The sequence below is a fragment of the Myotis nattereri genome (assembly GCF_964212035.1).
Source record: "Myotis nattereri genome assembly, chromosome: Y".
NCBI classification, from domain to species: domain Eukaryota; kingdom Metazoa; phylum Chordata; class Mammalia; order Chiroptera; family Vespertilionidae; genus Myotis; species Myotis nattereri.
The window spans coordinates 40,484,761-41,638,193 of record NC_138094.1 but is presented as its reverse complement, the minus strand read 5'-3'; the positions used below and the strand labels follow the sequence as shown (position 1 = coordinate 41,638,193).

General features: G+C 44.4%; 3 protein-coding genes and 3 pseudogenes across 7 annotated transcripts; 3 read left to right on the top strand and 3 right to left on the bottom strand.

Annotated features, from left to right (window-relative positions):
• The first annotated feature begins 335,034 nt into the window (after nt 1-335,034).
• LOC308512203 (ubiquitin carboxyl-terminal hydrolase 9X-like) lies at nt 335,035-589,141 on the top strand. Its single transcript, XM_081082000.1, has 45 exons — nt 335,035-335,300; nt 369,821-370,073; nt 389,566-389,711; nt 391,964-392,043; nt 395,166-395,278; nt 398,041-398,259; nt 410,454-410,569; nt 410,764-411,015; nt 411,386-411,524; nt 415,837-415,989; nt 417,002-417,106; nt 435,228-435,434; nt 438,322-438,458; nt 440,691-440,824; nt 453,530-453,617; nt 455,620-455,962; nt 456,691-456,786; nt 458,962-459,173; nt 461,990-462,230; nt 462,560-462,709; nt 463,684-463,804; nt 483,659-483,789; nt 484,702-484,980; nt 502,705-502,830; nt 509,495-509,620; nt 510,524-510,693; nt 531,345-531,453; nt 532,008-532,154; nt 534,802-534,948; nt 536,295-536,517; nt 545,879-546,099; nt 548,410-548,600; nt 550,461-550,634; nt 557,295-557,436; nt 559,692-560,433; nt 561,063-561,186; nt 563,329-563,554; nt 567,085-567,214; nt 574,369-574,554; nt 575,197-575,417; nt 575,507-575,595; nt 584,187-584,343; nt 584,497-584,709; nt 585,317-585,409; nt 587,709-589,141. Exons 2-45 carry the CDS (start codon nt 369,978-369,980, stop codon nt 587,844-587,846), a joined length of 7,653 nt encoding a protein of 2,550 aa, XP_080938126.1. The 5' UTR covers nt 335,035-335,300; nt 369,821-369,977; the 3' UTR covers nt 587,847-589,141.
• Nucleotides 364,575-365,112, bottom strand: LOC308512500 (MIF4G domain-containing protein-like; annotated as a pseudogene). The gene has a single exon. The product of its transcript is annotated as an MIF4G domain-containing protein-like (transcript).
• A 16,817-nt stretch (nt 589,142-605,958) lies between the features above and the next one.
• Nucleotides 605,959-624,093, top strand: LOC308512190 (ATP-dependent RNA helicase DDX3X-like). Of its 2 annotated transcripts, XM_081081990.1 has the most exons (17): nt 605,959-606,350; nt 609,111-609,171; nt 611,427-611,474; nt 614,300-614,429; nt 615,197-615,355; nt 615,430-615,529; nt 616,094-616,229; nt 617,355-617,440; nt 617,705-617,803; nt 617,885-618,045; nt 620,836-620,980; nt 621,089-621,233; nt 621,746-621,927; nt 622,247-622,364; nt 622,607-622,760; nt 622,925-623,061; nt 623,533-624,093. In XM_081081990.1, exons 1-17 carry the CDS (start codon nt 606,306-606,308, stop codon nt 623,610-623,612), a joined length of 1,986 nt encoding a protein of 661 aa, XP_080938116.1. In that variant the 5' UTR covers nt 605,959-606,305; the 3' UTR covers nt 623,613-624,093. The 2 variants fall into 2 exon arrangements, with proteins under 2 accessions (XP_080938116.1, XP_080938117.1); XM_081081991.1 differs by lacking the exon at nt 614,300-614,429 and having other exon boundaries at nt 606,112-606,350.
• A 5,915-nt stretch (nt 624,094-630,008) lies between these two features.
• Nucleotides 630,009-630,626, bottom strand: LOC308512180 (large ribosomal subunit protein uL13-like; annotated as a pseudogene). The gene has a single exon. The product of its transcript is annotated as a large ribosomal subunit protein uL13-like (transcript).
• A 5,607-nt stretch (nt 630,627-636,233) lies between these two features.
• LOC308512202 (lysine-specific demethylase 6A-like) lies at nt 636,234-929,752 on the top strand. The gene is made up of 29 exons (XM_081081999.1): nt 636,234-636,731; nt 636,942-637,005; nt 663,278-663,386; nt 692,920-692,969; nt 743,776-743,834; nt 746,221-746,341; nt 779,047-779,101; nt 781,380-781,414; nt 819,274-819,367; nt 820,992-821,118; nt 826,518-826,616; nt 826,733-826,952; nt 827,455-827,589; nt 828,044-828,199; nt 831,404-831,499; nt 832,375-832,464; nt 855,585-856,360; nt 857,927-858,056; nt 859,758-859,863; nt 860,310-860,515; nt 896,099-896,163; nt 896,241-896,315; nt 897,611-897,759; nt 913,244-913,358; nt 915,638-915,825; nt 916,534-916,675; nt 924,671-924,797; nt 927,218-927,388; nt 928,577-929,752. The coding sequence occupies exons 1-29, from the start codon at nt 636,583-636,585 to the stop codon at nt 928,604-928,606; spliced, it is 3,939 nt and encodes a 1,312-aa protein (XP_080938125.1). The 5' UTR covers nt 636,234-636,582; the 3' UTR covers nt 928,607-929,752.
• LOC308512228 (DNA polymerase lambda-like) lies at nt 788,788-790,680 on the bottom strand (annotated as a pseudogene). Its single transcript has one exon. The product of its transcript is annotated as a DNA polymerase lambda-like (transcript).
• Nucleotides 929,753-1,153,433: the final 223,681 nt, after the last annotated feature.

The following is a 1,153,433-nucleotide window of genomic DNA, read 5'->3' as shown; positions in this document are numbered from 1 at the left end:
ATGGAAACGCCACATCCGTGTGGAAAAAATTCTACCGGATGGTGAATACTCCTTCCAGTGTGGGAAATGTCCCTTCCGGTGTAGGAACCCATTTTTCTATGGAGGAGTGTCCTTTTTGTTTTACGAACCCTTCTTCCCGTGAGGGAAATGCACTTTAGTGTGTGCGATCTCCCTTCCTATGAGGGCGTCACCCATTCCTGTGAGGGAAATGGACTTTCCTGTTTGTTGACCTATCTTCCTGTGAGGGAATAGCACCTTCCTGTGGGGGAATCATAACTTCCTGTTGGAGAAAGCCTCTTCCTCTGGGGGAAATGAACTTCCTGGGAGGCAACATTCTTCCTGTTGGGAAATGACCTTTCCTGTATGTGGACCCATTGTGCTGTGAATGAATCGCTCCCTCATGTGGGGATACAATACTTCCTCTGGGGGAAGCATTCTTCCTCTGGAGGAAATGTCCATTCCTGTGTGGACACACTTCATTCTTTTTGGGACATGCACGTTCCTCTGTGCAGAAATGTCTTCCCTTGATGGAAACACAACTTCCGGTAGGAAACAAAACTTCCCGACGGTGAACCCTCCTTCCTGTGGTGGAAATGTCCCTTCTGGTGTAGGAACCCATTTTCTTTGGGGAGTATCCCTTTTGTATTAGGAACCTTTCTGCGTGTGGGAGAAATGCACTTTCCTGTCTGCAGATCTCTCTTCCTTTGAGGGTGTTGCGCCTTCCTGTGGGGGAAAGGCACTTTCCTGATTGTAGTCCAAACATCCGGTGAGGGAATCGTACTTCCTGTGGGGGAATCGCAACTTCCTGTGGGAGAAAGCCTATTCCTGCGGGGGAAATGAACTTCCTCGGAGGAAACCTTCTTCCTGTGAGGGAAATGCACTTTCCTGTAAGCGAACCTATTATTCTGCGATGAATCGCTCATTCATGTGGGGAAACAATACTTCCCCCCGGGAACCTTTCTTTCTCTCAAGGAAATGCCCCTTCCTGTGTGGACACTTCATTCTTTGTGGGGAATACATGTTCCTGTGTGTAGAAGTAATTCCCATTGATGGAAACAAAACTTCCCGACAGTGAAAACTTTTTCCTGTGGGGGAAATGTCCCTTCCGGTGTAGGAACCCATTCTATATGGGGGAGTGTCCCTTTTGTTTTAGGAACCCTTCTTTTTGTGGGGGAAATGCACTTTCCTGTGTGCGGATGTCTCTTCCTGTGAGGTCGCCACGCCTACCTGTGGGGGAAATGCACTTTCCTGTTTGTGGACCTATCTTCTTGTGAGGGAATCCCACCTTCCTGTGGGGGAATAGAAACTACCTGTAGGATGGGGGGGATGAGGACACATTTGTAATACCTTAACTAATAATAAAAAATAAATAAATAAATAAATAAATAAATAAATAAATAAACAGGATTAAATGAGGAAAAATAAATTGGAAAAAAAAAAAAGAAACTACCTCTTGGAGAACCCTCTTTTGTAGGGGGAAACTAAATTCCTGTGAAAAACCTTCTTCCTGTGTGGGAAATACACTTAGCTGTACGCTGACTTATTATGCTGTGAATGAATCGGCCCTTCACGTGGGGAAACAATACTTCCTCTGGGGCAACCATTCTTCTTCTGGAGGAAATGTCCCTTCCTGTGTGGACACACTTCATTCTTTGTGGGACATGGGCGATCCTCTTTGCTGAAGTATCTTCCATTGATGGAAACGCAACTTCCTGTGTTGAAACAAAACTACCCAAGGCTTAACCCTCCTTCAGGTGGCGGAAATGTCCCTTCCGATGTAGGAACCCATTTTATATGGGGGAGTGTCCCTTTTGTTTTAGGAACCCTTCTTCCTGTTGGGGAAATGCACTTTCCTGTGTGCGGATGTCTTTTCTTGTGAGGGCGTCGAACCTTCCTGTGGGGGAATGCACTATCCTGTTTGTGGACCTATCTTCCAGTGAGGGAATCGCACCTTCCTGAGAGGGAATCATAACTTCCTGTTGGAGAAGGCCTCGACCTATATGGGAAACAAACTTCCCTTGAGGAACCCTTCCTCTGGTGGGGAAATGCACTTTCCTGTATGGGACTTATTATGCTGTGAATGAATCGCTCCTTCATGTGGGGAAACAATACTTCCTCTGAGGGAAGCTTCATCCTCTGGAGGAAATGTCTCTTCCTGTGTGTGAACACTTCTCTCTTTGTGGGACATGCACTTTCCTGTGTGCAGATCTATCTTTCGTTGAGGGCATCCCACCTTCCTTTCGGGGTATTGCAACTTCGTTGTCAGAATCCTACCTCTAATGGGGGAACTGCATTTTTCCTTTGTGTGAAACTATTTTCGTGTGAGGGAGGTGCACATTGATGTGGTGGAAATTAAACTTCCTGAGGGAGATGAACTATTTCTGTGGGAGAAATTCACTGGTTGCAAGGAAACCCTTCTTACTGTGTGGGAAGTGCACTTTCCATTATGCAGACCTATATTCCTGTGATGGAATCGAACTTCCTGTGGGGATACCAGACTTCCGGTGGGGAACCCTTTGTCCTCTGGGTGAAATTTTCATGTGGTTTGGGAACCCGTCTCGCTCTGGGAGAAAGCATTTCCTGTTTGCAGACCGATGGTCCTTTGATGGGAATGCAACCTCCCGTGTGAAAACCAAACTTCCCGATTGTGAACCATCCTTCTTGTGGGGAAATTTCCTATCTGGTATGGGAACCCATTCTCCTATTAGGGAGTTTTCCCTTCCATTGTAGAAACCCTTCTCCCTTTGGGGGAAATGCTCTTTCCTATTTGTGGACCGATCTTCCTGTGAGGGAATCGCACCTTCCTGTGCAGGAATCATAACTTCCTCTTGGAGAATGCCTCTACCTATATGGGAAAGAAACTTCCTTTGAGGAAACCTTCTTAGTGTGGGGGAATGCACTTTCCTGTATGAGGACCTATTATGCTGCGAATGAATCGCTCATTCTGGAGGAACCATTCTTTCAATGCAGGAAATATACCTTCCTGTGTGGTCACTTCATTCTTTGTGGGACATGCACGTTCCTGTGTGCAGAACCATCTTCCATTGATGGAAACGCCACATCCGTGTGGAAAAAATTCTACCGGATGGTGAATACTCCTTCCAGTGTGGGAAATGTCCCTTCCGGTGTAGGAACCCATTTTTCTATGGAGGAGTGTCCTTTTTGTTTTACGAACCCTTCTTCCCGTGAGGGAAATGCACTTTAGTGTGTGCGATCTCCCTTCCTATGAGGGCGTCACCCATTCCTGTGAGGGAAATGGACTTTCCTGTTTGTTGACCTATCTTCCTGTGAGGGAATAGCACCTTCCTGTGGGGGAATCATAACTTCCTGTTGGAGAAAGCCTCTTCCTCTGGGGGAAATGAACTTCCTGGGAGGCAACATTCTTCCTGTTGGGAAATGACCTTTCCTGTATGTGGACCCATTGTGCTGTGAATGAATCGCTCCCTCATGTGGGGATACAATACTTCCTCTGGGGGAACCATTCTTCCTCTGGAGGAAATGTCCATTCCTGTGTGGACACACTTCATTCTTTTTGGGACATGCACGTTCCTCTGTGCAGAAATGTCTTCCCTTGATGGAAACACAACTTCCGGTAGGAAACAAAACTTCCCGACGGTGAACCCTCCTTCCTGTGGTGGAAATGTCCCTTCTGGTGTAGGAACCCATTTTCTTTGGGGAGTATCCCTTTTGTATTAGGAACCTTTCTGCGTGTGGGAGAAATGCACTTTCCTGTCTGCAGATCTCTCTTCCTTTGAGGGTGTTGCGCCTTCCTGTGGGGGAAAGGCACTTTCCTGATTGTAGTCCAAACATCCGGTGAGGGAATCGTACTTCCTGTGTTGGAATCGCAACTTCCTGTGGGAGAAAGCCTATTCCTGCGGGGGAAATGAACTTCCTCGGAGGAAACCTTCTTCCTGTGAGGGAAATGCACTTTCCTGTAAACGAACCTATTATTCTGCGATGAATCGCTCATTCATGTGGTGAAACAATACTTCCCCCCGGGAACCTTTCTTTCTCTCAAGGAAATGCCCCTTCCTGTGTGGACACTTCATTCTTTGTGGGGAATACATGTTCCTGTGTGTAGAAGTAATTCCCATTGATGGAAACAAAACTTCCCGACAGTGAAAACTTTTTCCTGTGGGGGAAATGTCCCTTCCGGTGTAGGAACCCATTCTATATGGGGGAGTGTCCCTTTTGTTTTAGGAACCCTTCTTTTTGTGGGGGAAATGCACTTTCCTGTGTGCGGATGTCTCTTCCTGTGAGGTCGCCACGCCTACCTGTGGGGGAAATGCACTTTCCTGTTTGTGGACCTATCTTCTTGTGAGGGAATCCCACCTTCCTGTGGGGAAATAGAAACTACCTGTAGGATGGGGGGATGAGGACACATTTGTAATACCTTAACTAATAATAAAAAATAAATAAATAAATAAATAAATAAATAAACAGGATTAAATGAGGAAAAATAAATTGGAAAAAAAAAAAAGAAACTACCTCTTGGAGAACCCTCTTTTGTAGGGGGAAACTAAATTCCTGTGAAAAACCTTCTTCCTGTGTGGGAAATACACTTAGCTGTACGCTGACTTATTATGCTGTGAATGAATCGGCCCTTCACGTGGGGAAACAATACTTCCTCTGGGGCAACCATTCTTCTTCTGGAGGAAATGTCCCTTCCTGTGTGGACACACTTCATTCTTTGTGGGACATGGGCGATCCTCTTTGCTGAAGTATCTTCCATTGATGGAAACGCAACTTCCTGTGTTGAAACAAAACTACCCAAGGCTTAACCCTCCTTCAGGTGGCGGAAATGTCCCTTCCGATGTAGGAACCCATTTTATATGGGGGAGTGTCCCTTTTGTTTTAGGAACCCTTCTTCCTGTTGGGGAAATGCACTTTCCTGTGTGCGGATGTCTTTTCTTGTGAGGGCGTCGAACCTTCCTGTGGGGGAATGCACTATCCTGTTTGTGGACCTATCTTCCAGTGAGGGAATCGCACCTTCCTGAGAGGGAATCATAACTTCCTGTTGGAGAAGGCCTCGACCTATATGGGAAACAAACTTCCCTTGAGGAACCCTTCCTCTGGTGGGGAAATGCACTTTCCTGTATGGGACTTATTATGCTGTGAATGAATCGCTCCTTCATGTGGGGAAACAATACTTCCTCTGAGGGAAGCTTCACCCTCTGGAGGAAATGTCTCTTCCTGTGTGTGAACACTTCTCTCTTTGTGGGACATGCACTTTCCTGTGTGCAGATCTTTCTTTCGTTGAGGGCATCCCACCTTCCTTTCGGGGTATTGCAACTTCGTTGTCAGAATCCTACCTCTAATGGGGGAACTGCATTTTTCCTTTGTGTGAAACTATTTTCGTGTGAGGGAGGTGCACATTGATGTGGTGGAAATTAAACTTCCTGAGGGAGATGAACTATTTCTGTGGGAGAAATTCACTGGTTGCAAGGAAACCCTTCTTACTGTGTGGGAAGTGCACTTTCCATTATGCAGACCTATATTCCTGTGATGGAATCGAACTTCCTGTGGGGATACCAGACTTCCGGTGGGGAACCCTTTGTCCTCTGGGTGAAATTTTCATGTGGTTTGGGAACCCGTCTCGCTCTGGGAGAAAGCATTTCCTGTTTGCACACCGATGGTCCTTTGATGGGAATGCAACCTCCCGTGTGAAAACCAAACTTCCCGATTGTGAACCATCCTTCTTGTGGGGAAATTTCCTATCTGGTATGGGAACCCATTCTCCTATTAGGGAGTTTTCCCTTCCATTGTAGAAACCCTTCTTCCTTTGGGGGAAATGCTCTTTCCTCTTTGTGGACCGATCTTCCTGTGAGGGAATCGCACCTTCCTGTGCAGGAATCATAACTTCCTCTTGGAGAATGCCTCTACCTATATGGGAAAGAAACTTCCTTTGAGGAAACCTTCTTAGTGTGGGGGAATGCACTTTCCTGTATGAGGACCTATTATGCTGCGAATGAATCGCTCATTCTGGAGGAACCATTCTTTCAATGCAGGAAATATACCTTCCTGTGTGGACACTTCATTCTTTGTGGGTCATGCACGTTCCTGTGTGCAGAACTATCTTCCATTGATGGAAACGCCACATCCGTGTGGAAAAAATTCTACCGGATGGTGAATACTCCTTCCAGTGTGGGAAATGTCCCTTCCGGTGTAGGAACCCATTTTTCTATGGAGGAGTGTCCTTTTTGTTTTACGAACCCTTCTTCCCGTGAGGGAAATGCACTTTAGTGTGTGCGATCTCCCTTCCTATGAGGGCGTCACCCATTCCTGTGAGGGAAATGGACTTTCCTGTTTGATGACCTATCTTCCTGTGAGGGAATAGCACCTTCCTGTGGGGGAATCATAACTTCCTGTTGGAGAAAGCCTCTTCCTCTGGGGGAAATGAACTTCCTGGGAGGCAACATTCTTCCTGTTGGGAAATGACCTTTCCTGTATGTGGACCCATTGTGCTGTGAATGAATCGCTCCCTCATGTGGGGATACAATACTTCCTCTGGGGGAAGCATTCTTCCTCTGGAGGAAATGTCCATTCCTGTGTGGACACACTTCATTCTTTTTGGGACATGCACGTTCCTCTGTGCAGAAATGTCTTCCCTTGATGGAAACACAACTTCCGGTAGGAAACAAAACTTCCCGACGGTGAACCCTCCTTCCTGTGGTGGAAATGTCCCTTCTGGTGTAGGAACCCATTTTCTTTGGGGAGTATCCCTTTTGTATTAGGAACCTTTCTGCGTGTGGGAGAAATGCACTTTCCTGTCTGCAGATCTCTCTTCCTTTGAGGGTGTTGCGCCTTCCTGTGGGGGAAAGGCACTTTCCTGATTGTAGTCCAAACATCCGGTGAGGGAATCGTACTTCCTGTGGGGGAATCGCAACTTCCTGTGGGAGAAAGCCTATTCCTGCGGGGGAAATGAACTTCCTCGGAGGAAACCTTCTTCCTGTGAGGGAAATGCACTTTCCTGTAAGCGAACCTATTATTCTGCGATGAATCGCTCATTCATGTGGGGAAACAATACTTCCCCCCGGGAACCTTTCTTTCTCTCAAGGAAATGCCCCTTCCTGTGTGGACACTTCATTCTTTGTGGGGAATACATGTTCCTGTGTGTAGAAGTAATTCCCATTGATGGAAACAAAACTTCCCGACAGTGAAAACTTTTTCCTGTGGGGGAAATGTCCCTTCCGGTGTAGGAACCCATTCTATATGGGGGAGTGTCCCTTTTGTTTTAGGAACCCTTCTTTTTGTGGGGGAAATGCACTTTCCTGTGTGCGGATGTCTCTTCCTGTGAGGTCGCCACGCCTACCTGTGGGGGAAATGCACTTTCCTGTTTGTGGACCTATCTTCTTGTGAGGGAATCCCACCTTCCTGTGGGGGAATAGAAACTACCTGTAGGATGGGGGGATGAGGACACATTTGTAATACCTTAACTAATAATAAAAAATAAATAAATAAATAAATAAATAAATAAACAGGATTAAATGAGGAAAAATAAATTGGAAAAAAAAAAAAAAGAAACTACCTCTTGGAGAACCCTCTTTTGTAGGGGGAAACTAAATTCCTGTGAAAAACCTTCTTCCTGTGTGGGAAATACACTTAGCTGTACGCTGACTTATTATGCTGTGAATGAATCGGCCCTTCACGTGGGGAAACAATACTTCCTCTGGGGCAACCATTCTTCTTCTGGAGGAAATGTCCCTTCCTGTGTGGACACACTTCATTCTTTGTGGGACATGGGCGATCCTCTTTGCTGAAGTATCTTCCATTGATGGAAACGCAACTTCCTGTGTTGAAACAAAACTACCCAAGGCTTAACCCTCCTTCAGGTGGCGGAAATGTCCCTTCCGATGTAGGAACCCATTTTATATGGGGGAGTGTCCCTTTTGTTTTAGGAACCCTTCTTCCTGTTGGGGAAATGCACTTTCCTGTGTGCGGATGTCTTTTCTTGTGAGGGCGTCGAACCTTCCTGTGGGGGAATGCACTATCCTGTTTGTGGACCTATCTTCCAGTGAGGGAATCGCACCTTCCTGAGAGGGAATCATAACTTCCTGTTGGAGAAGGCCTCGACCTATATGGGAAACAAACTTCCCTTGAGGAACCCTTCCTCTGGTGGGGAAATGCACTTTCCTGTATGGGACTTATTATGCTGTGAATGAATCGCTCCTTCATGTGGGGAAACAATACTTCCTCTGAGGGAAGCTTCACCCTCTGGAGGAAATGTCTCTTCCTGTGTGTGAACACTTCTCTCTTTGTGGGACATGCACTTTCCTGTGTGCAGATCTTTCTTTCGTTGAGGGCATCCCACCTTCCTTTCGGGGTATTGCAACTTCGTTGTCAGAATCCTACCTCTAATGGGGGAACTGCATTTTTCCTTTGTGTGAAACTATTTTCGTGTGAGGGAGGTGCACATTGATGTGGTGGAAATTAAACTTCCTGAGGGAGATGAACTATTTCTGTGGGAGAAATTCACTGGTTGCAAGGAAACCCTTCTTACTGTGTGGGAAGTGCACTTTCCATTATGCAGACCTATATTCCTGTGATGGAATCGAACTTCCTGTGGGGATACCAGACTTCCGGTGGGGAACCCTTTGTCCTCTGGGTGAAATTTTCATGTGGTTTGGGAACCCGTCTCGCTCTGGGAGAAAGCATTTCCTGTTTGCAGACCGATGGTCCTTTGATGGGAATGCAACCTCCCGTGTGAAAACCAAACTTCCCGATTGTGAACCATCCTTCTTGTGGGGAAATTTCCTATCTGGTATGGGAACCCATTCTCCTATTAGGGAGTTTTCCCTTCCATTGTAGAAACCCTTCTTCCTTTGGGGGAAATGCTCTTTCCTCTTTGTGGACCGATCTTCCTGTGAGGGAATCGCACCTTCCTGTGCAGGAATCATAACTTCCTCTTGGAGAATGCCTCTACCTATATGGGAAAGAAACTTCCTTTGAGGAAACCTTCTTAGTGTGGGGGAATGCACTTTCCTGTATGAGGACCTATTATGCTGCGAATGAATCGCTCATTCTGGAGGAACCATTCTTTCAATGCAGGAAATATACCTTCCTGTGTGGACACTTCATTCTTTGTGGGTCATGCACGTTCCTATGTGCAGAACTATCTTCCATTGATGGAAACGCCACATCCGTGTGGAAAAAATTCTACCGGATGGTGAATACTCCTTCCAGTGTGGGAAATGTCCCTTCCGGTGTAGGAACCCATTTTTCTATGGAGGAGTGTCCTTTTTGTTTTACGAACCCTTCTTCCCGTGAGGGAAATGCACTTTAGTGTGTGCGATCTCCCTTCCTATGAGGGCGTCACCCATTCCTGTGAGGGAAATGGACTTTCCTGTTTGATGACCTATCTTCCTGTGAGGGAATAGCACCTTCCTGTGGGGGAATCATAACTTCCTGTTGGAGAAAGCCTCTTCCTCTGGGGGAAATGAACTTCCTGGGAGGCAACATTCTTCCTGTTGGGAAATGACCTTTCCTGTATGTGGACCCATTGTGCTGTGAATGAATCGCTCCCTCATGTGGGGATACAATACTTCCTCTGGGGGAAGCATTCTTCCTCTGGAGGAAATGTCCATTCCTGTGTGGACACACTTCATTCTTTTTGGGACATGCACGTTCCTCTGTGCAGAAATGTCTTCCCTTGATGGAAACACAACTTCCGGTAGGAAACAAAACTTCCCGACGGTGAACCCTCCTTCCTGTGGTGGAAATGTCCCTTCTGGTGTAGGAACCCATTTTCTTTGGGGAGTATCCCTTTTGTATTAGGAACCTTTCTGCGTGTGGGAGAAATGCACTTTCCTGTCTGCAGATCTCTCTTCCTTTGAGGGTGTTGCGCCTTCCTGTGGGGGAAAGGCACTTTCCTGATTGTAGTCCAAACATCCGGTGAGGGAATCGTACTTCCTGTGGGGGAATCGCAACTTCCTGTGGGAGAAAGCCTATTACTGCGGGGGAAATGAACTTCCTCGGAGGAAACCTTCTTCCTGTGAGGGAAATGCACTTTCCTGTAAGCGAACCTATTATTCTGCGATGAATCGCTCATTCATGTGGGGAAACAATACTTCCCCCCGGGAACCTTTCTTTCTCTCAAGGAAATGCCCCTTCCTGTGTGGACACTTCATTCTTTGTGGGGAATACATGTTCCTGTGTGTAGAAGTAATTCCCATTGATGGAAACAAAACTTCCCGACAGTGAAAACTTTTTCCTGTGGGGGAAATGTCCCTTCCGGTGTAGGAACCCATTCTATATGGGGGAGTGTCCCTTTTGTTTTAGGAACCCTTCTTTTTGTGGGGGAAATGCACTTTCCTGTGTGCGGATGTCTCTTCCTGTGAGGTCGCCACGCCTACCTGTGGGGGAAATGCACTTTCCTGTTTGTGGACCTATCTTCTTGTGAGGGAATCCCACCTTCCTGTGGGGGAATAGAAACTACCTGTAGGATGGGGGGATGAGGACACATTTGTAATACCTTAACTAATAATAAAAAATAAATAAATAAATAAATAAATAAATAAACAGGATTAAATGAGGAAAAATAAATTGGAAAAAAAAAAAAGAAACTACCTCTTGGAGAACCCTCTTTTGTAGGGGGAAACTAAATTCCTGTGAAAAACCTTCTTCCTGTGTGGGAAATACACTTAGCTGTACGCTGACTTATTATGCTGTGAATGAATCGGCCCTTCACGTGGGGAAACAATACTTCCTCTGGGGCAACCATTCTTCTTCTGGAGGAAATGTCCCTTCCTGTGTGGACACACTTCATTCTTTGTGGGACATGGGCGATCCTCTTTGCTGAAGTATCTTCCATTGATGGAAACGCAACTTCCTGTGTTGAAACAAAACTACCCAAGGCTTAACCCTCCTTCAGGTGGCGGAAATGTCCCTTCCGATGTAGGAACCCATTTTATATGGGGGAGTGTCCCTTTTGTTTTAGGAACCCTTCTTCCTGTTGGGGAAATGCACTTTCCTGTGTGCGGATGTCTTTTCTTGTGAGGGCGTCGAACCTTCCTGTGGGGGAATGCACTATCCTGTTTGTGGACCTATCTTCCAGTGAGGGAATCGCACCTTCCTGAGAGGGAATCATAACTTCCTGTTGGAGAAGGCCTCGACCTATATGGGAAACAAACTTCCCTTGAGGAACCCTTCCTCTGGTGGGGAAATGCACTTTCCTGTATGGGACTTATTATGCTGTGAATGAATCGCTCCTTCATGTGGGGAAACAATACTTCCTCTGAGGGAAGCTTCATCCTCTGGAGGAAATGTCTCTTCCTGTGTGTGAACACTTCTCTCTTTGTGGGACATGCACTTTCCTGTGTGCAGATCTATCTTTCGTTGAGGGCATCCCACCTTCCTTTCGGGGTATTGCAACTTCGTTGTCAGAATCCTACCTCTAATGGGGGAACTGCATTTTTCCTTTGTGTGAAACTATTTTCGTGTGAGGGAGGTGCACATTGATGTGGTGGAAATTAAACTTCCTGAGGGAGATGAACTATTTCTGTGGGAGAAATTCACTGGTTGCAAGGAAACCCTTCTTACTGTGTGGGAAGTGCACTTTCCATTATGCAGACCTATATTCCTGTGATGGAATCGAACTTCCTGTGGGGATACCAGACTTCCGGTGGGGAACCCTTTGTCCTCTGGGTGAAATTTTCATGTGGTTTGGGAACCCGTCTCGCTCTGGGAGAAAGCATTTCCTGTTTGCACACCGATGGTCCTTTGATGGGAATGCAACCTCCCGTGTGAAAACCAAACTTCCCGATTGTGAACCATCCTTCTTGTGGGGAAATTTCCTATCTGGTATGGGAACCCATTCTCCTATTAGGGAGTTTTCCCTTCCATTGTAGAAACCCTTCTTCCTTTGGGGGAAATGCTCTTTCCTCTTTGTGGACCGATCTTCCTGTGAGGGAATCGCACCTTCCTGTGCAGGAATCATAACTTCCTCTTGGAGAATGCCTCTACCTATATGGGAAAGAAACTTCCTTTGAGGAAACCTTCTTAGTGTGGGGGAATGCACTTTCCTGTATGAGGACCTATTATGCTGCGAATGAATCGCTCATTCTGGAGGAACCATTCTTTCAATGCAGGAAATATACCTTCCTGTGTGGACACTTCATTCTTTGTGGGACATGCACGTTCCTGTGTGCAGAACCATCTTCCATTGATGGAAACGCCACATCCGTGTGGAAAAAATTCTACCGGATGGTGAATACTCCTTCCAGTGTGGGAAATGTCCCTTCCGGTGTAGGAACCCATTTTTCTATGGAGGAGTGTCCTTTTTGTTTTACGAACCCTTCTTCCCGTGAGGGAAATGCACTTTAGTGTGTGCGATCTCCCTTCCTATGAGGGCGTCACCCATTCCTGTGAGGGAAATGGACTTTCCTGTTTGTTGACCTATCTTCCTGTGAGGGAATAGCACCTTCCTGTGGGGGAATCATAACTTCCTGTTGGAGAAAGCCTCTTCCTCTGGGGGAAATGAACTTCCTGGGAGGCAACATTCTTCCTGTTGGGAAATGACCTTTCCTGTATGTGGACCCATTGTGCTGTGAATGAATCGCTCCCTCATGTGGGGATACAATACTTCCTCTGGGGGAAGCATTCTTCCTCTGGAGGAAATGTCCATTCCTGTGTGGACACACTTCATTCTTTTTGGGACATGCACGTTCCTCTGTGCAGAAATGTCTTCCCTTGATGGAAACACAACTTCCGGTAGGAAACAAAACTTCCCGACGGTGAACCCTCCTTCCTGTGGTGGAAATGTCCCTTCTGGTGTAGGAACCCATTTTCTTTGGGGAGTATCCCTTTTGTATTAGGAACCTTTCTGCGTGTGGGAGAAATGCACTTTCCTGTCTGCAGATCTCTCTTCCTTTGAGGGTGTTGCGCCTTCCTGTGGGGGAAAGGCACTTTCCTGATTGTAGTCCAAACATCCGGTGAGGGAATCGTACTTCCTGTGGGGGAATCGCAACTTCCTGTGGGAGAAAGCCTATTCCTGCGGGGGAAATGAACTTCCTCGGAGGAAACCTTCTTCCTGTGAGGGAAATGCACTTTCCTGTAAACGAACCTATTATTCTGCGAAGAATCGCTCATTCATGTGGGGAAACAATACTTCCCCCCGGGAACCTTTCTTTCTCTCAAGGAAATGCCCCTTCCTGTGTGGACACTTCATTCTTTGTGGGGAATACATGTTCCTGTGTGTAGAAGTAATTCCCATTGATGGAAACAAAACTTCCCGACAGTGAAAACTTTTTCCTGTGGGGGAAATGTCCCTTCCGGTGTAGGAACCCATTCTATATGGGGGAGTGTCCCTTTTGTTTTAGGAACCCTTCTTTTTGTGGGGGAAATGCACTTTCCTGTGTGCGGATGTCTCTTCCTGTGAGGTCGCCACGCCTACCTGTGGGGGAAATGCACTTTCCTGTTTGTGGACCTATCTTCTTGTGAGGGAATCCCACCTTCCTGTGGGGGAATAGAAACTACCTGTAGGATGGGGGGATGAGGACACATTTTTAATACCTTAACTAATAATAAAAAATAAATAAATAAATAAATAAATAAACAGGATTAAATGAGGAAAAATAAATTGGAAAAAAAAAAAAGAAACTACCTCTTGGAGAACCCTCTTTTGTAGGGGGAAACTAAATTCCTGTGAAAAACCTTCTTCCTGTGTGGGAAATACACTTAGCTGTACGCTGACTTATTATGCTGTGAATGAATCGGCCCTTCACGTGGGGAAACAATACTTCCTCTGGGGCAACCATTCTTCTTCTGGAGGAAATGTCCCTTCCTGTGTGGACACACTTCATTCTTTGTGGGACATGGGCGATCCTCTTTGCTGAAGTATCTTCCATTGATGGAAACGCAACTTCCTGTGTTGAAACAAAACTACCCAAGGCTTAACCCTCCTTCAGGTGGCGGAAATGTCCCTTCCGATGTAGGAACCCATTTTATATGGGGGAGTGTCCCTTTTGTTTTAGGAACCCTTCTTCCTGTTGGGGAAATGCACTTTCCTGTGTGCGGATGTCTTTTCTTGTGAGGGCGTCGAACCTTCCTGTGGGGGAATGCACTATCCTGTTTGTGGACCTATCTTCCAGTGAGGGAATCGCACCTTCCTGAGAGGGAATCATAACTTCCTGTTGGAGAAGGCCTCGACCTATATGGGAAACAAACTTCCCTTGAGGAACCCTTCCTCTGGTGGGGAAATGCACTTTCCTGTATGGGACTTATTATGCTGTGAATGAATCGCTCCTTCATGTGGGGAAACAATACTTCCTCTGAGGGAAGCTTCATCCTCTGGAGGAAATGTCTCTTCCTGTGTGTGAACACTTCTCTCTTTGTGGGACATGCACTTTCCTGTGTGCAGATCTATCTTTCGTTGAGGGCATCCCACCTTCCTTTCGGGGTATTGCAACTTCGTTGTCAGAATCCTACCTCTAATGGGGGAACTGCATTTTTCCTTTGTGTGAAACTATTTTCGTGTGAGGGAGGTGCACATTGATGTGGTGGAAATTAAACTTCCTGAGGGAGATGAACTATTTCTGTGGGAGAAATTCACTGGTTGCAAGGAAACCCTTCTTACTGTGTGGGAAGTGCACTTTCCATTATGCAGACCTATATTCCTGTGATGGAATCGAACTTCCTGTGGGGATACCAGACTTCCGGTGGGGAACCCTTTGTCCTCTGGGTGAAATTTTCATGTGGTTTGGGAACCCGTCTCGCTCTGGGAGAAAGCATTTCCTGTTTGCACACCGATGGTCCTTTGATGGGAATGCAACCTCCCGTGTGAAAACCAAACTTCCCGATTGTGAACCATCCTTCTTGTGGGGAAATTTCCTATCTGGTATGGGAACCCATTCTCCTATTAGGGAGTTTTCCCTTCCATTGTAGAAACCCTTCTTCCTTTGGGGGAAATGCTCTTTCCTCTTTGTGGACCGATCTTCCTGTGAGGGAATCGCACCTTCCTGTGCAGGAATCATAACTTCCTCTTGGAGAATGCCTCTACCTATATGGGAAAGAAACTTCCTTTGAGGAAACCTTCTTAGTGTGGGGGAATGCACTTTCCTGTATGAGGACCTATTATGCTGCGAATGAATCGCTCATTCTGGAGGAACCATTCTTTCAATGCAGGAAATATCCTTCCTGTGTGGACACTTCATTCTTTGTGGGACATGCACGTTCCTGTGTGCAGAACCATCTTCCATTGATGGAAACGCCACATCCGTGTGGAAAAAATTCTACCGGATGGTGAATACTCCTTCCAGTGTGGGAAATGTCCCTTCCGGTGTAGGAACCCATTTTTCTATGGAGGAGTGTCCTTTTTGTTTTACGAACCCTTCTTCCCGTGAGGGAAATGCACTTTAGTGTGTGCGATCTCCCTTCCTATGAGGGCGTCACCCATTCCTGTGAGGGAAATGGACTTTCCTGTTTGTTGACCTATCTTCCTGTGAGGGAATAGCACCTTCCTGTGGGGGAATCATAACTTCCTGTTGGAGAAAGCCTCTTCCTCTGGGGGAAATGAACTTCCTGGGAGGCAACATTCTTCCTGTTGGGAAATGACCTTTCCTGTATGTGGACCCATTGTGCTGTGAATGAATCGCTCCCTCATGTGGGGATACAATACTTCCTCTGGGGGAAGCATTCTTCCTCTGGAGGAAATGTCCATTCCTGTGTGGACACACTTCATTCTTTTTGGGACATGCACGTTCCTCTGTGCAGAAATGTCTTCCCTTGATGGAAACACAACTTCCGGTAGGAAACAAAACTTCCCGACGGTGAACCCTCCTTCCTGTGGTGGAAATGTCCCTTCTGGTGTAGGAACCCATTTTCTTTGGGGAGTATCCCTTTTGTATTAGGAACCTTTCTGCGTGTGGGAGAAATGCACTTTCCTGTCTGCAGATCTCTCTTCCTTTGAGGGTGTTGCGACTTCCTGTGGGGGAAAGGCACTTTCCTGATTGTAGTCCAAACATCCGGTGAGGGAATCGTACTTCCTGTGGGGGAATCGCAACTTCCTGTGGGAGAAAGCCTATTCCTGCGGGGGAAATGAACTTCCTCGGAGGAAACCTTCTTCCTGTGAGGGAAATGCACTTTCCTGTAAGCGAACCTATTATTCTGCGATGAATCGCTCATTCATGTGGGGAAACAATACTTCCCCCCGGGAACCTTTCTTTCTCTCAAGGAAATGCCCCTTCCTGTGTGGACACTTCATTCTTTGTGGGGAATACATGTTCCTGTGTGTAGAAGTAATTCCCATTGATGGAAACAAAACTTCCCGACAGTGAAAACTTTTTCCTGTGGGGGAAATGTCCCTTCCGGTGTAGGAACCCATTCTATATGGGGGAGTGTCCCTTTTGTTTTAGGAACCCTTCTTTTTGTGGGGGAAATGCACTTTCCTGTGTGCGGATGTCTCTTCCTGTGAGGTCGCCACGCCTACCTGTGGGGGAAATGCACTTTCCTGTTTGTGGACCTATCTTCTTGTGAGGGAATCCCACCTTCCTGTGGGGGAATAGAAACTACCTGTAGGATGGGTGATGAGGACACATTTGTAATACCTTAACTAATAATAAAAAATAAATAAATAAATAAATAAATAAACAGGATTAAATGAGGAAAAATAAATTGGAAAAAAAAAAAGAAACTACCTCTTGGAGAACCCTCTTTTGTAGGGGGAAACTAAATTCCTGTGAAAAACCTTCTTCCTGTGTGGGAAATACACTTAACTGTACGCTGACATATTATGCTGTGAATGAATCGGCCCTTCACGTGGGGAAACAATACTTCCTCTGGGGCAACCATTCTTCTTCTGGAGGAAATGTCCCTTCCTGTGTGGACACACTTCATTCTTTGTGGGACATGGGCGATCCTCTTTGCTGAAGTATCTTCCATTGATGGAAACGCAACTTCCTGTGTTGAAACAAAACTACCCAAGGCTTAACCCTCCTTCAGGTGGCGGAAATGTCCCTTCCGATGTAGGAACCCATTTTATATGGGGGAGTGTCCCTTTTGTTTTAGGAACCCTTCTTCCTGTTGGGGAAATGCACTTTCCTGTGTGCGGATGTCTTTTCTTGTGAGGGCGTCGAACCTTCCTGTGGGGGAATGCACTATCCTGTTTGTGGACCTATCTTCCAGTGAGGGAATCGCACCTTCCTGAGAGGGAATCATAACTTCCTGTTGGAGAAGGCCTCGACCTATATGGGAAACAAACTTCCCTTGAGGAACCCTTCCTCTGGTGGGGAAATGCACTTTCCTGTATGGGACTTATTATGCTGTGAATGAATCGCTCCTTCATGTGGGGAAACAATACTTCCTCTGAGGGAAGCTTCATCCTCTGGAGGAAATGTCTCTTCCTGTGTGTGAACACTTCTCTCTTTGTGGGACATGCACTTTCCTGTGTGCAGATCTATCTTTCGTTGAGGGCATCCCACCTTCCTTTCGGGGTATTGCAACTTCGTTGTCAGAATCCTACCTCTAATGGGGGAACTGCATTTTTCCTTTGTGTGAAACTATTTTCGTGTGAGGGAGGTGCACATTGATGTGGTGGAAATTAAACTTCCTGAGGGAGATGAACTATTTCTGTGGGAGAAATTCACTGGTTGCAAGGAAACCCTTCTTACTGTGTGGGAAGTGCACTTTCCATTATGCAGACCTATATTCCTGTGATGGAATCGAACTTCCTGTGGGGATACCAGACTTCCGGTGGGGAACCCTTTGTCCTCTGGGTGAAATTTTCATGTGGTTTGGGAACCCGTCTCGCTCTGGGAGAAAGCATTTCCTGTTTGCACACCGATGGTCCTTTGATGGGAATGCAACCTCCCGTGTGAAAACCAAACTTCCCGATTGTGAACCATCCTTCTTGTGGGGAAATTTCCTATCTGGTATGGGAACCCATTCTCCTATTAGGGAGTTTTCCCTTCCATTGTAGAAACCCTTCTTCCTTTGGGGGAAATGCTCTTTCCTCTTTGTGGACCGATCTTCCTGTGAGGGAATGGCACCTTCCTTTGCAGGAATCATAACTTCCTCTTGGAGAATGCCTCTACCTATATGGGAAAGAAACTTCCTTTGAGGAAACCTTCTTAGTGTGGGGGAATGCACTTTCCTGTATGAGGACCTATTATGCTGCGAATGAATCGCTCATTCTGGAGGAACCATTCTTTCAATGCAGGAAATATACCTTCCTGTGTGGACACTTCATTCTTTGTGGGACATGCACGTTCCTGTGTGCAGAACCATCTTCCATTGATGGAAACGCCACATCCGTGTGGAAAAAATTCTACCGGATGGTGAATACTCCTTCCAGTGTGGGAAATGTCCCTTCCGGTGTAGGAACCCATTTTTCTATGGAGGAGTGTCCTTTTTGTTTTACGAACCCTTCTTCCCGTGAGGGAAATGCACTTTAGTGTGTGCGATCTCCCTTCCTATGAGGGCGTCACCCATTCCTGTGAGGGAAATGGACTTTCCTGTTTGTTGACCTATCTTCCTGTGAGGGAATAGCACCTTCCTGTGGGGGAATCATAACTTCCTGTTGGAGAAAGCCTCTTCCTCTGGGGGAAATGAACTTCCTGGGAGGCAACATTCTTCCTGTTGGGAAATGACCTTTCCTGTATGTGGACCCATTGTGCTGTGAATGAATCGCTCCCTCATGTGGGGATACAATACTTCCTCTGGGGGAAGCATTCTTCCTCTGGAGGAAATGTCCATTCCTGTGTGGACACACTTCATTCTTTTTGGGACATGCACGTTCCTCTGTGCAGAAATGTCTTCCCTTGATGGAAACACAACTTCCGGTAGGAAACAAAACTTCCCGACGGTGAACCCTCCTTCCTGTGGTGGAAATGTCCCTTCTGGTGTAGGAACCCATTTTCTTTGGGGAGTATCCCTTTTGTATTAGGAACCTTTCTGCGTGTGGGAGAAATGCACTTTCCTGTCTGCAGATCTCTCTTCCTTTGAGGGTGTTGCGCCTTCCTGTGGGGGAAAGGCACTTTCCTGATTGTAGTCCAAACATCCGGTGAGGGAATCGTACTTCCTGTGGGGGAATCGCAACTTCCTGTGGGAGAAAGCCTATTCCTGCGGGGGAAATGAACTTCCTCGGAGGAAACCTTCTTCCTGTGAGGGAAATGCACTTTCCTGTAAGCGAACCTATTATTCTGCGATGAATCGCTCATTCATGTGGGGAAACAATACTTCCCCCCGGGAACCTTTCTTTCTCTCAAGGAAATGCCCCTTCCTGTGTGGACACTTCATTCTTTGTGGGGAATACATGTTCCTGTGTGTAGAAGTAATTCCCATTGATGGAAACAAAACTTCCCGACAGTGAAAACTTTTTCCTGTGGGGGAAATGTCCCTTCCGGTGTAGTCCCCCATTCTATATGGGGGAGTGTCCCTTTTGTTTTAGGAACCCTTCTTTTTGTGGGGGAAATGCACTTTCCTGTGTGCGGATGTCTCTTCCTGTGAGGTCGCCACGCCTACCTGTGGGGGAAATGCACTTTCCTGTTTGTGGACCTATCTTCTTGTGAGGGAATCCCACCTTCCTGTGGGGGAATAGAAACTACCTGTAGGATGGGGGGATGAGGACACATTTGTAATACCTTAACTAATAATAAAAAATAAATAAATAAATAAATAAATAAACAGGATTAAATGAGGAAAAATAAATTGGAAAAAAAAAAAAGAAACTACCTCTTGGAGAACCCTCTTTTGTAGGGGGAAACTAAATTCCTGTGAAAAACCTTCTTCCTGTGTGGGAAATACACTTAGCTGTACGCTGACATATTATGCTGTGAATGAATCGGCCCTTCACGTGGGGAAACAATACTTCCTCTGGGGCAACCATTCTTCTTCTGGAGGAAATGTCCCTTCCTGTGTGGACACACTTCATTCTTTGTGGGACATGGGCGATCCTCTTTGCTGAAGTATCTTCCATTGATGGAAACGCAACTTCCTGTGTTGAAACAAAACTACCCAAGGCTTAACCCTCCTTCAGGTGGCGGAAATGTCCCTTCCGATGTAGGAACCCATTTTATATGGGGGAGTGTCCCTTTTGTTTTAGGAACCCTTCTTCCTGTTGGGGAAATGCACTTTCCTGTGTGCGGATGTCTTTTCTTGTGAGGGCGTCGAACCTTCCTGTGGGGGAATGCACTATCCTGTTTGTGGACCTATCTTCCAGTGAGGGAATCGCACCTTCCTGAGAGGGAATCATAACTTCCTGTTGGAGAAGGCCTCGACCTATATGGGAAACAAACTTCCCTTGAGGAACCCTTCCTCTGGTGGGGAAATGCACTTTCCTGTATGGGACTTATTATGCTGTGAATGAATCGCTCCTTCATGTGGGGAAACAATACTTCCTCTGAGGGAAGCTTCATCCTCTGGAGGAAATGTCTCTTCCTGTGTGTGAACACTTCTCTCTTTGTGGGACATGCACTTTCCTGTGTGCAGATCTATCTTTCGTTGAGGGCATCCCACCTTCCTTTCGGGGTATTGCAACTTCGTTGTCAGAATCCTACCTCTAATGGGGGAACTGCATTTTTCCTTTGTGTGAAACTATTTTCGTGTGAGGGAGGTGCACATTGATGTGGTGGAAATTAAACTTCCTGAGGGAGATGAACTATTTCTGTGGGAGAAATTCACTGGTTGCAAGGAAACCCTTCTTACTGTGTGGGAAGTGCACTTTCCATTATGCAGACCTATATTCCTGTGATGGAATCGAACTTCCTGTGGGGATACCAGACTTCCGGTGGGGAACCCTTTGTCCTCTGGGTGAAATTTTCATGTGGTTTGGGAACCCGTCTCGCTCTGGGAGAAAGCATTTCCTGTTTGCAGACCGATGGTCCTTTGATGGGAATGCAACCTCCCGTGTGAAAACCAAACTTCCCGATTGTGAACCATCCTTCTTGTGGGGAAATTTCCTATCTGGTATGGGAACCCATTCTCCTATTAGGGAGTTTTCCCTTCCATTGTAGAAACCCTTCTTCCTTTGGGGGAAATGCTCTTTCCTCTTTGTGGACCGATCTTCCTGTGAGGGAATCGCACCTTCCTGTGCAGGAATCATAACTTCCTCTTGGAGAATGCCTCTACCTATATGGGAAAGAAACTTCCTTTGAGGAAACCTTCTTAGTGTGGGGGAATGCACTTTCCTGTATGAGGACCTATTATGCTGCGAATGAATCGCTCATTCTGGAGGAACCATTCTTTCAATGCAGAAAATATACCTTCCTGTGTGGACACTTCATTCTTTGTGGGACATGCACGTTCCTGTGTGCAGAACCATCTTCCATTGATGGAAACGCCACATCCGTGTGGAAAAAATTCTACCGGATGGTGAATACTCCTTCCAGTGTGGGAAATGTCCCTTCCGGTGTAGGAACCCATTTTTCTATGGAGGAGTGTCCTTTTTGTTTTACGAACCCTTCTTCCCGTGAGGGAAATGCACTTTAGTGTGTGCGATCTCCCTTCCTATGAGGGCGTCACCCATTCCTGTGAGGGAAATGGACTTTCCTGTTTGTTGCCCTATCTTCCTGTGAGGGAATAGCACCTTCCTGTGGGGGAATCATAACTTCCTGTTGGAGAAAGCCTCTTCCTCTGGGGTAAATGAACTTCCTGGGAGGCAACATTCTTCCTGTTGGGAAATGACCTTTCCTGTATGTGGACCCATTGTGCTGTGAATGAATCGCTCCCTCATGTGGGGATACAATACTTCCTCTGGGGGAAGCATTCTTCCTCTGGAGGAAATGTCCATTCCTGTGTGGACACACTTCATTCTTTTTGGGACATGCACGTTCCTCTGTGCAGAAATGTCTTCCCTTGATGGAAACACAACTTCCGGTAGGAAACAAAACTTCCCGACGGTGAACCCTCCTTCCTGTGGTGGAAATGTCCCTTCTGGTGTAGGAACCCATTTTCTTTGGGGAGTATCCCTTTTGTATTAGGAACCTTTCTGCGTGTGGGAGAAATGCACTTTCCTGTCTGCAGATCTCTCTTCCTTTGAGGGTGTTGCGCCTTCCTGTGGGGGAAAGGCACTTTCCTGATTGTAGTCCAAACATCCGGTGAGGGAATCGTACTTCCTGTGGGGGAATCGCAACTTCCTGTGGGAGAAAGCCTATTCCTGCGGGGGAAATGAACTTCCTCGGAGGAAACCTTCTTCCTGTGAGGGAAATGCACTTTCCTGTAAGCGAACCTATTATTCTGCGATGAATCGCTCATTCATGTGGGGAAACAATACTTCCCCCCGGGAACCTTTCTTTCTCTCAAGGAAATGCCCCTTCCTGTGTGGACACTTCATTCTTTGTGGGGAATACATGTTCCTGTGTGTAGAAGTAATTCCCATTGATGGAAACAAAACTTCCCGACAGTGAAAACTTTTTCCTGTGGGGGAAATGTCCCTTCCGGTGTAGTCCCCCATTCTATATGGGGGAGTGTCCCTTTTGTTTTAGGAACCCTTCTTTTTGTGGGGGAAATGCACTTTCCTGTGTGCGGATGTCTCTTCCTGTGAGGTCGCCACGCCTACCTGTGGGGGAAATGCACTTTCCTGTTTGTGGACCTATCTTCTTGTGAGGGAATCCCACCTTCCTGTGGGGGAATAGAAACTACCTGTAGGATGGGGGGATGAGGACACATTTGTAATACCTTAACTAATAATAAAAAATAAATAAATAAATAAATAAATAAACAGGATTAAATGAGGAAAAATAAATTGGAAAAAAAAAAAGAAACTACCTCTTGGAGAACCCTCTTTTGTAGGGGGAAACTAAATTCCTGTGAAAAACCTTCTTCCTGTGTGGGAAATACACTTAGCTGTACGCTGACATATTATGCTGTGAATGAATCGGCCCTTCACGTGGGGAAACAATACTTCCTCTGGGGCAACCATTCTTCTTCTGGAGGAAATGTCCCTTCCTGTGTGGACACACTTCATTCTTTGTGGGACATGGGCGATCCTCTTTGCTGAAGTATCTTCCATTGATGGAAACGCAACTTCCTGTGTTGAAACAAAACTACCCAAGGCTTAACCCTCCTTCAGGTGGCGGAAATGTCCCTTCCGATGTAGGAACCCATTTTATATGGGGGAGTGTCCCTTTTGTTTTAGGAACCCTTCTTCCTGTTGGGGAAATGCACTTTCCTGTGTGCGGATGTCTTTTCTTGTGAGGGCGTCGAACCTTCCTGTGGGGGAATGCACTATCCTGTTTGTGGACCTATCTTCCAGTGAGGGAATCGCACCTTCCTGAGAGGGAATCATAACTTCCTGTTGGAGAAGGCCTCGACCTATATGGGAAACAAACTTCCCTTGAGGAACCCTTCCTCTGGTGGGGAAATGCACTTTCCTGTATGGGACTTATTATGCTGTGAATGAATCGCTCCTTCATGTGGGGAAACAATACTTCCTCTGAGGGAAGCTTCATCCTCTGGAGGAAATGTCTCTTCCTGTGTGTGAACACTTCTCTCTTTGTGGGACATGCACTTTCCTGTGTGCAGATCTATCTTTCGTTGAGGGCATCCCACCTTCCTTTCGGGGTATTGCAACTTCGTTGTCAGAATCCTACCTCTAATGGGGGAACTGCATTTTTCCTTTGTGTGAAACTATTTTCGTGTGAGGGAGGTGCACATTGATGTGGTGGAAATTAAACTTCCTGAGGGAGATGAACTATTTCTGTGGGAGAAATTCACTGGTTGCAAGGAAACCCTTCTTACTGTGTGGGAAGTGCACTTTCCATTATGCAGACCTATATTCCTGTGATGGAATCGAACTTCCTGTGGGGATACCAGACTTCCGGTGGGGAACCCTTTGTCCTCTGGGTGAAATTTTCATGTGGTTTGGGAACCCGTCTCGCTCTGGGAGAAAGCATTTCCTGTTTGCAGACCGATGGTCCTTTGATGGGAATGCAACCTCCCGTGTGAAAACCAAACTTCCCGATTGTGAACCATCCTTCTTGTGGGGAAATTTCCTATCTGGTATGGGAACCCATTCTCCTATTAGGGAGTTTTCCCTTCCATTGTAGAAACCCTTCTTCCTTTGGGGGAAATGCTCTTTCCTCTTTGTGGACCGATCTTCCTGTGAGGGAATCGCACCTTCCTGTGCAGGAATCATAACTTCCTCTTGGAGAATGCCTCTACCTATATGGGAAAGAAACTTCCTTTGAGGAAACCTTCTTAGTGTGGGGGAATGCACTTTCCTGTATGAGGACCTATTATGCTGCGAATGAATCGCTCATTCTGGAGGAACCATTCTTTCAATGCAGGAAATATACCTTCCTGTGTGGACACTTCATTCTTTGTGGGACATGCACGTTCCTGTGTGCAGAACCATCTTCCATTGATGGAAACGCCACATCCGTGTGGAAAAAATTCTACCGGATGGTGAATACTCCTTCCAGTGTGGGAAATGTCCCTTCCGGTGTAGGAACCCATTTTTCTATGGAGGAGTGTCCTTTTTGTTTTACGAACCCTTCTTCCCGTGAGGGAAATGCACTTTAGTGTGTGCGATCTCCCTTCCTATGAGGGCGTCACCCATTCCTGTGAGGGAAATGGACTTTCCTGTTTGTTGACCTATCTTCCTGTGAGGGAATAGCACCTTCCTGTGGGGGAATCATAACTTCCTGTTGGAGAAAGCCTCTTCCTCTGGGGGAAATGAACTTCCTGGGAGGCAACATTCTTCCTGTTGGGAAATGACCTTTCCTGTATGTGGACCCATTGTGCTGTGAATGAATCGCTCCCTCATGTGGGGATACAATACTTCCTCTGGGGGAAGCATTCTTCCTCTGGAGGAAATGTCCATTCCTGTGTGGACACACTTCATTCTTTTTGGGACATGCACATTCCTCTGTGCAGAAATGTCTTCCCTTGATGGAAACACAACTTCCGGTAGGAAACAAAACTTCCCGACGGTGAACCCTCCTTCCTGTGGTGGAAATGTCCCTTCTGGTGTAGGAACCCATTTTCTTTGGGGAGTATCCCTTTTGTATTAGGAACCTTTCTGCGTGTGGGAGAAATGCACTTTCCTGTCTGCAGATCTCTCTTCCTTTGAGGGTGTTGCGCCTTCCTGTGGGGGAAAGGCACTTTCCTGATTGTAGTCCAAACATCCGGTGAGGGAATCGTACTTCCTGTGGGGGAATCGCAACTTCCTGTGGGAGAAAGCCTATTCCTGCGGGGGAAATGAACTTCCTCGGAGGAAACCTGCTTCCTGTGAGGGAAATGCACTTTCCTGTAAGCGAACCTATTATTCTGCGATGAATCGCTCATTCATGTGGGGAAACAATACTTCCCCCCGGGAACCTTTCTTTCTCTCAAGGAAATGCCCCTTCCTGTGTGGACACTTCATTCTTTGTGGGGAATACATGTTCCTGTGTGTAGAAGTAATTCCCATTGATGGAAACAAAACTTCCCGACAGTGAAAACTTTTTCCTGTGGGGGAAATGTCCCTTCCGGTGTAGTCCCCCATTCTATATGGGGGAGTGTCCCTTTTGTTTTAGGAACCCTTTTTTTGTGGGGGAAATGCACTTTCCTGTGTGCGGATGTCTCTTCCTGTGAGGTCGCCACGCCTACCTGTGGGGGAAATGCACTTTCCTGTTTGTGGACCTATCTTCTTGTGAGGGAATCCCACCTTCCTGTGGGGGAATAGAAACTACCTGTAGGATGGGGGGATGAGGACACATTTGTAATACCTTAACTAATAATAAAAAATAAATAAATAAATAAATAAATAAACAGGATTAAATGAGGAAAAATAAATTGGAAAAAAAAAAAGAAACTACCTCTTGGAGAACCCTCTTTTGTAGGGGGAAACTAAATTCCTGTGAAAAACCTTCTTCCTGTGTGGGAAATACACTTAGCTGTACGCTGACATATTATGCTGTGAATGAATCGGCCCTTCACGTGGGGAAACAATACTTCCTCTGGGGCAACCATTCTTCTTCTGGAGGAAATGTCCCTTCCTGTGTGGACACACTTCATTCTTTGTGGGACATGGGCGATCCTCTTTGCTGAAGTATCTTCCATTGATGGAAACGCAACTTCCTGTGTTGAAACAAAACTACCCAAGGCTTAACCCTCCTTCAGGTGGCGGAAATGTCCCTTCCGATGTAGGAACCCATTTTATATGGGGGAGTGTCCCTTTTGTTTTAGGAACCCTTCTTCCTGTTGGGGAAATGCACTTTCCTGTGTGCGGATGTCTTTTCTTGTGAGGGCGTCGAACCTTCCTGTGGGGGAATGCACTATCCTGTTTGTGGACCTATCTTCCAGTGAGGGAATCGCACCTTCCTGAGAGGGAATCATAACTTCCTGTTGGAGAAGGCCTCGACCTATATGGGAATCAAACTTCCCTTGAGGAACCCTTCCTCTGGTGGGGAAATGCACTTTCCTGTATGGGACTTATTATGCTGTGAATGAATCGCTCCTTCATGTGGGGAAACAATACTTCCTCTGAGGGAAGCTTCATCCTCTGGAGGAAATGTCTCTTCCTGTGTGTGAACACTTCTCTCTTTGTGGGACATGCACTTTCCTGTGTGCAGATCTATCTTTCGTTGAGGGCATCCCACCTTCCTTTCGGGGTATTGCAACTTCGTTGTCAGAATCCTACCTCTAATGGGGGAACTGCATTTTTCCTTTGTGTGAAACTATTTTCGTGTGAGGGAGGTGCACATTGATGTGGTGGAAATTAAACTTCCTGAGGGAGATGAACTATTTCTGTGGGAGAAATTCACTGGTTGCAAGGAAACCCTTCTTACTGTGTGGGAAGTGCACTTTCCATTATGCAGACCTATATTCCTGTGATGGAATCGAACTTCCTGTGGGGATACCAGACTTCCGGTGGGGAACCCTTTGTCCTCTGGGTGAAATTTTCATGTGGTTTGGGAACCCGTCTCGCTCTGGGAGAAAGCATTTCCTGTTTGCACACCGATGGTCCTTTGATGGGAATGCAACCTCCCGTGTGAAAACCAAACTTCCCGATTGTGAACCATCCTTCTTGTGGGGAAATTTCCTATCTGGTATGGGAACCCATTCTCCTATTAGGGAGTTTTCCCTTCCATTGTAGAAACCCTTCTCCCTTTGGGGGAAATGCTCTTTCCTATTTGTGGACCGATCTTCCTGTGAGGGAATCGCACCTTCCTGTGCAGGAATCATAACTTCCTCTTGGAGAATGCCTCTACCTATATGGGAAAGAAACTTCCTTTGAGGAAACCTTCTTAGTGTGGGGGAATGCACTTTCCTGTATGAGGACCTATTATGCTGCGAATGAATCGCTCATTCTGGAGGAACCATTCTTTCAATGCAGGAAATATACCTTCCTGTGTGGACACTTCATTCTTTGTGGGACATGCACGTTCCTGTGTGCAGAACCATCTTCCATTGATGGAAACGCCACATCCGTGTGGAAAAAATTCTACCGGATGGTCAATACTCCTTCCAGTGTGGGAAATGTCCCTTCCGGTGTAGGAACCCATTTTTCTATGGAGGAGTGTCCTTTTTGTTTTACGAACCGTTCTTCCCGTGAGGGAAATGCACTTTAGTGTGTGCGATCTCCCTTCCTATGAGGGCGTCACCCATTCCTGTGAGGGAAATGGACTTTCCTGTTTGTTGACCTATCTTCCTGTGAGGGAATAGCACCTTCCTGTGGGGGAATCATAACTTCCTGTTGGAGAAAGCCTCTTCCTCTGGGGTAAATGAACTTCCTGGGAGGCAACATTCTTCCTGTTGGGAAATGACCTTTCCTGTATGTGGACCCATTGTGCTGTGAATGAATCGCTCCCTCATGTGGGGATACAATACTTCCTCTGGGGGAAGCATTCTTCCTCTGGAGGAAATGTCCATTCCTGTGTGGACACACTTCATTCTTTTTGGGACATGCACGTTCCTCTGTGCAGAAATGTCTTCCCTTGATGGAAACACAACTTCCGGTAGGAAACAAAACTTCCCGACGGTGAACCCTCCTTCCTGTGGTGGAAATGTCCCTTCTGGTGTAGGAACCCATTTTCTTTGGGGAGTATCCCTTTTGTATTAGGAACCTTTCTGCGTGTGGGAGAAATGCACTTTCCTGTCTGCAGATCTCTCTTCCTTTGAGGGTGTTGCGCCTTCCTGTGGGGGAAAGGCACTTTCCTGATTGTAGTCCAAACATCCGGTGAGGGAATCGTACTTCCTGTGGGGGAATCGCAACTTCCTGTGGGAGAAAGCCTATTCCTGCGGGGGAAATGAACTTCCTCGGACGAAACCTTCTTCCTGTGAGGGAAATGCACTTTCCTGTAAGCGAACCTATTATTCTGCGATGAATCGCTCATTCATGTGGGGAAACAATACTTCCCCCCGGGAACCTTTCTTTCTCTCAAGGAAATGCCCCTTCCTGTGTGGACACTTCATTCTTTGTGGGGAATACATGTTCCTGTGTGTAGAAGTAATTCCCATTGATGGAAACAAAACTTCCCGACAGTGAAAACTTTTTCCTGTGGGGGAAATGTCCCTTCCGGTGTAGTCCCCCATTCTATATGGGGGAGTGTCCCTTTTGTTTTAGGAACCCTTCTTTTTGTGGGGGAAATGCACTTTCCTGTGTGCGGATGTCTCTTCCTGTGAGGTCGCCACGCCTACCTGTGGGGGAAATGCACTTTCCTGTTTGTGGACCTATCTTCTTGTGAGGGAATCCCACCTTCCTGTGGGGGAATAGAAACTACCTGTAGGATGGGGGGATGAGGACACATTTGTAATACCTTAACTAATAATAAAAAATAAATAAATAAATAAATAAATAAACAGGATTAAATGAGGAAAAATAAATTGGAAAAAAAAAAAGAAACTACCTCTTGGAGAACCCTCTTTTGTAGGGGGAAACTAAATTCCTGTGAAAAACCTTCTTCCTGTGTGGGAAATACACTTAGCTGTACGCTGACATATTATGCTGTGAATGAATCGGCCCTTCACGTGGGGAAACAATACTTCCTCTGGGGCAACCATTCTTCTTCTGGAGGAAATGTCCCTTCCTGTGTGGACACACTTCATTCTTTGTGGGACATGGGCGATCCTCTTTGCTGAAGTATCTTCCATTGATGGAAACGCAACTTCCTGTGTTGAAACAAAACTACCCAAGGCTTAACCCTCCTTCAGGTGGCGGAAATGTCCCTTCCGATGTAGGAACCCATTTTATATGGGGGAGTGTCCCTTTTGTTTTAGGAACCCTTCTTCCTGTTGGGGAAATGCACTTTCCTGTGTGCGGATGTCTTTTCTTGTGAGGGCGTCGAACCTTCCTGTGGGGGAATGCACTATCCTGTTTGTGGACCTATCTTCCAGTGAGGGAATCGCACCTTCCTGAGAGGGAATCATAACTTCCTGTTGGAGAAGGCCTCGACCTATATGGGAAACAAACTTCCCTTGAGGAACCCTTCCTCTGGTGGGGAAATGCACTTTCCTGTATGGGACTTATTATGCTGTGAATGAATCGCTCCTTCATGTGGGGAAACAATACTTCCTCTGAGGGAAGCTTCATCCTCTGGAGGAAATGTCTCTTCCTGTGTGTGAACACTTCTCTCTTTGTGGGACATGCACTTTCCTGTGTGCAGATCTATCTTTCGTTGAGGGCATCCCACCTTCCTTTCGGGGTATTGCAACTTCGTTGTCAGAATCCTACCTCTAATGGGGGAACTGCATTTTTCCTTTGTGTGAAACTATTTTCGTGTGAGGGAGGTGCACATTGATGTGGTGGAAATTAAACTTCCTGAGGGAGATGAACTATTTCTGTGGGAGAAATTCACTGGTTGCAAGGAAACCCTTCTTACTGTGTGGGAAGTGCACTTTCCATTATGCAGACCTATATTCCTGTGATGGAATCGAACTTCCTGTGGGGATACCAGACTTCCGGTGGGGAACCCTTTGTCCTCTGGGTGAAATTTTCATGTGGTTTGGGAACCCGTCTCGCTCTGGGAGAAAGCATTTCCTGTTTGCAGACCGATGGTCCTTTGATGGGAATGCAACCTCCCGTGTGAAAACCAAACTTCCCGATTGTGAACCATCCTTCTTGTGGGGAAATTTCCTATCTGGTATGGGAACCCATTCTCCTATTAGGGAGTTTTCCCTTCCATTGTAGAAACCCTTCTTCCTTTGGGGGAAATGCTCTTTCCTCTTTGTGGACCGATCTTCCTGTGAGGGAATCGCACCTTCCTGTGCAGGAATCATAACTTCCTCTTGGAGAATGCCTCTACCTATATGGGAAAGAAACTTCCTTTGAGGAAACCTTCTTAGTGTGGGGGAATGCACTTTCCTGTATGAGGACCTATTATGCTGCGAATGAATCGCTCATTCTGGAGGAACCATTCTTTCAATGCAGGAAATATACCTTCCTGTGTGGACACTTCATTCTTTGTGGGACATGCACGTTCCTGTGTGCAGAACCATCTTCCATTGATGGAAACGCCACATCCGTGTGGAAAAAATTCTACCGGATGGTGAATACTCCTTCCAGTGTGGGAAATGTCCCTTCCGGTGTAGGAACCCATTTTTCTATGGAGGAGTGTCCTTTTTGTTTTACGAACCCTTCTTCCCGTGAGGGAAATGCACTTTAGTGTGTGCGATCTCCCTTCCTATGAGGGCGTCACCCATTCCTGTGAGGGAAATGGACTTTCCTGTTTGTTGACCTATCTTCCTGTGAGGGAATAGCACCTTCCTGTGGGGGAATCATAACTTCCTGTTGGAGAAAGCCTCTTCCTCTGGGGGAAATGAACTTCCTGGGAGGCAACATTCTTCCTGTTGGGAAATGACCTTTCCTGTATGTGGACCCATTGTGCTGTGAATGAATCGCTCCCTCATGTGGGGATACAATACTTCCTCTGGGGGAAGCATTCTTCCTCTGGAGGAAATGTCCATTCCTGTGTGGACACACTTCATTCTTTTTGGGACATGCACATTCCTCTGTGCAGAAATGTCTTCCCTTGATGGAAACACAACTTCCGGTAGGAAACAAAACTTCCCGACGGTGAACCCTCCTTCCTGTGGTGGAAATGTCCCTTCTGGTGTAGGAACCCATTTTCTTTGGGGAGTATCCCTTTTGTATTAGGAACCTTTCTGCGTGTGGGAGAAATGCACTTTCCTGTCTGCAGATCTCTCTTCCTTTGAGGGTGTTGCGCCTTCCTGTGGGGGAAAGGCACTTTCCTGATTGTAGTCCAAACATCCGGTGAGGGAATCGTACTTCCTGTGGGGGAATCGCAACTTCCTGTGGGAGAAAGCCTATTCCTGCGGGGGAAATGAACTTCCTCGGAGGAAACCTGCTTCCTGTGAGGGAAATGCACTTTCCTGTAAGCGAACCTATTATTCTGCGATGAATCGCTCATTCATGTGGGGAAACAATACTTCCCCCCGGGAACCTTTCTTTCTCTCAAGGAAATGCCCCTTCCTGTGTGGACACTTCATTCTTTGTGGGGAATACATGTTCCTGTGTGTAGAAGTAATTCCCATTGATGGAAACAAAACTTCCCGACAGTGAAAACTTTTTCCTGTGGGGGAAATGTCCCTTCCGGTGTAGTCCCCCATTCTATATGGGGGAGTGTCCCTTTTGTTTTAGGAACCCTTTTTTTGTGGGGGAAATGCACTTTCCTGTGTGCGGATGTCTCTTCCTGTGAGGTCGCCACGCCTACCTGTGGGGGAAATGCACTTTCCTGTTTGTGGACCTATCTTCTTGTGAGGGAATCCCACCTTCCTGTGGGGGAATAGAAACTACCTGTAGGATGGGGGGATGAGGACACATTTGTAATACCTTAACTAATAATAAAAAATAAATAAATAAATAAATAAATAAACAGGATTAAATGAGGAAAAATAAATTGGAAAAAAAAAAAGAAACTACCTCTTGGAGAACCCTCTTTTGTAGGGGGAAACTAAATTCCTGTGAAAAACCTTCTTCCTGTGTGGGAAATACACTTAGCTGTACGCTGACATATTATGCTGTGAATGAATCGGCCCTTCACGTGGGGAAACAATACTTCCTCTGGGGCAACCATTCTTCTTCTGGAGGAAATGTCCCTTCCTGTGTGGACACACTTCATTCTTTGTGGGACATGGGCGATCCTCTTTGCTGAAGTATCTTCCATTGATGGAAACGCAACTTCCTGTGTTGAAACAAAACTACCCAAGGCTTAACCCTCCTTCAGGTGGCGGAAATGTCCCTTCCGATGTAGGAACCCATTTTATATGGGGGAGTGTCCCTTTTGTTTTAGGAACCCTTCTTCCTGTTGGGGAAATGCACTTTCCTGTGTGCGGATGTCTTTTCTTGTGAGGGCGTCGAACCTTCCTGTGGGGGAATGCACTATCCTGTTTGTGGACCTATCTTCCAGTGAGGGAATCGCACCTTCCTGAGAGGGAATCATAACTTCCTGTTGGAGAAGGCCTCGACCTATATGGGAATCAAACTTCCCTTGAGGAACCCTTCCTCTGGTGGGGAAATGCACTTTCCTGTATGGGACTTATTATGCTGTGAATGAATCGCTCCTTCATGTGGGGAAACAATACTTCCTCTGAGGGAAGCTTCATCCTCTGGAGGAAATGTCTCTTCCTGTGTGTGAACACTTCTCTCTTTGTGGGACATGCACTTTCCTGTGTGCAGATCTATCTTTCGTTGAGGGCATCCCACCTTCCTTTCGGGGTATTGCAACTTCGTTGTCAGAATCCTACCTCTAATGGGGGAACTGCATTTTTCCTTTGTGTGAAACTATTTCCGTGTGAGGGAGGTGCACATTGATGTGGTGGAAATTAAACTTCCTGAGGGAGATGAACTATTTCTGTGGGAGAAATTCACTGGTTGCAAGGAAACCCTTCTTACTGTGTGGGAAGTGCACTTTCCATTATGCAGACCTATATTCCTGTGATGGAATCGAACTTCCTGTGGGGATACCAGACTTCCGGTGGGGAACCCTTTGTCCTCTGGGTGAAATTTTCATGTGGTTTGGGAACCCGTCTCGCTCTGGGAGAAAGCATTTCCTGTTTGCACACCGATGGTCCTTTGATGGGAATGCAACCTCCCGTGTGAAAACCAAACTTCCCGATTGTGAACCATCCTTCTTGTGGGGAAATTTCCTATCTGGTATGGGAACCCATTCTCCTATTAGGGAGTTTTCCCTTCCATTGTAGAAACCCTTCTCCCTTTGGGGGAAATGCTCTTTCCTATTTGTGGACCGATCTTCCTGTGAGGGAATCGCACCTTCCTGTGCAGGAATCATAACTTCCTCTTGGAGAATGCCTCTACCTATATGGGAAAGAAACTTCCTTTGAGGAAACCTTCTTAGTGTGGGGGAATGCACTTTCCTGTATGAGGACCTATTATGCTGCGAATGAATCGCTCATTCTGGAGGAACCATTCTTTCAATGCAGGAAATATACCTTCCTGTGTGGACACTTCATTCTTTGTGGGACATGCACGTTCCTGTGTGCAGAACCATCTTCCATTGATGGAAACGCCACATCCGTGTGGAAAAAATTCTACCGGATGGTGAATACTCCTTCCAGTGTGGGAAATGTCCCTTCCGGTGTAGGAACCCATTTTTCTATGGAGGAGTGTCCTTTTTGTTTTACGAACCCTTCTTCCCGTGAGGGAAATGCACTTTAGTGTGTGCGATCTCCCTTCCTATGAGGGCGTCACCCATTCCTGTGAGGGAAATGGACTTTCCTGTTTGTTGACCTATCTTCCTGTGAGGGAATAGCACCTTCCTGTGGAGGAATCATAACTTCCTCTTGGAGAAAGCCTCTTCCTCTGGGGGAAATGAACTTCCTGGGAGGCAACATTCTTCCTGTTGGGAAATGACCTTTCCTGTATGTGGACCCATTGTGCTGTGAATGAATCGCTCCCTCATGTGGGGATACAATACTTCCTCTGGGGGAAGCATTCTTCCTCTGGAGGAAATGTCCATTCCTGTGTGGACACACTTCATTCTTTTTGGGACATGCACGTTCCTCTGTGCAGAAATGTCTTCCCTTGATGGAAACACAACTTCCGGTAGGAAACAAAACTTCCCGACGGTGAACCCTCCTTCCTGTGGTGGAAATGTCCCTTCTGGTGTAGGAACCCATTTTCTTTGGGGAGTATCCCTTTTGTATTAGGAACCTTTCTGCGTGTGGGAGAAATGCACTTTCCTGTCTGCAGATCTCTCTTCCTTTGATGGTGTTGCGCCTTCCTGTGGGGTAGGGCACTTTCCTGATTGTAGTCCAAACATCCGGTGAGGGAATCGTACTTCCTGTGGGGGAATCGCAACTTCCTGTGGGAGAAAGCCTATTCCTGCGGGGGAAATGAACTTCCTCGGAGGAAACCTTCTTCCTGTGAGGGAAATGCACTTTCCTGTAAGCGAACCTATTATTCTGCGATGAATCGCTCATTCATGTGGGGAAACAATACTTGCCCCCGGGAACCTTTCTTTCTCTCAAGGAAATGCCCCTTCCTGTGTGGACACTTCATTCTTTGTGGGGAATACATGTTCCTGTGTGTAGAAGTAATTCCCATTGATGGAAACAAAACTTCCCGACAGTGAAAACTTTTTCCTGTGGGGGAAATGTCCCTTCCGGTGTAGGAACCCATTCTATATGGGGGAGTGTCCCTTTTGTTTTAGGAACCCTTCTTTTTGTGGGGGAAATGCACTTTCCTGTGTGCGGATGTCTCTTCCTGTGAGGTCGCCACGCCTACCTGTGGGGGAAATGCACTTTCCTGTTTGTGGACCTATCTTCTTGTGAGGGAATCCCACCTTCCTGTGGGGGAATAGAAACTACCTGTAGGATGGGGGGATGAGGACACATTTGTAATACCTTAACTAATAATAAAAAATAAATAAATAAATAAATAAATAAACAGGATTAAATGAGGAAAAATAAATTGGAAAAAAAAAAAGAAACTACCTCTTGGAGAACCCTCTTTTGTAGGGGGAAACTAAATTCCTGTGAAAAACCTTCTTCCTGTGTGGGAAATACACTTAGCTGTACGCTGACTTATTATGCTGTGAATGAATCGGCCCTTCACGTGGGGAAACAATACTTCCTCTGGGGCAACCATTCTTCTTCTGGAGGAAATGTCCCTTCCTGTGTGGACACACTTCATTCTTTGTGGGACATGGGCGATCCTCTTTGCTGAAGTATCTTCCATTGATGGAAACGCAACTTCCTGTGTTGAAACAAAACTACCCAAGGCTTAACCCTCCTTCAGGTGGCGGAAATGTCCCTTCCGATGTAGGAACCCATTTTATATGGGGGAGTGTCCCTTTTGTTTTAGGAACCCTTCTTCCTGTTGGGGAAATGCACTTTCCTGTGTGCGGATGTCTTTTCTTGTGAGGGCGTCGAACCTTCCTGTGGGGGAATGCACTATCCTGTTTGTGGACCTATCTTCCAGTGAGGGAATCGCACCTTCCTGAGAGGGAATCATAACTTCCTGTTGGAGAAGGCCTCGACCTATATGGGAATCAAACTTCCCTTGAGGAACCCTTCCTCTGGTGGGGAAATGCACTTTCCTGTATGGGACTTATTATGCTGTGAATGAATCGCTCCTTCATGTGGGGAAACAATACTTCCTCTGAGGGAAGCTTCATCCTCTGGAGGAAATGTCTCTTCCTGTGTGTGAACACTTCTCTCTTTGTGGGACATGCACTTTCCTGTGTGCAGATCTATCTTTCGTTGAGGGCATCCCACCTTCCTTTCGGGGTATTGCAACTTCGTTGTCAGAATCCTACCTCTAATGGGGGAACTGCATTTTTCCTTTGTGTGAAACTATTTCCGTGTGAGGGAGGTGCACATTGATGTGGTGGAAATTAAACTTCCTGAGGGAGATGAACTATTTCTGTGGGAGAAATTCACTGGTTGCAAGGAAACCCTTCTTACTGTGTGGGAAGTGCACTTTCCATTATGCAGACCTATATTCCTGTGATGGAATCGAACTTCCTGTGGGGATACCAGACTTCCGGTGGGGAACCCTTTGTCCTCTGGGTGAAATTTTCATGTGGTTTGGGAACCCGTCTCGCTCTGGGAGAAAGCATTTCCTGTTTGCACACCGATGGTCCTTTGATGGGAATGCAACCTCCCGTGTGAAAACCAAACTTCCCGATTGTGAACCATCCTTCTTGTGGGGAAATTTCCTATCTGGTATGGGAACCCATTCTCCTATTAGGGAGTTTTCCCTTCCATTGTAGAAACCCTTCTCCCTTTGGGGGAAATGCTCTTTCCTATTTGTGGACCGATCTTCCTGTGAGGGAATCGCACCTTCCTGTGCAGGAATCATAACTTCCTCTTGGAGAATGCCTCTACCTATATGGGAAAGAAACTTCCTTTGAGGAAACCTTCTTAGTGTGGGGGAATGCACTTTCCTGTATGAGGACCTATTATGCTGCGAATGAATCGCTCATTCTGGAGGAACCATTCTTTCAATGCAGGAAATATACCTTCCTGTGTGGACACTTCATTCTTTGTGGGACATGCACGTTCCTGTGTGCAGAACCATCTTCCATTGATGGAAACGCCACATCCGTGTGGAAAAAATTCTACCGGATGGTGAATACTCCTTCCAGTGTGGGAAATGTCCCTTCCGGTGTAGGAACCCATTTTTCTATGGAGGAGTGTCCTTTTTGTTTTACGAACCCTTCTTCCCGTGAGGGAAATGCACTTTAGTGTGTGCGATCTCCCTTCCTATGAGGGCGTCACCCATTCCTGTGAGGGAAATGGACTTTCCTGTTTGTTGACCTATCTTCCTGTGAGGGAATAGCACCTTCCTGTGGAGGAATCATAACTTCCTGTTGGAGAAAGCCTCTTCCTCTGGGGGAAATGAACTTCCTGGGAGGCAACATTCTTCCTGTTGGAAAATGACCTTTCCTGTATGTGGACCCATTGTGCTGTGAATGAATCGCTCCCTCATGTGGGGATACAATACTTCCTCTGGGGGAAGCATTCTTCCTCTGGAGGAAATGTCCATTCCTGTGTGGACACACTTCATTCTTTTTGGGACATGCACGTTCCTCTGTGCAGAAATGTCTTCCCTTGATGGAAACACAACTTCCGGTAGGAAACAAAACTTCCCGACGGTGAACCCTCCTTCCTGTGGTGGAAATGTCCCTTCTGGTGTAGGAACCCATTTTCTTTGGGGAGTATCCCTTTTGTATTAGGAACCTTTCTGCGTGTGGGAGAAATGCACTTTCCTGTCTGCAGATCTCTCTTCCTTTGATGGTGTTGCGCCTTCCTGTGGGGTAGGGCACTTTCCTGATTGTAGTCCAAACATCCGGTGAGGGAATCGTACTTCCTGTGGGGGAATCGCAACTTCCTGTGGGAGAAAGCCTATTCCTGCGGGGGAAATAAACTTCCTCGGAGGAAACCTTCTTCCTGTGAGGGAAATGCACTTTCCTGTAAGCGAACCTATTATTCTGCGATGAATCGCTCATTCATGTGGGGAAACAATACTTGCCCCCGGGAACCTTTCTTTCTCTCAAGGAAATGCCCCTTCCTGTGTGGACACTTCATTCTTTGTGGGGAATACATGTTCCTGTGTGTAGAAGTAATTCCCATTGATGGAAACAAAACTTCCCGACAGTGAAAACTTTTTCCTGTGGGGGAAATGTCCCTTCCGGTGTAGGAACCCATTCTATATGGGGGAGTGTCCCTTTTGTTTTAGGAACCCTTCTTTTTGTGGGGGAAATGCACTTTCCTGTGTGCGGATGTCTCTTCCTGTGAGGTCGCCACGCCTACCTGTGGGGGAAATGCACTTTCCTGTTTGTGGACCTATCTTCTTGTGAGGGAATCCCACCTTCCTGTGGGGGAATAGAAACTACCTGTAGGATGGGGGGATGAGGACACATTTGTAATACCTTAACTAATAATAAAAAATAAATAAATAAATAAATAAATAAATAAATAAACAGGATTAAATGAGGAAAAATAAATTGGAAAAAAAAAAAGAAACTACCTCTTGGAGAACCCTCTTTTGTAGGGGGAAACTAAATTCCTGTGAAAAACCTTCTTCCTGTGTGGGAAATACACTTAGCTGTACGCTGACTTATTATGCTGTGAATGAATCGGCCCTTCACGTGGGGAAACAATACTTCCTCTGGGGCAACCATTCTTCTTCTGGAGGAAATGTCCCTTCCTGTGTGGACACACTTCATTCTTTGTGGGACATGGGCGATCCTCTTTGCTGAAGTATCTTCCATTGATGGAAACGCAACTTCCTGTGTTGAAACAAAACTACCCAAGGCTTAACCCTCCTTCAGGTGGCGGAAATGTCCCTTCCGATGTAGGAACCCATTTTATATGGGGGAGTGTCCCTTTTGTTTTAGGAACCCTTCTTCCTGTTGGGGAAATGCACTTTCCTGTGTGCGGATGTCTTTTCTTGTGAGGGCGTCGAACCTTCCTGTGGGGGAATGCACTATCCTGTTTGTGGACCTATCTTCCAGTGAGGGAATCGCACCTTCCTGAGAGGGAATCATAACTTCCTGTTGGAGAAGGCCTCGACCTATATGGGAATCAAACTTCCCTTGAGGAACCCTTCCTCTGGTGGGGAAATGCACTTTCCTGTATGGGACTTATTATGCTGTGAATGAATCGCTCCTTCATGTGGGGAAACAATACTTCCTCTGAGGGAAGCTTCATCCTCTGGAGGAAATGTCTCTTCCTGTGTGTGAACACTTCTCTCTTTGTGGGACATGCACTTTCCTGTGTGCAGATCTATCTTTCGTTGAGGGCATCCCACCTTCCTTTCGGGGTATTGCAACTTCGTTGTCAGAATCCTACCTCTAATGGGGGAACTGCATTTTTCCTTTGTGTGAAACTATTTTCGTGTGAGGGAGGTGCACATTGATGTGGTGGAAATTAAACTTCCTGAGGGAGATGAACTATTTCTGTGGGAGAAATTCACTGGTTGCAAGGAAACCCTTCTTACTGTGTGGGAAGTGCACTTTCCATTATGCAGACCTATATTCCTGTGATGGAATCGAACTTCCTGTGGGGATACCAGACTTCCGGTGGGGAACCCTTTGTCCTCTGGGTGAAATTTTCATGTGGTTTGGGAACCCGTCTCGCTCTGGGAGAAAGCATTTCCTGTTTGCACACCGATGGTCCTTTGATGGGAATGCAACCTCCCGTGTGAAAACCAAACTTCCCGATTGTGAACCATCCTTCTTGTGGGGAAATTTCCTATCTGGTATGGGAACCCATTCTCCTATTAGGGAGTTTTCCCTTCCATTGTAGAAACCCTTCTCCCTTTGGGGGAAATGCTCTTTCCTATTTGTGGACCGATCTTCCTGTGAGGGAATCGCACCTTCCTGTGCAGGAATCATAACTTCCTCTTGGAGAATGCCTCTACCTATATGGGAAAGAAACTTCCTTTGAGGAAACCTTCTTAGTGTGGGGGAATGCACTTTCCTGTATGAGGACCTATTATGCTGCGAATGAATCGCTCATTCTGGAGGAACCATTCTTTCAATGCAGGAAATATACCTTCCTGTGTGGACACTTCATTCTTTGTGGGACATGCACGTTCCTGTGTGCAGAACCATCTTCCATTGATGGAAACGCCACATCCGTGTGGAAAAAATTCTACCGGATGGTGAATACTCCTTCCAGTGTGGGAAATGTCCCTTCCGGTGTAGGAACCCATTTTTCTATGGAGGAGTGTCCTTTTTGTTTTACGAACCCTTCTTCCCGTGAGGGAAATGCACTTTAGTGTGTGCGATCTCCCTTCCTATGAGGGCGTCACCCATTCCTGTGAGGGAAATGGACTTTCCTGTTTGTTGACCTATCTTCCTGTGAGGGAATAGCACCTTCCTGTGGAGGAATCATAACTTCCTCTTGGAGAAAGCCTCTTCCTCTGGGGGAAATGAACTTCCTGGGAGGCAACATTCTTCCTGTTGGGAAATGACCTTTCCTGTATGTGGACCCATTGTGCTGTGAATGAATCGCTCCCTCATGTGGGGATACAATACTTCCTCTGGGGGAAGCATTCTTCCTCTGGAGGAAATGTCCATTCCTGTGTGGACACACTTCATTCTTTTTGGGACATGCACGTTCCTCTGTGCAGAAATGTCTTCCCTTGATGGAAACACAACTTCCGGTAGGAAACAAAACTTCCCGACGGTGAACCCTCCTTCCTGTGGTGGAAATGTCCCTTCTGGTGTAGGAACCCATTTTCTTTGGGGAGTATCCCTTTTGTATTAGGAACCTTTCTGCGTGTGGGAGAAATGCACTTTCCTGTCTGCAGATCTCTCTTCCTTTGATGGTGTTGCGCCTTCCTGTGGGGTAGGGCACTTTCCTGATTGTAGTCCAAACATCCGGTGAGGGAATCGTACTTCCTGTGGGGGAATCGCAACTTCCTGTGGGAGAAAGCCTATTCCTGCGGGGGAAATGAACTTCCTCGGAGGAAACCTTCTTCCTGTGAGGGAAATGCACTTTCCTGTAAGCGAACCTATTATTCTGCGATGAATCGCTCATTCATGTGGGGAAACAATACTTGCCCCCGGGAACCTTTCTTTCTCTCAAGGAAATGCCCCTTCCTGTGTGGACACTTCATTCTTTGTGGGGAATACATGTTCCTGTGTGTAGAAGTAATTCCCATTGATGGAAACAAAACTTCCCGACAGTGAAAACTTTTTCCTGTGGGGGAAATGTCCCTTCCGGTGTAGGAACCCATTCTATATGGGGGAGTGTCCCTTTTGTTTTAGGAACCCTTCTTTTTGTGGGGGAAATGCACTTTCCTGTGTGCGGATGTCTCTTCCTGTGAGGTCGCCACGCCTACCTGTGGGGGAAATGCACTTTCCTGTTTGTGGACCTATCTTCTTGTGAGGGAATCCCACCTTCCTGTGGGGGAATAGAAACTACCTGTAGGATGGGGGGATGAGGACACATTTGTAATACCTTAACTAATAATAAAAAATAAATAAATAAATAAATAAATAAATAAATAAACAGGATTAAATGAGGAAAAATAAATTGGAAAAAAAAAAAGAAACTACCTCTTGGAGAACCCTCTTTTGTAGGGGGAAACTAAATTCCTGTGAAAAACCTTCTTCCTGTGTGGGAAATACACTTAGCTGTACGCTGACTTATTATGCTGTGAATGAATCGGCCCTTCACGTGGGGAAACAATACTTCCTCTGGGGCAACCATTCTTCTTCTGGAGGAAATGTCCCTTCCTGTGTGGACACACTTCATTCTTTGTGGGACATGGGCGATCCTCTTTGCTGAAGTATCTTCCATTGATGGAAACGCAACTTCCTGTGTTGAAACAAAACTACCCAAGGCTTAACCCTCCTTCAGGTGGCGGAAATGTCCCTTCCGATGTAGGAACCCATTTTATATGGGGGAGTGTCCCTTTTGTTTTAGGAACCCTTCTTCCTGTTGGGGAAATGCACTTTCCTGTGTGCGGATGTCTTTTCTTGTGAGGGCGTCGAACCTTCCTGTGGGGGAATGCACTATCCTGTTTGTGGACCTATCTTCCAGTGAGGGAATCGCACCTTCCTGAGAGGGAATCATAACTTCCTGTTGGAGAAGGCCTCGACCTATATGGGAATCAAACTTCCCTTGAGGAACCCTTCCTCTGGTGGGGAAATGCACTTTCCTGTATGGGACTTATTATGCTGTGAATGAATCGCTCCTTCATGTGGGGAAACAATACTTCCTCTGAGGGAAGCTTCATCCTCTGGAGGAAATGTCTCTTCCTGTGTGTGAACACTTCTCTCTTTGTGGGACATGCACTTTCCTGTGTGCAGATCTATCTTTCGTTGAGGGCATCCCACCTTCCTTTCGGGGTATTGCAACTTCGTTGTCAGAATCCTACCTCTAATGGGGGAACTGCATTTTTCCTTTGTGTGAAACTATTTCCGTGTGAGGGAGGTGCACATTGATGTGGTGGAAATTAAACTTCCTGAGGGAGATGAACTATTTCTGTGGGAGAAATTCACTGGTTGCAAGGAAACCCTTCTTACTGTGTGGGAAGTGCACTTTCCATTATGCAGACCTATATTCCTGTGATGGAATCGAACTTCCTGTGGGGATACCAGACTTCCGGTGGGGAACCCTTTGTCCTCTGGGTGAAATTTTCATGTGGTTTGGGAACCCGTCTCGCTCTGGGAGAAAGCATTTCCTGTTTGCACACCGATGGTCCTTTGATGGGAATGCAACCTCCCGTGTGAAAACCAAACTTCCCGATTGTGAACCATCCTTCTTGTGGGGAAATTTCCTATCTGGTATGGGAACCCATTCTCCTATTAGGGAGTTTTCCCTTCCATTGTAGAAACCCTTCTCCCTTTGGGGGAAATGCTCTTTCCTATTTGTGGACCGATCTTCCTGTGAGGGAATCGCACCTTCCTGTGCAGGAATCATAACTTCCTCTTGGAGAATGCCTCTACCTATATGGGAAAGAAACTTCCTTTGAGGAAACCTTCTTAGTGTGGGGGAATGCACTTTCCTGTATGAGGACCTATTATGCTGCGAATGAATCGCTCATTCTGGAGGAACCATTCTTTCAATGCAGGAAATATACCTTCCTGTGTGGACACTTCATTCTTTGTGGGACATGCACGTTCCTGTGTGCAGAACCATCTTCCATTGATGGAAACGCCACATCCGTGTGGAAAAAATTCTACCGGATGGTGAATACTCCTTCCAGTGTGGGAAATGTCCCTTCCGGTGTAGGAACCCATTTTTCTATGGAGGAGTGTCCTTTTTGTTTTACGAACCCTTCTTCCCGTGAGGGAAATGCACTTTAGTGTGTGCGATCTCCCTTCCTATGAGGGCGTCACCCATTCCTGTGAGGGAAATGGACTTTCCTGTTTGTTGACCTATCTTCCTGTGAGGGAATAGCACCTTCCTGTGGAGGAATCATAACTTCCTGTTGGAGAAAGCCTCTTCCTCTGGGGGAAATGAACTTCCTGGGAGGCAACATTCTTCCTGTTGGAAAATGACCTTTCCTGTATGTGGACCCATTGTGCTGTGAATGAATCGCTCCCTCATGTGGGGATACAATACTTCCTCTGGGGGAAGCATTCTTCCTCTGGAGGAAATGTCCATTCCTGTGTGGACACACTTCATTCTTTTTGGGACATGCACGTTCCTCTGTGCAGAAATGTCTTCCCTTGATGGAAACACAACTTCCGGTAGGAAACAAAACTTCCCGACGGTGAACCCTCCTTCCTGTGGTGGAAATGTCCCTTCTGGTGTAGGAACCCATTTTCTTTGGGGAGTATCCCTTTTGTATTAGGAACCTTTCTGCGTGTGGGAGAAATGCACTTTCCTGTCTGCAGATCTCTCTTCCTTTGATGGTGTTGCGCCTTCCTGTGGGGTAGGGCACTTTCCTGATTGTAGTCCAAACATCCGGTGAGGGAATCGTACTTCCTGTGGGGGAATCGCAACTTCCTGTGGGAGAAAGCCTATTCCTGCGGGGGAAATAAACTTCCTCGGAGGAAACCTTCTTCCTGTGAGGGAAATGCACTTTCCTGTAAGCGAACCTATTATTCTGCGATGAATCGCTCATTCATGTGGGGAAACAATACTTGCCCCCGGGAACCTTTCTTTCTCTCAAGGAAATGCCCCTTCCTGTGTGGACACTTCATTCTTTGTGGGGAATACATGTTCCTGTGTGTAGAAGTAATTCCCATTGATGGAAACAAAACTTCCCGACAGTGAAAACTTTTTCCTGTGGGGGAAATGTCCCTTCCGGTGTAGGAACCCATTCTATATGGGGGAGTGTCCCTTTTGTTTTAGGAACCCTTCTTTTTGTGGGGGAAATGCACTTTCCTGTGTGCGGATGTCTCTTCCTGTGAGGTCGCCACGCCTACCTGTGGGGGAAATGCACTTTCCTGTTTGTGGACCTATCTTCTTGTGAGGGAATCCCACCTTCCTGTGGGGGAATAGAAACTACCTGTAGGATGGGGGGATGAGGACACATTTGTAATACCTTAACTAATAATAAAAAATAAATAAATAAATAAATAAATAAATAAATAAACAGGATTAAATGAGGAAAAATAAATTGGAAAAAAAAAAAGAAACTACCTCTTGGAGAACCCTCTTTTGTAGGGGGAAACTAAATTCCTGTGAAAAACCTTCTTCCTGTGTGGGAAATACACTTAGCTGTACGCTGACTTATTATGCTGTGAATGAATCGGCCCTTCACGTGGGGAAACAATACTTCCTCTGGGGCAACCATTCTTCTTCTGGAGGAAATGTCCCTTCCTGTGTGGACACACTTCATTCTTTGTGGGACATGGGCGATCCTCTTTGCTGAAGTATCTTCCATTGATGGAAACGCAACTTCCTGTGTTGAAACAAAACTACCCAAGGCTTAACCCTCCTTCAGGTGGCGGAAATGTCCCTTCCGATGTAGGAACCCATTTTATATGGGGGAGTGTCCCTTTTGTTTTAGGAACCCTTCTTCCTGTTGGGGAAATGCACTTTCCTGTGTGCGGATGTCTTTTCTTGTGAGGGCGTCGAACCTTCCTGTGGGGGAATGCACTATCCTGTTTGTGGACCTATCTTCCAGTGAGGGAATCGCACCTTCCTGAGAGGGAATCATAACTTCCTGTTGGAGAAGGCCTCGACCTATATGGGAAACAAACTTCCCTTGAGGAACCCTTCCTCTGGTGGGGAAATGCACTTTCCTGTATGGGACTTATTATGCTGTGAATGAATCGCTCCTTCATGTGGGGAAACAATACTTCCTCTGAGGGAAGCTTCATCCTCTGGAGGAAATGTCTCTTCCTGTGTGTGAACACTTCTCTCTTTGTGGGACATGCACTTTCCTGTGTGCAGATCTATCTTTCGTTGAGGGCATCCCACCTTCCTTTCGGGGTATTGCAACTTCGTTGTCAGAATCCTACCTCTAATGGGGGAACTGCATTTTTCCTTTGTGTGAAACTATTTTCGTGTGAGGGAGGTGCACATTGATGTGGTGGAAATTAAACTTCCTGAGGGAGATGAACTATTTCTGTGGGAGAAATTCACTGGTTGCAAGGAAACCCTTCTTACTGTGTGGGAAGTGCACTTTCCATTATGCAGACCTATATTCCTGTGATGGAATCGAACTTCCTGTGGGGATACCAGACTTCCGGTGGGGAACCCTTTGTCCTCTGGGTGAAATTTTCATGTGGTTTGGGAACCCGTCTCGCTCTGGGAGAAAGCATTTCCTGTTTGCAGACCGATGGTCCTTTGATGGGAATGCAACCTCCCGTGTGAAAACCAAACTTCCCGATTGTGAACCATCCTTCTTGTGGGGAAATTTCCTATCTGGTATGGGAACCCATTCTCCTATTAGGGAGTTTTCCCTTCCATTGTAGAAACCCTTCTTCCTTTGGGGGAAATGCTCTTTCCTCTTTGTGGACCGATCTTCCTGTGAGGGAATCGCACCTTCCTGTGCAGGAATCATAACTTCCTCTTGGAGAATGCCTCTACATATATGGGAAAGAAACTTCCTTTGAGGAAACCTTCTTAGTGTGGGGGAATGCACTTTCCTGTATGAGGACCTATTATGCTGCGAATGAATCGCTCATTCTGGAGGAACCATTCTTTCAATGCAGGAAATATACCTTCCTGTGTGGACACTTCATTCTTTGTGGGACATGCACGTTCCTGTGTGCAGAACCATCTTCCATTGATGGAAACGCCACATCCGTGTGGAAAAAATTCTACCGGATGGTGAATACTCCTTCCAGTGTGGGAAATGTCCCTTCCGGTGTAGGAACCCATTTTTCTATGGAGGAGTGTCCTTTTTGTTTTACGAACCCTTCTTCCCGTGAGGGAAATGCACTTTAGTGTGTGCGATCTCCCTTCCTATGAGGGCGTCACCCATTCCTGTGAGGGAAATGGACTTTCCTGTTTGTTGACCTATCTTCCTGTGAGGGAATAGCACCTTCCTGTGGAGGAATCATAACTTCCTGTTGGAGAAAGCCTCTTCCTCTGGGGGAAATGAACTTCCTGGGAGGCAACATTCTTCCTGTTGGAAAATGACCTTTCCTGTATGTGGACCCATTGTGCTGTGAATGAATCGCTCCCTCATGTGGGGATACAATACTTCCTCTGGGGGAAGCATTCTTCCTCTGGAGGAAATGTCCATTCCTGTGTGGACACACTTCATTCTTTTTGGGACATGCACGTTCCTCTGTGCAGAAATGTCTTCCCTTGATGGAAACACAACTTCCGGTAGGAAACAAAACTTCCCGACGGTGAACCCTCCTTCCTGTGGTGGAAATGTCCCTTCTGGTGTAGGAACCCATTTTCTTTGGGGAGTATCCCTTTTGTATTAGGAACCTTTCTGCGTGTGGGAGAAATGCACTTTCCTGTCTGCAGATCTCTCTTCCTTTGATGGTGTTGCGCCTTCCTGTGGGGTAGGGCACTTTCCTGATTGTAGTCCAAACATCCGGTGAGGGAATCGTACTTCCTGTGGGGGAATCGCAACTTCCTGTGGGAGAAAGCCTATTCCTGCGGGGGAAATAAACTTCCTCGGAGGAAACCTTCTTCCTGTGAGGGAAATGCACTTTCCTGTAAGCGAACCTATTATTCTGCGATGAATCGCTCATTCATGTGGGGAAACAATACTTGCCCCCGGGAACCTTTCTTTCTCTCAAGGAAATGCCCCTTCCTGTGTGGACACTTCATTCTTTGTGGGGAATACATGTTCCTGTGTGTAGAAGTAATTCCCATTGATGGAAACAAAACTTCCCGACAGTGAAAACTTTTTCCTGTGGGGGAAATGTCCCTTCCGGTGTAGGAACCCATTCTATATGGGGGAGTGTCCCTTTTGTTTTAGGAACCCTTCTTTTTGTGGGGGAAATGCACTTTCCTGTGTGCGGATGTCTCTTCCTGTGAGGTCGCCACGCCTACCTGTGGGGGAAATGCACTTTCCTGTTTGTGGACCTATCTTCTTGTGAGGGAATCCCACCTTCCTGTGGGGGAATAGAAACTACCTGTAGGATGGGGGGATGAGGACACATTTGTAATACCTTAACTAATAATAAAAAATAAATAAATAAATAAATAAATAAACAGGATTAAATGAGGAAAAATAAATTGGAAAAAAAAAAAGAAACTACCTCTTGGAGAACCCTCTTTTGTAGGGGGAAACTAAATTCCTGTGAAAAACCTTCTTCCTGTGTGGGAAATACACTTAGCTGTACGCTGACTTATTATGCTGTGAATGAATCGGCCCTTCACGTGGGGAAACAATACTTCCTCTGGGGCAACCATTCTTCTTCTGGAGGAAATGTCCCTTCCTGTGTGGACACACTTCATTCTTTGTGGGACATGGGCGATCCTCTTTGCTGAAGTATCTTCCATTGATGGAAACGCAACTTCCTGTGTTGAAACAAAACTACCCAAGGCTTAACCCTCCTTCAGGTGGCGGAAATGTCCCTTCCGATGTAGGAACCCATTTTATATGGGGGAGTGTCCCTTTTGTTTTAGGAACCCTTCTTCCTGTTGGGGAAATGCACTTTCCTGTGTGCGGATGTCTTTTCTTGTGAGGGCGTCGAACCTTCCTGTGGGGGAATGCACTATCCTGTTTGTGGACCTATCTTCCAGTGAGGGAATCGCACCTTCCTGAGAGGGAATCATAACTTCCTGTTGGAGAAGGCCTCGACCTATATGGGAAACAAACTTCCCTTGAGGAACCCTTCCTCTGGTGGGGAAATGCACTTTCCTGTATGGGACTTATTATGCTGTGAATGAATCGCTCCTTCATGTGGGGAAACAATACTTCCTCTGAGGGAAGCTTCATCCTCTGGAGGAAATGTCTCTTCCTGTGTGTGAACACTTCTCTCTTTGTGGGACATGCACTTTCCTGTGTGCAGATCTATCTTTCGTTGAGGGCATCCCACCTTCCTTTCGGGGTATTGCAACTTCGTTGTCAGAATCCTACCTCTAATGGGGGAACTGCATTTTTCCTTTGTGTGAAACTATTTTCGTGTGAGGGAGGTGCACATTGATGTGGTGGAAATTAAACTTCCTGAGGGAGATGAACTATTTCTGTGGGAGAAATTCACTGGTTGCAAGGAAACCCTTCTTACTGTGTGGGAAGTGCACTTTCCATTATGCAGACCTATATTCCTGTGATGGAATCGAACTTCCTGTGGGGATACCAGACTTCCGGTGGGGAACCCTTTGTCCTCTGGGTGAAATTTTCATGTGGTTTGGGAACCCGTCTCGCTCTGGGAGAAAGCATTTCCTGTTTGCAGACCGATGGTCCTTTGATGGGAATGCAACCTCCCGTGTGAAAACCAAACTTCCCGATTGTGAACCATCCTTCTTGTGGGGAAATTTCCTATCTGGTATGGGAACCCATTCTCCTATTAGGGAGTTTTCCCTTCCATTGTAGAAACCCTTCTTCCTTTGGGGGAAATGCTCTTTCCTCTTTGTGGACCGATCTTCCTGTGAGGGAATCGCACCTTCCTGTGCAGGAATCATAACTTCCTCTTGGAGAATGCCTCTACATATATGGGAAAGAAACTTCCTTTGAGGAAACCTTCTTAGTGTGGGGGAATGCACTTTCCTGTATGAGGACCTATTATGCTGCGAATGAATCGCTCATTCTGGAGGAACCATTCTTTCAATGCAGGAAATATACCTTCCTGTGTGGACACTTCATTCTTTGTGGGACATGCACGTTCCTGTGTGCAGAACCATCTTCCATTGATGGAAACGCCACATCCGTGTGGAAAAAATTCTACCGGATGGTGAATACTCCTTCCAGTGTGGGAAATGTCCCTTCCGGTGTAGGAACCCATTTTTCTATGGAGGAGTGTCCTTTTTGTTTTACGAACCCTTCTTCCCGTGAGGGAAATGCACTTTAGTGTGTGCGATCTCCCTTCCTATGAGGGCGTCACCCATTCCTGTGAGGGAAATGGACTTTCCTGTTTGTTGACCTATCTTCCTGTGAGGGAATAGCACCTTCCTGTGGGGGAATCATAACTTCCTGTTGGAGAAAGCCTCTTCCTCTGGGGGAAATGAACTTCCTGGGAGGCAACATTCTTCCTGTTGGGAAATGACCTTTCCTGTATGTGGACCCATTGTGCTGTGAATGAATCGCTCCCTCATGTGGGGATACAATACTTCCTCTGGGGGAAGCATTCTTCCTCTGGAGGAAATGTCCATTCCTGTGTGGACACACTTCATTCTTTTTGGGACATGCACGTTCCTCTGTGCAGAAATGTCTTCCCTTGATGGAAACACAACTTCCGGTAGGAAACAAAACTTCCCGACGGTGAACCCTCCTTCCTGTGGTGGAAATGTTCCTTCTGGTGTAGGAACCCATTTTCTTTGGGGAGTATCCCTTTTGTATTAGGAACCTTTCTGCGTGTGGGAGAAATGCACTTTCCTGTCTGCAGATCTCTCTTCCTTTGAGGGTGTTGCGCCTTCCTGTGGGGGAAAGGCACTTTCCTGATTGTAGTCCAAACATCCTGTGAGGGAATCATACTTCCTTGGGGGAATCGCAACTTCCTGTGGGAGAAAGCCTATTCCTGCGGGGGAAATGAACTTCCTCTGAGGAAACCTTCTTCCTGTGGGGGAAATGCACTTTCCTGTAAGCGGACCTATTATTCTGCGATGAATCGCTCATTCATGTGGGGAAACAATACTTGCCCCCGGGAACCTTTCTTTCTCTCAAGGAAATGTCCCTTCCTGTGTGGACACTTCATTCTTTGTGGGGAATACATGTTCCTGTGTGTAGAAGTAATTCCCATTGATGGAAACAAAACTTCCCGACAGTGAAAACTTTTTCCTGTGGGGGAAATGTCCCTTCCGGTGTAGGAACCCATTCTATATGGGGGAGTGTCCCTTTTGTTTTAGGAACCCTTCTTTTTGTGGGGGAAATGCACTTTCCTGTGTGCGGATGTCTCTTCCTGTGAGGTCGCCACGCCTACCTGTGGGGGAAATGCACTTTCCTGTTTGTGGACCTATCTTCTTGTGAGGGAATCCCACCTTCCTGTGGGGGAATAGAAACTACCTGTAGGATGGGAGGATGAGGACACATTTGTAATACCTTAACTAATAATAAAAAATAAATAAATAAATAAATAAATAAACAGGATTAAATGAGGAAAAATAAATTGGAAAAAAAAAAAGAAACTACCTCTTGGAGAACCCTCTTTTGAAGGGGGAAACTAAATTCCTGTGAAAAACCTTCTTCCTGTGTGGGAAATACACTTAGCTGTACGCTGACTTATTATGCTGTGAATGAATCGGCCCTTCACGTGGGGAAACAATACTTCCTCTGGGGCAACCATTCTTCTTCTGGAGGAAATGTCCCTTCCTGTGTGGACACACTTCATTCTTTGTGGGACATGGGCGATCCTCTTTGCTGAAGTATCTTCCATTGATGGAAACGCAACTTCCTGTGTTGAAACAAAACTACCCAAGGCTTAACCCTCCTTCAGGTGGCGGAAATGTCCCTTCCGATGTAGGAACCCATTTTATATGGGGGAGTGTCCCTTTTGTTTTAGGAACCCTTCTTCCTGTTGGGGAAATGCACTTTCCTGTGTGCGGATGTCTTTTCTTGTGAGGGCGTCGAACCTTCCTGTGGGGGAATGCACTATCCTGTTTGTGGACCTATCTTCCAGTGAGGGAATCGCACCTTCCTGAGAGGGAATCATAACTTCCTGTTGGAGAAGGCCTCGACCTATATGGGAAACAAACTTCCCTTGAGGAACCCTTCCTCTGGTGGGGAAATGCACTTTCCTGTATGGGACTTATTATGCTGTGAATGAATCGCTCCTTCATGTGGGGAAACAATACTTCCTCTGAGGGAAGCTTCATCCTCTGGAGGAAATGTCTCTTCCTGTGTGTGAACACTTCTCTCTTTGTGGGACATGCACTTTCCTGTGTGCAGATCTATCTTTCGTTGAGGGCATCCCACCTTCCTTTCGGGGTATTGCAACTTCGTTGTCAGAATCCTACCTCTAATGGGGGAACTGCATTTTTCCTTTGTGTGAAACTATTTTCGTGTGAGGGAGGTGCACATTGATGTGGTGGAAATTAAACTTCCTGAGGGAGATGAACTATTTCTGTGGGAGAAATTCACTGGTTGCAAGGAAACCCTTCTTACTGTGTGGGAAGTGCACTTTCCATTATGCAGACCTATATTCCTGTGATGGAATCGAACTTCCTGTGGGGATACCAGACTTCCGGTGGGGAACCCTTTGTCCTCTGGGTGAAATTTTCATGTGGTTTGGGAACCCGTCTCGCTCTGGGAGAAAGCATTTCCTGTTTGCAGACCGATGGTCCTTTGATGGGAATGCAACCTCCCGTGTGAAAACCAAACTTCCCGATTGTGAACCATCCTTCTTGTGGGGAAATTTCCTATCTGGTATGGGAACCCATTCTCCTATTAGGGAGTTTTCCCTTCCATTGTAGAAACCCTTCTTCCTTTGGGGGAAATGCTCTTTCCTCTTTGTGGACCGATCTTCCTGTGAGGGAATCGCACCTTCCTGTGCAGGAATCATAACTTCCTCTTGGAGAATGCCTCTACCTATATGGGAAAGAAACTTCCTTTGAGGAAACCTTCTTAGTGTGGGGGAATGCACTTTCCTGTATGAGGACCTATTATGCTGCGAATGAATCGCTCATTCTGGAGGAACCATTCTTTCAATGCAGGAAATATACCTTCCTGTGTGGACACTTCATTCTTTGTGGGACATGCACGTTCCTGTGTGCAGAACCATCTTCCATTGATGGAAACGCCACATCCGTGTGGAAAAAATTCTACCGGATGGTGAATACTCCTTCCAGTGTGGGAAATGTCCCTTCCGGTGTAGGAACCCATTTTTCTATGGAGGAGTGTCCTTTTTGTTTTACGAACCCTTCTTCCCGTGAGGGAAATGCACTTTAGTGTGTGCGATCTCCCTTCCTATGAGGGCGTCACCCATTCCTGTGAGGGAAATGGACTTTCCTGTTTGTTGCCCTATCTTCCTGTGAGGGAATAGCACCTTCCTGTGGGGGAATCATAACTTCCTGTTGGAGAAAGCCTCTTCCTCTGGGGGAAATGAACTTCCTGGGAGGCAACATTCTTCCTGTTGGGAAATGACCTTTCCTGTATGTGGACCCATTGTGCTGTGAATGAATCGCTCCCTCATGTGGGGATACAATACTTCCTCTGGGGGAAGCATTCTTCCTCTGGAGGAAATGTCCATTCCTGTGTGGACACACTTCATTCTTTTTGGGACATGCACGTTCCTCTGTGCAGAAATGTCTTCCCTTGATGGAAACACAACTTCCGGTAGGAAACAAAACTTCCCGACGGTGAACCCTCCTTCCTGTGGTGGAAATGTTCCTTCTGGTGTAGGAACCCATTTTCTTTGGGGAGTATCCCTTTTGTATTAGGAACCTTTCTGCGTGTGGGAGAAATGCACTTTCCTGTCTGCAGATCTCTCTTCCTTTGAGGGTGTTGCGCCTTCCTGTGGGGGAAAGGCACTTTCCTGATTGTAGTCCAAACATCCTGTGAGGGAATCATACTTCCTTGGGGGAATCGCAACTTCCTGTGGGAGAAAGCCTATTCCTGCGGGGGAAATGAACTTCCTCTGAGGAAACCTTCTTCCTGTGGGGGAAATGCACTTTCCTGTAAGCGGACCTATTATTCTGCGATGAATCGCTCATTCATGTAGGGAAACAATACTTCCCCCCGGGAACCTTTCTTTCTCTCAAGGAAATGTCCCTTCCTGTGTGGACACTTCATTCTTTGTGGGGAATACATGTTCCTGTGTGTAGAAGTAATTCCCATTGATGGAAACAAAACTTCCCGACAGTGAAAACTTTTTCCTGTGGGGGAAATGTCCCTTCCGGTGTAGGAACCCATTCTATATGGGGGAGTGTCCCTTTTGTTTTAGGAACCCTTCTTTTTGTGGGGGAAATGCACTTTCCTGTGTGCGGATGTCTCTTCCTGTGAGGTCGCCACGCCTACCTGTGGGGGAAATGCACTTTCCTGTTTGTGGACCTATCTTCTTGTGAGGGAATCCCACCTTCCTGTGGGGGAATAGAAACTACCTGTAGGATGGGAGGATGAGGACACATTTGTAATACCTTAACTAATAATAAAAAATAAATAAATAAATAAATAAATAAACAGGATTAAATGAGGGAAAATAAATTGGGAAAAAAAAAGAAACTACCTCTTGGAGAACCCTCTTTTGAAGGGGGAAACTAAATTCCTGTGAAAAACCTTCTTCCTGTGTGGGAAATACACTTAGCTGTACGCTGACTTATTATGCTGTGAATGAATCGGCCCTTCACGTGGGGAAACAATACTTCCTCTGGGGCAACCATTCTTCTTCTGGAGGAAATGTCCCTTCCTGTGTGGACACACTTCATTCTTTGTGGGACATGGGCGATCCTCTTTGCTGAAGTATCTTCCATTGATGGAAACGCAACTTCCTGTGTTGAAACAAAACTACCCAAGGCTTAACCCTCCTTCAGGTGGCGGAAATGTCCCTTCCGATGTAGGAACCCATTTTATATGGGGGAGTGTCCCTTTTGTTTTAGGAACCCTTCTTCCTGTTGGGGAAATGCACTTTCCTGTGTGCGGATGTCTTTTCTTGTGAGGGCGTCGAACCTTCCTGTGGGGGAATGCACTATCCTGTTTGTGGACCTATCTTCCAGTGAGGGAATCGCACCTTCCTGAGAGGGAATCATAACTTCCTGTTGGAGAAGGCCTCGACCTATATGGGAAACAAACTTCCCTTGAGGAACCCTTCCTCTGGTGGGGAAATGCACTTTCCTGTATGGGACTTATTATGCTGTGAATGAATCGCTCCTTCATGTGGGGAAACAATACTTCCTCTGAGGGAAGCTTCATCCTCTGGAGGAAATGTCTCTTCCTGTGTGTGAACACTTCTCTCTTTGTGGGACATGCACTTTCCTGTGTGCAGATCTATCTTTCGTTGAGGGCATCCCACCTTCCTTTCGGGGTATTGCAACTTCGTTGTCAGAATCCTACCTCTAATGGGGGAACTGCATTTTTCCTTTGTGTGAAACTATTTTCGTGTGAGGGAGGTGCACATTGATGTGGTGGAAATTAAACTTCCTGAGGGAGATGAACTATTTCTGTGGGAGAAATTCACTGGTTGCAAGGAAACCCTTCTTACTGTGTGGGAAGTGCACTTTCCATTATGCAGACCTATATTCCTGTGATGGAATCGAACTTCCTGTGGGGATACCAGACTTCCGGTGGGGAACCCTTTGTCCTCTGGGTGAAATTTTCATGTGGTTTGGGAACCCGTCTCGCTCTGGGAGAAAGCATTTCCTGTTTGCACACCGATGGTCCTTTGATGGGAATGCAACCTCCCGTGTGAAAACCAAACTTCCCGATTGTGAACCATCCTTCTTGTGGGGAAATTTCCTATCTGGTATGGGAACCCATTCTCCTATTAGGGAGTTTTCCCTTCCATTGTAGAAACCCTTCTTCCTTTGGGGGAAATGCTCTTTCCTCTTTGTGGACCGATCTTCCTGTGAGGGAATCGCACCTTCCTGTGCAGGAATCATAACTTCCTCTTGGAGAATGCCTCTACCTATATGGGAAAGAAACTTCCTTTGAGGAAACCTTCTTAGTGTGGGGGAATGCACTTTCCTGTATGAGGACCTATTATGCTGCGAATGAATCGCTCATTCTGGAGGAACCATTCTTTCAATGCAGGAAATATACCTTCCTGTGTGGACACTTCATTCTTTGTGGGACATGCACGTTCCTGTGTGCAGAACCATCTTCCATTGATGGAAACGCCACATCCGTGTGGAAAAAATTCTACCGGATGGTGAATACTCCTTCCAGTGTGGGAAATGTCCCTTCCGGTGTAGGAACCCATTTTTCTATGGAGGAGTGTCCTTTTTGTTTTACGAACCCTTCTTCCCGTGAGGGAAATGCACTTTAGTGTGTGCGATCTCCCTTCCTATGAGGGCGTCACCCATTCCTGTGAGGGAAATGGACTTTCCTGTTTGATGACCTATCTTCCTGTGAGGGAATAGCACCTTCCTGTGGGGGAATCATAACTTCCTGTTGGAGAAAGCCTCTTCCTCTGGGGGAAATGAACTTCCTGGGAGGCAACATTCTTCCTGTTGGAAAATGACCTTTCCTGTATGTGGACCCATTGTGCTGTGAATGAATCGCTCCCTCATGTGGGGATACAATACTTCCTCTGGGGGAAGCATTCTTCCTCTGGAGGAAATGTCCATTCCTGTGTGGACACACTTCATTCTTTTTGGGACATGCACGTTCCTCTGTGCAGAAATGTCTTCCCTTGATGGAAACACAACTTCCGGTAGGAAACAAAACTTCCCGACGGTGAACCCTCCTTCCTGTGGTGGAAATGTCCCTTCTGGTGTAGGAACCCATTTTCTATGGGGAGTATCCCTTTTGTATTAGGAACCTTTCTGCGTGTGGGAGAAATGCACTTTCCTGTCTGCAGATCTCTCTTCCTTTGAGGGTGTTGCGCCTTCCTGTGGGGGAAAGGCACTTTCCTGTTTGTAGTCCAAACATCCGGTGAGGGAATCGTACTTCCTGTGGGGGAATCGCAACTTCCTGTGGGAGAAAGCCTATTCCTGCGGGGGAAATGAACTTCCTCTGAGGAAACCTTCTTCCTGTGGGGGAAATGCACTTTCCTGTAAGCGGACCTATTATTCTGCGATGAATCGCTCATTCAGGTGGGGAAACAATACTTCCCCCCGGGAACATTTCTTTCTCTCAAGGAAATGTCCCTTCCTGTGTGGACACATCATTCTTTGTGGGGAATACATGTTCCTGTGTGTAGAAGCAATTCCCATTGATGGAAACAAAACTTCCCGACAGTGAAAACTTTTTCCTGTGGGGGAAATGTCCCTTCCGGTGTAGGAACCCATTCTATATGGGGGAGTGTCCCTTTTGTTTTAGGAACCCTTCTTTTTGTGGGGGAAATGCACTTTCCTGTGTGCAGATGTCTCTTCCTGTGAGGTCGCCACGCCTACCTGTGGGGGAAATGCACTTTCCTGTTTGTGGACCTATCTTCTTGTGAGGGAATCCCACCTTCCTGTGGGGGAATCGAAACTACCTGTTGGAGAACCCTCTTTTGTAGGGGAAAACTAAATCCCTGTGAAAAACCTTCTTCCTGTGTGGGAAATACACTTAGCTGTACGCTGACTTATTATGCTGTGAATGAATCGGCCCTTCACGTGGGGAAACAATACTTCCTCTGGGGCAACCATTCTTCTTCTGGAGGAAATGTCCCTTCCTGTGTGGACACACTTCATTCTTTGTGGGACATGGGCGATCCTCTTTGCTGAACTATCTTCCATTGATGGAAACGCAACTTCCTGTGGTGAAACAAAACTACCCAAGGCTTAACCCTCCTTCAGGTGGCGGAAATGTCCCTTCCGATGTAGGAACCCATTTTATATGGGGGAGTGTCCCTTTTGTTTTAGGAACCCTTCTTCCTGTTGGGGAAATGCACTTTCCTGTGTGCGGATGTCTTTTCTTGTGAGGGCGTCGAACCTTCCTGTGGGGGAATGCACTATCCTGTTTGTGGACCTATCTTCCAGTGAGGGAATCGCACCTTCCTGAGAGGGAATCATAACTTCCTGTTGGAGAAGGCCTCGACCTATATGGGAAACAAACTTCCCTTGAGGAACCCTTCCTCTGGTGGGGAAATGCACTTTCCTGTATGGGACTTATTATGCTGTGAATGAATCGCTCCTTCATGTGGGGAAACAATACTTCCTCTGAGGGAAGCTTCATCCTCTGGAGGAAATGTCTCTTCCTGTGTGTGAACACTTCTCTCTTTGTGGGACATGCACTTTCCTGTGTGCAGATCTATCTTTCGTTGAGGGCATCCCACCTTCCTTTCGGGGTATTGCAACTTCGTTGTCAGAATCCTACCTCTAATGGGGGAACTGCATTTTTCCTTTGTGTGAAACTATTTTCGTGTGAGGGAGGTGCACATTGATGTGGTGGAAATTAAACTTCCTGAGGGAGATGAACTATTTCTGTGGGAGAAATTCACTGGTTGCAAGGAAACCCTTCTTACTGTGTGGGAAGTGCACTTTCCATTATGCAGACCTATATTCCTGTGATGGAATCGAACTTCCTGTGGGGATACCAGACTTCCGGTGGGGAACCCTTTGTCCTCTGGGTGAAATTTTCATGTGGTTTGGGAACCCGTCTCGCTCTGGGAGAAAGCATTTCCTGTTTGCACACCGATGGTCCTTTGATGGGAATGCAACCTCCCGTGTGAAAACCAAACTTCCCGATTGTGAACCATCCTTCTTGTGGGGAAATTTCCTATCTGGTATGGGAACCCATTCTCCTATTAGGGAGTTTTCCCTTCCATTGTAGAAACCCTTCTTCCTTTGGGGGAAATGCTCTTTCCTCTTTGTGGACCGATCTTCCTGTGAGGGAATCGCACCTTCCTGTGCAGGAATCATAACTTCCTCTTGGAGAATGCCTCTACCTATATGGGAAAGAAACTTCCTTTGAGGAAACCTTCTTAGTGTGGGGGAATGCACTTTCCTGTATGAGGACCTATTATGCTGCGAATGAATCGCTCATTCTGGAGGAACCATTCTTTCAATGCAGGAAATATACCTTCCTGTGTGGACACTTCATTCTTTGTGGGACATGCACGTTCCTGTGTGCAGAACTATCTTCCATTGATGGAAACGCCACATCCGTGTGGAAAAAATTCTACCGGATGGTGAATACTCCTTCCAGTGTGGGAAATGTCCCTTCCGGTGTAGGAACCCATTTTTCTATGGAGGAGTGTCCTTTTTGTTTTACGAACCCTTCTTCCCGTGAGGGAAATGCACTTTAGTGTGTGCGATCTCCCTTCCTATGAGGGCGTCACCCATTCCTGTGAGGGAAATGGACTTTCCTGTTTGTTGACCTATCTTCCTGTGAGGGAATAGCACCTTCCTGTGGAGGAATCATAACTTCCTGTTGGAGAAAGCCTCTTCCTCTGGGGGAAATGAACTTCCTGGGAGGCAACATTCTTCCTGTTGGAAAATGACCTTTCCTGTATGTGGACCCATTGTGCTGTGAATGAATCGCTCCCTCATGTGGGGATACAATACTTCCTCTGGGGGAAGCATTCTTCCCCTGGAGGAAATGTCCATTCCTGTGTGGACACACTTCATTCTTTTTGGGACATGCACGTTCCTCTGTGCAGAAATGTCTTCCCTTGATGGAAACACAACTTCCGGTAGGAAACAAAACTTCCCGACGGTGAACCCTCCTTCCTGTGGTGGAAATGTCCCTTCTGGTGTAGGAACCCATTTTCTTTGGGGAGTATCCCTTTTGTATTAGGAACCTTTCTGCGTGTGGGAGAAATGCACTTTCCTGTCTGCAGATCTCTCTTCCTTTGAGGGTGTTGCGCCTTCCTGTGGGGTAGGGCACTTTCCTGATTGTAGTCCAAACATCCGGTGAGGGAATCGTACTTCCTGTGGGGGAATCGCAACTTCCTGTGGGAGAAAGCCTATTCCTGCGGGGGAAATGAACTTCCTCGGAGGAAACCTTCTTCCTGTGAGGGAAATGCACTTTCCTGTAAGCGAACCTATTATTCTGCGATGAATCGCTCATTCATGTGGGGAAACAATACTTGCCCCCGGGAACCTTTCTTTCTCTCAAGGAAATGCCCCTTCCTGTGTGGACACTTCATTCTTTGTGGGGAATACATGTTCCTGTGTGTAGAAGTAATTCCCATTGATGGAAACAAAACTTCCCGACAGTGAAAACTTTTTCCTGTGGGGGAAATGTCCCTTCCGGTGTAGGAACCCATTCTATATGGGGGAGTGTCCCTTTTGTTTTAGGAACCCTTCTTTTTGTGGGGGAAATGCACTTTCCTGTGTGCGGATGTCTCTTCCTGTGAGGTCGCCACGCCTACCTGTGGGGGAAATGCACTTTCCTGTTTGTGGACCTATCTTCTTGTGAGGGAATCCCACCTTCCTGTGGGGGAATAGAAACTACCTGTAGGATGGGGGGATGAGGACACATTTGTAATACCTTAACTAATAATAAAAAATAAATAAATAAATAAATAAATAAATAAATAAACAGGATTAAATGAGGAAAAATAAATTGGAAAAAAAAAAAGAAACTACCTCTTGGAGAACCCTCTTTTGTAGGGGGAAACTAAATTCCTGTGAAAAACCTTCTTCCTGTGTGGGAAATACACTTAGCTGTACGCTGACTTATTATGCTGTGAATGAATCGGCCCTTCACGTGGGGAAACAATACTTCCTCTGGGGCAACCATTCTTCTTCTGGAGGAAATGTCCCTTCCTGTGTGGACACACTTCATTCTTTGTGGGACATGGGCGATCCTCTTTGCTGAAGTATCTTCCATTGATGGAAACGCAACTTCCTGTGTTGAAACAAAACTACCCAAGGCTTAACCCTCCTTCAGGTGGCGGAAATGTCCCTTCCGATGTAGGAACCCATTTTATATGGGGGAGTGTCCCTTTTGTTTTAGGAACCCTTCTTCCTGTTGGGGAAATGCACTTTCCTGTGTGCGGATGTCTTTTCTTGTGAGGGCGTCGAACCTTCCTGTGGGGGAATGCACTATCCTGTTTGTGGACCTATCTTCCAGTGAGGGAATCGCACCTTCCTGAGAGGGAATCATAACTTCCTGTTGGAGAAGGCCTCGACCTATATGGGAAACAAACTTCCCTTGAGGAACCCTTCCTCTGGTGGGGAAATGCACTTTCCTGTATGGGACTTATTATGCTGTGAATGAATCGCTCCTTCATGTGGGGAAACAATACTTCCTCTGAGGGAAGCTTCATCCTCTGGAGGAAATGTCTCTTCCTGTGTGTGAACACTTCTCTCTTTGTGGGACATGCACTTTCCTGTGTGCAGATCTATCTTTCGTTGAGGGCATCCCACCTTCCTTTCGGGGTATTGCAACTTCGTTGTCAGAATCCTACCTCTAATGGGGGAACTGCATTTTTCCTTTGTGTGAAACTATTTTCGTGTGAGGGAGGTGCACATTGATGTGGTGGAAATTAAACTTCCTGAGGGAGATGAACTATTTCTGTGGGAGAAATTCACTGGTTGCAAGGAAACCCTTCTTACTGTGTGGGAAGTGCACTTTCCATTATGCAGACCTATATTCCTGTGATGGAATCGAACTTCCTGTGGGGATACCAGACTTCCGGTGGGGAACCCTTTGTCCTCTGGGTGAAATTTTCATGTGGTTTGGGAACCCGTCTCGCTCTGGGAGAAAGCATTTCCTGTTTGCACACCGATGGTCCTTTGATGGGAATGCAACCTCCCGTGTGAAAACCAAACTTCCCGATTGTGAACCATCCTTCTTGTGGGGAAATTTCCTATCTGGTATGGGAACCCATTCTCCTATTAGGGAGTTTTCCCTTCCATTGTAGAAACCCTTCTTCCTTTGGGGGAAATGCTCTTTCCTCTTTGTGGACCGATCTTCCTGTGAGGGAATCGCACCTTCCTGTGCAGGAATCATAACTTCCTCTTGGAGAATGCCTCTACCTATATGGGAAAGAAACTTCCTTTGAGGAAACCTTCTTAGTGTGGGGGAATGCACTTTCCTGTATGAGGACCTATTATGCTGCGAATGAATCGCTCATTCTGGAGGAACCATTCTTTCAATGCAGGAAATATACCTTCCTGTGTGGACACTTCATTCTTTGTGGGACATGCACGTTCCTGTGTGCAGAACCATCTTCCATTGATGGAAACGCCACATCCGTGTGGAAAAAATTCTACCGGATGGTGAATACTCCTTCCAGTGTGGGAAATGTCCCTTCCGGTGTAGGAACCCATTTTTCTATGGAGGAGTGTCCTTTTTGTTTTACGAACCCTTCTTCCCGTGAGGGAAATGCACTTTAGTGTGTGCGATCTCCCTTCCTATGAGGGCGTCACCCATTCCTGTGAGGGAAATGGACTTTCCTGTTTGATGACCTATCTTCCTGTGAGGGAATAGCACCTTCCTGTGGGGGAATCATAACTTCCTGTTGGAGAAAGCCTCTTCCTCTGGGGGAAATGAACTTCCTGGGAGGCAACATTCTTCCTGTTGGGAAATGACCTTTCCTGTATGTGGACCCATTGTGCTGTGAATGAATCGCTCCCTCATGTGGGGATACAATACTTCCTCTGGGGGAAGCATTCTTCCTCTGGAGGAAATGTCCATTCCTGTGTGGACACACTTCATTCTTTTTGGGACATGCACGTTCCTCTGTGCAGAAATGTCTTCCCTTGATGGAAACACAACTTCCGGTAGGAAACAAAACTTCCCGACGGTGAACCCTCCTTCCTGTGGTGGAAATGTCCCTTCTGGTGTAGGAACCCATTTTCTATGGGGAGTATCCCTTTTGTATTAGGAACCTTTCTGCGTGTGGGAGAAATGCACTTTCCTGTCTGCAGATCTCTCTTCCTTTGAGGGTGTTGCGCCTTCCTGTGGGGGAAAGGCACTTTCCTGTTTGTAGTCCAAACATCCGGTGAGGGAATCGTACTTCCTGTGGGGGAATCGCAACTTCCTGTGGGAGAAAGCCTATTCCTGCGGGGGAAATGAACTTCCTCTGAGGAAACCTTCTTCCTGTGGGGGAAATGCACTTTCCTGTAAGCGGACCTATTATTCTGCGATGAATCGCTCATTCAGGTGGGTAAACAATACTTCCCCCCGGGAACCTTTCTTTCTCTCAAGGAAATGTCCCTTCCTGTGTGGACACATCATTCTTTGTGGGGAATACATGTTCCTGTGTGTAGAAGCAATTCCCATTGATGGAAACAAAACTTCCCGACAGTGAAAACTTTTTCCTGTGGGGGAAATGTCCCTTCCGGTGTAGGAACCCATTCTATATGGGGGAGTGTCCCTTTTGTTTTAGGAACCCTTCTTTTTGTGGGGGAAATGCACTTTCCTGTGTGCAGATGTCTCTTCCTGTGAGGTCGCCACGCCTACCTGTGGGGGAAATGCACTTTCCTGTTTGTGGACCTATCTTCTTGTGAGGGAATCCCACCTTCCTGTGGGGGAATCGAAACTACCTGTTGGAGAACCCTCTTTTGTAGGGGAAAACTAAATCCCTGTGAAAAACCTTCTTCCTGTGTGGGAAATACACTTAGCTGTACGCTGACTTATTATGCTGTGAATGAATCGGCCCTTCACGTGGGGAAACAATACTTCCTCTGGGGCAACCATTCTTCTTCTGGAGGAAATGTCCCTTCCTGTGTGGACACACTTCATTCTTTGTGGGACATGGGCGATCCTCTTTGCTGAACTATCTTCCATTGATGGAAACGCAACTTCCTGTGGTGAAACAAAACTACCCAAGGCTTAACCCTCCTTCAGGTGGCGGAAATGTCCCTTCCGATGTAGGAACCCATTTTATATGGGGGAGTGTCCCTTTTGTTTTAGGAACCCTTCTTCCTGTTGGGGAAATGCACTTTCCTGTGTGCGGATGTCTTTTCTTGTGAGGGCGTCGAACCTTCCTGTGGGGGAATGCACTATCCTGTTTGTGGACCTATCTTCCAGTGAGGGAATCGCACCTTCCTGAGAGGGAATCATAACTTCCTGTTGGAGAAGGCCTCGACCTATATGGGAAACAAACTTCCCTTGAGGAACCCTTCCTCTGGTGGGGAAATGCACTTTCCTGTATGGGACTTATTATGCTGTGAATGAATCGCTCCTTCATGTGGGGAAACAATACTTCCTCTGAGGGAAGCTTCATCCTCTGGAGGAAATGTCTCTTCCTGTGTGTGAACACTTCTCTCTTTGTGGGACATGCACTTTCCTGTGTGCAGATCTATCTTTCGTTGAGGGCATCCCACCTTCCTTTCGGGGTATTGCAACTTCGTTGTCAGAATCCTACCTCTAATGGGGGAACTGCATTTTTCCTTTGTGTGAAACTATTTTCGTGTGAGGGAGGTGCACATTGATGTGGTGGAAATTAAACTTCCTGAGGGAGATGAACTATTTCTGTGGGAGAAATTCACTGGTTGCAAGGAAACCCTTCTTACTGTGTGGGAAGTGCACTTTCCATTATGCAGACCTATATTCCTGTGATGGAATCGAACTTCCTGTGGGGATACCAGACTTCCGGTGGGGAACCCTTTGTCCTCTGGGTGAAATTTTCATGTGGTTTGGGAACCCGTCTCGCTCTGGGAGAAAGCATTTCCTGTTTGCACACCGATGGTCCTTTGATGGGAATGCAACCTCCCGTGTGAAAACCAAACTTCCCGATTGTGAACCATCCTTCTTGTGGGGAAATTTCCTATCTGGTATGGGAACCCATTCTCCTATTAGGGAGTTTTCCCTTCCATTGTAGAAACCCTTCTTCCTTTGGGGGAAATGCTCTTTCCTCTTTGTGGACCGATCTTCCTGTGAGGGAATCGCACCTTCCTGTGCAGGAATCATAACTTCCTCTTGGAGAATGCCTCTACCTATATGGGAAAGAAACTTCCTTTGAGGAAACCTTCTTAGTGTGGGGGAATGCACTTTCCTGTATGAGGACCTATTATGCTGCGAATGAATCGCTCATTCTGGAGGAACCATTCTTTCAATGCAGGAAATATACCTTCCTGTGTGGACACTTCATTCTTTGTGGGACATGCACGTTCCTGTGTGCAGAACCATCTTCCATTGATGGAAACGCCACATCCGTGTGGAAAAAATTCTACCGGATGGTGAATACTCCTTCCAGTGTGGGAAATGTCCCTTCCGGTGTAGGAACCCATTTTTCTATGGAGGAGTGTCCTTTTTGTTTTACGAACCCTTCTTCCCGTGAGGGAAATGCACTTTAGTGTGTGCGATCTCCCTTCCTATGAGGGCGTCACCCATTCCTGTGAGGGAAATGGACTTTCCTGTTTGATGACCTATCTTCCTGTGAGGGAATAGCACCTTCCTGTGGGGGAATCATAACTTCCTGTTGGAGAAAGCCTCTTCCTCTGGGGGAAATGAACTTCCTGGGAGGCAACATTCTTCCTGTTGGGAAATGACCTTTCCTGTATGTGGACCCATTGTGCTGTGAATGAATCGCTCCCTCATGTGGGGATACAATACTTCCTCTGGGGGAAGCATTCTTCCTCTGGAGGAAATGTCCATTCCTGTGTGGACACACTTCATTCTTTTTGGGACATGCACGTTCCTCTGTGCAGAAATGTCTTCCCTTGATGGAAACACAACTTCCGGTAGGAAACAAAACTTCCCGACGGTGAACCCTCCTTCCTGTGGTGGAAATGTCCCTTCTGGTGTAGGAACCCATTTTCTTTGGGGAGTATCCCTTTTGTATTAGGAACCTTTCTGCGTGTGGGAGAAATGCACTTTCCTGTCTGCAGATCTCTCTTCCTTTGAGGGTGTTGCGCATTCCTGTGGGGGAAAGGCACTTTCCTGTTTGTAGTCCAAACATCCGGTGAGGGAATCGTACTTCCTGTGGGGGAATCGCAACTTCCTGTGGGAGAAAGCCTATTCCTGCGGGGGAAATGAACTTCCTCTGAGGAAACCTTCTTCCTGTGGGGGAAATGCACTTTCCTGTAAGCGGACCTATTATTCTGCGATGAATCGCTCATTCAGGTGGGGAAACAATACTTCCCCCCGGGAACCTTTCTTTCTCTCAAGGAAATGTCCCTTCCTGTGTGGACACATCATTCTTTGTGGGGAATACATGTTCCTGTGTGTAGAAGCAATTCCCATTGATGGAAACAAAACTTCCCGACAGTGAAAACTTTTTCCTGTGGGGGAAATGTCCCTTCCGGTGTAGGAACCCATTCTATATGGGGGAGTGTCCCTTTTGTTTTAGGAACCCTTCTTTTTGTGGGGGAAATGCACTTTCCTGTGTGCAGATGTCTCTTCCTGTGAGGTCGCCACGCCTACCTGTGGGGGAAATGCACTTTCCTGTTTGTGGACCTATCTTCTTGTGAGGGAATCCCACCTTCCTGTGGGGGAATCGAAACTACCTGTTGGAGAACCCTCTTTTGTAGGGGAAAACTAAATCCCTGTGAAAAACCTTCTTCCTGTGTGGGAAATACACTTAGCTGTACGCTGACTTATTATGCTGTGAATGAATCGGCCCTTCACGTGGGGAAACAATACTTCCTCTGGGGCAACCATTCTTCTTCTGGAGGAAATGTCCCTTCCTGTGTGGACACACTTCATTCTTTGTGGGACATGGGCGATCCTCTTTGCTGAACTATCTTCCATTGATGGAAACGCAACTTCCTGTGGTGAAACAAAACTACCCAAGGCTTAACCCTCCTTCAGGTGGCGGAAATGTCCCTTCCGATGTAGGAACCCATTTTATATGGGGGAGTGTCCCTTTTGTTTTAGGAACCCTTCTTCCTGTTGGGGAAATGCACTTTCCTGTGTGCGGATGTCTTTTCTTGTGAGGGCGTCGAACCTTCCTGTGGGGGAATGCACTATCCTGTTTGTGGACCTATCTTCCAGTGAGGGAATCGCACCTTCCTGAGAGGGAATCATAACTTCCTGTTGGAGAAGGCCTCGACCTATATGGGAAACAAACTTCCCTTGAGGAACCCTTCCTCTGGTGGGGAAATGCACTTTCCTGTATGGGACTTATTATGCTGTGAATGAATCGCTCCTTCATGTGGGGAAACAATACTTCCTCTGAGGGAAGCTTCATCCTCTGGAGGAAATGTCTCTTCCTGTGTGTGAACACTTCTCTCTTTGTGGGACATGCACTTTCCTGTGTGCAGATCTATCTTTCGTTGAGGGCATCCCACCTTCCTTTCGGGGTATTGCAACTTCGTTGTCAGAATCCTACCTCTAATGGGGGAACTGCATTTTTCCTTTGTGTGAAACTATTTTCGTGTGAGGGAGGTGCACATTGATGTGGTGGAAATTAAACTTCCTGAGGGAGATGAACTATTTCTGTGGGAGAAATTCACTGGTTGCAAGGAAACCCTTCTTACTGTGTGGGAAGTGCACTTTCCATTATGCAGACCTATATTCCTGTGATGGAATCGAACTTCCTGTGGGGATACCAGACTTCCGGTGGGGAACCCTTTGTCCTCTGGGTGAAATTTTCATGTGGTTTGGGAACCCGTCTCGCTCTGGGAGAAAGCATTTCCTGTTTGCACACCGATGGTCCTTTGATGGGAATGCAACCTCCCGTGTGAAAACCAAACTTCCCGATTGTGAACCATCCTTCTTGTGGGGAAATTTCCTATCTGGTATGGGAACCCATTCTCCTATTAGGGAGTTTTCCCTTCCATTGTAGAAACCCTTCTTCCTTTGGGGGAAATGCTCTTTCCTCTTTGTGGACCGATCTTCCTGTGAGGGAATCGCACCTTCCTGTGCAGGAATCATAACTTCCTCTTGGAGAATGCCTCTACCTATATGGGAAAGAAACTTCCTTTGAGGAAACCTTCTTAGTGTGGGGGAATGCACTTTCCTGTATGAGGACCTATTATGCTGCGAATGAATCGCTCATTCTGGAGGAACCATTCTTTCAATGCAGGAAATATACCTTCCTGTGTGGACACTTCATTCTTTGTGGGACATGCACGTTCCTGTGTGCAGAACCATCTTCCATTGATGGAAACGCCACATCCGTGTGGAAAAAATTCTACCGGATGGTGAATACTCCTTCCAGTGTGGGAAATGTCCCTTCCGGTGTAGGAACCCATTTTTCTATGGAGGAGTGTCCTTTTTGTTTTACGAACCCTTCTTCCCGTGAGGGAAATGCACTTTAGTGTGTGCGATCTCCCTTCCTATGAGGGCGTCACCCATTCCTGTGAGGGAAATGGACTTTCCTGTTTGATGACCTATCTTCCTGTGAGGGAATAGCACCTTCCTGTGGGGGAATCATAACTTCCTGTTGGAGAAAGCCTCTTCCTCTGGGGGAAATGAACTTCCTGGGAGGCAACATTCTTCCTGTTGGGAAATGACCTTTCCTGTATGTGGACCCATTGTGCTGTGAATGAATCGCTCCCTCATGTGGGGATACAATACTTCCTCTGGGGGAAGCATTCTTCCTCTGGAGGAAATGTCCATTCCTGTGTGGACACACTTCATTCTTTTTGGGACATGCACGTTCCTCTGTGCAGAAATGTCTTCCCTTGATGGAAACACAACTTCCGGTAGGAAACAAAACTTCCCGACGGTGAACCCTCCTTCCTGTGGTGGAAATGTCCCTTCTGGTGTAGGAACCCATTTTCTTTGGGGAGTATCCCTTTTGTATTAGGAACCTTTCTGCGTGTGGGAGAAATGCACTTTCCTGTCTGCAGATCTCTCTTCCTTTGAGGGTGTTGCGCATTCCTGTGGGGGAAAGGCACTTTCCTGTTTGTAGTCCAAACATCCGGTGAGGGAATCGTACTTCCTGTGGGGGAATCGCAACTTCCTGTGGGAGAAAGCCTATTCCTGCGGGGGAAATGAACTTCCTCTGAGGAAACCTTCTTCCTGTGGGGGAAATGCACTTTCCTGTAAGCGGACCTATTATTCTGCGATGAATCGCTCATTCAGGTGGGGAAACAATACTTCCCCCCGGGAACCTTTCTTTCTCTCAAGGAAATGTCCCTTCCTGTGTGGACACATCATTCTTTGTGGGGAATACATGTTCCTGTGTGTAGAAGCAATTCCCATTGATGGAAACAAAACTTCCCGACAGTGAAAACTTTTTCCTGTGGGGGAAATGTCCCTTCCGGTGTAGGAACCCATTCTATATGGGGGAGTGTCCCTTTTGTTTTAGGAACCCTTCTTTTTGTGGGGGAAATGCACTTTCCTGTGTGCAGATGTCTCTTCCTGTGAGGTCGCCACGCCTACCTGTGGGGGAAATGCACTTTCCTGTTTGTGGACCTATCTTCTTGTGAGGGAATCCCACCTTCCTGTGGGGGAATCGAAACTACCTGTTGGAGAACCCTCTTTTGTAGGGGAAAACTAAATCCCTGTGAAAAACCTTCTTCCTGTGTGGGAAATACACTTAGCTGTACGCTGACTTATTATGCTGTGAATGAATCGGCCCTTCACGTGGGGAAACAATACTTCCTCTGGGGCAACCATTCTTCTTCTGGAGGAAATGTCCCTTCCTGTGTGGACACACTTCATTCTTTGTGGGACATGGGCGATCCTCTTTGCTGAACTATCTTCCATTGATGGAAACGCAACTTCCTGTGGTGAAACAAAACTACCCAAGGCTTAACCCTCCTTCAGGTGGCGGAAATGTCCCTTCCGATGTAGGAACCCATTTTATATGGGGGAGTGTCCCTTTTGTTTTAGGAACCCTTCTTCCTGTTGGGGAAATGCACTTTCCTGTGTGCGGATGTCTTTTCTTGTGAGGGCGTCGAACCTTCCTGTGGGGGAATGCACTATCCTGTTTGTGGACCTATCTTCCAGTGAGGGAATCGCACCTTCCTGAGAGGGAATCATAACTTCCTGTTGGAGAAGGCCTCGACCTATATGGGAAACAAACTTCCCTTGAGGAACCCTTCCTCTGGTGGGGAAATGCACTTTCCTGTATGGGACTTATTATGCTGTGAATGAATCGCTCCTTCATGTGGGGAAACAATACTTCCTCTGAGGGAAGCTTCATCCTCTGGAGGAAATGTCTCTTCCTGTGTGTGAACACTTCTCTCTTTGTGGGACATGCACTTTCCTGTGTGCAGATCTATCTTTCGTTGAGGGCATCCCACCTTCCTTTCGGGGTATTGCAACTTCGTTGTCAGAATCCTACCTCTAATGGGGGAACTGCATTTTTCCTTTGTGTGAAACTATTTTCGTGTGAGGGAGGTGCACATTGATGTGGTGGAAATTAAACTTCCTGAGGGAGATGAACTATTTCTGTGGGAGAAATTCACTGGTTGCAAGGAAACCCTTCTTACTGTGTGGGAAGTGCACTTTCCATTATGCAGACCTATATTCCTGTGATGGAATCGAACTTCCTGTGGGGATACCAGACTTCCGGTGGGGAACCCTTTGTCCTCTGGGTGAAATTTTCATGTGGTTTGGGAACCCGTCTCGCTCTGGGAGAAAGCATTTCCTGTTTGCACACCGATGGTCCTTTGATGGGAATGCAACCTCCCGTGTGAAAACCAAACTTCCCGATTGTGAACCATCCTTCTTGTGGGGAAATTTCCTATCTGGTATGGGAACCCATTCTCCTATTAGGGAGTTTTCCCTTCCATTGTAGAAACCCTTCTTCCTTTGGGGGAAATGCTCTTTCCTCTTTGTGGACCGATCTTCCTGTGAGGGAATCGCACCTTCCTGTGCAGGAATCATAACTTCCTCTTGGAGAATGCCTCTACCTATATGGGAAAGAAACTTCCTTTGAGGAAACCTTCTTAGTGTGGGGGAATGCACTTTCCTGTATGAGGACCTATTATGCTGCGAATGAATCGCTCATTCTGGAGGAACCATTCTTTCAATGCAGGAAATATACCTTCCTGTGTGGACACTTCATTCTTTGTGGGACATGCACGTTCCTGTGTGCAGAACCATCTTCCATTGATGGAAACGCCACATCCGTGTGGAAAAAATTCTACCGGATGGTGAATACTCCTTCCAGTGTGGGAAATGTCCCTTCCGGTGTAGGAACCCATTTTTCTATGGAGGAGTGTCCTTTTTGTTTTACGAACCCTTCTTCCCGTGAGGGAAATGCACTTTAGTGTGTGCGATCTCCCTTCCTATGAGGGCGTCACCCATTCCTGTGAGGGAAATGGACTTTCCTGTTTGATGACCTATCTTCCTGTGAGGGAATAGCACCTTCCTGTGGGGGAATCATAACTTCCTGTTGGAGAAAGCCTCTTCCTCTGGGGGAAATGAACTTCCTGGGAGGCAACATTCTTCCTGTTGGGAAATGACCTTTCCTGTATGTGGACCCATTGTGCTGTGAATGAATCGCTCCCTCATGTGGGGATACAATACTTCCTCTGGGGGAAGCATTCTTCCTCTGGAGGAAATGTCCATTCCTGTGTGGACACACTTCATTCTTTTTGGGACATGCACGTTCCTCTGTGCAGAAATGTCTTCCCTTGATGGAAACACAACTTCCGGTAGGAAACAAAACTTCCCGACGGTGAACCCTCCTTCCTGTGGTGGAAATGTCCCTTCTGGTGTAGGAACCCATTTTCTTTGGGGAGTATCCCTTTTGTATTAGGAACCTTTCTGCGTGTGGGAGAAATGCACTTTCCTGTCTGCAGATCTCTCTTCCTTTGAGGGTGTTGCGCATTCCTGTGGGGGAAAGGCACTTTCCTGTTTGTAGTCCAAACATCCGGTGAGGGAATCGTACTTCCTGTGGGGGAATCGCAACTTCCTGTGGGAGAAAGCCTATTCCTGCGGGGGAAATGAACTTCCTCTGAGGAAACCTTCTTCCTGTGGGGGAAATGCACTTTCCTGTAAGCGGACCTATTATTCTGCGATGAATCGCTCATTCAGGTGGGGAAACAATACTTCCCCCCGGGAACCTTTCTTTCTCTCAAGGAAATGTCCCTTCCTGTGTGGACACATCATTCTTTGTGGGGAATACATGTTCCTGTGTGTAGAAGCAATTCCCATTGATGGAAACAAAACTTCCCGACAGTGAAAACTTTTTCCTGTGGGGGAAATGTCCCTTCCGGTGTAGGAACCCATTCTATATGGGGGAGTGTCCCTTTTGTTTTAGGAACCCTTCTTTTTGTGGGGGAAATGCACTTTCCTGTGTGCAGATGTCTCTTCCTGTGAGGTCGCCACGCCTACCTGTGGGGGAAATGCACTTTCCTGTTTGTGGACCTATCTTCTTGTGAGGGAATCCCACCTTCCTGTGGGGGAATCGAAACTACCTGTTGGAGAACCCTCTTTTGTAGGGGAAAACTAAATCCCTGTGAAAAACCTTCTTCCTGTGTGGGAAATACACTTAGCTGTACGCTGACTTATTATGCTGTGAATGAATCGGCCCTTCACGTTGGGAAACAATACTTCCTCTGGGGCAACCATTCTTCTTCTGGAGGAAATGTCCCTTCCTGTGTGGACACACTTCATTCTTTGTGGGACATGGGCGATCCTCTTTGCTGAACTATCTTCCATTGATGGAAACGCAACTTCCTGTGGTGAAACAAAACTACCCAAGGCTTAACCCTCCTTCAGGTGGCGGAAATGTCCCTTCCGATGTAGGAACCCATTTTATATGGGGGAGTGTCCCTTTTGTTTTAGGAACCCTTCTTCCTGTTGGGGAAATGCACTTTCCTGTGTGCGGATGTCTTTTCTTGTGAGGGCGTCGAACCTTCCTGTGGGGGAATGCACTATCCTGTTTGTGGACCTATCTTCCAGTGAGGGAATCGCACCTTCCTGAGAGGGAATCATAACTTCCTGTTGGAGAAGGCCTCGACCTATATGGGAAACAAACTTCCCTTGAGGAACCCTTCCTCTGGTGGGGAAATGCACTTTCCTGTATGGGACTTATTATGCTGTGAATGAATCGCTCCTTCATGTGGGGAAACAATACTTCCTCTGAGGGAAGCTTCATCCTCTGGAGGAAATGTCTCTTCCTGTGTGTGAACACTTCTCTCTTTGTGGGACATGCACTTTCCTGTGTGCAGATCTATCTTTCGTTGAGGGCATCCCACCTTCCTTTCGGGGTATTGCAACTTCGTTGTCAGAATCCTACCTCTAATGGGGGAACTGCATTTTTCCTTTGTGTGAAACTATTTTCGTGTGAGGGAGGTGCACATTGATGTGGTGGAAATTAAACTTCCTGAGGGAGATGAACTATTTCTGTGGGAGAAATTCACTGGTTGCAAGGAAACCCTTCTTACTGTGTGGGAAGTGCACTTTCCATTATGCAGACCTATATTCCTGTGATGGAATCGAACTTCCTGTGGGGATACCAGACTTCCGGTGGGGAACCCTTTGTCCTCTGGGTGAAATTTTCATGTGGTTTGGGAACCCGTCTCGCTCTGGGAGAAAGCATTTCCTGTTTGCAGACCGATGGTCCTTTGATGGGAATGCAACCTCCCGTGTGAAAACCAAACTTCCCGATTGTGAACCATCCTTCCTGTGGGGAAATTTCCTATCTGGTATGGGAACCCATTCTCCTATTAGGGAGTTTTTCCTTCCATTGTAGAAACCCTTCTTCCTTTGGGGGAAATGCTCTTTCCTCTTTGTGGACCGATCTTCCTGTGAGGGAATCGCACCTTCCTGTGCAGGAATCATAACTTCCTCTTGGAGAATGCCTCTACCTATATGGGAAAGAAACTTCCTTTGAGGAAACCTTCTTAGTGTGGGGGAATGCACTTTCCTGTATGAGGACCTATTATGCTGCGAATGAATCGCTCATTCTGGAGGAACCATTCTTTCAATGCAGGAAATATACCTTCCTGTGTGGACACTTCATTCTTTGTGGGACATGCACGTTCCTGTGTGCAGAACCATCTTCCATTGATTGAAACCCCACATCCGTGTGGAAAAAATTCTACCGGATGGTGAATACTCCTTCCAGTGTGGGAAATGTCCCTTCCGGTGTAGGAACCCATTTTTCTATGGAGGAGTGTCCTTTTTGTTTTACGAACCCTTCTTCCCGTGAGGGAAATGCACTTTAGTGTGTGCGATCTCCCTTCCTATGAGGGCGTCACCCATTCCTGTGAGGGAAATGGACTTTCCTGTTTGTTGACCTATCTTCCTGTGAGGGAATAGCACCTTCCTGTGGGGGAATCATAACTTCCTGTTGGAGAAAGCCTCTTCCTCTGGGGGAAATGAACTTCCTGGGAGGCAACATTCTTCCTGTTGGGAAATGACCTTTCCTGTATGTGGACCCATTGTGCTGTGAATGAATCGCTCCCTCATGTGGGGATACAATACTTCCTCTGGGGGAAGCATTCTTCCTCTGGAGGAAATGTCCATTCCTGTGTGGACACACTTCATTCTTTTTGGGACATGCACGTTCCTCTGTGCAGAAATGTCTTCCCTTGATGGAAACACAACTTCCGGTAGGAAACAAAACTTCCCGACGGTGAACCCTCCTTCCTGTGGTGGAAATGTTCCTTCTGGTGTAGGAACCCATTTTCTTTGGGGAGTATCCCTTTTGTATTAGGAACCTTTCTGCGTGTGGGAGAAATGCACTTTCCTGTCTGCAGATCTCTCTTCCTTTGAGGGTGTTGCGCCGTCCTGTGGGGGAAAGGCACTTTCCTGATTGTAGTCCAAACATCCTGTGAGGGAATCATACTTCCTTGGGGGAATCGCAACTTCCTGTGGGAGAAAGCCTATTCCTGCGGGGGAAATGAACTTCCTCTGAGGAAACCTTCTTCCTGTGGGGGAAATGCACTTTCCTGTAAGCGGACCTATTATTCTGCGATGAATCGCTCATTCATGTGGGGAAACAATACTTGCCTCCGGGAACCTTTCTTTCTCTCAAGGAAATGTCCCTTCCTGTGTGGACACTTCATTCTTTGTGGGGAATACATGTTCCTGTGTGTAGAAGTAATTCCCATTGATGGAAACAAAACTTCCCGACAGTGAAAACTTTTTCCTGTGGGGGAAATGTCCCTTCCGGTGTAGGAACCCATTCTATATGGGGGAGTGTCCCTTTTGTTTTAGGAACCCTTCTTTTTGTGGGGGAAATGCACTTTCCTGTGTGCGGATGTCTCTTCCTGTGAGGTCGCCACGCCTACCTGTGGGGGAAATGCACTTTCCTGTTTGTGGACCTATCTTCTTGTGAGGGAATCCCACCTTCCTGTGGGGGAATAGAAACTACCTGTAGGATGGGAGGATGAGGACACATTTGTAATACCTTAACTAATAATAAAAAATAAATAAATAAATAAATAAATAAATAAATAAACAGGATTAAATGAGGAAAAATAAATTGGAAAAAAAAAAAGAAACTACCTCTTGGAGAACCCTCTTTTGAAGGGGGAAACTAAATTCCTGTGAAAAACCTTCTTCCTGTGTGGGAAATACACTTAGCTGTACGCTGACTTATTATGCTGTGAATGAATCGGCCCTTCACGTGGGGAAACAATACTTCCTCTGGGGCAACCATTCTTCTTCTGGAGGAAATGTCCCTTCCTGTGTGGACACACTTCATTCTTTGTGGGACATGGGCGATCCTCTTTGCTGAAGTATCTTCCATTGATGGAAACGCAACTTCCTGTGTTGAAACAAAACTACCCAAGGCTTAACCCTCCTTCAGGTGGCGGAAATGTCCCTTCCGATGTAGGAACCCATTTTATATGGGGGAGTGTCCCTTTTGTTTTAGGAACCCTTCTTCCTGTTGGGGAAATGCACTTTCCTGTGTGCGGATGTCTTTTCTTGTGAGGGCGTCGAACCTTCCTGTGGGGGAATGCACTATCCTGTTTGTGGACCTATCTTCCAGTGAGGGAATCGCACCTTCCTGAGAGGGAATCATAACTTCCTGTTGGAGAAGGCCTCGACCTATATGGGAAACAAACTTCCCTTGAGGAACCCTTCCTCTGGTGGGGAAATGCACTTTCCTGTATGGGACTTATTATGCTGTGAATGAATCGCTCCTTCATGTGGGGAAACAATACTTCCTCTGAGGGAAGCTTCATCCTCTGGAGGAAATGTCTCTTCCTGTGTGTGAACACTTCTCTCTTTGTGGGACATGCACTTTCCTGTGTGCAGATCTATCTTTCGTTGAGGGCATCCCACCTTCCTTTCGGGGTATTGCAACTTCGTTGTCAGAATCCTACCTCTAATGGGGGAACTGCATTTTTCCTTTGTGTGAAACTATTTTCGTGTGAGGGAGGTGCACATTGATGTGGTGGAAATTAAACTTCCTGAGGGAGATGAACTATTTCTGTGGGAGAAATTCACTGGTTGCAAGGAAACCCTTCTTACTGTGTGGGAAGTGCACTTTCCATTATGCAGACCTATATTCCTGTGATGGAATCGAACTTCCTGTGGGGATACCAGACTTCCGGTGGGGAACCCTTTGTCCTCTGGGTGAAATTTTCATGTGGTTTGGGAACCCGTCTCGCTCTGGGAGAAAGCATTTCCTGTTTGCACACCGATGGTCCTTTGATGGGAATGCAACCTCCCGTGTGAAAACCAAACTTCCCGATTGTGAACCATCCTTCTTGTGGGGAAATTTCCTATCTGGTATGGGAACCCATTCTCCTATTAGGGAGTTTTCCCTTCCATTGTAGAAACCCTTCTTCCTTTGGGGGAAATGCTCTTTCCTCTTTGTGGACCGATCTTCCTGTGAGGGAATCGCACCTTCCTGTGCAGGAATCATAACTTCCTCTTGGAGAATGCCTCTACCTATATGGGAAAGAAACTTCCTTTGAGGAAACCTTCTTAGTGTGGGGGAATGCACTTTCCTGTATGAGGACCTATTATGCTGCGAATGAATCGCTCATTCTGGAGGAACCATTCTTTCAATGCAGGAAATATACCTTCCTGTGTGGACACTTCATTCTTTGTGGGACATGCACGTTCCTGTGTGCAGAACCATCTTCCATTGATGGAAACGCCACATCCGTGTGGAAAAAATTCTACCGGATGGTGAATACTCCTTCCAGTGTGGGAAATGTCCCTTCCGGTGTAGGAACCCATTTTTCTATGGAGGAGTGTCCTTTTTGTTTTACGAACCCTTCTTCCCGTGAGGGAAATGCACTTTAGTGTGTGCGATCTCCCTTCCTATGAGGGCGTCACCCATTCCTGTGAGGGAAATGGACTTTCCTGTTTGTTGACCTATCTTCCTGTGAGGGAATAGCACCTTCCTGTGGGGGAATCATAACTTCCTGTTGGAGAAAGCCTCTTCCTCTGGGGGAAATGAACTTCCTGGGAGGCAACATTCTTCCTGTTGGGAAATGACCTTTCCTGTATGTGGACCCATTGTGCTGTGAATGAATCGCTCCCTCATGTGGGGATACAATACTTCCTCTGGGGGAAGCATTCTTCCTCTGGAGGAAATGTCCATTCCTGTGTGGACACACTTCATTCTTTTTGGGACATGCACGTTCCTCTGTGCAGAAATGTCTTCCCTTGATGGAAACACAACTTCCGGTAGGAAACAAAACTTCCCGACGGTGAACCCTCCTTCCTGTGGTGGAAATGTTCCTTCTGGTGTAGGAACCCATTTTCTTTGGGGAGTATCCCTTTTGTATTAGGAACCTTTCTGCGTGTGGGAGAAATGCACTTTCCTGTCTGCAGATCTCTCTTCCTTTGAGGGTGTTGCGCCTTCCTGTGGGGGAAAGGCACTTTCCTGATTGTAGTCCAAACATCCTGTGAGGGAATCATACTTCCTTGGGGGAATCGCAACTTCCTGTGGGAGAAAGCCTATTCCTGCGGGGGAAATGAACTTCCTCTGAGGAAACCTTCTTCCTGTGGGGGAAATGCACTTTCCTGTAAGCGGACCTATTATTCTGCGATGAATCGCTCATTCATGTGGGGAAACAATACTTGCCCCCGGGAACCTTTCTTTCTCTCAAGGAAATGTCCCTTCCTGTGTGGACACTTCATTCTTTGTGGGGAATACATGTTCCTGTGTGTAGAAGTAATTCCCATTGATGGAAACAAAACTTCCCGACAGTGAAAACTTTTTCCTGTGGGGGAAATGTCCCTTCCGGTGTAGGAACCCATTCTATATGGGGGAGTGTCCCTTTTGTTTTAGGAACCCTTCTTTTTGTGGGGGAAATGCACTTTCCTGTGTGCGGATGTCTCTTCCTGTGAGGTCGCCACGCCTACCTGTGGGGGAAATGCACTTTCCTGTTTGTGGACCTATCTTCTTGTGAGGGAATCCCACCTTCCTGTGGGGGAATAGAAACTACCTGTAGGATGGGAGGATGAGGACACATTTGTAATACCTTAACTAATAATAAAAAATAAATAAATAAATAAATAAATAAACAGGATTAAATGAGGAAAAATAAATTGGAAAAAAAAAAAGAAACTACCTCTTGGAGAACCCTCTTTTGAAGGGGGAAACTAAATTCCTGTGAAAAACCTTCTTCCTGTGTGGGAAATACACTTAGCTGTACGCTGACTTATTATGCTGTGAATGAATCGGCCCTTCACGTGGGGAAACAATACTTCCTCTGGGGCAACCATTCTTCTTCTGGAGGAAATGTCCCTTCCTGTGTGGACACACTTCATTCTTTGTGGGACATGGGCGATCCTCTTTGCTGAAGTATCTTCCATTGATGGAAACGCAACTTCCTGTGTTGAAACAAAACTACCCAAGGCTTAACCCTCCTTCAGGTGGCGGAAATGTCCCTTCCGATGTAGGAACCCATTTTATATGGGGGAGTGTCCCTTTTGTTTTAGGAACCCTTCTTCCTGTTGGGGAAATGCACTTTCCTGTGTGCGGATGTCTTTTCTTGTGAGGGCGTCGAACCTTCCTGTGGGGGAATGCACTATCCTGTTTGTGGACCTATCTTCCAGTGAGGGAATCGCACCTTCCTGAGAGGGAATCATAACTTCCTGTTGGAGAAGGCCTCGACCTATATGGGAAACAAACTTCCCTTGAGGAACCCTTCCTCTGGTGGGGAAATGCACTTTCCTGTATGGGACTTATTATGCTGTGAATGAATCGCTCCTTCATGTGGGGAAACAATACTTCCTCTGAGGGAAGCTTCATCCTCTGGAGGAAATGTCTCTTCCTGTGTGTGAACACTTCTCTCTTTGTGGGACATGCACTTTCCTGTGTGCAGATCTATCTTTCGTTGAGGGCATCCCACCTTCCTTTCGGGGTATTGCAACTTCGTTGTCAGAATCCTACCTCTAATGGGGGAACTGCATTTTTCCTTTGTGTGAAACTATTTTCGTGTGAGGGAGGTGCACATTGATGTGGTGGAAATTAAACTTCCTGAGGGAGATGAACTATTTCTGTGGGAGAAATTCACTGGTTGCAAGGAAACCCTTCTTACTGTGTGGGAAGTGCACTTTCCATTATGCAGACCTATATTCCTGTGATGGAATCGAACTTCCTGTGGGGATACCAGACTTCCGGTGGGGAACCCTTTGTCCTCTGGGTGAAATTTTCATGTGGTTTGGGAACCCGTCTCGCTCTGGGAGAAAGCATTTCCTGTTTGCACACCGATGGTCCTTTGATGGGAATGCAACCTCCCGTGTGAAAACCAAACTTCCAGATTGTGAACCATCCTTCTTGTGGGGAAATTTCCTATCTGGTATGGGAACCCATTCTCCTATTAGGGAGTTTTCCCTTCCATTGTAGAAACCCTTCTTCCTTTGGGGGAAATGCTCTTTCCTCTTTGTGGACCGATCTTCCTGTGAGGGAATCGCACCTTCCTGTGCAGGAATCATAACTTCCTCTTGGAGAATGCCTCTACCTATATGGGAAAGAAACTTCCTTTGAGGAAACCTTCTTAGTGTGGGGGAATGCACTTTCCTGTATGAGGACCTATTATGCTGCGAATGAATCGCTCATTCTGGAGGAACCATTCTTTCAATGCAGGAAATATACCTTCCTGTGTGGACACTTCATTCTTTGTGGGACATGCACGTTCCTGTGTGCAGAACCATCTTCCATTGATGGAAACGCCACATCCGTGTGGAAAAAATTCTACCGGATGGTGAATACTCCTTCCAGTGTGGGAAATGTCCCTTCCGGTGTAGGAACCCATTTTTCTATGGAGGAGTGTCCTTTTTGTTTTACGAACCCTTCTTCCCGTGAGGGAAATGCACTTTAGTGAGTGCGATCTCCCTTCCTATGAGGGCGTCACCCATTCCTGTGAGGGAAATGGACTTTCCTGTTTGTTGACCTATCTTCCTGTGAGGGAATAGCACCTTCCTGTGGGGGAATCATAACTTCCTGTTGGAGAAAGCCTCTTCCTCTGGGGGAAATGAACTTCCTGGGAGGCAACATTCTTCCTGTTGGGAAATGACCTTTCCTGTATGTGGACCCATTGTGCTGTGAATGAATCGCTCCCTCATGTGGGGATACAATACTTCCTCTGGGGGAAGCATTCTTCCTCTGGAGGAAATGTCCATTCCTGTGTGGACACACTTCATTCTTTTTGGGACATGCACGTTCCTCTGTGCAGAAATGTCTTCCCTTGATGGAAACACAACTTCCGGTAGGAAACAAAACTTCCCGACGGTGAACCCTCCTTCCTGTGGTGGAAATGTTCCTTCTGGTGTAGGAACCCATTTTCTTTGGGGAGTATCCCTTTTGTATTAGGAACCTTTCTGCGTGTGGGAGAAATGCACTTTCCTGTCTGCAGATCTCTCTTCCTTTGAGGGTGTTGCGCCTTCCTGTGGGGGAAAGGCACTTTCCTGATTGTAGTCCAAACATCCTGTGAGGGAATCATACTTCCTTGGGGGAATCGCAACTTCCTGTGGGAGAAAGCCTATTCCTGCGGGGGAAATGAACTTCCTCTGAGGAAACCTTCTTCCTGTGGGGGAAATGCACTTTCCTGTAAGCGGACCTATTATTCTGCGATGAATCGCTCATTCATGTGGGGAAACAATACTTGCCCCCGGGAACCTTTCTTTCTCTCAAGGAAATGTCCCTTCCTGTGTGGACACTTCATTCTTTGTGGGGAATACATGTTCCTGTGTGTAGAAGTAATTCCCATTGATGGAAACAAAACTTCCCGACAGTGAAAACTTTTTCCTGTGGGGGAAATGTCCCTTCCGGTGTAGGAACCCATTCTATATGGGGGAGTGTCCCTTTTGTTTTAGGAACCCTTCTTTTTGTGGGGGAAATGCACTTTCCTGTGTGCGGATGTCTCTTCCTGTGAGGTCGCCACGCCTACCTGTGGGGGAAATGCACTTTCCTGTTTGTGGACCTATCTTCTTGTGAGGGAATCCCACCTTCCTGTGGGGGAATAGAAACTACCTGTAGGATGGGAGGATGAGGACACATTTGTAATACCTTAACTAATAATAAAAAATAAATAAATAAATAAATAAATAAACAGGATTAAATGAGGAAAAATAAATTGGAAAAAAAAAAAGAAACTACCTCTTGGAGAACCCTCTTTTGTAGGGGGAAACTAAATTCCTGTGAAAAACCTTCTTCCTGTGTGGGAAATACACTTAGCTGTACGCTGACTTATTATGCTGTGAATGAATCGGCCCTTCACGTGGGGAAACAATACTTCCTCTGGGGCAACCATTCTTCTTCTGGAGGAAATGTCCCTTCCTGTGTGGACACACTTCATTCTTTGTGGGACATGGGCGATCCTCTTTGCTGAAGTATCTTCCATTGATGGAAACGCAACTTCCTGTGTTGAAACAAAACTACCCAAGGCTTAACCCTCCTTCAGGTGGCGGAAATGTCCCTTCCGATGTAGGAACCCATTTTATATGGGGGAGTGTCCCTTTTGTTTTAGGAACCCTTCTTCCTGTTGGGGAAATGCACTTTCCTGTGTGCGGATGTCTTTTCTTGTGAGGGCGTCGAACCTTCCTGTGGGGGAATGCACTATCCTGTTTGTGGACCTATCTTCCAGTGAGGGAATCGCACCTTCCTGAGAGGGAATCATAACTTCCTGTTGGAGAAGGCCTCGACCTATATGGGAAACAAACTTCCCTTGAGGAACCCTTCCTCTGGTGGGGAAATGCACTTTCCTGTATGGGACTTATTATGCTGTGAATGAATCGCTCCTTCATGTGGGGAAACAATACTTCCTCTGAGGGAAGCTTCACCCTCTGGAGGAAATGTCTCTTCCTGTGTGTGAACACTTCTCTCTTTGTGGGACATGCACTTTCCTGTGTGCAGATCTTTCTTTCGTTGAGGGCATCCCACCTTCCTTTCGGGGTATTGCAACTTCGTTGTCAGAATCCTACCTCTAATGGGGGAACTGCATTTTTCCTTTGTGTGAAACTATTTTCGTGTGAGGGAGGTGCACATTGATGTGGTGGAAATTAAACTTCCTGAGGGAGATGAACTATTTCTGTGGGAGAAATTCACTGGTTGCAAGGAAACCCTTCTTACTGTGTGGGAAGTGCACTTTCCATTATGCAGACCTATATTCCTGTGATGGAATCGAACTTCCTGTGGGGATACCAGACTTCCGGTGGGGAACCCTTTGTCCTCTGGGTGAAATTTTCATGGGGTTTGGGAACCCGTCTCGCTCTGGGAGAAAGCATTTCCTGTTTGCAGACCGATGGTCCTTTGATGGGAATGCAACCTCCCGTGTGAAAACCAAACTTCCCGATTGTGAACCATCCTTCTTGTGGGGAAATTTCCTATCTGGTATGGGAACCCATTCTCCTATTAGGGAGTTTTCCCTTCCATTGTAGAAACCCTTCTTCCTTTGGGGGAAATGCTCTTTCCTCTTTGTGGACCGATCTTCCTGTGAGGGAATCGCACCTTCCTGTGCAGGAATCATAACTTCCTCTTGGAGAATGCCTCTACCTATATGGGAAAGAAACTTCCTTTGAGGAAACCTTCTTAGTGTGGGGGAATGCACTTTCCTGTATGAGGACCTATTATGCTGCGAATGAATCGCTCATTCTGGAGGAACCATTCTTTCAATGCAGGAAATATACCTTCCTGTGTGGACACTTCATTCTTTGTGGGACATGCACGTTCCTGTGTGCAGAACCATCTTCCATTGATGGAAACGCCACATCCGTGTGGAAAAAATTCTACCGGATGGTGAATACTCCTTCCAGTGTGGGAAATGTCCCTTCCGGTGTAGGAACCCATTTTTCTATGGAGGAGTGTCTTTTTGTTTTACGAACCCTTCTTCCCGTGAGGGAAATGCACTTTAGTGTGTGCGATCTCCCTTCCTATGAGGGCGTCACCCATTCCTGTGAGGGAAATGGACTTTCCTGTTTGTTGACCTATCTTCCTGTGAGGGAATAGCACCTTCCTGTGGGGGAATCATAACTTCCTGTTGGAGAAAGCCTCTTCCTCTGGGGGAAATGAACTTCCTGGGAGGCAACATTCTTCCTGTTGGGAAATGACCTTTCCTGTATGTGGACCCATTGTGCTGTGAATGAATCGCTCCCTCATGTGGGGATACAATACTTCCTCTGGGGGAAGCATTCTTCCTCTGGAGGAAATGTCCATTCCTGTGTGGACACACTTCATTCTTTTTGGGACATGCACGTTCCTCTGTGCAGAAATGTCTTCCCTTGATGGAAACACAACTTCCGGTAGGAAACAAAACTTCCCGACGGTGAACCCTCCTTCCTGTGGTGGAAATGTTCCTTCTGGTGTAGGAACCCATTTTCTTTGGGGAGTATCCCTTTTGTATTAGGAACCTTTCTGCGTGTGGGAGAAATGCACTTTCCTGTCTGCAGATCTCTCTTCCTTTGAGGGTGTTGCGCCTTCCTGTGGGGGAAAGGCACTTTCCTGATTGTAGTCCAAACATCCTGTGAGGGAATCATACTTCCTTGGGGGAATCGCAACTTCCTGTGGGAGAAAGCCTATTCCTGCGGGGGAAATGAACTTCCTCTGAGGAAACCTTCTTCCTGTGGGGGAAATGCACTTTCCTGTAAGCGGACCTATTATTCTGCGATGAATCGCTCATTCATGTGGGGAAACAATACTTGCCTCCGGGAACCTTTCTTTCTCTCAAGGAAATGTCCCTTCCTGTGTGGACACTTCATTCTTTGTGGGGAATACATGTTCCTGTGTGTAGAAGTAATTCCCATTGATGGAAACAAAACTTCCCGACAGTGAAAACTTTTTCCTGTGGGGGAAATGTCCCTTCCGGTGTAGGAACCCATTCTATATGGGGGAGTGTCCCTTTTGTTTTAGGAACCCTTCTTTTTGTGGGGGAAATGCACTTTCCTGTGTGCGGATGTCTCTTCCTGTGAGGTCGCCACGCCTACCTGTGGGGGAAATGCACTTTCCTGTTTGTGGACCTATCTTCTTGTGAGGGAATCCCACCTTCCTGTGGGGGAATAGAAACTACCTGTAGGATGGGAGGATGAGGACACATTTGTAATACCTTAACTAATAATAAAAAATAAATAAATAAATAAATAAATAAACAGGATTAAATGAGGAAAAATAAATTGGAAAAAAAAAAAGAAACTACCTCTTGGAGAACCCTCTTTTGTAGGGGGAAACTAAATTCCTGTGAAAAACCTTCTTCCTGTGTGGGAAATACACTTAGCTGTACGCTGACTTATTATGCTGTGAATGAATCGGCCCTTCACGTGGGGAAACAATACTTCCTCTGGGGCAACCATTCTTCTTCTGGAGGAAATGTCCCTTCCTGTGTGGACACACTTCATTCTTTGTGGGACATGGGCGATCCTCTTTGCTGAAGTATCTTCCATTGATGGAAACGCAACTTCCTGTGGTGAAACAAAACTACCCAAGGCTTAACCCTCCTTCAGGTGGGGGAAATGTCCCTTCCGATGTAGGAACCCATTTTATATGGGGGAGTGTCCCTTTTGTTTTAGGAACCCTTCTTCCTGTTGGGGAAATGCACTTTCCTGTGTGCGGATGTCTTTTCTTGTGAGGGCGTCGAACCTTCCTGTGGGGGAATGCACTATCCTGTTTGTGGACCTATCTTCCAGTGAGGGAATCGCACCTTCCTGAGAGGGAATCATAACTTCCTGTTGGAGAAGGCCTCGACCTATATGGGAAACAAACTTCCCTTGAGGAACCCTTCCTCTGGTGGGGAAATGCACTTTCCTGTATGGGACTTATTGTGCTGTGAATGAATCGCTCCTTCATGTGGGGAAACAATACTTCCTCTGAGGGAAGCTTCACCCTCTGGAGGAAATGTCTCTTCCTGTGTGTGAACACTTCTCTCTTTGTGGGACATGCACTTTCCTGTGTGCAGATCTTTCTTTCGTTGAAGGCATCCCACCTTCCTTTCGGGGTATTGCAACTTCGTTGTCAGAATCCTACCTCTAATGGGGGAACTGCATTTTTTCTTTGTGTGAAACTATTTTCGTGTGAGGGAGGTGCACATTGATGTGGTGGAAATTAAACTTCCTGAGGGAGATGAACTATTTCTGTGGGAGAAATTCATTGGTTGCAAGGAAACCCTTCTTACTGTGTGGGAAGTGCACTTTCCATTATGCAGACCTATATTCCTGTGATGGAATCGAACTTCCTGTGGGGATACCAGACTTCCGGTGGGGAACCCTTTGTCCTCTGGGTGAAATTTTCATGTGTTTTGGGAACCCGTCTCGCTCTGGGAGAAAGCATTTCCTGTTTGCAGACCGATGGTCCTTTGATGGGAATGCAACCTCCCGTGTGAAAACCAAACTTCCCGATTGTGAACCATCCTTCCTGTGGGGAAATTTCCTATCTGGTATGGGAACCCATTCTCCTATTAGGGAGTTTTTCCTTCCATTGTAGAAACCCTTCTTCCTTTGGGGGAAATGCTCTTTCCTCTTTGTGGACCGATCTTCCTGTGAGGGAATCGCACCTTCCTGTGCAGGAATCATAACTTCCTCTTGGAGAATGCCTCTACCTATATGGGAAAGAAACTTCCTTTGAGGAAACCTTCTTAGTGTGGGGGAATGCACTTTCCTGTATGAGGACCTATTATGCTGCGAATGAATCGCTCATTCTGGAGGAACCATTCTTTCAATGCAGGAAATATACCTTCCTGTGTGGACACTTCATTCTTTGTGGGACATGCACGTTCCTGTGTGCAGAACCATCTTCCATTGATGGAAACGCCACATCCGTGTGGAAAAAATTCTACCGGATGGTGAATACTCCTTCCAGTGTGGGAAATGTCCCTTCCGGTGTAGGAACCCATTTTTCTATGGAGGAGTGTCCTTTTTGTTTTACGAACCCTTCTTCCCGTGAGGGAAATGCACTTTAGTGTGTGCGATCTCCCTTCCTATGAGGGCGTCACCCATTCCTGTGAGGGAAATGGACTTTCCTGTTTGATGACCTATCTTCCTGTGAGGGAATAGCACCTTCCTGTGGGGGAATCATAACTTCCTGTTGGAGAAAGCCTCTTCCTCTGGGGGAAATGAACTTCCTGGGAGGCAACATTCTTCCTGTTGGGAAATGACCTTTCCTGTATGTGGACCCATTGTGCTGTGAATGAATCGCTCCCTCATGTGGGGATACAATACTTCCTCTGGGGGAAGCATTCTTCCTCTGGAGGAAATGTCCATTCCTGTGTGGACACACTTCATTCTTTTTGGGACATGCACGTTCCTCTGTGCAGAAATGTCTTCCCTTGATGGAAACACAACTTCCGGTAGGAAACAAAACTTCCCGACGGTGAACCCTCCTTCCTGTGGTGGAAATGTCCCTTCTGGTGTAGGAACCCATTTTCTTTGGGGAGTATCCCTTTTGTATTAGGAACCTTTCTGCGTGTGGGAGAAATGCACTTTACTGTCTGCAGATCTCTCTTCCTTTGAGGGTGTTGCGCCTTCCTGTGGGGGAAAGGCACTTTCCTGTTTGTAGTCCAAACATCCGGTGAGGGAATCGTACTTCCTGTGGGGGAATCGCAACTTCCTGTGGGAGAAAGCCTATTCCTGCGGGGGAAATGAACTTCCTCTGAGGAAACCTTCTTCCTGTGGGGGAAATGCACTTTCCTGTAAGCGGACCTATTATTCTGCGATGAATCGCTCATTCAGGTGGGTAAACAATACTTCCCCCCGGGAACCTTTCTTTCTCTCAAGGAAATGTCCCTTCCTGTGTGGACACATCATTCTTTGTGGGGAATACATGTTCCTGTGTGTAGAAGCAATTCCCATTGATGGAAACAAAACTTCCCGACAGTGAAAACTTTTTCCTGTGGGGGAAATGTCCCTTCCGGTGTAGGAACCCATTCTATATGGGGGAGTGTCCCTTTTGTTTTAGGAACCCTTCTTTTTGTGGGGGAAATGCACTTTCCTGTGTGCAGATGTCTCTTCCTGTGAGGTCGCCACGCCTACCTGTGGGGGAAATGCACTTTCCTGTTTGTGGACCTATCTTCTTGTGAGGGAATCCCACCTTCCTGTGGGGGAATCGAAACTACCTGTTGGAGAACCCTCTTTTGTAGGGGAAAACTAAATCCCTGTGAAAAACCTTCTTCCTGTGTGGGAAATACACTTAGCTGTACGCTGACTTATTATGCTGTGAATGAATCGGCCCTTCACGTGGGGAAACAATACTTCCTCTGGGGCAACCATTCTTCTTCTGGAGGAAATGTCCCTTCCTGTGTGGACACACTTCATTCTTTGTGGGACATGGGCGATCCTCTTTGCTGAAGTATCTTCCATTGATGGAAACGCAACTTCCTGTGGTGAAACAAAACTACCCAAGGCTTAACCCTCCTTCAGGTGGCGGAAATGTCCCTTCCGATGTAGGAACCCATTTTATATGGGGGAGTGTCCCTTTTGTTTTAGGAACCCTTCTTCCTGTTGGGGAAATGCACTTTCCTGTGTGCGGATGTCTTTCCTTGTGAGGGCGTCGAACCTTCCTGTGGGGGAATGCACTATCCTGTTTGTGGACCTATCTTCCAGTGAGGGAATCGCACCTTCCTGAGAGGGAATCATAACTTCCTGTTGGAGAAGGCCTCGACCTATATGGGAAACAAACTTCCCTTGAGGAACCCTTCCTCTGGTGGGGAAATGCACTTTCCTGTATGGGACTTATTATGCTGTGAATGAATCGCTCCTTCATGTGGGGAAACAATACTTCCTCTGAGGGAAGCTTCATCCTCTGGAGGAAATGTCTCTTCCTGTGTGTGAACACTTCTCTCTTTGTGGGACATGCACTTTCCTGTGTGCAGATCTATCTTTCGTTGAGGGCATCCCACCTTCCTTTCGGGGTATTGCAACTTCGTTGTCAGAATCCTACCTCTAATGGGGGAACTGCATTTTTCCTTTGTTCGAAACTATTTTCGTGTGAGGGAGGTGCACATTGATGTGGTGGAAATTAAACTTCCTGAGGGAGATGAACTATTTCTGTGGGAGAAATTCACTGGTTGCAAGGAAACCCTTCTTACTGTGTGGGAAGTGCACTTTCCATTATGCAGACCTATATTCCTGTGATGGAATCGAACTTCCTGTGGGGATACCAGACTTCCGGTGGGGAACCCTTTGTCCTCTGGGTGAAATTTTCATGTGGTTTGGGAACCCGTCTCGCTCTGGGAGAAAGCATTTCCTGTTTGCAGACCGATGGTCCTTTGATGGGAATGCAACCTCCCGTGTGAAAACCAAACTTCCCGATTGTGAACCATCCTTCTTGTGGGGAAATTTCCTATCTGGTATGGGAACCCATTCTCCTATTAGGGAGTTTTCCCTTCCATTGTAGAAACCCTTCTTCCTTTGGGGGAAATGCTCTTTCCTCTTTGTGGACCGATCTTCCTGTGAGGGAATCGCACCTTCCTGTGCAGGAATCATAACTTCCTCTTGGAGAATGCCTCTACCTATATGGGAAAGAAACTTCCTTTGAGGAAACCTTCTTAGTGTGGGGGAATGCACTTTCCTGTATGAGGACCTATTATGCTGCGAATGAATCGCTCATTCTGGAGGAACCATTCTTTCAATGCAGGAAATATACCTTCCTGTGTGGACACTTCATTCTTTGTGGGACATGCACGTTCCTGTGTGCAGAACCATCTTCCATTGATGGAAACGCCACATCCGTGTGGAAAAAATTCTACCGGATGGTGAATACTCCTTCCAGTGTGGGAAATGTCCCTTCCGGTGTAGGAACCCATTTTTCTATGGAGGAGTGTCCTTTTTGTTTTACGAACCCTTCTTCCCGTGAGGGAAATGCACTTTAGTGTGTGCGATCTCCCTTCCTATGAGGGCGTCACCCATTCCTGTGAGGGAAATGGACTTTCCTGTTTGATGACCTATCTTCCTGTGAGGGAATAGCACCTTCCTGTGGGGGAATCATAACTTCCTGTTGGAGAAAGCCTCTTCCTCTGGGGGAAATGAACTTCCTGGGAGGCAACATTCTTCCTGTTGGGAAATGACCTTTCCTGTATGTGGACCCATTGTGCTGTGAATGAATCGCTCCCTCATGTGGGGATACAATACTTCCTCTGGGGGAAGCATTCTTCCTCTGGAGGAAATGTCCATTCCTGTGTGGACACACTTCATTCTTTTTGGGACATGCACGTTCCTCTGTGCAGAAATGTCTTCCCTTGATGGAAACACAACTTCCGGTAGGAAACAAAACTTCCCGACGGTGAACCCTCCTTCCTGTGGTGGAAATGTCCCTTCTGGTGTAGGAACCCATTTTCTTTGGGGAGTATCCCTTTTGTATTAGGAACCTTTCTGCGTGTGGGAGAAATGCACTTTCCTGTCTGCAGATCTCTCTTCCTTTGAGGGTGTTGCGCATTCCTGTGGGGGAAAGGCACTTTCCTGATTGTAGTCCAAACATCCGGTGAGGGAATGGTACTTCCTGTGGGGGAATCGCAACTTCCTGTGGGAAAAAGCCTATTCCTGCGGGGGAAATGAACTTCCTCTGAGGAAACCTTCTTCCTGTGGGGGAAATGCACTTTCCTGTAAGCGGACCTATTATTCTGCGATGAATCGCTCATTCATGTGGGGAAACAATACTTGCCCCCGGGAACCTTTCTTTCTCTCAAGGAAATGTCCCTTCCTGTGTGGACACTTCATTCTTTGTGGGGAATACATGTTCCTGTGTGTAGAAGTAATTCCCATTGATGGAAACAAAACTTCCCGACAGTGAAAACTTTTTCCTGTGGGGGAAATGTCCCTTCCGGTGTAGGAACCCATTCTATATGGGGGAGTGTCCCTTTTGTTTTAGGAACCCTTCTTTTTGTGGGGGAAATGCACTTTCCTGTGTGCGGATGTCTCTTCCTGTGAGGTCGCCACGCCTACCTGTGGGGGAAATGCACTTTCCTGTTTGTGGACCTATCTTCTTGTGAGGGAATCCCACCTTCCTGTGGGGGAATAGAAACTACCTGTAGGATGGGAGGATGAGGACACATTTGTAATACCTTAACTAATAATAAAAAATAAATAAATAAATAAATAAATAAACAGGATTAAATGAGGAAAAATAAATTGGAAAAAAAAAAAGAAACTACCTCTTGGAGAACCCTCTTTTGTAGGGGGAAACTAAATTCCTGTGAAAAACCTTCTTCCTGTGTGGGAAATACACTTAGCTGTACGCTGACTTATTATGCTGTGAATGAATCGGCCCTTCACGTGGGGAAACAATACTTCCTCTGGGGCAACCATTCTTCTTCTGGAGGAAATGTCCCTTCCTGTGTGGACACACTTCATTCTTTGTGGGACATGGGCGATCCTCTTTGCTGAAGTATCTTCCATTGATGGAAACGCAACTTCCTGTGTTGAAACAAAACTACCCAAGGCTTAACCCTCCTTCAGGTGGCGGAAATGTCCCTTCCGATGTAGGAACCCATTTTATATGGGGGAGTGTCCCTTTTGTTTTAGGAACCCTTCTTCCTGTTGGGGAAATGCACTTTCCTGTGTGCGGATGTCTTTTCTTGTGAGGGCGTCGAACCTTCCTGTGGGGGAATGCACTATCCTGTTTGTGGACCTATCTTCCAGTGAGGGAATCGCACCTTCCTGAGAGGGAATCATAACTTCCTGTTGGAGAAGGCCTCGACCTATATGGGAAACAAACTTCCCTTGAGGAACCCTTCCTCTGGTGGGGAAATGCACTTTCCTGTATGGGACTTATTATGCTGTGAATGAATCGCTCCTTCATGTGGGGAAACAATACTTCCTCTGAGGGAAGCTTCATCCTCTGGAGGAAATGTCTCTTCCTGTGTGTGAACACTTCTCTCTTTGTGGGACATGCACTTTCCTGTGTGCAGATCTATCTTTCGTTGAGGGCATCCCACCTTCCTTTCGGGGTATTGCAACTTCGTTGTCAGAATCCTACCTCTAATGGGGGAACTGCATTTTTCCTTTGTGTGAAACTATTTTCGTGTGAGGGAGGTGCACATTGATGTGGTGGAAATTAAACTTCCTGAGGGAGATGAACTATTTCTGTGGGAGAAATTCACTGGTTGCAAGGAAACCCTTCTTACTGTGTGGGAAGTGCACTTTCCATTATGCAGACCTATATTCCTGTGATGGAATCGAACTTCCTGTGGGGATACCAGACTTCCGGTGGGGAACCCTTTGTCCTCTGGGTGAAATTTTCATGTGGTTTGGGAACCCGTCTCGCTCTGGGAGAAAGCATTTCCTGTTTGCAGACCGATGGTCCTTTGATGGGAATGCAACCTCCCGTGTGAAAACCAAACTTCCCGATTGTGAACCATCCTTCCTGTGGGGAAATTTCCTATCTGGTATGGGAACCCATTCTCCTATTAGGGAGTTTTTCCTTCCATTGTAGAAACCCTTCTTCCTTTGGGGGAAATGCTCTTTCCTCTTTGTGGACCGATCTTCCTGTGAGGGAATCGCACCTTCCTGTGCAGGAATCATAACTTCCTCTTGGAGAATGCCTCTACCTATATGGGAAAGAAACTTCCTTTGAGGAAACCTTCTTAGTGTGGGGGAATGCACTTTCCTGTATGAGGACCTATTATGCTGCGAATGAATCGCTCATTCTGGAGGAACCATTCTTTCAATGCAGGAAATATACCTTCCTGTGTGGACACTTCATTCTTTGTGGGACATGCACGTTCCTGTGTGCAGAACCATCTTCCATTGATGGAAACGCCACATCCGTGTGGAAAAAATTCTACCGGATGGTGAATACTCCTTCCAGTGTGGGAAATGTCCCTTCCGGTGTAGGAACCCATTTTTCTATGGAGGAGTGTCCTTTTTGTTTTACGAACCCTTCTTCCCGTGAGGGAAATGCACTTTAGTGTGTGCGATCTCCCTTCCTATGAGGGCGTCACCCATTCCTGTGAGGGAAATGGACTTTCCTGTTTGATGACCTATCTTCCTGTGAGGGAATAGCACCTTCCTGTGGGGGAATCATAACTTCCTGTTGGAGAAAGCCTCTTCCTCTGGGGGAAATGAACTTCCTGGGAGGCAACATTCTTCCTGTTGGGAAATGACCTTTCCTGTATGTGGACCCATTGTGCTGTGAATGAATCGCTCCCTCATGTGGGGATACAATACTTCCTCTGGGGGAAGCATTCTTCCTCTGGAGGAAATGTCCATTCCTGTGTGGACACACTTCATTCTTTTTGGGACATGCACGTTCCTCTGTGCAGAAATGTCTTCCCTTGATGGAAACACAACTTCCGGTAGGAAACAAAACTTCCCGACGGTGAACCCTCCTTCCTGTGGTGGAAATGTCCCTTCTGGTGTAGGAACCCATTTTCTTTGGGGAGTATCCCTTTTGTATTAGGAACCTTTCTGCGTGTGGGAGAAATGCACTTTCCTGTCTGCAGATCTCTCTTCCTTTGAGGGTGTTGCGCCTTCCTGTGGGGGAAAGGCACTTTCCTGTTTGTAGTCCAAACATCCGGTGAGGGAATCGTACTTCCTGTGGGGGAATCGCAACTTCCTGTGGGAGAAAGCCTATTCCTGCGGGGGAAATGAACTTCCTCTGAGGAAACCTTCTTCCTGTGGGGGAAATGCACTTTCCTGTAAGCGGACCTATTATTCTGCGATGAATCGCTCATTCAGGTGGGTAAACAATACTTCCCCCCGGGAACCTTTCTTTCTCTCAAGGAAATGTCCCTTCCTGTGTGGACACATCATTCTTTGTGGGGAATACATGTTCCTGTGTGTAGAAGCAATTCCCATTGATGGAAACAAAACTTCCCGACAGTGAAAACTTTTTCCTGTGGGGGAAATGTCCCTTCCGGTGTAGGAACCCATTCTATATGGGGGAGTGTCCCTTTTGTTTTAGGAACCCTTCTTTTTGTGGGGGAAATGCACTTTCCTGTGTGCAGATGTCTCTTCCTGTGAGGTCGCCACGCCTACCTGTGGGGGAAATGCACTTTCCTGTTTGTGGACCTATCTTCTTGTGAGGGAATCCCACCTTCCTGTGGGGGAATCGAAACTACCTGTTGGAGAACCCTCTTTTGTAGGGGAAAACTAAATCCCTGTGAAAAACCTTCTTCCTGTGTGGGAAATACACTTAGCTGTACGCTGACTTATTATGCTGTGAATGAATCGGCCCTTCACGTGGGGAAACAATACTTCCTCTGGGGCAACCATTCTTCTTCTGGAGGAAATGTCCCTTCCTGTGTGGACACACTTCATTCTTTGTGGGACATGGGCGATCCTCTTTGCTGAAGTATCTTCCATTGATGGAAACGCAACTTCCTGTGGTGAAACAAAACTACCCAAGGCTTAACCCTCCTTCAGGTGGCGGAAATGTCCCTTCCGATGTAGGAACCCATTTTATATGGGGGAGTGTCCCTTTTGTTTTAGGAACCCTTCTTCCTGTTGGGGAAATGCACTTTCCTGTGTGCGGATGTCTTTCCTTGTGAGGGCGTCGAACCTTCCTGTGGGGGAATGCACTATCCTGTTTGTGGACCTATCTTCCAGTGAGGGAATCGCACCTTCCTGAGAGGGAATCATAACTTCCTGTTGGAGAAGGCCTCGACCTATATGGGAAACAAACTTCCCTTGAGGAACCCTTCCTCTGGTGGGGAAATGCACTTTCCTGTATGGGACTTATTATGCTGTGAATGAATCGCTCCTTCATGTGGGGAAACAATACTTCCTCTGAGGGAAGCTTCATCCTCTGGAGGAAATGTCTCTTCCTGTGTGTGAACTCTTCTCTCTTTGTGGGACATGCACTTTCCTGTGTGCAGATCTATCTTTCGTTGAGGGCATCCCACCTTCCTTTCGGGGTATTGCAACTTCGTTGTCAGAATCCTACCTCTAATGGGGGAACTGCATTTTTCCTTTGTTCGAAACTATTTTCGTGTGAGGGAGGTGCACATTGATGTGGTGGAAATTAAACTTCCTGAGGGAGATGAACTATTTCTGTGGGAGAAATTCACTGGTTGCAAGGAAACCCTTCTTACTGTGTGGGAAGTGCACTTTCCATTATGCAGACCTATATTCCTGTGATGGAATCGAACTTCCTGTGGGGATACCAGACTTCCGGTGGGGAACCCTTTGTCCTCTGGGTGAAATTTTCATGTGGTTTGGGAACCCGTCTCGCTCTGGGAGAAAGCATTTCCTGTTTGCAGACCGATGGTCCTTTGATGGGAATGCAACCTCCCGTGTGAAAACCAAACTTCCCGATTGTGAACCATCCTTCTTGTGGGGAAATTTCCTATCTGGTATGGGAACCCATTCTCCTATTAGGGAGTTTTCCCTTCCATTGTAGAAACCCTTCTTCCTTTGGGGGAAATGCTCTTTCCTCTTTGTGGACCGATCTTCCTGTGAGGGAATCGCACCTTCCTGTGCAGGAATCATAACTTCCTCTTGGAGAATGCCTCTACCTATATGGGAAAGAAACTTCCTTTGAGGAAACCTTCTTAGTGTGGGGGAATGCACTTTCCTGTATGAGGACCTATTATGCTGCGAATGAATCGCTCATTCTGGAGGAACCATTCTTTCAATGCAGGAAATATACCTTCCTGTGTGGACACTTCATTCTTTGTGGGACATGCACGTTCCTGTGTGCAGAACCATCTTCCATTGATGGAAACGCCACATCCGTGTGGAAAAAATTCTACCGGATGGTGAATACTCCTTCCAGTGTGGGAAATGTCCCTTCCGGTGTAGGAACCCATTTTTCTATGGAGGAGTGTCCTTTTTGTTTTACGAACCCTTCTTCCCGTGAGGGAAATGCACTTTAGTGTGTGCGATCTCCCTTCCTATGAGGGCGTCACCCATTCCTGTGAGGGAAATGGACTTTCCTGTTTGATGACCTATCTTCCTGTGAGGGAATAGCACCTTCCTGTGGGGGAATCATAACTTCCTGTTGGAGAAAGCCTCTTCCTCTGGGGGAAATGAACTTCCTGGGAGGCAACATTCTTCCTGTTGGGAAATGACCTTTCCTGTATGTGGACCCATTGTGCTGTGAATGAATCGCTCCCTCATGTGGGGATACAATACTTCCTCTGGGGGAAGCATTCTTCCTCTGGAGGAAATGTCCATTCCTGTGTGGACACACTTCATTCTTTTTGGGACATGCACGTTCCTCTGTGCAGAAATGTCTTCCCTTGATGGAAACACAACTTCCGGTAGGAAACAAAACTTCCCGACGGTGAACCCTCCTTCCTGTGGTGGAAATGTCCCTTCTGGTGTAGGAACCCATTTTCTTTGGGGAGTATCCCTTTTGTATTAGGAACCTTTCTGCGTGTGGGAGAAATGCACTTTCCTGTCTGCAGATCTCTCTTCCTTTGAGGGTGTTGCGCATTCCTGTGGGGGAAAGGCACTTTCCTGATTGTAGTCCAAACATCCGGTGAGGGAATGGTACTTCCTGTGGGGGAATCGCAACTTCCTGTGGGAGAAAGCCTATTCCTGCGGGGGAAATGAACTTCCTCTGAGGAAACCTTCTTCCTGTGGGGGAAATGCACTTTCCTGTAAGCGGACCTATTATTCTGCGATGAATCGCTCATTCATGTGGGGAAACAATACTTGCCCCCGGGAACCTTTCTTTCTCTCAAGGAAATGTCCCTTCCTGTGTGGACACTTCATTCTTTGTGGGGAATACATGTTCCTGTGTGTAGAAGTAATTCCCATTGATGGAAACAAAACTTCCCGACAGTGAAAACTTTTTCCTGTGGGGGAAATGTCCCTTCCGGTGTAGGAACCCATTCTATATGGGGGAGTGTCCCTTTTGTTTTAGGAACCCTTCTTTTTGTGGGGGAAATGCACTTTCCTGTGTGCGGATGTCTCTTCCTGTGAGGTCGCCACGCCTACCTGTGGGGGAAATGCACTTTCCTGTTTGTGGACCTATCTTCTTGTGAGGGAATCCCACCTTCCTGTGGGGGAATAGAAACTACCTGTAGGATGGGAGGATGAGGACACATTTGTAATACCTTAACTAATAATAAAAAATAAATAAATAAATAAATAAATAAACAGGATTAAATGAGGAAAAATAAATTGGAAAAAAAAAAAGAAACTACCTCTTGGAGAACCCTCTTTTGTAGGGGGAAACTAAATTCCTGTGAAAAACCTTCTTCCTGTGTGGGAAATACACTTAGCTGTACGCTGACTTATTATGCTGTGAATGAATCGGCCCTTCACGTGGGGAAACAATACTTCCTCTGGGGCAACCATTCTTCTTCTGGAGGAAATGTCCCTTCCTGTGTGGACACACTTCATTCTTTGTGGGACATGGGCGATCCTCTTTGCTGAAGTATCTTCCATTGATGGAAACGCAACTTCCTGTGTTGAAACAAAACTACCCAAGGCTTAACCCTCCTTCAGGTGGCGGAAATGTCCCTTCCGATGTAGGAACCCATTTTATATGGGGGAGTGTCCCTTTTGTTTTAGGAACCCTTCTTCCTGTTGGGGAAATGCACTTTCCTGTGTGCGGATGTCTTTTCTTGTGAGGGCGTCGAACCTTCCTGTGGGGGAATGCACTATCCTGTTTGTGGACCTATCTTCCAGTGAGGGAATCGCACCTTCCTGAGAGGGAATCATAACTTCCTGTTGGAGAAGGCCTCGACCTATATGGGAAACAAACTTCCCTTGAGGAACCCTTCCTCTGGTGGGGAAATGCACTTTCCTGTATGGGACTTATTATGCTGTGAATGAATCGCTCCTTCATGTGGGGAAACAATACTTCCTCTGAGGGAAGCTTCATCCTCTGGAGGAAATGTCTCTTCCTGTGTGTGAACACTTCTCTCTTTGTGGGACATGCACTTTCCTGTGTGCAGATCTATCTTTCGTTGAGGGCATCCCACCTTCCTTTCGGGGTATTGCAACTTCGTTGTCAGAATCCTACCTCTAATGGGGGAACTGCATTTTTCCTTTGTGTGAAACTATTTTCGTGTGAGGGAGGTGCACATTGATGTGGTGGAAATTAAACTTCCTGAGGGAGATGAACTATTTCTGTGGGAGAAATTCACTGGTTGCAAGGAAACCCTTCTTACTGTGTGGGAAGTGCACTTTCCATTATGCAGACCTATATTCCTGTGATGGAATCGAACTTCCTGTGGGGATACCAGACTTCCGGTGGGGAACCCTTTGTCCTCTGGGTGAAATTTTCATGTGGTTTGGGAACCCGTCTCGCTCTGGGAGAAAGCATTTCCTGTTTGCAGACCGATGGTCCTTTGATGGGAATGCAACCTCCCGTGTGAAAACCAAACTTCCCGATTGTGAACCATCCTTCTTGTGGGGAAATTTCCTATCTGGTATGGGAACCCATTCTCCTATTAGGGAGTTTTCCCTTCCATTGTAGAAACCCTTCTTCCTTTGGGGGAAATGCTCTTTCCTCTTTGTGGACCGATCTTCCTGTGAGGGAATCGCACCTTCCTGTGCAGGAATCATAACTTCCTCTTGGAGAATGCCTCTACCTATATGGGAAAGAAACTTCCTTTGAGGAAACCTTCTTAGTGTGGGGGAATGCACTTTCCTGTATGAGGACCTATTATGCTGCGAATGAATCGCTCATTCTGGAGGAACCATTCTTTCAATGCAGGAAATATACCTTCCTGTGTGGACACTTCATTCTTTGTGGGACATGCACGTTCCTGTGTGCAGAACTATCTTCCATTGATGGAAACGCCACATCCGTGTGGAAAAAATTCTACCGGATGGTGAATACTCCTTCCAGTGTGGGAAATGTCCCTTCCGGTGTAGGAACCCATTTTTCTATGGAGGAGTGTCCTTTTTGTTTTACGAACCCTTCTTCCCGTGAGGGAAATGCACTTTAGTGTGTGCGATCTCCCTTCCTATGAGGGCGTCACCCATTCCTGTGAGGGAAATGGACTTTCCTGTTTGATGACCTATCTTCCTGTGAGGGAATAGCACCTTCCTGTGGGGGAATCATAACTTCCTGTTGGAGAAAGCCTCTTCCTCTGGGGGAAATGAACTTCCTGGGAGGCAACATTCTTCCTGTTGGGAAATGACCTTTCCTGTATGTGGACCCATTGTGCTGAGAATGAATCGCTCCCTCATGTGGGGATACAATACTTCCTCTGGGGGAACCATTCTTCCTCTGGAGGAAATGTCCATTCCTGTGTGGACACACTTCATTCTTTTTGGGACATGCACGTTCCTCTGTGCAGAAATGTCTTCCCTTGATGGAAACACAACTTCCGGTAGGAAACAAAACTTCCCGACGGTGAACCCTCCTTCCTGTGGTGGAAATGTCCCTTCTGGTGTAGGAACCCATTTTCTTTGGGGAGTATCCCTTTTGTATTAGGAACCTTTCTGCGTATGGGAGAAATGCACTTTCCTGTCTGCAGATCTCTCTTCCTTTGAGGGTGTTGCGCCTTCCTGTGGGGGAAAGGCACTTTCCTGATTGTAGTCCAAACATCCGGTGAGGGAATCGTACTTCCTGTGGGGGAATCGCAACTTCCTGTGGGAGAAAGCCTATTCCTGCGGGGGAAATGAACTTCCTCTGAGGAAACCTTCTTCCTGTGGGGGAAATGCACTTTCCTGTAAGCGGACCTATTATTCTGCGATGAATCGCTCATTCATGTGGGGAAACAATACTTGCCCCCGGGAACCTTTCTTTCTCTCAAGGAAATGTCCCTTCCTGTGTGGACACTTCATTCTTTGTGGGGAATACATGTTCCTGTGTGTAGAAGCAATTCCCATTGATGGAAACAAAACTTCCCGACAGTGAAAACTTTTTCCTGTGGGGGAAATGTCCCTTCCGGTGTAGGAACCCATTCTATATGGGGGAGTGTCCCTTTTGTTTTAGGAACCCTTCTTTTTGTGGGGGAAATGCACTTTCCTGTGTGCAGATGTCTCTTCCTGTGAGGTCGCCACGCCTACCTGTGGGGGAAATGCACTTTCCTGTTTGTGGACCTATCTTCTTGTGAGGGAATCCCACCTTCCTGTGGGGGAATCGAAACTACCTGTTGGAGAACCCTCTTTTGTAGGGGGAAACTAAATCCCTGTGAAAAACCTTCTTCCTGTGTGGGAAATACACTTAGCTGTACGCTGACTTATTATGCTGTGAATGAATCGGCCCTTCACGTGGGGAAACAATACTTCCTCTGGGGCAACCATTCTTCTTCTGGAGGAAATGTCCCTTCCTGTGTGGACACACTTCATTCTTTGTGGGACATGGGCGATCCTCTTTGCTGAAGTATCTTCCATTGATGGAAACGCAACTTCCTGTGTTGAAACAAAACTACCCAAGGCTTAACCCTCCTTCAGGTGTCGGAAATGTCCCTTCCGATGTAGGAACCCATTTTATATGGGGGAGTGTCCCTTTTGTTTTAGGAACCCTTCTTCCTGTTGGGGAAATGCACTTTCCTGTGTGCGGATGTCTTTTCTTGTGAGGGCGTCGAACCTTCCTGTGGGGGAATGCACTATCCTGTTTGTGGACCTATCTTCCAGTGAGGGAATCGCACCTTCCTGAGAGGGAATCATAACTTCCTGTTGGAGAAGGCCTCGACCTATATGGGAAACAAACTTCCCTTGAGGAACCCTTCCTCTGGTGGGGAAATGCACTTTCCTGTATGGGACTTATTATGCTGTGAATGAATCGCTCCTTCATGTGGGGAAACAATACTTCCTCTGAGGGAAGCTTCATCCTCTGGAGGAAATGTCTCTTCCTGTGTGTGAACACTTCTCTCTTTGTGGGACATGCACTTTCCTGTGTGCAGATCTATCTTTCGTTGAGGGCATCCCACCTTCCTTTCGGGGTATTGCAACTTCGTTGTCAGAATCCTACCTCTAATGGGGGAACTGCATTTTTCCTTTGTGTGAAACTATTTTCGTGTGAGGGAGGTGCACATTGATGTGGTGGAAATTAAACTTCCTGAGGGAGATGAACTATTTCTGTGGGAGAAATTCACTGGTTGCAAGGAAACCCTTCTTACTGTGTGGGAAGTGCACTTTCCATTATGCAGACCTATATTCCTGTGATGGAATCGAACTTCCTGTGGGGATACCAGACTTCCGGTGGGGAACCCTTTGTCCTCTGGGTGAAATTTTCATGTGGTTTGGGAACCCGTCTCGCTCTGGGAGAAAGCATTTCCTGTTTGCAGACCGATGGTCCTTTGATGGGAATGCAACCTCCCGTGTGAAAACCAAACTTCCCGATTGTGAACCATCCTTCTTGTGGGGAAATTTCCTATCTGGTATGGGAACCCATTCTCCTATTAGGGAGTTTTCCCTTCCATTGTAGAAACCCTTCTTCCTTTGGGGGAAATGCTCTTTCCTCTTTGTGGACCGATCTTCCTGTGAGGGAATCGCACCTTCCTGTGCAGGAATCATAACTTCCTCTTGGAGAATGCCTCTACCTATATGGGAAAGAAACTTCCTTTGAGGAAACCTTCTTAGTGTGGGGGAATGCACTTTCCTGTATGAGGACCTATTATGCTGCGAATGAATCGCTCATTCTGGAGGAACCATTCTTTCAATGCAGGAAATATACCTTCCTGTGTGGACACTTCATTCTTTGTGGGACATGCACGTTCCTGTGTGCAGAACTATCTTCCATTGATGGAAACGCCACATCCGTGTGGAAAAAATTCTACCGGATGGTGAATACTCCTTCCAGTGTGGGAAATGTCCCTTCCGGTGTAGGAACCCATTTTTCTATGGAGGAGTGTCCTTTTTGTTTTACGAACCCTTCTTCCCGTGAGGGAAATGCACTTTAGTGTGTGCGATCTCCCTTCCTATGAGGGCGTCACCCATTCCTGTGAGGGAAATGGACTTTCCTGTTTGATGACCTATCTTCCTGTGAGGGAATAGCACCTTCCTGTGGGGGAATCATAACTTCCTGTTGGAGAAAGCCTCTTCCTCTGGGGGAAATGACCTTCCTGGGAGGCAACATTCTTCCTGTTGGGAAATGACCTTTCCTGTATGTGGACCCATTGTGCTGAGAATGAATCGCTCCCTCATGTGGGGATACAATACTTCCTCTGGGGGAACCATTCTTCCTCTGGAGGAAATGTCCATTCCTGTGTGGACACACTTCATTCTTTTTGGGACATGCACGTTCCTCTGTGCAGAAATGTCTTCCCTTGATGGAAACACAACTTCCGGTAGGAAACAAAACTTCCCGACGGTGAACCCTCCTTCCTGTGGTGGAAATGTCCCTTCTGGTGTAGGAACCCATTTTCTTTGGGGAGTATCCCTTTTGTATTAGGAACCTTTCTGCGTATGGGAGAAATGCACTTTCCTGTCTGCAGATCTCTCTTCCTTTGAGGGTGTTGCGCCTTCCTGTGGGGGAAAGGCACTTTCCTGATTGTAGTCCAAACATCCGGTGAGGGAATCGTACTTCCTGTGGGGGAATCGCAACTTCCTGTGGGAGAAAGCCTATTCCTGCGGGGGAAATGAACTTCCTCTGAGGAAACCTTCTTCCTGTGGGGGAAATGCACTTTCCTGTAAGCGGACCTATTATTCTGCGATGAATCGCTCATTCATGTGGGGAAACAATACTTGCCCCCGGGAACCTTTCTTTCTCTCAAGGAAATGTCCCTTCCTGTGTGGACACTTCATTCTTTGTGGGGAATACATGTTCCTGTGTGTAGAAGCAATTCCCATTGATGGAAACAAAACTTCCCGACAGTGAAAACTTTTTCCTGTGGGGGAAATGTCCCTTCCGGTGTAGGAACCCATTCTATATGGGGGAGTGTCCCTTTTGTTTTAGGAACCCTTCTTTTTGTGGGGGAAATGCACTTTCCTGTGTGCAGATGTCTCTTCCTGTGAGGTCGCCACGCCTACCTGTGGGGGAAATGCACTTTCCTGTTTGTGGACCTATCTTCTTGTGAGGGAATCCCACCTTCCTGTGGGGGAATCGAAACTACCTGTTGGAGAACCCTCTTTTGTAGGGGGAAACTAAATCCCTGTGAAAAACCTTCTTCCTGTGTGGGAAATACACTTAGCTGTACGCTGACTTATTATGCTGTGAATGAATCGGCCCTTCACGTGGGGAAACAATACTTCCTCTGGGGCAACCATTCTTCTTCTGGAGGAAATGTCCCTTCCTGTGTGGACACACTTCATTCTTTGTGGGACATGGGCGATCCTCTTTGCTGAAGTATCTTCCATTGATGGAAACGCAACTTCCTGTGTTGAAACAAAACTACCCAAGGCTTAACCCTCCTTCAGGTGGCGGAAATGTCCCTTCCGATGTAGGAACCCATTTTATATGGGGGAGTGTCCCTTTTGTTTTAGGAACCCTTCTTCCTGTTGGGGAAATGCACTTTCCTGTGTGCGGATGTCTTTTCTTGTGAGGGCGTCGAACCTTCCTGTGGGGGAATGCACTATCCTGTTTGTGGACCTATCTTCCAGTGAGGGAATCGCACCTTCCTGAGAGGGAATCATAACTTCCTGTTGGAGAAGGCCTCGACCTATATGGGAAACAAACTTCCCTTGAGGAACCCTTCCTCTGGTGGGGAAATGCACTTTCCTGTATGGGACTTATTATGCTGTGAATGAATCGCTCCTTCATGTGGGGAAACAATACTTCCTCTGAGGGAAGCTTCATCCTCTGGAGGAAATGTCTCTTCCTGTGTGTGAACACTTCTCTCTTTGTGGGACATGCACTTTCCTGTGTGCAGATCTATCTTTCGTTGAGGGCATCCCACCTTCCTTTCGGGGTATTGCAACTTCGTTGTCAGAATCCTACCTCTAATGGGGGAACTGCATTTTTCCTTTGTGTGAAACTATTTTCGTGTGAGGGAGGTGCACATTGATGTGGTGGAAATTAAACTTCCTGAGGGAGATGAACTATTTCTGTGGGAGAAATTCACTGGTTGCAAGGAAACCCTTCTTACTGTGTGGGAAGTGCACTTTCCATTATGCAGACCTATATTCCTGTGATGGAATCGAACTTCCTGTGGGGATACCAGACTTCCGGTGGGGAACCCTTTGTCCTCTGGGTGAAATTTTCATGTGGTTTGGGAACCCGTCTCGCTCTGGGAGAAAGCATTTCCTGTTTGCAGACCGATGGTCCTTTGATGGGAATGCAACCTCCCGTGTGAAAACCAAACTTCCCGATTGTGAACCATCCTTCTTGTGGGGAAATTTCCTATCTGGTATGGGAACCCATTCTCCTATTAGGGAGTTTTCCCTTCCATTGTAGAAACCCTTCTTCCTTTGGGGGAAATGCTCTTTCCTCTTTGTGGACCGATCTTCCTGTGAGGGAATCGCACCTTCCTGTGCAGGAATCATAACTTCCTCTTGGAGAATGCCTCTACCTATATGGGAAAGAAACTTCCTTTGAGGAAACCTTCTTAGTGTGGGGGAATGCACTTTCCTGTATGAGGACCTATTATGCTGCGAATGAATCGCTCATTCTGGAGGAACCATTCTTTCAATGCAGGAAATATACCTTCCTGTGTGGACACTTCATTCTTTGTGGGACATGCACGTTCCTGTGTGCAGAACTATCTTCCATTGATGGAAACGCCACATCCGTGTGGAAAAAATTCTACCGGATGGTGAATACTCCTTCCAGTGTGGGAAATGTCCCTTCCGGTGTAGGAACCCATTTTTCTATGGAGGAGTGTCCTTTTTGTTTTACGAACCCTTCTTCCCGTGAGGGAAATGCACTTTAGTGTGTGCGATCTCCCTTCCTATGAGGGCGTCACCCATTCCTGTGAGGGAAATGGACTTTCCTGTTTGATGACCTATCTTCCTGTGAGGGAATAGCACCTTCCTGTGGGGGAATCATAACTTCCTGTTGGAGAAAGCCTCTTCCTCTGGGGGAAATGAACTTCCTGGGAGGCAACATTCTTCCTGTTGGGAAATGACCTTTCCTGTATGTGGACCCATTGTGCTGAGAATGAATCGCTCCCTCATGTGGGGATACAATACTTCCTCTGGGGGAACCATTCTTCCTCTGGAGGAAATGTCCATTCCTGTGTGGACACACTTCATTCTTTTTGGGACATGCACGTTCCTCTGTGCAGAAATGTCTTCCCTTGATGGAAACACAACTTCCGGTAGGAAACAAAACTTCCCGACGGTGAACCCTCCTTCCTGTGGTGGAAATGTCCCTTCTGGTGTAGGAACCCATTTTCTTTGGGGAGTATCCCTTTTGTATTAGGAACCTTTCTGCGTATGGGAGAAATGCACTTTCCTGTCTGCAGATCTCTCTTCCTTTGAGGGTGTTGCGCCTTCCTGTGGGGGAAAGGCACTTTCCTGATTGTAGTCCAAACATCCGGTGAGGGAATCGTACTTCCTGTGGGGGAATCGCAACTTCCTGTGGGAGAAAGCCTATTCCTGCGGGGGAAATGAACTTCCTCGGAGGAAACCTTCTTCCTGTGGGGGAAATGCACTTTCCTGTAAGCGGACCTATTATTCTGCGATGAATCGCTCATTCATGTGGGGAAACAATACTTCCCCCCGGGAACCTTTCTTTCTCTCAAGGAAATGTCCCTTCCTGTGTGGACACTTCATTCTTTGTGGGGAATACATGTTCCTGTGTGTAGAAGCAATTCCCATTGATGGAAACAAAACTTCCCGACAGTGAAAACTTTTTCCTGTGGGGGAAATGTCCCTTCCGGTGTAGGAACCCATTCTATATGGGGGAGTGTCCCTTTTGTTTTAGGAACCCTTCTTTTTGTGGGGGAAATGCACTTTCCTGTGTGCGGATGTCTCTTCCTGTGAGGTCGCCACGCCTACCTGTGGGGGAAATGCACTTTCCTGTTTGTGGACCTATCTTCTTGTGAGGGAATCCCACCTTCCTGTGGGGGAATCGAAACTACCTGTTGGAGAACCCTCTTTTGTAGGGGGAAACTAAATTCCCGTGAAAAACCTTCTTCCTGTGTGGGAAATACACTTAGCTGTACGCTGACATATTATGCTGTGAATGAATCGGCCCTTCACGTGGGGAAACAATACTTCCTCTGGGGCAACCATTCTTCTTCTGGAGGAAATGTCCCTTCCTGTGTGGACACACTTCATTCTTTGTGGGACATGGGCGATCCTCTTTGCTGAAGTATCTTCCATTGATGGAAACGCAACTTCCTGTGTTGAAACAAAACTACCCAAGGCTTAACCCTCCTTCAGGTGTCGGAAATGTCCCTTCCGATGTAGGAACCCATTTTATATGGGGGAGTGTCCCTTTTGTTTTAGGAACACTTCTTCCTGTTGGGGAAATGCACTTTCCTGTGTGCGGATGTCTTTTCTTGTGAGGGCGTTGAACCTTCCTGTGGGGGAATGCACTATCCTGTTTGTGGACCTATCTTCCAGTGAGGGAATCGCACCTTCCTGAGAGGGAATCATAACTTCCTGTTGGAGAAGGCCTCGACCTATATGGGAAACAAACTTCCCTTGAGGAACCCTTCCTCTGGTGGGGAAATGCACTTTCCTGTATGGGACTTATTATGCTGTGAATGAATCGCTCCTTCATGTGGGGAAACAATACTTCCTCTGAGGGAAGCTTCATCCTCTGGAGGAAATGTCTCTTCCTGTGTGTGAACACTTCTCTCTTTGTGGGACATGCACTTTCCTGTGTGCAGATCTATCTTTCGTTGAGGGCATCCCACCTTCCTTTCGGGGTATTGCAACTTCGTTGTCAGAATCCTACCTCTAATGGGGGAACTGCATTTTTCCTTTGTGTGAAACTATTTTCGTGTGAGGGAGGTGCACATTGATGTGGTGGAAATTAAACTTCCTGAGGGAGATGAACTATTTCTGTGGGAAAAATTCACTGGTTGCAAGGAAACCCTTCTTACTGTGTGGGAAGTGCACTTTCCATTATGCAGACCTATATTCCTGTGATGGAATCGAACTTCCTGTGGGGATACCAGACTTCCGGTGGGGAACCCTTTGTCCTCTGGGTGAAATTTTCATGTGGTTTGGGAACCCGTCTCGCTCTGGGAGAAAGCATTTCCTGTTTGCAGACCGATGGTCCTTTGATGGGAATGCAACCTCCCGTGTGAAAACCAAACTTCCCGATTGTGAACCATCCTTCTTGTGGGGAAATTTCCTATCTCTTATGGGAACCCATTCTCCTATTAGGGAGTTTTCCCTTCCATTGTAGAAACCCTTCTTCCTTTGGGGGAAATGCTCTTTCCTCTTTGTGGACCGATCTTCCTGTGAGGGAATCGCACCTTCCTGTGCAGAATCATAACTTCCTCTTGGAGAATGCCTCTACCTATATGGGAAAGAAACTTCCTTTGAGGAAACCTTCTTAGTGTGGGGGAATGCACTTTCCTGTATGAGGACCTATTATGCTGCGAATTAATCGCTCATTCTGGAGGAACCATTCTTTCAATGCAGGAAATATACCTTCCTGTGTGGACACTTCATTCTTTGTGGGACATGCACGTTCCTGTGTGCAGAACCATCTTCCATTGATGGAAACGCCACATCCGTGTGGAAAAAATTCTACCGGATGGTGAATACACCTTCCAGTGTGGGAAATGTCCCTTCCGGTGTAGGAACCCATTTTTCTATGGAGGAGTGTCCTTTTTGTTTTACGAACCCTTCTTCCCGTGAGGGAAATGCACTTTAGTGTGTGCGATCTCCCTTCCTATGAGGGCGTCACCCATTCCTGTGAGGGAAATGGACTTTCCTGTTTGTTGACCTATCTTCCTGTGAGGGAATAGCACCTTCCTGTGGGGGAATCATAACTTCCTGTGGGAGAAAGCCTATTCCTGCGGGGGAAATGAACTTCCTCTAAGGAAACCTTCTTCCTGTGGGGGAAATGCACTTTCCTGTAAGCGGACCTATTATTCTGCGATGAATCACTCATTCATGTGGGGAAACAATACTTGCCCCCGGGAACCTTTCTTTCTCTCAAGGAAATGTCCCTTCCTGTGTGGACACTTCATTCTTTGTGGGGAATACATGTTCCTGTGTGTAGAAGTAATTCCCATTGATGGAAACAAAACTTCCCGACAGTGAAAACTTTTTCCTGTGGGGGAAATGTCCCTTCCGGTGTAGGAACCCATTCTATATGGGGGAGTGTCCCTTTTGTTTTAGGAACCCTTCTTTTTGTGGGGGAAATGCACTTTCCTGTGTGCGGATGTCTCTTCCTGTGAGGTCGCCACGCCTACCTGTGGGGGAAATGCACTTTCCTGTTTGTGGACCTATCTTCTTGTGAGGGAATCCCACCTTCCTTTGGGGGAATAGAAACTACCTGTTGGAGAACCCTCTTTTGTAGGGGGAAACTAAATTCCTGTGAAAAACCTTCTTCCTGTGTGGGAAATACACTTAGCTGTACGCTGACATATTATGCTGTGAATGAATCGGCCCTTCACGTGGGGAAACAATACCTCCTCTGGGGCAACCATTCTTCTTCTGGAGGAAATGTCCCTTCCTGTGTGGACACACTTCATTCTTTGTGGGACATGGGTGATCCTCTTTGCTGAACTATCTTCCATTGATGGAAACGCAACTTCCTGTGGTGAAACAAAACTACCCAAGGCTTAACCCTCCTTCAGGTGGCGGAAATGTCCCTTCCGATGTAGGAACCCATTTTATATGGGGGAGTGTCCCTTTTGTTTTAGGAACCCTTCTTCCTGTTGGGGAAATGCACTTTCCTGTGTGCGGATGTCTTTTCTTGTGAGGGCGTCGAACCTTCCTGTGGGGGAATGCACTATCCTGTTTGTGGACCTATCTTCCAGTGAGGGAATCGCACCTTCCTGAGAGGGAATCATAACTTCCTGTTGGAGAAGGCCTCGACCTATATGGGAAACAAACTTCCCTTGAGGAACCCTTCCTCTGGTGGGGAAATGCACTTTCCTGTATGGGACTTATTATGCTGTGAATGAATCGCTCCTTCATGTGGGGAAACAATACTTCCTCTGAGGGAAGCTTCATCCTCTGGAGGAAATGACTCTTCCTGTGTGTGAACACTTCTCTCTTTGTGGGACATGCACTTTCCTGTGTGCAGATCTATCTTTCGTTGAGGGCATCCCACCTTCCTTTCGGGGTATTGCAACTTCGTTGTCAGAATCCTACCTCTAATGGGGGAACTGCATTTTTCCTTTGTGTGAAACTATTTTCGTGTGAGGGAGGTGCACATTGATGTGGTGGAAATTAAACTTCCTGAGGGAGATGAACTATTTCTGTGGGAGAAATTCACTGGTTGCAAGGAAACCCTTCTTACTGTGTGGGAAGTGCACTTTCCATTATGCAGACCTATATTCCTGTGATGGAATCGAACTTCCTGTGGGGATACCAGACTTCCGGTGGGGAACCCTTTGTCCTCTGGGTGAAATTTTCATGTGGTTTGGGAACCCGTCTCGCTCTGGGAGAAAGCATTTCCTGTTTGCACACCGATGGTCCTTTGATGGGAATGCAACCTCCCGTGTGAAAACCAAACTTCCCGATTGTGAACCATCCTTCTTGTGGGGAAATTTCCTATCTGGTATGGGAACCCATTCTCCTATTAGGGAGTTTTCCCTTCCATTGTAGAAACCCTTCTTCCTTTGGGGGAAATGCTCTTTCCTCTTTGTGGACCGATCTTCCTGTGAGGGAATCGCACCTTCCTGTGCAGGAATCATAACTTCCTCTTGGAGAATGCCTCTACCTATATGGGAAAGAAACTTCCTTTGAGGAAACCTTCTTAGTGTGGGGGAATGCACTTTCCTGTATGAGGACCTATTATGCTGCGAATGAATCGCTCATTCTGGAGGAACCATTCTTTCAATGCAGGAAATATACCTTCCTGTGTGGACACTTCATTCTTTGTGGGACATGCACGTTCCTGTGTGCAGAACCATCTTCCATTGATGGAAACGCCACATCCGTGTGGAAAAAATTCTACCGGATGGTGAATACTCCTTCCAGTGTGGGAAATGTCCCTTCCGGTGTAGGAACCCATTTTTCTATGGAGGAGTGTCCTTTTTGTTTTACGAACCCTTCTTCCCGTGAGGGAAATGCACTTTAGTGTGTGCGATGTCCCTTCCTATGAGGGCGTCACCCATTCCTGTGAGGGAAATGGACTTTCCTGTTTGTTGACCTATCTTCCTGTGAGGGAATAGCACCTTCCTGTGGGGGAATCATAACTTCCTGTTGGAGAAAGCCTCTTCCTCTGGGGGAAATGAACTTCCTGGGAGGCAACATTCTTCCTGTTGGGAAATGACCTTTCCTGTATGTGGACCCATTGTGCTGTGAATGAATCGCTCCCTCATGTGGGGATACAATACTTCCTCTGGGGGAAGCATTCTTCCTCTGGAGGAAATGTCCATTCCTGTGTGGACACACTTCATTCTTTTTGGGACATGCACGTTCCTCTGTGCAGAAATGTCTTCCCTTGATGGAAACACAACTTCCGGTAGGAAACAAAACTTCCCGACGGTGAACCCTCCTTCCTGTGGTGGAAATGTCCCTTCTGGTGTAGGAACCCATTTTCTTTGGGGAGTATCCCTTTTGTATTAGGAACCTTTCTGCGTGTGGGAGAAATGCACTTTCCTGTCTGCAGATCTCTCTTCCTTTGAGGGTGTTGCGCCTTCCTGTGGGGGAAAGGCACTTTCCTGATTGTAGTCCAAACATCCGGTGAGGGAATCGTACTTCCTGTGGGGGAATCGCAACTTCCTGTGGGAGAAAGCCTATTCCTGCGGGGGAAATGAACTTCCTCTGAGGAAACCTTCTTCCTGTGGGGGAAATGCACTTTCCTGTAAGCGGACCTATTATTCTGCGATGAATCGCTCATTCATGTGGGGAAACAATACTTGCCCCCGGGAACCTTTCTTTCTCTCAAGGAAATGTCCCTTCCTGTGTGGACACTTCATTCTTTGTGGGGAATACATGTTCCTGTGTGTAGAAGTAATTCCCATTGATGGAAACAAAACTTCCCGACAGTGAAAACTTTTTCCTGTGGGGGAAATGTCCCTTCCGGTGTAGGAACCCATTCTATATGGGGGAGTGTCCCTTTTGTTTTAGGAACCCTTCTTTTTGTGGGGGAAATGCACTTTCCTGTGTGCGGATGTCTCTTCCTGTGAGGTCGCCACGCCTACCTGTGGGGGAAATGCACTTTCCTGTTTGTGGACCTATCTTCTAGTGAGGGAATCCCACCTTCCTGTGGGGGAATAGAAACTACCTGTTGGAGAACCCTCTTTTGTAGGGGGAAACTAAATTCCTGTGAAAAAACTTCTTCCTGTGTGGGAAATACACTTAGCTGTACGCTGACATATTATGCTGTGAATGAATCGGCCCTTCACGTGGGGAAACAATACTTCCTCTGCGGCAACCATTCTTCTTCTGGAGGAAATGTCCCTTCCTGTGTGGACACACTTCATTCTTTGTGGGACATGGGCGATCCTCTTTGCTGAAGTATCTTCCATTGATGGAAACGCAACTTCCTGTTGTGAAACAAAACTACCCAAGGCTTAACCCTCCTTCAGGTGGCGGAAATGTCCCTTCCGATGTAGGAACCCATTTTATATGGGGGAGTGTCCCTTTTGTTTTAGGAACCCTTCTTCCTGTTGGGGAAATGCACTTTCCTGTGTGCGGATGTCTTTTCTTGTGAGGGCGTCGAACCTTCCTGTGGGGGAATGCACTATCCTGTTTGTGGACCTATCTTCCAGTGAGGGAATCGCACCTTCCTGAGAGGGAATCATAACTTCCTGTTGGAGAAGGCCTCGACCTATATGGGAAACAAACTTCCCTTGAGGAACCCTTCCTCTGGTGGGGAAATGCACTTTCCTGTATGGGACTTATTATGCTGTGAATGAATCGCTCCTTCATGTGGGGAAACAATACTTCCTCTGAGGGAAGCTTCATCCTCTGGAGGAAATGTCTCTTCCTGTGTGTGAACACTTCTCTCTTTGTGGGACATGCACTTTCCTGTGTGCAGATCTATCTTTCGTTGAGGGCATCCCACCTTCCTTTCGGGGTATTGCAACTTCGTTGTCAGAATCCTACCTCTAATGGGGGAACTGCATTTTTCCTTTGTGTGAAACTATTTTCGTGTGAGGGAGGTGCACATTGATGTGGTGGAAATTAAACTTCCTGAGGGAGATGAACTATTTCTGTGGGAGAAATTCACTGGTTGCAAGGAAACCCTTCTTACTGTGTGGGAAGTGCACTTTCCATTATGCAGACCTATATTCCTGTGATGGAATCGAACTTCCTGTGGGGATACCAGACTTCCGGTGGGGAACCCTTTGTCCTCTGGGTGAAATTTTCATGTGGTTTGGGAACCCGTCTCGCTCTGGGAGAAAGCATTTCCTGTTTGCAGACCGATGGTCCTTTGATGGGAATGCAACCTCCCGTGTGAAAACCAAACTTCCCGATTGTGAACCATCCTTCTTGTGGGGAAATTTCCTATCTGGTATGGGAACCCATTCTCCTATTAGGGAGTTTTCCCTTCCATTGTAGAAACCCTTCTTCCTTTGGGGGAAATGCTCTTTCCTCTTTGTGGACCGATCTTCCTGTGAGGGAATCGCACCTTCCTGTGCAGGAATCATAACTTCCTCTTGGAGAATGCCTCTACCTATATGGGAAAGAAACTTCCTTTGAGGAAACCTTCTTAGTGTGGGGGAATGCACTTTCCTGTATGAGGACCTATTATGCTGCGAATGAATCGCTCATTCTGGAGGAACCATTCTTTCAATGCAGGAAATATACCTTCCTGTGTGGACACTTCATTCTTTGTGGGACATGCACGTTCCTGTGTGCAGAACCATCTTCCATTGATGGAAACGCCACATCCGTGTGGAAAAAATTCTACCGGATGGTGAATACTCCTTCCAGTGTGGGAAATGTCCCTTCCGGTGTAGGAACCCATTTTTCTATGGAGGAGTGTCCTTTTTGTTTTACGAACCCTTCTTCCCGTGAGGGAAATGCACTTTAGTGTGTGCGATCTCCCTTCCTATGAGGGCGTCACCCATTCCTGTGAGGGAAATGGACTTTCCTGTTTGTTGACCTATCTTCCTGTGAGGGAATAGCACCTTCCTGTGGAGGAATCATAACTTCCTGTTGGAGAAAGCCTCTTCCTCTGGGGGAAATGAACTTCCTGGGAGGCAACATTCTTCCTGTTGGGAAATGACCTTTCCTGTATGTGGACCCATTGTGCTGTGAATGAATCGCTCCCTCATGTGGGGATACAATACTTCCTCTGGGGGAAGCATTCTTCCTCTGGAGGAAATGTCCATTCCTGTGTGGACACACTTCATTCTTTTTGGGACATGCACGTTCCTCTGTGCAGAAATGTCTTCCCTTGATGGAAACACAACTTCCGGTAGGAAACAAAACTTCCCGACGGTGAACCCTCCTTCCTGTGGTGGAAATGTCCCTTCTGGTGTAGGAACCCATTTTCTTTGGGGAGTATCCCTTTTGTATTAGGAACCTTTCTGCGTGTGGGAGAAATGCACTTTCCTGTCTGCAGATCTCTCTTCCTTTGAGGGTGTTGCGCCTTCCTGTGGGGGAAAGGCACTTTCCTGATTGTAGTCCAAACATCCGGTGAGGGAATCGTACTTCCTGTGGGGGAATCGCAACTTCCTGTGGGAGAAAGCCTATTCCTGCGGGGGAAATGAACTTCCTCTGAGGAAACCTTCTTCCTGTGGGGGAAATGCACTTTCCTGTAAGCGGACCTATTATTCTGCGATGAATCGCTCATTCATGTGGGGAAACAATACTTGCCCCCGGGAACCTTTCTTTCTCTCAAGGAAATGTCCCTTCCTGTGTGGACACTTCATTCTTTGTGGGGAATACATGTTCCTGTGTGTAGAAGTAATTCCCATTGATGGAAACAAAACTTCCCGACAGTGAAAACTTTTTCCTGTGGGGGAAATGTCCCTTCCGGTGTAGGAACCCATTCTATATGGGGGAGTGTCCCTTTTGTTTTAGGAACCCTTCTTTTTGTGGGGGAAATGCACTTTCCTGTGTGCGGATGTCTCTTCCTGTGAGGTCGCCACGCCTACCTGTGGGGGAAATGCACTTTCCTGTTTGTGGACCTATCTTCTAGTGAGGGAATCCCACCTTCCTGTGGGGGAATAGAAACTACCTGTTGGAGAACCCTCTTTTGTAGGGGGAAACTAAATTCCTGTGAAAAAACTTCTTCCTGTGTGGGAAATACACTTAGCTGTACGCTGACATATTATGCTGTGAATGAATCGGCCCTTCACGTGGGGAAACAATACTTCCTCTGCGGCAACCATTCTTCTTCTGGAGGAAATGTCCCTTCCTGTGTGGACACACTTCATTCTTTGTGGGACATGGGCGATCCTCTTTGCTGAAGTATCTTCCATTGATGGAAACGCAACTTCCTGTTGTGAAACAAAACTACCCAAGGCTTAACCCTCCTTCAGGTGGCGGAAATGTCCCTTCCGATGTAGGAACCCATTTTATATGGGGGAGTGTCCCTTTTGTTTTAGGAACCCTTCTTCCTGTTGGGGAAATGCACTTTCCTGTGTGCGGATGTCTTTTCTTGTGAGGGCGTTGAACCTTCCTGTGGGGGAATGCACTATCCTGTTTGTGGACCTATCTTCCAGTGAGGGAATCGCACCTTCCTGAGAGGGAATCATAACTTCCTGTTGGAGAAGGCCTCGACCTATATGGGAAACAAACTTCCCTTGAGGAACCCTTCCTCTGGTGGGGAAATGCACTTTCCTGTATGGGACTTATTATGCTGTGAATGAATCGCTCCTTCATGTGGGGAAACAATACTTCCTCTGAGGGAAGCTTCATCCTCTGGAGGAAATGTCTCTTCCTGTGTGTGAACACTTCTCTCTTTGTGGGACATGCACTTTCCTGTGTGCAGATCTATCTTTCGTTGAGGGCATCCCACCTTCCTTTCGGGGTATTGCAACTTCGTTGTCAGAATCCTACCTCTAATGGGGGAACTGCATTTTTCCTTTGTGTGAAACTATTTTCGTGTGAGGGAGGTGCACATTGATGTGGTGGAAATTAAACTTCCTGAGGGAGATGAACTATTTCTGTGGGAGAAATTCACTGGTTGCAAGGAAACCCTTCTTACTGTGTGGGAAGTGCACTTTCCATTATGCAGACCTATATTCCTGTGATGGAATCGAACTTCCTGTGGGGATACCAGACTTCCGGTGGGGAACCCTTTGTCCTCTGGGTGAAATTTTCATGTGGTTTGGGAACCCGTCTCGCTCTGGGAGAAAGCATTTCCTGTTTGCAGACCGATGGTCCTTTGATGGGAATGCAACCTCCCGTGTGAAAACCAAACTTCCCGATTGTGAACCATCCTTCTTGTGGGGAAATTTCCTATCTGGTATGGGAACCCATTCTCCTATTAGGGAGTTTTCCCTTCCATTGTAGAAACCCTTCTTCCTTTGGGGGAAATGCTCTTTCCTCTTTGTGGACCGATCTTCCTGTGAGGGAATCGCACCTTCCTGTGCAGGAATCATAACTTCCTCTTGGAGAATGCCTCTACCTATATGGGAAAGAAACTTCCTTTGAGGAAACCTTCTTAGTGTGGGGGAATGCACTTTCCTGTATGAGGACCTATTATGCTGCGAATGAATCGCTCATTCTGGAGGAACCATTCTTTCAATGCAGGAAATATACCTTCCTGTGTGGACACTTCATTCTTTGTGGGACATGCACGTTCCTGTGTGCAGAACCATCTTCCATTGATGGAAACGCCACATCCGTGTGGAAAAAATTCTACCGGATGGTGAATACTCCTTCCAGTGTGGGAAATGTCCCTTCCGGTGTAGGAACCCATTTTTCTATGGAGGAGTGTCCTTTTTGTTTTACGAACCCTTCTTCCCGTGAGGGAAATGCACTTTAGTGTGTGCGATCTCCCTTCCTATGAGGGCGTCACCCACTCCTGTGAGGGAAATGGACTTTCCTGTTTGATGACCTATCTTCCTGTGAGGGAATAGCACCTTCCTGTGGGGGAATCATAACTTCCTGTTGGAGAAAGCCTCTTCCTCTGGGGGAAATGAACTTCCTGGGAGGCAACATTCTTCCTGTTGGGAAATGACCTTTCCTGTATGTGGACCCATTGTGCTGAGAATGAATCGCTCCCTCATGTGGGGATACAATACTTCCTCTGGGGGAAGCATTCTTCCTCTGGAGGAAATGTCCATTCCTGTGTGGACACACTTCATTCTTTTTGGGACATGCACGTTCCTCTGTGCAGAAATGTCTTTCCTTGATGGAAACACAACTTCCGGTAGGAAACAAAACTTCCCGACGGTGAACCCTCCTTCCTGTGGTGGAAATGTCCCTTCTGGTGTAGGAACCCATTTTCTTTGGGGAGTATCCCTTTTGTATTAGGAACCTTTCTGCGTGTGGGAGAAATGCACTTTCCTGTCTGCAGATCTCTCTTCCTTTGAGGGTGTTGCGCATTCCTCTGGGGGAAAGGCACTTTCCTGTTTGTAGTCCAAACATCCGGTAAGGGAATCGTACTTCCTGTGGGGGAATCGCAAATTCCTGTTGGAGAAAGCCTATTCCTGCGGGGGTAATGAACTTCCTCTGAGGAAACCTTCTTCCTGTGGGGGAAATGCACTTTCCTGTAAGCGGACCTATTATTCCGCGAGGAATCGCTCATTCATGTGGGGAAACAATACTTCCCCCCGGGAACCTTTCTTTCTCTCAAGGAAATGTCCCATCCTATGTGGACACTTCATTCTTTGTGGGGAATACATGTTCCTGTGTGTAGAAGCAATTCCCATTGATGGAAACAAAACTTCCCGACAGTGAAAACTTTTTCCTGTGGGGGAAATGTCCCTTCCGGTGTAGGAACCCATTCTATATGGGGGAGTGTCCCTTTTGCTTTAGGAACCCTTCTTTTTGTGCGGGAAATGCACTTTCCTGTGTGCAGATGTCTCTTCCTGTGAGGTCGCCACGCCTACCTGTGGGGGAAATGCACTTTCCTGTTTGTGGACCTATCTTCTTGTGAGGGAATCCCACCTTCCTGTGGGGGAATGGAAACTTCCTGTTGGAGAACCCTCTTTTGTAGGGGGAAACTAAATCCCTGTGAAAAACCTTCTTCCTGTGTGGGAAATACACTTAGCTGTACGCTGACTTATTATGCTGTGAATGAATCGGCCCTTCACGTGGGGAAACAATACTTCCTCTGGGGCAACCATTCTTCTTCTGGAGGAAATGTCCCTTCCTGTGTGGACACACTTCATTCTTTGTGGGACATGGGCGATCCTCTTTGCTGAACTATCTTCCATTGATGGAAACGCAACTTCCTGTGTTGAAACAAAACTACCCAAGGCTTAACCCTCCTTCAGGTGGCGGAAATGTCCCTTCCGATGTAGGAACCCATTTTATATGGGGGAGTGTCCCTTTTGTTTTAGGAACCCTTCTTCCTGTTGGGGAAATGCACTTTCCTGTGTGCGGATGTCTTTTCTTGTGAGGGCGTCGAACCTTCCTGTGGGGGAATGCACTATCCTGTTTGTGGACCTATCTTCCAGTGAGGGAATCGCACCTTCCTGAGAGGGAATCATAACTTCCTGTTGGAGAAGGCCTCGACCTATATGGGAAACAAACTTCCCTTGAGGAACCCTTCCTCTGGTGGGGAAATGCACTTTCCTGTATGGGACTTATTATGCTGTGAATGAATCGCTCCTTCATGTGGGGAAACAATACTTCCTCTGAGGGAAGCTTCATCCTCTGGAGGAAATGTCTCTTCCTGTGTGTGAACACTTCTCTCTTTGTGGGACATGCACTTTCCTGTGTGCAGATCTATCTTTCGTTGAGGGCATCCCACCTTCCTTTCGGGGTATTGCAACTTCGTTGTCAGAATCCTACCTCTAATGGGGGAACTGCATTTTTCCTTTGTGTGAAACTATTTTCGTGTGAGGGAGGTGCACATTGATGTGGTGGAAATTAAACTTCCTGAGGGAGATGAACTATTTCTGTGGGAGAAATTCACTGGTTGCAAGGAAACCCTTCTTACTGTGTGGGAAGTGCACTTTCCATTATGCAGACCTATATTCCTGTGATGGAATCGAACTTCCTGTGGGGATACCAGACTTCCGGTGGGGAACCCTTTGTCCTCTGGGTGAAATTTTCATGTGGTTTGGGAACCCGTCTCGCTCTGGGAGAAAGCATTTCCTGTTTGCAGACCGATGGTCCTTTGATGGGAATGCAACCTCCCGTGTGAAAACCAAACTTCCCGATTGTGAACCATCCTTCCTGTGGGGAAATTTCCTATCTGGTATGGGAACCCATTCTCCTATTAGGGAGTTTTCCCTTCCATTGTAGAAACCCTTCTTCCTTTGGGGGAAATGCTCTTTCCTCTTTGTGGACCGATCTTCCTGTGAGGGAATCGCACCTTCCTGTGCAGGAATCATAACTTCCTCTTGGAGAATGCCTCTACCTATATGGGAAAGAAACTTCCTTTGAGGAAACCTTCTTAGTGTGGGGGAATGCACTTTATGACCTATTATGCTGTGAATGAATCGCTCATTCTGGAGGAACCATTCTTTCAATGCAGGAAATATACCTTCCTGTGTGGACACTTCATTCTTTGTGGGACATGCACGTTCCTGTGTGCAGAACCATCTTCCATTGATGGAAACGCCACATCCGTGTGGAAAAAATTCTACCGGATGGTGAATACTCCTTCCAGTGTGGGAAATGTCCCTTCCGGTGTAGGAACCCATTTTTCTATGGAGGAGTGTCCTTTTTGTTTTACGAACCCTTCTTCCCGTGAGGGAAATGCACTTTAGTGTGTGCGATCTCCCTTCCTATGAGGGCGTCACCCATTCCTGTGAGGGAAATGGACTTTCCTGTTTGTTGACCTATCTTCCTGTGAGGGAATAGCACCTTCCTGTGGGGGAATCATAACTTCCTGTTGGAGAAAGCCTCTTCCTCTGGGGGAAATGAACTTCCTGGGAGGCAACATTCTTCCTGTTGGGAAATGACCTTTCCTGTATGTGGACCCATTGTGCTGTGAATAAATCGCTCCCTCATGTGGGGATACAATACTTCCTCTGGGGGAAGCGTTCTTCCTCTGGAGGAAATGTCCATTCCTGTGTGGACACACTTCATTCTTTTTGGGACATGCACGTTCCTCTGTGCAGAAATGTCTTCCCTTGATGGAAACACAACTTCCGGTAGGAAACAAAACTTCCCGACGGTGAACCCTCCTTCCTGTGGTGGAAATGTCCCTTCTGGTGTAGGAACCCATTTTCTTTGGGGAGTATCCCTTTTGTATTAGGAACCTTTCTGCGTGTGGGAGAAATGCACTTTCCTGTCTGCAGATCTCTCTTCCTTTGAGGGTGTTGCGCCTTCCTGTGGGGGAAAGGCACTTTCCTGATTGTAGTCCAAACATCCTGTGAGGGAATCGTACTTCCTGTGGGGGAATCGCAACTTCCTGTGGGAGAAAGCCTATTCCTGCGGGGGAAATGATCTTCCTCTGAGGAAACCTTCTTCCTGTGGGGGAAATGCACTTTCCTGTAAGCGGACCTATTATTCTGCGATGAATCGCTCATTCATGTGGGGAAACAATACTTGCCCCCGGGAACCTTTCTTTCTCTCAAGGAAATTTCCCTTCCTGTGTGGACACTTCATTCTTTGTGGGGAATACATGTTCCTGTGTGTAGAAGTAATTCCCATTGATGGAAACAAAACTTCCCGACAGTGAAAACTTTTTCCTGTGGGGGAAATGTCCCTTCCGGTGTAGGAACCCATTCTATATGGGGGAGTGTCCCTTTTGTTTTAGGAACCCTTCTTTTTGTGGGGGAAATGCACTTTCCTGTGTGCGGATGTCTCTTCCTGTGAGGTCGCCACGCCTAACTGGGGGGGAAATGCACTTTCCTGTTTGTGGACCTATCTTCTTGTGAGGGAATCCCACCTTCCTTTGGGGGAATAGAAACTACCTGTTGGAGAACCCTCTTTTGTAGGGGGAAACTAAATTCCTGTGAAAAACCTTCTTCCTGTGTGGGAAATACACTTAGCTGTACGCTGACATATTATGCTGTGAATGAATCGGCCCTTCACGTGGCGAAACAATACCTCCTCTGGGGCAACCATTCTTCTTCTGGAGGAAATGTCCCTTCCTGTGTGGACACACTTCATTCTTTGTGGGACATGGGCGATCCTCTTTGCTGAACTATCTTCCATTGATGAAAACGCAACTTCCTGTTGTGAAACAAAACTACCCAAGGCTTAACCCTCCTTCAGGTGGCGGAAATGTCCCTTCCGATGTAGGAACCCATTTTATATGGGGGAGTGTCCCTTTTGTTTTAGGAACCCTTCTTCCTGTTGGGGAAATGCACTTTCCTGTGTGCGGATGTCTTTTCTTGTGAGGGCGTCGAACCTTCCTGTGGGGGAATGCACTATCCTGTTTGTGGACCTATCTTCCAGTGAGGGAATCGCACCTTCCTGAGAGGGAATCATAACTTCCTGTTGGAGAAGGCCTCGACCTATATGGGAAACAAACTTCCCTTGAGGAACCCTTCCTCTGGTGGGGAAATGCACTTTCCTGTATGGGACTTATTATGCTGTGAATGAATCGCTCCTTCATGTGGGGAAACAATACTTCCTCTGAGGGAAGCTTCATCCTCTGGAGGAAATGTCTCTTCCTGTGTGTGAACACTTCTCTCTTTGTGGGACATGCACTTTCCTGTGTGCAGATCTATCTTTCGTTGAGGGCATCCCACCTTCCTTTCGGGGTATTGCAACTTCGTTGTCAGAATCCTACCTCTAATGGGGGAACTGCATTTTTCCTTTGTGTGAAACCATTTTCGTGTGAGGGAGGTGCACATTGATGTGGTGGAAATTAAACTTCCTGAGGGAGATGAACTATTTCTGTGGGAGAAATTCACTGGTTGCAAGGAAACCCTTCTTACTGTGTGGGAAGTGCACTTTCCATTATGCAGACCTATATTCCTGTGATGGAATCGAACTTCCTGTGGGGATACCAGACTTCCGGTGGGGAACCCTTTGTCCTCTGGGTGAAATTTTCATGTGGTTTGGGAACCCGTCTCGCTCTGGGAGAAAGCATTTCCTGTTTGCAGACCGATGGTCCTTTGATGGGAATGCAACCTCCCGTGTGAAAACCAAACTTCCCGATTGTGAACCATCCTTCTTGTGGGGAAATTTCCTATCTCTTATGGGAACCCATTCTCCTATTAGGGAGTTTTCCCTTCCATTGTAGAAACCCTTCTTCCTTTGGGGGAAATGCTCTTTCCTCTTTGTGGACCGATCTTCCTGTGAGGGAATCGCACCTTCCTGTGCAGGAATCATAACTTCCTCTTGGAGAATGCCTCTACCTATATGGGAAAGAAACTTCCTTTGAGGAAACCTTCTTAGTGTGGGGGAATGCACTTTCCTGTATGAGGACCTATTATGCTGCGAATGAATCGCTCATTCTGGAGGAACCATTCTTTCAATGCAGGAAATATACCTTCCTGTGTGGACACTTCATTCTTTGTGGGACATGCACGTTCCTGTGTGCAGAACCATCTTCCATTGATGGAAACGCCACATCCGTGTGGAAAAAATTCTACCGGATGGTGAATACACCTTCCAGTGTGGGAAATGTCCCTTCCGGTGTAGGAACCCATTTTTCTATGGAGGAGTGTCCTTTTTGTTTTACGAACCCTTCTTCCCGTGAGGGAAATGCACTTTAGTGTGTGCGATCTCCCTTCCTATGAGGGCGTCACCCATTCCTGTGAGGGAAATGGACTTTCCTGTTTGTTGACCTATCTTCCTGTGAGGGAATAGCACCTTCCTGTGGGGGAATCATAACTTCCTGTGGGAGAAAGCCTATTCCTGCGGGGGAAATGAACTTCCTCTAAGGAAACCTTCTTCCTGTGGGGGAAATGCACTTTCCTGTAAGCGGACCTATTATTCTGCGATGAATCACTCATTCATGTGGGGAAACAATACTTGCCCCCGGGAACCTTTCTTTCTCTCAAGGAAATGTCCCTTCCTGTGTGGACACTTCATTCTTTGTGGGGAATACATGTTCCTGTGTGTAGAAGTAATTCCCATTGATGGAAACAAAACTTCCCGACAGTGAAAACTTTTTCCTGTGGGGGAAATGTCCCTTCCGGTGTAGGAACCCATTCTATATGGGGGAGTGTCCCTTTTGTTTTAGGAACCCTTCTTTTTGTGGGGGAAATGCACTTTCCTGTGTGCGGATGTCTCTTCCTGTGAGGTCGCCACGCCTACCTGTGGGGGAAATGCACTTTCCTGTTTGTGGACCTATCTTCTTGTGAGGGAATCCCACCTTCCTTTGGGGGAATAGAAACTACCTGTTGGAGAACCCTCTTTTGTAGGGGGAAACTAAATTCCTGTGAAAAACCTTCTTCCTGTGTGGGAAATACACTTAGCTGTACGCTGACATATTATGCTGTGAATGAATCGGCCCTTCACGTGGGGAAACAATACCTCCTCTGGGGCAACCATTCTTCTTCTGGAGGAAATGTCCCTTCCTGTGTGGACACACTTCATTCTTTGTGGGACATGGGTGATCCTCTTTGCTGAACTATCTTCCATTGATGGAAACGCAACTTCCTGTGGTGAAACAAAACTACCCAAGGCTTAACCCTCCTTCAGGTGGCGGAAATGTCCCTTCCGATGTAGGAACCCATTTTATATGGGGGAGTGTCCCTTTTGTTTTAGGAACCCTTCTTCCTGTTGGGGAAATGCACTTTCCTGTGTGCGGATGTCTTTTCTTGTGAGGGCGTCGAACCTTCCTGTGGGGGAATGCACTATCCTGTTTGTGGACCTATCTTCCAGTGAGGGAATCGCACCTTCCTGAGAGGGAATCATAACTTCCTGTTGGAGAAGGCCTCGACCTATATGGGAAACAAACTTCCCTTGAGGAACCCTTCCTCTGGTGGGGAAATGCACTTTCCTGTATGGGACTTATTATGCTGTGAATGAATCGCTCCTTCATGTGGGGAAACAATACTTCCTCTGAGGGAAGCTTCATCCTCTGGAGGAAATGTCTCTTCCTGTGTGTGAACACTTCTCTCTTTGTGGGACATGCACTTTCCTGTGTGCAGATCTATCTTTCGTTGAGGGCATCCCACCTTCCTTTCGGGGTATTGCAACTTCGTTGTCAGAATCCTACCTCTAATGGGGGAACTGCATTTTTCCTTTGTGTGAAACTATTTTCGTGTGAGGGAGGTGCACATTGATGTGGTGGAAATTAAACTTCCTGAGGGAGATGAACTATTTCTGTGGGAGAAATTCACTGGTTGCAAGGAAACCCTTCTTACTGTGTGGGAAGTGCACTTTCCATTATGCAGACCTATATTCCTGTGATGGAATCGAACTTCCTGTGGGGATACCAGACTTCCGGTGGGGAACCCTTTGTCCTCTGGGTGAAATTTTCATGTGGTTTGGGAACCCGTCTCGCTCTGGGAGAAAGCATTTCCTGTTTGCAGACCGATGGTCCTTTGATGGGAATGCAACCTCCCGTGTGAAAACCAAACTTCCCGATTGTGAACCATCCTTCTTGTGGGGAAATTTCCTATCTGGTATGGGAACCCATTCTCCTATTAGGGAGTTTTCCCTTCCATTGTAGAAACCCTTCTTCCTTTGGGGGAAATGCTCTTTCCTCTTTGTGGACCGATCTTCCTGTGAGGGAATCGCACCTTCCTGTGCAGGAATCATAACTTCCTCTTGGAGAATGCCTCTACCTATATGGGAAAGAAACTTCCTTTGAGGAAACCTTCTTAGTGTGGGGGAATGCACTTTCCTGTATGAGGACCTATTATGCTGCGAATGAATCGCTCATTCTGGAGGAACCATTCTTTCAATGCAGGAAATATACCTTCCTGTGTGGACACTTCATTCTTTGTGGGACATGCACGTTCCTGTGTGCAGAACCATCTTCCATTGATGGAAACGCCACATCCGTGTGGAAAAAATTCTACCGGATGGTGAATACTCCTTCCAGTGTGGGAAATGTCCCTTCCGGTGTAGGAACCCATTTTTCTATGGAGGAGTGTCCTTTTTGTTTTACGAACCCTTCTTCCCGTGAGGGAAATGCACTTTAGTGTGTGCGATCTCCCTTCCTATGAGGGCGTCACCCATTCCTGTGAGGGAAATGGACTTTCCTGTTTGTTGACCTATCTTCCTGTGAGGGAATAGCACCTTCCTGTGGGGGAATCATAACTTCCTGTTGGAGAAAGCCTCTTCCTCTGGGGGAAATGAACTTCCTGGGAGGCAACATTCTTCCTGTTGGGAAATGACCTTTCCTGTATGTGGACCCATTGTGCTGTGAATGAATCGCTCCCTCATGTGGGGATACAATACTTCCTCTGGGGGAAGCATTCTTCCTCTGGAGGAAATGTCCATTCCTGTGTGGACACACTTCATTCTTTTTGGGACATGCACGTTCCTCTGTGCAGAAATGTCTTCCCTTGATGGAAACACAACTTCCGGTAGGAAACAAAACTTCCCGACGGTGAACCCTCCTTCCTGTGGTGGAAATGTCCCTTCTGGTGTAGGAACCCATTTTCTTTGGGGAGTATCCCTTTTGTATTAGGAACCTTTCTGCGTGTGGGAGAAATGCACTTTCCTGTCTGCAGATCTCTCTTCCTTTGAGGGTGTTGCGCCTTCCTGTGGGGGAAAGGCACTTTCCTGATTGTAGTCCAAACATCCGGTGAGGGAATCGTACTTCCTGTGGGGGAATCGCAACTTCCTGTGGGAGAAAGCCTATTCCTGCGGGGGAAATGAACTTCCTCTGAGGAAACCTTCTTCCTGTGGGGGAAATGCACTTTCCTGTAAGCGGACCTATTATTCTGCGATGAATCGCTCATTCATGTGGGGAAACAATACTTGCCCCCGGGAACCTTTCTTTCTCTCAAGGAAATGTCCCTTCCTGTGTGGACACTTCATTCTTTGTGGGGAATACATGTTCCTGTGTGTAGAAGTAATTCCCATTGATGGAAACAAAACTTCCCGACAGTGAAAACTTTTTCCTGTGGGGGAAATGTCCCTTCCGGTGTAGGAACCCATTCTATATGGGGGAGTGTCCCTTTTGTTTTAGGAACCCTTCTTTTTGTGGGGGAAATGCACTTTCCTGTGTGCGGATGTCTCTTCCTGTGAGGTCGCCACGCCTACCTGTGGGGGAAATGCACTTTCCTGTTTGTGGACCTATCTTCTAGTGAGGGAATCCCACCTTCCTGTGGGGGAATAGAAACTACCTGTTGGAGAACCCTCTTTTGTAGGGGGAAACTAAATTCCTGTGAAAAAACTTCTTCCTGTGTGGGAAATACACTTAGCTGTACGCTGACATATTATGCTGTGAATGAATCGGCCCTTCACGTGGGGAAACAATACTTCCTCTGCGGCAACCATTCTTCTTCTGGAGGAAATGTCCCTTCCTGTGTGGACACACTTCATTCTTTGTGGGACATGGGCGATCCTCTTTGCTGAAGTATCTTCCATTGATGGAAACGCAACTTCCTGTTGTGAAACAAAACTACCCAAGGCTTAACCCTCCTTCAGGTGGCGGAAATGTCCCTTCCGATGTAGGAACCCATTTTATATGGGGGAGTGTCCCTTTTGTTTTAGGAACCCTTCTTCCTGTTGGGGAAATGCACTTTCCTGTGTGCGGATGTCTTTTCTTGTGAGGGCGTTGAACCTTCCTGTGGGGGAATGCACTATCCTGTTTGTGGACCTATCTTCCAGTGAGGGAATCGCACCTTCCTGAGAGGGAATCATAACTTCCTGTTGGAGAAGGCCTCGACCTATATGGGAAACAAACTTCCCTTGAGGAACCCTTCCTCTGGTGGGGAAATGCACTTTCCTGTATGGGACTTATTATGCTGTGAATGAATCGCTCCTTCATGTGGGGAAACAATACTTCCTCTGAGGGAAGCTTCATCCTCTGGAGGAAATGTCTCTTCCTGTGTGTGAACACTTCTCTCTTTGTGGGACATGCACTTTCCTGTGTGCAGATCTATCTTTCGTTGAGGGCATCCCACCTTCCTTTCGGGGTATTGCAACTTCGTTGTCAGAATCCTACCTCTAATGGGGGAACTGCATTTTTCCTTTGTGTGAAACTATTTTCGTGTGAGGGAGGTGCACATTGATGTGGTGGAAATTAAACTTCCTGAGGGAGATGAACTATTTCTGTGGGAGAAATTCACTGGTTGCAAGGAAACCCTTCTTACTGTGTGGGAAGTGCACTTTCCATTATGCAGACCTATATTCCTGTGATGGAATCGAACTTCCTGTGGGGATACCAGACTTCCGGTGGGGAACCCTTTGTCCTCTGGGTGAAATTTTCATGTGGTTTGGGAACCCGTCTCGCTCTGGGAGAAAGCATTTCCTGTTTGCACACCGATGGTCCTTTGATGGGAATGCAACCTCCCGTGTGAAAACCAAACTTCCCGATTGTGAACCATCCTTCTTGTGGGGAAATTTCCTATCTGGTATGGGAACCCATTCTCCTATTAGGGAGTTTTCCCTTCCATTGTAGAAACCCTTCTTCCTTTGGGGGAAATGCTCTTTCCTCTTTGTGGACCGATCTTCCTGTGAGGGAATCGCACCTTCCTGTGCAGGAATCATAACTTCCTCTTGGAGAATGCCTCTACCTATATGGGAAAGAAACTTCCTTTGAGGAAACCTTCTTAGTGTGGGGGAATGCACTTTCCTGTATGAGGACCTATTATGCTGCGAATGAATCGCTCATTCTGGAGGAACCATTCTTTCAATGCAGGAAATATACCTTCCTGTGTGGACACTTCATTCTTTGTGGGACATGCACGTTCCTGTGTGCAGAACTATCTTCCATTGATGGAAACGCCACATCCGTGTGGAAAAAATTCTACCGGATGGTGAATACTCCTTCCAGTGTGGGAAATGTCCCTTCCGGTGTAGGAACCCATTTTTCTATGGAGGAGTGTCCTTTTTGTTTTACGAACCCTTCTTCCCGTGAGGGAAATGCACTTTAGTGTGTGCGATCTCCCTTCCTATGAGGGCGTCACCCACTCCTGTGAGGGAAATGGACTTTCCTGTTTGATGACCTATCTTCCTGTGAGGGAATAGCACCTTCCTGTGGGGGAATCATAACTTCCTGTTGGAGAAAGCCTCTTCCTCTGGGGGAAATGAACTTCCTGGGAGGCAACATTCTTCCTGTTGGGAAATGACCTTTCCTGTATGTGGACCCATTGTGCTGAGAATGAATCGCTCCCTCATGTGGGGATACAATACTTCCTCTGGGGGAAGCATTCTTCCTCTGGAGGAAATGTCCATTCCTGTGTGGACACACTTCATTCTTTTTGGGACATGCACGTTCCTCTGTGCAGAAATGTCTTTCCTTGATGGAAACACAACTTCCGGTAGGAAACAAAACTTCCCGACGGTGAACCCTCCTTCCTGTGGTGGAAATGTCCCTTCTGGTGTAGGAACCCATTTTCTTTGGGGAGTATCCCTTTTGTATTAGGAACCTTTCTGCGTGTGGGAGAAATGCACTTTCCTGTCTGCAGATCTCTCTTCCTTTGAGGGTGTTGCGCATTCCTCTGGGGGAAAGGCACTTTCCTGTTTGTAGTCCAAACATCCGGTAAGGGAATCGTACTTCCTGTGGGGGAATCGCAAATTCCTGTTGGAGAAAGCCTATTCCTGCGGGGGTAATGAACTTCCTCTGAGGAAACCTTCTTCCTGTGGGGGAAATGCACTTTCCTGTAAGCGGACCTATTATTCCGCGAGGAATCGCTCATTCATGTGGGGAAACAATACTTCCCCCCGGGAACCTTTCTTTCTCTCAAGGAAATGTCCCTTCCTATGTGGACACTTCATTCTTTGTGGGGAATACATGTTCCTGTGTGTAGAAGCAATTCCCATTGATGGAAACAAAACTTCCCGACAGTGAAAACTTTTTCCTGTGGGGGAAATGTCCCTTCCGGTGTAGGAACCCATTCTATATGGGGGAGTGTCCCTTTTGCTTTAGGAACCCTTCTTTTTGTGCGGGAAATGCACTTTCCTGTGTGCAGATGTCTCTTCCTGTGAGGTCGCCACGCCTACCTGTGGGGGAAATGCACTTTCCTGTTTGTGGACCTATCTTCTTGTGAGGGAATCCTACCTTCCTGTGGGGGAATGGAAACTTCCTGTTGGAGAACCCTCTTTTGTAGGGGGAAACTAAATCCCTGTGAAAAACCTTCTTCCTGTGTGGGAAATACACTTAGCTGTACGCTGACTTATTATGCTGTGAATGAATCGGCCCTTCACGTGGGGAAACAATACTTCCTCTGGGGCAACCATTCTTCTTCTGGAGGAAATGTCCCTTCCTGTGTGGACACACTTCATTCTTTGTGGAACATGGGCGATCCTCTTTGCTGAACTATCTTCCATTGATGGAAACCCAACTTCCTGTGGTGAAACAAAACTACCCAAGGCTTAACCCTCCTTCAGGTGGCGGAAATGTCCCTTCCGATGTAGGAACCCATTTTATATGGGGGAGTGTCCCTTTTGTTTTAGGAACCCTTCTTCCTGTTGGGGAAATGCACTTTCCTGTGTGCGGATGTCTTTTCTTGTGAGGGCGTTGAACCTTCCTGTGGGGGAATGCACTATCCTGTTTGTGGACCTATCTTCCAGTGAGGGAATCGCACCTTCCTGAGAGGGAATCATAACTTCCTGTTGGAGAAGGCCTCGACCTATATGGGAAACAAACTTCCCTTGAGGAACCCTTCCTCTGGTGGGGAAATGCACTTTCCTGTATGGGACTTATTATGCTGTGAATGAATCGCTCCTTCATGTGGGGAAACAATACTTCCTCTGAGGGAAGCTTCATCCTCTGGAGGAAATGTCTCTTCCTGTGTGTGAACACTTCTCTCTTTGTGGGACATGCACTTTCCTGTGTGCAGATCTATCTTTCGTTGAGGGCATCCCACCTTCCTTTCGGGGTATTGCAACTTCGTTGTCAGAATCCTACCTCTAATGGGGGAACTGCATTTTTCCTTTGTGTGAAACTATTTTCGTGTGAGGGAGGTGCACATTGATGTGGTGGAAATTAAACTTCCTGAGGGAGATGAACTATTTCTGTGGGAGAAATTCACTGGTTGCAAGGAAACCCTTCTTACTGTGTGGGAAGTGCACTTTCCATTATGCAGACCTATATTCCTGTGATGGAATCGAACTTCCTGTGGGGATACCAGACTTCCGGTGGGGAACCCTTTGTCCTCTGGGTGAAATTTTCATGTGGTTTGGGAACCCGTCTCGCTCTGGGAGAAAGCATTTCCTGTTTGCACACCGATGGTCCTTTGATGGGAATGCAACCTCCCGTGTGAAAACCAAACTTCCCGATTGTGAACCATCCTTCCTGTGGGGAAATTTCCTATCTGGTATGGGAACCCATTCTCCTATTAGGGAGTTTTTCCTTCCATTGTAGAAACCCTTCTTCCTTTGGGGGAAATGCTCTTTCCTCTTTGTGGACCGATCTTCCTGTGAGGGAATCGCACCTTCCTGTGCAGGAATCATAACTTCCTCTTGGAGAATGCCTCTACCTATATGGGAAAGAAACTTCCTTTGAGGAAACCTTCTTAGTGTGGGGGAATGCACTTTCCTGTATGAGGACCTATTATGCTGCGAATGAATCGCTCATTCTGGAGGAACCATTCTTTCAATGCAGGAAATATACCTTCCTGTGTGGACACTTCATTCTTTGTGGGACATGCACGTTCCTGTGTGCAGAACCATCTTCCATTGATGGAAACGCCACATCCGTGTGGAAAAAATTCTACCGGATGGTGAATACTCCTTCCAGTGTGGGAAATGTCCCTTCCGGTGTAGGAACCCATTTTTCTATGGAGGAGTGTCCTTTTTGTTTTACGAACCCTTCTTCCCGTGAGGGAAATGCACTTTAGTGTGTGCGATCTCCCTTCCTATGAGGGCGTCACCCATTCCTGTGAGGGAAATGGACTTTCCTGTTTGATGACCTATCTTCCTGTGAGGGAATAGCACCTTCCTGTGGGGGAATCATAACTTCCTGTTGGAGAAAGCCTCTTCTTCTGGGGGAAATGAACTTCCTGGGAGGCAACATTCTTCCTGTTGGGAAATGACCTTTCCTGTATGTGGACCCATTGTGCTGTGAATGAATCGCTCCCTCATGTGGGGATACAATACTTCCTCTGGGGGAACCATTCTTCCTCTGGAGGAAATGTCCATTCCTGTGTGGACACACTTCATTCTTTTTGGGACATGCACGTTCCTCTGTGCAGAAATGTCTTCCCTTGATGGAAACACAACTTCCGGTAGGAAACAAAACTTCCCGACGGTGAACCCTCCTTCCTGTGGTGGAAATGTCCCTTCTGGTGTAGGAACCCATTTTCTTTGGGGAGTATCCCTTTTGTATTAGGAACCTTTCTGCGTGTGGGAGAAATGCACTTTCCTGTCTGCAGATCTCTCTTCCTTTGAGGGTGTTGCGCCTTCCTGTGGGGGAAAGGCACTTTCCTGATTGTAGTCCAAACATCCGGTGAGGGAATCGTACTTCCTGTGGGGGAATCGCAACTTCCTGTGTGAGAAAGCCTATTCCTGCGGGGGAAATGAACTTCCTCTGAGGAAACCTTCTTCCTGTGGGGGAAATGCACTTTCCTGTAAGCGGACCTATTATTCTGGGATGAATCGCTCATTCATGTGGGGAAACAATACTTGCCCCCGGGAACCTTTCTTTCTCTCAAGGAAATGTCCCTTCCTGTGTGGACACTTCATTCTTTGTGGGGAATACATGTTCCTGTGTGTAGAAGCAATTCCCATTGATGGAAACAAAACTTCCCGACAGTGAAAACTTTTTCCTGTGGGGGAAATGTCCCTTCCGGTGTAGGAACCCATTCTATATGGGGGAGTGTCCCTTTTGTTTTAGGAACCCTTCTTTTTGTGGGGGAAATGCACTTTCCTGTGTGCGGATGTCTCTTCCTGTGAGGTCGCCACGCCTACCTGTGGGGGAAATGCACTTTCCTGTTTGTGGACCTATCTTCTTGTGAGGGAATCCCACCTTCCTGTGGGGGAATCGAAACTACCTGTTGGAGAACCCTCTTTTGTAGGGGGAAACTAAATTCCTGTGAAAAACCTTCTTCCTGTGTGGGAAATACACTTAGCTGTACGCTGACATATTATGCTGTGAATGAATCGGCCCTTCACGTGGGGAAACAATACTTCCTCTGGGGCAACCATTCTTCTTCTGGAGGAAATGTCCCTTCCTGTGTGGACACACTTCATTCTTTGTGGGACATGGGCGATCCTCTTTGCTGAAGTATCTTCCATTGATGGAAACGCAACTTCCTGTGGTGAAACAAAACTACCCAAGGCTTAACCCTCCTTCAGGTGGCGGAAATGTCCCTTCCGATGTAGGAACCCATTTTATATGGGGGAGTGTCCCTTTTGTTTTAGGAACCCTTCTTCCTGTTGGGGAAATGCACTTTCCTGTGTGCGGATGTCTTTTCTTGTGAGGGCGTCGAACCTTCCTGTGGGGGAATGCACTATCCTGTTTGTGGACCTATCTTCCAGTGAGGGAATCGCACCTTCCTGAGAGGGAATCATAACTTCCTGTTGGAGAAGGCCTCGACCTATATGGGAAACAAACTTCCCTTGAGGAACCCTTCCTCTGGTGGGGAAATGCACTTTCCTGTATGGGACTTATTATGCTGTGAATGAATCGCTCCTTCATGTGGGGAAACAATACTTCCTCTGAGGGAAGCTTCATCCTCTGGAGGAAATGTCTCTTCCTGTGTGTGAACACTTCTCTCTTTGTGGGACATGCACTTTCCTGTGTGCAGATCTATCTTTCGTTGAGGGCATCCCACCTTCCTTTCGGGGTATTGCAACTTCGTTGTCAGAATCCTACCTCTAATGGGGGAACTGCATTTTTCCTTTGTGTGAAACTATTTTCGTGTGAGGGAGGTGCACATTGATGTGGTGGAAATTAAACTTCCTGAGGGAGATGAACTATTTCTGTGGGAGAAATTCACTGGTTGCAAGGAAACCCTTCTTACTGTGTGGGAAGTGCACTTTCCATTATGCAGACCTATAGTCCTGTGATGGAATCGAACTTCCTGTGGGGATACCAGACTTCCGGTGGGGAACCCTTTGTCCTCTGGGTGAAATTTTCATGTGGTTTGGGAACCCGTCTCGCTCTGGGAGAAAGCATTTCCTGTTTGCACACCGATGGTCCTTTGATGGGAATGCAACCTCCCGTGTGAAAACCAAACTTCCCGATTGTGAACCATCCTTCTTGTGGGGAAATTTCCTATCTGGTATGGGAACCCATTCTCCTATTAGGGAGTTTTCCCTTCCATTGTAGAAACCCTTCTTCCTTTGGGGGAAATGCTCTTTCCTCTTTGTGGACCGATCTTCCTGTGAGGGAATCGCACCTTCCTGTGCAGGAATCATAACTTCCTCTTGGAGAATGCCTCTACCTATATGGGAAAGAAACTTCCTTTGAGGAAACCTTCTTAGTGTGGGGGAATGCACTTTCCTGTATGAGGACCTATTATGCTGCGAATGAATCGCTCATTCTGGAGGAACCATTCTTTCAATGCAGGAAATATACCTTCCTGTGTGGACACTTCATTCTTTGTGGGACATGCACGTTCCTGTGTGCAGAACCATCTTCCATTGATGGAAACGCCACATCCGTGTGGAAAAAATTCTACCGGATGGTGAATACTCCTTCCAGTGTGGGAAATGTCCCTTCCGGTGTAGGAACCCATTTTTCTATGGAGGAGTGTCCTTTTTGTTTTACGAACCCTTCTTCCCGTGAGGGAAATGCACTTTAGTGTGTGCGATCTCCCTTCCTATGAGGGCGTCACCCATTCCTGTGAGGGAAATGGACTTTCCTGTTTGATGACCTATCTTCCTGTGAGGGAATAGCACCTTCCTGTGGGGGAATCATAACTTCCTGTTGGAGAAAGCCTCTTCCTCTGGGGGAAATGAACTTCCTGGGAGGCAACATTCTTCCTGTTGGGAAATGACCTTTCCTGTATGTGGACCCATTGTGCTGTGAATGAATCGCTCCCTCATGTGGGGATACAATACTTCCTCTGGGGGAACCATTCTTCCTCTGGAGGAAATGTCCATTCCTGTGTGGACACACTTCATTCTTTTTGGGACATGCACGTTCCTCTGTGCAGAAATGTCTTCCCTTGATGGAAACACAACTTCCGGTAGGAAACAAAACTTCCCGACGGTGAACCCTCCTTCCTGTGGTGGAAATGTCCCTTCTGGTGTAGGAACCCATTTTCTTTGGGGAGTATCCCTTTTGTATTAGGAACCTTTCTGCGTGTGGGAGAAATGCACTTTCCTGTCTGCAGATCTCTCTTCCTTTGAGGGTGTTGCGCCTTCCTGTGGGGGAAAGGCACTTTCCTGATTGTAGTCCAAACATCCGGTGAGGGAATCGTACTTCCTGTGGGGGAATCGCAACTTCCTGTTGGAGAAAGCGTATTCCTGCGGGGGAAATGAACTTCCTCGGAGGAAACCTTCTTCCTGTGGGGGAAATGCACTTTCCTGTAAGCGGACCTATTATTCTGCGATGAATCGCTCATTCATGTGGGGAAACAATACTTGCCCCCGGGAACCTTTCTTTCTCTCAAGGAAATGTCCCTTCCTGTGTGGACACTTCATTCTTTGTGGGGAATACATGTTCCTGTGTGTAGAAGCAATTCCCATTGATGGAAACAAAACTTCCCGACAGTGAAAACTTTTTCCTGTGGGGGAAATGTCCCTTCCGGTGTAGGAACCCATTCTATATGGGGGAGTGTCCCTTTTGTTTTAGGAACCCTTCTTTTTGTGGGGGAAATGCACTTTCCTGTGTGCGGATGTCTCTTCCTGTGAGGCCGCCACGCCTACCTGTGGGGGAAATGCACTTTCCTGTTTGTGGACCTATCTTCTTGTGAGGGAATCCCACCTTCCTGTGGGGGAATCGAAACTACCTGTTGGAGAACCCTCTTTTGTAGGGGGAAACTAAATCCCTGTGAAAAACCTTCTTCCTGTGTGGGAAATACACTTAGCTGTACGCTGACTTATTATGCTGTGAATGAATCGGCCCTTCACGTGGGGAAACAATACTTCCTCTGGGGCAACCATTCTTCTTCTGGAGGAAATGTCCCTTCCTGTGTGGACACACTTCATTCTTTGTGGGACATGGGCGATCCTCTTTGCTGAAGTATCTTCCATTGATGGAAACGCAACTTCCTGTGTTGAAACAAAACTACCCAAGGCTTAACCCTCCTTCAGGTGTCGGAAATGTCCCTTCCAATGTAGGAACCCATTTTATATGGGGGAGTGTCCCTTTTGTTTTAGGAACCCTTCTTCCTGTTGGGGAAATGCACTTTCCTGTGTGCGGATGTCTTTTCTTGTGAGGGCGTCGAACCTTCCTGTGGGGGAATGCACTATCCTGTTTGTGGACCTATCTTCCAGTGAGGGAATCGCACCTTCCTGAGAGGGAATCATAACTTCCTGTTGGAGAAGGCCTCGACCTATATGGGAAACAAACTTCCCTTGAGGAACCCTTCCTCTGGTGGGGAAATGCACTTTCCTGTATGGGACTTATTATGCTGTGAATGAATCGCTCCTTCATGTGGGGAAACAATACTTCCTCTGAGGGAAGCTTCATCCTCTGGAGGAAATGTCTCTTCCTGTGTGTGAACACTTCTCTCTTTGTGGGACATGCACTTTCCTGTGTGCAGATCTATCTTTCGTTGAGGGCATCCCACCTTCCTTTCGGGGTATTGCAACTTCGTTGTCAGAATCCTACCTCTAATGGGGGAACTGCATTTTTCCTTTGTGTGAAACTATTTTCGTGTGAGGGAGGTGCACATTGATGTGGTGGAAATTAAACTTCCTGAGGGAGATGAACTATTTCTGTGGGAGAAATTCACTGGTTGCAAGGAAACCCTTCTTACTGTGTGGGAAGTGCACTTTCCATTATGCAGACCTATATTCCTGTGATGGAATCGAACTTCCTGTGGGGATACCAGACTTCCGGTGGGGAACCCTTTGTCCTCTGGGTGAAATTTTCATGTGGTTTGGGAACCCGTCTCGCTCTGGGAGAAAGCATTTCCTGTTTGCACACCGATGGTCCTTTGATGGGAATGCAACCTCCCGTGTGAAAACCAAACTTCCCGATTGTGAACCATCCTTCTTGTGGGGAAATTTCCTATCTGGTATGGGAACCCATTCTCCTATTAGGGAGTTTTCCCTTCCATTGTAGAAACCCTTCTTCCTTTGGGGGAAATGCTCTTTCCTCTTTGTGGACCGATCTTCCTGTGAGGGAATCGCACCTTCCTGTGCAGGAATCATAACTTCCTCTTGGAGAATGCCTCTACCTATATGGGAAAGAAACTTCCTTTGAGGAAACCTTCTTAGTGTGGGGGAATGCACTTTCCTGTATGAGGACCTATTATGCTGCGAATGAATCGCTCATTCTGGAGGAACCATTCTTTCAATGCAGGAAATATACCTTCCTGTGTGGACACTTCATTCTTTGTGGGACATGCACGTTCCTGTGTGCAGAACTATCTTCCATTGATGGAAACGCCACATCCGTGTGGAAAAAATTCTACCGGATGGTGAATACTCCTTCCAGTGTGGGAAATGTCCCTTCCGGTGTAGGAACCCATTTTTCTATGGAGGAGTGTCCTTTTTGTTTTACGAACCCTTCTTCCCGTGAGGGAAATGCACTTTAGTGTGTGCGATCTCCCTTCCTATGAGGGCGTCACCCATTCCTGTGAGGGAAATGGACTTTCCTGTTTGATGACCTATCTTCCTGTGAGGGAATAGCACCTTCCTGTGGGGGAATCATAACTTCCTGTTGGAGAAAGCCTCTTCCTCTGGGGGAAATGAACTTCCTGGGAGGCAACATTCTTCCTGTTGGGAAATGACCTTTCCTGTATGTGGACCCATTGTGCTGAGAATGAATCGCTCCCTCATGTGGGGATACAATACTTCCTCTGGGGGAAGCATTCTTCCTCTGGAGGAAATGTCCATTCCTGTGTGGACACACTTCATTCTTTTTGGGACATGCACGTTCCTCTGTGCAGAAATGTCTTTCCTTGATGGAAACACAACTTCCGGTAGGAAACAAAACTTCCCGACGGTGAACCCTCCTTCCTGTGGTGGAAATGTCCCTTCTGGTGTAGGAACCCATTTTCTTTGGGGAGTATCCCTTTTGTATTAGGAACCTTTCTGCGTATGGGAGAAATGCACTTTCCTGTCTGCAGATCTCTCTTCCTTTGAGGGTGTTGCGCCTTCCTGTGGGGGAAAGGCACTTTCCTGATTGTAGTCCAAACATCCGGTGAGGGAATCGTACTTTCTGTGGGGGAATCGCAACTTCCTGTGGGAGAAAGCCTATTCCTGCGTGGGAAATGAACTTCCTCTGAGGAAACCTTCTTCCTGTGGGGGAAATGCACTTTCCTGTAAGCGGACCTATTATTCTGCGATGAATCGCTCATTCATGTGGGGAAACAATACTTGCCCCCGGGAACCTTTCTTTCTCTCAAGGAAATGTCCCTTCCTGTGTGGACACTTCATTCTTTGTGGGGAATACATGTTCCTGTGTGTAGAAGTAATTCCCATTGATGGAAACAAAACTTCCCGACAGTGCAAACTTTTTCCTGTGGGGGAAATGTCCCTTCCGGTGTAGGAACCCATTCTATATGGGGGAGTGTCCCTTTTGTTTTAGGAACCCTTCTTTTTGTGGGGGAAATGCACTTTCCTGTGTGCGGATGTCTCTTCCTGTGAGGTCGCCACGCCTACCTGTGGGGGAAATGCACTTTCCTGTTTGTGGACCTTTCTTCTTGTGAGGGAATCCCACCTTCCTGTGGGGGAATCGAAACTACCTGTTGGAGAACCCTCTTTTGTAGGGGGAAACTAAATTCCTGTGAAAAACCTTCTTCCTGTGTGGGAAATACACTTAGCTGTACGCTGACATATTATGCTGTGAATGAATCGGCCCTTCACGTGGGGAAACAATACTTCCTCTGGGCAACCATTCTTCTTCTGGAGGAAATGTCCCTTCCTGTGTGGACACACTTCATTCTTTGTGGGACATGGGCGATCCTCTTTGCTGAAGTATCTTCCATTGATGGAAACGCAACTTCCTGTGGTGAAACAAAACTACCCAAGGCTTAACCCTCCTTCAGGTGGCGGAAATGTCCCTTCCGATGTAGGAACCCATTTTATATGGGGGAGTGTCCCTTTTGTTTTAGGAACCCTTCTTCCTGTTGGGGAAATGCACTTTCCTGTGTGCGGATGTCTTTTCTTGTGAGGGCGTCGAACCTTCCTGTGGGGGAATGCACTATCCTGTTTGTGGACCTATCTTCCAGTGAGGGAATCGCACCTTCCTGAGAGGGAATCATAACTTCCTGTTGGAGAAGGCCTCGACCTATATGGGAAACAAACTTCCCTTGAGGAACCCTTCCTCTGGTGGGGAAATGCACTTTCCTGTATGGGACTTATTATGCTGTGAATGAATCGCTCCTTCATGTGGGGAAACAATACTTCCTCTGAGGGAAGCTTCATCCTCTGGAGGAAATGTCTCTTCCTGTGTGTGAACACTTCTCTCTTTGTGGGACATGCACTTTCCTGTGTGCAGATCTATCTTTCGTTGAGGGCATCCCACCTTCCTTTCGGGGTATTGCAACTTCGTTGTCAGAATCCTACCTCTAATGGGGGAACTGCATTTTTCCTTTGTGTGAAACTATTTTCGTGTGAGGGAGGTGCACATTGATGTGGTGGAAATTAAACTTCCTGAGGGAGATGAACTATTTCTGTGGGAGAAATTCACTGGTTGCAAGGAAACCCTTCTTACTGTGTGGGAAGTGCACTTTCCATTATGCAGACCTATATTCCTGTGATGGAATCGAACTTCCTGTGGGGATACCAGACTTCCGGTGGGGAACCCTTTGTCCTCTGGGTGAAATTTTCATGTGGTTTGGGAACCCGTCTCGCTCTGGGAGAAAGCATTTCCTGTTTGCAGACCGATGGTCCTTTGATGGGAATGCAACCTCCCGTGTGAAAACCAAACTTCCCGATTGTGAACCATCCTTCTTGTGGGGAAATTTCCTATCTGGTATGGGAACCCATTCTCCTATTAGGGAGTTTTTCCTTCCATTGTAGAAACCCTTCTTCCTTTGGGGGAAATGCTCTTTCCTCTTTGTGGACCGATCTTCCTGTGAGGGAATCGCACCTTCCTGTGCAGGAATCATAACTTCCTCTTGGAGAATGCCTCTACCTATATGGGAAAGAAACTTCCTTTGAGGAAACCTTCTTAGTGTGGGGGAATGCACTTTCCTGTATGAGGACCTATTATGCTGCGAATGAATCGCTCATTCTGGAGGAACCATTCTTTCAATGCAGGAAATATACCTTCCTGTGTGGACACTTCATTCTCTGTGGGACATGCACGTTCCTGTGTGCAGAACTATCTTCCATTGATGGAAACGCCACATCCGTGTGGAAAAAATTCTACCGGATGGTGAATACTCCTTCCAGTGTGGGAAATGTCCCTTCCGTTGTAGGAACCCATTTTTCTATGGAGGAGTGTCCTTTTTGTTTTACGAACCCTTCTTCCCGTGAGGGAAATGCACTTTAGTGTGTGCGATCTCCCTTCCTATGAGGGCGTCACCCATTCCTGTGAGGGAAATGGACTTTCCTGTTTGATGACCTATCTTCCTGTGAGGGAATAGCACCTTCCTGTGGGGGAATCATAACTTCCTGTTGGAGAAAGCCTCTTCCTCTGGGGGAAATGAACTTCCTGGGAGGCAACATTCTTCCTGTTGGGAAATGACCTTTCCTGTATGTGGACCCATTGTGCTGAGAATGAATCGCTCCCTCATGTGGGGATACAATACTTCCTCTGGGGGAACCATTCTTCCTCTGGAGGAAATGTCCATTCCTGTGTGGACACACTTCATTCTTTTTGGGACATGCACGTTCCTCTGTGCAGAAATGTCTTTCCTTGATGGAAACACAACTTGGGGTAGGAAACAAAACTTCCCGACGGTGAACCCTCCTTCCTGTGGTGGAAATGTCCCTTCTGGTGTAGGAACCCATTTTCTTTGGGGAGTATCCCTTTTGTATTAGGAACCTTTCTGCGTGTGGGAGAAATGCACTTTCCTGTCTGCAGATCTCTCTTCCTTTGAGGGTGTTGCGCATTCCTGTGGGGGAAAGGCACTTTCCTGTTTGTAGTCCAAACATCCGGTGAGGGAATCGTACTTCCTGTGGGGGAATCGCAACTTCCTGTGGGAGAAAGCCTATTCCTGCGGGGGAAATGAAGTTCCTCTGAGGAAACCTTCTTCCTGTGGGGGAAATGCACTTTCCTGTAAGCGGACCTATTATTCTGCGATGAATCGCTCATTCATGTGGGGAAACAATACTTCCCCCCGGGAACCTTTCTTTCTCTCAAGGAAATGTCCCTTCCTGTGTGGACACTTCATTCTTTGTGGGGAATACATGTTCCTGTGTGTAGAAGCAATTCCCATTGATGGAAACAAAACTTCCCGACAGTGAAAACTTTTTCCTGTGGGGGAAATGTCCCTTCCGGTGTAGGAACCCATTCTATATGGGGGAGTGTCCCTTTTGTTTTAGGAACCCTTCTTTTTGTGGGGGAAATGCACTTTCCTGTGTGCAGATGTCTCTTCCTGTGAGGTCGCCACGCCTACCTGTGGGGGAAATGCACTTTCCTGTTTGTGGACCTATCTTCTTGTGAGGGAATCCCACCTTCCTGTGGGGGAATAGAAACTACCTGTTGGAGAACCCTCTTTTGTAGGGGGAAACTAAATCCCTGTGAAAAACCTTCTTCCTGTGTGGGAAATACACTTAGCTGTACGCTGACTTATTATGCTGTGAATGAATCGGCCCTTCACGTGGGGAAACAATACTTCCTCTGGGGCAACCATTCTTCTTCTGGAGGAAATGTCCCTTCCTGTGTGGACACACTTCATTCTTTGTGGGACATGGGCGATCCTCTTTGCTGAAGTATCTTCCATTGATGGAAACGCAACTTCCTGTGTTGAAACAAAACTACCCAAGGCTTAACCCTCCTTCAGGTGTCGGAAATGTCCCTTCCGATGTAGGAACCCATTTTATATGGGGGAGTGTCCCTTTTGTTTTAGGAACCCTTCTTCCTGTTGGGGAAATGCACTTTCCTGTGTGCGGATGTCTTTTCTTGTGAGGGCGTCGAACCTTCCTGTGGGGGAATGCACTATCCTGTTTGTGGACCTATCTTCCAGTGAGGGAATCGCACCTTCCTGAGAGGGAATCATAACTTCCTGTTGGAGAAGGCCTCGACCTATATGGGAAACAAACTTCCCTTGAGGAACCCTTCCTCTGGTGGGGAAATGCACTTTCCTGTATGGGACTTATTATGCTGTGAATGAATCGCTCCTTCATGTGGGGAAACAATACTTCCTCTGAGGGAAGCTTCATCCTCTGGAGGAAATGTCTCTTCCTGTGTGTGAACACTTCTCTCTTTGTGGGACATGCACTTTCCTGTGTGCAGATCTATCTTTCGTTGAGGGCATCCCACCTTCCTTTCGGGGTATTGCAACTTCGTTGTCAGAATCCTACCTCTAATGGGGGAACTGCATTTTTCCTTTGTGTGAAACTATTTTCGTGTGAGGGAGGTGCACATTGATGTGGTGGAAATTAAACTTCCTGAGGGAGATGAACTATTTCTGTGGGAGAAATTCACTGGTTGCAAGGAAACCCTTCTTACTGTGTGGGAAGTGCACTTTCCATTATGCAGACCTATATTCCTGTGATGGAATCGAACTTCCTGTGGGGATACCAGACTTCCGGTGGGGAACCCTTTGTCCTCTGGGTGAAATTTTCATGTGGTTTGGGAACCCGTCTCGCTCTGGGAGAAAGCATTTCCTGTTTGCAGACCGATGGTCCTTTGATGGGAATGCAACCTCCCGTGTGAAAACCAAACTTCCCGATTGTGAACCATCCTTCCTGTGGGGAAATTTCCTATCTGGTATGGGAACCCATTCTCCTATTAGGGAGTTTTTCCTTCCATTGTAGAAACCCTTCTTCCTTTGGGGGAAATGCTCTTTCCTCTTTGTGGACCGATCTTCCTGTGAGGGAATCGCACCTTCCTGTGCAGGAATCATAACTTCCTCTTGGAGAATGCCTCTACCTATATGGGAAAGAAACTTCCTTTGAGGAAACCTTCTTAGTGTGGGGGAATGCACTTTCCAGTATGAGGACCTATTATGCTGCGAATGAATCGCTCATTCTGGAGGAACCATTCTTTCAATGCAGGAAATATACCTTCCTGTGTGGACACTTCATTCTTTGTGGGTCATGCACGTTCCTGTGTGCAGAACTATCTTCCATTGATGGAAACGCCACATCCGTGTGGAAAAAATTCTACCGGATGGTGAATACTCCTTCCAGTGTGGGAAATGTCCCTTCCGGTGTAGGAACCCATTTTTCTATGGAGGAGTGTCCTTTTTGTTTTACGAACCCTTCTTCCCGTGAGGGAAATGCACTTTAGTGTGTGCGATCTCCCTTCCTATGAGGGCGTCACCCATTCCTGTGAGGGAAATGGACTTTCCTGTTTGATGACCTATCTTCCTGTGAGGGAATAGCACCTTCCTGTGGGGGAATCATAACTTCCTGTTGGAGAAAGCCTCTTCCTCTGGGGGAAATGAACTTCCTGGGAGGCAACATTCTTCCTGTTGGGAAATGACCTTTCCTGTATGTGGACCCATTGTGCTGTGAATGAATCGCTCCCTCATGTGGGGATACAATACTTCCTCTGGGGGAAGCATTCTTCCTCTGGAGGAAATGTCCATTCCTGTGTGGACACACTTCATTCTTTTTGGGACATGCACGTTCCTCTGTGCAGAAATGTCTTCCCTTGATGGAAACACAACTTCCGGTAGGAAACAAAACTTCCCGACGGTGAACCCTCCTTCCTGTGGTGGAAATGTCCCTTCTGGTGTAGGAACCCATTTTCTTTGGGGAGTATCCCTTTTGTATTAGGAACCTTTCTGCGTGTGGGAGAAATGCACTTTCCTGTCTGCAGATCTCTCTTCCTTTGAGGGTGTTGCGCCTTCCTGTGGGGGAAAGGCACTTTCCTGATTGTAGTCCAAACATCCGGTGAGGGAATCGTACTTCCTGTGGGGGAATCGCAACTTCCTGTGGGAGAAAGCCTATTCCTGCGGGGGAAATGAAGTTCCTCTGAGGAAACCTTCTTCCTGTGGGGGAAATGCACTTTCCTGTAAGCGGACCTATTATTCTGCGATGAATCGCTCATTCATGTGGGGAAACAATACTTGCCCCCGGGAACCTTTCTTTCTCTCAAGGAAATGTCCCTTCCTGTGTGGACACTTCATTCTTTGTGGGGAATACATGTTCCTGTGTGTAGAAGCAATTCCCATTGATGGAAACAAAACTTCCCGACAGTGAAAACTTTTTCCTGTGGGGGAAATGTCCCTTCCGGTGTAGGAACCCATTCTATATGGGGGAGTGTCCCTTTTGTTTTAGGAACCCTTCTTTTTGTGGGGGAAATGCACTTTCCTGTGTGCGGATGTCTCTTCCTGTGAGGTCGCCACGCCTACCTGTGGGGGAAATGCACTTTCCTGTTTGTGGACCTATCTTCTTGTGAGGGAATCCCACCTTCCTGTGGGGGAATAGAAACTACCTGTTGGAGAACCCTCTTTTGTAGGGGGAAACTAAATTCCTGTGAAAAACCTTCTTCCTGTGTGGGAAATACACTTAGCTGTACGCTGACATATTATGCTGTGAATGAATCGGCCCTTCACGTGGGGAAACAATACTTCCTCTGGGGCAACCATTCTTCTTCTGGAGGAAATGTCCCTTCCTGTGTGGACACACTTCATTCTTTGTGGGACATGGGCGATCCTCTTTGCTGAACTATCTTCCATTGATGGAAACGCAACTTCCTGTTGTGAAACAAAACTACCCAAGGCTTAACCCTCCTTCAGGTGGCGGAAATGTCCCTTCCGATGTAGGAACCCATTTTATATGGGGGAGTGTCCCTTTTGTTTTAGGAACCCTTCTTCCTGTTGGGGAAATGCACTTTCCTGTGTGCGGATGTCTTTTCTTGTGAGGGCGTTGAACCTTCCTGTGGGGGAATGCACTATCCTGTTTGTGGACCTATCTTCCAGTGAGGGAATCGCACCTTCCTGAGAGGGAATCATAACTTCCTGTTGGAGAAGGCCTCGACCTATATGGGAAACAAACTTCCCTTGAGGAACCCTTCCTCTGGTGGGGAAATGCACTTTCCTGTATGGGACTTATTATGCTGTGAATGAATCGCTCCTTCATGTGGGGAAACAATACTTCCTCTGAGGGAAGCTTCATCCTCTGGAGGAAATGTCTCTTCCTGTGTGTGAACACTTCTCTCTTTGTGGGACATGCACTTTCCTGTGTGCAGATCTATCTTTCGTTGAGGGCATCCCACCTTCCTTTCGGGGTATTGCAACTTCGTTGTCAGAATCCTACCTCTAATGGGGGAACTGCATTTTTCCTTTGTGTGAAACTATTTTCGTGTGAGGGAGGTGCACATTGATGTGGTGGAAATTAAACTTCCTGAGGGAGATGAACTATTTCTGTGGGAGAAATTCACTGGTTGCAAGGAAACCCTTCTTACTGTGTGGGAAGTGCACTTTCCATTATGCAGACCTATATTCCTGTGATGGAATCGAACTTCCTGTGGGGATACCAGACTTCCGGTGGGGAACCCTTTGTCCTCTGGGTGAAATTTTCATGTGGTTTGGGAACCCGTCTCGCTCTGGGAGAAAGCATTTCCTGTTTGCAGACCGATGGTCCTTTGATGGGAATGCAACCTCCCGTGTGAAAACCAAACTTCCCGATTGTGAACCATCCTTCCTGTGGGGAAATTTCCTATCTGGTATGGGAACCCATTCTCCTATTAGGGAGTTTTTCCTTCCATTGTAGAAACCCTTCTTCCTTTGGGGGAAATGCTCTTTCCTCTTTGTGGACCGATCTTCCTGTGAGGGAATCGCACCTTCCTGTGCAGGAATCATAACTTCCTCTTGGAGAATGCCTCTACCTATATGGGAAAGAAACTTCCTTTGAGGAAACCTTCTTAGTGTGGGGGAATGCACTTTCCAGTATGAGGACCTATTATGCTGCGAATGAATCGCTCATTCTGGAGGAACCATTCTTTCAATGCAGGAAATATACCTTCCTGTGTGGACACTTCATTCTTTGTGGGTCATGCACGTTCCTGTGTGCAGAACTATCTTCCATTGATGGAAACGCCACATCCGTGTGGAAAAAATTCTACCGGATGGTGAATACTCCTTCCAGTGTGGGAAATGTCCCTTCCGGTGTAGGAACCCATTTTTCTATGGAGGAGTGTCCTTTTTGTTTTACGAACCCTTCTTCCCGTGAGGGAAATGCACTTTAGTGTGTGCGATCTCCCTTCCTATGAGGGCGTCACCCATTCCTGTGAGGGAAATGGACTTTCCTGTTTGATGACCTATCTTCCTGTGAGGGAATAGCACCTTCCTGTGGGGGAATCATAACTTCCTGTTGGAGAAAGCCTCTTCCTCTGGGGGAAATGAACTTCCTGGGAGGCAACATTCTTCCTGTTGGGAAATGACCTTTCCTGTATGTGGACCCATTGTGCTGTGAATGAATCGCTCCTTCATGTGGGGATACAATACTTCCTCTGGGGGAACCATTCTTCCTCTGGAGGAAATGTCCATTCCTGTGTGGACACACTTCATTCTTTTTGGGACATGCACGTTCCTCTGTGCAGAAATGTCTTCCCTTGATGGAAACACAACTTCCGGTAGGAAACAAAACTTCCCGACGGTGAACCCTCCTTCCTGTGGTGGAAATGTCCCTTCTGGTGTAGGAACCCATTTTCTTTGGGGAGTATCCCTTTTGTATTAGGAACCTTTCTGCGTGTGGGAGAAATGCACTTTCCTGTCTGCAGATCTCTCTTCCTTTGAGGGTGTTGCGCCTTCCTGTGGGGGAAAGGCACTTTCCTGATTGTAGTCCAAACATCCGGTGAGGGAATCGTACTTCCTGTGGGGGAATCGCAACTTCCTGTGTGAGAAAGCCTATTCCTGCGGGGGAAATGAACTTCCTCTGAGGAAACCTTCTTCCTGTGGGGGAAATGCACTTTCCTGTAAGCGGACCTATTATTCTGGGATGAATCGCTCATTCATGTGGGGAAACAATACTTGCCCCCGGGAACCTTTCTTTCTCTCAAGGAAATGTCCCTTCCTGTGTGGACACTTCATTCTTTGTGGGGAATACATGTTCCTGTGTGTAGAAGCAATTCCCATTGATGGAAACAAAACTTCCCGACAGTGAAAACTTTTTCCTGTGGGGGAAATGTCCCTTCCGGTGTAGGAACCCATTCTATATGGGGGAGTGTCCCTTTTGTTTTAGGAACCCTTCTTTTTGTGGGGGAAATGCACTTTCCTGTGTGCGGATGTCTCTTCCTGTGAGGTCGCCACGCCTACCTGTGGGGGAAATGCACTTTCCTGTTTGTGGACCTATCTTCTTGTGAGGGAATCCCACCTTCCTGTGGGGGAATCGAAACTACCTGTTGGAGAACCCTCTTTTGTAGGGGGAAACTAAATCCCTGTGAAAAACCTTCTTCCTGTGTGGGAAATACACTTAGCTGTACGCTGACTTATTATGCTGTGAATGAATCGGCCCTTCACGTGGGGAAACAATACTTCCTCTGGGGCAACCATTCTTCTTCTGGAGGAAATGTCCCTTCCTGTGTGGACACACTTCATTCTTTGTGGGACATGGGCGATCCTCTTTGCTGAAGTATCTTCCATTGATGGAAACGCAACTTCCTGTGTTGAAACAAAACTACCCAAGGCTTAACCCTCCTTCAGGTGTCGGAAATGTCCCTTCCGATGTAGGAACCCATTTTATATGGGGGAGTGTCCCTTTTGTTTTAGGAACCCTTCTTCCTGTTGGGGAAATGCACTTTCCTGTGTGCGGATGTCTTTTCTTGTGAGGGCGTCGAACCTTCCTGTGGGGGAATGCACTATCCTGTTTGTGGACCTATCTTCCAGTGAGGGAATCGCACCTTCCTGAGAGGGAATCATAACTTCCTGTTGGAGAAGGCCTCGACCTATATGGGAAACAAACTTCCCTTGAGGAACCCTTCCTCTGGTGGGGAAATGCACTTTCCTGTATGGGACTTATTATGCTGTGAATGAATCGCTCCTTCATGTGGGGAAACAATACTTCCTCTGAGGGAAGCTTCATCCTCTGGAGGAAATGTCTCTTCCTGTGTGTGAACACTTCTCTCTTTGTGGGACATGCACTTTCCTGTGTGCAGATCTATCTTTCGTTGAGGGCATCCCACCTTCCTTTCGGGGTATTGCAACTTCGTTGTCAGAATCCTACCTCTAATGGGGGAACTGCATTTTTCCTTTGTGTGAAACTATTATCGTGTGAGGGAGGTGCACATTGATGTGGTGGAAATTAAACTTCCTGAGGGAGATGAACTATTTCTGTGGGAGAAATTCACTGGTTGCAAGGAAACCCTTCTTACTGTGTGGGAAGTGCACTTTCCATTATGCAGACCTATATTCCTGTGATGGAATCGAACTTCCTGTGGGGATACCAGACTTCCGGTGGGGAACCCTTTGTCCTCTGGGTGAAATTTTCATGTGGTTTGGGAACCCGTCTCGCTCTGGGAGAAAGCATTTCCTGTTTGCAGACCGATGGTCCTTTGATGGGAATGCAACCTCCCGTGTGAAAACCAAACTTCCCGATTGTGAACCATCCTTCTTGTGGGGAAATTTCCTATCTGGTATGGGAACCCATTCTCCTATTAGGGAGTTTTCCCTTCCATTGTAGAAACCCTTCTTCCTTTGGGGGAAATGCTCTTTCCTCTTTGTGGACCGATCTTCCTGTGAGGGAATCGCACCTTCCTGTGCAGGAATCATAACTTCCTCTTGGAGAATGCCTCTACCTATATGGGAAAGAAACTTCCTTTGAGGAAACCTTCTTAGTGTGGGGGAATGCACTTTCCTGTATGAGGACCTATTATGCTGCGAATGAATCGCTCATTCTGGAGGAACCATTCTTTCAATGCAGGAAATATACCTTCCTGTGTGGACACTTCATTCTTTGTGGGACATGCACGTTCCTGTGTGCAGAACTATCTTCCATTGATGGAAACGCCACATCCGTGTGGAAAAAATTCTACCGGATGGTGAATACTCCTTCCAGTGTGGGAAATGTCCCTTCCGGTGTAGGAACCCATTTTTCTATGGAGGAGTGTCCTTTTTGTTTTACGAACCCTTCTTCCCGTGAGGGAAATGCACTTTAGTGTGTGCGATCTCCCTTCCTATGAGGGCGTCACCCATTCCTGTGAGGGAAATGGACTTTCCTGTTTGATGACCTATCTTCCTGTGAGGGAATAGCACCTTCCTGTGGGGGAATCATAACTTCCTGTTGGAGAAAGCCTCTTCCTCTGGGGGAAATGAACTTCCTGGGAGGCAACATTCTTCCTGTTGGGAAATGACCTTTCCTGTATGTGGACCCATTGTGCTGAGAATGAATCGCTCCCTCATGTGGGGATACAATACTTCCTCTGGGGGAACCATTCTTCCTCTGGAGGAAATGTCCATTCCTGTGTGGACACACTTCATTCTTTTTGGGACATGCACGTTCCTCTGTGCAGAAATGTCTTCCCTTGATGGAAACACAACTTCCGGTAGGAAACAAAACTTCCCGACGGTGAACCCTCCTTCCTGTGGTGGAAATGTCCCTTCTGGTGTAGGAACCCATTTTCTTTGGGGAGTATCCCTTTTGTATTAGGAACCTTTCTGCGTATGGGAGAAATGCACTTTCCTGTCTGCAGATCTCTCTTCCTTTGAGGGTGTTGCGCCTTCCTGTGGGGGAAAGGCACTTTCCTGATTGTAGTCCAAACATCCGGTGAGGGAATCGTACTTCCTGTGGGGGAATCGCAACTTCCTGTGGGAGAAAGCCTATTCCTGCGGGGGAAATGAACTTCCTCTGAGGAAACCTTCTTCCTGTGGGGGAAATGCACTTTCCTGTAAGCGGACCTATTATTCTGCGATGAATCGCTCATTCATGTGGGGAAACAATACTTGCCCCCGGGAACCTTTCTTTCTCTCAAGGAAATGTCCCTTCCTGTGTGGACACTTCATTCTTTGTGGGGAATACATGTTCCTGTGTGTAGAAGCAATTCCCATTGATGGAAACAAAACTTCCCGACAGTGAAAACTTTTTCCTGTGGGGGAAATGTCCCTTCCGGTGTAGGAACCCATTCTATATGGGGGAGTGTCCCTTTTGTTTTAGGAACCCTTCTTTTTGTGGGGGAAATGCACTTTCCTGTGTGCAGATGTCTCTTCCTGTGAGGTCGCCACGCCTACCTGTGGGGGAAATGCACTTTCCTGTTTGTGGACCTATCTTCTTGTGAGGGAATCCCACCTTCCTGTGGGGGAATCGAAACTACCTGTTGGAGAACCCTCTTTTGTAGGGGGAAACTAAATCCCTGTGAAAAACCTTCTTCCTGTGTGGGAAATACACTTAGCTGTACGCTGACTTATTATGCTGTGAATGAATCGGCCCTTCACGTGGGGAAACAATACTTCCTCTGGGGCAACCATTCTTCTTCTGGAGGAAATGTCCCTTCCTGTGTGGACACACTTCATTCTTTGTGGGACATGGGCGATCCTCTTTGCTGAAGTATCTTCCATTGATGGAAACGCAACTTCCTGTGTTGAAACAAAACTACCCAAGGCTTAACCCTCCTTCAGGTGTCGGAAATGTCCCTTCCGATGTAGGAACCCATTTTATATGGGGGAGTGTCCCTTTTGTTTTAGGAACCCTTCTTCCTGTTGGGGAAATGCACTTTCCTGTGTGCGGATGTCTTTTCTTGTGAGGGCGTCGAACCTTCCTGTGGGGGAATGCACTATCCTGTTTGTGGACCTATCTTCCAGTGAGGGAATCGCACCTTCCTGAGAGGGAATCATAACTTCCTGTTGGAGAAGGCCTCGACCTATATGGGAAACAAACTTCCCTTGAGGAACCCTTCCTCTGGTGGGGAAATGCACTTTCCTGTATGGGACTTATTATGCTGTGAATGAATCGCTCCTTCATGTGGGGAAACAATACTTCCTCTGAGGGAAGCTTCATCCTCTGGAGGAAATGTCTCTTCCTGTGTGTGAACACTTCTCTCTTTGTGGGACATGCACTTTCCTGTGTGCAGATCTATCTTTCGTTGAGGGCATCCCACCTTCCTTTCGGGGTATTGCAACTTCGTTGTCAGAATCCTACCTCTAATGGGGGAACTGCATTTTTCCTTTGTGTGAAACTATTTTCGTGTGAGGGAGGTGCACATTGATGTGGTGGAAATTAAACTTCCTGAGGGAGATGAACTATTTCTGTGGGAGAAATTCACTGGTTGCAAGGAAACCCTTCTTACTGTGTGGGAAGTGCACTTTCCATTATGCAGACCTATATTCCTGTGATGGAATCGAACTTCCTGTGGGGATACCAGACTTCCGGTGGGGAACCCTTTGTCCTCTGGGTGAAATTTTCATGTGGTTTGGGAACCCGTCTCGCTCTGGGAGAAAGCATTTCCTGTTTGCAGACCGATGGTCCTTTGATGGGAATGCAACCTCCCGTGTGAAAACCAAACTTCCCGATTGTGAACCATCCTTCTTGTGGGGAAATTTCCTATCTGGTATGGGAACCCATTCTCCTATTAGGGAGTTTTCCCTTCCATTGTAGAAACCCTTCTTCCTTTGGGGGAAATGCTCTTTCCTCTTTGTGGACCGATCTTCCTGTGAGGGAATCGCACCTTCCTGTGCAGGAATCATAACTTCCTCTTGGAGAATGCCTCTACCTATATGGGAAAGAAACTTCCTTTGAGGAAACCTTCTTAGTGTGGGGGAATGCACTTTCCTGTATGAGGACCTATTATGCTGCGAATGAATCGCTCATTCTGGAGGAACCATTCTTTCAATGCAGGAAATATACCTTCCTGTGTGGACACTTCATTCTTTGTGGGACATGCACGTTCCTGTGTGCAGAACTATCTTCCATTGATGGAAACGCCACATCCGTGTGGAAAAAATTCTACCGGATGGTGAATACTCCTTCCAGTGTGGGAAATGTCCCTTCCGGTGTAGGAACCCATTTTTCTATGGAGGAGTGTCCTTTTTGTTTTACGAACCCTTCTTCCCGTGAGGGAAATGCACTTTAGTGTGTGCGATCTCCCTTCCTATGAGGGCGTCACCCATTCCTGTGAGGGAAATGGACTTTCCTGTTTGATGACCTATCTTCCTGTGAGGGAATAGCACCTTCCTGTGGGGGAATCATAACTTCCTGTTGGAGAAAGCCTCTTCCTCTGGGGGAAATGAACTTCCTGGGAGGCAACATTCTTCCTGTTGGGAAATGACCTTTCCTGTATGTGGACCCATTGTGCTGAGAATGAATCGCTCCCTCATGTGGGGATACAATACTTCCTCTGGGGGAACCATTCTTCCTCTGGAGGAAATGTCCATTCCTGTGTGGACACACTTCATTCTTTTTGGGACATGCACGTTCCTCTGTGCAGAAATGTCTTCCCTTGATGGAAACACAACTTCCGGTAGGAAACAAAACTTCCCGACGGTGAACCCTCCTTCCTGTGGTGGAAATGTCCCTTCTGGTGTAGGAACCCATTTTCTTTGGGGAGTATCCCTTTTGTATTAGGAACCTTTCTGCGTATGGGAGAAATGCACTTTCCTGTCTGCAGATCTCTCTTCCTTTGAGGGTGTTGCGCCTTCCTGTGGGGGAAAGGCACTTTCCTGATTGTAGTCCAAACATCCGGTGAGGGAATCGTACTTCCTGTGGGGGAATCGCAACTTCCTGTGGGAGAAAGCCTATTCCTGCGGGGGAAATGAACTTCCTCGGAGGAAACCTTCTTCCTGTGGGGGAAATGCACTTTCCTGTAAGCGGACCTATTATTCTGCGATGAATCGCTCATTCATGTGGGGAAACAATACTTGCCCCCGGGAACCTTTCTTTCTCTCAAGGAAATGTCCCTTCCTGTGTGGACACTTCATTCTTTGTGGGGAATACATGTTCCTGTGTGTAGAAGCAATTCCCATTGATGGAAACAAAACTTCCCGACAGTGAAAACTTTTTCCTGTGGGGGAAATGTCCCTTCCGGTGTAGGAACCCATTCTATATGGGGGAGTGTCCCTTTTGTTTTAGGAACCCTTCTTTTTGTGGGGGAAATGCACTTTCCTGTGTGCAGATGTCTCTTCCTGTGAGGTCGCCACGCCTACCTGTGGGGGAAATGCACTTTCCTGTTTGTGGACCTATCTTCTTGTGAGGGAATCCCACCTTCCTGTGGGGGAATCGAAACTACCTGTTGGAGAACCCTCTTTTGTAGGGGGAAACTAAATCCCTGTGAAAAACCTTCTTCCTGTGTGGGAAATACACTTAGCTGTACGCTGACTTATTATGCTGTGAATGAATCGGCCCTTCACGTGGGGAAACAATACTTCCTCTGGGGCAACCATTCTTCTTCTGGAGGAAATGTCCCTTCCTGTGTGGACACACTTCATTCTTTGTGGGACATGGGCGATCCTCTTTGCTGAAGTATCTTCCATTGATGGAAACGCAACTTCCTGTGTTGAAACAAAACTACCCAAGGCTTAACCCTCCTTCAGGTGGCGGAAATGTCCCTTCCGATGTAGGAACCCATTTTATATGGGGGAGTGTCCCTTTTGTTTTAGGAACCCTTCTTCCTGTTGGGGAAATGCACTTTCCTGTGTGCGGATGTCTTTTCTTGTGAGGGCGTCGAACCTTCCTGTGGGGGAATGCACTATCCTGTTTGTGGACCTATCTTCCAGTGAGGGAATCGCACCTTCCTGAGAGGGAATCATAACTTCCTGTTGGAGAAGGCCTCGACCTATATGGGAAACAAACTTCCCTTGAGGAACCCTTCCTCTGGTGGGGAAATGCACTTTCCTGTATGGGACTTATTATGCTGTGAATGAATCGCTCCTTCATGTGGGGAAACAATACTTCCTCTGAGGGAAGCTTCATCCTCTGGAGGAAATGTCTCTTCCTGTGTGTGAACACTTCTCTCTTTGTGGGACATGCACTTTCCTGTGTGCAGATCTATCTTTCGTTGAGGGCATCCCACCTTCCTTTCGGGGTATTGCAACTTCGTTGTCAGAATCCTACCTCTAATGGGGGAACTGCATTTTTCCTTTGTGTGAAACTATTTTCGTGTGAGGGAGGTGCACATTGATGTGGTGGAAATTAAACTTCCTGAGGGAGATGAACTATTTCTGTGGGAGAAATTCACTGGTTGCAAGGAAACCCTTCTTACTGTGTGGGAAGTGCACTTTCCATTATGCAGACCTATATTCCTGTGATGGAATCGAACTTCCTGTGGGGATACCAGACTTCCGGTGGGGAACCCTTTGTCCTCTGGGTGAAATTTTCATGTGGTTTGGGAACCCGTCTCGCTCTGGGAGAAAGCATTTCCTGTTTGCAGACCGATGGTCCTTTGATGGGAATGCAACCTCCCGTGTGAAAACCAAACTTCCCGATTGTGAACCATCCTTCTTGTGGGGAAATTTCCTATCTGGTATGGGAACCCATTCTCCTATTAGGGAGTTTTCCCTTCCATTGTAGAAACCCTTCTTCCTTTGGGGGAAATGCTCTTTCCTCTTTGTGGACCGATCTTCCTGTGAGGGAATCGCACCTTCCTGTGCAGGAATCATAACTTCCTCTTGGAGAATGCCTCTACCTATATGGGAAAGAAACTTCCTTTGAGGAAACCTTCTTAGTGTGGGGGAATGCACTTTCCTGTATGAGGACCTATTATGCTGCGAATGAATCGCTCATTCTGGAGGAACCATTCTTTCAATGCAGGAAATATACCTTCCTGTGTGGACACTTCATTCTTTGTGGGACATGCACGTTCCTGTGTGCAGAACTATCTTCCATTGATGGAAACGCCACATCCGTGTGGAAAAAATTCTACCGGATGGTGAATACTCCTTCCAGTGTGGGAAATGTCCCTTCCGGTGTAGGAACCCATTTTTCTATGGAGGAGTGTCCTTTTTGTTTTACGAACCCTTCTTCCCGTGAGGGAAATGCACTTTAGTGTGTGCGATCTCCCTTCCTATGAGGGCGTCACCCATTCCTGTGAGGGAAATGGACTTTCCTGTTTGATGACCTATCTTCCTGTGAGGGAATAGCACCTTCCTGTGGGGGAATCATAACTTCCTGTTGGAGAAAGCCTCTTCCTCTGGGGGAAATGAACTTCCTGGGAGGCAACATTCTTCCTGTTGGGAAATGACCTTTCCTGTATGTGGACCCATTGTGCTGAGAATGAATCGCTCCCTCATGTGGGGATACAATACTTCCTCTGGGGGAACCATTCTTCCTCTGGAGGAAATGTCCATTCCTGTGTGGACACACTTCATTCTTTTTGGGACATGCACGTTCCTCTGTGCAGAAATGTCTTCCCTTGATGGAAACACAACTTCCGGTAGGAAACAAAACTTCCCGACGGTGAACCCTCCTTCCTGTGGTGGAAATGTCCCTTCTGGTGTAGGAACCCATTTTCTTTGGGGAGTATCCCTTTTGTATTAGGAACCTTTCTGCGTATGGGAGAAATGCACTTTCCTGTCTGCAGATCTCTCTTCCTTTGAGGGTGTTGCGCCTTCCTGTGGGGGAAAGGCACTTTCCTGATTGTAGTCCAAACATCCGGTGAGGGAATCGTACTTCCTGTGGGGGAATCGCAACTTCCTGTGGGAGAAAGCCTATTCCTGCGGGGGAAATGAACTTCCTCGGAGGAAACCTTCTTCCTGTGGGGGAAATGCACTTTCCTGTAAGCGGACCTATTATTCTGCGATGAATCGCTCATTCATGTGGGGAAACAATACTTCCCCCCGGGAACCTTTCTTTCTCTCAAGGAAATGTCCCTTCCTGTGTGGACACTTCATTCTTTGTGGGGAATACATGTTCCTGTGTGTAGAAGCAATTCCCATTGATGGAAACAAAACTTCCCGACAGTGAAAACTTTTTCCTGTGGGGGAAATGTCCCTTCCGGTGTAGGAACCCATTCTATATGGGGGAGTGTCCCTTTTGTTTTAGGAACCCTTCTTTTTGTGGGGGAAATGCACTTTCCTGTGTGCGGATGTCTCTTCCTGTGAGGTCGCCACGCCTACCTGTGGGGGAAATGCACTTTCCTGTTTGTGGACCTATCTTCTTGTGAGGGAATCCCACCTTCCTGTGGGGGAATCGAAACTACCTGTTGGAGAACCCTCTTTTGTAGGGGGAAACTAAATTCCCGTGAAAAACCTTCTTCCTGTGTGGGAAATACACTTAGCTGTACGCTGACATATTATGCTGTGAATGAATCGGCCCTTCACGTGGGGAAACAATACTTCCTCTGGGGCAACCATTCTTCTTCTGGAGGAAATGTCCCTTCCTGTGTGGACACACTTCATTCTTTGTGGGACATGGGCGATCCTCTTTGCTGAAGTATCTTCCATTGATGGAAACGCAACTTCCTGTGTTGAAACAAAACTACCCAAGGCTTAACCCTCCTTCAGGTGTCGGAAATGTCCCTTCCGATGTAGGAACCCATTTTATATGGGGGAGTGTCCCTTTTGTTTTAGGAACACTTCTTCCTGTTGGGGAAATGCACTTTCCTGTGTGCGGATGTCTTTTCTTGTGAGGGCGTTGAACCTTCCTGTGGGGGAATGCACTATCCTGTTTGTGGACCTATCTTCCAGTGAGGGAATCGCACCTTCCTGAGAGGGAATCATAACTTCCTGTTGGAGAAGGCCTCGACCTATATGGGAAACAAACTTCCCTTGAGGAACCCTTCCTCTGGTGGGGAAATGCACTTTCCTGTATGGGACTTATTATGCTGTGAATGAATCGCTCCTTCATGTGGGGAAACAATACTTCCTCTGAGGGAAGCTTCATCCTCTGGAGGAAATGTCTCTTCCTGTGTGTGAACACTTCTCTCTTTGTGGGACATGCACTTTCCTGTGTGCAGATCTATCTTTCGTTGAGGGCATCCCACCTTCCTTTCGGGGTATTGCAACTTCGTTGTCAGAATCCTACCTCTAATGGGGGAACTGCATTTTTCCTTTGTGTGAAACTATTTTCGTGTGAGGGAGGTGCACATTGATGTGGTGGAAATTAAACTTCCTGAGGGAGATGAACTATTTCTGTGGGAGAAATTCACTGGTTGCAAGGAAACCCTTCTTACTGTGTGGGAAGTGCACTTTCCATTATGCAGACCTATATTCCTGTGATGGAATCGAACTTCCTGTGGGGATACCAGACTTCCGGTGGGGAACCCTTTGTCCTCTGGGTGAAATTTTCATGTGGTTTGGGAACCCGTCTCGCTCTGGGAGAAAGCATTTCCTGTTTGCAGACCGATGGTCCTTTGATGGGAATGCAACCTCCCGTGTGAAAACCAAACTTCCCGATTGTGAACCATCCTTCTTGTGGGGAAATTTCCTATCTGGTATGGGAACCCATTCTCCTATTAGGGAGTTTTCCCTTCCATTGTAGAAACCCTTCTTCCTTTGGGGGAAATGCTCTTTCCTCTTTGTGGACCGATCTTCCTGTGAGGGAATCGCACCTTCCTGTGCAGGAATCATAACTTCCTCTTGGAGAATGCCTCTACCTATATGGGAAAGAAACTTCCTTTGAGGAAACCTTCTTAGTGTGGGGGAATGCACTTTCCTGTATGAGGACCTATTATGCTGCGAATGAATCGCTCATTCTGGAGGAACCATTCTTTCAATGCAGGAAATATACCTTCCTGTGTGGACACTTCATTCTTTGTGGGACATGCACGTTCCTGTGTGCAGAACTATCTTCCATTGATGGAAACGCCACATCCGTGTGGAAAAAATTCTACCGGATGGTGAATACTCCTTCCAGTGTGGGAAATGTCCCTTCCGGTGTAGGAACCCATTTTTCTATGGAGGAGTGTCCTTTTTGTTTTACGAACCCTTCTTCCCGTGAGGGAAATGCACTTTAGTGTGTGCGATCTCCCTTCCTATGAGGGCGTCACCCATTCCTGTGAGGGAAATGGACTTTCCTGTTTGATGACCTATCTTCCTGTGAGGGAATAGCACCTTCCTGTGGGGGAATCATAACTTCCTGTTGGAGAAAGCCTCTTCCTCTGGGGGAAATGAACTTCCTGGGAGGCAACATTCTTCCTGTTGGGAAATGACCTTTCCTGTATGTGGACCCATTGTGCTGAGAATGAATCGCTCCCTCATGTGGGGATACAATACTTCCTCTGGGGGAACCATTCTTCCTCTGGAGGAAATGTCCATTCCTGTGTGGACACACTTCATTCTTTTTGGGACATGCACGTTCCTCTGTGCAGAAATGTCTTCCCTTGATGGAAACACAACTTCCGGTAGGAAACAAAACTTCCCGACGGTGAACCCTCCTTCCTGTGGTGGAAATGTCCCTTCTGGTGTAGGAACCCATTTTCTTTGGGGAGTATCCCTTTTGTATTAGGAACCTTTCTGCGTATGGGAGAAATGCACTTTCCTGTCTGCAGATCTCTCTTCCTTTGAGGGTGTTGCGCCTTCCTGTGGGGGAAAGGCACTTTCCTGATTGTAGTCCAAACATCCGGTGAGGGAATCGTACTTCCTGTGGGGGAATCGCAACTTCCTGTGGGAGAAAGCCTATTCCTGCGGGGGAAATGAACTTCCTCGGAGGAAACCTTCTTCCTGTGGGGGAAATGCACTTTCCTGTAAGCGGACCTATTATTCTGCGATGAATCGCTCATTCATGTGGGGAAACAATACTTCCCCCCGGGAACCTTTCTTTCTCTCAAGGAAATGTCCCTTCCTGTGTGGACACTTCATTCTTTGTGGGGAATACATGTTCCTGTGTGTAGAAGCAATTCCCATTGATGGAAACAAAACTTCCCGACAGTGAAAACTTTTTCCTGTGGGGGAAATGTCCCTTCCGGTGTAGGAACCCATTCTATATGGGGGAGTGTCCCTTTTGTTTTAGGAACCCTTCTTTTTGTGGGGGAAATGCACTTTCCTGTGTGCGGATGTCTCTTCCTGTGAGGTCGCCACGCCTACCTGTGGGGGAAATGCACTTTCCTGTTTGTGGACCTATCTTCTTGTGAGGGAATCCCACCTTCCTGTGGGGGAATCGAAACTACCTGTTGGAGAACCCTCTTTTGTAGGGGGAAACTAAATTCCCGTGAAAAACCTTCTTCCTGTGTGGGAAATACACTTAGCTGTACGCTGACATATTATGCTGTGAATGAATCGGCCCTTCACGTGGGGAAACAATACTTCCTCTGGGGCAACCATTCTTCTTCTGGAGGAAATGTCCCTTCCTGTGTGGACACACTTCATTCTTTGTGGGACATGGGCGATCCTCTTTGCTGAAGTATCTTCCATTGATGGAAACGCAACTTCCTGTGTTGAAACAAAACTACCCAAGGCTTAACCCTCCTTCAGGTGTCGGAAATGTCCCTTCCGATGTAGGAACCCATTTTATATGGGGGAGTGTCCCTTTTGTTTTAGGAACACTTCTTCCTGTTGGGGAAATGCACTTTCCTGTGTGCGGATGTCTTTTCTTGTGAGGGCGTTGAACCTTCCTGTGGGGGAATGCACTATCCTGTTTGTGGACCTATCTTCCAGTGAGGGAATCGCACCTTCCTGAGAGGGAATCATAACTTCCTGTTGGAGAAGGCCTCGACCTATATGGGAAACAAACTTCCCTTGAGGAACCCTTCCTCTGGTGGGGAAATGCACTTTCCTGTATGGGACTTATTATGCTGTGAATGAATCGCTCCTTCATGTGGGGAAACAATACTTCCTCTGAGGGAAGCTTCATCCTCTGGAGGAAATGTCTCTTCCTGTGTGTGAACACTTCTCTCTTTGTGGGACATGCACTTTCCTGTGTGCAGATCTATCTTTCGTTGAGGGCATCCCACCTTCCTTTCGGGGTATTGCAACTTCGTTGTCAGAATCCTACCTCTAATGGGGGAACTGCATTTTTCCTTTGTGTGAAACTATTTTCGTGTGAGGGAGGTGCACATTGATGTGGTGGAAATTAAACTTCCTGAGGGAGATGAACTATTTCTGTGGGAGAAATTCACTGGTTGCAAGGAAACCCTTCTTACTGTGTGGGAAGTGCACTTTCCATTATGCAGACCTATATTCCTGTGATGGAATCGAACTTCCTGTGGGGATACCAGACTTCCGGTGGGGAACCCTTTGTCCTCTGGGTGAAATTTTCATGTGGTTTGGGAACCCGTCTCGCTCTGGGAGAAAGCATTTCCTGTTTGCAGACCGATGGTCCTTTGATGGGAATGCAACCTCCCGTGTGAAAACCAAACTTCCCGATTGTGAACCATCCTTCTTGTGGGGAAATTTCCTATCTGGTATGGGAACCCATTCTCCTATTAGGGAGTTTTCCCTTCCATTGTAGAAACCCTTCTTCCTTTGGGGGAAATGCTCTTTCCTCTTTGTGGACCGATCTTCCTGTGAGGGAATCGCACCTTCCTGTGCAGGAATCATAACTTCCTCTTGGAGAATGCCTCTACCTATATGGGAAAGAAACTTCCTTTGAGGAAACCTTCTTAGTGTGGGGGAATGCACTTTCCTGTATGAGGACCTATTATGCTGCGAATGAATCGCTCATTCTGGAGGAACCATTCTTTCAATGCAGGAAATATACCTTCCTGTGTGGACACTTCATTCTTTGTGGGACATGCACGTTCCTGTGTGCAGAACTATCTTCCATTGATGGAAACGCCACATCCGTGTGGAAAAAATTCTACCGGATGGTGAATACTCCTTCCAGTGTGGGAAATGTCCCTTCCGGTGTAGGAACCCATTTTTCTATGGAGGAGTGTCCTTTTTGTTTTACGAACCCTTCTTCCCGTGAGGGAAATGCACTTTAGTGTGTGCGATCTCCCTTCCTATGAGGGCGTCACCCATTCCTGTGAGGGAAATGGACTTTCCTGTTTGATGACCTATCTTCCTGTGAGGGAATAGCACCTTCCTGTGGGGGAATCATAACTTCCTGTTGGAGAAAGCCTCTTCCTCTGGGGGAAATGAACTTCCTGGGAGGCAACATTCTTCCTGTTGGGAAATGACCTTTCCTGTATGTGGACCCATTGTGCTGAGAATGAATCGCTCCCTCATGTGGGGATACAATACTTCCTCTGGGGGAACCATTCTTCCTCTGGAGGAAATGTCCATTCCTGTGTGGACACACTTCATTCTTTTTGGGACATGCACGTTCCTCTGTGCAGAAATGTCTTCCCTTGATGGAAACACAACTTCCGGTAGGAAACAAAACTTCCCGACGGTGAACCCTCCTTCCTGTGGTGGAAATGTCCCTTCTGGTGTAGGAACCCATTTTCTTTGGGGAGTATCCCTTTTGTATTAGGAACCTTTCTGCGTATGGGAGAAATGCACTTTCCTGTCTGCAGATCTCTCTTCCTTTGAGGGTGTTGCGCCTTCCTGTGGGGGAAAGGCACTTTCCTGATTGTAGTCCAAACATCCGGTGAGGGAATCGTACTTCCTGTGGGGGAATCGCAACTTCCTGTGGGAGAAAGCCTATTCCTGCGGGGGAAATGAACTTCCTCGGAGGAAACCTTCTTCCTGTGGGGGAAATGCACTTTCCTGTAAGCGGACCTATTATTCTGCGATGAATCGCTCATTCATGTGGGGAAACAATACTTCCCCCCGGGAACCTTTCTTTCTCTCAAGGAAATGTCCCTTCCTGTGTGGACACTTCATTCTTTGTGGGGAATACATGTTCCTGTGTGTAGAAGCAATTCCCATTGATGGAAACAAAACTTCCCGACAGTGAAAACTTTTTCCTGTGGGGGAAATGTCCCTTCCGGTGTAGGAACCCATTCTATATGGGGGAGTGTCCCTTTTGTTTTAGGAACCCTTCTTTTTGTGGGGGAAATGCACTTTCCTGTGTGCGGATGTCTCTTCCTGTGAGGTCGCCACGCCTACCTGTGGGGGAAATGCACTTTCCTGTTTGTGGACCTATCTTCTTGTGAGGGAATCCCACCTTCCTGTGGGGGAATCGAAACTACCTGTTGGAGAACCCTCTTTTGTAGGGGGAAACTAAATTCCCGTGAAAAACCTTCTTCCTGTGTGGGAAATACACTTAGCTGTACGCTGACATATTATGCTGTGAATGAATCGGCCCTTCACGTGGGGAAACAATACTTCCTCTGGGGCAACCATTCTTCTTCTGGAGGAAATGTCCCTTCCTGTGTGGACACACTTCATTCTTTGTGGGACATGGGCGATCCTCTTTGCTGAAGTATCTTCCATTGATGGAAACGCAACTTCCTGTGTTGAAACAAAACTACCCAAGGCTTAACCCTCCTTCAGGTGTCGGAAATGTCCCTTCCGATGTAGGAACCCATTTTATATGGGGGAGTGTCCCTTTTGTTTTAGGAACACTTCTTCCTGTTGGGGAAATGCACTTTCCTGTGTGCGGATGTCTTTTCTTGTGAGGGCGTTGAACCTTCCTGTGGGGGAATGCACTATCCTGTTTGTGGACCTATCTTCCAGTGAGGGAATCGCACCTTCCTGAGAGGGAATCATAACTTCCTGTTGGAGAAGGCCTCGACCTATATGGGAAACAAACTTCCCTTGAGGAACCCTTCCTCTGGTGGGGAAATGCACTTTCCTGTATGGGACTTATTATGCTGTGAATGAATCGCTCCTTCATGTGGGGAAACAATACTTCCTCTGAGGGAAGCTTCATCCTCTGGAGGAAATGTCTCTTCCTGTGTGTGAACACTTCTCTCTTTGTGGGACATGCACTTTCCTGTGTGCAGATCTATCTTTCGTTGAGGGCATCCCACCTTCCTTTCGGGGTATTGCAACTTCGTTGTCAGAATCCTACCTCTAATGGGGGAACTGCATTTTTCCTTTGTGTGAAACTATTTTCGTGTGAGGGAGGTGCACATTGATGTGGTGGAAATTAAACTTCCTGAGGGAGATGAACTATTTCTGTGGGAGAAATTCACTGGTTGCAAGGAAACCCTTCTTACTGTGTGGGAAGTGCACTTTCCATTATGCAGACCTATATTCCTGTGATGGAATCGAACTTCCTGTGGGGATACCAGACTTCCGGTGGGGAACCCTTTGTCCTCTGGGTGAAATTTTCATGTGGTTTGGGAACCCGTCTCGCTCTGGGAGAAAGCATTTCCTGTTTGCAGACCGATGGTCCTTTGATGGGAATGCAACCTCCCGTGTGAAAACCAAACTTCCCGATTGTGAACCATCCTTCTTGTGGGGAAATTTCCTATCTGGTATGGGAACCCATTCTCCTATTAGGGAGTTTTCCCTTCCATTGTAGAAACCCTTCTTCCTTTGGGGGAAATGCTCTTTCCTCTTTGTGGACCGATCTTCCTGTGAGGGAATCGCACCTTCCTGTGCAGGAATCATAACTTCCTCTTGGAGAATGCCTCTACCTATATGGGAAAGAAACTTCCTTTGAGGAAACCTTCTTAGTGTGGGGGAATGCACTTTCCTGTATGAGGACCTATTATGCTGCGAATGAATCGCTCATTCTGGAGGAACCATTCTTTCAATGCAGGAAATATACCTTCCTGTGTGGACACTTCATTCTTTGTGGGACATGCACGTTCCTGTGTGCAGAACTATCTTCCATTGATGGAAACGCCACATCCGTGTGGAAAAAATTCTACCGGATGGTGAATACTCCTTCCAGTGTGGGAAATGTCCCTTCCGGTGTAGGAACCCATTTTTCTATGGAGGAGTGTCCTTTTTGTTTTACGAACCCTTCTTCCCGTGAGGGAAATGCACTTTAGTGTGTGCGATCTCCCTTCCTATGAGGGCGTCACCCATTCCTGTGAGGGAAATGGACTTTCCTGTTTGATGACCTATCTTCCTGTGAGGGAATAGCACCTTCCTGTGGGGGAATCATAACTTCCTGTTGGAGAAAGCCTCTTCCTCTGGGGGAAATGAACTTCCTGGGAGGCAACATTCTTCCTGTTGGGAAATGACCTTTCCTGTATGTGGACCCATTGTGCTGAGAATGAATCGCTCCCTCATGTGGGGATACAATACTTCCTCTGGGGGAACCATTCTTCCTCTGGAGGAAATGTCCATTCCTGTGTGGACACACTTCATTCTTTTTGGGACATGCACGTTCCTCTGTGCAGAAATGTCTTCCCTTGATGGAAACACAACTTCCGGTAGGAAACAAAACTTCCCGACGGTGAACCCTCCTTCCTGTGGTGGAAATGTCCCTTCTGGTGTAGGAACCCATTTTCTTTGGGGAGTATCCCTTTTGTATTAGGAACCTTTCTGCGTATGGGAGAAATGCACTTTCCTGTCTGCAGATCTCTCTTCCTTTGAGGGTGTTGCGCCTTCCTGTGGGGGAAAGGCACTTTCCTGATTGTAGTCCAAACATCCGGTGAGGGAATCGTACTTCCTGTGGGGGAATCGCAACTTCCTGTGGGAGAAAGCCTATTCCTGCGGGGGAAATGAACTTCCTCGGAGGAAACCTTCTTCCTGTGGGGGAAATGCACTTTCCTGTAAGCGGACCTATTATTCTGCGATGAATCGCTCATTCATGTGGGGAAACAATACTTGCCCCCGGGAACCTTTCTTTCTCTCAAGGAAATGTCCCTTCCTGTGTGGACACTTCATTCTTTGTGGGGAATACATGTTCCTGTGTGTAGAAGCAATTCCCATTGATGGAAACAAAACTTCCCGACAGTGAAAACTTTTTCCTGTGGGGGAAATGTCCCTTCCGGTGTAGGAACCCATTCTATATGGGGGAGTGTCCCTTTTGTTTTAGGAACCCTTCTTTTTGTGGGGGAAATGCACTTTCCTGTGTGCGGATGTCTCTTCCTGTGAGGTCGCCACGCCTACCTGTGGGGGAAATGCACTTTCCTGTTTGTGGACCTATCTTCTTGTGAGGGAATCCCACCTTCCTGTGGGGGAATCGAAACTACCTGTTGGAGAACCCTCTTTTGTAGGGGGAAACTAAATTCCCGTGAAAAACCTTCTTCCTGTGTGGGAAATACACTTAGCTGTACGCTGACATATTATGCTGTGAATGAATCGGCCCTTCACGTGGGGAAACAATACTTCCTCTGGGGCAACCATTCTTCTTCTGGAGGAAATGTCCCTTCCTGTGTGGACACACTTCATTCTTTGTGGGACATGGGCGATCCTCTTTGCTGAAGTATCTTCCATTGATGGAAACGCAACTTCCTGTGTTGAAACAAAACTACCCAAGGCTTAACCCTCCTTCAGGTGTCGGAAATGTCCCTTCCGATGTAGGAACCCATTTTATATGGGGGAGTGTCCCTTTTGTTTTAGGAACACTTCTTCCTGTTGGGGAAATGCACTTTCCTGTGTGCGGATGTCTTTTCTTGTGAGGGCGTTGAACCTTCCTGTGGGGGAATGCACTATCCTGTTTGTGGACCTATCTTCCAGTGAGGGAATCGCACCTTCCTGAGAGGGAATCATAACTTCCTGTTGGAGAAGGCCTCGACCTATATGGGAAACAAACTTCCCTTGAGGAACCCTTCCTCTGGTGGGGAAATGCACTTTCCTGTATGGGACTTATTATGCTGTGAATGAATCGCTCCTTCATGTGGGGAAACAATACTTCCTCTGAGGGAAGCTTCATCCTCTGGAGGAAATGTCTCTTCCTGTGTGTGAACACTTCTCTCTTTGTGGGACATGCACTTTCCTGTGTGCAGATCTATCTTTCGTTGAGGGCATCCCACCTTCCTTTCGGGGTATTGCAACTTCGTTGTCAGAATCCTACCTCTAATGGGGGAACTGCATTTTTCCTTTGTGTGAAACTATTTTCGTGTGAGGGAGGTGCACATTGATGTGGTGGAAATTAAACTTCCTGAGGGAGATGAACTATTTCTGTGGGAGAAATTCACTGGTTGCAAGGAAACCCTTCTTACTGTGTGGGAAGTGCACTTTCCATTATGCAGACCTATATTCCTGTGATGGAATCGAACTTCCTGTGGGGATACCAGACTTCCGGTGGGGAACCCTTTGTCCTCTGGGTGAAATTTTCATGTGGTTTGGGAACCCGTCTCGCTCTGGGAGAAAGCATTTCCTGTTTGCAGACCGATGGTCCTTTGATGGGAATGCAACCTCCCGTGTGAAAACCAAACTTCCCGATTGTGAACCATCCTTCTTGTGGGGAAATTTCCTATCTGGTATGGGAACCCATTCTCCTATTAGGGAGTTTTCCCTTCCATTGTAGAAACCCTTCTTCCTTTGGGGGAAATGCTCTTTCCTCTTTGTGGACCGATCTTCCTGTGAGGGAATCGCACCTTCCTGTGCAGGAATCATAACTTCCTCTTGGAGAATGCCTCTACCTATATGGGAAAGAAACTTCCTTTGAGGAAACCTTCTTAGTGTGGGGGAATGCACTTTCCTGTATGAGGACCTATTATGCTGCGAATGAATCGCTCATTCTGGAGGAACCATTCTTTCAATGCAGGAAATATACCTTCCTGTGTGGACACTTCATTCTTTGTGGGACATGCACGTTCCTGTGTGCAGAACTATCTTCCATTGATGGAAACGCCACATCCGTGTGGAAAAAATTCTACCGGATGGTGAATACTCCTTCCAGTGTGGGAAATGTCCCTTCCGGTGTAGGAACCCATTTTTCTATGGAGGAGTGTCCTTTTTGTTTTACGAACCCTTCTTCCCGTGAGGGAAATGCACTTTAGTGTGTGCGATCTCCCTTCCTATGAGGGCGTCACCCATTCCTGTGAGGGAAATGGACTTTCCTGTTTGATGACCTATCTTCCTGTGAGGGAATAGCACCTTCCTGTGGGGGAATCATAACTTCCTGTTGGAGAAAGCCTCTTCCTCTGGGGGAAATGAACTTCCTGGGAGGCAACATTCTTCCTGTTGGGAAATGACCTTTCCTGTATGTGGACCCATTGTGCTGAGAATGAATCGCTCCCTCATGTGGGGATACAATACTTCCTCTGGGGGAACCATTCTTCCTCTGGAGGAAATGTCCATTCCTGTGTGGACACACTTCATTCTTTTTGGGACATGCACGTTCCTCTGTGCAGAAATGTCTTCCCTTGATGGAAACACAACTTCCGGTAGGAAACAAAACTTCCCGACGGTGAACCCTCCTTCCTGTGGTGGAAATGTCCCTTCTGGTGTAGGAACCCATTTTCTTTGGGGAGTATCCCTTTTGTATTAGGAACCTTTCTGCGTATGGGAGAAATGCACTTTCCTGTCTGCAGATCTCTCTTCCTTTGAGGGTGTTGCGCCTTCCTGTGGGGGAAAGGCACTTTCCTGATTGTAGTCCAAACATCCGGTGAGGGAATCGTACTTCCTGTGGGGGAATCGCAACTTCCTGTGGGAGAAAGCCTATTCCTGCGGGGGAAATGAACTTCCTCTGAGGAAACCTTCTTCCTGTGGGGGAAATGCACTTTCCTGTAAGCGGACCTATTATTCTGCGATGAATCGCTCATTCATGTGGGGAAACAATACTTCCCCCCGGGAACCTTTCTTTCTCTCAAGGAAATGTCCCTTCCTGTGTGGACACTTCATTCTTTGTGGGGAATACATGTTCCTGTGTGTAGAAGCAATTCCCATTGATGGAAACAAAACTTCCCGACAGTGAAAACTTTTTCCTGTGGGGGAAATGTCCCTTCCGGTGTAGGAACCCATTCTATATGGGGGAGTGTCCCTTTTGTTTTAGGAACCCTTCTTTTTGTGGGGGAAATGCACTTTCCTGTGTGCGGATGTCTCTTCCTGTGAGGTCGCCACGCCTACCTGTGGGGGAAATGCACTTTCCTGTTTGTGGACCTATCTTCTTGTGAGGGAATCCCACCTTCCTGTGGGGGAATCGAAACTACCTGTTGGAGAACCCTCTTTTGTAGGGGGAAACTAAATTCCCGTGAAAAACCTTCTTCCTGTGTGGGAAATACACTTAGCTGTACGCTGACATATTATGCTGTGAATGAATCGGCCCTTCACGTGGGGAAACAATACTTCCTCTGGGGCAACCATTCTTCTTCTGGAGGAAATGTCCCTTCCTGTGTGGACACACTTCATTCTTTGTGGGACATGGGCGATCCTCTTTGCTGAACTATCTTCCATTGATGGAAACGCAACTTCCTGTGTTGAAACAAAACTACCCAAGGCTTAACCCTCCTTCAGGTGTCGGAAATGTCCCTTCCGATGTAGGAACCCATTTTATATGGGGGAGTGTCCCTTTTGTTTTAGGAACACTTCTTCCTGTTGGGGAAATGCACTTTCCTGTGTGCGGATGTCTTTTCTTGTGAGGGCGTTGAACCTTCCTGTGGGGGAATGCACTATCCTGTTTGTGGACCTATCTTCCAGTGAGGGAATCGCACCTTCCTGAGAGGGAATCATAACTTCCTGTTGGAGAAGGCCTCGACCTATATGGGAAACAAACTTCCCTTGAGGAACCCTTCCTCTGGTGGGGAAATGCACTTTCCTGTATGGGACTTATTATGCTGTGAATGAATCGCTCCTTCATGTGGGGAAACAATACTTCCTCTGAGGGAAGCTTCATCCTCTGGAGGAAATGTCTCTTCCTGTGTGTGAACACTTCTCTCTTTGTGGGACATGCACTTTCCTGTGTGCAGATCTATCTTTCGTTGAGGGCATCCCACCTTCCTTTCGGGGTATTGCAACTTCGTTGTCAGAATCCTACCTCTAATGGGGGAACTGCATTTTTCCTTTGTGTGAAACTATTTTCGTGTGAGGGAGGTGCACATTGATGTGGTGGAAATTAAACTTCCTGAGGGAGATGAACTATTTCTGTGGGAGAAATTCACTGGTTGCAAGGAAACCCTTCTTACTGTGTGGGAAGTGCACTTTCCATTATGCAGACCTATATTCCTGTGATGGAATCGAACTTCCTGTGGGGATACCAGACTTCCGGTGGGGAACCCTTTGTCCTCTGGGTGAAATTTTCATGTGGTTTGGGAACCCGTCTCGCTCTGGGAGAAAGCATTTCCTGTTTGCAGACCGATGGTCCTTTGATGGGAATGCAACCTCCCGTGTGAAAACCAAACTTCCCGATTGTGAACCATCCTTCCTGTGGGGAAATTTCCTATCTGGTATGGGAACCCATTCTCCTATTAGGGAGTTTTCCCTTCCATTGTAGAAACCCTTCTTCCTTTGGGGGAAATGCTCTTTCCTCTTTGTGGACCGATCTTCCTGTGAGGGAATCGCACCTTCCTGTGCAGGAATCATAACTTCCTCTTGGAGAATGCCTCTACCTATATGGGAAAGAAACTTCCTTTGAGGAAACCTTCTTAGTGTGGGGGAATGCACTTTCCTGTATGAGGACCTATTATGCTGCGAATGAATCGCTCATTCTGGAGGAACCATTCTTTCAATGCAGGAAATATACCTTCCTGTGTGGACACTTCATTCTTTGTGGGACATGCACGTTCCTGTGTGCAGAACTATCTTCCATTGATGGAAACGCCACATCCGTGTGGAAAAAATTCTACCGGATGGTGAATACTCCTTCCAGTGTGGGAAATGTCCCTTCCGGTGTAGGAACCCATTTTTCTATGGAGGAGTGTCCTTTTTGTTTTACGAACCCTTCTTCCCGTGAGGGAAATGCACTTTAGTGTGTGCGATCTCCCTTCCTATGAGGGCGTCACCCATTCCTGTGAGGGAAATGGACTTTCCTGTTTGATGACCTATCTTCCTGTGAGGGAATAGCACCTTCCTGTGGGGGAATCATAACTTCCTGTTGGAGAAAGCCTCTTCCTCTGGGGGAAATGAACTTCCTGGGAGGCAACATTCTTCCTGTTGGGAAATGACCTTTCCTGTATGTGGACCCATTGTGCTGAGAATGAATCGCTCCCTCATGTGGGGATACAATACTTCCTCTGGGGGAACCATTCTTCCTCTGGAGGAAATGTCCATTCCTGTGTGGACACACTTCATTCTTTTTGGGACATGCACGTTCCTCTGTGCAGAAATGTCTTCCCTTGATGGAAACACAACTTCCGGTAGGAAACAAAACTTCCCGACGGTGAACCCTCCTTCCTGTGGTGGAAATGTCCCTTCTGGTGTAGGAACCCATTTTCTTTGGGGAGTATCCCTTTTGTATTAGGAACCTTTCTGCGTATGGGAGAAATGCACTTTCCTGTCTGCAGATCTCTCTTCCTTTGAGGGTGTTGCGCCTTCCTGTGGGGGAAAGGCACTTTCCTGATTGTAGTCCAAACATCCGGTGAGGGAATCGTACTTCCTGTGGGGGAATCGCAACTTCCTGTGGGAGAAAGCCTATTCCTGCGGGGGAAATGAACTTCCTCTGAGGAAACCTTCTTCCTGTGGGGGAAATGCACTTTCCTGTAAGCGGACCTATTATTCTGCGATGAATCGCTCATTCATGTGGGGAAACAATACTTCCCCCCGGGAACCTTTCTTTCTCTCAAGGAAATGTCCCTTCCTGTGTGGACACTTCATTCTTTGTGGGGAATACATGTTCCTGTGTGTAGAAGCAATTCCCATTGATGGAAACAAAACTTCCCGACAGTGAAAACTTTTTCCTGTGGGGGAAATGTCCCTTCCGGTGTAGGAACCCATTCTATATGGGGGAGTGTCCCTTTTGTTTTAGGAACCCTTCTTTTTGTGGGGGAAATGCACTTTCCTGTGTGCGGATGTCTCTTCCTGTGAGGTCGCCACGCCTACCTGTGGGGGAAATGCACTTTCCTGTTTGTGGACCTATCTTCTTGTGAGGGAATCCCACCTTCCTGTGGGGGAATCGAAACTACCTGTTGGAGAACCCTCTTTTGTAGGGGGAAACTAAATTCCCGTGAAAAACCTTCTTCCTGTGTGGGAAATACACTTAGCTGTACGCTGACATATTATGCTGTGAATGAATCGGCCCTTCACGTGGGGAAACAATACTTCCTCTGGGGCAACCATTCTTCTTCTGGAGGAAATGTCCCTTCCTGTGTGGACACACTTCATTCTTTGTGGGACATGGGCGATCCTCTTTGCTGAACTATCTTCCATTGATGGAAACGCAACTTCCTGTGTTGAAACAAAACTACCCAAGGCTTAACCCTCCTTCAGGTGTCGGAAATGTCCCTTCCGATGTAGGAACCCATTTTATATGGGGGAGTGTCCCTTTTGTTTTAGGAACACTTCTTCCTGTTGGGGAAATGCACTTTCCTGTGTGCGGATGTCTTTTCTTGTGAGGGCGTTGAACCTTCCTGTGGGGGAATGCACTATCCTGTTTGTGGACCTATCTTCCAGTGAGGGAATCGCACCTTCCTGAGAGGGAATCATAACTTCCTGTTGGAGAAGGCCTCGACCTATATGGGAAACAAACTTCCCTTGAGGAACCCTTCCTCTGGTGGGGAAATGCACTTTCCTGTATGGGACTTATTATGCTGTGAATGAATCGCTCCTTCATGTGGGGAAACAATACTTCCTCTGAGGGAAGCTTCATCCTCTGGAGGAAATGTCTCTTCCTGTGTGTGAACACTTCTCTCTTTGTGGGACATGCACTTTCCTGTGTGCAGATCTATCTTTCGTTGAGGGCATCCCACCTTCCTTTCGGGGTATTGCAACTTCGTTGTCAGAATCCTACCTCTAATGGGGGAACTGCATTTTTCCTTTGTGTGAAACTATTTTCGTGTGAGGGAGGTGCACATTGATGTGGTGGAAATTAAACTTCCTGAGGGAGATGAACTATTTCTGTGGGAGAAATTCACTGGTTGCAAGGAAACCCTTCTTACTGTGTGGGAAGTGCACTTTCCATTATGCAGACCTATATTCCTGTGATGGAATCGAACTTCCTGTGGGGATACCAGACTTCCGGTGGGGAACCCTTTGTCCTCTGGGTGAAATTTTCATGTGGTTTGGGAACCCGTCTCGCTCTGGGAGAAAGCATTTCCTGTTTGCAGACCGATGGTCCTTTGATGGGAATGCAACCTCCCGTGTGAAAACCAAACTTCCCGATTGTGAACCATCCTTCCTGTGGGGAAATTTCCTATCTGGTATGGGAACCCATTCTCCTATTAGGGAGTTTTCCCTTCCATTGTAGAAACCCTTCTTCCTTTGGGGGAAATGCTCTTTCCTCTTTGTGGACCGATCTTCCTGTGAGGGAATCGCACCTTCCTGTGCAGGAATCATAACTTCCTCTTGGAGAATGCCTCTACCTATATGGGAAAGAAACTTCCTTTGAGGAAACCTTCTTAGTGTGGGGGAATGCACTTTCCTGTATGAGGACCTATTATGCTGCGAATGAATCGCTCATTCTGGAGGAACCATTCTTTCAATGCAGGAAATATACCTTCCTGTGTGGACACTTCATTCTTTGTGGGACATGCACGTTCCTGTGTGCAGAACTATCTTCCATTGATGGAAACGCCACATCCGTGTGGAAAAAATTCTACCGGATGGTGAATACTCCTTCCAGTGTGGGAAATGTCCCTTCCGGTGTAGGAACCCATTTTTCTATGGAGGAGTGTCCTTTTTGTTTTACGAACCCTTCTTCCCGTGAGGGAAATGCACTTTAGTGTGTGCGATCTCCCTTCCTATGAGGGCGTCACCCATTCCTGTGAGGGAAATGGACTTTCCTGTTTGATGACCTATCTTCCTGTGAGGGAATAGCACCTTCCTGTGGGGGAATCATAACTTCCTGTTGGAGAAAGCCTCTTCCTCTGGGGGAAATGAACTTCCTGGGAGGCAACATTCTTCCTGTTGGGAAATGACCTTTCCTGTATGTGGACCCATTGTGCTGAGAATGAATCGCTCCCTCATGTGGGGATACAATACTTCCTCTGGGGGAACCATTCTTCCTCTGGAGGAAATGTCCATTCCTGTGTGGACACACTTCATTCTTTTTGGGACATGCACGTTCCTCTGTGCAGAAATGTCTTCCCTTGATGGAAACACAACTTCCGGTAGGAAACAAAACTTCCCGACGGTGAACCCTCCTTCCTGTGGTGGAAATGTCCCTTCTGGTGTAGGAACCCATTTTCTTTGGGGAGTATCCCTTTTGTATTAGGAACCTTTCTGCGTATGGGAGAAATGCACTTTCCTGTCTGCAGATCTCTCTTCCTTTGAGGGTGTTGCGCCTTCCTGTGGGGGAAAGGCACTTTCCTGATTGTAGTCCAAACATCCGGTGAGGGAATCGTACTTCCTGTGGGGGAATCGCAACTTCCTGTGGGAGAAAGCCTATTCCTGCGGGGGAAATGAACTTCCTCGGAGGAAACCTTCTTCCTGTGGGGGAAATGCACTTTCCTGTAAGCGGACCTATTATTCTGCGATGAATCGCTCATTCATGTGGGGAAACAATACTTCCCCCCGGGAACCTTTCTTTCTCTCAAGGAAATGTCCCTTCCTGTGTGGACACTTCATTCTTTGTGGGGAATACATGTTCCTGTGTGTAGAAGCAATTCCCATTGATGGAAACAAAACTTCCCGACAGTGAAAACTTTTTCCTGTGGGGGAAATGTCCCTTCCGGTGTAGGAACCCATTCTATATGGGGGAGTGTCCCTTTTGTTTTAGGAACCCTTCTTTTTGTGGGGGAAATGCACTTTCCTGTGTGCGGATGTCTCTTCCTGTGAGGTCGCCACGCCTACCTGTGGGGGAAATGCACTTTCCTGTTTGTGGACCTATCTTCTTGTGAGGGAATCCCACCTTCCTGTGGGGGAATCGAAACTACCTGTTGGAGAACCCTCTTTTGTAGGGGGAAACTAAATTCCCGTGAAAAACCTTCTTCCTGTGTGGGAAATACACTTAGCTGTACGCTGACATATTATGCTGTGAATGAATCGGCCCTTCACGTGGGGAAACAATACTTCCTCTGGGGCAACCATTCTTCTTCTGGAGGAAATGTCCCTTCCTGTGTGGACACACTTCATTCTTTGTGGGACATGGGCGATCCTCTTTGCTGAACTATCTTCCATTGATGGAAACGCAACTTCCTGTGTTGAAACAAAACTACCCAAGGCTTAACCCTCCTTCAGGTGTCGGAAATGTCCCTTCCGATGTAGGAACCCATTTTATATGGGGGAGTGTCCCTTTTGTTTTAGGAACACTTCTTCCTGTTGGGGAAATGCACTTTCCTGTGTGCGGATGTCTTTTCTTGTGAGGGCGTTGAACCTTCCTGTGGGGGAATGCACTATCCTGTTTGTGGACCTATCTTCCAGTGAGGGAATCGCACCTTCCTGAGAGGGAATCATAACTTCCTGTTGGAGAAGGCCTCGACCTATATGGGAAACAAACTTCCCTTGAGGAACCCTTCCTCTGGTGGGGAAATGCACTTTCCTGTATGGGACTTATTATGCTGTGAATGAATCGCTCCTTCATGTGGGGAAACAATACTTCCTCTGAGGGAAGCTTCATCCTCTGGAGGAAATGTCTCTTCCTGTGTGTGAACACTTCTCTCTTTGTGGGACATGCACTTTCCTGTGTGCAGATCTATCTTTCGTTGAGGGCATCCCACTTTCCTTTCGGGGTATTGCAACTTCGTTGTCAGAATCCTACCTCTAATGGGGGAACTGCATTTTTCCTTTGTGTGAAACTATTTTCGTGTGAGGGAGGTGCACATTGATGTGGTGGAAATTAAACTTCCTGAGGGAGATGAACTATTTCTGTGGGAGAAATTCACTGGTTGCAAGGAAACCCTTCTTACTGTGTGGGAAGTGCACTTTCCATTATGCAGACCTATATTCCTGTGATGGAATCGAACTTCCTGTGGGGATACCAGACTTCCGGTGGGGAACCCTTTGTCCTCTGGGTGAAATTTTCATGTGGTTTGGGAACCCGTCTCGCTCTGGGAGAAAGCATTTCCTGTTTGCAGACCGATGGTCCTTTGATGGGAATGCAACCTCCCGTGTGAAAACCAAACTTCCCGATTGTGAACCATCCTTCCTGTGGGGAAATTTCCTATCTGGTATGGGAACCCATTCTCCTATTAGGGAGTTTTCCCTTCCATTGTAGAAACCCTTCTTCCTTTGGGGGAAATGCTCTTTCCTCTTTGTGGACCGATCTTCCTGTGAGGGAATCGCACCTTCCTGTGCAGGAATCATAACTTCCTCTTGGAGAATGCCTCTACCTATATGGGAAAGAAACTTCCTTTGAGGAAACCTTCTTAGTGTGGGGGAATGCACTTTCCTGTATGAGGACCTATTATGCTGCGAATGAATCGCTCATTCTGGAGGAACCATTCTTTCAATGCAGGAAATATACCTTCCTGTGTGGACACTTCATTCTTTGTGGGACATGCACGTTCCTGTGTGCAGAACTATCTTCCATTGATGGAAACGCCACATCCGTGTGGAAAAAATTCTACCGGATGGTGAATACTCCTTCCAGTGTGGGAAATGTCCCTTCCGGTGTAGGAACCCATTTTTCTATGGAGGAGTGTCCTTTTTGTTTTACGAACCCTTCTTCCCGTGAGGGAAATGCACTTTAGTGTGTGCGATCTCCCTTCCTATGAGGGCGTCACCCATTCCTGTGAGGGAAATGGACTTTCCTGTTTGATGACCTATCTTCCTGTGAGGGAATAGCACCTTCCTGTGGGGGAATCATAACTTCCTGTTGGAGAAAGCCTCTTCCTCTGGGGGAAATGAACTTCCTGGGAGGCAACATTCTTCCTGTTGGGAAATGACCTTTCCTGTATGTGGACCCATTGTGCTGAGAATGAATCGCTCCCTCATGTGGGGATACAATACTTCCTCTGGGGGAACCATTCTTCCTCTGGAGGAAATGTCCATTCCTGTGTGGACACACTTCATTCTTTTTGGGACATGCACGTTCCTCTGTGCAGAAATGTCTTCCCTTGATGGAAACACAACTTCCGGTAGGAAACAAAACTTCCCGACGGTGAACCCTCCTTCCTGTGGTGGAAATGTCCCTTCTGGTGTAGGAACCCATTTTCTTTGGGGAGTATCCCTTTTGTATTAGGAACCTTTCTGCGTATGGGAGAAATGCACTTTCCTGTCTGCAGATCTCTCTTCCTTTGAGGGTGTTGCGCCTTCCTGTGGGGGAAAGGCACTTTCCTGATTGTAGTCCAAACATCCGGTGAGGGAATCGTACTTCCTGTGGGGGAATCGCAACTTCCTGTGGGAGAAAGCCTATTCCTGCGGGGGAAATGAACTTCCTCGGAGGAAACCTTCTTCCTGTGGGGGAAATGCACTTTCCTGTAAGCGGACCTATTATTCTGCGATGAATCGCTCATTCATGTGGGGAAACAATACTTGCCCCCGGGAACCTTTCTTTCTCTCAAGGAAATGTCCCTTCCTGTGTGGACACTTCATTCTTTGTGGGGAATACATGTTCCTGTGTGTAGAAGCAATTCCCATTGATGGAAACAAAACTTCCCGACAGTGAAAACTTTTTCCTGTGGGGGAAATGTCCCTTCCGGTGTAGGAACCCATTCTATATGGGGGAGTGTCCCTTTTGTTTTAGGAACCCTTCTTTTTGTGGGGGAAATGCACTTTCCTGTGTGCAGATGTCTCTTCCTGTGAGGTCGCCACACCTACCTGTGGGGGAAATGCACTTTCCTGTTTGTGGACCTATCTTCTTGTGAGGGAATCCCACCTTCCTGTGGGGGAATCGAAACTACCTGTTGGAGAACCCTCTTTTGTAGGGGGAAACTAAATCCCTGTGAAAAACCTTCTTCCTGTGTGGGAAATACACTTAGCTGTACGCTGACTTATTATGCTGTGAATGAATCGGCCCTTCACGTGGGGAAACAATACTTCCTCTGGGGCAACCATTCTTCTTCTGGAGGAAATGTCCCTTCCTGTGTGGACACACTTCATTCTTTGTGGGACATGGGCGATCCTCTTTGCTGAAGTATCTTCCATTGATGGAAACGCAACTTCCTGTGTTGAAACAAAACTACCCAAGGCTTAACCCTCCTTCAGGTGTCGGAAATGTCCCTTCCGATGTAGGAACCCATTTTATATGGGGGAGTGTCCCTTTTGTTTTAGGAACCCTTCTTCCTGTTGGGGAAATGCACTTTCCTGTGTGCGGATGTCTTTTCTTGTGAGGGCGTCGAACCTTCCTGTGGGGGAATGCACTATCCTGTTTGTGGACCTATCTTCCAGTGAGGGAATCGCACCTTCCTGAGAGGGAATCATAACTTCCTGTTGGAGAAGGCCTCGACCTATATGGGAAACAAACTTCCCTTGAGGAACCCTTCCTCTGGTGGGGAAATGCACTTTCCTGTATGGGACTTATTATGCTGTGAATGAATCGCTCCTTCATGTGGGGAAACAATACTTCCTCTGAGGGAAGCTTCATCCTCTGGAGGAAATGTCTCTTCCTGTGTGTGAACACTTCTCTCTTTGTGGGACATGCACTTTCCTGTGTGCAGATCTATCTTTCGTTGAGGGCATCCCACCTTCCTTTCGGGGTATTGCAACTTCGTTGTCAGAATCCTACCTCTAATGGGGGAACTGCATTTTTCCTTTGTGTGAAACTATTTTCGTGTGAGGGAGGTGCACATTGATGTGGTGGAAATTAAACTTCCTGAGGGAGATGAACTATTTCTGTGGGAGAAATTCACTGGTTGCAAGGAAACCCTTCTTACTGTGTGGGAAGTGCACTTTCCATTATGCAGACCTATATTCCTGTGATGGAATCGAACTTCCTGTGGGGATACCAGACTTCCGGTGGGGAACCCTTTGTCCTCTGGGTGAAATTTTCATGTGGTTTGGGAACCCGTCTCGCTCTGGGAGAAAGCATTTCCTGTTTGCAGACCGATGGTCCTTTGATGGGAATGCAACCTCCCGTGTGAAAACCAAACTTCCCGATTGTGAACCATCCTTCTTGTGGGGAAATTTCCTATCTGGTATGGGAACCCATTCTCCTATTAGGGAGTTTTCCCTTCCATTGTAGAAACCCTTCTTCCTTTGGGGGAAATGCTCTTTCCTCTTTGTGGACCGATCTTCCTGTGAGGGAATCGCACCTTCCTGTGCAGGAATCATAACTTCCTCTTGGAGAATGCCTCTACCTATATGGGAAAGAAACTTCCTTTGAGGAAACCTTCTTAGTGTGGGGGAATGCACTTTCCTGTATGAGGACCTATTATGCTGCGAATGAATCGCTCATTCTGGAGGAACCATTCTTTCAATGCAGGAAATATACCTTCCTGTGTGGACACTTCATTCTTTGTGGGACATGCACGTTCCTGTGTGCAGAACTATCTTCCATTGATGGAAACGCCACATCCGTGTGGAAAAAATTCTACCGGATGGTGAATACTCCTTCCAGTGTGGGAAATGTCCCTTCCGGTGTAGGAACCCATTTTTCTATGGAGGAGTGTCCTTTTTGTTTTACGAACCCTTCTTCCCGTGAGGGAAATGCACTTTAGTGTGTGCGATCTCCCTTCCTATGAGGGCGTCACCCATTCCTGTGAGGGAAATGGACTTTCCTGTTTGATGACCTATCTTCCTGTGAGGGAATAGCACCTTCCTGTGGGGGAATCATAACTTCCTGTTGGAGAAAGCCTCTTCCTCTGGGGGAAATGAACTTCCTGGGAGGCAACATTCTTCCTGTTGGGAAATGACCTTTCCTGTATGTGGACCCATTGTGCTGAGAATGAATCGCTCCCTCATGTGGGGATACAATACTTCCTCTGGGGGAACCATTCTTCCTCTGGAGGAAATGTCCATTCCTGTGTGGACACACTTCATTCTTTTTGGGACATGCACGTTCCTCTGTGCAGAAATGTCTTCCCTTGATGGAAACACAACTTCCGGTAGGAAACAAAACTTCCCGACGGTGAACCCTCCTTCCTGTGGTGGAAATGTCCCTTCTGGTGTAGGAACCCATTTTCTTTGGGGAGTATCCCTTTTGTATTAGGAACCTTTCTGCGTATGGGAGAAATGCACTTTCCTGTCTGCAGATCTCTCTTCCTTTGAGGGTGTTGCGCCTTCCTGTGGGGGAAAGGCACTTTCCTGATTGTAGTCCAAACATCCGGTGAGGGAATCGTACTTCCTGTGGGGGAATCGCAACTTCCTGTGGGAGAAAGCCTATTCCTGCGGGGGAAATGAACTTCCTCGGAGGAAACCTTCTTCCTGTGGGGGAAATGCACTTTCCTGTAAGCGGACCTATTATTCTGCGATGAATCGCTCATTCATGTGGGGAAACAATACTTCCCCCCGGGAACCTTTCTTTCTCTCAAGGAAATGTCCCTTCCTGTGTGGACACTTCATTCTTTGTGGGGAATACATGTTCCTGTGTGTAGAAGCAATTCCCATTGATGGAAACAAAACTTCCCGACAGTGAAAACTTTTTCCTGTGGGGGAAATGTCCCTTCCGGTGTAGGAACCCATTCTATATGGGGGAGTGTCCCTTTTGTTTTAGGAACCCTTCTTTTTGTGGGGGAAATGCACTTTCCTGTGTGCGGATGTCTCTTCCTGTGAGGTCGCCACGCCTACCTGTGGGGGAAATGCACTTTCCTGTTTGTGGACCTATCTTCTTGTGAGGGAATCCCACCTTCCTGTGGGGGAATCGAAACTACCTGTTGGAGAACCCTCTTTTGTAGGGGGAAACTAAATTCCCGTGAAAAACCTTCTTCCTGTGTGGGAAATACACTTAGCTGTACGCTGACATATTATGCTGTGAATGAATCGGCCCTTCACGTGGGGAAACAATACTTCCTCTGGGGCAACCATTCTTCTTCTGGAGGAAATGTCCCTTCCTGTGTGGACACACTTCATTCTTTGTGGGACATGGGCGATCCTCTTTGCTGAACTATCTTCCATTGATGGAAACGCAACTTCCTGTGTTGAAACAAAACTACCCAAGGCTTAACCCTCCTTCAGGTGTCGGAAATGTCCCTTCCGATGTAGGAACCCATTTTATATGGGGGAGTGTCCCTTTTGTTTTAGGAACACTTCTTCCTGTTGGGGAAATGCACTTTCCTGTGTGCGGATGTCTTTTCTTGTGAGGGCGTCGAACCTTCCTGTGGGGGAATGCACTATCCTGTTTGTGGACCTATCTTCCAGTGAGGGAATCGCACCTTCCTGAGAGGGAATCATAACTTCCTGTTGGAGAAGGCCTCGACCTATATGGGAAACAAACTTCCCTTGAGGAACCCTTCCTCTGGTGGGGAAATGCACTTTCCTGTATGGGACTTATTATGCTGTGAATGAATCGCTCCTTCATGTGGGGAAACAATACTTCCTCTGAGGGAAGCTTCATCCTCTGGAGGAAATGTCTCTTCCTGTGTGTGAACACTTCTCTCTTTGTGGGACATGCACTTTCCTGTGTGCAGATCTATCTTTCGTTGAGGGCATCCCACCTTCCTTTCGGGGTATTGCAACTTCGTTGTCAGAATCCTACCTCTAATGGGGGACCTGCATTTTTCCTTTGTGTGAAACTATTTTCGTGTGAGGGAGGTGCACATTGATGTGGTGGAAATTAAACTTCCTGAGGGAGATGAACTATTTCTGTGGGAGAAATTCACTGGTTGCAAGGAAACCCTTCTTACTGTGTGGGAAGTGCACTTTCCATTATGCAGACCTATATTCCTGTGATGGAATCGAACTTCCTGTGGGGATACCAGACTTCCGGTGGGGAACCCTTTGTCCTCTGGGTGAAATTTTCATGTGGTTTGGGAACCCGTCTCGCTCTGGGAGAAAGCATTTCCTGTTTGCAGACCGATGGTCCTTTGATGGGAATGCAACCTCCCGTGTGAAAACCAAACTTCCCGATTGTGAACCATCCTTCTTGTGGGGAAATTTCCTATCTGGTATGGGAACCCATTCTCCTATTAGGGAGTTTTCCCTTCCATTGTAGAAACCCTTCTTCCTTTGGGGGAAATGCTCTTTCCTCTTTGTGGACCGATCTTCCTGTGAGGGAATCGCACCTTCCTGTGCAGGAATCATAACTTCCTCTTGGAGAATGCCTCTACCTATATGGGAAAGAAACTTCCTTTGAGGAAACCTTCTTAGTGTGGGGGAATGCACTTTCCTGTATGAGGACCTATTATGCTGCGAATGAATCGCTCATTCTGGAGGAACCATTCTTTCAATGCAGGAAATATACCTTCCTGTGTGGACACTTCATTCTTTGTGGGACATGCACGTTCCTGTGTGCAGAACTATCTTCCATTGATGGAAACGCCACATCCGTGTGGAAAAAATTCTACCGGATGGTGAATACTCCTTCCAGTGTGGGAAATGTCCCTTCCGGTGTAGGAACCCATTTTTCTATGGAGGAGTGTCCTTTTTGTTTTACGAACCCTTCTTCCCGTGAGGGAAATGCACTTTAGTGTGTGCGATCTCCCTTCCTATGAGGGCGTCACCCATTCCTGTGAGGGAAATGGACTTTCCTGTTTGATGACCTATCTTCCTGTGAGGGAATAGCACCTTCCTGTGGGGGAATCATAACTTCCTGTTGGAGAAAGCCTCTTCCTCTGGGGGAAATGAACTTCCTGGGAGGCAACATTCTTCCTGTTGGGAAATGACCTTTCCTGTATGTGGACCCATTGTGCTGAGAATGAATCGCTCCCTCATGTGGGGATACAATACTTCCTCTGGGGGAACCATTCTTCCTCTGGAGGAAATGTCCATTCCTGTGTGGACACACTTCATTCTTTTTGGGACATGCACGTTCCTCTGTGCAGAAATGTCTTCCCTTGATGGAAACACAACTTCCGGTAGGAAACAAAACTTCCCGACGGTGAACCCTCCTTCCTGTGGTGGAAATGTCCCTTCTGGTGTAGGAACCCATTTTCTTTGGGGAGTATCCCTTTTGTATTAGGAACCTTTCTGCGTATGGGAGAAATGCACTTTCCTGTCTGCAGATCTCTCTTCCTTTGAGGGTGTTGCGCCTTCCTGTGGGGGAAAGGCACTTTCCTGATTGTAGTCCAAACATCCGGTGAGGGAATCGTACTTCCTGTGGGGGAATCGCAACTTCCTGTGGGAGAAAGCCTATTCCTGCGGGGGAAATGAACTTCCTCTGAGGAAACCTTCTTCCTGTGGGGGAAATGCACTTTCCTGTAAGCGGACCTATTATTCTGCGATGAATCGCTCATTCATGTGGGGAAACAATACTTCCCCCCGGGAACCTTTCTTTCTCTCAAGGAAATGTCCCTTCCTGTGTGGACACTTCATTCTTTGTGGGGAATACATGTTCCTGTGTGTAGAAGCAATTCCCATTGATGGAAACAAAACTTCCCGACAGTGAAAACTTTTTCCTGTGGGGGAAATGTCCCTTCCGGTGTAGGAACCCATTCTATATGGGGGAGTGTCCCTTTTGTTTTAGGAACCCTTCTTTTTGTGGGGGAAATGCACTTTCCTGTGTGCGGATGTCTCTTCCTGTGAGGTCGCCACGCCTACCTGTGGGGGAAATGCACTTTCCTGTTTGTGGACCTATCTTCTTGTGAGGGAATCCCACCTTCCTGTGGGGGAATCGAAACTACCTGTTGGAGAACCCTCTTTTGTAGGGGGAAACTAAATTCCCGTGAAAAACCTTCTTCCTGTGTGGGAAATACACTTAGCTGTACGCTGACATATTATGCTGTGAATGAATCGGCCCTTCACGTGGGGAAACAATACTTCCTCTGGGGCAACCATTCTTCTTCTGGAGGAAATGTCCCTTCCTGTGTGGACACACTTCATTCTTTGTGGGACATGGGCGATCCTCTTTGCTGAACTATCTTCCATTGATGGAAACGCAACTTCCTGTGTTGAAACAAAACTACCCAAGGCTTAACCCTCCTTCAGGTGTCGGAAATGTCCCTTCCGATGTAGGAACCCATTTTATATGGGGGAGTGTCCCTTTTGTTTTAGGAACACTTCTTCCTGTTGGGGAAATGCACTTTCCTGTGTGCGGATGTCTTTTCTTGTGAGGGCGTCGAACCTTCCTGTGGGGGAATGCACTATCCTGTTTGTGGACCTATCTTCCAGTGAGGGAATCGCACCTTCCTGAGAGGGAATCATAACTTCCTGTTGGAGAAGGCCTCGACCTATATGGGAAACAAACTTCCCTTGAGGAACCCTTCCTCTGGTGGGGAAATGCACTTTCCTGTATGGGACTTATTATGCTGTGAATGAATCGCTCCTTCATGTGGGGAAACAATACTTCCTCTGAGGGAAGCTTCATCCTCTGGAGGAAATGTCTCTTCCTGTGTGTGAACACTTCTCTCTTTGTGGGACATGCACTTTCCTGTGTGCAGATCTATCTTTCGTTGAGGGCATCCCACCTTCCTTTCGGGGTATTGCAACTTCGTTGTCAGAATCCTACCTCTAATGGGGGACCTGCATTTTTCCTTTGTGTGAAACTATTTTCGTGTGAGGGAGGTGCACATTGATGTGGTGGAAATTAAACTTCCTGAGGGAGATGAACTATTTCTGTGGGAGAAATTCACTGGTTGCAAGGAAACCCTTCTTACTGTGTGGGAAGTGCACTTTCCATTATGCAGACCTATATTCCTGTGATGGAATCGAACTTCCTGTGGGGATACCAGACTTCCGGTGGGGAACCCTTTGTCCTCTGGGTGAAATTTTCATGTGGTTTGGGAACCCGTCTCGCTCTGGGAGAAAGCATTTCCTGTTTGCAGACCGATGGTCCTTTGATGGGAATGCAACCTCCCGTGTGAAAACCAAACTTCCCGATTGTGAACCATCCTTCCTGTGGGGAAATTTCCTATCTGGTATGGGAACCCATTCTCCTATTAGGGAGTTTTCCCTTCCATTGTAGAAACCCTTCTTCCTTTGGGGGAAATGCTCTTTCCTCTTTGTGGACCGATCTTCCTGTGAGGGAATCGCACCTTCCTGTGCAGGAATCATAACTTCCTCTTGGAGAATGCCTCTACCTATATGGGAAAGAAACTTCCTTTGAGGAAACCTTCTTAGTGTGGGGGAATGCACTTTCCTGTATGAGGACCTATTATGCTGCGAATGAATCGCTCATTCTGGAGGAACCATTCTTTCAATGCAGGAAATATACCTTCCTGTGTGGACACTTCATTCTTTGTGGGACATGCACGTTCCTGTGTGCAGAACTATCTTCCATTGATGGAAACGCCACATCCGTGTGGAAAAAATTCTACCGGATGGTGAATACTCCTTCCAGTGTGGGAAATGTCCCTTCCGGTGTAGGAACCCATTTTTCTATGGAGGAGTGTCCTTTTTGTTTTACGAACCCTTCTTCCCGTGAGGGAAATGCACTTTAGTGTGTGCGATCTCCCTTCCTATGAGGGCGTCACCCATTCCTGTGAGGGAAATGGACTTTCCTGTTTGATGACCTATCTTCCTGTGAGGGAATAGCACCTTCCTGTGGGGGAATCATAACTTCCTGTTGGAGAAAGCCTCTTCCTCTGGGGGAAATGAACTTCCTGGGAGGCAACATTCTTCCTGTTGGGAAATGACCTTTCCTGTATGTGGACCCATTGTGCTGAGAATGAATCGCTCCCTCATGTGGGGATACAATACTTCCTCTGGGGGAACCATTCTTCCTCTGGAGGAAATGTCCATTCCTGTGTGGACACACTTCATTCTTTTTGGGACATGCACGTTCCTCTGTGCAGAAATGTCTTCCCTTGATGGAAACACAACTTCCGGTAGGAAACAAAACTTCCCGACGGTGAACCCTCCTTCCTGTGGTGGAAATGTCCCTTCTGGTGTAGGAACCCATTTTCTTTGGGGAGTATCCCTTTTGTATTAGGAACCTTTCTGCGTATGGGAGAAATGCACTTTCCTGTCTGCAGATCTCTCTTCCTTTGAGGGTGTTGCGCCTTCCTGTGGGGGAAAGGCACTTTCCTGATTGTAGTCCAAACATCCGGTGAGGGAATCGTACTTCCTGTGGGGGAATCGCAACTTCCTGTGGGAGAAAGCCTATTCCTGCGGGGGAAATGAACTTCCTCTGAGGAAACCTTCTTCCTGTGGGGGAAATGCACTTTCCTGTAAGCGGACCTATTATTCTGCGATGAATCGCTCATTCATGTGGGGAAACAATACTTCCCCCCGGGAACCTTTCTTTCTCTCAAGGAAATGTCCCTTCCTGTGTGGACACTTCATTCTTTGTGGGGAATACATGTTCCTGTGTGTAGAAGCAATTCCCATTGATGGAAACAAAACTTCCCGACAGTGAAAACTTTTTCCTGTGGGGGAAATGTCCCTTCCGGTGTAGGAACCCATTCTATATGGGGGAGTGTCCCTTTTGTTTTAGGAACCCTTCTTTTTGTGGGGGAAATGCACTTTCCTGTGTGCGGATGTCTCTTCCTGTGAGGTCGCCACGCCTACCTGTGGGGGAAATGCACTTTCCTGTTTGTGGACCTATCTTCTTGTGAGGGAATCCCACCTTCCTGTGGGGGAATCGAAACTACCTGTTGGAGAACCCTCTTTTGTAGGGGGAAACTAAATTCCTGTGAAAAACCTTCTTCCTGTGTGGGAAATACACTTAGCTGTACGCTGACATATTATGCTGTGAATGAATCGGCCCTTCACGTGGGGAAACAATACTTCCTCTGGGGCAACCATTCTTCTTCTGGAGGAAATGTCCCTTCCTGTGTGGACACACTTCATTCTTTGTGGGACATGGGCGATCCTCTTTGCTGAAGTATCTTCCATTGATGGAAACGCAACTTCCTGTGTTGAAACAAAACTACCCAAGGCTTAACCCTCCTTCAGGTGTCGGAAATGTCCCTTCCGATGTAGGAACCCATTTTATATGGGGGAGTGTCCCTTTTGTTTTAGGAACACTTCTTCCTGTTGGGGAAATGCACTTTCCTGTGTGCGGATGTCTTTTCTTGTGAGGGCGTTGAACCTTCCTGTGGGGGAATGCACTATCCTGTTTGTGGACCTATCTTCCAGTGAGGGAATCGCACCTTCCTGAGAGGGAATCATAACTTCCTGTTGGAGAAGGCCTCGACCTATATGGGAAACAAACTTCCCTTGAGGAACCCTTCCTCTGGTGGGGAAATGCACTTTCCTGTATGGGACTTATTATGCTGTGAATGAATCGCTCCTTCATGTGGGGAAACAATACTTCCTCTGAGGGAAGCTTCATCCTCTGGAGGAAATGTCTCTTCCTGTGTGTGAACACTTCTCTCTTTGTGGGACATGCACTTTCCTGTGTGCAGATCTATCTTTCGTTGAGGGCATCCCACCTTCCTTTCGGGGTATTGCAACTTCGTTGTCAGAATCCTACCTCTAATGGGGGAACTGCATTTTTCCTTTGTGTGAAACTATTTTCGTGTGAGGGAGGTGCACATTGATGTGGTGGAAATTAAACTTCCTGAGGGAGATGAACTATTTCTGTGGGAGAAATTCACTGGTTGCAAGGAAACCCTTCTTACTGTGTGGGAAGTGCACTTTCCATTATGCAGACCTATATTCCTGTGATGGAATCGAACTTCCTGTGGGGATACCAGACTTCCGGTGGGGAACCCTTTGTCCTCTGGGTGAAATTTTCATGTGGTTTGGGAACCCGTCTCGCTCTGGGAGAAAGCATTTCCTGTTTGCAGACCGATGGTCCTTTGATGGGAATGCAACCTCCCGTGTGAAAACCAAACTTCCCGATTGTGAACCATCCTTCCTGTGGGGAAATTTCCTATCTGGTATGGGAACCCATTCTCCTATTAGGGAGTTTTCCCTTCCATTGTAGAAACCCTTCTTCCTTTGGGGGAAATGCTCTTTCCTCTTTGTGGACCGATCTTCCTGTGAGGGAATCGCACCTTCCTGTGCAGGAATCATAACTTCCTCTTGGAGAATGCCTCTACCTATATGGGAAAGAAACTTCCTTTGAGGAAACCTTCTTAGTGTGGGGGAATGCACTTTCCTGTATGAGGACCTATTATGCTGCGAATGAATCGCTCATTCTGGAGGAACCATTCTTTCAATGCAGGAAATATACCTTCCTGTGTGGACACTTCATTCTTTGTGGGACATGCACGTTCCTGTGTGCAGAACTATCTTCCATTGATGGAAACGCCACATCCGTGTGGAAAAAATTCTACCGGATGGTGAATACTCCTTCCAGTGTGGGAAATGTCCCTTCCGGTGTAGGAACCCATTTTTCTATGGAGGAGTGTCCTTTTTGTTTTACGAACCCTTCTTCCCGTGAGGGAAATGCACTTTAGTGTGTGCGATCTCCCTTCCTATGAGGGCGTCACCCATTCCTGTGAGGGAAATGGACTTTCCTGTTTGATGACCTATCTTCCTGTGAGGGAATAGCACCTTCCTGTGGGGGAATCATAACTTCCTGTTGGAGAAAGCCTCTTCCTCTGGGGGAAATGAACTTCCTGGGAGGCAACATTCTTCCTGTTGGGAAATGACCTTTCCTGTATGTGGACCCATTGTGCTGAGAATGAATCGCTCCCTCATGTGGGGATACAATACTTCCTCTGGGGGAACCATTCTTCCTCTGGAGGAAATGTCCATTCCTGTGTGGACACACTTCATTCTTTTTGGGACATGCACGTTCCTCTGTGCAGAAATGTCTTCCCTTGATGGAAACACAACTTCCGGTAGGAAACAAAACTTCCCGACGGTGAACCCTCCTTCCTGTGGTGGAAATGTCCCTTCTGGTGTAGGAACCCATTTTCTTTGGGGAGTATCCCTTTTGTATTAGGAACCTTTCTGCGTATGGGAGAAATGCACTTTCCTGTCTGCAGATCTCTCTTCCTTTGAGGGTGTTGCGCCTTCCTGTGGGGGAAAGGCACTTTCCTGATTGTAGTCCAAACATCCGGTGAGGGAATCGTACTTCCTGTGGGGGAATCGCAACTTCCTGTGGGAGAAAGCCTATTCCTGCGGGGGAAATGAACTTCCTCTGAGGAAACCTTCTTCCTGTGGGGGAAATGCACTTTCCTGTAAGCGGACCTATTATTCTGCGATGAATCGCTCATTCATGTGGGGAAACAATACTTCCCCCCGGGAACCTTTCTTTCTCTCAAGGAAATGTCCCTTCCTGTGTGGACACTTCATTCTTTGTGGGGAATACATGTTCCTGTGTGTAGAAGCAATTCCCATTGATGGAAACAAAACTTCCCGACAGTGAAAACTTTTTCCTGTGGGGGAAATGTCCCTTCCGGTGTAGGAACCCATTCTATATGGGGGAGTGTCCCTTTTGTTTTAGGAACCCTTCTTTTTGTGGGGGAAATGCACTTTCCTGTGTGCGGATGTCTCTTCCTGTGAGGTCGCCACGCCTACCTGTGGGGGAAATGCACTTTCCTGTTTGTGGACCTATCTTCTTGTGAGGGAATCCCACCTTCCTGTGGGGGAATCGAAACTACCTGTTGGAGAACCCTCTTTTGTAGGGGGAAACTAAATTCCTGTGAAAAACCTTCTTCCTGTGTGGGAAATACACTTAGCTGTACGCTGACATATTATGCTGTGAATGAATCGGCCCTTCACGTGGGGAAACAATACTTCCTCTGGGGCAACCATTCTTCTTCTGGAGGAAATGTCCCTTCCTGTGTGGACACACTTCATTCTTTGTGGGACATGGGCGATCCTCTTTGCTGAAGTATCTTCCATTGATGGAAACGCAACTTCCTGTGTTGAAACAAAACTACCCAAGGCTTAACCCTCCTTCAGGTGTCGGAAATGTCCCTTCCGATGTAGGAACCCATTTTATATGGGGGAGTGTCCCTTTTGTTTTAGGAACACTTCTTCCTGTTGGGGAAATGCACTTTCCTGTGTGCGGATGTCTTTTCTTGTGAGGGCGTTGAACCTTCCTGTGGGGGAATGCACTATCCTGTTTGTGGACCTATCTTCCAGTGAGGGAATCGCACCTTCCTGAGAGGGAATCATAACTTCCTGTTGGAGAAGGCCTCGACCTATATGGGAAACAAACTTCCCTTGAGGAACCCTTCCTCTGGTGGGGAAATGCACTTTCCTGTATGGGACTTATTATGCTGTGAATGAATCGCTCCTTCATGTGGGGAAACAATACTTCCTCTGAGGGAAGCTTCATCCTCTGGAGGAAATGTCTCTTCCTGTGTGTGAACACTTCTCTCTTTGTGGGACATGCACTTTCCTGTGTGCAGATCTATCTTTCGTTGAGGGCATCCCACCTTCCTTTCGGGGTATTGCAACTTCGTTGTCAGAATCCTACCTCTAATGGGGGAACTGCATTTTTCCTTTGTGTGAAACTATTTTCGTGTGAGGGAGGTGCACATTGATGTGGTGGAAATTAAACTTCCTGAGGGAGATGAACTATTTCTGTGGGAGAAATTCACTGGTTGCAAGGAAACCCTTCTTACTGTGTGGGAAGTGCACTTTCCATTATGCAGACCTATATTCCTGTGATGGAATCGAACTTCCTGTGGGGATACCAGACTTCCGGTGGGGAACCCTTTGTCCTCTGGGTGAAATTTTCATGTGGTTTGGGAACCCGTCTCGCTCTGGGAGAAAGCATTTCCTGTTTGCAGACCGATGGTCCTTTGATGGGAATGCAACCTCCCGTGTGAAAACCAAACTTCCCGATTGTGAACCATCCTTCTTGTGGGGAAATTTCCTATCTGGTATGGGAACCCATTCTCCTATTAGGGAGTTTTCCCTTCCATTGTAGAAACCCTTCTTCCTTTGGGGGAAATGCTCTTTCCTCTTTGTGGACCGATCTTCCTGTGAGGGAATCGCACCTTCCTGTGCAGGAATCATAACTTCCTCTTGGAGAATGCCTCTACCTATATGGGAAAGAAACTTCCTTTGAGGAAACCTTCTTAGTGTGGGGGAATGCACTTTCCTGTATGAGGACCTATTATGCTGCGAATGAATCGCTCATTCTGGAGGAACCATTCTTTCAATGCAGGAAATATACCTTCCTGTGTGGACACTTCATTCTTTGTGGGACATGCACGTTCCTGTGTGCAGAACTATCTTCCATTGATGGAAACGCCACATCCGTGTGGAAAAAATTCTACCGGATGGTGAATACTCCTTCCAGTGTGGGAAATGTCCCTTCCGGTGTAGGAACCCATTTTTCTATGGAGGAGTGTCCTTTTTGTTTTACGAACCCTTCTTCCCGTGAGGGAAATGCACTTTAGTGTGTGCGATCTCCCTTCCTATGAGGGCGTCACCCATTCCTGTGAGGGAAATGGACTTTCCTGTTTGATGACCTATCTTCCTGTGAGGGAATAGCACCTTCCTGTGGGGGAATCATAACTTCCTGTTGGAGAAAGCCTCTTCCTCTGGGGGAAATGAACTTCCTGGGAGGCAACATTCTTCCTGTTGGGAAATGACCTTTCCTGTATGTGGACCCATTGTGCTGAGAATGAATCGCTCCCTCATGTGGGGATACAATACTTCCTCTGGGGGAACCATTCTTCCTCTGGAGGAAATGTCCATTCCTGTGTGGACACACTTCATTCTTTTTGGGACATGCACGTTCCTCTGTGCAGAAATGTCTTCCCTTGATGGAAACACAACTTCCGGTAGGAAACAAAACTTCCCGACGGTGAACCCTCCTTCCTGTGGTGGAAATGTCCCTTCTGGTGTAGGAACCCATTTTCTTTGGGGAGTATCCCTTTTGTATTAGGAACCTTTCTGCGTATGGGAGAAATGCACTTTCCTGTCTGCAGATCTCTCTTCCTTTGAGGGTGTTGCGCCTTCCTGTGGGGGAAAGGCACTTTCCTGATTGTAGTCCAAACATCCGGTGAGGGAATCGTACTTCCTGTGGGGGAATCGCAACTTCCTGTGGGAGAAAGCCTATTCCTGCGGGGGAAATGAACTTCCTCTGAGGAAACCTTCTTCCTGTGGGGGAAATGCACTTTCCTGTAAGCGGACCTATTATTCTGCGATGAATCGCTCATTCATGTGGGGAAACAAAACTTCCCGACAGTGAAAACTTTTTCCTGTGGGGGAAATGTCCCTTCCGGTGTAGGAACCCATTCTATATGGGGGAGTGTCCCTTTTGTTTTAGGAACCCTTCTTTTGTGGGGGAAATGCACTTTCCTGTGTGCGGATGTCTCTTCCTGTGAGGTCGCCACGCCTACCTGTGGGGGAAATGCACTTTCCTGTTTGTGGACCTATCTTCTTGTGAGGGAATCCCACCTTCCTGTGGGGGAATCGAAACTACCTGTTGGAGAACCCTCTTTTGTAGGGGAAAACTAAATCCCTGTGAAAAACCTTCTTCCTGTGTGGGAAATACACTTAGCTGTACGCTGACATATTATGCTGTGAATGAATCGGCCCTTCACGTGGGGAAACAATACTTCCTCTGGGGCAACCATTCTTCTTCTGGAGGAAATGTCCCTTCCTGTGTGGACACACTTCATTCTTTGTGGGACATGGGCGATCCTCTTTGCTGAAGTATCTTCCATTGATGGAAACGCAACTTCCTGTGTTGAAACAAAACTACCCAAGGCTTAACCCTCCTTCAGGTGTCGGAAATGTCCCTTCCGATGTAGGAACCCATTTTATATGGGGGAGTGTCCCTTTTGTTTTAGGAACCCTTCTTCCTGTTGGGGAAATGCACTTTCCTGTGTGCGGATGTCTTTTCTTGTGAGGGCGTCGAACCTTCCTGTGGGGGAATGCACTATCCTGTTTGTGGACCTATCTTCCAGTGAGGGAATCGCACCTTCCTGAGAGGGAATCATAACTTCCTGTTGGAGAAGGCCTCGACCTATATGGGAAACAAACTTCCCTTGAGGAACCCTTCCTCTGGTGGGGAAATGCACTTTCCTGTATGGGACTTATTATGCTGTGAATGAATCGCTCCTTCATGTGGGGAAACAATACTTCCTCTGAGGGAAGCTTCATCCTCTGGAGGAAATGTCTCTTCCTGTGTGTGAACACTTCTCTCTTTGTGGGACATGCACTTTCCTGTGTGCAGATCTATCTTTCGTTGAGGGCATCCCACCTTCCTTTCGGGGTATTGCAACTTCGTTGTCAGAATCCTACCTCTAATGGGGGAACTGCATTTTTCCTTTGTGTGAAACTATTTTCGTGTGAGGGAGGTGCACATTGATGTGGTGGAAATTAAACTTCCTGAGGGAGATGAACTATTTCTGTGGGAGAAATTCACTGGTTGCAAGGAAACCCTTCTTACTGTGTGGGAAGTGCACTTTCCATTATGCAGACCTATATTCCTGTGATGGAATCGAACTTCCTGTGGGGATACCAGACTTCCGGTGGGGAACCCTTTGTCCTCTGGGTGAAATTTTCATGTGGTTTGGGAACCCGTCTCGCTCTGGGAGAAAGCATTTCCTGTTTGCAGACCGATGGTCCTTTGATGGGAATGCAACCTCCCGTGTGAAAACCAAACTTCCCGATTGTGAACCATCCTTCCTGTGGGGAAATTTCCTATCTGGTATGGGAACCCATTCTCCTATTAGGGAGTTTTCCCTTCCATTGTAGAAACCCTTCTTCCTTTGGGGGAAATGCTCTTTCCTCTTTGTGGACCGATCTTCCTGTGAGGGAATCGCACCTTCCTGTGCAGGAATCATAACTTCCTCTTGGAGAATGCCTCTACCTATATGGGAAAGAAACTTCCTTTGAGGAAACCTTCTTAGTGTGGGGGAATGCACTTTCCTGTATGAGGACCTATTATGCTGCGAATGAATCGCTCATTCTGGAGGAACCATTCTTTCAATGCAGGAAATATACCTTCCTGTGTGGACACTTCATTCTTTGTGGGACATGCACGTTCCTGTGTGCAGAACTATCTTCCATTGATGGAAACGCCACATCCGTGTGGAAAAAATTCTACCGGATGGTGAATACTCCTTCCAGTGTGGGAAATGTCCCTTCCGGTGTAGGAACCCATTTTTCTATGGAGGAGTGTCCTTTTTGTTTTACGAACCCTTCTTCCCGTGAGGGAAATGCACTTTAGTGTGTGCGATCTCCCTTCCTATGAGGGCGTCACCCATTCCTGTGAGGGAAATGGACTTTCCTGTTTGATGACCTATCTTCCTGTGAGGGAATAGCACCTTCCTGTGGGGGAATCATAACTTCCTGTTGGAGAAAGCCTCTTCCTCTGGGGGAAATGAACTTCCTGGGAGGCAACATTCTTCCTGTTGGGAAATGACCTTTCCTGTATGTGGACCCATTGTGCTGAGAATGAATCGCTCCCTCATGTGGGGATACAATACTTCCTCTGGGGGAACCATTCTTCCTCTGGAGGAAATGTCCATTCCTGTGTGGACACACTTCATTCTTTTTGGGACATGCACGTTCCTCTGTGCAGAAATGTCTTCCCTTGATGGAAACACAACTTCCGGTAGGAAACAAAACTTCCCGACGGTGAACCCTCCTTCCTGTGGTGGAAATGTCCCTTCTGGTGTAGGAACCCATTTTCTTTGGGGAGTATCCCTTTTGTATTAGGAACCTTTCTGCGTATGGGAGAAATGCACTTTCCTGTCTGCAGATCTCTCTTCCTTTGAGGGTGTTGCGCCTTCCTGTGGGGGAAAGGCACTTTCCTGATTGTAGTCCAAACATCCGGTGAGGGAATCGTACTTCCTGTGGGGGAATCGCAACTTCCTGTGGGAGAAAGCCTATTCCTGCGGGGGAAATGAACTTCCTCTGAGGAAACCTTCTTCCTGTGGGGGAAATGCACTTTCCTGTAAGCGGACCTATTATTCTGCGATGAATCGCTCATTCATGTGGGGAAACAATACTTCCCCCCGGGAACCTTTCTTTCTCTCAAGGAAATGTCCCTTCCTGTGTGGACACTTCATTCTTTGTGGGGAATACATGTTCCTGTGTGTAGAAGCAATTCCCATTGATGGAAACAAAACTTCCCGACAGTGAAAACTTTTTCCTGTGGGGGAAATGTCCCTTCCGGTGTAGGAACCCATTCTATATGGGGGAGTGTCCCTTTTGTTTTAGGAACCCTTCTTTTTGTGGGGGAAATGCACTTTCCTGTGTGCGGATGTCTCTTCCTGTGAGGTCGCCACGCCTACCTGTGGGGGAAATGCACTTTCCTGTTTGTGGACCTATCTTCTTGTGAGGGAATCCCACCTTCCTGTGGGGGAATCGAAACTACCTGTTGGAGAACCCTCTTTTGTAGGGGGAAACTAAATTCCTGTGAAAAACCTTCTTCCTGTGTGGGAAATACACTTAGCTGTACGCTGACATATTATGCTGTGAATGAATCGGCCCTTCACGTGGGGAAACAATACTTCCTCTGGGGCAACCATTCTTCTTCTGGAGGAAATGTCCCTTCCTGTGTGGACACACTTCATTCTTTGTGGGACATGGGCGATCCTCTTTGCTGAAGTATCTTCCATTGATGGAAACGCAACTTCCTGTGTTGAAACAAAACTACCCAAGGCTTAACCCTCCTTCAGGTGTCGGAAATGTCCCTTCCGATGTAGGAACCCATTTTATATGGGGGAGTGTCCCTTTTGTTTTAGGAACACTTCTTCCTGTTGGGGAAATGCACTTTCCTGTGTGCGGATGTCTTTTCTTGTGAGGGCGTTGAACCTTCCTGTGGGGGAATGCACTATCCTGTTTGTGGACCTATCTTCCAGTGAGGGAATCGCACCTTCCTGAGAGGGAATCATAACTTCCTGTTGGAGAAGGCCTCGACCTATATGGGAAACAAACTTCCCTTGAGGAACCCTTCCTCTGGTGGGGAAATGCACTTTCCTGTATGGGACTTATTATGCTGTGAATGAATCGCTCCTTCATGTGGGGAAACAATACTTCCTCTGAGGGAAGCTTCATCCTCTGGAGGAAATGTCTCTTCCTGTGTGTGAACACTTCTCTCTTTGTGGGACATGCACTTTCCTGTGTGCAGATCTATCTTTCGTTGAGGGCATCCCACCTTCCTTTCGGGGTATTGCAACTTCGTTGTCAGAATCCTACCTCTAATGGGGGAACTGCATTTTTCCTTTGTGTGAAACTATTTTCGTGTGAGGGAGGTGCACATTGATGTGGTGGAAATTAAACTTCCTGAGGGAGATGAACTATTTCTGTGGGAGAAATTCACTGGTTGCAAGGAAACCCTTCTTACTGTGTGGGAAGTGCACTTTCCATTATGCAGACCTATATTCCTGTGATGGAATCGAACTTCCTGTGGGGATACCAGACTTCCGGTGGGGAACCCTTTGTCCTCTGGGTGAAATTTTCATGTGGTTTGGGAACCCGTCTCGCTCTGGGAGAAAGCATTTCCTGTTTGCAGACCGATGGTCCTTTGATGGGAATGCAACCTCCCGTGTGAAAACCAAACTTCCCGATTGTGAACCATCCTTCTTGTGGGGAAATTTCCTATCTGGTATGGGAACCCATTCTCCTATTAGGGAGTTTTCCCTTCCATTGTAGAAACCCTTCTTCCTTTGGGGGAAATGCTCTTTCCTCTTTGTGGACCGATCTTCCTGTGAGGGAATCGCACCTTCCTGTGCAGGAATCATAACTTCCTCTTGGAGAATGCCTCTACCTATATGGGAAAGAAACTTCCTTTGAGGAAACCTTCTTAGTGTGGGGGAATGCACTTTCCTGTATGAGGACCTATTATGCTGCGAATGAATCGCTCATTCTGGAGGAACCATTCTTTCAATGCAGGAAATATACCTTCCTGTGTGGACACTTCATTCTTTGTGGGACATGCACGTTCCTGTGTGCAGAACTATCTTCCATTGATGGAAACGCCACATCCGTGTGGAAAAAATTCTACCGGATGGTGAATACTCCTTCCAGTGTGGGAAATGTCCCTTCCGGTGTAGGAACCCATTTTTCTATGGAGGAGTGTCCTTTTTGTTTTACGAACCCTTCTTCCCGTGAGGGAAATGCACTTTAGTGTGTGCGATCTCCCTTCCTATGAGGGCGTCACCCATTCCTGTGAGGGAAATGGACTTTCCTGTTTGATGACCTATCTTCCTGTGAGGGAATAGCACCTTCCTGTGGGGGAATCATAACTTCCTGTTGGAGAAAGCCTCTTCCTCTGGGGGAAATGAACTTCCTGGGAGGCAACATTCTTCCTGTTGGGAAATGACCTTTCCTGTATGTGGACCCATTGTGCTGAGAATGAATCGCTCCCTCATGTGGGGATACAATACTTCCTCTGGGGGAACCATTCTTCCTCTGGAGGAAATGTCCATTCCTGTGTGGACACACTTCATTCTTTTTGGGACATGCACGTTCCTCTGTGCAGAAATGTCTTCCCTTGATGGAAACACAACTTCCGGTAGGAAACAAAACTTCCCGACGGTGAACCCTCCTTCCTGTGGTGGAAATGTCCCTTCTGGTGTAGGAACCCATTTTCTTTGGGGAGTATCCCTTTTGTATTAGGAACCTTTCTGCGTATGGGAGAAATGCACTTTCCTGTCTGCAGATCTCTCTTCCTTTGAGGGTGTTGCGCCTTCCTGTGGGGGAAAGGCACTTTCCTGATTGTAGTCCAAACATCCGGTGAGGGAATCGTACTTCCTGTGGGGGAATCGCAACTTCCTGTGGGAGAAAGCCTATTCCTGCGGGGGAAATGAACTTCCTCGGAGGAAACCTTCTTCCTGTGGGGGAAATGCACTTTCCTGTAAGCGGACCTATTATTCTGCGATGAATCGCTCATTCATGTGGGGAAACAATACTTGCCCCCGGGAACCTTTCTTTCTCTCAAGGAAATGTCCCTTCCTGTGTGGACACTTCATTCTTTGTGGGGAATACATGTTCCTGTGTGTAGAAGCAATTCCCATTGATGGAAACAAAACTTCCCGACAGTGAAAACTTTTTCCTGTGGGGGAAATGTCCCTTCCGGTGTAGGAACCCATTCTATATGGGGGAGTGTCCCTTTTGTTTTAGGAACCCTTCTTTTTGTGGGGGAAATGCACTTTCCTGTGTGCAGATGTCTCTTCCTGTGAGGTCGCCACGCCTACCTGTGGGGGAAATGCACTTTCCTGTTTGTGGACCTATCTTCTTGTGAGGGAATCCCACCTTCCTGTGGGGGAATCGAAACTACCTGTTGGAGAACCCTCTTTTGTAGGGGGAAACTAAATCCCTGTGAAAAACCTTCTTCCTGTGTGGGAAATACACTTAGCTGTACGCTGACTTATTATGCTGTGAATGAATCGGCCCTTCACGTGGGGAAACAATACTTCCTCTGGGGCAACCATTCTTCTTCTGGAGGAAATGTCCCTTCCTGTGTGGACACACTTCATTCTTTGTGGGACATGGGCGATCCTCTTTGCTGAAGTATCTTCCATTGATGGAAACGCAACTTCCTGTGTTGAAACAAAACTACCCAAGGCTTAACCCTCCTTCAGGTGTCGGAAATGTCCCTTCCGATGTAGGAACCCATTTTATATGGGGGAGTGTCCCTTTTGTTTTAGGAACCCTTCTTCCTGTTGGGGAAATGCACTTTCCTGTGTGCGGATGTCTTTTCTTGTGAGGGCGTCGAACCTTCCTGTGGGGGAATGCACTATCCTGTTTGTGGACCTATCTTCCAGTGAGGGAATCGCACCTTCCTGAGAGGGAATCATAACTTCCTGTTGGAGAAGGCCTCGACCTATATGGGAAACAAACTTCCCTTGAGGAACCCTTCCTCTGGTGGGGAAATGCACTTTCCTGTATGGGACTTATTATGCTGTGAATGAATCGCTCCTTCATGTGGGGAAACAATACTTCCTCTGAGGGAAGCTTCATCCTCTGGAGGAAATGTCTCTTCCTGTGTGTGAACACTTCTCTCTTTGTGGGACATGCACTTTCCTGTGTGCAGATCTATCTTTCGTTGAGGGCATCCCACCTTCCTTTCGGGGTATTGCAACTTCGTTGTCAGAATCCTACCTCTAATGGGGGAACTGCATTTTTCCTTTGTGTGAAACTATTTTCGTGTGAGGGAGGTGCACATTGATGTGGTGGAAATTAAACTTCCTGAGGGAGATGAACTATTTCTGTGGGAGAAATTCACTGGTTGCAAGGAAACCCTTCTTACTGTGTGGGAAGTGCACTTTCCATTATGCAGACCTATATTCCTGTGATGGAATCGAACTTCCTGTGGGGATACCAGACTTCCGGTGGGGAACCCTTTGTCCTCTGGGTGAAATTTTCATGTGGTTTGGGAACCCGTCTCGCTCTGGGAGAAAGCATTTCCTGTTTGCAGACCGATGGTCCTTTGATGGGAATGCAACCTCCCGTGTGAAAACCAAACTTCCCGATTGTGAACCATCCTTCTTGTGGGGAAATTTCCTATCTGGTATGGGAACCCATTCTCCTATTAGGGAGTTTTCCCTTCCATTGTAGAAACCCTTCTTCCTTTGGGGGAAATGCTCTTTCCTCTTTGTGGACCGATCTTCCTGTGAGGGAATCGCACCTTCCTGTGCAGGAATCATAACTTCCTCTTGGAGAATGCCTCTACCTATATGGGAAAGAAACTTCCTTTGAGGAAACCTTCTTAGTGTGGGGGAATGCACTTTCCTGTATGAGGACCTATTATGCTGCGAATGAATCGCTCATTCTGGAGGAACCATTCTTTCAATGCAGGAAATATACCTTCCTGTGTGGACACTTCATTCTTTGTGGGACATGCACGTTCCTGTGTGCAGAACTATCTTCCATTGATGGAAACGCCACATCCGTGTGGAAAAAATTCTACCGGATGGTGAATACTCCTTCCAGTGTGGGAAATGTCCCTTCCGGTGTAGGAACCCATTTTTCTATGGAGGAGTGTCCTTTTTGTTTTACGAACCCTTCTTCCCGTGAGGGAAATGCACTTTAGTGTGTGCGATCTCCCTTCCTATGAGGGCGTCACCCATTCCTGTGAGGGAAATGGACTTTCCTGTTTGATGACCTATCTTCCTGTGAGGGAATAGCACCTTCCTGTGGGGGAATCATAACTTCCTGTTGGAGAAAGCCTCTTCCTCTGGGGGAAATGAACTTCCTGGGAGGCAACATTCTTCCTGTTGGGAAATGACCTTTCCTGTATGTGGACCCATTGTGCTGAGAATGAATCGCTCCCTCATGTGGGGATACAATACTTCCTCTGGGGGAACCATTCTTCCTCTGGAGGAAATGTCCATTCCTGTGTGGACACACTTCATTCTTTTTGGGACATGCACGTTCCTCTGTGGAGAAATGTCTTCCCTTGATGGAAACACAACTTCCGGTAGGAAACAAAACTTCCCGACGGTGAACCCTCCTTCCTGTGGTGGAAATGTCCCTTCTGGTGTAGGAACCCATTTTCTTTGGGGAGTATCCCTTTTGTATTAGGAACCTTTCTGCGTATGGGAGAAATGCACTTTCCTGTCTGCAGATCTCTCTTCCTTTGAGGGTGTTGCGCCTTCCTGTGGGGGAAAGGCACTTTCCTGATTGTAGTCCAAACATCCGGTGAGGGAATCGTACTTCCTGTGGGGGAATCGCAACTTCCTGTGGGAGAAAGCCTATTCCTGCGGGGGAAATGAACTTCCTCGGAGGAAACCTTCTTCCTGTGGGGGAAATGCACTTTCCTGTAAGCGGACCTATTATTCTGCGATGAATCGCTCATTCATGTGGGGAAACAATACTTGCCCCCGGGAACCTTTCTTTCTCTCAAGGAAATGTCCCTTCCTGTGTGGACACTTCATTCTTTGTGGGGAATACATGTTCCTGTGTGTAGAAGCAATTCCCATTGATGGAAACAAAACTTCCCGACAGTGAAAACTTTTTCCTGTGGGGGAAATGTCCCTTCCGGTGTAGGAACCCATTCTATATGGGGGAGTGTCCCTTTTGTTTTAGGAACCCTTCTTTTTGTGGGGGAAATGCACTTTCCTGTGTGCAGATGTCTCTTCCTGTGAGGTCGCCACGCCTACCTGTGGGGGAAATGCACTTTCCTGTTTGTGGACCTATCTTCTTGTGAGGGAATCCCACCTTCCTGTGGGGGAATCGAAACTACCTGTTGGAGAACCCTCTTTTGTAGGGGGAAACTAAATCCCTGTGAAAAACCTTCTTCCTGTGTGGGAAATACACTTAGCTGTACGCTGACTTATTATGCTGTGAATGAATCGGCCCTTCACGTGGGGAAACAATACTTCCTCTGGGGCAACCATTCTTCTTCTGGAGGAAATGTCCCTTCCTGTGTGGACACACTTCATTCTTTGTGGGACATGGGCGATCCTCTTTGCTGAAGTATCTTCCATTGATGGAAACGCAACTTCCTGTGTTGAAACAAAACTACCCAAGGCTTAACCCTCCTTCAGGTGTCGGAAATGTCCCTTCCGATGTAGGAACCCATTTTATATGGGGGAGTGTCCCTTTTGTTTTAGGAACCCTTCTTCCTGTTGGGGAAATGCACTTTCCTGTGTGCGGATGTCTTTTCTTGTGAGGGCGTCGAACCTTCCTGTGGGGGAATGCACTATCCTGTTTGTGGACCTATCTTCCAGTGAGGGAATCGCACCTTCCTGAGAGGGAATCATAACTTCCTGTTGGAGAAGGCCTCGACCTATATGGGAAACAAACTTCCCTTGAGGAACCCTTCCTCTGGTGGGGAAATGCACTTTCCTGTATGGGACTTATTATGCTGTGAATGAATCGCTCCTTCATGTGGGGAAACAATACTTCCTCTGAGGGAAGCTTCATCCTCTGGAGGAAATGTCTCTTCCTGTGTGTGAACACTTCTCTCTTTGTGGGACATGCACTTTCCTGTGTGCAGATCTATCTTTCGTTGAGGGCATCCCACCTTCCTTTCGGGGTATTGCAACTTCGTTGTCAGAATCCTACCTCTAATGGGGGAACTGCATTTTTCCTTTGTGTGAAACTATTTTCGTGTGAGGGAGGTGCACATTGATGTGGTGGAAATTAAACTTCCTGAGGGAGATGAACTATTTCTGTGGGAGAAATTCACTGGTTGCAAGGAAACCCTTCTTACTGTGTGGGAAGTGCACTTTCCATTATGCAGACCTATATTCCTGTGATGGAATCGAACTTCCTGTGGGGATACCAGACTTCCGGTGGGGAACCCTTTGTCCTCTGGGTGAAATTTTCATGTGGTTTGGGAACCCGTCTCGCTCTGGGAGAAAGCATTTCCTGTTTGCAGACCGATGGTCCTTTGATGGGAATGCAACCTCCCGTGTGAAAACCAAACTTCCCGATTGTGAACCATCCTTCTTGTGGGGAAATTTCCTATCTGGTATGGGAACCCATTCTCCTATTAGGGAGTTTTCCCTTCCATTGTAGAAACCCTTCTTCCTTTGGGGGAAATGCTCTTTCCTCTTTGTGGACCGATCTTCCTGTGAGGGAATCGCACCTTCCTGTGCAGGAATCATAACTTCCTCTTGGAGAATGCCTCTACCTATATGGGAAAGAAACTTCCTTTGAGGAAACCTTCTTAGTGTGGGGGAATGCACTTTCCTGTATGAGGACCTATTATGCTGCGAATGAATCGCTCATTCTGGAGGAACCATTCTTTCAATGCAGGAAATATACCTTCCTGTGTGGACACTTCATTCTTTGTGGGACATGCACGTTCCTGTGTGCAGAACTATCTTCCATTGATGGAAACGCCACATCCGTGTGGAAAAAATTCTACCGGATGGTGAATACTCCTTCCAGTGTGGGAAATGTCCCTTCCGGTGTAGGAACCCATTTTTCTATGGAGGAGTGTCCTTTTTGTTTTACGAACCCTTCTTCCCGTGAGGGAAATGCACTTTAGTGTGTGCGATCTCCCTTCCTATGAGGGCGTCACCCATTCCTGTGAGGGAAATGGACTTTCCTGTTTGATGACCTATCTTCCTGTGAGGGAATAGCACCTTCCTGTGGGGGAATCATAACTTCCTGTTGGAGAAAGCCTCTTCCTCTGGGGGAAATGAACTTCCTGGGAGGCAACATTCTTCCTGTTGGGAAATGACCTTTCCTGTATGTGGACCCATTGTGCTGAGAATGAATCGCTCCCTCATGTGGGGATACAATACTTCCTCTGGGGGAACCATTCTTCCTCTGGAGGAAATGTCCATTCCTGTGTGGACACACTTCATTCTTTTTGGGACATGCACGTTCCTCTGTGCAGAAATGTCTTCCCTTGATGGAAACACAACTTCCGGTAGGAAACAAAACTTCCCGACGGTGAACCCTCCTTCCTGTGGTGGAAATGTCCCTTCTGGTGTAGGAACCCATTTTCTTTGGGGAGTATCCCTTTTGTATTAGGAACCTTTCTGCGTATGGGAGAAATGCACTTTCCTGTCTGCAGATCTCTCTTCCTTTGAGGGTGTTGCGCCTTCCTGTGGGGGAAAGGCACTTTCCTGATTGTAGTCCAAACATCCGGTGAGGGAATCGTACTTCCTGTGGGGGAATCGCAACTTCCTGTGGGAGAAAGCCTATTCCTGCGGGGGAAATGAACTTCCTCTGAGGAAACCTTCTTCCTGTGGGGGAAATGCACTTTCCTGTAAGCGGACCTATTATTCTGCGATGAATCGCTCATTCATGTGGGGAAACAATACTTCCCCCCGGGAACCTTTCTTTCTCTCAAGGAAATGTCCCTTCCTGTGTGGACACTTCATTCTTTGTGGGGAATACATGTTCCTGTGTGTAGAAGCAATTCCCATTGATGGAAACAAAACTTCCCGACAGTGAAAACTTTTTCCTGTGGGGGAAATGTCCCTTCCGGTGTAGGAACCCATTCTATATGGGGGAGTGTCCCTTTTGTTTTAGGAACCCTTCTTTTTGTGGGGGAAATGCACTTTCCTGTGTGCAGATGTCTCTTCCTGTGAGGTCGCCACGCCTACCTGTGGGGGAAATGCACTTTCCTGTTTGTGGACCTATCTTCTTGTGAGGGAATCCCACCTTCCTGTGGGGGAATCGAAACTACCTGTTGGAGAACCCTCTTTTGTAGGGGGAAACTAAATTCCTGTGAAAAACCTTCTTCCTGTGTGGGAAATACACTTAGCTGTACGCTGACATATTATGCTGTGAATGAATCGGCCCTTCACGTGGGGAAACAATACTTCCTCTGGGGCAACCATTCTTCTTCTGGAGGAAATGTCCCTTCCTGTGTGGACACACTTCATTCTTTGTGGGACATGGGCGATCCTCTTTGCTGAACTATCTTCCATTGATGGAAACGCAACTTCCTGTGTTGAAACAAAACTACCCAAGGCTTAACCCTCCTTCAGGTGTCGGAAATGTCCCTTCCGATGTAGGAACCCATTTTATATGGGGGAGTGTCCCTTTTGTTTTAGGAACACTTCTTCCTGTTGGGGAAATGCACTTTCCTGTGTGCGGATGTCTTTTCTTGTGAGGGCGTTGAACCTTCCTGTGGGGGAATGCACTATCCTGTTTGTGGACCTATCTTCCAGTGAGGGAATCGCACCTTCCTGAGAGGGAATCATAACTTCCTGTTGGAGAAGGCCTCGACCTATATGGGAAACAAACTTCCCTTGAGGAACCCTTCCTCTGGTGGGGAAATGCACTTTCCTGTATGGGACTTATTATGCTGTGAATGAATCGCTCCTTCATGTGGGGAAACAATACTTCCTCTGAGGGAAGCTTCATCCTCTGGAGGAAATGTCTCTTCCTGTGTGTGAACACTTCTCTCTTTGTGGGACATGCACTTTCCTGTGTGCAGATCTATCTTTCGTTGAGGGCATCCCACCTTCCTTTCGGGGTATTGCAACTTCGTTGTCAGAATCCTACCTCTAATGGGGGAACTGCATTTTTCCTTTGTGTGAAACTATTTTCGTGTGAGGGAGGTGCACATTGATGTGGTCGAAATTAAACTTCCTGAGGGAGATGAACTATTTCTGTGGGAGAAATTCACTGGTTGCAAGGAAACCCTTCTTACTGTGTGGGAAGTGCACTTTCCATTATGCAGACCTATATTCCTGTGATGGAATCGAACTTCCTGTGGGGATACCAGACTTCCGGTGGGGAACCCTTTGTCCTCTGGGTGAAATTTTCATGTGGTTTGGGAACCCGTCTCGCTCTGGGAGAAAGCATTTCCTGTTTGCAGACCGATGGTCCTTTGATGGGAATGCAACCTCCCGTGTGAAAACCAAACTTCCCGATTGTGAACCATCCTTCTTGTGGGGAAATTTCCTATCTGGTATGGGAACCCATTCTCCTATTAGGGAGTTTTCCCTTCCATTGTAGAAACCCTTCTTCCTTTGGGGGAAATGCTCTTTCCTCTTTGTGGACCGATCTTCCTGTGAGGGAATCGCACCTTCCTGTGCAGGAATCATAACTTCCTCTTGGAGAATGCCTCTACCTATATGGGAAAGAAACTTCCTTTGAGGAAACCTTCTTAGTGTGGGGGAATGCACTTTCCTGTATGAGGACCTATTATGCTGCGAATGAATCGCTCATTCTGGAGGAACCATTCTTTCAATGCAGGAAATATACCTTCCTGTGTGGACACTTCATTCTTTGTGGGACATGCACGTTCCTGTGTGCAGAACTATCTTCCATTGATGGAAACGCCACATCCGTGTGGAAAAAATTCTACCGGATGGTGAATACTCCTTCCAGTGTGGGAAATGTCCCTTCCGGTGTAGGAACCCATTTTTCTATGGAGGAGTGTCCTTTTTGTTTTACGAACCCTTCTTCCCGTGAGGGAAATGCACTTTAGTGTGTGCGATCTCCCTTCCTATGAGGGCGTCACCCATTCCTGTGAGGGAAATGGACTTTCCTGTTTGATGACCTATCTTCCTGTGAGGGAATAGCACCTTCCTGTGGGGGAATCATAACTTCCTGTTGGAGAAAGCCTCTTCCTCTGGGGGAAATGAACTTCCTGGGAGGCAACATTCTTCCTGTTGGGAAATGACCTTTCCTGTATGTGGACCCATTGTGCTGAGAATGAATCGCTCCCTCATGTGGGGATACAATACTTCCTCTGGGGGAACCATTCTTCCTCTGGAGGAAATGTCCATTCCTGTGTGGACACACTTCATTCTTTTTGGGACATGCACGTTCCTCTGTGCAGAAATGTCTTCCCTTGATGGAAACACAACTTCCGGTAGGAAACAAAACTTCCCGACGGTGAACCCTCCTTCCTGTGGTGGAAATGTCCCTTCTGGTGTAGGAACCCATTTTCTTTGGGGAGTATCCCTTTTGTATTAGGAACCTTTCTGCGTATGGGAGAAATGCACTTTCCTGTCTGCAGATCTCTCTTCCTTTGAGGGTGTTGCGCCTTCCTGTGGGGGAAAGGCACTTTCCTGATTGTAGTCCAAACATCCGGTGAGGGAATCGTACTTCCTGTGGGGGAATCGCAACTTCCTGTGGGAGAAAGCCTATTCCTGCGGGGGAAATGAACTTCCTCGGAGGAAACCTTCTTCCTGTGGGGGAAATGCACTTTCCTGTAAGCGGACCTATTATTCTGCGATGAATCGCTCATTCATGTGGGGAAACAATACTTGCCCCCGGGAACCTTTCTTTCTCTCAAGGAAATGTCCCTTCCTGTGTGGACACTTCATTCTTTGTGGGGAATACATGTTCCTGTGTGTAGAAGCAATTCCCATTGATGGAAACAAAACTTCCCGACAGTGAAAACTTTTTCCTGTGGGGGAAATGTCCCTTCCGGTGTAGGAACCCATTCTATATGGGGGAGTGTCCCTTTTGTTTTAGGAACCCTTCTTTTTGTGGGGGAAATGCACTTTCCTGTGTGCAGATGTCTCTTCCTGTGAGGTCGCCACGCCTACCTGTGGGGGAAATGCACTTTCCTGTTTGTGGACCTATCTTCTTGTGAGGGAATCCCACCTTCCTGTGGGGGAATCGAAACTACCTGTTGGAGAACCCTCTTTTGTAGGGGGAAACTAAATCCCTGTGAAAAACCTTCTTCCTGTGTGGGAAATACACTTAGCTGTACGCTGACTTATTATGCTGTGAATGAATCGGCCCTTCACGTGGGGAAACAATACTTCCTCTGGGGCAACCATTCTTCTTCTGGAGGAAATGTCCCTTCCTGTGTGGACACACTTCATTCTTTGTGGGACATGGGCGATCCTCTTTGCTGAACTATCTTCCATTGATGGAAACGCAACTTCCTGTGTTGAAACAAAACTACCCAAGGCTTAACCCTCCTTCAGGTGTCGGAAATGTCCCTTCCGATGTAGGAACCCATTTTATATGGGGGAGTGTCCCTTTTGTTTTAGGAACACTTCTTCCTGTTGGGGAAATGCACTTTCCTGTGTGCGGATGTCTTTTCTTGTGAGGGCGTTGAACCTTCCTGTGGGGGAATGCACTATCCTGTTTGTGGACCTATCTTCCAGTGAGGGAATCGCACCTTCCTGAGAGGGAATCATAACTTCCTGTTGGAGAAGGCCTCGACCTATATGGGAAACAAACTTCCCTTGAGGAACCCTTCCTCTGGTGGGGAAATGCACTTTCCTGTATGGGACTTATTATGCTGTGAATGAATCGCTCCTTCATGTGGGGAAACAATACTTCCTCTGAGGGAAGCTTCATCCTCTGGAGGAAATGTCTCTTCCTGTGTGTGAACACTTCTCTCTTTGTGGGACATGCACTTTCCTGTGTGCAGATCTATCTTTCGTTGAGGGCATCCCACCTTCCTTTCGGGGTATTGCAACTTCGTTGTCAGAATCCTACCTCTAATGGGGGAACTGCATTTTTCCTTTGTGTGAAACTATTTTCGTGTGAGGGAGGTGCACATTGATGTGGTGGAAATTAAACTTCCTGAGGGAGATGAACTATTTCTGTGGGAGAAATTCACTGGTTGCAAGGAAACCCTTCTTACTGTGTGGGAAGTGCACTTTCCATTATGCAGACCTATATTCCTGTGATGGAATCGAACTTCCTGTGGGGATACCAGACTTCCGGTGGGGAACCCTTTGTCCTCTGGGTGAAATTTTCATGTGGTTTGGGAACCCGTCTCGCTCTGGGAGAAAGCATTTCCTGTTTGCAGACCGATGGTCCTTTGATGGGAATGCAACCTCCCGTGTGAAAACCAAACTTCCCGATTGTGAACCATCCTTCTTGTGGGGAAATTTCCTATCTGGTATGGGAACCCATTCTCCTATTAGGGAGTTTTCCCTTCCATTGTAGAAACCCTTCTTCCTTTGGGGGAAATGCTCTTTCCTCTTTGTGGACCGATCTTCCTGTGAGGGAATCGCACCTTCCTGTGCAGGAATCATAACTTCCTCTTGGAGAATGCCTCTACCTATATGGGAAAGAAACTTCCTTTGAGGAAACCTTCTTAGTGTGGGGGAATGCACTTTCCTGTATGAGGACCTATTATGCTGCGAATGAATCGCTCATTCTGGAGGAACCATTCTTTCAATGCAGGAAATATACCTTCCTGTGTGGACACTTCATTCTTTGTGGGACATGCACGTTCCTGTGTGCAGAACTATCTTCCATTGATGGAAACGCCACATCCGTGTGGAAAAAATTCTACCGGATGGTGAATACTCCTTCCAGTGTGGGAAATGTCCCTTCCGGTGTAGGAACCCATTTTTCTATGGAGGAGTGTCCTTTTTGTTTTACGAACCCTTCTTCCCGTGAGGGAAATGCACTTTAGTGTGTGCGATCTCCCTTCCTATGAGGGCGTCACCCATTCCTGTGAGGGAAATGGACTTTCCTGTTTGATGACCTATCTTCCTGTGAGGGAATAGCACCTTCCTGTGGGGGAATCATAACTTCCTGTTGGAGAAAGCCTCTTCCTCTGGGGGAAATGAACTTCCTGGGAGGCAACATTCTTCCTGTTGGGAAATGACCTTTCCTGTATGTGGACCCATTGTGCTGAGAATGAATCGCTCCCTCATGTGGGGATACAATACTTCCTCTGGGGGAACCATTCTTCCTCTGGAGGAAATGTCCATTCCTGTGTGGACACACTTCATTCTTTTTGGGACATGCACGTTCCTCTGTGCAGAAATGTCTTCCCTTGATGGAAACACAACTTCCGGTAGGAAACAAAACTTCCCGACGGTGAACCCTCCTTCCTGTGGTGGAAATGTCCCTTCTGGTGTAGGAACCCATTTTCTTTGGGGAGTATCCCTTTTGTATTAGGAACCTTTCTGCGTATGGGAGAAATGCACTTTCCTGTCTGCAGATCTCTCTTCCTTTGAGGGTGTTGCGCCTTCCTGTGGGGGAAAGGCACTTTCCTGATTGTAGTCCAAACATCCGGTGAGGGAATCGTACTTCCTGTGGGGGAATCGCAACTTCCTGTGGGAGAAAGCCTATTCCTGCGGGGGAAATGAACTTCCTCGGAGGAAACCTTCTTCCTGTGGGGGAAATGCACTTTCCTGTAAGCGGACCTATTATTCTGCGATGAATCGCTCATTCATGTGGGGAAACAATACTTGCCCCCGGGAACCTTTCTTTCTCTCAAGGAAATGTCCCTTCCTGTGTGGACACTTCATTCTTTGTGGGGAATACATGTTCCTGTGTGTAGAAGCAATTCCCATTGATGGAAACAAAACTTCCCGACAGTGAAAACTTTTTCCTGTGGGGGAAATGTCCCTTCCGGTGTAGGAACCCATTCTATATGGGGGAGTGTCCCTTTTGTTTTAGGAACCCTTCTTTTTGTGGGGGAAATGCACTTTCCTGTGTGCAGATGTCTCTTCCTGTGAGGTCGCCACGCCTACCTGTGGGGGAAATGCACTTTCCTGTTTGTGGACCTATCTTCTTGTGAGGGAATCCCACCTTCCTGTGGGGGAATCGAAACTACCTGTTGGAGAACCCTCTTTTGTAGGGGGAAACTAAATCCCTGTGAAAAACCTTCTTCCTGTGTGGGAAATACACTTAGCTGTACGCTGACTTATTATGCTGTGAATGAATCGGCCCTTCACGTGGGGAAACAATACTTCCTCTGGGGCAACCATTCTTCTTCTGGAGGAAATGTCCCTTCCTGTGTGGACACACTTCATTCTTTGTGGGACATGGGCGATCCTCTTTGCTGAAGTATCTTCCATTGATGGAAACGCAACTTCCTGTGTTGAAACAAAACTACCCAAGGCTTAACCCTCCTTCAGGTGTCGGAAATGTCCCTTCCGATGTAGGAACCCATTTTATATGGGGGAGTGTCCCTTTTGTTTTAGGAACCCTTCTTCCTGTTGGGGAAATGCACTTTCCTGTGTGCGGATGTCTTTTCTTGTGAGGGCGTCGAACCTTCCTGTGGGGGAATGCACTATCCTGTTTGTGGACCTATCTTCCAGTGAGGGAATCGCACCTTCCTGAGAGGGAATCATAACTTCCTGTTGGAGAAGGCCTCGACCTATATGGGAAACAAACTTCCCTTGAGGAACCCTTCCTCTGGTGGGGAAATGCACTTTCCTGTATGGGACTTATTATGCTGTGAATGAATCGCTCCTTCATGTGGGGAAACAATACTTCCTCTGAGGGAAGCTTCATCCTCTGGAGGAAATGTCTCTTCCTGTGTGTGAACACTTCTCTCTTTGTGGGACATGCACTTTCCTGTGTGCAGATCTATCTTTCGTTGAGGGCATCCCACCTTCCTTTCGGGGTATTGCAACTTCGTTGTCAGAATCCTACCTCTAATGGGGGAACTGCATTTTTCCTTTGTGTGAAACTATTTTCGTGTGAGGGAGGTGCACATTGATGTGGTGGAAATTAAACTTCCTGAGGGAGATGAACTATTTCTGTGGGAGAAATTCACTGGTTGCAAGGAAACCCTTCTTACTGTGTGGGAAGTGCACTTTCCATTATGCAGACCTATATTCCTGTGATGGAATCGAACTTCCTGTGGGGATACCAGACTTCCGGTGGGGAACCCTTTGTCCTCTGGGTGAAATTTTCATGTGGTTTGGGAACCCGTCTCGCTCTGGGAGAAAGCATTTCCTGTTTGCAGACCGATGGTCCTTTGATGGGAATGCAACCTCCCGTGTGAAAACCAAACTTCCCGATTGTGAACCATCCTTCTTGTGGGGAAATTTCCTATCTGGTATGGGAACCCATTCTCCTATTAGGGAGTTTTCCCTTCCATTGTAGAAACCCTTCTTCCTTTGGGGGAAATGCTCTTTCCTCTTTGTGGACCGATCTTCCTGTGAGGGAATCGCACCTTCCTGTGCAGGAATCATAACTTCCTCTTGGAGAATGCCTCTACCTATATGGGAAAGAAACTTCCTTTGAGGAAACCTTCTTAGTGTGGGGGAATGCACTTTCCTGTATGAGGACCTATTATGCTGCGAATGAATCGCTCATTCTGGAGGAACCATTCTTTCAATGCAGGAAATATACCTTCCTGTGTGGACACTTCATTCTTTGTGGGACATGCACGTTCCTGTGTGCAGAACTATCTTCCATTGATGGAAACGCCACATCCGTGTGGAAAAAATTCTACCGGATGGTGAATACTCCTTCCAGTGTGGGAAATGTCCCTTCCGGTGTAGGAACCCATTTTTCTATGGAGGAGTGTCCTTTTTGTTTTACGAACCCTTCTTCCCGTGAGGGAAATGCACTTTAGTGTGTGCGATCTCCCTTCCTATGAGGGCGTCACCCATTCCTGTGAGGGAAATGGACTTTCCTGTTTGATGACCTATCTTCCTGTGAGGGAATAGCACCTTCCTGTGGGGGAATCATAACTTCCTGTTGGAGAAAGCCTCTTCCTCTGGGGGAAATGAACTTCCTGGGAGGCAACATTCTTCCTGTTGGGAAATGACCTTTCCTGTATGTGGACCCATTGTGCTGAGAATGAATCGCTCCCTCATGTGGGGATACAATACTTCCTCTGGGGGAACCATTCTTCCTCTGGAGGAAATGTCCATTCCTGTGTGGACACACTTCATTCTTTTTGGGACATGCACGTTCCTCTGTGCAGAAATGTCTTCCCTTGATGGAAACACAACTTCCGGTAGGAAACAAAACTTCCCGACGGTGAACCCTCCTTCCTGTGGTGGAAATGTCCCTTCTGGTGTAGGAACCCATTTTCTTTGGGGAGTATCCCTTTTGTATTAGGAACCTTTCTGCGTATGGGAGAAATGCACTTTCCTGTCTGCAGATCTCTCTTCCTTTGAGGGTGTTGCGCCTTCCTGTGGGGGAAAGGCACTTTCCTGATTGTAGTCCAAACATCCGGTGAGGGAATCGTACTTCCTGTGGGGGAATCGCAACTTCCTGTGGGAGAAAGCCTATTCCTGCGGGGGAAATGAACTTCCTCGGAGGAAACCTTCTTCCTGTGGGGGAAATGCACTTTCCTGTAAGCGGACCTATTATTCTGCGATGAATCGCTCATTCATGTGGGGAAACAATACTTGCCCCCGGGAACCTTTCTTTCTCTCAAGGAAATGTCCCTTCCTGTGTGGACACTTCATTCTTTGTGGGGAATACATGTTCCTGTGTGTAGAAGCAATTCCCATTGATGGAAACAAAACTTCCCGACAGTGAAAACTTTTTCCTGTGGGGGAAATGTCCCTTCCGGTGTAGGAACCCATTCTATATGGGGGAGTGTCCCTTTTGTTTTAGGAACCCTTCTTTTTGTGGGGGAAATGCACTTTCCTGTGTGCAGATGTCTCTTCCTGTGAGGTCGCCACGCCTACCTGTGGGGGAAATGCACTTTCCTGTTTGTGGACCTATCTTCTTGTGAGGGAATCCCACCTTCCTGTGGGGGAATCGAAACTACCTGTTGGAGAACCCTCTTTTGTAGGGGGAAACTAAATCCCTGTGAAAAACCTTCTTCCTGTGTGGGAAATACACTTAGCTGTACGCTGACTTATTATGCTGTGAATGAATCGGCCCTTCACGTGGGGAAACAATACTTCCTCTGGGGCAACCATTCTTCTTCTGGAGGAAATGTCCCTTCCTGTGTGGACACACTTCATTCTTTGTGGGACATGGGCGATCCTCTTTGCTGAAGTATCTTCCATTGATGGAAACGCAACTTCCTGTGTTGAAACAAAACTACCCAAGGCTTAACCCTCCTTCAGGTGTCGGAAATGTCCCTTCCGATGTAGGAACCCATTTTATATGGGGGAGTGTCCCTTTTGTTTTAGGAACCCTTCTTCCTGTTGGGGAAATGCACTTTCCTGTGTGCGGATGTCTTTTCTTGTGAGGGCGTCGAACCTTCCTGTGGGGGAATGCACTATCCTGTTTGTGGACCTATCTTCCAGTGAGGGAATCGCACCTTCCTGAGAGGGAATCATAACTTCCTGTTGGAGAAGGCCTCGACCTATATGGGAAACAAACTTCCCTTGAGGAACCCTTCCTCTGGTGGGGAAATGCACTTTCCTGTATGGGACTTATTATGCTGTGAATGAATCGCTCCTTCATGTGGGGAAACAATACTTCCTCTGAGGGAAGCTTCATCCTCTGGAGGAAATGTCTCTTCCTGTGTGTGAACACTTCTCTCTTTGTGGGACATGCACTTTCCTGTGTGCAGATCTATCTTTCGTTGAGGGCATCCCACCTTCCTTTCGGGGTATTGCAACTTCGTTGTCAGAATCCTACCTCTAATGGGGGAACTGCATTTTTCCTTTGTGTGAAACTATTTTCGTGTGAGGGAGGTGCACATTGATGTGGTGGAAATTAAACTTCCTGAGGGAGATGAACTATTTCTGTGGGAGAAATTCACTGGTTGCAAGGAAACCCTTCTTACTGTGTGGGAAGTGCACTTTCCATTATGCAGACCTATATTCCTGTGATGGAATCGAACTTCCTGTGGGGATACCAGACTTCCGGTGGGGAACCCTTTGTCCTCTGGGTGAAATTTTCATGTGGTTTGGGAACCCGTCTCGCTCTGGGAGAAAGCATTTCCTGTTTGCAGACCGATGGTCCTTTGATGGGAATGCAACCTCCCGTGTGAAAACCAAACTTCCCGATTGTGAACCATCCTTCTTGTGGGGAAATTTCCTATCTGGTATGGGAACCCATTCTCCTATTAGGGAGTTTTCCCTTCCATTGTAGAAACCCTTCTTCCTTTGGGGGAAATGCTCTTTCCTCTTTGTGGACCGATCTTCCTGTGAGGGAATCGCACCTTCCTGTGCAGGAATCATAACTTCCTCTTGGAGAATGCCTCTACCTATATGGGAAAGAAACTTCCTTTGAGGAAACCTTCTTAGTGTGGGGGAATGCACTTTCCTGTATGAGGACCTATTATGCTGCGAATGAATCGCTCATTCTGGAGGAACCATTCTTTCAATGCAGGAAATATACCTTCCTGTGTGGACACTTCATTCTTTGTGGGACATGCACGTTCCTGTGTGCAGAACTATCTTCCATTGATGGAAACGCCACATCCGTGTGGAAAAAATTCTACCGGATGGTGAATACTCCTTCCAGTGTGGGAAATGTCCCTTCCGGTGTAGGAACCCATTTTTCTATGGAGGAGTGTCCTTTTTGTTTTACGAACCCTTCTTCCCGTGAGGGAAATGCACTTTAGTGTGTGCGATCTCCCTTCCTATGAGGGCGTCACCCATTCCTGTGAGGGAAATGGACTTTCCTGTTTGATGACCTATCTTCCTGTGAGGGAATAGCACCTTCCTGTGGGGGAATCATAACTTCCTGTTGGAGAAAGCCTCTTCCTCTGGGGGAAATGAACTTCCTGGGAGGCAACATTCTTCCTGTTGGGAAATGACCTTTCCTGTATGTGGACCCATTGTGCTGAGAATGAATCGCTCCCTCATGTGGGGATACAATACTTCCTCTGGGGGAACCATTCTTCCTCTGGAGGAAATGTCCATTCCTGTGTGGACACACTTCATTCTTTTTGGGACATGCACGTTCCTCTGTGCAGAAATGTCTTCCCTTGATGGAAACACAACTTCCGGTAGGAAACAAAACTTCCCGACGGTGAACCCTCCTTCCTGTGGTGGAAATGTCCCTTCTGGTGTAGGAACCCATTTTCTTTGGGGAGTATCCCTTTTGTATTAGGAACCTTTCTGCGTATGGGAGAAATGCACTTTCCTGTCTGCAGATCTCTCTTCCTTTGAGGGTGTTGCGCCTTCCTGTGGGGGAAAGGCACTTTCCTGTTTGTAGTCCAAACATCCGGTGAGGGAATCGTACTTCCTGTGGGGGAATCGCAACTTCCTGTGGGAGAAAGCCTATTCCTGCGGGGGAAATGAACTTCCTCTGAGGAAACCTTCTTCCTGTGGGGGAAATGCACTTTCCTGTAAGCGGACCTATTATTCTGCGATGAATCGCTCATTCATGTGGGGAAACAATACTTCCCCCCGGGAACCTTTCTTTCTCTCAAGGAAATGTCCCTTCCTGTGTGGACACTTCATTCTTTGTGGGGAATACATGTTCCTGTGTGTAGAAGCAATTCCCATTGATGGAAACAAAACTTCCCGACAGTGAAAACTTTTTCCTGTGGGGGAAATGTCCCTTCCGGTGTAGGAACCCATTCTATATGGGGGAGTGTCCCTTTTGTTTTAGGAACCCTTCTTTTTGTGGGGGAAATGCACTTTCCTGTGTGCGGATGTCTCTTCCTGTGAGGTCGCCACGCCTACCTGTGGGGGAAATGCACTTTCCTGTTTCCTGTTTGTGGACCTATCTTCTTGTGAGGGAATCCCACCTTCCTGTGGGGGAATAGAAACTACCTGTAGGATGGGGGGGATGAGGACACATTTGTAATACCTTAACTAATAATAAAAAATAAATAAATAAATAAATAAATAAATAAATAAATAAATAAACAGGATTAAATGAGGAAAAATAAATTGGAAAAAAAAAAAGAGACTACCTCTTGGAGAACCCTCTTTTGTAGGGGGAAACTATTCCTGTGTGGACACACTTCATTCTTTTTGGGACATGCACGTTCCTCTGTGCAGAAATGTCTTTCCTTGATGGAAACACAACTTCCGGTAGGAAACAAAACTTCCCGACGGTGAACCCTCCTTCCTGTGGTGGAAATGTCCCTTCTGGTGTAGGAACCCATTTTCTTTGGGGAGTATCCCTTTTGTATTAGGAACCTTTCTGCGTGTGGGAGAAATGCACTTTCCTGTCTGCAGATCTCTCTTCCTTTGAGGGTGTTGCGCCTTCCTGTGGGGGAAAGGCACTTTCCTGTTTGTAGTCCAAACATCCGGTGAGGGAATCGTACTTCCTGTGGGGGAATCGCAACTTCCTGTGGGAGAAAGCCTATTCCTGCGGGGGAAATGAACTTCCTCTGAGGAAACCTTCTTCCTGTGGGGGAAATGCACTTTCCTGTAAGCGGACCTATTATTCTGCGATGAATCGCTCATTCATGTGGGGAAACAAAACTTCCCGACAGTGAAAACTTTTTCCTGTGGGGGAAATGTCCCTTCCGGTGTAGGAACCCATTCTATATGGGGGAGTGTCCCTTTTGTTTTAGGAACCCTTCTTTTGTGGGGGAAATGCACTTTCCTGTGTGCGGATGTCTCTTCCTGTGAGGTCGCCACGCCTACCTGTGGGGGAAATGCACTTTCCTGTTTGTGGACCTATCTTCTTGTGAGGGAATCCCACCTTCCTGTGGGGGAATCGAAACTACCTGTTGGAGAACCCTCTTTTGTAGGGGAAAACTAAATCCCTGTGAAAAACCTTCTTCCTGTGTGGGAAATACACTTAGCTGTACGCTGACATATTATGCTGTGAATGAATCGGCCCTTCACGTGGGGAAACAATACTTCCTCTGGGGCAACCATTCTTCTTCTGGAGGAAATGTCCCTTCCTGTGTGGACACACTTCATTCTTTGTGGGACATGGGCGATCCTCTTTGCTGAAGTATCTTCCATTGATGGAAACGCAACTTCCTGTGTTGAAACAAAACTACCCAAGGCTTAACCCTCCTTCAGGTGTCGGAAATGTCCCTTCCGATGTAGGAACCCATTTTATATGGGGGAGTGTCCCTTTTGTTTTAGGAACCCTTCTTCCTGTTGGGGAAATGCACTTTCCTGTGTGCGGATGTCTTTTCTTGTGAGGGCGTCGAACCTTCCTGTGGGGGAATGCACTATCCTGTTTGTGGACCTATCTTCCAGTGAGGGAATCGCACCTTCCTGAGAGGGAATCATAACTTCCTGTTGGAGAAGGCCTCGACCTATATGGGAAACAAACTTCCCTTGAGGAACCCTTCCTCTGGTGGGGAAATGCACTTTCCTGTATGGGACTTATTTTGCTGTGAATGAATCGCTCCTTCATGTGGGGAAACAATACTTCCTCTGAGGGAAGCTTCATCCTCTGGAGGAAATGTCTCTTCCTGTGTGTGAACACTTCTCTCTTTGTGGGACATGCACTTTCCTGTGTGCAGATCTATCTTTCGTTGAGGGCATCCCACCTTCCTTTCGGGGTATTGCAACTTCGTTGTCAGAATCCTACCTCTAATGGGGGAACTGCATTTTTCCTTTGTGTGAAACTATTTTCGTGTGAGGGAGGTGCACATTGATGTGGTGGAAATTAAACTTCCTGAGGGAGATGAACTATTTCTGTGGGAGAAATTCACTGGTTGCAAGGAAACCCTTCTTACTGTGTGGGAAGTGCACTTTCCATTATGCAGACCTATATTCCTGTGATGGAATCGAACTTCCTGTGGGGATACCAGACTTCCGGTGGGGAACCCTTTGTCCTCTGGGTGAAATTTTCATGTGGTTTGGGAACCCGTCTCGCTCTGGGAGAAAGCATTTCCTGTTTGCAGACCGATGGTCCTTTGATGGGAATGCAACCTCCCGTGTGAAAACCAAACTTCCCGATTGTGAACCATCCTTCTTGTGGGGAAATTTCCTATCTGGTATGGGAACCCATTCTCCTATTAGGGAGTTTTCCCTTCCATTGTAGAAACCCTTCTTCCTTTGGGGGAAATGCTCTTTCCTCTTTGTGGACCGATCTTCCTGTGAGGGAATCGCACCTTCCTGTGCAGGAATCATAACTTCCTCTTGGAGAATGCCTCTACCTATATGGGAAAGAAACTTCCTTTGAGGAAACCTTCTTAGTGTGGGGGAATGCACTTTCCTGTATGAGGACCTATTATGCTGCGAATGAATCGCTCATTCTGGAGGAACCATTCTTTCAATGCAGGAAATATACCTTCCTGTGTGGACACTTCATTCTTTGTGGGACATGCACGTTCCTGTGTGCAGAACTATCTTCCATTGATGGAAACGCCACATCCGTGTGGAAAAAATTCTACCGGATGGTGAATACTCCTTCCAGTGTGGGAAATGTCCCTTCCGGTGTAGGAACCCATTTTTCTATGGAGGAGTGTCCTTTTTGTTTTACGAACCCTTCTTCCCGTGAGGGAAATGCACTTTAGTGTGTGCGATCTCCCTTCCTATGAGGGCGTCACCCATTCCTGTGAGGGAAATGGACTTTCCTGTTTGATGACCTATCTTCCTGTGAGGGAATAGCACCTTCCTGTGGGGGAATCATAACTTCCTGTTGGAGAAAGCCTCTTCCTCTGGGGGAAATGAACTTCCTGGGAGGCAACATTCTTCCTGTTGGGAAATGACCTTTCCTGTATGTGGACCCATTGTGCTGAGAATGAATCGCTCCCTCATGTGGGGATACAATACTTCCTCTGGGGGAACCATTCTTCCTCTGGAGGAAATGTCCATTCCTGTGTGGACACACTTCATTCTTTTTGGGACATGCACGTTCCTCTGTGCAGAAATGTCTTCCCTTGATGGAAACACAACTTCCGGTAGGAAACAAAACTTCCCGACGGTGAACCCTCCTTCCTGTGGTGGAAATGTCCCTTCTGGTGTAGGAACCCATTTTCTTTGGGGAGTATCCCTTTTGTATTAGGAACCTTTCTGCGTATGGGAGAAATGCACTTTCCTGTCTGCAGATCTCTCTTCCTTTGAGGGTGTTGCGCCTTCCTGTGGGGGAAAGGCACTTTCCTGATTGTAGTCCAAACATCCGGTGAGGGAATCGTACTTCCTGTGGGGGAATCGCAACTTCCTGTGGGAGAAAGCCTATTCCTGCGGGGGAAATGAACTTCCTCTGAGGAAACCTTCTTCCTGTGGGGGAAATGCACTTTCCTGTAAGCGGACCTATTATTCTGCGATGAATCGCTCATTCATGTAGGGAAACAATACTTCCCCCCGGGAACCTTTCTTTCTCTCAAGGAAATGTCCCTTCCTGTGTGGACACTTCATTCTTTGTGGGGAATACATGTTCCTGTGTGTAGAAGCAATTCCCATTGATGGAAACAAAACTTCCCGACAGTGAAAACTTTTTCCTGTGGGGGAAATGTCCCTTCCGGTGTAGGAACCCATTCTATATGGGGGAGTGTCCCTTTTGTTTTAGGAACCATTCTTTTTGTGGGGGAAATGCACTTTCCTGTGTGCGGATGTCTCTTCCTGTGAGGTCGCCACGCCTACCTGTGGGGGAAATGCACTTTCCTGTTTGTGGACCTATCTTCTTGTGAGGGAATCCCACCTTCCTGTGGGGGAATTGAAACTACCTGTTGGAGAACCCTCTTTTGTAGGGGGAAACTAAATCCCTGTGAAAAACCTTCTTCCTGTGTGGGAAATACACTTAGCTGTACGCTGACTTATTATGCTGTGAATGAATCGGCCCTTCACGTGGGGAAACAATACTTCCTCTGGGGCAACCATTCTTCTTCTGGAGGAAATGTCCCTTCCTGTGTGGACACACTTCATTCTTTGTGGGACATGGGCGATCCTCTTTGCTGAAGTATCTTCCATTGATGGAAACGCAACTTCCTGTGTTGAAACAAAACTACCCAAGGCTTAACCCTCCTTCAGGTCTCGGAAATGTCCCTTCCGATGTAGGAACCCATTTTATATGGGGGAGTGTCCCTTTTGTTTTAGGAACCCTTCTTCCTGTTGGGGAAATGCACTTTCCTGTGTGCGGATGTCTTTTCTTGTGAGGGCGTCGAACCTTCCTGTGGGGGAATGCACTATCCTGTTTGTGGACCTATCTTCCAGTGAGGGAATCGCACCTTCCTGAGAGGGAATCATAACTTCCTGTTGGAGAAGGCCTCGACCTATATGGGAAACAAACTTCCCTTGAGGAACCCTTCCTCTGGTGGGGAAATGCACTTTCCTGTATGGGACTTATTATGCTGTGAATGAATCGCTCCTTCATGTGGGGAAACAATACTTCCTCTGAGGGAAGCTTCATCCTCTGGAGGAAATGTCTCTTCCTGTGTGTGAACACTTCTCTCTTTGTGGGACATGCACTTTCCTGTGTGCAGATCTATCTTTCGTTGAGGGCATCCCACCTTCCTTTCGGGGTATTGCAACTTCGTTGTCAGAATCCTACCTCTAATGGGGGAACTGCATTTTTCCTTTGTGTGAAACTATTTTCGTGTGAGGGAGGTGCACATTGATGTGGTGGAAATTAAACTTCCTGAGGGAGATGAACTATTTCTGTGGGAGAAATTCACTGGTTGCAAGGAAACCCTTCTTACTGTGTGGGAAGTGCACTTTCCATTATGCAGACCTATATTCCTGTGATGGAATCGAACTTCCTGTGGGGATACCAGACTTCCGGTGGGGAACCCTTTGTCCTCTGGGTGAAATTTTCATGTGGTTTGGGAACCCGTCTCGCTCTGGGAGAAAGCATTTCCTGTTTGCAGACCGATGGTCCTTTGATGGGAATGCAACCTCCCGTGTGAAAACCAAACTTCCCGATTGTGAACCATCCTTCTTGTGGGGAAATTTCCTATCTGGTATGGGAACCCATTCTCCTATTAGGGAGTTTTCCCTTCCATTGTAGAAACCCTTCTTCCTTTGGGGGAAATGCTCTTTCCTCTTTGTGGACCGATCTTCCTGTGAGGGAATCGCACCTTCCTGTGCAGGAATCATAACTTCCTCTTGGAGAATGCCTCTACCTATATGGGAAAGAAACTTCCTTTGAGGAAACCTTCTTAGTGTGGGGGAATGCACTTTCCTGTATGAGGACCTATTATGCTGCGAATGAATCGCTCATTCTGGAGGAACCATTCTTTCAATGCAGGAAATATACCTTCCTGTGTGGACACTTCATTCTTTGTGGGACATGCACGTTCCTGTGTGCAGAACTATCTTCCATTGATGGAAACGCCACATCCGTGTGGAAAAAATTCTACCGGATGGTGAATACTCCTTCCAGTGTGGGAAATGTCCCTTCCGGTGTAGGAACCCATTTTTCTATGGAGGAGTGTCCTTTTTGTTTTACGAACCCTTCTTCCCGTGAGGGAAATGCACTTTAGTGTGTGCGATCTCCCTTCCTATGAGGGCGTCACCCATTCCTGTGAGGGAAATGGACTTTCCTGTTTGATGACCTATCTTCCTGTGAGGGAATAGCACCTTCCTGTGGGGGAATCATAACTTCCTGTTGGAGAAAGCCTCTTCCTCTGGGGGAAATGAACTTCCTGGGAGGCAACATTCTTCCTGTTGGGAAATGACCTTTCCTGTATGTGGACCCATTGTGCTGAGAATGAATCGCTCCCTCATGTGGGGATACAATACTTCCTCTGGGGGAACCATTCTTCCTCTGGAGGAAATGTCCATTCCTGTGTGGACACACTTCATTCTTTTTGGGACATGCACGTTCCTCTGTGCAGAAATGTCTTCCCTTGATGGAAACACAACTTCCGGTAGGAAACAAAACTTCCCGACGGTGAACCCTCCTTCCTGTGGTGGAAATGTCCCTTCTGGTGTAGGAACCCATTTTCTTTGGGGAGTATCCCTTTTGTATTAGGAACCTTTCTGCGTATGGGAGAAATGCACTTTCCTGTCTGCAGATCTCTCTTCCTTTGAGGGTGTTGCGCCTTCCTGTGGGGGAAAGGCACTTTCCTGATTGTAGTCCAAACATCCGGTGAGGGAATCGTACTTCCTGTGGGGGAATCACAACTTCCTGTGGGAGAAAGCCTATTCCTGCGGGGGAAATGAACTTCCTCTGAGGAAACCTTCTTCCTGTGGGGGAAATGCACTTTCCTGTAAGCGGACCTATTATTCTGCGATGAATCGCTCATTCATGTAGGGAAACAATACTTCCCCCCGGGAACCTTTCTTTCTCTCAAGGAAATGTCCCTTCCTGTGTGGACACTTCATTCTTTGTGGGGAATACATGTTCCTGTGTGTAGAAGCAATTCCCATTGATGGAAACAAAACTTCCCGACAGTGAAAACTTTTTCCTGTGGGGGAAATGTCCCTTCCGGTGTAGGAACCCATTCTATATGGGGGAGTGTCCCTTTTGTTTTAGGAACCATTCTTTTTGTGGGGGAAATGCACTTTCCTGTGTGCGGATGTCTCTTCCTGTGAGGTCGCCACGCCTACCTGTGGGGGAAATGCACTTTCCTGTTTGTGGACCTATCTTCTTGTGAGGGAATCCCACCTTCCTGTGGGGGAATTGAAACTACCTGTTGGAGAACCCTCTTTTGTAGGGGGAAACTAAATCCCTGTGAAAAACCTTCTTCCTGTGTGGGAAATACACTTAGCTGTACGCTGACTTATTATGCTGTGAATGAATCGGCCCTTCACGTGGGGAAACAATACTTCCTCTGGGGCAACCATTCTTCTTCTGGAGGAAATGTCCCTTCCTGTGTGGACACACTTCATTCTTTGTGGGACATGGGCGATCCTCTTTGCTGAAGTATCTTCCATTGATGGAAACGCAACTTCCTGTGTTGAAACAAAACTACCCAAGGCTTAACCCTCCTTCAGGTCTCGGAAATGTCCCTTCCGATGTAGGAACCCATTTTATATGGGGGAGTGTCCCTTTTGTTTTAGGAACCCTTCTTCCTGTTGGGGAAATGCACTTTCCTGTGTGCGGATGTCTTTTCTTGTGAGGGCGTCGAACCTTCCTGTGGGGGAATGCACTATCCTGTTTGTGGACCTATCTTCCAGTGAGGGAATCGCACCTTCCTGAGAGGGAATCATAACTTCCTGTTGGAGAAGGCCTCGACCTATATGGGAAACAAACTTCCCTTGAGGAACCCTTCCTCTGGTGGGGAAATGCACTTTCCTGTATGGGACTTATTATGCTGTGAATGAATCGCTCCTTCATGTGGGGAAACAATACTTCCTCTGAGGGAAGCTTCATCCTCTGGAGGAAATGTCTCTTCCTGTGTGTGAACACTTCTCTCTTTGTGGGACATGCACTTTCCTGTGTGCAGATCTATCTTTCGTTGAGGGCATCCCACCTTCCTTTCGGGGTATTGCAACTTCGTTGTCAGAATCCTACCTCTAATGGGGGAACTGCATTTTTCCTTTGTGTGAAACTATTTTCGTGTGAGGGAGGTGCACATTGATGTGGTGGAAATTAAACTTCCTGAGGGAGATGAACTATTTCTGTGGGAGAAATTCACTGGTTGCAAGGAAACCCTTCTTACTGTGTGGGAAGTGCACTTTCCATTATGCAGACCTATATTCCTGTGATGGAATCGAACTTCCTGTGGGGATACCAGACTTCCGGTGGGGAACCCTTTGTCCTCTGGGTGAAATTTTCATGTGGTTTGGGAACCCGTCTCGCTCTGGGAGAAAGCATTTCCTGTTTGCAGACCGATGGTCCTTTGATGGGAATGCAACCTCCCGTGTGAAAACCAAACTTCCCGATTGTGAACCATCCTTCTTGTGGGGAAATTTCCTATCTGGTATGGGAACCCATTCTCCTATTAGGGAGTTTTCCCTTCCATTGTAGAAACCCTTCTTCCTTTGGGGGAAATGCTCTTTCCTCTTTGTGGACCGATCTTCCTGTGAGGGAATCGCACCTTCCTGTGCAGGAATCATAACTTCCTCTTGGAGAATGCCTCTACCTATATGGGAAAGAAACTTCCTTTGAGGAAACCTTCTTAGTGTGGGGGAATGCACTTTCCTGTATGAGGACCTATTATGCTGCGAATGAATCGCTCATTCTGGAGGAACCATTCTTTCAATGCAGGAAATATACCTTCCTGTGTGGACACTTCATTCTTTGTGGGACATGCACGTTCCTGTGTGCAGAACTATCTTCCATTGATGGAAACGCCACATCCGTGTGGAAAAAATTCTACCGGATGGTGAATACTCCTTCCAGTGTGGGAAATGTCCCTTCCGGTGTAGGAACCCATTTTTCTATGGAGGAGTGTCCTTTTTGTTTTACGAACCCTTCTTCCCGTGAGGGAAATGCACTTTAGTGTGTGCGATCTCCCTTCCTATGAGGGCGTCACCCATTCCTGTGAGGGAAATGGACTTTCCTGTTTGATGACCTATCTTCCTGTGAGGGAATAGCACCTTCCTGTGGGGGAATCATAACTTCCTGTTGGAGAAAGCCTCTTCCTCTGGGGGAAATGACCTTCCTGGGAGGCAACATTCTTCCTGTTGGGAAATGACCTTTCCTGTATGTGGACCCATTGTGCTGAGAATGAATCGCTCCCTCATGTGGGGATACAATACTTCCTCTGGGGGAACCATTCTTCCTCTGGAGGAAATGTCCATTCCTGTGTGGACACACTTCATTCTTTTTGGGACATGCACGTTCCTCTGTGCAGAAATGTCTTCCCTTGATGGAAACACAACTTCCGGTAGGAAACAAAACTTCCCGACGGTGAACCCTCCTTCCTGTGGTGGAAATGTCCCTTCTGGTGTAGGAACCCATTTTCTTTGGGGAGTATCCCTTTTGTATTAGGAACCTTTCTGCGTATGGGAGAAATGCACTTTCCTGTCTGCAGATCTCTCTTCCTTTGAGGGTGTTGCGCCTTCCTGTGGGGGAAAGGCACTTTCCTGATTGTAGTCCAAACATCCGGTGAGGGAATCGTACTTCCTGTGGGGGAATCGCAACTTCCTGTGGGAGAAAGCCTATTCCTGCGGGGGAAATGAACTTCCTCGGAGGAAACCTTCTTCCTGTGGGGGAAATGCACTTTCCTGTAAGCGGACCTATTATTCTGCGATGAATCGCTCATTCATGTGGGGAAACAATACTTGCCCCCGGGAACCTTTCTTTCTCTCAAGGAAATGTCCCTTCCTGTGTGGACACTTCATTCTTTGTGGGGAATACATGTTCCTGTGTGTAGAAGCAATTCCCATTGATGGAAACAAAACTTCCCGACAGTGAAAACTTTTTCCTGTGGGGGAAATGTCCCTTCCGGTGTAGGAACCCATTCTATATGGGGGAGTGTCCCTTTTGTTTTAGGAACCCTTCTTTTTGTGGGGGAAATGCACTTTCCTGTGTGCGGATGTCTCTTCCTGTGAGGTCGCCACGCCTACCTGTGGGGGAAATGCACTTTCCTGTTTGTGGACCTATCTTCTTGTGAGGGAATCCCACCTTCCTGTGGGGGAATTGAAACTACCTGTTGGAGAACCCTCTTTTGTAGGGGGAAACTAAATCCCTGTGAAAAACCTTCTTCCTGTGTGGGAAATACACTTAGCTGTACGCTGACTTATTATGCTGTGAATGAATCGGCCCTTCACGTGGGGAAACAATACTTCCTCTGGGGCAACCATTCTTCTTCTGGAGGAAATGTCCCTTCCTGTGTGGACACACTTCATTCTTTGTGGGACATGGGCGATCCTCTTTGCTGAAGTATCTTCCATTGATGGAAACGCAACTTCCTGTGTTGAAACAAAACTACCCAAGGCTTAACCCTCCTTCAGGTGTCGGAAATGTCCCTTCCGATGTAGGAACCCATTTTATATGGGGGAGTGTCCCTTTTGTTTTAGGAACCCTTCTTCCTGTTGGGGAAATGCACTTTCCTGTGTGCGGATGTCTTTTCTTGTGAGGGCGTCGAACCTTCCTGTGGGGGAATGCACTATCCTGTTTGTGGACCTATCTTCCAGTGAGGGAATCGCACCTTCCTGAGAGGGAATCATAACTTCCTGTTGGAGAAGGCCTCGACCTATATGGGAAACAAACTTCCCTTGAGGAACCCTTCCTCTGGTGGGGAAATGCACTTTCCTGTATGGGACTTATTATGCTGTGAATGAATCGCTCCTTCATGTGGGGAAACAATACTTCCTCTGAGGGAAGCTTCATCCTCTGGAGGAAATGTCTCTTCCTGTGTGTGAACACTTCTCTCTTTGTGGGACATGCACTTTCCTGTGTGCAGATCTATCTTTCGTTGAGGGCATCCCACCTTCCTTTCGGGGTATTGCAACTTCGTTGTCAGAATCCTACCTCTAATGGGGGAACTGCATTTTTCCTTTGTGTGAAACTATTTTCGTGTGAGGGAGGTGCACATTGATGTGGTGGAAATTAAACTTCCTGAGGGAGATGAACTATTTCTGTGGGAGAAATTCACTGGTTGCAAGGAAACCCTTCTTACTGTGTGGGAAGTGCACTTTCCATTATGCAGACCTATATTCCTGTGATGGAATCGAACTTCCTGTGGGGATACCAGACTTCCGGTGGGGAACCCTTTGTCCTCTGGGTGAAATTTTCATGTGGTTTGGGAACCCGTCTCGCTCTGGGAGAAAGCATTTCCTGTTTGCAGACCGATGGTCCTTTGATGGGAATGCAACCTCCCGTGTGAAAACCAAACTTCCCGATTGTGAACCATCCTTCTTGTGGGGAAATTTCCTATCTGGTATGGGAACCCATTCTCCTATTAGGGAGTTTTCCCTTCCATTGTAGAAACCCTTCTTCCTTTGGGGGAAATGCTCTTTCCTCTTTGTGGACCGATCTTCCTGTGAGGGAATCGCACCTTCCTGTGCAGGAATCATAACTTCCTCTTGGAGAATGCCTCTACCTATATGGGAAAGAAACTTCCTTTGAGGAAACCTTCTTAGTGTGGGGGAATGCACTTTCCTGTATGAGGACCTATTATGCTGCGAATGAATCGCTCATTCTGGAGGAACCATTCTTTCAATGCAGGAAATATACCTTCCTGTGTGGACACTTCATTCTTTGTGGGACATGCACGTTCCTGTGTGCAGAACTATCTTCCATTGATGGAAACGCCACATCCGTGTGGAAAAAATTCTACCGGATGGTGAATACTCCTTCCAGTGTGGGAAATGTCCCTTCCGGTGTAGGAACCCATTTTTCTATGGAGGAGTGTCCTTTTTGTTTTACGAACCCTTCTTCCCGTGAGGGAAATGCACTTTAGTGTGTGCGATCTCCCTTCCTATGAGGGCGTCACCCATTCCTGTGAGGGAAATGGACTTTCCTGTTTGATGACCTATCTTCCTGTGAGGGAATAGCACCTTCCTGTGGGGGAATCATAACTTCCTGTTGGAGAAAGCCTCTTCCTCTGGGGGAAATGAACTTCCTGGGAGGCAACATTCTTCCTGTTGGGAAATGACCTTTCCTGTATGTGGACCCATTGTGCTGAGAATGAATCGCTCCCTCATGTGGGGATACAATACTTCCTCTGGGGGAACCATTCTTCCTCTGGAGGAAATGTCCATTCCTGTGTGGACACACTTCATTCTTTTTGGGACATGCACGTTCCTCTGTGCAGAAATGTCTTCCCTTGATGGAAACACAACTTCCGGTAGGAAACAAAACTTCCCGACGGTGAACCCTCCTTCCTGTGGTGGAAATGTCCCTTCTGGTGTAGGAACCCATTTTCTTTGGGGAGTATCCCTTTTGTATTAGGAACCTTTCTGCGTATGGGAGAAATGCACTTTCCTGTCTGCAGATCTCTCTTCCTTTGAGGGTGTTGCGCCTTCCTGTGGGGGAAAGGCACTTTCCTGATTGTAGTCCAAACATCCGGTGAGGGAATCGTACTTCCTGTGGGGGAATCACAACTTCCTGTGGGAGAAAGCCTATTCCTGCGGGGGAAATGAACTTCCTCTGAGGAAACCTTCTTCCTGTGGGGGAAATGCACTTTCCTGTAAGCGGACCTATTATTCTGCGATGAATCGCTCATTCATGTAGGGAAACAATACTTCCCCCCGGGAACCTTTCTTTCTCTCAAGGAAATGTCCCTTCCTGTGTGGACACTTCATTCTTTGTGGGGAATACATGTTCCTGTGTGTAGAAGCAATTCCCATTGATGGAAACAAAACTTCCCGACAGTGAAAACTTTTTCCTGTGGGGGAAATGTCCCTTCCGGTGTAGGAACCCATTCTATATGGGGGAGTGTCCCTTTTGTTTTAGGAACCATTCTTTTTGTGGGGGAAATGCACTTTCCTGTGTGCGGATGTCTCTTCCTGTGAGGTCGCCACGCCTACCTGTGGGGGAAATGCACTTTCCTGTTTGTGGACCTATCTTCTTGTGAGGGAATCCCACCTTCCTGTGGGGGAATTGAAACTACCTGTTGGAGAACCCTCTTTTGTAGGGGGAAACTAAATCCCTGTGAAAAACCTTCTTCCTGTGTGGGAAATACACTTAGCTGTACGCTGACTTATTATGCTGTGAATGAATCGGCCCTTCACGTGGGGAAACAATACTTCCTCTGGGGCAACCATTCTTCTTCTGGAGGAAATGTCCCTTCCTGTGTGGACACACTTCATTCTTTGTGGGACATGGGCGATCCTCTTTGCTGAAGTATCTTCCATTGATGGAAACGCAACTTCCTGTGTTGAAACAAAACTACCCAAGGCTTAACCCTCCTTCAGGTCTCGGAAATGTCCCTTCCGATGTAGGAACCCATTTTATATGGGGGAGTGTCCCTTTTGTTTTAGGAACCCTTCTTCCTGTTGGGGAAATGCACTTTCCTGTGTGCGGATGTCTTTTCTTGTGAGGGCGTCGAACCTTCCTGTGGGGGAATGCACTATCCTGTTTGTGGACCTATCTTCCAGTGAGGGAATCGCACCTTCCTGAGAGGGAATCATAACTTCCTGTTGGAGAAGGCCTCGACCTATATGGGAAACAAACTTCCCTTGAGGAACCCTTCCTCTGGTGGGGAAATGCACTTTCCTGTATGGGACTTATTATGCTGTGAATGAATCGCTCCTTCATGTGGGGAAACAATACTTCCTCTGAGGGAAGCTTCATCCTCTGGAGGAAATGTCTCTTCCTGTGTGTGAACACTTCTCTCTTTGTGGGACATGCACTTTCCTGTGTGCAGATCTATCTTTCGTTGAGGGCATCCCACCTTCCTTTCGGGGTATTGCAACTTCGTTGTCAGAATCCTACCTCTAATGGGGGAACTGCATTTTTCCTTTGTGTGAAACTATTTTCGTGTGAGGGAGGTGCACATTGATGTGGTGGAAATTAAACTTCCTGAGGGAGATGAACTATTTCTGTGGGAGAAATTCACTGGTTGCAAGGAAACCCTTCTTACTGTGTGGGAAGTGCACTTTCCATTATGCAGACCTATATTCCTGTGATGGAATCGAACTTCCTGTGGGGATACCAGACTTCCGGTGGGGAACCCTTTGTCCTCTGGGTGAAATTTTCATGTGGTTTGGGAACCCGTCTCGCTCTGGGAGAAAGCATTTCCTGTTTGCAGACCGATGGTCCTTTGATGGGAATGCAACCTCCCGTGTGAAAACCAAACTTCCCGATTGTGAACCATCCTTCTTGTGGGGAAATTTCCTATCTGGTATGGGAACCCATTCTCCTATTAGGGAGTTTTCCCTTCCATTGTAGAAACCCTTCTTCCTTTGGGGGAAATGCTCTTTCCTCTTTGTGGACCGATCTTCCTGTGAGGGAATCGCACCTTCCTGTGCAGGAATCATAACTTCCTCTTGGAGAATGCCTCTACCTATATGGGAAAGAAACTTCCTTTGAGGAAACCTTCTTAGTGTGGGGGAATGCACTTTCCTGTATGAGGACCTATTATGCTGCGAATGAATCGCTCATTCTGGAGGAACCATTCTTTCAATGCAGGAAATATACCTTCCTGTGTGGACACTTCATTCTTTGTGGGACATGCACGTTCCTGTGTGCAGAACTATCTTCCATTGATGGAAACGCCACATCCGTGTGGAAAAAATTCTACCGGATGGTGAATACTCCTTCCAGTGTGGGAAATGTCCCTTCCGGTGTAGGAACCCATTTTTCTATGGAGGAGTGTCCTTTTTGTTTTACGAACCCTTCTTCCCGTGAGGGAAATGCACTTTAGTGTGTGCGATCTCCCTTCCTATGAGGGCGTCACCCATTCCTGTGAGGGAAATGGACTTTCCTGTTTGATGACCTATCTTCCTGTGAGGGAATAGCACCTTCCTGTGGGGGAATCATAACTTCCTGTTGGAGAAAGCCTCTTCCTCTGGGGGAAATGAACTTCCTGGGAGGCAACATTCTTCCTGTTGGGAAATGACCTTTCCTGTATGTGGACCCATTGTGCTGAGAATGAATCGCTCCCTCATGTGGGGATACAATACTTCCTCTGGGGGAACCATTCTTCCTCTGGAGGAAATGTCCATTCCTGTGTGGACACACTTCATTCTTTTTGGGACATGCACGTTCCTCTGTGCAGAAATGTCTTCCCTTGATGGAAACACAACTTCCGGTAGGAAACAAAACTTCCCGACGGTGAACCCTCCTTCCTGTGGTGGAAATGTCCCTTCTGGTGTAGGAACCCATTTTCTTTGGGGAGTATCCCTTTTGTATTAGGAACCTTTCTGCGTATGGGAGAAATGCACTTTCCTGTCTGCAGATCTCTCTTCCTTTGAGGGTGTTGCGCCTTCCTGTGGGGGAAAGGCACTTTCCTGATTGTAGTCCAAACATCCGGTGAGGGAATCGTACTTCCTGTGGGGGAATCGCAACTTCCTGTGGGAGAAAGCCTATTCCTGCGGGGGAAATGAACTTCCTCGGAGGAAACCTTCTTCCTGTGGGGGAAATGCACTTTCCTGTAAGCGGACCTATTATTCTGCGATGAATCGCTCATTCATGTGGGGAAACAATACTTGCCCCCGGGAACCTTTCTTTCTCTCAAGGAAATGTCCCTTCCTGTGTGGACACTTCATTCTTTGTGGGGAATACATGTTCCTGTGTGTAGAAGCAATTCCCATTGATGGAAACAAAACTTCCCGACAGTGAAAACTTTTTCCTGTGGGGGAAATGTCCCTTCCGGTGTAGGAACCCATTCTATATGGGGGAGTGTCCCTTTTGTTTTAGGAACCCTTCTTTTTGTGGGGGAAATGCACTTTCCTGTGTGCGGATGTCTCTTCCTGTGAGGTCGCCACGCCTACCTGTGGGGGAAATGCACTTTCCTGTTTGTGGACCTATCTTCTTGTGAGGGAATCCCACCTTCCTGTGGGGGAATTGAAACTACCTGTTGGAGAACCCTCTTTTGTAGGGGGAAACTAAATCCCTGTGAAAAACCTTCTTCCTGTGTGGGAAATACACTTAGCTGTACGCTGACTTATTATGCTGTGAATGAATCGGCCCTTCACGTGGGGAAACAATACTTCCTCTGGGGCAACCATTCTTCTTCTGGAGGAAATGTCCCTTCCTGTGTGGACACACTTCATTCTTTGTGGGACATGGGCGATCCTCTTTGCTGAAGTATCTTCCATTGATGGAAACGCAACTTCCTGTGTTGAAACAAAACTACCCAAGGCTTAACCCTCCTTCAGGTGTCGGAAATGTCCCTTCCGATGTAGGAACCCATTTTATATGGGGGAGTGTCCCTTTTGTTTTAGGAACCCTTCTTCCTGTTGGGGAAATGCACTTTCCTGTGTGCGGATGTCTTTTCTTGTGAGGGCGTCGAACCTTCCTGTGGGGGAATGCACTATCCTGTTTGTGGACCTATCTTCCAGTGAGGGAATCGCACCTTCCTGAGAGGGAATCATAACTTCCTGTTGGAGAAGGCCTCGACCTATATGGGAAACAAACTTCCCTTGAGGAACCCTTCCTCTGGTGGGGAAATGCACTTTCCTGTATGGGACTTATTATGCTGTGAATGAATCGCTCCTTCATGTGGGGAAACAATACTTCCTCTGAGGGAAGCTTCATCCTCTGGAGGAAATGTCTCTTCCTGTGTGTGAACACTTCTCTCTTTGTGGGACATGCACTTTCCTGTGTGCAGATCTATCTTTCGTTGAGGGCATCCCACCTTCCTTTCGGGGTATTGCAACTTCGTTGTCAGAATCCTACCTCTAATGGGGGAACTGCATTTTTCCTTTGTGTGAAACTATTTTCGTGTGAGGGAGGTGCACATTGATGTGGTGGAAATTAAACTTCCTGAGGGAGATGAACTATTTCTGTGGGAGAAATTCACTGGTTGCAAGGAAACCCTTCTTACTGTGTGGGAAGTGCACTTTCCATTATGCAGACCTATATTCCTGTGATGGAATCGAACTTCCTGTGGGGATACCAGACTTCCGGTGGGGAACCCTTTGTCCTCTGGGTGAAATTTTCATGTGGTTTGGGAACCCGTCTCGCTCTGGGAGAAAGCATTTCCTGTTTGCAGACCGATGGTCCTTTGATGGGAATGCAACCTCCCGTGTGAAAACCAAACTTCCCGATTGTGAACCATCCTTCTTGTGGGGAAATTTCCTATCTGGTATGGGAACCCATTCTCCTATTAGGGAGTTTTCCCTTCCATTGTAGAAACCCTTCTTCCTTTGGGGGAAATGCTCTTTCCTCTTTGTGGACCGATCTTCCTGTGAGGGAATCGCACCTTCCTGTGCAGGAATCATAACTTCCTCTTGGAGAATGCCTCTACCTATATGGGAAAGAAACTTCCTTTGAGGAAACCTTCTTAGTGTGGGGGAATGCACTTTCCTGTATGAGGACCTATTATGCTGCGAATGAATCGCTCATTCTGGAGGAACCATTCTTTCAATGCAGGAAATATACCTTCCTGTGTGGACACTTCATTCTTTGTGGGACATGCACGTTCCTGTGTGCAGAACTATCTTCCATTGATGGAAACGCCACATCCGTGTGGAAAAAATTCTACCGGATGGTGAATACTCCTTCCAGTGTGGGAAATGTCCCTTCCGGTGTAGGAACCCATTTTTCTATGGAGGAGTGTCCTTTTTGTTTTACGAACCCTTCTTCCCGTGAGGGAAATGCACTTTAGTGTGTGCGATCTCCCTTCCTATGAGGGCGTCACCCATTCCTGTGAGGGAAATGGACTTTCCTGTTTGATGACCTATCTTCCTGTGAGGGAATAGCACCTTCCTGTGGGGGAATCATAACTTCCTGTTGGAGAAAGCCTCTTCCTCTGGGGGAAATGAACTTCCTGGGAGGCAACATTCTTCCTGTTGGGAAATGACCTTTCCTGTATGTGGACCCATTGTGCTGAGAATGAATCGCTCCCTCATGTGGGGATACAATACTTCCTCTGGGGGAACCATTCTTCCTCTGGAGGAAATGTCCATTCCTGTGTGGACACACTTCATTCTTTTTGGGACATGCACGTTCCTCTGTGCAGAAATGTCTTCCCTTGATGGAAACACAACTTCCGGTAGGAAACAAAACTTCCCGACGGTGAACCCTCCTTCCTGTGGTGGAAATGTCCCTTCTGGTGTAGGAACCCATTTTCTTTGGGGAGTATCCCTTTTGTATTAGGAACCTTTCTGCGTATGGGAGAAATGCACTTTCCTGTCTGCAGATCTCTCTTCCTTTGAGGGTGTTGCGCCTTCCTGTGGGGGAAAGGCACTTTCCTGATTGTAGTCCAAACATCCGGTGAGGGAATCGTACTTCCTGTGGGGGAATCGCAACTTCCTGTGGGAGAAAGCCTATTCCTGCGGGGGAAATGAACTTCCTCGGAGGAAACCTTCTTCCTGTGGGGGAAATGCACTTTCCTGTAAGCGGACCTATTATTCTGCGATGAATCGCTCATTCATGTGGGGAAACAATACTTGCCCCCGGGAACCTTTCTTTCTCTCAAGGAAATGTCCCTTCCTGTGTGGACACTTCATTCTTTGTGGGGAATACATGTTCCTGTGTGTAGAAGCAATTCCCATTGATGGAAACAAAACTTCCCGACAGTGAAAACTTTTTCCTGTGGGGGAAATGTCCCTTCCGGTGTAGGAACCCATTCTATATGGGGGAGTGTCCCTTTTGTTTTAGGAACCCTTCTTTTTGTGGGGGAAATGCACTTTCCTGTGTGCGGATGTCTCTTCCTGTGAGGTCGCCACGCCTACCTGTGGGGGAAATGCACTTTCCTGTTTGTGGACCTATCTTCTTGTGAGGGAATCCCACCTTCCTGTGGGGGAATTGAAACTACCTGTTGGAGAACCCTCTTTTGTAGGGGGAAACTAAATCCCTGTGAAAAACCTTCTTCCTGTGTGGGAAATACACTTAGCTGTACGCTGACTTATTATGCTGTGAATGAATCGGCCCTTCACGTGGGGAAACAATACTTCCTCTGGGGCAACCATTCTTCTTCTGGAGGAAATGTCCCTTCCTGTGTGGACACACTTCATTCTTTGTGGGACATGGGCGATCCTCTTTGCTGAACTATCTTCCATTGATGGAAACGCAACTTCCTGTGGTGAAACAAAACTACCCAAGGCTTAACCCTCCTTCAGGTGTCGGAAATGTCCCTTCCGATGTAGGAACCCATTTTATATGGGGGAGTGTCCCTTTTGTTTTAGGAACCCTTCTTCCTGTTGGGGAAATGCACTTTCCTGTGTGCGGATGTCTTTTCTTGTGAGGGCGTCGAACCTTCCTGTGGGGGAATGCACTATCCTGTTTGTGGACCTATCTTCCAGTGAGGGAATCGCACCTTCCTGAGAGGGAATCATAACTTCCTGTTGGAGAAGGCCTCGACCTATATGGGAAACAAACTTCCCTTGAGGAACCCTTCCTCTGGTGGGGAAATGCACTTTCCTGTATGGGACTTATTATGCTGTGAATGAATCGCTCCTTCATGTGGGGAAACAATACTTCCTCTGAGGGAAGCTTCATCCTCTGGAGGAAATGTCTCTTCCTGTGTGTGAACACTTCTCTCTTTGTGGGACATGCACTTTCCTGTGTGCAGATCTATCTTTCGTTGAGGGCATCCCACCTTCCTTTCGGGGTATTGCAACTTCGTTGTCAGAATCCTACCTCTAATGGGGGAACTGCATTTTTCCTTTGTGTGAAACTATTTTCGTGTGAGGGAGGTGCACATTGATGTGGTGGAAATTAAACTTCCTGAGGGAGATGAACTATTTCTGTGGGAGAAATTCACTGGTTGCAAGGAAACCCTTCTTACTGTGTGGGAAGTGCACTTTCCATTATGCAGACCTATATTCCTGTGATGGAATCGAACTTCCTGTGGGGATACCAGACTTCCGGTGGGGAACCCTTTGTCCTCTGGGTGAAATTTTCATGTGGTTTGGGAACCCGTCTCGCTCTGGGAGAAAGCATTTCCTGTTTGCAGACCGATGGTCCTTTGATGGGAATGCAACCTCCCGTGTGAAAACCAAACTTCCCGATTGTGAACCATCCTTCTTGTGGGGAAATTTCCTATCTGGTATGGGAACCCATTCTCCTATTAGGGAGTTTTCCCTTCCATTGTAGAAACCCTTCTTCCTTTGGGGGAAATGCTCTTTCCTCTTTGTGGACTGATCTTCCTGTGAGGGAATCGCACCTTCCTGTGCAGGAATCATAACTTCCTCTTGGAGAATGCCTCTACCTATATGGGAAAGAAACTTCCTTTGAGGAAACCTTCTTAGTGTGGGGGAATGCACTTTCCTGTATGAGGACCTATTATGCTGCGAATGAATCGCTCATTCTGGAGGAACCATTCTTTCAATGCAGGAAATATACCTTCCTGTGTGGACACTTCATTCTTTGTGGGACATGCACGTTCCTGTGTGCAGAACTATCTTCCATTGATGGAAACGCCACATCCGTGTGGAAAAATTTCTACCGGATGGTGAATACTCCTTCCAGTGTGGGAAATGTCCCTTCCGGTGTAGGAACCCATTTTTCTATGGAGGAGTGTCCTTTTTGTTTTACGAACCCTTCTTCCCGTGAGGGAAATGCACTTTAGTGTGTGCGATCTCCCTTCCTATGAGGGCGTCACCCATTCCTGTGAGGGAAATGGACTTTCCTGTTTGATGACCTATCTTCCTGTGAGGGAATAGCACCTTCCTGTGGGGGAATCATAACTTCCTGTTGGAGAAAGCCTCTTCCTCTGGGGGAAATGAACTTCCTGGGAGGCAACATTCTTCCTGTTGGGAAATGACCTTTCCTGTATGTGGACCCATTGTGCTGAGAATGAATCGCTCCCTCATGTGGGGATACAATACTTCCTCTGGGGGAACCATTCTTCCTCTGGAGGAAATGTCCATTCCTGTGTGGACACACTTCATTCTTTTTGGGACATGCACGTTCCTCTGTGCAGAAATGTCTTCCCTTGATGGAAACACAACTTCCGGTAGGAAACAAAACTTCCCGACGGTGAACCCTCCTTCCTGTGGTGGAAATGTCCCTTCTGGTGTAGGAACCCATTTTCTTTGGGGAGTATCCCTTTTGTATTAGGAACCTTTCTGCGTATGGGAGAAATGCACTTTCCTGTCTGCAGATCTCTCTTCCTTTGAGGGTGTTGCGCCTTCCTGTGGGGGAAAGGCACTTTCCTGATTGTAGTCCAAACATCCGGTGAGGGAATCGTACTTCCTGTGGGGGAATCGCAACTTCCTGTGGGAGAAAGCCTATTCCTGCGGGGGAAATGAACTTCCTCGGAGGAAACCTTCTTCCTGTGGGGGAAATGCACTTTCCTGTAAGCGGACCTATTATTCTGCGATGAATCGCTCATTCATGTGGGGAAACAATACTTGCCCCCGGGAACCTTTCTTTCTCTCAAGGAAATGTCCCTTCCTGTGTGGACACTTCATTCTTTGTGGGGAATACATGTTCCTGTGTGTAGAAGCAATTCCCATTGATGGAAACAAAACTTCCCGACAGTGAAAACTTTTTCCTGTGGGGGAAATGTCCCTTCCGGTGTAGGAACCCATTCTATATGGGGGAGTGTCCCTTTTGTTTTAGGAACCCTTCTTTTTGTGGGGGAAATGCACTTTCCTGTGTGCAGATGTCTCTTCCTGTGAGGTCGCCACGCCTACCTGTGGGGGAAATGCACTTTCCTGTTTGTGGACCTATCTTCTTGTGAGGGAATCCCACCTTCCTGTGGGGGAATCGAAACTACCTGTTGGAGAACCCTCTTTTGTAGGGGGAAACTAAATTCCTGTGAAAAACCTTCTTCCTGTGTGGGAAATACACTTAGCTGTACGCTGACATATTATGCTGTGAATGAATCGGCCCTTCACGTGGGGAAACAATACTTCCTCTGGGGCAACCATTCTTCTTCTGGAGGAAATGTCCCTTCCTGTGTGGACACACTTCATTCTTTGTGGGACATGGGCGATCCTCTTTGCTGAAGTATCTTCCATTGATGGAAACGCAACTTCCTGTGTTGAAACAAAACTACCCAAGGCTTAACCCTCCTTCAGGTGTCGGAAATGTCCCTTCCGATGTAGGAACCCATTTTATATGGGGGAGTGTCCCTTTTGTTTTAGGAACACTTCTTCCTGTTGGGGAAATGCACTTTCCTGTGTGCGGATGTCTTTTCTTGTGAGGGCGTTGAACCTTCCTGTGGGGGAATGCACTATCCTGTTTGTGGACCTATCTTCCAGTGAGGGAATCGCACCTTCCTGAGAGGGAATCATAACTTCCTGTTGGAGAAGGCCTCGACCTATATGGGAAACAAACTTCCCTTGAGGAACCCTTCCTCTGGTGGGGAAATGCACTTTCCTGTATGGGACTTATTATGCTGTGAATGAATCGCTCCTTCATGTGGGGAAACAATACTTCCTCTGAGGGAAGCTTCATCCTCTGGAGGAAATGTCTCTTCCTGTGTGTGAACACTTCTCTCTTTGTGGGACATGCACTTTCCTGTGTGCAGATCTATCTTTCGTTGAGGGCATCCCACCTTCCTTTCGGGGTATTGCAACTTCGTTGTCAGAATCCTACCTCTAATGGGGGAACTGCATTTTTCCTTTGTGTGAAACTATTTTCGTGTGAGGGAGGTGCACATTGATGTGGTGGAAATTAAACTTCCTGAGGGAGATGAACTATTTCTGTGGGAGAAATTCACTGGTTGCAAGGAAACCCTTCTTACTGTGTGGGAAGTGCACTTTCCATTATGCAGACCTATATTCCTGTGATGGAATCGAACTTCCTGTGGGGATACCAGACTTCCGGTGGGGAACCCTTTGTCCTCTGGGTGAAATTTTCATGTGGTTTGGGAACCCGTCTCGCTCTGGGAGAAAGCATTTCCTGTTTGCAGACCGATGGTCCTTTGATGGGAATGCAACCTCCCGTGTGAAAACCAAACTTCCCGATTGTGAACCATCCTTCTTGTGGGGAAATTTCCTATCTGGTATGGGAACCCATTCTCCTATTAGGGAGTTTTCCCTTCCATTGTAGAAACCCTTCTTCCTTTGGGGGAAATGCTCTTTCCTCTTTGTGGACCGATCTTCCTGTGAGGGAATCGCACCTTCCTGTGCAGGAATCATAACTTCCTCTTGGAGAATGCCTCTACCTATATGGGAAAGAAACTTCCTTTGAGGAAACCTTCTTAGTGTGGGGGAATGCACTTTCCTGTATGAGGACCTATTATGCTGCGAATGAATCGCTCATTCTGGAGGAACCATTCTTTCAATGCAGAAAATATACCTTCCTGTGTGGACACTTCATTCTTTGTGGGACATGCACGTTCCTGTGTGCAGAACTATCTTCCATTGATGGAAACGCCACATCCGTGTGGAAAAAATTCTACCGGATGGTGAATACTCCTTCCAGTGTGGGAAATGTCCCTTCCGGTGTAGGAACCCATTTTTCTATGGAGGAGTGTCCTTTTTGTTTTACGAACCCTTCTTCCCGTGAGGGAAATGCACTTTAGTGTGTGCGATCTCCCTTCCTATGAGGGCGTCACCCATTCCTGTGAGGGAAATGGACTTTCCTGTTTGATGACCTATCTTCCTGTGAGGGAATAGCACCTTCCTGTGGGGGAATCATAACTTCCTGTTGGAGAAAGCCTCTTCCTCTGGGGGAAATGACCTTCCTGGGAGGCAACATTCTTCCTGTTGGGAAATGACCTTTCCTGTATGTGGACCCATTGTGCTGAGAATGAATCGCTCCCTCATGTGGGGATACAATACTTCCTCTGGGGGAACCATTCTTCCTCTGGAGGAAATGTCCATTCCTGTGTGGACACACTTCATTCTTTTTGGGACATGCACGTTCCTCTGTGCAGAAATGTCTTCCCTTGATGGAAACACAACTTCCGGTAGGAAACAAAACTTCCCGACGGTGAACCCTCCTTCCTGTGGTGGAAATGTCCCTTCTGGTGTAGGAACCCATTTTCTTTGGGGAGTATCCCTTTTGTATTAGGAACCTTTCTGCGTATGGGAGAAATGCACTTTCCTGTCTGCAGATCTCTCTTCCTTTGAGGGTGTTGCGCCTTCCTGTGGGGGAAAGGCACTTTCCTGATTGTAGTCCAAACATCCGGTGAGGGAATCGTACTTCCTGTGGGGGAATCGCAACTTCCTGTGGGAGAAAGCCTATTCCTGCGGGGGAAATGAACTTCCTCGGAGGAAACCTTCTTCCTGTGGGGGAAATGCACTTTCCTGTAAGCGGACCTATTATTCTGCGATGAATCGCTCATTCATGTGGGGAAACAATACTTGCCCCCGGGAACCTTTCTTTCTCTCAAGGAAATGTCCCTTCCTGTGTGGACACTTCATTCTTTGTGGGGAATACATGTTCCTGTGTGTAGAAGCAATTCCCATTGATGGAAACAAAACTTCCCGACAGTGAAAACTTTTTCCTGTGGGGGAAATGTCCCTTCCGGTGTAGGAACCCATTCTATATGGGGGAGTGTCCCTTTTGTTTTAGGAACCCTTCTTTTTGTGGGGGAAATGCACTTTCCTGTGTGCGGATGTCTCTTCCTGTGAGGTCGCCACGCCTACCTGTGGGGGAAATGCACTTTCCTGTTTGTGGACCTATCTTCTTGTGAGGGAATCCCACCTTCCTGTGGGGGAATTGAAACTACCTGTTGGAGAACCCTCTTTTGTAGGGGGAAACTAAATCCCTGTGAAAAACCTTCTTCCTGTGTGGGAAATACACTTAGCTGTACGCTGACTTATTATGCTGTGAATGAATCGGCCCTTCACGTGGGGAAACAATACTTCCTCTGGGGCAACCATTCTTCTTCTGGAGGAAATGTCCCTTCCTGTGTGGACACACTTCATTCTTTGTGGGACATGGGCGATCCTCTTTGCTGAAGTATCTTCCATTGATGGAAACGCAACTTCCTGTGTTGAAACAAAACTACCCAAGGCTTAACCCTCCTTCAGGTGTCGGAAATGTCCCTTCCGATGTAGGAACCCATTTTATATGGGGGAGTGTCCCTTTTGTTTTAGGAACCCTTCTTCCTGTTGGGGAAATGCACTTTCCTGTGTGCGGATGTCTTTTCTTGTGAGGGCGTCGAACCTTCCTGTGGGGGAATGCACTATCCTGTTTGTGGACCTATCTTCCAGTGAGGGAATCGCACCTTCCTGAGAGGGAATCATAACTTCCTGTTGGAGAAGGCCTCGACCTATATGGGAAACAAACTTCCCTTGAGGAACCCTTCCTCTGGTGGGGAAATGCACTTTCCTGTATGGGACTTATTATGCTGTGAATGAATCGCTCCTTCATGTGGGGAAACAATACTTCCTCTGAGGGAAGCTTCATCCTCTGGAGGAAATGTCTCTTCCTGTGTGTGAACACTTCTCTCTTTGTGGGACATGCACTTTCCTGTGTGCAGATCTATCTTTCGTTGAGGGCATCCCACCTTCCTTTCGGGGTATTGCAACTTCGTTGTCAGAATCCTACCTCTAATGGGGGAACTGCATTTTTCCTTTGTGTGAAACTATTTTCGTGTGAGGGAGGTGCACATTGATGTGGTGGAAATTAAACTTCCTGAGGGAGATGAACTATTTCTGTGGGAGAAATTCACTGGTTGCAAGGAAACCCTTCTTACTGTGTGGGAAGTGCACTTTCCATTATGCAGACCTATATTCCTGTGATGGAATCGAACTTCCTGTGGGGATACCAGACTTCCGGTGGGGAACCCTTTGTCCTCTGGGTGAAATTTTCATGTGGTTTGGGAACCCGTCTCGCTCTGGGAGAAAGCATTTCCTGTTTGCAGACCGATGGTCCTTTGATGGGAATGCAACCTCCCGTGTGAAAACCAAACTTCCCGATTGTGAACCATCCTTCTTGTGGGGAAATTTCCTATCTGGTATGGGAACCCATTCTCCTATTAGGGAGTTTTCCCTTCCATTGTAGAAACCCTTCTTCCTTTGGGGGAAATGCTCTTTCCTCTTTGTGGACCGATCTTCCTGTGAGGGAATCGCACCTTCCTGTGCAGGAATCATAACTTCCTCTTGGAGAATGCCTCTACCTATATGGGAAAGAAACTTCCTTTGAGGAAACCTTCTTAGTGTGGGGGAATGCACTTTCCTGTATGAGGACCTATTATGCTGCGAATGAATCGCTCATTCTGGAGGAACCATTCTTTCAATGCAGGAAATATACCTTCCTGTGTGGACACTTCATTCTTTGTGGGACATGCACGTTCCTGTGTGCAGAACTATCTTCCATTGATGGAAACGCCACATCCGTGTGGAAAAAATTCTACCGGATGGTGAATACTCCTTCCAGTGTGGGAAATGTCCCTTCCGGTGTAGGAACCCATTTTTCTATGGAGGAGTGTCCTTTTTGTTTTACGAACCCTTCTTCCCGTGAGGGAAATGCACTTTAGTGTGTGCGATCTCCCTTCCTATGAGGGCGTCACCCATTCCTGTGAGGGAAATGGACTTTCCTGTTTGATGACCTATCTTCCTGTGAGGGAATAGCACCTTCCTGTGGGGGAATCATAACTTCCTGTTGGAGAAAGCCTCTTCCTCTGGGGGAAATGAACTTCCTGGGAGGCAACATTCTTCCTGTTGGGAAATGACCTTTCCTGTATGTGGACCCATTGTGCTGAGAATGAATCGCTCCCTCATGTGGGGATACAATACTTCCTCTGGGGGAACCATTCTTCCTCTGGAGGAAATGTCCATTCCTGTGTGGACACACTTCATTCTTTTTGGGACATGCACGTTCCTCTGTGCAGAAATGTCTTCCCTTGATGGAAACACAACTTCCGGTAGGAAACAAAACTTCCCGACGGTGAACCCTCCTTCCTGTGGTGGAAATGTCCCTTCTGGTGTAGGAACCCATTTTCTTTGGGGAGTATCCCTTTTGTATTAGGAACCTTTCTGCGTATGGGAGAAATGCACTTTCCTGTCTGCAGATCTCTCTTCCTTTGAGGGTGTTGCGCCTTCCTGTGGGGGAAAGGCACTTTCCTGATTGTAGTCCAAACATCCGGTGAGGGAATCGTACTTCCTGTGGGGGAATCGCAACTTCCTGTGGGAGAAAGCCTATTCCTGCGGGGGAAATGAACTTCCTCGGAGGAAACCTTCTTCCTGTGGGGGAAATGCACTTTCCTGTAAGCGGACCTATTATTCTGCGATGAATCGCTCATTCATGTAGGGAAACAATACTTCCCCCCGGGAACCTTTCTTTCTCTCAAGGAAATGTCCCTTCCTGTGTGGACACTTCATTCTTTGTGGGGAATACATGTTCCTGTGTGTAGAAGCAATTCCCATTGATGGAAACAAAACTTCCCGACAGTGAAAACTTTTTCCTGTGGGGGAAATGTCCCTTCCGGTGTAGGAACCCATTCTATATGGGGGAGTGTCCCTTTTGTTTTAGGAACCATTCTTTTTGTGGGGGAAATGCACTTTCCTGTGTGCAGATGTCTCTTCCTGTGAGGTCGCCACGCCTACCTGTGGGGGAAATGCACTTTCCTGTTTGTGGACCTATCTTCTTGTGAGGGAATCCCACCTTCCTGTGGGGGAATTGAAACTACCTGTTGGAGAACCCTCTTTTGTAGGGGGAAACTAAATCCCTGTGAAAAACCTTCTTCCTGTGTGGGAAATACACTTAGCTGTACGCTGACTTATTATGCTGTGAATGAATCGGCCCTTCACGTGGGGAAACAATACTTCCTCTGGGGCAACCATTCTTCTTCTGGAGGAAATGTCCCTTCCTGTGTGGACACACTTCATTCTTTGTGGGACATGGGCGATCCTCTTTGCTGAAGTATCTTCCATTGATGGAAACGCAACTTCCTGTGGTGAAACAAAACTACCCAAGGCTTAACCCTCCTTCAGGTGTCGGAAATGTCCCTTCCGATGTAGGAACCCATTTTATATGGGGGAGTGTCCCTTTTGTTTTAGGAACCCTTCTTCCTGTTGGGGAAATGCACTTTCCTGTGTGCGGATGTCTTTTCTTGTGAGGGCGTCGAACCTTCCTGTGGGGGAATGCACTATCCTGTTTGTGGACCTATCTTCCAGTGAGGGAATCGCACCTTCCTGAGAGGGAATCATAACTTCCTGTTGGAGAAGGCCTCGACCTATATGGGAAACAAACTTCCCTTGAGGAACCCTTCCTCTGGTGGGGAAATGCACTTTCCTGTATGGGACTTATTATGCTGTGAATGAATCGCTCCTTCATGTGGGGAAACAATACTTCCTCTGAGGGAAGCTTCATCCTCTGGAGGAAATGTCTCTTCCTGTGTGTGAACACTTCTCTCTTTGTGGGACATGCACTTTCCTGTGTGCAGATCTATCTTTCGTTGAGGGCATCCCACCTTCCTTTCGGGGTATTGCAACTTCGTTGTCAGAATCCTACCTCTAATGGGGGAACTGCATTTTTCCTTTGTGTGAAACTATTTTCGTGTGAGGGAGGTGCACATTGATGTGGTGGAAATTAAACTTCCTGAGGGAGATGAACTATTTCTGTGGGAGAAATTCACTGGTTGCAAGGAAACCCTTCTTACTGTGTGGGAAGTGCACTTTCCATTATGCAGACCTATATTCCTGTGATGGAATCGAACTTCCTGTGGGGATACCAGACTTCCGGTGGGGAACCCTTTGTCCTCTGGGTGAAATTTTCATGTGGTTTGGGAACCCGTCTCGCTCTGGGAGAAAGCATTTCCTGTTTGCAGACCGATGGTCCTTTGATGGGAATGCAACCTCCCGTGTGAAAACCAAACTTCCCGATTGTGAACCATCCTTCTTGTGGGGAAATTTCCTATCTGGTATGGGAACCCATTCTCCTATTAGGGAGTTTTCCCTTCCATTGTAGAAACCCTTCTTCCTTTGGGGGAAATGCTCTTTCCTCTTTGTGGACCGATCTTCCTGTGAGGGAATCGCACCTTCCTGTGCAGGAATCATAACTTCCTCTTGGAGAATGCCTCTACCTATATGGGAAAGAAACTTCCTTTGAGGAAACCTTCTTAGTGTGGGGGAATGCACTTTCCTGTATGAGGACCTATTATGCTGCGAATGAATCGCTCATTCTGGAGGAACCATTCTTTCAATGCAGGAAATATACCTTCCTGTGTGGACACTTCATTCTTTGTGGGACATGCACGTTCCTGTGTGCAGAACTATCTTCCATTGATGGAAACGCCACATCCGTGTGGAAAAAATTCTACCGGATGGTGAATACTCCTTCCAGTGTGGGAAATGTCCCTTCCGGTGTAGGAACCCATTTTTCTATGGAGGAGTGTCCTTTTTGTTTTACGAACCCTTCTTCCCGTGAGGGAAATGCACTTTAGTGTGTGCGATCTCCCTTCCTATGAGGGCGTCACCCATTCCTGTGAGGGAAATGGACTTTCCTGTTTGATGACCTATCTTCCTGTGAGGGAATAGCACCTTCCTGTGGGGGAATCATAACTTCCTGTTGGAGAAAGCCTCTTCCTCTGGGGGAAATGAACTTCCTGGGAGGCAACATTCTTCCTGTTGGGAAATGACCTTTCCTGTATGTGGACCCATTGTGCTGAGAATGAATCGCTCCCTCATGTGGGGATACAATACTTCCTCTGGGGGAACCATTCTTCCTCTGGAGGAAATGTCCATTCCTGTGTGGACACACTTCATTCTTTTTGGGACATGCACGTTCCTCTGTGGAGAAATGTCTTCCCTTGATGGAAACACAACTTCCGGTAGGAAACAAAACTTCCCGACGGTGAACCCTCCTTCCTGTGGTGGAAATGTCCCTTCTGGTGTAGGAACCCATTTTCTTTGGGGAGTATCCCTTTTGTATTAGGAACCTTTCTGCGTATGGGAGAAATGCACTTTCCTGTCTGCAGATCTCTCTTCCTTTGAGGGTGTTGCGCCTTCCTGTGGGGGAAAGGCACTTTCCTGATTGTAGTCCAAACATCCGGTGAGGGAATCGTACTTCCTGTGGGGGAATCGCAACTTCCTGTGGGAGAAAGCCTATTCCTGCGGGGGAAATGAACTTCCTCGGAGGAAACCTTCTTCCTGTGGGGGAAATGCACTTTCCTGTAAGCGGACCTATTATTCTGCGATGAATCGCTCATTCATGTAGGGAAACAATACTTCCCCCCGGGAACCTTTCTTTCTCTCAAGGAAATGTCCCTTCCTGTGTGGACACTTCATTCTTTGTGGGGAATACATGTTCCTGTGTGTAGAAGCAATTCCCATTGATGGAAACAAAACTTCCCGACAGTGAAAACTTTTTCCTGTGGGGGAAATGTCCCTTCCGGTGTAGGAACCCATTCTATATGGGGGAGTGTCCCTTTTGTTTTAGGAACCATTCTTTTTGTGGGGGAAATGCACTTTCCTGTGTGCAGATGTCTCTTCCTGTGAGGTCGCCACGCCTACCTGTGGGGGAAATGCACTTTCCTGTTTGTGGACCTATCTTCTTGTGAGGGAATCCCACCTTCCTGTGGGGGAATTGAAACTACCTGTTGGAGAACCCTCTTTTGTAGGGGGAAACTAAATCCCTGTGAAAAACCTTCTTCCTGTGTGGGAAATACACTTAGCTGTACGCTGACTTATTATGCTGTGAATGAATCGGCCCTTCACGTGGGGAAACAATACTTCCTCTGGGGCAACCATTCTTCTTCTGGAGGAAATGTCCCTTCCTGTGTGGACACACTTCATTCTTTGTGGGACATGGGCGATCCTCTTTGCTGAAGTATCTTCCATTGATGGAAACGCAACTTCCTGTGGTGAAACAAAACTACCCAAGGCTTAACCCTCCTTCAGGTGTCGGAAATGTCCCTTCCGATGTAGGAACCCATTTTATATGGGGGAGTGTCCCTTTTGTTTTAGGAACCCTTCTTCCTGTTGGGGAAATGCACTTTCCTGTGTGCGGATGTCTTTTCTTGTGAGGGCGTCGAACCTTCCTGTGGGGGAATGCACTATCCTGTTTGTGGACCTATCTTCCAGTGAGGGAATCGCACCTTCCTGAGAGGGAATCATAACTTCCTGTTGGAGAAGGCCTCGACCTATATGGGAAACAAACTTCCCTTGAGGAACCCTTCCTCTGGTGGGGAAATGCACTTTCCTGTATGGGACTTATTATGCTGTGAATGAATCGCTCCTTCATGTGGGGAAACAATACTTCCTCTGAGGGAAGCTTCATCCTCTGGAGGAAATGTCTCTTCCTGTGTGTGAACACTTCTCTCTTTGTGGGACATGCACTTTCCTGTGTGCAGATCTATCTTTCGTTGAGGGCATCCCACCTTCCTTTCGGGGTATTGCAACTTCGTTGTCAGAATCCTACCTCTAATGGGGGAACTGCATTTTTCCTTTGTGTGAAACTATTTTCGTGTGAGGGAGGTGCACATTGATGTGGTGGAAATTAAACTTCCTGAGGGAGATGAACTATTTCTGTGGGAGAAATTCACTGGTTGCAAGGAAACCCTTCTTACTGTGTGGGAAGTGCACTTTCCATTATGCAGACCTATATTCCTGTGATGGAATCGAACTTCCTGTGGGGATACCAGACTTCCGGTGGGGAACCCTTTGTCCTCTGGGTGAAATTTTCATGTGGTTTGGGAACCCGTCTCGCTCTGGGAGAAAGCATTTCCTGTTTGCAGACCGATGGTCCTTTGATGGGAATGCAACCTCCCGTGTGAAAACCAAACTTCCCGATTGTGAACCATCCTTCTTGTGGGGAAATTTCCTATCTGGTATGGGAACCCATTCTCCTATTAGGGAGTTTTCCCTTCCATTGTAGAAACCCTTCTTCCTTTGGGGGAAATGCTCTTTCCTCTTTGTGGACCGATCTTCCTGTGAGGGAATCGCACCTTCCTGTGCAGGAATCATAACTTCCTCTTGGAGAATGCCTCTACCTATATGGGAAAGAAACTTCCTTTGAGGAAACCTTCTTAGTGTGGGGGAATGCACTTTCCTGTATGAGGACCTATTATGCTGCGAATGAATCGCTCATTCTGGAGGAACCATTCTTTCAATGCAGGAAATATACCTTCCTGTGTGGACACTTCATTCTTTGTGGGACATGCACGTTCCTGTGTGCAGAACTATCTTCCATTGATGGAAACGCCACATCCGTGTGGAAAAAATTCTACCGGATGGTGAATACTCCTTCCAGTGTGGGAAATGTCCCTTCCGGTGTAGGAACCCATTTTTCTATGGAGGAGTGTCCTTTTTGTTTTACGAACCCTTCTTCCCGTGAGGGAAATGCACTTTAGTGTGTGCGATCTCCCTTCCTATGAGGGCGTCACCCATTCCTGTGAGGGAAATGGACTTTCCTGTTTGATGACCTATCTTCCTGTGAGGGAATAGCACCTTCCTGTGGGGGAATCATAACTTCCTGTTGGAGAAAGCCTCTTCCTCTGGGGGAAATGAACTTCCTGGGAGGCAACATTCTTCCTGTTGGGAAATGACCTTTCCTGTATGTGGACCCATTGTGCTGAGAATGAATCGCTCCCTCATGTGGGGATACAATACTTCCTCTGGGGGAACCATTCTTCCTCTGGAGGAAATGTCCATTCCTGTGTGGACACACTTCATTCTTTTTGGGACATGCACGTTCCTCTGTGGAGAAATGTCTTCCCTTGATGGAAACACAACTTCCGGTAGGAAACAAAACTTCCCGACGGTGAACCCTCCTTCCTGTGGTGGAAATGTCCCTTCTGGTGTAGGAACCCATTTTCTTTGGGGAGTATCCCTTTTGTATTAGGAACCTTTCTGCGTATGGGAGAAATGCACTTTCCTGTCTGCAGATCTCTCTTCCTTTGAGGGTGTTGCGCCTTCCTGTGGGGGAAAGGCACTTTCCTGATTGTAGTCCAAACATCCGGTGAGGGAATCGTACTTCCTGTGGGGGAATCGCAACTTCCTGTGGGAGAAAGCCTATTCCTGCGGGGGAAATGAACTTCCTCGGAGGAAACCTTCTTCCTGTGGGGGAAATGCACTTTCCTGTAAGCGGACCTATTATTCTGCGATGAATCGCTCATTCATGTAGGGAAACAATACTTCCCCCCGGGAACCTTTCTTTCTCTCAAGGAAATGTCCCTTCCTGTGTGGACACTTCATTCTTTGTGGGGAATACATGTTCCTGTGTGTAGAAGCAATTCCCATTGATGGAAACAAAACTTCCCGACAGTGAAAACTTTTTCCTGTGGGGGAAATGTCCCTTCCGGTGTAGGAACCCATTCTATATGGGGGAGTGTCCCTTTTGTTTTAGGAACCATTCTTTTTGTGGGGGAAATGCACTTTCCTGTGTGCGGATGTCTCTTCCTGTGAGGTCGCCACGCCTACCTGTGGGGGAAATGCACTTTCCTGTTTGTGGACCTATCTTCTTGTGAGGGAATCCCACCTTCCTGTGGGGGAATTGAAACTACCTGTTGGAGAACCCTCTTTTGTAGGGGGAAACTAAATCCCTGTGAAAAACCTTCTTCCTGTGTGGGAAATACACTTAGCTGTACGCTGACTTATTATGCTGTGAATGAATCGGCCCTTCACGTGGGGAAACAATACTTCCTCTGGGGCAACCATTCTTCTTCTGGAGGAAATGTCCCTTCCTGTGTGGACACACTTCATTCTTTGTGGGACATGGGCGATCCTCTTTGCTGAAGTATCTTCCATTGATGGAAACGCAACTTCCTGTGGTGAAACAAAACTACCCAAGGCTTAACCCTCCTTCAGGTGTCGGAAATGTCCCTTCCGATGTAGGAACCCATTTTATATGGGGGAGTGTCCCTTTTGTTTTAGGAACCCTTCTTCCTGTTGGGGAAATGCACTTTCCTGTGTGCGGATGTCTTTTCTTGTGAGGGCGTCGAACCTTCCTGTGGGGGAATGCACTATCCTGTTTGTGGACCTATCTTCCAGTGAGGGAATCGCACCTTCCTGAGAGGGAATCATAACTTCCTGTTGGAGAAGGCCTCGACCTATATGGGAAACAAACTTCCCTTGAGGAACCCTTCCTCTGGTGGGGAAATGCACTTTCCTGTATGGGACTTATTATGCTGTGAATGAATCGCTCCTTCATGTGGGGAAACAATACTTCCTCTGAGGGAAGCTTCATCCTCTGGAGGAAATGTCTCTTCCTGTGTGTGAACACTTCTCTCTTTGTGGGACATGCACTTTCCTGTGTGCAGATCTATCTTTCGTTGAGGGCATCCCACCTTCCTTTCGGGGTATTGCAACTTCGTTGTCAGAATCCTACCTCTAATGGGGGAACTGCATTTTTCCTTTGTGTGAAACTATTTTCGTGTGAGGGAGGTGCACATTGATGTGGTGGAAATTAAACTTCCTGAGGGAGATGAACTATTTCTGTGGGAGAAATTCACTGGTTGCAAGGAAACCCTTCTTACTGTGTGGGAAGTGCACTTTCCATTATGCAGACCTATATTCCTGTGATGGAATCGAACTTCCTGTGGGGATACCAGACTTCCGGTGGGGAACCCTTTGTCCTCTGGGTGAAATTTTCATGTGGTTTGGGAACCCGTCTCGCTCTGGGAGAAAGCATTTCCTGTTTGCAGACCGATGGTCCTTTGATGGGAATGCAACCTCCCGTGTGAAAACCAAACTTCCCGATTGTGAACCATCCTTCTTGTGGGGAAATTTCCTATCTGGTATGGGAACCCATTCTCCTATTAGGGAGTTTTCCCTTCCATTGTAGAAACCCTTCTTCCTTTGGGGGAAATGCTCTTTCCTCTTTGTGGACCGATCTTCCTGTGAGGGAATCGCACCTTCCTGTGCAGGAATCATAACTTCCTCTTGGAGAATGCCTCTACCTATATGGGAAAGAAACTTCCTTTGAGGAAACCTTCTTAGTGTGGGGGAATGCACTTTCCTGTATGAGGACCTATTATGCTGCGAATGAATCGCTCATTCTGGAGGAACCATTCTTTCAATGCAGGAAATATACCTTCCTGTGTGGACACTTCATTCTTTGTGGGACATGCACGTTCCTGTGTGCAGAACTATCTTCCATTGATGGAAACGCCACATCCGTGTGGAAAAAATTCTACCGGATGGTGAATACTCCTTCCAGTGTGGGAAATGTCCCTTCCGGTGTAGGAACCCATTTTTCTATGGAGGAGTGTCCTTTTTGTTTTACGAACCCTTCTTCCCGTGAGGGAAATGCACTTTAGTGTGTGCGATCTCCCTTCCTATGAGGGCGTCACCCATTCCTGTGAGGGAAATGGACTTTCCTGTTTGATGACCTATCTTCCTGTGAGGGAATAGCACCTTCCTGTGGGGGAATCATAACTTCCTGTTGGAGAAAGCCTCTTCCTCTGGGGGAAATGAACTTCCTGGGAGGCAACATTCTTCCTGTTGGGAAATGACCTTTCCTGTATGTGGACCCATTGTGCTGAGAATGAATCGCTCCCTCATGTGGGGATACAATACTTCCTCTGGGGGAACCATTCTTCCTCTGGAGGAAATGTTCATTCCTGTGTGGACACACTTCATTCTTTTTGGGACATGCACGTTCCTCTGTGCAGAAATGTCTTCCCTTGATGGAAACACAACTTCCGGTAGGAAACAAAACTTCCCGACGGTGAACCCTCCTTCCTGTGGTGGAAATGTCCCTTCTGGTGTAGGAACCCATTTTCTTTGGGGAGTATCCCTTTTGTATTAGGAACCTTTCTGCGTATGGGAGAAATGCACTTTCCTGTCTGCAGATCTCTCTTCCTTTGAGGGTGTTGCGCCTTCCTGTGGGGGAAAGGCACTTTCCTGATTGTAGTCCAAACATCCGGTGAGGGAATCGTACTTCCTGTGGGGGAATCGCAACTTCCTGTGGGAGAAAGCCTATTCCTGCGGGGGAAATGAACTTCCTCGGAGGAAACCTTCTTCCTGTGGGGGAAATGCACTTTCCTGTAAGCGGACCTATTATTCTGCGATGAATCGCTCATTCATGTGGGGAAACAATACTTGCCCCCGGGAACCTTTCTTTCTCTCAAGGAAATGTCCCTTCCTGTGTGGACACTTCATTCTTTGTGGGGAATACATGTTCCTGTGTGTAGAAGCAATTCCCATTGATGGAAACAAAACTTCCCGACAGTGAAAACTTTTTCCTGTGGGGGAAATGTCCCTTCCGGTGTAGGAACCCATTCTATATGGGGGAGTGTCCCTTTTGTTTTAGGAACCCTTCTTTTTGTGGGGGAAATGCACTTTCCTGTGTGCGGATGTCTCTTCCTGTGAGGTCGCCACGCCTACCTGTGGGGGAAATGCACTTTCCTGTTTGTGGACCTATCTTCTTGTGAGGGAATCCCACCTTCCTGTGGGGGAATTGAAACTACCTGTTGGAGAACCCTCTTTTGTAGGGGGAAACTAAATCCCTGTGAAAAACCTTCTTCCTGTGTGGGAAATACACTTAGCTGTACGCTGACTTATTATGCTGTGAATGAATCGGCCCTTCACGTGGGGAAACAATACTTCCTCTGGGGCAACCATTCTTCTTCTGGAGGAAATGTCCCTTCCTGTGTGGACACACTTCATTCTTTGTGGGACATGGGCGATCCTCTTTGCTGAAGTATCTTCCATTGATGGAAACGCAACTTCCTGTGTTGAAACAAAACTACCCAAGGCTTAACCCTCCTTCAGGTGTCGGAAATGTCCCTTCCGATGTAGGAACCCATTTTATATGGGGGAGTGTCCCTTTTGTTTTAGGAACCCTTCTTCCTGTTGGGGAAATGCACTTTCCTGTGTGCGGATGTCTTTTCTTGTGAGGGCGTCGAACCTTCCTGTGGGGGAATGCACTATCCTGTTTGTGGACCTATCTTCCAGTGAGGGAATCGCACCTTCCTGAGAGGGAATCATAACTTCCTGTTGGAGAAGGCCTCGACCTATATGGGAAACAAACTTCCCTTGAGGAACCCTTCCTCTGGTGGGGAAATGCACTTTCCTGTATGGGACTTATTATGCTGTGAATGAATCGCTCCTTCATGTGGGGAAACAATACTTCCTCTGAGGGAAGCTTCATCCTCTGGAGGAAATGTCTCTTCCTGTGTGTGAACACTTCTCTCTTTGTGGGACATGCACTTTCCTGTGTGCAGATCTATCTTTCGTTGAGGGCATCCCACCTTCCTTTCGGGGTATTGCAACTTCGTTGTCAGAATCCTACCTCTAATGGGGGAACTGCATTTTTCCTTTGTGTGAAACTATTTTCGTGTGAGGGAGGTGCACATTGATGTGGTGGAAATTAAACTTCCTGAGGGAGATGAACTATTTCTGTGGGAGAAATTCACTGGTTGCAAGGAAACCCTTCTTACTGTGTGGGAAGTGCACTTTCCATTATGCAGACCTATATTCCTGTGATGGAATCGAACTTCCTGTGGGGATACCAGACTTCCGGTGGGGAACCCTTTGTCCTCTGGGTGAAATTTTCATGTGGTTTGGGAACCCGTCTCGCTCTGGGAGAAAGCATTTCCTGTTTGCAGACCGATGGTCCTTTGATGGGAATGCAACCTCCCGTGTGAAAACCAAACTTCCCGATTGTGAACCATCCTTCTTGTGGGGAAATTTCCTATCTGGTATGGGAACCCATTCTCCTATTAGGGAGTTTTCCCTTCCATTGTAGAAACCCTTCTTCCTTTGGGGGAAATGCTCTTTCCTCTTTGTGGACCGATCTTCCTGTGAGGGAATCGCACCTTCCTGTGCAGGAATCATAACTTCCTCTTGGAGAATGCCTCTACCTATATGGGAAAGAAACTTCCTTTGAGGAAACCTTCTTAGTGTGGGGGAATGCACTTTCCTGTATGAGGACCTATTATGCTGCGAATGAATCGCTCATTCTGGAGGAACCATTCTTTCAATGCAGGAAATATACCTTCCTGTGTGGACACTTCATTCTTTGTGGGACATGCACGTTCCTGTGTGCAGAACTATCTTCCATTGATGGAAACGCCACATCCGTGTGGAAAAAATTCTACCGGATGGTGAATACTCCTTCCAGTGTGGGAAATGTCCCTTCCGGTGTAGGAACCCATTTTTCTATGGAGGAGTGTCCTTTTTGTTTTACGAACCCTTCTTCCCGTGAGGGAAATGCACTTTAGTGTGTGCGATCTCCCTTCCTATGAGGGCGTCACCCATTCCTGTGAGGGAAATGGACTTTCCTGTTTGATGACCTATCTTCCTGTGAGGGAATAGCACCTTCCTGTGGGGGAATCATAACTTCCTGTTGGAGAAAGCCTCTTCCTCTGGGGGAAATGAACTTCCTGGGAGGCAACATTCTTCCTGTTGGGAAATGACCTTTCCTGTATGTGGACCCATTGTGCTGAGAATGAATCGCTCCCTCATGTGGGGATACAATACTTCCTCTGGGGGAACCATTCTTCCTCTGGAGGAAATGTCCATTCCTGTGTGGACACACTTCATTCTTTTTGGGACATGCACGTTCCTCTGTGCAGAAATGTCATCCCTTGATGGAAACACAACTTCCGGTAGGAAACAAAACTTCCCGACGGTGAACCCTCCTTCCTGTGGTGGAAATGTCCCTTCTGGTGTAGGAACCCATTTTCTTTGGGGAGTATCCCTTTTGTATTAGGAACCTTTCTGCGTATGGGAGAAATGCACTTTCCTGTCTGCAGATCTCTCTTCCTTTGAGGGTGTTGCGCCTTCCTGTGGGGGAAAGGCACTTTCCTGATTGTAGTCCAAACATCCGGTGAGGGAATCGTACTTCCTGTGGGGGAATCGCAACTTCCTGTGGGAGAAAGCCTATTCCTGCGGGGGAAATGAACTTCCTCGGAGGAAACCTTCTTCCTGTGGGGGAAATGCACTTTCCTGTAAGCGGACCTATTATTCTGCGATGAATCGCTCATTCATGTGGGGAAACAATACTTGCCCCCGGGAACCTTTCTTTCTCTCAAGGAAATGTCCCTTCCTGTGTGGACACTTCATTCTTTGTGGGGAATACATGTTCCTGTGTGTAGAAGCAATTCCCATTGATGGAAACAAAACTTCCCGACAGTGAAAACTTTTTCCTGTGGGGGAAATGTCCCTTCCGGTGTAGGAACCCATTCTATATGGGGGAGTGTCCCTTTTGTTTTAGGAACCCTTCTTTTTGTGGGGGAAATGCACTTTCCTGTGTGCGGATGTCTCTTCCTGTGAGGTCGCCACGCCTACCTGTGGGGGAAATGCACTTTCCTGTTTGTGGACCTATCTTCTTGTGAGGGAATCCCACCTTCCTGTGGGGGAATTGAAACTACCTGTTGGAGAACCCTCTTTTGTAGGGGGAAACTAAATCCCTGTGAAAAACCTTCTTCCTGTGTGGGAAATACACTTAGCTGTACGCTGACTTATTATGCTGTGAATGAATCGGCCCTTCACGTGGGGAAACAATACTTCCTCTGGGGCAACCATTCTTCTTCTGGAGGAAATGTCCCTTCCTGTGTGGACACACTTCATTCTTTGTGGGACATGGGCGATCCTCTTTGCTGAAGTATCTTCCATTGATGGAAACGCAACTTCCTGTGTTGAAACAAAACTACCCAAGGCTTAACCCTCCTTCAGGTGTCGGAAATGTCCCTTCCGATGTAGGAACCCATTTTATATGGGGGAGTGTCCCTTTTGTTTTAGGAACCCTTCTTCCTGTTGGGGAAATGCACTTTCCTGTGTGCGGATGTCTTTTCTTGTGAGGGCGTCGAACCTTCCTGTGGGGGAATGCACTATCCTGTTTGTGGACCTATCTTCCAGTGAGGGAATCGCACCTTCCTGAGAGGGAATCATAACTTCCTGTTGGAGAAGGCCTCGACCTATATGGGAAACAAACTTCCCTTGAGGAACCCTTCCTCTGGTGGGGAAATGCACTTTCCTGTATGGGACTTATTATGCTGTGAATGAATCGCTCCTTCATGTGGGGAAACAATACTTCCTCTGAGGGAAGCTTCATCCTCTGGAGGAAATGTCTCTTCCTGTGTGTGAACACTTCTCTCTTTGTGGGACATGCACTTTCCTGTGTGCAGATCTATCTTTCGTTGAGGGCATCCCACCTTCCTTTCGGGGTATTGCAACTTCGTTGTCAGAATCCTACCTCTAATGGGGGAACTGCATTTTTCCTTTGTGTGAAACTATTTTCGTGTGAGGGAGGTGCACATTGATGTGGTGGAAATTAAACTTCCTGAGGGAGATGAACTATTTCTGTGGGAGAAATTCACTGGTTGCAAGGAAACCCTTCTTACTGTGTGGGAAGTGCACTTTCCATTATGCAGACCTATATTCCTGTGATGGAATCGAACTTCCTGTGGGGATACCAGACTTCCGGTGGGGAACCCTTTGTCCTCTGGGTGAAATTTTCATGTGGTTTGGGAACCCGTCTCGCTCTGGGAGAAAGCATTTCCTGTTTGCAGACCGATGGTCCTTTGATGGGAATGCAACCTCCCGTGTGAAAACCAAACTTCCCGATTGTGAACCATCCTTCTTGTGGGGAAATTTCCTATCTGGTATGGGAACCCATTCTCCTATTAGGGAGTTTTCCCTTCCATTGTAGAAACCCTTCTTCCTTTGGGGGAAATGCTCTTTCCTCTTTGTGGACCGATCTTCCTGTGAGGGAATCGCACCTTCCTGTGCAGGAATCATAACTTCCTCTTGGAGAATGCCTCTACCTATATGGGAAAGAAACTTCCTTTGAGGAAACCTTCTTAGTGTGGGGGAATGCACTTTCCTGTATGAGGACCTATTATGCTGCGAATGAATCGCTCATTCTGGAGGAACCATTCTTTCAATGCAGGAAATATACCTTCCTGTGTGGACACTTCATTCTTTGTGGGACATGCACGTTCCTGTGTGCAGAACTATCTTCCATTGATGGAAACGCCACATCCGTGTGGAAAAAATTCTACCGGATGGTGAATACTCCTTCCAGTGTGGGAAATGTCCCTTCCGGTGTAGGAACCCATTTTTCTATGGAGGAGTGTCCTTTTTGTTTTACGAACCCTTCTTCCCGTGAGGGAAATGCACTTTAGTGTGTGCGATCTCCCTTCCTATGAGGGCGTCACCCATTCCTGTGAGGGAAATGGACTTTCCTGTTTGATGACCTATCTTCCTGTGAGGGAATAGCACCTTCCTGTGGGGGAATCATAACTTCCTGTTGGAGAAAGCCTCTTCCTCTGGGGGAAATGAACTTCCTGGGAGGCAACATTCTTCCTGTTGGGAAATGACCTTTCCTGTATGTGGACCCATTGTGCTGAGAATGAATCGCTCCCTCATGTGGGGATACAATACTTCCTCTGGGGGAACCATTCTTCCTCTGGAGGAAATGTCCATTCCTGTGTGGACACACTTCATTCTTTTTGGGACATGCACGTTCCTCTGTGCAGAAATGTCATCCCTTGATGGAAACACAACTTCCGGTAGGAAACAAAACTTCCCGACGGTGAACCCTCCTTCCTGTGGTGGAAATGTCCCTTCTGGTGTAGGAACCCATTTTCTTTGGGGAGTATCCCTTTTGTATTAGGAACCTTTCTGCGTATGGGAGAAATGCACTTTCCTGTCTGCAGATCTCTCTTCCTTTGAGGGTGTTGCGCCTTCCTGTGGGGGAAAGGCACTTTCCTGATTGTAGTCCAAACATCCGGTGAGGGAATCGTACTTCCTGTGGGGGAATCGCAACTTCCTGTGGGAGAAAGCCTATTCCTGCGGGGGAAATGAACTTCCTCGGAGGAAACCTTCTTCCTGTGGGGGAAATGCACTTTCCTGTAAGCGGACCTATTATTCTGCGATGAATCGCTCATTCATGTGGGGAAACAATACTTCCCCCCGGGAACCTTTCTTTCTCTCAAGGAAATGTCCCTTCCTGTGTGGACACTTCATTCTTTGTGGGGAATACATGTTCCTGTGTGTAGAAGCAATTCCCATTGATGGAAACAAAACTTCCCGACAGTGAAAACTTTTTCCTGTGGGGGAAATGTCCCTTCCGGTGTAGGAACCCATTCTATATGGGGGAGTGTCCCTTTTGTTTTAGGAACCCTTCTTTTTGTGGGGGAAATGCACTTTCCTGTGTGCGGATGTCTCTTCCTGTGAGGTCGCCACGCCTACCTGTGGGGGAAATGCACTTTCCTGTTTGTGGACCTATCTTCTTGTGAGGGAATCCCACCTTCCTGTGGGGGAATTGAAACTACCTGTTGGAGAACCCTCTTTTGTAGGGGGAAACTAAATCCCTGTGAAAAACCTTCTTCCTGTGTGGGAAATACACTTAGCTGTACGCTGACTTATTATGCTGTGAATGAATCGGCCCTTCACGTGGGGAAACAATACTTCCTCTGGGGCAACCATTCTTCTTCTGGAGGAAATGTCCCTTCCTGTGTGGACACACTTCATTCTTTGTGGGACATGGGCGATCCTCTTTGCTGAAGTATCTTCCATTGATGGAAACGCAACTTCCTGTGTTGAAACAAAACTACCCAAGGCTTAACCCTCCTTCAGGTGTCGGAAATGTCCCTTCCGATGTAGGAACCCATTTTATATGGGGGAGTGTCCCTTTTGTTTTAGGAACCCTTCTTCCTGTTGGGGAAATGCACTTTCCTGTGTGCGGATGTCTTTTCTTGTGAGGGCGTCGAACCTTCCTGTGGGGGAATGCACTATCCTGTTTGTGGACCTATCTTCCAGTGAGGGAATCGCACCTTCCTGAGAGGGAATCATAACTTCCTGTTGGAGAAGGCCTCGACCTATATGGGAAACAAACTTCCCTTGAGGAACCCTTCCTCTGGTGGGGAAATGCACTTTCCTGTATGGGACTTATTATGCTGTGAATGAATCGCTCCTTCATGTGGGGAAACAATACTTCCTCTGAGGGAAGCTTCATCCTCTGGAGGAAATGTCTCTTCCTGTGTGTGAACACTTCTCTCTTTGTGGGACATGCACTTTCCTGTGTGCAGATCTATCTTTCGTTGAGGGCATCCCACCTTCCTTTCGGGGTATTGCAACTTCGTTGTCAGAATCCTACCTCTAATGGGGGAACTGCATTTTTCCTTTGTGTGAAACTATTTTCGTGTGAGGGAGGTGCACATTGATGTGGTGGAAATTAAACTTCCTGAGGGAGATGAACTATTTCTGTGGGAGAAATTCACTGGTTGCAAGGAAACCCTTCTTACTGTGTGGGAAGTGCACTTTCCATTATGCAGACCTATATTCCTGTGATGGAATCGAACTTCCTGTGGGGATACCAGACTTCCGGTGGGGAACCCTTTGTCCTCTGGGTGAAATTTTCATGTGGTTTGGGAACCCGTCTCGCTCTGGGAGAAAGCATTTCCTGTTTGCAGACCGATGGTCCTTTGATGGGAATGCAACCTCCCGTGTGAAAACCAAACTTCCCGATTGTGAACCATCCTTCTTGTGGGGAAATTTCCTATCTGGTATGGGAACCCATTCTCCTATTAGGGAGTTTTCCCTTCCATTGTAGAAACCCTTCTTCCTTTGGGGGAAATGCTCTTTCCTCTTTGTGGACCGATCTTCCTGTGAGGGAATCGCACCTTCCTGTGCAGGAATCATAACTTCCTCTTGGAGAATGCCTCTACCTATATGGGAAAGAAACTTCCTTTGAGGAAACCTTCTTAGTGTGGGGGAATGCACTTTCCTGTATGAGGACCTATTATGCTGCGAATGAATCGCTCATTCTGGAGGAACCATTCTTTCAATGCAGAAAATATACCTTCCTGTGTGGACACTTCATTCTTTGTGGGACATGCACGTTCCTGTGTGCAGAACTATCTTCCATTGATGGAAACGCCACATCCGTGTGGAAAAAATTCTACCGGATGGTGAATACTCCTTCCAGTGTGGGAAATGTCCCTTCCGGTGTAGGAACCCATTTTTCTATGGAGGAGTGTCCTTTTTGTTTTACGAACCCTTCTTCCCGTGAGGGAAATGCACTTTAGTGTGTGCGATCTCCCTTCCTATGAGGGCGTCACCCATTCCTGTGAGGGAAATGGACTTTCCTGTTTGATGACCTATCTTCCTGTGAGGGAATAGCACCTTCCTGTGGGGGAATCATAACTTCCTGTTGGAGAAAGCCTCTTCCTCTGGGGGAAATGAACTTCCTGGGAGGCAACATTCTTCCTGTTGGGAAATGACCTTTCCTGTATGTGGACCCATTGTGCTGAGAATGAATCGCTCCCTCATGTGGGGATACAATACTTCCTCTGGGGGAACCATTCTTCCTCTGGAGGAAATGTCCATTCCTGTGTGGACACACTTCATTCTTTTTGGGACATGCACGTTCCTCTGTGCAGAAATGTCTTCCCTTGATGGAAACACAACTTCCGGTAGGAAACAAAACTTCCCGACGGTGAACCCTCCTTCCTGTGGTGGAAATGTCCCTTCTGGTGTAGGAACCCATTTTCTTTGGGGAGTATCCCTTTTGTATTAGGAACCTTTCTGCGTATGGGAGAAATGCACTTTCCTGTCTGCAGATCTCTCTTCCTTTGAGGGTGTTGCGCCTTCCTGTGGGGGAAAGGCACTTTCCTGATTGTAGTCCAAACATCCGGTGAGGGAATCGTACTTCCTGTGGGGGAATCGCAACTTCCTGTGGGAGAAAGCCTATTCCTGCGGGGGAAATGAACTTCCTCGGAGGAAACCTTCTTCCTGTGGGGGAAATGCACTTTCCTGTAAGCGGACCTATTATTCTGCGATGAATCGCTCATTCATGTGGGGAAACAATACTTGCCCCCGGGAACCTTTCTTTCTCTCAAGGAAATGTCCCTTCCTGTGTGGACACTTCATTCTTTGTGGGGAATACATGTTCCTGTGTGTAGAAGCAATTCCCATTGATGGAAACAAAACTTCCCGACAGTGAAAACTTTTTCCTGTGGGGGAAATGTCCCTTCCGGTGTAGGAACCCATTCTATATGGGGGAGTGTCCCTTTTGTTTTAGGAACCATTCTTTTTGTGGGGGAAATGCACTTTCCTGTGTGCAGATGTCTCTTCCTGTGAGGTCGCCACGCCTACCTGTGGGGGAAATGCACTTTCCTGTTTGTGGACCTATCTTCTTGTGAGGGAATCCCACCTTCCTGTGGGGGAATTGAAACTACCTGTTGGAGAACCCTCTTTTGTAGGGGGAAACTAAATCCCTGTGAAAAACCTTCTTCCTGTGTGGGAAATACACTTAGCTGTACGCTGACTTATTATGCTGTGAATGAATCGGCCCTTCACGTGGGGAAACAATACTTCCTCTGGGGCAACCATTCTTCTTCTGGAGGAAATGTCCCTTCCTGTGTGGACACACTTCATTCTTTGTGGGACATGGGCGATCCTCTTTGCTGAAGTATCTTCCATTGATGGAAACGCAACTTCCTGTGTTGAAACAAAACTACCCAAGGCTTAACCCTCCTTCAGGTGTCGGAAATGTCCCTTCCGATGTAGGAACCCATTTTATATGGGGGAGTGTCCCTTTTGTTTTAGGAACCCTTCTTCCTGTTGGGGAAATGCACTTTCCTGTGTGCGGATGTCTTTTCTTGTGAGGGCGTCGAACCTTCCTGTGGGGGAATGCACTATCCTGTTTGTGGACCTATCTTCCAGTGAGGGAATCGCACCTTCCTGAGAGGGAATCATAACTTCCTGTTGGAGAAGGCCTCGACCTATATGGGAAACAAACTTCCCTTGAGGAACCCTTCCTCTGGTGGGGAAATGCACTTTCCTGTATGGGACTTATTATGCTGTGAATGAATCGCTCCTTCATGTGGGGAAACAATACTTCCTCTGAGGGAAGCTTCATCCTCTGGAGGAAATGTCTCTTCCTGTGTGTGAACACTTCTCTCTTTGTGGGACATGCACTTTCCTGTGTGCAGATCTATCTTTCGTTGAGGGCATCCCACCTTCCTTTCGGGGTATTGCAACTTCGTTGTCAGAATCCTACCTCTAATGGGGGAACTGCATTTTTCCTTTGTGTGAAACTATTTTCGTGTGAGGGAGGTGCACATTGATGTGGTGGAAATTAAACTTCCTGAGGGAGATGAACTATTTCTGTGGGAGAAATTCACTGGTTGCAAGGAAACCCTTCTTACTGTGTGGGAAGTGCACTTTCCATTATGCAGACCTATATTCCTGTGATGGAATCGAACTTCCTGTGGGGATACCAGACTTCCGGTGGGGAACCCTTTGTCCTCTGGGTGAAATTTTCATGTGGTTTGGGAACCCGTCTCGCTCTGGGAGAAAGCATTTCCTGTTTGCAGACCGATGGTCCTTTGATGGGAATGCAACCTCCCGTGTGAAAACCAAACTTCCCGATTGTGAACCATCCTTCTTGTGGGGAAATTTCCTATCTGGTATGGGAACCCATTCTCCTATTAGGGAGTTTTCCCTTCCATTGTAGAAACCCTTCTTCCTTTGGGGGAAATGCTCTTTCCTCTTTGTGGACCGATCTTCCTGTGAGGGAATCGCACCTTCCTGTGCAGGAATCATAACTTCCTCTTGGAGAATGCCTCTACCTATATGGGAAAGAAACTTCCTTTGAGGAAACCTTCTTAGTGTGGGGGAATGCACTTTCCTGTATGAGGACCTATTATGCTGCGAATGAATCGCTCATTCTGGAGGAACCATTCTTTCAATGCAGAAAATATACCTTCCTGTGTGGACACTTCATTCTTTGTGGGACATGCACGTTCCTGTGTGCAGAACTATCTTCCATTGATGGAAACGCCACATCCGTGTGGAAAAAATTCTACCGGATGGTGAATACTCCTTCCAGTGTGGGAAATGTCCCTTCCGGTGTAGGAACCCATTTTTCTATGGAGGAGTGTCCTTTTTGTTTTACGAACCCTTCTTCCCGTGAGGGAAATGCACTTTAGTGTGTGCGATCTCCCTTCCTATGAGGGCGTCACCCATTCCTGTGAGGGAAATGGACTTTCCTGTTTGATGACCTATCTTCCTGTGAGGGAATAGCACCTTCCTGTGGGGGAATCATAACTTCCTGTTGGAGAAAGCCTCTTCCTCTGGGGGAAATGAACTTCCTGGGAGGCAACATTCTTCCTGTTGGGAAATGACCTTTCCTGTATGTGGACCCATTGTGCTGAGAATGAATCGCTCCCTCATGTGGGGATACAATACTTCCTCTGGGGGAACCATTCTTCCTCTGGAGGAAATGTCCATTCCTGTGTGGACACACTTCATTCTTTTTGGGACATGCACGTTCCTCTGTGCAGAAATGTCTTCCCTTGATGGAAACACAACTTCCGGTAGGAAACAAAACTTCCCGACGGTGAACCCTCCTTCCTGTGGTGGAAATGTCCCTTCTGGTGTAGGAACCCATTTTCTTTGGGGAGTATCCCTTTTGTATTAGGAACCTTTCTGCGTATGGGAGAAATGCACTTTCCTGTCTGCAGATCTCTCTTCCTTTGAGGGTGTTGCGCCTTCCTGTGGGGGAAAGGCACTTTCCTGATTGTAGTCCAAACATCCGGTGAGGGAATCGTACTTCCTGTGGGGGAATCGCAACTTCCTGTGGGAGAAAGCCTATTCCTGCGGGGGAAATGAACTTCCTCGGAGGAAACCTTCTTCCTGTGGGGGAAATGCACTTTCCTGTAAGCGGACCTATTATTCTGCGATGAATCGCTCATTCATGTGGGGAAACAATACTTGCCCCCGGGAACCTTTCTTTCTCTCAAGGAAATGTCCCTTCCTGTGTGGACACTTCATTCTTTGTGGGGAATACATGTTCCTGTGTGTAGAAGCAATTCCCATTGATGGAAACAAAACTTCCCGACAGTGAAAACTTTTTCCTGTGGGGGAAATGTCCCTTCCGGTGTAGGAACCCATTCTATATGGGGGAGTGTCCCTTTTGTTTTAGGAACCCTTCTTTTTGTGGGGGAAATGCACTTTCCTGTGTGCGGATGTCTCTTCCTGTGAGGTCGCCACGCCTACCTGTGGGGGAAATGCACTTTCCTGTTTGTGGACCTATCTTCTTGTGAGGGAATCCCACCTTCCTGTGGGGGAATTGAAACTACCTGTTGGAGAACCCTCTTTTGTAGGGGGAAACTAAATCCCTGTGAAAAACCTTCTTCCTGTGTGGGAAATACACTTAGCTGTACGCTGACTTATTATGCTGTGAATGAATCGGCCCTTCACGTGGGGAAACAATACTTCCTCTGGGGCAACCATTCTTCTTCTGGAGGAAATGTCCCTTCCTGTGTGGACACACTTCATTCTTTGTGGGACATGGGCGATCCTCTTTGCTGAAGTATCTTCCATTGATGGAAACGCAACTTCCTGTGTTGAAACAAAACTACCCAAGGCTTAACCCTCCTTCAGGTGTCGGAAATGTCCCTTCCGATGTAGGAACCCATTTTATATGGGGGAGTGTCCCTTTTGTTTTAGGAACCCTTCTTCCTGTTGGGGAAATGCACTTTCCTGTGTGCGGATGTCTTTTCTTGTGAGGGCGTCGAACCTTCCTGTGGGGGAATGCACTATCCTGTTTGTGGACCTATCTTCCAGTGAGGGAATCGCACCTTCCTGAGAGGGAATCATAACTTCCTGTTGGAGAAGGCCTCGACCTATATGGGAAACAAACTTCCCTTGAGGAACCCTTCCTCTGGTGGGGAAATGCACTTTCCTGTATGGGACTTATTATGCTGTGAATGAATCGCTCCTTCATGTGGGGAAACAATACTTCCTCTGAGGGAAGCTTCATCCTCTGGAGGAAATGTCTCTTCCTGTGTGTGAACACTTCTCTCTTTGTGGGACATGCACTTTCCTGTGTGCAGATCTATCTTTCGTTGAGGGCATCCCACCTTCCTTTCGGGGTATTGCAACTTCGTTGTCAGAATCCTACCTCTAATGGGGGAACTGCATTTTTCCTTTGTGTGAAACTATTTTCGTGTGAGGGAGGTGCACATTGATGTGGTGGAAATTAAACTTCCTGAGGGAGATGAACTATTTCTGTGGGAGAAATTCACTGGTTGCAAGGAAACCCTTCTTACTGTGTGGGAAGTGCACTTTCCATTATGCAGACCTATATTCCTGTGATGGAATCGAACTTCCTGTGGGGATACCAGACTTCCGGTGGGGAACCCTTTGTCCTCTGGGTGAAATTTTCATGTGGTTTGGGAACCCGTCTCGCTCTGGGAGAAAGCATTTCCTGTTTGCAGACCGATGGTCCTTTGATGGGAATGCAACCTCCCGTGTGAAAACCAAACTTCCCGATTGTGAACCATCCTTCCTGTGGGGAAATTTCCTATCTGGTATGGGAACCCATTCTCCTATTAGGGAGTTTTCCCTTCCATTGTAGAAACCCTTCTTCCTTTGGGGGAAATGCTCTTTCCTCTTTGTGGACCGATCTTCCTGTGAGGGAATCGCACCTTCCTGTGCAGGAATCATAACTTCCTCTTGGAGAATGCCTCTACCTATATGGGAAAGAAACTTCCTTTGAGGAAACCTTCTTAGTGTGGGGGAATGCACTTTCCTGTATGAGGACCTATTATGCTGCGAATGAATCGCTCATTCTGGAGGAACCATTCTTTCAATGCAGGAAATATACCTTCCTGTGTGGACACTTCATTCTTTGTGGGACATGCACGTTCCTGTGTGCAGAACTATCTTCCATTGATGGAAACGCCACATCCGTGTGGAAAAAATTCTACCGGATGGTGAATACTCCTTCCAGTGTGGGAAATGTCCCTTCCGGTGTAGGAACCCATTTTTCTATGGAGGAGTGTCCTTTTTGTTTTACGAACCCTTCTTCCCGTGAGGGAAATGCACTTTAGTGTGTGCGATCTCCCTTCCTATGAGGGCGTCACCCATTCCTGTGAGGGAAATGGACTTTCCTGTTTGATGACCTATCTTCCTGTGAGGGAATAGCACCTTCCTGTGGGGGAATCATAACTTCCTGTTGGAGAAAGCCTCTTCCTCTGGGGGAAATGAACTTCCTGGGAGGCAACATTCTTCCTGTTGGGAAATGACCTTTCCTGTATGTGGACCCATTGTGCTGAGAATGAATCGCTCCCTCATGTGGGGATACAATACTTCCTCTGGGGGAACCATTCTTCCTCTGGAGGAAATGTCCATTCCTGTGTGGACACACTTCATTCTTTTTGGGACATGCACGTTCCTCCGTGCAGAAATGTCTTCCCTTGATGGAAACACAACTTCCGGTAGGAAACAAAACTTCCCGACGGTGAACCCTCCTTCCTGTGGTGGAAATGTCCCTTCTGGTGTAGGAACCCATTTTCTTTGGGGAGTATCCCTTTTGTATTAGGAACCTTTCTGCGTATGGGAGAAATGCACTTTCCTGTCTGCAGATCTCTCTTCCTTTGAGGGTGTTGCGCCTTCCTGTGGGGGAAAGGCACTTTCCTGATTGTAGTCCAAACATCCGGTGAGGGAATCGTACTTCCTGTGGGGGAATCGCAACTTCCTGTGGGAGAAAGCCTATTCCTGCGGGGGAAATGAACTTCCTCGGAGGAAACCTTCTTCCTGTGGGGGAAATGCACTTTCCTGTAAGCGGACCTATTATTCTGCGATGAATCGCTCATTCATGTGGGGAAACAATACTTGCCCCCGGGAACCTTTCTTTCTCTCAAGGAAATGTCCCTTCCTGTGTGGACACTTCATTCTTTGTGGGGAATACATGTTCCTGTGTGTAGAAGCAATTCCCATTGATGGAAACAAAACTTCCCGACAGTGAAAACTTTTTCCTGTGGGGGAAATGTCCCTTCCGGTGTAGGAACCCATTCTATATGGGGGAGTGTCCCTTTTGTTTTAGGAACCCTTCTTTTTGTGGGGGAAATGCACTTTCCTGTGTGCGGATGTCTCTTCCTGTGAGGTCGCCACGCCTACCTGTGGGGGAAATGCACTTTCCTGTTTGTGGACCTATCTTCTTGTGAGGGAATCCCACCTTCCTGTGGGGGAATCGAAACTACCTGTTGGAGAACCCTCTTTTGTAGGGGGAAACTAAATCCCTGTGAAAAACCTTCTTCCTGTGTGGGAAATACACTTAGCTGTACGCTGACTTATTATGCTGTGAATGAATCGGCCCTTCACGTGGGGAAACAATACTTCCTCTGGGGCAACCATTCTTCTTCTGGAGGAAATGTCCCTTCCTGTGTGGACACACTTCATTCTTTGTGGGACATGGGCGATCCTCTTTGCTGAAGTATCTTCCATTGATGGAAACGCAACTTCCTGTGTTGAAACAAAACTACCCAAGGCTTAACCCTCCTTCAGGTGTCGGAAATGTCCCTTCCGATGTAGGAACCCATTTTATATGGGGGAGTGTCCCTTTTGTTTTAGGAACCCTTCTTCCTGTTGGGGAAATGCACTTTCCTGTGTGCGGATGTCTTTTCTTGTGAGGGCGTCGAACCTTCCTGTGGGGGAATGCACTATCCTGTTTGTGGACCTATCTTCCAGTGAGGGAATCGCACCTTCCTGAGAGGGAATCATAACTTCCTGTTGGAGAAGGCCTCGACCTATATGGGAAACAAACTTCCCTTGAGGAACCCTTCCTCTGGTGGGGAAATGCACTTTCCTGTATGGGACTTATTATGCTGTGAATGAATCGCTCCTTCATGTGGGGAAACAATACTTCCTCTGAGGGAAGCTTCATCCTCTGGAGGAAATGTCTCTTCCTGTGTGTGAACACTTCTCTCTTTGTGGGACATGCACTTTCCTGTGTGCAGATCTATCTTTCGTTGAGGGCATCCCACCTTCCTTTCGGGGTATTGCAACTTCGTTGTCAGAATCCTACCTCTAATGGGGGAACTGCATTTTTCCTTTGTGTGAAACTATTTTCGTGTGAGGGAGGTGCACATTGATGTGGTGGAAATTAAACTTCCTGAGGGAGATGAACTATTTCTGTGGGAGAAATTCACTGGTTGCAAGGAAACCCTTCTTACTGTGTGGGAAGTGCACTTTCCATTATGCAGACCTATATTCCTGTGATGGAATCGAACTTCCTGTGGGGATACCAGACTTCCGGTGGGGAACCCTTTGTCCTCTGGGTGAAATTTTCATGTGGTTTGGGAACCCGTCTCGCTCTGGGAGAAAGCATTTCCTGTTTGCAGACCGATGGTCCTTTGATGGGAATGCAACCTCCCGTGTGAAAACCAAACTTCCCGATTGTGAACCATCCTTCCTGTGGGGAAATTTCCTATCTGGTATGGGAACCCATTCTCCTATTAGGGAGTTTTCCCTTCCATTGTAGAAACCCTTCTTCCTTTGGGGGAAATGCTCTTTCCTCTTTGTGGACCGATCTTCCTGTGAGGGAATCGCACCTTCCTGTGCAGGAATCATAACTTCCTCTTGGAGAATGCCTCTACCTATATGGGAAAGAAACTTCCTTTGAGGAAACCTTCTTAGTGTGGGGGAATGCACTTTCCTGTATGAGGACCTATTATGCTGCGAATGAATCGCTCATTCTGGAGGAACCATTCTTTCAATGCAGGAAATATACCTTCCTGTGTGGACACTTCATTCTTTGTGGGACATGCACGTTCCTGTGTGCAGAACTATCTTCCATTGATGGAAACGCCACATCCGTGTGGAAAAAATTCTACCGGATGGTGAATACTCCTTCCAGTGTGGGAAATGTCCCTTCCGGTGTAGGAACCCATTTTTCTATGGAGGAGTGTCCTTTTTGTTTTACGAACCCTTCTTCCCGTGAGGGAAATGCACTTTAGTGTGTGCGATCTCCCTTCCTATGAGGGCGTCACCCATTCCTGTGAGGGAAATGGACTTTCCTGTTTGATGACCTATCTTCCTGTGAGGGAATAGCACCTTCCTGTGGGGGAATCATAACTTCCTGTTGGAGAAAGCCTCTTCCTCTGGGGGAAATGAACTTCCTGGGAGGCAACATTCTTCCTGTTGGGAAATGACCTTTCCTGTATGTGGACCCATTGTGCTGAGAATGAATCGCTCCCTCATGTGGGGATACAATACTTCCTCTGGGGGAACCATTCTTCCTCTGGAGGAAATGTCCATTCCTGTGTGGACACACTTCATTCTTTTTGGGACATGCACGTTCCTCTGTGCAGAAATGTCTTCCCTTGATGGAAACACAACTTCCGGTAGGAAACAAAACTTCCCGACGGTGAACCCTCCTTCCTGTGGTGGAAATGTCCCTTCTGGTGTAGGAACCCATTTTCTTTGGGGAGTATCCCTTTTGTATTAGGAACCTTTCTGCGTATGGGAGAAATGCACTTTCCTGTCTGCAGATCTCTCTTCCTTTGAGGGTGTTGCGCCTTCCTGTGGGGGAAAGGCACTTTCCTGATTGTAGTCCAAACATCCGGTGAGGGAATCGTACTTCCTGTGGGGGAATCGCAACTTCCTGTGGGAGAAAGCCTATTCCTGCGGGGGAAATGAACTTCCTCGGAGGAAACCTTCTTCCTGTGGGGGAAATGCACTTTCCTGTAAGCGGACCTATTATTCTGCGATGAATCGCTCATTCATGTGGGGAAACAATACTTCCCCCCGGGAACCTTTCTTTCTCTCAAGGAAATGTCCCTTCCTGTGTGGACACTTCATTCTTTGTGGGGAATACATGTTCCTGTGTGTAGAAGCAATTCCCATTGATGGAAACAAAACTTCCCGACAGTGAAAACTTTTTCCTGTGGGGGAAATGTCCCTTCCGGTGTAGGAACCCATTCTATATGGGGGAGTGTCCCTTTTGTTTTAGGAACCCTTCTTTTTGTGGGGGAAATGCACTTTCCTGTGTGCGGATGTCTCTTCCTGTGAGGTCGCCACGCCTACCTGTGGGGGAAATGCACTTTCCTGTTTGTGGACCTATCTTCTTGTGAGGGAATCCCACCTTCCTGTGGGGGAATCGAAACTACCTGTTGGAGAACCCTCTTTTGTAGGGGGAAACTAAATTCCTGTGAAAAACCTTCTTCCTGTGTGGGAAATACACTTAGCTGTACGCTGACATATTATGCTGTGAATGAATCGGCCCTTCACGTGGGGAAACAATACTTCCTCTGGGGCAACCATTCTTCTTCTGGAGGAAATGTCCCTTCCTGTGTGGACACACTTCATTCTTTGTGGGACATGGGCGATCCTCTTTGCTGAAGTATCTTCCATTGATGGAAACGCAACTTCCTGTGTTGAAACAAAACTACCCAAGGCTTAACCCTCCTTCAGGTGTCGGAAATGTCCCTTCCGATGTAGGAACCCATTTTATATGGGGGAGTGTCCCTTTTGTTTTAGGAACCCTTCTTCCTGTTGGGGAAATGCACTTTCCTGTGTGCGGATGTCTTTTCTTGTGAGGGCGTCGAACCTTCCTGTGGGGGAATGCACTATCCTGTTTGTGGACCTATCTTCCAGTGAGGGAATCGCACCTTCCTGAGAGGGAATCATAACTTCCTGTTGGAGAAGGCCTCGACCTATATGGGAAACAAACTTCCCTTGAGGAACCCTTCCTCTGGTGGGGAAATGCACTTTCCTGTATGGGACTTATTATGCTGTGAATGAATCGCTCCTTCATGTGGGGAAACAATACTTCCTCTGAGGGAAGCTTCATCCTCTGGAGGAAATGTCTCTTCCTGTGTGTGAACACTTCTCTCTTTGTGGGACATGCACTTTCCTGTGTGCAGATCTATCTTTCGTTGAGGGCATCCCACCTTCCTTTCGGGGTATTGCAACTTCGTTGTCAGAATCCTACCTCTAATGGGGGAACTGCATTTTTCCTTTGTGTGAAACTATTTTCGTGTGAGGGAGGTGCACATTGATGTGGTGGAAATTAAACTTCCTGAGGGAGATGAACTATTTCTGTGGGAGAAATTCACTGGTTGCAAGGAAACCCTTCTTACTGTGTGGGAAGTGCACTTTCCATTATGCAGACCTATATTCCTGTGATGGAATCGAACTTCCTGTGGGGATACCAGACTTCCGGTGGGGAACCCTTTGTCCTCTGGGTGAAATTTTCATGTGGTTTGGGAACCCGTCTCGCTCTGGGAGAAAGCATTTCCTGTTTGCAGACCGATGGTCCTTTGATGGGAATGCAACCTCCCGTGTGAAAACCAAACTTCCCGATTGTGAACCATCCTTCCTGTGGGGAAATTTCCTATCTGGTATGGGAACCCATTCTCCTATTAGGGAGTTTTCCCTTCCATTGTAGAAACCCTTCTTCCTTTGGGGGAAATGCTCTTTCCTCTTTGTGGACCGATCTTCCTGTGAGGGAATCGCACCTTCCTGTGCAGGAATCATAACTTCCTCTTGGAGAATGCCTCTACCTATATGGGAAAGAAACTTCCTTTGAGGAAACCTTCTTAGTGTGGGGGAATGCACTTTCCTGTATGAGGACCTATTATGCTGCGAATGAATCGCTCATTCTGGAGGAACCATTCTTTCAATGCAGGAAATATACCTTCCTGTGTGGACACTTCATTCTTTGTGGGACATGCACGTTCCTGTGTGCAGAACTATCTTCCATTGATGGAAACGCCACATCCGTGTGGAAAAAATTCTACCGGATGGTGAATACTCCTTCCAGTGTGGGAAATGTCCCTTCCGGTGTAGGAACCCATTTTTCTATGGAGGAGTGTCCTTTTTGTTTTACGAACCCTTCTTCCCGTGAGGGAAATGCACTTTAGTGTGTGCGATCTCCCTTCCTATGAGGGCGTCACCCATTCCTGTGAGGGAAATGGACTTTCCTGTTTGATGACCTATCTTCCTGTGAGGGAATAGCACCTTCCTGTGGGGGAATCATAACTTCCTGTTGGAGAAAGCCTCTTCCTCTGGGGGAAATGAACTTCCTGGGAGGCAACATTCTTCCTGTTGGGAAATGACCTTTCCTGTATGTGGACCCATTGTGCTGTGAATGAATCGCTCCTTCATGTGGGGATACAATACTTCCTCTGGGGGAACCATTCTTCCTCTGGAGGAAATGTCCATTCCTGTGTGGACACACTTCATTCTTTTTGGGACATGCACGTTCCTCTGTGCAGAAATGTCATCCCTTGATGGAAACACAACTTCCGGTAGGAAACAAAACTTCCCGACGGTGAACCCTCCTTCCTGTGGTGGAAATGTCCCTTCTGGTGTAGGAACCCATTTTCTTTGGGGAGTATCCCTTTTGTATTAGGAACCTTTCTGCGTATGGGAGAAATGCACTTTCCTGTCTGCAGATCTCTCTTCCTTTGAGGGTGTTGCGCCTTCCTGTGGGGGAAAGGCACTTTCCTGATTGTAGTCCAAACATCCGGTGAGGGAATCGTACTTCCTGTGGGGGAATCGCAACTTCCTGTGGGAGAAAGCCTATTCCTGCGGGGGAAATGAACTTCCTCGGAGGAAACCTTCTTCCTGTGGGGGAAATGCACTTTCCTGTAAGCGGACCTATTATTCTGCGATGAATCGCTCATTCATGTGGGGAAACAATACTTGCCCCCGGGAACCTTTCTTTCTCTCAAGGAAATGTCCCTTCCTGTGTGGACACTTCATTCTTTGTGGGGAATACATGTTCCTGTGTGTAGAAGCAATTCCCATTGATGGAAACAAAACTTCCCGACAGTGAAAACTTTTTCCTGTGGGGGAAATGTCCCTTCCGGTGTAGGAACCCATTCTATATGGGGGAGTGTCCCTTTTGTTTTAGGAACCCTTCTTTTTGTGGGGGAAATGCACTTTCCTGTGTGCGGATGTCTCTTCCTGTGAGGTCGCCACGCCTACCTGTGGGGGAAATGCACTTTCCTGTTTGTGGACCTATCTTCTTGTGAGGGAATCCCACCTTCCTGTGGGGGAATCGAAACTACCTGTTGGAGAACCCTCTTTTGTAGGGGGAAACTAAATCCCTGTGAAAAACCTTCTTCCTGTGTGGGAAATACACTTAGCTGTACCCTGACTTATTATGCTGTGAATGAATCGGCCCTTCACGTGGGGAAACAATACTTCCTCTGGGGCAACCATTCTTCTTCTGGAGGAAATGTCCCTTCCTGTGTGGACACACTTCATTCTTTGTGGGACATGGGCGATCCTCTTTGCTGAAGTATCTTCCATTGATGGAAACGCAACTTCCTGTGTTGAAACAAAACTACCCAAGGCTTAACCCTCCTTCAGGTGTCGGAAATGTCCCTTCCGATGTAGGAACCCATTTTATATGGGGGAGTGTCCCTTTTGTTTTAGGAACCCTTCTTCCTGTTGGGGAAATGCACTTTCCTGTGTGCGGATGTCTTTTCTTGTGAGGGCGTCGAACCTTCCTGTGGGGGAATGCACTATCCTGTTTGTGGACCTATCTTCCAGTGAGGGAATCGCACCTTCCTGAGAGGGAATCATAACTTCCTGTTGGAGAAGGCCTCGACCTATATGGGAAACAAACTTCCCTTGAGGAACCCTTCCTCTGGTGGGGAAATGCACTTTCCTGTATGGGACTTATTATGCTGTGAATGAATCGCTCCTTCATGTGGGGAAACAATACTTCCTCTGAGGGAAGCTTCATCCTCTGGAGGAAATGTCTCTTCCTGTGTGTGAACACTTCTCTCTTTGTGGGACATGCACTTTCCTGTGTGCAGATCTATCTTTCGTTGAGGGCATCCCACCTTCCTTTCGGGGTATTGCAACTTCGTTGTCAGAATCCTACCTCTAATGGGGGAACTGCATTTTTCCTTTGTGTGAAACTATTTTCGTGTGAGGGAGGTGCACATTGATGTGGTGGAAATTAAACTTCCTGAGGGAGATGAACTATTTCTGTGGGAGAAATTCACTGGTTGCAAGGAAACCCTTCTTACTGTGTGGGAAGTGCACTTTCCATTATGCAGACCTATATTCCTGTGATGGAATCGAACTTCCTGTGGGGATACCAGACTTCCGGTGGGGAACCCTTTGTCCTCTGGGTGAAATTTTCATGTGGTTTGGGAACCCGTCTCGCTCTGGGAGAAAGCATTTCCTGTTTGCAGACCGATGGTCCTTTGATGGGAATGCAACCTCCCGTGTGAAAACCAAACTTCCCGATTGTGAACCATCCTTCTTGTGGGGAAATTTCCTATCTGGTATGGGAACCCATTCTCCTATTAGGGAGTTTTCCCTTCCATTGTAGAAACCCTTCTTCCTTTGGGGGAAATGCTCTTTCCTCTTTGTGGACCGATCTTCCTGTGAGGGAATCGCACCTTCCTGTGCAGGAATCATAACTTCCTCTTGGAGAATGCCTCTACCTATATGGGAAAGAAACTTCCTTTGAGGAAACCTTCTTAGTGTGGGGGAATGCACTTTCCTGTATGAGGACCTATTATGCTGCGAATGAATCGCTCATTCTGGAGGAACCATTCTTTCAATGCAGGAAATATACCTTCCTGTGTGGACACTTCATTCTTTGTGGGACATGCACGTTCCTGTGTGCAGAACTATCTTCCATTGATGGAAACGCCACATCCGTGTGGAAAAAATTCTACCGGATGGTGAATACTCCTTCCAGTGTGGGAAATGTCCCTTCCGGTGTAGGAACCCATTTTTCTATGGAGGAGTGTCCTTTTTGTTTTACGAACCCTTCTTCCCGTGAGGGAAATGCACTTTAGTGTGTGCGATCTCCCTTCCTATGAGGGCGTCACCCATTCCTGTGAGGGAAATGGACTTTCCTGTTTGATGACCTATCTTCCTGTGAGGGAATAGCACCTTCCTGTGGGGGAATCATAACTTCCTGTTGGAGAAAGCCTCTTCCTCTGGGGGAAATGAACTTCCTGGGAGGCAACATTCTTCCTGTTGGGAAATGACCTTTCCTGTATGTGGACCCATTGTGCTGAGAATGAATCGCTCCCTCATGTGGGGATACAATACTTCCTCTGGGGGAACCATTCTTCCTCTGGAGGAAATGTCCATTCCTGTGTGGACACACTTCATTCTTTTTGGGACATGCACGTTCCTCTGTGCAGAAATGTCTTCCCTTGATGGAAACACAACTTCCGGTAGGAAACAAAACTTCCCGACGGTGAACCCTCCTTCCTGTGGTGGAAATGTCCCTTCTGGTGTAGGAACCCATTTTCTTTGGGGAGTATCCCTTTTGTATTAGGAACCTTTCTGCGTGTGGGAGAAATGCACTTTCCTGTCTGCAGATCTCTCTTCCTTTGAGGGTGTTGCGCCTTCCTGTGGGGGAAAGGCACTTTCCTGATTGCAGTCCAAACATCCGGTGAGGGAATCGTACTTCCTGTGGGGGGATCGCAACTTCCTGTGGGAGAAAGCCTATTCCTGCGGGGGAAATGAACTTCCTCGGAGGAAACCTTCTTCCTGTGGGGGAAATGCACTTTCCTGTAAGCGGACCTATTATTCTGCGATGAATCGCTCATTCATGTGGGGAAACAATACTTGCCCCCGGGAACCTTTCTTTCTCTCAAGGAAATGTCCCTTCCTGTGTGGACACTTCATTCTTTGTGGGGAATACATGTTCCTGTGTGTAGAAGCAATTCCCATTGATGGAAACAAAACTTCCCGACAGTGAAAACTTTTTCCTGTGGGGGAAATGTCCCTTCCGGTGTAGGAACCCATTCTATATGGGGGAGTGTCCCTTTTGTTTTAGGAACCCTTCTTTTTGTGGGGGAAATGCACTTTCCTGTGTGCGGATGTCTCTTCCTGTGAGGTCGCCACGCCTACCTGTGGGGGAAATGCACTTTCCTGTTTGTGGACCTATCTTCTTGTGAGGGAATCCCACCTTCCTGTGGGGGAATCGAAACTACCTGTTGGAGAACCCTCTTTTGTAGGGGGAAACTAAATCCCTGTGAAAAACCTTCTTCCTGTGTGGGAAATACACTTAGCTGTACCCTGACTTATTATGCTGTGAATGAATCGGCCCTTCACGTGGGGAAACAATACTTCCTCTGGGGCAACCATTCTTCTTCTGGAGGAAATGTCCCTTCCTGTGTGGACACACTTCATTCTTTGTGGGACATGGGCGATCCTCTTTGCTGAAGTATCTTCCATTGATGGAAACGCAACTTCCTGTGTTGAAACAAAACTACCCAAGGCTTAACCCTCCTTCAGGTGTCGGAAATGTCCCTTCCGATGTAGGAACCCATTTTATATGGGGGAGTGTCCCTTTTGTTTTAGGAACCCTTCTTCCTGTTGGGGAAATGCACTTTCCTGTGTGCGGATGTCTTTTCTTGTGAGGGCGTCGAACCTTCCTGTGGGGGAATGCACTATCCTGTTTGTGGACCTATCTTCCAGTGAGGGAATCGCACCTTCCTGAGAGGGAATCATAACTTCCTGTTGGAGAAGGCCTCGACCTATATGGGAAACAAACTTCCCTTGAGGAACCCTTCCTCTGGTGGGGAAATGCACTTTCCTGTATGGGACTTATTATGCTGTGAATGAATCGCTCCTTCATGTGGGGAAACAATACTTCCTCTGAGGGAAGCTTCATCCTCTGGAGGAAATGTCTCTTCCTGTGTGTGAACACTTCTCTCTTTGTGGGACATGCACTTTCCTGTGTGCAGATCTATCTTTCGTTGAGGGCATCCCACCTTCCTTTCGGGGTATTGCAACTTCGTTGTCAGAATCCTACCTCTAATGGGGGAACTGCATTTTTCCTTTGTGTGAAACTATTTTCGTGTGAGGGAGGTGCACATTGATGTGGTGGAAATTAAACTTCCTGAGGGAGATGAACTATTTCTGTGGGAGAAATTCACTGGTTGCAAGGAAACCCTTCTTACTGTGTGGGAAGTGCACTTTCCATTATGCAGACCTATATTCCTGTGATGGAATCGAACTTCCTGTGGGGATACCAGACTTCCGGTGGGGAACCCTTTGTCCTCTGGGTGAAATTTTCATGTGGTTTGGGAACCCGTCTCGCTCTGGGAGAAAGCATTTCCTGTTTGCAGACCGATGGTCCTTTGATGGGAATGCAACCTCCCGTGTGAAAACCAAACTTCCCGATTGTGAACCATCCTTCCTGTGGGGAAATTTCCTATCTGGTATGGGAACCCATTCTCCTATTAGGGAGTTTTCCCTTCCATTGTAGAAACCCTTCTTCCTTTGGGGGAAAAGCTCTTTCCTCTTTGTGTTCCGATCTTCCTGTGAGGGAATCGCACCTTCCTGTGCAGGAATCATAACTTCCTCTTGGAGAATGCCTCTACCTATATGGGAAAGAAACTTCCTTTGAGGAAACCTTCTTAGTGTGGGGGAATGCACTTTCCTGTATGAGGACCTATTATGCTGCGAATGAATCGCTCATTCTGGAGGAACCATTCTTTCAATGCAGGAAATATACCTTCCTGTGTGGACACTTCATTCTTTGTGGGACATGCACGTTCCTGTGTGCAGAACTATCTTCCATTGATGGAAACGCCACATCCGTGTGGAAAAAATTCTACCGGATGGTGAATACTCCTTCCAGTGTGGGAAATGTCCCTTCCGGTGTAGGAACCCATTTTTCTATGGAGGAGTGTCCTTTTTGTTTTACGAACCCTTCTTCCCGTGAGGGAAATGCACTTTAGTGTGTGCGATCTCCCTTCCTATGAGGGCGTCACCCATTCCTGTGAGGGAAATGGACTTTCCTGTTTGATGACCTATCTTCCTGTGAGGGAATAGCACCTTCCTGTGGGGGAATCATAACTTCCTGTTGGAGAAAGCCTCTTCCTCTGGGGGAAATGAACTTCCTGGGAGGCAACATTCTTCCTGTTGGGAAATGACCTTTCCTGTATGTGGACCCATTGTGCTGAGAATGAATCGCTCCCTCATGTGGGGATACAATACTTCCTCTGGGGGAACCATTCTTCCTCTGGAGGAAATGTCCATTCCTGTGTGGACACACTTCATTCTTTTTGGGACATGCACGTTCCTCTGTGCAGAAATGTCTTCCCTTGATGGAAACACAACTTCCGGTAGGAAACAAAACTTCCCGACGGTGAACCCTCCTTCCTGTGGTGGAAATGTCCCTTCTGGTGTAGGAACCCATTTTCTTTGGGGAGTATCCCTTTTGTATTAGGAACCTTTCTGCGTGTGGGAGAAATGCACTTTCCTGTCTGCAGATCTCTCTTCCTTTGAGGGTGTTGCGCCTTCCTGTGGGGGAAAGGCACTTTCCTGATTGTAGTCCAAACATCCGGTGAGGGAATCGTACTTCCTGTGGGGGAATCGCAACTTCCTGTTGGAGAAAGCGTATTCCTGCGGGGGAAATGAACTTCCTCGGAGGAAACCTTCTTCCTGTGGGGGAAATGCACTTTCCTGTAAGCGGACCTATTATTCTGCGATGAATCGCTCATTCATGTGGGGAAACAATACTTGCCCCCGGGAACCTTTCTTTCTCTCAAGGAAATGTCCCTTCCTGTGTGGACACTTCATTCTTTGTGGGGAATACATGTTCCTGTGTGTAGAAGCAATTCCCATTGATGGAAACAAAACTTCCCGACAGTGAAAACTTTTTCCTGTGGGGGAAATGTCCCTTCCGGTGTAGGAACCCATTCTATATGGGGGAGTGTCCCTTTTGTTTTAGGAACCCTTCTTTTTGTGGGGGAAATGCACTTTCCTGTGTGCGGATGTCTCTTCCTGTGAGGTCGCCACGCCTACCTGTGGGGGAAATGCACTTTCCTGTTTGTGGACCTATCTTCTTGTGAGGGAATCCCACCTTCCTGTGGGGGAATCGAAACTACCTGTTGGAGAACCCTCTTTTGTAGGGGGAAACTAAATCCCTGTGAAAAACCTTCTTCCTGTGTGGGAAATACACTTAGCTGTACGCTGACTTATTATGCTGTGAATGAATCGGCCCTTCACGTGGGGAAACAATACTTCCTCTGGGGCAACCATTCTTCTTCTGGAGGAAATGTCCCTTCCTGTGTGGACACACTTCATTCTTTGTGGGACATGGGCGATCCTCTTTGCTGAAGTATCTTCCATTGATGGAAACGCAACTTCCTGTGTTGAAACAAAACTACCCAAGGCTTAACCCTCCTTCAGGTGGCGGAAATGTCCCTTCCGATGTAGGAACCCATTTTATATGGGGGAGTGTCCCTTTTGTTTTAGGAACCCTTCTTCCTGTTGGGGAAATGCACTTTCCTGTGTGCGGATGTCTTTTCTTGTGAGGGCGTCGAACCTTCCTGTGGGGGAATGCACTATCCTGTTTGTGGACCTATCTTCCAGTGAGGGAATCGCACCTTCCTGAGAGGGAATCATAACTTCCTGTTGGAGAAGGCCTCGACCTATATGGGAAACAAACTTCCCTTGAGGAACCCTTCCTCTGGTGGGGAAATGCACTTTCCTGTATGGGACTTATTATGCTGTGAATGAATCGCTCCTTCATGTGGGGAAACAATACTTCCTCTGAGGGAAGCTTCATCCTCTGGAGGAAATGTCTCTTCCTGTGTGTGAACACTTCTCTCTTTGTGGGACATGCACTTTCCTGTGTGCAGATCTATCTTTCGTTGAGGGCATCCCACCTTCCTTTCGGGGTATTGCAACTTCGTTGTCAGAATCCTACCTCTAATGGGGGAACTGCATTTTTCCTTTGTGTGAAACTATTTTCGTGTGAGGGAGGTGCACATTGATGTGGTGGAAATTAAACTTCCTGAGGGAGATGAACTATTTCTGTGGGAGAAATTCACTGGTTGCAAGGAAACCCTTCTTACTGTGTGGGAAGTGCACTTTCCATTATGCAGACCTATATTCCTGTGATGGAATCGAACTTCCTGTGGGGATACCAGACTTCCGGTGGGGAACCCTTTGTCCTCTGGGTGAAATTTTCATGTGGTTTGGGAACCCGTCTCGCTCTGGGAGAAAGCATTTCCTGTTTGCAGACCGATGGTCCTTTGATGGGAATGCAACCTCCCGTGTGAAAACCAAACTTCCCGATTGTGAACCATCCTTCCTGTGGGGAAATTTCCTATCTGGTATGGGAACCCATTCTCCTATTAGGGAGTTTTCCCTTCCATTGTAGAAACCCTTCTTCCTTTGGGGGAAATGCTCTTTCCTCTTTGTGGACCGATCTTCCTGTGAGGGAATCGCACCTTCCTGTGCAGGAATCATAACTTCCTCTTGGAGAATGCCTCTACCTATATGGGAAAGAAACTTCCTTTGAGGAAACCTTCTTAGTGTGGGGGAATGCACTTTCCTGTATGAGGACCTATTATGCTGCGAATGAATCGCTCATTCTGGAGGAACCATTCTTTCAATGCAGGAAATATACCTTCCTGTGTGGACACTTCATTCTTTGTGGGACATGCACGTTCCTGTGTGCAGAACTATCTTCCATTGATGGAAACGCCACATCCGTGTGGAAAAAATTCTACCGGATGGTGAATACTCCTTCCAGTGTGGGAAATGTCCCTTCCGGTGTAGGAACCCATTTTTCTATGGAGGAGTGTCCTTTTTGTTTTACGAACCCTTCTTCCCGTGAGGGAAATGCACTTTAGTGTGTGCGATCTCCCTTCCTATGAGGGCGTCACCCATTCCTGTGAGGGAAATGGACTTTCCTGTTTGATGACCTATCTTCCTGTGAGGGAATAGCACCTTCCTGTGGGGGAATCATAACTTCCTGTTGGAGAAAGCCTCTTCCTCTGGGGGAAATGAACTTCCTGGGAGGCAACATTCTTCCTGTTGGGAAATGACCTTTCCTGTATGTGGACCCATTGTGCTGAGAATGAATCGCTCCCTCATGTGGGGATACAATACTTCCTCTGGGGGAACCATTCTTCCTCTGGAGGAAATGTCCATTCCTGTGTGGACACACTTCATTCTTTTTGGGACATGCACGTTCCTCTGTGCAGAAATGTCTTTCCTTGATGGAAACACAACTTCCGGTAGGAAACAAAACTTCCCGACGGTGAACCCTCCTTCCTGTGGTGGAAATGTCCCTTCTGGTGTAGGAACCCATTTTCTTTGGGGAGTATCCCTTTTGTATTAGGAACCTTTCTGCGTGTGGGAGAAATGCACTTTCCTGTCTGCAGATCTCTCTTCCTTTGAGGGTGTTGCGCCTTCCTGTGGGGGAAAGGCACTTTCCTGATTGTAGTCCAAACATCCGGTGAGGGAATCGTACTTCCTGTGGGGGAATCGCAACTTCCTGTGGGAGAAAGCCTATTCCTGCGGGGGAAATGAACTTCCTCGGAGGAAACCTTCTTCCTGTGGGGGAAATGCACTTTCCTGTAAGCGGACCTATTATTCTGCGATGAATCGCTCATTCATGTGGGGAAACAATACTTCCCCCCGGGAACCTTTCTTTCTCTCAAGGAAATGTCCCTTCCTGTGTGGACACTTCATTCTTTGTGGGGAATACATGTTCCTGTGTGTAGAAGCAATTCCCATTGATGGAAACAAAACTTCCCGACAGTGAAAACTTTTTCCTGTGGGGGAAATGTCCCTTCCGGTGTAGGAACCCATTCTATATGGGGGAGTGTCCCTTTTGTTTTAGGAACCCTTCTTTTTGTGGGGGAAATGCACTTTCCTGTGTGCGGATGTCTCTTCCTGTGAGGTCGCCACGCCTACCTGTGGGGGAAATGCACTTTCCTGTTTGTGGACCTATCTTCTTGTGAGGGAATCCCACCTTCCTGTGGGGGAATCGAAACTACCTGTTGGAGAACCCTCTTTTGTAGGGGGAAACTAAATCCCTGTGAAAAACCTTCTTCCTGTGTGGGAAATACACTTAGCTGTACGCTGACTTATTATGCTGTGAATGAATCGGCCCTTCACGTGGGGAAACAATACTTCCTCTGGGGCAACCATTCTTCTTCTGGAGGAAATGTCCCTTCCTGTGTGGACACACTTCATTCTTTGTGGGACATGGGCGATCCTCTTTGCTGAAGTATCTTCCATTGATGGAAACGCAACTTCCTGTGTTGAAACAAAACTACCCAAGGCTTAACCCTCCTTCAGGTGGCGGAAATGTCCCTTCCGATGTAGGAACCCATTTTATATGGGGGAGTGTCCCTTTTGTTTTAGGAACCCTTCTTCCTGTTGGGGAAATGCACTTTCCTGTGTGCGGATGTCTTTTCTTGTGAGGGCGTCGAACCTTCCTGTGGGGGAATGCACTATCCTGTTTGTGGACCTATCTTCCAGTGAGGGAATCGCACCTTCCTGAGAGGGAATCATAACTTCCTGTTGGAGAAGGCCTCGACCTATATGGGAAACAAACTTCCCTTGAGGAACCCTTCCTCTGGTGGGGAAATGCACTTTCCTGTATGGGACTTATTATGCTGTGAATGAATCGCTCCTTCATGTGGGGAAACAATACTTCCTCTGAGGGAAGCTTCATCCTCTGGAGGAAATGTCTCTTCCTGTGTGTGAACACTTCTCTCTTTGTGGGACATGCACTTTCCTGTGTGCAGATCTATCTTTCGTTGAGGGCATCCCACCTTCCTTTCGGGGTATTGCAACTTCGTTGTCAGAATCCTACCTCTAATGGGGGAACTGCATTTTTCCTTTGTGTGAAACTATTTTCGTGTGAGGGAGGTGCACATTGATGTGGTGGAAATTAAACTTCCTGAGGGAGATGAACTATTTCTGTGGGAGAAATTCACTGGTTGCAAGGAAACCCTTCTTACTGTGTGGGAAGTGCACTTTCCATTATGCAGACCTATATTCCTGTGATGGAATCGAACTTCCTGTGGGGATACCAGACTTCCGGTGGGGAACCCTTTGTCCTCTGGGTGAAATTTTCATGTGGTTTGGGAACCCGTCTCGCTCTGGGAGAAAGCATTTCCTGTTTGCAGACCGATGGTCCTTTGATGGGAATGCAACCTCCCGTGTGAAAACCAAACTTCCCGATTGTGAACCATCCTTCCTGTGGGGAAATTTCCTATCTGGTATGGGAACCCATTCTCCTATTAGGGAGTTTTCCCTTCCATTGTAGAAACCCTTCTTCCTTTGGGGGAAATGCTCTTTCCTCTTTGTGGACCGATCTTCCTGTGAGGGAATCGCACCTTCCTGTGCAGGAATCATAACTTCCTCTTGGAGAATGCCTCTACCTATATGGGAAAGAAACTTCCTTTGAGGAAACCTTCTTAGTGTGGGGGAATGCACTTTCCTGTATGAGGACCTATTATGCTGCGAATGAATCGCTCATTCTGGAGGAACCATTCTTTCAATGCAGGAAATATACCTTCCTGTGTGGACACTTCATTCTTTGTGGGACATGCACGTTCCTGTGTGCAGAACTATCTTCCATTGATGGAAACGCCACATCCGTGTGGAAAAAATTCTACCGGATGGTGAATACTCCTTCCAGTGTGGGAAATGTCCCTTCCGGTGTAGGAACCCATTTTTCTATGGAGGAGTGTCCTTTTTGTTTTACGAACCCTTCTTCCCGTGAGGGAAATGCACTTTAGTGTGTGCGATCTCCCTTCCTATGAGGGCGTCACCCATTCCTGTGAGGGAAATGGACTTTCCTGTTTGATGACCTATCTTCCTGTGAGGGAATAGCACCTTCCTGTGGGGGAATCATAACTTCCTGTTGGAGAAAGCCTCTTCCTCTGGGGGAAATGAACTTCCTGGGAGGCAACATTCTTCCTGTTGGGAAATGACCTTTCCTGTATGTGGACCCATTGTGCTGAGAATGAATCGCTCCCTCATGTGGGGATACAATACTTCCTCTGGGGGAACCATTCTTCCTCTGGAGGAAATGTCCATTCCTGTGTGGACACACTTCATTCTTTTTGGGACATGCACGTTCCTCTGTGCAGAAATGTCTTCCCTTGATGGAAACACAACTTCCGGTAGGAAACAAAACTTCCCGACGGTGAACCCTCCTTCCTGTGGTGGAAATGTCCCTTCTGGTGTAGGAACCCATTTTCTTTGGGGAGTATCCCTTTTGTATTAGGAACCTTTCTGCGTATGGGAGAAATGCACTTTCCTGTCTGCAGATCTCTCTTCCTTTGAGGGTGTTGCGCCTTCCTGTGGGGGAAAGGCACTTTCCTGATTGTAGTCCAAACATCCGGTGAGGGAATCGTACTTCCTGTGGGGGAATCGCAACTTCCTGTGGGAGAAAGCCTATTCCTGCGGGGGAAATGAACTTCCTCTGAGGAAACCTTCTTCCTGTGGGGGAAATGCACTTTCCTGTAAGCGGACCTATTATTCTGCGATGAATCGCTCATTCATGTGGGGAAACAATACTTCCCCCCGGGAACCTTTCTTTCTCTCAAGGAAATGTCCCTTCCTGTGTGGACACTTCATTCTTTGTGGGGAATACATGTTCCTGTGTGTAGAAGCAATTCCCATTGATGGAAACAAAACTTCCCGACAGTGAAAACTTTTTCCTGTGGGGGAAATGTCCCTTCCGGTGTAGGAACCCATTCTATATGGGGGAGTGTCCCTTTTGTTTTAGGAACCCTTCTTTTTGTGGGGGAAATGCACTTTCCTGTGTGCGGATGTCTCTTCCTGTGAGGTCGCCACGCCTACCTGTGGGGGAAATGCACTTTCCTGTTTGTGGACCTATCTTCTTGTGAGGGAATCCCACCTTCCTGTGGGGGAATCGAAACTACCTGTTGGAGAACCCTCTTTTGTAGGGGGAAACTAAATCCCTGTGAAAAACCTTCTTCCTGTGTGGGAAATACACTTAGCTGTACGCTGACTTATTATGCTGTGAATGAATCGGCCCTTCACGTGGGGAAACAATACTTCCTCTGGGGCAACCATTCTTCTTCTGGAGGAAATGTCCCTTCCTGTGTGGACACACTTCATTCTTTGTGGGACATGGGCGATCCTCTTTGCTGAAGTATCTTCCATTGATGGAAACGCAACTTCCTGTGTTGAAACAAAACTACCCAAGGCTTAACCCTCCTTCAGGTGGCGGAAATGTCCCTTCCGATGTAGGAACCCATTTTATATGGGGGAGTGTCCCTTTTGTTTTAGGAACCCTTCTTCCTGTTGGGGAAATGCACTTTCCTGTGTGCGGATGTCTTTTCTTGTGAGGGCGTCGAACCTTCCTGTGGGGGAATGCACTATCCTGTTTGTGGACCTATCTTCCAGTGAGGGAATCGCACCTTCCTGAGAGGGAATCATAACTTCCTGTTGGAGAAGGCCTCGACCTATATGGGAAACAAACTTCCCTTGAGGAACCCTTCCTCTGGTGGGGAAATGCACTTTCCTGTATGGGACTTATTATGCTGTGAATGAATCGCTCCTTCATGTGGGGAAACAATACTTCCTCTGAGGGAAGCTTCATCCTCTGGAGGAAATGTCTCTTCCTGTGTGTGAACACTTCTCTCTTTGTGGGACATGCACTTTCCTGTGTGCAGATCTATCTTTCGTTGAGGGCATCCCACCTTCCTTTCGGGGTATTGCAACTTCGTTGTCAGAATCCTACCTCTAATGGGGGAACTGCATTTTTCCTTTGTGTGAAACTATTTTCGTGTGAGGGAGGTGCACATTGATGTGGTGGAAATTAAACTTCCTGAGGGAGATGAACTATTTCTGTGGGAGAAATTCACTGGTTGCAAGGAAACCCTTCTTACTGTGTGGGAAGTGCACTTTCCATTATGCAGACCTATATTCCTGTGATGGAATCGAACTTCCTGTGGGGATACCAGACTTCCGGTGGGGAACCCTTTGTCCTCTGGGTGAAATTTTCATGTGGTTTGGGAACCCGTCTCGCTCTGGGAGAAAGCATTTCCTGTTTGCAGACCGATGGTCCTTTGATGGGAATGCAACCTCCCGTGTGAAAACCAAACTTCCCGATTGTGAACCATCCTTCCTGTGGGGAAATTTCCTATCTGGTATGGGAACCCATTCTCCTATTAGGGAGTTTTCCCTTCCATTGTAGAAACCCTTCTTCCTTTGGGGGAAATGCTCTTTCCTCTTTGTGGACCGATCTTCCTGTGAGGGAATCGCACCTTCCTGTGCAGGAATCATAACTTCCTCTTGGAGAATGCCTCTACCTATATGGGAAAGAAACTTCCTTTGAGGAAACCTTCTTAGTGTGGGGGAATGCACTTTCCTGTATGAGGACCTATTATGCTGCGAATGAATCGCTCATTCTGGAGGAACCATTCTTTCAATGCAGGAAATATACCTTCCTGTGTGGACACTTCATTCTTTGTGGGACATGCACGTTCCTGTGTGCAGAACTATCTTCCATTGATGGAAACGCCACATCCGTGTGGAAAAAATTCTACCGGATGGTGAATACTCCTTCCAGTGTGGGAAATGTCCCTTCCGGTGTAGGAACCCATTTTTCTATGGAGGAGTGTCCTTTTTGTTTTACGAACCCTTCTTCCCGTGAGGGAAATGCACTTTAGTGTGTGCGATCTCCCTTCCTATGAGGGCGTCACCCATTCCTGTGAGGGAAATGGACTTTCCTGTTTGATGACCTATCTTCCTGTGAGGGAATAGCACCTTCCTGTGGGGGAATCATAACTTCCTGTTGGAGAAAGCCTCTTCCTCTGGGGGAAATGAACTTCCTGGGAGGCAACATTCTTCCTGTTGGGAAATGACCTTTCCTGTATGTGGACCCATTGTGCTGAGAATGAATCGCTCCCTCATGTGGGGATACAATACTTCCTCTGGGGGAACCATTCTTCCTCTGGAGGAAATGTCCATTCCTGTGTGGACACACTTCATTCTTTTTGGGACATGCACGTTCCTCTGTGCAGAAATGTCTTTCCTTGATGGAAACACAACTTCCGGTAGGAAACAAAACTTCCCGACGGTGAACCCTCCTTCCTGTGGTGGAAATGTCCCTTCTGGTGTAGGAACCCATTTTCTTTGGGGAGTATCCCTTTTGTATTAGGAACCTTTCTGCGTGTGGGAGAAATGCACTTTCCTGTCTACAGATCTCTCTTCCTTTGAGGGTGTTGCGCCTTCCTGTGGGGGAAAGGCACTTTCCTGATTGTAGTCCAAACATCCGGTGAGGGAATCGTACTTCCTGTGGGGGAATCGCAACTTCCTGTGGGAGAAAGCCTATTCCTGCGGGGGAAATGAACTTCCTCTGAGGAAACCTTCTTCCTGTGGGGGAAATGCACTTTCCTGTAAGCGGACCTATTATTCTGCGATGAATCGCTCATTCATGTGGGGAAACAATACTTCCCCCCGGGAACCTTTCTTTCTCTCAAGGAAATGTCCCTTCCTGTGTGGACACTTCATTCTTTGTGGGGAATACATGTTCCTGTGTGTAGAAGCAATTCCCATTGATGGAAACAAAACTTCCCGACAGTGAAAACTTTTTCCTGTGGGGGAAATGTCCCTTCCGGTGTAGGAACCCATTCTATATGGGGGAGTGTCCCTTTTGTTTTAGGAACCCTTCTTTTTGTGGGGGAAATGCACTTTCCTGTGTGCGGATGTCTCTTCCTGTGAGGTCGCCACGCCTACCTGTGGGGGAAATGCACTTTCCTGTTTGTGGACCTATCTTCTTGTGAGGGAATCCCACCTTCCTGTGGGGGAATCGAAACTACCTGTTGGAGAACCCTCTTTTGTAGGGGGAAACTAAATCCCTGTGAAAAACCTTCTTCCTGTGTGGGAAATACACTTAGCTGTACGCTGACTTATTATGCTGTGAATGAATCGGCCCTTCACGTGGGGAAACAATACTTCCTCTGGGGCAACCATTCTTCTTCTGGAGGAAATGTCCCTTCCTGTGTGGACACACTTCATTCTTTGTGGGACATGGGCGATCCTCTTTGCTGAAGTATCTTCCATTGATGGAAACGCAACTTCCTGTGTTGAAACAAAACTACCCAAGGCTTAACCCTCCTTCAGGTGTCGGAAATGTCCCTTCCGATGTAGGAACCCATTTTATATGGGGGAGTGTCCCTTTTGTTTTAGGAACCCTTCTTCCTGTTGGGGAAATGCACTTTCCTGTGTGCGGATGTCTTTTCTTGTGAGGGCGTCGAACCTTCCTGTGGGGGAATGCACTATCCTGTTTGTGGACCTATCTTCCAGTGAGGGAATCGCACCTTCCTGAGAGGGAATCATAACTTCCTGTTGGAGAAGGCCTCGACCTATATGGGAAACAAACTTCCCTTGAGGAACCCTTCCTCTGGTGGGGAAATGCACTTTCCTGTATGGGACTTATTATGCTGTGAATGAATCGCTCCTTCATGTGGGGAAACAATACTTCCTCTGAGGGAAGCTTCATCCTCTGGAGGAAATGTCTCTTCCTGTGTGTGAACACTTCTCTCTTTGTGGGACATGCACTTTCCTGTGTGCAGATCTATCTTTCGTTGAGGGCATCCCACCTTCCTTTCGGGGTATTGCAACTTCGTTGTCAGAATCCTACCTCTAATGGGGGAACTGCATTTTTCCTTTGTGTGAAACTATTTTCGTGTGAGGGAGGTGCACATTGATGTGGTGGAAATTAAACTTCCTGAGGGAGATGAACTATTTCTGTGGGAGAAATTCACTGGTTGCAAGGAAACCCTTCTTACTGTGTGGGAAGTGCACTTTCCATTATGCAGACCTATATTCCTGTGATGGAATCGAACTTCCTGTGGGGATACCAGACTTCCGGTGGGGAACCCTTTGTCCTCTGGGTGAAATTTTCATGTGGTTTGGGAACCCGTCTCGCTCTGGGAGAAAGCATTTCCTGTTTGCAGACCGATGGTCCTTTGATGGGAATGCAACCTCCCGTGTGAAAACCAAACTTCCCGATTGTGAACCATCCTTCTTGTGGGGAAATTTCCTATCTGGTATGGGAACCCATTCTCCTATTAGGGAGTTTTCCCTTCCATTGTAGAAACCCTTCTTCCTTTGGGGGAAATGCTCTTTCCTCTTTGTGGACCGATCTTCCTGTGAGGGAATCGCACCTTCCTGTGCAGGAATCATAACTTCCTCTTGGAGAATGCCTCTACCTATATGGGAAAGAAACTTCCTTTGAGGAAACCTTCTTAGTGTGGGGGAATGCACTTTCCTGTATGAGGACCTATTATGCTGCGAATGAATCGCTCATTCTGGAGGAACCATTCTTTCAATGCAGGAAATATACCTTCCTGTGTGGACACTTCATTCTTTGTGGGACATGCACGTTCCTGTGTGCAGAACTATCTTCCATTGATGGAAACGCCACATCCGTGTGGAAAAAATTCTACCGGATGGTGAATACTCCTTCCAGTGTGGGAAATGTCCCTTCCGGTGTAGGAACCCATTTTTCTATGGAGGAGTGTCCTTTTTGTTTTACGAACCCTTCTTCCCGTGAGGGAAATGCACTTTAGTGTGTGCGATCTCCCTTCCTATGAGGGCGTCACCCATTCCTGTGAGGGAAATGGACTTTCCTGTTTGATGACCTATCTTCCTGTGAGGGAATAGCACCTTCCTGTGGGGGAATCATAACTTCCTGTTGGAGAAAGCCTCTTCCTCTGGGGGAAATGAACTTCCTGGGAGGCAACATTCTTCCTGTTGGGAAATGACCTTTCCTGTATGTGGACCCATTGTGCTGAGAATGAATCGCTCCCTCATGTGGGGATACAATACTTCCTCTGGGGGAACCATTCTTCCTCTGGAGGAAATGTCCATTCCTGTGTGGACACACTTCATTCTTTTTGGGACATGCACGTTCCTCTGTGCAGAAATGTCTTTCCTTGATGGAAACACAACTTCCGGTAGGAAACAAAACTTCCCGACGGTGAACCCTCCTTCCTGTGGTGGAAATGTCCCTTCTGGTGTAGGAACCCATTTTCTTTGGGGAGTATCCCTTTTGTATTAGGAACCTTTCTGCGTGTGGGAGAAATGCACTTTCCTGTCTGCAGATCTCTCTTCCTTTGAGGGTGTTGCGCCTTCCTGTGGGGGAAAGGCACTTTCCTGATTGTAGTCCAAACATCCGGTGAGGGAATCGTACTTCCTGTGGGGGAATCGCAACTTCCTGTTGGAGAAAGCCTATTCCTGCGGGGGAAATGAACTTCCTCGGAGGAAACCTTCTTCCTGTGGGGGAAATGCACTTTCCTGTAAGCGGACCTATTATTCTGCGATGAATCGCTCATTCATGTGGGGAAACAATACTTGCCCCCGGGAACCTTTCTTTCTCTCAAGGAAATGTCCCTTCCTGTGTGGACACTTCATTCTTTGTGGGGAATACATGTTCCTGTGTGTAGAAGCAATTCCCATTGATGGAAACAAAACTTCCCGACAGTGAAAACTTTTTCCTGTGGGGGAAATGTCCCTTCCGGTGTAGGAACCCATTCTATATGGGGGAGTGTCCCTTTTGTTTTAGGAACCCTTCTTTTTGTGGGGGAAATGCACTTTCCTGTGTGCGGATGTCTCTTCCTGTGAGGTCGCCACGCCTACCTGTGGGGGAAATGCACTTTCCTGTTTGTGGACCTATCTTCTTGTGAGGGAATCCCACCTTCCTGTGGGGGAATCGAAACTACCTGTTGGAGAACCCTCTTTTGTAGGGGGAAACTAAATCCCTGTGAAAAACCTTCTTCCTGTGTGGGAAATACACTTAGCTGTACGCTGACTTATTATGCTGTGAATGAATCGGCCCTTCACGTGGGGAAACAATACTTCCTCTGGGGCAACCATTCTTCTTCTGGAGGAAATGTCCCTTCCTGTGTGGACACACTTCATTCTTTGTGGGACATGGGCGATCCTCTTTGCTGAAGTATCTTCCATTGATGGAAACGCAACTTCCTGTGTTGAAACAAAACTACCCAAGGCTTAACCCTCCTTCAGGTGGCGGAAATGTCCCTTCCGATGTAGGAACCCATTTTATATGGGGGAGTGTCCCTTTTGTTTTAGGAACCCTTCTTCCTGTTGGGGAAATGCACTTTCCTGTGTGCGGATGTCTTTTCTTGTGAGGGCGTCGAACCTTCCTGTGGGGGAATGCACTATCCTGTTTGTGGACCTATCTTCCAGTGAGGGAATCGCACCTTCCTGAGAGGGAATCATAACTTCCTGTTGGAGAAGGCCTCGACCTATATGGGAAACAAACTTCCCTTGAGGAACCCTTCCTCTGGTGGGGAAATGCACTTTCCTGTATGGGACTTATTATGCTGTGAATGAATCGCTCCTTCATGTGGGGAAACAATACTTCCTCTGAGGGAAGCTTCATCCTCTGGAGGAAATGTCTCTTCCTGTGTGTGAACACTTCTCTCTTTGTGGGACATGCACTTTCCTGTGTGCAGATCTATCTTTCGTTGAGGGCATCCCACCTTCCTTTCGGGGTATTGCAACTTCGTTGTCAGAATCCTACCTCTAATGGGGGAACTGCATTTTTCCTTTGTGTGAAACTATTTTCGTGTGAGGGAGGTGCACATTGATGTGGTGGAAATTAAACTTCCTGAGGGAGATGAACTATTTCTGTGGGAGAAATTCACTGGTTGCAAGGAAACCCTTCTTACTGTGTGGGAAGTGCACTTTCCATTATGCAGACCTATATTCCTGTGATGGAATCGAACTTCCTGTGGGGATACCAGACTTCCGGTGGGGAACCCTTTGTCCTCTGGGTGAAATTTTCATGTGGTTTGGGAACCCGTCTCGCTCTGGGAGAAAGCATTTCCTGTTTGCAGACCGATGGTCCTTTGATGGGAATGCAACCTCCCGTGTGAAAACCAAACTTCCCGATTGTGAACCATCCTTCTTGTGGGGAAATTTCCTATCTGGTATGGGAACCCATTCTCCTATTAGGGAGTTTTCCCTTCCATTGTAGAAACCCTTCTTCCTTTGGGGGAAATGCTCTTTCCTCTTTGTGGACCGATCTTCCTGTGAGGGAATCGCACCTTCCTGTGCAGGAATCATAACTTCCTCTTGGAGAATGCCTCTACCTATATGGGAAAGAAACTTCCTTTGAGGAAACCTTCTTAGTGTGGGGGAATGCACTTTCCAGTATGAGGACCTATTATGCTGCGAATGAATCGCTCATTCTGGAGGAACCATTCTTTCAATGCAGGAAATATACCTTCCTGTGTGGACACTTCATTCTTTGTGGGTCATGCACGTTCCTGTGTGCAGAACTATCTTCCATTGATGGAAACGCCACATCCGTGTGGAAAAAATTCTACCGGATGGTGAATACTCCTTCCAGTGTGGGAAATGTCCCTTCCGGTGTAGGAACCCATTTTTCTATGGAGGAGTGTCCTTTTTGTTTTACGAACCCTTCTTCCCGTGAGGGAAATGCACTTTAGTGTGTGCGATCTCCCTTCCTATGAGGGCGTCACCCATTCCTGTGAGGGAAATGGACTTTCCTGTTTGATGACCTATCTTCCTGTGAGGGAATAGCACCTTCCTGTGGGGGAATCATAACTTCCTGTTGGAGAAAGCCTCTTCCTCTGGGGGAAATGAACTTCCTGGGAGGCAACATTCTTCCTGTTGGGAAATGACCTTTCCTGTATGTGGACCCATTGTGCTGAGAATGAATCGCTCCCTCATGTGGGGAGACAATACTTCCTCTGGGGGAACCATTCTTCCTCTGGAGGAAATGTCCATTCCTGTGTGGACACACTTCATTCTTTTTGGGACATGCACGTTCCTCTGTGCAGAAATGTCTTTCCTTGATGGAAACACAACTTCCGGTAGGAAACAAAACTTCCCGACGGTGAACCCTCCTTCCTGTGGTGGAAATGTCCCTTCTGGTGTAGGAACCCATTTTCTTTGGGGAGTATCCCTTTTGTATTAGGAACCTTTCTGCGTGTGGGAGAAATGCACTTTCCTGTCTGCAGATCTCTCTTCCTTTGAGGGTGTTGCGCCTTCCTGTGGGGGAAAGGCACTTTCCTGATTGTAGTCCAAACATCCGGTGAGGGAATCGTACTTCCTGTGGGGGAATCGCAACTTCCTGTTGGAGAAAGCGTATTCCTGCGGGGGAAATGAACTTCCTCGGAGGAAACCTTCTTCCTGTGGGGGAAATGCACTTTCCTGTAAGCGGACCTATTATTCTGCGATGAATCGCTCATTCATGTGGGGAAACAATACTTGCCCCCGGGAACCTTTCTTTCTCTCAAGGAAATGTCCCTTCCTGTGTGGACACTTCATTCTTTGTGGGGAATACATGTTCCTGTGTGTAGAAGCAATTCCCATTGATGGAAACAAAACTTCCCGACAGTGAAAACTTTTTCCTGTGGGGGAAATGTCCCTTCCGGTGTAGGAACCCATTCTATATGGGGGAGTGTCCCTTTTGTTTTAGGAACCCTTCTTTTTGTGGGGGAAATGCACTTTCCTGTGTGCGGATGTCTCTTCCTGTGAGGTCGCCACGCCTACCTGTGGGGGAAATGCACTTTCCTGTTTGTGGACCTATCTTCTTGTGAGGGAATCCCACCTTCCTGTGGGGGAATCGAAACTACCTGTTGGAGAACCCTCTTTTGTAGGGGGAAACTAAATCCCTGTGAAAAACCTTCTTCCTGTGTGGGAAATACACTTAGCTGTACGCTGACTTATTATGCTGTGAATGAATCGGCCCTTCACGTGGGGAAACAATACTTCCTCTGGGGCAACCATTCTTCTTCTGGAGGAAATGTCCCTTCCTGTGTGGACACACTTCATTCTTTGTGGGACATGGGCGATCCTCTTTGCTGAAGTATCTTCCATTGATGGAAACGCAACTTCCTGTGTTGAAACAAAACTACCCAAGGCTTAACCCTCCTTCAGGTGGCGGAAATGTCCCTTCCGATGTAGGAACCCATTTTATATGGGGGAGTGTCCCTTTTGTTTTAGGAACCCTTCTTCCTGTTGGGGAAATGCACTTTCCTGTGTGCGGATGTCTTTTCTTGTGAGGGCGTCGAACCTTCCTGTGGGGGAATGCACTATCCTGTTTGTGGACCTATCTTCCAGTGAGGGAATCGCACCTTCCTGAGAGGGAATCATAACTTCCTGTTGGAGAAGGCCTCGACCTATATGGGAAACAAACTTCCCTTGAGGAACCCTTCCTCTGGTGGGGAAATGCACTTTCCTGTATGGGACTTATTATGCTGTGAATGAATCGCTCCTTCATGTGGGGAAACAATACTTCCTCTGAGGGAAGCTTCATCCTCTGGAGGAAATGTCTCTTCCTGTGTGTGAACACTTCTCTCTTTGTGGGACATGCACTTTCCTGTGTGCAGATCTATCTTTCGTTGAGGGCATCCCACCTTCCTTTCGGGGTATTGCAACTTCGTTGTCAGAATCCTACCTCTAATGGGGGAACTGCATTTTTCCTTTGTGTGAAACTATTTTCGTGTGAGGGAGGTGCACATTGATGTGGTGGAAATTAAACTTCCTGAGGGAGATGAACTATTTCTGTGGGAGAAATTCACTGGTTGCAAGGAAACCCTTCTTACTGTGTGGGAAGTGCACTTTCCATTATGCAGACCTATATTCCTGTGATGGAATCGAACTTCCTGTGGGGATACCAGACTTCCGGTGGGGAACCCTTTGTCCTCTGGGTGAAATTTTCATGTGGTTTGGGAACCCGTCTCGCTCTGGGAGAAAGCATTTCCTGTTTGCAGACCGATGGTCCTTTGATGGGAATGCAACCTCCCGTGTGAAAACCAAACTTCCCGATTGTGAACCATCCTTCCTGTGGGGAAATTTCCTATCTGGTATGGGAACCCATTCTCCTATTAGGGAGTTTTCCCTTCCATTGTAGAAACCCTTCTTCCTTTGGGGGAAATGCTCTTTCCTCTTTGTGGACCGATCTTCCTGTGAGGGAATCGCACCTTCCTGTGCAGGAATCATAACTTCCTCTTGGAGAATGCCTCTACCTATATGGGAAAGAAACTTCCTTTGAGGAAACCTTCTTAGTGTGGGGGAATGCACTTTCCTGTATGAGGACCTATTATGCTGCGAATGAATCGCTCATTCTGGAGGAACCATTCTTTCAATGCAGGAAATATACCTTCCTGTGTGGACACTTCATTCTTTGTGGGACATGCACGTTCCTGTGTGCAGAACTATCTTCCATTGATGGAAACGCCACATCCGTGTGGAAAAAATTCTACCGGATGGTGAATACTCCTTCCAGTGTGGGAAATGTCCCTTCCGGTGTAGGAACCCATTTTTCTATGGAGGAGTGTCCTTTTTGTTTTACGAACCCTTCTTCCCGTGAGGGAAATGCACTTTAGTGTGTGCGATCTCCCTTCCTATGAGGGCGTCACCCATTCCTGTGAGGGAAATGGACTTTCCTGTTTGATGACCTATCTTCCTGTGAGGGAATAGCACCTTCCTGTGGGGGAATCATAACTTCCTGTTGGAGAAAGCCTCTTCCTCTGGGGGAAATGAACTTCCTGGGAGGCAACATTCTTCCTGTTGGGAAATGACCTTTCCTGTATGTGGACCCATTGTGCTGAGAATGAATCGCTCCCTCATGTGGGGAGACAATACTTCCTCTGGGGGAACCATTCTTCCTCTGGAGGAAATGTCCATTCCTGTGTGGACACACTTCATTCTTTTTGGGACATGCACGTTCCTCTGTGCAGAAATGTCTTTCCTTGATGGAAACACAACTTCCGGTAGGAAACAAAACTTCCCGACGGTGAACCCTCCTTCCTGTGGTGGAAATGTCCCTTCTGGTGTAGGAACCCATTTTCTTTGGGGAGTATCCCTTTTGTATTAGGAACCTTTCTGCGTGTGGGAGAAATGCACTTTCCTGTCTGCAGATCTCTCTTCCTTTGAGGGTGTTGCGCCTTCCTGTGGGGGAAAGGCACTTTCCTGATTGTAGTCCAAACATCCGGTGAGGGAATCGTACTTCCTGTGGGGGAATCGCAACTTCCTGTTGGAGAAAGCGTATTCCTGCGGGGGAAATGAACTTCCTCGGAGGAAACCTTCTTCCTGTGGGGGAAATGCACTTTCCTGTAAGCGGACCTATTATTCTGCGATGAATCGCTCATTCATGTGGGGAAACAATACTTGCCCCCGGGAACCTTTCTTTCTCTCAAGGAAATGTCCCTTCCTGTGTGGACACTTCATTCTTTGTGGGGAATACATGTTCCTGTGTGTAGAAGCAATTCCCATTGATGGAAACAAAACTTCCCGACAGTGAAAACTTTTTCCTGTGGGGGAAATGTCCCTTCCGGTGTAGGAACCCATTCTATATGGGGGAGTGTCCCTTTTGTTTTAGGAACCCTTCTTTTTGTGGGGGAAATGCACTTTCCTGTGTGCGGATGTCTCTTCCTGTGAGGTCGCCACGCCTACCTGTGGGGGAAATGCACTTTCCTGTTTGTGGACCTATCTTCTTGTGAGGGAATCCCACCTTCCTGTGGGGGAATCGAAACTACCTGTTGGAGAACCCTCTTTTGTAGGGGGAAACTAAATCCCTGTGAAAAACCTTCTTCCTGTGTGGGAAATACACTTAGCTGTACGCTGACTTATTATGCTGTGAATGAATCGGCCCTTCACGTGGGGAAACAATACTTCCTCTGGGGCAACCATTCTTCTTCTGGAGGAAATGTCCCTTCCTGTGTGGACACACTTCATTCTTTGTGGGACATGGGCGATCCTCTTTGCTGAAGTATCTTCCATTGATGGAAACGCAACTTCCTGTGTTGAAACAAAACTACCCAAGGCTTAACCCTCCTTCAGGTGGCGGAAATGTCCCTTCCGATGTAGGAACCCATTTTATATGGGGGAGTGTCCCTTTTGTTTTAGGAACCCTTCTTCCTGTTGGGGAAATGCACTTTCCTGTGTGCGGATGTCTTTTCTTGTGAGGGCGTCGAACCTTCCTGTGGGGGAATGCACTATCCTGTTTGTGGACCTATCTTCCAGTGAGGGAATCGCACCTTCCTGAGAGGGAATCATAACTTCCTGTTGGAGAAGGCCTCGACCTATATGGGAAACAAACTTCCCTTGAGGAACCCTTCCTCTGGTGGGGAAATGCACTTTCCTGTATGGGACTTATTATGCTGTGAATGAATCGCTCCTTCATGTGGGGAAACAATACTTCCTCTGAGGGAAGCTTCATCCTCTGGAGGAAATGTCTCTTCCTGTGTGTGAACACTTCTCTCTTTGTGGGACATGCACTTTCCTGTGTGCAGATCTATCTTTCGTTGAGGGCATCCCACCTTCCTTTCGGGGTATTGCAACTTCGTTGTCAGAATCCTACCTCTAATGGGGGAACTGCATTTTTCCTTTGTGTGAAACTATTTTCGTGTGAGGGAGGTGCACATTGATGTGGTGGAAATTAAACTTCCTGAGGGAGATGAACTATTTCTGTGGGAGAAATTCACTGGTTGCAAGGAAACCCTTCTTACTGTGTGGGAAGTGCACTTTCCATTATGCAGACCTATATTCCTGTGATGGAATCGAACTTCCTGTGGGGATACCAGACTTCCGGTGGGGAACCCTTTGTCCTCTGGGTGAAATTTTCATGTGGTTTGGGAACCCGTCTCGCTCTGGGAGAAAGCATTTCCTGTTTGCAGACCGATGGTCCTTTGATGGGAATGCAACCTCCCGTGTGAAAACCAAACTTCCCGATTGTGAACCATCCTTCTTGTGGGGAAATTTCCTATCTGGTATGGGAACCCATTCTCCTATTAGGGAGTTTTTCCTTCCATTGTAGAAACCCTTCTTCCTTTGGGGGAAATGCTCTTTCCTCTTTGTGGACCGATCTTCCTGTGAGGGAATCGCACCTTCCTGTGCAGGAATCATAACTTCCTCTTGGAGAATGCCTCTACCTATATGGGAAAGAAACTTCCTTTGAGGAAACCTTCTTAGTGTGGGGGAATGCACTTTCCAGTATGAGGACCTATTATGCTGCGAATGAATCGCTCATTCTGGAGGAACCATTCTTTCAATGCAGGAAATATACCTTCCTGTGTGGACACTTCATTCTTTGTGGGACATGCACGTTCCTGTGTGCAGAACTATCTTCCATTGATGGAAACGCCACATCCGTGTGGAAAAAATTCTACCGGATGGTGAATACTCCTTCCAGTGTGGGAAATGTCCCTTCCGGTGTAGGAACCCATTTTTCTATGGAGGAGTGTCCTTTTTGTTTTACGAACCCTTCTTCCCGTGAGGGAAATGCACTTTAGTGTGTGCGATCTCCCTTCCTATGAGGGCGTCACCCATTCCTGTGAGGGAAATGGACTTTCCTGTTTGATGACCTATCTTCCTGTGAGGGAATAGCACCTTCCTGTGGGGGAATCATAACTTCCTGTTGGAGAAAGCCTCTTCCTCTGGGGGAAATGAACTTCCTGGGAGGCAACATTCTTCCTGTTGGGAAATGACCTTTCCTGTATGTGGACCCATTGTGCTGAGAATGAATCGCTCCCTCATGTGGGGATACAATACTTCCTCTGGGGGAACCATTCTTCCTCTGGAGGAAATGTCCATTCCTGTGTGGACACACTTCATTCTTTTTGGGACATGCACGTTCCTCTGTGCAGAAATGTCTTCCCTTGATGGAAACACAACTTCCGGTAGGAAACAAAACTTCCCGACGGTGAACCCTCCTTCCTGTGGTGGAAATGTCCCTTCTGGTGTAGGAACCCATTTTCTTTGGGGAGTATCCCTTTTGTATTAGGAACCTTTCTGCGTATGGGAGAAATGCACTTTCCTGTCTGCAGATCTCTCTTCCTTTGAGGGTGTTGCGCCTTCCTGTGGGGGAAAGGCACTTTCCTGATTGTAGTCCAAACATCCGGTGAGGGAATCGTACTTCCTGTGGGGGAATCGCAACTTCCTGTTGGAGAAAGCGTATTCCTGCGGGGGAAATGAACTTCCTCGGAGGAAACCTTCTTCCTGTGGGGGAAATGCACTTTCCTGTAAGCGGACCTATTATTCTGCGATGAATCGCTCATTCATGTGGGGAAACAATACTTGCCCCCGGGAACCTTTCTTTCTCTCAAGGAAATGTCCCTTCCTGTGTGGACACTTCATTCTTTGTGGGGAATACATGTTCCTGTGTGTAGAAGCAATTCCCATTGATGGAAACAAAACTTCCCGACAGTGAAAACTTTTTCCTGTGGGGGAAATGTCCCTTCCGGTGTAGGAACCCATTCTATATGGGGGAGTGTCCCTTTTGTTTTAGGAACCCTTCTTTTTGTGGGGGAAATGCACTTTCCTGTGTGCGGATGTCTCTTCCTGTGAGGTCGCCACGCCTACCTGTGGGGGAAATGCACTTTCCTGTTTGTGGACCTATCTTCTTGTGAGGGAATCCCACCTTCCTGTGGGGGAATCGAAACTACCTGTTGGAGAACCCTCTTTTGTAGGGGGAAACTAAATCCCTGTGAAAAACCTTCTTCCTGTGTGGGAAATACACTTAGCTGTACGCTGACTTATTATGCTGTGAATGAATCGGCCCTTCACGTGGGGAAACAATACTTCCTCTGGGGCAACCATTCTTCTTCTGGAGGAAATGTCCCTTCCTGTGTGGACACACTTCATTCTTTGTGGGACATGGGCGATCCTCTTTGCTGAAGTATCTTCCATTGATGGAAACGCAACTTCCTGTGTTGAAACAAAACTACCCAAGGCTTAACCCTCCTTCAGGTGGCGGAAATGTCCCTTCCGATGTAGGAACCCATTTTATATGGGGGAGTGTCCCTTTTGTTTTAGGAACCCTTCTTCCTGTTGGGGAAATGCACTTTCCTGTGTGCGGATGTCTTTTCTTGTGAGGGCGTCGAACCTTCCTGTGGGGGAATGCACTATCCTGTTTGTGGACCTATCTTCCAGTGAGGGAATCGCACCTTCCTGAGAGGGAATCATAACTTCCTGTTGGAGAAGGCCTCGACCTATATGGGAAACAAACTTCCCTTGAGGAACCCTTCCTCTGGTGGGGAAATGCACTTTCCTGTATGGGACTTATTATGCTGTGAATGAATCGCTCCTTCATGTGGGGAAACAATACTTCCTCTGAGGGAAGCTTCATCCTCTGGAGGAAATGTCTCTTCCTGTGTGTGAACACTTCTCTCTTTGTGGGACATGCACTTTCCTGTGTGCAGATCTATCTTTCGTTGAGGGCATCCCACCTTCCTTTCGGGGTATTGCAACTTCGTTGTCAGAATCCTACCTCTAATGGGGGAACTGCATTTTTCCTTTGTGTGAAACTATTTTCGTGTGAGGGAGGTGCACATTGATGTGGTGGAAATTAAACTTCCTGAGGGAGATGAACTATTTCTGTGGGAGAAATTCACTGGTTGCAAGGAAACCCTTCTTACTGTGTGGGAAGTGCACTTTCCATTATGCAGACCTATATTCCTGTGATGGAATCGAACTTCCTGTGGGGATACCAGACTTCCGGTGGGGAACCCTTTGTCCTCTGGGTGAAATTTTCATGTGGTTTGGGAACCCGTCTCGCTCTGGGAGAAAGCATTTCCTGTTTGCAGACCGATGGTCCTTTGATGGGAATGCAACCTCCCGTGTGAAAACCAAACTTCCCGATTGTGAACCATCCTTCTTGTGGGGAAATTTCCTATCTGGTATGGGAACCCATTCTCCTATTAGGGAGTTTTCCCTTCCATTGTAGAAACCCTTCTTCCTTTGGGGGAAATGCTCTTTCCTCTTTGTGGACCGATCTTCCTGTGAGGGAATCGCACCTTCCTGTGCAGGAATCATAACTTCCTCTTGGAGAATGCCTCTACCTATATGGGAAAGAAACTTCCTTTGAGGAAACCTTCTTAGTGTGGGGGAATGCACTTTCCAGTATGAGGACCTATTATGCTGCGAATGAATCGCTCATTCTGGAGGAACCATTCTTTCAATGCAGGAAATATACCTTCCTGTGTGGACACTTCATTCTTTGTGGGTCATGCACGTTCCTGTGTGCAGAACTATCTTCCATTGATGGAAACGCCACATCCGTGTGGAAAAAATTCTACCGGATGGTGAATACTCCTTCCAGTGTGGGAAATGTCCCTTCCGGTGTAGGAACCCATTTTTCTATGGAGGAGTGTCCTTTTTGTTTTACGAACCCTTCTTCCCGTGAGGGAAATGCACTTTAGTGTGTGCGATCTCCCTTCCTATGAGGGCGTCACCCATTCCTGTGAGGGAAATGGACTTTCCTGTTTGATGACCTATCTTCCTGTGAGGGAATAGCACCTTCCTGTGGGGGAATCATAACTTCCTGTTGGAGAAAGCCTCTTCCTCTGGGGGAAATGAACTTCCTGGGAGGCAACATTCTTCCTGTTGGGAAATGACCTTTCCTGTATGTGGACCCATTGTGCTGAGAATGAATCGCTCCCTCATGTGGGGAGACAATACTTCCTCTGGGGGAACCATTCTTCCTCTGGAGGAAATGTCCATTCCTGTGTGGACACACTTCATTCTTTTTGGGACATGCACGTTCCTCTGTGCAGAAATGTCTTTCCTTGATGGAAACACAACTTCCGGTAGGAAACAAAACTTCCCGACGGTGAACCCTCCTTCCTGTGGTGGAAATGTCCCTTCTGGTGTAGGAACCCATTTTCTTTGGGGAGTATCCCTTTTGTATTAGGAACCTTTCTGCGTGTGGGAGAAATGCACTTTCCTGTCTGCAGATCTCTCTTCCTTTGAGGGTGTTGCGCCTTCCTGTGGGGGAAAGGCACTTTCCTGATTGTAGTCCAAACATCCGGTGAGGGAATCGTACTTCCTGTGGGGGAATCGCAACTTCCTGTTGGAGAAAGCGTATTCCTGCGGGGGAAATGAACTTCCTCGGAGGAAACCTTCTTCCTGTGGGGGAAATGCACTTTCCTGTAAGCGGACCTATTATTCTGCGATGAATCGCTCATTCATGTGGGGAAACAATACTTGCCCCCGGGAACCTTTCTTTCTCTCAAGGAAATGTCCCTTCCTGTGTGGACACTTCATTCTTTGTGGGGAATACATGTTCCTGTGTGTAGAAGCAATTCCCATTGATGGAAACAAAACTTCCCGACAGTGAAAACTTTTTCCTGTGGGGGAAATGTCCCTTCCGGTGTAGGAACCCATTCTATATGGGGGAGTGTCCCTTTTGTTTTAGGAACCCTTCTTTTTGTGGGGGAAATGCACTTTCCTGTGTGCAGATGTCTCTTCCTGTGAGGTCGCCACGCCTACCTGTGGGGGAAATGCACTTTCCTGTTTGTGGACCTATCTTCTTGTGAGGGAATCCCACCTTCCTGTGGGGGAATCGAAACTACCTGTTGGAGAACCCTCTTTTGTAGGGGGAAACTAAATCCCTGTGAAAAACCTTCTTCCTGTGTGGGAAATACACTTAGCTGTACGCTGACTTATTATGCTGTGAATGAATCGGCCCTTCACGTGGGGAAACAATACTTCCTCTGGGGCAACCATTCTTCTTCTGGAGGAAATGTCCCTTCCTGTGTGGACACACTTCATTCTTTGTGGGACATGGGCGATCCTCTTTGCTGAAGTATCTTCCATTGATGGAAACGCAACTTCCTGTGTTGAAACAAAACTACCCAAGGCTTAACCCTCCTTCAGGTGGCGGAAATGTCCCTTCCGATGTAGGAACCCATTTTATATGGGGGAGTGTCCCTTTTGTTTTAGGAACCCTTCTTCCTGTTGGGGAAATGCACTTTCCTGTGTGCGGATGTCTTTTCTTGTGAGGGCGTCGAACCTTCCTGTGGGGGAATGCACTATCCTGTTTGTGGACCTATCTTCCAGTGAGGGAATCGCACCTTCCTGAGAGGGAATCATAACTTCCTGTTGGAGAAGGCCTCGACCTATATGGGAAACAAACTTCCCTTGAGGAACCCTTCCTCTGGTGGGGAAATGCACTTTCCTGTATGGGACTTATTATGCTGTGAATGAATCGCTCCTTCATGTGGGGAAACAATACTTCCTCTGAGGGAAGCTTCATCCTCTGGAGGAAATGTCTCTTCCTGTGTGTGAACACTTCTCTCTTTGTGGGACATGCACTTTCCTGTGTGCAGATCTATCTTTCGTTGAGGGCATCCCACCTTCCTTTCGGGGTATTGCAACTTCGTTGTCAGAATCCTACCTCTAATGGGGGAACTGCATTTTTCCTTTGTGTGAAACTATTTTCGTGTGAGGGAGGTGCACATTGATGTGGTGGAAATTAAACTTCCTGAGGGAGATGAACTATTTCTGTGGGAGAAATTCACTGGTTGCAAGGAAACCCTTCTTACTGTGTGGGAAGTGCACTTTCCATTATGCAGACCTATATTCCTGTGATGGAATCGAACTTCCTGTGGGGATACCAGACTTCCGGTGGGGAACCCTTTGTCCTCTGGGTGAAATTTTCATGTGGTTTGGGAACCCGTCTCGCTCTGGGAGAAAGCATTTCCTGTTTGCAGACCGATGGTCCTTTGATGGGAATGCAACCTCCCGTGTGAAAACCAAACTTCCCGATTGTGAACCATCCTTCCTGTGGGGAAATTTCCTATCTGGTATGGGAACCCATTCTCCTATTAGGGAGTTTTCCCTTCCATTGTAGAAACCCTTCTTCCTTTGGGGGAAATGCTCTTTCCTCTTTGTGGACCGATCTTCCTGTGAGGGAATCGCACCTTCCTGTGCAGGAATCATAACTTCCTCTTGGAGAATGCCTCTACCTATATGGGAAAGAAACTTCCTTTGAGGAAACCTTCTTAGTGTGGGGGAATGCACTTTCCAGTATGAGGACCTATTATGCTGCGAATGAATCGCTCATTCTGGAGGAACCATTCTTTCAATGCAGGAAATATACCTTCCTGTGTGGACACTTCATTCTTTGTGGGACATGCACGTTCCTGTGTGCAGAACTATCTTCCATTGATGGAAACGCCACATCCGTGTGGAAAAAATTCTACCGGATGGTGAATACTCCTTCCAGTGTGGGAAATGTCCCTTCCGGTGTAGGAACCCATTTTTCTATGGAGGAGTGTCCTTTTTGTTTTACGAACCCTTCTTCCCGTGAGGGAAATGCACTTTAGTGTGTGCGATCTCCCTTCCTATGAGGGCGTCACCCATTCCTGTGAGGGAAATGGACTTTCCTGTTTGATGACCTATCTTCCTGTGAGGGAATAGCACCTTCCTGTGGGGGAATCATAACTTCCTGTTGGAGAAAGCCTCTTCCTCTGGGGGAAATGAACTTCCTGGGAGGCAACATTCTTCCTGTTGGGAAATGACCTTTCCTGTATGTGGACCCATTGTGCTGAGAATGAATCGCTCCCTCATGTGGGGATACAATACTTCCTCTGGGGGAACCATTCTTCCTCTGGAGGAAATGTCCATTCCTGTGTGGACACACTTCATTCTTTTTGGGACATGCACGTTCCTCTGTGCAGAAATGTCTTCCCTTGATGGAAACACAACTTCCGGTAGGAAACAAAACTTCCCGACGGTGAACCCTCCTTCCTGTGGTGGAAATGTCCCTTCTGGTGTAGGAACCCATTTTCTTTGGGGAGTATCCCTTTTGTATTAGGAACCTTTCTGCGTATGGGAGAAATGCACTTTCCTGTCTGCAGATCTCTCTTCCTTTGAGGGTGTTGCGCCTTCCTGTGGGGGAAAGGCACTTTCCTGATTGTAGTCCAAACATCCGGTGAGGGAATCGTACTTCCTGTGGGGGAATCGCAACTTCCTGTTGGAGAAAGCGTATTCCTGCGGGGGAAATGAACTTCCTCGGAGGAAACCTTCTTCCTGTGGGGGAAATGCACTTTCCTGTAAGCGGACCTATTATTCTGCGATGAATCGCTCATTCATGTGGGGAAACAATACTTGCCCCCGGGAACCTTTCTTTCTCTCAAGGAAATGTCCCTTCCTGTGTGGACACTTCATTCTTTGTGGGGAATACATGTTCCTGTGTGTAGAAGCAATTCCCATTGATGGAAACAAAACTTCCCGACAGTGAAAACTTTTTCCTGTGGGGGAAATGTCCCTTCCGGTGTAGGAACCCATTCTATATGGGGGAGTGTCCCTTTTGTTTTAGGAACCCTTCTTTTTGTGGGGGAAATGCACTTTCCTGTGTGCGGATGTCTCTTCCTGTGAGGTCGCCACGCCTACCTGTGGGGGAAATGCACTTTCCTGTTTGTGGACCTATCTTCTTGTGAGGGAATCCCACCTTCCTGTGGGGGAATCGAAACTACCTGTTGGAGAACCCTCTTTTGTAGGGGGAAACTAAATCCCTGTGAAAAACCTTCTTCCTGTGTGGGAAATACACTTAGCTGTACGCTGACTTATTATGCTGTGAATGAATCGGCCCTTCACGTGGGGAAACAATACTTCCTCTGGGGCAACCATTCTTCTTCTGGAGGAAATGTCCCTTCCTGTGTGGACACACTTCATTCTTTGTGGGACATGGGCGATCCTCTTTGCTGAAGTATCTTCCATTGATGGAAACGCAACTTCCTGTGTTGAAACAAAACTACCCAAGGCTTAACCCTCCTTCAGGTGGCGGAAATGTCCCTTCCGATGTAGGAACCCATTTTATATGGGGGAGTGTCCCTTTTGTTTTAGGAACCCTTCTTCCTGTTGGGGAAATGCACTTTCCTGTGTGCGGATGTCTTTTCTTGTGAGGGCGTCGAACCTTCCTGTGGGGGAATGCACTATCCTGTTTGTGGACCTATCTTCCAGTGAGGGAATCGCACCTTCCTGAGAGGGAATCATAACTTCCTGTTGGAGAAGGCCTCGACCTATATGGGAAACAAACTTCCCTTGAGGAACCCTTCCTCTGGTGGGGAAATGCACTTTCCTGTATGGGACTTATTATGCTGTGAATGAATCGCTCCTTCATGTGGGGAAACAATACTTCCTCTGAGGGAAGCTTCATCCTCTGGAGGAAATGTCTCTTCCTGTGTGTGAACACTTCTCTCTTTGTGGGACATGCACTTTCCTGTGTGCAGATCTATCTTTCGTTGAGGGCATCCCACCTTCCTTTCGGGGTATTGCAACTTCGTTGTCAGAATCCTACCTCTAATGGGGGAACTGCATTTTTCCTTTGTGTGAAACTATTTTCGTGTGAGGGAGGTGCACATTGATGTGGTGGAAATTAAACTTCCTGAGGGAGATGAACTATTTCTGTGGGAGAAATTCACTGGTTGCAAGGAAACCCTTCTTACTGTGTGGGAAGTGCACTTTCCATTATGCAGACCTATATTCCTGTGATGGAATCGAACTTCCTGTGGGGATACCAGACTTCCGGTGGGGAACCCTTTGTCCTCTGGGTGAAATTTTCATGTGGTTTGGGAACCCGTCTCGCTCTGGGAGAAAGCATTTCCTGTTTGCAGACCGATGGTCCTTTGATGGGAATGCAACCTCCCGTGTGAAAACCAAACTTCCCGATTGTGAACCATCCTTCTTGTGGGGAAATTTCCTATCTGGTATGGGAACCCATTCTCCTATTAGGGAGTTTTCCCTTCCATTGTAGAAACCCTTCTTCCTTTGGGGGAAATGCTCTTTCCTCTTTGTGGACCGATCTTCCTGTGAGGGAATCGCACCTTCCTGTGCAGGAATCATAACTTCCTCTTGGAGAATGCCTCTACCTATATGGGAAAGAAACTTCCTTTGAGGAAACCTTCTTAGTGTGGGGGAATGCACTTTCCAGTATGAGGACCTATTATGCTGCGAATGAATCGCTCATTCTGGAGGAACCATTCTTTCAATGCAGGAAATATACCTTCCTGTGTGGACACTTCATTCTTTGTGGGTCATGCACGTTCCTGTGTGCAGAACTATCTTCCATTGATGGAAACGCCACATCCGTGTGGAAAAAATTCTACCGGATGGTGAATACTCCTTCCAGTGTGGGAAATGTCCCTTCCGGTGTAGGAACCCATTTTTCTATGGAGGAGTGTCCTTTTTGTTTTACGAACCCTTCTTCCCGTGAGGGAAATGCACTTTAGTGTGTGCGATCTCCCTTCCTATGAGGGCGTCACCCATTCCTGTGAGGGAAATGGACTTTCCTGTTTGATGACCTATCTTCCTGTGAGGGAATAGCACCTTCCTGTGGGGGAATCATAACTTCCTGTTGGAGAAAGCCTCTTCCTCTGGGGGAAATGAACTTCCTGGGAGGCAACATTCTTCCTGTTGGGAAATGACCTTTCCTGTATGTGGACCCATTGTGCTGAGAATGAATCGCTCCCTCATGTGGGGATACAATACTTCCTCTGGGGGAACCATTCTTCCTCTGGAGGAAATGTCCATTCCTGTGTGGACACACTTCATTCTTTTTGGGACATGCACGTTCCTCTGTGCAGAAATGTCTTCCCTTGATGGAAACACAACTTCCGGTAGGAAACAAAACTTCCCGACGGTGAACCCTCCTTCCTGTGGTGGAAATGTCCCTTCTGGTGTAGGAACCCATTTTCTTTGGGGAGTATCCCTTTTGTATTAGGAACCTTTCTGCGTATGGGAGAAATGCACTTTCCTGTCTGCAGATCTCTCTTCCTTTGAGGGTGTTGCGCCTTCCTGTGGGGGAAAGGCACTTTCCTGATTGTAGTCCAAACATCCGGTGAGGGAATCGTACTTCCTGTGGGGGAATCGCAACTTCCTGTTGGAGAAAGCGTATTCCTGCGGGGGAAATGAACTTCCTCGGAGGAAACCTTCTTCCTGTGGGGGAAATGCACTTTCCTGTAAGCGGACCTATTATTCTGCGATGAATCGCTCATTCATGTGGGGAAACAATACTTGCCCCCGGGAACCTTTCTTTCTCTCAAGGAAATGTCCCTTCCTGTGTGGACACTTCATTCTTTGTGGGGAATACATGTTCCTGTGTGTAGAAGCAATTCCCATTGATGGAAACAAAACTTCCCGACAGTGAAAACTTTTTCCTGTGGGGGAAATGTCCCTTCCGGTGTAGGAACCCATTCTATATGGGGGAGTGTCCCTTTTGTTTTAGGAACCCTTCTTTTTGTGGGGGAAATGCACTTTCCTGTGTGCAGATGTCTCTTCCTGTGAGGTCGCCACGCCTACCTGTGGGGGAAATGCACTTTCCTGTTTGTGGACCTATCTTCTTGTGAGGGAATCCCACCTTCCTGTGGGGGAATCGAAACTACCTGTTGGAGAACCCTCTTTTGTAGGGGGAAACTAAATCCCTGTGAAAAACCTTCTTCCTGTGTGGGAAATACACTTAGCTGTACGCTGACTTATTATGCTGTGAATGAATCGGCCCTTCACGTGGGGAAACAATACTTCCTCTGGGGCAACCATTCTTCTTCTGGAGGAAATGTCCCTTCCTGTGTGGACACACTTCATTCTTTGTGGGACATGGGCGATCCTCTTTGCTGAAGTATCTTCCATTGATGGAAACGCAACTTCCTGTGTTGAAACAAAACTACCCAAGGCTTAACCCTCCTTCAGGTGGCGGAAATGTCCCTTCCGATGTAGGAACCCATTTTATATGGGGGAGTGTCCCTTTTGTTTTAGGAACCCTTCTTCCTGTTGGGGAAATGCACTTTCCTGTGTGCGGATGTCTTTTCTTGTGAGGGCGTCGAACCTTCCTGTGGGGGAATGCACTATCCTGTTTGTGGACCTATCTTCCAGTGAGGGAATCGCACCTTCCTGAGAGGGAATCATAACTTCCTGTTGGAGAAGGCCTCGACCTATATGGGAAACAAACTTCCCTTGAGGAACCCTTCCTCTGGTGGGGAAATGCACTTTCCTGTATGGGACTTATTATGCTGTGAATGAATCGCTCCTTCATGTGGGGAAACAATACTTCCTCTGAGGGAAGCTTCATCCTCTGGAGGAAATGTCTCTTCCTGTGTGTGAACACTTCTCTCTTTGTGGGACATGCACTTTCCTGTGTGCAGATCTATCTTTCGTTGAGGGCATCCCACCTTCCTTTCGGGGTATTGCAACTTCGTTGTCAGAATCCTACCTCTAATGGGGGAACTGCATTTTTCCTTTGTGTGAAACTATTTTCGTGTGAGGGAGGTGCACATTGATGTGGTGGAAATTAAACTTCCTGAGGGAGATGAACTATTTCTGTGGGAGAAATTCACTGGTTGCAAGGAAACCCTTCTTACTGTGTGGGAAGTGCACTTTCCATTATGCAGACCTATATTCCTGTGATGGAATCGAACTTCCTGTGGGGATACCAGACTTCCGGTGGGGAACCCTTTGTCCTCTGGGTGAAATTTTCATGTGGTTTGGGAACCCGTCTCGCTCTGGGAGAAAGCATTTCCTGTTTGCAGACCGATGGTCCTTTGATGGGAATGCAACCTCCCGTGTGAAAACCAAACTTCCCGATTGTGAACCATCCTTCTTGTGGGGAAATTTCCTATCTGGTATGGGAACCCATTCTCCTATTAGGGAGTTTTCCCTTCCATTGTAGAAACCCTTCTTCCTTTGGGGGAAATGCTCTTTCCTCTTTGTGGACCGATCTTCCTGTGAGGGAATCGCACCTTCCTGTGCAGGAATCATAACTTCCTCTTGGAGAATGCCTCTACCTATATGGGAAAGAAACTTCCTTTGAGGAAACCTTCTTAGTGTGGGGGAATGCACTTTCCAGTATGAGGACCTATTATGCTGCGAATGAATCGCTCATTCTGGAGGAACCATTCTTTCAATGCAGGAAATATACCTTCCTGTGTGGACACTTCATTCTTTGTGGGTCATGCACGTTCCTGTGTGCAGAACTATCTTCCATTGATGGAAACGCCACATCCGTGTGGAAAAAATTCTACCGGATGGTGAATACTCCTTCCAGTGTGGGAAATGTCCCTTCCGGTGTAGGAACCCATTTTTCTATGGAGGAGTGTCCTTTTTGTTTTACGAACCCTTCTTCCCGTGAGGGAAATGCACTTTAGTGTGTGCGATCTCCCTTCCTATGAGGGCGTCACCCATTCCTGTGAGGGAAATGGACTTTCCTGTTTGATGACCTATCTTCCTGTGAGGGAATAGCACCTTCCTGTGGGGGAATCATAACTTCCTGTTGGAGAAAGCCTCTTCCTCTGGGGGAAATGAACTTCCTGGGAGGCAACATTCTTCCTGTTGGGAAATGACCTTTCCTGTATGTGGACCCATTGTGCTGAGAATGAATCGCTCCCTCATGTGGGGAGACAATACTTCCTCTGGGGGAACCATTCTTCCTCTGGAGGAAATGTCCATTCCTGTGTGGACACACTTCATTCTTTTTGGGACATGCACGTTCCTCTGTGCAGAAATGTCTTTCCTTGATGGAAACACAACTTCCGGTAGGAAACAAAACTTCCCGACGGTGAACCCTCCTTCCTGTGGTGGAAATGTCCCTTCTGGTGTAGGAACCCATTTTCTTTGGGGAGTATCCCTTTTGTATTAGGAACCTTTCTGCGTGTGGGAGAAATGCACTTTCCTGTCTGCAGATCTCTCTTCCTTTGAGGGTGTTGCGCCTTCCTGTGGGGGAAAGGCACTTTCCTGATTGTAGTCCAAACATCCGGTGAGGGAATCGTACTTCCTGTGGGGGAATCGCAACTTCCTGTTGGAGAAAGCGTATTCCTGCGGGGGAAATGAACTTCCTCGGAGGAAACCTTCTTCCTGTGGGGGAAATGCACTTTCCTGTAAGCGGACCTATTATTCTGCGATGAATCGCTCATTCATGTGGGGAAACAATACTTGCCCCCGGGAACCTTTCTTTCTCTCAAGGAAATGTCCCTTCCTGTGTGGACACTTCATTCTTTGTGGGGAATACATGTTCCTGTGTGTAGAAGCAATTCCCATTGATGGAAACAAAACTTCCCGACAGTGAAAACTTTTTCCTGTGGGGGAAATGTCCCTTCCGGTGTAGGAACCCATTCTATATGGGGGAGTGTCCCTTTTGTTTTAGGAACCCTTCTTTTTGTGGGGGAAATGCACTTTCCTGTGTGCAGATGTCTCTTCCTGTGAGGTCGCCACGCCTACCTGTGGGGGAAATGCACTTTCCTGTTTGTGGACCTATCTTCTTGTGAGGGAATCCCACCTTCCTGTGGGGGAATCGAAACTACCTGTTGGAGAACCCTCTTTTGTAGGGGGAAACTAAATCCCTGTGAAAAACCTTCTTCCTGTGTGGGAAATACACTTAGCTGTACGCTGACTTATTATGCTGTGAATGAATCGGCCCTTCACGTGGGGAAACAATACTTCCTCTGGGGCAACCATTCTTCTTCTGGAGGAAATGTCCCTTCCTGTGTGGACACACTTCATTCTTTGTGGGACATGGGCGATCCTCTTTGCTGAAGTATCTTCCATTGATGGAAACGCAACTTCCTGTGTTGAAACAAAACTACCCAAGGCTTAACCCTCCTTCAGGTGTCGGAAATGTCCCTTCCGATGTAGGAACCCATTTTATATGGGGGAGTGTCCCTTTTGTTTTAGGAACCCTTCTTCCTGTTGGGGAAATGCACTTTCCTGTGTGCGGATGTCTTTTCTTGTGAGGGCGTCGAACCTTCCTGTGGGGGAATGCACTATCCTGTTTGTGGACCTATCTTCCAGTGAGGGAATCGCACCTTCCTGAGAGGGAATCATAACTTCCTGTTGGAGAAGGCCTCGACCTATATGGGAAACAAACTTCCCTTGAGGAACCCTTCCTCTGGTGGGGAAATGCACTTTCCTGTATGGGACTTATTATGCTGTGAATGAATCGCTCCTTCATGTGGGGAAACAATACTTCCTCTGAGGGAAGCTTCATCCTCTGGAGGAAATGTCTCTTCCTGTGTGTGAACACTTCTCTCTTTGTGGGACATGCACTTTCCTGTGTGCAGATCTATCTTTCGTTGAGGGCATCCCACCTTCCTTTCGGGGTATTGCAACTTCGTTGTCAGAATCCTACCTCTAATGGGGGAACTGCATTTTTCCTTTGTGTGAAACTATTTTCGTGTGAGGGAGGTGCACATTGATGTGGTGGAAATTAAACTTCCTGAGGGAGATGAACTATTTCTGTGGGAGAAATTCACTGGTTGCAAGGAAACCCTTCTTACTGTGTGGGAAGTGCACTTTCCATTATGCAGACCTATATTCCTGTGATGGAATCGAACTTCCTGTGGGGATACCAGACTTCCGGTGGGGAACCCTTTGTCCTCTGGGTGAAATTTTCATGTGGTTTGGGAACCCGTCTCGCTCTGGGAGAAAGCATTTCCTGTTTGCAGACCGATGGTCCTTTGATGGGAATGCAACCTCCCGTGTGAAAACCAAACTTCCCGATTGTGAACCATCCTTCCTGTGGGGAAATTTCCTATCTGGTATGGGAACCCATTCTCCTATTAGGGAGTTTTCCCTTCCATTGTAGAAACCCTTCTTCCTTTGGGGGAAATGCTCTTTCCTCTTTGTGGACCGATCTTCCTGTGAGGGAATCGCACCTTCCTGTGCAGGAATCATAACTTCCTCTTGGAGAATGCCTCTACCTATATGGGAAAGAAACTTCCTTTGAGGAAACCTTCTTAGTGTGGGGGAATGCACTTTCCAGTATGAGGACCTATTATGCTGCGAATGAATCGCTCATTCTGGAGGAACCATTCTTTCAATGCAGGAAATATACCTTCCTGTGTGGACACTTCATTCTTTGTGGGACATGCACGTTCCTGTGTGCAGAACTATCTTCCATTGATGGAAACGCCACATCCGTGTGGAAAAAATTCTACCGGATGGTGAATACTCCTTCCAGTGTGGGAAATGTCCCTTCCGGTGTAGGAACCCATTTTTCTATGGAGGAGTGTCCTTTTTGTTTTACGAACCCTTCTTCCCGTGAGGGAAATGCACTTTAGTGTGTGCGATCTCCCTTCCTATGAGGGCGTCACCCATTCCTGTGAGGGAAATGGACTTTCCTGTTTGATGACCTATCTTCCTGTGAGGGAATAGCACCTTCCTGTGGGGGAATCATAACTTCCTGTTGGAGAAAGCCTCTTCCTCTGGGGGAAATGAACTTCCTGGGAGGCAACATTCTTCCTGTTGGGAAATGACCTTTCCTGTATGTGGACCCATTGTGCTGAGAATGAATCGCTCCCTCATGTGGGGATACAATACTTCCTCTGGGGGAACCATTCTTCCTCTGGAGGAAATGTCCATTCCTGTGTGGACACACTTCATTCTTTTTGGGACATGCACGTTCCTCTGTGCAGAAATGTCTTCCCTTGATGGAAACACAACTTCCGGTAGGAAACAAAACTTCCCGACGGTGAACCCTCCTTCCTGTGGTGGAAATGTCCCTTCTGGTGTAGGAACCCATTTTCTTTGGGGAGTATCCCTTTTGTATTAGGAACCTTTCTGCGTATGGGAGAAATGCACTTTCCTGTCTGCAGATCTCTCTTCCTTTGAGGGTGTTGCGCCTTCCTGTGGGGGAAAGGCACTTTCCTGATTGTAGTCCAAACATCCGGTGAGGGAATCGTACTTCCTGTGGGGGAATCGCAACTTCCTGTTGGAGAAAGCGTATTCCTGCGGGGGAAATGAACTTCCTCGGAGGAAACCTTCTTCCTGTGGGGGAAATGCACTTTCCTGTAAGCGGACCTATTATTCTGCGATGAATCGCTCATTCATGTGGGGAAACAATACTTGCCCCCGGGAACCTTTCTTTCTCTCAAGGAAATGTCCCTTCCTGTGTGGACACTTCATTCTTTGTGGGGAATACATGTTCCTGTGTGTAGAAGCAATTCCCATTGATGGAAACAAAACTTCCCGACAGTGAAAACTTTTTCCTGTGGGGGAAATGTCCCTTCCGGTGTAGGAACCCATTCTATATGGGGGAGTGTCCCTTTTGTTTTAGGAACCCTTCTTTTTGTGGGGGAAATGCACTTTCCTGTGTGCGGATGTCTCTTCCTGTGAGGTCGCCACGCCTACCTGTGGGGGAAATGCACTTTCCTGTTTGTGGACCTATCTTCTTGTGAGGGAATCCCACCTTCCTGTGGGGGAATCGAAACTACCTGTTGGAGAACCCTCTTTTGTAGGGGGAAACTAAATCCCTGTGAAAAACCTTCTTCCTGTGTGGGAAATACACTTAGCTGTACGCTGACTTATTATGCTGTGAATGAATCGGCCCTTCACGTGGGGAAACAATACTTCCTCTGGGGCAACCATTCTTCTTCTGGAGGAAATGTCCCTTCCTGTGTGGACACACTTCATTCTTTGTGGGACATGGGCGATCCTCTTTGCTGAAGTATCTTCCATTGATGGAAACGCAACTTCCTGTGTTGAAACAAAACTACCCAAGGCTTAACCCTCCTTCAGGTGGCGGAAATGTCCCTTCCGATGTAGGAACCCATTTTATATGGGGGAGTGTCCCTTTTGTTTTAGGAACCCTTCTTCCTGTTGGGGAAATGCACTTTCCTGTGTGCGGATGTCTTTTCTTGTGAGGGCGTCGAACCTTCCTGTGGGGGAATGCACTATCCTGTTTGTGGACCTATCTTCCAGTGAGGGAATCGCACCTTCCTGAGAGGGAATCATAACTTCCTGTTGGAGAAGGCCTCGACCTATATGGGAAACAAACTTCCCTTGAGGAACCCTTCCTCTGGTGGGGAAATGCACTTTCCTGTATGGGACTTATTATGCTGTGAATGAATCGCTCCTTCATGTGGGGAAACAATACTTCCTCTGAGGGAAGCTTCATCCTCTGGAGGAAATGTCTCTTCCTGTGTGTGAACACTTCTCTCTTTGTGGGACATGCACTTTCCTGTGTGCAGATCTATCTTTCGTTGAGGGCATCCCACCTTCCTTTCGGGGTATTGCAACTTCGTTGTCAGAATCCTACCTCTAATGGGGGAACTGCATTTTTCCTTTGTGTGAAACTATTTTCGTGTGAGGGAGGTGCACATTGATGTGGTGGAAATTAAACTTCCTGAGGGAGATGAACTATTTCTGTGGGAGAAATTCACTGGTTGCAAGGAAACCCTTCTTACTGTGTGGGAAGTGCACTTTCCATTATGCAGACCTATATTCCTGTGATGGAATCGAACTTCCTGTGGGGATACCAGACTTCCGGTGGGGAACCCTTTGTCCTCTGGGTGAAATTTTCATGTGGTTTGGGAACCCGTCTCGCTCTGGGAGAAAGCATTTCCTGTTTGCAGACCGATGGTCCTTTGATGGGAATGCAACCTCCCGTGTGAAAACCAAACTTCCCGATTGTGAACCATCCTTCTTGTGGGGAAATTTCCTATCTGGTATGGGAACCCATTCTCCTATTAGGGAGTTTTCCCTTCCATTGTAGAAACCCTTCTTCCTTTGGGGGAAATGCTCTTTCCTCTTTGTGGACCGATCTTCCTGTGAGGGAATCGCACCTTCCTGTGCAGGAATCATAACTTCCTCTTGGAGAATGCCTCTACCTATATGGGAAAGAAACTTCCTTTGAGGAAACCTTCTTAGTGTGGGGGAATGCACTTTCCAGTATGAGGACCTATTATGCTGCGAATGAATCGCTCATTCTGGAGGAACCATTCTTTCAATGCAGGAAATATACCTTCCTGTGTGGACACTTCATTCTTTGTGGGTCATGCACGTTCCTGTGTGCAGAACTATCTTCCATTGATGGAAACGCCACATCCGTGTGGAAAAAATTCTACCGGATGGTGAATACTCCTTCCAGTGTGGGAAATGTCCCTTCCGGTGTAGGAACCCATTTTTCTATGGAGGAGTGTCCTTTTTGTTTTACGAACCCTTCTTCCCGTGAGGGAAATGCACTTTAGTGTGTGCGATCTCCCTTCCTATGAGGGCGTCACCCATTCCTGTGAGGGAAATGGACTTTCCTGTTTGATGACCTATCTTCCTGTGAGGGAATAGCACCTTCCTGTGGGGGAATCATAACTTCCTGTTGGAGAAAGCCTCTTCCTCTGGGGGAAATGAACTTCCTGGGAGGCAACATTCTTCCTGTTGGGAAATGACCTTTCCTGTATGTGGACCCATTGTGCTGAGAATGAATCGCTCCCTCATGTGGGGAGACAATACTTCCTCTGGGGGAACCATTCTTCCTCTGGAGGAAATGTCCATTCCTGTGTGGACACACTTCATTCTTTTTGGGACATGCACGTTCCTCTGTGCAGAAATGTCTTTCCTTGATGGAAACACAACTTCCGGTAGGAAACAAAACTTCCCGACGGTGAACCCTCCTTCCTGTGGTGGAAATGTCCCTTCTGGTGTAGGAACCCATTTTCTTTGGGGAGTATCCCTTTTGTATTAGGAACCTTTCTGCGTGTGGGAGAAATGCACTTTCCTGTCTGCAGATCTCTCTTCCTTTGAGGGTGTTGCGCCTTCCTGTGGGGGAAAGGCACTTTCCTGATTGTAGTCCAAACATCCGGTGAGGGAATCGTACTTCCTGTGGGGGAATCGCAACTTCCTGTTGGAGAAAGCGTATTCCTGCGGGGGAAATGAACTTCCTCGGAGGAAACCTTCTTCCTGTGGGGGAAATGCACTTTCCTGTAAGCGGACCTATTATTCTGCGATGAATCGCTCATTCATGTGGGGAAACAATACTTGCCCCCGGGAACCTTTCTTTCTCTCAAGGAAATGTCCCTTCCTGTGTGGACACTTCATTCTTTGTGGGGAATACATGTTCCTGTGTGTAGAAGCAATTCCCATTGATGGAAACAAAACTTCCCGACAGTGAAAACTTTTTCCTGTGGGGGAAATGTCCCTTCCGGTGTAGGAACCCATTCTATATGGGGGAGTGTCCCTTTTGTTTTAGGAACCCTTCTTTTTGTGGGGGAAATGCACTTTCCTGTGTGCAGATGTCTCTTCCTGTGAGGTCGCCACGCCTACCTGTGGGGGAAATGCACTTTCCTGTTTGTGGACCTATCTTCTTGTGAGGGAATCCCACCTTCCTGTGGGGGAATCGAAACTACCTGTTGGAGAACCCTCTTTTGTAGGGGGAAACTAAATCCCTGTGAAAAACCTTCTTCCTGTGTGGGAAATACACTTAGCTGTACGCTGACTTATTATGCTGTGAATGAATCGGCCCTTCACGTGGGGAAACAATACTTCCTCTGGGGCAACCATTCTTCTTCTGGAGGAAATGTCCCTTCCTGTGTGGACACACTTCATTCTTTGTGGGACATGGGCGATCCTCTTTGCTGAAGTATCTTCCATTGATGGAAACGCAACTTCCTGTGTTGAAACAAAACTACCCAAGGCTTAACCCTCCTTCAGGTGGCGGAAATGTCCCTTCCGATGTAGGAACCCATTTTATATGGGGGAGTGTCCCTTTTGTTTTAGGAACCCTTCTTCCTGTTGGGGAAATGCACTTTCCTGTGTGCGGATGTCTTTTCTTGTGAGGGCGTCGAACCTTCCTGTGGGGGAATGCACTATCCTGTTTGTGGACCTATCTTCCAGTGAGGGAATCGCACCTTCCTGAGAGGGAATCATAACTTCCTGTTGGAGAAGGCCTCGACCTATATGGGAAACAAACTTCCCTTGAGGAACCCTTCCTCTGGTGGGGAAATGCACTTTCCTGTATGGGACTTATTATGCTGTGAATGAATCGCTCCTTCATGTGGGGAAACAATACTTCCTCTGAGGGAAGCTTCATCCTCTGGAGGAAATGTCTCTTCCTGTGTGTGAACACTTCTCTCTTTGTGGGACATGCACTTTCCTGTGTGCAGATCTATCTTTCGTTGAGGGCATCCCACCTTCCTTTCGGGGTATTGCAACTTCGTTGTCAGAATCCTACCTCTAATGGGGGAACTGCATTTTTCCTTTGTGTGAAACTATTTTCGTGTGAGGGAGGTGCACATTGATGTGGTGGAAATTAAACTTCCTGAGGGAGATGAACTATTTCTGTGGGAGAAATTCACTGGTTGCAAGGAAACCCTTCTTACTGTGTGGGAAGTGCACTTTCCATTATGCAGACCTATATTCCTGTGATGGAATCGAACTTCCTGTGGGGATACCAGACTTCCGGTGGGGAACCCTTTGTCCTCTGGGTGAAATTTTCATGTGGTTTGGGAACCCGTCTCGCTCTGGGAGAAAGCATTTCCTGTTTGCAGACCGATGGTCCTTTGATGGGAATGCAACCTCCCGTGTGAAAACCAAACTTCCCGATTGTGAACCATCCTTCTTGTGGGGAAATTTCCTATCTGGTATGGGAACCCATTCTCCTATTAGGGAGTTTTTCCTTCCATTGTAGAAACCCTTCTTCCTTTGGGGGAAATGCTCTTTCCTCTTTGTGGACCGATCTTCCTGTGAGGGAATCGCACCTTCCTGTGCAGGAATCATAACTTCCTCTTGGAGAATGCCTCTACCTATATGGGAAAGAAACTTCCTTTGAGGAAACCTTCTTAGTGTGGGGGAATGCACTTTCCAGTATGAGGACCTATTATGCTGCGAATGAATCGCTCATTCTGGAGGAACCATTCTTTCAATGCAGGAAATATACCTTCCTGTGTGGACACTTCATTCTTTGTGGGTCATGCACGTTCCTGTGTGCAGAACTATCTTCCATTGATGGAAACGCCACATCCGTGTGGAAAAAATTCTACCGGATGGTGAATACTCCTTCCAGTGTGGGAAATGTCCCTTCCGGTGTAGGAACCCATTTTTCTATGGAGGAGTGTCCTTTTTGTTTTACGAACCCTTCTTCCCGTGAGGGAAATGCACTTTAGTGTGTGCGATCTCCCTTCCTATGAGGGCGTCACCCATTCCTGTGAGGGAAATGGACTTTCCTGTTTGATGACCTATCTTCCTGTGAGGGAATAGCACCTTCCTGTGGGGGAATCATAACTTCCTGTTGGAGAAAGCCTCTTCCTCTGGGGGAAATGAACTTCCTGGGAGGCAACATTCTTCCTGTTGGGAAATGACCTTTCCTGTATGTGGACCCATTGTGCTGAGAATGAATCGCTCCCTCATGTGGGGATACAATACTTCCTCTGGGGGAACCATTCTTCCTCTGGAGGAAATGTCCATTCCTGTGTGGACACACTTCATTCTTTTTGGGACATGCACGTTCCTCTGTGCAGAAATGTCTTTCCTTGATGGAAACACAACTTCCGGTAGGAAACAAAACTTCCCGACGGTGAACCCTCCTTCCTGTGGTGGAAATGTCCTTTCTGGTGTAGGAACCCATTTTCTTTGGGGAGTATCCCTTTTGTATTAGGAACCTTTCTGCGTGTGGGAGAAATGCACTTTCCTGTCTGCAGATCTCTCTTCCTTTGAGGGTGTTGCGCCTTCCTGTGGGGGAAAGGCACTTTCCTGATTGTAGTCCAAACATCCGGTGAGGGAATCGTACTTCCTGTGGGGGAATCGCAACTTCCTGTTGGAGAAAGCCTATTCCTGCGGGGGAAATGAACTTCCTCGGAGGAAACCTTCTTCCTGTGGGGGAAATGCACTTTCCTGTAAGCGGACCTATTATTCTGCGATGAATCGCTCATTCATGTGGGGAAACAATACTTGCCCCCGGGAACCTTTCTTTCTCTCAAGGAAATGTCCCTTCCTGTGTGGACACTTCATTCTTTGTGGGGAATACATGTTCCTGTGTGTAGAAGCAATTCCCATTGATGGAAACAAAACTTCCCGACAGTGAAAACTTTTTCCTGTGGGGGAAATGTCCCTTCCGGTGTAGGAACCCATTCTATATGGGGGAGTGTCCCTTTTGTTTTAGGAACCCTTCTTTTTGTGGGGGAAATGCACTTTCCTGTGTGCAGATGTCTCTTCCTGTGAGGTCGCCACGCCTACCTGTGGGGGAAATGCACTTTCCTGTTTGTGGACCTATCTTCTTGTGAGGGAATCCCACCTTCCTGTGGGGGAATCGAAACTACCTGTTGGAGAACCCTCTTTTGTAGGGGGAAACTAAATCCCTGTGAAAAACCTTCTTCCTGTGTGGGAAATACACTTAGCTGTACGCTGACTTATTATGCTGTGAATGAATCGGCCCTTCACGTGGGGAAACAATACTTCCTCTGGGGCAACCATTCTTCTTCTGGAGGAAATGTCCCTTCCTGTGTGGACACACTTCATTCTTTGTGGGACATGGGCGATCCTCTTTGCTGAAGTATCTTCCATTGATGGAAACGCAACTTCCTGTGTTGAAACAAAACTACCCAAGGCTTAACCCTCCTTCAGGTGTCGGAAATGTCCCTTCCGATGTAGGAACCCATTTTATATGGGGGAGTGTCCCTTTTGTTTTAGGAACCCTTCTTCCTGTTGGGGAAATGCACTTTCCTGTGTGCGGATGTCTTTTCTTGTGAGGGCGTCGAACCTTCCTGTGGGGGAATGCACTATCCTGTTTGTGGACCTATCTTCCAGTGAGGGAATCGCACCTTCCTGAGAGGGAATCATAACTTCCTGTTGGAGAAGGCCTCGACCTATATGGGAAACAAACTTCCCTTGAGGAACCCTTCCTCTGGTGGGGAAATGCACTTTCCTGTATGGGACTTATTATGCTGTGAATGAATCGCTCCTTCATGTGGGGAAACAATACTTCCTCTGAGGGAAGCTTCATCCTCTGGAGGAAATGTCTCTTCCTGTGTGTGAACACTTCTCTCTTTGTGGGACATGCACTTTCCTGTGTGCAGATCTATCTTTCGTTGAGGGCATCCCACCTTCCTTTCGGGGTATTGCAACTTCGTTGTCAGAATCCTACCTCTAATGGGGGAACTGCATTTTTCCTTTGTGTGAAACTATTTTCGTGTGAGGGAGGTGCACATTGATGTGGTGGAAATTAAACTTCCTGAGGGAGATGAACTATTTCTGTGGGAGAAATTCACTGGTTGCAAGGAAACCCTTCTTACTGTGTGGGAAGTGCACTTTCCATTATGCAGACCTATATTCCTGTGATGGAATCGAACTTCCTGTGGGGATACCAGACTTCCGGTGGGGAACCCTTTGTCCTCTGGGTGAAATTTTCATGTGGTTTGGGAACCCGTCTCGCTCTGGGAGAAAGCATTTCCTGTTTGCAGACCGATGGTCCTTTGATGGGAATGCAACCTCCCGTGTGAAAACCAAACTTCCCGATTGTGAACCATCCTTCTTGTGGGGAAATTTCCTATCTGGTATGGGAACCCATTCTCCTATTAGGGAGTTTTCCCTTCCATTGTAGAAACCCTTCTTCCTTTGGGGGAAATGCTCTTTCCTCTTTGTGGACCGATCTTCCTGTGAGGGAATCGCACCTTCCTGTGCAGGAATCATAACTTCCTCTTGGAGAATGCCTCTACCTATATGGGAAAGAAACTTCCTTTGAGGAAACCTTCTTAGTGTGGGGGAATGCACTTTCCAGTATGAGGACCTATTATGCTGCGAATTAATCCAAAGGCAACAAAATCTCACACATATGCCAAAGCAATTTCTTCACTGATACAGCTCCTAGGGCACTTGAAACTAAAGAGAAAATGAACAAATGGACTATATCAAAATAAAAAGCTTCTGCACAGCAAAAGAAACCATCAACAAAACAACAAGAAAACTCACTGCGTGAGAAAACATATTTGCCAATGTCATATCTGATAATGGTCTAATCTCCAAAATTTATAGGGAACTCATACAACTTAACAAAAGGAAGATAAACAATCCAATCAAAAAATGGGCAAAGGACCTAAATAGACACCTTTCAAAAGAGGACATTCAGAAAGCCAAGAGACATATGAAAACATGCTCAAAGTCACTAATCATCTGAGAGATGCACATCAAAACAACAATGAGGTACCATCTCACACGTGTCAGACTGGCTATCATCAACAAATCAACAAACGACAAGTGCTGGAGAGGATGTGGAGAAAAAGGAACACTCGTGCACTGCTGGTGGGAATGCAGACTGGTGCAGCCACTATGGAAGACAGTATGGAGTTTCCTCAAAAAACTGAAAATGGAACTCCCATTTGACACTGTGATCCCACTTCTAGGAATATACCCCAAGAAACCAGAAACACCAATCAGAAAGGATATATGCACCCATATGTTCATAGCAGCACAATTTACCATAGCTAAGATCTGGAAACAGCCTAAGTGCCCATCAGTAGATGAATGGACTAGAAAACTGTGGTACATCTACAGGATGGAATACTATGCTTCTTTAAAAAAGAAGGAACTCTTACCATTTGCAACGGCATGGATGGAACTGGAGAGCATTATGCTAAGTGAAATAAGCCAGTCAATGAAGGAAAAATACCACATGATCTCACTCATTCATGGATAATAAAGACCATTATAAACTTATGAACAATAATAGATAGAGAGGCAGAGCTGCCTCAAACAGGTTGTCAAACTGCAGCGGGAAGGCCGGGGAGGGTTGGGGGGCAGAAGGGAGGGGGGCAAGAGATCAACCGAAGGACTTGTATGCATGTATATAAGCGTAACCAATGGACATAAGACACTGGGGGGTAGGGGAGGCCAGGGGATTGTCAAGGGTGGGGGGAAAAAAGGACACATATGTAATACCCTTTGTAATACTTTAAGTAATAAAAAAAAATAAGAATTAAAATAAAATAAAATGGAGGTAATTTTTCAGATAAAGAATTCAAAGTAATGACCATAAGAATGCTCAAATGTCTGAATAAGAATTACAAGCAGTTCAATGAGAATTATAAGGAGCTGTATGAGAAATACATCAATATGAATGAGAATCAAGAGGAAATGAAGCATGACATAGCTGTAATAAAGAACATACTGGACAGATACAACAGTAGATTAGAAGAAGCTGCGGACTGAATCATCAAGTTAGAAGGCAAAATAGGAAAAAACACTTTGCTAGTGAGAGTACTTGTCTGTCTGTATTATAACTTTGATTACTAGTGTCCTTTGCTAGCTTTCTGTCTTTTGGGGACTTAGTTTGCTGAATCCTTTTTCTGTGTGCTGTGTGGGCTTTGCATTACTCAGAACCAAAGGTTATTTGTTGTGCTTGGTTAGTATGAGATAAGTTTCTAAGGCTAATGTCCCTTTAATATTCTTGTGAGAGTACTAATTTACTGTGTGGGGGTTTTGTTTGTTTGTTTTCTAAAAAAGATTTCTTCTTATATGCAAGATTTCATGCTGTTACAGTCCACTAAGAAAGAAAAATGTGGGAAATAAAACCTTCTAAACTCACAACTCTTTTTTTCTAGGAAGACCAGATCTGCAGAAGTGCTCTTCAGCGGGCTGCAGAAATAGCAGTGGGGCCACTCTGATTTTTGTAAAGGAAGAAACCCATGAGTTATCCCTGTTACAAAAATTTGCCAAAAAAATGCCTTGGATGATGATAATTGGTTTTAAAATCTCTAAGCTATTAAGAATAATAAATAGATGTAACTAAAATGAAGGGTTTATGATAAAGCTTTTCAGTGATAATTACATATGCCTAAACATAGTTTTCTAAAGCCTTTGGTAACTTAAAACATTGGAGTTTGTTGGATTAAATAATAAAAATTATTAAATATATGAATATTTCGAAATAACAGAATACAAAAATATTAATTATCTGAGTTTGCCTGCTTTTGGATTTTTATTACAGAGAATCTAGAAGATAGGTTTGAATCTATTAATGAATGTGTCTTATATTTTATTTGAAATATATCTGTTAAAATTGTGAATGTATTGCTAATATGAGAAATGTTAAGTACTTACTTGTCACGTAAAATTTAAGGTTTCTAAGACTTAAAAATTCTAAACTAATTAAATATAAATGGTATGATATAGAGATGCATTTTCAAAAGGGAGTTTTTTTAAAGCTGAATAAATATTTGTGAAAATTATAAGAGGATTGTGATGAGAAATCTTAAAAGGAAATTTTAGGTAATCTGAATAATTTAATTAGGTAAATGAATCTAAACTTAATACAGAATTTGTTTAGTCCTTTAAAAGGGGAAAAATTTTTCCTATATCTGCCTACAAAGTGAAAGTATTTAAATAATTATACTGTGTTATTTTAATCAAGTACTTAATTACTTTTTTAAAAAAGATGATCTTCTTAATTGTGGGAACTGAAGTTTTGCTAGTCTATGGGTGTGTTTAATACCCTTTTGTCACGTTGAGTGAACAGTCTAACAATATGGTTTAATAATAATAATAACAGCCCTAACCGGTTTGGCTCAGTGGATAGAGCGTCGGCCTGCAGACTCAAGGGTCCCGGGTTCGATTCTGGTCAAGGGCATGTACCTTGGTTGCGGGCACATCCCCAGTGGGGAGTGTGCAGGAAGCAGCTGATCGATGTTTCTCTCTCATCGATGTTTCTAACTCTCTATCCCTCTCCCTTCCTCTCTGTAAAAAAATCAATAAAATGTATTTTAAAAACAAACAAACAAAATAATAACAACATATATAATCTTTTGGTAAAATAAGTTTAACAGTCCAGGGTTGGTATTTTAAGAAACTTTTTTTTCACATAGAATTAGCTTTAGATCATTCCTATAGGCCTTGGAATGCCTCAAGGATTTGTTTTCTCTCATTTTGAAGGAAAATTTTATGTTTAAGGTACATGGGAAGCTTTGTCAGATGAAGAAGCAATAACTATGTTTGAATTATATATACATATTAAATAGATTCTGATATGCTTTTAATTATAACTAATTAGAATATTTTGTTTTGCAGAAAGGAAAAAATTTCATGTCATTTGCAGTATAATCAATCCATAACCATGTCATTTTAAATCTCTTCTTGTCATTTAGAGACAGTCACTGTTTCATTTAATGCATTTGGAAAAATGTTACATCTTCTGAGTTATCCATGGAAATGACTCTGACATTTTCAGATCATCCCCTTCGAACTTGATGAAAATTATTAGAATTCTAAAGCATATGAATTTATAGAAGTACTAGAGTCATAGTGAACGAAATTCATGCACAGGGGTTGGGGGTCCCTCAGCCCAGCCTGCACCCTCTCCAATCCAGGATCCTTCTCGCAATCCAGGACTGCTGGCTCCTAACCACTCACCTGACTGCCTGCCTGACTGCCTGATCACCCGTACCCACCTCTGCCTTGGCCCCTGCAACCATGGCTTTGTCCGGAAGATGTCCAGTCTAATTAGCATATAACCCTTTTATAAGTATAGACTAGAGGCTCAGTGCATGAAATTCGTGCACTGGGGGGTGGGGTTCCCTCAGGCCAGCCTGACCCTCTCACAGTCCGGGAGCCCTCAGTGGATGTTCTACTGACGGCCACAGTCTTGCAGCAGAGTCTCGAAGTAGGCGTCCTGTCTGTGTGTGTGTGTGTATGTGTCCGCTGGGGGCCTGCCCCCAGCCACATTGGAGGCTCAGAACAGGTGCTCTGTGTGTGTGTGTGTGTGTGTCTGTGTGTGTGTGAGAGTGTGTGTGTCTGCTGGGGGCCTGCCCCCAGCCATACCATGGAGGCTTGGAGCAGGCACCCCTCTGTGTTGACCTCTCAGGGTCCTGGCCTCCACTGCGTGTTTTTCTCTCCCTTGAGCTGTGGCCAGGGTGGGGTGCTGCCTGCAGGCTGCGCTTTACTGCTCGTGGATCACCGGGTCACTTCAGAGACTGGGGTCAGGCCCTGCTGGGTGCTGTCTGTGGGGAACTTTCCTGCTCTGGGATCACCTGGGATCGCCATAGTGATCCCAGGAGCAGGCCCACCTGGGAGCCGCCCGCCCTCCGCACTTGCCTGCTCTGGAATCACAGTGGGGTTCCAGCTGGCAGCGGGGCTTAGGTGCACGGGGCTTAGGCGGCACATGGGGGTCCCGGCTGGGGCGGGGCTTAGGTGACACGATCGCACCACCTAAGCCCAGCTGCCGAGGGCCACACATGGGGCCCGGATGGCTTCTGGCACTGTCCAACCCTGCCTGCAGTATGCAAATTAGCCAATGGGAAGTGTAGCAAAAGTAGGGTCAATTACCCTGTTTGTCTTTTATTAGATAGGATTGGCAGGAAAAATCAGGAGAAACAAATTTTGATTGTGGGACTGAAGGAACTGAAAATAATTACATAGTTTTTATAAACTTTTGTTGAAAGTATTGCTGAGTCTTAAAACTTTTTGTTTTTCAGGTATAAGAAGCATTTTTAAAAGCAATTTATTTTTAATAAATTCTCCTTACCATATCCCTCCAGAATTTGGCAGTTCTTATGATTCAATGAGTGATTCACGGCAATACGTTTCTTTGCATGAATTCAGTAAGACCAGTTGCCAATTATGATTTTATTAACAAGGACTTTGGAATGTCATGTCTAACATGCTTGGACTCTTGTGGTCACCAGAAAGCTTTAAGTAATGAAGCCAATAAGAACATCTTGAATAAAGCCTGGTACCTTGCTCGGTCACATGGGCCATGGCAGTCTTTCCAGGTAAGGAATGAAGGTTACTTTTCTGAAAGATGGCAAGGAAGGAACTCAAGATATCACAGGGGGCCTCAATAACTTGAGAAATTCAATCAAGTCTACAGGTATTATTGCAGGCAAGCCTGATGGCAGCTAGGCTTATGCGGCTAATTAAAGTTTGACCATAAGACTAAAGGAAAGAATGTTTTTTAAAAGTCTATGTGATCAACTGTTATTCTTATTGTGTTCAGACAAACAGGCCAAATTACAACTAGAATTAATACAGTAAATAAATTGGTATCAATTTGGCTCTTTAATAAAAATGAGGGTAATTTAAGGGGGGGAAATTGTGTTTCAATAGGGAATTATTAGAATTGAAATGTTTTCAACTTCCATCAGACCATTTGTTGTAATTCTTACTGTTCTAACTTTTGCCCAGTAATACTATATGTTATAACACAGTGTTTCTACCAGGTTATAAGTTCTACCCCTACTTAGGAAATACCACCTCTAGACACCATTGCCACCTCCTTATGTGCCCAGGCCTCATTGTCCCTCTGACAGAGAGCAAGGATCTCTTTCTCTCATCCTGAGAGAAACCTTCATTCCTCCTCAGCATGAAGCAGTTTCAGAAGAGACTCTATGCCCCTTTCCTAAGAAAGAATTCAGAGCCAAGATCCTTGAGGGGATATGGTAGGCAGTTAGACAGACATAAGCAGAGCAAGGATGATGGGTCAACCGGAGGAGAAATGGATGGGACCTGAGACATGCTTCTCACCACTCCAACTGCTCTGAAGTTGGTAATGGAGGAACCCATGTAGAACAGACCTTTAATTTTGCCTACTAGGGACACCTATTGATAATATGTACAATTATCCTATTCATTTTGGGAAGAAAGTCATAGATGGGGACTTTTATATGTTTGGACTCACTGTCTTGGAAAAGGATGCAGGGATGTTTTCTCTAAAAGTTGCTGCAGTAATTTCCTGCAGTGAATGTTTGACTTTTATCAGGTGTTCTAGTCTTTCAGTATCTAATAACTACATTATGAATTGTTCTGATAATTTCACCCTCCCTTTTAGTAAAGGTCATACTAAGCTACTGGCTAATTAGTTTCTGATATGTGGAGTAACTGTTTATTCATGTAACCCTGCCAACAGCACTGCGGGGGAGGGGGCCTTGTTCTTTAGGACCAATGACCGCCTTTAAGCCTCAGAAACATCACAGGGTCTGAACCAAAAGAGACCTCATGGCCATGCACCAGATTGCAATGATGATCTCCACTGGTGGAACCCTGCTGAATATATTGTTTTAATCATTTTTGTTATGCTAGTAATGGTAGGCTCCCTTAATGTAGAAGTGACCCGGCTGACTTGTGGAATGGTAAAGGCTCTGAATGCTGCTTCCAGGTCTATACATGGGATAAATCAAGAGCTAAGTCAGGTCAGGGAGGCCATTCTAGAGAATCAGGCTGCAATAGATTATTTGCTGTTGTTGTATAACCATGGTTATGAGGAATTTAAAGGAATGTGCTGTTTTAATCTTTCTGACAATTCTTAATTGATAGAAAACAACATTCAACTACTTAGGGAAACCATCTCCAAGGTAAAACAATGAGAAGGGTTTTTTGAATTTGAATTATCCAACCTAACTTCCTGGCTACTCAAACTGTCTGGGTTGCAGGAATTCCTTTTAGTTTTTATCCTGTTTTTTTTCTTGTTGCTGTTGTTGTTTTTCAGTTTGTTACCGTATAAATCATTCAAACCTGTAAATAATTTTTGTGAGTTTATTTGAGCCAAACTATCAATAATTGCAATATCTTAATGGATTGAGATAGTGCTCCAGAGAATGACAGTTTCTCACCTATTTTTATACATTGTAATCAAAGGAGGGGACGTAGGTGGGTTATATGAAATACACTGGTGATAGATTTAGAGAGGCAGGCGAAAGCAAAGCCAGGAAACCTCTGGAATTGGATAAGAAGTAAAATGATAGACACATACTTAGGTGGGTGCAGGAACAATGAACATGATAACAATGAAGGACTCTGTGGTATCTGTCCTGGTGCCCGGGCACATTAAGTTGTGCCACAAGGGGTCCAGAAAAAGGGAAATTACAAGTTACTCAGACATTTCAAGATTATGTTATCATAGATGCAAAAAGACAGATAGGCTCAGTTAAGGTAAATGTTGATCTTGTCAGTGAAGATACTGGCATAGGAGATGACTACTCACTATAACTGCTTAAGTTAAAGTTTAATTTCAGACCATTCTTTATGGTTACTTTAGGTCTTTGAGTTTGCAAGACCACCATGCAGGCCTTCCCTGAGCTGGTCAGGTTAGTATGTGGCCACTTTTATCCACAATTGTGTGAGGTTCACATGGTTGTGGGCCATGTGGGCAAATGCAAGAGAGCAGGAGCATGAGAGCCTCTGAGAAACCAGGAATGCAAGACAGTGAAAGAGCAAGATAGTTAACTCCTTAGGGAATTAAATAACTCAAATCTTACTGCTCCTGAAGTAGCCATATCTACTCTGGCCAAAGACCTGTTCCCAAGTGTGACTGACAAGGAAGTACCTTCTCTATTTCACCCAGACTTTTCTGGGCATGCCTCTATTCTTTCCCTGTCCAGTTCCCTTTCTCATTGATCTGCGGGGAATAATTGGTAAGCTTCCCTAGGGAGTACAAACTTCAGCTTAGTAACAAAGCGGCACAAATGGCAAGCTTGTAATATTTGGCCTTCCCTTCGCTCCTTTCCTGTTATTAATAACTAGGCTTGTTACAACAGTACCAGTATGATCTGATTTACATTTTTAAAAGCTTGCTTGATGAAGGATAAATAACAGAAGCACTTGGAAATACTTAAAGCTATTGACTGGAATTTGAACTAGATGCAGAGTTAGGTGAAGTTTTTTAAATTTGAGTAAGAGAACACACATAGCTCAAACAAGAAGAATAGGATCTCTGAAATGGGGTGAAAATAAAAACAGGAGATTTTGTTTTGTTTTTTAATTTTTAAGTGTTCTTTTGTAAATACATTTTTATTGATTTTAGAGAGAGAGAAAAAGAGAGAAAAAATTTGATGTGAGAGAGAAACATCGATATATTGCCTCCTGTATACACCCTGCTGGGGATCAAACCTTCAATTTGGGTATATGCCCTGACCAGGAATTGAACTGTGACTTTCTGATGCATGGGACAACTGCACCACACTGATCAGGGCAAAGACAAGAGATTTTGTATCAAGTAATTCTGAAGTGTTCGAAACAATATGTGTGCTGAAGACTTTATAGCAGCGGTTCTCAACCAGTGGGTCGTGACCCCTTTGGGGGTCGAACAACCCTTACACAGGGGTCACGTAAGACCATCGGAAAACACATATATAATTACATATTGTTTTTGTGATTAATCACTATACTTTCATTATGTTCAATTTGGAACAATGAAAATACATCCTGCATATCAGATATTTAATTATGATTCGTAACAGTAGCAAAATTACAGTTATGAAGTAGCAACAAATATAATTTTATGGTTGGGGGTCACCACAACATGGAGAACTGTATTAAAGGGTCGCGGCATTAGGAAAGTTGAGAACCACTGACCTTGTTGTGCCCAGATTTCAAAGTTCCCAAGACCTCCAGGGAGCCAGTCAGTCCAATGCAAAAGCAAAGAGTCATTTATTTCAAACCTAGGTAAGCTCCAGTGGCAGAGAGAGAGAGAGAGAGAGAGAGAGAGAGAGAGAGAGAGAGAGAGGGATGTGGTACAGGATGTGGTCATAGTGATGGCGTGCACTTCCCTTGATTATTATTGGTTAGTCCAGAGAAATCCTGGGTGTGGCTAGCAGCAGCTTCTTCCCATGAGGAAGCACATGGCACTGCCCAGAAATGGAGGACCCAAGGCAAGATGGAGGGCGCACATGGCTCTGTCCCAAGATGGAGGACCCAAGGCAAGATGGAGGGCGCAGTCCTTGTCCGGCTCCTGCTGCTGCCGCTGGAACTCGGCACAAAACAGGATGGCCCTCCCGCACAGCACCCGCTGTGAGACCCCCGAAGAGGGACCCTCACTCTGTCCCATAGATTGACGGCGACCCCAATCATCCGCAGGAGACATCACTTGATGCAATCAGCAAGAGGCTTTATTCCAGCATGCTGGGGCACAACTCGTACTCACGCAGGAGCAGAGGAGTTGGGCCCCCAGCAAGGGGTCTTTCAGCTATTTATATGCAAAAATCACACATCAGGGAGGGGTTGCATGCAGGAGGGTGTCTTGATAGGGATAGGGCATTCCTGCCTGGTGTTTTTACAACCTGTTTATCTCAAGGTTGATTGAAGCCTGGTTTACTCAGCCTGCCCTTTGTTGGGGCTATCTCCTGGAGGAACAGCCTTGGGGAGGGCGTCATTCTCTCTGTTCCTATCTCTAGTGGGGGAAGCCTAGGGAGTTGAGATAAAACAGGCAGCTAGGCCTGGCAGCTGGGCCTGTGCAGTTTGTAACATTCTTTCATTCCCCCATTTGCTTTTTGGTAAGTTCTAATCATGGAACTTTTGTCTCTAGACATTCCTTTTTGAAACTATCTTTCTGGCGGAGAGACTGGTATTGCTGCCTGAGCACTAGTACCTGCACAGCACTTATTCTTTCTCTGATAAAGATGACCAGTCGGTTTAAGATACAGGGCCCAAAAGTAAGAATTAAAAGCAATATAATAAGAGGACCCATAAGGGTGGATATGAGGGTCCACTGAGTCCTAGACTTCTCTATTTTGCCTGGGCTGTCTTAAGCCGGGTGTGATGAAGCCACGTCGGGATCCCGTCGACCTGACTGCCGTGGGGGTGGTCCTTTCAGTCCTTGGGTGGCAAATTTCTTTACCCAAGCAGTGTCACCAGGTTGGAAGGGATGAACCGGATACAGGCAGATCATCTTGGACGTGCTTCTGGTCTGCTCGCTGGGTAGACTTTAAAACCTGAAAGAACTTGAGTAAACTGGTGAGATGAGTAGTACAGGGTCTGGAAGAGTCACTAGAATCTGTAAAGGCCCCACTGGTTTTAGGGCAGCCTCCTGGGCTGCTTTGTCTGCAGCCCAGTTCCCTCCTGCTTCTGGGGAGTCAGTGCCAGTTGGCCCATCGTCCTTGCTCTGCTCATGTCTGTCTAACTGCCTACTATATTACCTCAAGGATCCTGGCTCTGAATTCTTTCAGGGAAAATGGGCGTTGAATTCTCTTCTGTAACTGCTTCGTGCTGAGGAGGGACAGAAGTTTCTCTCAGAGCCAAGAGATCCTTGCTGTCTGTCAGAGGGACGATGAGGCCTGGGCACAGAAGGAGGTGGGCTTGTGACCTGGTGGAGACAAACTGTAACAAATGGTCTGGTGGGAGGGAAAGAAAACATTTCAGTTTTAATAACCTCTGTTGAAATAGGATTTTTCTTCTTAAAACTCCTCTATGGCTATCAAAAAGCCAAATCAAGACCAATTTATTTACTGTATTCAATTTGGCCTGATGTTTGCATAAACATAACAAGAATGGTAACCGACTACCTTTGCTGGAATTTCATGACTGAATCTTAATGTGCCCCGTAGGGCCAGGAAGCCAAGCCATCCAGCTGCCATCAGGCCTGCCTGCTGTATCTGCTGCCCATTGTCCTTGCTTCAAGGCCCTTCTCAGCAGCTCTCCTACTCATCGCGGCCCAGAGTGCATGGGGGTTCTGCCGGGATGCAGAGGCATCCTTATTGCTCCCCTTCTACTCTGACCAACCACCAGCGATGGTAGGGCATGGGCCTGACGTTCCAGCACCAGCCATCTTCAGGGCTCCCGAGCAGGATACCAGGCTTTTCCTGTGGCACTTTTATTGGCTTCAAGTCTTCAGAGCTCAGATAGGGCTCCTTAAAATATGATACTCCAGTCAAAGTTTCCATTAAATAAAACCACTACTGGAAACCAGTCTTACTGAATTTATGCAAAGAAGTGCATTGCCATGATTTATTAAGCATTGCCAAATTTCAGAGGAATTACATAAGGAGAAAAAGCCACTGACCTGCCTTAACATCTTCTGATTTTCCTTGTAACTGTTGGATTTCTTTTATCATTTTCCCTAAGTACTTTGGCATAACTATTTACCCTCTGTTTAGGGAGGCAGAATGTAAATTATTTACTCTCTCTGGCTTACTGGCCTGTACCATTTGATTAATTTCCTTTTAACATTTCTCTTCTCCTTCTTATCACATACACAACCTTTCTAAATTTTATACTTTCAAATTAGCCTTTCAACTTCTTTCTATGTCCTTCAAAAATGCATAACCATGCCTCAGACCTTCTACTCAGTAATTCCTTATTCCTAGAAACCTCAATCCTTTATAGCCAGTATTTCTTAGATTACTAAGAGTAGGTGCTTCCTTCTCTATGAAATTTCAAGTATACTGTATCAGTCTAATTTAGTCTTGGAAGGGTTAAAGAGAACAAAACGGGTCAGAGAGAAACTTACTGTGCTTAGCAGCTTGTGGCCTTGAGTCTAGCAGATAAGCAAAAATCAACAGAAAACTATCTCTCCCTGCTCTCCCCATTGACGCCCCCCCTTTTTCTGTATTAACTATTTCCTCAGCTTCTCTCTCTCCTAGATTTTTCCTTCTTTAAGCCCCAGAGGCTCAAATTCTTCTCCTTTTCTACTACTTTTGACCTCTCTGCCTATCCTCCTGTCCTTGAGCCTAGGGCTCCTCCATCTCAGCAGGCTGAGAGCCTACTACCCTATCTAGTGAACTTTACCACCACTACCCCATCTCACACCCGCTCCGGAGCAGTTTTCAGCTCTCTTCCTCCCACAGTTAGAGCGGATGCTGTCCCCAACAGAGACCTACTGTAAATCTATCAGGAAGGGCAGGTAAGTCGCAGGTCTCGGGACCACATGATAAAAATCCAGCAGTCCCTCTCCCTCACCCTACACAGGCTATGAGAAAATGTACTAATCTTAACCTAACAAGCCTTTGTTTAAACTTCTTTGGGTTGCAACCTTATACCTTTAAATTAACCCTAGACTTTTAAGATTTTAACCTAACACAGCAAAATTATACCTCAGGGCAAAGCAATTAAAAGTTCTCTACTTTCTTCCCCTTAAAGCAGGGTTTGCCCTATCTTTAAACAAACAACAGAAAGAGATAACAAATACTCTCATGTGTATAGCCAGACAGCACAAAGTAGCTTTCGCTTTACACAGACTCTCACACTTACATTCATGCACCAGACAGTCCAAGTTTTTGACTTCTACCAAATGTTTTTCAGACTAATTGCCAAAGGGAGCTCTATGGCTTCCCAGGAGGTGATCAAGCTCCCCTTCCACTCACTTGGAGTGGGCCTGACTGGTAGGGGGTCGACAAAGACGACTGACCCTAACCCATTTTGACAAAGACAAAGACAAAGACAACAAACAACAAAGACACCTAAGAACAGCCTTCCGACCCCGCGGAAGAAAAACTGAAAAAAAAGCCAGATGGGGGCTTTTACACCCCCCCACATGGGGGCTCAAGGCGTCCCTTGACTCCCCCTCTTCCCTTGGGGCGTCCCCCAGGGCTGCAACCTGTGGTCCTCCAGGCACGTCTACCGACCACTGTTCGGCCACTCTCACGAGTTGCTGAACGGCTGCCAAACCAAAAGCGCGCACTCAAATCCAGACCGCTTAACAAACACAAGACAAAGACAAACAACTTGGAGTACCCCTCCTTACCTCCAAGGTCAGCTCCGCGGATGAGGGGTGGTCGTCTAATCCCGGACGAGCCCCCAAATGTGAGACCCCCGAAGAGGGACCCTCACTCTGTCCCATAGATTGACGGCAACCCCAATCATCCGCAGGAGACATCACTTGATGCAATCAGCAAGAGGCTTTATTCCAGCATGCTGGGGCACAACTCGTACTCACGCAGGAGCAGAGGAGTTGGGCCCCCAGCAAGGGGTCTTTCAGCTATTTATATGCAAAAATCACACATCAGGGAGGGGTTGCATGCAGGAGGGTGTCTTGATAGGGATAGGGCATTCCTGCCTGGTGTTTTTACAACCTGTTTATCTCAAGGTTGATTGAAGCCTGGTTTACTCAGCCTGCCCTTTGTTGGGGCTATCTCCTGGAGGAACAGCCTTGGGGAGGGCGTCATTCTCTCTGTTCCTATCTCTAGTGGGGGAAGCCTAGGGAGTTGAGATAAAACAGGCAGCTAGGCCTGGCAGCTGGGCCTGTGCAGTTTGTAACATTCTTTCACCGCAGCTGGCCTGCGGGCAGACTGGGACTCCAGCGCATCTGGGCGGCACAGGCCCAGCAAACGGGGTGCGGCCGGTGGAGAGGCCCAGCTCTGGAGGAGCGGCATCCACTCGGAGCAGGCCCGGCCCATGGGGCCGGTGCACTGCAGCATGGCGGCCTCCCCCAGCTAGGGCACTCGCCCCACTCCGCTGCCGCCGCTGCTGCACTGGGCCCGGTCTGGGGGGCAGTGGGCGGGTGGCAGCCCGCGCCGGGCTCCCGCCGTGGGCCCGGGAGCCAATGCGCGCCCCCATGGGGCCCGGCGGTCGGCCCATGCAGGCCCCGGTCCCCCTGACCGGGCCCTAAGGGCCGCATGGACCCCTGGCCCCAGCACGGGCAAGCGGGGATCCGACCACGGGGGAAGGGAGGAAAGAGCCAGGCGGTGAGGCCTTCTGCTCCCATGACCTCCCCCGTGGTTGGTCGCCGCCCGGCCCCAACCCTCGGCCCGCCACCGGCCACCACGCAGCCGGTCCAGACACTCGGACCCGCTCCGGGGAGGCCAGGCCCTACGGGCGCGGAGGGATTTCAGAGCCAGACTCCTCCTCCCGCACCGCCCGGAGAGGTGGGCGGCACGCCTTTCATTCCCCCTTTGTCTTGGAACTTCTGGCTCAATCATGAGACGGACTGCAATTCTATTCCACCAAAACTATCAACTGAACTCTCCCTATAAGGTTAACAAATGGTCCGGTGGAAGTTAAAGAAACCATTTTAGATTTAATAACTTCTATTGAAATAGGATCTTTCTTCTTAGAATTCCTCCATGGTTATCATAAAAAACCATATCAAGATTTAGTATTATTTGCCTTGAAGAGGCTCAAGCATTCCTGTTTGTTAGGCTAGGTTTAAATTTAGAGTCTATTGAACTAAGCCTCCGTTTTTCTGGGCACCATTTTCAGCTGGACCAAGTCTCTTCTGTTATTTGGTTCCTGGTCTGGGCTGGGCATGGGAAGCAAGAAGCAGCCACAGGGACAGGAGACCTTCCTCAGAAGGGGCGAGTGTTCAAGCCCCTGCACCATTGGGGGGGGGGGGTGAGGATCTGTGCCTCACTTCTGTTGAACCCCAAGTTCTCTCCTACTGGCCCTTGGCTGTGGCTGTCTTAGGTCACCCCACCTCTGTGGTGTCTTACCCGTCTCTGACTACCAACCATCTCTGGGCCAAGTAGGGTGATGTGAGGTTCAGTTCTGTCTCCTTGTTAGCCTATGCCCCCTGTGGCGTCCACGCCCAGCACCCGCGTTGGGTTCCCCTCGCCTGCTGGCGGGGCCCCGGCATTGATCACATCTCTTGGGAAACCCAGGTTTCTTCTCCAGAGAGGGCCCAGCTTACGCCATTGGGCAAGAGACAGATCCATGGTACCAGCTTTTCATAAACCCAGCTTGAACGGAGAGCTCAGACAACAGCTGTAGACAATTGGGATCCTCTTGGCAATACAGAATGCTTAAGTGCCCTCCCAGGAGGGAATAAATCCCTTCACATATCGCCAGATTCCGGAGGAATTACATAAGGAGAAGAACATACTGATCTACTCTAAGATTTTCTGACTTTCCTTGCTAATTCCTTTTCATGGATTTAAAACAAAACAGTAACTGTTGGCATAAATCCTTCTACCCATGCATAACTATGCCCCAGACCTTCTATTCTAAACAGGCTTTTTTCCCAGCTTTACTACCCCTGACATGGGCATGGTGACTCAGGCCTGCAAGGCAGTATACAGGCTGCCAACTGTTAGCTGTCTCTCAACAGATTCCAAAACCTGATGGGCACCCCTTCCTGCCCAGTTGGGCACCTGCCCCCTTGGCAGCTAGACACCCTTTACTTTTGGGGGTCACCCCATACAGCTCCCTTCCAAGACAGCCAACACACACTCAAACCTGCAAAAGAATCAAAGGTTAATATAACATATCAATACAAGGAAACATCATGGCCGCTTTAGGCAGCCAAATCTTCTGCTACTAAACATGTGTCCCCATAAATTGTCCTTGTCTCTTTGGAGCCTTGTCCATGAAGATGCAGGCATTATCTAAGTGTATTACACAGTATTGTGGGGGCTCCTGGTGACAGGAGTGATCGCGAGTCATGTTACCAGCATCAGGCAGGTCAAGCATGCCGTAGCTTGAGCTTGAGCGGGTTGCATTGATCTCCATCGATGCTCCATTTGGTGATGAAGTCTTTCCGGGTCATGGATGGATCCGCTGACTGGACGTGAGTGTGATGGATCCAGGTCGCGACGCCATCTACCTTGAGAGCGGTGGGGGTCGTCAGCACCACAGTGTAGGGACCCTTCCGACGTGGTTCTAGGGTCTCCCGGCGGTGCCTTCTAATGTAGACCCAATCTCCTGGTCTGTAGCTGGGGAATAGCGCCTCTATCTGCCTTGCATCCCCAGAGGGCTGCTTGTCTGGCCCCAGATCTATAGAGGGCCGGCCTACCCTAGTGGCAACATAGGAACAGCAGGACTGGCGGATGTCGCAAGGTCCTGCAGGTTCTCCCCCTCTCTCCCTGAAGGACCGGGGGAGCCTTTCCCTTCTGGGGCCCGGCCAAAAGAATTGCCTGTCTCTGTCCCAAGTTTCCCCTCGGGAGGCATGCCCTCATCCACCGGGGTTTCTTGGACAATATGTCAATCTAAACCTGAATATAAGGAATTTGATCAGGATGCCCTGGGCGGCCGTATATGACATAATGGACCCGGTAGGCAGCGGTCAGATCAAAAGACCCTGCATCCGGCCACCCTTCCTGGAAAGTGGGCCACTCCCATTCACAGAATCGCTGTAAATCAAAATCATTAACATTATAACTTTTAAATCTACCCCAGAACTTCAGTTTAATACAGTAAATTACAACCCAGGTAAGAGCAATTGATAGACAGAAATCTTTATTAACTAAGTAGGCTGATTCCCTTTAACAGTGAGCAAAAGACTCTGAGAAAAAATAATTCTCGCAGCTGCAAGAGGCTTTGAAGACTATTAAAGGGGCCAGCCCAAACGTTCAGCCAAGCGTATCAACAGAAAGCAGAATAAATCAAAGTAGCTTTTACTTCACACAGACCACTAATGATTTACACTTTCTTAGTAGACCAGCCCAGGCTGGAGCTGTATCTAGTCCTCCTTCTCTGTAGTAATCTGGCTAGTCCCAAACAAACAAACTTTTTCCCGACCCCATGATGATCGGTGGTGAGAGACAGACAAGGGCGGGGGTGACCTGTTTTCACAGATCCTCATGCAGATGCCCGCCTGGCCGCGTCCCTTGGGAGCTTAGATTCGTCGTAGCTAAGGTGCACCCGTATAAACCCCGGGCCTGGTCACTTCCACATGGGGGTGAGTCACTGTTATGCCATATGACGAATCGCGGAACCGCAGGTTGGGGCCCACTCGGGCTCCGTAACCGAAGTCATGGAGCCACACAAAGGAGAGGAGAGGGCAGGCCCCCTCCCTCCACACTCACACACTTTCACCAGACATTCACTCAGAGTTTAAACAATCCACCCGATTCCTAACAATTTCCCAATTCCTGAGGGAGCTCTATAGCTTCCCGGGAGGTGATCAAGCTCCCCTTCCACTCACCCGGAGTGGGCCTGACTGATAGGGGGTCGACGAAGATGACTGACCCTATCCCATTTGACAGAGACAAAGACAACAAAGAACAAAGACAAAATAAATCAGCCAAATGCAACCTAAGGTTGCCCGGAACCTGCAGCTTGCTCCCTGAAGTCCTGAAAATTTTCAAACAACATTGCAGCAGGGTGTACACAGTAGCAGACAACTTTTTGACAATAAACACCAAGACAAACAAATACCAGACAGACAAACCCAGTGCAGCCTACAGCCGCACGAACCAGGGACCCCGGCCACCGTCGTGGCCGCGGGTCAGGACCAGGAGTACCGCTGAGTCCAGCCCTCCATATAGGTCCTTCCGTGGGACGTCCCAATTCCAGTTTAACGACCAGTCCTTACCTCTCTCGAGAGTCCAGGTGGCTCGGTTTCCGAATTGAAAGTTTTTGGGTGGACTGGAGGCCTCCTCGGTAGTCGTAATCCACAGGTGTGGGGTATCTCGCTGTGTGCCCAGCGACAAGTGGGGGAGGGCCTCCTGCCCTAAACAAGGGGTCCCTCTCACCCCTGCCGGGGGAGAGCCTCCTGCCTTGAAGAGGGGGTCCCTCTCCTCCCCGCCGGGGGAGAGCCTCCAGCCCTAAACAAGGGGTCCCTCTCCTCCCTGCTGGGTATCTCGCTGCGGGCCTCCAAATGTTATGGGTTGGCTCAACGAGATAGACCACCGACTCAGAATTTAAATTTAAGAGCCTTTTATTAAGCTGGCCAGCTGACCACAGTGCCTATCTCCCTGGAACAAAAAGTCTGCCACCGGTCTTTCTGAACCTCTGCACTGAGGTCCCTGGCTCTTTCCCTTACCTCTCTGAAATGATCGACCATAATGCTTAAAAAGTAGTTTGAGTCTGTCCCATAATGTCCGTCCAGTGAGTCCACAAAATAAAACCAAAAAGACACAAACACAAACAACAAACGGGCCCAAAAATACAGTCTTCCAACTCCGTGGAAGCAGAACCAAAACAGGCTTCCAATTCCATGGAAGCCAAACCTGAAAGCTAGACAATGGCCTTATACCAAACTAGCTAGCAGGAGCGACCTGCTTTCCGCGAGGGGCATATCCATCCTTCTGAGGGGCATATCCATCCCTCCTGGGGGGGCGGAACGTCTTCCAACTCGCCCCCGCCTGTGGTCTTTTTCGGGCGCGTCCGCCTAGACCCCTCAGGCAATTACAGATTCCAGAAACGAGCTCACACCGAACAGAACACACAACAAACAACAACACACCTACCGCGTGGTCAGTCAGACTCTTCGGACTGGGGGTCCCTCAATGGTCCTGGGAATCCCAGGCGAGCCCCCAAAATGTTGTGCCCAGATTTCAAAGTTCCCAAGACCTCCAGGGAGCCAGTCAGTCCGATGCAAAAGCAAAGAGTCATTTATTTCAAACCTAGGTTTGGCTCCCCTGCCACACTCACCGATGCAACGGTAAGCTCCAGTGGCCAAGAGAGAGAGAGGCCTGATGGGACAGGGGGTTTTAAAGGGGGGTGGAGTGAGGGCAGGAGAGGGGACTGTGGGCCCCACCGATTGGCCAGGCGCGAGTCGGTACAGGATGTGGTCATAGTGATGGCGTGCACTTCCCTTGATTATTATTGGTTAGTCCAGAGAAATCCTGGGTGTGGCTAGCAGCAGCTTCTTCTCGTGAGGAAGCACATGGTGTGAGACCCCCGGAGAGGGACCCTCACTCTGTCACACAGGTCAACGGCGACCCCAATCAACCGCAGGAGACGTCACTTGATGCAAACCGCAAGAGGCTTTATTCCAGCATGCTGGGGCTCAACTCCTACTCACGCAGGAGCAGAGGAGTTGGGCGCCCAGCAAGGGGTCTTTCAGCTATTTATATGCAAAAATCACACATCAGGGAGGGGTTGCATGCAGGAGAGGAGAACAAAGAAATTCCAAAGGGTCTGGTTTGTGTCTTGATAGGGATAGGGCATTCCTGCCTGGTGTTCTCACAACCTGTTTCTCTCAACGGTTGATTGAAGCCCGGTTTACTCAGCCTGCCCTTTGTTAGGGCTATCTCCTGGAGGAACAGCCTTGGGGAGGGTGTCATTCCCTCTGTTCCTATCTCTAGTGGGGGAAGCCTGGGGAGTTGAGATAAAACAGGCGGCTAAGCCTGGCAGCTGGGCCTGTGCAGTTTGTAACATTCTTTTATTCTTTCAATGGCACTGTCCCAAAATGGAGGACCCAAGGCAAGATGGAGGGCGCACATGGCTCTGTCCCAAGATGGAGGACCCAAGGCAAGATGGAGGGCGCAGTCCTTGTCCGGCTCCTGCTGCTGCCGCTGGAACTCAGCACAAAACAGGATGGCCCTCCCGCACAGCACCCGCAGCTGGCCTGCGGGCAGACTGGGACTCCAGCGCATCTGGGCGGCACAGGCCCAGCAAACGGGGTGCGGCCGGTGGAGAGGCCCAGCACTGGAGGAGCGGCATCCACTCGGAGCAGGCCCGGCCCATGGGGCCGGTGCACTGCAGCATGGCGGCCTCCCCCAGCTAGGGCACTCGCCCCACTCCGCTGCCGCCGCTGCTGCACTGGGCCCGGTCTGGGGGGCAGTGGGCGGGTGGCAGCCCGCGCCGGGCTCCCGCCGTGGGCCCGGGAGCCAATGCGCGCCCCCATGGGGCCCGGCGGTCGGCCCATGCAGGCCCCGGTCCCCCTGACCGGGCCCTAAGGGCCGCATGGACCCCTGGCCCCAGCACGGGCAAGCGGGGATCCGACCACGGGGGAAGGGAGGAAAGAGCCAGGCGGTGAGGCCTTCTGCTCCCATGACCTCCCCCGTGGTTGGTCGCCGCCCGGCCCCACCCCTCGGCCCGCCCCCGGCCACCATGCAGCAGGTGGGGACACTGGGACCCGCTCTGAGGAGGCCAGGCCCTATGGCGGGCGTGGAGGGATTTCAGAGCCCAGGGGCCAGACTCCTCCTCCCGCACCGCCCGGATAGGTGGGCGGCGCGCCTTTCAACCTAAGAAAAACTTGAGGTCCAGTGATGTTTGGGTTCCTTGGCTGGGTAGAGAATCAAGGTGCCACAAAACCCAGGGATAGAATTAAAAATGTCAGAACCCCGCTGTTGGGGAATTGAGATTAATCCTGATCTATCCTTTCCTTTTAATAGTTAAGCATCTACCATTACTGCTATTACACTGCAGGTTATGGACCCTGGCAGCAGAGTCTCAGTTTCAGTACCCTTTCCCTCCATATTTCTTATTTTTTTTTAAAATATATTTTATTGATTTTTTACAGAGAGAAAGGGAGAGAGATAGAGAGTTAGAAACATCGATGAGAGAGAAACATCGATCAGCTGCCTCCTGCACATCTCCTACTGGGGATGTGCCCGCAACCCAGGTACATGCCCTTGACCGGAATCGAACCTGGGACCTCTCAGTCCGCAGGCCGACGCTCTATCCACTGAGCCAAACCGGTTTCGGCTTTTTCAAGGTTCTTTTTTTTTTTTTTTTTTTTCATATTTCTTATTTTGACTGGTTCTCCATCCAGCTCTTTCTCTATGCAGTTTTAAACAAAAGGGAGTTAAAATAGAAATTATAAACAGCCGTGTCACAACCCCTGGACAGGCCATGGCCAGTCAATGATCTAGGAAAGCGATTTTCAATGTTTTTTGATCTCACGGTGGACATAAACTAATGACTAAAATTTTGTGGTGCACCAAATATATATTTTTTGCTGATCAGACAAAAAGTTGGTATAATTTTATTTATGCTGAATGACTATTGTTGTGGTGGTTGGTTTTTGTTTGTTTATTTTTTAAATATATTTTATTTTTAATATATTTTATTGATTTTTTTACAGAGAGGAAATGCGAGGGATAGAGAGTTAGAAACATCGATCAGCTTCCTCTTGCACAACCCCTTCTGGGGATGTGCCCGCAACCAAGGTACAACATGCCCTTGACCGGAATCTAACCTGGGACCCTTGAGTCTGCAGGCTGACTGACGCTCTATCCACTGAGCCAAGCTGGTTAGGCTGTTTGTTTGTTTTAATGTAAGGGAAAGAGGTCAGTACACCTGACTAAATAGGTTTTGCATGTTTTAAAAATTCTCCTAGCACGCCAATTGGAAGTCACTGTTCTAGTGGACCGTGTTCACCCTGCGGTCACCCTCCCCTACCTCCATCCTTCAGAATCCAGGTGCCTCAGCTAGGGCTCCACTTCCAGCTTTGGACACGAAACTCCCATTAAAAGGAGGCCGGTGGATTCGGGAGAAGGAGGAGCAGGAAAGAATCAGGAGAGGAAATTGGGGGATGGGCAGCAGAAGGGGTCCGGCCAATGAAGAAGGGGCGGGGGCGGGACTTGCGGGGTGGGGCCCGCCAGTCACTGAGTCGCGCAATGGCTCCTGGGAGTCTACGCAGAGGCCGTTGCCGCGGCGTCAGCGGGAGTGCGAGGTCCGCCATATTTGAAGAGGAGCGGGCGGGGACTGCCTAAGCCCCAACCTCGCCCGCACTCTGCCCGTTAGGGGCTCTGTTAAGCCCCAGCCCTCCTGCCTCCTCCAGCTACCAGGCCTCTCTGGAGTTCGCTCTCAGCGCCTCCACGGAGGCAGCCTCCAGAGCTGACAGGCCACAGCGGGATCAGCGGCCACGGAAAGGTGAAGCGACTGCTGAGGGAAACTCCGCCGATAGCCCCTCCGAGAAAAACTAAAGAGGTGAGGGGGCGCCGGTGGCCACGGGAGGCCGGAGTCAGCGCCAGGCTTCTGACCTTATGCCCGCGAGTCGCGACCCGGGTCTCGGCAGGTTTTCTTTCCGTGGTTTGGGGACGGACGTTGGTCGGTCTCCCTCTTGCCTTTGCGCACTGTGACTGGGGTGAATTCGCCTGGGTTGGGCATTGAGGTGCCCCATCCCCCTGAGGCCAATAGCTGGATCTGACGCAGTAGTGAGGCTAAGGGGCGGATAACTGTTTCTTCTCCTTCCCAGTACCTGAGCGGCAGACCCGCCATTGGCCTGGAAGGTCCGAGGGGGCGGGGCGGGGGGGGGGGAAGCTCACAGTGCGTGTGCGAGGCCGCCGCTGTGGGAGTGTGTCCTTAGTTTTTAGTATAAAGGAGAATGGCTGCTGGCTCTGTCTTGTCCTCTCTGGGTCCGGGAGCTAACCGCTCCATTTACCTGCTTTGCAGCGCAGCCAACCTAGGAGAGACGCTAAGCTGGTCTCGTGGTTAAACTTCAGCCAAATCTCACTGCCTATGTGCAGGTGTTTGAAATAGAGCCGGGCCCCAAGAACGTCTGACATTGGTCACCTCCCACGATAGCCTCATTCTTATGGGACATTGGCTTTGATGTATGCCTTTTTTAAATGATTGTAATTTTAATTGCAGCTGTGGGACAGATATTTTATGGAATCCCGTGGAATAGTGTGAAAACTAAAATTTACACAGGAACTTAAAAACTGAGAACGTTTGTTATTTTATGAAATTACGTTAAACTTTGTTTGAATTTTCCACTGTGCAGTTACTCCTACAGGTGTTTGAATAACAATATAGATTTTAAAGTTAATTTAGCAATTTGTACATGTGTTTTATATTTATCCTCTGTTTTAAGAGGGGGGGTATTTTGTATTTTCTTACCGTAAAACACATTCATTCTATAAATCCACATAACATTTGTATGTTTTTGCTTTAAAGAAGGAATTTTGGGTGCTTTCATTAGAAACATTTTTAATAGATCTTTTCTTAGATTTTATCATTAGAAGTTACTTTGTAAGAACCTAGTTAATTAAAAGTTAGGGTGGGTGTCTTAAACCATACTTTTGAATTTAAAAGAAAACTGTAAACTCTTACATGTTCCTTGCTGCCTAAATTAATGAACTGCCATTTGGCCTCCACAAATCTGTAAGTTATTTTAAGACTTTTTTTTCCTAAGGGGTCAATATTTCCCTGTTCAAAAACTCATGCATGTGAGTTGGTTGATTTGTTTGGAGGATATTTTTCTATTGGTTTTTAGAGGGAGGGAAACACCGATGTGAGAGAAATACATCGAGTGGTTGTCTCCTGCTGGAGCCCTGACCAAGGCCTGCAAAGTGGGGAGAGGGAGCCTGCAACCGAGGCTTGTGTCCTTGACTGGAATCAAACCCGGGACCCTTCAGTCCACAGGCGACCCTCTACCCACTGAGTCAAACTGACTAGGGCCATGCATGAGGTTTTAATTTTAATGTTTCAAACTTTATTGTTATGGTGGGAAGAATGAAAGCCTGAAGTATTTGCAATTAGTGTTCAGGAGTTACCTGAAAAAGCGTTTTATTTCTCTGACTTAGAGATAAGGTTTTAAAATTATAAATTTATTTTTCTTAGTCTTTCCCTATGCAAATTTAATTTATCATCATGATTTTTAGTTGTTTTTTTTGTTAGTCTTACTAATATTTGATTTTTTTCTAAACTTGGAGGGAATTTCTGTAGCAAATAAATAATAGCAAAACATTACATTTGCGAGTGAGTGCTAAAGAAGTAATTTTTAAGAAAAGATTCTTAACCCTGGGCGGTTTTGCTCAGTGGATAGAGCGTTGGCCTGCGAACTGAAAGGTCCCAGATTCAGTTCTGGTCATGGGCACATGCCTGGGGTATGGGCTCGATCCCCAGTGGGGGTCTTGCAGGAGGCAGCCGATTCATGATTCTCTTTGATTGTGGATGTTTCTATCGCTCTCTCCCTATTCCTTCCTCTCTGAAGTCAATAAAAATATATTTTTTTAAAAAAAGAAAAGATTCTTACCTTTAACTGCATTATTGGATAGATATGATCAAGTAGGATTTTCCCTGAGGCCTTTTTTCTTCTAGGATCTTGAAATGCATTTCTAATATCTCAGTAAGATATCATACTCTTTGTTTATTTCTCTAAGTAGATACATTTTTTTGATGAGGTATTTTTAATGTAGCTTACAATTTTTAAAATTGGATGTTGTCATAAAATTTTAATATTCTAAATTTAGCTGGACAAATGTACTTTTCTTTTAGCTTTTAATATTTTTTCATTTGTTTTAGCATGATAATGTGGAAACCTCTGTTTTTTTAGGCCAAATGAAAGATACTTATTTTAAATTTAGGCAAAGGGATTGGTACTTATAAGGTCGGAAAACAGTCCATCCCATATGGCTCAGTGGTTGAGCATCAACCTATGAACCAAGAGGTAAACGTTAGATTCCTGGTCAGGGCACATTTTGGGGTCGTGGGCTTGATCCTCAGTGCAGGAGGCAGCTGATCAGTTATTTTTATTATTGCTGTATCCATCTCCCTCTTCCTTCCTCTCTGAAATCAGTAAATATATATATACTAGAGGCCCGGTGCACAAAAATTTGTGCACTCGGGGGGGGGGGGGGGGGGGTAAGGGGAAGTCCCTCAGCCTGGCCTGTGACCTCTCGCAGTCTGGGACCCCTCGGGAGATGACGCCCTGCTGGCTTAGACCTGCTCCCAGGTGGCAGAGGGCAGGCCCAATCCCTAGGTGCAGCCCCTGGTCAGGCTCAGAGCAGGGCCGATTGGGGAGTTGGGGTGCCTTCCCCTGTCATGCACAGAGCAGGGCAGATTGGGAGGTTGTGATGCCACCCCTAGTCACGCTCAGGGTAGGGCTAATTGGGGGGGGTGGGGCACCGCTCCCTGTCACACTCAAGGCAGGGTCAATGGGGAGGTTGTGGCACCACCCCTGTCACGCACAGAGCAGGGCCAATCGGGGTTGGGGCGCTACCCCCTGTCACGCACAGAGCAGGGCTCATCAGGGGGTTGGGGAGCTCCCCCCTATCAGGCACAGAGCAGGGCTGATCAGGTGGTTGGGGCGCCTTCCCCTGTCACAAACAGAGCAGGGCAGATAGAGAGGTTGTGGCCCCACCCCCTGTCACACACAGAGCCGCAGGGCGATCAGGGGGTTTGGGCGCTGCCCCCTGTCATGGTGATCCCGGTGCCGGGAGGCCTCTCGGCTCCGCTGATTCCGGTGCTGGGAGGCATATTACCCTTTTACTATATAGAATAGAGGCCTGGTGCATGTGTGGGGGCTGGCTGGTTTGCCCTGAAGGGTGTCCTGGATCAGGGTGGGGGTCCCCACTGGGGTGCCTGGCCAGCCTGGATGAGGGGATGATGGCTGTTTGTAGCTGGTCACACACCCTTCAGGGTGGGGGTCCCCACTGGGGTGCCTGGCCAGTCTGGGTGAGGGGCTGAGGGCTGTTTTCAGGCTGGGGGTGACTGAAGCTCCCAACTGCTCCTATCTAATAAAAGAGAAACAAGGTAATTAGCATACGACCGCTACCCTTCCCATTGGCTAATCAGGGCGATATACAAATTAACAAAGATGGCGGTTAACCACCAACAAAGATGGTGGTTAATTTGCATACATAGGTGCAGTGATGGGAGGCCATAGGGGAAGGACGGTGATTGGAAACACAGGTGGCAGGCAAGAGCTGGGAGGCACTGCCCCTGGCCCTGAATTGGAGAACCGGCCGTCTTTGCCTGCCCCCCTGCCGGTGATCGGAGAAGCCATAGCGGGGCACAGAAGAGGCTGGTGCCCGCCTCTTCCCTGGCTGCCCCTGCCAGGGATGAGCAACTGGAGATCCCACAGCAGGAAAGGGGGGCCTGCAGCCAGCCCCCCTGTGTGCCTGCCCGTGGGATCACAGCTGCGATCGCGGACCAGGAAAGGGGGTCCTGCAGCCAGCCCCCATGTGCCCCTGCCCCTGGGTCACCCCGGCGATCCCACAGCAGGAAAGGGGGGCCTGCAGCCAGCCTCCATGTGCGTCTGCCCGTTGGATCGCCCTAATGTGCCCTGACCAGCCCCCATGTGCACCTGCCCCTAGGTCGCCACGGCAGTCATGGAGCAGGAAAGGGGGGCTTCTAGCCAGCCCCCCTGTGCGCCTGCCCATGGGATCACCCCGGAGATCATGGAGCAGGAAAGAGTGGCCTCTAGCCAGCCCCCGGTGTGCCTGCCCGTGGGATCGCATCACGGAGCAGGACAGGGGGGCCTGCAGCCAGCCCCCATGTGCCCCTGTCCCTGGTCGCTGCAGCATCATGGAGCAGGAAAGGGGGGGCCTCTAGCCAGCCCCCCTGTGCGCCTGCCCATGGGATCGCCCCAGAGATCATGGAGCAGGAAAGGGGGGCCTCTAGCCAGCCCCGATGTGCGCCTGCCCCTGGGTCGTCCCTGGGATCATGGAGCAGGAAAGGGCAGCCTCTAGCCAGCCCCCATGTGCGCCTGCCCCTGGGTTGCCGCTGCGATCCCCTAGCAGGAAAGAGTGGCCTCTAGCCAGCCACCATGTGCGCCTGCCCCTGGGTCGCCACGGTGATCACGGAGCAGGAAAGGGGGGTCTGCAGCCAGCTCCCCTGTGCCCCTGCCCCTAGGTCGCCACAGCGATCCCACAGCAGGAAAGGGGCGCCTGCCCGTGGGGTCGCTGTGGCGATCACAGAGCGGGAAAGGGCGGCCTGCAGCCAGCTCCCGTGTGCGCCTGCTCCTGGGTCGCCACTGCGATCCCTAGCAGGAAAGGGCGGCCTCTAGCCAGCACCCCTGTACACCTGCCCATGGGATTGCCCTGGAGATCATGGAGCTGGAAAGGGCAGCCTCTAGCCAGCCCCCATATGCGCCTGCCCGTGGGATCACAGCGGCAATCACGGAGCAGGAAATGGGGGACCTGCAGCCATCCCCTGTGTGCACCTGCCTGCCCATGGGATCGCGGATGGGATCCCACAGCAGGATAGGGCAGCCTGCAGCCAGCCCCCCTGTGCGCCTGCCCCTGGGTTGCCCTGGTGATCCCACAGCAGGAGAGGGCGGCCTGCAGCCAGCCCCCCGTGGGCCTGCCCCTGGGTTGCCCTGGTGATCCCACAGCAGGAGAGGGCGGCCTGCAGCCAGCCCCTGTGTGCGCCTGTCCCTGGGTCACCATGGCGATCCCACAGCAGGAAAGGGCGGCCTGCAGCCAGCCCCTGTGTGCGCCTGTCCCTAGGTCGCTCTGGCTGTCTCACAGCAGGAGAGGGCGCCCCACCCTGGCCACAGCTCAAGGGAGAGTACAACATGCAGTGGAGGCCAGGAGCCTGAGAGATCAACAGAGAGGGGCGCCTCCCAGGTGTGGCTGGGGACAGGCCCCCAGCAGACACACACACACACACACACACACACACACACACACACACACGACGCCTGCACCGAGCCTCTGCTGCCAGACTCTGGCCATCAGTAGGACATCTGAGGGCTCCCGGACTGAGGGGCTGGCTTGGCTGAGGGAACCCCATCCCCCACTGCATGAATTTCGTGCACCGGGCCTCTAGTATTTAATAAAGGAAAACAGTTATATCTTTTGGTTGCAAAGCAAGTTGGGGTTTTTTTTTTAACACCTTTATTGAGATACTAGAGGCTCAGTGCACAAAGCGGGGGCAAGGGGGGGGTTTCTCAGCCCAGCCTGTGCTCTCTCGCAGTCCAGGAGCCCTCAGGGGATGCCCGACTGACAACTTAAGCCTGCTCCTGGCTTCCGGCTGAGCAGTGTTCCCCTGTGGGAGCACACAGCCCCTGTGTTGAGCATCTGCCCCTGGGTGATCAGTGCACATCATAGCAACCGATCATTCTGCCATTTAGTCAATTTGCATATTAGCCTTTTATTATATAGAACTAGAGGCCCAATGCATGAAAATTCATGCAAGAGTAGGCCTTCCTTCCCCCACCCTGCTGCCAGCAACAGCTTTCCTCTGGGACCCGGGCTTCCCTCCTCCAGCACCTGGAACCTGGGCTACTTCCCTCCTTTGGCTGCCAGCAGGCAGCTGGGACTCAGGCTGGCTTCTCTTGTCCGGCTGCCGGCAGGCAACTGGGACCCAGACTGGATTCCCTCCTCGGGCCACTCGCAGGCACCCAGGACCCGGGCTGGCTTCTCTCCTGCCCTGGCTTTGTCAGGAAGGATGTCCAGAATGATGTCCGGTCTAATTAGCATAACCTTATATTATAGATACTTTTTGTGTACCACTAAATTTACTTATACTCTGTGCAATTACACAATTTTTAGAAATTTATAGAGTTGTGAAAACAACACCCTAAACCAGTTTTGAATATTTTTATCACTACTCTTCTGCTTAGTTTCTCATTCTCTTCCCTAATCTTCACTTTAGCCCCAGGGAATTTCTAGTTTACTTTGTATTACTGTGTATTTGTTTACCTTAGATGTTCTCATAATAGATTATAACAATATGTAGTATCTTTTTTTATTTTATTTAATTACCAGCTAAGGACATATACAATTTTTTTACTGAGGAATGAGGAATGGAGAGGGAGGAATAGGCAAACATCAATAGCTTGCCTTCCACAAGCACTCCAGGGATTTAATCCATAATCTGGTTTGTGCCCTACCAGGAATTGAACCCAAAACCCCAGTGCACAGGATGTCATTCCAACCAACAGCCATACCAGCCAGGGCCAATATGTAGTCTTTATATCTGGTTTCTTCCAATCAGATAATGTTTTTGAGATTCATTCACTCTGTAATGTACATCTGTATAGGGTATCCCCTCAAATATGTATACACACTTTAATAGCTGATAGCCCAATTAAAAAATGTATTTTAGTAAACACTGCCTTTTTAATTATTCAAAGTGTGTATGTACGTTTTGGGGGACACAGTATATCATATATATTTCAGATAAAGCTGTTAGGCACACTAATTTACAAGTCTCTCTCTGGGTAAACATCCTGTATAATAAAATGGCAGAATGACTAGAACAACCAGAGACCAGAACAACCATGACTCCTCATCCTGGCTGGCCCCACTCCCCAGGGAGCTGTTAGTGGTGATCAGGCAGGCAGACGAGTGGTTAAGGGTGATGAGACAGGCAGGCAGAGGCGGTTTGGAGCCAGCAGTCCTGGATTGCGAGACAGATGTCCAACTGCCAGTTGAGGCCCAATCAGCAGGGATCCCTGTGGGATCAGGCCTAAACCAGCAGTTGGATATCCCCGAAAGGTCCTGGATTGTGAGGGTGTAGGCTGGGCTGAGGGATATACCCCCCCCCCCATGCACAAATTTTGTGCACAGGCCTCTAGTATATGTATGTATATAAATATGTAAATACATAAATAGTGTATGTATGTATATAAATCCAGATGCACCTAAATATATGTATATTTACATACATATATATGTATCTGTGTATGTATGTGTATACATATTCTATTTCTCTTTTCACTCTTTTAGTTGCATCTCTTGAAGTGCAAATGTTTTAAAATTTTGGTTTGCATTGATTTGAGAGAGAGACGAAGCTTTGGTAAGATTAGAGAGAGCTATATCAATTGGTTGCCTCCAGCACATACGCACCCAGGGACTGAACCTGCAACTTGGGCATATGCCCTGTATGGGAGTCTAATAGGTGACCCTTGGATGCATGGGATGATATTCAACCAACTGACCCACACCAGGCAGGGAAAAAAGTTTTTAATTTTTATAAAATCCTTTTATTTTTCTTGTTTATTGTTTATGTTTTTCATGTCCTATGGAAGAAACCTTTGCCTAAATGAAGGTCATAAGGATTTATAACTGAACCCAGGGTTAACTGCTTGCTGCAACAAAAGTCAAAGAAAAGAGATTTATACAAGTGTTGGCAGCCTGAGAAGATGGGGGACTATAGTCACAAAGCCCATCTTAAAATATGAGTGCAGGCAAGGGTTTTTATCTGGAAGAGAGGGAAAGCAGAACAAAGATATCATGGGGAATGAGCTGTATACATGCTAGCCAGAGATCTGATAGAGATCTTGAATGTCGGTTGAAGTCTGGAGCCAAGCCACTCCATGTCCACGCAACATCAAGGTTTCTGCAGTCTGCTTAAAAAAAAAAAAAGGCATGACTGGGTATGTTGGTAAGTGGTGAATGAGTGGGTGTACCTCGTACATTAATGTGTATACTATTACAGATTTTATAAACACCACTTGGGCTACTCTCTACGTATAAGACAACCAGAGGCTCAGTGCATGAATTCGTGCATTGGTGGGGTCCAGCCGGCCCTCCCCTATGGCCTGCCCTAATTGTCCCCATCGGGGTCTGCCAGCTAGCGTGGAGGCTGCAAGGGGAGGAAACTGCAGACTAGGCTTTGGCTGATTAGATGTAGTTTGTTGTCCTTTAGATTGATTACTGCTGGCTGTTGAGGCTGTGGGCTTTACACCTTGTTAATTTTTAAATGTTTTTAACCAAAATTTGCTTATAAATAAATTGACAGGTTACTTTTTTGTTATGAATTCACTCATTCTAAACAAATTTTAGCAAATAGGACATGTATTGGAAAAACATTGTATAATTTCACCAACATAAATATTACATATCTACAACTATTAGTCAACATATTTTTAATTTTTTAAAAATATGCCTTTTTTTTTAAATTTCAGAGAGGAAGGGAGAGGGAGAGAGAGACAGAAACGTCAGTGGTAAAAGAGAATCACTGGTCAGCTGCCTCCTGCATGCCCCATAACGGGGATCGACCCCACAACCCAGGCAATATGCTCTGACTGGGAATCAAACTTTGACTTTCTAGTTTGTAGGTTGAACACTCAACAACTGAGCCATATATAGTCTACATAATAAATCCAAGAATCACGGCTCGTAAACAATTTTTCAGCTAATGATTACTGATACGATTTTGGCCTGTGATGTGGAATGTGAAAGAATCCCACTAAAAAAAGAGATGAAAGAGGGAGTTTACTTTCCAAGAGATTATGCATTGCTAATCAATACAGGACAAGCAACAAAAAGTGTCTTGTATATTTATTTATTCATTCATTTATTTATTTGGGGTTTTATTTTGTATTTTCCTTTTGTTAATCTTCACCCAAGAATATTTTTTCCATTGATTTTTAGAGGGGGGAAGAGAGAGAGAGAGAATGTGAAAGAGACACATCAATTGGTTGCTTCCTGCACACACCCTGACTGGGGCCAGGGATCAAACTTGCAACTAAAGTATGTGCCCTTGACTGGAATTGAACCTGAAACACTTCAGTCCTCGGGTTAACATTGTAACCACTGAGCAATACTGACTATGGCATGGCTTCTATTTTACAGAATAATGGCTGCTGTTGGTAGGTGACATGGAAGAGAAGTGCATTTGGGGCTGATGTTGAGTAGATACCAGGGCCTATCTTGAAATGTTATAATTTGTTTTCAAGGAGACAGTTTAGCAGATGTCCTAGGGATATTGATAAATATCCTGTAAAACCTGCTTAGAGTAAATGTTAGGAAGACTTCAAAAGCAAAAAAAAACCCAAAACACCCTTTAATTTGAAGGGGAGGGTAGAAGGAAACTTTCTACTAACTAGAGAATCCTTGGTGCCAAGGAGTTGTGAAAATAGCAGGGAGGAGGGGGAATCCAAGCCAGGGGTCCTCAAACTACGGCCCGAGGGCCACATGCGGCCTGCTGAAAACATTTATCCGGCCCACCGGGTGTTTTTGCCCCCGCTGTGTGCATAGGAATTTGTTTATATTTTTTTTTTAAACTATAGTCCGGCCCTCCAGCGGTCTGAGGGACAGTGAACTGGCCCCCTGTTTAAAAAGTTTGAGAACCCCGATGTAGACTTTAGAGTAGCTTATCTTGTCCTGCAGTGTGAGAGGCTGTTTGAATCAGGAACTAATAGTCTTGGAGTTTAATTACCAAGTGCTTCTCATAAATTGTGGAAGGCTATAGCAAAGAAAAGAAAGGCCTTTTTTCTGTTACTACATTCTCTCCTCTAAGGTTCAACATTGTTGAAGGTTCGTCTTCTGTAACTGCTTCAGGCTGGTGTTCAAGGTCATAGCGATTCTCCCACCTGTGAGTCCGAAGGATAGTCACCTAGGGAAAGAGGATTGTGATGCACCGTTCCTGAAGGCTAGTGCTGTGGCAGGAGGGTGGCTATGCTGGAAGGTTACATTAATGTTCACTTATTACATTATTTACCTGTAGTAGGTTTTTTGTTTCTTGAAGAGCAGTGTGAGTTCCTCAATAGGTTCAGAAGAGTAGGTTTCAGATTGTGGTTCTTGTGGGGGCTTATAAAAAATAGGTTTAATTAGAGATAAACAAATAGGTACTTAATAAGGTCATAGACATATATCCTATGAAAATTCAAAAAAAACCACAAAGGTTAATCAGTATAGTAAATAATAAGCCAATTTAGATTTCTAAATGTAAAGCTTTTGCTGGAAAGATAGATTGTCTGTAGGTAGAATATCTTTGGTGATGTTATCAGTTGCTGAGGTTTCTATCCTTTGTAATCCTAATAAAAGACAAAAAGGGTAATTAACCGTATCTCCGCTACGATTCCCATTGGCTAATCAGGGCAATATGCAAATTAACTGCCAACAAAGATGGCGGTTAATTTGCATATGTAGGCACCAAGCGATGGAGCGAAGCTGGCTGGCCCGGGGCAGGAGCAGTGAGCAAAGGCCGGCGTGGCTAGTGAAGAGCAAAGAGGGGGGCCCACCGGTCCATGGGAGGCAGGCCGGGGGCTTAGGTAAGGCTTAACGCATATTCCCTGGTGGCCTCACAGCAGGGCATCCTGGCAGCCTCCTGACAGGAGGGCGGCCGGGAGAGCTGAGTGGGGCAGGGGCTGCAGGGAGCCATGGAGGGGCAGAGCGGCCAGAGCCAAGTTCCCGGGGGTCTGAGGAGAGTGCTTGACAGGAGCCCGGACTGCAAAGAAGGAAGAGGAAGCGGCCACGGGGAGCTCTTCCAATCCCCCTGCACGAACACCCTACCGCAGCCCCCATACCCCGAGGGACGGGGAGGCTGACCAGACAGGAGAAGACCCAGCCTTGGGGGTAGCTGCAGCCCTATCTCTGACTCCCAATCTCTTCCCCTGCCACCCCCACCAGGGGCGCCCACAACAATAACACTCCTGTGACAACCCGTCAGCGCCCACGAGGCCCGTGGCCTGCCGCTGCTGGGCCCCCTCCGCTGGGGCCAGGCATGCCTCTCCTCCCTACAACTCCAGACCCCTGTGAAGGCAGGCCTAAGCGGCCCCTCAGGGTCAGACTAATCCCCCCCAACACCCCCTCCCCGACAGCAGTGGCACCATCTCCGCAGCAGAAGTGCACTGAACCTTGCCAGGGGTGCGGCTAAACCCACCTGCCTGGCCCCACCCTGGCCGGGCCCCAGCCCTGCTCCAGGAGATTGGAGCCCCGCCCTGAGCACATACAGATGCGAAAAGGCCATGTACAATTTAAAGAATGGTGCCAAGTGGGGAGGTTTGACAGTTACTCCCCCTTCAGCCTTGCCACTCCCCTAGCACTTCCCCCTCCCCCTAGCCAGCGCCTCCAAGGACAACCACCGCTACAGGGCTGCTGGCCAGAGCCCGCCCCTCTGAGGCCTGTGGAACCCTCTGCAAAGCTTCCATATCTACAGTCCCAGGAAACAGTCATGCCCTACTCCCCTAATCAGCACCTGCTACCTGCGAGGGTACCCGTAGGCTTAAAAATAACAATTCCTTCCCGTTTAGAGATCACTTACTTGATGAAACATTTCTAGGTTTATTAGCTCAGAACTCCCTCATGACAACCCAGTGAGGTAGGCGGAGAAGAGATTACAATTCCCCTGTTGTATGCGTATGCAGAAATGAAGCTCAGAGAGGAAAAGTGTCAAGCACAGGGGTTCCCAAGGTGCAGCACACGCCCCACAGGGGTGGGGGTAATTTGCTTTTAAGTGAGGACAATTCCAGAATGAGTTAACAGTGAATTTTTTGCATTTCTTATGGTTCGAAGGGGCCTCATCTATAGCGTATCCTATATAATGAAAGGCTAATATGTAAATGACTGAATGGTGGAATGACCGGTCACTATGCTGTGTGCTGACCACCAGGGGGCAGACACTCAATGCAGGAGCTGCCCTCTGCTGGTCAGTGTGCTCCCACAGGGGGAGAGCTGCTCAGCCAGAAGCCAGGCTCACAGCTGGCGAGCACAGCAGCAGTGGTTGGAGCCTCTCCCGCCTCCGTGGCAATACTAAGGATGTCCGACTGATGGCTTAGGCCCACTAATCCGTCAGTTGGACATTCCCCCAGGGCTCCCAGACTGTGAGAGGGCACAGGTCACACTGAGGAAACCCTCCTCCCCCCCCCCCCGCCCCAGTACACGAATTTCGTGCACCGGGCCTCTAGTCCTATATAATAAAAGCCTAGTATGCTAAGCGTTGGACTGTTCATTCAACCGTTGGACCATTCGCTATGATGTGCACTGACCCCCAGGGGGCAGACACTCAGATCATTAGGTTAGCTTACTGCTGGGGTCTGGCTGCTGGGAACTGGGCAAGATGGGCCAGACATGCCCTAGAGCCCTCCCGCGGTCCCTTCCGTGCCAGCTGGCCCTTACCGGCCCCAATTGGGACTGGGTGAGATGGGCTGGACATACCTTCGATGAATCCATTTCAGCCTAATCCCCGCAGACCAGGCCAAGGGACCCCAGGCCTCTAGTAGTATATATAAGCAGAGACTTAAAACTTTGACACAGGTAATTGTACTGGAATTTAATGCAGTTGGGCATTGTGATTTTCATTGGAATAGAATGTCTTTTCCTAAAGTCATGTCATTTTCATTGAAGAGACCGTATTAGGTTTTACCTGATTATTTGTGTAAACAATTGATTATATACATCTTTTAGATTTACTTTGCTGGAATTTTGCTTAAAGGAATATTCAGATTGAGCTTCAGTTAGCCCTTCAGGGCACAGAAGTCAAGCCACACAGTTTACATTTGGTTTTGCCTGCAAGGGTGTGGTAGATTTCTCAAGTTCTTGAGGTCCCCAAAATGTCTTGAGATTCTTTCTGCTATCTCCCAGAAAGAAACTTTTATTCCTTACCTGGAAATATTACTATGAACCAAATGAACAAGCAAGATACCAGGCAATTTCTCCAATGTGCTCTTACTGGCTTTAACAACAGTCTTGTATTCCTTAAGTCCTCTTGGAGACATCCAGAGTCCTGGCACGTCTCTCTCAGACATGACATGCCAGTTAAAGTCTTAGTTAATAAAACTAATTGGAACCTGGTTTTTTAAAGAGAATGGACTGATTATGATTTATGCAAATAAATATATTGTTTTGAAAATAATACTCATTGAGAGTTGTCAAATTCTGTAGGAATCAGATAGGGAAAAAAATGTAAATGCCTTTATACTGCTTATCTACTTATATAAAAACCCTGGTGGTGTTCATCACAACCACCAGAACCGTGATCAAGTGGAAGGAAGTCAGTTCTGCAGGGGTTGTCTTGGCAATGGCTGCGCCCTCCCCCTAGCTGTTTCCTGTAAGGGCAGGGCTTGAGGCAGGACCCCGCCCTGGGAGCGTGGAGGCATCTCTTTATAAAGTGTGCTGCGCCAGCATGGCCAAGGGTGAACCTGAATGGGGGCAGCTGAAAGCTTAGAAAAGACAGACAAGAGAATGAAATCTGGGTCTCAGTGGGACGCTGCTTCTCTGAGAGACAGCGCCCACGCCCACACCCATGCCTTTATTTAATAGCAGAAGCTACAAGGCAAAGTAAGGGCGTGACCAAGATGTTTACAACATTCTTCTGGGTTTCAGTCCTAGTCAACTACATGCACCTGAATTCTATCAAGCCTGCATAACTCGGGCACCTGGGGCCACGTGTTTGGACCATAGGTTCAAGCTTACAACTACAGCTGGGACGTGCATGTGGCAATGAGAGGACTGTGCCCTCTCATCAGTCCAAGGCTTGAACCTGTCCAAAACACTGTAGTGGCTCCCCACAATAAAGTTTTAATTCTGTTTCTTTGTTACTAATGTTGTGGCCCCACCCCATAACAAAGAAACAATTTCCAGAGGATGGGGCCCAGGAATCAGGATTTTAAAAAGATTCCCAGGTGATTCTAATGTGCAGCCAAGGTTGAGAACCACTGCTATAGATAATATTAAAAATATATCTAAACCTGCAATTCTTTGTCCAAAAAATGAGCATGTTCAAAAATTAAATGAAGAAAATTTGGAGATTTTCACACATATTTGAGTGATGATTCCATTGATTCCACAGATGATGGTGAAAAGGAAAATTTTCCCATCGAATTTTTTAATAGTATTACTCCTTCGGGAATGCCGTGTCATAAATTAAAATTGAAAGTGGGTGCAATCATCATGCTATTGAGAAATCTCAATAGTAAATGGGGTCTTTGTAATGGCACCAGATTTATTATCAAAAGATTACGACCTAACATTATCGAAGCTGAAGTATTAACAGGATCTGTAGAGGGAGAGGCTGTTCTGATTCCAAGAATTAATTTGTCCCCATCTGACACTGGCCTCCCATTTAAATTGATTCGACAACCGTTTCCCGTGATGTCAGCATTTGTGATGACTATTGATAAATCACAAGGACAAACCCTAGACAAAGTAGGCATATTCCTACCTGAACCCGTTTTTGAACATGGTCAGTTATATGTTGCTATCTCTCGAGTTTGAAGAGCATATGATGTTACAGTTAAAGTTCTAAGTACTTCATCACAAGGGAAATTAGTCAAGCACTCTGAATGTTTTCACTCTTAATGTGGTGTACAGGGAGATATTATAATAAGTTTAATCACTTTATCAGTCATTCTTTGCATCACTTGTTTTTATATCATGTTTTTGTTGTTTTTATATCATGCCTCTGTTGTTGTTATATCCTTTTGTTACTGTTCATTTATTAATAAATTTATATATTATTTTCATATAGATTTTACTAATTTCCCTTCATCTCTCACACTTCTATTGTAGAGAAAGGGCAAATAGCAATATTAAAATGTCTCCACTAATTAATTCCCTTTTTAAAAAATATATACTTTAGTCCAAATAATCTCAAATACCAGAAAATAATACAGAGCATGGGAAATGTTTGTGAAAAAATATTTAAGACCCTCAAGCCCCCCAAAAAAGGATATCTCGTATTTTTTTAATAAGAGGGTTAGAGAGATAGAAACATCAATGAGAGAGAAACATCAATCAGCTACCTCCTGCACACTTCCCACTGGGGATGTGCCCACAACCAAGGTACATGCCCTTGAACGGAATCGAACCTGGGACCCTTGAGTCCACAGGCCGATGCTGTAGCCACTGAGCCAAACCGGTTAGGACAATTAATTCCCTTTTAAAAAAATATATGTTTCATTGATTTTTTTACACAGAGGAAGGGAGAGGGTTAGAGAGTTACAAACATCGATGAGAGAGAAACATTGATCAGCTACCTCCTGCACACTTCCCACTGTGTATGTGCCCTCAACCCAGGTTCATGCCCTTGATTGGAATCGAACCTTGGACCCTTGAGTCTGCAGGCCGATGCTCTATCCACTGAGCCAAACTGGTTAGGGCAATTAATTCCCTCTTAATATGCATGAATTTCGTGCATTGGGCTACTAGTCTATAAGAAAAGCATAATATGAAAAATACTTTAAAGAACTGACCTGCTGCCCTAACAGGTTTGGCTCAGTGGATAGAGTGTCGGCCTGTGGACTGGAGGGTCCCAGGTTTGATTCTGGTCAAGGGCATGTACCTTGGTTGCGGGCACATCCCCAGTAGGGGGTGTGCAAGAGGCAGCTGATTGATAATTCTCTCTCATGGATGTTTCTAACTCTCTATCCCTCTCCCTCTCTGTAAAAAAAATCAATAAAATATAATTTAAAAACAATAAAGAAATGACCTGCTTAGAAACCTGTAATTTAGAATAAGTCAGAGTCCTTTACATGAATTTTTCCAAAGACTTAACTAATATATTTGTAAATGTATTAGAATAAAACAATGTCTATAAATGACAAAACTTAAAACATGTTTATAGACTTGATCATAAAACAGTTGACAAAGAATCTTGCTTTTTTGTAAGATATAACATTTAAAGATAAAGTCTTGATAAATAATAATTATTATGAAATGGTAGAAAACTTATATTCTTAGATTCAATATATATAGACTTTAATATATAAACAATATGCAAGATTTTAAAATGCTATACATGGCTTATTGGCAATGTGCATTGAGTAGTAGAAACAATTCATAAATTCCCCAATGTGTGGATCACAAACATCTGAAGTACTACTGCCAGATGACTCCCATAAGGAACTACTATTCTAGACTTGTCTGAAGTCACTGGCAGAATATGTTACTCTTTACAGTTTCTGTTTGAACTTGGCTCTGAGTCTTTGCAAGTTTCTTTATAGATCAGACTAAAATTTCCAGAACATCCATTGTAATACAGAGATAGTTTACAATTAAACAAGTTCGTTATTATCAATTCTTTTTAAAATATATCTTTATTGTTGAAAGTATTACAGATGTTCTTTTTGTGTGTTTTTTTTCATTGACCCCCTCCACCCTCCACCCTCTACTTTCTACCCTGCACCCACTTCTCCCAGGCCTTCAGCACACTATTGTCTGTGTCAGTGGGCTATGCATATCCTATGTAATAAAAATGTAATATGCAAATGGTCATTACGCATCTGCATAATGATTGACCACATTACAACCAGATCAGCAATCAGCAGGAGGGTGGGGCAGCTATCTACAAGTAGGCGGCGGAGAGCTATAGGAGAAGGCAGGGCAGCAAGCAAGCAGGAGGGGACAGGGCATCGAGCTATGAGGGAGGTGCAGGGGAGCTGCAGGAGGGTGGGGTAGTGGGTGGAGAGCTGCAGGAGGGCAACAGCAAGCTACTGGCGCATGGATTTGTGCGCAGGGCTGCTAGTATATAATCTATAATATACAGTAATAAAAGACAAAGATGCTAATTGACCGACCGTACCTTCGCTATGCCCATTAGCCAATCAGAAGAGTATGCAAATTAACCCAACAAAGATGGCAGTTAAATTTGCATACTGCAGGCGGGGCAGGACAGCGCAGTCTGCCACCCACCTGCCACCATCTGGGCCTACCATGTGTGACCTGGGGCGACGGGGCGGGGCAGTGACATCTGCTGCCCAGCCTGCCACCACAGGCCGAGCGACCCAGCGCGGGATCCGGGCCTTTCTCTCCGTCAAATATACTGGGGAGGTGGGGCAGGCACCGCGGAATCAAGCCTGCCATCTGCCACCCGGGGAGCGGGCCTCAACCAGCAGGTTGTTATCTCCCAATGGGGTGCCAGACTGTGAGAGGGCACAGGTTGGGCTGAGGGACACCCCCCCCCCCTCCCACCAGTGCACAAATTTTTGTGCATCGGGCCTCTAGTAATCTATAATAATAAAAGCATAATATGATAATTTGACTGGATGTCCTTCCAGACGACCTTCCAGATGAAGCTGTGGCTGTGAGGGAAGCCCGGGTGCCAGAAGGAAACTGATGCTGGCAGCCAGGGGAAGGAAGGCCTACTTTTGCACAAATTTAGTACATCGGGCCTCTAGTATGCATATACGATCCTCAGTTAATCACTCCTCACCCCTACCCCGCAACCTCTGCCTTTCCTCTAAAATTCGTTGTTTGTTCCATGCTTCTATGTCTCTGGATCTATTGTGTTCATTAGATTCCACATATGAATGAGATCATGTGATACTTATCTTTCTCTGACTTGCATACTTTGCTTAGTATGATACTCTTCAGATCCATCCATGCTGTTGGAGTTACCTTTTTTTTACAGCTGCATAGTATCTTACTGTGTAAATATACCACAGCTTTTTTATCCACTCATTTGTGAGCCCTTGTGAGCACTTGGGCTCTTTCCAAATCTTAGCTATTATAAATCACAGTGCTATAAACAGAGGGGTGCATATTTTCTTTCTGATTGGTGTTTGGGCTTCTTAGGATATATTCTCAGAATTGGGATCACTAGATCAAATGGAGTTCCATATTTAACTTTTCTGAGGAAACTCCCTACTTTTTTTCTACAGTCGCTGCACCAGTCTGCATTCGCACCAGTAGTGTACTAGGGTTTCCTTTTCTCTACATCCTTGCCTGCACTTGTTATTTGTTGATGGTAGTCATTCTGAAAGGTGACCTCATTGTCATCTTTATTTGTATCTCTTAGATGATCAGTGACCTTGAGCATGTTTTCATAAGTCTATATGCGATTGGTGCCCACTTTGGAAAAGTATCTATATATGTCCTTTGCCCATTTTTAATTGGATTGCTTGTCTTCCTTTTGATAAGTTGTATGAACTCCTTATATATTTTGGAAATTAAACCCTTAACGGATATATCATTGGCAAATATGTTCTTGCAAGCAGTGGTCTCTCATATCATTTTGTTAATGGTTTCTTTTGCTGTGCAGGAGCTATTATCAATGCTTATTTGACAAAGTTTACCATGTAATTTTTCAGGCATATTAAATAGGCCTATTTAGTTTAAAAAATTAGGAGAGAAAATATAAATACTTGAGGTTTTTCAGGACTCATTGTAATAACTCGGTCAAAAAGCCCTTTGAAATTTAAACTTAGGAAAGCTCGTCAAATATACTAAACCAAAAGATTATATTATAAATCTTTTGTAAGTCTAGGTAAAATAAATATAGGTAAAAAAATCTAGGTAGAGTTTTAGCGGAATAACTTTAAAAGATATTAATAAAACCGGTTTTATTTTTAAATATTTTATCTGGACTACAGGATCTTGTTTAATTCTCTGTAAGCCACCAAGGTATTATAGTAGTGCCATCCAGAGGCAGAAAACACGTTATCAATAATATACAGAGAAGTATATACAGAGACTGTATATATGATTCAAATTACTAATTTTTATAAGATAAGACGTAAGATTTTTCATGTGCTTTTGATGACTTTTAAGAAGGCTAGAAAAGGAGAAAGAAGTTGCCAAAGTACCTGTTGAAATTTTCAATGAATGTGTCAGGGCTGTGAATGAGAGATAGAAGCAAAGAAGTCTAGGCTCCAATTTAAGGACTTAAGAAACAGGAGAGTGCCTGGGCGGGACTTTGACTCCCTGAAAAGTTAGAAACTCAAGTGACCTTCAATGTGACAGGACAAGAGTGGGGTTGTTAGAAATACTAGGAGAGAAGGAGTCTTTGGACATCATGGATAACCAAGTCCCGACTCATTGGACCCCTTTACCTAGATGTTGCCTGGGGAGTCAGATTTATATTTCACCTCAGAATTGATGCATTTTGAGAAAGGACATTCTGAAATTGGACAGACAGATTTACCCCACACAGACATGGGCAAGAGAAAGCAATTCTAGATCCAATAGAGAGAAATTAGGTGGCGGAAGAGAACTGGAGCCTGACTGGGGTTTTTTCATACACACTTAAAACTTCTATAAACTTTAACAATTTTCACAACCTTTTACATTCCTTTGTATAATTTACATAAGCCTTTTTATTTATTTAGAAATAATCATTAGAATAACTCAATTTTAATCCTTGTCCAGCAAAATGTGTCTCCATATTTAATCTTTTATTATTAAACCCACACTAGAGGCCTGATGCACGAAATTTTTGCATGGAGTGGGGATGGGGGCCCCTCAGCCTGGTTTGTGCCCTCTCACAGTGCAGGGCTCTCGCAGTCCGGGATCCCTGCACCTTACTGAGATGGGAGTGGCTCCTGCCACCACTGCTTCTATCATCAGCTGTGAGCCCAGCTTTTGGTTGAGCGGCACTCGCCCTGTGGGAGTGTACTGACCACCAGGGAGCAGCTCCTGTGTTGAGCGTTTTTCCCCTTTGTGGTCAGTGTGTGTCACAGCGGCCAGTCGTTCTGCTATTCAGTCAATTTGTACATAGGGTTTTATTATATAGGATTAAAGGCCCGGTGCACAAAATTCATGGACGAGTGCAGGCCCTAGGCCTGGCCGGCGATGGAAGTGTGAGCGTTTGGCATGAAAGGGCAGGTCCCAGCTGACTTTTGGGCCCTGGGCAGTACCTGGTCCCCCGTCCCTCCTTATGCCCCCCTCTGCCTGAGTCACGGTGCCTGAGGAGACGTGGTAAGTGAGGCCAGATGCCATGGGCCTCTGGGCCACCCTGTGGCACTGCACGGAAGCCTGGCAGGGAGTGCGCTCTCTCCCAGCCTGCTTTGGCAGACCAGCTCCTGCATGAACCCAGGGTGAGCTTGACTGGCCCCTGTAGTCCCAGCAGCTGCAGCCTTGCTCACCCGGAAGCCCATTGGGGCCGGCAGCACCTCCACTGCCGCCCTTTGCCAGTGCCTTGTTGCTGATGCCCACCATGTTTTGCACCGCCCCCTGGTGGTCAGCACATGTCATAGCAAGCAGTAGAACTTCTGGTTGAACTCCTGATCTAGGGGACAATATGCATATTAGGCTTTTATTATATACGCTATCTTCCATTGATTTCAGAGAGGAAGGGAGAGAGAGAGAGAGAGAGAGAGAGAGAGAGAGAGAGAGAGAGGAGAGAGAGAGAGAGGGAGGAAGGAACATCAATGAAGAGAGAGAATCACAGATTGGCTGTCTCTTAGACGCCCCACACTGGGGATCATGACCACAACCTGGAAATGTGCCCTGACAGTGAGTCAAACTTTGACCTCCTGAGTCATAGGTCGATGTTCAACCACTTAGCCATGCCCACCGGGCTCTTGTTTTTATTTTAAAGGAGAGAGAATTAACACCCCAGAGGTTGACTTGCCCAAAACAGCAAAGTTAAGCAGTGGCAGTCGGAGGGAGGGGTACTGGTTCTAAACATGCACTCATGAGGCCTCTGTTTTAATCAGTTCATCCAGTGGGGCATGTGGACAGACATTCTGGCTTTTCAAGCAGCACTTCCTTGAAGCCCTCAAGATTCCCTGCATGACCCCTGCCCCCCTACCTGCCATTGGAGCTGAGGAGGGTGAAGGATGGGAAGGGCCACCTGCAGTTCACTTGGGAAGGGATGTGGGGGGGGGGGGGGAAGGAGGGGAAGCTGGGAGCACCACAGACCCCGGGTGGGAGTTAGAGGCAGTGATCTGGATGCTGATCGCCCTGTCCCAGGATCTTAGGAGCATTTCTTTCTCTGGAAGCACTGCAAGCATTGCCTTAGGTCGTGGGACTTGGGGCTGGTCTTGGCCACCCATTCTATTCTGTGGTGTAGGATCCTTTCTGCCCTGGAAACGAGTAGGGGATGGAGTCTGACCACCTGGGCAAGCCATTTGTATTGGACGCTTGAGCCTTTTGCTTTCACACATAACCCGGTTCTGGGCACAGCTGATCTGTGTTTCCACAAGGGGGCTTCATTTTCCTAGTTTTCAGTGTTCACTTTCCATAATACTATACATTCTGTTTTGTTGTTTTTTGCACCAAAAATAAAACCATTTGCTTGTTTCCAATAAATACTTGTCATCACTGAAGGAACTTCGGGGGTTGGAGAGCGTGGAGGGATTAGAGCAGACAGACAGAAATGACCTGCCTCCTGAACATCAGGGTGGGAAGCTGGTCATGAATATTCCACGTCCCTCGTGTGGAGCTCAAACTAAGGTCTGGGTTTTACAGTCAGACCCTCAAAATGGATGGCCCCCTGCCAGCAGCTGCTAGAGATCCTGCCTTTCCAGGGGCTGAGTGGAGCATGGGGCTTCTTCCTCTGTCTCCCCCCCTCCCATACCGCCCCCCCCCCCCTCTGCCCCATCATTTCTCACGCTCTGGCTTCCCTACAGTACACCCCAAAGCTGCCACTGTGGCTGGCATCGTTTCCACTGTCTCTGCATTGCCCTCGGGAGTGTGCTGTCCCTCCTGCTGTCTCCCTGTTTCCTCTTCCCCTCAGTCTGCTCCTGACACAGAAGCCAGCCTGCTCCTGACACAGAAGCCAGCAAGTTCTTACCTACAGCCCCGGTGCCTCCCCCTGCACTCAGGGGATGCCAGGTTCTCATGGGTGCTTGATCTCTGCAGGATGTGCTCTCCAACCCAGCCTTGACCCCCTTCCACTCGCCTCTTGCTTGTCCTGCTGCCCCTCTACCCAATGCCCTTCTCCAGGCATCCACCTGGCTCTTCTCCATCTGTCCACTTTCAGCAAGCCTCCCTTTGCCCCTCCCTCACAGAGCCCCTAGGTGGCTTCAAGCCCATGTTTTCCTGGTGCCCATGCCCTCTAACAGCTGCACCTCACATGTGTCTGAGGCTGTTTCCTCCCCGGACCCCCATCCTCTCCTGGCAGAACACACTCTCAGTAGGACAGGGTGGCTGACTCCTTACTGCTTCGTGAGCACCCGGGCATGCCTAGGACATGGTGGGTGCTCACTCAGTGATAAGGGTTGAATAAGGTGCTCAGGCAGTGAATTTAGGAGTAAAGGCCATTGGAAGGCAGGCTTACTTGGAGCAGAGGGCCAGTGAGCTCCTGATACAGTGCTCAGGGCAGGCAATGGGAGCTGGCAGTTCCTTTTCTTGCAAGAAGGCGGGAGGAAGGGTATGAATAAAGCAGTGTGTGTTTTCCCTCAATTACTTAAAAGCTGATGATCTCATTCTATTCTGAAAGCTATGAATAGAAACCCTTAGATCAGTGGTTCTCAACCTCCCTAATGCCTCGACTCTTTAATACAGTTCCTCATATTGTGGTGACCCCAACCATAAAATTATTTTCATTGCCACTTCATAACTGTAATATTGCTACTGTTATGAATCGTAATGTAAATATCTGACATGCAGGATGTATTTTCATTGTTACAAATTGAACATAATTAAAGCATAGTGATTAATCACAAAAACAATATGTAATTATATATGTGTTTTCCAATGGTCTTAGTCAACCCCTGTGAAAGGGTTGTTCGACCCCCAAAGGGGTCACGACCCACAGGTTGAGAACTGCTGCCTTAAATCAACCTTGTGAGGTGGGTTCTGGGATTATCTGAGATTCCATGGAGAGTAGGCAGCCTTCGCCTGCCACACTGACTGTGCTTAGTAACCATTGGCTTTTAGTGCTGTGATTCATGCACTGGTGGTGGGCAGCCTGTGGGGATCAGTGCTGCTCATCCTGGTCAGCCCAGTGGCTGTGGACCTGCCCTCTGAACGGCTGCTACTGCTAAGGGAGGGCCACATACTTACCAACGGGGCAGTTCCTGCTTTGAGCATCTGGTAGATCGGTCGTTCTGGTCATTATGTCCTTTCGTCTGGGGCTTTTATTATATAGGGTAATTTCTACTTTAATTTGAACTTTTAACTCTTAGAAATCTCAATTTTTTTATGATAATTAAAAAATAAATAACCAGCATTCCTTGGGTTGATATTTAAGAACACACTTTAAACATACTCTTAAAATACACCTTCAATTAAGCATAAGACATTATATCAACAGTTCCAAATCCTCTTTATAGACTTTCTGCAATAGAAAGCTAAAAAGCAGGTGAACTTAAAACTTATCTAGCAATTGTCTCAGTATTGTATGTTTAGATGTTTAGTAACTTTCATTAAACCCAGCAATGCTTCAAAATTTCAAGTTATCCAAGACTTTGGGAAATTATAGGTATATGTAATTTTTACTGAAAACAATTTATTAAAAATCCTTCATTTTAGTTCTACTTATCTACTTATAAGTATAGGGGTCAGTTCTAAGCCAGCAGAAAGACATCCTTTTAGGGGTCTTAGACTGCGAGAGGACACAGGCCGAGCTGAGGGCCCCTCCACACCAGTGCACAAATCGGACATCCCTCTCACAATCTGGGCCCACTGGCTCTTAACTGCTCACCTGCCTGCCTGCCTAATCGCCCCTAACTGCCCACCCTGATGGCCTGGTCACTCCCAACTGCCCCCCAACCCTGCTGGCCTGGTCACCCCTCACTGCCCCCCCGCCAGTCTGGTTACCCCACACATCGGAACTGAGCAAGATGGGCTGGACACGTCCTGAAACCCTCCTGCTGTCCCTCCCTGGTGGCCAACCTCCTGCATCCCTCCCTGGCCCTGATTGTGCACTGGTGGTGGTCCCTCTGCCTGGCCTGTGCCCTCTCACAATCCAGGTCCTCTCGGGGGATGTCGGAGAGCTGGTTTTGCGTGCACATCTTCAGTAGGAGGTGTGCAGGAGGCAGCTGATCAATGTTTCTCTCTCATTGATGTTTCTAACTCTCTATCCCTCTCCCTTCCTCTCTGTAAAATATCAATAAAATATATTTTTAAAAAAAGATGATGAGAGAGAGACATTGATCAGCTGCTTCCTGCACACCTCCTACTGGGGATGTGCCTGCAACCAAGGTACATGCCCTTGACTGGAATTGAACCTGGGACCCTTCAGTCCTCAGGCCGACGCTCTATCCACTGAGCCAAACCGGTCAGGGCTCTTTCTTTCTTTTTAGTAATTCTTTATTGTAGAGAGTATTGTATATGTCCCCTTTCTCCCCCCATAGGCCCCCTCCCACTTACCTTGACCTTCACTGCTACGTTGTCTGTGTCCGTGGGCTATGCATATATGTATACGGGTTCTTAGTTGATTACTTCCCATCCACCCACCCTCCCTCCTTTCCCTCCGAGAATCTGTACTTTGTTCCATGCTTCCATGTCTCTAGATCCATTTCATTCATCAGTTTATTTTGTTACTTAGATTCCACATATGAGTGAGATCATGGAATACTTGTCTTTCTCTGACTGACTTATTTCTCTTAGCATGATAACTTTCCGTGTCCCTCCATGCTGTCTCAAGGGTAAGAGATTCTTCTTACTGCTGTGTAGCATTTGATGGTATACATGTACCACAGCTTTTTTATCCACTCATCTACTGATGGGCACTGGGGCTATTTCCAGATCTAAGCTATTGTAAACCATGCTGCTATGAACATAGGGGTACATACATTCTTTTTTATATATATATTTTATTGATTTTTTACAGAGAGGAAGGGAGAGAGATAGAGAGTTAGAAACACTGATGAGAGAGAAACATCGATCAGCTGCCTCCCGCACATCTCCCACTGGGGATGTGCCGCAACCCAGGTACATGCCCTTGACCGGAATCGAACCTGGGACCTTTCAGTCCACAGGCCGACGCTCTATCCACTGAGCCAAACCGGTTTTGGCACATACATTCTTTTTGATTGGTGTTTTGGGTTTCTTAGGATATATTCCTAGAGGTGGGATCCCTGGGTTAAATAGCAGTTCCATATTTAATTTTTTGAGGAAAATCCATAGTTTTCCATACTGCCTGCACCAGTCTGCATTCTCAGCAGCACTACTAAGGTTCTCTTTTTTCCACATCCTCCCCAGCACTTGTCTTGATGATGAGTTGATGGTAGCCATCTGACAAGTGGAGATGATACCTTATTGTGTTTTAATCTGTGTCGCTCAGATGATGATTACTTTGAGCATTTTTTCTTATGTCTCTTGGACATCTGTATGTCCAATTTGGAGAAGTGTCTATATTGGTCTTTGCCCATTTTTTAATTGGACTGTTTATCTTCCTTTTGTTAAGCTGTTTGTGTTCCTTATATATTCTGGATATTAATGCTTTATCAGATGTATCATTGCCAAGTATGTTCTCCCATACACTGGACTCCCTTTTTGATTTGTTGATTACTTTTGCTGTTCAGAAGCTTTTTATTTTGATGTAGTCCCATTTGTTTATTTTCTCCTTAGTTTCCTTTGCCCAAGGGGAAGTACCCATAAACATGTTGCTGTGAGAGATGTTCCTTCCTATTGTTCTAGAATTTTTATGGTTTCACAACTTACATTTAATTCTTCTATCCATTTTAAATTTATTCTGGTGTACGGTGTAAGTTGGTGGTCTAGTTTCACTGTTTTATTTGTGTGGTAGTTTTGGATCAGAAAGGTTTATTAGGAAATTCCCACCCTGAACTGTGTAGCATGGGATACAGTACTGCCACCCATTAAAACTGACTGGAGGAGGGAGAAACCAAGATGTCGGCATAGGTTAAACACCTGAAATTGCTGCCTTGCACAACCACTTCAAAAATACAACTAAAAGACAAAACGGACATCATCCAGAACCACAGGAAGGCTGGCTGAGTGGAAATTCTACAACTAGAAGGAAAGAGAAAAGCACACTGAGACTCAGGAGATGTGGGAGTAAAGTGCAGAGGTACGGAGGTATACGCGGAAAGGGCTGGCAACTGAGGACTTGGTTGTCTTTTTCAATCGAGTGAGAATCTAAAGTTCCTGATAGCTCTGAACTCCAGTTCTGGGTGAGTCTCTGGGGACCCAGACTCATACGGGGAGAAACTGGACTGTCTGGCAGTGGGCGTAACTCGAGGGCGGCCTTCTTTCAGAGGTGCTTGCAGCGATTACCGTGGGACACTGAGACGCGGGGCCTCTTAGGACAGGGCTGAGGATCAGCCATAGCTGTTTGCTTCGCCCTGTTGATTCCCTGGGACCCCGCCCCACCCAAGCTGTGCGCAGAGGCTTTTGCATATAAATGCCTTGGCCCTTTGCAATCTAAAATTACCTAACAAACTGCAACTGAGTTAGAGAGACCCAGAACATCCAAAAGAGGGCCCAAGGCCCCACAGCAGCTTGCATTGCTTCACAGCTGGGCCTCATCTGGGCACCTCCAAATCCCAAACAAAGAAGAGGAACCTGCAGATCTCTCCGTAGCTCCCGCCGGTAGCCTCAGGCAGAGGCTAAATTAGCACCTCCTTAGATGCAAGAGCCATTGTAGCAGTGGTCAGAGTGGGACCTTCCAGATTACAACTCCTCAGATCCATAAGGGACACACTCGGGGCAGAATCAGTGAGCACCAAAGCCCCACTTAAGCAAGTCCTGCCCCAGAGGGGTATTTCCAGCACAGAAGTTATCCCACCATAGACACAGCTGATTCTCACAGCCAGTTGGCCTGGAGGTTAATTCCTCCCAGTGATACCTACAACAATCAAGGCTTAACTACAACAAGACTGTGCACAAAGCCCACAAAGGGGTGCACCAAGAGTGTCTACCTCAGGTAATTGGGGAGGCTGAACCACTGGGCCCTATAGGACACCTAGCACAGAAAGCCACTCTACCAACACAGGGAAGCAGCCAAAATGTGGAGACAAATAAACAGGTCACAAATGACAGAAATGGAGGAAAGCAAACTACTGGATATAGAGTTCAAAACCACGGTTATAAGGTTTTTCAAGAATTTTCTAGAAAGTGATGATAAATTTAGTGAGACCCTTGAGGACATGAAAAAGGACCAACTAGAAATTAAGCATACATTAACTGAAATAAAGAATAACATACAGAGATCCAACAGCAGACTAGAGGATCCCAAGAATCAAGTCAAAGATTTGAAATACAAAGAAGCAAAAATCACCCAACCGGAAAAGCAAAAAGAAAAAAAACGGATCCAAAAATATGAAGGTAGTGTAAGGAGCCTCTGGGACAACTTCAAGTGTACCAACATCCGAATTATGTGGGTGCCAGAAGAAGAGAGAGAGCAAGATATTGAAAACCTATTTGAAGAAATAATGACAGAAAACTTCCCCTACCTGGTGAAAGAGAAGTCCAGGAAGTGAAGAGAACCCCAAACAAAAGGAATCCAAAGAGGACCACACCACCCTAACCAGTTTGGCTCAGTGGTTGAGCATCGGCCTGCGCACTGAAGAGTCCCAGGTTCAGTTCCGGTCAAGGGCATGTACCTTGGTTGTGGGCACATCCCCAGTAGGGGGTGTGTAGGAGGCAGCTGATTGATGGTTCTCACTGATGTTTCTAACTCTCTTCCTCTCTGTTAAAAGTCAATAAAATATATTTTAAAAAAATAAAAAAAAAAGAGGACCACACCAAAACACATCATAAATAAAATGCCAAGGGCAAAAGACAAAGAGAATCTTAAAAGCAGCAAGAGAAAAGCAGTTAGTTACCTACAAGGGAGTACCCATATGACTGTTAGCTGATTTCTGAACAGAAACTATGCAGGCCAGAAGGGAGTGGCAAGAACTATTCAAAGTGATGAATAGCAAGAACCTACAACCTAGATTACTTTATCCAACAAAGCTATCGTTCAGAATTGAAGGTCAGATAAAGAGCTTCACAGATAAGAAAAAGTTAGAGGAGTTCATCACCACCAAACCAGTATTATCTGAAATGCTGAAAGGTATTCTTTAAGAAGAGGAAGAGGAAGAAGAAGAAAAAGGTAAAGATAAAAACTATGAACAACAAATACATATCTGTCAACAAGTGAATCTAAAAATCAAGTGAATAAAAAATCTGATGAACAGAATAAACTGGTGAATATAATAGAATCAGGAGTATAGAAAGGGAGTGGACTAACAATTCTTGGGGGGAAAGAGGTGTGGGGGTTGCGGGAAGAGACTGGACAAAAATCGTACACCTATGGATGCGGTCAGTGGGGGTGGGGGTTAAGGGCAGAGGATGGGATGGGAACCGGGTGGAGGGCAACTATAGGGAGGAAAAAGAGGAACAACTATAATAATATGAACAATAAAGATTTAATTTAAAAAACAAAAACAAAACTGACTGGAGGAGCCGTAGCTGGTTTGGCTCAATGGATAGAGCATTGGTTTGCAGTCCCAGGTTCCTCCCGGTCAAGGGCTACAGTCCAGGTTGTGGATTTGATCCCCAGTAGGGGTATGCAGGAGGCAGCCGATCCTGATTTTCTCTCATCGTTGATGTTTCTCTCTCTCTCTCTCTCTCTCTCTCTCTCTCTCTCTCTCTCTCTCTCTCTCAATAAAAATGTTAAAAACACAAAACTCTGAAAAAACAACAACTGACTGCAGGAAATAGGCCTGTTTCCACAGTGGTTGTTATACAGAATGTATAAAAGTTTCTGCTGTGACTTGTGCTCTGCACCTTTCCCCCTTGACATTCCAAAGCTTCCTACCAGTGGCTGTGGGTACTCATTTTATAAATGGGAAACTGAGGCACCAAGACCCTGTTGTACCAGTAATTACACACTGCAGTGGTTGTTAGGAGTTGCCCTTCTCTTCCCTGGCCAGATGGGAGGTATGAGAGAGACTGAGTGAATGGGGGAAGGGAGACAGGGCTGTGTAGTGTTTTCCCCAATCCCTGGAGTAGGAGGAGGAGGAGAAAATGCTCAGGACAGAACCACTGGATAAGTGGGTACCTCTCCAGAGCTGCTGAAAGACTGGAAGTGAAAAAGTCTTTGGTGGAGAGGCAAAGACTGTGCTGCTAGCTGGGAGGTGGGTAGAAGCAAGGCCAGTTTTGCTAGGAGGGGAAAGCCTGATATGGAGGCCTAGTCAGAAATCACACTTTAGTAACTCAGTGATATCCCGCAGCAGCCTCTGGGTTAGGGAACAGGTTGGTCGGGAACAGGGAGCCATCCAGGACAAAAGCTCATCATTTGCTGCCTGTTCATTTCCAGCTGCTCCCCAGCCTCGTGTAACTGTAGCACCAGGCAGTCCACCTCCTCCTCCTTGCTCAGACTGTCATAGTCAGAGTTCACCAGGTTCATCATGGGCATGCTGTTCACCCTTAATTAATCAAAGATGCTGCAGGTAAAGGTGACATAACAGACCCAGCTCTACGGCAAGCATGTGCGGCAGCTGCTCCTGAGCCTGGTACTCCTGCTGCAGCTGGTTGAGGAGTCCATGCCAGAAGACACTATGGCCTGCGTGCTTGCTCTCTGCTTGAATCACGGCATAGTACATGTGTCCTGCTTCCTTGCTGAACATGAGGTCTTGCAGGGAATGGGCCACAATCACATTGGCCACAATCTCCAACTCCATGGCACATGGGTCTTTGAGTGTTGGCTTCAGCAGTTGCTGGGTCTCTGCATCAGAAGACTGGATTTTATACTCCTCTCCACCAGGCTCCCCCATGACCATCGACCCCAGAAGCTCTTTACTGGGGCAGAGTTAGTGACAGCACCTGGCCCCACCGGTGCCCGCCTAGGAGCCCAGAGACCATTTGACCAGCATGGTGCGGCGGCAACTTTGGGCCACTGCTATAGTTTCATTTTTTTGCATATGTCTGTCCAACTTTCCCAACACTGTTTATTGAAGAGACCATCTTAACTCAATTGTATGCTCTAACCTCCTTTGTCAAATATTAATTGAATGTAATGGCTTGGGTCAATTTCTGGGATCTTTTCTGTTCCATTGGTCTATTTGCCTGTTCTTATACTGGTACTAGGCTGTTTTGATTACAGTGGCTTTGTAGTATAGCTTGATATATGCTATTGTGATTTCTTCAGCTTTGTTCTTCTTTTCTCAAGAATGCTGCAGGTATTTGGGGTCTCTTTGGTTCTGTATAAGTTTTTGGAGTATTTGTTTTAGATCTGTGAAATATGCTGTTGGTATTTTAATAGGGATTGCATTGAATCTATAGATTGCCTTGGATAGTATGGACATTTTAATGATGTTGATTCTACCAGTCCATGAACACAGTATATTCTTCCATTTGTTTATATCTTCTTCTATCTCTTTTTTCAACATCCTGTAATTTTCCAAGTATAGGTCTTTTGCCTCATTTGTTAAATTTATTTCTACATATTTTAACTCTTTTGGTGCAATGGCAAATGGGATTGTTTGTTTAGTGTTTCTTTCTGAGAATTCATTATTGGTATATATAAAAGCCATCTATTTTGGGGTGTTGATTTTATATCCTGCTATATTGCCAAATTCATTTAACTCTAGTTTTTTTGTATAGTCTTTAGGGTTTTCTATTTACAATATAGTGTCAAATGTGAATAATTAGAGTTTTACTTCCTCCTTTCCAATTTAGATGTCTTTTATTTCTTCTTCTCTGAGTGCTGGCTAGGACTTCCAGTACTACCCTATATAATAAAAGGCCAATATGCAAATTATTCCTTCATCCGGGAGTTCAACCAGGGGGCAAGGCTGCTTGGCCAACCACCCTCAGCCCCTCCCCCTGGCCGGCCCCGCTCTCAATTGTCTCCACTACCCTGATCAGGGCCACGGCCGGCCTCCCAACCATACGCGGCCCCTCCTCCCAGCCGGCCCCACCCACGATTGTGCCCCCCACCCCAATCGAGGGTGGTACAGCCGACCAATCTCCTGCGGCCCCTACCCCCAGCTGACCCTGCCGGGTCGGCCCTGATCAGGGCGGGCTGACCGAACCCCACCCATGCACAAATTTGTGCACAAGTCTTCTAGTGTTGAATAAGAGTGGTGAAAACAGACATCCCTGTCTTGTTCCTGTTCTTAGGGGAAAAGGTTTTAGTTTTTGCCCAGTGAGAATTATGTTCACTGTAGGTTTGTTATATATGGCTTTTATCATATTGAGATATGCTCTTTCTAATCCCACCTTGTTGAGAATTATCCAAAATTGGTGTTGGATTTTGTTAAATACTTTTTCTGCATCTATTGATTTGACCATGTGGTTTTTGTCTTTCAATTTGTTTATGTGACATATCACCTCAATTGATTTCCAGCTGTTGTACCAGCCTTGCATCTCTAGAATAAATACCGCTTGGTCATGGTGTATGATCTTTTTAATATGTTGCTGGATCCTATTTGCTAATATTTTGTTGAGGATTTTAGCATCTGTGTTCATCAGGGATATTGGCCTGTACTTCTCTTTCTTTGTAGTGTCTTTATCTGGTTTTAGAATAGGATAGTGCTGACCTCATAAAAAGAGCTTGGAAGTGTTCCTTCCTCTTAAATTTTTGGAATAATTTTAGGAGTATAGATGATAGTTCTGCTTTGAATGTTAGGTAAAACCTCCCTGCGAAGCCTTCTCGACTTGGGCTTTTGTTTGCTGGGAGTTTTTATTGTTGCTTCTATTTCATCAGTTGTTATTGGCCTATTCAGTTTTTCTGTTTCTTCCTGATTTAGTTTTGGGAGATTGTAATTTTCTAGGAATTTGTCCATTTTATCCATATTGCCCAGCTTTTTGGCATATAGTTCATAGTATTATCTGACAATCCTTTGTATTTCTGTGGTGTCAGTGGTCACTTCTCCATTATCATTTCTGATTTTATTTATTTGACTCCTCTCTGTTTTTATCCTTTCAAAGAATCAACTCTTGGTTTCATTGGTGGCTTTTTTTGTATTGTTATTTTTCAGTCTCTATGTTATTGATTTCTGCTTTGATTTTTATTATTTGTCTCCTTCTACACTGTCCACCAACACAGCAGCTCCAGTGTTGAGTGGGATTGGGCTGAAACCGACTCTCCAACATCCCCCGAGGTGTCCCGGATTGCAAGAGGGCGCAAGCCAGGTCGACAGACTCCACTGGTGCACGATCAGGGTCAGGGAGGGATTCAGCTGGTTGGCCAGCCAGGGAGGGACTGCAGGTGGGCTCCAGGGCATGTCCAGCCCGTCTTGCTTAGTCCCAATTGGCTGGACACCAGCAGCAAGCTGACATACCAGTTGGAGCATCTCTCCCCTGGTGGTCGGTGCACATCATAGCGACTGGTCGACCAGTTGACTGACTGCCCCCTGGTGGTCAGTACACGTCATAGCGATCGGTTGAGTGGCCTTGGTATATCATTAACATATTACGCTTTGATTGGTTGACTGGACGACCGGACACTTAGTATATTAGGTTTTTATTATCCTATCTAATAAAAGACAAAAAGGGCAATTGACCATACCTTCGCTACACTTCCCATTGGCTAATCAGGGTGATATGCAAATTAACCGCAAAGATGGCGGTTAAGTTGCATACTAGGCTCCAAGCAGTGGAATGAAGCTAAACGTACCCGAAACCTGCCGAGCAGCGAGGCCTCACGTCCCCGGGATCAGCAGAGCAGTGAAGCCTGACGGCTGGGGTGGGGGCGTACTGTGGCCAGAGCCCAGCCAGAGCAAGGGCCTGGGTCCCAGATGCCAGAGGAAAACTGGTGCCAGCAGCAGCCAAGAGAAGGGAAGGCTTATTGCACGAATCTCTTCGTGCAACAGGGCTCTAGTATAGGATATTTGCTGATTTCAGGGAGGAAGGGAGAGAGGGAGAGAGGAGTAGAAAAATCTATACTAATAATAGAAGAACATGCAAATTGTCCAGGACGCCGTCACGGTAACAGTAATGACCAGCAGGCCGTGTGGGGTGACCAGGCTTGTGGGGGGCAGTTAGAGGTGACCAGGCCGGTGAGGGGGGGGCAGTTGGGGGTGACTAGGCTCGTGTGGGGGTAGTTCGGGGCAACCAGGCCGACAGGCAAGTGAGCAGTTAGGAGCCAGTGGTCCTGGGTTGTGAGAGGGATGTCCGACTGCCAGTTTGGGCCTAATCTGGTAGTCGGATATCCCCTGAGGGGTCCTGAATTGGAGAGGATGCAGGCTGGGCTGAGGGGACGCGCCCTCCCTCCTCCACCTACATAAATTTCATGCACCGGGCCTCTAGTCCTATATAATAAAAGGATAATAAGCAAATTGTCCCCTTAACCAGGAGTTCGACCATGAATTTAACTGGGAGTTTGAGCAGGGTCAGGGCTGGCCAGTTGGCCAATGGCTTGCAGCCCCTCACCCTGGCCAGCTCCACCCCCAAATGCCCCCCCCCCCACCCCGATCGGGGGTGGGGCTGGCCTGCCAACTGCCCATGGCCCCAATTATGGAGCACTGGCTGGACCCCACCCGTGCATGAATTCATGCACCGGGCCTCTAGTCAATGGTAAAATAGAATCATTTATCAGCTGCCTCCTGTACGCTCCCCATTGGGTACCAGTTCCGCAACCTGGCATGTGCCCTTAACATGATTCAAACCCGGAACCCATCAGTCCACAGGACGATGCTCTATCCACTGAGCCAAACCAGCTAGGGCTTCATTTGTTTGTTTGGTGACTGCTGAATGCACAAATTTACTAGACCTATTCAGAATAAATTTAAAGTTACTATAATACATATAGAAAACTTTTCTGTGATATTAGACTTCACACATACTTAATTTTAATTTATACAAATGTGTCTACATAAGTAAAAACATGTAAACTAATTTGTCTAAATTTTAATGTACACATTTAGAAAAACCTTTTTTATGTAATGCACTTTTGGCTCTAAGGGACACCCCTTCGCCCAAATTAGTTTATTATATTGAGATTTTAGTATAGTTGTTTTTTTGTGGGATTAAAAATCATCTGCTTCCTATACAACTTTTTAAATGAGAATGTCTATATACAGAAAATAAAAGTGAAACAGAGACTGATTTTTAGGGGGGACTACATAGAGGTGTGTATGTATGTATATACCAGGGATTTTTTTATCTACTTAGTCTTAATCTTATCCTTATAAAATCATATTGTTTTTCTCTGAATTTCGTTTTTCATTTTACTTACTAAAAAAGAAATCTTCATCCTGCTTTTGAGTATTTATATTTTCACAGTGTATTTAAGGCAGCATTTGATAGTCATATTACAGATTCTGAGTCAAAAATGAGAACTAAGAACCTTAAATTTCCTCTTAAATTATAAATAGTATTAAGACTGTACCTTTATGGTTTCTTATAACCACTGGTACAACAATATGAATTTAAATTGAGTTTACAGCATATAGATTCTGGTGCTGTTAGTAAACATTGACAATTGGAATGCCTCATTATTTATATTTTATATTTAAAAACGCATGCCTTTTTTTCTGCTTTTAGGTTATGAAATGGTCTATGCAAGATGGTCTGTCCTTGAGTTCAAGATTTTAAGGCTGACATATGCTGGCATTTTATCTTCTATAGGTGGACTATGATTTCTTCTCTTACAACAACGACATAAACAGATACAGTAGCAAAGATCTGTTCTGTGTCCAGTATGACAGCCACAACTCGTGGCTCTCCAATAGGAGGGGATGACAGCCAGGGCCATACTCCTGATGGACAGTCTCAGCCTCCTTTCCAACAGAATCAGGTAGGACATCAAGGCTTTGTTATTCTGGGGCTAAACAATGTCACACACCGTGAATAATTTGTAAAGTTATCATCAAAGCTATTGTCATTATAAGATACACTTAAACATTACTGAGACTCTTAGCAACTAAAAACCTACTGTACATGTTTGAGAGTGTAATTCTGCTTTTGTTTCTTTTTTATGTAAGACCTTGTGAGTGAATTTGAGGGCAAAAACATAAAAGCAGTCATTGTACCCTTTATTTATAAGCACACTAACCTTATGACTCTGATTAAATAATATAATAATATGTAAGCCTTAGTTGCAGTGTCAAAGTTTTATGCATGCCTGCATGGAAATCTTTTTTTTTTCCCCTTTGGAATTATTTTTATATGATAAATGGAAAATAATTGTAAAAGGCTTAACATTAGTCCTTTATTTCTAATTTTGGTAATTTTTACTTTTTCTTGTTCAGTTTTAGGAAGGATTAATCAATTTTACTACATTGTGCAAATTATTCTCTTTGTTTTGTATTTTCATTTGTATATGTTATTTTTAATCTTTATTAGTTCACTCCTTTGGGTTTGGTTTGCTATTTTCTGGTTTCTTATTAAGGAAATTTAGATAATTGTACAGCTTTTTGTTTTCATATTTTCTAAATACTGTAAATCTTGCCAAATCACATTCCATGACTTTTGATGTATTTTCTATCTCCTGTCATTTAGTTAACATCTTTTAAAATTTGTGCTCTCATTCTTCTGGGATGTTAAGATTTTTTTAAAATTTTATAACATGTGCTTCATTTTTAAGCAGTTGGAAGACTTTCTACTCAAATCCTTTGTGGACAGAGATTGTATTTTGTTAGTGATGTCATTACTTGGGAATCTATTGAGACATTGCCCAATGTATTTTAATTTACTAAGTACTTGAAGAAAAATTATATATTACTAGAGGCCTGGTGCATGAATTCGTGCACAGATGGAGGCCAGCCGGGGTGAGGGGCCACAGGCAGTTAGCCAGGCAGCCTCCCCCCCTGGTCGAATTCCCAATCAAGGGACAATTTACATATTAGCCTTTTATTATATAGGACTAGAGGCCCGATGCACAAAATGCGTGCAAGAATAGGCCTTCCTTCACTTGGCTGCTGGCACTGGCTTCCCTCTAGCACCCACAACCCAGGCTTCCCTCCGTTCACTGGCAGGCACCAATGTCCTGGGCTTTCCTCTGTCCACCAGCAGGCACCCGGGACCTGGGCTTCCCTTGCAGCCCCAGCTTCATCCTGAAGGGTGTCTGGTCTAATTAGCTTTTATTATTATAGATGATGTGGCATTCATTATACATGTCAGTTGAGTTATTCGCAGTTTGCTCATTATACTTAACATATGTTCCAAGTAGCCTTGTTTTGTTCTGTTTTAAATCAGTTGGTTTTGTCCTAGCCAGGTTTGTGCAGTGGACAGTGCATCAGTCTGCAGATTGACGGGTCCCAGGTTCAATTCCGGTCAAGGGCACATGCCCGAGTTGCAGTCTTTGTAGGGAGCATGCAGGAGGCAGCCTATCAATGATTCTTTCTGATCATTGATGTTTCTCTCTATCTACCTCTCCCTTCCTCCTTGAAATCAATAATAATATATCCTATATAATAAAAGGCTAATATGCAAATCAACTGAATGGCAGAATAACCAGTCGCTGACCTGCATTGACCACCAGGGGGCAGATGCTCAATGCAGGAGCTGCCCACTGGTGGTCACTGTGCTCCTACCGGGAAAGCGCCACTCAGCCAGAAGCACTGAGCCGGGCTTTTGACTGGTGAGCGCAACGGTGGTGTCGTTGGGACCCTCTCCGCTCCACGGCAACACTAAAAATGTCCGACTGCTGGCTTAGGCTTGCTCAAGTGGGGAGCAGGCGTAAGCCATTAGTTGGACATCCTCTAAAGGCTCCCAGACTGCAAGAGGTTGCAGGCCAGGCTGAGGGATCCTCCCAACCCCGCCGCCCCACACACCCAATGAGTACAGAATTTCATGCATCGGGCCTCTATTTTAAAAATAAATAAATTAGGTGTTTTATTACTAGTTAAGACATCTGTTAATCACTACCTGGAACTGTGGACTTACCCATTTCACTGTTTTAGTAATTCTAGCTAGATATATTTTGAACTTACAAGATGCGTACAAAACTGAAAATAGTTTTATTTATTTTTTTGTGTGTGATTGGCCCATTAACTAAAGAGAGATCTCTTTAATCTTCAGTAATTCTTGCTACCTTAAGATCTCACACATAGTGGTGGTTGTCATATACTTACTTTGTAGTTGTATTCTATAAAGTAAGTGTATAGTTGTAATGCAAATATAGTACAATAATAAATAACAAATGAATAAACTGTGTTTTGTATACTCACAATTGTAAATCTACATTTGTGTATTCTTGTGTTAGTATAACTTTACTACATTTTATGAGAGGGAGGAGGGTTATTGTTATGAGGGATGTCTTTTCCTGTCCTCATATTTAAAGCGCTTACTATTTATGTTGTCTTTTATAAATTACCCTAAATCCAACCATTTTAAATGTTCTCGTTTTATTTTTGTTTTTATTTTTTAATACGCTTTTATTGTTTTTCTTAGAGAAAGAGAGGAAGGGAGAGGGACAGAAAGATAGAAATATTGATCGGCTGCCTCCTGAATGCAACCTGAGCATGTGCCCTGACTCGAAATCCAACCCATGACCTCCTGGTTCATGGATCACTGAGCCATGCCAGCCAGGCCTTTTTTCATTTTTCATAGGCTTTTTAGTTTTTCAGTTCACAATAGAGTTGAGCAGAATGTACAGAGTTTCCATATGCCTGCCCCTAATCATTTATCCTCCTCCACCAGAATGGTATGTTAAAAATCAGTGAAAGAAACTACATTGACACATCGTTATCACATAAGCTATAGTTTATATTACACTTCACTTTTGAATATTATGGATTTTCTACAAATGTTTAGGTTTATTGATACACTGTTATAATTTTATCACTGCCTTAAAAACTAGTCCTTTCATTCCTCCCTTCCAGAAACCCTGGGCCATGACTGTTTTTTTTTATCTGGCTTTATAGTTTTGTCTTTTCCAAAATATAATATATTTTACATCAGAAAGTAGCATTTTCAGATTGGCTTCTTTCAGTTAGTCTTATGCATTTTAAGCTTTTCTCTGTTTTCATAGCTTGATAGCTCTCTGTAAAAAAACACACAAGCCGAAACTGGTTTGGCTCAGTAGATAGAGCGTCGGCCTACGGACTGAAAGGTCCCAGGTTCGATTCCGGTCAAGGGCATGTACATTGGTTGCGGGCACATCTCCGGTAGGAAATGTGCAGGAGGCACCTGATCAATGTTTCTCTCTCATCGATGTTTCTAACTATCTCTCTCCCTTCCTCTCTGTAAAAAATCAATAAAATATATATTTTTTTAAAAAATTAAAAATCTACACTAATAAAAGAGAAAAATGGTAATTGGCGTACGGCGATACCTTTTTCATTGGCTAATCAGGGCTATATGCAAATTAACTGCCAACTAAGATTGGCAGTTAACTGCCAACAAGATGGCGGCTAATTTGCATATGTAGGCACAATGCAAGGAGGCGAAAGGGAAAGCAGGAAGAAGCCCCCTGCCACTGACAGTGATCTGAAACCCAGGGGGGAGCTAAGATCGGAGAATCAGGCGCCTTTGCCGCCTGGCCAGTGATAGCAGGAAGTAAGGGTGGAGCCAGCGATGGGAGCTGGGCAAGGTCAAAGCTGGCAGTCCCAGGAGCTAGGGGTCCCTTGCCTGGGCCTAAAGCGAAGCCCACGATCGCGGCGCCCCCCACTGCCACTGCAGGTCCCCGCTGCCTGGGCCGGACGCCTAGGCCAGAGGTGTTAGGCCTGAGCAGGAGCGGAGCCTGCAACCGTGGGGAGCTGGGGGTCCCCTGCCCAGGCCTGACACCTCTGCCGGAGGCCTCAGGCCTGGTCAAGGGGCCGATCCGGTGATTGGTGATCGGAGGGTGATGAGGGTCAACTCCTCTGGCCGAGGCATCAGGCCTGGGTGGGGGGCGGAGCCGGGGATTGGGGGGATATGATGGTCCCCTTGCCCAGGCCTGAAGCCTGGGTCAGAGGCGTCAGGCTTGGGCGGGGGGTGGAGCAAGCGATCAGAGGGAGATGGGGGTCCCCTGCCCAGGCATGATTCCTGGGCCAGAGGCCTCAGGCCTGGGTGGAGGCCAGAGCCAGTGATCGGGGGGAGATGGGGGTCCCCTGTCCAAGCCTGACACCTCTGGCGGAGGCGTCAGGCCTGGGCAAGGGACCGATCAGGCAATCGGAGGGTGATGGGGGTCAACGCCTGAGGGCTCCCAGTATGTGAGAGGGGGCAGGCTGGGCTGAGGGACACTCTCCCCCAACCCCCCCCCCCCCCACACACACACACCCAGTGCACGAATTTCGTGCACCGGGCCCCTAGTAAATAAATAAACACTCAAACATTTTATTCGTTGTATGTCTGAAGAATATCTTGGTTCTTGGTTGCTTCCAAGTTTTAGTACTTTTGAATAAAGTTAATATAAACATCCACCCATATTCAGTTTTTTGGGGGGACCTAAATTTTCAATTTATTTAAATAAACACCTATGCATGTGATTGATGGATTGTATGATTACAGTATGTTTAGTTTTTCGTGGGTTATTTTTATTGTTTTTTTTTCATGGCCTAAATAGTTTACTTTTGTGGACATTGGTGAGGGTTTGGTCTTGTATTTATTTATTTATTTACTTATTTACTTATTTTTTTCTTTAAATTAATAAATCTTTATTGTTCAGATTATTACAGATGTTCCTCTTTTTCCCCCCATAGCTCCCCTCCACCTGGTTCCCACCCCATCCCATGTCCTTACCCCCTGCCACTGTCCTCATTGATAGGTGTAAGATTTTTGTCCAGTCTCTTCCCGCACCCCCCACACCTCCTTCCCCCTCAAGAATTGTAAGTCTACTCCCTTTCTATGCCCATGCTTCTATTATATTCACCAGTTTATTCTGACTTAATTTTTAGGTTCACTTGTTGATAGATATTTATTTGTTGTCACTTTGTTGTTCATAATTTTTATCTTTTCCTTTTTCTTGCTCTTCCTCATCTTAAAGAATATCCTTCAGCATTTCATATAATACTGGCTTGGTGGTGATGAGCTCCTTTAACTTTTCTTGTCTGTGAAGCTCTTTATCTGACCTTCAATTCTACAGGGTAGCTTTGCTGGGTAGAGTAATCTTGGTTGTAGGTTCTTGCTATTCATCGCTTTGAATATTTCTTGCCACTCCCTTCTGGCCTGCATGGTTTCTGTTGAGAAATCAGCTGGCAGTCGTATGGGTACTCCCTTGTAGGTAACTAACTGTTTTTCTCTTGCTGCTTTTAAGATTCTCTCTTTGTCTTTTGCTCTTGGCATTTTAATTATGATGTGTCTTGGTGTGGTCCTCTTTGGATTCCTTTTGTTTGGGGTTCTCTTCGCTTCCTGGACTTGTAAGTCTATTTCTTTCACCAGGTAGGGAAGTTTTCTGTCATGAAAACTCATAGGTTTTCAGTATCTTGCTTTCTCTCTCTTCTTCTGACACCCCAGTAATTTGGATGTTGGTATGCTTGAAGTTGTCCCAGAGGCTCCTCACACCATCTTCATATTTTTGGATTCTTTTTTCATTTTGCTTTTCCGGAGGGGTGTTTTTTGCTTCTTCGTATTTCAAACCTTTGACTTGATTCTTGGGATCCTCTAGTCTGCTATTGGATCTCTGTATAGTATTTTTAATTTCAGTCAGTGTATGTTTAATTTCTGACTGCTCCTTTTCTATTTTTTTTTTTGGCATTCTCATTAATATTCTTGAAGGTCTCACTAAGTTCCTCGGAGGTTCGTAGAAGATTCTTGAGTAACCTTTTATCTGTGGTTTTGAACTCTATGTCCTCAATTAGTTTGCTTTCCTCCATTTCTTTCATTTGTGACATGTTTCTTTGTCTCTGCATTTTTGGCTGACTGCGAGGACCCGCTGTGTCTACAGTGGAAGAACTGCTGTGCTGGAGACACCCTTATGGGGCAGGACTTGCTTCAGTGGGGCTTTGGTGCTCACTGAGTCTGCTTCTTGAGTGTGTCCCTTATGGATGTGAGGAGTTGAAATCTGGTGTCTGACTAGGGGTACCCTGGCTCCGGGATCTCCAAGTCAACCACTGTGTGAGTCTACCCAGCAGGAGCTACAGTGATATCAGTAGATTGCTCTTCTTTGTTTGGGGTTTGGAAGCTTTGGAGCTCTCTGACCCAGCTGCAGTTTGTTAGGTTAGGCTGCAGAAGCGCAGATGATTCCTTTGCGCCTCTGCGCACAGCTTGGGGATGTAAATTGAGTGGGGTGGGGTCTCAGAGAATCACCAGGGCGGAGCAAACAACAATGGCTATTGTCAGCCTTCTCTGCAACTCTGGTTCTCTGCGTCCCCGAGTCCCGCGCCTGCACAGCAACAATGATTCCTGGGAGCAGTTCTGCGAAAATGCCACCCTCGCTCTCCGACCCGCTGCAAGACAGTCCAGTTTCTCCCCGTAGGAGTCTGGGACCCCAGAGTCTCGCCATAAATGAGTTCAGTGCATTCGAGAGCTTGTATCCCCTTCCGATTGAAAAAAACCACGCAACCAGGTGCAGCTGCCTCTCGCACGCCTTTGTACCTGTGTTCTTGGTACCTCTGCACTTCCTACCCAGACTCAGTGCGCTTTTTTCTTTCCTTCTAGTTGTAGAACTTCCACTCAGCCAGCTTTCCCTTGGTTCTGGATGATAGCTGTTTTGTCTTATAGTTGTAGTTTTAATGTTGTTGTGGCAGGCAGCACGTACAAGTTTATACCTATGCTGCCATCTTGGTTCTCAGTATGTTTAGTTTTATAAGAAACTGCCAAACTGTACCATTTTATGATCAAGGTATCTCCCCTGCCATATAAGTAGGGTGGCTGTACCATTTTAGTTTCCCACCAACAATGAATGAGAGTTCCTGTTGCTGCACATCTTTACCTGCATTTGATGTGTAAGGGTTTTAGATTTTGGCCATTCTAACAGATGTGTGTGAAATCTCATTGCTTGTTTTTTTTTAATTTGCTATTTTCTGATGACATGTTGAACAACTTTTCGTATACTTATTTGCTATCTGTATATCCTCTTTGTAAGGTGTCTGTACAGGACTTTTGCTCATTTTTTAGTGAGGTTTTGTTATTGATGACTTTTAAGAGTTCTTTTTATATTTTGGATAATAGTCCTGTAGTTTGCAATGTTTTCTCTCAATCTGTACCTTTTCTTTCATGAAACACATTGGTAATTTTAGTGAAATCCAGTTTTATCAATTCTTTCATTAATGTATGATGCCTTTGATGGTGTGTCAAAAGTAATCGCCAAACCCATTGTCATACAATTTTGCCTGTGTTATATTCTATGAGGTTTAAGTTTTGCATTTTACATTTAGGTCTCTGATTCAGTTTGAGTTAATTTTTGTGAAGTGTATATGATCTAGTTTTAGTATGCTCCCCCCCTTTTTAAAAATGTAATAGCCAGTTATTCCAGCAATATTTGTTGAAAGACTATTTTTTTCTCTATTGTATTATCTTTGCTCCTTTGTCAAAGATAAGTTGACTCTGTTTTCTACATCTTTCTTCGTCCTTTGAATTTTAACCTATATTTGCTTTTATATCTAACTTTTAAACAAGCTTTAAATTAACTAAGTTCAAGTTGGATTTTGCTTTTTGATCCACTCCATCTTAAATATTTAAATTGCTGATGTTTAAAATTATTCTTGAAATAATTTCAATAATACATCTTCTATTTATTTTTTTCTATTTATAGCCCTTATCCACATTTTTATTTTTATCTTTAAGTTTGTTTGTTTTTTGTTCCAGTTGAAAATTTTATGATTCCCTTTTCCTTTTTATTAACACTTTTTTTTTTTAACATTTTTAGTGGTTGCCTTAGAGTTTGCAACATACAAACTGTAACACTATACAGCTCCATGGTTAGTTAAATTACTTATAATGACAAATTATTCCTAATCCCGCCCTCTGATATTTTATCATTGAATACCTTCTCGCTTATATTATTTTGAAAAAATTGTTGTTATTTAAGAATAAGAAATACAAGTTATTTATTTTACTTTCAACTTGTCCTCAAATGCTTTTCTTTGTTTATTCACATTCAAGTTCCTGTCCTATGTCACTTACCTTCTCTTTGAAAAACTTAAACATTTTTTAAAAGCCAGATCTAAGATTAAAAATGGTGATTGAGTAAATGGATGCTGCATGGAATTCCAAACTGGAATTACAACTAAAATATAGAAAAACTTACTGAGTAATCAGTGGAAGACTCTCTGGAGAGAACTCTGATATTCAAGGACCAAGTGGAGACTGCATAGAAGCTGGTAGGAGAGTGGAGGTGCAAAAGGGCTGGCTGGCCCCGACAGGCAACAGAGACATCTCAGCTGTGGATAGTTGCCACTTAGACCTGTGGAGTCTAATTCCCAAGCTGGGCCCCTCAGCAGAGAGAACCAGAACTGAGAAGATACCCATAGAATATCTGGTTGTGTAAAGCAGCAGGGTAGCTGTCCACCAAGGAGAGATGGCTGGAAATTCAGGTACCCTCTTAAAGGGCCAACACATAAAATTCACTGTGGAGCCCCCTACTTGTGCTCCGAAAGAGGAACAGCAGAGTGGATTGGAGCTCAGTTAGCAATAGCAAGGATGGAGGGCTCTGGGATAGACAGCCCAGTTTCCCATGCTGAGCCATTCCTTCACACCGCAGAGGTCATCTTTCTCATGCAGACAATTGCTATACAGGTGTCATTACCTGGGGGGAAAGTCTGCAGACCTACCCTATTGGAAAATTCCTTGCTCCTTCCGAGACTAACAGCCTCCAGGCAGAAGCAGTTACCATATGCTGTTGAGAAAAACTCTTGCCACATCTATGGGTGATTGCCTGGGGGCAGATAAATCAGAATCCTATTAGTCAGCCTCATATAATTAGTCGGAAAGCTTTCTTGACAAAAGTCCTGCACTAAAGATTGAGAGGCTTAGTAGATCGACCTAATACATAGTCACAAAACAAATGGGCAGACACAATGAGGAAAAAAGAACCAATCCACAAATGAAAGGACAAGAGAATTGTCCAGAAGAAGAGATAAATGAAACCGAGATAAGAAATTCATCTGAAACACATTTCACAAAAATGATGGTAAAGATGCTCAACAGCATGAGAAAAGATATAGTAACTGTGAAAAAAGAACAGTCACAAATAAAGAATGGCAGCACAAATAAAGAACACATTGGAAGGAATACACAGCAGATTAGGGAAGGCTGAGGACTGAATCAATGAATTAGAAGACAAGGTTAAAAAAACCACTCAGATAACCAAAAAGAAAAAACAAAACACAGGACAGCTTAAGGGAGCTGTGGGACATGAAATGAAACAGTATTTGAATGGCAGGTATGTCAGAAGAGGCAGAAAGGGAGAGAAATAATAGCAGAAAGCTTTTTCTAACCTGCTAAAGGAAAATGTCACACAAGTACAGGACGCACAAAGAACCCAAACAGGCCCATGCCTAGACACATCAGAATTAAAATGTCAAAAATTAAAAACAGAACATTAAAGGCAGCAAGAGCAAAGCAAATTCTTACTTGCAAAGGAGCTCCATAAGGCTGACACCTGATTTCTCATAAGAAACTCTACAGGCCAGAAAGCAATGTCATGAAGTACTGAAGGTAATGGAATGCAAGGATCTGAGACCAAGGTTATTATATCCAGCAAAGCTATCATTCAAAATAGAAGGTCAAATAAAGAGCTTCCTTGACAAAAAAAAAAAAAAAAAAAATGGCTAAAAGAGTACATTACCACCAAGCCAGCAGTAAGAAATGCTAAAGGGACTGCTATAATAATAAGAAATAGAGAGTGTGCCAAACCGGTTTGGCTCAGTGGATAGAGCGTCGGCCTGCGGACTGAAGGGTCCCAGGTTCGATTCCGGTCAAGGGCATGTACCTTGGTTGCGGGCACGTCTCCAGTAGGAGGTGTGCAAGAGGCAGCTGATCGATGTTTCTCTCTCATCGATGTTTCTAGCTCTCTATCCCTCTCCCTTCCTCTCTGTAAAAAATCAATAAAATATATAAAAAAAAAATAGAGAGTGAAACCTAGCCATATAGAATTTAAATGGCAATAAATGAGCACCTATTGATAATAACCTTAAATGTAAATGAATCGAATGATCCAATCGAAAGGCATAGGGCAGTTGAATGGATACAAACATATGACCCAACTATATGTTGCCTAAAAAAGACACATCTCAGAAGAAAAAAACACACAAAATGAGAGAGAATGGGTGGCAAAAACTTTCCATGCAAATAGAAATAAAAAGCTGGAGCAGCAGTACTCATTCAAAATGAAGGCCATCAAGGGACAACAAAGATCACTACATAATACTAAAGGGATTGATCCAACAAGAGGAAATAACTCTGGTAGACACATATGCACCCAGTATAGGAGCATCTAAATATATTTAAAAACATTTCTAGAAGACTTTAAAGGAGAGATCGACAGTACAGTCATAGCAGGGAACTTTAACACCCTGCTTACTTCTCTGGACAGATCTTCCAGACAGAAATTAATAAGGAAACAGTGACTATAAAGGACACATTGGTTCAAGTGGATTTAATTGACAACTTATAGAACATTTCACCCCCAAACTGCAGAATATACATTCTTCTCAAGTGCACTCAGGTCATTCACAAAGATAGACCACATATTAGGACACAAGTCTCTACAAGATTGAAATCATTACAAGCGTCTTCTCAGTTCAGAGTGGATTGAAATTAGAAATCAACTTAAGTGAAAATGCCCTAAAGCATTAATAGCATGTTATTAAATGGAATGGGTTACCAACGAGATCAAGAAAAAAATTAAAAACTTCCTGGAAACAAATGAAAATGAATAAACAACAACCCAAAATATCTGGGACACAGCAAAAGCAGTCCTGAGAGTGAAGTTCAGAGGACTACAGGCCTACGTCAAAATGCAAGAAAAATCAACTATAAACCGTTTAATTTTACAACTAAATTAGAAAGAGAACAAGAGGAACTCAGAGTAAATTGAAGGAAAAAAATAATAATTAGAGCATAAAGAAATGACATAGAGACTAAAAAAAAAAATCAGTGAAACGAAGAGCTGGTTCTTTAAAAGTATAAAAACTAAACTGATGAACCATTAGCCAGACTAATGTAGAAAAGAGAGAACTCAAATAAAATTGGAAACGAAAGCAGACAGATACCACAGAAATACAAAGAATTATTTAAAAAATACTGTGAACAACTATGCCAACAAACTGGACAATGTGGATGAAATGGACAAATTCCTGGAAAATAATGTCTCCCAAAACAATTAGGAAGAAGCAGAAAACCTAAATGTGCCAATAACAACTGTTGAAATAGAGGGAGTAATCAAAAAACTGCCAGGAAACAGAAGTCCGGGTCCGGTCGGCTTCACAGGGGAGTATTTTTTACCAAAAATTCAAAGAACTAACATCTATACTACTCAAACTACTCTAAAAAAAACCCTAAAGGAAGGAACATTTCCAAGTTCTTTTTATGAGGACAGCATTATCCTAATTCCAAAAGTAACTAAATGCACTACAAAGAAAGAGAAGTACAGGCCAATATCCCTGATGAATAGACGCTAAAATTATCAACAAAATATTTGTAAATTGAATCTAGCAACGTATTAAAAAGATCATACACCATGACCAAGTGGTATTTATTCCAGAGATGCAAGGCTGGTACAATAGCTGGAAATCAATAAATGTGATATATCGCCTAAACCAATTGCAAGTTAAAAATCACATGATCATATAAATAGATGCAGAAAAATCATTTGACTAAATTCAACACCCATTTTTTATAAAAACCCACAGCAAAGTGGAAATAGAGGGAGCATATTTCAATATGATAAAGGTCATATATGACAAACTTCCAAAAAATACAATAGTCAGTGGGAAAAACTAAAACCATTTGCCCTAAGAACAGGAACAAGAATAGGAAGTCACTTTCACCACTCCTATTCAACACTAGAGACCTTGTGCACAAATTCATGTACCATGGGGTACCTTGGCCTGGCCTTCAGCATTGGGCTAAAACCGGCTCTCTGACATGCGCTCAGGCATCCTGAATTGCGAGAGGGCAGAGGCCAGGCCAAGGAACCCCATCAGTGTGTGATTGGGGCCAGGGAGGGACTGGCCCATCTCACTCAGTCTTCATCGGCTGGACCCCAGTAACAAGCCAACCTACCGGTCAGAGCATCTGCACCGTGGTGGTCAGTGCACATCATAGGGAATGGTTGAGCGGCCTTAGTGTATTATTAGCATATTAAGCTTTTATTATAGTACTGGAAGGATAGTACTGAAAGTCCTAGCCAGCACTCAGAAGAGGAGAAGAAACAAAAGGCATCCAAATTGGAAAAAAGGAATTAAAACTCTATTTGCAGATGACATGATATTGTAACTAGAAAACCCTAAAGACTATACCAAAAAATTACTCGGTTTAATAAATGAATTTGGCAATGTAGCAGAATACAAAATCAACACCCCAAAATTTATGGCTTTTTTATATAACAATAATGAATTCTCAGAACGAGAAACTAAACAAACAATCTCATTTACCATTGCAACAAGAGAATTAATTACTTAGTAATAAACTTAACCGTGGAGGCAGAAGAACCTGTTCTTAAAATTATAGAACATTGAAAAAGAGATAGAAGAAATAAATAAGTGGAAGAACATACTGTGTTTATGGATTGGTAGAATCAACATCATTAAAATTCCCATACTGTTGAAGGCAATCTACTGATTCAGTGCAGTCCCTCTTAAAATACTAACAGCATACCTTGCAGAGCTAGGACAAATACTCCAAATATTTATAAGTAATTAAAACAGACCCCAAATACCTGTAGCAATCTTGAGAAAGAAAAAAAAAGTTGGAGGAATCTTAATACCAGATTTAAAGTAATACTATACAGCCACTATAATCAAAACAGTGGGTACAAGAACAGGCATATAGACCAATGGACCAGAACAGAGACCCCAGAAATTGACCCAAGCCATTATGCTTAATTAATAATTGACTAGAGCATACAATGGAGTCAAGACAGTCTCTTCAATAAATGGGGTTGGGAAAATTGGATAGATAACATGCAAAAAAATGAAACTAGGCCACCAACTTACACCATACACAAGAACAAACTCAAAATGGATAAAAAAAAATTAAATGTAATTCGTGAACCATAAAAATCCTAGAAATAGAGAGAAAACCAAGATGGCGGCATAGGTAAACACCGGAAATTGCTGCCTCCCACAACAACTTCAAAAATACAATTAAAAGACAAAACTGACATCATCCAGAACTACAGGAATGCTGGCTGAGTGGAAATTCTACAACTAGAAGGAAAGAGAAAAGCACACAGAGACTCAGGAAGTGCGGAAGTAAAGTGCAGAGGTACAGAGGCGCACGTGGCAAGGGCTGGCAAATGAGGACGCGGCTGTCTTTTTGAATTGGGAGGGAGTCACAAGCCCTCGACTGCTCTTAACTCCAGGTCCAGGAAGTCTCTGGGGACCCAGACTCATACTGGGAGTAACTGGACTGTCTGGCAGTGGGCAGAACTCGGAACTCGAGAGCGGCTTTCTCTCACAGGTGCTTGCAGCGATTACTGGGACACTGAGACGCGGGGCCTCTTAGGACAGGGCTGAGGATCAGCCATAGCTGTTTGCTTCCCCTGTTGATTCCCTGGGACCCCACCCCACCCAAGCTGTGCGCAGAGGCTTTTGCATATAAATGCCTTGGCCCTTTGCAATCTAAAATTACCTAACAAACTGCAACTGAGTTAGAGAGACCCAGAACATCCAAGGCCCCACAGCAGCTTGCATTGCTTCACAGCTGGGCCTCATCTGGGCACCTCCAAATCCCAAACAAAGAAGAGGAACCTGCAGATCTCTCCGTAGCTCCCGCCGGTAGCCTCAGGCAGAGGCTAAATTAGCACCTCCTTAGATGCAAGAGCCATTGTAGCAGTGGTCAGAGTGGGACCTTCCAGATTACAACTCCTCAGATCCATAAGGGACACACTCGGGGCAGAATCAGTGAGCACCAAAGCCCCACTTAAGCAAGTCCTGCCCCAGAGGGGTATTTCCAGCACAGAAGTTATCCCACCATAGACACAGCTGATTCTCACAGCCAGTTGGCCTGGAGGTTAATTCCTCCCAGTGATACCTACAACAATCAAGGCTTAACTACAACAAGACTGTGCACAAAGCCCACAAAGGGGTGCACCAAGAGTGTCTACCTCAGGTAATTGGGGAGGCTGAACCACTGGGCCCTATAGGACACCTAGCACAGAAAGCCACTCTACCAACACAGGGAAGCAGCCAAAATGTGGAGACAAATAAACAGGTCACAAATGACAGAAATGGAGGAAAGCAAACTACTGGATATAGAGTTCAAAACCACGGTTATAAGGTTTTTCAAGAATTTTCTAGAAAGTGATGATAAATTTAGTGAGACCCTTGAGGACATGAAAAAGGACCAACTAGAAATTAAGCATACATTAACTGAAATAAAGAATAACATACAGAGATCCAACGGCAGACTAGAGGATCCCAAGAATCAAGTCAAAGATTTGAAATACGAAGAAGCAAAAAACACCCAACCGGAAAAGCAAAATGAAAAAAGAATCCAAAAATATGAAGATAGTGTAAGGAGCCTCTGGGACAGCTTCAAGCTTACCAACATCCTAATTATAGGGGTGCCAGAAGAAGAGAGAGAGCAAGATATTGAAAACCTATTTGAAGAAATAATGACAGAAAACTTTCCTACCTGGTGAAAGAAATAGACTTACAACTCCAGGAAGTGCAGAGAACCCAACCAAGAGGAATCCAAAGAAGATCACACCAAGACACAACATAATTAAAATGCCAAGGGCAAAAGACAAAGAGAGAATCTTAAAAGCAGCAATAGCAAACAGTCAGTTACTTACAAGGGAGTACCCATACGACTGTCAGCTGATTTCTCAACAAAAACTATTCACACCAGAAGGGAGTGTGGCAGGAAATATTCAAAGTGATGAATAGCAAGAACCTACAACCAAGATTACTTTATGCAGCAAAGCTATCATTCAGAATTGAAGGTCAGATAAAGAGTTCACAGGTAAGAAAAAGTTAAAGGAGTTCACCACCAAACCAGCATTATATGAAATGCTGAAAGGTATTCTTTAAGCAGAGTAAAAAGAAAAAGGTAAAGATAAAAACTATGAACAGCAAATACATATCTATCAACAAGTGAATCTAAAAATCAAGTGAATAAAAAATCTGATGAACAGAGTAAACTGATGAATATAATAGAACCAGGGGCATGGAACGGGAGTGGACTGACAATTCTTGGGGGGAAAGTGGTGTGGGGGTGCAGGAAGAGACTGGACAAAAATTGTAAACCTATGGATGAGGACAGTGGGACGGATAAGGGCAGAGGGTGGCGTGGGAACTGGGTGGAGGGGAGCTATGGTGGGAAAAAAAGAGGAACAACTGTAAGAACCTGAATAATAAAGATTTAATTTTTAAAAATCCTAGAAGTAGCTATTGTCACGAAAATCTCACACCTCTCTCGGGCAATATGTTTGTGGGTGCATCTCCTAGGGCAAAGGAAGCTAAGGAGAAAATAAACAAATATACTACATCAAAATAAAAGGCTTCTGCACAGCAAAAGAAACCAACAAAAGGAAAAGGGAGCCCATTGTAGGGAGAACATATTTGGCAATGATACGTTTAATAAAAGGTTAATATCCAAAATATATAAGGAACTCATGCAACTTAACAAAAGGAAGGCAAACAATCCAGTTTAAAAAAATGGTCAAAGAATATAGACACTTCCAAAGAGGACATGCAGATAAAACATGCTGTCACTGATCATAAAAAAGATGCAAATTAAAATGACAATGAGATAGTACGTTACACCTGTCAGAATGGTTATGGTCAACAGATCTACAAATGACAAGTGCTGGCGAGGATGTGGAGAAAGAGGGACCCTATTTCCCTGCTGGTGGAAATTCACACTGCAATCATTATGAAAATCAATATAGAATTTCTTCAAAAAAATTAAATGTGGAACCACCATTTGTCCCAGTGATCCCACTTCTAGGAATAGTCTATATAATAAAAGCCTAATATGCCAAGTGTACTGTCGTCTGGTTGTCTATTCAACCAGTCAAAGAGTAGTATGCTAATGACTGGCTTAGGCTGCTCAACCACTCGCTATGACATTTACTGACACCAAGGGGCAGACTGTCTACCAGTCGCTATGATGTACTCTGACCACCAGGGGGCAGACGCTCCAACTGGTAGGTTAGCTTGTTGCTGGGGTCTGTCCTATTGGGTCTGAGGGAGACAGGCTGGACATGCCCTGAAGCACTCCTGCAATCCCTCCTTTGCTGGCCAACCTCCCACGTCCCTCTCTGGCCTCGATCGTGCACTGGTAGGGTTCTTTGGCCTAGCTTGTGCCCTCTCTCAATCCAGGACCTCTCAGTGGGGCACATTGACTGTCAGGTAGTTCCATTCCATCTAATCTAATCTAATAATAGGCAGACATGGTAATTGACCATACTTCTGCTATACTTTCCATTGGCTAATCAGCAGGATATGCAAATTAACCCAAGCAAGATGGCGGCCGGGAGCCATGCAGCTGAAGCGAGCAGGAGGCTTGCTTGCTCCAGTGATGGAGGAAGCCAAGCTTCCTCCCTGCTGCGTCCAGGCTCTGAGCTCCATTCTAAGCAACAAAGTGGCAATTATAGAAGCTAAACAAACCCCAGATACCTGCTTTCAGCAGGGCCTTGACTTGGAGCTGGAGTGGCAACAAAGTTTCAATTATAAAAAGGTAAGTAAATTCCAGAATAAAAAAAATAAAAAAGGTGAGGCTGGGAGCTTCCATCACAGGCTTGGCCAGTCTGAAAACAGCCCTCAGCCTCTCACCCAGGCTGGCCAGACACCCCAGTGGGGACTCCCATCCTGAAGGGGGTTTGACCAGCTGCAAACAGCCATCAGCCCCTCACCCAGGCTGGCTAGGCACCCCAGCGGGACCCCCGTTCTGATCCGGGACACCCTTCAGGGCAAACCAGCCGGCCCCCACCCGTGCACCAGGCCTCTGTCCTATATAGTAAAAGGGTAATGTGCAAACTGACCCGAACAGCAGAAAGACTGGGAATGACTGGTCAGTATGACACACACTGACCACCAGGGGGCAAATGCTTAATGCAGGAGCTGCCCTCTGGTGGTCAGTGAACTCCCACATGGAGGAGTTCTGCTCAGCCACAAGCCAGGCTGATGGCTGCCAGTACAGCGGTGGTGGTGGGAGCCTCTCCTGCCTCCTCAGCAGCGCTAAGGATGTTCGACTGCAGCTTAGGTCTGCTCCCCGCTGGCAAGTGTACATCCCCCAAGGGCTGCCAGGTTGCCAGAGGGATGTCTGATTGCCAGCTTAGGCCCAATCCCCCTGAGAAGGAGGCCTAAGCCAGCAGGTCCCAGCAGGTCCCCCGAGGCCTAAGCCAGCAGGTCCCCCGAGGGGTCCCAGACTGCAAGAGGGCACAGGCCAGGCTGAGGAACACCCCCCCCCCCCGAGTGCACAAATTTTTGTGCACTGGGCCTCTCGTGTGTGTGTGTGTGTGTGTGTGTGTGTGTGTGTGTATGTGTTCATATATATATATGAACATTGTGGCAGAATGACTGGTTGTAATGATGTGTACTGATTAGGCAGGCAGGTGACCGGTTAGGGTCGAGCAGGCAGGCAGGCAGGCAGGCGAGCAGTTAGAGGCAAGCAGGAAGGCAGGCCGGTGGTTAGGGGTGAGCAGTCCCGGATTGCAAGAGGCACAGGCCGGGCTGAGGAACCCCCTTACCCTTCGTGCAAGAATTTAATGCACTGAGCCTCTAATATCCTAGGAATCCCAAAACACCAGTCAAATAGAATGTATGCACCCCTGTGTTCATAGAAGCATAATTTATGCTAAGATCTGGAAACAGCCCAAATGCCCATCAGTATATGAGTGGATAAAAAAGCAGTGGTACCTGTATACCATCAAAAACTATGCAGTTGTGAAAAAGAAGAATCTCTTACCCTTTGAGACAGCACGGAGGGATATAACTATGCTAACTGGTCAGTTTGGAAATGACAAGTATTCCATGATTGCACGCATATGTGGAATCTATGATAACAAAATAAACTGATGAATGAAGTTGATCCAGAAACATGGAAGCATGGAATCGTTCAGAATTTCAAAGGGAGGTTGGGGAAGGGAGGTAGGTCGGCGGTAATGAACCAAAGACCTTGTACACAAATATGTATAACCCATAAACACAAACCCTGGAGTGGGGTTCCGGGGACAGGCTGGTGGGGGTCGATGGAGGAAAAAAGGGGACATGTGTAATACTTCCAACAGTAAAATACTTATTTATTTTTATAGCTAGATGTACTAACAATTTCCTTACTTTTGTATGAGAAATTTCACTGTGAATTATAATTTTCAAGTTTAGAGAATTCTGAGAATTCTAGATTGGTGGTTATTTTCTCTCACCTCTTTAAATATTGCACTGCATTTCTTCTTTTTAAAAAATTTTTGGCTTTCACTGTTTCTGAGGAAAAGTCCAAAATAACACTTACCTACAGGTAAGGTGACTTTCCTGTGGCTTCTTTCAATATTTTTATTATCATTTATTTTCTGCAGTTTGAATATAATAGGTTTAGGTGTCATTTTTCTGACATTTATCCGGCTTGGTGTTCTCTGAGCTTCCTGGTTCTATGCTTTGGTATCTGATAATAATTGGGGGGGAAATTCTGAGTCATTGTTTTAAATCTTCCCTTTCTTTTTTGGAATTTGGTTTATAGTTGTCCAACAATTCTTGGATGCTTCCATTTCTTTTGTTTTCCAGTCTTTTTTTTTCTTCTCTTTATGTTTTAGTGTTGGAAGTTTCTCATGGTATGTTTATTAAATTCAGAGATTCTGTCTTCACTTTTGTCTAGTTTCTAATGAGTCCATCATTATTATTACGGTGGTTTTGATCTCTAGCAATTCCTTTTGTTCTTCCTTAGAATTTCATCTCTCTTACAATACCCACCTTTTTGCATAAGTATGTGTTCATTACAACTGTGTTTTATTTCCAGTAAACATTACAAAAAATTTTCTCTAATATTAATCTAGTTAACTCATTCAATACTATGTAGCCATTTATTAACTTAAAATATATTCTTAATTATGAATATTCTAAATTCTCACATGTTTACCAAAAAAAAAAAAGAAAAAAGAAAGAAAAAAAGATAAGCAGTGTGATTCCAATTTTATTAAGTGCATAAAAATATATATTGATAATTAAAAATTTTTTTCACTAATTTTTGTTGATATCTGAATTGCTAAATGTTGTTCATGTGTGATATAAATTTAAGTCTGGAATATTTTAATTTTTAAGACTTTACTACCTGATTCCTCCAATGAGAATTCTCCAGCAATGCCTCCAGATGAACAAGGTCAAGGTGATGCTCCACCACAACAGGAAGATGAGGAACCTGAATTTCCGCATAATGACTTGGCAAAGTTGGATGACATGATCAGCAGGTAGATTTTTTTTTTTTTTTAGTGGTGTTGTTTTTTGTTTTTTCTTTATGGAGGTAAAAAACAAAAAAGCAAACTACTTTATCAGCATTGCAACTAGTAATGATGAGTAAAGAGTGGATTGCCATGTCATAGCAATCTTACTGTTTTTTAAAATAGAGGCCCAGTGTTCGAAATTTTTGCACAAGGGTGTGTGTCCCTCAGCCCTGCCTGCACCTTCTCCCATCTGGGACCCCTCGGATGATGTCTGACTGCTGGTTTAGGTCCGAACCTGCAGTCGGATATACGTATCACAATTAGGAAATGCTGGCTCTTAACTGCTCACCTGCCTGATCGCCCCCCTAACTGCTCTCCCCTGCCGGCCTGATTGATGCCTAACAGCTCCCTTGCAGGGCTGGTCACCTCCAACTGCGCTCCCTGCAGGCCCAGTCGCCCCCAACTGCCCTTCCCTGCTGACTGATGGCCCCCAACTGCCCTCCCTTCTGGCCTGGTCCCTCGCAACTGCCCTCCCCTTCTGGCCTGGTCCCTTGCAACTGCCCTCCCCTTCTGGCCTGGTTCCCCGCAACTGCCCTCCCCTTTGGGCCTGGTCCCTTGCAACTGCCCTCCCCTTCTGGCCTGGTCCCTCGCAACTGCCCTCCCCTTCTGGCCTGGTCCCCCGCAACTGCCCTCCCCTTCTGGCCTGGTCCTCCGCAACTGCCCTCCCCTTTTGGCCTGATCTTGCCCCCAACTACCCTCCCCTGCCAGCTTGACAGCCCCCAATTGCTCTCCCCTGCCAGCCTGGTCACCTTCCAGTTGCCCTCCCCTGCAGGCCTGGTGATCCCCAACTGCCCTTCCCTGCTGGCCTGGTCCCCCCCACCTTCCCTTCCCTGCCAGCTATCTTGTGATGCGTGAGGGCGGCCATGTTGTGGCGTAGGACCACCTAGGTTTTATTAGTATAGATTCTTTATTGTTGAAAGTGTTACATGTGTCCCCTCTGTTCCCTTCCAAACGCCCTTTTACAGTCCCCCTCCTCAGGCCTTTACCACTCTATTGTCATGTCCATGGATTGTGCATATATGCCTATAAGGTCTTTGGTTGATTACCTTTCACCCACCCACTCTTACCCAGTTCCCCTCCAATATTCCACAGTCTCTGTTCCTTAATGTATTCTTAATAGCCTTATTAGTATTTTAGTCCTTACCACATACATTATAACTCAGAGTTCTTAATGTAGGGAATTGTTAGGGACTTTTAAAAATTGAAAGATAATGATAATGTCAATAAAGATTTCAAGTTAAGGATACTGTGTGACCCTAGGTATTAAGTTTCTAGCCTGGTGCTATAGGTAGCAAATTGCTCTTAAGCATTTATGATTGATTACGGGAGGTGTTAGTTGAATTTTCTTATATCTAGGGTGTCCATTTTTTTGGTAGTAGATACTTTATTGCAATAGATTATATTGTTGCTTAAATCATTTGTCTGGTGGTTAATTTTTATGACAGTATACTTGTAATTAGGAAAGCAGAACTGAGTTATGGTAACTTCTAAGGGCATAGAATAAAAAATAAGCCTTTTGTTGCCAAAACCGGTTTGGTTCAGTGGATAGAGCGTCGGTCTGTGGACTGAAAGGTCCCAGGTTCGATTCCGGTCCAGGGCCAGATGTTTCTCTGTCATCGATGTTTCTAACTCTCTATCTCTCCCCCTTCCTCTCTGTAAAAAATCAATAAAATATATTTTTTTAAAAAATAAGCCTTTTGTGTAACTAAAACCAACAAAAAATGATAGTTTCGATATATGTCTGACAGATTATTTGTAATAGGTATCTTTATCAAAACAGAAGTATTTGGGGTAATTTCTGTATTTTTAGTAAAGGATAAGGAACAGATGGAAGAAAGTTCTTTCTAGAAAGTAGTGGTTTTTAAGATACTGGGGAAACACTAGCTCTGAATATGGTCTAATTGCCTTTTGATATAGAAGTATACTAATGATGGTAAGGACTCCAAATCCATAATCTTTAGGAAAAATTGATAAACGTCCTATTGATTTGAGTTGAGTGAGAAATCAGATATTTGTCTCCTGTTTCTTAATGTCTTTTTGAAAATCAAAAGAGAAAGGTTGTCTATCTCCTTATTAAATTTTATTGTGAATTTATAATATAGTCAGGGTTTGTTTGTTTTCACTTTTTCATAGTAAAAATAATTAAGTAGGCAATGTATTTATAGCACTGATTTTTACTCAACCAATGCATCATCCTTTTATTTTGTAATAATTTTTAGGTCTCATTGGTTGGTTCCTGACTTGCCAAAAGGAGAATTAGAAGTACTTTTAGAAGCTGCAATTGATCTTAGTAAAAAAGGTGAGTTTATAAGGTTACTATGTTTCTCATAATGTGTGCTGCATATATACTTCCACATTGTTCTTGTGGCTTTGCTTTTCTCTAGTGCAGCGGTTCTAAACCTGTGGGTCGCAACCCCTTTGGGGGTCGAACGACCCTTTCACAGGGGTCGCCTAAATACATCCTGCATATCAGATATTTTCCTTATGATTCATAATAGTAGCAAAATTACAGTTATGAAGTAGCAACGAAAATAATTTTATGGGTGGGAGTCATCACAACATGAGGAACTGTATTAAAGGGTCGTGGCATTGGCAATGTTGAGAACCACTGCTCTAGTAGGAAGTTATTATGTATTCCAGAAACTATTCTATCTCACTAAAACTTCTTAGTAATGCTTATATATACCTAGAGCAAAGGTTAATAGAAACTTTGGAGGGTTTTGGAACATCTGAATACTTAAAAATTTTAGATAGACTTTTACATTTCAATCATATTTCTAAGGACACGATCTCTTTCATTATATTTTTAAAGGAGTTGTTACTCAGAAGTTGAAAAACATTTTCTAGAGTTGATTTAAAAAATCTGTTATGCGAAATGGTATCATTAAAGAATACTATATGACAATATAACTTCAAATACAACTCTACTTTATTGCACTTAAAGCGTTTATAATTGAGAAATACGCTATTTTTTAAATAATTTCAGTAAAAAATATTTGAACTTGCCTAGCTGGTGTCATTCAGTTATTAAGTGTCCTCCCCATGAATGAAGAGGTTTTGGGTTTACTTCCCTTTCAGGGCACATGCCATGGTTTCAGATTCGATCCCCAAAAGGGGACATGTAGGATTCAGCAGATCAGTGTTTCTCTTTCTCTCTCCTTCTCCCTTCCAATAAAAATATATTTTTAAAAAATTATTTTAAGAAAACTAGTTGAACATTTGAAAAGAAAAAGGATATGCTAACAGAAGCCCCATCTGTTTGTTTTTACTGAAAATTTCTATTTCACTAAAGCATGTTAACTCAGTATTGCGTGTTTGATTTTTTAAAAACACACAGTAAGTTGTGAGGTTTTGTTTTTGTTTTTTTCTTGAAAAATTATGTATTTTGCAACCAGTATAGAAAATCTGGTATTTTTATTGTTGGCTAGAAGTAAAAGTTTGATTTTGGAATTAATCATTTTTCAGTGACTTTTCTAATATTACATACAGATAAATTCTTTTAGTAAATGAGTAATTTTTGTATTAATCTCTATTTGATCAAGTCCTTACAAGTTAAACAAAGGGCAAAAAACATTTTCTTTACTTGGTCATTAAATAAGAACTTGAAATGGTTTATTTAGTAAGATGTACTTATTGAGTGGTAATGTCATTAATAAATATTTTAATATCTTTGGTATATTAGGAATTTTGATGCTGAAGCTGACTGTGGGAAGGGAGATAATTTCAGTGAACTAATAGTAATTATCCTGTGGTAATTTAAAGAGTGTTTTGTTATGTTTAAGTTTAATCTTATTAACATAATCTAGTCACTGAAAATATCTTACCAGTTAACAAATGTTTTTCAATACTCAGACTTACTTTATTTGCAAATTTATCCATTAATTGTATGAGTTATGAACTAGGCATGTTCGAGGTAGAAGATGAGCAGAAATTGAAAAGGTAAAGGTACATTGTTTCATAAGATTGGCAGTGAATGTATGTCACTAGCAGGAACTTTCCCCATTCTTTTTCAGGGACCATGGTTACGATAAAACAAAATTTTAAGTGTTTTTAAGGAAAGTCCTAGGTTTACATGATATATCTACCAATGAATTTATAATTAAAACCCAAACTTACTGTATTATATTGTGTACATTTCATATTTCTGAGTTTCAGTGAAGAGTTAAAAATTTTCTTTTTATATAAAGGTACATGAAACTATTGATTTTCTTAAATCAGAAGAAGTTTAAAAACTAAAAATTTTTAGAGAACAAGAAGTGAAATGACTAATTAGGAATAAATGATAACTTTCATCTTTTAAATTTGGTGGTAAACGGACGATTTACAGTGATATGAAATTTTATTTATTTTTTAAAATATATTTTTATTGATTTCAGGAGAGGGAGAGAGAGATAGAAACATCGATGAGAGAGAATCATTGCTTGGCTGCCTCCTTCATACCCTCTATTGGGGATTTAGGCCGCAACTTGGGCATGTGCTCTTGACTAGAATTGAACCTGGAACCCTTCAGACTGACGTCTAATGCTCTACGCACTGCGCCAAACCTGCTAGGGCAGTAAAATGAAATTTTAGCACAGTCACTTTTGTAAAGCTTTGAACTGTATTTTTTCTTAGTAAAATGGTTCATTATTCTATCTCCCCAATTGTCTTTGTTGAAAGTCCAGTATTATATTTGAAAGCATTTTCAGTTACTGTAATATTATTGATTTGATGTGGTTTAATACAACTCAGTATTTCTAAAATTCATTAAATATAACATTTCACTTTTCCAGACTCCACATGTTTTTAATGTAAGTTTCTTTTAATTTCTTATAATGCCATGTGTTGTTTCAAAAATTTTAGTACTATGTGAGTTGGAAACTATCTAGCTTCTAAAAATTTGTATCTTTGTTCTTTCTTTCTTTTTTTTTTTTTAATCCTTTCCTGAGGATATCTTTCCATTGATTTTTGGAGAGAAAAAGACAGAAATATTGGTGTGAGAGAAACACATCGATTGGTTTCTCTGTATGCGCCCCAATCAGGGCCCAAGCTGGGCAGGAGCCTGCAACCTAGATATGTGCCCTTCACCGGAATTAAGCCCAGTCCTTGGGTCAACATTCTATCCAGTGAGCCAAACCAGCTAGGGCAATTTGTATCTTGATTTTAAAAAGTGTTTTTATTGGTTTCAGAGAGGGAGAGAGAGATAGAAACATTAATGATGAGAGAGAACCATCAATTGGCCACCTCCTGCATGCCCCACACTGGGGACCGAGTTCACAACCCAGGAATGTTCCCTGACTAGGAATCGAAATGAGACCTTGTTTACAGGTCAATGCTCAACCACACAGCCCTGCCAGCCAGGCTAATAATTTATATCTTTAATGATATAATTGGCAAGAGAAATATTTACATTGTTTATTTGAACTTTTCACCTTTTCTTAGGTCTTGATGTGAAGAGTGAAGAATGTCAACGTTTTCTCTGTGATGGGCTGACTGTATCTTTCACAAAAATTCTTATGGATGAGGCAGTGAGTGGTTGGAAGTATGAAATTCATGTGAGTTTTGTCATTCTTTTGAAGAATCAGATTGACATGGTGATCCCTATGAGTTTGTCTCTGGAAAACATCACAGTGAATAATAATTAAGTTTGTTGATATATTTGACACAATTGAAGTACTTTTTAAAAAATAATAGTCATTTAGAATTAATTTGAAATTTTTAGTTATGAAACATTGGTTTAATTTGTCACCTGGAATCCCAAGTGACTGTATATAAGATATTGTATTTAATCAAATGTATTATGTTACATACTATAAGAGTTCACTATTTTATGTACCATTAAGAAAGAAAAATATCCAAGATAGGGAATGTAATTAGGGACTTCTGATCTAGCTGGGACACCAAATGATATAGTTTCAGCTAAATACACTCATCCTGCAGAAATGATAAGCAAGGAATCTTGTATGGTTTAAGCTGGGCAACTGGTAGAGAAAAGAAAGTTTTCTGTGGAAATTTGAACTAGACATTAGTATTTTTATTAGTTTTGTGTATTTTCATTAGTTTCATTCGTGTGTTTGATATTAATTCAAACAACAGCTTTAAAACAAGTCAAACAGAATTTAAAGTGTTCTCTTATTGATAGAATCCTCAAGTGCCTACAGCACGAAACATAAGTACTCACAAGAATACCTTCAGTCTATGACAAAAGTAATGCAGACTACTATAGACTAAGATACCTTCATTTTCTAGAAATTTTGAAGGTGAAAAAGTACGTGTCTTATTAAAATTATTGAACTAATGTACTTCAAACTTCTCCTTATTAAAGAAAAATGGAATTAATCAGAAATTATGCAGTAAACATATACTTTTTGTGGAGTTTGTTGTAGAAAACATAACTTGAACATTTCTCAAAAATGACTGTGGCACCTAAGTTCTAATATTTTCCGATGGATGTGTAACTTTTTAGTTGTAGATATAGATACTTTGGAAATGACCTGTGACTTTTTAATTGAGGCTTAGATTACATCTCCACATCTTAGATAATTGACATGACTCTAAATGTGTACATTTTGAAATTATTGCCTTTAAAGTACAAATTCCAAAGAAAGAAAATGATCATTTACATATATCCTATGGACATAGAGATGAAATAGCTAGCCTATATAGTACTTAGTTCATTTGTAACCCTACTAAAATAGTTTTTGAAGTTTGGTGCAGTTCAGTGAAATACTAATTTATTTTTACTGATATATATTTATTTGATCACTATATTTGTGAAATTAAGCAGAATTTAGGTGACCAATATAGAACTACTAGGAGCCCAGTGCACAAATTTGTGCAGCTTGAAAGGAATGGTGGGCCATGAGGCTAAGTTGGGCACAGGGGCAGGTCTCAGCCCATCATCCGCGCTCCCGCCAAGCCCCTCCTGCTACGGTCCCCTGTCTGCCTGTAGCCCTGCTCCCACCACCACCGTTCCCACATGCTGATGGCACCAGCTCCGCTCGCACTTGCTGACGGCGCAGAGCGATTGGGGCCGGCACCAGCAGCAGTGAGGTGCAAACGGCAGCTGCTACCCTGATCGCCCCTCAGGAGCAGGGGAAGGTGGAGAAGCCCTTAGGGTGATCTTGGCTGGCAGCCACCAATTGAACCCGCTGATAGAGCTAAACAATCGAGACTGGCGCTGGGCACTGGAAGCAGGTGTGAGCGGCGGCTCTGGCGCCGGCAGCAGATATGAGCACTGGGCAGGACCGCAGCATGTGGGAGCAAAGACTTTTCAGTAAACAACAGTGACCAGCACCCCTCCTTGGTCTGGCTCCCCCGCTCATCTGCTTCACCATTCTGCCATAGCCGATGCCCACCATGTTCCATGCATGCCCCCTGGTGGTTAGTGCATGTCATAGCGACTGGTGGTTCAGTTGTTCCACTGTTTGGTCTATTTGCATATTAAAGTTTTATATATTATACTAGAGGCCTGGTACATGGGGCTGGTTTCTTCAGCCCAGCCTGTGCCCTCTCTGATCCAGGACCCCCTCGGGGGATGTCTGAGTGCCGGTTTAGTCAGACAGCCGTCTCATAATCCTGGACCACTTGCCCACCTGCCTGCCTGCCTAGTCGCCCCTAACTGCTCCCCCGCTGCCAGCCTGATCTCCCCTAACTGCCGCCCCTCCCACCCCCCCGCTGGCCTGGTCACCCCTAACTGCTCCCCATTGCTGGCCAGGTCGCCCCAACTGCCAGCCTTCCCCACCCCACCCCCACCGGCTTGGTCACCCCTCACGGCTGCCCTGCCAGCCTGGTTGCCCCACACAGCCTGCTGTTCAGTGATTTGGTCATCCCTTACTAACCCCCCTGCTGGCCTCGTCGCCCTTCAGTAACTCCCCTGCTGGTCTGGTTGTAGGCAGCCATCTTGTGAGGGTGTGAGGGTTAATTTGCATATTATCTCTTTATTAGATAGGACTAGAGGCCTGGTGCACAAAATTTTGTGCCTGGCCTGCCCCCCCTCGCAGTCTGGGAACCCTCAGGGGCTGTCCTCTACAGGAAGTGACTGGGCCTCTCAGGGCAATGTGCTCCCCATCGCCCCACCGCTGCCCTCGGCCCTCAGAGCCATTGCCTGCCCTCAGCCCTCGCAGCCATTGCAGCTTTGTCTGGAAGGCTGTCCAGAAGAACATTCGACTGTTTGGTCTAATTAGCATATTACCCTTTTATTATTATTGATAGATGAAGAGAAATTAACATTAGAATGTTTTTTTATTAAAAATTGTAATGTTTTCTTTTTCTGAATTAACTTTCCTTCTCTTTTTGTCTACTTCCCATATAACAGAGGTATATTATTAATAATACTCATCGCCTAGTAGATCTTTGTGTGGCCACGTTGTCCCAAGACTGGTTTCCACTTCTAGAACTTCTCGCCATGGCCTTAAATCCTTATTGTAAATTCCATATCTACAACGGTACACGCCCATGTGAATCAATTTCCACAAGTGCACAGTTGTCTGAAGATGAATTATTTGCTTGTTCTTCGGATCCTAGATTACCAAAAGTGTGTTGGTTTGTTATTATCAAAATTAAATAGTAAAATTATTTCGTATTTGTGTCAACATTTAAATGACATGAACCTCCCTTTTAACATAAGTTTGTTTTATATGATTTTCTGTTGAAGGACACATTTACTACAGATTGTTTATTAACATTCCCCACATGACCAGCCGCATTATAATTCATGCCTGAGCAAAGCTTATTATGTTACTTGGTTAATGAATATACCCATTGGAACTTAACCCAATATTTTCTGTAGCAGCAATGATTCAGTGTTTGCTGCTTCAGTGTTAGAGAATATAACTAAGGAGCATCAACTGTACATGTTGATACTTTTATATATATTTAGAAGCAGAAAACATACATTTATATACAGACCATGTAAACCAAAATGTTTAACTTTTACAGTTTTGCTCTTATGTCATACTGTTAGGCTTTTTAAAAAAGATATATTTTTTATTAATTTTTAGAGAGAGAGAAAGGAGAGCAATAGAGTAATAGAAACATCGATGACAGAGGAACATCATTAATTGGCTGCCTCCTACATGTCATTTACTGAGGATCAAGCCCGCAATCCAGGCATGTGCCCTCACTGGGAATCTAACCGTGGCCTCCTGTTTTAAGGCTTCATGTTTAATCACTGAGTCATACCTGCTGAGCCTATTAAACAACTTTTATGATGTTTTTTGTTTGATAGGATAAAATCTACAAATTATAGTATAACTAATTCAAGGAAGGTAAAAGAAAATAGGAAGAAAACACATCAAAAGAACTAAGAAAAATAGCCAGAAACCGTATACTAGCTAGTCCAGGCTATGTAGAAGGGTCCGTATTCTCTGTGTTTATTTTAAAACTAGAGGCTTGGTGCACAAATTCGTGCATGGGTGGGGAGTTGATCAGGAGCGGGGCTGGCCTGGGGGAGGGGCCGCGGGCGGTTGGCTGGCCCTACCGCCCCCAGTTGAACTCTGGTTGAATTTCCTGTTGAGGGGACAATTTGCATATTAGCTTTTTATATTATACTAGAGGCCTGATGCACAAAAATTTGTGCACTTGAGGGGGGAGTCCCTCAGCCCGGCCTGCGCCCATTCGCAGTCCAGGACCCCTTTGGGGATGTCCACTTGTCAACTTAGATCCACTCCCCAGAGGGTCAGGCCTAAGCTTGCAGTCAGACATTCTCTGGCAGCCAGGGAGCCCTCAGGGGATGTCTGACTAAAGGCTTTGGCCCCCAAGGGATCAGGTCTAAACCGTTAGTTGGACATTCTTAGTGCTGCCATGGAGGTGGGAGAGGCTCCTGCCACCACCACTGTGCTGGCCAGCCATGAGCCAGCTTCTGGCTGAGTGGCACTCCCTATATGAAAGTGCACTGATCATCCATGGGCAGCTCCTGCATTGATCATCTGCCCCCTGGTGGCCAGTGCGCATCATAGCAACCAGCCATTCTGCTGTTCAGTCAATGTGCATATTAGCCTTTTATTATTATTATATAGGAAATCCCTATTTCCCCCCTTTTGCCCCCTCTACCCAGCTCTTACCCCCACTTCTCTCTGGCCATCACCATACTGTTGTCTCTGTCCATGGGTTGTGCATATATTTTCTTTGGCTAATCCCTTCTTTAAATTCACTTCTTTAAATTTTTATTTTCAGATAAGTGCTTATAACTGCATGATTATATATTTTCTATTATATCATTTAGAATTAAGATTTTTTTAATTGAACCCTTGTAAATTTTAGCACAATTTAATAAATTATTCTAGTAGCAATTAGATTTTTCATGTAATGCAGATACATTTCAATTAATATTTTATTTTTAATTTTTTAATATTTTAATTTGAAATAATCTCATACATGTAAAAAAAACCTAGAATATTATATGTACCCTTCACCCAATTTCTTAGGTGTTAATAATTTAAACACAGCCATTATAAACTAACAGAATTTGGAATATATTTTTCTTATAATCTCTTTAATGTTACTTAATCGATTTACTTTGTTTTTGTTAATCTTCACCCAAGGATATTTTTCCATTGAATTTTAGAGAGAGTGAAGGCAAAGGGAGAGACACATTGATTGGTTGCCTCCTGCACATTCTCTGATAGGGACTGGGGATCAAGCAGCAACTGAGGTACATGCCCTTGACTGGAATCGAACCTGGGACCCTTCAGTCCACGGGCTAATGCTCTATCCACTGAACAAAATAGGCTACAGCTTAATTCATTTACTTTTAATCTGTATGTGTCTTTATATTTAAAGTGAGTTTTGTTTTTGATTCACCCTCATAATGTCTTTTAATTGGTGCATTTATGCCACTGACTTTCAGAGTGCTTACTGATAGAGTTACTACCATATCAGGCGGCTTCTGGGGCTTCTGGGGCTGGCCTGCTGCCCGGGATCGGATCTGATCACGGGCGGCAGGCAGGCAGCTTATGGGGTCGCACACAGGGGCCTGGATGGTGGCTCACTCTGTCCCACCCTGCCTGCAGTGTGCAAAGTAGCCGCCATCTTTGTTTGGTGGTTAATTTGCATATTGTGCTGATTAGCCTATGGGAGGCGTAGTGAAGGTATGGTCAATTACCATGTTTGTTTATTATTAGATAGGATAGGATCTCAATGGTTTACCATCTTTAATGGCTTTTTACAAATGTTTCAGAGCCTATTTTAATTTTAATTCATTTGATTTAATATTTAAACACCTGGAAAAAACTGACCACCAATAGAAACAGAAAGCAGATCATAGTTTTAGTGCACACTCATGGGCACACATAAACAGAAATAAAAATATAGAACAACATCGAATTTCTATAATATAATGTGAAAAATCTTAGTTCAGAGATAATTCTGTTTTTTACCTACTTGGATGCCTTTCATTGCTTTGTCTTGCTAATTTACATGATAAGATTTAAGGAGTAAATTGAATAGACTAGATGCTCAGCGTGTGAAATCGCATGAGACCCAGACCTGTCCTGCACGAGCCTCGGACCCCGCCAGCCCTGAGCGAGGCCTGCCTCACTGGGCAAGCCACATGTCCTGGCCCATGAGGAGTGCTCTATGCCCCTCCTGGTGGTCATGACGCCATTTTGATACAGATTTGGGAAAAGCAGGCTTTCTTGTCCTATTCTTGATTTTGGAAAAGTTTTTCACCATAGAGTTGGTGTTTGCTCTGTGGGTTTTTCATATGGCCTATATTATTTTGACATAGTTTTTTTTCTTAGTTTGTAGAGTGTTTTTATCATAACAGGGTATTGAATTTTATGTAAACCACTTCCTACATCAGTTGAGATGATCATGTGTTTTGTTGTTATTTATGTATACCACGTTTAATTTCCTCATAAATTAGTTTGCTAATATTTTGTTGAAGTTTTGCATCAATTTCATTAGGGATATTAGGCTTTAGGTTTATTTTCTTATAAAGCATTTGACTTTAGTACCAGAGTAGTGCTGGCCTCAGTATGAGATGAAATATGTGTCCTCCTCTTGAGTTTTTATTTTTAAGTATGAGGAGAATAATATTAATTCTTTAAATGTGGTCTTTGATAATTTTTTTTGTTCAGAGTTCTTTAATTACTGGTTCAGTCACTTCATTAATTATAGTTCTGTTCACAATTTGTATTCCTGATTTGGTTGTGGTATAGGTTAGGTGTTCTAAAATGTGTACATTATATTTAGGCTATATATGTATATGATGATATTTTGGCATACAATTATTCATAGTATGTGTTAATCTTTTTTACTTTTGTGAAGTCTATAGACTTCTCTTTCATTTCTAATTTTAGTTATCTAAGTATTTTATCTTTCTTTCTTCACCAAATTCATCTTTTTCAATAAATAATTCTTAGTTTTGTTGATTTATTTTTATCTCCCACCCTATTGTTTTTTTCTGTTCTGAGTTTTGTTTAAGCCTTTCTTTTTTCCCCTCTTTTGTTGTTAATCCTCACCTGAGGATATTTTTCCCATTGCTTTTTCAGATACAGTAGGAGGGCAGGAGGATGATGGAAGAGGGGGCGTGGGGGGGGGGAAGAGAAAGGAGAGAGGAGAGAGAGAGAGAGAGAGAGAGAGAGAGAGAGAGAGAGAGAGAGAGAGAGAACATTGACTGCTTGCCTCCCTCAGTCAGTGCAGAGACCAAATCCAAAACTGAGGTACCTATCCTTGACAGGGAATCAAAGCTGAGACTCTGTGGTGTGTAGGCAGACAGTCTAACCATTGAACAACATTAACTATGGTCCTTTTGCTCTTTTTTAATTTAGTTTGGCATTTTGTTTTGGTTCTTAAAGAGTAAAGTTAGATTGTTGACAAGATTTATTCCTTTAATGTCTTTAAAATGATAAATTTTCCTTTTGGCATTGATTCTTTCTTTGATCAGTTGGTGAAGAATTTACTGTTGCCCTGGACAGTTTGATCAGATGGTGGGCTTGTCATTCTGTGGAATGAAGGATTGCCTGTTGGATTCCTAATCAGGGCACATGCTCAGATTGCAGGTTCAGTCCACATTTGGGTTGCCTGTGGGAGGCAGCTAATCATGTGTTTTTATTTCATTTTTCTTGTTTCTTTGTTTTTAATCCTCACCAGAGGATATGTTTCCGCTGATTTTTAGAGAGAGAGAAAGACAGAGAAATATTGATGTGAGAGAAACACATCAGTTGGTTGCCTCCTGTACTAGGCCAGACCAGGGCCCAGGCTGGGGAGGAGCCTGCAACCAAGTTACATGCCCTTGACCGGAACTGAACCCTGGACCCTTTGGGTCTGCAGTATCAACTAAGACAAACTGGCTAGAGCTGGGTTTTTGTTTTTGTTCTCTCTCCCTCTCTCTCTCTCTCTCTCTCTCTTCCTCTCTCTCCCTCTCTCTCTCTCTCTCTTTCTCTCTCTCTTTCTCTCTCTCTCTCTCTCTCTCTCTCTCTCTCTCTCTCTCTCTTTCTCTCTCTCTCTCTCTCTCTCTCTTCCTTCCTCCCTCTCTCCCTCTGTCCCTCCCTCCCTCCCTCCCCCTTATTCTCTGGAATCTATAAAGACATATATTTTAAAAACAAATATTGTTTATTTCTATAGATTTGTTGATTTTTCCAGTTTCCTGCTTTCAGTTAATTCCATTGTCATCCAAAAAGTTTCTTTCTATTATTTCACTCTTCTTTTAATAGACTTGTTCTGGCAGAATGTTTCATTGTCCTTAAGAAAAACGTGTACTTTGCGATACAGTGTTCTGAGATGTCTGAAAGGTTGAATTGTTCCATAGTACTATTGTATTGGACCATTTCTTCCTTACTGATCTCTGTTTGATTGTTCTAGCCATTATTAAAATGCATTATTAGGTCTCAGATTAGTATTATAGAACTATTTCTCCAATATAGTAGTTGCTTCATATGTTTGGACTCTCTGAAGTTTGGTGCAGAGATATTTAAATAATTATATCTTCTTGGTACATTTATCCTTTATTCATTTGTAAATTTATCCTTTTGACTTAAAATGTATTAGTATAGCATTTCTATTCTCTTTTTGTTACTATTTGCATAGAATATATTTTCTGTCCTTTCATTTTTAAGCTATCTTCTTAAATCTGAAGGGACTCTTTTAAAGCCAGCATTTTATTGGATCATGGTTTCTTCTCCATTTTGCTAATCTGTGTACTTTGTTTAAAGGGCTTAATCCATTTATACGTAGAGTTATTACTCATAAGAGGATTTACTATTACTTTTTTTTGTATGTCCTATAATGTCTTCTTTTCCCCTCTCCCTGCTTTTTATTTTTTTATTGTTTAAAGTATTAATATGTCTCCTTTTCCCCCCATTAACCCTCCTCTGCCACTCCCACCCCCGAAGGCAAGCCCCCACCTCCCCAGTGTCTGTGTCTATTGGTTATGTTAATATGCATGCACACAAGTCCTTTGGTTGATCTCTAATTCCCCCTCCCCTGCCATCTGTCTCTGGATCTGTTTTTGTACATCAGTTTATGTTTATCATTATTTCCCAGATCATGTGAGATCATGTGGTATTTACCTCTCTCTGACTGGCTTATTTCGCTTAGCACAGTACTTCTCAACTTTCCTAATGCTGTGACCCTTTAATACAGTTCCTCATGTTGTGGGTGACCCCCAACCATAAAATTATTTTCGTTGCTACTTCATAACTGTAGTTTTGCTACTGTTATGAACCGTGATGTAAATATCTGACATGCAGGATGTATTTTCATTGTTACAAATTGAACATAATTAAAGCATAGTGATTAATCACAAAAACAATATGTAATTATATATGTGTTTTCCGATGGTCCTAGGCAACCCCTATGAAAGGGTCGTTTGACCCCCAAAGGGGTCGCAACCCACAGGTTGAGAACCGCTGGCTTAGCATAATACTCTCCAGTTCCATCCATGCTGTAGCAAATGGTAAAAGTTCCCTTTTTTTCATAGTGGTGTAGTATTCCATTGTGTAGATATACCACAGTTTTTTAATCCACTCATCTGCTGATGGGCACTTAGGCTATTTACAAATCTTAGTTATGGTAAATTGTGCTGCTATGTTCATAGGGGTGCGTATATCCTCTCTGAATGGTGTTTCTGATTTCTTGGGATACATTCCTAGAATTGGGATTACTGGGTCAAATGGGAGTTCCATTTTTAACTTTTTGAGGAAACTCCATATGTTTTCCACAGTGGCTGCACTAGCCTGCATTCCCACTAGCTGTGCACGAGGGTTCCTTTTTCTCCTCATCCTCGCTTGCACTTGTCCGTTTGTTGATTTGTTGATGATAGCCATTCTGACAGGTGTGAGATGGTATCGCATTGTTGTTTTGATTTGCATCTCTCAGATGATTAGTGACTTTGAGCATGTTTTCATATGTCTCTTGGCCTTCTGCATGTTCTCTTTTGAAAAGTGTCTATTTATGTCCTTTACCCATTTTTTTTATTGCATCTGTAATGTCTTTATTGTGCATTTCTCCCTTGCTGACTTTTATTTGCTCAATTGATTTCTTTATACTGATATGTTTTCATTCCCTCATTTTCTCTTGTTCTCTAAGGTTACTATAGGAATTCAATATAGCATCGTAAAGTTACAACATTCTGTTTTAAACTGATATCAGTATGAATTCAGTTGCATACAGAAAACACTTCTTTGTAGCTTAACCACCCCATATTTTATGATGTTGATGTTATAAATATACATATTTGTAGCCATTAACAGATTTCTAATTTTTATTCTACCTTTGTTTATCTTTTAAATCTCATAAAATATAAAATTACACTAATACTAATTTTTATATTTGCCCATATATTTACCTTTAGATCTTTTTAGATATTTGTATACCATTGAATTACTCTTAAGTGTCTTTAAGTTTGAAAGACTTTATTTAGCATTTTTTATACAGTGGTTTCTAGTATGCTAGGCTTGCTCAGCTTTTTCTGGGAATGTCTTACTTCTTCATTTTTGAAGAGCTGTTTTGTGGGATGTATAATGTTCATTTAACATCCCCCCCCCCCCCCCCGGCACTTTAACTGTATCATCCTTATGAATTGCAGGGTTGCTAGAGATAAATCAGTTGATAACATTACTGAGGATCTCTTGTATGTGGAAAGTCATTTCTCTCTTGCTGATTTTAAGAGCTTTTTTTTCTTTTTACTCCCTCTGTTTTTGGCTTTAAACAGATTACATGATTATTCCTACTTTCTGAGAGTTCAAGTTATGCCACTTAGCTTTTTAAAAAAGCCTATGTTACTACTTATTTTTACTAATCAAAAGAAATCTTAACAGGGCTTTTGTTTTTATGAAAGTAAATGTTATTGTACTAATGTAGGACTTTCATAAAAGTAAGGTGGCATAATGCAGACTTGGAAACTGGAAGATACTCTTCTCTTCACTTTACACTATTTCCATGTAGGAGAGGTTTCATGGTAATCCTCTTTGGATAGGCAGGGGATCCTGTAATGTATCTTAATGTGGGTCCCTTTGGGTGCTTCCTCAGTTTTGGGAAGGTGAGGAAATTATTTCTGTATAAGCTATTTGCCTTTTTTTGATTTATTTTCTTTTGAAATTACTATAATGTATGTATTTTAATACTTGGTGGTCTCTCTTATTTGCCTTAAATACCGTTCACTTTTCTTCAGCTTTTTATTGCTTCCTTTTTTTACTCCTCAGACTTGAAATTCCAAATGGCTTGTCTTCAAGTTCAGTTTCCTCTGCCTGTTTGAGTCTGGCAAATTTTTAGTTCAGTTATATTTTCATCTCCAGAATATCCCTTTTGTCTTTCATTTATATGTCATTTTGCTCATATTTCCTAGTCCATGTTTATTTTTTTTTTTGTATTTTTGTTGGCTCTTAAACATATTCAGCGCTTTTGTCAAGTAAGTTTGATGTCTGTTTCTGCAGGAATGGTTTCTGAAAATTTACATTGTTCCTTTTATGGGCCACGGTTCCCTTTTTCTTTTTACATCTTTTGTTGAAAATTGGGCATTTGAAAAAGTGCCTACTTCCAGGTTTTGCAGACAGGCTACTTGCTAAGGAAGACCTTCATTAATAAATTCAGTATGAAGCCTTAAGATAGACCTTCAAGGTCTTTTCTAGGCATGTGTTTTCCTTGACTTCTCTGTGTAAAAAGGCAAATAGCTTTTTTTTCTTGTTCCTCTTTTACATGATTGCTTTTAAATGTTTTAATTCTTCCTTAATTAATAATTAGTAATTTGTCCCAGGAGTCTTGTGTATCTATTGTCCCTTTGTGGTTTTCATTAAATATGCCTGCTCTTTCCTGGGGCTTTCTTTATCCTGGGTTCCAAACCACTTTTGGTGGTTTTATTTCCATGGTAGGTCACGTCACACAGACCAATTTTCTCAGGCCTCTAATGGACAGGCTATACTGTTAAAAATTCAGTCCTTACTCTCTTCAGTTTACATAAGAGAACAAGTGATCAGAACACTGCTACTTTTAAACTGTGCTAGCAAGATAAAGAATAGAAATGAGTGAGTAAAAATACAGGGAAATCACTTAAACCCTTTGAATGTAACTTTCTTATAATTGAGAATTTCCTTGGTTGTTGTAAATTTGGGACTAGTTCCTAGAGCAGAGTGGGCAACCGTTTTATGAGTGCATGCCAAAACCAGCAAAATCTCTGACTCAAAATTATTCTGCATGCATGCCAACCCTAAGTTTTTGAGAACATGTTACACCTACTTGAGACCTTGAAAAAATAATAAAATGCATTCGAGCAACAAAAACACAGTATATGATGAAAAATAAATTTTTTTAATGTATACATGTACACTGATAGTTCGACAGAAAACTTTATGACTCCGTTTGATATTATCAGTGGGACTTTTGGTGCTGCATCACTGATGACAGAGATTTTACCTCAGGTTTATATTTCGTGACCTTCAGAGATATGCACGAGCTACTACTTTTATCCGTCAGGCTACTCCTATTATGAGACTTAACAAAATTCATCACCGAGAACAAAGATTCACAAGCGTATGTGGATGAAAACATGGAGAGTAACACTTGCAAAGTTTTTTAAACAGAAAAAATTTTCTGGAATGGCATTCCAAGTCCTCAATAGTTTGTTTTCGACACTTCTCTCTGGTACTCCTGTCTGTAATTGCCTTTTCTCAGTGTTTTCCAAGTCAACTGTAAGGTCAATAAATTTCTGCTTCCAAATTGAGCTACTCTGAAATTCAGTCAACTGCATTTCAAAGTCAGCCATATCTATCCATGAAAACATTTGTAAGTTTAGTTCCTCCAGTTTCATGCTGTCTGGAAACCTCATGAATTTTGCTGTCTCTTCCAGTTCTCTGAATTTCGCAAATCTTGATAAGAACTGCTCAATAGTTGACTCGAAGATGTTTAAAAACAGCTTTTGAAGGCTTTGGAAGTCTGTTCTGTCATCTTTTGGGAGGTCTTTGATGTGCCTCTTGAGGTTTGGGAAATATCTAAATCTCTCACCATCCACATCCCTCTTAAAGACTTCCAGTTTCTTTTCAAAAGCCTTTATGTAACCAAACATAACATCAAGTGTCTTGCCAGTTCCTTGTAATTTAACATTTAAGTCATTCAAATGTTCACAAAAATTGTAAATGGAAGATTATAAGAGAGGGATGGCACGCGTGCCAAGGGTTGCCCACCCCTGTCCTAGAGCCTCATATAAAGTTATTGAACCAGCTTTTTAAGATTCATAATCTACATCTTGCTGATGTCACTCCTTATATAAACCTTTTGAAACTAAAAAGTTAGGAAAATGCTACAGTAAATTCATTCAGAATTAAAAGTGTCAATTTACTGCAGTTTTAAATTTTATTTAGATTTGTATGATATAAAACCTAGAATCCTATATAATAAAAGCATAGTGTGCAAATTGTCCCCTCGACCAGGAGTTGTCCGGGAGTTTGACCAGGGAGCGGGCCGGCCAGGTGAAGGGAGGGAAGTCCTGGCCTGCAGCAGCTAGGTACCCTACCAGTGCACTAATTTTGTGACCTGGGGCCTCTAGTTAGGACAGTGGTTCTCAACCTTCCTAATGCCACGACCCTTTAATACAGTTCCTCATATTGTGGTGACCCCCAACCATAAAATTATTTTTGTTGCTACTTCATAACTGTAATTTTGCTACTGTTATGAATCGTAATGTAAATATCTGATATGCAGGATGTATTCATTGTTACAAATTGAATATAATTAAAACATAGTGATGAATCACAAAAACAATATGTAATTATATATGTGTTTTCCAATGGTCTTAAGTAACCCCTGTGAAAGGGTCGTTCGACCCCCAAAGGGTTCGCGACCCACAGGTTGAGAACTGCTGAGTTAGGATATAATGGTGTATTATTTAACAGATTTTAATAGCATTTCTCATGTATCTTGAATAATTTTTTATTTAATTTAAAAATTATTTCTACTTACAATTAATTAATAGTAAAAAGCCTATCCCACTGCTGACACCAAGAAAAAAAATAGTAAAAAGCTTGCTCTTTCCTGTTTTTTGTTCATATTTTATTATTATCATGGCATTTGGGCCCGGGCCAGTGTGGCTCAGTTGGAGCATCCTCCTGTGCATCGAAGTCTCATGGGTTCAATTTCCAGGCACATGGGTTCAGTTTCAGGGCACATACCCAGGTTGTGGTTTTTGATCTGTAGTCAGGTCAAGTACCTGAGGCAACCGATAGATGTTTATCTCTCATGTCCGTATTTTACTCCCTTTTTCTCTAATTTGAATAAAAAACATAACCTTGAGTGAGGATAAAAAACAAAACAAAACAAAATTTAAAAAATGTGGCATTTTGGAAGGCAAGATTTAAAGATATTTCTTCCACACTTATGCTTGTACACTTGATTTTTATATTTATGTAACTTTTCCATTTTTCGTTTTTACATATGTAAATGGTTTTAGCTACATCACAACCCCTACCTAATTCCTGTTTATGAGATACTATTGGCCCAGTGCATGAAATTTGTGCAGGGGAGTGGGGGTTTTCCCTCAGCCTGGCCTGCACCCTCTCCAATCTGGGACCCCACAGGTGTCGGGCTAAACCACAGTTGGACATCTCTCTCTCAATCCGGGACCACTGGCTCCTAATTGCTCACCTGCCTGCCTGCCTGATCACCCATAACCACTCTGCCTACTGGCCTGATCGCCCCCATCCCCTTCTGGCCTCATCGCCCTTAACTGCCCCCTACCCCCTTGCCGGCCTCTTTGCCTCAAACTGCCCCCCCCCCCCCCCGGCCGGCCTGCTCTCTCGCAACTGCCCCCTCTGCCGGCCTGATTTGCCCCAACTGCCCACCCCCCTGCCAGCCTGCTCGCCCCCAACTGCTGCCCCCTGCCGGCCTGATCACCTCCAACTGCCCCCCCCCCCCCCGCCACCTACTCACCCCTAACCACCTCTCCCTCAGCCCCACCACCATGGCTTTGTCCAGAAGGAAGTCCAGAATTTCTCCCAGTCTAATTAGGATATTACCTTTTTATTAGTATAGATACTTAGTATATGTGGGATATGAACAAAAAAACAATCTTGCCCCTATAATCTCTGTAATTGTAACCTAGGGTGGTTTTGTTTCAAGGGATGCAGGGAAAGTTTTAAGTCTCAATGAATAAATATATGTATGATCATATAATAAAAATATTTTGAATTCTTTTTAAAGGTAACTTTATTATTGAATTTTCTAATTCTGACTTATTTTAGATAATAATTTTTTTATTTCTTTAAGGAAAGAATTAACTAATTATAAACTGTGTTGCAGGGTTGGCTAGTGGATCTCATCAATAAATTTGGATCATTAAATGGGTTCCAGATTTTGCATGATCGTTTTATTAATGGATCGGCATTAAATGTTCAAATAATTGCAGCCCTTATTAAGTAAGTTATATTTTAAAGTTAATATTCAGTGTAGGATAAAACTTACTGCCTTAAAATACACTGAATTTTTTCAAGTAGTGCTTTCTATTTTAAAGTGTAATAACTTGAATTTTGTTAAGTAGTGGAAATATCTTGTAGTTCAGTTTTGATAAAATTATTGGACATTACAGAAATTTACGTTTTCCTTATTTCAGACCATTTGGACAATGCTATGAGTTTCTCAGTCAACATACAGTGAAAAAATACTTTATTCCAGTTATAGAAGTAGTCACACAGTTTTTAGAAAATTTAACTGAAGAAGAATTGAAAAAAGAAGCAAAAAGTGAAACAAAAAATGATGCCCTTTCAATGATTATTAAATTTCTGAAGAATATAGCTTCAAGGATTCCGGAACAAGTTGAAACTGTAAAAAATTTAGAAATTTTTCAGTTAAAAATGATACTTAGGTAAGATATTTCCCTGTATAACAGGAAGGCTGGGGAGTCTTGGGGCGGGGGGGGGGGGGGGGGGTGCGTAAGAGATCAACCGAAGGACTTGTATGCATGCATATAAGCATAACCAATGGACACAAGACACGGAGGGGTAGGGGAGGCCAGGGGAAGGTCAATGGGGGAAAAAAGGAGACATATGTACTACTATTTGTAATACTTTAAACAATAAAATTAAATTTTTTAAAAAAGGATCAGAAGAATTGGATAAAGACTGAAAAATTTTAGAAATTTTTCACTTAAAAATACTTAGATAAGGTATTTCCCTCCATAAATAATTATTTGCTTTACTTTTTATAATGATACTTAATCCTAATTTCTCTTCTAGATTGTTGCAAATTTCTTCTTTTAATGGAAAGATGAATGCATTGAATGAAATTAACAAAGTTATATCTAGTATATCATGTTATACACATCGGCCTGGTAATCCTGAGGAGGAGGAGTGGCTGACACCTGAGCGAATGGCCGTAAGCCCCTTTGATTTTTCTTTTAAGAATAAGAATCTGCTTAATGCAAACATGATTGACACCAATTGTTTGTAGAAACAATAACAAAACTATTCATTGAAATTGGGAGATTGATTCATGGTCATTAAACCATTAAACTTTACAATAGTGATAAAAATTGATTTATTATTTAGAAATGATAGGTATCTGGTTAATATTTTTGTTTTGGGTTTTTTACTTCAAGTATTTTTATTTTAAATTTTAATTACAGTTGACGTACAATATTTATTAGTTGCAGGCTTACACCCAGTGATTACACGTTATATAACTTACTAAGTAATCATCCTGATATATCTTATACTCATCTGACCCCATACATAGGTATTACAATTAAACACTATATTCCCTATGTTATATGTTACATCTTCATAACTATTCTGTAACTACTAATTGTACTTCCTTGGTCCCTTTACCTTTTTCACCCATTCCCTCCCATCTGGCAGCCGTCAAAATGTTCTCTGAATTTATATAGTAGTGGCCTGTTTCTGTTCTGCTTGTTTCCTTATTTTGTATTTTTAGATTCAGTTGTAGATAGACATATATTTATTGTCATTTATTGTTCATATTTTTTATCTTTTATTTTCTTCTTAAAGAAGACCCTGAAACATTTTATACTGGGGGGAGGGACCCCTTGGGGGATGTCCCACTCCCCGTTTAAACATCCCTCGCACAATCCTGGACTGCTGGCTCCCACCCGCTCGCCTGCCTGCCTGCCTGCCTGATAGACCCAACCACTTCTGCCTGCCAGCCTGATCACTCCCTAACCACTCCCCTGCCAGCCTGATCTTGCCCCCAACTGTCCTCCCCTGCCGGCCTGATCTCTCCTCTTATAGCTTTTTCTTATTTGGGAAGCTCTTTATATGTCCTTCAATTTTAAATATCTTCATGTGGCTTCTCCTTTATATCCTTACTTATAGGACTTCTGTGCAGCTAGATTTCAGGTTATTCATTGGTTTAGTTGTAATTTTGATGTGGTTGTGGGAGGATTTCAATATAATATTTACCTACTTTCCCATCTTGACCAGAAGCATTAATTTACTATTGTTTAATATAGGTGTTTATGTTGTAATTACAGTTTGGTGGTATAGTTAAAATAAAGCAGATACAGATGATCTTCAGAATAGGTGGGTAGATTTAGAATTTAGTGAATAAATTGTCACCTCAGTTTAGTTTTAAAATGGGGATTACATTAAAAAATAACATTCATGGATTAATATTTTGTTTTAATGACTGCATTTTTAAAATTACTTCCCTATGTCTATTGAAATTGAAAGAAAACTATTTACCATAAATATTCACATATTTACAAACGTGTGACTTTTTGTTGGGGCAAAAGTAGGCTCACACCCGTTTTTGTAGAAAATAATACAATAAATAATAATATAATGTTTTGCATACTCAAAAACTATAATCCTACTTTGCCCAGTCCGTATTTTACTGTTGAAATGAATAGCATGCAGTATACCACATGAGTTACTCAATAATATTGTTTTGAGTGGGTAGTGTATGCCAGCACTTGGGCTATGTCTATGAAGAATAAGCTCTACATTAAAGAGGTCTGTAGCTTAATAGTGTAAAAGATCAAAATGTAATAAATGTAATAAGTGTTTTGAAGACACTGGATAGTAGTGAGAAATAGTATTAATGTAGACCAGTGATAGTGAACCTATGACGCACGTGTCAGAGGTGACACGCGAACTCATTTTTTGGTTGATTTTTTCTTTGTTAAATGGCATTTAAATATATAAAATGAATATCAAAAATATAAGTCTTGCCCTGACCGGTTTGGCTCACTGGATAGAGCGTCGGCCTGCGGACTGAGGGGTCCTGGGTTCGATTCTGGTCAAGGGCATGTACATTGGTTGCGGGTGTTATGCCCAGAGCTCGGGGTCCCCAATAATCCACCACCAGGGAGCCTCCTCCGATGCAAAAGCAACAAGTCTTTATTGATCAATTCTAGAATTGGCTCCCAGCCTCTATCCGGCACAGCGGTGAGGCAAGAGAGCGTGTCCCAGGAGAACAAAGGTTATATAGGGCTAGCTATTTGGGGTGGGCTTTAGGGGTGGCATGAGTTACAGAGATTGGTCAGGGTTTTACAGCATAAGGGTCAGGAAGTGACCATCACATTCTGAAGGTTGGAGCTGTCCTCCACTATAGCCTTATTTTTTAAAATATATTTTATTGATTTTTTACAGAGAGGAAGGGAGAGAGATAGAGAGTTAGAAACATCAGTGAGAGAGAAACATCGATCAGCTGCCTCCTGCACATCCTCTACTGGGGATGTGCCCACAACCAAGGTTCATGCCCTTGACCGGAATTGAACCTGGGACCCTTGAGTCCACAGGCCGACGCTCTATCCACTGAGCCAAACCGGTTTCAGCAAAACATACTTTAAAAAATATATATAAGTCTTTGTTTTACTATGGTTGCAAATATCAAAATATTTCTATATGTGACACGGCACCAGAGTTAAGTTAGGATTTTTCAAAATGCTGACACGCCAAGCTCGAAAGGTTCGCCATCACTGATGTCGACCCATGTCCTGACTCAGTGATGGGGTCAAGTTTTATGTATGCAATGTGCCTTTATGGAGTGTCCATCACAAAACTACTCAAAATGCCCTTGAATTTGATAGTTACAGAAAATGAGAGTATTTAGAAACTTTGAAGCACTTGTTTATTCCTGTGGTATTTTTATTGGTTTTTTTTTAACATATTGTTTCTAAAATTAGAAATAACACATAAATTGTTGTCCAGTTATCTTAAGAAGTGTACTAAGATATGTAAATATATGTATATTACATATGTATATTCATGTCATATAATAACTGATAATTTATTAAAGGTTAACTATGATCTAGGCACCATTTTAAGCATATCACAAATAAAATCTCATTCAATAATCAACACTAATAGTATTTTTTCACACTAATAATAATTTTAAGAATATGTCAAGCCTGTGAATGGAGGAAGAAAACCTCCCCCAAATTAATCTATAGGCTTATTGAAATAAAATACTAATCCAAAAAGTCTGAATGTTTTCAGAAATAAACAGACTGGAATTGAAAAATATTTTTTAAATATTTTGATTGTGTAATTGTAGAGACACATGCAGTTACTAGTATAAGAAAAAGTAGATTGAGGTTTGATCTCCCTATTTTGCCCTTTTTTTTCTTAATAAGCTTATTTTTAGTTTCTGTATTCTTTACTCAGTTTTTCCAGTGGCAGCTTCATGGAAAAAAAAAAATGGTAGGACAATATTACAACCATGATATTGACATTAACACAATCAAGATACAAAATATTTACATGACCACAGAGATCCCTTGTGTTGAACTTTATAACCATATCCACTTCTTTTCTGCCAACCACTTTCTCATCCCTGACAACCACTAATCTATTCTTTATCTCTATAATTGTACTTAGATATATTCATAGGAACATTTCTCTTGAAAATTTAAATTCCATGCAATTATTTATTGATTTTGTATTAAAACAAATAAGTTAATTACATTAATTGGGTTATAATTTGTAAACGAAACTACATTTTTTAGTATAATTTATGAACAGAAATAAATTTTTTTAACTTTTTGTTTGTTAATCAACACCCAAGGATATTTTTTTCATTGCTTTTTAGGAAGGGTGGGAGGGAGGGTTGGAGAAAGAGAAAGAGAGAAAGGAACTTCAATGTTAGAGAGACACATAGAATGATAGCTTCCTCCACAAGCTTGGTTGCAAACTTGCAACTCAAGGTATCGTACATGCCACTGATCAGGAATTGAGACCCTTTGGTGCACAGACCAGCGCTCTAACAACTGAGTGACACTGGTCAGGATGGGTTTTTGTTTAATGTTAGTTAGAAATCTGAACCATGTTGTTATTTTCATTTCTTTTTAGTTTTATTTAGGCGTAATTGAGATACATGTTTGTATAAGTTTAAGTTGCACAATATAATGACTTACTTTTATTGTGAAATAATCACAAATTTAGTTAACTTCATCATCTTCTGCAGATACAAAAAAAGAGACAAAGGGATTTTTCTTGTGATGAAAAACTTTTAGGATTATTGTCATTACTTTAAATCGTATAAAAATAGCTGGTTAACTTTAGCCATTATGTTATACATTATATCCCCAGTACTTATTTTTCTCAGAACTGGAAGTTTTTAATTTTTTACCACTTTTTATTAAATTGTCTCCCTATTTTGCCCTTTTTTTTCTTGATAAGCTCATTTTTAGTTTCTGCTTTGAAACAAACTATTGTATTACATTTAGGAATGGATACAACAGAACAATATCTTACCCATAGTCTTGCGAGATAATCTTCATCAACCTCAGTATGTAGAAAAGCTAGAGAAGATTCTTCGTTTTGTGATTAAAGAAAAAGCTCTGACATTACAGGATCTTGATAATATCTGGGCAGCACAGGTAAGGAATTTAAGATGATAGTTATTTCATTTTTATAAGAAAGAACAGTTTTCCCCATCTTGACACTGTTTGCTAAAGGTATGAGTTATAAATTATAATAATTCTATATGTTAAATATAGATGTTTTTTTCCTGTGTATTAATAAAAGGAAACAAACATTAGAATAGCATTATTATGTCACTTATAAGACTTACGATTGTTATAGGAGATTATAAGTTTTCATAAATTTATGTGACTTTCCTGGTTTCAGAAGGATTACTGTGTAATTTGTTTAATTAGCTTTATGACATGTTTTATTTTCAATGATTAGTTGGGAAGTATTAAGCTTCAAATAACAAAGCTTTTTATTTTTATGAGAAACCACCAAAATATTCATTATTGTTGTCATTGAGCACTTAGTTTGCAGGTTTGAAATGTTTACTATTTGGCCATATTTTTCTTAATTTTATTAGAAAGCCAGAGGCCCGGTGCAGAAATTTGTGCACGGGGAGGGGTTGGGAGAACCTTCAGCCCAGCTTGCACCCTCTCCAATCCAGAACCATTGGCTCCTATCTGCTCACCTGCCTGATCACTCCAAACCACTCTGCCTGTCTGCCTGATCGCCCCTAATCCCTCTCCTGTTTGCTTGATCATCCCTAACCGCTCTCCCCTGCCAGCCTAATCGCCGCTAACTGCTCTACCTGTCTGCCTGATTGCCCTAACCGCCTCTGCCTCAGTCCCACCACCGTGGCTTTGTCTAGAAGGACGTCTGGAAGACGTCCGGTCTGATTAGCATATTACCCTTTTGTTAGTATAGATATGTATTCTGTAATAAACTGTCATATAAATTCCTAAAGTGTGTTACCATTCATACCAAGAAATTGAGTATGGCAAAAGCTTTAAGCATTTCAAACACAAGGAGTTAAACCTCAGATGAAGCAATTGGGAATGCTTTGTTAATAATGGAGGTTGACATGTACACTATAATTTTTTGTTGTTTGCTTAAGTTTATGTAATATTTATTTTTCAACAGGCAGGGAAACATGAAGCTATTGTGAAGAATGTACATGATCTGCTAGCAAAATTGGCTTTGGATTTTTCTCCTGAACAACTTGATCATCTTTTTGATTGCTTTAAGGTAGTAGTAGTTCAAACAGTAAAGTAGTACCATTTCAAATAGAATTAAACATATATACTTTTTAGTAAATTAGCAATATACTTACTAACAGATTTCACCAAAGGATAAATTCTGTAATTTATTCCAATTCAAATTTAGTATTTTTATTACAGTAATAATTTCCATCACAAATACAGAATTATAGTTACTAGAGGCCCAGTGCATGAAATTTATGCAATCGGGGGGAGGGGTCCTTCAGGGAGCCCTTGGGGGATGTCAGGCTGACAGCTTAGTGCTGCCATGGAGGTGGGAGAGGCTCCTGCCACTGCTACTGCACTTGCCAGCCTGTGAGCCCAGCTTCTGGCTGACCGGCGCTCCCCCTGTGGAAGCATACTGCATTGAGCATCTGCCCCCTGGTGATCGATGTGCATCACAGTAACTGGTCGTTCTGCCATTTGGTCGATTTGCATAGCCTTTCATTATCTAGGATTCCCTCATTTTCTCTGGCATTTTGTTTTTCTATACGTTAAAATAAACAGTTCAATACAGGGAAATGTTATTTGTTATAATGGAAAGTTTGACATGGTAGCAAATGTGGACCCGGAAATAAAACAATAACAAAGTGGTTCCCTCAGGTAATGTACACAGGTGCATAGAAATTCCATTCAAAAGAAAAGTCACATCTTTAATATCAGAGTTCTGAGTGGCAACCCCTCATAGCTGAGATCTCTTCAGAGCTTCAGTTGCTGTCTATGGGCATCTGGTCAGCCCTTTCACGCCTCTGCCCTTCCAACCAGTGTCTTAGGCAGTCTCCATTCTCCATATTGATTATCAGAGTTCGCTCCAGCTAGTCTTCAGTTGATAATTCGGGATGTCTGTTTTGTAATTGAGTTGTAATTCCAGTTTGGTCCTGGGAACAAGTGTGTCTGTGTAGCACCCACCTAATCCCTCTCATGTATCCTTTATATAGTTTTTTCAAATGGTAACATCTTGCCCAAAATGTAGTGCAGTGTAATAACCAAAATATTGATACTCATACAATTTTGTTATGAGACACATTTCCATCATCACAGACATCCCTTAATTTGCCTTTGGTAGCTACACTCAGCTTTCTTTTACCTTGTTTTCTCCTTCACTTTGGTAATCACTAGTCTCTTCTCTGTTGCTATAATTTTGTCATTTTTAAATGGTTGAATTAATGGAATTTTATAGTCTGTAGCCTTTGGGCATGTTTTTTCCACTCAGCATAATTCTCTGCAGACTCCCAGTTCTTGTATAGTCTATAGTTTCCTTACTATTTAGTACATAATATGAAATTACTGTGATTTAGTTAACCACTCACCCATAAATGAACATACTAGATGTTTCTGTTTGGGGGCTTACAAATAGAGCTGACTGAACATAGATGCAGATTTTTATTTTTATTTTTTGATAAATATAATCTTTGTTTTTCTGTGATTATATTGCTGGATTGAATGATAGTATGCATACAGTTTGATTTAGTTTAGTTTTTCTCAAAGCAGTCTCATAAAGATAAAATTTAAAAACTATAAGGTTCACTTTTAAATGTACAGTACAGTGTATTTTAGTATATTTTCACAATTATGCAATAGTCAAAATTATCTAATTTCAGAATAACCCCCAGCAAAGCTTTATATCCATGATCCTCATTTTGTCCCTCTTCCACCCTCAGTCTCCACTAACCTGTTTCTATGGATACAGTAGGTCCTCGGGTTACGTCGGAGATCCTTTCCTAGATGTGACTTACGCAATTTTCACCATAAGTCAGAAACCACCTACATAAACACCTACGTCACTCACATGGAGCACACACACAGCAGTAAGAAAGTGAACCAGTAAAAAAAATTTAAAAGAAAGATAACAATTCCTGACCTTTACTTGTGGTAAATAAATAATAAAAAACATAAAGCACATATGTACAAACATCGAAATGGTGGAAATTTTTTTTTATAAATACTGTAAATGGGAGATGGTGATATAACCACAAAATGACGTACATTGAGTTCAACGTAACCTGAGGACTGCCTGTATTCCTACTTGCACATTTCATATAAGTATATGGCTTCTTTTGATTGGCTACTTTCACATAGGATATTGTTATATTGTGTATCAAACTTCATTCTTTTATTGCCCAACTAGAGGACTGGTGCACAAATTTGTGCACAGGAGGCGTCCTGCCAGCACGCCCCGACAGGGGCCCATCGGTCTGGGTGGTGGGGAGGAGGGGATGCAGGAGGTTGACTAACCAGCCCCGCTCACGATCAGAGTGACAGGGGCTGGTTGGGGGCCAGATCGGCTGGGGGTAGGGGCCACGGGCCGTTGGCCGGCTGGCCCTGTCCTGATTAGGGTTGGGGGGACCAACCAGGTTCCAGGCCAGCTGGGGGCAGGGGGTGTGGTGTCCCAGGAGGTTGGGGTTCGATCAGGGCCCCGATCAGGCTGGTTGGCCACCACACTGTGCGTCATAGCGACAGTTTCCATCATTCCCATCATTCTGGTCGCTTGGCATTTATATAGAGAGATTATACTCAGTATAGTCGGTAGTGTAGAATTATATTATGTGGATATATAACTTTGTGTATGGATTAGTTAATGGACATTTGGGATTTGGGTTTTTACTTTTTGTCTATTATGATTCTGATGCTCTGAAAATTTATGTAAATATTTTTCTTAGGATACATGTTTTTTTGTATTATCAAATAATCTTTATATACATATACACATTTTATTTTATCCGATCGTCAGTAGGTGAACATTGGGCATTTACCAGTTTTTTGGCTCTTATGAATAATGCTACCGTGAACATTAATGTTCAGAATTTTGTATGGACTTAGATTGTTAATTTTCTTGGGTATGTATTTCTTGGAATTGCTAAGTCATATGATACCTCTGAGGATAACATTTTGAAGAACTTTCAAACTCTTTTCCAAGTGGCTGTACCAATTTATATTCCCAATAATGTATGTGGGTTCCAGTTTCTTCTTCTTAATGTCATTTCTTAATATTGTCTGTTATTTCACCCTTTTTGAAGGCTGAAATTAAAGTGATATCTAGTAGTAGGCTTTGTTTTAATATATTTTATTGATTTTTTACAGAGAGGAAGGGAAAGGGATAGAGAGTTAGAAGCATCGATGAGGGAGAAACATTAATCAGCTGCCTCCTGCATACCCCGCCACTGGGGATGTACCTGCAACCAAGGTACATGCCCTTGATTGGAATCGAACTGGGGACCATTCACTCTGCAGGCCGACACTCCATCCACTGAGCCAAACGGGTCAGGACTAGTGGTGGTTTTGAATTATATTTCCTCAGTAGCTAATGATGTTGAGTATCTTACCTGTCTATTGTCAATTTGTATAAATTTAAAGAAATTCTACTCAAGTTATTTAATCATAACTTTTTTTTTTTTAAATATATGTTACTGATTTTTTACAGAGAGGATAGGAGAATGAGAGGGATAGAGAGTTAGAAACATTGATGAGAGAGAAACATCCGTCAGCTGCCTCCTACACACTCCTTACTGGTGATGTGCCCACAACCAAGGTATATGCCCTTGATCAGAATCGAACCTGGGACCCTTCAGTCCACAGGCTGAGACTCTATCCATTGAGCCAAACTGGTTAGGGCAATTATTTATTTATTTTGGGGGGCTTTATAACAACTCTTTTTTTTTTCTTCTCATGTCTTTTATATATTTTTTTAAATTTATTTTTTATGTATAAAAATTCCTAATTCTATGTATTAATTCCCCTATCAGATTAAAATTTGCAAATATTTTCTCCTTTTAGATAGTGTCTTTTTTTTGAATATATATTTTTATTGATTTCAGAGAGGAAGGGAGAGGGAGACAGAGATAGAAACATCAGTGATGAGAAAGGATCATTGATCGGCTGCCTCTTGTATGCCCTGCACTAGGGATTGAGCCCACAACCTAGGCCTGTGCACTGACTGGGAATCAAACCCTGACTTCCTTGTTCACAGGTTGGCACTCAGTCACTGAGCCATGCCACCCAGACACTTTCACTTTCTTGTTGGTATCCTTTTTATAATTAAATTTTTTTCAGGTAAATTTCACATAACATAAAATTAACCATTTTCAAATGTACAACTCAATGGAATTTAGTACAACAGTTGTACAGCCAGTATCTTTATCAAGTTCCAAAATATTTCCATCATCTCAGTCATTTCTTTTCCTCCTTTCTCTCCAACCCTGAAATATAGCAATCTGATTTCTGTCTCTAAAGATTCACATGCTGGATAATTTTTAATTTTGATTAATTTCTATTTTGCTGGTGAGGGGTTTTTTGTCACATGCTTTTCATTTCCCGTTTAAGAAATTATTGGCTAATCTGTAGCCTAAGATATTAAGAAAAAAATTCTTATTACTTGCAGCTCTTTTATTTAGGTATGCATCCCATTTTAGTTAACTTTTTGCATGTGGTGGAATAAGACTTCTAAATTAATCCTTTTAAATGTGAATCTGATTTGTTCCAGAACATTTGTTCTTTCTTCTTTTCAAACTGTCCTTGGTCTTCTGGTCTAAAATCAGGCATATCATACATATATTCTTTTTAGTTCTATTCCATTTATTATATCTCTGTTGTTATGTCAGTACCACATTGAATTGATTACTATGCTTTTGTAGAAAGTTTTCAAATTATTGAGTTATTAAACTTTTCCTTTTTTTATATTATTTGGCTACCTTTAATTTTCTGAATTTTTATGTGTCTTTAAAAATTAGCTTGTTAGTATCTGGAAAGAAATTAGCTGGGATTCTGATAGAGATTGTGGGACAGTTTGAGATTACTTTGTATTGCATTGGCCTCTAATCCATGAATATGGAATAGATTTCCATTAACTTAGAGAATTTCTTACTTACTTAGGTTTTCAATTTCTTTCAGCCACTCTTCTTAGTATTTTTTGTGTTTTTGTAAAATTTATACCACAGTAATCTGTTGTTTCCAATGCTGTTGTAAATGGAAGCATTTCCTTTATTTTTGGTTGGTTCTTATCTAACTTATAGAAAAAAAATACGTAATATATAGAAATACAGTTGATTTTTTAAAGTTTGTTTTGCATCCTGCAACCTGTTAAAAATTAGTAACTTGTAATTTTTTTTTTTAAATCCTCACCTAAGGACATTTTCCCCATGCCTTTTTATTTTTAACTAGAGCCCCGGTGCACAAAAATTTGTGCACTCGGGGGGGATGGGGAGTCCCTCAGCCCGGCCTGTGCCCTCTCCCAGTCTGGGACCCTTCGGGAGATAACTACCTGCTGGCTTAGGCCTGCTCCCGGGTGGCAGAGGGCAGACCTAATCCCTAGGTCCAGCCCCTGGTCGGGCTCAGAGCAGGGCCAATTGGGGAATTGGGGCGCCGCCCCGTCATGCACAGAGCAGGGCGGATTGGGAGGTTGCGATGCCACCCTCAGTCACGCTCAGGGTAGGGCCAATTGGGGGATTGGGGCACCGCCCCCTGTCACACTCAAGGCAGGGTCAATGGGGAGGTTGTGGCGCCACCCCCTGTCACGCACAGAGCAGGGCCCATCAGGGGGTTGGGGAGCTCCCCCCTGTCACGCACAGAGCAGGGCCCATCAGGGGGTTGGGGAGCTCCCCCCTGTCACGCACAGAGCAGGGCCCATCAGGGGGTTGAGGAGCTCCCCCCTGTCACTCACAGAGTAGGGCCGGCTGATAGGGGAGTTGGGGCACCGCCCCCTGTCACACACAGAGCAGGGCGGATCAGGGGGTTGGGGTGCTGCCCTCTATCACCCACAGAGCAGGGCCAATCAGGGGGTTGGGGCGCCGCCACTGTCACACTCAGGGCAGGGCCGATGGGGAAATTATGGCTCTACCCCATCACACACAGAGCAGGGCCCTTGGGGGGGTGGGGTTGGGGTGCCGCCCTCTGTCACCCACAGAGCACGGCCAATCAGGGGGTTGGAGCGCCGCCACTCTCACACTCAGGGCAGGGCCGATGGGGAGGTTATGGCTCTACCCCATCACACACACAGCAGGGCCCGTGGGTGAGGGGGTTGGGGCGCCGCACCCTGTCACACACAGAGCTGCAGGGCGATCAGAGGGTTTGGGCGCTGCCCCCTGTCACACTGATCCCGGTGCCTGGAGGCTTCCCAGCTCCGCTGATCCCAGTGCTGGGAGGCATATTACCCTTTTACTATATAGAATAGAAGCCTGGTGCATGGGTGGGGGCTGGCTGGTTTGCCCTGAAGGGTGTCCTGGATCAGGGTGGGGGTCCCCACTGGGGTGCCTGGCCAGCCTGGATGAGGGGATGATGGCAGCTGGTCACACACCCTTTAGGGTGGGGGTCCCCACTGGGGTGCCTGGCCAGTCTGGGTGAGGGGCTGAGGGCTGTTTTCAGGCTGGGACTGAAGCTCCCAACTGCTCCTTTTTTTCTATTTTTTTTTTTTTATTCTGGGCCAGCTTTAGCTCTGAGGCTCCAGCTCTTAGGCCTCCCTCCGCTCCTGAAAGCAGGTATCTGGTTTGTTTATGTTCTACAATCGAAACTCTGTATCAACTCCAGGTCTGAGATCCCGTCTAGCTGAAAGCTGGTTTCTAGGGTTTTGTTTAGCTTCTATATTTGTTACAATGTTTGAAACTGCAGGCCTGCAGCGGCAGGCAGGGAACATTGGAGTCCTCCGTCAGTGAAGCAAGCAAGCCTCATGTTAGTTTCAAGCTGCCTGGCTGCCGGCCGCCATCTTGGCTGTCAGTTAATTTGCATATCTCGCTGATTAGCCAATGGGAATGGTAGCGGTCATACGCCAATTACCATGTTTCTCTTTTATATGTATAGACTAGAGGCCTAGTACACGAAATAGTGCACTGGCATAGGGAGATTCACTCAGCTTGGCCTGCACCCTCTCGCAATCCGGGATTCCTTGGGGTATGTCCATCTGCCGGCTTAAGCCTGATCTCTCTTGCAGTCCAGAGCTCTTGCAGTCCTGCACCCATCACTCCTTACCTTCCACCACTGCCACTGTGCTCTCTAGCTGTGAGCCTGGCTTCTGGCTGAGCGGCACTCCCCTTATGGGAGCACACTGACCTTGAGTGTCTGCCCCCTTGTGGTTAGTGCGCATCATAGGAATGGTTTGGTCAATTTGCATATTAGCCTGTTTTTTATATAGGACTAGAGGCCCGGTGCACAAAATTCATGCACAGGGGGAGAAGGGAAGGTCCCCTCAGCCCAGTCGGCACCCTCTTTAATGCAGACCCTCTTAGAGGATGTCCAACGGCCGATCGGGCCTAAACTGGCAGTCAGACATCCCTCTCACAATCCTGGACCGATGGCTCCTGATTGCTCACCTGCCTGGTCGCCCCTAACTGCCACCCTCCTGCCAGTCTGATCACCCCTCACTGCCTCTGCGTGCCAACCTGTTCAACCCTAACTGCCCCCCCGTGCTGGCCAGGTTGCCTCCATCTGCCCTCCCCCTGCTGGCCTGGTCACCCCCAGCTGTACATCTCCCCCCCACCCCCCCACCCCCCACCAGCCTGGTCGCCTCTTACTGCTCCCCCTGCCGGCCTCGTCACTCCCAACTGTCCCCCTTGCTGGCCTGGTCGCCTGCAACTGTCCCCCCTGCCTGCTTGGTCGCCCCTCATGGTCCCCCCGCTCGCCTAATCACCCCCCACAGCTTGCTTTGCTTGTTCAGTTGTGTGTTCGTTTTTCACGGCTTCCCCTGCTGGCTTGGTTGCCCCACGCAGCCTGCTGTCCAATTGTTAGGTTGTCCCTCACTAACCCCCCTGCCGGCCTCATGGTAGGCAGCCATTTGTGAGAATATAAGGGTCAATTTACATATTACCTCTTTTATCATATAGGATGTTTTTTGTACTCATTGAATAGAAACTTATCTGGCCACTAGGTAAAGCTAGCAATAAAATTACTGGTCCACAGTGTGTTAATTTAGGGAGGGAGAAACAGTGAGTGAGAGAGATACTGAGAGAGACATAGAGGGAGATCTTTTGAGAGAGAATCATTGATTGGCTGTCTACCACATACACACCCCAACCAGGAATCAAACTTAAAACCTATCCCTGTGCCCTGACAGAATGAAACCCAACACTATATTCTGGTACGGGACAATCAACTGAGCCATACCAGCCATGACACAAAATTATTTTCATAAAAATCTAAATTTATTTCTGTTTGAAGATTACACCCTTGTTTTGGTGTCAGGACTAAGAATTTGTTGCCTAGGTGTAAATTCCACAAAATTTCTCCTATGTTTTTTTCTGAAGGTTTTATATTTTATACTTAAGTGTAGACGAGAAGCTAAAGATTGCAGTGGATTTTTGTCTGTTTTTGTAACCTGTATATTTCCATTGTTCTAGCATTATTTGGTGAAGTACTGTCTTTTGTTTTCCTACATTAGAATACTTTTGCACTTGGGAAAATATCAGGCATACTTTATGGATATACTTTTAGGTTCCTTATGTAGTTACTTTTGTCTGTTTCTTGATTTCTATTTTCATGTATGTTTTGAAATCAGGTTAACAGAATCCTCTCATTTTTTCAAAGTAATTATTCTCATTCTTTTGCCTTTGCATATTACTTTCAGTATATTCTGGTCCATGTGTTTGGAAAATCTTGTTGGGATTTTATAAGAGTCCTTTAAACTTGTATATTAATTTGGGAAGAATTAACCTTTTTCCTATCACAAGTCTTCATTCCATAAACACTGTATAATTCTTTGTTAATGTAGATCTTTTGAATTCCTTTTGTTGAATAGTTTTAACTTACAAATTTTATGCATGTTTTATATTTTATTCTTAAGTGTTTAATTTTTGTAGTTACTGTATTATCAATACTGTTTTCTATAATTTTATTACTACTGTACATAAATATTTAATTTTTGTTTCCTCTGTTTTTGACAGTTTTTGCATAGGGACATATAATCTTATAAGAAGAGTTTTACTTCTTCCTTCCCAATTAGAATGTTTTTTATTTGTTTTTCTTATTTAATTATACTGGCTAGAATCATCTTTACCTGAAATTGAACAAAAGTGGTTAGAGCAAACATATTTATTGTGTATTGATATTAGGAAGACAAAGTCATCAGTATTTAACTATTAGCAATGCTAGCTATATGTTTTCTTCTCTTTTTAAAAAAATATTTTTATTGATTTCATAGAGGAAGGGAGTGGAAGAGGAAAATAGAAACATCAATGAGAGAGAAACATTGATTGGCTCCCTCATGCCTGTCCCCTACTGGGCATTGAGCCCGCAACCCAGACACATGCCCTGACCTGGAATCAATGCTTAACTACTAGGCACATCGGCCAGGCTGTATGTTTTCTACCGATGCCCTTTACTTGGTTGAGAGAGTTCTCTATTCCTATTTTCTGATAGTTTTTGTCATGAGTACATATTCAGTTTTGTCTACATTGATTTATATATCCTAACATTTTCTTTACTCTGTCAGTGTGTTGAATTACAAATTATTTTTCAACTAGAGGCCTGGTGCACAAATTCATGCATGGGTAGGGTTCGTCAACCTGGCTGGCGATCGGGGCTGATCAGGCCAGGAGGTGGCCAGCCAGGGGGAGGGGCCACAGGAGGTTTACTGGCCATGGGAGTTTGGCTCTGGGATCCCACTGACCACCAGGAGGCATCTCCTGCCTTGAGCGTCTGCTCCCAGGTGGTCAGTGTGGGTCATAGCTACCGTCTGGTCATAACGGTCCTTTAGGCTTTTATATATATAGACTAGAGGCCCGGTGCACAAAATTTGTGCATAGGGCTTGGCCCTCACAGCTGCATCAGCTCACCTCGGCCCTCACAGCCCTGGCTTTGTCCAGAAGGATATCTGGTCTAATTAGCTTATTACACTTTTATTATTATACGTAGTTGAAACAGTTCGGCTAACATAGCTCAGTGGTTGAGGGTTGACCTATGAACTAGGAGTTCAGGGTTCAATTCCTGGTCAGGACGCATGCCCAGGTTGTAGGCTCGATCCCCAGTGTGAGCAAGTGGCTATATTCAGGTCCCTTAAGAAGACACCTGAATCTAATTTTGGGTCAATTTGGACCCATTTATTTTATCCTGACGGAATGCCTGCTGATTTTCACAGCTAGATCTAGTGGGGACTCTTTTTCCTTGTACTGTGCCACAGTTTGGGAAACCTATTGTGGGGGTGGGATCCCTCAACCTTTAGGGGGGGACATACACACATGAGATATCCTGCCAATTCTTTTTTTTTTTTTAATATATTTTATTGATTTTTTTTTTTACAGAGAGGAAGAGGGATAGAGAGTTAGAAACATCGATGAGAGAGAAACATCGATCAGCTGCCTCCTGCGCACCTCCTACTGGGTATGTGCCCGCAACCAAGGTACATGCCCTTGACTGGAATCGAACCTGGGACCTTTCAGTCCACAGGCCAACACTCTATCCACTGAGCCAAACCGGTTAGGGCCCTGCCAATTCTTAAAACTCGTGTGTGTCCAACATGTTTTGTGTCTCCACAGTCTATAGACATAGCGTCTTCCTTACATCCTTAGTTATAGGAGTAATTTTAAGCTCGTGTTCAGGTGATTCTCAAGGTGGTTATTCTATAATTTAATTGTAATTTTAATGTGAGGCCATCATTGTGTTTACTTACTCTTCCACCATATTAACTCTGTAACTCTTTTTTAGGTCCTTCAAATGACTGGGGTTATTCATTTAAGCATTTTATCTCCCAACATATGTACTAGTATCTAGTGTTCTATATTTCTTTCTTACTACTGCTTTCTTAATTGTTTACATAGTATGTAAATTTTGGTATATTTGATTTTTTTGTTGTTTTTTGTTAATCCTTATCCAAGGATATTTTTCCCAAGGATTTTTTTTTTTTTAGGGAGTGGATGAGTAGGACGGGAAAGGAGGTAGCGATAGAGACAGAGAGAAACATTGATGTGAGAGAGACACATCTATTGGTTGCCTGTACCGGTTCAGGGGATCATAACTGCAAACTAGGTGCATGCCCTTGATCAGGAATGGAATCCACAACTCTGGTGCCAGGGTTGGTATCTTTAAAACATAGATAAATATTTGGTTTTCTCATAGTAAAATATTTTTCTGACATATTTTGTTTTTGTTTTTCAATTATAGTTTGATTCCAGTATGATTAGAAACACTTTGATGTTCATTCTTCTAATTTGTTGATGTTCATTTTCTGGCCGATGAAATTGTCCATTTCATTACATTTTCTGTGGTTATCTTCAAAGAAGGTGTATTCTGCTGCGTATGGGTGTAGTGTTTGTATAAATGTCAATTAAATCCTGTTGATGTTCTTGTTGAGTTCTATATTTTGTCCATTTTGTTTTGTTTTATTCTGTCAGTTGTTTAGGTTTTTATAATTATGGATTTGCCTTTTCCTCTGAATTATATCGGTTTTTGTTTTACATGTTTTTCAGCACGCACATATTTGATGCATACATATTTAGGATTGCAATGTCTTACTGATTTTCTAATCTGTTTTCATTATATAATGTCGTGTGCTCACTCTGATAATGTGATACTTGTGCTCACTCTGTTAATGTGATACTGTGAAATCTGTTTTATCTATGACTAATATAGCTAGTCTTGCTTTCCTTTAATGTTTCTTTATCTTTTTGCACTTTTTTACTTTCAATCTGACTGTATTTTATAATATAAAGAAATTAACATATATACTACTGTGAATATTTCTCTCTTCTCCACATCCAGCATGACTAGAGGGTGGTCCGGTTTCTTAGTAGGGGCAGCTGGGAATTGGGAAAATGAAAGAAACACACAGAGATGGAAGAAAAAAGCTGGGGCCGGGTGGGACCACTGTCCTCTGATGATGAGACAGGAACAGGGACCCAGAGCCAATTCAGCGTGTTTATTTTATACAGCAAAAAATAGGAAGTTTTACTAAAAGTCAAGAAAAAGGAGATTATGTGCATTCTTGGGTGGGCCCGAGTCATATTCACTCCTGCCTTTTGGCAAAGCGTGTTTCCAGGATGTGGCTTTGCCAATGCCACTGGATTAAGCTGATAGTAATTAAAGAAATGCCCATGTGCCTTTCCAGGCTCGCTCTACCCAGTGATGGTGAACCTTTGGCACGCGAATTCATTTTTTTTGGTTGATTTTTCTTTGTTACATGGCATTTAAATATATAAAATATCAAAAATATAAATCTTTGTTTTACTATGGTTGCAAATATCAAAAAATTTCTGTATGTAAATGGCACCAGAGTTAAGTTAGGGTTTTTCAAAATTCTGACACGCTGAGCTCAAAAGGTTCGCCATCACTGCTCTACACACTACTTAATGTGATTATTGATATGTTAGGGCTTAAGTTTGCTATCTTTCTTTTTGTGTTCTTTGTTCTTTTAGGTTTTTCAATTTATTTTCCAACTGAGGGTTATGTGTACATTTTTTATATTTCTACCACAGCTTTTCTTTGTAATGGCTGCTTTAATATCTTTGATAATTCTAACATTTGTCATTACTTAGTGTTGAACTTTTTTTTTCAATATAATGTCTTCATGATTCTTGCTATTGAATAATTTGCGACTGAAACCTGGAAGTTTTGATACTGTGTTATGGGATTGTGAGATTATTTCAACCTTTTAAGGGTTGTTGTGTTTTTACCAGCCAAAAGTGTTATATGTGTTTTTTCAATCTTGAAACAGAAATTCTGATTAAATTCAGTATTAATTCAAACTCTCAAACATGTATTGGCTAAAACCAGTAGGTGCATCAGAGAAAAGCAGGCACCTCATAACAATTCTTTGGTGGAAAATATGGTGCATACTTATACAAGCTGCCCTAATGATTAATCAAGCCCAAGGTTTGTTTTTCAAAAGTAAATTTTAAGATCTATCAAAAAATCATACATACACCCTCAACAAGAAATCATACAGATGAATAAGAATAGATCTAGAGACAAATGGCAGGGGTGGAGAGGGTGATTAGAGAGCAACCAAAGGACTTGTACTCATGCATATTAGCATAACAAATGGACACAGACACTGGGGCAGTGGGGGGCTTGCCCTGGTGGGAATGGCTTGGTGTGGGGAGGTTAATTGGGGGGAAAAGGAGACTTATGTAAATTTCTAAAAAAAAAAAAAAAAACCAAAAAAAAAAGACATCAAATATAAGTAATACACACTAAACAAGAGCTAACAGCACATGGAGCAATCCTAGACATTTTTCTAATGACCAAGTTATAAAATTATAGCTCAGGATACTATTAACATGTAACTTTTCTACTGGGTATATGTTAGTAATTATAAAACCAGTGTACATTTTTTCTATCCATTATCATTATTTCTCCCTTTTCCCTAATTTAACTTAGCAGATTTTTTCCTTTGGTTTGACTAGTTAAACACAAAAGTTTGGAACCTAATGTGAATATCAATTCTTACTGGAATAGCACCTGCATGCAATCCTAGAAAAGGCAAATTGAAACTAAAGTGATGTGACAAAGTTAAATAGCCATTTTTCCTTTTTTTTTTTTTAGTTCGTACCTGAGGGTATGTTTTTTTATTTTAGAGAGAAAGAAATGGAGGGACAGTGAGAAAGAGAGAGAAAGAAAAGGAGAGACAGAGAAATTTCAATGTGTGAGAAAAACAGCAATCAGTTGCCTCCAGTAAGCTCCCCCAACTGGGTGTCGAACCCAAAACTTAGGTATGGGCTATACCACCTTCATGTGTACAAGATGATTTGCCAGCCAGCCAGGGCTAATTAGCCATTCTCATTGTGACATTATCCCCCTGTTAATCACTAGGTTAATGGCTTCTATTATGTCCAGATTGCATAGCCCAGCATGATAGTGGTGTGTTCTTAGTAAGGTACTATAGACCTTTAACATTTCCTTAAATACAAAGCATCATTTAAAACTATGTGAGTTGGATAAATAAATAAAATACTACATTTCTGTTGGCTTATTTTGCCTCCTAAGCTGGCTTGAGGTACTGTTCATGACACAGAGGACACAATAGTTAGTTTCTCTCCAAGCTCCTTAACAGTTTTTGCACATTTTTTTGCAGCAATAACAGTATTATTTATTAGCATCACTGCTGTCATGTGACCAGTATTCCAAGTTATTGTAGTGATATAACTGGCTTTCTCTCTAATTCCTTCAAAATCAATGATCTTCAACCAACTTTGGTTTAGCAGTGATGGAATGTTCAATTCTGTTTTTATTCCCAAATCAGTTTTATAGTGCTTATTTGGAATGCCAACAGCAGAGGCCACAATATAAGAATATAGCTACTGTTTGGGAGTGTATCAATGAGATGTAACTGTGGCATCACTTCCATGACCTTTTTCTATCCCATTTGTGTGTAGTAATATTGCAAAATACCCATGCATATGCAATGGGTATTCCAATATTTTGACCTCCCCGGTACATACTTTGACCTCCCCAGTACAACCGTATGCATTGCTGGGGCTCCTCACAGGGGGAATCACCTTGCCGAGGCTGGCCAACAGACCCTGAGCGACAGATGAATGGATTATTTCTGCACTACGATCTGTGTAAGAGAGGCTAAGGGACGGCCCAGCTATAGCAACCAGGCAGCCCCGATTGCTTGCCTCGCTAGACTTTTATTACAGTTCCAGATAAAGTTTATCTTTTAGATAAAATCAATAGGGTGAGTAATCTTGGGAGGACACATGTGTTTACATTGTCCTCTAGGCAAGGGCATCCAGGGACTAAGCATAAGGATTCCAGTAAACACCCAGGGGTCTGCACAAGCACAGGCTTATTCAGAAAGGTCAAGGAATAATTAGGGGTGCTGCCTTTGATATTCCCCTAAGTTGGAATTCCAATAAACAGGGCAGGTGATTTTCCACACACTTCCCTTTTCTCAGACTATCCTTCTTACAAGCTTTCCAACCAAGTCTCGTGCTTCCCCACAATTCATTCCTAGTTTTCAAATATTAGTTCATATCATTTCCTACTACCCATGGGGTAGCTTATAACATGGAATACTGGTCTAAACACATTTACCTACATTAATTTCATGAAAGGCGTCAATAATCCTTACTTGCAGAACAGAATTACAGGTCTTTTTTTTCATTAGTGTGCTCTGGAAGAGGCAGCTGAACAGGAGGCCATCTACATTATCATTGTGGTTTATTGATTAAATTTAATAGTTCTTCCTCTGAAATTGAAGCTGGATTCACAATTGTCTCTCTGTTGATTCCTGCATCTGTAGGCAGACCTGGTTTTGTTGAGGAATACGAATGACTTAAGGTTGATTCTCACCAAACAGAAACACAACTGTAGCTGTTTGTTTACTGATACCCCCAGTCTTCCATTTCCTTCCACAATTCCTACTTGATCTGATGGGCATGGGTTTTTTTGTATGCTTGTTTGTTTTTTACAGAAATCTACAACAGATTAACTTTAAGCTTTCAAGAGGTGGAAAGGACAATTGTGGAGGTAGAAGTTCTTTGTGGGCTAGAGCAGCCAGGAGGCCAATGTAGACATGAGGAAAGCAACAGTCATGGCCTGTTCCTATGTTGGGAATAAATTGCTTCTTTTTAGCTGCAAGTCAGTCAAAGGAATGACTCTTCTTTATTGCCAGGGAGAGAAAGAACTCTAGGACATATCAAGAATTCCTTGTCTCCCAAGGTGGGGCGTACCTTATTACTGTTGAGTGAGAAGGGAATTTTGACTATATGTTCAGTTCTATAGCAGTCTACAGGGGGGATAGTACTGCTGGGTAGGAATAAAAGTCCTAACTCTGCTGGACATCCTCTAGCACAGTGGTTCTCAACCTTCCTAATACCACGACCCTTTAATATAGTTTCTTATGTTGCGGTGACCCCAACCATAAAATAATTTTTGTTGCTATTTCATAACTGTAATTTTGCTACTGTTATGAATCGTAATGTAAATATCTGATATGCAGGATGTATTTAGGCGACCCCTGTGAAAGGGTCATTCGACCCCTAAAGGGGTCACCACCCACAGGTTGGGAACCGCTGCTCTAGTATCAACTAAACTGGGTTTCCTCATAACTACTGATTGGCGGCATGAGTCACAGTTCCCTTCTTAGCCTTCTCTTATGTTACCCCAGAAGGGGTTGATAAACTTTTTATAGCCTTATGAAATCCAGGCTTCCCACTCATGGACCAACATTTTTTCCTGAACTGTTGGCTTGGAATAGAACAGTCATTTTCTAAATGATTTCTGTCATGCTAGGTTATCCTTTTCCTGGTCCTTTGACTATATAGATGTCTTTGTGGGACGGGGGGTGGGGGTGGGGGGGGGGGTCCTTGACTGCACTCATCAGTGTTTTCAGATTGCTGGCTTTTGCAGTTTCAAGTATGCAATATAGGAAACAAGAAAATCTGGGGGACTTACCCACCTTGTCATTCCTTAGGTTTTGAAAATTCGAGTAGTTTTACTTTCTTCTCTCCAGTATCCAGAGTCGTCTTATGTTTGTTTTATCTATATACTCTCCAGGGTTTTTAGTTGTACTCTATGGGAGAATAGTGGTAAGCATATCTCTTACATTTTCTCAAACACGTAACTATTTTAGTTTTTTTTTTTAATGAGTATTTATTACTTCTGAATTTGTATATAGACATTAAGGGTGTTTTTCCTTGGTCAGTAATTTAGAATTTATTAAACTTTTCTCTGTATTTTTTGTTTCAAAATGTGTAAAGGACATTACTTCCTAATCTGTTCTTTTAATTTATAACTTATTTTCAATTCTTCATTGTGGAAAAATACATATGACATAACCTTTATCATCTTAATTTATTTTTAAATCTGCAGCTCATTGGTGTTAATTACATTCCTAATGTGCAGCTATCACCACCATTTATCGCCATAGTTTTTTTTCATCTTGTAAAAATTTGAGATGCTGAATGTATATTTAAAGAATAGTCAAAACCAAGTGTAGTAGTACAACATTGGCAACTAAACTAGGTGTTTTTTTTTCTTTTTCAAAAATTTTTAAATTGATTTGAGAGAGGAAGGAAGAGGGAGAGATAGAAACATCAATGATAAGAGACAATCATTGATTGGCTACCTCCTGCACACCCCTTACTGGGGATCATGCCTGCAATTGGGAATGTGCTCTTGATCGGAACAATATATTACCAGCCAAAAGTGTTATATGTGTTTTTTCAGTCTTTAAACAGAAATTCTGATTAAATTCAGTATTAATTCAAACTCTCAAACATGTATTGGCTAAAACCAGTAGGTGCATCAGAGAAAAGCAGGCACCTCATAACAATTCTTTGGTGGAAAAATATGGTTCATACTTATACAAGCTGTCCTAATGATTAATCAAGCCCAAGTTTTGTTTTTCAAAAGTAAATTTTAAGATCTATCAAAAAATCATACATACACCCTCAACAAGAAATCATACAGATGAACAAGAATAGATCTAGAGACAAATGGCAGGGGTGGAGAGGTTTTTTTTTTAAAAAACCTACATACAAATTTTGGACCATGAAAAGGATAACCTAGCACACCCTGGACCAGTCAAAAGATCAGGAAAAGGATAACCTAGCATGACAGAAATCATTTAGAAAATGACTGTTTTATTCCAAGCCAACAGTTCAGGAAAAAATGTTGGTCCATGAGTGGGAAGCCTGGATTTCATAAGGCTATAAAAAGTTTATCAACCCCTTCTGGGGTAACATAAGAAAAGACTAAGAAGGGGTGGAATTTGTATGTAGAAATTAAGGGTGTTTTTTATTATATATAAACAAATTTTATATATATACATATATATTTTTAAAAAATATATTTTATTGATATTTTACAGAGAGGAAGGAGGAAGGGAGAGGGATAGAGAGTTAGAAACATCGATGTGAGAGAAACATCGATCAGCTGCCTTCTGCACACCCCCCACTGAGGATGTGCCCGCAACCAAGGTACATGCCCCTGACCGGAATCGACCCCGGGACCCTTCAGTCCATAGGCCGACGCTCCATCCACTGAGCGAAACCGGTTAGGGCAATAAAATATATATATTTTTAAAAACTGATATTCTATACCCATTAAACAATAACAAGTCTTCCACCCTTCTAATTTTTGTTTGTATGACTTGATTGTTTAGTTATGGTGTGTGTGTCATTGGGAAGAATAAAATATAAATACATGCATGCGTTGTGATATTTACATAATTTAAATATATTTTCTAGGCAAGTTGGACAAATGCAAGTAAGAAACAACGTGAAAAGCTACTTGAGCTGATACGTCGTCTTGCAGAAGATGATAAAGATGGTGTGATGGCACACAAAGTGTTGAATCTTCTCTGGAATCTCACCCGTAGTGATGATGTACCTGTAGACATCATGGACCTAGCTCTCAGTGCCCACATAAAAATACTAGATTATAGTTGTTCCCAGGTATGGGAGAACTTTTACTTACTGCATATATGTTTATTGATTTCAGGGAGGAAGGGAGAAGGAAGAGAAATAGAAATACCATTGATGATAATCCTTGATCGGCTGCCTCCTTCATTTCCCCTACTGGGAATGCAGCCCGAAAGGCATCCATGTGCCCTGATGGGAATTGAACCATGACCTCCTGGTTCATAGTTCGATACTCAACCATTGAGCCACACCAGTCAGGCACAATAATGTATTTTAGTTAAAAAAAATAAAAAAATAAAAAAAGACTGGATAGGGTCTAACTTAAGGACAGGCATTCTGCTTGGCTTTTAATCATGTCAATTGAGGTGAAGAGATGCTTTCAGATTTGAAAACTCTAATTTTAAAGGTTCAGAAGTATTTGTTGAACTCACTGCCTTAATCAAAAAAGTACCGTCGTATATACACACATATATCTAGAAATAAAAATTTAGAGAAGAACATTTTTACCTGAGATACTTGAAAAATTAAGATGTCATTCTTCATAGTCTGCGAATTATTTAGTCCCACCTGTCCAAATAAAACTAATTTTTTCCAGTTCTGAAGAAGATATAAATTAAAATTTGTTCTAGCCACTTTTCTTAATAAGTAGTTCAAAAATAGAGAGCTTTTTAAAAAAAAATTGCAGACTGCAATTATATATTTGGATCTTCAGGTTTTTCAAACAAAAAAACCACTGCCCCCGCCAGTTTGGCTTAGTGGATGAGCATCAGCCTGTAGACTGAAAGGTCCCAGGTTTGATTCCTATCAAGGGCACATTCCCAATTGTAGGCATGATCCCAGTAAGTGGTGTGCAGGAGGTAGCCAATCAATGATTGTCTCTTATCATTGATGTTTCTATCTCTCCCTCTTCCTTCCTCTCTCAAATCAGTTTAAAAATTTTTAAAAAAGAAAAAAAAAACACCTAGTTTAGTAAGTAGAGAATTGTAGAGAATTAGCAGTATATTTTCTATAGATGCTCAACTCTTACTTTCTTTAATTAGTTATTCATATAATTGTATGGCTCAGTGTCTTATATGTTGCCACATTAATAGTTACTGGATTTCATGAAATTTAGTAAGAGTTTTCCTTTTGTAACTTCAGGCTTTATTTGTTATCATTATGGAAAACTTGTAAATATATCACTGTTTTTGACCTACACAAGGTGCTTTTAAGAGTTATTGACATATTAAATATTCATTAAATATTTTAAATTTTTAATATGTAGGCATTCAGACTAGTAATTTCACATTCATAAATTTTTCCTAGAAAGTGATATGAAAACAGCATAATATGTACAGACTAGGATATATTCCCCCAAGTGAGACCTTAAACATATATGCAGAATTGCCTTTTCTTTACTATGCATGCAAAGAAATAATTATTTCAATTAAAAACTTTTTAGGTACTCAAACCTGAACTTCTCATGACTAGTGATCTTAGATTAGGCAAGTAACCCATGGCAGAATATTAGAAATAAACTTATAACATACTTCATTCAATATTCTTAACTTTTCTTTAGGTGAATAATTGCACTATTTAATTTAACATTCACTGTATATTGATTTTTTTTTTTTTAGTGATTTTTTAAAACTATTTTTTTATTGATTTCAGAGAGGAAGGGAGAGGGAGAGAGAGATAGAAACATCAATGATGAGAGAGAAACATGGATCAGCTACTACGTGCACACCCCATACTGGGGATTGAGCCCACACCTGCGCATGTGCCCTTGACTGGAATTGAACCCAGAACCCTTCAGTCTGCAGGCCAAAGCTGTATCCACTGAGCCAGACTGGCTAGGGCTTTAGGGATTTTTTTTTCAAGTTACAACAACTTGGTTTTGTTGCTAATGTCATCATAGGATATTGTTTTTCACTGAGACTGGGAGAAAAAGAGAAAGAGCGATATGAAAAAACATGAAAGTGAGAGGGCAGGTGAGGAAACATGGATGTGAGAGAGAGAAAAACGTGGAGGTGAGAGAGACATATCAGTGGTTGCCTCCCACAACTCTAGATGCGGATCAAACCCACGACCCTTCAGTGTGCTGGCTGAAGCTCTAACCATTGAACACAGCAGCCAGGGATATATTGTTGTTTTTTGATGAGATATAATTGTCAGTGTTTCTTGCTCTTTTTAGAAAAATATGCAATATCATACCCAGTTTATGTTAATATTTGGGATTCTATGTTTATCTAAGTTTCATAATACGTAGAAACTTTAAGAACAATGAATAAAATACAATACCCATGTTTAATCATATTTTAAAAAATTTTCTGTGATTGTACCTAAGGTTGAGATTTTTTTTATAACTTTGTAATTCAACATATTTATTTATTTATTTATTTAAAAAATTATTTTAGCCCTGACCGGTTTGGCTCCGTGGATAGAGCATCGGCCTGCGGACTCGAGGGTCCTGGGTTCGATTCCGGTCAGCGTCATGTACCTTGGTTGCAGGCACTTGCCCAGTGGGGAGTGTGCAGGAGGCAGCTGATCGATGTTTCTCTCTCATCCATGTTTCTGACTCTCTATCCCTATCCCTTCCTCTATGTAAAAAACCAATAAACTGTATTAAAAAAAATTTTTTTTATTAAGTTAGTATGTATGTGTCCTTATCCCCACATTACCCCCCCCATCCTTCCCACCTAAGGTTGAGATTTAAAATCTTGGTGTAGATATACCTGAATCCATGAAACACTAGATTTTTGTAGTGGTGCTTCACACTTTGTAGTTTGGTGATTTCAAAATAAGAATATATTTAAAGCATTTTTTAAATTCAACTATTATAATTACATCATAATTTTGTGACATCAGCTTAAGCTTTTGTGCTCAAATTCTCAAATAATTTGAGGAATAGTTATATCCATAATTTATCTGTGTTTGCAAGGATCGAGACACACAAAAGATCCAGTGGATAGATCGCTTTATAGAGGAAGTTCGCACAAATGATAAGTGGGTAATTCCTGCCCTGAAACAAATAAGAGAAATTTGTAGTTTATTTGGTGAAGCTCCTCAAAGCTTAAGGTAAGTCTTTTAATATAGAAAAATTTCTAATTTTAATTTATATGTTATGTGGAGAATATTGTATCAGAAAAAGTAAATTTTTAAAAAAAACAAAAGTGGGAAAACGAGAAGCTTAATGCTGAGTTCTTTGAACAAAGACAATTCCTTAATTGTGTTCCTCTATTTTTATATTTATTATACAGAAGTTAAGTATTAGAATCAAGATTATTTTGGACTCTAAAAAAAAAAAAAGCCCTAGCTCAGTGGATAGAGCATTGGCCTGCAGACGGAAGGGTCCCAGGTCCCGTCAAGGGCACATGCCTGGGTTGCAGACTCGATCCAACGTGCAGGAGGCAGCCAATCAATGATTTCCTGTCATCATTGATGTTTCTTCCTCTCCCTTCCTCTCTGAAATAAAAAAAAAATAAATTGAAAAAAAAGGTTATCTAGGGCTCTTATTTCAGAATTGTCTTGATTTTCTAACATATATACAGACATTGTAGTATAGATTGTATTTATCTTTCCCTCCTTTTTAAAGCTTTTCTGCTGCTTTATTTGGCCCAGTGTTCTTTTATTTTTTTTAAGTTGAAAGAATTTTTAAAAAATACATTTTTATTGATTTCAGAGAGGAAGGGAGAGGGAAAGGGAGATAGAAACATCAATGATGAGAATCATTGATTAGCTGCCTCCTGCATGCCCCCTACTGGCAATCGAGCCACATCCTGGGCATGGACCCTTGACCAGAAGTGGACCCAGTACCCTTCAAATCTGCAGGTCGACTCTGTTCACTGAGCCATACTGGCTAGGATCCAATATTCATTCTTAATGCCATATTATTATATTTTATACAGTCCTTATTAATTAGTTCCTTAAGTGCCCTACTCTTAACATTTCTCAAAAAATTTTATTAACCTAAATTTCATGCTAGGACATAGTAAGCTCCAGAGGGGGAGAGAAGGTTTCCTTTTCGTGAATTTAGAAATTAATTTTCAAAGATAAGACTACAGCAACTTAAATTGTAGAAAATGACAAAGCTTAAGTCTTAATTTATTTTAGCTAGATTTAAATTGCTAATTTTTACATTACATTAGCTAAGTTGCTAATGTTATGTGTTTAAATTATAATTATTGCAATAATTTGTCTTTTTAAATTTGGGGGTATATTTGTAATTAATGGCATGAAAATAAATGACAGAGAATGTCAGGTATAGTGGCAATAATTATTTTCAACACAGTTAAGATTTCTGGTAGTGAACCAAAGTTCTGTCTAATTAGCTGTAATCTTAGAATAATTCTCTGACCTTTCAGAAATATCTTTTATGTGTATAAGACAATTACAAGAATCTTTACAAATGTAGATTGATATGATTATGCATGTAAACAATTCCTGTTTACACAGAATTATATATTGTCAGCATTTCCGGAGGGAGTGGTGGCAGCGGGAGGAGCGGGCGGGGCGCTTCGAGAAGGCAGGGCCTTAGGGGTCCTTTCTGGCCTGGGGGAAAAAAAAGAAGAAAAAAAAGAATAATATAGTGTCATTTTGATGTTTTTATTTTTCAAGTTGAATTTTGATACCTTTTTCTAATGTTGGAAAAATTTCATGGAATTAACACATTTCATGGAGATAAATATTAGAGAAAATTATGAAATTATCTTTTAATGTTATTTGTGAAGGGTATACTTGATTATGTTTAACTTACATTCTTATGTATTGTCAAACGTCTCCATTTTTTGGTTACTCATATACGCAAAAAATACTACATATACTCTTCCAATCAGGAGATTTGATCACATATGTTATAATGTGAGTTGATTTGTTTTATTGAAAATGAGAAAATAGGAAAAGGAAGATAATTAGGAATCTTTCTGGTGATATCCGTAGCCATAACTGGCTGCAAACTCAGTGTTCCAGACTGATCTATAATGGCTAACATTTTTTGTTATGTACACTTGTGCATGTGCTTTGAAACTAGTACTGTGTAAATTAGTCTCATAGGTAAAATTTGAGAATACTGGTTGGTGGTTTTGTGTAAAATAATATTGGACTAAATACGTTTTGAGGCATTGGTTATTCTCTTCTATTGCTTGCTGTTTTATTATTAAAAGAAGGATATTGTCCTAAATGTAAGATGTTTTATACTTTTAAAGTAGTAATTAGAGTTTTGGTCTCTGTAAACTTAGTTGATTTGCAACCGAAACTTGTTACAGTAGTGTTCATTTGCCTTATTATACTGTTAAGTTCTTCTCGTTTTAGTCAGACTCAGCGAAGTCCCCATGTATTCTACCGTCATGATTTAATCAAACAACTGCAGCATGATCATTCCTTAGTTACTTTGGTAGCAGGAAATATTGCAACTTATATGAATAGCATGCGACTGTATGCTAGAGGTATGTATTATAAACTAACATTAGCTATTGGGAATCACATGAGCTCTTCTTTCCTGTTTTTTTTTGTTTTGTCCTTACATAATTTGTCCTTACCTCAGAGATGACAATATTTATTTTTTATTTGTTGTCAATATTACAGATGTCTCTCATTTTCCCTCCTTTTGCTCCCCTCCACCTAACTCTCACCCCAACCAAAACTTTCCCTACATTATTGTCTATGTTAAGCGTGGGCCAAGCATATATGCATATATCTTCTTTCATTGCTGTCTTCCTGCAATATACTCTGAGTATGTTTTTAAAGGACCAAAAATGTAAGTGAATTATTTGTACAATGTTTGCACTTATGGATCCACTTGTCCTCCCAATTTTATGTGATTAAACTCTAGGCTAGCTTTTTAATGCTTTTACTGAGTCCTGTTCCTCCCTGCTCATCCTGTTTAGTTGGTTTCTTTTCTGTTGTATCTGGGAATTATATCTGCTTATATCTGAAATTGCTACTTTCTTGGGTATGTAATTTACTCATTTTAAATCCTTTTTTTTTTTTCTGACACCACTGTTAACTGCTTTTCAAGGAAACTTGGTTATAACTTGCCAGTTGTTATTTTGCGCAGCTCTGTTTTTGCATACTTTACAGTAGTTTTTAAACCTTTAGTTAATGTTTTCTGTTGTTCAAAGAGTTTATTTAAAATTTACAAGATAGTGATCACTATTAGTCCTGACTGGTCACTAGGATATGAAATTATTTAAACATAGTGGGATAAAGTTCCCTGTAGTTATAGCAGAAAAGTATTTAATATTTTCAAATTGGAGGGCTTTTTTCTGGTGCTTTACAGATCAATTTTATTTATTTGTTCTTTGACACTTTTGTCAGAAATCTGTGTGTGCATAAGTATGAAGAATTCTTTGTACATTTCTTTGTACATTATACAGGAAATTGCTGTATAACTTCCTCTAAATTCATTGATTTTATAGAATCTGTGTCCTTTAGCTTAACTTTTCCTTTTGAAAATTTTCTATTTCTGACTAAATGTGCTAAATCAATTGATTTTTAAATATAGGGGTAAAATAAATTTTCTACCAACACTTTTTACATTAAATTTTTTTTTTTTACTGTTCATCAGATTATTTATTCACTTGATTTTTAGATTCACTTGTTGATAGATGTGTATTTGTTGTTCATAATTTGTATCTTTATATTTTTCTTCTTCTTCCTCTTCTTAAAGGATACCTTTCAGCATTTCATATAATACTGGTTTGGTGATGATGAACTCCTTTAGCTTTTTCTTATCTGTGAAGCTCTTTATCTCACCTTCAATTCTGAATGATAGCTTTGCTGGATAAAGTAGTCTTGGTTGTAGGTTCTTGGTATTCATCACTTTGAATATTTCTTGCCACTGTCTTCTGGCCTGCAAAGTTTCTGTTGAGAAATCAGCTGACAGTCGTATGGGTACTCCCTTGTAGGTAACTGATTTTCTTTCTCTTGCTGCTTTTAGGATTCCCTCTTTGTCTTTTGCTCTTGGCATTTTAATTATGATGTGTGTTGGTGTGGTCCTCTTTGGATTCCTTTTGTTAGGGTTCTCTGCGCTTCCTGGACTTGTAAGTCTATTTCTTTCACCAGGAAGGGGAAGTTTTCTGTCATTATTTCTTCAAAGAGGTTTTCAATATCTTGCTCTCTCTCTTCTTCTGGCACCCCTATAATAATTACTAGGGTGTTGGTACACTTGAAGCTATCCCAGAGGCTCCTTACACTATCTTTGTATTTTTGGATTCTTTTTTCATTTTGCTTTTCCGGTTGGGTATTTTTGCTTCTTCGTATTTCAAATCTTTGACTTGATTCTTGCGACCCTCTGGTCTGCTGTTGGGAGTCTGTATAATATTCTTTATTTCAGTCAGTATATGCTTAATTTCTAGTTGGTTCTTTATCACAACATCGAGGGTTTCACCAGTCTTCTTGAGGATCTCACTACATTTATCGGCGGTCTCACCAGTCTTTTCGAGGGCCTTATTAAATTTATCGGCGGCTTCTAGACAGTTCTTTAAAGACCTTAAAAGTGTGGTTTTGAACTCTATATCCAACAGTTTGCTTTCCTCCAATTCTGTCGTTTGTGTCCTGTTTCTCTCTCTCGGCATTTTTTTATGCTTCGCTGTGTCGATAGAGTGCCTTTCTGTGCTAAGTGTCCCAATTACCTTAGGTAGACACTCTTGGTGCACCCCCTTGTGGGCTTTGTGCACAGTCTTGTTGTAATTAAGCCTTGATTGTTGTAGTTATCACTGTGAGGAATTGACCTCCAGGCCAATTGGCTGTGAGAATCAGCTGTGTCTGTAGTGGGAGAACTTCTGTGCTGGAGACACCCCTTTGGGGCTAGACTTGCTTCGATGGGGCTTTGGTGCTCACTGAGTCTGCCCCCTGAGTGTGTCTTTTTAAAATTATTAACATGATATTAAAGCTAATCCCAGCACAAACTATTGTGAACATCTCTATGAAAAGTAGATTATATGGTTCTTTTGAGAATATGACTAATCTAGAGACCTGGCCCAATGCACAAAATTTGTGCAAGGGGCTCGGCCCTTGCAGCCCTGGTTGCCTTGGCCGGCCCTCACAGTCCTTCTCAGCCTAGACCGGACCTCACAGCCCCGGCTTCGTCTGGAAGTTTGTTTGGCTGTTTGGTCTAATTAGCATATTAGCTCTTTTTTATATAGGATATGTAACAATCTTACATGGGGTTCCTGCAGTTTTAGTTTAACACCTTATGATATTCATCAACAGAGTATAATGAAATACATTTTAGCTAATTAGACCCTTTGCATAATTTGTTTTTTGTTGTTTTTTTAAATATGTTTTATTGATTTTTTACAGAGAGGAAGGGAGCGGAATAGAGAGTTAGAAACATCGGTGAGAGAGAAACACCGATCAGCTCCCTCCTGTATACCCCCTACTGGGGATGTATCCGCAACCAAGATACATGCCCTTGACCAGAATCGAACTTGGGACCCTTCAGTCCGCAGGCCGATGCTCTATCCACTGAGCCAAACCGGTTAGGACTGCATAATTTGTTTTTAATGAGAGCTTTATGTTATTTTTTTATTTCTGAATAAAGTTTGCATGACTACAGGACACATTGCAATTCATCTAAAGACTGTCACTTTGCATTACCTCCTCTGATTCTCTTTGCTTTCTTACTACAGTTGACTATTTTCAGGACAAGTTGCCAACAACAACAAATAAAGATGTCTTTACAAGTGTCATTGAATAGCTGTGCACATCCTGAATTTGGTTCTACCTCATTTCTACATGTCAGCCATAAAGTACTATTAAATAATTGATTTCAAATTGATATACTAATTTTACTAAGCTTATGGCTTCAGAGAAACAACCAGTATTTCTTTGCCAGTGGCAAGAAAATACAAGGTGAAAGTTCAACATTATTTTTTCAGAAAGTAAGAAAACTTATTTTTTGAGTATCATAGTGTCACGTTGAAAATATATAGGAGTCAGCTTTCCCTAGCAAAATTTGTGAGTTTAAGCATCAAAACAATGATACTATGCATCATAACCTTTTCAAGGTGTATTTTATCTTCAAACTAGAGGCCCAGTACATGAGATTCATGCACTCAAGGGGATCCCTCAGCCCAACCTGCACCCTCTCACAGTCTGGGAGCCCTCAGGGGAGATCCAACTGATGACTTAGTGCTGCCACAGACAGGAGAGGCTCCCGCCACTGCGGCTGTGCTTGCCAGCCATGAGCCTGGCTCAGGGTTTCTAGCTGAGCGGCACTCCCCCTGTGGGAGTGCCGGGGTCCTGCCCCAGCAGGTCCAGGGGTCCCCAAAGGCGTGGACGGAGTCGGTGAAGAAGGAATGACACGGAGACAGTGTTCAGTAGATCAGCAGCCTAGGCAGGTTCTCCAGCCAGGATCTCCAGCCAAGTTCTGGTCTGGATCTCCAGAGAGGTTCTGCTTAGGATCTCCTGCCAGAGTCTGTGTCCATGTTCTCTTGCTAGGTTCTCCAGGTTCTCCAGCCAGGTTCTGTAGCCATGTTCCCTTGCTAGGTTCTCCAGGTTCTCCAGCCAGGTTCTATAGCCATGTTCCCTCGCTAGGTTCTGTCTCTAGGTTCTGAGGCCAGTTTCTGTCCAGGATCTTTTGCCATGTTCTCTCCAGCGAAGTTCTTCTGTCTCTAGAGAACGTTCTGTGTAGGTTCTGTGCCTAGGTTCTGTCTCTCTTGGTTCTGTGTTCTAAGTTCTGTGTTCTAAGTTCTGTGTCTTGCTGTCTTGTTACATCTGTATTTATACCAGTTGATTCAATCCTATCAATCTCTATTACAAAGGTTAGGGCGTTTCTTATCTCCATTCCAGGGAGTAAAGATTATGTAGCTTAAGCATGATTGTTCATAGTTAAAGTGATTAATTACCCGCCTGGCACTTAGTTGAGGGGTTTTATTCCCTCCCTAACTTCAGGGGAAAATCCCTACCTGGGGAAACAACCTTTCTCAGAGAGGAGACCTTGGTTAAAACACATAGTGCCAAGAAGGTGAGCAAACATATTAAGAACAGTATGCCATATATGCCAGGTCCTTTGAAACAGCAAGGATGGACCGGCTCCTGGCATAGGAGTGCACTGACCACCAGAGGTCAGCTCCTGAATTGAGCATCTATCCCTTGCTGGTCAGTGCCCATCATAGCAATAGCGCTGTTTGGTCTATTTGCATATTAGCCTTTTATTATATAGGACAGTTCACAAGTGAATCCATAGAGATAAACATAAATGAATAAATTGAGAAGAATATTAACTAAAAATGTAGGAAAAGTAGTGGATAATTAGTGAGTGAGAGAAACTATGAGGACCAGGTGCTGATGTACCATCCAAATATTATTAATTACAAAGTGATAAAAATTAATGTTGTTAAAATTAGGACAAATTGACATATGGCTTCTGATAATAATGTATTAGAAGACATAGTATCTTTGGTGGTATTTCTTGTCAAAAATACATTTAACTACAGGAAGCATGAAGCAAACCCAAACTTAATCGTGTTAGACAACAACACTTATTCCTAAAGAATAAAAGTAAGAAACACAAAAAAAGAACTAAGGAAATGCGTTTAAAGAAAACAACTATATGCAATATGTTAACCTACATTTGTTCTGGACTTGGAAAAGGAAATTATAAATGGATTGGTCTTTTATTAACCTTAATTATGTGCATGTTACTAAGAGATAAACCTAGTTTTAAGGAGTAGAGTGATGTGTATTTTATCTTCATATGGTTCTCAAAATATAAATGTATATATATATATATGTATGTATATATAAATGTATGATATAAATGTATATAAATAGACATGCTGATAAGAACAAGTAGAAAAAATATAAACAATTGGTTTGTCTGTATAAAGAATAGTTTTCTGTATTATTTGCACTTTATTTACAGACTAGAGGCCTGGTGCACGAAATTCATGCATGGGGTGGGGTGGGTTCCTTAGCCCGGCCTGAGTCCTCTCTCAATCAGGTAACCCTTAGAGGATGTCCGACTGCCGGTTTAGAGGTTAGAAAAAAACCTTGTGAGAGAATACAAAAAGCAGAGGCCACTCCAGCAAGGGTGTGTTCTGAGGAGCCAGGGTTAACTTTCTGCATGAAGATTTGCCAGGGTAGGGAAGAGGGGAGGAAGGAGTGACTGTGTGTGTATGTATGTGTGTGTATGAGAGAGAGAACCCACCCCAAAGACTCCAGACTCTTGTTGTAAAGCACAAAACTTTGCTTCCCCCATGTTTATAAAATGTCTAAACACAAGCTATAGTGTACTTCAAGTAACATGTATTAGGGAAGGAGAATGCAGCCTTAAAGCAAAAGGAGGGGAGGGGAGTGTGGGTGGAGAAGTGAGTAACTCCTCTCATCGCCCCAGCTAAAGCTCTTTGTGAATCCACATTTATCTCTTTGTGCATGGGAGGTTAGGGAGCACAGTATTATCCTGGTAAGAGAAGGTTACAGGGCTTGCATCCGTGGTACTCACCCCAAGTTTCATTTCCTCACCTTCCCAGGTCGCTTTGCACCCCACCACTGATTCAGTTAATGGAATCAGAGGTCGGCAGCTGGACACCTCCAGGTGGAGAGTGTTTTGAGGGCCATGTGGTCCACCTCCAAGGCCCCTGCATCCACGCACCACCCCCACCAGCTTCCCACCTGCAGGCAGCAGCTCGGGGTGTTTCGTCCCGCCGCCCACCAGACACAGCCTGACTGGGTGTGGGTAGAGATTGTGCAGCTCTGTGGCAGGCAGCTCCGCAGTAGGTGGCTCTGAAGCTAGTGCCTTTGAATTGCACACCTCTGGGCAAAAAGAAAAGCCTCTCCAGAAATGTTTTTCAAAAGCCTTCAGGGACCAAGAGGTTAGCCAGCCAGGGTGTTTCTTTCTCTGCTGCCAGCTGCTGACTGGGGCATTCCTTTCCTCAGCTGCGGGCAGCTGTTCCACCCCCTGCCAACACTCATCTTGCCCTGGTGCCACCTTTGTCCTCCACCACCCACCCCTGTTTCCTCATTCCCCATCCAGCAGTCAGGGCCTACCAGGTCGGGGGAGGGACTGAGAGGTTGGCCAGCAGGCCCCGGTCAGGATTGGGGTAGTCAGTGCATGTCACAATGACCTGTTGTTCCAGCATAATGGTCACTTGGGCTTTTATATGTATAGATATGAAACTTTATCTCAAAACAAAGTTACTCTTGTTGTCTCTCTCCTTACACCTGAAAAAAATTCCTCAGTAAGCACACATATATATCCTCCTATATAATAAAAGCCTAATATGCAAAACGACTGGTGGAACCACCGGTTGCTATGACGTGCACTGACCACCAGGGGGCAGACGCTCAATGCAGGAGCTGCCCCCAGCCTGCAGGCTCAGGCCAGCCAAGGAGGGTGCCAGTGAGGGCTCCCTGATCACCCCGCCGGTCGCCCCACAGATCGGCCCTGATCGCCGGCCAGGCCTAGGGACCCTACCTGTGCATGAATTCCATGCACCTGGACTCTAGTATCTAATAAGAGTAATATGTAAATTAACTGTAACTCCCCAACAAAGATGGTAGCATGCACGGCCAATAGGAGGGAATATGCAAATTGATGTGACAAAAATGTCGGCAGTCAGGCCAGGAAGCTTGTGACAATGCAAGTGGATGAGCAGTATGATGAGTGCCATCAGCTGGCCCTTCCTGGCTGTCCACTGCTGCGAAAGTGGTGCAGGGCCCTCACTGACCGGGGACAGCAGCAGTCTCACTGCAGGAGAGGCATGGCCGATGATAGGTTGCAGGGCAAGCGCCCCCACGCCCAAGCCGAGCTGTGGAGGCTGGGGGTGGGGGTTGTGGCGGGGTTGGATGGTGTTTGAAGAACACCCCAGAGGTCATGGCGGTTGGGCACCTCCCACAACTATGTTCGGCAGCCAAAGGGAACGTTGAAGCCGGGGCCTGACTCCTGGGCAGACAGAGGGTGCCCCCAGCAGAGAATAGCTACCCCAGCAAACCTCTAAGGAATGGCCAGACAGAAAGGCTGCTTTCACGTGTGGGTGGGCCCCACCAGCATTTCCATCTTCACTGTCTTCATTCTGAAAAGTCGGAAACCCTTCCCCACCACTGAGCCAGGAGAATGCTCTTCTGCCTAAGAATCCGTCTTACAAGTCTTGCTCCCACGGTGGCCCGATGAGAGGAGTTAGGAGCTCAAGCTATGAAGGGAGGGGTTTGCTTCCCAATCCCACCCTGCGTGGGCTGGAGCCTCCCAGCCAGGGAACTTCCAAGGGCTTAGCTTGCTCATCTGCAATGGAACCATCTCAGGGATCCGGGGCTGGTGGTGAGTGCTATACAAGCTAGCACCTGGCTCAGTGTGATGCTCCTACATGTTACATGTGGTTCTAATGGCTGACAGGTGGTGCTGTGACATAGGACATGTGCTTCTAAATTTTTTTGTCCTGAACTGCAGTCTGTTTGGCCCTCATGGCAACCTCTGTCAGTTGTGTTAGTCCTATCTTAACTCCACTGACAATGGGAAGAGAGAAATGAACCCTGAGCAGCAGAAAAACCACCTTCTAAAATGATCTCTTCTTGGCGCATCCAGCGTTATGTTCTGTCATTTTTCTAAGATAAAAAGTTGCATGTTTCAGTGGACTGGGACATTATCTTGTGATGAGTAAGGGAGGCTGTTACCAGGCCACGGCACAAAATGTAAGCTGCCTGCTCTCCCCAGGGGACTCTGAAAAATAACCCTCTTCCCCAGCAAATGGCCATGGAGAAGGTGGATTGCAGTCGTATACCGCATCACAAATTCTTTCTCAGATCCTCTGTTATCTAAACTGGCACCTGCCCACCACCTCTCAGGAGCTGGGAGGGGCTCTCTCACCTATCAGCCCCACCTCACAGCGGGGGAGGCACCAGGAGGCCAGTTTTCGAAGCCTGAGTCAGCACTCCCCACGCCTCACCTCCATCCAGAAGTGTGATACCTCCTAAGGATGGGATGCGGCAGTTAGGGAAGCTCTAACCCATCACAAAGAGATAAGCAGTGAAGGTTAGGGAGCCATCCCCTCAGCGACCTCCCCCAAAAGGCCCCATGTACAAACAATTTTAAGTATGGAGGGTGCCCCCCAAAAATGTCGATAACATGCTCTGAGTAATTCTAAAGGCAGTGCTTATTAAAATCTCATTTTCAGAATTGATCTACCAGCTGTTAAATGTTTGTACCCTGTATATACAGGGTATACACATGTATATACATACACTGAGTGGCCAGATTATTATGATCATCTGACATTCGTAAGCAAATGAGCCATACACTGATCATATGGGATATGGAAGCTGAAGGCCTGTTTGAATACTTTTGCTGTCTGCAGTTGCCAAGATAAAACGTCTCCAATTTGCACAGGAACACAAGGATTGGACAGTCGAGCATTGGAAAAAAGTCATGTGGTCCGATGAATCACGTTTCCAGTTGCATTATGCAGATGGCAGAGTGAGATTTTGGCGGAAACAGCATGAAAGCATGCACCTCACATCCATGAGTGCAACTCTTCAAGCTGGTGGGGGCAGTGTTCTGGTTTGGGGCATGTTTTCCTGGCATGGTTTGGGCCCTTTAATTCGTGTGGAACATCTGAATAGCACAACATACTTAAGTATCATTGCTGATCAAGTTCATCCTATCATGTTGATGGTGTATCCCAATGGAGATGGCTTCTTCCAACAAGACAATGCGCCATGCCACGGTGCTCGTATTGTGCAGGAGTGGTTTCAAGAGCATGAGGGAGACTTTACCTTGCTGAGGTGGCCCCCACAATCACCTGATCTCAATCCAATTGAGCATTTGTGGGGTGAAGTTAAAAGAGCCATCAGGCAGCTGGTTCCACAGCCATCAAATCTCACAGACTGGACAGTGGTATTCATCAGGCATGGTGTCAGATTCCTCGCATCACCTTTCAGCATCTCGTAGAGTCAGTGCCAAGAAGAATCACCGCAGTATTGAAGGCAAAAGGTGGCCCAACGCAATACTGATGGGGTGGTCATAATAATCTGGCCACTCAGTGTATATCTAAAACTAAAATCTTTTAAATGTATACGCGTCAGTATGTATGCGTGTATATGCATTTATACACATACTTTGAATAATTACATGGATGTATATGTGTGTGCGTACATATACATGCAAATATCCTATATAATAAAAGTAATATGCAAATTGACCCTAACAGCAGAACAACTGGGAACGACTTGGTCACTGTGATGTGCACTGACCACCAGGAGGCAGATGCTCAATGCAGGAGCTGCTTCCTAGTGGTCAGTACACTCCCACAGGGGGAGCTCCGCTCAGCCACAAGCAGTGCTGATGGCTATGAGCACAGCGGCAGTGGCGGAAGCCTCTACCACCTCCTCCACAGTGCTAAGGATGTCCAACTGCAACCTAGGGGGAGCGGGCCTAAGCCGGTAGGGCTCCCAGGCTGCCAGAGGGATGTTTGACTGCCAGCTTAGGCCCAATCCCCCGGGGAGCAGGCCTGAGCTGGCAGGGGGACATCCCCTGAGGGCTCCAGGCTGCCAGAGGATGCAGGCCAGGCTGAAGGATCCTCCCCACGTCACCCCCTACACACACAAAGTGCATGAATTTTTGTGCACTGGGCCTCTAGTGTTTTAGATAATAGTCTTTTTTAAAAGACAAAGAGCAGTCTAAGGACAGTGGCAGTCCAAAGTTTAGTCAGAGGCTTTAATGTATGTGCTCAGGGAAAACAAAAACAGAAAACTCGTAGGTAGTAGAAAATAATTTTGGAGACCTGAGGTTTGGTACAGTGAATTATTTTCGATGAAAGTAAGCAATAAAATTTTAAGGTTGCTGGCTGATCCTTTGCATGTGGAAGTACCAAGCAATCATATTCTTTTTCTATTAATTTTATAGAGAGGAGGAGGAGAGAGAAACATCAATTTGTTGTTCCACTTATTGATGTATTCATTGGTTGATTCTTGTATATGTCCTCAGTGTGGACCAAACTTGGAACCTTGGAATATTGGGACTAGTCTCTATCCAACTGAGCTAGTTGGCCAGGGCAGTCATAGTGTTCTTTACTAAATCCACACCCAGATTAATACATAACTAAACATTTTCTATGATCCATTTTTATAGTGATTCAGGATTTTACTTATAATTGAGGTTTATCTGATAGAAAAAATTGTGTCGTTGTGAAGACTCAGATTGCCTTTACCAATTTCAAAAGGAGCTGTTATAACAAATATTGAAAATGAATTATATAATTTCCAAATTACAACTTCAAAATTTTGAAATAAATGTGTTAGATTCTTGAATGGCTAACAGCACTTAATGCAGTCATTTATTTTCAGTGTCTTCCTCTTTTACACAGCAAATTAATTTTGTCATTTCTAGACAGAGCTTTATCCATTTTTTCTAATTCTCTAGTGACTTTAATTTTGCTTGATATTGAATTGAATAGCCTTATAAGAATTTTTAAGCCATGCTTTTTATGTTATAAACCCATATTTTAGTTGAGTTCTTCATTCTTTTTGAAGCATATCAAACACTGATAAAACACTATCAATAGTATTTTTAGGACATAGGTAGTGTTTATTTTTTCCACTGCTTTTTTTATTTTTTATTTTAGAGAGGGGAAAAGAGAGAGAAACATCAATAATGAGAGAGAATAATTGATTGGCTTTCTTCTTCCCTGAGTGGGGATTGAGCACACAACCCGGATATGTGCCCCATCTGTGACTTCCTGGTTCATAGGTTGAGGCTCAACCACAAAGCCATGTCAGTCAGGCTCCATTGCTTTTTTAATTGATAAACACTTAAGACTTTTCACCCAGTACATGAGGTTAATGAAGTACGTCCAGAGTACTTGCTAAAAAATATTAAGAATAAAGGATATCCAGCCCTGGCCATTGGTTCTCAGGTGGAGTGTCATCCCATACACCAAAAGGATGCAGGTTCTATTCCAAGTCAGGGCTCATACCTAGGTGTTGTGGGTTTGATCCCCAGCCTCTAGCCAAGGTGCCGCCAGGAGGCAACTGAGCAATGTCTCTTTCCCTTCTTTAAACAATAAAAGCATATCCTCCAGCCCTGGCCAACGTGACTCTGTTGGTTGCGTGTCATGCAGTGCAACAGTGGGGTTGCCTATTTGATTTCTGGTCTGGTTGGGAAATATGCCCAGGTTGGGGGTTCAGTGTGTTGCATGGGTGGGTACAGAGGTAACTGATTGATATTTCATTCTCACATCAATGTTTCTCTGACCCCGCCCCTCTTTCCTTCCCTTCTCTAAAAATCAATTTAAAATGTTTTAAAGAAACAAAACATTTTTTCCAGTGAGGATAAAATAAAGGATTTTCAACCTAGGCTAGGAATACTTACCAAAATGTATGTCCAACCAGTAGCTATAACACACACTGACCACCAGGAGGCAGGCGCTCAACGCAGGAGCTGCCAAGCAACAGCAACTTTGCAGAGTGCCCTCTCACACTCTGGGACCCCTCAGGGGATGTGGGAGAGCCAGTTTCAGCTCCATCCCCAAAAGCCAGGCGGAGGGACCCCCACCTGCTGGAGGGACCCTGCTCACTCCGCAGACACCCTTTGAGCCATGGAGCCACCCCAGGTGTGGCTGGCTGGGGAGGGACTGTGGGAGGTTGCCTCCAGGGCATGTCTAGCCAGTCTCACCCAATCCGCCCCACCAGCAACCATCTAATTAATTTCCTTTCCATGTGCACAAATCCGTGCACCGGAGCACTAGTATATTCATAACCATAATGGTAGTGGTAGGTTTCTTGAATACTTGATCATAGTTTGTAATTGAGGTAATTGTGTGATCACTTCATCAAATGCAGTAACAGCTCTGTCACCCTAATTGTCTATAAATTCTCTTAATGTTATTTTGTACATAAAATGCTTTTCTGTACAATGGTTAATTTTAATATAACAAGGAAAAATAAAAGGGAAAAAAATTACAAACTGTAGTTACAAATTGCCTTAAAATATTTGAAGAATGGGAGTTGTGCTGAAAAATTATTTTTAATACCACAGTTGATCATATTTTTCATCAGCTATGTAACAAGTGTTTATTTTGTGGGGCAAATTGCATATATGTAAATATTATTACAGTTGACTATTGATGAATAATTATTGACTTCTTAATTTCCTTTGTTTAAAGTCAACAGTGATGTGGAAATACATGTGCATAATGCATTGTTTTTTTAAACTTCAGAACATGAAGATTATGACCCACAGACTGTAAAGCTTGGAAGTAGATATAGTCATGTTCAAGAAGTCCAAGAACGGCTTAACTTCCTTAGGTTGGTTTTAAGCAATTTGTAGTGCTATTCTCTTTTAAGGCACACATATAAGGAATGCAGTGTAATACTCCTCATAGCCAAGCCTTTCTCTTTTTTTCTTTTTCTTTTAATAGCTAAGTCTTTTAGATAACCATTCCACCCTGCAGCTAAATATTTTACCAAATAAATACTGTTGCCAAAAGTTAATTTACATTTTCTGTTGATTATTAAGTATTGGTTAACATTTAACTTTCTTTAAAAATTCAAATGGAGGTATTTGTGTTATAGGTTGTGTAAAAAAGTTTATTATACATTTTTCAAAGTTTGAACTATAGGGCATAAAAACAGTCAGCTAGGAAACTGCATTTTCGTTAATGCTGTCGTGAACAGTAAGGATTAAGATGGTTGGTGCTCTCTGGTGCTGTTTATTCTAGCAATGGCTGATAAAGGCATAGGTAATAACATCACTTTACATTTGGATAAGGAAAAATTACCTATCTTTTAATTTAAGCCAAAGCTAAAGATAGTCCTAGGCTGAATTTGTTCAGTAATGCTTGTCTTTTGATAACAATATATGTGTGTGTATTTATGGATATATAACTTAAAGAATAAATTTTTTTTAGGAATGCAAGTAACACATAATAAAGCAAGCATATTTGAAACATGCTATGTAATCTTCTGGGTTGACCTGATCATAAAATTTGATGACTGGAATTTTTCTCATGTTTTTTAATAGCCTTGGAAAAAAGATTAGCCCTCCTGTGTTGAGACTCTCTTCCTTGTTATAAATGCATATATATTATGTCACTTAGTTTTGTTGGAAAAGACCAGTGATTTAGAACTTATCTACTCTATTGAAGTTTAGAATCAAAAGACCTTTTATAGTTCCTGCTCAGTAAATACTTAGTACTACAGTTTATTCTTTAAAGGGTAACTAAAGAGTTAATACTTTATATTTAGCTTTGTACTTATTAATCATTTTAATCCTCATAGTAATACTGGATTTCTGGACTCATCCAGTATGTCTCACTGTAAAGTCTCTGTTCTTCCTATGACAGCAGTGATTTTTCAGACTTATCATAGAGTCTTAGTTTGAAAATTATTGATTTTAGGCTTCTGGACCACATATTGCTCATTTATAAATAAAGGCAGGAAAGATTAAATAAAATTAAGAGCTAGAAAAAAAGCTTCATACTTACAATTATGGAGACATTAGAAATCTAAATTTGGATCTAAATTATGGGGATATTAGAATACTTTAAGACACAAAAGAAGAAACCTACTGACATTAAATAAGTATGCTATACTCTGTTGGTCATGAAGCCACCATCATTTTGATAACAGAATTAAATGCGTAGTCATTTTTTACATTTTGTTTAACTGTTATTCATGGAAATTGCAGGCAATGGTAGAAGGAACTAGAATCTTACTGAGGAGACTGCTTGAAGCAGAATCTTCAAAACTTCATAATATTATTTTAATGAATAAACTAATAGTGACACAACTAAAAAGTTCTAGAGGACATTTTAAAATAAGCATACTAATAATGACTAACAGAAATAAGTTTAAATTATGTATGTATTGTGGCCACCGGGTTTTGAGTATATTTTCAGAAACTAAAAATTTTAAACAGCTTTATTTTGTAAAAACATTCAGTTATCTCTGAAAGTCATTTTTAGTATATTGCCTCATTTTTCAATATATAAGCATATATAGGCAGGGAAACCATATATAAGCAGGGAATTAATTAGTATCTGATTTCAAAGACTGACGTTCTTTAGAACAAGGAAAAAGCTTTAATATTTATGTCAAGTCACCTAACTTTATAGTTTCCCCATAAATACATGCTTGTTCACAAATGAACTACCTAATTATTTTTTACTTAGTTATATGGATAAGAAGTTCTTTTGAAAGAATACCTTTTTTACTGTAATTGTGATAAAAGTATTATTTCAGACATATCAAAATAGTCTTTGAGAATAAAAAGATATAACCTAATTACTGGCTTTTTAAATTTTTCAAGATTTTTACTGAAGGATGGCCAGCTGTGGCTCTGTGCTCCTCAGGCAAAACAAATATGGAAATGCTTAGCAGAGAATGCAGTTTACCTTTGTGATCGTGAAGCCTGCTTTAAATGGTATTCCAAGTTAATGGGGGATGAACCAGACTTAGATCCGGATATTAATAAGGACTTCTTTGAAAATAATGTGCTTCAACTTGATCCTTCCCTTTTAACTGAAAATGGAATGAAATGTTTTGAACAATTCTTCAAAGCTGTTAATTGTCAAGAAGGGAAACTAGTAGTAAAAAGAAGAGCCTATATGATGGAAGATTTGGAACTTACAGGATTAGACTACCTTTGGAGGGTAAGTCAGAAGTAGGAGCTCTTGTTCTATTCACTTTCTTTTCCCTCCCTAAACCTTTTCCAGAGTCAGTCCTGAAACGTCTTTAAAGCCATTCGATTATAAACCTAGTTTTGAAAACATTGATTTAAATAAATAATTGATAAAGATATGCAAAAATTCCTGGTGTTATCAGGATTGCTCTTTCTATTATATAAATTTTTTAATGTATTTGAGTTAACTCGTTGAAAACACCACAGCTTGGCTACCAAACTTCAGAGTTAAATAATATTATTTAAAGTATTTTTTATCATTTTCATTATTCTGAAAACTTATGTTTTATGTCCATTAATTCTTTATTTTAAAATGTATTGGACTTTGTTACTTGATTTCAGTGTCAAAATAAACTTAGCCTTAAATTCTTGAATATTCTTTTTTTTTTTTTAAATATATTTTATTGATTTTTTACAGAGAGGAAGGGAGAGAGATAGAGAGTCAGAAACATCGATGAGAGAGAAACATCGATCAGCTGCCTCCTGCACATCTCCTACTGGGGATGTGCCCGCAACCCAGGTACATGCCCTTGACCGGATTCGAACCTGGGACCTTTCAGTTCGCAGGCCGACGCTCTATCCACTGAGCCAAACCGGTTTCGGCTGAATGTTCTTTAAAATAATTGAGCATATTTTTAAAATTTAAATATCAAATTAAATATATCTTCACTGTTACTTACACTATAATTTTGGATCTAGGTAGTGATTCAGAGTAATGATGACATTGCCAACAGAGCTATAGCTCTCCTTAAGGAGATATATACAAACCTTGGCCCCAGGTTACAGGTCAATCAGGTAAGCATTGAAGTGCATAAGAAGTTGCACTACAATTAGTTTGAAAGTCATCTTGTGTTTTAGTATACTCTTTTTAAACTTAGTATTAATGTAAAAACTACGGATTAATTTAACTCTTCTCTAAAATACTTAACTATTTAATCCACAGTTGACCCTTACATAATGCTAATTTGATGAATGATGCCACTTACCTTTAGGTGGTTAGGATTTTTTAAAATATAGTTATTTATTATATAGGGACATTATAATTATACTAGAGGCCCGGTGCATGAAGATTCGTGCACAGGGAGCAGGGGAGGGGTAGGGGGTTGAGTAGTTAGGGGAGGCCTTCAGTACAACTTGCACCCTCTCCAATCCGGGACCCCTCAGAGAATGTCCAACTTCCAGTTTGTGACAGCTCCATATTTGTTTCTTTCTTTTCATGCTTAAACCCATTGGAATTACTAGGTATTCTAAGTGTGTTGTATATCTCTAGTCATCAGTGAAAGGAACCAATGGCAGATTTGGAACCCTCGGACAGGGAACCTTGCTCACTCCTCACATGTCTCCCCACTCTACTTTCCACCTTCGTGGACAGTGGGAGAATCAATGTTTTTTCTCATTAACTCGGAAAAGCACGTCCTGTCACCCGCTGCCTGGCAGGAGTGTGCTAGGCCCCAAGTGAGCGAGGCTCAGTCAGGGCAGGCTTCGCTCATGGGTGCTGGCACCCAACGTTCCCATTCCTTCTCTACAGTCGCTCTGACTATCCCACTGTTTCACTGAGAGGACAGAACTCCTCACCACCTCTGGGTTCCCGATCTTGAACGCTGACCAAAGGCACCTCAGCAAGGGCTGCCTGCTCCCACCAACTGTGTCTGTCCACACTTACTCCCACCTCAGCATCTGCAATAGCCCCACGGAGGTGATCTTGTCGCTGCACTGGCCTTCACAGGAACAGGGCATCACCACTCCGCCCTCTCGTTGTCATCTCACAGGCGCCCACCCTTAGTACCCAGAACATCCAGACACTCTCCAAAGGACGTGTGCATGCCGAACTGTTGCAGGCGCGAGTGGGTGACCGCCCTTGGGGAAGTTCACATGCCAGGCAGGGAGGAGAAGATGTGCGCACTGGAGGCCTGAGGCTTCGCAGACCCGCAGATCCCATTAGCGTGCCCAGGAGGACATCAGTCTGGCCCACCACAGTGGCTGTCCCTGCAATCGCACACCTGGGCCAGGAGGCAGGCCCTGCTGGGTGCTGCCTGTGGGCCCGTTTGCCTGCTCCCCAGGTTGCCCTGGCAACGGCCAAGTAGGCCCTGCTGTCTGCTGTCAAGCTGTGTTGCCGCCCTTCTCTCCCAGGGCGGCGATGTTCCCAGAGACCCAGGCTGCTTGGTGCCTGCATTTGCAAATTAGCCCAATTAAGATGCATACTCCTAATTGGCTGGTGGGCATTGTGGAGGTACAGTTAATTTGCATCTTTCTCTTTTATTAGTGTAGATTATGTAAACTGATGTAAGAACTGAAAATCAGCTTTTCTCTGCTCAGTCTCCCCTATTTCCTTTTTCTTCCCCAAACCTCTTAGAAGGTCAGTCCTGAAACATCTTTAAAGCCCTAGGATTCTAAATATCCTATATCAAAAAAGCCTAGGTGGCATCACGCCCTCAGTGATATCATCACAAGATGCCTTCCACAAGATGGCCAGCAGGGCAGGCATTTGGGGGCAAGATCAGGTTGTCAGGGGAGGGCAGTTGGGCGGTGATCAGGCTGGCAGGCAGAAGCAGTTAGGAGCCAGCAATCCCATATTGGAGAGGGTGCAGGCTGGGCTGAGCGACACCCCCTCACGCCCCTCCCCCATGCACAAATTCGTGCACCGGGCTTCTAGTAGTTTAATAAACACTGATCTAGTTAGATAATTGATAAAGATTTGCAGAAATTGCTGGCATTGACAAGATAATGTTATATTGGGTCAGCCAAAAATTTGTTTTATTTTAACACTTAGTCCAGAAGGTTTTGGTTTAGTTTTGAAAAATAAATGCTTCTTTTGTTATCAGGTTCTTTTTGTGTCTTATTGCTTGATAAAATATAATATGATTGAGAATTACCTATTAGTTGACATTTTTCTATCTTTAATTAGGTCAGCATAATTGATTTTTAAGTTGCAAAACATCTTGACTTGTCTATTTCCCTTATTGCTTACAGGTTGTTATACATGAAGACTTCATTCAGTCTTGCTTTGATCGTTTGAAAGCTTCATATGATACACTATGTGTGTTGGATGGTGATAAAGACAGTGTTAATTGTGCAAAACAGGAAGCTATTCGAATGGTTCGAGTTTTAACTGTTTTAAAGGAATACATAAATGAATGTGATAGTGATTATCATGAGGAAAGAACAATTCTACCTATGTCAAGGTTTGTCAGATATTGACTCACCAGTGTTAACTTGCAATTATTTTTTATTTTCTTAGCCAGTTATTTAGGAAAGTAATGACAAACAGGTTGAAAGGGTAGAAAAAAAATTATTTTTTTGTTAAACCTCGAGGATATTTTTCCATTAATTTTTAAAGATAGTGGAAGGGAGGGGGAGAGAGAGAGAAAAATATCCATGTGCCTCACATCGATTGGTTACCTCCCACACATGCTCCAACCAGATGGGGCTGGAGCCTACAATTGAGGTACATACCCTTGTCCAGAATTGAACCTGTGACCCGTCAGTCTGAAGGCCGAGGCTCCATCCACTGAGCAAAAGTAGCTAGGGCCAGAAAGTTTTTATTTCTGGATTTCAATAACCTGTCTTAAAAATATCATTTGCATCTTACATATAATTTATTTTTAAGTATACGGTCTTGAGGTATATTTTGGTGAGGCATTCTCACTTATCAAGTATAGTTTTTCTCTTTATTGTTTCAATCTTTATCACCAATTAAATGTGGCTCTTGTCTCCTCCTTGGATTGTGTCTTCAGGCATTTAGAATGGTCCAGTGTTTGACATACCTTTTGAGGTGGTTCTAAAATAGAACCTAACCAAATCTAGGTTTTCGTGAACCCTGATTATAAAATTGTTTACCTTTTTACAAGAAGTTTCGGAAAGCACTGTTATCTGCTTGTGTCCTGTGCCCAGGCCAGTTCATGCTACGAGACCTAATGTACTTAAGAAGTTGTCTTTCACAAAAATTACATGTTAGCTCTGGCATGGTAGTTCAGTTGGTTAGAGTATCATCCCATTAAGCCAAAGTTACATTTAGATCTCCAGTCAAGGAACTTACAAAAACCAATCAATGAGTGCATAAATAGTGGAAAAACAAATTGATGTTTCTCTTCTCATTCCCTTCCCCTCTCTCTTTAAAATCAGTCAGTACATTTTTAAAAAGAAACAAAAAACATCTAATAGGCCTTTCGTGGAGACATGTGCTAAATGTGTTAACAGGGTCAAGCTTTTTTTATTGAGAAGCAGAAAATCATTGTGAAAGTGTTGAAGTAAGCAATCAGAACCTAATTATTTTTTAAATCAAGCTTTTTTCAGTAAGAAAACTGCTAAGAGGTTTGTTCTATTTTTTAAAACAGTGTGACACTATTATTATGTAGTTGATATGATTTTTATTTTCATGTTATTTATTCATGCTGTTAAAAATTTAAAAGTTGCTTATCCTGTTCTGGCTGGGTGGTTTTGTTGGTTGGAGCCTCTTGTATACCAAAAAGGTTGCAGTTTCTATTCTAGTCATCGAACCTAGCATACAGGTTCAATCTCCAGGTGAGTGTGTATGGGAAGGATGTTTCCCTTACATCAGTATTTCTCTTCTCCTCCTTCGTCTCTCTAAAAATCAATGAAAACATATCCTTCGATGAGGATTACAAAAAAAAAGCTATCCGGTTACCCAGTAATTTTTTACAAGGAATATTTGTAAATTGTTCTTGCAAAAATTTCTTTAAATTTAGAAATTAGAAATTTACTAACTCATATTTTAGTATAATAAATTATATACATATTTTGTGATATAATTCATATCATTATAAATTAAGTAAATAACAAACTAAATTATTTTATAATAGTTTAAATGGCATGTCTGGTTTTTGAAAAGTTTCTAGAATAACAGATTTTATGAAATTATAATTTTAAAAATGAAAAATATAAAATCTTGAATATGATTTATATTTACATCCTATTTTATCTGTAAGAAGAGAATATGCAGTGATAAATATTTTTAGATGAATTTTGTTTTCAAGAATTTTTCCAGCCTCCCTGTTAGGCTCATTGGATAGAGCAGGGATGGACAAACTTTTTGACTCGAGGGCCACAATGGGTTCTTAAACTGGACCAGAAGGAGAGTGTCAGCCTGCAGACTAAAGAACGGGTCCCAGGTTGGATTCCCATCAAGGGCACATGCCCAGTTTTCAGAGTCCCCACAATAGGGGACGTGCAAGAGGCACCCAATCGATGACTCTTTCGGTTCATTGATGTTTCTGTTTCCCTCTCCCTTCCTTCCTGAAATCAATAAAAAAAATATTTTTTTAAATAGGATTTTTACAGGTTTTAGTAGAAACATTTTACCATATTTATTGATGCTTCCTAGCTGAAGCTATTTCTTTCAAAAATAATCTAGTGAATTGAGCTGTGTAGCTTATAATTAACTAGAGGCCCGGTGCATGAATTCATGCACTAGTGAGGCCCCTCTGCCTGTCCTGTGGGATTGGGCAGAAACCTGCTCTCTGACATCCCCCAAGGGGTCCCAGATTGCAAGAGGGCACAGGCCAGGTCGAGGGACCCCATCGGTGCACTATCAGGGCGGGGAGAGACACAGGAGGTTGGCCAGCCAGGAAGGGACCACGGGAGGGCTCCAGGGCATGTCCGGCCCATCTCAGTCCTGATCGGCCGGACCCCAGCAGCAAGCTAACCTACCAGTTGGAGCATCTGCCGTTCCCCCTGGTGGTCAGTGCACATCATAGTGATCAGTTGACTGTCTGTCCCCTAGTGGTTAGTGCACGTTATAGTGAATGGTTGTGCAGCCTTAGCATATGATTAGCATATTATGCTTTGATTGGTTGAATGGACAACAAGACATTTAGCAGATTAGGCTTTTATTATATAGGTTAATATATTACATCTATTATAAATATAAATCTATTTAATTACATCTTTTTCTTATTAAGAAAATATTAAGTTGTCATGTTTATGTTCTGACAATCTTCAAAAGTTGATTATGTGGTTTTTTTTTAATTCTTTTTTTCAGAGCATTTCGCGGTAAACACCTCTCTCTTATTGTTCGATTTCTAAACCATGGTAGAGAGGTTGATGACTTGGACATATGGTCTCATACAAATGATACAGTTGGTTCAGTACGACGATGTATTCTCAATCGTATAAAAGCAAATATAGCTCACACAAAAATGGAACTTTTTGTGGGTGGTTGTCTGATAGATTCTGAAGATGACGGAAAACTAATTGGACAATTAAACTTAAAAGATAAATCAGTAAGTACACATAATTTTCAAATTTTCTCCAAATATTAAACATGGTTGTTTTTCATTGATTGTGTAAATGTTTTTTGAGCTATCTGTGTTATGTAGTCTAACAGTATGTTATGTGCTTTGGTTATAGACCTGATTGAGAAAGGTATCATGACACTGGTATGGTAGACGAAATAAACTACTACATGGTATATATTGGATACTACTTTTAAAGTGTGTATTTCTAAAATTAAAGCATGAAATATTTTTAGTCTTTTGTTATATCCAGTTGCTGTACTTTGTGGAAGTGTTTTCCTATGTCTTTGCTACTAATATGTACTTTCACTATTCAGGTAATTACAGCCAAACTTTCTCAGATAAGTTCCAATATGCCTTCAAGCCCTGATAGTTCTTCTGATTCGTCAACTGGATCTCCTGGAAACTGGTGTAATCAGTACAATGATAGTCCCAGTCCAGAAATGGAAAATTGTTTGCCTGGAGTGGTAAGTAGCTATTATATGCAAAACATTACACTCTTCTTAAAAAAACAAAGAAATGTGTAGGAGTTTCTGAGTTTATATGTTTCATGAGTGGTCAGATGCCAAATAAATATAGTTACCTATTACCTTTTGGGTGGATTTTTTAATTGGAAATAAAATTATACACGTATATATAGTATTATGTTTGCAAAGAATTAATCAATTATAGTTAAACTGTAATACTACCAAATATATACCCCCAGATAATACTACTATGAGTCTTTCTTTAAAACTGTTTTTGCTTTTTGTTTTTGTGAAGTAGTTAATTTAATTGCTGATAAGTAGCTCACTTAAAAAGACACATCTTTAGTATATTCCATAATTACAAAAACTCAGGAGAAAGGGATGAAGCTTCAGACTGACCCACATTTTAACCAGTCCTTCCCAAACTTTTTCTCTTTTTAATCAACTTGTAACTTTTTAAGAAAATACACAATTTGCTGTCTTTCCTAGATTCTTAATGTATAACTAAAGATACAACTCCTATGTTTCTTAGGTTTCCTATTTTTTAGTTACCCTTAAGAATTACAATAGCTGTAAATAAAACCAGCCACTTCAATTTCAGAGGAATTTGGGTTCCTGCAACTGTTGGATTAGGATTTTAACCAGCAATAGTTACCCCTGACAAAATGAAGTGCTTTTTATAGTAAACAGTTTCTGAGTTCCATATTTTATAAAATAACAGAATGCCTCTCACAAAGAAACCACTCAAAGTGGCTTAGAAATCCTAATAAATGGTTAAGTTTGTATCATGAAGGATCACTGCATTTGTGAAAATGAAAAGATGTGAGGGAAACAAATTTTCAGGGAGTAAAAAAATGGCATAGGCAAAGATGTAAATGACAAGTAAGAAACAGGGACAGAGAATAGGTTAATTTGAGTAAAACACTTTTTTACATAATTGATGCCTAAAACATTTTTTTTATTCCATATTTCAGATAATGTCACAGCATCCCAGATACATCTCTTTTCTTTGGCAAGTTGCGGACTTAGGTAGCAAATTGAAAATGCCACCACTTAGAAATGGTGCAAGACTACTTATGAAACTGATGCCACCAGGTAAGAAAAATGCCTGGATTCGCTTAAATATTGCTTAACATATTTTTATGCGAAGTTTAGATATTATACACTGATTTAGTTTAGTGTCGATGAAAATGTATTTCTTAAATATTTTTGCATCCTTTTTTTCTGATCATCTAACAATTTTTGCTTAAATTTGAATTATTTACATTTTTAAGACTCTAAATATCTATACTAATAAAAGGGTAATATGCTAATTAGGCAAATGTCTTCCAGACGTCCATCTGGACAAAGCCACAGCGGCTGCTCAGTCAGCCCTGGACTCAGGCAGCTGCGAGGCCTGGGGTAGGTAGGATAGGATACGATAGGAGGGGTTAAGGAAGGAGAGGAAGATGAGGCAGGCCTGCATGCGGACAGGCCCGAGAGGAGAAACAGAAATACAGAAACGGAACAAGAAGAAGACAGGAATGGAAAAGGGAAGGAAACGCAGGGCTGCACGTGGGGGGCAGAGAGGTGTGCCCGGTGAGGGGCAAGGCATAGGCAGCACGGAGTGGGAGCCCTGCCCAGACTGGGAGGAGGGCGGTGGCCCTCGGCACAGTAGAGAGATGCCAAAGGATCCCAGGATAGAGGGGCACATAGTCCGAGGCCTTCTGAATGGAGGCGATCCTGCTCCACTCCTGGCCTCGGCCTCCCTTGCTGGGAGGGGAGTTGCAGTTTAGGTGGGGCGGAGTTGGACACTAAGGAGGGTACCCCTTTCTCCCCAGAGTGCTGGACCCCAAACAGATTGGCCAAGATTAGGTTGGTGGCGTGATAAATGTAGTTTGTTGACTAGAAGTTGGGGCATCCCGGGCAGGGAATGGGAGGAGGATGGCAGCGGGGAGGCCGGAGAAGAGGGGGACAACAAAGGCTGAGGCTTTAGGCTTGGGAAGGGTCCCCTTCAGCTCTGATTGCAGGCTCGGCCCTGCCCAGGAGCCTCCTGGCTCAGGCCCATCCTAGGCTGCTCAGAGCCCACACATGAACTACCTTGGAGTGACCTGGGTGCCAATGATGTTCCCAGGACCCAAGCTGCTAGGCGCCTACATATGCAAATTAACTGCCGTCTTTGGTTAATTTGCATAGTTGTTCTGACTGGCTGGTGGGTGTAGCAGTGTGACATCAATTTGCATGTTTGTCTATTATTAGGTAAGATGGGATTTTTAAATAACGTACATAAAATTTTTCATTGACTTTTAGCTTTTTCTTGTAACGTTTTCATTTTTATTCTTCCTTTAGTTTTGTTTTCATTTTGTGGACACTTTACAGTGTTTTTGTTGTAATAGTGTGTGTGTGTGTGTGTGTGTGTGTGTGTGTGAATTTTTTTTTTTTTTTTTTTTTACAGAGAGGAAGGGAGAGGGATAGAGAGTTAGAAACATTGATGAGAGAGAAACATCGATCAGCTGCCTCCTGCACACCCCCAACTGGGGATGTGCCTGCAACCAAGGTACATGCCCTTGATCAGAATCTAACCTGGGCCCTTCAGTTCACAGACTGACGCTCTATCCACTGAGCCAAACCAATTAGGGGTGTAATAGTACATTTTTGTGTACACCTAAACCTTATTGTTGTTACTGAGCTAGTCATAAAATTACAGAAAAGTAGGAAATGCAATACAACGAACTTTTCTTTCTTAAATCAAATGAGAATAATTTGTTTCTTTGCTATTCTCTCATCCCCCACAATGTTCATGTGTATTTTTTTCAAACTAAAATATTCTATATAACAACTAGGGGCCTGGTGCACAAAATTCATGCACTGGAGGAGGGGGGACGGTCCCTCAGCCCAGCCTGCCCCCTCTCACATACTGGGAGCCCTTAGGGGATGTCCTACTGATGGCTTAGGCCTGCTCCCTGCTCCCCTTGGGGAGCAGGCCTAAGTGGCAGTCTGGCCTCCCTTTGTGGGAGGCGACTGGGCTGAACAGGGGAAGGCACCAGCCCCATCACCCCACTGCTGCAACCACTGCCAGTCAATGCAGCCACCAAGGTGTTTTCATCAACACGGACTCCAGTCCCTTCACCATGAAAAAATGACAACTTTCTTTAGGCATTTTCAAGATGTGTCTTTCATAGGATATAACATTTCTTTATTATTTTTTTTATCCTCACCTGAGGATATGTTTCCATTGATTTTTTAGAGAATGTGGAAGAGAAAGGGAAAGACAGAGAGAAACATCAAAGTGAGAAGAACACTTTGATTGGTTGCCTCCTGCATGAGCCCTGACCTGGGCCCCGGCCAGGGAAGAGCCTGAAACCTAGGTACATGCCCTGGGTCAGAATTGAACCCAGACCTTGTGGTAGACAGGCCAAGGCATTATCTACTGAGCCAAACTGGCTAGGGAAGGATATGATATTTCTTAGCCTCTCCAGCAGCAGACCTTCGTTTTTTTCTCCAGAAGTGAGGTGGAAAAACCCTACATCACCTTCTTGGATTCTTATTACCCAAGTTACTAAGAATATTACCAGTGGCATACAGGGAGCTTAGCCAATAAGCGGTCAGAAATGGTGTTTCCTCTGTAGTTCACACCAATCCCCGGCTCCGCCCCTGCCCAGGCCTCAGGCCTCTGGCTGGGGCATTTCCTGGACAGGAGACCCCCAGCCCACTCCAATCACAGGCTCTGCCCCTGCCCAGGCCTCAGGCCTCTGGGCGGGGGCCTGAGCAGTGCACCCCCAGCCCCATGTGATCACAGGCTCTGCCTCTGCCCAGGCCAGAGGGGTATTAGGCCTGGGCAGGGAACCCCCAGGCCAATCCGATCACAGGCTCTGCCCATGCCCAGGCTCAGGCCTCTGGCCAGGGTGTTAGGTCTCTGCAGGGGACCCCCAGCCCTGTGTTATCGCCGGCTCCAGCCCTGCCCAAGCCTCAGGCTTCTGTCTGGGGTGATCGCCGGCTCTGCCTCCTGGGTGGCATCTGGCGCTGCCCGCCTGCCTCCCCATTCCTGGATCTGCGGCCCGGATCCCGAGGGCAGCGTCTGGCACTGCCTGCTCCACCTTCAGTATGCAAATTTAACGGCCGCCTTTGTTGGGTTGGTTTGCATAATCTTCTGATTGGCTGGTGGGTGTAGCAAAGGTACGGTCAATTAGCATTTTTGTCTTTTATAAGTGTAGATAATTTACACATCTAAACTGAAAAGTTAACATTGACAAATATTTATCATTTAATTGACTGACTGACTGCCTTTCCCATTTACCACCATTCCCATATACCTGCATTCAAGTTCCTCAGTTTCTTCAGTAAATTTTTATAGCCACCAGCAGATATGAGCAGTGGCTGCTAGCCTCTATCACCCTGAGGGCTTCTTCACCTCCCTCTGCTCCTGAGGGGTGAGTAGGGCCGGTGCTGTCAGCATGTGGGAGCAGCAGTGGTGGGAGCAGGGCTGCAGGCAGACAGGAGACTGGGCCCCTCAGACGGGAGGTCCCAGGCAGGGGCGGGGGGGGGGGGGGGCACGGGCCCAGAGGATGAACTGGGCCCCACCCCTGTGCCCACAGCAGTCTCGTGGCTCACGAGGAGAAAGAACAAATCCTTGTGAATAAGAAATTTTGAACTGATAGACCTATTTGATATCCTTGAAAATACATGGGAAACTTTGCCAAATAAAGAAATGACAGTTATATAACATTTGTATGCACATTATTAAAGTGGATGTTCTAGAGATTATATAAAAATCTCTCTCAGAGTCTACAGAGTTCTTAAGTACTTTCATTTGTAATTCTAATTTTTATGTTAAAATGTTACAGATAAGCAAATTCCTTTCTCAGTTGCATTATACCAGGCATATAAAACATGTACTCTTAAGATTTTTTTGTCATTTAAAGACAGTCATTGTATGCAGCAGTAAAAAATCAGAATCTCTTACCCTTTGAGACAACATGGAGGCACCTGGAGAATGTCATGCTAAATAAAATAAGTCAGCCAGAGAAAGACGCTTAAGTATCCCCTGATCTCACTAATATGTGGAATCTAATTAACAAAATAAACTGATTAATGGAGTGAATCCAGAGACAGAGAAGCATAGAACAAGGTGCAGAATCTTGGAGGGAAGGCAGGTGGTTGAAATCAACCAAGGACCTTTTGTGCATATCTGCATGGCTGATGGACACAGACAATGGGGTTGTGATGATCTGGGGCAATGTGTGGGCGTGGTCCGGACGGAGTCAGTGGGGGTAAAAGAGGACATATGTAATACTTTCAACAATAAAGAATTATTTAAAAACTAGAGGCTCAGTGCACGAATTCGTGTACCTTGAAAGAAACCGTGGGCCATGAGACTGCGGGGTGGACATAGAGGCGGGACCATCGCTGGTAGTGGTTGCGAGAGGCGGCTGCTTGCCCCCATCGCCCCTCAGGAGCAGGGGCAGGTGGATAAGTCCTGAGCGGCGATCAGGGCTAGCAGCCACTGCTCTCACCTGCTGACGGCACTGAGCTATCGGGGCCGGTGCCAGGCACCAGCAGCGGGTGCCAGCACCAGGCGGGACCAAGAATTTTCAGTAACCACTAGAAGCTCACCCTAGTCCCCTGTCTGCCTGCAGCCCCATTTCTGCTGCCGCCACTTGCACCCGCAGATGGCATCAAGCGATGGGATCTGCACCAGCAGCAGGTGTGAGCGGCAGCTACTGACCCAGTTACCCCATAGGGACAGAGGGAGGTGGAGAAGCCCTCAGGGGTGATCAGGGCTGGCAGCCACTGCTCGCACCCACTGATGGCGCCAAGCGATCGGGACCAGCGCCAGGTGCCGGCAGGAGGTGTGAGTTGCAGCTCCAGTGCCGGCAGCAGATGTGAGCACCAGTTGGGACCACAGCACACGGGAGCAAAGAATTTTTAGTAACCACCAGAGGCTCGCCCCAATTACAGCAACCTACACCCCACCTATGTCTGGTACCTTGGCTCACCTGCCCCACCATTCCACCGTTGCTGACGCCCTCATGTTCTGTGATTTGCCTCCTGATGATCACACCTGCCATGTTCCCTGAATGACCCTGGTGGTTTGGTTATTCTGCTGTTTGGTTCAGTTGCACAGTAGGGTTTTATATATATAGATATCTGTTTACACAAAAATCATGCATCTATGTCAATACCTCAAGTGGCAGTCCAATTCTACAAGCTTTCTTTTATTTTGTCTTTCCAGAATTGAACCTGACTTCTCTGTCAGTTATAAACCTTGCTCCATGTTGTAGTTTATATATGTGTGTGTGTGTATGTACTATATCCTCTATCAGTGATGGCGAACCTTTTGAGCTCGGCGTGTCAAAATTTTGAAAACACCTAATTTAACTCTGGTGCCGTGTCACATATAGAAATATTCATAATTTTTTTTTGATATTTGCAACCATAGTAAAAAAAAGATTTATATTTTTTATATTTACCTTACATATTTAAATGCCATTTAACAAAGAAAAATCAACTAAAAATTTGTATAAAATGAACAAAAACAGAAAAACAATGTACATTGAGGGAAAAAATAATAATAAAAGCACTGATAATCAAATGGTACAAAAACTAGAGAAATTAGTGACTTTTTTGGTGCTGAAGTTTGTCTGCTAATTCTTTGATTGCAGGTTCATACTTGGTGCACTTCAAGGCCAAGCAAGTGCCACTAACTTCATCTTTTAGCCAGTTCCTTTTCTTTTAAATATTACTTGATGCTGAGAACAAAGTCTAACAAAAATATGTTGATGAAAAAATTGCTAACAATTTTTTCTAAAATCTAACATCGCTAGAATTTTTATGTCTCTAAAAGTGTCAGATACTCTGTTCCAAGCACTCAAAATTTCTTGTTCGTAGTTGCACTCTTCATTATTCAAACGATTTCGTTCCAGATTTTCAAGTTTCGACCTTAAGTCGACAAACACATGAGTCCAAATGCTACCTTGAAAATCTGCAAGTTGCATCTCTAAATCGTCAATTTGCATCCATTGGAAATCCTTTAATTCCAAAGTACTGTAAACAACTACATCTGGATACTTAATTATTTTAATGGTCTGTTCTAGGCTTCTGAATTGGTTGAATCTTTCGCTGAACTGTTCAAATAACGAGTTTACTATATTCTGGTGCATAAGTATGGACTCCATTACACTCATTGTAGTGGCCTTCTCGAAATACTTTTTTATCCGAGGAAAATACTTATAAGTTTTAGTTTCAATATCTCACTTAAAAATTTTAAGTTTACTTTCAAAAGATTTGATGTATCCAAACATAACGTCAATACTTTTGCCAAAACCTTGTAATTTTAAGTGCAGTTCATTCATATGAACAGAGAGATCTGTGAAAAACATCAAATTACTGACCCATTTATGATCATTGATCTGAGGAAAGTTTGCCAGATCCTTATTCTCAATAACAACCGTAATTTCTTCAAAGCACTCCACAAATTGCTCAAGTACTTTACCTCAACTCAGCCATCTCACATTATTGAACATCAGTAGTCCACTGTAGTTTGAATCAACTTCTTGTAAAAGTGCAGAAAATTCTTGCTTGTGAAGGGGTCGAGAAGCTATAAAATTCACAATTTTTGTTACAACTGACATTAAATCATTCAATTATGAGAATCCCGATTTGGCACACAACACCTCCTGATGGATAATGCAATGAAAAAGTACAAGTGGATGTCTAATAGCTTCCATAAGCAATTTCAGGAATCCCACATTTTTTCCTACCATATTTGGTGCCCCATCTGTTGTGACTGACACAATTTTAGAGATACCAATGTTTAGGTCACTGAATGTTTTTATAACAACCTTACATATTTCTTTTCCTGATGTACTTATTGGCACTGATTCTAATTTTATCAACTCTTCTCATTGTGAGACCATCAGAATATCTAGCAGTAATGGCCAACCAAGCATTTGAGGTGACATCAGTAGTTTCATCAAGAGAAATCGAAAAATATTTACAACTATTTAAGTCTTTTTTAAATTGATGTTGTACGTTTTTGTTAAGATCTATTATTCTGTCTTTGATGGTATTTCTACTGAGTGGTAACTCAGAAATTCTTTTAATAATAATATCATCTTTATTTTTCATATCGTGAAATAGAGCTGGTGCACATCTTATAAATGTTTCCTTAATAAATTCTCCATCACTGAGGGCTTTTCCATGCTGAGCTATGGAGTGAGCAATACAGTAACTTGCTGATGTTAAATTTGTAGAGCATCTTACAAATTTAATGATGGAATTTGATTGACTTTTATAGAGGTGTAGTTGCCTAGAAATGTATTCCTTCCTTTCATTGATACTTTTTTTCAAGAGCTGACAATGATTAGTTTCAAAATGTCTCTTTACATTCCACATTCTGCTTACTAGTGTTTCATTACACAATATGCACCATGAACCGTTGTTTCTGTCGACAATCCCGTACATCTCGGTCCATATATCTTGAAAGGGTCAGCTACCGCTACTTCCAATTCCTTTATCATTCAATCTTGCTTTTTTATTTTTTTGATTCTCCATCACAAGGCAGCAAAAATAAATAAATATAAATCACAGCGTTTTTTATAAAAGGTTGATAGGTTTCTTACCTATTAACTTTTTGCAGTGTTGTTGCACTGACTCCTGGTGCAAAACAATTCAAAGGTAGTATGTATAACCAACAAATATATGGTGCTGTAATCAATTATCCAACACGCAGAATGTCTCGTTGAGCACTGTTGCACTGTATATCTTTTTCTTCTAACCCTCCCACTCCTGTCTCCTAATGAACATGGCGATCAAGTGCGTCCGTTTGCCGAATGCACCCGAACGCACGGGAAGCTTACTCAAGGCACATGTTGACAATATCGAGGCCATTTCCAGAATTGGGCATTTTGTCACTCGAGTAAAAATAAAATGTCATGAGTAAATATTAATTTCTTTATAGTGCAATTCTTAACCTTTTTATATTAATGTCAATATTGGAACAATGTATCTGGGATGTTTTCACTATGTATCTTTAGAATTGCATTATTGATCATGAGTAACGTGAGTAATAATATTACTCAAATGATGCCCAACTCTGGCTGTTGTGAGAGACAAATATTTGAATTATGCAATTTTTTGTCTCTGTCGATGCGTGTCACCCAAAATGAGTTCACGTGTCACTTCTGACAAGCGTGTCAGGTTCGCCATCACTGTCCTATATAATAAAAGGCCAGCCACCATAAGCATAACAACTGGAATGACCAGAGACTATAATGATCACAGCCCCTTGCCAGGCTGGCCCCGCCCCCAAGCAAACAGTTATGGGCAATCAGGCGGGCAGGCAGTGATTAGGAGTGATCAGGTAGGCAGGCCAGCAGTTAGGGGTGATCAGGTAGAAAGACATCGCCTTGTAGGGCTGGCCCCACCTACCAGCAAAGAAAAAGGGAGCACAGGCCACCAGCGGCGACTCTGGCAGGTGTGCGACCGTCCAGCAATCGCGCTGCAAAGGGAAGCCCAGACCAGCCAAGTCATCACACCCCACAGCTGTCACCTGCAGAGTGAGGCCACCTGTGGCAGGGGAGGGGATCAGCACTGCACACAGGGCAAGCAGTTGTGTCAGGCCACGGCCAGCATGGCTTTCGGTTTCAAAGGCTTGAAGAAAGAGCTGACACACAAATTGACACACAAGACAAGAAATACTAATTTGGAAATTATGGGGGAAACCTGGGGAAAGCTCAACTGTAGTAGTCAAGTTCCAGTAAGTCTCTGTTCCCATCTGCTTTTATTTACTAGAATACACAATTGCCTTTTAGGAATGCAAACAGACATATTAGTGGTAATATTTAGTAAACAGTAAGATTACCAGGTTTTGGGGTGAGTTTTCTTTAGGCCATTGAGTCAGTAGTAGGTAATAAAATGTAAATATTTACCCTTTGAATATCAAAGGAGTCCAGGTCAGCCTTCTGCCTGACTCCTCACAATTACATTAATTACTGTTGACCTTGGTTCCCAGCATTTCCCCCTTCTTTAAATTCTTAATAGATGTTGATATGCCACTTGCAGAGTTTCAATTCTTTTAAGATTTTTATTCCGCATCTACAGACTAAAATTAAACAAGAATTGTGGTTATCCTAAAAGGCAAAAGTAAAGGAGCAATTTCTTTCTTTGAACTGCTGCCAAGCATCTAAGGAATTAGTTTGTAAGTTTGCCTGGGATAATTATACAATATATTGCTGTAATCCAAAAATATCAAGGCTGGTGTTTTTTTTTACTTTAAACACCAAGAAGGTGATTTTTCATTGAAGTCGTTATTTTAAACTATATCATTTTACTGGTTCAATTGCAGCAGTTGATTTTCATTAATTATTGCTATACGCAGACCCCTAGGGGCTTCAGTCCACAAAAGAAAAAACTGTTCTTAAGTTTGCTGCTAGTGGGTGCCATTCATAAGACTTTTTACATAATGTCTTACTGGGAGGAGGTCTTAGTAATGTTAAATTCTCTTTGCCTCTCCCAGAAGCAAGCAATGATAGTAATTGTATTTAGGTTTTCGCTTCCCCTTCCTTTGGTGTGATGCTAGCCAGCTTTAATTCAACACACAAAGGAGGAGTAGTTTGATTCTTGTGTCATATAAAAAAGGGAAGCCGGGTGGGGACAGCCGTGTAATTATACATTGCCCATATATTTACTACTAGAAGCCCGTTACATGAAGATTCGAGCAATAGGCCTTCCTTCCCCTGACTGCTGGCACTGGTTTTCCTCCAGCACCCAGGACCCAGGCCTTTGGTCCGGGCACAGTGGAGAAGCCAAGGCCCTTTGTTGGGTTAATTTGCATAGTTGCTCTTATTGGCTGGTGGGCATAGCAGAGTGACACCAGTTTGCATGTTTCCCTTTTATTAATGTAGATACTGGGCAGGGGATCAGTCCACGAGAGGGATTTTATCCGAGAGGACTTCCCCATTAGCCCTTTGTGAAATTACCGTACAGCTGGTTACTGCAAGCATAGCAAGAAAGACATTTTCGGGTGTTCTTGGGATTTGGTCTCTTCACAAATTCGTTCAGCTTTCTGGACCATTTTCTTTATCTCTCTCCCCAAGTCACCTCCGTGCTGTTCATCATCCACCATGTTCTTCTTCCACTTCTTATCTTCAGTGTGTTTCCTGGTGCTGCTATTTGTGGCTGGGGTAGCCAGTTGTCTATAGCTGCATGGTGTGGCTCCAGGAGCAAGGTCCTCATTAATTTGACTCGTTTCTCTCTCGGATCCATGGTGCAGTTTAATATTTCTAGCAGGAATCCACACAGGTTTGGAGAAGTTTTCTGGAAATATACAAGCATATCCTTGGCCGTATATGAATAATGGATCGAGTCCCTTCCATAAACCAGACCCTGGATCTTTCCATTTAACTAGACCATTTTCTTTTGTTTTATTTTTACACCACTGTAACTTCAGGGTGTCTTGCCATCAGTATTACAAGTGAAAAAAATTTAAAGTAATTAAGGCTTGGTGCAGCCTACCCACAGATGATTTCTCCATCATAATCCCCCCTTTTTGTTTTTCAAGTTTGGACTTAAGCCGCTGATGCTGTCTTTCAATAATGGCCTGTTCTTGGGAATTATATGGTATTCCTGTAATGTGCTGATTTTTCCACTTTTTACAAAGTTGCTGGAAATGACAGCTTGTCTAAGCAGGCCCATTATCAGTTTTAATAATTTTTGGAATTTCCATGACGGCAAAAGCAGCTAGACAATGATTAATAACATTAATAACCTGTTTTGCCATTTCCCCTGTAGATGCAGTAGGCCAAAGGACTTTTGAAAAGGTGTCTACAGAGACATGCAATGCCCCAAGGCGTCCAAAGGACATATAATGTGTCACATCCATTTGCCATTATGGTCCCTTAGCAAACATCTCAGGTTAACTCCTGTGTTAGGCCCTTGAGATAGATGTAACATGCAACTGGGACATTCTCTGATAATCTGTTTTGCCTACTGTCAAGAGATTGAGAATTGTCTAGACAACATTTTGGCAGGCTATTGTAAAAGCTGATGATATTCTGAGGCCTGTTGTAATAAAGCAACCAATTGATCAGCATATGCATTTCTTTTTGCCAAAGGGCCAGATAATAAACTGTGTGCCCTTATGTAATATAGAAAGGATATTGTCTTTGTTGCACAATCTGCTGGACTTGTTTAAGTAGTAAAAACAAACTTTGGTCACTGAGCCATTTTATTTTTTTTTATTTTTATTTTTATTTTTATTTTTATTTTTTTTAGGGGAGGGGAGGGAAAAGGAGGGGAGGTGAGGGGCTTTCCTGGTGTGCAGGCTTGGAGTGTGTTTGGCCTCAGCTGGTCACTGAGCCATTTTAAATGAGCAGTTTCAGTTCTATTTAATAAACCTGCAGCGTAAGAAGAGTCAGAGATAATATTAAGAGGCTTTCGCAAATCTTGTAATGCAGCCTTAATAGCTTCCAAATCAATTCTTTGTACAAAAGTATGACTAGTTTAGATGACTCAGTCTAAATTCATTGTATGATAAGCAGCTTTGCCATTACATGATCCATCAGTAGAAAACAGTTAATACTTCAGGAATAGGTTCCTGTCTAGTATTTTTTGGTAAAATAATAGGAGTATAAAAATTGGAATATAAAAATTGTAATAATTTGTCTTTTAGTAGGTGACAACTAAGTTCTCCTGAATATCCACTCAGTCCAATTTGCCAATTAAATCAGTTTGAAGTAACATTTCTAATTGCTTCCCAGTAAGGGGAAGATAAGTACATTGGGGTTCTTGTCCTCTAAGCTGTCTGCAGCGTTTTTTAAGCTGAAATATTAATTGAGCCATAAGCTGTATATATGTAACTACAGTTTTAGAGGATTGATGTCCTAGGTGGGCCCATTCAATAGCAAGAGAGTTTTTATTTTGGGAGATGACTCCAGTGGAACTATTTGCAGTAGGATTAATCTGTACAATAAAGGCAATTCAGGCAGTATTCGTGCCACTTGGGCTAAGGAGATTGCCTGCTCAATTCTTTGTAACTCCTTTCTAGCTTCATCTGTCAATACTCGGGGTGAGGAAAGATTAGAGTCATCTCTAAGTATATTAAATAAATTTGTCATTTCTCCTGTAGAGATTTTTAGATAAGGTCTTAAACAATTAATGTCCCCTAATAATTTAAGGTTTTAAGGCAGTCTTTCCTTATTTCTACCTTCTGAGGCCTAACATATTGGTTTTCAGTTATGGTACCTAGCTATTTAAAAGGCATTTCTTCCTGTACTTTTTCTGGAGCAATTTTTAAGCCTCATTTAGGAACTTCTTTTTCTAATTGAGAAAACATTGCTAAAGTCTGTTCTTCCCGTGGACTCGCTAGGAGCAAGTCATCCATGTAATGGACAATAGAACACTAGGAATATTTGTTCCTTAAAGGCTAAATAGCTTGAGCTACATATTTTTGACATAAAATAGGGCTAGTGGCCATTCCTTGAGGCAAAACTTCCTGTTGATATCTTTTTGTAGGCTCTATATTATTAATAGATGGCACTAAAAGGCAAATCTTTATCTTGTGGTGCCAAGGGAATGGTGAAGAAGATCTTCTACTTAAGATCTACTACTTAAGATCTACTACTATGAGAGACCAATCTAGAGGGATTTGTGAAGGCCCTGGGAGTCCAGGCTGTAAAGCTCCCATGGTATGCATAGTAGCGTTAATGGCTCTAAAATCATGTAACAATTGCCATTTTCCTGCCGCTTTCTTAGGTATTGTAAATATAGGAGTATTCCAAGGGCTATTGGAAGGCTCTGTGTGACCAGCTTTATTTGTTCCTGTATTAATTCATGAGTATGATTTAATTTCTCCTTGGTTAATGGCCATTGATCCACCTATATAGGCCTATCACCTTTCCATTGTATAGGCTCAGCATGGGGGTGAGGAGATTGAGCAGTGACCACTCCTAAAAAGGCTGATATTCTAATCCTTGTTTTCCTGTGTTTCCTTTGCCCTGAATGGGTATTTTAATCTCCTGATTATCTTTTCCTAAACCTTGACCAGTTTGATATCTGAGTTATTAACTGTTGACTTTTGCCAGTGATAATACAAGCTTGTAAACCTTCTGAAATGTCTCATCCCCATAAGTTGACTGCAATTCCAGAGACAATATAAGGCTGAAACCATCCTGTTTGTCCTTCTCCATCTTTCCACTTTAACACTGCAGCACTGCGTTGCGTGTTATCAGGAATTCCAACACCCGTGATAGAGCTATAGCTTCTACCATGGACCAAAAATCAGGACATGAAGGCCACTTCAATTTATCTTTCAGAGGGGGCAAAGGGAGGAGGTCTTTCTTCTCTGAAAGGCTCTAGCAAATGCAATATCGTTTTCCACAAAGAGAAACAATTTGGAGGCAAATTTTTTCCTTGCTACTGAGCTTCTTTCAAGTTCTGACCTATACATTCCCAACATTCAATATCCAATGTGCCCTCATCAGAAAACCATGGATTATATTCTATAATAATCTGTAGAAACTGTAAAAGAAGATCTTCTGAAACTGCAACTCCCTTATCCTTTAGTAAGCAAGCCAGAGTCTATAGGAAAGTCTCTCCTCTTTCGACAAATTCTGCCCCATTATGATCTGGATGAAACAAAAGAAATCACTCGAGCACTTAAGGATCCGCGGACTTCCGCAGCTGACAAGAGTTTTGCACACAGTTAATTTTCCAACACTGAGTCCAGTGATACTTTCCGCTCTGGCGAAGCCTTTTTCTCCAAGTCCCAGTTCAAGAGTGCCACTTGTGAAAGGCAATGGCCAACGTGGCTTTCAGGTTCAAAGGCTTAAAGAAAGAACTTGCACACAAATTGACACACAGACAAGAAATATTAATTTTGAAATTATGGGGGAAAACTCAACTGTAGTAGTCAAGTCCCACTTGAGTCTCTGTTCCTGTCTGCTTTTATTTACTAGAATACACAATTGCCTTTTAGGAATGCAAACAGACATATCAATGGTAATGTTTAGTAAACAGTAAGATTATCAGGTTTTGGGGTGAGTTAGCTTTAGGCCATTGAGTCAGCAGTAGGTAATAAAATGTAAATGTTCAGCCGAAAAACCGGTTTGGCTCAGTGGATAGAGCGTCAGCTTGCGGACTGAAAGGTCCCAGGTTCGATTCCGGTCAAGGGCATGTACCTGGGTTGCGGGCACATCCCCAGTAGGAGATGTGCAGGAGGCAGCTGATCGATGTCTCTCTCATCGATGTTTCTAACTCTCTATCTCTCTCCCTTCCTCTCTGTAAAAAGTCAATAAAATATATTTAAAAAAAAATGTAAATGTTCACCCTGTGAATATCAAAGGAGTCCAGGTCAGCCTTCTGCCTGACTCCTCACATTTATATTAATTACTGTTGATCTTGGTTTCCAGCAAGCAGTGGCAATGACTGGGGTGGGGCCAGCTGCCTGCAGCTGGGGGAAGGAAACCCAGATAGGCACTGATCTCAGGCCAGGCCTAGGGATCCTACCTGAGGGGTCCCGGATTGTGAGAGGGTGCAGGGTGCGCTGAGGGACCCCCCCACGTGCACAAAATTTAATGCACCGGGCCTCTAGAAATAAAAAAATATATATATGTATTTTTATTTCCAAATTGTTTCTCTTTGTGGGAAACGATATTGCATTTGCTAGAGCCTTTCAGAGAAGAAAGACCTCCTCCCTTTGCCCCCTCTGCTCCTAAAGAAAAGCAGAAAGATAAATTGAAGTGGCCTTTATGTCCTGATTTTTGGTCCATGGTAGAAGCTATAGCTCTGTCACGGGTGTTGGAATTCCTGATAACACGCAATGCAGTGCTGCAGTGTTAAAGTGGAAAGATGGAGAAGGACAAACAGGATGGTTTCAGCCTTATGTTGTCTCTGGAATTGCAGTCAACTTATGGGGATGAGACATTTCAGAAGGTGTATATATATATATATACACCTATATAATAAAAGCCTAATATGCAAATTGTCCCCTCAACCAGGAGTTTGACTGAGGGGGGGGGGGTTGTCTGGCCAACCACCCACAGCCCCTCCCCCCAGCCCTGACCTCAATCGCCCCACCACCACCCCGATTGGGGGCGGGACTGGCCAGCCAACCTCCCATGTCCCCTCTCCCGAGTGAGCCTGGGCCCGATCAGCCCCAATCAGGACCAGGCTGGCCATACCTCACCTGTGCATGAATTCATGCACTGGGCCTCTAGTATAGATAGATAGATAGATAGATAGATAGATAGATAGATAGATAGATGATAGATAGATTAATCCTGTAATTTACTAGTCCCTTGTCTCCAGTACCATCCCTTTCCATATACTCTTCAGTTTTTTAGGCCAGACTGCCCTTCCACATAAAATTTAGCAGAGCACTACCAAAAACTATAATTACTGTCTTAAACATAACCTGGACAGCTATGGGTGGTCCTCAGTGTACAGGATCCTGTTTTTGTATATGTTATTCAAGGAACAAAAAAGAGGAGAGTGTACCAGCTTTGAAATAAGTGGAGGTCTGACATGAGGGTCAACCAAAGAGTGGACATAAAAGGAAATGATTGTTGTAGGTAGAGAGCACGGTAAGGCTGGGAATAGTTCACTTTTTTTTTTTTAATCATCAGCTGGAGATATGTTTTCATTGATTTTAGAGAAGTGAGGAGACACATTGATACATCGATCAGTTACTTATTGTAAGTGCCCTGGGTATGTGCTCTGACTGGAAATCAAACCTGCAACCATTACGTGTACAGCAGGACACTCTGAGTCACACTAGCCAGACAGGAGTTCACTTTTAAATTTCTTAAAGTCAAGTTGAAAAGGCTTTTGCACTGCACAGTGTTTGCTAAGTGGTAGAGTGTCAGACCAAGGACTGAAGGGTCGCAGGTCAATCCTTGGCCACAGTCGGGTTGAATGTGGGAGGCAACCAATCCATGTGTCTCTCTCACATTGATATTTCTCTCTCTTCCCCTCTTTTTTTTCCTGTGTCCCCCATTCCATCCACTGACTCTAAATTCAAGGGAAAGAAGTATTCTCAGGTGAGAAATAACAAAACAAAACAAAAAAGATAACGGCTTTTATTCTTTCTATATGAATATTATACTTCTGTCCTACTAAACTGGCTTCTTTGTCTAGAGGAGATACTATATGAACAGGTTTAACTTCGTATCATACTGTCATTATTTTTCTATTTGCCAATTGAAGATGAGCTAATTGGTTGTACAGAAATTTATTATTGTAGGACAGGCTATACTTTTTGTCTTACACTATAATTGGTAGGTTTTTCTGTGTTTTCTTCTCTTTCCAACATTGTTACCCTTATTTCCATTGAAACTTTTCCTATGATTACAAAACCAACCCTTTATGTAGTGACTAGGGGGTCCAGTGAACGAATTCATGCACCTTGAAAGGAACTGTGGGCTACGAGGCTGCAGTGGGCACAGGGGCGGGTCTCAGCCCATCCTCCACACCGCTGTCCAGACCCTCTTGCCATGGCCCGTGGTCCCCTGTCTGTCAGCAGCCCCGCTCCCGCTGCTGCTGCATCCACCTGACAGCACAAAGCAGTTGGGGCCAGCACCATCAGCAGAGTGCAAGCAGCGGCTGCTACCCTGATCATCCCTCAGGAGTAGGTGATGTGGAGAAACCCTGAGGGGCAATTGGAACTAGCAGCTGCCACTCACCCCAGCAGACAGCCCCAAGCAATTGGTGCCAGTGCCAGGCTCTGGCAGAGAGTGTGAGCAGCAGCTCTGGAAGTAAAGAATTTTCAGTAACTACTAGAGGCTTGCCCCAATGAAAGCAACTTGCTCCCCGCCTTGGTCTGGCGCCCCTGCTCCCCTGCTCCACCATCCACTGCGGCCAACGCCCACACCCTGGTGGTCTGCACACGTCATAGCAACCAGTTGTTCAGTTACTCGATTGTTCCTCCATTTGGTCTATTTGCATATTAGGGTTTTAGATATATAGATAATATTAAAGTTACAGAGAATAACACAAAGAACTTCCAAATAATGCTTGTTAACACTTTGGCACATTTGCTGTATCATTCATTCTGTATAGAATTTTTTTAAAACTTTGAATGTTATAGACAACTACACCTTTTTACCTATACCTATTTACCTAAATATCTCAGAGTGTTTTCTAAGATCAAGAATATTCTTATTTAATACTAAAGATTTTATTCAAGTCAGGAAATTAAGGTCTTTGATGACTGACATTTTGAAAGGTACAGAATAGTTGTTTTGTATACTCTCCTTCAAATTGGATTTTGTATGCTTTCTTATAACTATATTCAGTTACCTTGCTTTAAAAATGTATAAAATGTTCATAACAAAGTGTACGATCTTAAATGTGTTAAGTTATGGTAAGTTTTAAATGCATTTACATTGTTGTGCAGTTCATCTCCACAACTTTCCATCTTGTGAAACTGAAACTCTATCCCTATTAAATAATGACTTCTCATTTACCCTCTTCTTCAGGCTCTTGACAACCAACACTCTACTTTCTGTTTGTGTGAATAAGCGTCTTCATACTGTGTTTATCTTCATGTGACTGTCCTACTTGGCATAATTTCCTCAAAGTCCATCCATGTTGTAGGATATTTCAGAATTGAATTTTCTTTCTTTTTAAGACTGACTTACATTTCATTGTATGTGTAACATTTTGTTCATGAATGCATAAAAAATAACTTGTGCTGTTTCAATTTTTTGAGTTACTATGAGTAGTGCTGCTATGGGTATTTGTATTTGACTTTTGGCACCTCTTTGCAATCTCTTGCAGATATACCTAGGAGAGAAATTTCTAGATAGTACAGTAAATTTATGGTTAACATATTGGGGAATTGCCTAAGTACTTTACAAAAAGAAAGTGTGTGTGTGTGTGTGTGTGTGTGTGTGTGTGCGTGTGTGTGTATAAATAAAACATTGGCGTTCCAGTTTCCTCACATTTATTACCAACACCTATTATTAGGGTTTTATTGGTGGTGTTTTGTATGTGTGTTTTTATTAACTTGGTAACATAATCCTGGTTATATTAAAGTGTCCAAAGTGTGGTTTTGAATTGCATTTCCCTACTGATTTTTAGTATTTTTTCATTTGCTTTCTATTCACTATCCATTTGTAGTAATTTGGAGAAATATCTGTTAAGAGCCATTTGTTTTTTATATATTTTTTTATTAATTTCAGAGGGGAAGGAAAAGGGAGGAAGAGCTAGAAATCCTATATAATAAAAGTGTAATATGCAAATTGACTGAACAGCAGAACGACCAGTTGGCAGGGGCAGGGCTAGAGAGCTGATGGCGCCAGGCCAGCCAAGGTGAATGCCAGAGCGCTGAGGGAGGGGACAGCAATCTGGATGGGTGGGGGCAGTAGCAAATAGCTGAGGTGGAGGGGCATTTGGGGTAAGGTGGGGTCACGCCAGCTGGCACCATACCCTGATGGGCCACCCAGTCGCCTCCTGCCTAGGGAGGCTGGCAACAGCAGGTTGATGGGGGTTGCACTGTCCCCTAATTGACCCACCCTGTTGGCTCCCGCAGAGGCAGGCTGGCATGGCGGCCACGGCAGGGTGATGGGGGCAGCGGCATCCCCTGATTGACCACCTGGTCACCTCCGGCAGAGGGAGGCCAGCAGTGGCAGCAGTGATGGGGTGATGAGAGCAGCGCCGTCCCCTGATCGGCCTGCCCCATTGCCTCCCTCAGAGTGAGGCCAGTCTGCAGCTTAGGACATCCCTGAAGGCTCCCGGAGTGTGAGAAGTCACAGGCCAGACTGCAGACAAATTTTTGTGCACCTGGCCTCTAGTGTCCATAATGAGAGGGAATCATTGCCTGCTTCATGCACACCACCTACTGGGGATTGAGCCCAAAACCAGGGCATCTGCCCTTGACTAGAATTGAACCCAGGGCCTTTCAGTCCACAGACTGATACTCTATCCACTAAGCGAAACTGGCTAGGCTTGCTTATTTTTTAAGTGGCTTATTTGTCTTTTATTATTGAACTGGAGGCCTGGTGCATGAAAATTACACACAGGTGGGGTCCCTAGGCCTGGCCAGCGATCAGGGGTGATTAGATTCCCGCCTCTCCACCTCCTCCTTCCTTAGCTCCCTCAGCACCCCACTACCACCACTAGGCGCCCACCATGTTCCTTGCCACCCTCTGGTGGTCAGCACACATTATAGAGAGCAATTGAACTCCATGTCAAACTCTCTAGGGGACACTTTGCATATTAGCCTTTTATTTAACATAAATATTGCTGTCCTCTTTTCCTCTTTTCACTAATGTCATATTTTGGACAAAATATTTTAATAGTGGAGCAGTCCATTTTTATCTCTTTTTTCCGTTCATTTATAATTTGGTATCATGTATAAGAAATTGCCTAACCTAAGATCATGAAGACTTACTGCTATTTTCTTCCAAGAGAGGATTTTCTTCTCAATGTATCTTTTCATAGTTTTTAAAAGTGTCACATCTTTATAATAAAAGGAAAATGCAAGGCTTTGCTTTCTTTTAGCTATACATTAAATAGTTGTATCTTTAGTTCTTTTCTTGAAACTCACCTTTCTTTCAATAAAGCAAAAATAGCTCATGAAGAATGTCATGTGAGGCAATTTAACTTGGTGGAAGTAGCTGTGTCCTATGTATTTCAAGAAAAACTAATTCCTTTTTAGTGTTGTGGGGTTTTATAATTATGTTTTCTGTCTCTTATATTAAAGGAGGACATGTTGATTTGAAGTCTGGATAGGAAAACTTTCCTTCATATTTTGGGTTAATGATTAAAGAGTTCTGGTTTATTATTAACCAGTTTAGTTCTGGTTAAATTTTTTAACATTTTATCTTATAATCAGCCTAACTCATAATTATTATGTTTCAGATTAACAATAATACTAATCAGTATATCAATATATCCAATGTGATTTATTAGCATAAGAATTATATTTTAAACTAACCTATGTTTTGGGTTTGTTGTTGTTGTTATTTGCAGATACCACAACAATAGAAAAACTACGAGCTATTTGTTTGGACCGTGCAAAACTTGAAGAAAATGACCTTGTACCATCTCTTGATTCACTTTTCTTTGGTCCTTCTGCCTCCCAAGTGCTATACCTAACCGAGGTTATTTTTCTTTCTTTACAAAACTGAAATTTTTATTATCACATGGTAATATAAAAATATATAAGATTATCTTTTGAAATAGTTAAAAATTTCTTAGTAATGATGATAGAGGAAGTTAAGTTTTAAATTATTCCTGCCCTACCTAGTTTGGCTCAGTGGATAGAGCATCATCCTACAGACCAAAGAGACCCAGGTTCGATTCCGGTTAAGGGCACGTACCTCACATCTCAGTTGCAGGCTCCTCCCCCACCTGTGCAGGAGGCAACCAATCGATTTGTTTCTCTCACATTGATGTTTCTTTCTGTCTTTCCCTCTCTTTTTTACTCTCCGTAAAAATCAATGAAAAAACAATTTAAAAAATCACTTCTTAATTTTTTTTTTAGCTCTGTCATTAACTTTATTTTTTATTTAGTTTTTAGTTTTTATTTTATTGGGGTGACATTAGTCAACATGAAAATAGAGGTTTCATGTGTGGATTACTAATTTACAAAATCTGTATATAGGACCATGTCCCCACCACCCTGTCACCTCATATTAGGACCCCTTTCTTTCCCCACCCCCTCCCTCTGGCAACCACCACACTGCTGCTTGTGTTTGTTTCAGTTTTATATTTCACATATGAGTAAAATCATATACTTCTTAGCTTTTTCTGTCTGACTTATTTCACTTCGCAAATGATCTCAAGATCCATCCATGTTGTTGTAAATGACACTATTTCATCCTTTCTTATGACCATGTAGTATTCTATTGTGTATTAATACCATATCATCTTTATCCAGTCCTCTATCGTAGGGCCCTTTGGCTGTTTGTAGCTATTGGCCACCGTGAATAATGCTGCAATGAATGTAGAGGTGCATATTTTTGCATATAAATGATTTTGGGTTTTAATTAAGTTTTCTTCCTCTTTTCTAGGTAGTTTATGCCTTGTTAATGCCTGCTGGTGCACCTTTGGCAGATGCTTCTTCTAATTTTCAATTTCACTTCTTGAAAAGTGGTGGTTTACCCCTTGTATTGAGTATGATAACAAGAAATAACTTCCTGCCAAATACAGATATGGAAACTCGAAGGGGTGTATTCCTCAATGGCCTTAAAATTGCCAAACTGTTGTTAACTGCCATAGGTTATGGTCATGTTCGTGCTGTAACAGAAGCTTCTCAACGAGTTGTAGATGGTACAGATCCCATAACACCGGTAATACAATTTTTTTAACTCTTTACAATGAATTTTATAGTTAATATTTAATTTTTCAATTCCTCAGTGTCTCTTATTTAAGCAATGTAAATTCAACTCAACCTATTAAGTTATATTTGTATTAAAATATAAGTTTTCTGTGCTGACTTCAATATTCTCAAAGGACACTTCATCCCCCTTGTGTTCTGTTTGGGTTTTAGTTCTTTAAGTCTCATAGAAACTTGACCTGAATCTTTCATTAACCCATACTGACAGATATATAAAAGTAAAGTAATAAAATAAAATATTTAATTGGCACGAGCCTGCCTGTCCTCCCACTATGACCAACATAACTCCTCAGACAAAAATTTTCTCTTTGGCCTAGAATCATCCTTGATGCATATTTTCCATTGTTCTGAAGATATACTAAGATTTGATGCAATAGTTGAATGTGGTGTTTAATTTTTACTAAAGCTGAGTTTATTTATGATTTTTTAAAATTACTGTCTGAAGATAAAAATGGTTAGAAATACAGATTTTTTTTTAGCAATGGGTTAGTTTTTAATCAGGGAATTTTGAGTAACGATTAGATATTGGTGTTTAGAATTATTAATTTAGGTAGGACATCGGTATTTTGGGGTTTTGTTTTAAAAAAGGGTAATGCTAAGGCATTTCAAATAAAATAGAATGTCTACGATTTTCTCAAATAATACTGGGGTGTCTGGGCAGAGTCATTGACTGGGGAATTTAGTAAAACAAGTTAGGCCTTCTGTTGGTAAGTACTGAGGGTACTAATATTCTCTATATTTATGTAGTTTTGAAATTTTATTGTTTACAAAGGTTAGAAGAGTAGTTTATACAAGCAAATTAAAAAAGATATTTATAATGCTTTGTCTTCACTCTAAGTTTGATTGCTTTATATTGTGGATTTTGTACATGAACAAATAAAAACAGGTAGGTTCTTACCCAGCCAGTATAGATCAGTGGTTGGACATTGACCCATGAGCCAGAGGTCTCAGTTTGATTCCCAATCAAAGCACATGTCTGGGTTGCCGGCTCCATCACCAGTGTGGGGCATGCAGGAGGTAGCTGATCGAACATTTTCTCTCATCATTGATGTTTCTATCTCTACCCTCTCTTTCTTCCTCTCTGAAATAAATTAAAACATATATATTAAAAAATAGGTAGGTTCCTATCAGGATCCTTCCACAGAATTCAATGAGGTAAATGTACAGTGCAATTTTATATCTCTTTATATCTTTTCTGTATTGATATACTAGAGGCCTGATGCACAAAGATTAGTGCAAGAATGGGCCTTCCTTCCCCTGGCTGCCAGCACAGCCTTCGCTCCTGCCAGAGCCGCCTTTCTGCCTTTGCTCTGGCCTGGAGCCACCTTTCTGCCTTCCCACGCTGCCCAGAGGCCCAGAGCAGCTGGGGCAGTGCGGAACGCCTGCGTCATCGCCTGCCCTACCCCCAGCCACTCAGCGCCTGCGTATGCAAATTAACCTGACCTCTTTGTTGGGTTAATTTGCATACTCACTCCTGGTTGGCTGGTAGGTGTCGTGAAGGTATGGTCAATTTACATCTTTCTCTTTTATTAGTGTAGACTAGAGGCCTGGTGCACAGATACATGCACCAATGGGGCCCCTCAGCTAGGCCTGCGCCCTTTGGCAATCTGGGACCCTATCATGGGTTGTTGGGCTGCCAATTCCTGCAGGGATTGGGGCGAAACCAGAAGTTCGACATCCCCTGAGGGATGTAGCAATGCATAAAGCAGCAGGCAGCTGGGGAGGAGACTGAGCCTGAGCTGGGGCCCGGCGACACACCGCTCCCGCTCATCCCAGCTCCACTACACCTTCCACCTACGCCGCTGCCTCCACCACAGCTGTGCTCACCAGCATGAGCCTGGGTTCTGGCTGAGTGGGAGCGCACTGACCACCAGGGGGTAATTTCTGCATTGAGCATCTGCCCCTGGTGGTCAGTGCACATCATAGCAATTGTTCATAACAGTTTATATATATACTAGAGACCCAGTGCATGAATTCCTCCATGGGTGTGGTCCATCAAGCCTTGTCCTATCAGCAGATGGGGGCTGGGCCTGTCAGAGGGAGGAGATGGCAGGAGGTTGACTGGCCAGCCTGTCCTGACCAAGGCCCAATCAGGGCAGGACTGGCTTGGGGGAGGGACTGCAGGTGATTGGTCGATGGGCACTGCCCCTGATTGCGGGGGGGCAACTGGGGGCAGGGCCAGCCATGGGGAGGGGCTGTGGGCAGTTGGCAGGGGCTTATTGGGGGCGGAGCTGGCTGGGGGTAGAGGCATAGCATATTGGGGTGGGGTGGGCCCATTGCGGACGGGGACGGCCAGGGGGAAGAGCTGCGGAAGATTGACCAGCTGGCCCCACCCCCTGGTTTGCTGGCCACAGTGGGCATCATTCTGGTTGTTTCAGCGTTCCGGTCACTGGCTTTTTATATATGCAGACTAGGGGCCCAGTGCACAAATTTATGCACCTTGCAAGGATCTGTGGGCCCCGAGGCTACAGTATGCACAGGGGTCCGGCTCAGCCCATCCTCTGCATCCCCACCCGGTCCCTCCCACTGTGACCCCTGTCTGCCAGTAGCCCCTCTCTCACCGCCCCTGAGGAACCAGGGGTGGTGGAGAAGCCCTCAGGGGCAATCAGGGTCAGCAGCTGCCACTCGTACCCGCTGACGGCTCCAAGCGATTGGGACCGGCATGCCAGCGCTGGCAATGGGTATGAGTGGCAGCTTTGGCACCGGCTGCAGGTGCAAGCTGGGCCAACGCTGACAGTGGATTGCGAGCGGCGGCACCGGCAGCGGATGTGAGCATGTCCATTGCTGGCAGCAGATGCAAACAGTGGCTGCTGGTCCCTATCTTCCCTCAGAAGCAGGGGGAGGTGAAGAAGCCCTGAGGGACAATCGGGAACGACAGCCATTGTTCACACCCGCTGACGGCGCCAAGTGATTTGGGCTACTACCAGACACTGACAGTGAGTATGAACTCTGGTGCCAGCAGTGGGTGCAAGTGGGGCAGGCACCAGTGCCTGGTGGGACTGCAGTATTCTCAGGAGCAAAGAACTTTCAGTAACCACCAGAGGCTTGCCCCAATGATAGCAACTGGCACCCTGCCTTGGTCTTGCCCCCCCACTCACCTGCTCCACCATCCTACCACAGCTGACATTCGCCACAATCCACACACGCCCCCTGATGGTCAGCGTACATCCTAGCTACCTGTTTGGTTGTTCTGCTGTTCGGTCTATTTGCATATTGCTTTTTTATTATATAGAATAGGATAGATAGAAAAATGTGCCATTAAGGATGCAAAGGTACATAATAGTGTCTAATTTCAGGTTGCCCACTTTCTAGTAGGGAGCTAAATACAAAATTAGTATTAAAAATATTATTGCTACAGAAATGCCTAAAATATAAAGAAAAAAGCTTATAATTTGAGAAATAGAATAACTGTTGAATAAAATTTTAGCTATTTTTCCTCAGATTTAAGAATTTATTTATATTTTATGTAAACTTAGTGTATCTTTTGCAAATTTTTATTTTTATTATTCCTCATTTAACATAATTTTTTCCCCTGAATAGTCTGGGGACTTGATTTTTGAATAGAAAATATTTAGTTCTGTAATATTATAGTTAAAAAAACAATTATTTTTACACTGCAGAGCATACCTAATTTTTATCTCAGTTTATTGAGTTGAATTGGGAAATTAATATATTAATGGTGATGTTATCAAGCAAGGTTTCAGTATAAGAAAAGTGTCACAAGACCTTGCTGACCTAAAAAATAAACTAATTTATTGGTAAAAATGAATTACTAGTTTTTAAAACATGTAACCTCTTACTCATTCAATAAATAATCTACCATGTATCTATTATATTTCTCACACATATTGATAGAGGTAAGTTAAAAACTTACATTATTTCTACCTATGTGCAAGTTATTTTATTGAGAAATAGTAATGATCAAAGGCCAGGTCAGACCATTACCCATGGATAGACATCAGCAATGGACTGAAGGTTTCTGGGTTCGATTTTTGTTAAGGACACGAACCTTGGTTGCAGTCTCTATCCCCCAACCTGGTTGGGACACATGCGGGAAGCAACCAGTCAATGTCTCTTTCTCTAATATTGATGTTTCTTTCACTCTGTCTCTGCGTGTTCCTTACCACATCCTCAAAAGAAAGAAAAAATATCCTTGAGTGAGGATTAATGTAAGTTAAAACATATATATATATACATATATATATACACACACACACATAAATGCTATATATTTTATACTAATTACTATACTTTGTCCCTTTTAGTCATTAATAGAGCTGTATTTGATGTCAGTCTTACTACACCTATTTTATAACTGAAAATTAAGATAAAAAGAGATGAAATAACTTGACCAAATTGTAAAAGTGACGTGACACTTAACTCAATGAAGCATAATGGCTACTCCCACACTGTACTTTCATCATTTATGCTAATTTTCTTACTTGAAATTTTTTGTAGTAGCACATGGCAGATAGCACCTCAAATATTAATTAAAGGATTAAAATAATACCCATGTAACAATGAATAGACATCCTATATAATAAAAGCCTAATATGCTAAGTGTCCGGTTGTCCAGTTGGCCATTCAACCCATCAAAGCGTAATATACTAATGATATGCTAAGGTTGCTCAACTGCTCGCTATGACGTGCACTGACCACCAGGGGACAGACTCTCAACACAGGAGCTGCCCAGTGGTGGTCAGTGCCCTCCCACAGGGGGAGCACTGCTCTGCCCGAAGCTGGGCTCATGCTTGGCGAGCATAGCGGCGCAGCACTAAGGATGTCCGGCTGACAGCTTAGGCCCCAAAGGCTCCCGGACACGAAAGGGCGCAGGCCAGGCTGAGGAACTACCTCCCCTTCCGAGTCCACAATTTTCATGCACTGGGCCTCTAGTATCCTATATTATAAAAATCCTGTGGTTGTGACGCCCTCACGCTGTAACAACCGATCACCAGGAGGCTGTGTGCATGGCAGGTGTGCGTGGGTGGGTGGGGACTTGACCAGAAGGTGCATCGGGGAGGCCTGAGGCACCAGTCGCAGGGGAGGTCTCACGCAGCACCGGCCTCATGGGGCAGACTTCAGGACTCGGGAGTCCTATGCGGCACCGACCCTGCAGGGCGGGACTCTGCAGGGTCAGTGCCACACGGGACTCTGGGACTCGAGGGAATAGCACACGGCATCAGCAGGGACTCGACGCTGCATCCCCATGGATGCCGGTGGGGGCTTGATGCTGGGTCCCCACGGAAGCCAGTCAGGCTTGATGCTGCAAGAAAAAGGGCAAATAGTGATATTGAAATATTTCTTGTAATTCCCTTTCAGTGTGCACAAATTTGTGCACCAGGCCACTAGTAAATTTATAAAAATTTAAACTCAGAGGTAAGAGAGAAAGGCTAGCATCATTATACCTGGTAAGTATGCTTTATCTACCTAGTGACTGCAAGAACACCACCACAAACTCTTGTTTTGTTTCTTAAAATCTTTATAGTTGAAATTATTACAATATGTCCCCTTTCCCTCCCCCCACTCCCGATTAATCTCTTTGGCAGTCAAACGACCCTTTCTCAGGGGTCGCCTAAGACCATCCTGCATATCAGATATTTACATTACAATTCATAACAGTAGCAACATTACAGTTATGAAGTAGCAATGAAAACAATTTTATGGTTGGGTCACAACATGAGGAACTGTATTAAAAGGGCCAGAAGGTTGAGAACCACTGCTCTAAGCCTTCATCACCCTATTGTCTGTGTCCATGGGCCATGCATATACGCATACAAGGTTCTTGGTTGATTTCTTCCCACTCTCCCCTGCCTTCCTTGTGAGATTCCACACTCTGTTCCGTGCTTCCTTGTCTCTGGATCTACTCCATTCATCAGTTTATTGTTTAAATTAGATCCCAAATATGAGTGAGATCATGATGCTTGTCTTTCTCTGACTGACTTATTTCACTCAGCCTAACACTCTCTGGGTCCCTCTATGCCAGGGGTCCTCAAACTATGGCCTGCGGGCCACATGCAAATACAAATATTGTATTTGTTCCCGTTTTGTTTTTTTACTTCAAAGTAAGATGTGCAATGTGCATAGGAATTTGTTCATAGTTTGTTTTTTTTAACTATAGTCCGGCCCTCCAACAGTATGAGGGACAGTGAACTGGCCCCCTGTTTAAAAAGTTTGAGGACCCCTGCTTTATGCTGTCTCAAAGGGTAAGACATTCTTCTTTTTTACTGCTGCATCATCGGCCATGGTATACATGTACCCCGGCTGTTTAATCCACTCATCTACTGATGGACACTTGGGCTGTTTCCAGATCTTAGCTATTGTAAATTGTGCTGCTAAGAACATGGGGGTGCATGCATTCTTCCTGATTGGTGTTTCAGGTATCAGGGTTCTTCCCAGGGAATCTTCAGTTGATTATTCAGGGAGTTTTTCTGTATTTTAGTTGTAATTCCAGTTTGATCTTGGGAGCATGTCCTTGCATCATCCACTTACTCCTCTGCCATATTTTATATCCCCACAAACTTTTTTTTTTTTTTTTTTTTTTTACAGAGAAGAAGGGAGAGAGATAGAGAGTTAGAAACATCGATGAGAGGGAAACATCAATCAGCTGCCTCCCGCACATCTCCCACTGGGATTGTGCCGGCAACCAAGGTACATGCCTTTGACCGGAATTGAACCTGGGACCCTTCAGTCTGCAGACCTATGCTTTATCCACTGAGCCAAACCGGTTTCGGCCCCACAAACTTTTGTTTTTAATTAAACTTAATTGTTATATTAAATTTATTGTGGCAACATTGATGAACATGAACATACTTGTTTCAGGTACAGGTTTCTAGTTTCAAGATCTATATATTGCACAGTGTGCCCACCACCCAGGGTCAAATCTGTCACCTTATATTGGGTCCTTCTTTTTCCCCCTTTGGCAATCATCACAAGTTTTTCTTCACAAGTTTCAGTTTTACTTCCCACATTTGAGTGAAATTATATAGTACTTAGCTTTTCTGACTGACATTTTACTTTCCATAACTTTCTCAAGGTTCATACATGTTGTTACATATGGCACTATTTCATCCTTTCTTTTGGCTAACTACTGTTCCATTGTATATATCCACCACATCTTCTTTATCCAGCCCTCTATCACAGGACACGTTGGTTGTTTGCATGTCATGGCCACTATGAATAATGCTGCAATGAAAATAAGGTGCATATATCTTCACAAATCATGATTGTGAAGTTTTCAGGCATATACCCAGGAGAAGAACTGTTAGGTCATATAGTAGCTCTAATCTCAGGTGGGTTTTGTTTTTGTTTTTGTTTTTGTTTTTTTAGGAATTGCAAGACTGCTTTCCACAGTGATTGTACCAGTATACATCCCCACCAGCAATAGATGAGAGTTCCCTGTTTTCCAGAATCTCTCCCACACTTGTTATTGCTTATCTTGTTGATAATGGTCACTCTAACTGGTGTGAGGTGGTATCTCATTATAGTTTTGATTAGTATTTCCCTTATTGCCAGTGAGGTTGAACATCTAATATATCTATTGGCTGTTCATATGTTTTCTTGGGAGAGGTGTATTTTCAGATCCTCTGCCCACTTTTGAATTGCATGCTTTGTTTGGTGTTAAGTTTTGTGAGTTCTTTATATATTTTGGAAATTAAACGCTTGTCAGATCTACTGTTTGCAAATACCATCTCCCATATGGTTGCCTGCCTCTTTGTTTTGTTGTCAGTTTCTTTTGCTGTACAAAAGCTTTTTAGTTTGATATAGTCCCATTCCTTTATTTTTGCCTTTACTTCCTTTGCCTTTGGGTTCAAGTTCATAAAATGTTCTCTACCATCAGAGTCCGTAAGTTTGCTACCTAGATTTTCATCTATGAAACTTACTGTTTTGGATCTTATACTTAGGTCTTTGATCCATTTTGAATTAATTTTTGTACTGGGAGACAGACTCGAATCTAGTGAATTCTTTTCCACATGGCTTTCCAGTTTTCCCAGCATCATTTATTGGAGAGACTAGCTTTACTCTATTGTGTGTTTCTGGCTTTTTGTCAAAAATTATCTGTCCAAATACATATGGAATTATAGCTGGTTTCACTATTCTGTTCCATTGATCTGTGTGTCTCTTTCTTTGCCAGTACCATACTGTTTTGATTATCGGAGCTGTGTAGTATAATTTGAAGTCAGGTAATATGATATCTCCGATTCATTCTTTTTTTTTAAGCATCACATCTTTTTTCTCAGGATTGCCTTGGCTGTTTGGGGTTTTGTTTTGTTTTTTTTGGGGGGGGGGTCTCTAGAACTCTGATGATTCCTCTTTTTTAATTCTTCAAAAAATGACATTGAGATTTTGATGGGGATTGCATTAAATCTGTATATTGATTTAGGTGATGTGGCCATTTTAGCTACTAGTATGTTGATTCCTCCAATCCATGAATATGAGATATTTTTCCATTTTGTTGTGTCTTTCTCTATCTCTTTTAATAATGCTTTGCAATTTTCAGTATATAGGTCTTTTACATTCTTTGCTAAGTTTATCCCCAGGTATTTTATTCTTTTGGTTACAACTGCAAAAATAATTGTTTTTTTCTTTTTTTCCGGAGTTTGTTGTTAGTATAGAGGATGGCAATGGATTATTATACCTTGATTTTGTATCTTGCAACCTGACTGTATTTGTTCATTGTTCCTAAAAGGTTGTTCTATGTACAGAACCATGTCTTCTGCAAAAAGTAACACCTTTACTTCTTCCCTTCCTATTTAGATGCCTTTTTTTTTCTTTCTTTTGCCTTATTGCTATGTTGAGGTCATCCAGCACTATCTGTCCTATATAATAAAAGACTAATATGCAAATTGGCCAAATGGTGGAACGATCAACACAACAACTGGTTGCTATGATATGCACTGACCACCAGAGGGCAGACGCTCAATGCAGGAGCTGTCCACAGGCCCCAGGCCTGCCAAGGCGGGTGCCAGCAGGGGTCCCCTGATAGCCCCATCATTTGCCCCACAGAGGGAGGTGACTGGCGGAGGCGGCAGGGGGCAGTGCCAGTGAGCAGGTGACGCCAAGGTGGGTGCCAGAGGGGACCCCCTGATCACCCCACAGAGGAAGGCGACCGGCTGTGGCAGCAGGGGGCAGGGCCACCAAGTAGGTGGTGCCAGGCCGGCCAAGGCATGTGCCATGAGGGATCCCCCCTTTGCCCCTCCAGTTGCCCCAGAAATGGGCCCTGATCGCCGGCCAGGCCTAGGGACCGTACCCATGTAGAAATTTCATGCACCAAGCCTCTAGTCTATACTAATAAAAGGGTAATATGCTAATTAGAGTAGGAAACCTTCCGACAAAGCCAAGATGGCAGGGCCAAGGCAGAGGTGGTTAGGGGTGATTAGGCCAGCAAGCGGGGGCAGTTGGGGGTGATCAGGCTAGCAGTAGGGGACAGTTGGGGGCTATCAGCCAATGGGGGAGGAAGTAGGAGATGACCAGGATGGCAGGGGGAGTAGTTGGGGGTGAGTAGGCTGCCAAAGGAGGGGCAGTTATGGGTGAGATGGCCAGTGTGTGTGGGGGGGGGGGGGGCAGTTGGTGGCTAGCAGGCTGCCATGCAGAGTGGTTTCATTTTTTCACCATTAAGAATGATATTAGCCCAGACCAGTTTGGCCCAGTGGATAGAACGTCAGCCTGCAGACTCCAGGATCCCAGGTTCAATTCCGGCCAAGGGCGTGTACGTTGGTTGAGGGCACATCCCCAGTAGGGAGTGTACAGGAGGCAGCTGATCAATGGTTCGCTCTCATTGATGTTTCTATTCTTTTTTTTTTTTTTAATTAAATCTTTATTGTTCAGATTATTACATTTGTTCCTCTTTTTTCCCACCATAACTCCCCTCCACCCAGTTCCCACCCCACCCTCCGCCCTCAGTCCCCACCAACTGTCCTCATCCATAGGTGCACGATTATTGTCCAGTCTCTTCCCTCACCCCAACACCCCTTTCCCCCCCCAAGAATAGTCAGTCCATTCCCTTTCTATGTCCCTGATTCTAATACAATCACCAGTTCATACTGTTCATCAGATTATTTATTCACTTGTTTTTAGATTCACTTGTTGATAGATGTGTATTTGTTGTTCATAATTTGTATCTTTACCTTTTTCTTCTTCTTCCTCTTCTTAAAGGATACCTTTCAGCATTTCATATAATACTGGTTTAGTGGTGATGAACTCCTTTAGCTTTTTCTTATCTGTGAAGCTCTTTATCTTACCTTCAATTCTGAATGATAGCTTTGCTGGATAAAGTAGTCTTTGTTGTAGGTTCTTGGTATTCATCACTTTGAATATTTCTTGCCACTGTCTTCTGGCCTGCAAAGTTTCTGTTGAGAAATCAGCTGACAGTCGTATGGGTACTCCCTTGTAGGTAACTGATTTTCTTTCTCTTGCTGCTTTTAGGATTCTCTTTTTTTTTTTTTTTTTTTGCTCTTGGCATTTTAATTATGATGTGTGTTGGTGTGGTCCTCTTTGGATTCCTTTTGTTTGGGGTTCTCTGCGCTTCCTGGACTTGTAAGTCTATTTCTTTCACCAGGAAGGGGAAGTTTTCTGTCATTATTTCCTCAAAGGGGTTTTCAATATCTTGCTCTCTCTCTTCTTCTGGCACCCCTATAATAATTACTAGGGTGTTGGTACGCTTGAAGCTGTCCCAGAGGCTCCTTACACTATCTTCGTATTTTTGGATTCTTTTTTCATTTTGCTTTTCCGGTTGGGTTTTTTTTGCTTCTTTGTATTTCAAATCTTTGACTTGATTCTTGCGACCCTCTGGTCTGCTGTTGGGAGTCTATATAATATTCTTTATTTCAGTCAGTGTATGCTTAATTTCTAGTTGGTTCTTTATCACAACATCGAGGGTTTCACCAGTCTTCTTGAGGATCTCACTACATTTATCGGCGGTCTCACCAGTCTTTTCAAGGGCCTTATTTATCGGCGGCTTCTAGACAGTTCTTTAAAGACCTTAAAAGTGTGGTTTTGAACTCTATATCCAGTAGTTTGCTTTCCTCCAAAGAGGTTTGTGTTGTTTAAGAGGTTATTCTGTCGTTTGTGTCCTGTTTCTTTGTCTCGGCATTTTTTTATGCTCCGCTGTGTCGATAGAATGCCTTTCTGTGCTAAGTGTCCCAGTTACCTTAGGTAGACACTCTTGGTGCACCCCCTTGTGGGCTTTGTGCACAGTCTTGTTGTAATTAAGCCTTCATTGTTGTAGTTATCACTGTGAGGAATTGACCTCCAGGCCAATTGGCTGTGAGAATCAGCTGTGTCTGCAGTGGGAGAACTTCTGTGCTGGAGACACCTCTCTGGGGCAAGACTTGCTTCGATGGGGCTTTGGTGCTCACTGAGTCTGCCCCCTGAGTGTGTCTTTTATGGTTCCACAGAGCTGCAAACTGGATGGTCCCACTCTGACCTCTGAGCTTCCTGGCTCCTGGATCTCTAGGGAGGTGCTAACCTAGCCTTTGCCTGAGGCTATCCAGCAAAAGTCTCCCTGCAGGACTTGGGCGGGGCGGGTCTCACAGGATCAACAGGGTGGGGTTAGCAATTATGGCTGCTCTTGGTCTTGCCCTCAGAGGCTCTGTTTCTCAGTGTCCCTTTAATTGCTGCAAGCCCCATGGAGAGAAAGCTGCCCTAGGGTTCTGAGCAATGCCAGATAGTCCCACGTCTCCCGTATGAGTCTGGGTCCCTAGAGACTCGCCCGGAATTGGAGCTCAGAGCCTGAGACTCCCTCCCGATTGAAAACGACAACCACGCCCTCAGCCGCCAGACCACTGCGCATGCACTCCGCACCTTAGTATTTTACTTCCGCACTGCACCTCCTCTGAGTCTTGGTATGCTTTTCTCTTTCCTCCTAGTTGTAGAACTTCCACTCAGCCAGCCTTCCTGTGGTTCTGGATGATGTCCATTCCGTCTTTTAGTTGTATTTTTGAAGTGGTTGTTCGAGGCAGCAAACTCCGGTGTTAACCTCTCATTGATGTTTCTAACGCTCTATCCCTCTCTCTTCCTCTCTGTAAAAAAATCAATAAGATATACATATTTTTTTAAAGAATGATATTAGCTGAGGATTTATCATAGATGACTTTTATTATGTTGAGGTACTTTCCTTTTTGTTGCGTGTTTTAATCATAAATGGATGTTGCAACATATCAAATGCTTTTCTTCTTCTATTGATAAGATCACATGATTTTTACCCTTTCTTTTGTTAATATGTTGTATTACCTTGATTGATTCACATAAGTTGAATCATCCTTATGCCTGTGGAATAACCCCATTTGATTGTGATGTATTTTTTTGGATGCACTGTTATATTTGACTCCTATGCCAGTTCCCTTTTATGTTTTTTTTTGTCATAAATTATCCCTCATAATGCTGTAAGATTTTGGTGGTCTTCCTCCTCGTGCACTGGGGGGTGGGGTTCCCTCAGCCCAGCGTGCCCTTCTCACAGTCCGGGAGCCCTCAGTGGATGTCCTACTGATGGCCACAGTCTGGCAGCAGAGGCTCGGAGTAGGCATCCTGTGTGTGTGTGTTTGTGTGTGTGTGTCTGCTGGGGGCCTGCCTCCAGCTGCATTGGAGGCTCAAAGCAGACACTGTGTGTGTATGTGTGTGTGTGTGAGTGTGAGTGTGTGTGTCTGCTGGAGGCCTGGCCCCAGCCACACTATGGAGGCTTGGAGCAGGCGCCCCTCTGTGTTGAACTCTCAGGCTCCTGGCCTCCACTGCATGTTTTTCTCTCCCTTGAGCTGTGGCCAGAATGGGGTGCTGCCTGCAGGCTGCACTTTCCTGCTTATGGATTACCAGAACACTGCAGAGACCAGGGGCAGGCCCTGCTGGGGGCTGCCTGTCCTCCACACTTGCCTGCTCTGGGATCCCCATGGGGTCCCAGCTGGCAGCAGGGCTTAGGCGGCACATGGGGGCTCCAGCTGGGGCCAGGGCTTAGGCACATGGGGTTTAGGCTGCACACGGGGGTCCCTAAGTCCGGCCTCCTAGGGCCACACACGGGGCCAGATGGTGTCTGGCATTGGCCAGCCCTGCCTGCAGTATGCAAATTAGCCAATGGGAAGCATAGCGAAGGTACAATTACTCTTTTTGTCTTTTATTAGATAGGATTAGCTAGTATTTTATTTAGGATTTTTGCATTCGTATTCATCAGAGATATTGGTCTGTAGTTTTATTTTGTTGTGTTGTCTTTGTCAGGTTTTGGAGTCAGGGTTATATTGGCCTCAAAGAATGTGTTAGGAAGTATTGCCTCTTTAATTTTCTGGTAGAGTTTGAGGAAGAAAAGGTTTTCAATTTTCTTTGAATGTTTGGTAGAATTCACTGGTGAAGCTACTTGGTCCTGAACTTTTGTTTTTTGGGAGGTTTTTGGGTTATTTTTGACTAATAAAAATATCATACTGTAATAAAACTTTAAAAATTCAAAACAATTTTGCAACATAATAATTAGAGTATACTTCATACTTCATACCATGTCATGGTAGGCTATGATATTAGCTTTCAGATAAAACTGTAGTACACTTTCTTTATCACCCTGGGCCTTTAATCTTCCAACATGTTTCTTTTGAAACAAAAACTGCCTGTTGAGATTGCGGACATCAATATTATCTAGTTCAATCAGGTCAATGTGGGAGAACACGGTGAGCATGAGGTTCTTGAGGAGCTCACAGCCTATGCCGCCCACACCCACCACCAGCACCCAGCCCCTGGCCATGGCCTCGGCTAGCTCTTGGGGTAGCCCCCACATCAGAGCCATGGTGGGAAGACCACAAGCCGCGATGGAGACAGGAGAACTTGATGGTGATTTCAATTTCCTCACTACTGATCCATCTATTTAGATTTTTTTTTTAATTCTTCATGATTTAAACTAGGAAGGTTATATAATTCTAGGAACTTAACCCATTTCTTCTGGATTATTGAATTTGATGGCATGTAGTTTTTCATATTATTCTAGTACAATCATTCATATATTTCTTATGTCTTCTGGTGACTTCTCTTTCATTTCTGATTTTATTTATATGTTTCTTTTCCCTTTTTTCCTTAGTGAGTTTAGTCATGGGTTTTCAATTTTATTAATCTTTTCAAAGCACCAGCTCTTTGTTTTGTTTTCTTGTACAGTCTTTTCTCATTTCATTCATTTCTGCTCTAATTTTTATTATTTTCTTTCTTCTACTGACTTTTGTTCTTCCTTTTCTAGCACTTTAAGATGTGATGTTAGGTTGTTTATTTGAGATTTCTCTTGTTTCTTGTGAAAGGCCTGCAATGATATAAACTTCCCTCTTATTACTACTTTTGCTGGATCTCAGAAGTTTTGAAAGTTGTCATTCTCATTTGACTCTTTATATCTTTTAATCTCAACTTTTATTTCTTCTTTGAACCAGTCACTTTTTAGTAGTATGTTGTTTAATCCCCACATATTTGTGGATCTCTTTACTTCCTTTTCCAGTTAATTTCTCACTTCAAGGCATTAGTGGTCAAGGAATATGCTTGGTATAATTTTAATCTTCTAGTATTTGTCAGTGGTAGTTTTGTGATCTAATGTGCACTGGAGAAGAATGCATATCTCATGTTCTGGAATAAAAGCTTCTATAAATGTCAATTACGTCCATTTGGTCTAGTGTTTCATTGAAGGCCGATATTACTTTATTGATTTTATGTTTGGTTGATCTATCTAGAGCTGTCAATGAAATTTAAAAGTTTCCAACTATGATTGTGTTTTGATCTGTTTCTCTCTGTAGTTCTATGTGTAGTTGTTTTATATATATCAGCGCTCCTTGGTTGGGTGCATATATATTAAGAATTGTTATGTTTCCTGATGTAGAGTTCCTTTATCATTATAACGTGTCATCTTTGTCTCTTGTTATCTTGAAATCTATTTTGTCAGATACAAGTATGGCTATACCAGCTTTTCTGTGGATATTTTTACTTGAAGAATCATTTTCAACCCTTTTACTTTGAATCTATCTTTGTCTTTGCACATTAGATGTGTCTCTTATAGGCAATACATGGTTGGGGGGATTTTGTGTGTGTGTGTGTGTGTGTGTGTGTGTGTGTGTGTGTGTGTGTGTGTTTTAATCCATTCTGCTACTCTGTGCCATTTTATTAGTGAATTCAGACCATTTTATCTTTTGTTTTCTGGTAACTCTGTGCCTCCATTTGCCTTGTTTGTGTTTCTGTCTGTTGGTTATTGCTTAGTGATATTCCATGCTACTTTTCTCTGCTTCCTCTTTTTTAAAACTATGTGTCCTGGTTTGGGAGACTTTTATGTGTCACTACCATTTAGATGTATCAAAAATAAACTTACATATATCATCATGACTTTTTTCTTCTGAGTGCATCTGATCCTCATACTCCTATGCCAGTTCCCTTTTATGTTTTTGTTTTTGTTTTTTGTCATAAATTATCCCTCATAATGCTGTAAGATTTTGGTGGTCTTCCTCGTAGTGTTGTAACCATCTGTTGTTTCAGATAGAATAATTTCCTTTAGTATTTACTGCAATGGAGGTTTTCTAATGATAAAATCCCTCAGCTTCTGTATATCTCTGAATACCTTCTTTCTCCTTCATATTTAAACAATTATTCTTGGCTGGTAATTTCTCTCTCTCAGATGGTTGAATATTCAGTTCCACTCTCTTCTGACTTGTAGAGTTTCTGCTAAGAAGTCGGATGAAATTTTGATGTATTTTTCTTTGTAGGTCACTTCCTTCTTTTTTCTTGCTGCTTTGAGAATTTTTTCTTTGTCATTAATTTTTGATGGGCCTTTTGTATTGACATAAATAGGTGTTCTGTTTGCTTCTTGGATTTAAGGATATAGTTCTTTTCATAGGTTTGGATAGTTCTGATCCACTATTTGTTTGAATAGACTGTCCCATGCTCTCTCTCCTCTGCCTCGGGAATGCCTATATTTTTAATACAGCTTTTTCAAATGGAGTCAGAAAATTTTTTCATAGAGTTCTTTTATTTTTCTTTATGCTCCGGTCTCTCTCTTCTCTTTGCATCATTTCTTGATTCCTATCTTCTATGCCATTAATTCTCCATTTGGTTGACTGGTTTCTATAGTCAATAGTTTATTCTTAATCTCCTTAGTTTCATTTCCAGGATTTCTGATTGGCTCTTTTTTAAAGTTTCAATCTCTGTGGTAAACTACTTCTTTTGTTCATTGATTTATTTTGAGTGCACTGAATTGCCTATCGGTATTTTCTCACATCTCAAGTATTTTCAGAACTGCAATCTTGAAACCTCTGTCATTTACATATTTTATGTTTTCCAGCTTGCTTTCTAAGGATTTTTCATTTTCTTTCTGGTTCTTCATGTTATTTGTTGTCCTCCTTTGCATATACATTTATCTCTGAAGATAAATTTTCCAGTAGATGGCAATGAATTGCGAGGTTTTTTATGTCTGTGTTCTCCTAGTATTGAACCTCCATGGCTTCTGTAAAGAGTGTGCAGCTGTGCTGCTTGGAGTTAGGGTTCGTTTTGACCTCACCTTAATGGCCTCCATAGGGTCCCATCTGGGGGCCTGCCTTCCATAGGGTACCACACGAACTCCTCCTGGGCATCAGTCACAGAGGGAAGCAGGATTCTACTGTATCAGCTCTGGTATACACGATTCCAAGGGCAATAGGAGGCGAGTTTTGCGAGTCCAAGTGGTGGCAGGGCTCTGTAGTTTCGTTTCTTTATCTGCAAGACTACCATGGGCCCAACAGCCCACATGGCAGAACCCCATATCTATCAGGCATCTGCTAACTCAGAAGCTTGCCCTGAAGGGCTTCCTTATTCTCCCCTGCCCAATTCCCCAGCTGCTCTCTGATTCTCCCAGCAGAAGGAAGTTCCTTTCACTGGCTTTCTCCCCTCTTCTGGCCTTCTGAGCCTCAAGCTCCTGACTGTAGGGCTGGTTCTGCCAGCCCTCTGTGCTTTCCTCCTTGCTTATCTCCCTGTTTATCCCTGGTTGCCCACCTTTAGATGCTTCATTGTACTTGTTAATATTAGAGGGAGAGGACAAGGAGCTCTCTCATGTCGTCGCCATTCCTCTGACACCACTCCCATAAACACTTGAATTTCTTCAAGCATGTATTAAAAAAAAAAAAAAAAAAAAACCTGCAAAAGAAAGAGAGGATAGGGGATTAAGCTGTGGAGACTTGAGCATGTTTTCAGATAAGCTTTACAGCTCAGGTAGCAAAAGTACCTTTGAACAAAATAAGGTACTTTTTGAAAGAGTGAATGAGAAAACTTAAAGATTAAGGGATAAGAAATTGAAAGTTTATTTATCTGGAATCCTCACTTTTCTGTCATATTATGGCAGGTATGGCCATCTGTTGAGAAAGTAGGTCTAAGGAGAGGATTTACCTAGAGACATGTTAAAAAGAGTTTTTCAAAGCTGGCAAATAAAAGTGAACCCAGTTGTAGGAACAATATTGAATTCATCTGAAATTCGAATTTGCAGAAGAGCATTCTCACTTGAAAAGGTAACTTAGAGAGGTTTACAGTGTTGGTAATTTGAATTGTTTTTTATGCAAAACATACATTTACAGTGAATATGGCAAAAGGATAATATCTAAACAGTGGTACTGAATGAGGAGCAAATAGTTGAGCTTTTATTATGTACCTAACACTTGAAATTTAGTTATATACAAGTTTTTTACTCCTAATAAGACGGTTAACTTTTTTTTTTTTTCAGATTAACCAAGTTACTCACAGTCAAGCAGTGGTACTACAAAATGCCCTTCTGAGCATTCCTAATCCATCATCTGAGTGCATGCTTAGGAATGTATCAATACATCTTGCTCAACAAATATCCAGTGAGGTTAGTATTAAACTATGAAAGCTCTGAGATCTTGAATGTTTTATTAATCTGGTCCAGTCTCTACTTACTCATAAATAAAGAATATCACAATTTCAGGTTAAATGTTCTGAGACCATTTCACTTTACCTCTTATTTTAGCTAAAGTTTCATAAAGTTGTATGCAGTGTTATCTGCTAACATTAGTACTTTAAAAAGTACTTTTAAAAACTTTTAAACAGGCTTTTGAAGGCATAATATATATTGCATAAGCTAAATCAAAATAAAGAATTCAGTGAGTTATGACAGTTACTTAAACTATGCATGATGTACTGAGCAAATAGCATTTTCACTAGTCCCCAAAAGTTTTCTGCTCCTTATTCCAGGCAATCTTTTATCTGCTTTTGTCACTGTACAGTCATGTTCACTTTCATAAATTTTACATAAATAAAATCGTACAGTAAAACTTCAGTATAATAGACTAGTTCAGGTGACGAAATGTCCTTTAAAACAGAAAGTCTATTTGTAATAGGTTTTCTAAATGCATATGTTAAAATTGACAAATTAGTTTATTTGTTTTTACTTGTGTAATTAAAATTAATAATGTGTGAAAAGTTTAATTTTACACAAAATTTTCATATAACTATAATTTTAAGTTTATACTGAATAGGTGTAGTAAATGCATACATTCACCAGTCACCTTGAATAAACTAATGCACACAGCTGAGTCACACGGCTTAGCACACTTTGGAACATACCCCACGCCCCCTACACATGTTAAAACTGCGGAAAGTTGCTCCACAAAACAACAGAACCAATTACTCCTTGAGGTGGGGGGTCATTACCTGCTAATCATTCCTTGAAAATTGTTTACAACTGGTAACTCTTGGACTTAAATATATAGACTATAGGTTTAGATATGTAATATTTATTTATTGTGGCAAAATTACTGGTGTTTTTCCAACATAGGCCTACTTGGTAAAACTAATAGTGAGATAATAACAAAAAAAATAACCTGTTAATTTAATTATAAGAAAATCTTAATTAAAACCATTCTTAAATTGACTGGTTGTTAATTTTCATAAGTGACATACAGACCAGAAATACTGTTCATTAAAAATGAAGTCCATTAAATTGAGGTCCACAAAATCGAGGGTTTATTGTATTGTGTACTGTTTAGTATCTGGATTATGTAAATCAGCATGATTTGTAAACTTTACAATGTTATTTTATACTAGAGGACCGGTGCACAAAAATTTGTGCACTCGGGGGGTCCCTCTGCCCGGTCTGTGCCCTCTTGCAGTCTGGGACCCCTCAGGAGATAACGACCTGCTGGCTTAGGCCTGCTCCTGGGTGGCAGAGGGCAGGCCCAATCCCTAGGTGCAGCCCCTGGTCGGGCTCAGAGCAGGGCTGATTGGGGAGTTGGGGCGCCAGGCCCTGTCATGCACAGAGCAGGGCCGATCAGGAGGTTGCGATGCCACCCTCAGTCACACTCAGGGTAGGGCCGATTGGGGGGTTGGAGCACCGCCCCCTGTCACACTCAAGGCAGGGTCAATGGGGAGGTTGCGGCGCCACCCCCTGTCACGCACAGAGCAGGGCCAATCGGGGTTGGGGCGCTGCCCCCTGTCACGCACAGAGCAGGGCCCATCAAGGGGGTTGGGGCTCCGGACCCTGTCACGCACAGAGCAGGGTCGATCTGGGGGTTGGGGAGCTCCCCCCTGTCACTTACAGAGTAGGGCTGATAGGGGAGTTGGGGCACCACCCCCTGTCACACACTGAGCAGGGCGGATCAGGGGGTTGGGGTGCCGCCCTCTATCACGCACAGAGCAGGGCCCATCAGGGGGTTGGGGAGCTCCCCCTGTCACTCACAGAGTAGGGTCGATAGGGGAGTTAGGGCACCGCCTCCTGTCACACACAGAGTAGAGAGGATCAGGGGGTTGAGGCGCCACCCTCTATCACCCAAAGAGCAGGGCTAATCAGAGGGTTGGGGCGCTGCCACTCTCACACTCAGGGCAGGGCCGATGGGGAGGTTATGGCTCTACCCTCTCACACACAGAGCAGGACCCGGGGGGTGGGGGTGAGGTTGGGGTGCTGCACCCTGTCACACACAGAGCAGGGCCGATCAGGGGATTGGTGCGCTGCACCAGAGCCGCAGGGCGATCAGGGGCTTGGGGAACTCCCCGCTATCAGGCACAGAGCAGGGCTGTTCAGGGTGTTGGGGCTCCTTCCCCTGTCACGAACAGAGCAGGGTGGATAGGGAGGTTGTGGCCCCGCCCGCTGTCACACACAGAGCCACAGGGCGATCAGGGGGTTTGGGCGCTGCTCCCAGTCACGCTGATCCCGGTGCCGGGAGGCCTCGCGGCTCCGCTGATCCTGGTGCTGGGAGGCATATTACCCTTTTACTATATAGGATAGAGGCCTGGTGCATGGGTGGGGGCGGCTGGTTTGCCCTGAAGGGTGTCCTGGATCAGGGTGGGGGTCTCCACTGGGGTGCCTGGCCAGTCTGGGTGAGGGGCTGAGGGCTGTTTTCAGGCTGGTGGGTGACTGAAGCCCCCAACCGCTCCTTGTTTTCTTTTTTCTTTGTTTATTCTTGGCCAGCTTTAGCTCTGGCCCCAGCTCTGAGGCTTCCGCTGCTGAAAGCAGGTATCTGGTTTGTTTGGGTTCTATAATCGAAACACTGTATCAACTCCAGCTCTGAGATCCGGGAGGGCTGAAAGCAGGTTTCTGGGGTTTTGTTTAGCTTCTATATTTGTAACAATGTTTCAAACTGCAAGCTCAGAGGCCAGCAAGGCAGGTGGGGAACGTTGGTTTCCTCCATCACTTAAGCAAGCAAGTCTCATGTTAGCTTCAAGCTGCCTGGCTTGAAGCCATCTTGGCTGGCAGTTAATTTGCATATCGCCCTGATAAGCCAATGGGAAGGGGAGCGGATGTACGGCTAATTACCATGTTTCTCTTTTATTAGATAGGATATTTGTAGTTTATATCATTTTTTATTTCTTTATGGTTTAAAGTATTAAATATGGCCATAACCTGTTTGGCTCAGTGGATAGAGCATCGGCCTGCAGACTGAAGGGTCCCAGATTCAATTCTGGTCAAGGGCATGTACCTTAGTTGCGGGCACATCCCCAGTAGATGATGTGCAAGAGGCAGCTGATTGATGTTTCTCTCTCATCAATGTTTCTAACTCTCTATCACTCTCCCTTCCTCTCTGTAAAAAATCAAACAAGTATTAAATATGTCTCCTTTTCCCCCATTGAACTGTCCCTAGTTCTCTCCCCCTCCCTCACCCTCCCAACATATGCCCTCACCCTACTGTCTGTGTTCATGGATTATGCTTATATGTATTCATACAAGTCCTTTGGTTGATCTCTTAGGTCTCCCCCAACCCTCCACCCCCCACCTTCCCTCTGAGATTAGATGGTCAGTTGAATGCTTCTGTATCTCTGGATCTGTTTTTGTTATCAGTTTTTATTGTTCATTATATTCCACAAGTGAGTGAGATCATGTGATATATATCTTTCTCTGACTGGCCTATTTTGCTAGCAAACGCTCTCCAGTTCCATCCATGCTGTTGGAAATGGTAGGAGTTCCTTCTTTTTTACAGCAGCATGTATTCTATTGTATAAATGTACCACAGTTTTTAATCCACTCTTCTGCTGATGAGCACTTAGGCTGTTTCCAAATCTTAGCTATTAAGTTGTGCTGCTATGAACATAGGGGTGCATATATTCTTTATGATTGGTGTTTCTGGTTTCTTGGGATATATTCCTAGAAGTGGGATTACTGGGTCAAATGGGAGTTCCATTTTTAGTTTTTTGAGGAAACTCCATACTGTTCTCTATAGTGGCTTCACCAGTCTGCATTCTTACCAGCAGTGTACAAGGGTTCCTTTTTCCTCCTCATTCTCGCCAACACTTATTGTTGATGATAGCCATTCTAACAGGTGTGTGAAATGGTACTTCATTGTTATTTTGATTTGCATCTCTCGGATGTTTAGTGACTTTGAGCATGTTTTAATATGTTTAATATGTCTCTCAGCCTTATGTATGTCCTCTTTCAAAAGGGGTCTATTTAGTTCCTTTGCCCATTTTTTTATTGGATTGTTGGATTGCTTATCTTCCTTTTGTTAAGTTGTATGAGTTCCCTATAAATTTTGGAGATTAAAACCTTATTGGTTACAGCATTGGCCAATATGTTCTCCCATGGAGTGGGCTCTCTTGTTTTGTTGATGCTTTCCTTTGCTGTACAGAAGCTATTTATTTTGATGTAGTCCCATTTGTTTATTTTCTCCATAGTTTCCATTGCTCTAGGACAGAGGTCCTCAAACTACGGCCCGCCAGCCACATGAGGCCCACCGAAAACATTTATCTGGCCCGCTGGGTGTTTTTGCCACCGCTGTGTGCATAGGAATTTGTTCATAGTTTTTTTTTAAACTATAGTCCGGCCCTCCAACGGTCAGAGGAACAGTGAATTGGCCCCCTGTTTAAAAAGTTTGAGGATCCCTGCTCTAGGAGCTGTATCAATAAAAATACTGCTATGACATATGTCTGATATTTTGCTGCCTGTGGATTCTTGTAAGACTTTTATGGTTTCCTATCTTATATTTAAATCCTTTATCCATTTTATTTTTGTGAATGGTGTAAGTTGATGGTCTAGTTTCATTTTTTTACATGTATCTGTCCAATTTTCCCAAAACCATTTATTGAAGAGACTGTCTTGACTCCTTTGTATACTCTTTCCTCCTTTGTCAAATATTAATTGAGCATAATAGCCTGGGTTGATTTCTGGGTTCTCTGTTCTATTCCGTTGGTCTATATGTCTGTTCTTGTGCCAGTTCCAGGCAGTTTTGAGAACAGTGGCTTTGTAAATATAGCTTGATACCTGGTATTGTGATCCCTCCAACTTTGTTCTTTTTTCTCAAGATTGCTGTGGCTATTTGGGGACTATTTTTCTTCCATATAAGTTTTTGGAGAGTTTGTTCTAGGTCTATGAAATATGCTGTTGGTATTTTAATGGGGATTGCATTAAATCTGTAGATTGCTTGGGGTAGTATGGACATTTTAATGATGTTAATTCTGATCCATGAACATGGTATGTTCTTCTATTTGTTTATATCTTTCTCTATCTCTTTTTTCACCGTCCTGTAGTTTTCCGATTATAGGTCTTTTCCCTTTTTAGTTAAGTATATTCCTAGGTATCTTAATTTTTTTGTTGCAATGGTAAATGGGATTTTTTTTTTTAAGATTTTCTTTCTGTGAGTTTGTTGTTTGTGTATGAAAAAGCCATGGATTTTTGGATGTTAATTTTGTATCCTGCTATATTGCCAAATTCATTTTTAAACCTAGTAGTTTTTTGATGGAATCTTTAAGGTTTTCTATAGCATGTCATCTATGAATAATGACAGTTTTACTTTTCCAATTTAGACGCCTTTTATTTCTTCTTCTTGTCTGGTCACTGTGGCTAGCACTATGTCGAACAGGAGTGATGAAAGCGGGCATCCTTGTCTTGTTCCTGTTCTTAGTGGAAATGGTTTTAGTTTTTTCCTGTTGAGTATGATGTTGGCTGTAGGTTTGTCATAAGGCTTTTATTATGTTGAGGTATGATCCCTGTATTCCCACTTTGCTGAGAATTTTTATCAAGAAAGGGTGCTGGATTTTGTCAAATGCTTTTCTGCATCAATTGATACGATTATGTGATTTTTATCTTTCAATTTGTTTATGTGATACAACACATTTATTGATTTGCAGATATTGTACCAGCCTTGTATTCCTGGAAAAAATCCCCCTTTGTCATGGTGTATGATCTTTCTAATGTAATGCTGGATCTGATTTGCTAGAATTTTGTTGAGGATTTTAGCATCTATGTTCATTAAGGATGTTGGCCTTTCTTCATAGTGTCTTTATCTGGTTTGGGGATTAGGGTAATGCTGGCTTCATAAAAAGAACTTGGAAGTGTTCCTTCCTCTTAAATTTTTTGTAATAGTCTGAGGAGGATAGGTTTTAGTTCTTCTTTGAATGCTTGGTAGAACTCCTCTCTAAAGCCGTTGGACCAAGGCTTTTGTTTGCTGGAAGTTTTTTGATTACTGCTTCAATTTCATAGGTGGTTATCAGTCTATTCAGGATTTTTTTATTTTTCCTTATTGAGTTTTGCAAGATTGTATTTTTTAGGAACATATCCATTTTGTCTAGGTTATCCAGTTTGTTGGAGTAGAGTTTTTTGTAGTATCTTTTTACAATCCTTTGTATGTCTGGTTGTCGGTTGTTATTTCACCTCTTTTATTTCTGATTTTGTTTTTTGGATCCTCTCTTTGTTTCTTGGTGAGCCTGGCTAGAAGTTCATGTAGTTTATTCCATTTTTAAAAATTACATTAAGCCATCCTGCATATTACAAGTTTTTGATCATTGGGAATAGAGCAATTATGAAACTGTTATAAGAAATATTATAGAGCTAGATTAGACATTAATCTGAAGTACACCAACCTGTCTCTGATAAATGTGGTTTTTGCTTCATCTATATATATTTGACTTGGTTAGAAGATACAAAAAAGGAGGTGGGGACCAAAACTACTTTAGATTGTAAAGAATGTGAAGAATTTTCACTCTATTTACAGCTATTTCTACTATTTCTTTTGCAAAAAGAAATCTTTTTTTCTGATTATTTCACTTTATAATTACTCATTTTCTTTCAGGCTTCAAGACATATACCTGATACTTGTGTAATTATTGCTATACAAAAAATTATCTGGGCTTCAGGATGCGGGGCATTAGAGCTAGTATATAGCCCAAATGAAGAAATCATTAAAATTTATGAAATGGTAAGAATTATTACAAAACAGTATTACTTTTATGTAAATGGTAATGTAGCTGACTAAATTTCCATCATATCTGCCTCTTTAAAGCTTGAGACCCATTTACCTAATGGTTTAAAATAAACTTCCCATAATTATTAAGGTGAGAATAAATATACTTCTGTTTTGAAAATAAAAGTTCAATAGCTCACTGTAGGCAGTCATTTTTTAAAACTTATTTTTTAAAACTTCTCATTGGATTGAGTATAGGTGTGCTGTAATGAATTTGGTTTTCCCAATTTCCTTAATTATTTCTATTTAATATTTTATCTTCTAAATCTTGATAACATTAATTGTGGAATCATGACATTGAAGTATTTTACTTGATTCTTTTAGAGCACTCAAAAACAGGAAAGATTTTTTCCAGCATTAGGTATTACTTCTAGTCTTTGTTGAAGTAAGCAAATTATTTGCAGAAATTAGGTTTTGTTTATCTCTTTGATTTTTCTATCATATTTATTTGTTGTGTTGTGGATAGTCGCTTAGAAACTGTAATTGTACACCATTGATTTTTAGAATATTTGTATGATTATCTTATTTCAGACATTATCTGTACTGAATTTTTAATGACTGAAGGCAGATACAAATTTACTAGATATTTAAAGACCCAAACTACAGTGCAATCGTATTTTTTTTTAAAAAGGAATCATGATTTTTGCAGAAATAACAATATTTACACCCAGAAGATGAAGGAAGTGTTATTTTTAGTATTTACAGAGTATGCTCATTTAATCCTCTTAAAGGGTATCAAAAGCTGCTGGTAAAGAGACTGAAGATAAAGTGTCTTTAGTGAACAGATACATTTTAAATGCTAACTAGAAGGATTTGTTGAGTTTTTAAAACTGTATGATTTTTATTCTAATTTTATAGACCACCAATGCAAGCAATGAGCCAGACATGGAAGATGAACAGGTTTGCTGTGAAGCATTAGAAGTGATGACATTATGTTTTGCTCTAATTCCAACAGCCTTGGATAATCTTAGTAAAGAAAAGTACTGGCAGACATTTATCATTGATTTAATATTGCACTGTCCGAGCAAGTAAGTGATTTTTTAAAAAATTGGAATGCAAGCTGACCTTATTTTTAAGTAGATATGAATTAATTTTTATATGCATGTGTTTCAAAAATTAAATAAGGAAATTTTTTTCTTCTCTACATGAGAATTCTGTGGTTAGAATACTTATATTTAACATATTTTATTAAAGCAAAGATTATTTTTAATCTCTGCAAAATGCTAATGTTGATCTTTTTTATTAGTTTTTTTAGTGTATTGGGACATATACACACAACACACACGCGCGCACACATATATGTATGTATGTATAAATATTTATAAATTTGCATTGTGTGTGAGTATACATATAGGGTGTCCCAAAAAATGTATACACATCCTATGTATAAACGCACACTTCTTTACATTGTGGTAAATTCTATACAGTAGTCCTCTCTTCTTCGTGTAGCATATATACTAAGACGACCCCCCCACACCCCACACCCAGTGGATACGTTAAACCCTTGACAGTTCTAAGTCCTACATATGCTGTTATTTCTATACATATACTAGAGTCCTGATGCACAAAATTTGTGCAAGGGCCTTGGCCCCGGACCCCATCCACAGCCGCCACCAAGGCTGGGGGCCTCTGCCGCCTCTCCCTCACCCCTGCCCACTGCAGCTTTGTTCGGAAGTGAGGACGTCCACTCTAATTAGCATATTACACTTTTATTATTATCGATACTTAGGGTAGCATTTAATTTACAAAATAACAACAACAGGTAACAAAATAAAACAATTACAACAGTATAAAAATTATGTCAGTCTCTTTGATAACTGATCTGATAATTATGACAGCTACTAATTGACTAAAGGGTAAGGTGTATACACTGTGGAAATCCTGGGCAAACATGAAGTAGCATGGTGCAACGTTTTATCATGCCTCTCAGCATGAAATTTAAAACTTACTGAATTGTTTATTTCTGAAAATATTACTAATAGATTGTGGTTGACAATGGTAACTGAAACCATAGAAAGCAAAACCAAGGATAATTTTCATTATAAGAAAACGTTTTATATTTTAACAACTTTTAAGTGGACAATTTGGTGGCCTTACGAACATTTATAATGTTTTGTAGTCAATTAAGCACTAATTCTCAATTCCCAAGCCTCCTAGCCCTTGGTTACCTCTAATCTTTGTATTCTGTATCTATGAATTTGCCTTTTCTCAGTATTGCATGTATATAGAATTATACAATACTAGAGGCCTGGTGCACAAATTCATGCACCAGTGGGGCCCCTCAGCCTGGCCTGTGGGATTGGGCCAAAACTGTCTCTCCAACATTCCCCAAGGGTTCCTGGATTGTGAGAGGGCACAAGCCAGGCCAGGGGATGCCACTGGGACATGATTGGGTCCATGGAGGAATTTGGGAGGTTGGCCAGCTTTGGAGGGACCACGGGATGGCTCCAGGGCATGTCCAGCCCATCTCACTCAGTCCCGATCAGCCGGACCCCAGCAGCAAGCAAACCTACTAGTAGGAGCATCTGTCCCCTGGTGGTCAGTGCACATCACAGCAATTGGTCAACTGTCTGTCCCCTGGTGGTCAGTGCATGTTATAGCAAGGGGTTGAGTGGCCTTAGCATATCATTAGAAAATTACACTTTGAGTGGTTGAATGGGCGACCAGACACTAAGCATATTAGGCTTTTATTATATAGGATTAGTTTTGAGTATGTATATATTGGGGGATTTCATTTAGCATAATATTATCAAGTTTCATGCGTGTTGTAGCATGTTTCAGGACTCTTTTTGAAGGCTGGATAATATTCCATTGTATGTATATATCACATTTTTATTTATGCATTTATTGGTTGATGGACAACTTGGACTGTTTTCACTTTGGACTATTGTAATTAGTGCTATTGTGATTTTTGCTATGAACACAGAAATTTGAGTCCCCATTCTCATTTCTCTTAGGTATATACCTTGACATGAATATACTAAATCCCATGGTAATTGTCTGTTTATTAACGTTATAAGGACTCAACAAACTGAGTTACACAGTGACTTCATAATTTTATAGTTCACCAATAATGTAGAAAGATTTCAATTTCCCCATGTCTCCCATACTTGTTATTGTCTGGTTTTTAAAATAATAGCTATTCTAATGAGTATCAAGTGGTTATATCATGGTTTTGAGTTTAATTTCCTAGTGAATAAAGCTGTTGAGTATCTTTTTATGTGCTTATAGTAAATCTTCCATGGATAAATGTCTGTTCAAGCCCTTCTTAAAATTGAGTTGTTTATGTAAATTTTAGGATATGTTGGAAGAGATTAAATCTATAGATTGCTTAGGGTAGTATTGACATTTTAACAATATTAAGTCTTTTAAGTACCTGGGCACAAGTGGGTTTTTTTAAATTTAGATGTTTTAGTTCTTTCAACACTTTTGCAACTTCTTAGGTTTATTTATTTCTAAGTATTTTATTCTTTTTGCTCCTATTATAACTTCTCATTTAACAGACAATATTTCTGGTTCATATATCAAATGTAAAAATTAATATCCTGTTAATTTTAAAATGCTTTTAACCAAGGTTGGTTTATAATTAAATTAACAGCTCATTTTGTTTTGTTTTTGTTATTAATTCACTGTCTCTCTGTCTGTCTTTTCTCCTGAGATTTTAATATTTTAAATATTGGTTCTCTTTCGGATGTCACTCTTTTTTTGTGTATGTATGTGTCACTAATTTCTTAAGCCTTTTTAAATCTTTCTTTGTTTGGCCATACTGTTCTATTTCTTTGTATGTTTTGTGATTGTCACTGTGTCAGAACTTTATATTTGACTATTGTAATGTAGCTGTGAATATTTGATTTATCCCTTCTCTAGGATTTACTCTTTTTTGGGGGGAGGGCGGGTCCTCACCTGAAGATATGTTTCTTATTGATTTTAGAGAGAGGGAATAGTAGAGCAAGAAACCTCAATCAGTTGCCTCTCATACAGACCATGTATAGTGATTGAACCCTCAACCCAGGTATGTGCACTAACTGGAATTGAACCAGTCACCTTATGGTATAAAGGAGAATGATCCCAACCAACCAGGCCTAAGACGTGCTCTTTTAAATTAATGAAGGGTTATATTTTGTTCTACTAGTGTTTTGACTGAATATAAAAGAAATCTGTTTTGTAGATTGTATCTGTCTTAGCATTTTATATACATACTAGAGGCCCAGTGCACAAAAATTTGTGCACTCGGAGGGGGAGGGGGCCCCCTCAGCCCGGCCTGTGCCCTCTCGCAGTCTGGGACCCCTCGGGAGATAACGACCTGCTGGCTTAGGCCTGCTCCTGGGTGGCAGAGGGCAGGCCCAATCCCTAGTTGCAGCCCCTGGTAGGCTCAGAGCAGGGCTGATTGGGGAGTTGGGGCGCCGCCCCCTGTCATGCACAGAGCAGGGCGGATCGGGAGGTTGCGATGCCTCCCTCAGTCACGCTCAGGGTAGGGCTGATTTGGGGGTTGGGGCACCTCCCCCTGTCACACTCAAGGCAGGGACGATGGGGAGGTTGAGGCGCCACCCCCTGTCACGCACAGAGCAGGGCCGATCAGGGGGTTGGGGTGCTGCCACTCTCACACTCAGGGCAGGGCCGATGGGGAGGTTATGGCTCTACCCTGTCATACACAGAGCAGGGCCCGTGGGGGAGGGAGGGGTTGGGGCGCCGCACCCTGTCACACACAGAGCAGGGCCAATCAGGGGGGTTGGGGTGCCGCAGCCTGTCACACACAGTGCCGCAGGGACAATTGGGGTTGGGGAACTCCCCCGTATCAGGCACAGAGCAGGGCTGATGAGGAGGTTTGGGTGCCTTCCCCTGTCACGAACAGAGCAGGGCGGATAGGGAGGTTGTGGCCCCGCCCCCTGTCACACACAGTGCCTCAGGGCAATCAGGGGGTTTGGGCACTGCCCCTTGTCACGCTGATCCCGGTGCCGGAAGGCCTCGCGGCTCCGCTGATCCTGGTGCTGGGAGGCATATTACCCTTTTACTATATAGGATAGAGGCCTGGTGCATGGGTGGGGCTGGCTGGTTTGTCCTGAAGGGTGTCCTGGATCAGGGTGGGGGTCCCACTTGGGTGCCTGGCCAGCCTGGGTGAGGGGATGATGGCTGTTTGCAGCTGGTCACACCCCCTTCAGGGTGGGGGTCCCCACTGGGGTGCCTGGCCAGTCTGGGTGAGGGGCTGAGGGCTGTTTTCAGGCGGGCGGGTGACTGAAGCTCCCAACCGCTCCTTTTTTTCTTTTTTTTTTATTCTGGGCCAACTTTAGCTCTGAGGCTCCAGCTCTTAGGCCTCCGCTGCTGAAAGCAGGTACCTGGTTTGTTTAGGTTCTATAATCGAAACAATGTATAACTCCAGCTCTGAGATCCCGGCTCGCTGAAAGCAGGTTTCTGGGGTTTTGTTTAGCTTCTATATTTGTTACAATGTTTCTTAAACTGCCAGCTCAGAGGCTGGCAAGGCAGGCGGGGAAAGTCGGAGTCCTCCGTCACTGAAGCAAGCAAGCCTCATGTTAGTTTCAAGCTGCCTGGCTGTCGGCCACCATCTTGGCTGGCAGTTAATTTGCATATCGCCCTGATTAGCCAATGGGAAGGGTAGGGGTCGTACGCCAATTACCGTGTTTCTCTTTTATTAGATAGGACTAGTGGTCTGGCACATAAAATTCGTGCACCGGTTGGGGAGGATGTCCCTCAGCCCAGGCTGCACCCTCTCCAATCTGGGACCCCTGTGAGATCAGGCCTAAACCGGGTCTAAACTCACCTGCTTGCCTACCTGCCTGAATGCCCCTCACCACTCTGCCTGCCGGCCTGCTCGCCCCCAACTGCCCCCCACCCCGTGCTGGCCTGATCTTCCCCAACTTACCCCCACTGATGGCCTGCTCACCACCAGCTGACCCCCCCCTGCCAGCCTGCTCACTACCAACTGCCCCCTCACCACCAATCTGACCACCCCCTTGCCCCTCACCCCCTCCTCCCCGCCACCAGCCTGATCACCCACAACTTCTGTCCCATCCTGGCCTGATCACCCACAACTGCCCTCCCTTCTTGGTCCCTAACCACCTATACCTGGGCCCCGCCTCCATGGCTTTGTCCAGAAGAACGTCCAGAAGGTTCCTGGAAGGTCTCCCAGTCTAATTAGCATATAACCCTTTTATTAGTATAGGTAGGGGCCTGGTGCATGGGTGGTGGCTGGTTGATTTGCCCTGAAGGGTGTCCAGGATCAGGGTGGGGGTTCCCTTGGGGGGCAGGGTAGCCTGAGCGAGTGGCCTGTGGTGGTTTGCAGGCCGGCCATGCCCCTATTGGGGTGGGGGTCCCCGCTGGGGGCACATGGCCAGCCTAGGTGAGGGGCTGAAGGCAGTTTTCAGGCTGGCCATGCCCCCCAGCGGGGACCCTCACCCCAGTGGTGGCATGGCCAGCCTGGGTGAGAGTCTGAGTTCCATTTGCAGGCCCCTTCCTCGGCGGCCGGCCAGGGCGACCCAAGCCTCCCACACGCTCAGATCGGCTGTGGCCGCTGCCCACAGGTTCCTCCTTTAGCAGCTGGCCAGCACGGGCAGGAAGCTTCGGTCACCCCTGGCATTGCCCAGGGAGACCCAAGCCTTTCATTCGCTCTGGCTTGCTCCGTGGCTGCCGCCCATAAGCCCCTTCTTCGGCAGCCAGTCCAGCGGGCGGGAAGCTTGGCTTCCTCCATCTCCGGGCTGACCCAAGCCTCCCACCCACTCCTACTGGCTCTGTGGCCACTGCCATTTTTGTCCCGCTAATTTGCATGTTCCCTCCTGATTGGCTGTGGGGTGTTGCAGAGGTATGATCAATTTACATATTTGTCTGTTTTTAGTGTAGATACATATACATATTTTTTAACATGGACTTTAGAGAGAAGGGGAGAGGGAGAGAAACAGAAACATCAGTGATGAGAGAGAATCACTAATGGGCCACTTCCTACTGCCCACCACTGGGGATCAAGCCCAAACTTGGCATGTGCCATGACTGGGAATTGAACCATGACCTCCAGGTTCATAGGTCAACACTAGCCATTGAGCCACGTTGCTTCTTCTATGTCTTTAAAGTTTATGTGTGTTTTCTTCTAATTCTCACCTGAGAATATTTTTTTCATTGATTTTCAGAGAGAGTAAAAGGGAGAGGATGAGGAAGATAAAAAGAGAGAAAGAGAAAAAGAAACATCAATTTGAGAGAGGCACATTGATTGGTTGCCTCCTGCACACTCCCTGAAGGGAGCCTGAGATCAAATCTGGAACCCAAGTATGTGCTCTTGACCAGAATTGCATCTGCGGTCCTTCTGTACACAGACTGGTGCGTAACCACTACAGCACTCGGGCCAGGGTTGTCATTTTAGTTATGATGTGTCTTAGAGTATGCACTTTAAGTACATCCAATCAAGGATCTCTATGCTTCCTTAACTTAGGTAGCATTTTTCTTCACTAGGTTAGGAAAATTTTCAGCCATTGTTTCTTTTTTTTTAAATATGTTTTATTGATTTTTTGCAGAAGGAAGGGAGAGGAATAGAGAGTTAGAAACATCAGTGAGGGAGAAACATCGATCAGCTGCCTCCTGCACACTCCCTACTGGGGATGTGCCCGCAACCAAGGTACATGCCCTTCACCGGAATCGAACCTGGGACCCTTGAGTCCGCAGGCCGATGCTCTGTCCACTGAGCCAAACCGGTTAGGGCATCAGCCATTATTTCTTAAAACAGGTTCTCTATTCCTTGCTCATTTTCTTCTTTTTCTGGTACATCTATTATGCTGATGTTGTAACCTTTCATGTTGTCCTAGAGTTCCCTTAAACTATCCTCCTGCTTTTTAGTTGTGTTTTTTCCATTGGTTTTTGAGACAGTGTGTGGGAGGGAGGGAAACATTGATGTGAAAGAGAGACATAGATTGGTTGCCTCCTGCACTTGCCCTTACCAGGCCCTGGAATCGAACCTGCAACCCAAGTGCATGCCTTTGACTGGGAATTGAATTCCCAACTCCTAGGTGCACAGGCCCATGCTCTATCCACTAAGGCAAACCAGCTAGGCCTGTCCTCCTGCTTTTCAATTGTTTTTTCTTTTTCCTGCTCTAATTGGATGGGGTTTTCTCTACCTTGTCTTCCAAATCACTGCTTCGATCTTCTGCCTTATTCAGTCAACTTTTGGTTCTTTCCAGTGTATACTTTTTTTGTTACTCTTCACCCAGAGGTATTTTTTCCTTTGATTGTTTTTGGCATATTTTTGTGTTTTTTTTCTTTAAGAAAAAGTGAAGGGAGGTTCGAGTGTCAAAGAGAGAAAAATATGGATGTGAGAGGGATGCAGCTATTGGTTGCCTCCCACATGTGCCCCCACGGTGGCTAGGAATCAAACCTGCAGCCCAAGTACGTGCCCTTGAACGAGAATTGAACTCACAACCCTCCACTGCATAGGCTGACTGACTCTGTAAACCAGAGGTTCTCAACCTTCCTAATGCCGTGACCCTGTAATACAGTTCCTCATGTTGTGGTGACCCCCACCCATAAATTATTTTTGTTGCTACTTCATAACTGTAATTTTGCTACTGTTATGAATCGTAATGTAAATATCTGACATGCAGGATGTATTTAGGTGATCCCTGTGAAAGGGTTGTTCGACCCCCAAAGGGGTCGCGACCCACAGGTTGAGAACCGCTTACCAAGCCTAGTATATTCTTGGTGTCAAATATGTTCTTCTTTTCCAACTGTTTTCTATGTCTTGTTTCTTGTTGTAGTTCACACTAAGTCTCTTGTAATTCTGAGTTCTTTGAGCATCTCTTATGACCAGTACTTTGAACTCTAGATATGAAAAATTGCTTTCTTCCTTTTTTGTTAGCTCTTTTTTCTGGAGTTTCCTCCTTTTCATTCACTTGGGGGTTGTTTCTTTGCCCATTTTTGCTGTGTATTTTTTTTTTTTTCTGTGTATTAGATAGACCTGTTATATCTCAGTGTTCACGGTGTGGCCTTAGATAATAAGTGTTCTGCGGGATCCAGTAGGGCAGTTGGAGTCTCTTTGATCTTATGAGCTGGGTGCTCTAGGAATGTCCTTTGTGTAAGTTATTTGGGCTTTCTTGTCGTAATTAGGTCATGATTGTTGTTGTCCCCTTTGTTAGTTGGATCTCCTCTCAGGCTGTCTGACTGTGAGGCTTTCCGTTGACCATGTTAAGCAAGTTGTTATGCAGTTGCTGACAGAAGAAAACAAAACAAAAACATACAAAAGACCCCTACAACAAGAATAAAACAGCTACAAAATAAAAGAGAATGAGGAAAGAGTAAAGAAAACAAGGGGGAAGAAATCAGAATATGAATGGATATAATGAAAATAAAAACATAAGAATGAAGAATAGGAAAGGTAAAATTGTATAAAAGAAAAGAAAATTATGAAAAGGAAAAAAGGGAAAAAGTAAGCAGGAGAAGTAAAAAGAGTAAGAAAAAGAATGAGGAAAATAGGCGAAAGAAAAAGAAACAAAAATAGTACAGTAAAAATGAAGATAATACAAAAGAAAGAAAGAAACAGAGAAGGAAGGGAAGGAAGGAGAGAGAGGGGTGGGCAGGAGGAAAAAGTTAAGTGGCATTCATCTCAGCGCAGTTTAATGCATCCTGGAAGTTTCCTTTGTATCATGCTCTCCTGATAAAAACAGGCTGATTCTTTCATCTGCTATTTTTGGGCCTCTCAGGTGGTACTTACTAAGTCAGCGATGGCAAACCTATGACACATGTGTCAGAGGTGACACGCGAACTCATTTTTTTGGTTGATTTTTCTTTGTTAAATGGCATTTATTTATTTATTTATTTTAGAGAAAAAAATTTTTATAGTTTTTTTTATTTATTAATTAAATCTTTATTGTTCAGATTATTACATTTGTTCCTCTTTTTCACCCCCATAACTCCCCTCCACCCAGTTCCCAACCCACCCTCCTCCCTCACTCCCCATCCACTGTCCTCATCCATAGGTGCACGATTTTTGTCCAGTCTCTTCCCGCATCCCCATCACCCCTTTCCCCCACAAGAATAGCCAGTCCACTCCCTTTCAATGCCCCTGATTCTATTATAATCACGAGTTAATTCTGTTCATCAGATTATTCACTTGATTTTCAGATTCACTTGTTGATAGATGTGTATTTGTTGTTCATAATTTGTATCTTTACCTTTTTCTTCTTCTTTCTCTTCTTAAAGGATACCTTTCAGCATTTCATATAATACTGGTTTGATGGTGGTGAACTCCTTTAGCTTTTTCTTCTGTGAAGCTCTTTATCTGACCTTCAATTCTGAATGATAGCTTTGCTGGATAAAGTAGTCTTGGTTGTAGGTTCTTGGCACTCATCACTTTGAATATTCTTGCCACTCCCTTCTGGCCTGCAAAGTTTCTGTTGAGAAATCAGCTGACAGTCGTATGGGTACTCCCTTGTAGGTAACTGACTTTCTCTTGCTGCTTTTAAGATTCTCTCTGTCTTTTGCTCTTGGCATTTTAATTATGATGTGTGTTGGTGTGGTCCTCTTTGGATTCCTTTTGTTTGGGGTTCTCTGCGCTTCCTGCACTTGGAAGTCTATTTCTTTCACCAGGTGGGGGAAGTTTTCTGTCATTATTTCTTCAAATAGGTTTTCAATATCTTGCTCTCTCTCTTCTTCTGGCACCCGTATAATTCGGATGTACGCTTGAAGCTGTCCCAGAGGCTCCTTACACTATCTTCGTATTTTTGGATTCTTTTTTCATTTTGCTTTTCTGGTTGGGTATTTTTGCTTCTTCGTATTTCAAATCTTTGACTTGATTCTTGCGACCCTCTGGTCTGCTGTTGGGAGTCTGTATAATATTCTTTATTTCAGTCAGTATATGCTTAATTTCTAGTTGGTTCTTTATCACAACATCGAGGGTCTCATTAGATTTCTTGTAGATCTTATTAAGTTTATCGGCAGTTTCTAGAAAATTTTTGAAAAACCTTTAAAGTGTGGTTTTGAACTCTATATCCAGTAGTTTGCTTTCCTCCATTTCTGTCATTTGTGTCCTTTTTTTTGATTCCGCATTTTTTATGCTTCCCTGTTGATAAAGTGGTTTTCTGTGCTGAGTGTCCTCTAGGGCCCAGTGGTTCAGCCTCCCCAATTATCTGAGGAGGACACTCTTGGTGCACCCCCTTGTGGGCTTTGTGCACAGTCTTGTTGTAATTAAGCCTTGATTGTTTTAGTTATCACTGTGAGGAATTGACCTCCAGGCCAATTGGCTGTGAGAATCAGCTGTGTCTTCAGTGGGTGAACTTCTGTGCTGGAGACACCTCTCTGGGGCAAGACTTGCTTCGATGGGGCTTTGGTGCTCACTGAGTCTGCACCCTGAGTGTGTCTTTTATGGTACCACGGAGCTGCAAACTGGATGGTCCCACTCTGACCTCTGGTTTTCCTGGCTCCTGGATCTCTAGGGAGGTGCTAATCTAGCCTTTGCTTGAGGCTATCCAGCAAAAGCCTCCCTGCAGGGCTTGGGTGGGGCGGGTCTCAAGGGATCAACAGGGCGGGGCTAGCAGTTATGGCTGCTCTCAATCCAGCCCTCAGAGGCTCTGCTTCTCAGTATCCCGGTAATCTCTGCAAGCCCCTCGGAGAGAAAGCTGCCCTCGAGTTCCAACCGATGCCGGACAGTCCCGCTTCTTCCTTATGAGTCTGGGTCCCCAGAGACTCGCCCGGAACTGGAGCTCAGAGCCTGAGACTCCCTCCCAATTGAAAACGACAACCGCACCCTCAGCCGCCAGCCCACTCCACATGCACCTCTGCACCTTAGTATTTTACTTCCACACTGCGCCTCCTCCGAGTCTTGGTATGCTTTTCTCTTTTCTTCTAGTTGTAGAACTTCCACTCAGCCAGCCTTCCTGTGGTTCTGGATGATGTCCATTCTGTCTTTTAGTTGTATTTTTGAAGTGGTTGTTCGAGGCAGCAAACTCCGGTGTTTACGTATGCCGCCATCTTGGTTTCTGTTAAATGGCATTTAAATATATAAAATAAATATGAAAAATACAAGTCTTTATGTTACTATGGTTGCAGATATCAAAAGATTTCTATATGTGACACGGCACTAGAGTTAAGTTAGGGTTTTTCAAAATGCTGACACACCGAGCTCAAAAGGTTCGCCATCACTGTACTAGGTGTACCGATTAGTAATGTAGATTGTGTACTCAGAGAAAACATCATAATTTCAAGAGAAAAATCAAAAGTGCTTTATTCAAAGTAATTGTAGTCCATCTCTAGCTACACATTTCCCCAACTTTCAAGTAATTGCTGGATACTGTCCCAATAGAACTTTTCTTGTTCTGAGGCAAACCATTCAGAGACTCAATTTTCCACTTCTTCATGTTTTGAAGTGCTGCTTAGAAAGTGCATGTACCATCGATCAGAACTAGTGGTAATCTGAAGGAGCAAAGTCTAGTGAATACAGTGGGTGGGTTAATACTTCCCAGGCAAGATCTTTTAACGTGCTTTTAACTGGTTTGAAGTTGTGATGTTGCGTCATCATGAAGCAAAATTACTTTGCCAAGTCTTCTGGACCATTCTGGTCATTTCACAATCAAAGCATGGTTCAAATTGATTATTTGTTGTCTGTAGCACCTGGTTTAGAAGCTCATAATACACCACACCTTCCTGATCCCACCAAATACATAGTATTGTCTTCTTTCCGAAGTAATTTGGTCTTGCAGTCGATGTTGATGGTTGACGGTTGACTTGGATCAACCCATGATTTTGTGTGTTTAGAATTCTCAAAATAAATCCACTTTTCATCACTAGTCACAATTCGATGCAAAAAAACACTTTGTTTCATGATGTTGAAGCAACATTATACTGATGACTTTTCGGTTTTCCATTTGTCTTTCATTCAGTTGATGTGGCACCCATTTTCCTTCTTTTAAAATCTTTCCCATTGCTTGTAAATGATTGGAAGTTATTTGCCGAGCAACATTTAATCTTTCTGCAAATTGTTTTTGAGTTTGACACACATCTTCATCCAATAACGCTTGTAACTGTTGGTCTTCAAACTTTTTCGGTTGACCTGGACATTCTTTGTCTTTCACATCAAAATCATCACTTTTAAAGTGTTTAAACCAGCATTCACAATTATCTTGAGATGGAACATGTTCACCATAAGCTCCCCAAAGTATACAATAACTTTCAGCAGCACTTTTCTTCAAAATAAAATAATGAATTAAAACTTCCGCAAATGCTCTTTTTTAGTATATGTGCTGCCAAAGCGAGCACAACAAATGCTCTTTTTTTAGCACGAAATTCGACACTTTTAAGCGTAAAAATATCTATGATATTAACACCTTTAGAAAATTTGGCATATGAAATTTTGAAGCTTGCTGTCAATACAACAAAATAGCATACATGTGAAATTTCATATATATCAACATATGTATAACTCCATCTATTAAAAAAACTCCGCATTATTATCCGGTGCACCTAGTAGGTGCTAGCCACTGTCATAAGCTACGCACGGTTGGTTCTCAGCAACCTGGGAAAAACTTAAAGCAATTCAGTTTGTGTCTGTCTCCACAAGGCCTAGCTGTGTGCAGGAGAGTTCAAACTTACTCTAGGGCCCAGGGAGGGGTCAGCAAGCTTCTCTAGATTCCAGGGCTCTGCCTCCCCCTGATTTCTCCTGCTGCCAGCTGTCAGTCTTTACTTCTGAAAAGGTTGTTCCTAAAAAATCTTTTGGCAGGAAAAAGGCCTCTGGGTCTCCCATGGGCAGGAGGTGCCTTTCAGATATCAGTGAAAATGGTAGATGTGTTTTCCTGTCCCAGAGCTACTCTTCTGAGAGTGTCTCAGAATATTTCTCTGTCCTCAACTGGTGAGGGATCTTCGTATGCAGTGCAGTGGGATCTGCTGGAAATTGGAAATAGTTTCCATTAGCTCTCCTGTGAGTGGTAAGTACTAGTCATGTTCCAAGGATAGATGGCCCACCCCCAGCCCAGTCACTGATGCTTCCTGAGACTGAATTTTCCTAGCATCTTACTATCTTGCCTCGTTATTTCTTCTGTTCCTCCTTTGTTACTTGTTTGTATTTTTGTGGAATATTAATAAAATTGAATTAGACCTCAGTCAGCTTCCATTTCTAGGATGATGAAGGGACAGAAGCAGGAGAACTGGATTTTTGGCTTTTGAATAACTAATCAAACTTTGAATAGAAGCCATTTATATTTATTATATCACATTTTACATACTGGTAACTTTAATTTTGTTTCTCCTGGTATAAAATTTATCCTATACTCACATTTCCTAATGAAATTTTTTATAAGTAAAGTTGACAGAATTTTGCTCTGAGTTTAGTAAGATTAACAACCAAATAATTTCTACCATTTGAGGAAATATTTGAAAGTTATAAACTATCTATGATGGGTTTGCTATACTTATTCTTTGTTTTGTTTCAAAAGGATAAAAAAGTATATACACAAGAAAATTAATGCAAGACAATAAGAAAATGAAAATACAGCATTGAGGATATTGGAATAAAATTAAAGGAGGAAAAGTTATGATGAAGCCAAAAGTGGGCTTAACGAGGGACTCTTTCCCCTTCCCCACTTGGGAGTCTGTGCTGTGGTATTCTTTTTCATGGTGGGATCTGTACTTGTTCTTCAATAAGTTTCCACCTTTCCTATTAAAAAAAGGGGGGAACAGGCTTAATGCAAAAACTTAAAATTCTTTATATTTGAATTACAAATTTGTTTTAAAGGTTTAGCAGCTAGCAAATGAACAGAAACATGGTATTTATTCACACAAAAATGGAACCATAATGTCGTACTCAGGCATTTTTTAGCACCTAATATGTCTTTGGCTCTCTATTCTTGGTACTGGAGGCTCTCTCAACAAAGCCTGAAAGAGCTTGCTTTTGACAAGCATTAGTGAGGTTGATGTTCAGTATCTGAAATAGAAACATTAGTTGAGCAGGCATTGCCTTAGAAGATTTGCACAAGTCAATTGAAATTATATACAGATTCAGGTTATTCAGGTATAACTGCTTATTGTTAGTGTGTTTTTTGAAGTCTGTTCCTGATTAATTGATTTTGCAAAAAAGGGGTAGCATTGTTTGGGTTGTTTTCAAAAGCTTTTCACTGAGACAGCTGTCCTTTACAAATTTTAACATGATGTTGCTGGCTTTATTTTATCATGATTACAGAACTCTGTTTTTTCCCCAAATTTGTGAGAACTTTTCATTTCTCTCTTTTTCTAAAAAAATATATCTTTATTGATTTCAGAGAGGAGGGAAGGGGGAGAGAGAGATAGAAACATCAGTGTTGAGAGAGAATCATGGATCGGCAACCTCCTGCACATCCCCTACTGGGGATCATGCCCACAATTCGTGCATGTGCCCTTGACCCAAATTGAACCCAGGACCCTTCAGTCCTCAGGCTTTCACACTGTCCACTGAGCCAAACCAGCTAGGGCTCATTTCTCGTTTTTTAATAGGAGATACAGACCCCTAGATTGTGTACAACTTGTGTTTACCAGTTACTGAGCACATCTTATATTGAAATGATCCAGTGTCATAGCAATAAATTAATTGCAGTTGACCTTGACCAGTCTGGGAGTTAGGAGTGCTATGTAATCTTTTCCCCCTCCCACAGTCAAAAATCTGTGAATAGGCCCTGGCTGGTTGCTCAGTTGTTTGAAGTGTCATCACTTACACCAGAAGGTCACTGGTTCAATCCCCAGTCAGGGCACCTACAGGCAGGAAGCAGTCAATGTTTTTCTCTTACATTGTTGTTTCTCTCTTTCTGAATTTCTTCCCTCCCTCCCTCCCTCCCTCCCTTTCTTTCTTCTCTCTCTCTCTCTCTCTCTCTCTCTCTCTCTCTCTCTCTCTCTCTCTCTCTTTCTCTCTTTCTCTCTTTCTCTCCTTTCCTCTCTAAAAATCATTAAACATATTCTGGGGTGAGGACTTCAAAAACTCTGTGTATAATTTTTGACTCCCCCCAAAAGTTAATTACTAATATCCTATTGTTGATCATAGACCTTAGTAATAATTTTTTAATTTAAATCCTTTAATGTTTAAAGTATTATATATGTCTCCTTTTCCCCCATTGACCTCTCCCCAGTCACTCCCACCCTCCAACACATGACCTCACCCCCCTACTGTCTGTGTCCATTGGTTATGTTTATTTGCATGCATACAAGTCCTTAAGTTGATCTCTTACCCTCCCCTGCCTTCCCTCTGAGGTTTGACAATCTGTTTGATGCTTATGTATCTCTGGATCTATTTTAGTTCATCCGTTTATTGGTATGTTGTTCATTATATCTCACAAATGAGTGAGATCATGTGATACTTATCTTTCTGTGACTGGCTAATTTCACTTAGCATAATGTTCTCCAGGTCCATCCCTGCTATTGCAAATGATGAGTTTTTTCTTTTTTATAGCAGCATGCTTTTCCATTTTGTAGATGTATCACAGTTTTTTAATCCACTCATCTGTGGATGGGCACTTAGGCTGTTTCCAAATATAGCTAATGTAAATTGTGCTGCTGTGAACCTATGTGGTGAATATATCCTTTCTGATTGGGGTTTCGGATTTCTTGGGATATATTCCTAGAAGTGAAATTACTGGGTCAAATGGAAGTTCCATTTTTAATTTTTTGAGGAAACCCCATACTGTTTTCAATAGTGGCTGCACCAGTCTGCATCCCCACCAGCAGTGAAGGAGGGTTCTTTTTTTTTTTCGCATCCTCACCAGCACTTGTCGTTCATTGATTTGTTGATGATAGCCATTCTGACAGGTGTGAGGTGGTACCTAGTTGTTTTGATTCGCATCTCTCAGATGATTAGTGACTTTGAGAATGTTTTCATATGTCTCTTGGCCTTCTGTATGTCCTCTTTTGAAAAGTGTCCATTTAGGTCTTTTGCCCATTTTTTGATTGAATTGTTTATCTTCTTTTTATTAAGTTGTATGATTTCCCTATAAATTTTGGAGATTACACCTATCGATATTGGATGTTACCTTAAAAATGATTTATCCCTGGTTGATTTGGCTCAGTGGATAGAGCATCAGCCTGCAGATTGAAGGGTCCTGGGTCACATGTCTGGGTTGCGGGCTCAATCCCCAGTAGGGTGCATGCAGGAGGCAGCTGATAGATGATTCTCTCTCATCATTGATATTTCTGTCTCTCCCTTCCTCTCTGAACTCATTTAAAAAATATTTAAAAAATAATAATTTAAAGTCAATTAATACATCATTTCTCAGGTATATATACAGGCAAAAGTAGATTTGTACTTTATTCTTGTATAACTTATTAATGTTTTATTTTCAATCAGAACAACTGTGAATATACTTTTGCCTGACCATGTATTATATACTGTATTCTCACAATAAACTACAGAAAATAAAATGTTATGTAAATACATTTACAATTCTGTGAATATGTATTGGAAAATATCTGCATATACTGGTAAGTATACCTGTGCATTTCAAAGCTGTATTGTTCAAGGTTCAATTCCAGGTAATCTAGAGAAATCAATACATTATACTACATTTTTTTAAAATATATTTTATTGATTTTTTTACAGAGAGGAAGGTAGAGGGATAGAGAGTTAGAAACATCGATGAGAGAGAAACATCGATCAGCTGCCTCCTGCACGCTCCCTATTGGGGATGTGCCCGCAACCAAGGTACATGCCCTGGACTGGAATCGAACCTGGGACCCTTGAGTCCGCAGGCTCACGCTGTATCCACTGAGCCAAACCAGTTAGGGCCATTATACTACATTTTTAAAAGATATAGATAAATATAATCAGATGAAGTTTCTGTTATTAAGATTAGAGACTGATTTTTCCAAAACTTCTCAAATAGATATTATTCACTATAATACTTGGTCTTCAAATCTTGGTATATATAAAAATTATTGGGTTTGCTTATTTAAATATAGATTGCTGGACCTCTCTCCCTGACCTCCTTAATCAGTAAGCATAGAATGGGGCCAAGAACTTGTATTTCTAAAAAGCTCCCACATTCCCAGGTAATGCTGGTTTTCAGAACTATATTTTGAGAACCACTAAATTCTATAATAATAATAATCTGTGATAATAAAAGTGTAATATGCTATTTAGACTGGATGTCCTTCCTTCCAGACAAAGCTGCAGTGGGCAGGGTCTGAGGCAGAGGCAGCAGAGGCTCCTCCACCCCAAGTAGTGACGGTGGCAGGTGGAGGTCACAGTATAGACCCTGGCTGTGCCGGGGGCCAGGGCCAAGGCCCTTGCAAGAATTTCATGCATCGGGCCTCTAGTCCTATCTAATAATAGAAAAACATGGTAATTGACCGTACCTTCGCTACGCCTCCCATTGGCTAATCAGCGCAATATGCAAATTAACCACCAGCAAAGATGGCAGCTAATTTGCATACTGCAGGCAGGGCGGGACAGCACAAGCTACCAGCCCACCACCATCCAGGGCAGGCCCGGCCCCGCCTTGCCGCCCAGGACCTCATCGGCGGGTCCCGTGTGGCAAGGCAGCCCCACCCCAGAAGCCGCCTGATATGGTAGTAACTCTATCAGTAAGCACTCTGAACGTCAGTGGCATAAATGCACCAATTAAAAGACAGATTATGAACATGAATCAAAAACAAAACCCACTTTAAATATAAAGACACATATAAATTAAAAATAAATGAATTAAGCTGCAGCCTGTTTTGTTCAGTGGATAGAGCATTAGCCCGTGGACTGAAGGGTCCCAGGTTCAATTCCAGTCAAGGGCATGTACTTCAGTTGCTGGCTTGATCTCCAATCCCTATCAAAGCATGTGCAGGAAGCAGCCAATCAGTGTGTCTCTTCCTTTCCCTTCACTCTCTCTAAAATTCAATGGAAAAATATCCTTGGGTGAAGATTAACAAAGTAAATCAATTAAGTAACATTAAAGAGATTATAAGAAAAATATATTCCAAATTTTATTAGTTGTATAATGGTTATGTTTAAATTATTAACACCTAAGAAATTGGGTGTAGGGTACATATAATATGCTGTAGTGTTTTCACACATATGAGATTATTTCAAGTTAAAATATTAAAAAATTAAAAATTAATAAAATATTAATTGAAATGTATCTGTATTACATGAAAAATCTAATTGCTTCTAGCATAATTTATTAAATTGTGCTAAAGTTTACAAGGGTTCAATTAAAAAATCTTAATTCTAAATGATATAATAGAAAATATATAATCATGCAGTTATAAGCACTTATCTGAAAATAAAAATTTAAAGAAGTGAATTTAAAGAAGGGATTAGCCAAAGAAAATATATGCACAACCCATGGACACAGGCAACAGTATAGTGATGGCCAGAGAGAAGTGAGGGGCAAGAGCTGTATAGAGGGGGCAAAAGGGGGCAAATAGGGACATCCTGTATAATAATAATAAAAGTCTAATATGCACATTCACTGAAAGGCAGAATGACCGGTTGCTATGATGCGCACTGGCCACCAGGGGGGAGATGCTCAATGCAGGAGCTGCCCTCTGGTGGTCAGTGCACTTCCATATGGGGAGTGCCACTCAGAAGATGACTCATGGCTGGCCAGCGCAGTGGTGGTGGCAGGAGCCTCTCCCACCTCAGGGGCAGCACTAAGAATGTCCAACTAATGGTTTAGACCCGATCGATTGGGGGCTTAAGCCTTTAGTTGGACATCCCCTGAGGGCTCCCTGGCTGCCAGAGAATGTCTGACTGCAAGCTTAGGCCTGATCCCCAGGGAGTGGGTTTAAGTTGACAGGTGGACACCCCCCAAGGAGTCCTGTACTGTGAATGAGCACAGGCCAGGCTGAGGGACCCATCCCCCCTGAGTGCACAAATTTTTGAGCACCGGGCCTCTAGTCTACACTAATAAAAGACAAAGATGCTAATTGACCATACCTTCACTATGCCCTAAGCCATGCCCACTGGCCAATCAGAGCGACTATATGCAAATTAACCCAACCAAGATGGTGGCCAGCAGCCACGGAGCTGGAGCAAGCAGGAGGCTTGGTTGCCCGGGCGATGGAGGAAGCCAAGCTCCCACCAGCCCTGAGCCAGCTGAGGTCTCTGCTCATGGCAACAAAGTTTTGATTATAGAAGTCAAATAAATCCCAGATACCTGCTTCCAGCCAGCCTCTACTGGGAGCTTGGGTTTCTGGTGGTTGTGGCCATCCTGAAAACAGCCATCAGCCCCTCACTCAGGCTGGCCACACCCTCATGGGGTGAGGGTCCCCGCTGGAGGGCTTAGCCAGCCTCAAAATGGCCCTCAGGCCCTCACCAAGACTGGCCAAGCACCCCAGCAGGACCCCCCATGCTGAAGGGACTGTGGCCAGACCGAAAACAGCCATCAGCCACTCACCCAGGATTGCCAAATCTCCATGGGGTGAGGGTCCCCACTGGGGGTCTTGGCCAGCCTGCAGACTGCCATCAGCCCCTCACCCAGCCTGGCCAGGCATCCCAGCAGGACCCCCCCAACCCTGAAGGGAATGTGGCCATCCTGAAACCGGCCCTCAGCCCCTCGCCCAGGCACCCCAGGGGGAACCCCTACCCTGAAGGGGCTGTGGCCAGCCTGAAAACAGCCATCAGCCCCTCACCCAGGCTGGCCAGGCACTCCTATATAAAAAAAGGTAATATGCAAATTGACCCTAACAGCAGAACGACTGGGAATGACTGGTCCCTATGACAGACACTGACCAGCACAGGGCAGATGCTCAATGCTGGAGCTGCCCCCTGGTGGTCAGTGCGTTCCTACAGGGGACGCTCTGCTCAGCCACAAGGCAGCCTGATGGCTGCCAGTACAGCGGTGGTGGTGGGAGCCTCTCCAACCTCCTCAGCAGCACTAAGGATGTCTGACTGCAGCTTAGGCCTGCTCCCCGCTGGCAGTGGACATCCCCCGAGGGCTCCCGGGCTGCTAGAAGCATATCTAACTGCCAGCTTAGGCCCAATCCTCTTGGGAGCGGGCCTAAGCCAGCAGGTGGTCATCCCCCAAGGGGTCCCAGACTGTGAGAGGGCATAGGCCGGGCTGAGGGACCCTGGTGCACCAGGCCTCTAGTATATATATAAAAGCTAAGCAACCAGAATGACCCGCAGCCTGCCATCCCGCTATTGGCTCCCCAGAATCTGATCAGGGGTGGGGCGGACCAACAGCTCACAGCTCCTCTCCCCAAGCCAGCAAACTGCTCGCGGGGGCCGGCCAGCCAAACCCCACCCATACATGAATTTGTGCACTGGGCCTGTAGAATAATATAGTTCATTGAAAACAATTCTATGGGAGGACAAAAAAGTATAGCACATGCACCTTTTATAGCATCTGTATATGTCATGTAGTATTGTATCTGTAGGGGTATTTGCAAAAGAAGTTTCAAATAAAGACATGTTTTATTTAATTACATAAATAAAAGTAAAGATATGTTTTTTTCACGTTTACTTGTTTTTTACATGGTTTTTGTCCCACCCCTGATTTACACCACATATTAAAGACTCTAAGAAATTAAATATTAAACTAACATAGTGATTTTTGTATTATATGGTTATTATTTCAGGTTTAACTCCCTGAAATATAGCTTAAGTTGTCATGTTTAATGTTAAATGATAATGGGGGTTACCTTATATTTTTACTGTTATTATTTATCTTCCCAGTCAGAGATAAAACGATTTTGCAATGTGTTTATTTAATGGAAATAGTAAATCACATAGAAAATGTTTTTATTTCAGAACTATTCGTCAGTTGGCACAGGAGCAGTTTTTTTTAATGTGCACCAGATGTTGCATAGGACACAGGCCTCTGCTTTTCTTCGTTACTCTGCTCTTTACTGTTTTGGAGGTGAGATTTTTTTTTTTATGGGATTATCAATATGCTTTATTCTTAAAATGAAGGACATTGAAGAAATTACAGTTTAAACTTTTTTTAAAATTAGGTCAATACATATTTAAGAAATGTAATCTTTCCCACTATTTTCTATACCAGGGGTCCTTAAACTTTTTAAACAGGGCGCCAGTTCACTGTCCCTCAGACCGTTGGAGGGCCGGACTATAGTTTAAAAAAAAACTATGAACAAATTCCTATGCACACAGCGGCGGCAAAAACACCCGGCAGTCCGGATAAATGTTTTCAGCAGGCCGCATGTGGCCCACAGGCCGTAGTTTGAGGACCCCTGTTCTATACTATTTGTAGACTTGTTTTCATTTGCTTTTTATAAATACTTAAGGAAAAAATATATATTCTTGGGGAAAAAAGAAATCAAAAATCTTATTCTTTTATGTTATTGACGTAAGGCAGTGCTACTTCATTTATCGGTACTCTTTGTTTTAGAAAAATTAAAATAAATTCTGAGTATGGACTTGTGAATTCATACCGTATAAATTATTATATTTCAGAGTATAGCAAGAGAGAAAAGTAAAAATTCAGATGACTATTTCACTCTTCTACGGCACCTTCTTAATTACGCATACAACAGCAATATTAATGTACCCAATGCTGAATTTCTTCTCAACAATGAAATTGATTGGCTCAAAAATATTAGGGTATGTTACGTGATACTGTTTATTTTTTCACTGTTAAATTATTTACCTTATTTTAAAAGAATTTATAATTTTGATAATTTATGTTAAAGCCCATGGGAATAATAAACAAAATATGTTCTATCCATTGATGAACTAATCATTCACTATTTGTAGAAAGACTGTACAACAAATTTTATATAAATACTAGAGGCCCAGTTCATGAAATTCATACACGAGGGCGGGGGGGGGAGTCCCCTTAGCCCAGCCTGCACCCTCTCCAATCCAGACATCCCTCTCACAATCTGGGACCTCTGGCTCCTAACTGCTCACCAGCCTGCCTGCCTGATTTCCCCTGGCTCCCCAGCCAGCCTGATCACCCCTAACTACCTCTGCCTCCCTTCCTTATCGCCCCTTACTGCCCCTTACCTATCCCCCGCCGGCCTGGTTCGCCCCTAACTACCCCCTTCTACCAGCCTGGTTGCCCCTTACTGCCACCCCACCATCCTGGTTGCCCCCAACTGCCCCCCTATGCCGGCCTGGTCACTCCTAACTACCCCCTGCCCCTTGCCAGCCTGGTCACCCCATGCAGCCTGCTATTCAGTCATTTGGTCATCCCTCACTAATACCCCTGCCAGGCTAGCTGCCCCACGCAGCCTGCTGTTCAGTCATCTGTCTGGTTGTTTCGGTAGTGACGGCCCCTGGCTTTTTATATATTGGGATCCTTTTTTATATATATAAAAATTTGTGCACTCAGGTGTGGGGGAGGGTAAGGAGTGGGGCCAGACCCCTCAGCCTGACCTGCACCCTCTGTCATGTTCCGGTACCCCAGCCGCTCCTGGCCTAGGCACAGGCCTACAGGCTTGGGGCAGCCTGGCTCCCGAGGCCCCATTTTATCAAGACAACAATGTTGGCATAAGTTACAGCCCTCACTGAACCCAGTACAGTACATCTGTGCGTACAACTGCCTCGTTCATGTGCCTCCTTTGGCCTTCTGAATTACTAACATCTTGAGGACATAGGTCTGTCTTATCCTGCTTCAGCTTCAGTGCCTTGCCTGGTGCCAGGGACCTGAGAGGGTTTGCTGAGCGAGTGAGTGAATGAGTGAATGAATAAGCGAGTAAGTGAATGAGCAAGCACCTATGGGGCGGGAACTTCTGCCTGGCCAGTGTGGGTGAGTGGCTGAGGGTTGTTGTCAGGCTAGCCAGCAACTGAAGCTCCCAGCCTTTCCTTTTTTCTTTCTTTTTTTTTATTCTGAGATTTATTTACCTTTTATAATTGAAACATTGTTGACGTCCCTGGATCTGAGAGGTGGCTCCAGCTCAGTGGCCACGGCCTGCTGAAAGCAGGTATCTGGGGTTTGTTTAGCTTCTATAATTGAAACATTGTTGCTTTCGGGCTCAGAGCCGGGCCGCAGCAGGTGGGGAACCTTGGCTTCCTCCATCACTGAAGCAAGCAAGCCTCATGTTCGCTTCAGCTGCATGGCTGCCGGCCGCCATCTTTGTTGGCAGTTAATTTGCATATCGCCCTAATTAGCCAATGGGAAGTGTAGCGGAGGTACGGTTAATTACCCTTTCTGTCTTTTATTAGATAGGTTAGTTTTGTTGATTTCATATAGGAACAGAGAGGGAGGGAGGGAAACATCAGTCATGAGAGAGAATCACTGATTGGCTGTCTCCTACACACCCCACACTGGGGACTGAGCCTGAAATCGGGGCATGTGCCCTGATATGCAAATGTCTTTAGAAACTGATATATAGTTGCATTCATTTTGGGTTTTTTTTTACATTTACAAACTGTCATTTAATGAAGATTTTTTTGTTTGTGTTGTTAATCCTCACTCAAGGAAATTTTTTCCATTGATTTTTAGAGACACTGGGAGCAGGGGCCAGAGAAACATTGATGTGAGAGACACTCATCAATTGGTTGCCTCCCACAGAAGGGCCAACCAAAATTGGGAATTGAACCGGCAATCCAGGTGTACATACTCTTGACCAGGAATGTAACCCAAGCTTTTTAGTGTGCAGGCGAATGCTCTAACCACTAAGTAACATGGTCCAGGGCTAATGAAGATTCTTAAAATTATTTTTAAGCAAGTCTGATCATTTCTCTTGATCCCAATTTTTTTGAGGGGAGGCAACCAATATTTCTGGTGGCTTAAAAAATAAAAAAATCTAATAAATTAGCATTTATATTATCTGCTTAATACATTTTACTTATACAGAGTTCTTTGAGAATATAGTTCTGAAATGTGTAGCTTTTTGGCTTTTAGATTAGCATTCTCCCAGCCAACTTTCTGAATAGGATTTCTTAATTTTGGCACCATTGACATTTTGGATCAGATTATTCCTGGTTTTGAGGGGCTATGCTGCCTGTACACTGTAGCATGTTAAGCTGTACATCACCTGTAATCATTAGATAGTTCTTTAGTAATTTCTCTGTGTTGTGAAATCAAACATATCTTCAGACATTGCCACTGTCTGTCTTTTTAGAGTGAAATTATTTAGATTTACTGTTTGGTAGAGTTCTATAAAATAAAAAATGGTAAGATTTAGGGAAATTATATCTGAGGTGTCACTTCCCCCCCCCTCCCCCCCAGGTCTTTTTTGTTCTGACTTCTTTTGTCTTCCTTTCCTGTAAGTTAGGCCTTGTCATGTTTTGTCTTTGGCAGGATAATGTTAAAAACACAGGTGAAACAGGTATAGCAGAGCCTATATTGGAAGGCCACCTTGGGATAACAAAAGAGTTACTGGCCTTTCAAACATCTGAAAAAAAGTATCAAATTGGTTGTGAAAAAGGAGGTGCTAATCTCATTAAAGTAAGTTCTAAATGTAGGTACTAAACTGGTTATAATCCTTTTTTTTTCTTTGTCCTCCTCATGTGAGGATATATTTTCATTTATTTCTTAGAAAATAAGGAGGGGGGGGGGCGGAGAAACATCTGTTTGAGAGAGGCCTTGACCAGTTGTAACCCACAACCTTGGTACATGCCCTGACCGGGAATCAAGTCTTTTTTTCAGGAGATGGATGATGCTCCAACCACTTGAGCCACCCGGCCAGGCCTAAACTGGTTGTGACCTTTTAATTGTTTGTTAGATTTAGCTGTATATAATATTTTATCTTTGTGATATCATCTGAACCTTTTTTCTTTATCTTACAAAAACCTTATCTGAATGTTAAATATTTTTTACATGTATGCCTCTCTCTTTTTTTATATATTTTTTTAATATTTTATTGATTTTTTTTTTTTTTTTTTTAGAGAGAAGAAGGGAGAGGGATAGTTAGAAACATCGATGAGAGAGATCAGTCAGCTGCCTCCTGCACGCCCCCTACTGGGGATGTGCCCACAACCAAGGTACATGCCCTTGACCGGAATCGAACTTGGGACCTTTCAATCCGCAGGCCGACGCTCTATCCACTGAGCCAAACCAATTCTGCTCCCTCTTTTTATTTTTAAATATATTTTATTGATTTTTTTACAGAGAGGAAGGGAGAGAGGGATAGAGAGCTAAAACATCAATAAGAGAGAAACATCAATCAGTTGCCTCTTGCACACCCCCTACTGGGCATGTGCCCACAACCAAGGTACATGCCCCTGACCGGAATCGAACCTGGGACCCTTCAGTCCACAGGCCGACGCTCTATCCACTGAGCAAAACCGGTTAGGGCTGCCTCCCTCTCTTAAAGAGATTTTTAAGTTAACTAGAAATCAAAGTTCAGATTAAATGTTTTAGAAAGTTAATCAGCATTAGTGATTTTGCTGTTAAGTAATTCTGAATTTTTACTTGATGATACTTTAAACTGAGGAGAATGGTTATCCTGCAAGACTTTATCTTTTATGACGTGTGTGCAATAAATTTCCTCGTGTATATCTTGCAATGCAAGGAAAAGTGTGTCATTTTATTGTATAATTAAGATAGTAGACTTACTTATAATATATGTATATTTTTAATTCTAGTCAATTTTTTTTTAATAATTTTAAATATCTAGGAAATGGATGATGTTTATTATAGTAAATACTGTTTTGAAATGGAATTGTATTTTTTTAATTTGAAAAGTCAAAATTGTTTTTGATATATTTAATTGAAAATACTTCCTTCCAAGCATATTTTTTCCTAAAAAGTACATTATGCTAACAAGTGATCTGTTTCTTTTAACTCTTTAGGAATTAATTGATGATTTCATCTTTCCTGCTTCAAAAGTTTACCTGCAATGTATGAGAAATAGAGAATTGCCAGTTGAGCAGGCTATTCCAGTCTGTGGTTCACCAGCTACCATCAGTGCTGGTTTTGAACTACTTGTGGCATTAGCCATTGACTGTGTGAGGAATCTCAAACAGATAGTAGACTATTTGACTGAAATGTACTACATAGGCACAGCAATAACTAGTAAGTATTTTAACTTTAAAGGTAGTTTTATTGGTTCATAGTAGTTACATGTTTAAATTCTGGGTTTGTTTTGGTTTTTATGTGTATGTATAATCTACACTAATAAAAGACAAACATGCAAATTGACCGTACCTTCGGTATCCCTAAGCCACGCCCACTAGCCAGTCAGAGCAACTATATGCAAATTAACCCAACCAAGATGGCGGCCGGCAGCCACGGAGCTGGAGCAAGCAGGAGGCTTGGTTGCCACAATGATGGAGGAAGCCAAGCTTTCCGCCTGCCGCAGCCGGCTCTGAACTCCACTGAAGGCAACAAAGTTTCAATTATAGAAGGTAAATAAATCCTGGATACCTGCTTTTAGCCAGCCATGGCCACAAAGCTGGAGTGAGTAGGAGACTTGGGTTGTCCTTGGCAATGGAGGAATCCAAGCTTCCCACCCGCCCGCCCTGGCTGGCTCTGAGCTCCACTGAAGGCTACAAAGTTTCAATTATAGAAGGTAAATAAATCTCAGAATAAAAAGAAAAAAAGAAGAGGCTGGGAGCTTCTGTCACCAGCAGGGCTCGGCCAGCCTGAAAATGGCCCTCAGCCCCTCACCCAGTCTGGCTAAACCTCCATGTGGTGAGGGTCCCCACGGGGAGGGTACAGTGGCTTGACCAGCCTGCAAACAGCCATCAGCCCCTCACCCAGGCTGGCCAGGCACCCCAGCGGGACCCCCACCCTGATTTGGGACACCCTTCAGGGCAAACCAGCCGGCCCCCACCCGTGCACCAGGCCTCTATCCTATATAATAAAAGGGCAGTATGCAAACTGACCCTAACAGCAGAATGACTGGGAATGACTGATCACTGTGACACACACTGACCACCAGGGGCCAGATGCTCAATGCAGGTGCTGCCCCCTGGTGGTCAGTGCACTCTCACAGGGGAAGGTCTGCTCAGCCACAAGCCAGGCTGATGGCTGCCAGTACAGTGGTGGTGGTGTGAGCCTCTCCCGCCTCTTCAGCAGCGCTATGGAATTTTGACTTCAGCTTAGGCCTGCTCCCCGCTGGCAAGTGGACATCCCCTGAGGGCTGCCAAGCTGCCAGAGGGATGTCTGACTGCCAGCTTAGGCCCAGGCCCCCAGGGAGCGGGCCTAAGCCAGCAGGTGGTCATCCCCCGAGGGGTCCCAGACTGCCAGAGGGCATAGGCCGGGCTGAGGGACCCCTCTTAGGGCACAAAAATTTGTGCACTGGGCCTCTTGTATATATATAAATGTCTTCCTGCAGGGGCTTGGGTAATGTGGAAAAATGCTTTATTTTATTATACTTTAAATAAAATTGAAACTCCAGAGTTATAAAATAAATTTGAAGCTACAGAATTATATAAAGCATGCATTTGCATTTCAAGCCCTCACACATTGCTTAATGTTAATTTAATCTGAGTTCTAAAAAGTTACAGTTTGGAAGATCAAAATGTGAGAATATAAGGGTTAAGTGCCTCTTGTTATATTCTCAGTTAACATAATGTGCTCTCAGGATTCTCTTGAAGTAGAAAACTGTCTTCAGACAGCTAATAAGAACTAAAATTCAAAAGGAAGGGGAATTTAACCAAAATAACAAAAAATAACAACATAAAATTTCTCTTTAAATTACTATTTTTTTGTTAATCCTCACCTTTGACATTTTTTTCCATTGATTCTTAGAGAGAATGGAATAGAGGGTGGTGATGAAAGAGGGAGATAGGGAGAAACGTTGATGTGATAGGGAGACATCAAATGGTTGCCTCCTGCACCACCTCAACCCAGGCCAGGATTGGGCATGCAACCCAGGTACATGACTTTGACTAGAAATCAAACCTAGATTTTTCTGTCTGTGTCCAATACTCTAACCACCATGCCAAACCTGCTAGACCTAAACTACTTATTTTTTTAAGGAAGATGAAGGCTTCATAATATAATGTGTTGTAATTTATACAAATTTTTAAGAATAATGTAAACCATTTTTATATAAGAAAGTTTTAATCACATTTTAGGTGTTTCTAACTGAACTTATCACTCTGTATTGCAGAATCTGTATAAAGTCAGTGCAGCATAACAACATTTCTGGCAACAATGGACCAAATATTTATAATAGTGGTTCCATCTACAAATATATATATACTAGGGGCCCGGTGCACGAAATTCGTGCACTGGGTGTGTGTGTGTGGGGGGGGGAGTGTCCCTCAGCCCAGCCTGCCCCCTCTCACATACTGGGAGCCCTCAGGCGTTGACCCCCATCACCCTCCGATCACCTGATCGGCCCCTTGCCCAGGCCTGATGCCTCCACCAGAGGTGTCAGGCTTGGACAGGGGACCCCCATCTCCCCCCGATCACTGGCTCTGGCCCCCACCCAGGCCTGAGGCCTCTGGCCCAGGAATCATGCCTGGGCAGGGGACCCCCATCTCCCTCTGATCGCTTGCTCCACCCCCCGCCCAAGCCTGACGCCTCTGACCCAGGCTTCAGGCCTGGGCAAGGGGACCATCATATCCCCCCAATCCCTGGCTCCACCCCCCACCCAGGCCTGATGCCTCGGCCAGAGGAGTTGACCCTCATCACCCTCCGATCACCAATCACCGGATCAGCCCCTTGATCAGGCCTGAGGCCTCCGGCAGAGGTGTCAGGCCTGGGCAGGGGACCCCCAGCTCCCCGCGGTTGCAGGCTCCGCCCCTGCCCAGGCCTAACGCCTCTGGCCTAGGCGTCTGGCCCGGGCAGCGGGGACCTGCAGTGGCAGCGGGGGACGCCGCGATCGTGGGCTTCGCTTTAGGCCCAGGCAAGGGACCCCTAGCTCCTGGGACTGCCAGCTTCGACCGTGCCCAGCTCCCATCGCTGGCTCCACCCCTACTTCCTGCTATCACTGGCCAGGGCGGCATAGGCGCCTGATTCTCCCATCATGGCTGGGGGGCAGGGCAAAGGCGGCCAAGGCCGCCTTTGCCCTGCCCCCCAGCTCTTAGCTCCCCCCTGGGTTTCCGATCACTGTCAGTGGCAGGGGGCTTCTTCCTGCTTTTCCTTTCGCCTCCCTGCATTGTGCCTACATATGCAAATTAGCCACCATCTTGTTGGCAGTTAACTGCCAATCTTAGTTGGCAGTTAACTGCCAATATTAGTTGCCAGTTAATTTGCATATAGCCCTGATTAGCCAATGAAAACGGTATCGCCGTACGCCAATTACCATTTTTCTCTTTTATTAGTGTAGATGTTCCTAAGTGACTGTTAGGATCGAACGCCTGGATCGACCAGTTACTATGACATGCACTGACCACCAGGGGCCAGGTGCTTAATGCAGGAGCTACCCCCTGGTGGTCAGTGCACTCCCACAGCCAACCCCCAGCCAGCCAACCTCCAGCAGTCCTAGCCCCAGCCAGTAGGCCCTGATCACCCAGTTGGGGCTGCGCCCCAGGCTAGGACAGGAAACCGGGGTGTGGGTGACAGTGGATGCAGCCCCTTTCCCAGGGGGGCCAAGGGCCGGTTCCCTCCTCAGGGCCAGCAGCCAAATTCCCATGCCCCATTCCTTCCCCCAGCCAACAGGCTCCAATTGGCCCGCCGCCCACCATGGTGGTGGTGGTGCGGCAGTGAGGGAAGGAGGAAAAGGAAAGGGGGGAACCATTTGGTGGCCTAGGGACCCCACCTGTGCAAGAATTTCGTGCAGCAGGCCTCTAGTAAGATTATAATGGAGCTGAAAAATTTCTATCACCTGGTGACATCTTAACCTTTCATGATGTCATGGCTTAAGACATTACTTTTGGTAATGCTGGTGTAAATAAATTAACTGTGCTGACCGTTATATAAAAGTATAGCACATACAAAACAAAAAAACTGTTGGCTATAAAAGAGTATGCTATGGCGAGCTGGCATGGCTCAGTGGTTGAGCCATGAACCAGGAGGTCACAGCTCGATTTCCTATCAGGACATATGCCTAAGTTGCTGGCTCAATCCCCTGAGTGGAGCGTGCAGGAGACAACCAATCCATGATTCTCTCTCATCATTGATGTTTCTGTCTTTCTTCTCTCTGAAACAAATAAAAACAAAACACTATGAAACATGTCAGCATCCTCACACAAACATTTCATCATGTTTATTAAATACCTTAATTGCATCATTTTCTCTTGTGCTTAATTAACACTTTGTTCACCATGTCTCCTAAGTGTACAAAATCTACTAATGTTATCAGTAAGAGGCCACATCTAAAATTTGATTGATCTGAAATTAAATTAAATGTAATTAAGAGCCATAAAGGTGAAAAGTCAGTGTCGGTTATTGCTTAAAGTCAAGCATGTCCCATTCTGCCAAAGCTACAATCTTGAAGAACAAGAACAAGATGATAGAAGTTGTTAATGATCTACTTCATGAAGACAGCAAGACTATTAAAAATTTAAGAAGGGCTTAATATCATTGTGAGCACCCATGATAGTCAAAGCCAAATTAAAAATGTTGTTTGTAATTTCAAAAGAAAAGACAGTGCCCAACTACAATTTTGAATATACCAAAAGCTCTGCGTGATTTGAACAATTCAAGAATAGTTATTTTATAAAGTGAAAGTGAGTGGTGAGTCTCCAAGTGTAACTATAAAGGCTGCTGAAGGATTTTTGGAAATTCTAGATAAGCTCATTATAGGAGAAAATTACTTGCCAGAACAAATATTCATTATGAATGAAACCTCCCTGTTCTGGAACCAAATGTCTTAAGGGGATTTTTATCCATAAGGAAGCCAAGTCGTTGTCAGGTTTCAGAGCCTCTAAGGCAGCCGTGGGCAAACTATGGCCCGCGGGCCGGATCCGGCCCACTCGGCTGTTCTATCCGGCCCGCGGAGCCAAAAGAGCGGAGGGTTCTCTTGCTCTCCCCTCCGCTCCTTCACCAGCAGCAGTGTTAACATGTATTAGTTCACACAAACACTCCATCCATGCTTTTGTTCCAGCCCTCCGGTCCAGTTTAAGAACCCATTGTGGCCCTCCAGTCAGAAAGTGCCCACTCCTGCTCTAAGGACAGAAAATACATGCTTGGATGCAATGCTGCAGGCTACAAATTAAAACCCTTTGTGAGCTGGCTCAGTAAAAACCCAGGGTCTTCAAGCATATCAATAAACACACTGTCAGTGTACTACAGGAGCAATAAGAAATTATGATTGCCCAGCTTTTCTTCTTAGATGCTCTCCTGAATTGGTGTGCCAGCGAAGTGGAGAAGTTCTCTGTTTAGAAAGTAACGTGCTTTTAAGATTTTGCTTGTTGAAAATATTGTTTTTATTGGTGATCTTCATCCCAAAATCAAGCTGGTGTTTCACCCTCCAAACACCACCTCTGATCCAACCAATGGATCAAGGATTTACTAGTATAACAGTTTTGAATTCCCACTAAGACCTAGTCACCCACTTGTGAAGGATTTATATGATGAGGCATAGGGAGGCAAAGGACCTTAGCCCAGGCTATTGGTGCAACTGAGGGAAACACTAAGAAAACACTGGCGTATTTGGAAAAATCTACAAGAATTACACTTATCAATGATGGCATCAAAAACCTTGCTTGATCTTGGAGTGATGTCACCAAGAAGTGTATGAATGTCATATGGGAACACACTCAAGAGTTTCATCTATGACTTCAAAGGCTTTGCCAAGGATAAGATGGTTGCAGAAATCAAGGTGTTGGTTGTCAATGCAAAAAACTTTAACCTGGGTGTGGATGGGGCTGACACTGAGAATATCCTAGAGGTGGTTTTTGAGGAACTAATAAAGAGTTGTTGAAACAGGAACAGGAACACATAACTGAAGAGGCAAGAAAAAGGACCCTGCAAATAAAAAGAAAGAAGAATCCCAAGAAAATTCACAGTGAAAGGTTTAGCAGAAGGTTTTGCAGACCTTATTTACTAGCTCCTTAAAATGTTTGAAAACTTGGAACCCAACACTGAAAGGCTTGCAGACCTAGATAGGAATATAGCATTATCTATGTACTTACAAGCAAAATCTGTCATGAATAAAAGAAAGAAACCAAATCACCTTGGACATATTTATAAAAGAATGGCACCTGCTAACACCTCATACAGGTTCTTCAGGAAGTCTTCTAGGAGAAAGTGTTGTTACCAAAGGATATGACAGCCTCATGTGTTATTGCCCCTGAAAACCTTCCAGTAAAACAAGATATGAAGGCGAAAGACAGTGATATTGATCATCCTAATCCTGTGCCTGAGTGGGGGGGAGGGGGGGATCTTAGTTTATAACAAAATAAACTATTTAATTTTCTATTTAATTTTAAATAGAAAACAGCCTACAACATAAGGATATAAAAATATTTTTGGCCCTAACCAGTTTGGCTCAGTGGATAGAGCATCGGCCTGCGGACTCAAGGGTCCCAGGTTTGATTCCCGTCAAGGGCGTGTACCTTAGTTGCAGGCACATCCCCAGAGGGGAGTGTGCAGGAGGCAGCTGATTGATGTTTCTCTCTCATCGATGTTTCTAACTCTCTCCCTATCCCTTCCTCTCTGTAAAAAATAGGTAAAATATATTTTTTTTAAAAAATATTTTTGTACAGCTGCATAATAAGTCTCTTAAGCTAAATGTTAACAAGAGCCCAAACTTTTTAAATTTTTAAAGTTTGTAAAATAAAATTTACATTAGGTTAATTTATTGAAGAGAACATATTTTAAAATAAATGTAGTGTTCCTCAGTGTACAGTGTTTATAAAGTCCATGGTAGTGTACGGTGGTATGCTAGGCCTTCACATTTATTCACCACCCACTACCTGACTCATCCAGAACCACTCCAGTCCTGCAATTTCTGTTCATGTTAAGAACCCTGTACAAGTGTACCATTTTCTATCTTATAATATCCTTTTTTTCCCTGTATGTTTCAGCCGTGGGCAAACTACGGCCCACGGGCCAGATCCGGCCCGTTTGAAATGAATAAAACTATTGAAGAAAAAGACCGTACCCTTTTATGTAATGATGTTTACTTTGAATTTATATTAGTTCACACAAACACTCCATCCATGCTTTTGTTCCAGCCCTCCGGTCCAGTTTAAGAACCCATTGTGGCCCTCGAGTCAAAAAGTTTGCCCACCCCTGGTTTAGATGCATACATACTTAGCATCTACAGTATTCAGTACAATGACATGCTATACAAGCTTGTCATGTAGGGACAGTAGGCTATAATGTGGCCCAGGTGTGTAGTAGGCTATACTATTTAAGTGTGTACTCTGTGTGCATGATGATGAAGTCACCTAATGACATATTTTTAAAGACATATTTCTACAGTTAAGCAACACAAGATAGTATGGAGAAGTGATTCTTGAAAACTTTTATTTAAGTTAATTTCTTTTTATGAATTTCATGCTTACCTATATATATATGAAAGTCTAAGTGACCCTTGCGACTGAACAACTGGAATGACCAACCAGTCACTATGACGTGCACTGACCACCAGGGGGCAGACGCTCAACACAGGATCTGTCCCATGATGGTCAGTGTGCTCCCACAGCCAACCTCACACAGTCCCTCCCCCTGGCCAGCCGGCCCCCATTGTCCCCTGGTACTAAACCATTCATAGAGACCTACTTCTGGATGGAGGTTTTGTAGGTACCAGAGCAGCTTTTTCGCTCCAGTCTATTGAGAGTCAGCCCTCGACACAAGGGTTTGTCTTGCTCCTGTCCTCTCCCTTCCCTGGGAGCCGCCAACCCGCCATGGGGGTAGTGCAGCAGCAAGGGAAGCGAGGAACCATGTGGTGGCAGGGCGCCTACGGCATTCTCAAATCTGGTGGCCTCAGCATCTGGTGTTCGTTTCTTCCAAGCCTGGCCTGGCGACCATTGCCTCTTCTCCCAACCCTGATGGGGCCCTCAGGCCCAGGCTGGGGTGCGGAACCAGGGGAGGGTGGCGGCAGACGCAGTCCCTTCCCCAGTGTGTGCCAATGGCCGGCTCCCTCCTTGGGGCTGGCGGCCAACCTCCTGTGGACCCTCCCACCACCACCACCAGCCAACTTCCTGCTGCCGCCCTCCTCCCCCCATGCACAAATTCGTGCACTGGGCCTCTAATATTCACATAAAAGAAGATTAACAGAAATTATTAATTTTATACCCGGTCCATATTTCTGTTTCAGAAATTGTCTGTGTACATGCAAGTTGTATATGTACATGCCTCTGTTTCATTTTGTTTTGTTGTTTTTTCCTCTTGTTAACACTTGAGAGTATACCACACATAGTGTGCTTCTCTTTGGTTTTGTTTATTTTGGCACTTAGTAATATATCAGCACATAGTATATATCTATCTGCACAGAAAAATCTTATTGTCTTTATTAACTATACAGTTTGCAGTTCAATATTACTATTAAGTAGTGGTTCATGTTATGGTGTTTGTTTTTATGGTAATTGGAGTATGATGTAAAGTGATACATAGCTCTTACATACCTTTTAAATACACTATCATTTACTCCTCAAAATAACACTAGGTGTATGAAAACCAGTTTTTACTTTTATACAGAAGACAAATAAGATCAGGGGTAGAGAACCTTTTTTCTGCTAAGGGCCATTTGGATATTTATAACATCACTAGACGCCCAGTGTGCAAAATCGCGTGGCCCTGCCCACCCACGTACCTCACTGCTTACAGTCCCACCCACCCGTGCATACCCCGCCCACTGCCCCACCACACTCATAACCCTGCCTACCCAAACTTGCAGCCCCTTCTGCCCCATACCTGCTGCGCCACCACTTTGGGATCCATCAGTGCACTTCCTGGTGACCAATTGTTTGATCGTTGGGGTGTTACAGCCACGAGATCTTTATAATATAGATTCTCAGGCCATATAAAATTATCCACTTAAAAAATAAGCCTTCTACATTAGGTCAAATGTTTAACTCAGCACCTAATTCTTTGGCAGGGCCAGACCAAATGATTTTGCAGGCCTTACACAGCTACAATAGATACTCACTTTAGGATTACAGTTTTTGTGTATGAGACCCTGACTTGAATCTAAACAGTTTTAAATAACTTTAATATGTAATTAAAATGTGAAGTATAACATTTTGATTCAGATGTAACATTTTGATTTATTTAAAGATCTGACCCCAATGAATTGAACACACCTAATTAAATACATAAAGTAAACCTATGATGACACAAAATAAATTTAATGTTATACCACCTATATGGCTTTCTATGAAGATTGTCATTAAAACATATTGATAAAAATATAGACTAATCAAACAGTTCTGTACTACAGTGACACGTTATTAGGGGAAAAATTGAGAGTTCTCTTTCACAGTGTCTGTAGTAGTGATGATGTTATTGCCAATATTTGTCAGCATAACAGAGCTGCCAGGGGACAGAATCATGTTCATGTTCTGAAAATCTTTTTTTCTTTTTCTCTCAGCTTGTGAAGGACTTACTGAGTGGGAATATCTACCACCTGTTCGCCCTCGCCCACCAAAAGGATTTGTGGGACTCAAAAATGCTGGTGCTACTTGTTACATGAATTCTGTGATCCAGCAGCTATACATGATTCCTTCCATCAGGAACAGTATTCTTGCAATTGAAAGCACAGGTAGTGATATAGATGACGATATGTTCAGTGATGAAAAGCGGGACAATGAGGTAAATTTTAATTATAAATTCTGGATTTTGTGTGTTTTAATCTTTTTTCTCTTTGAATATTATACTTCTTGTCAGATATTTTTGAACTGCATTTGACGATAGGACAAAAATCTTTGAGTACCTTTGGCATATTATAATGCTCATTAATAGAATTTAAACTGCAATTAATAATCTTTACCACAGCTTTTCTGTTTATTTCTTATATAGCAGTTGATATAATCATGTTTTACGTTCCAGAATTTAGTTTGTTGTTTGTACAGTCATAAAATGTTCATTATCTTTAAAATATGTTCAATTTTTTTCTATATTTTTATTAATTTCAGAGAGGAAGGGAGAGAGATAGAAAAATCAATAATGAAAGAGAGCCCACAGCCTGCATGACTCAGTGGTTGAGCATCGACCTTTGAACCAGAAGGTCAGGTTTCAGTTCCCAGTCAGAACACATGACTGGGTTGCAGGGCTCAATCACCATTGTGGGGATTACAGGAGGCAACTGATCAATGATCCTCTCATCATTGATGTTTCTGTCTCTCTCCCTCTCCCTTCCTAAAATTAATAAAAAATGTATTTTAAAAATAAAAAAATAATGAGAGAGAATCATTGATCATCTGCCTCCTGCACGATCAGGGACAAAGCCCTCAACCCAGGCATATGCTCTGACCTGTAGTCAAACCGTTACCTTCTGGTTCATAGGTGAACACTCAACCTTGTGCCACTGTTTTTGGGCAATATGTTCATTTCTTTTTTAATTAGGTTATATTTTCATTTTTTTAATGTTTTAAAGCAGGGGTGAGGAATGTCCGGCCCATGGGCCATATAAAACCCACAAAATCATTTTGGCTAGCCCTACCAAGGCAATAATAATGGGTGAGTTAATTAATTGTTTGACCTAATAATAGCATTTAATTTAATTTAATTTAATTTTTAAGTTGATAATTTTTATTTTTTTATTTTTTTTTATTTTTTTTTTAAATATATTTTATTGATTTTTTACAGAGAGGAAGGGAGAGAGATAGAGAGCTAGAAACATCGATGAGAGAGAAACATCGATCAGCTGCCTCCTGCACATCCCCTACTGGGGATATGCCCGCAACCCAGGTACATGCCCTTGACCGGAATCGAACCTGGGACCTCTCAGTCCGCAGGCCGACGCTCTATCCACTGAGCCAAACCGGTTTCGGCAAAGTTGATAATTTTTAATAGTCCAGGAATGATGTTATAAATACCCAAAGGCCTTTGGTAGAAAAAAGATTCCCCACCCTTTTTTTTTTTTTTTTTTTTATTGATTTTTTACAGAGAGGAAGGGAGAGAGATAGAGAGTTAGAAACATCGATGAGAGAGAAAAACATTGATCAGCTGCCTTCTGCACATCTCCCACTGGGGATGTGCCCGCAACCCAGGTACATGCCCTTGACTGGAATCGAACCTGGGACCTTTCAGTCTGCAGGCCGACGCTCTATCCACTGAGCCAAACTGGTTTTGGCCCCACCCTTGTTTTAAAGTATATTTAAATTCTGCCTTTTTTGATTTATGATCTGTTGATTCTTTGGGTGTTTTATATTTTTCTCTGGTAAAGAAACAGACTTTTTCATTAGTTTAAATAATGCTGTATGGTCTCATTAACAGTATTAATAATAATAGATATTCAGGCCATCAGTCCAAAGTATCCAATTCTATATAATAAGAGTAATATGCAAATCAATCAAATGGTGGAATGATCAGTTGCTATGACACGCACTGACCACCAGGGGGCAGACACTCACCTGGTGGTCAGTGTGCTCCTGTAGGGAGAGCACTGCTCAACCAGAAGCTGGACTCACAGGGAGCAGGCCTAAGCCAGCAGGCAGACATCCCTCAAGGGGTCCCGGACTACGAGAGGGTGCAGGCCTGGCTGAGAGGATCCCCTCCACCCCCCAGTGCATGAATTTCATGCACCAGCCCTCTAGTATAATATATGAAGAATGTGTTATTTCTATAAGAAAAAAAGGAATCCTAGAAAGGCTAGGTAACTTATTTCCCCAGGGTTACATATTGCAAACATTCCTTTGTCTCTAGTTCAATCTACTCACCTTTTCCTCTTTCATATTATACAACCTTCAATAAATGTTCAGTATTATACTTTTATGATCTTTCTGTAATGACTCACCTATGAAATAGTTTGTATAAATACTAACATTATAAAATGAAAGTTATGTGCTATAGATATAAAAAATGTAAAATAATGCAAATCATTTATTCACTATTTGTCTCTACTTATTTCACTATACTATCTAAGTTATATAACTTTATCACTGATGTTTTTGTCTCTAGAGTAATGTTGATCCCCGAGATGATGTATTTGAATACTCTCCTCAATTTGAATACAGACCAGCATTAAGTAAGACAGAAGACAGGAAAGATTACAATATTGGTGTCCTAAGACATCTTCAGGTCATCTTTGGTCATTTAGCTGCTTCCCAGCTACAATACTATGTGCCCAGAGGATTTTGGAAACAGTACAGGTAAGTTATGAGAGGATAATTTGGTTTTATGAAAACTCATACTAATTTTAAACTTCCAAAATATATTAGAATATATATACTCATTTAATATTTAGTAGTATTCTGTTTAAGTTTTTTCTTTATCATTGCCTCAATAGGAGGGAATAAAAATGATCAGAGTCTGGATTTTGTTCATTGCATTCCTGTGCTATTTTACTGTTTTCCTTTGTTCCTGTATTTTTTAGGATTTCAGATCATATGGTCTGTGATAACTACTCAGCTCTGCTGTTACAACAACAAAGCAACCATAGATAATATGTAAATAATGGGGTGTGGCTATTTCAATAAAACTTTGTACATGGACACTGAAAGTTGAATTTTATACTCCATATAATTTTTACATGTCATGAAATACTGTGGGGTTTTTTTTCAATCATTTACATATATATAAAACTTTCTGCCCAGACCTAGTGGATATGTTTTTATTATAATACTATAGTACAACTGAACCAAAAATGAGAAAAGAGGGGACCGGAGAGGAGGGGAGGGGAGGGGAGGGGAATTAAGTAAGAGAGGAAAGGAGAGAGGGAGGGAAATTAAGGGTATGGAAAGATGGGTTTGAATACTATATGATAACAGTAGAAAATTTGGTGGTGTTTTAATTTGGGGGGTTTTCTTTAATCCACACCCACCTGAGTATATGTTTCCATTGATTTTTTTTAGAGAGAGTGGAAGGGAGGGGGAGAGATAAAGATATGTGCAACCCAGGTACATGCCCTTGACCTGAATCAAATCTCAACTCTTCATTCTGCATGCCAACACTATCCACTGAGCCAAACCAGCTAGGGCTGGTGGTTTGTTTTTAGTTATCTTTTAATATGACCTAGGTTTTAGCAACAATTATTTTTTTTTACATCATACATGGTATTTTGTTTTCTCAGCATTGGACCTATTTTTAATCCATTTTCTAGCCCAGGCTGGTGTCATTCATTTGTTTGGAGTGTCATCCCCTATACCGGATGGCATTGGGTTCTATTCCTGGTCAGGGCTTATAGCCAGGTCAGGACACATGCAAAAGCAACTGATTGATGTTTCTGTTCCTCTAAAATCAATTTTTTAAAAACTAAATTAAATGAAATCCATTCTCTAAAACAGTAATGACTAATCTTTCTCTTTTCTTTGGAAATAATCCCTTTATTTGGGCATAAATAGCTATCAACTTTTCAATATGGCACTAAAAGTTGATGCAGAATTAACCATCAAAGTAGTATTTATAAGGTCCAAGCTAGGGTGACATTTCCCTCTCATAATGATCTCTTTACTTGAATTCAAAATACATCAATGTACTGATTTATCAAACAACTACTACTCTTACCAAGAGCTACCTATCAGCCTCACCTGTAATTTCATGGTAATTCTTTGACACAGGAGTACCATTTTTAATACGCTCTTCACTGTCATTATGATTGCCCCCAATACATAGAATGTATTGGTTTGTTTCCACTTCTTTTATGAAGGGATAAACACTTAACTTTTGCCCTAGCCATTTTGACTCAATGAATAGAGCATCAGCACCTAAACTGAAGGGTCCTAAGTTTGATTCGGGTCAAGGGCATATACCTTGGTTGCAGATTCCCCATCCCTGGTAAGAGTGTGCAGGAGGCAACCAATCAATGTGCCTCTCTCACATCAGTGTTTCTCTCTGTCTCTCCTTCTCCCTTCCACTCTGTCTAAAAATCAATGGGAAAAATATCCTCAGGTGAGGATTAACCAAAAAGAAAAAAGACTGAGCTTTCATTTCTAATGTTATTTTTGTTTCTGTTATGAAAAACATCTGTTCTGCAATAGTATTGTACTTGTTTTATTCCATTTTCTCCTTAGGCTTTGGGGTGAACCTCTTAATCTGCGTGAACAACATGATGCCTTAGAATTTTTTAATTCTTTGGTGGATAGTTTAGATGAAGCTCTAAAAGCTTTAGGACATCCAGCTCTCTTAAGTCAAGTCCTCGGAGGTTCCTTTGCTGATCAGAAGATTTGCCAAGGCTGCCCACATAGGTAATTGCTATTTAATGTTTTTAATATATGCTTTCTGTAGGTCTTTTTTAAAATGATGTAAATTAAATCTTCACTATACTTATGTATGGAAACAGTGCATGCCAGTTACTACTAAATGTCTACGATTGTGAAGGAATTATATTCTGTGCTATATTGAAATATATACATACTACAGGTCTGGTGCATGACATTCATGCACTCGGGGGTGGGCACATTCCTCAGCCTGACCCACGTCCTTTTGCAGTCCTGGAGCCCTTGGGAGATGTCCAACTGACAGCTTAGGCCTGTCATAGTGGGGTCATAGTTGGACATATTTAACACTGCCACATAGGCAGGACGCTGTGCTCGCCAGGCATCATCCCAGCTTGTGACTGAGCAGCGCTCTCCCTGGTGGTCAGTGCCTGTCATAGCGATCGGGTGTTCCACCTTTTGGTTGATTTGCATATTACCTTTTTATTATATAGGATATTTTTATTTTCAGTAAATTTTTGTTATTCTTACTGTAGTATTTTGAGTAAATAATTGAGGAGTACTAGAAACCTGTGATAAATTGTTGTATACTTTTTGGTTTGTTTTGTTAATCCTCACCTGATGATATTTTTTAATTGGTTTTTATTGAGGGTGGAAGGGAAGGGAAGAGACAGCGAGAGAGAAACATGGATGGGAGAGAGACCCATCAATTAGTTGCTTCCTGCATGTGCCTCAGGTGGGGCCAGGGATCGAGCATGCAACCAAGGTACATGCCCCTGACAACCCTTCAGTCCTCCCACCTTCACTATAACCACTGAGCAAAACTGGCAAGGGCAAGAGTTGTGTACTTTTTCTTGTCTGTAGTTATTAAGATATTTGCCTGTCATGGTATAGTTAAAATAATAATTGAAATATCTTAAATAACTTTGGAAGTTAACTGGAAGGTCTGGAGCACTATTTCCTATGGAAATTAAAAAGTTGTCCTTTAAATTGTCATCAACTAGTGGCCTGGTGCACAGATTCGTGCACATTGAAAGGACATTAATTGAAAGAAATATTTTATCTCGGCCTTTTTTATGCTTCTCTGTGTTGATAAAGTGGTTTTCTGTGCTAAGTGTCCTCTAGGGCCCGGTGGCTTAGCCTTCCCAATTACCTGAGGTAGACACTCTTGGTGCACCCCCTTGTGGGCTTTGTGCACAGTCTTGTTGTAGTTAAGCCTTGATTGTTGTAGGTAACACTGGCAGAATTTGACCTCCAGGCCAATTGGCTATGGGAATCAGCTGTGCCTATGGTGGGAGAACTTCTGTGCTGAAGACACCGTTATGGGGCAAGACTTGCTTCAGTGGGGCTTTGGTGCTCACTGAGTCTGCCCCCTGATTGTGTCCCTTATGGATCTGCAGAGTTATAATTGGATGGTCCCACTCTGACCACTGGGTACACTGGTTCTTGGATCTAAGGAGGTGCTAATCTAGCCTTTGCCTGAGGCTACCCTGCAGAAGCCAGCTGTAAAGCAATGCAAGTTGCCCTGCGGCCTTGGGCAGCTGCAGTTTGTTAAGTAATTTTCAGATTACAAAGGGCCGGGCCTTTCATATGCAAAAGCCTCCCTGCAGGGCTTGGGCGGGGCAGAGCCCCAGGGGATCAACTGGGCCGACTGAGCAAGCAGTATGGCTGCTCTCAGTCCTGTTCTCAGAGGCCCCAGCAATCGCTGTGTGTGCCTCTGAGAGAAAGCTGCCCTCGAGTTCCGACCATGCCAAACACTCCCGTTTCTCCCGTATGAGTCTGGGTCCCCAGAGATTCGCCCAAAACTGGAGTTCAGAATCTGAGACTCCCTCCCGATTGAAAAAGACAATCATCACCTCAGCCTCCAGCCCCCTCTGCATGCACCTCTGCACCTTTGTATTTTACTTCCGCACCGCACCTCCTCTGAGTCTCGGTATGCTTTTCTCTTTACTTCTAGTTGTAGAATTTCCACACAGCCAGCCTTCCTGTGGTTCTGGATGTTGTCCGTTCCATCTTTTAGTTGTATTTGTGAAGTGGTTGTGCGAGGCAGCAATCTCCGGTGTTTACCTATGCCACCATCTTGGTTCTCCCGTGATTGTTTTTAGAAGAAATATTTTAATATCAATATTCACCCTTTCTCTATAATAGAAGTGTCAACAAATTTATGATTGACAATGACAGATTGAAACACACTCATGTGATTGGCACCAGTGGGAGCTTTATATATATACTAGAGGCACGGTGCACAAAAATTTGTGCACTCGGGGGTGGGGGGTCCCTCAGCCCGGCCTGTGCCCTCTCGCAGTCTGGGACCCTTCGGGAGATAACTACCTGCTGGCTTAGGCCCACTCCCGGGTGGCAGAGGGCAGGCCCAATCCCTAGGTGCAGCCCCTGGTCGGGCTCAGAGCAGGGCCGATTGGGGAGTTTGGGCGCCGCCCCCTGTCATGCACAGAGCAGGGTGGATCGGGAGTTTGCGATGCCACCCTCAGTCACGCTCAGGGTAAGGCCAATTGGGGGGTTGGGGCACCACCCTTTATCACACTCAAGGCAGGGTAGATGGGAAGGTTGCGGCGCCACCCCCTCTCACTCACAGAGCAGGGCCCATCAGGGGGGTTGGGGCTCCATACCCTGTCACTCACAGAGCAGGGTCGATCAGGGGGTTGGGGAGCTCCCCCCTGTCACGCACAGAGCAGGGCTGATCAGGGGGTTGAGGAGCTCCCCCCCTGTCACTCATAGAGTAGGGTCGATAGGGAAGTTGGGGCGCCGTACCGTCACACTCAGGGCAGGGCTGATGGGGAGGTTATGGCTCTACCCCGTCACACACAGAGCAGGGCCCGTGGGGGTGGTTGGGGTGCCGCACCCTGTCACACACAGAGCAGGGCCGATCAGGGTGTTGGGGTGCCGCACACTGTCACACACAGAGCCGCAGGGCGATCAGGGGGTTGGGGAGCTCCCCCGTATCAGGCACAGAGCAGGGCTGATCTATGGGTTGGGGCGCCTTCTCCTGTCACAAACAGAGCAGGGCGTTTAGGGAGGTTGTGGCCCCGCCCCCTGTCACACACAGAGCCACAGGATGATCAGGGAGTTTGGGCGCTGCTCCCTGTCACGCTGATCCCGGTGCCAGGAGGCCTCGCGGCTCTGCTGATCCCGGTGCTGGGAGGCATATTACCCTTATACTATATAGGTTAGAGGCTTGGTGCACAGGTGTGTGCCGGCTGGTTTGCCCTGAAGGGTGTCCTGGATCAGGGTGGGGGTCCCACTTGGGTGCCTGGCCAGCCTGGGTGAGGGGCTGATGGCTGTTTGCAGCTGGTCACACCCCCTTCAGAGTGGAGGTCCCCACTGGGGTGCCTGGCCAGTTTGGGTAAGGGGCTGATTACTGTTTTCAGGCTGTCGGGTGACTAAAGCTCCCAACCACTCCTTTTTTTCTTTTTTTTTTTATTCTGGGCCATCTTTAGCTCTTAAGCTTGGCTCCAGCTCTTAGGCCTCCGCTGCTGAAAGCAGGTATCTGGTTTGTTTGGGTTCTATAATTGAAACACTGTTTCAACTCCAGCTCTGAGATCCCGCTGGCTGAATGCAGGTTTCTCGGGTTTTGTTTAGCTTCTATATTTGTAACAGTGTTTCAAACTGCAAGCTCAGAGGCCGGCAGCGGCAGGCTGGGAACATTGGCTTCCTCTGTCACTGAAGCAAGTAAGCCTCATATTCGCTTCAAGCTGCCTGGCTGCCGGCCACCATCTTGGCTGGCAGTTAATTTGCATATCGCCCTGATTAGCCAATGGGAAGGGTAGCAGAGTACAGCTAATTACCATGTTTCTCTTTTATTAGATAGGATCACACATGCTTGCGACAATGTTTATTTTTAAATTGCCAGGTGCATCATTTGTGCTGGCCGGTCAGTTGGTCAGTCATTCAGATAGACAGATGGTTGGTCACTTAGCCTTTTATATATATAGATCTTTGTCATTCTTAAGATAGGTTGGATATGTTTGCACATTTATCAGGAGTTAAGACATTCTGTGTTATGGAGTTAATGAAAAGACAAATTGATTTATATAGGGCTTCTAATAAAAATTAAATTTAATTCTCAATTATTAATAGTTCACAAAGTTAATTGATTCACAAAGTTAATCAATGGGCACACATTTATTGTTACTGTGTGGAAGTTTTACTTTAGGGCTTGACTTGTGTTCACATAATGTTGATTTGAAATTTTTTCTCACCAAAATAATCACAGTCTTATTCTCTAAACATTAGTTCTGTGTGTGTGGTTGGATAAAAGCAGGTTCCTTTGAAGATAGGGTAATCATTTGGGGAAATGTAATATTACATAAATGAGGAATTTTATCATGTCATTCTTTTCATAGTGCCGTTCGTTTGGAAGTTGGGGATATACTTAATCACCTGACTTGACCACTTTTAGTTCTTAGGAAAAGACATTTTACATTAAACAGACAATATAAAGTATACAATTTTTTATCACCTGTTGCTGTTACTCCTCAATTATTTACTCAAATTAAGTACATATTTCAAGTAGTTCTAATTATTGTCAGTCTAGACACCCAATGCCACAAATCCTGCAAGACCCAGACCTGCCTCGCCAGTGGGACCTATCGGTGTACCTCCTGGTGACTTGTCATTTGGTATTTACAGTGTTATGACCACTGGCTTTTTATAATAAAGATACTTTCGTACTACTGAAGAGTCCAAAGTATTTTTTATGTTATAGAACATTGTTTTAGTAGAGCATTCTATATTTTAAGAGAAATAGTCAATTCCATTTATCCTCTAAGATTTCTTTTCTATTCCCTGTGGACTAATTTCCATCACAATAGTATCATGCATTATAAACCATCTATAAAAACTTCTATTTGTATACGTATTTTATTTTTTCTTAACGTATTGTACGCCATAAGCACCTATAGATGCAAGCAGTGGACCTTCCCCACACACCATGCGTGTCTATTAAAAAAAAAAGTTTTCCCTACATGGCAGCCTTGATCAACTTTAAAATTATTTTTTGTGAGAATTTTCAGCTGAAAATATTCAAGAACACCCGAATTGTGAGAAACATAATTATTCTTAAAATATTCATTGCAAATTGATTTTTTTAATTAAATTCAAAATATCGTGGAATGTGGGGATGGTTTCTGTTTTGGACACATGGCAGTTAACTGATTAAGTAAAAATTTCTAAATGTGAAGATTATGTCTAAAGCAATATCTGTGTCCATAGGCTATGCATATATCCATATAAATCCGTTGGTTAATCTCTTCCTACCTTTCTCTTACCACTTCGCTCTGAAATTTGTTGGCCTGTTGCTTGCTTCTGTGTCTCTGGATTTTCTTTATTCATTAGATTCCACGTATAAATGAGAATATGTGGTACTTGTCATTCTTTGACTGACTTATTTCACTTAACATAATAATCTCCAGGTCCCTCCATGTTATCTCAAAGGGTAAGAAAGAAATCCTTTTTTACAGCTGCATAGTGTTCCATTGTGTAAATGTACCACAGCTTTATAACCTGCTCACCTTGAGGGTACTTTGGCTGTTTCCAGATCTTAGCTATTGTAAAGTGCACTATGAACAGAGGGGTGTTCTGATTTGGTGTTTTGGGATTCTTTGGATATATTCTTTTTTTTTTTTTTCCTTTGGATATATTCTTAGAATTGGGATCACTGGGTCAAATGGCATTTCCATTTTTAATTTTTTGAGGAAACTCCATACTGTTTACCACAGTGGTTATATAGTCTGCATTCCCAACAGCAGTGCACTAGGGTTCCCTTTTTTCCACATCCTCAGTAGTGCAGTGCGATGAAGACCTGTGAAGAGGGCAGGAGCAGGGTGGAGATGTTCAACAATAAAGATAAATTTAAAATAAATTATATAAAAATATATGAATAAATAATATCCCGTTGTGTTTTAAACATGGTAGGCCCTCTTGATATCTCTACTGCATGAATGAGCTTAATGTTTGAGTCTGTTTTCCACCTTCCATTATCTGAGTTTATTAGTGTGTGTCATAAATTTCTAAAAGTCCCTATTGTAGGATATCACTACAATTTGGAATGCTGACTTCATCCCACATTTATTCTTAACTAATTTTTATGACTGTAGAGCTAAGAAGTAGAGGCATACATTGTGTTGGATCCTAATATCTAAGTGCTATAAATATTAATTGCTACTTTTCCATTATAGAAATGGTAACCTTTTCCTGAACTTTATGAATCCTTACCTTTATCTTGCCAATAATTACTATTTAAACAGATAATGCAAGTTGCAGTGTGAGAAAATATAAAGAACTTAAGCAATTAGGCCAAATAAGCTTTAGCTTCAAATCACCACTCTGCCTGTATTAAACTGGATCATATTAGTCTTTTTGACACCAAATCCCCGACCCTGCCTGTTTCCTCATGAAAGAGGGATTTATTTATAGCTCTTTTTGGGTTTTTCATGAAGGCAAAGGAAAGAGATTATGTGTATAAAAAATCTAATACATTGACTAAAAGAAGATAACTATAAAATATTAATAACACTGTTACTAATGCACCTGACATGATATAGTAAATACTGCAAATTTACTTTTCATCAAATTCAAAACTAAAGATATTTAGAAACCAAAGTAATTAATCCTTTTGATTATTTCATTTTTTTACATTCATATTACTGATCATTTCTTAAATAATATCTTTAGATACGAGTGTGAAGAATCTTTTACAACTTTGAATGTAGATATTAGAAATCATCAAAATCTTCTTGATTCTTTGGAACAATATATCAAAGGAGATTTATTGGAAGGTGCAAATGCATATCATTGTGAAAAATGTGATAAAAAGGTGTGTATAGTTCAATTTTAAAAAATACATATAATTGCATTTAATAGAGCTGGAATACATAAAAGTTGTTTGTGTCTACCATAAAAATTTACCTTTGCTCCATCTCTGCTTTTTGATAGTGGTAACAGAGGTAGTCAAGATGATAACTGATTTAAGGATTTGTCAGGGCAATTATATTGAGAGAAAATAATGCAGTGGAGTAGGAAAAACCATTACAGTTGGGTAATTAATTTTAGAAATCACTGTAGCTAAAAGTTGCACAGTTACTTTTCATATTTGCCCTGAAGTAAATTGCCATTAACCAACTCCCACCTGAAGAGATGATAGAAAATATTTTTCCCTTCCTTACTCGAAGTTATTCTCCAAGTTTAGATGAACAGAATGCTAATTTTATTTGATTACATGAGATTTTTAAGTCACTTTTAATTTTAAAAAGATCTAACCAATAATTCTTTAGATCCAGCCAACTGATTTTATTTCTAGCCACCAATTTTGTCTATCAACAGTTTGTGTGATACATTTTTTATGGCAAATAGTAAACATTTATTTTGGCCCATCATGCTTTCTCATCTGTAGAGTATCTGCATTGGTTTGACTTGAAATGCCATTTAGATTATGACCTCTAAAGCCATTTGTCCTGCTACCCACAGCTCTAGAAAGTTTCTTCTGGGGTTACTACTTCTTTTTTTTTAAATATATTTTTTATTGATTTTTTACAGAGAGGAAGGGAGAGGGTTAGAGAGTTAGAAACATCGATGAGAGAGAAACATCAATTAGCTGCCTCCTGCACACCCCCCACTGGGGATGTGCCCGCAACCAAGGTACATGCCCTGGACCGGAATCGAACCTGGGACCCTTGAGTCCACAGGCCGACGCTCTATCCACTGAGCCAAACCTGTCAAGGCCCTACTTCGGTTATATACACTCATAATCACATTTTATTTTTTTTTATAAAAATAATAGAGGCCTGGTGCACGAAAATTCATGCACTCAAGGGAGTCCCTCAGCCCGGGCTGCGCCCTTCCACAGTCAGGGATCCCTCGAGGGATGTCCACCTGCTGGTTTAGGCTCTCTCCCCTGGGGGATCGGGCCTAAATGGGCAGTCGGACATCCCTCTCACAATCCAGGACTGCTGGCTCCCAACTGCCTGCCTGCCTGCCTGCCTGATTGCCCATAACTGCATCTGCCTGCCAGCCTGATCACCCCCTAACCACTCTCCTGCCAGCCCGATTGACACCTGCCTGCTCCCCTGCAGGCCTGGTCGCCCCTAATTGCCCTCCCCTGCCAGCCTGGTCCCCCCAACTGCCCTCCCTGCAGGCCTGGTCACCCCAACTGCCCTCCCCTGCAGGCCTGGTTGCCCCCAACTGCCCTCCCCTGCAAGCCTGGTCCCCCCAACTGCCCTCTCCTGCTGGCCATCTTGTGGCGGCCATCTTTTGACCACATGGGGGCAGCCATCTTGTGTGAGGGTGTGATGGTCAATTTGCATATAACCTCTATTATAGAGGACTCAAGGCCCAGTTTATGAATTCTTGCATGGGTGGGGACCAGCTGTCCCCACCCCTTGCAGTGTGTGTCATAGCAACTGGTCATTCCAGTTGCTTAGGGTTTTATATATATAGATATATTTTTATTGATTTCAGAGAGGAAGGGAAAGGGGGAGAAACATCATGATGAGAGAGCATTGATGTTCTGGGGATGGAGCCTGTTACCTGAGCATGTGCCCCTGACCAGGAATCAAACTGTGACTTTCTTGTTCATAGATCAATGCTCAACCACTGAGCCACACCAGCAGGGCATAAACTACATAGTTTATAGTAAGGACCTTAGTAGCACTTTTTCCAGAGCATAAGATTAAATGCATTAATATATGCAGCCCTGAGCATGTTACCTGGCTTCTGAATGGCATACATATTAGCTAGTTTTGTAGTATTTCTCTTGTTTGTTCAAATTATATTCTGTTAATTAGCATAAAATAAACATCAATATATATGATTGATCAGTAAGCAGTAGTAGTATTGAGTCAGCTAGCTATCAGTTTTTGCATCACTAATTTTTATAATTTGCAACCAAATGAGAAATTACTTACATATTTTTGTTTGCTGTGAACATTTTGAAAAATTCAGCAGTTTGATTGTGTTACCATTTATTCACCTATTTGTAAATAAATTCAGATAGATCATAAGTTTTAGTATATATTAAGTTGCTCTGTTGTATTTGACTGATAAAAGAACATTTTTATTTTTTATTTATTGTAGGTTGATACAGTAAAGCGCTTGCTAATTAAGAAACTGCCTTCTGTTCTTGCTATCCAATTGAAACGATTTGACTATGACTGGGAAAGGGAATGTGCAGTTAAATTCAATGATTATTTTGAATTTCCACGAGAGCTGGATATGGAACCTTACACAGTACCAGGTGTTTCCAAGCTCGAAGAAAATAATGTAAACACAGATCGTCAGTCAATACCACAGATTTTGCAGTCTGAAAGTGAGACAGCAGAAAGCACAAAATACAGACTTGTAGGAGTGCTTGTACACAGTGGACAAGCAACTGGTGGACATTATTATTCGTACATCATTCAAAGAGATGATGGTAATAGAAATCACTGGTATAAATTTGATGATGGAGACGTAACAGAGTGTAATATGGATGATGATGAAGAAATGAAAAATCAGTGTTTTGGTGGAGAGTACATGGGAGAAGTATTTGATCATATGATGAAGCGCATATCATACAGGCAGCAGAAAAGGTGGTGGAATGCTTATATACTTTTTTATGAACGAATGGACATAATAGACCAAGATGGTGAGATGATAAGATACATATCAGATCTAAATATCACAAGACACCATCAGATTATGTCACCAGCCATTGAGAGAAGTGTATGGAAACAAAATGTGCAATTCATGCATAACCAAATGCAGTACAGTATAGAATATTTTCAGTTTATGAAAAAACTTCTTACATGTAATGGTATTTACTTAAGCCCTACTCCAGGTAAGTTTCTGGAATATAGCTTCTTGTTAATAAAGAATACTTTTTGTATCACAGACTTCTTTATTAGGCATCTATGTTTACATTTAGTAGGTTGGTTTTTAAGTTTTTCCCATAAATTTATTAGCCTTGATAGCATTCCAATTTTTTTAAAAAATATTTTTATTGATTTTAGAGAGCAAGTTAGAAGTTGAGATAGATAGAGCATCAATGATAAGAGAGAATTATTGATCAGTTACTTCCTGCACAGCCCTCACTGGCGATCTAGCCTGCAACCTAGGCATGTGTCCTGCCCGGGAATTGAACCTTGACCTTCTTGTTCATTGGTCACTGTACAATCACTGTACCATGCTGGCCTGACTATCATTCCAATCTTAATGTGTCAGCATTTTTAGTTCAAAATCAAATATTTAAAATGCCTATACTTTTGAATAGTGATGTTCAATATTTAGAAACACGGAAGAGCTTTTACTTGTAAACAGTTGTTTTGACTCAAAAATTAGTTTGAAACATAGTTTGGTGAAGTGCTGAGATAACCACAAAAGATTGCTTTTACCTAAGATTTTATAAGCGTGTAGCATTTGTTTAAACACACTTAAACAATTCTTTTTTATGTGTGCTTTTTATTCAAGGACAAGATCAGTTGTTGCCTGAAGCAGAAGAAATCACCATGATTACTATTCAACTTGCTTCTAGATTCCTCTTTACCACTGGATTTCACACAAAGAAAATAGTCCGGGGCCCTGCCAGTGATTGGTATGTGGCTTTGCCTTTTTTTTTTTTTAATTGATTTTTTAGAAACAAAGAGAAAGAGATCAGTTTGTTGACTTACGCATTTATTGGTTGATTCTTGTATGTGCCTTGACTGTGTATCAAACCTACAAGGTTGGTGCATCAGGACAATGCACTGAGCTGCCTCTCTGGCTTTGCATTTTGTTCTTACTATTCTTATCTTAATCATTATTATAGTGCTTTATTTTTCCCTAACCAAGGGAATCTAATTTCAGATGTCAAAGATAACATAAAAATCTGGTAATAATGTTGAGAGAAGTTGTATTAAATTTCTTAGTGTGCCTTTTATTAAAAGACTGGAGTCCAGATGCACAAAATTTGTGCAGTGGGCGGGGATCCCTCAGCCTGGCCTATGTCCTCTTGAAATCTGGGACACCTCAGGGGATGTCAGACTGCCGGTTTAGATAGGGCCTAAACCTGCAGTTGGACATCTCTCTCACAACTTGGGACCCCTAGCTCCTAACTGCCCGCCTACTCTCTCCTACCTGCCCTCCTGCTTGCTCCTTATTGCTTGGCTCTCCACTCCTTAGGGCTGCCACTGAGGTGGGAAAGCAGTGGTTCTCTACCTTCTGGCCTTTAAATACAGTTCCTCATGTTGTGACCCAACTATAAAATTATTTTCGTTGCTATTTCCTAACTGTAATGTTGCTACTGTTATGAATCATAATGTAAATATCTGATATGCAGGATGGTCTTAGGCAACCCCTGTGAAAGGGTCGTTCAACTGCCAAAGGGGTCACGACCCACAGGTTGAGAACCTCTGTGGGAAGGCTCCTGCCACTGCCACTGTGCTACCAACCTGGCTTCTGGCTGAGCGGCACTTCCACTATGGGAGCACACAGACCACCAGGGGGCAGCTCTTGTGTTGAGTGTCTGCCCCCTGGTGGTCAGTGCATGTCATAGCAACCGGTCATTCTGGTCCTTCCGCCGTATGGGTTACTGGGCTTTTATTATATAGGATAGGATTGGCTCCTGCCTGGCCAGTGTGGCTCAAGGGAAGTATCAACTCATGAATCAGAAGATCATGGTTCAAATCCTTGTCAAAGTACATGCCCAGGTTGTGGGCTTATTCCCCAGTAGGGGACGTGCAGGAGGCAGCCAACCCATGATTCTCTCTCATCATTGATGTTTGTCTCCTCTTCCTCTCCCTCTCTGAAATCAATAGAAATGTATTTTTAAAATTTGGCTCCTGTTTTTATTGTATTTGTTGTCTATTTTATCACAAAATACTAAGCTTTATTTTTACTAGAGAGAATTCTGGCTTATGTTTATAAAGTGGACAATTTTTAAATGGTTATAGTCCCAAGTTTCTAATTATAAAAGTATGGAGGACATTATAATACCTTGTTCTAACAACTATTTTTTAAAATATATTTTTATTGATTTTAGAGAGGAAGAGTGAGAAGGAGATTGAAACATCAATAATGGGAAAGAATCATTGATTGTCTGCCTCTACTGGGTATCAAGCATGTCCCCTTGACCGGAATCGAACCTGGGACTTTTCAGTACAAAGGCTGTTGCTCTATCCACTGAGCTAAAGTGGCTTGGGCTCTAACAACTCTTTTTAGCACCGTTCAGATTAGAAGATGTTAAGGAGATAATCTGGATAAAGAAGAGTTTGATAATTTTTATTCACCTACACAAGTTCTCATTTGATTCATTTTGTGACGATAAGATTAACTACATCAAGTCACAGACTGATAGTTGTATTTCAACCAGCCATGACCATTAATTATACAAAAGATCTTTCCTCTTTATTTGGTTTATTAAATAAACTCGTTGGGCCCTAGCCAGTTTGGCTCATGGATAGAGCATCGGCCTATGAACTGAAAGGTCCCAGGTTCAGTTCTGGTCAATGGCATTTTCCCAGGTTGTGGGCTCGATCCCCAGTAGGGGATGGTGTGCAGGAGGCAGCTGATCGATATTTCTCTCTCGTCAGTGTTTCTAACTCTCTATCCCTCTCCCTTCCTCTCTGTAAAAAATCAATAAGATATAAAATATATATTTAATAAAAAAAAAAAAAAACTCTTTGGATCACTATGGTAATCAGAATGAAAGCACATAAGTAAAAATTTATTTATTTATTTATTTGTTTGTTTATTTTAGGTATGATGCATTGTGCATGCTCCTTCGTTACAGCAAGAATGTACGATTTTGGTTTACTCATAACGTCCTTTTTAATGTTTCAAATCGCTTCTCTGAATATCTTCTGGAGTGTCCTAGTGCAGAAGTGAGGGGTGCTTTTGCAAAACTTATAGTATTTATTGCACATTTTTCATTGCAAGATGGTCCTTGTCCTTCGTCTTTTTCATCTCCAGGACCTGCTAGTCAGGTAATTAAAAATATTTTTGTAATTATGATATGCTTACAAGTAAGTCTGATTTCTGCAAGGTCATGTCAATAGACATAGATATCTGCTTGTCATTATTTATCATATACAAATCCAAGCATGCATTATTGAGTTCATTAAAATTGTTTCACAGTAATGAGTAATGATTATTGGGCACTTCAAAAAACATAAGGAAAATTTCTTCTGTTTATTCTGTTACTTGTAGTTGTATATAAGTCTTCAGATTCTATATGTTCTGTTAATTTGACTTTTTTTTTTAATAGTTTTTTGTTGGTTTTTTTTGTTTTGTTTTGTTCTAATATATATTTTATTGATTTTTTACAGAGAGGAAGGGAGAGGGACAGAGAGTCAGAAACATCGATGAGAGAGGAACACCGATCAGCTGCTTCCTGCACATCCCCCACTGGGGATGTGCCCGCAACCCAGTTGCATGCCCTTGAATGGAATCGAACCTGGGACCCTTCAGTCCGCAGGCTGACGCTCTATCCACTGAGCCAAACTGGTTTTGGCTAATTTGATTTTTTAAAATATTTTTTTGTTGTTGATAATATTACAGGTATCTCCATTTTCCCCTCTTCCCCTGCCCCCTTCCCAGCTCTTGCCCATACCTCTAGATCAGTGGTTCTCAACCTGTGGGTCGCAACACCTTTGGAGGTTGAACGATCCTTTCACAGGGTCGCCTAAGACCATCCTGCATATCAGATATTTACATTACGATTCATAACAGTAGCAAAATTACAGTTATGAAGTAGCAACGAAAATAATTTTATGGTTGGGGGTCACCACAACATGAGGAACTGTATTAAAGGGTTGCAGTATTAGGAAGGTTGAGAACCACTGCTCTAGATCTTCACTACCCTATTACCTGTGTCCATGCATATCTACACTAATAAAAGACAAACATGCAAATTGACCGTACCTTCTCTACACCTTAAGCCACTCCCACCAGCCAATCAGAGCGACTATATGCAAATTAACCCAACCAAGATGGCGGCCGGCAGCCAAGGGGCTGGAGCAAGCAGGAGGCTTGGTTGCCCCAATGATGGAGGAAGCCAAGCTTCCCTCCCGCCCACCCTGGCCGGGTCTGAGCTCCTCTCAAGGCTGCAAAATTTCAATTATAGAAGGTAAATAAATCCCAGAATAAAAAAAAAAAGAAAAGCCCTGACCGGTTTGGCTCAGTGGATAGAGCATCCGCCTGTCGACTGAAGGGTCCCAGGTTCGATTCCTTGCTTGCAGGCACATCCCCAGTAGGGGGGTGTGCAGAAGGCAACAGATCAATGTTTCTCTCTCATCGATGTTTCTAACTCTCTATCCCTCTCTCTTCCTCTCTGTAAAAAATCAATAAAATATATTTAAAAAAGAAAAAAAAGGAGAGGCTGGGAGCTTCCGTCGCTAGGGGGGCTTGGCCAGCCTGAAAACAGCCCTCAGCCCCTCACCCAGACTGGCCAGGCACCCCACTGGAGACCGCCCCCCCACCCCAAGGGGGCTGTTGCCAGCCTAAAAACAGCCATCAGCCTCTCACTCAGGCTGGCCAAACTTCCATGGGGTGAGGGTCCCCACTGCGGGGGCTTGACCAGCCTGCAAACAGCCACCAGCCCCTCACCCAGGCTTGCCAGGCACCCCCGTGGGGACCCCCACCCTGAAGGGAGTGTGACCAGCTGCAAACAGCCACCAGCCCCTCACCCAGGCTGGCCAGGCACCCCAGTGGGGACCTCCACCCTGAAGGGGGTGTGACCAGCCTGCAGACACCCATCAGCCCCTCACTCAGGCTGGCCAGGCACCCCAGCGGGACCCCCACCCTGATTTGGGACACCCGTCAGGGCAAACCAGCTGGCCCCCACCTGTTCACCAGGCCTCTATCCTATATAATAAAATAATAATATGCATACTGACCCTAACAGCAGAACCACTGGGAATGACTGATCACTATGACACACACTGACCACCAGGGGGCAGACACTCAATGCAGGAGCTGCCCCCTGGTGGTCAGTGCATTCCCACAGGGGGAGCTCTGCTCAGCCACAAGCCAGGCTGATGGCTGCCAGCACAGTGTTGGTGGTGGGAGCCCCTTCTGCCTCAGCAGTGCTAAGGATGTCCGACTGCAGCTTAGGTCTGCTCCCTGCTGGTAAGTGGACATACCCGGAGGGCTGCCAGGCTGCCGGAGGGATGTCTGACTGTAAGCTTGGGCCCGATCCCCCAGGGAGTGGGCCTAAGCCAGTAGGTAGACATCCTCCGAGGGGTCCCAGACTGCAAGAGGGCATAGTCTGGGGTGAGGGGACCCCGCCCCGAGTGCACAAATTTTTGTGCACCGGACTTCTAGTAAGTATATAAGTTCTTTGGTTTATCTCTTCTCGTCTCCCCAACCCCACATCAAGGTATGTCAGTCACTTATTTGTGGGATCTAATGAACAAAATGAATTGACCAACATTTAAGATCTGAAGCATGAAGGCATGGGACAAGATTGACTTTTTTTTTTTTTTTTAATATATTTTATTGATTTTTTACAGAGAGGAAGGGAGAGAGATAGAGAGTTAGAAACATCGATGTGAGAGAAACATCGATCAGCTGCCTCCTGCACACCCTCCACTGGGGATGTGCCCGCAACCCAGGTACATGCCCCTGACCAGAATCGAACCCGGGACCCCTCAGTCCGCAGGCTGACGCTCTATCCACTGAGCCAAACCGGTCTCGGCGACAAGATTGACTTTTTAATGGATAAATAGAAATTCTTTGTTAGTTAACCTTTTTTTAGTAAAATAATACACATGATTTGTTTTGGATATTTTTTAAAATTAAAATATAGTCCGGCTAGTGTTGCTCAGTGGATTGAGTGCCATCCCATGGACCAAGAGGTCTTTGGTTCAATTCCTGGTCAGGGCACATGCCCAGATTATGGTCTTCATCCCCAGTAGAGGCGTGCAGGAGGCAGCCAATCAATGATGTTTTTCTCTTATCAATGTTTCTATCACCCTCTCCCTTCCTCTCTATCTAAAATCAATAAAAACCTTTTTTTAAAATAACAACATAAAGTGTTTGTAATTAAATCTATTTCAGCTCTTCATTCCCTCTCTTCAAACGCAATTATATTTAACTAGAGGTCTGGTGCATGAAATTCATGCATGGGATCGGGGGGGGGGGGTACCCCTCAGCCTAGCCTGCACCCTCTCCAATCCAGGACCCCTCAGGGAATGACCGATTGCTGGCCTGGTCACCCCCAACTGCCCCCTCTGCCAGGCTGGTCGCCCCTCACGGCCCCCCCACCAGCCTGGTCACCACACACAGCCTGCTGTTCAGTCGTTTGGTCATCCCTCACTAACCTCCCTGCTGGCCTGGTTGTAGGCAGCCATCTTATGAGGACATGAGGGTCAATTTGCATATTATCTATTATATAGGATAAGTCACTTGCTGATATTTGTGACTAATGGAGCCACATATATGATATCCTTTTTTATGCAAATTGAAGTATACTACTTTGCATCTCATTGCTGATAAAATGTCTTATCCTTTACAGGCATGTGATAACTTAAACTTGAGTGATCACTTATTAAGAGCAGTATTAAATCTCCTGAGAAGGGAAGTTGCAGAGCATGGCCGTCATTTACAACAGTATTTCAACTTGTTTGTAATGTATGCAAATTTAGGTAAGAACTTTTTGTGTATTGTTTCATATTTATGTATTAAATGACAAAAGCACTTTATTTTTTATTGTGTTTTTATTGATTTTAAAGAGAGAGAAGGGAGAGGGAGAAGGAGAGAGAGAAAGAAACATCAGTGAGAGGGAGAATCATCTATTTCACTGCCTCCTGCATGCCCCCTACTTGGGATCAAGCCTGCAACTCAGGCATGTACTTTGGGAATCACACCATGATTTCTTGGTTCCTGGGTCAAGGCTCACCCATTGATCCACCCCTCTTTGTCATGAAAGCATTTTAATGCAGTGATGACATTTTATCTTTTCTAATAGAAGCAATATTCCATATTCATATTATTCAAAGCCATTTCAGTCCTAGCCAGTGAGGCTCAGTTGGACATTTTGCAGTGTACCCAGAAGTTGCCGGTTTGATTCCCCCATAGGCACATTCCCAGGTAGGGTGCTCAATCCTTGGTAGGCGGTGTGCAGGAGGCAACTGATCAATAATTTCTTCTCATCACTGATGTTTCTGTCTGTCTCTCCCTCTCCCTTCCTCTTTCTCTAAAAATCAATCAACTATTCTTTTTTAAAAAAGGTGTGATCACTTTTTTAAAAATGCCATTACAGATTTTCTGTATAACTTTTGTTTTGTGTTTTGTTGCTCTTAATCCTCACCTGAGGATATTTTTTCCATTGGTTTTTGAGAGAGAGTGGAAAGGGTGGGAGGGAGGAAGAGAGAGACAGAGGAAAACAAGAGAGAGAATCATTGATGTAAGAGAAACATTGATATGAGAGAGCCTCTGGCATGCACCTCAACTCGGGGTAAGGAGCAAACCCACAATTGAGGTATATTCCCTTGACTGGGAATTGAACCTACAATCATTCAGTGTTAGGGTTGATGCTCTAACCACTGTACCTCACAGGCAAGGGTTAGGCTTTCTATATAGCTTTTTTAAAAATATATTTTTTAAAAATATATTTTTATTGATTTTAGAGTGAAAGGGAGAGGGAGAGAGATAGAAATATCAATGATGAGAATCATTGATTGGCTGCCTCCTGCACGCCCCTACTGGGGATTGAGCCCGCAACCCAGGCATGTGCCCTTGACCAGAATCGAAACTGGGACCCTTCAGTCTGCTGACCGACGCTCTATCCATTGAGCAAAACCAGCTAGGGCAGACTATATAACTTTTTAATAGTAATTTTCACCTGCTACTTTAAGATAATACACGTATCTCTGATAATATAATTATTTAAGGTCAGAAACTAACTCATTTTTTTATGTCTTAATTCTCATTTTAAGAACCTGATTTTCAGGTTATATGCCCTAGTCAGAATTAGAATTCTGAGGACTAAGAAAAGAAAAATGTATTTTCTCAAGATGGTTGTACATATCAGGTTTAAGAATCACTTCCTAAAGAAGTTGGCCTATCCAAAATGTTTTTGTTACAATAAAATAAATTTACAGGAGTGATAATATACATAAAATATTCACAAATAACTATCATTTTTAAGATACTGTTTTTAGGGTAGCTTGCACCTATTTTTTCTACTCAGCGGTTCCAGATTCTTACCTAAGAAAATCATGCTGTGTTATTTTATTTTGCTTCATTGTGTGTTGATAATTTATAAGTTTTTTGTCTTGTTCCCCAACCGGACTGCAAAATTTTTATGACCAGAGCTTTGCACAGTATCACCCAGTCACTACTTACTGAATAAATGCATTGATAATCAAGAATATACATCAGAAGTTTTCTTTTAAAAAAAAACCATATTTTTATTAATTTTAGAGAGGAAAGCAGAAAGAGATAGAAGCACCAATTGGTGAGAGAAAATCATTGATTGGCTGCTCCTGCACGCCCCCTACTGGGATCAAGCCTTCAGTTAGGGCAGTGGTCACAAACTCATTAGTCAACAGAGCCAAATATCAACAGTATGATTGAAATTTCTTTTGAGAGCCAAATTTTTTAAACTTAAACTATATAGATAGGTACATTGTTATTAACTTAATTAGGTACTCCTAAGCTGGCCTTTGCTAAGAACATCCTCAGTCTGATTGAGAGACGTTCGCTGAGGTCAACCCCTTCCAACTCTCCCATCCACACTCGTCTTGTTGTACTTGTTTCGTCTGTCTCCTTTTATTCATCCTCTCTATATGTCCAAACCATCTCAACATTCCTTTCTCAATCCTCAACACTACATCTTCTTTCCCTCCACAACATTCCGTAAAATTAACTTAATAAACTTTACTTAAAGTTTTAAGTCTTAGTTAAACTATAGGTACGTTGAATAAAACTTGATATCATACTTAATAATGATATTATTTATTGATAAAATTAAATTCCTTACAATTTACAATATTCGTAAAATTAAATCATGACAATGACTGACAAACACTAATGTGAACAAGGGCCTTGCATCTGCTTGGAAAGTTTGGGTAAGTCAGGTTTGTATGTTGTTGTTTTTAATTTTAGGCACGATTCCAGGTTCTCATTAATAAGACGACTTTTCAATTTAATCTTGATAAGGTTCATGCTTGAAAATGATTGTTCACATAAATATGTAGACCTGAATAAGGAAAGAACAGCAAACTCTAGTTTTTTCAGTTGATTCTATGAGTCAGGAATACTTTTCCAGGTGTTAAAAATTAACATATCTTCCTTCTCCAGGTCTTTCAAAGCAGACCACTTGTGCTATGAACTAAGTTCACATTTGTTTTTCTCCAATATTTCTGTATCAGCACAAAGACGTTCAAATTTCGAGCTCCACGATTCTTTTTTAAATCCTGCAATTGCATTTCAAAGTTGCCAATGTCAATATTAAAGGGAGAAAAATACAATTCTGTTACAGTAGCATTGAGAGGTTTTTTAACAAAGGCTATAACGTCGCTTTGCTGTTTCTGAATTCTTGAAACCTGTTGAGAAAAGCTTCCCTCATATTTAAAAGGGTTGTTTTGAAATAGCAAATGTCAATATAACAACTATTTTTTTGGCGATGTTTCAACAGGCTTGGAAAGTGAATCAAAGTTTCTCTTTCAAAATTTTGAGCAAAAAGAGTTTGTTTTCAAATGAAATAAGTTCTAACATCGAAAAAATTGTGTTTCCTTTCCTCTGTAGTTTACAATTAAGCTGATTTAGATAAGACGTAACATCTACCATGAAATAACATTTTTGGATCCACCATTAACCCCCACCACCTTCTCACCAAGGCCTTTTTTTATTTCATGACAATCAGCAAGTATGTTTTTACCTGTCACAATCTCATGCTCTATGAGGGAACTCACAAAAAGTGTGTCCTCTGCTCAGCCTTTGTCAATATCTTTAGCCATTCCTTTCAAGAACTTGTTTCAATTTCTATGACATGATCTATTCTTAGTGAAGCCATGCTAGGGAGTCTTAAACTCTCACATTTTTATCCAAGTGACTCAGTAGTTTGCTCTCAATAAATAACTGCGATTTGTGTGTCATACCTCTCCCAAGGAGGGATTATAACCTTACAAAAGCAGGGTACAAAGGACTTTCACAGCCGCAGTTGCCTTTTTAGGAGATACACTCAACTCTGTCTCAGGTTTATCCAAGTCCCTTTCTTTGTTTAACCATGCTACTTAGAGCAGTGGCCTCAGTCCTGGCTGCTCATGCAAACCAGCTGAGGAGCTTTTAAAAAGCACAACAGGTGTCTGGACTTCATCCCCTACAAATTGAATCGAAACTCCTGTGAGTAGGGCCTGGGCACTGGGATTTTTGGTAGTTCCTTGATGAAATGTGCAGCCAGGGCTGAGAGCCAGTGCCTACAAGTGTCAGAATTGTTTGTTACCATCGCCTGAGCAAAAGGTTTCAGCAATATATTCCACTGAAATCCATCAGAATTTAACAAATGTTACTAATAATGATTTTGCATTTGCTTGTTGACTGACGGGCTCACTCAACTCGTGCATGAGTCGCGTGCGCCTCCCCTGCGCTGCGTATCCCGTGGCCCGCCCGGGCCGTGTCCCCCGTCGCCCTCTCCCTTCGCCCGACCGACCGACCAACACCCTCCACTTCTTCTAACACCACTTCTTCAAAATAGACTTTCCTAGGCCAAAAACTGACTTCTGCGCATGGGCCATGAAGTTTCAATCGCACTGTGTGTGCCCACACGTGGTATTTTGTGGAAGAGCCACACTCAAGGGGCCAAAGAGCTGCATGTGGCTCGCGAGCCGCCGTTTGCTGACCACTGAGTTAAGGCATGAGCCCTTGCAGTGGTTCTCAACCTTCCTAATGCCATGACCCTTTAATACAGTTCCTCATGTTGTGGTGACCCCTAACCATAAAATTATTTTCGTTGCTACTTCATAACTGTAATTTTGCTACTGTTATGAATTGTAATGTAAATATCTGATATGCAGGATGTATTTTCATTGTTCACAACCCACAGGTTGAGAACCACTGCATGGGAATTAAACTGTGACCTCCTGGTTCATAGCTTGATGTTCAACCATTGAGCCACACCAGCTAGGCTACATCAGAAGTTTTCTTATATTTTCAGTGTTCTTTTAAATCATTGTTTATTACAGTTGCCAAAAAATTGAATATCAGTGATTCAGAGGTTAATGAATCAAACTCTCAGAATTATTTTTTTGATATGTAATCTAGTTAAAAGTTTTGAAATATTAATATATATTGGTTTCATTTTTATGAGGAATTGATTTAGACTGAGTTAGACTGTTTTCATAGGTCAGTGTTCAACCACTGATCCCTCTGGCTGAGCTTGAATGACATTTTTTAAATCACAAATACTTTTTATTTGAAATTATGTTTTTATACTAAATGCATTCCTTTTAAAGTGTTATCTGTATTAATCAGCTATTAATCACTATCATTTATTTAATTAAAAGAAAATTCTACTTCCCTGTCTCTTATTTTTCTCTGTAGTTTCTTTGCCTGTCTCTGAGATTCTGAGACACTTGTAGGAAGCACACAAACAAGCATAAATGAAATCATTTTCTAATTCCAATTTTTACTGTAAAATTCCCAAATTTAAATGTTTGTTGGGGTATTATTATTATTGACTAGAGGCCAGTGCACGAATTCAGGCTGTGAGGCTGCAGTGGGCAGAGAGGCTGGTCTCAACCCATTTTCCATGTCCCTGCCCAATCCTCCCACTGCAGCCCCTGGTCCCCTGCCTGCTGGCAGCCCGCCGCTCCCACCCACTAACGCCGCCAGCCCTACTTGCAACTGTTGACAGCACAGAGCAATTTGGGCTAGTGCTAGGAGTAGATGTGAGAGGTGGATGTCAGCGCCAATTGCCCCTCTGGAGCAGGGGAAGGTGGAGAAGCCCTGAGGGGCAATCGGGGGCCAGCATCTGCTGCTAGCAACCGCTGACAGCACTGAGCAGTTGGAACCAGCACTGGGTGCTGGAAGCAGGTGCGAGCGCCTGGTGGGACCGTAGCACGCAGGAGCAAAATATTTTCAGTAACCACCAGAGGCTCGCCCCTATGATAGCACCCGGCATCCCGCCTTGGTCTGGTGCCCCCTCACCTGCTTCATCATCACGCTGTGGCCAACACCCACCATATTCCGCGTTCTGCTGCCAGTGCCCACCATGTTCCAAGTGTGTCCCCTGGTAGTCAGTGCATGTCATAGCAACCAATTATTAAGTGGTTCCACTGTTCGGTCTATTTATATATTAGGGTTTTATATATATAGATTTGAGAGAGAGGGGAAGGCAGAGGGAGAAACATCTATTCGCTGCCTCCCGTATATGACCCACTGAGGATAGACCCTGAAACCTGGGTATGTTCTCTTACCAGGAATCAAACCAGCCATCTTTCTGTGCAAGTACTAAGGCCCACCAACTGTGCCTTCCAGCCAGTACTGAAACTATTAAATTTTAATCACTACCAAAATCCTGTTTTGTCATTTTAATTTTATTTATTTTATTTATTTTTAATCCTCAGCTGAGGATATGTTTTATGGAATTAAGAGAGAGAAATATTAATGTGGTAGAGAAACATGGATTAGTTGTCTTCTGGATGCGCCCATCCCAGTGACCAAACATACAACCTGAGAATTGAATCAGCCTCTCACTGAAATATGGGATGACACTTCCAACCAACTATGTCAGGACTGTAGTTTTTATTTTAGATAGTGCTTATTCATATATTACTCACTCTTGGTCCATAACATATTCTATATATATAAAAGCCTAAAATGCTAAGTGTCCAACCATTCAGTTGACCAGTCGATCAGTTGCTATGATGTACACTGACCTCCAAGAAGCAGACCCTCCGACAGGTAGGTTAGCTTGCTGCTGGGGTCTGGCCGATTGGGACTGTTCAAAATGGATCAGACAAGCCCTGGAGCCCTCCCCTGGTCCCTTTCCAACCAGCCAACCTACCGCAGTCCTTCCCCTACCAACCAGCCTCCATCATCCAGAAGTAAGTATAATAATAAAAGTGTAATATGCTAATTAGACTGGACATCCTTTCGGACAAAGCCAGGGCTGTGAGCGAAGCTGAGGTCCCGGGTGCCAGAGGGAAGTCTGTGCTGGCAGCTGGACGAAGGAAGGCCTACTCTTGCTTGAATTCATGCATTGGGTCTCTAGTGCAATAATAAGGGGAGAGGGAATTCAAAGAGTGTCAAGAATGAGGGAGTATATAATTTTAAGAACTCTATTTTTAGCTTCAAACAAAAAATATTACAGCAAATTAAATGCTTGTGAGGACTAGCAAAATCAGAAACATGGAAATAGCAAGTGTAGGATTTGGGGTTCCCCCCCCCAAAAAAAAAATAGTTTTACCAGAGAGGAAAGAGACTGGCCATTTACAAAAGACTTCATTTCTCTTGAAATTTAGTTTCTATCTTTATCTTCTTAATTTATTCAGATGAGAGTTGCTATCTAGGCTTCAGTAGTCTCTTTAAGATGTCTTACACAGTGTGCCTTTTTCTTAGGGTTTAGTGTAATTGGAATTCCAAAATCAATTACTACTTCACAGTTAGAATTCATTAAATGAATTATTTTCTATTCTATTTGCATTCTACTTGCATTTCTGTGGTAAAAACAAACAGGATGAACTTTAGTCATAAATATTATAGATAGCCACATTAGATAATATTTTTTATTAGGCAACACAATTGTTTTGTTTATTTTCCTTATACATTTTTCTTTATCCTTTTTTTTTTAAAGGTATGGCAGAAAAGACACAGCTTCTGAAATTGAGTGTACCTGCTACCTTTATGCTTGTGTCTTTACATGAAGGGCCAGGTCCTCCAATTAAATATCAGTATGCTGAGTTAGGGAAGTTATATTCAGTAGTGTCTCAGCTTATCCGCTGTTGCAGTGTCTCATCAAGAATGCAGTCTTCAATCAATGGTAAAGTTGAAGTTCTTTTTTTTCTTTTTAATTGATTTCAGAGAGGAGGGAGATGGAGAGAGAGAAACAGAAACATTAATTATTAGAAAGAATCATGGAGTGGCTGCCTCTGCGCAACCCTCACTGGGCATATGCCCCGACTGGGAATTAAACTTTGACTTCCTGGTACATAGGTCCACACTCAACCACTGAGTTACCATGGCCACTGAATGTTCTATTCTTCACAGTAGTTTAAAAACAATGCTATTCTTTAATTAAGACTACTTAATTAAAGTTCTGAAGGTTTATAAAATTATGAGTCTGAAGGTTCATGCTTTGGTGTTATGTTTTTATAACATTTAGTTAAAATGACACCTTTTAAAGCTTATTCCTCCCTATTATGATAAATCCTTTATTTATGAGATGGTTAGTTTAATAATTTTAAAAATTTATGGTTTTGCTTTTTGGTGGGTTTTTTTTTGGTCTTCATTGTCAGCATTTCTATTTTTCCATCTTATCAGTCTTATGTGTCTGAATCTCATAATTTTAAAAAATATTGTTTTATGGCTAGGAGATATTCTGATATCTTTTGAAGTAAAAATTCAGTAATATAATTTTATGAAGAAATCTACTTACTTTTCATTGATGACAAATCTTTTATAGGTAATCCTCCTCTTCCAAATCCATTTGGTGACCCTAATTTATCACAGCCTATAATGCCAATTCAGCAGAATGTGGCTGATATTTTATTTGTGAGAACAAGTTATGTGAAGAAAATTATTGAAGACTGCAGTAACTCAGAGGAGACCATCAAATTGCTTCGTTTTTGCTGCTGGGAGAATCCTCAGTTCTCATCTACTGTCCTCAGTGAACTACTCCGCCAGGTTAGCAGAAAATAGATATTTATATTATCTGTAATTTGATTCATTAGTCCTTTATGTAACAAATTTAACCAAGTTTTACCTAATTTTAGGTTGCGTATTCATACACCTATGAACTTCATCCATACTTGGATCTACTTTTGCAGATTTTATCGATTGAGGATTCCTGGCAGACTCACAGGTAGCTACACATTTGCTATCAGAATATTACCTTTTTCTATGTTCTAGAAATAAATGAAATTGCCAGTAGCCAATTTACTTCTTGAAGCTCTGTTAAATGGTTTATCTTTAAAACATATGACCAAAATGAAAGAAAAGACTCACCTTCTCTCGCAATTTTATTTTTATTCTTATTTCCCCCCTTTTTTTAAAGGTCAGTTCTTTTCTACTGTGTTTCCTGTGTTTCTTTTTTAAAAATATATATTTTGTTGATTTTTCTTTTTTCTTTTTAAAATATATTTTATTGATTTTTTTACAGAGAGGAAGGGAGAGGGATAGAGAGAAACATCTATCAGCTGCCTCCTGCACACTCCCCACTGGGAATGCGCCTGCAACCTAGGTACATGCCCTTGACTGAAATCGAACCTGGGGCCCTTCATTCAATAGGCCAACGCTCTATCCACTGAGCCAAACCAGTCAGGGCTATTTCATTGATTTTTTACAGAAACGAAGGGAGAGGGATAGGGAGTTAGAAATATCCATCAGCTGCCTCCTGCACACCTCCTACTGGGGATGTGCCCGCAACCAAGGTACATGCCCTTGCTCGGAATCGAACCTGGGATCTTTCAGTCCGCAGGCCGACTGTCTATCCACTCAGCCAACCCGGTTAAGGCTTATTTTTTTCTCTTAAAGCTCTAGTTTTATACTTACTACTTCATTTTTCCCCATTTAATATTTTTCACTCTACTTTTTTATTAAGACAACTAGCATAGGCTTTTGGTAAGTACTCAGTTTTATTAATACCAGTTTAAGATACAATGGATCCTTGAACAACATGGGTTTGAACTGGATGGGTCCACTTATATAAGGATTTTTTATTTTTTAGTACACACCTACATTACTGTAAATATATTTCTTTTTTATTTTCTTCTCTCTACCTTTTTTGTAAGAATATAGTATACACTACATATAATGCACAAAATAAGTGTTTGTCAACTGTTTATATTACCAGTAAACTTACTACAACAGTTTTGGGGAGCACAAAAGTTATACATGGATTTTTGTAATGCTCAGTCAGGGGTGGGTATATCTAGCCCCTGCATTGTTCAAGGGTTATCTTTACTTGTTTTTTTAACTAGTTATGCTAGATAACATTTAGTTATCTAAAACTAATCCCTAGCCCTAGCCAGTTTAGCTCAGTGGATAGAGCATCAGTCTGCAAACTGAAAGGTCCCAGGTTCGATTCTGATCAAGGGCACAGGCCCAGGATATGTGCTCGATCCCCAGTGGGAGACTTGCAGGAGGCAGCTGATCCATGATTCTCTCTCATCATGTATGTTTCTCTCTCTTCCTCTTCCTTTCTCTTCCTTCCTCTCTGAAATCAGTAAAAATATATTTTACTAAAATAAAACTAATCTCTAAAATGTTAACTGCTTTTATTAGTACATAAAGACTCAAGAATGATAACTTTTGCCCTAACTGGATTGGCTCAGTGGATAGAGCCTCAGCCTATGAACTGAAGAGTGCCAGGTTTGATTCCGGTCAAGGGCATATACCTTGGTTCCAAGTACATCCCCAGTATCAGGTGTACAGGAGGTAGCTGATCGATGTTACTCTCTCATCGATGTTTCTAACTCTATCCTTCTCCCTTACTCTCTGTAAAAAATCAATAAAATATGTTAAAAAAAAAAAGAATGATAACTTTTTAAAAAATATATATATTTTATTGATTTTTTTACAGAGAGGAAAGGAGAGAGATAGAGTTAGAAACATCAATGAGAGAGAAACATCAATCAGCTGCCTCCTGCACATCCCCTACTGGGGATGTGCCCGCAACCCAGGTACATGCCCTTGACCAGAATCGAACCCGGGACCCTTCAGTCTGCAGGCTGACGCTCTATCCACTGAGCCAAACTGGTTTCGGCAAGAATGATAACTTTTGCCCTAACTCAGGTTTGGCTCAGTGAATAGTGTCGCCTGTGGACTGAAGGGTCCCAGGTTCAATTCCGGCCAAGGGCATGTACTTGTTTGTGGGCTTAATCCCCAGTAGGGGTTGTGCAGGAGGCAGCTGATTGATGCTTCTTTCTCATCAATGTTTCTAACTCTTAATCTCTCTCCCTACCTTTCTGTAAAAATCAATTAAAAATACATATATTTTTTTAAAAATTATAACTTTTAGTTGCTTAGGCCTTCAAATTTCCTCTCAGAAATTCTCTGTGTTCTTTGTAGTAAACTCAACCTAAAAATGATAATACAGAAGTAGTTGCCAGCTCTTCCAGTTAACTCACTTTTCTCCCCACAGGAATTATTTTATTATGGTTTGTCTTAGGAAATATTGTCACAAATTGTTCATTGTAATAACCAAAGAAAAATCTAAAAATAAATATAGGGGGGTTTTATGTTTGGATTTTAATATATATACTAGTGGCCCAATGCATGAAATTGGTGCACGGGCGTGGGGGTTCCCTCAGCCTGCACCCTCTCCAATCGGGAACCCTTTGGTGGATGTCCGATGGCCAGTTCAGTCCCACACCAGCCTGATCTCGCCCCCAACTGCCCTCCCCTTTCGGCCTGGTTGCCTCCAACTGCCCTCCCCTTTCAGCCTGATCTTGCCCACAACTGCCCTCCCCTGCCTGTCTGATTGCCCTAACCTCCTGCTGTCCTGATCACCCCTAACTGCCTCTGCCTCGGCCCCCACCACCATGGCTTTGTCCAGAAGGATGTTAGGCATCTGGAAGATGGCGGGTCGAACTGTTCTAATTAGTATATTACCCTTTTATTAGTGTAGATAGATTATATAGGATAGGATTCTTAAATAGGGGTAAAATCCTTTTTCAGCAAGAGGAAATGCTCTTGACAGACAAAAATACCTAATCCCTATATCTGGACGGATAGCCAGCCATATGCACTATACTGCCAAACCAGTCATGAAAAAATTGAACTGCTTTCTTACACCTTACACCAAATAGCTCTTGTCCTTAAAACCTTCCTCAGCCCCCACCTTAGGTTTCTGCCTTTGCAGTTTCTATGCTAGTCAGCGTCAAAAGCTCTGCTTCCTAGGCAGCCATTGGCTCCTGGCACTTCACCCAGATTTGGTTCTGATTGGTTGGTTTCTATACCAGTCAGCATCTCTGGGCCTATCTCTGGGCCTGATCAGAGAGACATGGCTGATCAGCAGCCCCCTCAGAGGCCCTAAGACAAACAGAGGCGAGAGTGCTGGCTAGGAGAGAAAGAGAGAAGCAACAGCTAATCAACAGCTGCTATGGAGGCTGCAGATCGGACCCTGCCTCTCTCTTTGGGCCTCTCTTTGGGCCTGATCCACAGCTCCCTGGGCAGTCAGTGCTGGGTCACCGAGCCGGCATGGGGCAGTCAGTGCTGGGTCGCCACGGCAACCCAGCCCTGACTGCAGGACTGACTTCTCGTCAGTCCAGCCTTTGGTTGTTAAGGACCCTGGGTTTTTATATATTAGGATTTTTAGTCCTCACCCAAGGATTTGTTTTAATTGACAGAGAAAGAGAGAGAAGCATCAATAGGTTGTCTCCCCATACATGCCCCAACCAGGGATAGAACCCACAACTTAGGTATTTGCCCAGACTGAAGATAAAACTGTCAACCTATTGGTGTACGAGACAAACTCTCAAATCAATTGAGCCACCATGGCCAGGACTAAACATATGCCTTTTTATAAGTTTGTCAAATTCAATGCTTAAATTAAGATAAATCATTACAATCTTAAATTTCACAGGGACTGAAAATGTTAGACTTCTTGAATTAATGTTTTTAAATTGTCATCTAATTCACCATCACATATTTCAAATAAGTCATTTAATGCTGTCAAAATTACATTACCCAAAATCAGTTGCCATGAAACTTATAGTCATTTATTATTTAGAACCAATTTCAGTATAATGGAATAACTGGATATTTTATAATGAGTTTGTTTTAATCGAGTCTGTTTTTTAAGAACTTCTAAGCATATGTTTCTTATGTAACTTTCTTATTATTCTTTAAACTGATTAATTACACCCTAGTCTTGTCTCAAGCAAATAATAATAAATATATCAATACTGGAATAATGTAGAAAGTACTAGACTTGTGTGAATAAATCAGTAAAATGTTATTATGAGCCTAAGCTTTAAATGTTTTGTACAATTAACATTTATCCAATAAACAGTATTTAATAGATATTCACAAATCATTTGTATGTCAGGCATTTGTTATAGTCAACAGAACAAGACAGCAAAGACAGTATTTTTTTAAATATATTTTTATTGATTTCAGAGAAGGGAGAGGGAGCGAGAGATAGAAACATCAATGATGAGAGAGAATCATTGGTTGACTGCCTCCTGCATACCCCCTACTGGGTATTGAGCCTGCAACCTGGGCATGTACCCTTGGCCGGAATTGAACCTGGGACTTTTCAGTCCTCAGGCAGAGGCTCCATCCACTGAGCCAAACCAGTTAGGGCAGCAAAGACAATATTGATTACTAGATGCCAGGTGCATGAAATTTGTGCACTGGGGGACAAGGGATCTCTCAGCCCAGCCTGTGCCCTCTTGCAGTTCAGGTCCCCTCAGGGGATGACTACCTGCTGGCAGTCAGATATCCCTCTTATAGTCTGGAACCCCTCACTCCTTACCACCCACCACCAGTGTTGCACTTGCAAGCTGTGAGCCTGGCTTCTGGCTGAGTGGCGCTTGCCCTGTGGGAGCGCACTAACCAAAAGGGGACAGCTCCTGCATTAAGTGTTTGGCCCCTGATTGTCAACTTGCCTCGTAGCAGCCAGTCATTCTGCTATTCAGTCTATTTGCATATTAGGGTTTTATTTTATAGGAGGATAGTAGTATGCAATAGCAGTTGACACTAATGGATATATGGCAAAATGTTTAAAAATCACTATTATTTAAAATTGAATAAAAATAGGATATATACTTTATATTAAAATATATAGGATATACTTTATACTTACATTAAACTATCTTTAATATAAGTATTACTTATGCATGTTATTTTTTGTCTGAAATTATTAGACTTTGAAAAATTATTGAAATTGTTTTTTGTACAAGGCTTACATTATGAATGTGTATACTGAAAAAAATAACAACTTGCCTTTTATTTGGACTATAATGATATTCTATTAAGTAAAACAAATTGTGTTAAGAAATTTTTCTAGATATTTCTGTCCAGGCACCTTTTGTCTCATAAATAATTTTTAAGTTGACTTGTTGGGGTCCAACCCCAGCAGGTCCAGGGGTCCCCAAAGGTGTGGATGGAGTCAGCGAAGAAGGAATGACACGGAGGCAGCATTCAGTTGATCAGCATAGCAAGGTTCTCTAGCCAGGTTCTAGCCAGGATCTCCAGCCAGGTTCTGTCCAGGATCTCCAGCCAAGTTCTGTCACTAGGTTCTCCAGCCAGGTTCTGTAGCCATGTTGTCTCGCTAGGTTCTCCAGCCAGGTTCTCCAGCCAGGTTCTGTGTTTATTGTCTTGTTACATCTGTATTTATACCAGTTGATTTTAATCCTGTCAATTTCTAAGGGTCCCTGTTCGGGCGCCATCTGTTGGGGTCCAACCCCAGCAGGTCCAGGGGTCCCCAAAGGTGTGGACAGAGTCGGCAAAGAAGGAATGACACGGAGACAGCGTTCAGTTGATCAGCAGCCTAGCCAGGATCGCTAGTCAGGTTTTAATGTGGTGTGCGCATCCGGGGAGGAGTCAGCTGTGCCCTCTGGGTCAGCTGGTATGGATAATACCGGGGAGGAGGAGAAGGAAGCACAGATGGAGGATGGTGTGACATAAGTTCGGACTAGATGGTCTGGAATGCACACAGGTGAGTCTGTGTTCTGTGGATATATGCAAGCATATCCTCTCCCCCAGGTTAAAAGTACATTAGGTCCCTTCCAGGCTCCTGTAAGTAAGTTTGTCCATTTGATGAGGGCTTTAAATTTAGTTAGATCAGGGTTCCAATGTCTGTACATTGGGGAATTTCCCTCAGAATTTACTCAGAGTCCTCAGACTTGGCTGAGAGAGTAGCTTCCACTTCTTGCTTTTCTGCCATCTGCTGAGCCTCAGTTGTTAACTTCTTCAGCTGACCCCATGTTGGTACCTCAGTCCCTTGCATAGCCTTCCTTAGCCTCAGTTGTTAACTTAGGTAAGCCCCCCATTCCCCTAGGTAAGCCCCGCTCTCGGGACGGGTAGGACTCCACCATAGGAAGAGGGTGGATAATCTTCGCCAACTCCGTCCACACCTTTGGGAACCCCTGGAACAGGATTCCCCTAGGTAAGCCCCTCCCATTGAGAACCCCCACACTCGGGACGGATAGAACTCCACCAGGGTACTGCAGACCCCCCTATAAAGGATAAGTAGGGCAAGAAGGTGGATAGTACAGAACTTGGATTGTGAAGATGTGCCATACTGAGTCTAGAACAGGGGCAGGCAAACTTTTTGACTCGAGGGCCACAATGAGTTCTTAAACTGGACCGGAGGGCCAGAACACAAGCATGGATGGAGTGTTTGTGTGAACTAATATAAATTCAAAGTAAACATCATTACATAAAAGGGTACGGTCTTTTTTTTTTTTTTTAGTTTTCTTCATATCAAATGGGCCGGATCCGGCCCGCGGACCATAGTTTGCCCATGGCTGGTCTAGAAGAAAAAACACTCCGTATTGATCTTTTAACCCATATGCTTGCTAGCAGAGGAGTTAAGGTTACTCCCAGTCAGACGGAATGTTTTACACAAGAAGTATGTCCATGCTTTTCTGAGGAAGGAAAGGTAAATGTAAAGGCATGGGAGAAGGTAGGCCCAAGGAGCCTTATCCTTAACCCTACTGCAGCCTTTCCACCCTGGGAAAGTGCAGGATTGGTAAGCTCTCCCTGGGGTGATAGATCAGGACTCGGGTGATAGATCAGGACTCGGGTGATAGATCAGGACTCGGGTAATAGCGGAAAGCACCAATCCTACTCTTAAAATGGATACAAGAGAGCATTTGGGGTTTTTCTTTTTAATGCCTGCTTTGGATTGAGTAAATGCATTACATGCATCACTACAATGGACCCAGAGAAGCTCCTTGTCCCATCATTCCAAAGACTTTTGCCCCGATGACAGAAAAGTGGAAAAAAGAAGAAAAGGAAGGCTATGCAAGGGACTGAGGTACCAACATGGGGTCAGCTGAAGAAGTTAACAACTGAGGCTCAGCAGATGGCAGAAAAGCAAGAAATGGAAGCTACTCTCTCAGCCAAGTCTGAGGACTCTGAGTAAATTCTGAGGGAAATTCCCCAATGTACAGACATTGGAACCCTGATCTAACTAAATTTAAAGCCCTCATCAAATGGACAAACTTACTTACAGGAGCCTGGAAGGGACCTAATGTACTTTTAACCTGGGGGAGAGGATATGCTTGCATATATCCACAGAACACAGACTCACCTGTGTGCATTCCAGACCATCTAGTCCGAACTTATGTCACACCATCCTCCATCTGTGCTTCCTTCTCCTCCTCCCCGGTATTATCCATACCAGCTGACCCAGAGGGCACAGCTGACTCCTCCCCGGATGCGCACACCACATTAAAACCTGACTAGCGATCCTGGCTAGGCTGCTGATCAACTGAACGCTGTCTCCGTGTCATTCCTTCTTTGCCGACTCTGTCCACACCTTTGGGGATCCCTGGACCTGCTGGGGTTGGACCCCAACATTGACTGTGAAGGAAAACAGGACATAATTACCTTTATAAAATGTTCAGGTTTGCCCTAACGGGTTTGGCTCAGTGGAGAGAGCAGAGCGTCAGTCTGCGGACTCAAGGGTTCCAGGTTCGATTCTGGTCCAGGGCATGTACCTTGGTTGCGGGCACATCCTCAGTGGGAGATGTGCAGGAGGCGGCTGGTCGATGTTTCTCTCCCATCGATGTTTCTAACTATCTCTCTCCCTTCCTCTCTGTGAAAAATCAATAAAATATATTTTAAAAAAAAAAATAACTCAAATTATTCTCAACTGAAGCAGTCATGAAAGCAGTTGTAGTTTAATTTAATTTAAAATGATGTAATATTGGTAAACTTAATTCACATTTAGTAATGCATTTAAATTACAATATAGCAAAATTATTTTGTATTAATAGTAATTTTTTTTTTAATTTTTTTAAAATATATTTTATTGATTTTTCACAGAGAGGAAGGGAGAGAGATAGAGAGAGTTAGAAACATCGATGAGAGGGAAACATCGATCAGCTGCCTCCTGCACATCCCCCACCAGGGATGTGCCCGCAACCTAGGTACATGCCCTTGACCGGAATCGAACCCAGGACCTCTCAGTCCGCAGGCTGACGCTCTATCCACTGAGCCAAACCGGTTTCGGCAATAGTAATTTTTTAAGATTGCTGATTTTTGGGTCAAACTGTTAGCCAGTTCTCCAATTTGCTATTTCTGACATCCATAAGCTCTTTGACTTCTGTACTTGATTTCTCATCTTATTAAATGGATTTATGAATGATGCCTTCTCGGATAATTAACTCTAGAGTTAAATAGAGATGATTAAATCAAAACATGTATTGAATGGCAGACAATAGTCACTACAATGTTAATCCTAAACATTACAAAATTTTATATCTGGTTCTTTTTTAGAATTCTTAATGCACTTAAAGGAATTCCAGATGATCGAGATGGTTTATTTGATACAATCCAGCGTTCTAAGAATCAGTGTCAAAAAAGAGCATACCAATGCATAAAATGTATGGTAGCTCTCTTTAACAATTGTTCTGTTGGTTACCAAATATTACAGGTGAGAATTATTTCTTATAATGTTGTTACAATCTGAATCATAATTAACGACTGCTTTAAAAGAAATTCTGAAAAATTAGTGTTTTAAGTTAACATAGTAAATTATTCCAAATTCTTTTACATAATTGTTTTTGTTTTGTTTGTTTGTTTTAAGAGTAATGGAGATCTTAAAAGAAAGTGGACCTGCGCAGTGGAATGGCTTGGAGATGAACTCGAAAGAAGACCATATACTGGCAATCCTCAATACACTTACAATAATTGGTCTCTTCCAGAACAAAGCAATGAGACATCAAATTGTTATTTCTTAGAGAGATCACATAGTGCTAGGATAACACTTGCAAAAGCTTGTGAACTCTGTCCAGAAGAGGTAAAAAAAAAAAAAAAAAAAAAGCCACTAGTAGGCAGCAGGTAGAAATGGAAAAAAGAAAAGTAGTTTTTTAACTTACAGTCCAGTCTTTATTGTGTAAATTATGTTTGTTTTATCATTTTATTGATTGTAATGTTTACTGTTGATTGGTTTGTTCTCAAGTAATGAAAGGATCTTGTTAACTCTAGTTATTTTGAACAAGTACCTATGAAATTGTCTAAAAATTATACATCTAGGAATCTGATTTTTTTTCTCTTATTGTAAATTATTTTATCTACAGTAAATGGTAAGTGTTAAAGAGGTCAGCTTTGTGGATTCTTCCCGAATATATCTCAAAATAAGGAGATTAAGAATCAATTTAAAGTTGCAGCTCCTATAAGTAATCAAATGAAGCTTATTACTATAGCTGTTCGCATCTGGCCTGGTGGGGTTAGCTAGATTCTTTGGGGTTAGCCTAGCCCAGAAGGGTCATGGTTATCTCTCTAGTCTAAAGTAATCAAATGAAGTAAAATATTCCTTAACAGAGCACAAGACTCTGTGACCCTAAAAAATAATTCAAGTTGCTTTCATAATCAAATTCTTAATCTCTTTTTATATTTAAAATTAGGAGCCAGATGACCAAGATGCCACTGATGAGCATGAGTCATCTCTACCAGATGTCCCATTATATCCTAATTCATCTGGATCTCACTCTCAACAGGTAAATAGTAGTTTGTTTTATTTTTATTTATCCCTAAACAAATTTAGGGTTTCTTAAAAAGTATTTAACTCTTTTTTATATATATTTTAACTTATTAGCTATGCCTATCCTATATAATAAAACCCTAATATGCAAATTGACCGAACGGCAGAATGACTGGTCACTATGACAGACACTGAACATCAGGAGGCAGACACCCAATGCATTGAGCGTTGAGCATCTGCCCGCTGAGAGGGAGATGACCAGTGGAGATGGGGCCAGTGGGTGGTGCCAGGCCACCACCCAAGGCAGGTGCCAGCAGGGACCTCCCCATCTTCCCGCCTGCCAGTCATCCCGCAGAGGGAGGCAGGGGGCAGGGCTGGCCAGCAGGCGGCACTAGGCTGCCAGCCAAGGTGGGTGCCAACAGGGGCCCCCTGATAGCCCCACCCACTGGTCACCTCATAGATAGGTCCTGATGGCCAGCCAGGCCCAGAGACCCTACCCTATATATTGGAAACAGACTCTTAGATTTAAAAATTAATACCTGGCAAGGCTACTCTAAAACAAGATAATGCAGCAATGATATGCATGGATTCTGACTTTCTGGCACCATTGCTGATTCTGATACAACTTTGTGACAAAGCTAATTACTTAACTTCTCTCTGCTTCAGTTTTTCCAACCATAAGATGAGGAAAATGATACTATTGCCTCAGAAGGGTCATGTTATGTACTACTTTTTTTATAATTAGGGCAAAAAAAATGTAGCTGCCCATACATCAAGATGGCTTTCACCTGTATAAAAAGTATCGTCTGCCGAAACCGGTTTGGCTCGGTGAATAGAGCATCAGCCTGCGGACTGAAGGGTCCCAGGTTCGATTCCGGTCAAGGGCATGTGCCTGGATTGTGGGCACATCCCCAGTGGGGGATGTGCAGGAGGCAGCTGATCGATGTTTCTCTCTCATCGATGTTTCTAGCTCTCTATCTCTCTCCCTTCCTCTCTGTAAAAAATCAATAAAATACATTTAAAAAAAAAAAAGAAAAAGTATGGTCACTGGTGCATGCAGCATCCCAGATTGCGAGAGGGATGTCTGACTGCCGATTTAAGCCTGATCCCCAGGAGGACATACCCCAAGGGTGCAGGTGGGGCTGAGGAGACCCCCACCCCCGTGCACTCGGTCTCTAGTAAAGTAATAATGTGATTATCTAAATAGCATAGACAAATGATCAAAAAGTAGTGGTTAAGATGTGGTTATGTTGAAGCATGTTTGACCTACCCCTATCATATTATTTTTGTCAACCAATAGTTGACAAATAGTTGGCTAATAGTTGTAGTTAATAAAAATATATTTAATCCTATATAATAAAAGGCTAATATACACATTGTACCCTTGATCAAGAGTTCGACCTGGAGTTCAACCAGGGGGTAGGGCTGGTCCACCAACCACTCACAGCCCCTCCCCTGGCGAGCCCTGCCCCTGATTGGCCCTCCTCACCCCAATCGGTGGTGGAGCTGGCCAGCCAACTGCTCACGGCCCTTACCCCCAGCCGGCCAAGCCCGATCAGCCCCTATTGGGACAGGCCAGTCAGACCCCACCTGTGCACAAATTCGTGCACCGGGCCTCTAGTAGTAACCTAAAACTAATTATTAAATGTTAACAAACGTATCTTGCTTTTGCTGCAATATTTGTAAAAAAATTAATCAAAAATTTGATTTTATAATAGTTCACTTGAAAAAATAACATGAAAAATATAATGAAATTTTCATTCAAAAACAAAATTTTTAGGGAAAAATTTCTGAGATTTTTTTTGAGTTTATACCTCAAATGCCACTAATTTGGATCTTTTAAGGTAATGATTCTTAAATTGAATGTGCCACAGAAGGCACTTGTTAAAAACAGATTGCTGAGTACCCCTTTGTCGTGTTATTTAATTCAGTAGGTGTGGACGTGGGATGCAAGAGTTTACATATCTAACAAATTCCTAAGTGATGCTGTTGCTCATGGTGTAGGGGCCATACTTGGAAAATCAATGTCTTAGAAGAGCAGTTGGAAATAAGTACTCTTAAAACACTCTTGATGAAGGTTAAATCAACCTTACAGATTTGTTTGCTTTTTTTGTTCAAATACTGTCATTCGGTACTTAACTTTCTTTACAAAATGGGAATTGATATATAAATTATTTTAGAACTACTACATGAGTTTTTTAAAATATAAATCCCTAGAAATAAGAGACATACCTACTTTCAGAAAAATTTTAGTCTGTGATTTTTAATTTTAATATGTGAAAAGTTTGACATGCAGATCTCTTTTACCCTCTCAGAATAATTATGTGCATGGACAGCCATATACAGGGCCAGCAGCACATCACTTGAACAAATATCAGAAAAGTGACCAGCGAACACAAGAAAGTGATGAAGGCAATGAAGATGTTTCCTCATCTCAAATGAGGGATCAGTGAAATGTCCATAACTGGTTCCATTAAGAGCATGCACTCAGGCCTTACATTTCAAACTTTTTCTGTGTAGCTAGTATCTAAAACAATTAGACAGATTGTTCAACATGAATTGGATAGTCTATTCTCTATCTCATTTGCAAAAATTTGCTGTCAATATATAAGCCACCTAAGGAGAAAGTATATAGTTTTATAATTAGTGGTTGATTATATATAAATGGCAAAGGGGTATATAGTATATATTAATGTTTAACTTAATTCTTATGCTAAAATTTTTTTGATGGAATGACTGACAAATACAAAAAATAATTTTCTTATGTCTACTGAATTCTGCAACCAGTATTGTCTGCTTCATGGCAGTTCAATCAATCCTTTACCAAAAAAATAAATAAATAAAAAGGTAACATAAAAGAGTGTATCCACATCACTCACACAGATAATGTGGAAAAATTTAACATGGCTTCACACTAAGTTTGTGTAGCCAATGAAGACAAAATTATCTGAATGATAGCAGTTTCCCAAAAGTGATAGCTATATTGCCCAATATTCAATAGTTATTGATATATAAATTATTTTATAACTATTCTATGAGTTTTTTAAAATATAAATCTTGTGATTTCTCATAACAAGAGTAAATAAAAAGCAAGGGGAAATGTGACCAACAAGCAGGTTTTATTTACACATATAATCTTCATACTTAATGGTTGACAATTCAGTCTCTAATGGAAAAAAGGATGTGAATGTATTGGTAATAGGTAATAGGAATTTTCAAGGTTTAAAATAAATATGGAAAATTTTGCTATGCCAGAATATATAAAGCATAATAGAAGATCGTATTTGGTGTGCTTATTTTGTCTTCTGATACAGTTTATTAGATGAAGTTTCTAAAGTTTTGCTTCTACTGGAGTCTGATGAAGTGAACATCATCAGAATCCCACCATGGTACCATAGCACTAAGATGTCTGCCTGATTTTCTAATCAGTCACATTTTTCTTGAAATAAAGAATTGTCCCAATTCCTTTTCCATTCCAAAACTTACTGTTGTGGAGTTAAATTAAAATATGAATTTCTACCTTGTTAATATAATTCTGAAGTAGTATTTTAGAGAAAATCATTTGTTTCAGGATTCTAAGAAATTCATGAGTTAATACCATATTTAAAAAAGATTGGTAACTTTTGAATGTGTGTAATATTTTGGAACTTGATTCAAACCCAAATGTCACTACAAAGAGGCCTGTCCTAAATATTTTGCTGTTTTATTATATAGAAATTATTTTGCTGAATTCACAAATAGAATTTGATTTATGAAGAATTTGTCATATGGTGCTTTTGTTTCCTGTTATCTTTTGTTTTGTTCTTAAGGATTGCACTTTAAAATTAATTCTTTGTCATACCTTGTCATGAATTCAACATTTGTGACACATTGAGGTTTTGTGCTAAACCTATTTGCCTTTTACCCTTTATTACAAAGATTTACAGAAAAGACAAAAGAGTATTAGCACCTTAAAGTTTTCTAAATTAATCAATCTTATACTTTGGGTACATTTTTATAAAAAGTCAATTATTTATTTACTTATTTAATTAAATCATTGTTTTTGAAAGTATTACATATGACCCTCTTTTCACCCCTTGACCTCTTCCAGCTGGCTTCCATCCCCTATACCAGGCCTTCACTATCCTTGTCTGGGTCCAGGGGTTATTCATATACACATAGAAGTTCTTTGGTTGATCTCTTTTCACCTTCCCACCCTACCCTACCTTCCGTCTCAGATTGGACAGTTCCATGCTTCCATTTTTCTGGATCTATTTTGTTCATCAGTTTATTTTGTTAATTAGATTCTACATATGAGTGTGATGATGTGATACATGTCTTTCTCTGACTAGCTTATTTCACTTAGCATAATACTCTCCAGGTCCTTCATGCTGTCTCAAAAGATAAGAGATCCTTCTTTTTTACTGCTGCATAGTATTCCCAATTAGTGCCCCAATTAGATTGGAGGAGTGACTTCCCTGGAGGCAGGTGTATTGCACCTGTCTAAAGTCCTTCTGTCCACCATACTTAATTTAAATTAAGCTAAGGGAAATATTCTGACATTTCCCCATAAGAAATTGTGGTCTGTGCTCGCTTCGGCAGCACATATACTAAAATTGGAACGATACAGAAAAGATTAGTAGCATGGCCCCTACACAAGGATGATACGCAAATTCGTGAAACGTTCCATATTTAGAAGAAAAAAGAAATTGTGGGCTTTCTTTGTCTGAATAATTTGAGGAGAAAAGGGAAAATAGTTTCCAGTGAAATTGATATCCTGTCCTTGTTTATTGACTTAATCATAAATCCAAACCCTTAAGTCTCATTTCAGAAGATGGTGATGCAGATGGCTTCTAAAGTAAGGCCTATATTGTGTGAGGAAGTAATTTAGTCACTAAGGACATAGATATATGTTCTAGGAACAGAAACTTAAAACACAGAGGTTAATGCACACAGCAAATCATAAATCAGTTGTAAAGATTTCCATATTCAAAACTTTTGCTGGAATGAAAGCATTAAATTAGTTAGAACATCTCTGGCGATGTCATCAGATGCTGAGGGAAATTTTCTAACATTTCCCCCCTGAAATCTGTATGCTATACATAGGCATAGCCTTAAAAATACACTTGGGCCGAAACCGGTTTGGCTCAGTGGATAGAGCGTCGGCCTGTGGACTGAGAGGTCCCGGGTTCGATTCCGGTCAGGGGCATGTACCTGGGTTGCGGGCACGTCCCCAGTGGGAGATGTGCAGGAGGCAGCTGATCGATGATTCTCTCTCATCGATGTTTCTAACTCTCTATCTCTCTCCCTTCCTCTCTGTAAAAAATCAATAAAATATATTAAAAAAAATACACTTGGAAAACAACTATAATGGAGTTTAATATCTATAGTTGGGTATTGTGATTTCCATTGAAACACAATTTTGTTTTTTTCTAAGATTATCCTCACATTTAAGGAGACTATTAAATCCAGTTTTAGTTAGGCTTGGTTATGCACATAACCACAAGAGTAGTAATTGACCAAATGGATTGCACAGGTTTTCTCAAATTTGCTTGGCTAGAATTTCATTCACAAGGAATTCTTAGATTGAGCTCTAGTGAGCAATCAGGCCCTCAAGACAGAGAAGCCAAGGCCACAGTAACCATCAGGCTGTGCCTCGACTACCTATAGGCTTGGGTCATGTCCTTAAGTCCTTGGGGCACCAAAGGTGTCTTGCGGTTCCTTTCTTATCATCTATAAGGAAGGCAACCTTCATTCCTTCCCTGGAAAGATTGTCATGAACCACATGACCAAGCAAGATATCAGTCATTTTTGCAATTGGCTATGAGAGTCCATCTCAGTTCCTCAAGGCTTTTTGGCAACATCCAGAATCCAGGTATGTCTTAGACATCATGTTGTCTTACTGGATTTTTGCAAAGAAATCTGTTGTCATGACTCATTTATATATACACTAGAAGCCCTATGCACGAAATTCATGCACAGGGTGGTGGGGAGTGCTGTCCCTCAGCACAGCCTGCACGCTCTCCAATCTGGAACCCCTCGGGGCAGTTGGACATCCCTCTCACAATCCAGGACTGCTGGCTCCTAACCACTCGCCTGCCTGATTGCCCCTAACTGCTTCTGCCTGCCAGCCCAATTGCCCCCAACTGCACTCCCCTGCAGGCCTGATCTTGCCCACAACTGCCCTTCCCTGCCAGCCTAATGGCCGCCAACTGCCCTCCCCTGCCAGCCCATTTGCCCTTAACTACCCTCCCCTGCCAGCCCAATCGCCATCCACTGCCCTCTCCTCGCAGCCCGATCACCCCCAACTGCGCTCCCCTGCTGGCCTGATCCCCTACAAATGCCCTGCCCACCATCTTGTGGCACCATCTTGTGATGAAGTGAGGGCATTGCAGGAGGGCGTAAGGGCCACCTAGGCTTTTATTAGTAAAATGTAAATTGTGTGTGTGTGTGTGTGTGTGTGTGTATTTATATTCATATTCATATTTATATTTATTGATTTCAGAGAGGAAGGGAGAGAGAGAAACATCAATGATAAGAAAGAATCATTGATCTCCTGCCTCCTGCACTCCACCTACTGGGGATAGAGCCCTCAACCCGAGCATGTGCCCCAACTGGGAATCAAACCATGACCTGCTGATTCATAGGTCAATGCTCAACCCAGGCCACACACCTTTTTCCTTATTCTAAACAAAAAGGCTGCCTATAAGATAGTCAACTATGACAAACGTAATGAAATCACTAGTAACTGTCTGTGGGGAGGTTGGTGGAGTGATTGGGCGCCCACTTGCACCTGCCTTGGCCTGGCACCGCCTGCTCACCTGCTCCACCATCCTGCCTTGGTCCCGCTCTCATTTAGGGTCCATTGGGGCTGACAGCACCTCTACTGTTGCCCACTGCCAGCGATGTGCCACCAATGCCAGCCTTGTTCTGTGCCGCCCCCTGGTGGTCAGTGCACATCACAGCGAGCAATTTGCACATTAGGCTTTTATTGTATAGGATCAGGCCTGACATATACCACAAACCTCAAAAAAAAAAAAAAATGACACAGGTCCACAAATCCCTCAGAAGACATCCTTAACCTGGTCTTTAAAGTCTTTAATAATAGAGATGAAAAGACCCAAATTCAAAAACAAAAGTGAGATCAGGCCAAGGCTGAAGCAAAGGAGGCCTTCCAGCTCCCCCACTCACAAACCCCAAACGAAGTGATGATCTTCCAACTAAGGGTAATTCAGGGACTAAGCCTTCTCTGGGCCCATGCCACAAGGAAGTACACGGGCCAAAACCTGGGGCTCGACCCCCACCTCCCTGCCCTGCCCAAGGTCTGGAAGGGAAGGCCACTGGAAATTAGGCTGTAGTCTGGCCCTCCAGCTTTAACTGTCCCTCTGGATATGAGTTAGAGCTCCAGACTTCCTGGGATTGGCCAGCGAAGATTGAAGCTGCCCAGGCCCTGACAAGGTCCCACAAACTTACATCACCAGGACAGAGCCTTGGGGAATGATTGTGATGGCAAGTAAACTGATCTCTTTTTAATTGATAATGGGGCCACTTATTCTGCCCTCGCTGAATTCGGTGGGACCCTTGTCTCCTTTTCAGTCTCTATTATAGGGGGTGACAGGTTAGTCTCACAGTCATTAACCACCTCACCTCTACACTGCATCTTACTAAATAACCCCTTATCCACTCTTTTCTTGTTCTACCTTGGTGCCTGACCATGGCTACTGCACATGCCCTCATAAAGCCCAATTTTCCCAAACCACAGTCACCTACCTTGGTTTCACTCTCATCCCAGAAAGTTAAGCCATTACATTGGACCATAAATGCCTTATGCTGTCCTCTCCTGTAAACATGAAATACTCTTTTTTCTTTTGCCCTGGGTTCCCAACTTTAGTCTTCTTGCCCCACAGACAGCTACCAGCAGCAGCGGTGTGGGGCAGGGCTGCCTCCTGGCTCCCAGGCACTGAGAGAGCTGGAGGACAGGGTGGGGTTGTGGGGGAGGGAGGAGCTGGCCCCAATCGATCGCCTCGCAGGTGGGATGGTGGAGCAGATGAGGGGGTGAGGCCAGGCCAAGGCAGGTTGCCAGGCGGGACTGTGGGGATGCGAGGCTGGGGTGCGAGTTGGAGCTGCAAGGCTGGGGGTGCGAGTTGGGGTCTGTTCTCTTCAAGCCACCATGAGGGTAATGCAGTGAAGGGACCCCTTCCTGAGCTTTTAGATCCCAAGGCTAGCATTCTCACTGCCTTTAAAACTCCTTGGTACTCATCTTTGGTCTTTGCATCCTACTCTTTCTTCCTTTCTCCAAAACCGTATTCAGGCAATTACCAATAGATCCATAGGGGAAGTGATGCTATTCCAAAGCTATACTAGATAATATCTCCTTTCCCAAACACGAACTAATTAGAGACATCTCTACACCACACCTAAGCATATAGAAGCTACAGAAGAATGAGATAGGCATCCCTCATCAACCCCAGGGTGAGGCGGGGAATAGAAAAGCTGGAAAGTTAGGCACATTCTTGCACTCCATTATGTCCTGCTGGGGGCTCTTGCCCCTCCCAGTAATTTTCCTATTATTCTCATTGTACGTTTTATGATTAACAGCTTTTGGTTTCCAGTAAACCATCTCACCAGTGACCACCTACACCTAACCCCCACCTGCTCCTGGTCCCACTGGTTACTCTGACTGACCTTTACAAGGGACAAAAATATCCCTCTCCTCCTCCTCTGCCCTGCTGATATTTTGGTCTCAGCCCTTCTGCTAGCCTATGTAACAATTACCCAGGGGCAGATGCTCAATGCAGGAGTTGCTCCTTGGTGGTCAGTGTGCTCCTACAGCAGGAGTGCCACTCAGCTGTCTGACCCATCCTGGTGACCCACCAGCCCTGAAGCAGCCACTCACTCCCTCAGTAGTCTTGTAGGTCCAATCTCCAGAGAACAGGCTAGGCACCAATGGACCTAGCTGGGACCAGAGCCACCAGCATGATCCTGACAGGGACACTTCAATCTTCAGGGGCCAGTCCCAGGAAGTCTGGAAGTCAACCTCAGGCACTGTGGCTGCTTCCCCATCCTAGATGCCCACAAGGAAGAAATGATATAAAAGCAGGCACCAGGTGGCTCCTGACATCTAGCGTGATCTTCAGTGGGACAGATCTAGATCCCAGGCTGGCAAGGGAGTCCCACTGCCTGCCTGAAGGGCCGATCGTGTCTGTGTTCCCTGCTCCCCGCCCCCCCCCCCCGCCCCCTGCACCTCATGCAGGGCTCATGGATGACAAGCACAGCTGCAGCCTCTCTTGATCAGAACTGACTGGGCACGAGCCCGTGGAAGGCGCCTCGGGGCCAGGATGAGCAGGAGCAGCAGGCAAGAGCAGTAGGCTGCATTGGACTGCTGGTTTTGGCCCAATCCCTGCCGGCCATACCAAGGGACCCTACCCATGCACAGTTCCTCTACTCCTATATAATAAAACCCTAATATGCAAATCAATTGAATGGTGGAACAACTGGTCGCTATGACATGCACTGACCACCAGGAGGCAGATGCTCAATGCAGGAGCTGCCCCCTAGGGGTCTGCGCTTCCACAGGCGGAGGGCCGCTCAGTCAGAAGTGGCGGGAGCCTCTCCCGCCTCTGCAGCAGTGCTAAGGACCCTCAGAGCCTAAGCTGGCAGGCAGACATCCCCCAAGGGTCCCCCAGACTGTGAGAGGGTGCAAGCCAGGCTGAAGGGGTCCTCTACCCCCATTCACAAATGTTGTGCACCACGCCTCTAGTACATTTATAACTCTTTACACCTTTTAGTCTCATATGTTCCTCCTTCCCCGACCCTAACACCCAGAAAGACCCAGAAAGAGTATTTTTTGTCTAGAGGAGGGGATAGTCATGGAGGAGATAAGGCATTTACATCTAAGGAAATGCCTCTACTTTGTGGGGTGAAAATGAAATCGAGATGACTGTGTCGGCAAAATAGGTTTTATGAGGAGATTCATGGTAGCCCCAGTCAGGCAACCAGGTAGAACAAGAAAAGAGTGGCTAAAGGGTACATTTAGTAATATGCAGTGTAGAGCATTCCCCAAGGCTCTGTCCTGATGATGTAAGTCTGTGGGGCCTTGTCAGGGCCTGGGCAGCTTCAGTCTTTGGTGGCCAGTTCCAGGGGTCTGGGAACTTCATACCAGATCTAGAGGGCAGTCTTGCTGGACTGGCTGAGGTCTGATCTGGAGAGGCCAGACAGCAGTCTGATTTCCAGTAGCCTTTTCTTCCACAGCTAGGGCAGGGCTGAGATGCTGGGGAGGTGAGTGTGTCAAGTTTGGGCAGGACTTGGCCCGGTGTTCTTCCTTGTTGCATTTGAAGCATGAGCCCAGAGGAGGCTTCACTCCTTACTTACCCTTGGTTGGAAGACTGGCTCTTTGTTTGGGTTTCGTTTGTGAGATGATGTCACCTTTGTCTTTTAATTTGTTTCTCCTTATCTCTATTATTAAAAACCTTAAAGGCAGGTTAACAAGATCCTTATGAGTGGTTTGTGGTATATAGTAAGTCGAGAGCTGATTGGTATATAAAATGGTGTTCAGAAGAAGAGTTCCCTCTGGGTAGGTGAAGGGTCTAATGTGGTAAATTTCTGTAAGGCCTCCATGAGGTGGAAGAGGGAGAGAGCTGAGTTTTCATCAGGGATCTGAATGATTTCATTAAGTTTGTCATAGTTGACAGCCTTATGGGAAGCCTTTGTGAGTATGGCAATGAGACAGGTGATCATATAGCTACAGAGCCAGTACCTGGAGAATTGACCTGAAAGTCCCATCTCGGGTCAGTTTGGGTGACTGTGTCAGTGCCAAACTGGGTTGGTTACTATGACCTGTCTATGGAGGGTGTCGACATAGTTCTGAGCTGCTAGACAGATGCACTCCTTTTCTTCTGGGGTGAGAAAGGAGGACAGGATGACATAGATGTCATGTCAGGTTAGGTCTGAGGACTGGGTCAGGTATTCAGATTCCTTGGTAAAAGTGGTTGGGTTGGTAGAAAAAGAACCTAGTCTTTCTTCAATCTGTGCAAGGTCGGACTTTCATAATGGGATGTGGACCCAGACTATGCCCTCGGTTCCTGTTATCTCCCTTGGGGGTAGAATGGGCATGGGAATAGAAGTGGCTGTTGAGGAAGGTGATCTTTGGGTGGCCCAGGTGCAAGTGTTAGATGGGGAAAAGGCTGTATTTGAACTTGAGTTTCTCCAGTTCTCTCAAGGGCCAGGGGAGAAGGTTAGAAGGGTCTGAGTTTTTGGTATGTACTGCAAGTGAGGGAAGGGGCACATAAGGAGGTGGAGTTAGGTGGTCTGTTAGGTTCAGCTCTAACCAGTTTGACTCAGTGGATCGAGTGTTGGCTTGCAGACTGCAGGGTCCCAGGTTTGATTCTGGTCAAGGGCATGTACCTTGGTTGTGGGCACATCCCCAGTAGGGGGTGTGCAGGAGGCAGCTGATCAATGCTTCTACCTCTCTATCCCTCTCTCTTCCTCTCTGTAAAAAATCAATAAAATATATATTTTTTAAAAAGTAGGTTCAGAATCAGAAGTGTTAGGGGTATGATGTTTGTGTAAAGAAGAAGGATATGATGGGTAGAGCAGGACTGACAGAGAGAGGATCAGGACTGAAGGATGAGAGAGGTCTGGATTTAAGGAAACTCTAACCATGGTGGTGACAGCAATTATCTTAATACTAGAGGCCCAGTGCATGATATTCATGCACTAAGTGTGTGTGTTGTGGGGGGAGTCCCTCAGCCCAGCCTGTGTCCTCTTGCAGTCTGGGATCCCTGCCAACTTAGGCCTGGTCACCGAGTGGGTCCTTATCGCTGCCTCGGAGTCGGGAGAGGCTCCTGCCACTGTTTCTGCACTCGCCAGCCATGAGCCTGCCTTCTGGCTGAGTGGCACTCATTCTGTGGGAGAGCACTGACCACCAGGGAACAGCTCCTGCATTGAGCGTCCGCCTCCTGGTGGTCAGTGCATGTCATAGCAACCGGTGGTTCCACCATTCTATTGATTTGCATATTAGGGTTTTATTATATAGGATTGCACTGTGTAAAAATTGAATTGCTGTTTTTAGGCCATTGAGATTCATTATTTAGTTTTTAATGTGGCCAAACAGTGTTACAAAAGAAAATAAGGGGCTTGGGCCTGATCTCCACCCTGAGTCTAAGGCAGTTGAGATTTTTAAGGAGACAGCCAGGAGGGATCATTTTAGGGGTTCCCCATGATAAGGAAAATAAGCATGGCTAACAGGGGAAGGGTGAGTGACAGACCACAAGCCCAAAGGGGACTGTTTAGGACAGGTGTCCCACTGCTAAAAAATTGCCATGAGAAACGAGGGGTGACCCTCCAGACTGGGCATCCCAAGTCCAGAAGAACCTGAGGCTGTATGTTCAAGAAGTCTTCTGGCTTAGTGCTAGGACAAGTCAGTGAGAGTAAGTGGACAAAAGACTCGATATGAGGGAAATTGTGGAATGTCACTCACTTAGATAAGATTGGCTGGTGTGGGATGGTGGGTCAGCAATGAAGAAGAAGAGGTTCCAGATGCAGTGTCCTCCTTGACTGATTCGGGAGGACTCATAATGGAGTGAGGCCTAATGCAGGCCAGTGATCATGTCACCCAAGTAGGATTCAGAGGTAACCCCGGAACGAGCTGCTGCTGCCTACTGCTCTCAGAATAGCAAACTCGGGGACCAAATTTAGAATAATGGCAACCTTTCCCCCTGGAATCCTCCTGTTTTTTTTGACACCGAATGTTAGGGCTGCCGAAGGAAGAATGCACCAAGGCCAAAAGTGGTAAAAGAATATAAACTTATTAGGTCCTCTGGAAACCATATGGACTGAGCCCCAAAATGGCAACAGCATCCAGGTTCAGGGAATCAGATATTTTAAAGGACCCTAGGTAGACTTTTTTTGGTGGGAAATTCTCTGGGAGGGTTGGGATCCTGGCAGAGTCTGGAAGGAAAGTTATTGGTCTTAGCAAATGGAATGTGGTCGAAGCAAAAGGGAATGTTGATTGTGAAAATGATCTATAGGTCAGTTCCCAGGATAGGGGTATGGATTGAATGATCAGACCTACCAAAGAGTACATTTTGCAATATGTATAAGCAGTTTTGGTTTCACCATGATGGGCAAAGGCTACTAGTATTTTAGTAGGTAGCGGGCCAAGCACGTTAGATGTCCTGTAATGCAGTGGACAGTTCTTTGCAAAGAATCATTCATAGGGGTGAAAATTCTGTTTTTTTCAGAACTCTGCTTAAATGGAGTCACTTTTGCTAAATCCACATTACCAAAACAACACTAAATACTAACCAAATTGTAGTTTCAACCTGGCAGTCTGGAATTTCCTGGTCATTGGTAAGTGTGGTAATTCACTGGATGGACTCCTTTTGTGTCCCCTAAAGAGGGGTAACCTTGTCTGAAACAATTAACTTTATTCCTTCTGCCTATGAAAGCCTTTCATTTTGTATAGCTCCTGAGCTCCTTTTTGCTTGATGGGATTCATGAGTACTTGGTGTTAGGTTAGGTGGCTCAGGAGGCAGTGCAAGAAATAGAGTCCAGTGAATCAGAAAAGAAAGGAAAGGAAAAGGTTTATTTCTGTGTCCCCGGGAGACCCACGCACCCCAAGGACAGGGCAGTGGATTCACACCAACAGGGAGGGGGGCGCTCTTTTTATACTGCGGTTGGGTGAGGGGCGGGGACATGAGCTGAGGTATTCAGTTGAGGAAGTTTCAGCTGCAGGGGTCAGCCAGGTATTCAGGAATGAGTCAGTATCTGTGTGGGGGTCGTGGAGAAGCCAGTATCTGTGTCTGGCACGCTAATCCGTGAGAAATTCCAGGGAAGTCCATTGTCTCATCACATGTCTGCATGTATCTGATCCTGGGCTCTCTCCGACCTAACATCCGGCCTTTTGGTGATAAGGGACTGCGACTCGTTCTGACTGCTTCCAGCTGACTAAGGGCGATGAGGGGGGCGTTTAAAGGCCAGGGTTAGGCAGAGGCAGATCAGAGGGCAGCCGAGCATAGGGATGGAGCAGGAGCTGATTCACAGTCACCCGTGACATCTCAGTGATCCGGGAGTGGATGAACTTGAGGAGGCAGGGGGCTAGAAGAAAAAAGACACAGATGAGAATCAGGGGCCCTATCATGGGTAGGACCCAGGTGGCTAAGGGGCTTTGGGACCAGCCGGAAGGAGAGTTGTCCTGGAAGTGTCCTGCATGTAGTTCTTCACTCAGCTTAGTCAGGGTCTGTACGTTTACGTTTTGCTCCACTACTCCGGACTTGATGCAGTAACAGCATTCTTCCTGAAGGAATATGCAGGTTCCTCCTTTTTCTGCAGTCAGAAGGTCTGAAGCGAGCTGGTTCTGTAGGGCTACTTGGGCTACTGATGTCACTTGCTGCTGTAGGGAGGCTAAAAGAGGCGGTAGTAGACTCCAGGGCTAACTGGAGCTTGTCATTAAAGTACTGAGCAGTGACCAGACTGTTCCCGAGGGCCCCCCAGTGAGGCCTACTGAGGCAGGGGGTTACTCACCCCTAACATGACAGGGAGGAAGGCAGCCCGGCAGGCCTGGGGGTGGGATGGAGGGAGCAACCAGTGAGCTCCGACTCTCCATACAAGGTTAGTTGGGGAACTACTGTGACCACGAAGCAAGGCCCGGGGTCAGAGGAGTTCATGCAGTTGCTTAAGGTGCCGTTGCACCAAAAGAAGGTACCTGGGCTGGCCTTGGTGAGGCTGGCTGCGGTGTGGTATGACAGTCTCTCCCGTGGCAACCCCATAGGTGTTGACATCTTGATTACACCTGTCTGGGTTCCGCTGGTAATAAGCAAAACAGACATAGGGTCAGCCAGTATTGGACACTGACTAGATATTGACAGCCATCTGGATCTTTGTCTGACATCCGAACAGAGGGTAGTCCTGAGATCCTACCTGCCAGGTGACTTGTTTGCTGTTCTGGTAGTAGGTTTCACGGACCTTGAACCTCCACACATTAGCGGGTGGGGGTGGGTGTAGGTTGCTCAGGGCCGGGAGGAGAAGGAGGAGGGGAGGGCAGTTAAGGCGGACCTTTGTGGGGCCCAACACCTCACATTTATAGAAGTCATGCTGCTCCGGGGTCCTCTTGAGTCTGGAGAGGCGGTGCCAGGACAGGTCATCAAGCTGGGGTCGCCAAGCAGCTTGGCCGCAGTGGGGGCTGTGAGGATTACAGTGTGAAGTCCTGTCCACCTAGGCTCCAAGGCTTGTGGCTGTAGGTTCTTAAGGAGGACCGAGTCACCAGGGTGAAGGGCTGGTCTTGGGAGTCCTGGTCGGTCGGCTCTGGCTTGGGCAGAAACCTGTTCTCATGTTCTCGGAGCAATTGCCTGGTTAAAGACAGATATGGGAGATACATACCCAAGGGAGAGGGATCAGTAAGAAGACGGTGGTTGAGCAAGAAGAGTCAAAAGGGCTCAAGAAAATGGGGCTCCTTGGTGTAGCCAGAGTTTGGTCAGGGCCATGGGCAGGAGGTCCGGCCAGGAGCTGCGAATTTCTAAAGAGAGTTTAGTTAGATGGTTCAATAGGTTGGAACTGAGTGGCCATGATGAGGGTTCGAGCCAGTGACAGAAATCCAGCAGGATGTAGAGGAGAAGGGATTGATGTTCGAGAGTAGATGGAAAGTTGTGTTGATGAGGGTGGGCATAGGAGTAGGTCCAGGGTTTGTAAATAGAGAGTGACACTAGAGGATTTCCCATCCAGACAGTAGAATTGATGACTCCCTCATCATTCCACGTCCGTTTCACCTGAAAATATGAAAAACCTGAGCAAAATTGGAGGGTCCCTTGCCAGGTAAGAGCCTGTGAGGAATGATGGGTCATCTGGTCCTGGATGGTGTCGCCGAATCTTCTTTGGGGATGGTGGGAGGCACTCGGAGAGCCTGAGAGAGGTAGGTATTGCAGTGAAAGTGGGAGAAAATGTTAGAATGTGCTGATATCCAAGGGAAAATGGAAGGAGCAGTGGAAGCCAGGGACCTAGAGGCTGGAGAAAAGGCGGGGAGGGAGCGGCCTGTTCCCAGGCCTCTAGCCACTTGGATTTTAAAACTGCCGCATTTTTTCCTTTGGGGAGGTTGGAGGGGGATGGGGCGAGCTCAGAGCAGTTTTCAGTTCAGAGGAGGGGACAGTCATAGAGGAGATAAGGAGAGAAGGCGTTCACAGTGAAGACTGAGCTAGGTGAAGGCTGAGCTAGGCTACTGTGGTCTGGGACAACAGGGCCCCATGACGGGACGCATGGCAGTGGAGGATCAGTGTCCCTGTAAAGGGAGGGGGCCAGGAGTGGGAGGAGCAGGGAAGCTGAAGGGCTCAGAGTGATCTGCAGAGTGGCCACTAGGATGGTGAGGATGTCTCGTCCTAACAGGGACATGGGGCATGCTATCATCAAGGAGGCAGGGAAGGGGTCCGGTGGCCAGAGGGCAGGTGGATTTGCCGTCAATACCCATGTCCGAGATCTTGGAAGGATAAAGGGGCCCTAAGAAGGAGGGCAGGACAGAGAAGGCAGCCCCCGTGTCAACCGGGAAGGTGACCTACTACCTTCATTGTGACCCGAGGCTCAGTGAGGGTGATTGGAGTCATCGAGGCTGGGCTTCTTCAGTCTTCAGCCAGTTCCAACATGGCCAGCAGGTGGGTCCTGGCCTCGAAGGGTGGCCCCTCTACGCTGAGGCGTAGAGGGCCCGCCACTTTTCCAGGGCGGTCACTCTTCCAGTGACCATTTTGACCGCATGCCGGGCAGGGCTTGGTCGGAGCTTGGGGCCAGGGGCACTGCATTGCCCAGTGGCCTTCATTTCCGCATTTGAAGCATTCTCTGGTGGCGTTCCTTTTGTTGCACCCCCACCGCTCACAGCCCCCTTAGGAGCATGGCGGCTGCCGTCAACCTCAGGGCCACAACTAAGGCGTGACTGCAGGTCCACCTTCTGTGGAAGGCAGGCCTCCCATTCTGACTGTGCCTGCTCCTCCAGGGCATTAAGAACCTTCATTTTTCACTCGATCTCGGACCTGGGTTTGAGGACTAATAAAGACCTTAAAGGTCGGGTTAGAGAGTGGGGGGCATAGATTCAGACTATGCCCTCAGTTCCTGGACTGGACTATGGCAGGGGTAGAATGGGCGCAGAAATGGAAGAGGCTGTTTTGGAGCTGACGTTCTTAGGATTCGGGCTCTAGGAGAGAAGGAAGCTTCCCGTTAAGAGGGTCTGAAGAGAGTACAGCTGCAACCTCTCGCAAAGGGAACTGGCCGGCCACCTGTGAATTAAAGTGCTGGCAGTCATGGTGGCAGAGTTTCGGCGGAGGGCACAGAGGAAGGCGGGTGGTTAGACCTTACAGAGGGCACTGCGTGGGGTACGGGTTACTAAGGCAGGCCTGTAAGGGAAGGGGAGAGCGTGGGAGAGGTGGCCTGGGTGGGCTTGGGAGAGGTATCAGCAGTTGAGTTTAAAAGCCGCAACCTCCCAGGGGCAGAACGGAGGAGGAAGGACAGAAGGAAGGTACAGCCTACAGACACGTATGTGCCGACTGGGAAAGCAGGCAGGGGCGGGGCGGCAGGGGACTTGAGTCTCCGGCTCCCGCAGCGGCTACTGCGTTAGCAGCTGCAGGGGTGCGCGGAGGGACCGACTGCGTGGCGGCATAACGGGGAAAGGGGCACAGTGCTCAGGGCAGCGGTGGCGTGCAGGGGCATGGGGTTGTAAAAGGCGGTTTGAGTTTTGGGCACCGTGGGGTGGGCAGAAGAGGGGAGGCGGGATCAGGAGGCGGGGTCAGGAGGCGGTAGAGAAGGCGTGGCTGGAGGAGAGTCCAGCAGGGAGGGAAGAGGGGATAGTGTGGACGGACAGGGGCTTATGCCGGCTGGAGAGCGGGCGGCTTTCACTAGGGGAATTTGGGAGAGTTCTCCGGTGGAGGGGGTGGGGGGACGCAGGGACGATGGCGGTGCCGTCGCTGCGTCCCACACACAGCACATGAACCCATCCCCACTTGCACCGCACACACCTCAGGCTCGGCAGTGCAGGGACAACCCGGAGGGAGGAGGAAGGGCGGAGCGAGGAGAGATGGCAGAAGGAACTTTGGGGGAGGGACGGGAACGCAGAGAGATGGAGAGAGGCTGAGAGAGAGACTGAGAGAGAGAGACTTGGGCAAATTTCCCAGTTCGCTGGCAGAAATTACTGAGATCGGTGTGACGGTAAAGTCAGGGTCCTGTTTTCATACTGGGGCCATGCTAAGTTACAGAAAAAGGACTCAGGTCGGGGACAGGCCCCATGTTTAGCCAGATCGGTGAGCCGGCACCCTAGAGGTGTGCTCAGGTCAGGTTTGGAATTTGGATTCCCCCTGTGCTTGATCCCCGTGGCCTGAAGCGGGGCTAAAGGCTGGCGTCCCAGCGGTTTAACCCACGCTACGACGGACAGAGGGACTGTGGGTGGGGTAGAGGCGTCCCTGCTACCCCCCTCTCCCCCCCAGGTCCGGAGGAGCCTTCCTGGAAGGGTCCGGAGAGGCAATCTCTGACGTGGCCACGTTTTAGGGATAGAGATGCTGGCCGGCAGGCGGCCACATGGTACCAGCACGGGGGCGGGGCGGGACTCACCGCTGATGCTGCCAAACTGGGAAAAGTTGCTGAGCTGAAGAGATGAGGTCCTGATGGGTCCAGAGCCACGAGGAGGGAGAGGCGGGCACCCCGAGCCGTGGAGGGACGGCCAAATGGAGTGCTCGCACCACCCGGGTTTCAAGGCACCAAATGTTAGGTTAGGTGGCTCAGGAGGCAGTGCAAGAAATAGAGTCCAGTGAATCAGAAAAGAAAGGAAAGGAAAAGGTTTATTTCTGTGTCCCCGGGAGACCCACGCACCCCAAGGACAGGGCAGTGGATTCACACCAACAGGGAGGGGGGCGCTCTTTTTATACTGCGGTTGGGTGAGGGGCGGGGACATGAGCTGAGGTATTCAGTTGAGGAAGTTTCAGCTGCAGGGGTCAGCCAGGTATTCAGGAATGAGTCAGTATCTGTGTGGGGGTCGTGGAGAAGCCAGTATCTGTGTCTGGCACGCTAATCCGTGAGAAATTCCAGGGAAGTCCATTGTCTCATCACATGTCTGCATGTATCTGATCCTGGGCTCTCTCCGACCTAACACTTGGATAATGCCAATTTTATCAATCAATTTAGGTGAATTTTGTTTAACAACATAAGCAAAATATTTTTAACCAGTCTGAACATACTGGGATTTTTTCCACCCAGGACTTTTTGCAACTTCTCCATAATTAAGGTAAACTTATTGTTTTCACCTTTTTGGAAATAATACCAGCAACAGGTGACACTATATACAGGAGGTATGAACAGATTTTATTTCTATTGCCAAATGGGACAAATGCGAGACTATTATCATGATAGTGTAGAACATTTACATATTTACTATTTAAATATAATTATTTTTATTACAAGTAGGTCATTTGGGGGAGAAATTGTGCATCAGTCGTTTTAATTTATATTGTCTATGAATTTAATTTCAGCATGATAAAAATGTTAGGAAAATATTTGCTATAAAAAGGGTTATTTGATTCAGCTGATAAGTTGAGAAAGTAAATTGTTAGAATCATCTTTCAATTTTGAAACTAAAAAAGCAAAAGTTTCTCTATGGTGTTTTGAGAATGGACATATCACAATGGTAGCAGCAGGAGACCTTGATCAAGCATGGTGCATATGTAAAACTAAGAGAAATGGAAGCGCATTTAAGGACTGTGCACCTGCTGCCTCTCACTGAAAATCAGGGATCCAGTACTGAATATGTTTTCTGACATTTGAGGATCATATAGTGCTGAATAAGGAGTAAGGTACCTAGAAGAGAGCTATTTCTATCCATTTACCACCCACTGCAGTAGCCTGAGGGTCACTTGGAGCTTGGTTTGGTAACATCAGAATTTCTTTGGCTGGCTGATTCCGCCCAGCCACAAAAAGACCTGAGCCCCTTGGCCCCCAAGAGGGTCGTTCACTATCCCTAGGGCCCTGTGTCTAGTGAAGCACTAGCAGCCACAGGACCTGGACCGCTGAAGGAATTGAAAACCCTATTGTAACCTGAATGCAGTGGAGTTAGGGGGTGGGGGAAGGGGAGGGAGTAAAGGCTGAGGGGAGGGGGGCAGGTCTCCAGGGAGATGAGTTAGCTAGCGTCATTCGCCTTACAATTGTTTCATTGTTGGCTCACCACGTGACGCGGCGGCCGAGAGCAATAAATGCTCAGTCCCGGCTCGGAAACCGCAGAAGCCTGGGGTTCCTGGACAAGCCCCAGCAGCCTGAGCCGTTAACGCCGGGCTGCTTCGGCCGCCCGGACGACCTGCGGTTTCCACCTCCGCTTTCCGTCCTCCCTTCGCAGAGTGCCTGCGTCCACTGACTCGTCTTCCACCTCTCCCGACAGAAAATACTACTGAAGTCAACGTTGGTCGCTGTACAAAGGTATCTATTTACTCGGTTGTAGTGCATTTTTTGGAATAGTTCCGACTTTGGTAAAGCTTCCCAAATACGGGTGAGGGCTAGTTAGAACAGAGAGTTTTTAAGAAATTTACGATTTCAGGAACTGAAAGGGAAGATAAAGGGGAAGATAAAGGGAAAGTTAGAGGAAGGAGGGAAACTGGGAGGGTAAAAAGAAGGGTGGGAAAGAAGAGGATATTTTAACCCTATTATTTAAGATTCTCCCGCTTTAACAAAGCTATCGCGAGGTTTGAGAGCTTTGGGAACGAGATTAACCAGAAAATCTCGCGACGTTTTGAGTGGAAGAACGGGAGTTAGAAGTAACGGTAGAAATAAAGCAGTTGGTGGTGGTCTAGGCAGGGGTCGTGACGTTAAGCCCTTGTCGTCAGTATACTGCGGCTTTGGCCAAGTTTTCTACCTCAGGGAGCTGTAGATATTCCGACGAACTGGATCGGCCGTCGGATACTCCGGATCCTCGCCTCTCTTCAGGCATGAGGCATGTGGCGGTGGAAAACGCGCTCGAGTTAGACAAGCAGGTAAGCCAAAATGTGTCTACGGACAGTATTAATGGAACCCTTTTTCTTGTTTAACGTGGTTTGTGGCGTAGTGATAACTAACCACCGCCTTTTACCTTATCCTAGTTCCTGGTGGCTTGCGGGGGTGTTACGGTGGGCGGTTGGGGAAAGAAAGTAGGTTTATTAAACTTTGTGGAGGCTGCGTAGAGAAAAGACCTTCGGTAGCGGTAATGTTGTTTGTAACTGTTCCTTGGGCCTAACCGTAACTCGGCCGCGGAATTGGCGGCTTTTGTGTGCTTGGCACGCTCATCAACTGACCAGTGATGGGATATAGGTTACGACAAAGCCTTTTTTTTGTATTGAGGTTAGGTCTCATTGACCGGCTCTGATTTAGGCTCAGAGACGTCGTTCACATGTAGGTGGAAGGCGGTTTTCGGCCACGGAATGTGGGGTGAGGGGAACTGGCATAATGGCGGTAGTACACTAACAGAAAGCCCGGGCATGTGAGACTCGGTTGGCAACTGACTAAAATAGATCACCAAATTGCTATCTTGCTCTCTCCTACGGGCTATTGCCGCTGGGTGGTACGGCAAATGAAGCTGTCTCCGGAGTGAAAAGTTTTGTGACGCAGAAAAGCGGAAAGGGATAGGGGGCGGTGGGTAAAATGGCCGTCGAGCGCTGCTTTTTACCAGTACCTACCGATAATGAAAGTTGGACCCTGGATGGCATTGCTCTGGGTGTTACAGAGTGGAACTGCCTTTTTTTTCATTTTCAGTAATTGAATGGCCATTTTAGCCGGGGATCCTGCGTTGTGGTGGTGGTGGGGGAGGTTTACAGTAAGTTGTATGTGTGAGGCATTTGACTCCGGAATTTATCAGGAAAAGCCTTTGCATTATGAGGACAGGTGAAGTTTTTGTTCCTAACTTTGTCGTGCTTGAGAAAAACTTTGAAGTAGAATAAAGCCATAGCTTGTTCTCTTTTCTTTTGAAGTTTGGGAGTGGGGATTGGGATATGTGATCCGAAAATATGTATTAGAGGCTTGTTTTCCAAAGCAGGAAATTTCGATATCTTTACTCTGGTATTGCTTCCAGAGAAAGTCTCCAGTGAGTCCTTTAGACATTGTAAGTGAACTACCTAGTCTTGGAATCTGTCTTAAACATTTAGTGGATGGATTTGATTGAGGATAGCATTTTCAGTCTATTTCAACTCATGAAAAGCATAAACTAATCACTAGAATTCTGCCACATACCAAAAAGATGTGTTTTTAAAAATTTTTTTGTAGGGTGTGTGTGTTTTGTTTGTTTTTTCAATCTAAGGGAAAAGAATTCAGTGCCCCTGACTGAATATCAGGTTTTAAAAATACTTAAGGCACACCAATTGAAAATTGCTGATGTAGGATATAAACCATTTACAAAAAATGTTTGACAAACTTCTGAATTGTAAAACAAAGTTTAATGACACAAATAGATTATACATTTTACTGTGTAACTTATTTGCAGAATTTGAAGGTCTGCTTCTTTTAGGATATTTTCCCACTAATTATATTGTTAACGTGCAATATGTTCAGGCTTAGTATGTTAAAAAAGCGTATATATAGAACATCTGATAACAGTATAGAGATTGCATTGGTAACGTTTTCTGTGTAGCTAGAATCCTCTTTTTAAATTGTGCTCTCTGTCATTTGAATTTAGTATCAAGCTAATTTAATCTGGAAAAGTTCGATAATTTAAAGAGTAATATCTTAATTCATGGTTCATGTAATTTGAAAGTATCTTGAACTTTTTAGTGCAGTGTTTATTTCCTTTGCAAACAGGTGGCAAGCTTGCTTTTTATTTTGGTGTTTTGTGCTTTTTAAAACTTAATGTTTGGCATGTATGATTATTATATGATTTCTATACTGCTTCTAAATGGTTCTTGGTTACATATTACATAATGCAATAGAACAAAGATCCTCTTTTTCCTATGATATTAAAATCCATCAGTGTAAAGGGACAGATAGGAATGGAGATTAAAGATCTCTTTTGAAAGTTTGGAAGGTGAGTTGTGCCATTTAGTACCAGCAAGTTTTCTGTGCTTGTCTCATCTCCAAAATAGAAAAAATAAGTACTGTCTAAATAGTGTGGCAAATGACACAGCGCTAAATGAAATGGCAAAGTACTCTCACTATATGATGGGTGGTGGTGTGGCTGCTTAGGAATTTATCCAAATTAAAAACAGTTGCATAATCTTCAGTGGGTAAAGAAATTAACCTTCAAACTGCCCTAATGTTTTTCAGGTAGACCTTTAGTTTGGTTATTGCAGAACTTTTACTATGCATAGTTGTTACAGGAAAATTTGTTTCTAATGAACGTATTTTGCAAGTATTATACAGTACTAGAGGCCCAATGCACGAAAATTTGTGCAGTAATAGGTCTTCCTTCTCCCAGCTGCTGGCACCGGCTTCCCACTGGCACCCAGGACCCGGCTGGCTTCCCTTCTCCAGCTGTCTGCAGGCACCAGTACCTGGGCGGGCTTCTCTTGGGCCACATGCGGGCAGCCAGCTTTGTCAGGAAGGATGTCCGGTCTAATTAGCATATTACCCTTTTATTGTAGACTTTAAAAAGCATTCTTACAGCCAGAAAGGCAGACAGGGCAGCTAGCCAGTGAATGCTACTTGGGTAGAATTGGATTTTAGGACTTGATTTGTCTTTTGTGAGGCTATCTATACTAGACACTCCCCCCCCACTCCCCAGCACGCATAGTTTATCAACATGTGAACTGTTAACATCTCTCTCCTCCTAGTTTGCTGGTCTAGACCTGAACACTTCTGATAATCAGAGTAAAGGGGGAAGTACAGCAAGCAGTAAGTAAAAATTATTTTGTTGTCTAGAATCTTTATTAGTACTTAATGTTAATATGTCATTGTAACTTTCTAATTTTAAGTTTAAAAATTTCCTCCTTTTTTTACCTATAAATTTTGAAGTATTCTGGATAATAAACTGCGTGGTTCTTTTTTGAGAGGAAACAGTTAATCATGTTGAAAAAATATTAAGGTAATACATTTTTAGAAAACTTATCTCCAGTATAAATTGTGGCCAAGCATGAAAGAGATTAGGATGTGTCTATTTCTCTTGTGAGTTGACCTGAAATGTGTTCTACCTAATAAAGAGAACCTGTACATTTATGTGCTATAGCTACTGCTATTCATTTCCCATAAAGAACTGGAGACTTAATGATATAAGTAGATTGTTCTGATTCTTTGGTAGTAGTTAGAATTAAAATGTCAGCCAAGTTAAAACCTTTTGAAATGAAGATATTATGAAAAGAGGGAGGTGTTTTATTAATATAATAAGGCCTGATGCACAGAAATTTCCCCTGCCTGCCAACACCAGCTTCCCGCCAAGACCCGGGCTTTCCTCCTCTGCTGCCAGCAGGCACCCAGGACTCGGGGCTTCATTCTGACATCCGGAAGGATGTCCCATCTAATTAGCATATTACCCTTTTATTATAGATTTACTTACTTATTTTTGAGACTTAATAGTTTAATGTTAGCTAGGGAAAGGAACTTGGTGGTTTATTATTTGGCAGCAAGATCTCAGCTTGTATCAAGGTTTACAACATCGGTTCTCAACCTGTGGGTCGTGACCCCTTTGGGGGGGTCGAACAACCTTCCACAGGGGTCGCCTAAGACCATGGGAAAACACATACATAATTACATATTGTTTTTGTGATTAATCACTATGCTTTAATTATGTTCAATTTGTAACAATGAAATTGGGGGTCACCACAACATGAGGAACTGTATTAAAAGGGTCGCGGCATTAGGAAGGTTGGAGTAGGGGTTAGGTTTACAAGAAGGCAGTGGGTATTCTGAAAAGCCTTTTTTAATTTGGTTAATTCATTGCATATTGATTTGCTATTATATGGTTATTATAAGGACTTAATTACACTTAACATAAAAAGAGACGATTAAAATTTTGATTTTTAGCTAATAGTTGACTTCTACTTTGTAGGTTAAGTCCTTTTTTTTCTTAATTACAAGGTTAACATTATTAATTCCTTTTTAAAAAAATATATTTATTGAATTCAGAGATGGGGGGAGAGAGAGAAACATCAATGATGAGAGAATCATTGATCAGGTGCTCCTGCAGGCCCCCCTACTGGGGATTGAGCCTGCAACCCAGGCATGTCCTTTTGACCATGCCCTTGACCAGAATCGGACCCAGGACCCTTCAGTCCGCAGGCGGATGCTCTATCCACTGAGCCAAACAGGCTAGGGCTCAATTCCTCGTTGAAAGCACTTTTTCTTCCCAGCTATTATGTATTTTTATTGTATGATAATTTTACCAGAAAAGATATTCTTTTGGGATAATTGAAAATAGTTAATTTAGTATTTTTTTTGGTAGGTTATTTTGTTACAGTGATGGTAATATTTATTAAATGTTATTGTTATAATTCATCTAACAATCTCCTGAAATAGCAGAGCCTTTAAAAACATTTCTCAAATAACTAGTAGTAATTGCTGAAATGTACTTGGTTTGAGGATCTTTTTTAATCCATGCTCCAAACTTACTTCTCTTCACCCATTTGGGGTTGGAGTAGGGGTTTGGATAAAAATTTTAATTAAGGCCCCAGCTAGTTTGGCTCAGTGGATAGAGCGTCAGCCTGTGAACTGAAGGGTCCTGGGTTAGATTTGGTCAAGGCCGTGTGCCAGGGTTGCAGACTTGATCCGCAATAGGGAGTGTGCAGGAGGCAGCCAGTCAATGATTCTCTCTCATCATTGATGTTTCTATATCTCTCTCTCCTTCTCCCTTCCTCTTTGGAGTCAATAAAAAAAAATACACATATTTAAAAAAAATTTTAGCTAAGGATAACCACTTTTTAATATATATTTTTTAAATCTTTAATGTTGAAAGTATTACATGTTTCCTCCCCCACCCCCATGAGCCCCCTCCAGCCTCAGGCCTTCATAACCCATTTTTATATATTTTCCCTATAGCAAAGTATTTAAAGAAAAGCAGTTTTGAAAGTGTTTTTCTAGTATTTTTAAATAGACATTTTTATAAAATGCTGTGTTTTAGAGAATATGATATACTTAATTTTACATTTTCTCTTCAGAAGGGCGCTATATACCTCCTCACTTAAGGAACAGAGAAGCGTCTAAAGGTAGGTGGTTATGATAACTTGAAGGTAACTTTGGGAAACATATACACACTTTTTTTCTCCTGTGCTTTTTTTTTTTTCTTTTTCTTTTTTTTTTTTATTATTAGTTAAGGTATTACAAATGTGTCTTCATCCCCCCCATTAACCCCCAACCTCCCCCCCCACACACAAACTCATGCTCCCATCCCCCTGTTGTCCATTCTTGTGCTTCTTTATGTTTCCTAAATTTGAAAAGGTGATCTAACATTGCATAATGGGTTGTTCTTATTAGCATAATTTTACTATGTGCTGTTTCTATATTGATAAACATTGGTATGATTTCACTTTGAACGAGGTGTTTTTGTGGGGGTGGCCAATTATGTAAAACCACATGGCAATGAAGTCCTACCTTACTGCAGTCTTGAAATGTTGCCAAAGTGAAGATGGGATTATTGCAGAATAGTTAGCAATTAAGATTACAATTTTGGGCACACTCAATAGGTTGGTGGGATTGGCTAGTGTCACCTTTTTGTCTGAACTTTATTTGATAGGGTTTGCCAAAATGTTATTAAAATTTTGATATCTTTTTGTATTTTTAATGTAGGGTGATGGCTCGTTAAGAATATATTGTTGGGTTATTAAGGACATATTGTTGGGATGACAATTTAAGAGCTGTATATTTACAAGATAGGGATATGAAATTTTCAAAAAGGGAAAGTCAAAAGGAAAGAAGATTGTTGATAATACAGTGTGTGTAGGTATAGTATTATTATTGGAAAGGGATAAAAATGAAATGTAGATTATATTTGGGTATTATTCCTTCACATGTAGTTGTAGTTTACAGCATGAAACATTTAAGTCTGTATGTGTTTACCAGGTGACCACTTTGCTGATGATAGGAATAATCTTTTTTTAAAGTAACTGCAGAGTTTTCTTTTATCATGAGTACTTTCATTGTATCTGGCTGGACTGCATCCAAAATTTAAGTGTTACAGAGGGACTTAGGCAGTATCTTAGGAAGTTAAGAAATTAAAGAAACCTAAAAAATAACAATCTTGCCTGGCCAGTGTGGCTTTGTGGTTAAGAGTTGACCTGTGAACCAAGAGATCACTTGTTGGATTCCTGATGAGAGCACATGCCAGGTTGCAGGCTCAATCCCCAGTAGGGCACATGCAGCAGGTGGCAATAGGTCTCTCTCATCATTAATATTTGTGTGTCTCAGCCTCTCCCTCCTCTCTGAAGTTAATAAAAATTATTTTTAAAAAGCTAACAATCTAAAGGCTATTGGTTAACTGGCTGGCCACTAAAGGAACCATAAAGCAGAGGGGAAGTAACTTCATTAATTTGTAAATGGCAAAACATTTAATAAAATGTTTGAATGTAAACTTAATTGTTGAGTGAGCTTACCCTGTTGCCTTTCTTTTATCGGTGACTTCTGGAGTCATGCCCATAGAGAAATAAGGCAAGGGTGGGAGTTTTCTTTTTCCCCTCTTATACCTGATTCTCTCTAAGATTATACAGATAGCACAATATTGTTAGATACGTAGAATTTGAAAAACAATATACATGAGTATGAAATACAATAAGGGTTCTTTTGTTATTTTGGTAATACTGAAACAGGAACTGTGGCAATACTGAAAGTTAATACCTAAAGGAATTAACTTTAAAACTTGGAGACATCCATGATGATAGATTGAGCAATTTTAGTTTCTAAATACAAAGGTTATTTACTTTTTAAAATATATTTTCATTGATTTCAGAAAGGAAGGGGGAGAGAGAGAGAGAGAGAGAGAGAAACATCAATGATGAGAGAGAATCGCTGATTGGCTGCCTCCTGCATACTCCCCACCGGGGATCAAACCCACACACAGGCATATGGGCCGGACCGGAATCGAACCTGGGACCCCTCAGTCCGCAGGCTGACACTTCATCCAGTAAGCCAAACCGGCAAAGGCAAAAAAGGTTATTTTTAATAATTTAAGAAGTGGGTTATGAATTTTTAAGAATTAATCTTCTATAGGAAAATCTGTTTGCTCTAAATGTTTCCTTATTTTATATCTGTAGTTGTCATTTTATTTTATTAAGCATATTTTTACTGATTTTAGAAAGGAAGGGAGAGGGAGGGAGAGAGAAACATCAATGGTGAGAGAGAATCATAATGGGCTGCGTCCTGCATGCCCTCTGCTGCCCTCATATGCCCTGGACTAGAATCAAAACTGGGACCCTTAAGTCTGCAGGCTGATGCTCTATCCACTGAGCTAAACCAACTGGGGCAAGTAGTTATTTTAAATACTCAGGTGTAGTTTTTGTTTTTATTTTTATATACTTTTGTTGATTTCAGAGAGCAAGAGAGAGTGAGAGTGAGATAGACACATCAATGACAGAATCATTCATTGGCTGCCTCTTGCATGTCTCTTACAGGGCATTGAGCCCACAACCTAGGCATGCTGGGAATTTGCCCTGATCTCCTGGTTCGTAGGGCCATGGTCAACCACTGGGCCACACCAGCTGTGCTGTTTCATTATATTTGTTAAACTCTCAGGGTGGTATTCATCATTCAGCATATTGTTTTTAGATCTTGAGGTTACTTTGCTTAATACAATTTGTATAGGAAAAGAGGATTAAATATAGTAAAACAAAAAACAAAACAATCTATTTGATACAAACCAATTGTTTAAATCTTTTTCCAATGGTTTGATAAAAATAATCTCATTGACATTTTTGTGTCTCTTTTCCTCTTCTACCTCACCCCTCATTAAGAGAGGCTAGCTGTGAATAACCACTTAGTTGAAGAGATAGGAATTTTCATGAAAGTATTGTCAACTTCTAATTTTTGCTTTTTTTGGAAGGATTCCATGATAAAGACAGTTCAGGGTGGAGTTGTAGTAAAGATAAAGATGCTTATAGCAGTTTTGGGTCTCGAGATTCAAGAGGAAAGTCCAGTTACTACAGTGATCGTGGAAGCGGATCAAGAGGAAGGTAAATTCTTGGCTTGCCACTATGTGTACAGTAGCAGCTTAGGAATCAACTGTTTGATATATTTTCATTCTTTGTACTTTCCTTGATCTTTAATTACGATGTTTTTTTTCCCTTAATATAGACCATCTTTCTGTTACAGATTTTAAGCAGTCCTTACCAGGTTTTTTATTTCTGATACACAAATTACACGCAATAAGAACACACTATTTGACATAATGGATCTGTTACTTTTATGTAATTATGGGTTCTCTGTGGCAGTTAGACAATTCTAATGACTGTACCACTGTGAAAAATGGAAGTTAAGATCTTAATATCTGTGATTATTCTTGTACAGTTCTTTTTCACAAATAAAACTAAAAACCTTAAGTCTTAACACATAAGTTGCTTTTCCTGTATATCCAAATATGACAGGATAGTTGACATTCATATCTTGTTTTCCTATTAAGTATATTTAGATTATTATAAAATGGATATGTAAAGTATATGTTATAAGTATTATAAAACTTAGCATGTAAGATTTGTTTAAGCTGAATAATTTTGTAGTTATAAAATGTATATTTTTTTAAATAATTAAAGATGTATGTTATACAATAACCACTGATTAAGCAGAGAGTCTTATTTCACAAATGAGAATTAAAATTGAATTTTGACATCTTTCAGAAGGACTTGTGAATAACAGTTCAACTCATATAGGAGTACCTGCCTAAAAGGTAGTAATATGATATTGGGTAAATGACATACTCTGATCAGTTGCTTGTGCTTTTCAGGTTTGATGATCGTGGACGAAGTGCCTATGATGGTATTGGCAGTCGTGGTGACAGGACTGGTTTTGGCAAATTTGATCGCAGTGGACCCAGTCGATGGGGTGACAGATCAGATGATGATGATTGGTCAAAACAACTTCCACCAAGTGAACGTTTGGAACAGTAAGTTTTTGAAATGTATTTTGATTGTTATGAAACTTACTATTTATTGTAACGTTATAATCATTTAATTTTAGGGAACTATTTTCTGGAGGAAACACTGGGATTAATTTTGAGAAATATGATGATATTCCAGTAGAGGCAACCGGCAATAACTGTCCTCCACATATTGAAAGTGTAAGTTGTATTGTTTTATTTTTTTTTCCACTTCTCTGAGGTTACTACCAAAAACTTCATTGAGTTATGACAAAGGAGAGACTGAAATTAATGCCAACATTATGAATAATCCTGGAGTAGAAAAATTTCCAAACATAATAAGAACTCAAAACTTTTTTGTTGTACATTAGACTCAGAAATCTGTTTTCTTTATAAGTACTATGATACCTTTGCCTAAAATCAAAGCAACTGTAAATTCAATCACAACTCGATTGTTAGTTGTTTACTGTTGTATTTATGTTAGTATAAAACGGGTCCTCAAACTATGGCCCGCTGGCCACATGCAAATACAAATATTTGTTCCTGTTTTGTTTTTTTACTTCAAAATAAGATATGTGTAGTGTGCATAGGAATTTGTTCATGGTTTTTTTTAAACTGCAGTCCGGCCCTCCAACGGTCTGAGGGACAGTGAACTGGCCCGCTGTTTAAAAAGTTTGAGGACCTCTGGTATAAAAGAAATTTCAGCAGATAAAGCATTTCTAGTTGTATATGTATCTGATTGACCTAGTTAAATTTCTTTGACAGTTCAACGATATTGAAATGGGAGAAATTATCATGGGGAACATTGAGCTTACTCGTTATACTCGTCCTACTCCAGTGCAAAAATATGCCATTCCTATTATCAAAGAAAAAAGAGACTTGATGGCTTGTGCCCAAACAGGTAAACACTCTTGATGAAGAATAAAAGTTAATTTTAACTCGGTTTACTCTAAAAATAATTATATATGGAATATAATTTGTCCTATTATGAGTTCTTTTGGAACATTATTTTGAGTTAGATAAAGATTAAATGGAGCTGTCTTTTTTGTTGTTGTTGTTTTTTTGGTTCCTTTTATCCAAACTAGGGTAACTTGGGAAATTCTGTATAAAATTGTCATCCCTCATATTATTGTAACAAGGTGAAAATTTTGAATGCAGTGGAGGGAATATAATTGTAATAGGAAATATAATATCTTGGATGATTCTATGATCCATAAAAATGTGGGTGGGGAAAAGGTGCTGTCCATCTAGTATTTTGGAAATTGGGGAATGGAAGGGTTCAGGTAGTTTAATCTGTAAAACTTGAGTCATCTGTCATGGCTAATATATTTCCTTCTTTAAAAAATAGAATTTTTTTTTTTTTAATCTAACTAGGGCCTAGGACCAAACCCAACACCCGTTTTTTAAAATTTTATTGAAACAGCTAGACCTTTAGCTTTTATTTTACAAAGCAAGACAGTCTATCATACAAAGCCCTTTACAATTTAGACACTTCAGAAAGTTGGATGGTTTACATTTCAACAATTTATAATAACAAAAAAGTATTAAAATGGGAGTTCATACCAGTACGGGCAAAATGGTATCTTTGTACTAATTAAAATTCAAAGGAATGAATATTGCATTGTTTAAAAGGGATCACATGCCTTGACCACTTGTGGCTCAGTTGGGTGTCATTCAGTGCAATCAATACACCCTGAAGTCCCCGGTTCCATTTCCAGTCAGGGCATATGCCCAAGTTGTGGGCTCCATCCCTGATAGGGGACGTGCAGAAGACAGCGATCAATGTTTCTCTCATTGATGTTTTTCTCTCTCTCTTCCTCTCCCTCCCCTCTCTAAAAATCAATAAAAAATGTTTTTTAAAAAAATGGATCACAGAAGTCATTTGGCATTATGTGCTTAGCTGTGTAAATATACCATATTTTCCAGAAAACTTATGCATTAGAGTAAGTAAATTACCTTTTATTAAAAGAACATTTGAAACACTTTATTAATATTCAAATTTAATATGCCAATATTTTTTTAACAGGGTCTGGAAAAACTGCAGCATTTCTTTTGCCTATCTTGAGTCAAATTTATACAGATGGTCCAGGCGAAGCTTTGAAGGCTGTGAGGGTAAAGGTTTTTGTATAAAACAAGTTATTTCTTTGAAAACATTTTGTAAATACTTGTTCAGATCTTTCTGTAAACTATACCAAATACACTTTTTTTACATTTCAGTACATTTTCTTTTCAGTTTATTTCTTCAGTGAAAACTTGTGGGATTTTTAAATTTTGTTTTGATGTGATTCTTAAAAGGAATATTTTGTTAGGACGTTTAAAAAGAGTAAAAGTTTTAGGTCTTTGATTCTAATTTATAAAATTGTACTTATTTCTTAGGAAACTGGGAGGTATGGACGCCGTAAACAGTATCCAATCTCCTTGGTGTTAGCCCCAACAAGAGAATTGGCTGTACAAATCTATGAGGAAGCCAGAAAAGTAAATACACATTTTACTGGTAATTGGCATTTTTATTGATTCTAATGCCTTATGATCACCTAAATAATTCTTTTCTTATAGTTTTCATACCGGTCTAGAGTTCGTCCTTGTGTGGTTTATGGTGGTGCTGATATTGGTCATCAGATTCGAGACTTAGAACGCGGATGTCACTTACTAGTTGCCACTCCTGGACGTTTAGTGGATATGATGGAAAGAGGAAAGATTGGATTAGACTTCTGCAAGTATGTTAATTTTTATATATGGGGTATACATTTAAAAAAAGTGGTTATTAATTTTATAGCGTTTACTAATATTTTTAAGATGGAAAGGTAATTTTAATAATTTAACTATATATTGAAAATTAAAATTACTTTTTTGTTTTTTATTTTGTTTTTTAGATTCAATTGTTGATAAATTTGTTGCCATTGTTGATATTTTTATCTTATTTTTCTTTTTAAAGAAGACTCGTAACATTTCATGTATTAATAGTACTGGTTTGCTGGTGATGAATTTCTTAGGTTTTTCTTGCATGGGAAGCTAGTTATATGTTCTTTGAATCTAAGTAATAGCTTTGCTGAGTAATCCTGGTTGTATGTTCTTGATTTTCATTATTTTGAATATTTTTTATTTCTTCTGGCCTGCAAAGTTTCTGATGAGAAATCAGTTGGCAGTTGTAAGGGAGCTCCCTTGCAGTTAACTGCTTTTATTTTGCTGTTTTGAAGATTCTCTGTTTTTTAACCTTTTGCATTTTAATTATGATGTGTATTGGTTTGGGCTTCTTTTCTTTATATATATGTTTTATTGATTTTTTTACAGAGCGGAAGGGAGAGAGATAGAGAGCTAGAAACACCGATGAGAGAGAAACATCGATCCGCTGCCTCCTGCACATCTCTCACTGGGGATGTGCCCGCAACCCAGGTACATGCCCTTGACCAGAATCAGACCTGGGACCTTTCAGTCCGCAGGCCGATGCTCTATCCACTGAGCCAAACCGGTTTCGGAGGTTTGGTCTTCTTTAGATTCCTCTTGTTTTGGACTCTATGTTTCCTGGACTTGTATGTCTATACCCTTCCTTAGGTTAGGGAAGATTTCCATCCTTTTTTCAAATAGGATTTCAATTTCTCCCTTTCTCCTGCTTCAAGCACCCCTGTGATACAAATGTTGGTACACTTATTAATGCAGAGGCTCCTTACATTATCTGCATTTTAAAAATTGTTTTATTGCTGGTTTGGTCAGGTGAGTTTTTTTTGCTTCCTTTTATTCCAAATTGCTTATTGGATTCTCAGCTTTATCTACCCTAGTGTTGATTCTCTGTAAAATATTTATCATTTCACTTAGTATATCGTTCATTTCTGTGACTGGTTCTTTTTTTATGCTGTTGAGGTTCTTACTAAGTTCAGTGAGCATCCTTACAACCAGTGTTTTAAGCTCTTAACCTACTAGATTGCTTGTCACCATTGTTCTGTTCTTTCAATTTGGACATCTTTGTTTCCTCAATTTAAGCAGCCTCCCTTGGTGTTTCTATTGTCTGGCATAGGTATTAGGTAGAGATACTATGGCTTTGGTACCGTGGCCTAACAGGTATACTGTAGGGTACAGTGGCACCAGTGGCACAGCCTCCCTGATTACCCTCACCGGGCACTTGAGGTGTGGCCCTCTTCCCCATGTAAGCTGTGTACATGTTCCTCTTGTGGTTGAGCCCTTATTGCTGTTGGCACATCAATGTGAGATAATTATCCTCATGTCAGCTGTAAGGACTGGCAGCATTCACCAATCTCCACCCACGATGGAAGATCAGTAATGCAGGGGGTAACCCCACAGAGCAGGACTTACTTCAGCAGGGCTCTGGTGCCTGCTGAATTTACCCCTTGGCTGTGTCTCTGTGGAGATGATTATGTGGTGCTTCAATGTGGTGTGAAGCTGTCCACTGGTTGCACAGGCTTTGCGGCCTCCCAGGAGGTGTAGTCCAGGGCCGCTTGGCATGAGATACAAAGTGATTTGCAGATGGCTGCTACTTGTGCTGGGCATGGAGGTGTCTAGGTGGGTAAGATTAAGCTGTAAACCAAGCCTGATTGCTGTTAGTGCCTGTCCTGAGGCCAATTAGTAAGAGGTATGGGGCACACAGAGACCAAATTCTGTTTGTTGAAAATCTGAAGCATGAGCCAACACATGCAATTCCTATAGGAACGCCCCTAGAAACTATTTGTTGAGTTGGGGTGGGGCAGGCTTCAGTGAACCACCAGAGCAAGTCGAAGAATGTGTTAGCCAGGTTGATGGAATTGTGGGCTTTGCGTGGAGTGATTTTCAGGGGAATAATAGTCAGCACTTAAGAGAAAATGCCTTACTCGACCCCAAGTGTTCATCCTGATGCCAAACAATTCAGTTCCTCCTTGTATGTCTCTGCTGCCTTTCAGGCTGCTGCCCTGTGCTGGAGCTCAGATCCAATAAATCTGAGTAAGTCTTTGCACATACCCTTGAAGAGGAACTGTCTGGAATCCAGCAGCCCTCCATCTTAGCCACATTCCCTACTAGTTTTCACAGCCAGAAGTTAGAGAATTTCCCAGGACTAGATGGCCTGGAATGGGACTGGGACTCATCCTCCTCAATGGGGGCTCCTCCAGAGCGGAGCTATCCCTCCTGATTCTTATTTGCCACAAGTGGGTGTGAGACTAGCCTTTCTTGGTTTCTGCCCCTCCTGCCAGTCTCAGTGTAGCTTTTTAAATTCCCTAGATGTAGAACTCCATTCAGTTACATTTCAGGCAGTTCTATAGGATGGTTGCTTTTGTAGATTAATTGTAATTTTGATATGGTTGTGGGAGAAGGCAAGTACCATTTACGTTTATTGAAAATTATAACCAACCTGTATGACTCATTGGGAAAAATAATAGCTACTTTGGTGCATTGGTATTTGTGTTTCACATGTGTTGAAATGTGTGGCAGACTATAGAATGACTATATTAACATAGCTATAGACACAACTATACTCAATGATCAGTTTTTCATAAAATTCTAAACTGAATCTTTTATAACAGATACTTAGTGTTGGATGAAGCTGATAGGATGCTAGATATGGGGTTTGAACCTCAGATACGTCGTATAGTTGAACAAGATACTATGCCACCAAAGGGTGTTCGCCACACCATGATGTTTAGTGCTACTTTTCCTAAGGAAATACAGGTATTGGATATACTTCTTTTAAGACCTTTTTGTTTACAAGTAATACATTTTCTTCAGTTAATTAGAAAAACTGAAATAGGTAATGTTAGGGTTTCTTCCCTTTTTCAGATGCTTGCTCGTGATTTTTTGGATGAATATATCTTTCTGGCTGTAGGCCGAGTTGGCTCTACCTCTGAGAACATCACACAAAAAGTAGTTTGGGTGGAAGAGTTTGACAAACGGTCATTTCTGCTTGATCTGTTAAATGCAACAGGTAAAATCATCTATCTGTATAAAACCCTAATATGCAAATTGATCTAACGGGGAACAACTGGTTGCTATGACGTGACTGACCACTAGGGGGCAGGTGCTCAATGCAGGAGCTGCCCCCAGCCTGCTGGCCCTGACTGGTGGTGGCGGCAGGGAGCGGGGCCAGTGAGCGGACTGCTCTAAGGTGGGTGTGAGCTGGGGAGAACCCCCCATCATCTGGCTGGTCGCCTCATAGATCGGCCCTGATCTCCAGTCAGGCCTAGGGACCCTACTGTGTATGAATTTTGTGCACTGGGCCTCTAGTAAATAATAATAGTGTAAGTTCAATATTTTTGGACCTAGTTCCTAACCTGCCTTTTGCCCACCTTTCCCTAAGCCCTAAAACAAAGTTTATTTTAATTAATTCAGTGTGCACGCTTACTTAAGGTTGAAGATAACTAAGCTGATAAATACTTAGATCTAATCAATACTTTATGCTAAGTTGCAATTAATAAAACTTTTATATGTAATTTTCAGGGAAAGACTCACTGACCTTAGTGTTTGTGGAGACCAAAAAGGGTGCTGATTCTCTGGAGGATTTCTTATACCACGAAGGATATGCTTGTACCAGTATCCATGGAGACCGATCACAGAGAGATAGAGAGGAAGCTCTTTACCAGTTTCGTTCAGGAAAAAGCCCAATTCTAGTGGCTACAGCTGTGTGTATATTTTTATTTTTTCTTAAGCATGTTTTTTTAAAATATATATATATATATTTTATTGATTTTTTTTTACAGAGAGGAAGGGAGGGGGATAGAGAGTCAGAAACATCGATGAGAGAGAAACATCGATCAGCCTCCTCCTGCACACCCCCCACTGGGGATGTGCCGGCAACCAAGGCACATGCCCTTGACTGGAGTCGAACCCGGGACCCTTCAGTCCTCAGGCCGATGCTCTATCTATCCACTGAGCCAAACCGATCAGGGCTCTTAAGCATGTTTGAATATTGCTTTTTTTAAAACAAAGTTTGTTTTTCAGGTGGCTGCAAGAGGACTAGATATTTCCAATGTGAAACATGTTATCAATTTTGATTTGCCAAGCGATATTGAAGAATATGTACATCGGATTGGCCGTACGGGACGTGTAGGAAACCTCGGTAAAGTGTTTTTAGTTGATGATCTGACACAAAATCTTAAATACTAGAACACTAATTTTCAAAGGGCACCTGGGACCCCTTTAACATCAGTTGTCATACACTAAAAGTTTTTGTTTTAATTTCTAAGGGTTTAATTGCAAATAATGTTGTTTTTATGTTTTACATGTTTAACAATACAAGGCTACTTTATGGAAACCTACGTTATATGTTTTTTGTTTGTTGTTTATTTTTCACTCTTATAGGCCTTGCCACCTCATTTTTTAACCAAAGAAATGTAAATATTACAAAGGATTTGTTGGACCTTCTTGTTGAAGCTAAACAAGAAGTGCCGTCTTGGTTAGAAAATATGGCTTATGAACATCACTATAAGAGTAGCAGTCGTGGACGTTCTAAGAGGTACAGATTGTTTTGAGCCTTTATTCTTACTACTATTTACACTGGAAACATGAGGAATTGACCACAATGGAAAATGGGTTGAAAAATCAGAAATTGGGATTTAGGGGAGTTAGATGTGTGAATTTTCATTCTCATAAACCATCACACAATGTTTTTCTTTATAGTAGATTCAGTGGAGGATTTGGTGCCAGAGACTATCGACAAAGTAGCGGTTCCAGCAGTTCTAGCTTTAGTAGTGGCCGTGCAAGCAGCAGCCGCAGTGGTGGTGGAGGTCACAGCAGCAGCAGAGGATTTGGTGGAGGTAATATGAATTTTCCTCTTTTATAACTTTGGAAGGAGCTTTTGCCCCCTTACTCTTTTGCTTTGTTTAATCTTACCTAAGGATTTTCTCCCCCATTACTTTTCAGAGGTAGTGGGAGGGAGGGATGAGAGGGGTCCAGGGAGAGAGAGAGAAACATTAATATGAAAAAACATCGACTGTTGCTTCCCAAACACATCCTGAGTGGGGTCACTGAGCAATTCTGTAACTCGGGTATATATCCTTGACTGGGAAATCCATGACCCCTTGGTGTGAGGGTTAATGCTCTATCTATCCCCTGAGACACACTAGCCAGGATTCACTTACTCTCTTTCAATGTGATAGTGAAGAAATTTTATTGCCAAAGAACACAAAATCCAATATAGTTTTTTTATTTGAGCCTTAAAGTACTTGAGGAACAAGGGAGATAATTACAGTGGCTAACCTAATCTCTCTCTAAACATTTTTTAATAGGTGGCTATGGAGGCTTCTACAGTAGTGACGGATATGGAGGGAATTATAATTCCCAGGGGGTTGACTGGTGGGGCAATTAAACCTGCTCTACAGTCACATCACCCTTTTAAACAAGTTAATATGGAAACCACATGTAACTTAGCCAGACTGTATCGTGTAGTTTAAGAACTTTCAGTACATTACCAGCTGTGATTCTCCTGAAAAGCTATGGAAGATCAAAGTCACAAGAAGAAAGGAACAGTAACAGCCCCATTCAGAAGTTGGTTGAAAGACTTAATCGCTCTAGCTTGGATTAACTCCCATCTTGCTCATTTTCCATCCCAAGCTGCATTTATAATTTTGTGACTGAGAATCATTTGTTTGTTAATATACTGTAACTTTAGACAACTTATTATTTTGATGTTTTGTTTGGCTAAGTAATGCTCAAGGTATCAATTGTTTTGACAAAATAAATTTCTGAACTTGGGCTAACACCAAACCTTTGCATAAAGCTGTGATAAACTTAATAGGAGTTACCAATTTATCAGTAAGTATTATAAGATTAAAAATAATTTAGGCAGTAGCTTCTTAGGACTTTTTGGATATTTACTTGTAGACTGGGAAGAAGAACATCTTAAGCAAAATTAGTTTCTAATGTGCCCAAATGACCTATGTTAAAGTTCTGATTGACTTCTCATTCTGTCATGGGTAAGCACTTAGAAACTTTGTAGTAGTTAAATGTCATTCAGTCATGATGAAGTAGCAGGTACGAATATATCCATGCATTTTCAAAGCTCTCTTCAAAATGAATGCAAGTAAATACAGCAATTCCTCTTTCAATGTTTATTAATTGTAAGCTATGCGAGTGTGGGCGTACTATTATAGGGAAATTTTGATGTTTGATTTAAAAAGTGTTTTGAAGGAAATTAGATTATTTTAATGCCTGCAATAACTAAAATTGAATTGGTAGAATGGCTGACCATGAGCAATGCCTTGTCCTCTTTATGGACCTGGTTGGATTTTGGTCTGAACTGCATGCTAGTGTTGTTTTTTGGTCAAGAATATATAAGCAGGGAGAATTATGCAGCAGGCTTTAATGCAGATTCATGTTACTCTGTTGAAGCTGTATTGAAAGGTTAAAATGGCTTACACTTGTAGACTTAGTAAATTTTAGCAAACAAATCCTTGAGATCCCACAGGTTGGAAATATGTACTAAACTGCACCCAGTGTTATTTCTATATAGTGCACTTTTAGTCTTCTTTTAGTTGCATAGGTTTCCATTGTACTTATATTCTCTTTGCTAAATTTGGCCAAAGATGATTGTCCATCACTAAAAATGCCTCTGCCATTTGGAATTCTGTGCTGATTTTATAGTTAGAAAGCAGTGATATTTACAAACTAATTTTTACGGTTGCATAAGAAGGTAAAATTTTCTTAAAAGTGCAATAGATTTTTCAGGAGTATTGTGCCTTGTTCTAAAACTTTAAGTAGGTGCAGTTGACAGTATTAAGGTCATTTGTTATGGTGCTATTTCAATTGGTATATATTTAGACTCTTGTATACTTTGCCCATAACTTTTTACAAAGCACTTATTTTATTGCACATTCAGAGAATTTTATATATATATATACACACACACACACACACACACACATATATATGTATATATATATACACACACACACACATATACATAGATATATGTCTTGTATGTGTCCTTAAACTTCCAATCTCATTTTATCTTTTGGAGATTGTTGAATGCAGCTTATAAACTAGATTGTAGAATTTTATTTGGGACCATGGAATGATAGTTATGAAGAAACGGTTTGCACATGACAGATTTTAGATACTTTTTGCTGCTAGTTTGTGTAATATTTATTGAACATTTTGACAGATATTTATTTTTGTAAGCCTAAAAGTGATTCTTTGAAAGTTTAAAGAAACTTGACCAAAAGACAGTACAGAAACACTGGCACTTAAATGTCACCGTATGTGAAATAATATATTTTGGAGTAGTGTGAACTTTTAATGTTGAGTCCTGTTAAACTTGAGTTCTTATTAAGCAGACCCAGCATTGGCTGTGACTTTCTGACAAAATTTAAAGTGAAATTGGCAACTTAAAATTTGCTAAGGTTTGATACACTTGTCTTAAAAATATTAATGATACACCTTTAAATACTGGTCGGAAGTATCCACATTCTCAAAGGTTTTGAGTTTTGTTTAATGTGCGTGGGTTTTTTTGGTTTGATTTTCACTTACTGTCTGGCATATTTGCAGTCCTCAAACATGTGGTTACCTTTGTAATTTCATAATGTGTGACTTTTACATTCCTTTTTAATCAACCAGTAAATAAGGATTGGTTTAAACTTGCTTAGTGTAGTCATTGGACCTGAAGTCACTGTAGGTTTGTAGTTGTTTATTGTATTAGTTTAGATGCTAGCACTGCACGTGCTTTGTTTATTCTGGTTTTACTAAAATAAAAAGTTGAACACAATCTTTTTGCCATCAGTTGTGACTTAATAAGAGAGGTAGAAAAGTCATTACAGTCTAAACCTGAGGAATTGGAAATGTTTCATTATTGGATATTTATTCGTTATCCACCAGAGCTATTTGTGGAGCAAGAAGTACTCTTGTGCTTTTAAGGTTGAGATATGTGAAGCAGAGTTTTTATTTTAAGTCATAGAAATCTGTAAGGCCCAGATTTCTGTGACTTATAATATGCATTGCATTAATCTGTAAAAGGATCAAGAATTAATTGGAGCAGGTCATTTATGCCAGAGATGGTATAGGTACCCCACTTTGATTTCTAATGTTGGTTAGTAATCCATTATTATCACAGTGATGTAGGCAGCTATATGAATTAACAGATGTTATAAAAGCCAAACCAGGTTAACATAGATGAAAAAGTAAAAATTTTTTAAGGGAATCACCCTCAGTGTTCTTTTGTGTCCCCTTCTCGCAACTAACTTGCCATCACTGTAAAGAGTAGGTACTATTCTGATGTCTAAGTATAGTTGGCTCTCAATCGCCCCCTGTCATGCACAGAGCAGGGCGGATCGGGAGATTGCGATGCCACCCTGTCATGCTCAGGGTAGGGCTGATTGGGGGGTTGGGGCACCGTCCCCTGTTGTTATGCTTTGTATATAGTAAATTATAATTTATATCATACAGTTTCTTTCAGCATTATATCTGAGATAACATATTGTCTGTAGTTAGTCTTGTTTTTAAAAATATATTTTATTGATTTGAGAGAGGGAGAGAGAGAGAGAAACATCATTGATGAGAGAGAATCATGAATTGACTGCCTCCTGCACACCCTACACTGGGATCAAACCCAGAATCCAGACATGTGCCCTGACCTGGAATCGAATAGTGACCTCCTGATTCATAGATTGACTTTCAACCACTCAGCCAACTTTGCTGGGCTGTTAGTGTTTTGATTGCTATGTAGAACTATGTTACATGCTGAACATCTGGGTTGAATGCAACATGGATTAGTGGGAATTGATAGCAAAGGAACAAGTTGGAGTTGGTGGATGGGAAATTGCTGAGAAAAGAAAATTGAGATAAGGATGAGGGAATTCTGCCTAACGTAACAAAACTCTTGGTGATAGCAGACCAGAGTTATTAAACAACTAGAGGCCCGGTGCGCAAAAATTTGTGCACTCTGGCGGGGAGGGAGGGTCCCTCAGCCATCCTCCATGCACATTGATGGTTTCACAAACCGGGAAGTTCTGCGATTATCATTTTTCCAGACTTTATAAACCAACCTTCAGTTCCCTATGTTTCTTAGAGGCCAAGTGGTGGGAGTTGAAATTACCAACCCTCTAGTATGTTTGGTTGCAAGAGACACTGAATTATGTAGGAAATTCCAAAGGTTTTGAAGTTCTATGTCATTAGTTAGTGTTTGTAAGTTGACAATTCCTTTAGAAGATAATTTAGCATATTTCAAAAAGGTAAAGTCTTGCCCTAGTTAAGACTTGGGCAAGTGGCTAGAATGTTTGGCTCAGTGGCTAGAGCGCTGGCCTGAGGATTGAAGGGTCCCAGGTTCGATTCTAGTTAAGGGCACATGTCTGGGTTGTGGACTCAGTCTCCAGTGGGAGTGTGCAGGAGGCAGCCGATCAATAGTTCTCTCTCATTGATGTTGCTATCTCTTCCTCTCCCTCCCTCTCTGAACTCAATAAAAATATTAAAAAAAAAAAGTGAAGTCTTTGAAGCATTCCACTTCAAGGAATTGTACAGATACATGAGTACAGATTTAGTTTAAAAATATTGTTGCAGCCCTAGCTGGCTTGGCTCAGCAGATAGAGCGTCAGCCTGTGGACTGAGGGTCCCGGGTTCGATTTTGGTCAAGGGCACATGCCTGGGTTGCGGGCTCGATCCCCAGCAGGGGGCGTGTAGGAGGCAGCCGATCAATGATAACGCTCATCATTGATGTTTCTATCTCCCTTCCTCTCTGAAATCAATAAAAATATATTAAAAAAAATATTGTTGCATTGTTTGTAATAACATACTGGGGCCAATCTATTCATCAATTATAGGAATTGGTTAACTTCTAATTTATAGCTGTTTAAAAGATTTAGGTAGAGTCCTGGCAGGTGTTCAGTGGTAGAGTGTTTCTTATATTGTTAATAATTATTGGGTCAAAGTAATAGGCAGATGTTTTCTGTAAGAGACCAGATTTCTTTCAGGTGCTGAGGAGATTCATTCTATATGTGGTGGATGAGAGTAGGGTGGAAATAAAATAAGTAAAAAGGAAACAATAGAAAAATCTGTTTTTTGTTTAATATATTTTATTGATTTTTCACAGAGAGGAAGGGAGAGAGATAGAGAGTTAGAAACATCGATGAGAAAGGAACATTGATCAACTCCCTTCTATACACCTCCCACTGGGGATGTGCCCGCAACCAAGGTACATGCCCTTGGCCGGAATTGAACCTGGGACCTTTCAGTCCGCAGGCTGACGCTCTATCCACTGAGCCAAACTGGTTAGGGCTTTTTTTTTCTTTTTGTGTTTCTATTTGTCCCAGTGTCAGAAACAGCCAAAGCCAAATTCCATTGTTACGTCAGAACATGTGACCAAATCTGCTGCTTGAGAAGAAGATGCACTTTTTCCTGTGATGGCAAATTTGTAGAACTAGTGCTGGCAACTGAGACTACTCAATATGCAATACAGGGTGCCTCCACGATATAGGAAGTGTAGTTTTAGGACTGAGGACAAAGTAGAAAAAGAATATACTCTTTAAAAAAATAAGTATCTTACTGATTTCAGAGAGGAAGGAAGAGGAAGACAGAAACATCAGTGATGACAGATAATCATTGATTAGCTGCCTCCTGCTCATCCACTATTAGGGATCGAGCCAGCAACCAGGCATGTGCCTTAACTAGGTCAGTGTTCAACCAGCGAGCCATACCAGCTGGGCAAATCTAAACACATTTCCTATGTTGTCTCAGAACTAGTTGGAGTAAGGTCATGCCTAACATTGGTTACTGTCTGATTATAGCCCAAAATCTTTGTTTTGTTAATTCTTATAGGAGGGTATTTTTTCCATTGCTTTACAGAGAATGGAAGGTAGGGAACAGGAAAAGCGGGGGTATGGGTGGTGGGAAGAGAAACATCAACTGGTTGCTTCCTACAGGTACCCTAATGAGGGCTAGGGAGCAAACCCAAAACCCAGGTACCCTGGGAATCCACCACCCTTTTGTGCACTTGCTAACACTTTAACCACTTAGCAATACCAGCCAGGACTCTTTATTTTCTTAGTCCATCATGAAGATCTGGACCTAGTCTTATATCATTGCCTAGTCAATGGTCTTCAATACTCAAGTAACTCATTTGCATTGGGTCCCAGAGCCCAATTGTAATTGTCCCAATAAACTCTGCATTTTGCATAATTAGTTTTATTTTCTATTTGAAGGTTCAACATGTTACCTGAATTCTCCCATTCTCTCTGAAATCCATGAATTCAATTATGTATAATGATTCTAAAATAGCATCAAAAGTTGTTTTTTTTTTACTTTAAAAATAATTTATTCATTTTCTGGTCACAAGGTACAGGAACGTGCAAGTGCGATGCCTGAGCCTGGTTAGCGTCCTGTCTGCAACTGTAAATCCCTCTGTACAATACCAGGTCCATCCTGCCCCCAAGCATTTGCTACATCCTAACAGCTGTGGTCTACCATCATGTAGATAGTTTAGAGAGTTTTCCAGCTTATAAATCCTGAAAGGGAACTAGCTGTTCCAGCTGCTCATTTCCTAAAACTCTGAGTAGGTCACAGGCAAATTATGCCCAACTGACAGGGCCAGGTAAAGCTTTTAAAAGGCCTTTCTTAAATAGCAGTGACTAAGGTTCCTTCTGTGTCCCCAGCCTTCTAAGGCCCAAGGTAAGGTGCCTGTGGCCCCGAACAGCTCCTGGGGTTCCCCACATCCTAGGGCCGCGATGGAGGAAGGGCAGGCCAGGCCAAGCATGAGGAATAACAGTCAATTTTATTGGGCTCAGACCAGGAGTCCATGGGTCTTGAGGACCTCTGTAAATTCATTAATTTTCTTCTCCACGTTCTTTTTGGCCTGTTTCCATAGCCTCATGAGCTGCATTTTCTTGCGGTAATGGATCTTGGCCTTCTCCTTCCTCTTCTCCTCTAGGGTGGCTGTGACGGCCTGGTACTTCCAGCCAACCTCATGAGCCAGGCGCCCAAGGTAGGCAAACTTCTGGGTAGGCTTCAGATGCACAACCTTGAGGGCGGCGGGAACCACCATTCACTTTTTCTTGTCATAGGGCAGTGGGATCCTGTCAAACACCTTGAGGCGGTCCAAGGCGGACTGGCCTCGCTTGGTCTTGTGGGGCAGCATGCTTCGCACTGTCCGCCAAAAGATGCGGCTGAGGGCTCAGAAGTGGTAAGGACTGTGGGAGGGGTTGGTGTTCATCCGTTTGTGCAGGAAGGCCAGGTACTTCAACTTGTTTCTGTAGAAATTGCCAGAAATGTTGATGCCCTCACAGCACACAACCACCACCTTGCGGCCCAGCAGTACCTGCTTGGCCACGATGGCCGCCAGGCGGCCCAGGAGATGGCCTCGGCCATCAAGCACCAGGACCTGCCCCTCCGCCATCTTCGGCAGCCGCCTGGGAAAGGCATCAAAAGTTTTTTAGGCACCGACCCATGTCACTCAGATGGTTGGGCATGGTGCCATGCACTGAAACATTGCCTATTTAAGTCCTTTGCACTTGCCCGGGTTGAAGACTCAATCCTAATAGGGGGCATGGAAGAAGCAGCTAATCTGTTTGTTCTCATTTAGATGTTTCTCACTCTTACCTTTCCTCTGTTTAAAAAATCAAATTTAAAAGAAAAAACAGCTTTTTAGGCTTTTGAAGAGCTGTTGAGTTAGTTCTTAAATATTATATGTAATAGAGATGTAGATAAAAATTAAATACCTGCTTGCCCAGTTGGTGTAGCTCAGTGGTTGTGTTAACCAATGAATCCCAAGTCATGATTCCATACCTGGTTTGGTCAGAGCACATTGCCTGTGGGCTCAATCCCCAGTAGGGGTCATGTCGGCGCAGCTATCTTGATCTCATCCATGTTTGTTTCTCTCCCTTTTCCTCTCTGAAATCAATAAAAGTACATAAAAATAAATTATAGTAGGTCCTCAGGTTATGTCAGAGATCCATTCCTACAGTGTGACATAGTGCGAATCACTGTAAGTTGGAACCCATCTACATAAACACCTATGTCACTCACATGGAGCACATACACAGCAGTAATGAAGTGAAACAGTAAAAAAATTGAAAAGAAAGAGAACAATTCCTGATCTTTACTTGTGGCAAATAAATAATAAAAAAAGCACATATGTACATATGTCGGAATGACAGAATTTTTGTTTTATAAATACTATAACCACGAAACGACATACATTGAGTCCGATGTAACCCGAGGACTGCCTGTAATTACCTGCTTAATTTATTAATATTTGTTCGTCAACTGCAGGATGAATTTACTTGCTTTATTAACTTTATGTCCCATGAACAGGCAATAGTGCCTTGCATGTACTATGTGATTAAATATTTATTAAAAGAATGATACTGTTTGGCTCAGTGGATAGAGCATCGACCTGCGGACTGAAAGGTCCCAGGTTCGATTCCGGTCAAGGGGGCATGTACCTGGGTTGCAGGCACATCCCCAGTAGTAGATGTGCAGGAGGCAGCTGATCGATGTTTCTCTCTCATCGATGTTTCTAACTCACTGTCTCTCACCTTTCCTCTCTGTAAAAAATCAATAAGATATATTAAAAAAAGAAAAGAATGATACTGTTTGTTACAGGATTTTACAAAGTAAAGAACAGATCAGTCCTAGTAAAAATGTCCCAGGAATCTGTTTCTACCAAAAATAAAAGGTTTTTAAGCCTTGAGACTTAACAACAATAACTCTTTTTTTTTTTTTTAAAAAAAAAACACATTTTATTGATTTTTTACAGAGAGGAAGGGAGAGGAATAGAGAATTAGATACATCAACCAGCTGCCTCCTGCACACCCCCTACTGGAGATGTGCCCACAACCAAGGTACATGCCCTTGCCGGAATCGAACCCAGGACCCCTCAGCCCACAGGGCCGACGCTCTACCCACTGAGCCAAACCGGTCAGGGTAACTACAATAACTTTTAACATGTCTTAGGACTTCACTTCTTTGCTGAAACCTATCTTGTTTGTTTTTAAATGAGCAAAAACAATTAGGTTAGCCATTACACCTAATCTCTGCGTTAAAAGAGAATCAGATGTGAAATAACAAGCCCTATTAGAGTTGCTTAATTCTATTTCACTTTTACAGGGGATATGGAAAGACAGCACTTTAGAAGCCAATCTTGGTTATAACATTCTAAGGAGATTAGTTTCCTACCAGTTTTGACATCTGCAGGGATTAAAGCAGGATATAGCATGCTTTAATGTTAGATATTAATTACTAATATGTAGATAAAATTTCTACGACCATATTGGCACACCTTTTGCAAGCACTTTAAAAATAGTATTTTCACTGAGGCTTATAGTTTTAAAAAAATCCCTATATTAGGATATATGTTCACCCAAAAGAATGCTGCCTACCAGTAAAAAATAATTACTACAGCCCTGCCTGGTTTGGCTCAGTGGATAGAGTGTTGGCCTGCAGACTGAAGGATCCCAAGTTTGATCATGGTCAGGGGCATGTGCCTGGGTTGCGGGCTCGATCCCCAGTTGGGGGCGTGCAGGAGGCGGTCGATCAGTGATTCTCTGTCATAATTGTTTCTCTTCCTCTCTGAAATCAAAAAGTATTTTAAAAAAAGTAAAAAAAACAAAGCCAAGAATAATTACTACAAAAATTTCTTACTAAAATACAGATCCTTGGAAACTTTATCAGGAATTCAATTCCTGGTTATGTATGTATGCTAAACTTTCAGCATAGTCTAGTGAAAATAAAATACCTTTATTCTAACAGCAAAAATAAAAATGGATACTAAATCTATTAAATTTAAACCAAATGTACCTAGTAAAATATACTTGATGGCTAGTATTTTGTGGCAACTTTGGATGTGATTTTGTCAACTCTGGAAAAACTAGTAAAGGGTGATAACTGGAGGAGAAAAAAAGGTAATTTCAGCCGAGACCGGTTTGGCTCAGTGGATAGAGCGTCGGCCTGCGGACTGAAGGGTCCCGGGTTCGATTCCGGTTGGGGGCATGTACCTGGGTTGCGGGCATATCCCCAGTGGGGGATGTGCAGGAGGCAGCTGGTCGATGTTTCTCTCTCATCGATGTTTCTAACTCTCTATCTCCCTTCCTCTCTGTAAAAAATCAATAAAATATATTTAAAAAAAAAAAGCTAATTTCAGACAAATCATTAGTAATAACAAAAGAAAAGCTAGCCCTGGCCCAGTAGCTCAGTTGGTTAGAGTGCTGTCCTGATATACCAAGGTTGTGGGTTCCATCCCTGGTTAGGATACACACAATCAACCAATACATGCATAAATAAGTGAAACAAATCGATGTTTCTTTCCCTCCCCCCTTCCTCTTTGCCTAAAATAAAATTTTTAAAAATTTTTAATTGGAAAAGAAAGCTAACCACAATGTGGAGTTTCAAATATACCTGTTAAAAATTGAAAATGGCACAGCAAACACATTTGCAAATAAAATGGCAAAAATGTAACTGAAAAGATGAATTACATTGGTAAGTTTATCATCTCTTCTGTAAAAGTATATAAGACATTTACAAGCCTTGATTTTACAGTATTAATAAAGGTTATCAAATTCACAGATATATGTCTGAATAACTTAATGCCACTGTCAGATACAGCAGGAACAATTGTTGGCTCTGCTGCTCTGAGTTGTTCTGATCCTTTCATGAACCCTGCCCACTGTACTAATTGCTGGGAACTTAATCCAACCAGCACATCTTCAGATCCTCGGGCCTCAGTTTCCCATCCTGCTATTGGCACTGGTGTCAGAGTCAGCAGGATCAATTCTCAGCGGTGGGGCAGACGGAGAAGTCATGAGAGGTTGTGGGTGTATAAGAATTAGTCTATTGCAGAAGCCAGTGGCACAGCCAGTTTTACAAGTTTACTGAACATAAGAGTACTTTGGTGGTTTATCCCACCTTTAAAAGTAATGGTCCTTACTACAACTTTGTTTAGGAGTCTCCACCATCTGTGGAACCCTCACCTAACAAACAAAACATATAGTAACTACCTTTCTTATTTAGGCAGAAATAGCCCAGCAAAAGTGGTTGAGGGTGAGGGTGGAATCAAGAGTGTTTTGCCTCAGCATTAAAAGCATTGTCGGTAGCTCTAGTATGTTATGCTCAGTGATAGAGTGTTGGCCTGTGGACCAGAGTCCCAGGTTCAATTTCAGTCAAGGGCATGTACCTCCACTGTAGGCTCCTCCCACCCCACGCCCTGACCAGGGTGACTGCAGGAGGCAACCAATCCATGTGTTTCTCTCACAGGATGTTTCTCTCTTTCCCTGTCTCGTTCACACTCCCTAAAAACCAATAGAAAATAAAACCACGTTTAACATGCATAACTCAAAAAATTTTGGCATATGTGCATGTCCATGAACCCATCACCACAATCAAGATAATACAAATTCACCACCTCCAAAAGTGTACTCCAGAATAAAGTATTCCAGAATACTTTATTGCACTTTAATTTTAGATTTATAAATGCTGGCCTAGTCTTTTTTTTTTTTTTGAGGATGAAAAATCAAAGGCATTGTCTATGATCAAGAACTATTGCTTTTAATTCTTAGTAATGGCATGAGAAACTATGGTTTTTAAACAAGAAGGACCTTCCAGGCTCTTTTTACTTTTTTCCCAGTGTATTACAAACAGCTAACTATGTAAGTTACAAATTTGCTTAGATATTGTAAAAAGTGGGAAGCAGATGCATTGAAGTTAATTTTGATGATATACCTATTTCTGCCCTGACCATGCTAGGATTGTATGTTTGCAACCTGGACTATACACCATCTATGAAGGGAAACTGAAGCCTAGAACAGTGTCATCACTTGACTGAGGACACAGAGAAATACATAATTTTCCCATTAATGTATTTTTTTAAATAAAACAGGTGTCTTTTGCACCACTCTGTTCTCAGTGTCTGGTCCATAATACCTGATCAATTACTGTTTGTTGAACCCAACATATTATCTAATTTCATCAGTTAGCACTTCTCACATTCTTTGGCCTTGAACCACGTTACACTCTTACACTCCATAAGCCCTCCTTACACTCTATAAGCCACTATAGTAAGTTATTTGGGGTACTTAACAGTCTCTTGAGATCTATCAGTTTGTTTTATGTGTACATGGAATAGATCTCTAATATTTTTATTGATTTCAGTGAGGAATGGAGAGGAGAGAGGGAAACATCAATGATGAGGGAATCATTGATCGGCTGCCTTCTTTATGTACCACTACTGCAACTCTGGATTGGGTTCCCACCATAACTGAATCATGACCCCCTGGTTTATAGATTGACGCTCAACCACTGACCTACAAAGGTAGAGTATGATTTTGCTTATACACAAATCATTCTTTGTAGATAATTAAGTTGAAGAAGCCTAGGAATAAAGTTTGGAACAAAATGTTAGAAAAAAGGGGCGGGGAGTTGAGAGAGTTGTAAGTAATCCAGACGGTAAGAAGGACGTGAGCTTAAGTTTCAAGAACTTTCGCCTTCTGTTTCAGTGATTGAGAATGGGGCAGAGGGTAAAGGGAGAGTCAGCCACGGGCCCATTACTTTCAGAGGTGCTGAAGTATCAAATCTTTTGACAGCGTAGGTTCAGTACTATGCACTGTTTATTAGTAACGGTAACCAGGCCAGGTCCCGAGGCTTTTGCTACCACTGGTGCAGAGCAAGTAGAGGAGGTCCATGCGTTCTCGACCGCACTCGAGTCCTCTCCAGTATCTTTCTGATGTCATCCTTCCCCACAGCTTCCTTCTTTGTACATCTCTCGTGTCCGGTTACAGGACTACTTCCTTGGGCGAAGGTAAGTAGCAAAAAAATAACGACTTCGCTCATCTGGTGACTACCATTTAACGACAGACGTGTCCAACAACCAATTAGCACTCGCAGTTGCCAGTTCTCTGTACCCAGCTCAGTGGGCAGGACTCCGCCAGCTAGCAAGTTTAGTTGAACTACAGCTGACGTGAGTCAACAAAGGTCACGTGAGGCAAACCGGTCGCGTCAATTGGCAGCGCCTGGCTGCTTGGGACAGGGGAGGCATCACGGGAACTTTGGGTTCGCTCCTTGACACAATTACAACTTTGCGCTAGAGGTTTCGAAGTTTGTGATTCTACGAAATCCTCCCAGCACCGCTAGCTTCCGTCTGTTCTGGTGTCCCCGCCTATCCTGAGATGTGATCCGGTAGCCAAGGTTCGTGTTCGTAGCCTTTGCATCCTCTGCTTTCGCCATCACCTTGGGATTCATTTCGCCAAGATCCGCGGTGAAGGCCGTGGCAGTGTTAGTGTTAGTCTCACACGGCAAGGACGTTTTTTGAGAGCTACACTGAGGGTTGGCGAGTTTCAGAGGTAGAGTTTTAAATTTGTTGCTTTTCCATGAAATCCTGCGGAGTGACGCTTGTTACTGCCACCTCTTTCTGTGATGAGGGAAAGAAAATGGCGGCGGGAAAAATGAGCGGCGAGAGCAAGGAGGAGTCCTTAAGCCTGACAGCCGAAGAGGAAGAGGTACTCGGCGGATTGGACAGGTAAGGATCACCATCACTTCCTTAACCGGTTCTAGACAGGCTGGCGCCGCTTTACCAGGTAGCTGCAGTGCAACGTGGGTCGGGTGGCAACAGGGGGGTTATCTCAGCTTTCCGGCGTCAAATACCGGAACCTTGGGCTCCAGAAGAGTCTAGTAGTCAGTGGCTTTTATATAACCTTAACTAACGAGCTTCATGTACCTCTTTTCATAGCCGGCTCTTTGGGTTCGTGAGGCTTCAAGAAGATGGCGCCAGGACGAAGACCCTATTGGGCAAGGTAAGGAAACCGCGTGGGCCTTGTGTGTCTGCCCCTACTGCGGCTCCCGCGGCTCCCAAGGCTGGTTGTCACTCATTGCGACTGCAAAGGGAAAGCAATATTTTTGATCTTATTTCACTCTGGATAACTAGATTGAAACTCTATTATATACCTTGAGGGGCAGAGACAGCGCCGCTTTGGGGCTCCACAGTTATTTTAGTGTATTTTGTGTATCTGAAATATAGAAATCACAATGTGAGCTGCTTTAAATATTTCCACTTCTATTCTCTTCTCGCTCAGTGATTTTTTTTTTTTGGCTTCTGCCTGGGATGATTAATTTTAATCACTACACTTTTTAATGAGTTTCTTCTGTCCCTTTTCTCGGGTGAATTAAGCTACAGGTACTTTACAACTGTAAACAGTTCGGTTTTTTAACCAATATAGTAATCAGTTCGTGTCTGACTTAAACTTATGTGATTTGTTTACTTGTTTGCGGCTACCTGCCACACATATAATGCTTTGAGTGCTATTTTATTGAATTTATTTTTTTCCCTTGTGCCTTGTTTCTGATGGAGACCAGGTCTGGATTTTCTGTTTATGAGTGTGAAAAGTTCTGGCACTGCTATTTAGTTAATGGCTGCCCCTATCGGCCGTGGCCAAGATGGCGGGAAATAGTGGGAGGAGAAATGAAAGGGACAAGGGAAAAGATAAACAGGGACGTAGTAAATATAAGTAGACCTTACCTTCTGCCTGAGTACTTTGTTGGTGTTTCATAAAGATTGACCACTATTATTTATAAGTAGTATTCAGATATCTTTACAAGCTTCTCACCAGCATTTATAAATCTAAAATGTTCTCATTGCCCTGGATGATTTGGCTCAGTGGATAGTGTTGGCCTCTGGACTGAAGGGTCCCAGATTTGATGCTAGTCAAGGGCACATGCCCATTGTGGGCTCGATCCTCAGTAGGGAGCCTGCAGGAGGCAGCCGATCCATGATTCCCTCTTATCATGGATGTTTCTATCTCTCCCTTTCCCTTCCTCTCTGAAATCAATAAAGATATATGTATTTTTTTTTTTTTAAGAGAAAGAAAAGGAACTTCAAAGGGGCCTGGAGTACACTTTTGGAGGTGATGAATTTGTATTATCTTGATTGTGGTGATGGGTTCATGGATATGCACATATGCCAAAACTTTTTGAGTTATGCATGTTAAACGTGCAGTTTTATTTCATGTCAACTTTAATTCAGTAAAGATGGGGATGGGTAGAAGGGTAACATTTAGGAGGCAGAGATCTGAGAAATTTCTAGCATACTCCCCAGAATACTTTATTGCACTTTAATTTTTCAGTTAATGAGTCTAGACCTAAGCTGGTAAGAAATCATAAAAGTCTCAAAGCTAAGGGAAGTTAATCAAGTTAATTTATATTTCCATTTCACACAAAATATTCATAGTAGTTAAACAAAACATATTACCCTGTATCTTAAGAATTCTTTCAACCAGTATTTCTGTTTCTTTTTTTAAATGTATGTATATTTTAAGCTTTTATTTAATTGAATAAGCGAAAGTGGAAGGAAGATAAACATCAATTTGTTGTTTATCCATTTATGCATTCATTGGTTTTTTGTATATGTCCTGACCCAGGATTGAACCAAAACCTTGGCTATTGAGACAATGCTTTAACAAACTGAGTTAACTAGCCTAGGCTCTCTTTCCCTCACTCTTCAATCAATAAATAAAATTGGTTAAAAGAAAAAAAATACAGTATCATTTTTATTAACATTTCTTTAATGTAATGAGAGAGATCTGAGAAATCTGTCTCAAGAAACTATTGCTAAAATGCCTATTGTTGTTTATTTTGAAGTATCTTTATCAATTATTTTTTGTTGTTAATTCCCACCTGAGAACATTTTTTTCATTGACTTTTAGAGAGAGTGGGAGAGGGGGATGGGGAGAGAGAGAGAGAGAGAGAGAGAGCGAGAGAGAGAGAGAGAGAGAAAGATATCGGAGAAACACATCGATTGGTTCCTTCCAGGACATGCAACCCAGGTACAGTACATGTGTTTGGAAATCTGAACTTGAGACCCTTTGGAGCTGGAGCCAATTCTCTACTGAGAACACTATCTAGGGCTCTTTATCAATTTTTAGTTTGATCTAGGTATAATTTGTTATTGAAACTTTTTTCTTTCCTTTTTTTTTCCAATCCTCATCTTAGGATATATTTTTCATGATGGGAGAGAGGGAAGAGGGAAAAAAACCAAAACATTGATATGAGAGAGAAACATGCAACAGTTGCCTTCCACATATTTACCACAAAAACCTAGGCATGTGCCCTGACCAGTAATTGAGCCACACAACCATTTTGGTGTACCAGATACACTCCAACCGAGTCACACTGTACAGGACTGCCCTGGGGATAACTTTAGAATAGGTGGTGGTTAAATCTTTTTGGTTAATGGAAGTATTTTAAAATATATTAAAGCATGCATTTTTCTAAATAATATTCTAAATATTACATGGAGAAAACTTACTTTCTTAAAGTGTTTTTTTTTTTTTAATCACTCACCCACCCTCCCCTTTCCCTTTCTTGAAGTGGTTTTTATACCGTAATATTTGGTGATTTTAAAGATAATTTTGATATATATATATATATATATATATATATATTATATATATATATTTTCTGTTTATAAACATATACTCCTTTTCAGTTAAGAAGGTTGCGTTCAAGTGACTATAGAAATAATGTCATATTGATAACCTGAAGTGCCCCAAGGTTTTTCCCCTGGGGTCATGTCTTATGATGCCCAAGAATGAGCTCTGCAGACCAGAAGATTTAAGCAAAGTGTGGAAGATTTAATTACAAGTTGATTCAGACTCCCTTCATGGGGAGAGGTGGCCCAATCATGGGCTGCCCATTGAAGCCTTTTAGTCCAGAAGTATATAGTTTCTGCATTTTTGGTTCCTGTGATTAGGCTGGCTCAAACTGCTGTGTCTGCCTTTACCTGTGTTCCATCTGTTTTGTTTCCCTCTGGACCCCTGCCCTGCATGTTTCAAGTTAACCCTCTCAATATTCTGTTACTTGGAAATTAAGTCTTTAATTTGTGATTAAAAAGGGTATTTTCTTGTTAGGAAAGTTGTCTTCTAAACAACATGGTTTTATTGTTTACATATTATTGGACAAGGTCTTAAAGTAGATATTACATGGGATTGTTATAAAAAATTTTTTTTAAATTAAATATTGTTCAGATTATTACAGTTGTTCCTCTTTTTCCCCCCCATAACTCCCCTCCACCCAGTTCCCACCCCACTCTTTGCCCTTACCCCGCCAACCACTGTTGTCATCCATAGGTGTACAATTTTTGTCCAGTCTCTTCCCGCACCCCCACACCCCTTCCCCTCCCCGAGAATAGTCAGTCCACTCTCTTTCTATGCCCCTGATTCTATTATAATCACCAGTTTATTCTGTTCATCAGATTACTTATTCACTTGATTTTTAGATTCACTTGTTGATAGATGTGTATTTGTTGTTCATAATTTGTATCTTTATCTTTCTCTTCTTCCTCTTCTTAAAGGATACCTTTCAGCATTTCATATAATACTGGTTTGGTGGTGGTGAACTCCTTTAGCTTTTTCTTATCTGTGAAGCTCTTTATCTGACCTTCAATTCTGAATGATAGCATTGCTGGGTAAAGTTATCTTGGATGTAGGTTCTTGCTGTTCATCACTTTGAATATTTCTTGCAACTCCCTTCTGGCCTGCAAAGTTTCTGTTGAGAAATCAGCTGACAGACGTATGGGTACTCCCTTGTATGTAACTAACTGTTTTTCTCTTGCTGCTTTTAAGATTCTCTCTTTGTCTTTTGCCCTTGGCATTTTAATTATGATGTGTGTTGGTGTGGTCGTCTTTGGATTCCTTTTGTTTGGAGTTCTCTGTGCATCCTGGACTTGTAAGTCTATTTCTTTCACCAGGTGGGAGAAGTTTTCTGTCATTATTTCTTCAAATAGGTTTTCAATATCTTGCTCTCTCTCTTCTTCTGGCACCCCTATAATTCTGATGTTGGTACACTTGAAGTTGTCTCAGAGGTTCCTTACACCACCTTCATATTTTTGGATTGTTTTTTCTTTTTGTTTTTCTGGTTGGGTGATTTTTGCTTCTTCGTATTTGAAATCTTTGACTTGATTCTTGCGATACTCTAGTCTGCTGTTGGAACTCTGCATAATATCCTTCATTTCAGTCAGTGTATGCTTAATTTCTAGTTGGTCCTTTTTCATAGCCTTGAGGTTCTCACTAGATTTCTTGAGGGTCTCACTAAATTTATCGGTGGTCTCACTAGATTTCTTGATGGTCTTACTAAAATTTATTTTTGGTTTCTAGAAAATTTTTGAAAAACCTTACAAGTGTGGTTTTGAACTCTATATCCAGTAGTTTGCTTTCCTCCATTTCTGTCATTTGTGACCTCTTTGTCTCCGTATTTTTTATGCTTCCCTGTGTTGATAGAGTGGCTTTCTGTGTTAGGTGTCCTATAGGGCCCAGTGGTTCAGCCTCCCCAATTACCTGAGGTAGACACTCTTGGTGCACCCCTTTGTGGGCTTTATGCACAGTCTTGTTGTAGTTAAGCCTTGATTGTTGTAGGTATCACTGAGAGGAATTGACCTTCAGGCCAATTGGCTGTGAGATTCAGCTGTGTCTGCAGTGGGAGAACTTCTGAGCTGGAGACACCCTTATGGGGCAAGACTTGCTTCAGTGGGGCTTTGGTGCTCACTGAGTCTGCCCCTGAGCGTGTCCCTAATGGACCTGAGGAGTTGTAATCTGGATGGTCCCACTCTGACCACTGGGTCCACCGGCTCTTGGATCTAAGGAGGTGCTAATTTAGCCTCTGCCTGAGGCTACCCAGCAGTAGCAATGGAGAGATTCCTCTTCTTTGTTTGGGGTTTGGAGGTGCCCAGATGAGGCCCAGCAGTGAAGCAGTGCAAGCTGCTCTGGGGCCTTGGGCCTTCTCTTGGAAGTTCTGGGTCTGTCTGGCCCAGCTGCAGTTTGTTAGGTAATTTTCAGATTGCGAAGGGCTGAAAATGCAAAAGGGCATTCATATGCAAAAGCCTCTGCTGCAGCTTGGGTGGGGCGGAGTCTCAGGGAATCAACAGGGCGGCGCAAACAGCTATGGCTGATTCTCAGCCCTGCCCTAAGGGGCCCCGTGTCTCAGTGTCCCTGATTCTCAGCCCTGCCCTAAGGGGCCCCGTGTCTCAGTGTCCCGGTATCGCTGCAAGCACCTCTGAGAGAAAGCCGCCCTCGAGTTCTGCCGGATGCCAGACAGTCCAGTTTCTCCCTGAATGAGTCTGGGTCCCCAGAGACTCACCCGGAACTGGAGTTCAGAACAGTCGGGAGCTTGGGACTCCCTCCCGATTGAAAAAGACAACCCTGTCCTCAGCTGCCAGCCCTTTTCCATGTGTGCCGCATCCTCAGTTGCCAGCCCTTTCAGCGTGCGCCTCCGTACCTCTGCACTTTACCTCCGCACCTCCTCTGAGTCTCAGTGTGCTTTTCTCTTTCCTTCCTTTTCGAATTTCCTCTCAGCCAGCCTTCCTGTGGTTCTGGATGATGTGCATTTTGTCTTTTAGTTGTATTTTTGAAGTGGTTGTGCGAGGCAGCAATTTCCGGTATTTACCTATGCCGACATCTTGGTTTCTCTCCTGGTTTTTTCTTTTAGTTTCTCAAACACACTTGCTCCTCGTACCTCAGGAGGTGACTAACATCCAGCATCTCAGTGCATGCTCCCGGCCCTTGTCAGGGGCGTACGGGAGGCAACCAATCGATGTGTCTCTATCACATTGGTGTTTCTCTCAGTCTGCTAGGTTCTCCTAAATTTTGATACAATACTGATCATAAAGATTGGAAAGGTTATAAAAAGTGTTTTCTTATCTGAGAACACAATTCAGAACTTTCAGGTTATAAACAGTCACTTTCAAGTTTCAGTTTAAAAATAATTAAATGGGTCTATATAATCAAATAAAATGACTAAGGAGCCATAGCCAGGTGACTCAGTTGGTTGGATTATTGTTTCATACACCAAGAGGTTGTGGTTTTGATTCCTGGTCAAGGAACATACCTAGGTTGTGTTTACATAAGAAACATTCAAACTGCCGAAACCGGTTTGGCTCAGTGGATAGAGTGTCGGCATGCAGACTGAAAGGTCCCAGGTTCGATTCCGATCAAGGGCGTGTACCTGGGTTGCGGGCACATCCCCAGTAGGAGATGTGCAGGAGGCAGCTGATCGATGTTTCTCTCTCATCGATGTTTCTAACTATCTCTCTCCCTTCCTCTCTGTAAAAAATCAATAAAATATATTTAAAAAAAGAAAAAAAAAGAAACATTCAAACTTGTAAATAATGTTTGTGAGTTTATTTGAGCCAAACTGTTGACAGTTGTCGAGAAGCAGAATCTCAAGGCATTGAGACAACACTCCAAAGAATGGATGTTTTTCACCTATTTTTATAAATTAGTATCAAAGGAGGAGACAAAAGTGGGTTACATGAAATCTATTGTTGATAGATTAGGGAGGTGGGAGAGAGCAAAGTGGGGGAAAACCTGGGATTATTCGATAAAAAGTAAAATGATAGAGACATGCTTCTTTTGCATAGATGGGTATAGGATAGTTTACAGCCAACAATTAACAAGATTACAATAACAATGAAGGAATTTGTTGTCTTTACCCTGGTGCCTGGCACATTGTTTGTGCCCTGAGGGGTTTGGAAAAAGGCAAGTTACAAGTTACCCTGACATTCCAAAGGTATGTAATGTAAATGCAAAAAGACAGTAAGTTCAGTTAAGATAAAAATTGATCTTTGTCAGCCTAGTACATGACTACCAACTCACTATAAATTGCTTTGTAATTTAAAAAGTCTTAATTTCAGACCATCATTTGTGGTTACATTTAGGTCTTAGTCTTCAAGGCCACCATGCCGGCCTTTCCTAAACTTGTCAGGTTATCATGTGGCCCTTTCTGTCTACAGTTGTAGGTTTCCTCCCAATCATGTGCATGGGAGTCAACTGATTGGTGTTTCTTTCTGATATCTCTCTCTCTTCTTCCTTCTCTTTAAAAGTCAATATACATATCCTCAGGTAAGGAGTAAAAGAAAAAAGACTAAGGAAATTTGTTGTCATTTAATGTACTGAGTAAAACTTTTACCAGGTGTGAATTTTTGTAACTTAGATGATAAAAATAAAGCTTCACTCTAAACCAAAATGAAGTTTAGTGTTTGGTAGACTATAAAGTTAATGTAAATATTTTTTCAGATATAGATTATAAGATTTTTCATTTTGATGTTTGTTTTTTGTGATGCTTTAAGCTCTTTGCAACTGATGCTAAGTGAACAATACTAATTTTGTCAAATGAGGTATCCAGAGAGCTAATTTGTGTTAAGGGAACCATAATACTGTTTGAAATGACAAATTAAGTCCTGTTATGCATATGTATTTGTAGACTGTTAAGGGAATTTAGTTAATGATTGGCATATTTTATGACCTCAGATTGAGGCTTAGGAGTTGAAACAGTAAATCAGAGCAATAAGGAGGAAGAATAATTTGCCCTCTAACCTTTTTAGTTCTTGCTGAGACCTGCCCTGTAATAAAAGACAAAATAACATGAGAAAAAGAGTTTATGACATGTACATACCTTCTATTTACATAGGAAATACCCAGGAAAATTGGGTAAGTTTTCCAAGTGGCTTAAGCCTTATCTTAAATGCTATTTCCAGCTTTAGGCAAATAAATAAATAAATAAATAAATAAATAAATAAATAAATAAAAAGGTTTTGGGCTTGGAAGCTGGTTAAGGGAAATCATAGTAAATGTGGGTAAGATTGTTATACAAATTTAAGTTTGGGGCCTTTTCCATTGATGAGAATTTCTTGTGATTTACAGTAACTGTCATCTTTCTGGTTAAATAGAGTCAACCTAGCAAAAGGAGTTTTCCCTTTAAATGTAAAAGACCCTTACAAAAGGGCAATTGCTACTCATTTTTAAGAAATTGTGTGTACAAGCCTCTCAAAAGTAATCAGTTCAGCCCTGGCAGGTGTGGCTTGGTTGGAGCATCCTTCTGTACACTAAAAGGTCTAGGGTTCCATTTCTGGTCAGGCAACACACTGGGGTGCGGGCACGTGGAACGCAACCTATCCATGTTTCTCACATCATTGTTGTTTCTGTCTTTTTATCTTCCTTTCTCTAAAACAAATTAAAATAACAGATTTATTTTTTAAAAAATTAATCATTTCAAAATAATCCTGTAAAATATGGAAAATGCCCCAAACTTAAATTTGCAGTTATAAAAGGACAACTGCTACTCCTTTTTCAGAGATTCTCTTGTGTTTACAAGCCTCTCAAAAGTAATCAGTTCAGAATAATCCTATGCCTAAGAGCCATAGTGTGGGATGGCACAGTGTGCTACCTATCTAGCTACATATATATAAAAAGCCAGCGACCAGAATGCCATAAGGACTGGTTGCTATGATGCCCGCTGTGGCCTGCAAACCACCCAGTGGGCGGGGTGGGGGGGCTGGCTGGCCAGCCAACCTCCTGCAGCCCCTCCCCCTGACCAGCCCCACCCCTGATTGCTCTCCCCCTCCACAGATAGGGGGCGGGGCCAGCGGCTAACCTTCTACAAACCCTACCCCCCACTTGGACCCACCACAGATCGGATCTCCTACCCTGATCAGGGGCAGGGCCAGCCAGCCAACCGCCTGCGGTCCCTCCCCCTGTCCCTGTCTCTGATGGGCTCCCACACACCATCCCAATTGGCCCGTGGCCCGTCCCCCCAGCCAGCTCTACCCCTAATCAGCCCCCAAACCCCACTAAATTGGGGGCAGGGCCCACTGGCCATTTGCTCTCAGCCCCTCTCCCCAGCCGGCTCAGCCCTGATTGGGTCCTGATTGGGTCCCAGTTGGGTCCCGATTAGGGTGGGCTGGTCAGTCAACCTCCTGCCGTCTTCTCTTCCTGAAAGGCCTCGCCCCAATCTGCCTGGATCTGGCCAGACCCAACATGCACAAATTTGTGCACTGGCCGGCCAACCTCCATTTTATCATATTGTGCTTGTAGAACCCTAAGTGATATAAGACAAAGACAAGGATTAGGGCATCAGTGTAGGAGGAAGCATGAAGTACTTCAAAAGTTTCTCATAAAGACTTGTTTAACAAATTAAAGTTTGAATAGCTTTCTCTTCTGTTCCTCCCTGATTTCATTTTCTAGTAATACTTATGCTTTTGCTTCTTTTATTGAGATCTTGGAAATAAGTATTCATTGGTCTCTATAATACATTCTCTGATAGATATTTGACAAGATACTCCAGAATCTACACCAATAATAGACAAATATGTAAATTGACCGTACCTTCGTGACCACACAGCCAATAAGTAGGAAATATGCAAATCAGTGGGACAAAGATGGCAGCAGCCACAGAGGCAGCCGGAATGGGCAGGAGGCTTGGGTTGCCCCCAGCGACGGAGGAAGCCAAGCTTCCCGCCCGCCTGGGCCTGCTGCCGAAGGAGGGGTCTGTGGGCAGCAGCCACGGAGCAGGCCAGAGCAAGCTGGAGGCCTGGTCGCCCAGGCTGGCCGCCGAGGGAGGGACCTGCAAATGGCCCTCAGCCCCTCATCCAGGCTGTCCACACCACCATCAGGGTCAGGGTCTCCGCTGATGGGGTGTGACCAGCCTGAAAGTGGCCCTCAGCCCCTCACCCAGCTGGCCAGGCACCCCAGCGGGATCCCCACCTTGATCCGGTACACCCTTCAGGGCAAACCAGTCAGCCCCCACCCATGCACCAGGCCTCTATACTAATAAAAGGGTAATATGCTAATTAGACTGGGAGACCTTCCAGGAGATCTTCCGGATGTTCTTCTGTACAAAGCCATGGTGGCGGTGCCGAGGTAGAAGTGGTTAGGGGCCAAGAGGGGAAGGCAGTTGTGGGTGATCAGGCTGGTGATGGGGGGGGCAATGGGGGTGAGCAGGCTGGCAGGGGGGGGCAATTGGGGAGAGCAGGCCATCAGTGGGGGTCAATCAGGTTGGCGAGGGGAGGCACTTGGGGGTGAGCAGGCCGGTGGGGAGGGCAGGTGGGGGCAATCTTGCCGGCTGGGGGGGGGCAGTAGGGGGCGAGCAGGCCAGCAGGCAGAGTGGTTAGGGACAATCAGGCAGGCAGGCAGGTGAGCGGTTAGGAGTCAGCAGTGCTGGATTGCATGAGAGTGCAGGCTGGGCTGACGGATACACACACACACACACACACACACACACCCATTAATTTTGCGCACTGGGCCACTAGTATTTTTATTTTTTTTAAATTTTGTTTTATGCTTAAAGTATTACAAAGAGTATTACATATGTCTCCTTCTCCCCCCCACCCCCCACCCCCCTTGATGGGCCACTAGTATTTAATAATGGCCATATTGGAGAGAAAGATTCTGGTGAGAAGACCATTTAAAATTCTTACTCTGTGTATTACTGGGCTATTTTATATTACTTTTCTTTCTTTTAATGAGCATACATTAGCTTTAAAATAATATATATTTTGATAGTGGTTCTATAGTGACTACAGAAGATTTTAGCTAGATGGTCATAATTATAAATATTTGAATAGCAGATTGTAGCTCCTCTGAGTATATTATTTAGCAATGGACTTACTGAGTCATAAGCAAATATAATCTGCTTAAATCTTGAAGAATCACCTGTGTTTTACATTTTTTATTTTTTTACAGAGTTTCAGTTATGTCAGTTTGTTAAAGTTTGTTCACATCTATTATGTTTTTACCAATTCTTTGTCTAAATTTTATCTGGTAGTGATACTGGAATGTTTAGATTCTTTAATTGTTGAATTGTTACTGTTTTTCAAATGTGTTTTTTTATTGCCCTAACCGGTTTGGCTCAGTGGATAGAGGATTCGTCTGTGGACTGAAGGGTCCCAGGTTCGATTCTGGTCAAGGGCATGTACCTTGGTTGCAGGCACATCCCCAGTTGGGGCTGTGCAGGAGGCAGCTGATCGATGTTTCTCTCTCATTGATGTTTCTAACCCTCTATCCCTCTCCCTTCCTCTCTGTAAAAAAAACAATAAAATATTTTAAAAAATACATAGATTTATTTATTGATTGATTTCAGAGAGGAAGGGAGAGGGAGAGAGATAGAAACTTCAATGATAAGAGAAAACCATTGATGACTGCCTACTGCATGCCCCTACTGGGGATGCAGCCCACAACCTGAGCATATGCCCTTGATTGGAATTGAACCTGGGACCCTTCAGTTTGCAGGCCAACGTCTACCCACTGAGCAAAACCAGCTGAGGAGAATTGTTAATTTTTATGTTACCTTGATGTCACATTATAGGACACTTGCACATATATTGAGAAATTATGCTTTCCTGATGGATTTTTTTGTCATTGTAAAAGGTATTACGTTTTTTCTGTTACTATCATTTTTTAATAAAATTAATTAACTCTTAATTAATTTCTTTTACAATACACAAAATAAATCTATTCCCAGATTGTAGTACAAAATAATTAACCATTTACATGCAATAAACATTAATATTTCAAGAAAAAAGATTATAAGAATAATAATATTACCAAAACTGTACTAACAGTATAATGCAAAAGTTGTAGGATTGCCGGAACCGGTTTGGCTCAGTGGACAGAGCGTTGGCCTGTGGACTGAAAGGTCCCAGGTTCGATTCCGGTCAAGGGCATGTACCTGGGTTGCGGGCACATCCCCAGTAGGAGATGTGCAGGAGGCAGCTGATCGATGTTTCTGTCTCATCGATGTTTCTAACTCTCTCTCTCCCTTCTTCTCTGTAAAAAATCAATAAAATATATTTTAAAAAAAAAAGTTGTAGGATATTTTAGAAATCTGAAGCCTTAACCGGTTTGGCTCAGTGGATAGAGCGTCTGCCTGCGGACTGAAGGGTCCCAGGTTTGATTCTGGTCAAGTGCATGTACCTTGGTTGCTGGCACATCCCCAGTAGGGGTTGTGCAGGAGGCAGCTGATCAATGTTTCTCTCTCATTGATGTTTCTAACTCTCTATCCCTCTCCCTTCCTCTCTGTAAAAAACCAATAAAATATATTTTAAAAAAAGATATATTTAAAAAAACCTGCAAATAACAGGATTACTTCTATTATATTCTAAAATATTTCTTTTCTCTGGCTCTAATTTGTTATCAGTTTATGTTGTTCATTATATTCCACATTTGATTGAGATCATGTGATATTTATCTTTCTCCAACTGGCTTATTTCGCTTAGCATAATGTTCTATAGTTCCGTCCATGCTGTTGCAAATGGTAAAAGTTCCTTCTTTTTTAGTGATGTAGTATTCCATTGTGTAGATGTACCACAGTTTTCTAATCCACTCATCCGCTGATGGGCATCTGCCTAAGTTTTATCCAAATCTTAGCTATGGTAAATTGTGCTGCTATGAACATAGGGGTACTTATATCCTTTCTGATTGGTGCTTTTGATTCCTTGAAGCATCTAGAAGTAGTATTCCTAGAAGTAGGATGACAGGGTTAAATGGGAGTTCCTTTTTTAATTTTTGAGGAAACTCCATACTGTTTTCTATAGAGGTTGCACCAGCCTGCATTCCCACCAGCAGTGCAAGAGGGTTCCTTTTCTCTGCATCCTCACCAACACTAGTTGCTTGTTGATTTATTGATAATAGCCATTCTGACAGGTTTGAGATGGTACCTAGTTTTGATTTGCATCTCTTGGGTGATTAGTGACTTTGAGCATGTTTTCATATATCTGGGCCTTCTGTATTTCCTCTTTTGAAAGTGTCTATTTAGATCCTTTGTCTATTTTTTGATCGATTGTTTATCTTCCTTTTGTTAAATTGTATTAGTTCCCTGAAAATTTTGGAAATTAAAAGCTTCTCAGAGATCACATTGGCAAATGTGTTCTCCCATTCAGTGGGCTTTCTTGTTTGGTTGATAGTTTCTTTTGCTATGCAGAAACTTTTTATTTTGATGTAGTCCCATTTGTTTATTTTCTTCTTAGTTTCCTTTGCCCTCGAAGCTGTATCGGTAAAGATATTGCTACAATATAGGTCTGGCATTTTGCTGTCAATGGATTCTTCTAAGATTTTTATGGTTTTCCTTAAATTCTTTATCCATTTTGAGTTCATTTTTGTGTATGGTGTAAGTTGGTGGTCTAGTTTCATTTTTTTTTTTTTTGCATATATTTGTCTAGTTTTCCCAACACTATTTATTGAAGAGACTATCTTGACTCCCTTGCATGCACTTGCCTCCTTTGTCAAATACGAATTGAGCATAATGGCTTGGGTCGATTTCTGGATTCTCTGTTCTGTTCCATTGATCTATATGCCTGTTCTTGTGCTACTACCAGACAGTTTTGAGAACAGTGGCTTTGTAATATAGCTTGATTTCTGGTATTGTGATCCCTCCAACTTTGTTCTTTTCTCAAGATTGCTGCAACTATTCGGGGTCTCTCTATTCCATATGAGTTTTTGGTGAGTTTTTCTAGGTCTGTGCAATATTCCGTTTGTATCTTACTGGAGATTTCATTGAATCTGTAGATTGCTTTGGGTAGTATGGATATTTTAATAATGTTGATTCTACTGATCTTGGAGCATAATATATACTTGCCTTTTTTATGTCTTCCTCTATCTCTTTTTTCAGTGTGCTGTAGTTTACTGAGTACAGGTTCTTAGCTAAGGTTTTTCCTAGGTATCTTAATCTTTTTATTGCAAAAAATGGGATTTTGTTTTTAGTGTCTCTTTCTGTGAGTTCATTATTGATATATAAAAACGCCATAGATTTCTGGGTTTAATTTTGTATCCTGCTACATTGCTGAATTCATTTGTTAAGTCTGGTAATTTTTTTAATGAAGTTTTTGGGGTTTTCTATGTACAGTCTCATGCCGTCTGCGAATAATGACAGTTCTTTTCCAGTTAGGATGCCTTTTATTTCTTCTTATCTGATCACTATGGCTAGCATTTCCAGTATATATCAAGTAGGAGTGGTGAGAGTGGGTATCCCTGTCTTGTTCCTGTTCTTAGAGGAAATCAGTTTAGTTTTTGCCTGTTGAGTATGATGTTGGCTGTAGGTTTGTCATATATGGTCTTTGTCATGTTGAGATATGCTCCCTCTATTCCCACTTTGCTGAGAGTTTTTATCAAAAATAGATGTTGGATTTTGTTGGATGCTTTTTCTGGTCTATTCATATGATCATGTGATTTTTGTCTTTCAGTTTCATTATGTGATGTATCATAGTTACTGACTTGGGAATATTATGCCAGCCTTACATCCCTGGAAATTTTTTTTCTATATTTACGTGTTCCTATATTGGCTGCACTTACGTTTTCTACATGTAGAGCTCAGAAGGCAGACACCCCAAGTTTCCTGGGCTGTCATTCCTTCACGTGACATGTAGCCTCTCAGGCTTTTATCCTCTTGTTGGATTGACACCTTTAGTATTATGTAGTGACCTTTTTGTTTCTTGTGATGGTCTTCATTTTAAGGTCTATTTTGTCCGATATTAGTATTGCTACTCCAGCTTTATTTTTCTTTTCTATTTGCATGGAAAATTTTTTTACATTCCTTCACTCTCATCCTGTGTGTGTCTTTTGTTTTGAGGCCAGTCTCTTGTAGAAAGCATATAGTTGGGTCATATTTTTGTATTCATTCAGCTGCGTACTCCTTTTGATTGGAGCATTTAATTCATTTACATTTAGGGTTATTATTGAGAGGTACTTACTTATAGCCATTTTAATTCTGTATGGCTAGGTTTCTCTCTCTTTTTTTTCTTCTCAGCAATCCGTTTAGCATTTCTTGTAATACTGACTTGGTGGTGATGGTGGTCTTTAGCCTTTTTTTTTTTTTTTTTTGGTCTGGGAAGCTCTTTGTCTATTTTGAGTGTTAGCCTTGCTGGATATAGTAATCTTGGTCTCAGATCCTTGCTTTTCATTACCTTGAGTACTTCATGACATTCCCTTCTGGCCTGTAGAGTTTCTGATGAGAAATCAGGTGCCAGCATTATGAGAATTCCTTTGTAGAAAACAATTTTCTCTTGCTGCCTTTTAGTTTGTTTTTAATTTTTGGCATTTTTAAAAATATATATATTTTATTGATTTTTTACAGAGAGGAAGGGAGAGGGATAGAGAGTTAGAAACATTGATGAGAGAGAAACATCGATCAGCTGTCTCCTGCACACCCCCTACTGGGGATGTGTCTGCAACCAAGGATTGGGGCCAGCTTGACAGGTTGAACCGGGCTGGGTAGGGAGATGGGAATTGAGAAAAGAAAGAAAGACAGGAGAGCGGGATCGGGAGGACTACAGCTCAATTGAGGAACTGCAGCAAGTTTATTAACTACGCAATGCCTTTTATACACAAGACACTGAATAGGAGGTCTGTCAAGAGGAATGTATTCTTTGTTCCTCTAATCTCTAAGGGAGAGATAGAGCAGAAGGACAAATTCTCGGTACAGCAAATCTCAGTAAATAGTTACAGACTTCTTGGTAAGCCATGAAAGGCTGTTCTCATTCTACAAAGGTTGCTCTCATTCCACTGATAACCACCATCCAAACAAGTCTGGGAAAACTGTGTGGGTAAGGGTGCCAGCCTTGCTAGCCCCTTCAGGTGCAAGGACCATGTCAGCTTACACCCATTCTCCAGCAGATCCCCCTTCTTTGTTTTTTAGGCAAAGTTCATGTAGTCCTATTTGCAGGGATCGGATGCTGGATCCGATGGTTCGGAAGCAGACTGGAAGTAAACAGAGAGTAATGAGAGCAAGGATAACAACAATTAATAGAGACCAAATAAAAGACTGTAATCCATGAAAGGACATAAGGCTTTGAATTTCATTAAAAATATTCTGTGCTACTTTGCTAGGAGGCAACAGAGCAGAACCTGCATCATTAATAGCTTGAATCTCTCCATGTAATCTACTGATATCTAAAGTAAAGTTAGTCTGATCCCAAACTCCTAACAGGTGGTTGCGAACTCGATCCCAATGCCAGATAGTACCATTATATATCTTAGGGGTGACACAAATCCAATCAAACTCAGTATGACACCGAAGGGTAGAACTCACTTTCAAGCTGTGCATTTGATCTCCTGTAAGGAGCACAGCTTCTTCTAGTGCATTGAGCCTTTGTTCTATTTTCTTATCTATGAGCTCTTGAGCTCCTAAGGCGTCCGAAACATTCTTCGCCAAGCCATCCACAAAATGAGCTGTGTGTATTTCTTGGGTTAAAGCTATGGCTGCAGTAGTGGCAGTAGCAATGAGGGAGACTAGAGCCACGAGACCAGCAATAAGCACTCCGATGAACCTCTTAGGTCGGCTTAGCAAATCATTCAGTTCTCTTAATACCTGGGAGCCTGTATCCCTGTACCAAGGTCCAGTAGTATTAACTGGGAGCATGACAAAGGAAGGCTGATGTAATACAACCACCTCATAACCAAAGTTGTATCTAGACACACAGTTAGACAAGTTGCAATGAGTACAAGAAATTGTATACAAGTTGCCCTTAAATACAATATCTACAATTCCAATAAGGAGAAGGTAAGGAGGAGGTACACAAGCAGTAAGACCTGAACAGCCAAAATTGACAGCATGGCTAGAAACAAAGTCTCAGCAGTTCGTTGTGCTCCTTGGCGAACCACCCTGGCCTCGGCCTCCATTGTCAGCTTCTTCAACTGTCCTCAAGTTGGTGGAGATGTCCTCCGCGTCGTCCGTGATCTCCGTGGCGGCACGGGCGCTAGTGGACCGATTCGTAGCCTGTTGAATGGTGGAGTGAGTTCTTGTTCCACTTCGTCCTCTATCTTGACCTTGAAAGGGCCGACATAGCGGCTGGGGATCCAACGGGGCTCAGAGTCCCCTTCAGGAAATACACAAACCGACCCCCGAGCCCATATCAGAACAGGGTCGGGGCCATGCCATTGTCCTGTAAGTAAGTCTTTCCACTGTACCCAAGGGTGGGATCTGGACAGGGAGGACCCCTGTCGCTCTGCAGCGGTTTTGCCCTGAGCATCACCATTTAAAAAATTAAGGGAATAAAGAGCTCTGTTAAGTAAGTTAGCAGGGGTATCTACATACTCCCTCTTCGTTATTTTTTTCAGTTTGCCTTTTTAAAGTCTGATGATCTCGCTCAACTATTCCCTGCCCTTGAGGATTGTATGGGATGCCTGTTTTATGCTGGATTTGAAAAGTAGCACAAAACTTCTGGAATACCGTACTTGTGTAGGCTGGACTATTGTCAGTTTTAATGGTATGGGGGATGCCTAGGAAAGTAAAAGCTTGTAAACAGTGAGCAATAATAACATGTTTAGCAGCTTCTTCTGTACGAGGGGATGTAAAAATAAAACCAGGAAAAGTGTCAATAGAAACATGGACATAAGCTTGTTTTCCGAAAGATGGAACATGGGTTACATCCATCTGCCATAATTGGCCTGGTTTGTAGCTTCTCGGATTGACTCCTTCTGTGGGAGGAATGAATGTGGTTAGAGGGCATTGAGGACAGAGTTTAACAATTTGCTGAACCTGTTCCTTTGTGATTTGAAACTGCTGATGTAGGCCAGTGGCATTTTGATGATGGAGAGAATGTGAGGCTTTGGCTGTATCTAAAGGAGATAATGTTAGATAGGCAGTTTTAGTAAGTTGATCAGCATAAGTATTTCCCGCAGAGAGAGATCCAGGTAAATCTGTATGAGCTCATATATGGCCAAATAAACAAGGTTGAGAATGTTTCCTGAGTAAAGCTTGAACCTGTAGTAAGAGAATAATCACTTCGGATCGGTCAGTGTCGTGTAAATTTGCAGTTTCTAAGTGAATCATAATATTTACAATATAACGAGAGTCTGAGTAAAGGTTAAAAGATTGAGTGGAAAGTTTGCATAACGTTTGATGTACTGCTTCGAGCTCCACGCTCCACGCGTTGTGCTGAAGTGTGGTTAGTCTGAAAAACAAAGGGTTGGTTATTGATAACTAGGGCAGCTGTGCCATTACTAGAACCATCAATGAACACCAGAACTGTATGAGAAATTGGTTGAGTCTTGACTACCTTGGGGAAAATAAAGGAATGCTCTGTAAAAAATTGTATGAGTTTATTAGATGGGTAATGAGAGTCTACTGTACTGTGATAGCCTAGGAATGAAAGAGGCCATTTATCATCCATATGAAATAGCCATTGCCTTTGTTGAGCCTTATAGGGTACCCCAATGGTATGGGGCTCTTGACCAAAAAGTTCCAGAGATCTGAGACGTCCTTCAAAAATAAGATCTGCTACTGCTTCTGAGTAAGGATAAATTACCTTTTTCGGGGAGGAGTGTGGATGAATCCACTCCAAAGGTCCCTGTTGCCATAAGAGGCCAGTAGGATATACTGGCATAGCCAATACTCATAGCCATGGCTGTGAGTAATCAATTTTTTTGTACAAATTTTTTCCTTAAGGCTGCTTCTGTGTGGCAGATAGCCTTGCGAGCTGCAGGAGTAAGCTGACGAGGGGAGAGCGGGTTGCTATCCCCACGAAGAATATCAAATAAAGGTTTAAAGTCATTAGTAGTTATGCCTAAAGTTGGCCTAATCCAGTTGACATCCCTAAAAATTTTTGAAAATCATTTAAAGTCTCTAGCTTGTCGATTCTGAGTTGAATCTTCCGAGGACGAATTTTTCTTCCTTCTATGATATGTCCAAGATATAGGTAAGGGTCTTGTCTTTGAACTTTTTCAGGTGCAATAATTAATCCAGATTTAAGAAGAGCCTGTTGTAAGTCATCATACATTTGTTCTAATTGACATTAGGGGTCCTCAAACTTTTTAAACAGGGGGCCAGTTCACTGTCCCTCAGACCGTTGGAGGGCCAGACCATAGTTTAAAAAAAAAACTATGAACAAATTCCTATGCACACTGCACATATCTTATTTTGAAGTAAAAAAACAAAACGGGAACAAATACAATATTTGTATTTGCATGTGGCCCGTGGGGCCGTCGTTTAAGGGACCCCTCCCGTAGAGTGAGCTAAAAGGATGTCATCCATATAGTGTATGATATAAGCCTGCGGATGTTTCTCTCGAACTCTGCAAATTGCCTAACAAACTTTTGACACAGGGTAGGGCTATTAGCCATTCCCTGAGGCAGTACCTTCCAATGATAGCAGTGCATGGATTCCTGAAAATTAGTAGATGGGACACTGAATGCAAATTGTTTGCAATCAGAGGGATCCAGAGGAATAGTGAAAAAACAATCCTTTAAATCTAGTACTAATAGCTTCATCCCATTAGGGATTGCTACAGAGGAAGGGAGACCAGAGTATAAAGGTCCCATAATTTCCATAGTTTTGTTTATTGCCCTTAAATCCTGTAAAAGGCGCCAATTTCCTGATTTCCTTTTTATGATAAAAATAGGAGTATTCCAAGGACTGATAGTCTCTTCTATATGCCCTAGCTGGAGTTGTTCCTGTACCAACTCATGAGCAGCTTGTATTTTTCTTTGGAAAGGGGCCACTGCTCTACCCATACAGGGTCATCTGACTTCCAAGATATCTTGTCAGCTGTGTGGATAACAGGAGAAACAATGACCCCCCCCCCCCCCCCCTAAAAATTTCCCTGAGCTGGGGTAGTAAAAAGGGCAACACCCAGGGCAGACAGAATGTCTCGTCCCCATAAATTCACGGGGATCCCTGGCAAGATATATGGCCGAAATAACCCAGAGTGACCTTCATTGTCTTGCCACTTTAACATTTGTGAACTCTGTAAAGGAGAGTTGGTCTGACCTATTCCTTGAAGTTGTGTCATAGCTTCTCAGTAGGGCCACTGTTTAGGCCAGTGAGCTAAGCTTATGACAGAAATATCTGCTCCTGTATCTAAAATCCCTGTAAATCTTTTCCCTTGTATAAGTAAAGTTCTCTCAGGTCTTGCATGAGAAATAGCTTGTACCCAATATGCCTTGTCCGAGGAGCCAAAACCCCTGGCCCCCCGAGACTCTGTGAAAAGTAGATTGCCTGTGGCAGGCAGAGGGAGCAAAATCAGTTGAGCAATTTTCATGTCTGAGGTGATGATGATGATATCTCTGGGGGCAGAGACCATAATTTTAATTTCCCCCTCATAATCTGCATCAATTACTCCTGGAAAAATTTGTAATCCTTTCATAGTTAAGCTGCTTCTACCTAATAAAAGGCCAAACATCCCTGTAGGAGTAGGTCCATACACTCCTGTAGGGATGGCCTGCGGTCCCAATTCTGGAGTTAATACATATCGCCCTATGGATCCAAGGTCCAACCGGCACTTCCGGGGGTTGCTTGGAATAACTCTTGTATCAGTTTTGCTCCCTGGGGCAGACTGGGTGCTGTGCAGCCAGCTGGCCTTGAGATGGCACAAGGACAGGAGGGTAAACAGACAATGCCCCTATTATTTGCCAGGGCTGGGCTGGCCCATACTGAGCACAGGCTGTTTTTAACTCCGTCAGGATTTTAAAAGGAAGCGGGTCATAAGTACGCTTACGCTGTCCCGTGTTAGGGTTCACCTGTTCCATAACGGGGAAGGCGTGAATGCTCAATTCCTCACCACACTTTCGTGCCTCTTGCAAAGCCATCTGGAGAGGGGAAAGTGGAACTGGTGCTGCACAAGGCAGCGGAGAGTGGTGGAAACGGCCCCCGCGGCTTCTCTTTTTCTTGCCAAGAAGCTTTAATGCTTCTAAAAAGTGTTATAACACATCCTCCATATCACTACCCTCTTCAGTTCCAGCAGAAAAATATTCTTCCTCCTCCTTTGCCTGAACAACACCTGTGTCATCATCATGATAAAGGGCAGCAGCTTCCTCAAGATCCTCCCCATCTTGAGGATTTAATTTGTCTTTAAAATTTACATTATTTCTTTTCTGTCTTTTTTAGACCCCTGTTTTGTGCCATCATACTGCTTCTCTTTTTTTCCTGGCTTAAGAGATGGTTGATTATGGTCATGCCTGGGATCTAAACAATCCCGTATCAAATTCCATAAGGAAAATGCGTCAACCAGGGTCTTACTTGGCCCAAGGGCTTTATAATGATTGCGCGTTTGTTCTCCAACTTTCTGCCACGTTTCTAAGTTAACAGTTCCTTCCTCAGGAAACCAAGGGCAGACCTCCTGAATGAATTTTAAAAAATTTTCTACTTGCTTGTCATTAACCTTAGTTCCTTTAGTGTTGAGTATAGACTTTAACATTTGCCCATAAAGGGCATTTTCCCTAGATTCTAACTGTCCCATGCTTTACTCCCAACTATCAAAAAATTGCTCCTCCCTTACCTTAACAAGTGCACTCTTTATCCGGAGGAGTTCCTCACTGTTTGCTTCTGAAGTCCTCAGGTCCCTGGTTTCAGGTGCCAATTTGTCAGGGCCAGCCTGACAGGTTGAACCGGGCTGAGGTAGGGAGATGGGAATTGAGAAAAGAAAGAAAGACAGGAGAGCGGGATCGGGAGGACTACAGCTCAATCGAGGAACTACAGTAAGTTTATTAACTACGCAATGCCTTTTATACACAAGACACTGAATAGGAGGTCTGTCAAGAGGAATGTATTCTTTGTTCCTCTAATCTCTAAGGGAGAGATACAGCAGAAGGACAAGGTCTCAGTACAGCATATCTCGGTAAATAGTTACAGACTTCTTGGTAAGCTATGAAAGGCTGTTCTCATTCTACAAAGGTTGCTCTCATTCCACTGATAACCACCATCCAAACAAGTCTGGGAAAACTGTGTGGGTAAGGGTCCCAGCCTTGCTAGCCCCTTCAGGTGCAAGGACCATATCAGCTTAAACCCGGTCTCCAACACAAGGTACATTGCCTTTGATTGGAATCAAACCTCGGACCTTTCAGACCCCAGGCCAATGCTCTATCCAGTGAGCCAAACCAGCTAGGGCTAATTTTTGGCATTTTAAGTATGATGTGTCTGGTCATGGGCTTGCTTGTGTTCTTCTTGCTGGGGGTTCTCTGTGCCTCCTGCACTTGTGTAACTGTTTCCTTTACCAGGTTAGGCAAGTTTTCTGCCATTATTTCTACAAACATCTTTCCTATGCCTTTCTCCCTTTCTGCCTCTGCTATTCTAATAGTGTTACATTTCACATTGTCCCACAGCTCCCTTAAGCTGTCCTCCTGCTTTTTAATTGTTTTTTCTTTTTGGTTCTCTGATTGAGTGATATTTTCAACTCTATCTTCTAATTCGCTGATTCAATACTTAACTTCCCCTAATCTGTGGTGTATTCCTTCCAGTGTATTCTTTATTTGTGTTATGTCATTCTTTATCTCAGACTGTTCTTTTCTCATAGTTACTGTATCTTTTTCATACTGATGAGCATCTTTACCATCATCATTCTGATTCAGATAAATTTCTTATCTCTGCTTTTTTATCTCTTCATGTGGAGAATTCTCTAGTTCTTTCATTTGGTGGTTGTTTCCTTGTCTCCTCATTTTGGCAGCCTGTTTTGGTTTGTGACTATGTTTTAGGTAGATCCACTACACCTCTCAATCTCTAGTGCTGGACAGTGTGAAATGCTGTTTCTAAGTAATTAGATGAGGCAAAGACTCAGCCTCTAGAGGAAGCATGTCAAACTCAAAGGTTAACATGGGCCAAATAAACAAGGTTTAAGTTTATGTGGGCCGCAAAAAAACAAAAGCTTCAATTTTCATAGAAACGTAGGTTTATTTTGATAGAGACGCGCTGAATACGAAGGGCTGAAATAAATGAGCAATCTATACTAATAAAAGGGTAGTATGCTAATTAGACTGGATGGCTTTTGGACGACCTTCTGGACCGCCTTCCTGACAAAGTGGGGCCTGGGAAAAGCCGCCCGCCCACGGTCCTGGGTGCCAGCACCTGCGGCTCCTGCCTAGGAGATGGAGAAAACCTACCAGTTCTGCGGTCTCGGGTACCAGCGCCTGCAGCCCTAGAGATGGAGAAAAGCTGCCTTCCCTGCGGTCCCAGGAGACAGAGAAAAGCCTGCTGACCAGGAAATTGTGCTGCCCAGGAGATGGAGAAAACCCGCCAGCCCTGTGGTCCCCGGCGCCTACGGGCCTGGAGATAGAGAAAAGCCTCCCGCAATGGTCCCCTGTGGCTGCGGCCTGCCCTGGCAAAGCTGGCCCGGCTCCTGGGTGCCTGTGGCTGGCTGGAGGAGGGAATCCTGGGTCTCAGGTGCAGGGCCAAGGTAGAAGTGGTTAGAGGTGATCAGGCAGGCAGGCAGGCAGGCAGGCGAGTGGTTAGGATCCTGCAGTTCCGAATTGCTAGAGGCATGTTCAACTGCTGGTTTAGGCCGGAACCCACATGGATGGGGCCTAAACTGGCAGTCAGACATCCCCCGAGGGGTCCTGCCTCTGCCTGCCTGCCTGCTTGCTGCCCATAACCTCTGCCTCCCTGCCTGATCGCCCCTAACTGAACTCCCCTGCTGGCCTGATCTTGCCCCCAACTGCCTCTGCCTACCTGCTTGCCCCCAACTGCCCCCTGTGCTGGCCAGATCGCCGCCCACTGGCCCCCTGCCGGCATGCTTGCTTCCAACAGTCCTCCTCGGGTCCTTCTTGCCCCCAATTGCCCCCTCTGCTGGCTTGCTTACCCCCAACTGCAGCCCGCCCCCGCCAGCCTAATCACCCCCAACTGCTCTCCCCCACCCCCAGCCCCCCTGGCCTGATACTCCCTAACCACCTCTGCCTCAGCCCTGCCACCATGGCTTTGTCCGGAAAGGACATTTGGAAGGTCTCCCAGTCTTATTAGCATATTACCTTTTTATTAGTATAGACATATTGTTTTATTGATTTCAGGGAGGCAGGAAGAGGGAGATAGAAACATCAGTGATGACAGAGAATCATTGATTGGCTGCCTCCTGCAAGCCCCCTACTGGGGAACAAGCCCGCAACCTGGGCATGTACCCTTGACCAGAATTGAACCTTCTGTACCCTTCAGTCCACAGGCCAACGCTCTATCCACTGAGCCAAACCTGTCAGGGCAAAGTAGTGTATGTTTAATTTCTGACTGGTCCTTTTTCTATCTTTGAAATTCTTTCTAAAATCCTTGAAGTCTCACTAAGTCCCTTGAAGCCCTCTTTGAACTATTTTTTTGAATTCTATTTCTGATAGTGTACTTGCTTCCAGTTCATGTATTTCTGGGAGATTTTTCCGTTGTTTTTTTTCTTAAACTTGTGACATTTTTTCTTGTCTCCGCATTTTGTCTGCTTTGTTGTGTTTGTTTCTATATATCAAGTAGAGCTGCTATGTTTCCTGGAATTGTTTGTTGGCCTTTTATAGCAGGTGTCCTGTAGGGCCTAGTGACTCAATCTTCCCAGTCACTTGAACTGGGCTCTCTAGGTGTGCCCTTGTGTGGGTTGTGTGCACAGTCTTGTAGTTGAGCCATGCTTGCTGTTGGCGTTGCTGGAAAGAGTTGACCTCCAGACCAATGGCTGTGAGTACCAACTGCAATTACAGTGGAAGAGCTGCTTTGCAGTAAACACCTGCATAGGGAAGACTTGCTTCAGTGGAGCTTCGGTGCTCACTGAGTCTGCCCCTTGAGTGTGTCGCTTGTGGATGTGTAGAGTTGTAATATGGTATTATCTGAAGCTGTCCACTGGGTGCACCTGCTTTGGGGCCTCCTGGGAGCTGCAAAGTCAGCCATTGCCTGGGGTCACCCTGCTGGAGCTACCAAATGATATGCAAAGGGCTGCTGTTTGTATTGGGCTTGGAAGTGCCCAGGTGAGGCCAAGCTGTGAAGCAAGGCAGGTTGGTGTTAGTGCAATGTCTTGATAGGTATGGGCCTCTTTTTGATAGGTATTGGCACACTGAAGCCATGTGCTGCTTGTTTAACCCCTAGAGTGCCGGGGAAGTGCGATCATGCTCTTCCTGCCTTTTGCCAAAAGTGCCAGGAGCCCTATCAAAGCTTTGAAATGGTGTCCAGTTCTAAGTCTGCTTTTATTAGTGATGATATTACTAAATATGTCAATGTAGTAAAGGTTTGCTTAAGTTTCTGAATATGTAACTTCATTTACTTGCAATTCATAATTTTTTTCCTAAACTGATGTAAAATCAGCAAAAATGCCTTGGCAATTTTAGCATAGTTCCTAGGATATTGGTTGGCACTCAAAGGGCTAAGAGATTTTAGGAAAGTCTAAAGCTGAGTCAGGACAGGCCATTCATATGGAAAAGCCACTGCAAACAGCTTCGTGGGGCTGCAAATTAGATGGGGTGGGGTGCCAGGGTTCTTGTTCTGGCATTAAGAAGGGTTCAGCAATCTGGAGAAGGGGCTGTGTGTAATTAAATAAGAGTCCAGAGACAAAGCATAGTTTTGAAAGGCATTTGGGGGCGCAGAGGAGCCTAGCTAAAGAAACTAAGATCTCCTCATCTCAGGACCCCATGCTTTTTATTAACGTAAATTGCCCTGAGGTGAGGCAGAGATATACACATCAAAGGGTCAGGGTTTCCTATACAGAGTCCATTGTCAGAAATGGGGAGAATTAGCCTATGGCTGTTCAGGTGTTTGGCCAGTAGGAGGCAATAACATGTAGGTTAAGATTCCCTGAGCTGTCTGGCAGCAAACAATCATCCCTTTACAGGTTTGAGGGAATGCCCTTGCCACTCCAGATGATTCAGCCTTTGCTGACATGCTGGAATTGGCTTCCGGCAGTGGGGTCTCAGGGAATCATCAGGGTAGATCAAACAGTGTGCTTCAGGCTGATGGAGACTGCAGTCAACTCTGGTATGGGGGAGGTCCCAGCACATGAACAGTGATTCCCCTTGAGCACCTAACTCTGGGAGAAAGCTGCCTCTGAGTTCCAGCCCCAATGCCAGACAATCCAGTTCCTCCCAGTATGTCTTTGGGTCCTCCAGTGCAGCCAACCAGTGCTGGTGCTTAGAGGGATCAAGTCTGAGTAAGTTTGTGTGCCAGCCCTTTAAGAGGAATACCTGGGTCTCCAGCAGTTAACCATAATCCCTGCTGGCTTTTACAGCTCAAAGTTATAGGGACCCTGGGCTGGGGTCTGGTTTGGGGCTAGGACCCCTTGTTCCTCATGGCAGTCTCTGCAGAGACTATCTCCCTCCTGATTAAAGCGTGTGTGGTACCAGCCAGTTCTGTGACTCCTCTCTCCTACTAGTCTCAGTGTGCTTTCTTTTCACTTTTCTAGTTGTAGAGCTTCCTTTGAGCCAGCTTTCAGGCAGGTCTGAATGATGGTTATTCTGTATTGTAGTTGTAATTTTGATGTGGTTGTGGGAGGTGGAGAGCTCTGACTTTCACCCACACAACCATTTTTATTCTCTCTGCTTTTTTCCTAATACACACACACATATATATATATATATTTTATTTTTTTATTTCTAGGCCGTTCGCTGCTATGAATCTTTAATCTTAAAAGCTGAAGGAAAAGTGGACTCTGATTTCTTTTGTCAATTAGGTCACTTCAACCTTCTGTTGGAAGATTATCCAAAAGGTAATGTTTTTATTGTCTTTTAAAGTTAGTGCCTGAGTTGTTTGCATAATATATAAATGTCAATATATTTTTTATTTTTTAAATATATTTTTATTGATTTCAGAGAGGAAGGGAGAGAGAGAAAGATAGAAACATCAATTATGAGAATCATTGATTGGCTGCCTCCTGCACGCCCCAAACTGGTGATCAAGTCCACAACCTGAGCACATGCCCTGACTGGGAATCGAACCGGTGACTTCTTGGTTCCTAGGTTGACACTCTGCCGCTGAGCCACACCCGACTTGGCAATATCTTTATTTTTTACCAAGGGCAAAGAGTTTTTTAGTTTCTTAAATTTCTTCCAGTTAGTTCATAAATACAAATGACAATGTGAAAGAAAGTGTAGATGGACATAAAACAGAAAGCAAAAAAAAAAAAGCAACAAATGAACAAACAAAAACTCAGACATAGACAGTAGTATAGTGATTTTCAGAGGGAAAGGAGGTAGGCGGGCAGTAGAGGGTAAAGAGGCTAAATGGTCTGACTCAGTGGTTGAGTGTTGACGTATGAACCAGGAGGTCAGTGTTCAATTCCTGGTCAGGGCATATGTGGGCTTGATCCCCAATAGGGGGTGTGCAGGAGGCAGCTGATCAGTTCTCATTTGTCATTGATATTTCTATCCCTCTCTCCCTCTCTCTTCCTTTCTGAAATCAATAAAAAAATACTTTTAAAAAAGTGGTTAACACGTTAAGCGCCCAGCCTTATGATGACAAAAGATTTCACTTTGTATATTGCCAACCAATAAAAAAGAGTAGATGGAAATATTCATGGAACAATTATGTGAAAATCACAGCTTCAAAAGCATTTGGATGATATCACTTGGGGGATGTTAGAAAAGATAATAGCTGGGACAGGAAATGGGGGAACAGGAAAAAAGAGATCTCACTAAACAGAGAAATCAGCCACTTTAGGATTTGCAAACAGATGACCAAATATATGTATGAACATTCCTAGATAAGCCACAATCTAGAAACCTATATAGGGAAGAGTATAAAACCCTTTGAACTCCCACAGGGAGGAACACTTAAATTAGCTGAATTGCTAGCTGTGTTTGATGCCAAGTGCATTAAAAAATATTTTTTTTAATTGATTTCAGAGAGGAAGGGAGAAATAGAAACATCAGTGATGAGAGAGAATCATTGATTTGCTACCTTCTGCATGCCCCGCACTGGGGATCCTGCGGAAATCAGTAATGTGCCTGATGGGAATTGAACCCTCACTTCCTGGTTCATAGGTTGATGCTCAACCACTGAGCAACACTGACCTGACAATGGCAAATGCATTTTTAATAAATCCATGTGCTTTGCTTTAAGGCTGTTGTCTGCCACTCATCTGAAATCTTTCATACAAGATTGACAGGAACTGAGGAGGGGACAGTCCCCCACTATTACTCAGGGGTATTTCAGGAAGAATGACCCCCAGGCTACTTTCCCGAGAACCATACAGAGGTGGAGCAGGCCTCAGAGCTCTCCTCAAGACCTGAAGAAATGAACCATTACCCTTACCTCACCCCCCACCAAGAATATCCCAGGATGACCCAGAACCCCTAACCCACAGTGTTAAGTGACTTTGCCTTGTATCATCTGTAACCTGCATACACACCATTGGAAGTAGGATCTTGACCTTGGGAACATTTCAGCTTGACCAATTCTATAAACTACTTCCTTTCTACATTGCAAACTCCTGTTTATGCATTTATTACAGCCAGGGAGTGTAGCCAAAGTGAAATACTGGGGTTCAGTAAAATTAATCTGTCTCATTTTGTTAGAGGTCTCAGACAATAACTCAAAAAGATAAATAGGAAAATTTCCTTTCCATTAATTTACTGAAGAGTGGAATACAATAAACTATGCTGATAAAGCACCAAAGTAGCATACCACCAACTACACTCTAATCGTAAAACAAGTACCCAATTGTTTCTGCAAGACATAATTGTTAAAAATAACTTGTCCACCAACTCTCACAAGAGATTTATGACAATAAAAGGTTAATTATTCTTACTTATAAGATACTTTTTCTTTGATATAGGTGTTTTTTGAAAGGGAAGTGAAGGCATTTTTCTTGGTGTCTGTAACTTACTAATAGAGCAGTGGTGTTGGGAGGATTATGAAAGCACACATCTTTTAAAGATTATCTCAAATTATATACCGCCACCTTTTTCTGAGAAAAATATTTCAAATGAATAAAAAATGTTTTATTCAAGGCTCAAACTTAGAGACGATTATGTCCATTACTGATGGCTTAGGGAAGCAGGCTTATGCCGTCAGTTGGACATCCTTAGCTCCTGCCACTGCTGCTGTTCTCAGCAGCCCATTGTTCCCTTCTTGCTGAGGGGCTCTCCTGCTGTGGGAGAGCACTGATCACCAGGGAGCAGCTCCTGCACTGAGTGTCTGCCCTGTGGTGGTCAGTGCACATCATAGTGACCAGTCATTCTGTCGTTCGGTTGGTTTGCCTATTAGTCTTTTATTATAAAGGATTCCAGAGAGGCTTACCAGAGTTTCTGCTGATGAGATGATTTACCATGGAGCCCTTATGTAGCCTCAACATGAGCTGAGGATAAGGGTGAAAAGAATGCAAAATAAACTCTTAAATGCTCAAATTTGATGAGTTTATGAGTTTCCAGGTTTGTAAATCAGCCCCAATTCCTCAGGAACAGAAGCTCCTAAACTCTGCACACATCTAGACCTCACTTTGTTCAATTGGCTGTTCATCTGTATCCTTTACAAATCCTTTATAATAAACTGGCAAATATTCCCTGGGGCATAGTGAGTCATCCTAACAGATAATCAAACCCAAAGAAGGGGTTGTGAGAACCTCTGATTTAAAGCTGCTCTATCATTAACCTTAACTTGGAATTGGCATCTCAAGTGGCGCAGTCATGTGGAAGGAACTGAGTCCTTTACCAGTGAGATTAACAAGAATTGAGCTAAATTAGTAGGACACCATTGAGTTCTGGCTAGGAAAGAATTCAGTCAACACTCAAAACTATAAGAGAACATCCTATATAATAAAAGGGTAACATGCAAATAGACTGAACGGCAGAACAACCAATCAAAGCGTAATATGGTAATGACGAGAGGCCCGGTGCATGAAATTCGTGCGGGGGGGGTGGGAGGGGAGGAATCCCTCAGCCCGGCCTGCAGTCCAGGAGCCTTCGGGGCAGGGAGTGGGCCTAATCCAGCATTCGAACATCCTTAGTGCTGCCTTGGAGGCAGGAGAGGCTCCTGCCACCACTGCTGCACTTGCCAGACGTGAGCAGGGCTTCTGGCTGAGTGGCTCTCCCGCTGTGGGAGTGAACTGACCACCAGGGGGAAGATCCTGCATAGAGTGTCTTCCCCCTGGTGTCCAGTGCACATCATAGTGATTGGTCTTTCCTCTGTTCAGTTGATTTGCATATAAGCCTTTTATTATATAGGATATGCTAAGGCTGCTCAACTGCTCGCTATAATGTGCACTGACCACCAGGAGGCAGACGCTGTGACTGGTAGGTTAGCTTGCTGATTGGGTCCAGCCAATCGGGACTGAGTGAGATGGGCTAGACATGTCCTGGAGCCCTCCCTCAGTCCCTCATGCTGGCAAACCTCCCGTGTCTCTCCCTGTCACATCATGTACTGGTGGGATCCCTCGGCCTGGTCTGCACCCTCTCACAATCTGGGACCCCTTGGGGGATGTCGGAGAGCTGGTTTTGTCTTCATCTCAAAGGGGGAGTGCCATTCAGCCAGAAGGCAGGTTCATGGCTGGTGAACAGCGGCCGTGGCGGGAGCCTTTCCCGCCTCTCCTGCCACCGTGGCAGTGCTAGTCTGACATCCCCTGAGGGCTCCTGGACTTTGAGAGGGTACAGGCTGGGCTGAGGGTTCCCCCTCTGCTGGCCCCTGCTCCCCAGCCCCGCTGGCCTGGTCACCCCTAACTGCTCTCCCCTGCCAGCCTGGTCGCCCCCAGTGATCCTCCCCTGCTAGCCTGGTTGCCCACACTGCCCCTCCCCTGTTGGCCTGGTCGCCCCCAATGGCCCTCTCCTGCCGGCCTGATCTTGTCTCCCAACTGCCATCCCCTGCCTACCTGATTGCCCCTAACTGCCTCTGCCTTGCCCCCCTCCACCATGGCTTTGTCCAGAAGGAAGTCAGATGTCTGGTCGACCCAGTCTAATTAGCACATTACCCTTTTATTTGTATAGATAGATTATATAGGATAGGATTGCTTAAATGGGGGCGGGGAAGCCTTTTTCAGCAGGAGTAAATGCTTTTGGCAGACAAAAATACCTAATCCCTATATCTGAACTGATAGTCAGCCATGTGCACTATACTGCCAAACCGGTCATGGGAAAATTGAACTGCTTTCTTTTTTTTAAAAAATATATATTTTATTGATTTTTTACAGAGAGGAAGGGAGAGGGATAGAAAGTTAGAAACATCTATGAGAGAGAAACATCGATCAGCTGCTTCCTGCACACCCCCTACTGGAGATGTGCCTGCAACCAAGGTACATGCCCTTGATTGGAATCGAACCTGGGACCCTTCAGTCTGCAGGCCAATGCTCCATCCACTGAGCCAAACCGGCCAGGGCTTAAATTGCTTTCTTACACCTTAGTCCAAACAGTTATTGCCCTTAAAACCCCTCCTCAGCCCCCACCCTAGGTTCTGCCTTCGCAGTTCACCTGGATTAGGTTCTGATTGGTCGGTTTCTATGCCAGTCAGCATCAAAACTCCGCCTCCTAGGCAGCCATTGTCTCCTCGCAGTTCACCCACATTTCGTTATGATTGGTCGGTTTATATGCCATTCAGCGTCAAAAGCTGATCAGGCCCCCCTTCTCTTTTTCTCTGGGCCTCCCCAGCAGCCACAGTGGCTGCTGATCTGGACCTGTCTCTCTCACCAGGCCTCTCTTTGGGCCTGATTCGCAGCTGCCATGCCTGCCTCACCTTGACCATCCCACACTGCCCCACCCGCCTGCTGCCAGCCTTGTGGGCTGCGGGGGAGGGACCGAAAGGTGCTCCATACACTTCCTGGTGACCGGTTGTCCATCTGGTCGTTTAGGTCATGACAGCCCTACGCTGTTATTAGCATAGATAGTGTTCACATATGTCAGTATATCTTATTTAATATATACTAGAGGCCCATTGCATGAATTCATGCACAGGTGGGGTCTGGCTGGCCTGTCCCAATCGGGATGGAAGCCATTTGGAGGCGAGGCCGTCTTGGGGAGGGATTGTAGGCAGTTGGCCGACCAGCCCTGTCCCCTGGTCAAACTCTTGATTGACCTCCTGCTCCAGGAGACAATTTGCAAATTATCCTTTTCTTATATAGACTATATATGTATTATAATATACCCTAGGGCAATGGTTGCCAACCGGTGGTCCATGGACCACTGGTGGTTTGTGAGGCCCAAAAGATTGGTGACCACTGGTTTATGGAAACCTTTGAGCAGCCGTTGCCAACCGGTGGTTGGTGGACCACTGGTGGTTTGTGAGGTCCAGAAGGTTGGCGACCACTGGTTCATGGAAACCATTGGAGCAGCGGTTGCCAACCAGTGGTCCGTGGACCACTGGTGGTCCTTGAGGTCTGAAAGGTTGGTGACCATTGCACTAGAAGTCTGCTGCATGGATTCATGCATGGGTGGGATACCTCCGGGGGTTGGGCCCCAGGCTCGCAGCCTCAGCTCACACCCCGAGCCTTGAAGCCCTGCAACCCTGCCTGGCACACTGCCATGGCCTGGTGCTGCCCTCTCACCTGTGCCACCATCTGGCCTGTGGGGCGATCGATCAGAGCTGGCGGCAGCCTGTCCCCTTGCCACTGCCACTGGTTGCTGTCTGCAGGGCGATTGGCTGGCCAGTCAGGACCCTGCTTGCACTTGCCTTGGCCTGGCATCGCCTGCTCACCTGCTTCACCATCCCTCTGTGGTCTCTCTGTCATCGGGTTCTGTCAGGGTTGGCAGCACCTCCACTGCTGCCCGCTGCCAGCGCCACATCGTTGATGCCTGCCATGTTTTGTGCTGTACCCTGGTGGTCAGCGCACGTCATAGCAAACTCCCGGTTGAACAATTTGCATATTAGGCTTTTATTACATAAGATTAGAGGCCCGGTGCAAAAAAATTGGTGCACTCGGGGGGGGGGGGGGGAAGGGGGGGTTCTTAAGACCGGCCTGTGCCCTCTCGCAATCTGGGACCCCTCGGGAGATAACGACCTGCTGGCTTAGGCCTGCTCCCGGGTGGCAGAGGGCAGGCCCAATCTCTAGGTGCAGCCCCTGGTAGAGCTCAGAGCAGGGCCGATTGGGGAGTTTCGGCGCCGCCCCTGTTATGCACAAAGCAGGGTGGATCGGGAGGTTGCGATGCCACCCTCAGTCACTCTCAGGGTAGGGCCGATTGGGGGATTGGGGCACCGTCACCTGTCACACTCAAGGCAGGGTCAATGGGGAGGTTGCGGCACCACCCCCTGTCACGCACAGAGCAGGGCCAATCGGGGTTGGGGCGCTGCCCCCTGTCACGGACAGAGCAGGGCCCATCAGGGGTGTTGGGGCTCCGTACCCTGTCACGCACAGAGCAGGGCCCATCAGGGGCTTGGGGAGCTCCCCCCTGTCACGCACAGAGCAGGGCCTATCAGGAGGTTGGGGAACTCCCTCCTGTCACTCACAGAGCAGGGCCGATCGGGGTTGGGGCGCCGCCACTCTCACACTCAGGGCAGGGCTGATGGGGAGGTTATGGCTCTACCCCGTCACACACAGAGCAGGGCCCGGGGGGGGGGGGTGTTGGGGCGCCGCACCCTCTCACACACAGAGCCTAAGGGCGATCGGGGTTGCGGAGCTGCCCCCTATCAGGCACAGAGCAGGGCTGATGAGGGTGTTGGGGCGCCTTCCCCTGTCACACTGATTCTGGTGCCGGAAGGCCTCTCAGCTCTGCTGATCCCGGTGCTGGGAGGCCTCGCGGCTCCGCTGATCCCGGTGCTGGGAGGCATATTACGCTTTTACTATATAGGATAGAGGCGTGGTGCACGGGTGGGGGCTGGCTGGTTTGCCCTGAAGGGTGTCCTGGATCAGGGTGGGGGTCCCCACTGGGGTGCCTGGCCAGCCTGGGTGAGGGGATGATGGCTGTTTGCAGCTGGTCACACACCCTTCAGGGTGGGGGTCCTCATTGGGGTGCCTGGCCAGTCTGGGTGAGGGGCTGAAGGCTGTTTTCAGGTTGGCGGGTGACTGAAGCTCCCAACTGCTCCTTTTGTTCTTTTCTTTTTTTTATTCTGGGCCAGCTTTAGCTCTGGCTCCAGCTCTGAGGCCTCTGCTGCTGAAATCAGGTATCTGGTTTGTTTGGGTTCTATAATCGAAACACTGTATCAACTCCAGCTCTGAGATGGGGGGGGGTATGGGGGGGTGGGGGGGGCTGAAAGCAGGTTTCTGGGATTTTGTTTAGCTTCTATATTTGTAACAATGTTTCAAACTGCAAGCTCAGAGGCCGGCAAGGCAGGCTGGAACGTTGGTTTCCTCCATCACTGAAGTAAGCAAGCCTCATGTTAGCTTCAAGCTGCCTGGCTGCCGGCCGCCATCTTGGTTGGCAGTTAATTTGCATATCTTGCTGTTTAGCCAATGGGAAGGGTTAACAGACGAACGCTAATTACCATGTTTCTCTTTTGTTAGATAGGATTATATTATGCATAATATGTAAAATAGAAAGTTTTATACATTTCATATATATGTAACATATATACAATATAATATAATTTATGTAATTGCAAATATATACACTAAATCCTTTAAGTAGTAGTTATAAAGTAGCTGGGAATGCTGTTAGCACATACTGAACCATTGTTTCTAAGGGAAATGCAACATTAACTTCTTGTTAGCCTCTTTTTTTTTTTTTTTTTAAATATATTTTATTGATTTTTTTACAGAGAGGAAGGGAGAGAGAGAGAGAGTTAGAAACATCGATGAGAGAGAAACATCGATCAGCTGCCTCCTGCACATCCCCCGCTGGGGATATGCCCGCAACCCAGGTACATGCCCTTGACCGGAATCGAACCTGGGACCTTTCAGTCCGCAGGCCGACGCTCTATCCACTGAGCCAAACCGGTTTCGGCGTCTCTTTTATTAACAAATCACGTTTTTAACAAATCACTACAAATTTTGCTTTATGTGTGTTTATTTAAAGGCATATGATTTAATATATATATTGTTGAGCTGTTAATATTGAACTCCATTAGAAGCGCTGTTACTCAATCCTTGAATCAACTTACTAATCTGTGTTCTATGTAAGGCTCATTATATCCTTTTGAGTTTAGGAATACTAACCCATCAACACTTCTCAGGATAGCTACATCAGTAATAAAAAGCACAAAAGTGCAAAAGAAAAAAGTAATATTAAATACACCATAGATAGGACTTTTTTATAGTATGATTCCTAAAACAAGAAGGCAGAGCATTACCGTTGTGAGCAAGGGAGCATCCCCAAAAGGACACACACACACACACACACACACACACACACACACACACACATTTGTCTTTCTACAATCTTTGTTAACCAAGAGCGTCACATACAGAGCAGGGAACTTAATGTGATAGAAGTGATCTGAGTGAGCATCTAATGTGAAGTCTCAGTTTGCAGTTGGAGAGATGGGTGTTGGTTTCAAGCCAGGTAGCTGCTGGGCCAGTATGCATTGTATGGAGTAGAAGTATGTGAGAGATTTGAGTGTGACCCCAGTACAACCAGGCTTGCATGTTGGGAGGTTTGACAGGGGTGGAGGTCCCACCCATATCATTGTCCACATGGTGGCCTTATCCAAGTGTTCAGACTTACAGTTTTGGGCCTTACCAGCCCCTTTTCAGGGCTTCCTATCACATCCCATTACTTTAGTCTTGAGTAGCACTTAACATAACTGTCATTACTGATTGACTCCATATTGGATTGTTAAAAGTGTCTAAGTCTTGGCCCTGGCCGGGTTGCTCAGTTGGTTAGAGCATTGTCCCAGTTCACCAAAGTTGTGGATTTAATCCCTGGCCAGGGCACATACAAGATTCAACTAATGAATGCATAAGTAAGTGTAACAACAAATCAGTGTTTGTTTGTTTGTTTGTTTGTATCTATCTATCTATCTATCTATCTATCAATCATCTACCCAACCACCTATCTACCCAACCACCTATTCCCCCTCCCTCTGTCTCTCTAAAATCAATAAAATAAAAAAAAGTGTCCAAGTCTACTTTGCTCTTGTTCTGTACATAATATATGACTTTTTATTCATGAATATATCCTTACTTATGTACTAAAGAAGTTTTAGAGATTACATGGGCCCAAAATGTCAGATGTAGTGACTTTATTGAGATGGTGAGGCTAGATTTATAAGACCTAGGTTGGCTTGATGTTGGGGTGTAGCCCCAGCAGGTCCAGGGTTTCCCAAAGGTGTGGATGGAGTCGGCGAAGAATGAATGACACGGAGGCTGCGTTCAGTTGATCAGCAGCCTAGCCAGGTTCTCCAGCCAGGTTCTATCTTTATTCTCCTGTTACATTTATATTTATACCAGTTGATTTTTATCCTATCCATTCTATTCCAAAGGTTAGGGTGTTTGTTATCTCCATTCCAAGGCCACTACTCTATTGTTCTGTTAAGCTACAAGGAAGTAACTGAAGGAGGTTATCCTAAGTAAAGGTTATATACCTTAAGCGTGATTGTTCATAGTTAAAGTGATTAATTACCCACCTGGCACTTAGTTAAGAGGTTTTATTCCCTTCCTTAGTCCTGTTAATCCCTAATGCCAGGGAAAAATCCCCACCTGGGGAAACAACCTTTCTCGGAGAGTTGACCTTGGTTAAAACACATAGCGCTAAGAAGGGGAGCAAACATTAAGAACAGTATGCCATATACTTCAGGTCCTTTGAAAACATATGATGTGCAATGTTTCTTCCCTGCAGCGACTGTGTCAAGCAGCAAGGATGGATCAGCTTCCGGCAGCTTGACTTTAAAGCCATTTATTTTCCTGCTATCTCTCTAGTGTCCTTCATTTCAAACTGTTGATTATTTCCTTTTTTAAAAATACATTTTTGTTGATTTCAAAGAGAAAGGGAGAGGGAGAAAGAGATAGAAACATCAATGATAAGAGAGAATCATTGGTCAGCTGCCTCTTGTACATCCCCTACGGGAGATTGAGCCTGTAACCCTGGCATGTGCCCTTGACCTGAATCGAACCTGGGACCTCCTGGTTCATGGGTTGATGCTCAACCACATGGCCAAGTGACTATATCCTATTTTTAAAATAAAGCATAAATGTATAATAATTTTAACGTTAACACAAAACTGTATTTATTGTTTAAGATATATCAGAAAACAAAAAATAATTAACAAAAATTATGAGAGCTTTGGCTCTATGTAGTTGTTTTCCTCTGCACTTATTTTGGTGATAGATATAAACCATATCATGTCCATTTTTTACATGCTCCAGTGACCCAATTGTCACAGTATTTTTATAATTCTAATAGGCTAATGTATCGGTATAAATGTTTTCTAAATGTAAAGATATACTCTGCATGCTAATTTTCCCATATCAAGTGCATTTATAACTTAAAAAAATGTATAATTTCTGTGTAGTAATATATTTAGGTAATGCAATTTCTTATTGAGTATTTGTGCACTTTGCTTCTTTTTTTTAAACTTTGTAATGAGTTTAATCTAGAAAAATTTCTGTAGTTTTGAATTTATTACATACTTGATTTATGTTTTATAATTTTACTGATTTATTGGAGATACATTAGTTAATAAAATTATATAGGTTTTAGGTATACAATTCCATAATATACTATCTGTATATTGTATTATTCTCCACCCAAAGTTTAGTCGCCATCACATTTATCACCCTTTGCCCACTTTTACTTTCCCCACTCCCATTTCCGCCTGGTAATTACCATATTCTGAGTATTTATTTTCATCCCTTCACCTTTTTAAAAAGTTATATTTTTATTGATTTCAGAGCGGAAGGGAGAAGGAGAGAGAGAGAGAGAAACATCAATGATGAGAGAGAATCATCGATTGGCTATTTGCATGCCCACCACTGGGGATTGAGCCCACAACTTAGGCACGTTTCCTGACCGGGAATCAAACCATGACCTTCTGGTTTATAGGTTGATGCTTAACCACTGAGCAACACCAGTCAGGCTATCCCTTCACCTTTTTACCTAATCCCCCAACAGCCTTCCTCTCTGACAGCTATGTCTGTTCTCTATATCTATGAATCTGCTTTTATTTTGTTTGTTTATTTTGTTTATTAGTTTCCACATATAAGTGAAATTATATGTGATTTGTCTTCCTCTGACTAGCTCATTTCAATTACATAATAACCGCTAGGTCTATCCATGCTGTAACTAATGGTAAGATCTTATTCTCTTAATAGCTGAATGGTATTCCATTGTATAAATGTACCACAGCTTTTTTTTTTTTTTAACCACAGCTTTTTTATCCACTCATCTACTGTTGGACTGTTACCAGATTTTAGGGATTGTCAATAATGCTGCTATGAACATAGAGGTGCATATATTCTTTCTGATTGGTGTTTTGGGTTTCTTAGGCTATATTCTTAAAAGGGATAGCTGGATAAAAATGCAGTTCCATTTTCAATTTTTTGAGGAAACTCCATACTGATTTCAATCAGTCCATTGATATCCATCAATTTGTTGATTTTTTTTTTTATGGTAACTAACAGGTGTGAGGTGCTACCTCAATTTTGCTTTTAATTTTCATCTCTGATGATGAATTACTTACAGCATTTTTTCATATGTCTCTTGGCCTTCTGTATGCCCACTTTGAAGAAGTATCTACTTAGGTCCTTTGCCCATCTTCATTCTAATCTGTATTGTCCTTACTTTTGATTGCTTTGGGTTTAGTTTATTGTTACAGGATATTAATTTGAGATCATATTCATTGTAGGTGTTAATAGTTATAAATTTCCTTGCGGTTTTGGTATGTTGTGGTTTTAATTTTGTTCAAATAAAAGTTTTTCTAATATTCCTTTGATATATTGGTTGTTGAAGAGCGTGTTTTTTACCCTTTTGGGAATTTTCCAGTTTTCCTTCTCATATGTTTTTCTACATTTTATTATAATTGGAAAGATACTTTGTGGTTTTCCTCTCCAGAAAAGAATATTGATTTTCAAGTAACTGTGCCATCAAAATAGGCTCCCTTCCTGATCACTCTGCTGCAGCATCCTGGGGGGAGAGCCCCACCTTCCCTGAGAATGGGGTAGTCTATTTCCAGCCTGCTTTGTCCCTTGCTCCTTCCCAAGAGCATCTTGGAGTGGAGTATGGGTACATAGGAGGCAGTGAGGGTGTTCATGGCACTGGTAGCAGCAATGACCGATGTCTAAGATTGAAACGTTTAACAAAAAACCCCCACAGCTATCCAGAGGTAGTTTGTGAACAGGAAAGATGGAACCAGAACCTTAGGGAGTGGGGAGGAGCAGGGGGTGGGATTGAGTAAGTCTAGCTCCTTGTTAGTGCCCCATGTAAGGGAGGGGAAACTGGAGGCCTAGAGTGGAAGCAGATGGGGTAGAGGGTTCACACCCCTTCTGCTTTCCATCCTGTGTGTGTGTCGGGGAGGGTAGAGTGCTGTCCAACATAGTTCAGGGACTGTGCAAAGTGGGGGAGGAAGGAAAAGTAGGTGTGAGCCACTTCTGGTGAGACACAGGTTGGTTGGGGCATTTTGGGACCAAACAACCCTATCCAAGGTCAAATGTACTGGCTACTGCCAATACAGTGGAATAGGCATGTGAGCTGGTGTTTGGGCTCCTTTAAGGCCAGGGGAGTCCTCCCAGATCCCCTAATGGGAAGCCAGATCTAAGAGTAGGGAAGGGACCCCCTAAAAGCAGGAGTCCAGTCTACAGTGTACCTTCTACCAAGAAAGCAGGATGTAGCAGGCCAGGGGGTGGCAAGTTAATGCACATCGGTGGGTGAGGTATTGCTGGTAACCAAGACCAAAGGAAAACTTTCAACTTGGGCCACCAGGATCCGACTGGTATTCTGTGTAGGGTGCCATTGTAGGAGGTTGCAGATGGGTGGCAGTGACCTGGGGTGAAAGGGTGGGGTCAGTGGGTGGAGGTGTCTGGTCCCAGAAGGAAATTGCTCTCTGAAAATGAAGCAGGTGGAAGCAGGTAGGTGGCATAGCACAGTCATTGTTACTCCTCTGAATGACTTCTGATAGATGCCCTCACTATTCTCCATCTCTAGTTTTTTTGGGTCTGTTCCTTGGTTTCCTTCCCAAAATCATGGTGGTTTTCTGGGTTTTGGCAGCACTCATGTTTTTGCTCCCCTTTGGTCTTTCCTGAAGTCTCTAAGGTGTTTGACACTTCACTGTACTCTCTCTGACTCCCTACCAGTGACATCCCAGGACTCATCCAAGGCTGCTAGTGATGCCTGCTCCCTTGATTCTCAGTGTTATCCTTTTCCTGCTTGGAAGCATCTTCCCTTCTCTACAAAGCAGGTGGGGAAGTGATGGCTGGGATGTGTGAGCTCAGTTGCCAGCCTGTGGTGGCACTCCAGACTGTTAGAAGCAAGGGTGCTGGATGCTAAGAACCCCGCCTGGCCATCACTAGTAGTGAATGCAGATGCCATCTTGGAGCAGTGCCAGTGCCAGAAATAGCCAGGCTGGGAGTCCTAATTAGAGGCAATACTTTGTTTTTAATATATTTTAAGACCAATTTTTTCCTTAACCTATCATTTACCCTAGAGAATGTTTCATATGTGCTGAGGAGTAGATGTAATCTATAGGGTCTGTTAAGTCTATGTGTTTTATATGTTGGTCAGGTCATCTAGTTTTGTGTTGATATTATATAGCTGAACTATCTTGCTGAAAGTAGAATAATTGTTTCCATTTATGATGGTAAAATATCTCTTTTCTATCCATCTTGACTTAATATGTTTTTAGACAGTTGTTTGGTTTGTCTTTAAAATTGCAGTATCTTGAGGCCTGGTGCATGAAATTTGTGCATGGATAGGGTCCTGAGGCCTGGCTGGCAATCAGGGCCGATTGGGGCCTTCCGGCTGATGGCTGAGGCCTTCCTGCCAGCTGCTGGCTGCTGGCCAGGGCCTGCTAGACTGGACAAGGGACTGCAGGACATTGGCTGACCATGGGGAGGGAGCAGTGGAGATTGGCCAGTTGTGGTAAGTTGGCTGAGGGAACGCCCTGACCACCAGGCGGCAGCTCCTGCATTGAGCGCCTGCCCCCTAGTGGTCAGTGCATGTCATAGGGACCAGTGGTCCTGGCGTTCCGGTTGCTTAGACTTTTATTTATATACTAGAGGCCCGGTGCACAAAAATTTGTGCACTCGGGGGAAAGGGGGCGTTCCTCAGCCCAGCCTGTGCCCTCTCACAGTCTGGGACCCCTTGGGAGATAACGACCTGCTGGCTTAGGCCTGCTCCCGGGTGGCAGAGGGCAGGCCCAATCCCTAGGTGCAGCCCCTGGTTGGGCTCAGAGCAGGGCTGATTGGGGAGTTTCGGCGCCGCCCCTGTCATGCACAAAGCAGGGCGGATCGGGAGGTTGCGATGCCACCCTCAGTCACGCTCAGGGTAGGGCTGATTGGGGGGTTGGGGCACCGTCACCTGTCACACTCAAGGCAGGGTTGATGGGGAGGTTGCGGCGCCACCCCCTGTCACGCACAGAGCAGGGCCCATCAGGGGAGTTGGGGCTCTGTACCCTGTCACGCACAGAGCAGGGTCGATCAGGGGGTTGGGGAGCTCTGCCCTGTCATGCACAGAGCAGGGCCCATCAGGGGGTTGGGGCTCTGTACCCTTTCACGCACAGAGCCGGGCTGATCAGGAGGTTGGGGAGCTCCCCCCTGTCACTCACAGAGTAGGGCTGATAGGGGAGTTCGGGCACAGCCCCCTGTCACACACAGAGCAGGGCCAATCTGGGGGTTGGGGCGCCGCACCCTGTCACACACACAGCCGCAGGGCGATCAGGGGGTTGGGGAGCTCCCCCCTATCAGGCACAGAGCAGGGCTGATCAGGGGGTTGGGGCACCTTCCCCTGTCACGAACAGAGCAGGGCGGATAGGGAGGTGTGGCCCCGCCCCCTGTCACACACAGAGCCGCAAGGGTGGTCAGGGGGTTTGGGCGCTGCCCCCTGTCACACTGATCCCGGTGCCAGGAGGCCTCGCAGCTCCGCTCATCCGGTGCTGGGAGGCATATTACCCTTTTACTATATAGGATAGAGGCATGGTGCATGGGTGGGGCTGGCTGGTTTGCCCTGAAGGGTGTCCTGGATCAGGGTGGGGGTCCCCACTGTGGTGCCTGGCCAGCCTGGGTGAGGGGATGATGGCTATTTGCAGCTGGTCACACACCCTTCAGGGTGGGGGTCCCCACTGGGGTGCCTGGCCAGCCTGGGTGAGGGGCTCAGGGCTGTTTTCAGGCCGACTGAAGCTCCCAACTTCTCCTTTTTTTCTTTTTTTCTTTTTCATTCTGGCCCAGCTTTAGCTCTGGCTCCAGCTCTGAGACCTCTGCTGCTGAAAGAAGGTATCTGGTTTGTTTGGGTTCTATAATCGAAACAATGTATAACTCCAGCTCTGAGATCCAGGCTTGCTGAAAGCAGGTTTCTGGGGTTTTTTTTTGCTTCTATATTTGTTACAATGTTTCTTAAACTGCAAGTTCCGAGGCCGGCAAGTCAGGTGGGGAACGTTGGAGTCCTCCGTCACTGAAGCAAGCAAGCCTCATGTTAGTTTCAAGCTGCCTGGCTGCCGGCCGCCATCTTGGCTGGCAGTTAATTTGCATATCTCGCTGATTATCCAATGGGAAGGGTAGCGGTCGTACGCCAATTACCATGTTTCTCTTTTATTAGATAGGATGGACTAGAGTCCCGGTGCATGAAAATTGTGCACTGGGGTGTGTGTGTGTGTGTGTGGGTCCCTCAGCCTTGATCGCAAGAGGGCGCAGGCTAGGCCGAGGGACCCCACTGGTGCATGATGGGGGTCAGGGAGGGACAGTTTGAGGTAGGCCAGCCAGGAAGGGGCTGTGGGAGGGCTCCAAGGTGTGTCCAGCCTGTCTCAGTCCCAATTGGCCGGACCCCAACAAACTAACATACCACTTGGAGTGTCTGCCCCCTGGTGATCAGTGCACGTCATAATGACTGGTCAACAAATAAACTGTCTGCCCCTTGGTGGTCAGTGCACGTGATAGTGAGCAGTTGAGTAACCTTAGCATAGCATTAGCATATTATGCTTTGATTGGTTGAATGGATGACCAGATGACTGGACACTTAGCATATTAGGCTTTTATTGTATAGGACTAGTGGCCCGGAGCATGAATTCGTGCACATGGAAAGGGAATTAATTAGAAGAAATATTTCAATATCAGTATTTGCCTTTTCTTCTATAATATAAGTGTCAGAGATTAAAGAAAATTAGAAAAATATATATGAAAGTAATATATAAATTTATTAATAAATAATAACCACCTGTCTGGGTCCTGGATGCGGGTGAATGGGATTCCTGGCTGTCAGGCTGCTGACAGCAAGCTGACCAATGGCCGATTCCTCTAGGAATGGGATCCCGCCACCCTGCTGTGTGGTTCCTGGGTGTGGGTGTATGGGATTCCTTGCTGTCAGGCCACTGAAGGCAAGCTAACCAATTGCCGATTCCGCAAGGGATGGGTTCCTGTCACCCTCCTGTGTGGGTTCTGGGTGCGGGTGAATGGGATTTCTGGCTGTGAAGCGGCTGAAGGCAAATTAACCAATGGCCGATTCCGCTAAGGATGCGGTTACTGCTGCCATGCTGTGTGGGTCCTGGGTGTGGGTATTAGGCTTCCCCCTCCCTCCTGTCAGAGTGTTGGGTGCGCTGTGGGACCAGGGTCAAGACCTCGCACACCTGTGCATGCCTCAAAATCACTTGAAACCCAGACTCAGCAAACCCCCACCCCACTGGGCAAGACCCAGGGGGACACACGCAGGCAGTGTCACATACCTGTCTAGGGACACAGGCAGATAGGTTCACCTCAGCGCAGGGCAGGGATGCACATAGGCAGTGCCACGTCTGACGTCAGGGACACAGGCAGGCAGTGTCACGTCCCTGGTCAGGGACGCAGGCAGCTTCACCTCAGCACCTGAGAGGGAAGCACATTGGCTGTGCCTTGCATTCAGGCAGCTGGGGGCCACTTTCTCTGGGGGCCACACTAGCTAAGCACAGGGTGGGGATACCACGGGCCTGCTAGAGACGTCCAGCCATCTGGCCTCCAGGCTGGGCTTCACCGCAGGCCCGCGTGTGTCCCTGCTGGTGGCCACTCCCACTAGGGGCTGCTCCCAGAACAGGTGGCGTGGCATGCTTGCTTGTGAACCCCGGCCGGCCGGCTTCCAGGCTTGGTGGCGCCGTGGGCTGGCGTGTTCCACTGGGGGCTGCTCTCAGGCCAGGCAGTGTGGTGTGCTTGCTCACGACCCCCGGACAGGTGGTGCGGCATGCTTGCTCGTGACCTCTGGCTGGGCCGCGCTGTGGGCTTCCATGCGCGGCCCGCTGCTGGCCACTTTTGATGGGGGGGTGCTCCCAGGACAAGTGACACGGTGTGCTTGCTCGCGATCCCCAGACAGGTGGCACAGCGTGCTTGCTTGCAACCCCCGGCTGGGCAGTGCCATGGGCCCCTGTGCGCCCCACCGGTGGCCACTCTTGTAGGGGGTTGCTCCCAGGACAGGTGGCGCAGTATTCTTGCTTGCGAACCACAGCTGGGCGGCTCTGTGGGCCCATGTGCCATTGGCCACTCCAGTCAGGAGCCCTCCTTGGTTGTGCCTGACTGGTCATGACTATTAAGTGCCTGACTGGTCATGTCTAATTAGCATATCTGGACTAATTAACATATTCCGTATATCTAATAAAAGTAATATGCAAATTAACCATCACTCCGTCACAAAGATGGCGGTAGCCATGCAGCTGGAGCGAGCAGGAGGCTTGGGTTGCCCCTGGTGATGGAGGAAGCCACTTCCCGCCTGCCCTGGCTGGCTACTGGGCTCCGTTCAAGGCTACAAAGTTTCAGTTATAGAAGATAAATAAATTCCAGATACCTGCTGGGGGAAAAAAAAAAAAAGGACAAAGAGGAGAGGCTGGGAGCTTGGGTCGCCGGGGGGCGTGGCCAGCCTGACAACGGCCATCAGCCCCTCACCATGCTGGCCAGGCACCCCAGTAGGGACCCCCATCCTGAAGGGGGTATGGCCACCTGAAAACAGCCCTCAGCCCCTCACCTAGGCTGGCCAGGCACTCCAGCGGGGACCCCCACCCTGAAGGGGGTGTGGCCAGCCTGAAAATGGCACCCCGGCCCCTCACCCAGGCTGGCCGGGCACCCCAGCGGGACCCCCAGCCTGATCTGGGACACGCTACAGGGGAAATCAACTGGTTCCCACCATGCACCAGGCCTCTATCCTATATAATAAAAGGGTAATATGCAAATTGACCCTAACAGTAGAATGACTGGTCACTATGACACACACTGACCACCAGGGGTCAGAAGCTCAATGCAGGAGCTGTCCCCTGGTGGTCAGTGTCCTCCCACAAGGGGAGCTCTGCTCAGCCACAAGCCAGCACACCAGTGGTGGTGGGAGCCTCTCCTGCCTCCTCAGCAGCACTAAGGATGTCCGACTGCTGCTTAGGCCTGCTCCCCACTGGCAAGTGGACATCCTCTCAGGGCTCCTGGGCTGCCAGAGGGATGTCTGGCTTCCAGCTTAGGCCTGAACCTCTGGGGAGCGGGCCTAAGCCAGAAGGTGGACATCCCCCGAGGGGTCCCAGACTGGGAGAGGGCACAGGCCAGGCTGAGGGACCCCCCGAGTGCACAAATTTTTGAGCACCGGGCCTCTAGTACACACACACACACACACACACACACACACACACTCTGAGTGGCCAGATTATTATGTTATTATGACCACCCCATCAGTACTTCGTTGGGCCACATTTTGCCTTCAATACTGTGGTGATGCTTCTTGCATTGAGTCCATGTGATGCTGAAAGGTGATATGATGAATCTGACACCATGCCTGATGGATAGCACTGTCTAGTCTGTGAGATTTGATGGTTGTGGTACCAGCTTCCTGATGGCTCTTGTAACTTCGTCCCACAAATGCTCAATTGGATTGAGATCTGATGATTGTGGGGGCCACCTAAGCAAGGTAGAGTCTCCCTCATGTTCTTGAAACCACTCCGGCACAATATGAACACCGTGGCATGGCACATTGTCTTGTTGGAAGATGCTATCTCCATTGGGATACGCCAGTGGTCGGCAAACTCATTAGTCAACAGAGCCAAATATCAACAGTACAATGATTGAAATTTCTTTTGAGAGCCAAATATTTAAATCTTAAACTATATAGGTACATTGTTACTAACTTAATTAGGGTACTCCTAAGCTGGCCCTTGCCAAAAACGTCCTCAGTCTGATTGAGGTACATTCGCTTAGGTCGACCCCTTCCAACTCTCCCATCCACACTCGTCTTGTATACTTGTTTCAGATAGATGAGTGTGGATGGGAGAGTTGGAAGGGGTTGACCTCAGCGAATGTACCTCCCCCGCGCTGCGTATCCCGCGGCCTACCTGTGCCTCACCTCCCGTCGCCCGCCCATTTGACACCCCCCACTTCTTCTAATGCCACTTCTTCAAAATAGACTCACCCAGGCCAAAAACCAACTACTGTGCATGGGCCACGAAGTTTCAGTTGCACTGTACGTATGCGCCTGCACGTGGTATTTTGTGGAAGAGCCACACTCAAGGGGCCAAGGAGCCGCATGTGGCTTGTGAGCTGTGGTTTGCCGACCACTGTGATATGCCATCAACATGATAGGATGAACTTGATCAGCAACGATACTTAGGTATATCGTGCTATTCAGACATTGTTCCACACGAAGTAAAGGGCCCAAATAATGCCAGAAAAACATGGCCAAACCATAACACTGCCCTCACATGCTTGAAGGGTTGTACTCATGCATGTGGGGTGCATGCTTTCATGCTATTTCCATCAAAATCTCACTCTGCCGCCCTGACCGGTTTGGCTCAGTGGATAGAGTGTCGGCCTGCGGACCAAAGGGTCCCGGGTTCGATTCCAGTCAAGGGCATGTACCTTGGTTGCAGGCATGTCCCCAGTGTGGGGTGTGCAGGAGGCAGCTGATCAATGTTTCTAACTCTCTATCCCTCTCCCTTCCTCGCTGTAAAAAATTAATAAAATACATATTTTTTAAAAAATCTCACTCTGCCATCTGCATGATGCAACTGGAAATGTGATTCATCAGATCACATGACTTTTTTCTAATGCTTGACTGTCCAATCCTTGTGTTCCTGTGCGAACTTGAGATATTTTATCTTGGTAACTGCAGACAGCAAAGGTGTTCGAACAGGCCTTTAGCTTCTATATCCCATACCATGCAGTGTACTCGAACAGTGCGTTCAGAGATCATTTGAGAGGATCCCTGATTAAGATCTGCAGTAATTTGATGGAGTGTTGCTCTTCTGTTGTTTTGTACCAGTGTTGCCACTCTCCGTTCTGCCCTAACGTTAACTAGTTGCTGACGGCCACAATTCGCATGTTCAGACCCAGGTTTTCGGATGACAGTCCAGTCTTTAAACAGTTTAACAACAGTTGCTCTTGAACATTTAATGAATTGAGCTGTTTTGCTGATACTCGCTCCATGGCTCTAAGAGCCAACAATCACCTCATGTTCAAAGGCTGTTAAGTTGCGTTGTTTACCCATATCTTTGGAAAAAAATCACTTCTACTGTCGTGGTAAACAACTTGCTTCCCTAGTTATAATGATCTGGCCCTCTAGCAACTTCAGTGCGAAATTACAGCTAATTTGCCTACAAACGTCAGATTGTCATAAATATCTGGCCACTCAGCGTGTGTGTGTGTGTGTGTGTGTGTGTGTGTGTGTGTGTGTATTTATAATGACTTTCTTTATCCCTTGTATAGATTTTGAGTTGAAGTGTATTTTGTGTAAATATCAGGATAACCAGCTTTTGCTCTTTTTAGGATATTTTTAAATACTTATACATTATGTGATCTTAAATATATGTTTACAATTTTTTATGCACCAATCTTATGTTATATAGGAAACTAAGGAGTTATAAATGAAAAATATCAAAATATAATGGTTTTTACATTTATCTATGTAGTTCCATTACCTATTTCTATATTTTTATGTCTTCAAGCTATTGTTTAATGTTCTTTAATTTCAGTGTGAAGACTCTTCAGCTTTTCTTGCGGATACATATACTGGCTGTTAACTTCCTCAGCTTATGATGCCTATAGCACTTTTAATTAATGTTGTTCTTATACTAGCACTTCAAATATGTTATCTCACTACCTTCTGATCTTCCTGGTGTCTGATGTGAAATAGGCTCTTATGCTTACCGAAGATCACTTGTATGAGATGAGTTGCCTCTATCTTGTGACTTTCTAGAGTCTCTCCTTCTCTTTGTCTTTTAGCTGTTTACTAGTAATGTGTTTCAGTGTGGGTCTTTTTGAGTTTATCCTGCATTGAATGTGTTGACCTTCTTGAGTGTGTAGATTTGTGTCTTTAATCCTTATTTTTTCCCAAATATTTCTGCATTTTTCTCCCTTCTCCCAATTTAATACTTCTCTAATGGATATCTTATTAACATGTGATTGCATCTCTGACCCCTTACATCTTTTTATTTGGTTTTCATTATAATCCTCAGACTGGATAATATAAGTTGTCATTTCTTTAATTTTACTGATATTTGTTTTCTGTATACTAAAATCTCGTGTTGAACCCTTCTTTAGTATTATTTATTTACTAGAGGCCTGGTGCACAGAATTCGTGCATGGTGGGTGTGTGTGTCCCTCAGCCCAGCCTGCACCCTCTCCAATCTGGAATCCCTCTCACAATCCAGGACTGCTGACTCCCAACCGCTTGCCTGCCTGCCTGCCTGATTGCCCCTAACTGCTTCTGCCTGCCAGCCTGATCACCCCCTAACCACTCCCCTGCTAGCCTGATTGATGCCTAACTGCTCCCGTACCAGACTGGTCGCCCCTAACTGCCCTCCCCTGCCGGCCTGATTGCCCCCAACTGCCCTCCCCTGCCGATCTGTTCGCCCACAACTGCCCTCCCCCTGCTGGCCTGGTCACCCCAACTGCCCTCCCTTGCCAGCCCGGTCATGCCTAATTGCCCTCTCCTGCAGGACTTGTCCCTCCAACTGCCCTCCCTGCAGGCCTGGTTGCTCCCAATTGCCCTCCCCTACAGGCCTGGTCCCCCACAACTGCCCTCCCCTGCAGGCCTGGTTGCTCCCAATTGCCCTCCCCTACAGCCTGGTCACCCCAACTGCCCTCCCTTGCCAGCCCGGTCGCGCCTAACTGCCCTCCCCTGCAGGACTGGCCCCTCCAACTGTCCTCCCCTGCAGGCCTGGTTGCTCCCAATTGCCCTCCCCTACAGGCCTGGTCCCCCACAACTACTCTCCCTTGCAGGCCTGGTTGCTCCCAATTGCCCTCCCCTGCAAGCCTGGTTGCTCTCAATTGCCTTCCCCTACAGGCCTAGTCTCCCACAACTGCCCTCCCCTGCAGGCCTGGTTGCTCCCAGTTGCCCTTCCCTGCAGGCTTGGTCCCACCTATCTGCCCTCCCTGCCGGCCTGGTTGTTCCCAACTGTCCTCCCCTTCAGGCCTGGTCCCCCACAACTGCCCTCCCCTCAGGCCTGATCGCCCACAACTGCCCTCTATTGCTGGCCATCTTGTGTCCACATGGGGGCGGCCATCTTGTTTGTTGGAGTGATTGTCAATTTGCATATTGCCTCTTTATTAGATAGGATTTTGTTTTTTGTAAATATATTTTTATTGATTTCAGAGTGGAAGGGAGAGGGAGACAGAAATATCAATGACAAGAGAGAATCATTGATTGGCTGCCTCCTGTGTGCCCCATATAGGGGATTGAGCCCACAACTTTGGCATGTGCCCTGACCAGAAATTGAAGGGTGATCTCTTGATTCATAGATCAGCGCTCAACCATTGAGCCATACTGGCTGGGCTAAGTGGGAACGAGTAGAGAAGGCATGAATTTTGGTTGAAGTGCCACATGTTCTAATTTTAAAAATCAGATTTAGTAGATTTATTTATGTAAGTTATATCTTCATTTGGTTAGTGTGTGTAGGTCAGTTTCCAGAGATTTTTAACTGGTTGTTTTTAAATAATTTTCAACAGATATGGCTGTTTTCTGAGAGAAAGGTCCCAATGAACTCTTGAAGCTGCCTTTTATAAAGCTGATGCCCATAGTTCTTAAAAAATGAAGACTGTTTTTAAAAAAATGATGTTTTTATCGATTTTTAGAAAGAAATGAAGGGGAAGGGAGGGAGAAAAAAAGACATTGATGTGAGACAAACATCATTGACTGCTTCCTGCAAGTCCACTACTGGGAGATTGCAACCCAGGAATTGAACAGGTGACCTTTTGGAGCATTGAATGATGCCCAACCAACTGAGCACACTGGCCAGGGCAAGACAACTTTTTTTGGGAGCAGTTTAATTTCACAGGAAAATTAGGTAAAGGTGCAGAGGATTCCTATATAACCCTTGTCCCTGCACATATATAACTTTCCCATTATCAATATCCTTTATCCGATTGGTAATATTTGTTGTAATTAATGAATCTATATTCACTCAAACTTCTTCATAGTTTAATGGTTCATTCTTGGTGTAACTCATTCTATATTGTTTTGTTGAAATATAGAATGACATTATTATAGTACCATATAAAATACTTTACTGCTCTAAAAGTCCTCTGTGACCCACCTGTTTATACTTCCCCTGTTGTTTCTGGCACCCAGAAATCCAAAGAGATCACTAGAAATCCAAAGAGATCACTAGAAATGGTACATTGGTCAGAATTGAACCTGGGTCTCCTTCATGGCAGGCAAGAATTCCACTAAACCACTCAGCATTCTTGGGAACTCCCGAGATAGAAAACAAGAGTGGTTGCCACAAGAATAGTACTCAGGCTATTTAATACCTCATAGGCTGAGGAAAACAACATTTAAAGTGAAAGAGAAATGTTGCTCTCCAAATAAAAGCTGAGGGAATAATTTTAAAGAATTTGCTGCAGAAAAGATGTCTCTGGTGTCTTTGTTGCAGGAGGAATTAGTAGGCCAGATTTCCCAGACATGAGTGGGAATGAAGCAACTATGTTCTTTAATTTAGTGTTCCTGACTTGCCTGGTGATTGACACTTGGTGAGAATGAGGGAGACGGAGTGAGTGTTTTCAGAAAATGAATTTTCTAGGACTTGCAGGAGAGGATGGGACGTGGAAGAAGGCCTTATTGGCCTGGTGTTATATTTCTCAGGTTTTAAAGTACCCTGCTCCTTAAGTCAGTCCTGGAAGAGGTGCAGCTGGGAATCCAGCAGAGCCAGAAGTAAGCCTAGTGTCTAGAGCAGCCGTGGGCAAACTATGGCCCGCGGGCTGGATCTGGCCTGTTTGAAATGAATAAAACTAAAAAAAAAAAGACCGTACCCTTTTATGTAATGATGTTTACTTTGAATTTATATTAGTTCACACAAACACTCCGTCCATGCTTTTGTTCTGGCCCTCCGGTCCAGTTTAAGAACCCATTGTGGCCCTCGAGTCAAAAAGTTTGCCCACCCCTGGTCTAGAGTTTCCATTCCATGTTGCAGCCAGATGTAGTTCAGCGTTCAAGCTAATTAAAGTTTATTAGTTCATCTGTGTGGAGTCCAATATAGGTTGTGCACCATGAAGGTGCATGGGAGCATAGTCCCCTGCAGCAGGACTCCCAAGAAGGCTGGCAGGTGAGAGAGTCAGAAAGAGAGAGAGGAGAACTTCCTTTGTTGGGAGTTTTAAATACTTAGGTTCTAGCGCTTGGAGTGACCACACCCATCCTGGCCACTAATTTGTTTTCAGGTCTGAGTGGCACACAGGCACCTTTCCAAGTCACTCAGACTTTACTGGGTATGTGTCTGAACTGTCTTTGTCTAATCCCTTCCTCCATTAATCAGTGGGGAACAGACTCGGAGTGTTAAGTGTAGTATTTTGGCAAAGCTGTATAAATGGCATGCCAATATTATATAGCCTTCGCTTTCCTCCTTTTCTCTTAAATAATAACCAGATTACTACAAGCGTATCTGTTGTGCAGTGGAACTACATTTTTCTTAATACATCACATGTCCTACTAGCATGTTAGATCTTCACCCAGAGAGGTGATTTTTAGCATTTAATTGCGGGTCACTGAAAGGATGGCCTTTGAAAAAAAATATATTTTTAATTGATTTCAGAGAGAAAGGGGAGATAGAAATGTTAATGATGAGAGAGAATCATTGATCACCTGCTTTCTGCATGCCCCACACTGGGAATCGAACCTGCAATCAAGGCAATATGCCCTGACCAGGAATTGAGCTGTGACCTCCTGACTCAACCATTGAGCCACACCAGCTGGGTAGGATGGCCTTTCTTGCTAGTTTGTATGCATGAGTGAAAGACACACAGTTTAAGTCCATGAAAATAAATCTCACAACAGTAATGGTGCCTTTGCCTTTATCTATTAATTGAGTGTAAGTTGGAATCTCACCATATGTAACCTTTTCAGATTTACTTGGTGATATACTTTAAAGGTTCCTCCATTTCCTTTTCATGGCTTGATTGTGTGTGTGTGTGTGTGTGTGTGTGTGTGTGTGTGTTTTAGTACTGAATAATAATACTCCAGTCTGGACAGGCCACAGTTTATTTATTCACGTACTGGAGGATATCTTTTTTTTTTTTTAAATTTATTTTTATTGATTTCAGAGAGGAAGAGGGAGAAAGAGATAGAAACATCCATGATGAGAGATGCCTCCTTCAAGTCCCCCACTGGGGATCTAGCCCACAACCCGGGTATGTGCCTTTGACCGGAATCGAACCGGGACCTTCCAGTTCACAGGCCGACACCCTATCCACTGAACCAAACGGGCTAGGGCAGGATATCTTTTTTTTGCTCCTAATTTCTGAATAAGGTTGCTGTAAGAATTTGTGTACAGGTTTTTGTGTGGACATAAGTTTTCAACTTCTTTGGGTAAATACCAAGGACTATGATAGCTTTATCATATGGTAAGAGTATGATTAGTTTTTAAGAAACTGCAAAATTGTACTCAAAAGTAGCTGTACCATTTTGTATGTCCACCATAAGTGGGTGAAATTTTTTTTTGCATTTGTTCCTATCAGTGTTTGGATTTTAGCCTTTATAACAAACTAGAGGCCCGGTGCACGAAATTTGTGCACGTGGGGTCCCCTCAGCCTAGCTAACACCCTCTCCAATTCAGAACCCATTGGGGGATCGGGCCTAAACTGGTAGTCGGACAGCCCTGTCATAATCCTGGACTGCTGGCTCCTAATCGCTCATCTGCCTGCCTGCCTGGTCACCCCTAACTGCCCCCCCTACACCTGCCGGCCTGATCGTCCCTCACTGCCTCTGTGTGCCAGGCTGATTGCCCCTAACTGCCCCCCCTGCTGGCCAGGTTGCCCCCAACTGCCCCCTCCCTAACGGCCTGGTCACACCTAACTGCACCCCTACCCCACTGGCCTGGTCACCCCTTACTGCCCCCCTGTAAGCCTGGTTGCCCCCAACTGCCCCCACCCCCGTTGGCCTAGTTGCCCCTCATTGGTCCCTTCCAGACTAATTGTCTCCAACTACCCCCTCTGCCGGCCTGGTTGCCCCCAGCTGCACCACCCCCCGCCCCCCCCGCCAGCCTGATCTTCTCTTACTGTCCCCCCTACTGGCCTAGTCGCCCCCAACTGCCCCCTCTGCCAGCCTGGTTGGCCGTCATGGCTCCCACACCGGCTTTGTTGCCCCACGCAGCCTGCTGTTCAGTTGTTTGGTCATCCCTCACTAACCCCCCTGCTGGCCTGGTCACCCCACTTAGCCTGCTGTTCAGTTGTTTAGTCGTCCCTCACTAACCCCCCTGCTGGCCTGGTCGCCCCACTCAGCCTGCTGTGCAGTTGTTTGGTTGTCCCTCACCAACCCCCCCTGCTGGCCTGATTGTAGGCAGCCATTTTGTGAGGGTGTGAGAGTTACTTTGCATATTACCTCTTTATTATATAGGATGTATAGTTTTAAGTTTCATTTTTCTGATGGCATATGAGTTGAAGGAAGCTTCTTTTCATATGCTGCTTTTAGTATCTGTAAATCTTCTTTGGAGGGTGTCTGCTAAGCTCAGTGGCCCATTTTTAATTGGGTTTGTTTTCTAATGGTTGAATTTTAAGGATTTTTGGTGGTGTTTTTTTTTTTTAATCATGCTCTCTAGGATATTTTTTCCCTTTGATTTATAGAAAGGAGGACATGGGAAGAAGAGAGGAGGAAAGAAATAGTAATGTGTCACATTGATTGGTTGCCTCCTAATTTGACTAGGCCAGGGGTCAAACTGGCAACCCATGTATGTGCCCTTGACTGGGAATCGAACCCAAGACCCTTCGTACTTGAGCTGACACTCCAACCACTGACCACTCTGGCCAGACCAGAGCTGTATATTTTTAATAACAGTCCTTTATCAGATTTGTCTTGAAAATATTTTCTTCAACATGTAGGTCTTGTATCCTGTAACATTAATATAATTTATTAGTTCCAGCAATTATATAATTTTCTTTCTCAGATTTTTTGCATAGATAATTGAGTCATCTTCAAACAAAGACAGTTTTATTTCTTTGTTCCCAATAGGTATTTTTTGTTCTCTTTCTAGTATTTTATCAGCTAGGGCTTCCATTATGATTATGATGAAGAACAGTAGTGTCACAGGACATCCTTGCCTTATTCTTGATTTTAGTCTGAAAGCCTTGAGTTTTTCACCAATAAATATGATGTTAATTATAGGTTTTTGATAGATATTCTTTGTCAAATTGAGGAAGTTCTCCTTGATTCTCAGTGTCTTGTGTGTTTTTCTTTATTTAATCACTAGAAGCCCGGTGCATGAATTTTGTGTACGGGTAGGGTCCCTAGGTCTGGCTGGTGATCAGGGCTGGCCAAGGTCTTCTGGCTACCAGCAGGGCCTTCCTTTGTTTCGCGCCGCTCCTGGTGGTCAATGCACATCATAGCAAGTGATTGAACTCCCGGTCTCCCAGTCGAACTCCGAGGGGACATTTTGCATATTAGCCATATATATGATAGGTGTTTGATTTTGTCACATGATTGTCTATATTTTTATATGATCATGTGATTTTTTATTTTTATCATATTAGTGTGACAGATTACATGTTTTTCATTTTTAAAAAAAATATTTTTATTGATTTTAGAGAGGAAGGGGGAGAGAGAGACAAAAACATCAATGATGAGAGAGAATCACCGATCGGCTGCCTCCCACACACCTGCTGTGGGGGATCGAGCCCGCAACCCAGGCATGTGCTCCTATCGGAATCGAACCTGCGACTCTTCAGTCTGCAGGCCAACACTCTATCCACTGAGCCAGACAGGCTAGTGCTGTGTTTTTTATTTTTGTACCTGCCTTTCATTCCTGGGATAAATTCAACTTGGTGTCATATGTGGTACTTTTTATGTGTTGTTGGATTCAATTTGCTTGTGTTTATTTGAGGATTATCGCAGGTATGTACATGAGAGATATTGTATGTAGTTGTATGTCTTTGGTTTGGGTTTTAGGGAAATCTGACCTCATAGCATGAGTAAGGAAGGAAGTACTTCCATTGTTTGCTTTTCCTTTAGTATACTGTTTTCCTCATTTTATTTTGATTTTAAGCCATTGTTTATTTCTAGCTGTATTTTAGTCTGAAAGTCTTCCTTGGGGAACTTTAAGTAGTAAATTAAGAGACATTCTGATTGCATTTGAATCATTGTTGAGTTTCCTGTGTTATTTCTTTTGGTAAGTTTTTGACCAAAATATGCTCATTGCTTGATTCCTGAATGTGTCCTGACTTTGTATCCAGCCCACAACTTTAACATATAAGGAGAACACAACTAAGCTGTACCCGACCAGCTCCTGTTTTTTTTTTTTTTAACTGTCCCGCTAATTCTAATGTGTGTATGTGATTTCTCTGTTATCTTCTTACTTTTATGTGCCCCTTTTTCAGGCTGGCATGAACTACTTTGTGCTTGATTATAGACCTTTAATGTCTTTAGATGGGTAAGAGAGCATGGACATAATCATCTTGGAATGAGATTGATGCTAGTCATGTAGGTAATGTTGATCATGTGAAGGGAAACATTAGAAATAAGGGTTTGATGTAGCAGTGGTTTTATCTTTCTGGAAAGTAAGTTGCATTTTGAGAAGAAATTAGAAGATTCCATTTAATATGTAAAAACTTTAGAAAATTTACATGAGAATTAGTCTATGAGAAAGATCAAGTTGATTGGAAGTAATTGCCAATATTTTGCGTTTGTTTAATTATGAGATTTTATATAGCTGATCTACAGATCATTTATTTTATTGTCTCCACAAGTGATTAAGTTATTAACAAAAATACTAAATTATTTGGTGTTTGCTATTTGCTGAGAAGCTGTATGATGAGCATCCTATATTAAACTATTGATACCTGTGTTGTGGATTTTTGAAAGGGACATAATTTGACTACTAATTATTTTCTTTTTCAGCATTATCTGCGTATCAGAGATACTACAATTTGCAGTCTGACTACTGGAAGGTTAGTAAGTACACACTTGAATGCCAGTGTTGTTTTTTTTTTTTCATTTGGGAACAAATTATGTAAGACACTGATTGTAATAAGTTAAGGTACATGGAAAAGAGGAAAGACATTATTTTGTGCCAACTATTTGTCTGAGTATCTTGTTCTTTATTAGTATTTAGTCTGACATTTTTAAATAAAAAACATTACATTCTTAATGTGATACTTTAATAGTAAACAAAATAATACTGTTCCTTTTTAAGTTTATAGCTGGGAATAAATGAAGGATAGAGGATGGTGATTTTGAAGATAAAGATTGAGTTAGGCTGAGGCTAAAGAATATTCCTCCTTTTGCCAAAACCGGTTTGGCTCAGTGGATAGAGCGTCGGCCTGCGGACTGAGAGGTCCTGGGTTCGATTCCGGTCAAGGGCATGTACCTGGGTTGTGGGCACATCCCCGGTGGGGGATGTGCAAGAGGCAGCTGATCGATGTTTCTCTCTCATCGATGTTTCTAACTCTCTCTATCTCTCTCCCTTCCTCTCTGTGAAAAATCAATAAAATATGTTTAAAAAAAACACACAAAAAAAATCCCCCAAAAAAGAGAATATTCCTCCTTTTTATAGTTTCTCTATGATTGAAACTCAGGGGAGAATTGAAACTTAACTTTAGGACCTATCAAATAAACAGTTATGTTTAAGGATAAATTATCCTTTGTTATTTCAGTTTACTTGCTAAAGTTAAATTATGAGATTATAGCATGTATAATTTTAAGTGTGGTACAACTAGCTAAATAGTTGCTTTCAATAATATGTGTTATTATTTAATACTAGAGGCTGGTGCACAAAATTCGTGCACTGGAGGAAGGATGTCCCTCAGCCTGGCCTGCACCCTCTCGCCAGGGGAGCGGGCCTAAGCCAGCAGTCAGACATTTCTCTTACAGACCGAGACCCCTTGCTCCTTACCACTTGGCTCGCTGCTCCTTAGCGCTGCGCTTGCCAGTCGTGAGCCCTGTGGGAGTGCACTGACCACCAGTAGGCAGCTCCTGCATGTCTGTCCCCTGGTGGTCCATGTGCATCATAGCAACTAGTTGTTCTGGTTGTTCTGCCATAACAGTCGCTTAGGCTTTTATTATATAGACTAGAGGCCCAGTGCATGAAATTTGTGCAGGGGGTGTGTGTATCCCTCAGCCCAGCCTGCACCCTGTCCAATATGAGACCCCTCGGAGGGATGTCTGACTGCCAGGATCAGGCCTAAACCAGCAGTTGGACATCCCTCTCACAATTCGGGACCGCTGGCTTCTAACTGCTCGCCTGCCTGCCTGCCTGATCACCCCTAGCCGCCTCTGCCTGCCTGCCTGAGCACCCCCAGCTGCCTCCCCTGCTGGCTTGATCGCCTCTAACTTCCCTCTCCTGTCGGCCTGATTGTCCCAATGCCCACCTCTGCTGGCCTGGGTCAGCTTGATTGCCCGCAACTGCCCTGCCCTGCTGACCCGATTGCCCACAACTGCCCTCCCCTGCCAGACTGATCGCCCCTATCTGCCTTCCCCTTCCGCCTGATCGCCCCCTAACTGCTTGATCCCCTGCGCTGGCCTTATCTTGCCCCTAACTGCTTGCTCCCTTGCTGGCCTGATTGCCCCTAACTGCTGGCTCCCCTGTTGGCCTTGTCGCCCCTAACTGACTCTGCCTCAGCCCCAGCCACCATGGCTTTGTCCGGAAGGAAGTCGGATGTCTGGAAGATGTCTGGTTGACCCAGTCTAATTAGCATATTACACTTTTGTTAGTATAGAAGATAAGGTGTAATAAGATGTAACACGTACCAGTTTTATTATATATTTATTTATATTTAAATCATCACCCAAGATATGTTTTTACTGATTTTTAGAAAGAGAGGAAGGGGAGGAAAGAGAGAAACATTGATGTGAGAAACATTCACCAATTGCCTCCCATATGAGCCAAGACCAGGCATTGAACCCAAACATTTTGATGTATGGAATGATGTTCCAACCAACTGAGCCATCCGGCCAGGGTAATATCCATTTCAGACATAAGTAATATGAGTATCAGTTATATAATGCTGTGTGAATGAAAGGAAAATTTTAGGTTACCTATTGACTTTGAAAGGCTGTGTATTGACTCCTATTACAGGTAAGAACATTGGTGGTTTTGTGAATTACTTGCAGTGCAGAGAAACAATGAATAATGAAGACTACTTAATCCAAAAATATTTGTATAAACTTATATTATTTTTTAGAACACCATAATGAAAACATACCCATCATAAAACTCACCAATTTGAAGAGTATAATTCAGTGGAAATATATTCACAAAGTTGTGTAAGTGGTACCACAATCAGTTTGACTATTATCTTATACTAGAGGCCCGGTACACAAAATGCGAGCACAGGAGGGTTCCTAGGCCTGGCTGGTGATCAGGGCAGATGGGGCCTTGTGCTGCTGGCCGGGGCCTCCCTTCCCCAGCTACTGGCTGGGGTCTTGCTTCATTCCACACCACTCCCTGGTATTCAGCGCATGTCATAACAACTGATCGAACTCCCAGTCTCCTGGCCCAACTACCAAGAGGACACTTTACATATTAGCCTTTTATATATATAGATGTAAAAGAAACCCCATATTCTCTCTCTGATTCTCCATGACCCCTATCATAGCAACCATTAATTTACCTTTGTTTCCAAATATTTTATTAGTCTGTACTTGCTTTTTTAAATGTATTTTTATTGATTTCAGAGAGGGAGAGGGATAGAGAGATCGAAACATCAATGATGAGAGAGAATCATTGATTGGCTGCCTCCTTTCTGCACATGTGCTACTGGAGAGGAGATCTAGCCCGCACCCTGGTATGTGCCCTTGGCCAGAATTTAACGTGGGACCCTTAAATCTGCAGGCCAATGCTCCAAGCTGGCTAGGGCTGGACTTTCTTTTTTAACTTAGTATGTTTGCTCATTAATTTTTATGGCTGTAAATTCCAGTATGTGGATATTAATTTTTATTTATATTCCACTAGAGGCCCGGTGCACGAAATTCGTGCACGGGGCGGGGGGGAGGGCAGTGGGGAGGGTATGTCCCTAAGCCCAGCCTGCACCCTCTCCAACCTGGGACCCATAAGGGGATGTCTGCTGCCTGTGGGATTGGGCCTAAACGTGCAGTCAGAGATCCCTCTCACAATCCAGGACTGCTGGCTCCCAACCTCTTGCCTGTCTGCCTGCCAGATTGCCCATAACCGCTTCAGCCTGCCAGCTTGATCACCCCCTAACCACTCCCCTGCCAGCCTGATCAACGCCTAACTGCTCCCCTGCTGGCCCGATTGCCCCCAACTGCCCTCCCCTGCAGGCCTGGTCCCCCACAACTGCCCTCCCCTTCTGGCCTGGTTGCTTCCAACTGCCCTTCCTTCTGGCCTGGTCACCCCCAATTGCCCTCCCCTGCCAGCTTGGTCGCCCACAATTGCCGCCCCCCGCTGGCCTGATCAACACCTAACTGCTCCCCTGCTGGCCCGATTGCCCCCAACTGCCCTCCCCTGCTGGCCTGGTCGCCCCTAACAGCCCTCCCTTGCTGGCCTGGTTGCCCCTAACTGCCCTTCCCTGCTGGCCATCTTGTGTCCACATGAGGCGGCCATCTTGTGTGTTGGAGTGACAGTCAATTTGCATAATACTCTTTATTAGATAGGATTTTTTGTTGATGAACATTTTTATTCACCCTTTTGCAATGATGAATTACGCTGCTGTGAAAATTTGTGTACATATTTTTGTTAGAATACATATTTGTGTGTGTCTGTGTGAGTGTACCTAGGAATGGAATTTCCTTGGTTAAATAGTAACTTAATATTTTTGATGATCTATAAGACTAATTAAAAACATTTTTATTTATTTCAGAGAGGATGGGATAAGTAGAGAGAGAGAAACATCAGTGATCAGAGAGAATTGATTGGCTGCCTCCTGTACACCCTACACTGGGGATGCATTTGCAAACCAGGCATGTGCCCTGACTGGGAATCAGATTGTGACCTCCTCCTCACTCATAGGTTGATGGTCAATCAAAGAGCCATGCCACAGTCTCATATCCAATGTATGAAGATCCCCATTTCTATATCATTAAAAAAATAGTTTCATAGTTAAAACTTTTATTTTTACAGCTTTGATCATTTTGAGTTAGCTTTTCTGTGTGTCATATCAGGTTTCAACTTCATTATTTTTTATGTAGCTATCTTTAGTTGTCCTAGCACTGTTTTTTGAAAACTATTCTTTCTCCATTTGGATGGTCTTGAATGTTGTCACAAGTTTCTTGGCTATAGATGTGTGGTCTTATTTCTAGACTTCCCATTCTATCCCATTTTTTATTTGTATCATATGTCAGTATACAGTTTGCATACTATTTCTTTTTTCTTTTTTTTTTTAATATATTTTATTGATTTTTTACAGAGAGGAAGGGAGAGAGATAGAGAGTTAGAAACATCAGTGAGAGAGAAACATCGATGAGCTGCCTCCTGCACATCTCCCACTGGGGATATGCCCACAACCCAGGTATATGCCCTTGACCGGAATCGAACCTGGGACCTTTCAGTCCGCAGGCCGACGCTCTATCCACTGAGCCAAACCGGTTCCGGCTGCATACTATTTCTTGTAGTCTGCTTGTACCTTTGAATTTGAATATTGTCTCATAGAGAACATATACATATTTGAGTCATATTCTAGCTAATAAAGAGGGAATATGCAAATTGACCATCACATTGTCACAAAGATGGCAGCGCCCATAGCCACAAGATGTCGGCATCCAGTTCCCTCAGCCCCGCCGGAGTCCCCCAATCCTTTTAGCCTTGCCAGGGGGCAGGAAGTGGCAGACGTGTTGTGTGGCCAAACCTGGTGGGTCCGGATGCTCTGTGCACCTGTCGCCAGAGTCACACAATTCTTTCAGCCCAGCCAGGAGGACATCAGGCACATGGTGCAGTTGGATCTGCCTTCAGCCTCCCAGCTGCCCAGGGCCTGCCCGAGGTGGATGTCAGCTGCCCAGCTGCCCAGGGTGGGCCCAAGGTGCAGGCTAGCCTCAGATGTTGGATGCCCAGCTACCAAGGGCTGCTTGAGGCTCAGGTAACCAGGGTCGGCCGAGGCTTGTGCTGCGGGCAGTGGCATCAGCAGAAGTGTGATGAGGGCATTGCCTTCTCCTGATCGCTGGGTTGCCTCCCGCGCCTGAGGGCTCCCGGAATGGGAGAGTGGGCAGGCCGGGCTGAGGGACACCCTCCTCCTATGCAAGAATTCTCATGCACTGGATTTCTAGTTTTATTATAGTTGTTTTCATTGTTTCCCATTAATTTAAACGTTTATTCTAAAGTTTGTAGAATTGTAGCTGACTTGTATATTTTGTAATAACAGCCTTGCTAAATTCTTCCATTTAAATAGTTTTTTGTGTGGATTATTTTATATATCCTACTTAAAAGAACATGATATCTGAAAAATAGAGGTCAGTTTACCACTTATTTTTCAATTTGGCTTCTTTCTTTTTTTTTTTTTTAAATTTATTGCTTAAAGTATTACAAAGGGTATTACATATGTGTCCATTTATCCCCCCGCCCTAGACAGTCCCCTAGCCTCCCCTATCTCCCAATGTCTTATGTCCACTGGTTATGCTTATATGCATGCATACAAGTCCTTTACCCCCTACCTCCTGCCCCCCAACCCTCCCCGGCCTTCCCGCTGCAGTTTGACAATCTGTTTGAGGCAGCTCTGCCTCTGTATCTATTATTGTTCAAAAGTTTATAATGGTCTCTATTATCCATGAATGAGTGAGATCAGGTGGTATTTCTCCTTCATTGACTGGCTTATTTCACTTAGCATAATGGTCTCCAGTTCCATCCATGACGTTGCAAATGGTAAGAGTTCCTTCCTTTTTAGAGCAGCATAGTATTCCATCGTGTAGATGTACCACAGTTTTCTAATCCACTCATCTGCTGATGGGCACTTAGGCTGTTTCCAGATCTTAGCTATGGTGAATTGTGCTGCTATGAACATAGGGGTGCATATATCCTTTCTCATTGGTGTTTCTGGCTTCTTGGGATATATTCCTAGGAGTGGGATCACAGGGTCAAATGGGAGTTCCATTTGAAGTTTTTTGAGGAAACTCCATACTGTCTTCCACAGTGGCTGCACCAGTCTGCATTCCCACCAGCAGCGCACAAGTGTTCCTTTTTCTCCACATCCTCTCCAGCACTTGTCGTTTGTTGATTTGTTGATGATAGCCAGCCTGACAGGTGTGAGATGGTACCTCATTGTTGTTTTGATTTGCATCTCTCGGATGATTAGTGACTTTGAGCATGTTTTCATATGTCTCTTGGCTTTCTGAATGTCCTCTTTTGAAAGGTGTCTATTTAGGTCCTTTGCCCATTTTTTGATTGGATTGTTTATCTTCCTTTTGTTGAGTTGTATGAGTTCCCTATAAATTTTGGAGATTAAGCCCTTATCAGATATGACATTGGCAAATATGTTTTCCCACACAGTGGGTTTTCTCGTTGTTTTGTTGATGGTTTCTTTTGCTGTGCAGAAGCTTTTTATTTTGATGTAGTCCCATTTGTTCATTTTCTCTTTAGTTTCAAGTGCCCTAGGAGCTGTATCAGTGAAGAAATTGCTTCGGCATATGTCTGAGATTTTGTTGCCTTTGGATTCTTCTAGAATTTTTATGGTTTCCTGTCGTACATTTAAGTCCTTTATCCATTTTGAGTTTATTTTTGTGTATGGTGTAAGTTGGTGGTCTAGTTTCATTTTCTTGCATATATCTGTCCAATTTTCCCAACACCATTTATTGAAGAGACTATCTTGGCTCCATTGTATGTTCTTGCCTCCTTTGTCAAATATTAATTGAGCATATTGGTTCGGGCCGATTTCTGGGCTCTCTATTCTATTCCATTGATCTATATGCCTATTCTTGTGCCAGTACCAGGCAGTTTTGAGAACAGTGGCTTTGTAATACAACTTAATATCTGGTATTGAGATCCCACCTACTTTGGTCTTTTTCAGGATTGCTGTAGCTATTCGAGGTCTTTTTTTATTCCAGATGAATTTTTGGAGAGTTCGTTCTAGATCTCTGAAGTATGCCGTTGGTATTTTAATGGGAAGTGCGTTGAATTTATAGATTGCTTTGGGTAGTATGGACATTTTAATGATGTTGATTCTACCAACAATTTGGTTTCTTTTGAAATAAATACATTTTTATTTATTTTAGAGAGGAAGGGAGAGGGAGAGATAGAAACATCCATGATGAGATAGAAAGATTGGTTTGCTGCCTCCTGCATGCTCCCCACTGGGGAATGAGCCCACATTCCAGGCATGTGCTCTTAACCAGAATCGAAACCGGGAACATTTAATCTGCAGGCCAACACTGTGTACACTGAGCCAAACCAGCTAGGCTGGGTTCTCTTTATGTTTATATTCCTCTCCTTCTTTGCTTTCTTTCTTTCCTCCCTACTATAGAGTTTGTACTTACACACTCTGGTACATCCCCCTTTATATGTGGTTTTGCTTTCATTGGTTTCAGTTACCAGTGATCCACTGTGGTCTGAAAATATTGAATGAAAAATTCCAGAAATAAATAGTAATAAGCTTTAAATTTTGCACCATTCTAGTAACCTAGTGATAGTCTTGTGTTATCCCACTTCATCTCATATAGGATTTATTTTTGTCTTTGTTCTAAATATTCATTCTGTGTACGTAATTTGCATGTTAGTCAGTAGCTAGCTATATCAGTTATCAGAGCAATTGTTATTTTTTGAGAAAGTGAAAGATCTGAACTTATGAAGGAAAAAATAAAATTGGTATACTGAGGCCCTAACCGGTTTGGCTCAGTGGATAGAGTGTAGGCCTGCAGACTGAAGGGTTGCAGGTTCGATTCTGGTCAAGGGTGTGTACCTTGGTTGCCGGCACATCCCGAGTGGGAAGTGTGCAGGAGGCAGCTGATCGATGTTTCTCTCTCATCCATGTTTCTAACTCTCTATCCCTCTCCCTTCCTCTCTGTAAAAAAATCAATGAAATATGTTAAAAAAATTGGTATAGTGAGGTTGCTAACATTCAGTAAAAATACATATTGCTTCTATCTGTTAAATTGTGAAAAATGAAGAAGTTTAGTTTTGCTGTTGCACCTGAAATTGCAACAGTCATGACCATATATTTACATGATCAAATACTACTTGGCCATTTAGACAAAAAGAGAACTCTTGCCCTGGCCTGAGTTACTCAGTTGTTCGAACATTGGCCCACACACATGGGTCACTGTTTAAATTCCTGGTCAAGGGCAGGTACCTAGGTTGCAAGTTCATTCCCGACAGCTGTAGGAGTAATGTGGCTCTCTCATATTGGGGCCTCTCTCTCACCTCCATCACCTTCTTCCAGCCTCACTAAAAATCAATGTAAAAAATATCCTCGGGTCAGGATTGAGAAAACAAAGGGGTTGTGTTGTCTGGGGAACACTTATCTTTTGAGACATCATGGATGGACATGGAGAGCATTATGCTAAATAAAATAAGCCAGTCAGAGAAAGACAGGTACCATATGACTTCACTTATATGTGTAATCTAATGAACAAGATAAAATGAACAAACAAAATAGAAAGGAACGCATAGTTACAGAGAAAACTTCGACAGTTGTCAGAGGGGTAGACGGTTTGGGGGCTGTGAGAAAATTTGAGGGGATTAAGCAAAAATGACCTCATAGATAGTGTGATGACTACCAGAGGGAAAGTGGGGAGGGGGAAATTAGAAGAGGGTAAGGACAGGAAAGGAGAAATGTTGATACAAGTTTGACTTGGGGTAGTGAATATACCAGCCGTGGGCAAACTACGGCCCGCGGGCCGGATCCGGCCCATTTGAAATGAATAAAACTAAAAAAAAAAAAAGTCCGTACCCTTTTATGTAATGATGTTTACTTTGAATTTATATTAGTTCACACAAACACTCCATCCATGCTTTTGTTCCGGCCCTCCGGTCTAGTTTAAGAACCCATTGTGGCCCTCGAGTCAAAAAGTTTGCCCACCCCTGGAATATACAGTGCCCCATACAGATGATGTAATATAGAGTTGTAAACCTGAAACCCATCAATTTTATTAACCAACAAGAGGCCTGATGCATGAAATTTATGCAAAGGGGGCTTGGCCCCTGCTGTGGCAGTGGCTGCCTCTGCCTTGGCCCCCGTGGCTGTGGTGGCTTCCTCTGCCTCGGCCACCTCGGCCTCGGCCTTTGTCACCCAGGTTTCGTCTGGAAGGTTGTCTGGAAGGACATCCGGTCTAATTAGCATATTACACTATTATTATTATAGACTAGAGGTCCAGTGCATGAAATTCGGGGTAGGTGTGGGTGCCTCATCCTGGCCTACACCTTCTCAGGTCTAAACTGTCAGTCGTACATCCTTCTCGCAATCCGGAACTCTGCCTGCCTGCCTCATCACCCCTAACTGCTCACCTGCCTGCCTGATGGCCCTCACTACCTCTGCCTTGACCCCTGCCACAGTGGCTTCATTCAGAAGGACGTCTGGAATGACCTACGGAAGATCATTTGGCTGTCTGGTCTAGCTAGCATATTATGCTTTATTATTATAGACTAGAGGCCCAGTGCACAAAAACTTGTGCACTCGCGCAGGGGGGGTGGGGCTGGGGTCCCTCAGCCCGGACTGGGCCCTCTTGCAGTCTGGGACCCCTCAGGAGATAACGACCTGATGACTTAGGCCTTCTCCCGGGGGCAGAGGGCAGGCCCAATCCCTAGGTGCAGCCCCTGGTCGGGCTCAGAGCAGGGCCGATTGGTGAGTTGGGGTGCCGCCCCTGTCATGCACAGAGCAGGGCGGATTGGAAGGTTGCGATGCCACCCTCAGTCACGCTCAGGGTAGGGCTGATTGGGGGGTTGGGGCACCGCCCCGTCACACTCAAGGCAGGGTAGATGAGGAGGTTGTGGCGCCACCCCGTAACACACAGAGCAGGGCCCATCAGGGGGGTTGGGGCTCTGTACCCTGTCACGCACAGAGCAGGGCCCATCAGGGGGTTGGGGAGCTCCCCCCTGTCGCACACAGAGCAGGGTGGATCAGGGGGTTGGGGCGCCGCCCTCTGTCACCCACAGAGCAGGGCCGATCAGGGGGTTGGGGCACCGCCACTGTCACACTCAGGGCAGGGCCGATGGGGAGGTTATGGCTCTACCCTGTCACACACAGAGCAGGGCCCGTGGGAGGCGGGTTGGGGCGCTGCACCCTGTCACACACAGAGCTGCAGGGCGATCAGGGGGTTGGGGAGCTCCCTCCAATCAGGCACAGAGCAGGGCTGATCAGGGTGTTGGGGCACCTTCCCCTGTCATGAACAGAGCAGGGCGGATAGGGAGGTTGTGGCCCCACCCCCTGTCACACAGCCGCAGGGCGATCAGGGGGTTTGGGCGCTGCCCCTGTCACACTGATTCCGGTGCCAGGAGGCCTCTCAGCTCTGCTGATCCTGGTCCTGAGAGGCATATTACCCTTTTACTATATAGGATAGAGGCCTGGTGCATGGGTGGGCGCCGGCTGGTTTGTCCTGGATCAGGGTGGGGGTTCCCCCGTGGGGTGCCTGGCCAGCCTGGGTGAGGGGATGATGGCTGTTTGCAGCTGGCCACACACCCTTCAGGGTGGTGGTCCCCACTGGGGTGCCTGGCCATTCTGGGTGAGGGGCTGAGGGCTGTTTTCAGGCTGGCGGGTGACTGAAGCTCCCAACTGCTCCTTTTGTTCTTTTTTTTTTTTTTTTATTCTGGGCCAGCTTTAACTCTGGCTCCAGCTCTGAGGCCTCTGCTGCTAAAAGCAGGGATCTGGTTTGTTTGGGTTCTATAATTGAAACACTGTATCAACTCCAGCTTTGAGATCCTGGGCCAGCTGAAAGCAGGTTTTTGGGGTTTTGTTTAGCTTCTATATTTGTTACAATGTTTCTTAAAAGCAGGCGGGGAAGTTGGCTTCCTCTGTCACTGAAGCAAGCAAGCCTCATGTTAGCTTCAAGCTGCCTGGCTGCCACCTTGGCTGGCAGTTAATTTGCATATCTCGTTGATTATCCAATGGGAAGGGTAGCGGATGTACACTAATTACCATGTTTCTCTTTTATTAGATAGGATGTTACCCCAATAAATTCAGTAGAAAGTCACGACCATCTATGATAATAATCTGTAATAATAATAAAAAGGGTAATATGCGGATTAGACCCAATGTCCTTCCCGGTGTCATTCCAGATGTCCTTCCAGAGGAATCCGGGGCCCGAACAAAACCTGGGTCCTGGGTGCCTGGCCTCGGTTGCCAGAGGGAAGCAACCCAGGTCCTGCGTGCTGGAGGGAAGCTGGTGCTGGCAGCCAGGGGGAAGGAAGGCCTACTCTTGCATGAATTTTCGTGCATTGGCCCTCTAGTGGTTTACGATAAATGCTTGGTTAAGATGGAAAAGGCATTATGTTTTGGGTGAAAGACATGAATGGAAAATGAGTAGTGATTGATTGCAACATGTTCCAGAAAGTATTGAGCCTGTATGATAATTTCATCAAGAGATCCCTTAAAACAACACTATTTACTGCAAGTTATGGGATGCTTACCTAGATTCAGGAATAAGTTTGTACTGAAAATTATATTATTCAGGAGAGAGAGAGAGCACATTAGCATAACTTGTATTACAATATTTTGTTATAATTGTTCTATTTTGTATTTTTGTTCGTATTTTACTGTATCCAGCTAAAAGTAAAACTTTACCATAGGTGTGTATGCATAAGCAAAAAAGAGTAATATATAAGATTTGGTGCTAACTGTGGTTTTAGGCATTCACTGGGCATTTTGACACATCCAATTCCCTATTGTTCTTCTCTCTAGTAGTTCTATTCTCATTAAATATCAGATTAAAATCTACCATATTGGTCAGTTTCCTACTTTTTGGGTTAGTTTTGTAGGTTTTGTTTTTAGTGTTTTAGTGTGTTCTCTTTCTTAGGTACAATTATTTTTATAATTGCTATATATATTTTTTTAAAAAAATATATTTTATTGATTTTTTTACAGCAGAAGGGAGAGGGATAGAGAGTTAGAAACACTGATAAGAGAGAAACATCAATCAGCTGCCTCCTGCACACCTCTTACTAGGGATGTGCCTCAACAAAAGTACATGCCCTGGGACTTTCAGTTCACAGACTGACACTCTATCAACTGAGCCAAACCGGTTAGGGCACTATATATATATATATTTTTTATAATTCTTTATTGTTGGAAGTATTACCTATTTTCAACCCATTGACCCCCTCCAGTTTGGTGCCATGCCTCCCCCTCTTCCCTTCCTTGCTCCCCCGTTCTTTCCAGCCTGTCCCAGGCCTTAAGCACCCCCTGTTGTTTGTGTTCATGGGTTCTGCATATATCCATATAAGGTCTTTGGTTGATTACCTCCCACCCTCCCCTACTTTTCCTCTTGAGATTCCACATCTGTTCCATGCTTCCATGTCTCTGGATGTACTCTGTTCATCAGTTTATTTTGTTACTTAGATTCTACATATGAGTGCAGTCATATAATACTTGTCTTTCTCTGACTGACTTATTTCACTTAGTATGATACTTTCTATGCCCCTCCATGCTGTCTCAAAGGGTAAGAGATTCTTCTTTTTTACTGCTGCATAGCATTTGATGGTATACATGTACTACAGATTTTTATCCACTCATCTACTGATGGGCAAGAGATTGTTTCCAGACATTAGCTATTGTAAATCGCGCTGCTATAAACATAGGAATACTATGAACATAAATGGTGCTTCGGGTTTCTTAGGATATATTCCTAGAAGTGGTATCGCTGGGTCAAATGGCAGTTCCATATTTAATTCTTTGAGGAAACTATACTGTTTTCCTTAATGGCTGCATCCATCTGCATCTCCACCAGTAGTGTACTAGGGTTCTCTTTTCTCCACATCCTCGACTGCACTTGTCATTTGTTGATTTGTTGATGGTAGCCATTCTGACAGGTGTGAGGTGATACTTCATTGTCATTTTAATTTGCATCTCTCTGGTGATCAGTAACTTTGAGCATGTTTTCATATGTCTCTTGGCCATCTGCATGTCCTCTTTGGAGAAGTGTCTATTTAGGTCCTTTGACCATTTTGTAATTGGATTGTTTGCCTTTCTTTTGTTAATTTGCATGAGTTCCTTATACATTTTGGATATTAATACTTTATCAGATGTATCATCACCAAATGTTCTTCCATACAGTGGGCTCTCTTTTCATTTTGTTGATGGTTTCTTTTGCTGTGCAGAAGCTTTTTGTTTTGATGTAGTTCCATTTTTTTCCTTTCTCCTTAGTTTCCTTTGCTTTAGGAGATGTATCTATAATATATTGCTCCCAGAGATGTCTGAGATTTTGCTGCCTGAGATTTCTTCTAGGATTTTTATGGTTTCACAGCTTATACTTAAGCCTTATCCATTTTGAGTATATTCTTGTGTATGGTATAAGTTGGTGGCCTACTTTAATCTTTTTGCATATATCTGTCCAATTTTCCCAGTGCCATTTATTGAAGAGACTATCTTGACTCCATTGTATGCTCTTGCATCCTTTGTCAAATATTCATTGAACATAATGGTTTGGGTAGATTTCTGGGGTCTCTGTTCTACTGATCTATTTGCCTGTTCTTATGCTAGTACCAGGCTGTTTTGATTATGGTGGCTTTGTTGTATAACTTGAAATCTAGTATTGTGATCCCTCCAACTTTGTTCTACTTTCTGAAAGACAACCATTAGCAGTCTATTTGTGGTTCCATATCAGTTTTTGAGTATTTGTTCTAGCTCTGTGAAATATGCTGTTGGTATTGTAATAGGGATTGTTTTGAGTCTGTAGATTGCCTTGGGTAGTATGGACATTTTAATGATGTTAATTCTACGAATTTATGAACATAGTATATTCTTTCATTTATTTATATTTTCTTCTCTTTTTTCAAGGTCCTATAGTTTTGTGAGTACAGGTCTTTTGCCTTCTCATTTAACACATTGTTTGCGGGTAGTTTTTATCGCGTGCTAATAGGTGGCGTGGGCCATTTTTGCTAATTTTTTGCGCAAATGGCAATGTTCAGTAAAATTACGATAACTTTAGTTTACGTATTTATACGTTACCCGCATTCTACCACTAGTCTATAAAAAAGGTATTAATATGTGTCCTGCGCTCTACTACCAGTCAATGTAAAACGTATAAGTAAAACGTATAAATACGTTTCCTGCATACAATGTGTTAAGTTTATAAGTATCTTAATTTTTTTTTGTTGTAGTGGTAAATAGGATTGTTTGTTTAGTTTGTCCTACTGAGAATTCATTATTGGTGTGTAAAAGAGCCATCAATTTTTGGGTATTGATTTTTGTATCATGCTACATTGCCAAATTCATTTATTAAATCTAGTAGTTTTTTGGTAGAGTCTGTAGGGTTTTCTAAGTACAATATCACCTCTGAATAATGAGTTTTATTTCCTCCATTCCCATTTGGATGCCTTTTATTTCTTCTTGTGTGATCGCTGTGGCTAGGACATCCAGTACTAACTTCTACACTAATAAAAGAGAAACATGGTAATTGGCATACGACCGCTACCCTTTTCATTGGCTAATCAGCAAGATATGCAAATTAACTGTCAGCCAAGATGGCAGCCGGCAGCCAGGCAGCTTGAAACTAACATGAGGCTTGGTTGCCTCAGTGACGGAGGATCGTTGGAGGAAACCAATGTTCCCCGCCTGGGGCTGCAGGCCTCTGAGTGAGCAGTTTAAGAAACACTGTAACAAATACCGCTGGACTTCAGCCAGCAGATTCGCAACATTGTAAGCAAAGGCCAGAAACCTACTTTCAGCCGCCGAGGCAGGCCTAAGAGCTGGAGCTAAGCCTCAAGGTAAAGCTGGCCCAGAATTAAAAAAAAGAAAAAAAGGAGCGGTTGGGAACTTCAGTCACTCCCAGCCTGAAAACAGCCCTCAGCCCCTCACCCAGACTGGCCAGGGACCCTCACCCTGATCCAGGACACCCTTCAGGGCAAACCAGCGGGCCCCACCCATGCACCAGGCCTCTACCCTATATAGTAAAAGGGTAATATGCCTCCTGGCACCGGGATCAGCGTGACAGGGGGCAGCGCCCAAACCCCCTGATCGCCCTGCGGCTCTGTGTGTGACAGGGGGTGGGGTCCCAACCCCCTGATGGGCCCTGCTCTGTGTGTGACGGGGGCAGCGCCCCAACCCCCTGATTGGCCCTGCTCTGTGCGTGACAGCGGGTGGAGCCGCAACCTCCCCATCGACCCTGCCTTGAGTGTGTCAGGGGACGGTGCCCCAACGCCCCAATTGGCCCTACCCTGAGCGTGACTGAGGGTGGCATCACAACCTCCCAATCTGCCCTGCTCTGTGCATGACGGGGCAGTGCCCAAATCCCCAATCGGCCCTGCTCTGAGCCAGCCTAGGGGCTGCACCTAGGGATTGGGCCTGCCCTCTGCCACCCAGGAGCAGGCCTAAGCCAGCAGGTCATTATCTCTCGAGGGGTCCCAGACTGCGAGAGGGCACAGGCCGGGCCTCTAGTATATAATAAAAGGCTAATATGCAAATCAACCAAATAGAGGAACAACTGGTTGCTATGGCTTGCACTGACCACCACAGGGCAGACGCTCAACACAGGAGCTGCCCCCTGGTGGTCAGTGCGCTCCCACATGGGGAGGACTGCTCAGCCAGAAGCCCTGAGCTGGACTCACATCTGGCAGGTGCAGTGCTAATGATGTTCGTGTGCTGGCCTTGGCCCACTCCCACTGGAGAGCGGGAGTAAGCCATCAGTCTGACATCCCCCAAGGGCTACCAGACTGCGAAAGTATGCAGGCTGGGCTGAGGGACCCCCGCCCCTGCCGCCCAAGTGCATAAATTTAGTGCACCGGAATCTAGTGTTAAATAAGAGTGGTGAAAGCAGTTATTCCTGTCTTGTTCCTGTTATGAGGGAAAATGGTTTTCGTTTTTGCCCATTGAGTATGATGTTGGCTGTAGATTTGTCATATATGGCCTTTTTCATGTTGAGATATGCTCCCTCTATTCCCTGTTTGCTGAGAGTTTTTATCAAAAATGGGTGTTGGATTTTGTTGAATGCTTTTTCTGGTCTATTGATATGATCATGTGATTTTTGTCTGTTAATTTGTTTATGTGATGTATTATGTTTCTTAATTTCCAGCTGTTTTACCAGTATTGCATCCTTGGAATAAATCCCACTTGGTCATGGTGTATGATCTTCCTATACTAATAAAAAGAGAAAAATGGTAATTGGCATACGACCGATACCTTTTTCATTGGCTAATCAGTGAGATATGCAAATTAACTGCCAACTAACATTGGCAGTTAACCGCCAAAAAAGATGGCGGCTAATTTGCATATTGCAGGCAGGATGGTACAGCGCCATCAGAGAGCGGGTTTGGGACGTGAGTGCCAGCAGTTGCCCGGACCCGATCCAGCCGGCAGACCCGGACGCGAGCTGGCGGGCGGCTGCGGTGTCCGCTCGCACTCACGCCCGGAACCCGATCCGGCCGGCAGACCCGGACGCAGGCTGGCGGGGCGGCTGCGGTGTCCGCCCCACTCACGCCGCCAACCCTGGGCAAGGGGCTGATCAGGCGATCGGAGGGTGATGGGGGTCTACGCCTCTGGCCAAGGCATCAGGCCTGGGAAAGGGGCAGAGCCAGCAATCGGAGAGGTTTGGGGGTCCCCTGCCCAGGCCTGACGCCTGGGCCAGAGGCATCAGGCCTGGGCTGGGCGCAGAACCAGTGATGGGGGGAAATGAGGGTCCCCTGCCCGGGCCTGACGCCTCTGTCAGAGGCATCAGGCCTGGGCAAGGGGCCGATCCTGCGATTGGAGGGTGATGGGGGTCAACGCCTGAGGGCTCCCAGTATATGAGAGGGGGCAGGCTGGGCTGAGGGACACTCCCCGCCCCCCCACCCCCACACCCAGTGCATGAATTTGGTGCACCGGGCCCCTAGTTTTAATATATTGCAGGATCTGATTTGCTAATATTTTGTTGAGGATTTTTCCATCTGTGTTCATCAGGGCTATTGGCCTATACTTATAATACTTTGCAGTATTTTTATTTGGTTTTGGACTTAGGATAATGCTGGCCTCATTGAAAGAATTTGTAAGTGTTCCTTCCTTTGGGATTTTTTGGAATAGTTTGAGGAGGATAGGTGTTAGATCTTTGAATGTTTGGTAAAACTCCCCGGTGAAGCCACCCAGATCCAGACTTTTGTTTGGTTGGAGTTTTTTGATTATTGCTTTGATTTCTTCATTTGTTACTGACCTATTCAGGTTTTCTGATTCTTCCTGATTCAGTTTTGGGAGATTGTATTTTTCTAGGAATTTGTCCATTTCATTCACATTGTCCAGCTGGTTGGCATATAGTTGTTCGTAGTATTTTCTTATAATAATTTGTATTTCTGTGCTGTAAATGGTTACTTCTCCCCATTCATTTCTGATTTTATTTATTTGGGTCCTCTCTGTTTCTTGATGAGTCTGGCTAACGAGTTCATCAACTTTGTTTCTCCTTTCAAATGACCAGCACTTGGTTTCATTAATTTTTTTGTGTGTGTGTCATTTATTTCTGCTGTATTCTTTATTTTCTTTCTTATACTTACTCTGGGCTTTTCTTGGTTTTCTCTTTCCAGTTCTTTAAGTTGTAGGGCTAAATAGTTTGTTACTGATATTTCTTGTTTTGTTTTGTTTTTTGAGATATGCCTGTAGTGCTATGAATTTCCCTTTCAGAACTGTTTTTGCTGTGTTCCTGAGATTTTGGGTTGCTGTGTGTTCATTTTCATTTGTTTCCAGGGAGTTTTTGATTTCTTTTTTCATCTCATTGGTAACCCATTTATTGTTTAATAACATGATATTTAGTCTTGTTAACGTAAAAAAACCATTGAAACTTGTAAAGAATTTTTGTGAGTTTATTTGAGGCAAGCTGTCGACATATGCCGGGAAGCAGAACCTCAACGAATTGAGATAGTGCTCCGGAGAATGGTGGGGTTACATTTGTATTTATACATTCAATCAAAGGAGGGACATAGGTGGGTTATATGAAATTCATTGGTGATAGATTAAGGAGGAGGGATAAGCAAAGCAGGGAAATCCCTGGGATTGGATAAAAAGTAAAATGATGGGCACATACTTAGGTGGGTGCAGGAGCAATTAACATGATGAGGAAGGAATCTGTGGTATCTGTCCTGGGGCCCAGCACATTTGGTTGTGCCCCAGGGGCTCCAGATACAGGGAAGTCACAAGTTACCCAGACATTTCAAGGGTATGTTATCATAGTTGCAAAAAGACAGATAGGCTCAGTTAAGGTAAAGGTTGACCTTGTCAGTGAAGATACTGGCCCAGGACGTAACTGCCCACCATAACTGCTTTTAGTTAAAGTTTAATTTCAGACCATCCTTTGTGGTTACTTTAGATTTCCGAGTTTGCAAGACTGCCATGCAGGCCTCCCCTGAGCCTGTCAGGTCAGCATGTGGCCCCTTTTGTCCACAGTTTCCAGGTGTTTAATGTTTTTGGGTGTATTTACTATATTAATTTCTAATTTCACTCCATTGTGATCTGAGAAGTTGCTTGATATTTTAATCTTCTTGAACTTGTAGAGACATGTTTTGTGTCCTGACATGTGGTCTACCATTGTGTATATTCTGAAGAATGTATATTCTGCAGCTTTGTGGTGAAATGTCCTATAAATGTCTATTAAATCCATCTGATCCAGTGTCCCCTCCTATGACTGTGTTGTTGTCGATCTCTCTGTTAAAGTCTTGTAGAAGTTTTTTTGTATATTCACCACTTTATTAACCCCCTCTGTTCTAGACAGGCCTTCCCCAGTTTCCTACAGTTGAGGTTTTGTTCCACCCCTGACATGGGCATGGTCGCACAGGCCTACAGCTGCCCCGCCTTGGCTCACTCTGTCACTGTGACCTTAAATTCCTAGTAAGCTAAAGCAGCCCCACCATGGCTCACTGTCATGGTGAGCTTCAATTCCCAAAGATCTAACGGCAGCCTGACCATGGCTCACTCAGTCACTGTGACCTTCACTTCTCAGTAAGCTAACAGCAACCCCACCATGGCTCAAACTGTCACTTTGACCCTCACTTCCCAGTGCGCTAGACCAGCCCCACCTTGGCTCACTTCTTTTGTATAATGTTCCAAGAAAGCCAAAGCAGAGCACCACCTGGGCTTTCTCCTATTGTTTCTTCTACACTAAGTCTTTCCTTTTTTTCATTGTCCTGTTTTAATAAACATATACTAAAAATCACCTGCACTCGTGTTGTGAAATCATTTCTACAGGAAGTGAAGAGGGCACACACTACAGCCTGGCCTGAGGAACAGAGCCAGTAGCAGAATAAGAGTTGAACGGGAAGTTTTCTCCCAGATGTAAGTGCTGGTAGAGGCCTGCAAGACTGTACAGGTTGCTAACTGTCAACTCTCTCTCAATAGAGACCAAAACCTGATGGGTATCCTTCTTTGCCCAGTTGGGCATCTGCCCTCTCAGCAGCTAGGCCCCCCCTCTTCTTGGACAGCTAACACATAGCCATAACAGTGGCCCTCAGTGTGGGAGACTGGACACTTGCCAGTTACTCCCAAAGACTACTAAGGACTGTAGACCATCACCAGTCTACAGCAACTACTGGCAGCTGCAGCTACATTCAAACCTGTAAGAGAATCAAAGGTTAATACAACATATTAGTACAATGAAATATAATATTGGCACTCTGGCCACTTGAGGCAGCTAAATCTTCTGCTACTAAACATGACATATGGTAGGACTATACATTTTAGGGAGGTGACTAAAGTCTATTCTTGACCTTCCCACATAAGGCAAAATTGTCCTTGTCTCTCTGGAGCTATGTCCATGAAGATGCAGGCATCATCTGAGTCTATTATACAGTTTTCTGCAGGCTAATGTCAGGGCTGTGCATTGCGGCCAGTTCTTCTTTCTATTTATAAATAAAGTTTCCAATTTTCTTAAAATGTATTCTGGCACAGGAGAAAGTTGTTTTGCTGTACACAGGTGGTTTAACCCCTATACAACTGGCCTTGGACCTCTGCCTAGTAAACTGCAGGCTATAAGTTCAATATGCAGCCTCCGGTCCTCCTACCCAATGAGGTTTCGGCAGTCTCTGAGTCAGACTCCTCCTCTCTCAGAGAATTTCAAAGTCCTGATGGCTCCCAGGTCCAGGGAGAGTGCCCTTTTCTTTGCCCTTTTGTTAACCCTGTTTATTAGTTATAGAGCCCTGCTTTCCTTGTCTTCCTACCAGTCCCCTTTATGGCAGAGTAGCGACCAGGCCTCTTCAAAGAGAGTGCACTGGAAGGGGTTATCAGCCCCATTTCTTCCAGCAGCAACAGGTACTAAACCCTTTCAGCACATTTGCAAACAGGGACTTTTTACTAGCTCTGTTTTCAGCTTTCATAGATCCCAGGCTTGCTGCTCTATTCCTGGGACTGTAGGAAGGCTAGTACCAGTCACTGGCTTCTGGCTTAACTGCTGTAGCCTGCAAGCCAAAGGCCTAAGTCTTTTTTTTTCACTTCAGACTTTTTTGTCCTTTCATTCTTCACTTTTTTTTTATTATTATTATTAGTTAAGGTATTACAAATGTGTCCTCATCCCCCCCATTAACCCCAACCTTCCCCCCCCCCCCCCCCCCCCGCCCTGCACACTCATGCTCCCATCCCCCTGTTGTCCATGACCATTGGTTTGGCTTATATACATGTATACAAGTCCTTCGGTTGATCTCTTCCCCTTACCCCCGCCCTCCCCTACAAAGGCCTAAGTCTTGTATTGCTTGTTGTAAAACACTCATTTCTCACTGGGCAGCAGTGGGGCAGCTCTAGTGTCAGGTAAATTTCTGCTTGTTTTCCATTTTCTCGCTGCTGCTGCTTCTTTGGGGCCACTGCAGGCAGCTCAGGCAGCCAGCTCCCCCTTCTTTGATCATTCACACTCCCCAATCTAGTCTGGAGCTGGGGAATAGTGTCTTGATCCGCCTTGCATCCCCAGAGGGCTGCCCGTCTGGCCCCAGATCTGGAGGGCCTGCCTGCCGTAGTGGCAACATAGGAACTGCAGGACTGGTGGATGTCCCAGGGTCCTGCAGGTTCTCTCCCCCTCTCACTCTGTCTCTATACGCTGTCCCTATCTAGTATGGGATGGACTGAAGGGGTTGAAGGACGACAAATCCCCTCCTGTCGGTGGGTCCGGAGGGAAGACAGTTGGCATTGGGGGAGGTAGGGGCTCCGGAGCTGGTGGCGTGGCCTGGGCCTGAGGCCGGGGCTCACCCGGATCTGGCGCCAGGGGACCATAGGGGGCGGCTGGATAATGGGCTCTTCCTGCTCTCCCTGAAGGACCAGGGGAGCCTTTCCCTTCTGGGGCCCGGCCAAAAGAATTGTCTCTCTCTGTCCCAATTTTCCCCTCAGAAGGCAAGCCCTCATCCACTGGGGTTTCTTGGACAATATGTCAATCCAAACCTGAATATAAGGAATTTGATCAGGATGCTCTGGGCGGCCGTATATGATATAATGGACCCGGTAGGCAGTGGTCAGATCAAAAGACCCTGCATCCGGCCACCCCTCCTGGAAAGTGGGCCACTCCCATTCACAGAATCGCTGTAAATTAAAAGCATTAACATTATAACCTTTAAATTTACTCCAGAACTTCAGTTTAATACAGTAAATTTACAACCTAGGTAAGAGCATTTGATAGACAGAAATCTTTATTAACTAAGTGGGCTGATTCCCCTTTAATAGTGAGCAAAAGACTCTGAGAAAAATAATTCTCGCAGCTGCCAAGAGACTTTTGCAGACTATCCCGGGTCCAGCCCAAACGTTCAGCCAACCGTTTCAACAGAAAGCAGAATAAATCAAAGTAGCTTTTACTTCACACAGACCAGTAATGATTTATACTTTCTTAGTAGACTAGCCCAGGCTGGAGCTGTATCCAGCCCCCCTTCTCTGTAGTAATTTAGCTAGTCCTACACAAATAAACTTTGTCCCGACCCCATGATGATCGGTGGCAAGAGACAGACAAGGGAGGGGGTGACCTGTTTTCACAGATCCTCACTCAGATGCCCGCCTGGCCACGTCCCTTGGGAGCTTAGATTCGTCTTAGCTAAGTTGCGCCCGTATAAACCCCAGGCCTGGTCACCTCCATGTGGGGGTGAGTCACCGTTATGCCATATGACGAATCGTAGAACCGCAGGTTGGGGCCCACTCGGGAAGTCGTGGAGCCACATAAAGGAGAAGAGAGGGCAGGCCCCCTCCCTCCACACTCACACACTTTCACCAGACATTCACTCAGAGCTTAAACAATCCAACCAATTCCTAACAATTTCCCAATTCCTGAGGGAGCTTTATAGCTTCCCGGGAGGTGATCAAGCTCCCCTTCCACTCACCCGGAGTGGGCCTGACTGGTAGGGGGTCGACAAAGATGACTGACCCTATCCCATTTGACAAAGACAAAGACAACAAAGAACAGAGACAAAACAAACCAGCCAAATGCAACCTAAGGTTGCCCGGAACCTGCAGCTCCCTCCTTGAAGTCCTGAAAATTTTTCAAAAAACATTGCAGCAGGGTGCACACAGAAGCAGACGACTTTTTGACAAAAAATACCAGACAACAAACACCAGACAGACAAACCCGGTGCAGCCTACAGCCACAAGAACCAGGGACCCCGGCCACTGTCGTGGCCGTGGGTCAGGACCAGGAGTACCGCTGCGTCCAGCCCTCTGTATAGATCCTTCCGTGGGACGTCCCAATTCCTGTTTAAGGACCTGGCCTTACCTCTCTCGAGAGTCCTGGTGGCTCGGTTTCCAGATTGAAAGTTTTTGGGTGGAGTCTCCTCCGCTCCCTGGGACCCGGGACGGAGACTGGAGGCCTCCTTGGTAGTCGTTCTCCACAGGTGTGGGGTATCTCGCTGACTGCCCAGCGATAAGTGGGGGAGAGCCTCCTGCCCTAAATAGGGGGTCCCTCTCACCCCTGCTGGGGGAGAGCCCCCAGCCCTAAATAAGGGGACCCTCTCACCCCTGCCGGGGATCTCACTGGGGCCTCCAAATGTTATGGGTTAGCTCAGCGAGATAGACCACCAACTCAGAATTTAAATTTAAGAGCCTTTATTAAGCTGGCCAGCTGACCACAGCCAGTACCTTCCCCCTCTGGGAAGCCTCGCAGCATGTGGCAGAGACCAAGGGTGCAGTATGATCCTTTATAGCAAAACAGTGTTAAAAAAAAAAATACAAAGTTGCCGAAACCGGTTTGGCTCAGTGGATAGAGTGTCGGCCTGTGGACTGAAAGGTCCCAGGTTCGATTCCGGTCAAGGGCATGTACCTGGGTTGCGGGCATATCCCCAGTAGGAGATGTGCAGGAGGCAGCTGATCGATGTTTCTCTCTCATCGATGTTTCTAACTCTTTATCTCTCTCCCTTCCTCTCTGTAAAAAATCAATAAAATATATTAAAAAAAAATACAAAGCATTTCATTAGCTGTTCCTTAGAAGTTCACAGAAAGTTCATAAGCACAAAGGGGAGGTAAACGGAGTCACACCTGACTGGATTTAATTATAACACATTGATTTATACAGGGTTTATACAGGTGCAACCTTAGCTAAGACGAACCTAAGACAATCTAGCAATTTTTCTCTGCCATGGTTCCTGTCCCTGACACAATTGGTAACCTTTTCTAGGCCGCAGTCCCTCCCCCTCCCACATTCCGTAACCCTTCCATGCCGCATCACCAGGCTTGAAGGCCTGGTGAGGGACTAGGATGCCTGACCAGGGGGTGAGGGTTGGGAGGTAGGGTGGGGGAGGATGACTCTGCAGCTGAGATATCCCTCCTGAGTTTTATCTGTCACATGTTGTGGTGGGACCAGTCACTGCCTCAGCTCTCTCAGTCCTCCAAGTCTCTATATGGTTTCTTCTTTTTATCCTTAATTATAAGATTTCTGTTTAACTAGATTTCAAGTGGTTCTGAATGATGTAGTTTAGTTCCGATTTTGATGTGGTTGTGGGAGAAATTCATATGTTCACCAACTTTGCAAGCTTGACTAAGCTTCTCATTTTTCAGATTTATTTCCCTGGTATTAAATTGTATGAATTCTTTACAAATTTTGGATATTGGCTCCTTCTCTGATACATCATTGTTGAATGCTTTCTCCCATTAAGTATGTTGTCATTTTGTTTTGTAATGGCTTCTTTTTCTAAATACTTTTTAGTGTGATGTAGGTTTTCTCTTTGTTTTTCTTGCCATATCCCAAAAGTACTGCTAGGAATGTCAGAGAGTTTACTGCTAACCTGGCCTGTTTTCTCAGTAGTTAGAGTGGGCTGAAGGGTTGCAGATTCCGTCTCCAGCCCCGGATGGGACACATGTACATGGGAAGAAACCAATCCGTAGGTCTCTCTTACATTGATGTTCATTCCCCTCCCACCTTGTTTCTTCCTCCCTCCTGCTGTGTCTGAAAATCATGAGAAAAATCCCTCTGGTGCAGATTAAAAAAAAAAAAAAAAGAGTCACTGTTTACAAGTTTTCTGCTAGTTTAACAGTTAGATCTTGATTCAACTTTGAGTTTATTATTCTGTATGTAAGAGGGTGGTCTAGTTTTACTTATGTTTTCTTTACACATCCAGTTTTTAAAAAAATATATATATTTTATTGATATTTTACAGAGAGGAAGGGAGAGAGATGGTCAGAAACATCGATGAGAGAGAAACATCAATCAGCTGCCTCCTGCCCATCTCCTACTGGGGATGTGCCCGCAACCCAGGTACGTGCCCTTGACCAGAATCGAACCTGGGACCTTTCAGTCCGCAGGCCGATTGCTCTATCCTATTCAGCCGAACCAGTTTTGGTTACACATCCAGTTTTCCAAAACATTTATTGAAGAGACAGTCTTGACCTCCTTTGTCATATATTAATTGACCATATAGGCATGGGATTATTTCTGTGCTCTCTTTTGTGTTCAGTGCTGTTTTGATTACTGTGGCCTTGTAGTATTGATTGATGTCAGTATTGTAATTCTTATTCAAAATTGCTGTGGCTATTTGCGGGTCTTTTCTGGTTCCTACAAATTTTAGGATATTTTGTTTTATTTTCTGTGAAAAATGTCATTGGTATTTTGATAGGTGTTGCATTGCTTTGTAGATTGCTTTGGATAATATTGCCAATTCTTCCTAAATATGAGCATGACATATACCTTTTACTTGTATCTTCAGTGTCTTATAATTTTATGAGCAGAGGCCTTTTATTTCCTGGGATAAATTCATTTCTAGGCATCTAATTTTTAAAAAACTTACAAATAGGGTTGTTTCCTTAATTCCTCCTTCTGACAGTTCAGTATCTATCTACACTAATAAAAGAGAAAAATGGTAATTGGCGTACGACGATACCCTTTTCATTGGCTAATCAGGGCTATATGCAAATTAACTGCCAACTATGATTGGCAGTTAACTGCCAACAAGATGGCGGCTAGTTTGCATATGTAGGCACAATGCAGGGAGGCGAAAGGGAAAGCAGGAAGAAGCCCCCTGCCACTGACAGTGATCGGAAACCCAGGGGGGAGCTAAGAGCTGGGGGGCAGGAGGGCCGCCTTTGCCCTGCCCCCCAGCCATGATCGGAATATCAGGCGCCTTTGCCGCCCTGGCCAGTGATAGCAGGAAGTAGGGGTGGAGCCAGCGATGGGAGCTGGGCACGGTCGAAGCTGGCAGTCCCAGGAGCTAGGGGTCCCTTGCCTGGGCCTAAAGCGGAGCCCACGATCGTGGGGCTGCTGCAGCTGCGGGTCCCCGCTGCCCGGGCCGGACGCCTAGGCCAGAGGCGTTAGGCCTGGGCAGGGGCGGAGCCTGCAACCGCGGGGAGCTGGGGGTCCCCTGCCCAGGCCTGACACCTCTGCCGGAGGCCTCAGGCCTGGTCAAGGGGCCGATCCTGTCATTGGTGATCGGAGGGTGATGAGGGTCAACTCCTCTGGCTGAGGCATCAGGCCTGGGTGGGGGGCGGAGCCGGGGATTGGGGGGATATGATGGTCCCCTTGCCCAGGCCTGAAGCCTGGGTCAGAGGCGTCAGACTTGGGCGGGGGGTGGAGCAACTGATCAGAGAGAGATGGGGGTCCCCTGCCCAGGCATGATTCCTGGGCCAGAGGCCTCAGGCCTGCCTGGGCGGCGGCCAGAGCCAGTGATCGGGGGGGAGATGGGGGTCCCCTGTCCAAGCCTGACACCTCTGGCGGAGGCGTCAGGCCTGGGCAAGGGGCCGATCAGGCGATCGGATGGTGATGGGGGTCAACGCCTGAGGGCTCCCAGTATGTGAGAGGGGGCAGGCTGGGCTGAGGGACACTCCCCCCCCCCCCACACCCAGTGCATGAATTTCGTGCACCGGGCCCCTAGTAATTAAATAATAGCACAATATGTTAATTAGACCAGCCAGCCAAATGATCTTCTGGATGACCTTCTGGACGAAGCAGCGGTGGTTAGAGGCGATCAGACAGGCAGGCAGAGGTGGTTAGGGGCGACCAGGCAGGCAGGCGAGTGGGTAGGGGCAATCAGGTAGGCAGGTGAGCAGTTAGGGGCAAGCAGGCAGGCAGGCGAGTGGTTAGGGTGATTAGGCAGAAGGCGAGTGGTTAGGGGCAATCAGGCAGGCAGGCAGGTGAGTGGTTATGAGCCAGGGAGTCTCCAATTTCGAGAGGGATCCTGGATTGCGAGAGGGTGCAGGTCAGGCTGAGGGACCCACCTCTCTCTCCGCGCGAATTTTGTGCAGCAGACCGTTAGTGGTATATAAAAGGGCAAGTGATTTCTGAGTGTCAATTTTGTATCCTGCTACTTTCCTGAATTTAATTCTAACTTCCAGTATTTTTTTGGTAGAATCTTTAGTGTTCTCCCTGTATAGTGTCATGTCTGCAAATGATGATAATTTTACTTCTTTCTTTCCAATTTGGATTCTTTCTTCTTATCTGATTGCTGTCACTGAGACTTAAAATACTATACAGTGGGGCCTTGACTTACGAGTGTCCCGACTAACGAGTTTTTCGAGATACAAGCTATCTCTCGGCTGATTTTTTGCTTTGAGTTTCGAGCTAAAATTCGGGTTACGAGCCAGCTTCAGATACCCCACCGCTAGTTGGCACAGCGAACATGACAGTGAACGCCACAACATCATCCCAGCATCACGTGTCTCACTCATTCACTTGAAGATTTGACATACGAGTAATTTGAGTTACGAGCTCTGTCACAGAATGAATTAAACTCGTAAGTCAAGGCCCCACTGTATAGACTAAGGGTCATGAAAGTGACTATTCAAGTCTTTCTCTTGATGCTAAAGAAAACACTTTGTTTTATTCAACTGTGTAAGATGTTAACTGTTGATTTGCCATTTATGGCCTTTATTCTGTTGTGGTATGTTTTCTGTAATTCCACTTTCCTGAGAGTTTGTCATAGATGGGTGCTGGATTCTGTCAAATGCTTTTCTATATCTGTTGATATGATTGTATGATTTTTTTTTTTATGTTTTGTTTTTTTTAAAATTAAAACTTTATTGTTCAGATTATTACATTTGTTCCTCTTTTTTCCCCCCATAACTCCCTTCCTCCCAGTTCCCGACCCACCCTCCGCCCTCACTCCCCACCCACTGTCCTCATCCATAGGTGCACGATTTTTGTCCAGTCTCTTCCTGCATCTCCCACACCCCTTTCCCCCCCAAGAATAGTCAGTCCATTCCCTTTCTATGTCCCTGATTCTATTATGATCACCAGATTATTTATTCACTTGATTCTTAGATTCACTTGTTGATAGATGCGTATTTGTTGTTCATAATTTGTATCTTTACCTTTTTCTTCTTCTTCCTCTTCTTAAAGGATACCTTTCAGCATTTCATATAATGCTGGTTTAGTGGTGATGAACTCCTTTAGCTTTTCCTTATCTGTGAAGCTCTTTATCTGACCTTCAATTCTGAATGATAGCTTTGCTGGATAAAGTAATCTTGGTTGTAGGTTCTTGGTATTCATCACTTTGAATATTTCTTGCCACTCCCTCCTGGCCTGCAAAGTTTCTGTTGAGAAATCAGCTGACAGTCGTATGGGTATTCCCTTGTAGGTAACTGGGTTTCTTTCTCTTGCTGCTTTTAAGATTCTCTCTTTGTCTTTTGCTCTTGGCATTTTACTTATGATGTGTCTTGGTGTGGTCCTCTTTGGATTCCTTTTGTTTGGGGTTCTCTGCGCTTCCTGGACCTGTAAGTCTATTTCTTTCACCAGGTGGGGGAAGTTTTCTGTCATTATTTCTTCAAATAGGTTTTCAATATCTTGCTCTCTCTCTTCTTCTGGCACCCCTATAATTCTGATGTTGGTATGCTTGAAGTTTTCCCAGAGGCTCCTTACACTATCTTCGTATTTTCGGATTCTTTTTTCATTTTGGTTTTCCGGTTGGGTGTTTTTTTCTTCTTCGCATTTCAAATCTTTGACTTGATTCTTGCGCTCCTCTGGTCTGCTGTTGGGTGTCTGTATAATATTCTTTATTTCAGTCAGTGTATGCGTAATTTCTAGTTGGTTCTTTATCACAACATCGAGGGTCTCATTGGATTTCTTGAGGATCTCACTACATTTATCGGCGGTCTCACCAGTCTTTTCGAGGGCCTTGCTAAGTTTATCGGCAGCTTCTAGACAGTTCTTGAGAGACCTTAAAAGTGTGGTTTTGAGCTCTATATCTTACATTTCTGACATTTGCGTCCTGTTTGTTTGTCTCCGCATTTTTTTATCTTTTCTTGGTGCACCCCCTACTGGTCTTTGTGGTCAGTCTTGTTGTAGTTAAGCCTTGATTGTTGGCAATACCAGGGGTGATTTGACCTCCAGGCTAACTGGCTATGAGAGTCAGCTGTGTCTGCAGTGGGAGAGCTTCTGTTCTGGAAGCTCTCTAGGGCGGTGCTAATCTAGCCTTTACCTGAGGCTATCTGGCAAATGGCTCTGTGCAGGGCTTGGGCGGGGCGGGTCCCTGGGGATCTACAAGGCGGGCAGAACAAGCAGTTACGGCTGCTCTCAGTCCCGTCCCCAGAGGCTCTGCCTCTCAGAGTCCCAGCAACTGCTGCAAACCTTGGAGAGAAAGCTGCCTTCGAGTTCCGACCGAAGCCAGAAAGTCCCGCTTCTCCCGTTTGAGTCTGGGTCCCCAGAGACTCACCCGGATCTGGAGCTCAGAGTCTGAAACTCCCTCCCGATTGAAAACAACAACCGCACCCTCGCTGCCAGCCCCCTCCGCGCGCACACTCCGCACCTGAGTATTTCACTTCAGCACTGCGCCTCCTCTGAATCTGGGTATGATATTCTCTTTCCTCCTAGTTGTAGAATTTCCACTCAGCCAGCCTTCCTGTGGTTCTGGATGATGTCCGTTCTGTCCTTTAGTTATATCTCTGAAGTGGTTGTTCGAGGCAGCAATCTCCGGCGTTAACCTATGCCGCCATCTCGGTTTCCTTCGATTGTATAATTTTTATCTTTCATTTTGTTTATGGGGTGTACGACATTAATTGATTTGCAGATATTGTACCTACCTTGCATCCCAGGAATAAACCTCCCATATTTATGGTGTATGATTTTTTTAAATGTAATATATTAGGAATATTGTCCTATAATTTTTTGGGGGTAATTACTGTCTGATTTTTGTGTAAGGATAATTCTGATGTTATAAAATGAATCAGGAAGAATTCTCTTACTTTTTTTCTAATAATTTGACAAGGAAAAGTTTTACTTCAGAGTTTGTTGAAATTGACCCATGACGCCATCTTTTTCAGTACATTTGCTTGAAATTGTTGATAGTTCTCATTTTGTCCAGGTTTTCTTTATTTTTCCTGATTCCATTTTGTAAATTTTATTTTATGGGAAGTTATTTTTTCCAAGTTGTCCAGTTTATTAACATATAATTGTTCATAATTTTTTCTTATAATCCTTGTATTTATGTGTCATTGGTGTGATTTCTCTTTGAATTCTGATTTTATTTTATTATGCCCTCTTTTTTGATGAGTCTGATTAAAAGTTTGTCAATTTTTGTTTATCTTCAGATAACCAATTTTTTATTTTATTGATCTCTTTTATTGCTTTATTTACTTTTTTTCTGCTGATTTTTTAAATATATATTTTTTATTGATTACAGAGAGGAAGGGAGAGGGAGAGAGAGAGAAACATCAATGATGAGAGAAAATCATTGATTGGCTGCCTCCTGCATGTTCCCCATTGAGGATTGTGCCCTGGACTAGAATCAAACCTGGGACCCTTCAGTCCGCTGTGTGATGCTCTATTCACTGAACCAAACCAGCTAGGGCTCTGCTCTCATGTTTATTACTTCATCTTAGTTTGTGCTTTATATATTCTTTGTTTTCCAATTTTGGCAGACTCTCTGTGTTTTTTTCTTTGTATTAATTAGGTAAATCTTGCAAATTTTCCTGTCTTGACAGGTTGTATTTTTGTAGTAGGTGCTCTGGGGGCCCACTGGTACAATCTCCTTGGTCATGTGAGCTTAGTGCATTAGGGTTGCTCCTTTTATGGGTCATACGCTCAAGTTATAGTTGATCCTTGATTGTTGTTCATATTTCAGTGGGAGGGATTGACCTTGAGGATGAGCATCTGTGTGGACTGGTAATAACTATAGTGATTAAGATGTGTGTGGACTGATCCCAAGGATGAACCTACATTTTTGGTGTGTCACTGAGGATCTGATCCGTGATCATCTGTTGTGGACTGAATAGGAATTTGTCCATTTAGCCTCCACCTATTTGAACGCTTTTGAGTGTTTTTATCTTTGATTTCTAATTTCATGCTATTGTTATCTGAGAAGTCACTTGTGATCTCAATCTTCTTGAATTGGTTGATACTTACTTTGTGTCCTAACCTCTGGTGTGTCCTTGAGAATGCTCCATGTGCATTTGAGAAGAATGTATAATCTACTGCTTTGGAATAAAATGTTCTGTAAATATCAATTAAACCCACATGATCTAGTGTGTCATTTAAGGCCCCTGTTTCCTTACTGATTTACTGTCTGGAAAATAGAAACAGTGATGTTGTTAAAGTCCCCTTCTATGTCTGTATTGCTGTCTGTCTTTTCCTTAAAGTGCTCCAGCAATTTTTTTTTTAATGTATTTCAGTGTTCCTATATTGGGTGTGTATATGGTTTCTCTTGTTAGATTGTACCTTAGGTATCCTATATAATAAAGAGGTAATATGCAAATTGACCACCACACCCTCGCACAAGATGGCTGCCCCCATGTTGTCATAAGATGGTTGCCACAAGATGGCCAGCAGGGGAGGGCAGTTGTGGGCGATGAGGCCTGCAGGGGAGGGCAGTTGGGGGTGACCAGGCCTGCAGGGGAGGGCAGTTGGCGGTGACCGGGCCTGCAGGGGAGGGCAGTTAGGGGTGACCAGGCCAGCAGGGGAGTTCAGTGAGGGGGCTACCAGGCTGGCAGAGGGGAGGAGTTAAGCATCGATATGGTTGGCAGGGGAGTGGTTAGGGGGTAATCAGGCTGGCAGGCAGAAGTGGTTAGTGGCAATCAGGAAGCCAGGAGGGTCAGCAGTTGGGAGCCAGCAGTCCCGGATTGTGAGAGGGATGTCCCAGATTGGAGACGGTGCAGGCTGAGCTGAGGGAGGACCCTTCCCCCCACCCCCCAGTACTCGAATTTCATGCACCAGGCCTCTAGTTATGTAATAAGTTTCTTTTTCTCTTTTTGTGGCCTTTGTTTTGAAGTCTTTTTTGTCATGTTGGATATTGTTACCCCAGCTTTTTTGTTTCCATTTGCATGGAGTATGTTTCCAATTCCTGCACTTTCAATTTCTGTGTATCTTTTGCTATCAGTTGGGTCTCTTGTGGACAGCATATAATTGGGTCATGTTTTTGTATCCATTCAGCTACCCTATGTCTTCTTTCTTTTTTAATATCTTTATTGATTTCATAGAGGGAGAGGGAAAGAGAGATAGCAACATCAGTCATTGATTGGCTGCCTTCTGCAAGTCCCCTACTAGGAATCAAGCCAATAACCCAGGCATGTGCCCTTGACTGGAATTGAACCTGGGACCTTTCAAGTCCGCAGGATGATGCTCTATCCACTGAGCCAAACCAGCTAGGGCTGTCCTATGTCTTTTGATTGATGCATTTAATCCATTTACATTTAAGATTATTATTGACTAGAGGCCCAGTGCATGAAATTCTTGCACTGGTAGGGTCCCTAGTGGCTGCTGGCTGCCGGCCAGGGCCGTTCTCACTTCTCCCAGCCAGCCCTGTCCCCTGTTCGAACTCCTGGAGAACTCCCTGTCAAGGGGACAATGGATACCATTCTTTTACTATCCTATGTAACAAAGACATGCAAATTGACTCTCACACCCTCATAAGATGGCTGCCTACGACCAGGTCAGCAGTGGTGTTAGTGGGGCACGACCAAACGACTGAATAGCAGGCTGCATGGGGTGACCAGGCTGGCACGCAGAGGCAGTGAGGGGTGATCAGGCCGGTGGGTGGGGGCAGTTATGGGTGACCAGGCGGGCATGCAGGTGAGCAATTAGGAGCCAGCGGTCCAGGATTGTGAGAGGCCTAACCTGGCAGTTGGACATCCCCTGAGGGTTCCCAGATTGGAGAGGGTGCAGGCTGTGCTGAGGGGATCTCTCACCTCCATGCATGAATTTCATGCATCGGGCCTCTAGGATAGGATAGGTACTTATTTATTATCACTTATTCCTTTATACTTAAGTTCTTCTCTCTATCCCTTCTTCTTCAAGCAGACCTTTTTCCATTTCTTGCAATGGTGGTTTGGTGGTAATGTACTCATTTAGCATTTTTGTTTGTTTTGGAAGCTCTTCAGTTTTAAATGATAGCCTTACTGTATAGTTTTGTATTCAGGCCCCTGCTTTTCATTAGCTTTTTAAATAATAAGTACCAATCAGAATCTTATTTGATGCTGTGTATCCAGTACATGAAGGAGAAATAGATTGATTGTAAAAGCTGATATTAATGCCTACCTATCATCCTTAATTCTGATTTGAAACTTTCACATCTAACAAAACAGCATGTAATTGATTTCATTGACTCACTTTATCATAAATGTAACCATTTTCACTTTTAAATAAAAATATAATTAAATACTGTTATATCCATCTTGGGGTTCTGTATAAAATTCCATTTGATTAAGAGGTTTACTGCTAAAAAATGTTTGAGACATTGTTTTAGATGTTTCTGAGCGTTCTTCTTTTATAGTGTTTCTTTACTTGAATATTTTATCCCAATCCCTTTTTACCTGAAATTTTTTATGAGAAAGCAGCTGGTAGTCTATTAGGAACTTCCTTATAGGTAACTGTCTTGCTGCCTTTAAGATTCTTTCTTTGTCTTTAATAGTTGCCATTTTAATTATGATGTGTCTAGGTGTGGGTCTCTGCGTTTATCTTTTTTTTTTTTTTAATATATATTTCATTATTGATTTCAGAGAGGAAGGGAGAAGGAGAGAGAGATGTAAACATCAGTGATGATAGAGAATCATTGATCGGCTGCCCCCTGCATGCCCCCTACTTGGGGATCAAGCCCGCAACCCAGGCATGTGCCCTTAGCTGGAATTGAACCCGGGACCCCTCAGTCCTCAGGCTGATGCTCTATCCACTGAGCCAAGTCGGCTAGGGCTGGGTTTATCTTGATTAGGGCTCTCTGTGATCCCTGAACTCGTGACTTTTTTTTCACCATGTTAGATTAATTTTCTGTCATTATTTCTTGAAACCATTTCTCTATTCCTTGCTCACATTCTTCTGATTCCCCTATGATTGTGGATGTTGTCCCAAAGTTCTCTTAAATTATCTTCTTGCCTTTTTTTTTTCTCTTTTTTTTTATTTTTATTTTTTTCTTCTTCTTGCTTTTTAATTCCCTTTTCTATTTACTGCTCTCATAGAGTATTTACTTCTTTCTATCTTGTCTTCCATGTCATTGATTTGATACTCTGCTTCATACTATCTACTTTTCATTTGTTCAGTGTATTCTTGATGTCAAACATGTATTCATTTCAGACTGGTTCTTGTTGGTAATTTATAAGTCCCTTTTCATGTTGTTGCAGTTCCACTAAGTTCTTTGAGCTTTCTTATAACCATTACTTTGAAATCTATATTTTATAAATTGCTTGCCTCCATTTCATTTAGCTCTTTTTCTGGAGATTTTTCATTTTGTTTTGTTTCTTTGTCTTCTTATTTTATCTGTCTCTTTGTATTTATTTGTATGTATTAGGTAGAACTGCTATGCCTCCCATCCTTCCTGGGTGGCCTTATGTAGTAGGTGTCCTGTGGGACCCAGTGGCACAGTCTCCTTGATTTCCTGAGATGGATGCCTTAGGATAGCGGCTGCCAAGCTTTCGGACCTCACAGACCACCAGTGGTCTGCAGACCACCAGTTGGCGACTGCTGCTCTAGGAATTTTCCTTGTGTGGATTATGTGGGGCCTGCTGGGTTTGATTTCTATTGGCCTTTTTGTGTGGAATCAGCCCTCAGACTAGTTGATAAGAGGCCAGGTTCAATCTTGTTGTACAGGTGCTAATAAAACAAAACGGTGTAGCCAAAACCAGTTTGGCTCAGTGGATAGAGCGTCAGCCTGCGGACTGAAGGGTCCCGGGTTCGATTCCGGTCAAGGGCATGTACCTGGGTTGCGGGCGTATCCCCAGTAGGGGATGTGCAGGAGGCAGCTGATCGATGTTTCTCTCTCATCGATGTTTCTAACTCTCTATCTCTCTCCCTTCCTCTCTGTGAAAAATCAATAAAATATATTTTTAAAACAAAACGGTGTAATACAATAAAACAAAAAATACAACTACAGCCCTGACCGGTTTGGCTCAGTGGATAGAGCATCTGCCTGTGGACTGAAGGGTCCCAGGTTCGATTCCAGTAAAGGGCATGTACCTTGGTTGTGGGCACATCCCCAGTGGGGGGTGTGCAGGAGGCAGGTGATCGATGTTTCTTTCTCATTGATGTTTCTAACTCTATCCTTCCTTCTTCCTCTCTGTCAAAAATCAATAAAATATGTTAAAAAAATACATCCACAAAATACATCAACATCAACATAGAGTGAAATAAAGTAAAAATAAGTAAATAAATAAAATATATATATGTCAAAAGAAAAAAGGAGAGCAGACATTATTTGAAAGGAAAGAAGAAAAAGAAATATATAATTAGGAAAAGAAAACCTCGCTGGGGGCAATAGTGAAAGTTTAAGCTAAGCAAAAGGGAATCCTATGTAATGAAAGCCCAGTGACCAAACGGCGTAACGAATGCTTGACCAGTCACTATGAGGTGCATTGACCATCTCTTGGTCCCTCTCCACCGGCCTGCAGGCTCTGATCAATCACTGGATGGTGAACGGGGAATTGGGGTATGTGGCGTTGGTCGGGCAGGACTGGGGACTTGTGAGGTGAACCAGGTTGGGTGGTGGTGGTGGGGCAAGACTGGGGACTGGCGAGTGGGTGGAAGGCAGACATCTTGGTCCCTCCTCTTTCCTGCAGGCTCTGATGGATCGCTGAATGGTGAATGGGGAACCGGGATGGGTGGTGGCGGTTGGGCGGGGCGGGACTGGGGACTGGCAAGCTGGTGGAAGATGGCCCTGATCACAGGGCCTAGGAACTCTACCTCCACACGATTTTGTGCACTGGGCCTTTACTAGTATAAGAAAAAGAAAGAGAGGTACGAAATATTAAAGGAAAATGCGAAGAAAAAGTAAAACTAAACTACTGTTGATAAAAAAGAAAAAAGTGGAGCTTGTTGGTGTTAGCCTGTTTTCTCGGGTTAGAACGTTGGCCCATGGACTGAGGGATCACGGGTTTGATTACAGTCAAGGGCACATAGCCTGGCTGCAGGCAAGATCCCTGGCTCCGAGGGTCACATACATGAGGGAACCAATTGACATGTCTCTCTCACATTGATTTTTTTTTCTCTCTGTCTCTCCCTTTCCCTTCCACTCTCTCTAAAAATAAATGGAAAAAATATTTTGAGTGAGGGTTAACAACAGCAGCAAAAAAGGTGAAGCTTTTCAGATCTGCTATCCAAAACAGTCTTCTGCAGTCCCTGGTGTCCCAACAACTTTTCTGCATCCACAAGCAATCTACAGTATGTGTTTATCTCTGCTGGGCTTGAATGCACTGAGAACAAACCAACCTGTCCTCCAAAGTAGGCCATATGTCCAAGATTTCCTGGGATTCATGTCAGCCTGGCCAACTGCCATACGCAGACACTGGAAAACCTCTGGTGAAATTGGGAGGATGAGGTCACTGCCCTTGGGAGTGGGGGGTGTGATGTTCAGAATACAGTGTAGATGGTGGGCGGAAGGCAGAACCTGCCCCAGAACCCTGTCACCCACAACCCCCAACTTGGCTGGTTGGAGCCCCCAGTATCCAGGGGGATGGAAATGCCGAAGCCCAGAAATTTGTGTTTTCTTGAGGCTGGGAATGCAGGGTTTTCTTTCATATCTCCTGTGATGTTTCCTGGTTAAGTGTGGGGAATGGTCCTTCCTAAAGTGTGTCTCTGCCATCCCTGGGACTGCCCAGTTTCCTAAGCGCTGCCTATAGAGCTGACTCCTCAGAAGGGCTTAAAATCCAGATAGTTTGAGGAGGATTTAGAGGGTTGGGTGAGTGGAATGCTGGAAGTTGGGGACAGTTGCTTTTCCCCAGGCTGATGCCACCTGGAAGGATTGATTGTTGCTGCCAAGACAATGTCTGTTGCAATTTAGTGGGATCTAGCACCTAGCTTCTGCTGGGTGCTTACCCAAGCCTCCCTCGAATGCCAGCCACCCGGATTTTTCTCTGACTCCATTCCTCATTGCCCTCCCTCCACCTCATAGGCCATCTCTGCAACCTAGTAACTTCTAACAAAATATGTTCAAGTTAGCCCTTTAAAAAGATGCCTAGACTCTAGTGGTTCTGCCTCTTTGAAGACAATAACTCCATGGTTTTTTACAGATGGATGCTCTGTGGGTGCCAGGGACTTAGGCTGGGTAGCCTGGACTGAGTTCCAGGGACTTAGGCTGGGTAGCCTGGACTGGGGACTAGGCTTCTAATCTGTCTGGGAGAACCTCCCACATCTAGCAGCACATCTAGTAGCCTCTGTCTGGCCCCTGTCACGACTTTGCTCTTCTTACTAGTCTTGACATTCTGCTGCAGTCCTTGGTTAAAAGTCTCTTCTTCAGATAGTCTCCAGTTAGTAATTTAGAGTGATCCCCAATTTAACTGTAACTTCCAGTTTGGTTCTGCGTGGTGTTTTGAGCAATATCTCTCTGCCGCCATTTTGAATTGTCCTCCCCCTCTCTGCTCCCCCTGTTTATACCCCACATGTTTTTGTTGCTTTAAAAAATTTATTTTTTATTTTTTTGGAGAGTGACAGGGAAGAGGGGGTGGAATAGAAAAAACATGGATGTGAGAGCGATACATTAATTGTGGCCCCCTGTATGTGCCCCAAAGGAGGATTGAACCGTCAACCTGGGTAAATGTCCTGACTCAGAGTTGACTTGTAGTCTTGCAGTTGGTACACAGGACAACTCTCCAAACCTTGAACCATGCTGGCCAGGACTGTTTTCATGGGTTTTTAGAGAGAAAGGGAGAAAAAGACCAAAGGGAAACATCAATGTAAGAGAAAAACATTGATCAGTATGTCTCCCATACTACAAGGGTTTGACCAAGGATCAGATCCTCAACCTAGGTATGTGCCCTACAGGGACTCTAACCCATGGGCTTTTGGTGTACAGGATGACACTACAACCAACTGAGCTACCTTGGTCAGGGTAAGTTGGACATTTTAAATTTTATTTTAAAAGAAGAGGCCCTGTGCACAAATTTTGTGCAAGGGGAGGGTCCCTAGGCCTGGCCGGTGATCAGGACCGATTGGGGCTTTCTGGCTGCAGGTTGGGGCCTCTTTTCCCCAGCTGTCAGTTGCCGGCCAGGGCCTCCCTCGTTCCATGCCACCTCCTGGTGGTCCGTATGTCATTGCGAGCAATAGCACTCCCGGTCTCCCAGTCGAACTCCCATGGGGACACTTTACATATATCTAATCTAATAAAAGAGAAACATGCAAATTGAGCACATCTCCACTACACCCCAAACAATGCCCACCAGCCAATCAGAGCGACTATATGCAAATTAACCAAGATGGTGGCCTGCAGCCACGGAGCTGGAGCAATCAGGAGGCTTGGTTGCCCTGGCAATGGAGGAAGCCAAGCTTCCTGCCTGCCCTGGCCAGCTATGGCCTACCCTCAAGGCAACAAAGTTTCAATTATAGAAGATAAATAAATCCCAGATAGCTGCTTCCAGCTGGCCTCCACTGGGAGCTTGGGTGGCTGGGGGCTGTGGCCAGCCTGCATACAGCCATCAGACCCTCACCCAGGATAGCCACACCCTCATGGGGTAAGGGTCCCAGCTTGTGGGCTTGGCCAGCCTGCAAACAGCCATCAGCCCCTCACCCAGACTGGTCAGGCACCCCAGTAGGACCCCCCACTCTGAAGGGAATGCGGCCAGCCTGAAAACGTCCCTCAGCCCCTCACCTAGGCTGGCCAGGAACCCCAGTGGGAACCCCCACCCTGAAGAGGCTGTGGCCAGCCTACAAACAGCCATCAGCCCCTTACCCAGGCTGTCTAGGCACCCCAGAGGGGACCCCCACCCTGAAAGGGCTGTGGCCAGCCTGTAAACAGCCATCAGCCCCTCACCTGTTCTGGCCAGGCACCCCAGTAGGGACCCCCACTCTAAAGGGGCTATGGCCAGCCTGCAAACAGCCATCAGCCCCTCACCCAGGTTGGCCAGGCAACTCAACAGGACCTCCCTCCCTGAATGGGGTGTGGCCAGCATGAAATCAGCCCTCAGCCCCTCACCCAGGCTGGCCAGGCACTCCAGTGGGACCCCCACCCTGATCTGGGACACCCTTCAGGGCAAACTAGTTGGCCCCCACCATGCAGCAGGCCTCTATCCTATATAATAAAAGGGTAATATGCAAACTGACCATAACAGCAGAACAACTGGGAATGACTGGTCACTATGATGCACACTGACCACAAGGGAGCAGACAGACACTCAAAGCAGGAGCTGCCCCCTGGTGGTCAGTGCGCTCCCACAGGGGGAGCTCTCCTCAGCCAAAAGCCAGGCTGACGGCTGCCAGTATAGCGGTGGTGGTGGGAGCCTCTCCCTCCTCCTCAGCAGCACTAAGGATGTCCGACTCCAGCTTAGGCCTGTTCCCCGCTGGCAAGTGGACATCCCCGAGGTCTCCTGGGCTGCTAGAGGGATGTCTGACTGCCAGCTTAGGCCCAATCCCCTATGAAGTGGCCTAAGCCAGCAGTTAGAGACATCCCCTGAGGGGTCCCAGACTGCGAGAGGGCACAGGCCGGGCTGAGGGAACCCCCCGAGTGCACAAATTTTTGTGCACTGGGCCTGTAGTTCTTATGTAGATAGAAATATCTGGCGAAACAAATTTAAGTGTAAAGCCAGAACCGGTTTGGCTCAGTGGATTTAGCGTCGGCCTGCGGACTGAAAGGTCCCAGGTTCGATTCCGGTCAAGGGCATGTACCTGGGTTGTGGGCACATCCCCAGTAGGAGATGTGCAGGAGGCAGCTGATCGATGTTCCTCTCTCATCGATGTTTCTAACTCTCTATCTCTCTCCCTTCCTCTCTGTGAAAAATCAATAAAATATATTTAAAAAAAAAAATTTAAGTGTAAAATGTTAACTTGATAATATAACTTTTAATATGATTGCCTTTGTAATGGTGATTAGCATTTCTATCACATCACATTACATTATTTTTTAAATTAAATTTATTGTGGTTGAATTGGTTAATAAGATTGTGTAAGTTGTAGGTGTACAATTGTATAATATGTTACTTGTATATTGTATTTTTTGCTCTTCACCCAAAGTTTAGTCTCCAGTTTCTAGATTTTTGACATCTTTAACAATTTAAAAAATATATATTTTTATTGATTTCAGAAAGGAAGGGAGAGGGAGAGATATAAACATCAATGATGAGAGAGAATCATTGATTGGTTGCTTCTGGCACACCCCCTAGTGGGGATCAAGCCCACAACCAGGGCATGTGCCATAACTGGAATCAAATGTGGGACCCTTCTGTTCACAGGCCAGTGCTCTATGCACTTAGCCATACTGGCTAGGGACACCTTTATCACTCTGAAACCTCTGTCTAACCCCTTTCCTTTCTGGTAATCATCTTGTTGTTTGTATCATGAGTTTTTGTTCATTTGTTGCTATTTTTTTATATTTCATACTAGAGGCCTGGCACATGAAATTTGTGCATGGGTACGGTCTCTAGGCCTGGCCTGTGATCAGGACAATCTTTCCCAGCTTCCCCCAGAGGGCCCTTGCCCTGCTGCCATACACCCCCAGTTCCTTGTTTGCCATCAGGTGATTCTTGCTTGACGGCCAGGGGAAGGGATCGAGAGGTTGGCTGTTCGCGTCCATTCACTGGCCCCAACCCCACAGTGCGTGGCCATCAGGCGATTGGAGCCTGCTTGCTGGGGAAAGGGACCAAGAGGTGGTCAGTGCACCTCATAGTGTCTGGTCAATGGTCATTCTTGTCGTTCTGCCGTTAAGCTCAATTTGCATATTACCCTTTTATTATATAGGATAGAGGCCTGGTGCACCGGTGGGGCCAGCTGGCCTGCCCTGAAGGGTGTCCTGTATTGGGGTGAGGGGAGCCGGCTGGGGATTGGGGCCACTGGGGCAGGGGTTGCAGCGTTTGTAGGCTTGCCCCGCCCCTGATTCGGTTGGGGGTCCCTGCTCGGGGGCAGGGCTAGACTTGGAGCTATTTGCAGACTGGCCCCTTCCCCAGCGGGGTGGCGGTCTCTTCTGGGGGTGGGGCTGGTCTGGGTGAAGGACCAATGTTGGTTTTCAGACTGGCTATGACCCCAATTGGGGTGGGCCAGTCTGGGTAAAGGCCTGAGGGCCGTTTTCAGGCTGGGGACACCCCGATTGGGGTGGGGGAATCTGATGGGGTGGCACTGGCTTGGGCAAGGGGCTGCAGGCAGTTTGCATGCCAGCCACGCCCTCAATCGGGGTGGGAGTCCCCGCAGAGTGGCGGTGCCAGCCTGGGAGAGGGGCATGGGCATTTTGCAGGCCAGCCATGCCCTGATTATGGTGGGGGTCCTCGCTGTAGCGTGGGGCCAGCCTGGGTGAGGGGCTGAGGGCCGGTTGCAGGCTGGCTACGCTCCCATCAGGGTTGAGGTCTCTTCTGGGGGCGTGGCCATCCTGCGCGAGGGGCTGAGGGCAGTATGCAGGCAGACCAAGCCCCTGGTTTTGTCAGGTAGGACATTTGGTATACCGGAAGATGTCCAGTCTAATTAGCATATTATCCTTTTTTTCTTATAGATGAGTAAAATTATATATTTCTTTTTGAGCCACCGATGTTGCTGCAAATGATAGTGTTTTATCTTATCTTATGGCTGAATATATTTCATTTACATATGTTCCACATCTTATCCAATTATCAGAGGTCATTGAGGTTGTTTCCATGTCCTGCCACCATGAATAATGCTGTGAAGTACATATATATCTTTATGAATAAGTGCTTTAAATATGGGGAGTAGATACCCAGAAGAGGATTGCTGTTTCATATGTTCACTCTGTTCTTCATTTTTTTTTTTCTTCAATATATTTTTTTATTGAAATTTTACAGAGAGGAAGGGAGAGAGATAGAGAGTTAGAAACATCGATGAGAGAGAAACATGATCAGCTGCCTCCTGCACATTCCCCACTGGGGAAGTGCCTGCAACCTAGGTACATGCCCTTGACCGGAATCGAACCTGGGACCCTTCAGTCCGCAGGCCGACGCTCTATCCGCTGAGCCAAACCGGCTTTGGATGTTCTTCATTTTTTGAGCAAACTCCATACAGATTTACAGAATGATTGTACCATTTTATACTAGCATGGTGTTTCTTTTTGTTGTTAGTCCTTGTGAACATTTTTTCCATTGATTTTTTTTTTTTTTAGAGAGGGTGGAATGGAGGGAGGAAAGAGACCTGATATGAGAGAGACGTATTGATTGGTTGTCTCCTGCATATACCCTGTCTCCTGCATATACCCTAACAGGATTGGGGATCAAACCTGAAATCCCAGTACATGCTCTTGACCTGGAATTGAATCCATGACCCTTTTGTGCTCAGGTTGCTGCTCTAACTAGGGCTGGAAGTTTTTACTCCATATTCCCTCCAACATTTGTCTTCATGTTCAAACTACATTTATTGAGGGTGATATCTATCTATGTATATAAAAGCCTAAGCAACCATTACAACTGTGGACAGATGTTCAATGCAGGAGCTTCCCCCTGGTGGTCAATGCACTTCCACAGCCAACCTCCTGCAGCCGACCAACCTCCCGCAGTCCCTCTCCCTGGCCGACCGGCCCCAATGGCCAGCCACAATGGCTGGCCAGGCCAAGGGACCCCACCCGGGCACGAATTAATTCACTGGGCCTCTAGTTGTTTAATAATATTATGTTTCAGGTAATTACATCATCTGCATATTGCATTGTGTATTTTTGTCTTCTTATAGACATTCTAATATGTGACTTGTATCATTGTGGATTTAATTTGCATTTTCCTACAGTTAGTGCAGTTGAGCATATTTTCATGTATTTGTTGGTCATTTGTGTGTCTTATTGGTTGAAGTGTTTGTTCCAAGTCCTCTATCCAATTTTGAATTGGATTGCTTTTTATGGCTGTTCCTAGGGGCCCGGTGCACGAAATTCGTGCACTGGGTTGGGGGGGGGGGGGAAGAGTGTCCCTCAGCCCAGCCTGCCCCCTCTCACATACTGGGAGCCCTCAGGTGTTGCCCCCCATCACCATCCGATCGCCTGATCGGCCCCTTGCCCAGGCCTGACGCCTCCGCCAGAGGTGTCAGGCTTGGACAGGGACCCCCATCTCCCCCCGATCACTGGCTCTGGCCCCCGCCCAGGCCTGAGGCCTCTGGCCCAGGAATCATGCCTGGGCAGGGGACCCCCATCTCCCTCTGATCGCTTGCTCCACCCCCCGCCCAAGTCTGACGCCTCTGACCCAGGCTTCAGGCCTGGGCAAGGGGACCATCATATCCCCCCAATCCCCGGCTCCGCCCCCCACCCAGGCCTGATGCCTCGGCCAGAGGAGTTGACCCTCATCACCCTCCGATCACCAATCACCGGATCGGCCCCTTGACCAGGCCTGAGGCCTCCGGCAGAGGTGTCAGGCCTGGGCAGGGGACCCCCAGCTCCCCGCGGTTGCAGGCTCCGCCCCTGCCCAGGCCTAACGCCTCTGGCCTAGGCGTCCGGCCCAGGCAGCGGGGACCTGCAGTGGCAGCGGGGGGCGCCGCGATCGTGGGCTTCGCTTTAGGCCCAGGCAAGGGACCCCTAGCTCCTGGGACTGCCAGCTTCAACCGTGCCCAGCTCCCATCGCTGGCTCCACCCCTACTTCCTGCTATCACTGGCCAGGGCGGCAAAGGCGCCTGATTCTCCGATCATGGCCCCAGGGCCACCTTTGCCCTGCCCCCCAGCTCTTAGCTCCCCCCTGGGTTTCAGATCACTGTCAGTGGCAAGGGGCTTCTTCCTGCTTTCCCTTTTGCCTCCCTGCATTGTGCCTACATATGCAAATTAGCCTCCATCTTGTTGGCAGTTAACTGACAATCTTAGTTGGCAGTTAACTGCCAATCTTAGTTGGCAGTTAATTTGCATATAGCCCTGATTAGCCAACGAAAACGGTATCGCCGTACGCCAATTACCATTTTTCTCTTTTATTAGTGTAGATTGTTGAGTTGTATGCCCTTTTTATATATTTTAGAGGTTATCCACTTATAATCTCTCATTCTGATGATTGCCTTTGTGTCTTATTGATGTTTTCCTTGGTTTTCTTTTTAGTCTGATATAGTCACATTCATTAATTTTTGCTTTTACTTCCATTTGGGATCAAATTTATAAAATGTCCTATGAGACGATGGTCCATGTGGTTAGAATAATTAAGTTGTATTTGCTTAGCAAGTTTGATGATTATAATATACTAGAGACCCAGTGCACAAAACTTTGTGCACTCAGGGTGGGGGGAATCCCTCAGCCCGGCCTGTGCCCTCTCAAAGTCTGGGACCCCTCAGGAGATAAGGACCTGCTGGCTTAGGCCCACTCCCAGGTGGCAGAGGGCAGGCCCAATCCCTAGGTGCAGCCCCTGGTCGGGCTCAGAGCAGGGCCGATTGGGGAGTTGGGGCGCTGGGCCCTGTCATGAACAGAGCAGGGCGGACTGGGAGGTTGCAATGCCACCCTCAGTCACGCTCAGGGAAGGGCCGATTGGGGGGTTGGGGCACCGCCCCCTGTCACACTCAAGGCAGGGTCGATTGGGGAGGTTGCGGCGCCACCCCCTATTACCCACAGAGCAGGGCCAATCAGGGGGTTGGGGCGCTGCCACTATCACAGTCAGGGCAGGGCCGATGGGGAGGTTATGGCTCTACCCCATCACAGACAGAGCAGGGCCCATGTGTGGGGTTGGGGCGCCGCCCTCTATCACCCACAGAGCAGGGCCAATCGGGATTGGGGAGCCGCCACTCTCACACTCAGGGCAGGGCTGATGGAGAGGTTATGGCTCTAGCCTGTCACTCACAGAGCCGCAGGGCGATCAGGGGGTTAGGGAGCTCCCCCGTATCAGGCACAGAGCAGGGCTTATCAGGAGGTTGGGGCGCCTTCCCCTGTTGCGAACAGAGCAGGGCGGATAGGGAGGTGTGGCCCCGCCCCCTGTCACACAGCCGCAGGGCAATCAGGGGGTTTGGGCGCTGCCCCCTGTCATGCTAATCCCAGTGCCGGGAGGCCTCGCCGCTCCGCTGATCCCGGTGCTGGGAGGCATATTACCCTTTTATTATATAGGATAGAGGCCTGGTGCACGGGTTGGGGGCCAGCTGGTTTGCCCTGAAGGGTGTCCTGGTTCAGGGTGGGGTACCCCACTGGGGTGCCTGGCCAGCCTGGGTGAGGGGATGATGGCTGTTTGCAGCTGGTCACACACCCTTCAGGGTGGGGGTCCCCACTGGGGTGCCTGGCCAGTCTGGGTGAGGGGCTGAGGGCTGTTTTCAGGCTGGTGGGTGACTGAAGCTTCCAACTGCTCCTTTTGTTCTTTTTTTTTTTTTTTTTTTTTTTTTTTTTTTTTAATTCTGGGCCAGCTTTAGCTCTGGCTCCAGCTCTGAGGCCTCTGCTGCTGAAAGCAGGTATCTGGTTTGTTTGGGTTCTATAATTGAAACACTGTATCTACTCCAGCTTTGAGATCCCGGGCCAGCTGAAAGCAGGTTTCTGGGGTTTTGTTTAGCTTCCATATTTGTAACAATGTTTCAAACTGCAAGCCCAGAGGCCGGCAAGGCTGGCGGGGAACGTTGGATTCCTCCGTCACTGAAGCCAGCAAGCCTCATGTTAGCTTCAAGCTGCCTGGCTGCCGGCCGCCATCTTGGCTGGCAGTTAATTTGCATATCTCGCTGATTAGCCTATGGGAAGGGTAGTGGACATACGGCTAATTACCATGTTTCTCTTTTATTAGATAGAATGGTTGTCTATATTTATTATACTGTGTATGAAATCTCTAGGGGTTATTTTACTACTCTTGCAAGTATGTACCAAGAAACAAAATCTGTCGCACCTTCCAAATTCCTACTGCCTGATAATCACCATTTCATTCTCTGTTTTCATGAATTTTCTTGATTCCTTTTTCTTTCAATTACAGTTTACATTTAAGATAATGTAGCATTAGTTGCAGGTGTATAGCATAATGGTTAGACAATCATATTTTACAAGGTGGTTCCCACAATATTTTGAATACCCACCTAGCACTGTACATAGTTATTACAATACTAGAGCCTGGTGCATGAATTTGTGCATGGATGGGTTCCCTCTGCCTGCCCCAATGTGAGCCAGTCGGGGCTGGGCTGGTGTGGGGAAGGGGTTATGGGATGTTGTCTGCAAGCCCCACTCCTGTTGTCTGCCAGCCCCACCCCTGATTGGGTGTGGGGCCGGCCTGGGGGAGGGGTTGCAGGAGGTTGGGGGGCCCAATTAGGGCCCTGATTGGTCCGGTTGGGTTGGCCACCGTAATGCACATGATAACGTCCAGTTGTTCCAGTCATTCTGGCATTCTGGTTGCTTGGCTTTTATATAATTAGATTGACTATGATCCATGTGTTGTGCTTTACATTCCCATGACTATATTGTGACTACCAGTTTGTACTGAATTTGGTTTTTTTAGATTTATGAAGTATTTGTCTTTCTCTGTTTAAATTACGTAGTCTAGCATAATAACCTCTAGATCCATCTATGCTGTCCCAAATGGGAGGCATTTCTTCTTTCTTTATGGCTGAATACTATTCATTTTATATGTACTGTGTCTTTATCATCTGAAAATACTTTTGGTTCATAGTATTTTCTTACAATTCTTTGTATTTCTGTGGAATCGGTTGTCATTTTTATTTCATTTCTGATATTATTTATTTGGGTTCTCTTTCTTGATAAGTCTTGTTAAATGTTTTTTTAATTCTTTTTTGTCATTATTTTTAGTGTTGTACCATTTTGATTGGAGCAGTTGCTTGATATTTTTTTCAAGCTTCTGAAATGTATTGAAACTTGTTTTGTGGTCTAACATGTGGTCTATCATGAAAAATGTTCTAGGTGAGCCTGAAAATAATGTATATTCTGCTTTCTAGGGTGAAATGCTATATAAATATTAATTAAATTCATCTGGATTGATGTATCATTTAAGGACACTTTCCTTGCTGATTTACTGTCTGGATGATGTATTTATTGATATCTATTGATGTGAATGCAATCTTTAAGTTTTCTGCTATTACTGTTGATCTCTTAGTCAGTATTTGCTTTATATATTTAGGTTCTCCATCATTGGATGCATAAATGTTTAGGAGGGTTATATTCTCTTACTGAATTGATCCCTTAATTATTAAAATGTCCTTCTTTGTCAACTTGTTTGAAAGTCTGTTTTGTCTGAGATAAGTATTGCTACCCAAGCTTCTTGTTTCCACTTACATGAAATATCTTCTTCCATACATTACTTGCAATCTTGATCTGAAGTGTGTAGACAGCATATGTATGGTTATTGTTTGCTTACTCAGTCAGCCAACTTGTGCCTTTTGATTTGACAACTTAATACTTACATTTGAAGTTATTAGTGATAGGTATGTAGTTATTATTTTATTATTCACTAGAGGCCTGGTTCACAAAATTCATGCAGGCGGGGGGAGGGGTTTGCGGTCCCTCAGCCTGGCCTGCACCCTCTGCAATTTGGGACCCCTCAGGGGATGTCCGACTGCCTCTTGTAATCTGGGACTGCTGGCTCCTAACCGATCGCCATCCTGCCTGTCTGATCACCCCTAACTGGCCTGATTGCCTCTGCTTCCCTGCTGGCCTAATCGCTCCTAATCACCTCTGCCTTGCCCCACACAGGGGACCCAGGATTTCCTCTGGCCAGTTGCAGGCACCTGGGACCTGGGCTTCCCTCTCTCTGGCTGGCGGCAATCACCCAGGATGCAGGCCGGCTTCATCCAGGGCCAGTCGCAGTTGCAGGGGACTATAGGTGGGCGGCTTCACCCAGGCCACAGCCACAGGCACCCGGGACTGTAGGGTGGGCTGCTTGTCCCTCTCACGGGCCGCAGGCATAGCCGCTGGCACCCAGGACTGTGGGCGAGTGGCTTGTCCCTCTCCCAGGCCGCAGCCCCAGCCGCTAGTGCCCGGGACCACGGGAGGGCGGCTTGTCCCTTTCCTGGGTCGCAGGCACAGGTGCACCTGCTGGCGCCTGGGACTGTGGGGCGGCGGGTGGCTTGTCCTTTTCCTGGACCGCAGCCTGGCTGGTCCCCATTCGTCTCTCATGAGCTCGTTTGTGCCTGGCTGGTTCCCATTCCTCTCTCCCCAGTTTTGAGTATATGAGCCGTTATGGTGTGATGGGGTGAGGGTGTGATGACCATTGCATATTAGCTCTTTATTATATAGGATTATATTGGATACTTACGATTTTTTCTCTCATTTTCTTAATCAAGTTTTTTTTATTTCTTTGTAGTAGTTTTAATGTGATGAGCTTCTTTAGGTTTTTCTTATCTAGGAGGCACCTTATCTGTCCTGTTATTCTGAATAATACCCTGGGATCTGACCCAGTGCAGTGGCATGTGCCCCAACAAGGCTTTTCCTAGCTGCCAAAACCATCATTTGGGTTTGCTGATTCTGAAGTGTGCTCAGGTGGTTCTCTGCTGTTATGTAAGCTCAGCTACTGGCATTTGGTTATGGTACCTTTTGGGAGGCACTCTGTTGCTGGCCAAGTTCATCTGCTGCTGTTCCTGCCCTATGTCACCTGGTGATTGTAGTACCAGTCCTGTGTTCTGAGCCACCGGGAGAGGCTAGATTCTAAAGAAAGGTTGCACTCTGAATCAAGGCTGGTGCCCCAGTGTGGGGCCTCAGGTTTCTCCGCAATTGCACAGGGCACACTGATTACATCCACCATTTTCTTGGTGCCTGCGGGGTCTTAGAGTTTCTAGAAAAGTTTGTAGCGGGGCCAACCTCATACCTTTGAGGCTTAGGTTACTGAAATAGACTAGGGTGCTATGCTAGTTGTGTTGGTCTGCAAACTGTGGTTGGGGTGAGTGGCGTTCACCTGGTTAATTCATATCTGGTGCTCATTTGTGCATGCAAACTGTGTGTGAGGAGGTCTCAGCAAAGGAACGGTGATGGCTGCTCTTCAAGCCCTTGCCCTGAAATCACACAATTCAGTTTCTTTGTGAATGTCCCTGCATCCTTTGAGCTGCTGTTCTTTCACTGCTGGAGGTTAAGGGGATTGTTTGTACATAAGTGACATATGCAGACACTTGAATTGGAAACCTGGCTCTCCAGCTGGAATCCAGGCTGATTTTCACAGCTGGATGTTGTGAGGACTCCTCTTCCTGGCACTGGTACTTCAAACTGTGTAGCGCAGTGTGGGCTTAGGATCCCTAAGCTTCCCAGGGGGGACTTAGGCATTAGAGATATCTAAGTTCTTAACTGCCATACAAGGTGTGGGACTAGCCCATTTATGTCCTTGCCTCTTCCACCATTCTCCATGTGGCTTTTTCTTTATTAGGGGAGTTCTCTTTAGTTATCTACAGATTGTTTTGCAGGGTGATTGTTCAGTTGTAATTTTAATGTGTTCATGTGAGGTGGCAAGCACAATCTTTACCTTACTCGGCCATCTTAATTGGAAATCTCAGTATCCGTTTTTATTTTCTTTGAATAAATACTTAGTAATGGAATTGCCAAAACAGTGTTAGATCTATTTTTAAGTTTGAGCAGTACATTATGCTCAACCAATTCAATTTTTACCAGGAGTGTATGAACTTTCTTTTCTTCACTTGTTATCTCTTGTCTTTTTGATGATAGCCGTTCTAGCAAATGTAAGGTAATATCTCAATCTGATTTTGAAATTATCTTCCTAATAATTAAATGTTGAACATCTTGACCATTTGAATATCTTCTTTGTAAAAATATCGATTTAGTTCTTCTGTCCACCTGTTTATTTTTTGTCCTCACCTGAGGCCATCCTTAGAGAGAGGAAAGCAGAGAGAGTGAGAAATATTGATGTGAGAGAGAAACATTGATGGATTGGTTACCTTCCATACATGCCTCCCCTGGGGATTGAGCCTGCATTCCAGGCATGTATACTGACCGGAAATTGAACCAGTAACCTTTGAGTGCACACGGTGACATTCCAACCAACTGAGCCACTCCGGCCAGGCAGTCACTGTTAATCAGAATGGTTTTTTGTTGTTGCTATTGATTTGTAAATACTGTATATATTTTGATATTACTCCTTGGTTTACATATGTGGTTTTTATAGATATTCTCCTATTCTGTAGTTTGATTGTTTTTAATGTTGTTACTTTTGCCCTGCAGAAGCTTTTATGTTTGATATTTTCCTCTTTATTGATTTTTGCTTTTATTGTTTACATTAGAGGCTCAGTGCATGGGTGGGGTCCTGCCCTCCCTGAACGGCCCATCAGGCCGGGTTGATGGGGGGAGGGGGGAGGGGGAGAGGAGACTTGGGAGGTTGGCCAGCCAGCCCGCCCCTCATCAGGGTGTGGGGGGCCAATTGGGGGTGGGGCTGGCCAGGGGGAGGGGCCGAGGGTAGTTGGCTGGCCAGCCCCACTCTCTGGTTGAACTCCTGGTTGAGGGGACAATTTGCATATTAGTCTTCTATTATATAGGATTTTTTGTCTAATTGCAAATTATTTTGTTAAGACAAAGTGTCAAGGTGCTGTTTCTACATTTTCTTTTAGGAGGTTAATAGTATCAGGTTTCATGATTAATATTACTCTCTGGTTGTTTCGAATTAATTTTTGTGAGTGATATAAGATGGTTTCAATTTCACTTTTTTGGCACGAACTTTGCATGTGTTAATCTGTTTTCTTCACCACCTTTTGTTGATGAGACAACCCTCTTGCTATTGTGTTATCTTGGCTCTCTTGTTGAATATTAGTTGAGTGTAAATGTGGGGGTTTGTATCTGTGCTCTGTGTTCTGTTCCTTTGGCCTGTTCTTTTTTGATGCCAGTACCATACAGGTATTTTTTATAGCTTTGTAGTATAATTTAAATTAGAAAGTATAACACCTTCAGCTTTGCTCTTTCTCTGGATTGTTTTATTTGTTTTCTTTTTGTGTGTGGTTTTCACAAATTTTAAGATTTTTAAAAAGTATTTGTTTTTTTCTCTAGAGTTGATTAAAATGAAACTAGAAAGGTTTCTTCAAGCTTTTAGTCTTCTTCCATGTTTCCTGTTGACTCATGATTTTATTGTTTCTTTTAGTCGTATTGTAAGATGTGAAAGAATTTTTAGAATTTAGAAGTCTAAAATGTAAAACCTTTACTATTCTTTTTAACAGAATGCTGTCTTTTTATATGGACTTGGTTTGGTTTACTTCTACTACAATGCATTTCATTGGTAAGTTGACTTACAGTAGAAGCTTTCAGTGTGTGAGTGTATGTATAAGAAATAAGTACAAAATATTTTAATATAGACATACATTTCATTAGTAGCATATTTACTTTTTTAAACTTCCACTAAAGGTTAACCCTCATTATAAACTCTCAGTATTTTTCAATTAGGATATGTCTTTCAGTTTTGAGGATTAACTGCACTAGTCAGTGATATGTAAGATTTTGTATACTGTTTTCTAAAACTTTTTTCAAATTGGCTTTTGTTTTTTTTATTTACATGTTATGAGAATTCAAAGGAAGAGTACATGACCAATGTTTATAAGCATGTTGTCTAGATCATTCTGAATATTAATACAGAGTTCTTAAATTTGCATTGGCCAGATTTTGATGTCATTTTCCAGAGGAGAATATTTAGCTTTTAGTCACACAATTGGACTACTAATTTACTTAATTTGTTGGCTTTGGGGTTTTTTAATTATGCTATGTTTGGATGCACTACATTGCTTATTAAATAAACTTGTGGATTGTAGATGTTACGACTTCTTTTTCCCTGTTGAATGACACATTGCTTTGAGAGATCTTAAAATTAAACCACCCCTTTATTTTGTAAGAATCTTATTTTAAAATGAGCCTAGATTAAGCCCATTTTAAGGTCTCTGTAAATTTTCTGAAAAATCCTAGTCATGTAATTTACAATTTTGAACTTTCAGAACTAGAAAAGATCTTAGAGATCACATAGTTTCTTAATTCTTCCTTTTGTTGATAGGGGAAATAAGATGGTTTTAATTTTTACTCCATATTTCTTATCTATTTATTTAGGGGACAGAAGCAGTCTTTGAGTTCAGGTCCCTACTCTATTAATTTAAAGCATAAATATTCCAAACTGAAAGAAAAACATGGCATTTTTTTTTTGCACAACTATCAATATTATATTCTTAGACTTGTGATCACTTATAAATGGGAAGAGGACAAGAGCTTACAATAGTTAGAGATAGGACTTAATCAAGTTTATAGGGAAATTTTTTTAGAAAGAAATCTAATAGTTAGACTAAATGAAATAATTTGTTGTGGTTTGTGCTACATGAAGGTGGAATGATGTCTATTTTTTAATCAGTATTTACAGTTGTTCATTCACATAGATACAATTATTTTAGCTAGCCAGAACAAATATGCATAAAATTCAATGTGAGGCTGGTAACAAAGAACTTTACAGCAGTTTTACATAGTTAAGATAAAAACCGTGAGCCTCTATAGATTGCAGAAAATAAAATAAAATAGTGAGCTAAGTCAGTTTACATTGAAAATATTAATTGCTTTAAATATAGCTTTGGACAAATTAGATTTATAATTGTTCAAATAAATAATGCACAATTGAGTAATAATGCAACAGTATACTGTTTTGTGTGCTTACAACTCTAAACCTACTTTTGCCAACCTCTGAATATATGTGAAGATGTTTGTGGAGAAATGATTATAAATTTTTAGGTAACTCATTTTCAAATGATGTCTATGTATTTCCAAAAATGCTCAGTTTTGTAGTAAATGTATATATAGCCATGCAGTTTTAGAAATAAGACAAACTAATGACTTACTGAAGTGCTTTCTCTTCATGGTATGCACATCTATTTGTAGTACAAATAAAATTGACTTTGAAACATTAAGATTCTAAAAGTGATCTCTAGGGGATACAGTATTTGACATCAAAATGAAGTTTTTTCTTTTTGTCTTTTTTCATGCTCATTAGTAATTCACAAAATTTAAATGCTAAGAAATATTCAAAATGTGTCTGGTATATCTGGAATTTTTAATGGTAATCAACCCCTGTTAAAAAGACAATTAAGACAGAATACAATTAAGACAAAGGTAAGCTGATAGGTTGAGGTATGTAGACAAATCAGCAGTCTCTAAATCCTGGGCCATTGATTTATGGCAAAAGTGGCGCTGCATTGCTGTAGACTTAAGAATGGTCTTTCCCAGAACTTATTCTCTTTTGTAGAAATTGAATATGGAAAAATTATATACTAGCCACTAACTATTTTATGTAATATGCTTACAGTAGGTAAAACTTCTGAAAGTTGATTTCTATGGAACAGTATATATATCCAAGTTTTATTATTTTTATTCTCTTGCCCTCATAAACTTTCTTACTATACTATTTCTAAGATGTTTTGGAAAAATTTAAATTGATTATTTACAATCAAAATGTTGTAAATATTGTTGAATTCAACTGACATTTCTTAAGTTTTTCTAATGTCATTTAATATTCATAATGTTTTAATAAAATTGTTATATTTGTAAACATTGTTGTACCAGAATGTTTCTTGAATTACTAAGGAAAATACCTGTAAATAACTAGAATCTTACAGTTTCTTATGTCTATATTCTTTAAGGGCAATTAAGGCATTTCAGGAGGTGCTTTATGTTGATCCCAGCTTTTGTCGAGCCAAGGAAATTCATTTACGTCTTGGGCTTATGTTCAAAGTGAACACAGACTATAACTCTAGCTTAAAGGTAGGTGGTTGGGGCATTTCCTAGATATATTATATCTGTATTATTTGAGTTTGTATTTAAATGATAAGAATATAGAGAAATTTGGAATTTATATAACAATAAAAATGAAGAATTTAGGATATGAACTAAAATTTAAAAAAAGGATTGGCTTTCAGGGCACAAAGCAGATTATACATATAATGCTAAGATTTGCAAAATAACTTAAAATATATTTTTATTGATTTCAAAAAAAAAAGTTAGAGGGAAAGAGAGAAACATCAATAATGAGAGAGAACCATTGATGGACCTAACCTCCTGCACACCCCACATTGGGGAATGAGTCAGCAACTTGGATATGTTCCCTGACTGGGTATCAAACCGTGACCTCCTGGTTCATAGGTCGATGCTCAATCACTGAGCTATACTGAAATAACTTTTTAGTGCTTTATATTTTTTTGGGGCTTTTGTTTTTAAAAAGATGAATACCAGAGTTTCTGACCCAGAAACAATGATTTATTTCATTTGATATGTAAAACACTTTTCTACATATGATGGCCACCAGAGACATACAAAGTATATACGTTAGTATATGAAGAGAGTATGTGTGTTAGTGATGCTGTAACTGGGATCTAATTATTAAGTTTACTTTCTTATGGGTCTAATTAGAAATCTACCCACTTCTAGTTGGAGTGCATGTGTTATAGTAGAATGATAGAATAATTGATTATCCTTTATTAAAGCTTGTAGATTGCTAGTTGGTAAGTATAAAAATATTTGGGAAAAATAATACTTTAATTTTAAGTGCCTTAATCTGATGAAAACTTGATTTGTCAAAACTTCTAATTTTTCAGAGTTTCTGTGTTTGTGCTATCATTTTATAATTTCTGAGGTTTTTATGGGAATAGAACTTTCCTACCTGGCAAACATGCATAGCTCTTCGAAACAATATGGTTTTCTGGAAAAAAAAAAAAAAGGTTTTGTGAATTTGTGATTATGTAGAATGTTTGTTCTTTTTTTGCATATAGATCTGTTATACATTATCTTTTTAAAAAAATATATATTTCTTTATTGATTTCAGAGAGGAAGGGAGAAGGAGACAGAGAGATAGAGACATCAATGATGAGAGAATCATTGATCGGCTGCCTCCTGTACACCCCCAACTGGGGATGAGGCCGGCAACCCAGGCATGTGCCCCTGGCCGGGATCAAACCTGGGACCCTTCAGTCCGCAGGCCGACACTCTATCCACTAAGCCAAGCCGACCAGGGCCTGTTATTCATTATCTTGATTGCAAAGACTGTGTGCATGTACCCAGTGTGTATGTACATGCCCTGTGTGTGTGTGTGTGTGTGTGTGTGTGTGTGTGTGTGAGAGAGAGAGAGAGAGAGAGAGAGAGAGAGAGAGAGAGAGAGAGAGAGACTGACTTCACCCTGAGCTCCCTAACTTAAGGTCAGTCCTAGAACTAAGTTACTTTATGTTTTTTTGTGTTTGTGTGTGTGTGTTTTTATGACAGTAAGAGAATACAAATTAAAATTGTCAAAGGAAATAGGTACAAAAGAAAGAGTCCATAAAAATTATTCTTGCAAGGCGCCAGTTCTCTCCCTTTGCAGTCCTGTGGATAGCACTAATTTCCCCACCTCTATGTGTGAATCATAATACAAATGGACTATTACTAACCAGGGGCAGTACTCAAGCCTTTCTTTCCAGGGCTCTTTCTATTTTTTTTTTTTCTATTTTCTATTTAATACTAGAGGGCTGGTGCACAAATTCAGGCACAATGAAAGGAAATTAATTAGGAGAAATCTATATTATAAAAGGCCTGTGGCCCTTACGCCATAACGACCAAAGACCAGCGCGGGTGGGAGGGGCTGTGAGTGTCACAAGGCCCATGGGAAGGGAGGGCAGGGCTGCTCGATTTTGCGTGCTGGGCTTCCTGTATTTTAATATCGCTGTTTGCCCTTTCTCTGTTATAGAAGTGTTAACCAAATTCACGATCGACAATGACAGATGGAAACATATGCATGCGATTGGCACCTGCAAGAACTTTATATATATAGATAATGTTGCTTAATTAGACCTGCTTTCTGTTTAAACTTTTTTCAGCCCAGGGAAACACCCCAACTTTTCTTTCAGTTAATTGTCAGCAACACAGCAGTAAATATCAAAATGAAGCAGATTATTATTATAGATCATGCAGGGAGAACAAAGGATAAAATATTTAACTGCAGCAGTGTTTGACTATATTCTGCACAGTGAAAAAACCTGAAGTCATTTTCAACATCCACCATTTATTACTTCTTTACAGTCTAGTCAACTTTCTAAATCTCTGTTTTCCGGCTACTGAAAAGAAAATAGGATTCTACTGAATCTCCTACCTACCTACTCCAGGACATCTGTGAGGATCAAATGAAATGAGGCATGGGAAAATGTACATTTGGTTACACAGACATTTGGTGAAAGTGTAAAATGTTTGCACCTGGCTATACAGCAAGTCTGTTACTGGGCTGAAGAAACTCCAAGGAGGCTAGTCCGGAGGGAGAGGAAGGGAGAGGAAGGCGGGCGTTGCTGCATGATGTCATTACCCAGTACCCACAGCCACCTTTTCAGGGCTGGGCTAGGCTGTTGCAGGCTCAATCCCAGTAGTAGGCCTATCTCTGTCCCCAGTCCTGTTGGGTCTCTCCCTCTCTCCCCTCCATCTAACTTGGTGGGCTCTGCCCTGTCCTCCTGCGACATTCTTCCTGCAGCCTCCCCCTTTCTTCTCTGGAGGTGGAGCTTTCCAAAGGCTGAGTGGAGCTGGGCTGTGGAGTTGGGTGAGGCTATGCAGGTGAGGCAGTGTGGGCGGGGCCAGGTGGCAGTGCTGAGCTCTGCAGGGCAAGCCCAGGCAGGGCCTTAGAGGAGAGCTGGAGATACAGGTAACGGGGAGGAGGATGGAAGAATATGGAGCCTGTCCCTTGGGAGAGGCACCAGGGTCCCCCCATCCAGCATTTTTTTCTAGGCCTCTGAGCAGCTATCACCCTCTGCCCCTCGCTGCCTTCCACTTCCTTTTAAGTTTTGGGCTCAAATTCTCCGACACATCCCCACCCCCCTCTCTGCTGTGTCCTACCCACTCTCTTGGAGTAGTTAGTGAAACGTAACAAATAAAAAGCAGCTCTGCCCTAACCGGTTTTACTCAGTGGATAGAGCGTTGGCCTGCAGACTGAAAGGTCCCAGGTTCTGTTCCGGCCAAGGGCATGTACCTTGGTTGCAGGCACGTACCTTGGTTGCGGGCACATCCCCAGTAGGAGGTGTGCAGGAGGCAGCTGATCGATGTTCCTCTCTCATTGATGTTTCTAACTCTCTATCCCTCTCCTTCCGCTCTGTGAAAAAACAATAAAATATATTAAAAAAAAAAAAAGTACTCATGAAGAAGGGGTGCCAGAGAGCAATATCCCTTGCAATGTCACAAGATGGAAAACTAAAAAAAAAGGAAAAAAAAGAAGCAGTTCTGAAGATTATAAATTGTGCACTGAGAACGCCATAGGCTGCGGAGGGTTGTGCAGTCCACGGCTCTCCGATCACATGTAGCACCCTCCTGTGCCATCTGGTCCCTCCTGGCTCCCGCCCCTAACCACCTCCACCTGGCACTTGGGCCAAACCCTGGGAGCTTCCTGATGGCTCTCACCTTACACTTCACTTTCCAGTCCAGCCCACTGGCACCCTCAACAAGGTAACTTATCAGTTCCAGTGTCTGCCCCCTGGTGGTTAGTGTGCATCACAGCGAGTGGTCAAGTGGTCGAACTCCCAGCAGAACTCTGATTAAGGGGACAATTTGCATATTAGGCTTTTCTTAACATAGGATTACTAATTATATTCTCTATGCTTTATTTTACAAAATCCTATGAGTATTTTATAACTATCTATCTGTACTTCTCCATCCCTTCACCTGTTTTTCTCAGCCCTGTAAACCTGTGCCCCTCTGGGCAGCATCTGTATATTCTCTCTATGTGTTTCAGTTTTTTGTGTTCATTTATTTGTTCCTAAATTCCACATGTAAGTGAAATTATGTGGTATTTGTCTTTTTCTGACTGACTTATTCCACTCATCGTAATACTCTCTAGGTCAGCAATTTTCAGTCTTTTGCCACAAGAATTTTTTAAAAATGTATTTTTTCTCTGACCATTTTTCTTCTTAGATTATCGAATGAAAAATGACAGCAACCAACACAATAATCATCCAGTTTGTCAGATCTGCAAAAATGTACTTTTTGATGGGCCACAGAGTTTTAGTAATTAGTTTAAATGTGCAATGAGATGAAAAAGGTTGAAAATCACTGCTTTAGGTTCATTAATGCTATTGAAATGGTAGGGTTTTTTTAATGGGCAAGTAATATTCCATTGTATATATGTACCACAACTTCTTTACCCACTATCGACTGATGGACGCTGGCTTCCTTCCACAGCTTGGTTATGTAGTTATATAAAACTCTTTTTTTTTTAATTTTAATTTTAATTTTATTTTATTTTTATTTTTTTATTTTTATTATTTTTTATTTTTTTTAAAATTTATTGCTTAAAGTATTACAAAGGGTATTACATATGTGTCCATTTATCCCCCCGCCCTAGACAGTCCCCTAGCCTCCCCTATCTCCCAATGTCTTATGTCCACTGGTTATGCTTATATGCATGCATACAAGTCCTTTAATTGATCTCTTACCCCTCTACCTCCTGCCCCCCAACCCTCCCCGGCCTTCCCGCTGCAGTTTGACAATCTGTTTGAGGCAGCTCTGCCTCTATATCTATTATTGTTCAAAAGTTTATAATGGTCTCTATTATCTATGAATGAGTGAGATCATGTGGTATTTTTCCTTCATTGACTGGCTTATTTCACTTAGCATAATGCTCTCCAGTTCCATCCATGACATTGCAAATGGTAAGAGTTCCTTCTTTTTTAGAGCAGCATAGTATTCCATCGTGTAGATGTACCACAGTTTTCTAATCCATTCATCTACTGATGGGCACTTAGGCTGTTTCCAGATCTTAGCTATGGTGAATTGTGCTGCTATGAACATAGGGGTGCACATATCCTTTCTGATTGGTGTTTCTGGTTTCTTGGGATATATTCCTAGGAGTGGGATCACAGGGTCAAATGGGAGTTCCATTTTCAGTTTTTTAAGGAAACTCCATACTGTCTTCCACAGTGGCTGCACCAGTCTGCATTCCCACCAGCAGTGCACAAGTGTTCCTTTTTCTCCACATCCTCTCCAGCACTTGTCGTTTGTTGATTTGTTGATGATAGCCAGTCTGACAGGTGTGAGATGGTACCTCATTGTTGTTTTGATTTGCATCTCTCGGATGATTAGTGACTTTGAGCATGTTTTCATATGTCTCTTGGCTTTCTGAATGTCCTCTTTTGAAAGGTGTCTATTTAGGTCCTTTGCCCATTTTTTGATTGGATTGTTTATCTTCCTTTTGTTGAGTTGTATGAGTTCCCTATAAATTTTGGAGATTAAGCCCTTATCAGATATGACATTGGCAAATATGTTTTCCCACACAGAGGGTTTTCTCGTTGTTTTGTTGATGGTTTCTTTTGCTGTGCAGAAGCTTTTTATTTTGATGTAGTCCCATTTGTTCATTTTCTCTTTAGTTTCAAGTGCCCTAGGAGCTGTATCAGTGAAGAAATTATGTAGCTATATAAAACTCTTAATATGCAAATAGATCGGACAGTGGAACAACTTAACAGCTGGTCACTATGACTGTTACTGACCACCAAGGCGTGCGCATGCGGAACATGGTGGGCGTTGGCAGTAACGGTGTCCCGACCCGCGGGACAACAACGGGGGAACGAAGAGACACCCTAGGAGAATGAGACAAACAAGGGACACGAAAGAATGGAGGCAAGACAAGTCCTGATCAAGCCTCAACTTTATTCTCACAGCGGCAGAATATATACTGTTTTAGGGAAGGGGGGTGGGTAAAGGGGTCTATGGGCAGTAACCTTTTACTAGAGATTTATTAGGCTTTTGATGGCTGTGCTTATCAGCGGAGATGTGTGGTTTAGCAGGCTCCGGGATGGCTGTGTGTTTATCAGTGGAGATGTGTGATTTAGCGGCTGTGTGAGGGTAGTTTATCTTTAACTGCTGGCCAATTTGCAAGACACAGGTGGTTTCTGGTAATTAGGAGTTTCTGGAGGAACCAGAAACTTATAATTCTTAAGATGGCTTTGTTTAAGCCAATATCTTTAATGGCTCCCAACATAACGGGATGCTGGAGCAGGTAAGCAGGGCTGTAGACCAAGGCAGGGCACTAGTTGTCATTGGGCTGAGCCTTTGGTGGTTACTGAAAATTTTTTGTTCCTATATGCTGCAGTCCTGCCTTGCTCTTGCACCTGCTGCCGATGCCAGTCCCACTTGAACCTGCTACCAGTGCCAGAGCCGCTGCTCGTACCTGCTGTTGGCACCTGGCATCAGCCATGATCACTTGGGGCCGTCAGTGGGTGTGAGCGGCAGCTGCAGGCCCTAATTGCCCCTGGGGGCTTCTCCACCTCCCCCTTCTCCTGAGGGGCGATTGGGTCCGGCAGCTGCCTCTCACACCTGCTGCCAGTGATGGCCCCACTCTCATCCGCTGCCGGCCCCAGAACTGCTGCTGGCACTAGCCCCAAATGCTCCACGCTATCCTTGCATGGGAGTGGTGGCAGTGGGAGCGATACTGCCGGCAGATAGGAGACTGGGGGCCACAGCAGTAGCAACCAGGTGGGGGCATGGAGGATGGGCTGAGATCCACCCCTGTGCCCACACAGCCTAGTGGCCAACAGGTCCTTTCAAGGTGCATAAATTCATGCACTGGGCCCCTAGTTTTAAATAACATAGCAATGATCATAGCGGTGCATGTATTCTTTCAAATTATTTTGAATATATATGCAGAATTGGAATAGCTGGGTTATAGGCAGTCCCATTTGTTAATTTTTTGGGCACCATCCATACTGTTTTCTATAGTAGCTACACCAGTGAGCATTCCCACCAATAGTGTAGGAGAGTATTCTTTTGTCCACCTTGTCCCAGAAACTGAATTGTTGATGAAAACTATTCTGATAAATGTGAGGTGCTGTGTCTTTGTGGTTTTAACTGGCCCTTCTCTGATATTTAGTGATATTGAGCATCTTTTTATACATTGATTGGCCATCTCTATGTCCTCTTTGGGGGTATCTCTATTTAGATCCTCTGTACATTTTTAAATTGGATTGTTTGTTTTTGTAGTTTAAACTAGTGGCCCATTGCACGAAGATTCACGCGATAGGCCTTCCTTCCCTTGGCTGCCAGCACCGGTTTTCCTCTGGCACCCGGGACCCAGGCCTTTGGTCCGGCTACAGCAGCGAGGCTTGGCTTCTCAGCTCCGGCTGCTCCCAGTCCCTCCTTTTTTTTTTTCCAGCTCCTTGAGCAGAGGCCAGGGTTGGTTGGAAGCTTGGGTTGTGTCTTTATCCACTCAGTGGGTTGTTTTTATGTTATGTTGATGGTTTCCTTTGCTGTGCATAACTCTTTAGTTTGATGTAGTCCCATCTGTTTTGTTTTCCTTGCCCAAGGAGATTTATCAGAAAAAATAATTGCTTAGAGAAATGCCTGTGATTTTAATGCTTATGTTTTCTATACCAGTGGTCGCTGACTGGTGGTTCGTGAGGTCTGAAAGGTTGGCAACGGCTGTTCTATACCATAGGAGCTTTATGGTTTCAATTCTTTTTTTAAAAATAGATTTTATTGAGTTTTTACAGAGAGGAAGGGAGAGGGATAGAGAGTTAGAAACATCGATGAGAGAGAAACATTGATCAGCTGCCTCCTGCACACCTCCTACTGGGGGTATGCCCTCAACCAAGGTACATGCCCTTGACCGGAATCGAACCTGGGACCTTTCAGTCCGCAGGCCGACGCTCTATCCACTGAGCCAAACCGGTTAGGGCTGGTTTCAATTCTTACATTTAAAATTTGATTTCTATAGTCTTGTAGTATAATTGGATATCAGATATTGTGATTATTCCAACTTTGTTCTTCTTTCTCATGATTGCTGTGACTACTAGTCTTTGGCAGTTCTATATAAATTTTTGGATTATTGGTCCTAGTGCTGTGAAATGCACCATTAGTATTTTAATAGAAATTGCATTGAGTTGGTAGATTGCTTTGGGTAGTGTAGACATTTTAAAGTTATTATTCCTATCTATGAACATGGTATTTGCTTCCACTTATGAGTATTTTCTTTATTTTTTAAAAAAAATTTTAATGCATGTATGTATTTTATATATGTTTATATATGCACACATGTATTTATTTTTAGAGAGAGGAAGGAAGAGGGATAAAGAAATAGAAACATCAATGATGAGAACCATTGATTGGCTGCCTCCTGCACTCCCCACACTGGGGATTGAGCCTGTAATCCTGGAATCTACCCCAATAGGGAATGTAACTGTGATCTCCTTGTTCAATATTCAGCTAATAAGTCACACTGGCCAAGCTGTATGTTTCTTTTGACCTGGGTGGGTGTCTGGTAGACAGTACATATACTATTATGGGTTTTGTTTTCTTATTTATTCAGCTATCCTATGTTTTTTGATTTGGGCGTGTAGTCATTTATATTTAAAGAGATTATTGAGCCCTAGTCAGTTTTGCTTAGTGGATAGAGCTTTTGCCTGTGGACTGAAGGGTCCGGGGTTGGATTTCGGTCAAGGGCTCGTACTTTGGTTGGGTTGTAGACTCCTGCCCTGGCCTAGACCCTGGTCAGCACACTTGCAGGAGGCAACCAATGATATGTTTCTTTCACATTGATATTTCTGTCTTTCTCTCTCTCTTTCACTCTCTATAAAAATCAGTGGGAAAATAGCCTTGAGTGAGAATTAAAAAAATAAAGGGATATTGAGCCCTGGCCGGTGGCTCAGTTGGTTGGAGCATTGTCACAAACACCAAAAGGTTGTGGCTTCAAATCTCGTTAGGGCATATAAAGGAGGCATCTGATCCACTTTTCTCTCTCACATTGATGTTTCTCTCCCTCTCTCTAAAAATCAGTGAAAACATATCCTTGGGTGAGGATTTTAAAAAGTGATTATTGATAGGTACATATTTATTGACATTTCATTCTTTAAAATTATGGCTTTTTCTCCTTGCTTCTTAGTTTTCTTTAACATTTCTTATTATATTGTTTTGTTGGTGATGAGCTTCATTTCTCCTTAAATTTTAAATGACAGCCTTGCTGGGTAGAAAGTAGTCTTGATTTGTAGGTTATTGCGTTTTAACACTTTGAATATTTCATGCAAATCTCTTCTGCCTGGAAAGTTTCTGTTGAGAAATCAGCTGACAATTTTATGGGAATTCCTTTCTAGGTAATTCTTTGTTTTGCTGCTTTTAAAAATCTTACTTAACCTTTTATTTTATTTTTTATTTATTTTTTAAATAGAGGAAGGGAGAGAAACATTGGTCAGCTGCCTTTCACATGTGCTTCCCCTGGGAATAGAACCTGCCATCCTTTGGTGCATTCAACAACACTCCAACCAACTGATCCATACCAGACAGGGCTCTTATTTTGTCTTTAAACTTTACCATTTTAATTAAGTGTATTGGTTTGGGGCTTTGGGGCTTTAACTTTTTGAGACCCTTTCTACTTCACCATAATATGAGTTTTTCAGTAATTATTTTCAAGTAGCTTCTCAACCTCTCTTTTCCTTCCAGTTACTCCTATGATGCAAATGTTGTCACCACTTGATGTACCAGATGCCCCTTAAACTATACTTGATTAACTTTTTTTTTTCCTGTTTTGAGTAGGTGTTTATGCTACCTTGTCTTCCAGATCTTTGACTCAATTTATCTAGTCCAGCCGTGGGCAAACTATGGCCTGCGGGCCGGATCCGGCCCATTTGAAATGAATAAAACTAAAAAAAAGACCTTACCCTTTTATGTAATGATGTTTACTTTGAATTTATATTAGTTCACACTCCATCCATGCTTTTGTTCCGGCCCTCTAGTCGAGTTTAAGAACCCATTGTGGCCCTCAAGTCAAAAAGTTTGCCCACCCCTGATCTAGTCTGTCATTGTTTCCCTCCAGTACTATTTATTCTTCATTTCTGAAGTTACATTCTTCATTTGTATCTGTTTATTATTATTATTACTAGAGGCCCAGTGCACAAAACTTGTGCACTGGGGGGTGGTATCCCGCAGCCCAGCCTGCACCTTCTCCAATTGGGGACCCTTCGGGGGAACTGTGACTGCCAGTTTAGGCTTGATCTCTCTCACAATCCAGGACTTCTGGCTCCCAACCACTTGCTTGCCTGCCTGCCTGATTGCCCCTAACCACTTCTGCCTGCCAGCCTGATTACCCCCTAACCACTCCCCTGCCAGCCTGATTGATGCCTAACTGCTCCCCTGCCGGCCTGATTGGCCCCAACTACCCGCCTCTGACAGTTTCGGTTGCCCCCAACTGCCCTCCCCTGCAGGCCCGGTCACCCCTAACTGCCCTCCCCTGCAGGCCTGGTCACCCATAACTACCCTCCCCTGTTGGCCTGATTGCCCACAACTGCTCTCCCCTGCTGGCCATCTTTTGGCGACCATCTTGTGTCAACATGGGGGCAGTCATCTTGTGACCACATGGGGTTGACCATCTTGTGTGAGGGCATGGTGGTCAATATTACCTCTTTATTACATAGGATTATTATTACTAGAGGCCCAGAGCACAAAAATTTGTGCATTCGGGCGGGGGGGGGGGGGATCCGTCAGCCCTGCCTGTGCCCTCTCCCAGTCTGGCACCCCTCGGGGGATGATTGCCTGCTGGCTTAGGCCCGCTCCCCGGAGGGACTGGGCCTAAGCTGGCAGTCAGACATCCCTCTGGCAGCCTAGGAGCCCTTGGAGGATGTCCACTTGCCAGCGGGGAGCAGGCATAAGCTGCAGTCAGACATCGTTAGCGCTGCTGAGGAGGCAGGAGAGGCTCCCACCACCACCGCTGTACTGGAAGCCATCAGCCAGGCTAGTGGCTGAGCAGAGCTCCCCTTGTGGGAGCGCACTGACCACGAGGGGGCAGCTCTGGCATTGAGCATCTGCTCCTGGTGGTCAGTGTGTGTCATAGTGACCAATCATTCCCAGTTGTTCTCCTGTTAGGGTCAATTTGCATATTACCCTTTTATTATATAGGACTAGAGGCCCGGTACACAAAAATTTGTGCACTCGGGGAGAAGGGGGGGTTCCTCAACCCGGCCTGTGCCCTCTTGCAGACTGGGTCCCCCTTGGGAGATAACGACCTGCTGGCTTAGGCCTGCTCCTGGGTGGCAGAGGGCAGACCCAATTCCTAGGTGCAGCCCCTGGTTGGGCTCAGAGCAGGGCCGATTGGGGAGTTGGGGTGCTGCCCCTGTCATGCACAGAGCAGAGCGGATCGGGAGGTTGCGATGCCACCCTCAGTCACGCTCAGGGTAGGGCTGATTGGGGGATGGGGCACCGCCCCCTGTTACACTCAAGGCAGGGTCGATGGGGAGGTTGTGGCACCACCCCCTGTCATTCACAGAGCAGGGGCCATCAGGGGGATTGGGGCTCCGTACCCTGTCACACACAGAGCAGGGTCGATCAGGGGATTGAGGAGCTCCCCCCTGCCAGGCACAGAGCAGGGCCCATCAGGGGGTTGGGGAGCTCCCCCCTGTCATGCACAGAGTAGGGCCGATAGGGGAGTTGGGGCACCGCCTCATGTCAAACACAGAGCAGGCCAGATCAGAGGGTTGGGGCGCCGCCACTGTCACTCTCACTCTCAGGAAAGGGCTGATGGGGAGGTTATGGCTCTACCCCATCACACACAGAGCAGGGCCCGTGTGGGGTGGGGGTTGGTGCGCCGCACCCTGTCACACACACAGCAGGGCCGCACCCTGTCATGCACAGAGCAGGGCCAATCAGTGGGTTGGGGTGCTGCCCCCTGTCACGCACAGCGCAGGGCCCATCAGGGGGATTGGGGCTCTGTACCGTGTTATGCACAGAGCAGGGTCAATCAATGGGTTGGGGAGCTCCTCCATGTCATGCACAGAGCAGGGCCGATCAGGGGGTTGAGGAGCTCCCCCGTCACTCACAGAGTAGGGCCGATAGGGGAGTTGGGGCACCGCCCCCTGTCATGCACAGAGTAGGGAGGATCCGGAGGTTGCGATGCCACCCTCAGTCACGCTCAGGGTAGGGCCGATTGGGGGGTTGGGGCACCGGCCCCTGTCACACTCAAGGCAGGGTCGATGGGGAGGTTGCGGCGCCACCCCCTGTCAGGCACAGAGCAGGGCCAATCAGGCGGTTGGGGCGCAGCCCCCTGTCACTCACAGAGCAGGGCCCATCAGGGGGGTTGGGGCTCCGTACCCTGTCATGCACGGAGCAGGGCCAATCAGGAGGTTGGGGCGCTGCCCCCTGTCACGCACAGAGCAGGGCCCATCAGGGGGGTTGGGGCTCCGTACCCTGTCATGCACAGAGCAGGGTCAATCAATGGGTTGGGGAGCTCCCCCATGTCATGCACAGAGCAGGGCCGATCAGGGGGTTGAGGAGCTCCCCCCTGTCACGCACAGAGTAGGGCCGATAGGGGAGTTGGGGCACCGCCCGCTATCATGCACAGAGCAGGGAGAATCGGGAGGTTGCAATGCCACCCTCAGTCACGCTCAGGGTAGGGCCGATTGGGCGGTTGGGGCACCGGCCCCTGTCACACTCAAGGCAGGGTCGATAGGGAGGTTGCGGCGCCACCCCCTGTCAGGCACAGAGCAGGGCCAATCAGGCGGTTGGGGTGCAGCCACCTGTCCCGCACAGAGCAGGGCTCATCAGGGGGGTTGGGGCTCCGTACCCTGTCACGCACAGAGCAGGGCCAATCAGGGGGGTTGGGGCTCCGTACCCTGTCATGCACAGAGCAGGGTCAATCAAGGGGTTGGGGAGCTCCCCCATGTCATGCACAGAGCAGGGCCGATCAGGGGATTGAAGAGCTCCCCCCTGTCACTCACAGAGTAGGGCCGATAGGGGAGTTGGGGCACCGCCCCCTGTCACACTCAGGGCTGGGCGGATCAGGGGGTTGGGGCGCCGCCCTCTATCACCCACAGAGCAGGTGGTTGGGGCGTCGCCACTCTCACACTCAGGGCAGGGCTGCTGGGGAGATTATGGCTCTACCCCGTCACACACAGAGCAGGGCCCTTGCGGGGGAGGGGGGTTGGGGCGCCGCACCCTGTCACACACACAGTAGTGCCGATCAGGGGGTTGAGGTGCTGCACCCTGTCACACACAGAGCCGCAGGGCGATCAGGTGGTTGGGGAGCTCCCCCCTATCAGGCACAGTGCAGGGCTGATCAGGGTGTTGGGGCGCCTTCCCCTGTCACGAACAGAGCAGGGTGGATAGGGAGGTTGTGGCCCTGCCCCCTGTCACACACACAGCCGCAGGGCGATCAGGGGGTTTGGGCGCTGCCCCCTGTCACGCTGATCCCGGTGCCGGGAGGCATATTACCCATTTACTATATAGGATAGAGGCCTGGTGCATGGGTGGGGCTGGCTGGTTTGCCCTGAAGGGTGTCCTGGATCAGTGTGGGGGTCCCCACTGGGGTGCTTGGCCAGCCAGGGTGAGGGGATGATGGCTGTTTGCAGCTGGTCACACACCCTTCAGGGTGGGGTCCCCACTGGGGTGCCTGGCCAGTCTGGGTGAGGGGCTGAGGGCTGTTTTCAGGCCGACTGAAGCTCCCAACTGCTCCTTTTTTTCTTTTTTCTTTTTTTTTTTTATTCTGGGCCAGCTTTAGCTCTGGCTCCAGCTCTGAGGCTTCTGCTGCTGAAAGAAGGTGTCTGGTTTGTTTCGGTTCTATAATCGAAACACTGTATAACTCCAGTTCTGAGATGCTGAAAGCACGTTTCTGGGGTTTTGTTTAGCTTCTATATTTGTTACAATGTTTCTTAAAAGCAGGCGGGGAAGTTGGCTTCCTCCGTCACTGAAGCAAGCAAGCCTCATATTAGTTTCAAGCTGCCTGGCTGCTGGCCACCATCTTGGCTGACAGTTAATTTGCATTTCTCGCTGATTTGCCAATGGGAAGGGTAGTGGTCGTACGCCAATTACCATGTTTCTCTTTTATTAGATAGGATTATTATTATTATTATATTTTATCCCTTTGGAGTTCTCACTAGGTTCTTTGAGCATCTTTATAACCATTGTTTTTACCTCTGTATCTAGTAGACTGCCTCCATTTTATTATTATTTTTCTGTAGATTTCTTGTGATCTTTTATTTGGGGTATGTTTCTGTTTGTCGCCATTTTGTCTGTCTCTTTGTATTTGTTTTTTTTTATGTTATGTAGATCTTCTGTGTGTCCCAGTAGTAGCTGGTTTTAAAAAGTAGGTGTTCTGTAGGGCTCAGTGGTTCACTTTTTCTCATGACCCGATCGATCCCTATACATTTAAGTATCTCTTGTGTGGGTTATATGAGCCCTCCTGTTGTAGTTGAGTCTTGATTCCTTTTAAGTCATTGTGGGTGCGTTTGACTCTCAGGCTGGCTAGCTGTGAGGATTGATACCAAGCATAGTGTATGAGCCCTTTTGTAGAGTTGATTCCATGAAGCAGAATTTGTCCAAGCAAGGTCTGTTGCCTACCATGAACTTCTTTTTTGGGTGCCACTTGTTGAGTTAATAGGGTGGTGTTCTGATGTGCTATGAAACCAGTTACTGGGTGTATGATTTTGGTGTCTCTTGGTTGGCACACCGGTATAGGTAGGTCAACGTTAGATGCTGCTTGTAACCAGCCCTGGGCTACCTATCAGGCTATACAAAGTCATCAACAATTGGTAGTTGCCTGTGCTGGGCCTTAATGTATGTGGGAGAGGCCAAGCTGCGCATTGAAGTTGTGCAGGCTCTGCCCAGTTGGCAGAAGACCCATGACTTACAAGGTCTGCTGCCTCCTGCTGGTTTTGCTTAGCCTCTGAAATAGCCTCAGACAGTTTTGCAGTTGTGTGAGGCAGGTTCTAGTGGATTACCAAGTAGCAGCAAGTGGTTTTCACTAGTTTAATACAGATTCTGACTCTGAGGACATCCAACAAATGTCTCAAGGTACAAGAAGACCAGCCACCACCATTCTGGGGATTGCAGACCTTTACAATGGAGCTGTAGTTCAGGGAGTTAGGTCCGGACCAGTAGATTAAGTGCTAAACATAATACGAATTGGTAAGTGAAGAGAGTGCTCTTACACAGTAGCTATGGTTCTTAGAGTTTTTCAAGAAAGATTGCAGTGGGGCTCAAGCTGACTTATACCAGCAGATGACACCGAAAGATCCCTCCAGTAGATTCAAGGTTGGAAAGATGGGGCCTCTGGGATTCTGCAGAGACAGGCTAGTGCATGTTTCCAGGCTGATGTATGGACAAAGGAAAATGACAATGGTGTAGGCCAGTGGTCAGGAAACTGCGGCTCGGCAAACTGAGGCTCGCGAGCCACATGCGGCTCTTTGGCCCCTTGAGTGTGGCTCTTCCACAAAATACCGGCTCTTCCACAAAATACCGACTTCTGCACATGGGCTATGAAGTTTCAATCGCACTGTACGTGTGTGACCGCATGTAGTATTTTGTGGAAGAACCACACACAAGGGGCCAAAGAGCCGGATGTGGCTCACAAGCCAGGGTTTGCCGACCATGGTTGTAGGCAGTTTGGGACAGGGACTCAGCACAGGGATAGTGGTAGCTGTCCCTCTACTCCTTTCCCAAAGTCACTCAACTCAGTCTCTCTGTGTGACTCTGGCACCTTCCAAGTTACAGCCCCTTTGCTGGATCCTAGACTGAGTGCTCTCAAGGAAAATTTTATGTGTTGACCTTTCAAGAGGGAGCCTGGGCTTCTTAGCAGACTCCAGGATACCCAGGCTGACAGAATCCCTGCTGTCACAGCAAGATATGTGAGGTGGTTCTTCTGGTACTGGTGCTCCAGTCTGGTGAGCCTAGCTTGGGTCAAAACCCCATACTCCTCAGGGGGTACTGTACAGCTGAGATATTCCTCCAGATTCTCAGCCACCACACATGGGTGAGGGCCAGGCTTTTGAGTCTTGTCCCTTGCTACCAGTTTTGATGTGTTTTCTTCTGTATAGCCTTAGTTTTATGACTTTGTTCTGCAGTTCTTCAAATGGTTATCCAGGCTGACTGTTCCATAATTTAGTTGTAATTTTGATGTGTCATCGGAATAGGTGAGTATAACTTTTACCTACTCTATGCTCATCTTGGATTTCCGTGTGTTTGTTTTTTCCTTCCAATAGAAATATAAATGTGTATAATATTGAGATAGTTTATGTAGACATGGAACACTATTTGATTAATCTTAGTTACCAGCCCCTCTAAAGGTCAGACTGATACCATATAGCCGTGGTTCCCACTGTAAGTAATATTGTCAGTATAAGTTTTCCTGATGACCCACAGTTCTATACAGTAGCACACTTGTAAGACAGGATAATTGAAGAATTTATTGATCCAGGGCCAGACCTTTCTTTAATATCTAGGGTTTGGACAGACCATGAGTTAATCCTGTTGTGCACTCTGTACTCCTTCAGTGCCTTAGTTCTTTTTAGAGTTTTAAAGTATTAAAGTCCTTAAACAGTCTCTGTATTTTATGGCTTTATAAAGGAACCAGAGGCCCGGCCTGCACCCTCTCCAATTTGGGACACCCCTCTCGCAATCCAGGACTGCTGGCTCCCAACTGCTCCCCTGCCTGCCTGATCGCCCTAACCACCTCTGCCTGCCTGCCTGATTGCCATAACTGCTTTCCCCTGCTGGCCTGACCCCCCTAACTGCTCTCCACTGCCAGCCTGATCCCTCTGACTACTTTCCCCTGCCGGCCTGATCCCCCTAACTGCTGGCCTGATCCTCCTAACTGCTCTCCCCTGCCAGCCTGATTGCCCCTAAGTGCCTGTGCCTCGGCCCTGCCACCATGGCTTTGTCTGGAAGACGTTCGGTCTAATTAGCGTATTACCCTTTTATTAGTATAGACTAGGGGCCCAGTGCACGATATTCATGCACTGGGTGTGGGGGGGGGGGTGGCGGGGAGTGTCCCTCAGCCCAGCCTGCCCCCTCTCACATACTGGGAGCCCTCAGGTATTGACCCCCATCACCCTCCAATCGCAGGATCGGCCCCTTGCCCAGGCCTGACGCCTCTGACAGAGGTGTCAGGCCTGGGCAGGGGACCCTCATTTCCCCCCATCACTGCTTCTGCCCCCAGCCCAGGCCTGATGCCTCTGGCCCAGGCATCAGGCCTGGGCAGGGGATTCCCAGACCCCTCCGATTGCTGGCTCTGCCCCTTTCTCAGGCCTGATGCCTCGGCCAGAGGCGTAGACCCCCATCACCCTCCGATCGCCTGATCAGCCCCTTGCCCAGGCCTGACGCCTCCGCCAGAGGTGTCAGGCTTGGACAGGGGACCCCCATGTCCCCCCAATCACTGGCTCTGGCCCCCGCCCAGGCCTGAGGCCTCTGGCCCAGGAATCATGCCTGGCCAGGGGACCCCCATCTCCCTCTGATCGCTTGCTCCACCCCCCGCCCAAGTCTGACGCCTCTGACCCAGGCTTCAGGCCTGGGCAAGGGGACCATCATATCCTCCCAATCCCCAGCTCCGCCCCCCACCCAGGCCTGATGCCTCGGCCAGAGGAGTTGACCCTCATCACCCTCCGATCACCAATCACCGGATCGGCCCCTTGACCAGGCCTGAGGCCTCCGGCAGAGGTGTCAGGCCTGGGCAGGGGACCCCCAGCTCCCCGCGGTTGCAGGCTCCGCCCCTGCCCAGGCCTAACGCCTCTGGCCTAGGCGTCCGGCCCGGGCAGCGGGGACCCGCAGCTGCAGCGGGGGGCGCCGCGATCGTGGGCTCCGCTTTAGGCCCAGGCAAGGGACCCCTAGCTCCTGGGACTGCCAGCTTCGACCGTGCCCAGCTCCCATCGCTGGCTCCACCCCTACTTCCTGCTATCACTGGCCAGGGTGGCAAATGCGCCTGATTCTCCGATCATGGCTGGGGGGCAGGGCAAAGGCAGCCCCAGGGCCACCTTTGCCCTGCCCCCCAGCTCTTAGCTCCCCCCTGGGTTTCAGATCACTGTCAGTGGCAAGGGGCTTCTTCCTGCTTTCCCTTTCGCCTCCCTGCATTGTGCCTACATATGCAAATTAGCCTCCATCTTGTTGGCAGTTAACTGCCAATCTTAGTTGGCAGTTAACTGCCAATCATAGTTGGCAGTTAATTTGCATATAGCCCTGATTAGCCAATGAAAAGGGTATCGTCGTACGCCAATTACCATTTTTCTCTTTTATTAGTGTAGATGATACTGATGGCACACAGATATTCAAGAATATAAAACCATTGCAAGTAAACTGTAATAATTTAGATCATGTAGTATGAGAGTAGTTGAGGAATAAATGTAAGTGTAGTTGAATAAATCCAAGGTTAATTGTAACTGGTGCAGAGAATGTGATCGGATTTGTCAGTTTTCTTTCTTTTTGAAAAAATATATTTTTATTGATTTCAGAGAGGAGGGGCGAGGGAAAAAGGTATAGAAACATCAATGAGAGAGAATCATTGATTGGCCGCTTCCTGTATGCCTCCTACTGGAGACTGAGCCATTAACTTGGGCTTATGCCCTTGACCGTAATCGAACCCAGGAACCTTTGTCCGCAGGTGGACGCTTTACCCACTGAACCAAACTGGCTAGGTACTTTTTAAGTTTAGAGCAATCTTTTTAAAACTGTGATAAGGAATATTAGTAGATTTGAAGAAAAGAACTACAGTGATGGCATCTTGTAGATTTTAATCCCTTCACACTGTGTTATATTAGTCTTTCAAAGATGTTAACATGTCTTACAGCAGAAAATAAATATGGTATAATTTTTTCATAATATGTTTGCTTTATTTTGTAATTGCACTTTGGTGTGCTTTCTTTGGAAACATATCAAAGTTAGAATGTGTAATAAAAAATGAGTGGAGAGCCCTAGCTGGTTTGGCTCAGTGGATATAGTGTCGGTCTTTGAACTGAAGGGTCCTGGGTTTGATTCCGGTAAAGGGCACATGCCCAGGATTTGGGCTTGGTAATCAGTAGGGGGCATGCAGGAGGCAGATTAATGACTCTCATTATTGATGTTTCCATCTCCCTCTCCCTTCATCTCTGAAATCAATAAAAATATATTCTTAAAAAATTAGTGGAGAAAAGATTAACTGAACAGTAATACAGTGTTTGTTATCTGTAGATGTAAAAGCCTAAGCGACTGTTTTGACCATCAGTGCTATGAGGAGCACTGACCACCAGGGGGCAGATGCTTAACACAAGAATTGCCCCCTGGTGGACAGTGCACTCCCACAGCCAACTTCCCGTAGCTGGCCAACCTCCTGCGGTCCCTTCCACCTGGCCCGCTGGCTGGCTGGCCAGCCCTGGTTGGCCCCACCCATGCACATAATAAAAGTCCAGCGATCATTACGGTGCAACGACCGGTTGCTATGACATGCCAGCCGCAGGGGCCGCCACCAGCACTGCTACCGAGCCAGAGGGCCTCGGGGCCAGTTTCGCAGCCACTGCCAAGTCACTGGTAAAGAAGAACACAAAGGTGGCCAGCGTGAGCGTGTAGTTTGAGATGAAGGCTCTGTAGGACAAATTCAATCAGCTGGGCACCGAGATAATTGTCACCAAGGCTGGCAGGTCATGGCGTCCCTCTTCCTGCTATGACCCTCCCAATGTGGCGCCAGCCTTGGGCAGCGGGCTTTGGTCCCATCCATGCAAGCGAGACTGAGAAGACTCTAAAACATTGTGTTCTGTTCCATGGAGATTGCTACCCATTTGTCTTAGGCCTAAATTTCGGGTGATTGTGGGCCTGGCTCTGCTACTGGGGCTTACGTCTTCCAATCGGCCTGTATTTGAGTCCTTACAAGGACTCAAAGAGAAGAAGGGGAACACGTTTTTTTGATGCAATATGCAAGTGCTGGGCTGTGTTTACACCAGCTCAGTCCTCCTGGCCAAATGGAGCTTAGGGCCTGTTTATAGAGTTCTTCTGGTGGTTTCTGTTTTTTGCTGAGATCGTCCTCCCTGGGAAGCCTGGGGCCCATGTTCAGCTCCAGCTCAGTGAGTCTCTTCCAGGCCCCTCCCCCTGGCTATTCCCACCCGATTGGCCCCTCTCCCACCTTGGCAGCGCTAAGGATGGCGACTGCCGTCCTAGGCCCACTCCTCGCAGGGCACAGGCTTAAGCCGTCAGTTGGACATCCCTGAGGGCTCCCAGACTGTGAGAGGGCACAGCCGGGCTGAGGGGCCCCTCTAAGAGCAAGAATCTCTCATTTATATGAAAGTGTCTGGATACTATGCTCACTTGTTTCAAGCTCTTTTAGTTCTGTTTCTTTTGTTTAAAATCCTTCTAATGGGTGGGGACTGAGTTTTGTCTTTGTTAATTCTTTTTCCCCATCAGAGAATTTAATTTATTCTCCAAAATTTGATTTTTATACCTGGCCTCTGTTTAATTATATAATCTTTAATTAATTACCAAATAGAATTTTATATGTTTAATGGATGTTGCAAATGATAATTCTCAATTGGTGTAGTAATTAAAACTTCATATGAACTGTTCCATTCCAAAATAACATCTTCAGTTTTTTCTCTTTCAGATAATTTTTCCTAATACATTTTGTGGTCTTTGTACCTGTACTGTATTAATTTTATTTTATTACCTTTTAATTTAAGTATTGTTGATAATGCATCTGGTCCCCAACGTAAGTGAATGTTCAACAGTAGCGTTTTTCAAATTTATGGTCATAAAAGAAGCAGTACTAGCCTTGCTGGCATTTCTCAGTGGTTAGAGTGTCAGCCTACATACCCAAGGGGTTGTGGGGTTTGATTCCTAATCAAGGACATGGCATGTATCTGGGTTGCATATTCAATCAGCAGCACCAGTTGGGATGCGTGCATGACGCAACCAGTCAATGTGTCTCTCTCACATCGATGTTCCTCTCTCGTTCTTTTTCTCTCATTCCGTCCACTCTCTTTAAAAAGTCAATGGAAAAATATCCTTAGGTGAGGATTAACAAACAAACAAATAAGTACATGGCCTTGCCTGGTAGCTCAGTTGGTTGGAGAATTATCCCTATTCACCAGAGTTATGGGTTCCATTCCCAATGGATGTTTCTCTCTCTTTTAATAATTTATAAAAATGTAAAGGAAAATAAAAGCGATACACATTCAGTAGAAACCTCACTTCAATTTTTGAATATTGATTATTTCCCTGGGCTACTGATATGCTGTACTATATTCACTCGTGATGCTTGGCAGGGGCAGTGACTCACAGCTTCTCTCAACCACATGTTCATGAGGGTAAAGACCTTTCCGTGTTGTCAGCATGTTTTGAAATACTACATTTTATGTTTGTGCTTACCATCATGTCTTAAAAACACCCATGTGTATCTCTGGTGAGAAGAAAAGCAAGGTTGGGCAGTTATCTTGACTCTTGAAATTAAAGTCAAGATAATTGCCCAATTGTAGATTAATAGGTGTTTTATCCACATTTAAGGTAGGGTAGGCAAGGCTATGATGGTTGGTAGATTAGGTGTATTAAGTGCATTTTCAACTTAATGATATTTTCAACCTATCATTGATATAGTGAGATGTAACCCCATCCATCTTAGGTTTAGAAGCATCTGTATGGCTATACAGTTAAATCTGAAGTATCATTACTTTAATAAGAATAGACATTTTGACAGTTTGCTCTATATAATGCAAGTTACTTTTCTATACTGTTAATCTATTACAATGGATTCTTCTAGATTAGCCATTCTCAACGTGTGGGTTGTGAACCCTTTGGGGGTCGAACGACCCTTTCACAAGGGTCACCTAAGACCATCGGAAAACACATATATAATTACATATTGTTTTTGTGATTAATCAAATTATGTTCAACATGTAATAATGAAATTGGGGGTCACCACAACATGAGGAACTGTATTAAAATGTCACGGCATTGGGAAGGTTGAGAACCACTGTTCTAGATGAGCATGCTGCAGGCATATTGATATATATGTCCTCGGAGATATTGGAGGAGCGGTTCCAGACCATTGCAATAAAGCAAATATTTTAGTAAAAGTCACATGAATATTTCAGTTTCTCAGTTCATATAAAGTTACATTTACACTATACTGTAGTCTGCTGAATGTGAAATAACAGCATATGTCTAAACAAACACACACACATGCACAATGTACTGCTCTTAATTTAAAATACTTTATTGCTAAAAAACATTTAACATCATGTGAGGCTTCAGCCAGTTGTAATCTGTTTACTAGTGGAGGGTTTTGCCTCAATGTTGGTGGCTACTGATTGATGAGGAGGTTGGTTACTAAAAGACAGGTGGCTGTGGCAGTTCTTTCTTTGCTTTTGCAATGCCAGTCTTTGTCAGAAAATATATTTATTATTGATAGTTAAGTAAAGATGTAAGTATTCATGGCTGTATAAGCCAAGTTGCTTTATGTTGATTTTTTTAAAATGCCTTATTGTAATCATAAACATTATTCCAATAACCAGGTACATTTTCTCTCCTTTTGGTCTTCTTACATACAGGATTGACATAATCTCTCTCTATATTATCCTATATAATAAAAGCCCTGCGACCATAATGGTGGAATAACCACTTGACCAGTGGCTATGAGGTGCATTGACCACCTCTAGGTCCCCCACTCCCTGGCCCGCAGGCTCTGAACACAGCATGGTGAACGAGGAACTATGGGGAACTGGGGTTGGTGGCGGTGGGGCGGGACTGGTGAGCTGGCAGAACTGCTGACTTCTTGGTCCCTCCCCCTCCGGTCCACAGGCTCCGATCACAGCATGGTGAACGGGGAACAGGGATGGGTGGCAGTGGGATGGGACTGGGGACTGACAAGTGGGCGGAACGGCTGACATCTTGGTCCCTTGCCCCGGCCTGCAGGCTCCCAATTGCAGCATGAAGAATGGGAGCCACAGGGAACTGGGGCGGGACTGGGGATTGGCGAGTTTGTGGAACGGCCAACCTCTTGGTTCCTCCTCCTGGCCCGCAGGCTCTGATCACAGCATGGCAAATGGGGGACTACGGGGAACTTGTGTGAATGGTGGCGGGGCGGGACTGGGTACTGGCGAGCAGGCAGAAGATGGCCCTGATCACAGACTAGGCCTAGGGACCATACCCACACACGATTTTGTTTGCTGGGCCTCTATATTAATAAAAGGGTAATATGCTAATTACACCGGACATCTTCTGGATGTCCTTCCAGACAAAGCCAAGGTGGAGGGGGCTGAGGCAGTTAGGGGTGATCAGGCCAGCAGGGGAGGTCAATTAGGGGGTGACCAGGCCGGCAGGGGAGGGCATTTAGGGGGCATCCAGGCTGGCAGAGGAGGGCAGTTAGGGGGTGACCAGGCAGGCAGGCAGGCGAGCGGTTAGAAGCCAGTGATCCCAGATTGCGAGAGGGGTCGGGCCTAAACTAGCAGTCTGACATCTCCTGAGGGGTCCCAGATTGGAGAGGGTGCAGTCTGGGCTGAGGGGACCCTCCACACCCCCCTCCCCCCCACCCCTTGTACAATTTCGTGCACCAGGCCTCTAGTTTATACTAATGAAAGGGAAACATGCTAATTAGGGCGGATGTCCATCCAGACAAGCCACAGCAGCTTCGAGGCCTGGGGCTCAGGCAGCCGTGGGTTCAGGCAGCTGTGAGTCCTGGTGGCTGCGAGGCTTATGGTCAGGCCTCGCAGTCGCCACGGCTGACAGTGGCAGTAGCAGCGGGGTAATGGGGGTGGCTCTTTCCCCTGTTCAGCCTAGTTGCCTCGCGCAGAGGGAGGCCAGACTGCAGCTTAGGCCCGCTCCAAGTGGGCCTGAGCTGTCAGTAGGACATCACCTGAGGGCTTCCGGACTGTGAGAGGGGGCAGGCCGAGCTGAGGGATGCCCCACTCCTCCAGTGCATGAATCTTCATGCACCAGGCCTCTAATTCATCCATAAAAAGCAACGTCTCATGCATTACAATTGTTACCATCATGAAATAATAGGAATTCAGTTACATCTTCCAACTCCACTTTTTAAAGATTTTTTTTATTGATTTCAGAGATGAAAGGAGAGGGAGCGAGAGAGAGAAACATCACTGATGAGAACGAATTATTAGCTGCCCTCTGCATGCCCCTTACTGGGGATGGACCCCACAACCTGGGCATGTGTCTGACTGGAATTGGTCCATGACTTATAGTGTATAGTTCGATGCTCAACCACTGTCAGCTGAGCCACACCAGCTGGGCCTGGCTCCATTTCTAATTCTCGTTCTCTTGCTATTTCCACCATATCTGCAGTTACTTAGTCCACTGAAGTCTTGAACTCCTGTCACTAATGTCACTGATGATGACTGGAATCAACTTCCTTCCATTTCTGTTGTTGGTATTTTGATCTCTTTCCCATGAACCACAAATGTTATAATGGCATTTAGTGCCGGGGTCCATCCCCAGCAGGTCCAGGGTTCCCCAAAGGTGTGGACGGAGTCGGCGAAGAAGGGAGGACACAGAGACAGTGTTCAGTTGATCAGCAGCCTAGCCAGGATCTCCAGCCAGGATCTCCAGCCAAGTTCTGGTCTGGATCTCCAGAGAGGTTCTGCTTAGATTCTCCAGCCAGGTTCTATGTCCATGTTCTCTTGCTAGGTTCTCCAGGTTCTCCAGCCAGGTTCTGTGTCCATGTTCTCTTGCTAGGTTCTCCAGCCAGGTTCTCCAGGTTCTCCAGCCAGGTTCTGTAGCCAAGTTCCCTTGCTAGGTTCTCCAGCCAGGTTCTGTCCACGTTCTCCAGCCAGGTTCAGTCACCAGGTTCTAGTCAGGTTCTCTTGCCAATTTCTGTAGTCAGGTTCAGTCCAGGATCTGTTGCCATGTTCTCTCGCTAGGTTCTGTCTCTAGGTTCTGAGGCCAGTTTCTGTCCAGGATCTTTTGCCATGTTCTTCTGTCTCTAGAGAACGTTCTGTGTAGGTTCTGTGCCTAGGTTCTGTCTCTGTCTCTGTTCTGTCTTCTTACATCTGTATTTATACCAGTTGATTCCAATCCTATCAATCTCTATTACAAAGGTTAGGGCGTTTCTTATCTCCATTCCAGGGAGTAAAGATTATGTATCTTAAGCATGATTGTTCCTAGTTAAAGTGATTAATTACCCGCCTGGCACTTAGTTAAGAGGTTTTATTCCCTCACTAACTTCAGGGGAAAATCCCTACCTGGGGAAACAACCTTTCTCAGAGAGGAGACCTTGGTTAAAACACATAGTGCCAAGAAGGTGAGCAAACATATTAAGAACAGTATGCCATATATCCCAGGTCCCTTAAAACAGCAAGGATGGACCGGCTCCCGGCAATTTAGAATGGTGAATCCTTTCCAGAATATTTTCAATTTGCATTCCTGAGATTCATCAGAGGAATCACAATCTATGGCCCCAATAACCTTATAAAATGTATTTCTTAAATAAGATGTGAATGTTGAAAATGACTTCTTTGATCCATGGGCTGTACAATGAACGTTGTGCTAACACACAAGAAAACTTTAATTATATTGTATACCCCAAGAGCTCTTGGGTCACCAGGTGCATTGTCACTGAGCAGTAATACTTTGAAAAGAATCTTTTTTCTAAGTAGCGGTTCTCAGAAGTGGGCTTATAATAATATGTAAACCATGTTGCAAACAGGTATGCTAGCATACAGGCTTTATTTCATTTATGGAGCACAGGCAAAGTAGATTTAACATAAATCCTATGGGCCCTAGGAGTTTCAGAGTGTACATGAGGATTGGCTTCAACTTCATTGACCCATACCTAACAAGAGAGTCAGTCTCCTTTGAAGCCAGGCATTGATTTCTCTCAGGGTATGAAAGTCTTACATGGCATCTTTTCCCAGGATAAGGCTTTCTTCTACATTGAAAATTCATAGAGTGTAACCATTTTCATTAATATCTTGCCAGCTAGATTCTCGCCAGCACTTTGTTGATTTATTGGTGATAGCAATTCTGACTGGTGTGAGGTATTATCTCATTGTAGTTTTAATTTGTATCTCTCTAATGATTAGTGACATTGAGCATTGTTTCATATGTCTATTGGCCATCTATATCTTCTCTTTGGAGAAGTGTCAGTTTAGGCCCTTTGCTCATTTTTTAATTGGATTGTTTGGTGTATTTTTTTCGCTGTTGAGTTTTATAACTTTTTTATAAATTTTGGATATTAACTCCTTATCCAGATATATCACTGGCGAATACACCCATTCAATTGGTTATTTTTTCATTTTTTTAAAATTTTTATTGAGAAAGGGAGAGAGAAACATCTATATGATTGAGAAACATCAATCAGTTGCCTCCCACATGAGCCCCCTGATTAGGGTTTGAACATCCAGCCTACGTATGTGCCCTGACTCACGGCTGGCAAGTGCAGTGGTAGCACTAAGGATGTCTGATGACCCCTGAGGGCTCCCAGACTGCAGGAGGTCGCAGGCAAAGCTGAGGGACCCCCCCCCCTCCCTGAGTTCCTGAATTTCATGCACCAGGCATCTAATGTTGAATAAGAGTGGTGAAAACAGACATGCCTGTCTTGTTACTGATTTTAAGGGAAACACTTAGTTTTTGCCCATTCAATATGATATTGGCTTTGAGTTTGTCATATTTGGCCGTTTTATTATGTTGAAGTATTATCCCTCTACTCCCACTTTTCTAAGATTTTTTTTTTTTTAATCACAGATTGTACTGGATTTTATTTTCTACAGTTACTAGTATTAATAAAATTATGTGGGTTTTTTTTTAATGTCTCATTCTTATGGATTTGTACATATTTTACCAACCTTGTGTCCTTGGAATAAATCCCATGTGATCAGGGTGTATAATATTTTATTTACTTATTTATCAATTTTAAATATATATTTTTATTGATTTCAGAAAGGAAGGGAGAGGGAGAGAGAGAAAAACCTTAATGATGAAAGAGAATCATGGAATGGTTACCTCCTCCATGCCCCATACTGGGGATCGAGCCTGCATCCTGCACATATACCCTGATGGGGAATTGAACAATGACCTCCTGATTCATAGGGTGATTCTCTGTCACTGAGCCATCTTTTATATGTATTATTGGATCTCCTTTGCTAATATGTTGTTGAGGATGTTAGCATGTTTATCAGGAATTTTGGCATATAATTTGCTTCATAGTGTCTTTATGTTGTTTTGAAATTTGGATAATGCTGGTTTCCTAAAATGAGCTTGGGAGTCTTGTTTCCTGTTGAATTTTTTGGAATGGTTTGGGAAGAATAGGTGTTAGTTCTTGGAATACTTGGTAAAACTCACCTGTGAAGCTATATGACCCAATGTGTTTTTTTTTTGTTTGGAGTTTTTTGAACATTGCTTCAGTAATATGTCTACGGTATTTAGACTTTCTGATTTAGTTTTGGAAGATAGATGTTTCTAGGAATTGACTATATCTTGCAGATTCTCAAATTTGTTGGGATATAGTTCATAATATTTTCTTAAAGTGTTTTGTGTTTATTTGTTGTCAGTTGTTACTTTTTCTCTGTCGTTTCTAATTTTATTTATTAGGGCCCTTGCTCTTTTCTTTTTATGATGAGTCTGGTAAGGTTTGTCAATCTTTTTTACCTTTCAAAGAACCAACTCTTACTTCATTGATCTTTTGCTGTTGATTTTAACTCTTCCATTTATTTCTGCTCTTTATTATTTTCTTTCTTCTATTCACTTTGGAATCTGTTAGTGTTTTTCTTAATTTCTTTAAGTCTACAGTTAGATAGTTTATTTGTGATTTTTCTTGTTTCTTGAGATAGGCCTGTAATTTTATAAATTTTTTCTTATGACTACTTTCTCTGTTTCCCATAGATTTTGGGTTGTTATGTGTTAATTTCCAGGTGTTTCAAGGTATCTTTTTATTTTTTCTTTGATCTGATTGTTAACCAAGTCATTGTTTAGTAATGTGTTATTTTGCCTCCATATCTTTGTGTGTTTTCATGTTTTTTTTCTTCTGATTGATTTCTATTTTGTTACTACTAAAATTAGAAATGATGTTTTATATTATTTTAATCTTTTAAAATTTATTGATACTTGTTTTGTGTCCTAACGTGTGGTCAGTTTTAGAAAATGTTTCGTGCTCTTGTATATTCTGCAGCTTTGGGGTGAAATGCTCTAAAATGTCAATTAAATTTATCTTGTCTAGTGTGTCATTCAGGGCCACTGTTTCCTTTTTGATATCTGTCTCCAAGATTTATCCATTGATGTGAATGGGGTATTAAAATTCTCTACTTTGACTGTATTACTATCATTCTCTCCTTTTATGTCCATCAAGACTTGCTTTATATATTTAGGTGCTCCTATGTTGGGTGCGTAACTGTTTACAATGGTAATATCTTGTTGGATTGTTTTTTTCATCATTATGTGATGTCCTTTTTTGATTCCTGTCCAAGGGCTTGTACTTTGGTTGTGGGTTCGCTCCCCACCCCCTGTTGTGGCACATATAGAAGACAGTAGATATGTCTCTCTCACATCGATGTTTCTTTCTATCTCTCTCCCCCACTCCACTCTCCTTGAAAAGCAATGGAAAAAATATCCTCAGATGAGGATTAACAAAAAAATTTAAAATGAGGATAATTTATAGAACCTTTGGGATAACATGACTATAGTCTCTCACTATAGTCTTTGCTTTAAAGTCTATTTTGTCAGATTTAAGTATTGCTACTTCTTCCTCTTTGGCATAAAATACCTTACTTTTCTATCAACTTTCGGTGAGTGTGTATTTGTCTTTCATTCTGAGGTGTATCTCTTACAGACATATATGCATATATACGTATATACATATAATTATAGACTAGAGGCCCAGTGTATGGAGGTGGGACGGTCTCCTTAGCCCAGCCTGCTCCCTCTTCAATCGGGACCCCATCCGCCCCCCCCCCCCCCCCCGGGATTGGGCCTAAACCGGCAGTTGGACATCCATGCCTCTCACAATCCTGGACTACTGGCTCCTAATTGCTCACGTGCCTGCCTGCCTGGTCGCCCCTAACTGCCCCTCACTGCTGGCCTTGTCGACCCCAACTGCCCCCTGCTGCCAGCCAGGTCACCTCTAACTGCCCACCTCCTGCCAGCTTAATCGCCCCTAACTGCCCCCCTCCTAGCCTGGTTGCCCCCAACTGCATCCCCCCCCCATCCCCCCAGCCTGGTCGCCCCATGCAGCCTACTGTTCAGTCGCGTGGTCGCCCCTCATGGCCCCCGCTGCTGACCTGGTCGCCCCACTCAGCCTGCTGTTCAGTCATTTGGTCGTCCCTTACTAACCCTCCTGCCGGGCTGGTAGGCAGGCATCTTATGAGGGTGTGAGGGTCAATTTGCATATCGCCTCTTTATATAGGATAGATACATATCCCATTTAATGATCCTGTGTCTTTTGAATGGAACATTAAGCTATTTACATTTAAAGTGATTATTGGTTTGTACCTTTTTATTGCCATTTTATTATATCCTTTTCTTTTTCCTCTTCTCCCTTCTTATTCTTCTTTCAGGCCCTTAAACATTTCTTGTAATACTGGTATGGAGGTATCAAACTCCTCCTTTAGCTTTGTCTTGTCTGGGAAGCTCTTTATTTCTCTTTCAATTTTAAACGATAGTCTTGCTGAGTAAATGATAGCCTTGACTGTAGGTCTTTGCTTTTCATCACTTTGAATATTTCTTTCTAATCCCTTCTAGCCTGAACTGTTTCTGTTGAGAGAATAGCTGACAGTCTTGTGGAAGTTTTCTTGTAGGTAATTAATTGTCTTTCCCTTGCTGCTATAAGATTCTCTCTTTGTCTTTAAGCTTTGTCATTTTAATTATGATTTGTCTTGGTGTAGGCCCTGGGTTCACCTTGTTTAGTTTTCTTTGCACTTCCTGCACTTGTGTCCCTTTTTCTTCAACAGATTAGGGAAGTTATTGGTCTTAAAATAGGTTCTCAATTCCTTGCTCTCTCTTTCTTCCTCTCTGTCTCTGTCTTCTTCTTCTGGTACCCATGTGATGTAGATATTATATGTCATGTTATCCCAAACGTTCTATAAATTATCCTCATTTTAAATTTTTTTGTTAATCCTCATCTGAGGATATTTTTTCCATTGCTTTTCAAGGAGAGTGGAGTGGGGGAGAGAGATAGAAAGAAACATCGATGTGAGAGAGACATATCTACTGTCTTCTACATGTGCCACAACAGGGGGTGGGGAGCGAACCCACAACCAAAGTACAAGCCCTTGGACAGGAATCAAAACTGGGATCCTTTGGTGTGTAGGAAAACACTCTAACCATTGAGCACCATCCAAGGCTATCCTCATTTTTAAAAATTCTTTATTTTATTGCTGGTCTGAGTGATTTTTTTTCTACTTTGCTTTTGAAATTGCTGGTTTGATACTTTGTTTCATCTATTTATTGTTTCTTTCTTCCATTATATTCTTCATTTCAGATATTGTACTTATTTCTTATTGGTTTCCTTTTTGGTTTCTTTGTCCTGTTCCATGCTATTGAGCATCATTATAACCATTACTTTGAACTCTACATTTAATAAATTGCATACCTACATTTTATTTAGTTCTTTTTCTGGAGATTCCTCCTGTTCTGTCATTTGGGGTCTCTTTATTTCCCCATTTTGGCTGTTTCTTCATTTGTTTCTTGTTTGTTCTTTGTTTGTTGTTTTTTTTTTTAGAGAGAGAGATGTGGGAGAGAGAGAAACATCGATTTATTATTCCACTTATTTATGCACTCATTGGTTGATTGTTATATATACCCTGACTGGGAATTGAACCCGCAGCCTTAATGTGTTGGTGCAATGCTTTAACCAACTGAGTTACCCAGCCAGGACTCTGTTTTTTTCTATGTATTAGGTAGATCTGCTATGACTTGCAGTCTTTGTTGGGTGGCCTTCTTTAGTAGGTGTCTTGTGGGATCTGTGGTGTAGTTTCCTTGAGCACCTGAGTTGGGTGCTTCACGAATGTCCCGTGTGTGGGTTGTGTGGGCCCCCTTGTTGTAATTGAGTCTTGATTGTTATTGGCCCATTCATGTTTTGGATTAACCCTCAGCCTGGCTGACTGAGGCTCAACCCTAATGAGAGTATAGGAGCTGCTGTGCAGGTGTTTGCCTCTGCAGTTTGTCCTTGCCCAGATTTTCCTTTGGACTTGAAATTTGTGACGCTTATTGTATCCAGATAGGATGTTGTATGAACGTGGCCATTGGGTGTGTTGTTTCAGGACCTCTTAGGAGGAACTTGGTGCAATTAATGTCAGATATTATCTATCAATGGCCTTGGTCAATCTGTTTGAAGCTACAAGTAATCCAAAATTACATTTTGTGGCTACTTCTATTGGGCCTGGGTGCATATGGCAAGCTATGCAGCAAGGCTGGTTTTTACCAGCATTGGTCCTGGGGGCAGGTCAGGAAAAGTCCCAAGGCACTCCGAGATTTGCTTTTGCTTGCTAGCTGCCTGTTAGGCTTAGTCACTGAAATAGCCTCTGGTGGTACTTGAGTTGCACATGATAGGCTCACAGTGCATCACCAGATTAATGCAAGTCTAAACTAGATGCCAGTGTTTAGTGTGAGGTTACTCAGCAAATGTCTATAGGTATACCATATCTAGCTGTTACCTACTGGGTGCTTATACATCTTGTGTTGGGATGGAGTTATAGAGAGTCATCAGAGTGAGGCCAGCAGAGTTTATGAGGCCCAAACAGTAAATTTGCCTATGTTAAGGGAGGGCTCTGCTTTGTTTAGGCTTGTGAGTTGAGATGGGACTAGTGGATCTCCCATGAGGGGGCAGTGGTGATCAGGCTTGGGGAAGAAAGGAGGTGTGGCCCTGCCCAGAGCCATATAGCTCATTCTGTTCTGATTCTGCCTGGATCTCAGCTGGGCAGAGCCACTAGGTGTGTGTGGGGGTATGCCAAAAGTACAGAGGGGATTGTTCCAGCAATCTCCCTGATGGGGAAGGGACAGTCAGAGTCATGGGAAAGTAAGGGCAATGGCCCAGTTCCAAAGTCAGACAACTCTGTTACTGACTCCTCACTAGGGGATTAGCTCTGCAGGGTGGGGAAAGGGGTAGTCCAGAGGACGGGGCTGTTGAATTCCCCCAGGCTGATGCCACTCAGGGGAGGGGAGGCGCTCCATCAAGAAATATGATTCAGCACAGGGATCCTGAAAGCTTCCCCCCCTCACCCCCTCATCCCACCCTCACCCCCTCAAGAGCAACAAACCCAATTCTCTCATGATGCAATTGTAATTTGCTTCATCCTCCCTCCACAGGAGCCCAGGGTGACTGGCTGCAAACAAGATCTTGTGCATTGGCATTTTAAGAGGCAAAAGTGTATCTAGCTGACTCTGTTTCTCCCTGGTGGATAGAATTCCCACTTATTTTCACATCCAGATGGGCTGCTCTTTCCAGCTCTGGTGCTGTAGGCTGGGAAGCCTGGCATGATATTTAGAGGGAGTTTTTCCCCCAGTTTTTCAGGGGGAAGCCCCTCAGCTGAGATATTTCTCTGGAATTATAGCCACCACCCTTGGGAGTAGGACCATCCCATTTCATATCTCCACCCTTGCTGTCACTCTTGATGTGGTTTCTTCCATAAATCCTTGGTTATAATATTTCAGTTCAGTTGGTTTTTTAGTTGACCAGAAGTGGGCCAGAGTAACTGACACTTACTCTGTAGCCATTTTGGAATCTCCCACATTATTTCATTATTATATACTTGAGCTTAAAAGCCTTAAATATATAAATCAATTTTATGCAACTCTAAATTTAGCGCATTAATATTTTTACTTTTCTGTTACAGCATTTTCAATTAGCGTTGATTGACTGCCATCCCTGTACGTTGTCCAAAGTTGAAAGTAAGTATTTCTAAATACCATAGTTTTATTGTCTTTTTGAGGAATAGACTATGTATAAGACATTTCAAATCATGATCACGAATACCTTTTGTTGGTCTGTTGAAAACAAACCTGAGAGATACAAGACTAACTCACAGACTTTAAGACAATTAGTTGATTTGAATAGTTTGTTTTTTAATAATAATCAATGCGTTACTTGATAACCATAAATAAGTCTAGTTTCACACAGAACACTAACTCATAGTAGTTGCCTCCTTTGTCTTAGATTATTATTGGTAGTTATTGTTATCTTATAGTGTCTGTCTTTTTAAATGGAAAAATTATGTCTTTTTTCTTTCAGTATTTTTTTTCATGGAAGGGAATTTATGGGTTGGGTACCTTGTGCAGTGTTCTTTATTTTGGGTATACAGAATGTATATTTATAATACTGGGAAACTTATAATGAAACAGTATTAAAGCCTTCATACCACAGGCTCACTGAATCAGAATCTTAAGGAGCTAAGCATTGGTAATTTTTTTTTACCTCCTAGAAAGAAGTTTATCTTTACGTTATTCATTGAGATATAATAAGAGAGAAGATGTGGGAAAAGAGAAGGAAAGAAGAGAAAAAGTCATTTTGGGATTTATATTAAATGAGAACTTCTGTTTTCTGTGAGAGTCTTTCTAGACAAAACCCATGTAATTAAATATTCTACATATAACTTTTTTTGTTGTTAATCTTCACCCTATGATATTTTCCCCATTTTTATTTATTTATTTATTTTAAAAATATTTTTATTGATTTCAGAGAGGAAGGGAGAGGGAGAGAGATAGAAACATGATGAGAGCGAATCATTGATTGGCTGCCTCCTGCACGCCCCACACTGGGTTTCAAGCCTGCAACCGGCCAAGTATCCTTAACTAGAATCAAACCAGGGACCCTTCAGTCCACAAGCCGATGCTCTATCCACTGAGCCACACCAGTTAGGGCTCCATTTATTTTTAGAGAGAGAGAGAGAGAAAGAGAGAAAGGAACATCACCATGAGAGAGACACATAGATTGGTTGCCTCCAGCATGCACCCCAACTGGGACTGGGGATCAAGCTGGCAACCAAGGAACATTCCCTTGATTAGGAATCAAACTCTTTGGTCTGCAGGCTGACACTCTAACCAGTGAGCCAAACCAGCCAGGGCATATTCTGCATATAATTTGACAGTTTTTTTCTAATTAAAACCTAACCCAAAATAGAAAGGATATTTGTTCTTGCAAATAAGAACAATATAACTCAAATATCTAGAATGTAGTTAAACTTTTTGTGATTTTTTTTTATGGTCTTTGGTAAATCATTCATGCATTTTAGGAATTGGGTATCAAAAAGAATTTCTTTTTTAAAAAAATATAATTTTATTGATTTCAAAAAGAAAAGGAGAGGGAGGAAGAGAGATAGAAACATCACTGATGAGAGAAAATAATTGATCGGTTGCCTCCTGCATGCTCCCAACTGGGGACTGAGCTCGCAACCCGGGCGTGTGCTCTGACCAGAATCAAATCCGGGACCCTTCAGTCCAGAAGCTGGTGCTCTATCCACTGAGTCAGACCAGCTAGGGGAAGAAGAGTTTCTTTAAAAAGAAGCAAAATACTCTGCCTTGAACTTTTCAGACATACTTATTTTATAGTCTTGCTTTTTTAAAATTGGTTTGACCCTTTTCTTTTTTAAGTCACCTAACTCTGAAGAACTAAAAAAAAACCAACTTAGTAAAATTATTTACTAAAAATGTTCACTAAACTAAAATACTAGTAAAAAATAGTTCCCTAATATTTTTCTTGTGTATGACTTTTTCAAAAATATTTTTAGATTAAATTTACTATAAAGAAAAACTGTACTTTAAAAAAATCTTTGTTTATTAAAGAGTAGCTTTACTATAATTATAAAGTGACAATACTAAATGCCATATGTCAGGATATTTACATTTAGAATATTATAGTTAATATTGTCAGTTTGAACTTTGTAAATTTATTAATTACTGATTTCTATGGGTGCAAATGTTATTTGCAATTAAAAATAAGTGGATGAAATTTTTATTTAATATAAATATTTATTATTTAATAGTAAAGAATGCTTTTTAAAGCATGCTTATGATATTTAGTCAGTTTAGTAGATAAATAAAAGGTACACCTTCTAAATCAAATTTTTAATCTAGAGTTAGCATTTTATTAGTTTGCATATTTTTATTATCTATTTTTATTACCTGAAACTGGGATGTATTATAATTAATTTCTTTCCATGATCCTTTGTAGTTCAGTTTCATATAGCTCACTTGTATGAAACACAGGTAAGTGTTTTAATTTATTTTACTTAAAATAAGAACAAGAACTTACAACAGAATCATCATCCATGCTTTAATTGAAATTATGTTAGATAAATATAGGTTAATTTAATTGAGTTCTGGATATATACTGGTACTTTCATTTAATAGTTTACACATTGAATGTTTAAAATTTTGCTTATTCATATAATTTATAAGAGCAATAAGGGAATTTGGGTTTACATTTAATTAGTATAGTTTTTGTAACTACTTCAATCAACTGATTTAAAATATTTTCCACTCTGCTTTCTGTATAATAGAACATATTTAATATGACTTGCCTCTAATATTTGGTCATCTACATGCTGTGATATCACTCTCCTTAAGTTTTTTGCCCTCCTGATGATTCTGTCTAGTTTTATTTTAAAAAATATTTATGGATGTATGTCCTAAGGCATTGTCTTTGAATAATTTCTTCTGTTTTTCTCTTAATAATGAAATATCTTTAAACCACTTTTTTTTTTAAAATATATTTTATTGATTTTTTACAGAGAGAAAGGGAGAGAGATAGAGAGTTAGAAACATCGATGAGAGAGAAACATTGATCAGCTGCCTCCTGCACATCTCCTACTGGGGATGTGCCCGCAACCCAGGTACATGCCCTTGACCAGAATCGAATCTAGGACCCTTCAGTCCGCAGGCCGACGCTCTATCCACTGAGCCAAACAGGTTTCGGCTTAAACCACTTTTTTTTATTATTATTAACAAACAGTTTTCTCATCCTTTGGTATTATTATTATTTCAAGGTAGATTTTTGAAACTATTTCAGTTTAATTTTAGAATTGTTACTATATGGCAGATTGTGTTTGGTTGTTGAATTGAGTACTATAATGATATACAAATTTAAAGTCCTTGACAGAAAATGAGGAAGTTTGTAGGAGACTGAACACAATTATGTAGAGTTCATCCAGAATGTGTGTAGTTGAATGTTTATTATTATATTTCAATTATAAGATATTACATACATGTAATACAGTGTTTCAGGAGAAAAAACACTAGATAATAAAAATTTGTGAATTTAATCCTTTTGTTTTAATCCAAGTATAAAGCAATGGAGTGGAAAAAAATATATATATACACAAAGTAATGGAATGGGATACATTTTATGCAAAATTATACTCAAAAGAGGAAAGATCCTTGCATGTTTTATTATTTATATTATTAAGGATATAATAAGATAGTTTGAGGTCATTTAAGTCAGTTGTTACTAACCTTTTGGACCTCACAGACCACCAGTGATCCGCAGACAACTGGTTGGTGACCGGTCGCTGATTTAAGTGTCTGGTTGCCAAACCCAGTTTATGGAGTAAACATCAGGAGAGCTTTAAAAATCTATCAGTTATTGGTATTTCACCTGCCCCCTACCACCTCTTCCCTCACATAGACACACCCCAAATTCCAATATTTACTGAATCAGAATTGATACACCATCAAGGTTGGAAATTTTGCTAATAGGGGATTATTTCTATTTTAGAAAATGCAAGTTGAGAATTTTCAACCTTTTATGATTGTCATAGATAAAAATTCTTATTTTTCCAACTGAATAATATATACAGTTTTTTGAATATTTATATTTTAATTTTATTAAACTCACTGATATGATATTGGTTACTAAAATTATATAGGTTTCAAGTGTACAGTTCTTTTTTTTAAATCTTCACTTTAGCAGTGAAGACATTTTTTCCATTGATTTTTTTTCAGAGAGTGTGGAAGGGGAGGGAAAAGGAGAGAAAGAGAGAAAGATTTGACTGATTGCCTTCCACATACTCTTTTCACCGGGAATCGAACCTACAACCCTTCAGTGCACAGGCAACGCTCTAACTGCCAAGCAGTGTTTCAGTATACAGTTCTGTAATACATCACCTGTATATTGCATTGTGTGTCCACCACCCAAAGTTGAATCTCCTTCCTTCTTTATTCTCTGGATCTCCTTGACCCATCTTTAGGGTTCCTTTTTCTCTGTTGCCTGTGCTTATGAGTTTCTATTTGTTTGTATGTCTTATTTGCTCATTTGTTCCTTTATATCCCATATATGCAGTGGATCTCAACCTTCTGGCACTTTAAATAAAGTGCCTCATGTTGTGACCCAATCATAAAATTATTTTCGTTGCTACTTCATAACTGTAATGTTGCTACGGTTATGAATCATAATACCTGATATACGGGATGGTCTTAGGTGATCCCTGTGAAAGTTGGTCATTCAACCAACCGCCAAAGGGGTTGCGACCCACAGGTTGAGAACCGCTGCATATATGGGTAAAATAACATAGTTCTTGATTTTTTCTGTTCAACTTATTTCACTTAGCATGATATCCTCAAGATCCATCCATGTGGTCCCAGATGGCAATATTTTCATCTTTTCTTATGCCTGAGTAGTGCTTCATAGCATATATAAACTACATCTTCATGATCCAATTATTTATAGAAGGGCATTTTAGTTATTTCCATGTCTTGGCTACTGTTCATAATGGTGCAGTAAATATAGGGGTCATATAATTTTGTGAGTAAATGTCAAATTTTTCAGGTGATAAACTTCCCTTAATAGCTAATGAAGTTGAGCATCCTTTTATACATCTCTTGGCCATTTGTATGTCATATTGGGAAAAGTGTTTGTTCAGACCACACTGCCAGTTTTTAAATTGGATTGTTTGTTTGGTGTTGAGTTGTATGCATTTTCTATGTAGTGAGGATACTAACCCCTTATCAGAGCTGTTGTTTGGTTGGTTGCCTTTTTGTTTTGTTTGTGGTTTCTTTTGTTGTACGGAAGCCTTTTAGTTTGATATTCTCGTATTCATTTTTGAGACCAAGGTCCTTAAATTTAGTACCAATGTTTTCTTCTGTGTGATTTATTGTTTCAGTTTTTATCCTATCTAATAAAAGACAAAAGGGTAATTGACTGTACCTTCACTACGCTTCCCATTGGCTAATCAGGGCGATATGCAAATTAACTGCCAAGAAAGATGGTGGTTAACCGCCAACAAAGATGGCGGTTAATTTGCATACATAGGCACAATGATGGGAGGCGAAAGGGGAAGGACGGAAGAATGGTGATTGGAAACCCAGGCAGCAGGCAAGAGCCCCCAGCCCTGAATTGGAGAACCGGGGCCGCCTTTGACTGCCTCCAGCCAGTGATTGCGATCGGAGATGCAGCCTTGCCTGCGGCCCTTTGATCTGCCATCGCGATCGGAGAGCCTGGCCGCAGGCAAGGTGGCACCCGGGCACCCCAGCACCTGACATTTAAAGGTCAGGGATGAAGTGACTTTTCCCAACCACATCTGCAAATATCCTGGGGAAGGAATCACTGAAGATTCTTACTTGACAAGGAAGAAAAAAGTTGGCAACAGAAACATTCCTTTACATCCAAGTTAAGGTCCCTCTGAGTACAAAAGAATATTTCCAACATAAAGGAGCGAGCAGGCGAAAATAATAGGTTCTCATGACTTCCACTGAAGTTTGAGCATATGGCAGTGTCAAAACGAACATACAAATTAACACATTGTATGCGGGAAACGTATTTATACGTTTTACGTATTTATACATTCTACCAGTGTAGTAGAGCGCGGGACACAAATTAATACATTTTTTATAGACCAGTGGTAGAATACGTAAACTAAAGTTATCGTAATTTTACTGAACGTTGCCATTTGCGCAAAAATGGCCCGCACCACCTGTTAGCGCGCGATAAAAACTACCCGCAAACAATGTGTTAAAACAGACAGTGGACATTCAAATGACCCGAATCAACTGTCACTGTTTGTCCCAATAGCAGCAATGCTTATGTGATAATATAGTTTAACAAACATACAAAACAAGTCACATGATAAGAGAAGTTTGGCTTCTAAAGTAAATTGAATACGTTCTTTAAAAATTCTCATGTCCTCCCCTCTGACTGTAATTCTTAATTTTCCAATCAGAAATTACCCCAGGTGATCCAGTAACATGTAGAACTCCAGTAACCTAACTTATTTAAAAACAAACATTCCAACCATTTTTAAGATATTTAAATTGATATTTTAGGGTTAAAATTATAGAAGATATTTAGATCCAAATATATTTTCTGAATAGAAAATATTTCAGTTTTTGATTTAAAAAAATAAACATAAAAGAATATATAAGTGACACATTTTCCCAAGGAACTCTGAATTAGTACCTTTCCCTCTAACTTTGTTCAAATTAAGAGAATCTATGGAGTTCCCTATACTGCACAAGTTTGTTTTTTTATTTTTTTTTAAATATATTTTATTGATTTTTCACAGAGAGGAAGGGAGAGAAATAGAAAGTCAGAAACATCGATGAGAGAGAAACATCGATCAGCTGCCTCCTGCACATCTCCCACTGGGGATGTGCCCGCAACCCAGGTATATGCCCTTGACCAGAATCGAACCTGGGACCCTTCAGTCCGCAGGCCGACGCTCTATCCACTGAGCCAAACCGGTTTCGGCGTGCTGCACAAGTTTTAATGAAAGAAAATAAGACTTCCAAGAGCATCAAATACATGTTTTCTTATTTACAAACATATATACTCTTCTCTCTCTCTCTCTCTCTCTCTCTCTCTCTGTCTCTCTCTCTTTCTCTCTTTCTCTTTAAAATATATTCTTACTGATTCAGAGAGGAAGGGAGAAGGAGAGAGATAGAAACATCAATGATGAGAGAGAATCATTGATTGGCTGCCTCCTACATGCCCTGTACTGGGGATCAAGCCCACAATCCGGGCATGTGGACTGACCTGGAATCAAACTGTGACTTTCTGGTTCATAGGTTGATGCTAAACCAGAGTCACACCAGCCGGGCTCAATTCTTATTTATAAATTCATTCCAAGGACATATGCAACTTGAAAAGCTTTGGAAGTAGTCAAAAAAACTAGCTTTTAAGTAACAAGAAAACAGTTATAGAAGAAAGTTTAAATTAAAAAAAAAATGTTTTAATTAATTCAAGAGTGGGAACATCCTCCATGAAAATGTGTACCTTGACTGTGGATGGCTGGGTGGCCTTATCACAGCTTAGGAATTCAAATGCTTTTTACAATGACAAGAAAGAGAATTTCATCTCATTTCTCTCCCAGGGTAGATATCTGTCAATAGAAGGTGGACATCAATAAAAGGATGGGCTTGCACAATCAATCTAGAAAGTCAGCAATCTATGAATAATCCAGAACCCAGTATTTATCTCCTCTGCCACACACCCTCCCTCCCAGCCAAGTGAGTAAGATAATTACTCTCAAGTCAAGCTAAGTGCCCCCCAGTCACAGTGGCCCAATGCTGACATACAAAACATACAAATAATTCTCACTCTGCATAAAATTGACAGCTTTCTTGGAAGAAAAGCAGATACTGTAAATTTCTCAAAGTCTTCCAGAAACAATTTTTAAAGTAATTTTTAAAGTAATTTTCTTGCCGAAACCAGTTTGGCTCAGTGGATGGAGCGTCACTTGCGGACTGAAAGGTCCCAGGTTCGATTCTGATCAAGGGCATGTACCTGGGTTGCGGGCACATCCCCAGTAGGAGATGTGCAGGAGGCAGCTGATCGATGTTTCTCATCGATGTTTCTAACTCTCTCTCTCTCTCCCTTTCTCTCTGTAAAAAATCAATAAAATATATTAAAAAAAATAAAGTAATTTTCTGTAGAAAAAATGCATACATGGCAAACCATCTGTAATAAAAGGCCCATTCTATAAAATTTTACCTGGTTCTACTCATATCTGCAATCATAACCATATTTACAGACAAATATTTCTATACTAATAAAAAAGTAAGATGCTAATTAGACTGGGAGACCTTCCAGATGTTCTTCTGGACAAAGCCATGGTGGTGGGGCCGAGGTAGAGGTGGTTAGAGGCCAAGAGGAGAGGGCAGTTGTGGGTGATCAGGCTGGTGGGGGCCGGGGCCGTTGGGGGTGAGCAGATCAGCAGGGGGGCCAGTTGGGAGCAAGCAGGCCATCAGTGGGGGTCAGTTGGAGGTGATCAGGACAGCGGTGGGGGCGGGGGGCAGTTTGGAGCAGGCCAGCAGGGGGCAGTTGGGGATGAGCAGGTCAGTGGGGAGGGAAGGTAAGGGCGAGCAGACCATGGGGGGGGGGGCAGTTTGGGGTGATCAGGCTGGCGGGGGGCTTTTGGGTGCAAGCAGGCCGGCAGTGGCGGGGGGTGGGGGGCAGTTGGGGTCGAGCAGGCCGGCAGGCAGAGTGGTTAGAGGGAATGAGGCAGGCAGGCAGGCAGGTTAGGAGCCAGCAGTCCCGGATTGCGAGAGGGATGTCCGACTGTTGGTTTAGGCCAGATCCATGTAAACTGGCAGTAGGACATCCTTGGAGGGGTCCCAAATTGGGGAAGGTGCAGGCCAGGCTGAGGAACACACCCTCCCCCGTGCATGAATTTCGTGCACCGGGCCACTAGTATATATACATTTTTTTTCACTTTAAAAAAAACATATTTTTATTGATTTCACAGAGAAAGGGAGAGGGAGGGCGTCAGAAACATCGACGATGAGAGAGAATCATTGATGGGCTGCCCCTGCATGCCCCACACTAGGCATCAAGCCCACAACCCAGGCATGTGCTCTGACAATGAATCGAACCGTGACCACCAGGTTCATAGGTTCACACTCAACCAATGAGCCTGGCTAACTGGGCTAATCTTTGCCACTTTTGTTCATGTTCCCAGATAGCTTTTTCTGTGGCAGGGCCCACAGAAGATGCTGATGGGTAGACAGGCACCCTGAAACGCCTGACTCCATAAATTTTCCCTTTTAATGTCCACCAGTGTCCTGAATTCAGGAGCTGACTCAGGCTTGGCCTATATGAAGAGCAGTTAACTTGCATTTCTGTGCTCCCATTTAGTTCCCCTCTCCATGCCTCCCTGGGTGGGAGAAGCCAGGGCAGGGACTGCAGCAGCTCAGAGACCCCAGGCAGGTTGAATGTCAAATGCACTCTACTGGGCCCCTGGATCTTCCTCAGAGCCTGAGGCACCTCTCAACACCTCCAGCTGCATAGGAAATGAGGTGGGTAGAGGGTATACATGAAGTGGTTCATTCTCCTCTAAAGGGTCTTGAGTAATGCTGGGCCAGAACTGCTTGCCTCTTCCCCTGAAGCCCCATCCCACCGTCAGTAGCTAAACCCTCCTCAGGGTAGGGAAAGGGGATGCCTGGGCCTTCAGCACAAGAAGCTGGCTTCAAACCAGCCACCTGTTCTGCTTAAAATGGGGTAATGGGCCACATTCAAATCTCTACCAAGGGTACCTGTGCAGTAGAAGGGAGAGCAGTCTGCTCTTGTCGAGAGAGTGCAGGGGAGACCCTGGGAGCTAGATTGGCCCTTTCCCTCAGGTCCAGGGAGCTGGTGATTAAAGTGGTGAGGTTTAGCCAGCTGAGGCTCGAGAGTACTGATAGCCAGGTGGGGCAGCTGGTCCAGTGGGTGCCCCTTCCACATTGACCATGGGTCTCCAGTCCTGCACAGCTGGTTCTCAGTAGGGCAGGCCTAGGAGTCTGAAGACATCCTTCTCAATTGGGGTGGGAAGCACTCCGCCAGACCCTACCTTGAGACCTTAGGTGTCCTGCACCACAGCTGTGCTGAGGCTGTGTTCCGACAAGCTCATGCCCTTGGTCTTGACCAGAGCCTGCTTGGAGCGGTTTTAGTGGACAGAGCCAGTGAAGTAGATCAGTGTGCACATAGAGCACAGTGGTGATGTCCAGTCAGTGCCGTCGACCTGGTCCTGGGAGTTTGCACACAATTAGGTACTTCTGCTGCTGACCATTCTCCTCCTGGCTCACCAAGTCATCAGTCAGGAACCTTCACTGCTGAAGGCTGTCAAGCAGGTGACTGATGATGGGCTGAGATCAGCCATCTGGGTAAGTGAGTAGCATGTGCAGATCACCACAGGTTGCTTTCCCCTGTTGGTTGGAACTGCATGGCACATGCAACAGCCCAGACTTGAAATTATGAGCTGATTCCTGGACTCTCTGCTCAATCTAGGCAGCCCCCTCCCTGGGCATGAGTTCCAGAAAGTCATCGAATTGCTTCAGGTCAGTGGCCTGCTGAGTATTCATGGAGGCCTGGTTGCAGATGTTTTCTAAACTCCGGAAGCACATCTGGATGGTACAACATCTGGGCAGTCTTAGTTCCAGCTCCCCAAATATTAGAGAAGAGTTCCAAGACAGGCACACTATTGCTGATGTGGTCCCGCTTCTGTAGATGTCCACTTTCTAGGATCTCTACGATCTTCTTGGCCATCTGTTTCCCAATCCCAGGGATACTGCAAGCTTCCTATTAGGAGGTGATAGGCTTGTGGAAGCTCTTAAGGGCATTGATGACCTTGGCATAGCCATGGGCCCTCCACTTGTCTCCCTGAACACTGTAGGCTTTGGCCAGCACTTCCAGTTTTTCTGTGATATGGGTTTTGTGGTTGGTCACCTTTTGATTTGAAGGCTGTGCACAAACCCACTTATCCAGACCCTCAGGGGCTGGACTAGGCTCATCATCTCCCTCAGGAGGGATGGGGTAGTAGCCACTGGTCAGGGCTTCCAAATCAGCTGCATTAACTTGGGTCTCTTCCTCATCACTGGTTTTATCACCAGAGCCATGCTGGACTTGAGTGTTTGGAGCATCTTCTGTTCTCTGGTGCTTCTTCTGTCTAGTGGGAATAGAGGGAGGAAAGAGGGCTGTCCTGAGCAGATCCTTACAAGCTCCAGTAGAAGAGTCTTGGTCTCTCTTACTGAGCTGTGGTTGGTCCAGGTACCTGTTGGGGAGGAAGATGCTGAATCCTGCCGTGTCCACCAGCCTTCTCTCCTGTAGGCACATGCTCAGCCAGGTTGACTTTACCCCTGAGCACTTGGGGATAGCTGGGGCAGTCTAAGGAGGCAAAGGGCTAGCTCATAGTCTATGCCATTATCCACCATAATGTGAGTGACCCCTGGGACCAGGGCAGAATGTATCTGGCCACCATGTTGGACAACCTGCTTCTCAAAGAGTTCTGCCTTGGCTCACCCAATGCCAGTGGGTACATGGGCCCATAGGCAACTCAGCTACTCTCTTGCTTTTTCTCTGTACTCCCTCTATCCACCTCATTTCCTATGCAGCTGGAGGTGTTGAGAGGTGCCTCAGGCTTCTTGGGAATCTTCGTGAGTGCTTTTGATGATGGATTGGCATGAATTTTCTTCTGCTTGGGAAATGCCTTCAAGATGTCCCTGGGGTCCATTGAGGTATGGTTGGATCCTGGCCTTTCTCTTGGAGGGTTGATCAGGGCAGCTGTCATGTAGAAACCTAGAACTGGGGTTCCCCAACTTCTTTGACTATGGAGGTGGGAGCTCTGCTGAACAGGCCTTGGGGGCAGTAGCCCAGTTCCCGGGGTCTCCCCTAACCCATTTGAACTTCAGTGGCTTAGCCCAGCTCTACACTCACCAGCCTTTCAAAGTCAGAGTAATGGGGGGAAGAATGGAACTATGGGGGGAAATATGAAGGGGTACTAAATGGTATCATTTCTCAGAGGGATTGCTCTAAAGATTCAGTGCCATGCTGCATCCCAAAGGGGTTTCCCTAAATGGGATGCCAAGGTAGGAAATGGAGCTATATCTTTAGGAAGGACTTGGTCTCCCAAGAATAATGGAGATTGAGTGAGATTCTGCACCAACTCCACATAATCTTTCTCTACCCCCATCACTGACCTGCAGAGGTAAACCTGGGAGTGTGGGTGTGAGAATGAGAAGTTAGGAAGGCAGGGTGAACAGCCTGCACCTGCCTTGGTTTCAGCCCTCTTGGCATGGCAGTGCTTAGCCCCGCAGGTGCAGGAAGACCAGGTGTGCAGTGTCTTCTAGGATTGGGCGAGTCTCAGCCTCACATCTGGGGGTGAAGACTCCAGCAGGTGTGGGGCATCCGCCATGGTTATAGCTGGAGCATGATCACTTTCCCAGCTGGAGGCTATAACTTTAAGTGTTGACTTTATGGACCCTTCCCTGAGTCCAGACCCCCACCCCACTCCCTGGATTCGGTCCGGGGTAGGGTCCACTTCAGGCCCAGCAAGCCACCCAGGGGTTAAAGCAATATACAAATTTAATGAAATCTCCATCAAAATCACATTGGCATTTTTATTTTATTTTATTTTTTTACATTGTATTTATTTATTTATTTATTTATTGCTTACAGTATTACAAAGAGTATTACATATGTCTCCTTTTTTTCCCCCCCGCCCTTGACAATACCCTGGCCTCCCCTACCCCCCATGGCATTTTCATTTTAACGATTTTTTTTTATCTTTAATTTCTTTATTGGTTAAGCTATTACAAATGTGTCCTCATCCCCCAATTAACCCCCAACAATCCCTCCACTCCCGCACTCATGCTCTCATCCCCCTGTTGTCTGTGTCCATTGGTTTGGCTTATATGTATGCATACAAGTCCTTTGGTTGATCTCTTCCCCCTTTACCCCTCCCCCCCCCTTACTTTTCTTCTGGGGATTGACAGTCTGATTGATGTTTCTCTGTCTCTTTTTTAAATTAATTTTTAGAGAGCAGGGAAGGGAAAGAGAAAGACAAACATTGGTGAGAGGGAAACATTGATCAGCTGCCTTCTGCATGCCCCCTACCAGGGATTGAGCCCACAACCCTGGCATTTGCCCTGACCAGGAATTGAACTGACAACTCTTTGGTGCATGGAATAACACCCAACCTATTGAGCCACACCTGCTAGGGTGACAAAAGCACTTTTGAAAGAAAAAAATCAGACTTCTATGGAATCAAAAGAGCCAAAGCAATCCTGATAAAAAAAGAATGAGGTTGGAGCTATCTCACTTCCTGACTTTCAACTATACTGCAAAGCAACAGTAATCAAAATTGCATGGTATTATCAGAAAAAATACACAGTCCAATGGAACAGGACCGAGAGCCCAGAAACAAATTTGTATTAAATATGTGGGCAAATAATTTTGACAAAAGACCTAAAAACATACAATGGGTAAAAGAAAGCTTCTTTAATTATTGTGCTGAGAAAATTGGAAAGGCATATGCAAAAGAGTGAAAATAGGTAGGTGTTTGTTTCCAGCTTATTCTTTTGCTGTAGGAAAAATGATTTTAAGTACATTCAATGTATTATTATCATTTGGCACTTTAGAACCTTAAAAGTATCTTAATTGCATAGCATGCTCCAAAGAAGGACAAGTATTAATTTTACACTTGATTACTAGATTAAGTTATAGAATTGCTGCATTTGAATTTTAAAAAATTGGAGTATGTCTGTTACTGAATTTTTAAATTGATGCTCTTATCATAGAATGGGGCATAAACTCTGAATTGGGTATTCTTCTCAGAAAGGGAAACCTGGGCAGTATACTTTCATATGATATTTATAAGAATTCTTAATCTCAGTGGAAAATGTTTTATTATTAATGCAAGAAAATTCTCCTGTTAGAAAATTTTTACTTATAAATTTTAATGGTCATTAAAAGAATCTAAAACAAATAGTTTGCTATGGATTTAGAAGTAGGTCTTTTTATTTCCTAATTTTTAACTGATAAGTGAAAGTTTTTCTTTATAAGCACTTGATTTTCTCATATCTTCATTGTTATATTTCTGTCACATGATAATTCTATTTTCTGAAATTTGTTAGGATTATTTTTTAATTTTTAAAAAGCATTGCTGCCTATTGAGATATTTTCTGAAGCTTTTTGGATTAATAATAGGATTTTAACTGTAATACATTCTTCTCACGAGTTACACTGATTTTTTTTTTTTAATTTAAAAAAGAGGAAGTTACAAATATGAGACGAGAGACAATGTGTAGTGTTCACCCAGTTCTTCAAGTGGTTACATTTTGCATAATTGTAATACAATATTAACACTGAGAAATTGACATTGGCCCAGACTGTTTATTTGATTGTGTACTTTAGACTAGTGGTAAAGGTGATCATAGAGTCATATTGTATTTGCTGGAGAGGTAACTTACTGCCTTAAGTTTTCTTTCTTTCTTTCTTTTTTGGTCTTTTAAGTAAAGAGAGCAATCTTTTCTTGATGCTTTTTTTTATTTGCACCTGTTCTTTTCAAGTAGTATCTTTTCCAGAATGCAATAAGGGATATATTAGGCAAAACAAAACAAAGTGAATAACAAAACACCAAAAAACAAAAAAAGACAAAGAAACCCAGGGAACTCACTGCTTTATTATTATTTTTTTTAATTCAAAGAGCAGTAACTGGTTTGCTTTTTTTTCTTTTTTTTTTTAATTAAATCTTTATTGTTCAGATTATTCCAGTTGTTCCTCTTTTCCCCCCCCATAGCTCTCCTCCACCCAGTTCCCACCCCACCGTCTGCCCGTACCCCTCCCACTGTCCTCATCCATAGGTGTATGATTTTTGTCCAATCTCTTCCTGCACCCCCACACCCATTTCCCCCCAAGAATTGTCAGTCCACTCCCTTTCTATGCCCCTGGTTCTATTATATTCACCAGTTTATTCTGTACATCAGATTTTTTTATTCACTTGATTTTTAGATTCACTTGTTGATAGATATGTATTTGCTGTACAAAATTTGTATCTTTACCTTTTTCTTCTTCTTCCTCTTCTTAAAGGACACCTTTCAGCATTTCATATAATATTGGTTTGGTGGTGATGAACTCCTTTAGCTTTTTCTTATCTGTGAAGCTCTTTATCTGACCTTCAATTCTGAATGATAGCTTTACTGGGTAAAGTTATCTTTGTTGTAGGTTCTTGCTATTCATCACTTTAAATATTTCTTGCCACTCCCTTCTGGCCTGCATAGTTTCTGTTGAGAAATCAGCTGACAGTCGTATGGGTACGCCCTTGTAGGTAACTGACTGTTTTTCTCTTGCTGCTTTTAAGAGTCTTTCTTTGTCTTTTGCCCTTGGCATTTTAATTATGATGTATCTTGGTCTGGTCCTCTTTGGATTCCTTTTGTTTGGAGTTCTCTGTGCATCCTGGACTTGTAAGTATATTTCTTTCACCAGGTGGGAGAAGTTTTCTGTCATTATTTCTTCAAATAGGTTTTCAATATCTTGCTCTCTGTCTTCTTCTGGCACCCGCATAATTCAGATGTTGGTATGCTTGAAGTTGTCCCAGAGGCTCCTTACACTATCTTCATATTTTTGGATTTTTTCTTTTTGCTTTTCTGGTTGGGTATTTTTTTGCTTCTTCATATTTCAAATCTTTGACTTGATTCTTGGGATCCTCTGCTCTGCTGTTGGGTGTCTGTATAATATTCTTTATTTCAGTCAGTGTATGCTTAATTTCTAGTTGATCTTTTTTCATATCCTCCTGGGTCTCTCTAAATTTATCGGTGGTTTCTAGAAAATTCTTGAAAAACCTTAGAAGTGTGATTTTGAACTCTATATCCAGTAGTTTGCTTTCCTCCATTTCTGTCATTTGTGACCTGTTTCTTTGTCGCCATATTTTTTATGCTTCCCTCTGTTGGTAGAGTGGCTTTCTGTGTTAGGTGTCCTATAGGGCCCAGTGGCTCAGCCTCCCCAATTACCTGAGGTGGACACTCTTGGTGCACCCCTTTGTGGGCTTTGTGCACAGTCTTGTTGTAGTTAAGCCTTGATTGTTGTAGGTATCACTGAGAGGAATTGACCTCCAGGCCAATTGGCTGTCAGATTCAGATGTGTCTACGGTGGGAGAACTTCTGTGCTAAGGACACCCTTATGGGGCAAGACTTGCTTCAGTGGGGCTTTGGTGCTCACTGAGTCTACCCCCTGAGTTTGTCCCTTATGTTTCTGAGGAGTTGTAATCTGGATGGTCCCACTCTGACCACTGGGTACACTGGCTCTTGGGTCTCTCAGGAGGTGCTAATTTAGCCCCTAACTGAGGCTACCCAGCAGTAGCTATGAAGAGATCTGCAGATTACCCTTCCTTGTTTGGGGTTTGGAGGTGCCCAGATGAGGTCCAGCTGTGAAGCAATGCAAGCTGCTGTGGGGCCTTGGGCCTTCTCTTGGAAGTTCTGGGTCTGTCTGGCCCAGCTGCAGTTTGTTAGGTAATTTTCAGATTGTAAAGGGCCAGGGCATTTATATGCAAAAGCCTCTCTTGTAGCTTGGCTGGGGCGTCTCAGGGAATCAACATGGTGGAGCAAACAGCTATGGCTGATCCTCAGCCCTGCCCTAAGGGGCCCCGTGTCTCAGTGTCCCGGTAATCTCTGCAAGCACCTCTGAGAGAAAGCCGCCCTTGAGTTCTGAGTTCCACCCGCTGCCAGACAGTCCAGTTTCTCCCTGTGAGTCTGGGTCCCCAGAGATTTCCCAGAACTGGAGTTCAGAGCAGTCGGGGGCTTGTGACTCGCTCCTAATTGAAAAAGACAACTGCGTCCTCAGTTGCCAGCCGTTTCTGCCTGCGCCTCCATACCTCTGCACTTTACTTCCGCACCTCCTCTGAGTCTCAGTGTGCTTTTCTCTTTCCTTCTAGTTGTAGAATTTCCACTCAGCCAGCCTTCCTGTGGTTCTGGATGATGTCCTTTTTGTCTTCTAGTTGTATTTTTGAAGTTGTTGTGGGAGGCAGCAATTTCCGGTATTTATCTATGCCGCCATCTTGGTTTCTCTGGTTTGCTTTTTCTTTATGTTTTTGGGAGTCTTGTTTTATATGTGTCAGGTTGAGTGACTTCAGTGGGCTTTAATCGGGAGACATAAAGAAAATTGTTTCCTGTATCTTGTTTGGATTTGAAGTTAATATTGATCTTTCAAATTGTAATCCGCCTTGTGGTCCTGAAGTAAACAAAACTTGATCTGATATATTATTGTTTATATTATTTGCCCTTCTTATTGGGAATTCAACCAAATGCAGATTGGAAGTATTCCAAAAAGCGTTACATTTTTCTTGATGTGTACTATGTTGTTTTGCCTGTATGGAACATGTGCATACTATTCTTGCCATTATAGCCTAAGCAATACAATGTAAGTGCTCTTTAGCATGTATATTGTGATTTATTTATTACTAGAAGCCCATTGCACGAATTCATGCACCAGTGGGGTCCCTCTGCCTGGCCTGTGGTATCCGGCTGAAACCAGATCTCCAACATCCCCCGAGGGGTCCCAGATTGCGAGAGGGTGCAGGCCAGGCCAAGGGACCCCACTGATGCATGATGGGGACTGGGAGGGATCGATCGCCGCCATTAGTGGGTGCAAGCAGCCGCTGCCAGCTCTGATTGCCCCTCAGGACTTCTCCACATTCCCCTGCTCCTGAGGGGCGATTGAGGCCAGCAGCTGCTGCTTGCATCCACTGCCGGCACCTGGTGCTAGTCCTGATTGCTCGGTGCTGTCAACGGGTGTGAGCTGTGGCCAAAAGCCCTGATTGCCCCTGAGGGTACACCTGCTGCTGGCGCCGGCCCCAGTTGCTCCATATGCACCCCAATCAATCCACGCTGTCAGCAGGTGTGAGCAGGGCCGGCGCCATCAGGGTGTGGGAGCACGGTGGCGGGAGTTGGGCTGTGGGCAGATAGGGGACCAGAGGCCGTGGAGGGAGGGGCTGGCTGGGGGCGTGGAGGATGGGTGGAGACATGCCCCTGTGACCACCACAGCTTCATGGTTCACAGTGCCTTCCAAGGTGCACAGATTCGTGCACTGGGCCCCTAGTAATTATATAATTTTCTGGTTATGTTTTATTATTATTGAATAATTTTACATTGCATCCAGTCTTTATAAATTACCTAATCCTTGTTTTTATTAGAAAGAATGTATATTTTGTTGTGCTTGGACAAATCATGGTAATATGTAGAGTTGGTAATATGTTCAGGTGTCCACTATATGCTTTTAAACTTATTTTAAAATTATTGCATGTCTATTAAACCAATTCTTGAAGAAGTATGTTAATGGAATTAAACATGGTTTTGTGTATAATAGCCTGCTCTATCCACTTTTGTATTACAAATCTCCTATTTTTGATGAATGTTTTTGATGAGTATAGAATTGTATTATTTTTCCACAGTTTGAAATTTGTACTTCATTGACTTCAGATTTTTATTCTTTCTTTATGAGAAGTCTCATAATTATATTATTAACCCAAAAAATATTAAGTGCACCTTTACTCAGGTTTTGATTTATTTTATTAATTCTTTTGCGGACTACTTAAGAATTCGTCTTTATATTTGGTTTTCTGAATTTTCTAATCATGATCTTAATTCTTTAGGATATCTTGTTTGTAATTTGCCGTATTTTTTGCGTCTGTATCTTGTCCTCTTATGTTGTGCAGGAGGTTACCTCTTTAAAATTGCTCTTCCTCAGTTGTTTTTCTTTTCGTTTTTAAAAAATATATATTTATTGATTTTTTTACAGCAAGGAAGGGAGAGGGATAGAGAAGTTAGAAACATCAACCAGCTGCCTCCTGCACCCCCGCCCCCACTGGGGATGTGCCTGCAACCAAGGTACATGCCCTTGACCAGAATCGAACCTGGGACCCTTGAGTCCGAAGGCTGATGCTCTGCCCACTGAGCCAAACCAGTTAGGGCCAGTTATTTTTCTTTTATCTGTTTAAGTACTTGTGTGTTACAGCTTTCACTGTCTCTTTTCTGGTTTTATTGGCAAATTTTTTCCACTTCCATGTTTATTTTCTTCTGAGTCTTATTTCAGTAGAATCTTTTTCTATATCTCACCTAAAGTTAAACAATTTTTGAGTTATTTTGTTTACTCTACTTTTTCCCCTAAAATTTTGGATGGATTCAGATATAGTTTATAACTCTGTGTTAAAATTATTCACCACTTATTTTTTGAGTATTTGTTGTTGTTAATCCTCACCTGAGGATATTTTTCCATTGTGTTTTACAGTGGACGGGAGTGGGGGGAGAGAGAGAGAGAAATATCAATTGGTTGCCTCTCACTTGCTATCAGGGCTGGGGATCTAGCCTTCAACTGAGGAATGTGCCTTGACTGGAATTAAACCGGGACCTTCAGTTCATGGGCTGATGCTCTGTCCACTGAGCCAAACCAGGAAGGGCTTTTAGAGCATATTAATCAGTTATTTTAAAAGTTAGTGTTTGAGAATTTTAGTATCTGAATCTCTTTTTTGTTTTATTTACTTTTTCTCCTTGATTTTTCTTTAAATTTTTTCCCCAGTTTGCTTTGAATTATTTACTGAATGCCAGACTACATGTATAGAAATATACAGAGACCATTTCAGCTTTCATGCTTGCTTCAGTTTTCCTTTTTAACTCTGAGCAAATTTTTATACTAGAAATAGATTACCACAATCTAGTGGGGCAATAGCATGATTTAAAATTGGTCTTTCTGTTTTATAAGGCATGATGTGATTCTAGTTTATGCTTTTTCAAGGTGGTAGTCATTTTGATATTTACCTATATATTTGGGATATATTTTATAGGACGTATGACACTATTTGGATTCTAAATGTGCTCCCTCTGTACCACAGAGGAAAAGGAAGTGCTTTGTCAGACTCTCTTTTGTTGGTTGGCTTTAAATCTCTCTCTATTTAGAAATTAGCCCTTCCCCCATGAGGAAGTTGGAGAACATATCATTAAATTTATGGTTAGATTTTATAGATCGGATTTTTTAATGAAATATGTAAAATGAAATAATATTAGTAGGAATAGAAAAGGAATTTGGGAATAATCTGAAAAGATAGTTTACAAAACTCCTGGAAGTAGTATAGTATTGTTTGGGCTTAGATTTTTTTAGAATGAATATTGTAAACACACTTTAAATGTAAAGATAGTGATAGCTTGTAATTAAACCATTCTAAACATATGTACAACTGACAGCGTAAAAATACATGAGGTTAAAACTGACAGATCTCATGAGATTGATGAATCTGCTATTATCATTGGAGTCTCCCATAATCCATATTCAATAATTGAATAATCATCCAGGCAAAAAAAATGTATCTTGGGCAGGGTATGATATATCATCTTGTCAGTATAAATATTATACTGACAAAACATAATTTTAATATGCTGACAAAATATAATAGCAGGCATTGTGTGTGTGTGTGTGTGTGTGTGTGTGTATATGTATATATACATATGTCATAGTATATATTCATAGTATATATTAAATTGCCCTGCATAGGACACATTGCTAATAGTGCAATGTAGCAGTTTTAATGGATATACAATAAAAAACCTTTTGGCCCATGAAATAAACACAGAATACAAATTATATAAAGTAAATTCTCAGAACACAGTATAATTATAAGCAATAGTAAGATAGCTAAAAATTAATAGTAAAATTCTAGAGTCACCATTTTGTTGTTGATTTATTGTCTGGGAGATCTACCCAGTAAAGTCAATGGGGTGTTTATGTCCCCTACTATGACTATACTGCTGCTGATCTCTCTCTTACACTCCTCCAGAAGTTTTTTTGCCATAGCTGGTTTGGCTCAGAGGATAGAGCATCGGCCTATGGATTGAAGTGTTAGGTTTGATTGTGGCCAAGGGCACATGCCCAGGTTGCTGGCAGGTTCTACAGTAGGGGTGTGTAGGATGTAGCCAACCAATGATTCTGAACATTGGGGTTTCTATTTCTCTTTCCCTCTCCCTTTCTCTCTGAAGTCAATAAAATATATTTTTAAAAAAATCAATTTATTTTAAAAAGCCCTCCAGAAGTTTTAAAATATATTTTAGAGCTCCAATATTGGTTGCATATACTATGTTTATATCCTCTTGTTGGATCAATCCCTTTAGTATTATGTAATGACCCTTACTGTCTCAGTGGTTAGAGCATCCGCCCCACCACCGAAAGGTAGTGGGTTTGGTTACCACTCAAGGGCAAGTACCTGGTTTGAAGGTTCACTTTCTGCCACCTGTTGTGGTTTGTGAGGGATACACTAGTTGATTTGTCTCTGTCACACAGATGTTTCTCACTCTTTTTCATTCTCTCTCTCTCTTTCTCCCTCCTTCCCTCTCCTGCACTCTCTGAAAAGCAGTGGGGAAAAAATCCTCAGATGAAGATAAACGAACAAACAAAAAGAAATATAATTCACAAGGCTTTGGGTCTCACAGATAGTGTTAATTCTGATGTATCTGGGCCATGTAAATTGAAAATCTTCTGAAAAAGAGTTGCTGTAGCCAGGTGGTGTGGTTTATTGGTTGAGCATTGACCTGTGAACCAAGAGGTCACGGTTCAATTCCCTGTCAGGGCACATGCCCAGGTTGTGGACTCGATTCTCATGGGGGTGTGCAAGAGGCAGCTGATCAAAGATTATCTTTCATCATTGATGTTTTTATCTCACCTTCTCCCTTCTTCTTTGAAATCAATTTAAAAAAAATAGAGTAACTGTAGATGCCATTAAGAACAGTTGTGATTTGTGGGAAGAGGTCAAAATGTCAACAATGAGTTGGGAAGAAACTGATTCAGCAGTTTTCATGGAGGATCCTGGCCATACAGTACTCTGCATTCCCGGGTCTTGTCTTGCTTATAGGAATAAATTCAAACAAGAGACAACCAATGGTAGCAAAAGCATGGGAGGATTTCTTTGTAGGAAAGAAATACCCTCAGAAACAGGACCTTCGTGGGCAGCTGACTGAGACCAAACATAGTGTCCCAATATTTGGGAGTTTTAGAATATTTATACCCCTAGGCTGGAATGCTTCTAGGCAAGAAGCAAGTAACCCCCTCCTTCATGTCTCAAAAAAGTATATCTTTTAGCTATAAGGCTCCTTTATTTAGATTGTTTGCCACCAGTTAGACCACTTCCTGGAGGGCTCAGAACCTTTCCTCCTCACATAGTGGTCTGCCACTTCCATTGTGTATTTTCAGTTTTTCCCGTCTCATATATACTCCAAGCCCCTACTGTCTTTCTAGCTCATATCTTTCTAACTGCCTACCCTAATAATTCCAGATCTCATGGTTGACTTTGAGGTTTTCATTACTACAGTGGAGGAAGTAACCATGAGTTGGAAATACCAAGAGAACCATAATTAGATAAAACCTCAATGACTGAGGAGTTTCTTTCTATGGATGAACAAAGAGTGGTTTCTTGAGATGTAATCTACTTCAGGTGGAAATAATGAGAAGATTCTTGAAATTACAATGTAGGATTTAGAATATTACATACTAGTAAGCTTAGTTGATAAAGCAGCAGCAGGAATTTTAAGGACTGACTTTAATTTTGAAAGAATTCTGTGGGTAAAATGCCATCAAATAACATTTTATGTAATACAGAAATCTTTGTTGAAAATAGTGTCAGTTTAGTAAATTTCATTATTGTTTTACTTCAAGAAATTGCCCAACCACCCCCAAACTTCAGCAACCATCATCCTGTTAGGTCAGTAGCTATCAATATCAAGGCAAGTACCTCAACCAGCAAATAGATTGAGTTATTGAAGGTTCATATGATGGTTAGCAGTTTTTAGCAATAAAGTAATTTTTAAGTTGTTTTTGTTTTGTTTTGTTTTAGACATAATGCTGTTGCACACTTAATAAACTGGGAACCAAAGAAATTTGTCCCTTGTTTCATTGAGATATTCACATGTTGTCTTGAATCAAATGCACCACATCTTCGAAGTATTCCTGTAGTGAAATGGTCATATCATCTGTAAATATGGATAGTTTAACTTTTCCCGTTCCAATTTCAAATTCTCTTTTCCTAAATGTTCTGCAGCCTAGAATTTCCAGTTAAATATTGAATAACAGTGAAAATGTATGTCCTTGTCCTTATACTGATGAACTAGTCTTTTAATCTTTTATCATTGATTCTGATGTTTACTGTGTTTTTAAAACAGTGATAAGAATAGGTTAACTACAAAATTGAGGTGAAGGTACAGAGATTTCCCAGATATCCACTGCCCCACACAGTATCAACATCCCGTAGCATAGCAGTTTCAACCTGTGGATTGTGACCCTTTGGGGGTCAAATGACCCTTTCACAGGGGTCGCCTAAGACCATTGGAAAACATATAATTACATATTGTTTTTGTGATTAATCACTATGCTTTAATTATGTTCAATTTGTAACAATGAAAATATATCCTGTATATCTGATGTTTACATTTCGATTCATAACAGTAGCAAAATTACAGTTATGAAGTAACAACGAAAATAATTTTATGGTTGGGGGTCACCATAACATAAGGAACTGTATTAAAGGGTCATGGCATTAGGAAGGTTGAGAACCACTGCCCTAGCAGAATGAAACATTTACAATTGATAATCTACATTGATACATCATCATCACTATATGGTCATGGCTGACTTAATAGTTCACACATGATGTACATTCTATGGGTTTTGGCAAATGTATAATGATATTTATACTAATAAAAGGGTAATATGGCAATTAGACTGGCCGATTGGATGTCTTCCAGATGTCTGACTCCCTTCTGGACAAAGCCATGGTGGCCGGGGCTGAGGTTAGGGGTGATCAGACTGACAGGAGAGCAAGCAGTTAGGTGTGAGATAAGGCCAGTGAGGGGGAGCAAGCAGTGAGAGGGCGATCAGGTTGGCAGGGGAGGGCAGTTGGGAGTGATCAGGCTGGCAGGTGAGCGGTTCGGAGCCAGCGGTCCTGGATTGTGAGAGGGATGTTTGACTGCCAGTTTAGGCCCAGTCCCAGCAGTTGGACATCCCCCGAGGGGTCCCAGATTGCAAGGGGCTGCAGGCCGGGCTGAGGGACACACCCCTTGCCCATGCAAGAATTTTATGCACCACGCCCTAATCCTATCTAATAATTTACAAACATGGTAATTAACCGTACATCCGATACGCTTCCCATTGGCTAATCAGGGCAATATGCAAATTAACTGCCAACCAAGATGGCGGCCGGCAGCCACGCAGCTGAAGCGAACAGGAGGCTTGCTTGCTCCTGTGATGGAGGAAGCCAAGGTTCCCCGCCTGAGACCGACCAGCTCTGAGCTGCACTCTAAGCACTATGTTGCAATTATAGAACCTAAACAATCCCCAGAAACCTGCTTTTAGCCAGCCGGGCCTCAGAGCTGTAGTTGCAACAGTGTTTCAATTATAGAAGCTAAACAAAGCCCAGATACGTGCTTTCAGCAGCCGAGGTCTCAGAGCTGGAGCTGAGCCTCAGAGCTAAAGCCGGCTCTCAGCTCCAGTGACAGCCATAGAAGGTCAGTAAATCCCAGAATAAAAAGAAAAGATAAAAAGGAGAGGTTGGGAGCTTCAGTCACCTTCCAGCCTGAAAATGGCCCTCAGCCCCTCACCCAGGTTGGCCAGGCACCCCAGTGGGGACCCCCACCCTGAAAGGAATGTGACCAGCTGCAAACAGCCATCATCCCCTCACCCAGGCTGGCCAGGCACCCAAGTGGGACCCCCACCCTGATCCGGGACACCCTTCAGGGCAAACCAGCTGACCCCCATCTGTGCACCAGGCCTCTATTCTATAAAGTAAAAGGGTAATATGCAAACTGACCCTAACAGCAGAAGGACTGGGAATGACTGGTCACTATGACACACACTGACCACCAGGAGGCAGATGCTCAATGCAGGAGCTTCCCTCTGGTGGTCTCACAAGCCAGGCTGATGGCTGCCAGTACAGCGGTGTTGGTGGGAGCCTTTCCTGCCTCCTCAGCAGTGCTAAGGATGTCCGACTGCAGTTTAGGCCTGCTCCCCGCTGGCAAGTGGACATCCCCCGAGGGCTGTCAGAGGGATGTCTGATTGCCATCTTAGGCCCAATCCTCCGGGGGGCGGGCCTAAGCCTGCAGGTGGTCATCCCCTGAGGGGTCCCAGACTGCGAGAGGGCACAGGCCGGGCTGAGGGACCCTCCTCCCCCCTGAGTGCACAAATTTTTGTGCATGGGCCTCTAGTGTTTTTATAATTGTGGTACCATGCAGTTTTTTCATTGCACTAAAAATCTTTTCTGTACTCCTTCCCAACTAATCTTTTTACTGTTCACATCATGTCCCTTTTCCAGATATATTAGAATTGTAATCAGAGACTAGGTAGTTTTTTCAGACTGGCTTCTTTTATTCAGTAACTTGTAGACCTGTGCATGAATCCATGTGCCAGTAGCTCACTGCCACCCTCCATAGCTCTTTGCCTGCTTCCCCCGCCCTCCTGTAGTTCTCCCCACACTCCCTAATAGATTGCTGCCCTGACCCCTCCTGTAGCTCTCTGCTTGCTGCCCCACCCTCCTCTAGCTCCCTCCAGCTCCCCGCCCCCCTCTCATAGCTTGCTGCCCTGCCCCCTCCTGTAGCTCTTTGCTGCCCACTTGTAGCTCCCAGCCTCACCCTCCTGCTGATCTGTGATACGGTCATTATGCGGTTGGTCGTTATGCTTCATAGCGTAATGACCATTTGCATATTATATCTTCATTATATAGGATATGTATTCAAGGTTCCTCTTTTCTTTTTTCTTTTTCTTTTTTACAACCTGATGTCTCATATCTGTTGAGGTCTGAATAACATTGTTTGGATGTATCATAGTTTATATCTTCATTCACATACTAAAGGACAGTGGGGTTGCTTCCAAATTGTGGCAATTGTAAATAAAGATGCTATAATCGATTTGGGTTTGTGTAAATGTCCTTCTTTAGTTTAAGTAGTTTCCCTATATTCTTTTTTTTAATATGTCTTTATTGATTTCAGAGAGGAAGGGAAAGAGTGATAGAAATACCAACGATGAGAGAAAATCATGGATCAGCTGCATTCTGCACTCCCCTTACTGGGGATCAAGCCCACAACCCAGGCATGTGCCCTAACCAGTAATCCAACCATCACATTCTGGTTCATGGGTCAATGCTCAATCACTGAACCACACCGGCCAGGCAGTTTCTCTGTATTCTTAATATGCATTGTTATATATTATCAGGGGAGCTGATCTTAGGGTTGTTTTTTAAGTTATTCTATTAATGTCAAGTATGACATTGAATGATGTGAGTATGCTGAATCATCTTTCATTGAGGGATATAAATCCTACTTTTTCATCTTTTATAAATTTCTTTTATTATGCCAGTAAATTAATTTTGGCAGTATGTTTGAAAATTTTTACATGATATTCCAAAAGGGTGTTGTCTTTTGTTTGTTTGCTTGTTTTTTGTTTTGTTTTATTTTTCCGGGTCTAATCTTTGGTTTGGGGATCAGTATAATACTGACCTCTCAGAATATGTTATGAAGTGTTCCCTTCCTCTTTATTTTTTGGAAAGCATTTGAGAAAAATTGGTAGTTTTTCTGTAAATGTTTTGTAGAATTCACCAGTAAAGCCGGAGGATCCAAATCTTTTTTTTAAAGTGGAAGTCCTCTCCCCCTTTTTAAGGTGGAAATATTTCAAATGCTGAGTTAATCTCTTCACATATAAATTTGTTGAAAATTACCTATTTTTTAAAAGTTAGTTTTGATAATTTATGTGTCAGTGAGAATTTAATTTCATCTGTTATATAAATTCATTATACAATTTTTCAATATCCTGTAATAATTTATTTATATATTTTTAAATCCTCCTTGGAGGATTTTTTTGTCCATTGATTTTTAGAGAGTAGAGGGAAGTAAGGAGGAGAGAGATAGAGAGAGAGAAGAGAGAAAGGAGAGAGGAAGAAAGAGAGAGAAAGAGAGAAAGAAAGACCAATGAGAGAGATATACGTCGATTGGTTGCTTCCCACATGTGTCCTAACCTGGGCTGGGGAAACTGCCACTGAACTACTAGTACATGCCCTAGATTCTGAACCAAACCTAACACCCTTCGGTACACAGGCTGTTGCTCTAACCACTGAGAAAAATTAGCCAGGGCATAACACTATTTTTATGATATTAGTAGTGACTCACCTAATTTTATAAGAGTTACTTTTATCCTTTTAAAAATCAGTCTACTAAATTTTTAGATTCTTTTGCACTTTTCTTTCACTCATTGCTGTTTAAGGGTATGGTGCTTATTTCAAATACTTCTAATTTAATTAATCAGTTTTCTTTTTGTAACTCGTGTTTTATGGTAGTTGGAGAATATATAATTGGTATAAATTTTAGCCTTTTAAATTTGAGACTTTCTTTGTGTCCTGTCTTATGCATGTTTCTTTAAAGGATGTAATAATATAATATAATATAATATAATATAATATAATATAATGTAATCTACACTAATAAAAGAGAAAAATGGTAATTGGCGTACGACGATACCCTTTTCATTGGCTAATCAGGGCTATATGCAAATTAACTGCCAACTAAGATTGGCAGTTAACTGCCAACAAGATGGTGGCTAATTTGCATATGTAGGCACAATGCAGGGAGGCGAAAGGGAAAGCAGAAAGAAGCCCCCTGCCACTGACAGTGATCGGAAACCCAGGGGGGAGCTAAGAGCTGGGGGGCAGGGCAAAGGCGGCCCCAGGGCCGCCTTTGCCCTGCCCCCCAGCCATGATCGGAGAATCAGGCGCCTTTGCCGCCCTGGCCAGTGATAGCAGGAAGTAGGGGTGGAGCCAGCGATGGGAGCTGGGCACGGTCGAAGCTGGCAGTCCCGGGAGCTAGGGGTCCCTTGCCTGGGCCTAAAGCGAAGCCCACGATCACAGGGCCGCTGCAGCTGCGGGTCCCCGCTGCCCGGGCCGGACGCCTAGGCCAGAGGCGTTAGGCCTGGGCAGGGGCGGAGCCTGCAACCGTGGGGAGCTGGGAGTCCCCTACCCAGGCCTGACACCTCTGCCGGAGGCCTCAGGCCTGGTCAAGGGGCCGATCCGGTGATTGGTGATCGGAGGGTGATGAGGGTCAACTCCTCTGGCCGAGGCATCAGGCCTGGGCGGGGGGCTGAGCCAGGGATTGGGGGGATATGATGGTCCCCTTGCCCAGGCCTGAAGCCTGGGTCAGAGGCATCAGGCTTGGGCAGGGGCCAGAGCCAGTGATCGGGGGAGATGGTGGTCCCCTGTCCAAGCCTGACACCTCTGGCGGAGGCGTCAGGCCTGGGCAAGGGGCCGATCAGGCGATCGGAGGGTGATGGGGGTCTACGCCTCTGGCCGAGGCATCAGGCCTGGGAAAGGGGCAGAGCCAGCAATCGGAGGGGTCTGGGGGTCCCTTGCCCAGGCCTGATGCCTGGGCCAGAGGATCAGGCCTGGGCTGGGGGCAGAAGCAGTGATGGGGGGAAGTAAGGGTCCCCTGCCCAGGCCTGACACCTCTGTCAGAGGCGTCAGGCCTAGGTAAGGGGCCGATCCTGCGATTGGAGGGTGATGGGGGTCAACGCCTGAGGGCTCCCAGTATGTGAGAGGGGGCAGGCTGGGCTGAGGGACACTCTCCCTCCCCCCCCCCCCCCAACACCCAGTGCACGAATTTCGTGCACCGGGCCCCTAGTATAATGTAATGTAATGTAATGTAATGTAATGTAATGCAATTAATATAATATAATATAATAATAATAATATAATATAATAAATATAATATAATACCCTATCTAATAAAAGAGAAACATAGTAATTGGCGTATGACTTCTATCCTTCCCATTGGCTAATCAGGGCGATATGCAAATGAACTGTCAGCCAAGATGGTGTCCGGCAGCCAGGCAGCTTGAAACTAACATGAGGCTTGCTTGTTTCAGTGACGGAGGAAACCAACGTTCCTCTCCTGCCTTGCAGGCCTCTGAGCCTGCAGTTTGAAACATTTTAACAAATATAGAAGCTAAAAAACCCCCCAGAAACCAGCTTTCAGTGAGCTGGGATCTCAGAGCTGGAGTCAGAGCTGGAGTTATACATTGTTTCAAACTGAAACAAACCAGATACCTACTTTCAGCAGCGGAGGCCTAAGAGCTGGAGCCTCAGATCTAAAGCTGGCCCAGAATTATAAAGAAAAAAAGGAGCGGTTGGGAGCTTCCGTCAGCCTGAAAACAGCCCTCAGCCCCTCACCCAGACTGGCCAGGCACCCCAGTGGGTACCCCAACCATGAAGAGTGTGTGACGAGCTGCAAACAGCCCTCAGCCCCTCACCCAGGCTGGACAGGCACCCCAGTGGGGACCTCCACCCTGAAGGGTGTGTGACCAGCTGCAAACAGCCATCATCCCCTCACCCAGGCTGGTCAAGCACCCCAGTGGGGACCCCCACCCTGAATGGTGTGTGACCAGCTGCAAACAGCCATCATCCCCTCACCCAGGCTGGCCAGGCATCCCAGTGGGGACCCCCACCCTGATTCAGAACACCCTTCAGGGCAAACCAGCCAGCCCCACCCGTGCAACAGGCCTCTACCATATATAGTAAAAGGGTAATATGCCTCCCAGCACCGGGATCAGCGGAGCCGAGAGGTCTCCCGGCACCGGGATCTGCCTGACAGGGGGGAGCGCCCAAACCCCCTGATCGCCCTGCAGCTCTGTATGTGACAGGGGGCGGGGCCACAACCTTCCTATCCACCCTGCTATGTTTGTGACAGGGGAAGGGCCCCAACCTCCTGATCAGCTCTGCTCTGTGCCTGATACGGGGAAGCTCCCCAACCTTTGATCGCCCTGCGGCTCTGTTTGTGACAGGGTGCAGCTCCCCCCCCCCCCCACTCCCCTCCCCCCCCCCACGGGCCCTGCTCTGTCTGTTACAGAGTAGAGCCATAACCTCCTCATCGGCCCTGCCCTGAGTGTGAGAGTGGCGGCGCCGCAACCCCCCCTGATCGGCCCTGCTCTGTGGGTGATAGAGGGCGGCGTCACAACCCGCCCTCCCCCCCCCCCCCCCACGGGCCCTGCTTTGTGTGTGATGGGGTAGAGCCATACCTCCCCATCAGCCCTCCCCTGAGTGTGCCAGTGTCGGCATCCCAACCCTCTGCTCCGCCCTGCTCTGTGTGTGACGGGGCGGCGCCCAAGTCCCCTATTGGCCCCACTCTCTGAGTGACAGGGGGGAGCTCCCCAACCCCCTGATGGGCCCTGCTCTGTGCGTGACAGGGGGGAGCTCCCCAACCCCCTGATCGACCCTGCTCCGTGTGTGACAGGGTAAGGAGCCCCAACCCCCCTGATTGGCCCTGCTCTGTGCGTGACAGGGAGTGGCACCGCAACCTCCACATCGACTCTGCCTTGAGTGTGACAGGGGGCGGTGCCCCAACCACCCAATCGGCCCTACCCTGAGCGTGACTGGGGTTGGCATCACAACCTCCCGATCTGCCCTACTCTGTGCATGACAGGGGGCGGCGCCCCAACACCCCATTCAGCCCTGCTCTGAGCCTGACTAGGGGCTGCACCTAGGGATTGGGCCTCCCCTCTGCCACCCAGGAGCAGGCCTAAGCCAGCAGGGCATTATCTCCTGAGGGGTCCCAGACTGCGAGAGGGCACAGGCCAGGCTGAGGGACGCCCCCTTCCCCCCGAGTGCACAAATTTTTGTGCATCGGGCCTCTAGTAATATAATACAAATATAATATATACATATACCAAATACACATGTGGTATATACATGTCTATGTCTAAGTGATTTATAGTCAGGTCTTTAAATTTTATTTTTTAAAATATATTTTAATTGATTTCATAGAGGAAGGGAGAAGGGGAGAGAGACAGAAGCATCAGTAATGAGACAGTATCATTGATCTTCTGCCTCCTACACACCCTATACTGGGGATGGAGCCTACAGCTGGGGTGTAGGATATGTCCAACCACGAACTCCAGTTTCACAGGTCGACACTGAACCACTGATCCATGCTGGCCAGACTAAGTTTTATTTTTTAAATTACATTTTATATTCAGTATTGTTTTGATGTATATGTATAGTGGTTAGACCAGGGGTGGGCAAACTTTTTGCCTTGAGGGCCACAATGGGTACTTAAAGTGGACCGGAGGGCCGGAACAAAAGCATGGATGGAGTGTTTGTGTGAACTGATATAAATTCAAAGTAAACATCATTACATAAAAGGGTACGGTTTGTTTTTTTTTAGTTTTATTCATTTCAAACGGGCCGGATCCGGCCCGCGGGCCCTAGTTTGCCCACGGCTGGATTAGACCATGATATACTTTACAAAGTGATCTGCCTGCTATTTCCAATACTCACCTGGCTTCTATGTAGTTATTATTATGCTAGAGGCCTGGTGCACAAGTTCATGCATGGGTGGGGCCCTAAGGAGGATAGTGGGTTGGGACGCGATTGGCCCTCTGGGCAGGTGGTAGGAAGCCCTTGCCAGCCTGGGATCCGGATCCATCCCGCTGACATTCATGCTGGTTGTCAGGAGCCACCTGCTGGCTGCTTTTACATTGTTTCTTCCTCGTAGAGCATTTAGGTAGGGGAAGCTACCATGATATCCGAGGCCGACTTCCAGGAGGCCAGCGGCACTACTGGGATTGTGCAGGTGGCGCTGGTTCGTTGGTGCCTGGCCTGTTCTCTGGAGATTGGACCTGCAGGACTACTGAGGGAGTGAGTGGCTGCCACCGGACTGGTGGGCCGCCGGGACAGGTCCATCAGTTGAGCGGCGCAGTCGATGTGGGAGTGCACTGACCACCAGCGGACAGCTCCTATGTTGAGTGTCTGCTCCCTGGTGGTCAGTGCGCATCATAGTGATCGGTTCCAGTTGTTCAGTCACTTAGGCTTTTATATATATATAGACTAGAGGCCCAGTGCACAAAAATTTGTGCACTCGGGGGGTGAGGGGGGCCCCTCAGCCAAGCCTGTGCCCTCTCGCAGTCTGGGACCACTCGGGAGATAACGACCTGCTGGCTTAGGCCTGCTCCCGGGTGGCAGAGGGCAGGCCCAATCCCTAGGTGCAGCCCCTGGTCGGGCTCAGAGCAGGGCTGATTGGGGAGTTGGGGCCCTGCCCCCTGTCATGCACAGAGCAGGGCGATTGGGAGGTTGTGATGCCACCCTCAGTCAAGCTCAGGGTAGGGCCGATTGGGGGGTTGGGGCACCATCCCGTCACACTCAAGGCGGGGTTGATGGGGAGGTTACGGCGTCACCCCCTGTCACTCACAGAGCAGGGCCCATCAGGGGGGTTGGGGTTCTGTACCCTGTCACGCACAGAGCAGGGCCAATCGGGGTTGAGGCGCTGCCTCCTGTCACAAACCGAGCAGGGCCCATCAGGGGGTTGGAGTGCCGCCCTCTATCACCCACAGAGCAGGGCCAATCAGGGGGTTGGGGCGCCGCCACTCTCACACTCAGGGCAGGGCCGATGGGGAGGTTGTGGCTCTACCCTGTCACACACAGAGCAGGGCCCGTGGTGGAACGCGGGGGGTTGGGGCGCTACACCCTGTCACACACAGAGCAGGGCCGATCAGGGGGTTGGGGCGCCGCACCCTGTCACACACAGAGCCGCAGGGCGATCAGGGGGTTGGGGAGCTCCCCCCAATCAGGCACAGAGCAGGGCTGATCAGGGGGTTGGGGCGTCTTTCCCTCTTACGAACAGAGCAGGGTGGATAGGGAGGTTGTAGCCCCGCCCCCTGTCACACACACAGCTGCAGGGCGATCAGGGGGTTTGGTCGCTGCCCCCTGTCACGCTGATCCTGGTGCCGGGAGGCCATTTGGTTCCGCTGATCCCGGTGCTGGGAGGCATATTACCCTTTTACTACATAAGGTAGAGGCCTGGTGCACGTGTGGGTGCCGCTGGTTTGCCCTGAAGGGTGTCCTGGATCAGGGTGGGGGTCTCCACTGGGGTGCCTGTCCAGCCTGGGTGACGGAATGATGGCTCTTTGCAGCTGGTCACACATCCTTCAGGGTGGGGGTCCCCACTGGGGTGCCCGGCCAGCCTTGGTGAGGGGCTCAGGGCTGTTTTCAGGCTGGGGGTGACTGAAGCTCCCAACCACTCCTTTTTTTCTTTTTCTTTTTCTTTTTTATTCTGGGCCAGCTTTAGCTTTGAGGCTTGGCTCCAGCTCTTAGGCCTCCGCTGCTGAAAGTAGGTTTCTGGCCTTTGCTTACAATGTTGCGATCCTGCTGGCTGAAGCCTGGTGGACTAAAGCAGGTTTCTGGGGTTTTGTTTAGCTTCTATATTTGTTACAGAGTTGCTTAGAGTTGCAGCTCAGAGGCCGGCCCCAGCAGGCGGGGAACGTCGGAGTCCTCAGTCACTGAAGCAAGCAAGCCTCATGTTAGTTTCAAGCTGCCTGGCTGCCGGCCGCCATCTTGGCTGGCAGTTAATTTGCATATTGCCCTGATTAGCCAATGGGAAGGGTAGCGGTCGTACTCCAATTACCATGTTTCTCTTTTATTAGATAGGACTAGAGGCCCAGTGCATGAAATTCATGCACCAGTGTCGGGGGTGGGGGGTGAATGCCAGTCAGCCCTGCCTGCACCCTCTCCAATCTGAGACCACTTAGGGGATGTCCAATTGCCAGTTTAGGCCTGATCCCTCACAATCCAGGACCACTGGCTCCTAACTGCTCACCTGCCTGCCTGATCACCTGCTAACCACTTCTGTCTGCCAACCGGATCACCGCCTAACCACTCCTCTGCTGGCCCATCGCCCACAACTAACCCTCCCTGCTGCGACCCGCCGGGACTGGCCTCCTCCATGCTGCGGGGAGCCACAGTTCCCCCAGGGTTTAGTGCATAGAGCGGCCCCCAGGCCCTGCCTCCGCTATGTGCGTGGCTATCTAGTGGCGGCGTTGCGCGCAAGGGCCACGTAGGCTTTTATTAGTATAGACTAGAGCAGTGATGGCGAACCTATGACACGCATGTCAGAGGTGACACACGAACTCATTTTTTTGGTTGATTTTTCCTTGTTAAATGGCATTTAAATATATAAAATAAATATCAAAAATATAAATCTTTGTTTCACTATGGTTGCAAATATCAAAAAATTTCTATATGTGACATGGTACCAGAGTTAAGTTAGGGTTTTTCAAAATGCAAGCACGCCAAGCTCAAAAGGTTCACCATCACTGGACTAGAGGGTTGGTCCATTGATTCGTGCACTGGTGGGGTTCCTTGGGCTGGCCTGTGGGGATCCGGCCAAAACTGTCTCTCCGAAATCCCCCGAGGGGCCTCAGATTGTGAGAGGGCGAAGGTAAGACCCAGGGACCCTACCAATGCAAGATTGGGGCTGGGGAGGGACGAAGGAGGGCTCCAGGTTGTGTCTGGCCTGTTTTGGTTAGTCCTGATAAGCCGGACCCCAGCAGCAAGCTAACCTACTGGTTGGAGCATCTGCCTCCTGGTGGTCATTGCATGTCAAAGCGACTGGTGTAATGGTTGGACTGTCAGCATAATTAGCTCTTATATAGGTTTATTGACTACATTTCTTAGGTTGTGCTTTACATGCCTATGACTCTTTCATACCTATCAATTTGTGCTCAGGGATGGTTTAACACATGCATATCAATAAATGTAATCCATTTATGCTTAAAACCCTCAATGAAGTAGCAATAGAAAGAAAGTATCTCAACATAAAGACCATATATGGTAAACCCTCAGCTAATATCATACTCAATGGTGAAAAACTGAAAGCTTTTACTTTAAGGTTATGAACAAGACAAGGATGTCCTACACTAGCACTCTTACTCAACATACTTCTAGAATTCCTAGCCAGAGGCATAAGGCAAGAGAAAGAAATTAAAGTTGTCCGAATAGGGCGGGAAGAAGTAAAACTGTCAGTTTTTGCAGGTGACATGATTTTGTATGTGGAACACTCTAAAGACTCCACCAAAAAATTATTAGAAACAATAAACAAATACAGTCAAGTTGCAGGATTCAAATTCAGTGGGCAAAAATCGATTGCCTTCCTGAATACTAACAGATTTCAGAAAAAGAAGTGGAAAAAATAATTCCTTTTGCAGTTGGAATCAAAAGAATAAAATATCTAGGAATAAACATGAAAGACCTATATCCTGAAAATTACAAATTCATATTTAAAAAGATTGAAAGAGATGAAACAAAATGGAAAATATCCTGTGAAAGAATCAACATAGTTTAAATAGCCCTATAATCCAAAGCCATAAACAGATTTAATGCATTCTCTATCAAAATCCAAATGTCATTTTTAAAAGAAATATGATGAGAAATCATCAGATTTGTTTGGAGCTACAGAAGACCGCAGAAAGCTGAAGCAATCCTGAGAAAAAAGAACAAAGCTGGAGTTATCACACTACCTGACTTCAAATTATACTACAGAGCTACAATAATCAAAACAGCATGGAATTGGAAGAGAAATAGACTTACAGACCAACAAAACAGAATGGAGAGCCCAGCTATAAAACCACATGTATGTGGACAGATAATTTTCAATGGGGCAAGAAACACATAATGGAGTAAAGATAGTCTCTTCAACAAATGGTACTGGGAAAACTGGAAAGCCATGTGAAAAAGAATGAACCTGGATTCTAGTTTGTCTTCAAGTATAAAAATTAATTTTAAATGGATCAAAGACTGTATAAGATCTGAAACAATAAGTTTCATGTAAGAAAATATAGGTCCTAAACTAATGCACCGTGGTTGTAGAGAACATTTTATGAACTTTATCTCAAAAGCAAAGGAAGTAAATGCAGAAACTAAGAAATGTTACTATCAAACTAAAAAGCTTCCACACCACAAAAGAAATTGACAACAAAACAAAGAAGTGGCCAACTAGATGGGAGGTGATATTTGCAAACAATAGCTCTGCCAAAGGTTAATTTCCAAAATATATAAAGAACTCATAAAACTCAACACCAAACCAACAAACCACCCAACCAAAAGGTGGGTAGGAGACCTGAAAATATTCTCTCTCAAGAAGACATACAAATAGCCATTATGTATGTGAAAAGATGTTCATCCTCACTATCAATTAGAGAAATGCAAATCAAAACTACAATGAGATACCACCTCATATATATTAGAGTGATTATTATGAATAAGACAAGCAATAACAAGTGTTAGAGAGATTGTGAACTCTCATTCATGGCTGGTGGAAGTGTAGACTGGTATAATCACTAAGGAAAGCAGTCTGGCAATTCCTCAAAAATTAAGAATAGTGTTACCATAACAATCAGCAATCCCTCTCCTGGGACTATAACCGTAGAAGTTGAAAACATGTATTTGCAAAGATAAATGCACCCCTATGTTCTTTGCAGCATTATTCACAGTGGCCAAGACATGAAAACAACGTATCCGGTGATAGAGGACTGATACAGAAGATGTGGTATTAACTAAAACTTTTTTCTCATTAATTAAGAACTCCACAATACTATCTTCTCCAAGCTGGTAACAATCACCGTTTCACTCTTTGAGCCTATGAATTTTCACTATTTGTATGCATAAGTACAATTATGCCATATTTGTCTACCTATGACTAGTGTATTTCACTACTCAGATTATCTTCAAGTAAGTAAAATAATAAATATATATATATATATATATCTACACTAATAAAAGAGAAAGATGCAAATTGACCGTACCTTCACAATGCCCACCATCCAACCAGGAGTGAGTATGCAAATTAACCCAACAAAGACGGCGGGTTAATTTGCATACCCAGGCGCCAAACAGCCAGGGGTGGGATGCTTGCATCATCGCCATGGTGATGACAAGGCATTCCACACCACCCCAGCCGCTACTAGTCTCTGGGCTGCATGGGAAGGCAGAAAGGTGGTGGCTCTGGGCCAGAGAGAAGGTGGAAAGGCAGCTCCAGCCCGAGTGAAGGCAGTGCTGGCAGCCAGGAGAGGAAGGTTCATTTTTGTAGAACCTTCATCATCGGGCCTTGTGTGTGTGTGTGTGTGTGTGTGTGTGTGTGTGTGTGTATGCGCCTAAGCAACTGTTAAGACCACCAGGGGGCAGATGGTCAACACAGGAGTTGCCCCTGGGGTCAGTGCGCTCCCACAGCCAACCTCCCACTGCCAGCCAACCTCCTGCGGTCCCTCCACCCAGCCATGGCTCCGGTCAGCCAACTTCCCATTGCCATGATTGCGCCGGCTGGCCCTGATAGGAACTGGGAAAGATGGCTTTGATTGCCAGCCAGGCCAAGGAACTCCATTCTTGCACAAATTCGTGCACCAATCCTCTAGTATTAAAATATTTAGCAATACACTTAAGTTGGGAGGTGAAAGATTTGTATACTGAAGAGTACAAAACATTAATGAAAGAAGATATGAGCAACTGGAAAAACATCCCGTGTATTGTCAGAAGACAGTATTATTAAAATGTTCATACTATGGCTTACAAATTTGTTCATTTCTGTCTGAATCCTAATGGCATAGTTTTTTACAGATATAGAGAAAAACAATTCTATAATTCAAGTGGAACTATAAAAGACTACAAAAAACCAAATCAGTCTTTAGAGAACAGAGCATAAGAGAGCCAGAAGTAAATCCACATATGCATGGTCAACTGATAGTTGACAGGGTGCCAAGAATACACAATGAGATTGTTACTAGAGAATTAAACTCACTGGTCCTTCATGGGAGTGAGGTTGTGGTTCTTCAGGCACCGATTAAGCATTTTTAGCAGTCCCCCTAGGAAGATGGGATATGGAAGAAGACTTCATTGGCATTAAGTTATATTTCTCAGATTCCAAAGTCCCTGCCAATTAAGCCAGTCCTGAAAGAGATGCAGTTGGGTTCTAGAAAGCCTACAAAGGGCCAGTGTCCAATTTGTGTTCCATGTTGCAGCTGCGTAGAGTTAAGTATCCAAGCTAATTAAAGTCTATTAGTCCATATGAGGAGTTCAACATGGCCATGAGCCATGTATGCAGTGGGGACATTTACATCTCCAAAATGTGAGATCACTTCAAATTTAAGATGGCTGTCATCAAAAACCAAACAATTTACAGATGAATGGTTATAGAAATTACGGTGTTTTTACAAGTCTGAAACATCCTTGGTAAACTTATTTTTCTTTTAAATTACTTTTATAGTGGAATTATTTTTCTTTGTTAATTCTTTTTAGTGTATAGGAAACTTTTTTTGTTGTTAATTTTGTATCCTGCAACTTTCCTGGTGTGTACTAAGTATGCATGCACTTGCTTGCTTGGAAAAGTATTTAACCTTGTGAACGTAGCCATCTTTTTGGAGTTGGTATCTTTTTTTTTTTATTTGATATCTTTATTTAAATTGTGGAATGCTTATGTATTTGTATGTGTATACTAGTGGCCCAGTGCACAAAATTTGTGCACTTGCGGGGGCGGGGGGAGCCAGCCTGGCCTGTGCCCTGTCACAGTGTAGGAGCTCTGTGATCCATAGGCGGGGCTCCTCCATGGATTGCCCCAAAGAGGTAGGCCGGAGCTGGGGGTCCCGCTTCCTCACCAGGGGGAAGCTGCAGGACTCCAAGGCCTTGCTGCTTGAAGCTGAGGGACCCCCTGCGCAGGCGTGTGGAGGCTTCCACTGCAGCCCCGCCTCTGTCCCCAATGCTGCAAGTCCCCGCCTACCCCCACCTGCTGTGCACGCAGCCTCCTGCTGATTGGTCTTATGTGTGAAGGAGTCCCGATTATTTGCATATTACCATTTTGTTAGTGTAGATATGAAAAGAGATAAAAAAAATAGTGGGCTGGTCCCCGCCCCCCCCCCCCCCCCCCCATTTATCACATTTAGAGTAAAAACTCAGGGTTTTTTTAGTCCCAATTGATATATGTATTTGAATTAAGTATATTACTCTATCCATTTAATACACATATCCGTAAATGACATTTCATCCTCCATTTATCATTCTTTAAAAAATGTCCAGCCCTGCCCAGCCAAAGTAGCTCATTTTGGTTGCAAGATTGATTCCAGGTTGGGATGCATATGGGAGGCAACTGCCGGATGTTTCTCACATCAATGTGTTTTTCCTCTCTTCTCTCACTAAAAATCAACAAAAACATATCTATGGGTGAGGATTTTTAAAAATGCCTAAAGCCTTTGGTTTTCCAAATGTGTTTTAAACATAAAATAATTTTATGTTTTTGTTTGGAGGAATTGAACATATCACAGTAACAATAATATATTTTAGCCTTAGAAATTTTTGAAAGAGAAGTATAGGCAATGGCCTCATTTAGAAATTTGTCTGTATCTTAAATACTAACATTGTTAGATCATAACAACAGAAAATGTTATTTCTTTAAAAACATAGATCTTTTTCTAATAATATTTAGAAAGAGTATGTAATTGTTGGATAATGCAGTTTTGAATTTGCAGGTCCTTTACATTGATTTTTTTTCTTAATAAATACATATAGTACTGTAAATATATTTTATGAGTTTCTTAACATATTTATTGTATAAAAACATGCCCTGGCTTGTGTACTTCAGTGTTTACAGCACTGGCCTTTGGACTGGAGGGTCTCAGGTTCGATTCCTGGTTAAGGACATGTACCTGGCTTGCAGGTTCAATCCCTGGCCCTGGTTGGGGTACATGTGGAAGGCAACCAATAGATGTGTCTCTTTCACATTGATGTTTCACTATCTATATTTATCTCTTTCTCTATCTCTATCCCCATCCTCCACCTGGAAGTCTACATGGATTGTTGACCGCATAAGAGTCAGCATTACCTTGTTCAAGGGTCATTTGTATTTCAAAATTAAGATATTTAACTACTTCTCTTGTCTTAGATTTGTAAAGGATAATAGCAGTGTCTCTATTTACTTATTAAAAATTTGTGCATATTTTTGAAAGTTGTTCTAGACTAAGTATATATTTGATGATAGAGTAAACCTATAGCTTTGTGACGGTGAAATAACATGAGGTTGAAAGAATTTTCTAACTTTAGGAATACAGCAGATTTTTATAATGTCACTAGAGGCCCCATGCACAAAATTTGTGCAAGGAGCTCAGCCCCCCCCCACCCCCCGCGCTGTCATGGCTTCATTCGGAAGGACATCCGGTATAATTAGCTTATATTATGCTTTTATTATTATAGGTAGATTTTGTTGACACCTTGTTATTTGGAAGGATACTTTGATTTTATTAGCTGTTATTACAAACAAGGATGTCCTGGTTTAAAGAATAATCAGTTAATAAGTTAGCAGTTTCAGATACGCTTTTATAATAGAAACTTAAATTATTATTATCTAAATATTTATATACAAGCTAGTTTGAAGTATGTATTAGTGGTAATTTATTTTATTACTTGAAAAGTTAACTAAATCAAGTCATCAGTTCCTTTTTACAGTATAGAGTATTTCTATTTAAAGGTTTATCATTTTTTTCTATGAATATTCCTCCTTTTTTTTTTATTCTTTAGAAGAAGTATCATTTTGCAAAAGAAGCCTATGAACAACTTTTACAGACAGAAAACCTACCTGCACAAGTAAAAGCAACTATTTTACAACAGTTAGGTACATAAAAATTTACTTTTTATTATATATTGCATTAATTTAGAAAAGTTTGGGTGCAAGGAAACAATTTTAACTTCCAATTTAAAAGTCTATTTATTTAGAATTCTGTGTTTTAGGATCGTGACATGCATTATTTTGAAATTGCACTTAAAATGAATACTCTATTATAAATGTGTTCTTTTCTTTTGTTCAGATTTGGTATATTTACATCTAACGTCTAGCACAATTCATCTCAAAATGATTCCAAATATAGTGCTTCAGTGAAGCTATTTCTTTTAAATTCTGTTTAAATCCTAGTACTTTCCCTTCTGAAGGATGTTTATAACACTTGCATATATGTGTTTAACACTCTGTGAACTTAAATTGAATTAAAATAATTTGCATAGCTAGTAAGTGGCTTCTGATATGAATAAATGTAAACATCTCACCTAACAATGAAAGAATACTCTATATTTATTTTATAAGTTTATTATGTTATTATGTATTAAAAGAGAAAAATCTGATGTCCAAAGTAATTTTTATACTTAGAATTTTCCCAAGTAATTCATATTTTTGGTTATCATTTTTAGGTTTAATATTTGGGTTGGTATTGTTTGCTTTTCTTTTAGTTTTTATTTGGTCTTGATTAAATAATTTCTAAATTTTAATCAAAATTATGAGTGATAATATGAGTATTTTTATAATTACACTATTTTATTTATAACATTAAACATAATTAAAGTTTGCCTACGTGGCATTTTTGCAAAGGTATTTAAATATACTTGAATTGACTCACAAATGAAAAACTGGTTTCTATTTGTACTAAATGATTAACATTTTTTTTCATAACATAATCTTTTCATTGTGTTTGTAGCTATAATTGTAAACACTAGACTGCTCTTGTAAGTCTTTGAGCCTGTTTTTCATTTAGATTTCAATAGAGCTTTAGAGTTTTCCTGTTTGGTGTTTTTATTCTTGGTGAAATGTTAATAAAAATAACCAGTGATTTATCTTTGATTATCTAAGTTGTTATCTATTCCATAGAAATAAATATTTCTTTGCTAGATTTTCAAAAATACTTCTACCTTGTTGTTTTGTGAATCCTCATGGAAGATATTTTTGCCATTGATTTTTAGAGATAGTGGAAGGGGTCAGGGAGAGACAGAGAGAGAAACATCCATGTGAGAGAAACACATCAATTGGTTGCCTTCTGCATGCAACCCAACCAGGTTGGGGATCAGAGCCTGTAACCGAGTTATGTGTCCTTGACCAGAATTGAACCCGCGAACCTTCAGTCTGCGGATGATGCTCTAATTACAGAGCAAACTGGCTAGGGCAAAAATACTTCAACCTTTAAAGGTGTAGTAAATATATCATGTTTATATTATTTGACTTATAAGTTGGGCTTTTCTAGTTAGCTTCTAATCTACTTAGTGCCAATTCAGTACTACCTGAAATAATTAAATTTTCTCTCTGTTCTTTACAAGACCTTGGTAGCTTTGGTTGTATCTTTTTCTGTGAAATTTGGGAAGTTTGATCAAAGGTAAATAAAAATGTACTGAAAGAGTATTTTAATTGGTGTTCTTCTGTTTTTAAAGCTAATAGGATAGTTGAATTACAAATGGTTATAATTTTTAAATTATAGGATGGATGCATCATAATGTGGATCTACTGGGAGACAGAGCCACCAAGGAAAGTTATGCAATTCAGTATCTCCAGAAGTCATTGGAAGCAGATCCTAATTCTGGCCAGTGTTGGTATTTCCTTGGGAGGTGAGACCAGACACTTGGATTATACTGCTTAAAGTTCACTTAAAATCCAAATTGTTAGATCATGTAATATAACCTGGTCAGTAACATTTTATTTAAAATACAATATAGCAAAAAGTCTTGGGAGATAAAACTGGGTCTCTTAAATTTGGTGCTTTTACTGAAAAATTATTTTGCTTATTTCTGTTTTCACATTGTCTTCATGTGATTTGAATTATTGAATTATTTAAAAGTTTTAAAGTATCTTTTTTTTAAAGAATCTTAGAAGATAGTAACCATTGATATTTTTTTATTCAGCATTTAAATTGTGTTTCCCCTGATTTCTGTCATTTTTAATGTATTCATTTTTATTATTTTTATTCTGCCTGATGATTATCAGTAGCCTATAGAAAAGTTCACTTAACAGTTCGAGATCTCAGTTTTCATTTAACTTATAAATGAAAGAATTTGGATTATATCTGTCAGACCTTTATTCAAGGTTATAAACAATTCAATTGTAGTGCTTTAATTGTACATTTTGCTCCAATTTTTAAAAAAAATAAGAATAGTTCATTAAAAACTATGTGGAAGTTTATGATAAAGTGTAATTGAAATTTAGTTTTTGAGTTAACTTTAGATGTGTTATTTTTTAAATTTTGTAAATTTAAATATCTTTTAAATTTTATAAATTTGAGGGCAATACTTTAAAAAATTTATTAATCATGAAGTTAGCTACTTTCAATAGAATTCTTTAAAATATATATATTTAAATTAGAGTTGACATATGCTATTGTATTAGTTTCAGGTATACAACCCCTATGATTAGACATTTATATAACTTACAAAGTTATATCAATCTAGAGGCGATATGACACCATACATAGTTATTACAATATGTACTTCTGAATCCTTTCACCTTTTTCTCCCATTCTCCCAAACCACTTCCCACCTGGCAACTTTAAAAATGTTCTCTATCTATATACAAGCTTTTATCTGTTCTGCTTTCTGTTGTTGTTACTGTTTTTAGATTCCACATATAAATGAAATCATGTGGAGCTTGTCTTCCTCTGTGTTATTTCACTAAGCACAATATCCTCTAGTTCCATAATGTTATTACAGATCGCAAGATTTCATTCTTTTTTATGGCTGAGTAATATTACATTGTATGCATAAGTTATACTTTATTCATCTATTGATGGACACTTAACTTTGCTTCCATATTGTGGCTATATTAAGTTTTATATGTTAGCATACCTACCACTGTAAATTAAATGAGTATGAATAAGGATATTTTATTTGTTGTGGCTCAAAGATTTAAAATTGATAGCTTGAGATAATATACATAATATAAGGAAAATTATTGTTTAATCACAGCTATATATGTCCAAGATACAGTGAAGTATGTTTAGAAATGATAAACTTTTTTATGTCTTTGAGAATAGCAATCTTTTATGCAAGGCTTTTCATAATTACCTGAATTTAAAACATGACATGTGCTTTTATTTTTAATCTTGTTAGATAACTACTGAATATACAGAAAACTTTTGATTTCTCAAATAGTAGAAGATACTTTTTCTGAATTCGGGATTATCATTTTAGACAGTAATTATTTTTAGTCTGTTATATTTTTCTATGATTTTGTTCTTACTCTCATCTGCTGCCTTTTACTATATTGCTTTATTGTTAGAGAAAATCAAGTTTGTCAAAAAGTTATAATTTAGAACTTATTAAATTTCCAAATAAAGATTTCAATGTTAATAAAATTGATTGGGATTTGATGTCCCTAGTATTTCAGAAACTAATTACTTCTGCATTCAGCTCTCTAGTGCATATTGATATTGCATATGGGGTGTCCCCCAAAAGTATATACACATTTTTTGAATAATAATAAAGTCACTGTTTATTAAGATACATTTTATGTTCCATATTGAGCTATCAGCTGTTAAAGTATATAATTGTGAAGGTAGTTATGACTTCTCACAACATCCCACAGTCACAAAACTGTTAGAATTGGGAATGATCAGGCAACATCTTAGTTCACCCTCTCATTTTACAGATGAGAGGAGAGGGTCCAGGAATAAAAAATGTTTTCAAGTTCACATAGCGAATTTGTGTCCCAGAAAGACATAGAACCCAGTTTACTCAGTTTGCTACTTCCATTAGATAAGCCAAACTCAGAGAAAGCTGGATAAATTTTGTTAGAAGAAAAGTATCTGGTGATGAAATCCCAAATATTAGTATCCCAATACTAGACACATTGACTTTTTCATTGGACAATTTAAAATTTGAATGTGAAAATGTTGGTTTCAGAAATTACTTCTTATTTCTCTCAGCATTTAGGAAGATTTGTCTAACAATCTGAAATTTGGTTTTGTTAATAAAATATTTTTCTGTTATTACATTGTTTCTTATCTGTTCTTGTTTGTATCACTGCTGACACATAGATTTTTCTCACTCTTTGAAATTGCTTTTTATCTTGTGCTGCCATTCTTTTATCTCCCAACCCACAAATTAGCCACCTTAAGTTTCTTTCCTTCTCTTATGTGCACCTTTAAACCACTCTGTCATATGGGTGAATTCTAAATTAAAATATCTAACTCTTAAGATGTCTAAACCTAAATTTTACTCTTCTTTTTACTGAATATTATAAAAGTCAGTGCCATACATCTCAATCAGCATCTTTTTAAAATATCACTCATGTTCTTTCTCAAAGCAGTTACTCTTTTATTATTTTGTTTTGACATTGACTGATTTTTTTAAAAATACAGAGCACATTTAAAAACAAATTTCCTCAAGTCTAATTAAATCATTGAGTCTTTATCAGTAATTTAGTGTTATTCTCTCATATAATTTCCATTATTTCCACTCTAGTCCTGGCTCAAGTGTATCAGCTTTGTAGGTTTATCTGAAATTTATTTTCACTTCAATCCCTTAATTTTTCATTATACATTGTTATAAGATTGTTTCTATAAAGTGCTTTGTTATGCCACTTGCCTTTTTGAAAAGACAAGCCTCAAGTAGACCACAATTTGATCTAAAATTATAAGTTTATTCACAGGCAAGTTTTGCTTCTAATATTCAAACCTATATGAAATGCCTTCTGTCCTGTTTTCTGCTTAATCTGTGGTTCTCAACTATTTCTGTTAATTGGATTACCAAAATTTCAACAATTAATTTTAGTGCCCAACTTATAGTTGATATACAATTCAAGATATTAAAACTTTTCTTTTACTGCTATTTTCTATCATCCAATGCCATAAAAAGTAAAAGTATACAAATAGTTTTATGGAAACACACACACACTATTCCAACATCTGTAAAATAATGTTAAGGACAAAGAGAACTAATTATGGATATTTTTATGATAAATTCAGTTTTATTTTCTAATAGTTGACAAATAGAACAATCATTCTTTTACACACACAATAAATATGTAATTTTGTATTTTTGTGTGGTTGTTTGATAAAACCACGATATTCTGGCTTTCCTCTTAATACCTGTACAAATGCTTTTTAAAACTAGAATTAAATTTATTATAAATTATTTATAATACCTATTAAATTAGATATTTATATGTTTTATATTAACTTAATAGTTAGCATTAACTATCTCAGTTTTTTACTTTTCATGAATTAACCAATGTTTTTTTCTGAGAGTTGGAAGTTCAGAAATGAAAATTCAGATCTGCTAAAATCAAAATTAGTTTCTGTTTGTTTTTTAGCTCTATATTCTTATTATGTAGGAAATCTTAGTTCAAATTGCATAAATAGAGCGCTGTGTGTTTAACCGCAAATATTATTGCATTGAACACATTTGGGCTATGATGGTTTCAATAAAGTTCATTAATATAATGTAATATAATAAAGTTCATTAATATAATAAGAGAGTTCATTTAAAAGCAAATTACAATGTGGACATATACACTGAATGGCCAGATTATTATGACCACCTGACATTTACAGGCAAATTAGTTGTACACTGTATTGTATGGGATATGGAAGCTGAAGGCCTGTTCGAACACCTTTGCCGTCTGAAGTTACCAAGATAAAATGACTCCAATCCTCACAGGAACACAAGGATTGGACAGTCAAGCATTAGAAAAAAGTCATGTGATCCGATGAATCACGTTTCCAGTTGCATCATGCAGATGGCAGAGTGAGATTTTGATGGAAACAGCATGAAAGCATGCCCTTCAAGCTGGTGGGGGCACAGTTATGGTTTGGGACATGTTTTCCTGGCATGATTTGGGCCCTTTAATTCGTGTGGAACAATGTCTGAATAGCACAACATATCTAAGTATCATTGCTGATCAAGTTCATCGTACCATGTGGATGGCATATCCCAATGGAGATGGCTTCTTCCAACAACACAATGCTCCATGCCCCGGTGCTCATATTGTGCAGGAGTGGTTTCAAGAACATGAGGGAGACACTCTACCTTGCTTAGGTGGCCCCCGCAATCATCAGATCTCAATCCAATTGAGGATTTGTGGGACGAAGTTAAAAGAGCCATCAGGCAGCTGGTACTGCAACCATCAAATCTCACAGAACTGGACAGTGCTATTCATCAGGCATGGTGTCATTCCTCGCATCACCTTTCAGCATCTCGTGGAGTCAATGCCAAGAACAATTGCAGCAGTATTGAAGGCAAAATGTGGCCCAACAAAGTACTGATGGGGTGGTCATAATAATCTGGCCACTCAGTTAATACTAGAGGCCAGGTGCACGAAAATTTGTGCACTTGGGGGTGTCCCTCAGCCTCGCCGGCACCCTCTCGAAGTCTGGAACCCCTTGGGTGGATGTCCACCTGTCAGCTTAGACCTGCTCACCATGGGATTGGGCCTGAGCTGGTAGTCAAACATCCTTCTGGCAGCCAGGGAGCCCCCGGGGGATGTCCGACTAACAGCTTGGGCCTCCTCCCTGTGAGGAGCGGGCATAAGCCATCAGTCGGACATCCTTAGTGCTGCTGCAGTGTGGGAGCCTATCCCGCCTTCTGCCGTGCATTGACCAGCCAAGAGCTGGCTTGTGGCTGAGCGGTGCTCCCCCTGTGGAAGCTGACTGACCACCAGGGGGCAGCTCCTGCATTGAGCGTCTGCCCCCTGGTGGTCATTGCATGTCATAGTGACCAGTTGTTCCCGGTTGTTCGCCATTAGGGTCAATTTGCATATTACCCTTTCATTATATAGGATTATTATATAGGATATGTGTATTGTCTAGATATTAGCTTATTAATGTTTTTCCTTTCCACATATGTCATTTTGGCAAATAAATGTTGCTTTAATTTTTAGTGGAATACTTCATATATATATTTATGGCTATCTGATTGTCTCTATTTATTTATTTATTTATATACTTATATATATGTATGTTTGTGTATGTGTATGTGTGTGTATATATATATTTTTTCCTCTTTTCCCTTTACAGGTGCTATTCAAGTATTGGGAAAGTTCAAGATGCCTTTATATCTTACAGGCAGTCTATTGATAAATCAGAAGCAAGTGCAGATACATGGTGTTCAATTGGGTAAGGCTTGTGCACATAAGAGTAACAGCATTTCAGTAGATACATAAATTGACTGAAATACATAAAGTATAATGTTATACCCAGTCAGTTTGCCTGTTCTTTGTTTCTCTTTCCAGTGTGCTCTATCAGCAGCAAAATCAGCCTATGGATGCTTTGCAGGCATATATTTGTGCTGTACAATTAGACCATGGGCATGCAGCAGCCTGGATGGACCTTGGCACTCTCTATGAATCCTGCAGTCAACCTCAGGATGCCATTAAATGTTACTTAAATGCAACTAGATGCAAAAGTTGCACTAATACCTCTACACTTGCAGGAAGAATTAAGTTTCTTCAGGTAAAAATTTTAAGTATTATGTTTTACAAGACACATTTTAGTGTGATAACTGGTAGAAAGAGGGTGGCTGGGAAGTTTGTATATTTTTGTTTTGATGTCAATGATTTGTTTTCATAATTTTTAATATTTTGTGATATTTTACTTTTTATTTTAGTTAAGCTCGTAGTATTTAAAATATTTTTTGCACATACGTTTTGATGCACATTAATTTGCATAATTTTTTGTGTTTTTTTAACATTTTAGAGAAAAGAACACCTTTTTTTAGTTTTGCTTGAAATTTCATGAGAGAATACTCAAGAGAATTCTAAAAAACAGAACTTAGCTTTGTTCTGATTCACCCGAGTATATCCTAGCCTCCCTCTTTATCCTTAGCATATATCTAAAACCCCACAATTAAAATCTGTTTTCTTTAAAAAATAAGTACCTGTAACATTCAGGAAGAGTTAGTGGACTTACTTTAGTAGGCCTGTGTTAAATTTGCTTTCTACATAATTTTTCCTAGGCTCAGTTGTGTAACCTTCCACAAAGTAGTCTACAGAATAAAACTAAATTACTTCCTAGTATTGAGGAGGCGTGGAGCCTACCAATACCTGCAGAGCTTACTTCCAGGCAGGGTGCCATGAACACAGCACAGCAGGTGAGAAGTTGGGTTATGTTCTGTAGGTACCCAGCTTTAAGGGTTCTTTCCAGTCTGTGGTGATCAAAGTTACATTACTAAGAGTAGGATTGGCGTTTTGAAAAAAATCTTTTAAATTTAATTGGAAAGGGATTTTAGATAAAAATAATGACTTCCTCTGATATAGGAGGAATCTTGACATAACCTTTTAAAACCTTAAAGTTTCTCATGCTTTTGGAAGGGATTTCTTAAGGGACTATCATACTGATTCGTTTAAATGAAAAACAAAACAAAACTTTTTCCATAGAAGGTACACAATTCTCCATTGATGATTCATTTGAGTTTGTTTTTCAATAATTTTATTACATGATGTTCACATAGTTTTGGAAATGTAGCTAAAAAAAGTTTTATAATTGGAAGGAATGAATTATGAATATGTAGAACCATATTTTTGTCTTACTTCTGTAATCCTTAGGCTTCTAAAACTCATCATCCAAAAACTGAACCTGTATTAGGCCTCAGTCAAACACCAATTTTACAGCAACCCTTGCCAGTACAAATGATTCCTTCTAGCCAAGTTGATGGCCTGTCCAGTCCTGTCAAGAAGAAAAGAACATCTAGTCCAATAAAGGTATATGTAAATTTTAGAGAAATGAAAATTCCCAATCAAAAATGAAGCTTTTGCCCTGGTCAGGTAACTCAGTTGGTTAGAGCATTGTCCCAATATGGTAAGATTCCTTGTTTGACCTCTGGTCTGGGCAAATACAGGAATCAATCAATGAATGCTTAAATAAGTGGAACAAAACTAGATGTTTCTCTCTCCCTCTCCATCTCCATCTTCCCTTTCTTCTCCCTCTCCCTGTTCATCCTCTTCTCTCTAAAATCAATGAATTTTTTAAAAATGAAGTTTTTAAGTGTTCTGAAGAGTTACTTGTCTTATATTTTAAACTTGTTGTATACAAGGGTGAAAAGTTCTTCAGTTATTGGCAGTATATTCTGACATGAAGTTGTAGTATTATTTAAATACAAGAGCTATAGCTTTATGTTCATCAAAGCATTTTACTCATTTTCCTGCTTTTACAAAATTAATACTCGTTTTTCCACCATATTCTGCTAACATTGTAATACATTAAATTTTGTAGATAATGAAACACCATGTTAGTTTTTCCAGCCATTATTTAGTAGAGACTTTTTAAGGTGGACTAAGTTAAATTCATAGGTTTCCAATTTGATTATTCACTTAAAATTATTTTTAAATGATTTTAAAACAGAAGTCCTATGTATAAAAATTCTCTAGTTCTTAGTCTTACGATTTCTCAATACTCATTACAGTTGGAGTTTGAATTCAACCATATATTTTTCAGAATTAAAATTTTTACAGAATAGTTCTGAGAACTCCACCAGTGGTCAGACTGTTTCACACACTTAACTATATAGTAATAGACTAATGCATGGTATTTACAACTACAGAAATTATAGATATGAAATAGTCTATCAATAATTTTTGCCCTATATTAAAATAGTAGTAGGAATCCTTTCAGATATTTTTAGATACTAATATAGCCATTCCATTTTAAGTGGCAATAAGCATAATGAACCCACATTTTTCAGGGCAGCCCCTCTTCCCCCCCCCCCAAAAAAAACAAACACCTGCAAAGTTCATAATTTTGTGTGTTTTTAAAAATTCTTTTAATGAATTAATCCACTCATGTGTTTGAAATGTAAAAATTAATGGAAGATGGGTATACCACTTAAAGGCTCCTTACAGTTCCTGCCTTTAGACACTTAATATCCCTTTCCTTCCAATAATCAATATAAATAACTTCTTTTGTGTTTTTATTTTTAGAGTTAATATTGTACATGTACAAGAAAAAATGCTTGTGTTATGGATCCTTTCCTACCTTTGTTGTACAGTAAATGTAGGTAGAATGTTAGGTATATTAGTATTCATGACTTTGAAAGATCTATGTATCTTCCAGACCTTTTTGTGTCTATCTTACTACTTTCTTGTTCTTTTATAGCTACACTAGAGTACCAGTGCATAAAATTCAAGCACGGGTAGGGTCCCTAGGCCTGGCTGGCAATCACAGCCGGCCGGGGCCTTCCTTCCCGGTCACCCCGTGGTGGTCAGCGCATGTCCAATAGTGAGCAATCAAACTCCCTGTTGGTCAAACTCTTGGTGGGTCAATTTGCATATTAGCCTTTTATTATATAGGACTAGAGGCCTGGTACACAAATTCGTGCACGGGGGTCTCCCTCAGCCTTGCCTGCACCCTCTCCAATCTGGTACCCCTTGGGGGATGTCTGACTGCTGGTTTAGGCCCGATCCCACAGGGCCAAAACCGGCAGTTGGACATACCTCTCACAATCTGGAACTGCTAGTTCTTAATGACTTGCCTGCCTGCCTAATCGCCCGGAACCACCTCTGCCTGCCTGCCTGATCACCCCTAACTGCTTCCCTGCTGGCCTGATCGCCTGTAACTGCTCCTCTGCTCTCCTGATTGCCCCAACCACCTCTGCCTCGGTCCTGCACCTGGGACCTGGGCTTACCTCCCTCTGGCTGGCTGCAGGCACCTGGGACCTGGGCTAGCTTCGCCCGGGCTGCAGGCACCTGGGACTTGTGGTGGGACAGCTTCGCCTTGCTGTTTGTAAACCTGCCTGCTTCCCAACCGCCTGATGAATTAATTTCTTAAAGTGAGGGCTGCCTATTATAGAACTTGTGGTCCTGCCAGGCCCTGTTCTCATGGAACTCTCCAGCCCAGGGCCTCAGCCACAGGTGCCTGGGACCAGGTCAGGGCAGCTTCGCAGATGCCGGTTCTGGGGGTGGGGCAGCTTCACCTGGGCCGCAGTCACAAGCTCTTGGGACTGAGGGCAGGCAGCTTCTCCTGGGCTGGGTTTGTCAGGAAGGACGTCCATAAGATCTTTCTGAAGACATCCAGTCTAATTAGCATATTACCCTTTTATTAGTATAGATAATATTACTTTTTTCCTCCATGTAAACTGCTGTTGATTTAACTAGATTCCTATTTTTGCACTTTTGGTCATTTACAATATTTCTTCTACAAATAATGTTGCTTTTAAACTGCTTTGTTATAAAACTATATAATAAAAGGCTAATGTGCAAATCAACTGGCCAAATAACCAGTCACTATGAAATCGACTGACTACCAGGGGGCAGACTCTCAATGCAGGAACTGCCAAGATGGTCAGTGCGCCAGAAGCCGGCTCACTGCTGGCGAGTGCAGCTGCTGTGGCGGGAGCATCTCCTGCCTCCACGGCAGTCAGACATCCCCCAAGGGCCACCCACAGTGCAAGAATTTTATGCATCGGGCCTTTAGTATATTATAAGGTTAAATAGCTTTATTAAGATTGTAATTTCTTGCTCTAGCCAATTTGGTTTACTGGATAGAGCATTGGTCCATGGAATGAAGGATCCTGGGTTCATTTCCGGTCAAGGTTATACTAGGTTACAGGCTTGGAGTGTGCGCAGAAGGCAGTCAATCAAAGTGTCTCTCTCTGTCTCTTCCGCTTCCTTCCACTCTCTAAGAATCAATGAGAAAATGTCCTCAGGTGAGGATTAATAACAATAACAAAAAGACTAATTTCTTCTCTGCAAAATATATAACACATAAATAACCTTCTTCAGATGAATTTATGGTTTTTACCATTTTCCTCAAAGAACTTAATCTTTGCATTAATTAGTTTTGGTTAGAAATCATTATTATTGATCACACAAAGGTTCTGAGTTTACAGTCTTTTCAGTGAGAGGTTACTTATTTCAGTGAGAGTGTCTTATTTTTTAGATTTAACTTTGTATTCTTTTTCATTTTATTAGCACTTGGAACAACTACATGCAAATAAAGATAATTTAAATCCAGCACAGAAGCTGATGCTGGAACAGCTGGAAAATCATTTTGTTTCAATGCAACAAGTATGTATACCATTTTTATTCCAGTATTTGTTATGTTAATTGTTTTTCTGGACTAAAATGTTATTTAGAGTATTTTTAATGCTCAACTTTCTACATATATTCAATAGAATTTATATATCTGAATTTAAATACTAATAAACAGATTTTTCTTTTAAATAGACATAAATTTAGAACAAAACACTGGTATTTTGCTCTTTATTTGCATAATGTTTCAGGCACGTTCTGTAGACTTATTTTTAGTATTTTATAGTAAACAATTACCCAGACTGAGGTGGAGCTATTTTAAGGATCGTTTGATAGCAAAGATTTGGCATACATGTAATCAAATGGAAATTTTAAGTCCACTCTAATGATGGAAAATAAGATCTGTATACTGCTTTTTATAATTTTCAAGTGCTTTTTTTGACCTCATACCATTAATAAAGTTTTCTTTAAAGAATCAAAAAGACTTCTACTTTACCCATATGAACATTAGGTGTCATTTTTAAAATGTATGTTTTATAATCTAGAGAGATTTAATGTTATACTAAGTTAGATATGTATTGATAACATATTCTCAGAGTCACACAAAGCAGTTTTTATTTTTTGTTTTTGAACTTGAGACAAACTACTGGATTTCCTTATTTGCTAATAACTGATTCATCTGTGCCTGCAAATTCTGTCTCCAGCAACCATATTCTCTGCTGAGAGTATGTAGCATCTCTCAGCTTGAAGTTTACTCTGCTTGTTTTGAAAAACCTTTGTCCAATGGACCTTTTTCTGCAGGCTGTGCTCCTTGCGGCACACCAAAAACACTAGGGAGTGCAGACACTATTTTGGTAGGCAATAATTATGTAACAGGAAGTGGAAGTAATGGAAATGTTCCTTACCAACAGCAAAACACACTCACTCTACCTCATAACTGCATAAACCTGAGCAGCAGCACAGAAGAGCCATGGAGAAAACAGCTATATAACTCTACTCAGGTAAAAAAAAAAAAAATTAGCTGTTTTGTTTGCTCTTACATACTCATTTTTTTGGCTTTTGTACATTTTAAGAAGAAATAAGTATGTAAGGAATATTATTTTTAAAAACATTTTTAATTCATAATTATATGAGAATTTTAAGTTTTATGGTATTATTACTATATTGCAGCAGTCGCCAAACTTTTGGACCTCACAGACCACCAGTGGGAGATGACCGCTGCTATAAAGTTAATTCAGTCTTTGTACGTTACATTCAGTTATATAATAAAAATTATGTTAGGGTAGAATGGAATAAAGGAACAGAAGAGATAAATACCAATAACCTTACAGTTCTCCAAAATATTATTAATAATTAAGTCATGAGGACCATGTATTTTTGTTTTGTTTTTTTAAGCCCCACGTGAGAATATGTTTATTGATTTTAGATAGGGGAAGGGGGTTAAACAGAAAGAGAGAAACATCGATTGGTTCCTTCCCATACACACCTAGACCATAGATTGAACCTACAACCTAAATATACAGTAGGTCCTCAAGTTACATTGGAGATCCATTCGTATGGCGTGATGTAACGTGATTTTCGCCGTAACTTGGAACCCACCTACATAAGCACCTACGTTACGCACATGGAGCACATACACATTAGTAATGAAGTGAAACAGTAAAAAAAAATGTAAAAGAAAGATAACAATTCCTGACCTTCACTTGTGGCAAATAAATAATAAAAAACAAAGCACATATGTACATATGTCGATATGATGGAATTTTATTTTTTTTAATAAATAAATGGGAGATGGCGATGTAACCACTAAATGACATATGTTAAGTCCAGCGTAACCTGAGGACTGCCTGTATTCTCTGACCAGGAATTGAATCCACAACCTTTGGGTGTATAGTACAATCCTACAACCAACTGAGGCAGCAGGCCAGGCCCATGTTTTCTTTATTTGCAATTACTATCTATAAACACTCCCTGAATAAGACCAGTATTATGCCTTGTATTAACATTTTTTTTTTTTATCCTCATAAGAGGATATTTTTTCCATTGATTTCTTTCTAAAGAGAGAGTGGAAGGAAGAAAAAAAGGGAATCGAGAGTGAGAGAGACACATCAATTGGTTGTCTTCTGCACAACCCTGACCAGGACAGGGAAATCCACAATCTCTGTGCCCTTGACTAGGAATCAAACCCACAGTCCTTTGGACCAAGGGCCAACATTCTAACCAGGGAGTGAAATTGGCCCTGGATAAGCATTTATTTTAATGAGAGAAAAAAAGACTACTAAAATGTTACTTCACAATAAATTACATTAAAATATAACCTGCAAAGCGGACAGTCAATGGGTCCATGCTGCTAAATGATATTATACTAGGGTCCCAGTACACAAATTTGTGCACCTTGAAAGGAACTGTGGGCCGCGAGGCTGCAGTGGGCACAGGGGCAGGTCTTAGCCCATCCTCCATGCCCCTGCACGGCCCCTTCTGCCACGGCCCCCAGACCCCCGTCTACCGGCAGCCTCACTCCTGCTGTGCCACTCACACATGATGTCGGCCCCAATCGCTCAATACAATAGGAGCAGGGGGAGGTGAAGCGCTCAGGGGTGATCGGGGCCAGCACCTGCTGATGGCTCTGAGCAATGCTGGGCGCCGGCAGCGAGTGCGAGTAGTGGCTCTAGTGCTGGCTGTGGGTGTGAGCGGCGGCTTTGGTGCCAGCAGTGGGTCTGAGCAGGGCCAGTGCCATCAGCAGGTGCGAGTTGTGGCTGCTATCCTGATCACTCCTCAGGAGCAGGGGGAGGTGGAGAAGCCCTCCGGGGCGATCAGGGCCAGCAGCCACCACTTGCTCTCACTGATGGCACCGAATGATTGGGACTGGTGCCAGGCAGCAGGTGCGAGTAGTGACACTGGCCATGGGTGCAAGCGGGGCCGGTGCTGGCAGTGGGTGAGAGCAGCAGCTCCGGCGCCAGCAGTGGGTACAAGCGCCAGGTGGGACCGCGGCGCACTGGAGCAAAGAATTTTCAGTAACCACAAGAGGCTCATCTCGATGACAGAAACCTGACAGAAACCGGTTCCCCGCCTTGGTGTAGCACCCCCACTCACCTGCTCCACCATCCCACTGCAGCCAATGCCTGCTCTATTCCGCACAAACCCCCTGGTGGTCAGCCGAAGTCATAGCAGCCTGTTCCGCTGTTTGGTCTATTTGCATATTAGCCTTCTATTAAATAGGATATACCTGTGTATATATATGTAAAAAACCTGCACTAGTGTGGGAAAGTGGCATAGGGAAAATGAATATATTAAAGTCTTAGAAAATTGAGAGAATTAGAAACAGGAAAAGACAGGTAAAATGTGGTTAGAGTGTAATTTATAAATAGAGGGTGAAATGTGAACCTAAAGAATGGCCATAATTTATCTTGAGGGTAAATTGGAAACATTAAAGGTTTTGATGTACAGGTTCTTGAATAACTTCTTTTTAAAGACTTATTGATCACTAGACTACATTTTAGAGCATTTTAGGCTTATTGAAAATTTAGCAGATATTATAAAAAATTCCCAAAACTTCCATTACCCATGGTTTTTCCCCATCTTGAACACTTTATAGAAGTGTAGTACTGATGCCAGGGGCACTAGTGAGGCAAACAGAGTTCTCAACCCAATACCAGGATTCAGGTTCTTGTAATCATCCAAGAAAGGGTTTGAGAGTGTGAGAGAAAGATTTAACAAATCTCAGTAAATTTATTAAAGCAATAGTATGCTCTCAAGAAGTGAGAGTGGAGACTTTGGAGAACAAGACCCAGATGGGGTCTGGGTCAGATGTTTTTATTAAATGGTAACAGGAGAATAGGATGGTCCTTGGTTTCTGATGTTGGTGGGATGACTACCTATGCAGCTTGTCCTCCATAATTGTCACAAAGATTTGAGAACAAGTGTAGTTTCAAAATTGTAATATAAGTGTACTAGTGCCCCGGTGCACAGATTAATACACATTGAATGGAAATTAATTAGAAGGTGAATGGCGGGGTGGGACTGGGTGAGATGGACCAGATGCTCTGGAGCCAACCTCTTGCTGGCTGCATCTTGGGCACCACTGCAAGCTGAAGGGCATCTGTTGAGTGAGCATGGTCCCTCCGGCAGGTGGTGTCCGTTGGCCTAGCCTGTGGGGATTGGGCCGAACATGACAGTCCGACATCCCCCAATGGGTCACGGATTGCAAGAAGATGGTTCTCAAGTGATGAAACCTGGAATAAGGCTCCCTCCTCTTGGTTAACCCAAGAACCGCCGCTGCCAAGTCACTGCAGCTCAGTACCTCCTGGGTTGAGCTGTGTGTCTGCCCCCTGGTGGTCACTGTGCATCATACTTACTGGTCAGATGATCACTTAGCCTTTATATACCAGAGGCCCGGTGCACAAAAAATTTGTGCACTCGGGGGGTCCCTCAGCCCGGCCTGTGCCCTCTCGAGGTCTGGGACCCCTTGGGGGATGACCACCTGCTGGCTTAGGCCTGCTCTCCGGGGGGATTGGGCCTAAGCTGGCAATCAGACATCCCTCTGGTAGCCCAGGAACCCTCAGGGGATGTCTGCTTGCCAGCAGGGAGCAGGCCTAAGCTGCAGTCAGACATCCTTAGTGCTGCTGAGGAAGAGGGAGAGGCTACCACCACCACCTCTGTACTGGCAACCGTCAGCCTGGCTTGTGGCTGAGCAGAGCTCCCCTGTGGGAGCGCACTGACCACCAGGGGGCAGCTCCTCCATTGAGCGTCTGACCCCTGGTGGTCAGTGTGTGTCATAGTGACCAGTCATTCCCAGTCATTCTGCTGTTAGGGTCAGTTTGCATGTTACCCTTTTATTATATAGGATAGAGGCCTGGTGCATGAGTGGGGCCGACTGGTTTCCCTGAAGGGTGTCCTGGATCAGGTTGGGGGTCCCGCTGGGGTGCCTGGCCAGCCTGGGTAAGGGGCTTATGGCCGTTTGCAGGCTGGTCAAGCCCCCTTCAGGGTGGGGGTCCCCACTGGGGTGCCTGGCCAGCCTGGGTGAGGAGCTGATGGCTGTTTGCAGGCTGGCCACACACCCTTTAGGGTGGGGAGTCCCCACTGGGTTCCTGGCCAGTCTGGGTGAAGGGCTGAGGGCCATTTTCAGGCTGGTCAATCCCCCCCACCCCCCCCCCCTCCCCCCCCCCCTCCCCCCTGGCGACGGAAGATCCCAGCCTCTCCTTTTTTTCTTTTTTTTATTCTGGGATTTATTTACCTTCTATAATTGTAACTTTGTAGCCTTGAGAGGAGCTCAGAGCCGGCCAGGGCGGGCGGGAGGGAAGCTTGGCTTCCTCCATTGCCAGGAGCCACCCAAGCCTTCTGCTCGCTCCAGCTCCTTGGCCATGGCCAGCTGAAAGCAGGTATCTGGGGTTTATTTACCTTCTATAATGAAACTTTGTTGCTTTGAGTGGAGCTCAGATCCAGCCGCGGCAGGTGGGAAGCTTGGCTTCCTCCATCTTTGGGCCAACCAAGCCTCCTGCTTGCTCCAGCTCCGTGGCTGCCAGCCACCACCTTGGTTGGGTTAATTTGCATATAGTCGCTCTGATTGGCTGGTGGTTGTGGCTTAAGGTGTAGCGAAGGTACAGTCAGTTTGCATGTTTGTTTTTTATTAGTGTAGATAGACTAGAGGTCTGGTGCATGAAATTGTGCATGGCGGGGGGGGTGGGGTCTCTCAGCCTGGCCTGTGCCCTCTTGCAATCCGGATGCCTCAGGGAATGTCTGACTGCTGATTTAGACCTGATCCCGCAGTCAGACATCCGTCTCTCAATCAGGGACCGCTGGCTCTTGCCTGCCTGCCTGATTGCCCCTGACCACTTGCCTGCCTGTCTGATCACCCCTGACCGCCTCTGTCTCAGTCCTGCACATGGGATCCAGGTTTCCCTCCTCCGGCCGGCCACAGGCAACCGGAACCCGGTCTTCCCTCCCTCTGGCCGGCCGCAGTCACCCGGGACCTCGGCCTGCTTCGCCTGGGCCCTCCCCAGGCACCCGGGACACCACGTGGCTTTGCCCAGGCCCCGACTTTGTCAGGAAGGATGTCCGGAATGACGTCTGGAAGATGTCGGTCTAATGAGTATATAACCCTGTTATTAGTATAGACTATAGATATTAGAATGTCCCCATTGGTCACTTTTTAGGTGAGTATGGTCACCAAATCTGGTTGAGATGGGTTTTGTTTGTCTTAATTACAGGGAATTGGGGAAGGCAAAAGGGTATAGGTGGTCAGTTACATCAGTGATCTTCCAGCAAGACAGAAAAAGGGGAGAGGTAGAACTTCAGGTTATTGTTCCCTATTCTAATTTTCCTGCCTCAATATATTAAATACTATATTATCATTAACTAAATCCCATAATTCACATTATAATTCACTCTTTGTGTGGGACATGTGAGTAAGCATGTAATGACCAGCACCCATATTCACAGCGATACAAAATACAATTCACTAGCCTAAACCTACCTTGTGCTTCATCTGTTTATTCCTCATTGCCTTTTCCAGAATGTCATATGGTTGGACTCATATAGAATGTATCCTTTTTAGAATAGTTCTCTTCACTTAGTAATGTGCATTTCAAGTTCCTCCATTTCTCTTTTTGACATCTTAGCTATTTTTCGTTCAAATATACATTTGTTGATTTCAGGGAGAAAGGGAGATGGAGGGAGAGAGAGAAACATCAGTGATGAGAGAATCACTGATTGGCTACTGGATTCTCTCTTGATTATTTCTTAGAAGTTACATCTGAAATGTAATTGCCATACCCAAGGTATCTAGATTTTTTCATGTTAACTTCTTAGCATTTCATACGTTTTCATTCACTTTAACTTGATTTTTGTGAAGGATGTAATACCTCTGTGAAGTTTCATGTTTTTAATGTGCTGTTTTTACTTCCTCATTTTTTGAAAAGACTACTTCTGTTCCATTATATTACATTGCTTCGTTATCACAGATCAGTTGACTCTTTCCATGTGGGTGTATTTCTAGGCTTCTATTTTTTTCCATTAATGAATTTGTCAATTTTTTATGCCAGTACCATGTTGCTTTGGTTAATTTAGCTTTAGTCTAAGTCTTGAAATCAAGTTATGTCAGTCTTTGTTATTCTCTATTTAAATTTGGGTAGCTCTTTTACCTAACTATGTAAACTTGAGAAGCACTTTGCCACCATCTGTAAAAATAATGCTTATCTTTTATTTGCATATATTGAGTCTATATACTAAGTTTATAAGAACTGATGTCAATATTGAGTCTTCTTACTGGTGAACATGGAATGCATCTCCAATTGTTGAGTACTTTATTTCCTTCATTAAAAGGTTTTCTTTGCAATAGCTCTGCATATATTTTGTTAGATTTATCCTTAAATATTTCACTACAGAGGGAGTGCTAATTGGTATTGTGATTTTAACTTGAAATCTGACTTTACAATTAGAATGATACATCGACTTCTGCACATTATCTATGCTACCTTGATATATTGCTTATTACATGCAGGAGGTTTTTATTACTGATGTTGGCAGTGATTCACCATCCAACAAAGAAAGCTTTATTTTTAATGTGTATTTTTTACATCTTCGTTTTTTATTGCAGTAACTGGACTTTGAATAAACTGTTGAAAAAGCGGCTGAAAATTTTTCTTGTCCTGCTCTTAGTAGGCAATGTTGAGTTTATCACTCTGACATATTTTAGCTGTAGTTTTTTGTTATATATTTTTATCAAATGTAGGAGGTCCGCTGTATTTCTCAGTGAGCTGTATTTCTAGCTCACTGAGAATAATTTTATCATACATAGGTGTTTGGATTTATCATGTTTTGTCTACATCTCTTGTTATGATCAAACTAGTGACTTGGTGCATGAATTTGTGCACGTTAAAAGGGAATTAATTAGAGGAAATATTTTAATGTTGCTATTTGCCCTTTCTCTATACTAGAAGTGTCAGAGATGAAAGAAAATTAGTAAAATGTATATGAATATCTCCCTCCTGTCAGAGTCTGGGGCGCACCGCGGGACCCAGAGTCAAGTCCCTGCCCACCCGTGTGCGCCTAGAAATTGCACAAAGCCCAAATCTGGCCGGCCTCTCCCCTGTCAAGCCCTGAAGGTTGGGGGGGGGGGTGCAGCCTCAGGTCCCCCATTATCAGAGCCAGGTGGGGCGCGCGGTCTCAGGTTTCCCGGCATAGCTTCATGTCCCCTGGCCGGGCAACTGGGTGGGGCAGTGCAGCCACAGGTTCCCTTTCCCTGGGGCCAGGGAGCATGACCTCAAGTCCCCCGCCCTGGCCTCAGGTCCTCTGGCCCTGGTGCGAGGGCATGATGTCCATTTCCATATTAGCTCTTTATTATATAGGACTAGAGGCCCGGTGCACAAAAATTTGTGCACTCGGGGGGGAGGGGGGTTCCTCAGCCTGGCCTGTGCCCTCTCGCAATCTGGGACCCCTTGGGAGATAATGACCTGCTGGTTTAGGCCTGCTCCCGGGTGGCAGAGGGCAGGCCCAATCCCTAGGTGCAGCCCCCTGGTCGGGCTCAGAGCAGGGCCGATTGGAGAGTTGGGGTGCCTTCCCCTGCAAGCACAGAGCAGGGCAGATTGGGAGGTTGCGATGCCACCCTCAGTCACGCTCAGGGTAGGGCCAATTAGGGGGTTGGGGCACCGCCCCGTCACACTCAAGGCAGGGTCCATGGGGAGGTTGCGGCGCCACTCTCTGTCAGGCACAGAGCAGGGCCCATCAGGGGGGTTGGGGCTCCGTAACCTGTCATGCACAGAGCAGGGCCAATCAGGGGTTTGGGGCGCTGCCTGCTGTCACGCACAGAGCAGGACCCATCAGGGGGGTTGGGACTCTGTACCCTGTCATGCACAGAGCAGGGCCAATCAGGGGGTTGAGGAGTTCCCCCTGTCACTCACAGAGTAGGGCCGATAGGGGAGTTGGGGCACCGCTCCCTGTCACACTCAGGGCTGGGCGGATCAGGGGGTTGGGGTGCCGCCCTCTATCACCCACAGAGCAGGTGGTTGGGGCGCCGCCACTCTCACACTCAGGGCAGGGCTGCTGGGGAGGTTATGGCTCTACCCTGTCACACACAGAGCAGGGCACGTCGGGGGGAGGGGGATTGGGGCGCCGCACCCTGTCACACATAGAGCAGTGCTGATCAGGGGGTTGAGGCGCCACATCCTGTCACACACAGAGCCGCAGGGCGATCAGGTGGTTGGGGAGCTCCCCCCTATCAGGCACAGAGCAGGGCTGATCAGGGGGTTGGGGCGCCTTTCCCCGTTACGAACAGAGCAGGGCGGATAGGGAGGTTGTGGCCCTGCCCCCTGTCACACACACAGCCGCAGGGCGATCAGGGGGTTTGGGCGCTGCCCCCTGTCACGCTGATCCCGGTGCCGGGAGGCATATTACCTTTTTACTATATAGGATAGAGGCCTGGTGCATGGGTGGGGCTGGCTGGTTTGCCCTGAAGGGTGTCCTGGATCAGTGTGGGGGTCCCCACTGGGGTGCTTGGCCAGCCTGGGTGAGGGGATGATGGCTGTTTGCAGCTGGTCACACCCCCTTCAGGGTGGGGGTCCCCACTGGGGTGCCTGGCCAGTCTGGGTGAGGGGCTGAGGGCTGTTTTCAGGCCGACTGAAGCTCCCAACAGCTCCTTTTTTTCTTTTTTTTTTCTTTTTTATTCTGGGCCAGCTTTAGCTCTGGCTCCAGCTCTGAGGCTTCTGCTGCTGAAAGAAGGTATCTGGTTTGTTTCGGTTCTATAATCGAAACACTGTATAACTCCAGCTCTGAGATCCCGGGCTTGCTGAAAGCAGGTTTCTGGGGTTTTGTTTAGCTTCTATATTTGTTACAGTGTTTCTTAAAAGCAGGCGGGGAAGTTGGCTTCCTCCGTCACTGAAGCAAGCAAGCCTCATGTTAGTTTCAAGCTGCCTGGCTGCTGGCCACCATCTTGGCTGACAGTTAATTTGCATATCTCGCTGATTATCCAATGGGAAGGGTAGCGGTCGTACGCCAATTACCATGTTTCTCTTTTATTAGATAGGACTAGAGGCCGGATGTATGAAATTGGTACACATGGGGGGTGTCCCTCAGGCCGGCCTGCGCCCTCTCGCAATCTAGGACCCCTAAGATAGGGTCCCCAGGCCTGGCCAGTGATCATTACCTATCAGGGCTTTCCTTCCATTGGCTGCTGGCATCTGGCCCCACCCCTGTACTGCCACTGTTTGCCATCTGTGCTACATTGTCCCCTAACTCCTTTACCACCGGTCGCCTCTCTGTGGGCAACAGGTGTGGGGTGCAATCACTTGGCTGGCCTGGGCTTTCCTTTGCAGGGCGATCACTGGCTGGCCCCGCACACCTGTCACAGCGTCGCTGACGGGTCACCTGGGTCTTTCTCTGTTTGGTGATCCATTGCAGGGCCCCAGATTAATTGCCCCACAGTGGGAGTCCCCGCCCATCCAGCCAGGGCTCCGTGATCAATTGCAGAAGGTGGCCTGGGCCTCTCTCTGAGGGTCAATAATGAAGCCCCGCTCCCCCGATTGATCACCCCACTGGCCAGTGGCTTGGGCCTCCCTCTGCTGGATTATTGTGGGGTGATGGCGGTGCCCCCTGTCCAATCGCATTGCACCCACCTTGGCTGTCCTGGTGCCAGTGCATGTTATAGCATGGTCATCTGGATGGTTGTTCTGCTGTTAAATCGTTTGGTCTATTTGCATATTACGCTTTTATTATTATAGATGATCATATGACACTTCTTTTTTAGCCTGCTTGATGTGATGGATGACAATCATTTGTTTCTAATGTTGAGCCAGCCTTGTGTACCTAGGATAAGTCACACTTGGCCATGGTGTGTAATTCTGTTTATCCATAGTTGGGTTTGTTTTGCTTGCATTTTGATGAGGACTTTTGCATCTATGTTAATGAGATAGATTGGTCTGTAGTTTTTTATAGTTATGAAATGTTACCTCCTCTTCTATTTTTTGGGTGAGATTATAGAACATTGGCATCATTTCTTCCTTAAATGTTTGGTGGAATTCATCAGAGAACTGCTCTGGCTGTGTTGATACTTTCTATTGTGAAACGTTACTGTTAATGATTTTGTTTCCTTAATATTTACTAGGTATACTGGTTAATAATGTGGATTTTGTAATCAAAGAAAACACGATAATTTCAAGAGAAACATCAAAAGTGCTTTATTCAAAGTAATGTCCATCTCTAGCTTCACATTTCCCCAACTTTCAAGTAATTGCTGGATACTGTCCCAATAGAAGTTTTTTTGTTCTGAGGCAAACCATTCAGAGACCCAATTTTCCACTTCTTCGTATGTTTTGAAGTGTTGCTCAGAAAGTACATGTGCCATCAATTGGAACAAATGGAAATCTGAAGGAGCAAGTCTGGTGAATACAGTGGATGGGTTAATACTTCCCAGGCAAGATCTTTTAAAGAGTCTTTAACCGGTTTGAAGTGTGTGATGGTGCATCATCATGAAGCAAAATTACTTTACCGTGTCTTCTGGCCCATTCTGATCATTTTACAATCAAAGTGTGGTTCAAATTGATTATTTATTGTCAGTAGCGATCAGTATTAACAGTTTCACCTGGTTTTAGAAGCTCATAATACACCACACCTTCCTGATCCCACCAAACGCAGAGCATTGTCTTCTTTCTGAAGTGATTTGGCATTGCAGTCGATGTTGGTGGTTGACCTGGATCAACACATGATTTTGAGTGTTTGGGATTCTCAAAATAAATCCACTTTTCATCGCCAGTCACAGTTCGATGCAAAAAAGACTCTCATACCACTGAAGCAACATTTTACTGATGACTTTTCGGTTTTCCATTTGTCTTTCATTGAGTTGATGTGGCACCCATTTTCCTTCCTTTAACATCTTTCCCAGGGCTTATAAATGATCAGAAATTGTTTGCTGAGCAATGTTTAATCTTCATGCAAGTTTTTGAGTTTGACACGCGTCTTCATCCAATAATGCTTGTAATTGTTGGTCTTCAAACTTTTTTGGTTGACCTGGATGTTCTTTGTCTTTCACATCGAAATCATCACTTTTAAAGCATTTAAACCAGCGTTCACAAGTATCTTGAGATGGAGCATAGGCACCATAAGCTTCCCGAAGTATATTATAGCTTTCCGCAGCACTTTTCTTCAAAATAAAGTAATGGATTCAAACTTACTGCAGATGCTCTTTTTTTGGCACGAAATTTGATTTTTTTTTAAAAATATATTTTATTGATTTTTCACAGAGAGGAAGGGAGAGAGATAGAGAGTTAGAAACATCGATGAGAGAGAAACATCGATCAGCTGCCTCCTGCACATCTACCACTGTGGATGTGCCCACAACCCAGGTACATGCCCTTGACTGGAATCGAACCCGGGACCCTTCGGTCCGCAGGCCGACGCTCTATCCACTGAGCCAAACCGGTTTTGGCGAAATTTGATATTTTTAACCATAAAGATATCTATGATGTTAACACCTTCAAAAATTTTGACACATGAAGTTTTGAAGCTTGTTGTCGAATACAACAAAATAGCATACATATCAAATCACATATATATCAACATATGTAACTCCATCTATTGAAAAAAATTGCATTATTAATTGGTACACCTAATCTATACAAATAATAGAGGAATATGCAAATTGTCCGGGATGCCGTCACAGTAACATTAACGACCAGCAGGCTGCATGGGGTGACCAGGCCAGCAGGGAGGGCAGTAAGGGGCAATGAGGCCAGCGGGGGAGGGGCTATTATGAGCGACCAGGCCGGCAGAAGGGGGCAGTTGGGGCGACCAGGCCAACAGTGGGGGGCAGTTAGGGGCTACAAAGCCAGCAGGGGGTGCAGTTGGGGGCGATCAGGGAGGCAGGTAGACAAGCGGTTAGGAGCCAGCATTCCTGGATTGTGAGAGGGATGTCTGACTGCCAGTTTATGTCTGATTCCCGGGATTGTTAACTAGCTAATATGCTGGTTAGACCGAACAAGCTGCAAGGCCAGAGAGCTCATGTGCCGCTACTGTATGAAGCGGTGTCTAGGGCAGTGATGGCGAACCTTTTGAGCTCGGCGTGTCAGCATTTTGATGAACCCTAACTTAACTCTGGTGCCGTGTCACATATAGAAATTTTTTTATATTTGCAACCATAGTAAAACAAAGATTTATATTTTTGATATTTATTTTATATATTTAAATGCCATTTAACAAAGAAAAATGAAAAAAAAATGAGTTCACGTGACCTCTGATATGCTTGTCATAGGTTCGCCATCACTGGTCTAGAGGCAGCTTGTGGTTGCTAAGTTAATGACTATGGAAACAGAGACTGATGCTACTTTGTGGAAAATACATATATTTACCAGTCCAGGTACCTGCCTGTATGGACTTTGCTGTGAAGACTGTCCTTGTCTGATGGCTATATGACCACTGGCTTCTGCAATAAAGACTCCTCCTTACACACCCACAACCTCTCATGGCTTCTCCATTCTGCCCTGCTTCCGAGAATTGACCTGTCTCCGACACTTAGTAAAGGAGGAATTTGGACTAAATTCCCAACAGTTAGTACAGTGGGCAGGGTTTGAGAAGGACCTGCCTGGCATAGTTAGATGGAAGAATTCAGAAGAATATATGGACTGAAAGCCACTCAGGGTACCAGAGCTCGTGCAGGAATCTGGCTCTTCCCATTTGATCATGATGCATTATTTTCTTGGATATACTGTTGTATTCATTTTACTAGTATTTTTTTTAGGATTTTTGCATTTGTAGTCATCAGATATATTGATCTGTAGTCTTCTTTTTGTGTGTTACTCTTTCCAGATTTTGATGTCAGGGTTATATTAGCCCCTTAAACTGTATTAGGAAGTATTGCCTTTTCTTCAATATTTCTTGAAGAGCTTGAGAAACATAGATTATTAAATCTTCTGGGAACATTTGGTAGAATTCACTTTTATTTTGGGGGAGGTTTTTTTTTATGGTTGTTTCCATTTCCTCACAGCTGAGAAGTCTATTTAGATTTTCCAACTCTTCATGATTTGGTCTAGGAAGATTACATATTTTTAGGAACTTATTCATTTCTTTTAGGTAATTGAATATATAGTCTTCCATAATGTTCTAACATGATCCTTTATAATTTGTAATACCTGTGGTGATTTCTCCTCTGCCATTTCGTTAGTGAATTTGTATATGTGTGTCTTTTCCCTTTTTTCACTAGTGAATCTAGCCAGTGGTTTGTAAGTTTTATTAACCTTAAAAAAAAAAAACCCACCTGTTTAATTAATTTTCGTATAGTCTTTATAGTCTTTTTGTTCTCTATTTCATTCATTTTTGCTCTAATTTTTATTGTTTCCTTTCTTCTACAAACTTTGAGTTGTTTTTGTTCTTCCTTTTCTAGCACTTCAAGAGTTGCTGTTAGGTTGTTTACTTAGAATTTCTTTTAATTCTTGAGCTAGGTCTGTAATAATATAAATTTCCCTCTTTTTTTTTTTTTAATACTTACTTAAATTTACTCTTTTTTTTTTTAATATATTTTATTGATTTTTTACAGAGAGGAAGGTAGAGGGATAGAGAGTTAGAAACATCGATGAGAGAGAAACATAGATCAGCTGCCTCCTGCACATCTCCTACTGGGGGTGTGCCCGCAACCCAGGTACATGCCCTTGACCGGAATTGAACCTGGGACCCTTTAGTCCACAGGCCGACGCTCTATCCACTGAGCCAAACCGGTTTCGGCTAAATTTCCCTCTTAATACTGCTTTTGCCACATCCCAGAAGTTTTGATGTGTTGTATTGTCATTCTCATATGTTTCTATATATCTTTTAATCTCATTTTTTATTTCTTCTTTGATCCAGTAATTTTTTAGTATTTTATTGTTTAATCTCCACATATTTGTGGGATTCTTTACTTCCTGTTTGTAGTTAATTTCTAATTTCAAGGCATTGTGGTCAGGAAATATGCTTGGTATAATTTCAGTCTTCCAGTATTTTTTATGGTAGTTTTGTGACCCAGCATTTGCACTGGAGAAGAATGTATATCTGATGTTCTGGAACAAAAACTTTTATAACTGTCAATTATGTCCATTTGGTCTTAAGTTTTAGTTAAGCCCGATATTTCTTTATATTTTTCGATGCTCCCTGGTGCATATGCTTTAAGAAGTGTTATGTTTTCTTGATGTAGTGTTCCCTCTATCATTATAAAGTATCCATCTTTGCTTCTTGTTATTTTTATTTTAAATATATTTTATTGATTTTTTTTTTTACAGAGAGGGATAGAGAGTTAGAAACATTGATGAGAGAGAAACATCAGCTGCCTCCTGCACACCCCCTACTGGGGACGTGCTCACAACCAAGGTACAGAATTGAACCTGGGACCCTTCAGTCCACAGGCCAAACCGGCTAGGGCGATTCTTGTTATTTTTAAGTCTACTTTGTCAAATATAAGTGCGACCACATGTGCTTTTCTGTGGATGTCATTTAGTTGGAAAGAATCTGCCTTTATCTTTGATGCTTACATGTGTGTCTTGTAGGCAGCATATGGTTGGGTTTTATTTTTTGATCCACTCTGCTACTCTGTGCCTCTTTATTGGTGAATCTAAACCATTTACATTTAGGGTAATTATTGATGTGTGAGGATTTCCTATAGCCATTTTATCTTTTGTTTTCCTTTGTGTTTTTATCTGTTGTTTTTGTTTGGTGGTATTCCATACTTCTTTTTTCTGCATCTTCTTTTTTTAAGCTGTATGTCCTGGTTTGGGGAATTTTGTGTGTAGAATTTATATAGGTTTATAAAAAATTGTTACATCTAATCAGTTTGTTCTTATGAGTACATTGGATCTTAATTTTCCTTGGCCAGTTCAGACCCCTTCCCTTTTATGTTTTGTTACGAATTACCCATTTATGATGTAAGTTTTTTGTGCTCTTACTCATAGTGTTGTGACCTTATGTTCTTTGTTCAGGTAGAATAACTCCCTTGAATATTTCCTGCAGTGGAGGTTTTCTGGTTGATAAAAATCCCTCAACTCTTATATGTCTGGGAATGTCTTTTTTTTCTCCTTCACATTTAAAGGATAATTTTGCTGGACCTGTTACTCATGCTTGGTAATTTCTCTCTTTCAGATGTTTGAATATTTGGTTCCACTCTCTTTTGGCTGTGGAGTTTCTGCTGAGAAGTCGGATGTAATTCTGTTGGGTTTTCCTTTGTAGGTCACTCCCTTTTTTCTTTTTGCATCCTACTTTGAGAATATTTTTTCTTTTTCATTAATTTTTGACAGTATTAATACCAAGTGCTTAGGAGAGGGACTCTTTGGACTGAGGTAGCTAGGTGTCCTGGTTGTTTCTTGGATTCAAGGATCCAGTTCTTTCCTTAGATTTTTTTATTTTTTTTAATGTTTTTATTTTAGTAAATCTTTATTGTTCAGATTATTACATTTGTTCCTCTTTTTTCCCCCCCATAGCTCCCCTCCGCCCAGTTCCCACCCCACCCTCTGTCCTTACCCCCCCACTGTCCTCATCCCTAGGTGCACAATTTTTGTCCAGTCTCTTCCCGCATCTCCCACACCTCTTTCCCCACCAAGAATAGTGAGTCCATTCCCTTTCTATGTCCCTGATTCTATTATAATCACCAGTTTATTCTGTTCATCAGATTATTTATTCACTTGATTCTTAGATTCACTTGTTTATAGATGCGTATTTGTTGTTCATAATTAGTATCTTCACCTTTTTCTTTTTCCTCTTCTTAAAGGATACCTTTCAGCATTTCATATAATACTGGTTTGATGGTGATGAACTCCTTTAGCTTTTTCTTATCTGTGAAGCTCTTTATCTGACCTTCAATTCTGAATGATAGCTTTGCTGGATAAAGTAATCTTGGTTGTAGGTTCTTGGCATTCATCACTTTGAATATTTCTTGCCACTCTCTTCTGGCCTGCAATGTTTCTGTTGAGAAATGAGCTGACAGTCGTTTGGGTATTCCCTTGTAGGTAACTGAGTTTCTTTCTCTTGCTGTTTTTAAGATTCTCTCTTTGTCTTTTGCTCTTGGCATTTTAATTATGATGTGTGTTGGTGTGGTCCTCTTTAAATTCCTTTTGTTTGGGGTTCTCTGCGCTTCCTGGACTTGTAAGTCTATTTCTTTCACCAGGTAGGGGAAGTTTTCTGTCATTATTTCTTCAAATAGGTTTTCAATATCTTGCTCTCTCTCATCTTCTGGCACCCCTATAATTCTGATGTTGGTACGCTTGAAGCTGTCCCAGAGGCTCCTTACACTATCTTTGTATTTTTGGATTCTTTTTTCATTTTGCTTTTCCGGTTGGGTGTTTTTTGCTTCTTCGCATTTCAAATCTTTGCCTTGATTCTTGCGCTCCTCTGGTCTGCTGTTGGGAGTCTGTATAATATTCGTTATTTCAATCCGTGTATGCTTAATTTCTAGTTGGTTCTTTATCATAACATCGAGGGTCTCATTAGATTTCTTGAGGATCTCAGTAACTTTATCGGCAGCTTCTAGACAGTTCTTGAGAGACCTTAAAAGTGTGGTTCTGAACTCAATATCCTCCATTGACAGTTTTGTCCTGTTTCTTTGTCTCCGCATTTTTTATGCTTTCTTGGTGCACCCCCTAGTGGTCTTTGTGTGCAGTCTTGTTGTAGTTAAGCCTTGATTGTTGTAGTTAATACTAGGGGGATTTGACCTCCAGGCCAACTGGTTGTGAGAATCACCTGTGTCTGCAGTGGGAAAACTTTTGTCCTCTAGGGAGGTGCTAATCTAGCCTTTGCCTGAGGCTATCCGGCAAATGGCTCTGCGCAGGGCTTGGGCGGGGCGGGTCGCACGGGATCAACAGAGCGGGCGGAGGGAGCAGTTATGGCTGCTCTCAGTCCCGTCCCCAGAGGCTCTGCCTCTCAGAGTCCCAGCAACCGCTGCAAACCTCGGAGAGAAAGCTGCCCTCGCGTTCCGACCGATGCTAGACAGCCCTGCTTCTCCCGTTTGAGTCTGGGTCCCTAGAGACTCACCCAGAACTGAGCTCAGAATCTGAGACTCCCTCCCGATTGAAACGGACAACCGCTCCCTCAGCTACCAGCCCGCTCCGCGCATACCTCCACACCTTTGTATTTTCCGCTCTGCGGCTCCTCTGAGTCTCGTATGCTGTTCTCTTTCCTTCTAGTTGAAGAATTTCCCCTCAGCCAGCTTTCCCGTAGTTCTGGGTGATGTCCGTTCCGTCTTTTACTTGTATTTGTGAAGTGGTTGTTTGAGGCCGCTAACTCCGGTGTTTACCTATGCCGCCATCTTCGTTTTTCCCTTAGATTTTTTAAATTCTCATCTACTATTTGTTTGAATAGTCTCACCATTCCTTTCTGCCTCTCTTTCTTTTCTGGAATGTCTATTTTCTAATGAGTCGGTAGAGCATGAGACTCTTAATCTCAGGGTCGTGGGTTTGTGCCCCATGTTGGGCGCCAGATGTTGGGGTCCAATCCCAGCAGGTCCAGGGGTTCCCAAAGGTGTGGACGGAGTTGGCGAAGAAGGAATGACACGGAGACAGCATTCAGTTGATCAGCAGCCTAGACAGGTTCTCTAGCCAGGATCTCCAGCCAAGTTCTGTGTTTATTGTCCTGTTACATCTGTATTTATACAAGTTGATTTTAATCCTGTCCATTCTATTGCAAAGGTTAGGGCGTTTCTTATCTCCATTCCAAGGTTCTCTATTGTTCTATTAAGCTACAAGGAAGTAACTGAAGGAGATTATCTTAAGTAAAGATTAGTTTAATCATGATTGTTCGTAGTTAAAGTGATTAATTACCCACCTGTCACTTAGTTAAGGGGTCTTATTCCCTCCCTAACTCCAGGTAAAAATCCCCACCTGGGGAAACAACCTTTCTCAGAGAGGTGACCGTGGTTAAAACACATAGCGCTTAGAAGGGGATCAAACATATTAAGAAAAGTATGCCATATATGCCAGGTCCCTTGAAACATATGCTGTGCAGATGTTTCTTCCCTGCAGCGACTATGTCAAGCAGCAAGGATGGACCGGCTTCCAGCAGAGTCAGATAATTCTTGTTGAGCTGTTTGATTTTTCTTTATGCTCATGTCTCTCTCTTCTTCCCTTTGTGTCATTTTTCGATTTCTGTCTTAAGTATCACTAATTCTTTCCTCCATTTGTTTTCTGTGCTCAGTTATTTATTCTTTTAAATTTTTTAAAAAAATATTATTTTACTGATTTGAGAAGAAGGGAGCGGGAGAGAGATGAAACATCAATGAGAAGAGAGAATCGTTGATTGGCTGCCTCCTGCACATCACCCACTAGGGACTGAGCCTGCAACCTGGGCCTGTGCCCTTGACCAGAATGAAACCTGGGACCCTTCCGCACGCTATCTACTGAACCAAACTGGCTAGGGCTCATTTGCCTATTCTTAATCTCCTTAATTTCATGCTTCATTGCCAGGATTTCTGAGTGGTGGTTTTTTCAATCTTTTTGGTAAAGTACTCATTTATTTGTTTTCTGAATATATTGATTTATCTGTTGGGTATTTTCAGAACTGCAGTCTTGAAATCTCCATCATTTATATCACACATTTCCATGTATTCTAGCTTGCTTTCTGGGATTTTTCATTTTCTTTTTTTATCATCCTCGTCACTATGGTTATTCATGGTATTTGCAGTTCTCTTTTGTCTAAGCATGTATGTACCTCTGTATTAATGGTCTTCTGTAGCAACTTTCTGTGAAGAGATCTTTCTAATGTAATTTCCAGTAGATGGTACTGAATCGCAAGGTTTTTTACATTTGTGATCTCCCAAACCTGACCTTCACTGCTTCCAGAAGCCAGTACAACGGTGTTGCTTGGGTTGGGATTTGTTTTGTCTTCATATTAATGGCAGTCCCTGTCTTATGTCAGTCACAAAGGCAAACAGCAATTCTACTACTGGATGCCAGTTTTGGGAGGCCAAGTGGTGGCATGATTCTGTGGTTCCATTTCTTTATCTAAAACACCACTGACCTCCTGGACAGTGGAGAGCCACATGGCGGAAACCCATACTCTGGCATATGCTGGCTCAGTCACTGTTCACTCTGCTCACCGTGCTGAACTGCCTCCCCCAGCACTCTGTTCTTCCCAGCTGAAGGGAGCTTGAAGCTCCCAACTGTGGGGCTGTGTCTGTGGGCTGTCTGAGCTTTCCTTCCTTCTCACCTTTGCATTTATTCCCATTTGCCCACCTTCAAATGTTTCAATGCATGGGTCTCTGCATTGAATAGGGAATTCTTTATTAAATTGATTTGTTGATATTTCAGGGAAGACACCATGTCATTCCTCTAACACAGGGGTCCTCAAACTGCAGCCCGCCGAAAACATTTATCCGGCCCGCTGGGTGTTTTTGCTGCCGCTGTGTGCATAGGAATTTGTTCATAGTTTTTTTTTTTTTAAACTATAGTCCGGCCCTCCAACGGTCTGAGGGACAGTGAACTGGCCCCCTGTTTTAAAAGTTTGAGGACCCTTGCTCTAACATCACCTCAACAATACTATGTTTTGAAGTTAGATTATAAAGTTCAAACATTTTAATTCTTTTCAAAGTTGATAGGTTCTGTGTGTTTTTTTCGTAGTCTCCGATTACCAGTTTGTACCAAAAGTGTTGTATATTATGTGTAAATTAATTTGGGGCAAATTGCGATATTCATAATGTTAACTTTTCCAAACCATGAATATAGAGTCTCTACATTTATTTAGTTCTTTTTTAATTTATCTCAGATGTGTTTTATATGGATATTAGTAGAAACATGACCTCAATTTATTTTCATATTATTTCTTGTCAGAATATAGAAATATATAATTGGTTTATAATTTGAGAGTTTACTTATTTTGTAATATTATGTGTTTGATTTTTTTGGTAAGATTATGAATTTTATCTCTAATTTCTTGTTACCTAGCCTAGAACATCTAGGACATTATTGTGTAGAAGTGCTAATAGCAGATATTTTTGAATTGGTGCTGTTATTTTGGTAAAGCATTTTGTGTTTCAGCATTAAATTAAATGTGTTACTTATATGTTTAATAAATTCCCTTGTTATCGGAGGGTTGATTTTTGATTTTTTCAAATTTATTTCCTAAATGTATTCAGATATTTTGATGCCTTTTGTCTCTATACTAATAAAATGGGTATATTACACTTATTAGTCAGTGTAATGAATATATTCTGTTGATTTTTTCTGATGTTCAACCTACCTTTATTTCTAGGTCAACCCTCATTGATCATGGTGTAAAATTCTTCTTAAATATTGCCTAATTTCATTTGCTTGTATCTTCTCAAGGATATTTGCCTTTGTGTTTAAGAGGAATAGTAGTCTGTGTTACTGTCTTTTCTAGTTTTGGTATTATAGTAAACGAGTTGGTAATATTTCTATATTTTCTAAATAAATTTTGTAGGATTAATGTAATTTCTTCAAAAAATTTCTTGTAGGATCTGTCATGATGCCAAGTCTTGTTTTTTGATAAGGTGTAAATTTTACTTTTTATTGTTTTTATGTACTTAATTTTAAGAGCTTTGTTGGGTTAATCTTTATTAAGACAAATACTGTCATTTTTCTCCTAAGTTTTTTGTTTGGTTTTCTATTTTTTTATTTTATTGACTTTTTCTTCTGATTTATAGTATTTCTTTCCTTATAGTAATATTCTGTATTGTATCTTCCCAGCTTTGTAATGTGGTAGCTTACTTTATCTTAGATCTTCTAACAATGTTTTTAAAGTTATTAATACCCTAAATATAGTTTTATTTATTTATTTATTTATTTATTTATTTATTTATTTATTTTTAAAGTTATTTTCTTCGTCAGTGGGGAAATTTTTGTTTATTATTAAAACTCTCTTTCAATAGTACTCTTTTTTTTTTTTTAATACATTTTATTGATTTTTTACAGAGAGGAAGGGAGAGGGATAGAGAGCCAGAAACATCGATGAGAGAGAAACATCGATCAGCTGCCTCCTGCACGCCCCCTACTGGGGATGTGCCCGCAACCAAGGTACATGCCCTTGACTGGAATCGAACCTGGGACCTTTCAGTCAGCAGGACAATGCTCTATCCACTGAGCCAAACCGGTTCTGGCCTAAATATAGTTTTAAACATAAATTTGAATGTATTATGTTTGATTCTCATCAAATTTCCTTGTTTCTGTTGTGACATCTAAACTGACACATGAGACATTTATTATTCTGTTCTTTATATTCCAAAATTTGGGTATTTCTCATATGTTTTTGATATTTGATATAGTTCCACATTTTAAACATGTTTGGTTTGATTTCAGTTTTAATAATGTTATTGAGACTTGTTTTTGCTCCTAGTTTATGGTCTGTTTTAGACAATATTTCATGTGAACTGTGAAAAATATATATTTTGTTGATTTTTAAAAAATATATATTTTATTGATCTTTTACAGAGAGGAAGGGAGAAGGATAGAGAGTTAGAAACATCGATGAGAGAGAAACATCGATCAGCTGCCTCCGGCACACTCCCCACCGGGGATGTGCCTGCAACCAAGATACATGCCCCCGACTGGAATCGAACCCGGGACCCTTCAGTCTGCAGGCTGGCGCTCTATCCATTGAGCCAAACCAGTTAGGGCTGTTTTGTTGATTTTGAGTGGAAGAGTGAGACATGTAATTGGTGTATATTAAAGACAATTTTTTTATTTCATTGTCTGTGTTTTTACTTGTTTTAATCAGTCATTTACAATGAGTTAGTTAAATCTTCAACTATTGCTGAATTGTATATTTCTGTCTTTTAAAAAAATATATACTTTTTATTTAGGGAGAGAGAAAGATGGAACCATCCAGGATGAGAGAGCATCACTGCTCAGCTGTCTCATGAACACCCCACACTGGAGATCAAACCTGCAACTCAGGCATATTCCCTGACTGGGAATCAAAACGTGACCTTTTGTTCATAGGTTGACACTCAACCACTGAGCCATGCCCACTGGGCTGTATATTTCTCTTTCACATCAGAAATGTTTTACTTTATATTTTAGAATCTCAGATGTGGTAAATGTTTATTTATAGTTTTCTAAGAAAATATTTTTAGCCCTGGCCAATTTGGCTCAGTGGATAGAGTGTTGGCCTGCAAAGTGAAGGGTCCTGGATTCAATACATGGTCAAGCGCACATGCCCAGGTTGCTGGCTTGATCCTGGGTAGGGAATGTATAGGAGGTAGCCAATTAATGATTCTCTGGTCATTGATTTCTCTCAATGAGCTGCACGCGTGGTTGCTCCTCCTCGGATGGGGACGTGCCACTCACCTGGCTGCTGCTCGTCGGACAGGTGCAGGCTGTTGTAGCTCTGCTCCTCGAACCAGTGCATGCTGCCCAGGGCTGCCGCTCCTTGGACGTGGGCAGTCTGCTCGTGTGGCTGCTGCTCCTCGGACAGGGGTGGGCTGCTGCTGCTCCTCGAATGAGGGCGGGCCGCTCGCAGAACTGCTGCTCCTCAGTTTCAGCAGGCTGCTCATGCGGCTGTTGCTGCTTGGACGAGGGCAAGATGCTTGTGCAGCTGCTGCTCCTCGGACTAGTGCAGGGTGTGCGCAGCTGCTGCTCCTCGGATGGGTGCAGCCTGTGCAGGGCTGCCGCTCCTCAAACGTAGGAAGACTGCTTGTGCGGCTGCTGCTCCTCAGACAGGTCGGACTGCTCACATGGTTGCTCCTCCTCTGATGGGGAAGCGGGCTGCTCACACAGCTGCTGATCCTTGGACAGGGGCAGGCCACATGAGGCTGCTGCTCTTAGGCTCGAGGCAGGCTGCTCAAGGGGCTGATGCTCCTTGGATAAGACGCACTGCTCATGTGTCTCCTGCTCACGTGGTTGAAAAATAATGTCTAAACCTCAAAACCTGAAGAAATACTACACCAAATAATAAAAATCAGCCCAGTTTCATAATTTTCCCTAAAAGTACTACTTTAATCATTTGGTAATGGAAACTTTAAAAATTAAATTTTGGGATTTGAGATAAATTGTATTACACATTTAACTGTGGTTTTGTGTGTGTGTGTGTGTGTGTGTGTGTGTGTATGTGTGTGGTTTTTTGTGTGTGTGTCTGCTTTTATTTAACATTTTTAATCCGTTTTATTGTTGGATTTGCATAATTATAGATTTAAACCTTTTTAATTACTTTATTTCTGTTTCTCTTTTTTTTAAAGGGGCTTCACAAAGGTCAGAGTTCACATTTGTCAGGACCTACTGATGAACAACCTTCATTTTCCACTGGACCTGTCCAGTATCTCCAAGCAGCTAGTGTTGGCATTCAGAAACAGATTGGACATGGAACTCTCTCTAGCAACTCAGTGACACAGGGAGCTGCTCTCAATCACCTCTCATCTCATATTGCTACCTCAGATGGACAGCAAGGCACTACCTTTACCAAAGAGAGCCAGCCTTCAGGAAATAGGTCTTTGGTGCCTGAAACAAGCAGGCATACTGGAGACATATCTAATGGCTGTGCTGTTGTCAAGGGACTTTCTAATCATGTTCAGCAGCTGACGGTAGAATCTGTTTGTGATCCTAACCATGGAAATTGTACATCACCAAATTTACTATCAAACAGTCCTCATATCTCTCCTTCATTGATTGGAAAAGCCAGTGACAGTGTGGGTACTGGAGCCTATGACAAAGCCAGTAATATTTACCCAGCTATTCATACGAAGACTAATAATTCTATTACCTCTTCACCCCCTTCAGTCGTTTTCACCACAATACCTTTTTCAAAATCCACTGAGCAGGCAACCTCACACAGTGTTGGCAGCATTAACAGTCCTCAAAATAGATTACACACAATTAATAGAGAAGGACTAGAGAACATACAGAGCTCTAAAAAACCAGACTCACCTATAATTAACCTAAAATCTGATCCTCAGATTATTCCATCAATGTCTGTGTCTATTTATTCAAGTTCCACAGAAGTTCTGAAGGCATGCAGGTTAGTATGGGAAATTTAATCACAAAGTGAATATTGTTGATTACTACCCAAATCAGAAAATGGAAAAAATATTTTGATTTTATAATAAATAGAAATTATATATAAAATGTTGTAGTAATTTATCTAAAATATCATTTTCATAAGCAACTTTTTTATGCTTCAGTATCAGTGAGCATATCAACATTTTTTTTTGTTTTAATTTGATCCTGATTTAATAAAATCAGATATTTAAAATTTTTTATAATAGTACATTTACATTATGAAAAGTTAGAAAATATAAACAGTAAAAATACCATATTCCAGCCTGTCGGACTACCACATATTTGCTGTGTATTTATATATACAGTTAGGTACTTCACAACATACTTCCTTTTTCAGTTTATAATTTCACGCTTTTCATGTCAAATAAATTTTTTAATATATTTTTATAGATTTCAGAATGGAAGGAAGAGGGAGAGAGAGATAGAAATATCAGTGGTGAGAGAAAAGGAGAGGGAGAGGAGGAGAGATAGGAACATCAATAGTGATAAAGAATCATTGGCTGCCTCCTGCATGCCTGCAACTCGGACATGTACATTTGACTGGAATCAAACCCAGGACCCTTCACTGAGCCACGCCAGCTAGGGCTCCATATCAAATTTTAGCATGTAATACCATCCATATTTAAACATTTCCATTGTTCCAGAAGTAACTATTTCAAAGGCTTAATAGTTTTTAGTATTTGCTTTCCATTTAAAATATTAAGGATTTGTAAGTATCTGATGTTTATACTAAAAATAAAGAAGTTCGAGTTAGGGATTAATTTTCCTACATATTTAGAATTTATAACTTAGCAGTATGATTCCTTTAGTTAAAGAGAAAAAAAGTTCATCCAGATAAGTATGTATAATACTAGAGGCCCAATGCACGAAAATCATGCAAGGGGGTTGGCACTTGCAGCTGTGGTGGCTTGCCTCGGCTCTCACAGCCCCGGCTTCGTCCAGAAGGTCATTCAGCTGACCGATCTAATTAGCATATTACTCTTTTATTATTATAGATGAGAATTCATAGCAGCTATACAATTGACTTTAAAATTATTATAATTATGAATTTAATAAAGTAGAATCTTGTTGAATAGTAGGGTGTTGCACAATCTTTTTTGAGAATAGAGAACAAGTGGACTTTCTAGATTTTAAAGTGATCACAGGTATTCTGGAAATAGTTAAAATATATAGAAAAGGAGAGAAATATTAGAAATTAATATAGATATAAAAACTTGTTTTTTGTATAAGTTGCTCTTTTAATAGTAAGTGAAGAAAATCTAAGGGTAAATATGTTGAGAAATTTGGATTATTTATATCATGTGGCTATAAATTTATCTTGTTTAATTTCGATTAAAAGGTATAAAAAGTCAAATTGAGTATGCATTTAAAGTTACAATTATTCTGTCTTGTTATTTTACTGAAATGATTACAAATATCCTAAGTGATTTTATTTTTATAAATGCCCTATACTTAAAACTTAGATTTAAAATATCTGTTTTCAAAATTAATAGCTGATGCAGTTTTTCTAATTATTATTTTACAGGAATTTAGGTAACAATGGCTTGTCGAATAGTCCCATTTTTTTTGATAAATGTCCACCTCCAAGACCACCAATGTCACCATACCCTCCCTTGCCAAAGGACAAGTTGAATCCACCTACACCTAGTATTTATGTGAGTCTCATTAATTACTTAGAAATCAAGTGCTGAACTTGCCTGTCTTTTGAAGATATATTTTAAACCAATGCAAATTAAATTGATTTTTAGAAGTTAGGTAAGGTTAAATTTTTTTCTCAGTAATTTGAAGATTTTGCAAAAATGTGTTTGTATCTCAGAGAATGGGTGACAAATTTTAGAGGATGGATGCCAGTTTGTATCTCTCAGTCTAAATATGGTAAATACCTCTTTTTGTAAATAAAGTTTTGCTGGTATACAAAGTGGTTTACATATATGCATTATCTCTGATTGTTTTTGCATGAGTTTGGCAGTATTGTTTTGCAAAAAAGAACATGTAGTTGATAAATACCAAAAATATTTATTTGTCCTCTCACAGAAAAGGTTGTTGACCACTGCTATATTTAGAAATAATTTTTAAACAATATTTGAAGTGTTTTCTCATCCATGCGTTGGGCATATGAGAGTAGTAAAAGATAATTTGTTTTTGTGTCATCTTTTTGTTAACATGTTTCTAAGACTACGTTCCTCCACTTGATGGTTTGTATGGATCTTCATATTCATTTGATTTCATGTGATTAAAACAAAGAATTTTTTATCTTTCAAAAAAGTGGTAGTGAATATAAAATTGATGAAAATATAAAATACATATTACTAAAAAGATTACAGTAAGTATAAGTAGATATTTTTAAATTTGAAGCTGATTTCAATTTTTACTTTTCACAAATTGAAGCATTTAATATGAAAAGTTGCTATGAATTAAAATACTTTATGTTTTTCCCAGAATCTCGTTATCCATTCTTGCCATTCCTTCTAACACACAAGATAAAAAAAATTCTCAACTAAAAATTAAACATTAAGTACTTAGAATGATTTTGCAGATGAGAGGATTTTAGAGATTTGGATCTTTTAAAAAATCTTTTTTTTTTTAATTGATATCACAGAGAAAGAGAGAGGGAGAGAAAGAGGAGAGAGAGAGAGAGAGGAGAGAGAAACATCAATGATGAGAGTGGATCATGGATTGGCTGCCTCCTGCATGCCGTCTATTGGGGATCGAGCCCACAACCCGGGTACATACCCTGACCAGGAATCAAACCATAACCTCCCTGGTTCATAGGTCGATGCTCAATCACTGAGCCTACCAGCCAAGCAAATTTGGCTTTTTTTCCCCAGCTGTTATGTTAATATTTTACTAAATTAAAATTTACTGATATCTTAACATGATAGGAAGGTTCTGAGATTTGATGAAAATAAACCTTTCAAAGTAAGTTTTAAGAAAATTAAGTACAAAATGAAGATTTATCTTTTGTAGGTTACGTTGAATAATTTTGTATTTTGATAATAGGCTAGTAAATTTCACTTTCCCCACTCTTATAAAAGAATTATGGAATTATATTTGAAAAGCAAACTCAGTAAATATTTTTGAACTGCTAAAATGTTTAAGTATATCTTGTAAATTTTGTGATACAATTGGTTGGCAACATCTCAAACTTACTAAGTTTAAAATCTATTTCTCTAAAGGAGAAATTTATATGCAGTTATATCTTAATTACTTGGAAACACTAATGATAATATGTAGCAATACAGCATTAATAGTTAAGATACACTGTAGATGTTAAAGTGCTTGGTTGATAAATGAAAATGAATTGTATAACATTTAGTCATTTTTCTTATATTTAACAAAACATTTTAATATTACAGTTGGAAAATAAGCGTGATGCTTTCTTTCCTCCATTACATCAATTTTGTACAAATCCCAAAAACCCTGTTACAGTTATACGTGGCCTTGCTGGAGCTCTTAAATTAGGTAAGGTTTTTTGTTTTTGTTTTTAAAGTTTGAATTTTCTTTTACTACTATTAATTTTTAAAAATGCTAAATTTTTGAGTTTTTATTTTAATGTTCCCCCTTTCTCAATGTTAATACATGCTGTCAATATTAATTATTGATAAAGTTATGGTGGATTTTTAATTTGGTATCATTATGCAGCATTAGTAGTTTAAGTTAGATAACCAAGAACCTTTTGAATATAAAATTCAGATAAAATTAGATTCTCATAAATTCTCTACTCCCTTGTTACACTCATAATGGCTAGATCTGTTGCTTCAAGGGAGTTTATGCAAATTTTGTACCACAGTGATTGAAACAGTCTTAATGGAAATGGCTGGAGCTCCGCGCTCTTTTAAAAGTGTTTTTGAAATGTTCATTGTACCAAATACAAATTTATTTATTAATGCAATTTTTTGTTTATGAAGATCTTGGACTTTTCTCTACCAAAACATTGGTAGAAGCTAACAATGAACACATGGTAGAAGTGAGGACACAGTTGTTGCAACCAGCTGATGAAAACTGGGATCCCACTGGAACGAAGAAAATCTGGCATTGTGAAAGTAATAGATCTCATACCACAATTGCTAAGTATGCACAGTACCAAGCCTCCTCCTTCCAAGAATCATTGAGAGTAAGTGTTTATTTCCAGGATATTACTTTTATACACATTACTTTTATAACAATCTGTTTCATTCATATAATTTTACTTTAACACTGTTGTAATTTACAAATTATTAAAAACTTCAAAAATTTAAGCAAAGTTAATAGTTCATGAGATACACTTAGTTAATTGAAGAATAAAGTTACTGTCTTATACTAATTTCACTTTGAAGGTATTTCTCTATTTTTTAAATCTTCACCGAAGATATTTTTTTATTGATTTTTAGAGAGAGGGAAATACAGAGAGAAATATCAATGTGAGAGAAACACATTGATTGGTTGCCTCCTGCACACTTCCTGACCAGGACCCAGGCCCGGGAGGAGCTGCAACCAAGGTAAGTACCCTTGACCGGAATCGAACCCGGGATCCTTCAGTCCGCAGGCCGATATTATCCATTGAACCAAACTGGCTAGACTTCGAAATGTTTTCTTTTTAATGTTAGTTTACGTAAATCATTTAAAAAATGATTTCAGAGAAGGAAGGAGGGGTAGAGAAAAGAGAGAGAAGCATTAATGATGAGAGAGAATCATTGATCAGCTTCCTCCTGCATACGCCACACTGGGAATCCTGCCTGAAATACAGACATGTTCCCTGACCCGAATCACACTGTGACCTCCTGGTTCATAGGTTAATACTGAACCACTGAGCCACACAGCTGGGCCAAAAATGACTTTAATAGGAAGAAAATTAGGTGTATAGCTCTCATTTTCATCTGGTCAATGAAATAATGTTTCTGTTTTGTTTTATCTGAAATATATTGCCATAGAAAGCATTACTACTTTCCCTGTGTTAATCTTAGTTTCTAAGGAAAACTTGAGGAGAAGCAGAAACTTACTAAAATAGCTCAAAATTATTCAAGAATGAAAGGTGTTAGTTCTGAGAGTGTTTGGTAAAAATCATCTGGGAAACCATGTGATATAGGACATTTATTTGATGGGAGTTGTTTGACTAGTTTGTTGTTAACAGTTATTTGTTCAGCTATTGTTTTATTTATTTATTTACTTACTTACTAGAGGCCCGATGCATGAAATTCTTGCATGAGTTGGCCTTCTTCCCCTGGCTTCCCTCTGGCACCTTGGACCTCGGGCTCCCTCTGCAGGGTGATCATGGATTTATGGCTGGTCCCCCAACCAATCACATCACATCCGCCTTAGCTGGCCTGGCATCATTGGGTGTCATAGCATGGTCCTGGGTGGTCATCCAGAAAGGTTATCTGGTCTAATTAGCATATTACGCTTTTATTATTATAGATTTATTTTTTAATCCTCACTTGAAGATATGGAGAGAGAGGGAGAGGGAGAGGGAGAGGGAGAGGCAGAGAGAGAGAGAGAGAGAGAGAGAGAGAGAGAGAGAGAGAGAGAGATCAGTTTGTTGCCTCCCATACACCCTGACAAACCTGCAGTCTAGTATGTGCTCTGAACAGGGTTCAAACCCACAACACTTTAATAATACAGATGACATTGAGCTACCTGGCTAGGTTCAGATGTTGTTTTCTCTTGATTTAGTCTTGGAAGGTTGCATATTTCTAAGAAATTATTCATTGCCTGGTTGTCCAATTGGTTGGCATATAATTGTTCCTAGTAATCCTGTCTAATAATAGACAAAGATTCAAATTGACCATACCTTTGCTACGCCCATCACTGGCTAATCAGAGCGATATGCAAATTAACCGCCACAAAGATGGTGGTTAATTTGCATATTTAGGTGCAAAGCAGAGGAGCAAAGACTGAAGGTGGCTCCAGCCGGAGGAGCGAGGGCTTGAAGGTGGTTCAGGTCGGAGTGAAGGCCTGGGTCTCGGGTGCCGGAGGAAAACCGGTGCCAGCAGCCAGGGGAAGGGAAGGCCTATTGCACGAATCTTTTTGTGCAACAGGCCTCTAGTCTATGTATATAAAAGCCTAAGTGACCGAACGACCGGTTGACGGGTCACTGTGACATGCATTGCCCACCAGGGGACAGACGCTCAATGCAGGAGCTGCCCCTTGGTGGTCAGTGTGCTCCCACAGTAGGAGTGCCACTCAGCTGACTGATGGGTGCCAGATGCAGGGCTCACAGCTGGTGAGCCTTTATCAATCAGGACTAACTGGGTGTGAGCCTGCAGCAGGTGCAGTGGGGCCGGGCCAGTTGGGTTTCAGCCTGATACCTGCAGGCCATGCTTAGAGACCCCCCTTTGCCCCCCGACCAGTGCATGAATCTGTGCACTGGGCCTCTAGTTTCTTATAATCCTTTGTTTCTGTGGTTGTAGCTGTCACTTTTTACATTTCTGATTTTATTAATTAAGGTTCTCATTTTTCTTTTTCTTTTCTTTTTTATTTATTTTTATTTTTTATTATTTATTTTATTTTTTTAAAAATATATTTTATTGATTTTTTACAGAGGAAGGGAGAGAGATAGAGAGTTAGAAACATCGATGAGAGAGAAACATCGGTCAGCTGCCTCCTGCACATCTCCCACTGGGGTTGTGCCCGCAAGCCAGGTACATACCCTTGACCGGAATCGAACCTGGGACCCTTCAGTCCGCAGGCCAACGCTCTATCCACTGAGCCAAACCGGTTTCGGCTCTTTACTTTTTTAAAATTAAATATTTACTGTTCAGATTGTTACACTTGTTCCTCTTTTTTCTCCCCATAGCTCCCCCCGCCCCACCCTCTGCCATTACCCGCCTCCCCCAACCCCTGCCCCCACTGTTCTCATCCATTGGGGTACGATTTTTGTCCAGTCTTTTCCCACACCTCCCACAACGCTTTCCCTCCGAGAATTGTCAGTCCACTCCCTTTCTGTGTCCCTGATTCTATTATATTCACCAGTTTATTCTGTTCATCAGATTTTTATTCACTTGATTTTTAGATTCACTTGTTTATAGATGCGTATTTGTTGTTCATAATTTTTATCTTTACCTTTTTCTTCTTCTTTCTCTTCTTAAAGAATACCTTTCAGCATTTCATATAATACTGGTTTGGTGGTGATGAACTCCTTTAGCTTTTTCTTATCTGTGAAGCTCTTTATCTGACCTTCAATTCTGAATGATAGCTTTGCTGGATAAAGTAATCTTGGTTGTAGGTTCTTGGCATTCATCACTTTGAATATTTCTTGCCACTCCCTTCTGGCCTGCAAAGTTTCTGTTGAGAAATCAGCTGACAATCGATCGTATGGGTACTCTCTTGTAGGTAACTAACTTTTTTTCTTGCTGTTTTTAAGATTCTCTCTTTGTCTTTTGCTCTTGGCATTTTAATTATGATGTGTGTTGGTGTGGTCCTCTTTGGATTCCTTTTGTTTGGGGTTCTCTGCACTTCCTGGACTTGTAAGTCTATTTCTTTCACCAGATAGGGGAAGTTTTCTGTCATTATTTCTTCAAATAGGTTTTCAAATCTTGCCCTCTCTCTTCTTCTGGCACCCCTAGAATTTGGATATTGGTACGCTTGAAGTTGCCCCAGAGGCTCCTTACACTATCTTCATATTTTTGGATTCTTTTTGCTTTTCTGGTTGGGTGTTTTTTGTTTCTCCATATTTCAAATCTTTGACTTGATTCTTGCAATCCTCTAGTCTGCTGTTGGATCTCTGTATAATATTCTTTATTTCAGTCAGTGTATGCTTAATTTCTAGTTGGTCCTTTTTCATATCCTCGAGGGTCTCACTAGATTTATTGAGGGCCTCACTAAATTTATCGGTGGTTTCTAGAAAATTCTTGAAAAACCTTATAACCATGGTTTTGAACTCTATATCCAGTAGTTTGCTTTCCTCCATTTCTGTCATTTGTGACCTTTTTCTTTGTCTCCACATTTTGACTGCTTCCCTGTGTTGATAGAGTGGCTTTCTGTGCTAGGTGTCCTATAGGGCCCAGTGGCTCAGCCTCCCCAATTACCTGACGTGGACACTCTTGGTGCACCCCTTTGTGGGCTGCGCGCACAGTCTTGTTGTAGTTAAGCCTTGATTGTTGTTGGTAACAGTGGGAGGAATTGACCTCCAGGCCAATTGGCTGTGAGATTCAGCTGTGTCTACGGTGGGAGAACTTCTGTGCTAAGGACACCCTTATGGGGCAAGACTTGCTTCAGTGGGGCTTTGGTGCTCACTGAGTCTACCCCCTGAGTTTGTCCCTTATGTTTCTGAGGAGTTGTAATCTGGATGGTCCCACTCTGACCACTGGGTACACTGGCTCTTGGGTCTCTAAGGAGGTGCTAATTTAGCCTCTGCCTGAGGCTACCCAGCTGGAGCTGCAGAGAGACCTGCAGATTCCTCTTCTTTGTTTGGGATTTGGAGGTGCCCAGGTGAGGCCCAGCTGTGAAGCAATGCAAGCTGCTGTGGGGCCTTTGGCCTTCTTTTTGATGTTCTGAGTTTCTCTGACCCAGCTGCAGTTTGTTAGGTAATTTTAGATTGCAAAGGGCCTGACCATTCATATGCAAAAGGCTCAGCACACAGCTTGGGTGGGTCAGGGTCTCAGTGGATCAACAGTGATGAGCAAACAGGTATGGCTGCTCCTCAGCCCTGCCCTAAGAGGCCCCGAGTCTCAGTGTCCTGAGGTAATTGCTCAAGCACCTCTGAGAGAAAGCCGCCCTTGAGTTCTGCCCAATGCTAGACAGTCCAGTTTCTCTCCGTGTGAGTGTGGATCCACAGTGATTTGCCCGGAACTGGAGTTCAGAGCATTCGGGAACTTGTGCCTCCCTCCTGACTGAAAAGGACAACTGCGTCCTCAGTTGCCAGCCCTTTCGGCATGTGCCTCCGCACCTCCCCTGAGTTTCAGTGTACTTTTCTCTTTCCTTCTAGTTGTAGAATTTCCACTCAGCCAGCCTTCCTGTGGTTCTGGAGGATGTCTGTTTTGTCTTTTAGTTGTATTTTTGAAGTGGTTGGGCGAGGCAGCAATTTCAGGTGTTTACATGTGCTGCCATGTTGGTTTCTCCTCATTTTTCTTTATAAGTCAGGTTTACTTATTTTTCAAAGAACTAGTTCTTGGTATTTTTTATCTTTTGTATTTTTTTAGACTATTTACTTTATTTTTACTCTGAACTGTATTAATTTTTTCCTTCTACTGACTTTAGGCTTTATCTTTTTGTGCCTTTATGAGTTCTATTATGTCCAAGGTTAGTTTATTTGAGATTTTTCTTGTTTCTTGAAGCAGACCTGTGAATCTTCCTTAGAACTGCTTTTTTTGTCACCCATAGATTTTGGGTAATTGTGTTTTCGTTATTTTTTTTAAGGTATGTTTTGATTTCTTCTTGAGTTCATTGTCATCCCATTCACTGTTCAGTAGCATGTTATTTAGCCTTCATTAATGTCTGTTTTTTTAAAATATTTTAATAGAATTGATTTCTGTTTTTATACCTTTAAGATCAGAGAGATGCTTGAAATTATTTCAGTCTTCTTAAATTTCCTGAAGGCTTTTTATGGCCTATCAGGTGTTTCATGGGCATCTTAAAACAATGTATATTCTGCTGCTTTGGTATGAATGTTTTAAAATATCAATGAAATCCATCTGGACAGATGTGTCATTTAAGGCTTTTTTTTTTTAGTTGATTTTCTGTTTGCATGATTTAGCCATTGATGCCTGTGGAGTGTTAAAATTTGCTACCATGACTTTATTACCATCAATCTCTCTTGTTTTGTCCATCACTATTTGCTCTGTATATTTAGATGCTCCTGCCTTGGGTTTGAAAATGTTCACAAAAACACAGTGTTGTTAGATTGATTATTACTATGAATTGTTCCTTTTAGTCTCTTATTATAGCCTTTTTTAAAAGTGTATTTTATTCAATACTAGAGGTCTGGTGCACGAAATTTTTGCATGGGGGCCGGGGTTGGGGTCCCTCAACCCGACCTGCACCCTCTCCAATCCAGAACCCCTCGGTGGATATCCAACAGTCGAACATCCCTCTCGCAATCTGAGATCACTGGCTCTTAACTGCTCACCTGTCTACCAGCCTGATCCCCTTAACTGCTCTGCCCTGCCGGCCTGATCCTCCTAACTGCTCTCCCCTGCCAGCTTGATCCCCCTAACTGCTCTCCTCGGCCTGCCTGATGACCCCTAACCACCTCTGCCTCGGCTCTGCCATCATGGCTTTGTCCAAAAGGATATCTGGAAGATGTTTGGTTTAATTAGCATATTACCCTTTTATTAATATAAATAAGTATTGCTGCCCCAACTTTTTTTTTTTGGTTTTGTTTTAATTAGCATGAACTGTCTTGATTCATTTTTTATTTTCAATATGTGTATACATTTTTCAATCCGAGATGTGTTTAATTTAGGCCACATATGTTTAGGTCATGTTTTCTTATCTTTTCAGTCTTTGATTTAAGCATTTACTTTAATTTAAAGTGATTATTGGTAGGTTATAATTATTGTCATTTATTGTCTTATTTTTGATAATTCTTTTCTTTTTTTCCTTACTAATGAAGTCTGTTTAACATTTCTTGTAATACTGGTTTGGTGGTGAAAAACTCTCCGGTTTTTCTTTTCTTGAAGCTCTTTTTCTCTTTTTTTATCCCAAATAACACCTTTTGGTAGGGAAATTTTAGTTCTTTAATTTCATCACTTTGCATATTTCATGCCAGTCCCTTCTGGTCTGCAAGTTTCTTTTGAGATAGTAAGCTGATAGTCTTATGGAAGCTTCCCTGTACCGTCTTCTTGTTGTTGCTTTTAAGATTCTCTCTTTGGCCCTAGCCAGTTTGGCTCAGGGGATAGAGAGTTGGCCTAGGCAGGGGTGGGCAAACTTTTTGACTTGAGGGCCACAATGGGTTCTTAAACTGGACCGGAACAAAAGCATGGATGGAGTGTTTGTGTGAACTAATATAAATTCAAAGTAAACATCGTTACATAAAAGGGTACGGTCTTTTTTTTTTTTAGTTTTATTCATTTTAAACGGGCTGGATCCGGCCCACGGGCCATAGTTTGCCCACGGCTGAGGCACTGAAGGGTCCCGAATTTGATTCTGGACAAGGGCACATGACTGGGTTTCGGGCTTGATCCCCAGTAGGGGGCATGCAAGGAGGCAGTCAGTCGATGATTCTCTCTCATCATTGATGTTTCTATCTCTCTCCCCCTCTCCCTTTGTCTATGAAATAAAATAAAAAAATAAAAACAAATAAAAACATTCTCTCTTTGTGTTTGTTAACCTTTGCCATTTTTATTGTGATTGTCTCTTGGTATGGTCCTTGTTGGTTTGCTCATATTTGGAATTCTCTACACTTACTGGACTTGTATATCTACCTCCTTTGCTGGTTTAGGGAAGTTTTCAGTCATTCTTTTCAAATAGGTTTTCAGTCTCTTATCCTCTCACTTCTTTTTCTTCGTCTTTTTTGTATAAAGTTTCACTGAATTCATCAATCCTTTTTTGTGGTTGTTGTCCATATCTCAAAGACTCCTGTGGATGTCATTGGGAGTAGAGCTAGCATAGTCCTGAATACATGGACCCTTTCCTAAGTACTTTCAGGCAGATTCTATGAAGGCAGGGAGAGGCCAAAGAAAACTCAAGGAATTAGGATCAGGGCTATTTCTAGTGGCAAGTAACACCCCCCCACTCTCCCAGAACTGTTTATGGGATATCCCCTTGGAGCCTGGGGCCTGGGGCTGGGGTCCGTGTCCAAGAGGAACAGTCCTCTAGATCTGGATAGTCACCTTGTCTCCTTAGCTGGCTTGCCCCACAGGAGTCAAGACAAGAGCAGAATTTGAGTTATCAGTTAGGCAATGATAGTGGCAGGAGTGGTTTGTGGGAGAGGGCAGGTACTCTGTTGGGAGGAAATCACATTTGCTCCTTTGGAGTGGGCAAGACAGCCAGAAGTAGAGGAATGAAGTACATTCCCTAGAGGCAGTCAAAGGACTGCATTGTCAGGAGGTAATGGTGTATCCATGGTGAACCACATCCTCCTAGGCTGGGTGTTTGAAGGTGCTGAGGAGGCAAAAGTTAAGTAGTGATGAACTGGTGGGAACAGGGCAAGGTCCAAGGCACGCCTGGTAGTAGACCAAGAAGTTGATCTCATGCTGCTGCTGCTGCTGCTGCTGCTGCTGCTGCTGCTGCTGCCAAAGTGCATGGCAGAACATGTGAGTTTGTCAGTAAGTCTGTGCACAGCCCCTTTCTGAGGAATGCTTGGGTTTCCAGCAGCCCTTGTTCCACATGAACAAAATCCCTGCTGATTTCTCACCTGCCACCTCTAGCCTCACTGATAAGGAGTCATTGTGGCATAAGGAGTCACTGTGATTCCCCACTCAGTGGTTACCTCCACAGCCAAGATATCTCTCCCAATTTTTTTTCTAATTCTCACCCGAGAACATGTCTTTATTGATTTGAGAGAGAGAGAGAGAGAGAAAGACAGAGAGAGAAATATCTGTCGGTTACCTCCAAGAAGCACCCCAACAAGGAAAGAAACCCACAATCTTGTTGGATATAGGCAGATTCTCCAAACAACTGAGCCACCCAGCCAGGGCTCCCTTCCCATTCCTAATTACCACATAAGTATGGGACTAGCCATTCTTAGTCTTCGCCCTTTCAACAGTCTCAGCTTGCCTCCTCTCTATATTCTTAATTATAGGAGTTCTGTCAAGGTAAATTGCAAGGTTAGCTGTTCTATAATTTAGTTGTAAGCTTGATGCGGGCATGGGAAGAGGTGGGCCAGTACTCAGTCTGACATTTTGACTACAGGTGTTCCTTATCTGTCCTCTTTATTCTAGCTATTGTCATGGTTATGAAGTGGTATATTATTAGTGAGTAGTTTTAAGCCTCATTTAATGGATTTATTGTCTTTTTATTCACATAATGTATTTAGTGAAAGTGTATTGAATATTTTGGTTCATTGTGATATTGAGCTGTTGTCTTTGTTATTGAGTGTAACATTCGCTTTTCCAAAATAAAATGTCTTTTTAAACATTTTAGGGATGCAACAAAATAGGGAGGTACTGATATTTTCTATATACCTCTGTTCCCACATATGCATAGCCTCCTGCATTTTCCCAAAACAGTGGTGCACATTGGGAATATGTGCAACATTGATTTTTGCATCTATATTAATGAGGTAGATTTGTCTGTGGTTTTTTATAGTTATGAAATGTTACCTCCTCTTTTTTCTGGGAGAGATTATAGAGCATTGGCATAATTTCTTCCTTAAATATTTGGTGGAAGTCATCAGAGAACTCCTCGGTGTAGTGCTTTCTGTTATGAAAAGTTATTGATTCTGTTTTCTTAAAATTTATAACCTCATTTTAATTAGTTCCTTCTCTCGGTGTTGTTTTTGGTAGATTGTGTCTTTCAAGGAATTAGTTGCATTCAGGTTATCAAATTTGTGGATATAGAGTTGTTTGTAATATTCCTGCATTAGCTTTTTTTTTAAATCCTCACCTGAAGATATGTTTACTGATATTTAGATAAAGAGGAAAGGAGAGGTAGAAAGAAAGTGAGAGAGAAACATTGATCACTTGCCTCCTGAATGTACCCCAACAGGGGATCCAATGCTGACCAGAAATCAAATCCACAACCTTTTGATGTATAGGATGATGCTCCTATGAACTGAGCCACCTGATGGGGAATTCCTGTTTTAACTTTTAATGATCATGTGATTTATAGTGATGTCCCATCTTCTGTCTCTATAATTAGCAATTGTGTCTTGTGTTTGTTTATTGATTTTTCTTCTTCTTCATAGATTTTCAGTTTTTACTGTCATTGGATTTTGTTTTAATTCTTAATATTTCTCTTCTTCTGCTTACATTGATTAAATTGATTCCTCCCAGCCCCCTAGTTTCCTAGAGCAGAAACTTAGATGATTGATTTTAGAGGCTAATTTTGTTATTGTTTTTACATGTATTTATTGCTCTAAATTCTTGCCAAGCACTGCCTTGGTGCATTCTCACAAGTTTTAAGTAATTTGTGTTTTTATTTTATTTTGTTCAAAGTAATATTTCATTTTTTGGTAATTTCCTCTCAGTCCATGTGTTGTTTTGAAAAGTGTTCTTTAATTTGTGCATATTTATGATTTTTCAGCTATATTTATGTTAATGATTTCTAGTTTAATCCATTATGAGGATGTATTTGTGTTATTTCTATTTTATATTTTTTAATTTATCTTTATTGTTGAAAGTATTACAGCTGTCTCCTTTTCCTTCTCCACTGCACTCCCACCCCTTCCCCAGGCCTTCACCACACTACTGTCTATATCCATTGGTTATGTGTCCCGACCCGCGGGACAACAACGGGGGAATGAAGAGACACCCTAGGAGAATGAGACAAACAAGGGACACGAAAGAATGGAGGCAAGACAAGTTCTGATCAAGCCTCAAACTTTATTCTCACAGCGGCAGGATATATACTGTTTTAGGGAAGGGGGGTGGGTAAAGGGGTCTATGGGCAGTAACCTTTTACTAGAGATTTATTAGGCTCCTGATGGCTGTGCTTATCAACGGAGATGTGTGATTTAGCAGGCTCCGGATGGCTGTGTGTTTATCAGTGGAGATGTGTGATTTAGCAGCTGTGTGAGGGTAGTTTATCTGTAACTGCTGGCCAATTTGCAAGACACAGGTGGTTTCTGGTAATTAGGAGTTTCTGGAGGAACCAGAAACTTATAGTTCTTAAGATGGCTTTGTCTAAGCCAATATCTTTTAATGGCTCCCAACAATTCCTCCCTTTTTCTTTATTAAGGGTGGGCTTTAACCGACTGGGGAGTAGGGACCTGGTTCCTCCCGTGGGATGGTGGGATCCCACCGTCAGTGGCTCTTGGTTTCTTTTGGGGAGGAGAGGCAGAGCCGAAAGTTATGTATGGATACCAACCTCTATGCAAACCAGGTGTGCTCACAGGGAAATCCAGAGGAAGTCAGAAAATTTTTTGTGACCTTCCCTTGCAGTGCTTTGCCGTGCACCCAGGTCGGTGCCCATGCCTTTCTCCTTCTATGGGGAGTAGGCAAGCATCCCTCTGGCGTAATGCTGTCCCGGCAGGGAGGGAGTTTTAGCAGACATTATAATCACATTCACGGTCTGACATGGCTAGACGATGGTAGTGTACCTGAATGGGTTTGGCCAGGATGCTATCAACCTGCTGTTTTACAAAATCTGTTAATTTCCTAAAAGCCCAGGGGCCAAAAGCTAGGATTAGGAGAAGGCTTATAAGGGGGCCGAGAACAGGAAGCAGGTAGGGCAGGAGTCTGTTCAGTCCGCTCCAAAGGGGGTTCTCGAATAATTCTCTCCGTCTCTTCACTAGATCTTCTTGTAACTTCTTTATCTTGTCTCTGACGATCCCGGATTTGTTGGCATAAAAGCAGCAGCGTTCCTGTAGGGCCAAGCATATTCCTCCCTGTTCTGCTGTGAGCAAATCTAACCCTCTTCTATTTTGTAGTACTACTTCAGCTAATGAATCTATCTGATCTTGGAGATCATTGATAGTGCCTGAGAGAGCTTGGACATCATCAATTAGCTGGTTAGATAATTTATTATAGGTATGCAATGCTGTTCCTAAAAAAAGCTCAAGAGAGGTCAATACAGAATGCTTAAGTGCCTTCCCCAGGAGGCCCTCCACACTGTGGAAAGGAATAAATCCCTTCATGTAAAACATTCAAATTCATTTGTAAATTTGTTTGGGATAAATGTATAATATACTGTTGTAAAGTATCAAAAATTATTAATGAAATTTGTAGAATAATACCATGTAAGAATATTCTTTGCTCTAGGTCATGACAACTTAATTTTAAACTCAAGGTTTGGGATGAGGAACCTAGTTAGCAAAAAAAAAAGCAATTTACAGAAGCAGAGACAACATGCTATCTAAATTACAGTTCTTGAGTAATAAAGGAAAAATGTGCCTTCTGAGACATATGAAACTTACAGTTTTTACCCAAATTAATTATTACCATATTTCACTTTACCGTGCCCCAGGTGGTCTCTGGGCTGTTGGTTGTCTGGTTTGTCTTCCTCCTGTTGGATTACACTTGGAGAACTGTAACTTAAAAAAGAAAAATCTTTCTTTTTTATACCAAGTAACCTATAGGGTTACTTCTTGGATGTTGATTGATAGTGCCGCAAGGCCATGTATTCCAAGTCAAAGTCATTAAACATTTATGGTGACTGTACTTATTTTCAGATCTGGTATTTTAACAGCAAATCATTAGATTATCCTGTAAATATTAGTGGAAGATATTTCAAAATATTAAAATTTCTCCTTTTTATTAAATTTAAAATAATGCTTTTAAACAGCGTTCCCTTTCGGCTTATTTGCATATACAGAGGGATCATGGGAAGCCTTCAATAACTTTTTAGAAGAATTTTACTTTACTAGGATTCAATTGCTTACAAAGATTAGTAAATTTAAGTAAGTATTTTTTAAAAAGCAAAGCAAGTAAATTTAGTATTTAGTAAACTTCTGATTCACAAGGGGCAAACACTGCACCACTTCCAGCCTAATTCAAAATGCAGTAGTGAGGAGCTTTTGTATTTTAAATTATATCTTAAAATTTCACTGCTGTATTTTAAGAAATATTAAACAAAATAACTTGTTTTGCCCTTTCTCAGAGGCAAAAACTTAAAATATATATTTATTAATTTTTATTTGATAAAGCTTTCCATGTGATTTCAAGTATATTAAATTTAGCTAAATTTAAAAAGAGAGAATAGACTTTTGAAAAACATTTCAGGGCCCGTGAAATTTCTCAAAGTCATTCCTTAGTTATAGTTTTGAAATCCAACTTGAGAGACCACCAAATATATATATAATTTAAAAATTATATACTTCTTATAATTATTAAGAGATATCAGTTAAATTTAAAGCAAATTAAATATTTAGCATTCTTCAGATCAATACTTTTACATTTAAGGATACATTTCAAACAAAATATAAGGCATTTTCAATTAATAGATTAACTTCTATCATCTTGACTTTATACTAGGCATACTCAGATTAACATTTCAGTATTATAAATTTCAATACTTTTAGATGATTTGAACTTAAAAGTTTTAAGTTTCCAGCCATAGCTATTCACGTGTAAACTTGACTAGCAACTTCCTGGTGGTACTTTGCCTCAGGGTGGGAGATTTCAAAAGAGCTACTTTAAATCGCCTTGGGAAACCTGTCTGCATTTCTTTCTCAGGTTCATCTCCGCCATTTTTAAGACCAAAACAGTCTCGGGTTTTTATTCTGTACACAGCACAAGGTCAAGTTCAGCTCAAAACTATGCGCTCTCATTTTTAAACTGGCCTTTTCCCTTTACATGTGCACAGAAATCCCGGATGCATTTATGAATTAGTAAAAGCTATTCAATTACAAGAAGGACTTTAATTTTAGAATACTTGGGGAGGGGGCGTCCACACTGGATCACCACGTGCTTCTTCTTCCCTTCCCCCACATTCTGCTTTGGGGGAAGTTTCAGCAAATGACTCAGATGGCGTATTTTTCCCAAAGTCATGCTTATAGAAAAAGACATTTTAAATTTTTTCCTATTTTGCTTTCTAAAGTCATGGCTAGCACCCAAAGTTATCTTAGCCAAAGTTTGGTTGTCATAAGATGTTCTCCGGTAATTTTTAAATAAAACATTAAGTAATCTCATTGCGGGAGAGCTTGTAACTCTGCTCTCTCTTGCCACCTTTGAATCTCTCCACACCAGAGGCGGATTCAACAGTGGGGTTTCATTTCTTATTACAGATTTTAGATTCCAAATACAAGTTAAGATAAGAAAACATAAAAAAAAGATAAGAAAACATATTAAGATGACCATGGCACTATTTTTTCAGCCTGATTTTAAGGAGTACCTTTTAATATTCCAATTTCTTTATAATTTGGCCTTTTTGCACAGGTGATTCTATTAACAGCAAATTAAACATCTCAGGATTAGGACATGGAGGTGGAGGGAGCCATGAAGGCCATTTCTCCCATTTTTTTTTCTTTCTGCTCCTCTTAAGGAGCGGAGGGTGTAAGGGGGAGGAGATCCATCCTCCTTGACCTCTCCTAAAGCCTCTAGGAAATGAAATGCCGTGTTTCACAAGGGGAAACAATTTTTGGCAAGTTCTGATTAACTTTTTGGCAAACTTTTAAGATCTAATGCACCTTTTTCAAGCAAAACAAAGGTTATATTCTATAATAACATGTAAAAACTGTAAAAGATTTCCTTCTAAAATTTTAACACTTTAAACATGCAAATCAAAAGTCTATAATAAACCATGAGCAAAGGTCAGTGACGAAAGTGAAAAAATTCTTTAAATCTTTCTTTTTAACCCGAAATCCTCGAGCCTTGAGGGACTCCCTGAGCCCCCTGAGAAATGCTTAAATCTTTCTCTTAACCCTTACTCCCCGTGTCCTGAGGGACTCCCTGAGCCCATCTAGAAATACCTCATGAGAGTTCAATGAGTTGCCCATTATTTTGGCTGGGTAGTTCTCAAGATTTCCTCCTCCACGTAAGCCTCTGGGACGTATAAACCCCGTGCCAGGTCAGCTGGGAATTTCTTAAATCTCTGGTGATCCTTATGTAACCGCTCTCCTTTTACCTTATGGCCTCTGCTCGCGTGTCATAGGTTGGGATCTATAAGCCCCATACCAGGATGGCAACCACTAAGACATAGCGAGCTCAGAGTTTGCCAGAGAGGGTGACACAGGTCGGGCCAGAGAAAAATTACTCTTCCAAGTGATTCAGAGTTTTCACTGCCGGTGTCGGGTACCCTTCACTCTTCCCCGAACGGCGAGGTGAAGTGCTTATTAGTGGACTGGAGGGAGATCAAGAAAACTAAAAGGGCCAGCCAAAGAGGGTGAGGGCTCTCAAGAGGTATTTTGAAATTTTTGTTTGAAAAGTTTCGTCTGCTTACCTTCACAACGATCTGTCTCACGGGCGGGCGAAACCGTGGCGATCAAGATGCCGAGTCTTCACTCACGAGTCAATACTGAGTGGCGACTCTAAGGGGTGCCTGGCCAGGCGCTTCAAGCAGACGTTCTCGCAGGGGGTCCCCAAGTTGCCACGTTGGGCGCCAGACTGTCCCGACCCGCGGGACAACAACGGGGGAACGAAGAGACACCCTAGGAGAATGAGACAAACAAGGGACACGAAAGAATGGAGGCAAGACAAGTTCTGATCAAGCCTCAAACTTTATTCTCACAGCGGCAGGATATATACTGTTTTAGGGAAGGGGGGTGGGTAAAGGGGTCTATGGGCAGTAACCTTTTACTAGAGATTTATTAGGCTCCTGATGGCTGTGCTTATCAATGGAGATGTGTGATTTAGCAGGCTCCAGATGGCTGTGTGTTTATCAGTGGAGATGTGTGATTTAGCAGCTGTGTGAGGGTAGTTTATCTGTAACTGCTGGCCAATTTGCAAGACACAGGTGGTTTCTGGTAATTAGGAGTTTCTGGAGGAACCAGAAACTTATAGTTCTTAAGATGGCTTTGTCTAAGCCAATATCTTTTAATGGCTCCCAACAGTTATGCATATATGAATATAAGTTCTTTGGTTAATCTCTTTCTGTCCATCCATCCCCCTCTGAAATACCTCAGCCTGTTATATGCTTCAGTGTCTCTAGTTTTGTTTTTGTTTGTCAGTTTATCTTGTTTATTAGATTCCACATATAAGTGAGATTATGTGATACTCACCCTTCTCTGTTTGGCTTATTTCACTTAGCATAATATTCTCTAGGCCCACCAATGCTGTAACAAAGGGAAAGAGATTCTTCTTTTTTATAGCTGTATAGTATTCTATTGTATAAATGTACCACAACTTTTTATCCCTTTGGGCACTTGAGCAGTTTCTAACTTGTTTTACTATGGCTGCAAATATCAAAAATTTCTATAGGTGACACAGCACCAGAGTTAAGTTAGGGTTTTTCAAAATGCTGACACGCCGAGCTCAAAAGGTTTCACCATCACTGCTCTATCCACTGAGCCAAACCGTCTAGGGCTTGGTTTGCTTTTATATTTTCTTCTTGTTTGATTGCTGTGGCTACAGGACTTCTAGTACTATGTTGAATACAAGTGGTGAAAGCGGGAATCCCTGTCTTGTTCTTGTTCTTTATTATGTTGAGGTGTGCACTCTCTACTCCCACTGTACTGTGAGTTTTTATTAAAAAAATGACAAAATCTTCCATTTTGGAATATTGTGTTTTGTTGGATTTTGTCTAAAGCTTTTTCTGTGTCCATTGATATGATCATGTGATTTTTGTCTTTCAGTTTGTTTATGTGATATGTCACATTTATTGATTTGTGAATATTGTACCAACCTTTCATCCCTGTAATAAATCCCACTTCCTCATGGTATATGATCTTTTTAATATATTACTTGATCCAATTTGGTAATATTTTGTTGAGGATTTTAATATTTATGTTTCTTAGTAATATTGGCCTGTTATTCTCTTTCTTTGTAAGAGAGGAGAGAGAGAGAATCATTAATATCAGAAGGAAACATTCATTGGCTGCCTCTTGCATGCATCTGTCAGGGATCCAGCCTACAACCTGGGCATGTGCCCTGACCTCAGATTGAACCTTGGGTGCCCAACCAATGAAGCCATACCTGGCCAGGATCATTCACATATTTAAAAAAATTTAAGGATGTTTCTTGGCCCAAAATGTGCTGTCTCTAATTCAGTGTTCCATGTGAGCTGTAAAAGAATGTGTGTTCTGCTGTTGATGTAGTAGGCTATAGTTGATCATTATATTCAGAAAATTGGTGGTACTCTTAAGTTCCATTCTATCCTTAAACTGACTTTGTACTAGTTACTACTATATGTATTTCTAATACCTATTTAAATCTTCAACTCTAATTGTAGTATCAGTTTGTGTCTTAAGTATTTTAATTCTCTATTGTTAGGTCATAGACGTTAATTTTGCCTTTCAAAGAATGTATACTTCTATCATGGTCTGCTTTCTTTCTGATATTTTCTTGTAGAGCAGCGGTTCTCAGCCTGTAGCGACCCCTTTGGGGGTTGTACGACCCTTTCACAGGGGTCGCCTAAGACCATCGGAAAACACATATATAATTACATATTATTTTTGTGATTAATCACTATGCTTTAATTATGTTCAATTTGTAACAATGAAATTGGGGGTCACCACAACATGAGGAGCTGTATTAAAGGGTTGCGACATTAGGAAGGTTGAGAACCACTGTTCTAGAGTGTAATCTGGAATTAATATTAATATTAACTACTCTCACTCACTTTACTTTGATTACTGTTAGCTTTCTTTATTCTTTTATATACAGATACATATATATTAGTTGGTTTCTTACGACCCACATGTATTTGGGCTTTAGTATTTTATTCACTCTGACAATCTCTGTCTTTAAATAGGTGCATTAACATTGACATTCATAGTGATTATTGATTTGGTTAGGTTAGTATCTACCATTTTGTTACCTGTTTGTATTTATTTATTTATACTTTGTTCTCACTTTTTATTCCACTGTTTCTGTGTCTATAAATTTTAATTATGCATAATATATTAATCTATTTTTTCCTTACTATATGTTATACTTTAAAAAACTATGTATTTGTTCGAGGGTTTGCATTACACATTTACAACTAACCCAACTTCACTCTCAGATATACCAGTAGAGATTCAAGCCTAGTATAGGTATTTTATAAAAACATAGTATTCTTAATTTTTCCTCCTACTCTTTGAATCACTGCTATATAGAAGCATATCTATATCTATCTATATATATAAAAGTCTAAGCGACCAAATGACTGTTCACTATGATGTGCACTGACCACCAGGGGGCAGACACTCAATGCAGGAGCTGCCCCCTAGTCATCAGTGCGCTCCCACAACCAACCTCCCATGGCTGACCAGCTTCTCGCCATCCCTCTCCTGAGTCAGCTGGCCCTGATCTGCCCTGATCAGGACTGGGTGAGTTGGCCCCAATTGGCCCTCTCAGCAGCCAGGCCTATGGACCCCACCCGTGCACAAATTTGTGCACCGGGCCTCTAGAATACACATAAGAATGCATAATGAACAACTTGTTGCTATTATTTTTAACTAACTAATCTGTTAGGTCAATTAAAAATAAGAAAAATCTTAGACCACTATCTTACATCATACACAAAATTGAGCTCACAATGGATTAAAATGTTGACTATAAGAACTGAAAGCAGAGAAACTTCTGGAATAAAACATAGCGTTAAACCCAATGCAGTTATTTTTAGTAATACTTTTTTTTTTTATTTGGCAGCAAACATTAAGACAACAAAAGCTAAAATGAACAAGTGGGATTACAACACACTAAAAATATTCTTTTTTAAAATTATTTTTATTGTTGAAAGTATTACAGTACTTTGTGGGGTTTTCCCATTGACACCCTCTACCCTGCACACGCCCCTCCCAGGCCTTCATTACATTATAATCTCTGTCCATGGACTATGCATATTTTCATATAAGTTCCCTAAATCTCTCCCCACCCACCATTCCCACCTTTTGTCAGTCTGTTCCAGGCTTCTAGGTCTCTGGATCTTTTTTGTTCATCAGTTTATTTTCTTCATTAGATTCCACATATGTGTGAATCACATGATACTTATCTTTCTCTGACTGGATTATTTCTCTTAGCATAATACTCTCAAGGTCTATTCATGCTGTTGCTAATGGTAAAAGTTCCCTTTCTTTCTTCCTCCCTTCCTTCCTTCCTTCCTTCCTTCCTTCCTTCCTTCTTTTCTTTCTTCCTCCCTTCCTCCCTTCCTCCCCTTCCTCCCTTCCTCCCCTCCCCTCCCCTTCCCTTTTCTTCCTTTTCTTTCTTTTTTTTCTTTAACAACCATGTAGTATTTCTTTGTATAAATGTACTGCAGCTTTTTTATCCACTCATCTGCTGATGGGGCAGTTGGGCTGATTCCAAATCTTAGCTATCTATAATAATAAAAGCGTAATATGCCAATTAGACCGGACAGCCGAATGACCTCCAGATATCATTCTGGACAAAGCTACAGCGGGGGCCAAGGCAGAGGCAGTTAGGGGCAATCAGGCAGGCATGCAGAGTGGTTAGGGGCGATCAGGCAGGCATGCAGAGTGATTAGGGGAATCAGGCAGGCAGGCTAGCGGATAGGGGTGATCAGGCAGGCAGGAAAGTATTTGGGGTGATCAGGCAGGCAGGCAGAGGCAATTAGTGTCAGTCAGGCAGACAGGCGAGTGGTTAGGGGCGATCAAACAGGCAGGTGAGTGGTTAGGGGTGATGAGACAGGCAGAGTGGTTAGGGGCGATCAGGCAGGCAGGCAAGTGGTTGGGGGTGATCAGACAGGGAGGCGAGTGGCTAGGGGCAATCAGGCAGGCAGGCAGAGTGGTTAGGGGCGATCAGACAGGGAGGCGAGTGGCTAGGGGCGATCAGGCAGGCAGGCAGAGTGGTTAGGGGCGATCAGGCAGGCAGACAGGCCAGCTGTTAGGAGCCAGTGAACCCAGATTGCGAGAGGGATGTCCAAATGCCAGTTTAGTCCCTGCAAGATTGGGCCTAAGCTGGCAGTCAGACATCCTTGTGGGATCATCGGATTGTGAGTGGTTCCAGATTGCGAAAGAGTGCAGGCCAGGCTGAGTGGACACCCTCTCCCAACCCCCCATGCATGAATTTCATGCACCGGGCCTCTACTGATGGGGCACTTGGCTGTTTCCAAATCTTAGCTATCTATAATAATAAAAGCGTAATATGCCAATTAGACCGGTCAGCCAAACGACCTCCGGGTATCATTCTGGACGAAGCTACAGCGGGGGCCGAGGCAGAGGCAGTTAAAGGCGATCAAACAGGCATGCAGAGTAGTTAGGGGCGATCAGAGTGGTTAGGGCAATAATGCTGTTAAGAACATAGGGGTGCATATATTCTTTCATATTGGTGTTCTTGGTTTCTTAGAATATATTCCTAGAAGTGGAATCACTGGGTCATATTGGATTTCCATTTTTATCTTTTGAGGAAACTCCATATTGTTTTCCACAGTAGCTGCAGCAGTCTACATAGACCACCAACTTACATCATATGCCATAATAAACTCAAAATGAATAAAAGACTTAAATGTAAGTCGTGAAACCATAAAAATCTTCAGATAAACCGTAGGCAGCAAAATCTCAGACATCTCTTGTACCAATATGTTTGCGTATACATCTCCTTGCGACAAAGGAAATGAAGGCAAAAATAAACAAATGGGACTACATAAAAATAAAAAGCTTCTGCATAGCAAAAGAAACCATCAACAAAAGGAAAAGAGAGCCCATTGCATGGGAGAACATATTTGCCAATGATATATCTGATAATTACTATCCAAAATATATAAGGAACTCATATAACTTAACAAATGGGAGGCAAATATACAATTAAAAAATGGGCAAAGAACCTAAATAGACACTTCTCCAAAGAGGATATACAGATGGACAAGAGACATATGAAAACATGCTCAAAGTCAGTGATCATCAGAGAGATGCAAATTAAAACAGAAATGAGATATCATCTTATACCTGACAGAATGGCTATCATCAACAAACAAGTTTTGGTGAGGATGTGGAGAAAAGGGAATCATAGTACACCAAAAATGTTTTAAACAGCAAAGTAAACCATACAACATGAAAAGGCAACTTAATGAATGGGAGAAAACTTTCAAATCTTTTATTTGAAAAGAGATTAATAATTAAAAAACAGAAAGCAGTCATATTACTTAATAGGAAAATACCAAATAATCCATTTTAAAAACAAGCAAAGACTCTCAATGGACATTTTCAAAGAAGATATGAAGGTGGCCAACAGTTTCACATATAGATCATTACTGACAGGGAAATTCAAATCAAAACCATAATGAGAGCCAGCTGGCCGGTGTGTCTCAGTGGTTGATCCTTGACCTATGAACCAAGATGGTCATGGTTCAATTCCCAGTCGTGATGCATGCCCCAGGGCCCTGCAGGAGGCAGCCAATTAATGCTTTTACCTTATCATTGATGTTTATATCTCCCTCTTCTTTCCTCTCTGAAATATATATATATTTTATAAAAACTGTAATGAATTATCACCTCATACCTGTTAGAACAGCAATCTTCAAAAGGACAAGAGATAAGGTGTTGGAGAGGTAATAGAGAAAAGGAAACCTTGTTCACGGTTGAGAGAATGTAAATTGATAAAGCTCCTATGGCAAACTGCTTGTAGGCTCCTCAATAAAACTAAAAATAGAGCTACCATATTACCCAGTAGTTATACTTCTAAAATATATCTGAAGGAAATAATGTCACCTCCTGGTTCACTATAGCATTTATAATAGCCAGGACATGGAAACAATCCAAAAGAAGAGGTAAAGAAATTGGTGTGTTTGTACACATACAAAGAGACATATACAGTTTATCCTTAAAAACTTGGCTTTAAATTGCACAGGTCCACTATTTGTGGAATTTTTTCATAAACATAAGGTAGCCCTCTGCATTTTCAGGTTTTGTACCTTCTGATTCAGTTAACCATGGATTAAAAACTGTATTTTTTTTTACATGGGGTTGGGAATCCAGAGATGTGGTCTATTGACTTAATGCATTACTTTACACAATTATAAGGGATTGGTATTTGCAAGAGTCATGAAGCCAATCCTTCACATATATTAAAGCACAACTGTAAAGTTATGGGGGACTCAAAAGTTATTCAGGGTGTCGGGGTTGGTGCCCTTACTCCTTGGGCATTGTTCAGTCATTTGTGACATCTTCGATGGGCCTTGAGGATATTATGCTAAGTGAAAAAAGTCAAAAGATGACAAATAATCTTTAATCTTATTTATATGAGAAAGTAAAAATAAACCAAACTTATAGAAAGGTTGGTGGTTGCTAGAATTGTTGGTGGAAGGAATAGGTAAAGTGGATGAAGGTGGTCTAAAAGTAAGAAGTCCTGAGGATGTAAATAAAATATAGTGTAGTGATTGTAGCTAATCCTATATAATAAAAGGCTAATATACAAATAGACTGAACAGCGGAACAACCGAACATCTGAACAACCAGTCTCTATGATGAGCACTGACCACCAGGGGATGTGTGCAAAACATTCAGGTGTTGGCTGTGGCGGGATAGTGGAGCAGGTGAGTGGGGGCACCAGACCAAGGGCAAGGCGTTGGTTGCTGTCTTTGGGGTGAGCCTCTGGTTACTGAAAATTCTTTGCTCCTTCCTCAATCCCATCTGGCACTTGCACCTGCTGCTGGTGCCCGCCCCAATCATACCCGCTGCTGGCGCCCAGTGCTGGCCCCAATGGTTCGGGCACCGTCAGTGGGTGCAAGCTGCGGCTGCTGGCCCCAGTCACCCATCAGGGCTTCTCCACCTCCCCCTGCTCCTGAGGGATGATCGGGGCTGGCAACCGCCTCTTGCACCCACTGCAGGTGCTGGACCCAGTTGCTCCACACCTTCAGTGGTTATGAGTGGGGCCAGCACCATCAGCGTCTGGGAGAAGCGGCGGCGGGAGCAGGACTGCCAGCACACAGGGGACACAGGGCTGCAGCAGGAAGGGCCGGGCGGGGAGCGGAGGATGGGCCTAGATCCACCCTTGTACCTATCGCATCCTTGTGACCCAAAGTTCCTTTCAAGGGGCATGAATTCATGCACTCGGCCCCTAGTAATGTATATTTGAAGGTTGCTAAGAGAATAAAGTTTTAAATTCTCATTGCAACAAAAAGTTGAAATTATATGGACAGGGGAGAAGGGAACATATGTAATACATTCAACAAGAAAGATTTTATTTAAATAATAAAATTGTAATTATGTTAATAACGTCATTGTTTTTTTGTTTTTGTTTTTTATTTTATTTATTTTATTGCTTAAAGTATTACAAAGGGTATTACATATGTGTCCTTTTTCCCCCCCCCTGCCCATGACAATCCCCTGGCCTCCCATACCCCCAGGGTCTTATGTCCATTGGTTATGCTTATATGCATGCATACAAGTCCTTCGGTTGATCTCTTACCCCCCTCTCCTGCACCCCAATCCTCCCTGGCCTTCCCGCTGCAGTTTGACAATCAGTTTGAGGCAGCTCTGCCTCTGTATCTATTATTGTTCATAAGTTTATAATGGTATCTATTATCCATGAATGGGTGAGATCATGTGGTATTTTTCCTTCATTGACTGGCTTATTTCACTTAGCATAATGCTCTCCAGTTCCATCCATGACGTTGCAAATGGTAAGAGTTCCTTTTTTTACAGCAGCATAGTATTCCATCGTGTAGATCTACCACAGTTTTCTAATCCATTCATCTACTGATGGGCACTTAGGCTGTTTCCAGATCTTAGCTATGGTGAATTGTGCTGCTATGAACGTATGGTGCATATATCCTTTCTGATTGGTGTTTCTGGTTTCCTGGGATATATTCCTAGAAGAGGGATTACAGGGTCAAATGGGAGTTCCATTTTCAGTTTTTTGAGGAAACTCCATACTGTCTTCCATAGTGGCTGCATCAGTCTGCATTCCCACCAGCAGTGCACAAGTGTTCTTTTTCTCTGCATCCTCTCCAGCACTTGTCGTTTGATTTGTTGATGATAGCCAGCCTGACAGGTGTAAGATGGTACCTCATTGTTGTTTTGATTTGCATTTCTCGGATGATTAGTGACTTAGACATGTTTTCATATGTCTCTTGGCTTTCTGAATGTCCTCTTTTGAAAGGCGTCTATTTAGATCCTTTGCCCATTTTTTGATTGGATTGTTTATTTTCCTTTTGTTAAGTTGTATTAGTTCCCTATAAATTTTAGAGATTAGGCCCTTATCAGATATGACATTGGCAAATATGTTTTCCCACACAGTGGGTTTTCTCGTTGTTTTGTTGATGGTTTCTTTTGCTGTGCAGAAGCTTTTTATTTTGATGTAATCCCATTTGTTCATTTTCTCTTTAGTTTCAAGTGCCCTAGGAGCTGTATCAGTGAAGAAATTACTTCGGCATATGTCTGAGATTTTGTTACCTTTGGATTCTTCTAGAATTTTTATGGTTTCCTGTCGTACATTTAAGTCCTTTATCCATTTTGAGTTTATTTTTGTGTATGGTGTAAGTTGGTGGTCTAGTTTCATTTTCTTGCATATATCTGTCCAATTTTCCCACCACCATTTATTGAAGAGACTATCTTGACTCCATTGTATGTTCTTGCCTCCTTTGTCAAATATTAATTGAGCATATTGGATTGGGCTGATTTCTGGGCTCTCTATTCTATTCCATCGATCTATATGTCTGTTCTTGTGCCAGTACCAGGCAGGTTTGAGAATAGTGGCTTTGTAATACAGCTTGATATCTGGTATTGAGATCCCACCTACTTTGTTATTTCTCAGGATTGCTGCAGCTATTCGGGGTCTTTTTTTATTCCAGATGAATTTTTGGAGAGTTTGTTCTAGATCTGTGAAGTATGCCGTTGGTATTTTAATGGGAAGTGCATTAAATTTATAGATTGCTTTAGATAGTATGGACATGTTAATGATGTTGATTCTACCAATCCATGAACATGGTATGTTCTTCCATCTGTTTATGTCTTCCTCTATCTCTTTTTTCAACATCCTGTAGTTTTCTGAGTAGAGGTCTTTTACCTCTTTAGTTAAGTTTATTCCTAGGTATCTTAATTGTTTTGGTGCGATGGTAAATGGGATTGTTTTTTTAGTCTCTCTTTCTGAAAGTTCACTATTGGTGTATAGAAATGCCTCAGATTTCTTGGGGTTAATTTTGTATCCTGCTACATTGCCTAATTCGTGTATTAAGTCTAGTAGTTTTTTGTTGGAGTCTCTAGGGTTTTGTATGTATAATATCATGTAGTCTGCAAATAAGGACAGTTTTACTTCCTCTTTTTCAATGTAGATGCCTTTTATTTCTTCTTGTCTAATTGCAATGGCTAATACTTCCAGCACTAGGTTGAACAGGAGTGGTGAGAGTGGGCATCCCTGTCTTGTTCCTGTCCTTAGGGGAAATGGTGTTAGTTTTTGTCCATTGAGTATGATGTTGGCTGTGGGCCTGTCATATATGGCTTTTATTATGTTGAGGTATGATCCTTCTGCTCCCACCTTGCTGAGAGTTTTTATCAAAAATGGGTGTTGGATTTTGTCAAATGCTTTTTCTACATCAATTGATATGACCATGTGGTTTTTTTCTTTCAATTTGTTTATGTTATGTGTCACGTTTATTGATTTGCGGATATTGTACCATCCTTGCATCCCTGGGATAAATCCTACTTGGTCATGGTGTATGATCTTTCTGATGTACTGCTGGATCCAATTTGCTAAGATTTTGTTGAGGATTTTGGCATCTGTGTTCATGAGGGATATTGGCCTGTAATTCTCTTTCATTGTGTTGTCTTTACCTGGTTTTGGAATTTGGATGATGCTGGCTTCATAGAGTGAGTTTGGAAGTGTTCCTTTCTCTTGAATTTTTTTAGGAGTCTGAGGAGGATAGGTTTTAGTTCTTCCTTGAATGTTTGGTAAAACTCCCCTGTGAAGCCGTCTGGTCCTGGGCTTTTGTTTGCTGGAAGCTTTTTGATGACTGCTTCAATTTCTTCCATAGTTATTGGCCTATTGAGATTTTTAGATTCTTCCTGATTGAGTGTGGGAATGTTGTATTTTTCTAGGAATTTGTCCATTTCCTCCAAGTTGTCTAGTTTGTTGGAGTAGAGCTGTCCATAGTATTTTTTAACAATCATTTGTATTTCTGTGGGGTCTGTTGTTATTTCGCCTCTATCGTTTCTGATTTTGTTTATTTGGGTCCTCTCTCTTTGCTTCTTGGTGAGTCTGGCTAGAGGTTTGTCAATCTTGTTTATCCTTTCAAAGAAACAGCTCTTGGTTTCATTGATTTTCTGTATTGTTTTTTTGGTCTCTATGTCATTTATTTCTGCTCTAATCTTTATTAGCTCTTTCCTTCTGCTCACACTGGGGTTTTCTTGTTGCTCTCTTTCTAATTCTTTGAGTTGTAGAGTTAGATGGCTTACTACCATTTTTTCTTGTTTTTTGAGATAGGCCTGTAGAGCTATAAACTTCCTTCTCGGGACTGCTTTCATTGCATCCCATAGGTTTTGGATTGTTGTGTTTTCATTGTCATTAGTTTCCAGGATGTTTTTAATTTCTTCTTTGATCTCATTGGTAACCAAATCAATATTTAGTAAGCTGCTATTCAGCTAACAAGTGTTTGAGTATTTTGGGTTGTTTTTATTGTAGTTTATTTCTAATATTATGCTATCATAGTCTGAGATGATGCTTGTTATGATTTCAATCTTCTTGAATTTGGGGAGACTTTGTTTGTGACCCAATATGTGGTCTATTTTTGAATGTGTCTTATGAGCACTTGAGTAGAATGTATATCCCGTGGCTTTGGGTGAAGCGTTCTGAAGATGTCAATTAAGTCCATCTGATCTAGTGAGTCATTTAGAATTGCTGTTTCTTTGCTGATTGTTTGTCTAGAGGATTTATCCAGTGCTGTCAGTGGTGTATTAAAGTCCCCTACTATGATTGTATTGTTGTCGATCTCTCCTTTGATATCTTCCAGGAGTTTTTTAATGTATTTGGGTGCTCCTGCATTGGGTTCATATATGTTTACCAGGGTTATATCTTCTTGTTGTATTGATCCCTTTAGTATTATGAAGTGTCCTTCCCTATCTCTTGTTATGGCCTTCACTTTGAGGTCTCTTTTGTCCGATATAAGTATTGCTACCCCAGCTTTCTTTTCCTTTCCATTTGCCTGAAAGATATTTTTCCATCCCTTCACTTTCAGTCCGTGTGAGTCCCTTCTAATGAGGTGGATCTCTTGTAGACAGCAAATGTATGGGTTATGTTTTTTTATCCATTCAGCCACTCGATGTCTTTTGGTTGGAGCATTTAGTCCATTTACATCTAAAGTTATTATTGAAAGGTACTTGTTTGTAGCCATTTTTTTGTGTGTGTGTGGCTGTTTTCTTTCTGAGCTTTTTATTTCTTCTTTTTACACCAGTCCCTTTAGCATTTCTTGAATTGCCGGCTTTGTGGTGATAAACTCCCTTAGCCTTTTTTTGTCTGTGAAGCTTCTTATTTCCCCTTCAATTTTGAATGATAGCCTTGCTGGATAGAGTATTCTTGGATTCAGTCCTTTGCTTTGCATCACTTTGTAAATTTCTGTTCATTCTTTTCTGGCCTGATGTGTTTCTGTTGAGAAATCATTGGATACTCTAATGGGAGATCCCTTGTATGTAACTTTCCGTCTCTCTCTTGAAGCCTATAACATTCTCTCTTTGTCCTGAACATTTGCCATGGTAATTATGATGTGTCTTGGTGTGGGTCTTTTCGGGTTCACCTTGTTTGGGACTCTCTGGGCTTGTTTGACTTTTTTCTTCCCCACCTCTGGGAAGTTTTCTGATATTATTTCTTCAAATAGGTTTTCTAATCCTTGTTCCTCTTTCTGTTGTTCTGGCACCCCTATTATTCGTATGTTGTTTCATTTCATGTTGTTCCAAAGCTCCCTTAGGCTCTCCTCCTGTCTTTTAATTTTTTTCTCCAATTGCAGTACAGTTTGGGTGTGTATTGCTTCCTTGTCTTCTAGTTCACTAATCCGGTCCTCCGCTTCTCCTAGTCTACTGTTGATACTTTCAATGGTGTTTTTTTATTGCAGCTATATCGCTCTTCATTTCTTCTTGGGTCTTACTTAAGTTGTTGATTTTTTCATCTGTTTCCTCTTGCTTCTTGCATAAGTAGTTGATTTTTTCATCTGTTTCTTCTTCTTAATAATGTCATTGTTTTAATCTCTCAGTTATATACATGTATTACATCATTTGTTGTACACTTTTTGGCAATGCTGTATTTCATGTCAATGTATGCATATCAGTTTCTGACCTATGGCAATTTTATTTTGTGAAGATCGATTCAAGCTTTTTGGTTGTTTTGTTCTGTTTTGTTTGGCAAGGTAGTATTTTTAGCAATAATCTCTAAATTTCTGTGCATCTAAAAATGTGTTTATTTTTCTTTCAGTCTTAATGTATAATTGTTCTGGGTCCAGAATTCTAGCATGTTTTTCCCTCTTTTAATTCTAAATATTTCACTCTTCTGTCTTTCTTTCTGAAGAGAAATTGAGTGTAAGTCTTATGCTTGATCCAGGATAAGTAAGTTTTATTGTTGTTATTAATCCTCACCCCATGGATTTCTCCCGAACTCCCCCTCCCCTGTGAATGTTTTTTCCATTGACTTAGATTGAAAGGGGGGAACTTTTTTTTTTTAAATGTATTTTATTGATTCTTTACAGAGAGAAAGGGAGAGTGATAGAGAGCTAGAAACATCGATGAGAGAGAAACATCGATCAGCTGCCTCCTGCACACCCCTACTAGGGATGTGCCTACAACCAAGGTACATGCCCTTGACTGGAATCGAACCTGGGACCCTTCAGTCCGCGGGCTGACGCTCTATCCACTGAGCCAAACCAGTCAGGGCAAGGGTGAACTTTTTTGTTCTGAGGTCAGACTCTTGTAGACAGCATATATGAGTCATATATAAGTCATCTTTTCTTATCCATTCAGCTACCATATGAATTTTGATTGGACCATTTCATCCATTTACATGTAAGGGTATTCTTAATATGAACTTGTTTATTGCCAATTTTATCCTTTTTGCCTATGATTCCCTCTCTTACTTTTTCTTCCAATAGTTCCTCTAACACTTCTTGCTATGCTGATTTGGTGGTAATAAATTTCCTTTGCCTTCTTTTGTCTGTGAAACTCTTTATTTCATCATCTATTTTTTGAATGATAACCTTGCTGGATAAAGTAGTCTTATTTTCAGATCCTTCCCTTTCAATACCTTGAATACTTCATGTCATTCCCCTTTGGCCTGTGTCTGGGCATGGGCCTCTTTGAGTTCTTCTTGCTTGATGCTTTCTGTGCTTCCTGAACTTGTTTGACTTTTCCCTTCATAGGTTAAGGACGATTTTGGCCAATATTTCTATAAACAGGTTCTCTACCCTTTGCTGACTTTCTTCTCTTTCTGGTACCTCTATGATGCAGATGCTGTTGCATTTAATGTTTCCCAAAGCTCCCTTAACCCTTTGTGGTCCAATTTTATTTTTGGAATTCAAACAGTCTGGTCCAAATTAATTGATGGGATTGAATGTTGAACTTTTTAATGTTCTTATTTTAAAGTTTAAACCAAAAATTCACCGGTTATATTATTATGTTCAATCAAAGAGTTTATTCATTAAAACAGTTCATAGTGTGGTATCTTTTGAAACTGGTCTGTCGAGTCAGCCTCAACGTTGGACCGAAAAGGGTTAAACTTTTAAACTGTTCCGTGTTTTGTTCTTGTTTTGGGTCTTTTTAGTGTTGTTGTTATTTTTTATATTACTGTATTGTTGGCAGCAAACAGATGTCTCTTATCCTGTCCCTTTTTGCCTCCCTCCACACTACCCTCACCCCACCCTACATTTTCCCCATGCTATTGACTATGACTCTGGGTTGTACACATATGCTTTTATGTTGTTTGATTAATCTCTTCCTCCTCCTTTTTTTCCTTTTTGGTTCTCTGAGTGATTATTTCTCCCTGTGTCTAATTTGCTGATTCAGTCCTTTGCTTTCTCTGATTTGCTTTTTATTCCGTCCAATGTATTCTTTATGTTTGCTGTGTCATTTTATATATATATATATAGTGTGTGTGTGTGTGTGTGTATGTAAAATCCTTACCTGATGATATTTTTCCTTTGATTTTTAGAGAGAGTGTGAGAGAGGGAAAGACAGAGAAAAACATCGATGTGAGAGAAACACATCAGTTGGTTGCCTCTGACCAGGGCCAGGGCCCGAGGAGCAACCAATGTACATGCCCTTGACCAGAATCAAACCCAGGACTCTTTGGCCCGCAGTTCAACACTCTATCCACTGAACCAAACTGTTTAGGGTTCATCCCTTATTTCTGACTGGTTGCTTTTAATAATGTCTATTTATTTTTTTCATTCTGTTGAGCATTCTTATAATCATTACTCTGAATTATATTTCTGATAAGTTGCCTATCTCCATTTCATTTAACTCGTCTTCTAGAGAATTCTGTTGTTCTTTCATTTGGGTTCTGTTTATCTTTCCATTTTTTCTGCCTCTGCATGATTATAACTATTTATTAGGTACATCTGCTATGATTCACAGTCCTGGTCGGCTTGTCTTTTGAGTAGTGTCTTGCCATGCCTTGTAGTGTAGTCTCCTTGATCTTTTGAGTTCGATGCCCTAGAAATGCCCCTTGCATGGGTTATCTGCACCTCCTATTGTAATTGCCTTCTGATTGTACATTTCGTGGGTGGACTCAGTCCTCAGGCTGGCTGCCTATGAGGCTCAACCCCAGACAGCTATTATACAGGTGCTGACAGAACAAGACAAGATAAAACAGGACCAAACTGAATACAACACAGACAAATAGAACAAAAGCTAATAATAAGAACCAAAACAACCCTACCACCAACAAAAAGCATAAGGAAAGAGAAGATAAAGAGAAATAAAAGGGAATATTATAATACAAGTGACCAAAAAGAAGAGAAGAAAATGACAGGAGAATGTGAAAGAAAAGTAAAATATAAGAAGAGGATATATGTGTGTGTGTGTGTGTGTGTGTGTGTGTGTGTGTGTGTGTGTAATTTTAAAAGGTAATAATAATATATGGAATAGGAAGAGGAAAAACAAAAAAAGAAAAGAAAAGCAAAAAGTGAAACGAATATGGGAGAAAAAAGCAGTAATGAAGTGGAATCTAAAAAGAAAGATTATATACAAAGTAATATTAAAGAAATATGAAGAGAAAAACAATTTCCACAGATTTTGCGCCTAGATATAAACCCTTTGGATCTCCTATTTGTGCAGCTTGTTGGATGTTGCTCAGATGTTGTCCAAGATTGGCCTGTTGATGTGCTGGTCACAAGCCTCCAAGTTGATTCTCTGGTGCTATCAATGTGAGTTGCTAAAGCCAGGTAGCCTAACACTTGTCAGAGCATAGTCCCAAACAGTACAGTTGGTGGGTCCTCTGAAGCCCAGAGACTGTCTTTCTTGGGACTCACCCTTTGAATGTCCCTGCTCTGAGTTGCTCTCCCATCTCCCATGGATCTTCACTCTATGAGGGTTTCTGGTACCTGTCAGGATATGGTTTAAGGTGTTGAAGGTAATGCTTGTAAACTGTGAGAGAGGGGGTGGGCACTTCATCCTTTAGGCAGGGCTGGGCTGACAGGCTGTATTCACTGGGGAGCTGGATCGGCTTCCCTGCAGAGCTTTGGAAGGGCTCAAGCACACCCACCCAGACAGAAACCCACCAGGGTGACACTGTTGAAACACTTCATTTCTGGTTTCCTGGCAGTCCATTGCTGCCTCTCAGAATAGGAGGGGATCAAAAAAAACCAAAACAGCCCTAGATGGTTTGGCTCAGAGGACAGAGCGTTGGCCTCTGAACTAAAGAGTTTGATTGCAGACAAGGGCACATGTCCGGATTGCCAGCTCCATCCCCAGTAGGGGGCATGCAGTGAGGCAGCCAATCAATGATTTTCTCTCATAATGGATGTTTCTATTTCTCCTTTTCCCTCTCTGAAATCAATAAAAAATATATTTAAACAAACAAAAGCAAATATAAAAATCAGAACCTCTTGGCACTTGAATTTTTTGCATAGGCCTCTGTCCTTGGACAGGGTTTTTGCTGGTCAGTTGTGTCCCCGAACCTGCATATTGAGTCTTACTGCTACAGATTTGTAGCCCCAAGACATTTGCCTTTCATTGGGATCAACAGCAGAACAGGGTAGATGTGACAGATTTTTCAGGTTGGGCCAGGGTGCCTTTAGTGCATTTATGGACGTGAGGTAGGGAAGTCCGGTCTCTTTTTCTTCCTAGGCACACAGACTAGCCTCCTCCCAGCTATCTTGCTTTCTGCCCAATGTTCTACCAGGGGCTAGAAGCTATCTCTGAGTCACTGTTGGTTATACCTGTTAGCTCCCTTCACACCAAGCTCTGCAGTGTGGAGCTTTGCTGCTTGGCCATTCCCCCAGTCCTAGATTAGGTCTTTTGTCCTTGGTGCTGTAACAAAGAAATTGCTCTTTGCCTGGGTTTTTGCAGTTTGAGCTTCCAAGGTGGACTTTATCTCTACTGCTTCCCGCCCAGTGCTACATGAATTCCCATCCCCTTCTCTGTTTTCTGAGTTGGGGATACTTGCTTGGGCTTAGATTCTGTACTCTACTCTCGGGGGTGTGGGGGCACTGTTGCCACAATGTCTCTCCCGCTTACTAGCTGTGCTCTGCCTAGTTGACCCACCCTCTCTGCCTCTCCTTTCTTTTTTCTGTGTTCTCTGTTCACAGTATTTCAGGTTAACTTCACTTCAACTAGTTTTTCATGCCTGATGTCCGGCAGTTCAGTCACAAATACCTCTGGTCTTGGGAGCAAGGAGTGGGAAGTTCCACCTATTCTGCAGCCATGATCATTCTTCATTGTTTTCTTTTTTAAAAAAATATATATATATTTTATTGATTTTTTACAGAGAGGAAGGGAAAGGGATAGAGAGTTAGAAACATTGATGAGAGAGAACAATCGATCAGCTGCCTCCTGCACACTCCCTACTGGGTATATGCTCACAACCAAGGTACATACCCTTGACCGGAATTGACCCTGGGACCCTTGAGTCTGCAGGCCGATGCTCCATCCGCTGAGCCAAACTGGTTAGGGCTCTTCATTCTTTTAAACAGGGATTTTCACTTGTCTCAGCACCATTTACTCCATGCATTATATCAGCAACTTTGTCAAGTTTTTATTCACACTTTTTAAAAAAACATTCAATGTCCTTACTAGTTCTATGTAAATTTTTATTATTGATATGGAATTTATTGTATCAAAAACTTAAATTATGAAGAACTTCTCTAAGTACCGGTAATTTTATTAGTATGGTCTACACAGGCAGGGTCAGGTGACTGAACAAAATCATAATTAGAAATAGAAAATCTTACCTTTTTCCCTCAATATAATCTTTAGCTATGTATATTTGTATTTGTATGCCCTCGGTAAGTTTAGAATGTGTGCTTTTGCTTTGCTACTTGGGTATCTCTAAGCACTTGTGATACTTCGTTCCCTAATCTCGCTTTAATTTTTTTTTTCATTCTCTTTTTGAATATCTGGTAAAATCTTAAAAACTACAGATTTCATTCTTCGAGAAGAGTGTCAGTAAGGAAAAACATACCCTGTTTTTTGTTTTTGAAATAGGAATAAAGTTTTTCTCTTAGGAGTATGTACTTGCTAAATATCTTAATCCTAAAAAAATTGTGAGGTTTTTTAAATATTATTTTATTTTATCTTTTAGTCATCTCTCAAATTTCTTTCATACCATTTAAAATAAAATTCAGCCCTAACCTGTTTGGCTCAGTAGATAGAGCATCAGCCCTTTGACTCAAGGGTACCAGATTCAATTTCTGTCAAGGGGGCTTATACGTTGGTTGTGGGTTTGATCCCCAGTGAGAGATGTGCAGGAAGCAGTTGATTGATGTTTCTCTCTTACTGAAATTTGTGTCACTCTATCCCCCTTTCTTTTTTTTTCTAAAAAACAATCAATAAAAATATGTTTAGAAAATAAAAAATAAATAATTTTTAAAAATATAAAATGAAATTCATCTTTAGACCACAATGAATGCATGTTTTTTTTATTTGAAAAATAATTGTGTTCTATAATATTAATTTTGTGGCTGATGGAAGAGGATGAGTATTGTGTTATTTGGATTGCCTTTTCTGATTCTTTACTTAATGTGGTCATTGAAGATATTTTTTATGAAATGTATTTATAGAAACTTAGTTTTCAAAGTATAACCAAGTAGGTTATATGTAGACTAGAGGCCCAGTGCACAAAATTCATGCACTGGGGTGGGGGCGGTTCCTCAGCCCAGTCTGCGCCCTCTTGCAATGCAGTGGCCCTCGGGGGATGTCTGACTCTGCAGGGAGTGGGCCTAAGCCAGCAGTCGGCCATCCTTAGCACTGCCCGCAGGAGTCTCTCCCACCACTGCCACTGTGCTTGCCAGCCATGAGCCCAGCTTCTGGCTGAGCAGCACTCCCCCTATGGGAGTGCTCCCGCATTGAGCGTCTCCCCCTGCTGGTCAGTGCCCTTCATAGTGACCAGTTGTTCTGCTGTTGGGTCAATTTGCATATATTATTATATAGGATTAGAGGCCCGGTGCACAAAAATTTGTGCACTCGGGGGAGAGAGGGGGTATCTCAGCCCAGCCTGTGCCCTCTCGCAGTCTGGGACCCCTCGGGAGATAACGACCTGCTGGCTTAGGCCTGCTCCCAGGTGGCAGAGGGCAGGCCCAATCCCTAGGTGCAGCCCCTGGTCGGGCTCAGAGCAGGGCCGATTGGGGAGTTAGGGCTCCGTACCCTGTCACACACAGAGCAGGGCCGATCAGGGGGTTGAGGAGCTCCCCCCTGTCATGCACAGAGCAGGGTCCATCAGGGGGTTGGGGAGCTCCCCCCTGTCACGCACAGAGCAGGGCCGATCAGGGGGTTGGGGCGCCGCCACTGTCACACTTGGGGCAGGGCCGATGGGAGGTTATGGCTCTACCCCATCACACACAGAGCAGGGCCCGTGGGGGGAGGGAGGGGCGGGTTGTGGCGCCGCCCTCTATCACCCACAGAGCAGGGCGGATCAGGGGGTTGGGGCGCTGCCACTCTCACACTCAGGGCAGGGCTGATGGGAAGGTTATGGCTCTACCCTGTCACACACAGAGCAGGGCCTATCAGGGGGTTGGGGCGCCGCACCCTGTCACAGACAGAGCCGCATGGTGATCAGAGGTTGGGGATCTCCCCCGTATCAGGCACAGAGCAGGACTGATCAGGAGGGTGGGGCGCCTTCCCCTGTCACAAACAGAGCAGGGCGGGTAGGGAGATTGTGGCCCCGCCCCCTGTCACACACAGAGCTGCAGGGCGATCAGGGGGTTTGGGTGCTGCCCCCTGTCTCGCTGATCCCTGTGCCAGGAGGCCTCTCGGCTCCGCTGATCCCAGTGCCGGGAGGCATATTACCCTTTTACTATATAGGGTAGAGGCCTGGTGCATGGGTGGGGCTGGCTGGTTTGCACTGAAGGGTGTCCTGGATCAGGGTGGGGTTCCCCACAGGGGTGCCTGGCCAGCCTGGGTGAGGGCATGATGGCTGTTTGCAGCTGGTCACACACCATTCAGGGTGGGGGTACCCACTGGCCAGTCTGGGTGAGGGGCTGAGGGCTGTTTTCAGGCTGGCGGGTGACGGAAGCTCCCAACCCCTCCTTTTTTTCTTTTTTTTTTTTTAATTCTGGGCCAGCTTTAGCTCGAGGCTCCAGCTCTTAGGCCTCCGCTGCTGAAAGTAGGTATCTGGTTTGTTTCAGTTCGGAACAATGTATAACTCCAGCTCTGACTCCAGCTCTGAGATCCCAGCTCGCTGAAAGCTGGTTTCTGGGTTTTTGTTTAGCTTCTATATTTGTTAAAATGTTTCAAACTGCAGGCTCAGAGGCCTGCAAGGCAGGCGGGAAACGTTGGTTTCCTCCATCACTGAAGCAAGGAAGCCTCATGTTAGTTTCAAGCTGCCTGGCTGCCGGCCGCCATACTGGCTGACAGTTAATTTGCATATTGCCCTGATTAGCCAATGGGAAGGGTAGCGGTCGTACCCCAATTACCATGTTTCTCTTTTATTAGATAGGATAGGACTATTTTATTCACTTGTGTAATTGAAACAGTAGCCTGTGATGGAATACTATGCATGAATGTTTATTTAATCTATAGGAAGAAAATGAGAAAAGAATGCAACACAAGGATTATTCAGACAATGAATCTACATCTTCGGATATGTAAGTAACTTTATGTGTTCAGTCAATATTTCTGTGCAAAAAGCATGGAATTAATTTTAATGTTTATTTTTTTTAAGTTCTGGAAAGAGAAGGAAAGGACCTTTTAAAACCATAAAGTTTGGGACCAACATTGACCTTTCTGATGACAAAAAGTAAGTTTTCCAGTTCTGTTTATGTAAAGTAAAAATAGGATTGCAGGATTGGAAATTCCCTAGTAGTTATGTTTTTGTTTGTTTTTTTATGCCTATATTTTTTTATGTTGACATTAGTTAAAAAACCAGCATTTTAAAACTTCTTTATTAGGTTTTGAATTCGATTTTTTTTTTTACTTGAGGAATGCCAGAACATTAATTTTATAAATTTTAAAATAAAAATTATGTGTTTCATTTACATTAAGCATGTCAAACTCATGGCCCATGGGCCACATGTGGCCCACAACGAATATTTTTGCGGCCCAGCCATTATAACGGTATGTAAGAAATGTTTTAGTAAAAATTTTGCTACTTAATTTTTACAATATCCTGTTATACATAATTCTTAATAACAAATACAACATTTGCTAAGAACTGATTACTATAATTGTGTTGCGTTCATTTCCCTTAAGTGCAGGCGCACCATTTTTCTCCACTAAATACCAGCACAAATATTTTGGCAGCTGATTGCCAGATCATTAGTCTTGTACTGATTTGTTTGATGTGTACAACAGAAAATATTTCACTTTCAGAGAATAAGAAAAATAGGTTTATTTGTGTTATGCTTATTAATTTATGCAATTATTCAGTGTCTGGTAAGTTAATGTTCAAGAAAAAATGTTAATTTTTATTAAAATGTTCTATTATTTTAACGATTACTCATTGTATTCAGCATGTCTCTATTGAAATAAACCTACATTTCTATGAAAATTGAAGCTTTTTTCTTTTGCGGTCCACATAAACTTAAACATTGTTTATTTGGCCCATGTTAGCCTTTGAGTTTGACATGCTTGATTTACATGATTATAATTTTTTTGTTTTTGTACAATTATCACTCTGTGAACTTTTTAAAAAAGTTAAACATTTTAGCACTTTTGACTTTAAAAGTATAATAGTTAGAAATGTAATGTTTTCTGGTCAGATCACAAGATTTTTAACACAGTTAATTCTCATAAATATTTGTAGCAAAGTTAAACTTTTTTTTTCTTTATTGATTAAGGTATTACATATGTGTCCTTATCCCCCCATTGTCCCTGTCCCTCCCCTTCCCCTCCGCCCCCTCCCCAGCTCATGCCCTCACCCCCCGGTGTCTGTGTCTGTTGCTTATGCTTATATGCATGCATTCAAGTCCTTTGATTGATCTCTCCTCCTTACCCCTACCCTCCCCTACCTTCCCTCTGAGGTTTGAGCATCTGACCGATGCTTTTCTGTCTCTGGATGCAAAGTTAAACTTTTGATCTGTTATTTTATTTCAGGTGGAAGTTGCAGCTGCATGAGCTGACTAAACTTCCTGCTTTTGTGCGGGTGGTATCAGCAGGAAATCTTCTAAGCCACCTTGGTCATTCTATTCTGGGCATGAATACAGTTCAGCTATACATGAAAGTTCCAGGGAGTCGAACACCAGGTTATTTTTATGGGCTAACATATCTTTGTATTTCAAAAGAAAGTGATAGTCAAATGTGACACATTTACATAGTTTCTGTTTATAATTATTTTATTCAAAATATTTTTTAATTCTTTCTAATAGGTAAAAATATTTGTAATTATTCCTATAATTGATCTGAGAGTATTAGTGTCTCTTATCTTTTTTATATGTAAACACCAAAACTGAAAAATATAACTTGGGAAAGAAGCAATAAATCACTCAGTGAGTGAACTATATTACAGCATTACATAAAGATTTTGTCTTGATCTCATTGATTGCAAGCTGACAGTTTTCCAATTTTTTTTCACTGTAGTTACATTAAGAACTATATCATATTATACGGACTTAACATTTATATAATAAACGTTTTTTGGTTTTGTTTTATAATATATATATACTAGAGGCCCATTGCAGGAAGATTCCTGCAAGAATAGGGCTTCGTCAGGCCTATTCCTGCAAGAATAGGGCTTTCTGCAGCCAGAGCGAAGCAGAGAAGGGAGCAAAACCCGCCCTCCGCTCCAGTGTCTGCTGCCTCGAGTCTGCTACCGTCTCCGCTGCCTCAGCTCCCTCCCTTCTCCGCCGCTTTGCTCCCTTCTGCAGCGCTTGGCTTCCTTCTACACTGTCTTCAGTCTTTGCTCCACACCTACATATGCAAATTAACCGCCATCTTTGTTGGGTTAATTTGCATACTCGCTCTAATTGGCTGGTGGGCATAGCAGAGTGACACCAATTTGCATGTTTCTCTTTTATTAGTGTAGATTTTTAAAAAATATATATTTTACTGATTTTTTACAGAGAGGAAGGGAGAGGGATAGAGAGTCAGAAACATCGATGAGCGAGAAACATCAATCAGCTGCCTCCTGCACACCCCCTACTGGGGATGTGCCCGAAACCAAGGCACATGCCCTTGACCGGAATCGAACCCGGGACCCTTTGATCCCCAGGCCAACACTCTATCCACTGAGCCAAACCGGTCAGGGCTAGTGTAGATTTTTTATTGATTTCAGAGAGGACAGGAGAGGTAGAGAGAGATAGAAACATCAATGATGAGAATCATTGGCTGCCTCCTGCACGTTCCCTACTGGATATCAAGCCTGCAACCCAGGCATGTGCCCTGACTGAGAATTGAACCTGGGACTCCCTGCTTCATAAATCAACACTTAACCACTGAGACACTCTGGCTGGGCTATACTAAAAGTTTTTATTGAAAATACTTAACTATGTACTGATATATTCTCACTTCTCATTTTACTACGTTTTTAAAAATTGCAGATGTACATCTTTTAAAGCTATTCTACAATGAGATAATACATATTTTATCTTTAAAAATAAAAATATGTCTTCACAAATAGGTATTACCAAATACTGCTATCAATGTATGGGCATATATTATTTAATATATTAATTGGTTGTAACGTATATAAAAAGTTCTGTTAGCCCTGACCAGAGTGGCACCAAAGGGTCAGGGGCACATACCTGGGTTGCAGGTTTGATTCCTAACTCCTGTTGGGACTTGTGCAAGAGGCAACCATTCAATGTGTCTCTCTCACATCAATGTTTCTCTCTCCCTCCTCCTCTCCCTTCCACTCTAAACTATCAAAGGAAAAAATATTTCGGATGAGGATTAACCAAAAGAAAGTTCTGTATTTTTTTACTTGATGTTTTCCTTTCACATTTCATTGCACAAATGGCTCTTGCAAAATGGAAATATTCTGTGCATTGCACTGAGGTTTGAAAAATGGTTCTAAAGCTGTAGTGCTGCAAATTGTTGAAGGGATGGACATCTAGACTTTTGTTTAATTTTTAATACCACACAGCTTAATACTACTTGCAGTTCCAAAAACATTGTCTTTCATATGTCTTTACTGTGTAGTATTGTTTTGCAATATAAGATTGTGGGGTTTTTTAAAGAATCATCATAAAAATTGCCAAAAAAATTAATGACCAATGACAGCAGTTGATTGTTGTTCTCATTCAAAAAAATTTTCAGTCTCAAGCCTGAGTGCTAAGCCATAAGTGACCAGCTTCGCTTTCCAACAAGAATTCATGAAACTGATGTTCATTAAGTCTTTGAGAATGGCATACAATAAAGTATTTTGCATAAAGTATGTGCCAGTGAATAATAACATAATTAACCATAGACATTAAGCACTTTACATTTTCATAAACTTTGTTAATTTATCCAAGTAAGGCTTTTCTCACTTCATTCATATTTTTCCCACCATTAGTTGTAATATATCTTAGCAGATGCCCCTTCAGTAGTATTTAAAGTTTTTTCAGTTTCTTAGAAAATATTCTCTTATAATGGTCCTGTGGAGATCACTTACAGAGGTGAATTCTTGAGTCACTTCACATTTGGTATTGACTTCTCAAAGAAACCAATTATATAGTATTAATAATCTGTTGACTTGTCAAGAGACAAAAAATCTGCTTGAAGTTATTTATTTTATTTTTGAATTGCGTATTGATGCTTCCAACATTTTCATTGAGTAATCTGTTCTCAACAAAAGGATAACAGTCTGGAACCATTTTATTTTCTCTAGAAGTACCCACTGCAACCAAACATGATTTAATTAACTCACAATTTATAAACTGTTTTTCTTGCCTGGCCAGAGATTTCATTTAGTCTTGCCTTAATTTTGTTTTGGTTTTTGTGAAGCAATTTAGCTTGGATAAAATAGTACATTTTACATTTTTAAAAATTTCTGTCTATATATATTGTTAATCCTCACCTGAGGATATACTTTCCATTAAGTTTTAGAAAGAGTGGAAGGGGAGGGGTGGGAAGAGAGACAGACAGACAGAAACAGACAAACATTGATGTGAGAGTGACATATAAATCTGTTGCCTCCTGCATGAGCTCTGAGGGGAGCCAGGGACCTAACCCATGACCTTTTGCTGCACAAGCTGATGCAGAGCTGAGAGATATATTTTAATGAGCATTTTAAATGTTTGTTTTGTGTTTGTTTGTTTTTATTTCAGAGAGAATGGGAGAGAGAGATAGAAACATCAGTTATGAGAGAGAATCATCAATTGACTGCCGCCTGCATGCTCCTCACTGGGATTGAAACTCGCAACTCAGACATGTGCCCTGACCAGAACATCAACCATGACCTCCTTGTTCATGGGTCAATGCTCAACCACTGAGCCAAGCTGGCTGGGCTCCACATGCTTTTAAAGTGTTTCATTTTCTTTTTTCTTTTAAATCATCACTGATTACATGCTTATTGATTTTAAAGAGAGAGGAAAGAGGGGGGCATATGAATGCAAGAGAAACATTGATCAGTTACCTTTTGTAGGTGCCCTAACCAGGGATCAAAATTGCAACCCAGGTACATGACCTGATTGGGAATTGAACCCACAACCTTTCAGTATACATGAAAATGCTCCAACCAACTGAGCCCCACAGGCCAGGACAAAAGTGCTACATTTGAAGTCTTTCTTATTTTGACATGATGGCTATACACGGTAATGAAAGAAAAAAATGTTGAAGTATGGGTGATACGGGTAGCAGTTGAAATGGTTTTGCATTATAACTGTTTGCTGCATTTTATAGTTTGCCAGGCAATACAAGGCGATTAAAATGTATATAGTCTCTGTCACTCTGCTTAGTTCTGCTGTGTTAACATAATAGCACTCATAGACAGAGCATATCTGTGTCTTATATGATAGTCTTACCCCTAAGAACAGGTGTTTGGCCTTTGAGCCATATTTGCCATGCCCTGATTTAAAATCTTAAAGTTTCATTCAACCCAAATATCTTTGATAAATGAAAAGAAAACACATTCAAATATAACTCCCCCTTTGATAACCTTTGCATTGACTTTGATATGTCATAAGTGATAGTTCATATATTTAGTCATTTGTAAGTTCCAGCCATTAGTCAATTAGGGCAAATGATAGTTAACAAACAACCAGTTCGGCTATATACTAATGTCTACACACACAATCATCCTCTTTTTGTTTTTGCTGCTTGCAGTTGTTATCTGCAGCAGCTATAGTTTGAAAATCCAATTACTTCTTCAGTGTATTCTCACTGTATACTGACCAGCTTATTAAGTTAGTTTTTGCATATTTGTGAATGAGTTAAGCTTCCAAAGTTTCCTATTGGAATTTCCTGTAAAAGTTTTTGGAAGAAATATTTAAAATCTCAGCATTTTTGGAACAAGAGAGAGAGAAACATCAATTTTATTATTCTACCCATTCCTGCTTTCATCAGTTGATTCTTGTATGTGCTGTTACCAGGAATCAATCCCAGAATCCTGGCATATCGGGGTAACATTCTAACCAACTGAGTTAGCTCCTCAGGGTTTTTGATGTACAGCTAGATATAAAATACATTGATTAGAATTTTTACTTCTAGGCTATAATTGGAAATTCACTTTGAATTGGCCATCATTGTAGTTATTATTGAGCAAGAATTTTTTCCTCTCAAGTTTTTTCTTCCTCCTATTATATACCATTAAACTGGATCTATTAAGATTTATTTTAATTATCTCATTCAATTTGAAAGACTTCTAAAAGAAAATATTTGAAAATGAAAGGAAATTTAAAAAGTCTTTTTTCTCGCCGAAACCGGTTTGGCTCAGTGTATAGAGCGTCAGCCTGCAGATTGAAAGGTCCCAGGTTTGATTCCGGTCAAGGGCATGTACCTGGGTTGCGGGCACATCCCCAGTGGGGGATGTGCAAGAGGCAGCTGATCGATGTTTCTCTCTCATCGATGTTTCTAACTCTATCTCTCTCCCTTCCTCTCTGTGAAAAATCAATAAAATATATTTAAAAATAAATAAATAAATAAATAAATAGTCTTTTTTCTTTAAAATTTGGACGGTATATCAAGCTTAATAGTATATGTCTTTGTCATTTGTGCCTAAAAGTGCTTGAACTTTTTTATTTTTTCATTTATGGATTTCACTTAACTCTAAAAGTATTGTTAGCATATAATACTATATTAGTTTTATGTGTTTCAGTGGCATAGTGTTTTGACATTTAAATGCCTGATGATCACCACTTAGAGTCTATTAATTATCCTTTCAGTTCCCACATTCTCCTTCACTTTTTTTATCCATGCTCCCAACGTTCTACCCTCTAGCAATCAAGAGATTGAGCTCCTTTCTATGATGAATATACAATTAGTAATGTTAAAAAGTGAGTTTTTGTTTTTCTCTTTGGGTGTTTTTTTAAATTTCACATATAACTGAAATCACACAGTATTTGTCTTTTTTCTGTAGGTACATCCATGTTGTCACAAATGGCAAGAGGTCCTTATTTATTGCTGAACTCAAATATGTGTGCAAATGCACACGTATGCACATTATATTTTATCCATTTTTCTATGGATATCTGTATTACTTTAATCTTGGCTAACATATCTAGAGCTATTTTTAATTTTTTGACAAAACTCCATACTGTCTTCTATAGTTATTGCACCAATTTACAATACAACCAGCAGTACATGGGGCTTACCTTCCTTCCACATTCCTGCCAACACTTGCTTTTTTTTCTTTTTCTTTTTTTAATAATTAAGGTATTACATATGTGCAATACTTGTTTTTCTTATTTTTTATAATAGTCATTGTGATAGGTATGTAGTCCTATTTTGTAGTTTTGATTTGTATTTCTCTGATGATAAGTGATGGTGAACATCTTTTCATATATCTACTGGCCATCTGTATGTCTTCATTTGAGAAATGTCTGTTCATGTCCTCCGCCCGTATTTTGATGGGATTATTTATTTTTTTGTTATATAGTTGTATGAGTTTCTTATATATTTTAGATATTAACCCCCTAAATTGGATATATCATTTGCAAATACATTTTCTGATTCAGTAGACTGTCCTTTTGTGGTATCCATCACTATGCAGAGGCTTTGTACTTTTTATTTTTAAATTTATTTATTTGCATGTATCTGTCCAATTTTCCTAATAACATTTATTGGAGACCGTCTTTACCCCATTGCATATTTTTGCCTTTGTCTTAAATTAATTGACCATATAAGTGAGGGTTTACTTGACTGCCTATTCTTTTCCATTGTTCTATGTCTGTATCATACTGTTTTGATTATTATAACTTTGTAATGTAGTTTAGTCAGGATAAATATATCTCTTTGTTCTTTCTCAAGATCATTTTGGCTAGTAGTAGTCCTTTTGGTTTCATATAAATTTTAGAACTTTTCTAGTTCTGAAAAGAAGCCATTAGTATTTTGATAGGGATTGTTTCGAATATGTAGATTGCTTCGGGTAGTATGGGCAATTTAACAGTATTAATTCTTGCAATCAGTTAGCAAATTATATATTTTTCCTTTTCTTCCTTGTCTTATAGTTTTCAGAGTACAGATCTTTTACCTCATTGGTTAAATTCCTAGATATCTTATTCTTTTGATACCATTGCAAATGGGATTGTTTTCTTAATTTCTCTTATTATTGTTCATTGTTAGTGTACAGAAATGTGGCAGGTTTCTGTATATTAATTTTGTATCCTGCTGCTTTATGAAATGCATTTCTTATTCCAAAGATAACTTTTTTATATGTATCTATTGTGTGCAAATAATGACAATTATTTTCCAATTTACCTTTGTTTCTTTTTCTTTCTTTTTTTTTTTATGGTTTGGATATTCTTACTGTTCTTTTTTTTTTTTTAATTAAATCTTTATTGTTCAGATTATTACATTTGTTCCTCTTTTTTTTCCCCCCCATAACTCCCCTCCTCCCAGTTCCCGCCCCACCCTCCGCCCTCACTCCCCACCCACTGTCCTCATCCATAGGTGCACGATTTTTGTCCAGTCTCTTCCTGCATCTCCCACACCCCTTTCCCCCCCAAGAATAGTCAGTCCATTCCCTTTCTATGTCCCTGATTCTATTATAATCAACAGTTCATTCTGTTCATCGGATTATTTATTCACTTGATTCTTAGATTCACTTGTTGATAGATGCATATTTGTTGTTCATAATTTGTATCTTTACCTTTTTCTTCTTCCTCTTCTTAAAGGATACCTTTCAGCATTTCATATAATCCTGGTTTGGTGGTGATGAACTCCTTTAGCTTTTCCTTATCTGTGAAGCTCTTTATCTGACCTTCAATTCTGAATGATAGCTTTGCTGGATAAAGTAATCTTGGTTGTAGGTTCTTGGTATTCATCACTTTGAATATTTCTTGCCACTCCCTTCTGGCCTGCAAAGTTTCTGTTGAGAAATGAGCTGACAGTCGTTTGGGTATTCCCTTGTAGGTAACTGAGTTTCTTTCTCTTGCTGTTTTTAAGATTCTCTCTTTATCTTTTGCTCTTGGCATTTTAATTATGATGTGTCTTGGTGTGGTCCTCTTTGGATTCCTTTTGTTTGGGGTTCTCCGTGCTTCTTGGACCTGTAAGTCCATTTCTTTCACCAGGTGGGGGAAGTTTTCTGTCATTATTTCTTCAAATAGGTTTTTTTTTTTTCTTTCAAATAGGTTTTTAATATCTTGCTCTCTCTCATCTTCTGGCACCCCTATAATTCTGATGTTGGTACGCTTGAAGCTGTCCCAGAGGCTCCTTACACTATCCTCGCATTTTTGGATTCTTTTTTCATTTTGCTTTTCCGGTTGGGTGTTTTTTGCTTCCTCGCATTTCAAACCATTGACTTGATTCTTGCGCTCCTCTGGTCTGCTGTCAGGAGTCTGTATAATATTCTTTATTTCAGTCCGTGTATGCTTAATTTCTAGTTGGTTCTTTATCATAACATCGAGGGTCTCATTAGTTTTCTTGAGGATCTCACTACATTTATCGGCGGCTTCTAGAGAGTTTTTAAGAGACCTTAAAAGTGTGGTTCTGAACTCTATATCTTCCATTGACAATTTTGTCCTGTTTCTTTGTTATGCTTCCTTGGTGCACCCCCTAGTGGTCTTTGTTCGCAGTCTTATAGTTAAATCTTGATTGTTGTAGCTAATTCCAGGGAGGGTTTGACCTCCAGGCCAAGTGGCTATGAGAATCAGCTGTGTCAGCAGTGAGAGAACTTCTGTCCTCTAGGGAGGTGCTAATCTAGCCTTTGCCTGAGGCTATCCGGCAAATGCCTGTGTGCAGGACTTGGGCGGGGCGGGTCGCACAGGATCAACAGGGTGGGCCGGAGAGAGCAGTTATGGCGGCTCTCATTCCTGTCCCCAGGGGCTCTGCCTCTCTGAGTCCCAGCACCCGCTGCAAACCTCGGAGAGAAAGCTGCACTCGCTCTGACCGAAGCCAGACAGTCCCGCTTCTCCCGTTTGAGTCTGGGTCCCTAAAGACTCGCCCGGATCTGGAGCTCAGAGTCTGCGACTCCCTCCCGATTGAAAACGCCAACTGCGCCCTCCGCCGCCAGCCCGCTCCGCGCACTCCGCACCTCAGAATTTGACTTCAGCACTGCGCCTCCTCTGAGTGTCCGTATGCGTTTCTCTTTCCTCCTAGTTGTAGGACTTCCACTCAGCCAGCGTTCCTGTGGTTCTGGGTGATGTCCCTTCCGTTTTTTTTGGTTTCACTTTTGAAGTAGTTGTTCAAAGCAGCAAACTCCGGCGTTAACCTATGCCGCCATCTTGGTTCTCCTCTTACTGTTCTTATTGTTTCTTTTTCTTGTCTTGTCTAATTACCTTGTCTAGGTAATTAGAGTAATTGAGTAATAAAGGGTGGGGCAAAAGTGGGTTTACAGTTGCTCATATGAAAAAAATAATACAATAATCCTATATAATAAAAGGCTAATATGCAAATTGACCAAATGGCATAATGACTGGTTGCTGTGACACACACTGACCACCAGGGGACAGACACTCAGTGCAGGAGCTGCCCCCCAGTGGTCAGTGCATTCCCACAGGGTGAGTGCCACTCAGCCAGAAGCCTAGCTCACAACTGGCAAGGGCAGCAGTGACGGTGGGAGCCTCTCCTGCTTCCGCAGCAGTCAGACACATCCCTTGAGGGCTCCTAGACTTCGAGAGGGCGCAGGCCAGGCTGAGGGACCTCTCTCCGCCGGGGCACAAATTCCGTACACCAGGTCTCTAGTCTATGTACTAGTAATAAAAGCCAAAGCGACCGTTATGGCGGAATGACCAGAACGACCGGTCGCTATAGTGCACACTGACCACTAGGGGGCAGATGCTCAATGTAGGTCAGTGCGCTCCCACAGAGAGAACACCGCTCAGCCAGAAACTGGGCTCACAGCTGGCAAGCACTACAGGAGCAACACTAAGGAGCAGTGAGCCAAGCAGTAAGGAGCATCGAGCAGGTAAAGGGCGAGGAGTCCCGGACTGCAAGAGGGTACAGGCTGGGCTGAGGACCTCCCACCTCCAGTGCATGGGCCACTAGTTAATAAATAATTACACAAGAATAAACTCTTATGTTTCACGTATTCCTGACTATACACCGACTTTTGCCCAACCCTGCATTGTTGAGAGTGAGCATCCTTATCTTGTTCTGATCTTAGAGTAAAACTTTCATCTTTTCACAGTGGAATGTGTGCTGTTAACTATCTTATATAACTTTATTATTTTGAGGTAAGGTTCCTCTTACCCACCTTAGTGAGGGTTTTTAAAATCATAAATGGATGTTGAATTTTATCAAGGGCTTTATGTACATCTATTGAGATCTAATTTTTATCTTAGGTGTTGTTGATGTGGTATATAATGTTAACTGAATTGCATATATTGAGCCATCCTTGAATCTTTGCTATAAATCTTATTTGATCAAGGTCTATAATCTTTGTAATGTATTATTGAATTTGATTTGCCAGAATTTGTTGAGGATTTGGGCATATCTATATATCTATGTCTATATCTATATATCTATATCTATATCTATATCTAAGCCTAAGTGACCGTTCAACCATTCAACCTATAGCTATGCACACTCATCACTAGGGGCCATATGCTCCGATCGGTAGGTTAGCTTGCTGCTGGGGTCCGTCTAATTAGGAATGGGCGAGATGGGCCAGACATGCCTTGGAGCCCTCCTGTGGTCCCTTCCCTGCTCGCCAACCTTCCACATCCCTCCCTGGCCCTGATTGTGCATCAGTGGGGTCCTTGATAGCGAGAGTGCATAGGCCAGGCTGAGGGACCCCACTAGTGTACGGGGCCTCTAGTATATTCATAAGGGATATTGGCATGTAAATCTTTTTTTGTAAGGCCTTTGTCTATTTAGGATTTAGGGTAATGCTGGCCTCATAGAATGAGTTTGAAAGGGCTCCTTCCTCTTAAATTTTTAGGAATTGTTTGAGAAGAACAGTTATTACTTTTTTTGATTAGTTGGTAGAATTAACTTGTCAAGCTCTCTTTCCTGGACATTGCTATGAGGTGTTTTTTTTTTTATTACTGCTTCAGTTGTAATCAATCTGTTCAGTTTCTTTGTTTCATCTGTTTCAGTATTGGCAGCTCTATGTTTCCAGAAATTTATTTATTTTTCCAGGTTATTCAGTTTGTTGGCATGTATAAATTGTTTATATTATCCTTTGAAAGTCCTTTGTTTTTCTGTTGTATCAGTTGTAATCTCTCCTCTTACATTTCTGATAGTAGAGGCCCAGTGCACATCACAGTGAGCAGTTGAGCGGCCTTTAGCATATCATTAGCATATTATACTTTGATTGGTTGAATGCCTGACCAGACACTTAGCATATTAGGCTTGTATTTTATAGGATTATTTATTTGAGCTCTCTTTTTGTCTTGATGAGTCTGCCTAAACTATGTTGATAGTTTCATTACTCTCCATTTTTGTTTTAGTCTCTGTTTCTGCTTTGGTCAATTATTTCCTTTATTCTGCTCATTTGTATTTTATTTGTTCTTTTTCTAGTTCCTTTATGTGTTGTTTATTTTAGCTTTTTATTTTTTTATTTCAGAGAGAGAGAGGGAGACAGAGATAGAAACATCGGTGATGAGAGAGAACCTATGATTGGCTGCCTCCTGCGTGCCTCCTACGGAGGATCAAGCCCACAACCCAGGCATGTGCCCTTGACCAGGAATTGAACTGTGAACTCCTGGTTCATAGGTTGACTCTCAATCACTGAACTGCACTGGCGAGGCTGAGCTTTTTCTTGTTTCTTAAGAAGTATATAGCTATGAATTTTCCCCTTAGAACTACTTTTACTCATCTTTTAAATTTGGGGGAGTTGTGCTTTCCTTTTTGTTTGTACCTAGGTGTATTTTATTTTCTGTTTGATTTCTTCTTTGATCTATCAGTTGTTCAGTCACGTTGTTTAGTGTTTGTGCATGTGTGTTTTCCAGTTTTTGTCTTATAGCTGATTTCTAGTTCCATTCCATTATGGTCAAAAAATATGCTTGATGTGATTTCAGTCTTCTTGAGTTTATTAAGACTTGTTTTGTTGCCCAGTGTTTAAACAATTTTGAAGAATATTCCATGTGTACTTAAAAAAATGAGTATTCTGCACTTTTGGGGATGCAATATTCTAGTAATTTGATGTGATCTAACATGACAACTAAGGCCATTGTTTCTGTATTAATTTGCTGTCTGGATGATCTCCCCAATAATGTTAAAGTAGTAGAGTAGTAAATTAATAGAATAGTAAAGTAGAGAGTAAAGTTCCCTCCAGTATTATTGCTGTTAATTTCTACCTTTGTGTTCATTAATATTTATTTTAGATACTTAGGCACTATTATGTTAATTCATAGACATTTATAATTGTTACTAGTATATCCTCTTGAATTGACACCTTAAAAAATTGTGTAATGTCCTTTTTATGAGTATTGCTACCCCAACTTTCTTTTTCATTCTGTTTGCATGAAATATCTCTTTTGATCTCTTCATTCAGTTATATGTGTATCTCTCCATCTAACATGAGTCTCTTGTACACAGGATAAAGATACTTCTTTTTTTTTTTTAATCTATTCTGCTACCCTATGTCTTTTTAATTTTTATTTTATGTTTTTTTACTTTTAATTACAGTGAATGTTCAGCATTCTCTGTTAGTTTCAGGGGTACAGCATAATATTTTTTTAAAGATGTTTTTATTGATTTCAGAAAGAGAAAGGGAGGTAGGGAAAATAGATACATCAATGAAGAGAGAGAATCATTGATCGGCTACCTCCTACATGCCCCCTACTGGGGATGGAGCCTGCAATCTAGGCATGTGCCCTGACCAATCAAGAGCGATATCAATCAGGCTGTTACAATATTATTGATTATATTCATTATGCTGTAATTTACATCCCTGTGACTATTCCGTCTTTTGAACGGAACATTTAGTCTGTTTACATTTTAAGGTAATTATTCATAGGTATGTGGCTCAGTGCCCCCCCCCCCCCCCCGCCTTCTTTTTTTCTTTTGGTGGTGGAAGTGTTTTTTTTCTTGATCTCTTTACTTTTGATTTGTTGGCTTTCTTTAGTGTTTTGATTGGATTCCTTTTTCTTTGATTTGTATATTTTTTATTGTTGGTTAAAAGTTACCAGGAGGTTTATAAAATCCTTCTATATTTATAGCAGTGCATTGTAAGATGTTTGACATTTAAGTTTAAACATGTTCTAAAAGCACACTTTTTATTACCCCTTTCCATACTTTGTGTTTTTGATGCTATATTTTATATCACTTTGTTTTATTTTCTGATTATTGGAGTTACAGTGACTTCGCTACTTTTGTCTTCTTTTATATTAGCTTTTTAGCTACTTTACTATATTCTGTATTTGCTTTTATCTATGAGACTTTTCTTTTTCATGTATTTGTTATTACTGGTTAGGGCAGCCGTGGGCAAACTACGGCCCGCTGGCCGGATCCGGCCCGTTTGAAATGAATAAAACTAAAAAAAAAAAAAAAAAAAAAAGACCGTACCCTTTTATGTAATAATGTTTACTTTGAATTTGTATTAGTTCACACAAACACTCCATCCATGCTTTTGTTCCCGCCCTCCGGTCCAGTTTAAGAACCCATTGTGGCCCTCAAGTCAAAAAGTTTGCCCACCCCTGGGTTAGGGTCTTTACTTTTCTGCATAAAGAAGACCCTCTAATGTTTTATGAAGTGCTGGTTTGGTGATGATGCACTTCTTTAGTTTTTGCTTGTTTGGGAAACTCATATTTTTTCCTTTAATTCTGAATGATCACCTTGCTGGGTATAATATTCTGCATTGTAGTTTCACACTGCACCTACCCCCCCCCCCCCCCCCAAGCATTTCAATTGAAGATATTTCCTCCCATCCCCTTCTGGCCTGCAAAGTTGCTGCTCAGAAATCAGCTGATAACCTGATGGGAACTCCCTTTTATGTGACTTGTTGATTGACTCTTAGTACCTTCAAGATTATCTCTTTATTTTTAACTTTTGCTATTTTAATTACAATTACCCACTTGGAATGAGTCTCTTTGGGTTCATCTTGTTTAGAACACACTGTTTGCTGAGCCTGGATGTCTCTTACCTCCCCCAGCTTAGGACAGTTGTCAGATATTATATCTTCAAAATACACTTTTTGCCCCTTTCTATCTTGTAGGATACGTATAAGGCAGTGTTAGCGTGCATATTTGATGTACTGATTGCTCTCATGCCCTAATCTATTTTCATTAAAAAATATATTTTTTTGCTGCTTTGATTGGGTGATTTTTACTATTTGTTTTCAAGGTTGCTAATCCATGTAAATTAACTAGTCTGTTGTTTATTCTTTCTAGTATGTTTTCCATTTCAGTTATTGAATTCTTCAGCTCTGAATGTTTCTTTGAATATATATATATATATATATATATATATATATATATATATATATATATATTTTATTGATTTTTTACAGAGAGGAAGGGAGAGGGATAGAGAGTTAGAAACATTGATGAGAGAGAAACATTGATTAGCTGCCTCCTGCACACCCCCTACTGGGGATGTGCCCACAACCAAGGTACATGCTCTTGACCAGAATCGACCCTTCAGTCCACAGGTCGACGCTCTATCCATTGAGCAAAACCGGTTAGGGCTCATAATTTTTAACTCTTTGTTGAAGTTCTCTGTTTCTCTATTTTAAAATTGTTGGGCATTCTTATGACCGTTTCTTTAATTCTTTATCAGGCAAATTACCAGTGCTACTTTCTTAAGAGTTTATTTTTTCTCCTTATTTTACAGGAGTTTCTGTGTTTCTTTCTGTGAGTTAGGTGAAATGACTATCTCTCCCAATGTTGAAAACATTGCTTTGTATAGTAGTGAATTTATTAGACTGTGTGCTGGATGCTTTTAGGCTGGATGAAGTTGGATCAACCACCTGTAACAGTGGGTGCCACTGGCCAGGAGGAGCATTCATGGGCAAGATGGCCTGATGACTGTTTGATTAATTGTGCCCATCTGGTCTAGGTGGTGAGTCCCTGTTGGTGACTTTATAGCACTCTTCCTGGATCAAGAGTAGACGCATTCCTATTATTTGACTGCTGCTTGAGCCCAGTCTCTGTTGGGCCCCCTTGTGTGTTTGTGTGAGCACACTCCACTGTATCATGATGGTTCCCTCTCATACAGCAGGGCTGCCCTGTGTATATGTAGCAGTGGGTTGGTCTGTGTGTGTCTCAACGCCTTATTGGATCCATTGGACCTTGTTCACCTGCTGTAGTGCCATCTTGTTTCTTTTTGAGCTAGCTTCAGGAGAAACACTATTGTAGTCGTGCAGATTAATCAGAATCACTGGATAGAACTCACATCAGAGCTATCCAAGTTGGGGGAATGCAAAGAAGGCCACACACTTGTTCCTTTAATTTTGATGGGTTTTCCAGTGGTCTCTCTCTCTTCTGTGTGTGTTTGTTCAGTTGTCTCTCAGAAGAAATTCCTCTAAATATAGGTATGTGTTCAATATGTGGGAGTGGGTGAGCTTTATGTGTTCACATTGTTATGTGTGTTGGACCTACCTTCTTGTTTTTTTATTTTTTGTATAGCATTATTTCTCCAACATTGTTATGTAGTATATTTTATTTTTCTCAATGTAATTTACAGAACCAGTTTTGAGTAGCCATTTATTGGTAAACGTTTTGTATCTGTTCTTACTTACATAAATAAAAATGTACTTACCATCAGTGTTTACATGTGACATGATTTTTAAATATTCTGAAAAATTCTGATTGCTCTGAGGGCCTATTCTGAGGGATTGTTTGTCTTTTTGTGTGTTTAAACTAAATCTATCATGCTGTACCAAATCTCTAATTTTAAAGCTTTGTGCCAGGGTAATAACCTACCTGTGGTGGAAGAATTACAAGCATTTAAAGTATGTACCAATTTCAACTTGGGATGTTTATAGGAGTTAACAGGTGTAGGTTGTTAGGGGACCAGTTACATTTTTTAAAATAGACGTTTTTATTAATTTTTCTTATAATCTTTGTGAGAACTGGGAGTAATTTATAGAGGAACTAAAGGTAGTAGTAATGACAGTAGCTAATATTTATTGCTTGTCACTTGATATTGACTTATTTGCAAGCATTTGTATTTCATACAGTTCTTGAAACCCAGTGACTTAAAGGCACTTTTGTTTCATTCAGTTTATAGTATAATAATGACCCTTTTTTTCCCATTAATTTTCAGGTCACCAAGAAAATAACAACTTCTGTTCTGTTAACATAAATATTGGTCCAGGTGATTGTGAATGGTTTGTCGTTCCTGAAGATTATTGGGGTGTTCTGAATGACTTCTGTGAAAAGTGGGTTTTTGAACTTTTAAAGTAATTTTGAAAAACATCTTTTATAAAGGACAAAAGCATGATGCTGAATTTCAATTTATAGTTTAGCAGAAATTTTATTTTAAATTATCCTATTTCAAATTGTTTATTTTATATTATTTGGAATAATATATGAAAGGCCATGAAACCAGAAGTAGTAATAGGCATGAATTCAGAAGACAAAGAGTGAATTATTTCTTATGTTAATTTTTTAAATTGTTACCTGAATCTACATTCATATGGCAAGTGTGCTTTAAGAGAAATTTAGCTTCCTGTAACTGAATTTAAAAATTGTAAGAATACTAAAATTAAGTGCTCTTTTACTTTGTTAAGGTGTATCTTTTTGAATCAGCTAAAATTTTCACTTGTCCAACAGTAAGCAAATCATCTGCTATTTTCAGAGTGGATAATGATACTACTATAATCATGTAAATTATTGGTATAACCATGTAGATTTTATATATATATATGTGTGTATACATATATATATACACATATATATATGTGTGTATATATATATGTATGTATACTTATAATGATAAAAAATTGGATGAAATTCTCATAATACACATCAGATTATTTTTAAATCAATGCACATTAATTTTTTAACATTTTGGAGGGTTTTATCAATATATTTTATTTAGTAAAAAGTACATCATAGTGGCTAAAAAAATAATATTCATTTACTGGCACTTTTTTTTTTTAAATTATCACTCAAGGATATGTTTAGAGAGAGGGGAATGTGGCGGGGGAGAGAGAGAGAAATCCTTGTGAGAGAGAAATGTCGATCAGTTGTCTTCCATATGGGCCCTGACCAGGGTTTAAACCCACTGCTTGGGTGTGTGCCCTGCCCAGGAACCAAATCCACAACCTTTTTTGGTGTATGGTTCCACACTCCAATCAGCTGAATTATGTGGCCAGGGCAAGATAGGATTACTTTTAAAATTTTGTTTTATGTATATGTTTTCCTCATGCTGAGGTGAAATTTAAAAGAATTTTTTAGGAAAATAATCTTATATCTGAATTTTATCAGAAAACTAGAAGCTTAAGCAAAGAAAAGAGAATTGAGTCTTCAAATTTAAAAAAATGTATATTGTAGTATTTGTTATACATTTAGTACACTGGTTCTTACTATATTGGGTGGGAACTATTTTCACACAGACAGGTGAATCAGGTCACAAATAGTTGAAAAAGTCAGGTGATGTCCCAGAAGTTTGAATTCAGAGTAATAAATAAATCAACTTAGAATGATTCACTTGTCTAAATTGTAAAAATGACACTTTTCATCTCAGCTTTTGCCTGTAGTGTTATATTCCATAAAGATAATTGCTTTCGATGTTTATAACTCCTATTTTAATTTTATGACTCTATGAAACATTTATCTTTCAATTTTTGTTCCCAACTTTAGAAAAAAAATGATCAATTGGACTTTGTTGGCTTTCCTTTCTTTAAATGGAAAGTTTTTTCCAACTTTATATTGGTAGTGTTTGGGTAAATAGAACTAGCTTGTACTGTCATTTTTTAAGAGGAAAGATAGAAATAAAGTAAAAACATCTTAAATCTTAAGAAAGGTACAGTTCTATCATGTGAATTTCCTCTCCTTGAGAATAGATAATTTGAAGTACCTAAAGTCTACATTATTAAATTCTTTTTAGAAAAAAATTATTAATGTCATTTCTTAATCTTGTGATGGAGAGTAGTAAATAATTAAAATTTAAAATAAAGCTTAATAATTTGTTCTGTTTGTGTTGGTGGTGCTGGTAGTGGGACCTTCTAGCAATTCCTGGGAGAAAGTAGAAAATAGAAAAGTGTGGATCCATTGATGAATGAAGGGAAGGTTCTTGTTATATCTACCACAGTGATTCTGATTAAGAAGTTTAATTGGCTTTATGTAGTCTTCAATCTCAATTTCCTTTTCAGGAATTTTAGATAATAAAGAGATTCTTCAGGAAGAAGAGATAAATCAGACTATTCTTTATTGAAAGCAAATTATAAACCAGGATAGCTAAGTATAATGTTGGACTGTAATTTTTGGATTTTGAGAAGTGTAAATGTAAGCATATTGTAAAGATCTTTGAATAAATCTCCCTGCTCTTGCCTGCTGTCAATTTTGTTTTAAAGCCCTCACTTTTGAAAAATATAGTTCTTATTGCAGTGCTGTTAAATTTTAATGAAGTATGCCCTGAAAGCTTTTTAATATTTTGAAATTATTTCCACATGTTTGATGAAACATTGAAAAATTTATTACCTTTATTTTTCAGAAATAATTTGAATTTCCTAATGAGTTCTTGGTGGCCCAACCTTGAAGATCTTTATGAAGCAAATGTTCCTGTATACAGGTTTATTCAAAGACCTGGTGATTTGGTCTGGATAAATGCGGGCACTGTGCATTGGGTTCAGGCCATTGGCTGGTGTAACAATATTGCTTGGAATGTTGGTCCACTTACAGGTATTTTAAACAATTCTTTAACAGATTTTACATGTTGAAGGGTTTTTCTAACGTAGATACTGTTTTTCTACTAGCAAATAGCTCACTAAAAATTGAAAGGTTGTGTCTGCTAGAAAAAATTGAAGAGTACAGAAAGTAAATTGAAGTTAAGAAATGGATAATCAAGAACAGATGTTCAAAATGTCTATTTTGTTTTTATAAAGGAAGGTTATTCTATGGACAAAACTGAAACAGAACTGTTATTTAGAATTTTTATTTCCTCTGGTATACCATATGCGCTGTCTTAAAACATCAAACTGTTAATATGGATAACTTAAAGAATCTGGCCTTTGGAGCTAAAAAGACCTTAATAATATCTTCTTGGTTCTACTTTTATTAAACCATGTAACTTCAGGAAAATGTTTAGAATTTTTCAGGGCCTCATTTATTGCTTTTTAAATCTGCAAAATGAGAATTGTAAAGTCAATAAGGCTTTGAAATAATGAAATGAGATGAAATATAAAAAGCGTGGCACAGAGGTGAACCTTAGTAAGTGCTCTTTACAGGATAATTTTTTAAAAACTATAATTATCATTTAAAAATCCTCTAATATTTTGAGTTTTCTAGAATCAGTATTAAAGTTATCACCTGAAAGGTGATAAATGATTATCTTTATATCTGTCATACTTTGGGTTACTTTATACCTTTGAAAAATTCTTTTTCTCCTAGCCTGCCAGTATAAATTGGCAGTAGAACGGTATGAATGGAACAAATTGCAAAGTGTGAAGTCAGTAGTACCCATGGTTCATCTTTCTTGGAATATGGCTCGAAATATCAAAGTCTCAAATCCAAAGCTTTTTGAAATGATTAAGTAAGTGCTTTTCAAAACTGCTATAGGGGTAAGGGGGTGGGTGTATAACTAATCAATTTTTCCCCCACACTGAAAAATGATAAAATAGTTGACAAATGCTAAAATAGTTCTGAAGTTTTGACCAGAAAATGTAATAAGACAATTCACATGTTAAAGATATTATCTTCCATAAATGAAAATATTTATGCATAAATTTATTTTCTTTCCAAATAGACTATATTTATTATGGTATAGAGAGGAATTAAGGTATACATGATTCTATACTAAATTCATACATCTATGCTTTCTATTAACCTCTGACCAAACTGATTTCCAATGACCTTGATTTTGTTTTTTGTTTGTTTGTTAATCCTCACCCAAGGATATCTTTTCCATCACTTTTCAGAGACAGTGGAGGGGAGGAGGAGTGGGGAGAGAAGAGAAACATATATAGGAGAGAAACATTATCTCCTACACTCAGGTGGTGAGCGAATCTGCATCCCAGAAATGCACCCTTAACGTTTGGTGCACAGGTTGCTGTCCTAATCACTGAGCACCATGGGGCAGGGCTGTTTTAATATTTGAAGTTTGCCTACACCAATTGAGAATGAGAATATAATACATATATTCCATAATAAAATTGTCACTTAGAATACTGATTTTACTGAAATGGTAGAATTTTTTGGCTGCTCTAATTAAATAATCCCTTTCTTAGTTTCCTGATGCACTCATTACAAATTTAAAGATTATCAGTTTGAATTATATGTATTCTAGTAGCTTCGCTTTTATTTGCCTAGTTTCTATTCCTTAATTTTTTTTAAGAATACAGTAGGTCCTTGAGTTACGTCAGAGATCTGTTCCTATGGCGTGTCGTAATGCGATTTTCACCGTAAGTCAGAACCCACCTACATAAGCACCTACGTCACTCACATGAAGCACATATACAGCAGTAATGAAGTGAAACAGTAAAAAAAAATTAAAAGAAAGATAACAATTCCTGACCTTTACTTGTGGTAAATAAATAATAAAAAACATAAAGCACATATGTACATATGTCAAAATGAGGGAACTCTTTTTTTTTAATAAATAAACTAGAGGCCTGGTGCATGAAATTCGTGCGGGGGCGGGGGGTGGTCTCCCTCAGCCCAGCCTGCCCCCTTTGTGGGAGGCAACCAGGTGGGCAATCAGGGGATGGCACCAGCCTCCATCCCCCCCGCTGCCACTGGTTGCCGCCCCCCCCTCCCCCCTCCAGCCCACTCCATCGCCGTCCCCTCCCTCTGCCTGCTGGCATGCACCTTGCCTGGCCTTGTACACCTGCTTGCCGCCGGTCCCGCACCCCACTGGTTGTTCCCGTATGGTCGATTGCATATTACACTTCTATTATATTCTCATTCTCAATTGGTGTAGGCAAACTTCAAATATTAAAACAGCCCTGGCCCTTGGTGCTCAGTGGTTAGGACAGCAATTTTTTTGTGCACCTGTATTATTATATAGGATTGCTTTAGTTGGAGGGAGGTTTATCCACCAAAATGAGCTCTAGAAGGAGTGGTTTTCAAGGTGTGGCCCTACATTTTAACAGGCAACCCAGATGAGTGTTTTGCATTCTATTATTTGAGCGGATCTCTTTTGAAGAGTGACACTTCAGTGAAGAGACATTGGCTTATTAAAATTATGCCTCTGGCATGACCACATTCAGTATCTGATTTTTATTATTAAAAATTGAGCACCCAATATCTCTTTATCAATCTATATAGGCTCATAATGTTTCCACATCTTGAAAGTCCCCATACTCACAGAGCATTGAGTAACTTTCATGCAGGAAAGCTAATTTAGGTGATAGGAATGTGTAGATAATATCATAGATTAGGAGAAAAGATGGTACATTAGCCTTACATAGTGGTGGCTGAAGTCAGAAAAACAAACATTGCAGCAAAGAAAGAGCACTAAGTCTGTCTTTTGCCCTAGTTGTTTGGCTGTTGCTGAACTAAGCAAGCTTCTTTTCACTGTTCCTTTACCTTGATACCTTCTCCCAGTTATTAGAATCACCCATTCAACCAAGTTGCCCAAACTGGAGAATCTGGGTTAATACCATTTGCTTTGTTTGCTTTCATCCCTGTGTAATCAGCCAAATAGTTCTGTCAGGTTTTCTCATAAATATGTCTCTGATCCACTGCCTCTGTCTAGTCCTAGTCCCCAACATCAGTCTCCCTTTTTCTTGGGCCCCAAAACACTGCAGCTGTCTAAATTGATCCTTCCCACAGCCACCAGAATGGTTAACCTAAAATGAAAGCAAGACCCAGGTGCTCCCATGCTTGACATTCTTTACTTTTCCTCCTCCTGTGTGGTCTGCCCTCTGCCTACTTCTCAGGCTGCCAGGGACCCAGGCCTGACTGCTGCCATGGGCAGCCGGGACCTGAGCCTGATTTCCGCCCCAGGAGCCCCCTGCTTCCCTGCCTGAGTCTGTTCCGGGGCTGTGGAACCTGCGCGGTGGCTCAGCCAGCCCCAAGCTCCCTGTGCCCCCCAGGCCTGTGTCCACTCTAGGGTTGCCCGAGCCAGCGCGGCAGCTCAGGCAGGCCTCCCTGTCTCTGTCCCTGTCCCTGTCCCTGTCTCTGTCTCTGTCTCTGTCTCTGTCTCTGTCTCTGTCTCTGTCTGTCTCGGCTCCAGGCCTCACCTGAGCGCACAGCCTCCTTTTGTGTCGTGATTGTTACGGCATCCCGGCCTAATTTGCATATTATCGCTTTTATATATATATGAGGTGGCAATGTAACCACAAAAACTTATGTCAAGTCCGAGGTAACCCGAGGACTGCCTGTAGTTTATTTTTGGCCCTAGCTGGTTTGGCTCAGTGGATAGAGCGTTGGCCTGTGGACTGAAGGGTCCCAGGCTATATTCTGGTCAAGGGCTCATGCCCTGGTTGTGGGCTCCATCCCCAGTAGGGGATGTGCAGGAGGCAGCCGATCAATGATTCTTTCTCATCATAGATGTTTTATCTCTCCCTCTCCTTTCCCCTCTGAAATCAATATAAACGTGTTTTTTTTAAAAGAGAATACTTCCTAAACCAGCAGTCAGAAATCCCTCTCACAATCCTTGACCGTTGGCTCCTAATCACTCACCTACCTGCCTGCCTGGTCATCCCTAACTGCCTCCCCCAATCCCGGGCCTGATTGCCCCTCACTGCTCTGCATGCTGGCCTGGTCGCCCCCAACTGCCCCCCACTGCTGGCCAGGTTGCCCCCTACTGGGGATCAAACCCCCAACCTGGGCATTTGTCCTTGACTAGAATCGAATTGGGGACTGCAGGACACAGGCCAACCAAAACTCTACCCACTGAGCGAAACCAACTGGGCTCACAAACTATTCTTATAGATGAGAAAAGATACTCCACTGTATAAAACAGAGACTCTGCCTTTGTGTGATGTAAATTCTAGTGAGCCAGATAGACAAACTCCCAGACACATAAACAAGTTACTGTTAAGTAATATGAGTGAAATAAAATAGGACAATACTTATTTTCTGGTTTGAGAGGTAGAGAATGCTGCTTTGTTAATGTGTCTTCTGAGATCATCTTTTCTATGCTTGCATCTAAGTAGTGAAAAGGAGACAACCTTAGAAGACCCAAGAGTAAAAACATTGGAGACCCCCAAAATAAGTGAAAGGCTTTGGTGTATTTACAGGACAGAATGACCAATGTGACTGTAGCAGAATGACAGAAGGGAATAAACAGATGGGGTGATTTCACATATATGTTCAGGTACCAAATTATAGATGGATTTATAGGCAATGGTAAGAACTTTGGATACTAATTCTGATTATTATAGACTTATTAAAGGATTTAAAGAAGGAAAGGGCTAGATTCTTTTTTATATTTTAAAAATACAAAGCTATTATTTAATAGCAAATGGATTGCAAGATGCAAGATTGGAACTAGAGAAAATGCAATTGCAACACTTTAATTTGCATTGAGATTGTAGCAAAGGAAGTAGTAAGAAGGATCACAGTGCAGCCCTGACTGATATGACTCAGTTGGTTGGAGTGTTGTCCTATGCACCAAAAGATCACTGTTTTGTTTTGTTTTTAATTTTTATTTTTTTATATTTTATTGATTTTTCACAGAGAGGAAGGAGAGAGATAGAGAGTTAGAAACATCGATGAGAGGGAAACATCGATCAGCTGCCTCCTGCACACCTCCTACTGGAGATGTGCCCACAACCAAGGTACATGCCCTTGACCGGAATCGAACCTGGGACCTTTCAGTCCACAGGCCGATGCTCTATCCACTGAGCCAGACCGGCTACGGCAAGATCACTGTTTCTATCCCCAGTTGAGTGTGGGAGGCAGGGGAGCCAATCAGTGTTTTTCTCTGTCCCTTTCCCTTCCTCACTTTCTAAAAAACAATTAAAAATAAATATGGGGGAGGGGTAGATTGGAGGAAGTCAATGGGGGGAAAGAAAGGGGAAATATGTAATACTTTGAACAATAAGAAATTATTTAAAAAAATATTTTTTAAAAAATAAAAGGTAAAAATTCTTTTTTAAAAAAGAAAGGTTCATAGAGCAGACTGTTGTGAAATTTAAGCCTTAGGGCTTATTCACAGATTGGATAGTGAGATAAGGAAAAATCAATCAAGAAAAGATGGCTATAATGCCTTGTTTTTACTTTTTTTGGTCAATTTAAAATATCTTTTAACTTCTGTCATTTTTTTCCTCTACACTACTCTCATCCTTAATATCCTTGTAGAACCTCTCCCAGTTTAGAAGGGCCCTCTCAATATTTGAAAATCAGTATTTGAAACCTGGTGGCTAAGACTTGCCTTCCATGAACTAGAATGTTCCCATTTTTTTCTGTGGTGACAATTTAAATTGCATTGTCTTTGTTCTGGCAGTTGTCTTTTTGTTGAATTTGAATATACAAATTTAGCTTGTCTTCTACTTAAAATACTGGAAATATTTTCCTTACACATTTTTTTTAAAAACCTGACTCTGTGTGTATATCTGTGGTACATTTCTCCTTGAGTTAACTTGGTTTTTGAATATATATATTTTTTAATTTTTACCTGAGGATAAGTTTTTGTTGACTTTTTTTAGAGAGATAGAGAGGAAAGGGGAAAGAGAGAGAAATGATAATGTGAGAGAGACAGTCAGACTGGTTCCTTCCTGCACACACCCCAACTGGGGCCAGGGATGAAGACTACAATTAAGGTACGACTGGGAATCAACCCAACCACCAGGAATGGAGCCGGCCCCTATTGGGGCGGGCTGGCTGGACTCCACCAGTGCACAAATTCGTGCACCGGGCCTCTAGTAGAACAATAAAATCAAAATTGATTAAAATTTAAATGTTGCCCTAACCAGTTTGGCTCAGTGGATAGAGCATCGGCCTGAGGACTGAAAGGTCCCAGGTTCGATTCTGGTCAGGGGCATGTACCTTGGTTGTGGGCACATCCCCAGTAGGAGGTGTGCAGGAGGCAGCTGATCGATGTTTCTCTCTCATTGATGTTTCTAACTCTCTATCCCTCTCCCTTCCTCTCTGTAAAAAATCAATAAAATATATTTAAAAAAAAAAATTTAAATGTTGACTCAAAACCATAAAACTCCTATAAGAAAACATGGGTGTAAAATCTCACACATGTCCTTTAGCAGTACTTTTTCTGAAATGCCTCATTGGGTGAGGACAACAAAAGGGAAAATAAATCTGAATAAAAGTTTTTGTACAGCAAAGGGAACAAACAAAATAAAAAGACAACCCACTGCCCTAGCCCTTTTGGCTCAGTGGTTAGAGTGTCAGCCTATGGACTAAAGGATCAAGGGGGAGTACTTCAGTTGCAGGCTCGATCCCCAGTCCCAGTTGGCGTGCAAGCGGGAGGCAACCAGTTAATATATGTCTCACATCACTGTTTCTCTTTCTCCCTTGCATTTTCTCTTTAAAAAAAAAAAAAATCAATGGAGCCAAACCAGTTTGGCTCAGTGGATAGAGCGTTGGCCTGCGGACTCAAGGGTCCCAGGTTCAATTCCGGTCAAGGGCATGTATCTTAGTTGCGGGCACATCGAGGTGTGCAGGAGGCAGCTGGTCGGTGTTTCTCTCTCATCGATGTTTCTCTCTATCCGTCTCTCTTCCTCTCTGTAAAAAATCAATAAAATATATTTTTTTAAAAAATCAGTGGAAAGAAAATATATCCTAGGGTGAATATTAACAACAGCAACAACAAAAATGACAACCATGTGAATGGGAGAATATATTTGCTAAAGGTATATCAGATAAGGAGTTAATATTCAAAATTTATATAAAATTTATAAAGATTATGTAAAGTGAAGTGGGTGAGAATAATAGAAAATGAAGAGAAGAAAGTATAGAGAAGATAGTGTCTTTACATTGTTATTCATACTTGTTTTAATAATTTTAATAAAATACATAATTTTAATAAGTTTGTATATCTTAAAATAAATTTATCCAGCTTCAAGACTTGGTTGGAGCTTCTTCCTGTGCACTGAACTGGTTCCAGGTTCAATTCCAGTCGGGGCACATAACCTGGGTTTTAGGTTTGATCTCTGGTTGGCACATATGGGATGCAACTGATCAGTGTTTCTCTCTCTCTCTTTCTCTCTCTCTCTCTCTCTCTCTCTCTCTTTCTTTCATTTCTTTCTCTCTCTCTCTCTCTCTCTCTCTCTCTCTCTCTCTCTCATTTCTCTCTCTCTCTTTCTCTCAATAAAAGCATATTCTCTGGTGAGGATTAAAACTAATAATTTTATCCTAGACATATTTATACGGTTTTGGTTTTTTGAAAAATAGTTAAACTTGACAAGTAAAAATAGCATAGAAATATAAATTAAAAGAAGTTAATTCCTTTATTAGTGATTATATTATGAAGTTTATTTAGTAATGAAATATGTTAGTAACAATACGATGTATCAAAAAGCTCCAAGTTTTTTTTAAAAAGGCTCCAAGTTATAATGGGTCTGCTTACCTGAGATAATACTGGCCATAAACATTGTCATTTTTGTTAAACCACTTTCATGCTTTTTAGGATAACTTTAGAGCTGGTATGTGCCTTATAAATCAGCCTAGTGTAACTGCCTTCAAAGGAGAACTGCATGAGAGATTTATATATTCATGGAAACTTCAGCAGATGATTCTGAGCAATGAGAACAAATTACAGAAAATGAACACTTTGTGAAATTCACTATATTGTTGGCATCAGAATTACTAATGTAAAGAACGTATAAATTAGCCCTGGCTGGTTTGGCTCAGTGGATAGAGCATTGACCTGCGGACTGAGGTCCCAGGTTCGATTCTGGTCAAGGGCATGTACTTTGGTTGCGGGCACATCCCCAGTGGGGAGTGTGCAGGAGGCAGCTGATTGACGTTTCTAACTCTCTATCCCTCTCCCTTCCTCTCTGTAAAAAATCAATAAAGTATATTAAAAAAAAAAAGAAAGCATAAATTATAGAAAGTTTATGGTAATATAAATGAATTCCATTATACTACCTTCAAATTAAAATTGAACCAATAATCTTTTTCCTTTGGTACTCTACTTAATTTCATGTCCTCAAATAACTTAAATCCATAAATAATTTCCTGGTTTGGTCTCAGAGTATTACAATTAATTATGTATGTGATATTGTTTGTGAGTGTCTCACTGGAAACATGTGCTTTCTTACCTTACTATAGTAAAAACAGTTTCAAACTGGAATTCAGACTATATTTCAAAGATAAAGAGGTTCAACCTTAGAATAAATAGTTCTTTCAGTTGTCCAGATCAGAGCAAAAATTGAGCAAAGCTTTAAATAAGTGTCAAGGTTTTGTAGACTAAGATTATTATATTTTTATATTCAGATATCAATTTTCAACTTAGTCCTTTAATATTATCATTATTAGGCCGTTATATATCAAAAATTGAGAAGGAAATTTTGATATCAATATACCATAGAACCAAGATTCTAAAAATTATTTCTTGTTGGTACATCATGTATGCTAAGAATCTTCAGCACTCACTTGTCTTGAAAATTTTTCTCCACAATAGGTATTGTCTTCTTAAAGTACTAAAGCAATGTCAGACATTGAGGGAAGCTCTTATTACAGCAGGAAAAGAGGTTATATGGCATGGAAGGACAAATGATGAGCCAGCCCATTACTGTAGCATTTGTGAGGTAAACATTCTTATTGACAGTTGTTTTATTGTGAATTCACTAGTTGGTTTTTATAAAATTATAAATTTACCTATACTTTTATGTAATGCATTTTATTGAAATTGACTATTATTTGATTGTATAATCATTTCATTATGTATTAACTTAGCAGTATTTCCTACAGAAGCATTCATGTAGTAGTACTTCCTTGCTAGGTGATAATCATCTCTGATTTTCAACTAAGAATAATCCTTTATAATAAAAGGCTAATATGCAAATTTCCTCCTTGACCAGGAGTTCAACCAGGGAGCAGGGCCGGCCGGCCAATCACCCATGACTCCTCCCCCTGGCCAGACCCCACCTGTGCACAAATTTGTGCATCGGGCCTCTAGTCCATAATAAGTATACCAGTGCCAACAAATTAGATCTGTTTCACTATAAATTCAAACAAATCAGCATTAAATTATTTATATGTATGTTGATTTTTCTCTTGTGACAATGGCTTGCAAGAAGTACAGTAATAAAGATGTGGTACCTCCCATGGAGGAGCTTACAGTTTATTTGGAGAAGACATATTATAAACAACTAATCGTAATGCCCATAAGACTCTTGATAGAAAACTGTCATAGAAAATTTGAGGAGAAAATCTTTTTCTAATATTGGCATAAGATGACTGTGGACTTGTTTAACATTTGAGTTTCTCCTTGAAGAATGAGTTTATTTCAACAGGCATTAAGTAGCTAGAATTGGAGGTTTATACATCATTAGGCTTTAGGAACAGAATAGTGATGGGGAAATTAATAGTGCTTGTAATAAAGTCTGATACTGCAATGTGCCTAGAAAATTGTACTGCAAGGTTTTAGAAGAAGTCTTTAAGTGGAGGCTGTATGTAGCCAACAAAAGCATCTTAAATTCATTTTAAGGAATTTGGTTTTTATCTCAGGATATTGATGCCATTAACATTTTTTGACCAAAGCACTAAGTCAAAATATGTTTGAGGGAGTGGTGATTCATGATTGGAAAGGACGGAGGTAGAAAGAAAGCTCATTTTGGAGGCTATTGAAGTAGTCTTATATTCCTTACACTACATAATGTTAGGAATATAAAAGAAAAGAACTTTATAAGTGTTTAGAAAATAAAATCCACAGGTTTATGATGAGATAGTGAAGTTGAAAAATCCGTACTTACCAAGTTGAAAAATCAGAAAACTTTCAACTGGGTCACTAAGCTATTTTACTTCCTATGAATAAGAAACCTTATGAACTCTGGAATTTTAGCAGAGCTATTCAAGGATGATTTAAGATAATGAATTTTTATTACTGACAAAATCAAGCCGAAGTCTGAGAACCACCTGACTAGAAAATCAGTTTTACACTAAACTTTTAAATTGTATACTTCTGAGATAAATTCATGAAATCCATTGGTTTCATTTAATGTATATCCTTACCAACATGTATTATAAGATTAAACAGATTATGTTTAGGTGTTATACTTCAGGTAAATATGTATCTTTTTGGTATTTTAAAATAAATGATATACAGTATCTGTCAACCATTATTCAGGCTGAGCCTTTGCAACTCATTCTTTTTGTATGAGATTCTTTAATGTTTTTTGTATGTTAATGCTCATAATACTCTCTGTACTATTTTCTTTAGTATGAGTCTTAGAACTGAACATTTGTTGTTTATATTCATTCAAGTGTTTTTCTTTTCTTGTTTTTGTTTGTTTTGGGGGTTTTTTTGTAAATATATTTTTATTGATTTTTTACAGAGAGGAAGGGAGAGAGATAGAGAGCTAGAAACATCGATGAGAGAGAAATATCAATCAGCTGCCTCCAGCACATCTCCTACTGGGGATGTGCCCGCAACCCAGGTACATGCCCTTGACCGGAATCGAACCTGGGACCTTTCAGTCCGCAGGCCGACGCTCTGTCCACTGAGCCAAACCGGTTTCGGCATGTTTTGTTTTGTTTTTAAGCACAATGATAAGCACTAGAGAGGGCAAAAATGAATAATATATAGTCGCTACCTATGTGGAGCTTCGTATGGGAGGGAGACATATCCAAACACTGTGAATACTATTAAAGAAGTTAAAAGAAAAAATAATGACTTGATTATTTGTGTATTATATTTGAGGAAAATAAAAATAAAAATAGACTGACTTTTATCAAACTTAAAATTAATCTAGAATTAAACTAGTAGATGTAATGAGTATTTAATTCCCTTAGGTTAGTATTTAAATATGTAACATTAACTTCATTTTGCATGTGCTACAAAATAAACCTGGTGTTAAAACAAACAACCATGGATTTTTAAGTAATTGCATTCAGTGAAAAATCACTATCCAGAGTTTTACATAAAGTAGAATTTCATAGTTACATAAAAGTGGTGCAATAAATTTAATAATCTCTATTCATTTTTTTTTTCTCTTGTATAAAATAGGTGGAAGTTTTTGATCTGCTTTTTGTTACTAATGAAAGCAATTCTCAAAAGACCTACATAGTACATTGCCAGGACTGTGCACGAAAAACAAGCAGAAACCTGGACAATTTTGTGGTGCTAGAACAGTACAAAATGGAGGACCTGATGCAAATCTATGACCAATTTACATTAGTAAGTGAAATCAACATGTGAGTACATAGCTAGGTTGTGAGGAGCAGTGACGGTAATTAGGAAGATATTTAAGTTTTCCCATTTCATAAAGAGAAAATATTTCTATGTTCTCAAACTTATAAGCAGTTTATATGTAATAAATTGATATGTATTACTATTTCTTCTTAGGCCTAAATAGTATGAAAAAAATAAACTTTAAATTTGTGAATACTTTTTTTAACAATTTTTTTTTTTAACTTCAGAGATAGAAACATCAATAATGAGAGAGAATCATCAATAGGCTGTCTCCTGTGCCATGACCAGGAATCAAATTATGACATCTTGGCTCAAGCACTGAGCCAAATTGGCTGAGCATTTTTTCTGAACTTTTAAATTATTATCATCGTCTTTATGCTCTTTGATTTAAATAATTAAACCAAAATAGATAACGGTAGGAATGATCCAAAAAGAAATCAGTATTTTTAAAACTATATTTGTGCTTTTAGCATTAATTGTATTTAGTTAAAACTTAGTCTTTGCTGTTAAGTAGTAAACTTATAGGAATGTTTGATGATGGCTCATGTCTAGGTATGATATATGAGACTCATTAAATTTAACTATATTGTGAATTCCACAATTTTTTATTTCAAGGACAAGTTGCTTGGAATAGCATTTAGTACTTCTGGCTTTGAATAATAGCTTTATGAATGCAAACAGTAGTTATTCATGAGTTGTTAATATTGATCCAGTTCCATTGCTTTTGCTTCTAAATTTTGAAATTATATTTCTGGTATTTTTTACTGGATGGCTCTCAGCATTGCTTCATAAAGAAAAAAATTTATGACATGCATGTCATATATAAGCCAGTTACTTACTAGTGAGATTTTAATTGAATTTTTAAAATTATTTTTCCATAAGACTCTGAGCATCTAAAAAATTTGTGATTTTAATGTTTCATAAGAATTTCAAACAAAGTGATGAAATATAAGAAAATGGGGGGGGGGGGTAGTGATTAAGGAAACTTGGGGAACTAGTCATAATAGACTAGTCATAATAGGAGCATGTCACGTAGCAAGTTCCTGAACTTTGGACATCAGTGTTTGTTTCTAACTCACTTTATAAGTAGGTGGTATATTGCTTATAGCCATGAGCTAGAGAATACTGGTAAGAATTAATATACCAACTAACATACCTTATTTTTAATTTTAGGTTCCTTCAGTATCATCCTCCACTTCTTGATATTGCCCCATGATATTAAATGATGCCTTTTCTGCTCTTCAGGAGAGTTTGCACCAGTGATGTTTCATGAGACTGCTAACTAAAAGCTATTTCTATGCAACCTTCCAAATATAGAGTGTCAATCAACTTGGCATGAGAGCACTGCCTATACTCTCAGCAGATCCTGTTGTACTTAATAATAAACATGTTTCATGGTATCTGACAAAACTGGCAATTTTCAACACCCTAATGACTTGACACCTTTTTTTGTTTCTCTATTTCTGGATTAAAAAATTTATTTTTATTTATATTTTACCCTTTTAAGAATTTTTCTGAGGGGCAGAAACAGTTCTAGGTTGTCATTTGTTTGGTTAAGATACCAAATTTATATCTTTGATCAACTTTTTATTAATGTAAAAATTAGATGAGAATGTTTCTCTACTGCTTTAGTGTATTGATTGGAGGCCAATCACCAGGATGATTATACTTTTGGCTCCAAATTATTTTTTTTTTAATTTAATAGCATAATAGGACACAAAGGTAATGGCTTGCACATAGAATAAGAATAAACTTCAGATTTGTGATTTCTCTTTTTAATTTCATACAGATTCATACTATTTATGAATATATATTTATTGCTTGAAAATACTTGTGAATGGAATGTTGTTGTTTTTTTATATTTACCTGCCATTAAATATTAAGGAGTTCTGTCATTTTACACACAACTCCTTTTACATTTTCTATGTATAAATAAAACTATTTAGCATTGTACATAAATGTCTATTAAAATTGTTTAATGTTTAAAGTGTTTTGCACTCTTGAGTTTTAGAAAGTCTTCTGTAAAGATCAAGTTTGTGTTTATTTTCAAATCTGATTACATATATTTTATGTATACATATAAAGACACATGTATAACAAAATATATATTGTATAAACATAAAGCTTTTAAATTTTCACATCTCTGGTAGTTTTTGAGGTGCCTCTTATAAAGTATCACTTACAAAGGTATGTTTACTTTTAAAGTACATCTTTCAGTCTGGTTTAAGTTGCAATTATTGCAGTGATAGCCAGTAAATAATTACTGGCAAAATGTATAGTAGAAAACGTAGTGACTTGAGGGAACATTATGTAGATTTCATAAATTTTGTTTATTCTGTGTTTATTATGAAAAAGAAATTTAGAATGATAGCCTTCATTTGAGGGAACAAATGTATTAAGTAATTACTTTGTTTTTTAAAATTAGATGACTGCAATTTCATGCTTTATTTTTTTGTATAACATGTAGGGGAAGGAGGAATTACTCAAATTTTGTATCACAAATTCAGTAAATATTAACAAATTGTATGAAGACTTATTTCATATGAACAAATTACTTTAACCATAGTATCTCTCATTTTGTAACAGCTCTGCTTCCTGAGGTATTTGGCCTATATTTTTGGTAGAGTTCTATAAATTAACTTGTGCAAGTGTTTAAAAGAATTTATAATTCTATCTAGTGAAGTGGCTTGAGGATTTCACATAAAATGAATTATCCTTTTCAATTTTGGAGTATTTTGGCTTCCTAGAAAACATTTGAAGAAAAAAACTTGCATATACTTTATTAAATTAGATAATAACTTTTTAAAAACTTAAATCTCAACAGTAATTTTTATGTATAATAATTTAGAAGGAAATATTTGCAGATCTATTTTATTTTTAACGTTTTTTGTTGATTTCAGAAAGGAAGGGAGAGGGAGAGAAAGATAGAAATGATAAGAGGGAATCATTGATCAGCTGCCTCCTGCATGGCACCTAGTGGAGATCAAGCCTGGAACTCGGGCATGTGCCCTGACCTGCAATCAAACCGTGACCTGGTTCATGGGTTATTGCTCAACCACTCAGCAACACCAGCTGGAACAGTATTTCAGACTATAAATACAATAGTGGTTCCACAGCTTTGTTTAGTATCTGCTAAAACAAGTGTGGAAAAGGTGTGACATTTACTTGGTATCTCTCATACACAAAAGGATTTACCACCAAATATGGGGAAATTGTGTAAGTATACCATATAAGAGTATTTCTAGGGTTTGTGTTAGAGGACTGGATTAAGACATTTACTGTTCACATCTCACATATGGGAGGTAACTAATTGTGACTTTGGAAAAGTAATGGGTTTTATTTTATTATTTAGGAAGAGACCCCAATCCACAATTTACATTTTAATGGGATGAAAATTTCTATTGTAGAGTAACATCAGAGTTTTCATAATTTCACAGCACATTACATTAATGTTTTGATGATGCTGGTGTACAGTGTTTATAGTATACTGTCATTTTCTAGGCCTTCCAATTCTTTCACCACTTACTCCCTGACTCACCCAGTCCTTTAAGAACCTAAACAGGTGTATAATTTTTTTTTTACCATTTGTTCCTTATTTTTACTAGTAAGCTGGGAAAATTCTTGGGCCAGTGGAATGAGAAAACTGAGACAAGATTATTAAACAAAGCCAAACAATTTGAATTTATAGCCAGCTACTGAATTGCAAGGCCTGATGTTCCCTAACCCAGGATACTTGAGAGCTAATGGTTTATACCTCCTCTCCCAAACAGAGAGCAGACATCCAAGTAATGCCATTTGTGCCAGTCAAGTCCAGGGATGAATGAATTCAGGGGAATGAATAATAAAATAATAAAATAAAAGTAAAAAATCCCTAACTCCTGTTTATGTTCATTTTGATGCATCAGGTTATTAAAAATGCACCTGTAAAGTATCTGCTGAAATGTCCCCTAGAATTGCCACTAGAAGAAGCAAAATAAAAACTCTTAAACAGAAACCCAGTGTGGGCTCTAAAGCATACCTATGCCACTTTTCCTGGCATGAAGTTTAGTTCCTCCTAAACTCTTAAGGGCCCCCACAAGACTTGGAAGCAGGGAAACAGTGGACAGCTCATCCAGGGCTTCCTGCCTGCTCTTGTCTCCAAAGACCCTTTTCTCTGACTTCTCAATGAGCTAAAAGCAGCCCTGCTTTGGCTCACTTGTGTCTCATAACATTCCTAGACACTCAAAGCAGACTACCACCTATGCCCTCCTGTTGCTTCTAACCTGAATCCTTCATTTGTTTCACTGCTCCAACTTTAATAAATGTACTCTCAAATCACCTGGACTCATAATGTGAAATCTTTCCGTCAGAAACCATACTGCAGGCCAATCCCAGCCTGTCCCTGTCTGGTAACATAAGTACACTCTGGTGTTCACGCAACAATAAAATTAACACATTTTCAGAACTTGGCTGGACTGAGTGCTGCACTGATCTCTTAACTGCTAATATTTTTGTGATTCTCTTTTAAAAACTATTTAAATATTACTAATAAAAGTGGACAAACTTTTTCCAAACAAATTAACCACCATAGAACAAAGATTATAAAGTACTAGCATGACATCTGATTTTTTTCTTAACCACTTTTATTTTGTGTTACTTATAACATCTATTGTCTCATTTCTATTTGAAGTGATAATTGCCAAGATTAACATAAATTGAGTTTACTGTATTTACCTGGTCATGAAAATGACTTGTGTTCCTTTATTAGTAATACATATTTGAGTTATATGTCAACAAGTATATTTTGTAGAAACTTAAAGTCTTCATTTTATTTTATTTTTAAAATATATTTTTTTGATTTTTTTACAGAGAGGAAGGGAAAGGGATAGAGAGCTAGAAACATCAATGAGAGAGAAACTGATCAGCTGCCTCTTGCACACCCCCTAATGGGGATGTGCCTACAACCAAGGTACATGCCTTGGCTGGAATCGAACCTGGGACCTTTCAGGCCGCAGGCCGATGCTTTATCCACTGAGCCAAACCGGTTTGGGCTTAAAGTCTTTAAATGAATAAAGAACAGGAAATGAAAAAACAATTTTATGATATTATTTAAAAAGAGACTTCAAACCACAAATTCCATAAAATAGCAGATATTAACTGAGAAATTGGGAACTAAGTTATACTATCTGCTCTTTGTTACCAATGAAGTAGGGACTTTTCTTATGGCACGTAAATTACTACTAGTTTGTGTTTAATGAGTGTACAGTTCAACCTAGTTAATCTGGGTTTTTTAAATTCACTTTTTAAAATATATTTTTATTGTTTTTAGAGAGGACGGTAGAGAGAGGGAGAGAATCATCCATGATGAGAGTGAATCATTAATCAGCTGCCTCCTGCACTCCCCATACTGGGGATCAAGCCTGCAACCCAGCATATGTCCTGACCTGACCCGGAATCGAACCATGTTAATCTGCTATTTACCAAAAAAGAATTTAGGCTTCTGCATTTTCAAATAAAACCCATTACCTTTCCAAAGTCACAAATGAAAATTCAGACCATCATGTATATCAAGAGGGAAGAAAGAAACATTGATGTGAGAGAGAAACATTGATCAGTTACCTCCCATATTTGCCCCTACTGGGGATCAAACCAAACCCAGGTGTATGCCCTTACTGGAATCAAACTCACAACCTTTCACTGTGTGGGACGACATTCCAATCAATTGAGCCACTCTGATTAGATAATGAGGTACATAATTTTTTAGAAAGTAAAATTAAATCTTCAGAATATATTTGGTCAACTAAAGTTTAATAATAGGAACTCAGTATCAATAATGAGTTTGTTCTGAAATATTAGAGACTTTTTGTTTAATGTTTAAATTGTGCTTGTTTAGTATCTGCTAAAAACCAAGTGTAGATAAGTTGTGACATTTACTTGATATCTTTCATACACAAAAGGATTTTACCATCAAATAAAGGGTATTTGTGTAACTATACCATATAAGAGTATTTCTAGGGTTTGTGTTAGAGGTCTGGATTAAGTCAATTACTGTTCACATCTCAAAGAACATGAATGTTTGAGAACTTAATGCTTTAGGGCAGTTAACAGAGAACTGAAAAAATTAAAAGAACCTGATGGTAGACAGACCTTTTAGATTTTTCCTGCAGTTAGTAAGTGGAACTCTTCTGGATTGGTTTTTAAACAAAGAATATTACATTTGCATTTGAAAAATTTTCCTGTTTTCAGTGATTCTGGCTATCTTGACTTCAGTCAGTTAAGTGCTACTCCCTCCCACACTGTTTATTCTATACACATTTCCCAGAGAGAGTTTTCTTTAAAAAAAAAAAAAAGCAAAGAAATGCTTTGGGTTTGAAAGTTTACATTTTAATTTTTTTTTCCCATGGAGAGGGGCCTTTGAATAAGAACAAAAGGGATGGAACGTAAGATTATGTATCTGTAGAATATGCAAGTGATTTAAATTTGTTTAGAAAAGAATAGATGGGCATATAAGTCTGGAATTTAGGAGTGGCTTTGGTTAAAAGAGAAAAGGACAGTGTTGCTTGGAACATAAGAACACGATAATGAGAGGAAAAAGAAAGAGAGATGCCAAAAATAACAGGAAGGGATAATATGGGTCAAATCAGAATTTTTGTAAAAGATTTAAAAATCATATATTAGCATAAGTGACAGCCTGAGCAGCTTTAGTGAAGTAATGGGAGTAGGGGAAATCTTTCCACAGTAGGGGAAAGATTGGGAATATGAAACGGATCAGTTCTATCCAGAACACCCAATATGACATTATCTTGGTAGTTTACCTATACTAAACATATTAACCAACTTCAAGTAACATTTTTGTGGCATTGACATAGAGTGCTTTATTTTGAAACACTAATTTTCTAGTGTTCCAAAATTTGAAGCAACTGAGATGTTTATCTTTGGAAATACTTTTTAATTTGCCTAAGTATGACAACTATATGTGCCATTTTTAAAAAATATATTTTTACTAGAGGCCCGATGCACAAAATTCGTGCACTGGAGGGGGGATCACTCAACCAGGCCTGCATCCTCTCACAGCCTGGGAGCCCTCAGAGGATGTCAAACTGATGGCTTAGGCCTGCTCCCTACACCCTGTGGAGGTGGGAGAGGCTCCTGTCACTGATACTGCACTTGACAGTTGTGAAACCAGCTCTGGCTGAACAGCACTCCTCCTATGGGAGCACACTGACCACCAGGGGGCAGCTCCTGCATTGAGTGTCTGCCCCCTGATAGTCAGTGCACATCATAGCAACCGATTGTTTCACTGTCAGGCCAAATCGGCTCTCTGACATCCCCCAAGGAATCCCAGAGGCAAGAGGGAACAGACCAGCCAAGGAACCCCACTGGTGCACTATTGGGATCAGGGAGGGTCGCAGGAGGTTGGCCAGCTGGAGAGGGACTGTGGGAGGGCTACAGCATGTGTCCGCCCATCTTGCTCAGTTCTGATTGGCTGTACCCCAGCAGCAAGCTAACCTACGGGTCAGAGCATCTGCCCCCTGGTGGTCAGTGCACGTCATAGCAAGCAGTTGAATGGTCTTAGCATATCATTAGCATATTATGCTTTAATTGGTTAAACGACCTACTGGATGACTGGACACAGCATATTAGGCTTTTATTATATAGGATTGATTTTGGAGAGGAAGAGAGAGATAGAAACATCAATGATGAGAGGGAATCATTGATCGGCTGCCTCCTGCACACCCCCACTGAGGACTGAACCTGAAACCCGGGAATTGAACCTGGGACCCTTGAATCCACAGGCTGATACTCTATATACTGAGCCAAACCAGCTAGGGCTATATGTACCATTTATTGTGCCCTTGTGAATAGCATATGCAGCGGACTTTTTATTTTTTTGGCTTAACCCTCAGTGATCCCCTCTGATATTGACAATGTCTTATGTTTATTTTATAGGAAAGGGATTAAAGATCAGAGGTAAAAATTCAAATTCTGGCTATCTTGACTTCAGTCGGTAAGTGCTATTCCCTCCCACAATAAGAACATTAGCATTGCTAAATTATTTCAAGAACTTTGTGTTTCAAGAGTCTTTTCCATGTGGTAACTTTAAATTTGATAACCTGTAACTAGAGAGACAATGTATATTTTGTTTCAATTAAGTTTTTACTTTTACACTAGAGGCCAGTGAATGAATTCGTACACCGGTGGGGTCCGGCCCGCCCGGCCCCAATCAGGGGAAATCAGGGCTGGGCCTGTTGGGAGGAGGAGATGGCGGGAGGTTGGCTAGCCAGCCCACCTGGATCAGGGCACCCGATCAGGGCCGGGCTAGCTGGGGGAAGGGACCACAGGTGATTGGCCGGTGGGCCCTGCCCTTGATTGAGGTTGGGGGGATAATTAGGGGTGGGGCTGGCCATGGGCAGGGGCTGTGGGCATGGGCTAGCCAGCCCCACCCCCAAATGGGGTGTTGGGGGGGTGCCAATTGGGGCCAGTGGCCTGGGGGAGGGGCCATGGGTGTTTGGCTAGCCGGCCCTTCCCCTGATCAGGATGGAGGGGCTTATCTGGGGTGGAGCCTGGTAGGGGGAAGGGCTGCAGGAGATTGGCTGGCCAGCCCCACTCCCTATTGGGGTGGAGGGAGTGATCGGGGCAGGGCTGGTCTGGGGGGACTGGCTGTGGGCTGATCAGGATGGTGGGGGCCCATTAGGAGTGTGACTGGCCTGAGGGAGGGGCTGCAGGAGGTTGGTCCCCCAGCCCCATCCCTATTGAGGTGGGGGTGTGTGGTCAGAAACAGGCCATTCGGGTGGAGGGGCTTTGGGCCTATCATGGTGGGGTGGGCTGATGGGGTGGGGTGGGGGGGAGGGCATTTGGCCAGCAGGCCTGGCTCTTGATTGGGGTGGGAGAGTCCCATCAGGGGCAGGCCGGCAGAGGGAAGGGGCCCCATCCCCTGATTGGGCGTCATAGAGACCGATTGTTAGGTTGTTATGGCTGAGAAGTGCTCCATGCACCTCCTGGTGACCAGTGCTTTTGTTGTCTTGGTTGTGACATCTCTTGGCCTTTTATTATGACTAGAGTCCTGGTGCACGAAATTCATGCATGAAGGGGGTGGTTCCCTCAGCTCAGCCCGCACCTTCTCCAATTGGGGGCACTTTGGAGGATGTCCAACTGCTGGTTTAGGCCTGATCCAGTGGTTGGACATCTCTCTCGAAATCTGGGACCACTGGCTCCTAACTGCTCACCTGCCTGCCTGACTGATTGCCCCTAATTGCCTCTGCCTGGCTACCTGATCACTCGTAACTGCCCTTCCCTACCAGCCTGGTTGCCCCCAACTGCCCACCCCCACTGGCCTGATCTCGCCCTGTGGCCTAATCTCATTGCCAACAGCCATCCCCTGAAGGCTGGATCTTGTCCCCAACTACCCTCTTCTGCTGGTCAATTTGGTTCTTATTGGTCAGTTTCTATGCCAGTCAGTGTCAGAAGCTCTGCCTCCTAGGCAGCCATTGGCTCCTGGCACTTCAACGACATTTGGTTCTGATTGGTTGGGTTCTATGCCAGTCAGCATCTCTGGGCCTATCTCCAGGCCTGATCAGAAAGGCAGAGCTGAACAGCAGCCCCCAACAGTGGCCGGGAGAGAAAGAAATCCCCGGCTGCTGGCGAAGCCCAGAAAGAAAGAGGGAGAGAAAGAGAGAGGCAAGTACTGATCAACAGCTGCCATGCTGTTGCTCTCTCTGGGTCTCAGTCCCCTGGGCAGTCAGTGCAGGATGCCAGGCTGCAGCAGGGCAGTCATTCCTGTGTTGCCATGGCAACCCAGCACTGACTGAAGGACTTTCAGTCATGATTGGTCATTAGGACCCTGAGCTTTTATATATTAGGATAATTGGGGGTTTACAATTGTGAGAATCAAATGATCTTTTCTATCAAAGATGTAATCTAGATATGCTGACCCGATTTTGTAGGAGTGCCATTTTGTGACTTAATCTAAGATTTAGTTTAGTTTCTTTAAGCTGCATTTCTCTGAAAAACTGCAAAAATCAACCCTGCCCCTTCATGCTGCCCCATTTGAATTAGCCACTCACATCAGATTATGAAACCATGCTATTACCAATCAGAGAATGATGTAGCAATGTATCAGGGGTAAAAGAACAGGCTTCCCCATCCAGGCTTACTCATCAAATTTTTGATTGGCTATGCACCCTTCTGCAGAAGTAAAATTGCCTTGCTGAGCCATTTTTGAGTATCTCATTCCCGTGGCCATTTAAGAGCATTTCTGACAATTTGGGGATTCTTGTCTGGGATTCAACACCTGAGGGAGCCATTGCCTGCCTCCCCCCCCCCCCCCCTGCTCCCCCCCCCTCCCCCCCGCCCTTACCTACCTAGAGGAGGAGGCATAAACCTGCTGTCTCCTTATGGTGACCCTTGGGAGAAGGAGATCTGTGGTGGCCCATTGGGCAAGCAGACTCTGATTAAAGGTTGATGGGCAGTGCAGAGGAAGGGCCCAGACAAGCACTGCGGTGACCAGATAACTCCATGCACAGACCAATATATGAGAAACTTTGGGGGAAGTAACTAATAACTTGGATATCGGTCATCCCGGAGGTTGTGTGCACATAACTAAGATGTTTCCCAGACACGAAGAAACCTATGGTTCTGTGAATATCCATCAGTGATCTCATATGGCATAAGGCAGTCCCAAAGACTCTGGGGTTTATATCCACCTGCCAGTAGCTAAGAGGCACCCTAATTGGATATATTTCCACAAGGGACACTGTGAGAGATGGAGGAAGCAACTAGGGAGAGTGTAAGAAACCTCAAGAAAACGGGAGGGTTGAGCCTCTAATTGAGAACACAACCAGGTACTAAGGATGTAATAAGGATTCCTCCTCTTATAAGACCCAAGGCCCAGTAAATGGGATTAAAGATAACAAGATTCCCCCAGATAGTTCACTGGTGGGGCATGCCCTGATATCAGGAAGATAATCTTAGAACTAAAGGGAAAAGAAAGCAACAAATGATAAAATGTTGTTTTATCTGGACACAGGAACCCATTCTAAAAATCATCTGACTTTAGGCCCAAGTTTGGGTTTCATGAGGATTGGGTTTGTCAGTTTCTCATAGAAGATGTCAGTTTCTCATAGAAGAGTCCAGTGACTCAGGAGACTGACTGTGCTCTCTGCTGGAGAACGGGACCAGTCATTCTTTCCCCTGTGAAGGCAGGGAAACCTAAGCGAGAACAAGGGTCAACAGACAAAGGGGACCCCTTGTCTTGCCTTCCTCTTCCTTATGCATCTGGGAAACAATCTGAGGACTGCCAGTCCCAATCTCCCTCTCAGAAAGAATCCTGTCCTGATTGTAAGGTTGGAGTTGCTTCAGGATTTAGGTGGACTCAGTGAGTGAGAGGGAAGTTTATTAGAGGGAATAGGAGTGGAGCCCCAACCCGGGAAGGTTAGACTCATATCCACTGTCCTTGGCATTGAATTTTATGTGCAAAAACCGCAAGGGGAGGAGGCTGGGGGATGTACTAGTAAGTGTTCTAGTTCAGTGGTCGGCAAACTCATTAGTCAACAGAGCCAAATATCAACAGTACAATGATTGAAATTTTTTTTGAGAGCCAAATTTTTTAAACTTAAACTATATAGGTAGGTACATTATTATTAACATAATTAGGGTACTCCTAAGCTGGCCTTTGCTAAAAATGTCCTCAATCTGATTGAGGTACATTCACTGAGGTCGACCCCTTCCAACTCTCCCATCCACAGTCATCCTGTATACTTGTTTTGTCTATCATCAGTGGTTGGCAAACCGCGGCTCGAAAGCCACATGCGGCTCTTTGGTCCCTTGAGTGTGGCTCTTCCACAAAATACCATGTGCGGGCACGCGCGTACAGTGTGATTGAAACTTCGTGGCCCATGCACAGAAGTCGGTATTTTGTGGAAGAGCCACACTTAAGGGGCCAAAGAGTCACATGTTGTGCCTGAGCTGTAGTTTGCCGACCACTGTTCTAGTGTGAGATGGAGTTCATTGTCCTTCAGATCGATTAGTGCTGGCTGTTGAGGCTGTGAGCTGGTCACAGTCTTTGTTATCCTTGGTCTGCTGTCTCACCCTCTGGGGTGGCTGCCTCCTTTATGTTCATTTTTATCTCCCCTGGGGGATGTAATGTCTGAATAGGTTGTTCCATGGTATTTAAAGGTTGATATTTCTATCTTTGGAGAAGAAGAACATGGTTAATTTGCGTTTGAGTTGTGTTTTGGGTAGTTTTTTGGAGGAATTGTGTGAAGAGTTTAGAACCATAGGGTCTGAGGATAGAAATAGTAGTAGTATGAGAGGTGTTAAGAAAGGCAGGATAGAGAACCAAGATGTCGGCATAGGTTAACGCCGGAGTTTGCTGCTTTGAACAACTACTTCAAAAGTGAAACTAAAAGACGGAGGGACATCACCCAGAACCACTGGAACGCTGGCTGAGTGGAAGTCCTACAACAAGGAGGAAAGAGAAACGCATACAGACACTCAGAGGAGGCGCAGTGCTGAAGTCAAATTCTGAGGTGCGGAGTGCGCGGAGCGGGCTGGCGGCGGAGGGCGCGGTTGGCGTTTTCAATCGGGAGGGAGTCGCAGACTCTGAGCTCCAGATCCGGGCGAGTCTTTAGGGACCCAGACTCAAACGGGAGAAGCGGGTCTGCCTGGCTTCGGTCAGAGCGAGTGCAGCTTTCTCTCCGAGGTTTGCAGCGGGTGCTGGGACTCAGAGAGGCAGAGCCCCTGGGGACAGGACTGAGAGCAGCCATAACTGCTCTCTCCAGCCCAACCTGTTGATCCTGTGCGACCCGCCCCGCCCAAGCCCTGCACAGAGGCATTTGCCAGATAGCCTCAGGCAAAGGCTAGATTAGCACCTCCCTAGAGGACAGAAGTTCTCTCACTGCAGACACAGCTGATTCTCATAGCCACTTGGCCTGGAGGTCAAACCCTCCCTGGAATTAGCTACAACAATCAAAATTTAACTATAAGACCACGAACAAAGACCACTAGGGGGTGCATCAAGGAAGCATAACAAAATGCGGAGACAAAGAAACAGGACAAAATTGTCAATGGAAGATATAGAGTTCAGAACCACACTTTTAAGGTCTCTCAAGAACTGTTTAGAAGCCGCCGATAAACTTAATGAGATCTACAAGAAAACTAATGAGACCCTCGATGTTATATTGGGGAACCAACTAGAAATTAAGCATACACTGACTGAAATAAAGAATATTATACAGACTCCCGACAGCAGAACAGAGGAGCGCAAGAATCAAGTCAATGATTTGAAATGCGAGGAAGCAAAAAACACCCAACCGGAAAAGCAAAATGAAAAAAGAATCCGAAAATGCGAGGATAGTGTAAGGAGCCTCTGGGACAGCTTCAAGCGTACCAACATCAGAATTATAGGGGTGCCAGAAGATGAGAGAGAGCAAGATATTGAAAACCTATTTGAAGAAATAATGACAGAAAACTTCCCCTACCTGGTGAAAGAAATGGACTTACAGGTCCAAGAAGCGCGGAGAACCCCAAACAAAAGGAATCCAAAGAGGACCACACCAAGACACATCATAATTAAAATGCCAAGAGCAAAAGATAAAGAGAGAATCTTAAAAACAGCAAGAGAAAGAAACTCAGTTACCTACAAGGGAATACCCAAACGACTGTCAGCTCATTTCTCAACAGAAACTTTGCAGGCCAGAAGGGAGTGGCAAGAAATATTCAAAGTGATGAATACCAAGAACCTACAACCAAGATTACTTTATCCAGCAAAGCTATCATTCAGAATTGAAGGTCAGATAAAGAGCTTCACAGATAAGGAAAAGCTAAAGGAGTTCATCACCACCAAACCAGGATTATATGAAATGCTGAAAGGTATCCTTTAAGAAGAGGAAGAGGAAGAAAAAGGTAAAGATACAAATTATGAACAACAAATATGCATCTATCAACAAGTGAATCTAAGAATCAAGTGAATAAATAATCCGATGAACAGAATGAACTGTTGATTATAATAGAATCAGGGACATAGAAAGGGAATGGACTGACTATTCTTGGGGGGGAAAGGGGTGTGGGAGATGCAGGAAGAGACTGGACAAAAATCGTGCACCTATGGATGAGGACAGTGGGTGGGGAGTGAGGGCGGAGGGTGGGGCGGGAACTGGGAGGAGGGGAGTTATGGGGGGGAAAAAAGAGGAACAAATGTAATAATCTGAACAATAAAGATTTAATTAAAAAAAAAAAAAGAAAGGCAGGATAAAGGTTATCCATGAGGAAGGTTGTAGTCAAGATTCAGCTGCTCATTGTCTAATTAAAGAGGCTTTATCAATTAATGTCTTGGCTCCATCTTTTACTATGCCAGATTGGTTGGGATAAAAACAACATTCTTCCCCAAGGAATAAACCAAGTTCCCCTTTTACTGCTGTGAGGAGTTCAAGGCCTCTTTGATTTTGATGGGTAACTTCTGCTAAGGAATCTATTTGGTCTTGTACTACTACAATACTTTTGTTATTATCCTAGCTATCGGCAAGGTATTTGGATAGGATTTGATAGTAGGAAAGAGAGGCTGCTATTCCTCCTAATCCATTGCCTAGGCCTGCAGCTATCTCTAAGTTGGTAAGGAGAGGAAGAAGGACAATGCCTTTCTTGGTACAAGAATGAATGGTGAGAGGAACCTTAAAAGACTGATTATTAGGGACAATGATTATTCAGGGGCAAGAAAAACTAGGGTGCAGGTTCCCATCCAGTTGGCTGGGAGACAAAGAGAGGTCTTGGTTCTGCAGAGAAAGAAAATGCCTTGATTTTCTAAGCAGAAGGTATTTTTGATAGTAAAGAGGTGAGTAAGATTGTTGTTCTCATTTTCCCAAATAGAGAGAAATCCAGATAAGGTTTTTCACATAAGGAGTTGAAAAGAAATAGGGGGATTGACCTATGTAGCCCCAGAAATGGTGTATTTAAAACATATGTACTTCTTTTTGGTCTCTACCCAAAAGTATGCAAATTTTACTTTGGACTTTACTAGATCCAGTTGCTCATAAAATATTGGCTTTTCATATGAATGAGTTTATATGAGACCTTAATTATATTGTGAAAGCTAACTTACCAAGTAATTAAAGTATGCTCCTTTATTGAAAAGCAAAGCAAGCAAACTTATACATTTGACCTATGAAGTACAGATGCCACCCCACCCCTCCTCCACCAGCCAATCTGAAGAGTAGGCTGGGTGGGGGTCTGAGGCATTATGTATACTCCTGTCTTAAAATTCTGCTGCTGAATATTCTGGTTTAGCTTAAGAAATATCCAGCAACCTTGTTTTTCAACATTTCTCTTTTCCTTGTTATCACATATGCAACCTTCACAAATTTCACACTTTCAAATTAGCCTTAAAACCTTCTTTCTATGTCCTTCAAAAATGATAACCATGCCTAAGACCTTACATTAAGTGTTTCTACTCTAATATACTTTCTTTCTGTCATACCTTCAGCAAATTGTACAGACCTTTTCATTTTTAAAAAATATATTAGAATTCTTCACTCTTAGAAACCTTAATTTTTCAATGATAACCAAAAAGTAAACAGCCAACATTTCTTAGATTGACATTTATCAACACTCTTTATGAACACTCTTACTTTCAAGAAAATATATATTCAACAAAGTACAAGAGACCTTCTGTAATAAAAACTCAGAGCAGGTGGATTAAAATGTGTCTAGCAATCAATGTTTCAGTATTGTTTGCTATTTTAAAATATTTAGATGTTTATCATTTAACCCAGCAATGCTCCAAAGTCTTTAACTTAATAAAGACTTTGGAAAATTATGTATAGGTATATGAGGTTGGGGAAAAGGCAGGGGGAGGAGGGAGCAGGCCCCATAGCCTATTCCCAGGCCTCTAGCTGCTTGGATTCAAAACTGCAGGATTTTTCTTTAGAGATAACTTACTAAGATTTGGGAGATAATGAACTCAGCTTCTGGTGATAGCCAGACTATTAAGTTGTTTTTTGGGAAGGGTAGGGTGGGGAGGGGGTGAGAAGGCACTGAGGTCAGAGCAGTTTTCAGAGCATTAAAGGGATGAGAATGTTGGCCTTGGGGTCTAAAGGCTCAGTGAGGGGCTCCCTTCGCCATGTGATGTCATAGGGGAGCTTTGCAAGAAGACTACAGTTGTGAACCTGGAGGTCAGAGTGCCCAGTGATCCTGAGAAAGGAGAAAATTTCTTGTTCAGAAGAGGGGACAGTCATGAAGGAGATAAGGCATTTAGAGTCTTGTGGGGTGAGAGAGTGAAACTGAGGTAGGTGAATGTGGTTTGGGACAACTGGGTTTTATGAGAGGATGTATGGTAACCCTGCCCAGACACTGAGGTAGAATGAGAAAAGAGTGAATGGGGGTGTCTAGTAAGATTCACTGTAGAGGTGAGGTGGCTACTGACTATGAGACTAATTTGTCAACCCCCATAATAGAGACTGAGGAGGGGACAAGGGTCCTAGTGAATTTGGAGAGGGCCAAATAAGTGACCCAGTGTCAATTAAAAATGAGATCAGCTTACCTGCCACCACTGTCATTGCCTGATGTAATGACCTGGTGATGTAAGTCTGTGGGACCCTGTTGGGGCCTGGGCAGCTTCTTCAGTGGCCAGTCCCAGGAGGCCTGGGAGCTCCAAACTGGATTTAGAGGGCAGCCTTGCTGAGGTTGGACCTGGAGGGGCCAGACTACAGTTTGAATTCCATTCCACACCTTGGAAGGTGTGGCTCTTAGAGGTGAGGCTCTCAGGTTTGGGCAGGATGTGGTTCAGTGTCCTCCTTGTTGCATTTCGAATGGTGTTTCTCAAAGTTTGCTCAACTCTATATTTTAGATATGGCTAAAATGACAAGTAAAAGATTAGCAATGCCAGAAAACCAAGCTTGCTCAGAAAGACTCATGATCAACATCAACAACATCATACATGAAATAAACGAATTAACAAAATCATACAAGATACAATGAGGTAGAAAAGGAAGCCCAATCTGAAGCAGGTATTTCTCCCATAGAAGTAACAATGGCAATTAAATATGACTGTAATAGTGACCCGGGTAGATAAAATTATTCCCATGTAACTGAGGTGCCATCATATTCAGAGATGAAGATGGAGAACCTCCTTTTGAAAGGGAATTGCTCATTCATTGTAAACCAGATTTCAATAATCTGAATGCCACTAAACTGAAACAAACCAGTATCCTGTTTCCTACATTAGATGCAATGACATATCCTATTCTTTTTCCACATGGTGAAAAAGGCCGGAGAACAGATATTGCATTAAGACTCAGAGATGACAGTGTAATCAACAATAATACTAGACAAAATGTAAGGACATGAGTCACACAAATGCAGTATTATGGATTTCATCTCTCTGTCCAGGACACATTCCAGGACACATTCAATCATATTTTAAATGCAGAAAAATTAACAGTTTATTATGGATTCATATGCAAAAATGGAGGCCAATCGGATAAATTTCATCAAAGCAAACCAATGTAAGTTGAAAGTTCAAAAATATAGTGGTTTGATGGATTATCTCACATCTAGATCAGAAAATGACAATGTGACAATTGGTAAAATGATAATACTTTTGTCATCTTTTGAAATTTACCCAGAAATATGCAGCAGTGATATCAGGATGCTATAGTAATTGTAACAAAGTATGGCAAATCCGATTTATTCATAACCATGATGTGCCACCCCAAATGGGTAGATATTATAAACAATTTACCATGCTGGCTAAAAGTTGAAAACAGACCTGAATTGTTAGCCAGGGTTTTTAATATTAAGCTGAATGGTCTTTTAAATGATATATGTAAATTCAATTTATTTGGCCAAGTTAAAGCTAAAATTCATGTCATTGAATTTTAGAAATGCGGACTGCCTCATGCGCACATATTTTTGATGTAAGATAGTGAATCCAGGTTATGAACGGAATATGACATTGATCATTATAGTTAAGGCAGAAATTCTGAATGAAGACCAGTGTCCTCGACTTTTTCAAATTGCAAAATCAAATATGATACATGGACCATGTGGAAAATAAAATCCAAAAGTTCCATGTATTGAAAATAGAAAATGTTCAAAGGGATATCTGAAAGAATTTCAAAATGTGACCATTGGAAATATTAACGGATATCCAAAATACAAACAAAGATCTGCTAGCACAATGTCTATTGGAAATAAAGTTGTTGTTTGTCCCTTATAACCAGTATTTGTGCCTTAAATATAACTATCATGTAAATGTTTAAGTCTGCGCATTGGTTAAAAGTGTCAAATATTTATTTAAATATGTCTAAAAAGGGTATAATTGTGCAAATATTCAAATTTCTGAAAAAAATATCAATCATGATGAAGTACAGGACTTCATTGACTCCAGTTATGTGAGTGCTCCTGAGGCTGTTTGGAGACTTTTTGCAATGCGAATGCATGACCAATCTCATGCAATCACAAGATTAACTATTCATTTGCCAAATGATTAGAATTTGTATTTTCATACCAATGATTTTGCTGAAGGTATAGATAGGGCTAAAAGGCATAACTCGACTTTGATGGCTTGGTTCTTATTGAATAGAGAAGATTCTGATGCATAATAATAATAGTAATGGTTATTGGGAGATTCCACAGCATTATGTGTTTAATAATTCTTATGGAGAAAACACCAGAAGGGCGGGAATAAAGTACTAGGTAGACTGTTCACTGTGAGCTCTAGAGAACCAGAACGATATTACCTTAGGCTTTTGCTTCTGCATGTAAAAGGTGCGATAAGTTTTGCTGATTGCGAACTGTAGGAGGTGTAATTTATGATACATTTCATGAAGCTGCTAAACATAGAGGATTATTAATCGATGACACTATCTGGAAAGGTACGATTGATGAAGCAATCATCCTTAATATGCCCAAACAATTATGGGAACTTTTTGCATATATCTGCATGTTTGGATGTCCTGATGCAGACAAATTAAAGGATGAGAATAAATCTTATTTTATTGAAAATTTTTGTTGGAAATTACACCAAAGAGAAGGTGGCTTTATGAACTGTGAAATGCATGCCCTTAACAAAATTCAACAAGTATTCACATTGCATGGGATAAAATGTTTGCATTTCAAACTTCCAGACTATTCTATATTAATGACACAAATACATGTGATGAATCATATGAGCAATAACAGGCAGAAGTTTTGATCAATTCTCTGAACAAGGAACAGTCGGCAGCCTTTCAGACTATAACTTCTGCCATCAAAGATTAAACTGTATGCCCCAAATGCTTTTTCTTGGATGGTCCAATTGGTGGTGGAAAAATATATCTTTATAAAGTTTTAATACATTATATTAGAGATCATGGAGGTACTGTTTTACCCACAGCGTCTACAGGAATTGCTGCAAATTTACTGCTCGGTTGAAGAACCTTTCATTCCCAATTTAAATGATCAATTCCATTAAATGAAACTTCAATTTCTAGACTTGATATAAAGAGTGAATTTGCTAAAAGCATTAAAAAGGCCCACCTTCTCATTATTGATGAGTGCACCATGGCATCACTCATGCTCTAAATGCCATGGATAGATTATTAAGAGGAATTATGAATTTGAAAGTTGCATTTGGTGGGAAAGTTCTCCATCTTGAAGGGGACTTTTGACAATGTCTCAGTGTTGTGCCGCATGCTATGCGATCAGTCATAGTACAAATGAATTTAAAGTACTATAGTGTTTGGGGATGTTTCAGAAAGTTGTCTCTTAAATATGAGATCAGAGGATTCAGCTTATAATGGATGGTTAGTAAAACTTAAAGATGGTAAACTTAGTAGTAGTTTTCATTAAGGAATACATATTATTGAAATCCCCGTGGAATGATTTGTAACGGATCTATTATTAAAGCTACCTTTGGAAATAGTACTATATATTTAGAGATAATATTAAAACATATCTAAATGTGCAATTCTCTATCCTAAAATTGAGCATGTTCAAAAATTAAGTAAAGAAATTTTGGATATACTCGATGGAGATTTTCACAAATATTTGATGATTCCATCGATTCAAAGGATAATGCAGAAAAGAAAAAATTTCCCATCAAATTTCTTAATAGTATTACTCATTCGGGAATGCTGTGTTATAAATTAAAATTGAAAGTAGGTGTAATCATCTTTCTACTGAGAAATCTTAATAGTAAATGGGGTCTTTGTAATGGTACTAGATTTATTATCAAAAGATTGTGACCTAACATTATCGAAGCTGAAGTATTAACAGGATCTACAGAAGGAGAGGTTGTTCTGATTCCAAGAATTAATTTGTCCCCATCTGACACTGGCCTCCCTTTAAATTGATTCGATGACGGTTTCCCATGATGCCAGAATTTGCAATGACTATTAATAAATCACAAGGACAAACTCTAGACAGAGTAGGAATATTCCTACCTGAACCCGTTTTTGCACATGGTTGGTTATATGTTGCTTTCTCTCGAGTTTGTAGAGCATGTGATGTTAAAGTTAAAGTTGTAAATTCTTCATCACAAGGGAAATTAGTCAAGCACTCTGAAAGTGTTTTTACTCTTAATGTGGTGTACAGGGAGATAATAGAATAAGTTTAATCAATTTATCAGTCATTGTATCAATGTTGTTTTTATATCATGTTTTTGTTTTTATATCTTGTGTTTGTTGTTATAATATTGTTGTTAGGTTTAATGTAAGGTTTAACTGAGATGTGAGATTTAATCTGACCAAAGCCAATAAATTGACCAAGACAAGCAGGGTAAGAGTAAAATATCATGTTTATTGGAAGCTCTCGGGTGAGGTCCCACGGTCTGGAGGTGCAGGCCAGGGGAGTCACACCCGCCTATGCCTGCAGAGATTTTTTATGCTGCTGTTGGACCAATCAGGTTTGTCTGAGGTAGCTTGTGGTGGGTGATTGATGAGCGGGAAGTTGGTGCAGCTGCACCCTGGCCATCTTGAGAAGTCTCCGGTGATTTATTTATTGGCTATCAGCACAACAGGATGCTCTGGTGGGTCCCAGGATGGCAGCTATTGTCCAGCAGGATGTGGCTTGGCAGTTCTGGGTTGTTTTGTCCAACTCAGCTGGTGGGATCAGGAAAGACCCTATTTTCCCAGCCCCAGACCTTACAATTGTTATTATTTATTTGTTAATAAATTTATATATTACTTTCATATGCATTTTTCTAATTTTCTTTAGTCTCTGACACTTCTATTATAAAGGGCGAATAGCGATATTAAAATATTTCTTCTAATTCCCTTTAAATGTGCATGAATTCATGCACGGGGCCACTAGTCTATATATATAAAAGCCTAAGTGACCATTATGACAGAATGATTAACCAATCAGCCACTATGACATGCACTGACCACCAGGGAGCAGATGCTCAAAGCAGGAGCTGGCCCCTGCTGGTCAGTGTGCTCCCACAGCCAACCTCCTGCAGCCCCTCTCCCAGGCCGGCCAACCTCCTGTAGCCCCTCCCCACTGTGGCCAGCACTCTGGAAGCCCCAATTGTGGAGGGAGAGAGGGGTGGTGTGGCAGCTGGCCAGCCTCCCAGAGTCCCTCCACCTGGTCAGCCAGCTCCCCAATAGGCCTCAATTGCTGGGCAGGCTGAGGGCCCCCACCCATGCATGAATTTGTGCACCAGAACTCTAGTGGGATAATAATAATCTTGTACATAGAAATCATATGAAAGATCTAAGAGACTTAAATCTTCAAAGGAATCAGAGTCAGTCCCCCAGTCTCAAAATATGACATTCAACATGGGGAAATTAAGGGGCCTGCTGACTTTTTGGGTAGATTAAGAGAACAAATTACTTTTTGGGTAGACTAAGGGAACTTAAGGTCAGCACAGTTTAGGAGTCTCTAAGACAAAGTTATAATTTGTAGAGAAAGAAGTATAATATTTAGAACACTTAAGTGAGGGAAAGAGATGATTTGGCCCAGAAAGAATCTATGGAATAACTAACATGTACTCCCAGGCATTAAAAAAACACAATGAATTCTTAGGACTGATTGAGTACTGTAGGTTATAGATAGACTCTTATGCGCTTAAAACTAAGAGACTATACCTCAAACTTTTAGATGGAGAACAGGACCCCTTTCTTTGGAAATCTGAAGAGATGCAATTAATAGAAGCTCTAAAACAGGTCCTAATCACTGCCCCAGTGTTAATATTGCCCTCACTGGAGAATCCATTCCATCTGTATGTTAATGTAGACAAGGGAACCACCCTAGGGGTTTTAACTCAAGAATATGGGGGGAGGGGAAGAGAGCAACCAGTTGCATATTTATCTAAGCTAGTAGACCAAGTTACTAGACTAGAGGATGGCCTAAGTGCTTTCAGTCATTAACAGCAACCACTTTATTGAGGAAAGTAGAAAACTAACTTTTGGAGGAGCACTGATTGTTAGCACTCCACATCAAGTTAGAACCATTTCAATCAAAAGGTAGGCTGATGTCTAATTGACTCCCAAATATTGAAATATGAGACTATCTTATTAGAAAGGACGACCTAGTACTTACTGCTGACAGCTGTCTAAACCCAACTCAATTTCTAACTGGAGGAGAGGCACGGGGAACTCCATTGAATGGATCTCATTTACTATCAAACCAAAGTAAGACCTGACCTCAGGGAAACCCCTTTCTCTACAGGGCTCAAGTTCTTTGTAGATAATTCCTCCCAAGTGCTTGAGGGAAAAAGGCACAATGGGCACTCCATTGTAGATGGAGAGCAATCCACAGTTGTGGAATCAGGGAGAATGCCCAAATGGGTGGTCTGCCCAGACATGTGAATTGTTTTCTCTCAATCAGGGGACCATCTACAGAGACTTGAAATATGCCTTTGCAACAGTGCACACTTTTGGGGAAAAAATCTTATTAATAGCAAGGGACGAGATTTGGTACATAAGGAATTACTCTCCCAGGTATTAGAGAGCCTAATGTTACCTGAAGAAATAACAGATTTTTCATCTCACTCCTGCCTTTCCCCTCTTGTTACCCCAGTTTTCAGTCCTCAGGAGGAAGAGCAGCTGGCCAAGATAGGAGCCTCCAAAACTTCAGAAGAGAAGTGGCTCTTACCTGATGGGAGGGAAATGCTTTCTAAACTCATTATGAGGGAATTACTAATCCAACTACATAAGGGAAGTCATTGGGGTCCACAAGCTATGTATGATGCTGCTCTAAGAGCCTTTGGGTGTGTGGGTATATATACTACTAAAGGGTGCATGAATTCATGCGTGGGTGGGGTCCCTCAGCTTGAAGGTCATCAGGGCCAATCAGGGCCATCTGGCTCAGACCCAGGGAAGGGAACATGGGAGGTTAGCTGGATGCAAGAGATTGGCTATGGGAGAGCACTAACCACCAGGGGGAAGCTCCTGCACTGATCATCTGACCCCTGGTGGGTAGTGTGTGTCATAGCGACTGGTCAACCAGTCGCTTGGTCGACTGTTTTTAATGGTAACTTAGGCTTTTATCCTATACTAGAGGCCCAGTGCACAAAAATTTGTGCACTCAGCGGGGGGGGGGGGGGGGGGGCAGGGAGGAGGAGGGGTTCCTCAGCCCGGTCTGTGCCCTCTCGCAGTCTGGGACCCCTTGGGAGATAACGTCCTGCTGGCTTAGGCCTGCTCCTGGGTGGCAGAGGGCAGGCCCAATCCCTAGGTGCAGCCCCTGGTCGGGCTCAGAGCAGGGCCGACTGGTGAGTTGGAGTGCTGCCCCCTGTCATGCACAGAGCAGGGTGGATCAGGAGGTTGTGATGCCACCCTCAGTCACGCTCAGGGTAGGGCTGATTGGGGGGTTGGGGCACCGCCCCCTGTCACACTCAAGGCAGGGTCGATGGGGAGGTTGCGGTGCCACCTCCTGTCACGCACAGAGCAGGGCCTATCAGGGGGTTGGGGCTCCGTACCCTGTCACACACAGAGCAGGGTCAATCAGGGGGTTGGGGAGCTCCCCCCTGTCATGCACAGAGCAGGGCCCATCCGGGGGTTGGGGAGCTCCCCCCTGTCACGCACAGAGCAGGGCTGATAGGGGAGTTGGGGCACCGACCCCTGTCACACACAGAGCAGGGCGGATCAGGGGGTTGGGGCACCGCCACTCTCACACTCAGGGCAGGGCCGATGGGGAGGTTATGGCTCTACACCATCACACACAGAGCAGGGCCCGTGGGGCGGGGGGTGGGGGGTTGGGGCGCCGCACCCTGTCACACACAGAGCCACAGGACGATCAGGGGGTTTGGAAGCTCCCCCCTATCAGGCACAGAGCAGGGCTGATCAAGGGGTGAGGCGCCTTCCCCTGTCACGAACAGAGCAGTGTGGATAGGGAGGTTGTGGCCCCACCCCCTGTCACACACACAGCCGCAGGGCAATCAGGGAGTTTGGGCGCTGCCCCCGTCACGCTGATCCCAGTGCCGGGAGGCCTCTCGGCTCCGCTGATCCCGGTGCTGGGAGGCATATTACCCTTTTACTATATAGGATAGAGGCCTGGTGCACGGGTGAGGGCCTGCTGGTTTGCCCTGAAGGGTGTCCTGGATCAGGGTGGGGGTCCCGCTTGGGTGCCTGGCCAGGCTGGATGAGGGGGTGATGGCTGTTTGCAGCTGGTCACACCCCCTTCAGGGTGGGGGTCCCCAGTGGGGTGCCTGGCCAGTCTGGGTGAGGGGCTGAGGGCTGTTTTCAGGCTGGCAGGTGACTGAAGCTCCCAACTGCTTTTTTTTTTCTATTTTTTTTTTTTTATTCTGGGCCAGCTTTAGCTCTGGCTCCAGCTCTGAGACCTCTGCTGCTGAAAGCAGGTATTTGGTTTGTTTGGGTTCTATAATCAAAACTCTATCAACTCCAGCTCTGAGATCCCGGCTTGCTGAAAACAGATTTCTGGGGTTTTGTTTAGCTTCTATATTTGTAAGAATGTTTCAAACTGCAAGCTCAGAGGCCGGCAAGGCAGGCGGGGAATGTTGGAGTCCTCTGTCACTGAAGCAAGCAAGCCTCATGTTAGTTCAAGCTGCCTACCTGCCGGCTGCCATCTTGGCTGGAAGTTAATTTGCATATCGCCCTGATTAGCCAATAGAAAGGGTAGCGGACGTACAGCTAATTACTATGTTCCTCTTTTATTAGATAGGATAATAAAAGGGTAATATGCAAACTGACCCTAGAAGCAGAATGACTGGGAATGACTGGTCACTATGACACACACTGACCACCAGGGGGCAGACGCTCAATGCAGGAGCTGCCCCTTGGTGGTCAGTGAGCTCCCACATGGGGGAGCTCTGCTCAGCCACAAGCCAGGCTGATGGCTGCCAGCACAGCAGTGGTGGCGGGAGCCTCTTCCACCTCCTCAGCAGAGCTAAGGATGTTTGACTGCAGCTTAGGCCTGCTCCCTGCTGGATAGTGGACATCCCCAATGGCTCCCAGGCTGCCAGAGGGATGTCTGACTGCCAGCTTAGGAAGTGGGCCTAAGCCAGCATGTGGTCATCCCCCAAAGGGTCCCAGACTTCAAGAGGGCACAGGCTGGGCTGAGGGATCCCCCAAGTGCACAAGTTTTTGTGCACTGGGCCTCTAGAATATATTATAAAAGGCTTGTGGCCACAATGCCATAATAACCAAATGACTGGTCACCAGAAGGTGCATGGAGCACCTCTCGGGCCCCTCCACCCCTCCCCACCCCCAGGGCACCGGTAGTGTCCCTGGAGCATCGTGGGGTGCTGGCAGTGTCTGCGGAGGGTTTCAGGGCACCAGCAGTGTCTGTGGAGTGTGCAAGGCATCGCAGGGCAGCGACATGGCTCTGATGGCAGGCTAGGCCTAGGGGACCCTACACACACATGATTTAATTATGCTCTGGGCCTCTAGTCCTATCTAATAAAAGACAAAAAGGGTAATTGACCATACCTTTGCTATGTTTCCCATTGGCTAATCAGGGCGATATGCAAATTAACCACCAACAAAGATGGCAGCTAATTTGCATATATAGGCGCCAAGTGACAGAGCAAAGCCCGCTGGCCCTGGGCAGGAGCAGCGAGCGAAGGCCGGTGTGGCAAGTGAAGAGAAAAGCCCTCAAAGAGCTAAGCCCCTTGCCTGCCATGCCAGCACTGCCCCTGAGGCCCATGCAGCAGGTGCAGAGCTAAGCATGGAAACACCTCCCCCCCCCCCCCCCCCCCGTGCAGACCACGCCCGCTGGGCCTGCGCAGCCTGTGCAGAGCTAAGCACTGAGCCTGCCGTGCCGACTCCGCCCTCAGGGCCCGCAGGGCCAGAGCAGAGCTAAGCGCTGAGCCCGCCACAATGGCTCTGCCCCTGGTGCAGAGCTAAGCTCTGAGCCTGCTGTGCCAGCTCCACGTCCGGGGCCTGCGAGGCTGGCACAGAGCTAAGTGCTGAGCCCACCATGCTGGCCCGACCCTAGGGCCCAAGCGGCCAGCACAGATCGAAGCCCGCTGCGCCGGCCCCTCCTGGCGAAGAGGGAAGGCCTGGGTTCCAGGCGCCGGAGGAAAACTGGTGCCAGCAGCCAGGGGAAGGGGCCCTCAAGGGGCCCCAGATTGCGAGAGGGCACAGGGCGGGCTGAGGGACCCACCCGAGTGCACAAATTTTTGTGCACCGGGCCTCTAGTATAGTATATAAATAGAAAAGTAAGTTAATGAGAGCTGTATTACCTGCAGAAGAGTGAACAAACAGGCACTGAGGAGACAACCTTCAGGAGGGAGGGACCCAGGTTATGACTATTCCAGAACAAACAGAGTGATTATACTGAGATGCCTAAGATATGTCGTCTCAAATTCCTCCTGGTGATAGTACATCATTTGACTAATTGGGTTGAAGCTATTCCATTACCAAGTGCTACAACCAGTAAGGTAACTAAGATATTCTTAGAAAATATAACCTGGCTGGTGTGGCTCGGTGGTTAAGTGTTGACCTGTAAACCAGGAGGTCATGGTTCCATTCTTGATCAGGGCACATGCCTGGATTGCAGGCTCAATTCCCAATAGAGGGCATGCAGAGGACAGCCAATTGATGTTTATCTCTCATCATTGATGTTTCTATCTCTCTCTTCCTCTCCCTTCCTCCCTGAAATTATCAAAAATATATTTTTTTTAAAAAAGGAAATATAATCCTTCACTTTGTATTGGTTCAGAACATAGATTTGGATAATAGAGGCCATTTTATGGCCACTATTATCAAGGAACTAATGAAATGATTGGGGAAAAAATGGGAATACCATACATTTTTGTACCCATCCTCCTCAAATAAAGTAGAAAGAATAAACCAAACTCTGAAAAGACACATCACCAAATTAATCCTAGAAATCAAGCTTCCCTGGACAAAATTTTTCCCAATTGTGCTTCTCAGAATTAGAACAATGCACCCACCCCTCCCCCACCCTCCATAAAGACTTTGGGATATCGCCTTATGAGATACTTTATGGATTACCTTATTTTTAAAAAAATATACTTTATTGATTTTTTACAGAGAGGAAGGGAGAGGGACAGAGAGTCAGAAACATCGATGAGAGAGAAACATCGATTAGCTGCCTCCTGCACACCCCCTATTGGGGATGCATCCGCAACCAAGGTACATGCCCTTGACTGGAATCAAACCTGGGACCCTTCAGTCCCCAGGCTGTCGCTCTATCCACTGAGCCAAACCGATCAGGGCATGGATTACCTTATTTAGGTCAAAATTCTGACCTGCCAACCATGGAAACAAAAGATCAATTTCTTACAAACAAACTATGTGTTGGGCCTCTCCTCTACTTTACTCTCCCTCAGGTTATAAGAACTACTTGCCCAGACTCCACCTCCTGAATTCCCAGTGCATCCTTACCTACCCAGTGATCTCGTCATGATCAAGATCTGGAAAAAGGCAAGCTCGAGCCAGCCTAGGAAGGATCTTATCAGGTGCTACTTAAAACTGAGACCGCCATTTGTACCTCAGAGAATGGTTGGGCCCATTATACCTGGATTAAGGGATCCCAGTCCTCGGATAAGGAGAAGCATCAACACCCAGATCCCTGCAAGCTAACAGTGAAAAGACTCTGATTACCCCTTATTTCTAATTCTACTGAGCCTCTAGGTAAAATTATTACAGGTAGCCCATGCCCAATCTGACTAGTTATTAATGTAACTATAGGTACAGATTTTCTAACTGTAAAATTTGATGCTTGCCAGGTCCTAACCTCTGGAGATCCTACCAACCAAAGGCAACTTTCTACCAAACATATATACCTCTGCCGTGAGCCAGTCTGGGGAATGGGAGCAAACAACCCTCACTAACTTCCCTGTTCCAGCTGGGGTGAGGTCTGGTGGACTACCCAGTGTGGCAGTGGACAGCTCCATCATATAAGGCTGCTCCTATTGTCACAAAACTAAAAAACAGAGTAGCTGTAGTCAGAGGAGTTCCTCCTGATACTTGTGGGAATCTACAATGTAACACACTCCTATTGACCCTTAAACCAGGAGAAACTACCCTGTCTCTAGAGTGATGGTATAGTCTTGAGGTCAATACATCAGGAAAGGATCCTGTAGGAAAGTTTGCCATTTAATTAGTCAATAACTTGACTCTTTCCTTAAGCAGTGGTCCCTTGACTCTGAGTCCTAACTAGGCCCAACCTTTTTTTTTTTTTAAATATATTTTATTGATTTTTTACAGAGAGGAAGGGAGAGAGATAGTTAGAAACATCGATGAGAGAGAAACATCGATCAGCTGCCTCCTGCACATCTCCTACTGGGGATATGCCCGCAACCCAAGTACATGCCCTTGACCGGAATCGAACCTGGAACCTTTCAGTCCACAGGCTGACACTCTATCCACTGAGCCAAACCGGTTTCGGCAGGCCCAACCTTTTATTTCCAACAATGACCCTACCAAAAATTACTATAGTTGAGTTTAAGGATTTACACTAAACTATCAAAATTGAGATTAGATATGGAGAGACATATGCCTGGCTGGAATGAATTAAATATTCTCTCCATGCTCTAAACCAGTGGTTCTCAACCTTCCTAATGCCACGACGCTTTAATATAGTTCCTCATATTGTGGTGACCCCCAACCATAAAATTATTTTCGTTGCTACTTCATAACTGTAATTTTGCTACTGTTATGAATCATAATGTAAATATCTGATATGCAGGATGTGTTTTCAGAGGTCACGACCCACAGGCTGAGAACCGCTGCTAAACAAAAGTGACTGTTACGCTTGCATGACAGGGAGACTGGAAGCTCAAGTAGTGCCATTTCCACTTGGATCGGCTCAGTTGCTGTGGGCATGGGATGCATGATAGCCATCTTTCTGGACAGTCAGGCCTGGGGCAATGAGTCTTATGGGACCCTATCACTGCTATTCACAACCATGAAAGGTCCAAGGTAAGAGCCCCCAAAGACTATCAAACCCCCAGCCCTGAATATTAACTATACCTCCTGCCTCTTCAGGTGTGGGGAGCAGTCAGTGTTTTAGGACAATGTAACAGGCGCAAAGCTGGTCCTTTGAGGAGTTAGTCTACACTGGCTGTAGCCAGAGCAGACATCTGGTCGTATTGTGGAGGGCCATTGCTTGAGACTTTATCAGCCAGTTGGAACCTGCACCCTCTCCATTAGCAATCCCCCAAAAGTCAACCCTGCCCCCTCACTTGAGTACCAATTACCCACTTCCCTCCAATAGTAACATCCTGCAAAACTATGATATAATACATATATTATACATTAGAGGCCCGATGCATGAAATATGTTCAAGAGTAGGCATTCCTTCCCTTGGCTGCTGGCACTCAGCACCAGCTTCCCTCTGGTACCTGGCATCCAAGCTTCCCTCCAGCACCTGGGACCTAGGCTTCCCTCTCAGCCCTGGCTTCATCCGGAAGGTCATCTGGAAGGACGCCCAGTCTAATTAGCATATTATGCTTTTATTATTATAGATATACTAGTAGCCCAGTGCACAAAATTCCTGCACAGTAAAAGGGAATTAGTTGCCCTAATCGGTTTGGCTCAGTGGATAGAGAATTGGCATGTGGACTCAAGGGTCCCAGGTTCAATTCCAGTCAAGGGCATGTACCTTGGTTGTGGGCACATCCCCAGAAAGTGTGCAGGAGGCAGCTGAATGATGTTTCTCTCTCATCGATGTTTCTAACTCTCTATTCCTCTCCCTTCCTCTCTGTAAAAAAATCAATAAAATATATTTTTTTTTAAAAAGGGAATTAATTAGTGGAGATATTTTAATATTGCTTTTTTCTCTTTCTCTATAATAGAAGTGTGAGATGAAAGGAAATTAGTAAAATGTATATGAAAATAATATATAAATTTATTAATGAATAAACAGTAACAAAAGGATATAACAACAGAGGCATGATATAAAAACAACAAAAACATGATATGAAAACAACAAAAAGACATGAAAACAACAAAAACATGATATAAAAATAATAGTGATGCAAACAATGACTGATAAAGTGATTAAATTTATTCTAATATCTCCCTGTACACCACATTAAGAGTGAGAACACTTTCAGAGTGCTTGACGAATTTCCCTTGTGATGAAGGACTTAGACTTTAACTGTAACATCACATGCTCTTCAAACTCGAGAGAAAGCAACATATAACTGACCATGTGCAAAAACGGGTTCAGGTAGGTATATGCCTATTTTGTCTAGAGTTTGTCCTTGTGATTTATCAATAGTCATCACAAATCCTGGCATCAGGGGAAACTGTCATCGAATCAATTTAAATGGGAGGCCAGTGTCAGATGGGGACAAATTAATTCTTGGAATCAGAACAACCTCTCCCTCTGCAGATCCTGTTAATACTTCAGCTTCAATGTTAGGTCACAATCTCTTGATAATAAATCTGGTACCATTACAAAGACTCTATTTACTATTGAGATTTCTCAATAGCATGATGATTGCACCCACTTTCAATTTTAATTTATGACACCGCATTCCTGAAGGAGTAATCCATTAAGAAATTCGATGGGAAAATTTTCCTTTTGAGCATCATCTGTGGAATCAATGGAATCGTCACTCAAATATGTGTGAAAATCTCCAAACTTTCTTCATTTAATTTTTGAACATGCTCATTTTTTGGACAAAGAATTGCACGTTTAGATATATTTTTAATATTATCTATAGCAGTGGTTCTCAACCTTGGCTGCACATTAGAATCATCTGGGAATCTTTTTAAAATTCTGATTCCTGGGCCTCATCCTCCGGAAATTGTTTCTTTGTTATGGGGTGGGACCACAACATTATTAACAAAGAAACAGAATTAAAACTTTATTGTGGGGAGCCGCTACAGTGTTTTAAATAGGTTTAAGCCTTGGACTGATGAGAGGGCATAGTCCTCTCATTGCCACGTGCAAGTCCCAGCTTGGAGGGCAGGGCCCTCCCAGCACAATTATGGCCAACAGCTGTAGTTGTAAGCTTGAACCTATGGTCTGAACACGTGGACCCACATGCCTGAGTGATGTAGGCTTGATAGAGTTCAGATGCATGTAGTTGAGTAAGATTGAAACCCAGGAGAATGTTGTAAACATCTTGGTCATGCCCTTACTTTGCCTCGTAGCATCTGCTATAAAATAAAGGCATGGCTGTGGGCATGGTTGCTGTCTCTCAGAGAAGCAGCATCCCACCGAGACCCGGATTTCATTCTCTTGTCTGTCTTTTCTAAGCCTGTCAGCCACCCCCACTCAGGTTCACCCTTGGCTGTGCTGATGTGGCACACTTTCTAAAGATATGCCTCCATGCTTCCAGGGCAGGTTCCTGCCTCAAACCCACCCTTACAGGAAACAGCTCCAGGAAACAGCTTGGGGGACGGTGAGCCATTTCCAAGACAACCCCTGCAGGATTCACTTCGTTTTGCTTGATCGCGGTGGTTCTGGTCGTGATGAACACCACCCAGGGTTCTTATATAAGTAGATACTAGAGGCCCAGTGCAAGAAATTCGTGCACTCAAGGGCAGGGGGCGGGGGATGCCTCAGCCTGGCCTGCGCCCTCTTACAGTCTGGAAGCCCTCAGGGGATAACTGACTGACAACAGTCAGAAATCATTAGTGGTGCCATGAAAGTGGGAGTGGCTTCTACCACTGCCACTGAGCTTGCCAGCTGTGAGCCTGCCTCAGGATTTTTGGCTGAGTGGTGCTTCTCCTGTGGGAGATGCTCCTGCATTGAGCATCTGCCCCTGGTGGTGCATGTCATAGCGACCAGTTGTTCTGCCATTCGGTTGATTTGTATATTAGCCTTTTATTATGTAGGGTGATAGGAGAAAAAATAGAATGTTTGGGACCAGCTAGAGTTGTAAGAAATATTAATCAAGCTCTATTAACTGTGATTGTTTTGTTCTGCTTAAAGAAAGCAGGCCTAAGCCAGCAGGTGGACTCCCCTGAGGGGTCCCAGACTGTGAGAGGGTACAGGCCAGGCTGAGGGACCCCCCAGAGTGCACAAATTTTTGTGCACCGGGCCTCTAGTCCTATACAGTGGAGCCTTGACTTACGAGTGTCCTGACTAACGAGTTTTTCGAGATATGAGCTATCTCTCAGCCAATTTTTTGCTTTGAGTTGCGAGCTAAAATTTGGGTTAAGAGCCAGCTTCAGATACCTGACCGCTAGTTGGCGCAGCGAACGTCACAGTGAATGCCACAACATCAGCCCAGCGTCACGTATCTTGTTCACTTTTTGATTTGACATATGAGTAATTTGAGTTATGAGCTTCTTTATGGAACGAATTAAACTCGTAAGTCAAGGCCCCACTCTATAATAGAGAGGTAATATGCAAATTAACTGTACCACCCTTGCACAAGATGGCCACCCCCATGTCATCACGAGGTGGCCATCACAAGATGGCCAGCAGGGGAGGGCAGTGGGGGTGGGGGGCCAGGAAGACAGGGGAGAACAGTTGGTGATGGGACCAGTCATGTAGGGAAGGGCAGTTAGGGGCAACCAGGTCAGCAGGGGAGGGCAGTTAGGAGTGACCAAGCTGGCAGGGGAGGTAGTTGGGAAAAACTAGGCCTATATGGGGAGGCCAGTTAGGGAGACAATGCCAGGAGGGGAGGGCAGTTTGGGACGAACGGATCAGCAGGGGAGTGCAGTTAGGAGTGACCAGGCCAGCAGGTGAGGCAGTTGGGGATGACAAGGCCTGCATGGGGAGGGAAATTTGGGCTGACCAGGCCGGTAGTGGAGAGCAGTAAGGGGCGACCAGGAAGGCAGGGGAGGGTAGTTGAAAGGGGGGGGGGACGGAATCAGGCCAGCAGGAGAAGGCAGTTGGGGAGGCGGCCAGTCTTGCAGGGGAGGGCAGTTGGGTACGACCAGGCCAGCAGGGAAGGGCATTTGGGGGCAACTGGGCCTTCAGTGGAAGGCAGTTGGGGATGACCAGACCTGCAGGGAGGGCTTCAGGAGTGACCCTGTGAAAGGGTCATTAGACCCCCAAAAGGGTCACGACCCACAGGTTGAGAACGGCTGACCTAGGTGGTTTTAGGAAGCAGGTGACCCCATAGTAGTCAGCCAATGAGGAACCAGAGGAGGGACTAAATAAATGGGCTATGTTCACTGTCTCAGATGTGCCTGAAACAAAGGACAGCTGGTTTATAGAATGCATTAAAAGTCTCATTTTTGCCATATTTCTGTTTCTGAATCCGTCATTTGAAGACAGGTAAGCATTTTTGCACAGTTCCCTCAAAACATTAAAAATTGTTCTTTTGTTTTACCCAGTGATACCACTTCTGGGAATATATCCTTAAAACACCAAAACACCGATCAGAAAGGCTGTATGCACCTCTGTGTTCATAGCAGCGCCATTTGCAATAGCTAAAATTTGGAAACAGCTAAGTGCCCACTGGCAGATGAGTGGATAAAAAAAGCATGGGACATTTACACAATGGAATATTACACAGAAGTAAAAAAGAGGAAAACATTACCTTTTGTGATTACATTGGTGGACCTGGGCATTAATATGCTCAGTAAAATAAGCCAGACAAAGAGACAGCAGGGGCGGGCAAGTTGGGGAAGACCAGGCCGGTAAGGGAGAGGTTAGGGGCAACCAGGCTTTTAGGGGAGGGCAGTTAGGGGTGATCAGGCTGGCAGGGGAGGGCAGTTGGGGAGGAGACCAGGCATGTAGAGTAGGGCAGGCCAGGAGAGGAGGGCAGTTGGGGGCATACCAAGCTGGCAGGGGTGGGCAGTTGGAGGGACCAGGTCGGCAGGGGAGGACAGTTAGGGGTGATCAGGCCAGCAGTGGAGGGCAGTTGGGGAGAGAAACAGGCATGTAGAGTAGGGCAGTTAAGGGAGACCAGGCCAGGAGACAAGGGCAGTTGAGGGCGACCAGGAGGGCAGTTGGAGGGACCAGGCTGGCAGGGGAGGGCAGTTGGGGGGGGGACCAGGCCTGCATGGGAGTCAGTTTGGGGTGACCAAGCTGGGAGGGGAGGGCTGTGGGGCAACCAGGCTGGCCGGGAGGGCAGTGTGGGGTGACAAGCCTGGCTGGAGAGGGCAATAGGGAGTGACCAGGAGAACAGAAAAGGGCAGTTAGGGCAACTGGGCCTGCAGGGGAGGGCAGTTAGGGGCAACTAGGCCTGCAAGGGAGGGCATTTTGGGGGGAGACCATGCTATTAGGGGAGGGAAGCTGGGGAGGGAACCAGGCGAGCAGGGGAGGACAGTTAAGGAAGACCAGGCCAGGAGGGGAGGGCAGTTGGGGCAACCAGGCAGGCAGGGGAGAGCAGCTTGGGGGTGGGGGACCAAGCCTGCAGGGGCGGGCAATTGCGGGGGACCAGACTAGCAGGGGAGGCAGTTGGGGATGACCGGGCCTGCATTGTAAGGGAAATTGGGATGACCAGGCCAGCAGCGGAGGTCAGTTGGGGGTGATAAGACTGGCGTGGAGGGCAGTTGGGGGCAACCAGGCCTACATAAGGAGGGAAGTTAGGGGCAACCAGGCCTGTAGGTGATGGCAGTTAGGGGTGACAGGGCCAGTAGTTGGGGAGGAGGGGAGGACCCCCAGAGGGGAGGGCAGTTGGGAAGGACCAAGCCTGCAGGGGCAGGAAGTTGGGTTGATCAGGTCGGCAGGGGAGGCAGTTTGGGGGGACCATGCCTGCAGGGGAGGGCAGTTGGGGGTGACCAGGCTGGCAGGGGAGGCAGTTGGGGATGACCAGGACTGCATTGGGATGGAAGTTGGGGCGACCAGGCTGCAGGGGAGGGCAGTTGGGGGAGGACCAGACCTGCAGGGCAGGCACTTAGAAGAGACTGGGCCAGCAGGGGAGAGCAGTTAGGGGTGACCAGGCCAGCAGGGAAGGGCAGTTGGGGGAGGGGGCCCTCACCATTGTGAGAGAGAGTGGGGGTCGACCAGATGTCCCGGAATGTACTTGATCTCTGGGCAGGGGCCCTCACCATCCAGAGAGAGAGCAGGGGTCGATCAGATGGCCCGACCCGGACTTGGTTCTTAACCTTCCTAATGCTGCGACCCTTTAATACAGTTCCTCATGTTGTGGTGACCCCCAACCATAAAATTATTTTCATTGCTAATTCATAACTGTAATTTTGCTACTGTTATGAATCGTAATGTAAATATCTGACATGCAGGATGTATTTTCATTGTTAAAATTGAACATAATTAAAGCATAGTGATTAATCACAAAAACAATATGTAATTATATATGTGTTTTCTGATGATCTTTTTACCAAAAGATTATATATCATCATTATAATTATGAAACAGTATTAGACTATTTATTCATTGAACATGACAAAGGATATTAAACACAAACATAAGCTAGCAAAACTTCAGTTCCTACAATTAAGATAACTTTTTAAAAAATAAGTACCTAATTGATAGATCCTCCCTCCCCCAACTGGTGGGCAGAGTATGACGTAACCTGCAGCCCAGAAATACCTGAGTGACTAACCAAGTACCTTATATGGACTATACATTGGACCACCAATCCACACCTGCCAAATACCCTAAGCCCTTGTCCTATATGGACAATGCAGTAAGCCACCAATCAGTGTGCGCCGAGTACACTAAGCCCTCCACCCCTTCCCATTCTTCCCCTCAAAAGGTGTGCCCACCCCTGCACATGCTGCTGTCCTCCCCTTGCGAGACAGCCCGGCAGGTCTTTCTCCTCTAATAAAGCCTGTAGTCCTGGTTTTCGTCCTCTGTCTGATTTTTCACTAATTATAATAACACAATACATAATTATTTCAATACTTTATAGAACTTTTGCTTCCTACATAAATACAGGTAAAACTTTTTCCCTTTTGACAGAAAACATTTTCCCTGGAAAAGAACAAATTTTGTATTAGCTTACTTTGGATTCACTTATCAAAGTAAATTATTCAGATTACCTATAATTTTCTTTTAAAATATCCATAAAACTTTTATAATTTTTACAAATCTTATTTAATGCTTTAAAACAATTTCCTTTTTCTTTAAAAAATGTATCTCTATACCTCATGCCTTCTATTACCAAAACCATATCTTTTCTTTCTAATTAGAATTTTTAACTCTTAAACTTAGATGGCAAGTTTAGTACTTAGCATTTCTCAGTTAGCAATATATTCACATTTTTAAGAGATATATTTCAAATAAAATACAATACATATTCATTAATAGATTCAAATCTATCTTCTAGATTCTCCATGATAAAAATCTAAAAGTAGGCAAATACAGATTAATATTTCAGTATCCTGTTATTTCAAAATACCTAGATATTTAATAATTTTTACTATTTAATTCAGCAAACTCCAGTTTTAAGTTACCAATGACTTTTTGAAACGATATTAGGCATATATATGTATCACTGAAAAAAATATTTATCATATACACTTTATTTTTGTTATATTTATTACAACTTTGAGATTTTATTTTATTTTATTTTTTTATTGCCATTAAAAGTCTGAATTTTATTTATTTATTTTTTTAATTAAATCTTTATAGTTCAGATTATTACATTTGTTCCTCTTTTTTCCCCCCATAACTCCCCTCCTCCCAGTTCCTGCCCCACTCTCCGCCCTCACTCCCCACCCACTGTCCTCAACCTTAGGTGCACGATTTTTGTCCAGTCTCTTCCTGCATCTCCCACACCCCTTTCCCCCCCAAGAATAGTCAGTCCATTCCCTTTCTATGTCCCTGATTCTATTATGATCACCAGATTATTTATTCACTTGATTTTTAGATTCACTTGTTGATAGATGCGTATTTGTTGTTCATAATTTGTATCTTTACCTTTTTCTTCTTCTTCCTCTTCTTAAAGGATACCTTTCAGCATTTCATATAATGCTGGTTTGGTGGTGATGAACTCCTTTAGCTTTTCCATATCTGTGAAGCTCTTTATCTGACCTTCAGTTCTGAATGATAGCTTTGCTGGATAAAGTAATCTTGGTTGTAGGTTCTTGGTATTCATCACTTTGAATATTTCTTGCCACTCCCTTCTGGCCTGCAAAGTTTCTGTTGAGAAATCAGCTGACAGTCGTATGGGTATTCCCTTGTAGGTAACTGGGTTTCTTTCTCTTGCTGCTTTTAGGATTCTCTCTTTGTCTTTTGCTCTTGGCATTTTAATTATGATGTGTGTTGGTGTGGTCCTCTTTGGATTCCTTTTGTTTGGGGTTCTCTGTGCTTCCTGGACTTGTAAGTCTATTTCTTTCACCAGGTAGGGGAAGTTTTCTGTCATTATTTCTTCAAATAGGTTTTCAATATCTTGGTCTCTCTCATCTTCTGGCACCCCTATAATTCTGATGTTGGTACGCTTGAAGCTGTCCCAGAGGCTCCTTACACTATCTTCATATTTTCGGATTCTTTTTTCATTTTGCTTTTCCAGTTGGGTGTTTTTTCTTCTTCGTATTTCAAATCTTTGACTTGATTCTTGCGATCCTCTGGTCTGCTGTTGGGAGTCTGTAAAGTAGTCTTTATTTCAGTCAGTGTATGCTTAATTTCTACTTGGTCCTTTATCACAACATCGAGGGTCTCACTAGATTTCTTGAGGATCTCACTACATTTATTGGCGGTCTCACCAGTCTTTTCGAGGGCCTTACTAAATTTATCAGCGACTTCTAGAAAGTTCTTGAAACACCTTAAAAGTGTGGTTTTGAACTCTGTATCCAGCAGTTTGCTTTCCTCCATTACTGTCATTTCTGTCCTGTTTCTTTATCTCCGCATTTTTTTTGGCTTTTGTATAATTCTTTTTTTTTTATTGCTTAAAGTATTACAAAGGGTATTATATATGTGTCCTTTTTTCCCCCCACCCTTGACAGTCCCTTAGCCTCCCATACCCCCAGGGTCTTATGTCCATTGGTTATGCTTATATGCATGCATACAAGTCCTTTAGTTGATCTTTTACCTCCCTCCCTCCTGCCCCCCAACCCTCCCCGGCCTTACCCCTGCAGTTTGACAATCTGTTTGAGGCAGCTCTGCCTCTGTATCTATTATTGTTCAAAAGTTTATAATGGTCTCTATTATCCATGAATGAGTGAGATCATGTGGTATTTTTCCTTCATTGACTGGCTTATTTCACTTAGCATAATGCTCTCCAGTTCCATCCATGACATTGCAAATGGTAAGAGTTCCTTCTTTTTTACAGCAGCATAGTATTCCATCGTGTAGATGTACCACAGTTTTCTAATCCATTCATCTACTGATGGGTACTTAGGCTGTTTCCAGATCTTAGCTATGGTGAATTGTGCTGCTATGAACATAGGGGTGCATATATCCTTTCTGATTGGTGTTTCTGGTTTCTTGGGATATATTCCTAGAAGTGGGATCACAGGGTCAAATGGGAGTTCCATTTTCAGTTTTTTGAGGAAACTCCATACTGTCTTCCATAGTGGCTGCACCAGTCTGCATTCCCACCAGCAGTGCACAAGTGTTCCTTTTTCTCCACATCCTCTCCAGCACTTGTCGTTTGTTGATTTGTTGATGATAGCCAGTCTGACAGGTGTGAGATGGTACCTCATTGTTGTTTTGATTTGCATCTCTAGGATTGCCGGGAGCCGGTCCATCCTTGCTGTTTCAAGGGACCTGGCATATATGGCATACTGTTCTTAATATTTTTGCTCACCTTCTTGGCACTATGTGTTTTAACCAAGGTCTCCTCTCCGAGAAAGGTTATTTCCCTAGGTAGGGATTTTCCCCTGAAGTTAGGGAGGGAATAAAACCCCTCAACTAAGTGCCAGGCCGGTAATTAATCACTTTAACTATGAACAATCATGCTTAAGCTACATAATCTTTACTCCCTGGAATGGAGATAAGAAACGCCCTAACTTTGTAATAGAGATTGATAGGATTGAATCAACTGGTATAAATACAGATGTAACAAGACAGCAAGACACAGAACTTAAAACACAGAACTTAGAAGACAGAACTTAGAAACAGAACCAGGAGGCACAGAACTTAGACACAGAACCCAGAGAAGAACCTATAGACAGAACATGGCAAAAGATCCTGGACAGAAACTGGCCTCAGAATCTAGAGACAGAACCTAGCGAGAGAACATGGCAAAAGATCCTGGCCAGGACCTGGCTACAGAACCTGACTGGAGATCCTAAGCAGAACTTCGCTGGAGATCCAGACCAGAACTTGGCTGGAGATCCTGGCTGGAGATCCTGGCTAGGCTGCTGATCAACTGAACACTGCCTCCATGTCCTTCCTTCTTCGCTGACTCCGTCTAGGCCTTTGGGAACCCCTGGACCTGCTGGGGTTGGACCCCGACATAGGATGATTAGTGACTTTGAGCATATTTTCATATGTCTCTTGGCTTTCTGAATGTCCTCTTTTGAAAGGTGTCTATTTAGGTCCTTTTCCCATTTTTTGGTTGGATTGTTTATTTTCCTTTTGTTAAGTTGTATGAGTTCCCTATAAATTTTGGAGATTAGGTCCTTATCAGATATGACATCGGCAAATATGTTTTCCCACACAGTGGGTTTTCTCGTTGTTTTCTTGATGGTTTCTTTTGCTGTGCAGAGCTTTTTATTTTTTTTATTTATTTTATTTTTTATTTTTTTAATTTATTGCTTAAAGTATTACAAAGGGTATTACATATGTGTCCATTTTATCCCCCCGCCCTAGACAGTCCCCTAGCCTCCCCTATCCCCCAATGTCTTATGTCCACTCGTTATACTTATATGCATGCATACAAGCCCTTTAGTTGATCTCTTACCCCCCTACCTCCTGCCCCCCAAACCTCCCCGGCCTTACCCCTGCAGTTTGACAATCTGTTTGAGGCAGCTCTGCCTCTGTATCTATTATTGTTCAAAAGTTTATAATGGTCTCTATTATCCATGAATGAGTGAGATCATGTGGTATTTTTCCTTCATTGACTGGCTTATTTCACTTAGCATAATGCTCTCCAGTTCCATCCATGACATTGCAAATGGTAAGAGTTCCTTCTTTTTTACAGCAGCATAGTATTCCATCGTGTAGATGTACCACAGTTTTCTAATCCATTCATCTACTGATGGGTACTTAGGCTGTTTCCAGATCTTAGCTATGGTGAATTGTGCTGCTATGAACATAGGGGTGCATATATCCTTTCTGATTGGTGTTTCTGGTTTCTTGGGATATATTCCTAGAAGTGGGATCACAGGGTCAAATGGGAGTTCCATTTTCAGTTTTTTGAGGAAACTCCATACTGTCTTCCATAGTGGCTGCACCAGTCTGCATTCCCACCAGCAGTGCACAAGTGTTCCTTTTTCTCCACATCCTCTCCAGCACTTGTCGTTTGTTGATTTGTTGATGATAGCCAGTCTGACAGGTGTGAGATGGTACCTCATTGTTGTTTTGATTTGCATCTCTCGGATGATTAGTGACTTTGAGCATGTTTTCATATGTCTCTTGGCTTTCTGAATGTCCTCTTTTGAAAGGTGTCTATTTAGGTCCTTTGCCCATTTTTTGATTGGATTGTTTGTCTTCCTTTTGTTGAGTTGTATGAGTTCCCTATAAATTTTGGAGATTAGGCTCTTATCAGATATGACATTGGCAAATATGTTTTCCCACACAGTGGGTTTTCTCGTTGTTTTCTTGATGGTTTCTTTTGCTGTGCAGAAGCTTTTTATTTTGATGTAGTCCCATTTGTTCATTTTCTCTTTAGTTTCAAGTGCCCTAGGAGCTGTATCAGTGAAGAAATTGCTTCGGCATATGTCTGAGATTTTGTTGCCTTTGAATTCTTCTAGAATTTTTATGGTTTCCTGTCGTACATTTAAGTCCTTTATCCATTTTGAGTTTATTTTTGTGTATGGTGTAAGTTGGTGGTCTAGTTTCATTTTCTTGCATATATCTGTCCAATTTTCCCACCACCATTTATTGTAGAGACTATCTTGGCTCCATTGTATGTTCTTGCCTCCTTTGTCAAATATTAATTGAGCATATTGGATTGGGCTGATTTCTGGGCTCTCTATTCTATTCCATCGATCTATATGTCTGTTCTTGTGCCAGTACCAGGCAGTTTTGAGAACAGTGGCTTTATAATACATCTTGATATCTGGTATTGAGATCCCACATACATTGTTCTTTTTCAGGATTGCTGCAGCTATTCGGGGTCTTTTTTTATTCCAGATGAATTTTTGGAGAGTTCGTTCTAGATCTCTGAAGTATGCCGTTGGTATTTTAATGGGAAGTGCGTTGAATTTATAGATTGCTTTGGGTAGTATGGATATTTTAATGATGTTGATTCTACCAATCCATGAACACGGTATGTTCTTCTATCTGTTTATGTCTTCCTCTAAATCTTTTTTCAACGTCCTGTAGTTTTCTGAATAGAGGCCTTTTACCTCTTTAGTTAAGTTTATTCCTAGGTAGCTTAATTTTTTTGGTGCGATGGTAAATCGGATTGTTTTTATAATCTTTCTGAAAGTTCACTATTGGTGTATAGAAATGCCTCAGATTTCTTGGGGTTAATTTTGTATCCTGCTACATTGCCAAATTCATGTTTTAAGTCTAGTAGCTTTTTGATGGAGTCTCTAGGGTTTTGTATGTATAATATCATGTCGTCTGCAAATAAGGACAGTTTTACTTCCTGTTTTCCAATTTGGATGCCTTTTATTTCTTCTTCTTGCCTAATTGCAATGGCTAACACTTCCAGTACTATGTTGAACAGGAGTGGTGAGAGTGGGCATCCCTGTCTTGTTCCTGTCCTTAGGGGAAATGGTGTTAGTTTTTGTCCATTGAGTATGATGTTGGCTGTGGGCCTATCATATATGGCTTTTATTATGTTGAGGTATGATCCTTCTGCTCCCGCCTTACTGAGAGTTTTTATCAAAAATGGGTGTTGGATTTTGTCAAATGCTTTTTCTGCATCAATTGATATGACCATGTGGTTTTTTTCTTTCAATTTGTTTATGTGATGTGTCACATTTATTGATTTGCGGATATTGTACCATCCTTGCATCCCTGGGATAAATCCTACTTGGTCATGGTGTATGATCTTTCTGATGTACTGCTGGATCCAATTTGCTAAGATTTTGTTGAGGATTTTGGCATCTATGTTCATGAGGGATATTAGCCTGTAATTCTCTTTCATTGTGTTGTCTTTACCTGGTTTTGGTATTAGGGAGATGCTGGCTTCATAGAATGAGCTTGGAAGTGTTCCTTCCTCTTGGATTTTTTGTAGTAGTCTGAGGAGGATGGGTTTTAGTTCTTCCTTGAATGTTTGGTAAAACTCCCCTGTGAAGCCATCTCATCCTGGGCTTTTGTTTGCTGGAAGCTTTTTGATGACTGCTTCAATTTCTTCCATAGTTATTGGCCTGTTGAGATTTTTAGATTCTTCCTGATTGAGTTTTGGAACGTTGTATTTTTCTAGGAATTTGTCTATTTCCTCCAAGTTGTCTAGTTTGTTGGAGTAGAGCTGTCCATAGTATTTTTTAACAATCATTTGTATTTCTGTGGGGTCTGCTGTTATTTCGACTCTATCGTTTCTGATTTTGTTTATTTGGGTCCTCTCTCTTTGCTTCTTGGTGAGTCTGGCTAGAGGTTTGTCAATCTTGTTTATCCTTTCAAAGAACCAGCTCTTGGTTTCATTGATTTTCTGTATTGTTTTTTTTTTTTTGGTCTCTATGTCATTTATTTCTGCTCTAATCTTTATTATCTCCTTCCCTCTGCTCACACTGGGGTTTTCTTGTTGCTCTCTTTCTAACTCTTTGAGTTGTAGTGTTAGATGACTTACTACCATTTTTTCTTGTTTTTTGAGATAGGCTTGTAAAGCTATAAACTTACCTCTCAGGACTGCTTTCATTGCATCCCATAGGTTTTGGATTGTTGTGTTTTCATTGTCATTATTTTCCAGGATGTTTTTAATTTCTTCTTTGATCTCATTGGTAACCCAATCAATATTTAATAGCATGATATTCAGCTTCCAGGTGTTTGAGTATTTTGGGTTGTTTTTATTGTAGTTTATTTCTAATATTATGCCATCGTGGCCTGAGAAGATGCTTGTTATGATTTCAATCTTCTTGAATTTGGGGATACTTTGCTTGTGACCCAATACATGGTATATTTTTGAATATGTCTTATGAGCAGTTGAGTAAAATGTATATTTTGTGGCTTTGGGGTGAAGTGTTCTGAAGATGTCTATTAAGTCCATCTGATCTAGTGAGTCATTTAGGATTTCTGTTTTTTTTGCTGATTGTTTGTCTAGAGGACTTATCCAGTGCTGTCAGTGGTGTATTAAAGTCCCCTACTATGATTGTATTGTTGTTGATCTCTCCTTTGATATCTTCCAGGAGTTTTTTAATGAATTTGGGTGCTCCTGCATTGGGTGAATATATGTTTACCATATCTTCTTATTGTATTGATCCCTTTAGTATTATGAAGTGGCCTTCCTTATCTCTTGTTATGGCCTTCACTTTGAGGTCTATTTTGTCCGATATCAGTATTGCTACCCCAGCTTTCTTTTCCTTTCCATTTGCCTGAAAGATATTTTTCCATCCCTTCACTTTCAGTCCGTGTGAGTCCCTTCTAATGAGATGGGTCTCTTGTAGACAGCAGATGTATGGGTCATGTTTTTTTATCCATTCAGCCACTCGATGTCTTTTGTTTGGAGCATTTAGTCCGTTTATGTTTAAAGTTATTATTGAAAGATTCTTGTTTGTAGCCATTTCTTTTTTGTGTGGCTGTTTTCTTTCTGAGCTTTTTGTTCCTTTTTTTTACAGTCTCTTTAGAATTTCTTGCATTGCCAACTTGGTGGTGATAAACTCTTGTAGCCTTCTTTTTTTTTTTTTTTGTCTTTGAAGCTTCTTATTTCCCCTTCAATTTTGCATGATAGCCTGGCTGGATAGAGTATTCTTGGATTCAGTCCTTTGCTTTGCATCACGTTTTAAATTTCCGTCCATTCTTTTCTGGCCTGATGTGTTTCTGTTGAGAAATCATTGGATAATCTAATGGGAGATTCCTTGCATGTAACTTTCCATCTCTCTCTTGCAGCCTGTAAGATTCTCTCTTTGTCCTGAACATTTGCCATGGTAATTATGATGTGTCTTGGTGTGGGTCTTTTTGGGATCACCTTGTTTGGGCCTCTCTGGGCTTGTGTGACTTTTTTCTTCCCCACCTCAGGGACGTTTTCTGATATTATTTCTTCAAATAGGTTTTCTAATCCTTGTTCATCTTTCTGATGTTCTGGCACTCCTATTATTTGTATGTTCTTTCGTTTCATGTTGTTCCAAAGCTCCCTTAGGCTCTCCTCCTGTCTTTTAATTTTATTCTCCAATTGCAGTACATTTTGGGTGTGTTTTGCTTCCTTGTCTTCTAATTCACTAATCCGGTCCTCCACTTCTCCTAGTCTACTGTTGATACTTTCAATGGTGTTTTTTATTGCAGCTATATCACTCTTCATTTCTTCTTGGGTCTTAAGTTGTTGATTTTTTCATCTGTTTCTTCTTACTTCTTGCATAGGTAGTTGACTTTTTCATCTGTTTCTTCTAGCTTCTTGCAGAAGTTGTTGATGTTTTCTTCCATCCGGTTTATGCACTGTAGGACCCTTATTCTGAATTCTTTTTCTGTCATGTTGCATGCCTCTGTATTACTTAGCTGCTTTTCTGGAGAGTCCTCCTTCTCTTTCCTTGGGGGTTTCTTTGTCTACCCATGTTTGATCTCACTGACATATCTAGATGTTGAGTCGTTCAGTGGCTGCTTCCTGGGTAGCAGTGGCTCCTTGGGCTGTGGTTGCTCCTCAGGTGGTTGTGGTAGCAGCTGCTCCTCAGTTGGCAGCAGCTCCTCTGGTGGGTGCTGTTCACAGCTGTGGTGGCTCTTCTGGCTGGTGGAGGGAGTCTTCACGTACAGCTGCTGTTCCTCAGACAGAGGGTGTGGTGCTCAGGAAGCTGCTGTTGCTTGGATCTGCTTTGCAGGGGAGTTCTGCCCTTCCCGGCTGCAAACCATCTCACCAGCTGAGTAATTTTGCCAATTCGGGGTGGGTGTTATTAATTTCAGCTGCTCACTCCATTTGCTCCGGGACACGACCTGGGACGCTTCTGCCTATATCGCCGCCATCTTCCGTCCAGCTGTCTCCGCATTTTTTATGCTTTCTTAGTGCACCCCCTTGTGGTCTTTGTGTACAGTCTTGTTGTAGTTAAGCCTTAATTGTTGTAGGTAACACTGGGGGGGATTTGACCTCCAGGCCAATTGGCTGTGAGAATCAGCTGTGTCTGCAGTGGGATAACTTCTGTCCTGATCTCTAGGTTGGTGCTAATCTAGACTCTGCCTGAGGTTATCCAGCAAATGCCTCCGTGCAAGGCTTGGGCGGGTCGGGTCTCAGGGGATCAACAGGGTGGATGGAGCGAGCAGTTATGGCTGCTCTCAGTCCTGCCTTCAGAGGCTCTGCTTCTCAGTATACCAGCAATTGCTGCAAGTACCTCAGAGAGAAAGCTGCCCTCGAGTTCCAACCGATGACAGACAGTTCCGCTTCTCCCATTTGAGTCTGGGTCCCCGGAGACTCACCTGGAGCTGGAGCTCAGAGCCTGAGACTCCCATCCAATTGAAAAAGACAACCGCGCCCTCAGCCGCCAGCCTGCTCCACATGCACCTCCGCACCTTAGTATTTTACTTCCGCACCGCACCTCCTCTGAGTCTTGGTATGCTTTTCTCTTTCCTTCTAGTTGTAGAATTTCCACTCGGCCAGCCTTTCTGTGGTTCTGAGTGATGTCCGTTCCATCTTTTAGTTGTATTTTTGAAGTGGTTGTGTGAGGCAGCAATCTCCGGTGTTTACCTATGCCGCCATCTTGGTTTCTCTGGTATTAGATCTTAAGGACTGCTTTTTTTACTATTCCACTCCATCCTGAGGATTACAAAAGATTTGAATTTAGTGTTCCTGCAATAAATTTTAAGGAGTCCATGAAGAGGAATCAATGGAAAGTATTGCCTCAGGGCATCACCAATAGTCTTATATTATGTCAGGATTTTGTGGCAGCAGCCATAAGGGGAATATATCTCAAGATTTATATTATATAGACTAGAGGCCTGGTGCACAAAAATTTGTGCACTCAGAGGGGGTGAGTGTCCCTCAGCCCTGCCTGTGCCCTCTCGCAGTCTGGGGGCCCTCAGGGGATGTCCACCTTCTGGCTTAGGCCTGCTCCCTGGGGGTTCAGGCCTAAGCTGGCAGTCAGACATCACTCTGGCAGCTCAAGAGCCCTTGAGGGATGTCCACTTGCCAGTGGGGAGCAGGCCTAAGCTGCAGTTGGACATCCTTAGTGGTGTTGAGGAGGCGGGAGAGGCTCCCACCACCACCACCGTACTAGCCGCCATAAGCCTTGCTTGTGGCTGTGCAGAGCTCCCCCTGTTGGAGCACACTGACCACCAGGGGGTAGCTCCTGTGCGCAGGCTGGCCAAGCCCCCCAGCAGGGACCCTCACCTGATGAGGGTGTGGCCATCCTGGGTGAGAGGCTGATGGCTGTTTGCAGGTTGGCCACGGCCCCCAGCCACACAAGCTCCCAGTGGAGACTGACTGGAAGCAGGTATCTAGGATTTATTTATCTTCTATAATTGAGATTTTGTTGCCTTGAGCTGAGGCCACAGCCAGCCAGGGCAGGCAGGAAGCTTGGCTTCCTCTATTGCTGGGGCAACCAAGCCTCCTGCTTGCTCCAGCTCTGTGGCTGCCTGCCGGCACCGTGGTTGGGTTAATTTGCATATAGTCGCTCTGATTGGCTGGTGGGCATGCCTTGGGTATAGTGGAGTTGCAGTCAATTTCCATGTTTCTCTTTTATTAGATTAGATGATATTCTCTGAGTGCATGAGAATGTAATGCTTCTAAATACTATACATATAGATTTGTAGGATTCCCCACATTGTGCTGGATTATGCATTGCACCTGAAAAGGTTCAAAGGACATTTCCTTTTCTTATATTGGCAGCATTATTGAGAGAAAAACAAGAAAAGCTCAGAAAATTAAAGTTCAACGTCAGGCAATAGTGGAAAGAGCCAATCATACTCTTAAAATACAATTACAAAAACAAAAAGGAGGAGAAGGATGTTATATTATACTCTATAATTTCCCAATGGAAGAATGCCCAAACCAGATAAGAGTTTTACCAGATCCAGTAATAATGTGGAGAAGAGGTTGTGTTTGTGTTTTTTCAAAAGGAGAAGCACAGCCAATTTGGGTGCCAGAGCATTAAGTGTGCCACCACAATGGACCCAGAGAAGTTTCTTGTCCCTCTGTTCAAAAGACTGAGAGTTGCCCCAATGATAGCAAAGCAGAAGAAGAAGAAAAAGGCTATGCAAGGGGCTGAGGTGCCAACATAGGGTCAGCTGCAGAAGTTAATGACTGAGACCCAGCAGGTGGTAATAAAGCAAGTGGAAGCTACTCCCTCAACTCTGTTTCTGGCTATGCTAGCATTGGTTAGCTGCCAGTCTTCTGTAAAGTTTTGTGCAGCCAAGTCTGAGGACTCTTGAGTAGATATACACCAGCAGCAAAAAAAACCTTTCATTTTGTAGAAATAGTCCTGAAAGTGTTAACATGTTTGTAGTTTGGTTTCTCTCTTGTTACTGTGTTGCATTGGCATTGTTTTATTAATAGCCAGAGTTTTGTTCTTGATGTTCAAGTTTTACTTTCATGTTTATTGTATTAGCTTAAAATTTTTAGAATTCCTAACTTTAGAATAATACTTATAATTCCAAGTGATTATAGTGAATAAGTAAATAGAAGTAAATAAAAACAAAAAAATGGGGAGATGTAGGAAGCAGATAGAGGGTCAAATCTCTGACTGACCTGTGGCAGAGCCACATACAAGTCCCCGCTTAGAGGGGAGAGCCCTTCCAGCATAATTAAACTTGACCTTACAGTCCTCCCTTGTTCCTAGGTTGCTAATGGGCTATGGGAGGTGCAGCAAATGGTGCCAAAACAAGGCTTGAGTAACAAAATAGATTTGAAACTTGCAAGAACATTGTAAACATGTTGACCACTCCCTTTGTTTTGCTTTGTGTGATCTGACTATAAAATAAAGCTTCAGCTTACAGGCTGTGCCACTTTTCTATTCCAAGCACTGTATTCTCTTGTTTGTGTTCTTTAATCCTTCATGGCCCCTCCTCAGGTACACCCCTGGCCATGCTGGATACAGTTCAGGTTCCTGTAAAGAAAAGTGCATTTCCCCCACAGGAAAGTGCATGGGATGATCCATAAGAAGATCCATAGGAAGATGCATCTCACCATAGGTAGATGTGTTCCTTCACAGGAAAGTGCGTTTCCACACAATAAATTGCATTTTCCCACAGGAAGGTACATTTACCCTACTTAAAGATGCCTTTCCCCCACAGTAGTGTGTGTTTCCCCCATAGCAAGAAGGGTTCTCCCCACAGGAAAGTGAAATTCTCTCACAGGAAGGTGTGGTTACCCCAAAAGAATAAGAGTTTCCCTTCTGGAAGTTGTTTTTCCCCACAGGAGGGTGCATTTCCACCACAAGAAGGGTCTCCCCACTGGGAGAAGGCTTCCCCCCCAAAAAGGTATACATCTCCTACAAGAAGGTGCATTTCACCTACAGGATGAAGGGTTCCCTCACAGGATGGTGGGTTAACCCCACAGGAATATGTGTTCTGCCACGGAAAGGTGCATTTCCCACATGAAGATGTGTTTCGTCACAGAAAGGTGCATTCCTCCATAGAAATGTGTGTTCCACACACAGGAAGATATTGTTCCTCCACAGGAAGATAGGTTAACACACAGGAAGGTGCATTTCCCACAAAGGAAGAAGTATTTCCCTACAGGAAGATGTGTTTGCCCAAAGAATAAGGGCTTTTGTACAGAAAGAGATGTTTTCCTCACGGGAAGGTGCATTTCCTCACAGAACATGCATTAACCCACAGGAATGTTCCTTTTGCCCACAGGTATATGTGTTCCCCCACAGGAAGGTACTTTTCCCCATAGGAAGGTACATTCCCCCCCCCCCCCAAAAGGTGCATTTTCTCCACAGAAAGGTGTTTTTCCTCACAGAAAGTTGCATTTCCCCCACTGGAAGGTATATTTCCTCATAGTAAGTTGTATTTCCACCACAGGAAGTATTCCCTATATGAAGTTGCGTTCCCCACAGAAAGGCGCCTTTCCCCCTAAGAAATGTCCAATACCCTCCCCTGTCATGCACAGGAAGATATGCTCCCTACAGGAAGGTGCCTTTCCCTCAGAAGATGAAGACTTCCCACATAGGAAGGTGTGTTCAGACAAAGGACTGTGCATTTTCCCCACATAAAGATACAATGCCTTAAAGAAACATGCGATTTCCCCCATAGAAGGATGTGTTCCCTCACAGGAAGGTGTTTTTCCCCCAGTAAAAGGTGTACTTTCACCATAGGAAGAAGGGTTCCAATACAGGAAGTTTTGTTTCCCCAACAGGAAGGTGCATATTCCCACAGGAATATGTGTTCCACACAAAAAGGGTCCTTCCCTCCACAGGAAGATGTGCTCCCTAGAGGAAGGTGCATTTCCCCAATAGAAAGATGTGTTCTCACCCAGGAAAGTGAGATTTCCCTACAGGATGAAGGGTTACCCCACAGGAGGTTGCTATTAGCCCACAGGAAGGTGCCTTTCCCCGACCATAGGGTGGATTTTCTACACAGCAAGAAGAGTTCACCCCACAGGAAATTACATTTTTCCATCTGGAAGGTGTGTTTCCCCAAAAGAAGAAGGATTTACCCAAAGGGAAGTGTTTTTCCCCACAGGAAAGTGCATTTTCACTAAAGGATGAAGGGTTCCCCCAGTGGGAGGAGAGTTACTTTATATGAACATATACTTCTACCAGAAGGTGCATTTCCCCCACAGGATAAAGGGTTCCCCAACAGGAAGAAGTGCTCACCTCACAGGAAAGTGTGATTCCCCCCTCAGGAAGGTGCATTTCCCCACAGGAAGATGTGTTCTGCCAGGGAAAGGTGTGTTTCCCACACCGGAAGATGTGTTCCCCACAGGCATATGTGTTACACCCAGAGGAATTTGAGAATCCCTCAGAGAAAGGTGCATTTTCCCACAGGAAGGTGTGTTTCCCCAAAAGGAAGATGCATTCCCCAAGAGAAAGGTATGTTTCTCTCACAGGAAGGTTCATTTCTTCCACATAAAATAACAGTTCCTCTACAGGAAAAAGGGGTTCCCCATAGGAAGTTTTATTCCCAAGGAAAGTGCATTTCCACCACAGGAAGAAGCGTTCACTGATAGGAAGATGCAATTTCACTCAACAAATATGTGTTCCCCAACAGGAAGATACTTCCCCTCAAAAAGAAGGTGTGTTCCTTTTCACAATAAGATTAGCTTCCCACAAAGGAAGGTGAATTTACTCCACATAAAGATCCGATCCCCTAAAAGAAGGTGTGGTACTCCTAAAGGAAGATGTGTTCCCACACAGGAAGGTGTATTTTCCCCAAAGGAAGAAGTGTTTTTTCATAGGAAGATATGTTCCCCCATAGGAAGCTGTTTTTCCTCACAGGAACATGCATTTCCCCCACAGGAAGATGTGTTCACCCAAGGGAGAAGGGATCCTCACAGAAAGGTGTGTTTCCCAGCAGGAATGTGTGTTTCTCCACAGGAAGATAAGGTTCCCCCACAGGAAAGGTCTTTTTCCCAACAGAAATCCCAAAAGGAAGGTGATTTTCTGCAACAGGAAATTAGTGACCCCACAAGAAAATAGATTCCAACACAGGAAGGTGAATTTTTCCCACATAAAGATGTGTTCCCTACCAGGAAAGTGCATTTCCCCCTAAGGAAGAAATGTTCCCACAGAAGAAGTCTTAACTCACAGAAACAATTTCTGCACAGAAAGGTGTGTTTCCCCCACCCCACCCCCGAAAAAAATCTGTTTACACACAGGGAGGTGCCTTTCCTATAAGGATGGTGAATTTTCCCCACAGGAAGGTTCATTTCCCCCAAGGAAAGTGCATATCCACTACAGGAGGACATGTTCCCACACAGGAAGCATTCTCCCACAGGAAGATAGATGTGTTCCCACACAGGAAGTTTTCTTTCTTGCACAGTAAGGTTTCTTTCTCCCACAGCAAAAAGATTCCTGCACAGGAAGTTGTTTCCTCAAAGAAATATACTTTTCCCCACAGCAAGGTGTATTTCCCCCATAGGAAGACATGTTACCAAACAGGAAGTTGAATTTCCTTATAGTAAGGTGAATTTCCCCCAAAGGAAGAAGGGCTCCCTCACAGGAAAGTGAGTTTTCCCCTGAATGAGCTGCATTTCACTATAGGAAGATCATTTCCCAAAAGGAAGTTGTGCTACCTAGTAGGAAGATGTGTGCCCTCATAGGAAGAGGAAGATGAATTTCCCCACAGTATATAAATTTACACCACAGGAAAGTAAATTTCTTCTGCAGAAAGATGTGTTCCCTGACAAGAAGGTGTATTTCTGGGACAGGAAGCTGTATTCCATTAGAAGAACATGAGTTTCCCACAAAACGTTTTTTCCTAGAAGGAAGGGTTTTCACACAAGGAAGGGTTTTCACACAAGGAAGATGTGTTTCCCCCACAGGAATATGAACTTACCCCACCAGAAAGTAAATTTCCTCCACAAAAGATCTGTTCCTACACAGGAAGGTGCTTTTTCCCCAAAAGGAAGGTGGGAGCCCCCTATAGGATGAAGGTTTTCCACACTGGGGTTTCACTTTCCCTACAGGAAGAGTGCTCACACTGGAAATGTGTTTTCAAAAAAAAAAAATCCTTCTCCTGAATAGGAAGGTTTTTCTCGTAGGAAGATACTTTCTCCCACAAGAAGATGTATTTCCCAGACAAGAAGGTGCATTTCCTGTGTAGGAAGGTGAGTTTCCCTGAAGGAAGAAGGATTCCCTTACATGAAAGTGTGTTTGCCCCATAGAAAGGTACATTATTTCCACAGGAATATACTTCCCTCACAGGAACATGAACTTCCTACACAGGAAGATGTGTTCCACAGAGAGAAAGGTGCCTTATAGAAAGGTGTGTTTCCCATCAGCAATGTGTGTTTCCCCCAAAGGAATGTGCTTTTTTCCCAACAGGAATATTATGGTTCCCCACAGGATGGTGATTTTCCCCAAAAGGATGATTAGGTGACCCCCAAGAAATATAAATTCCCCCACAAGAAGGTGATTTTCACCCACATAAAGATGCATTCCCTCACAGGAAGGTACATTTCCCCCAAAGGGATTCGTTTTCCTACAGAAAAAGATGTGCTCAGCCACAGAAAAAGAATTCATACACAGGAAGGTGAGTTTCCCCCCAAGGAAGTTGCATTTTGCCACAGGAAGATTATACCCTAAAAGGAAAATGTTTTTCACAATAGAAAGATGTGTTCTCTCACAGTAAGATGCGTTTCCCACACAGGAAGCTGCATTTCCCCACAAGTAGGTGGGTTTCTTCACAAAAAGTTGCTGTTACCTGACAGAAAGTAGGATTCTCACAAAGAAAGATGTGTTTCCTCCACAGGAAGGTGAATTTACCATACAGGAGGTGAACTTCCTTTACAGAAAGATGTGTTCCTTTACAGGAATGTATGTTTCCCACAAAAAAAGATGTGCTCCCACACAATTAGCTGCCATTGTCACCACAGGAAGGAGCACTTTCCCAATAGAAAGTTGAGTTTCCCTCACAGGAAAAAGGGTTCCCTCACAGGAAGTTGTGTTTCCCTCATAGGAAAGTGCATTTCTGCAACAGGAACATGCATTCTCTCACAGGAACATGCAGTTCCCATACAGGAAGATGTGTTCTACCAAGGGAGAAGGGCTCCTCACAGGTAGTTGCATTTCTTTCACAGAAGCGTTCTCACACTGGAAATGTGTTTCCCCACAGGAAGATGCATTTTCCCAACGGGAATATTAGGTTCCCCCATAGGAAGATTAGGTGACCCCGCAGGAAAATGGATTTCTCCACAGGAAGGTAAATTTTGCTCACATTAAGATGCGTTCCCACACAGGAAGGTGCCTTTATCCCAAATGAATTCATGTTCCCACAGCAGAAAATGTGCTCACACAAAGAAATAAGAATTCCTACACGGGAAGGTAAGTTTGCCCCGAGAACAGTGCATTTCACGATAGAAAGATCGTTCCCTAAAAGAAATACGTTTTCCCCAGTAGGAAGATAAATTTCCTTACAGGAATGCGTGTTTCCAGGACATGAGGCTTTATTCCTTTAGAAGAAGGTGCATTTCCTACTAAAATTAGTTTTTTTCCTGAAAAGATTCCCACAAAGAAAGATGTGTTTCCCCCACAAGATATGAATTTACCCCACAGGAAAGTAAATTTCCTCCACAAGTAGATGTGTTCCTGCACATGAAGGTGCTTTTCCATCAAAGGAAGGTGTGAGCAACTTACAAGAGGAAGTTGTGTTTCCCTTATAGGAAAGTGCATTTCTGCAACAGGAACATGCATTCTCTCACAGGAACATGCAGTTCCCATACAGGAAGATGTGTTCTACCAAGGGAGAAGGGCTCCTCACAGGTAGTTGCATTTCTTTCACAGGAAGCGTTCTCACACTGGAAATGTGTTCCCGCAAGTAAATCCTCCTTTTTTTGCATAACACAGTGCCTTACAAAAAAAGGAGAAAGGATTATTGCACAGGAGGGTGAGTTATCCTCACAGGAAGATCCTTTCCACCAGAAGATGTATTTCCCCCACAAGAAGGTGCACTTTCCCCATAGGAAGATGAATTTCCCTGCAGGAAGAAGGGTTCCCTTACATGGAAGTGTGTTTGCCCATAGGAAGGTGCATTTCTCCCATAGGAATATGCCTTCCCTCAGAGGAACATGCACTTCCCCCTACAGAAAGATGTGTTCGACCAAGGGAGAAAGGTTCCTCACAGAAAGGTGTGTTTCCCAACATGAATGTGTGTTTCTCCAGAGGAAGATGGGGTTCCCCCAAAAGGAGGTGCATTTTTCCAACAGGGATATTACATTTCCTTACATGACAGTGATTTTTACTCAACAGGAAGATGAGGTGACCCTACAGGAAAATAGATTCTCCCACAGAAAAGTGTATATCACCCATATGAATATGCATTTACTCAAGGAAGGTGCGTTTCTCCCAAAGGGATCTGTATTCCCACAGAGTAAGACATGTTCACACATAGAAAGAAAAATTCTTACACAGGAATTTGAGTTTCCCCCTGAAGAAGGTGCATTTTGCCATAGGAAGATCGAACCCTAAAAGGAAGTTGTGTTCCCCAGTAGGAAGATGTGTTCCCTCATAAGAAGGTGCGTTTCTACAAAGAATTGTTTCTCCCTGACAAAGAGAAGGATTCCCACACAGGAATATGAATTTACCCCACAGGAAAGTAATTTTTCTCCTCAAAAAGATGTGTTCCTACACATGAAGGTGCCTTTCCTCCAAAGGAAGATGTGAACACCCTATAGGAGAAAAGGTTTCCCCCCTCAGGAAGTTGCATTTTCTCTTCTGTGAAGAGATCTCACAGTGGAAATGTGTTCCCACAATGGAATCCTTTTTTTCTTGCATAGGAAGGTGCCCTTCAACCACAGGAGAAGGAATTCTTGCACACAAAGGTGAGTTTTCCTCATCAAATGATACTTTTCCCCACAAGAAGATGTATTTCTCCCACAAGAAGGTGAACATCTCCCATAGGAAGGTGAGTTTCCCCACAAGAAAAAAAGGGAGAGATCTAAGATGGAGGCATAGGTAAACACCGGAGATTGCTGCCTTGCACAACCACCTCAAAAATACAACTAAAAGATGGAACGGACATCACCTAGAACCACAGGAAGGCTGGCTGAGGGGAAATTCTTCAACTAGAAGGAAAGAGAACAGCATACCGAGACTCAGAGGAGTCGCAGCGCAGACAATACAAAGGTGAGGAGGTGCATGCGGAGCGGGCTGGTGGCTGAGGGCGCATTTGTCTGTTTCAATCCAGAGGGAGTCTCAGGCTCTGAACTCCAGTTCTGGGCAAGTCTCTAGGGACCCAGACTCAAATGGGAGAAGCGGGACTGTCTGGCATCGGTCGGAACTCGGGGGCAGCTTTCTCCCCGATGTTTGCTGCGGTTGCAGGGACTCTGAGCAGCAGAGCCTCTGGGGACAGGACTGAGAGCAGCCATAACTGCTCGCTCCACCTGCCGTGTAGATCCCCTGAGACCCGCCCAGCCCAAGCCCTGCACAGAGCCATTTGCCGGATAGCCTCAGGCAAAGGCTAGATTAGCACCTCCTCAGAGGACAGAAGTTCTCTCACTGCAGACACATCTGATTCTCACAGTCAGTTGGCCTGGAGGCCAAATCCCCCCCAGTAATACCTACAACAATCAAGGCTTAACTACAACAAGACTGTGCACAAAGACCACTAGGAGGTGCACCAAGAAAGCATAAATAATGCCGAGACAAAGAAACAGGACAGAAATGACAGAAATGGAGGATATAGAGCTCAAAACCACACTTTTAAGGTCTCTCAAGAACTGTCTAGAAGCCACTGATAAACTTGAGATCCTCAAGAAATCTAATGAGACCCTTGATGTTGTGATAACCAACTAGAAATTAAGCATACACTGACTGAAATAAAGAATATTATTCAGACTACCAACAGCAGACCAGAGGAGCGCAAGAATCAAGTCAAAGATTTGAAATGCGAAGAAGCAAAAAACACCCAACCAGAAAAGCAAAATGAAAAAAGAATCCGAAAACACGAAGATAGTGTAAGGAGCCTCTGGGACAGCTTCAAGCGTACCAACATCAGAATTATAGGGGTGCCAGAAGATGAGAGAGACCAAGATATTGAAAACCTATTTGAAGAAATAATGACAGAAAACTTCCCCCACCTGGTGAAAGAAATAGACTTACAGGTCCAAGAAGTGCAGAGAACCCCAAACAAAAGGAATCCAAAGAGGACCACACCAACACACATCATAATTAAAATGCCAAGAGCAAAAGATAAAGAGAGAATCTTAAAAGCAGCAAGATAAACTCAGTTACCTACAAGGGAATACCCATACGACTGTCAGCTCATTTCTCAACAGAAACTTTGCAGGCCAGAAGGGAGTGGCAAGAAATATTCAAAGTGATGAATGCCAAGAACCTACAACCAAGATTACTTTATCCAGCAAAGCTATCATTCAGAATTGAAGGTCAGATAAAGAGCTTCACAGATAAGGAAAAGCTAAAGGAGTTCATCACCACCAAACCAGGATTATATGAAATGCTGAAAGGTATCCTTTAAGAAGAGGAGGAAGAAGAAAAAGGTAAAGATACAAATTATGAACAACAAATACGCATCTATCAACAAGTGAATCTAAAAATCAAGTGAATAAATAATCTGATGAACAGAATGAACTGGTGATTATAATAGAACCAGGGACATAGAAAGGGAATTCTTGGGGGGGAAAGGGGTGTGGGAGATGCGGGAAGAGACTGGACAAAAATCGTGCACCTAAGGTTGAGGACAGTGGGTGGGGAGTGAGGGCGGAGGGTGGGGCAGGAACTGGGAGGAGGGGACTTATGGGGGGAAAAAAGAGGAACAAATGTAATAATTTGAACAATAAAGATTTAATTTAAAAATAAATAAATAAAAAGAAAAAAAGGTTCTCTTACACACGAAAGTGTGTTTACCCCATAGGAAGGTGAATTTCTCCCACAGGATCATGCCTTCCTCACAGGAATATGCACATCCAGAGGAAGATGTATTTAACCAAGGGAGAAAGGTTCCTCACAGGAAGATGAGTTTTCCAACAGGGAATATATGTTTTCCCACAGGAAGATTCAGTTCTCCTAAAAGAAGGTGCTATTTTTCCAACAGGAATATTACATTTCCCAACAGGAATGTGAGTTTCCCCAAAAGATGATTATGTGACTCCACAGAAAAAGATCCCCACACTGGAATGTGAATTTAGCCCACATAAACATGCGTTCTCCCAAAGGAAGAACTATTCCCAAAGAAGATATGTTCACCCACAGGAAAAAGAATTCCTGCACAGGAATTAGACTTTCCCCCCTACCAAGGTACATTTTTCTATAGGAAGATCATACCCTAAAAATGAAGTTGTGTTCCCTCACAGGAAGGTGCATTTCCCACACAGGAGCTGCATTCCCCTATAAGAAGGTAGGTTTCTTCACAAAATGTTGCTGTTCCCTGACAGTAAGTAGGATTTGCATCCAGGAAGATGTGTTTTCTTCATAGGAAGATGAATTTACCCCACAGGAAGGTGAATTTTTTTCCACAGAAATATGTGTTTCTCATAGGAAGGTTTGTTTCCCCTAAAAAAGAAGTTACCATACATGTAGGTGCCTTTCACCCACAGGAAGTTGCACTCACCCAACAGGAAGGTGAGTTTTACTCAGGAAATTATTTTTCCCCCATAGGAAATTGCGTTTCTGCAACAGAAAATACATTTCCCCTACAGCAAGATGTGTTCTAACAAGGGAGAATAGTTCATCACTGAAAGGTGTGTTTACCAACAGGAGAGTGTGTTTCCCCACAGGAAAATTAGGTTCCCCAATAAGAAGAGGCTTTTTCAAATAAGGAATATTATGTGCCCCCATAGAAAGATTCGGTGACCCCACAGGAAAATGGACTTCCACATAGGAAGGTGCATTTATCCCACATAAAAATGTGTTCCCTCACAGGAAGATGCCTTTTCCCCAAAGTAATTCATGTTTTCAGAGAGGAAGATGTGTTCCTTCACAAAAGGGCGTGTTTCTCTCCGAAAAAGATGTTTCCACACAGGAAGGTGACTTTCCCCCTTAGGAATGTGTGTGCCCCTACAGGATGAAGGATCTCCTCCACACCACAGGAAGGTACATTTCCCCCACAGCAAACGTTCTCACACAGGAAGTTTTCTTTCTTGCACAAGAAGTTTACTTTCCTCCACAGCAAAAAGGATTCTTACATAAGAAGGTGAGTTTTACTCAGAAGATACTTTCCCCCAAAGGAATGCATGTTCTCCGCAAAAGAAGACCTGACCCCTACAGGAAGGTGCACTTTCCGCATAGGGAGGTAAGTTTCACCCACAGGAAGAAGGGTTGCCTCACAGCAAGTTGCATTTCCCCAAATGGAAGGTGTATTTCTGACACAGGAACATGAGATCTCTCATAGGATCTTAAATTTTGTGCACATGGAGATGGTTCACCAAGGGAGAAGAGTTCCCTCACAGAAAGGTGTGTTCCCCAATTATAATGTGTGTTTCTCCATAGGAAGATTAGGTTCCCCCAGAATAAGGTGCTTTTTCCTAACAGAATATTACGTACACCCAAAGCAATGTGATTTTAACAAACAGGAGGATAAGGTGCCCTTACAGAAAAATGAATTCACATAGAGAAAGGTGATTGCGACCACATGAAGATGCAGTCACCCCCAGCAAGATGAGGTTCCCACCCAAAAAAAGTGATTCCCAGAGGAAGATGTGTTCACAAGCACAAAGAAGTATTCCTGCACAGGATGGTGAATTTACTCCCAATAATGGTGCACTTTGCCATAGGAAGATTGTTCCCTAAAAAGAAGTTGTGTTCCAGTAGGAAGATGTGTTCCCTCATGGGAAGGGATGTTTCCTGAACAGCACCCTGAAATCACCCTACAAAAGGGGCTTTTGACAGAAGTGCTACCATTTCCTAACAGAAAAAGGATTCCAACACAAGAGAATGAATTTACTCCACAGGAAGGTGGACATTCCCTATAGAAAAATGTGCTCCTAAACAAGAAGGAGTGTTTGACCACATAAAAAATGTGTTCTGACATAGGAAGGAAGATGACCTTCCCCACAGAGGATGATGTGTTTGCCCACCAGAAGAACAATTCCAGCACAGGAAACTGAGTTTCCCCACGCAAGAAGGTGCATTTCTGCACATGAAGGTCATTCAGCAAAGGGAAGTTGTGATACCCAGTAGGAAGATGTGTTCCCCTAGAAGAAGATACATTTACCCAGGAAAAGTAACTTTACTCCAACAGAAAGAGAACACCCACAGGGAAGATGAATTTTCCTCACTGGGAGATGAATCAACCCCACATGAAGGTGAATGACTACATGGAAAAATAGGTTCCTACACAAGAAGGTGTGTTTCACCCCATAAAAGACGTGTTCTGACATAGGTGGGTGCCCTTGCCCACAGGAATGTGCACTTCCCCAATGGGAAGGCAAGTCTCCCTCACAGGAAGAAGTGTTGCCTCCCGTAAAGTTGTGATTTCCCCATAGGAACGTGTGTTTCTGCCACGGGGACATGCCTTCCCTCACAGGAACATGCAGTTCCTTCAGGGGAATATGTGGTCTACCAAGGGCGAAAGGTTCTTCCCAGAAAGGTGTGTTTTCCATCAGAAATAGGTGTATCCCCACAGGAAGATTCGGTTTCCCGAAAGGAATATAGATTCCCCCACTTGGACGTGAGTTTTGCCCACATAATTATGTGTTCACCCACAGGAAGGTGCATTTCCCCAAGAGAAAGTTGTGTTCACACAGAAGAAGATGGGATAAGTCACAGACAGAAGAACTTCTTCATAGAAGGAGGGTTGTGCCCCCCACCCCCGAAGCTGAATTTCCCCACAGGACTGTATATATCTTCCATGGAATGATGTGTTCCCTCACAGAATGGTGTGATCCGCCCTCCCCACCTCCCACCCCCACACAAGAGATGTGTTTCCACACAGGAGAGTGCATTTCCCACACAGAAAGCTGCGTACCCTACATGAAGGTGTGTGTTTCACCCCATAAAAGATGTGTCCCCACATAGGAAGGTGCCTTCCCACCAGGAGTCTGCACTCCCCTAATAGGAAGGCGATTTTTCCCTCACATCAAGAAGGCTTCCCTCCAGAGAGGTGTGTTACCCATTAGGAAAGTGTGTTTCTGCCACAGGAACATGCGTTGTCTCACAGGAATATGCACTCCCCCCACACATGTGTTCTACCAATGGAGAAAGATTCCTCATAGAAGCATGTGTTTACCAATAGGAATGTGTGTTTGTCCACAGGCAATTTGGTTCTTTCTCAGAAAGATGCTTTTCCCCCCGCAGGAACATTATGTGACACGTAGGAAGATTAGCTGACCACCCAGGAAAATGGATTCTCCCACGGGAAGGTGAATTTTGCCCACATAACGATGCATTTCCTCACAGGAAGTGGTATTTTCCGCAAGGGAAGAAGTGTTCCTAAAAGAGAAAGATGTGTTCCCCAACAGAGAGAAACATTGCTGCACAGGAATTGGAGTTTCCCCCCCCCCCCCCGAGGAAGGTCCATTTCCCCCTATAGAGATAGGTTCACCAAAGGAAGGTATAATTTCCATTAGGAAGATTGTTACTCACAAGAATGTGCCTTTCCCAGACAGGAAACGGTGTTCCCCTAGAAGAAGGTGAGTTTCCCCACACAGTTGTTTTCTTGCTGACGGAAAGGAGGATTCCCACACCAGAGTATGTGTTTTCCCCACAGTAATATGAATTTACCCCCCAGGAAAGGAAATTACCTCCACACAAAGGTGTGTCCCTACACGTGATGTGTGTCCCTACACGTCCCCCAGAGGAAGATGTGTGGCCCCGACAGGATCCAGGGTTCTTTCTTTCTACAGGAAGTTGCATTTGCCCCTCAGGAAGCATTCTCACACCGGAAATATGTTCCCCGCAAAGGAATTCTCCTTCCTTTAACTGGAAAGTGCCCGTCATCCATAGCAGGTGGATTCCTGCACAGGAAGGTGAGTTTTCATCACAGGAATATACTTTGCCCCACCAGCATATGTATTTCCCCAGAAGAAGGTGCAGTTTCTTGAGTGGAAGGTGAGTTTCCTCAGAGGAAGGGTTCCCTTACTTGAAAGTGTGTTTGGCCCATGGGAAGGTGAATTTCTGCCACAGGAACATGCCATACTCAAGGGAACATGCATTCCTCATGCGGGAAGACGTGTTCAACCAACAGAGAGGTTTCTAACACAAAGGCTTTTTCCTCCAACAGGGAATGTGTGTTTCCCACAGGAAGATCCAGTTCCTCCCAAAAAGGTGCTTTTATTCCCCCCAACGGGACTATTTTTTTTTTCTCTACAGGAACATTCTTCCTCCCCCCACCCCCCCAGGAAAATTAGGTGACCCTACCGAAAGAGTAGATTACCCCACAGAGAGGTGAATGTCACCCACATAGAGATGCATTCCCTCACAGGAATGTGCATTTCTCCCAACGGAAAAAGTGCTCCAAGGAGGATGATGTGTTCGCCCACAGAAAGGAGACTTCCTGCACAGGAAGCTGAGATTCCCCGAAGAGAAGGTTCATTTCGCATTTGAAAAGGAATTTCACCGAAACAATGTGTGTTCTGCAGTCGGGAATTGTGTTCCCTCACAGGAACTGCTTTTCCTCCAGAGCTGGCTGAATTCTCCTAGAAAGCGTGCTTCCGCACAACCAGTTCCTTTCCTTGACCGAAAGGACACCCGCACGGGAAGATGTGTTTCCCCCACTGGCAGATGAATAGATGCGACAGGTGGGTGAATTTCTTTATGGAAAGATGTGCTTCCACTCAGGAACGTGTTTTTTCCCCCTAAAGGCCGTTTTCCCTCAAATGCAGGGGCCTTTCCTTCACAGGAAGGGGCGTGCCCCCTACAGGATGAATGGTACGTCCCACACGAGGTTCTGTTTCCCCCACAACAAGTGTTTTCACACTGGAAATGCGTTCCTGCACTGGTCTATCTTGAATAGGAAGGTGATTTCCCACCACCACCACAATTCGGATCCTCACAGAAAGGCATGTTTCATAAGAGGAATGTGTGTTTCCACACAGTTGGATTCAGTCGCTATCCCCCCCACCCCCCAAAAAGTGCTTTTTACCAACAGGAATATTACATTCCCTTACAGGAAGGTGATTTTTTCCAACAGTAATATCACATATAACACAGAAAAATAGATTCCCCCCCCCCGCCCCCAAATAAAGAAGTGGAATTTCGCCACCATAAAGATGTGCTCCCTTACAGGAAATTGCTTTTTCCCCAAAGGAAGAAGTATTGCCAGAGAATAAGTTGTGTTTGCCCACCAGAAGAACAATTCCTGCACGGGAAACTGAGTTTCCCCACGCAAGAAGGTGCATTTCTGCACATGAAGGTCATTCAGCAAAGGGAAGTTGTGATACCCAGTAGGAAGATGTGTTCCCCTAGAAGAAGATGCATTTACCCAGGAAAAGTAACTTTACTCCAACAGAAAGAGAACACCCACAGGGAAGATGAATTTTCCTCACTGGGAGATGAATCAACCCCACATGAAGGTGAATGACTACATGGAAAAATAGGTTCCTACACAAGAAGGTGTGTTTCACCCCATAAAAGACGTGTTCTGACATAGGTGGGTGCCCTTGCCCACAGGAATGTGCACTTCCCCAATGGGAAGGCAAGTCTCCCTCACAGGAAGAAGTGTTGCCTCCCGTGAAGTTGTGATTTCCCCATAGGAACGTGTGTTTCTGCCACAGGGACATGCCTTCCCTCACAGGAACATGCAGTTCCTTCAGGGGAATATGTGGTCTACCAAGGGCGAAAGGTTCTTCCCAGAAAGGTGTGTTTTCCATCAGAAATAGGTGTATCCCCACAGGAAGATTCGGTTTCCCGAAAGGAATATAGATTCCCCCACTTGGACGTGAGTTTTGCCCACATAATTATGTGTTCACCCACAGGAAGGTGCATTTCCCCAAGAGAAAGTTGTGTTCACACAGAAGAAGATGGGATAAGTCACAGACAGAAGAACTTCTTCATAGAAGGAGGGTTGTGCCCCCCACCCCCGAAGCTGAATTTCCCCACAGGACTGTATATATCTTCCATGGAATGATGTGTTCCCTCACAGAATGGTGTGATCCGCCCTCCCCACCTCCCACCCCCACACAAGAGATGTGTTTCCACACAGGAGAGTGCATTTCCCACACAGAAAGCTGCGTACCCTACATGAAGGTGTGTGTTTCACCCCATAAAAGATGTGTCCCCACATAGGAAGGTGCCTTCCCACCAGGAGTCTGCACTCCCCTAATAGGAAGGCGATTTTTCCCTCACATCAAGAAGGCTTCCCTCCAGAGAGGTGTGTTACCCATTAGGAAAGTGTGTTTCTGCCACAGGAACATGCGTTGTCTCACAGGAATATGCACTCCCCCCACACATGTGTTCTACCAATGGAGAAAGATTCCTCATAGAAGCATGTGTTTACCAATAGGAATGTGTGTTTGTCCACAGGCAATTTGGTTCTTTCTCAGAAAGATGCTTTTCCCCCCGCAGGAACATTATGTGACACGTAGGAAGATTAGCTGACCACCCAGGAAAATGGATTCTCCCACGGGAAGGTGAATTTTGCCCACATAACGATGCATTTCCTCACAGGAAGTGGTATTTTCCGCAAGGGAAGAAGTGTTCCTAAAAGAGAAAGATGTGTTCCCCAACAGAGAGAAACATTGCTGCACAGGAATTGGAGTTTCCCCCCCCCCCCCCCCCGAGGAAGGTCCATTTCCCCCTATAGAGATAGGTTCACCAAAGGAAGGTATAATTTCCATTAGGAAGATTGTTACTCACAAGAATGTGCCTTTCCCAGACAGGAAACGGTGTTCCCCTAGAAGAAGGTGAGTTTCCCCACACAGTTGTTTTCTTGCTGACGGAAAGGAGGATTCCCACACCAGAGTATGTGTTTTCCCCACAGTAATATGAATTTACCCCCCAGGAAAGGAAATTACCTCCACACAAAGGTGTGTCCCTACACGTGATGTGTGTCCCTACACGTCCCCCAGAGGAAGATGTGTGGCCCCGACAGGATCCAGGGTTCTTTCTTTCTACAGGAAGTTGCATTTGCCCCTCAGGAAGCATTCTCACACCGGAAATATGTTCCCCGCAAAGGAATTCTCCTTCCTTTAACTGGAAAGTGCCCGTCATCCATAGCAGGTGGATTCCTGCACAGGAAGGTGAGTTTTCATCACAGGAATATACTTTGCCCCACCAGCATATGTATTTCCCCAGAAGAAGGTGCAGTTTCTTGAGTGGAAGGTGAGTTTCCTCAGAGGAAGGGTTCCCTTACTTGAAAGTGTGTTTGGCCCATGGGAAGGTGAATTTCTGCCACAGGAACATGCCATACTCAAGGGAACATGCATTCCTCATGCGGGAAGACGTGTTCAACCAACAGAGAGGTTTCTAACACAAAGGCTTTTTCCTCCAACAGGGAATGTGTGTTTCCCACAGGAAGATCCAGTTCCTCCCAAAAAGGTGCTTTTATTCCCCCCAACGGGACTATTTTTTTTTTCTCTACAGGAACATTCTTCCTCCCCCCACCCCCCCAGGCAAATTAGGTGACCCTACCGAAAGAGTAGATTACCCCACAGAGAGGTGAATGTCACCCACATAGAGATGCATTCCCTCACAGGAATGTGCATTTCTCCCAACGGAAAAAGTGCTCCAAGGAGGATGATGTGTTCGCCCACAGAAAGGAGACTTCCTGCACAGGAAGCTGAGATTCCCCGAAGAGAAGGTTCATTTCGCATTTGAAAAGGAATTTCACCGAAACAATGTGTGTTCTGCAGTCGGGAATTGTGTTCCCTCACAGGAACTGCTTTTGCTCCAGAGCTGGCTGAATTCTCCTAGAAAGCGTGCTTCCGCACAACCAGTTCCTTTCCTTGACCGAAAGGACACCCGCACGGGAAGATGTGTTTCCCCCACTGGCAGATGAATAGATGCGACAGGTGGGTGAATTTCTTTATGGAAAGATGTGCTTCCACTCAGGAACGTGTTTTTTCCCCCTAAAGGCCGTTTTCCCTCAAATGCAGGGGCCTTTCCTTCACAGGAAGGGGCGTGCCCCCTACAGGATGAATGGTACGTCCCACACGAGGTTCTGTTTCCCCCAAAACAAGTGTTTTCACACTGGAAATGCGTTCCTGCACTGGTCTATCTTGAATAGGAAGGTGATTTCCCACCACCACCACAATTCGGATCCTCACAGAAAGGCATGTTTCATAAGAGGAATGTGTGTTTCCACACAGTTGATTTCAGTCGCTATCCCCCCCACCCCCCAAAAAGTGCTTTTTACCAACAGGAATATTACATTCCCTTACAGGAAGGTGATTTTTTCCAACAGTAATATCACATATAACACAGAAAAATAGATTCCCCCCCCCCCCCGCCCCCAAATAAAGAAGTGGAATTTCGCCACCATAAAGATGTGCTCCCTTACAGGAAATTGCTTTTTCCCCAAAGGAAGAAGTATTGCCAGAGAATAAGTTGTGTTTGCCCACCAGAAGAACAATTCCTGCACGGGAAACTGAGTTTCCCCACGCAAGAAGGTGCATTTCTGCACATGAAGGTCATTCAGCAAAGGGAAGTTGTGATACCCAGTAGGAAGATGTGTTCCCCTAGAAGAAGATGCATTTACCCAGGAAAAGTAACTTTACTCCAACAGAAAGAGAACACCCACAGGGAAGATGAATTTTCCTCACTGGGAGATGAATCAACCCCACATGAAGGTGAATGACTACATGGAAAAATAGGTTCCTACACAAGAAGGTGTGTTTCACCCCATAAAAGACGTGTTCTGACATAGGTGGGTGCCCTTGCCCACAGGAATGTGCACTTCCCCAATGGGAAGGCAAGTCTCCCTCACAGGAAGAAGTGTTGCCTCCCGTGAAGTTGTGATTTCCCCATAGGAACGTGTGTTTCTGCCACAGGGACATGCCTTCCCTCACAGGAACATGCAGTTCCTTCAGGGGAATATGTGGTCTACCAAGGGCGAAAGGTTCTTCCCAGAAAGGTGTGTTTTCCATCAGAAATAGGTGTATCCCCACAGGAAGATTCGGTTTCCCGAAAGGAATATAGATTCCCCCACTTGGACGTGAGTTTTGCCCACATAATTATGTGTTCACCCACAGGAAGGTGCATTTCCCCAAGAGAAAGTTGTGTTCACACAGAAGAAGATGGGATAAGTCACAGACAGAAGAACTTCTTCATAGAAGGAGGGTTGTGCCCCCCACCCCCGAAGCTGAATTTCCCCACAGGACTGTATATATCTTCCATGGAATGATGTGTTCCCTCACAGAATGGTGTGATCCGCCCTCCCCACCTCCCACCCCCACACAAGAGATGTGTTTCCACACAGGAGAGTGCATTTCCCACACAGAAAGCTGCGTACCCTACATGAAGGTGTGTGTTTCACCCCATAAAAGATGTGTCCCCACATAGGAAGGTGCCTTCCCACCAGGAGTCTGCACTCCCCTAATAGGAAGGCGATTTTTCCCTCACATCAAGAAGGCTTCCCTCCAGAGAGGTGTGTTACCCATTAGGAAAGTGTGTTTCTGCCACAGGAACATGCGTTGTCTCACAGGAATATGCACTCCCCCCACACATGTGTTCTACCAATGGAGAAAGATTCCTCATAGAAGCATGTGTTTACCAATAGGAATGTGTGTTTGTCCACAGGCAATTTGGTTCTTTCTCAGAAAGATGCTTTTCCCCCCGCAGGAACATTATGTGACACGTAGGAAGATTAGCTGACCACCCAGGAAAATGGATTCTCCCACGGGAAGGTGAATTTTGCCCACATAACGATGCATTTCCTCACAGGAAGTGGTATTTTCCGCAAGGGAAGAAGTGTTCCTAAAAGAGAAAGATGTGTTCCCCAACAGAGAGAAACATTGCTGCACAGGAATTGGAGTTCCCCCCCCCCCCCCCGAGGAAGGTCCATTTCCCCCTATAGAGATAGGTTCACCAAAGGAAGGTATAATTTCCATTAGGAAGATTGTTACTCACAAGAATGTGCCTTTCCCAGACAGGAAACGGTGTTCCCCTAGAAGAAGGTGAGTTTCCCCACACAGTTGTTTTCTTGCTGACGGAAAGGAGGATTCCCACACCAGAGTATGTGTTTTCCCCACAGTAATATGAATTTACCCCCCAGGAAAGGAAATTACCTCCACACAAAGGTGTGTCCCTACACGTGATGTGTGTCCCTACACGTCCCCCAGAGGAAGATGTGTGGCCCCGACAGGATCCAGGGTTCTTTCTTTCTACAGGAAGTTGCATTTGCCCCTCAGGAAGCATTCTCACACCGGAAATATGTTCCCCGCAAAGGAATTCTCCTTCCTTTAACTGGAAAGTGCCCGTCATCCATAGCAGGTGGATTCCTGCACAGGAAGGTGAGTTTTCATCACAGGAATATACTTTGCCCCACCAGCATATGTATTTCCCCAGAAGAAGGTGCAGTTTCTTGAGTGGAAGGTGAGTTTCCTCAGAGGAAGGGTTCCCTTACTTGAAAGTGTGTTTGGCCCATGGGAAGGTGAATTTCTGCCACAGGAACATGCCATACTCAAGGGAACATGCATTCCTCATGCGGGAAGACGTGTTCAACCAACAGAGAGGTTTCTAACACAAAGGCTTTTTCCTCCAACAGGGAATGTGTGTTTCCCACAGGAAGATCCAGTTCCTCCCAAAAAGGTGCTTTTATTCCCCCCAACGGGACTATTTTTTTTTTCTCTACAGGAACATTCTTCCTCCCCCCACCCCCCCAGGCAAATTAGGTGACCCTACCGAAAGAGTAGATTACCCCACAGAGAGGTGAATGTCACCCACATAGAGATGCATTCCCTCACAGGAATGTGCATTTCTCCCAACGGAAAAAGTGCTCCAAGGAGGATGATGTGTTCGCCCACAGAAAGGAGACTTCCTGCACAGGAAGCTGAGATTCCCCGAAGAGAAGGTTCATTTCGCATTTGAAAAGGAATTTCACCGAAACAATGTGTGTTCTGCAGTCGGGAATTGTGTTCCCTCACAGGAACTGCTTTTCCTCCAGAGCTGGCTGAATTCTCCTAGAAAGCGTGCTTCCGCACAACCAGTTCCTTTCCTTGACCGAAAGGACACCCGCACGGGAAGATGTGTTTCCCCCACTGGCAGATGAATAGATGCGACAGGTGGGTGAATTTCTTTATGGAAAGATGTGCTTCCACTCAGGAACGTGTTTTTTCCCCCTAAAGGCCGTTTTCCCTCAAATGCAGGGGCCTTTCCTTCACAGGAAGGGGCGTGCCCCCTACAGGATGAATGGTACGTCCCACACGAGGTTATGTTTCCCCCACAACAAGTGTTTTCACACTGGAAATGCGTTCCTGCCCTGGTCTATCTTGAATAGGAAGGTGATTTCCCACCACCACCACAATTCGGATCCTCACAGAAAGGCATGTTTCATAAGAGGAATGTGTGTTTCCACACAGTTGGATTCAGTCGCTATCCCCCCCACCCCCCAAAAAGTGCTTTTTACCAACAGGAATATTACATTCCCTTACAGGAAGGTGATTTTTTCCAACAGTAATATCACATATAACACAGAAAAATAGATTCCCCCCCCCCCCGCCCCCAAATAAAGAAGTGGAATTTCGCCACCATAAAGATGTGCTCCCTTACAGGAAATTGCTTTTTCCCCAAAGGAAGAAGTATTGCCAGAGAATAAGTTGTGTTTGCCCACCAGAAGAACAATTCCTGCACGGGAAACTGAGTTTCCCCACGCAAGAAGGTGCATTTCTGCACATGAAGGTCATTCAGCAAAGGGAAGTTGTGATACCCAGTAGGAAGATGTGTTCCCCTAGAAGAAGATGCATTTACCCAGGAAAAGTAACTTTACTCCAACAGAAAGAGAACACCCACAGGGAAGATGAATTTTCCTCACTGGGAGATGAATCAACCCCACATGAAGGTGAATGACTACATGGAAAAATAGGTTCCTACACAAGAAGGTGTGTTTCACCCCATAAAAGACGTGTTCTGACATAGGTGGGTGCCCTTGCCCACAGGAATGTGCACTTCCCCAATGGGAAGGCAAGTCTCCCTCACAGGAAGAAGTGTTGCCTCCCGTGAAGTTGTGATTTCCCCATAGGAACGTGTGTTTCTGCCACAGGGACATGCCTTCCCTCACAGGAACATGCAGTTCCTTCAGGGGAATATGTGGTCTACCAAGGGCGAAAGGTTCTTCCCAGAAAGGTGTGTTTTCCATCAGAAATAGGTGTATCCCCACAGGAAGATTCGGTTTCCCGAAAGGAATATAGATTCCCCCACTTGGACGTGAGTTTTGCCCACATAATTATGTGTTCACCCACAGGAAGGTGCATTTCCCCAAGAGAAAGTTGTGTTCACACAGAAGAAGATGGGATAAGTCACAGACAGAAGAACTTCTTCATAGAAGGAGGGTTGTGCCCCCCACCCCCGAAGCTGAATTTCCCCACAGGACTGTATATATCTTCCATGGAATGATGTGTTCCCTCACAGAATGGTGTGATCCGCCCTCCCCACCTCCCACCCCCACACAAGAGATGTGTTTCCACACAGGAGAGTGCATTTCCCACACAGAAAGCTGCGTACCCTACATGAAGGTGTGTGTTTCACCCCATAAAAGATGTGTCCCCACATAGGAAGGTGCCTTCCCACCAGGAGTCTGCACTCCCCTAATAGGAAGGCGATTTTTCCCTCACATCAAGAAGGCTTCCCTCCAGAGAGGTGTGTTACCCATTAGGAAAGTGTGTTTCTGCCACAGGAACATGCGTTGTCTCACAGGAATATGCACTCCCCCCACACATGTGTTCTACCAATGGAGAAAGATTCCTCATAGAAGCATGTGTTTACCAATAGGAATGTGTGTTTGTCCACAGGCAATTTGGTTCTTTCTCAGAAAGATGCTTTCCCCCCCGCAGGAACATTATGTGACACGTAGGAAGATTAGCTGACCACCCAGGAAAATGGATTCTCCCACGGGAAGGTGAATTTTGCCCACATAACGATGCATTTCCTCACAGGAAGTGGTATTTTCCGCAAGGGAAGAAGTGTTCCTAAAAGAGAAAGATGTGTTCCCCAACAGAGAGAAACATTGCTGCACAGGAATTGGAGTTCCCCCCCCCCCCCCCCCGAGGAAGGTCCATTTCCCCCTATAGAGATAGGTTCACCAAAGGAAGGTATAATTTCCATTAGGAAGATTGTTACTCACAAGAATGTGCCTTTCCCAGACAGGAAACGGTGTTCCCCTAGAAGAAGGTGAGTTTCCCCACACAGTTGTTTTCTTGCTGACGGAAAGGAGGATTCCCACACCAGAGTATGTGTTTTCCCCACAGTAATATGAATTTACCCCCCAGGAAAGGAAATTACCTCCACACAAAGGTGTGTCCCTACACGTGATGTGTGTCCCTACACGTCCCCCAGAGGAAGATGTGTGGCCCCGACAGGATCCAGGGTTCTTTCTTTCTACAGGAAGTTGCATTTGCCCCTCAGGAAGCATTCTCACACCGGAAATATGTTCCCCGCAAAGGAATTCTCCTTCCTTTAACTGGAAAGTGCCCGTCATCCATAGCAGGTGGATTCCTGCACAGGAAGGTGAGTTTTCATCACAGGAATATACTTTGCCCCACCAGCATATGTATTTCCCCAGAAGAAGGTGCAGTTTCTTGAGTGGAAGGTGAGTTTCCTCAGAGGAAGGGTTCCCTTACTTGAAAGTGTGTTTGGCCCATGGGAAGGTGAATTTCTGCCACAGGAACATGCCATACTCAAGGGAACATGCATTCCTCATGCGGGAAGACGTGTTCAACCAACAGAGAGGTTTCTAACACAAAGGCTTTTTCCTCCAACAGGGAATGTGTGTTTCCCACAGGAAGATCCAGTTCCTCCCAAAAAGGTGCTTTTATTCCCCCCAACGGGACTATTTTTTTTTTTCTCTACAGGAACATTCTTCCTCCCCCCACCCCCCCAGGAAAATTAGGTGACCCTACCGAAAGAGTAGATTACCCCACAGAGAGGTGAATGTCACCCACATAGAGATGCATTCCCTCACAGGAATGTGCATTTCTCCCAACGGAAAAAGTGCTCCAAGGAGGATGATGTGTTCGCCCACAGAAAGGAGACTTCCTGCACAGGAAGCTGAGATTCCCCGAAGAGAAGGTTCATTTCGCATTTGAAAAGGAATTTCACCGAAACAATGTGTGTTCTGCAGTCGGGAATTGTGTTCCCTCACAGGAACTGCTTTTCCTCCAGAGCTGGCTGAATTCTCCTAGAAAGCGTGCTTCCGCACAACCAGTTCCTTTCCTTGACCGAAAGGACACCCGCACGGGAAGATGTGTTTCCCCCACTGGCAGATGAATAGATGCGACAGGTGGGTGAATTTCTTTATGGAAAGATGTGCTTCCACTCAGGAACGTGTTTTTTCCCCCTAAAGGCCGTTTTCCCTCAAATGCAGGGGCCTTTCCTTCACAGGAAGGGGCGTGCCCCCTACAGGATGAATGGTACGTCCCACACGAGGTTATGTTTCCCCCACAACAAGTGTTTTCACACTGGAAATGCGTTCCTGCCCTGGTCTATCTTGAATAGGAAGGTGATTTCCCACCACCACCACAATTCGGATCCTCACAGAAAGGCATGTTTCATAAGAGGAATGTGTGTTTCCACACAGTTGGATTCAGTCGCTATCCCCCCCACCCCCCAAAAAGTGCTTTTTACCAACAGGAATATTACATTCCCTTACAGGAAGGTGATTTTTTCCAACAGTAAGATCACATATAACACAGAAAAATAGATTCCCCCCCCCCCGCCCCCAAATAAAGAAGTGGAATTTCGCCACCATAAAGATGTGCTCCCTTACAGGAAATTGCTTTTTCCCCAAAGGAAGAAGTATTGCCAGAGAATAAGTTGTGTTTGCCCACCAGAAGAACAATTCCTGCACGGGAAACTGAGTTTCCCCACGCAAGAAGGTGCATTTCTGCACATGAAGGTCATTCAGCAAAGGGAAGTTGTGATACCCAGTAGGAAGATGTGTTCCCCTAGAAGAAGATGCATTTACCCAGGAAAAGTAACTTTACTCCAACAGAAAGAGAACACCCACAGGGAAGATGAATTTTCCTCACTGGGAGATGAATCAACCCCACATGAAGGTGAATGACTACATGGAAAAATAGGTTCCTACACAAGAAGGTGTGTTTCACCCCATAAAAGACGTGTTCTGACATAGGTGGGTGCCCTTGCCCACAGGAATGTGCACTTCCCCAATGGGAAGGCAAGTCTCCCTCACAGGAAGAAGTGTTGCCTCCCGTGAAGTTGTGATTTCCCCATAGGAACGTGTGTTTCTGCCACAGGGACATGCCTTCCCTCACAGGAACATGCAGTTCCTTCAGGGGAATATGTGGTCTACCAAGGGCGAAAGGTTCTTCCCAGAAAGGTGTGTTTTCCATCAGAAATAGGTGTATCCCCACAGGAAGATTCGGTTTCCCGAAAGGAATATAGATTCCCCCACTTGGACGTGAGTTTTGCCCACATAATTATGTGTTCACCCACAGGAAGGTGCATTTCCCCAAGAGAAAGTTGTGTTCACACAGAAGAAGATGGGATAAGTCACAGACAGAAGAACTTCTTCATAGAAGGAGGGTTGTGCCCCCCACCCCCGAAGCTGAATTTCCCCACAGGACTGTATATATCTTCCATGGAATGATGTGTTCCCTCACAGAATGGTGTGATCCGCCCTCCCCACCTCCCACCCCCACACAAGAGATGTGTTTCCACACAGGAGAGTGCATTTCCCACACAGAAAGCTGCGTACCCTACATGAAGGTGTGTGTTTCACCCCATAAAAGATGTGTCCCCACATAGGAAGGTGCCTTCCCACCAGGAGTCTGCACTCCCCTAATAGGAAGGCGATTTTTCCCTCACATCAAGAAGGCTTCCCTCCAGAGAGGTGTGTTACCCATTAGGAAAGTGTGTTTCTGCCACAGGAACATGCGTTGTCTCACAGGAATATGCACTCCCCCCACACATGTGTTCTACCAATGGAGAAAGATTCCTCATAGAAGCATGTGTTTACCAATAGGAATGTGTGTTTGTCCACAGGCAATTTGGTTCTTTCTCAGAAAGATGCTTTTCCCCCCGCAGGAACATTATGTGACACGTAGGAAGATTAGCTGACCACCCAGGAAAATGGATTCTCCCACGGGAAGGTGAATTTTGCCCACATAACGATGCATTTCCTCACAGGAAGTGGTATTTTCCGCAAGGGAAGAAGTGTTCCTAAAAGAGAAAGATGTGTTCCCCAACAGAGAGAAACATTGCTGCACAGGAATTGGAGTTTCCCCCCCCCCCCCCCCGAGGAAGGTCCATTTCCCCCTATAGAGATAGGTTCACCAAAGGAAGGTATAATTTCCATTAGGAAGATTGTTACTCACAAGAATGTGCCTTTCCCAGACAGGAAACGGTGTTCCCCTAGAAGAAGGTGAGTTTCCCCACACAGTTGTTTTCTTGCTGACGGAAAGGAGGATTCCCACACCAGAGTATGTGTTTTCCCCACAGTAATATGAATTTACCCCCCAGGAAAGGAAATTACCTCCACACAAAGGTGTGTCCCTACACGTGATGTGTGTCCCTACACGTCCCCCAGAGGAAGATGTGTGGCCCCGACAGGATCCAGGGTTCTTTCTTTCTACAGGAAGTTGCATTTGCCCCTCAGGAAGCATTCTCACACCGGAAATATGTTCCCCGCAAAGGAATTCTCCTTCCTTTAACTGGAAAGTGCCCGTCATCCATAGCAGGTGGATTCCTGCACAGGAAGGTGAGTTTTCATCACAGGAATATACTTTGCCCCACCAGCATATGTATTTCCCCAGAAGAAGGTGCAGTTTCTTGAGTGGAAGGTGAGTTTCCTCAGAGGAAGGGTTCCCTTACTTGAAAGTGTGTTTGGCCCATGGGAAGGTGAATTTCTGCCACAGGAACATGCCATACTCAAGGGAACATGCATTCCTCATGCGGGAAGACGTGTTCAACCAACAGAGAGGTTTCTAACACAAAGGCTTTTTCCTCCAACAGGGAATGTGTGTTTCCCACAGGAAGATCCAGTTCCTCCCAAAAAGGTGCTTTTATTCCCCCCAACGGGACTATTTTTTTTTTTCTCTACAGGAACATTCTTCCTCCCCCCACCCCCCCAGGAAAATTAGGTGACCCTACCGAAAGAGTAGATTACCCCACAGAGAGGTGAATGTCACCCACATAGAGATGCATTCCCTCACAGGAATGTGCATTTCTCCCAACGGAAAAAGTGCTCCAAGGAGGATGATGTGTTCGCCCACAGAAAGGAGACTTCCTGCACAGGAAGCTGAGATTCCCCGAAGAGAAGGTTCATTTCGCATTTGAAAAGGAATTTCACCGAAACAATGTGTGTTCTGCAGTCGGGAATTGTGTTCCCTCACAGGAACTGCTTTTCCTCCAGAGCTGGCTGAATTCTCCTAGAAAGCGTGCTTCCGCACAACCAGTTCCTTTCCTTGACCGAAAGGACACCCGCACGGGAAGATGTGTTTCCCCCACTGGCAGATGAATAGATGCGACAGGTGGGTGAATTTCTTTATGGAAAGATGTGCTTCCACTCAGGAACGTGTTTTTTCCCCCTAAAGGCCGTTTTCCCTCAAATGCAGGGGCCTTTCCTTCACAGGAAGGGGCGTGCCCCCTACAGGATGAATGGTACGTCCCACACGAGGTTATGTTTCCCCCACAACAAGTGTTTTCACACTGGAAATGCGTTCCTGCCCTGGTCTATCTTGAATAGGAAGGTGATTTCCCACCACCACCACAATTCGGATCCTCACAGAAAGGCATGTTTCATAAGAGGAATGTGTGTTTCCACACAGTTGGATTCAGTCGCTATCCCCCCCACCCCCCAAAAAGTGCTTTTTACCAACAGGAATATTACATTCCCTTACAGGAAGGTGATTTTTTCCAACAGTAAGATCACATATAACACAGAAAAATAGATTCCCCCCCCCCGCCCCCAAATAAAGAAGTGGAATTTCGCCACCATAAAGATGTGCTCCCTTACAGGAAATTGCTTTTTCCCCAAAGGAAGAAGTATTGCCAGAGAATAAGTTGTGTTTGCCCACCAGAAGAACAATTCCTGCACGGGAAACTGAGTTTCCCCACGCAAGAAGGTGCATTTCTGCACATGAAGGTCATTCAGCAAAGGGAAGTTGTGATACCCAGTAGGAAGATGTGTTCCCCTAGAAGAAGATGCATTTACCCAGGAAAAGTAACTTTACTCCAACAGAAAGAGAACACCCACAGGGAAGATGAATTTTCCTCACTGGGAGATGAATCAACCCCACATGAAGGTGAATGACTACATGGAAAAATAGGTTCCTACACAAGAAGGTGTGTTTCACCCCATAAAAGACGTGTTCTGACATAGGTGGGTGCCCTTGCCCACAGGAATGTGCACTTCCCCAATGGGAAGGCAAGTCTCCCTCACAGGAAGAAGTGTTGCCTCCCGTGAAGTTGTGATTTCCCCATAGGAACGTGTGTTTCTGCCACAGGGACATGCCTTCCCTCACAGGAACATGCAGTTCCTTCAGGGGAATATGTGGTCTACCAAGGGCGAAAGGTTCTTCCCAGAAAGGTGTGTTTTCCATCAGAAATAGGTGTATCCCCACAGGAAGATTCGGTTTCCCGAAAGGAATATAGATTCCCCCACTTGGACGTGAGTTTTGCCCACATAATTATGTGTTCACCCACAGGAAGGTGCATTTCCCCAAGAGAAAGTTGTGTTCACACAGAAGAAGATGGGATAAGTCACAGACAGAAGAACTTCTTCATAGAAGGAGGGTTGTGCCCCCCACCCCCGAAGCTGAATTTCCCCACAGGACTGTATATATCTTCCATGGAATGATGTGTTCCCTCACAGAATGGTGTGATCCGCCCTCCCCACCTCCCACCCCCACACAAGAGATGTGTTTCCACACAGGAGAGTGCATTTCCCACACAGAAAGCTGCGTACCCTACATGAAGGTGTGTGTTTCACCCCATAAAAGATGTGTCCCCACATAGGAAGGTGCCTTCCCACCAGGAGTCTGCACTCCCCTAATAGGAAGGCGATTTTTCCCTCACATCAAGAAGGCTTCCCTCCAGAGAGGTGTGTTACCCATTAGGAAAGTGTGTTTCTGCCACAGGAACATGCGTTGTCTCACAGGAATATGCACTCCCCCCACACATGTGTTCTACCAATGGAGAAAGATTCCTCATAGAAGCATGTGTTTACCAATAGGAATGTGTGTTTGTCCACAGGCAATTTGGTTCTTTCTCAGAAAGATGCTTTTCCCCCCGCAGGAACATTATGTGACACGTAGGAAGATTAGCTGACCACCCAGGAAAATGGATTCTCCCACGGGAAGGTGAATTTTGCCCACATAACGATGCATTTCCTCACAGGAAGTGGTATTTTCCGCAAGGGAAGAAGTGTTCCTAAAAGAGAAAGATGTGTTCCCCAACAGAGAGAAACATTGCTGCACAGGAATTGGAGTTTTCCCCCCCCCCCCCGAGGAAGGTCCATTTCCCCCTATAGAGATAGGTTCACCAAAGGAAGGTATAATTTCCATTAGGAAGATTGTTACTCACAAGAATGTGCCTTTCCCAGACAGGAAACGGTGTTCCCCTAGAAGAAGGTGAGTTTCCCCACACAGTTGTTTTCTTGCTGACGGAAAGGAGGATTCCCACACCAGAGTATGTGTTTTCCCCACAGTAATATGAATTTACCCCCCAGGAAAGGAAATTACCTCCACACAAAGGTGTGTCCCTACACGTGATGTGTGTCCCTACACGTCCCCCAGAGGAAGATGTGTGGCCCCGACAGGATCCAGGGTTCTTTCTTTCTACAGGAAGTTGCATTTGCCCCTCAGGAAGCATTCTCACACCGGAAATATGTTCCCCGCAAAGGAATTCTCCTTCCTTTAACTGGAAAGTGCCCGTCATCCATAGCAGGTGGATTCCTGCACAGGAAGGTGAGTTTTCATCACAGGAATATACTTTGCCCCACCAGCATATGTATTTCCCCAGAAGAAGGTGCAGTTTCTTGAGTGGAAGGTGAGTTTCCTCAGAGGAAGGGTTCCCTTACTTGAAAGTGTGTTTGGCCCATGGGAAGGTGAATTTCTGCCACAGGAACATGCCATACTCAAGGGAACATGCATTCCTCATGCGGGAAGACGTGTTCAACCAACAGAGAGGTTTCTAACACAAAGGCTTTTTCCTCCAACAGGGAATGTGTGTTTCCCACAGGAAGATCCAGTTCCTCCCAAAAAGGTGCTTTTATTCCCCCCAACGGGACTATTTTTTTTTTTCTCTACAGGAACATTCTTCCTCCCCCCACCCCCCCAGGAAAATTAGGTGACCCTACCGAAAGAGTAGATTACCCCACAGAGAGGTGAATGTCACCCACATAGAGATGCATTCCCTCACAGGAATGTGCATTTCTCCCAAAGGAAAAAGTGCTCCAAGGAGGATGATGTGTTCGCCCACAGAAAGGAGACTTCCTGCACAGGAAGCTGAGATTCCCCGAAGAGAAGGTTCATTTCGCATTTGAAAAGGAATTTCACCGAAACAATGTGTTTTCTGCAGTCGGGAATTGTGTTCCCTCACAGGAACTGCTTTTCCTCCAGAGCTGGCTGAATTCTCCTAGAAAGCGTGCTTCCGCACAACCAGTTCCTTTCCTTGACCGAAAGGACACCCGCACGGGAAGATGTGTTTCCCCCACTGGCAGATGAATAGATGCGACAGGTGGGTGAATTTCTATGGAAAGATGTGCTTCCACTCAGGAACGTGTTTTTTCCCCCTAAAGGCCGTTTTCCCTCAAATGCAGGGGCCTTTCCTTCACAGGAAGGGGCGTGCCCCCTACAGGATGAATGGTACGTCCCACACGAGGTTATGTTTCCCCCACAACAAGTGTTTTCACACTGGAAATGCGTTCCTGCACTGGTCTATCTTGAATAGGAAGGTGATTTCCCACCACCACCACAATTCGGATCCTCACAGAAAGGCATGTTTCATAAGAGGAATGTGTGTTTCCACACAGTTGGATTCAGTCGCTATCCCCCCCACCCCCCAAAAAGTGCTTTTTACCAACAGGAATATTACATTCCCTTACAGGAAGGTGATTTTTTCCAACAGTAAGATCACATATAACACAGAAAAATAGATTCCCCCCCCCCCGCCCCCAAATAAAGAAGTGGAATTTCGCCACCATAAAGATGTGCTCCCTTACAGGAAATTGCTTTTTCCCCAAAGGAAGAAGTATTGCCAGAGAATAAGTTGTGTTTGCCCACCAGAAGAACAATTCCTGCACGGGAAACTGAGTTTCCCCACGCAAGAAGGTGCATTTCTGCACATGAAGGTCATTCAGCAAAGGGAAGTTGTGATACCCAGTAGGAAGATGTGTTCCCCTAGAAGAAGATGCATTTACCCAGGAAAAGTAACTTTACTCCAACAGAAAGAGAACACCCACAGGGAAGATGAATTTTCCTCACTGGGAGATGAATCAACCCCACATGAAGGTGAATGACTACATGGAAAAATAGGTTCCTACACAAGAAGGTGTGTTTCACCCCATAAAAGACGTGTTCTGACATAGGTGGGTGCCCTTGCCCACAGGAATGTGCACTTCCCCAATGGGAAGGCAAGTCTCCCTCACAGGAAGAAGTGTTGCCTCCCGTGAAGTTGTGATTTCCCCATAGGAACGTGTGTTTCTGCCACAGGGACATGCCTTCCCTCACAGGAACATGCAGTTCCTTCAGGGGAATATGTGGTCTACCAAGGGCGAAAGGTTCTTCCCAGAAAGGTGTGTTTTCCATCAGAAATAGGTGTATCCCCACAGGAAGATTCGGTTTCCCGAAAGGAATATAGATTCCCCCACTTGGACGTGAGTTTTGCCCACATAATTATGTGTTCACCCACAGGAAGGTGCATTTCCCCAAGAGAAAGTTGTGTTCACACAGAAGAAGATGGGATAAGTCACAGACAGAAGAACTTCTTCATAGAAGGAGGGTTGTGCCCCCCACCCCCGAAGCTGAATTTCCCCACAGGACTGTATATATCTTCCATGGAATGATGTGTTCCCTCACAGAATGGTGTGATCCCCCCTCCCCACCTCCCACCCCCACACAAGAGATGTGTTTCCACACAGGAGAGTGCATTTCCCACACAGAAAGCTGCGTACCCTACATGAAGGTGTGTGTTTCACCCCATAAAAGATGTGTCCCCACATAGGAAGGTGCCTTCCCACCAGGAGTCTGCACTCCCCTAATAGGAAGGCGATTTTTCCCTCACATCAAGAAGGCTTCCCTCCAGAGAGGTGTGTTACCCATTAGGAAAGTGTGTTTCTGCCACAGGAACATGCGTTGTCTCACAGGAATATGCACTCCCCCCACACATGTGTTCTACCAATGGAGAAAGATTCCTCATAGAAGCATGTGTTTACCAATAGGAATGTGTGTTTGTCCACAGGCAATTTGGTTCTTTCTCAGAAAGATGCTTTTCCCCCCGCAGGAACATTATGTGACACGTAGGAAGATTAGCTGACCACCCAGGAAAATGGATTCTCCCACGGGAAGGTGAATTTTGCCCACATAACGATGCATTTCCTCACAGGAAGTGGTATTTTCTGCAAGGGAAGAAGTGTTCCTAAAAGAGAAAGATGTGTTCCCCAACAGAGAGAAACATTGCTGCACAGGAATTGGAGTTTCCCCCCCCCCCCCGAGGAAGGTCCATTTCCCCCTATAGAGATAGGTTCACCAAAGGAAGGTATAATTTCCATTAGGAAGATTGTTACTCACAAGAATGTGCCTTTCCCAGACAGGAAACGGTGTTCCCCTAGAAGAAGGTGAGTTTCCCCACACAGTTGTTTTCTTGCTGACGGAAAGGAGGATTCCCACACCAGAGTATGTGTTTTCCCCACAGTAATATGAATTTACCCCCCAGGAAAGGAAATTACCTCCACACAAAGGTGTGTCCCTACACGTGATGTGTGTCCCTACACGTCCCCCAGAGGAAGATGTGTGGCCCCGACAGGATCCAGGGTTCTTTCTTTCTACAGGAAGTTGCATTTGCCCCTCAGGAAGCATTCTCACACCGGAAATATGTTCCCCGCAAAGGAATTCTCCTTCCTTTAACTGGAAAGTGCCCGTCATCCATAGCAGGTGGATTCCTGCACAGGAAGGTGAGTTTTCATCACAGGAATATACTTTGCCCCACCAGCATATGTATTTCCCCAGAAGAAGGTGCAGTTTCTTGAGTGGAAGGTGAGTTTCCTCAGAGGAAGGGTTCCCTTACTTGAAAGTGTGTTTGGCCCATGGGAAGGTGAATTTCTGCCACAGGAACATGCCATACTCAAGGGAACATGCATTCCTCATGCGGGAAGACGTGTTCAACCAACAGAGAGGTTTCTAACACAAAGGCTTTTTCCTCCAACAGGGAATGTGTGTTTCCCACAGGAAGATCCAGTTCCTCCCAAAAGGTGCTTTTATTCCCCCCAACGGGACTATTTTTTTTTTTCTCTACAGGAACATTCTTCCTCCCCCCACCCCCCCAGGCAAATTAGGTGACCCTACCGAAAGAGTAGATTACCCCACAGAGAGGTGAATGTCACCCACATAGAGATGCATTCCCTCACAGGAATGTGCATTTCTCCCAACGGAAAAAGTGCTCCAAGGAGGATGATGTGTTCGCCCACAGAAAGGAGACTTCCTGCACAGGAAGCTGAGATTCCCCGAAGAGAAGGTTCATTTCGCATTTGAAAAGGAATTTCACCGAAACAATGTGTGTTCTGCAGTCGGGAATTGTGTTCCCTCACAGGAACTGCTTTTCCTCCAGAGCTGGCTGAATTCTCCTAGAAAGCGTGCTTCCGCACAACCAGTTCCTTTCCTTGACCGAAAGGACACCCGCACGGGAAGATGTGTTTCCCCCACTGGCAGATGAATAGATGCGACAGGTGGGTGAATTTCTTTATGGAAAGATGTGCTTCCACTCAGGAACGTGTTTTTTCCCCCTAAAGGCCGTTTTCCCTCAAATGCAGGGGCCTTTCCTTCACAGGAAGGGGCGTGCCCCCTACAGGATGAATGGTACGTCCCACACGAGGTTATGTTTCCCCCACAACAAGTGTTTTCACACTGGAAATGCGTTCCTGCACTGGTCTATCTTGAATAGGAAGGTGATTTCCCACCACCACCACAATTCGGATCCTCACAGAAAGGCATGTTTCATAAGAGGAATGTGTGTTTCCACACAGTTGGATTCAGTCGCTATCCCCCCCACCCCCCAAAAAGTGCTTTTTACCAACAGGAATATTACATTCCCTTACAGGAAGGTGATTTTTTCCAACAGTAAGATCACATATAACACAGAAAAATAGATTCCCCCCCCCCGCCCCCAAATAAAGAAGTGGAATTTCGCCACCATAAAGATGTGCTCCCTTACAGGAAATTGCTTTTTCCCCAAAGGAAGAAGTATTGCCAGAGAATAAGTTGTGTTTGCCCACCAGAAGAACAATTCCTGCACGGGAAACTGAGTTTCCCCACGCAAGAAGGTGCATTTCTGCACATGAAGGTCATTCAGCAAAGGGAAGTTGTGATACCCAGTAGGAAGATGTGTTCCCCTAGAAGAAGATGCATTTACCCAGGAAAAGTAACTTTACTCCAACAGAAAGAGAACACCCACAGGGAAGATGAATTTTCCTCACTGGGAGATGAATCAACCCCACATGAAGGTGAATGACTACATGGAAAAATAGGTTCCTACACAAGAAGGTGTGTTTCACCCCATAAAAGACGTGTTCTGACATAGGTGGGTGCCCTTGCCCACAGGAATGTGCACTTCCCCAATGGGAAGGCAAGTCTCCCTCACAGGAAGAAGTGTTGCCTCCCGTGAAGTTGTGATTTCCCCATAGGAACGTGTGTTTCTGCCACAGGGACATGCCTTCCCTCACAGGAACATGCAGTTCCTTCAGGGGAATATGTGGTCTACCAAGGGCGAAAGGTTCTTCCCAGAAAGGTGTGTTTTCCATCAGAAATAGGTGTATCCCCACAGGAAGATTCGGTTTCCCGAAAGGAATATAGATTCCCCCACTTGGACGTGAGTTTTGCCCACATAATTATGTGTTCACCCACAGGAAGGTGCATTTCCCCAAGAGAAAGTTGTGTTCACACAGAAGAAGATGGGATAAGTCACAGACAGAAGAACTTCTTCATAGAAGGAGGGTTGTGCCCCCCACCCCCGAAGCTGAATTTCCCCACAGGACTGTATATATCTTCCATGGAATGATGTGTTCCCTCACAGAATGGTGTGATCCGCCCTCCCCACCTCCCACCCCCACACAAGAGATGTGTTTCCACACAGGAGAGTGCATTTCCCACACAGAAAGCTGCGTACCCTACATGAAGGTGGGTTTCTTCACGGGAAGGTGTGTGTTTCACCCCATAAAAGATGTGTCCCCACATAGGAAGGTGCCTTCCCACCAGGAGTCTGCACTCCCCTAATAGGAAGGCGATTTTTCCCTCACATCAAGAAGGCTTCCCTCCAGAGAGGTGTGTTACCCATTAGGAAAGTGTGTTTCTGCCACAGGAACATGCGTTGTCTCACAGGAATATGCACTCCCCCCACACATGTGTTCTACCAATGGAGAAAGATTCCTCATAGAAGCATGTGTTTACCAATAGGAATGTGTGTTTGTCCACAGGCAATTTGGTTCTTTCTCAGAAAGATGCTTTTCCCCCCGCAGGAACATTATGTGACACGTAGGAAGATTAGCTGACCACCCAGGAAAATGGATTCTCCCACGGGAAGGTGAATTTTGCCCACATAACGATGCATTTCCTCACAGGAAGTGGTATTTTCTGCAAGGGAAGAAGTGTTCCTAAAAGAGAAAGATGTGTTCCCCAACAGAGAGAAACATTGCTGCACAGGAATTGGAGTTTCCCCCCCCCCCCCGAGGAAGGTCCATTTCCCCCTATAGAGATAGGTTCACCAAAGGAAGGTATAATTTCCATTAGGAAGATTGTTACTCACAAGAATGTGCCTTTCCCAGACAGGAAACGGTGTTCCCCTAGAAGAAGGTGAGTTTCCCCACACAGTTGTTTTCTTGCTGACGGAAAGGAGGATTCCCACACCAGAGTATGTGTTTTCCCCACAGTAATATGAATTTACCCCCCAGGAAAGGAAATTACCTCCACACAAAGGTGTGTCCCTACACGTGATGTGTGTCCCTACACGTCCCCCAGAGGAAGATGTGTGGCCCCGACAGGATCCAGGGTTCTTTCTTTCTACAGGAAGTTGCATTTGCCCCTCAGGAAGCATTCTCACACCGGAAATATGTTCCCCGCAAAGGAATTCTCCTTCCTTTAACTGGAAAGTGCCCGTCATCCATAGCAGGTGGATTCCTGCACAGGAAGGTGAGTTTTCATCACAGGAATATACTTTGCCCCACCAGCATATGTATTTCCCCAGAAGAAGGTGCAGTTTCTTGAGTGGAAGGTGAGTTTCCTCAGAGGAAGGGTTCCCTTACTTGAAAGTGTGTTTGGCCCATGGGAAGGTGAATTTCTGCCACAGGAACATGCCATACTCAAGGGAACATGCATTCCTCATGCGGGAAGACGTGTTCAACCAACAGAGAGGTTTCTAACACAAAGGCTTTTTCCTCCAACAGGGAATGTGTGTTTCCCACAGGAAGATCCAGTTCCTCCCAAAAGGTGCTTTTATTCCCCCCAACGGGACTATTTTTTTTTTTCTCTACAGGAACATTCTTCCTCCCCCCACCCCCCCAGGCAAATTAGGTGACCCTACCGAAAGAGTAGATTACCCCACAGAGAGGTGAATGTCACCCACATAGAGATGCATTCCCTCACAGGAATGTGCATTTCTCCCAACGGAAAAAGTGCTCCAAGGAGGATGATGTGTTCGCCCACAGAAAGGAGACTTCCTGCACAGGAAGCTGAGATTCCCCGAAGAGAAGGTTCATTTCGCATTTGAAAAGGAATTTCACCGAAACAATGTGTGTTCTGCAGTCGGGAATTGTGTTCCCTCACAGGAACTGCTTTTCCTCCAGAGCTGGCTGAATTCTCCTAGAAAGCGTGCTTCCCCACAACCAGTTCCTTTCCTTGACCGAAAGGACACCCGCACGGGAAGATGTGTTTCCCCCACTGGCAGATGAATAGATGCGACAGGTGGGTGAATTTCTTTATGGAAAGATGTGCTTCCACTCAGGAACGTGTTTTTTCCCCCTAAAGGCCGTTTTCCCTCAAATGCAGGGGCCTTTCCTTCACAGGAAGGGGCGTGCCCCCTACAGGATGAATGGTACGTCCCACACGAGGTTATGTTTCCCCCACAACAAGTGTTTTCACACTGGAAATGCGTTCCTGCACTGGTCTATCTTGAATAGGAAGGTGATTTCCCACCACCACCACAATTCGGATCCTCACAGAAAGGCATGTTTCATAAGAGGAATGTGTGTTTCCACACAGTTGGATTCAGTCGCTATCCCCCCCACCCCCCAAAAAGTGCTTTTTACCAACAGGAATATTACATTCCCTTACAGGAAGGTGATTTTTTCCAACAGTAAGATCACATATAACACAGAAAAATAGATTCCCCCCCCCCGCCCCCAAATAAAGAAGTGGAATTTCGCCACCATAAAGATGTGCTCCCTTACAGGAAATTGCTTTTTCCCCAAAGGAAGAAGTATTGCCAGAGAATAAGTTGTGTTTGCCCACCAGAAGAACAATTCCTGCACGGGAAACTGAGTTTCCCCACGCAAGAAGGTGCATTTCTGCACATGAAGGTCATTCAGCAAAGGGAAGTTGTGATACCCAGTAGGAAGATGTGTTCCCCTAGAAGAAGATGCATTTACCCAGGAAAAGTAACTTTACTCCAACAGAAAGAGAACACCCACAGGGAAGATGAATTTTCCTCACTGGGAGATGAATCAACCCCACATGAAGGTGAATGACTACATGGAAAAATAGGTTCCTACACAAGAAGGTGTGTTTCACCCCATAAAAGACGTGTTCTGACATAGGTGGGTGCCCTTGCCCACAGGAATGTGCACTTCCCCAATGGGAAGGCAAGTCTCCCTCACAGGAAGAAGTGTTGCCTCCCGTGAAGTTGTGATTTCCCCATAGGAACGTGTGTTTCTGCCACAGGGACATGCCTTCCCTCACAGGAACATGCAGTTCCTTCAGGGGAATATGTGGTCTACCAAGGGCGAAAGGTTCTTCCCAGAAAGGTGTGTTTTCCATCAGAAATAGGTGTATCCCCACAGGAAGATTCGGTTTCCCGAAAGGAATATAGATTCCCCCACTTGGACGTGAGTTTTGCCCACATAATTATGTGTTCACCCACAGGAAGGTGCATTTCCCCAAGAGAAAGTTGTGTTCACACAGAAGAAGATGGGATAAGTCACAGACAGAAGAACTTCTTCATAGAAGGAGGGTTGTGCCCCCCACCCCCGAAGCTGAATTTCCCCACAGGACTGTATATATCTTCCATGGAATGATGTGTTCCCTCACAGAATGGTGTGATCCGCCCTCCCCACCTCCCACCCCCACACAAGAGATGTGTTTCCACACAGGAGAGTGCATTTCCCACACAGAAAGCTGCGTACCCTACATGAAGGTGGGTTTCTTCACGGGAAGGTGTGTGTTTCACCCCATAAAAGATGTGTCCCCACATAGGAAGGTGCCTTCCCACCAGGAGTCTGCACTCCCCTAATAGGAAGGCGATTTTTCCCTCACATCAAGAAGGCTTCCCTCCAGAGAGGTGTGTTACCCATTAGGAAAGTGTGTTTCTGCCACAGGAACATGCGTTGTCTCACAGGAATATGCACTCCCCCCACACATGTGTTCTACCAATGGAGAAAGATTCCTCATAGAAGCATGTGTTTACCAATAGGAATGTGTGTTTGTCCACAGGCAATTTGGTTCTTTCTCAGAAAGATGCTTTTCCCCCCGCAGGAACATTATGTGACACGTAGGAAGATTAGCTGACCACCCAGGAAAATGGATTCTCCCACGGGAAGGTGAATTTTGCCCACATAACGATGCATTTCCTCACAGGAAGTGGTATTTTCTGCAAGGGAAGAAGTGTTCCTAAAAGAGAAAGATGTGTTCCCCAACAGAGAGAAACATTGCTGCACAGGAATTGGAGTTTCCCCCCCCCCCCCCGAGGAAGGTCCATTTCCCCCTATAGAGATAGGTTCACCAAAGGAAGGTATAATTTCCATTAGGAAGATTGTTACTCACAAGAATGTGCCTTTCCCAGACAGGAAACGGTGTTCCCCTAGAAGAAGGTGAGTTTCCCCACACAGTTGTTTTCTTGCTGACGGAAAGGAGGATTCCCACACCAGAGTATGTGTTTTCCCCACAGTAATATGAATTTACCCCCCAGGAAAGGAAATTACCTCCACACAAAGGTGTGTCCCTACACGTGATGTGTGTCCCTACACGTCCCCCAGAGGAAGATGTGTGGCCCCGACAGGATCCAGGGTTCTTTCTTTCTACAGGAAGTTGCATTTGCCCCTCAGGAAGCATTCTCACACCGGAAATATGTTCCCCGCAAAGGAATTCTCCTTCCTTTAACTGGAAAGTGCCCGTCATCCATAGCAGGTGGATTCCTGCACAGGAAGGTGAGTTTTCATCACAGGAATATACTTTGCCCCACCAGCATATGTATTTCCCCAGAAGAAGGTGCAGTTTCTTGAGTGGAAGGTGAGTTTCCTCAGAGGAAGGGTTCCCTTACTTGAAAGTGTGTTTGGCCCATGGGAAGGTGAATTTCTGCCACAGGAACATGCCATACTCAAGGGAACATGCATTCCTCATGCGGGAAGACGTGTTCAACCAACAGAGAGGTTTCTAACACAAAGGCTTTTTCCTCCAACAGGGAATGTGTGTTTCCCACAGGAAGATCCAGTTCCTCCCAAAAGGTGCTTTTATTCCCCCCAACGGGACTATTTTTTTTTTTCTCTACAGGAACATTCTTCCTCCCCCCACCCCCCCAGGCAAATTAGGTGACCCTACCGAAAGAGTAGATTACCCCACAGAGAGGTGAATGTCACCCACATAGAGATGCATTCCCTCACAGGAATGTGCATTTCTCCCAACGGAAAAAGTGCTCCAAGGAGGATGATGTGTTCGCCCACAGAAAGGAGACTTCCTGCACAGGAAGCTGAGATTCCCCGAAGAGAAGGTTCATTTCGCATTTGAAAAGGAATTTCACCGAAACAATGTGTGTTCTGCAGTCGGGAATTGTGTTCCCTCACAGGAACTGCTTTTCCTCCAGAGCTGGCTGAATTCTCCTAGAAAGCGTGCTTCCCCACAACCAGTTCCTTTCCTTGACCGAAAGGACACCCGCACGGGAAGATGTGTTTCCCCCACTGGCAGATGAATAGATGCGACAGGTGGGTGAATTTCTTTATGGAAAGATGTGCTTCCACTCAGGAACGTGTTTTTTCCCCCTAAAGGCCGTTTTCCCTCAAATGCAGGGGGCCTTTCCTTCACAGGAAGGGGCGTGCCCCCTACAGGATGAATGGTATGTCCCACACGAGGTTATGTTTCCCCCACAACAAGTGTTTTCACACTGGAAATGCGTTCCTGCACTGGTCTATCTTGAATAGGAAGGTGATTTCCCACCACCACCACAATTCGGATCCTCACAGAAAGGCATGTTTCATAAGAGGAATGTGTGTTTCCACACAGTTGGATTCAGTCGCTATCCCCCCCACCCCCCAAAAAGTGCTTTTTACCAACAGGAATATTACATTCCCTTACAGGAAGGTGATTTTTTCCAACAGTAAGATCACATATAACACAGAAAAATAGATTCCCCCCCCCCGCCCCCAAATAAAGAAGTGGAATTTCGCCACCATAAAGATGTGCTCCCTTACAGGAAATTGCTTTTTCCCCAAAGGAAGAAGTATTGCCAGAGAATAAGTTGTGTTTGCCCACCAGAAGAACAATTCCTGCACGGGAAACTGAGTTTCCCCACGCAAGAAGGTGCATTTCTGCACATGAAGGTCATTCAGCAAAGGGAAGTTGTGATACCCAGTAGGAAGATGTGTTCCCCTAGAAGAAGATACATTTACCCAGGAAAAGTAACTTTACTCCAACAGAAAGAGAACACCCACAGGGAAGATGAATTTTCCTCACTGGGAGATGAATCAACCCCACATGAAGGTGAATGACTACATGGAAAAATAGGTTCCTACACAAGAAGGTGTGTTTCACCCCATAAAAGACGTGTTCTGACATAGGTGGGTGCCCTTGCCCACAGGAATGTGCACTTCCCCAATGGGAAGGCAAGTCTCCCTCACAGGAAGAAGTGTTGCCTCCCGTGAAGTTGTGATTTCCCCATAGGAACGTGTGTTTCTGCCACAGGGACATGCCTTCCCTCACAGGAACATGCAGTTCCTTCAGGGGAATATGTGGTCTACCAAGGGCGAAAGGTTCTTCCCAGAAAGGTGTGTTTTCCATCAGAAATAGGTGTATCCCCACAGGAAGATTCGGTTTCCCGAAAGGAATATAGATTCCCCCACTTGGACGTGAGTTTTGCCCACATAATTATGTGTTCACCCACAGGAAGGTGCATTTCCCCAAGAGAAAGTTGTGTTCACACAGAAGAAGATGGGATAAGTCACAGACAGAAGAACTTCTTCATAGAAGGAGGGTTGTGCCCCCCACCCCCGAAGCTGAATTTCCCCACAGGACTGTATATATCTTCCATGGAATGATGTGTTCCCTCACAGAATGGTGTGATCCGCCCTCCCCACCTCCCACCCCCACACAAGAGATGTGTTTCCACACAGGAGAGTGCATTTCCCACACAGAAAGCTGCGTACCCTACATGAAGGTGTGTGTTTCACCCCATAAAAGATGTGTCCCCACATAGGAAGGTGCCTTCCCACCAGGAGTCTGCACTCCCCTAATAGGAAGGCGATTTTTCCCTCACATCAAGAAGGCTTCCCTCCAGAGAGGTGTGTTACCCATTAGGAAAGTGTGTTTCTGCCACAGGAACATGCGTTGTCTCACAGGAATATGCACTCCCCCCACACATGTGTTCTACCAATGGAGAAAGATTCCTCATAGAAGCATGTGTTTACCAATAGGAATGTGTGTTTGTCCACAGGCAATTTGGTTCTTTCTCAGAAAGATGCTTTTCCCCCCGCAGGAACATTATGTGACACGTAGGAAGATTAGCTGACCACCCAGGAAAATGGATTCTCCCACGGGAAGGTGAATTTTGCCCACATAACGATGCATTTCCTCACAGGAAGTGGTATTTTCTGCAAGGGAAGAAGTGTTCCTAAAAGAGAAAGATGTGTTCCCCAACAGAGAGAAACATTGCTGCACAGGAATTGGAGTTTTCCCCCCCCCCCCGAGGAAGGTCCATTTCCCCCTATAGAGATAGGTTCACCAAAGGAAGGTATAATTTCCATTAGGAAGATTGTTACTCACAAGAATGTGCCTTTCCCAGACAGGAAACGGTGTTCCCCTAGAAGAAGGTGAGTTTCCCCACACAGTTGTTTTCTTGCTGACGGAAAGGAGGATTCCCACACCAGAGTATGTGTTTTCCCCACAGTAATATGAATTTACCCCCCAGGAAAGGAAATTACCTCCACACAAAGGTGTGTCCCTACACGTGATGTGTGTCCCTACACGTCCCCCAGAGGAAGATGTGTGGCCCCGACAGGATCCAGGGTTCTTTCTTTCTACAGGAAGTTGCATTTGCCCCTCAGGAAGCATTCTCACACCGGAAATATGTTCCCCGCAAAGGAATTCTCCTTCCTTTAACTGGAAAGTGCCCGTCATCCATAGCAGGTGGATTCCTGCACAGGAAGGTGAGTTTTCATCACAGGAATATACTTTGCCCCACCAGCATATGTATTTCCCCAGAAGAAGGTGCAGTTTCTTGAGTGGAAGGTGAGTTTCCTCAGAGGAAGGGTTCCCTTACTTGAAAGTGTGTTTGGCCCATGGGAAGGTGAATTTCTGCCACAGGAACATGCCATACTCAAGGGAACATGCATTCCTCATGCGGGAAGACGTGTTCAACCAACAGAGAGGTTTCTAACACAAAGGCTTTTTCCTCCAACAGGGAATGTGTGTTTCCCACAGGAAGATCCAGTTCCTCCCAAAAGGTGCTTTTATTCCCCCCAACGGGACTATTTTTTTTTTTCTCTACAGGAACATTCTTCCTCCCCCCACCCCCCCAGGCAAATTAGGTGACCCTACCGAAAGAGTAGATTACCCCACAGAGAGGTGAATGTCACCCACATAGAGATGCATTCCCTCACAGGAATGTGCATTTCTCCCAACGGAAAAAGTGCTCCAAGGAGGATGATGTGTTCGCCCACAGAAAGGAGACTTCCTGCACAGGAAGCTGAGATTCCCCGAAGAGAAGGTTCATTTCGCATTTGAAAAGGAATTTCACCGAAACAATGTGTGTTCTGCAGTCGGGAATTGTGTTCCCTCACAGGAACTGCTTTTCCTCCAGAGCTGGCTGAATTCTCCTAGAAAGCGTGCTTCCCCACAACCAGTTCCTTTCCTTGACCGAAAGGACACCCGCACGGGAAGATGTGTTTCCCCCACTGGCAGATGAATAGATGCGACAGGTGGGTGAATTTCTTTATGGAAAGATGTGCTTCCACTCAGGAACGTGTTTTTTCCCCCTAAAGGCCGTTTTCCCTCAAATGCAGGGGCCTTTCCTTCACAGGAAGGGGCGTGCCCCCTACAGGATGAATGGTACGTCCCACACGAGGTTCTGTTTCCCCCACAACAAGTGTTTTCACACTGGAAATGCGTTCCTGCACTGGTCTATCTTGAATAGGAAGGTGATTTCCCACCACCACCACAATTCGGATCCTCACAGAAAGGCATGTTTCATAAGAGGAATGTGTGTTTCCACACAGTTGGATTCAGTCGCTATCCCCCCCACCCCCCAAAAAGTGCTTTTTACCAACAGGAATATTACATTCCCTTACAGGAAGGTGATTTTTTCCAACAGTAATATCACATATAACACAGAAAAATAGATTCCCCCCCCCCCCCGCCCCCAAATAAAGAAGTGGAATTTCGCCACCATAAAGATGTGCTCCCTTACAGGAAATTGCTTTTTCCCCAAAGGAAGAAGTATTGCCAGAGAATAAGTTGTGTTTGCCCACCAGAAGAACAATTCCTGCACGGGAAACTGAGTTTCCCCACGCAAGAAGGTGCATTTCTGCACATGAAGGTCATTCAGCAAAGGGAAGTTGTGATACCCAGTAGGAAGATGTGTTCCCCTAGAAGAAGATGCATTTACCCAGGAAAAGTAACTTTACTCCAACAGAAAGAGAACACCCACAGGGAAGATGAATTTTCCTCACTGGGAGATGAATCAACCCCACATGAAGGTGAATGACTACATGGAAAAATAGGTTCCTACACAAGAAGGTGTGTTTCACCCCATAAAAGACGTGTTCTGACATAGGTGGGTGCCCTTGCCCACAGGAATGTGCACTTCCCCAATGGGAAGGCAAGTCTCCCTCACAGGAAGAAGTGTTGCCTCCCGTGAAGTTGTGATTTCCCCATAGGAACGTGTGTTTCTGCCACAGGGACATGCCTTCCCTCACAGGAACATGCAGTTCCTTCAGGGGAATATGTGGTCTACCAAGGGCGAAAGGTTCTTCCCAGAAAGGTGTGTTTTCCATCAGAAATAGGTGTATCCCCACAGGAAGATTCGGTTTCCCGAAAGGAATATAGATTCCCCCACTTGGACGTGAGTTTTGCCCACATAATTATGTGTTCACCCACAGGAAGGTGCATTTCCCCAAGAGAAAGTTGTGTTCACACAGAAGAAGATGGGATAAGTCACAGACAGAAGAACTTCTTCATAGAAGGAGGGTTGTGCCCCCCACCCCCGAAGCTGAATTTCCCCACAGGACTGTATATATCTTCCATGGAATGATGTGTTCCCTCACAGAATGGTGTGATCCGCCCTCCCCACCTCCCACCCCCACACAAGAGATGTGTTTCCACACAGGAGAGTGCATTTCCCACACAGAAAGCTGCGTACCCTACATGAAGGTGGGTTTCTTCACGGGAAGGTGTGTGTTTCACCCCATAAAAGATGTGTCCCCACATAGGAAGGTGCCTTCCCACCAGGAGTCTGCACTCCCCTAATAGGAAGGCGATTTTTCCCTCACATCAAGAAGGCTTCCCTCCAGAGAGGTGTGTTACCCATTAGGAAAGTGTGTTTCTGCCACAGGAACATGCGTTGTCTCACAGGAATATGCACTCCCCCCACACATGTGTTCTACCAATGGAGAAAGATTCCTCATAGAAGCATGTGTTTACCAATAGGAATGTGTGTTTGTCCACAGGCAATTTGGTTCTTTCTCAGAAAGATGCTTTTCCCCCCGCAGGAACATTATGTGACACGTAGGAAGATTAGCTGACCACCCAGGAAAATGGATTCTCCCACGGGAAGGTGAATTTTGCCCACATAACGATGCATTTCCTCACAGGAAGTGGTATTTTCCGCAAGGGAAGAAGTGTTCCTAAAAGAGAAAGATGTGTTCCCCAACAGAGAGAAACATTGCTGCACAGGAATTGGAGTTTTCCCCCCCCCCGAGGAAGGTCCATTTCCCCCTATAGAGATAGGTTCACCAAAGGAAGGTATAATTTCCATTAGGAAGATTGTTACTCACAAGAATGTGCCTTTCCCAGACAGGAAACGGTGTTCCCCTAGAAGAAGGTGAGTTTCCCCACACAGTTGTTTTCTTGCTGACGGAAAGGAGGATTCCCACACCAGAGTATGTGTTTTCCCCACAGTAATATGAATTTACCCCCCAGGAAAGGAAATTACCTCCACACAAAGGTGTGTCCCTACACGTGATGTGTGTCCCTACACGTCCCCCAGAGGAAGATGTGTGGCCCCGACAGGATCCAGGGTTCTTTCTTTCTACAGGAAGTTGCATTTGCCCCTCAGGAAGCATTCTCACACCGGAAATATGTTCCCCGCAAAGGAATTCTCCTTCCTTTAACTGGAAAGTGCCCGTCATCCATAGCAGGTGGATTCCTGCACAGGAAGGTGAGTTTTCATCACAGGAATATACTTTGCCCCACCAGCATATGTATTTCCCCAGAAGAAGGTGCAGTTTCTTGAGTGGAAGGTGAGTTTCCTCAGAGGAAGGGTTCCCTTACTTGAAAGTGTGTTTGGCCCATGGGAAGGTGAATTTCTGCCACAGGAACATGCCATACTCAAGGGAACATGCATTCCTCATGCGGGAAGACGTGTTCAACCAACAGAGAGGTTTCTAACACAAAGGCTTTTTCCTCCAACAGGGAATGTGTGTTTCCCACAGGAAGATCCAGTTCCTCCCAAAAAGGTGCTTTTATTCCCCCCAACGGGACTATTTTTTTTTTCTCTACAGGAACATTCTTCCTCCCCCCACCCCCCCAGGCAAATTAGGTGACCCTACCGAAAGAGTAGATTACCCCACAGAGAGGTGAATGTCACCCACATAGAGATGCATTCCCTCACAGGAATGTGCATTTCTCCCAACGGAAAAAGTGCTCCAAGGAGGATGATGTGTTCGCCCACAGAAAGGAGACTTCCTGCACAGGAAGCTGAGATTCCCCGAAGAGAAGGTTCATTTCGCATTTGAAAAGGAATTTCACCGAAACAATGTGTGTTCTGCAGTCGGGAATTGTGTTCCCTCACAGGAACTGCTTTTCCTCCAGAGCTGGCTGAATTCTCCTAGAAAGCGTGCTTCCGCACAACCAGTTCCTTTCCTTGACCGAAAGGACACCCGCACGGGAAGATGTGTTTCCCCCACTGGCAGATGAATAGATGCGACAGGTGGGTGAATTTCTTTATGGAAAGATGTGCTTCCACTCAGGAACGTGTTTTTTCCCCCTAAAGGCCGTTTTCCCTCAAATGCAGGGGCCTTTCCTTCACAGGAAGGGGCGTGCCCCCTACAGGATGAATGGTACGTCCCACACGAGGTTATGTTTCCCCCACAACAAGTGTTTTCACACTGGAAATGCGTTCCTGCCCTGGTCTATCTTGAATAGGAAGGTGATTTCCCACCACCACCACAATTCGGATCCTCACAGAAAGGCATGTTTCATAAGAGGAATGTGTGTTTCCACACAGTTGGATTCAGTCGCTATCCCCCCCACCCCCCAAAAAGTGCTTTTTACCAACAGGAATATTACATTCCCTTACAGGAAGGTGATTTTTTCCAACAGTAATATCACATATAACACAGAAAAATAGATTCCCCCCCCCCCCGCCCCCAAATAAAGAAGTGGAATTTCGCCACCATAAAGATGTGCTCCCTTACAGGAAATTGCTTTTTCCCCAAAGGAAGAAGTATTGCCAGAGAATAAGTTGTGTTTGCCCACCAGAAGAACAATTCCTGCACGGGAAACTGAGTTTCCCCACGCAAGAAGGTGCATTTCTGCACATGAAGGTCATTCAGCAAAGGGAAGTTGTGATACCCAGTAGGAAGATGTGTTCCCCTAGAAGAAGATGCATTTACCCAGGAAAAGTAACTTTACTCCAACAGAAAGAGAACACCCACAGGGAAGATGAATTTTCCTCACTGGGAGATGAATCAACCCCACATGAAGGTGAATGACTACATGGAAAAATAGGTTCCTACACAAGAAGGTGTGTTTCACCCCATAAAAGACGTGTTCTGACATAGGTGGGTGCCCTTGCCCACAGGAATGTGCACTTCCCCAATGGGAAGGCAAGTCTCCCTCACAGGAAGAAGTGTTGCCTCCCGTGAAGTTGTGATTTCCCCATAGGAACGTGTGTTTCTGCCACAGGGACATGCCTTCCCTCACAGGAACATGCAGTTCCTTCAGGGGAATATGTGGTCTACCAAGGGCGAAAGGTTCTTCCCAGAAAGGTGTGTTTTCCATCAGAAATAGGTGTATCCCCACAGGAAGATTCGGTTTCCCGAAAGGAATATAGATTCCCCCACTTGGACGTGAGTTTTGCCCACATAATTATGTGTTCACCCACAGGAAGGTGCATTTCCCCAAGAGAAAGTTGTGTTCACACAGAAGAAGATGGGATAAGTCACAGACAGAAGAACTTCTTCATAGAAGGAGGGTTGTGCCCCCCACCCCCGAAGCTGAATTTCCCCACAGGACTGTATATATCTTCCATGGAATGATGTGTTCCCTCACAGAATGGTGTGATCCGCCCTCCCCACCTCCCACCCCCACACAAGAGATGTGTTTCCACACAGGAGAGTGCATTTCCCACACAGAAAGCTGCGTACCCTACATGAAGGTGTGTGTTTCACCCCATAAAAGATGTGTCCCCACATAGGAAGGTGCCTTCCCACCAGGAGTCTGCACTCCCCTAATAGGAAGGCGATTTTTCCCTCACATCAAGAAGGCTTCCCTCCAGAGAGGTGTGTTACCCATTAGGAAAGTGTGTTTCTGCCACAGGAACATGCGTTGTCTCACAGGAATATGCACTCCCCCCACACATGTGTTCTACCAATGGAGAAAGATTCCTCATAGAAGCATGTGTTTACCAATAGGAATGTGTGTTTGTCCACAGGCAATTTGGTTCTTTCTCAGAAAGATGCTTTCCCCCCCGCAGGAACATTATGTGACACGTAGGAAGATTAGCTGACCACCCAGGAAAATGGATTCTCCCACGGGAAGGTGAATTTTGCCCACATAACGATGCATTTCCTCACAGGAAGTGGTATTTTCCGCAAGGGAAGAAGTGTTCCTAAAAGAGAAAGATGTGTTCCCCAACAGAGAGAAACATTGCTGCACAGGAATTGGAGTTCCCCCCCCCCCCCCCGAGGAAGGTCCATTTCCCCCTATAGAGATAGGTTCACCAAAGGAAGGTATAATTTCCATTAGGAAGATTGTTACTCACAAGAATGTGCCTTTCCCAGACAGGAAACGGTGTTCCCCTAGAAGAAGGTGAGTTTCCCCACACAGTTGTTTTCTTGCTGACGGAAAGGAGGATTCCCACACCAGAGTATGTGTTTTCCCCACAGTAATATGAATTTACCCCCCAGGAAAGGAAATTACCTCCACACAAAGGTGTGTCCCTACACGTGATGTGTGTCCCTACACGTCCCCCAGAGGAAGATGTGTGGCCCCGACAGGATCCAGGGTTCTTTCTTTCTACAGGAAGTTGCATTTGCCCCTCAGGAAGCATTCTCACACCGGAAATATGTTCCCCGCAAAGGAATTCTCCTTCCTTTAACTGGAAAGTGCCCGTCATCCATAGCAGGTGGATTCCTGCACAGGAAGGTGAGTTTTCATCACAGGAATATACTTTGCCCCACCAGCATATGTATTTCCCCAGAAGAAGGTGCAGTTTCTTGAGTGGAAGGTGAGTTTCCTCAGAGGAAGGGTTCCCTTACTTGAAAGTGTGTTTGGCCCATGGGAAGGTGAATTTCTGCCACAGGAACATGCCATACTCAAGGGAACATGCATTCCTCATGCGGGAAGACGTGTTCAACCAACAGAGAGGTTTCTAACACAAAGGCTTTTTCCTCCAACAGGGAATGTGTGTTTCCCACAGGAAGATCCAGTTCCTCCCAAAAAGGTGCTTTTATTCCCCCCAACGGGACTATTTTTTTTTTTCTCTACAGGAACATTCTTCCTCCCCCCACCCCCCCAGGAAAATTAGGTGACCCTACCGAAAGAGTAGATTACCCCACAGAGAGGTGAATGTCACCCACATAGAGATGCATTCCCTCACAGGAATGTGCATTTCTCCCAACGGAAAAAGTGCTCCAAGGAGGATGATGTGTTCGCCCACAGAAAGGAGACTTCCTGCACAGGAAGCTGAGATTCCCCGAAGAGAAGGTTCATTTCGCATTTGAAAAGGAATTTCACCGAAACAATGTGTGTTCTGCAGTCGGGAATTGTGTTCCCTCACAGGAACTGCTTTTCCTCCAGAGCTGGCTGAATTCTCCTAGAAAGCGTGCTTCCGCACAACCAGTTCCTTTCCTTGACCGAAAGGACACCCGCACGGGAAGATGTGTTTCCCCCACTGGCAGATGAATAGATGCGACAGGTGGGTGAATTTCTTTATGGAAAGATGTGCTTCCACTCAGGAACGTGTTTTTTCCCCCTAAAGGCCGTTTTCCCTCAAATGCAGGGGCCTTTCCTTCACAGGAAGGGGCGTGCCCCCTACAGGATGAATGGTACGTCCCACACGAGGTTATGTTTCCCCCACAACAAGTGTTTTCACACTGGAAATGCGTTCCTGCCCTGGTCTATCTTGAATAGGAAGGTGATTTCCCACCACCACCACAATTCGGATCCTCACAGAAAGGCATGTTTCATAAGAGGAATGTGTGTTTCCACACAGTTGGATTCAGTCGCTATCCCCCCCACCCCCCAAAAAGTGCTTTTTACCAACAGGAATATTACATTCCCTTACAGGAAGGTGATTTTTTCCAACAGTAATATCACATATAACACAGAAAAATAGATTCCCCCCCCCCCGCCCCCAAATAAAGAAGTGGAATTTCGCCACCATAAAGATGTGCTCCCTTACAGGAAATTGCTTTTTCCCCAAAGGAAGAAGTATTGCCAGAGAATAAGTTGTGTTTGCCCACCAGAAGAACAATTCCTGCACGGGAAACTGAGTTTCCCCACGCAAGAAGGTGCATTTCTGCACATGAAGGTCATTCAGCAAAGGGAAGTTGTGATACCCAGTAGGAAGATGTGTTCCCCTAGAAGAAGATGCATTTACCCAGGAAAAGTAACTTTACTCCAACAGAAAGAGAACACCCACAGGGAAGATGAATTTTCCTCACTGGGAGATGAATCAACCCCACATGAAGGTGAATGACTACATGGAAAAATAGGTTCCTACACAAGAAGGTGTGTTTCACCCCATAAAAGACGTGTTCTGACATAGGTGGGTGCCCTTGCCCACAGGAATGTGCACTTCCCCAATGGGAAGGCAAGTCTCCCTCACAGGAAGAAGTGTTGCCTCCCGTGAAGTTGTGATTTCCCCATAGGAACGTGTGTTTCTGCCACAGGGACATGCCTTCCCTCACAGGAACATGCAGTTCCTTCAGGGGAATATGTGGTCTACCAAGGGCGAAAGGTTCTTCCCAGAAAGGTGTGTTTTCCATCAGAAATAGGTGTATCCCCACAGGAAGATTCGGTTTCCCGAAAGGAATATAGATTCCCCCACTTGGACGTGAGTTTTGCCCACATAATTATGTGTTCACCCACAGGAAGGTGCATTTCCCCAAGAGAAAGTTGTGTTCACACAGAAGAAGATGGGATAAGTCACAGACAGAAGAACTTCTTCATAGAAGGAGGGTTGTGCCCCCCACCCCCGAAGCTGAATTTCCCCACAGGACTGTATATATCTTCCATGGAATGATGTGTTCCCTCACAGAATGGTGTGATCCGCCCTCCCCACCTCCCACCCCCACACAAGAGATGTGTTTCCACACAGGAGAGTGCATTTCCCACACAGAAAGCTGCGTACCCTACATGAAGGTGTGTGTTTCACCCCATAAAAGATGTGTCCCCACATAGGAAGGTGCCTTCCCACCAGGAGTCTGCACTCCCCTAATAGGAAGGCGATTTTTCCCTCACATCAAGAAGGCTTCCCTCCAGAGAGGTGTGTTACCCATTAGGAAAGTGTGTTTCTGCCACAGGAACATGCGTTGTCTCACAGGAATATGCACTCCCCCCACACATGTGTTCTACCAATGGAGAAAGATTCCTCATAGAAGCATGTGTTTACCAATAGGAATGTGTGTTTGTCCACAGGCAATTTGGTTCTTTCTCAGAAAGATGCTTTTCCCCCCGCAGGAACATTATGTGACACGTAGGAAGATTAGCTGACCACCCAGGAAAATGGATTCTCCCACGGGAAGGTGAATTTTGCCCACATAACGATGCATTTCCTCACAGGAAGTGGTATTTTCCGCAAGGGAAGAAGTGTTCCTAAAAGAGAAAGATGTGTTCCCCAACAGAGAGAAACATTGCTGCACAGGAATTGGAGTTTCCCCCCCCCCCCCCGAGGAAGGTCCATTTCCCCCTATAGAGATAGGTTCACCAAAGGAAGGTATAATTTCCATTAGGAAGATTGTTACTCACAAGAATGTGCCTTTCCCAGACAGGAAACGGTGTTCCCCTAGAAGAAGGTGAGTTTCCCCACACAGTTGTTTTCTTGCTGACGGAAAGGAGGATTCCCACACCAGAGTATGTGTTTTCCCCACAGTAATATGAATTTACCCCCCAGGAAAGGAAATTACCTCCACACAAAGGTGTGTCCCTACACGTGATGTGTGTCCCTACACGTCCCCCAGAGGAAGATGTGTGGCCCCGACAGGATCCAGGGTTCTTTCTTTCTACAGGAAGTTGCATTTGCCCCTCAGGAAGCATTCTCACACCGGAAATATGTTCCCCGCAAAGGAATTCTCCTTCCTTTAACTGGAAAGTGCCCGTCATCCATAGCAGGTGGATTCCTGCACAGGAAGGTGAGTTTTCATCACAGGAATATACTTTGCCCCACCAGCATATGTATTTCCCCAGAAGAAGGTGCAGTTTCTTGAGTGGAAGGTGAGTTTCCTCAGAGGAAGGGTTCCCTTACTTGAAAGTGTGTTTGGCCCATGGGAAGGTGAATTTCTGCCACAGGAACATGCCATACTCAAGGGAACATGCATTCCTCATGCGGGAAGACGTGTTCAACCAACAGAGAGGTTTCTAACACAAAGGCTTTTTCCTCCAACAGGGAATGTGTGTTTCCCACAGGAAGATCCAGTTCCTCCCAAAAAGGTGCTTTTATTCCCCCCAACGGGACTATTTTTTTTTTTCTCTACAGGAACATTCTTCCTCCCCCCACCCCCCCAGGAAAATTAGGTGACCCTACCGAAAGAGTAGATTACCCCACAGAGAGGTGAATGTCACCCACATAGAGATGCATTCCCTCACAGGAATGTGCATTTCTCCCAACGGAAAAAGTGCTCCAAGGAGGATGATGTGTTCGCCCACAGAAAGGAGACTTCCTGCACAGGAAGCTGAGATTCCCCGAAGAGAAGGTTCATTTCGCATTTGAAAAGGAATTTCACCGAAACAATGTGTGTTCTGCAGTCGGGAATTGTGTTCCCTCACAGGAACTGCTTTTCCTCCAGAGCTGGCTGAATTCTCCTAGAAAGCGTGCTTCCGCACAACCAGTTCCTTTCCTTGACCGAAAGGACACCCGCACGGGAAGATGTGTTTCCCCCACTGGCAGATGAATAGATGCGACAGGTGGGTGAATTTCTTTATGGAAAGATGTGCTTCCACTCAGGAACGTGTTTTTTCCCCCTAAAGGCCGTTTTCCCTCAAATGCAGGGGCCTTTCCTTCACAGGAAGGGGCGTGCCCCCTACAGGATGAATGGTACGTCCCACACGAGGTTATGTTTCCCCCACAACAAGTGTTTTCACACTGGAAATGCGTTCCTGCACTGGTCTATCTTGAATAGGAAGGTGATTTCCCACCACCACCACAATTCGGATCCTCACAGAAAGGCATGTTTCATAAGAGGAATGTGTGTTTCCACACAGTTGGATTCAGTCGCTATCCCCCCCACCCCCCAAAAAGTGCTTTTTACCAACAGGAATATTACATTCCCTTACAGGAAGGTGATTTTTTCCAACAGTAAGATCACATATAACACAGAAAAATAGATTCCCCCCCCCCGCCCCCAAATAAAGAAGTGGAATTTCGCCACCATAAAGATGTGCTCCCTTACAGGAAATTGCTTTTTCCCCAAAGGAAGAAGTATTGCCAGAGAATAAGTTGTGTTTGCCCACCAGAAGAACAATTCCTGCACGGGAAACTGAGTTTCCCCACGCAAGAAGGTGCATTTCTGCACATGAAGGTCATTCAGCAAAGGGAAGTTGTGATACCCAGTAGGAAGATGTGTTCCCCTAGAAGAAGATGCATTTACCCAGGAAAAGTAACTTTACTCCAACAGAAAGAGAACACCCACAGGGAAGATGAATTTTCCTCACTGGGAGATGAATCAACCCCACATGAAGGTGAATGACTACATGGAAAAATAGGTTCCTACACAAGAAGGTGTGTTTCACCCCATAAAAGACGTGTTCTGACATAGGTGGGTGCCCTTGCCCACAGGAATGTGCACTTCCCCAATGGGAAGGCAAGTCTCCCTCACAGGAAGAAGTGTTGCCTCCCGTGAAGTTGTGATTTCCCCATAGGAACGTGTGTTTCTGCCACAGGGACATGCCTTCCCTCACAGGAACATGCAGTTCCTTCAGGGGAATATGTGGTCTACCAAGGGCGAAAGGTTCTTCCCAGAAAGGTGTGTTTTCCATCAGAAATAGGTGTATCCCCACAGGAAGATTCGGTTTCCCGAAAGGAATATAGATTCCCCCACTTGGACGTGAGTTTTGCCCACATAATTATGTGTTCACCCACAGGAAGGTGCATTTCCCCAAGAGAAAGTTGTGTTCACACAGAAGAAGATGGGATAAGTCACAGACAGAAGAACTTCTTCATAGAAGGAGGGTTGTGCCCCCCACCCCCGAAGCTGAATTTCCCCACAGGACTGTATATATCTTCCATGGAATGATGTGTTCCCTCACAGAATGGTGTGATCCGCCCTCCCCACCTCCCACCCCCACACAAGAGATGTGTTTCCACACAGGAGAGTGCATTTCCCACACAGAAAGCTGCGTACCCTACATGAAGGTGGGTTTCTTCACGGGAAGGTGTGTGTTTCACCCCATAAAAGATGTGTCCCCACATAGGAAGGTGCCTTCCCACCAGGAGTCTGCACTCCCCTAATAGGAAGGCGATTTTTCCCTCACATCAAGAAGGCTTCCCTCCAGAGAGGTGTGTTACCCATTAGGAAAGTGTGTTTCTGCCACAGGAACATGCGTTGTCTCACAGGAATATGCACTCCCCCCACACATGTGTTCTACCAATGGAGAAAGATTCCTCATAGAAGCATGTGTTTACCAATAGGAATGTGTGTTTGTCCACAGGCAATTTGGTTCTTTCTCAGAAAGATGCTTTTCCCCCCGCAGGAACATTATGTGACACGTAGGAAGATTAGCTGACCACCCAGGAAAATGGATTCTCCCACGGGAAGGTGAATTTTGCCCACATAACGATGCATTTCCTCACAGGAAGTGGTATTTTCCGCAAGGGAAGAAGTGTTCCTAAAAGAGAAAGATGTGTTCCCCAACAGAGAGAAACATTGCTGCACAGGAATTGGAGTTTTCCCCCCCCCCCGAGGAAGGTCCATTTCCCCCTATAGAGATAGGTTCACCAAAGGAAGGTATAATTTCCATTAGGAAGATTGTTACTCACAAGAATGTGCCTTTCCCAGACAGGAAACGGTGTTCCCCTAGAAGAAGGTGAGTTTCCCCACACAGTTGTTTTCTTGCTGACGGAAAGGAGGATTCCCACACCAGAGTATGTGTTTTCCCCACAGTAATATGAATTTACCCCCCAGGAAAGGAAATTACCTCCACACAAAGGTGTGTCCCTACACGTGATGTGTGTCCCTACACGTCCCCCAGAGGAAGATGTGTGGCCCCGACAGGATCCAGGGTTCTTTCTTTCTACAGGAAGTTGCATTTGCCCCTCAGGAAGCATTCTCACACCGGAAATATGTTCCCCGCAAAGGAATTCTCCTTCCTTTAACTGGAAAGTGCCCGTCATCCATAGCAGGTGGATTCCTGCACAGGAAGGTGAGTTTTCATCACAGGAATATACTTTGCCCCACCAGCATATGTATTTCCCCAGAAGAAGGTGCAGTTTCTTGAGTGGAAGGTGAGTTTCCTCAGAGGAAGGGTTCCCTTACTTGAAAGTGTGTTTGGCCCATGGGAAGGTGAATTTCTGCCACAGGAACATGCCATACTCAAGGGAACATGCATTCCTCATGCGGGAAGACGTGTTCAACCAACAGAGAGGTTTCTAACAAAAAGGCTTTTTCCTCCAACAGGGAATGTGTGTTTCCCACAGGAAGATCCAGTTCCTCCCAAAAGGTGCTTTTATTCCCCCCAACGGGACTATTTTTTTTTTTCTCTACAGGAACATTCTTCCTCCCCCCACCCCCCCAGGCAAATTAGGTGACCCTACCGAAAGAGTAGATTACCCCACAGAGAGGTGAATGTCACCCACATAGAGATGCATTCCCTCACAGGAATGTGCATTTCTCCCAACGGAAAAAGTGCTCCAAGGAGGATGATGTGTTCGCCCACAGAAAGGAGACTTCCTGCACAGGAAGCTGAGATTCCCCGAAGAGAAGGTTCATTTCGCATTTGAAAAGGAATTTCACCGAAACAATGTGTGTTCTGCAGTCGGGAATTGTGTTCCCTCACAGGAACTGCTTTTCCTCCAGAGCTGGCTGAATTCTCCTAGAAAGCGTGCTTCCCCACAACCAGTTCCTTTCCTTGACCGAAAGGACACCCGCACGGGAAGATGTGTTTCCCCCACTGGCAGATGAATAGATGCGACAGGTGGGTGAATTTCTTTATGGAAAGATGTGCTTCCACTCAGGAACGTGTTTTTTCCCCCTAAAGGCCGTTTTCCCTCAAATGCAGGGGGCCTTTCCTTCACAGGAAGGGGCGTGCCCCCTACAGGATGAATGGTATGTCCCACACGAGGTTATGTTTCCCCCACAACAAGTGTTTTCACACTGGAAATGCGTTCCTGCACTGGTCTATCTTGAATAGGAAGGTGATTTCCCACCACCACCACAATTCGGATCCTCACAGAAAGGCATGTTTCATAAGAGGAATGTGTGTTTCCACACAGTTGGATTCAGTCGCTATCCCCCCCACCCCCCAAAAAGTGCTTTTTACCAACAGGAATATTACATTCCCTTACAGGAAGGTGATTTTTTCCAACAGTAAGATCACATATAACACAGAAAAATAGATTCCCCCCCCCCGCCCCCAAATAAAGAAGTGGAATTTCGCCACCATAAAGATGTGCTCCCTTACAGGAAATTGCTTTTTCCCCAAAGGAAGAAGTATTGCCAGAGAATAAGTTGTGTTTGCCCACCAGAAGAACAATTCCTGCACGGGAAACTGAGTTTCCCCACGCAAGAAGGTGCATTTCTGCACATGAAGGTCATTCAGCAAAGGGAAGTTGTGATACCCAGTAGGAAGATGTGTTCCCCTAGAAGAAGATGCATTTACCCAGGAAAAGTAACTTTACTCCAACAGAAAGAGAACACCCACAGGGAAGATGAATTTTCCTCACTGGGAGATGAATCAACCCCACATGAAGGTGAATGACTACATGGAAAAATAGGTTCCTACACAAGAAGGTGTGTTTCACCCCATAAAAGACGTGTTCTGACATAGGTGGGTGCCCTTGCCCACAGGAATGTGCACTTCCCCAATGGGAAGGCAAGTCTCCCTCACAGGAAGAAGTGTTGCCTCCCGTGAAGTTGTGATTTCCCCATAGGAACGTGTGTTTCTGCCACAGGGACATGCCTTCCCTCACAGGAACATGCAGTTCCTTCAGGGGAATATGTGGTCTACCAAGGGCGAAAGGTTCTTCCCAGAAAGGTGTGTTTTCCATCAGAAATAGGTGTATCCCCACAGGAAGATTCGGTTTCCCGAAAGGAATATAGATTCCCCCACTTGGACGTGAGTTTTGCCCACATAATTATGTGTTCACCCACAGGAAGGTGCATTTCCCCAAGAGAAAGTTGTGTTCACACAGAAGAAGATGGGATAAGTCACAGACAGAAGAACTTCTTCATAGAAGGAGGGTTGTGCCCCCCACCCCCGAAGCTGAATTTCCCCACAGGACTGTATATATCTTCCATGGAATGATGTGTTCCCTCACAGAATGGTGTGATCCGCCCTCCCCACCTCCCACCCCCACACAAGAGATGTGTTTCCACACAGGAGAGTGCATTTCCCACACAGAAAGCTGCGTACCCTACATGAAGGTGGGTTTCTTCACGGGAAGGTGTGTGTTTCACCCCATAAAAGATGTGTCCCCACATAGGAAGGTGCCTTCCCACCAGGAGTCTGCACTCCCCTAATAGGAAGGCGATTTTTCCCTCACATCAAGAAGGCTTCCCTCCAGAGAGGTGTGTTACCCATTAGGAAAGTGTGTTTCTGCCACAGGAACATGCGTTGTCTCACAGGAATATGCACTCCCCCCACACATGTGTTCTACCAATGGAGAAAGATTCCTCATAGAAGCATGTGTTTACCAATAGGAATGTGTGTTTGTCCACAGGCAATTTGGTTCTTTCTCAGAAAGATGCTTTTCCCCCCGCAGGAACATTATGTGACACGTAGGAAGATTAGCTGACCACCCAGGAAAATGGATTCTCCCACGGGAAGGTGAATTTTGCCCACATAACGATGCATTTCCTCACAGGAAGTGGTATTTTCCGCAAGGGAAGAAGTGTTCCTAAAAGAGAAAGATGTGTTCCCCAACAGAGAGAAACATTGCTGCACAGGAATTGGAGTTCCCCCCCCCCCCCCCCGAGGAAGGTCCATTTCCCCCTATAGAGATAGGTTCACCAAAGGAAGGTATAATTTCCATTAGGAAGATTGTTACTCACAAGAATGTGCCTTTCCCAGACAGGAAACGGCGTTCCCCTAGAAGAAGGTGAGTTTCCCCACACAGTTGTTTTCTTGCTGACGGAAAGGAGGATTCCCACACCAGAGTATGTGTTTTCCCCACAGTAATATGAATTTACCCCCCAGGAAAGGAAATTACCTCCACACAAAGGTGTGTCCCTACACGTGATGTGTGTCCCTACACGTCCCCCAGAGGAAGATGTGTGGCCCCGACAGGATCCAGGGTTCTTTCTTTCTACAGGAAGTTGCATTTGCCCCTCAGGAAGCATTCTCACACCGGAAATATGTTCCCCGCAAAGGAATTCTCCTTCCTTTAACTGGAAAGTGCCCGTCATCCATAGCAGGTGGATTCCTGCACAGGAAGGTGAGTTTTCATCACAGGAATATACTTTGCCCCACCAGCATATGTATTTCCCCAGAAGAAGGTGCAGTTTCTTGAGTGGAAGGTGAGTTTCCTCAGAGGAAGGGTTCCCTTACTTGAAAGTGTGTTTGGCCCATGGGAAGGTGAATTTCTGCCACAGGAACATGCCATACTCAAGGGAACATGCATTCCTCATGCGGGAAGACGTGTTCAACCAACAGAGAGGTTTCTAACACAAAGGCTTTTTCCTCCAACAGGGAATGTGTGTTTCCCACAGGAAGATCCAGTTCCTCCCAAAAAGGTGCTTTTATTCCCCCCAACGGGACTATTTTTTTTTTTCTCTACAGGAACATTCTTCCTCCCCCCACCCCCCCAGGCAAATTAGGTGACCCTACCGAAAGAGTAGATTACCCCACAGAGAGGTGAATGTCACCCACATAGAGATGCATTCCCTCACAGGAATGTGCATTTCTCCCAACGGAAAAAGTGCTCCAAGGAGGATGATGTGTTCGCCCACAGAAAGGAGACTTCCTGCACAGGAAGCTGAGATTCCCCGAAGAGAAGGTTCATTTCGCATTTGAAAAGGAATTTCACCGAAACAATGTGTGTTCTGCAGTTGGGAATTGTGTTCCCTCACAGGAACTGCTTTTCCTCCAGAGCTGGCTGAATTCTCCTAGAAAGCGTGCTTCCCCACAACCAGTTCCTTTCCTTGACCGAAAGGACACCCGCACGGGAAGATGTGTTTCCCCCACTGGCAGATGAATAGATGCGACAGGTGGGTGAATTTCTTTATGGAAAGATGTGCTTCCACTCAGGAACGTGTTTTTTCCCCCTAAAGGCCGTTTTCCCTCAAATGCAGGGGGCCTTTCCTTCACAGGAAGGGGCGTGCCCCCTACAGGATGAATGGTACGTCCCACACGAGGTTCTGTTTCCCCCACAACAAGTGTTTTCACACTGGAAATGCGTTCCTGCACTGGTCTATCTTGAATAGGAAGGTGATTTCCCACCACCACCACAATTCGGATCCTCACAGAAAGGCATGTTTCATAAGAGGAATGTGTGTTTCCACACAGTTGGATTCAGTCGCTATCCCCCCCACCCCCCAAAAAGTGCTTTTTACCAACAGGAATATTACATTCCCTTACAGGAAGGTGATTTTTTCCAACAGTAAGATCACATATAACACAGAAAAATAGATTCCCCCCCCCCCGCCCCCAAATAAAGAAGTGGAATTTCGCCACCATAAAGATGTGCTCCCTTACAGGAAATTGCTTTTTCCCCAAAGGAAGAAGTATTGCCAGAGAATAAGTTGTGTTTGCCCACCAGAAGAACAATTCCTGCACGGGAAACTGAGTTTCCCCACGCAAGAAGGTGCATTTCTGCACATGAAGGTCATTCAGCAAAGGGAAGTTGTGATACCCAGTAGGAAGATGTGTTCCCCTAGAAGAAGATACATTTACCCAGGAAAAGTAACTTTACTCCAACAGAAAGAGAACACCCACAGGGAAGATGAATTTTCCTCACTGGGAGATGAATCAACCCCACATGAAGGTGAATGACTACATGGAAAAATAGGTTCCTACACAAGAAGGTGTGTTTCACCCCATAAAAGACGTGTTCTGACATAGGTGGGTGCCCTTGCCCACAGGAATGTGCACTTCCCCAATGGGAAGGCAAGTCTCCCTCACAGGAAGAAGTGTTGCCTCCCGTGAAGTTGTGATTTCCCCATAGGAACGTGTGTTTCTGCCACAGGGACATGCCTTCCCTCACAGGAACATGCAGTTCCTTCAGGGGAATATGTGGTCTACCAAGGGCGAAAGGTTCTTCCCAGAAAGGTGTGTTTTCCATCAGAAATAGGTGTATCCCCACAGGAAGATTCGGTTTCCCGAAAGGAATATAGATTCCCCCACTTGGACGTGAGTTTTGCCCACATAATTATGTGTTCACCCACAGGAAGGTGCATTTCCCCAAGAGAAAGTTGTGTTCACACAGAAGAAGATGGGATAAGTCACAGACAGAAGAACTTCTTCATAGAAGGAGGGTTGTGCCCCCCACCCCCGAAGCTGAATTTCCCCACAGGACTGTATATATCTTCCATGGAATGATGTGTTCCCTCACAGAATGGTGTGATCCGCCCTCCCCACCTCCCACCCCCACACAAGAGATGTGTTTCCACACAGGAGAGTGCATTTCCCACACAGAAAGCTGCGTACCCTACATGAAGGTGGGTTTCTTCACGGGAAGGTGTGTGTTTCACCCCATAAAAGATGTGTCCCCACATAGGAAGGTGCCTTCCCACCAGGAGTCTGCACTCCCCTAATAGGAAGGCGATTTTTCCCTCACATCAAGAAGGCTTCCCTCCAGAGAGGTGTGTTACCCATTAGGAAAGTGTGTTTCTGCCACAGGAACATGCGTTGTCTCACAGGAATATGCACTCCCCCCACACATGTGTTCTACCAATGGAGAAAGATTCCTCATAGAAGCATGTGTTTACCAATAGGAATGTGTGTTTGTCCACAGGCAATTTGGTTCTTTCTCAGAAAGATGCTTTTCCCCCCGCAGGAACATTATGTGACACGTAGGAAGATTAGCTGACCACCCAGGAAAATGGATTCTCCCACGGGAAGGTGAATTTTGCCCACATAACGATGCATTTCCTCACAGGAAGTGGTATTTTCCGCAAGGGAAGAAGTGTTCCTAAAAGAGAAAGATGTGTTCCCCAACAGAGAGAAACATTGCTGCACAGGAATTGGAGTTTCCCCCTCCCCCCCCCCCGAGGAAGGTCCATTTCCCCCTATAGAGATAGGTTCACCAAAGGAAGGTATAATTTCCATTAGGAAGATTGTTACTCACAAGAATGTGCCTTTCCCAGACAGGAAACGGTGTTCCCCTAGAAGAAGGTGAGTTTCCCCACACAGTTGTTTTCTTGCTGACGGAAAGGAGGATTCCCACACCAGAGTATGTGTTTTCCCCACAGTAATATGAATTTACCCCCCAGGAAAGGAAATTACCTCCACACAAAGGTGTGTCCCTACACGTGATGTGTGTCCCTACACGTCCCCCAGAGGAAGATGTGTGGCCCCGACAGGATCCAGGGTTCTTTCTTTCTACAGGAAGTTGCATTTGCCCCTCAGGAAGCATTCTCACACCGGAAATATGTTCCCCGCAAAGGAATTCTCCTTCCTTTAACTGGAAAGTGCCCGTCATCCATAGCAGGTGGATTCCTGCACAGGAAGGTGAGTTTTCATCACAGGAATATACTTTGCCCCACCAGCATATGTATTTCCCCAGAAGAAGGTGCAGTTTCTTGAGTGGAAGGTGAGTTTCCTCAGAGGAAGGGTTCCCTTACTTGAAAGTGTGTTTGGCCCATGGGAAGGTGAATTTCTGCCACAGGAACATGCCATACTCAAGGGAACATGCATTCCTCATGCGGGAAGACGTGTTCAACCAACAGAGAGGTTTCTAACACAAAGGCTTTTTCCTCCAACAGGGAATGTGTGTTTCCCACAGGAAGATCCAGTTCCTCCCAAAAAGGTGCTTTTATTCCCCCCAACGGGACTATTTTTTTTTTCTCTACAGGAACATTCTTCCTCCCCCCACCCCCCCAGGAAAATTAGGTGACCCTACCGAAAGAGTAGATTACCCCACAGAGAGGTGAATGTCACCCACATAGAGATGCATTCCCTCACAGGAATGTGCATTTCTCCCAACGGAAAAAGTGCTCCAAGGAGGATGATGTGTTCGCCCACAGAAAGGAGACTTCCTGCACAGGAAGCTGAGATTCCCCGAAGAGAAGGTTCATTTCGCATTTGAAAAGGAATTTCACCGAAACAATGTGTGTTCTGCAGTCGGGAATTGTGTTCCCTCACAGGAACTGCTTTTCCTCCAGAGCTGGCTGAATTCTCCTAGAAAGCGTGCTTCCCCACAACCAGTTCCTTTCCTTGACCGAAAGGACACCTGCACGGGAAGATGTGTTTCCCCCACTGGCAGATGAATAGATGCGACAGGTGGGTGAATTTCTTTATGGAAAGATGTGCTTCCACTCAGGAACGTGTTTTTTCCCCCTAAAGGCCGTTTTCCCTCAAATGCAGGGGGCCTTTCCTTCACAGGAAGGGGCGTGCCCCCTACAGGATGAATGGTACGTCCCACACGAGGTTATGTTTCCCCCACAACAAGTGTTTTCACACTGGAAATGCGTTCCTGCACTGGTCTATCTTGAATAGGAAGGTGATTTCCCACCACCACCACAATTCGGATCCTCACAGAAAGGCATGTTTCATAAGAGGAATGTGTGTTTCCACACAGCTGGATTCAGTCGCTATCCCCCCCACCCCCCAAAAAGTGCTTTTTACCAACAGGAATATTACATTCCCTTACAGGAAGGTGATTTTTTCCAACAGTAAGATCACATATAACACAGAAAAATAGATTCTCCCCCCCCGCCCCCAAATAAAGAAGTGGAATTTCGCCACCATAAAGATGTGCTCCCTTACAGGAAATTGCTTTTTCCCCAAAGGAAGAAGTATTGCCAGAGAACAAGTTGTGTTTGCCCACCAGAAGAACAATTCCTGCACGGGAAACTGAGTTTCCCCACGCAAGAAGGTGCATTTCTGCACATGAAGCTCATTCAGCAAAGGGAAGTTGTGATACCCAGTAGGAAGATGTGTTCCCCTAGAAGAAGATACATTTACCCAGGAAAAGTAACTTTACTCCAACAGAAAGAGAACACCCACAGGGAAGATGAATTTTCCTCACTGGGAGATGAATCAACCCCACATGAAGGTGAATGACTACATGGAAAAATAGGTTCCTACACAAGAAGGTGTGTTTCACCCCATAAAAGACGTGTTCTGACATAGGTGGGTGCCCTTGCCCACAGGAATGTGCACTTCCCCAATGGGAAGGCAAGTCTCCCTCACAGGAAGAAGTGTTGCCTCCCGTGAAGTTGTGATTTCCCCATAGGAACGTGTGTTTCTGCCACGGGGACATGCCTTCCCTCACAGGAACATGCAGTTCCTTCAGGGGAATATGTGGTCTACCAAGGGCGAAAGGTTCTTTCCAGAAAGGTGTGTTTTCCATCAGAAATAGGTGTATCCCCACAGGAAGATTCGGTTTCCCGAAAGGAATATAGATTCCCCCACTTGGACGTGAGTTTTGCCCACATAATTATGTGTTCACCCACAGGAAGGTGCATTTCCCCAAGAGAAAGTTGTGTTCACACAGAAGAAGATGGGATAAGTCACAGACAGAAGAACTTCTTCATAGAAGGAGGGTTGTGCCCCCCACCCCCGAAGCTGAATTTCCCCACAGGACTGTATATATCTTCCATGGAATGATGTGTTCCCTCACAGAATGGTGTGATCCGCCCTCCCCACCTCCCACCCCCACACAAGAGATGTGTTTCCACACAGGAGAGTGCATTTCCCACACAGAAAGCTGCGTACCCTACATGAAGGTGGGTTTCTTCACGGGAAGGTGTGTGTTTCACCCCATAAAAGATGTGTCCCCACATAGGAAGGTGCCTTCCCACCAGGAGTCTGCACTCCCCTAATAGGAAGGCGATTTTTCCCTCACATCAAGAAGGCTTCCCTCCAGAGAGGTGTGTTACCCATTAGGAAAGTGTGTTTCTGCCACAGGAACATGCGTTGTCTCACAGGAATATGCACTCCCCCCACACATGTGTTCTACCAATGGAGAAAGATTCCTCATAGAAGCATGTGTTTACCAATAGGAATGTGTGTTTGTCCACAGGCAATTTGGTTCTTTCTCAGAAAGATGCTTTTCCCCCCGCAGGAACATTATGTGACACGTAGGAAGATTAGCTGACCACCCAGGAAAATGGATTCTCCCACGGGAAGGTGAATTTTGCCCACATAACGATGCATTTCCTCACAGGAAGTGGTATTTTCCGCAAGGGAAGAAGTGTTCCTAAAAGAGAAAGATGTGTTCCCCAACAGAGAGAAACATTGCTGCACAGGAATTGGAGTCCCCCCCCCCCCCCCGAGGAAGGTCCATTTCCCCCTATAGAGATAGGTTCACCAAAGGAAGGTATAATTTCCATTAGGAAGATTGTTACTCACAAGAATGTGCCTTTCCCAGACAGGAAACGGTGTTCCCCTAGAAGAAGGTGAGTTTCCCCACACAGTTGTTTTCTTGCTGACGGAAAGGAGGATTCCCACACCAGAGTATGTGTTTTCCCCACAGTAATATGAATTTACCCCCCAGGAAAGGAAATTACCTCCACACAAAGGTGTGTCCCTACACGTGATGTGTGTCCCTACACGTCCCCCAGAGGAAGATGTGTGGCCCCGACAGGATCCAGGGTTCTTTCTTTCTACAGGAAGTTGCATTTGCCCCTCAGGAAGCATTCTCACACCGGAAATATGTTCCCCGCAAAGGAATTCTCCTTCCTTTAACTGGAAAGTGCCCGTCATCCATAGCAGGTGGATTCCTGCACAGGAAGGTGAGTTTTCATCACAGGAATATACTTTGCCCCACCAGCATATGTATTTCCCCAGAAGAAGGTGCAGTTTCTTGAGTGGAAGGTGAGTTTCCTCAGAGGAAGGGTTCCCTTACTTGAAAGTGTGTTTGGCCCATGGGAAGGTGAATTTCTGCCACAGGAACATGCCATACTCAAGGGAACATGCATTCCTCATGCGGGAAGACGTGTTCAACCAACAGAGAGGTTTCTAACACAAAGGCTTTTTCCTCCAACAGGGAATGTGTGTTTCCCACAGGAAGATCCAGTTCCTCCCAAAAAGGTGCTTTTATTCCCCCCAACGGGACTATTTTTTTTTTTCTCTACAGGAACATTCTTCCTCCCCCCACCCCCCCAGGAAAATTAGGTGACCCTACCGAAAGAGTAGATTACCCCACAGAGAGGTGAATGTCACCCACATAGAGATGCATTCCCTCACAGGAATGTGCATTTCTCCCAACGGAAAAAGTGCTCCAAGGAGGATGATGTGTTCGCCCACAGAAAGGAGACTTCCTGCACAGGAAGCTGAGATTCCCCGAAGAGAAGGTTCATTTCGCATTTGAAAAGGAATTTCACCGAAACAATGTGTGTTCTGCAGTCGGGAATTGTGTTCCCTCACAGGAACTGCTTTTCCTCCAGAGCTGGCTGAATTCTCCTAGAAAGCGTGCTTCCGCACAACCAGTTCCTTTCCTTGACCGAAAGGACACCCGCACGGGAAGATGTGTTTCCCCCACTGGCAGATGAATAGATGCGACAGGTGGGTGAATTTCTTTATGGAAAGATGTGCTTCCACTCAGGAACGTGTTTTTTCCCCCTAAAGGCCGTTTTCCCTCAAATGCAGGGGCCTTTCCTTCACAGGAAGGGGCGTGCCCCCTACAGGATGAATGGTACGTCCCACACGAGGTTATGTTTCCCCCACAACAAGTGTTTTCACACTGGAAATGCGTTCCTGCCCTGGTCTATCTTGAATAGGAAGGTGATTTCCCACCACCACCACAATTCGGATCCTCACAGAAAGGCATGTTTCATAAGAGGAATGTGTGTTTCCACACAGTTGGATTCAGTCGCTATCCCCCCCACCCCCCAAAAAGTGCTTTTTACCAACAGGAATATTACATTCCCTTACAGGAAGGTGATTTTTTCCAACAGTAAGATCACATATAACACAGAAAAATAGATTCCCCCCCCCCCGCCCCCAAATAAAGAAGTGGAATTTCGCCACCATAAAGATGTGCTCCCTTACAGGAAATTGCTTTTTCCCCAAAGGAAGAAGTATTGCCAGAGAATAAGTTGTGTTTGCCCACCAGAAGAACAATTCCTGCACGGGAAACTGAGTTTCCCCACGCAAGAAGGTGCATTTCTGCACATGAAGGTCATTCAGCAAAGGGAAGTTGTGATACCCAGTAGGAAGATGTGTTCCCCTAGAAGAAGATACATTTACCCAGGAAAAGTAACTTTACTCCAACAGAAAGAGAACACCCACAGGGAAGATGAATTTTCCTCACTGGGAGATGAATCAACCCCACATGAAGGTGAATGACTACATGGAAAAATAGGTTCCTACACAAGAAGGTGTGTTTCACCCCATAAAAGACGTGTTCTGACATAGGTGGGTGCCCTTGCCCACAGGAATGTGCACTTCCCCAATGGGAAGGCAAGTCTCCCTCACAGGAAGAAGTGTTGCCTCCCGTGAAGTTGTGATTTCCCCATAGGAACGTGTGTTTCTGCCACAGGGACATGCCTTCCCTCACAGGAACATGCAGTTCCTTCAGGGGAATATGTGGTCTACCAAGGGCGAAAGGTTCTTCCCAGAAAGGTGTGTTTTCCATCAGAAATAGGTGTATCCCCACAGGAAGATTCGGTTTCCCGAAAGGAATATAGATTCCCCCACTTGGACGTGAGTTTTGCCCACATAATTATGTGTTCACCCACAGGAAGGTGCATTTCCCCAAGAGAAAGTTGTGTTCACACAGAAGAAGATGGGATAAGTCACAGACAGAAGAACTTCTTCATAGAAGGAGGGTTGTGCCCCCCACCCCCGAAGCTGAATTTCCCCACAGGACTGTATATATCTTCCATGGAATGATGTGTTCCCTCACAGAATGGTGTGATCCGCCCTCCCCACCTCCCACCCCCACACAAGAGATGTGTTTCCACACAGGAGAGTGCATTTCCCACACAGAAAGCTGCGTACCCTACATGAAGGTGGGTTTCTTCACGGGAAGGTGTGTGTTTCACCCCATAAAAGATGTGTCCCCACATAGGAAGGTGCCTTCCCACCAGGAGTCTGCACTCCCCTAATAGGAAGGCGATTTTTCCCTCACATCAAGAAGGCTTCCCTCCAGAGAGGTGTGTTACCCATTAGGAAAGTGTGTTTCTGCCACAGGAACATGCGTTGTCTCACAGGAATATGCACTCCCCCCACACATGTGTTCTACCAATGGAGAAAGATTCCTCATAGAAGCATGTGTTTACCAATAGGAATGTGTGTTTGTCCACAGGCAATTTGGTTCTTTCTCAGAAAGATGCTTTTCCCCCCGCAGGAACATTATGTGACACGTAGGAAGATTAGCTGACCACCCAGGAAAATGGATTCTCCCACGGGAAGGTGAATTTTGCCCACATAACGATGCATTTCCTCACAGGAAGTGGTATTTTCCGCAAGGGAAGAAGTGTTCCTAAAAGAGAAAGATGTGTTCCCCAACAGAGAGAAACATTGCTGCACAGGAATTGGAGTTTCCCCCTCCCCCCCCCCCGAGGAAGGTCCATTTCCCCCTATAGAGATAGGTTCACCAAAGGAAGGTATAATTTCCATTAGGAAGATTGTTACTCACAAGAATGTGCCTTTCCCAGACAGGAAACGGTGTTCCCCTAGAAGAAGGTGAGTTTCCCCACACAGTTGTTTTCTTGCTGACGGAAAGGAGGATTCCCACACCAGAGTATGTGTTTTCCCCACAGTAATATGAATTTACCCCCCAGGAAAGGAAATTACCTCCACACAAAGGTGTGTCCCTACACGTGATGTGTGTCCCTACACGTCCCCCAGAGGAAGATGTGTGGCCCCGACAGGATCCAGGGTTCTTTCTTTCTACAGGAAGTTGCATTTGCCCCTCAGGAAGCATTCTCACACCGGAAATATGTTCCCCGCAAAGGAATTCTCCTTCCTTTAACTGGAAAGTGCCCGTCATCCATAGCAGGTGGATTCCTGCACAGGAAGGTGAGTTTTCATCACAGGAATATACTTTGCCCCACCAGCATATGTATTTCCCCAGAAGAAGGTGCAGTTTCTTGAGTGGAAGGTGAGTTTCCTCAGAGGAAGGGTTCCCTTACTTGAAAGTGTGTTTGGCCCATGGGAAGGTGAATTTCTGCCACAGGAACATGCCATACTCAAGGGAACATGCATTCCTCATGCGGGAAGACGTGTTCAACCAACAGAGAGGTTTCTAACACAAAGGCTTTTTCCTCCAACAGGGAATGTGTGTTTCCCACAGGAAGATCCAGTTCCTCCCAAAAAGGTGCTTTTATTCCCCCCAACGGGACTATTTTTTTTTTCTCTACAGGAACATTCTTCCTCCCCCCACCCCCCCAGGAAAATTAGGTGACCCTACCGAAAGAGTAGATTACCCCACAGAGAGGTGAATGTCACCCACATAGAGATGCATTCCCTCACAGGAATGTGCATTTCTCCCAACGGAAAAAGTGCTCCAAGGAGGATGATGTGTTCGCCCACAGAAAGGAGACTTCCTGCACAGGAAGCTGAGATTCCCCGAAGAGAAGGTTCATTTCGCATTTGAAAAGGAATTTCACCGAAACAATGTGTGTTCTGCAGTCGGGAATTGTGTTCCCTCACAGGAACTGCTTTTCCTCCAGAGCTGGCTGAAGTCTCCTAGAAAGCGTGCTTCCCCACAACCAGTTCCTTTCCTTGACCGAAAGGACACCTGCACGGGAAGATGTGTTTCCCCCACTGGCAGATGAATAGATGCGACAGGTGGGTGAATTTCTTTATGGAAAGATGTGCTTCCACTCAGGAACGTGTTTTTTCCCCCTAAAGGCCGTTTTCCCTCAAATGCAGGGGGCCTTTCCTTCACAGGAAGGGGCGTGCCCCCTACAGGATGAATGGTACGTCCCACACGAGGTTATGTTTCCCCCACAACAAGTGTTTTCACACTGGAAATGCGTTCCTGCACTGGTCTATCTTGAATAGGAAGGTGATTTCCCACCACCACCACAATTCGGATCCTCACAGAAAGGCATGTTTCATAAGAGGAATGTGTGTTTCCACACAGCTGGATTCAGTCGCTATCCCCCCCACCCCCCAAAAAGTGCTTTTTACCAACAGGAATATTACATTCCCTTACAGGAAGGTGATTTTTTCCAACAGTAAGATCACATATAACACAGAAAAATAGATTCTCCCCCCCCGCCCCCAAATAAAGAAGTGGAATTTCGCCACCATAAAGATGTGCTCCCTTACAGGAAATTGCTTTTTCCCCAAAGGAAGAAGTATTGCCAGAGAACAAGTTGTGTTTGCCCACCAGAAGAACAATTCCTGCACGGGAAACTGAGTTTCCCCACGCAAGAAGGTGCATTTCTGCACATGAAGCTCATTCAGCAAAGGGAAGTTGTGATACCCAGTAGGAAGATGTGTTCCCCTAGAAGAAGATACATTTACCCAGGAAAAGTAACTTTACTCCAACAGAAAGAGAACACCCACAGGGAAGATGAATTTTCCTCACTGGGAGATGAATCAACCCCACATGAAGGTGAATGACTACATGGAAAAATAGGTTCCTACACAAGAAGGTGTGTTTCACCCCATAAAAGACGTGTTCTGACATAGGTGGGTGCCCTTGCCCACAGGAATGTGCACTTCCCCAATGGGAAGGCAAGTCTCCCTCACAGGAAGAAGTGTTGCCTCCCGTGAAGTTGTGATTTCCCCATAGGAACGTGTGTTTCTGCCACGGGGACATGCCTTCCCTCACAGGAACATGCAGTTCCTTCAGGGGAATATGTGGTCTACCAAGGGCGAAAGGTTCTTTCCAGAAAGGTGTGTTTTCCATCAGAAATAGGTGTATCCCCACAGGAAGATTCGGTTTCCCGAAAGGAATATAGATTCCCCCACTTGGACGTGAGTTTTGCCCACATAATTATGTGTTCACCCACAGGAAGGTGCATTTCCCCAAGAGAAAGTTGTGTTCACACAGAAGAAGATGGGATAAGTCACAGACAGAAGAACTTCTTCATAGAAGGAGGGTTGTGCCCCCCACCCCCGAAGCTGAATTTCCCCACAGGACTGTATATATCTTCCATGGAATGATGTGTTCCCTCACAGAATGGTGTGATCCGCCCTCCCCACCTCCCACCCCCACACAAGAGATGTGTTTCCACACAGGAGAGTGCATTTCCCACACAGAAAGCTGCGTACCCTACATGAAGGTGGGTTTCTTCACGGGAAGGTGTGTGTTTCACCCCATAAAAGATGTGTCCCCACATAGGAAGGTGCCTTCCCACCAGGAGTCTGCACTCCCCTAATAGGAAGGCGATTTTTCCCTCACATCAAGAAGGCTTCCCTCCAGAGAGGTGTGTTACCCATTAGGAAAGTGTGTTTCTGCCACAGGAACATGCGTTGTCTCACAGGAATATGCACTCCCCCCACACATGTGTTCTACCAATGGAGAAAGATTCCTCATAGAAGCATGTGTTTACCAATAGGAATGTGTGTTTGTCCACAGGCAATTTGGTTCTTTCTCAGAAAGATGCTTTTCCCCCCGCAGGAACATTATGTGACACGTAGGAAGATTAGCTGACCACCCAGGAAAATGGATTCTCCCACGGGAAGGTGAATTTTGCCCACATAACGATGCATTTCCTCACAGGAAGTGGTATTTTCCGCAAGGGAAGAAGTGTTCCTAAAAGAGAAAGATGTGTTCCCCAACAGAGAGAAACATTGCTGCACAGGAATTGGAGTCCCCCCCCCCCCCCCGAGGAAGGTCCATTTCCCCCTATAGAGATAGGTTCACCAAAGGAAGGTATAATTTCCATTAGGAAGATTGTTACTCACAAGAATGTGCCTTTCCCAGACAGGAAACGGTGTTCCCCTAGAAGAAGGTGAGTTTCCCCACACAGTTGTTTTCTTGCTGACGGAAAGGAGGATTCCCACACCAGAGTATGTGTTTTCCCCACAGTAATATGAATTTACCCCCCAGGAAAGGAAATTACCTCCACACAAAGGTGTGTCCCTACACGTGATGTGTGTCCCTACACGTCCCCCAGAGGAAGATGTGTGGCCCCGACAGGATCCAGGGTTCTTTCTTTCTACAGGAAGTTGCATTTGCCCCTCAGGAAGCATTCTCACACCGGAAATATGTTCCCCGCAAAGGAATTCTCCTTCCTTTAACTGGAAAGTGCCCGTCATCCATAGCAGGTGGATTCCTGCACAGGAAGGTGAGTTTTCATCACAGGAATATACTTTGCCCCACCAGCATATGTATTTCCCCAGAAGAAGGTGCAGTTTCTTGAGTGGAAGGTGAGTTTCCTCAGAGGAAGGGTTCCCTTACTTGAAAGTGTGTTTGGCCCATGGGAAGGTGAATTTCTGCCACAGGAACATGCCATACTCAAGGGAACATGCATTCCTCATGCGGGAAGACGTGTTCAACCAACAGAGAGGTTTCTAACACAAAGGCTTTTTCCTCCAACAGGGAATGTGTGTTTCCCACAGGAAGATCCAGTTCCTCCCAAAAAGGTGCTTTTATTCCCCCCAACGGGACTATTTTTTTTTTTCTCTACAGGAACATTCTTCCTCCCCCCACCCCCCCAGGAAAATTAGGTGACCCTACCGAAAGAGTAGATTACCCCACAGAGAGGTGAATGTCACCCACATAGAGATGCATTCCCTCACAGGAATGTGCATTTCTCCCAACGGAAAAAGTGCTCCAAGGAGGATGATGTGTTCGCCCACAGAAAGGAGACTTCCTGCACAGGAAGCTGAGATTCCCCGAAGAGAAGGTTCATTTCGCATTTGAAAAGGAATTTCACCGAAACAATGTGTGTTCTGCAGTCGGGAATTGTGTTCCCTCACAGGAACTGCTTTTCCTCCAGAGCTGGCTGAATTCTCCTAGAAAGCGTGCTTCCCCACAACCAGTTCCTTTCCTTGACCGAAAGGACACCTGCACGGGAAGATGTGTTTCCCCCACTGGCAGATGAATAGATGCGACAGGTGGGTGAATTTCTTTATGGAAAGATGTGCTTCCACTCAGGAACGTGTTTTTTCCCCCTAAAGGCCGTTTTCCCTCAAATGCAGGGGGCCTTTCCTTCACAGGAAGGGGCGTGCCCCCTACAGGATGAATGGTACGTCCCACACGAGGTTATGTTTCCCCCACAACAAGTGTTTTCACACTGGAAATGCGTTCCTGCACTGGTCTATCTTGAATAGGAAGGTGATTTCCCACCACCACCACAATTCGGATCCTCACAGAAAGGCATGTTTCATAAGAGGAATGTGTGTTTCCACACAGTTGGATTCAGTCGCTATCCCCCCCACCCCCCAAAAGTGCTTTTTACCAACAGGAATATTACATTCCCTTACAGGAAGGTGATTTTTTCCAACAGTAAGATCACATATAACACAGAAAAATAGATTCCCCCCCCCCCGCCCCCAAATAAAGAAGTGGAATTTCGCCACCATAAAGATGTGCTCCCTTACAGGAAATTGCTTTTTCCCCAAAGGAAGAAGTATTGCCAGAGAATAAGTTGTGTTTGCCCACCAGAAGAACAATTCCTGCACGGGAAACTGAGTTTCCCCACGCAAGAAGGTGCATTTCTGCACATGAAGGTCATTCAGCAAAGGGAAGTTGTGATACCCAGTAGGAAGATGTGTTCCCCTAGAAGAAGATACATTTACCCAGGAAAAGTAACTTTACTCCAACAGAAAGAGAACACCCACAGGGAAGATGAATTTTCCTCACTGGGAGATGAATCAACCCCACATGAAGGTGAATGACTACATGGAAAAATAGGTTCCTACACAAGAAGGTGTGTTTCACCCCATAAAAGACGTGTTCTGACATAGGTGGGTGCCCTTGCCCACAGGAATGTGCACTTCCCCAATGGGAAGGCAAGTCTCCCTCACAGGAAGAAGTGTTGCCTCCCGTGAAGTTGTGATTTCCCCATAGGAACGTGTGTTTCTGCCACGGGGACATGCCTTCCCTCACAGGAACATGCAGTTCCTTCAGGGGAATATGTGGTCTACCAAGGGCGAAAGGTTCTTCCCAGAAAGGTGTGTTTTCCATCAGAAATAGGTGTATCCCCACAGGAAGATTCGGTTTCCCGAAAGGAATATAGATTCCCCCACTTGGACGTGAGTTTTGCCCACATAATTATGTGTTCACCCACAGGAAGGTGCATTTCCCCAAGAGAAAGTTGTGTTCACACAGAAGAAGATGGGATAAGTCACAGACAGAAGAACTTCTTCATAGAAGGAGGGTTGTGCCCCCCACCCCCGAAGCTGAATTTCCCCACAGGACTGTATATATCTTCCATGGAATGATGTGTTCCCTCACAGAATGGTGTGATCCGCCCTCCCCACCTCCCACCCCCACACAAGAGATGTGTTTCCACACAGGAGAGTGCATTTCCCACACAGAAAGCTGCGTACCCTACATGAAGGTGGGTTTCTTCACGGGAAGGTGTGTGTTTCACCCCATAAAAGATGTGTCCCCACATAGGAAGGTGCCTTCCCACCAGGAGTCTGCACTCCCCTAATAGGAAGGCGATTTTTCCCTCACATCAAGAAGGCTTCCCTCCAGAGAGGTGTGTTACCCATTAGGAAAGTGTGTTTCTGCCACAGGAACATGCGTTGTCTCACAGGAATATGCACTCCCCCCACACATGTGTTCTACCAATGGAGAAAGATTCCTCATAGAAGCATGTGTTTACCAATAGGAATGTGTGTTTGTCCACAGGCAATTTGGTTCTTTCTCAGAAAGATGCTTTTCCCCCCGCAGGAACATTATGTGACACGTAGGAAGATTAGCTGGCCACCCAGGAAAATGGATTCTCCCACGGGAAGGTGAATTTTGCCCACATAACGATGCATTTCCTCACAGGAAGTGGTATTTTCCGCAAGGGAAGAAGTGTTCCTAAAAGAGAAAGATGTGTTCCCCAACAGAGAGAAACATTGCTGCACAGGAATTGGAGTTTTCCCCCCCGAGGAAGGTCCATTTCCCCCTATAGAGATAGGTTCACCAAAGGAAGGTATAATTTCCATTAGGAAGATTGTTACTCACAAGAATGTGCCTTTCCCAGACAGGAAACGGTGTTCCCCTAGAAGAAGGTGAGTTTCCCCACACAGTTGTTTTCTTGCTGACGGAAAGGAGGATTCCCACACCAGAGTATGTGTTTTCCCCACAGTAATATGAATTTACCCCCCAGGAAAGGAAATTACCTCCACACAAAGGTGTGTCCCTACACGTGATGTGTGTCCCTACACGTCCCCCAGAGGAAGATGTGTGGCCCCGACAGGATCCAGGGTTCTTTCTTTCTACAGGAAGTTGCATTTGCCCCTCAGGAAGCATTCTCACACCGGAAATATGTTCCCCGCAAAGGAATTCTCCTTCCTTTAACTGGAAAGTGCCCGTCATCCATAGCAGGTGGATTCCTGCACAGGAAGGTGAGTTTTCATCACAGGAATATACTTTGCCCCACCAGCATATGTATTTCCCCAGAAGAAGGTGCAGTTTCTTGAGTGGAAGGTGAGTTTCCTCAGAGGAAGGGTTCCCTTACTTGAAAGTGTGTTTGGCCCATGGGAAGGTGAATTTCTGCCACAGGAACATGCCATACTCAAGGGAACATGCATTCCTCATGCGGGAAGACGTCTTCAACCAACAGAGAGGTTTCTAACACAAAGGCTTTTTCCTCCAACAGGGAATGTGTGTTTCCCACAGGAAGATCCAGTTCCTCCCAAAAAGGTGCTTTTATTCCCCCCAACGGGACTATTTTTTTTTTTCTCTACAGGAACATTCTTCCTCCCCCCACCCCCCCAGGAAAATTAGGTGACCCTACCGAAAGAGTAGATTACCCCACAGAGAGGTGAATGTCACCCACATAGAGATGCATTCCCTCACAGGAATGTGCATTTCTCCCAACGGAAAAAGTGCTCCAAGGAGGATGATGTGTTCGCCCACAGAAAGGAGACTTCCTGCACAGGAAGCTGAGATTCCCCGAAGAGAAGGTTCATTTCGCATTTGAAAAGGAATTTCACCGAAACAATGTGTGTTCTGCAGTCGGGAATTGTGTTCCCTCACAGGAACTGCTTTTCCTCCAGAGCTGGCTGAATTCTCCTAGAAAGCGTGCTTCCCCACAACCAGTTCCTTTCCTTGACCGAAAGGACACCTGCACGGGAAGATGTGTTTCCCCCACTGGCAGATGAATAGATGCGACAGGTGGGTGAATTTCTTTATGGAAAGATGTGCTTCCACTCAGGAACGTGTTTTTTCCCCCTAAAGGCCGTTTTCCCTCAAATGCAGGGGGCCTTTCCTTCACAGGAAGGGGCGTGCCCCCTACAGGATGAATGGTACGTCCCACACGAGGTTATGTTTCCCCCACAACAAGTGTTTTCACACTGGAAATGCGTTCCTGCACTGGTCTATCTTGAATAGGAAGGTGATTTCCCACCACCACCACAATTCGGATCCTCACAGAAAGGCATGTTTCATAAGAGGAATGTGTGTTTCCACACAGTTGGATTCAGTCGCTATCCCCCCCACCCCCCAAAAGTGCTTTTTACCAACAGGAATATTACATTCCCTTACAGGAAGGTGATTTTTTCCAACAGTAAGATCACATATAACACAGAAAAATAGATTTCCCCCCCCCCGCCCCCAAATAAAGAAGTGGAATTTCGCCACCATAAAGATGTGCTCCCTTACAGGAAATTGCTTTTTCCCCAAAGGAAGAAGTATTGCCAGAGAATAAGTTGTGTTTGCCCACCAGAAGAACAATTCCTGCACGGGAAACTGAGTTTCCCCACGCAAGAAGGTGCATTTCTGCACATGAAGGTCATTCAGCAAAGGGAAGTTGTGATACCCAGTAGGAAGATGTGTTCCCCTAGAAGAAGATACATTTACCCAGGAAAAGTAACTTTACTCCAACAGAAAGAGAACACCCACAGGGAAGATGAATTTTCCTCACTGGGAGATGAATCAACCCCACATGAAGGTGAATGACTACATGGAAAAATAGGTTCCTACACAAGAAGGTGTGTTTCACCCCATAAAAGACGTGTTCTGACATAGGTGGGTGCCCTTGCCCACAGGAATGTGCACTTCCCCAATGGGAAGGCAAGTCTCCCTCACAGGAAGAAGTGTTGCCTCCCGTGAAGTTGTGATTTCCCCATAGGAACGTGTGTTTCTGCCACGGGGACATGCCTTCCCTCACAGGAACATGCAGTTCCTTCAGGGGAATATGTGGTCTACCAAGGGCGAAAGGTTCTTCCCAGAAAGGTGTGTTTTCCATCAGAAATAGGTGTATCCCCACAGGAAGATTCGGTTTCCCGAAAGGAATATAGATTCCCCCACTTGGACGTGAGTTTTGCCCACATAATTATGTGTTCACCCACAGGAAGGTGCATTTCCCCAAGAGAAAGTTGTGTTCACACAGAAGAAGATGGGATAAGTCACAGACAGAAGAACTTCTTCATAGAAGGAGGGTTGTGCCCCCCACCCCCGAAGCTGAATTTCCCCACAGGACTGTATATATCTTCCATGGAATGATGTGTTCCCTCACAGAATGGTGTGATCCGCCCTCCCCACCTCCCACCCCCACACAAGAGATGTGTTTCCACACAGGAGAGTGCATTTCCCACACAGAAAGCTGCGTACCCTACATGAAGGTGGGTTTCTTCACGGGAAGGTGTGTGTTTCACCCCATAAAAGATGTGTCCCCACATAGGAAGGTGCCTTCCCACCAGGAGTCTGCACTCCCCTAATAGGAAGGCGATTTTTCCCTCACATCAAGAAGGCTTCCCTCCAGAGAGGTGTGTTACCCATTAGGAAAGTGTGTTTCTGCCACAGGAACATGCGTTGTCTCACAGGAATATGCACTCCCCCCACACATGTGTTCTACCAATGGAGAAAGATTCCTCATAGAAGCATGTGTTTACCAATAGGAATGTGTGTTTGTCCACAGGCAATTTGGTTCTTTCTCAGAAAGATGCTTTTCCCCCCGCAGGAACATTATGTGACACGTAGGAAGATTAGCTGGCCACCCAGGAAAATGGATTCTCCCACGGGAAGGTGAATTTTGCCCACATAACGATGCATTTCCTCACAGGAAGTGGTATTTTCCGCAAGGGAAGAAGTGTTCCTAAAAGAGAAAGATGTGTTCCCCAACAGAGAGAAACATTGCTGCACAGGAATTGGAGTTTTCCCCCCCGAGGAAGGTCCATTTCCCCCTATAGAGATAGGTTCACCAAAGGAAGGTATAATTTCCATTAGGAAGATTGTTACTCACAAGAATGTGCCTTTCCCAGACAGGAAACGGTGTTCCCCTAGAAGAAGGTGAGTTTCCCCACACAGTTGTTTTCTTGCTGACGGAAAGGAGGATTCCCACACCAGAGTATGTGTTTTCCCCACAGTAATATGAATTTACCCCCCAGGAAAGGAAATTACCTCCACACAAAGGTGTGTCCCTACACGTGATGTGTGTCCCTACACGTCCCCCAGAGGAAGATGTGTGGCCCCGACAGGATCCAGGGTTCTTTCTTTCTACAGGAAGTTGCATTTGCCCCTCAGGAAGCATTCTCACACCGGAAATATGTTCCCCGCAAAGGAATTCTCCTTCCTTTAACTGGAAAGTGCCCGTCATCCATAGCAGGTGGATTCCTGCACAGGAAGGTGAGTTTTCATCACAGGAATATACTTTGCCCCACCAGCATATGTATTTCCCCAGAAGAAGGTGCAGTTTCTTGAGTGGAAGGTGAGTTTCCTCAGAGGAAGGGTTCCCTTACTTGAAAGTGTGTTTGGCCCATGGGAAGGTGAATTTCTGCCACAGGAACATGCCATACTCAAGGGAACATGCATTCCTCATGCGGGAAGACGTGTTCAACCAACAGAGAGGTTTCTAACACAAAGGCTTTTTCCTCCAACAGGGAATGTGTGTTTCCCACAGGAAGATCCAGTTCCTCCCAAAAAGGTGCTTTTATTCCCCCCAACGGGACTATTTTTTTTTTCTCTACAGGAACATTCTTCCTCCCCCCACACCCCCAGGAAAATTAGGTGACCCTACCGAAAGAGTAGATTACCCCACAGAGAGGTGAATGTCACCCACATAGAGATGCATTCCCTCACAGGAATGTGCATTTCTCCCAACGGAAAAAGTGCTCCAAGGAGGATGATGTGTTCGCCCACAGAAAGGAGACTTCCTGCACAGGAAGCTGAGATTCCCCGAAGAGAAGGTTCATTTCGCATTTGAAAAGGAATTTCACCGAAACAATGTGTGTTCTGCAGTCGGGAATTGTGTTCCCTCACAGGAACTGCTTTTCCTCCAGAGCTGGCTGAAGTCTCCTAGAAAGCGTGCTTCCCCACAACCAGTTCCTTTCCTTGACCGAAAGGACACCTGCACGGGAAGATGTGTTTCCCCCACTGGCAGATGAATAGATGCGACAGGTGGGTGAATTTCTTTATGGAAAGATGTGCTTCCACTCAGGAACGTGTTTTTTCCCCCTAAAGGCCGTTTTCCCTCAAATGCAGGGGCCTTTCCTTCACAGGAAGGGGCGTGCCCCCTACAGGATGAATGGTACGTCCCACACGAGGTTATGTTTCCCCCACAACAAGTGTTTTCACACTGGAAATGCGTTCCTGCACTGGTCTATCTTGAATCGGAAGGTGATTTCCCACCACCACCACAATTCGGATCCTCACAGAAAGGCATGTTTCATAAGAGGAATGTGTGTTTCCACACAGTTGGATTCAGTCGCTATCCCCCCCACCCCCCAAAAAGTGCTTTTTACCAACAGGAATATTACATTCCCTTACAGGAAGGTGATTTTTTCCAACAGTAAGATCACATATAACACAGAAAAATAGATTCCCCCCCCCCCGCCCCCAAATAAAGAAGTGGAATTTCGCCACCATAAAGATGTGCTCCCTTACAGGAAATTGCTTTTTCCCCAAAGGAAGAAGTATTGCCAGAGAATAAGTTGTGTTTGCCCACCAGAAGAACAATTCCTGCACGGGAAACTGAGTTTCCCCACGCAAGAAGGTGCATTTCTGCACATGAAGGTCATTCAGCAAAGGGAAGTTGTGATACCCAGTAGGAAGATGTGTTCCCCTAGAAGAAGATACATTTACCCAGGAAAAGTAACTTTACTCCAACAGAAAGAGAACACCCACAGGGAAGATGAATTTTCCTCACTGGGAGATGAATCAACCCCACATGAAGGTGAATGACTACATGGAAAAATAGGTTCCTACACAAGAAGGTGTGTTTCACCCCATAAAAGACGTGTTCTGACATAGGTGGGTGCCCTTGCCCACAGGAATGTGCACTTCCCCAATGGGAAGGCAAGTCTCCCTCACAGGAAGAAGTGTTGCCTCCCGTGAAGTTGTGATTTCCCCATAGGAACGTGTGTTTCTGCCACGGGGACATGCCTTCCCTCACAGGAACATGCAGTTCCTTCAGGGGAATATGTGGTCTACCAAGGGCGAAAGGTTCTTCCCAGAAAGGTGTGTTTTCCATCAGAAATAGGTGTATCCCCACAGGAAGATTCGGTTTCCCGAAAGGAATATAGATTCCCCCACTTGGACGTGAGTTTTGCCCACATAATTATGTGTTCACCCACAGGAAGGTGCATTTCCCCAAGAGAAAGTTGTGTTCACACAGAAGAAGATGGGATAAGTCACAGACAGAAGAACTTCTTCATAGAAGGAGGGTTGTGCCCCCCACCCCCGAAGCTGAATTTCCCCACAGGACTGTATATATCTTCCATGGAATGATGTGTTCCCTCACAGAATGGTGTGATCCGCCCTCCCCACCTCCCACCCCCACACAAGAGATGTGTTTCCACACAGGAGAGTGCATTTCCCACACAGAAAGCTGCGTACCCTACATGAAGGTGGGTTTCTTCACGGGAAGGTGTGTGTTTCACCCCATAAAAGATGTGTCCCCACATAGGAAGGTGCCTTCCCACCAGGAGTCTGCACTCCCCTAATAGGAAGGCGATTTTTCCCTCACATCAAGAAGGCTTCCCTCCAGAGAGGTGTGTTACCCATTAGGAAAGTGTGTTTCTGCCACAGGAACATGCGTTGTCTCACAGGAATATGCACTCCCCCCACACATGTGTTCTACCAATGGAGAAAGATTCCTCATAGAAGCATGTGTTTACCAATAGGAATGTGTGTTTGTCCACAGGCAATTTGGTTCTTTCTCAGAAAGATGCTTTTCCCCCCGCAGGAACATTATGTGACACGTAGGAAGATTAGCTGACCACCCAGGAAAATGGATTCTCCCACGGGAAGGTGAATTTTGCCCACATAACGATGCATTTCCTCACAGGAAGTGGTATTTTCCGCAAGGGAAGAAGTGTTCCTAAAAGAGAAAGATGTGTTCCCCAACAGAGAGAAACATTGCTGCACAGGAATTGGAGTTTTCCCCCCCGAGGAAGGTCCATTTCCCCCTATAGAGATAGGTTCACCAAAGGAAGGTATAATTTCCATTAGGAAGATTGTTACTCACAAGAATGTGCCTTTCCCAGACAGGAAACGGTGTTCCCCTAGAAGAAGGTGAGTTTCCCCACACAGTTGTTTTCTTGCTGACGGAAAGGAGGATTCCCACACCAGAGTATGTGTTTTCCCCACAGTAATATGAATTTACCCCCCAGGAAAGGAAATTACCTCCACACAAAGGTGTGTCCCTACACGTGATGTGTGTCCCTACACGTCCCCCAGAGGAAGATGTGTGGCCCCGACAGGATCCAGGGTTCTTTCTTTCTACAGGAAGTTGCATTTGCCCCTCAGGAAGCATTCTCACACCGGAAATATGTTCCCCGCAAAGGAATTCTCCTTCCTTTAACTGGAAAGTGCCCGTCATCCATAGCAGGTGGATTCCTGCACAGGAAGGTGAGTTTTCATCACAGGAATATACTTTGCCCCACCAGCATATGTATTTCCCCAGAAGAAGGTGCAGTTTCTTGAGTGGAAGGTGAGTTTCCTCAGAGGAAGGGTTCCCTTACTTGAAAGTGTGTTTGGCCCATGGGAAGGTGAATTTCTGCCACAGGAACATGCCATACTCAAGGGAACATGCATTCCTCATGCGGGAAGACGTGTTCAACCAACAGAGAGGTTTCTAACACAAAGGCTTTTTCCTCCAACAGGGAATGTGTGTTTCCCACAGGAAGATCCAGTTCCTCCCAAAAAGGTGCTTTTATTCCCCCCAACGGGACTATTTTTTTTTTCTCTACAGGAACATTCTTCCTCCCCCCACACCCCCAGGAAAATTAGGTGACCCTACCGAAAGAGTAGATTACCCCACAGAGAGGTGAATGTCACCCACATAGAGATGCATTCCCTCACAGGAATGTGCATTTCTCCCAACGGAAAAAGTGCTCCAAGGAGGATGATGTGTTCGCCCACAGAAAGGAGACTTCCTGCACAGGAAGCTGAGATTCCCCGAAGAGAAGGTTCATTTCGCATTTGAAAAGGAATTTCACCGAAACAATGTGTGTTCTGCAGTCGGGAATTGTGTTCCCTCACAGGAACTGCTTTTCCTCCAGAGCTGGCTGAAGTCTCCTAGAAAGCGTGCTTCCCCACAACCAGTTCCTTTCCTTGACCGAAAGGACACCTGCACGGGAAGATGTGTTTCCCCCACTGGCAGATGAATAGATGCGACAGGTGGGTGAATTTCTTTATGGAAAGATGTGCTTCCACTCAGGAACGTGTTTTTTCCCCCTAAAGGCCGTTTTCCCTCAAATGCAGGGGCCTTTCCTTCACAGGAAGGGGCGTGCCCCCTACAGGATGAATGGTACCTCCCACACGAGGTTATGTTTCCCCCACAACAAGTGTTTTCACACTGGAAATGCGTTCCTGCACTGGTCTATCTTGAATAGGAAGGTGATTTCCCACCACCACCACAATTCGGATCCTCACAGAAAGGCATGTTTCATAAGAGGAATGTGTGTTTCCACACAGTTGGATTCAGTCGCTATCCCCCCCACCCCCCAAAAAGTGCTTTTTACCAACAGGAATATTACATTCCCTTACAGGAAGGTGATTTTTTCCAACAGTAAGATCACATATAACACAGAAAAATAGATTCCCCCCCCCCCGCCCCCAAATAAAGAAGTGGAATTTCGCCACCATAAAGATGTGCTCCCTTACAGGAAATTGCTTTTTCCCCAAAGGAAGAAGTATTGCCAGAGAATAAGTTGTGTTTGCCCACCAGAAGAACAATTCCTGCACGGGAAACTGAGTTTCCCCACGCAAGAAGGTGCATTTCTGCACATGAAGGTCATTCAGCAAAGGGAAGTTGTGATACCCAGTAGGAAGATGTGTTCCCCTAGAAGAAGATACATTTACCCAGGAAAAGTAACTTTACTCCAACAGAAAGAGAACACCCACAGGGAAGATGAATTTTCCTCACTGGGAGATGAATCAACCCCACATGAAGGTGAATGACTACATGGAAAAATAGGTTCCTACACAAGAAGGTGTGTTTCACCCCATAAAAGACGTGTTCTGACATAGGTGGGTGCCCTTGCCCACAGGAATGTGCACTTCCCCAATGGGAAGGCAAGTCTCCCTCACAGGAAGAAGTGTTGCCTCCCGTGAAGTTGTGATTTCCCCATAGGAACGTGTGTTTCTGCCACGGGGACATGCCTTCCCTCACAGGAACATGCAGTTCCTTCAGGGGAATATGTGGTCTACCAAGGGCGAAAGGTTCTTCCCAGAAAGGTGTGTTTTCCATCAGAAATAGGTGTATCCCCACAGGAAGATTCGGTTTCCCAAAAGGAATATAGATTCCCCCACTTGGACGTGAGTTTTGCCCACATAATTATGTGTTCACCCACAGGAAGGTGCATTTCCCCAAGAGAAAGTTGTGTTCACACAGAAGAAGATGGGATAAGTCACAGACAGAAGAACTTCTTCATAGAAGGAGGGTTGTGCCCCCCACCCCCGAAGCTGAATTTCCCCACAGGACTGTATATATCTTCCATGGAATGATGTGTTCCCTCACAGAATGGTGTGATCCGCCCTCCCCACCTCCCACCCCCACACAAGAGATGTGTTTCCACACAGGAGAGTGCATTTCCCACACAGAAAGCTGCGTACCCTACATGAAGGTGGGTTTCTTCACGGGAAGGTGTGTGTTTCACCCCATAAAAGATGTGTCCCCACATAGGAAGGTGCCTTCCCACCAGGAGTCTGCACTCCCCTAATAGGAAGGCGATTTTTCCCTCACATCAAGAAGGCTTCCCTCCAGAGAGGTGTGTTACCCATTAGGAAAGTGTGTTTCTGCCACAGGAACATGCGTTGTCTCACAGGAATATGCACTCCCCCCACACATGTGTTCTACCAATGGAGAAAGATTCCTCATAGAAGCATGTGTTTACCAATAGGAATGTGTGTTTGTCCACAGGCAATTTGGTTCTTTCTCAGAAAGATGCTTTTCCCCCCGCAGGAACATTATGTGACACGTAGGAAGATTAGCTGACCACCCAGGAAAATGGATTCTCCCACGGGAAGGTGAATTTTGCCCACATAACGATGCATTTCCTCACAGGAAGTGGTATTTTCCGCAAGGGAAGAAGTGTTCCTAAAAGAGAAAGATGTGTTCCCCAACAGAGAGAAACATTGCTGCACAGGAATTGGAGTTTTCCCCCCCGAGGAAGGTCCATTTCCCCCTATAGAGATAGGTTCACCAAAGGAAGGTATAATTTCCATTAGGAAGATTGTTACTCACAAGAATGTGCCTTTCCCAGACAGGAAACGGTGTTCCCCTAGAAGAAGGTGAGTTTCCCCACACAGTTGTTTTCTTGCTGACGGAAAGGAGGATTCCCACACCAGAGTATGTGTTTTCCCCACAGTAATATGAATTTACCCCCCAGGAAAGGAAATTACCTCCACACAAAGGTGTGTCCCTACACGTGATGTGTGTCCCTACACGTCCCCCAGAGGAAGATGTGTGGCCCCGACAGGATCCAGGGTTCTTTCTTTCTACAGGAAGTTGCATTTGCCCCTCAGGAAGCATTCTCACACCGGAAATATGTTCCCCGCAAAGGAATTCTCCTTCCTTTAACTGGAAAGTGCCCGTCATCCATAGCAGGTGGATTCCTGCACAGGAAGGTGAGTTTTCATCACAGGAATATACTTTGCCCCACCAGCATATGTATTTCCCCAGAAGAAGGTGCAGTTTCTTGAGTGGAAGGTGAGTTTCCTCAGAGGAAGGGTTCCCTTACTTGAAAGTGTGTTTGGCCCATGGGAAGGTGAATTTCTGCCACAGGAACATGCCATACTCAAGGGAACATGCATTCCTCATGCGGGAAGACGTGTTCAACCAACAGAGAGGTTTCTAACACAAAGGCTTTTTCCTCCAACAGGGAATGTGTGTTTCCCACAGGAAGATCCAGTTCCTCCCAAAAAGGTGCTTTTATTCCCCCCAACGGGACTATTTTTTTTTTCTCTACAGGAACATTCTTCCTCCCCCCACACCCCCAGGAAAATTAGGTGACCCTACCGAAAGAGTAGATTACCCCACAGAGAGGTGAATGTCACCCACATAGAGATGCATTCCCTCACAGGAATGTGCATTTCTCCCAACGGAAAAAGTGCTCCAAGGAGGATGATGTGTTCGCCCACAGAAAGGAGACTTCCTGCACAGGAAGCTGAGATTCCCCGAAGAGAAGGTTCATTTCGCATTTGAAAAGGAATTTCACCGAAACAATGTGTGTTCTGCAGTCGGGAATTGTGTTCCCTCACAGGAACTGCTTTTCCTCCAGAGCTGGCTGAAGTCTCCTAGAAAGCGTGCTTCCCCACAACCAGTTCCTTTCCTTGACCGAAAGGACACCTGCACGGGAAGATGTGTTTCCCCCACTGGCAGATGAATAGATGCGACAGGTGGGTGAATTTCTTTATGGAAAGATGTGCTTCCACTCAGGAACGTGTTTTTTCCCCCTAAAGGCCGTTTTCCCTCAAATGCAGGGGCCTTTCCTTCACAGGAAGGGGCGTGCCCCCTACAGGATGAATGGTACCTCCCACACGAGGTTATGTTTCCCCCACAACAAGTGTTTTCACACTGGAAATGCGTTCCTGCACTGGTCTATCTTGAATAGGAAGGTGATTTCCCACCACCACCACAATTCGGATCCTCACAGAAAGGCATGTTTCATAAGAGGAATGTGTGTTTCCACACAGTTGGATTCAGTCGCTATCCCCCCCACCCCCCAAAAAGTGCTTTTTACCAACAGGAATATTACATTCCCTTACAGGAAGGTGATTTTTTCCAACAGTAAGATCACATATAACACAGAAAAATAGATTCCCCCCCCCCCGCCCCCAAATAAAGAAGTGGAATTTCGCCACCATAAAGATGTGCTCCCTTACAGGAAATTGCTTTTTCCCCAAAGGAAGAAGTATTGCCAGAGAATAAGTTGTGTTTGCCCACCAGAAGAACAATTCCTGCACGGGAAACTGAGTTTCCCCACGCAAGAAGGTGCATTTCTGCACATGAAGGTCATTCAGCAAAGGGAAGTTGTGATACCCAGTAGGAAGATGTGTTCCCCTAGAAGAAGATACATTTACCCAGGAAAAGTAACTTTACTCCAACAGAAAGAGAACACCCACAGGGAAGATGAATTTTCCTCACTGGGAGATGAATCAACCCCACATGAAGGTGAATGACTACATGGAAAAATAGGTTCCTACACAAGAAGGTGTGTTTCACCCCATAAAAGACGTGTTCTGACATAGGTGGGTGCCCTTGCCCACAGGAATGTGCACTTCCCCAATGGGTAGGTAAGTCTCCCTCACAGGAAGAAGTGTTGCCTCCCGTGAAGTTGTGATTTCCCCATAGGAACGTGTGTTTCTGCCACGGGGACATGCCTTCCCTCACAGGAACATGCAGTTCCTTCAGGGGAATATGTGGTCTACCAAGGGCGAAAGGTTCTTCCCAGAAAGGTGTGTTTTCCATCAGAAATAGGTGTATCCCCACAGGAAGATTCGGTTTCCCGAAAGGAATATAGATTCCCCCACTTGGACGTGAGTTTTGCCCACATAATTATGTGTTCACCCACAGGAAGGTGCATTTCCCCAAGAGAAAGTTGTGTTCACACAGAAGAAGATGGGATAAGTCACAGACAGAAGAACTTCTTCATAGAAGGAGGGTTGTGCCCCCCACCCCCGAAGCTGAATTTCCCCACAGGACTGTATATATCTTCCATGGAATGATGTGTTCCCTCACAGAATGGTGTGATCCGCCCTCCCCACCTCCCACCCCCACACAAGAGATGTGTTTCCACACAGGAGAGTGCATTTCCCACACAGAAAGCTGCGTACCCTACATGAAGGTGGGTTTCTTCACGGGAAGGTGTGTGTTTCACCCCATAAAAGATGTGTCCCCACATAGGAAGGTGCCTTCCCACCAGGAGTCTGCACTCCCCTAATAGGAAGGCGATTTTTCCCTCACATCAAGAAGGCTTCCCTCCAGAGAGGTGTGTTACCCATTAGGAAAGTGTGTTTCTGCCACAGGAACATGCGTTGTCTCACAGGAATATGCACTCCCCCCACACATGTGTTCTACCAATGGAGAAAGATTCCTCATAGAAGCATGTGTTTACCAATAGGAATGTGTGTTTGTCCACAGGCAATTTGGTTCTTTCTCAGAAAGATGCTTTTCCCCCCGCAGGAACATTATGTGACACGTAGGAAGATTAGCTGACCACCCAGGAAAATGGATTCTCCCACGGGAAGGTGAATTTTGCCCACATAACGATGCATTTCCTCACAGGAAGTGGTATTTTCCGCAAGGGAAGAAGTGTTCCTAAAAGAGAAAGATGTGTTCCCCAACAGAGAGAAACATTGCTGCACAGGAATTGGAGTTTTCCCCCCCGAGGAAGGTCCATTTCCCCCTATAGAGATAGGTTCACCAAAGGAAGGTATAATTTCCATTAGGAAGATTGTTACTCACAAGAATGTGCCTTTCCCAGACAGGAAACGGTGTTCCCCTAGAAGAAGGTGAGTTTCCCCACACAGTTGTTTTCTTGCTGACGGAAAGGAGGATTCCCACACCAGAGTATGTGTTTTCCCCACAGTAATATGAATTTACCCCCCAGGAAAGGAAATTACCTCCACACAAAGGTGTGTCCCTACACGTGATGTGTGTCCCTACACGTCCCCCAGAGGAAGATGTGTGGCCCCGACAGGATCCAGGGTTCTTTCTTTCTACAGGAAGTTGCATTTGCCCCTCAGGAAGCATTCTCACACCGGAAATATGTTCCCCGCAAAGGAATTCTCCTTCCTTTAACTGGAAAGTGCCCGTCATCCATAGCAGGTGGATTCCTGCACAGGAAGGTGAGTTTTCATCACAGGAATATACTTTGCCCCACCAGCATATGTATTTCCCCAGAAGAAGGTGCAGTTTCTTGAGTGGAAGGTGAGTTTCCTCAGAGGAAGGGTTCCCTTACTTGAAAGTGTGTTTGGCCCATGGGAAGGTGAATTTCTGCCACAGGAACATGCCATACTCAAGGGAACATGCATTCCTCATGCGGGAAGACGTGTTCAACCAACAGAGAGGTTTCTAACACAAAGGCTTTTTCCTCCAACAGGGAATGTGTGTTTCCCACAGGAAGATCCAGTTCCTCCCAAAAAGGTGCTTTTATTCCCCCCAACGGGACTATTTTTTTTTTCTCTACAGGAACATTCTTCCTCCCCCCACCCCCCCAGGAAAATTAGGTGACCCTACCGAAAGAGTAGATTACCCCACAGAGAGGTGAATGTCACCCACATAGAGATGCATTCCCTCACAGGAATGTGCATTTCTCCCAACGGAAAAAGTGCTCCAAGGAGGATGATGTGTTCGCCCACAGAAAGGAGACTTCCTGCACAGGAAGCTGAGATTCCCCGAAGAGAAGGTTCATTTCGCATTTGAAAAGGAATTTCACCGAAACAATGTGTGTTCTGCAGTCGGGAATTGTGTTCCCTCACAGGAACTGCTTTTCCTCCAGAGCTGGCTGAAGTCTCCTAGAAAGCGTGCTTCCCCACAACCAGTTCCTTTCCTTGACCGAAAGGACACCTGCACGGGAAGATGTGTTTCCCCCACTGACAGATGAATAGATGCGACAGGTGGGTGAATTTCTTTATGGAAAGATGTGCTTCCACTCAGGAACGTGTTTTTTCCCCCTAAAGGCCGTTTTCCCTCAAATGCAGGGGCCTTTCCTTCACAGGAAGGGGCGTGCCCCCTACAGGATGAATGGTACGTCCCACACGAGGTTCTGTTTCCCCCACAACAAGTGTTTTCACACTGGAAATGCGTTCCTGCACGGGTCTATCTTGAATAGGAAGGTGATTTCCCACCACCACCACAATTCGGATCCTCACAGAAAGGCATGTTTCATAAGAGGAATGTGTGTTTCCACACAGTTGGATTCAGTCTCTATCCCCCCCACCCCCCAAAAAGTGCTTTTTACCAACAGGAATATTACATTCCCTTACAGGAAGGTGATTTTTTCCAACAGTAAGATCACATATAACACAGAAAAATAGATTCCCCCCCCCCCGCCCCCAAATAAAGAAGTGGAATTTCGCCACCATAAAGATGTGCTCCCTTACAGGAAATTGCTTTTTCCCCAAAGGAAGAAGTATTGCCAGAGAATAAGTTGTGTTTGCCCACCAGAAGAACAATTCCTGCACGGGAAACTGAGTTTCCCCACGCAAGAAGGTGCATTTCTGCACATGAAGGTCATTCAGCAAAGGGAAGTTGTGATACCCAGTAGGAAGATGTGTTCCCCTAGAAGAAGATACATTTACCCAGGAAAAGTAACTTTACTCCAACAGAAAGAGAACACCCACAGGGAAGATGAATTTTCCTCACTGGGAGATGAATCAACCCCACATGAAGGTGAATGACTACATGGAAAAATAGGTTCCTACACAAGAAGGTGTGTTTCACCCCATAAAAGACGTGTTCTGACATAGGTGGGTGCCCTTGCCCACAGGAATGTGCACTTCCCCAATGGGAAGGCAAGTCTCCCTCACAGGAAGAAGTGTTGCCTCCCGTGAAGTTGTGATTTCCCCATAGGAACGTGTGTTTCTGCCACGGGGACATGCCTTCCCTCACAGGAACATGCAGTTCCTTCAGGGGAATATGTGGTCTACCAAGGGCGAAAGGTTCTTCCCAGAAAGGTGTGTTTTCCATCAGAAATAGGTGTATCCCCACAGGAAGATTCGGTTTCCCGAAAGGAATATAGATTCCCCCACTTGGACGTGAGTTTTGCCCACATAATTATGTGTTCACCCACAGGAAGGTGCATTTCCCCAAGAGAAAGTTGTGTTCACACAGAAGAAGATGGGATAAGTCACAGACAGAAGAACTTCTTCATAGAAGGAGGGTTGTGCCCCCCACCCCCGAAGCTGAATTTCCCCACAGGACTGTATATATCTTCCATGGAATGATGTGTTCCCTCACAGAATGGTGTGATCCGCCCTCCCCACCTCCCACCCCCACACAAGAGATGTGTTTCCACACAGGAGAGTGCATTTCCCACACAGAAAGCTGCGTACCCTACATGAAGGTGGGTTTCTTCACGGGAAGGTGTGTGTTTCACCCCATAAAAGATGTGTCCCCACATAGGAAGGTGCCTTCCCACCAGGAGTCTGCACTCCCCTAATAGGAAGGCGATTTTTCCCTCACATCAAGAAGGCTTCCCTCCAGAGAGGTGTGTTACCCATTAGGAAAGTGTGTTTCTGCCACAGGAACATGCGTTGTCTCGCAGGAATATGCACTCCCCCCACACATGTGTTCTACCAATGGAGAAAGATTCCTCATAGAAGCATGTGTTTACCAATAGGAATGTGTGTTTGTCCACAGGCAATTTGGTTCTTTCTCAGAAAGATGCTTTTCCCCCCGCAGGAACATTATGTGACACGTAGGAAGATTAGCTGACCACCCAGGAAAATGGATTCTCCCACGGGAAGGTGAATTTTGCCCACATAACGATGCATTTCCTCACAGGAAGTGGTATTTTCCGCAAGGGAAGAAGTGTTCCTAAAAGAGAAAGATGTGTTCCCCAACAGAGAGAAACATTGCTGCACAGGAATTGGAGTTTTCCCCCCCGAGGAAGGTCCATTTCCCCCTATAGAGATAGGTTCACCAAAGGAAGGTATAATTTCCATTAGGAAGATTGTTACTCACAAGAATGTGCCTTTCCCAGACAGGAAACGGTGTTCCCCTAGAAGAAGGTGAGTTTCCCCACACAGTTGTTTTCTTGCTGACGGAAAGGAGGATTCCCACACCAGAGTATGTGTTTTCCCCACAGTAATATGAATTTACCCCCCAGGAAAGGAAATTACCTCCACACAAAGGTGTGTCCCTACACGTGATGTGTGTCCCTACACGTCCCCCAGAGGAAGATGTGTGGCCCCGACAGGATCCAGGGTTCTTTCTTTCTACAGGAAGTTGCATTTGCCCCTCAGGAAGCATTCTCACACCGGAAATATGTTCCCCGCAAAGGAATTCTCCTTCCTTTAACTGGAAAGTGCCCGTCATCCATAGCAGGTGGATTCCTGCACAGGAAGGTGAGTTTTCATCACAGGAATATACTTTGCCCCACCAGCATATGTATTTCCCCAGAAGAAGGTGCAGTTTCTTGAGTGGAAGGTGAGTTTCCTCAGAGGAAGGGTTCCCTTACTTGAAAGTGTGTTTGGCCCATGGGAAGGTGAATTTCTGCCACAGGAACATGCCATACTCAAGGGAACATGCATTCCTCATGCGGGAAGACGTGTTCAACCAACAGAGAGGTTTCTAACACAAAGGCTTTTTCCTCCAACAGGGAATGTGTGTTTCCCACAGGAAGATCCAGTTCCTCCCAAAAAGGTGCTTTTATTCCCCCCAACGGGACTATTTTTTTTTTTCTCTACAGGAACATTCTTCCTCCCCCCACCCCCCCAGGAAAATTAGGTGACCCTACCGAAAGAGTAGATTACCCCACAGAGAGGTGAATGTCACCCACATAGAGATGCATTCCCTCACAGGAATGTGCATTTCTCCCAACGGAAAAAGTGCTCCAAGGAGGATGATGTGTTCGCCCACAGAAAGGAGACTTCCTGCACAGGAAGCTGAGATTCCCCGAAGAGAAGGTTCATTTCGCATTTGAAAAGGAATTTCACCGAAACAATGTGTGTTCTGCAGTCGGGAATTGTGTTCCCTCACAGGAACTGCTTTTCCTCCAGAGCTGGCTGAATTCTCCTAGAAAGCGTGCTTCCCCACAACCAGTTCCTTTCCTTGACCGAAAGGACACCCGCACGGGAAGATGTGTTTCCCCCACTGGCAGATGAATAGATGCGACAGGTGGGTGAATTTCTTTATGGAAAGATGTGCTTCCACTCAGGAACGTGTTTTTTCCCCCTAAAGGCCGTTTTCCCTCAAATGCAGGGGGCCTTTCCTTCACAGGAAGGGGCGTGCCCCCTACAGGATGAATGGTACCTCCCACACGAGGTTATGTTTCCCCCACAACAAGTGTTTTCACACTGGAAATGCGTTCCTGCACTGGTCTATCTTGAATAGGAAGGTGATTTCCCACCACCACCACAATTCGGATCCTCACAGAAAGGCATGTTTCATAAGAGGAATGTGTGTTTCCACACAGTTGGATTCAGTCGCTATCCCCCCCACCCCCCAAAAAGTGCTTTTTACCAACAGGAATATTACATTCCCTTACAGGAAGGTGATTTTTTCCAACAGTAAGATCACATATAACACAGAAAAATAGATTCCCCCCCCCCCGCCCCCAAATAAAGAAGTGGAATTTCGCCACCATAAAGATGTGCTCCCTTACAGGAAATTGCTTTTTCCCCAAAGGAAGAAGTATTGCCAGAGAATAAGTTGTGTTTGCCCACCAGAAGAACAATTCCTGCACGGGAAACTGAGTTTCCCCACGCAAGAAGGTGCATTTCTGCACATGAAGGTCATTCAGCAAAGGGAAGTTGTGATACCCAGTAGGAAGATGTGTTCCCCTAGAAGAAGATACATTTACCCAGGAAAAGTAACTTTACTCCAACAGAAAGAGAACACCCACAGGGAAGATGAATTTTCCTCACTGGGAGATGAATCAACCCCACATGAAGGTGAATGACTACATGGAAAAATAGGTTCCTACACAAGAAGGTGTGTTTCACCCCATAAAAGACGTGTTCTGACATAGGTGGGTGCCCTTGCCCACAGGAATGTGCACTTCCCCAATGGGAAGGCAAGTCTCCCTCACAGGAAGAAGTGTTGCCTCCCGTGAAGTTGTGATTTCCCCATAGGAACGTGTGTTTCTGCCACGGGGACATGCCTTCCCTCACAGGAACATGCAGTTCCTTCAGGGGAATATGTGGTCTACCAAGGGCGAAAGGTTCTTCCCAGAAAGGTGTGTTTTCCATCAGAAATAGGTGTATCCCCACAGGAAGATTCGGTTTCCCGAAAGGAATATAGATTCCCCCACTTGGACGTGAGTTTTGCCCACATAATTATGTGTTCACCCACAGGAAGGTGCATTTCCCCAAGAGAAAGTTGTGTTCACACAGAAGAAGATGGGATAAGTCACAGACAGAAGAACTTCTTCATAGAAGGAGGGTTGTGCCCCCCACCCCCGAAGCTGAATTTCCCCACAGGACTGTATATATCTTCCATGGAATGATGTGTTCCCTCACAGAATGGTGTGATCCGCCCTCCCCACCTCCCACCCCCACACAAGAGATGTGTTTCCACACAGGAGAGTGCATTTCCCGCACAGAAAGCTGCGTACCCTACATGAAGGTGGGTTTCTTCACGGGAAGGTGTGTGTTTCACCCCATAAAAGATGTGTCCCCACATAGGAAGGTGCCTTCCCACCAGGAGTCTGCACTCCCCTAATAGGAAGGCGATTTTTCCCTCACATCAAGAAGGCTTCCCTCCAGAGAGGTGTGTTACCCATTAGGAAAGTGTGTTTCTGCCACAGGAACATGCGTTGTCTCGCAGGAATATGCACTCCCCCCACACATGTGTTCTACCAATGGAGAAAGATTCCTCATAGAAGCATGTGTTTACCAATAGGAATGTGTGTTTGTCCACAGGCAATTTGGTTCTTTCTCAGAAAGATGCTTTTCCCCCCGCAGGAACATTATGTGACACGTAGGAAGATTAGCTGACCACCCAGGAAAATGGATTCTCCCACGGGAAGGTGAATTTTGCCCACATAACGATGCATTTCCTCACAGGAAGTGGTATTTTCCGCAAGGGAAGAAGTGTTCCTAAAAGAGAAAGATGTGTTCCCCAACAGAGAGAAACATTGCTGCACAGGAATTGGAGTTTTCCCCCCCGAGGAAGGTCCATTTCCCCCTATAGAGATAGGTTCACCAAAGGAAGGTATAATTTCCATTAGGAAGATTGTTACTCACAAGAATGTGCCTTTCCCAGACAGGAAACGGTGTTCCCCTAGAAGAAGGTGAGTTTCCCCACACAGTTGTTTTCTTGCTGACGGAAAGGAGGATTCCCACACCAGAGTATGTGCTTTCCCCACAGTAATATGAATTTACCCCCCAGGAAAGGAAATTACCTCCACACAAAGGTGTGTCCCTACACGTGATGTGTGTCCCTACACGTCCCCCAGAGGAAGATGTGTGGCCCCGACAGGATCCAGGGTTCTTTCTTTCTACAGGAAGTTGCATTTGCCCCTCAGGAAGCATTCTCACACCGGAAATATGTTCCCCGCAAAGGAATTCTCCTTCCTTTAACTGGAAAGTGCCCGTCATCCATAGCAGGTGGATTCCTGCACAGGAAGGTGAGTTTTCATCACAGGAATATACTTTGCCCCACCAGCATATGTATTTCCCCAGAAGAAGGTGCAGTTTCTTGAGTGGAAGGTGAGTTTCCTCAGAGGAAGGGTTCCCTTACTTGAAAGTGTGTTTGGCCCATGGGAAGGTGAATTTCTGCCACAGGAACATGCCATACTCAAGGGAACATGCATTCCTCATGCGGGAAGACGTCTTCAACCAACAGAGAGGTTTCTAACACAAAGGCTTTTTCCTCCAACAGGGAATGTGTGTTTCCCACAGGAAGATCCAGTTCCTCCCAAAAAGGTGCTTTTATTCCCCCCAACGGGACTATTTTTTTTTTTCTCTACAGGAACATTCTTCCTCCCCCCACCCCCCCAGGAAAATTAGGTGACCCTACCGAAAGAGTAGATTACCCCACAGAGAGGTGAATGTCACCCACATAGAGATGCATTCCCTCACAGGAATGTGCATTTCTCCCAACGGAAAAAGTGCTCCAAGGAGGATGATGTGTTCGCCCACAGAAAGGAGACTTCCTGCACAGGAAGCTGAGATTCCCCGAAGAGAAGGTTCATTTCGCATTTGAAAAGGAATTTCACCGAAACAATGTGTGTTCTGCAGTCGGGAATTGTGTTCCCTCACAGGAACTGCTTTTCCTCCAGAGCTGGCTGAATTCTCCTAGAAAGCGTGCTTCCCCACAACCAGTTCCTTTCCTTGACCGAAAGGACACCCGCACGGGAAGATGTGTTTCCCCCACTGGCAGATGAATAGATGCGACAGGTGGGTGAATTTCTTTATGGAAAGATGTGCTTCCACTCAGGAACGTGTTTTTTCCCCCTAAAGGCCGTTTTCCCTCAAATGCAGGGGGCCTTTCCTTCACAGGAAGGGGCGTGCCCCCTACAGGATGAATGGTACCTCCCACACGAGGTTATGTTTCCCCCACAACAAGTGTTTTCACACTGGAAATGCGTTCCTGCACTGGTCTATCTTGAATAGGAAGGTGATTTCCCACCACCACCACAATTCGGATCCTCACAGAAAGGCATGTTTCATAAGAGGAATGTGTGTTTCCACACAGTTGGATTCAGTCGCTATCCCCCCCACCCCCCAAAAAGTGCTTTTTACCAACAGGAATATTACATTCCCTTACAGGAAGGTGATTTTTTCCAACAGTAAGATCACATATAACACAGAAAAATAGATTCCCCCCCCCCCGCCCCCAAATAAAGAAGTGGAATTTCGCCACCATAAAGATGTGCTCCCTTACAGGAAATTGCTTTTTCCCCAAAGGAAGAAGTATTGCCAGAGAATAAGTTGTGTTTGCCCACCAGAAGAACAATTCCTGCACGGGAAACTGAGTTTCCCCACGCAAGAAGGTGCATTTCTGCACATGAAGGTCATTCAGCAAAGGGAAGTTGTGATACCCAGTAGGAAGATGTGTTCCCCTAGAAGAAGATACATTTACCCAGGAAAAGTAACTTTACTCCAACAGAAAGAGAACACCCACAGGGAAGATGAATTTTCCTCACTGGGAGATGAATCAACCCCACATGAAGGTGAATGACTACATGGAAAAATAGGTTCCTACACAAGAAGGTGTGTTTCACCCCATAAAAGACGTGTTCTGACATAGGTGGGTGCCCTTGCCCACAGGAATGTGCACTTCCCCAATGGGAAGGCAAGTCTCCCTCACAGGAAGAAGTGTTGCCTCCCGTGAAGTTGTGATTTCCCCATAGGAACGTGTGTTTCTGCCACGGGGACATGCCTTCCCTCACAGGAACATGCAGTTCCTTCAGGGGAATATGTGGTCTACCAAGGGCGAAAGGTTCTTCCCAGAAAGGTGTGTTTTCCATCAGAAATAGGTGTATCCCCACAGGAAGATTCGGTTTCCCGAAAGGAATATAGATTCCCCCACTTGGACGTGAGTTTTGCCCACATAATTATGTGTTCACCCACAGGAAGGTGCATTTCCCCAAGAGAAAGTTGTGTTCACACAGAAGAAGATGAGATAAGTCACAGACAGAAGAACTTCTTCATAGAAGGAGGGTTGTGCCCCCCACCCCCGAAGCTGAATTTCCCCACAGGACTGTATATATCTTCCATGGAATGATGTGTTCCCTCACAGAATGGTGTGATACGCCCTCCCCACCTCCCACCCCCACACAAGAGATGTGTTTCCACACAGGAGAGTGCATTTCCCACACAGAAAGCTGCGTACCCTACATGAAGGTGGGTTTCTTCACGGGAAGGTGTGTGTTTCACCCCATAAAAGATGTGTCCCCACATAGGAAGGTGCCTTCCCACCAGGAGTCTGCACTCCCCTAATAGGAAGGCGATTTTTCCCTCACATCAAGAAGGCTTCCCTCCAGAGAGGTGTGTTACCCATTAGGAAAGTGTGTTTCTGCCACAGGAACATGCGTTGTCTCGCAGGAATATGCACTCCCCCCACACATGTGTTCTACCAATGGAGAAAGATTCCTCATAGAAGCATGTGTTTACCAATAGGAATGTGTGTTTGTCCACAGGCAATTTGGTTCTTTCTCAGAAAGATGCTTTTCCCCCCGCAGGAACATTATGTGACACGTAGGAAGATTAGCTGACCACCCAGGAAAATGGATTCTCCCACGGGAAGGTGAATTTTGCCCACATAACGATGCATTTCCTCACAGGAAGTGGTATTTTCCGCAAGGGAAGAAGTGTTCCTAAAAGAGAAAGATGTGTTCCCCAACAGAGAGAAACATTGCTGCACAGGAATTGGAGTTTTCCCCCCCGAGGAAGGTCCATTTCCCCCTATAGAGATAGGTTCACCAAAGGAAGGTATAATTTCCATTAGGAAGATTGTTACTCACAAGAATGTGCCTTTCCCAGACAGGAAACGGTGTTCCCCTAGAAGAAGGTGAGTTTCCCCACACAGTTGTTTTCTTGCTGACGGAAAGGAGGATTCCCACACCAGAGTATGTGCTTTCCCCACAGTAATATGAATTTACCCCCCAGGAAAGGAAATTACCTCCACACAAAGGTGTGTCCCTACACGTGATGTGTGTCCCTACACGTCCCCCAGAGGAAGATGTGTGGCCCCGACAGGATCCAGGGTTCTTTCTTTCTACAGGAAGTTGCATTTGCCCCTCAGGAAGCATTCTCACACCGGAAATATGTTCCCCGCAAAGGAATTCTCCTTCCTTTAACTGGAAAGTGCCCGTCATCCATAGCAGGTGGATTCCTGCACAGGAAGGTGAGTTTTCATCACAGGAATATACTTTGCCCCACCAGCATATGTATTTCCCCAGAAGAAGGTGCAGTTTCTTGAGTGGAAGGTGAGTTTCCTCAGAGGAAGGGTTCCCTTACTTGAAAGTGTGTTTGGCCCATGGGAAGGTGAATTTCTGCCACAGGAACATGCCATACTCAAGGGAACATGCATTCCTCATGCGGGAAGACGTGTTCAACCAACAGAGAGGTTTCTAACACAAAGGCTTTTTCCTCCAACAGGGAATGTGTGTTTCCCACAGGAAGATCCAGTTCCTCCCAAAAAGGTGCTTTTATTCCCCCCAACGGGACTATTTTTTTTTTTTCTCTACAGGAACATTCTTCCTCCCCCCACCCCCCCAGGAAAATTAGGTGACCCTACCGAAAGAGTAGATTACCCCACAGAGAGGTGAATGTCACCCACATAGAGATGCATTCCCTCACAGGAATGTGCATTTCTCCCAACGGAAAAAGTGCTCCAAGGAGGATGATGTGTTCGCCCACAGAAAGGAGACTTCCTGCACAGGAAGCTGAGATTCCCCGAAGAGAAGGTTCATTTCGCATTTGAAAAGGAATTTCACCGAAACAATGTGTGTTCTGCAGTCGGGAATTGTGTTCCCTCACAGGAACTGCTTTTCCTCCAGAGCTGGCTGAATTCTCCTAGAAAGCGTGCTTCCCCACAACCAGTTCCTTTCCTTGACCGAAAGGACACCCGCACGGGAAGATGTGTTTCCCCCACTGGCAGATGAATAGATGCGACAGGTGGGTGAATTTCTTTATGGAAAGATGTGCTTCCACTCAGGAACGTGTTTTTTCCCCCTAAAGGCCGTTTTCCCTCAAATGCAGGGGGCCTTTCCTTCACAGGAAGGGGCGTGCCCCCTACAGGATGAATGGTACCTCCCACACGAGGTTATGTTTCCCCCACAACAAGTGTTTTCACACTGGAAATGCGTTCCTGCACTGGTCTATCTTGAATAGGAAGGTGATTTCCCACCACCACCACAATTCGGATCCTCACAGAAAGGCATGTTTCATAAGAGGAATGTGTGTTTCCACACAGTTGGATTCAGTCGCTATCCCCCCCACCCCCCAAAAAGTGCTTTTTACCAACAGGAATATTACATTCCCTTACAGGAAGGTGATTTTTTCCAACAGTAAGATCACATATAACACAGAAAAATAGATTCCCCCCCCCCCGCCCCCAAATAAAGAAGTGGAATTTCGCCACCATAAAGATGTGCTCCCTTACAGGAAATTGCTTTTTCCCCAAAGGAAGAAGTATTGCCAGAGAATAAGTTGTGTTTGCCCACCAGAAGAACAATTCCTGCACGGGAAACTGAGTTTCCCCACGCAAGAAGGTGCATTTCTGCACATGAAGGTCATTCAGCAAAGGGAAGTTGTGATACCCAGTAGGAAGATGTGTTCCCCTAGAAGAAGATACATTTACCCAGGAAAAGTAACTTTACTCCAACAGAAAGAGAACACCCACAGGGAAGATGAATTTTCCTCACTGGGAGATGAATCAACCCCACATGAAGGTGAATGACTACATGGAAAAATAGGTTCCTACACAAGAAGGTGTGTTTCACCCCATAAAAGACGTGTTCTGACATAGGTGGGTGCCCTTGCCCACAGGAATGTGCACTTCCCCAATGGGAAGGTAAGTCTCCCTCACAGGAAGAAGTGTTGCCTCCCGTGAAGTTGTGATTTCCCCATAGGAACGTGTGTTTCTGCCACGGGGACATGCCTTCCCTCACAGGAACATGCAGTTCCTTCAGGGGAATATGTGGTCTACCAAGGGCGAAAGGTTCTTCCCAGAAAGGTGTGTTTTCCATCAGAAATAGGTGTATCCCCACAGGAAGATTCGGTTTCCCGAAAGGAATATAGATTCCCCCACTTGGACGTGAGTTTTGCCCACATAATTATGTGTTCACCCACAGGAAGGTGCATTTCCCCAAGAGAAAGTTGTGTTCACACAGAAGAAGATGAGATAAGTCACAGACAGAAGAACTTCTTCATAGAAGGAGGGTTGTGCCCCCCACCCCCGAAGCTGAATTTCCCCACAGGACTGTATATATCTTCCATGGAATGATGTGTTCCCTCACAGAATGGTGTGATACGCCCTCCCCACCTCCCACCCCCACACAAGAGATGTGTTTCCACACAGGAGAGTGCATTTCCCACACAGAAAGCTGCGTACCCTACATGAAGGTGGGTTTCTTCACGGGAAGGTGTGTGTTTCACCCCATAAAAGATGTGTCCCCACATAGGAAGGTGCCTTCCCACCAGGAGTCTGCACTCCCCTAATAGGAAGGCGATTTTTCCCTCACATCAAGAAGGCTTCCCTCCAGAGAGGTGTGTTACCCATTAGGAAAGTGTGTTTCTGCCACAGGAACATGCGTTGTCTCGCAGGAATATGCACTCCCCCCACACATGTGTTCTACCAATGGAGAAAGATTCCTCATAGAAGCATGTGTTTACCAATAGGAATGTGTGTTTGTCCACAGGCAATTTGGTTCTTTCTCAGAAAGATGCTTTTCCCCCCGCAGGAACATTATGTGACACGTAGGAAGATTAGCTGACCACCCAGGAAAATGGATTCTCCCACGGGAAGGTGAATTTTGCCCACATAACGATGCATTTCCTCACAGGAAGTGGTATTTTCCGCAAGGGAAGAAGTGTTCCTAAAAGAGAAAGATGTGTTCCCCAACAGAGAGAAACATTGCTGCACAGGAATTGGAGTTTTCCCCCCCGAGGAAGGTCCATTTCCCCCTATAGAGATAGGTTCACCAAAGGAAGGTATAATTTCCATTAGGAAGATTGTTACTCACAAGAATGTGCCTTTCCCAGACAGGAAACGGTGTTCCCCTAGAAGAAGGTGAGTTTCCCCACACAGTTGTTTTCTTGCTGACGGAAAGGAGGATTCCCACACCAGAGTATGTGCTTTCCCCACAGTAATATGAATTTACCCCCCAGGAAAGGAAATTACCTCCACACAAAGGTGTGTCCCTACACGTGATGTGTGTCCCTACACGTCCCCCAGAGGAAGATGTGTGGCCCCGACAGGATCCAGGGTTCTTTCTTTCTACAGGAAGTTGCATTTGCCCCTCAGGAAGCATTCTCACACCGGAAATATGTTCCCCGCAAAGGAATTCTCCTTCCTTTAACTGGAAAGTGCCCGTCATCCATAGCAGGTGGATTCCTGCACAGGAAGGTGAGTTTTCATCACAGGAATATACTTTGCCCCACCAGCATATGTATTTCCCCAGAAGAAGGTGCAGTTTCTTGAGTGGAAGGTGAGTTTCCTCAGAGGAAGGGTTCCCTTACTTGAAAGTGTGTTTGGCCCATGGGAAGGTGAATTTCTGCCACAGGAACATGCCATACTCAAGGGAACATGCATTCCTCATGCGGGAAGACGTGTTCAACCAACAGAGAGGTTTCTAACACAAAGGCTTTTTCCTCCAACAGGGAATGTGTGTTTCCCACAGGAAGATCCAGTTCCTCCCAAAAAGGTGCTTTTATTCCCCCCAACGGGACTATTTTTTTTTTTTCTCTACAGGAACATTCTTCCTCCCCCCACCCCCCCAGGAAAATTAGGTGACCCTACCGAAAGAGTAGATTACCCCACAGAGAGGTGAATGTCACCCACATAGAGATGCATTCCCTCACAGGAATGTGCATTTCTCCCAACGGAAAAAGTGCTCCAAGGAGGATGATGTGTTCGCCCACAGAAAGGAGACTTCCTACACAGGAAGCTGAGATTCCCCGAAGAGAAGGTTCATTTCGCATTTGAAAAGGAATTTCACCGAAACAATGTGTGTTCTGCAGTCGGGAATTGTGTTCCCTCACAGGAACTGCTTTTCCTCCAGAGCTGGCTGAATTCTCCTAGAAAGCGTGCTTCCCCACAACCAGTTCCTTTCCTTGACCGAAAGGACACCCGCACGGGAAGATGTGTTTCCCCCACTGGCAGATGAATAGATGCGACAGGTGGGTGAATTTCTTTATGGAAAGATGTGCTTCCACTCAGGAACGTGTTTTTTCCCCCTAAAGGCCGTTTTCCCTCAAATGCAGGGGGCCTTTCCTTCACAGGAAGGGGCGTGCCCCCTACAGGATGAATGGTACCTCCCACACGAGGTTATGTTTCCCCCACAACAAGTGTTTTCACACTGGAAATGCGTTCCTGCACTGGTCTATCTTGAATAGGAAGGTGATTTCCCACCACCACCACAATTCGGATCCTCACAGAAAGGCATGTTTCATAAGAGGAATGTGTGTTTCCACACAGTTGGATTCAGTCGCTATCCCCCCCACCCCCCAAAAAGTGCTTTTTACCAACAGGAATATTACATTCCCTTACAGGAAGGTGATTTTTTCCAACAGTAAGATCACATATAACACAGAAAAATAGATTCCCCCCCCCCCGCCCCCAAATAAAGAAGTGGAATTTCGCCACCATAAAGATGTGCTCCCTTACAGGAAATTGCTTTTTCCCCAAAGGAAGAAGTATTGCCAGAGAATAAGTTGTGTTTGCCCACCAGAAGAACAATTCCTGCACGGGAAACTGAGTTTCCCCACGCAAGAAGGTGCATTTCTGCACATGAAGGTCATTCAGCAAAGGGAAGTTGTGATACCCAGTAGGAAGATGTGTTCCCCTAGAAGAAGATACATTTACCCAGGAAAAGTAACTTTACTCCAACAGAAAGAGAACACCCACAGGGAAGATGAATTTTCCTCACTGGGAGATGAATCAACCCCACATGAAGGTGAATGACTACATGGAAAAATAGGTTCCTACACAAGAAGGTGTGTTTCACCCCATAAAAGACGTGTTCTGACATAGGTGGGTGCCCTTGCCCACAGGAATGTGCACTTCCCCAATGGGAAGGCAAGTCTCCCTCACAGGAAGAAGTGTTGCCTCCCGTGAAGTTGTGATTTCCCCATAGGAACGTGTGTTTCTGCCACGGGGACATGCCTTCCCTCACAGGAACATGCAGTTCCTTCAGGGGAATATGTGGTCTACCAAGGGCGAAAGGTTCTTCCCAGAAAGGTGTGTTTTCCATCAGAAATAGGTGTATCCCCACAGGAAGATTCGGTTTCCCGAAAGGAATATAGATTCCCCCACTTGGACGTGAGTTTTGCCCACATAATTATGTGTTCACCCACAGGAAGGTGCATTTCCCCAAGAGAAAGTTGTGTTCACACAGAAGAAGATGGGATAAGTCACAGACAGAAGAACTTCTTCATAGAAGGAGGGTTGTGCCCCCCACCCCCGAAGCTGAATTTCCCCACAGGACTGTATATATCTTCCATGGGATGATGTGTTCCCTCACAGAATGGTGTGATCCGCCCTCCCCACCTCCCACCCCCACACAAGAGATGTGTTTCCACACAGGAGAGTGCATTTCCCACACAGAAAGCTGCGTACCCTACATGAAGGTGGGTTTCTTCACGGGAAGGTGTGTGTTTCACCCCATAAAAGATGTGTCCCCACATAGGAAGGTGCCTTCCCACCAGGAGTCTGCACTCCCCTAATAGGAAGGCGATTTTTCCCTCACATCAAGAAGGCTTCCCTCCAGAGAGGTGTGTTACCCATTAGGAAAGTGTGTTTCTGCCACAGGAACATGCGTTGTCTCGCAGGAATATGCACTCCCCCCACACATGTGTTCTACCAATGGAGAAAGATTCCTCATAGAAGCATGTGTTTACCAATAGGAATGTGTGTTTGTCCACAGGCAATTTGGTTCTTTCTCAGAAAGATGCTTTTCCCCCCGCAGGAACATTATGTGACACGTAGGAAGATTAGCTGACCACCCAGGAAAATGGATTCTCCCACGGGAAGGTGAATTTTGCCCACATAACGATGCATTTCCTCACAGGAAGTGGTATTTTCCGCAAGGGAAGAAGTGTTCCTAAAAGAGAAAGATGTGTTCCCCAACAGAGAGAAACATTGCTGCACAGGAATTGGAGTTTTCCCCCCCGAGGAAGGTCCATTTCCCCCTATAGAGATAGGTTCACCAAAGGAAGGTATAATTTCCATTAGGAAGATTGTTACTCACAAGAATGTGCCTTTCCCAGACAGGAAACGGTGTTCCCCTAGAAGAAGGTGAGTTTCCCCACACAGTTGTTTTCTTGCTGACGGAAAGGAGGATTCCCACACCAGAGTATGTGTTTTCCACACAGTAATATGAATTTACCCCCCAGGAAAGGAAATTACCTCCACACAAAGGTGTGTCCCTACACGTGATGTTGCCGTCTCCCAGAGGAAGATGTGTGGCCCCGACAGGATCCAGGGTTCTTTCTTTCTACAGGAAGTTGCATTTGCCCCTCAGGAAGCATTCTCAAACCGGAAATATGTTCCCCGCAAAGGAATTCTCCTTCCTTTAACTGGAAAGTGCCCGTCATCCATAGCAGGTGGATTCCTGCACAGGAAGGTGAGTTTTCATCACAGGAATATACTTTGCCCCACCAGCATATGTATTTCCCCAGAAGAAGGTGCAGTCTCTTGAGTGGAAGGTGAGTTTCCTCAGAGGAAGGGTTCCCTTACTTGAAAGTGTGTTTGGCCCATGGGAAGGTGGATTTCTGCCACAGGAACATGCCATACTCAAGGGAACATGCATTCCTCATGCGGGAAGACGTCTTCAACCAACAGAGAGGTTTCTAACACAAAGGCTTTTTCCTCCAACAGGGAATGTGTGTTTCCCACAGGAAGATCCAGTTCCTCCCAAAAAGGTGCTTTTATTCCCCCCCACGGGACTATTTTTTTTTTCTCTACAGGAACATTCTTCCTCCCCCCACGCCCCCAGGAAAATTAGGTGACCCTACCGAAAGAGTAGATTACCCCACAGAGAGGTGAATGTCACCCACATAGAGATGCATTCCCTCACAGGAATGTGCATTTCTCCCAACGGAAAAAGTGCTCCAAGGAGGATGATGTGTTCGCCCACAGAAAGGAGACTTCCTGCACAGGAAGCTGAGATTCCCCGAAGAGAAGGTTCATTTCGCATTTGAAAAGGAATTTCACCGAAACAATGTGTGTTCTGCAGTCGGGAATTGTGTTCCCTCACAGGAACTGCTTTTCCTCCAGAGCTGGCTGAATTCTCCTAGAAAGCGTGCTTCCCCACAACCAGTTCCTTTCCTTGACCGAAAGGACACCCGCACGGGAAGATGTGTTTCCCCCACTGGCAGATGAATAGATGCGACAGGTGGGTGAATTTCTTTATGGAAAGATGTGCTTCAACTCAGGAACGTGTTTTTTCCCCCTAAAGGCCGTTTTCCCTCAAATGCAGGGGCCTTTCCTTCACAGGAAGGGGCGTGCCCCCTACAGGATGAATGGTACCTCCCACACGAGGTTATGTTTCCCCCACAACAAGTGTTTTCACACTGGAAATGCGTTCCTGCACTGGTCTATCTTGAATAGGAAGGTGATTTCCCACCACCACCACAATTCGGATCCTCACAGAAAGGCATGTTTCATAAGAGGAATGTGTGTTTCCACACAGTTGGATTCAGTCGCTATCCCCCCCACCCCCCAAAAAGTGCTTTTTACCAACAGGAATATTACATTCCCTTACAGGAAGGTGATTTTTTCCAACAGTAAGATCACATATAACACAGAAAAATAGATTCTCCCCCCCCGCCCCCAAATAAAGAAGTGGAATTTCGCCACCATAAAGATGTGCTCCCTTACAGGAAATTGCTTTTTCCCCAAAGGAAGAAGTATTGCCAGAGAACAAGTTGTGTTTGCCCACCAGAAGAACAATTCCTGCACGGGAAACTGAGTTTCCCCACGCAAGAAGGTGCATTTCTGCACATGAAGGTCATTCAGCAAAGGGAAGTTGTGATACCCAGTAGGAAGATGTGTTCCCCTAGAAGAAGATACATTTACCCAGGAAAAGTAACTTTACTCCAACAGAAAGAGAACACCCACAGGGAAGATGAATTTTCCTCACTGGGAGATGAATCAACCCCACATGAAGGTGAATGACTACATGGAAAAATAGGTTCCTACACAAGAAGGTGTGTTTCACCCCATAAAAGACGTGTTCTGACATAGGTGGGTGCCCTTGCCCACAGGAATGTGCACTTCCCCAATGGGAAGGCAAGTCTCCCTCACAGGAAGAAGTGTTGCCTCCCGTGAAGTTGTGATTTCCCCATAGGAACGTGTGTTTCTGCCACGGGGACATGCCTTCCCTCACAGGAACATGCAGTTCCTTCAGGGGAATATGTGGTCTACCAAGGGCGAAAGGTTCTTCCCAGAAAGGTGTGTTTTCCATCAGAAATAGGTGTATCCCCACAGGAAGATTCGGTTTCCCGAAAGGAATATAGATTCCCCCACTTGGACGTGAGTTTTGCCCACATAATTATGTGTTCACCCACAGGAAGGTGCATTTCCCCAAGAGAAAGTTGTGTTCACACAGAAGAAGATGGGATAAGTCACAGACAGAAGAACTTCTTCATAGAAGGAGGGTTGTGCCCCCCACCCCCGAAGCTGAATTTCCCCACAGGACTGTATATATCTTCCATGGAATGATGTGTTCCCTCACAGAATGGTGTAATCCGCCCTCCCCACCTCCCACCCCCACACAAGAGATGTGTTTCCACACAGGAGAGTGCATTTCCCACACAGAAAGCTGCGTACCCTACATGAAGGTGGGTTTCTTCACGGGAAGGTGTGTGTTTCACCCCATAAAAGATGTGTCCCCACATAGGAAGGTGCCTTCCCACCAGGAGTCTGCACTCCCCTAATAGGAAGGCGATTTTTCCCTCACATCAAGAAGGCTTCCCTCCAGAGAGGTGTGTTACCCATTAGGAAAGTGTGTTTCTGCCACAGGAACATGCGTTGTCTCGCAGGAATATGCACTCCCCCCACACATGTGTTCTACCAATGGAGAAAGATTCCTCATAGAAGCATGTGTTTACCAATAGGAATGTGTGTTTGTCCACAGGCAATTTGGTTCTTTCTCAGAAAGATGCTTTTCCCCCCGCAGGAACATTATGTGACACGTAGGAAGATTAGCTGACCACCCAGGAAAATGGATTCTCCCACGGGAAGGTGAATTTTGCCCACATAACGATGCATTTCCTCACAGGAAGTGGTATTTTCCGCAAGGGAAGAAGTGTTCCTAAAAGAGAAAGATGTGTTCCCCAACAGAGAGAAACATTGCTGCACAGGAATTGGAGTCCCCCCCCCCCCCCCGAGGAAGGTCCATTTCCCCCTATAGAGATAGGTTCACCAAAGGAAGGTATAATTTCCATTAGGAAGATTGTTACTCACAAGAATGTGCCTTTCCCAGACAGGAAACGGTGTTCCCCTAGAAGAAGGTGAGTTTCCCCACACAGTTGTTTTCTTGCTGACGGAAAGGAGGATTCCCACACCAGAGTATGTGTTTTCCCCACAGTAATATGAATTTACCCCCCAGGAAAGGAAATTACCTCCACACAAAGGTGTGTCCCTACACGTGATGTTGCCGTCTCCCAGAGGAAGATGTGTGGCCCCGACAGGATCCAGGGTTCTTTCTTTCTACAGGAAGTTGCATTTGCCCCTCAGGAAGCATTCTCACACCGGAAATATGTTCCCCGCAAAGGAATTCTCCTTCCTTTAACTGGAAAGTGCCCGTCATCCATAGCAGGTGGATTCCTGCACAGGAAGGTGAGTTTTCATCACAGGAATATACTTTGCCCCACCAGCATATGTATTTCCCCAGAAGAAGGTGCAGTCTCTTGAGTGGAAGGTGAGTTTCCTCAGAGGAAGGGTTCCCTTACTTGAAAGTGTGTTTGGCCCATGGGAAGGTGGATTTCTGCCACAGGAACATGCCATACTCAAGGGAACATGCATTCCTCATGCGGGAAGACGTCTTCAACCAACAGAGAGGTTTCTAACACAAAGGCTTTTTCCTCCAACAGGGAATGTGTGTTTCCCTCAGGAAGATCCAGTTCCTCCCAAAAAGGTGCTTTTTTTCCCCCCCACGGGACTATTTTTTTTTTCTCTACAGGAACATTCTTCCTCCCCCCACGCCCCCAGGAAAATTTGGTGACCCTACCGAAAGAGTAGATTACCCCACAGAGAGGTGAATGTCACCCACATAGAGATGCATTCCCTCACAGGAATGTGCATTTCTCCCAACGGAAAAAGTGCTCCAAGGAGGATGATGTGTTCGCCCACAGAAAGGAGACTTCCTGCACAGGAAGCTGAGATTCCCCGAAGAGAAGGTTCATTTCGCATTTGAAAAGGAATTTCACCGAAACAATGTGTGTTCTGCAGTCGGGAATTGTGTTCCCTCACAGGAACTGCTTTTCCTCCAGAGCTGGCTGAAGTCTCCTAGAAAGCGTGCTTCCCCACAACCAGTTCCTTTCCTTGACCGAAAGGACACCCGCACGGGAAGATGTGTTTCCCCCACTGGCAGATGAATAGATGCGACAGGTGGGTGAATTTCTTTATGGAAAGATGTGCTTCCACTCAGGAACGTGTTTTTTCCCCCTAAAGGCCGTTTTCCCTCAAATGCAGGGGCCTTTCCTTCACAGGAAGGGGCGTGCCCCCTACAGGATGAATGGTACCTCCCACACGAGGTTATGTTTCCCCCACAACAAGTGTTTTCACACTGGAAATGCGTTCCTGCACTGGTCTATCTTGAATAGGAAGGTGATTTCCCACCACCACCACAATTCGGATCCTCACAGAAAGGCATGTTTCATAAGAGGAATGTGTGTTTCCACACAGCTGGATTCAGTCGCTATCCCCCCCACCCCCCAAAAAGTGCTTTTTACCAACAGGAATATTACATTCCCTTACAGGAAGGTGATTTTTTCCAACAGTAAGATCACATATAACACAGAAAAATAGATTCCCCCCCCCGCCCCCAAATAAAGAAGTGGAATTTCGCCACCATAAAGATGTGCTCCCTTACAGGAAATTGCTTTTTCCCCAAAGGAAGAAGTATTGCCAGAGAATAAGTTGTGTTTGCCCACCAGAAGAACAATTCCTGCACGGGAAACTGAGTTTCCCCACGCAAGAAGGTGCATTTCTGCACATGAAGGTCATTCAGCAAAGGGAAGTTGTGATACCCAGTAGGAAGATGTGTTCCCCTAGAAGAAGATACATTTACCCAGGAAAAGTAACTTTACTCCAACAGAAAGAGAACACCCACAGGGAAGATGAATTTTCCTCACTGGGAGATGAATCAACCCCACATGAAGGTGAATGACTACATGGAAAAATAGGTTCCTACACAAGAAGGTTTGTTTCACCCCATAAAAGACGTGTTCTGACATAGGTGGGTGCCCTTGCCCACAGGAATGTGCACTTCCCCAATGGGAAGGCAAGTCTCCCTCACAGGAAGAAGTGTTGCCTCCCGTGAAGTTGTGATTTCCCCATAGGAACGTGTGTTTCTGCCACGGCGACATGCCTTCCCTCACAGGAACATGCAGTTCCTTCAGGGGAATATGTGGTCTACCAAGGGCGAAACGTTCTTCCCAGAAAGGTGTGTTTTCCATCAGAAATAGGTGTATCCCCACAGGAAGATTCGGTTTCCCGAAAGGAATATAGATTCCCCCACTTGGACGTGAGTTTTGCCCACATAATTATGTGTTCACCCACAGGAAGGTGCATTTCCCCAAGAGAAAGTTGTGTTCACACAGAAGAAGATGGGATAAGTCACAGACAGAAGAACTTCTTCATAGAAGGAGGGTTGTGCCCCCCACCCCCGAAGCTGAATTTCCCCACAGGACTGTATATATCTTCCATGGAATGATGTGTTCCCTCACAGAATGGTGTAATCCGCCCTCCCCACCTCCCACCCCCACACAAGAGATGTGTTTCCACACAGGAGAGTGCATTTCCCACACAGAAAGCTGCGTACCCTACATGAAGGTGGGTTTCTTCACGGGAAGGTGTGTGTTTCACCCCATAAAAGATGTGTCCCCACATAGGAAGGTGCCTTCCCACCAGGAGTCTGCACTCCCCTAATAGGAAGGCGATTTTTCCCTCACATCAAGAAGGCTTCCCTCCAGAGAGGTGTGTTACCCATTAGGAAAGTGTGTTTCTGCCACAGGAACATGCGTTGTCTCACAGGAATATTCACTCCCCCCACACATGTGTTCTACCAATGGAGAAAGATTCCTCATAGAAGCATGTGTTTACCAATAGGAATGTGTGTTTGTCCACAGGCAATTTGGTTCTTTCTCAGAAAGATGCTTTTCCCCCCGCAGGAACATTATGTGACACGTAGGAAGATTAGCTGACCACCCAGGAAAATGGGTTCTCCCACGGGAAGGTGAATTTTGCCCACATAACGATGCATTTCCTCACAGGAAGTGGTATTTTCCGCAAGGGAAGAAGTGTTCCTAAAAGAGAAAGATGTGTTCCCCAACAGAGAGAAACATTGCTGCACAGGAATTGGAGTTCCCCCCCCCCCCGAGGAAGGTCCATTTCCCCCTATAGAGATAGGTTCACCAAAGGAAGGTATAATTTCCATTAGGAAGATTGTTACTCACAAGAATGTGCCTTTCCCAGACAGGAAACGGTGTTCCCCTAGAAGAAGGTGAGTTTCCCCACACAGTTGTTTTCTTGCTGACGGAAAGGAGGATTCCCACACCAGAGTATGTGTTTTCCCCACAGTAATATGAATTTACCCCCCAGGAAAGGAAATTACCTCCACACAAAGGTGTGTCCCTACACGTGATGTGTGTCCCTACACGTCCCCCAGAGGAAGATGTGTGGCCCCGACAGGATCCAGGGTTCTTTCTTTCTACAGGAAGTTGCATTTGCCCCTCAGGAAGCATTCTCACACCGGAAATATGTTCCCCGCAAAGGAATTCTCCTTCCTTTAACTGGAAAGTGCCCGTCATCCATAGCAGGTGGATTCCTGCACAGGAAGGTGAGTTTTCATCACAGGAATATACTTTGCCCCACCAGCATATGTATTTCCCCAGAAGAAGGTGCAGTCTCTTGAGTGGAAGGTGAGTTTCCTCAGAGGAAGGGTTCCCTTACTTGAAAGTGTGTTTGGCCCATGGGAAGGTGGATTTCTGCCACAGGAACATGCCATACTCAAGGGAACATGCATTCCTCATGCGGGAAGACGTGTTCAACCAACAGAGAGGTTTCTAACACAAAGGCTTTTTCCTCCAACAGGGAATGTGTGTTTCCCACAGGAAGATCCAGTTCCTCCCAAAAAGGTGCTTTTATTCCCCCCAACGGGACTATTTTTTTTTTCTCTACAGGAACATTCTTCCTCCCCCCACGCCCCCAGGAAAATTAGGTGACCCTACCGAAAGAGTAGATTACCCCACAGAGAGGTGAATGTCACCCACATAGAGATGCATTCCCTCACAGGAATGTGCATTTCTCCCAACGGAAAAAGTGCTCCAAGGAGGATGATGTGTTCGCCCACAGAAAGGAGACTTCCTGCACAGGAAGCTGAGATTCCCCGAAGAGAAGGTTCATTTCGCATTTGAAAAGGAATTTCACCGAAACAATGTGTGTTCTGCAGTCGGGAATTGTGTTCCCTCACAGGAACTGCTTTTCCTCCAGAGCTGGCTGAAGTCTCCTAGAAAGCGTGCTTCCCCACAACCAGTTCCTTTCCTTGACCGAAAGGACACCCGCACGGGAAGATGTGTTTCCCCCACTGGCAGATGAATAGATGCGACAGGTGGGTGAATTTCTTTATGGAAAGATGTGCTTCCACTCAGGAACGTGTTTTTTCCCCCTAAAGGCCGTTTTCCCTCAAATGCAGGGGCCTTTCCTTCACAGGAAGGGGCGTGCCCCCTACAGGATGAATGGTACCTCCCACACGAGGTTATGTTTTCCCCAAAACAAGTGTTTTCACACTGGAAATGCGTTCCTGCACTGGTCTATCTTGAATAGGAAGGTGATTTCCCACCACCACCACAATTCGGATCCTCACAGAAAGGCATGTTTCATAAGAGGAATGTGTGTTTCCACACAGCTGGATTCAGTCGCTATCCCCCCCACCCCCCAAAAAGTGCTTTTTACCAACAGGAATATTACATTCCCTTACAGGAAGGTGATTTTTTCCAACAGTAAGATCACATATAACACAGAAAAATAGATTCCCCCCCCCCCCGCCCCCAAATAAAGAAGTGGAATTTCGCCACCATAAAGATGTGCTCCCTTACAGGAAATTGCTTTTTCCCCAAAGGAAGAAGTATTGCCAGAGAATAAGTTGTGTTTGCCCACCAGAAGAACAATTCCTGCACGGGAAACTGAGTTTCCCCACGCAAGAAGGTGCATTTCTGCACATGAAGGTCATTCAGCAAAGGGAAGTTGTGATACCCAGTAGGAAGATGTGTTCCCCTAGAAGAAGATACATTTACCCAGGAAAAGTAACTTTACTCCAACAGAAAGAGAACACCCACAGGGAAGATGAATTTTCCTCACTGGGAGATGAATCAACCCCACATGAAGGTGAATGACTACATGGAAAAATAGGTTCCTACACAAGAAGGTGTGTTTCACCCCATAAAAGACGTGTTCTGACATAGGTGGGTGCCCTTGCCCACAGGAATGTGCACTTCCCCAATGGGAAGGCAAGTCTCCCTCACAGGAAGAAGTGTTGCCTCCCGTGAAGTTGTGATTTCCCCATAGGAACGTGTGTTTCTGCCACGGCGACATGCCTTCCCTCACAGGAACATGCAGTTCCTTCAGGGGAATATGTGGTCTACCAAGGGCGAAAGGTTCTTCCCAGAAAGGTGTGTTTTCCATCAGAAATAGGTGTATCCCCACAGGAAGATTCGGTTTCCCGAAAGGAATATAGATTCCCCCACTTGGACGTGAGTTTTGCCCACATAATTATGTGTTCACCCACAGGAAGGTGCATTTCCCCAAGAGAAAGTTGTGTTCACACAGAAGAAGATGGGATAAGTCACAGACAGAAGAACTTCTTCATAGAAGGAGGGTTGTGCCCCCCACCCCCGAAGCTGAATTTCCCCACAGGACTGTATATATCTTCCATGGAATGATGTGTTCCCTCACAGAATGGTGTGATCCGCACTCCCCACCTCCCACCCCCACACAAGAGATGTGTTTCCACACAGGAGAGTGCATTTCCCACACAGAAAGCTTTGTACCCTACATGAAGGTGGGTTTCTTCACGGGAAGGTGTGTGTTTCACCCCATAAAAGATGTGTCCCCACATAGGAAGGTGCCTTCCCACCAGGAGTCTGCACTCCCCTAATAGGAAGGCGATTTTTCCCTCACATCAAGAAGGCTTCCCTCCAGAGAGGTGTGTTACCCATTAGGAAAGTGTGTTTCTGCACAGGAACATGCGTTGTCTCACAGGAATATGCACTCCCCCCACACATGTGTTCTACCAATGGAGAAAGATTCCTCATAGAAGCATGTGTTTACCAATAGGAATGTGTGTTTGTCCACAGGCAATTTGGTTCTTTCTCAGAAAGATGCTTTTCCCCCCGCAGGAACATTATGTGACACGTAGGAAGATTAGCTGACCACCCAGGAAAATGGGTTCTCCCACGGGAAGGTGAATTTTGCCCACATAACGATGCATTTCCTCACAGGAAGTGGTATTTTCCGCAAGGGAAGAAGTGTTCCTAAAAGAGAAAGATGTGTTCCCCAACAGAGAGAAACATTGCTGCACAGGAATTGGAGTTCCCCCCCCCCCCCCGAGGAAGGTCCATTTCCCCCTATAGAGATAGGTTCACCAAAGGAAGGTATAATTTCCATTAGGAAGATTGTTACTCACAAGAATGTGCCTTTCCCAGACAGGAAACGGTGTTCCCCTAGAAGAAGGTGAGTTTCCCCACACAGTTGTTTTCTTGCTGACGGAAAGGAGGATTCCCACACCAGAGTATGTGTTTTCCCCACAGTAAATGAATTTACCCCCCAGGAAAGGAAATTACCTCCACACAAAGGTGTGTCCCTACACGTGATGTTGCCATCCCCCAGAGGAAGATGTGTGGCCCCGACAGGATCCAGGGTTCTTTCTTTCTACAGGAAGTTGCATTTGCCCCTCAGGAAGCATTCTCACACCGGAAATATGTTCCCCGCAAAGGAATTCTCCTTCCTTTAACTGGAAAGTGCCCGTCATCCATAGCAGGTGGATTCCTGCACAGGAAGGTGAGTTTTCATCACAGGAATATACTTTGCCCCACCAGCATATGTATTTCCCCAGAAGAAGGTGCAGTCTCTTGAGTGGAAGGTGAGTTTCCTCAGAGGAAGGGTTCCCTTACTTGAAAGTGTGTTTGGCCCATGGGAAGGTGGATTTCTGCCACAGGAACATGCCATACTCAAGGGAACATGCATTCCTCATGCGGGAAGACGTCTTCAACCAACAGAGAGGTTTCTAACACAAAGGCTTTTACCTCCAACAGGGAATGTGTGTTTCCCACAGGAAGATCCAGTTCCTCCCAAAAAGGTGCTTTTATTCCCCCCCACGGGACTATTTTTTTTTTCTCTACAGGAACATTCTTCCTCCCCCCACGCCCCCAGGAAAATTAGGTGACCCTACCGAAAGAGTAGATTACCCCACAGAGAGGTGAATGTCACCCACATAGAGATGCATTCCCTCACAGGAATGTGCATTTCTCCCAACGGAAAAAGTGCTCCAAGGAGGATGATGTGTTCGCCCACAGAAAGGAGACTTCCTGCACAGGAAGCTGAGATTCCCCGAAGAGAAGGTTCATTTCGCATTTGAAAAGGAATTTCACCGAAACAATGTGTGTTCTGCAGTCGGGAATTGTGTTCCCTCACAGGAACTGCTTTTCCTCCAGAGCTGGCTGAAGTCTCCTAGAAAGCGTGCTTCCCCACAACCAGTTCCTTTCCTTGACCGAAAGGACACCCGCACGGGAAGATGTGTTTCCCCCACTGGCAGATGAATAGATGCGACAGGTGAGTGAATTTCTTTATGGAAAGATGTGCTTCCACTCAGGAACGTGTTTTTTCCCCCTAAAGGCCGTTTTCCCTCAAATGCAGGGGCCTTTCCTTCACAGGAAGGGGCGTGCCCCCTACAGGATGAATGGTACCTCCCACACGAGGTTATGTTTTCCCCAAAACAAGTGTTTTCACACTGGAAATGCGTTCCTGCACTGGTCTATCTTGAATAGGAAGGTGATTTCCCACCACCACCACAATTCGGATCCTCACAGAAAGGCATGTTTCATAAGAGGAATGTGTGTTTCCACACAGCTGGATTCAGTCGCTATCCCCCCCACCCCCCAAAAAGTGCTTTTTACCAACAGGAATATTACATTCCCTTACAGGAAGGTGATTTTTTCCAACAGTAAGATCACATATAACACAGAAAAATAGATTCCCCCCCCCCCCGCCCCCAAATAAAGAAGTGGAATTTCGCCACCATAAAGATGTGCTCCCTTACAGGAAATTGCTTTTTCCCCAAAGGAAGAAGTATTGCCAGAGAATAAGTTGTGTTTGCCCACCAGAAGAACAATTCCTGCACGGGAAACTGAGTTTCCCCACGCAAGAAGGTGCATTTCTGCACATGAAGGTCATTCAGCAAAGGGAAGTTGTGATACCCAGTAGGAAGATGTGTTCCCCTAGAAGAAGATACATTTACCCAGGAAAAGTAACTTTACTCCAACAGAAAGAGAACACCCACAGGGAAGATGAATTTTCCTCACTGGGAGATGAATCAACCCCACATGAAGGTGAATGACTACATGGAAAAATAGGTTCCTACACAAGAAGGTGTGTTTCACCCCATAAAAGACGTGTTCTGACATAGGTGGGTGCCCTTGCCCACAGGAATGTGCACTTCCCCAATGGGAAGGCAAGTCTCCCTCACAGGAAGAAGTGTTGCCTCCCGTGAAGTTGTGATTTCCCCATAGGAACGTGTGTTTCTGCCACGGCGACATGCCTTCCCTCACAGGAACATGCAGTTCCTTCAGGGGAATATGTGGTCTACCAAGGGCGAAAGGTTCTTCCCAGAAAGGTGTGTTTTCCATCAGAAATAGGTGTATCCCCACAGGAAGATTCGGTTTCCCGAAAGGAATATAGATTCCCCCACTTGGACGTGAGTTTTGCCCACATAATTATGTGTTCACCCACAGGAAGGTGCATTTCCCCAAGAGAAAGTTGTGTTCACACAGAAGAAGATGGGATAAGTCACAGACAGAAGAACTTCTTCATAGAAGGAGGGTTGTGCCCCCCACCCCCGAAGCTGAATTTCCCCACAGGACTGTATATATCTTCCATGGGATGATGTGTTCCCTCACAGAATGGTGTGATCCGCCCTCCCCACCTCCCACCCCCACACAAGAGATGTGTTTCCACACAGGAGAGTGCATTTCCCACACAGAAAGCTGCGTACCCTACATGAAGGTGGGTTTCTTCACGGGAAGGTGTGTGTTTCACCCCATAAAAGATGTGTCCCCACATAGGAAGGTGCCTTCCCACCAGGAGTCTGCACTCCCCTAATAGGAAGGCGATTTTTCCCTCACATCAAGAAGGCTTCCCTCCAGAGAGGTGTGTTACCCATTAGGAAAGTGTGTTTCTGCCACAGGAACATGCGTTGTCTCGCAGGAATATGCACTCCCCCCACACATGTGTTCTACCAATGGAGAAAGATTCCTCATAGAAGCATGTGTTTACCAATAGGAATGTGTGTTTGTCCACAGGCAATTTGGTTCTTTCTCAGAAAGATGCTTTTCCCCCCGCAGGAACATTATGTGACACGTAGGAAGATTAGCTGACCACCCAGGAAAATGGATTCTCCCACGGGAAGGTGAATTTTGCCCACATAACGATGCATTTCCTCACAGGAAGTGGTATTTTCCGCAAGGGAAGAAGTGTTCCTAAAAGAGAAAGATGTGTTCCCCAACAGAGAGAAACATTGCTGCACAGGAATTGGAGTTTTCCCCCCCGAGGAAGGTCCATTTCCCCCTATAGAGATAGGTTCACCAAAGGAAGGTATAATTTCCATTAGGAAGATTGTTACTCACAAGAATGTGCCTTTCCCAGACAGGAAACGGTGTTCCCCTAGAAGAAGGTGAGTTTCCCCACACAGTTGTTTTCTTGCTGACGGAAAGGAGGATTCCCACACCAGAGTATGTGTTTTCCACACAGTAATATGAATTTACCCCCCAGGAAAGGAAATTACCTCCACACAAAGGTGTGTCCCTACACGTGATGTTGCCGTCTCCCAGAGGAAGATGTGTGGCCCCGACAGGATCCAGGGTTCTTTCTTTCTACAGGAAGTTGCATTTGCCCCTCAGGAAGCATTCTCAAACCGGAAATATGTTCCCCGCAAAGGAATTCTCCTTCCTTTAACTGGAAAGTGCCCGTCATCCATAGCAGGTGGATTCCTGCACAGGAAGGTGAGTTTTCATCACAGGAATATACTTTGCCCCACCAGCATATGTATTTCCCCAGAAGAAGGTGCAGTCTCTTGAGTGGAAGGTGAGTTTCCTCAGAGGAAGGGTTCCCTTACTTGAAAGTGTGTTTGGCCCATGGGAAGGTGGATTTCTGCCACAGGAACATGCCATACTCAAGGGAACATGCATTCCTCATGCGGGAAGACGTCTTCAACCAACAGAGAGGTTTCTAACACAAAGGCTTTTTCCTCCAACAGGGAATGTGTGTTTCCCACAGGAAGATCCAGTTCCTCCCAAAAAGGTGCTTTTATTCCCCCCCACGGGACTATTTTTTTTTTCTCTACAGGAACATTCTTCCTCCCCCCACGCCCCCAGGAAAATTAGGTGACCCTACCGAAAGAGTAGATTACCCCACAGAGAGGTGAATGTCACCCACATAGAGATGCATTCCCTCACAGGAATGTGCATTTCTCCCAACGGAAAAAGTGCTCCAAGGAGGATGATGTGTTCGCCCACAGAAAGGAGACTTCCTGCACAGGAAGCTGAGATTCCCCGAAGAGAAGGTTCATTTCGCATTTGAAAAGGAATTTCACCGAAACAATGTGTGTTCTGCAGTCGGGAATTGTGTTCCCTCACAGGAACTGCTTTTCCTCCAGAGCTGGCTGAATTCTCCTAGAAAGCGTGCTTCCCCACAACCAGTTCCTTTCCTTGACCGAAAGGACACCCGCACGGGAAGATGTGTTTCCCCCACTGGCAGATGAATAGATGCGACAGGTGGGTGAATTTCTTTATGGAAAGATGTGCTTCAACTCAGGAACGTGTTTTTTCCCCCTAAAGGCCGTTTTCCCTCAAATGCAGGGGCCTTTCCTTCACAGGAAGGGGCGTGCCCCCTACAGGATGAATGGTACCTCCCACACGAGGTTATGTTTCCCCCACAACAAGTGTTTTCACACTGGAAATGCGTTCCTGCACTGGTCTATCTTGAATAGGAAGGTGATTTCCCACCACCACCACAATTCGGATCCTCACAGAAAGGCATGTTTCATAAGAGGAATGTGTGTTTCCACACAGTTGGATTCAGTCGCTATCCCCCCCACCCCCCAAAAAGTGCTTTTTACCAACAGGAATATTACATTCCCTTACAGGAAGGTGATTTTTTCCAACAGTAAGATCACATATAACACAGAAAAATAGATTCTCCCCCCCCGCCCCCAAATAAAGAAGTGGAATTTCGCCACCATAAAGATGTGCTCCCTTACAGGAAATTGCTTTTTCCCCAAAGGAAGAAGTATTGCCAGAGAACAAGTTGTGTTTGCCCACCAGAAGAACAATTCCTGCACGGGAAACTGAGTTTCCCCACGCAAGAAGGTGCATTTCTGCACATGAAGCTCATTCAGCAAAGGGAAGTTGTGATACCCAGTAGGAAGATGTGTTCCCCTAGAAGAAGATACATTTACCCAGGAAAAGTAACTTTACTCCAACAGAAAGAGAACACCCACAGGGAAGATGAATTTTCCTCACTGGGAGATGAATCAACCCCACATGAAGGTGAATGACTACATGGAAAAATAGGTTCCTACACAAGAAGGTGTGTTTCACCCCATAAAAGACGTGTTCTGACATAGGTGGGTGCCCTTGCCCACAGGAATGTGCACTTCCCCAATGGGAAGGCAAGTCTCCCTCACAGGAAGAAGTGTTGCCTCCCGTGAAGTTGTGATTTCCCCATAGGAACGTGTGTTTCTGCCACGGGGACATGCCTTCCCTCACAGGAACATGCAGTTCCTTCAGGGGAATATGTGGTCTACCAAGGGCGAAAGGTTCTTCCCAGAAAGGTGTGTTTTCCATCAGAAATAGGTGTATCCCCACAGGAAGATTCGGTTTCCCGAAAGGAATATAGATTCCCCCACTTGGACGTGAGTTTTGCCCACATAATTATGTGTTCACCCACAGGAAGGTGCATTTCCCCAAGAGAAAGTTGTGTTCACACAGAAGAAGATGGGATAAGTCACAGACAGAAGAACTTCTTCATAGAAGGAGGGTTGTGCCCCCCACCCCCGAAGCTGAATTTCCCCACAGGACTGTATATATCTTCCATGGAATGATGTGTTCCCTCACAGAATGGTGTAATCCGCCCTCCCCACCTCCCACCCCCACACAAGAGATGTGTTTCCACACAGGAGAGTGCATTTCCCACACAGAAAGCTGCGTACCCTACATGAAGGTGGGTTTCTTCACGGGAAGGTGTGTGTTTCACCCCATAAAAGATGTGTCCCCACATAGGAAGGTGCCTTCCCACCAGGAGTCTGCACTCCCCTAATAGGAAGGCGATTTTTCCCTCACATCAAGAAGGCTTCCCTCCAGAGAGGTGTGTTACCCATTAGGAAAGTGTGTTTCTGCCACAGGAACATGCGTTGTCTCACAGGAATATGCACTCCCCCCACACATGTGTTCTACCAATGGAGAAAGATTCCTCATAGAAGCATGTGTTTACCAATAGGAATGTGTGTTTGTCCACAGGCAATTTGGTTCTTTCTCAGAAAGATGCTTTTCCCCCCGCAGGAACATTATGTGACACGTAGGAAGATTAGCTGACCACCCAGGAAAATGGATTCTCCCACGGGAAGGTGAATTTTGCCCACATAACGATGCATTTCCTCACAGGAAGTGGTATTTTCCGCAAGGGAAGAAGTGTTCCTAAAAGAGAAAGATGTGTTCCCCAACAGAGAGAAACATTGCTGCACAGGAATTGGAGTCCCCCCCCCCCCGAGGAAGGTCCATTTCCCCCTATAGAGATAGGTTCACCAAAGGAAGGTATAATTTCCATTAGGAAGATTGTTACTCACAAGAATGTGCCTTTCCCAGACAGGAAACGGTGTTCCCCTAGAAGAAGGTGAGTTTCCCCACACAGTTGTTTTCTTGCTGACGGAAAGGAGGATTCCCACACCAGAGTATGTGTTTTCCCCACAGTAATATGAATTTACCCCCCAGGAAAGGAAATTACCTCCACACAAAGGTGTGTCCCTACACGTGATGTTGCCGTCTCCCAGAGGAAGATGTGTGGCCCCGACAGGATCCAGGGTTCTTTCTTTCTACAGGAAGTTGCATTTGCCCCTCAGGAAGCATTCTCACACCGGAAATATGTTCCCCGCAAAGGAATTCTCCTTCCTTTAACTGGAAAGTGCCCGTCATCCATAGCAGGTGGATTCCTGCACAGGAAGGTGAGTTTTCATCACAGGAATATACTTTGCCCCACCAGCATATGTATTTCCCCAGAAGAAGGTGCAGTCTCTTGAGTGGAAGGTGAGTTTCCTCAGAGGAAGGGTTCCCTTACTTGAAAGTGTGTTTGGCCCATGGGAAGGTGGATTTCTGCCACAGGAACATGCCATACTCAAGGGAACATGCATTCCTCATGCGGGAAGACGTCTTCAACCAACAGAGAGGTTTCTAACACAAAGGCTTTTTCCTCCAACAGGGAATGTGTGTTTCCCTCAGGAAGATCCAGTTCCTCCCAAAAAGGTGCTTTTTTTCCCCCCCACGGGACTATTTTTTTTTTCTCTACAGGAACATTCTTCCTCCCCCCACGCCCCCAGGAAAATTTGGTGACCCTACCGAAAGAGTAGATTACCCCACAGAGAGGTGAATGTCACCCACATAGAGATGCATTCCCTCACAGGAATGTGCATTTCTCCCAACGGAAAAAGTGCTCCAAGGAGGATGATGTGTTCGCCCACAGAAAGGAGACTTCCTGCACAGGAAGCTGAGATTCCCCGAAGAGAAGGTTCATTTCGCATTTGAAAAGGAATTTCACCGAAACAATGTGTGTTCTGCAGTCGGGAATTGTGTTCCCTCACAGGAACTGCTTTTCCTCCAGAGCTGGCTGAAGTCTCCTAGAAAGCGTGCTTCCCCACAACCAGTTCCTTTCCTTGACCGAAAGGACACCCGCACGGGAAGATGTGTTTCCCCCACTGGCAGATGAATAGATGCGACAGGTGGGTGAATTTCTTTATGGAAAGATGTGCTTCCACTCAGGAACGTGTTTTTTCCCCCTAAAGGCCGTTTTCCCTCAAATGCAGGGGCCTTTCCTTCACAGGAAGGGGCGTGCCCCCTACAGGATGAATGGTACCTCCCACACGAGGTTATGTTTCCCCCACAACAAGTGTTTTCACACTGGAAATGCGTTCCTGCACTGGTCTATCTTGAATAGGAAGGTGATTTCCCACCACCACCACAATTCGGATCCTCACAGAAAGGCATGTTTCATAAGAGGAATGTGTGTTTCCACACAGCTGGATTCAGTCGCTATCCCCCCCACCCCCCAAAAAGTGCTTTTTACCAACAGGAATATTACATTCCCTTACAGGAAGGTGATTTTTTCCAACAGTAAGATCACATATAACACAGAAAAATAGATTCCCCCCCCCGCCCCCAAATAAAGAAGTGGAATTTCGCCACCATAAAGATGTGCTCCCTTACAGGAAATTGCTTTTTCCCCAAAGGAAGAAGTATTGCCAGAGAATAAGTTGTGTTTGCCCACCAGAAGAACAATTCCTGCACGGGAAACTGAGTTTCCCCACGCAAGAAGGTGCATTTCTGCACATGAAGGTCATTCAGCAAAGGGAAGTTGTGATACCCAGTAGGAAGATGTGTTCCCCTAGAAGAAGATACATTTACCCAGGAAAAGTAACTTTACTCCAACAGAAAGAGAACACCCACAGGGAAGATGAATTTTCCTCACTGGGAGATGAATCAACCCCACATGAAGGTGAATGACTACATGGAAAAATAGGTTCCTACACAAGAAGGTTTGTTTCACCCCATAAAAGACGTGTTCTGACATAGGTGGGTGCCCTTGCCCACAGGAATGTGCACTTCCCCAATGGGAAGGCAAGTCTCCCTCACAGGAAGAAGTGTTGCCTCCCGTGAAGTTGTGATTTCCCCATAGGAACGTGTGTTTCTGCCACGGCGACATGCCTTCCCTCACAGGAACATGCAGTTCCTTCAGGGGAATATGTGGTCTACCAAGGGCGAAAGGTTCTTCCCAGAAAGGTGTGTTTTCCATCAGAAATAGGTGTATCCCCACAGGAAGATTCGGTTTCCCGAAAGGAATATAGATTCCCCCACTTGGACGTGAGTTTTGCCCACATAATTATGTGTTCACCCACAGGAAGGTGCATTTCCCCAAGAGAAAGTTGTGTTCACACAGAAGAAGATGGGATAAGTCACAGACAGAAGAACTTCTTCATAGAAGGAGGGTTGTGCCCCCCACCCCCGAAGCTGAATTTCCCCACAGGACTGTATATATCTTCCATGGAATGATGTGTTCCCTCACAGAATGGTGTGATCCGCCCTCCCCACCTCCCACCCCCACACAAGAGATGTGTTTCCACACAGGAGAGTGCATTTCCCACACAGAAAGCTGCGTACCCTACATGAAGGTGGGTTTCTTCACGGGAAGGTGTGTGTTTCACCCCATAAAAGATGTGTCCCCACATAGGAAGGTGCCTTCCCACCAGGAGTCTGCACTCCCCTAATAGGAAGGCGATTTTTCCCTCACATCAAGAAGGCTTCCCTCCAGAGAGGTGTGTTACCCATTAGGAAAGTGTGTTTCTGCCACAGGAACATGCGTTGTCTCACAGGAATATGCACTCCCCCCACACATGTGTTCTACCAATGGAGAAAGATTCCTCATAGAAGCATGTGTTTACCAATAGGAATGTGTGTTTGTCCACAGGCAATTTGGTTCTTTCTCAGAAAGATGCTTTTCCCCCCGCAGGAACATTATGTGACACGTAGGAAGATTAGCTGACCACCCAGGAAAATGGGTTCTCCCACGGGAAGGTGAATTTTGCCCACATAACGATGCATTTCCTCACAGGAAGTGGTATTTTCCGCAAGGGAAGAAGTGTTCCTAAAAGAGAAAGATGTGTTCCCCAACAGAGAGAAACATTGCTGCACAGGAATTGGAGTTCCCCCCCCCCCCCCGAGGAAGGTCCATTTCCCCCTATAGAGATAGGTTCACCAAAGGAAGGTATAATTTCCATTAGGAAGATTGTTACTCACAAGAATGTGCCTTTCCCAGACAGGAAACGGTGTTCCCCTAGAAGAAGGTGAGTTTCCCCACACAGTTGTTTTCTTGCTGACGGAAAGGAGGATTCCCACACCAGAGTATGTGTTTTCCCCACAGTAAATGAATTTACCCCCCAGGAAAGGAAATTACCTCCACACAAAGGTGTGTCCCTACACGTGATGTTGCCATCCCCCAGAGGAAGATGTGTGGCCCCGACAGGATCCAGGGTTCTTTCTTTCTACAGGAAGTTGCATTTGCCCCTCAGGAAGCATTCTCACACCGGAAATATGTTCCCCGCAAAGGAATTCTCCTTCCTTTAACTGGAAAGTGCCCGTCATCCATAGCAGGTGGATTCCTGCACAGGAAGGTGAGTTTTCATCACAGGAATATACTTTGCCCCACCAGCATATGTATTTCCCCAGAAGAAGGTGCAGTCTCTTGAGTGGAAGGTGAGTTTCCTCAGAGGAAGGGTTCCCTTACTTGAAAGTGTGTTTGGCCCATGGGAAGGTGGATTTCTGCCACAGGAACATGCCATACTCAAGGGAACATGCATTCCTCATGCGGGAAGACGTCTTCAACCAACAGAGAGGTTTCTAACACAAAGGCTTTTACCTCCAACAGGGAATGTGTGTTTCCCACAGGAAGATCCAGTTCCTCCCAAAAAGGTGCTTTTATTCCCCCCCACGGGACTATTTTTTTTTTCTCTACAGGAACATTCTTCCTCCCCCCACGCCCCCAGGAAAATTAGGTGACCCTACCGAAAGAGTAGATTACCCCACAGAGAGGTGAATGTCACCCACATAGAGATGCATTCCCTCACAGGAATGTGCATTTCTCCCAACGGAAAAAGTGCTCCAAGGAGGATGATGTGTTCGCCCACAGAAAGGAGACTTCCTGCACAGGAAGCTGAGATTCCCCGAAGAGAAGGTTCATTTCGCATTTGAAAAGGAATTTCACCGAAACAATGTGTGTTCTGCAGTCGGGAATTGTGTTCCCTCACAGGAACTGCTTTTCCTCCAGAGCTGGCTGAAGTCTCCTAGAAAGCGTGCTTCCCCACAACCAGTTCCTTTCCTTGACCGAAAGGACACCCGCACGGGAAGATGTGTTTCCCCCACTGGCAGATGAATAGATGCGACAGGTGAGTGAATTTCTTTATGGAAAGATGTGCTTCCACTCAGGAACGTGTTTTTTCCCCCTAAAGGCCGTTTTCCCTCAAATGCAGGGGCCTTTCCTTCACAGGAAGGGGCGTGCCCCCTACAGGATGAATGGTACCTCCCACACGAGGTTATGTTTTCCCCAAAACAAGTGTTTTCACACTGGAAATGCGTTCCTGCACTGGTCTATCTTGAATAGGAAGGTGATTTCCCACCACCACCACAATTCGGATCCTCACAGAAAGGCATGTTTCATAAGAGGAATGTGTGTTTCCACACAGCTGGATTCAGTCGCTATCCCCCCCACCCCCCAAAAAGTGCTTTTTACCAACAGGAATATTACATTCCCTTACAGGAAGGTGATTTTTTCCAACAGTAAGATCACATATAACACAGAAAAATAGATTCCCCCCCCCCCGCCCCCAAATAAAGAAGTGGAATTTCGCCACCATAAAGATGTGCTCCCTTACAGGAAATTGCTTTTTCCCCAAAGGAAGAAGTATTGCCAGAGAATAAGTTGTGTTTGCCCACCAGAAGAACAATTCCTGCACGGGAAACTGAGTTTCCCCACGCAAGAAGGTGCATTTCTGCACATGAAGGTCATTCAGCAAAGGGAAGTTGTGATACCCAGTAGGAAGATGTGTTCCCCTAGAAGAAGATACATTTACCCAGGAAAAGTAACTTTACTCCAACAGAAAGAGAACACCCACAGGGAAGATGAATTTTCCTCACTGGGAGATGAATCAACCCCACATGAAGGTGAATGACTACATGGAAAAATAGGTTCCTACACAAGAAGGTGTGTTTCACCCCATAAAAGACGTGTTCTGACATAGGTGGGTGCCCTTGCCCACAGGAATGTGCACTTCCCCAATGGGAAGGCAAGTCTCCCTCACAGGAAGAAGTGTTGCCTCCCGTGAAGTTGTGATTTCCCCATAGGAACGTGTGTTTCTGCCACGGCGACATGCCTTCCCTCACAGGAACATGCAGTTCCTTCAGGGGAATATGTGGTCTACCAAGGGCGAAAGGTTCTTCCCAGAAAGGTGTGTTTTCCATCAGAAATAGGTGTATCCCCACAGGAAGATTCGGTTTCCCGAAAGGAATATAGATTCCCCCACTTGGACGTGAGTTTTGCCCACATAATTATGTGTTCACCCACAGGAAGGTGCATTTCCCCAAGAGAAAGTTGTGTTCACACAGAAGAAGATGGGATAAGTCACAGACAGAAGAACTTCTTCATAGAAGGAGGGTTGTGCCCCCCACCCCCGAAGCTGAATTTCCCCACAGGACTGTATATATCTTCCATGGGATGATGTGTTCCCTCACAGAATGGTGTGATCCGCCCTCCCCACCTCCCACCCCCACACAAGAGATGTGTTTCCACACAGGAGAGTGCATTTCCCACACAGAAAGCTGCGTACCCTACATGAAGGTGGGTTTCTTCACGGGAAGGTGTGTGTTTCACCCCATAAAAGATGTGTCCCCACATAGGAAGGTGCCTTCCCACCAGGAGTCTGCACTCCCCTAATAGGAAGGCGATTTTTCCCTCACATCAAGAAGGCTTCCCTCCAGAGAGGTGTGTTACCCATTAGGAAAGTGTGTTTCTGCCACAGGAACATGCGTTGTCTCGCAGGAATATGCACTCCCCCCACACATGTGTTCTACCAATGGAGAAAGATTCCTCATAGAAGCATGTGTTTACCAATAGGAATGTGTGTTTGTCCACAGGCAATTTGGTTCTTTCTCAGAAAGATGCTTTTCCCCCCGCAGGAACATTATGTGACACGTAGGAAGATTAGCTGACCACCCAGGAAAATGGATTCTCCCACGGGAAGGTGAATTTTGCCCACATAACGATGCATTTCCTCACAGGAAGTGGTATTTTCCGCAAGGGAAGAAGTGTTCCTAAAAGAGAAAGATGTGTTCCCCAACAGAGAGAAACATTGCTGCACAGGAATTGGAGTTTTCCCCCCCGAGGAAGGTCCATTTCCCCCTATAGAGATAGGTTCACCAAAGGAAGGTATAATTTCCATTAGGAAGATTGTTACTCACAAGAATGTGCCTTTCCCAGACAGGAAACGGTGTTCCCCTAGAAGAAGGTGAGTTTCCCCACACAGTTGTTTTCTTGCTGACGGAAAGGAGGATTCCCACACCAGAGTATGTGTTTTCCACACAGTAATATGAATTTACCCCCCAGGAAAGGAAATTACCTCCACACAAAGGTGTGTCCCTACACGTGATGTTGCCGTCTCCCAGAGGAAGATGTGTGGCCCCGACAGGATCCAGGGTTCTTTCTTTCTACAGGAAGTTGCATTTGCCCCTCAGGAAGCATTCTCAAACCGGAAATATGTTCCCCGCAAAGGAATTCTCCTTCCTTTAACTGGAAAGTGCCCGTCATCCATAGCAGGTGGATTCCTGCACAGGAAGGTGAGTTTTCATCACAGGAATATACTTTGCCCCACCAGCATATGTATTTCCCCAGAAGAAGGTGCAGTCTCTTGAGTGGAAGGTGAGTTTCCTCAGAGGAAGGGTTCCCTTACTTGAAAGTGTGTTTGGCCCATGGGAAGGTGGATTTCTGCCACAGGAACATGCCATACTCAAGGGAACATGCATTCCTCATGCGGGAAGACGTCTTCAACCAACAGAGAGGTTTCTAACACAAAGGCTTTTTCCTCCAACAGGGAATGTGTGTTTCCCACAGGAAGATCCAGTTCCTCCCAAAAAGGTGCTTTTATTCCCCCCCACGGGACTATTTTTTTTTTCTCTACAGGAACATTCTTCCTCCCCCCACGCCCCCAGGAAAATTAGGTGACCCTACCGAAAGAGTAGATTACCCCACAGAGAGGTGAATGTCACCCACATAGAGATGCATTCCCTCACAGGAATGTGCATTTCTCCCAACGGAAAAAGTGCTCCAAGGAGGATGATGTGTTCGCCCACAGAAAGGAGACTTCCTGCACAGGAAGCTGAGATTCCCCGAAGAGAAGGTTCATTTCGCATTTGAAAAGGAATTTCACCGAAACAATGTGTGTTCTGCAGTCGGGAATTGTGTTCCCTCACAGGAACTGCTTTTCCTCCAGAGCTGGCTGAATTCTCCTAGAAAGCGTGCTTCCCCACAACCAGTTCCTTTCCTTGACCGAAAGGACACCCGCACGGGAAGATGTGTTTCCCCCACTGGCAGATGAATAGATGCGACAGGTGGGTGAATTTCTTTATGGAAAGATGTGCTTCAACTCAGGAACGTGTTTTTTCCCCCTAAAGGCCGTTTTCCCTCAAATGCAGGGGCCTTTCCTTCACAGGAAGGGGCGTGCCCCCTACAGGATGAATGGTACCTCCCACACGAGGTTATGTTTCCCCCACAACAAGTGTTTTCACACTGGAAATGCGTTCCTGCACTGGTCTATCTTGAATAGGAAGGTGATTTCCCACCACCACCACAATTCGGATCCTCACAGAAAGGCATGTTTCATAAGAGGAATGTGTGTTTCCACACAGTTGGATTCAGTCGCTATCCCCCCCACCCCCCAAAAAGTGCTTTTTACCAACAGGAATATTACATTCCCTTACAGGAAGGTGATTTTTTCCAACAGTAAGATCACATATAACACAGAAAAATAGATTCTCCCCCCCCGCCCCCAAATAAAGAAGTGGAATTTCGCCACCATAAAGATGTGCTCCCTTACAGGAAATTGCTTTTTCCCCAAAGGAAGAAGTATTGCCAGAGAACAAGTTGTGTTTGCCCACCAGAAGAACAATTCCTGCACGGGAAACTGAGTTTCCCCACGCAAGAAGGTGCATTTCTGCACATGAAGCTCATTCAGCAAAGGGAAGTTGTGATACCCAGTAGGAAGATGTGTTCCCCTAGAAGAAGATACATTTACCCAGGAAAAGTAACTTTACTCCAACAGAAAGAGAACACCCACAGGGAAGATGAATTTTCCTCACTGGGAGATGAATCAACCCCACATGAAGGTGAATGACTACATGGAAAAATAGGTTCCTACACAAGAAGGTGTGTTTCACCCCATAAAAGACGTGTTCTGACATAGGTGGGTGCCCTTGCCCACAGGAATGTGCACTTCCCCAATGGGAAGGCAAGTCTCCCTCACAGGAAGAAGTGTTGCCTCCCGTGAAGTTGTGATTTCCCCATAGGAACGTGTGTTTCTGCCACGGGGACATGCCTTCCCTCACAGGAACATGCAGTTCCTTCAGGGGAATATGTGGTCTACCAAGGGCGAAAGGTTCTTCCCAGAAAGGTGTGTTTTCCATCAGAAATAGGTGTATCCCCACAGGAAGATTCGGTTTCCCGAAAGGAATATAGATTCCCCCACTTGGACGTGAGTTTTGCCCACATAATTATGTGTTCACCCACAGGAAGGTGCATTTCCCCAAGAGAAAGTTGTGTTCACACAGAAGAAGATGGGATAAGTCACAGACAGAAGAACTTCTTCATAGAAGGAGGGTTGTGCCCCCCACCCCCGAAGCTGAATTTCCCCACAGGACTGTATATATCTTCCATGGAATGATGTGTTCCCTCACAGAATGGTGTAATCCGCCCTCCCCACCTCCCACCCCCACACAAGAGATGTGTTTCCACACAGGAGAGTGCATTTCCCACACAGAAAGCTGCGTACCCTACATGAAGGTGGGTTTCTTCACGGGAAGGTGTGTGTTTCACCCCATAAAAGATGTGTCCCCACATAGGAAGGTGCCTTCCCACCAGGAGTCTGCACTCCCCTAATAGGAAGGCGATTTTTCCCTCACATCAAGAAGGCTTCCCTCCAGAGAGGTGTGTTACCCATTAGGAAAGTGTGTTTCTGCCACAGGAACATGCGTTGTCTCACAGGAATATGCACTCCCCCCACACATGTGTTCTACCAATGGAGAAAGATTCCTCATAGAAGCATGTGTTTACCAATAGGAATGTGTGTTTGTCCACAGGCAATTTGGTTCTTTCTCAGAAAGATGCTTTTCCCCCCGCAGGAACATTATGTGACACGTAGGAAGATTAGCTGACCACCCAGGAAAATGGATTCTCCCACGGGAAGGTGAATTTTGCCCACATAACGATGCATTTCCTCACAGGAAGTGGTATTTTCCGCAAGGGAAGAAGTGTTCCTAAAAGAGAAAGATGTGTTCCCCAACAGAGAGAAACATTGCTGCACAGGAATTGGAGTCCCCCCCCCCCCGAGGAAGGTCCATTTCCCCCTATAGAGATAGGTTCACCAAAGGAAGGTATAATTTCCATTAGGAAGATTGTTACTCACAAGAATGTGCCTTTCCCAGACAGGAAACGGTGTTCCCCTAGAAGAAGGTGAGTTTCCCCACACAGTTGTTTTCTTGCTGACGGAAAGGAGGATTCCCACACCAGAGTATGTGTTTTCCCCACAGTAATATGAATTTACCCCCCAGGAAAGGAAATTACCTCCACACAAAGGTGTGTCCCTACACGTGATGTTGCCGTCTCCCAGAGGAAGATGTGTGGCCCCGACAGGATCCAGGGTTCTTTCTTTCTACAGGAAGTTGCATTTGCCCCTCAGGAAGCATTCTCACACCGGAAATATGTTCCCCGCAAAGGAATTCTCCTTCCTTTAACTGGAAAGTGCCCGTCATCCATAGCAGGTGGATTCCTGCACAGGAAGGTGAGTTTTCATCACAGGAATATACTTTGCCCCACCAGCATATGTATTTCCCCAGAAGAAGGTGCAGTCTCTTGAGTGGAAGGTGAGTTTCCTCAGAGGAAGGGTTCCCTTACTTGAAAGTGTGTTTGGCCCATGGGAAGGTGGATTTCTGCCACAGGAACATGCCATACTCAAGGGAACATGCATTCCTCATGCGGGAAGACGTCTTCAACCAACAGAGAGGTTTCTAACACAAAGGCTTTTTCCTCCAACAGGGAATGTGTGTTTCCCTCAGGAAGATCCAGTTCCTCCCAAAAAGGTGCTTTTTTTCCCCCCCACGGGACTATTTTTTTTTTCTCTACAGGAACATTCTTCCTCCCCCCACGCCCCCAGGAAAATTTGGTGACCCTACCGAAAGAGTAGATTACCCCACAGAGAGGTGAATGTCACCCACATAGAGATGCATTCCCTCACAGGAATGTGCATTTCTCCCAACGGAAAAAGTGCTCCAAGGAGGATGATGTGTTCGCCCACAGAAAGGAGACTTCCTGCACAGGAAGCTGAGATTCCCCGAAGAGAAGGTTCATTTCGCATTTGAAAAGGAATTTCACCGAAACAATGTGTGTTCTGCAGTCGGGAATTGTGTTCCCTCACAGGAACTGCTTTTCCTCCAGAGCTGGCTGAAGTCTCCTAGAAAGCGTGCTTCCCCACAACCAGTTCCTTTCCTTGACCGAAAGGACACCCGCACGGGAAGATGTGTTTCCCCCACTGGCAGATGAATAGATGCGACAGGTGGGTGAATTTCTTTATGGAAAGATGTGCTTCCACTCAGGAACGTGTTTTTTCCCCCTAAAGGCCGTTTTCCCTCAAATGCAGGGGCCTTTCCTTCACAGGAAGGGGCGTGCCCCCTACAGGATGAATGGTACCTCCCACACGAGGTTATGTTTCCCCCACAACAAGTGTTTTCACACTGGAAATGCGTTCCTGCACTGGTCTATCTTGAATAGGAAGGTGATTTCCCACCACCACCACAATTCGGATCCTCACAGAAAGGCATGTTTCATAAGAGGAATGTGTGTTTCCACACAGCTGGATTCAGTCGCTATCCCCCCCACCCCCCAAAAAGTGCTTTTTACCAACAGGAATATTACATTCCCTTACAGGAAGGTGATTTTTTCCAACAGTAAGATCACATATAACACAGAAAAATAGATTCCCCCCCCCGCCCCCAAATAAAGAAGTGGAATTTCGCCACCATAAAGATGTGCTCCCTTACAGGAAATTGCTTTTTCCCCAAAGGAAGAAGTATTGCCAGAGAATAAGTTGTGTTTGCCCACCAGAAGAACAATTCCTGCACGGGAAACTGAGTTTCCCCACGCAAGAAGGTGCATTTCTGCACATGAAGGTCATTCAGCAAAGGGAAGTTGTGATACCCAGTAGGAAGATGTGTTCCCCTAGAAGAAGATACATTTACCCAGGAAAAGTAACTTTACTCCAACAGAAAGAGAACACCCACAGGGAAGATGAATTTTCCTCACTGGGAGATGAATCAACCCCACATGAAGGTGAATGACTACATGGAAAAATAGGTTCCTACACAAGAAGGTTTGTTTCACCCCATAAAAGACGTGTTCTGACATAGGTGGGTGCCCTTGCCCACAGGAATGTGCACTTCCCCAATGGGAAGGCAAGTCTCCCTCACAGGAAGAAGTGTTGCCTCCCGTGAAGTTGTGATTTCCCCATAGGAACGTGTGTTTCTGCCACGGCGACATGCCTTCCCTCACAGGAACATGCAGTTCCTTCAGGGGAATATGTGGTCTACCAAGGGCGAAAGGTTCTTCCCAGAAAGGTGTGTTTTCCATCAGAAATAGGTGTATCCCCACAGGAAGATTCGGTTTCCCGAAAGGAATATAGATTCCCCCACTTGGACGTGAGTTTTGCCCACATAATTATGTGTTCACCCACAGGAAGGTGCATTTCCCCAAGAGAAAGTTGTGTTCACACAGAAGAAGATGGGATAAGTCACAGACAGAAGAACTTCTTCATAGAAGGAGGGTTGTGCCCCCCACCCCCGAAGCTGAATTTCCCCACAGGACTGTATATATCTTCCATGGAATGATGTGTTCCCTCACAGAATGGTGTAATCCGCCCTCCCCACCTCCCACCCCCACACAAGAGATGTGTTTCCACACAGGAGAGTGCATTTCCCACACAGAAAGCTGCGTACCCTACATGAAGGTGGGTTTCTTCACGGGAAGGTGTGTGTTTCACCCCATAAAAGATGTGTCCCCACATAGGAAGGTGCCTTCCCACCAGGAGTCTGCACTCCCCTAATAGGAAGGCGATTTTTCCCTCACATCAAGAAGGCTTCCCTCCAGAGAGGTGTGTTACCCATTAGGAAAGTGTGTTTCTGCCACAGGAACATGCGTTGTCTCACAGGAATATGCACTCCCCCCACACATGTGTTCTACCAATGGAGAAAGATTCCTCATAGAAGCATGTGTTTACCAATAGGAATGTGTGTTTGTCCACAGGCAATTTGGTTCTTTCTCAGAAAGATGCTTTTCCCCCCGCAGGAACATTATGTGACACGTAGGAAGATTAGCTGACCACCCAGGAAAATGGGTTCTCCCACGGGAAGGTGAATTTTGCCCACATAACGATGCATTTCCTCACAGGAAGTGGTATTTTCCGCAAGGGAAGAAGTGTTCCTAAAAGAGAAAGATGTGTTCCCCAACAGAGAGAAACATTGCTGCACAGGAATTGGAGTTCCCCCCCCCCCCGAGGAAGGTCCATTTCCCCCTATAGAGATAGGTTCACCAAAGGAAGGTATAATTTCCATTAGGAAGATTGTTACTCACAAGAATGTGCCTTTCCCAGACAGGAAACGGTGTTCCCCTAGAAGAAGGTGAGTTTCCCCACACAGTTGTTTTCTTGCTGACGGAAAGGAGGATTCCCACACCAGAGTATGTGTTTTCCCCACAGTAATATGAATTTACCCCCCAGGAAAGGAAATTACCTCCACACAAAGGTGTGTCCCTACACGTGATGTGTGTCCCTACTCGTCCCCCAGAGGAAGATGTGTGGCCCCGACAGGATCCAGGGTTCTTTCTTTCTACAGGAAGTTGCATTTGCCCCTCAGGAAGCATTCTCACACCGGAAATATGTTCCCCGCAAAGGAATTCTCCTTCCTTTAACTGGAAAGTGCCCGTCATCCATAGCAGGTGGATTCCTGCACAGGAAGGTGAGTTTTCATCACAGGAATATACTTTGCCCCACCAGCATATGTATTTCCCCAGAAGAAGGTGCAGTCTCTTGAGTGGAAGGTGAGTTTCCTCAGAGGAAGGGTTCCCTTACTTGAAAGTGTGTTTGGCCCATGGGAAGGTGGATTTCTGCCACAGGAACATGCCATACTCAAGGGAACATGCATTCCTCATGCGGGAAGACGTGTTCAACCAACAGAGAGGTTTCTAACACAAAGGCTTTTTCCTCCAACAGGGAATGTGTGTTTCCCACAGGAAGATCCAGTTCCTCCCAAAAAGGTGCTTTTATTCCCCCCAACGGGACTATTTTTTTTTTCTCTACAGGAACATTCTTCCTCCCCCCACGCCCCCAGGAAAATTAGGTGACCCTACCGAAAGAGTAGATTACCCCACAGAGAGGTGAATGTCACCCACATAGAGATGCATTCCCTCACAGGAATGTGCATTTCTCCCAACGGAAAAAGTGCTCCAAGGAGGATGATGTGTTCGCCCACAGAAAGGAGACTTCCTGCACAGGAAGCTGAGATTCCCCGAAGAGAAGGTTCATTTCGCATTTGAAAAGGAATTTCACCGAAACAATGTGTGTTCTGCAGTCGGGAATTGTGTTCCCTCACAGGAACTGCTTTTCCTCCAGAGCTGGCTGAAGTCTCCTAGAAAGCGTGCTTCCCCACAACCAGTTCCTTTCCTTGACCGAAAGGACACCCGCACGGGAAGATGTGTTTCCCCCACTGGCAGATGAATAGATGCGACAGGTGGGTGAATTTCTTTATGGAAAGATGTGCTTCCACTCAGGAACGTGTTTTTTCCCCCTAAAGGCCGTTTTCCCTCAAATGCAGGGGCCTTTCCTTCACAGGAAGGGGCGTGCCCCCTACAGGATGAATGGTACCTCCCACACGAGGTTATGTTTTCCCCAAAACAAGTGTTTTCACACTGGAAATGCGTTCCTGCACTGGTCTATCTTGAATAGGAAGGTGATTTCCCACCACCACCACAATTCGGATCCTCACAGAAAGGCATGTTTCATAAGAGGAATGTGTGTTTCCACACAGCTGGATTCAGTCGCTATCCCCCCCACCCCCCAAAAAGTGCTTTTTACCAACAGGAATATTACATTCCCTTACAGGAAGGTGATTTTTTCCAACAGTAAGATCACATATAACACAGAAAAATAGATTCCCCCCCCCCCCGCCCCCAAATAAAGAAGTGGAATTTCGCCACCATAAAGATGTGCTCCCTTACAGGAAATTGCTTTTTCCCCAAAGGAAGAAGTATTGCCAGAGAATAAGTTGTGTTTGCCCACCAGAAGAACAATTCCTGCACGGGAAACTGAGTTTCCCCACGCAAGAAGGTGCATTTCTGCACATGAAGGTCATTCAGCAAAGGGAAGTTGTGATACCCAGTAGGAAGATGTGTTCCCCTAGAAGAAGATACATTTACCCAGGAAAAGTAACTTTACTCCAACAGAAAGAGAACACCCACAGGGAAGATGAATTTTCCTCACTGGGAGATGAATCAACCCCACATGAAGGTGAATGACTACATGGAAAAATAGGTTCCTACACAAGAAGGTGTGTTTCACCCCATAAAAGACGTGTTCTGACATAGGTGGGTGCCCTTGCCCACAGGAATGTGCACTTCCCCAATGGGAAGGCAAGTCTCCCTCACAGGAAGAAGTGTTGCCTCCCGTGAAGTTGTGATTTCCCCATAGGAACGTGTGTTTCTGCCACGGGGACATGCCTTCCCTCACAGGAACATGCAGTTCCTTCAGGGGAATATGTGGTCTACCAAGGGCGAAAGGTTCTTCCCAGAAAGGTGTGTTTTCCATCAGAAATAGGTGTATCCCCACAGGAAGATTCGGTTTCCCGAAAGGAATATAGATTCCCCCACTTGGACGTGAGTTTTGCCCACATAATTATGTGTTCACCCACAGGAAGGTGCATTTCCCCAAGAGAAAGTTGTGTTCACACAGAAGAAGATGGGATAAGTCACAGACAGAAGAACTTCTTCATAGAAGGAGGGTTGTGCCCCCCACCCCCGAAGCTGAATTTCCCCACAGGACTGTATATATCTTCCATGGAATGATGTGTTCCCTCACAGAATGGTGTGATCCGCACTCCCCACCTCCCACCCCCACACAAGAGATGTGTTTCCACACAGGAGAGTGCATTTCCCACACAGAAAGCTTTGTACCCTACATGAAGGTGGGTTTCTTCACGGGAAGGTGTGTGTTTCACCCCATAAAAGATGTGTCCCCACATAGGAAGGTGCCTTCCCACCAGGAGTCTGCACTCCCCTAATAGGAAGGCGATTTTTCCCTCACATCAAGAAGGCTTCCCTCCAGAGAGGTGTGTTACCCATTAGGAAAGTGTGTTTCTGCACAGGAACATGCGTTGTCTCACAGGAATATGCACTCCCCCCACACATGTGTTCTACCAATGGAGAAAGATTCCTCATAGAAGCATGTGTTTACCAATAGGAATGTGTGTTTGTCCACAGGCAATTTGGTTCTTTCTCAGAAAGATGCTTTTCCCCCCGCAGGAACATTATGTGACACGTAGGAAGATTAGCTGACCACCCAGGAAAATGGGTTCTCCCACGGGAAGGTGAATTTTGCCCACATAACGATGCATTTCCTCACAGGAAGTGGTATTTTCCGCAAGGGAAGAAGTGTTCCTAAAAGAGAAAGATGTGTTCCCCAACAGAGAGAAACATTGCTGCACAGGAATTGGAGTTCCCCCCCCCCCCCGAGGAAGGTCCATTTCCCCCTATAGAGATAGGTTCACCAAAGGAAGGTATAATTTCCATTAGGAAGATTGTTACTCACAAGAATGTGCCTTTCCCAGACAGGAAACGGTGTTCCCCTAGAAGAAGGTGAGTTTCCCCACACAGTTGTTTTCTTGCTGACGGAAAGGAGGATTCCCACACCAGAGTATGTGTTTTCCCCACAGTAAATGAATTTACCCCCCAGGAAAGGAAATTACCTCCACACAAAGGTGTGTCCCTACACGTGATGTTGCCATCCCCCAGAGGAAGATGTGTGGCCCCGACAGGATCCAGGGTTCTTTCTTTCTACAGGAAGTTGCATTTGCCCCTCAGGAAGCATTCTCACACCGGAAATATGTTCCCCGCAAAGGAATTCTCCTTCCTTTAACTGGAAAGTGCCCGTCATCCATAGCAGGTGGATTCCTGCACAGGAAGGTGAGTTTTCATCACAGGAATATACTTTGCCCCACCAGCATATGTATTTCCCCAGAAGAAGGTGCAGTCTCTTGAGTGGAAGGTGAGTTTCCTCAGAGGAAGGGTTCCCTTACTTGAAAGTGTGTTTGGCCCATGGGAAGGTGGATTTCTGCCACAGGAACATGCCATACTCAAGGGAACATGCATTCCTCATGCGGGAAGACGTCTTCAACCAACAGAGAGGTTTCTAACACAAAGGCTTTTTCCTCCAACAGGGAATGTGTGTTTCCCACAGGAAGATCCAGTTCCTCCCAAAAAGGTGCTTTTATTCCCCCCCACGGGACTATTTTTTTTTTCTCTACAGGAACATTCTTCCTCCCCCCACGCCCCCAGGAAAATTAGGTGACCCTACCGAAAGAGTAGATTACCCCACAGAGAGGTGAATGTCACCCACATAGAGATGCATTCCCTCACAGGAATGTGCATTTCTCCCAACGGAAAAAGTGCTCCAAGGAGGATGATGTGTTCGCCCACAGAAAGGAGACTTCCTGCACAGGAAGCTGAGATTCCCCGAAGAGAAGGTTCATTTCGCATTTGAAAAGGAATTTCACCGAAACAATGTGTGTTCTGCAGTCGGGAATTGTGTTCCCTCACAGGAACTGCTTTTCCTCCAGAGCTGGCTGAAGTCTCCTAGAAAGCGTGCTTCCCCACAACCAGTTCCTTTCCTTGACCGAAAGGACACCCGCACGGGAAGATGTGTTTCCCCCACTGGCAGATGAATAGATGCGACAGGTGAGTGAATTTCTTTATGGAAAGATGTGCTTCCACTCAGGAACGTGTTTTTTCCCCCTAAAGGCCGTTTTCCCTCAAATGCAGGGGCCTTTCCTTCACAGGAAGGGGCGTGCCCCCTACAGGATGAATGGTACCTCCCACACGAGGTTATGTTTTCCCCAAAACAAGTGTTTTCACACTGGAAATGCGTTCCTGCACTGGTCTATCTTGAATAGGAAGGTGATTTCCCACCACCACCACAATTCGGATCCTCACAGAAAGGCATGTTTCATAAGAGGAATGTGTGTTTCCACACAGCTGGATTCAGTCGCTATCCCCCCCACCCCCCAAAAAGTGCTTTTTACCAACAGGAATATTACATTCCCTTACAGGAAGGTGATTTTTTCCAACAGTAAGATCACATATAACACAGAAAAATAGATTCCCCCCCCCCCCGCCCCCAAATAAAGAAGTGGAATTTCGCCACCATAAAGATGTGCTCCCTTACAGGAAATTGCTTTTTCCCCAAAGGAAGAAGTATTGCCAGAGAATAAGTTGTGTTTGCCCACCAGAAGAACAATTCCTGCACGGGAAACTGAGTTTCCCCACGCAAGAAGGTGCATTTCTGCACATGAAGGTCATTCAGCAAAGGGAAGTTGTGATACCCAGTAGGAAGATGTGTTCCCCTAGAAGAAGATACATTTACCCAGGAAAAGTAACTTTACTCCAACAGAAAGAGAACACCCACAGGGAAGATGAATTTTCCTCACTGGGAGATGAATCAACCCCACATGAAGGTGAATGACTACATGGAAAAATAGGTTCCTACACAAGAAGGTGTGTTTCACCCCATAAAAGACGTGTTCTGACATAGGTGGGTGCCCTTGCCCACAGGAATGTGCACTTCCCCAATGGGAAGGCAAGTCTCCCTCACAGGAAGAAGTGTTGCCTCCCGTGAAGTTGTGATTTCCCCATAGGAACGTGTGTTTCTGCCACGGGGACATGCCTTCCCTCACAGGAACATGCAGTTCCTTCAGGGGAATATGTGGTCTACCAAGGGCGAAAGGTTCTTCCCAGAAAGGTGTGTTTTCCATCAGAAATAGGTGTATCCCCACAGGAAGATTCGGTTTCCCGAAAGGAATATAGATTCCCCCACTTGGACGTGAGTTTTGCCCACATAATTATGTGTTCACCCACAGGAAGGTGCATTTCCCCAAGAGAAAGTTGTGTTCACACAGAAGAAGATGGGATAAGTCACAGACAGAAGAACTTCTTCATAGAAGGAGGGTTGTGCCCCCCACCCCCGAAGCTGAATTTCCCCACAGGACTGTATATATCTTCCATGGAATGATGTGTTCCCTCACAGAATGGTGTGATCCGCACTCCCCACCTCCCACCCCCACACAAGAGATGTGTTTCCACACAGGAGAGTGCATTTCCCACACAGAAAGCTTTGTACCCTACATGAAGGTGGGTTTCTTCACGGGAAGGTGTGTGTTTCACCCCATAAAAGATGTGTCCCCACATAGGAAGGTGCCTTCCCACCAGGAGTCTGCACTCCCCTAATAGGAAGGCGATTTTTCCCTCACATCAAGAAGGCTTCCCTCCAGAGAGGTGTGTTACCCATTAGGAAAGTGTGTTTCTGCACAGGAACATGCGTTGTCTCACAGGAATATGCACTCCCCCCACACATGTGTTCTACCAATGGAGAAAGATTCCTCATAGAAGCATGTGTTTACCAATAGGAATGTGTGTTTGTCCACAGGCAATTTGGTTCTTTCTCAGAAAGATGCTTTTCCCCCCGCAGGAACATTATGTGACACGTAGGAAGATTAGCTGACCACCCAGGAAAATGGGTTCTCCCACGGGAAGGTGAATTTTGCCCACATAACGATGCATTTCCTCACAGAAAGTGGTATTTTCCGCAAGGGAAGAAGTGTTCCTAAAAGAGAAAGATGTGTTCCCCAACAGAGAGAAACATTGCTGCACAGGAATTGGAGTTTCCCCCCCCCCCCCGAGGAAGGTCCATTTCCCCCTATAGAGATAGGTTCACCAAAGGAAGGTATAATTTCCATTAGGAAGATTGTTACTCACAAGAATGTGCCTTTCCCAGACAGGAAACGGTGTTCCCCTAGAAGAAGGTGAGTTTCCCCACACAGTTGTTTTCTTGCTGACGGAAAGGAGGATTCCCACACCAGAGTATGTGTTTTCCCCACAGTAAATGAATTTACCCCCCAGGAAAGGAAATTACCTCCACACAAAGGTGTGTCCCTACACGTGATGTTGCCATCCCCCAGAGGAAGATGTGTGGCCCCGACAGGATCCAGGGTTCTTTCTTTCTACAGGAAGTTGCATTTGCCCCTCAGGAAGCATTCTCACACCGGAAATATGTTCCCCGCAAAGGAATTCTCCTTCCTTTAACTGGAAAGTGCCCGTCATCCATAGCAGGTGGATTCCTGCACAGGAAGGTGAGTTTTCATCACAGGAATATACTTTGCCCCACCAGCATATGTATTTCCCCAGAAGAAGGTGCAGTCTCTTGAGTGGAAGGTGAGTTTCCTCAGAGGAAGGGTTCCCTTACTTGAAAGTGTGTTTGGCCCATGGGAAGGTGGATTTCTGCCACAGGAACATGCCATACTCAAGGGAACATGCATTCCTCATGCGGGAAGACGTCTTCAACCAACAGAGAGGTTTCTAACACAAAGGCTTTTTCCTCCAACAGGGAATGTGTGTTTCCCACAGGAAGATCCAGTTCCTCCCAAAAAGGTGCTTTTATTCCCCCCCACGGGACTATTTTTTTTTTCTCTACAGGAACATTCTTCCTCCCCCCACGCCCCCAGGAAAATTAGGTGACCCTACCGAAAGAGTAGATTACCCCACAGAGAGGTGAATGTCACCCACATAGAGATGCATTCCCTCACAGGAATGTGCATTTCTCCCAACGGAAAAAGTGCTCCAAGGAGGATGATGTGTTCGCCCACAGAAAGGAGACTTCCTGCACAGGAAGCTGAGATTCCCCGAAGAGAAGGTTCATTTCGCATTTGAAAAGGAATTTCACCGAAACAATGTGTGTTCTGCAGTCGGGAATTGTGTTCCCTCACAGGAACTGCTTTTCCTCCAGAGCTGGCTGAATTCTCCTAGAAAGCGTGCTTCCCCACAACCAGTTCCTTTCCTTGACCGAAAGGACACCCGCACGGGAAGATGTGTTTCCCCCACTGGCAGATGAATAGATGCGACAGGTGGGTGAATTTCTTTATGGAAAGATGTGCTTCCACTCAGGAACGTGTTTTTTCCCCCTAAAGGCCGTTTTCCCTCAAATGCAGGGGCCTTTCCTTCACAGGAAGGGGCGAGCCCCCTATAGGATGAATGGTACCTCCCACACGAGGTTATGTTTCCCCCACAACAAGTGTTTTCACACTGGAAATGCGTTCCTGCACTGGTCTATCTTGAATAGGAAGGTGATTTCCCACCACCACCACAATTCGGATCCTCACAGAAAGGCATGTTTCATAAGAGGAATGTGTGTTTCCACACAGCTGGATTCAGTCGCTATCCCCCCCACCCCCCAAAAAGTGCTTTTTACCAACAGGAATATTACATTCCCTTACAGGAAGGTGATTTTTTCCAACAGTAAGATCACATATAACACAGAAAAATAGATTCCCCCCCCCCCGCCCCCAAATAAAGAAGTGGAATTTCGCCACCATAAAGATGTGCTCCCTTACAGGAAATTGCTTTTTCCCCAAAGGAAGAAGTATTGCCAGAGAATAAGTTGTGTTTGCCCACCAGAAGAACAATTCCTGCACGGGAAACTGAGTTTCCCCACGCAAGAAGGTGCATTTCTGCACATGAAGGTCATTCAGCAAAGGGAAGTTGTGATACCCAGTAGGAAGATGTGTTCCCCTAGAAGAAGATACATTTACCCAGGAAAAGTAACTTTACTCCAACAGAAAGAGAACACCCACAGGGAAGATGAATTTTCCTCACTGGGAGATGAATCAACCCCACATGAAGGTGAATGACTACATGGAAAAATAGGTTCCTACACAAGAAGGTGTGTTTCACCCCATAAAAGACGTGTTCTGACATAGGTGGGTGCCCTTGCCCACAGGAATGTGCACTTCCCCAATGGGAAGGCAAGTCTCCCTCACAGGAAGAAGTGTTGCCTCCCGTGAAGTTGTGATTTCCCCATAGGAACGTGTGTTTCTGCCACGGGGACATGCCTTCCCTCACAGGAACATGCAGTTCCTTCAGGGGAATATGTGGTCTACCAAGGGCGAAAGGTTCTTCCCAGAAAGGTGTGTTTTCCATCAGAAATAGGTGTATCCCCACAGGAAGATTCGGTTTCCCGAAAGGAATATAGATTCCCCCACTTGGACGTGAGTTTTGCCCACATAATTATGTGTTCACCCACAGGAAGGTGAATTTCCCCAAGAGAAAGTTGTGTTCACACAGAAGAAGATGGGATAAGTCACAGACAGAAGAACTTCTTCATAGAAGGAGGGTTGTGCCCCCCACCCCCGAAGCTGAATTTCCCCACAGGACTGTATATATCTTCCATGGAATGATGTGTTCCCTCACAGAATGGTGTGATCCGCCCTCCCCACCTCCCACCCCCACACAAGAGATGTGTTTCCACACAGGAGAGTGCATTTCCCACACAGAAAGCTGCGTACCCTACATGAAGGTGGGTTTCTTCACGGGAAGGTGTGTGTTTCACCCCATAAAAGATGTGTCCCCACATAGGAAGGTGCCTTCCCACCAGGAGTCTGCACTCCCCTAATAGGAAGGCGATTTTTCCCTCACATCAAGAAGGCTTCCCTCCAGAGAGGTGTGTTACCCATTAGGAAAGTGTGTTTCTGCCACAGGAACATGCGTTGTCTCACAGGAATATGCACTCCCCCCACACATGTGTTCTACCAATGGAGAAAGATTCCTCATAGAAGCATGTGTTTACCAATAGGAATGTGTGTTTGTCCACAGGCAATTTGGTTCTTTCTCAGAAAGATGCTTTTCCCCCCGCAGGAACATTATGTGACACGTAGGAAGATTAGCTGACCACCCAGGAAAATGGGTTCTCCCACGGGAAGGTGAATTTTGCCCACATAACGATGCATTTCCTCACAGGAAGTGGTATTTTCCGCAAGGGAAGAAGTGTTCCTAAAAGAGAAAGATGTGTTCCCCAACAGAGAGAAACATTGCTGCACAGGAATTGGAGTTTCCCCCCCCCCCCGAGGAAGGTCCATTTCCCCCTATAGAGATAGGTTCACCAAAGGAAGGTATAATTTCCATTAGGAAGATTGTTACTCACAAGAATGTGCCTTTCCCAGACAGGAAACGGTGTTCCCCTAGAAGAAGGTGAGTTTCCCCACACAGTTGTTTTCTTGCTGACGGAAAGGAGGATTCCCACACCAGAGTATGTGTTTTCCCCACAGTAATATGAATTTACCCCCCAGGAAAGGAAATTACCTCCACACAAAGGTGTGTCCCTACACGTGATGTTGCCATCCCCCAGAGGAAGATGTGTGGCCCCGACAGGATCCAGGGTTCTTTCTTTCTACAGGAAGTTGCATTTGCCCCTCAGGAAGCATTCTCACACCGGAAATATGTTCCCCGCAAAGGAATTCTCCTTCCTTTAACTGGAAAGTGCCCGTCATCCATAGCAGGTGGATTCCTGCACAGGAAGGTGAGTTTTCATCACAGGAATATACTTTGCCCCACCAGCATATGTATTTCCCCAGAAGAAGGTGCAGTCTCTTGAGTGGAAGGTGAGTTTCCTCAGAGGAAGGGTTCCCTTACTTGAAAGTGTGTTTGGCCCATGGGAAGGTGGATTTCTGCCACAGGAACATGCCATACTCAAGGGAACATGCATTCCTCATGCGGGAAGACGTCTTCAACCAACAGAGAGGTTTCTAACACAAAGGCTTTTTCCTCCAACAGGGAATGTGTGTTTCCCACAGGAAGATCCAGTTCCTCCCAAAAAGGTGCTTTTATTCCCCCCCACGGGACTATTTTTTTTTTTCTCTACAGGAACATTCTTCCTCCCCCCACGCCCCCAGGAAAATTAGGTGACCCTACCGAAAGAGTAGATTACCCCACAGAGAGGTGAATGTCACCCACATAGAGATGCATTCCCTCACAGGAATGTGCATTTCTCCCAACGGAAAAAGTGCTCCAAGGAGGATGATGTGTTCGCCCACAGAAAGGAGACTTCCTGCACAGGAAGCTGAGATTCCCCGAAGAGAAGGTTCATTTCGCATTTGAAAAGGAATTTCACCGAAACAATGTGTGTTCTGCAGTCGGGAATTGTGTTCCCTCACAGGAACTGCTTTTCCTCCAGAGCTGGCTGAATTCTCCTAGAAAGCGTGCTTCCCCACAACCAGTTCCTTTCCTTGACCGAAAGGACACCCGCACGGGAAGATGTGTTTCCCCCACTGGCAGATGAATAGATGCGACAGGTGGGTGAATTTCTTTATGGAAAGATGTGCTTCCACTCAGGAACGTGTTTTTTCCCCCTAAAGGCCGTTTTCCCTCAAATGCAGGGGCCTTTCCTTCACAGGAAGGGGCGAGCCCCCTATAGGATGAATGGTACCTCCCACACGAGGTTATGTTTCCCCCACAACAAGTGTTTTCACACTGGAAATGCGTTCCTGCACTGGTCTATCTTGAATAGGAAGGTGATTTCCCACCACCACCACAATTCGGATCCTCACAGAAAGGCATGTTTCATAAGAGGAATGTGTGTTTCCACACAGCTGGATTCAGTCGCTATCCCCCCCACCCCCCAAAAAGTGCTTTTTACCAACAGGAATATTACATTCCCTTACAGGAAGGTGATTTTTTCCAACAGTAAGATCACATATAACACAGAAAAATAGATTCCCCCCCCCCCGCCCCCAAATAAAGAAGTGGAATTTCGCCACCATAAAGATGTGCTCCCTTACAGGAAATTGCTTTTTCCCCAAAGGAAGAAGTATTGCCAGAGAATAAGTTGTGTTTGCCCACCAGAAGAACAATTCCTGCACGGGAAACTGAGTTTCCCCACGCAAGAAGGTGCATTTCTGCACATGAAGGTCATTCAGCAAAGGGAAGTTGTGATACCCAGTAGGAAGATGTGTTCCCCTAGAAGAAGATACATTTACCCAGGAAAAGTAACTTTACTCCAACAGAAAGAGAACACCCACAGGGAAGATGAATTTTCCTCACTGGGAGATGAATCAACCCCACATGAAGGTGAATGACTACATGGAAAAATAGGTTCCTACACAAGAAGGTGTGTTTCACCCCATAAAAGACGTGTTCTGACATAGGTGGGTGCCCTTGCCCACAGGAATGTGCACTTCCCCAATGGGAAGGCAAGTCTCCCTCACAGGAAGAAGTGTTGCCTCCCGTGAAGTTGTGATTTCCCCATAGGAACGTGTGTTTCTGCCACGGGGACATGCCTTCCCTCACAGGAACATGCAGTTCCTTCAGGGGAATATGTGGTCTACCAAGGGCGAAAGGTTCTTCCCAGAAAGGTGTGTTTTCCATCAGAAATAGGTGTATCCCCACAGGAAGATTCGGTTTCCCGAAAGGAATATAGATTCCCCCACTTGGACGTGAGTTTTGCCCACATAATTATGTGTTCACCCACAGGAAGGTGAATTTCCCCAAGAGAAAGTTGTGTTCACACAGAAGAAGATGGGATAAGTCACAGACAGAAGAACTTCTTCATAGAAGGAGGGTTGTGCCCCCCACCCCCGAAGCTGAATTTCCCCACAGGACTGTATATATCTTCCATGGAATGATGTGTTCCCTCACAGAATGGTGTGATCCGCCCTCCCCACCTCCCACCCCCACACAAGAGATGTGTTTCCACACAGGAGAGTGCATTTCCCACACAGAAAGCTGCGTACCCTACATGAAGGTGGGTTTCTTCACGGGAAGGTGTGTGTTTCACCCCATAAAAGATGTGTCCCCACATAGGAAGGTGCCTTCCCACCAGGAGTCTGCACTCCCCTAATAGGAAGGCGATTTTTCCCTCACATCAAGAAGGCTTCCCTCCAGAGAGGTGTGTTACCCATTAGGAAAGTGTGTTTCTGCCACAGGAACATGCGTTGTCTCACAGGAATATGCACTCCCCCCACACATGTGTTCTACCAATGGAGAAAGATTCCTCATAGAAGCATGTGTTTACCAATAGGAATGTGTGTTTGTCCACAGGCAATTTGGTTCTTTCTCAGAAAGATGCTTTTCCCCCCGCAGGAACATTATGTGACACGTAGGAAGATTAGCTGACCACCCAGGAAAATGGGTTCTCCCACGGGAAGGTGAATTTTGCCCACATAACGATGCATTTCCTCACAGGAAGTGGTATTTTCCGCAAGGGAAGAAGTGTTCCTAAAAGAGAAAGATGTGTTCCCCAACAGAGAGAAACATTGCTGCACAGGAATTGGAGTTTCCCCCCCCCCCCCGAGGAAGGTCCATTTCCCCCTATAGAGATAGGTTCACCAAAGGAAGGTATAATTTCCATTAGGAAGATTGTTACTCACAAGAATGTGCCTTTCCCAGACAGGAAACGGTGTTCCCCTAGAAGAAGGTGAGTTTCCCCACACAGTTGTTTTCTTGCTGACGGAAAGGAGGATTCCCACACCAGAGTATGTGTTTTCCCCACAGTAATATGAATTTACCCCCCAGGAAAGGAAATTACCTCCACACAAAGGTGTGTCCCTACACGTGATGTTGCCATCCCCCAGAGGAAGATGTGTGGCCCCGACAGGATCCAGGGTTCTTTCTTTCTACAGGAAGTTGCATTTGCCCCTCAGGAAGCATTCTCACACCGGAAATATGTTCCCCGCAAAGGAATTCTCCTTCCTTTAACTGGAAAGTGCCCGTCATCCATAGCAGGTGGATTCCTGCACAGGAAGGTGAGTTTTCATCACAGGAATATACTTTGCCCCACCAGCATATGTATTTCCCCAGAAGAAGGTGCAGTCTCTTGAGTGGAAGGTGAGTTTCCTCAGAGGAAGGGTTCCCTTACTTGAAAGTGTGTTTGGCCCATGGGAAGGTGGATTTCTGCCACAGGAACATGCCATACTCAAGGGAACATGCATTCCTCATGCGGGAAGACGTCTTCAACCAACAGAGAGGTTTCTAACACAAAGGCTTTTTCCTCCAACAGGGAATGTGTGTTTCCCACAGGAAGATCCAGTTCCTCCCAAAAAGGTGCTTTTATTCCCCCCCACGGGACTATTTTTTTTTTTCTCTACAGGAACATTCTTCCTCCCCCCACGCCCCCAGGAAAATTAGGTGACCCTACCGAAAGAGTAGATTACCCCACAGAGAGGTGAATGTCACCCACATAGAGATGCATTCCCTCACAGGAATGTGCATTTCTCCCAACGGAAAAAGTGCTCCAAGGAGGATGATGTGTTCGCCCACAGAAAGGAGACTTCCTGCACAGGAAGCTGAGATTCCCTGAAGAGAAGGTTCATTTCGCATTTGAAAAGGAATTTCACCGAAACAATGTGTGTTCTGCAGTCGGGAATTGTGTTCCCTCACAGGAACTGCTTTTCCTCCAGAGCTGGCTGAATTCTCCTAGAAAGCGTGCTTCCCCACAACCAGTTCCTTTCCTTGACCGAAAGGACACCCGCACGGGAAGATGTGTTTCCCCCACTGGCAGATGAATAGATGCGACAGGTGGGTGAATTTCTTTATGGAAAGATGTGCTTCCACTCAGGAACGTGTTTTTTCCCCCTAAAGGCCGTTTTCCCTCAAATGCAGGGGCCTTTCCTTCACAGGAAGGGGCGTGCCCCCTACAGGATGAATGGTACCTCCCACACGAGGTTCTGTTTCCCCCACAACAAGTGTTTTCACACTGGAAATGCGTTCCTGCACTGGTCTATCTTGAATAGGAAGGTGATTTCCCACCACCACCACAATTCGGATCCTCACAGAAAGGCATGTTTCATAAGAGGAATGTGTGTTTCCACACAGTTGGATTCAGTCGCTATCCCCCCCACCCCCCAAAAAGTGCTTTTTACCAACAGGAATATTACATTCCCTTACAGGAAGGTGATTTTTTCCAACAGTAAGATCACATATAACACAGAAAAATAGATTCCCCCCCCCCGCCCCCAAATAAAGAAGTGGAATTTCGCCACCATAAAGATGTGCTCCCTTACAGGAAATTGCTTTTTCCCCAAAGGAAGAAGTATTGCCAGAGAATAAGTTGTGTTTGCCCACCAGAAGAACAATTCCTGCACGGGAAACTGAGTTTCCCCACGCAAGAAGGTGCATTTCTGCACATGAAGGTCATTCAGCAAAGGGAAGTTGTGATACCCAGTAGGAAGATGTGTTCCCCTAGAAGAAGATACATTTACCCAGGAAAAGTAACTTTACTCCAACAGAAAGAGAACACCCACAGGGAAGATGAATTTTCCTCACTGGGAGATGAATCAACCCCACATGAAGGTGAATGACTACATGGAAAAATAGGTTCCTACACAAGAAGGTGTGTTTCACCCCATAAAAGACGTGTTCTGACATAGGTGGGTGCCCTTGCCCACAGGAATGTGCACTTCCCCAATGGGAAGGCAAGTCTCCCTCACAGGAAGAAGTGTTGCCTCCCGTGAAGTTGTGATTTCCCCATAGGAACGTGTGTTTCTGCCACGGGGACATGCCTTCCCTCACAGGAACATGCAGTTCCTTCAGGGGAATATGTGGTCTACCAAGGGCGAAAGGTTCTTCCCAGAAAGGTGTGTTTTCCATCAGAAATAGGTGTATCCCCACAGGAAGATTCGGTTTCCCGAAAGGAATATAGATTCCCCCACTTGGACGTGAGTTTTGCCCACATAATTATGTGTTCACCCACAGGAAGGTGCATTTCCCCAAGAGAAAGTTGTGTTCACACAGAAGAAGATGGGATAAGTCACAGACAGAAGAACTTCTTCATAGAAGGAGGGTTGTGCCCCCCAAACCCGAAGCTGAATTTCCCCACAGGACTGTATATATCTTCCATGGAATGATGTGTTCCCTCACAGAATGGTGTGATCCGCCCTCCCCACCTCCCACCCCCACACAAGAGATGTGTTTCCACACAGGAGAGTGCATTTCCCACACAGAAAGCTGCGTACCCTACATGAAGGTGGGTTTCTTCACGGGAAGGTGTGTGTTTCACCCCATAAAAGATGTGTCCCCACATAGGAAGGTGCCTTCAAACCAGGAGTCTGCACTCCCCTAATAGGAAGGCGATTTTTCCCTCACATCAAGAAGGCTTCCCTCCAGAGAGGTGTGTTACCCATTAGGAAAGTGTGTTTCTGCCACAGGAACATGCGTTGTCTCACAGGAATATGCACTCCCCCCACACATGTGTTCTACCAATGGAGAAAGATTCCTCATAGAAGCATGTGTTTACCAATAGGAATGTGTGTTTGTCCACAGGCAATTTGGTTCTTTCTCAGAAAGATGCTTTTCCCCCCGCAGGAACATTATGTGACACGTAGGAAGATTAGCTGACCACCCAGGAAAATGGGTTCTCCCACGGGAAGGTGAATTTTGCCCACATAACGATGCATTTCCTCACAGGAAGTGGTATTTTCCGCAAGGGAAGAAGTGTTCCTAAAAGAGAAAGATGTGTTCCCCAACAGAGAGAAACATTGCTGCACAGGAATTGGAGTTTCCCCCCCCCCCCCGAGGAAGGTCCATTTCCCCCTATAGAGATAGGTTCACCAAAGGAAGGTATAATTTCCATTAGGAAGATTGTTACTCACAAGAATGTGCCTTTCCCAGACAGGAAACGGTGTTCCCCTAGAAGAAGGTGAGTTTCCCCACACAGTTGTTTTCTTGCTGACGGAAAGGAGGATTCCCACACCAGAGTATGTGTTTTCCCCACAGTAATATGAATTTACCCCCCAGGAAAGGAAATTACCTCCACACAAAGGTGTGTCCCTACACATGATGTTGCCATCCCCCAGAGGAAGATGTGTGGCCCCGACAGGATCCAGGGTTCTTTCTTTCTACAGGAAGTTGCATTTGCCCCTCAGGAAGCATTCTCACACCGGAAATATGTTCCCCGCAAAGGAATTCTCCTTCCTTTAACTGGAAAGTGCCCGTCATCCATAGCAGGTGGATTCCTGCACAGGAAGGTGAGTTTTCATCACAGGAATATACTTTGCCCCACCAGCATATGTATTTCCCCAGAAGAAGGTGCAGTCTCTTGAGTGGAAGGTGAGTTTCCTTAGAGGAAGGGTTCCCTTACTTGAAAGTGTGTTTGGCCCATGGGAAGGTGGATTTCTGCCACAGGAACATGCCATACTCAAGGGAACATGCATTCCTCATGCGGGAAGACGTCTTCAACCAACAGAGAGGTTTCTAACACAAAGGCTTTTTCCTCCAACAGGGAATGTGTGTTTCCCACAGGAAGATCCAGTTCCTCCCAAAAAGGTGCTTTTATTCCCCCCCACGGGACTATTTTTTTTTTTCTCTACAGGAACATTCTTCCTCCCCCCACGCCCCCAGGAAAATTAGGTGACCCTACCGAAAGAGTAGATTACCCCACAGAGAGGTGAATGTCACCCACATAGAGATGCATTCCCTCACAGGAATGTGCATTTCTCCCAACGGAAAAAGTGCTCCAAGGAGGATGATGTGTTCGCCCACAGAAAGGAGACTTCCTGCACAGGAAGCTGAGATTCCCCGAAGAGAAGGTTCATTTCGCATTTGAAAAGGAATTTCACCGAAACAATGTGTGTTCTGCAGTCGGGAATTGTGTTCCCTCACAGGAACTGCTTTTCCTCCAGAGCTGGCTGAATTCTCCTAGAAAGCGTGCTTCCCCACAACCAGTTCCTTTCCTTGACCGAAAGGACACCCGCACGGGAAGATGTGTTTCCCCCACTGGCAGATGAATAGATGCGACAGGTGGGTGAATTTCTTTATGGAAAGATGTGCTTCCACTCAGGAACGTGTTTTTTCCCCCTAAAGGCCGTTTTCCCTCAAATGCAGGGGCCTTTCCTTCACAGGAAGGGGCGTGCCCCCTACAGGATGAATGGTACCTCCCACACGAGGTTCTGTTTCCCCCACAACAAGTGTTTTCACACTGGAAATGCGTTCCTGCACTGGTCTATCTTGAATAGGAAGGTGATTTCCCACCACCACCACAATTCGGATCCTCACAGAAAGGCATGTTTCATAAGAGGAATGTGTGTTTCCACACAGTTGGATTCAGTCGCTATCCCCCCCACCCCCCAAAAAGTGCTTTTTACCAACAGGAATATTACATTCCCTTACAGGAAGGTGATTTTTTCCAACAGTAAGATCACATATAACACAGAAAAATAGATCCCCCCCCCCCGCCCCCAAATAAAGAAGTGGAATTTCGCCACCATAAAGATGTGCTCCCTTACAGGAAATTGCTTTTTCCCCAAAGGAAGAAGTATTGCCAGAGAATAAGTTGTGTTTGCCCACCAGAAGAACAATTCCTGCACGGGAAACTGAGTTTCCCCACGCAAGAAGGTGCATTTCTGCACATGAAGGTCATTCAGCAAAGGGAAGTTGTGATACCCAGTAGGAAGATGTGTTCCCCTAGAAGAAGATACATTTACCCAGGAAAAGTAACTTTACTCCAACAGAAAGAGAACACCCACAGGGAAGATGAATTTTCCTCACTGGGAGATGAATCAACCCCACATGAAGGTGAATGACTACATGGAAAAATAGGTTCCTACACAAGAAGGTGTGTTTCACCCCATAAAAGACGTGTTCTGACATAGGTGGGTGCCCTTGCCCACAGGAATGTGCACTTCCCCAATGGGAAGGCAAGTCTCCCTCACAGGAAGAAGTGTTGCCTCCCGTGAAGTTGTGATTTCCCCATAGGAACGTGTGTTTCTGCCACGGGGACATGCCTTCCCTCACAGGAACATGCAGTTCCTTCAGGGGAATATGTGGTCTACCAAGGGCGAAAGGTTCTTCCCAGAAAGGTGTGTTTTCCATCAGAAATAGGTGTATCCCCACAGGAAGATTCGGTTTCCCGAAAGGAATATAGATTCCCCCACTTGGACGTGAGTTTTGCCCACATAATTATGTGTTCACCCACAGGAAGGTGCATTTCCCCAAGAGAAAGTTGTGTTCACACAGAAGAAGATGGGATAAGTCACAGACAGAAGAACTTCTTCATAGAAGGAGGGTTGTGCCCCCCACCCCCGAAGCTGAATTTCCCCACAGGACTGTATATATCTTCCATGGAATGATGTGTTCCCTCACAGAATGGTGTAATCCGCCCTCCCCACCTCCCACCCCCACACAAGAGATGTGTTTCCACACAGGAGAGTGCATTTCCCACACAGAAAGCTGCGTACCCTACATGAAGGTGGGTTTCTTCACGGGAAGGTGTGTGTTTCACCCCATAAAAGATGTGTCCCCACATAGGAAGGTGCCTTCCCACCAGGAGTCTGCACTCCCCTAATAGGAAGGCGATTTTTCCCTCACATCAAGAAGGCTTCCCTCCAGAGAGGTGTGTTACCCATTAGGAAAGTGTGTTTCTGCCACAGGAACATGCGTTGTCTCGCAGGAATATGCACTCCCCCCACACATGTGTTCTACCAATGGAGAAAGATTCCTCATAGAAGCATGTGTTTACCAATAGGAATGTGTGTTTGTCCACAGGCAATTTGGTTCTTTCTCAGAAAGATGCTTTTCCCCCCGCAGGAACATTATGTGACACGTAGGAAGATTAGCTGACCACCCAGGAAAATGGGTTCTCCCACGGGAAGGTGAATTTTGCCCACATAACGATGCATTTCCTCACAGGAAGTGGTATTTTCCGCAAGGGAAGAAGTGTTCCTAAAAGAGAAAGATGTGTTCCCCAACAGAGAGAAACATTGCTGCACAGGAATTGGAGTTCCCCCCCCCCCCGAGGAAGGTCCATTTCCCCCTATAGAGATAGGTTCACCAAAGGAAGGTATAATTTCCATTAGGAAGATTGTTACTCACAAGAATGTGCCTTTCCCAGACAGGAAACGGTGTTCCCCTAGAAGAAGGTGAGTTTCCCCACACAGTTGTTTTCTTGCTGAGGGAAAGGAGGATTCCCACACCAGAGTATGTGTTTTCCCCACAGTAATATGAATTTACCCCCCAGGAAAGGAAATTACCTCCACACAAAGGTGTGTCCCTACACGTGATGTTGCCATCCCCCAGAGGAAGATGTGTGGCCCCGACAGGATCCAGGGTTCTTTCTTTCTACAGGAAGTTGCATTTGCCCCTCAGGAAGCATTCTCACACCGGAAATATGTTCCCCGCAAAGGAATTCTCCTTCCTTTAACTGGAAAGTGCCCGTCATCCATAGCAGGTGGATTCCTGCACAGGAAGGTGAGTTTTCATCACAGGAATATACTTTGCCCCACCAGCATATGTATTTCCCCAGAAGAAGGTGCAGTCTCTTGAGTGGAAGGTGAGTTTCCTCAGAGGAAGGGTTCCCTTACTTGAAAGTGTGTTTGGCCCATGGGAAGGTGGATTTCTGCCACAGGAACATGCCATACTCAAGGGAACATGCATTCCTCATGCGGGAAGACGTCTTCAACCAACAGAGAGGTTTCTAACACAAAGGCTTTTTCCTCCAACAGGGAATGTGTGTTTCCCACAGGAAGATCCAGTTCCTCCCAAAAAGGTGCTTTTATTCCCCCCCACGGGACTATTTTTTTTTTCTCTACAGGAACATTCTTCCTCCCCCCACGCCCCCAGGAAAATTAGGTGACCCTACCGAAAGAGTAGATTACCCCACAGAGAGGTGAATGTCACCCACATAGAGATGCATTCCCTCACAGGAATGTGCATTTCTCCCAACGGAAAAAGTGCTCCAAGGAGGATGATGTGTTCGCCCACAGAAAGGAGACTTCCTGCACAGGAAGCTGAGATTCCCCGAAGAGAAGGTTCATTTCGCATTTGAAAAGGAATTTCACCGAAACAATGTGTGTTCTGCAGTCGGGAATTGTGTTCCCTCACAGGAACTGCTTTTCCTCCAGAGCTGGCTGAATTCTCCTAGAAAGCGTGCTTCCCCACAACCAGTTCCTTTCCTTGACAAAAAGGACACCCACACGGGAAGATGTGTTTCCCCCACTGGCAGATGAATAGATGCGACAGGTGGGTGAATTTCTTTATGGAAAGATGTGCTTCCACTCAGGAACGTGTTTTTTCCCCCTAAAGGCCGTTTTCCCTCAAATGCAGGGGCCTTTCCTTCACAGGAAGGGGCGTGCCCCCTACAGGATGAATGGTACCTCCCACACGAGGTTCTGTTTCCCCCACAACAAGTGTTTTCACACTGGAAATGCGTTCCTGCACTGGTCTATCTTGAATAGGAAGGTGATTTCCCACCACCACCACAATTCGGATCCTCACAGAAAGGCATGTTTCATAAGAGGAATGTGTGTTTCCACACAGTTGGATTCAGTCGCTATCCCCCCCACCCCCCAAAAAGTGCTTTTTACCAACAGGAATATTACATTCCCTTACAGGAAGGTGATTTTTTCCAACAGTAAGATCACATATAACACAGAAAAATAGATTACCCACCCCCCGCCCCCAAATAAAGAAGTGGAATTTCGCCACCATAAAGATGTGCTCCCTTACAGGAAATTGCTTTTTCCCCAAAGGAAGAAGTATTGCCAGAGAATAAGTTGTGTTTGCCCACCAGAAGAACAATTCCTGCACGGGAAACTGAGTTTCCCCACGCAAGAAGGTGCATTTCTGCACATGAAGGTCATTCAGCAAAGGGAAGTTGTGATACCCAGTAGGAAGATGTGTTCCCCTAGAAGAAGATACATTTACCCAGGAAAAGTAACTTTACTCCAACAGAAAGAGAACACCCACAGGGAAGATGAATTTTCCTCACTGGGAGATGAATCAACCCCACATGAAGGTGAATGACTACATGGAAAAATAGGTTCCTACACAAGAAGGTGTGTTTCACCCCATAAAAGACGTGTTCTGACATAGGTGGGTGCCCTTGCCCACAGGAATGTGCACTTCCCCAATGGGAAGGCAAGTCTCCCTCACAGGAAGAAGTGTTGCCTCCCGTGAAGTTGTGATTTCCCCATAGGAACGTGTGTTTCTGCCACGGGGACATGCCTTCCCTCACAGGAACATGCAGTTCCTTCAGGGGAATATGTGGTCTACCAAGGGCGAAAGGTTCTTCCCAGAAAGGTGTGTTTTCCATCAGAAATAGGTGTATCCCCACAGGAAGATTCGGTTTCCCGAAAGGAATATAGATTCCCCCACTTGGACGTGAGTTTTGCCCACATAATTATGTGTTCACCCACAGGAAGGTGCATTTCCCCAAGAGAAAGTTGTGTTCACACAGAAGAAGATGGGATAAGTCACAGACAGAAGAACTTCTTCATAGAAGGAGGGTTGTGCCCCCCACCCCCGAAGCTGAATTTCCCCACAGGACTGTATATATCTTCCATGGAATGATGTGTTCCCTCACAGAATGGTGTAATCCGCCCTCCCCACCTCCCACCCCCACACAAGAGATGTGTTTCCACACAGGAGAGTGCATTTCCCACACAGAAAGCTGCGTACCCTACATGAAGGTGGGTTTCTTCACGGGAAGGTGTGTGTTTCACCCCATAAAAGATGTGTCCCCACATAGGAAGGTGCCTTCCCACCAGGAGTCTGCACTCCCCTAATAGGAAGGCGATTTTTCCCTCACATCAAGAAGGCTTCCCTCCAGAGAGGTGTGTTACCCATTAGGAAAGTGTGTTTCTGCCACAGGAACATGCGTTGTCTCACAGGAATATGCACTCCCCCCACACATGTGTTCTACCAATGGAGAAAGATTCCTCATAGAAGCATGTGTTTACCAATAGGAATGTGTGTTTGTCCACAGGCAATTTGGTTCTTTCTCAGAAAGATGCTTTTCCCCCCGCAGGAACATTATGTGACACGTAGGAAGATTAGCTGACCACCCAGGAAAATGGGTTCTCCCACGGGAAGGTGAATTTTGCCCACATAACGATGCATTTCCTCACAGGAAGTGGTATTTTCCGCAAGGGAAGAAGTGTTCCTAAAAGAGAAAGATGTGTTCCCCAACAGAGAGAAACATTGCTGCACAGGAATTGGAGTTCCCCCCCCCCCCCGAGGAAGGTCCATTTCCCCCTATAGAGATAGGTTCACCAAAGGAAGGTATAATTTCCATTAGGAAGATTGTTACTCACAAGAATGTGCCTTTCCCAGACAGGAAACGGTGTTCCCCTAGAAGAAGGTGAGTTTCCCCACACAGTTGTTTTCTTGCTGACGGAAAGGAGGATTCCCACACCAGAGTATGTGTTTTCCCCACAGTAATATGAATTTACCCCCCAGGAAAGGAAATTACCTCCACACAAAGGTGTGTCCCTACACGTGATGTGTGTCCCTACACGTCCCCCAGAGGAAGATGTGTGGCCCCGACAGGATCCAGGGTTCTTTCTTTCTACAGGAAGTTGCATTTGCCCCTCAGGAAGCATTCTCACACCGGAAATATGTTCCCCGCAAAGGAATTCTCCTTCCTTTAACTGGAAAGTGCCCGTCATCCATAGCAGGTGGATTCCTGCACAGGAAGGTGAGTTTTCATCACAGGAATATACTTTGCCCCACCAGCATATGTATTTCCCCAGAAGAAGGTGCAGTCTCTTGAGTGGAAGGTGAGTTTCCTCAGAGGAAGGGTTCCCTTACTTGAAAGTGTGTTTGGCCCATGGGAAGGTGGATTTCTGCCACAGGAACATGCCATACTCAAGGGAACATGCATTCCTCATGCGGGAAGACGTCTTCAACCAACAGAGAGGTTTCTAACACAAAGGCTTTTTCCTCCAACAGGGAATGTGTGTTTCCCACAGGAAGATCCAGTTCCTCCCAAAAAGGTGCTTTTATTCCCCCCCACGGGACTATTTTTTTTTTCTCTACAGGAACATTCTTCCTCCCCCCACGCCCCCAGGAAAATTAGGTGACCCTACCGAAAGAGTAGATTACCCCACAGAGAGGTGAATGTCACCCACATAGAGATGCATTCCCTCACAGGAATGTGCATTTCTCCCAACGGAAAAAGTGCTCCAAGGAGGATGATGTGTTCGCCCACAGAAAGGAGACTTCCTGCACAGGAAGCTGAGATTCCCCGAAGAGAAGGTTCATTTCGCATTTGAAAAGGAATTTCACCGAAACAATGTGTGTTCTGCAGTCGGGAATTGTGTTCCCTCACAGGAACTGCTTTTCCTCCAGAGCTGGCTGAATTCTCCTAGAAAGCGTGCTTCCCCACAACCAGTTCCTTTCCTTGACAAAAAGGACACCCACACGGGAAGATGTGTTTCCCCCACTGGCAGATGAATAGATGCGACAGGTGGGTGAATTTCTTTATGGAAAGATGTGCTTCCACTCAGGAACGTGTTTTTTCCCCCTAAAGGCCGTTTTCCCTCAAATGCAGGGGCCTTTCCTTCACAGGAAGGGGCGTGCCCCCTACAGGATGAATGGTACCTCCCACACGAGGTTCTGTTTCCCCCACAACAAGTGTTTTCACACTGGAAATGCGTTCCTGCACTGGTCTATCTTGAATAGGAAGGTGATTTCCCACCACCACCACAATTCGGATCCTCACAGAAAGGCATGTTTCATAAGAGGAATGTGTGTTTCCACACAGTTGGATTCAGTCGCTATCCCCCCCACCCCCCAAAAAGTGCTTTTTACCAACAGGAATATTACATTCCCTTACAGGAAGGTGATTTTTTCCAACAGTAAGATCACATATAACACAGAAAAATAGATTACCCACCCCCCGCCCCCAAATAAAGAAGTGGAATTTCGCCACCATAAAGATGTGCTCCCTTACAGGAAATTGCTTTTTCCCCAAAGGAAGAAGTATTGCCAGAGAATAAGTTGTGTTTGCCCACCAGAAGAACAATTCCTGCACGGGAAACTGAGTTTCCCCACGCAAGAAGGTGCATTTCTGCACATGAAGGTCATTCAGCAAAGGGAAGTTGTGATACCCAGTAGGAAGATGTGTTCCCCTAGAAGAAGATACATTTACCCAGGAAAAGTAACTTTACTCCAACAGAAAGAGAACACCCACAGGGAAGATGAATTTTCCTCACTGGGAGATGAATCAACCCCACATGAAGGTGAATGACTACATGGAAAAATAGGTTCCTACACAAGAAGGTGTGTTTCACCCCATAAAAGACGTGTTCTGACATAGGTGGGTGCCCTTGCCCACAGGAATGTGCACTTCCCCAATGGGAAGGCAAGTCTCCCTCACAGGAAGAAGTGTTGCCTCCCGTGAAGTTGTGATTTCCCCATAGGAACGTGTGTTTCTGCCACGGCGACATGCCTTCCCTCACAGGAACATGCAGTTCCTTCAGGGGAATATGTGGTCTACCAAGGGCGAAAGGTTCTTCCCAGAAAGGTGTGTTTTCCATCAGAAATAGGTGTATCCCCACAGGAAGATTCGGTTTCCCGAAAGGAATATAGATTCCCCCACTTGGACGTGAGTTTTGCCCACATAATTATGTGTTCACCCACAGGAAGGTGCATTTCCCCAAGAGAAAGTTGTGTTCACACAGAAGAAGATGGGATAAGTCACAGACAGAAGAACTTCTTCATAGAAGGAGGGTTGTGCCCCCCACCCCCGAAGCTGAATTTCCCCACAGGACTGTATATATCTTCCATGGAATGATGTGTTCCCTCACAGAATGGTGTAATCCGCCCTCCCCACCTCCCACCCCCACACAAGAGATGTGTTTCCACACAGGAGAGTGCATTTCCCACACAGAAAGCTGCGTACCCTACATGAAGGTGGGTTTCTTCACGGGAAGGTGTGTGTTTCACCCCATAAAAGATGTGTCCCCACATAGGAAGGTGCCTTCCCACCAGGAGTCTGCACTCCCCTAATAGGAAGGCGATTTTTCCCTCACATCAAGAAGGCTTCCCTCCAGAGAGGTGTGTTACCCATTAGGAAAGTGTGTTTCTGCCACAGGAACATGCGTTGTCTCACAGGAATATGCACTCCCCCCACACATGTGTTCTACCAATGGAGAAAGATTCCTCATAGAAGCATGTGTTTACCAATAGGAATGTGTGTTTGTCCACAGGCAATTTGGTTCTTTCTCAGAAAGATGCTTTTCCCCCCGCAGGAACATTATGTGACACGTAGGAAGATTAGCTGACCACCCAGGAAAATGGGTTCTCCCACGGGAAGGTGAATTTTGCCCACATAACGATGCATTTCCTCACAGGAAGTGGTATTTTCCGCAAGGGAAGAAGTGTTCCTAAAAGAGAAAGATGTGTTCCCCAACAGAGAGAAACATTGCTGCACAGGAATTGGAGTTCCCCCCCCCCCCCGAGGAAGGTCCATTTCCCCCTATAGAGATAGGTTCACCAAAGGAAGGTATAATTTCCATTAGGAAGATTGTTACTCACAAGAATGTGCCTTTCCCAGACAGGAAACGGTGTTCCCCTAGAAGAAGGTGAGTTTCCCCACACAGTTGTTTTCTTGCTGACGGAAAGGAGGATTCCCACACCAGAGTATGTGTTTTCCCCACAGTAATATGAATTTACCCCCCAGGAAAGGAAATTACCTCCACACAAAGGTGTGTCCCTACACGTGATGTTGCCATCCCCCAGAGGAAGATGTGTGGCCCCGACAGGATCCAGGGTTCTTTCTTTCTACAGGAAGTTGCATTTGCCCCTCAGGAAGCATTCTCACACCGGAAATATGTTCCCCGCAAAGGAATTCTCCTTCCTTTAACTGGAAAGTGCCCGTCATCCATAGCAGGTGGATTCCTGCACAGGAAGGTGAGTTTTCATCACAGGAATATACTTTGCCCCACCAGCATATGTATTTCCCCAGAAGAAGGTGCAGTCTCTTGAGTGGAAGGTGAGTTTCCTCAGAGGAAGGGTTCCCTTACTTGAAAGTGTGTTTGGCCCATGGGAAGGTGGATTTCTGCCACAGGAACATGCCATACTCAAGGGAACATGCATTCCTCATGCGGGAAGACGTCTTCAACCAACAGAGAGGTTTCTAACACAAAGGCTTTTTCCTCCAACAGGGAATGTGTGTTTCCCACAGGAAGATCCAGTTCCTCCCAAAAAGGTGCTTTTATTCCCCCCCACGGGACTATTTTTTTTTTTCTCTACAGGAACATTCTTCCTCCCCCCACGCCCCCAGGAAAATTAGGTGACCCTACCGAAAGAGTAGATTACCCCACAGAGAGGTGAATGTCACCCACATAGAGATGCATTCCCTCACAGGAATGTGCATTTCTCCCAACGGAAAAAGTGCTCCAAGGAGGATGATGTGTTCGCCCACAGAAAGGAGACTTCCTGCACAGGAAGCTGAGATTCCCCGAAGAGAAGGTTCATTTCGCATTTGAAAAGGAATTTCACCGAAACAATGTGTGTTCTGCAGTCGGGAATTGTGTTCCCTCACAGGAACTGCTTTTCCTCCAGAGCTGGCTGAATTCTCCTAGAAAGCGTGCTTCCCCACAACCAGTTCCTTTCCTTGACCGAAAGGACACCCGCACGGGAAGATGTGTTTCCCCCACTGGCAGATGAATAGATGCGACAGGTGGGTGAATTTCTTTATGGAAAGATGTGCTTCCACTCAGGAACGTGTTTTTTCCCCCTAAAGGCCGTTTTCCCTCAAATGCAGGGGCCTTTCCTTCACAGGAAGGGGCGTGCCCCCTACAGGATGAATGGTACCTCCCACACGAGGTTCTGTTTCCCCCACAACAAGTGTTTTCACACTGGAAATGCGTTCCTGCACTGGTCTATCTTGAATAGGAAGGTGATTTCCCACCACCACCACAATTCGGATCCTCACAGAAAGGCATGTTTCATAAGAGGAATGTGTGTTTCCACACAGTTGGATTCAGTCGCTATCCCCCCCACCCCCCAAAAAGTGCTTTTTACCAACAGGAATATTACATTCCCTTACAGGAAGGTGATTTTTTCCAACAGTAAGATCACATATAACACAGAAAAATAGATTACCCACCCCCCGCCCCCAAATAAAGAAGTGGAATTTCGCCACCATAAAGATGTGCTCCCTTACAGGAAATTGCTTTTTCCCCAAAGGAAGAAGTATTGCCAGAGAATAAGTTGTGTTTGCCCACCAGAAGAACAATTCCTGCACGGGAAACTGAGTTTCCCCACGCAAGAAGGTGCATTTCTGCACATGAAGGTCATTCAGCAAAGGGAAGTTGTGATACCCAGTAGGAAGATGTGTTCCCCTAGAAGAAGATACATTTACCCAGGAAAAGTAACTTTACTCCAACAGAAAGAGAACACCCACAGGGAAGATGAATTTTCCTCACTGGGAGATGAATCAACCCCACATGAAGGTGAATGACTACATGGAAAAATAGGTTCCTACACAAGAAGGTGTGTTTCACCCCATAAAAGACGTGTTCTGACATAGGTGGGTGCCCTTGCCCACAGGAATGTGCACTTCCCCAATGGGAAGGCAAGTCTCCCTCACAGGAAGAAGTGTTGCCTCCCGTGAAGTTGTGATTTCCCCATAGGAACGTGTGTTTCTGCCACGGCGACATGCCTTCCCTCACAGGAACATGCAGTTCCTTCAGGGGAATATGTGGTCTACCAAGGGCGAAAGGTTCTTCCCAGAAAGGTGTGTTTTCCATCAGAAATAGGTGTATCCCCACAGGAAGATTCGGTTTCCCGAAAGGAATATAGATTCCCCCACTTGGACGTGAGTTTTGCCCACATAATTATGTGTTCACCCACAGGAAGGTGCATTTCCCCAAGAGAAAGTTGTGTTCACACAGAAGAAGATGGGATAAGTCACAGACAGAAGAACTTCTTCATAGAAGGAGGGTTGTGCCCCCCACCCCCGAAGCTGAATTTCCCCACAGGACTGTATATATCTTCCATGGAATGATGTGTTCCCTCACAGAATGGTGTAATCCGCCCTCCCCACCTCCCACCCCCACACAAGAGATGTGTTTCCACACAGGAGAGTGCATTTCCCACACAGAAAGCTGCGTACCCTACATGAAGGTGGGTTTCTTCACGGGAAGGTGTGTGTTTCACCCCATAAAAGATGTGTCCCCACATAGGAAGGTGCCTTCCCACCAGGAGTCTGCACTCCCCTAATAGGAAGGCGATTTTTCCCTCACATCAAGAAGGCTTCCCTCCAGAGAGGTGTGTTACCCATTAGGAAAGTGTGTTTCTGCCACAGGAACATGCGTTGTCTCACAGGAATATGCACTCCCCCCACACATGTGTTCTACCAATGGAGAAAGATTCCTCATAGAAGCATGTGTTTACCAATAGGAATGTGTGTTTGTCCACAGGCAATTTGGTTCTTTCTCAGAAAGATGCTTTTCCCCCCGCAGGAACATTATGTGACACGTAGGAAGATTAGCTGACCACCCAGGAAAATGGGTTCTCCCACGGGAAGGTGAATTTTGCCCACATAACGATGCATTTCCTCACAGGAAGTGGTATTTTCCGCAAGGGAAGAAGTGTTCCTAAAAGAGAAAGATGTGTTCCCCAACAGAGAGAAACATTGCTGCACAGGAATTGGAGTTCCCCCCCCCCCCCCGAGGAAGGTCCATTTCCCCCTATAGAGATAGGTTCACCAAAGGAAGGTATAATTTCCATTAGGAAGATTGTTACTCACAAGAATGTGCCTTTCCCAGACAGGAAACGGTGTTCCCCTAGAAGAAGGTGAGTTTCCCCACACAGTTGTTTTCTTGCTGACGGAAAGGAGGATTCCCACACCAGAGTATGTGTTTTCCCCACAGTAATATGAATTTACCCCCCAGGAAAGGAAATTACCTCCACACAAAGGTGTGTCCCTACACATGATGTTGCCATCCCCCAGAGGAAGATGTGTGGCCCCGACAGGATCCAGGGTTCTTTCTTTCTACAGGAAGTTGCATTTGCCCCTCAGGAAGCATTCTCACACCGGAAATATGTTCCCCGCAAAGGAATTCTCCTTCCTTTAACTGGAAAGTGCCCGTCATCCATAGCAGGTGGATTCCTGCACAGGAAGGTGAGTTTTCATCACAGGAATATACTTTGCCCCACCAGCATATGTATTTCCCCAGAAGAAGGTGCAGTCTCTTGAGTGGAAGGTGAGTTTCCTCAGAGGAAGGGTTCCCTTACTTGAAAGTGTGTTTGGCCCATGGGAAGGTGGATTTCTGCCACAGGAACATGCCATACTCAAGGGAACATGCATTCCTCATGCGGGAAGACGTCTTCAACCAACAGAGAGGTTTCTAACACAAAGGCTTTTTCCTCCAACAGGGAATGTGTGTTTCCCACAGGAAGATCCAGTTCCTCCCAAAAAGGTGCTTTTATTCCCCCCCACGGGAGTATTTTTTTTTTCTCTACAGGAACATTCTTCCTCCCCCCACGCCCCCAGGAAAATTAGGTGACCCTACCGAAAGAGTAGATTACCCCACAGAGAGGTGAATGTCACCCACATAGAGATGCATTCCCTCACAGGAATGTGCATTTCTCCCAACGGAAAAAGTGCTCCAAGGAGGATGATGTGTTCGCCCACAGAAAGGAGACTTCCTGCACAGGAAGCTGAGATTCCCCGAAGAGAAGGTTCATTTCGCATTTGAAAAGGAATTTCACCGAAACAATGTGTGTTCTGCAGTCGGGAATTGTGTTCCCTCACAGGAACTGCTTTTCCTCCAGAGCTGGCTGAATTCTCCTAGAAAGCGTGCTTCCCCACAACCAGTTCCTTTCCTTGACAAAAAGGACACCCACACGGGAAGATGTGTTTCCCCCACTGGCAGATGAATAGATGCGACAGGTGGGTGAATTTCTTTATGGAAAGATGTGCTTCCACTCAGGAACGTGTTTTTTCCCCCTAAAGGCCGTTTTCCCTCAAATGCAGGGGCCTTTCCTTCACAGGAAGGGGCGTGCCCCCTACAGGATGAATGGTACCTCCCACACGAGGTTCTGTTTCCCCCACAACAAGTGTTTTCACACTGGAAATGCGTTCCTGCACTGGTCTATCTTGAATAGGAAGGTGATTTCCCACCACCACCACAATTCGGATCCTCACAGAAAGGCATGTTTCATAAGAGGAATGTGTGTTTCCACACAGTTGGATTCAGTCGCTATCCCCCCCACCCCCCAAAAAGTGCTTTTTACCAACAGGAATATTACATTCCCTTACAGGAAGGTGATTTTTTCCAACAGTAAGATCACATATAACACAGAAAAATAGATTCCCCCCCCCCCGCCCCCAAATAAAGAAGTGGAATTTCGCCACCATAAAGATGTGCTCCCTTACAGGAAATTGCTTTTTCCCCAAAGGAAGAAGTATTGCCAGAGAATAAGTTGTGTTTGCCCACCAGAAGAACAATTCCTGCACGGGAAACTGAGTTTCCCCACGCAAGAAGGTGCATTTCTGCACATGAAGGTCATTCAGCAAAGGGAAGTTGTGATACCCAGTAGGAAGATGTGTTCCCCTAGAAGAAGATACATTTACCCAGGAAAAGTAACTTTACTCCAACAGAAAGAGAACACCCACAGGGAAGATGAATTTTCCTCACTGGGAGATGAATCAACCCCACATGAAGGTGAATGACTACATGGAAAAATAGGTTCCTACACAAGAAGGTGTGTTTCACCCCATAAAAGACGTGTTCTGACATAGGTGGGTGCCCTTGCCCACAGGAATGTGCACTTCCCCAATGGGAAGGCAAGTCTCCCTCACAGGAAGAAGTGTTGCCTCCCGTGAAGTTGTGATTTCCCCATAGGAACGTGTGTTTCTGCCACGGCGACATGCCTTCCCTCACAGGAACATGCAGTTCCTTCAGGGGAATATGTGGTCTACCAAGGGCGAAAGGTTCTTCCCAGAAAGGTGTGTTTTCCATCAGAAATAGGTGTATCCCCACAGGAAGATTCGGTTTCCCGAAAGGAATATAGATTCCCCCACTTGGACGTGAGTTTTGCCCACATAATTATGTGTTCACCCACAGGAAGGTGCATTTCCCCAAGAGAAAGTTGTGTTCACACAGAAGAAGATGGGATAAGTCACAGACAGAAGAACTTCTTCATAGAAGGAGGGTTGTGCCCCCCACCCCCGAAGCTGAATTTCCCCACAGGACTGTATATATCTTCCATGGAATGATGTGTTCCCTCACAGAATGGTGTAATCCGCCCTCCCCACCTCCCACCCCCACACAAGAGATGTGTTTCCACACAGGAGAGTGCATTTCCCACACAGAAAGCTGCGTACCCTACATGAAGGTGGGTTTCTTCACGGGAAGGTGTGTGTTTCACCCCATAAAAGATGTGTCCCCACATAGGAAGGTGCCTTCCCACCAGGAGTCTGCACTCCCCTAATAGGAAGGCGATTTTTCCCTCACATCAAGAAGGCTTCCCTCCAGAGAGGTGTGTTACCCATTAGGAAAGTGTGTTTCTGCCACAGGAACATGCGTTGTCTCGCAGGAATATGCACTCCCCCCACACATGTGTTCTACCAATGGAGAAAGATTCCTCATAGAAGCATGTGTTTACCAATAGGAATGTGTGTTTGTCCACAGGCAATTTGGTTCTTTCTCAGAAAGATGCTTTTCCCCCCGCAGGAACATTATGTGACACGTAGGAAGATTAGCTGACCACCCAGGAAAATGGGTTCTCCCACGGGAAGGTGAATTTTGCCCACATAACGATGCATTTCCTCACAGGAAGTGGTATTTTCCGCAAGGGAAGAAGTGTTCCTAAAAGAGAAAGATGTGTTCCCCAACAGAGAGAAACATTGCTGCACAGGAATTGGAGTTCCCCCCCCCCCCCCGAGGAAGGTCCATTTCCCCCTATAGAGATAGGTTCACCAAAGGAAGGTATAATTTCCATTAGGAAGATTGTTACTCACAAGAATGTGCCTTTCCCAGACAGGAAACGGTGTTCCCCTAGAAGAAGGTGAGTTTCCCCACACAGTTGTTTTCTTGCTGACGGAAAGGAGGATTCCCACACCAGAGTATGTGTTTTCCCCACAGTAATATGAATTTACCCCCCAGGAAAGGAAATTACCTCCACACAAAGGTGTGTCCCTACACGTGATGTTGCCATCCCCCAGAGGAAGATGTGTGGCCCCGACAGGATCCAGGGTTCTTTCTTTCTACAGGAAGTTGCATTTGCCCCTCAGGAAGCATTCTCACACCGGAAATATGTTCCCCGCAAAGGAATTCTCCTTCCATTAACTGGAAAGTGCCCGTCATCCATAGCAGGTGGATTCCTGCACAGGAAGGTGAGTTTTCATCACAGGAATATACTTTGCCCCACCAGCATATGTATTTCCCCAGAAGAAGGTGCAGTCTCTTGAGTGGAAGGTGAGTTTCCTCAGAGGAAGGGTTCCCTTACTTGAAAGTGTGTTTGGCCCATGGGAAGGTGGATTTCTGCCACAGGAACATGCCATACTCAAGGGAACATGCATTCCTCATGCGGGAAGACGTCTTCAACCAACAGAGAGGTTTCTAACACAAAGGCTTTTTCCTCCAACAGGGAATGTGTGTTTCCCACAGGAAGATCCAGTTCCTCCCAAAAAGGTGCTTTTATTCCCCCCCACGGGACTATTTTTTTTTTTCTCTACAGGAACATTCTTCCTCCCCCCACGCCCCCAGGAAAATTAGGTGACCCTACCGAAAGAGTAGATTACCCCACAGAGAGGTGAATGTCACCCACATAGAGATGCATTCCCTCACAGGAATGTGCATTTCTCCCAACGGAAAAAGTGCTCCAAGGAGGATGATGTGTTCGCCCACAGAAAGGAGACTTCCTGCACAGGAAGCTGAGATTCCCCGAAGAGAAGGTTCATTTCGCATTTGAAAAGGAATTTCACCGAAACAATGTGTGTTCTGCAGTCGGGAATTGTGTTCCCTCACAGGAACTGCTTTTCCTCCAGAGCTGGCTGAATTCTCCTAGAAAGCGTGCTTCCCCACAACCAGTTCCTTTCCTTGACCGAAAGGACACCCGCACGGGAAGATGTGTTTCCCCCACTGGCAGATGAATAGATGCGACAGGTGGGTGAATTTCTTTATGGAAAGATGTGCTTCCACTCAGGAACGTGTTTTTTCCCCCTAAAGGCCGTTTTCCCTCAAATGCAGGGGCCTTTCCTTCACAGGAAGGGGCGTGCCCCCTACAGGATGAATGGTACCTCCCACACGAGGTTCTGTTTCCCCCACAACAAGTGTTTTCACACTGGAAATGCGTTCCTGCACTGGTCTATCTTGAATAGGAAGGTGATTTCCCACCACCACCACAATTCGGATCCTCACAGAAAGGCATGTTTCATAAGAGGAATGTGTGTTTCCACACAGTTGGATTCAGTCGCTATCCCCCCCACCCCCCAAAAAGTGCTTTTTACCAACAGGAATATTACATTCCCTTACAGGAAGGTGATTTTTTCCAACAGTAAGATCACATATAACACAGAAAAATAGATTCCCCCCCCCCCGCCCCCAAATAAAGAAGTGGAATTTCGCCACCATAAAGATGTGCTCCCTTACAGGAAATTGCTTTTTCCCCAAAGGAAGAAGTATTGCCAGAGAATAAGTTGTGTTTGCCCACCAGAAGAACAATTCCTGCACGGGAAACTGAGTTTCCCCACGCAAGAAGGTGCATTTCTGCACATGAAGGTCATTCAGCAAAGGGAAGTTGTGATACCCAGTAGGAAGATGTGTTCCCCTAGAAGAAGATACATTTACCCAGGAAAAGTAACTTTACTCCAACAGAAAGAGAACACCCACAGGGAAGATGAATTTTCCTCACTGGGAGATGAATCAACCCCACATGAAGGTGAATGACTACATGGAAAAATAGGTTCCTACACAAGAAGGTGTGTTTCACCCCATAAAAGACGTGTTCTGACATAGGTGGGTGCCCTTGCCCACAGGAATGTGCACTTCCCCAATGGGAAGGCAAGTCTCCCTCACAGGAAGAAGTGTTGCCTCCCGTGAAGTTGTGATTTCCCCATAGGAACGTGTGTTTCTGCCACGGCGACATGCCTTCCCTCACAGGAACATGCAGTTCCTTCAGGGGAATATGTGGTCTACCAAGGGCGAAAGGTTCTTCCCAGAAAGGTGTGTTTTCCATCAGAAATAGGTGTATCCCCACAGGAAGATTCGGTTTCCCGAAAGGAATATAGATTCCCCCACTTGGACGTGAGTTTTGCCCACATAATTATGTGTTCACCCACAGGAAGGTGCATTTCCCCAAGAGAAAGTTGTGTTCACACAGAAGAAGATGGGATAAGTCACAGACAGAAGAACTTCTTCATAGAAGGAGGGTTGTGCCCCCCACCCCCGAAGCTGAATTTCCCCACAGGACTGTATATATCTTCCATGGAATGATGTGTTCCCTCACAGAATGGTGTAATCCGCCCTCCCCACCTCCCACCCCCACACAAGAGATGTGTTTCCACACAGGAGAGTGCATTTCCCACACAGAAAGCTGCGTACCCTACATGAAGGTGGGTTTCTTCACGGGAAGGTGTGTGTTTCACCCCATAAAAGATGTGTCCCCACATAGGAAGGTGCCTTCCCACCAGGAGTCTGCACTCCCCTAATAGGAAGGCGATTTTTCCCTCACATCAAGAAGGCTTCCCTCCAGAGAGGTGTGTTACCCATTAGGAAAGTGTGTTTCTGCCACAGGAACATGCGTTGTCTCGCAGGAATATGCACTCCCCCCACACATGTGTTCTACCAATGGAGAAAGATTCCTCATAGAAGCATGTGTTTACCAATAGGAATGTGTGTTTGTCCACAGGCAATTTGGTTCTTTCTCAGAAAGATGCTTTCCCCCCCGCAGGAACATTATGTGACACGTAGGAAGATTAGCTGACCACCCAGGAAAATGGGTTCTCCCACGGGAAGGTGAATTTTGCCCACATAACGATGCATTTCCTCACAGGAAGTGGTATTTTCCGCAAGGGAAGAAGTGTTCCTAAAAGAGAAAGATGTGTTCCCCAACAGAGAGAAACATTGCTGCACAGGAATTGGAGTTCCCCCCCCCCCCCCCGAGGAAGGTCCATTTCCCCCTATAGAGATAGGTTCACCAAAGGAAGGTATAATTTCCATTAGGAAGATTGTTACTCACAAGAATGTGCCTTTCCCAGACAGGAAACGGTGTTCCCCTAGAAGAAGGTGAGTTTCCCCACACAGTTGTTTTCTTGCTGACGGAAAGGAGGATTCCCACACCAGAGTATGTGTTTTCCCCACAGTAATATGAATTTACCCCCCAGGAAAGGAAATTACCTCCACACAAAGGTGTGTCCCTACACGTGATGTTGCCATCCCCCAGAGGAAGATGTGTGGCCCCGACAGGATCCAGGGTTCTTTCTTTCTACAGGAAGTTGCATTTGCCCCTCAGGAAGCATTCTCACACCGGAAATATGTTCCCCGCAAAGGAATTCTCCTTCCTTTAACTGGAAAGTGCCCGTCATCCATAGCAGGTGGATTCCTGCACAGGAAGGTGAGTTTTCATCACAGGAATATACTTTGCCCCACCAGCATATGTATTTCCCCAGAAGAAGGTGCAGTCTCTTGAGTGGAAGGTGAGTTTCCTCAGAGGAAGGGTTCCCTTACTTGAAAGTGTGTTTGGCCCATGGGAAGGTGGATTTCTGCCACAGGAACATGCCATACTCAAGGGAACATGCATTCCTCATGCGGGAAGACGTCTTCAACCAACAGAGAGGTTTCTAACACAAAGGCTTTTTCCTCCAACAGGGAATGTGTGTTTCCCACAGGAAGATCCAGTTCCTCCCAAAAAGGTGCTTTTATTCCCCCCCACGGGACTATTTTTTTTTTCTCTACAGGAACATTCTTCCTCCCCCCACGCCCCCAGGAAAATTAGGTGACCCTACCGAAAGAGTAGATTACCCCACAGAGAGGTGAATGTCACCCACATAGAGATGCATTCCCTCACAGGAATGTGCATTTCTCCCAACGGAAAAAGTGCTCCAAGGAGGATGATGTGTTCGCCCACAGAAAGGAGACTTCCTGCACAGGAAGCTGAGATTCCCCGAAGAGAAGGTTCATTTCGCATTTGAAAAGGAATTTCACCGAAACAATGTGTGTTCTGCAGTCGGGAATTGTGTTCCCTCACAGGAACTGCTTTTCCTCCAGAGCTGGCTGAATTCTCCTAGAAAGCGTGCTTCCCCACAACCAGTTCCTTTCCTTGACCGAAAGGACACCCGCACGGGAAGATGTGTTTCCCCCACTGGCAGATGAATAGATGCGACAGGTGGGTGAATTTCTTTATGGAAAGATGTGCTTCCACTCAGGAACGTGTTTTTTCCCCCTAAAGGCCGTTTTCCCTCAAATGCAGGGGCCTTTCCTTCACAGGAAGGGGCGTGCCCCCTACAGGATGAATGGTACCTCCCACACGAGGTTCTGTTTCCCCCACAACAAGTGTTTTCACACTGGAAATGCGTTCCTGCACTGGTCTATCTTGAATAGGAAGGTGATTTCCCACCACCACCACAATTCGGATCCTCACAGAAAGGCATGTTTCATAAGAGGAATGTGTGTTTCCACACAGTTGGATTCAGTCGCTATCCCCCCCACCCCCCAAAAAGTGCTTTTTACCAACAGGAATATTACATTCCCTTACAGGAAGGTGATTTTTTCCAACAGTAAGATCACATATAACACAGAAAAATAGATTCCCCCCCCCCCCGCCCCCAAATAAAGAAGTGGAATTTCGCCACCATAAAGATGTGCTCCCTTACAGGAAATTGCTTTTTCCCCAAAGGAAGAAGTATTGCCAGAGAATAAGTTGTGTTTGCCCACCAGAAGAACAATTCCTGCACGGGAAACTGAGTTTCCCCACGCAAGAAGGTGCATTTCTGCACATGAAGGTCATTCAGCAAAGGGAAGTTGTGATACCCAGTAGGAAGATGTGTTCCCCTAGAAGAAGATACATTTACCCAGGAAAAGTAACTTTACTCCAACAGAAAGAGAACACCCACAGGGAAGATGAATTTTCCTCACTGGGAGATGAATCAACCCCACATGAAGGTGAATGACTACATGGAAAAATAGGTTCCTACACAAGAAGGTGTGTTTCACCCCATAAAAGACGTGTTCTGACATAGGTGGGTGCCCTTGCCCACAGGAATGTGCACTTCCCCAATGGGAAGGCAAGTCTCCCTCACAGGAAGAAGTGTTGCCTCCCGTGAAGTTGTGATTTCCCCATAGGAACGTGTGTTTCTGCCACGGCGACATGCCTTCCCTCACAGGAACATGCAGTTCCTTCAGGGGAATATGTGGTCTACCAAGGGCGAAAGGTTCTTCCCAGAAAGGTGTGTTTTCCATCAGAAATAGGTGTATCCCCACAGGAAGATTCGGTTTCCCGAAAGGAATATAGATTCCCCCACTTGGACGTGAGTTTTGCCCACATAATTATGTGTTCACCCACAGGAAGGTGCATTTCCCCAAGAGAAAGTTGTGTTCACACAGAAGAAGATGGGATAAGTCACAGACAGAAGAACTTCTTCATAGAAGGAGGGTTGTGCCCCCCACCCCCGAAGCTGAATTTCCCCACAGGACTGTATATATCTTCCATGGAATGATGTGTTCCCTCACAGAATGGTGTAATCCGCCCTCCCCACCTCCCACCCCCACACAAGAGATGTGTTTCCACACAGGAGAGTGCATTTCCCACACAGAAAGCTGCGTACCCTACATGAAGGTGGGTTTCTTCACGGGAAGGTGTGTGTTTCACCCCATAAAAGATGTGTCCCCACATAGGAAGGTGCCTTCCCACCAGGAGTCTGCACTCCCCTAATAGGAAGGCGATTTTTCCCTCACATCAAGAAGGCTTCCCTCCAGAGAGGTGTGTTACCCATTAGGAAAGTGTGTTTCTGCCACAGGAACATGCGTTGTCTCGCAGGAATATGCACTCCCCCCACACATGTGTTCTACCAATGGAGAAAGATTCCTCATAGAAGCATGTGTTTACCAATAGGAATGTGTGTTTGTCCACAGGCAATTTGGTTCTTTCTCAGAAAGATGCTTTCCCCCCCGCAGGAACATTATGTGACACGTAGGAAGATTAGCTGACCACCCAGGAAAATGGGTTCTCCCACGGGAAGGTGAATTTTGCCCACATAACGATGCATTTCCTCACAGGAAGTGGTATTTTCCGCAAGGGAAGAAGTGTTCCTAAAAGAGAAAGATGTGTTCCCCAACAGAGAGAAACATTGCTGCACAGGAATTGGAGTTCCCCCCCCCCCCCCCGAGGAAGGTCCATTTCCCCCTATAGAGATAGGTTCACCAAAGGAAGGTATAATTTCCATTAGGAAGATTGTTACTCACAAGAATGTGCCTTTCCCAGACAGGAAACGGTGTTCCCCTAGAAGAAGGTGAGTTTCCCCACACAGTTGTTTTCTTGCTGACGGAAAGGAGGATTCCCACACCAGAGTATGTGTTTTCCCCACAGTAATATGAATTTACCCCCCAGGAAAGGAAATTACCTCCACACAAAGGTGTGTCCCTACACGTGATGTTGCCATCCCCCAGAGGAAGATGTGTGGCCCCGACAGGATCCAGGGTTCTTTCTTTCTACAGGAAGTTGCATTTGCCCCTCAGGAAGCATTCTCACACCGGAAATATGTTCCCCGCAAAGGAATTCTCCTTCCTTTAACTGGAAAGTGCCCGTCATCCATAGCAGGTGGATTCCTGCACAGGAAGGTGAGTTTTCATCACAGGAATATACTTTGCCCCACCAGCATATGTATTTCCCCAGAAGAAGGTGCAGTCTCTTGAGTGGAAGGTGAGTTTCCTCAGAGGAAGGGTTCCCTTACTTGAAAGTGTGTTTGGCCCATGGGAAGGTGGATTTCTGCCACAGGAACATGCCATACTCAAGGGAACATGCATTCCTCATGCGGGAAGACGTCTTCAACCAACAGAGAGGTTTCTAACACAAAGGCTTTTTCCTCCAACAGGGAATGTGTGTTTCCCACAGGAAGATCCAGTTCCTCCCAAAAAGGTGCTTTTATTCCCCCCCACGGGACTATTTTTTTTTTTCTCTACAGGAACATTCTTCCTCCCCCCACGCCCCCAGGAAAATTAGGTGACCCTACCGAAAGAGTAGATTACCCCACAGAGAGGTGAATGTCACCCACATAGAGATGCATTCCCTCACAGGAATGTGCATTTCTCCCAACGGAAAAAGTGCTCCAAGGAGGATGATGTGTTCGCCCACAGAAAGGAGACTTCCTGCACAGGAAGCTGAGATTCCCCGAAGAGAAGGTTCATTTCGCATTTGAAAAGGAATTTCACCGAAACAATGTGTGTTCTGCAGTCGGGAATTGTGTTCCCTCACAGGAACTGCTTTTCCTCCAGAGCTGGCTGAATTCTCCTAGAAAGCGTGCTTCCCCACAACCAGTTCCTTTCCTTGACCGAAAGGACACCCGCACGGGAAGATGTGTTTCCCCCACTGGCAGATGAATAGATGCGACAGGTGGGTGAATTTCTTTATGGAAAGATGTGCTTCCACTCAGGAACGTGTTTTTTCCCCCTAAAGGCCGTTTTCCCTCAAATGCAGGGGCCTTTCCTTCACAGGAAGGGGCGTGCCCCCTACAGGATGAATGGTACCTCCCACACGAGGTTCTGTTTCCCCCACAACAAGTGTTTTCACACTGGAAATGCGTTCCTGCACTGGTCTATCTTGAATAGGAAGGTGATTTCCCACCACCACCACAATTCGGATCCTCACAGAAAGGCATGTTTCATAAGAGGAATGTGTGTTTCCACACAGTTGGATTCAGTCGCTATCCCCCCCACCCCCCAAAAAGTGCTTTTTACCAACAGGAATATTACATTCCCTTACAGGAAGGTGATTTTTTCCAACAGTAAGATCACATATAACACAGAAAAATAGATTCCCCCCCCCCCGCCCCCAAATAAAGAAGTGGAATTTCGCCACCATAAAGATGTGCTCCCTTACAGGAAATTGCTTTTTCCCCAAAGGAAGAAGTATTGCCAGAGAATAAGTTGTGTTTGCCCACCAGAAGAACAATTCCTGCACGGGAAACTGAGTTTCCCCACGCAAGAAGGTGCATTTCTGCACATGAAGGTCATTCAGCAAAGGGAAGTTGTGATACCCAGTAGGAAGATGTGTTCCCCTAGAAGAAGATACATTTACCCAGGAAAAGTAACTTTACTCCAACAGAAAGAGAACACCCACAGGGAAGATGAATTTTCCTCACTGGGAGATGAATCAACCCCACATGAAGGTGAATGACTACATGGAAAAATAGGTTCCTACACAAGAAGGTGTGTTTCACCCCATAAAAGACGTGTTCTGACATAGGTGGGTGCCCTTGCCCACAGGAATGTGCACTTCCCCAATGGGAAGGCAAGTCTCCCTCACAGGAAGAAGTGTTGCCTCCCGTGAAGTTGTGATTTCCCCATAGGAACGTGTGTTTCTGCCACGGCGACATGCCTTCCCTCACAGGAACATGCAGTTCCTTCAGGGGAATATGTGGTCTACCAAGGGCGAAAGGTTCTTCCCAGAAAGGTGTGTTTTCCATCAGAAATAGGTGTATCCCCACAGGAAGATTCGGTTTCCCGAAAGGAATATAGATTCCCCCACTTGGACGTGAGTTTTGCCCACATAATTATGTGTTCACCCACAGGAAGGTGCATTTCCCCAAGAGAAAGTTGTGTTCACACAGAAGAAGATGGGATAAGTCACAGACAGAAGAACTTCTTCATAGAAGGAGGGTTGTGCCCCCCACCCCCGAAGCTGAATTTCCCCACAGGACTGTATATATCTTCCATGGAATGATGTGTTCCCTCACAGAATGGTGTAATCCGCCCTCCCCACCTCCCACCCCCACACAAGAGATGTGTTTCCACACAGGAGAGTGCATTTCCCACACAGAAAGCTGCGTACCCTACATGAAGGTGGGTTTCTTCACGGGAAGGTGTGTGTTTCACCCCATAAAAGATGTGTCCCCACATAGGAAGGTGCCTTCCCACCAGGAGTCTGCACTCCCCTAATAGGAAGGCGATTTTTCCCTCACATCAAGAAGGCTTCCCTCCAGAGAGGTGTGTTACCCATTAGGAAAGTGTGTTTCTGCCACAGGAACATGCGTTGTCTCGCAGGAATATGCACTCCCCCCACACATGTGTTCTACCAATGGAGAAAGATTCCTCATAGAAGCATGTGTTTACCAATAGGAATGTGTGTTTGTCCACAGGCAATTTGGTTCTTTCTCAGAAAGATGCTTTCCCCCCCGCAGGAACATTATGTGACACGTAGGAAGATTAGCTGACCACCCAGGAAAATGGGTTCTCCCACGGGAAGGTGAATTTTGCCCACATAACGATGCATTTCCTCACAGGAAGTGGTATTTTCCGCAAGGGAAGAAGTGTTCCTAAAAGAGAAAGATGTGTTCCCCAACAGAGAGAAACATTGCTGCACAGGAATTGGAGTTCCCCCCCCCCCCCGAGGAAGGTCCATTTCCCCCTATAGAGATAGGTTCACCAAAGGAAGGTATAATTTCCATTAGGAAGATTGTTACTCACAAGAATGTGCCTTTCCCAGACAGGAAACGGTGTTCCCCTAGAAGAAGGTGAGTTTCCCCACACAGTTGTTTTCTTGCTGACGGAAAGGAGGATTCCCACACCAGAGTATGTGTTTTCCCCACAGTAATATGAATTTACCCCCCAGGAAAGGAAATTACCTCCACACAAAGGTGTGTCCCTACACGTGATGTTGCCATCCCCCAGAGGAAGATGTGTGGCCCCGACAGGATCCAGGGTTCTTTCTTTCTACAGGAAGTTGCATTTGCCCCTCAGGAAGCATTCTCACACCGGAAATATGTTCCCCGCAAAGGAATTCTCCTTCCATTAACTGGAAAGTGCCCGTCATCCATAGCAGGTGGATTCCTGCACAGGAAGGTGAGTTTTCATCACAGGAATATACTTTGCCCCACCAGCATATGTATTTCCCCAGAAGAAGGTGCAGTCTCTTGAGTGGAAGGTGAGTTTCCTCAGAGGAAGGGTTCCCTTACTTGAAAGTGTGTTTGGCCCATGGGAAGGTGGATTTCTGCCACAGGAACATGCCATACTCAAGGGAACATGCATTCCTCATGCGGGAAGACGTCTTCAACCAACAGAGAGGTTTCTAACACAAAGGCTTTTTCCTCCAACAGGGAATGTGTGTTTCCCACAGGAAGATCCAGTTCCTCCCAAAAAGGTGCTTTTATTCCCCCCCACGGGACTATTTTTTTTTTTCTCTACAGGAACATTCTTCCTCCCCCCACGCCCCCAGGAAAATTAGGTGACCCTACCGAAAGAGTAGATTACCCCACAGAGAGGTGAATGTCACCCACATAGAGATGCATTCCCTCACAGGAATGTGCATTTCTCCCAACGGAAAAAGTGCTCCAAGGAGGATGATGTGTTCGCCCACAGAAAGGAGACTTCCTGCACAGGAAGCTGAGATTCCCCGAAGAGAAGGTTCATTTCGCATTTGAAAAGGAATTTCACCGAAACAATGTGTGTTCTGCAGTCGGGAATTGTGTTCCCTCACAGGAACTGCTTTTCCTCCAGAGCTGGCTGAATTCTCCTAGAAAGCGTGCTTCCCCACAACCAGTTCCTTTCCTTGACCGAAAGGACACCCGCACGGGAAGATGTGTTTCCCCCACTGGCAGATGAATAGATGCGACAGGTGGGTGAATTTCTTTATGGAAAGATGTGCTTCCACTCAGGAACGTGTTTTTCCCCCTAAAGGCCGTTTTCCCTCAAATGCAGGGGCCTTTCCTTCACAGGAAGGGGCGTGCCCCCTACAGGATGAATGGTACCTCCCACACGAGGTTCTGTTTCCCCCACAACAAGTGTTTTCACACTGGAAATGCGTTCCTGCACTGGTCTATCTTGAATAGGAAGGTGATTTCCCACCACCACCACAATTCGGATCCTCACAGAAAGGCATGTTTCATAAGAGGAATGTGTGTTTCCACACAGTTGGATTCAGTCGCTATCCCCCCCACCCCCCAAAAAGTGCTTTTTACCAACAGGAATATTACATTCCCTTACAGGAAGGTGATTTTTTCCAACAGTAAGATCACATATAACACAGAAAAATAGATTCCCCCCCCCCCGCCCCCAAATAAAGAAGTGGAATTTCGCCACCATAAAGATGTGCTCCCTTACAGGAAATTGCTTTTTCCCCAAAGGAAGAAGTATTGCCAGAGAATAAGTTGTGTTTGCCCACCAGAAGAACAATTCCTGCACGGGAAACTGAGTTTCCCCACGCAAGAAGGTGCATTTCTGCACATGAAGGTCATTCAGCAAAGGGAAGTTGTGATACCCAGTAGGAAGATGTGTTCCCCTAGAAGAAGATACATTTACCCAGGAAAAGTAACTTTACTCCAACAGAAAGAGAACACCCACAGGGAAGATGAATTTTCCTCACTGGGAGATGAATCAACCCCACATGAAGGTGAATGACTACATGGAAAAATAGGTTCCTACACAAGAAGGTGTGTTTCACCCCATAAAAGACGTGTTCTGACATAGGTGGGTGCCCTTGCCCACAGGAATGTGCACTTCCCCAATGGGAAGGCAAGTCTCCCTCACAGGAAGAAGTGTTGCCTCCCGTGAAGTTGTGATTTCCCCATAGGAACGTGTGTTTCTGCCACGGCGACATGCCTTCCCTCACAGGAACATGCAGTTCCTTCAGGGGAATATGTGGTCTACCAAGGGCGAAAGGTTCTTCCCAGAAAGGTGTGTTTTCCATCAGAAATAGGTGTATCCCCACAGGAAGATTCGGTTTCCCGAAAGGAATATAGATTCCCCCACTTGGACGTGAGTTTTGCCCACATAATTATGTGTTCACCCACAGGAAGGTGCATTTCCCCAAGAGAAAGTTGTGTTCACACAGAAGAAGATGGGATAAGTCACAGACAGAAGAACTTCTTCATAGAAGGAGGGTTGTGCCCCCCACCCCCGAAGCTGAATTTCCCCACAGGACTGTATATATCTTCCATGGAATGATGTGTTCCCTCACAGAATGGTGTAATCCGCCCTCCCCACCTCCCACCCCCACACAAGAGATGTGTTTCCACACAGGAGAGTGCATTTCCCACACAGAAAGCTGCGTACCCTACATGAAGGTGGGTTTCTTCACGGGAAGGTGTGTGTTTCACCCCATAAAAGATGTGTCCCCACATAGGAAGGTGCCTTCCCACCAGGAGTCTGCACTCCCCTAATAGGAAGGCGATTTTTCCCTCACATCAAGAAGGCTTCCCTCCAGAGAGGTGTGTTACCCATTAGGAAAGTGTGTTTCTGCCACAGGAACATGCGTTGTCTCGCAGGAATATGCACTCCCCCCACACATGTGTTCTACCAATGGAGAAAGATTCCTCATAGAAGCATGTGTTTACCAATAGGAATGTGTGTTTGTCCACAGGCAATTTGGTTCTTTCTCAGAAAGATGCTTTCCCCCCCGCAGGAACATTATGTGACACGTAGGAAGATTAGCAAACCACCCAGGAAAATGGGTTCTCCCACGGGAAGGTGAATTTTGCCCACATAACGATGCATTTCCTCACAGGAAGTGGTATTTTCCGCAAGGGAAGAAGTGTTCCTAAAAGAGAAAGATGTGTTCCCCAACAGAGAGAAACATTGCTGCACAGGAATTGGAGTTCCCCCCCCCCCCGAGGAAGGTCCATTTCCCCCTATAGAGATAGGTTCACCAAAGGAAGGTATAATTTCCATTAGGAAGATTGTTACTCACAAGAATGTGCCTTTCCCAGACAGGAAACGGTGTTCCCCTAGAAGAAGGTGAGTTTCCCCACACAGTTGTTTTCTTGCTGACGGAAAGGAGGATTCCCACACCAGAGTATGTGTTTTCCCCACAGTAATATGAATTTACCCCCCAGGAAAGGAAATTACCTCCACACAAAGGTGTGTCCCTACACGTGATGTTGCCATCCCCCAGAGGAAGATGTGTGGCCCCGACAGGATCCAGGGTTCTTTCTTTCTACAGGAAGTTGCATTTGCCCCTCAGGAAGCATTCTCACACCGGAAATATGTTCCCCGCAAAGGAATTCTCCTTCCATTAACTGGAAAGTGCCCGTCATCCATAGCAGGTGGATTCCTGCACAGGAAGGTGAGTTTTCATCACAGGAATATACTTTGCCCCACCAGCATATGTATTTCCCCAGAAGAAGGTGCAGTCTCTTGAGTGGAAGGTGAGTTTCCTCAGAGGAAGGGTTCCCTTACTTGAAAGTGTGTTTGGCCCATGGGAAGGTGGATTTCTGCCACAGGAACATGCCATACTCAAGGGAACATGCATTCCTCATGCGGGAAGACGTCTTCAACCAACAGAGAGGTTTCTAACACAAAGGCTTTTTCCTCCAACAGGGAATGTGTGTTTCCCACAGGAAGATCCAGTTCCTCCCAAAAAGGTGCTTTTATTCCCCCCCACGGGACTATTTTTTTTTTTCTCTACAGGAACATTCTTCCTCCCCCCACGCCCCCAGGAAAATTAGGTGACCCTACCGAAAGAGTAGATTACCCCACAGAGAGGTGAATGTCACCCACATAGAGATGCATTCCCTCACAGGAATGTGCATTTCTCCCAACGGAAAAAGTGCTCCAAGGAGGATGATGTGTTCGCCCACAGAAAGGAGACTTCCTGCACAGGAAGCTGAGATTCCCCGAAGAGAAGGTTCATTTCGCATTTGAAAAGGAATTTCACCGAAACAATGTGTGTTCTGCAGTCGGGAATTGTGTTCCCTCACAGGAACTGCTTTTCCTCCAGAGCTGGCTGAATTCTCCTAGAAAGCGTGCTTCCCCCCAACCAGTTCCTTTCCTTGACCGAAAGGACACCCGCACGGGAAGATGTGTTTCCCCCACTGGCAGATGAATAGATGCGACAGGTGGGTGAATTTCTTTATGGAAAGATGTGCTTCCACTCAGGAACGTGTTTTTTCCCCCTAAAGGCCGTTTTCCCTCAAATGCAGGGGCCTTTCCTTCACAGGAAGGGGCGTGCCCCCTACAGGATGAATGGTACCTCCCACACGAGGTTCTGTTTC

Bases quoted from the DNA above. Each gene is read 5' to 3' on its own strand.
- LOC308512202 (XM_081081999.1), top strand. From the start codon at position 636,583: ATGAAATCCTGCGGAGTGACGCTTGTTACTGCCACCTCTTTCTGTGAT. The intron at 746,342-779,046 runs GTAGGTGGTTGG...TTTCTGTTACAG, and splicing joins ACTATAACTCTAGCTTAAAG to CATTTTCAATTAGCGTTGAT. The intron at 781,415-819,273 runs GTAAGTGTTTTA...TTTATTCTTTAG, and splicing joins CTCACTTGTATGAAACACAG to AAGAAGTATCATTTTGCAAA.
- LOC308512190 (XM_081081990.1), top strand. From the start codon at position 606,306: ATGAGGCATGTGGCGGTGGAAAACGCGCTCGAGTTAGACAAGCAG. The intron at 617,804-617,884 runs GTAAATACACAT...CTTTTCTTATAG, and splicing joins TCTATGAGGAAGCCAGAAAA to TTTTCATACCGGTCTAGAGT. The intron at 623,062-623,532 runs GTAATATGAATT...ATTTTTTAATAG, and splicing joins CAGCAGAGGATTTGGTGGAG to GTGGCTATGGAGGCTTCTAC.
- LOC308512203 (XM_081082000.1), top strand. From the start codon at position 369,978: ATGACAGCCACAACTCGTGGCTCTCCAATAGGAGGGGATGACAGCCAG. The intron at 370,074-389,565 runs GTAGGACATCAA...TTAATTTTTAAG, and splicing joins CTCCTTTCCAACAGAATCAG to ACTTTACTACCTGATTCCTC. The intron at 584,710-585,316 runs GTAAAAAAAAAA...ATTTAAAATTAG, and splicing joins GTGAACTCTGTCCAGAAGAG to GAGCCAGATGACCAAGATGC.